At 35.8% G+C, this 1,145,946-nt stretch overlaps 18 protein-coding genes, 1 long non-coding RNA gene and 1 other non-coding gene across 36 annotated transcripts in view; 11 read left to right on the plus strand and 9 right to left on the minus strand.

Annotated features, from left to right (window-relative positions):
* LOC124367379 (ras-related protein Rab-37) overlaps positions 1 to 95,865 on the plus strand; it is a 275,711-nt gene extending 179,846 nt beyond the window's left edge. Inside the window, exons 1-7 of one of the 3 annotated variants that reach the window (XM_046824146.1) lie at positions 62,289 to 62,432; positions 64,130 to 64,331; positions 81,568 to 81,678; positions 83,335 to 83,443; positions 88,017 to 88,127; positions 89,838 to 89,982; positions 94,331 to 95,865. In XM_046824146.1, the coding sequence (XP_046680102.1) occupies positions 64,146 to 64,331; positions 81,568 to 81,678; positions 83,335 to 83,443; positions 88,017 to 88,127; positions 89,838 to 89,982; positions 94,331 to 94,439 (771 nt within the window). In that variant the 5' untranslated portion in view covers positions 62,289 to 62,432; positions 64,130 to 64,145 and the 3' untranslated portion in view covers positions 94,440 to 95,865. Of the gene's footprint in view, positions 1 to 62,288; positions 62,433 to 63,831; positions 64,332 to 81,567; positions 81,679 to 83,334; positions 83,444 to 88,016; positions 88,128 to 89,837; positions 89,983 to 94,330 lie in introns of those variants that run through there. The other 2 variants (XM_046824147.1, XM_046824145.1) reach the window with 2 other exon arrangements.
* Positions 95,866 to 118,011: 22,146 nt separating this feature from the next.
* Positions 118,012 to 136,806, plus strand: LOC124367381 (zinc finger protein 62-like). Its single transcript, XM_046824149.1, has 4 exons — positions 118,012 to 118,278; positions 123,529 to 123,678; positions 124,918 to 125,901; positions 128,086 to 136,806. Exons 1-4 carry the CDS (start codon positions 118,126 to 118,128, stop codon positions 131,605 to 131,607), a joined length of 4,809 nt encoding a protein of 1,602 aa, XP_046680105.1. The 5' UTR covers positions 118,012 to 118,125; the 3' UTR covers positions 131,608 to 136,806.
* Positions 126,713 to 126,785, plus strand: Trnaa-agc. The gene has a single exon. It is a non-coding gene; the product is annotated as a tRNA-Ala (tRNA).
* A 4,329-nt stretch (positions 136,807 to 141,135) lies between the features above and the next one.
* On the minus strand, positions 141,136 to 184,836 carry LOC124367382 (mini-chromosome maintenance complex-binding protein-like). Its single transcript, XM_046824150.1, has 13 exons — positions 184,601 to 184,836; positions 181,332 to 181,514; positions 179,085 to 179,183; positions 177,550 to 177,659; positions 175,062 to 175,224; positions 173,817 to 174,024; positions 167,197 to 167,314; positions 163,097 to 163,279; positions 156,989 to 157,098; positions 156,241 to 156,374; positions 143,870 to 144,037; positions 142,671 to 142,756; positions 141,136 to 141,311 (listed from the first exon to the last, which is right to left on the minus strand). Exons 1-13 carry the CDS (start codon positions 184,682 to 184,684, stop codon positions 141,215 to 141,217), a joined length of 1,743 nt encoding a protein of 580 aa, XP_046680106.1. The 5' UTR covers positions 184,685 to 184,836; the 3' UTR covers positions 141,136 to 141,214.
* Positions 184,837 to 188,594: 3,758 nt separating this feature from the next.
* On the plus strand, positions 188,595 to 506,102 carry LOC124367387 (mitogen-activated protein kinase 1). Its single transcript, XM_046824163.1, has 9 exons — positions 188,595 to 188,772; positions 462,429 to 462,555; positions 480,940 to 481,050; positions 484,166 to 484,300; positions 486,899 to 487,015; positions 489,473 to 489,640; positions 490,831 to 491,019; positions 493,004 to 493,133; positions 501,357 to 506,102. The coding sequence occupies exons 1-8, from the start codon at positions 188,648 to 188,650 to the stop codon at positions 493,121 to 493,123; spliced, it is 1,092 nt and encodes a 363-aa protein (XP_046680119.1). The 5' UTR covers positions 188,595 to 188,647; the 3' UTR covers positions 493,124 to 493,133; positions 501,357 to 506,102.
* On the plus strand, positions 387,624 to 393,440 carry LOC124367386. Its single transcript, XM_046824162.1, has 2 exons — positions 387,624 to 388,634; positions 388,854 to 393,440. The coding sequence occupies exons 1-2, from the start codon at positions 388,586 to 388,588 to the stop codon at positions 390,071 to 390,073; spliced, it is 1,269 nt and encodes a 422-aa protein (XP_046680118.1). The 5' UTR covers positions 387,624 to 388,585; the 3' UTR covers positions 390,074 to 393,440.
* On the minus strand, positions 454,532 to 456,139 carry LOC124367385 (serine palmitoyltransferase 1-like). The gene has a single exon (XM_046824161.1). It carries the CDS (start codon positions 456,009 to 456,011, stop codon positions 454,584 to 454,586), a length of 1,428 nt encoding a protein of 475 aa, XP_046680117.1. The 5' UTR covers positions 456,012 to 456,139; the 3' UTR covers positions 454,532 to 454,583.
* LOC124367384 lies at positions 490,572 to 571,273 on the minus strand. Of its 10 annotated transcripts, none has more exons than XR_006922890.1 (22): positions 569,048 to 570,514; positions 568,146 to 568,204; positions 566,557 to 566,723; positions 564,958 to 565,046; positions 560,610 to 560,683; positions 558,679 to 558,775; positions 557,202 to 557,327; positions 556,148 to 556,290; positions 555,522 to 555,623; positions 553,694 to 553,811; positions 538,996 to 539,128; positions 538,690 to 538,921; positions 536,774 to 536,983; positions 535,665 to 535,779; positions 529,910 to 530,065; positions 526,981 to 527,402; positions 520,267 to 520,484; positions 518,769 to 518,952; positions 514,957 to 515,145; positions 510,601 to 510,818; positions 506,996 to 507,303; positions 490,572 to 491,025 (listed from the first exon to the last, which is right to left on the minus strand). XR_006922890.1 is itself a non-coding variant. In XM_046824154.1 (22 exons), exons 2-22 carry the CDS (start codon positions 569,075 to 569,077, stop codon positions 507,116 to 507,118), a joined length of 3,255 nt encoding a protein of 1,084 aa, XP_046680110.1. In that variant the 5' UTR covers positions 569,078 to 569,079; positions 571,102 to 571,273; the 3' UTR covers positions 506,842 to 507,115. The 10 variants fall into 10 exon arrangements, 9 of the variants coding, with proteins under 9 accessions (XP_046680110.1, XP_046680107.1, XP_046680108.1 ...); XM_046824154.1 differs by lacking the exon at positions 490,572 to 491,025 and adding an exon at positions 571,102 to 571,273 and having other exon boundaries at positions 506,842 to 507,303; positions 566,557 to 566,708; positions 569,048 to 569,079; XM_046824151.1 differs by lacking the exon at positions 490,572 to 491,025 and adding an exon at positions 571,102 to 571,272 and having other exon boundaries at positions 506,842 to 507,303; positions 569,048 to 569,079.
* A 4,756-nt stretch (positions 571,274 to 576,029) lies between these two features.
* On the plus strand, positions 576,030 to 580,898 carry LOC124367388 (probable cytosolic iron-sulfur protein assembly protein Ciao1). Its single transcript, XM_046824165.1, has 2 exons — positions 576,030 to 576,171; positions 579,790 to 580,898. Exon 2 carries the CDS (start codon positions 579,792 to 579,794, stop codon positions 580,797 to 580,799), a length of 1,008 nt encoding a protein of 335 aa, XP_046680121.1. The 5' UTR covers positions 576,030 to 576,171; positions 579,790 to 579,791; the 3' UTR covers positions 580,800 to 580,898.
* Positions 576,045 to 600,757, plus strand: LOC124367390 (NIF3-like protein 1). The gene is made up of 7 exons (XM_046824167.1): positions 576,045 to 576,172; positions 586,012 to 586,458; positions 588,608 to 588,716; positions 592,866 to 593,010; positions 594,502 to 594,622; positions 597,807 to 597,936; positions 600,144 to 600,757. Exons 2-7 carry the CDS (start codon positions 586,105 to 586,107, stop codon positions 600,419 to 600,421), a joined length of 1,137 nt encoding a protein of 378 aa, XP_046680123.1. The 5' UTR covers positions 576,045 to 576,172; positions 586,012 to 586,104; the 3' UTR covers positions 600,422 to 600,757.
* Positions 600,758 to 602,471: 1,714 nt separating this feature from the next.
* LOC124367389 (proteasome subunit beta type-6-like) lies at positions 602,472 to 624,128 on the minus strand. The gene is made up of 5 exons (XM_046824166.1): positions 623,891 to 624,128; positions 621,583 to 621,650; positions 613,766 to 613,897; positions 609,132 to 609,261; positions 602,472 to 602,803 (listed from the first exon to the last, which is right to left on the minus strand). The coding sequence occupies exons 1-5, from the start codon at positions 623,960 to 623,962 to the stop codon at positions 602,525 to 602,527; spliced, it is 681 nt and encodes a 226-aa protein (XP_046680122.1). The 5' UTR covers positions 623,963 to 624,128; the 3' UTR covers positions 602,472 to 602,524.
* Positions 624,129 to 627,476: 3,348 nt separating this feature from the next.
* On the plus strand, positions 627,477 to 730,297 carry LOC124367391 (anoctamin-1-like). The gene is given in 19 exon segments (XM_046824168.1): positions 627,477 to 627,646; positions 630,947 to 631,159; positions 661,123 to 661,389; positions 661,494 to 661,654; positions 662,571 to 662,739; positions 665,090 to 665,322; positions 675,956 to 676,116; positions 676,838 to 677,076; positions 682,013 to 682,180; positions 687,675 to 687,878; positions 697,388 to 697,485; positions 720,278 to 720,405; positions 720,408 to 720,440; positions 720,975 to 721,108; positions 721,110 to 721,184; positions 724,777 to 724,952; positions 728,114 to 728,219; positions 728,340 to 728,481; positions 729,677 to 730,297. Coding segments are annotated over 18 exon segments (2,865 nt in total). The 5' UTR covers positions 627,477 to 627,646; positions 630,947 to 630,949; the 3' UTR covers positions 729,838 to 730,297.
* An 8,013-nt stretch (positions 730,298 to 738,310) lies between these two features.
* LOC124367393 (26S proteasome non-ATPase regulatory subunit 10-like) lies at positions 738,311 to 755,534 on the minus strand. The gene is made up of 5 exons (XM_046824171.1): positions 755,270 to 755,534; positions 750,993 to 751,091; positions 744,119 to 744,265; positions 741,466 to 741,635; positions 738,311 to 738,542 (listed from the first exon to the last, which is right to left on the minus strand). The coding sequence occupies exons 1-5, from the start codon at positions 755,378 to 755,380 to the stop codon at positions 738,386 to 738,388; spliced, it is 684 nt and encodes a 227-aa protein (XP_046680127.1). The 5' UTR covers positions 755,381 to 755,534; the 3' UTR covers positions 738,311 to 738,385.
* LOC124367392 lies at positions 746,314 to 749,982 on the minus strand. Of its 2 annotated transcripts, XM_046824170.1 has the most exons (3): positions 748,939 to 749,982; positions 748,327 to 748,785; positions 746,314 to 748,173 (listed from the first exon to the last, which is right to left on the minus strand). In XM_046824170.1, exons 1-3 carry the CDS (start codon positions 749,975 to 749,977, stop codon positions 748,052 to 748,054), a joined length of 1,620 nt encoding a protein of 539 aa, XP_046680126.1. In that variant the 5' UTR covers positions 749,978 to 749,982; the 3' UTR covers positions 746,314 to 748,051. The 2 variants fall into 2 exon arrangements, with proteins under 2 accessions (XP_046680126.1, XP_046680125.1); XM_046824169.1 differs by having other exon boundaries at positions 746,314 to 748,785.
* A 3,308-nt stretch (positions 755,535 to 758,842) lies between the features above and the next one.
* Positions 758,843 to 771,209, plus strand: LOC124367394. 2 transcript variants are annotated; one of them, XM_046824173.1, is made up of 6 exons: positions 758,843 to 759,025; positions 761,081 to 761,135; positions 763,018 to 763,397; positions 767,312 to 767,522; positions 768,646 to 768,892; positions 770,837 to 771,209. In XM_046824173.1, exons 2-6 carry the CDS (start codon positions 761,096 to 761,098, stop codon positions 771,108 to 771,110), a joined length of 1,152 nt encoding a protein of 383 aa, XP_046680129.1. In that variant the 5' UTR covers positions 758,843 to 759,025; positions 761,081 to 761,095; the 3' UTR covers positions 771,111 to 771,209. The 2 variants fall into 2 exon arrangements, with proteins under 2 accessions (XP_046680129.1, XP_046680130.1); XM_046824174.1 differs by having other exon boundaries at positions 758,846 to 758,995.
* A 9,128-nt stretch (positions 771,210 to 780,337) lies between these two features.
* Positions 780,338 to 805,766, plus strand: LOC124367395 (RNA N6-adenosine-methyltransferase mettl16-like). Its single transcript, XM_046824175.1, has 6 exons — positions 780,338 to 780,768; positions 787,863 to 788,076; positions 795,640 to 795,780; positions 796,540 to 796,705; positions 798,444 to 798,705; positions 804,894 to 805,766. The coding sequence occupies exons 1-6, from the start codon at positions 780,664 to 780,666 to the stop codon at positions 805,620 to 805,622; spliced, it is 1,617 nt and encodes a 538-aa protein (XP_046680131.1). The 5' UTR covers positions 780,338 to 780,663; the 3' UTR covers positions 805,623 to 805,766.
* Positions 805,767 to 819,659: 13,893 nt separating this feature from the next.
* LOC124368042 (trafficking protein particle complex subunit 11-like) lies at positions 819,660 to 845,005 on the plus strand. The gene is made up of 8 exons (XM_046825316.1): positions 819,660 to 819,952; positions 827,842 to 828,067; positions 829,650 to 829,819; positions 831,878 to 832,063; positions 835,329 to 835,502; positions 839,544 to 839,774; positions 841,517 to 841,673; positions 844,799 to 845,005. The coding sequence occupies exons 2-8, from the start codon at positions 827,873 to 827,875 to the stop codon at positions 844,988 to 844,990; spliced, it is 1,305 nt and encodes a 434-aa protein (XP_046681272.1). The 5' UTR covers positions 819,660 to 819,952; positions 827,842 to 827,872; the 3' UTR covers positions 844,991 to 845,005.
* Positions 845,006 to 891,533: 46,528 nt separating this feature from the next.
* On the minus strand, positions 891,534 to 893,536 carry LOC124367110. The gene is made up of 2 exons (XR_006922862.1): positions 893,139 to 893,536; positions 891,534 to 892,199 (listed from the first exon to the last, which is right to left on the minus strand). It is a non-coding gene; the product is annotated as an uncharacterized LOC124367110 (long non-coding RNA).
* A 16,757-nt stretch (positions 893,537 to 910,293) lies between these two features.
* On the minus strand, positions 910,294 to 913,431 carry LOC124367397 (calcium-transporting ATPase sarcoplasmic/endoplasmic reticulum type-like). Its single transcript, XM_046824180.1, has 4 exons — positions 913,285 to 913,431; positions 912,435 to 912,571; positions 911,494 to 911,611; positions 910,294 to 910,440 (listed from the first exon to the last, which is right to left on the minus strand). Exons 1-4 carry the CDS (start codon positions 913,324 to 913,326, stop codon positions 910,318 to 910,320), a joined length of 420 nt encoding a protein of 139 aa, XP_046680136.1. The 5' UTR covers positions 913,327 to 913,431; the 3' UTR covers positions 910,294 to 910,317.
* A 56,490-nt stretch (positions 913,432 to 969,921) lies between these two features.
* On the minus strand, positions 969,922 to 1,033,470 carry LOC124367396 (calcium-transporting ATPase sarcoplasmic/endoplasmic reticulum type-like). Of its 4 annotated transcripts, none has more exons than XM_046824176.1 (9): positions 1,033,313 to 1,033,470; positions 1,016,046 to 1,016,205; positions 991,577 to 991,594; positions 982,241 to 982,323; positions 977,178 to 977,282; positions 974,131 to 974,269; positions 971,833 to 971,975; positions 970,575 to 970,838; positions 969,922 to 970,203 (listed from the first exon to the last, which is right to left on the minus strand). In XM_046824176.1, exons 2-9 carry the CDS (start codon positions 1,016,161 to 1,016,163, stop codon positions 969,937 to 969,939), a joined length of 1,137 nt encoding a protein of 378 aa, XP_046680132.1. In that variant the 5' UTR covers positions 1,016,164 to 1,016,205; positions 1,033,313 to 1,033,470; the 3' UTR covers positions 969,922 to 969,936. The 4 variants fall into 4 exon arrangements, with proteins under 4 accessions (XP_046680132.1, XP_046680135.1, XP_046680133.1 ...); XM_046824179.1 differs by lacking the exon at positions 1,033,313 to 1,033,470 and adding an exon at positions 1,031,521 to 1,031,540; XM_046824177.1 differs by lacking the exon at positions 1,033,313 to 1,033,470 and adding an exon at positions 1,018,671 to 1,018,817.
* Between the last annotated feature and the right edge of the window lie 112,476 nt (positions 1,033,471 to 1,145,946).

Below are 1,145,946 nucleotides of genomic sequence, written 5' to 3' on the forward strand. Positions count from 1 at the left end.
ATACAGGTCACAATACTCGTCTACAAACTACCTACGACCAGTAGGTGCTAACCCGTAGCGGTCGTAGGTGGTTGGGTATTTGGTTGAGTATTGAGCGTAAGCGAATATTTTTGCATTGGACGTATGGGTAACCATGAAGACAACCTGATACTAGCGGAATAAATAAATTTGTAAACAAACTGAGCACAAACTATATGAGATTTTACCTTGTGAACCTCTTTATTCATAGGGTTACAAGACACAAATATTGTGAAAAGTCAATGTTAAATTTAATTTCAGCGCATTCTTGTGCTATAGTAGGCTACCTCCATAGTTCACTTGAACCTTTATAATTTGAACACTGCTATGAAACCTAAATTATTGAATAATTTGAGATTTTATCATGTGACAAGATATGTTCATCTGTAGATTTTAAACTCTACATAGCCAAGGAAGAGTTCTATAATAGTAATAGATCGTCAATGTAGCCTACCTCACAATACAGTGGCACAGTTATGTTCTGTATGGTTGTCTGTCTGTCTGTCTGCCTATCCACAGGGAACTGAATGAGCTACAGACATGCATGTAACCTAAGCGATGTCTGTTACCTTTTAATTATGAGTAAAAAGTTGTTTATCTTCTATACTCATGTTATTTTAATGTTCGGTTGCATTGCCTTCTTGGGGCCGATGAACATAATTCAAACAACAACAATAATCACTTAAATACACCAAGGTGTAGAATTCTATATGTAATACTGAAGTTAAGAATGAGGAGCAAAGAGCCATTGTTAAAACGATGGATGTATTATGTTTCTGGAAAGAACATAGAGTAAAGGAATAATTGAGTTGACATTTCCATTACTGTGAGAGCAATATGTGTGCGATGTTGGGATTATAATATCGAATAAAAACGTGGCCTAATGTTAACAAAAAGGTTTCAAGAGAGTCTTCAAATCGCTTCACTGCTTCAATGTTATTATATAATATTATACAACTTTTATACCCGGAAGAAAGTGTTGTTTCAAATATTACCTAGTCCGTTTACATCTTCATGCTAAGAATGAAGTTTTTTAACATAAATACTAATAAGTTTACATAAATTAGTGCATCATAGCTATTTTTGAATGATACCATTGTTTTAAGGTCAAGTTTAAATGTAGAATTTCATTTACTCACTTCATTTGCTACATTTCATTTGCCACAAAATGTGTGGCATTACATACTAGAGTTTGAAAATCGAAGTAGTCATCAAAGATTTAATAAGTTATAAACGCGTTAAATAAATAGACAGTGTAGTATTTTGTACACATTTATTTCGTTTCTTCAAATCAAATCATAAGAGTAAGAAAAGTTAATTTTAATTTCGTACTGTTAAGAGCTCTATAGAACTAAATCCTTTGATAGAACAAAATTGTTTTTTGTTGGTGAAAAATTAAATTTTCCTTATGACAATTTTGTTGCAAGGCTTGTGACAGAAACAAGATTTTACGCTTTTTGCAAAATTGTCACTGGGATTATCATAAAGTTTGTTGATTAGAGAATTTCCAATCTTAAAGGGAATTTTTGTGAAGGTTGTACTTCCTTATTCTCCACTCATGCCTCTTCAAATTCCTGCGCATATTCTATGTTGAAGCTACAACTGTTACAAACAAGCATGGCACTAATTAAAAACAAAACAACTGCACACAATACAAACTGTACTGAACTCAGCTGTAACATTACAATTACAGTAACCTTATCCTGTTTGGAAGTTTTAATGATTACAAACTAACTTTTATTCAGTCCTGATCCTTAACTGCCACGTAAAACAGACTGAATTCAATTCAGCTGAATTCCCCATCTGCGTTAATACAAAAAACAGCGAAGTGTGTGTACCTATAATAAAAAATTTACATTTTTTATTTTAGTATTACCTTTAGAAGTTTTTAAATATATTTTTAATTTGGGAGAAATAAAACAAATCTTAGGTCAATAAGTATTTTTTCGATAGATTATAGTTAAAAATTATGTCATTTTTGTAAATGATTTGGTTTTATTCTCTTGAGGTTAATTTATATGTATTCCAAAATATTACAAGTTCCATGCAAAAATAAATCATTTGTAATAAATTAAATTAAATCAGTGTTGTTTTCTTAAGGAGGTTTTCATACGTCAGTGGCTTTTCGTTTATGTACTAAACAAACGGGAAAAGACACAATCCCATTCAAAAATTTTCTATGGCCTTTCTTAGGAATCGAATCTGCGATTCTCGATTAGTAAGGACTACTACACTGCGGTCAGTAGAAGTGTATTATATCTCAATCGAAAACGAATTAGTATACATTATCTAGATACATCTTTAATAATATAAAGATTGTTTTAGTTAACGAACTACAGTGTCAATGTTTTGACAATCAAAACACTGACCTGTTAAATGAACAGGTCACTGACAAAGTCAACATTTTGGAACTTGCTTGAAACTCCTGAACTTAGCCTTAGAATATTAATTTTGCCACCGACGTCAAGCAGTTTAATTAAAATCTGTCAAATTGGGTAGAAAAATAAAATTTGATATTCCAAACTCACCAAGCAAAGTTTAATTTCAGTTTTATTAATCGGTCATGATTTTTAACTTTACTTGATGTTACAGCTAAATATGTTTTACTTAAAGATTAGTACCAATTTATTCAAAACATTATTTTAGACATAAATGTTTATTGAAGGAGGAGCTCTTCTTATTGGGAAAACCTATTTTCTATTATTTGATAAAATAAAATTATTGGATAATTGTGACTATCCTTTTATCAAATAATAGAACATAAATGTTTATGTTTACAGTAGTAGTGTTATTTTACAATACAAACCATGTTGTTGTGGTTAGTATTTAATGCAAGATTCCGTATCTGCGCATTTTATATAGGTTCAAAAAGGTATATATTTCGGTGTTATGAGTTTTCATTGGCTGACCTTTAGCGAAGCCTTTCGCTCGAGAGCCTAGACAAAGTTTATTTCTATCTGTCTGTCTGTCTGTCTGTCTATCTGTCTGTCTGTCTGTCTGTCTGTCTATCTGTCTGTCTGTCTGTCTATCTGTCTGTCTGTCTGTCTGCCCCCACGACATCTCGAACACGAAATTACCTATAGACAAAGTCGACCTGTTGACTTGATTTCGACTATAGACAAAGTCCACCTGTTGACTTGATTTCGATTTTCAAATCTAAATGTGAGTCGAGCCGTACCTCATTTTAATTGTCACTATTCACTGATCATTTTTATTTATTTTTTTTCGCTTCCAGTATATAGAGTGGTTCAAGATGTCAAAGTTGTACAATTTCGCAGTTTTTTATTGTTACCTTGTTGAAAATATCAAATCTAAATGTTTATCAAAGGTTACTAAATAAATACTCTTTCTAAAAATATTTTTTCTGTACATCGTGGACTGGTGGTCTGCCTCATTTTTTATATCTTTGTGACTTCTGCCTCTAGTACTTCATTATGAATCTTAATCGAGACTCTAGTGCAGAATGGTTTCCGTATTTAAGATGCCTTTAGAAGAAGCATCTGTAAAGCACCATAAAAGTTATAAATAAATTTAACAACTCGTACCTCTTATGGATCAAATTACACAATACAATACAATATAGGCCCTCGTATAAGCACAAAACTAAAAAAAATTATCAGAGAAGAACTAAAACACAGATTACTGTTTTACCGCGAAAAAAGCGCTCAAGCGATAAATTAAACCTCAACGCATTAAGTTAATTTCTTAAAAGCTTTTGGAAATCAGCGACAAGTTATAAAACGTTGATTACATTGTTGAAATTACGAGCCACCATAAAGGTCAGTGTAGCTGCAAATAGTCGCGTGAACACAGGTATTATCAACTATGTGTTTTTATAACCGACCAGAAATTTACTTTTTAGAACAAAAAGCTGAGATAACCCTTGGTTTATTTTTTTTATTTCTATAACTACTAGTTGTACTTAAATACATTTTATTCATTTAGAATAATGTGATATTATTCTTACAGTAAAACACTTGAACATAAATTAATCCAAAACCAAATTATTTTAAGAATACCTACAGCTTTTTTCTGGTATAAAATCTAATTTATTTTTTGTCGCAATATCTTAAATCGAATCGGATCATTTCTTATTGCAGAAAAATCATTACAAACCGTTACAGAAAATGTACATGAACATAATTTTAAATATAACTGTTCACTGTAAGATGGACCTGTAGAGATGCTCTGCATTAGTTTTGAAACACGCCATTCATAGATTGACACGTAATTAAAAACTTATTAATGAAACCTTCACCGAAGTTGAGTAATTCGACTGTAACAAAATCAAACATTCAGTATGCTATTTATAGACCATCAATGGATATTTTTATAATAATTAATAATGCATAACGTAGCTACGGTGGGGAGGGTTTATTCAATGTGAATATTGAGTTTAGCGTCTGTCACAAGACTTGACTCCTAGAATCTGGAGTCATTTCGTCTGATGATATCCAAATGAGTAGTATACTTTGGCCGTTCCTGGGACAACGCACCCGAGACCGGTTCTGGGACAAACCGTCTGTGAGACCGAATCTGGGACAGAATTTTTAGAGAGCGACTTAAGAGTGTGAGTAACGGGTAGTCAGAAAACCGCGCCGCGCGAATCACCACGCATGTCATCGCTGTCCCGCCACCGCGCAGACACCACGCATTTTTATTTACCACAATTATTGTGAGTATGTATGTGTTTGTGATTTACTGATCAGATCTAAATAGACGATGTTGTTTACATGGTTGTTCTGGAGCAGTTGGTTGTTTTGGTCTACAAGTGTGATTGTGATCTGTTGAATCTTTCGTAAACCGCTCCGAAGAGGTATGTAGTGTTTTTCTTGAGGTGATTTGAGATATTTTGTAGCCGTGTGGTACATTAGGGGAAAAGGAGTAGAGTATTGCTGTCTCCAAATGTTTGTGAGAGTGAACATCATGATTGACAAGACTGTTTGTTGACAATATTGCAGTGTATCTCGATGACATCAACGGCTCTGAGATTCGGTGGATTTCGATGCAATTACATTTTCATTTGAATTGAAGTAAGTTGATTCTTTTTGTAAGTTTGTTGCATCCGATTTTTCAAAACCTAAGAGATCACTAACGGTTTTTATCCAAGTAGAATTTAATTGGAGAATTAATTGATATTTTGTCACCATCTTTGAAGATCTTGAAATCGTTAGAATTTACACTAAGATTCAACGATTGTATGTAATCTCTGAAACTCTTTTCAAGTTTTTCAATGGTCCAGTAACCGCATTGAAGTATTCAGCGGTTTCGGAATGAAATGTATTTCCAAGTCCCAAAAATGGACTTTTGCATGTTGCAACAAGTTGTATATGTTGTTCTCAGAGTAAAATCCAACAAGAGCTATATAAAATACTCCGCGTTTGGATCCAAGTGGATGGGGTGTTCTAGATGGAGAGTCAATACAGACTCAGTTCCAGTTAGTTTGAGTAATGGCATGGTTTGCAGTTTTTTATATACTTATAATTTCTATACAAGTTTTAGATGAAGTTACTACCATCATGGAAGTCTTCAAAACCTCTTTCCATATATTTTTTTATTTCGTTGTTGAATTTTTTTCTGCATGATGTATATCTTGCCTTCTAATTCACTCAATTGAACTTTGACAACCACATCATATGGCTCCACTGCTTTGCTCACTTGACCAATTCTCTGGTGGTTTTTCAGTAGGAAGCTGCCCCATATCTTTTCACCATTTACGGTACTAGTTGGGGACAATCTCGATCGCATTTATTATTTTTTCCGATTTTACCAAATGCGATTCCCAATAATTTCTTGACTTCGGATAAATCTTGTGAGACTTTTGATACATCACTTGCAAGCTCAAATTATCTCGTCAGGAGAAGGGTCTGAATTGGGTTGAGTTGGTAATGATTCCAATTTCAATTTCTTCTCCAAATCTGTTGAAAAATAAAACCACGGTTTCCATGCAACATTGTTCCTTATATTACGAAGAATATGTTCCCAGTCCTCACCAGCTGAATCTCGTCGTAGAACCTCCAGGCACAAATGTCCACAGATAGGAGGAATCATCAAACCCCTGAATACGCTGTGAGTTATAAACCAACCCTTTTGGCCCCAAGTACCTGACTACTTCTATTGGAGGATTGACATCGCCATATGAATCAAAATACAATTTCTTTTTCACCACGTTTCACATAACACGTCCAGTTGAGTACCACCAGATGAAAGGGTCACCAAGATTTACAATACCACGTTCGATATTTGTAGGTTTGTCTGGAAGTAACTGTCGCATGAAAAACACCTCTAAACTCATTAATGTTTAATATACCTGCTAATTTTTCTATTTCACCAAGAGACAGCGGGAAGATCTCTTTTTTTTATTCACAGACAACAGTGCATCAAGCTTCCGACCAATACGACGTTTCAACCCTCTACCGTAGGGTCTTTTTCAATAATGGTGTCCAACTCCTCATCGACTAAACTCTTTAACCAAGGTATAAATTTTTCTCTCAGTAAAGGAGCCAACTTTCTTCTTATTAATGGAGAGATGAAGCGTTTACCTCCAGGAACTGACGAATCCACCATTTCCATAATTTCCTTCAAAAACCCTCCTTGTTTATTAGATACGAGTTGGTTGTAACTTAGAAGCAATTGTAAAACCTTTTTTGTTTCTTAACAGCTCTAGAAACGGCTTTGTGTTGCTCTCCAGAAAGAAGTATACGATCACTTCCGTGAGACAGCTGTTCATTAGATAATCTGATTACTGTAGGTTTCCGTCTTTTGTACGCTATACGAAGCTTACGTTTTTGGGCTTCGGATAGCCGAAACTGTATAATTATACTGACTTTCCATTCTATACGCTTTCTTATATACAAAACACTGACATGAAAACAATAATTGCTCCTACTAATGAAAAAAAATAAAATCATTTTTTATTTTACTTTTTTTGTTTTTTTTGTTTTTTGTTTGTTTGTTTTTTTTTATTTGTTTTTTACAGGAATTTGATTATGTTTCGAGTAATGTCATATGAGAAATGTGCCTCAGATACAACGACAACATATGCTGTGGTGCTGCTGCTCCCCTGTGGAGATGCAATAGCTTTTACAAAATCTAATTCAATCTGAATGTCACTTCGAGATCTGTCTGTTGTTGGTTGATGTAGATGTGTGTCAATTACAAACAAAGGTGAGTTATCAATAAATTCTTTCAGGTTTTACTAACACGTTATTGTCTCCGAAGTTTATTTTTCGGAACCCTAGGTACCCCCCCCCCCCCCCACCCCCCCCCCCCCCCACCCCCCCCCCCCCCCACCCCCCCCCCCCCCCACCCCCCCCCCCCCCCACCCCCCCCCCCCCCCACCAAAATAACCCGGCCCCCGGTTCAAAAAAATTTTTTGCCCCCCCAAACAAAAATGAAACTCAAAAAAAAAGTGAATCTTTTTCTAAAGGGAAAAAAAAAATAAAAATTATCCAACTAGCTTTCAAAAACGCAAAAAATCTGGCAAGCTCCAAAAAATCCCTACACGCAACGTACATTTAAGCCCAAAACTGTTCGGGGGGGATACCACGCCGCCACTCGCTGGACCGTGAGGAAACAGCTCGTCCGCAACCGCGTGACGACGTCGTGTACCCGGGGGCCCGGGTTTTGGGATTTGGAGCCACTCAAACCAGCTGAGCCCGGGGCCCTGCTGCGAGGGCTGATCCCGGCACTAACGACCTGGCTTTTTGGCGGCAGCGAAATTTTTTACCGCCATCTGAGGGTACATCGCTGCGGGGATTTCCCCACCGGACATCCTCACCAACTGCCGCATCCCCACATCGGGACCCGACCCCCCGGTCCCTATCAACCGTTCTCGTGAATCCCTACATTGAGGAACGGCTGTTAGACAAATATTAGAGTGTTAAATTTAAAGAATCACCTAGTTTTCACGAAACGGCCAAACATCCCCCTGGCGGGGAAACGGTTACTGGCTGGGAGATGTGGCGGCGATGAGTCCACCACCAAGAATCAAAAATAAAGGCGCACCCGCGACTTTGGAGGAATCCCGCGCACGCCTGCTTCCATTTCCAGCATGAACGCCCGCTGCTGCCCGAAAAGCGCACCCCCCCTCAACGGCCACCTAGACCAGGATGTCTCCTACGGGGACGCCGTGAGACGGCCCCCCCCATCCAACTTTCGCAATCAAAGGAGGCTCTAAAACCCTAAAAAAAATTCATTTTTTTGGGGGACCCACTTTACAGCAAAGGACTAAATGACCCACCAAAATCGGGAAAATCAGACAAATCAAAAATTACATTTCAAGGTTTTCCCAAGGGGCTACTCCCCAAAACGCCCGTACGCAACCAACAAATTGGGTGAAATTTAGTGATTGTAGGAGCTGAAATCAGATTTAAATCGTTTTAAACCGAAACGGGTTTTAACACGAAAACCCTTTTAAAATATGCAAAATTCCAAATTACAATTGGGGAAGGGATGTCGCCAGACCTCCAAAGGGGGGGTGTTCAATTTTTTTGAGACAAAAATTTTGTTTTTTTTCAAAATTTACGATCAAAGAACGACCCCGAAAGATTTCGAACAGTTGGGATCAAAGTACAAACTAACAGGTCAAAATTTTTGTATGGATTTTCCCGGGCCCCTGGAAATGAAGATCATTTTTTTTTTAAAAAAATTTGAAAGTGTTACTCACTGACCTGACTAACCATCAATGAATTTTCTTGATGGGGGACTCAACGTGGGTCAGGGGCACAACCATCCATCCCCCAAAACGCTATCGATTGCTGAGGGCATTCGGGCCTTGAACTGGGTCAAAACTCCCCCGAGAGTGACGGGACAACACAGTGGCTATTGATAACATCATCACAAAATTGAAAAAGTCAAGTATCGGGGGGTCAACACACTACTCAGACCCCTATGGCCCAAAGGGGGCTATTTTTAGTGGAAAACAAATCGAGAAGAACAAAAATTTCCAAAAAAAATAAGAGACACAGCCAAAAAAATTTCTCTCCTCAACTTTTTCCTTTCAAAAAAAAAGGGGGTTTTTTTAAAATTTTTCACACCCAGTAGAGCACAGTTTAAATTTTCATAAATTTTTTGAACTTTCCATCTCAACCCTCTGCCCACAAAAACGATCAAACCTCGTCCAAAGAAGAAAATAATATTTGGGGTCACAAAAGGGCATTCGGTGCAGAGAAAAACTCAAGTTTTTCTCCGAAAAAAACAAAAAACACCAATGAACATTCAAATTTTTTTTCGAATTATAAAAAAATTTACGGAAGGTGCCCAACTGCAAAATCGATGATTTAAAAATCAATTTACTTTCAAAAAAACGTTTCAAAAAAACTGATGGGGCATCTTTAACAATAAAAATCAAAAATTCCAAAGCAAATCACATCAAAATTGGGGACACCCTTGGGAGCGTCCTCTAGGGTTGCCGACGATTTAACGGATTTTTTTGCGTCTGTTTTGTGGACGGGGCCCGTCCTCGTGCCACAGGGGAATCCCAGCGAGACAGAGTCCAACAGCCCAAGGGGCTCTGACTCCTGTATTGAGGAAGAGCCGATAAATTTTCAAAAATTTCCCAGCTAAAAAATCGAAGTCTAAATCGAAAATCCATGTTTTTAAAAAAACAATGCCTAACATATCGTGAAACACTGACTAATTTGGGTCTTTTGTTTTTTAAACTCGGGATTTTTTTTCCCCTCTCCCTAAAAAATTGAAAAATTGCACCCCTTTTTTCAAAAAAAAAACCCCCTGTTCATTAAATAACTTCGGCCAGTCCAAATTTTTGCCTGTACTGGCAAAATTTTTGAAAAACTCTTTCTAACGAGAATGTTTTTATTTCTTAAACAAAAACAACCATTTTTAACACCAATTTGGATTCAGAAAAAAAAATCGACGATAGACCATGGTGAGTCGGTTGATATTTGTAGGGGGCTAAAAACGTCAGGATCACCATTAAGTTGTTCCTGGCCTTTCTAAAGCTTCGCGGGTTTGACCATAAATACTCTTGACACTTTACATTCCGGGCATCCGAGGTGTCCCGCTTAGGGCTTAAATCATTTTTAAGTCAAAAAATCAAGGGGTTTTCAGATCTAAACCCAATTTTTCAAAACCCAAATTTTCAACGAGTTATGGAGTCCCTCGGGGCTTATACTCAGTCCAATCCTTTTCCGAAACTCAACGACGTACATTCTCCTGCTGCAGGGTAAAATTGTGCAGTTGCGATGACACACTCTTTTTCGGGAGATAAACCACAAAAGGTTTTGGGGACAATCCTTTGTAGATATAAACAATTGTTGCAAATTTCAAAAACCCTCAACCTTAAAACGATCTTCGAAATCCAACGTTTTGAATTTACACTGCTCCAACGGACCCCCATGGGGGTCAGCCGCATTTTGGCAATCCTTATTTGGAAAAAGCTACTCCTCAAAATTCCTTGGGAAACTCCTCGACCCAGGGTTTACATGGAATAATCACATTGACCATGTTGCGCCAAACGTCCCCCGGAATAAATTTTTTTTGAGGGCCTGGCCCGGGACTGCCCCCTCAGGTTTGATTGCGGCATTTTATGGCTAATTTTTCCACCTTTCCATGGGGTGGGGTTTTGGGGGCCCGTACAGCAATAATTTCCCAGGGTGTTCAAATTTCAAAAAAAAACTTTCGTACCGCAAAGTTAAATTTTAGAAGCGTGCAGCACATTCAAAAATTTGCAAATGTTGACTTTGCCCAGCTCTACATTTTTGAAAATCTTGGGTTCTGTTTGTCTAAAGTGCCCTAACCAGGGGGGCTGACAACACGGATGAGACTAGAGCAGAGATAACACCGTCTGGAAAACATAGAACGGGGGGTTTATGGCACTACCTTCGCAGGGAGGGTTTATTTTATCAACAGTTTTCCCAAAATTTTTTTACAAACGCCCAAAACCCCAAGGGGGTCAAAAATCGTCTTAAGCCCCTTCCTGGTGTCAATGCATTCTCAGCGTTGACGAGTTCTGGCGTTTTTAATGGAGACCGCCCAATTCGAGATGATCCAGCGCGAAAGTGGGTTTTTTTAGATTGGCGTGGATGAAGAGCTGGGAAAGCTGAACATTATGTAAGTTTCGTGGTGGTAATTGGTAGCGAGTTTTTTAAAAATTTTAATTAATTCTGACGTTTGCCTACAATGTGTAATTGTACGACAAAAAAAGTTTTTATTTATTTATTTATTGTGTTGTGTGTTGTGTGTGTGTTGTTGCGCGCGTGTGCGCGTGTGCGCGTGTGCCGGGGTGCGGTGTGCGCGTGTGCGCGTGTGCCGTGTGCGCGTGTGCGCGTGTGCGCGTGTGCGCGTTGCGCGTTTTGGGCCCTTGCGCGTGTGCGCGGGTTTTCGGGTTCGTGTGGCGGTGCGTGTGCGTGTGCGTGGCGTGTGCTGGCGTGTGCGTGGCGTGTGCTGTCGTGGGGCGTGTCTGTGGGTGCGGGGTGCGTTGCGTGCGCGTGCGCGGCGGTGCGTGTGTGAGTGGTGCGTGCGTTGCGTGCTGCGTCGTGCGCGCGCGTGGTGCGTGCGTGCGTGCGTGCGTGCGTGCGTGCGTCGTGCGTGCGTGTGTGTGTGTTGTGTGGGGTGTGTGTGTGTGTGTGTGTGTGTGTGGTTCCCGGTGCGTGCTCGTGGGGGTGCTTTGCGGCGTGCGTGGTGCGTGCGTGTGTGTGTGTTTGTGGGGGTGTGTGGGGGTGTGTGGGGGGTTGTCGGTGTGGTGGTGTGTGTGGTGGTGTGTCGTGCGTGTGCGTGTTGTGGTTGTGTGTGTGTGTGGTGGGGGGTGGTGTGTGTGCGTGCGTGTGTGTGTGTTTCTAGCAAGGGTTCTTGATAAAAAGCCCAATTAAAGTTTACTTTTTTTTAAAAAATGTAAATGTTTAAGATGTTTAATAGGGGCATTTCGTTGTTGGTGAAACACCCAAAGACTTTTATTGGGGGTCCTTTCACAATTGCGAGTCGGATTCCACAAAATCCTTCCTTAAGGGGCCCCAAAACCCAATAAAAAATTTTAAAATTTCAAATTTGTTTTTTTTTTTTTAAAAAATTTTTTTCCTAACTTACAAACAATAGCATTAAAGAACCTTGTAGCGTTTTGTCCGTGGAAACTCAGTAGAGTAACTCAATTATCCTCACTTTTTTTTAAGAAGAAATTTTCCTGTCTCTGATAACAACTTAAGGCCATCATCAGAATGTCTGTTGCTGAGACAGAATATAATAATCAGAGATCCTCGCTTTATACAGAATAAAATTATCGCTATATCCCTGATCACAACTCTTGACCATCGGCATTCCTGGTACTTGGAACAGGGTAACGCCCAGTCTATCGCTTTTACAGGAATTAATGTTTCTGTTTCCTGGTCACAAATTTAATTTATTTACATATTATAAAGATGGTGCCCAATTCAAACAAAAATACAGGATTATTACCACTGTTTTTTATATATTGTGCTGCGGTATATATGATTTCATATAACAAAATAATTTTTAATAATCGTCTTCCCCAGAAAATTATAACAAAGGAAATAATTGATTAAATAGCGACAAATAATAAAATGTAAATCTATTGAAGTTAGGACCTTTGAATCAGAAGGTTTACTTACCATCAAAGAGTTTTTAATCCAAGCTTTTCCTTTGAAACCCTGAATGCCATATGGCAACTGGAGGGCTGCTGGGCCGGAGCGAGATAGGTATAAGCGAGGGAGAAGATTTGGGGGGTAGGAGGAGATTGCGCCCTCTTTGTTCCAGCTGGGTTTGGAGTTGGGTGGCGCGCGCAGCGTCCCTCAGGTGCCCTCGATCCGCTTCTTTAGTTGAGTGTTCTGTCAAAAGTTGCAAGACGCTAAGTCTGTTTATTTAGTGATATATATTAAAAACCTACAAACCTTTCATTTCAAAGGTAAGTGGCTGGAATTTGTCTGCAGGATGCGATGAAAATATTTAATACAGTACCGTTGCTTACGATACATTATTCGGTATTTACCATTTTTTTTCTAGAGATGGTAATGGGACTTAGGCCAAAATGTACAGATAGTTGGTTGGTCAAATCTCGCTTCGGCCATCTTGTTTTAAGCCTGCGCAATCTCTCCTAACGATTTAGGACAGTACGCGCATTTCATGTTGAGGAAGAGAATTGTCGCATTTATTCCATTTTAATGTAAAGGTAGGAGGAATTTGGCATGGATTTCAATAAAATTAATATTAACTATTTGTGAATCTAATATTCGTTAGAAATTTATTTAAATGTATATTATGATTCTTTATTTTATTTTATTTAATATGAATTGCATAATTACCATTAATAAAACAACTTAAAAAAAAAAATTTAAAAACATATTATATTTACAAGATGACTATTATTTATTGTATTTTTTACAGGCTAACATGCCTAACGTGGTACAAGAGGAAAAACAAACAAAGGATTCAGGACAGAAGATGATCTATCCATCAGCGTATTCCGCAATAAAGATATGGATCAGTATCATTAAGAGCAGCAAGCAATATAACATAGTAAAGAGGTTTTTTTTATTTTTTTTTTTTTTTATTTATTTTTTTTTTTTTTTTTTTTTTTTTTTTTTTATTTTTTTTTTTTTGTATTTTTTTTTTTTTTTATTTTTTTTTTTTTTTTTGTTTTATATTTTTTTTTTTTTTTTTATTTTTTCTTTTTTTTTATTTTTTTTTTTTTTTTTAATTTTTTTTTTTTATTTTTTTTTTTTTTATTTTTTTTTTTTTTTTTTTTTTTCTTTTTTTATTTTTTTTTTTTTTTATGGTTTTTTTTTGTTTATGTATTTTTTTTTTTTTTTTTTTTGGTTTTTATTTTTTTTAATTTTTTTTTGTTTTTTTTTTTTTTTTTTTTTTTTTTTTTAATTTTTTTTCTTTTTTTTTTTTTACTTTTTTTTTTTTTTTTATTAAGTTTTTTTATTTATTTATGTTTTTTTTTTTTTTTTTTTATTTTTTTGTTTATTTTGTTTTTTTTTTGTTTATTTTTTTATTTTTTTTTTTTATTTTTTTTTTTTTTTTTTATTTTTTTAATTTTTTTTTTTATTTTTATGTTATTTAAATTTTATTTTTTTTTTTGTTTTTTTTTTTTTTTTTTTTTTTTTTTTTTTTTTTTTTTTTTTTTGTTTTCTTTCTTTTTATTTTTTATCTTATTTTTTTTTTATTATTTAAAAATACCAGAGTCTTACATTAAGGACTTCGAATGAAATGAAGAAAGACTTTTGCAAAACGGGAATATTGGGTCCAGGATGGGCCAAAGAGGATTGGAATAGCCGAGAAAAAATTGGGCTTTGGCAGACATAATAAAAACTTCCAAATCTTGTAGGGTTTTGCACCTACACAAAAGAATGTGTTAGATAGTTAGCTTACTAATTTAGCAAGAAACATTGGGTAGTAAACCAACTCACCTTCAACTACAGACCATAAAACCGCTGGAAAAGTTTGGTTTTCGTTTCATTCATGCGGCGAAATCCTAATTTTACCGCAGTGTGAAGAAAGCTCAATGGCTATTTAGTAGAGGCAAAGAACCGAAGGAATTGATGAATAGTGGAAGAAGTAAAAAAAGTTATTTCAATCTTCTCACTTCCACCTTAAAAGAAAACCAACCTTTTAGAATAAGCCCAAACTGTAATTTGGAACTTGCGACGAAATAGGGGTGGCTAGCTTAATTAATGAGCCGCTGTGAAAATAAAGTTATTGGCCAAAATGGAAGCTCAAAGACGTTCTACGACGTTAACAAGATGCTTTGAAAAGGGAGGAAAAGAAACTGTAACTATTATGGCCTGCTGCTTGCAATGCAGAGGGGACAGTTCCTACCACCTTTTTGTAATTTTTAAGGGAGTTTACGCATAAAACCCACAATATATACAAAGGATGCTCCCGCCGCCTCCCAACCTGGAACTGTTTTAAAAATGATGAAGAGAGAAAGCTGCAGTACATAAATAGTGAAACATTGTTCATGGAATGGATTTTCTGAACATCTTCATGCCCAAGGAAAGTCTCGGCCGGAAAGCATTTGCTAATTTTCACAGTATTGAGCCATGCCTCACAACACATGGAAATCTGTCCCAATATGTTGCAAAAGGCTTAACTTATGAATAATGCGACAATCATCTATCCTTAATGTCTGGCACTAGTCATAACTACACAACTTACCTACAAACCCCTAGATCGATTGTGTAGTATTCAAGCCTTTGAAATACTTTATTTTAAAAAGATGCTTGTAGACAAATTAGTCACAAGATCTCGTTGTGGTAACTGGCAATAAATTTCAAGGGAACATTTTGGCCATCTATTGGAATTATCTCTTGGCCTCGTGCTGCCACTGTTTCAAACATTGGGGAAGTTGCTTGGCGTTTCGTGCCACAGGAATCCATCCTCTAAATATTGATGTGATACCAGACTATGCATATCTTTTTACATTGTGACCAAGATGCTAAACCAGATTGTTCCTGATCCCACAACACTCAAACCAACCTTGACATCAGTTAATAATCCAGAGTATCTGAAAAACACTGAAACCACCTATTTCAATTCCAATCATCTCAATCAAATCATTTAATCCTCTCCAATCTGTCAAACCATCAACCTCAAGACAATGTTCAGGCCGCATCTGTAGAAAACTCCAACAAAAGTTTTACAAAAACTTTCAACCCGATTCCCTAAAAGTTTTGGAGCCTTCAAAATCAAAAAGGAAGCAAAGTGCCCATGAATGTTACAGATCCAAATAACAAAACAAAATCAAGATAAAAAAAGAGTTAGCATCAGAACAAGAAAAAGCGACCAGATGAAAATAAGAAACCTGCATGGAAAGAAGAACAACCAAAAATCTTGCAAGATACAAAAAAAAGGACTTAAAACAAAGAAACGGTTGATGTCTTGAGCAATCTTCTACATCTGAGGAAGATGACGCAGACATTGAACTTCTTCGCGATCATGTCAGCGATAATGAAGATGATGATGGAGGTGTACAGAGTGTCTTGAACTATATCAGGAGACTACTTCGACATCTGACTGGATCACGTGCATGGTCTGTGGGAAGATTGGATGCACGAGAGCTGTACAATTTATGAAGGAAAGTGCATTGACTGTGGGACGCCGTGAAAAAACGTCAAAAGAAATATGATTTTAATGCTCTATTATGTAATAATGTTTTTAAAATGTGCCCAAGTTAAAATGTTTTAATTTTTCAATTTCTTACATCAAGTTTGAAGGTTTCATTAGTTTACATTAATTAAATATGTTTAAAGTGTGAATTGCAGTAGTTATTCCCATAAACAATCTCTCCTACCCATGTGCGCAAAACTCACCACTACCCTACGAAGGAGAGAATTGCGCAAAAACACATTTTTAACGATTTTTTTTATTATTTCGTTATTAACATAATATAAATTCTGGAAAAATTACAGAGAATAGACAACCATACAATTTAAATATAACACTAAAAAAATTTGTATATTTCAACTAAAAATTTTCGTTTTATTTTAGATATTTTGAATTGTGCGCAATCTCTCCTTCGCTTTTTACCTTAGTATAAAACTGGAATTATCTAACTTTTCCCTTTTGATCAAGCTTAACTGGAAAGTCAGCCTTTTACACGTCCTTGTGAGTGTAATGAACATAGTATAAAATGAGACAACTGGATTCTTGTAGAAATTAAGTATCTTGCAAAATCTACCGTCTTCATACGAAACCTTTCTCGACATATCATACATTCAGGTTTTTTATTAAATTGGGTTTCATATCAGAGTTTAAACCATGAACTACACCACACAAAGTCACCATAAAGTTGTGTTGTGTGTGTTTGGATAGTTAGGCTATATTTTTTAAATGCCACATGTTCAAATCACGTTTGGTTGTATAGGGTTTGTTTGTAAATATATTTACTCTGCTAATTTTTCGTTACCATCATGATTACCCTATGTAAAATATTCACTAACGCTCAGCCACATACCATAGAGTAACATGCATCATCATCGAATTCAGTATATAAATGAAGCTTCTTGCACAGTGAAGTCTCTAAGTCAGTTCGATGCATGAGGACAGACAGACAGACAGACAGACAGAAATAACGTTTTTCCAGCCCTACAATTAGCAGGTTTCACTAAAACTCACACGGTAAAAATGTATAAGAATTAGTGTTTTACAAAATGTGTTGTCCATTGAATTTCGTAATTATTAATATTTTACATTAACCTATTCTCAAGAATAAAATAACAAGAGTTTAAACATTATAAAATTATTTAAAAAAGTTTACTCAAAAGTTTCAGTTGGAAAAGTTATTTTTATTCACACGTATTTAATGAGAATAATGGATTCAATAGATTTTTGGTTAGAAAGACATTTTGAATTTTAAAATCACAGCCCTCTAAGGAGAAAAACAGTTTATAAATACTCCGGGAGTGTTTACGGCATTTGATTTAGAAAATTTTGTAATGAGGCCAAAATAAATAAGGGTGAAGACAAAACGTAAAATTTGTAAATAATATACATGGTAATATATCGCATTAAGGAGTGACAAATGTTTTTATTTATTTATTACTTAAGAAAATTATATTTTTAAATATTCAATATACTATTTTACATTTTGTCATCGACTCACAATTATATATTACGAACTTAAAAAGTGTAAAACATGAATAGTTATGGTTTCGCACATTTACCATCGTTATACGTTACAAAATGTACATCGCAACGTTTCGAAAATTTAAATCCATCCTCTTCGTCAGGTGAAATGATAATTTTTTTTCTTTACCTACCTTTTGTAGTGTCACCTCATTGCCGCACGTTCAAATTATGTTGTACTAATTATGTTTTCACCTGACAAAGAGGATAGATTTCAATCCTCGAAACGTTGTGTAATACATTTTGTAACGTCTAACGATGACAAATGTCCGTTAAGCAAAGAAATGGTTATTTAACAAAGAAAAGGGAACCCGCAATTTAGATCCCTAATTGTTGGCCCTAGTGTGTAACAATGATCCTGTTTAAGACTGATCACCGGCCTCTCACAAGTCTAGACTTGTCCAGTGAACTGTTGGCAGGACCAAGGATCCCGACAATACTTGCTTACACTTCACCATCCAACTCGGACTCCTGAATCGTCATTAAGGATTAAGGAGACAAAGCCTCAACTCTCACGGAATGTAGTTTGAGTTTGTTTCTTGCTTAACTTGTTTGGAAAGTGAAATATAACCCTTCCAAAGTTGTATTCCACTTTCAATTATGGGCCAAAAGGTTTATTGTTAACTTAAAATTGACTTATAAAAAATGTGATGTTAAATTCAATGTGAAAGTTTAACAAATTCCACACACTAGTTAAATATTTAATAGTTAAGGATTTTTCCGGTTAAAAATATCGTACAACTAATGTTCAAAGGACTCTTACAAACCGTTCAGAGAGTACACTAAAACAAAATAACTTATGACTGGTATTTGAATATTATTCTTCAGTTATACACTAACTCCTTTTGATCGGGTATAAGGTATTTTATCAACGTTGGATATGCGGGGGTAGGCCTGTCGGATCAAAAAACGTGTATTTTTATTTGGATCTACCTGTTTTCCGCGGCTTCGCACACTTTTCGTAAGCTTTGCCCCTGTATGAGCACTTCTGGTTCAAGTAAATTATGGTTGTAGAGTTTAACTTGTTGCCACGATCAAGACAATATGCCAACAGTGTATGTGTATAGCCACTGTACACGTACATGTACTTTATTATAAAGTGGTCTAAGGTTTAAAATCAACCAGAAATTTATTTTAAAGAAAAATATACGTCAAAAGTTAGCGCCTTCAAATAGTGTTTGGCTATTTACATAGCTACATAACTTTTTCGCAATTGCAGTTTATAATGTACAGGCGCTCTGATAACTTTTATATTTTGCAGCGTCGCCTGGTGGTGAGTACATCAATGGGTATGGCGTATCGTGTAAACCTTCTACATAGAAAAATACATATACATACACATTTGCATAATGATCGGTCAAATAGTTTCTAAGTCTATAAAGGACATACAAACAACAACACACACACAACACACACACACACACACACACACACACACACACACACACACACACACACACACACCACACACACACACACACATATATATATATATATTTCGGAAAGGGAACGGGTTTACATTGAAGTCAACCAAAAGAACACAAAAAACTAACGGTGTCGACCTCTCAATGAATTTCCTGGGCCCTGTTGCTCCCTTGAACTTGCATTTATTTTTAGCAAAAATCTATACTTTTAAATTAAGAAATTATTATCATGAACTTATTTGGAATACTTTGTTTTGACCTGCAGTTTCCGGTTAGGCATTATGATGAGCAAAAGTTATTAGAGAAGCAAACTCAAACAAAATATATAAATTTATATTTTTGTTGGCCGTAAACTAAAATATACGGAACTTTTATTTTTGTATATTTTAATAGGTTTTTTTTATTTTTTTCTAATTGAAATAGTTCTAAATTGTACCGTTGCTTTAGATTGGTAACACACACATTTTTTAAATTTATATCTTTTATTTTTACAAGTTGAGCTAAAATTACCAAAAAATTCCATATCAGCCCTTAAACCTTTTCAGGGATGTAAAAATTGTAGATTAGCGAGAGAAGCCATTCCAAGGGATGTATTGATAACCCTGAGACCCGAGAACAGTTTATGAGTAGCAACTACACCAACATATTGTATTTAATAGTAGACCAGGATTAGTAGTAGTACATGAATTTTAAGTAGTAATAATTGCAAATGAACTCGTACTATCAAAAAGAAAATAAACACTTATCACCGGAAAGAAAAACGACACGGCATAAAAATAACTCACTATTCACAAAACCCACAAACTACGTCAGTATAATCAGCTAGCTACTCACAGTCTTGCAACACAAGAACATAAAAGCATGTTCTTTGCCTTATTTTCAAATACCAAGGTTAAACCAAATTTGAAATAAGTTTGATTAATAAATTGATACATTAGAGTAATAATAACTGTATTCAACAATAAAGCCGTATTGAGGTCAAATATCCGATCAGTCACGCTGTCGCCATAAAGGAGACATTCGAGTGCAAACATTGTAGTAAAAATCTTATTGTCCATTTGCAGTTGCAATAAACAATAAAGTTGCGAGAAATCCATCTTTAGCTTCGCTAGAAGAAACGACTTCTTCGAGATTCAACCTAAAACGTAATTTTTTGTTTGAAATGTATTAAGATCAGTGTATGATTTTAAAGAATACTATAATAATGATTTAATATAAATTGGAACATATCCTCTTTTTCATATACAAAAAATTTAGTTACGATTAATCAAGGAGTTATTGAGTTACTGTGAGTTATTTGTGATGAACTCGTCAAAATCACAAGCAAAAACTTGTTCAACTTGAACGTAAAAAGTTCAAGGAAACTGAGTTCTAATCCTCGAAGCGTAATGTTGCTATAGTATGAAGGTTTGATTCAATTTAAATGGTGAGCTTAGCTCCAGTTCAGCTTCCTCTTAATGCGGCATCTAGAATCTGACGCCGTCATAGACTTAACTCCTGGAATCTGGAGTCATGTTCGTCTGAAGAGATAAAAAAAGTCGACGACGAAGAAGCTCAAAACGAACTCTTTCATCGTTTTCAACATCAGAAACATTTAGACTTCAAAATATAGGGCAATCTAGGTGATGAGGTATTCTCATTCTCTCATCAGGTACACAATTTGGTGAACTTCAGTGTTTCTGACCGATCTCTAAGCACGGTGGAGCAAACAAGTTTTCAACATATAACGTAGCCATGGTTGGAAGGGATGTGAATTTCGATGGGAATTTTTGTTATTTATAACAATATTAAATGTCTAAATATTCAGGGAAATTGTAAACCAACCTTCATATTATAGTATTAGGAATCATAGGCTCGTTGCAGCTTCACCTATGTTGCAGATCCAACTATTTATGATTGACAGGAACCTTTACTCTGATCTAAAATCCATAGATAATTATTCATTAGAGTTGATAATCATCACTTCCGCACCTTAACTGTCTTCAATGCACCAAGCCCATAATCATAATTGAGGTTGCGTGGTAGAGAGGGCTTGATAGCCCTTACTCCGTTGCTTTAATAAAGGCATTTTTCATTCATTCATGTTTTACATTATTGATATGTTTGCACTCATAATATATGAGTGCAAAAATGGATATTATCGAGCACTTATGTTTAGAGTTTGTTTTTGACGACGGATGGATTACTAAGGATTTTTCAGCCTTTTTTTCTTTTTTAAGTGATACAATAAATCAGTAACACGTTTCAAGACCTGCAATCTGATTTCTTCCTCAGCTGAAAAACTAACTTAGCACAACACATAACTTAGATTGTAGTTTTCATTAATTAAATGCTGTCATTGAATTACGTCACTTGCAAGCCAGATTACATATATACAACCTGTTTATATATATATATATATATATATATTATATATATATATACACATGACAGGTTATAATAATGAATTTAATTTTATATTAACTACATAACGATGGAGTGTACCTACAGTGTTTTTATATTCAACTATCGAATGCATTGTTACCACGATGTTTAAGTACTGAATCACGTGAATGTTTCCTTTTGATAGTTTATTACCTCCATATTATATCTATAAGGGTTTAAATTATAGTTAATAACTTGGTAGTTAATCTTTTAACACAAAAAGGTGAAATCGTGCGCAACAAAATCTATTACACATAACACCTAAAACAACAAATAAAATAATTGATGACGCCATGCAATATTGCAATTGTTTTACGCAATAAAGAATATTATTATTATTATTATTATATGTTCCCCAAAAATTGGAGTCAGCTTTAAAAATTGAGTAATATCGTCTTCAAGTATAAATTTCTGTTTCCTCGAATTTTACCTCTTTTACTTTTTAGTTCCTTCATTTTGTTATAGATTTGTGAGGTCGGTTTATTTTTTATTTTAATATTTGGATTATTTTTCAATGTCTTCGTTTGACATTTTTTATTTTCAAATAGCAGAGAAAATTAAAGCTTTGTATACTTGCGCGAGGCAATTTCCTTTGCATACTTGCGCGAGGCCAAATTTCCTTTGCATACTTGCGCGAGGCAATTTCCTTTGCATACTTACGTAAGGAAATTACATTGCATACTTGCGTGAGGCAATTTCCTTTGCATACTTACGTAAAGGAATTTCCTTTGCATACTTGCGCGAGGCAATTTCCTTTGCATACTTACGTAAGGAAATTACCTTTGCATACATGCGAGAGGCAATTTCCTTTGCATACTTACGTAAAGGAAATTTACATTTGCATACTTGCGCGAGGCAATTTCCTTTGCATACTTACGTAAGGAAATTTACTTTGCATACATGCGAGAGGCAATTTCCTTTGCATACTTACGTAAGGAAATTTCCTTTGCATACTTGCGAGAGGCAATTTCCTTTGCATACTTCCGTAAGGAAATTTACATTGCAACTTGCGCGAGGCAATTTCCTTTTACTTACCGTAAGGAATTTACTTTGCATTATGCGAGAGGCAAATTTCCTTTGCATATACGTAGGAAATTTACATTGCCATACTTGTAGGCAATTTCCTTTGCATACTTACGTAAGAAATTTACATTGCATACTTGCGCGGAGCAATTTCCTTGCATACTTACGTAAGAATTTACTTTTCATACATGTGAGAGGCAAATTTCCTTGGCATATTTACACTTTGCATACATGCGAGAGGCAATTTCCTTTGCTTATTTACGTAAGGAAATTTACATTGCATACTTGCGCGAGCATTTCCTTTGCATACTTACGTAAGGAATTTTACTTTGCATACATGCGAGAACTGCATACTTTCGTAAGGATTTTCATTGCCATACTTGCGCGGAGCAATTTCCTTTGCATACTTACGTAAGGAAATTTACATTGCATACTTGCGCGAGGCAATTTCCTTTGCATACTTACGTAAGGAATTTACTTTGCATACATGCGAGAGGCAAGCACGTAAGGAAATTTACTTTGCATACATGCGAAGGCAATTTCCTTTGCATACTTACAATTTACATTGCCATACTTGCGCGAAGGCAATTTCCTTTGCATACTGCGCGTGCATACTTGCGGTAAGGAAATTTACTTTGCATACATGCGAGAGCTATTTCTTTTGCATACTTACTAAGGAAATTTACTTTGCATACTTGCGCGAGGCACTTTGCTTGCATTGCATACTTGCGAGGCAATTTCCTTTTAACGTAAGGAAATTTACTTTGCATACTTAGAGGCGCATACTTGAAGTGCGTAAGGCAATCAAATTAATTACCGGAACATTATACAACGCATGGGTCAATTTTATACCTATCTCTTGTTAAAATGTTTGTTCATACACACACACAATTATATATTTCGAAATTTGCAAACGTACCTACACCCATTCATTCACTAATCTTTTCATTGCCTAGCGATGAATTTAGTCAGTCTTTTTAATTGGTGGTATCTCAATCATAAGCAAAAAACCCACTTAAACAGCGTTCCAAGCGAGTTTTTAAACACCTTGAGCCGTGTCAAATGAAACACATGGATGAAGGTAAAGGAGGCGTTCATAAACCACCGTTTCTGTGTCTACCAGTTCGGTAGTTATCTCTGCCTCTAGTCTCATACACATGTATGTCTCGGCCATTCGTCATGGCACGTTTAGACATACAAAACAGAGTTTTCTCCAAGATGTAGAGCAGCGTCAACAGTTGCAAATTTTTGAAGGCTTCCTTATAAGCTTTTCCTAGCTACGTTCTTGCACTAAATTTTGATTTCATACGGTTACTAATCTGTTAAAATGGTAATTACTAAGATAATCATAACAACAGTCACATAGCTATTGTCACACTACGTAGCATAATAAGGGCACCAATAGTAACAGCCTAATCCTATTGCGGTGCGGCATTGCAGCCATCGCGGTATGCCATTATTAATTGTTAGTACTGTATTGAATGCACTGTACGGTATTATAGAGAACCTAATACATAGAATGAAATATAGTAGAATATTATAAGTGTCCAAATCATACATCATCAATGTGTGTATGACAACCATTTATTCGTAGTACACACATTTTTAACAGTTACATTGCCTTATAGTGTCACAAGTTTACATTTCTATGCACGTAGTTGTCTACGTAATCGCGTGTTCTAGCCCCTGTCAACTTGTTTAAAAATAAATAATACGACTATTATGCAGGAAACCTAGGAATAATAAGCTCAAAACCGATACAATGCTCGCCAGCGCAAGCAGTTTCATATAAAATTTTGTATACTAACTTTGGCCATCTTTGAAACAATCCTGCAGAAAAGACTTAAGGTTAGGATATCAAAATGTATGTATGAAAAATGACAATTAGTAATATTATCATCAAAAGTCTGGGTAGTCTCTTGTCGCCCATTGAAAGTCTAAGGAGAGTCCTCACAACCAACCAAAGTCAGAGGAGTTTGACCCTCATCCATTGAGGCTAGTCCTTATCCATCAAGAGCCTAAGAAAATATCTCTCAACCATCTAAGAGAAGATTCCTTATCCCTTAGGAGGAAACTGTGTGTCCCTTACCCGTCCTAAATCTGAGGAGTTGTCCCTTGTACATCCAAAATCTGAGGAGGCTCTCCCTCACACTTCCAAAGTCTAAAAAGGCTGACCCTCGCCTATTAAATTCTGAAGAAGCTGTCCCTGACACATCCAAAAGTCTGAGGAAACTGTCCCTTACATATGCAAAGTCTGAAGGGGCTATTTCTTATCCATCCAAAAGTTAAGGAGACTATCTGTCCGTAACCCATCCAAACTCTGAAGAGGCGTCCTTTATACGTCCAAGGTTCTCCCTCACACATCCAACGTCAGAGAACGTTGACCCTCGCCTATTTTAAGTCTGAGGAGGCTGACCCTTACCCATTAAAGTCTGATGAGATTGTGCCCCACGTATCCAAAATCTGGTGAGGCTGTCTGTCCCTCACCCACCCAAAGTCATTTTTGAAACTGAAACTCTTATTCGGTACGGGGAAAGTCCGTCCCATTTCTGGTAAATTCCTCTGTCTTTCATTCACTTTATACTTTGACATTTCCTTTACTTTTCAATTGTGTTCTACTTTTATATTTCATTATATCTTCATAGTATGCATACATAATTTCACAACTACTTTTAGTGCTCAGGTCCTAAAAAATTCGAGAGAGAATCATAATTGTGCACTTAAGTTCACTCTTTCAGAGAGAAGACTTTAATGATGGAGCTCGATATTGTAATAGGCTACTAGTCAACAAGCATAGGATAAGCAGTTCATGCATTTTTTACATTGATTACACAAGTCTTTGTATCTAATAAATGACATTATCTCAATATCTTATATACACTTGGTACTTCTGTTAGTACAAATGACGTATGTACATAAAGTAGCTTCCATGGCCCAGTAGTTACCACTGACAGTTATTTTACGTGTTGCAAAATCAATAGACAATCATTGCTCCATTTTCTTGCACAAACTCGTGCATCTGTTATAAAGGATAACAGGATTAGGCCATTTGCCATCGCTATTACAGTAGAAACACGGCTTTACGCGTTTGTGCAATTGTAACACTACACTATTACAAATGTCCATATAAGCCTGTTATCTATTCATACCATTCGTAGTAAATAATAAGCCTCAAAACACAACATTGGTCATTTTTGTTTTTCCGAGTTTCCATGGCTTAATTTCAATGTTGAAAATACTCTATTTAAATTAATTTTAAATTAAATACATTGAAGGAGTATGCAACCACCTGTCGTGTTGTCTTCGCCAAGGTTTCAAGTCTGTAGTTCATTTCTCCCTCGTATATCCTGTGGACAGACAGACAGACAGACGATAATGCTTAAAATACATTTTTACAATCCCCTGCAGACAAAAGAGAAGTTGTCAGCCTACTGAGTGATATGCCCCAATGGCGCTCATATAGATTCCATAGTTGCACCGAGAACGTAGCCAGGAAATATTTGGGGGGGAACGGTCCAGTCAACTGGTATATTCCCGTAGTGGACAGAGAGTAAGGCCCCATTTTGTCCCTTAAAAAGTTCTTGACCCGTTTCTTTTTTGAGAAAGATCTTTCAGCAGTACATGTCAGTAATACTGAATTATTTAAATAATAATAATCGTTTACTAAAACAGTAATGTTAAAAAATTCAAAATTTAGGGGGAGGTTCGGACCCCATTAACCCCTCTCTGGCTTCGTCCTTGCTTTCAGGATTTTTAAACAAATTCATTAATATGTAGACTTAATTTAGAATGAAGTTTAATATAAGTTATTATTCAAATTACTTTATTAAATAATAATAATCGTTTACTAAAGAAACTTGTCCCCTAAAGAAGTAATGAAAATTTGGGAGGGGGGTCCGTACCCTTTGTATCCCCTCGCTGGCTTCGTCCTTAAGTTGAACATGCACAATAATATAAATAACTCATACTTTTCTACAGAAATCCTTAGCCTAGTAGAAATTAAGCCTACAGTTAAATCTTTCTAACAAATCTTGCCATATAATTCATTCACTTTCTGTTCATAAGTTGAATTTCATAGTACAAATGATACAAGTCTACTACGCAAAGTCGCCAAAAGTTTATTTTGCATGTGTTCAAGATGAAGGGACCAGGATTTTCCTCAAGAAATCATCAAAACTGTGTTTAAAGGTCTGCAATATTATCCACTTGAGGGAGGGATCAGTTTGCAGATCTAGAAACGTAGTCTTACTGATTTATTCTATCATTGAAGGATGGCAAACATTTCCGGAAAATTCTGTTCCCTTCATATTCCTCCCATCATTTGCAACAAACTTTACACAAAGAATTGTGCAAGAGATTAGTTAGTCTACAAAAATGTTAATAGGGCACCTTTTAAAATATCATATAATATTGTACTCAGTTATTTACAAATGTATTTCTTCTGTGATTTTCTCGTTTTTATCATGGTAACCCATTAGACCAATGTAATAATATTAGGGAATGCTCATCCTAATCCCATGGAGTGACATGCACCATCATCAAACTCGCTGTTAGTCTTATAGAAATGAAGCTTCGTGAAAATGTTCAAGTCTATATGTCAGCTCATTTTCGATATATCGTGGGGAAAGACAGACAGACAGACAGAAAGAAATTAAATTTTGCAGCCCCTCGAGTCAGGCTTTGCTAACGCTCTGCCGATAAAAATGCCACTGGTATTTTTCTTTATTAAACTTAATTTGTGTTCGGTTCTATTGTGCATTTAAAGTAAACAACTTGAAATTAAAATCAAGTTTGTCGCAGAAACTTGAACAAATGACTGACACTAGCTTAATGGGAAACCAACATGTTCTGATTGAATTTTTCTTGATATTATTTTGAAGTACTCTTACTCCCTATTTTTAAAATCTAAATTTCACGATTATCCTATGTCGATGTACAGGGTATCCAGAAATTAATCTATCAAACTCCGCCATATGATCTGTCAAAATCAATATTCAAACTCAAATAACTCAAAAAGGGGTAGTTTTATAAAAACACATTGTTACAGTAGTAAAGTATGCGATACGTTTACAAAAGCATGTTAATAGTGTACCAAATTTATTTCAAACAACGAATAAATTAATAATGGAGTAATAAAAATGTCACTGAAGCCTTCCCTCTTAAAACTTACTAAACGGGTTCTTAAATGTTATTTATCAGCTGATTCTTAAGTTTAATAGCTGAATTTACCAGTGCAGTATCAATTTTATTTAATAAATAGTGGTGCAGGTTATAATACAAATATATAAAAATATAAAGTAAAATCCGTCAAAACAACATGCCACACAAATTGTATGGCAACTATTCAAAATTACGACCTTGTTCTTCGTCAAATCTATTAGACTCTTGAATCAGAGCACCGGCCTCCAAAATTCTGGCAACTGCTTCAATATTTTCCCAAATTTAAAAATAATTGGCGTCAGACCTGATAATCGTGGAGGCCGCGCACAATCAGTAGATAGGGACAGAGAGGCCTCCTTCTTGCCGACATTTCTTCATTTTGGGAGGCAGAAAACGAGATCCGATCGTTATAATGACATGTAACTTTCATAGTAAGTCTAATAAAGACTTTCTTTCTAATAATGCAACTTATATAAGTCCCCGGTAAGAAACACTCTTCCAAACTCAGTGGCCCCTGAATAATACTTGAAGAGGCTTATGTGGCAGTAGTTCAGACAAGATATCTACAGGGGAAACGATATACGTTTAAAAAAACATTTTGCCAATTTTCTCGGTAGTAGGCTCTCTTAGGCCTACACAAGGTTGTTGCTCATACTAAATATTCCTTTAAGAGTAAAGTTTGCTCAACAAGTGAAAAGAACTGTTTGAGAAAATCGTGTGTATCGTTGTCTTTATCTTGAAACCAACTGTATACCGCCCTTTTAGGACAGTCCTCAACTTGTAGGGCTTTCACTTTATGTTTTTTGAAAGGATGTAAAATATGTTATGTAATTCATTCCCCACTGTTGGATTTCTTGCGTTTATGTTATTCGCAATAATTGCTCTCGTACTAACAGATGTATGTTCTTCTACTTGTTAAACAAACTCTCCTTCTTAACCTAACAAAACCCACTGACTGGGCTTATGTCTGGTTGCAACACTCATATTCCGTACAAATTGACCACTTTCGCTGAGTCGACTATGAAGTAATGTAAATAAATTATATAGGGTGAATAAAAAGTCCAGACCACCCTTCTATTTTTTCTAAAGTTCATATGAGGAGTTATCCTTTGGATAGTGTTGCAATCTAGAAAGGAAGTTTCATTTGATGATTTTTCTATTGTGTCCCCCAAAAACTGTGGGATTTCGAGGGCAACTAAAACATTTTAAATGTAAACCCCTCTTAAGTGACCCCTCATTTTGAAGAGCATAAAAACTTAAATCATGTTTAAAACCATAGATCGCTATCTCGTTCTCATTCAAAGTGTGATACCAGAACAATATTTTTAACAACTCACCACGTTACCAAATTAAATCAAATGATCAAACTGAAGCCCTCTATTTGGCAGTGAGGCAAGCGTAGGACGAGCTTCTCTCTCATGTTTTGAGAAGTCTGAAGTGGTATTTGGTTGCAGGCCTCAACAACACTGTTTTTTTTATTTTCATCTTTTTCTACTGTTCTTTTGTAAATGTTAGTTTAAAGACATGTTCATTAACATTTTGATGACTTATTATTTTGGATGGGAAAGAGATAGCGATCTCTACACTTTCGCCATGATTTAAGTTTATTTTTGCTCTTCAAAATAAGAGGTTACTTGAGAGGAATTTGAAATTTTTGTGTTGCCCCAAAATCCCGAACGTTTGGGGAATACAAACAATGTTCAAAATCATAAAATGAAACTTTTCATTCCACATAGAATCTCTACCCAAAAAACTCTTATATAAATTTTATAAAAAATAGAGGGGAGTCCCCGACTTTTAATTAATCCTGTGTTATGAGTGTTTTCTATTAGGGAGGAGAATCTCCATATAATCTAGCGTTCACACTGGCAAGTTCGCATATAAAATGGATACCAGTAAACTCGACGTTTGAAAGGTTCTCTATCTCGAAAACGATGTAAACGTGAAGTAAAAGTTACAAGGAGATAAAAGCAACAACAATGAGTCATTTCAGCTGTTATATGTAATAGTCAGTTAATTATTAATTAGTAGTTAAGCAACATTAATAATTCAATTAGTGTATTTAAGTGAGTGATAGACAGTCTCAGTAAAATTGTTACTATTCCATTATTATTTGCTGTGACGAAATAAATTTGGTATTTATTAAAATTCCTCGTTTTTCAGTAAATTTTAAAATTTTGTGACCTCCATTTTTTGAAACACGATATAGTGTTTTTGCAAAACTTTGTTTAGAATCCGATCCTAAACAGACTTTAATTGTGCAAAGTTTTATTTTTTTACCTTTTTACCTTTAAATATATAATTTACTATCAAATACCCGCGGCTTCGCCCGCAATTTCTTTGCAACATTCCGTGCATTTGATTGAATAGCTCCCACGATTTCAGTAACACTTGAACTATTTTAGATCAATTTAGAGGAACTCCAAAGTCGAATTTCATAGTTTTCTTAGTGAAAGCCCTTGTGATGTGATACGACAGGGTTCCATGGTATTAACAAATTTATTTTGTCATTTATCATGCATCGGTACCCATTTTCAGTGTTCATCAGGAGGATCAGAGGTAAAGCACAATTGTGAGTAATTCTCACACACACACACACATATATATATATATATATATATATATATATATATATATATATATATATATGAGACCAAGACGGGATTTTTAATCGCTGTAGAGACCGGTGGGGCGTAAGGATTGTCCGTGTAACTTTCAGTCAGTCGGTTAAACACAGTTGCTGTGTGAAAGCTAGACAAAGGCACTTTCGCATTTGTATTATTAGACAGAGACAGACTGTAAGCTAAGCGAGATAGAACTATACTTTGTCACGCTTTTTACTTATTTTGTGCTTAAAAGTCATGCTGAAGTTTCAGAATTTATTGATACCTTGTATATGAGGGTGAGCTGTGCTAAAGCAATCATTTTGTTAGACATTTTCTTCAACTTTATACTGTCGCCTAGACTGACAAAACATATCCATTATACAGCTAATACAAATCAATAGTTTAGTACTTTGTGGTTGCGAAAACCTCGCAGGAGTATGATTAGAAATTGATGTGAACAAACTCAAGGTAACTTGAAGCAGTCAGGCGGTGGTGGCGCATCAGTAGAATAGAGTGTGTTTTATCGATTGTGGTAAATATCTTATAGGCTTGTGAGGAGAGCTCTTTTAATATTGATGAGTAACGACTTAAGTCTCAACACAGAACATCGTCAAAGTTTACTTTCCCACAAAGGTCGTGAAAAGAGATAGTTGGTGTTTTAAAAGACTAGTTTCTTAAAGAAATAAAACTGATGTTGATCTTTCTATGTTGAATTACGTAATTCCGATGCGTAAGATATTAAAATAGCTGTTTTTCATTTTTTTTACCCCAAAGGAAAATGTGGAAGTTTTGTTAAATTATTCGCCGTTTAAAAACTAAAAAATTTCTAAAATTATTATTGGGAACATTTTATTTTTGGATGTAATATACAAAGTAGGATGAGTGCACCACATAACGTGTCGCGTAACAGGCTTCTCTGAGTTACGTGCAACATTTCATATTTATAACTCATTTCATTCTCAATATGACTTGAGATAGCTGGCAGATAGATACATACAGTCATACATAACGTGTCGCGTAACAGGCTTCTCTGAGTTACGTGCAACATTTCATATTTATAACTCATTTCATTCTCAATATGACTTGAGATAGCTGGCAGATAGATACATACAGTCATACATAACGTGTCGCGTAACAGGCTTCTCTGAGTTACGTGCAACATTTCATATTTATAACTCATTTCATTCTCAATATGACTTGAGATAGCTGGCAGATAGATACATACAGTCATACATAACGTGTCGCGTAACAGGCTTCTCTGAGTTACGTGCAACATTTCATATTTATAACTCATTTCATTCTCAATATGACTTGAGATAGCTGGCAGATAGATACATACAGTCATACATAACGTGTCGCGTAACAGGCTTCTCTGAGTTACGTGCAACATTTCATATTTATAACTCATTTCATTCTCAATATGACTTGCTGGCAGATACATACATACAGTCATACATAACGTGTCGCGTAACAGGCTTCTCTGAGTTACGTGCAACATTTCATATTTATAACTCATTTCATTCTCAATATGACTTGAGATAGCTGGCAGATAGATACATACAGTCATACATAACGTGTCGCGTAACAGGCTTCTCTGAGTTACGTGCAACATTTCATATTTATAACTCATTTCATTCTCAATATGACTTGAGATAGCTGGCAGATAGATACATACAGTCATACATAACGTGTCGCGTAACAGGCTTCTCTGAGTTACGTGCAACATTTCATATTTATAACTCATTTCATTCTCAATATGACTTGAGATAGCTGGCAGATAGATACATACAGTCATACATAACGTGTCGCGTAACAGGCTTCTCTGAGTTACGTGCAACATTTCATATTTATAACTCATTTCATTCTCAATATGACTTGAGATAGCTGGCAGATAGATACATACAGTCATACATAACGTGTCGCGTAACAGGCTTCTCTGAGTTACGTGCAACATTTCATATTTATAACTCATTTCATTCTCAATATGACTTGAGATAGCTGGCAGATACATACATACAGTCATACATAACGTGTCGCGTAACAGGCTTCTCTGAGTTACGTGCAACATTTCATATTTATAACTCATTTCATTCTCAATATGACTTGAGATAGCTGGCAGATACATACATACAGTCATACATAACGTGTCGCGTAACAGGCTTCTCTGAGTTACGTGCAACATTTCATATTTATAACTCATTTCATTCTCAATATGACTTGCTGGCAGATACATACATACAGTCATACATAACGTGTCGCGTAACAGGCTTCTCTGAGTTACGTGCAACATTTCATATTTATAACTCATTTCATTCTCAATATGACTTGCTGGCAGATACATACATACAGTCATACATAACGTGTCGCGTAACAGGCTTCTCTGAGTTACGTGCAACATTTCATATTTATAACTCATTTCATTCTCAATATGACTTGCTGGCAGATAGATACATACAGTCATACATAAAGTGTCGCGTAACAGGCTTCTCTGAGTTACGTGCAACATTTCATATTTATAACTCATTTCATTCTCAATATGACTTGAGATAGCTGGCAGATACATACATACAGTCATACATAAAGTGTCGCGTAACAGGCTTCTCTGAGTTACGTGCAACATTTCATATTTATAACTCATTTCATTCTCAATATGACTTGCTGGCAGATACATACATACAGTCATACATAACAGACATTGACACAAAAAATCCTATCAGTCAAACTCAATCATCATAGAAAAGATTCATGTCTATGTAGAAATTAAATTTAATGTAAAATTTAATGGATGAAATTAATCGTTGAGTATGGATGAAATCTTTCTTGAGATATCTTGTCATATGACTTTTTTCGGCTTTCTAGGTTCCATAGCAGTATTCAAAGTATAGAAGTTCTGGTGAGCTAGGAAGAGTTACCGGAACGCAAGAAATCAAGTCTCGTTACCGACGTTTAACTCACCCTATGCCGCTCTGTTAACTTTCGTTGTGCTCGACGAATAAAATTCTACATATTTAAATTCTCATATATTTGTAATGTTTGTTTATAAATGTATTTATTCTGTTATTTTCTCGCTGTCGTAATGGTTACTCGTAAGACCAATGTAAAAATATTCGCTAACGCTCAGCCCAAACTTCAGCTAAACTCGGTGCTCATCATATTTAGATAAAGTTTCATGCGAACTTCCAAGGTCAGTTCGTTTTCGAGACATCGTGCGGACAGACAGACAGACAGACAGTGTAAGGCTCGCTAAAGCTCAGCATAACACCGAGATAAATACCTTTTGACAGTATATGCGTGCGTAGATACATAAACTTGCATTAAATATTAACCTCAACAACTATGGTTTGTGTGGTTAAATAGCACTATTACTTTATACATAAACATTTAAGTCTAATATAATGTTTTTGAATAAATTGCTATGAATCTTTAAGTAAAAAATATTTAGCTGTAGCGTGAACTACAGTTAAAAATCAGGGCGATTAATATAATATAAATTAAACTTTGCTTGGTGAGTTTATAATATCAACTTTTATTTTTCTACTTAATTTGACAGATTTTAATTAAACTTCTTGTCTTCTGTGGCAAAATTAATATTCCAAGGCTAAGTTCAGGAGTTTCAAGCAACTTTCAAAATGTTGACTTTGTCAGTGACCTGTTCATTTAACAGGTCAGTGTTGTGATTGTCAAACATTGACACTGTAGTTCGTTAATTAAAACAATTTCTATATGTAGAGATGTATCTGGATAATTTAAACTATTCGTTTTCGAATGAGATATGATGTACTTTTACTGACCGTAGTGTAGGAGTCGACCGTACTTACTAATCGAGAGGTCGCAGATTCGATTCCGGGAGAGATCTATACAAATTTTTGATGGGATTGGATCCTTTTTCCCATTTTTTTAGTACATCAACGAAAAGTTACTGACGTATGAAAACCTCCTTAATTAAGAAAAGAACGCTGATTTGGTTTATCACAAGAGATTACTTGTACATTGAACTTGAAATATTTTGGAATATACCAAAATTAATGCCAAAAAAAAAGATTTGTGTTATTTGTCCCAAATTAAAAATATGTTTAAAATCTTCTAAAGGTAATACTAAAATAAAAATGTTAATTTTTTATTATAGGTACACAATTTTGCTATTTTTGTGTATTAACGCAGACGACGAATTCAGCTGAATTGAATTCAGTCTGTTTTACGTGGCAGTTAAGGATCAGGACTGAATAAAAGTTAGTTTGAAATCATTAAAACTTCCAAACAGGATAAGGTTACTGTAATTGTAATGTCACAGCTGAGTTCAGTACAGTTTGTATTGTGTGCAATTGTTTTGTTTTTAATTAGTGCCATGCTTGTTTGTAACAGTTGTAGCTTCAACATAGAATATGCGCAGGAATTTGAAGAGGCATGAGTGGAGAATAAGGAAGTACAACCTTCACAAAAATTCGCTTTAAGATTGGAAATTCTCTAAATCAACGACTTTATAATAAACTCGGTAACACTTTTGCAAAAAGGGTAAAAACTTCTGTTTCTGAAACAAGCTTTGCAATAAAATGAAAATTAATTTTTCAACAACGAAAACCCATTTGGTTTTACTAAGTAATTTAGATCTGCAGAACTCTTAACAGTTTGAAAATAAATGAACTTTTCTTACTCTTATGGTTTGACTTGAAGAAACGAAATAAATTTGTAAAAAATACTATACTGTCTATATATTCAACGCGTTTATTACTTATTAAATCTTTGATGACTACTTCGCTTTTAAAACTCTGTTATGTAATGCAAATGTAAGGTATAAATTAACTTGTATTAAATATTTATACTATATATTTGTTTTGTTTTCTGTAAAACTAACAATTTATTAAAAGGAGTGTAAATATTACATTATACTTACTCACTTGACTGTAAAACAATGATTGATACCAAAATTGCTTTGGTATAGTAATTTGTGTAAACTTATTACTATTTATATTTAAAATATTCATTCTTGGTATGAAAATGTAAAAGGACTAGGTAATATTTGAAATAATAAATACTTTCTTCCGGATACAAAGATTATATAGGAATATACATTTATAATCGGCATTGAAACAGTAGAGCGATTGGAAGACTCTCTTGAAACCTTTTTGTTAACATTAGGCCACGTTTTATTCGATATTATAATCCCAACATCGCACACATATTGCTCTCACAGTAATGGAAATGTCAAGTCAGTTATTCCTTTACTCTATGTTCTTTCCAGGAACATGATATATTCGTCTTTTTAACAATAGCCCTTTGCTTCTCATTTCCAACTTCAGTATGACATATACAATTCTCCATGTTATTGTATTTTAGTGACATAGAGTTATTTTTCTTGTCTGAATTATGTTCTTCGGTCCAAGAAGACAATTCACAATAACCGAATATTAAAGTAACATGAGTACAGAAGATGAACAACTTTATACTCATAATTAAAAGGCACCAACCATCACAGCGGCTTCATGTGTATTGAAAGACAATAACAAAAAAGACATTTTTACATCTCCCCAGTAGACAACAGAGACATTGTACCATCCTACGGAGTGATCGACTTCAATAACGCTCAGCCAAATCCCATATGGGAACATGCACCATTATAAAACACATACTTTTGTACGTAGCCTTCATGGTTATTTATTACCCAAGTGTTTGTTAACACTAACCTCATCACTTGGAATGGCTCACATCATCATCTAGTCCAATACCTATATAGAAACCAACCTTCAGGAAAAGTTTCAATTATAAAGGTCAGTTCGTTTTATAGATATCCAGCGAATAGATAGTCAGACAGACAGAAATTAATTGTCCATGCCCTTGAGGAAAGGCTTCGCTGTTGCTCGGCCAAAAAAGGATTACACAAATACAATATGTAGTCAGTGAGGCAATCCAACTTTTATCGTTAAGGAGATGTTAGCGAAATACGTATCTCATATTTTCCAACTAATAACAGGTTTTCAGCAACACACACAGAACTTTCAGCTTGGCAAGCAATAAACAGTATGATACCGATACGTCTCTGTATAGATCAAATAAACTACATACTCGCTTGCATTCAACCTATACGAGAATAAACTTTCTTTTCCTTTCGTGTGCAATAAAGGTTTCCATCTTCATAATATAAATCCATGTTCTTTGAATACCAAAACTTCCTGAGTTTATTTACGTGCGTATATAAATAATTGATTAACTGACATATAACAATTGTCTATAGTGCGTTTTGTCTTCGTTCAGCCTTTTTAATTAAACAAAATTTGAAAATCCCCCATTCTTCAAGATCAGTTCAGCGTATTGGTTTTGACTTTAAACATTTTAATTTCATTTCCAGAGGTTATGATGATTTCATCTTGTCAAGAACGTAGCCAGGAAAAATTTTTGGGAGGGTCAAGACAACTGATATTTTCTCGTAGTGGACAGAGAGTAAGGCCCCATTTTGTTTTCTTAAAAAGTTCTTGACTCTTTTCTTTGTTGAGAACGATCTTTCAGCAGTACATGTCAGTAATACTAAATTATTTCAATAATAGTAATCGTTTACTAAAAAAGTAAATTGAAATGTGGGAGGTCCGGACCCCTTGGACTCCCTCGCTGGCTACGCCCTTGCATCTTGTTATAATAAAACAAAATAACAGAGCACATTCCATCGAGTCCTCCAAACACAACGCAGCCACGACAGGAAGGGTTGATTCAACTTGAATGCTGAACCTGTCAGGGGCTGACAAAATTTAATTTTTTTTGTCTGTCTGCACGATTTATCTTACTTGAAATTTTGCGTAAAGTTCATTGGTATATGAAAAACACTGAGTTCGATAATGGTGGATGTTACTCCATGGGATCTGATTGAACTTTTACATCGGTCTTACGGGTAACCATTATGGCAAGGAGAAAATAGGAAAATAAATAAACAAACAAGGTAAAGTCAATAAATACGTCGACACATACGTAGTATGGAGTATTCCTACCTTGTAATTAGGAATACGCAATAGGCATGTTTACTTACCAGGCCTATTAACGCAATACTGCAAACAGGATACGTTTACGAGTCAAGAACACTTAGTTCAAAATGACACAGTACATTGATTTTGTAAACAAACTCTGTACAACAATAAGAGATTTTAACATGAGACATATTAACATGTATTCTAACTATCTCAACATCTACAACACCATTTCATAGTAACTTTAGAGTGTAGACTTTTATTATGTATATAATGACATGAAACCAAATTTGATGAACAAAGTGTGAATGTATCAGGTGGCAAGATATCTCGAGAATGATCTCATCTGTAGACTTGGATTAGCAATTTTGTAATAAACTTCATTTCTAGATAGGCAAGAGTAAATTATATGATGGTGCATGTCCAAGGATGCAATTTGGCTGAGCGTTGTTGAAGCCTATTACTCAGTAGCTGACGCAATGTCTCTGTTATTTACAGGAGGATGTAAACATTTGTTGTCTCTGTAGTTCCATCTCTCAATAATGAAATTATCTTAAAGTTTTACAATGAAACTCAGCGAGCCTGTTACGCGACACGTGGTGTGGCTACCCCTTTTTATAACGTGAGACATTTCCATACTCTAGACGTACCAGCTCCGACATTATTGCTGAGTACACCTAACCGTGTACGATAGTCTTTGGATAATTATCCACTCCTGGCTTGGCGATATGCACTGATCGTTCCACTATTCAGATCTGCATGCATACAGTCAGTTTTCTCCTGCCTTTGCATACAAATATGTTCGATCCTGGGATCATTTTCATTTATACCTCCAGCTCTTATTTTATAACTGGGCTGGTCTGCGTTGTACCTTCTCGCGATTATAACTCGAGGAAATAAAACATTTTCATTTCTGTCTGTCTGTCTGTCTGTCCATACGATATTCGAAAACAAAATTACCTGTAGACTTGAAACTTCATTTCTATACAGGGTGTTCGGAAAAGGGTGAACAAACGTGTGTGGTTGACAGTAATCAATATTCCTGTAAACACAGATCAAGACATGTGTCGTTTAGCCGCCATCCGCTACTGTTTAAATAAAAAACTTATTATATCTAGAACTAATAAACCTACACATACCAAACTTTCCACGTATGCTAAATAAGAGGAAGACCTTGGATCACTTATAACATTTCTTTATTTGAAGTTTATTTTTGACGATGGGAGGATTGTGAAGGAAACAGGATTTTTCCGGAAATTTGCCATCGTTCAGTGAAACAAAAAATCAGTAACATTACGTTTCGAGATCTGCAATCTGATCTCTTCTTCAGGTAAATTACTAACCTAATACATAATACAAACTAGGTAAAAAAAATTATAACAAAGCGTGTTGCACGCATAAGTCAGAAATCACAACCACCATGTTGTGTGTCAACTTCACTAACTCTAAAACATGCAATTAATAAAAAACTATACACAACACTAATCATGAAAACTGAACTACAGAATACAGGTCACAATACTCGTCTACTAACCACCTTCGACCCGTAGGTCCCGTAGCAGTCGTAGGTGGTTGGTTATTTGGTTAAATATTGAGCGTAAGCGAATATTTTTGCATTGGACGTATGGGTAACCATGAAGACAACCTGATACTAGCGGAATAAATAAATTTGTAAACAAACTGAGCACAACTATATGAGATTATACCTTGCGACCTTTTTATTCATAGGGTTACAAGACAAAAATATTGTGAAAAGTGAATGTTAAATTTAATTTCAGCTCATTCTTGTGCTATAGTAGGCTACCTCCATAGTTCACTTGAACCTTTATCATTTTAACACTGCTGTGAAACCTAAATTATTGCAAAAATTCAGATTTTATCATGTGATAAGCTGTCTTTATCTGTAGATTTTAAACTCTACATGGACAAGGAAGAGTTCTATGATAGTACATTTAACGCCATGAAACTGTCAGGTGTAGCCAATGTAGCCTACCACACAATACATTGGCACAGATATCTTCTGTATGTGGAGCTACAGACTTGTATGTAATATAAGCGAAATCTGTTACCTTTTAATTAAGATTCAAAAGTTGTTTATCTTCTGTACTCATGTTATTTTAATGTTCGGTTGCATTGCCTTCTTGGGCCGATGAACATAATTCAAACAACAACAATAATCACTTAAATACACCAAGGTGTAGAATTTTATATGTAATACTGAAGTTGAGAATGAGGAGCAAAGAGCCATTGTTAAAACGATGGATGTATTATGTTTCTGGAAAGAACATAGAGTAAAGGAATAATTGAGTTGACATTTCCATTACTATGAGAGCAATATGTGTGCGATGTTGGGATTATAATATCGAATAAAACGTGGCCTAATGTTAACAAAAAGGTTTCAAGAGATTCTTCAAATCGCTTCACTGCTTCAAGGTTATTATATAATATTATACAACTTTTATACCCGGAAGAAAGTGTTGCTTCAAATATTACCTAGTCCGTTTACATCTTCATGCTAAGAATGAAGTTTTTTAATATAAATACTAATAAGTTTACATAAATTAGTGCATCATAGCTATTTTTGAATGATACCATTGTTTTAAGGTCAAGTGTAAATGTAGAATTTCATTTACTCACTTCATTTGCTACATTTCATTTGCCACAAAATGTGTGGCATTACATACTAGAGTTTGAAAATCGAAGTAGTCATCAAAGATTTAATAAGTTATAAACGCGTTAAATAAATAGACAGTATAGTATTTTGTACACATTTATTTCGTTTCTTCAAATCAAATCATAAGAGTAAGAAAAGTTAATTTAATTTCGTACTGTTAAGAGCTCTATAGAACTAAATCCTTTGATAGAACAAAATTGTTTTTTGTTGGTGAAAAATTAATTTTCCTTATGACAATTTTATTTCAAGGCTTGTGACAGAAACAAGATTTTACGCTTTTTGCAAAAGTGTCACTGGGATTATCATAAAGTTTGTTGATTAGAGAATTTCCAATCTTAAAGGGAATTTTTGTGAAGGTTGTACACCCTTATTCTCCACTCATGCCTCTTCAAATTCCTGCGCATATTCTATGTTGAAGCTACAAATGTTACAAACGAGCATAGCACTAATTAAAAACAAAACAACTGCACACAATACAAACTGTACTGAACTCAGCTGTGACATTACAATTACAGTAACCTTATCCTGTTTGGAAGTTTTAATGATTACAAACTAGTTTTTGTTCAGTCCTGATCCTTAACTGCCACGTAAAACAGACTGAATTCAATTCAGCTGAATTCATTATCTGCGTTAATACAAAAAACAGCGAAGTGTGTACCTACTTATAATAAAAAATTTACATTTTTATTTTAGTATTACCTTTAGAAGTTTTTAAATATATTTTTAATTTGGGAGAAATAAAACAAATCTTAGGTCAATAAGTATTTTTTCGATAGATTATAGTTAAAAATTATGTCATTTTTGTAAATGATTTGGTTTTATTCTCTTGAGGTTAATTTGTATGTATTCCAAAATATTACAAGTTCCATGCAAAAATAAATCATTTGTAATAAATTAAATCAGTGTTGTTTTCTTAAGGAGGTTTTCATACGTCAGTGGCTTTTCGTTTATGTACTAAACAAACGGGAAAAGACACAATCCCATTCAAAAATTTTCTAAGGCCTTTCTTAGGAATCGAATCTGCGATTCTCGATTAGTAAGGACTACTACACTGCGGTCAGTAGAAGTGTATTATATCTCAATCGAAAACGAATAGTATACATTATCTAGATACATCTTTAATAATATAAAGATTGTTTTAGTTAACGAACTACAGTGTCAATGTTTGACAATCAAAACACTGACCTGTTAAATGAACAGGTCACTGACAAAGTCAACATTTTGGAACTTGCTTGAAACTCCTGAACTTAGCCTTAGAATATTAATTTTGCCACTGACGTCAAGCAGTTTAATTAAAATCTGTCAAATTGGGTAGAAAAATAAAATTTGATATTCCAAACTCACCAAGCAAAGTTTAATTTCAGTTTTATTAATCGGTCATGATTTTTAACTTTACTTGATGTTACAGCTAAATATGTTTTACTTAAAGATTAGTACCAATTTATTCAAAACATTATTTTAGACATAAATGTTTATTGAAGGAGGAGCTCTTCTTATTGGAAAACCTATTTTCTATTATTTGATAAAATAAAATTATTGGATAATTGTGACTATCCTTTTATCAAATAATAGAACATAAATGTTTATGTTTACAGTAGTGGTGTTATTTTACAATACAAACCATGTTGTTGTGGTTAGTATTTAATGCAAGTTTGCGTATCTGCGCATTTATATAGGTTCAAAAGGTATATATTTCGGTGTTATGCGTTTTCATTGGCTGACCTTTAGCGAAGCCTTTCGCTCGAGAGCCTAGACAAAGTTTATTTCTATCTGTCTGTCTGTCTGTCTGTCTGTCTATCTGTCTGTCTGTCTGTCTGTCTGTCTATCTGTCTGTCTGTCTGTCTGTCTGTCTGTCTGTCTGTCTGTCTGTCTATCTGTCTGTCTGTCTGCCCCCACGACATCTCGAACACGAAATGACCTATAGACAAAGTCGACCTGTTGACTTGATTTCGATTTTCAAATCTAAATGTGAGTCGAGCCGTACCTCATTTTAATTGTCACTATTCACTGATCATTTTTATTTATTTTTTTTCGCTTCCAGTATATAGAGTGGTTCAAGATGTCAAAGTTGTACAATTTCGCAGTTTTTTATTGTTACCTTGTTGAAAATATCAAATCTAAATGTTTATCAAAGGTTACTAAATAAGTACTCTTTCTAAAAATATTTTTCTATACATCGTGGACTGGTGGTCTGCCTCATCCTGTATATCTTTGTGACTTCTGCCTCTAGTACTTCATTATGAATCTTAATCGAGACTCCAGTGCAGAATGGTTTCCGTATTTAAGATGCCTTTAGAAGAAGCATCTGTAAAGCATCATAAAAGTTATAAATAAATTTAACAACTCGTACCTCTTATGGATCAAATTTACATACAATATACAATATTATATACAATAAATACAATACAATATAGGCCCTCGTATAAGCACAAAACTAAAAAAAATTATCAGAGAAGAACTAAAACACAGATTACTGTTTTACCGCGAAAAAGCGCTCAAGCGATAAATTAACCTCAACGCATTAAGTTAATTTCTTAAAAGCTTTTGGAAATCAGCGACAAGTTATAAACGTTGATTACATTGTTGAAATTACGAGCCACCATAAAGGTCAGTGTAGCTGCAAATAGTCGCGTGAACAGGGTTATTATCAACTATGTGTTTTTATACCGACCGTGTGTTTTTAACCGACCAGAAATTTACTTTTTAGAACAAAAAGCTGAGATAACCCTTGGTTTAATTTTTTTTATTTCTATACTACTAGTTGTACTTAAATAAATTTTATTCATTTAGAATATTGTGATAGTATTCTTACAGAAAAACACTTGAACATAAATTAATTCAAAACCAAATTATGTTAAGAATACCTACAGCTTTTTCTGGTATAAAATCTAATTTATTTCTTGTCGCAATATCTTAAATCGAATCGGATCATTTCTTATTGCAGGAAAATCATTACAAACCGTTACAGAAAATGTACATGAACATAATTTTAAATATAATCTGTTCACTGTAAGATGGACCTGTAGAGTTGCTCTGCATTAGTTTTGAAACACGCCATTCATAGTTGACACGCAATTAAAAACTTATTAATGAAACCTTCACCGAAGTTGAGTAATTCGACTGTAACAAAATCAAACATTCAGTATGCTATTTATAGACCATCAATGGATATTTTATAATAATTAATAATGCGTAACGTAGCTACGGTGGGGAGGGTTTATTCAATGTGAATATTGAGTTTAGCGTCTGTCACAAGACTTGACTCCTACAATCTGGAGTCATTGAATTGTGTCAGAAACGTCGAAGTGTAGTAGACAATAAGAATGCCTAGATTACACTATATTTTGAAGTCTAGGTGTCTCTGATGTCAAAACAATTCAAAGAGCTCGTTTTGAGCTTCTCCGTCGCCTACTTGTTTTATCTCTTCAGACGAACATGACTCCAGATTCCAGGAGTCAAGACTATGACAGCGTCAGACTTCAGACTCTGCACAAGAGGAAAGTGAACTGGAGCTGTGTTCAACATTCATAGATGACGATAAAGTACGTAGGGCAAAATACTCCATAAATAAGAAATATTCTTAATGAACCTTATGATGTTAAAGGATGTTAACAAACGGTACCAAGAAAATCCAGGAGCATATGCAAGTTTTAAGCTTTAATAACGTTTGTGGGTTTATTTTCTACAATGTTTCTCCAAAAATCTTTAAATTTACGTAAACATCGAATGTTGTAATAACCAGAGAGTAGAAAAGCATAGATATCAAGTTGTAAATGTATTATACTTTATGTTAATGTTGAAATTGAAAATAATTATACTATGGACAAATAATGTATTGGTTTATGGTGTTATTTTATGAGATTCGTGCTTATTATATTTTCAAGAAGATACTCAAATTAACAATGTTTTATCTATATGAGTTTGCAAAGTAACATATTACTAAAAATACATTTGTCACGTAATATTGTACTTTTTCTTTGTTTTAGTAAATCAATGCCGTGTACTAGGTTAGTCATGTCATAAAAAACAGCAAAACGGTGCCTTTGGTGTTTTCATAATAAAAGTTTTGCTGTGCAAAATACACAAGGATCAAATTTCGATTCAACAAAATCACTGTACCTACATTAAAAATTCGTCTGGTATCACTCGATCCTCTCTGTATCACCCATTATGAACACTTTTTATTGTCACAGATTAAAATTAAAACACATTAAATGAACATATTAATGCACAATAACTACGACCTGTGTCCTCCTCCGTAGACTAATGGTTACAGTCTCGGACTCTCCAACTGAGAGATCACTAATAGATATATACTATTGAATACTAATTGAAAAATATAATTATAAATCGCTTCAAGGTATTCTTTCAAGGCTTATGTCTTCTTGCTTACTTAGATCTACAAAAATTGTTTAAGATACTTATTTTATTATTAGAGCATTTTTGAGCGGAGCTGTCTAAGATCGCCATTTCAGAAAACCCATCAGGAAAAGGTTTACATACAAAATATACAAATGAAGACAAAATTTATGGCACTATAAATGTCAGTTTATAATTTTATAAGTTTAACACTTAATTTTGAATAAATTAAACTGAAATGTTACTGGTTTTATATGTATACCGGATTATGTTTAGGAAATTTAAGCAGGATACATTATAGTTACAGGATAGTTATAGAACAGAAGTAACTTAAAAGTTTTTAGTTTGTTTTTTTTTTCTTTAAAAAAATTAAATGATAGATGGAATTGAAAATGCTACTGTTGAACTCTTTGGCATGTACTAAATGTAGAGCTCGATTATGTGCATGTAGCTAAATAGCTACTTTTCCGGACATTTGCCATCGTTCAGTGATACACAACCATCAGTAACACTACGTTTCGAGATCTGCAATCTGATCTCTTCTTCAGGTACATGACTAACCTACTGCGTGGCTACAACCTTGCTTAAAGTGAAAAAAAAACATACCAGAGCGTTGTGACACACATAAGTCAGCGTGTCAGAAAAAGACACAGTTATAATGTACTTTTTAATTCGCCCTTTTCATCCAATTCATGAGATAAGTATTTCATATTAATTACAGTTCGTTCCAATTCATAAGTTTTGGAAATAGAGGCAAAATAGAAAAGCTTGAAAACAAAGCAACAAAGCAATTTGCATTAATACAAATTTGAAAATTATGTTAATTGGTTTTCTTATACTCTGACTATAAACTTAAATGTTAAAAATAAATATATATTATATATTAATTAATATGGATTATATTTTAAATGTTTAAAATATAATCCATTTATTTAATTTATTAATATGAATGAAGTATGTTGAGCACGCTTCAATCTTTTAAATTACTAACATTAAATACGATCTATCGACAAAGTTAGCGATAGCCATCGCCTCCAATAACAAATCGATACAGATGTGATACTGGTATTGTAAGAAGTTATTCAATTCTAAACCTGATATCTCTTTCGTAATAATTTTGTCAAAGCAAGAAGTCACTTGGCTGCACTTATTGTGTCACAATTTTCAGTCCAATGACGTTATTCCTGCAAAGAATAAATGTTCAATAATCACAAGATAGTGGGCATTGGAAGAAGTTATTAGATCGTAAGCCCGATATGTCTTTCGTAATAACTTTGCCAAAGCAAGTTGTCATTGTGTGCAACCTTAATTCCAGTGAAGAACAAGTAATGTCCGTAACGATGACGCAAATGTGTCTTTGTTCAACATTTCGTATACGGTAACTATGTTCAATATGCAGTTTAATTTTCAGCTCACTGGACGTGGTTAGGTTCTTTACACTGAAGTCAATAATTTACCAACCAAACAACGTTGGAGCTAAACCAAAGGAAGCTAGACTCAACATCGAATCAACCCTTCCCACCATAGCTATGTAGCTATGACACTTTGAGTGCTGGCCCTGAATAACATGTAACTCTAAAGAATGCTGGGCGTTTTTGGTGGTTTTCAAAAATTTATTTTAAAAAAGTATTTAAGATATAAGAAAAATACTTACATGCCTTAATTCAGCTTACTTTCTTCTTTCTTGTAACGTGAGATTGTTAGTGTTTTTTTTTTCAAAACTATACATAAAAAATTATTTTGCAAAACATATTTAAAAAATATATTTTTTGAGCCAGTTTTTTATTTAAAAAACTAAACTAAGCATATATACAATTATTTACAATGACCCATTTACAAATATAAACTGTCCTTTGAATAATACAAGCTCATTCAATACATCTGACGCTTTCTAGTGGTGAGTTGTGTTACTAAAAACCCAAATAACATTGTAGAGTAGGCAAAACACGTTTAAATACGGACAATGTAATATAATACCAATTGAAATGACAACGACGTAAAACTACGGGATTAGCATTCTTCGGAAGTTTCGCTCTTCCGTAAAATTACGGGATTAGCACTCTAAGTGTTTTTGTGTACGAAAATGTGTTAAACATTCGCTAAACGGGAGTGCTGATTGTCGAGCGGTCTAAGACGTTGGAATTTAGAACTACGAACTGCGGACTGTAGAGACAGCGCAGGTTCGAATCCTGTCCGTGACCGTAGCACTTTATATCAGTACAATCGACCTTGTACTGTATCGACTCTCCCCCTTATTCTGTTTGATATGGTCCGGTGGCTCTTGATAACGGCAAAACGAGGCTTAAAAGGAAAATAGCTTTTCCTTAAACAATTAAAAATTTACCCATCCTTCATCTCTTACACAGGTAAATGCATTTTAATACTTGTTATAAAGTTGCCAGTGAATTCCCCACACGTTTCAAAATAACACTTTTTCACTAACTTATTTTTTACTATAAAGATTATTTCAAGGTTGAGTACCACTATAAACCATAGTAAGCGTGGATTTCTCTCAATCTCAAGGAAAACCAGGTTATGTCTTCAAAAAGTGCAAATTGTCCTTTGTCTCCCAAGTCTGATTAACGTCGAATTTCTTGAAAACATGTGTAAAGGCAAATTAGAACATCGTCGAGGTTTTGTAACATCGTCGAGGTTTTGTAATTTAGTTGAATACATCTATGGATAAGAGGAATGTATCACTACCAGTGTTAACAGCATTTAATATGTTAATATCAATGCATTTAATATCAATGTTTATTCATAAAAGGAACCTGTTTGAATCTAAGGCAGAACGCTGTGATGAGCTACGTGAAGACTCGATCGTCTATTTGTAGCACACTCCGTCTTAAGTTACTAATGGCTCAATCCATCTTGTACATGTAACCTTCAGTGTAACGTTTTCGTGCTGTAATCATAGTCTGATGCATTGACAAACTTCCGGTACCATGTGTGTTAAGTTACTAATGGCTCAATCCATCTTGTACATGTAACCTTCAGTGTAACGTTTCGTGCTGTAATCATAGTCTGATGCATGAACAAACTTCCGGTACCATGTGTGTTAAGTTACTAATGGCTCAATCCATCTTGTACATGTAACCTTCAGTGTAACGTTTCGTGCTGTAATCATAGTCTGATGCATGAACAAACTTCCGGTACCATGTGTGTTAAGTTACTAATGGCTCAATCCATCTTGTACATGTAACCTTCAGTGTAACGTTTCGTGCTGTAATCATAGTCTGATGCATTGACAAACTTCCGGTACCATGTGTGTTAAGTTACTAATGGCTCAATCCATCTTGTACATGTAACCTTCAGTGTAACGTTTCGTGCTGTAATCATAGTCTGATGCATTGACAAACTTCCGGTACCATGTGTGTTAAGTTACTAATGGCTCAATCCATCTTGTACATGTAACCTTCAGTGTAACGTTTCGTGCTGTAATCATAGTCTGATGCATTGACAAACTTCCGGTACCATGTGTGTTAAGTTACTAATGGCTCAATCCATCTTGTACATGTAACCTTCAGTGTAACGTTTCGTGCTGTAATCATAGTCTGATGCATTGACAAACTTCCGGTACCATGTGTGTTAAGTTACTAATGGCTCAATCCATCTTGTACATGTAACCTTCAGTGTAACGTTTCGTGCTGTAATCATAGTCTGATGCATTGACAAACTTCCGGTACCATGTGTGTTAAGTTACTAATGGCTCAATCCATCTTGTACATGTAACCTTCAGTGTAACGTTTCGTGCTGTAATCATAGTCTGATGCATTGACAAACTTCCGGTACCATGTGTGTTAAGTTACTAATGGCTCAATCCATCTTGTACATGTAACCTTCAGTGTAACGTTTCGTGCTGTAATCATAGTCTGATGCATTGACAAACTTCCGGTACCATGTGTGTTAAGTTACTAATGGCTCAATCCATCTTGTACATGTAACCTTCAGTGTAACGTTTCGTGCTGTAATCATAGTCTGATGCATTGACAAACTTCCGGTACCATGTGTGTTAAGTTACTAATGGCTCAATCCATCTTGTACATGTAACCTTCAGTGTAACGTTTCGTGCTGTAATCATAGTCTGATGCATTGACAAACTTCCGGTACCATGTGTGTTAAGTTACTAATGGCTCAATCCATCTTGTACATGTAACCTTCAGTGTAGCGTTTCGTGCTGTAATCATAGTCTGATGCATTGACAAACTTCCGGTACCATGTGTGTTAAGTTACTAATGGCTCAATCCATCTTGTACATGTAACCTTCAGTGTAACGTTTCGTGCTGTAATCATAGTCTGATGCATTGACAAACTTCCGGTACCATGTGTGTTAAGTTACTAATGGCTCAATCCATCTTGTACATGTAACCTTCAGTGTAACGTTTCGTGCTGTAATCATAGTCTGATGCATTGACAAACTTCCGGTACCATGTGTGTTAAGTTACTAATGGCTCAATCCATCTTGTACATGTAACCTTCAGTGTAGCGTTTCGTGCTGTAATCATAGTCTGATGCATTGACAAACTTCCGGTACCATGTGTGTTAAGTTACTAATGGCTCAATCCATCTTGTACATGTAACCTTCAGTGTAGCGTTTCGTGCTGTAATCATAGTCTGATGCATTGACAAACTTCCGGTACCATGTGTGTTAAGTTACTAATGGCTCAATCCATCTTGTACATGTAACCTTCAGTGTAGCGTTTCGTGCTGTAATCATAGTCTGATGCATTGACAAACTTCCGGTACCGTAATGTGTTAAGTTACTAATGGCTCAATCCATCTTGTACATGTAACCTTCAGTGTAACGTTTCGTGCTGTAATCATAGTCTGATGCATTGACAAACTTCCGGTACCATGTGTGTTAAGTTACTAATGGCTCAATCCATCTTGTACATGTAACCTTCAGTGTAACGTTTCGTGCTGTAATCATAGTCTGATGCATGAACAAACTTCCGGTACCATGTGTGTTAAGTTACTAATGGCTCAATCCATCTTGTACATGTAACCTTCAGTGTAACGTTTCGTGCTGTAATCATAGTCTGATGCATTGACAAACTTCCGGTACCATGTGTGTTAAGTTACTAATGGCTCAATCCATCTTGTACATGTAACCTTCAGTGTAACGTTTCGTGCTGTAATCATAGTCTGATGCATTGACAAACTTCCGGTACCATGTGTGTTAAGTTACTAATGGCTCAATCCATCTTGTACATGTAACCTTCAGTGTAACGTTTCGTGCTGTAATCATAGTCTGATGCATTGACAAACTTCCGGTACCATAATGTGTTAAGTTGTCACGTTCTGACATTCTACAAGATAAAGAGTGGTTTTTCTGACGTAAAAATACAAAGAACTTATCGTATCTCCTCCGGGACTATCCGAAAAAAGGTTTTAAGCGCGTTTGCCATCTCAGGATCGACGGCCCTTTAACCCTGTTAAGTCTGTAGAAGAGTTCGCTTCTGGCTGGTTTATTTATGTGGTAAACAAAGTACAGAAATAACTTATGTATAACACAACGTTTCGATGATTTAAATCTATCCTCTTCGTCAGGTGTGGGAGGCATTAACAATTTCTTCCATTGTCAATAACAAACTTTAAACGAAAGACTGATGCTAGTTATCTCTGGACAACTCAGTGGGTGTTCGGGAGCAGCACATCGTGACTCTGGGTCAGACGCGATGCCTAACCGGTTGCTTCGAGGATGGAATTTGAAGACAGTTGGATCTTCCGGCGTTAACTAAACAATCCAAAAGTTCAATTTAATAAAAATTAATTTTCATGTCATTTAAACTTCAATAACAAAATCATGAGGTAAATCAAAGTAAAATTTTAAACAAGGAAGGAGACAGGCTTTGCGTTGTCATCGTGGTTACACATAACGCCAATGTACAAATGTTTGCTAACGCTCAGCCATATCCCATGATGTGACTTCGAACCCGATGTTACCTACATAGAAATGAAGCCTCACGCAAACAGAATCTCAGGTCAGTTTATTCTCGAGATATCGTGCGAGTAGACAGACAGAAAAAAAAATTTTTCAGCCCGTTAATTAATAAGCTTCGCTAACGCTCAGCCAATAATACTGTATCAGATTAAATTTATTGCAGTAACAACTGTACTTTGTTTCTAATAATTTCTTTTTGCCCGCCATTTTATTCGTGTATTCATAGAGTTTTAGTTTACTTAAAACATTTTGGTATATAGTTCCAAAAACTGTAATTAGTTCAGCTAAATATAATAAAAATTAATTATAGGAACCATGTTGAATTACAAGCTCTGCTTTCATAACTGTCTTCCCAGTTTTCCGGTTCATATTCTGTCAAATATCGCCAATTGGTTTAGTTACAACCAATTATGAGATGCTTTCTTTCTCCCCCCCCCTTCTACCACAAACCTGTATAAGCAGATGTGCATCGCTTGTTTAACAAGTTTCAGCTTAATATCTACTGGCTGAAGAAGCCATCTACACAGATATGCCAAAGTACCTCAAGATGATACTAATCTTGGCATTGTTTTGGTGCGGTGTAAACTTGAAATCTTTGTAGACAGTCTTGACACTTGCATGGTTTTAGGAACCTTACTTTTTCAATATTTTCAACCCCAGAAGACTTTTTGTTATTGAATTGATGGAAATTAATTTTGACATAAGTTAAAAGAGCCCTTAAATGCCTTTTTAACTCAAATTTCAAACTCATATCAAGTTATGACTGATTTGATAATTTTTACATTGCCAAATAACATTAAACTATTTATAGCTGCTGAATTTGATTAAATAATAACCTATAAAACATCAGGGGGAATTTGATGTTTCACAGATTATGCCCGTTCATGAAGACCCCAACATAGAGAAATTAATTGTTTAAAGCTTAAGTCATCACAACTGCAAATAATGTAAGTTTGCCATCAAAACATTGAATATTGATCCGATCGAAACCCTTTAATTTCTGATACTTTTCAGAATTTGGCTGCAAACAATGTTGAAACTTTGAATTTTGGTAACAATTTTCATAAATAGCTTCAAAACATATTTATGCATTTATTGCCACCCTACGTTTTCATACATTTCTCTCCGTGGCAGAAAGTGTTAATTTTCAACAAAATTAGAATATTCTTCATACCCGTAGGTTCAGACGTGCAGTTCTATCTCCAAAACAAATTATTGATTCGGCATAATTTTTGTTGCAATGCCTCCAAGTAAAGTCTTTTTACTCTAAAGCTTAAGCTTATAAAAAGCCAGTGGTAAAGTGTCTCCCAATGTTTGCTGTGCTTAAGTAGTCGACAGTGGTCGGTGAGATTGTTAGCTTTTATTTTGTGCTGTTGTGATGGCAACCCTGCTGCGCAGACTGGTGCCCTGCGGCAGTGACCTCTTTTGAAGCAATACGAGTACATGGTCTGATCGTGTTCCCTTCTCCAACTTATTCTAAAATTCCTCTGAACCTGCTCATAATCTTTACTACTTATTGCTGTAACTCGTAAACCCACACCTTCACTAGCGTGTTCCCCACAAACACACTGCTCATCTATATTAACTTATGAATTAAGTATATTTCTCAAGGATTGTTCAGTGATACCAACCACGTTGAACAGTGTACTTACAAAAGTACTTGAAGATTTTACTCTTACAATTTGGTTCTGTGACAGGTTGCTCAAATGTATAATACCAAATTTCAAAACTACGAAATTCGAAGAAGTGATATAATTGTTTCGAATCTATCCTTACCTACGAGATAATATTTTAAACTTCTTTTCGAACTACAACTCGGTTCTATATCTCAACGATGCTCTCAGTGCAAATGGCACAAGACCAGTAGAATTTTGAACAAATTGAGTCATACAACAGTCTTAAGGTTGGGACACACATAACCGCACCGCGCCCGACACGTCAGTCAGCCGTATGCTGGCCGTCATACGGTGAAAGAATTGCAGCGCAGTTTTCAACCTGCAAGTCCATACTTGTCCGCACCGACACCAGACCGTCGTGGCCGCACCGTCACCGATATGTGGAGTTTGAATTTTGACGGGCACGGTGCGGTCTACGAGCGGCATCAGTTGTTTACTGTTGCGTTCTTCTTTTTAAAAAACTATTTATGTAGTCTACACGTTCTATTTTATTGAATTATTTAGTATAGCCTACTAACTCTACATCCTGTGTTCGCGTACAAAATCGTATTTATTGATAAAAGTAGGCTATTACATTTTCTTACATTAGAGTAAACTAGTAATATTTTCTTATTGTGCATATTTTCTTATTACAACAAATTTGAAAACCATGTTGTACATTAAGTGACTTTAAACAACTAAAATTCGAACTATTAAAAAGTCTTTAAACATTTTTTATTAATTAAAAAATAACAAGCATGTAATTATTTGAGCAAAAATCTATTTTTCTTTGATGTTTTGAAGTTACTTGATAAATTTATTCCGGTATTTTATAAGAGTCATATTTTAGAATGTCTCTATGACATTTTTATTTATTATTCTTTTCACTTCAATAAAGTAAAAATAAAAATATTTTTTTTTACAATAAGATTTTTCAAACAAGAAAAACCCATGTTAAAATAAATTATAATAATACTAAATCATTTATTTCCCCATAATAACAAACTGAATATTACAAATAAATATTATTGCCAGTGCTTAATAATAAATAAGACTATGACATAACGTATTTACAATAGCAGTAAATAACAAATAAAAAAATGTGTTCTACTTACTTTATTTCTAATTTATGTACTTAGAGTAATAAAATATAAAAAGTAGGTTACATCCTTTTAGATTTTCTTTCTTTTCTTAAACCTAATAATTAGGCCAATAGATTTACAAAATAAGGGAAATTTAGGTACCCATAAGAGGCTGTTCCTGTGTTGGGGATACTATATACAAAAAGGGTAAAAAATAAAAATAGCGGAATCGAGCAAGAATGAAATGATAAATATGAGTTATTTTAGCTTATGTAGTAAATAATGTACTCTTACGTTTTCAAAGTTTAAATTTAGTATAACTAGTGTGCTGTATTAAACAAAAAGGATTTATGCATGATTTACAATTCAAATATTAGGCTTTACACATGTAACATTAAATATTATATTATAAATAATTATTTTATAATGTTCTAACTTTAAATATTATTATAACTTAGCAGACAAGACTAATCATACACTAATTTATTATCTTAAACATATAATCAATATCATTTTTGACCAATCAATCATACTCTAATTTTTTTAGAAAAATATATTTATGTTTTCTACTATTTTTTACTAATTCTGGCAATAAATTATTTGTCCTCGAGCTATATTTGTAAAATTTTGTTTTTTGTATGTTCTCCAGTAATATATTGTACAAATATTTACTATGTTTTACAAATTATTATAAACGGGCTTGCAACATGGCAAACTCTCTGGCATCACACTATAGCTCTTGGGTTTAATACAAAAAACACCAAATACACTGTTTATAGTGTATTTGACCGAAATTCACTGCAATGAAACACAATGAACAAGAATTATACATTATACATTAAACATAATAACCAAGATAATGATATTATTTACAAATTTTACACACTAGCTGATTGTACAAAGCTTTACTGTAGCATTGCAATGTATCATTCACCACAGCTATTAATAAACATAACAACAATGAAATTAACAATTTTCTCAAGCAATACTTAATCTTCCAAATATTTTTTTAAGTATCTGTCACTTTGAATTCAAAAGAAAACGTGCTCTAGTACAAACAGTGAGATTGTTGCGCTCGGACTGCAAACGGACATGTGTGGCCTCACGGTAACCGAGCCGAGCCCGCACCGACACTCGGGCCGACTCACGTGTCGGGTACGGTGCGGTTATGTGTGTCCCCAACCTTTACCCAAATTACTCTCACGTATTCCCACATCCAACGAACCTTAAAAAAGTTTTCTTCTTGTTTAGTAGAACATTAGTCTAATTTTATTCTGGACTTTCATTACAAAATATTTAATTTTAAACATTGTCCACAATTACGAAAATTGTAATTACTCCTCGTTGTAAAAATAAAAGAGTCATAAATAATTATTACAGTCGTTTAATGAAATGCTGTTAGTATCCCTTAATAATCTATAAAATTATTTTATCAACGCATAACTCATAAAACAAAGATTTGAGAAAAGTAAGACGAACATTAATAAAAGGTTTTAACGTATGTAGAACGTTCAACTCAAGTAGCAGGATTATCACCAATGGGATGGAAGTGTAAATTGTCTCCAGCCTACCTACGAACCACAAGACAACCCTAATATCTTGTTATCCCCAACCCTTTACATACACTACACAACCCGGCAAGCTCAAGTGTTTATGGCGGCAACAATTGTTATCGTCATCTTCTACCTATACTACTCATCCTCATCTTCTACATTGATAACACAACCTGGCAAACTCACATACTTTGGCGGCAACAATTGTTATCGTCATCTTCTACCTATACTACTCATCCTCATCTTCTACATTGATAACACAACCTGGCAAACTCACATACTTTGGCGGCAACAATTGTTATCGTCATCTTCTACCTATACTACTCATCCTCACCTTCTACATACAATACACCTTGATATTATGTGTAGCATACAAATTATTGTTTGCTGTTTATAAATAATAAATTGTCATAAAAAACAATAAAATTTAGTTTTAAAAATTTAGTTAGTTGCAATGTTAATTACACGCACAAGGTCTGAATTAAATATAGACTTTTTTATTGTTCACTAGTTTGCTATGCATCGAATCTTTGAGTTAGATAGCTTCTCGAGGAGTCTGGTCATCCAGAGCAAGATTCTCAGGCAAGTCTCGGTCTCACGGACATTTTCGGTGCGTATTGAACCAAATTCAAAAGACAATGATTACGTCACACTCGTAAGCCTCAGAACTAAAATTACATGACAGTTTCTAAGTTATCACCAGTTGGTAACAACACAAACATAAAACAGTTAAAGGTGTCATAAACTGGAGCGACGACTAACAGATATGAGTCATCGTGTGATGATGAATCACTGTTTGTTGTGAGATGACTCATCTGTCGCGCATGTTTATGTGAGGTAGAACGGAAAAAGATCTGCTCGTTTCTAGAGTGAGAAACTCTGCTATTATTGTCGTCACGTGGATTTTGTACACTGGAAAGTCGATAATTTTATGTCGCATTGTTCTCTAACTTGATATCACTTGGCGAATCTTTATCGGGGATTTTATTTTTCCTAGCGTGACACTCTTAAAACCAATCGTCAGACATACAATTAACGGTTATGTCATCGTCAGGCAATTAGATAAAGTTACAAAACTTAACTTTAAGGGCCTTTATTAAAGTTGGCTGACGCTGATTTAACAATCAGGCTATTTATTATCTGACTATTATTATCCTAAGTTTCTCATGCCAAAAAAGTATTATCTGATAAAAAAATTATAATTTCATATTTTAACCCTTTTGATAACCTTCCATTTCGACTTCCGTCGAAATTAGCGCGGCTGCCGATCAGTGTCTTTCTTAGAGGGAATTTCTCCATCAATTCCAAGAAAAACAAGGTTACTTATACAAAGCAATGAAACTTTTAACAAGTAATTAACGTGTGTGGAGCACAAAATACTAGCTACTCCTGATGCGTCTAGGTCACAGAAGATTTGTTTGTTCCTAAACTTTTTCATCTATACCACAGTTTAAATACGGGGTATCCGACTTGGACACGTTTTATAGTGAAAGGGGCATGCACGTTTGTTTTGGACTTTAAAGCCTACCAGAGTGGCCTGGAACAAACTTATAATAGAAGTTTCATCCATCCACAACGTAGCTATTGTGGGAATAGTTGAATCGATGTAACTGTTGAGTTTAGCTCCAGTTCACCTTCCTCTCATAGCAGCGTCTGTACTCTACCGCTGTCACAGACTTCACTCCTGGAATCTGGAGTCATGTTCGTCTGGAGGTATCCAAAACTGTGTGTGACAGCGTCAGATTTCAGACGCTGCACTGAGAGGAAGGTGAACTGGAGATGAACTCAAGTCACAACTACATTTATATTATGGATATTTTACATTTCCCGCAGCATGATGGGGAAAAAGATTAGGGAATAGTGAGAAGTACGATCAGTGGGAACAGCAAAAAGAAAAAGTACCGTAATGCAATAATACTGCAGTAAATTACCACATTAGTTGTTAATTCACCCCATGGCCGACGCCTACACGAAGACAATCTGCCCGATCCTGTACTACCCTTCTCCGCTGGTCCATGTGCTTGGCGTTCAAAGAGCTACCTCAGTCATCATGTTGTGTGTGAGTGTGAGACCTCTGCATTGTAAGATTTTCATCCATGATGATATCACTTAATTGGCTGTACACCCGGAAAGGACCGGTTATTTCACTTGGTTTCCTCGACATTTGCTCACTTTCGTAGCATGCAAACCACAAGTCACTTGTCACCACTTAATTTGTAAAAGGCGTCATTGTCTACATGCATAAAATGCGGTATCGAGTTTATGGTTTACCTCATATGTGTCAAACCAGTGTTCTTGTCGCAGTTCTACCAACACTATAAAGCCGCCGCACCGCACCGTGCCACATACAACATTGTGACGTTTGATGTGGCCAACATGTGTTGTGTGACAACTTTGTGTTGAGCTTGAGGCAGACCGACACGTGTGGTCTTACCTGTGTTTTGTATGTGGTAGTCACAGGTGCAAAGATGAATGTTAGAGGTACTTTTATTTTTACACGACTCCTAGTGAAGCAGAATCTACCTGTACTTAGAAAATATTTGGAGTTCATAACTGTCCATAGCCCTACCTGTTCTCCCACAGATATTGTACAGTATACAGTAACGAGCAATGCAGCCGGACGCCAAACAAATTACTTTTCGACTATTTTCCTATCGTTATAGGACATTGGCGTAATTTACTGAGGGGTGTGAATGTACAACAATTGAAGCACACCAACCGTTTATACCAAGGATGTTGAAAATCAGCAGGGACTGTCTAATCCAACGTCACCCACACTAACATGCTTAAAGCACATTATTGGGCAGTCGAAGCCAAAGCAAAATAAAGCAAGGTCAGAGTACACTAGCGGTGTCAATAAACCCATCAAAAGTGAAGTCAGAGTACAAAAGTCATGTCAATGACCCATCCAAAGCAAGGTCAGAGTACAAAAGTCATTTCAATAACCCAACCAAAGCAAGGTCAGAGTACACATGTGATGCCAATAACCCATCGAAAGCAAGGCCAGAGTACACAAGTATAATAATACTATATTAATAACCCTTACTTCATAATACATATTTTCATAACTGCGCCTTAGAAGATGACACTCGTCGTCATCGTCATCGTCAGACGTTTCCGTTCTCACGGGTCGTCGTACACAGCCTCCTCCACTTTAGTCTATCGTTCCAGGTCTCCTCTTCATCCACCTGTATTTTCTGTAGTCCCCTTCTCTCTATGTCTTTCCACACACTTGGTCCTCCCATCTTCCTCTCGGTCTTCCTCTTGGTCTTCTTCCTCCTTCCTCCTTCTCCAGTGCTATTCTAGGCATTCTATTATCTCCCATCCTCTTCACATGCCCCATCCACTGTATTCTTCTTCCTTCCATTGTCTCTTGCAGTGAAACTACCTTCAATCTTTCTCTAGTTATTTCGTTCCTTATTCTATCTCTTCTTGTAGTCTTCTCTATCCCTCTTAAAAATCTCATTTCTGCAGCTTGCAATCTGCTTAAATCATTTTTAGTCCACGTCCACGTCTCTGCTCCATATAATAAAATTGGTTGGAAATAAGATTTATACATCAATACTTTTGATTCTTTCCCAATGTTCCAACTCCACACAATCTTCTTTACCATATTGAAAAACTTTCCACTCTTCCATATTCTGTTTCCTATCTCTTCTCTTATTGTGCCCCTATCTGTTATGATACTTCCTAAATAACAGAATTCCTTCACCTTTTCAAGTCTTTTTCCTTCAACTAACACGTCTTTGTTATTTCCATCCCTTCTCTCTACTTTCATTACTTTACATTTTTGTATGTTCATCTCTAAACCATATTTCTTCGCCACTTTTGCCCATTTGTTTTAACTCTCGTTCTAACTCTTCTTCCCTATTTTCCCATATCATTATGTCATCCGCATATGCTATTGTCTTAAGTTCTTCTGCTCCTCTGTTTCCTTGTACTTCTAGAATAATTTCATCCATTATAATATTGAAAAGGAAAGGTGACAATATGCTTCCCTGCCTTACTCCTCTCTCTGTTTTAAAAGTATCTGTATATTCTTCTTCAATTCTTACCCTGTTTTTACATATGCCGTACAGGTTCTTTATTCTTTCTACTATTCCCTCACGCAATCCTCTCTTTCTCATACTCTCCCATATCCTTTCTCTCAGTACCTTATCATATGCCTTCTGTAGGTCTATAAACGCTACCATTGTATCTTTTCCGTATTCCCACCTCTTTTCTAACACTTGTCTCATCACAAAAATAGCATCCACCGTTGACCTACCTTTCCTAAAACCACATTGCTCCTCTCTTCCTGTTTCTTCCAGTACTGGTCTAATTTTTCTGCAACAGTATTTTTTCATAAATTTTTTGTGTATGGCACAACAAAGTTATTCCCCTGTAATTCTCGCATTTTTGCTTATTGCCTTTCTTAAAAATCGGCACTATTATTCCCATTTTCCAGTCTTCTGGTATCTTCTTTTCCTTCCAAATCACTCTCATCACTCTGTACAACCATTGAATTCCCAATGGGCCCGCCGCCTTTATCATCTCAGCCGTCAGCTCGTCTATTCCCGCAGATTTCCCCTCTTTCATCTCTTTAACCGCTTTTTCCAATTCGCACATACTAAAATCCTCTTCATCTTCTGTCTCCTCTGTCATATCTCTTCTTTCCTCTTCATTTTCTGTTCCTTCCAGAAAATTATAAGAACAGCCTCGGAAAAAATAAGAAGATGACACTATTTTCCAAAAATACGTTCAACTACTCTTTAATACGTTACTGTGGAAAATTTATTTATTTATTTGTGGAAACTAGTTATGTTTCCAGAACATGGTTAGGTAAAATATTATAAAGAACAATAAGCCTAGTTGTTTTATGGCAAACTTTTCTTTTTACTTTACGCCCAGTACATCCGATACTTTACTGCATTTTGTCTTTTCTAGAAGAGAGATCGTGCTTTAAAGTGTAAAAGTTGCCACTACAGTAGGTCAGGAACACTTGTACTTGTGGTGGGAGAGACAGTCTTGTTCTGTAGTCTTGTTAGTGGTGCTTACTCTAGTAGACCTTCCCCTCACAATTTACGTCTTCAGCAAGCAATGCCTAACATTTTAGACTTTTCAATCAAGCATAAAATATCTTCTAATAGGATACGTAAAAAAACATAGTATGACATATTTTTATGACGCCAGCAGCGAATTGGATAACATTCCGTTAGCTTCCCGGCGACAAACGGAAATCATCTCGAAATATAAAGAAAATCCAGTAAGAAAATATAAAGCTCTAGAGAATCTAATAAGAAATTCCAGAGAGCTACCGAGCAAAATAGGTTCATTTGCATAGATCCATTTCTGCAGTGAAGGTTGGAGTTCGAAGCCTGGCAGACCAAAAGCAAGTCCTTTATCTCTAGAGCGATAAGTTCTTTAACCCTGATTGTTTCATTGATAACGCCTCGAACTGATAATTGTCAACAATGTAGAATAAAATTTTAATTTACTAGTGTACTGTATATAAAAAGTTTACATTTATGGGCACAAAACGAGAATTGACCACGAGTTGGAAGCTAGAGTTTGGAAGACCACGGAATGTAGAGTTAGAAGCTCCCCCAAGTTACTAACTTACTTATGTAAACTACTTCTTGAACATGTCTCCGAAACTATGCATCCATCCCCGGTCATGTTATTTGTACGTCTCTTTTTTATACACTAGTACGTTACTGTAACTACATAATAATAGTAAACTACAGTTATACAAAGATACAAACCACTATTACTATTAGGAGTATTCACTTATATGGAGTATTCAACACTATTCACTTACCTGACTTGAGTGTCAGAGTAGACTATGACATTTCAAGGTCGTGCGCGTGCCTCAATGAAACACTATTTTATGCTAATGTACGTTTACGACAGTATGAACTGACACGGGCAGGAGCATAATTCTCACTATACTTCCATTCCCAAGTTTACGATGAAATTCATCACACACACTAAAATTGTACAATGTTGTTCTGAAGTTCCGTTCGAAGATCAACACATACATTACGATATGGATAGCAAACTTCCATGACTAGCCAGTAACCCGTTTAAATTGCAGATAAAGCGAACCCTATCACTCGAGAGGTTAGAAAAATATTATTTCTGTCGGTCTTGTCTGTCTGTACGATATCTCTAAAACGAACTAACCTATATACTTGAAATTTAGCGCCCTGTTGTGACATAACCTAACTTGTTATAAACAAAATACACCTACAATTTCCCAAAGTCAATTGTAATTACGGTTTATTGCAAACATTGTATTAAGAATTGAATGCTGGTGCTAACAAACACAGTGCAAGTGACTTTTAAAGACATAACCTAACTATCACAATGCAATGCGGTATAAACTTGAAATTTAGCGCCTTGTTGTGACATAACCTAACTTGTTATAAACGATCAAAATAACCTATAATTTCACAAAGTCAATTGTAATTCCGGTTTATTGCAAACATTGTATTAAGAATTGAATGCTGGTGCTAACAAACACAGTACAAGTGACTTTTAAAGACATAACCTAACTATCACAATGCAATGCGGTATAAACTTGAAATTTAGCGCCCTGTTGTGACATAACCTAACTTGTTATAAACGATCAAAATAACCTACAATCTCCCAAAGTCAATTGTAATTACGGTTTATTGCAAACATTGTATTAAGAATTGAATGCTGATGCTAACAAACACAGTACAAGTGACTTTTAAAGACATAACCTAACTATCACAATGCAATGCGGTATAAACTTGAAATTTAGCGCCCTGTTGTGACATAACCTAACTTGTTATAAACGATCAAAATAACCTATAATTTCACAAAGTCAATTGTAATTACGGTTTATTGCAAACATTGTACTAAGAATTGAATGCTGGTGCTAACAAACACAGTACAAGTGACTTTTAAAGACATAACCTAACTATCACAATGCAATGCGGTATAAACTTGAAATTTAGCGCCCTGTTGTGACATAACCTAACTTGTTATAAACGATCAAAATAACCTACAATCTCCCAAAGTCAATTGTAAATACTATGGTTTATTGCAAACATTGTATTAAGAATTGAATGCTGGTGCTAACAAACACAGTACAAGTGACTTTTAAAGACATAACCTAACTATCACAATGCAATGCGGTATAAACTTGAAATTTAGCGCCCTGTTGTGACATAACCTAACTTGTTATAAACGATCAAAATAACCTACAATCTCCCAAAGTCAATTGTAATTACGGTTTATTGCAAACATTGTATTAAGAATTGAATGCTGGTGCTAACAAACACAGTACAAGTGGCTTTTAAAGACATAACCTAACTATTACAATGCAATACGGTATAAACTTGAAATTTAGCGCCCTGTTGTGACATAACCTAACTTGTTATAAACGATCAAAATAACCTACAATCTCCCAAAGTCAATTGTAATTACGGTTTATTGCAAACATTGTATTAAGAATTGAATGCTGGTGCTAACAAACACAGTACAAGTGACTTTTAAAGACATAACCTAACTATTACAATGCAATACGGTATAAACTTGAAATTTAGCGCCCTGTTGTGACATAACCTAACTTGTTATACACGAACAAAATAACCTATAATTTCACAAAGTCAATTGTAATTATGGTTTATTGCAAACATTGTACTGTATTAAGAATTAAATGCTGGTGCTAACAAACACAGTAATGGCAGCATTAGCATTGTTGTACTGTATAAGCAGACAATGGTAGTATTGCAAGGCCCACATCGATACGAACATTCACCTCTCCACTGCCTCCCTGATAAGGGAACAATGCTCCATTAATTACAAGTTATCAAGCTGTGCCCAGGTGTGTTGTGTCACCGACACCTGCTCTCTCTCTCTCGTCAGTGTTCTGCAACCTTCATCGCAACAACAGTCGCTTTACATCTACAATTACTACTAATCTCTTCCTACTTCATTCACGATTAGGTAAATCGCATTTTTAATGTTATAGTTTGCAATAACTTATGGTACGGTATAGGTTAATTACAGTTAAGTTTAGTTTCAATAATGCCTTCATGATTACGGCACATTCATTGTTTTATTGTTTTCACATGCTAATAAATGATAGTTTAATAAAGTACTGATATTGGTGGGGTTTGTTAATTGCAAAACTAGTTATTGTGAAGAGAACTAAAACGAATCAAAAGAAACTTTGTAGAATTTGTATCATTAACTGTTTTGAATTGCTGAAATCTAACTAAACATACCGTAATGTAAATTCTGCACTACAATACTTTGTATTTGAAGTCTGAAATAAAATATTAATGCAGATTATAATCTATTTCACATTATTTCTTTACTGTTTTACAATACAATAAAAAATCTATATTTAGATTTCAACATTTGTTTTATATGTTTAGCAAGTTTTATGAGTAAAAATTTCATCCATAAGATAATATATTCAAGATCATAAAAAGTTATAAGCATACAACAAAAAGCAATGTTTATATTTTCGTCCAACAACAAAATCTTCTTCTTCTGAATTAAGAATGGTTTCTTTCCATGAATTTTTTATTGTGTTCCTCTTACTTTCTTCCATAATTCTTTGAATAAATATTTTAGTTCCAAGCTTTCATACATCTCTCTAGTCCTGCAGCATAAATATTTTATTACTTGAAGCTTAAGTTTGGAGTTATCAGTCTTAATTGATTTCATCATTAAAAAACTATTGAGAATTATTTTAGAATAATTAATCTGAATCCAAACATTATATCGCAAACATGTCATTTACATTGAAAAATTGCAAAAGTTTGATACTCTAAAACTCTGTACCAAGTTAAAATAGCTCTGTTTTTTTTCTCTAAGTACCATAAGAATGTATATAAAAAAAGTCAGAAGTTTCTCATTATTCTGGCATTCTTTGCAATTATTTATACACACTAAGGTTGCCCTTCTTTACGTTCATTGTATGCATTTTAGAAAAATCATGAATCATTCATTTCAATCGTTTTTGTACATTATTCATATACAATAGTCTAAAACTGATTCATTTATACTTACAAACGTTCAACATGTATTATTTATTATGATAACAGAAAGCATCCTATTCCAACCTAATTTCAAAAAATGTGAACTTATATGTATCTAAACCTTTAGTTCTTGATTGACCTTCATATCAGTGGCATAACTAAGGGGGGGGAAGAGTAAGGGAATGAAACCCCCTCCTCCCCTCAGACACATAAAAATAGTTACAAGTAGTTAAACGTTTTATTCTGAATTAAGCCTACCTAACTTATTCAAATTTAAATAGTTTCTTCACTTTCTGGTGTGGTGTGCTCTTCAATCAGGTTAACCCCCTTTTCCCCCCAAAATCTAAGTCTTAGTTACACCACTGTTCAGTAAAACCACACCTCAATCGAAATCTGAGGCTGTGGTCAATCCGTTATCAACACTATCAGTGTATTATTTTCCTGATATCTTGTGGACAGTTTTACTTTTGTTGAGTTCAGGACTGTAGCAGTGTCAATTATATGTTTTACTCTCAGTTTGGAAAGCAAACCGTTTGATTCTGCGCAATACCAAGATAAGGTTATCTTCTTAGTCCCAAGCTAAGATGTGCTTCTTGGAGGTTAGAACTAGTGTTTCTATAACAAGTGTTGATTTGCCCTCTTCACCTTTCACAGTTTAGTTGGAATTGCGATGGGGGACCAGCGAGTAGAGAGGAGGCTTGTCTACTCTCGGCCCCAGTGGGCGAGTTTTCAAGCAAATGGGGGGGTACCTCGCTCGCCCCCACCCCCAGCCTCTCCGCCCCCTCACTCGCCGCCACCCAGTGCCAACCAACGACCAGTCCTCAACCCTGTAGAAGTCTGCGACCTCATCTGTAAGGTAAGAGGGAAAACCTTGTTAGAGGCAGCAGCTGAAGATAATTTAATGACAGAACCCTAGAGCTTTAATGTTCCGTAAACTTAGATCCCAAAACACACGTAAAAACGTATGGTTTTCAACTTTAACTACCTTTTTATCTTAAATATGGAATTGGTTCAGAGAGGATTGATCCAATGGTCGTCTCAAGTATGCTGAGATTTGAACCTATTGTACACTCTTTGTACACTATTGTACCTGAATAAGACAGGTACATTAGTGAGGAAATGTACGTAAACTCATGAATTATTAGTGTTAATAACTTAGGTGTTTGGGAATTTGCTTTAAGGATATCAGAGATACTGCACTGGGGAATGAATGATTCATTTAATTTAGAATAATTAAGGCTTTAAATTTATGTCAGTATTTCAGATCCTTGAAAAATTAAATAAAATTTATTAAATAACAAATTTCTATCAAACATTCCAAAATTTCAAGGATGTAGCCAGCAAGGAAGTCCAAATCTCCCCTTTACTTTTTTAGTAAACATTTATTAATATTGAAATAATTACTGAAATGTAGTGCTGAAAGATCGTTCTCAACAAGGAAACGGGTCAAGAACTTTAAAGGAACAAAATGGAACCTTACTTTCTGTGTACTAAGGGAAAATATTAGTTGTCTGGATCCCCAAAATTTTTTCCTGGCTATGTTCTTGTAAGATGTCATATTCAAAGATTTTAGAATAACTGTTAGGCCAGGGGGAGGAATCCTAAAGTCGGAGACCATAGCCTTCTTAGTGATAGTGAGAGAACTTATGATGTAATGGGTTTTGCATGACAAACACACGTTCAAATTAATACATCCCCAAAATGGAGCCTGGAGGGTAACCTCCCTCCTACATTTTCCAGTCAGAGTATGAGGTGTTGCCAAATTCTTCTATTTTTAATGCTTGGAATCTTTGATTAATGAGGGACTTAGGACAACAGCTCTAACACAATATCATTCCAGTTTGCTTAGGACAACAGCTCTAACACAATATCATTCCAGTTTGCTTAGGACAACAGCTCTAACACAATATCATTCCAGTTTGCTTAGGACAACAGCTCTAACACAATATCATTCCAGTTTGCTTAGGACAACAGCTCTAACACAATATCATTCCAGTTTGCTTAGGACAACAGCTCTAACACCATATCATTCCAGTTTGCTTAGGACAACAGCTCTAACACAATATCATTCCAGTTTGCTTAGGACAACAGCTCTAACACCATATCATTCCAGTTTGCTTAGGACAACAGCTCTAACACAATATCATTCCAGTTTGCTTAGGACAACAGCTCTAACACAATATCATTCCAGTTTGCTTAGGACAACAGCTCTAACACCATATCATTCCAGTTTGCTTAGGACAACAGCTCTAACACAATATCATGCCAGTTTGCTTAGGACAACAGCTCTAACACAATATCATGCCAGTTTGCTTAGGACAACAGCTCTAACACAATATCATGCCAGTTTGCTTAGGACAACAGCTCTAACACAATATCATGCCAGTTTGCTTAGGACAACAGCTCTAACACAATATCATGCCAGTTTTCTTAGGACAACAGCTCTAACACAATATCATGCCAGTTTGCTTAGGACAACAGCTCTAACACAATATCATTCCAGTTTGCTTAGGACAACAGCTCTAACACAATTATCATGCCAGTTTGCTTAGGACAACAGCTCTAACACAATATGATGCCAGTTTGCTTAGGACAACAGCTCTAACACAATATCATTCCAGTTTGCTTAGGACAACAGCTCTAACACAATATCATTCCAGTTTGCTTAGGACAACAGCTCTAACACAATATCATTCCAGTTTGCTTAGGACAACAGCTCTAACACCATATCATTCCAGTTTGCTTAGGACAACAGCTCTAACACAATATCATTCCAGTTTGCATAGGACAACAGCTCTAACACAATATCATTCCAGTTTGCTTAGGACAACAGCTCTAACACAATATCATGCCAGTTTGCTTAGGACAACAGCTCTAACACAATATCATGCCAGTTTGCTTAGGACAACAGCTCTAACACCATATCATTCCAGTTTGCTTAGGACAACAGCTCAAACACAATATCATGCCAGTTTGCTTAGGACAACAGCTCTAACACAATATCATGCCAGTTTGCTTAGGACAACAGCTCTAACACCATATCATTCCAGTTTGCTTAGGTCAACAGCTCTAACACAATATCATTCCAGTTTGCTAAGGACAACAGCTCAAACGCAATATCATTCCAGTTTGCTTGGACAACAGCTCTAACACCATATCATTCCAGTTTGCTTAGGACAACAGCTCTAACACAATATCATTCCAGTTTGCTTAGGACAACAGCTCTAACACAATATCATTCCAGTTTGCTTAGGACAACAGCTCTAACACAATATCATGCCAGTTTGCTTAGGACAACAGCTCTAACACAATATCATTCCAGTTTGCTTAGGACAACAGCTCTAACACCATATCATTCCAGTTTGCTTAGGACAACAGCTCTAACACAATATCATTCCAGTTTGCTTAGGACAACAGCTCTAACACAATATCATTCCAGTTTGCTTAGGACCAACAGGTCTAACACAATATCATTCCAGTTTGCTTAGGACAACAGGTCTAACACTGTATCATTCCAGTTTGCTTAGGACAACAGCTCTAACACATTATCATTCCAGTTTGCTTTAGGACAACAGCTGAGCCGGTTCTATACCTATATCTCCCCGGCTCAAGTGTGTTTTATATAGTTGTGTGTGTGGTTTTATTGGCTGCAGAGGCGACTGACCATTTGAAGGCGTTTGGCCTTTCCGGCAGAGTGGCAAAGACTCCGAGCCGTGCTGTACTAGTTAGGAGCAGCTCCAGTTTAATTTATTTTGTTAAATTTAAGTGTTGTTAGTTTTGCTGAGCCATTTCTCCTTCCTAACATGTGCAGCTAAGTTGACGGCCCCTCACTGATGAGGTTCCAAGGGATGAATTGTTTTATCCTGTCATCTCTCCATCATGCGTGGTCGCAGAGAAACTTCGCCTTTGCGCTAGCTGCTGAAGGACGGCCACCATGATGGACATACCTACTATTCAACACCTGTGATACCCTGTGTGATATTGTTATTGTTGCCAATTTATATAGTTTATATTTTGTTATTTAGTTTTAAGTTAGTTTTAGATATTATTTAGTTATTTCTTGGATTTCATTAGGAGACCCGCCCTTAGCCGAAGGATACCGGGTGGAATTGGCATTTCTTGTTTCAAATTATGGCATTTCTAATTTTTTGTATGCAGGTGCACCTGACGGAGATTGTTTGAGATATACTACTGCAGGCACTTTTATTTTTTTTTAATTTATAGTATATATATTTATACATAATTATATTGACAGGATAGGCCTGTGTTTTCGAAGTAAAATGAACCTGAGTATGCTGACCACGGTGTTCTTTTTTTTTACCTAGTTTTTTTTGATCCGGCATCCCGTTTCGCCGCCATGGGCGCCGCGCTTCCCTGATGTTTGCTGTGGGTGTGCGGGCGGCGATGTCAGGTTTCAATGGTAGCAGAGCGTGGTTAGCTGCTCTCTCAGCTGTCTCTCAGTTCTGGTTTTGTTTGTTGGGTGTAGGTTAGTGTTAGGTAGGGGGAGGTTAGAGTACACAATTTTTTTTTTATTAGGAGCTCGCCCTAGCACAGGATACCGGGTGGAATTGGTTTAGTGTCTTGCTTCCTGCAGACTTACCCTTTGCAGGGAGCAAGGGAACTCTAAATTGCTTAACCGCTAAATTTATCTAACTGTACTCTACTTCTCCCCTATCAATGTGTTGTTTTTGTTATATTTTTTGCTTCTGTGTTTTGTAGGTTGTGGTTAGTGTATTTGCAGGGTATCCTTCTATTAGGTAGCAGGTATTAAGTTCTTCACTTGGACCTCGTCAGTGTAAGCCTTTTGTGAGTTGAGTCCACTTAGGTTACTAAGTAATTTTTGCGTACGCTTTGTTGTTTATTGTTTATTTATTTGTCTTAATTGTTTGGTATGGCTTTTTCTCTGGTGCCTGAACATCTACGCAAGCCCGAGTTGGTTTTTGAGGTCCTGGCGAGAGGACAGAAGCCCGAGGGAGATGTGAGGGCATTAAGAGCTCAATTACGGGCTTGTATAGCGTTGGACCGCAGCTGGAATGCAGAGTTCCAAATTAACACAGAATTTGAGTTTTGTAAAACCCGAATGGAGGAATTGGAAGACGATATTAATTTTGAGTCACTTCCCATGTCCGGGTCAGCAAAGGCTAGATTGGCATCTCAGCTTTTACATTGGGGTGACAGAATAGTTTTACTTATGTCGGCTCCTAGTTTAGACTCTGAAATTAAAAGTTGGGCGTTTTCGGCCAGTAATAAATTAAAACAAGCCCTAGATGGTTTGAGTGAGGTGCGCTCGGTGAAGGAGAAGGGGGTACTATTTTACCTCTGTCACTCCAACGGAGGTTCCCACTACCATTACTCTTTTGCTAACCATCCTCCGGCTCTTTCTTTCGAGCCTCCCAGAGTTACTATGTCTCCGATGGGTGGTAGCCCTCCTGAAGCGGCTGGGTGAGGCTTCATCTATAGTTGTGCCCTTCCTTTTCTAGCTTTGGCAAACTGCCTCATCCTTTGGGGAGTGTGTTACAACACTTCCCCAGAGTTGATGGACTTGACACTAATTTACTTATCCATTTTCTTCTGGAAGTTTTTTAAACTGAGAGAATTTCCTGGTATGACAGATGCCATGCTTATGCAGATTTTAGCGCAGTTTTCCTTAAGGCCCCTTTTTTGATCGCCTTCTAGACTGCCTTAAGAGAGGTGCCACTTTTGACCAGTTCCACGCCGAGATCTTGGAGTTCTTTGTACCTGCTCGGGTTAGGGAGCGCTTGCGGGTGGAACGCGTTTATCGTCCTCAGGCACCAGATGAGACGTTGAGCCATTTTGTCGGGGAGATACGGGATGTAGCCCGGGTGTTGCGCTTGAGCTTGAGCGAAACGGAGTTGGTGAGCCTTATTTTGGAGGGCATTAAACCTGAAGAACGCTCCCGTTTGATTTTTTGTAGCCGTCCCGCATCTTTTGCGGATTTGGACCGCTCTCCATCATCTCTAGAGGGGTTCAGGATGCGGATGATCAAAGGGAGACCATGTCGAGGCATCTTTCCTCACTTGCCTCCGGGCCGTTCCCGGTCCATGCTCGGTGCAGTCTGAGCCAGCAGCTGCTCCTTCCCGTAGGCAGCCTCCTACCTGTTATGGCTGCAAGCAAGTGGGACATATTAGACCGTTTTGTCCACTTAATAAAAAAAAACTAGTAAGCTTGCGGACGAGTAAGCCCGACTCGTGCCGTAAAGGTAATTTTGAGGGCAAATATGTACCTAATTTTGATGGTAAAAGGGTAGCTGGTTTTAATACAGAACAGAAAGAAAACAGAAAGAAATAGACTTGGGGACAGTTATCATCGTTGGCCGAGAGGGGAGGTTGCTGCTCTGGCTGCGCAGGGAGTAAGGGCTGCCCGCTCAACCTGCCCACAACTGGATGTGCTTGTGGGGAATGTGGTGCAGAAGGCCCTGGTTGATTCTGGGTCAGCCCGCAGCCTGATTTCTTTGTCGTTTTTTGAAGATCTAAAATCCTCTGGGCTAATACGGCAGGTTGAGCCTAGTTCACTTATCTGCTGGACTGCTTCACGCACACCTTTACCTATTATCTGTAGTGCCCAGATTCACATCAAAATTAAATTATTTCTCTTGGGATTGGAGCTTTTTGGTGGCTAAGGACCTGACTTTTCCTTTCATCTTGGGAGCAGATTTTATCGGAAAAACTGGCATGATTTTGGAATTTGGCCTCCAGTCATGTTTTCTTTGCTTTTCGCCAGGCGGGTGCTCGTTCCCTTTTTCTGATGTCGAGTCCTCGTGGGACTGCTGCCTTAGAGATGGAAGATAAGAGCTTGACTCCTCCTGACCAACTAGGACATCTTACGCCGAAAGAGGCTGAGGACATAAGGCAGATTTGTTCCAGTTTTCCTGAAGTCCTTACTGACAAACTGGGTACGACCAATCTCTTGGAATACGAGATTCGTCTTACAGACACACCCGTCCTGTACGTTCCCATCCATATAAGCTTGCTCCGCCCAAGATGGAGATTCTGAGAAATATGATTGATGATTTACTTAAGAGTGGGGTTATCGAGCCGTCTTGCTCAAATTTTTCCAGTCCAGCGTTTCTAGTGCCGAAACCTAATGGGAAGATCCAGATTGGTCCTGGATTATCGAAAGCTCAATGCTCAGATAGAAATTGACTCCGTGGCCTCTCCCCGATTTGCATTCTGCTTTCGACTGTTTGGTAAGGCCAAGTATTTCTCCATTTTTGATCTTAACCAGGCATACCATCAGATTCCACTAAAACACGAGTCTCGACCTCTCACTGCTTTTTGTGTGCCTTGGAATTTTGTACCAGTTCACCCGATTGCCAATGGGCTTGGCTGTGGGGGCCCAAACACTCACCAGACTCCTGGATTCTATCTTTCATGATGTCAAATTTAAGTTTCGTGTTCAACTATCTGGATGACCTGCTTGTGTACAGTGAGAGTTATGAGGAGCACTTGACTCATCTGGAGGAAGTTCTAACTAGGCTGCGAGAGTCTGGCCTTACCGTCAATCCTGAAAAGGTGAGTTTTGCTCAGCCCTGAAATATCGTTTCTGGGTCATCTTGTCTCTTCTCGAGGTGTTTGTATTGATCCAGAGAGAACCCAGGCAATCAGGGAGTTTCCTCCTCCTAAGGATGCCAAGGGGATTGCCCGTTTTGTTGGGAATGATAAATTTTTATCGTCGTTTCATCCCCAATGTTGCTGAAGTGGCGGCCCCTCTGAACTCTCTTAGGAAAAAGGGTGCCAAGTTTGAGTGGGGTGAAGCGCAACAGGCTGCTTTTGAGCAGCTTAAAGAGGCAGTGATGCAGCCTCCAGTCTTGGCTATGCCTGATTTCAGTCGTAAGTTCGTCTTGCAAACTGATGCTTCCTCCTTAGCCGTTGCTGCTGTTTTATCGCAAGAAGTAGATGGTATCCGGCAGCCCATAGCTTATGCTTCACGCACGTTAACCCCTTGTGAGAAGAAGAGTTGTTCTGTTTATGAGCTGGAATGTTTGGCTGTCGTGTTTGGAATTAACAAGTTCAGGCGTTTACCTAGAACATAAAGAATTTTTTGTTGGAAACCGACAACCAGGCACTTTCTTGGCTCCTTGCCCACCCCCGTCAGCTCGGGAAGATTGGTCGCTGGGTAGTCCAAATTTCTGCTGCCCTTAAGTTCACAGTGCAGCACGTGCGAGGCACCCAAAATATCATAGCGGACACTCTGTCACGGATGTAATCACTTACCCAACGACCACCAGGATTTATCAGAGCCGCCCTGTTGTTGGCGTGCTCCTAGACTTTCCTCTGGCATTTTCGGACATTGTTCCCACACCAACTTAAGGATCCCGAGCTGACTGCTATCATCAATGAGCTTAAAAACGGAGGTGCCCACCCTCCTTATTTTCTGTACCGAGGTGCTCTATGCTGCCGTGACAAGCAGCGGAGAAAACCTAAGTTAGTGCTGCCAAGCTTTCTTGTACCGATGGTCTTTCAGTATTTTCATTCTTCTCCCTGTGGGCGGACATCTAGGAATTCATAAGACCATCGCGCGAAGATTAGGGATCAGTTCATCTGGAAAGGTATGGACCGGGATATTGCAGCTCGAGTACGTTCTTGTGAACTGTGCTCGCTAAGCAAACCGCTCAAAAATACCATGTTGGGTCTTTTGTCATCTGAGGTGGCGGAAAAAACCTTTGGAGAAGGTTTTCATTGACTATGTTGGGCCTCTCCCGCGTAGCAAGTCCGGAAATAAGTTCCTACTTGTTTGTGTGGATGCCTTCTCCAAGTTTGTTTGGTTGTGTTCCCATTGCGGAGTGCTACCGCGCAGCTCACGGTTGCACGCACTTCGTAACCATTTCTTTCAACACTTTGGAATCCCTGCCCACCTTAGTTTCCGATAATGGTTCACAGTTTGTCTCCAATATCTTTAAAAGAATGTGCTTTGGGCACGGAATCCGCCATGTGACTACTTCCCCTTTCTATCCTCAGCCTTCTCACGCCGAACGGTTTAATCGCAATCTTCGATCTGCTCTCATTGCCTTTTCATGCGGAAAATCAGACCACCTGGGATCAACAACTACCTTGGATCCAATTTGCCTTAATACGGCCCAGCATGAAAGTCACAAGGCGGTACCTTTCGAGTTATTATTTGGCTTTCCGCCAAACAACCCCTTTGGCGAACCTTTGGAAAATTAGCGATCTTCTGCCACCTCCCTGGTACTCCCGATGTGAAAGCCACTTGGGAGGCAGCCAGGCGGAATCTCATTCGGGCTAGGGAGTTAGTAAGGAGGAAGTACAACCGAGGTCGTATTGCCAATCCCTTCCAGGTGGGGGATCTAGTTTACTGCAAGGCTCACCCAGTCAGTTCGGCTGTGGACAATAGAGCTGCTAAACTTTGCTACAGGTGGACTGGTCCCCACCGCATCTTGAAGTTTCTTGACTCCGGTGACTGCCCGAACTGGGAATCCTCAGTCCGGGAAGATTTTCAGGAAGGCGCACATATCCCATCTGAAGCCTTGCCGGAGTCATCCGTGATTTCTCTTTAGTCTGTGCGGGAGGGTTTTAAGGTCCAGAGGCCTTATCACCTCTGCTACTTCTTCCTGATCAAGGTCCTGTGTTCTTCTTTGTACCCACACTACTCTTGGAGGGTTTTTCTTGCCTCCAACTGGATTTTCTTGGTTTTCCCTTCTGCAGACTTAAGGGTTTTTCCGGTTTATATTTCTTCAACCATTGGGGGGAGAGGCATTTCGTTTGGTTCTTCATTTTGAAGAAATTAACAGAGGGGAGTTCCTCCTTTTGGGGGGGGAGTCTGAGCCGGTTCTATACCTATATCTCCCCGGCTCATGTGTGTTTTATATAGTGTGTGTGTGGTTTATTGGCTGCAGAGGCGACTGACCACAATATCATTATGATATCTAACACAATATCATTCCAGTTTGCTTAGGACAACAGCTCTAACACCATATCATTCCAGTTTGCTTAGGACAACAGCTCTAACACAATATCATTCCAGTTTGCTTAGGACAACAGCTCTAACACAATATCATGCCAGTTTGCTTAGGACAACAGCTCTAACACAATATCATTCCAGTTTGCTTAGGACAACAGCTCTAACACCATATCATTCCAGTTTGCTTAGGACAACAGCTCTAACACAATATCATTCCAGTTTGCTTAGGACAACAGCTCTAACACAATATCATGCCAGTTTGCTTAGGACAACAGCTCTAACACAATATCATTCCAGTTTGCTTAGGACAACAGCTCTAACACAATATCATGCCAGTTTGCTTAGGACAACAGCTCTAACACCATATCATTCCAGTTTGCTTAGGACAACAGCTCTAACACAATATCATGCCAGTTTGCTTAGGACAACAGCTCTAACACAATATCATGCCAGTTTGCTTAGGACAACAGCTCTAACACAATATCATGCCAGTTTGCTTAGGACAACAGCTCTAACACAATATCATGCCAGTTTGCTTAGGACAACAGCTCTAACACAATATCATTCCAGTTTGCTTAGGACAACAGCTCTAACACAATATCATTCCAGTTTGCTTAGGACAACAGCTCTAACACAATATCATTCCAGTTTGCTTAGGACAACAGCTCTAACACCATATCATTCCAGTTTGCTTAGGACAACAGCTCTAACACCATATCATTCCAGTTTGCTTAGGACAACAGCTCTAACACCATATCATTCCAGTTTGCTTAGGACAACAGCTCTAACACAATATCATTCCAGTTTGCTTAGGACAACAGCTCTAACACCATATCATTCCAGTTTGCTTAGGACAACAGCTCTAACACCATATCATTCCAGTTTGCTTAGGACAACAGCTCTAACACAATATCATGCCAGTTTGCTTAGGACAACAGCTCTAACACAATATCATTCCAGTTTGCTTAGGACAACAGCTCTAACACCATATCATTCCAGTTTGCTTAGGACAACAGCTCTAACACCATATCATTCCAGTTTGCTTAGGACAACAGCTCTAACACAATATCATTCCAGTTTGCTTAGGACAACAGCTCTAACACAATATCATTCCAGTTTGCTTAGGATAACAGCTCTAACACCATATCATTCCAGTTTGCTTAGGTGCAACAGCTCTAACACAATATCATTCCAGTTTGCTAAGGACAACAGCTCAAACACAATATCATTCCAGTTTGCTTGGACAACAGCTCTAACACCATATCATTCCAGTTTGCTTAGGACAACAGCTCTAACACAATATCATTCCAGTTTGCATAGGACAACAGCTCAAACACAATATCATTCCAGTTTGCAGCTTAGGACAACAGCTCTAACACAATATCATGCCAGTTTCCTTAGGACAACAGATCTAACACAATATCATGCCAGTTTGCTTAGGACAATAGCTCTAACACAATATCATTCCAGTTTGCTTAGGACAACATTGGAAGTTTATCTCAACCCTTTCACTTTTTATTTTTAACATAAACATTAATTACTTGACTTGTACTTGTGCCAGGAAGAGAGACTTATCTACATAGGGCACAATATTTGCAGTGTAGAATAATGCCATTATAAGTCCTGAGGGCTATTCGTAACATTAATAAAATGATCATTCATCAGATTTGCTACGTGACCTGTCCTGAGCACACCACCTTCACTCTGACTCCCACTTTCACTGCTGATGAGTTATCGAACTTCCTGATTCTCTATTAACAATCCACCAAGATTTTTAGAGACATTGTCTAAACTAGGAATATGTTTGTATCATCAACACATTTCCTTAGTTGAGTTTTACATTATTTATATCTAAAGTTTCCTCTATGGTTTTAGAATTACATGTAAAGTATTTTTTTATTTCTTTCTTAAAATTCACTTTTCTTTGAAAGTATGTTCAAATGATGAAAAAATGTGTTTAAAACTCCTTGTAAAAGATACTAACAAATTTTCAAACATTACTGAAGGAAACGGTAGAATTAATCCTGGCATTAATTTTCTAAGTCTTGACAAGACTATGAGACGTTACTTGTACAAAACTGTATACTCGTATTTTGAAAGTTTTATCAATAGTATCAAATATGCCATAGGAGCTAAATGATCAGAAAGTCCGGGGTCCATTACTTACTTACTGTTACTTCTATGGTCACTGATACCCAAGAAAAGAATGTAGCCAGGAACAAATTTGGGGGGATTTAGACAACTGATATTTTCCTGCAGTTGTTGACCTGTTTCTTTGTTGAGAACGATATTTCAGCAGTACATGACAGTAATACTGAATTATTTAAATAATATTAATCGTTTTCCCAAAAATTAATTGCAAATTTGGGGGCTGTCCAGACCCTTTGAACCCCCTCGCTGGCTAGGTGGTATTTGAGCTCCTTGATGGAGCTGGTATCTGCCTCAAATGTTTTCGATCTTCCATCTTTTTTACTGACCCTCTTGTTCATATAGATAACCACTCGGTCTTTCCTCTTTTATATGGAAGTCCGGATGTCTTCTCCAAGCAGGGTTTTTCTTTCCAAACTTGCTTGATTAGAGCATCACCTTCCTTTTTCATTGTGTCCCCGGTCTGTTACAAATATATGCATTCCGGTTTGTCTACAATGTCTAGTTCTTTAAAAAGATCTCTAATTTCTTTGTTATGTTTAACTCTCACGTTCCATTTTCCCTTGTGGGGCTAAAAACTTTTCTTATTAACTTATTTTAAATAATCTTTTCTCTAACTTGGCTCCATACAGAAGGATTGGTCATATTGAGTTATTTTTTGAGAATTTTAGTTTTGTGTGGATAAAAAGATTTGAAGACGTAAGTTTATTTAAGGCGAACATGCACACATTGGCTGATATATTCTACTTTGGATTTCAGTTTGTTCACTGAAGCTGGAGCTGATTAAGTTACCAAGGTATTTAAATTTATTAACATGTACGAAGTTTTGATCCTCTATTTTTGAATGATTGGAGTCATCATGATTTCAAGCAAGATACATAAATTTAGTTTTTTGTCACTGAATTTGAGCACTGTAGGTTTCTCTTATAGAATTATGCTAAGGTTTTGAGGTTCTCTTTATTCTCTGCCAGCAAAACTAGGTCACCTGCAATGACGTAGCCAGCAATGAGTTCCAAGGGGTCTGGAAGCCCCCAAATTTTCAATTATTTTTTTAGTAAACGATTATTATTATTTAAATAATTCAGTATTACTAACATGTACTGCTGAAAGATCGTTCTCAACATAGAAACGGCTCAAGAACTTTTCAAGGAACAAAATGGGGCCTTACTCTCTGTCCACTATAGGAAAATATCAGTTGTCTTTACCCCCCCCCCCCCACCCCTAAATTCTTTTCTGCCTATGATCTAGGTCACTTGCGAAGGCAAGAACTGAAATTGTTTTCCGTACCTGTATCCTTAAGCTAGCTTTCTTAATATTACATGAATGATAACAATACATACCTCTCCCTGTCTTTGACCTGATTACATTCCAGTTGCTTTGACTTTGTTGGAAGAATTTTAAATTGTACTGCACATTTGGTTTTTTAAGAACTTTTTTTTGCTAAAGTTTGATTAAGAACAGTCTATTTTCTTCTGATTTATTTTTAAACAAGTTTTTTGTCAACCTAAATTCTTTTTTGAGCTTCACTATTTAAAAATGTAAATGCTATAGTTCCTTTGTAACCCAATTTTGCTATTTTGTTGATTTTTCAGAAACAAGTTTTCTTTGAAAACATCAAATTAAGAAATTTGGAATTAATAAAAATTGAAACTAAATTAATAACCAAATAAAGAATTAAATATTTCATATTTGTTCTCCGCTGATGCTTGTTAAATCTCCATCCAGCTTTCATTTCAGATCTGCCTAGCAAAGGTTTTTAAATTTGATTGGCTAAAATATTCTACTCTCTTTTTATGTTATTCCTAGATACAGTATTTAAATTATATACATCTAAACACTGTACATCATAGTCAGATACTTGAGTTATCAAACCCCTTGCCTTCATACTACGTGAAGTGAAGTTAGTAATAAAATTATTAATAGCAGCTTATAAAGTACTATTTGGCAATCAATATTACACCATGTAATACATTTTCAATACATTTTTTACGTGTGTTATCTTTAACTAAAACATCAATATTAATGTATCCTGTTAAAACTGAATTTTTATATTTATTACATAATTCAATGCTCATTAATTCAAACTTATTGAGAAAAGGTTGAAGGTAGCAATGGCAAGGGGTATGATAAATTCCCTCGGCTACATAGGTTTAAAACGTATTTATGAGGTTTACAGTCAATAATTTTTTTGGAGTTGGTGCACCTGTAACGGCCCTCCCATTTTAGGGGGTACTTCAAACTATCCCCTTAAGTGTCAGATCCCTCCAAAATAATTTTGTATATACATCTCTAATTACCGTACATTTCTGTTAATCCCTTCTGATATTTTTTTTTTTTTAATTGAGCATATTATAAATACAATAACAAATATTCTCTGTCTGCACAGCTACAATTTTAATACTTTATACCGTACTTCTTTAAATTTGCTTCCATATTGAGTCCTCTGACATATAGATGCTACATAGCCTCAAATTGAAACTAATTGGTGTTTTAAAAACATTTTTCTGATAAAATTCACTGATAACATCACATTTCTGAGTGTCTATTATCTTCATCAGTACATTATCACTATCAGAAAGCACAAGAGCAATCAATATTTGTTTAAGCGATTGTGTACACCATTTCCCGTGGCTGCTTCGAGCTCCTATTTTACTATGATTTAGTACATCAAATAGTGCCACAAAAATTAAGAATTCCTGATAAATATCCAATGATATTTATCCATACAATACACAATATTCTTAATGCATTCTACAACGTTTTGTACAAGCATGGTTACGATACATTACGATTTATATTGTCTGTTTAAAAAACGTTAACATAGTAGTTTCAGTACAGTAATTCATTTTTAGTTATTTTTTTAGGTAATATTACTTGTATGTATCAGGGTTTACTTACTGCTTACTATGCTAATAGATTCTTATAACCAATTACCGGTATACACTTGAAACACTGACATGCTCAAATACATGTGAAGATAATTTGAAGTTTAAGAGAGAAGGAATTGAGTTAGCTAATTTATCAGAGGGGTTATTAACTCATACACAATATACAATAGATAATTAATAGACAATAACTCTTTATTGAGGTACAAATTGTACATTGGATAGTGTCACATAATCTTAACAATAGTGATAACATTACAGTTATATTTTATACTTCTCTGTTTAAATAACTCCTCTATTGATTATAATATTATCTAATAGATTATATTTAATGTTTTTGTTTTTAGTTGCTTTGAATATTTGGCAATTTTTCTCCCTTAAATACAATATAATTTTGTAAGAAATTTATTTTATGTATATACAGCTTTTTAATATAATTCTGAACTATGACGTTCAAAAAAGTAACAATTTTTTTCTTATTTCATATTTGTGAGTTTTATGTTTTTTTTTGTACTATTTAACTTATTGTATTTTACACATAATTAAGTACGCTGTGGCTATATGGCCGGCTAACCGTCTGTAGATTAGACAGACGGGCGATGAGTGGTGACGTCAACCGTGACGTAACGAAAGGGCAGCCATAACTGTCACCTTTACACCACTGCCTTAGAAATATAAAAAACACAATTTGTAGACTATTTTATTAATTGCATATTATGCATTGGTAAATATATTGAACGGTAATGTAATAAAAGTGTACGCTTAAATAAATTAAAAAGAAGAAATATACAACTAAAAATTAACCATGTACCAGAATCTACACTTCGTAGTTTAGATATAGTTTTGTTTCTCTCAATTTTACTGGAATGTTTCAATTAATAGTCATTAAGAGAAATCATAATTAATTATAAATAATTTTTTTTCATATTAAATATGTATGTCATTTAATAGCATAAAATAACTGGAACATTTGTTTTATTTACTAATAACACTCAAATGGTTATGATTTCATTGTATATTGTATGTAAGTGGTAAGAGGGAAATTAGTCTCTCGTCTTGAGATATTTGAAAATAAATTCTTCCATTATTTACCGATTAAAAATAGTTTTATTATTAATCACTTATGTATTATCGGACTTTAGCAGGACTATAAGTTCTTATAGAAGGGATATTGGTACAGTTTAAAGTATATAGCATATCTCGAATCACTTATTCTTAATTGAATATGGTCCGTATTTTCTTTATTATTGATAAAAATTTTCAACTGGTCAAAAGAACTAAACTTTCTACAACCCGCCATTTTAATAACAATGCACAGTGCTAGAGCTACTTCAAAACCTTTGGCGTCACAGTCTGTGACGTCATAGTCTTTCCCGTTCTTTGAAACCAAGACCGGTGACCGGGCATATAGCCACTCCGAATTAAGTATCTATAATGTTAGCCTATAAACCACTAATATAACATTTACATATCTTATTTTACATTTAGACCTAATTTGGAAATAGTTTTAGATTGTAATTTAGGCAAAATTTTAATAGAATAGAAACAGTTCTTTAGTGAAGCAAAGTTAAGTTCTTTCTTACATTGAACCTTGAACAGAAATAACTAAAAATTCAATATCAGAACATACAGAAAATAAGTAACAAGTAAATGATGAGAAGGAAATAATAGTAAAAAAAACTTTGTTTATTCAAATTCATTTATCAAGATTTCAGTAAAATAAAACTTCTCCTCTATATTTGTTTTTAAAACGCTTGCTACAAAACAAGTTTTAACTTGTCTAGTAAAGACATGTTTCAAAGAATTTGCTTTATTTTTATTGATACAGCAGTAAATATAATACAAATAAAATGTTTATTACACTTTAAACGCATAAAAACCATTGAGAACGGGGTTATTTTAGCATTTTTCATTTACCTCTTCTAAAACTTTAGAAACAAGGTTGAAACTAATATTGTAATTTTATGTAAAATTATGGTATGTTACTAATTATTACTACTATAGTAGTAAGAGCATAAAAGTTTCTTTCAAAACAAAGTAAAAGTAAAAAAATCTGTAGAACTAGATTTTATCACCATTGTTAAAAACATTTTGTAAGAGTCTGGGAGGGAATACTTTGTAAATTCAAGCATTAATAAACTGAAGATCAAATGTTTTCTAGTATAGTTTAGTCTAGTACGAGCAGCTTGTGAAACAGCTGTTATTGATTAATGTGAAGGGGGTACTGTGGTACACTGCCAAAGTGGTGTTTACAGTTCAATGTGGATGCACTATGCACACAGTAGAGAGTATAGTCTTTGATGTTAAACATTGTATAGGTAATCATAAATAATAATTGGTTTAAGTAATGTATAAATCTGTGTTTCGTCACAAGGATACATTATGGTAAATGCTTATTTGTTTGCTTCAGTGGTTTAGTTGTAATTGTAAATAAATGTGGTTAATTCTTAACAACACATTGATATGTTTTATAGACTATCCAACAATTTAGGTTATGTTTACTATATTGAAGTGATATTGTTATTCCTCCAAATCCTTCACTTTACATTAAATCATATGTAATGAATTCTATTCAGATACCGTATACATTAGGCAAATGGAATGTTTTTTGTCACAAAGGGGAAAATTTGGGGTAAAAGGGTATGAAAATCTTATATACCAGTCAAAGTCAAAAAAATTGTATTCGTTTTAGTTACAATGATGCAACATTTGAATAGTGTCAATTTAAACTAGCTAAAACACTAATATAAAATAACGCTATAATAAATCTACAAAAAAACTACCTGATTTACAAATCAAAATATTCATTTAATAAATATAAAGCCTTGTCCATCAGGTATGCTTTAAGCTTTCTTTTAAATATTTTATGTTCTGTTTCTTGTTTGATAGCAAGTGGAATGGATTTAAGAAATGTATGTTGGTTTTTTGTGAAAACATTTAGCCTATGGCTAGTCCCCCATCCAAGAACGTGGGGAAAGAATATAAACCAATATCACCGCCTGGATATGCCAATTCTTTGTTTTCGTAGTAAATATATCAACAATTGAAGAGTAATCCGAGAACTTTGTTCCGGCCAACTGGTGTCCTTATTATTTATATTTTATTCTGTTATTGTTCTAGGTTATGTTGCTCGGAGATTCGGGAGTTGGCAAGACCTGTCTGTTGGTACGGTTCAGAGATAACCTGTTTCTCTCTGGAAACTTCATCTCCACTGTGGGAATAGACTTTAGGGTGAGCGAAACCCTAAGGTTTACTGGGTGTGTACCAAGTAACTGACACTCGTACAGTAGCCTACCGCTTGTAGTCAGACACATTGTTCTCATAATACCATGTGGTAATTGCATACTGATAGTTTAGTCCTTGTACACGTAAAATAAAATAAAATGATGTTCACAGAATTTTTGTAATAATTTAACTAGCATATGATTAATTAAAACTGTTATTTGTAATGATATAACAATTTATTGATGTAATTATTTCAATAGTAACTTTTAAAAATGGTTTATAGTATATATTTAAGTGTATTTCATTTTTAAGAAGAAAAAATGAAAACTCCAGCGAATTCTATAAAAGTTTCAACATTTTCAGGTGAGTTAACTTTTATTGTCTGTATTACACTTAGAGTTAAACACCTCGCTGCAAATTTCACGAGGTAAGTTTTCAATTTTTAAAATAATTTTAATTAATAATTAGTATAATTTTTTTAGTAATAAATCTGTTTGATAGTTTTATATGTATGAAATAACTTATATTAATAATTTAATACATATAATAAATAACTTTATTATATCTTAAATTACATATATACATACATATATATATATATATATATATATATATATATATATATATATATATATATAATTAAATAATGTATATATATATATACATATGATGTAATTTAAGATATAATTATGTAATTTAGAACTAATTTTCACATTTTGAGCTATACGTTTTTTAATTTTTAAACATTTGCCATGTTATAAATATTGCTTTTACTAGCTTCATTCTTCTAATTTATATTTATCTACTATATTACATTTTAAAATGAAAATTAAGAAAACCAGTCTAAAATTTTTATAAAAATGTTACATTATTTTTATAGTTTTCATAATCGTATAAAGACAAAAATGTATGTAAAAGTTTTGGTAAACAAATTTCAATTATTCAGAAGTCACACTAGAAATAACCTAAAACTGACACATATTTTAGTTGGTGTTCAAAATATTGAAGGTTTAGATATTGTTACAAACTCATATAAACAGGTTCTCATAGATACTTCAGAGGGAATAGTGTAACTCAAGTGATTGATACTCATTCCATCTAGATGGTTCAAACCTGTATTTTTAATCTAAATATCTCTTAGATTGAAACCATTTTATGAAAATGTAACAGACTTCATTAAACAGTGTATTGCTAATTGTGATCCATGTAAGTTGAATGTTTTATCTAGTAATACCAAACAAAATACTGAGGTTTTCAAAAATGAGAATAATTATTGTTATTATGCACAGTGTCACCTACACCTACTATTGGGCTGTCGTTAGTTAGAGAATTACGTCACACCCGAGGATGAGACAAAGCTTAAGCTCCATATATACGACACAGCTGGACTGAAAAGATTCCATTGGGTTATCCTTGCATTTTACAAAGAATGGTATGGTCCGTTACAGAGCAAGATGGTTCAGATATGGTACATGGTTGGACCAGAGAGGTTCCACAGCAGTAATATCTATGACTATTATTGTGACTAGTCTGATTTGTTACAGAGGTGGTAGCGGTGGAATGAGACCAAGGTGAAGCTCCAGATATGGTACATGGTTGGACCAGAGAGGTTCCACAGCAGTAATATCTATGACTATTATTGTGACGTCTGGTTTGTTACAGAACAAGGTGGTAGCGGTGGATGAGACCAAGGTGAAGCTCCAGATATGGGACACAGCCGGACAAGAAAGGTTCCGTAGTGTAACCCACGCTTACTACCGTGATGCCCATGGTGAGTTGTCTCGGAGGACACGATAGTCCTTAATTCAATAATCAGTTTTGGTTATAAATAACTGAAATATTTTTACTTAAAACAGTATAAAAACAACTACCTTCAATAGCAGGTTTGTTATTTGTCAACAGCTTTCCAGTTACAGATGGGATAGAAAGAGTTCAATGTTAGATGTTAAAAGTTTATTAACTTCAATGGTTGGCCTTTTACTCTGTTGGGGAGTTCCTATGTCACAACTGGGAGAGCAAGCCGACCTGGCCTGGTACACTGTGATCTGGTCAAACTGAACGAGTGTGAGTGAATGTATGACCATGGAAGTTTGAATATTGATTGAATGGTGTGAGATTCATGTCACCTTGTAACAAACTGTATGAGTGGAGTGAATGTATGAACATGGAAGTTTGAATATTGATTGAATGGTTTGCGATTCATGTCACCCTGTAACAAAGTGTTTGAGTGTGAGTGAATGTATGAACATGGAAGTTTGAATATTGATTGAATGGTTTGCGATTCATGTTACCTTGTAACAAACTGTATGAGTATGAGTGAATGTATGAACATGGAAGTTGGAATATTGATTGAATGGTTTGCGATTCATGTCACCCTGTAACAAAGTGTTTGAGTGTGAGTGAATGTATGAACATGGAAGTTTGAATATTGATTGAATGGTTTGCGATTCATGTCACCTTGTAACAAACTGTATGAGTGTGAGTGAATGTATGACCATGGAAGTTTGAATATTGATTGAATGGTTTGCGATTCATGTCACCTTGTAACAAAGTGTTTGAGTGTGAGTGAATGTATGAACATGGAAGTTGGAATATTGATTGAATGGTTTGCGATTCATGTCACCTTGTAACAAAGTGTTTGAGTGTGAGTGAATGTATGAACATGGAAGTTGGAATATTGATTGAATGGTTTGCGATTCATGTCACCTTGTAACAAAGTGTTTGAGTGAGAGTGAATGTATGAACATGGAAGTTTGAATATTGATTGAATGGTTTGCGATTCATGTCACCTTGTAACAAAGTGTTTGAGTGTGAGTGAATGTATGAACATGGAAGTTGGAATATTGATTGAATGGTTTGCGATTCATGTCACCTTGTAACAAAGTGTTTGAGTGAGAGTGAATGTATGAACATGGAAGTTTGAATATTGATTGAATGGTTTGCGATTCATGTCACCTTGTAACAAAGTGTTTGAGTGAGAGTGAATGTATGAACATGGAAGTTTGAATATTGATTGAATGGTTTGCGATTCATGTCACCTTGTAACAAAGTGTTTGAGTGAGAGTGAATGTATGAACATGGAAGTTGGAATATTGATTGAATGGTTTGCGATTCATGTCACCTTGTAACAAAGTGTTTGAGTGAGAGTGAATGTATGAACATGGAAGTTTGAATATTGATTGAATATTTTGCGATTCATGTCACCTTGTAACAAATCGTATGCAACCGTGTTTTGGAACCAAAACATCTGAAGTATGAATGGATAGAACAAATGCCTTTCTGCAACTTACTGGCCATCTGATTGCTTGTCTGTTCTTCTTGTGCTTTGACGTCTACACTATTGATTTTATGCAGTTTCAGTAATATAATATACTGTAATAATATCCAGTACAATAATATGTAATTTACTACTTAACATAATAAAAATTTTATAGGTACTAGCAAATCCATAAACATAAGAAGCTATGAATCTCAGTTAAAATTAATTGTAAATGGAAAACTGATTGAAAATGTGTGTGCAGTTGAATAGCAATAGTTCAATAACAATCTTGCTAATATTACAAAAAACCCCATTGGTCTTACAAAAACTATGATGAGGAGGCCAGAATCTTCTGTAGGATTCATATTAGTAAATTCTGTTCATTCAAACTCGCTACAGCTGTCCTGATTTGAAGGAGTTAGGATCAGATTATCAAGATTTAACAAAACAGTAATTGATGACATATCCCCAAAAATACTTAACCATTGTGCAGAACAAACTTGCCCTCTTTATGGCATATTTTAAATAATCTCTCACTGAAAGTGTTCTCTCAGAGTTTGAAATGTTAAAACTTAATCTTAAAACAATCTGGCAGTAAAACAAAATTAAATAACTACAGACCCATGTCACTACTTCCAACTGTCCCAAAACCTTGTAAGAAAATCGTGCTAATCAGGTTTTTAGGTAAATAATCTCGCACTAAAAGTGTTCTCTCAGTGTTCAAATGTCAAAACTTTATTTTAAACCAATGTGGCAGTAAAACAAAATTAAATAACTGCAGCCCCATATCACTATTTCCAACTGTCTCAAAAGCTTGTGAAAAAACAGCACTCATCAGGTTTTTAGAACACTACACACTCAACAATCTGAATTCAATCAGAAGTCAATTATTACAGTAACTACTGAATTAGTATAACCAGTAACTGATTGTACAAAATAAAGCATCAACCTGACTATAGTGGTTTCCCATATTTTCGTACAGCTTTTGACCGGTTGAGACATGACCTCATATTAAGCAAACTCTTGACCTGTAAAGCCAACAGCCCTTATGGTTTAATACCATTTTTAAAAACCAAAGTCAAGTTGTAAAATTCAAAACTATTGAAAAAGGAATTACAAAAGTATTTAGATACCAAATTCTGCAAATCCAAGATGTCATACAGTGTTGTGTCCAGTGCTATTCACCTCTTTACGAATGATCTCCAAAAAATACTTACATTACTACACTCAAACTTTGAAGTATGCTGATGACACAATCTTATTTTTAGACAACCATTTATCTGATAACTTAATCATTACCGTACTACTAACAAGGCCAATCAGCATTGCAATTAAAATTACCTAGTGGTAAATCCCTATAAGACCAATCAATTAGAATTTGGAAGAAGGGCAGAACAACTTAATAGAGTCATCATGGCCAACTACTAAATTTTTTAGGTTAATGGATGCTAGCTTTACATGAACTCCTCATATTGACTCATGCATACTCAAATGGGTCAAAGCAATTGGTGACCTGACTACAACCTACTTTACGCTGTTTGACACGCATAATTACAGAAGTTGTGTGGGGAGAAACGTTAAATGCAAGATTCTGGTCTTTCAATATAAGGGCAATCAGAATCCTTGTGAACCTCCACGCCCTGGAAAGTAGAAAGCTAGAGCAAGGCTGTGCTAACTTAAATCCCTTGACTGTAATAGCTCTCTACATCCAAGACATTGTGTTACATGAGGATAGTGAATACGTTACAAGGTTTGAAGATTTGCATTATCGGTACTACTACTTACTACTACTATACTTACTTGAACGCAACTCAACAGTGTAATCGCTTCCTAATCATCATTTAAAACAAATGAGATAAACTCAAAGCATAGTAAACAGGAGGAAAGCTGAGCAGCTGCTTGCCAACACAAATCCAGATGATGAGGAAAAATCAGCTCGACTGCTGTGAGAAAATTGTGCTCACAATGGGCCATCATACTTGAGTTCTATCAATATTTTATTTGCAATTGTTATGCATGTAGATAAAATTGAAACTTACTTGTTGAAATGGTTATGCAGTTGAAATAATAAAAATAAAAAGAATAAATTAAAATAAAATAAATGTTCAAGAAATCATACCAATAGATACATAATAAGAGTTAAATGTCATTCATTCACAATTTGACCTTTCTTTCCCAAAAATACTTTAAAAAAGTCTTGACAAAGTTGAGAAATGTAACATCAGTCTGTGTCATTCTGTCGAAACCTGAAGAGATATAATGCGTGAAAGACAAGTTTGTGTTGACAGATTGGCCAAGGACCAAACTAGCCGTGTTGTCTGTATGAGAAATTATACCCATATATGTTTAAAAAGAAGTTTGTCAATTATGATTTCAAATATTTTTTTCTTGGACACATTAAACAAGAACTGGTCTATGATTATTTCTTCATATGAAGAAAACAGGAGTTTTATGAACATTTGCTATCGTTCAGTGATACAAAAAGTCAGTATCAAACTTTGTGTAAAGTTTGATACTGACTATAAAACAGTATTTCTTTCTCTTTTCCAGTTTATAAAAATTGCATCATTTTGGTGTTTTACAATGTTCAAGAAAATCCTACAACACCTTCTCTAGCAGATCTGTACTGAGTATTCATGATGGTATATGATGCACCTACATGTCTACCACTATTAAAGTGCTAAATAAAATACTCAATGATTATATATGTAAATATATAAATATAATAAATTTAAATGTAATCTAAATATAAATGTACAAGTCATACCCTTCGGAGGGTTCTTTCTGCCAAAGCCACCTATGAATAGACTAAGATATGTAGGTGTTGTATAACTACCTAAAACTAATTAAAATTGCATTCAACAGTGGCAGTTGTTTCTTTACAGTCACTACTTATAATGTGTGAAAACAGTTTGCTGTTACTGTTTGTTATCTTTACTGCTTATCTCTATATACTATTTCTAACATTCTATTATCACATTTTTTATTCTTAATAAAACGCTAAAATACTTTTTTAGGAAGTGTGTCTAGCATTGAGAGATACGTAAAAGACTGTAAGGATGATGATGTACCTTATATGTTACAGCACTGCTGCTGCTGTATGACGTAACCAACAAGACCAGTTTTGACAACATCAGAGCCTGGCTGGGTGAGATCAGGGAGTACGCTCAGGACGATGTTGTTATCATGCTGTTGGGTGAGGAGATGTGATCATTATATATGTTAACATGTTCACAACAGTGGCTTATGGAAGGTGTGACTATCTGGTTGAAGTCTCAGGCAGCAGAATTTTCTAACGCTGGACTTTCAAAACTAGTTCACCACTATGATAAGTGCCTAAATTTGTATAGTGACTATATTGTAAAATAGTATTTTAGTGTAATTTTAAAATGTATATAATACAATTTTTTATTGTACTTTTTTGTTTGTATCAAAACATAATCTTCTTTTGGTTAGGGCTTGTATTACCCTTAGTCGGCATTCACTGCCCCCTACCTACTTTTACAACAGGTCTGGTCGACTTTGGACCAGCACTAATCACTGTTGACAAGCAGCTAGTACTTCATTTGGAATAGGTACAAAGAAATGTGGATAAAGCGTAGGGGAGGCCATTTAAAACTCACCCTGTATACAGCAGGATGATCTACACCATAAGTGTATTTAGAATTTCCTAAAGGGGGGGATTACCACTACAAATTCACTGTGCCTCCCAGTGAAGCTGGGATACAGGAGCTCCCCAGAATATGTTAAATACAAAAATATTAAAAATTGTGTTTGACAGTCATCTGAGAGAACTATTATTATTATTCTTATATTATGTTATACAAAAAACGGCTAAAATGTAAGTGAAATGTAACCTTTTGGAGATTGCCCTATAACACAAGAGTTCCACGGAAACAAGTCTGTATTAAAGAGAATACAGAGGCTCAGAAAAATGGCTATATTTTAAGAGCTACAAGACACATCCTCCACCTTTTAACTAGAATTTACACATTCTCGAATGGGCTTCCAGAATACATATCTCTTATTTGAAGATATTGGTGTCTATTTTTGTTTCTTAAATAATATGTATTTTACATTGAAATTGTTTTTAATTTTAAACCATGGCTTTCCTAATAACAAATATTAGGGTATAAATCAACATGTATTTTTAAACAGGATATATTGTATATACTACACAAATTTGAGACATGCTGAGTAGTTGACATCCACTGTGTCCATTGCACACAGACGCGCTGACACTTCGCGATGAACAACTATAGAGATAGAAAATATTAACTTCAAGTTAAATATTATTTACAAAACACAATATTTCGTTAATTTGGTTGTATAATTCTGGGTTTTTATACACAAAGTGAGACAGAAACACGTTATAGTGATCAATAAATAACTATTAATTAATGTACACAAATGCAAATTGGTGAAAAATAAATCTATTTTGTTTGTGGGTGATTTTAATATCATCCTACTATTCATAAAAAAGATTCTAATGCCATATTAGATAGTCTTTGTGGTTACAGTTTTAGACAAACTATTACAGGCATCAACTTGACATCCAACAGGGAGTCAGGATATAGACATTTTTGTTAATCTTTCACATAAAAAATTAACCGTTTATTTAGTAGTTTAAAATTAGCAAGCACACTGAATCTGAAAAAATAAAATAAATTTTTAGAAAGAAAACTATTGAAAAACATTGCAACATGAAAATTGGAATAAGTGTTCAAGTAAAGAGATGTTGAAAGACAAATTATTATTTTATTCTAACCAGTATTCAAACAAAGTGTTCTCTTTAATTGGTTCAATAAAATCAGTTTATAGAAAGCCAAAGTAGTTATTAAATGTCATGTTCTTGATCACCAACATATAAAAAGCGTAAGATTTGAGCAGTTTTGGGATGTTCCAGGTAACAAAGCAGACTGTCACAGTTCGGAACGGATGATAAGACGAGAGGATGGTGAGAGGTTGGCTAAGGAATACAATGTAACATTCATGGAGACCTCAGCCAAGACAGGACTAAACGTAGAACTGGCGTTCATGGCTATAGCAAGGTAATTTGTAGATGAACGTATGGATTTCTCAACGTTAAATACTGTATTATATTATGAAATGTTGGGAACAGGTATAAGGACAAGACCTATGATGGTCACCATGTACGTTTTCTGTCCATTCCACATTAAAACATTGTTGACACAATCAATTCTTGAAATATTTCGGCCGATGTGAAGAGTCATCTTCAATCAACAGATGTTAAACTGATACTACCAATACTGCGCAGCCACTTATATATACAGGTGATTTGAAGGTGACAAAGCTGTTATGTGATTGGCTGAAGCTTAACCAGTCAACTACCAATACGACTTAACAGTAATCAGCTGTTATAAGAGCTTAGCTTTTTTACAAGAGGCTGCTAGTTTTTTGATAATTTGATAGTACTTCTTGTAGGAGTCATTTTCTTCTTTGATTATTTCTAAGATTTCTCTTATCCTGAGGTAATGGTATGGAATTTTATAAGTACTAATGTTTTGTCAAATTCTACTACAAGTTTGGTTTTGTAACAGTATTCCTCTATAGCTGATTATTCCATATCCTGACATTTTTTGTCCGTAATATCTTCATTAATTCCTGTAAATAATAAATGTGTAATCGTCTCCTTCACTTTACTTTATTCTCGGTGTTTTCATTTTTAGCATTGCTGTATTATAATTACACTTGAATCTGAATTTGGAAGATTTGTAAAGCTCAGTTTATTAATACTTCAAAGATTATTTTGTTATGTGTTTTTATTTATTGCTCTGATCATTTCTCATGATCATTTACTCAAATTATACATATTCATTTTGTTTATCAAAAATTATTTGCGTAATGTTTTTTATTCAATTTTTTCCTTTCTATTCCAGCTTCTTATAATGTTGAGAACCACTCCTCGGTTTATATTAATCACAAACAGCGTCTCTCCAGCCCATCTCTTCCACTTGACTAACTCCGTCTTCTGCTCCTCCTTGTTTGCGTGAATTAAAATATTTTAGTTAAAAAACACTCCATAAAGATTATAGCAATAAATTCAATTTATTCTTTCTGTGTTGTTAAAAAAGTTATTTTAACTGTCAGGTGAGATACAAAATTTACATTTACTTGTACCAAAAGTTATACACAGAATGTCCTGTAACTCTCTGAACAAAGGTATACCACGTTATTGCTCAGGCCAAGACAAACATCTTTCACGGTATGAACATGGGTCTTCGATGCTTGGTTTCCCATCTGTCTGTCTGTATGTGTTTTTTATTAAAATATTAATATCTTAGAGTATAATAAATTAAATTATACCAAATTTTGCTCAAATGTTTATAATAACATGGCCAGTTATTGAAAAATATATCATGAAATATCTGTAGTATTTTCAAAATAGCGGCCACTAAAACTTTTGAACTTTGAATATCTTAAGAACCTGCAATTTTTACAAGAATAACAGTTTGTAGAGGATTTTATCACAAATCTATTGACATTAAAATTATTTAAATCGAATAATAAATAGCTGATTTATAGCAGATTTACTGTGACAAGACATGGCCCACATTGTGAGCTGCCGTTTATTCAGTGTATGGCTATTCACTGAGAACCTCAATGTGGGTCATGGTTTTTTAAGTTTAAAAGTTTTAATGGCCTCTATTTTAAAATACTAATGATATTTTTTCAGTAACTAGCCTTCTTATCACAAAAATCTGAGCTAAATTGGGTATAATGTAATTTATTAGTTTTTAAGATATTAACTTTTTTATAAAAAAACACATACAGACAGACAGATGTGAAACTAAGCATCAGACACCCATGTTCATATGGTGAAATATGTCTGTCTTGGCCTGAGCAATAACGTGGTATACCTTTGTCCAGAGAGTTACGGGACACCCTGCATAGTTATCGATTACACTACATTCGACTCGATATAAAACTGAGAACAGTTAGAGAGATCAAATGTAGTTGCAAAGTTTAATGCTTTATGATTATTATTATTTATCAACAACAAACTAGTATAGTACAGTACTAGCATAGTGTAGTTTAGTTTGCATTGCATTTGTTTGTGGTGGTATCATGTATCAACTGAATATATACATTATCAGAACCTATTATGAACTCTAGTTATGAGGTACTTGAAATAAGTATGTAGGTTTCTTTGTGAATTTGTTTCCAATCGTAATAAGTACCAGGAGTATGCCACACTATGTATAGCGTAACAAGCTTCACTGGAGTTCAATTCAAACTTTCAAATCCAAAGCTCATTCTATTATTGACAGATATAACGAGAGACAATCATTCAGAAATGAAATTTTAACATTCCCACAAAACAAAAGAGAAACTATATCAGCCTATTAAGTAATAGGCTTCAACGTTGCTCAGCCAAATTCTATGGTTCGACATGTTCAATCATAGATATCATTCTTGTTTGCGTAGAAGTCATGTTTCATGCACAATGTTAAGTCTGCTGATGAGATCTTTCACAAGATATCTTGGCACGTGATACTTTTAATTTTGTTATTAAATTTTATATGATATCATATTTTACATAATAGAAATCTACACACCAGGTCTCCATAAAATGATGTTTGTTTTGGAATGGTTAGCTGACATGTGTCAGTATTGACATGACTGTACTGAGTTTGATTGCAAATTGATTTATTCTGACATTTTCTTATTGTCATCATGATTACCTCTAAGACCAATGTAAAAATATTAGCTAACGCTCAGCCATACCTCATGGAGTGGCAAGCATGGAACTCAGAGTTCCTAATATAGAAATGAAGTTTCATGCACAATTACAAGTCCACAGATCAGTTTCTTTACAAGATATTGTGCTGATAAACAGACAGACAGAAATTAAACTTTTCCAGCTCTTCAAGGGACAGGCTTCGCTGACGCTCAGCCAACAATAGGATTCCCATGAAAATCTGTACACAATATTCTGAATTATTTGAGATTTTCTGTGAAAGACAATTGTTTTTATTGAGAGAATTTTATCAGAAAAGCAGTAGAAGTTTTTTTTGTTAACTAGATACGTAGAGGATACCAATTTTAAGTATTTGTGGGTATCACTGAGCTATTTTAATCCTCCATCCTCAGTCCAGGACCTTCTTTACATGTCTACCAACCAAGCATGTATTTGGCCCATCACTAGGCTGTACAGTATATTGTATTGTATTTTTTTTTATTTCCCTGTTTTTTATCATTTAATATGTAACTTGTAAGTCATACACACAGAGTGTTCATTTGAAAACTTCAAACTCATATTAAAATACCTACTTATAGCCCAAGTATCAAAATTCTGTAAACTGGAGTGTATAGTACTAATTGAGGGAATAAAAAAATTTATTTTCAAAATGGGGGTGCTCAACCCCATGCCCCCCCCCCATACCCAAAGCCAAAATTTTGAAATGGCAACTAATACCTTGTGACACCTCAAATTGAAGCTCATAAAAATGCTGTATATTGGTATAGTAATAAGTCAAGGCGTTTAGTATCAGCAGCCAATAATGTAATTTCTTACACAACAATTATTAGTCTACAAACTACCATATTACTATTAATAACACAACACCATTACTTACTGAATGCAATGATATTGCCAAAAAGCAAAAGGTTTTGTGTAATATGAACATAATTACTAATCTCGCTATCAGTACTTGTAAGTAAACAGGACAAGCCTTATCATTTTTTTTATTTTTCTTATCTGCAGTATTGTTGGAGACTGGTCCAACAAGGCTATCTCTGATCATGTTTCAACACACCAGTCATTTGGGAATGCAGAATCATTTGTTTAGTGACAGTGGTGCGTGTTGTACGTCTTGCCATTTCAAAATTTTGGCTTTGGGTACGACAGGGCATGGGAGTGAGCACCCCCATTTTGAAATTTTTTTGTTCCCCCAATTAGCACTATACACTCCCATTTACAGAACTTTGATACTTGGACTATAAGTCTTTTAATACGAGTTTGAAGTTTTCAAATGAACACCCTGTATAATATAATGTCATAACTATTTGATTTTACAAGTAATTTTGATTGTACTAGTTGCACAGAAGAAGATAAATCATTCATTCAGACGTGGTGTATTGAGGTCCAGGGGATTATTTTAGTTAGTTTTGAGGTCCGACACTAGGGCTGCGCCACGTAACTTTGATTGTTATCATTTGAATACTTCTGAGTGAAATTTCGTACTCCACAGAGGGCAGTTTCAGCATTCACTTTTTCCACGCCTCAATTTATAGCATTGGATAAGTTATCTCTTCTGTAATTAATACAATGAAAGATAATAATAATTATATTTATTATATAATTTATTATAATGATAACATATAGAAATGTTAGAGAAATTCAACTCCGTCAAAGTAACGTGTCATTTTTTTCAGGGAGCTGAAAGTTCGCAAGTGCGGAAACCCCGATAACACAGTTTTCAACGTTCAAGAATACGTTCGTGAACAGACACAGAGGGGGAGTTGTCCTCCTTGCAATACATAGAGTAACAATAGAGACATAGAGCAAAAACTTTCCTCAAGGTTATCGGGAACACAGAGCCGGAGACGTATAGAGCTACACCTGTGTGCAGAGATGCCTTCTTCTGTGGTCTGTTCATGTATTTGATGTATATTACTATTGTTATTTAAAGACAATTATAAAAGGGTACACTTTGTATTTGTAGCTGATACGCTCTAAGTTTGTTAATAGTTTACGTTAGGTCATTTTGTTAAGTTTTAATATATTTTATAGTAAAATGAGCTAGTTTAAAATGGTTCGTAAATAGTATGTATATTTTTATGAACCGATAATTTGGAGTATATTTTTAAAGATAATATTTTCTGTAACGATCAAGGGTAGTTGTGTTAGCCTATACAGGCAGCACATTCGGAGAGTGTACAATGCTTTATTATTGTTTATTAGGAAAGAGCTATAAATCGTAGAGAGAAATGCTACATACATATCAGGCCTGTGAGGAGTTCGGGAATATTTAGCTTACACTATAAACAATTGAGTAGTCTGTCATGGCGACTGTGTGTTTATGTCACCTGCCAGACGAGCTTCTTCTGTTACTCTTCTCCTACCTGGAACCAATGGATGTGTGTATGTCCGTCGCTAACGTCTGTACTCGCTGGAGGACTCTCGCCTCTGACTCGCTGCTGTGGAAGAGTCTGGTGTTCTCTGTAGCCAAGAGTGCGAAACTCGAGATCGTGAGTGACGCATTACGTCAAATGACTGAGTTACGGTACGTGAAGTTCCACTGGCGCACGGACATCTCCGAGCTTGCAGAAGAGCTGTGCACCAATTGTCCCCATTTGGTCGGGATCGATTTGATCTGTTGTGGTTTCATCGAGCCAGGGTTCGTCAGACGCATCGCACACAGCTTTCCTGATCTCTGTGAACTGGGGATGGGCAAGTGTTGGTCCGTTCCGAGTCAATGCCTGGACGATGTCGCTTTGTTGACAAACTTAACTCACCTGAACCTATCGCACAGCTCGTTGTCCCCTGAACAATTCACCGCCGTTTCCCTTCGTTGTAAGAAGATCATTTCGTTGAATGTAGATTATGTCCGGGGTTTGCCGGAGGAGAATATAATACGATTTGTTGCTTTAAGGAGAAACACTTTACAGTCTCTGAGTGTCTTTGGGGAGCTGTTGTCCGACAATATTTTCCAACATTTACAGTGTTGCGTGAGGCTAAAACTGCTACATGTTTCTACTTGTAGGAGATTTACAGATAAATGTTTCACCAGCATAAACCAGTTAAAAAGTTTAAGATCGTTGACTCTAAGGAAATCTGTGAATTTCTCTTCCAAAAGTTTGTACAATTTTTATTTTTATTCGGATATTGTAAAAAGTTTGACTCACTTGTACATATCAGCGAAACGGTCTGTAAATAGTGAAGATGTCAGCGTATGGTCAGATGTCAATTCGAGTATTGATAGTAATTTTGTAAACCAACATTGTACCTGCATTTTGACCAAGCAAGGTTTTGAAGTAGTAAAAATGCAGTATTAAAAACTTGTATTTAACTCTAAAATTAATATTAATTACTATAATATGTATTGATTGAAAGTGTATCCTAGTGAAAACCGAGCACAGCTATGACAATAGTAATTTTCATTCAGTTTAAAGCAAAATTTATATCATTTTTCTGTATTAACTCTTGAACTGGCAGTAACTTTTCCTCAGATGGCAGGCCATGTTTTTAGTGTTATGTACCTGTACTTTAAACATTTTTACTATGAACTTATATGTGTAGTACATAAGTTTTTCAGGAAAATTAGGAGATAATTATGGTATAAAATCATTATACGTAAACCATAAAGAATTACTAGGCTGACTTCTTTAAGTGGTGAGACTGCCCCTGGTAAAGTGTGATAATAAGTATTAGAATCTGAGAGAGCCAATTTATTCTTCATTTTTTCTAGTTTCATAAAATATATAATGGTATCCAGGTTCTTTTAAAGAAAAATTATATGGGTACCGGGTGTCTTGAAAGTCTCCCCCTCCACAGTAAAATTTCTTATGAATAACTAGCGGGCCCGGCGCGCTTTGCTGCGCATTTCAATAATTTTTTGCAAAAGTTGCCCGCGGCTTCGCACGCAATTTCCCGTTGAAAACAGTACACTATATTCACTTATTCTTTTTCTATCACATTCTAAACATTGCTGAGATAATTGATAGTCGTTCCATCGTGAGCCTCTTGGGCGTATTATGAAGGTATGTACCATATTCCTGCCTCTATCTAGCTGTTACCCACGGCTTCGCACGCAAATCTTAAGAACCGAAGTCCTTATATTACTTAGTAAATTTTTTTTTACTATAATAAATTTTAGATTAAATTAGTTATATCTCCGATGCCACGATTGAGCTTGCTTTGTTGTCTCGATCGAGAGAATATGTACACACGGAGTTTTGAGAACCATACTTCTGTCAAAAAAAACAACTAAGGTTGATTTTATAACATTCTTTATATTTGTAGCCAACGTAAGATAGTAATTATGATATCTGCATTACTCTTCTGATCAAGCATGAGCATGGTTTATATTAAATAAATATTGCAGTTAAAGGTGAATTTTTACGTCAAATTTGAATTGTATTATCTGGATAGTAAAGTCTATGTTTAACAGTGATTGCAAAAACAGTTTAAACAAAATTTGTCGTTTCTCTTAAGCTTACTCTATGCTTTAAAACTATAAGTGTAATATATGTTTACAAAGAACAGCTGATTAAAAATTTGAAAAGACGTTAACATATGTTTGCTGCAATGCATTTCTTATGGGTATTTCTGTAACCAGTGGGGCGGAATCCTGAATCGGGAAAGGGATGGGCATAGCTTATAAACCTTCTCCGTGGAAAAATACATATACGTACAAATTTTCATCATGATCGGTCCCAATAGTTCACGATTCCATAAAGGACAAACATACAAACATTCATTTTTATATATATAGAAGATGGAATAATTTACTTTGTGGATTGTTTATATGACCAATTGAGGGTTTTTTATGTATGAACATTTTTTACTCCCCCCCCCCTCCCAAATGTGGTATTTGAGGGTAAGTAAAAAATTTTAAATAAGAACCTCTAGCAAGCAACACCTCATTTTAAAGGAATTAAAAAAATAAGAAGAATGGCACAAATTAGAGGTCTCTAATTTTACCATTATAATGTCGACTGCCACCCATAAATCGATTCAGATCAACATTAGAATGTTGATTGCCAGTTCTAGAGTTAATAAAACAGACTGTACACTTAGTTTAATAGTGTAGGAGCTGAGAGCCAACTTGTATAAGCGTACAACCTTGTTTTTCTTGTATTCAACAGAGGAATTTTTCCACCGTGATTTTAAACCAAAACAGTACCAAATCCTTTTCTCTGACAAAATAAATGTAAAGATTGACACTGAAATTTGTTAGAATTTTTTTTAAATGTAATCAAAATAAACTAATTTGTCTTAACAAATATTGCCACAGAAGAAGCTGAGATCTTTTCATGTATTTATACCTTTAGTGAAATGAAAAATCTTATTGAATGTGTTGCCATAAGACTTTTATTAACTGTTTGAACTGGCATTGTGTTTTGTTTCATGCTATTGTGGTTATCATCGTTGACCGCTGTGAACAGACTTGTACCCTTGTAGACTGAGATTTTACACCTTGCTTGAAAACAAAACATATGTCACTCTTTTAGTAGTTACAATTACATATTTAACATATATTGTACTTTTAAAAATTACTTAACACGTTCACGACGATGTGTACTCCATCACGTCGTGTACTCCATCAGTTACACGCAATCTTTCACAATTGCCGTTTTGTACCCCATCAGTTACACGCAATCTTTCACAATTGCCGTTGTGTACCCCATCAGTTACACGCAATCTTTCACAACTGCCGTCGTGTACTCCATCAGTTACACGCAATCTTTCACAACTGCCATTGTGTACTCCATCAGTTACACGCAATCTTTCACAACTGCCGTCGTGTATTCCATCAGTTACACGCAATCTTTCACAACTGCCATTGTGTACTCCATCAGTTACACGCAATCTTTCACAACTGCCGTCGTGTATTCCATCAGTTACACGCAATCTTTCACAACTGCCGTCGTGTACCCCATCAGTTACACGCAATCTTTCACAACTGCCGTCGTGTACCCCATCAGTTACACACAATCTTTCACAACTGCCGTCGTGTACCCCATCAGTTACACGCAATCTTTCACAACTGCCGTCGTGTACCCCATCAGTTACACGCAATCTTTCACAACTGCCGTCGTGTATTCCATCAGTTACACGCAATCTTTCACAACTGCCGTCGTGTACCCCATCAGTTACACGCAATCTTTCACAACTGCCGTCGTGTACTCCATCAGTTACACGCAATCTTTCACAACTGCCGTCGTGTATTCCCTCAGTTACACGCAATCTTTCACAACTGCCGTTGTGTACTCCATCAGTTACACGCAATCTTTCACAACTGCCGTCGTGTATTCCATCAGTTACACGCAATCTTTCACAACTGCCGTCGTGTATTCCATCAGTTACACGCAATCTTTCACAACTGCCATCGTGTACCCCATCAGTTACACGCAATCTTTCACAACTGCTGTCGTGTACTCGATCGGGTACACGGGGCTTTCGTGAAGTGCATCGTGCGCCCGATGGGGTTCACATTGTTATGCAATTCCTTATTGCGTTGTTACTGTTTGCCTGTCTTGGTAGTTAGTTCAATTTGATCCCTCGCTTAAATAAATATCTCGGACTATCGTGTACCTCATTGGGCGCACCATTGCTTAATTTTTTTAAGTAAATTAATTTTTTAGATATCCCTTTGAATACACAGAAAAACATTTAAAAACCATATTGAAATAAATTTTTTTGTGAACAATTTTGCGAAACCTCCATACTTTTCTCGTTATACTTAGACATTTAATATAAAAAAATTACAGTTTTTTTTGCAATAATTATTATTGAAAAAAATCAATGGCAAATAAAAAAGTATGGAAGTAATCATTGTGAACGTGTTAAAACTTGATTGTTATGTATAACTGTGTCTCAGAAGTTGGTTTATAGTTTAAGTATGTGAAATAATGAGCTTTTTGGGTGCATTTGAACAACTCACTGAGATATACAGAAACTGTACCAGTTTTATTTATTATGTACACTGTTGCTCCACCACTTTTTTACTAATTTTTGTGTTTTCTTTTTGTTTTTTTTATAAATTATTATTATTTTTCTTGGCATGCTGGAAAATAATCAAGCAGCATTATTGTGAATTTGATTATTGTAATTTTAAACAGTAAAAGTGATACCTTAATATTTATAGTTGTTATTTTTGAGTTTCATTTAATTTTATGCCTGTAAAATATAAATAATTTTTCAAGAGAGATTGTAGAGAAAACTGTCTGGGAGGCATATAAAAAAGTTAATATATGTATTTAATACAATAAACTGTTTATAATACAGTAATACAAATTATAACGCTACTAGTCAGTTTTATCAAAGAATGAAATATTTTTAGAACATATCATTAATTGCTATCAGTACAAAAATTCATGAAAAATTGTATTGTCCATTAAATTTATTGACACAGAAAGGTATACATTTTTGAAGCAGACATAACAGCTGGGCAATATATATAAATTTGATTTAAATGTTTGTTTAAACAATTCCTTGTACATAATTTTTTAGGATTTACTTCAAAATCGGGATTAAAATAATATTAACTTGTTAAAACCCTTATCCTGTAACTACAAATTGCCTAGAAGTAGCAGTATTGTTATCCTGTAGTGTCAGGTTACCTAAGAGCTTTGCACAAGTGTTATTTAAAATTGTCTAAAAATACAAATTAGGAGCTATATGTTTTGTGTGTGAGATTTTAGAAGAAGATGAAGAATAATACTAGTATTTAAAGTAGGTCTTAGAAAAATTTAAATTTTTTATGTGGAAATCTTTTTGGAAAAGATTTTTGACACAGAGGGGTTGGTCTGATATGCCTTGTAAATTGGTGCTGAGAAGTTTATTTGTTTTGATATTTTATTATAAAGAATGTATACAATGTATAAATAAACAATGAGGGGGCCATGCTTATAAAATTAGGTTGTGAAAAAAATATAAATATGACAACCTTTTTGTGTTAAATTTCTTCTAGTTTTTGAAAACGTAAATGCTATTACACTTATAGGGAAAAAGCTAGTTACAAAACAAATAGCGGTTATGCGGATTAATAAAAAAACGTGAGTATGTATGTTAAAGTTTGGTAATAATGCCTCAGGCCAGTTTTGAAGAATTGATTTTCATAACATATACTGGTCAGGTGTTGTTGGCCAAAGGTGTGTAAGAAACGAGCGGAAATCTTAGAATAAAATTATTATTCCATTTTTAAGTTACGGTAATTGTCATCATGCTTCAAGGAAAAATATTGAATTCATTAACCTTGGATGTACAAGGAGGCAACCATATGCAACCAGAATAGTGCTGCCGGGGGTGGGAATTTTGTAGTACATAATTGTAGTTAGTACATTCGTTTTTCTTAGTACTGTTGTATTCTCTCTGAAGCTTTTCGTATTGTGAGTTTAAGTAAACAAAGTGCAGCTCTGAAATTTGACTTCCTGGTCGGTAAACAAGTTGCTGATACAGTATTAATGTTGGAAACCAGTTACGTTATGGTAAAACCTCAAGTGTACAAGTGTTTTCTTTTTACAAATGGTTAAATTTCTATTGATGACAAACTTTGTTTTGGAAAATGATCAACTAAATATTTTTAAATTAATAAAAATTTTGTCCCCTTAGGACTAGAAGCTTAGAAATTGCACAGACTCCTAAAAGGACATTTGCATTGCTTTCAGAGAGACAGGATATTCTGGATGGATAAGGTTGGGGTATGGGCTGCAAGACACAGCTTTCTTTATTCATACAGGCTTAGTTAATGGCACGGCCCTTTCTTTAGTGTAACCCTAAAAAATACATGATATATACAGGGTGACCACCGGGAACCGGACGTTTTTTAAGTAAACATAAACCACTTATTATTTAACATAAAACTTATTTTAATTACATAGAAATGTTTGTACTTACATGCCATTTAAGAACAATGTTACTTATGGAATATAACATCAAATAGATGGTGTCCATTTTCTTGAATGCAGGTTTATAACCTTTTAAGAAAATCCGCATGTACACGTTCGAGAAGCTCTTGATCAATTGCTGCCACTTCGGTCTTGATTGCATCCTTTAGCTCTGCCAAGGTGCGAGGTTTGTTGTTGTAGACTCGTGATTTGAGGTACCCCCACAAAAAAAGTAACAAGTCAAGTCTGGTGACCTTGGGGGCCACTGGATGTCGCCGAAACGGGAAATGAGCCTTCCTGGAAACATCCGACGGATCACAGCCATTGACAAGCGAGCAGTATGCGGTGTGGCACCATCTTGTTGAAAATGAACGTGTTCATTTCTGTCTAGACCTCGTCTTCTTAGTTGTGGACGTAAGAAAGTGTTCAGCTTGTGAGAGTAACGTTCGGCTCCATTTTCACCTTCAAAAAAATATAGACCAATAATTCTAAAAGTGGCAACCGCACACCACACAGTTACACGTTCTGAATAGAGAGGTTTTTGGTGAATTATGCGAGGATTCTCGGTTGCCCAGTAACGTAGATTTTGCTTGTTAACTTCTCTATTTAAATTAAAATGTGCCTCATCACTCATAATGATTATTGTGCTGTCATTATCTTCGAGTAACACTTGCATGTGAACGGCGAAGTCCTCTCGCTGAGCATAATCTCTTTCCTTTAGCTTCTGACCAACACACATTTTATAGGGATGAAATTTTAAATTACTTTGCAAAAATTTCCGCACTGATTTACACTTTAACCTTAGTTCACTTGCATGGCTTCTTGCTAAACGACTTGGGCTCTGAATGAGGGCTAGTCTCACCCTCTCGACGTTTTTCCGGCGTCCTTACGGTCTTTCTTGGGCCAGGAGATTTTTTCTTTAAAATAACTCCTGTCGTTCTCAGATGTTGAACCCACCTGAGAATAGTATAGCGGGTAGGAACCGTACCATGGCGTCCAAGGTTGAAATGAGTGCGAAAAAGCCGCTGTACCGTTGTAACAGACTCGCCATTTTGCACGTACGCGTTGTATGCAAACATGCGATGCTCTACTGTCCACTGCTCCATGGCTACTGAAATGGCATTGTATAGCGAGGTCATTCACCACACTCTCCCCCCTCTCCCATCTTGGCTGAGCGTGTACTAGAAATTCCAAAAACGTCCGGTTCCCGGCGGTCACCCTGTATAACTGACTTTTTTTTATTTATAAAAATTTAGTAAAAAACATGCCAAATTGAGAGAGTATTTTATACAGAAGTTTAGAACAAAGAATCTTCTTGTTTCTATCTGATATGTCATTACAATTTTATCTTATCTAATAAGCATATTTACCTCCAAGATCATTTCTGTGTTTGGTTGTACTCTCCAAATCCCTAATCTAGTTTCCTAATAAAAGAATAGATAAACCAAAGTTGACACTAATTTTAGATATAGGGATCCAAATATTATATTCAATCAACATGTTTGTAGTACCTACATAGAAAATAGTTCTAGCTGAATAATTAATGAATGAATCTGAGTTACAATGACATTGAAGTGCGTTACTGTAACATGACCATGTCAGCTATACTCGCAGCTCAACAGTTGCACTATTGGTGTCAGTGGCGTATATAGACAATTATTGGGGGGCTGACACAATGGGTGGTCAAGGAGGTATAAAATATCCTCCACAAATAGAGTCCTAAAAATCTTTCTCCCCCCCCCCCCCCCGGAAATTGTTGTGTTTAAGACCTTATAAATGTGTTCTAGCCTTTAAAAAACTACTGGTGCAATTTTAATGTTTGCCTTTGAAAAATTTGGGAGGGGGTTTGAGCTTATTATATCCCCACTTATATATGCCCATGAACTGTGTAAAGTAAGTATTGGTTTGGTTGTATGCAAGTAGTAAGTAGAAAACCTATAATTCCTAGAGGAGACTAATTTTTACGAGTATTAAAAGCAAAGAAACGTGCAATACTATTAAGCGCTGCAAATGCTTAACTTATTATTACAAATATAACCTTGTCAGAGAATTGTCTTATGTTATTCTTGCTCCTCTTCCTGGGTGCTCCGACAAGGGGGGACGAACAGGACCTGTCCCCCAAGAGCATTTTATTTTAAAATAATCAATCACCTAGTAGTCTATTTTTGACTAAAAATAACATTTAAGTTGGAAACTTGCATTCAATCGTAATCAACTATATAAATTGAAACATAACTATTTTAATATAAGAAATACACGATGCTGCACATATAATATTTCTATTTTACCATCACACAGCAACTATGAATGTTAGGTTACTTCTAGCTATCTCTTGTGGTTTTTAACTGTACCCAGTATTTTCAGTAACCCAGTACAAAATGTACTTGTACTGATTTAGAATCGTGCAATAAATACATTCTGTTACTGCTAAACGAGTCCGAATATTTTGAACCAGGAATGGCATTAAACTTGTAAAGTATCTGCATCTTAAAAATACCTGAAACAGTAACCTTTACCGGGTACCTTCGGTTTGTGGTAACTAGTACCCTGGGGACAGACGAGTACCCGGTACAAAGTATCTTAGTCCCGGCATGATCAGTTGTCACAGTGGTGAATGAGCTGCCGAGATTTCAGCAGTTCTTACTCCTACTGGTTTGTTGCTGTTCACAGTCACTACAAGGCAACACCACTCTGGACAGTCTGGCGATTTACAAGTTAAAAATTCAACGTTTTCAATTACGCTAAATTAACAAAACCTACTGAATATAATCTGTGTTAAAAATTAAACGTTTTAAAGAGTGTTTTACAACATTACATGCTCAAGATAATGACTAAAACCTCCATAACGTGACCAATGCCAATTTTTGTGGATCTTCCGGTCACGGTCAAGAATAAAAGTGAAGGTGGTCATTTAATAACAGCTTTATTTTAATACTATTCTAAAATTGCAGTAGACTTATATATACATCTTTATAAACATTTCGACTTAATCGGATCACAAATTTTTGAATTATGAATTTTCAAAGTAAAGTTGCAGTTAGGGTGAAAAGCACCTAAAACCGTTAATTTTTTGTGTTACCGATATAAAAACTGGAAGCTATTGTTAGTAGTTTTGTATATAGAAACGCAGAAATAAACTATCTAAATATTTTAATATTAGCTCTTGTTATTGTATCCTTATTAGTTGGTATGTAGCCAACTTTCAATCACAGTTTGGATATCTATACATTTTGATCCAGTCATCACGATTTACGTTTGGTCTTGATTTGTGATTTAAACTTAACTATTCTGTTAATTTTATGATTAAATTTAATTTTAGTTATATACATTTCATATAAACTTTATTTGTTGCAGAAAATTTTAATTACCCCTGTATAAGCTTCCTGGTAATTGATGGTAGAGTGCTTTTACTGTAAACTTTATACACTTTGACCTGATCTTTCCCCCATTTTATTAATCCAGAAGTTCTATAAAATACGATTCTAGGACCTAATATTTCAAAAATTTCCTGGTTGAGAACCCCCAGATCCCCCTACTGATCTGGAGGGTGTTCCGGACCGCCCCAGAGAAGATTTCTGGGTATGCCACTGCTCTCCTTCCCTTAATATGTTAGCTGAAGATTGTGTAAATGATGTTATTGTTATTCTACAGTAAACATCATTAATGTTATGTAACATAAAAGCATACAAAAGTATGAATTTCTATTTTTTTATGTATTCTAAGACAAAAACGTGTTGTTTAGCAACTTTGCTATAATAGCTAGTAGTTAAATTCGACCAAGACAGAAAATCCACAAATTTCTATATTTGAGTTTAATCTTCTAAAAATATATTCACCAAAGCTCAGTAAATAAATGTATTCTTTATTTAGAATCGTCCTCACATTTAAATTCTAAAATAAACTTTTGTATTACGTATTTAATTTCTATTGAAAAATGTAAGAATAATATTTTTAAATACAGATTTTTTCTGTTTATACTATAAAAAAGTACGGATAAATCATACCCATTTATTATTGTACCTCTATAATTTGTCAAAACTTTGAAGGAGTTTCACAGATTTTCACAATTTCGCAAAAGAAATGTTTTAATTATTCCACATTGAGTGTCGGTAAGCAAAACACACAGATTGTAATGAGTACTTGGATTTTACAAGTAAAGCCATAAACGGGCAACTATTCATACTCAAAGTTGAAAATACGATACAGGTAATTTTTTGCGGATCGCTCTGTACCAGTTGTAATAAACACTAGATTGTGTAGCTTAGTTAATTCTAGGCTAGCTTAGTTTATTAGTTCAAAGAATTTAAAGCATAATGACCAAGTGAGATTTTTTTTGTCTTAAAACGTGATTTGCTTTTATAAGTATTTACCAGTAAATGAGATGCCTTGTTTTCTTCGCTAGTATGTATATAACGCTGTATGTATCTTGTACAGCTAGGTATGATGTTGTGTAGCAGAATAACTAGTTAGTGTGCAGTTCAAGACAATGTTTGTAACTTCAAACTTCCCAAATACTATTTACAACTCATGATACAGAAAGGAAGTGAAAGTAAGCCGAGTCTTTATTCTGGCAACAATATTCAGATTTTTTAATGTAATATGGTAACTCTAGGTTTATTATAATTTAATAAATATATCCAGATTATTAGTAGAATTAACTAGTATTGCACATTTGTGACAAAACTATGATGACGTTTTTTATGTTCAATCACTTATTATCACTGTAATTATCGTCTGTTATAATTAGTTTTTTTTTATATATTTGTACCCTCTGGTGTTTTTATTTAATTTGAAAGTTTGGGACGTATTTCAACACATTTTAAATTTTAAACAATTCGTGACATTGTGGTAAAATGACACATGCCTTGTACTATTTTTAAATTAACTAATTATCGTATATTTTTGTTTATAGCATTATAATTAGTTCCCATCAGTATTTCAGATTTATACTGCAGTTGGAATGTGAATGTATGTAATTTGAGTGACCTTAACATATTTTCTAGACTTACGGATACTAAAGCATTGGCTTGTAAAGTGGTGTTTAAGTTCATACCTCAGTTATTGTAGTCTTGCTGATTTTTATAAAAGTAGGACTCTATGTTCAAGAACACTACGTAATGTAATCTCATCTTAAGTGTAAAACATTTGAAAAATAATTTCTTCGCCAATGTGAATTTCCTGGCTTTGTAAGTGTATAGTTTACCTTACGAAACTCTTACCATAATTGTCTGTTAAGCTTATTTCTTTTTGAAGTGTAAAGTCTTTGTGTCTTTAGTGCAAACCTGTAAATAAACCGATATATCAATTTGTTAGTTATATTTTACCATCCTGTATACAAAGAATGTTGTCATTTTGAGTTTTTGACAAAATGTAAAAATAAAATATGTAGAAATACATTGTTTGGAATTGATTATTTACTCTTTGTTCATTGAGCTTTTTACACCTCTATGTTCTATCAGTTACATGAAGTCTAGGTAACCACAGCATTCTGTAGGAACAACAGCTGGATTATCTGTCTGTGGCATAGATAAGAGCTGATAGAAACAAAATGACATTGATAAAAGTTTCTAAGAAATCAGTAGTACTATTTTTGAAAATTACAGCCTGTTCAATTAGAGGAATATTAGATGCTTTGGATAGATTGCCGGTCACAGCTGGAGTTGCTGTGATCTGCCTGAGGCTTTGGATTTAGTGGTACCAAGAACGTAGCTAGGAATACATTTTGGGGGATCCAGACAACTGATATTTTCCTGTAGTGGACAGAGAGTAAGGCCCCATTTTGTTCCTTAAACGTTCTTCACCTGTTTCTTTGTTGAGAACGATCTTTCAGCAGTACATATCAGTAATACTGAATTATTTAAATAATAATAATTGTTTACAAAAAAAAGTAATTGAAAAAATTGAACATTTGGGGGTCCAGACCCCTTGGATCCCCCCTCGCTGGCTACGTCCTGGAGTTGTACATTACATTCTTATACAAAAACTAGAATTCTACAGCATGAAGGTAAACAACTTGAAGTGGCTTAGGTCTTATCTTAGAAACATAAAAGAAAAAAACTATTCTTTTTATCAACAAAATAAAATATGTTATTTATAGCAGATTGAATTAACATAACAAATTCAACTGTGTTAATTCAATACTATGTTTCTAACGATGTTAATAGTACAACGAATTCCACAACTGGTTTAAATGGATTGAAAAGAATAAACCGCTAAATTACCTAAGTGCTAGTAATACACATTATTAGAAAAAATATTTGATTCAAAGTGTTTAGCATACTGCTAATAAATAAACGAGGTTCGTCAATATTCTAGATTACTTCGTCAGTCATCGATTACACATCTAAGAAAACTTGTAAAAGGAACACGCTAATTGATATCCAAAAACTTTACTGTAAGTTCAAACTGTATTACATATAAATCAGTTTATTTTACCTTTAGCTTTCTGAACACCTCTATAACTTTGTAGTTCCTAATATTTCCTCCAGGCGGTGCGCCCACCAGCTGATCACCGAAAAATTCTCCCCGTCTGACAACGCCCGTCCGCCAGCTGATCAAGGAAAAAACAAATATTCCCGCCAGGAAGCTCCAGCAGATCGTGCCCGGCCGCCATCTTGATTTGGCGGGAAACCACATAGGGGCCGCCATCTTAGATCACGTGCTCCTCTCGCCCAATCAGAGACCTGGCCTCAACGACACCCTAGACTACTTGCATGACCTACATATATTGAAGACCCCTATTTTCAGAGCAGTTTAATTTAATCGTGAAACCACATCGGATTACGTTTGACTATGTAAATAAATTTATGTTTACGGTTTATGAAGCCATAATTAAATAATTACTTGGTTTTATAGCTTAATGAAACTGGAGTGTTTTTTTTTTTTTCAAGGTTTAATCATCTCAAATTCAAAAACCAATTTGTTGTTGTACTTCTTGGGTTTTCCTGCAAAAATGTTAGGCTCTTATTTTAGACAAAATAGCCTGCTTTTTTATTATATAATTTTTCCTTGCGGATTTTGTAGATAGCCACATGGCCTATAAAAGAACTCTCTCTACGTAAATAATTCAGATTGGTGCGAAATTATTTTGTACTCAGCATATATTTGATCTACGACTAAAACTATGGCTTTCTTTTATTTAATTGACATTTAAATATGTAGTAAAACATAAGATATATAACGTTTGATTTGTAATTTATTATTATTATTTTAATCTGTATGTTAATGCTATCAAACAAATGAAGATAGAAAAAGTCTAGGTTACGCCTTTAAGTGTTGCTATTGCTTACGTGTAAACTGCTCTCTGTTTATGCTTAGTCATGCTTGACTATTCTTCAAATGGAGAGAAACATATAGAAATGTAAAATATAAAAGCAAGATCTGAGCATGTACAATGCAATTTTATTACGCCACTATCAATATATTTTATGGTTATATGTGGTTATATGGTCATAGTATTACATTCATAACGTGATTGTTTTTATTTGTGTTCAATATTTAAAAGATCTCATCAGTTCTTCAGTAAAAAGGGTAGCGTCATAACTTAGAAGTTGGGTTGTGGATTTTTAATTTTGAGAATATATTAACTACAATAGAAGTATTTTAAATTTGTTATCAACAATTAACTCCTATGTTATCACCAAACAGTTTTCGTTAAGTACATCGCATTTTATTTGAACATGGATTGTTATGTTCAAATATCCCGTCTGATAAAAATTTAGTTATTTCACTTTCATTAAATGTTGCTTCATTGATAGAATACTTTACAAACGGTGAAACATTACCAAATAATTCAGGAGGATCAACTATAGCTAAAATATATACCTAAAAATGAGGCCAAAACTAGAAGATGATTAGGCCTAGCAAAAGATACACACATATTAGAATATTTCGAAATCCGACAATCATATCTGCACATAAGCTAGAAAAGATCCGTAAGGAATTCGGCCACCGCCTGAAACTACCATAAATCTTTCCTTATTAATAACAGTTTATTGGTAAAAGTTCAAGAGCTACCAGTGTCTGTGAGAGGACCAGTAACGATATCGTTAACTTTATCTACAGATTGAGATAAACATTGCAGAGCAGCTACCAGTAGTACAGATTAAGAAGAACCGTTAGATAGCTGAAAGATTGGTTGATTTATCTGCTTTTTATGGCAGATTATTTCATCCACTCTGTGGATGTTTGCTTCATCACAAAAGTAGCATTCCCATGCCCCTGAAGCCAGATGGTTATCTCTTTGGAAGGTTCTTGTTGATTCTTTTGTTGTTGTGCCACACTGTTGACGAACTTATTTTGATGTTTTTGTAGGTAAATGTCCGAATGTTTCTGAGCTGATTACAGACCTATATCCTGATTCACCCCATCTTCTACTCTTGGGATATGGTTTCAAACAATCTTTAATCTTTATCTTCACGACGATTATTTAGTAAATCCTAAATTAAGCAATACTTCAGCAGTAACATCTTGGAATTGTAATTTTTACTCAACTGCTTCAGTTTTTGTTTGAATTTTACCCCAAACAATTATCCTAAACTACAAAAATTTATTTTCAGTCTTTTTGGATTTACGCCTCAAGATATGCACGTAGGCTAAGTATCATATTATGTTATACAGTATGTTAGTAATACTCGTACATCTGGAATTACTCATACATCTTTTATTGCAGTGGGTAAGATCATGCAGGTTATAACAAGTCCACAATTACACGGTTAATACCACTGCATAAAGGTTATACTCATAAATGTAAAATATTACTACGCCCAATATTGTCTTAGGATTAATTTGGTTGCAGTGAAGCAAAATGTAATTCGAAAAATTAATTTACACTGTATGACCAATGTTATACTAGGAATACTTTCAATGATGATCATTTCTTAATTAAAACCTGATAACATTAATTACGTTTTACTTAGTCTATGTCTAGGTGCACATAGCATATCAACATTGATAGCTGATGTTTATTCAGTTTTGTATTATTGGCTATTCCCTGAGAATCTCAATGTGGGTCATTTATTGTCAAGTAAATCTACTTTAAATCAGTTATTTATTATTTAATTTAAATAATTTAGATGTCATTATATTTGTGAAAAAATTCCCTAAAAACTGTTTTTCTTGTGATTCTTGAGAAAAAATGCTGGTTTAAAAGATATTTAAAATTTAAACGTTTTAATGCCCGCCATTTTGAAAATACTAAAGATAATTTCATTATATGTTTTTCAGTAACTGGTCTTGCCATCCTAAACATTTTAGCCAAATTTAGTATAATTTAATTTATTATTCTTGAACGTTTTTATATAAAAAAAAAAAAAAAAAAAAAAAAAAAAACAAAAAAAACACACACACGTAGAGACAAAAATATGGGAAAGTAAGCATCGGAGACCCATGTTCATATATGGTGAAATATGTTTGTCTTGACCTGAGCAATAACGTGGTATACCTTTTGTTTAGAGAGTTATGGGACACTCTGTATAGTATATACTGTAAACAGTCAATACTCCCGGATTTACTGTGTTCACTGATTGAAAGTGGCATTGCATAAAACATAAAATACTTTCAGACTTCTTTAAAAACAACAACACCTTAAATGGGTGGAACCAATATGATCCCAGAGCATACTTTGAATGTAAAATTAATTTTTAAGTTAACTCCCGGAACTTTTCACTGAGTAATTGAATGCGTCTGGAATTGGAAGTAATAACGTAAGTTTGTAATATTGGGCTGCTAATATTATAATAATAATCCTTTTTCACATGAATGGTTCATTCTTGATTTAACCAAGAAGGCAGGAGGATTACGTCCAACCATGTGTAGCATAGTAGCCTTCTTCGAGGTCGCGTACAAAATGTAAAGTCTGTAGCTCATGTTTTAGATGTGCTGCGATCAAATAATCAGGAAGAAAAACTTTTACATCCCCGCGGTAGAAAAAAGATAAATCGTTCAGCCTACTGAGTGATACACCTCAATGACGCTCAGCCGAAACTATGAATGGGCATGTACCAGTGGCGTAGCGAAGGGGGGGGGTCCAGGGGGTCCGGACCCCCCCCCCCGAAATTTTAAGACACATTAAAAAATAAAGCATGGAGCAGGAGAAAAAGGGAGAGTTACCATACTCTTGTCTACAAACATTAAATTCATTGATTTAATTGATTAAAGTGACCGTTGTTAAACATTTAATTGTCCTTTCGTTTAAATCATAAAGTATCAAACGATACTTTTGGGCTCGGCCTTTCGGATAGTGTAGTGTAATCACGGTATTTCTATAGGGCGCGGTCACGTGACGTCGCAAAGTAACCTGAACCGTAACACGGCGAACAGTTTAAATTAGCGACAACTTGGTTCAAATTCGTCTTGGGGACGTATAATGACTGCTTAGAATTAAGTTACGACGTTGATTTTAGGTGTCATTAAATTGTAGACGTGTATATAATTATCGGAAAAAATAAAATAAATCACTTTCGGTCGGAAAATACACTTGAAAAACTCTACTGAACTACCCTAGAGTTTTTCAGGTGTATTTTATTTCCGACCGAAAGTGATTTTTTAAATTTTTTCCGATAATTAGGCCTATATACTCGTCTACAGTGTAATGATACAAAAAAATCGTCATTATAACTCATTCATAAATACCTCAATCAGTGAAATCCGAAGTAGCCGAACTTCTAATCAGTAGAGTTTTTCCAGTTTTCCAATCAATGTTCTAACATAATTCTAAGTACCACTTTTATCTCAACGACTCAACCAGTGAAACCCAAAATCGTCAAAATCTGAATCAGTAGAGCTTTTCCTCGGTATATTCCGACCGGAGGTAATAATAATATAATAACAATAATACTTTTTATTGTGCCAACAATAATAAAAATTGCATACAATCGTCAAATTAAATGATTTAGAAATATGTGTATCTATTTTAAATTGCCCCCATTCATACCCGTTCATACACAGTCCACACTCGTTCCTAAGACTGATACATACTTACAGCCATACGTTTTAAAATCTTCTAAATTTTACCACCAGAAATAGAGGATGAATCAAATTACTTTATAATAAATTTCATCCCAGCGGCTCATCTTAAACTCTCTTCCACTGAATAAAACACCCTCGACACCAAAAAGTGCCTCAATCGAGCTTTAAATTTTGTTGGTTCATTCAAATTTTTGATTTCATCAGGGAGCTTGTTGATCAGCTTAACACCAACCTCGGATGGCAAACGTTTAAATGCGGCTGTTCTGTGCGGATGTAACCGAAGGTTTGTCCCTGCCTCTTGTCCCGTATTGATATACGTCCCTGCCCCCGGACGAACTCGCACTTAAATCGGCAGAACAGAGCGACATCGAGGATGTAGAGACAGGGCAAAGTTAGCAATCCAAGCTCCCTAAAGGCATCTCTGCATGAATTTCGGGATTTCAATTTTGAAATGATGCGGACAGCTTTCTTTTGACTTCTAAATACTCGCTCAAATTTTTATTTAGAACAGCTGCCCAATAGCCTCAACTCGTACATTAGATGGGGGTGTACAGGGCCCGAAGTAGGCCATTTTTAGTACATTCCGGGAGCAAAAATTTTGAAAGGTTCCGTAGAGCATAAATGCCTGAAGAAACCGTTGAGCAGGTACTTTCAATGTGATTGTCTCAAGTCAGACTTCGATTAAGGTACATTCCGAGGAACTTTGGGTGGAATCAGTTTCCTCTATGATGACATCGTCCGCCATCACAGCAGCGCGATCCTCAATCTCTCTTTGCCGCAAACAGAAATTTAGTGCATTTGATTTGGAGTTGTTGGTCCTCAGATTTGATTTAGAAAAAAACTGAATACATGAATTCAGTTCTAAAAAGGAAATGATTTCTAATTCATGTTTTGTTGGAGCTTTAATGCAGAGCGTTGTATCGTCAACATACTGGACCATTTTCCCTCTCAGGAGCGATGAGTTCCGCCTGCTGATGTACACAAGGAACAAGACTGGTCCAAGTATAGATCCCTGTGGGACTCCATAGGAAGAAAGTCGCTAATTTAAAATGATTTTAATTGTTTTTTTTCTCGATAATTATATATTATGTATTAGTCGGCGTTGAATTCATACCTAAAAATCACCGTCCCTAACATAATCCTAAGTACCACTTTTACCTCAACCACTCAACCAATGAAATCCAAAGTCAGCAAAACTTGAATCTGTAGAGAGTTTTTTCTTCGGTATTTACCGACCGGAAGTGATTTTTTTTTCTTGACAATTATATAGGTACGGTGTACAGTTTAATGATAACAAAAATCGTCGCCTAACTCAATCGAAAAACTCCACGTTACCTCAATCATTGAAGTCCAAATTAGTTGAAGTTCTAATCAGTAGAGTTTTTCAAGTGTATTTTCCGACCGAAAGTGATTTTTTTTTTTCGATAATTATATACACGTTTACAGTTTAATGACACCTAAAATCAACGTCTTAACTTAATTCTATGTAGTCACTTTACGTCCCCACGACGAATTTGAACGAAGTGGTCACTAATTTAAACTGTTCGCCGTGTTACGGTTCAGGTTACTTTTGCGACGTCACGTGACCGCGCCCTAAAGAAAATACCGTGATTACACTACACTATCCGAAAGACCGAAATACTTTATGATTTAAACGAAAGGACAATTATATTTTTAACAACGGTCACTTCAATCAATGAAATCAATCAATTTAATGTTTGTAGACAAGAGTAATGATAACTGTCATTTTTTCTCCTGCTCCATGCTTTATTTTTTAATATGTCCTTAAAATTTCGGGGGGGGGGGGTCCGGACCCCCTGAACCCCCCCCCCCTTCGCTACGCCACTGCATATCTTGCAGACAGACCAACAGACAAAAGTCTTTCAATCCCTCGCGTGACAGATAGGCTTCGCTCACGCTCAGCCAATGATACAAAATTAACAGATAAAATTGTGAAAACGTCACTAATTTAGTAAATTTTGATGTTTTGTTAAAAAAAGATTTAAATCGCTCACTAAAATGCAATCACAAAAGTGCATGCCGCATAATGTGTATACCAGAAGATAACATGTTATCCCGTGCGACAATCTCATCCGGGACATTCTGGATATTTGTTATCTGGTGATAAACAAAAGAAACTCCAATTATAAATTTGGTACGGGACAATATTATTAAGTTAAGCGTTTTATGTTCAGTAAATGTAACTGTAAAAATAATAACAACAATTTATGTGCTTATTAGATTTAACAACGCATAATATTTTTACAATACCAACAAATCGCATGTAAAACTAACTGACTAGGCTATTACCACAAAATATTTCTGCCAAATATGTGGACATCAGGAATTACTGTAAACGGAACGGGCAAGATATGACGTAATCTCAAATCTCAAATCTGCAACATCGATGCCAAGTGGATATGTCTGCAATCTGCCGGCTGGTAAAGGAACTACAAGTACGTATTTGCTAACAACAGGATAGTACATTTAGATGTATAAAATGTGTCCGGAAAATGAAATCAGAGTTATAATTTATTTTTATTGATAAACTTTGTGCTAGATTGTATCACTTATTTATCTCTCATACCATAACCTATACGGATGACTTTTATATTATTACTTTTACTAGTGGCTTAATATAAATACATAATTTATTTACATATAACGGCTAAGGTTTGTGTTTGTGTTTATTTTCGTTAATCCATTTATATTTTTATTTCTACATCATATTTTTAATGTCAGAGAATGTAAAACCAGGCTTTTCCATCCATAAACAGGTATATTTCAATCCAAAAGTGTGTCTTGTAAGAGTCTGCCTGTGTACATTGCTATCTCGGGGTACAATTTGTTGGTGCCAATAGATAGAATTTGATATGACTGAGTAAATCTAAATTATCTGTCGAATTCTATGATGTCACCATTAACAAAATACTATGAGTCAAAAAGTCATTCAGCACAAAATCAATAAACTATTTTGATCAAATTGGGTTGTTCCTAAACTAGTGATTCCTGAAAATTAACTATAAGTCGTTGATATAATAATATAGGGCGGCAAACATGTTTATTTTGCCAAATAAGCAGCTATAATCTACCTTTCTACGTAGTCAAAAAACACCATCCATATTGTAAAAGTTTTATCACTAACGCCTTCATTTATTGAGTGACTGCTTTATATTTACTGAAATGTACCACAAGATGTTTCCAAATATCAAGAAGGCGCTAGCAAAAACTAAATTTAGGAGTTTATTGCTTATTATTCTAAAATATAAAGTGTCGCAAGAGCATAAATACTATACAAGTATATGAATAAAAAAATAGTTTACTGATACAATGAAAACTTTAATAACATGCGGTTGTAATGAAAATTAAATAATTTTAAACTATAATCTATGAACATCGTATGAACCAAACCCAAATTGGTTGATAATCCTTGCTTATAAATACAGTCAAATAAGTTATATCATAGAACTCTGTAGACAGAATTATAAACGATTACTACGATGCGATGAGGTGACGACAAATTCCTGCGGTTTTTACGGCTTTAAATATTGAGTAACTTTAAACAACATTTAATCTTGTACATTTTGGGTTGTCTTAAGGTTTCAAGATAGCGACCACTCGAACTTTGAAAAGGGGGTGGTTATATCATGCATACTAGATCAAAAAAAGTTTCAGAATGCTCAAGAAATTAAAGCAAATGTGTGTTTACGTTGCGTTTGTAACCAGGTTTAGAGATAACGGCCATTCAACAGCTTTATAAATATACAATAAAATTGAATCGCTATAATTTAAATTCTAACAGTTGTTATGTCCAATTGCTTGTAACTCATCAAGTTTACTTTTACAAACAAATTTATAAAATGTTTACAATGATATTTTTCCATGTCAGATTTCAAAATTATGGAGTTTCTAAATATATGTTACAAATATACTAACATACTTCGGAGTTTTATACAATCAGCGTTGTGCACAGTAACCATCTTAACTAATAATGCATCTTTATTTTATTACATGCATCCTTATTAGTTTTTTTAAATTAACTATTGATTATCATATAGATGTTGCCATATTTTTATGAAAAATCAATACGCTAAGGTTTATAATTGTTTCCGTAGAGATTTAATTATTTCTTATAACAAAACTCGTGATATGGTTTTCAAAATTTTTATTTAGAAAACCTAACAACACGTTAGGTAGGTCCCTTGCAGAGGGACTAAGAAAATATATAAAGCAATAAACACAGCATTAGCATAAAATGTTTCAGTACAGTTTCATTGTATTAACTTGGAATTTGAATAATTATATTCCTTATTTTTTTAAGTATCTACCATGAAAAAATAAGGAATCTGTGTATTCAAATGTACGGTATCTACCATGCTCAACGTTATCATAAATTTACATTTATAAAGCAACGTTTTGATTAAAATCTAGCAATACTTATATTAGTTCCACGTTTTCTTCAGGTTTTGTCAATCAAGAGCAAAATTGAATTGTATAAGGACATAACCTGTTTTTTCTTGAAATCGATAGAAAATATTCTCCTAATAAAGAAATTGATAGCTAGACCCTTAAAGTAACAAACATTATGTCTCTTTATCTACCTGTATGACGATAACATAACTGGTATTTGTATGTAAGACGGACGATTTAAAATATTAAGCTAGAAAAACTGTTTCATACTTATGATCCCTTTGACACCCTCTCATGTTAACCACAACAAAAAATAGCGTGTATTTATTCTTTGAAATAATTCCTCTATCGATTTCAAGATAAACCAAGTTGTGTGCGTATACGAGAATATTTGGATCTCGGATCTTAGACTATATCGTTTTACTTGTACTTTAACATCTAAAATAATGTTAAGATAGTCCCTATGATCCTAATGGGACATCTTAACAAAATATAATGTTTCGGCTGATGAAATTATTGATTTATTGCATACTACTAATGACGCGAATAAATACATTATACTCCAAACGTTATGGTGTCCAAAATGAAATAATTATTCGTTTGATTATTTTGGATAGACTTTATCACTGTATGTTTTGTACGTTATTATTTTGTACAAAACAACCAAACTACAGTATAAGATAACGCGACAGTTCCGTCTCCAATCTTGGATGAGAGTGTTTAACAGTGAACTAATACAGTACGGTACTACAAAATGCAGAATTAGCAAAAGAACGGGAAGGTTATAAGAAAGTTGTTCTCTTCCTTCAAAGTATTGGAAGAAGTCTCCCCTCCACTCCTCTTTTGATGATCAAGTGAATATCGATTTACGCCTGCCAGTTGACTATTTCACAGTATTATATCTGCTCTTGATTACTCCGACAGCGAAGAATGAGACATTTCAACAATATTATTTTATAAGAAAATCTCTGAAAATTAGATAAAATTTCTCATTTATTCAGAAATAATTCATTCAGCGCGGTCGATGGCTTTTTCCCAGCTTTCATTTTATCTCTGCCACCCTTATCTATATTTTCGGTGGAATGGAGGAACGGTGAAAGAATCGAAAGCAGAAGCGGATGAAGCAACTGAACTGAACCGCTAAAAGTGGTGAAGTGTCATGGTGGACGTGATGTGGTGGGTCGTCGCCGAATTTGTGTTTACATTCTTTTGCAGATGCAAGATGTAATATTTACATTATGAGTGAAGATTTGGTTATTTCAGACGTAAACGACATTTGTCGTTTATGTTTGAAGGGAGATGGAACGATTATCCCTATATTTGGACGAGAAAATACATCAAGAGACTGCATACCTCTGTCCAAGAAGATTCTTGACTGTGTTTCTATTAAGGTCGGTACAAGTGAATCAATTTATTAGAATTGTGGATTCCAAATAAGCGTTACTGTTGATGATTATTGATCTTTATGGCATTTTATATGTAAAATTGCTCATAGCACATGTTAGTTTTCCAATTCAAGCCTTTTCTATTGATGTCAAATGACCGATTAAGAGATTATCATCTTGCTGCCCTTCAATAGTAGATTTATGTAAGACATTTTCCAGCTGCAAAAACTGCACACAAATCGATTGGTTGAAGTGGTTTGAGTTGCCTCTCATTTTGAAAGTTGAGTTGTCAAGTTATTTTCAAATATTACTTGATTAACTTTAAATAAAAAGTGCTCAAATTAAGCTTTAGTAGGTTATTACTGTAGACTCACTAAAGTAGGACTAATGAAGAGCAACAATTCTGGTCAGTAGGTCATATTGATAATAGATAAAACCAATTAAAATATTTATTTTGACTTTAAAATAAAAACTAACTATAATTGTTGTTAATATATCTTAGGATAGAATAAGTTGACTTTTGATCTTGAGAGTTAGGCTGAGATAAATAAATAAATTATTGTGTAGGCTTAAGTCATGACCATTGGATTGGATAGATAAATTACTTGACAAATCTTTGTTCTTCTATGCATACATTGGCATGTTGGGATGAGTAGTGCTATTGACTTAATGGAGTAAATTGGTTCCCAATATGTTGAGATCTATTGTAACTTATGTTACAGTTGGATATTTTAGATCATAGATCCTAATATTGAGATAAGCAATGTGAACTAGACAGATTTTAGGTACAATTATCTAAATTTAATTAAAAATTGAATCTTTAGGCCTTTGAATTGGTTTAAGATGGTCTGTCAGTGGGACGGAGCAGCCTTATAAAGACACTGTGCCATAAGGCGTCTGCTGCAGTCAACATGCCAAGCAAGTCAATACTTAAGATCATCCTAATAAATGCTCGTCAAGGTTCTTTTTTATATTTTTTAACAGTACATACCTAATTTGAACTTGAAAATATATATACATTATAATTTGATAGGCTACATTATATATAAAGGTTCTATTGTTTATTTGACTTATTTTTATATAGACAAAGTTAATTGAAGCATATCAGCCTACTAAGCAATGTTTGGGGTAGGGTACGATAAGCGGACCCGGGTTTTTATATCGATATTGGCAAACGATATTACTTAATCATAACCACCAATATAATCAATCGATACTGATTAATTATTATGAACAAATAACTTAAATAATCTATATCAACAGCTGTAAACACTTTTAAATAATACACGTAAGGTAATATTTCAATTTTACATATAAGTAATATTTGATTATTAAAAATGGCAGTCAATTTTATAAAACTACATGATATTGCTTTGAAAGATGATAAAACATGTTTTACGTGGCTGCAACATGTTGGACTCTTACCGAAAAATCCATTATGTGAAATTTGTGGGAAAGAACAACTGTAACTGTGAGAGGGGCAAATATGGTCGTCTTCAGTTTTCCTAGTTTTGCTTTAAATAACAATTTTTTCATCACTGTAAATATTAAATCCATATTTTAATTTAAAATATATGATTGAGGACTATAGATACTTTTATATCGATTCATAGTCTAGGATTTGAGATGCGAATATTAGGTATCGATGATTACATTCTTCGATATAAAAAACCGGGTCCGCTTATCGTACCCTATCCAATGTTAGGAGCAGTAATAGACAAAATTTAAGAAAATACTATATTGTAAAATTTATAAAACTGCCAAGTAGTTGTTTGTTTTTAGTGTTTTGAGTCGATTACAGTGATCAGATCTGGGTATAAAAACAAATGTTATTGTTTATTTATGAACATATGGAAAACTCCTATTATAGAAAGTAAGAAAATGAAAATAGTGTTGGTAAGCCATCATTAACATTTCCGAATTATGTTAACAATGACTTTCCGAGGTTCAGAGGTTCACACGTTATCACAGGTATACGGCAATCAGTCAAATCAGTCCTGTGCAAAGTGGCAAGTCTAATACATACTATTAAAGTGTAAATTTTATTTAATTAATCAATGCAGTACCCATATGTAAACGACAATAATATTTGAGCGAGGTCATTCCATATCAACTGAGAGGTGTCATTTCTACAGAATTTTTCAAACTCTTTACAAAAGTGTATAACACTACAAGAGTCTTGAAAACATTATTTTCCAATTTCAAAATAAAAAAATTAAATTTTGAATTTTAGAAAATGTGCTACTTTGAGTTTTGAAAACAGGACCTGAGCTTGAATCTAGGTAATGTATTGATGCTTTTCTTTTCATGCAAAATATGTTCATTACTGTGGCTAATAAAAGAGATACTGGGGTCTCATTGCTGGTTATGGAATGTAACCAGAGCACTCTAATGGTTTGTTGATTTCTAGTGCTGGTCAGGATTCGGATATGACATAATTGAACAAGGTTCCAAGGTGCATAGGCCTACATGTAAAGTTATTAGCTTAACAAAAAACATTTTAAAATCAATGTTTTTGTGTATTTGTAACAATGTTTCTATAGTTATAATGAAAATTACTGGTTTTTAAATGGATCTTGCTTTTCCACTGAAACATTTTCATGTAATTAACATTTATAATTACCAAAAACAAAATGTGAGATTGAATTATGTTAGACTCCAGGTATTTCAGATTACAGTAGTTTTTGATCAGCTGTTTTTGTACCTAAAAATTAATAACTTAATGATAAATAAAAAGCTATCTAAGCTACGTGTATTTATTAAATTTAAAAAATACAGCAGTATAAAATTTAGATACTTTTTGCTATTTTTAAGGTTAAACCTGTCTGACAGCATGTGAGGCAAATATTGCATGTTTATCGCCATTGTACTTTCGGTTGTCATTCAAATACCATACAAATTATTTTACTTTGTTTGAATTTGTTTTTAACAATATTGTTATTCAGTACTTTAAAGAGGGCTGGAAGTAATTAATTTAAAATCACTGATTATTTTGTATTCACTAGTGTAGTTATAATCAATAATTTGGTTTCCTGATTCGATTGTGGTGGTGGCTGCTTACTGTACCATGACGTTGTTTTTACTAACAGGTAATTCATGCCTCATACTGACATATTAATGGTGTTGCAATCATAATGTGTATTTATGTTTGCAAAGTATAATAGTTTATTGTAAAATATATATTTTTTTTAAATAAACTTATACATTAGCCTGCTGTGATGGACAATAGACAATATTTTATACTATCATATTATGTATTTATGTATTGCAAAGAACAGTTAGGAGTCAAACATTGTGACATTGTCAGTATTAACATTGATATTTTACAAGTCAAAGCTTTTTTTGTTGATGAAACTATGGTGAGAAAAACATGTTAGAAGCTCCTACTCAACAATATCCTGTTTAATGTTGTCCTAAAATGTTATAGGGTTATTATAAAGCGTCGCAATAACAAAATAAGATAAAATTTGAAAAGGGGTTATATTTTTCCCTCATACATTTAAGAATTAAATTAAATTATAAATGTTAAAACATTTTAAAAGAAACATTAAATTAAAAAGCTGTGTATACTTATATTGTTAGAAAAGGAATGATTCATATACTAATTAAAGATTTAAAAAATATAAAATGTAGTTGGATTATGGTAGTTTATGTGAAACATCACATTTTGAGGAAACATGCCTTGGCAACTTTAGTTTTGAACTAACATAAGAATTGTGGGTACTAAAAGGGTTAAATAATAAGCAACTTGGTGGCATAAAAATGATATAGGCCTACACATCATTGGTACACTAACTTAATGTTCATCCATACCGGCATCACAGGGCCTGATAGTGTTGAAATGGTATTGAAATATTTGGGACCCAGAAACAACATTCCTATCATCAAATGGAGATGGTCTACCAAGTATGATCCGTGTGGGATGTGTACATTAGGTGTTTGTGATGATGTTCCAGGTGTCAGATGGAGATAGTCTACCAAGTATGATCCGTGTGGGATGTGTACATCAGGTGGTTGTGATGTTCCAGGTGTCAGATGGAGATAGTCTACCAAGTATGATCCGTGTGGGATGTGTACATCAGGTGGTTGTGATGTTCCAGGTGTCAGATGGAGATAGTCTACCAAGTATGATCCGTGTATGGGATGTGTACATCAGGTGGTTGTGATGTTCCAGGTGTCAGATGGAGATAGTCTACCAAGTATGATCTGTGTGGGATGTGTACATCAGGTGGTTGTGATGTTCCAGGTGTCAGATGGAGATGGTCTACCAAGGATGATCTGTATGGGATGTGTACATCAGGTGTTGTGATGTTCCAGGTGTCAGATGGAGATGGTCTACCAAGCATGATCTGTGTGGAATGTGTACATCAGGTGGTTGTGATGTTCCAGGTGTCAGATGGAGATGGTCTACCAAGTATGATCTGTGTGGGAATGTGTACATCAGGTGGTTGTGATGTTCCAGGTGTCAGATGGAGATGGTCTACCAAGTATGATCTGTGTGGGATGTGTACATCAGGTGGTTGTGATGTTCCAGGTGTCAGATGGAGATGGTCTACCAAGTATGATCTGTGTGGAATGTGTACATCAGGTGGTTGTGATGTTCCAGGTGTCAGATGGAGATGGTCTACCAAGTATGATCTGTATGGGATGTGTACATCAGGTGGTTGTGATGTTCCAGGTGTCAGATGGAGATGGTCTACCAAGGATGATCTGTATGGGATGTGTACATCAGGTGGTTGTGATGTTCCAGGTGTCAGATGGAGATGGTCTACCAAGTATGATCTGTATGGGATGTGTACATCAGGTGTGGTTGTGATGTTCCAGGTGTCAGATGGAGATGGTCTACCAAGGATGATCTGTATGGGATGTGTACATCAGGTGGTTGTGATGTTCCAGGTGTCAGATGGAGATGGTCTACCAAGTATGATCTGTATGGAATGTGTACATCAGGTGGTTGTGATGTTCCAGGTGTCAGATGGAGATGGTCTACCAAGGATGATCTGTATGGGATGTGTACATCAGGTGGTTGTGATGTTCCAGGTGTCAGATGGAGATGGTCTACCAAGCATGATCTGTGTGGAATGTGTACATCAGGTGGTTGTGATGTTCCAGGTGTCAGATGGAGATGGTCTACCAAGTATGATCTGTGTGGAATGTGTACATCAGGTGGTTGTGATGTTCCAGGTGTCAGATGGAGATGGTCTACCAAGTATGATCTGTGTGGAATGTGTACATCAGGTGGTTGTGATGTTCCAGGTGTCAGATGGAGATGGTCTACCAAGTATGATCTGTGTGGGATGTGTACATCAGGTGGACTCTTGGCATGGATTCAAAAACGTCTGCGACTCGTCTAATAACAAGCTTATGTCTTGGCTTCAGAAAACAAGGCCAGACATTTATGAAAAGGTACCAACATTTGTATTGTGACTCTTTCAAATTGTACTTTTATTAATTATCTAACCAAAGATTTATCATTAATTTATTACAATATTATTGTAACTGATTGCCTGTTAATTTCCAAATCATTTAGTGTATTGTATAAAATCAATTCTGTTCATATGTTTCATATTGTACTTTTTAATGAAATAAAAACCTGTTTCTTAACCATATCATTTTTTTATCTTCTTTCTATTTAATCAAAATATTACATCATGGGACTCAAATGCTGTAAAAATTGTAAAAAAAAACAAAAAACACTTAAGGTAATAGAAAGATAATTTTTTTTAAAATAATTTTTAGATTTAGTAATCAAAGGTGGTTGAATAATATTGCTCCCGTACAATAAAGCATTTTTCCTCTGAGGTTAGCTGCTGTTATTTTATCGTGAATTTATTAAAAACCATGAATTATAATATGTTTTTGTATCTGATATTCGAGTAGTATAAACAATCTCAGTTTGTCACCTCAGAAATCTGAATTTGAATCACAGTTTGAATTTGGCGTTTTTTCTTGCTAACCAATAACCACCTGAGCGTAACATGATATACTGGAGAATTATATGTGTAAACTTGAGCTGCTTTGTGTTAGTTTCCTAGCTCTTTAAGTCAGTAAATGACTATAAAGCTTAACATAGTATTTTCTAGGAACGGTTGTGTGTTGGTAGTAGGTCTGACCATATTTTGTTGTTAATTTCAGGACCAGCTGTCAACTATAAGTCAAACATAGTACTTCTCAAAATTCTATTGCTGTTTCTTTAACTGTTTAAAAATTTTAGATTCTTTTACACCAAAAATTTTACAAACTAACCAAAAATCTATGTGTAAATAGGATTTGGTAAAAACATTGATATACAAAGAGACGTAACAGAATTATCTAAGAAAAATGTGTATAAATATATGAGGCAAAGTTAAAATTTCAAACTTCCAGATGAATTATATTTTTATAGTTGTGTATAATAAATTAATGGAAAATGTTGGTTCCTTGTTTTCTAATAATTCAAATATATACCCATTTCTTCTGTTCCTTTTTAATAATCAATGTAAATAAACACAACTTCTCCAAAGTTTACTTCTGTATGAAATATGATTTCACTCTGGAATAGAGTAATATCACCTGAATTAAGGTGTTCCTTGAAATCGATGAGCTCTACAATTTTGAAATACTTTATGAATTGCAATTAGTTTTTAAAAATTTTTCTATTTTCAGAATCTTGCTGAAAACAGGCGTCAAAACCAACGTATGACCCAGTCCTCAACCATCATTGACTTGTCGAGTGATGATGATGAGATAATCATAACTCAACCTCTAGTTAGGAAGATCTCAGATAGAAATGAACAAAGAATTCGTCATAGGCCTTCTAGTCACCGTCATAATATTGAACTGATATCACTCGGAACTGATGAGATTGAGATCTTACCGATAGACGATGGTCGTGTATGTGAGAAAGGAAATAGCCACCTGCAGAACAATAACATTCCTTCAGGAACTCCAGAACATAGTACTAACGATGATGTTACCGAATCCGACGTTTCCGAAGATCACATACTCCCTGATGTACCTGAAAACGATGAAGATGAAGAGGACACACCGAGTAAAGATAACACTGGAGTCAGACTGCAAGACAACGATCTACAAAAAGAAACAACTTCCAGCAACATCTTATCAGAGACACCTGAATGTGAACAATCCAAGGAAAATGAAAATGTTGAGCAAGTTCAGATAAACGATTTCAGTGTGATGTCTGAAAATAACAACTCGGGTCCACAAGAAGTTGACGCGTTAGCCGAGAATTGCAATGAAAGCCAAGATCCATTAGACAATGCAGACTCGGCAAACTGGTCACCATCCGAAGTAGTTAGAGAGACCTCTGACATCGAAGGAATTGTGCCCTTGAACAAATCTTCAGGGGATGTAACAAAACGTGTTGTCAATGATACCACTACAACGGTGGATGAAAATTCCAGTAGCACCAATAAAGAAAACTCTATTGAGAAACTAAATGAAGTCCATGCTGAGAATACTGTTGAAAATAATTCGTCACTAGTTATCGAGGAAGTGACTTCTCTTACGAACCACGACTGTGAGAGGGTTGCTGCCAGCAGCTCCAGTTGGGATAGAGACGTCCAAGAAGAGGTTTCAGGAGATGAAGATGACCTCAGGCCAGACATCATCATGTGTGATCCATCAATGGTGAGTAAATTACTATAATGCATGATTTACAGTTATGTTGTTATGTCCGATAACTGTGAGGAATGTTGTCCGAACATCAGTTTTAGTAACAGGTTCATCTGATGTTGCTCAGAATATTCAAGAACAGTTGTTTGACTCTAATGAGTGATGCTGAAAACCCAATGTGGTCGGTAAAGGAGGCAATGATCGAAGATATTGACATTCCGGTAGTGCATGCTTTTGCTGCATTTGAGTTTAAGATACTATATTGATAATAATAATAAGATTTTGTTTGTTGTGCACAAATGCTTTGTGTGGAATCTGGCTGTCTCCCAGGGCAAAGTTCGAATGGGTTAAGATGGCTCTACCAGTGGGATCAGTCTGTCTAACCCCTCATTCGTAGGAGTTTGATGAAATACAAGAAGTCAGTACCAGTACACTAGTGTCCTTTCCTATCATTCTTTTCTTACTACTATGCCTTTTCCTGTTTTTGATGCTGGTAATCTTATAAACAGACAAAAGTTGATAACTTGGTTTGTGCGAATTAATCATTGAATAACTAGCACCTCTGTCACTTCAATTGATTTAGTATGCACACATCTAAAACAAGATAGGTTGCGTGTTCAAGTCACCAATACTAACATCTCTGACAGCTTTGTTTCTTGGAAGTTCCATCATTTATAAAAAGAAAATGATACAACTTCAACACAAAGGCATATAAATGAGGACATCCTTTTATATCTGAAAAACCTTCTCACACTTCAGAGAATAGAAGTGTGAGAAAATAGTGATATGGCCAAATACAAAATAATTGAATTGTATAAAAAATAAGGGCTCTGTGGTGTAGTGGTAGCACACTCACCCAGCAAGTGAGAGACCCGGGTTCGAGTCCCCGGCGGAGCGCTTTTTGTGATCCAATGTTTATTGAAAGATTGTGTGTGTGTGTGTGTGTGTGTGTGTGTGTGTGCGCGCGTGTGCGCGTGTGTGTGTGTACTTCTTTACAGAAATGTTATTCTCTAAGTGTACACCATAATAAATGTTTCAAAATAAAGTGAGCATAAATTAAAAATGTAATGTGGATATATTTGAATGTAAAGAAAGGGAATATTTTGTGAACAAAAAAGTTCTTTCTACTTTATATAAGGTTTTAATTTTAAATTGTTTTTGTTTACATTTGTTAATTTGTAATGCAAAAAATGCTAAATTGAAATACAAAACTACAACCAACAGCATATAAATGTGCCTTGTAATGTGCTGAAAAAGAATATATATATATATATATATATATATATATATAGTATATACTTACCTTCATTAATAAATATTCTACATACAGTAGGTTTGAATGATGATGAGCACAACTAATTCTATGTGCACTATAACAAAATAGTTTCTGCCATTACAGGAATTCAAACTGCCAGATCTGAGGTTAACATTTCTGACACTAAGACTACGCATCTGGTTTGTATGAATCAATCTCCACAATTGAAGACTTCAAGATTGCATCAAAATACACCTATGTTTAAAAGAATAATATGAAATGTATTTTAACGTACTTCATTTTATTATCATTGTCAAAGTCATGTAAACTCCTCATCGTCACCATATTTTATTTGTCTGACACCTATCAATGAATATGAATAAAAATTTCTTATTATTGAGTGGTTGTTGAATATTAAGGAGTTGCTGATTGCTGGTAAATTAACGGAGGTGAAGATTATCCTCCTAACTCTCAGAGCATCAGAGACAAAAGCATAGTTGGTTACTGTTTTTTAGTCAATACGTCCGGTGACCTGCGTTTGTTGGATGGAACTTCAAACTCTTGAAAATCGATGGGAACTCCTGTGGTGATGTCCTAATGTAGCAAAAGTTAGTGAAAGGTGTTGGTTGATATGAACCGCTCAGTCTGGTTGATATTTAAGATTCAGGAAGCACTTGTTCACTTTACATTGTCTATAATATTCTTACCTGTCAGCCTTCAGGTACTATAGCTTTCTACCGCACCTGATGTCTTCAGTTGCATCTCCTTGAGGGGCACATTAAAATTAAATATCCTGTAAGGTCTATATCTCTTCTTCCTACGAATATCATTCTCTTTGCTATTATGAACAGTATTGTCATTCATAATTTAGTCTTATTGTTAATTGTTATTGGTATTTAAGTTTAGCATATTATTAATAGTTGAGTGACAATCTGTTGTTGCAGGTGTTGAATATTAAAGAAGAGCCACTGAGTGCTGGTGAAATAACGGGAGATGAAGATGATCCTCTCAACTTCCAGAGTATCACGATTAAAACCGAGCCTCTGGACTGGACAACCGAGTTGGTGGATGTTAAACCTAGTGTTCGGATGCTCAATGAAGCTATGGACAACCAATACTTGCAATATACCCCAAAGAGATTGAAGTGCGGAAAAGTTTATTGTGAACCTTGCCGTGTTTCATTTATAAATGATGTGTACTACGACAGGCATACTAAATCTCTAAGACACAAACTTAACTACAAACTTTTTCGGTCAGGGAAGGCTCCGACCAGAAAGCGCGGAAAAACTCTAGTGCAGGCCATCATGGGAAATAGTTACGATGAAAGGGCCGGAGCGAAAGGACCGTTTTATTGCAACCAGTGTCCTAGTGCTTTTAAGCACTTGAGAAACTTAAAAACGCACATGAAAAAACATCAGGCTCCGGGTCAGACTGCGGAAACGGCTTCTCAAGATTCTCGTGACTCGCAACCTTCCACACACTCTGAAGGGCGGTCTTCCAAACCTCCAACAAGACTGAGTGCTCTTAATGTGAGGTTCACCGATTGTGATGAAATCAACCAGTGTGATCTGTGTGACCAGACTTTCCTGTCGCTTCCTGCGTTAGTTTCCCACAAAAGGTTCTGTGGCACCTCGGACACGCGAGTTTGTAACTGGTGCCAACAAAACTTTACCACAACTTCCTTGTTTATGAAGCACAGGAAAGAGTGTTTAAAGCGATACAGACAGCAGCAGGTATTCAACGCATCGCAGTACAATCTCGTAAAGAGCAGTCCCTCACCGGTGCCGATGTCGACCAGTTCCTCCACTCCGGTGCCTCGAGACGGTACTGTCCTTGCCTGCACACTGTGTAACTTGACATTTCAATCTTCCCCTGACTTGATCAGTCACATGCAACAGAATCATATGGACTTTGGCAAACCAAGGTCTCCAGCGGAACTGCCCAACTTCACTAAACCCAACCACTTCAGCCGTCTGAATGACAGTAGGCTTCATTATTGTAAATACTGCTTAAGATCGTTTCCTAGTCATGGTGCACTCGCTAGTCACACAGGATATCACGCCAGGAAGAGTGTCTATTGCTGTAAATTCTGTAAGCAAAGCTTTAGAGATAAACTGACATTCCGACAGCACATGAAAGTACACATTGGCGATCCCAACTTAAACAGGAATATCTGTTGGATTTGTTACACACCGTTCAGTTCGCAAAAGGATTTAATCGATCATAAAGCCGTTCATGTCAATATTAAAATGAAAATATTCTCATGTGGTTTGTGCAATAACTCGTACAACACAAGGGAGCTGTTGGCAAAGCACAAAAAGACAGCTCATGATGTTGGATCCACAGAGGCGTTCGATGAAGAGTCGGAACAGGTAACGGAGTCTGAAATGAGGAGGGAGTCAAAAGTAGAAATTATGGATGAAGACAACAAACTCTTCAAGTGCAGGATCTGCAAGAAAAGGTTTACAACGATAGGTAATTTAAAACGACACGGTCTTATACACAAAAGACCTGTTTTTATGAGCAACCTTAGCGCGTTGAGTTCAGAGCACTCTTATCAACACCGTTGTGTTTGGTGTTTCAAGACTTTCAAGACCAACAGTGGTCTGTTAAATCACAGACCGTATTGCACCAAGGTGAAGACTGGAGGCATTCCGTTTGTGAACAGTGCATTCCCGGGCAACGGTACCAGTAAACCTCTGAGATGTAAAGGGTGCAAAAAGTGGTTCGCCTCGAAGAACTCTTTGTATAAGCACAGAGTTATGAAGAGATGCAGGGGCCCTCCTCCACCTCCACCACTGGTGATGGTGAGCCAGTTGCGGTCCCAGGCTTGTCCCAGCTGTGACCAACAATTTCTGAGCGAGGAAAGTCTAAACAGACACAAACAGCACTGTAAGCCGACCATAGAACGACTGACCTGCGATTGTGGAGAGGTTTTCGGTTCCATAGAACAGAAAGTGGAACACGCAGATGCTTGTGTGTCAAACTGCACGTGTAAGAATTGCAATGTGAAGTTCAACAGCCCGGAAGAGTTGGAGTCCCACCAGCTAGTGTGCCAGACACACGTGCAGACACAACGAGAAGAGCCAGTTATACTTGAAGACAGACTTCCTCCTGTAGTGTGCACCAAGTGTAACAAGAAGTTCGTTTATGCAAAGTGTTTACAGATTCACGAAGATAAATGTCTGTATGACCGATGGCCCTGTAGTAACTGCATGGAGATATTTCCTACTGAAAGTGCCCTCAACACCCACAAAAGTCACAAAACTTGCCAGAGGTTGAATAGAGCTCTCTCTTCGAATTCTCTCAATGACAGCCAGACTCTGAAGTGTGAGAAATGTGCACTAAGATTTGTATCTATTACCGATCTCAAACAACATTCTGCTTCTTGTGAAAAGCGTCCTCCGATGAGGAGACGAGATCTCAGTTCAGTCCATCGTCCCTTCAGTTGTGATCTCTGTGACAAGGCGTTTCTGTGGAAAGCGAATCTGATCCGTCACAAGAAAATCATTCATCAGATCACAAACTCATTTACAGGTGAATCCTCGGCCCATAATCTGACCTCACCAGCCAAGAGTGAATCGCCGGTCTTCGAGAGAGAAACAGGTGTTTTCAAATGCGCACTCTGTCCAGATATAGTGTTCCACAAACAACAAGGTCTTCTGGAGCATCAGCTAACGCACGAGCGCCAGGATGGGAACCGGTTGGAAAGTTCGAGTGGAGAAGGTACGGGAAGTGGAGTCATGCTGACGTGTGAACTCTGTGACAAACAGCTACCGGAGGCCTTATACCCGATGCACATGGATGAGCACATGAATGATGATTTTGAGGAGATGCAAGAAGCTCAACACGAAGTCTCGAGCCCTAAATTCGCGTGTGATATTTGTGGTAAAGAGTTCTATACCGCTCAAAGTAGGAAAAGTCACAGAGCCACCCACTACAGAGCCGGGGATGTTTTGGCACATTTATCCCCGAAGAAAGTGCAGAGCAAACGGACTCTAAAAGTGAAACACATTCGGTGCAATATATGCAACAAGTTATTGTCTATAAATTCTATGCCGAAACACAAAATGATGCATTTAAGGGAAGAAGCCGAGTTTTACGGCAACGACGAAAGCTCCAGTCAGAGCAAGTCGGTCGCCAACACGCCGAGAAGTTCCACTCCCAACTTGATCGAGCTTACTTCTTCTCCAGAAGATAACGAAGAAGACGGTAACTCAATATTTCCCTGTCCAAAATGTGACAAAACTTTCAGGCTTCGTAAATCGCTAATAGAGCACTTAAAAGCGCACCAGGAAGACAGTTACGAAACGGAAAGTACGTCTTCAAATACAGGGCCTGCTGACCAATACCCTTACAAATGCCTTTATTGTGACCTGTCTTGGAAGTTTAAAAGTGTATATGAAAGACACCTCGGCTCCAAGAAGCACTTGGAAATACAGAAACAGTTGTCAGGTATTATTTAACAATAAGATCTCACCTTTAAGGTGAAGTTCTATTTAACTGAACCAGATTACCAAACTGTCCCTGTGTCTACCGGGTAGTGGATCAACCATTCTTGTAACTCTTTCGCTAAAAAGTATATTATAGAATCTATTGTATAATTTGTTAAAGACAAAGCCTAGAGCAGCAGAATGTAAATATTTTATATAGGTGGTGCGTTTAGAATAATTGTACAGTTACATTTGTGAATATTTCCCAGTTCACTTTAAAATAGTTTACATCAGAGTGTAATGTGGTTTACTGAGATAAAGTGTAAATCAAAGTGCTAATTTTTGTTAGCCTAGTTTGATTTTACAAGATTCAAACCTTAGTCTATAAGGCTAACGAGTTTAGTTCATTGTACAGACTTTTGTTACTATTTAGTTCTTTTATCAAATTCAGAATTTCGCCAGAAGACTGAGATGAGTGTATGAAATAGCTGTTTTATTATTGCTAAATAGATACGTGGATGTTTTTTATTGCAATCAATACTCAATTTTGTATTATAATTAATACGTTTTATGTGATTTTGAATTAGATTCTGTTTCATTGCAGCATAAAAGTGTCAAAATTTAGTGATATCAATGTTATTTGTTTTCCTGTCGCGTTTGCATAATGTTGACATTATGAAGAAGTAACGCCAGGAAGCATTTTGGTAATTGTTAAGTTACTCATTCATTGATGCAGAACTGCGTTCCTTTCTTTCGGGTCGAGTGTAAGAAAGAACTCAATGATCCTAACTTTGCTCGATAACAGAAATTACTAATTTCTCCAACTAAGATGTAATTGTTGTAGGTATTAAACAAATTCAAAACCTCATTTTTGTGTCAAAAATGATTAGCTCAATGGTTTAGTTTTGTATTTGGATTTATTGATATTGGCATGTCATAGCAGACAAATGAATTGTTCTGTAGTGACCAGAAAGTGCAGAAGATTTGCAATAACAAATATTGTTCCTACAACTCTATATAAGTACAATGCTATTTTTAGTTAACTTTTTACAGACCTTAAATTTTATTGAGGCCAGTCTGTGTAGTCCACATGTTACCTGTAAATTTCTGTTGTATTGTTTACAGTTTTGTTCACCTGTAATCTCAACTTGAGATGTAGTTACCAATTATATTTTTGTTTTTTCATAAAAATAATATTAACACTTTAATTGTACTATAGACTGTTATGAATTGTATATGAGTTTATTTGTTTTTCTGTGAAATACAATAAAAACATTGTTTGTATTATAATCTGTACTCAGCTAGCCAATCCTATCGGTTGTTATCATAATACTATGATTTGTAGAATGTACAAATAACTGCCTCATTGTAATATATATTGTGTAAGTATACTGTATTATACACTGCAATATCAAAAAATGAAACATTTTAAATTTTACAGAGTAAAGTTTCTTTAGTGAATACTGGAAGTATATGTGTAAATTGTTGCTATGATAAAGATAAATTAGTTTTGTCTAGTCAGCCATGTTAAATTTAAAACTTTACACTATTAGATGTATTTTTGGTCCTAGATTGGTTTGGTTATATTGTGGCTTATCCTGACAATCTAATTATTTTGTTAGGAAGTGATAGATTTTGCCATCTACGAGGTGTGATTGGGAAGTTTTAAGAATGGGCTTGTAATGGTAAAATGGTGGTACTTATATGCTACTGTGATGTGTCTCCTTCTTATCGTACACTCCGACTCCAATGGTGGTTCCACTTTTGGAAACGTTCCTGGAAATCTTTTTCCAAAGTGTGTTAAGGACGCTCTCCGTATTTGCTGGGATGTCTTACATCGAGTCAAATCACTTCCCTCTCACTGAAAATTTCAGTTTAGGAAACAGGTTGAAGTCCACAGGGGCCATATCAGGAGAATATGGCGATTGTAAAAGCACAAAAGTTTTGAATTTGGTTAAAAATTCAACAATGGGGAAGGCACAATGAGCGCTATAGCTGGAGAACACATTTGTAGTATTCCTGGTTAATTGTCTGTCTTCCAGGTGTAAATTCACAATACTGGTAGAATAAAAATGATCACCAACATTGTCTTCACCTTCGGGTGACTTTGTCGTGCTTTTTTCAGTCGTGGTGAACTTGGAGTCTTCCATTTCGAAGACTGCACTTTAATTTCAGGACCATATCTATATACCCACGTTTTGTCACCCGTAATTAGCCTATCTAACAAATTTGGGTCATTTGTTGTCCGTTTAATCAATCCTTGGCACACTTCAAGTCGGTGTTGTCTCTGAACACTTGACAACACTTTTGAAATGAATTTTGCGGACACTTGGTGCATGCAGCAATTAAAATTTACTGAATCGCATAGAAACTTAATTAAGTTCATCAGCCATCTCCCTAATGTAAGTCTACGATCAGAGCGCACTAAGTCGCGAACTTTCCCAACATTTTTATTCTATTTGAGGTGGAAGAACGGCCAGACCGTGGTTCATCTTCAAATAATCTCGCCCATTTTTAAATCTGTTGAACCAGACGAAAACATTTCACTGCCTTATACAATTATCTCCAAAAGCTGTTTTAATAGTTTGTAAGTTTCAGAAGCTGGTTTTGCCGGTTTTAAAACAAAATTTCACACAAAATTGTTGCTCCGTTTTTACTTCCATTTTAATGTAGACAGAATCCGGCAACAAGCACTAACAGACCTGCACTCAACTAGCTGCCATAACGAACTGAATAAAGAAAACACAGTTCTTGTCAGAGGGCGTTCAAGGACAAAGCAATGACTCACTCCCCACCCTCCGTGTACCTACCCACCAAACCAGTAAACAATAGCAGATCCATTCTTAAAACCTTCCAATTACGCCTCATAGGTCATCTACAGGCTGTAACTAGGTAATGATATTTTTTCTTGAATTTTTTTATGGAGAGGCTGGTCCTCTTTAAGCCTTATTCTGCCCATCCCCCACTGGCCTGTGTGAGGATCTTATCAAACGGAATAAGGGGGTGAGTCGATACAGTACAAGGTCGATGGTACTGATAAAAAGTGCTACAGTCAGACAGAAATTGAACCCATGCTATTTCTAACTCGCATCTAAAGTGCTACGTCTTAGACTGCTCGGCATTTGGTACTCCCAAATATTCGTCTTGTATGTACAAATTGATAAACACACACACAAATATAAGTAAATAAAAGATGACATACATGTAATTGTAATATAATAATAATACCAAGATACAGCCTAAAGATGGTCAACAGGGCAGAATTAATTGCTGTCTTAAAATATAATTGTATTTGTCAGTTAAACCATTACAAATTTTTAATTGGTAATTTTTAAATACAAATGTCTTAATTTTTGCATACGTTTCTCTGTAAAGTAATGGGACTGTGGGGTCTGGTACAAAAATTATTGATCCATGATGATTCTTATTTTTAAAAGTCCCCTTGGATCAGATTTGTTTCCGTATCCCACTGTGGTTTCTTGGTGGGAATTTAATTGATGCAAGTTTAAAACAGAGTAAGAATAGAGTACATGTGCAATTTTCAAGTGGATTTGAGCAGGGTGAACAAATAAGACCTTACGATCATGTCACTGTTCTGGATTCCCTTTCGTGAAGTGGAAGTGTATCCAATCTTTAGTTTACTTGCAATATAGATGCTCAATTTTGATGAATTAAATGTACTTTTATTTTGGTCGAGTCCAACTGTGTTGGAGACTAAATACTGATTATTGATTATTATATATTGTGCAGAGCTGCATGATTGCTGTTATTGACTAACTTTTAGTATCTACCAAATGAAAATTTAAATTAAAATCCAACATTCAGTGGTGTAGCTAGGGAGGGGGGGGTGAAGGGGGATAGAAACACCCCCCCCCCAAGAGCCCTAAAAATTATGTTTTTAAATGTATATTGTATAACAACTTGTTTTCAATACGGCAGTATTTACTTTGAACTTTTAATTTTATTTTATATTTTGGATTAAGCCAATTTAATTCATTCATATTTAGATTTTCTCAGATTTATTCCATACCTCAGAGTGTAGTGTGCTCTTAATCAAACACATCCCCCTCCTCCAAAGAAAAGTCTTAGTTACGCCACTGCCAAAACTAATAGCCAGTCTGTTATTGTAAACTTTGTATTTGTTAGGAAGAGCCGAAGGCCTTGGTTTTCATTGGTAATGACCAGTGCTAATATTGTAAAAACTTTATTTAAAGGTTCCTTAATTTTACAAAGAAATTGTTTTTTTAAGATAACTTATACTCTATGACTGGATGTGTTTAAAGTGGTCAAACATTTCACAATTTTCCTTAAAGGAAATATACATTTGTAGTTAATGTTCTGTTCGTAGTGCATTCACAGTTTACAAACTAACGTTAAAAAATATACAGAGTTCTTACCTTTATAGTGTTTACATTTGACTAGCGTACAAAAAATTATAGTAACTTGAGAGAATTTTTAATTTCAAATATTAAAAGTTACTTGTTGGTTTTTAGCAACATAAACTTTTGTTATTTTTAAAACATAATTAATAACAGGCAGAGTAACTGCATTAATAATTTAGTGATTATATAACATTTATATGTGCAATACCAAACATTACGGACTTTAGTGATGGATAAGTAATACATTTTATATTGGGATTGGGTTTTAAATATAGATAAACTTGCAGTTTTAAGTTATCATCGAACAATCACAGGGATTTAATAAATTACACTTTTAAAGGTAATTTTAAAATAATCACATTTTAAATATTATCAATGTTGTAGTGTTTTAGTGGGCTCTATCACAGTTTAGATTCACAACCAACTCCCAGTTTGATGGAAACAACTGATAACACAAAACAAGTAAATAATTAAAAGTAAAGACTAAACCTGATGTAGTTTCAACCATCACAGTTATATGTGCAACTGAGTTTATCCCTACACTATGTTATTGACTCGATAATACGAATTCCTGTAAGTTGTATGGCGGAGATTAGTCACTAGATTAGGATTTCTATATGCCGCAAGTTATTTTCAATTTGAAAACTAAAATAAAACTGTGTGTTTGTTGTAAAAGAGTTTAATCATGTATAGTGCTTTTGGTAAATGTTTGTAGAAGTTAATTTTTATACAAATCCTGTGCTGAGTGAAATTTATTTGTGTGAAGTAACTAAGTTAATTTTTCAGTGTAATTGTTTTTATGTAAATACATGGTACAAAATATATACATATATATATTCTTATGAACGAATCTAGTGTCTAATTATTTGTTTTTATTAGTTAAAATCAGATTAACCTCTGAAGTTTTTAAATACAGCACTTGGATATCCTTCCTGCACGGGCCAAAAACTTGATTAAGCTCATTGTTTATCCCATGACATATTTTTTCTTCTTTCGTATAGTCCTGTCAGGGCTAAGCTAATCGAGAAGTTTGGCGTGGAGGTGATAAGGCATCTTGTTCAGTGTCACTTGAGGCACAAGAAAAATATTTTTCTCTCTATCTGCACAATATCTCGAAAACGAACCAACCTATTAGCCTTGAAATTTTGCATGAAGCTTCGTTTCGATATTGGCAACATTTAGTTCGATGATGGCGCATGTCATGTCTTAGAATTTGGCTGAGCGTTAGGAAAAATATTTTTACCCATGGGTAACTATGATGGCAACGGGAAAGTCACAAAATCAATAAATTTGTAAATAAAATGAGTACAATCTCATGATATTTTAACATGTGACATGACTATCCACAAGATATCTCGAGGAAGGTATCATCTGTAGTTTTAAAATTTTGCATGAAACTCAATTTCTACATAAACAAGAATGAGCTCTAAGATGGTGCTTGTCCATTCATGGTATTTGATTGAGCGTCATTGAAGTCTACCACTCAGAAGGCTGGCACCATTTTGTGTGCCAGGAGGATATACAAATTTCTTTTTGTGTGAGAGTCCATCTGTCCGCTGGACATCCCAAGCAAGGATGAAATGATAGACTTGAAATTTTGAATGCAACTCCAGCGAAGCCTGTTATGTGTCATGTGGTGTAGTGTATTGTACCTTGTAGGTGCATTTAATCTAGTAAATAAAAATTTTCCCCAATACTAATAATAAAAATTATTCGAATTTGAGATAGAATTTTACAGTTTGGATTGTATGATTTTGGTTTTGTAGCCAGAAGTGCAGTGGGAGGGAGAGTTAGCCCATAATGTTGGTGAATTAAAATTTTAGACTCATTAAAATCATTGTGCGGAAAAATATAAAGAATGCGTCTTTGATGACTTTACTATCTACTTGAGTAGTTTTCTGACTATTTTCTATTAAGAACTAATCATGTAAGAACAAATCAGTAGTTTTACTGAAAACATGAAAATAATTCTATTCAATAGCCCTTTAGTGAAAAATTGGAATTTGAAATGTAATAGTGATTTTACTGAGAATTTTAAGACCTCAATATTCCTATGTTCCATATGAAAAAGGATAATGATTGAGATATTGGTGGCATTCCTAATCTAGCTTGAAGAACACATTCACGTTAATGAGGGATTGATGACATTACTCACCTGGTATAAAGAACAAATTCATGTTAATGAGGGATTGATGACATTACTCACCTGGTATAAAGAACAAATTCATGTTAATGAGGGATTGATGACATTACTCACCTGGTATAAAGAACAAATTCACGTTGTTTGAAGTTTATTTTTGACGATGGAAGAATTGTGAAAGAAACAGGATTTTTCCGGACATTTGCCATCAGTCAGTGAAACAAAAAATTAGTAACACTAAGTTTTGAGATCTGCAATCTGATCTCTTCTTCAGGTAAATAACTAACCTAATATATAATTACAAACCAGGTTAAAATAAACAAATCATACCAAAGCGTTGTGGCACACCTTAATCAGGAATCATAACCACCATGTTCAATAACAAATTCACATTAATGAGGGTTTTATGACATTACTCACCTGGTAAAAAGAACAAAATCACATTAATGAGGGTTTCGTGACACTACACAACTGGTTTGAAGAACAAATTCATGTTAATATCTCTGAGATAACGTTTTGAGATGTCTCAAATACTAATTTTATCTTGCCATTCACTCAGTAATAATTATTTGTAGTATCCTTCAAAACTGTGTAAACAGTAATACTTTGATCAGATGCCTAAAAAGAAGAGGCAAACCTTGTTCTGTTGATCACTTTAGTGGTTTTTTTGTGTGTGTTTAAGGGCCTTTGCAGAATAGTCGCTATGAACAAATTTATAACATTTCCAGGAACAACAATGAACGTTTGAAATTGAAAACCTAGAAAGTTTTATCAAACCATCAGAGTACAATTTTACATACATTGTTTCACTATTATTCTGCCTAGTAACAGTTTCATAAATATATGTAAGTGCTATAAACATGTTAACACGGAGCTCCGTCCATATGGAATGCCTGAGGATGGCCACAAATCCTGCAATGTTGTGATAACTCGTTATGACACAAACTGAACCGTGACAGTTACTTAACAATCACTACAGGTGTTATGCTGCAGAAATTTATTTGTACAAAAAAAATTATCAGTGTGTTATAATTCAAGTACAGAGTTGTCTTAGTTGTGTCACTAGTGTAAGCTCTTTATTTTGAGTGCGGCACCTTCTGGCACAGAGGCTGATATGTCTATCTCTCTCACTCGGTACTGACCACCGTTAAGCACCTTCACGCAGGTCGCAAGGGCAGTTGGTGCACCCGTATCATAAACACAATGTTCCCAGGAATGGTTTATGATTACCTAAAAAGATTAGTATGGCTATCACCTGTTAAACTGTACTGCATTGTAAAGGTGGCGTTGACTATAGTTGTGAATTAATTTTCTTACAATTACTTCTTTCTGTCTCTTCATCTTGATGTGCTCTTTGAATTGTAATTGTTACGGATCTTATCAAACAGAATAATGGGGAGAGTCAATACAGTACAAGGTCGATGGTACTGATAAAAAGTGCTAAGGTCACAGACAGGATTTGAACCTGCGCTATCTCTAACTCAGATCCAAAGTCCAACGTTTTAGTCTGTCCGCTTGGTCATCTGCACCCCCAATGGAGTTCATGGATGGAAGATTGCATTAGTCATGCTAATTCTAAAAACTGCTGTTAAACATGAAATCTTGGTTTTCTACCAAAAGTACTTGGAAAGACTATTTTCTTATAAGAGAGTTTACCACCTGCTTCATGAAAGATGTTAGAGTACCACAAACTTATCTTGTCCTTATTTTCAACAGTAGCTGGTTCTGTGGTTTACATCAAGTTCTGGTTGACACGATCTTCTCTTTCAAGAGAAATCTCTCACCATATTCTACTTTTGAGGACATTTCCGGATTTAAGATTTTATTAAGCCTTACCCATTATTTCAAAACCTATTTTATAGAAATTACACACGCACAACTCTGGTGTTCTCAGAAACCAAGCTATTTAAAAAAAATGATAACAGTATCAAACAACTGATAACTCTCAACTATGACATGTTTGGTGCTCCTGGCTTGTGCAAGCGTATCTTTAAAGTGGTTGTGCTCGTTTATGCATTAGTGGATTTCAATAAAAAACTACCGTTGGAATTGTTATAAAAATTGCAAAATAGTTTATATCTTTTAAAATTGTTATAACCAATGTAAAACAGCTGATACCTATCAAAAGACAAAATGTTTGCCGCTCACAACTTTTGCAAGCGTACCTTTAAAGTGGTCGTCCTCGCTTATACCTTGACGAATTCCGTTGAAACTAGTACCGATAGAATTACAATAAAATTCTCCAAATAGTTGGTGTCTAGTACATTTTTTATAACTACTGTATTTTTTGTTATTTGACGTTAAAAATTTTCCACAGATGCCATTTTGTAAATATTAAAAAAAACCACAATTTTTTTTAAGTTTTCCTCTTACCTATCCAAAGCTATGTGCCAAATTTGTTTTCTTTAGCTTTACTAGTTTTAGAGATATTAATTTGTTAATAAAAAATACAAAATGGCGGCTAGCGGCTAAACAAAGTGGAAATTGGAAAATTTATAATTCATTTTTAGCTTGAATCGCTCACAGAATTTGAAAATACATAGCCAGCCCAACCTTTTTATTACACCCTGTATAGTAAATCCAGTAGTCTAACTTGTTCCCTGCTTTCTCACCTTGTATTGCAACAGACTTGTTTGTATATTGAGACCTTGGTATCAAACTGGTAATTAATATTGTAAACACCAACAATTGGTATTTTTTGGACAGTAATTGTAGCAAGTTTTACAGAATGTAAACTATTACTGTGAGGCTAATTTTCACATTCAGGTCAAGCATGATTTCATTAATTAAGTGTTATAATTGATGAAATGTAAAGGATCCCTTCTATTTACAAATTCTATAAAAATAATAATTAGAGAATGTAACTACCTAAGCTTTTTTGAAAGATTCTTGAAGATGTTCCACCAAAAACGTTTAATTGCGAAAGTAAAATTCAACACAGTGTGAGCCGGATATTACATTGAGCACCTTAGCCTGTGAATTAAAATTAAAGGATGTATTTAAATTATGCAAATGGTTTCGGTAACTAATAAAATAACATAATAAAAAGAAACTTTATTTACAGATCTTAAAAAAATGTGTTAAACACAATATGGATCAAGACAGTTTATGACAGATTTTAACGAATTCTTGCTTTGCGCTTTGACTCCATCTGTCGAGCCATTTCCCAGCATTCCTTAGTGAGACACCGAGCCCCTTGGCTGAGAGACAAGAGCCTGCAAAGATAATAGCACGTGATAAAACAACAGATATAAATGCAGTAGACTTGCAACTACCTGGTTCCAGTCCAAGCTAATCACTAGAATACAAAAATAAAGTTTTTAAAGGTCAAAGATGGAAAACAAAAGTTTTATAGTTCAAGAGCAAATTTGCACGATATAAGCAAAAATCTGAATTTTTTCATTAAATAAATAGAGAATCTATCCTAAGAAAGAAATTGATCCAGATACGTTAAATTTGGTGGAGTTCAAAATTGGAGGGTATACAAAAGGGTTAAAAATACAAAATGTGAAGTAATTTATATCAGCCAGCAAGATTACTATTTCAGCTGATAATGCACAAACTTCAGCCAAATAGTTTTGGCCGATGTTGATTTCATTATTATTTACTTGTCAGACAATGGGTGATAGGTTGAAGCCAAATCCCGAATCTTTGACCCTCCGATTGCCAATCAACGGACATCCGTTGATTTGCAAATAATAACTTGTTCCGCTCATTTAATCTCACTTGTTACAATATGTAAACAATCAAGTATCGACGTGATTCATATACCATTGGAAAGGTAAAGAGTTGCTGAACAAAGCACTGGTTTTTTATTCTTCTAAGACAGCAGAGTAATTTTAAAATGACGTTGCTATTTTTATCCATGCAGAAAATATAGTTTCACTCCCTTTTTTGTTTTTGTGTTTTACAACAAAACATTACTTTCCCTTTTTCAGAAACGTATTATAACATTTTTGATTTCTACTACTATAAAAAAATATAAACCTAAGGTTTTCTCACAGTATTTATTATTATAATGTTATCTAGTCTATTGTAAATAAAATGATACCAAATAATTTAGATTTACAGTTTATAAAAATGTATAAACATTTTCACAAATTTATGTGTTTTTGATTACGAGAACGCACATTTCTTGTACTACTTTCAGTTTTTGTGGTAAAACTAACTTATTTACCTAAAGACTCATAAAAAACTATACATTTTCTACGACTAAATTTATGACCTTTAGGTTATTTTGAAATTTATATACTGAACTATATTTTTGAGGCACACCCCTCCCCCCTTTTTAAATGCGAATTACAAAATAAATTTCCCCACTCACCGTAAATTACCCACTCTAATCTGTACTACACAAATTACTGATTGCGGAAACATGTTTTTATTGTTCATTATGTTTGAAAACCTGTAATATTTTCCATAATTATTTTTGTGCATACTATTTATAGCTTGAGGCACTGAATGGAAATGTTATGCCAGTTCAGTCCTGATGCTGACATTGAGTTCTCTTGTTTTCGTGATTGTTGACAAGCTGAAGATGTGAACAGGAATAATTACAGTAATGAAGTACATACTTAGCTAGAACTAGCAGAGAGTGAAGGTCCTGGGCTGAGGTCTTTGCTTGCTCCTGCCTCATCTTCACAAAGTCTTCCTGGACAATCTGAAAAATATAGACAGAGAAATCTGATGATGTTATAAAATCTAGATCACAAGACTTAAACAAAACTACAAGTTTTGTGGAACAGTTTTATTTAAACCTTTTTAAAGAACATTTCATATAAGGTGTCCCAAACTGATTGTGAAAGAGCAAATTATGCATTTTTGCAAACTAAATAATTTTTTTAGGTCCAATATTATTCACATTTGAACTAAACATGTGTTTTCAGCATTATGTTCATAATGTTATTATACAACATTGATACATTTAAATTTTAATCAATTATTCCAAAATCAACATAAAAGTTGTTTTGAGTCTAGAAAGTAGCACAACGCCTTGCATTATACACATATCGTCATGTAAAGTTTATAAATTGCGCTGCAATAAAGGTTCCAAATGAATTTTCTGATTGGCTGACACCGTTAGAAATGGATGTTTTCATTTTGTTTTACTTTCTTAAATCTTAGTTACTTCACTGTTGAAGCATTCCAGGGGGAAATGAAGGGAAATACATTTTTCAGAAGCATTCGTCTTTGTAACTATTATGGGTTTAGCATTACAAAGCATTTTACTCGAGGGGCTCGAAAAATTTCATTTTTGTCTGTCTGTCCCCATGGTATCTTGTAAAGAACTTTTTTTCTATGTAGTCAACTTCGTGTTCAATGATGGCGCATGTCACTCCTTAAGATTTGGTTGAGTATTTGGGTAAACATTTTTTACATTGCTCTTATGGGTATCCATGATGGCAACAAGAAAATTGCAGAATAAATAAACTTGTAGATAAACTGACTATAATCATACATCTTTTAATGTGTGCTATCGTAACACATGTAGTTATAGCCTTGAAATTTCACATGCCTCGCCAGCGAAGCATCTTCGAGTTTGCTGTTAAAGTGATTAACATTACCAGAGATAACATATATAAGCCGCCCACTTGACAGATCTACCTCCTCACCTGATTTTGTGTTGCCTTAATTTGAGTATCTCTTAAAATATGTTTGTGATTACATGCCATGTGGTGTGGTGTACTTCTACATTCTTCTAATAAAATGAATGAATATCAAACAAAATTAACATTTTATTCCACTACTCTTAAACAATGGAGGTTCCACTGACCTGCTGAACTTCGGGGGTGAGGTCGTAGTCAGCTGTAGACACCAGCGACAAGTACACTCGCAGCTGAGACAGCAGCGGCTCCCGCAGGTAGTGGGTGGCCGCAGCGAATGTCTCTCTTACTGTGGCCAGGCACGCAGCATCCACCTCTAGAGGCAAGTGGCAGTCACTCTGCAATGTGTTTCATAACCTTTACTCGTCACTAACGTCGTTATATATGGTACTAACAGCGTTATTCTTTGTTTGAAGGTTATTTTTGACGATGGAAGGATTGTGAAGGAAACAGGATTTTTCCGGACATTTTCCATCATTCAGTGAAACATGAAATCAGTAACACTACGTTTCGAGATCTGCAATCTGATCTCTTCTTCAGGTAAAGAACTAACCTAATACATAATTACAAACTGTGTTAAAATAAACAAATCATACTAAAACGTTGTGGCACGCCTAAGTCAGGAATCCTTAACGTCGTTATGTTGTACTAACATCATTATGTGGTACTAACGGATGTTAATCTGACTGACTACACTAGCTAACAGTATTTTACCAACATGAAATGAAATGAAACTTGGCTTGGCTAATACTAATAACGACCAAGCTTAATTGGACACTATTCTCAATACTTCCAACTTTGAAGAATGAGAGAAATCTAACAAGTCATTCAATGGGAATACATTTGGATTTGAATTATAGCCATTAGATGACATTTTTATCTCCGATAAGCCTGTATTTATTAGAGGCTAATTAGATTAATCTTTCTATTTAGAAATCTGATTTACTAAAATTTTACTTCCTTAATTGTACAACAAAACATAAATGTATTTGAATGTTTGGGGAAAATATTGGAAGAAAGGTTGAACTGGATGATATATATTTGTACCTAGTAATAACAGTTACACACAGTTCATTGGTATAACACTAAACAAAAATATTGGAAGAAAGGTTGAACTGGATGATATATATTTGTACCTAGTAATAACAGTTACACACAGTTCATTGGTATAACACTAGACAAAAATATTGGAAGAAAGGTTAAACTGGATGATATATATTTTGTACCTAGTAATAACAGTTACACACAGTTCATTGGTATAACACTAAACAAAAATATTGGAAGAAAGGTTGAAACTGGATGATATATATTTGTACCTAGTAATAACAGTTACACACAGTTCATTGGTATAACACTAAACAAAAATATTGGAAGAAAGGTTGAACTGGATGATATATATTTGTACCTAGTAATAACAGTTACACACAGTTCATTGGTATAACACTAGACAAAAATATTGGAAGAAAGGTTGAACTGGATGATATATATTTTGTACCTAGTTAATAACAGTTACACACAGTTCATTGGTATAACACTAGACAAAAAATATTGGAAGAAAGGTTGAACTGGATGATATATATTTGTACCTAGTAATAAACAGTTACACACAGTTCATTGGTATAAACACTAAACAAAAATATTGGAAGAAAGGTTGAACTGGATGATATATATTTGTACCTAGTAATAACAGTTACACACAGTTCATTGGTATAAACACTAGACAAAAATATTGGAAGAAAGGTTGAAACTGGGATGATATATATTTGTACCTAGTAATAACAGTTACACACAGTTCATTGGTATAACACTAGACAAAAATATTGGAAGAAAGGTTGAAACTGGATGATATATATTTGTACCTAGTAATAACAGTTACACACAGAGTTCATTGGTATAACACTAGACAAAAATATTGGAAGAAAGGTTGAACTGGATGATATATATTTGTACCTAGTAATAACAGTTACACACAGTTCATTGGTATAACACTAGACAAAAATATTGGAAAGAAAGGTTGAACTGGGATGATATATATTTGTACCTAGTAATAACAGTTACACACAGTTCATTGGTATAACACTAGACAAAAATATTGGAAGAAAGGTTGAACTGGATGATATATTTGTACCTAGTTAATAACAGTTACACACAGTTTCATTGGTATAACACTAGACAAAAATATTGGAAGAAAGGTTGAACTGGATGATAAATATTTGTACCTAGTAATAACAGTTACACACAGTTCATTGGTATAACACTAGACAAAAATATTGGAAGAAAGGTTGAACTGGATGATATATATTTGTACCTAGTAATAACAGTTACACACAGTTCATTGGTATAACACTAGACAAAAATATTGGAAGAAAGGATGAACTGGATGATATATATTTGTACCTAGTAATAACAGTTACACACAGTTCATTGGTATAACACTAAACAAAAATATTGGAAGAAAGGTTGAAACTGGATGATATATATTTGTACCTAGTAATAACAGTTTACACACAGTTCATTGGTATAACACTAAACAAAAATATTGGAAGAAAGGTTGAACTGGATGATATATATTTGTACCTAGTAATAACAGTTACACACAGTTCATTGGTATAACACTAGACAAAAATATTGGAAGAAAAGGTTGAACTGGATGATATATATTTGTACCTAGTAATAACAGTTACACACAGTTCATTGGTATAACACTAGACAAAAATATTGGAAGAAAAGGTTGAACTGGATGATATATATTTGTACCTAGTAATAACAGTTACACACAGTTCATTGGTATAACACTAGACAAAAATATTGGAAGAAAGGTTGAACTGGATGATATATATTTGTACCTAGTAATAACAGTTACACACAGTTCATTTGGTATAACACTAGACAAAAATATTGGAAGAAAGGTTGAAACTGGATGATATATATTTGTACCTAGTAATAACAGTTACACACAGTTCATTGGTATAACACTAGACAAAATATTGGAAGAAAGGTTGAACTGGATGATATATATTTGTACCTAGTAATAAACAGTTACACACAGTTCATTGGTATAAACACTAGACAAAATATTGGAAGAAAGGTTTGAACTGGATGATATATATTTGTACCTAGTAATAACAGTTACACACAGTTCATTGGTATAACACTAGACAAAAATATTGGAAGAAAGGTTGAACTGGATGATATATATTTGTACCTAGTAATAACAGTTACACACAGTTCATTGGTATAACACTAGACAAAAATATTGGAAGAAAGGTTGAACTGGATGATATATATTTGTACCTAGTAATAACAGTTACACACAGTTCATTGGTATAACACTAGACAAAAATATTGGAAGAAAGGTTGAACTGGATGATATATATTTGTACCTAGTAATAACAGGTTACACACAGTTCATTGGTATAACACTAAACAAAAATATTGGAAGAAAGGTTGAACTGGATGATATATATTTGTACCTAGTAATAACAGTTACACACAGTTCATTGGTATAACACTAGACAAAAAATATTGGAAGAAAGGTTTGAACTGGATTGATATATATTTGTACCTAGTAAATAACAGTTACCACAGTTCATTGGTATAACACTAGACAAAAATATTGGAAGAAAGGTTGAACTGGATGATATATATTTGTACCTAGTAATAACAGTTACACACAGTTCATTGGTATAACACTAGACAAAAATATTGGAAGAAAGGTTGAACTGGATGATATATATTTGTACCTAGTAAATAACAGTTACACACAGTTCATTGGTTATAACACTAGACAAAAATATTGGAAGAAAGGTTGAACTGGATGATATATATTTGTACCTAGTAATAACAGTTACACACAGTTCATTGGTATAACACTAGACACAAAATATTGGAAGAAAGGTTGAACTGGATGATATATATTTGTACCTAGTAATAACAGTTACACACAGTTCATTGGGTATAACACTAGACAAAAATATTGGAAGAAAGGTTGAACTGGATGATATATATTTGTACCTAGTAATAAACAGTTACACACAGTTCATTGGTATAACACTAAACAAAAAATATTGGAAGAAAGGTTGAACTGGATGATATATATTTGTACCTAGTAATAACAGTTGCACACAGTTCATTGGTTGTAACACTAGACAAAAATATTCAAGCAATTATCAATTATTATTAAGTACACCGGTGGTTGAACTTGTCCACCATAGAAGCAACAAAGTGGCTTAGATAAAGTGTTGTTGATCCATGAACATTTTAACGACAACATCTTCGAATTTGCTGTTAAAATGATTGACATCACCAGAGATAACATTTGTTATCCACCCACTTGACAGACCCACCTTCTGGCCTGATTATGTGTTGCCTTACTTTGAGCATCTCTTCAAATATGTTCGTGGTTTAACAGCCATCACACATTTTTGCTTCAGCCACAGTTGTTGTGTATCCTCAAGTTACAGTAATACTGTGTAGTCGTTTATTAGAGCCACGCTATGTATTTTCATATAGTATATAGCAATAATAAATAAAAATCACTATAGATTATCTAACCACCCATAGAAATATATTAATCTATGGAAGAAAATTAAGTAGGTATTTGAAAATATTTCTACCCAAAAATTCCTGTTTCTATTCTAAAACAATTCCACAACTTATGGACGGAAGGGTAAAAAATTATTCTATTCGTTCCTCATTTTTTCAGGGTCAAACAATTCCTAATCAATTAATATGGTTTTGTTGTTTTTTCACCAGAAGATGAGGAAACATCTACTGCAGTTATACCTACTAGGTCTTCTGCAAAGCTTCCAATATATCAGGACATTCAGCATGGATAAGGATAAGGACAACATTCTGTTACGATAAGGAGATGTAGTGGGCACTATCTCAGTTGTATCACCTTCAAACAAGTGGAGGCTTTCTCCACAGAGTAATAAGATATATACAGAGTGCTCGCGCCGTAGGGAAAATTGACTCGGCCAGAGCGGTGACGACAGGGGTGGTGGCAGCTCGCGGACCGTCTCGCTCGAGCCCTGTGTTGCCACTTAGTGCGCGCTCTGTACTGTAGTAGAGAAAGAATCTGAGTCGGTCGGCCCGGCACTCGGCTTTCTCTCAAACCCCTAGCCCTGTTGTTACGTTACTACTCAGCAAGCGTTCGCTTCCTGCCTGTTTTGTTCTGCATTTATATGCACCTATTTAACTTGCTTTACAATAGTGCGCGCTACGTACTGTAGTAGAGAAAGAATCTGAGTCGGTCGGCCCGGCACTCGGCTATCTCTCAAACCCCTAGCCCTGTTGTTACGTTACTACTCAGCAAGCGTTTGCTTCCTGCCTGTTTTGTTCTGCATTTTATATGCACCTATTTAACTTGCTTTACAACAACTAAAATTGCGCTACATAAGTGAGTAGTAAACTAATTAATTATTAAAAACGGGGGAAATTACATACAGGAGCAGTAATGAAAGAAAAACATAAAATTCAACAAAGAGTTTACTGTGTTTGATGTCAATAACTCTGTTTAGAACAATTATTTCACAAATAATAAAATGTCCTTCATAAAATTGTACATTCACAATACTATTTGTTTCCTATAAAAATTCAATGTTTTAGAATTATTGTTAGCAGATTTATCAGGGCATGCCCTTTTCACGAGAATACGATTACAGTAGACTCCCTCTTGTTCGGCTTCATTTGGTTCGGCCGCTGGATGGTTCGGCCGGCCACCTGAGTATGACTCACATGCGCATCTGCTGTGTTCGCCGACGCCTGCGACTAGCGACAGGTCGTGACAAGTTTATCTAGCTCATTCGCTCATTCCTTTGTTTAAATAGGTCAGTTGTCTTCTGTATTTAATCGAGTTGAGATGTATAGTACATGTAGAGTTGTATTCTTTCCTTGAGTGAACGTTTGTGTGTGTAGTGTATTGTTGCGTGTGTGCTGCTGTTTTGGATTTATTTTCGTGATGAGTGTTAAACGTAAGCGTACTTTTGTGACAATAGAACAAACGGTTGAAAGCACTAGAGCGTTTAGACAAAGGTGAATCGGTTTTAAAATATTTGTAGGGAACTTGGAGTAGGTAAAAGCACGATAAACGATTGGCGTCGAAACAGAAAATCAATTGAGACGTTTTGTACCCAGATTGAAAACAGATAAAGTTCTTGCATCTCGTTGCACTTTAAAGAAACCTAACAATGAGTTAGTTGATGATGCTCTTTGGTTGTGGTTTTTGCAAGAACGTAGAAGAGGAACGCCAATGAGTGGCCCCATTTTACAAGAAAAAGCTGTTATCCTACACAATAAACTTCAGGAACATTTGTGGCAAGCGATGGTTGGCTTTCACGCTGGAAACATAGGCACGGTGTTCATTTTCTTGGAGTGTACGGTGAAAAGCTATCAGCAGACCCGGCAGCCACAAGTGAGTTTACAAAAAAACTAGAAAAAGTGATTGCCGACAATAACTTAAGCCCAGAACAAGTATACAATATGGATGAAACTGGGTTAAACTTCAAACTTTTACCTCGAAAAACATTGGCTACGGCGAAAGAAAAGTCTGCTCCTGGCTTTAAAGTAAGCAAGGAAAGAATCACAGTGGCTCTTTGTTCCAATGCTTCAGGCACCCACAAACTACCTCCGTTTGTCATCGGTTAAAGTCAGCAAAACCCAGGGCATTTAAAAACTTTGGACATGTCAAAGCTACCAGTGTACTACCCGGTAACAGAAATCGGCTTGGATGGATTCTCATTTATTCAAAGAGTGGTTTATTTGTGAGTTCGTGCCTAAAGTAAAAAGTCATTTGTTGAGTTTGAAACTTCCTGTAAGCGCACTTCTTCTTCTCGACAATGCGCCTACCCACCCGGATGAACTGACATGTGAGGGGTGAGACTGGAATAAAACTGTATTTTCTGCCCCCAATGTGACAAGTCTCCAACAGCCAATGGATCAGGGTGTCATTGAATGTGTTAAAAGGAAATACCGGAGAAAGCTCCTTTCAGAAGTTCTATTCAAGCTAGAAAACGATGAACAAACAGACCTTAATCCAAGTGTTAAAAACAATCAACGTGAAGGACGTCATTTTCATGGTGGCTAAGGCCTATGATGAAGTAACAGCCTTGACAATAACAAAGTCATGGAGAAAAGTCTGGCCAGACATTGAAAAAGCCTTTGAAAAGGACGGAAATAATCTTGGTGTACCCGACCTTGAACATGAAAACAGAGGAACGGGTAGAAATCCTAAGTGACTTAATGCGACTGCCTCACACTGAAGACATTGTGAACAAGATGTTTTGGAGTGGTTGACCGCTGAAAAGGAGCTCGATAATGAAGTTTTGAATGATGAAGAAATAGCTCAGTCGGTTTTTACAGCGTCAAGATACCCAAGACGTAGAAGAAGAAGACGATGTTGACGGTGAGGTAGACGACGAGGGTCAAATGAGTCACGCAGAGGGGGTGGCAGCCCTGCAACTGGCTACAACCTATATTGAGCAACAGACGACTTCTACAACAGTCGACGTCATGTTTTTTTGAGGAAGTGGCATGAATATGCAAGGAAGAAAAGCTATTGAAGAAAAAGTGCAACGAAAAATTACTGATTTCTTTTAAAAAAAACCCTTTTATACAGTAGAAAATTTTACTTTTATAACCATGTACATACTGTAAATTTGTGTTTGTAAATCTTTAGTTTTGTGAGGTTTTATTTTCGTTATTTTTGTGTGTGATAAATAGAAACTTTGAGTTTCGAATACAGTACGTGTTTACAACTCCAACTGCCAGTGGTGAGTTATAAGTTAGCACTTACCCTAGGCCTAGTTTAGTTTATTTGCTACATAAAACTCTTAAAATACTATTTGCACATGTTTCACAAATATTTAACAGACTGTATGACGATCGAAAGTACGTTTTAGAAGTTTAAAAAGGTCTTATTTTTGCTAACTTCGGATAGTTCGGCGGCCATTCTTTAGTTCGGCCGGGGGGTCCGGTTCCCCGAGGTGGCCGAACGAGAGGGAGTCTACTGTATTTAATAAATATTATACATTAAGTAGTAAGCATTTAACAGTTAAAATGTGGTATTTTAAGTAATGTAAGACTAGAAACTCTATTTAGAAGAAATTACGTAATTTCACAAAAAATAACTTAACATCAAATCGAACATAGTTAGAAATAAAAATACACAAAGGAATCCAAAGCAAGATGTAAATACAGCTATCAAATACAAAATTTCAATAATAACGATTGCAACATTGAAAACAAAAATAAATATAATACAATTTGATCTGTTAAATGTTACAATTAAGATTCAGTGTCTACTTTAAACCGATGAATCGTTGCACAAATTTCTATTGATGGTCTATAAAAAAATAATATCCTATTATAGTAAACTATAAACAGCCAAATAAATTATTGTAAAACTAAATTGTGGATCTGAGTAAAAACATCAAACAAGATTCAGGTGTAACAAAATGCACTAAAACAGTTTCAGAGTTCGCGTTAGGTCAAAATAAAATATTAAATTTACTATAAAAATGTGTTAGGAACCGCTCCACTTGCCCAGGTATCCACCTTCTTTTCTCTAGAACTTTTAAACGATTTGACCGATTGACTTAACAATTAATGTTAGAAGTGTAAATAAAGAAATAATGTTAATTTTCTGGATATCAGCTCACTTTAAATAAACTGTCCAGCTTTCTGGATTCTTAAGTTTATGGACATAAGATTTTCCCTGACTTTTTATAATTCTTTTACATTTCCCTGACTTTTCACCCGTTTGGAAACACTTCCCTGACTTTCCAGGGTCTGTGGGATTCTTGTAGTGGTCCAAAATTATTTGGTTTAAGTAATAACTACTAATGATGAGAGCGTTTGCGGAATACTCGTATTTATGGAAACTTTTCTTTCTTGTGAGACCATAAACTAAAATTTACACATATTTATAACCCTTTTTTATCCCTACATTTACAATAAATACCCTGTACAATTACGCCGTTTTTGAACAATTTAAATATAAAATACTGCTAATTAATGGTATGCTTAAGTAGAAATAGTGTTGAAACTGGAAACTATGCGATGACATTAACGTTCTAATATTGGAAAATAGATGTGCGTTTACAAAAACATTACAACTAATATTCTTAAAACTAACACATACCACGTAAAAATATATTACTAGTTACTTCCAAATTCTGAACATGCTGTAAGATTTATACATGTTTTAACACTTTAAGTTTGTCTAGAGCACTCTTTTTCGTAGAATGACCTGACCTGCTTATGAACTAAAATTTGAAAAAATGACTTCATCACAAAGTCACTATGCTGACACGCACTGCACATTATAGAGTCAAATGAAACCACTTTGTCTGTTATGTTTACTAGTCTTCGAACAAGATTTAACTTATGAGCCGATTTAGGGTATTTCATCTTAAAAAACCTTAAATGCAGCATCGACAACGTGCATAAGGCTATCGGATGGTGCCAACAGTCCACTTGTTTCATCAATTTTTATTGTAGTAAAGGATTTGTTGAGAATCAAGAGTTCTTTTTTGTTCGTTAATTTGGATGATAGGTTGCACATTTTTTGCAAGCATTGTCTACACTTTTTTTTGAAATACCTATGAGCAATGTAACCCGCAAAATACACTTGTGAACAGGTCTCTATGGTGACTACATCCTCTTCTTGTGATGTTCCTCTCGATCCAACAACTGGCCCCCCTCCATTGGATGAAATACTAGAGGATTGGCTGTCAATTTCGTCTCCTCCAACCGTAACAGAGGCAACCTCATCACCACTATTGAACATATGTCATTTGTGTTATATTATATGTTTATTATTTGATACAGGGGTTTTCACCTGATGTATTTGAAATTTAATGTGAGAGAACGGTTTGACTTACATAGTAAACTGAAATATCTGTTGTTGTTTAAAAATGGCAGTTCAAAAATTTACAATAGTGGGAATTTACATATAACACACACATACTGCAGTTGCAAAGATAAATAATTTTTACTTTTATAATTAATTTGAAAATAAAATTAAGTTTAAAATTGCATGAAACATGTAAGCGTTTACAAACAACCATAGTTTATACCCAAATAAAAAAAATGCAAATTACCATTTCTATTTTTTAAAGTACATCAATTTTAACGTCTTTGAAAAACAAAAAAGTTTTGGATATAACATTTTTCCTAGTTCTCTTTTTTATAGTATAAAAATATTGTTAAGTGGATATAAAACCCGCTCAACTACTACCTTATGTTCGTTTTTAATCATTTTAAAGTCCCACTTATAGATCAATATTAATAGGTGAATTTCAAAATATGAATTTAATTACATATTAAATAATAAACGTTTATGAACTAACCTTGATCATTATCACCTTCCAGTGTGTTGTGTGGAGATCGAGTAGGTCGTCCATATCGGGATCATACGATGTACTCCTTGGAGGTTCCATCAACTGGTTCAATATAGCGATCCGCAAGCATCCCCTAAACACTCTTACTGTTGGATTTCTATTGAACCCACCCCTTTGACGAATAGAGGAGAACAAGTTTTCGATTGGATCTTGGTTTTGCTTTGATGTTAACAAATATCGACATCCTCCATGCTCAAATAGTTGTAGCATTGCATTTATTGTTAGTCTGAATCCTTTGAAGCACGGTGGTTCTGGATATTTGGCATTTAATTTTCGCAAATCCTTAAACAATTTCAACCCTTCCATTAATAAGTTTCTTGTGTGACTGTGAGTTTTGCTTAATCCACATCGGTCAGGATTTACTGTTGTTAGTTGTTTCCTGTTCATGGCACACTGGGTACCGCATGGTCTTTAAAGCTTGGCCTGTATCGCCAAGAAGTGTGCGATATTTAACCAATATCTGGATAGTAACTGATTTGAACAACCAAATACCGTTAACCACGTTTATACCAAACAATGGAATGTAAATTGTGTGCTGTAGTAAGATAGTTGCATACCCGTAATTAATTTACCATACACCCGACCATACTTTTTTTGCAATCGAGCAAAACTGTTTGGAGTTGAGGTAACATTTTAAATTTATGACTTTCCTACATCAGATTATGATTCGATCGACCGAAAAATTAATATTCCGGATGCTAACTTCATCTTTGGCTAGTAAAAGGACATGTAGTACAAATCAACAACTTGACAGTCAAATAATGAAAAAATAAACTCGACCAAAATTTTTCTAGAAGATTTCTTGAAAAATAATGTAACTGTGAAATTCAAACGTCAAATAACAGAATTTTTTAACACTTGCGTATCTTCTCCAGTTACAACTTTCTGTTTTAATAAATGCTATGTTATATTACACGGAAGTCATAATACCATTTAATAAAAAATAGTAACATATTACTAAAACATACCTCTTACTTACTAATACTAACACATACTCTTATATTGATTTACATTATGAAGTTGAAATAATAACAAGTAATTAATAACGATAACACTTGTAGTGAATATTGTGTATACCTCGTTTGTTATATATACAGTGTCAGATTCTTCTCGCATTGAATTAATAAATAATACATTTTCTCGTTACTGATTTTTCTATCTCAGTATATATCAATGTCATATTTAATTTTAGGTCAGTGCTCCAAAAGCTGTAACTAATCCAGGACTACTTAAGAAAAGCAATGCAGTCTTAACTTTGTACCTACGATGCTATAATTTCTAATTTATGATTTAATTCACAGAAAATACAGTACTATTGTTTGAGACCATTCATTATTTCTGTATAAATCTTAGAGTTGCCAATTTAGAAATAACCAATACTGTAACGGGTCCGTCAGTTTATCGAATGTTGTGCAATATAACTCTATGCGGCTTCTCTCATTACATTTATGCCAAGGAACTTTAATTTGAAAGGCTGTTACTGATATTTCAGTTGCTTATCCGAAGGCACAGTGAGCTGAGCGCGACAGATTGGGACACAGGGATACTGGCCCGCTTCATCACTCCCCCCCTCCCACCCACTCCACACCCGCCGCGCCGCCCGTCGGGGCACGGTATGGCAACGCCCGCTGGGACACAAGCTCACGTCGTGCTCTAAAGCGGACAGTTCACAAAACAGCCCAAAAGTTGTTAACACATGAAAGCATGGGCGCGAGCACTCTGTATATACCTTATTACTCTGTGCTTTCTCTATTCTAGAAGCTTCAGCTCTTCCAACTCCTCTACAGTACACTAGACTTACAGTTACCCCTTAACGCAAATATTTCGGTATTTGCCAAAGTGGGATGTTTGTTTCAAAAAATTTCTGCTTCGCATAGTTGCAACACCACAATATAAATTAACACTTTTAAACACGAATGTTTTTAGACCATGTTATGAGTCCCAAACCTAAAGATGTTTCTAGAGAGAGTGCACTTCCACAGTGATGGAACATCTTCAAAGATTGGCGGCAGAAAATGCCAGCAATAAAAATCATTTGATAAATCAAATGTGAAGGTTTTTTTTTTTCAAGATTTGGTTTACTATTTTTAGTAACAATAAATGGCCAATAATGTATCAATACAAAGTGAGTAACTCACCGGTAACATAGATTTCCCCTCGGAGAGAATGAGTACAGGTATGTCGGTGTTGAACTCTACAGGGTAAAACTGAAAGTCGTACTCTAACCTTTGGTTACTTATGACGGAACCGAGAGCTCGGCAGTTCCGGACTCCTGTGAATCAACAATTGTGATTAGTAAAGCAATAAAGAGAAAAATCTACGATATTCACTTTTGTTTAAAACCAAACCAATGCATAAGCTAATGAATTCTGAAGCTGTGTTCATATGTTCTACTCTCTTACCTTCCACTGGGATATTCTTGGGAAGTCTTTTCTAATCATTGGGCAGCGGTTAAATTGTGCATAAACAATCACCTGGATTGGCCCGGTAACAAAAACTGTTCTGTAACTATTGCATTGTAATCAACAAGGAAGGGGAAACCATCTCTGAACCAGCCTCTCCAGTCAAAGCAGGTAGGGGGTGGCACACCCTTAAGTCTAGGCTGGCAAGAACCTTCGACTCTTAGGAAATAAACCCCACCAACTTCAACAGTCATCTCCCGCAGTAGACTAGACCTATCGAACTACACTTGTCCTTGCACGCCAAAATCTTGACATTTGCGATCAGTGATTTACCACTCCTGGACATCCATAGGGTTGCCCAGATTTGTGTCACATCGGTTTTTGCTGTACCCAGTGGTAGGTTCAACTGGAAGGTATAAACCAACCAGAAGTGAACTCTCCTGGAAACTCCAGTCACCTTACAGTAGATCGTGAGTTGACGCACCTCTATCGTTGAGTTGTCCAGGCTCCAGCATAGTCTCGTCTATCACCAGATGTGTCTTGTCACTTAGCTGCAGCAATCCACTCTCCAGTCTGTTGGTCTCATAATTCTTCCTGCAGAGTGATACACAAATTATCTTAATATTCAAGGAACAAGAGCACCATATACAAGAACACAGCCGAAATACGGCAATAAAATAGAGTCTGGTTGGGAATGATGAAATAGTTTTGCAGAGCAATGCTTTGCGTAGTTCACAACAAACCAAGTAATGATTAAAAAGGCATAAAATTAAATTGCCATGTCTTAAAATATGATTTATACTAAATACACAATCAACATAAAATGTGATTAAGCATGCAAAAAGTACATTGCATGAAATTCTAAAACATGCTGATAAACACACTTAAGTAACAATTGACAATATATAAGTTGTAAATTAAAATCTACAAACAAATAAAAAATATTAAACACATCAAAGAGTGAAGATATTTTTGGCCTTTCCAATAACACAGTAAAATCTATTGCTCCTCTGATCCTTGAACCTGTATCTTATGCCATAAACCTTTCTCTTCAACGTTGTTACTTCCCTGAATGTTTCAAGAATGGTCCCTAACTTAAAAAAGGTGACAAAAATCGTATTTCAAATTACAGGCCCATTTCTGAATCTACCCGAAGTTTCTAATGTTCTAGAATTGTGTGTAAGCAATTTGGATGTGCTCCTGGATCAGAAAGTACTAAGTACTTTTAATCCTTTTGTCCTAATTTGTATGAGTCTTCTGGAGCACGTCTATTGCCATGACTTAAGCTTGGAAGACCGTGGCATGTTTTCCCAGGGGCACTGCCATGTTAACTCCTGGTCCGTATATTCCGTATCTTGCCCTAGAGTCAAGGCGTGAACCGTCTGTGTAAAACTTTAGGACTCCTTTTGTAGGGTAGGCCTCCCTTTTAATCCATTTCTCCCTGCTATCGATAGAGACAGTATATGGTTTTTCAAAGGAGTATTTCTTAACCATTGCATCTGACACACTGGTTAGCATTTCAGCTTCAGGAAATTCCTGCATTATCTTCATGTGACCTTTTAAGAAGGTAGTATTTATTACCTTTGTTCCTAGAAGCTTCATTGCACTTAGAGCAGCTGTTCTCATCACCTCTTGCCCTAGAGGATGTATCCCAGGACTGCTTCAATTGCTAGTGTTGGGCAGGATCTCATCGCTCCTGTAATGCTTAAGGCTAGCCTTTGAAGACTCTGTAGCCTTTTGGCAGCTGTTGTTTGTTCTACTTTCAGCCACCACAATAAGGCAACATATGTGACCATCGGTTTCATATTATCGGTTACTCTCATGTGTGTCTTTAGACATGGCTCTGATGATTGTTTATTTCTTCCTGCGTCCAGAGCGTTTACTGGTGGCTATTAAGAATTAAGAATTTATTAAGTCATTTAACTTTTACAAGTAATAGACCAAGTCAAGTTTAAAATCTAGCCTGTCTCTACATTACATTTAACAAAATACATTTAACAATAACATTTCATCAAAAGTGCTGACATTTCCTTAAAACCTAAAACTTGAATCACCGTCTAAAGCTTAAAAAGGCAAGGTTATGGTCAGTCAAGAGCAACTCAAGATATTCTTTAAGACTATAAAAAGGCTTATTGACCAAAAATCTATACAAAACCATTTTGAATTTATTTAAGTTTAACTGGTGTACCCAATGAGGCAGCATATTGAACATTTTTATGCTGATACAATCAAACCAGTTTTGTGACACACTTAATCTAGAAAAAGGCTGTTCCAGTTATTTCTCGTGTTGTGCTGATGGTTGTCACTCCTAACTATTAATTCACATTGGTCTACCCTTTCCTTAATTTTACAAAGACATACATAGATATATACATTAAAGACAGTTAAAATTCCCTCTGATACAAAAAGTGGTCTGCAGTGTGCATTGAAGGAAGCCCTAGTCATAACTCTAATGGCCTTTTTTTGTAAAAGAAGAACCTGTTTTACATTACAGCTACTACCCCAAAGATGGATACCATACAATAATATGCTGTGAAAGAAAGCAAAGTAGGCATTCTTCAAGATAGCCAACGGTAATACGTTCCGTAAATGCTTCAAGAGACAAACCACTCTACTTAGTCATAGTCATATTTCTTTATTAACATATTCTTCAAGAACAGTAATAGAGTCACAATGTTAACAAATTACATAATTGATATTAATAAATAATCAATACAAGATGTCAGAGCCTCCAATCTTCCTTGTTTACTTCTGTGAATTCTTCGATGGTGTATATTGGGTGGGTCCACCAGGAAGTTGTGAAGACATCTTTTCAAGGCAGCTCCCTTGAGGTTTTTCACAGCTTGTGGCAGGAGGTTCCTCAGCTTCCTACCAATGTAGGATGGTTTTTCCTCGAAAAGTGATGTCCGATGTAGAGGTAGTGTGTAATTTCCTGCATGGCGTGTGTTATGTGTATGAAGGGTTTTTCCTGTTTGCACATGCAGTTGGTCAACGTGCAAAATTACTTCTTGTATGTAGAGTGCAGTAATTGTCATAATTCCCAAGGTTTTAAATGCTTGTCGGCAGCTTTGTTGGTGTTCGAGTTCCGCCACTTAACCTACCACATACACTTTGAATATGCAAACTTCAACTTAGGGTTTGGTCAAGTATTATACCTAAAAGTTTGGCATCGTTACAGTGTGCAATATTTACTGGGACTTTGGTCATGAGAAAAAGCAGACTTTGGGTTTTAGTTTGGTTAAGAGATAGACCATTTGCTTCAAACCAATTTAGACTCTCTGCTTGGGCATCAGCCATAACTATACTAAGATTACACAACTCACTATTAGGCTTACTACTAAACAATGTTGTGTCATCAGCAAAAATTATTGAATTACAACAAATACTAGAAGGTAAGTCATTTATTAAAACTAAAAACAAAAACAGGCCGAGGACCGATCCCTGTGGTACTCCATTTGTAACAGTCGCAATATCAGAAAGCGTGTTATTTACACACACTCTTTGTGTACGGTTTGCCAAATAAGTTTGAAAAAATTTTAGCTCCACACCTTTGAAACCATAGAATTGTAGTTTAGAAAGAAGGATCTCATGTGGTACACAGTCGAAGGCCTTAGTGAGGTCGCACAAGGCTGCAAGAGTGCTTGAATGTATTTCAAAACCTTTAAGTACAGATCTAATAAGGCCCTCGACTGCATCCACAGTTGATTTACCTTGCCTAAAACCAAACTGGAATTTAGAAAATAATGAATTACTTTCAAAAAATCCACTTACCTGGTGTTTTACAGCTTTTTCCATGATTTTTGAGAATATGGGTACGACAGAGATGGGCCGATAGCTACTAGCAGACGTCTTGTCACCCTTCTTGTCATTATTATTATTATTATTATTATTAACTTATTAACTATTATTAACTACAATGACTGAAGCGCCGCTTGACAAGAGTCTCAGTGTGGTTTACAACTTTGGTATTATGTCTAGAGTACATGTTAGTATAAATACTGAGAAAACTGAGATAAATAAAGAAATCAACTGCAAAGCATAATATTAACATTGAACAAGATGGAATTTTAGTAAAGAAACCCTATTCAGATAGCAAATTTTATTCATGATTTCTTTGTATCAGTAGTTGAAAAATCTGTTTAACCAAAGATTCCTCAGGGTAATAGTAACTTACTGTTAGAAGACAATTTTTCAACCCAATCTAGGTTTAAGTTTAAAACCATAAACAGAAGAAAATCTTAAAAAAATAGTTTAACTCCTTTGAAAATAAATTTTCTGCTGGCAATGATGATATTTCCATTGATATTGTAAAAAAAGTCCTCCCTGTTATATTGAAACCCTTATTGCATGTGATAAACTCTTCTATTATCTCTGGAATATTCCCTGAATCATTAAAAATTGCTAGAGTAGTTCCCATTTTTTAAAAAAGGAAATCCTAATGATGTGTCATGCTATCGTCCTGTCCTGTGTCATTGCTACCCATCTTTTCAAAAATACTTGAAAGAGTTGTTCACTTTCAGTTAGTAGATTATTTAGTAGAAACACCAACTCCTAGATAAAGAACAACACGGTTTTCAGTCAGGTCGATCAACAATATACTGCAGGAATTGAGTTCATCCAAAACAATAATCGAATCAGTTGATAAAAGGGGAAAAAGTTTTAGGTGTATTTTTAGATATGACTAGAGCCTTTGACAGTGTGTCTCATAAAAAAACTTTTAAAGTCATTAGAAAAACTAGGGATTACTGGAAAACAATTGGAATGGTTTGAATCTTATCTCAAAAATAGACAGCAGTATGTTGAGATTGAACATTCAATATCAGAATTTTCAGAAAAATACAATTACATCTGCAAGTTCAATTCCCAGAGACGAATAATTAAACATGGTGTGCCGCAGGGGTCTGTCCTGGGACTTCTCTTGTTTCTTTGCTACTTGAAGGGTTTACCTGGAGCGATCCCTGTTGGTAGTACTATTTGTTTGTTTCGCTGACGATTCGAATATAACAATATCAGGAGACACTAAAGAAAATGTTGAAGTTTCATCATTTATTACTTTGTCAATTGTCAAAGAATTTTTGGATCATAAAAAATCTCCTACTAAACTCAAGTAAATCTAATTTTTATATCATTTTGTACAAAACAAACAAGGAATAAAATAAACCCCACAAGTAGCTATAAATAACGAAATAATAGAACAAGTTGAAGTAACAAAATTTTTAGGGGCTTTTAATTGAACAAAAACCTAAGTTGGGATAAGCACACTGATCATGAGTAGGAAAAAATGTCAACAGGCTTATTTGCTCTGAGACAATTGGCAAAGTACTGTAGCTTGGAAACATTAAAAATAATATATTTTATTTCTTTAGTTCACTCACATCTTGCTTATGGGATAAGCATATATGGAGCAACAAAAAAGGGAAATTTTTAGATAGAATTTTAATACAACAAAAGAAATCATTAAGAATTATGTGCAAATTAAAAAGAGAAGACTCAGTTAAACATCTTTTTGCTAATCTAAAAAATATTAACTGTATATGGGCTCTATATTTTAGAAACTATGACTTTACGTAAAACAAACTTTTGACCCGATTTTATCTGTAAATAATCATATCACAACACTCGATTAAATAGACAGGGTTGAAACACATCATTTTAGATTTTTTTAAGAAAAAAACTAAATATATGGGAACAAAGTTTTTGTATATACTACCAAGGCATATTTTACTGGAAAATAATTTTTGTAAATTCAAATCTAAAGCGAAAGATCATTTAATAAATTTATCTCTTTATTCGCTAGATGAATATTTTCTCAGCTAGAAGTAAGCAATTCTGACCTAACTGTTGTAAGGAATCTAGGAGGGGCTATTCTATGTTTTGTATAACATAACATATTTTAATATAAATAAAATCTATATTAAAGTCCTATCTAGTATTAAGTCTTGACCATTTGTAATTTGACGCTATTTATTGTACCTTTGTACATAATATGAATAAAGAATGTTTGAATCTTGAATCTTGAATCTAGTATTAAAATATTAGCTTATGTCTAACCACAATTTATTAGTGCTGTGTAAGTTTCATTGTGTTACCATTTTCAAGATTTGTTTTATATCTAATGGTAATTAATGTGTACCATAATGTGAGGTAATTATGGTCTAAATTATATTATTTGTTTGTGGAGTTTTTACATTTTTCATTGTAGTAGAAGTTTTTATAGTTGAACACCTACTTATGTATTTGATTGTTAATTTGTCCTCTTGCCTGAACTACTATGTTCATTCAAAGAATCACATTTATTAGACAAGTATTATGTTAGCCACCACGGTCACTCAAAGAATGGTATGTTTTAGAAACACTCTTAATATTAAGTATAATTAAATTTATAAATGTTCATTAGTTATTTTCCATAGGGTACATTATAGACCTTCCAAAAAGTCTTGTTGACTTAATAGGGTCTAGAGATGGAATATAATTTTTGTTGAAACAATACATCAAAACAAATCAAAATAATGCTAGTGTAATCCAAAATACAATGAGAACAACTTTATTTGCCACTAGTAGTTAAATTTACAATAAAAAGTTCAACACTAACTTGGGAATCATGTTGATGTTGTTCATATTGTCCAAAGTAATGGGCAGATAGTGGCTCTTTGATAGCAAAGTCTGTAGCAGCTGGTAGAGCCGAAAGGTGTAATCAGCTGCAGTGCTACGATCAGGAATGTTGGACAGGTTCAGCGAGAATTTGCCCAGCACAAGCATGTCCTGCCGCAGATATCTGCAAACATAACAATGATAGTTCCAGACTGAACAACAGAGTCTACAGCAACTGGTAGAGCCGAGACGTGTAATCAGCTGCAGTGCTACGATCAGGAATGTTGGACAGGTTCAGCGAGAATTTGCCCAGCACAAGCATGTCCTGCCGCAGATATCTGCAAACATAACAACGATAGTTCCAGACTGAACAACAGAGTCTACAGCAACTGGTAGAGCCGAGACGTGTAATCAGCTGCAGTGCTACGATCAGGAATGTTGGACAGGTTCAGCGAGAATTTGCCCAGCACAAGCATGTCCTGCCGCAGATATCTGCAAACATAACAATGATAGTTCCAGACTGAACAACAGAGTCTACAGCAACTGGTAGAGCCGAGACGTGTAATCAGCTGCAGTGCTACGATCAGGAATGTTGGACAGGTTCAGCGAGAATTTGCCCAGCACAAGCATGTCCTGCCGCAGATATCTGCAAACATAACAACGATAGTTCCAGACTGAACAACAGAGTCTACAGCAACTGGTAGAGCCGAGATGTGTAATCAGCTGCAGTGCTACGATCAGGAATGTTGGACAGGTTCAGCGAGAATTTGCCCAGCACAAGCATGTCCTGCCGCAGATATCTGTAAACATAACAACGATAGTTCCAGACTGAACAACAGAGTCTACAGCAACTGGTAGAGCCGAGACGTGTAATCAGCTGCAGTGCTACGATCAGGAATGTTGGACAGGTTCAGCGAGAATTTGCCCAGCACAAGCATGTCCTGCCGCAGATATCTGTAAACATAACAATGATAGTTCCAGACTGAACAACAGAGTCTACAGCAACTGGTAGAGCCGAGATGTGTAATCAGCTGCAGTGCTACGATCAGGAATGTTGGACAGGTTCAGCGAGAATTTGCCCAGCACAAGCATGTCCTGCCGCAGATATCTGTAAACATAACAACGATAGTTCCAGACTGAACAACAGAGTCTACAGCAACTGGTAGAGCCGAGACGTGTAATCAGCTGCAGTGCTACGATCAGGAATGTTGGACAGGTTCAGCGAGAATTTGCCCAGCACAAGCATGTCCTGCCGCAGATATCTGCAAACATAACAACGATAGTTCCAGACTGAACAACAGAGTCTACAGCAACTGGTAGAGCCGAGATGTGTAATCAGCTGCAGTGCTACGATCAGGAATGTTGGACAGGTTCAGCGAGAATTTGCCCAGCACAAGCATGTCCTGCCGCAGATATCTGCAAACATAACAACGATAGTTCCAGACTGAACAACAGAGTCTACAGCAACTGGTAGAGCCGAGATGTGTAATCAGCTGCAGTGCTACGATCAGGAATGTTGGACAGGTTCAGCGAGAATTTGCCCAGCACAAGCATGTCCTGCCGCAGATATCTGCAAACATAACAATGATAGTTCCAGACTGAACAACAGAGTCTACAGCAACTGGTAGAGCCGAGACGTGTAATCAGCTGCAGTGCTACGATCAGGAATGTTGGACAGGTTCAGCGAGAATTTGCCCAGCACAAGCATGTCCTGCCGCAGATATCTGTAAACATAACAACGATAGTTCCAGACTGAACAACAGAGTCTACAGCAACTGGTAGAGCCGAGACGTGTAATCAGCTGCAGTGCTACGATCAGGAATGTTGGACAGGTTCAGCGAGAATTTGCCCAGCACAAGCATGTCCTGCCGCAGATATCTGCAAACATAACAACGATAGTTCCAGACTGAACAACAGAGTCTACAGCAACTGGTAGAGCCGAGATGTGTAATCAGCTGCAGTGCTACGATCAGGAATGTTGGACAGGTTCAGCGAGAATTTGCCCAGCACAAGCATGTCCTGCCGCAGATATCTGTAAACATAACAACGATAGTTCCAGACTGAACAACAGAGTCTACAGCAACTGGTAGAGCCGAGACGTGTAATCAGCTGCAGTGCTACGATCAGGAATGTTGGACAGGTTCAGCGAGAATTTGCCCAGCACAAGCATGTCCTGCCGCAGATATCTGCAAACATAACAACGATAGTTCCAGACTGAACAACAGAGTCTACAGCAACTGGTAGAGCCGAGATGTGTAATCAGCTGCAGTGCTACGATCAGGAATGTTGGACAGGTTCAGCGAGAATTTGCCCAGCACAAGCATGTCCTGCCGCAGATATCTGCAAACATAACAATGATAGTTCCAGACTGAACAACAGAGTCTACAGCAACTGGTAGAGCCGAGACGTGTAATCAGCTGCAGTGCTACGATCAGGAATGTTGGACAGGTTCAGCGAGAATTTGCCCAGCACAAGCATGTCCTGCCGCAGATATCTGCAAACATAACAATGATAGTTCCAGACTGAACAACAGAGTCTACAGCAACTGGTAGAGCCGAGACGTGTAATCAGCTGCAGTGCTACGATCAGGAATGTTGGACAGGTTCAGCGAGAATTTGCCCAGCACAAGCATGTCCTGCCGCAGATATCTGCAAACATAACAATGATAGTTCCAGACTGAACAACAGAGTCTACAGCAACTGGTAGAGCCGAGACGTGTAATCAGCTGCAGTGCTACGATCAGGAATGTTGGACAGGTTCAGCGAGAATTTGCCCAGCACAAGCATGTCCTGCCGCAGATATCTGCAAACATAACAATGATAGTTCCAGACTGAACAACAGAGTCTACAGCAACTGGTAGAGCCGAGACGTGTAATCAGCTGCAGTGCTACGATCAGGAATGTTGGACAGGTTCAGCGAGAATTTGCCCAGCACAAGCATGTCCTGCCGCAGATATCTGCAAACATAACAATGATAGTTCCAGACTGAACAACAGAGTCTACAGCAACTGGTAGAGCCGAGACGTGTAATCAGCTGCAGTGCTACGATCAGGAATGTTGGACAGGTTCAGCGAGAATTTGCCCAGCACAAGCATGTCCTGCCGCAGATATCTGCAAACATAACAACGATAGTTCCAGACTGAACTGTGTTATAATATGCTCCCTTCATTTATGCCTTACCTTTTTTGTCAAATGACATGAGTACTATGAATCACTGCTCAAAAGAAACATAACTTTTATTAAAAATGCCATACATAATTTTCTTTGAGAAGTCTTATATCACAACTGTTTACAATAATACAGATATTATAAATTTTAACATTTCATTGAAAATGTTATTGCAATAAACTAAAAAAAAAGAACTAAGTAATGAACAATGTAGGAGTAAGTCAAACCAATTGTCACATAACAGGTTTCGCTAAAGTTCTATGAAAATGTCTTGTCTTTAGTCTTTGGATTCTAGAGATGTGCTGCAGACAAATACTCAGTCATACAGAAAAGAAATTTGTATATCCTCCTGGCAAGCAAAAGAGAAACTGACGTAGACTGCCGGGTGATCAATTTCAATGACACTCAGCCAAATTCCATAGATGGAAATGTAACATCAAAGAATGCTTCCTTGTCTGTGTGGAAATGAAGTTTTACGCAAAATTTAAAAGTCAACAGATGATATCTGTTGAGTTATCTCACGGATAGTTAGGCTACATTGAAATGTCATTTTACTCAGTTTGCCCACAAATTTATTTATCCTGCGATGTTTCTCATCACCACGGTTATTCAGAAAACCAATGTAAAAATGATGCTAATGCTCAGCCGTACCCATGGAGTGACATGCACTATCTATGTTGTTATATAGAAATGAAGTTTCGTGCTAAACTTTAAGTATATAGCACAATTTGTTCTCAAGATATCATGTGGAGAGTTAGAAAGGCAGACAGAAATGAAATTTTTCAAGCTCTTCATGAGATAGGCTTCATTAATGCTCAGCCAATAACCTCAATAATACACTATTGAATTAGTTACATATAATACAACATTGCACAACTACAGCATGAGAAATATACAAACTATAGCAATGGTAACAGCAATGGTTTACACTTACATGCGAGATATGAGATGACAGATAAGGTAGTCTGCGGCAAGAGCGTCTCCCAGCAGCAACTGCGTCAAAACCAGCTTCAGCTCATCCCTCAGTCTGGGCACATTCGCGACCACTTCATCTGTGTCAACAAAGATTGGTAGTTATTGCAACTATTTCTAATCTAACTATCGCAACGTGTAAATGTAAACAGTTCTTTTTTTATGTATGTATAGCGTCGTATTGCATCTTTACGAATCTATTGAGCATAACTAGGAGGCAGATCATTAGGATCAAAACCATTGTATGAATAATTGCGCAGACACCTTGTATGTAGTCGGATGCATTTAGCTAAAAGCACCATGAGAGTTTCATGGAATAAATAATAAAAAGAGTCACACCACAAAAAGGTGTTGGAGAAGTTCACTATCTATAAAAACTGAATGACAGTACACGAGTTGAGCGAGTAAGTGAGCACGACATAGTTCCTAAAAGTGGGAATGTGGTACATTTTAGGAGAGCTACATGAGCTTTTTTAGTACTCAATTCCCTAGTACTTTGCCACTGGACAACTAAGGGAATTGAAGGGGACTGAAGAAATAGAAAATCAAAAATCAATAATAAAAATTCTCAACGAAAATTTAGTAAAAGCTCGAAAACAAATTAATAATTTAAATTAATTAACGAGTGAACTTAAGAGTAACTTAATAGAAGACATTCTAGTTGTTGCTGTGTGGTTCAAATGACGTGGTTGCAAATGAAGCCCAAAACGTGTTACATGGTATCAAAGAGACTCTTAGTTATGTACGCAATAACAAAGTTCTGCTTGTTAATTTACCTAATAGATACGACCTTGCTAGCTGGTCATGTGTTAATAAAGAGGTTCAAAGTACAAAATGTGGCGCTAGCAGACCTGAGTAAGAAATACTCAAATGTGTCACTGATTGAAGCAAGTCAGGCTGAAAGACACCTACATACCCCGCCATGGCATGTACCTTAATCAACGGGGTAAGAGATGGCTTGCTGAGAAGATATGCCAGAGAGGTGAGTAAATGGAGCTCAAGCAGATCACCTTGTTTGTGTGAATCGCCTGATGATATTGTGCCAGCCCCTGGTCAGTTCACCACCCCCGGCAGCTCACCAGCCCCGGTCAGCTCACCAGCCCCCGGCAGCTCACCAGCCCCGGTCAGCTCACCAGCCCCAGAAGGTAGGCCTACATTACTGAGGAGCGAGAATGGAGGCAGCACCCAAATGCTGTTGGAAAACTCTCTCCAGGATTGTGAGCATCAGATTTTATTGGCATCCGGTACAGACCCACGAGCTGACATATTGATCCATCAGTGCCTTCCTTCCCAGCTTTCGATGGATGAATTTCCCCCACTACCATCCACCTCACCTAGTTCTGTAAATAACTTAACTTTTTAACGAAGCAGTAATGTAGATATTGTAAATAGTAATATTAGTTTTTTAGCCAAAGTTTAAATTATGTTAATCATTGTTCAACTCTAAGCAGTCAGGCATCAACACGTTCTAATATCTGTGTGTCTACACTAAATATTAGATCTTTGCGCATAAAAACTTGGTTTGTTAGATATTATCTTAAGGAATAAGCCTTCTGATGTGCTTTGTTTGAATGAGCATTGGCTGACAAAACAAGAAATTTCTCTGTATGTCCCAGAAAACTTTGTATATGCAACCAGTTACTGTGGAACACCACCTCTTACTCATGGTGGGTCATCAATTTATGTTAAAAATGACTTGAAGTATGATATAATAGATTTTATCCCAGTATTGCATTGATTTTATCTGTGAAGTCTCAGCAATTAAAACTGGTACACACTATGATCTTATCATTGTGTCAGTTTATAGAACTCCAAATTCAGATTTTAGGGTTTTTTTAAATAAGTTAGATGTTTTAATGTCATATATAGTATCTAAATCTTGCAAATATTTTGCTATAACAGGTGATTTTAATGTAAAATATTTTAGAAACTCATAGGTTAGATGTTCAATGTTTTTTAGATGTTTTTAGATCCTTTAATTTATTTCCAACTAATTTTAAAGCAACTAGAGATTTGGCCTGTTTGGACAATGTATTCACAAATTTGGATGGTAGTAGTTTTGACTCCTCCTTACTTGAACGAGACCTAATATCAGACCATGCTGGCTTATGGGTAAAATTTTTCATTTTGCCAAAAAACATTAAAAAATAGTCAATGTTTTAAGAAAAACAACGGAAAAATTGTACCAAACGATTAATATCCCCTGAAAAACTACATAATCTAAAAGAATGTCTAGAGTAATCTTGACTGGGGCAGTGTGTGTAATAATTGTAATGTAAATGTAATTGTTAAGTCATTTGTAAATATTTTAAGTGTTTATTTTAATATGTATTGTCCAAAAATATCTGTAAAATGTAAACCTAAGAGAATTAACAAGGGGAACTGGTTTACTCCTGAATTAAGTATGATGAGAAATCAACTTTTAACTTTGTATGACAAATGGAAGGATACTTCAAGTTTAGTAGATAAGGCACGTTTTAAGAATTTTCAAAAAAATTACAGACAAGATATTACAAAGGCCAAAAATTGCAGCCAATAGCAAGATGATTTCAAACTCAAAAAATCGTTGTAAAGCTGCATGGAAAGTTGCAAAAACTGAATGTAATCTGAATCCGATGTCACAGCCCACCAATACCTATTAGCCCTGATATTTTAAATGATTTTTTGTGAATGTGGGCAGTAAATACAAATAATAACCTCTGCTCTGATTTTTTAGCAAAACTCCCCTCAGCCACAACCAAACTAGCAGTTTTCAATGGAAACTGATTGATGAAACTTTTGTTAAAATCTTGTTGTAAATAAAATGAGTAATTCCCGTTGTGAGGATGTGTATGGCCTTTCAAATTAAATGTTTTAAAAAATATTATTGATGTAATTGTAGTACCACTTACCTGTAATTAATTTAATTTTATCTCAAGGAGTTTACCCAAATTGTCTTAAAGTATCTAAAATCACACCTATTCATAAGAAAGGAGATGTAAAACATCCAGACAATTATCGTCCCATTACAATTGTACCCATTATAAGTAAAATTATTGAGTCATGTCTTGTAGCTCAACTCTATGAATATTTTGTAAATAATAATTTGCTATACAACCTATCAATTTGGTTTAGACCTAACCATTCAACTAGTGATGCAGTAGAAGCAATAGTAAACTTTGTTCTCAATGGTTTTGAAAATAAACTGGTAGTAGGAGCAAGTATCATTGATTTAAGTAAGGCGTTTGATATGGTTTCACATGGCTTATTGTCAAAAAAGCTAAAATATTATGGAATTTTGGACAAAGAGCTGCAATTGTTGAGTAGTTACCTTACAGATAGAAAACAAATAGTTTGTATACAAGACAAAGATTCTCAATTTTTAAATGTTTCAGGGGGGGGGGTACCACAAGGTTCAGTACTGGGACCCTTTCTTTTTTTAATTTTTGTTAATGATTTTAGTTATAATGTTTCATCTTTTTCTGTTCTATATGCAGATGATACAACCATTACTAACTCTGGTTTGGATATTTTAGATGTGAAAATTCAACTTAAACATTCATTTAAAACAAGCAAAACAATGGTTTCTTGCTAATGATTTGTTAATAAATGATACTAAGACTGAACAAATAATATTTACTTTAAAGAACCATTTATCGGATGTAGACTATGACTTGTTTAAACCTGTAAAATTGCTTTGGTATTCATTTAGACAGCAAACTCTGTTGGGACGAACATGTTAATCATCTCTGTAAAAAACTGTCCAGAGTTACTTATCTTTTAAGAAAGTTGAAGGATTTGCGTGAATCTGGATGTTCTTGTCATGATATACTTTGGCCTTTTTCATGCACATCTGAGCTATGGTATACGTCTTTGGGGTGGTTCTAGTTCAGCAAAAAGAGCCTTTATTTGGCAGAAGAAGGCTCTTAGAATAATAAACGGACTGGCCCATGTCGGCTTCATGTAGAAACACTTTTCAACAACTTAATATTATGACTCTTGCATGTATCTACATTAGCTGTAACCTGATTTATGTAAGAAAAACATTAGTAATTTTTAATCAAGCAAATTCAATACATGATTACAATACTAGACAAAAGAAAGATCTTGTTAAACCTAATGTTAGGCTTAATAAGTGTTTAGATAGTTTATAAGTATCAACAAATCTTGTTATACAAATTAAACTGCTGATGTCCATCAGGTCACTTCCTTGTAATAAATTTGGTTGTACTATTGCTAAGTGGCTTAAGAAGAAAGCATTTTATACTGCAGAAGAGTATATGAACTGTGATATGTTGGACTTGACACCTTAATTTTGTTTATAACTTCTTGACGATGCCTATTGTGACTTGTTTACTTAATGGAAAATAAAGTTCTTGATTGATTCTTGAACTAAAACCAGAAATACTGCACTGCGGCTTATCCACATCATTCACATTGCAGAAGGCATGTGGGCCAAGGTGGTAAGTGAGAGAAAATTCAAAAGAGCGCGTGGAACCTGAATTCCAGCAATGCTTTTAGAATCCGACACAAATATTTTTTAATTTGATAAAAAGGTTAGAAAGAAGTTCATCCCAATTTAAACCAGAATCCCATAACAGTTGCATCAGACATTTTAACAAGTCCACAGGGTCAGATAAATTGACAATGATTTTCAGGATACATTGTGTTTTGTGGAAGTTATTCTGATGGAAGCTAACTTATAAGAAAAGTTATCAGACTTAGGAGACTAGTAAAGTTTGAGAATGGAGATGTGGGGTTGTTGAGATTCCGAAAAACACTGATGTCTCAAGACAATCATGGGGTGGAACCTGGACAAATTGGTTGCAGTTTTTTAGCTACCAGGGAAATCTTAACTTTCATCTGCACGTTGAAAGATTGTCCTATTAGAAAGGCACAAAGAGCTATTTCCACTGTAAAAGACAGTGTTTAACTTGTAGAGGGGGAATCACACCAGAGATGAGTTGAATCATCCAATCAGCAGAGTGCATGCCTATCATGCCAACATGGTACAACTGCCAGATGTGACAACAAAACACAATTTTGTGAGTCCTGATTTGGAGCAGGATGCATATACAAAGTATGTTACAAATGTAACGGGAATTCTCATTATTTTAATATTTATTTATTTGTCAACATTATCACCTTCAAAATAGTTCCCATTAAATATTATGCACTTGTACCAGTGCTTCTTCCAATACTCGATCTTTGGGGTAGCCTTAAATCTTTGGGGTAGCCTTAGATCTTTCAGTGATGCACCTGTAATGCCACATATGCTTGAAAAAACGAAAGCCTTTAAGGTTCTCTCTATTTTTGAAAATAAAAAGTCACACAAAGCCATGTCTGGAGAATATGGAGTCTAGGGCATCATTACAGTACTGTTTTTTGCCAAAAATTCACAAACAGGCTATAACGTTTAAGCAGGTGCAATGTCATGGTGCAATTTTTTTTATTGCTTCATGCAAACAATGTTGAACCGTTTGACAAGAATTTATCTTGTGGCAAGAATTCATGATGCACTATGCCATTCAAATTGAAGAACACAGTGACATAACCTTCACGTTCGACTGCACTTGTCGAGCCTTTTCGGTCTAAGTGATCTAGAATGCCTCCACTGGGATGATTGAGCCTTTAGTTTGTCATATCCGTAAACCCATTTTCGTCACCCGTTATAACATATTTAAGTAATTCCGCATCATCATTGATTTCATTTAGTGACTCCTGAGCAACTTCATCAAAATTCACAAATTTTGTTCCAAATTTAAAAATTTTAGAAAAAATTTTGCTGCCACATGTTTTATACCCAAAACTTTCTAAAACATTTCATGGCATGAACATCATCAGTGACTTCTCTGATCGTTCATAAACCTTTTTTTACGTTTGCATTGGTTGTTCATTGTTGTTTGCTGGGGCCTCTGGAGTGTTCATCATCACAACCAATAAGTAAATTCTCATTGCTAGATTGTGAGCAATCATCAAAGGCACAATTTAGTGATGCTAGCATTTTCTTTGAGGAGCAGAAGAGAATTATGTCCCCATCTTATTCAAGAACTCCTGATTTGAAAACAGTAAAGCTAATGGATATATCATTTAACAACCAAAAAAACATTTTTACAAAGTTGCACAGAACATAAATTCATAAAGCCACCTTTGAGCAGACACCTTCAATATTATAGTATTCCCATTCGAATTAGATATAATTAAAGGAATTTATTTACTTCATTTACCTTAATCTACAATTAATTGATGATGGATTCTTTGAATTCGAAATGTACATCGTACAAATAAAATCTATACAAAATTGTTAACAGGTTTATTATTGTACACTTATATCAAACACTCTTTGAGGCTACAGGTCTAATATTAACCAAAGGAAATTGGGAGACAGATAGACAGATATTACTTCTTTTGAGAGAGTTTTGTCCATCATAACTGTTGACCGGTACTTGTAATTTTCTTGCAGAGGGTATAAGATGTAGACATTAATTTATTGTACAATCTGATGTTTACTACTGAAGCACTATCTACTTGTTTGGTTCTTTATATTGTGGAGTCACTTTAACAGAGATTAAAGTGGCAAAATCAATCGTTTAACATACGTACCCACTGTAATCTGTGATGTTAACAAAGGGTTACTGAAGTGTACAGGTCTCTGTGCCACGGCATGCAGCCTAGGCACCAGGGAGGGAGGAGGGAGAGGCTCATCTAACCCATCCACCGCCGAGGTGACCAGAGCTACGTCGTAGCTGAGAAATCCCGCCACTTCTATCACAGCGTTGATCTGCAGCTGGCCTTCCTCCACGTCATAGAACTGTCAGGTAAACATTGCCTTGGTTATACTCAACACAAACGATACTTTTACACTTTAATAAAAAACATTATCTTAACGAATTTTTGTGAATACCTATATTTGTATTTTTTTAACCACTCTATTTTCTTCCATTTAACAGGCAATAATACAGATCTTCCAATACCTCTCCTCCAATTTTTGGTAAAAAGGCTAAACGGAAAAAAAAATTATTAATACTGATTTCGAATTGTCTAATAAACCGTTTCCAAAGATATTGGTTTTTTTATTGCTAAAAAGTTTATGAAGGCTGGTTTATTTGACCCCTATCCTCTACATTGCACAATAATATGTAATAATAATGTACATAGTTTCATTTCTGGAAAAAACATTGTCAAAATGGCTCAGGACAGACTTTGTGCTCCAACACTCCTAAATTAATAACCAGCCATGATTAATGCAGTTTTGGAGTGAAGAAGAGAGCATTATCATTTTATCATGTCATAACTAGTTTGGAATAAAATTCTACATTCTATAGCAACTATGTCAGGTTCTATCTTCCAGCGAAGTCCTTAGCTACGTCAAACAAGAAATGTTCTTAAGAACTCTTATGGCTCTGTTGGACAAAGGATATATTCTGTGTACATTCTGATAGCTTTTTAACAGACCCAAAGTAGTTTTTGCAATAAATAAAAGAAAGACTGATGTTGTAAGTGCTGTTAGAAGTAGAAAAGGGCTACTAAACGATATGGTAAAAATGAAATTGAGCAAAAATAAATCAGTTGCTGCTGTAAAAAATACTTATGTTAAATTGCAGATAAAAGAAGGGTGCGACTAACAATCTAAAAAATGTTATTTAGTATTCTTGTAATGTTTTACAGATTAATTCTTCTTAATTTTGAATTTCTAATGTTCCACGATTTTATACTTTATGTATTCTATTTGATGTTTGTTATTGTCATAATTGATCTTGTCTTACCACAACAACAAAAAAGATTTCATTTGATCCAGTAGGGATCTCAATTTAATTTGCCGTTTAAAACTTGCTAACCTGAACTTACATTGATCAAACAGGCTTCGGCCTGGCTGTCTGGAATCGGCAAGTTCAAATCCATTGTTTGCTCAACACTGCTGGTATCCATTGCCATTCCAGTTCCGCCAACTACTGCAGTTTCACTTCTGGAAGAACATAGCCTCTTAGATTGCTCTTCATTGCTGCCAACCCTACGAAATAAACCAATATTCAGTTTAGTTAATGTTAGGTTATAGAAATAAGTGTTATAACGTAATGAAGAAAATTATTTTGTTGCCCAATAGATTTTTTCTCAAACTAAAAACTTTGTTCTCCTCCCGAAATCTTTGTAATACCTCAAAGTAACAGTATTTTGAAAAACAAGTGTTATGAGTGTAATAAAAACAAATACGAGTTATGACAAATTCAGCTGTGAACAAACAATTCACAGAAAACAAAAAACAAGAATGTGGCACAACATTTTGCTATTATTTACCATGAGATCAGTTTCAAAGCCATATTCTTATCAGCATTTCCTGAAAAGACCTTTATCATAGAGTGAGGCTGCAGCTCTCTAACTGAAAGGTCACGGGTTTGTTTCCCAAGAAGCTAAATAAAAATTTGCAATTGGATTTGGACGGTTTTCCCTTAAAAATGTTTAATATGAATAATTGGTACTTTTGGGATTATACCGACCACACCCAGACATGAATCGTTATTTGACATTTTGCTTCTACATTACTAGATTAGCGTAGAACAATATTTCGTCAATATAAAACAGGAATTGTCTTATCGCAAACCCCTCCCCACCCTCAGACAGAGGTCAAAGTCGAGCGGTCTAGTAGATAACGTGATTGCAGTCTCGCCGCCCGTTCAGCTGGTGCGTCGCTTTGTTGTACTTCCGTGTTTTACCCCTACATTTCTCCAAACACAAAAAATTCAACAAAAACAAACATTACCAAACAAAAACTAAACCGGGCTTCGGTGCTGCCCCGCGCTGATGTCAACAAAAGAAAAACATCCCTCGAGATAGTACCTATCAGTAAAATATCAAATTCTAGAGGGGCTGATCAGAAATATAAATTGAATTGTAATGGAAAGGCAATTATATACCGTGCAAAAAACTTAAATAATCATGTGATGCCGCGCGGCCTGCCGTAATCGGATTCTTGAGAAAGATAAGATAACAGCGACATTAACAATTGATAATCGTTGTAAGTTTGTAATTTTGTAATTAAAGAGTTGTTTTTTCGTTCTATCATGTTTGTTTCTATAAATTTATATTTTTGTGTTCTTCATACTGGTGTGGTCGGTATAATCTCAAAGTACCGAATAATTAGTATGCTTCTGGCATATTAACAATTGCCTAAACAAAATTATTTGTTAACAAAAAAAAAACTAATAATAATTTAATAAATAATTTCCTATTAAGAAAAAAGGAAATTAAATTTGTTAGTACCCCAAGAGAACATGTTACATGTTATAATGCTCGTCAAATAGACAAGAAACGTAAATACTAATATAATTTAATTTAATCTTACAATAAAATTTTACAAAATTTGCAAAATAATCTTCAACATGGCACATCATGGATTCAGTATTTACATGGTTTTTAAGTTCCTGGTGAATCTACATAGTTTAAAATCATCATAGTATTCATTTTAATGCAAACATTTTTTAATGACTCTTTTCAAAAAATTTAATGTTGGAATCTGCGTCCAACCTATTGGTAATTCTCTGAAACAAAACTGGATGTTATAAGAAAATGATTTTTAAGTGGACTATTTTGTGTATTGGGACGGGAATAGCATTAAAGTTCCGTGTAAAATAATTATGTTGGGAAATAAGAGATTTTGTTTGCACACTTTGCACAAGTTTGAATTTCCATTACCTATATATACACCCCTCACTGTAAAAAATAAGATATTTAAAATGCTTCCTGGACTATTGGTTAAAATATAAATTGCTTAATATCCTAATTGCTTCTTTCTGAGCTTAGAACCTTTTCTATAAATGGTGGCATGCCCCAACAAACAATACTATACCTCATTAAAGACTCAAAATCAAGTTTTTGCCATCAGTCTCTCTTAGATCAGTCAGATTTTACTTGGTTTAGGCTATCTTTTTGGTAACATATCTAATCTATAAAGAAGAAACCACTTTATATATACTGTGTTTATTATTACCATTTTATAAATAGCGTCAACTTTATTCTAGTTGAAAATTATTATTAAGTAACAACAAGGAATCTAAGAAGATAGTTGATCAACCTACATAATGACACACTGTTAAACACCTTCACTGGGGCTTACACTTAGACAGTAGGTCACACTCAACTTGTTAAAAAAAAGCAAAATAAGTTAGTAAATTACCTGATTTTGTACAGAATGTTAATAAGGAGTGATAGTGGTAGTCTAAAATTAATTACAAACAGCATTTTATTTAGCCTCCTTTTTATTAGTCTTCTAGTGTATAACATTTTCTAAATGTGTGATTAACTGGCTATAAGTGTTAATTCCCACTAGGATAATGCTTACTTTGGACTTTCATCGGGAGTGTCATTGGTGTCTTCGACATTTCTTTTGACGCCGCCAGCAGCACAACGTGGACCTTGTATTTGGTCAGGCCTGGGATCAGTCTTTTTGCACTGAAGTAACAAGTTAAGGCAATATTTCTGAGAGACGACTCGACAATGTTGCCCATCAACAATTGAACAATAATAAAAATAAAAAAAACACTCAGTAAATAAAAGTATTATGAAATTTCTGTTTCTTTTTTTTCGACGTCCGATCCCACACCATGGCAGCCAGATACGTGGCAGGTTCATGGTGTGTACAGTAGGATCGCGCATCTTCCCCGCTAAAACATTTGTCACTGCCGAGTTCAAGTAGTCAGTTTGCACTAAGCTGCTGTTTCATAAATATGGCCGCCTCTATTAATTATCCCGCCAAATGTATATTGAGGAGAGTTATTCGTTTCGTGCAAGCAGAAGGGAATGGTGCAGCAGAAATACATCGGGAAATGTGCCGTGTTTATGGAGAAAACATCGTGAGTGATGGTGTTGTGCGTGATTCGCATCAACAGTTAAAGATGCCCAAACATCAACTTGAAGGAATGGCAAAGCTGAATCCATTCAGATAGTTTCGTGGGTGTCAGTCAACATCTTTGGCATCCGGCTATCACAAATATTTTATAGCCTAAATGTTCTGTAATGGAGTAAAGAGAAGATCTTGAAGTCCAAGGACAAACCACTTATTGTGAATCTCTAAGCACTTTGTCAATTTGTTCAACAAGTCTGTCTATAGCGACAGACTTTTATCCTTGACCCGCTTCATTGTGCATGTCAGTTCAACCATCTTTAAACTTTCTACACCAGTCACGTACAACACAATCACTCATAATGTTCGCTATGTAAACACAGTGTATTCTCCAATGGATTTCTGATGTAAGGCAAATGATGTAGCCTAATCCTGTGACATTGTTAATGCTTAATGTGGGACAGCAATAAAAATTCTTGATTCTTGATCCTAATATTAATTTGTTTAACAAGCACTTTTTATACAGTGTGAGTTAAAAGTATGGATACACTGTTTATTTTTTAATAGATAAAGATGGAGGATAATGGAGGAAGAATATGGATAATGGATGGGACACCTTTCTAGAAAATACAAGTGAACCTTTTAGTTACTTTTTCAACTTTGCCCATTTCCCCAGATTTGGAGGAAATAATTTTTGGGATTCCCAGATTTTTGGAATTTTGGAGGAACAGGGGGGGGGGGACTCAAAATGTTTAAATGTAAAATCCCATTGAGTGACACCTCATATGAAAGAAGAAGAATAGTGGAAACTAGAGCTTTCTATGCTACTACAAGGAAGGTGACCTGGAGCTAAATTCAACATTCACTTTGAATCAATTCTTCCCATCATAGCTACGTTTAGTCAAATAATTACAGTTGTATTCATTCATAAAGTGTTTTTCTTTGAGTTTCATTAATATAATCAATATGTTAAAAAAAATGCCAATAGCAACAGAACAAGCACCAAGTTTTTATATGTGCGGAAGAAAGGATACTTTAGCCCAATCGTTGACAGCAGGGACAGATATGCAATAAACTGGCCTTCTCTCCTGGTTCACTGTCAGGTCGGATTCAAACAGGACTTTTTCATGCTCCTGCAACAGAAATGAACATAAATTTTTACTGAAAAGTAAATTAATACATAATTGTAGTATATCATGATTAAAACTTTGGAATGTCAGCATCAAAAGTACAAATCTGAGGTATTCATTATTTTTCATTTCAAATATTCTAGCACTATGTCTGATTTATCTACTTGCAATGCACTCAATTTTGTTTTTAGAAATGGCAGAAGAATACTCATATTAAGATAAAATCGAGTTTTTATGTATTAAGTCCTTTCATGAACAATTTATTAACGTTAACCCTGTCCTGGGCAGCCACCTCCGATTGCCTGATGCCACCAACTGTTTTATCATTGACCTTTGCTTTGTGCTGCCACCACACGGCTACTTTTGGAATTGCTAACTGAAATATCTATTGACAGAACTGTTGTCCTCTTTCAATGCAAGTGTTTATACCTAGTGCTGCTATCTAGGAGTAATATAAGAAACATTTCATCAATCTCGTAGTTGACAGTGATTTAGCAAAATTCCATCCAACTTTTTTTTTTATCTTATAGAATTTTTTTGTTATTTTACCGAGTTCGGACAAGTGCGAGCATTCTTAATTAATGCATTGAGTTTTGTATCTGTATGTAGTGTGGATCTGTGCGTGCCCGGGCGTGCTTTTGTGAATGGATGGATATGTTTGCGCACGAGCGCTAGTGCGTGCATGTTATTGTTTTGCTTTACATGCGTATGTGTTTCTTTTCCTTGTAAAGGAATGCAATAATTTTAATACAGTGTAGGTTTCAGAAATCTACAACAATAAAATTATTTGTTCTCTCTCTCTTTTTCTTTTTCTATTCTTTTCCTTTTTTTATAGCTCTTAAAATAATGTTTCTTGCACACTCTTTAAGCTCATCCTGTATGTTGTCTTACATCTTATAGCCATATAACTTCATATAATAGAATTTTTTGCATCTTTGTCATTTAGTTTCATTATCATAACTGATTAAATTATTACTTTTTACACTGCTTGAATTTAGTTAATATGCATCCAAACGGAGTATGTTACTATTAGTTATTTTTAGTTATCTTTAAATCATACAATTTTAATTTTGTTCTAAAATTTACATTGTATACTAGTACTATTTGTGATTGCAAACTCGAATGAAGATGGACTCGGTTCTCACACACAGGCTTGTGCCCATGTGGGTACCTTCTCGTGTATATTATTATCACTATATTTGTATATATGTAAATGATAAATAAATGAAATTATTAGATCTATTTGTAATTTCCTGCAAGTACCCTACTATTTTACTGACATTTATGTTGTTTTTACAGTTCTTTGTATGAGATATGTTATCTTATTTTAATAAAATAATACAAACATTTCTTGTACAAATTAGCATTCATTTAGATTTAGTTTACTTCATAGGCTTAATAATTTTTCAAACACCACCATATTATACAGAATTGAATTACATTTACAATTATGTATAATATATAATAGTTTTATTCGAACAGAGCTGTTAAAATAAAAAAAAAACAAGTATGTTCTCCCGCGACAAAGTGGCAGAATCAATTCAGCTCGCTAGCACGGAATTGTGTTGCAATAATACAACTAGGAGAGGGTTAGGATTTACAAATTATGTTATTTATTCTAATTTAATGCCTGAAGCTTCTAGATTTTGAAGACAGTTTCTGATAAAAATTTTATATCACTAAAGTAAGAAATTCACTATTTTTTAACAATTTCAGTTTTTAGGATAAAAAGTGCTAATCCCCTTTCTAGACCTATTCTTCCCCCCTCAGCAGTTACTGGCCTGTGAAAGGGTCTTATCAGAAAGAATAAATCAGAGGGTTGGTACAGTATAAGGTTGACTGTACTGATAGTGCAACAGTCACAGATAGGAAACCTATGCTGTCTCAGACTCAAGACACAAAGTCAGACACCTTGGACCACTTGCCCACGGCTCTCCCAACATAAGATTCCCCAAGACGCGACAAAGAGATGGGGAGATGTTAGAATTAACCTTTCTTGAAAGCCCTCAACATCTTTATAGATATAGCAAATCATAAATCTAATTTTCTTATAAAACTCATCTGTAAAAATAAGCAGATATTTTCTGCACTCTATATATAAACCTCTCTGTCCTGACTACTAGATTTTGAAATAATCTATTGTATACTTACAGCACACTGCAAAGAATCCTTGTATTTCCCTGATCTCACAATTTTCTGGTTAGTTGTAGTATCCAATACTTCATAAGTGGCCAGATAATAAACTGGATTGTACATGTCCTGTATCATTCCCCGGAAACGAACCAGTTGGCCATCTTTCAGCAGATGATGTGGAGTAGTATTTATTAATGGTACCTGCAATAACAGCAATTTATTAACCATATTCAAACAATTCTTTGTGTGTATAAGTTCAGAAATCAGTCATCGTTGTGAACGCTTTAATAGTTTTACAAAATAGTAACTACGAGAACCACACTGTAATGGTTACCTTGATCTAATGTTAATAATGAGAATGTATATTCTAATGGTAATTTTTGTGCCATGCTCGAAACAGTATTTGTGGTAGGCTATATAGAGATAGAAATTCTTTATCCTCATTTCAACAACGCAATCACTACACCATCACTCTGTATGTCACTCACTGACCACTGTACTGTTACACTCTTACTGTAATGCACATGCACTACCGACAGATGATTCAGCATCTGCTTGCTTGTCCTATCAGTTGCTGCACAACACTCGGTATGTCACTCACTGACCACTGTACTGTTACACTCTTACTGTAATGCACATGCACTACCGACAGATGATTCAGCATCTGCTTGCTTGTCCTATCAGTTGCTGCACAACACTCGGTATGTCACTCACTGACCACTGTACTGTTACACTCTTACTGTAATGCACATGCACTACCGACAGATGATTCAGCATCTGCTTGCTTGTCCTATCAGTCGCTGCACAACACTCGGTATGTCACTCACTGACCACTGTACTGTTACACTCTTACTGTAATGCACATGCACTACCGACAGATGATGCAGCATCTGCTTGCTTGTCCCATCAGTCGCTGCACAACACTCGGTATGTCACTCACTGACCACTGTACTGTTACACTCTTACTGTAATGCACATGCACTACCGACAGATGATGCAGCATCTGCTTGCTTGTCCCATCAGTCGCTGCACAACACTCGGTATGTCACTCACTGACCACTGTACTGTTACACTCTTACTGTAATGCACATGCACTACCGACAGATGATGCAGCATCTGCTTGCTTGTCCCATCAGTCGCTGCACAACACTCGGTATGTCACTCACTGACCACTGTACTGTTACACTCTTACTGTAATGCACATGCACTACCGACAGATGATTCAGCATCTGCTTGCTTGTCCTATCAGTTGCTGCACAACACTCGGTATGTCACTCACTGACCACTGTACTGTTACACTCTTACTGTAATGCACATGCACTACTGACAGATGATTCAGCATCTGCTTGCTTGTCCTATCAGTTGCTGCACAACACTCGGTATGTCACTCACTGACCACTGTACTGTTACACTCTTACTGTAATGCACATGCACTACTGACAGATGATTCAGCATCTGCTTGCTTGTCCTATCAGTTGCTGCACAACACTCGGTATGTCACTCACTGACCACTGTACTGTTACACTCTTACTGTAATGCACATGCACTACTGACAGATGATTCAGCATCTGCTTGCTTGTCCCATCAGTCGCTGCACAACACTCGGTATGTCACTCACTGACCACTGTACTGTTACACTCTTACTGTAATGCACATGCACTACCGACAGATGATGCAGCATCTGCTTGCTTGTCCCATCAGTCGCTGCACAACACTCGGTATGTCACTCACTGACCACTGTACTGTTACACTCTTACTGTAATGCACATGCACTACTGACAGATGATTCAGCATCTGCTTGCTTGTCCTATCAGTTGCTGCACAACACTCGGTATGTCACTCACTGACCACTGTACTGTTACACTCTTACTGTAATGCACATGCACTACTGACAGATGATTCAGCATCTGCTTGCTTGTCCCATCAATTGCTGCACAACACTCGGCATGTCACTCACTGACCACTGTACTGTTACACTCTTACTGTAATGCACATGCACTACTGACAGATGATTCAGCATCTGCTTGCTTGTCCCATCAGTCGCTGCACAACACTCGGCATGTCACTCACTGACCACTGTACTGTTACACTCTTACTGTAATGCACATGCACTACTGACAGATGATTCAGCATCTGCTTGCTTGTCCTATCAGTTGCTGCACAACACTCGGTATGTCACTCACTGACCACTGTACTGTTACACTCTTACTGTAATGCACATGCACTACTGACAGATGATTCAGCATCTGCTTGCTTGTCCCATCAGTTGCTGCACAACACTCGGCATGTCACTCACTGACCACTGTACTGTTACACTCTACTGTAATGCACATGCACTACTGACAGATGATTCAGCATCTGCTTGCTTGTCCCATCAGTCGCTGCACAACACTCGGCATGTCACTCACTGACCACTGTACTGTTACACTCTACTGTAATGCACATGCACTACTGACAGATGATTCAGCATCTGCTTGCTTGTCCCATCAGTCGCTGCACAACACTCGGCATGTCACTCACTGACCACTGTACTGTTACACTCTACTGTAATGCACATGCACTACTGACAGATGATTCAGCATCTGCTTGCTTGTCCCATCAGTCGCTGCACAACACTCGGTATGTCACTCACTCACTGACCACTGTACTGTTACACTCTTACTGTAATGCACATGCACTACTGACAGATTATTCAGCATCTGCTTGCTTGTCCCATCAGTCGCTGCACAACACGCCTGTCACCAGACTACAGCAACACACTTCCTGTCCCATACCACGGCTAAATAATTCTTTTTTACCAACTTGAATATTTGGACTTATGAGAGACAATGTTTGCCCGCAAAGTTTCACAAAGTTTTCTTGTTAGCCTACTGTCAAAATTTGGCTCAAACCTCAATCACTCCTTTACTTTATAAGTTGGCATTTTTTTGGAGAATTTAGACTTCGTTATGTTTACTTTGTTATGGGGAGGGAGGATATTATTAAGTTTCAGTAGTCTTAATAATCGTGAAAACAATTGATTTGATTGAAGCGATGCCTGCTTAACTGTAGTCCTCAAAATTGTTCTACTACAAATGATGCACACAGTCCCTACTAAGTTTTTACATATTACTTGATCTGCAGATTTTTAAAAGATTTCATTAGAGCATAGTGATGGAAACATAAGAAGGAACAAAATTAGTATCCTATCCGAGATGAAGATGTTAGCCCGTTTAACTAGAAGAAACAAATTCTACGTTAAAAAATAAGGCTTTCTCAATTCAGGTGTACTTTAAAATTTACATTACCTTTTCCCAGCTATCATCCTTTTTAAACTCGTCCATACATACTTTAGAATTTTCTTGCCAGTAACTTGATGTCCAGGATTCCATCGCTATAAATATATAATAGAGAATAAATAGAATTAAGAATATAATGAACAATAACAAAATGAAGTTTCACAAAGGAATAAAGTTATAAAACGGTGATCTCACAAACTTGCTATGACTATGTTGATAAAACTTAACCTGTAAAAATAAATACAGAATACCTTTACTGGTATTTCTGGCGGGAACGCGGGAAAAGATCAGCTGATCTGGTTCTACATTATTTTTCAAGTGTTGAACTATTTGGCCGTCGGTATATATCAGCGTTAATTAATTTAAAAAATATTAATCCGTATTCGCAGATTGTTGGTTACACTTCGTAATAAAAACTTTAACGCTTAAAGTAACATGAACAGCTGAAACTTAAGAATCTTTAGAGCATCCATGTGAGTACCCATTTAATAACTATTATATAAAAATGAAACTGTTCGTGTGTAACAGCATCACTCACAAACGGCTGGACGGATTCGCCTAATTTTTTTTTTAATTTGTTCGTCTTGATCTGTAGAAGGTTATAGGATACTTTTTATCCCTTTCCCGATTCAGGATTCCGCCCCACTGGTTACAGAAATACCCGTAAGAAATGCATTGCAGCAAACATATGTTATTAAATGAAAGAGTCTTTTCAAATTTTTAATCAGCTGTTCTTTGTAAACATATATAATGCGACAAAAAATATATTTATATATAATTTAATTACTACACTTATAGTTTTAAAGCATAGAGTAAGCTTAAGAGAAACGACAAATTTTGTTTAAACTGTTTCTGCAATCACTGTTAAACATAGACTTTACTATCCAGATAATACAATTCAAATTTGACGTAAAAATTCACCTTTAACTGCAATATTTATTTAATATAAACCATGCTCATGCTTGATCAGAAGAGCAATGCAGATATCATAATTACTATCTTACGTTGGCTACAAATATAAAGAATGTTATAAAATCAACCTTAGTTGTTTTTTTTTTTTGACAGAAGTATCAGGAATGTGGTACATACCTTCATAATGCGCCCAAGAAGCTCACGAAGGAACGACTATCAATTATCTCAGCAATGTTTAGAATGTGATAGAAAATGAATAAGTGAATATAGTGTACTGTTTTCAACGGGAAATTGCGTGCGAAGCCGCGGGAAACTTATTGAAATGCGCAGCGAAGCGCGCCGGGTCCGCTAGTTTAATATGAAAAATTTTTAAACTGTGTTCTTATTTCCTTAGATTGATTATCTGATCATATCAATTCATCTCCTAGAGACCTTTTTGTGAGCAAGTTTCGATAGTGCAATATAGTTCCAAGTCATTAGTGCAATACAAATATTATTTATTATTACGGTACAAGTCCGTGCACAATCTTTGTCATATTATTTAGGAAGCCGAATCCTTAAGTGTTAATTTTCCTCTCACAATTTGATAGGTCAAACGTTTTCGTTTCGTATGTTACAAAATTGTATAGTAATACAACTTGAATTATAGAAAATTTGACAAATGGTTGAAGAAAAGCTGGAGTTTTGAAAATCTGTAAGATACAAAAGTGTAAAGGCTTGAAATGACAGTAACTGTTTAAATTGGTGATTATAAACAAACTTGCAATATTAGTACAAACAGTTTTAGTTTAGAATTTGTTTCCAAAATTGATCTATTTATGATTCAAAAAGGATTTGTCAGAGCTTTAAATGCGCAGCTGGGGTTTGAAGAAGAGCATTATGACATCTTTCCCACAGCACTCAAGTCCAGTTATGTTGTGCCGATTCCTAAAACACCAAATGCTACTGATGTCACCAGCTTCAGGCCAGTCGTCATCCAGCCTGCTTTGGCTAAGGTTGTGGAAGGTTTAGTGCTTCATAGGCGTGGAAACAGCATTCCTTCCGATGGTGATATGTTTTATGACAGCATCGCACACCTTAAAAAGAGACTGCAACAGTAATGAGTGATAGAGTTTTTTCCCCTTATCAGTTGGAGATGATGTTTGTGATTTTTCACTATTGTAACATTATTTCACAAATCTTAATACTTATTTATTATTCCACTGCATAATCACTACTTTCTGTAATTTAATTAGTTGTTATTTATTTTGTTGATGTTATATTTAAGTTGCATGAAAATGTTGTGAAATTATTGTATATTGGCGGATGCCGTTGAAATAATAATAAATAAATAAATAAATAAATGACACATTTCACCCATCCGTAATTATTTTATTACCACTAATACAAGAAAGTTATGTCTAGCATTCGTAGCCTCGATTTAAAGAGGACTAATAAAAAAATTTCTAATAATTTGATTAAAATATATGTTACTGTCAATACAAAGTTTTAAAACGTACTCTAAAAAATATTTCATAATGAGCAACACTGAATAAAAATCGAATTCGGTTCAAATAAGGGATTCAGAACAAGATAAATTGCATTTAAAGTTTGAATAGCCATGTTTATTATAGATATCTGGGTTGGTAGGTGTTTAATTGTATCGATTAATGTGATGCGCTGTATGAATATGAAATAATTATTATTGAGACGTTAAAATTATTTCAATAATTATCTTAAACAATTCATTTAATAAAATAAATCATATAACAAATTAATGTACTAAAATACAAACTGGCAAATCAGACTTAATCTGCTAAACAAAACACAATGACATAGTGAAGTCATTATTATCTTGATAACCAATAGCTTGGGAGTTGATATAGTTTCAATCTAATCACGGAGGATATTGTTTTCTTTAACAAGACTACAATGTTTCAATGTAGTCTTCTTGTTTTTAACTAATACCTATCAGATTTGAATTTTACCACTTGTTCCCTTCTAGAAAGCTTAATAATCTCAGTTAGAACAAAAAAAAATTATGGTTGCCTGTAAAGTCGGTTTTACGGGCGAAGATTTTACGTGACAACGTCTTTTTCTCGGTAGAATATTTATTGATATGAATATTATTAAATTGCACAATAGGAACAAGGAATTGAATGAAAATAAGAATTGCACAAATTTTAACTATAGAAATATATTTTGTTTAATAAAACATTGTACATAATTTGAAATTAATTAAAATTTGTTATTGTAAATGGTAAAGTTGAATAAAACATTTACTAAAATTGGAATTTGAAATTCTTGCTAAACACAGTTAAATTCTAACTCCGCGCGTGTTTGACTAGCAATACGCGCTGTTTCTTCTCAATCGACTGAATTACGATTGATTGCAGAGTGATTTAAACTAATAATTTACTTAACACTATCAACATTTGTCAATAGTATGACATAACCTATAAACTCAGTTTCTCAACTTTTGTGTCAATCTAACAATTAATCAATCAATCATAGTTTACGATAATGAAATATCAGTGTACAATTATTTACCTTTATTGTTGTAGTTGTTGTAAATGACGAATCTAAGCACTCCACATTTTCACGAATAAACATAGTTATCTGCTTTATCCCGTGCGGCGGACCCACAGTTATCTGCTTTATCCCGTGCGGATCCCGTGCGGCGGACCCACTGGACGGGCATCGTAACGTTACCGGGCGTTACACTTTTTCATGAGTGACTCCGAGCCGCAACCTAATTTAAGACGTTGTCACGTCAAAATATTGTTACACTTTGAAACAAGGCCCCTCATCTTCAATAAATGGATTAGTCACGAGGAATATTCAACGTGTTTGCTTTAATTTTTTGTTTCATACATTCCATAAGTAAAACTTCAAAATAAACATAAAAAAATTAAGAATGGTACGTAATATTTTCAAAGTTTGTTTTGTTTTGAAGTTAATACTATCAGTATTATGTTATTTATATGGCAAGTTAGTAGTTCTAAGGTTTTAATATAGTGTTTTCATAACTCCTTAAGAAAATTGGATACCTCTTTGAACACTTACGAGCATGCGCCAGTACAGACATCTGTTGATGAAACACAGAAGCTTCTATCAAAGAAGAGAGATATCTGAATCCGAACAAAATTTGATAGTTTTGATAAAATGGCGGCTGAGGTGGCAGGTGCGGTTGTGAGCAATGCTGAAATAGTGAGAGGACAGACTTTTGAAGTGGGACCTAGGTACACAAATCTGGCCTACATTGGGGAAGGAGCTTACGGCATGGTTGTGTGAGTAGTTTTATCATGTACAGAATTATCAATTATGTCAATTTGCATATTGTATATATAACCATTGTGTTCCTTGACCATAGGACTGTGAAAGACACTCTAATAAAGTATAGAATTATATTTTCGGTTATTCTGTAGAGTATGTCTCGGATTCATAATACATTTTAAGTCCACTGACTTCATATTTTTATGTAAACTTAGCCAGAAACTGGTAATTTATTATACTAGGCCTCTCCTTAGTAATAATGTATTGCATAAAGTAGGGTGTAGCCTTGATGCATCCATCAGTCCTAGGTTATCAACTATAAGAATAATTAGAAGCTAATTAACAGGCCTTCCATTTTATACTTTGGCTCTGTCAGCTTAACCCTCATTCTGACTTTGTAAGTAATGATTAGGAATGTAGTATAAAAAGCGGCCACCAGGACAATTGGATCTTGATATTTCTGATTATTTAAACTATCCAACAGTATAAAACCAAATTGACAAATCGAATTATATTATATGTATTTCATAGTACAGCCTAGTATAGTTCAACTATGTTTCATGTAAAAGAAATAGGCTAAATGAGTTAAAAAAATATGTGGATTTATAAAATATAACAAACAAAGCAGTGTAAAACTTACGTCGTATTATTTTTAAGGATAAACATGTCTGCCAGATTGTGACAAATATCGTATTTTCTTTGCCGTTGTAATTGCGATTACTGAAATAACATATCAATGATTTTGTTTCATTTTAATTGATTTTAAACAATATTGGGCTTTAGTTCCATAAGGGGACGGGAAAAGAATTTATGTCAATATCGATAATAGTCCATGAAATCAAATGAAAGTATTGATTTTATCAAATTAATCCTAATTTCGCTATTTCTATATGTTGAAATATAATTTGTTTACAAAATAAATAATTTTGAATATGGTAGATATAATAAATTACCGTTTAATTATATACAAAAACACAGAAAATATCATTAGTACAAGAAAAAAACTGTTAAGTATTTACAACAAGGTTTAACTTAGGGGTAGGGTACGATAAGCGGACCTGGTTTTTCATATCGAAGAATGTAATCATGGATACCTAATATTCGCATCTCAAATCCTAGACTATCAATCGAAATAAAAGTGTCTGTAGTCTGCAACAACAAACATATGTTTTAAATTAAAATGTGAATTTAATATTATTAACAGTGATGAAACAAATTATTATAACCAAAATTAGGAAAACTGGATGACCATATTTACTCCTTTCACAGTTACATTTGTTTCTTTCCCATAAATTTCACATAATGGGTTTTTCGGTACGAGTCCTACATGTTGAAGCCACGAAAAACATGTCTTATCACCTTTCAAAGCAATGTTGTGTAGTTTTCTAAAATTAACTGCCATTCTTAATAATCAAATGTTACTTATGTGAAATTGAAATATTACCTTACGTAAATTTCACCTTGGAAGTGTTTACAGCTGTTGATATAGATTATTTAAGTTAATTGTTCAAAGTAATTAATTAGTATCGATTGATTATATCAATGGTTATGATTGAGTAATATCGTTTGCCAATTTCGATATAAAAACCGGGTCCGCTTATCGTACCCTACCCTAACTTAGTACTGAAAACAGCTAACTGTAAAATGTGCAATGAAGAGATAAACTTAGGAATTAAAGTATAAAAACGTGTAGTGTTTTGCTGCTGCAAAACTGTTACCATACTAAAGTTTCTCCTAGTGCGCTAAAAAACACAATTTTTGAAGTTTCTAAATTTGGAATGAGGTGCATTCTAACACTGATATACTTTTTCATTATACAAACTGTGACCTCCTTGTAAGGAAAACACGTAATAAACTTATCACGACAAGTACAGTAGAGAAACAATATACAACTGGTTGTCTTATTATAGAGCTAAGTAAATTTTTGTTGGGTGTTAAGCAGTAGGCTATGTTTAATACTGTGTTTGGCTCTACATATATAGTTTTTGTTAGATTTTAATACAGTCAATGTATAGATAATTTTAGTTCGACATTCTGTTTGATTATTTTGGCAATGTTATATTATTATTATTATTTTGATATCGAAGGCTACAGCCCTGTTTACTAAACTGGCACTGTTTTAAATAAAGAAACTCAATTACAACATTTAATTGTGGCGTTTAAAGGTTACACTGGTTTAAATTATAGTGTTCTCTCCTCTACTATGACAAACTGGACTTGCTTTATGCCTTGTCAGGAGCTGTAGCCTATATTTAGTTTATATGAATTTGTAAACATTTTCGTATAGAATGAAGGCAAGTAAAAAGAAACAAAAATGTGGTCTTTACTAAGTGGCGACTTTAAAAACAAATTTAGTTTCATTATGAAAGCTCAAACAGGAAGTTTACCGTACAGAGGCATGCTGTTAGTTCCCAACACCTCGGGTCCATAATCCTTTGCAAGGAGTGCTCTTTTATCAATCTCATAGAATTCTGCAAGACACTTCTAATGCATAAAATTGTGAACAAAATTTTTGGGAGTGCTCCAATGTGTGACAATGTAACTCGATTCGGAATCAGAATGTTTTGATGTATCCAAATTCACCTCTTCAGTGAGTTCACAGTTGAGAGCTTTATAGAATCTTCACCTGCATCCACAAGGCCACTAGGATAGCCTAAATTATTATCAAAACGCATTTCCATCAAAATAGCAGCTCTTGGGTTATAGACACCAAAGTTCTTTTTATTGTTTCTAGCAAAAGTCATACAATGACTTGCTTGTGAGCTATTGTATTAAGGGTTATTATTCCTTGTCTACGTGACTATTGTACTGTAGCTGCCAAATGACCCCAAACCCCTATATCAGAGGACGTCACTTTCAGAAGGTTAGATGTTGATTTTACAACAGCTTGATCGTGACACCTAACCTAATTGTATTTGATGGAAGATGTAAACATTTACATATAATTTCTAGGTGAATTGAGGTAACAAAATTCACTATTTTTTTGTTTCGTTTAAAACTATGTAGTATATTCTGAGGTTTTAATCAATTTTGGTGGTCACCACCATGTTTAGTTTTACATGAGATTTTCTTTAAAAGGCAAAAGTTTTCAACTTTACTTTTAACAGTTAGTTATTGTGTGCTACCATAACTACATTTTGTTTCACACTGCTGCACATCACTTCAATTTTAAATCATCTGATGGCCAGTTTATGTTAGTTTGTGAATTGTACGATTTTTAAAGTTTTCAAGAGCTAAAATAAAGGTAAAACTGAAGCAGTTGTATTTTAAGTTAATTAAATCTATTATTTTTGACCGAATGGTTGCAGAAGTTGGATATTCATTCAGTTAAACTTGTCATTGTAAGGCTAGATTTATTGCTAATGCTTCATGTTTGATAATATCCAGTCAGATACATAAATTCTTTTGTCTAAATCTCAGGTCAGTGCACTGTTAATGATGAGATACTTTTACCCAGTTTAGATGTCAGACATGTACTGATGACATGAATATGGTGAAACAGTTAGAATTTTGACTGACTCTTGGTTTTGTTTTGCTGGAGAAAAACATGCTGAATTGGTGAGTTAGTTTTATACTGTGCCATAACACTGAATGCTAATTTTGGAGGTGTTCTAAGAAAAGGAAAAAGTAATATTTTTACAAAACTCGGAGAAAGCTAGGACAGAAATTGTTGGGCATTGGTTGTGAAGCACACATTGTTCATAGCGTCGACCATCATGGCTTTGATCAGTTACCATTTTTTATAAGTAGTTATTAAGATTTATGAATTATTTTATATTTACACTGTTGGGGTTACTTAGTTGAGAGGTTTTTGTTAGTTTGTAAAGTTAAAAATTACAAAACTTTTATGTCTCATAGCTCAATACAATTTTAAGTCTTGTACCAGCTATTGAAAGAATAATTGTGTTACTAAAATTTGTATGTTAGTTTCTTCATGACCCTACAAATATTTGAAGAGAAGTTTTTTTAAATGTGTAAAACTATTCTACATTTTCAATGTACCAAAAGTATCTATGCATGAATTAGCCATCTCATGTCAAGTTACGTTGAATGTCAAGTTATTTTTTAAAGTTGTGAATACTTTGTTTAGTTCTTTCATCAACTATTACTTATCGTAGGTCAATTCTCAAATTACATCTTCCATATCCTTTCGTTCAGTGTATCCTATATAAGTATTAAAACTCATACAGTACTATTAGTAATTTAGCTGTGACAATTTTTAGATTGCAAGTAAGTATAGTCTACTGCGTAGCAATCAACAATAAGTCACAGCCCATTATGAAGAATGCCCATTAGGAAAAGAGAAGTACATCTGTTCATAATGTCTTGGGTGATTGATGAGAATTGAAGGCCACAAAACATTTAACAGAGGTACAGGTAATTTTAGAGACAGTGCTTACTGAACAATTTTCAAAGTCCTCATTCTGCCACCTTCAGTAAGCATGACAATTTCACTTTCATTGTGTGAAAGATTCATTGGAAAGATGGGTAAGATTAATACCTATCACAACACCAAAAAACATAATGTTTCAAGAAACGCATTCTTACAGGTATTAACAAAGTAAGAGTATGCCACTTCACATGTTGCTTAACAGGCTTCACTGAGATTGGGTGCAAAATTTCAACTTTGTAGAGTCTCATTTCATTCTTGATATGTCCTGCTAATGGACAGATAGACAGACTATCATAATACAGAAAAGAAATTTTACTCCTCCTGGTAGACAAAAGTAGTTGTGCAAGAAGTGTTTATTCCTCCTGGTAGGCAAAAGTAGTTGTGCAAGAAGTGTTTATTCCTCCTGGTAGACAAAAGTAGTTGTGCAAGAAGTGTTTATTCCTCCTGGTAGGCAAAAGTAGTTGTGCAAGAAGTGTTTATTCCTCCTGGTAGACAAAAGTAGTTGTGCAAGAAGTGTTTATTCCTCCTGGTAGACAAAAGTAGTTGTGCAAGAAGTGTTTATTCCTCCTGGTAGGCAAAAGTAGTTGTGCAAGAAGTGTTTATTCCTCCTGGTAGACAAAAGTAGTTGTGCAAGAAGTGTTTATTCCTCCTGGTAGACAAAAGTAGTTGTGCAAGAAGTGTTTATTCCTCCTGGTAGGCAAAAGTAGTTGTGCAAGAAGTGTTTATTCCTCCTGGTAGGCAAAAGTAGTTGTGCAAGAAGTGTTTATTCCTCCTGGTAGACAAAAGTAGTTGTGCAAGAAGTGTTTATTCCTCCTGGTAGGCAAAAGTAGTTGTGCAAGAAGTGTTTATTCCTCCTGGTAGACAAAAGTAGTTGTGCAAGAAGTGTTTATTCCTCCTGGTAGACAAAAGTAGTTGTGCAAGAAGTGTTTATTCCTCCTGGTAGGCAAAAGTAGTTGTGCAAGAAGTGTTTATTCCTCCTGGTAGGCAAAAGTAGTTGTGCAAGAAGTGTTTATTCCTCCTGGTAGACAAATGTAGTTGTCCAAGAAATGTTTATTCCTCCTGGTAGACAAAAGTAATTGTGTCAGCCAACGGACTGAGTGGTTATAATGAATCTTAAGCCAAATCCCATGAATGGATATGCAGCATGATAAAATGCATTATAGTCTATGTGAACATTGAGTTTCATGCAAAATTTAAAGATAAATTCTTTTTCAAGATTTTTTATAGCTACATTTTTTACTGTCACACATTTCAATGCCATCATTTTTAAATACGTATGTAAAAATGTTTGATTACGCTCAGCCAAATCCCATGGAGTGACATTCACCATCATCGAATTCGATGTTGTTTATGTAGAAATGGAGCTTCATGCAACAGTGCAAGTCTCTAGATCAATATTGTGTGGGCAGATGGACAGAAATTAATAAATTTCCCAGGCCTATCACATGAGGCTTTGCTAATGCTCAGCCAATAAAACCATGGATTCAAAACATGTCAGGGTATTCAAAATTATTAATAGAGCAAGAGATTTTTAATAGATTAGAAACTGCCGTTATGCCCAAAAGGTAAAGTTGCTGTGATTCAGTAAAAGCGTAAATTTCATTACTGGAATTGAGTTAACTGTTTTCCAGTAAACTGACAAACAAAGTGACTAATTTTGATGCCAGGCTGGTCACTTACTGAGCAAACTTTTATCACACAAAGGCTTTCAATCCTTGGGTAAGATGTTTCAGTTAATATCTTATCATCTGAACAATTAAACATAACTGTCTTCAAGATAGTAATAGTCTTAAGAGAAAATCACAGAAACTTTAAATGCTGCCCAATATGCCATTTTAAACTAGGATCCAACTGAGTGCAAAGTAGACAAAACTCTTTTAAAAAAAAACTAAAGTTTCTCACATAAATTCAGACCTAAATTAATTGCTCACCACGAAAGGCCCACATATGTGTGGTCTTCTGCACGTTGGGGTATTTTATTGCATGAAATAAAATTTTATCCAATTGTAAACTATGTCAGATATTTCATCTCAAAAAATGATTCTTTGATAAAGGTATATTTCATTTCATATTCATTTTGATATTCTCAAAAGTAGTACTGTACCACATTTCTTGGGCACTGACCAGAAATTCCCATCCAGCTTAGAGTTTCCTGTTATTTGCTGAACATTAGTGAAGCCTTTCACTCGATGGGCTAGAAAAAATTCATTTCTATTTGTCTGGTTTGTCTGTACATTCGTACACACAATATCTCAAACAAACTGACCTATAGACTAGAAATTGTGCATGAAGCCAACACTGTTCGCTCGGTTATGGTGCATGTCACTCCATGGGAATTAGCTGAAGGGCAGGAAATATTTTTACATTGGTTTATATTAGAAAAGCACAGAATAATAAATTTATAAACAAACGGATTACATTACTTACCTAACTATCCCAAAATGTACAACTTCATCACTTGGTAACTTAGTGTTTAAAATTTACATTTACATACTGTTATGAAACCCAATTTAATGGACAAATGTGATTTTATCGTGAGACAAGATATCTTGAGAAATATTTCATTGTAGACTTTAAATTTTTAATGAATCTTCATTTCTACATAGACAAGAATGAGTACTATGATAGTGTATGTCCAACCATGGAATCACTCAATAGGCTAACATAATCTTTCTCTTGTCTGCCGGATGAAGTTAAAACTTCTTTTCTGTATGATTGTCTGTCTATATGCCTGCAGGACAGTTTGAGATAAAAATGAGCTTGAAGTTTTGCATGCGAACATCAGCTAAGCCTGTGTTGTGACTTACTCCTGTTTTGTAAACTAATTAAGGACAGGATTGGTGTGGGTTTATAGGTAATAGGCAGATACTTTTATGCCTTATATTTTCCTACTGTACATTATTGTTGATCTTTTGGCTACGTGTGTTTTATTAGATGAGTTTTCTTTCAGTTATATAATTTGTCTAGTTTTCAAAGTTGATTTTTTTTAAATAGCGATAATTTAAATCTGACTTACACGATTGATGATAGATGATTTTCTAATTTTAGATGTAAAGCATTAGTTTTTGTTTGAAAGAAAATTTTTGTCTTATATGACCATGAGTGATGGTTTTCAGATGAGCAGTATTGAGAAATTTTAGACTGTTCTATTTAACTTTGTCTTGTTTTGTTTGTGCATTATTTCACTTTTAAATTCAATGATATTTATGTAATGCTTAATATTCTGTATTCAATATTAAGCTAAGAACTTTAAACAAAGATCTTCTAAAATCCCTTTTTGGATCAAAAGAACAGATGTACTCAGTAAGAACATGTCCAATTAGTAGAAAGTGGAGGTGACAGATGTATTTAGGTTGTCAAATGGTTATAAAACGTAAAAGCGCAGTGAACATCCATTAAAGCATTTGATTAAAATTTGTATTATTTAAAAAAAAAGTTAGGGTCATCTTTATAGGGTTTATTTTATTCCTATTTGATCCAATATTTAATAAGGACTTCAATATGGGATCTTATACAATACTTTGAAATCTTGAAGAGTATGGGTTCAATTTGTTGTACAGCATCAATTACGTGTTGTTGATAGTTGAAGTTAATTTCAAGAATAGTTCAAGAGTAGTGAAAGCCACAGTACAGTAGAGCAGAGTGAATCAGTTGTATTATCAGTAATTTCTCAAACTAGGATAACAAGGCCTTGAGATAACACAGTGGTAACTTATCAGTACAGAGTTACAGTTATTCTTGATCATTCCAACTGATTCAATATAAATTTCCACAAACCAATAGGTTGTGTTGCTAGTCATAGTGATTTAGAAAAGGTGTGCAGCTGTGTGGATTTGTTACTCTTACACTTTTACAAAGACAACTAGACAACTTGAACCAGGATATTTCTGTCAGTCTTTGAATCAAGATATTTTATTGGTGTTAAAAGCAATTGCAAAATTTTCCCCTATGCTTTTCTTTTTTAATAGTTTTTGGTTTAATGAATTATCACATGAAACACAATTAAAATATGCAAAAACCATTTTTTTTTTCAACATTTTATTTCGGTTACAAAATGTGTTTTTCCATATATACGGATTTACGTTTTATATCATATCTCTGGTTAGAATGACGATAGGAAAGTAAAATAAAAACCATTCTGATCAGAATTAAATTAGCTTTAATTTGATATACAGCATTCAAGTACCTTACACTTTCAACTCCCTAACTCAAAATTTTCACTGTAAATTCCAAAAACACATATGTTTGAAAATTAAAAAGAAACTGTGAATTCCTAATGTCTTGAATAAGTTGTGTACAAAATGTCACTAAAATTGTGTTAAAACTTTGAAATAAGTTTTTGGAAAAACTAGAAGAGATAACAAATATTTTTCTCATATTTAAGCTTCTTTTACATAGATTGACCTAATATAATAATATCAATCCTATAAAAAGTGATGAGGTAATTGGGATTTGATCACTTGATATATGGATAGCCTAAATTTTTATTGTCAGAATATAGTCTTATGTTATCATTTATGTAAAATACCTCTTTTTTTGTTCTCTTAGGACAAGAGGTTTATAAATTGCACTTAGTCCTGTAAGAACTTTTGCGCTGCTTCGGGAGTGAAAGAATATTCAGGATGGGTAAGGTTAGGGGGTAGGGGCCGCCTCCTATCGAGATTCATGAGGATGAATTTAGGGCACTAATCTCACAGTCATGTCCCCCTGGAAGAAGGGGAGGCCAGCTCTGAACCAGCCTCTCCAGTCAAAGTAGGCAGGGGTGGCACACCCTTGTTGAGGCTAGCAAGAACCTCTGAGGTTAGGGAACAAACCCCACCAACTCCAACAGTCATCTCTCATAGTAGACTAGACCTATTGAATTGCCCATGAACCCCAGAATCACGAAATTTGCGGTTAGTGAAGTGCTGCTCCTGGACATCCATAAGGTTGCCCCGATTTAAGTGACACATAGGGTTTTGCTGTGCCCAGTGGTGGATTTAACTGGAAGTGATAAACCAGCCAGAAGTGATTCCTGATGGGTGTAAAATACCTTTACTCAGTGTAAGAAATCTGTCAGAAACATTACAATAACAGTTAATAATGTTTTAAAATAGTTGTATTTAATAAAACTATTGTTCTACGAGTATAGGAAGTAATAAAAGTGTTATCGCTCAGAAAAGGGGCTACCCTTTTACCTTTTGATCCCAAAATCAAGAATGTTTCCTTGAACCAAGAGGAAATGATGTTCCAAGTTTTAGGACTTTTCTATTAAGAGATTGCACAAGTGGGCAGACATGTGAATTTCCCTTTTATCTTTAATACCAAAATCATTCTGTTCCTCCTTAGACCAAAGTCTCTAAGATCTCTCTATCAAGTGATATATGGTCAATCAGACAGATGAAAAACTGCTGTTATACCTTTTGATCCCCAAACCAACAAGAGTTTTTCCTTGGAATTTATATATATATATATATCGTATGGGGGACAAAGGCAGCTATCCATAAATAAATAAATTAAAAATTACAATTATTAAAAAGTACGTAAGAACAAAGTTCTTGAGTAATAAATTAAAAATAATATTAAGATCTCCCGTCACAAAGCTAAATCCAAATTACTGAGCCAGTTTAGAGACCCATCCTCTAAACCACTCAGACCAGCCAGACCACCAGAAAACAATTGCAAAGGGCAGTCGTTTACAATGTGCTCAATTGTCTGAGAGTTTGCGCCACAATCACACGTCTGGTCGTCAGTAATACCCCACTTGAATTTCCAGTGATTGCTTCTCCCAACCCCAGTTCGAAAACGATTCAATAAAACCCATTCCTTTCGAGGAATTTCCAAGCCACCCGCTGCTTTCGTAGGATCGGATATCAAGAACTTGTTCCGTCCATCGAATGATTCCCAGGATGACGCCCAGTTAGCATTAGGCGTAAAGTTCTCCTCTATCAACTGGGATGCTGTTCGTAGTGATGGCTTGCGTGATTTGAGCCGGCTATCTTGCTGAGGAAGGTCGCGCGTAAACGGGCAATTCGGGATTGGACACGATCTTATTGAACTCTCTCAGAAGAGCCTCTTTGCGTCTAATCTCAGGTGGTGCTATATTGCTCAGCACTGGGAGCCAAGGTGTTGGTGTTGCCATGAGAGTTCCAGTAATTAATTGTCCTCATGGCCCTATTAAGAACGACATCGACCTCTCGCACATGTGCACTATTAAGCCACACAGGAGCACAATATTCAGCAGCGGAGTATTGGAATTTATGTACCAAGTTTTAATTTTCTATGATATCCTTATTAAGAGTTAATGTATAGACAAACAGAAAGATGGAATTGTTGTTAACTACATGATTTTAACGATTGAGTCTCTAATAATTGAAAACTAGCTACTGTACTAGCACTTAAATCAACAATAAAATTAAGGTTTTCATTTAATGTCACAGAGGTTTCATTACAGTAAATTAGCAACTAAATCTAAAAGTTCGATCTAAATTAAAGTTACAATTTTATTAAAAGAACTAAAATGTTTTTAACAATCACTTTGGGGAAGTGTAATATTCAGACATATGTTAAAGTGTTGTAATCTGGAATATCTGTCTACTAAAATTAAAATGAGATGATCGTGGCTAGGTAACAAGTCTAATTTAAAACTTAAAGTTCTCATTATTATTGCCAATATTCTAACCAACTTGAATATTTTCTTGCAAAGCAGCTTTGATGAAATATTCATAAAGTACCTCGGAACTATTCATATTTTATAGAGTTTCGGCTTTGGTTACATTGCTTGCAGCTTTACACTCTCTGTGGGCATATTTTATGTATTTATTATTTCAGCTATCTTTACCTTGTTTATTTTAAGTTGTATTCTTTAAATTACCGAAATCATTCTTATAGAGAGGTTTTGAAAACATTATTCATACATTTGTCAGATATTTCATACATTCATAACCAGCAACAAATCCCTCTAAGGTGCAATCAACTTAACTTTTTCTTTGTTTAAATTATTTTAGGATCTTTTTAACATAGCCTATCACATGTTGTAGCTGATTTATAACTTATCTGTGTATATATTGATTTTACTGTTGTGTTTAATTTTAAATATTTTTAAAACTAGCACTTTTGGTTTAACGTTGACTTGGGGTAAGAATTGACTTATTGTATTTGTTTTTTTATACCTTGTTGTAGGTATGGATATTCCAACGAGATGGGAATCAAGAATTCTGTTAGTTACGGTTTTATTACAAAGATTATGTATCAATTATGTCCTTTGTTCGAAGAATCTAAAATAACAATTATTTTTGAGATGGTCTAAATTAGCAACTTGTTTCTTTAAAGCCAGCTGTAGTAAAATAACTCTGAGATTTTCCCTATAAGAACAATGGTAAACTATAATTTTAGGATAGAAACTGTTAATTGTTATGATTTTCTTGAATCTTCAAATCTTTGATTTAATACATTCTTGTAAAACACAGTAAGTACAATCAGGTTTAGTTTTATGTTTGGATTTAAAGATGTTTTGCAATTCGTTTAATGTTCTCCCTAGTGTTAGTCATAATTTTGCTATGGATTGATCACTGTTTTTACCTTCATAGTTGGTGACAGACCTGAGGAAAACATTTTTTTTTTCATTAAAGGACAAATGGGAAGGATTGTTATGTACATTTCTATTAATCATTAATTTGGCTTTGTAATTTAAATTCTGTTAGGTTTGAACATAGTCGTTTCCATCTTCACCATGCAGTACGAAATGTCCTTAAGCCATTTATCCAAAAGTCAGCTTCGAGATATTAGCCATACTGAAAACACGAATTGGTTCATTGCCAGAAGAAAGCTGTACATGTAATTTTTAATCTTAGTTATAATTATACTTGTAAACTACATTTCATAGAACACAATATACTTACACTTCCCTCTATTTTTCTCTTACAAATTTGAATGTATGGAAAAGAAAATCTAGAATTTTTTGATTTGAGAAACTCAATCCACAATCATTATACCAGAAACCAAGACGACCAATCAGAAGTCTGCTAGGCTGTCAAAAACACAAAATACATTACTGTATTTGGGCATCAAACTCTTTAATAGGTTACCATTAGTTGTAAGAGACATTTTTGGTAAAGTTAAAAAAATCTGTGTCTAAATGGTTAAAACAAAATGCTTTTTATTATATTGATGCGATATATTCCTGTACTGTAACTGATCGTATGTTCATGTAATCTGTGCTCTATTCTCTGTGGCTTCTTATGTGTTGGATAATTTTATAAGCTTTATTCTTACAGGCCATTGTTTAAATTAATGGGTTTATATTTATTATATTGATGCGATATATTCCTGTACTGTAATTGATCGTATGTTCATGTAATCTGTGCTCTATTCTCTGTGGCTTCTTATGTGTTGGATAATTTTATAAGCTTTATTCTTGCAGGCCATTGTTTAAATTAATGGGTTTATATTTATTATATTGATGTGATATATTCCTGTACTGTAACTGATCGTATGTTCATGTAATCTGTGCTCTATTCTCTGTGGCTTCTTATGTGTTGGATAATTTTATAAGCTTTATTCTTGCAGGCCATTGTTTAAATTAATGGGTTTATATTTATATTTTATTTTATTTTGTAATGTATGTTTTTTAGACATATTTTATCAAACTATGACTTTGTCAATACATTTTGTATGTGGGATCATAATAAAGGATTCTTGATATTACAATATTTCAACTTCACGCATGTTTATGAACTTATTTTTAGTCGTAGAACCATGATAGACGACTCATTTTCAAAATATAACTAATACGTATCTAAATCCTCTTTTAGTTTCTTCAATATTTACATTGATTATTCAGGGGAAAAATTAAAACTCTTTTTTACTTCATCGTTTGAATATTAAAAATGTGTAGATTAGGTACACTGTACGAGATAAACTAAAAAACATATGGATGTGTTTTGATAAGATCGTAAAAATGAGAAAGCTCATAATGTTGCGATAAAAATAGGATGTAAAAGTAGTGAGGTTACCATTGTTCTTTTGGGAAAAACTCACATCATTCGTGAGAGTACACATTAAGTGTATAAGTAGTAAACTCTACCTATACAAGTGGATTACGAGTTTAGTTGACACAACCAGCATGACATTAAACATGAAGTTCCCAGTAAACTATTAGTACGGCTATCTCCCATACTGCACAGTGAATGTGGAATCTATTACAGGCTAAATTTGGGTTATTGGTGTCAAACCAATGAGGGAAAAACAGAAGTTGACACAACCAGCATGACATTAAACATGAAGTTCCCAGTAAACTATTAGTACGGCTATCTCCCATACTGCACAGTGAATGTGGAATCTATTACAGGCTAAATTTGGGTTATTGGTGTCAAACCAATGAGGAAAAACAGAAGTAGACATGATCGTTATATGGTAGAAGGCTTGCAATTTTGCAGATAACATTGGTATACATGGAACAACGTGACAAATAGTAAACTCGAGATAAGGCCACACAAGAAGTGATTGAGTGCACACCCATTGCCTTATCAGTACAGGGACAGTCTCTTCTTGTGTGCTCAACCCAACACAGGTTCTTATGCTGCTTGGTAATGCTTCTCAGCCGTGGAAATTACCTTACTTTTTTATTGTTTGTAATATTAAACATTCATTAATTTTAATAGATCAGATGTTAAGTATTTTTTTTAACTAAAGCAAGTCATATTAAATAGCAATTACACTAAAGGCGCACCTTCTATTCATATATATTACCAATAATTGGAAGGCACTAAAAAATCATTCTACCTTTAAGGCCTTTTTTGGCAATGGTTTGGTAAAATCATCAATGGACATTTGTCGTGGCACTGTTATTCACATATTTGCTATTTGTTACAGATGTTTCCAAACTGTACACACATTTGTCATTACAGATGTTTATCATTAAACACTGTATGGTTGTTAATTTTGTAATGCACAAAAGGGGATGCAATTTGATTTGTTAATAAAATTGAATGGCATTCAAGCAAACAATGGACATAATGTGTGCCCTAAAACCGAACCCTGTGGCATTCCACAACTTATTTGTAGCCCGGGTTAATCAGATTAAACTATTTTAATAGTTAAAGTTGAAACAAATCTTAAGTGCTCTTCAATTAAGGAACTATTGATGAATTTATTATTAAATGAAGTAAGTAATAATGTCAACTAAGAAGAAGCTCAAATAAGACAAGAGTAAGATAAAGCAATTGTAAATCCTAAACAATTCAGTTCTGTACTCAAAAGTATAAAAATATAGATATATATTGTTATACTCTTTTAAAAAAGTTCTAAAAATATTAACTGTTTTTTTTTGTCCGTGGTTAAAAAATTATAAATTGATTTTCTATAACAAAACCCAGTTTTTAATCTATTTTCTAGTAACTTATTTACTTAAATATAATTTATGTTACTGGTATTGATTTTTTATCATTAGGTGGTTAAAGAGCAAAAGACTTTGCGAATTACCCTTTTTGCAATAATGGTTTTATTTTTGATACACTTAATTTCATTGATAATTTATTTGTCAAGAATGAGGAGTTAGTAATATTCAGCAAGGGTTTCAAGATCAGTGACGTGCTTAATTAAAGAAAATGGAACTCCATTAAAATTCTGATAAGTATTAGCAAAAGACCGAGTGGTCAAACTCAATTAACCTCATGAAAGGGTTTTGGAAGAAAGCCATGACTGAACTGTCTATAGACTGAACTGTCTGTATACTGAACACTGTTCCATTATTGGCAAATTATTTATTTCACTAATAGCCGTAGTAGCATAGTGGGATTGTAGGTCACCTTCGTGCTAAATACATTTCTTTTTTATTGATTAATAAATTCATGCAAAGTGAAGTGTATATTGTAGAATATGTGCCACCGCACAATTTTACGCATATCGTGAGACAGACGGCAGGAGCAGGTGCGAATTTGCCGTTACATCTCACACAGACAAATATCCCTGTCCCCACAAATCCTCAATATCACATTATACAGCCTGTCATGTCATCTCTTTACCCTCACACGTTCGCGTTGCATTCATTCAAACACCTACACTGTGAGGAATCGATTTTGTCACCTCCACACTCCCGGTGTCGTTATCGGCTTACTTGTAAGGTTCAATGCCGTTCCTAAAAGCCTATTATTCTGAATTGATTGGAAATTCATTCATGACTGAAGCCATTGTGCCATTAAATTACCCAAAATGTTTCATTGTACCTCGAGGCTGGAGTGGATTGAAAGTGTAGCCGTTTTAATTCAATGAGGTGGTTAAATATTTTTCTATTTGGTAAGTATCCGTTAATATTCAAGATATAAAATCAATTTTCCATAAATTAGAACATTATTTTAAGAGATGCCTGGTTTACCTATTATATATTTTAGAAAACATTTTACAGTTTTAATGGTTAATGCAGAAAGCTGTAAGGAATTCTTTTTAAACTCTGATTGTGAAAAAACATAATTCTGAAAAAAATGGTACTACTCTTTGGGTAATTGCAGTGGAGTCCAAGAAGTTTTCGTGTGGTCAGTTGTATAGAAAGTCTGGGGGTAAAAATGAGCTTGAAATACTCACATAACGTAATTTATTCATTTTTTTACAGTCTCACCCATGTCTAGGAGAACTTTATTTCAAGAGGTTCAATCCAATGTTATAACTCCAGAGGTCAAGCTTTTTTTATATGTAAGATATGCTAGATTAAGTAAAACCCAGAAGTTTTTTTTTATTTGTTTGTTTGAAACTTTTAAATAAATTCAAACATTAGGATCTTTCAATTAACGCTTTTAAAACAAAAATTAAAAATTGGTTAATTAATCAAGCATTTTATAGAGTAAGGTAACTGAGTTTGAAAATGGGAATTTTTAATTCAAGATCTTAAGTAAATGTTCATATTTATTTGTATGTTTAATTTATTTGTATGTTTTTAACTTATTACATGTATTGTTATACATTTAAATGTAGATACTGTAATTACTCATCGTTGTTGACTATAAATGTGTTTTATTTGACTCTTTCAATATCTGAGTGTAAGGCTGACTATGTCTATTGCTACCTCTGTCGATTAAGGACAATAAACGTATTTCATTTCATTTCAATCATAAATTGCAGCTTCTAATTATGAGTCCCAGTGTTAGTCATAAATTTGTTTTAACTACGCCTTCAGGTAGATTAGGTTTGTACCTTAAGCATAATATAGTATTCATGAAGGTGCGAGGAAGGAAATGTTTTTTTAATTAAGAGACCAAAGGGGATTACTCATTTCCACACTTTGGTTGAAATATGGTTCAGTAAGGTGTCCATGTTAAATGTTTCACATTTCTCAACACAATTTTAATCTCTTGGGTAGCTCTTACACCTGTAAATAATTGATTTTGATACCAGTACCTAATCAAGAGTGGAATATGTAATTAGATATTGTTGTTGAAAGGTGTTAACGCATACTGTAAAAACAAACAATCAAGGTGATGTTTTTGGAAAATGTAATTTTAATTAAGTGACAAAACCAAGCTTTCAGTGAGGTCCAGAAATGTGTCAAGTATTTGTCTCAATTACTCATTGTTAAAGTAGAATAACGTTTCAGAAGGCTTTATATTTTATTCATAATGGACTGAGGAAGGATGTTTTTGTAATTAAGTGACAAAACCAAGCTTTCAGTGAGGTCCAGAAATGTGTCAAGTATTTGTCTCAATTACTCATTGTTAAAGTAGAATAACGTTTCAGAAGGCTTTATATTTTATTCATAATGGACTGAGGAAGGATGTTTTTGTAATTAAGTGACAAAACCAAGCTTTCAGTGAGGTCCAGAAATGTGTCAAGTATTTGTCTCAATTACTCATTGTTAAAGTAGAATAACGTTTCAGAAGGCTTTATATTTTATTCATAATGGACTGAGGAAGGATGTTTTTGTAATTAAGTGACAAAACCAAGCTTTCAGTGAGGTCCAGAAATGTGTCAAGTATTTGTCTCAATTACTCATTGTTAAAGTAGAATAACGTTTCAGAAGGCTTTATATTTTATTCATAATGGACTGAGGAAGGATGTTTTTGTAATTAAGTGACAAAACCAAGCTTTCAGTGAGGTCCAGAAATGTGTCAAGTATTTGTCTCAATTACTCATTGTTAAAGTAGAATAACGTTTCAGAAGGCTTTATATTTTATTCATAATGGACTGAGGAAGGATGTTTTTGTAATTAAGTGACAAAACCAAGCTTTCAGTGAGGTCCAGAAATGTGTCAAGTATTTGTCTCAATTACTCATTGTTAAAGTAGAATAACGTTTCAGAAGGCTTTATATTTTATTCATAATGGACTGAGGAAGGATGTTTTTGTAATTAAGTGACAAAACCAAGCTTTCAGTGAGGTCCAGAAATGTGTCAAGTATTTGTCTCAATTACTCATTGTTAAAGTAGAATAACGTTTCAGAAGGCTTTATATTTTATTCATAATGGACTGAGGAAGGATGTTTTTGTAATTAAGTGACAAAACCAAGCTTTCAGTGAGGTCCAGAAATGTGTCAAGTATTTGTCTCAATTACTCATTGTTAAAGTTAACGTTTCAGAAGGCTTTATATTTTATTCATAATGGACTGAGGAAGGATGTTTTTGTAATTAAGTGACAAAACCAAGCTTTCAGTGAGGTCCAGAAATGTGTCAAGTATTTGTCTCAATTACTCATTGTTAAAGTAGAATAACGTTTCAGAAGGCTTTATATTTTATTCATAATGGACTGAGGAAGGATGTTTTTGTAATTAAGTGACAAAAGGGTAGCTCTCTTTGTGTTCATTTACCAGTTAACCGGCTTTAGTGATTCAAGTGTTAGGTTCAGATTAACAAAACTCTGAGGAAAGACATATTTTTTAATTAAGAGACAAGAGACAAATTCTTCTGTTACAACTGTGTTTTGTGGCTGAACTGTGTCAGTGTTGTAAGCTCATTATACATGAAGATCTGTGGGAAATAGTAGCGGAAATCAGACAACCACTTCACCTATTTATAAGTGTCTCTGATGTCAAAACTATGTAAATGCTTCGTTTTGAGCTTTTTCGGCGTCGACTTTCTTTGGATCTCTTCAGACGAACGTGATTCTAGATTCCAGGAGACAAGACTGAGACAGCGTCAGGTACCAGACGCTGCAATAAAAGGAAGGTGAACTGGAGCTAATCTTAAAATTCAATTTAATCAAATCAATGATTGTAAAGGGTCTACATTGAATTGAAACAATTTTGTCCGTTTTCAATATGTTAATAAATAAAAAGTCATACATTTTCTTAGGTACTCTAAGATATTTCTTCTCCCTGTATGTTATGAAATGTAGAAACCATTTGAATTATTGACTGAAACTATTCTCATGTAACTTACAGTCAGAAACTACAGTCATGTAGTACGTAACCAAAAGTACTTATTTCTCAAAACGTTGGCTATGTTTTCAAAGTGCTATTTTTGTGAATAAGTTAACACTAATTAGATCACTTCATTTACGGATGCATAAAAAGAAAGTCACCAAATTTAATAACGTCATCAGAAAAGTTAATAAAGAATTAAATGTTATCAAACAATCTCTGGTATGAAAGGAAATTTAGAAATTGGCCCATATTAATTAAGCAGAAGAATATCCTCTCAAGTGAATGGTAGAAGTATAAGTATTACATTACTTCCGTATTTATTGCATTTACCATATGCTTGTAAGGATATCCTTCATGTACAAGTAAATAGAACAACAATAAACAATATTGTTCAGCCAGACCTAAGCTGGCTGTCACTGTATAACTGCAGTTCAAACAGTCATACATTCTCATCAGCATATATCGTGTTCTTATGTTGTCTAAGCTGCCTGTCGCTGTATAACTGCAGTTCAAACAGTCATACATTCTCATCAGCATATATCGTGTTCTTATGTTGTCTAAGCTGCCTGTCGCTGTATAACTGCAGTTCAAACAGTCATACATTCTCATCAGCATATATCGTGTTCTTATGTTGTCTAAGCTGCCTGTCGCTGTATAACTGCAGTTCAAACAGTCATACATTCTCATCAGCATATATCGTGTTCTTATGTTGTCTAAGCTGCCTGTCGCTGTATAACTGCAGTTCAAACAGTCATACATTCTCATCAGCATATATCGTGTTCTTATGTTGTCTAAGCTGCCTGTCGCTGTATAACTGCAGTTCAAACAGTCATACATTCTCATCAGCATATATCGTGTTCTTATGTTGTCTAAGCTGCCTGTCGCTGTATAACTGCAGTTCAAACAGTCATACATTCTCATCAGCATATATCGTGTTCTTATGTTGTCTAAGCTGCCTGTCGCTGTATAACTGCAGTTCAAACAGTCATACATTCTCATCAGCATATATCGTGTTCTTATGTTGTCTAAGCTGCCTGTCGCTGTATAACTGCAGTTCAAACAGTCATACATTCTCATCAGCATATATCGTGTTCTTATGTTGTCTAAGCTGCCTGTCGCTGTATAACTGCAGTTCAAACAGTCATACATTCTCATCAGCATATATCGTGTTCTTATGTTGTCTAAGCTGCCTGTCGCTGTATAACTGCAGTTCAAACAGTCATACATTCTCATCAGCATATATCGTGTTCTTATGTTGTCTAAGCTGCCTGTCGCTGTATAACTGCAGTTCAAACAGTCATACATTCTCATCAGCATATATCGTGTTCTTATGTTGTCTAAGCTGCCTGTCGCTGTATAACTGCAGTTCAAACAGTCATACATTCTCATCAGCATATATCGTGTTCTTATGTTGTCTAAGCTGCCTGTCGCTGTATAACTGCAGTTCAAACAGTCATACATTCTCATCAGCATATATCGTGTTCTTATGTTGTCTAAGCTGCCTGTCGCTGTATAACTGCAGTTCAAACAGTCATACATTCTCATCAGCATATATCGTGTTCTTATGTTGTCTAAGCTGGCTGTCACTGTATAACTGCAGTTCAAACAGTCATACATTCTCATCAGCATATATCGTGTTCTTATGTTGTCTAAGCTGCCTGTCACTGTATAACTGCAGTTCAAACAGTCATACATTCTCATCAGCATATATCGTGTTCTTATGTTGTCTAAGCTGCCTGTCGCTGTATAACTGCAGTTCAAACAGTCATACATTCTCATCAGCATATATCGTGTTCTTATGTTGTCTAAGCTGGCTGTCACTGTATAACTGCAGTTCAAACAGTCATACATTCTCATCAGCATATATCGTGTTCTTATGTTGTCTAAGCTGCCTGTCACTGTATAACTGCAGTTCAAACAGTCATACATTCTCATCAGCATATATCGTGTTCTTATGTTGTCTAAGCTGCCTGTCGCTGTATAACTGCAGTTCAAACAGTCATACATTCTCATCAGCATATATCGTGTTCTTATGTTGTCTAAGCTGCCTGTCGCTGTATAACTGCAGTTCAAACAGTCATACATTCTCATCAGCATATATCGTGTTCTTATGTTGTCTAAGCTGGCTGTCACTGTATAACTGCAGTTCAAACAGTCATACATTCTCATCAGCATATATCGTGTTCTTATGTTGTCTTGCGGTCTGTTTTTCAGGCTACTATTTTGTACCAGATATCTTCCTCAAGCGAGAGTGAAATTATAAAAGGCGAAAACAATGCAGCGAACAGAAACAGATTAAGTTTTGTAATCTCCAGTGGATTTAGAAAAATCGTGACTTTAATATCGCTTGGTACTTGCAGTGCATGCTTTAATGTCGTCGGTACACCAAAAGATTTTGGTATTATAGGTACGGAGGCCACTCTATCCCTATCTACCACTTGGTATTACGCTATATAAGTAGGTTTAGATTAGGTTATCTAAATATATTACTATTAGTAATGAGTTAAAGATAACTTTTACGAGCGCTCACACCTTTAAGTATTCATCAATGTATAGGAGAAGAATTATTTTTCAATTGAGAGACAAAAGAGTTAATTGAATTTTACACCTCTGTTTTTCTACTCAAGTAAGTCTGACTTCAAGACTTGTTAGTTTTAGACTTGTTTGCTCACTGACAATAGGCACCTTAGCTCTTTATTGACTGTCATTAAGATTTGTCCTGTACTAAGAACGCTAAGTCGTGCTGCTGTTCCTAGATACCTTATGGTATTGAGTTGTATGTATAATGTATTTTGGGATTTTTTGTTATAATAATGATATTGATGAAACTGAGTGGTTTGGTTTATTGCAAAACAACAATGAATATAGTCTACTTCAATATTATCTAAAAATTCAGTACTTAAGTATTATCCAGAGGCCACTACTTTTGGAAAAGATTTTCTTAATGGAGGCATAAAAAACTGTATCATCAGAAAAAAAACAGCCTGTATTTGGCTCACTGTGCAAATGACGTGTCAGTGTATGACGGTCTGTCCTTGTATACTACTTGTTATTGGGCTATACACGTACGGATGTTAAATATTTGTATTGTTATCTGAGCTTGATTTGGGTACTATCTGGAGATTTGTTTTTTGTTTCGCCAAAAGTGTGGGATAACGCCGAAGGCACAACTGAAGCCCACACTGATGTCCAGGGGCATTTCCGATCGGTACTCTCCCGACCTCAGATCACGTGCCAGATCGTCTAACGTGATCTGACGTCGCGTCATTAAAGAAAAACACCTCTCGAGATAGTGCCTAAATTCAAGCTTAGATCACGTGAGCGCTCGTAAAGTCTATCTTTAACTTTAGGACTACTAGTAACGTATTTATGGTAACCTAATATAAACCTGAATGAAGAATCTTGGTTTCGACATCAAACACTTCACAAATGAATAAATGAAGTGCCTGATGATGGAATCATTGATTCCGAAAGGCCTTGCAATAAAGAAATGAATATTGAAAAATCCGTATTTATTTACCAGTGATAGTAATCTAAACCTACTTATATAGCGTAGTAACAATAGTAGATAGAGACAGAGAAGTTTCTTTCTCGCCGACCTCGCTACCTTTTGGGAGGCAGAAAACAAGAACCGATCGTCATATGACACGCAGTTTTAACATAAATAAAGCCTGTTCCTTCTAACAACGTAGTGTTTGTAGGTTTCCGGTAAAAAAAAACCCTTCCAAAAATAGTGGACTCCGGATAATATCAAAATACCCTAACTCTGTGACCAATGACCAAATTAAGAGAGTAAAATTGTTTGAGATGAAGTGTCTAAACCGCACCATTTTGTTTGGGAATCAGGGGTGTTGAAGAAATCCGAATTGAGGGTTGAAGAATTCTTATATAGGTGATTACACATACGAAGAATTCTTTCGATCTTAATTTTAGTGGTAGAATTCTTACGATCGTAGTTTTAGCGGAAGAGTTCTTTCGGTTTTATTTTGAGGGGTAAAATTATAGGGTATGTCTCATTTCAAAAATATTATATGATTCCAAACGTTTTTAGTTTTTTCGATATATTTATAGGTTATTCAAGAGAAAAATTTTCAAACATGTACTTCATTGTTTGAATATAAAAAAAACTATAAACTAAAAAAAAACTAAAATAAATAGGGATGCGTAATGATTATATTTTATAAATGAGACATCTCCTGTAACGTTACGATACAAAATAAGGGTGTAAAAGTGCACGAAGTTATGGGGAAAACAACTTACGGTAGTTTCTCTCAAAAGTCAAACTACCGGTAAGGCTTTAAAAGGCCTTGACTCCTACACAAATAAATAGGGATGCGTAATGATTATATTTTATAAATGAGACATCTCCTGTAACGTTACGATACAAAATAAGGGTGTAAAAGTGCACGAAGTTATGGGGAAAACAACTTACGGTAGTTTCTCTCAAAAATCAAACTACCGGTAAGGCTTTAAAAGGCCTTGACTCCTACACAAATAAATAGGGATGCGTAATGATTATATTTTATAAATGAGACATCTCCTGTAACGTTACGATACAAAATAAGGGTGTAAAAGTGCACGAAGTTATGGGGAAAACAACTTACGGTAGTTTCTCTCAAAAATCAAACTACCGGTAAGGCTTTAAAAGGCCTTGACTCCTACACAAATAAATAGGGATGCGTAATGATTATATTTTATAAATGAGACATCTCCTGTAACGTTACGATACAAAATAAGGGTGTAAAAGTGCACGAAGTTATGGGGAAAACAACTTACGGTAGTTTCTCTCAAAAATCAAACTACCGGTAAGGCTTTAAAAGGCCTTGACTCCTACACAAATAAATAGGGATGCGTAATGATTATATTTTATAAATGAGACATCTCCTGTAACGTTACGATACAAAATAAGGGTGTAAAAGTGCACGAAGTTATGGGGAAAACAACTTACGGTAGTTTCTCTCAAAAGTCAAACTACCGGTAAGGCTTTAAAAGGCTTGACTCCTACACAAATAAATAGGGATGCGTAATGATTATATTTTATAAATGAGACATCTCCTGTAACGTTACGATACAAAATAAGGGTGTAAAAGTGCACGAAGTTATGGGGAAAACAACTTACGGTAGTTTCTCTCAAAAGTCAAACTACCGGTAAGGCTTTAAAAGGCTTGACTCCTACACAAATAAATAGGGATGCGTATTGATTATATTTTATAAATGAGACATCTCCTGTAACGTTACGATACAAAATAAGGGTGTAAAAGTGCACGAAGTTATGGGGAAAACAACTTACGGTAGTTTCTCTCAAAAAATCTATAAACTAAAATAAATAGGGATGCGTAATGATTATATTTTATAAATGAGACATCTCCTGTAACGTTACGATACAAAATAAGGGTGTAAAAGTGCACGAAGTTATGGGGAAAACAACTTACGGTAGTTTCTCTCAAAAGTCAAACTACCGGTAAGGCTTTAAAAGGCTTGACTCCTACACAAATAAATAGGGATGCGTAATGATTATATTTTATAAATGAGACATCTCCTGTAACGTTACGATACAAAATAAGGGTGTAAAAGTGCACGAAGTTATGGGGAAAACAACTTACGGTAGTTTCTCTCAAAAGTCAAACTACCGGTAAGGCTTTAAAAGGCTTGAACTCCTACACAAATAAATAGGGATGCGTATTGATTATATTTTATAAATGAGACATCTCCTGTAACGTTACGATACAAAATAAGGGTGTAAAAGTGCACGAAGTTATGGGGAAAACAACTTACGGTAGTTTCTCTCTCAAAATCTATAAACTAAAATATAAATAGGGATGCGTAATGATTATATTTTATAAATGAGACATCTCCTGTAACGTTACGATACAAAATAAGGGTGTAAAAGTGCACGAAGTTATGGGGAAAACAACTTACGGTAGTTTCTCTCAAAAAATCTATAAACAAATAAATAGGGATGCGTAATGATTATATTTTATAAATGAGACATCTCCTGTAACGTTACGATACAAATAAGGGTGTAAAAGTGCACGAAGTTATGGGGAAAACAACTTACGGTAGTTTCTCTCAAAAATCTATAAGGCTTGACTAAAATAAATAGGGATGCGTAATTGATTATATTTTATAAATGAGACATCTCCTGTAACGTTACGATACAAAATAAGGGTGTAAAAGTGCACGAAGTTATGAAAACAACTTACGGTAGTTTCTCTCATAAATAGGGATGCGTATTGATTATATTTTATAAATGAGACATCTCCTGTAACGTTACGATACAAAAATAAGTAAAAAGTGGAAAACAACTTACGGTAGTTTCTCTCAAAAGTCAAACTACCGGTAAGGCTTTAAAAGGCTTGACTCCTACACAAATGTCTTATTTGTTGTCCTGAGAATGAGGCAGTTCAAAATGATATCCTACACGATCTTCCCAATTTTAAAGCTCTACCCAATCCAAGATGGCGGATGTCAAGACGACCGCTGCTGACGCTATAGCTTTTAACACACACCATACCAGACGCTATTGTTGTTATTTGCTTAATTCATCTTTTATAAAGGTGTATCCGTTCAATGCTCTGTATTTAAGCGTGAAATAATTGACTTTATCTCGTCACTATTAATTCTGCTTCCAATTTATCTCTACACCAAATTGTCAGGTGGAGAAAAGAAGAGCTCGTTAGAACACAGCATCCATCTATCACGCTATCTGAGTGTTCTGTTACCGGCACTGCTTGTTATCTCTCTGTGTAGTATGTAATTTGAGTTGTTTTCTAATATAAATCTCAATCACTTACGATCCAGGTCAAACTTTGATTCATGAGTTAAATGGTTGTTAGGGTTTTAACATTAAATATAGTTTAGAAAGTTGCATGATTTGTGGGTTATTTAATATAATTTGGTAAAATTACATGTTTTTAATATTTGACTAAGGAAATTAATTTGTTATAAAAGTAAATATGTCTCTGCCTCCAGTTATCTTTCTCGTACATATAATGAGTTCATATAATTATCTCCAAATGTTCTTTGATCTTAATGGTGCTTAATTTCTGCTTCAAATGCATACTACCCCTCGTAGAATGCTTAAAACCTTTCTGTTTTTGAAAAATATTGAAAGGCATTATTGTCATATCTAAATTATATTAAATTATATATATATATATATATATATATATATATATATATATATTAATTACATTGAATCATAAAACGTTCTTGCTCCACCGAGGGGACTCGAGCCCGGATCTCTCACTTGCCGGTCGAGCATGCTACCATTACCCACAGAGTTCTTACTTTTTACAATTCAATAATTTTGTTATGTGGCCGTTTCTGTCACGTGTGTTTCAATAACCAAAACCAAAATAAATACATGCGCGCGCCTGGAGCTCACACACGTACAATTATGTAACAGTCATCGATAAAACCAAATCTAAAAATATGCATGATTCTGATTATTTGAATAATAACACCATAGTTGTTCAATTATTGTGGTCAAATGGGTATTGTTTGTTTGGTGGGCCGAATACATACCATTTGGGCTATTGAATTATTCTTGAGCGTGTTTAAATTGTCGTGTGCACCAAGACTAGCACCGTTGTAACACAGTCAGCGAAGTCAGTGTTGAATAAAGATTTGCTTCACAGTACGGAACGTTTCAATATTCAATATTTCCAAGAGACGCACGTGACAATAGTGCATAACTCGAACTTACCCTTCCCCCTGCAAGTTTGTTGGTTCACTAAATACTTCCACACTCGATTGTAATAGGATGTTTTCTTACCTGAAATTTAATTTTTAGCTACTTCCGCTAGTTTACTTCTATCTTTCGTTGATTGAAGCAACGGAAATTATATTACATGGGTTTAAAACTGTGTTTACGTATATAGCCTTAATATATACATGAATCTGTCAAGATGTAGACAAAATAACCATACACATGTGAGGCTATTTAGATAAATTAAAGAAAAGCTTACTTTATAATTTTCTTTTATATAATCCGTGTACACAACTGTGTAAAATAATAAATATAAAGTATTTATTTTGTGTTTATGTTTAGTATTACACAGTACCGGTAATGGGAAGTTTAAGAACTTAAATGAAATAGCTACGAATGCGTGATACATGAACACATTTTAAAACTAAAGAGTCAATCAAAATTAATGCATGTACAAAAATTAAATTATTCTAAATTAGTAAAAGCCTTGTTAGTTTAATTTGTTGATTTATACCTAATTGATTTTTTAAACAAATACACATAATCGTCAAATAACAAAATTATAAAAAAACTAGGAAGGAAATTGACAAGAGGATGTTACATACTAAATTCTATATCGTAATTTGGTTGCTTTTTTGAGTCTTATTAATAAAAATACATCCTAAAGATTATAACACTAATAATTTTGCTAAAGAAAATATACGTGCTACTTTGAAGGCATAAGAAATGTCATCGGGTATGGGTCAAACAAGAGAATAAACAGCAAGACCTACTGTTGAATGTAAAATCAGCACAATTACAAACATTGAAACTCGAAGAGCCAACATTCTGCGAACTAAATGTTACCCTCAGCGTACACCCCAACATTGTTGGTAAAATGTATCGCGGACGATGTGCATTTAGTAAACAAATTGTAAATGCCGACTGCGGTTGATGTTGATTTTCTCTCTGCTGGAAAACGTTCAAGCTACAAGTAGTGTACGTTCAAGCTACAAGTAGGCCTAGTGTACGTTCAAGCTACAAGTAGCGTACGTTCAAGCTACAAGTAGCGTACGTTCAAGCTACAAGTAGTGTACGTTCAAGCTACAAGTAGTGTACGTTCAAGCTACAAGTAGTGCACGTTCAAGCTACAAGTAGTGTACGTTCAAGCTACAAGTAGCGTACGTTCAAGCTACAAGTAGTGTACGTTCAAGCTACAAGTAGTGCACGTTCAAGCTACAAGTAGTGTACGTTCAAGCTACAAGTAGTGTACGTTCAAGCTACAAGTAGTGCACGTTCAAGCTACAAGTAGTGTACGTTCAAGCTACAAGTAGTGCACGTTCAAGCTACAAGTAGTGTACGTTCAAGCTACAAGTAGTGTACGTTCAAGCTACAAGTAGTGCACGTTCAAGCTACAAGTAGTGTACGTTCAAGCTACAAGTAGTGCACGTTCAAGCTACAAGTAGTGTACGTTCAAGCTACAAGTAGTGCACGTTCAAGCTACAAGTAGTGTACGTTCAAGCTACAAGTAGTGTACGTTCAAGCTACAAGTAGTGTACGTTCAAGCTACAAGTAGTGCACGTTCAAGCTACAAGTAGTGTACGTTCAAGCTACAAGTAGTGTACGTTCAAGCTACAAGTAGTGTACGTTCAAGCTACAAGTAGTGTACGTTCAAGCTACAAGTAGTGTACGTTCAAGCTACAAGTAGTGTACGTTCAAGCTACAAGTAGTGCACGTTCAAGCTACAAGTAGTGTACGTTCAAGCTACAAGTAGTGCACGTTCAAGCTACAAGTAGTGTACGTTCAAGCTACAAGTAGTGTACGTTCAAGCTACAAGTAGTGCACGTTCAAGCTACAAGTAGTGTACGTTCAAGCTACAAGTAGTGTACGTTCAAGCTACAAGTAGTGCACGTTCAAGCTACAAGTAGTGTACGTTCAAGCTACAAGTAGTGTACGTTCAAGCTACAAGTAGTGCACGTTCAAGCTACAAGTAGTGTACGTTCAAGCTACAAGTAGTGTACGTTCAAGCTACAAGTAGTGCACGTTCAAGCTACAAGTAGTGTACGTTCAAGCTACAAGTAGTGCACGTTCAAGCTACAAGTAGTGTACGTTCAAGCTACAAGTAGTGTACGTTCAAGCTACAAGTAGTGCACGTTCAAGCTACAAGTAGTGTACGTTCAAGCTACAAGTAGTGCACGTTCAAGCTACAAGTAGTGTACGTTCAAGCTACAAGTAGTGTACGTTCAAGCTACAAGTAGTGCACGTTCAAGCTACAAGTAGTGTACGTTCAAGCTACAAGTAGTGTACGTTCAAGCTACAAGTAGTGCACGTTCAAGCTACAAGTAGTGTACGTTCAAGCTACAAGTAGTGTACGTTCAAGCTACAAGTAGTGCACGTTCAAGCTACAAGTAGTGTACGTTCAAGCTACAAGTAGTGCACGTTCAAGCTACAAGTAGTGTACGTTCAAGCTACAAGTAGTGTACGTTCAAGCTACAAGTAGTGCACGTTCAAGCTACAAGTAGTGCACGTTCAAGCTACAAGTAGTGTACGTTCAAGCTACAAGTAGTGCACGTTCAAGCTACAAGTAGTGTACGTTCAAGCTACAAGTAGTGTACGTTCAAGCTACAAGTAGTGCACGTTCAAGCTACAAGTAGTGTACGTTCAAGCTACAAGTAGTGTACGTTCAAGCTACAAGTAGTGCACGTTCAAGCTACAAGTAGTGTACGTTCAAGCTACAAGTAGTGTACGTTCAAGCTACAAGTAGTGTACGTTCAAGCTACAAGTAGTGTACGTTCAAGCTACAAGTAGTGCACGTTCAAGCTACAAGTAGTGCACGTTCAAGCTACAAGTAGTGCACGTTCAAGCTACAAGTAGTGTACGTTCAAGCTACAAGTAGTGCACGTTCAAGCTACAAGTAGTGCACGTTCAAGCTACAAGTAGTGTACGTTCAAGCTACAAGTAGTGTACGTTCAAGCTACAAGTAGTGTACGTTCAAGCTACAAGTAGTGTACGTTCAAGCTACAAGTAGTGCACGTTCAAGCTACAAGTAGTGTACGTTCAAGCTACAAGTAGTGTACGTTCAAGCTACAAGTAGTGTACGTTCAAGCTACAAGTAGTGTACGTTCAAGCTACAAGTAGTGTACGTTCAAGCTACAAGTAGTGCACGTTCAAGCTACAAGTAGTGCACGTTCAAGCTACAAGTAGTGTACGTTCAAGCTACAAGTAGTGTACGTTCAAGCTACAAGTAGTGTACGTTCAAGCTACAAGTAGTGTACGTTCAAGCTACAAGTAGTGTACGTTCAAGCTACAAGTAGTGTACGTTCAAGCTACAAGTAGTGCACGTTCAAGCTACAAGTAGTGTACGTTCAAGCTACAAGTAGTGCACGTTCAAGCTACAAGTAGTGCACGTTCAAGCTACAAGTAGTGTACGTTCAAGCTACAAGTAGTGTACGTTCAAGCTACAAGTAGTGTACGTTCAAGCTACAAGTAGTGCACGTTCAAGCTACAAGTAGTGTACGTTCAAGCTACAAGTAGTGTACGTTCAAGCTACAAGTAGTGCACGTTCAAGCTACAAGTAGTGCACGTTCAAGCTACAAGTAGTGCACGTTCAAGCTACAAGTAGTGCACGTTCAAGCTACAAGTAGTGTACGTTCAAGCTACAAGTAGTGCACGTTCAAGCTACAAGTAGTGTACGTTCAAGCTACAAGTAGTGTACGTTCAAGCTACAAGTAGTGTACGTTCAAGCTACAAGTAGTGTACGTTCAAGCTACAAGTAGTGTACGTTCAAGCTACAAGTAGTGCACGTTCAAGCTACAAGTAGTGTACGTTCAAGCTACAAGTAGTGCACGTTCAAGCTACAAGTAGTGTACGTTCAAGCTACAAGTAGTGTACGTTCAAGCTACAAGTAGTAGTGTACGTTCAAGCTACAAGTAGTGCACGTTCAAGCTACAAGTAGTGTACGTTCAAGCTACAAGTAGTGCACGTTCAAGCTACAAGTAGTGTACGTTCAAGCTACAAGTAGTGCACGTTCAAGCTACAAGTAGTGTACGTTCAAGCTACAAGTAGTGTACGTTCAAGCTACAAGTAGTGCACGTTCAAGCTACAAGTAGTGTACGTTCAAGCTACAAGTAGTGTACGTTCAAGCTACAAGTAGTGTACGTTCAAGCTACAAGTAGTGCACGTTCAAGCTACAAGTAGTGTACGTTCAAGCTACAAGTAGTGCACGTTCAAGCTACAAGTAGTGCACGTTCAAGCTACAAGTAGTGTACGTTCAAGCTACAAGTAGTGTACGTTCAAGCTACAAGTAGTGTAGTTCAAGCTACAAGTAGTGTACGTTCAAGCTACAAGTAGTGCACGTTCAAGCTACAAGTAGTGTAGTTCAAGCTACAAGTAGTGCACGTTCAAGCTACAAGTAGTGTACGTTCAAGCTACAAGTAGTGCACGTTCAAGCTACAAGTAGTGCACGTTCAAGCTACAAGTAGTGCACGTTCAAGCTACAAGTAGTGTACGTTCAAGCTACAAGTAGTGTACGTTCAAGCTACAAGTAGTGTACGTTCAAGCTACAAGTAGTGTACGTTCAAGCTACAAGTAGTGTAGTTCAAGCTACAAGTAGTGTACGTTCAAGCTACAAGTAGTGTACGTTCAAGCTACAAGTAGTGTACGTTCAAGCTACAAGTAGTGTACGTTCAAGCTACAAGTAGTGTACGTTCAAGCTACAAGTAGTGCACGTTCAAGCTACAAGTAGTGCACGTTCAAGCTACAAGTAGTGTACGTTCAAGCTACAAGTAGTGCACGTTCAAGCTACAAGTAGTGTACGTTCAAGCTACAAGTAGTGTACGTTCAAGCTACAAGTAGTGCACGTTCAAGCTACAAGTAGTGTACGTTCAAGCTACAAGTAGTGTACGTTCAAGCTACAAGTAGTGTAGTTCAAGCTACAAGTAGTGTACGTTCAAGCTACAAGTAGTGTAGTTCAAGCTACAAGTAGTGTAGTTCAAGCTACAAGTAGTGCACGTTCAAGCTACAAGTAGTGCACGTTCAAGCTACAAGTAGTGTACGTTCAAGCTACAAGTAGTGTACGTTCAAGCTACAAGTAGTGCACGTTCAAGCTACAAGTAGTGTACGTTCAAGCTACAAGTAGTGCACGTTCAAGCTACAAGTAGTGTACGTTCAAGCTACAAGTAGTGTAATTCAAGCTACAAGTAGTGCACGTTCAAGCTACAAGTAGTGTAGTTCAAGCTACAAGTAGTGTACGTTCAAGCTACAAGTAGTGTACGTTCAAGCTACAAGTAGTGCACGTTCAAGCTACAAGTAGTGTAGTTCAAGCTACAAGTAGTGTACGTTCAAGCTACAAGTAGTGTAGTTCAAGCTACAAGTAGTGCACGTTCAAGCTACAAGTAGTGTACGTTCAAGCTACAAGTAGTGTAGTTCAAGCTACAAGTAGTGTACGTTCAAGCTACAAGTAGTGTAGTTCAAGCTACAAGTAGTGCACGTTCAAGCTACAAGTAGTGTAGTTCAAGCTACAAGTAGTGCACGTTCAAGCTACAAGTAGTGCACGTTCAAGCTACAAGTAGTGTAGTTCAAGCTACAAGTAGTGTACGTTCAAGCTACAAGTAGTGTAGTTCAAGCTACAAGTAGTGTAGTTCAAGCTACAAGTAGTGTAGTTCAAGCTACAAGTAGTGTAGTTCAAGCTACAAGTAGTGTAGTTCAAGCTACAAGTAGTGTAGTTCAAGCTACAAGTAGTGTACGTTCAAGCTACAAGTAGTGTACGTTCAAGCTACAAGTAGTGTAGTTCAAGCTACAAGTAGTGTAGTTCAAGCTACAAGTAGTGTAGTTCAAGCTACAAGTAGTGTAGTTCAAGCTACAAGTAGTGCACGTTCAAGCTACAAGTAGTGTAGTTCAAGCTACAAGTAGTGTAGTTCAAGCTACAAGTAGTGTAGTTCAAGCTACAAGTAGTGTAGTTCAAGCTACAAGTAGTGTAGTTCAAGCTACAAGTAGTGTAGTTCAAGCTACAAGTAGTGTAGTTCAAGCTACAAGTAGTGTAGTTCAAGCTACAAGTAGCGCACGTTCAAGCTACAAGTAGCGCACGTTCAAGCTACAAGTAGTGTAGTTCAAGCTACAAGTAGTGTAGTTCAAGCTACAAGTAGTGTAGTTCAAGCTACAAGTAGTGTAGTTCAAGCTACAAGTAGTGTAGTTCAAGCTACAAGTAGTGTAGTTCAAGCTACAAGTAGTGTAGTTCAAGCTACAAGTAGTGTAGTTCAAGCTACAAGTAGTGTAGTTCAAGCTACAAGTAGTGTAGTTCAAGCTACAAGTAGTGTAGTTCAAGCTACAAGTAGTGTAGTTCAAGCTACAAGTAGTGTAGTTCAAGCTACAAGTAGTGTAGCGTGGTTTGTGTTGTCGGCAGCAGAAGTGCTGCAGTATCGATTTAGTGTGTAAGAATGAACGAATGAGGGAATAAGATCTGTACTTCTACAGGCGAAGTTAGGACCGTTAAGTAATTTCTTACAATTTACCTTCGTCTATAATGTAAAAAATATTTGTAACGAAAATAATAAATAACAAGACAAATACAAGAAGGCAAATGACTATGTGTTTGTTATATTTTATCTGTGGGTACGCCAAATTCGGAAAGTTACATACTGTGGAATTGTATAGGGTTTTAGTACAAACAGTTTGAAATTCAATTCTCTGTTAAGCATGAAAATAAAATTTTGAAGTTTGGCTCAGATTTAGTACTAAGGAAGAGTATTATCCTGTAAACATTTAATTTTGTGGACTAAGAATAAAAATTTTAAAACAAATCTTGAATTAACCAAATAATATATTTCTAGACCACTTGATAGGGATTGACACCAAAACTAAAAATTTATTTGTATACATAAAAATGAGAAAATATTACACTTGTCTACCTGTTACAAGGTACTAGTAATCACATCCACACACTCACGTGTTGCTGCTTCTTCCTGTGACTAATCAGTGTCGGTCATTCGGGTACTACGACCACCAAACGCTTTATGGAAGCTGGAAGAGAGTTCCACGTACGGCAAGGAATTACGACAATGATTAATACGAATACAGGTTTTCAATGGCGAGCAATTCGCAACGTAGACGAACGAGTGCGGAAGTTCCTTGAGCCTTCTTCAACAGCAATACTTTCAAAGTCGTTTACAAAACTATCTCGAGAATCCGGTTCTCGGGACAGAAAAGGTAAAGCAAAAATTCGGAAAGCTCTCAAATTTGTTATATTCCAGAATAAATTCCATCAGGTAATATGTGTTCACCTCGGCTTCAGTTGAGCAGAGCACGAACCATTTGTAACCGTCTGGCATCTGTAGCTCAAGAAAGTATCGTTGCTGTGGGTTCGGACGAAAGTTGGTGAATAATGTGCAGTTGAGTAATTAAGTTGTAAATGCAGAGTTGTATGTGAATTATGTACAATTGGCAAGTTTGCAAGCGACAAATGGTGTAGCTGACTTTTTGTTGTCGGAAAGAAGTACTGCAATACTGATTTTGTAAGAAGCACCGTTACTATGCATTTTGAAGAAAGTTGGTGTGAAGTTGAATACAGTTGTAAATGCAGAATTTGTGATTTATTTGGTGCTGTGGAGTTGGGAGTAAGTTGCGTGACAGATGCGAATTTGACTAATTAATTTGTAAATGCTGAGTTGGATGTTGGTTTTCTAATGTTGGCAGGTGTTTAAGCGTCAAATAGTGTAGCGATGTTTATCTTGTCACAGACATAAGTACTGTAGTATTGATTTAATGGATACGAAATGCTGTGGAGTTGGGAGTAAGTTGCGTGACAGATGCGAATTTGACTAATTAAATTGTAAATGCTGAGTTGGATGTTGATTTTCTAATGTTGACAGGTGTTCAAGCGTCAAATAGTGTAGCGATGTTTATCTTGTCACAGACATAAGTACTGTAGTGTTGATTTAATGGATACGAAGTGCTGTGGAGTTGGGAGTAAGTTGCGTGACAGATGCGAATTTGACTAATTAAATTGTAAATGCTGAGTTGGATGTTGATTTTCTAATGTTGGCAGGTGTTCAAGCGTCAAATAGTGTAGCGATGTTTATCTTGTCACAGACATAAGTACTGTAGTGTTGATTTAATGGATACGAAATGCTGTGGAGTTGGGAGTAAGTTGCGTGACAGATGCGAATTTGACTAATTAAATTGTAAATGCTGAGTTGGATGTTGATTTTCTAATGTTGACAGGTGTTCAAGCGTCAAATAGTGTAGCGATGTTTATCTTGTCACAGACATAAGTACTGTAGTGTTGATTTAATGGATACGAAATGCTGTGGAGTTGGGAGTAAGTTGCGTGACAGATGCGAATTTGACTAATTAAATTGTAAATGCTGAGTTGGATGTTGATTTTCTAATGTTGACAGGTGTTCAAGCGTCAAATAGTGTAGCGATGTTTATCTTGTCACAGACATAAGTACTGTAGTGTTGATTTAATGGATACGAAGTGCTGTGGAGTTGGGAGTAAGTTGCGTGACAGATGCGAATTTGACTAATTAAATTGTAAATGCTGAGTTGGATGTTGATTTTCTAATGTTGACAGGTGTTCAAGCGTCAAATAGTGTAGCGATGTTTATCTTGTCACAGACATAAGTACTGTAGTGTTGATTTAATGGATACGAAATGCTGTGGAGTTGGGAGTAAGTTGCGTGACAGATGCGAATTTGACTAATTAAATTGTAAATGCTGAGTTGGATGTTGATTTTCTAATGTTGACAGGTGTTCAAGCGTCAAATAGTGTAGCGATGTTTATCTTGTCACAGACATAAGTACTGTAGTGTTGATTTAATGGATACGAAATGCTGTGGAGTTGGGAGTAAGTTGCGTGACAGATGCGAATTTGACTAATTAAATTGTAAATGCTGAGTTGGATGTTGATTTTCTAATGTTGGCAGGTGTTCAAGCGTCAAATAGTGTAGCGATGTTTATCTTGTCACAGACATAAGTACTGTAGTGTTGATTTAATGGATACGAAATGCTGTGGAGTTGGGAGTAAGTTGCGTGACAGATGCGAATTTGACTAATTAAATTGTAAATGCTGAGTTGGATGTTGATTTTCTAATGTTGACAGGTGTTCAAGCGTCAAATAGTGTAGCGATGTTTATCTTGTCACAGACATAAGTACTGTAGTGTTGATTTAATGGATACGAAATGCTGTGGAGTTGGGAGTAAGTTGCGTGACAGATGCGAATTTGACTAATTAAATTGTAAATGCTGAGTTGGATGTTGATTTTCTAATGTTGACAGGTGTTCAAGCGTCAAATAGTGTAGCGATGTTTATCTTGTCACAGACATAAGTACTGCAGTATTGATTTAATGGATACGAAATGCTGTGGAGTTGGAAGTAAGTTGCGTGACAGATGCGAATTTGACTAATTAAATTGTAAATGCTGAGTTGGATGTTGATTTTCTAATGTTGACAGGTGTTCAAGCGTCAAATAGTGTAGCGATGTTTATCTTGTCACAGACATAAGTACTGCAGTATTGATTTAATGGATACGAAGTGCTGTGGAGTTGGAGTAAGTTGCGTGACAGATGCGAATTTGACTAATTAATTTGTAAATGCTGAGTTGGATGTTGATTTTCTAATGTTGACAGGTGTTCAAGCGTCAAATAGTGTAGCGATGTTTATCTTGTCACAGACATAAGTACTGTAGTGTTGATTTAATGGATACGAAATGCTGTGGAGTTGGGAGTAAGTTGCGTGACAGATGCGAATTTGACTAATTAAATTTGTAAATGCTGAGTTGGATGTTGATTTTCTAATGTTGACAGGTGTTCAAGCGTCAAATAGTGTAGCGATGTTTATCTTGTCACAGACATAAGTACTGTAGTATTGATTTAATGGATACGAAGTGCTGTGGAGTTGGGAGTAAGTTGCGTGACAGATGCGAATTTGACTAATTAAATTGTAAATGCTGAGTTGGATGTTGATTTTCTAATGTTGACAGGTGTTCAAGCGTCAAATAGTGTAGCGATGTTTATCTTGTCACAGACATAAGTACTGTAGTGTTGATTTAATGGATACGAAATGCTGTGGAGTTGGGAGTAAGTTGCGTGACAGATGCGAATTTGACTAATTAATTTGTAAATGCTGAGTTGGATGTTGATTTTCTAATGTTGGCAAGTGTTCAAGCGTCAAGTAGTGTAGCGATGTTTATCTTGTCACAGACATAAGTACTGCAGTATTGATTTAACGGAACCCTTTTATGTTTGAACCCTTTTCTTTCCCTTCTTTGCCTCTTTCTGTTCTTTATTGTTGTATGTATTAGTACCTCCCTTCACCTGACGAAGAGGACAGATTTCAATCCTCGAATCGTTGTGTTATACCTTTTATAACCTATAACATGGCAAATGTCCGAAATCCTGTTATCCTTTATCTTATCTTTGTGTTTTTACCGATCACTTGTCTTTTTTTGATTCCATACAACTCTAGTTTCTGCCTGAGGTATATTGCCTACTTATTACCTAATGAAATACTTTACTGAAATAATGTAATTCATTTCAAACAATGACCAATGGACCTATTTTTTATTGCGCCAAAGCTCCATGTGCAAGTCAGCATTTGTATAAGAACGATACTAACTATTGACGTTGTTGTCAGAATATAGTAGTGAGTTGCTGTCTAAGTATTGTAGCCGAGAACTAATCACTACCAGGCAGCGGAATGTTTTATTCACAAAGTTCTACGGTAGAAAACACTTTTTAATTAAGAAGCAGCAAAAGAGGCTTAGCTGCTATTCTATCCATCTTCTGGCTTAACTCGAGTTTTCTCATCAACCGATTTTCATTATTGGTTGTTTATTTTGTTTAGAAACTTAATCATGTTTTGAATTTTCGTATTTCATAATGACATGAAAAACTGGTTACGCCATGAAAGTTAATTTAACTTTAATATTGAATTGTGCCATAATTGAGAACTTGTTATCTCTTAGATGAAATTATGGCTCGTGTGTATTGTAATAAACAAGTGTAATACAACAATATTTTTGTTTTATCGTATACCGGCAGTTACCTAAAAAATAAAATAAATAAATAACGTCTTTCTTTGAAGCGATTTTCAACATTACATTGTTGTTTTTCAAAATAACTCAAGTCATACATTTTCAATCAAGGCACATGCAAATCTCTCTATCATCATCCGAGAAATACAAAATTAAACTAATCAAACCGATAATACATTACATTAAACAGCTATTTAGGGGTGAAACACTCCTCCTCCAAAGCCAGTCTGAGATTGTTTTTAAACTAGGAATATCCACAAGCCTTTAGACTGTGAGGGACGCCGTTGTATATATTGTATGCTTCGCACGCAATGTCGTAGGGTTTGCTTTGTTGCCACGATCAATGGAATATGTCAATTGTGTGTTGTTTGTTCTATACTTGATTGTATATACTCATACACCAGATCTGAGAAGCCTACTTTTGTCATACACCAGATCTGAGAAGCCTACTTTTGTCATACACCAGATCTGAGAAGCCTACTTTTGTCATACACCAGATCTGAGAAGCCTACTTTTGTCATACACCAGATCTGAGAAGCCTACTTTTGTCATACACCGGATCTGAGAAGCCTACTTTTGTCATACACCAGATCTGAGAAGCCTACTTTTGTCATACACCGGATCTGAGATGCCTACTTTTGTCATACACCAGATCTGAGAAGCCTACTTTTGTCATACACCAGATCTGAGAAGCCTACTTTTGTCATACACCAGATCTGAGATGCCTACTTTTGTCATACACCAGATCTGAGAAGCCTACTTTTGTCATACACCGGATCTGAGATGCCTACTTTTGTCATACACCAGATCTGAGAAGCCTACTTTTGTCATACACCAGATCTGAGAAGCCTACTTTTGTCATACACCGGATCTGAGATGCCTACTTTTGTCATACACCAGATCTGAGAAGCCTACTTTTGTCATACACCAGATCTGAGAAGCCTACTTTTGTCATACACCAGATCTGAGAAGCCTACTTTTGTCATACACCGGATCTGAGATGCCTACTTTTGTCATACACCAGATCTGAGAAGCCTACTTTTGTCATACACCGGATCTGAGATGCCTACTTTTGTCATACACCAGATCTGAGAAGCCTACTTTTGTCATACACCAGATCTGAGAAGCCTACTTTTGTCATACACCAGATCTGAGAAGCCTACTTTTGTCATACACCAGATCTGAGAAGCCTACTTTTGTCATACACCAGATCTGAGAAGCCTACTTTTGTCATACACCAGATCTGAGAAGCCTACTTTTGTCATACACCAGATCTGAGAAGCCTACTTTTGTCATACACCAGATCTGAGAAGCCTACTTTTGTCATACACCAGATCTGAGAAGCCTACTTTTGTCATACACCAGATCTGAGAAGCCTACTTTTGTCATACACCAGATCTGAGAAGCCTACTTTTGTCATACACCAGATCTGAGAAGCCTACTTTTGTCATACACCAGATCTGAGAAGCCTACTTTTGTCATACACCAGATCTGAGAAGCCTACTTTTGTCATACACCAGATCTGAGAAGCCTACTTTTGTCATACACCAGATCTGAGAAGCCTACTTTTGTCATACACCAGATCTGAGAAGCCTACTTTTGTCATACACCAGATCTGAGAAGCCTACTTTTGTCATACACCAGATCTGAGAAGCCTACTTTTGTCATACACCAGATCTGAGAAGCCTACTTTTGTCATACACCAGATCTGAGAAGCCTACTTTTGTCATACACCAGATCTGAGAAGCCTACTTTTGTCATACACCAGATCTGAGAAGTCTACTTTTGTCATACACCAGATCTGAGAAGCCTACTTTTGTCATACACCAGATCTGAGAAGCCTACTTTTGTCATACACCAGATCTGAGAAGTCTACTTTTGTCATACACCAGATCTGAGAAGTCTACTTTTGTCATACACCAGATCTGAGAAGTCTACTTTTGTCATACACCAGATCTGAGAAGTCTACTTTTGTCATACACCAGATCTGAGAAGTCTACTTTTGTCAAAACACAACTAACATGGGGTTTATAACAAACTTAAATACAGACTTGTCTTTTATATCCAATACTTAATATTTGCTGAAAGTGTTCAGTTAAAACTATATTTTTACGAAAACTTTTAATTTTCTCGTCAGCACATTTTCTACATCTGTGCCCAACAGCGGTTGTTACTCTTGCTTTCAAGGCTTTAGATGTAAACAAATTGAAAACAGTGGTTACATTAATGAAAACATGTGGTTGTGCTGTCATAAAACAGTGTTTACACTGAACAGTTGATTACATTTAACAGGCTCTATCAAATTATATTTTGCAACTTTAGGCCCCGGGCACGATACGAGCGGTGAGCGTCGAGCGTCGAGCGTTAGAGCGGCACCGCTCTGCCACCGCTTTGCAATCGGGCCCCATATGTAGCCGTGCAAATGTGAAGAGGGGTGTCACGATAGACTTGAGCGGTGAGCGACAGTGAGCGGCGCCGCTTAGCGTCGAAGGCACCGCCAAACCCTGCCCGATTACTTTTTGTACGACGCTCAGATGAGTCATGCTTCTTTCTACGGTTTTCAGATGGCAGAGGAGCAAGAACCACGTGAGCCTCCGGCAAAACTTAAGAAAAAAGACATTGTTGCTTTGAAGAAGCTTAGTGATACTCAATTAACCGATTCTTTTCTTCTCCAGTCTGCCCTTCAGTCTATTTAGAATAAAATCAAACGTCGGTACGCTCATCCGAGTGTACTAGAAAAAACGTTCTGGATTTTCTTTCAACTGTTTGATGAGATGGTGGTACTCTCCATAAACCCTTCTTCTCGTGTTAATTGGATGAACTTCCATCGTTTTATCCCACGCTTGCAACCCCGAACTACACGCCTTTGCAACATTGAATTTTCCGATAACAACAGAAGATGTACTAGGTCCTCACTCGAAGGCATATTGCAACACACTCGCGCCGCTTGTATCGTGACCACCCTCGCCGCTCTGGTGACGCTCGAATGCCGATCGACGCTCGTCGTTCGACGCTCACCGCTCGTATCGTGCCCGGGGCCTTAGAGACCAAAGTGGATTCTTTAGTTACTGAAGAGACCAGTGGGGCGTAGCCCGAAGGGATTTTCGAAATAAGAATAGGCTTATATTCATACCAGGAACCCTAAGAATGCAATGGGTTGAATTGTTTAATCGGTTAAGGAAAGCATACAGAGTCACTTTGCATTTATCATATTATTATAAGTTAGGTTACAAGTTCATCAGTGTATTTTATCTAGTACAACGATATATATTAGAAGATGGAGCCCTCCCTCCAAATTTTACAACACTCATCGTTAATGCAATGTTTCTAAAACAATTTCTTATACAGTATGCTCCCTCGTTATACAGTTATCCGTCCGTCGGATAAACCGACCCTTTCCACGAAGACATGACTTGACTTGACTGGCAAGGATGGACCTTCGAAAAAACTGACATGTCACCACATGTATTTCTTCTTTTTTACAGTGTGTTATTGACGATGGGATTGTTGAAGGGATAATAGGATTTTGGACACTTGTTATCGTTATTTGTCACAAAAGTACAACACTACGTTTCGAGTATTTAAACTGACATGTCACCACATGTATTTCTTCTTTTCTACAGTGTGTTATTGACGATGGGATTGTTGAAGGGATAATAGGATTTTGGACACTTGTTATCGTTATTTGTCACAAAAGTACATCACTACGTTTCGAGGATTTAAACTGACATGTCACCACATGTATTTCTTCTTTTTTACAGTGTGTTATTGACGATGGGATTGTTGAAGGGATAACAGGATTTTGGACACTTGTTATCGTTATTTGTCACAAAAGTACATCACTACGTTTCGAGGATTTAAACTGACATGTCACCACATGTATTTCTTCTTTTTTACAGTGTGTTATTGACGATGGGATTGTTGAAGGGATAATAGGATTTTGGACACTTGTTATCGTTATTTGTCACAAGAGTACATCACTACGTTTCGAGGATTTAAACTATCCTCTTCTTCAAGTGAAAACCCTCTAAGGCATTAAAAACTAAGGACTGTGGCAAGATGGCAAATTTCCGAAATCATATTTTCTTCCTATGTCTCTTTGAAGTTGTTAGTCTTGCGTTAAAACACACACACACACACCCACACACACGCATTTACTTTTCCATCGGTGGTCGGTAAAGAACGGAGAGATTTATGTAGGAGGGCTATATAGTTCGTTGATCCGAGTATGAATGTTTCTCTGCAGGTTTAGCGTTTGAATCTTGTATTTTGTTTTTCAATTTTATGTCCAGTAAACAGTAGGGGTTTTCAAAGTCAGTACTAATCCGAAACAATTAACACTTCAAGGTCTATTATTGTAAGTTTTCCTCGGCTGCGAAGGACGTAGCCAGCGAGGGGGGTCCACGGGGTCCATGTCCCCTCCTAAATTGTCAATCGTTTCAATTACTTTTTTAGTAAACGATTATTATTGTTTAAATAATTCAGTATTACTGACATGTACTGCTGAAAGATCGTTCACAACATAAATACAGGCTAAGAACTTTTTAACGAACAAAATGGGGCCTTACTATCTGTCAATTTTTGGAAATATCAGTTGTCTCGAGCCCTCTAAAATTTTTCCTGGCTACGTTATTGTCGCCTGCAATGGTGAACGAACGCCCTCTAAGCCTTCTTGTTCTTCTCTGTGTCGACAAAATCACTGGACCACAACTTTAGCAGGACCACAACTTCATGTTTTTGTAGGGCATCTTGGTGTGATGTGGCCAATATGTTAATTTGCTTGAAGAACTCTAAACTTGGCTTCGTAGCAGCTCTGCTAATAGTGTTTGTTATGTAGCTGTATATAACGTAGTGTAAACGCACCTTTACTGTCCGTTACAAGTTAAGGTACTGGAAACGTGAATGACGTCTTATGTAGGCGAGTAAAATTATTACTACTGTGTACTAAATTTACTAATAATTAGATAGTTACAATTATATGTAATAATGAAATTACTCCAAAGGATTTAACAATATTATGTTGTTTTCAGTAATTTTCGGTTACAACAACTTTTCGATTATCCGATTTTTCGATTATCCGACTAACCTACAATCCGACCTATGCCCGGTGATGGGTTGAGAGTATGGCTATTGTACATTAAACTTTAAAATTATTTTTGCATAGATAGAATATAGACCACCGTCAGATCGGAAAGAAGTCGATTCTACATTTTATTCATCTTAAGATAGAAAGTGTTTTAATTGCAACCACGAATTAAAAACTTTGTGTGCACCTCGTGTTTAAGAAAGGTTAAATGTGCGTATTTAATGAGAGAGATCAAATAAATGTGTCAAGTGATGGAGGAGTAAGTGATACAACTAACCTAAACTGCCAGATTGGGAATCCTTACTGAAAGAAATCAAAGTTTCACAACGTTGACGTTTGAAGGTTATGTAGAGGCGTTAGATCACGCAGTCTTTTTGATCTCTGTTAAGTGAAAGCATTCTTGAGTTGTTTATCATACACGTCAAAGCCAGTGCCTGTTGTCGAGTTTGCAAGTTAAATTTTCTCCTACATCAGACTATAATGGTGTTGTAAAACTTCGTCTTACGTATAACGTTCTATACTTTATCTATTTGATTATTTTAGTAACACAAGGAAGGGATTATTTCTGAACTATTAACAGAATTTAAAAAGAAAGAAATTATATAAAAATATGCTTTGAATGTCAATTACATTGGGTAATATCCTTTTAATAGAAATTACATAAACAGCTATTATATATTTAAATTCTAATAAATATAGTTTACTGTCACGAATGCATACGTATGTTTTGATAGCCCATTTATAAATATATTCGCAGCGACAGATTTTACAGTTCCCATTAAATACAGTAGGGACCACGAAAGAGTGCAATTGGTGGCAACCAATAAAATGGACAGGCCCGCGCGACGTTGCCACATGCACGTCAACTGCCGCCCGGCACGGAGCGCTGCGGTGCAGCAGGGAACAAGTTTGTCAACGTCGCTTAGTCCTCGTTGGCTGCTCGAAGGTAACGCGCCAAATAGGCTCCTCCCTCAACTGCACTCTCTGGTGATCCCTACTGTAGATATAAATTCAGTGCTTCTATTCGAGACATATCACGTCTCTCTTGTGTTTCTCCCTATACTTTGTTTCACACGCAACTGTAAACTCCACAGTTACTAATATAATAGTTTTATAACAGTTTTTTTATCATGATATTATATGTGGATAAATTCATCTTTTTCAATGAACTATTTAACAAGGGTGGAAGTGGTTGGTTGGGGTAAGATTGAATTGGTAAAAACAAATCATGTGGGGTTTCCTACGAAAGCTCCACGCAAACTGGCACGAATGTATATTAGTAATAAATGACAAGTTCCACTCATCCCAAATACTTAATGGGCTGCACTTACAAAAAACTAATTAGATAACATTGCTCATAAAAACTGCAAACCATATCCTCTTCATATGTCGTGGTTTTTATCCTTTCAGTTTCTTCCCCCCCCCATTCCCACTAGACTCCGGTTATCCCTTTGTGTGTGGATAGGTACTTGGGTGATATCCAACTCAGTGTTCACGAAAAGTAAGGATAGGAAAATATTTTCAGGAAGTCATCTTATGGTCCTGATCGTCACAGGCGGAATAGGAATTCCTCCGAAAATGTTTAGCTACTAAAGAGTGCAAACTGTTCCCGTTACAGACTGAAACACTGGAGGAATTCATTTGAAAATAACGCGTTAACTCAGCAATAACGATTGTCAAATTGTGTCCACACTGGGCAAACACCCGCGACAAACAGGTTCGCCAATATATTATTGTTCGTCAAACTAAATTTTAAAAAACAGTGTTTGCCGAACATTACATTCAGATATTTGTCAAACAAATTGTGGTGTTTGCTGTGAATTCAATGTTTGTGTTGTCAGTGGAAGTGAATATTGGTGCGCGGTGGTATTTACTTGCTCGTGCCGTTGCTTCTGCCGCAAATACTTCTTGAAACGGTCTAATATCTTCTGTACCCGTAAACGTACAAACATAAAACTGTGTACGGTGATATAGGGCGTAAAATTGAATTTATTGATGCAATCAGTAGCTCTGACCACCTCGGGGGGATGGCCCGTAAGGAGTCAGTGGAAAAACTTAAATGTAAGCATAGGTCGATTTGCATACCATTGTAAAGGCCTGACTTAGAAGAACATCGTACCGCAAATTATACCTCAAAAGGTTAATCCTAAATAAAATGGCGGCGCTCGAAAGTTTCAATACTGGCGTTAAGTTCAAGAATAGCTTAATTTTGTTGTAACCATATCAGATGAAGCTACAAAGCTTCACACATGATTACTGTACACAAACGCCTACTTCTAGATGCATTCAGTGTCCTGCTATTCTTCTATGGGAACGGTCCGCGAGGAGTCGCTAGAGAATGTTTAATGTAAGCATAGGTTGATATGCATATCATTTAAAAGGACTAGTCAATGAAATAAGTATGCCGCAAATCATTGCCCGCGAACTATAAAACGTTCACTGATATTGTCCCGTGAAAGTGAGAATGTGGGTGATGATATTCTCCTCACTCAGTCGCCATTTACTTGTACAACTGACATTGTTCTTATCTGGCCATTGTCTGGATGCAATTAACTAATTGTATATTTTAATTAAACAGTAACAGGTACAATATAATGCAATTCCACGTCTTTGTCTGCACAATCATGTGGTACATTTATCATTATATACGATGCGAGAATATTTATAGCGGGTAAAGGAAACATTGTTAATTAATGAAATGACTGATGGAAATGGACAGGCTATGTTGTGTTTAAAAACTGTTTGTTCATCGAGGACTGCTTGTAAATAGTGATACTATTTATACTGTCCAGTTGCTGTGTTTGTGGTAGAACTGTCAAACTGTTTGTAGTAGAATTGTCAAAACTAGTGTGGACGGTTAAAAAGAGTATTTGTCCTTGTAATGTAATTAATTTAAAGGTTTGACTACGTACTTTAAGAGGATTTCGGACATTTGATATATTTCTGAAAACCTTACACAAGCAGAGTGCAAAACAATGCAACATTTTTATGTTAATTTTTAAATTTCAAGTTCCAGTTAGGCACGGCGCCGACTGCGACCGGCACCGCCCGGCCTTTCGCCCACTGCGACCGGTCCGGGCTGGGCTGGGCCATTTGATTGCGTGTATTTCGACTTCGCAAAAAGGCCGGGCCGGACCGGTCGCAGTCGGCGCCGTGCCTTAGGTGAGTGTTTCCTTACGCTGTTCATTTAACCTTTGCCATAGGTTTTAATATTTAAGAAAAATATGATCTGCCAACAATTAAGTATAAATTCTTTTGATACCCTTCCATTCGATCTCCACCAAAAATATAGTACACGTATACAGGTAAATATGTTTTTTTTTTATCAGCCGAAGTTAGGGCTAAGAAGCCCTCTCTTAACACAAAACCTGGGGACTAACGACTCAAAGGGTGACTTCCGAACCACCACCAACGGCCAGGTAGGCGGGCTGCTTGCAAGGATAGGATCGCTCAGCGGTCTCCCATCCAAGCAGCAGGTACGCTCGACGTTGCCTTATATGGTTATCTTGCGATAACCGTTGTACCCGCTACACTGCGCCATTGGCAACAGGTTGTGTGCTTGGTTCTCGGCCCCTAGGCCAATAACTGAAAGAACCATTGAATTGTGTAGTATTTTTTAAAGTATAAATAATTCTATTTTTCCATTTTGTTCTCAGTTTGTATGCAACAACATTCGAATGCGTACACAATTAAAGGTGGAAAATATTGCTATGCTAGTCGGGTTTCAATACAAGAATAGTTTGTGTGTTAAACGCTTTCTGCGTATTGAGGTGTTGACAGTTTATTGTACCTACGTAACAATCTGTGGGATTTACATGTTCAGCGAGAGAGAGAGAGAGTGAGAGAGAGCGTTACAGAATTGTTGATCTTCTGGAATTTATAATAGAATGTAATATCTCTTCTGGTATATCAGAAGGAGTTAGATTTTATGTGTGGCATTCGTCTTGAAATACAATAAGCACTCAGCATTTGTAATGTGGATACGTACGATGTTGTTTCTGAGATAATGATATAGTATGTATTTTGTGTTCACAAACCTTTATACATTTTAGGCGATAAATACTTTGTTAGTAAACATTATGTATATATAATATATGAATAAATGTTTGTCTGCATGTCCTTTGTAGAATCGTAAACTACTTGACCGATTATTATGACAATTTGTATGTATATGTATTTGTACGGAGAAGGTTTATGTGCTATGCCCATTGATGTAACACGCCACCAGGCGGCGCTGCAAAAGATAAAGCCAAATGTCAAAGCGCCTGCACACTATAAACTGCAATTACGTGACTGTTACGTATATTAAATAGCCAAACACTATTTGAAGGCGCTAATTTATTATGTACATTTGTCTTTAAGATAAATTTCTGGTTGAACTTAAATCTTGAGTGTTGCACCACTTTATAATAAAGTACGTGTACAATGGTTATAAACACACACAGATTTTCTCGATAATAGCAACAAGGCAAACTGTACATCGGCGTTGGAACCAGAAGTGTCCATACTGTACTGTACAAGGGCAAAGCTCACGAAATCGTGTGAAACCGTCGTAAACTGCTAGTTTATTACAAATAAGATGAAAACCTGCGGTTTGATTATAAAATAAAGTGGACACATTTTATTTCTATTTTTATTTCTTAACCTTGTATCTTATTAATTGACATCAGAGAATGAGAATAAATAATAGCTCTTGTTTAGATTATTTGTTATTGTTATTTGTCTCGTTCCTCGAACTAGCTGTGAAATATGGAATGGGCGCAAGAATGGGAATGGATGCAGTAGAATTAGCATGCTGATTGTTAAATTATACAAGGCATGAGTTCGCCATACCTCGCTTCGCGTAACAGACTTCGCTGAAGTTGCATGCGCAAGACTTCAGCTACATGTGTTACTTTGTCATATGTTAGAATGTCACATGATAGTGCTTAGTTTGTTTGTTTATACTGCAGTCTTCCTGTTTTCACCATGGTTACCCCAAGACCAATCTAAAAATGTTCACCAACGCTCTTCTAATGTACCGTGGAATGACGCAACTCATCGGTCGAACTCAAATGCTTATAATAGAAATGCACTGAGCTTCGACATAAAAACAGGTAGATTTAAAGCATCATAGACATCTACATACCTGAGCATCCACGTGGAAACAAGCAGATCTCGTGTACTTTATGATTACCACCATATTGTTGAACTTCCAGATCAAAACGGGCAGATCTCAAGCATCTAATGCGGACTACATCCCTGAGTATCCACGTGGAAACAAGCAGATCTCGTGTACTTTATGATTACCACCATATTGTTGAACTTCCAGATCAAAGCGGGCAGATCTCAAGCATCTAATGTGAACTACATCCCTGAGTATCCACGTGGAAACAAGCAGATCTCGTGTACTTTATGATTACCACCATATTGTTGAACTTCCAGATCAAAGCGGGCAGATCTCAAGCATCTAATGCGGACTACATCCCTGAGTATCCACGTGGAAACAAGCAGATCTCGTGTACTTTATGATTACCACCATATTGTAGAACTTCCAGATCAAAACGGGCAGATGTCAAGCATCTAATGGGGACTACATCCCTGAGTATCCACGTGGAAACAAGCAGATCTCGTGTACTTTATGATTACCACCATATTGTTGAACTTCCAGATCAAAACAGGCAGATCTCAAGCATCTAATGTGAACTACATCCCTGAGTATCCACGTGGAAACAAGCAGATCTCGTGTACTTTATGATTACCACCATATTGTTGAACTTCCAGATCAAAGCGGGCAGATCTCAAGCATCTAATGTGAACTACATCCCTGAGTATCCACGTGGAAACAAGCAGATCTCGTGTACTTTATGATTACCACCATATTTTTGAACTTCCAGATCAAAGCGGGCAGATCTCAAGCATCTAATGTGAACTACATCCCTGAGTATCCACGTGGAAACAAGCAGATCTCGTGTACTTTATGATTACCACCATATTGTTGAACTTCCAGATCAAAGCGGGCAGATCTCAAGCATCTAATGTGAACTACATCCCTGAGTATCCACGTGGAAACAAGCAGATCTCGTGTACTTTATGATTACCACCATATTGTTGAACTTCCAGATCAAAGCGGGCAGATCTCAAGCATCTAATGCGGACTACATCCCTGAGTATCCACGTGGAAACAAGCAGATCTCGTGTACTTTATGATTACCACCATATTGTTGAACTTCCAGATCAAAGCGTGCAGATCTCAAGCATCTAATGTGAACTACATCCCTGAGTATCCACGTGGAAACAAGCAGATCTCGTGTACTTTATGATTACCACCATATTGTTGAACTTCCAGATCAAAACAGGCAGATCTCAAGCATCTAATGTGAACTACATCCCTGAGTATCCACGTGGAAACAAGCAGATCTCGTGTACTTTATGATTACCACCATATTGTTGAACTTCCAGATCAAAGCGTGCAGATCTCAAGCATCTAATGTGAACTACATCCCTGAGTATCCACGTGGAAACAAGCAGATCTCGTGTACTTTATGATTACCACCATATTGTTGAACTTCCAGATCAAAACAGGCAGATCTCAAGCATCTAATGTGAACTACATCCCTGTTCATAATTTACATAAATGATCTTCCAAGTAACATCATGGAGCAACATGTAGAGTGTTTTATGTTTGCAGATGATCTGGCAATGTGTGTACAGGGTATTAATCCTCAGAAAGCTAAAGATATTGTTACCTCTAAATCAGATGTAATACATGACTGGTGTAATGCTAATAAGCTGAGCTTAAATAGGGAGAAGGTTCAGGACATACAACTTTGCCTTCGTTCTGGTTCAGAGAGATTGGCATCTTTAAATTTCCTGGGCTTCCATCTTCAGTCCAACCTTAAATGGCACTCTCATATTGACAATCTGGCCGCAAAAATTCTAAAGGGTCTATTTATGATTAGATCATTGAGAGGGAATGTGTCTCCTGATGTTCTCCTTTGCATCTACTATGGTCATGTTCATAGCCACTTGTCCTATGGAACTTCACTTTGGGCGAATTGTTCCTATGCTCACAAATTATTTGTGTTACAAAAAAAAAGCTGTCCGTCTTATCTGTGGTGCAGACTGGCAGGATCACTGCAAACCATTTTTTGTTAGGCTAGGTATCCTAACTCTGCCGTCAATGTATGTTTTTTCAGTTCTTATGTATGTAAGGAAAAACTTGCAAATCACAACTAAAGTCAGTGACATACATAACTATATGACAAGGAATAGACATAATATAGCACAAAAAAGATGCATGTTTTCAGGGACTCAACAAAGCTTTTTGTATCAAGGTATACAAATGTATAATACATTACCTGAAAAATTAAAAACTCTGACACTTCATAGTTTTAAGATAGCACTTAAGGAAATGCTATTGAATAAACCACTGTATAATATTACAGATTTCTATGGTGAAATAGCTGCACTATTTCCTTAAGTCTACATTTTAAGTTTCAAATTGACGATTGTCATGCATTTTGTAAAATGTCAACGACAATAAAGATTTCTGATTTCTGAGTATCCACGTGGAAACAAGCAGATCTCGTGTACTTTATGATTACCACCATATTGTTGAACTTCCAGATCAAAGCGTGCAGATCTCAAGCATCTAATGCGGACTACATTCCTGAGTATTCCTATCAAAACAGACGTGTCTTACAGCATCGTATTTGGACTACGTTCCAACGCTTCTACACAAAAAAGAGACTTCCTGCTAATAGTTTCTGAATATGTACTGAATTTAAAATGTAAGTTAAAATACCGAATAGTGTTTTTAGGTTTGTTCCTGATTCATATCTACACCACACACACATATCTACACCACACACACATATCTACACCACACACACATATCTACACCACACACACATATCTACACCACACACACAAATCTACACCACACACACAAATCTACACCACACACACATATCTACACCACACACACATATCTACACCACACACACAAATCTACACCACACACACAAATCTACACCACACACAGTGTTCGCACCTACCAATGGCACCCTATAAGTTAAACACTAAAATGGAATGCCGCGAAATCTTCGATAACTGTATATTCAAGGAGGCCAAAGACCTTTGGTTGGGTGTAGGATTTAAGTAAATGTTCAAAGTTGTGCCTGAAGAGGAATGTTGTATGAACTCGGAAGCGATCATTAGCATAATTAAAGTTGCCAACTTACTTACTTCACTCGCAATGGAAAACACTTCGGAGATCTTTTTAAAGTCAAAACCAAGTAATTCAATTAGCAGCCTCGACTACCTGTATTTGTGACACTTGTTAATATAACATATTGTAACATTTAACAACATACATTCTAGAAGCTCTGTTCCTATCAGAATTAGTTATTAACTTAAATCGAACACTCCAATAATATATTTTTTTTATTTCTTACCTTTCATACTCAATGAGCACATCATCAGACCCACATAACTGAATAAAAGTGGTTATAATAATAATACAAACAATTTGGTACTAAATAAAATCATATGTCATTACAAGTATAAGGATATAATATAATATGACAGGATAGTATATCTATGTATATAATAAAAATAAAGTTAATATTTAGTTTGATCAAATAAAGTAACGGTGAATTTTGAAAAGGCCTAGGTTCGTTCTTTACTAGATCATTTTGGTTCTTCTTTATAAAAATTGTTTCATATGAACCGATAAATTTTTTATTTTGCATTTGAAAAAGAGTGTCCAGTTAGAAGTGCATGTTTTGCCATGGCCGATCTTTCTTCTTGATGGTATTTTAAACATGCCCTTTGTTCCTTAGCTCTCTTTTTTAACTTTCATTTTGTTTGGCCAATGTATTTTAAATCACAATTGTTACAATTCATTTGATAAATTCCAGATTTCTCTTCTTCATTTAGTTTATTCTGGGGATTTCCTAATATATTCTTTAATTTAATTTTGGAATTTGTAGATACATTAGTATTGGCAAGTTTTTTTTTTAATTTTTAGTAATATCTGTATATAAATTGTTGTAGGAAACAGATATCCATTTTTCAGGTTCTTTACGTTTGATTTGATAAAGAGTTGTTCTTGCATTTCGTTCCATAATTTTCTTTTTCTTGTTTATAGTATTGCCAATCATTTCAGTTTTGTAACCATTGAATAACGCAATTTCATTACAGTGTTTGTTATAAATTAACATTTAACAATTTGTATAACTATCAGTGTCTCCGTGTTAAGGGCAGCACGTGTGATCGAGCACTTACTGAAACAATAAAGACTGTTGTGCTCGCAGCGACTGCCCATTGCCCAATGTAAATCAGGGCGTATTAGTATTCTCGAGACAAAGGGCGGCCGAGGGCCAGCAGAGCTCAATTAACAATAAACAATTTGTATAGCCTAACTATCAGTGTCTCCGTGTTAAGGGCAGCACGTGTGATCGAGCACTTACTGAAACAATAAAGACTGTTGTGCTCGCAGCGACTGCCCATTGCCCAATGTAAATCAGGGCGTATTAGTATTCTCGAGACAAAGGGCGGCCGAGGGCCAGCAGAGCTCAATAAACAATAAACAATTTGTATAACTATCAGTGTCTCCGTGTTAAGGGCAGCACGTTCGAGCACTTACTGAAACAATAAAGACTGTTGTGCTCGCAGCGACTGCCCATTGCCCAATGTAAATCAGGGCGTATTAGTATTCTCGAGACAAAGGGCGGCCGAGGGCCAGCAGAGCTCAATAAACAATTAACAATTTGTATAACTATCGGTGTCTCCGTGTTAAGGGCAGCACGTGTGATCGAGCACTTACTGAAACAATAAAGACTGTTGTGCTCGCAGCGACTGCCCATTGCCCAATGTAAATCAGGGCGTATTAGTATTCTCGAGACAAAGGGCGGCCGAGGGCCAGCAGAGCTCAATAAACAATTAACAATTTGTATAACTATCGGTGTCTCCGTGTTAAGGGCAGCACGTGTGATCGAGCACTTACTGAAACAATAAAGACTGTTGTGCTCGCAGCGACTGCCCATTGCCCAATGTAAATCAGGGCGTATTAGTATTCTCGAGACAAAGGGCGGCCGAGGGCCAGCAGAGCTCAATAAACAATTAACAATTTGTATAACTATCGGTGTCTCCGTGTTAAGGGCAGCACGTGTGATCGAGCACTTACTGAAACAATAAAGACTGTTGTGCTCGCAGCGACTGCCCATTGCCCAATGTAAATCAGGGCGTATTAGTATTCTCGAGACAAAGGGCGGCCGTGGGCCAGCAGAGCTCAATAAATTATTCGCCCTACTCCACATGAATTATGGATGATATCTTTGTGAAAATCGGTTTTCTTGAGGGTTTTCTTCGGTCGATTATTTATTTAAACAACTCTGTTGAAAATATATGAAATATTAACATATGTTTACATTTTCATTTTTACGATGAAATAATTTTAAAGGAAACAAGATTTTTTCCGGACATTTGCTATCGTTTAGTGATACAAAAACAGTAACACGACGTTTCGAGATCTGCACTCTGATCTCTTTTTCAGGTGGATGGCTAACATAACTTGTTCTGAGATATATGTGAGTTAAAATATAACGTTTAGACTGCGGCATTTTTCGTTGCATCATTTATTATTTTTTTACTTCGCTAACCAAGAATGCTTATTATTTGAATTTTGATGGCCGTATTAAATTTATTTGACCCTTTTGATACAAAAGTCATTAACACCACGTTTCGAGATCTGCAATATTATATCTCTCTCAAGTAGATAACTCAAATTACACGTTCTGAGGTATCTATAAATTAAAAATATAAAACTTATATTGAGACTTTTTTCGTTGCATCATTTATTATTTTTACTTCGCTAACCAAGAGTGATTATTAATTTTGAAATGAGATGCTTAATACTAAATTTATTTGACTCTTTTAATATAAAAAAACTAACACTACTTTTCGAGATCTGCAATCTAATATCTTCCTCAGGTGGATAAGTAACATAACACGTTCTAAGATATATGTGAGTTAAAAATATAGAACTTACTTTGCGTCATTTAGTTCGTTGCATTGTCTGCTACTATTTTTTTTACTTAGTAAACGAATTAAAAGTTCTTAATAATTGAAATGTGATGCTTAATAATAAATTTATTTGACTCTTTTGATACAAAAAAACATAAAAAACACACTACGTTTCGAGATCCGCAATCTGATCTCTTCCTCAGGTGGATAACTAACATAACACGTTCTAAAATATCTGTTAGTTAAAATATAGAACGTACTTTGCGTCATTTAGTTCATTGCATTGTCTGATATTATGTTTTTACTTAGTAAACGAATTAAAAGTGCTTAATAATTTAAATTCGATGCTTAATATTATATTTATCTGACTCTTTTTATACAAAAAGTCTCTAACACTAACGTTATGAGATATATATTAATAAAAAATATAAAAGTAATTTCACACCAACTCGTTCGTTGCATACTGAGTTATTATTTTTTACTTCGTAAACTAATTAAGATTGCTTAATAATTTAACTTTGGTGGCTGTATTACATTTATTTGACTTTTACTGCCGGACATCTTTATATAATCAAATTAACCATGATACAAAGGTAATAAATCTTAGGCACATATTCAGTAGTACCAACATATAATTAGATTGGTACAAAAAACGAAGCTACAAACTCGTACCTTCAGTTCAAATCTCATTAAAAGATACGTGGAACGGGGCACCCTCCGAGTTGCCTTACTACGAACGAACTAAAACTAAATAAAAAAATTAATAATAACATTAGAAAAAATAGCTTCTTATAATATTTGGGCCGAACACGGTAGGCACTGGGTTCCCCAGAGATTTTTCAATTTAATGTAATTTTAGCCTGGCAACGCGTAGCGCCATCTTACGTGACTTGCCTCTCTCTGGTGACCTGCCAGTTGCATTGTTTAATGCGTACGTGACGCGTCACTCTTACCTATGTACGATAGTTTGAGTTTGGGGCATCCAGTGCCTCGGTGTACTTTACTCAAAAATTTACACATTTAGATTGTTTTGTTTCATTTTTTTAGTTATTATGTATTAAAATGATAATGGATAGTCTGTAAGATGAAGAAGGCATTTAAAGGTCTGAGTCCGATCAGCCTGATATATCTGACAAACCAGACCCCAACACAGACGTACATACTGCTTATTCTGGGTGAACATTTTATGAGGCCTTGGATGGAACCAAGGCTGCAACACACATCAATTCGAAGAGTGATTGGAGTTTCCTCAATGTTGTGTGCGAGGGCTAGAAAGTGAATCTGTACCCGGAGCAGGGACACAGACCATCTCGTGTGATGAGTGCGAGGGCTAGAAAGTGTATCTGTACCCGGAGCAGGGACACAGACCATCTCGTGTGATGAGTGCGAGGGCTAGAAAGTGTATCTGTACCCGGAGCAGGGACACAGACCATCTCGTGTGATAAGTGCGAGGGCTAGAAAGTGTATCTGTACCCGGAGCAGGGACACAGACCATCTCGTGTGATGAGTGCGAGGGCTAGAAAGTGTATCTGTACCCGGAGCAGGGACACAGACCATCTCGTGTGATAAGTGCGAGGGCTAGAAAGTGTATCTGTACCCGGAGCAGGGACACAGACCATCTCGTGTGATGAGTGCGAGGGCTAGAAAGTGTATCTGTACCCGGAGCAGGGACACAGACCATCTCGTGTGATGAGTGCGAGGGCTAGAAAGTGTATCTGTACCCGGAGCAGGGACACAGACCATCTCGTGTGATGAGTGCGAGGGCTAGAAAGTGTATCTGTACCCGGAGCAGGGACACAGACCATCTCGTGTGATGAGTGCGAGGGCTAGAAAGTGTATCTGTACCCGGAGCAGGGACACAGACCATCTCGTGTGATGAGTGCGAGGGCTAGGAAGTGTATCTGTACCCGGAGCAGGGACACAGACCATCTCGTGTGATGAGTGCGAGGGCTAGAAAGTGTATCTGTACCCGGAGCAGGGACACAGACCATCTCGTGTGATGAGTGCGAGGGCTAGAAAGTGTATCTGTACCCGGAGCAGGGACACAGACCATCTCGTGTGATGAGTGCGAGGGCTAGAAAGTGTATCTGTACCCGGAGCAGGGACACAGACCATCTCGTGTGATGAGTGCGAGGGCTAGAAAGTGTATCTGTACCCGGAGCAGAGACACAGACCATCTCGTGTGATGAGTGCGAGGGCTAGAAAGTGTATCTGTACCCGGAGCAGGGACACAGACCATCTCGTGTGATGAGTGCGAGGGCTAGAAAGTGTATCTGTACCCGGAGCAGGGACACAGACCATCTCGTGTGATGAGTGCGAGGGCTAGAAAGTGTATCTGTACCCGGAGCAGGGATACAAGCCATCTCGTCGTGTGATGAGAGTGCGAGCGGCTTACTTACAAACCACATTCAATATATATATATATATATATATATATATATATATATATATATATATATATATATATACTTGTGTTAATTGTATTAGTTAAAATTGAAAAATACAAAGTTTTAGCTTCAAGTACAATCTATAACAAAATGTGTGTTTTGTATATGAAAAATTTACTTCTGTCTCCTTAAAAGTTTTTCAATATTTATTTTAGAAAACAATACGTAGGGGTTTGTCAACAAAAAAAATTACCCTAAATAAAATAATGTAAATTTAGTTTTGGGGCACACAGTACACCGATATATGGTTAGTGTAACAAAAGTTGAGGTGTTACACATAATGTAAGATTAAGAAACAAATATTCACAGTGTAGAAGTGAATTATTAATCTCTTCTATGTACAATAAGAATGACACCAATGTTAGCAGTAGAGAAGAGCACTATTAATATATTCTGTATACAGTACACCGATGTATGGTTAGTGTAACAAAAGTTGAGGTGTTACACATACTGTAAGAATAAGAAACAAATATTAACAGTTGAGAAGAGAATTATTAATCTCTTCCATGTACAATAAGAATGACACCAATATTAGCAGTAGAGAAGAGCACTATTAATATATTCTGTATACAGTACACCGATGTATGGTTAGTGTAACAAAAGTTGAGGTGTTACACATACTGTAAGAAGAAGAAACAAATATTAACAGTTGAGAAGAGAATTATTAATCTCTTCCATGTACAATAAGAATGACACCAATATTAGCAGTAGAGAAGAGCACTATTAATATATTCTGTATACAGTACACCGATGTATGGTTAGTGTAACAAAAGTTGAGGTGTTACACATACTGTAAGAAGAAGAAACAAATATTAACAGTTGAGAAGAGAATTATTAATCTCTTCCATGTACAATAAGAATGACACCAATATTAGCAGTAGAGAAGAGCACTATTAATATATTCTGTATACAGTACACCGATGTATGGTTAGTGTAACAAAAGTTGAGGTGTTACACATACTGTAAGAAGAAGAAACAAATATTAACAGTTGAGAAGAGAATTATTAATCTCTTCCATGTACAATAAGAATGACACCAATGTTAGCAGTAGAGAAGAGCACTATTAATATATTCTGTATACAGTACACCGATGTATGGTTAGTGTAACAAAAGTTGAGGTGTTACACATAATGTAAGAATAAGAAACAAATATTAACAGTTGAGAAGAGAATTATTAATCTCTTCCATGTACAATAAGAATGACACCAATGTTAGCAGTAGAGAAGAGCACTATTAATATATTCTGTATGCAGTACACCGATGTATGGTTAGTGTAACAAAAGTTGAGGTGTTACACATAATGTAAGAAAAGAAACAAATATTAACAGTTGAGAAGAGAATTATTAATCTCTTCCATGTACAATAAGAATGACACCAATATTAGCAGTAGAGAAGAGCACTATTAACATATTCTGTATACAGTAAGAATTGAAAGCAAATACGAAAAAATAACGAACATCTTCCGTATATATTAATGATTAAAACACTGATTAATTTATGTAATGTAACAGTCAATTGAAAAGTGTAAAACATTTTTTTGCCGGTAACATGTAAGCCTATAACCTGCTCGTCCTAATTGTATAACAATGTAACACCGGCTATTAATCTGCATACTCGGTGATGAAAATATTTTTCGTATAGCATAAATGTATTCTTCCACGTTCTGATCACACTTACAAAGACGAGTATTGGAGCTTTTTGGGTAAACTGAAAGCCAAAATGTTATTTAAATTTTATTGCGGCCGCTCCACTGTATAGGGTTTGTAAATATTGGGACGGGTGAATATTTGATTTTGTAAAGTTACTCTTTTTGAGTAGGAAAATTGGTTATTTGAAGTTTGTCTGCAGTCTACGTTCCAAATGTGTTCTGGTGTGTTCATATATTGTATCCTACCTGTGTTCCATGTTGCCTATTGCTATTCTACAAGTCGGAATGAATACAAGTATGTTGTAAACACTGTTAGTGGATAGACGTGATTCGACACTCGTGGCGCGCGCGCGTGCGTGCGTGTGTGTGTGTGTGTGTGTGTGTGTGTGTGTGTTTAGTCTGCGAAGTTTGTGTTGACATTGACAATCGGCAGAACTAGAAACGGTTTTATCAGATGTTTGGCTTGTATAATCAATTGCCGGTTTCTGGTTGTCGATTTGGTTGTATAACATGAATCGATCATTCTGTTCAGGCGAAAGTTTTTATGTACGCGTATGAAGATAAATAAGGGTACAAATACTTTCCCGTCATCAATCATCGACGATGAATAGATTCGGAAGCGCTGTCCTGTTGTCAGATCACGTCGTCAAATCGTTAAAAACCGTACACGTCATAAAAATGTAAATAAATAAAATCCTGTCCGTGGTCGGCAGACATATAAATTGTACTTTGCTTCCTTCGATGTATTGGGCGTTTCCGTGCGTGTGTTTATTTGTTCGCATTATGCATAATTTAATATATTTTGACAACGTGATGTGCCAATGGGACAGCGTCCCTTGAAACTAGTCTTAAATCGAAATGAAAAAGATGGATTGGCGACGAAAAGATATCTTTTGTAAGGTGGCTTTGCATATTTTCATAGTCGAGTATCAATCTAAATCGCACGTGTACAGCATTTATTCGTCAATTACTATTTTTTCTCACGTATTTCTCATACTTGTATAGAAATGAGTAATAATTATTAAATCGGTTATCATGATCTTACATTGTTGAAAGGATAACATGATTTCAGTTACGTGCCACCATTGTGTGTTATAAAAATAGTAAACTACGTTACAGTAATTTAGAACTTATCCTTTTCTTCAGCTGCCAAATAAAACCTTATGGTATAGGTAAAGTAAGCATATGAAATTAAATACTAATCAGTCCACCCGCATTATTTATTTAACTGCTCTAAGCGGAAGGTGAATCTGTACCAGTGTCGGATACAAGACGCTTCACTAAGCGGAAGGCGAATCAGTACCAGTGTCGGATACAACACGCTTCACTAAGCGGAAGGTGAATCTGTACCAGTGTTGGATACAAGACGTTTCACTAAGCGGAAGGTGAATCTGTACCAGTGTCGGATACAAGACGCTTCACTAAGCGGAAGGTGAATCTGTACCAGTGTCGGATACAAGACGCTTCACTAAGCGGAAGGTGAATCTGTACCAGTGTCGGATACAAGACGCTTCACTAAGCGGAAGGTGAATCTGCACCTGTGTCGGATACCAAGACGCTGCACTAAGCGGAAGGTGAATCTGCACCAGTGTCGGATACAAGACGCTGCACTAAGCGGAAGGTGAATCTGCACCTGTGTCGGATACAAGACGCTGCACTAAGCGGAAGGTGAATCTGCACCTGTGTCGGATACCAGACGCTGCACTAAGCGGAAGGTGAATCTGCACCTGTGTCGGATACCAGACGCTGCACTAAGCGGAAGGTGAATCTGCACCAGTGTCGGATACAAGACGCTTCACTAAGCGGAAGGTGAATCTGTACCAGTGTCGGATACAAGACGCTTCACTAAGCGGAAGGTGAATCTGTACCAGTGTCGGATACAAGACGCTTGCACTAAGCGGAAGGTGAATCTGTACCAGTGTTCGGATACAAGACGCTTCACTAAGCGGAAGGTGAATCTGCAGTGTCGGATACAAGACGCTTCACTAAGCGGAAGGTGAATCTGCAGTGTCGGATACAAGACGCTTGACTAAGCGGAAGGTGAATCTGTACCAGTGTCGGATACAAGACGGACTAAGCGGAAGGTGAAGACGCTTCACTAAGCGGAAGGTGAATCTGAGTGTCGGATACAGACGCTTCACTAAGCGGAAGGTGAATCAGTACCAGTGTCGGATACAAGACGCTTCACTAAGCGGAAGGTGAATCTGTACCAGTGTCGGATACAAGACGCTTCACTAAGCGGAAGGTGAATCTGTACCAGTGTCGGATACAAGACGCTGCACTAAGCGGAAGGTGAATCTGTACCAGTGTCGGATACAAGACGCTTCACTAAGCGGAAGGTGAATCTGCACCTGTGTCGGATACCAGACGCTGCACTAAGCGGAAGGTGAATCTGCACCTGTGTCGGATACCAGACGCTGCACTAAGCGGAAGGTGAATCTGCACCTGTGTCGGATACCAGACGCTGCACTAAGCGGAAGGTGAATCTGCACCTGTGTCGGATACCAGACGCTGCACTAAGCGGAAGGTGAATCTGCACCTGTGTCGGATACCAGACGCTTGCACTAAGCGGAAGGTGAATCTGCACCTGTGTCGGATACCAGACGCTGCACTAAGCGGAAGGTGAATCTGCACCTGTGTCGGATACCAGACGCTGCACTAAGCGGAAGGTGAATCTGCACCTGTGTCGGATACCAGACGCTGCACTAAGCGGAAGGTGAATCTGCACCTGTGTCGGATACCAGACGCTGCACTAAGCGGAAGGTGAATCTGCACCTGTGTCGGATACCAGACGCTGCACTAAGCGGAAGGTGAATCTGCACCTGTGTCGGATACCAGACGCTGCACTAAGCGGAAGGTGAATCTGCACCTGTGTCGGATACAAGACGCTGCACTAAGCGGAAGGTGAATCTGTACCAGTGTCGGATACAAGACGCTTCACTAAGCGGAAGGTGAATCTGCACCTGTGTCGGATACCAGACGCTGCACTAAGCGGAAGGTGAATCTGCACCTGTGTCGGATACCAGACGCTGCACTAAGCGGAAGGTGAATCTGCACCTGTGTCGGATACCAGACGCTGCACTAAGCGGAAGGTGAATCTGCACCTGTGTCGGATACCAGACGCTGCACTAAGCGGAAGGTGAATCTGCACCTGTGTCGGATACCAGACGCTGCACTAAGCGGAAGGTGAATCTGCACCTGTGTCGGATACAAGACGCTGCACTAAGCGGAAGGTGAATCTGCACCTGTGTCGGATACCAGACGCTGCACTAAGCGGAAGGTGAATCTGCACCTGTGTCGGATACCAGACGCTGCACTAAGCGGAAGGTGAATCTGTACCAGTGTCGGATACAAGACGCTGCACTAAGCGGAAGGTGAATCTGCACCTGTGTCGGATACAAGACGCTTCACTAAGCGGAAGGTGAATCTGCACCTGTGTCGGATACCAGACGCTGCACTAAGCGGAAGGTGAATCTGCACCTGTGTCGGATACCAGACGGTGCACTAAGCGGAAAGTGAATCTGCACCTGTGTCGGATACCAGACGTTGCACTAAGCGGAAGGTGAATCTGCACCTGTGTCGGATACCAGACGCTGCACTAAGCGGAAGGTAAATCTGCACCTGTTTCGGATACCAGACGCTGCACTAAGCGGAAGGGGAATCCGCACCTGTGTCGGATACCAGACGCTGCACTAAGCGGAAGGTGAATCCGTACCAGTGTCGGATACAAGACGCTTCACTAAGCGGAAGGTGAATCTGCACCAGTGTCGGATACCAAGACGCTTGCACTAAGCGGAAGGTGAATCTGTACCAGTGTCGGATACAAGACGCTGCACTAAGCGGAAGGTGAATCTGCACCTGTGTCGGATACAAGACGCTTCAACTAAGTGGAAGGTGAATCTGCACCTGTGTCGGATACAAGACGCTTCACTAAGCGGAAGGTGAATCTGCACCTGTGTCGGATACCAAGACGCTGCACTAAGCGGAAGGTGAATCAGTGCACCAGTGTCGGATACCAAGACGCTGCACTAAGCGGAAGGTGAATCTGTACCTGTGTCGGATACCAGACGCTTCAGTAAGCGGAAGGTGAATCTGCACCTGTGTCGGATACCAGACGCTGCACTAAGCGGAAGGTGAATCTGCACCTGTGTCGGATACCAGACGCTTGCACTAAGCGGAAGGTGAATCTGCACCTGTGTCGGATACAAGACGCTGCACTAAGCGGAAGGTGAATCAGTGCACCAGTGTCGGATACCAAGACGCTTCACTAAGCGGAAGGTGAATCTGCACCTGTGTCGGATACCACGCTGCACTAAGCGGAAGGTGAATCTGATACAAGACGCTTCACTAAGCGGAAGGTGAATCTGCACCTGTGTCGGATACCAGACGGCTGCACTAAGCGGAAGGTGAATCTGTACCAGTGTCGGATACAAGACGCTTGCACTAAGCGGAAAGGTGAATCTGCACCTGTGTCGGATACCAGACGCTTGCACTAAGCGGAAGGTGAATCTGCACCTGTGTCGGATACCAGACGCTGCACTAAGCGGAAGGTGAATCTGCACCTGTGTCGGATACCAGACGCTGCACTAAGCGGAAGGTGAATCTGCACCTGTGTCGGATACCAGACGCTGCACTAAGCGGAAGGTGAATCTGCACCTGTGTCGGATACCAAGACGCTGCACTAAGCGGAAGGTGAATCTGCACCTGTGTCGGATACCAGACGCTGCACTAAGCGGAAGGGTGAATCTGCACCAGTGTCGGATACAAGACGCTGCACTAAGCGGAAGGTGAATCTGCACCTGTGTCGGATACAAGACGCTGCACTAAGCGGAAGGTGAATCAGTACCAGTGTCGGATACAAGACGCTGCACTAAGCGGAAGGTGAATCTGCACCAGTGTCGGATACAAGACGCTGCACTAAGCGGAAGGTGAATCTGCACCTGTGTCGGATACCAGACGCTGCACTAAGCGGAAGGTGAATCTGCACCTGTGTCGGATACCAGACGCTGCACTAAGCGGAAGGTGAATCTGCACCTGTGTCGGATACCAGACGCTGCACTAAGCGGAAGGTGAATCTGCACCTGTGTCGGATACCAGACGCTGCACTAAGCGGAAGGTGAATCTGCACCTGTGTCGGATACAAGACGCTGCACTAAGCGGAAGGTGAATCAGTACCAGTGTCGTATACAAGACGCTGCACTAAGCGGAAGGTGAATCTGTACCAGTGTCGGATACAAGACGCTTCACTAAGCGGAAGGTGAATCTGCACCTGTGTCGGATACCAGACGCTGCACTAAGCGGAAGGTGAATCTGCACCTGTGTCGGATACCAGACGCTGCACTAAGCGGAAGGTGAATCTGCACCTGTGTCGGATACCAGACGGTGCACTAAGCGGAAGGTGAATCTGCACCTGTGTCGGATACCAGACGCTGCACTAAGCGGAAGGTGAATCTGCACCTGTGTCGGATACCAGACGCTGCACTAAGCGGAAGGTGAATCTGCACCTGTGTCGGATACCAGACGCTGCACTAAGCGGAAAGGTGAATCTGCACCTGTGTCGGATACAAGACGCTGCACTAAGCGGAAGGTGAATCAGTACCAGTGTCGGATACAAGACGCTTCACTAAGCGGAAGGTGAATCTGCACCAGTGTCGGATACAAGACGCTTCACTAAGCGGAAGGTGAATCTGCACCTGTGTCGGATACAAGACGCTGCACTAAGCGGAAGGTGAATCTGTACCAGTGTGTCGGATACAAGACGCTGCACTAAGCGGAAGGTGAATCTGTACCAGTGTCGGATACAAGACGCTTCACTAACGGAAGGTGAATCTGCACCTGTGTCGGATACAAGACGCTGCACTAAGCGGAAGGTGAATCTGCACCTGTGTCGGATACCAGACGGTGCACTAAGCGGAAAGGTGAATCTGCACCTGTGTCGGATACCAGACGTTGCACTAAGCGGAAGGTGAATCTGCACCTGTGTCGACGCTGCACTAAGCGGAAGGTAAATCTGCACCTGTTTCGGATACCAGACGCTGCACTAAGCGGAAGGGGAAGCACCTGTGTCGGATACCCTGCACTAAGCGGAAGGTGAATCAGTACCAGTGTCGGATACAAGACGCTGTCGATCTGTACCAGTGTCGGATACAAGCTGCACTAAGCGGAAGGTGAAATGGTCAATAAGTGGAAGGCGCGTACCAGTGTCGGATACGCTTCACTAAGCGATCTGCACTCACTGCTAAGCGGAAGGTGAATCTGCACCTGTGTCGGATACAAGACGCTGCACTAAGCGGAAGGTGAATCTGCACCTGTGTCGGATACCAGACGCTGCACTAAGCGGAAGGTGAATCTGCACCTGTGTCGGATACCAGACGCTGCACTAAGCGGAAGGTGAATCTGTACCAGTGTCGGATACAAGACGCTTCACTAAGCGGAAGGTGAATCTGCACCTGTGTCGGATACCAGACGCTTCACTAAGCGGAAGGTGAATCAGTGCACCAGTGTCGGATACAAGACGCTTGCACTAAGCGGAAGGTGTGAATCTGCACCTGTGTCGGATACCAAGACGCTGCACTAAGCGGAAGGTGAATCTGCACCTGTGTCGGATACCAGACGCTGCACTAAGCGGAAGTGTGTAGACGCTGCACTAAGCGGAAGGTGAATCTGCACCAGTGTCGGATACCAGACGCTTCACTAAGCGGAAGGTGAATCTGCACCTGTGTCGGATACCAGACGCTGCACTAAGCGGAAGGTGAATCTGCACCTGTGTCGGATACCAGACGCTTGCACTAAGCGGAAGGTGAATCTGCACCTGTGTCGGATACCAGACGCTGCACTAAGCGGAAGGTGAATCTGCACCTGTGTCGGATACCAGACGCTGCACTAAGCGGAAGGTGAATCTGCACCTGTGTCGGATACCAGACGCTGCACTAAGCGGAAGGTGAATCTGCACCTGTGTCGGATACAAGACGTTGCACTAAGCGGAAGGTGAATCTGCACCTGTGTCGGATACAAGACGTTGCACTAAGCGGAAGGTGAATCTGCACCTGTGTCGGATACCAGACGCTGCACTAAGCGGAAGGCGAATCAGTACCAGTGTCGGATACAAGACGCTTCACTAAGCGGAAGGTGAATCTGCACCTGTGTCGGATACCAGACGCTGCACTAAGCGGAAGTGAATCAGTACCAGTGTCGTATACAAGACGCTGCACTAAGCGGAAGGTGAATCTGTACCAGTGTCGGATACAAGACTGCACTGCTGAACTAAGCGGAAGGTGAATCTGCACCTGTGTCGGATACCAGACGCTGCACTAAGCGGAAGGTGAATCTGCACCTGTGTCGGATACCAGACGCTGCACTAAGCGGAAGGTGAATCTGCACCTGTGTCGGATACCAGACGCTGCACTAAGCGGAAGGTGAATCTGCACCTGTGTCGGATACCAGACGCTGCACTAAGCGGAAATGGAATCTGCACCTGTGTCGGATACAAGACGCTTCACTAAGCGGAAGGTGAATCAGTACCAGTGTCGGATACAAGACGCTTCACTAAGTGGAAGGCGAATCTGCACCAGTGTCGGATACAAGACGCTTCACTAAGGGGAAGGTGAATCTGCACCTGTGTCGGATACAAGACGCTGCACTAAGCGGAAGGTGAATCAGTACCAGTGTCGTATACAAGACGCTGCACTAAGCGGAAGGTGAATCTGTACCAGTGTCGGATACAAGACGCTTCACTAAACGGAAGGTGAATCTGCACCTGTGTCGGATACCAGACGCTGAACTAAGCGGAAGGTGAATCTGCACCTGTGTCGGATACCAGACGGTGCACTAAGCGGAAAGTGAATCTGCACCTGTGTCGGATACCAGACGTTGCACTAAGCGGAAGGTGAATCTGCACCTGTGTCGGATACCAGACGCTGCACTAAGCGGAAGGTGAATCTGCACCTGTTTCGGATACCAGACGCTGCACTAAGCGGAAGGGGAATCCGCACCTGTGTCGGATACCAGACGCTGCACTAAGCGGAAGGTGAATCCGTACCAGTGTCGGATACAAGACGCTTCACTAAGCGGAAGGCGAATCAGTACCAGTGTCGGATACAAGACGCTTGACTAAGCGGAAGGTGAATCTGTACCAGTGTCGGATACAAGACGCTGCACTAAGCGGAAGGTGAATCTGCACCTGTGTCGGATACAAGACGCTTCACTAAGTGGAAGGCGAATCAGTACCAGTGTCGGATACAAGACGCTTCACTAAGCGGAAGGTGAATCTGCACCTGTGTCGGATACAAGACGCTGCACTAAGCGGAAGGTGAATCAGTACCAGTGTCGTATACAAGACGCTGCACTAAGCGGAAGGTGAATCTGTACCAGTGTCGGATACAAGACGCTTCAGTAAGCGGAAGGTGAATCTGCACCTGTGTCGGATACCAGACGCTGAACTAAGCGGAAGGTGAATCTGCACCTGTGTCGGATACCAGACGCTGCACTAAGCGGAAGGTGAATCTGCACCTGTGTCGGATACCAGACGCTGCACTAAGCGGAAGGTGAATCTGCACCTGTGTCGGATACCAGACGCTGCACTAAGCGGAAGGTGAATCTGCACCTGTGTCGGATACCAGACGCTGCACTAAGCGGAAGGTGAATCTGTACCAGTGTCGGATACAAGACGCTTCACTAAGCGGAAGGTGAATCTGCACCTGTGTCGGATACCAGACGCTTCACTAAGCGGAAGGTGAATCTGCACCTGTGTCGGATACCAGACGCTGCACTAAGCGGAAGGTGAATCTGCACCTGTGTCGGATACCAGACGCTGCACTAAGCGGAAGGTGAATCTGCACCTGTGTCGGATACCAGACGCTGCACTAAGCGGAAGGTAAATCTGCACCTGTGTCGGATACCAGACGCTGCACTAAGCGGAAGGTGAATCCGCACCTGTGTCGGATACCAGACGCTGCACTAAGCGGAAGGTGAATCCGTACCAGTGTCGGATACAAGACGCTTGACTAAGCGGAAGGTGAATCCGTACCAGTGTCGGATACAAGACGCTGCACTAAGCGGAAGGTGAATCTGCACCTGTGTCGGATACAAGACGCTTCAATAAGTGGAAGGCGAATCAGTACCAGTGTCGGATACAAGACGCTTCACTAAGCGGAAGGCGAATCAGTACCAGTGTCGGATACAAGACGCTTCACTAAGCGGAAGGTGAATCTGCACCTGTGTCGGATACAAGACGCTGCACTAAGCGGAAGGTGAATCAGTACCAGTGTCGTATACAAGACGCTGCACTAAGCGGAAGGTGAATCTGTACCAGTGTCGGATACAAGACGCTTCACTAAGCGGAAGGTGAATCTGCACCTGTGTCGGATACCAGACGCTGCACTAAGCGGAAGGTGAATCTGCACCTGTGTCGGATACCAGACGGTGCACTAAGCGGAAAGTGAATCTGCACCTGTGTCGGATACCAGACGCTGCACTAAGCGGAAGGTGAATCTGCACCTGTGTCGGATACCAGACGCTGCACTAAGCGGAAGGTGAATCTGCACCTGTGTCGGATACCAGACGCTGCACTAAGCGGAAGGTGAATCCGCACCTGTGTCGGATACCAGACGCTGCACTAAGCGGAAGGTGAATCCGTACCAGTGTCGGATACAAGACGCTTCACTAAGCGGAAGGCGAATCAGTACCATTGTCGGATACAAGACGCTTGACTAAGCAGAAGGTGAATTTGTACCAGTGTCGGATACAAGACGCTTCACTAAGCGGAAGGTGAATCTGCACCTGTGTCGGATACCAGACGCTTCACTAAGCGGAAGGTGAATTTGCACCTGTGTCGGATACCAGACGGTGCACTAAGCGGAAAGTGAATCTGCACCTGTGTCGGATACCAGACGCTTCACTAAGCGGAAGGTGAATCTGCACCTGTGTCGGATACCAGACGCTGCACTAAGCGGAAGGTGAATCTGCACCTGTGTTGGATACCAGACGCTGCACTAAGCGGAAGGTGAATCTGCACCTGTGTCGGATACCAGACGCTGCACTAAGCGGAAGGTGAATCTGCACCTGTGTTGGATACCAGACGCTGCACTAAGCGGAAGGTGAATCTGCACCTGTGTCGGATACCAGACGCTGCACTAAGCGGAAGGTGAATCTGCACCTGTGTCGGACACCAGACGCTCCACTATGCGGAAGGTGAATCTGTACCAGTGTCGGATACCAGACGCTCCACTATGCGGAAGGTGAATCTGCACCTGTGTCGGATACCAGACGCTCCACTATGCGGAAGGTGAATCTGCACCTGTGTCGGACACCAGACGCTCCACTAAGCGGAAGGTGAATCTGCACCTGTGTCGGATACCAGACGCTGCACTAAGCGGAAGGTGAATATGCACCTGTGTCGGATACCAGACGCTGCACTAAGCGGAAGGTGAATCTGCACCTGTGTCGGATACCAGACGCTGCACTAAGCGGAAGGTGAATCTGCACCTGTGTCGGACACCAGACGCTCCACTATGCGGAAGGTGAATCTGTACCAGTGTCGGATACCAGACGCTTCACTAAGTGGAAGGTGAATCTGTACCAGTGTCGGATACCAGACGCTTCACTAAGTGGAAGGTGAATCTGTACCAGTGTCGGATACCAGACGCTTCACTAAGTGGAAGGTGAATCTGTACCAGTGTCGGATACCAGACGCTTCACTAAGCGGAAGGAGAAATTAGAGTTAAACTAAATAAACGCACTTTGTAACACACAGATCTCGACAAATATGAATGCACCAAACATGAAATAGACACAGATTCGGTATTGTTGTGGACAGCAAATGGCTGGTGGCGCTCTCTCTCTCTCTGCTGACGTTATCACAATTAGCCGATAGCAATAATAACCAGTGCCCTGCAGCGCTACGGCGCGTTGGCAGCCGTTACTTGTCATTACCTCCGCCCCGCCAGGCAATCCCTTCATATTAGAGGGAACCTTTCACACAGCGTGCGACCTACAGCATTGCAGAATTATGGAATGTTGAGGGGTTAAGGCGGTCTAAATTAATTGCAGTGCACTAATATTGCTTCTAATTTTAATTAAAGTATGCGTTCTAAAATGCTTTTTTTACTTTCAAGACCCTTAACTTGGGGATAAGTAAGGTACGCTGGTTAAAAACTAAACCTTAGTAAAATATGATCTAACTAATGTCTGATTTTTTTTCTTTTGTGGTAATTTAATTCTAATTTAAATTGTCTTCTTGAAAAATTGCTTGGCATCTGAAAGGTACAAATGTAAGAGTCAAGAGTTTCACTTGGTTCCTCATAAATCCAGGTTTTATCTACTAAATTTTCGTGCCCCTTATTGTTTTATTCTGTGTATTTTTTGTAATACATTCCTTTATTAAGAGGATTTCACTGTTAAAGTGTGGCAATTACTTATCATATAATAGTGCCACGTCTTTACTATTAAACACGAACAGGGACACTGTGCCAACTACAGTGAAGCTACACCCAATGTTTACCTAGTGCACTTGTACACCGTTGTTTTGGCCGTACAGTTATGGGAGACGTCTCTCATTGTGAAGATCATACTCAAGTGAGCCAACTACAGTGAAGCTACACCCAATGTTTACCTAGTGCACTTGTACACCGTTGTTTTGGCCGTACAGTTATGGGAGACGTCTCTCATTGTGAAGATCATACTCAAGTGAGCCAACTACAGTGAAGCTACACCCAATGTTTACCTAGTGCACTTGTACACCGTTGTTTTGGCCGTACAGTTATGGGAGACGTCTCTCATTGTGAAGATCATACTCAAGTGAGCCAACTACAGTGAAGCTACACCCAATGTTTACCTAGTGCACTTGTACACCGTTGTTTTGGCCGTACAGTTATGGGAGACGTCTCTCATTGTGAAGATCATACTCAAGTGAGCCAACTACAGTGAAGCTACACCCAATGTTTACCTAGTGCACTTGTACACCGTTGTTTTGGCCGTACAGTTATGGGAGACGTCTCTCATTGTGAAGATCATACTCAAGTGAGCCAACTACAGTGAAGCTACACCCAATGTTTACCTAGTGCACTTGTACACCGTTGTTTTGGCCGTACAGTTATGGGAGACGTCTCTCATTGTGAAGATCATACTCAAGTGAGCCAACTACAGTGAAGCTACACCCAATGTTTACCTAGTGCACTTGTACACCGTTGTTTTGGCCGTACAGTTATGGGAGACGTCTCTCATTGTGAAGATCATACTCAAGTGAGCCAACTACAGTGAAGCTACTACACCCAATGTTTACCTAGTGCACTTGTACACCGTTGTTTTGGCCGTACAGTTATGGGAGACGTCTCTCATTGTGAAGATCATACTCAAGTGAGCCAACTACAGTGAAGCTACACCCAATGTTTACCTAGTGCACTTGTACACCGTTGTTTTGGCCGTACAGTTATGGGAGACGTCTCTCATTGTGAAGATCATACTCAAGTGAGCCAACTACAGTGAAGCTACTACACCCAATGTTTACCTAGTGCACTTGTACACCGTTGTTTTGGCCGTACAGTTATGGGAGACGTCTCTCATTGTGAAGATCATACTCAAGTGAGCCAACTACAGTGAAGCTACTACACCCAATGTTTACCTAGTGCACTTGTACACCGTTGTTTTGGCCGTACAGTTATGGGAGACGTCTCTCATTGTGAAGATCATACTCAAGTGAGCCAACTACAGTGAAGCTACTACACCCAATGTTTACCTAGTGCACTTGTACACCGTTGTTTTGGCCGTACAGTTATGGGAGACGTCTCTCATTGTGAAGATCATACTCAAGTGAGCCAACTACAGTGAAGCTACACCCAATGTTTACCTAGTGCACTTGTACACCGTTGTTTTGGCCGTACAGTTATGGGAGACGTCTCTCATTGTGAAGATCATACTCAAGTGAGCCAACTACAGTGAAGCTACACCCAATGTTTACCTAGTGCACTTGTACACCGTTGTTTTGGCCGTACAGTTATGGGAGACGTCTCTCATTGTGAAGATCATACTCAAGTGAGCCAACTACAGTGAAGCTACTACACCCAATGTTTACCTAGTGCACTTGTACACCGTTGTTTTGGCCGTACAGTTATGGGAGACGTCTCTCATTGTGAAGATCATACTCAAGTGAGCCAACTACAGTGAAGCTACACCCAATGTTTACCTAGTGCACTTGTACACCGTTGTTTTGGCCGTACAGTTATGGGAGACGTCTCTCATTGTGAAGATCATACTCAAGTGAGCCAACTACAGTGAAGCTACTACACCCAATGTTTACCTAGTGCACTTGTACACCGTTGTTTTGGCCGTACAGTTATGGGAGACGTCTCTCATTGTGAAGATCATACTCAAGTGAGCCAACTACAGTGAAGCTACACCCAATGTTTACCTAGTGCACTTGTACACCGTTGTTTTGGCCGTACAGTTATGGGAGACGTCTCTCATTGTGAAGATCATACTCAAGTGAGCCAACTACAGTGAAGCTACACCCAATGTTTACCTAGTGCACTTGTACACCGTTGTTTTGGCCGTACAGTTATGGGAGACGTCTCTCATTGTGAAGATCATACTCAAGTGAGCCAACTACAGTGAAGCTACACCCAATGTTTACCTAGTGCACTTGTACACCGTTGTTTTGGCCGTACAGTTATGGGAGACGTCTCTCATTGTGAAGATCATACTCAAGTGAGCCAACTACAGTGAAGCTACACCCAATGTTTACCTAGTGCACTTGTACACCGTTGTTTTGGCCGTACAGTTATGGGAGACGTCTCTCATTGTGAAGATCATACTCAAGTGAGCCAACTACAGTGAAGCTACACCCAATGTTTACCTAGTGCACTTGTACACCGTTGTTTTGGCCGTACAGTTATGGGAGACGTCTCTCATTGTGAAGATCATACTCAAGTGAGCCAACTACAGTGAAGCTACACCCAATGTTTACCTAGTGCACTTGTACACCGTTGTTTTGGCCGTACAGTTATGGGAGACGTCTCTCATTGTGAAGATCATACTCAAGTGAGCCAACTACAGTGAAGCTACACCCAATGTTTACCTAGTGCACTTGTACACCGTTGTTTTGGCCGTACAGTTATGGGAGACGTCTCTCATTGTGAAGATCATACTCAAGTGAGCCAACTACAGTGAAGCTACTACACCCAATGTTTACCTAGTGCACTTGTACACCGTTGTTTTGGCCGTACAGTTATGGGAGACGTCTCTCATTGTGAAGATCATACTCAAGTGAGCCAACTACAGTGAAGCTACACCCAATGTTTACCTAGTGCACTTGTACACCGTTGTTTTGGCCGTACAGTTATGGGAGACGTCTCTCATTGTGAAGATCATACTCAAGTGAGCCAACTACAGTGAAGCTACACCCAATGTTTACCTAGTGCACTTGTACACCGTTGTTTTGGCCGTACAGTTATGGGAGACGTCTCATTGTGAAGATCATACTCAAGTGAGCCAACTACAGTGAAGCTACACCCAATGTTTACCTAGTGCACTTGTACACCGTTGTTTTGGCCGTACAGTTATGGGAGACGTCTCTCATTGTGAAGATCATACTCAAGTGAGCCAACTACAGTGAAGCTACACCCAATGTTTACCTAGTGCACTTGTACACCGTTGTTTTGGCCGTACAGTTATGGGAGACGTCTCTCATTGTGAAGATCATACTCAAGTGAGCCAACTACAGTGAAGCTACACCCAATGTTTACCTAGTGCACTTGTACACCGTTGTTTTGGCCGTACAGTTATGGGAGACGTCTCTCATTGTGAAGATCATACTCAAGTGAGCCAACTACAGTGAAGCTACACCCAATGTTTACCTAGTGCACTTGTACACCGTTGTTTTGGCCGTACAGTTATGGGAGACGTCTCTCATTGTGAAGATCTTGTTTTCAGATCTTGGCTTCAAGTGTACTATTGAAAGAAATTTATCGATAACGTACAACAAATTTTGAGAATTTTTCTCTGAGAAATCTTTAATTATATCGACATAAGTAAAAAGAAGTTTGTGTGTGTATTATTTATAACTTTGTCTCCTATAATTGTACGATTGAAATAACGTGATGATAACAATGCATGAGAGTGACCTGCTGTGGCTACAATCAAGATGGCTGCTGGTACACGGGTCTGTAAACAGAATCCCCGTGGGTTTCTTATAAATTGTGTACTTCTTTAAATGATGTAGTGTAAAAATGTTTGAATTTTTTCTAAACAACCGATAAAAATATCGGTAAAAAATACTGGAATTGTGTATGAAGTTTAACATTGTTCTTATAGGGCAAAAAACAAGATGGCCGCCACACAGGCGGCTCTTGGCACGGAGTAATCTTAAACTTGGACTGCAGATAAGAACGATTTACCGTCACGTTTACAGCCGTGGTGCACAGACTCGCAGAAATTATACTTTATAACATTCTAATGTAAGAAAATGATAGGTTGCATCTAAATTTGAAAACCATTGTAAAAATGAAATTTTACAACAAATTTATTATAACAATATTAGTAAAATGTGGAATTATGGGTATCTATGTGACATACAGGAGTTTTCGTTAACAGTGTATAACACTTTAGTAGCTGGCGGTCTGTTTCGTAGTTTAAATGAAGCTACGAGGGTCGCGCCATGACGGCCAGACACGTGGCAAGTCCGCGGTGTGCGCAGTAGTCGAACGCGCATCTTCCCCGCTACATTTGTCACTGCAGAGTTCACATAAACATGGCCGCCTCTAATGGTTCTCCCGCCAAATGTGAATTAAGAAGTGTTATGCGCTCTCAGGTGCGTTTGTTCGGTGCTTGTCCGTTTGTATTGTTATTTTATTTATTATTTCGTTTTACCTGAAAATTCACAATTCATCCATAACCCTTAACTTGGCGATAAATGAAGCAATGTCTACCATTAACTTATTTTTGTGGATATTTAATATTTCTCATTTCATTGTTTGTTTGCAACTAATATTAATTGCTCTAATCCAGTTTAATTTCACTAAACACCGCTTTAGCTGTACATCTATAATAGTGTAAACCGTTAAAAAATTTATATTCTTAAATATAAACATACTTCAGTTAAGTATCGTTTCCATTTTTTAATTCACTGGTTACATTTTGTTGTTAGTTGGAAATATATTAGCTTTAATTTGGCAAAAGATAGTCTGTGACGTTACAAGAAGACGTATTGACTTAAGCAATAACTAATGCAATAATAAATGCTTCTATACCAACAAAAAAACTAAGATTCCCGCTAAATACATTTTAGTGTTGGAGTTTTGTAGTAAAGTTCTGTAATGATACTTGTTAATTACAAACAGTTGTTACCACACTGACGGAGTTTGTAAGTAATCTTATCGTGAAACTTTTGAAGAGTTGTTTGTTTAGGAGGTGTGTACAGGAGCTGTTCTGTTATCGGCGATAAGGAGATGGCAGGAATTAACAACATATGGTACAAACTCACCTGGATAATATAATAAATAAATAAGTCGCCGTATTACAATCACAACTTTTGTTTCCCGTCTATCTGCCTGTACGTGGTTTTTATAAAAAAATTATATCCTTTGAATCAGTTAAGATAAAGTTATGAAACTCAAGAATTATATTAAACTTAGGTAGACCTTTTTGAAAATGAAATATACATCAAATAATTTTAACAGTTTTAAAATGGCTGACGTTCTTTTCTTTATTTTGCGTGTAATTATTTCCTCACCCACCTGACGAAGAGGATAGATTTCAATCCTCGAAACGTTGTGTTATACCTTTTGTAACATATAACGATGGAAAATGTCCGACATCCCAATATCATTTGAAAGCTTCCATCGCCAACAAAAAACTTAAAACAAGGAATCCTCATTGTGTTCTTTCGCTGTTCAGTTTCTCGACACTTGCGACATTTGTGTTCAAGGGTATTTAGAATTTAACCTATTTCCTGACACACAGGCCTATACGAGTACGTTACTGTACAGACGATACGCGGTAGGATGTTGGTAACCGCACTCAGTTAGTTGTCCGCAGATAACGGACCACAGATAACAGCTGTGTTCTATCTCTGTGTTGCCGCTGGAAACTTTAGTTCCGTAAGTTGTCTCCGGAAAGGGAAATCCAACAGTGTTTACTCTGCCTCGTGTAATCAAGACTAATAACGTGCCCGCCTTTGTCTACTTTAGCGGCTTCAGAGCCTTTCATCCGGTACGAAATTACGTGTTTTATAATCGGATTATGTCCGTTACAATATTGAAACTTCAAGTGTAGCCCAACACTTGGCTGAAGGAATTTTCTTGGAAATTTTAATAATTTCTTCATTCAACATTGTTCTACAGATTGTACGACCTAAATTTACAAATAGTTTATTTTAGTAATGTGTTTAATTAATTAAAAATAATTCGTTCAAATGTAGCCTGTGGCCTTGTAGTTCGTTTTTTAATATATATATATATATATATATATATATATATATATATATATATATATATATATATATATATATAATGAATTTGTCTATATGTCGTTTATATTATTGTAAACTAATTGACCGATTATTATGAAATTTGTATGTAAATTTATTTTTCCACGGAGAAGGTGTATATGCTATGCCCATTGATGTAACTCACCACCAGACAGCTTTGGAAAAGATATAAGTTTTCAAAGTGCCTGCACATTATAAACTGCAATTACGAGACAGTTAGGTATATTAAATAGCCAAACACTACTTGAAGGCGCTAAGTTTTGATGTGTATATGTCTTTAAAATATATTTCTGGTGATATTAAAGTGTCTTGAGTGTTAGACCGGATTATAATAAAGTACATGTACGTGTACACAATGGCTATAAACAAGCACTTTTGACAGATTTTCTTGATTGTGGTAACACGGTAAATTGTACATCGGCATTGGAAATATAATTCACTTGAACTAAAGTGCTCATACACGGACAAATGGTGCGAAATGCGTGGAAGCCGTGGGAAACAAATCAAATCAAATCGTTTAATTGCAGTTGACAATATACATTGCATAGCAAACGTCAATTTTCATGTCTAAATTTTTTCCATTCATCCCACATCAAGGCCACATTTAAACTTACAACATTCAAACATTCACTCCCCATTCATTCCATGCCAATTACGCCCACTTTCGGCGCTGGAGTCAGTTTCCTCATCGCGTGGTCTCCCAGTTGAATGCCAGAAACTCATCAACACTGTAGAAAGCGTTTGACGCCAGGCAGAGTTTGATACGAGTTTTTAACACCTTGGGCGTTGAGGCATTTTTTGAAACAGCTTGTGTATGGTATTGTGTCTTTCTTCACGATTGTAGAAAGCCGGCTGTTTTTATTTTTAAATGCACCGTCAGGGGAGACGTAATTTTAAAGATATATTTAAGTGGAGCTTTATTTTCTTTTTTCAGTTTTTTAAATTTTGTAAAATTTTAAATATTTGAACAATGACGTAAAAAACATATTTGAAATTTTTTCCGAATAATCTTTGAAATCTATCGAAAAAGTAAAAAGTTTACATTCGTGTATTAGCTATATATTTAAAGAAGACATCTCCCATAAATCTGCGAGTAGAACTATAAGTTGGTGAAAGTGCATGCGGTTAACAAGATATCAGTACAGTGTTCGTTTAATACGTAAATACGCATCTCTAATTTTAACGCTTCTAACTGTGTAATGGTTCAAATTAAAAATTTACTACCGTAAAATAAACTATTTACGGTAAACACAGATCGTTTATTTATTGTAGCGTAGTGGACATCATGAACTTCGCTCACAAGTACAACTAGAACGCTATGCAAAGTTGACGGACCGAATTATTATTGGATTCTGTCAGAACGGAAAAGAGAGTTTAACAGTAAAGATGCCGTGTTGACCCACCCTCCCCTCCCTCCTCCCCACCATTCTCTGGACCGACTGCCCAGAAGTGTTTGTCTTCCGGCGAATATTAACTTGACTTTTCGTCCCTTTAAACTTTCATTACTCCGAAGGAAGGCGTGGATCGGTAGAGATCGCGCGCATAAATAAAAATAGTAAAATCACTAATAAAAACACAATATATAATATTGCATTTTTTAAAATTTTGAATTAAAACTTAATCATATAAATTGAATAGCCTAAATGTGAGAAAGTTCCAATGTGGAGAGTGTTATTCTTGAAACAAGATATACGTAACTTCTTTGCATCTTGTATTTTTTTTTATTTTGAGTTTGAAATCTGAATATTGATAAAAAGAAGTCTCTCGTACACGGGAGTTTGTTTGTACTGGTTTAAGAAACTATAAGTATTTTGATTAGGACTTGCGTAAGATATTGTTAAAGAAATGCTAAGCTTTTTGAATGGAGGCGATAAATACATGACGTAGACTTTCTCCCGTGTTGTAGAACAACGTGAAGTGCTCTGGCCGAACGTCAACAGCGTGTAAGGGTCTTTGACAAACCAACTGTGGTGGCGGACAGCCTTAATTATGTTAGCTGTAATTAATTTCCTGATAGGATTGTCGGCAAGTAATTACCCAGCACTGTCCTGAGGCTCTTGGCACGCCATCGGTGGATTTGTCGTTTTGTTACGTTTGGGAGTTCAGTCGCCTTGTAAACTTCACTGTGTCTGTTGGAGAATGTTGAGCAAAACTTCGATACCGTGAAGGAAACTAGATTGAGTCTTTTCAACACACAGAAATAATAATTTTATTGAATTACGTTTTAAGCTGCTTTTTAGGAGTCAGCCTAAAAGTAGCTCCTTATGAACAATATCAAATCCCAACAAATGTACGCTCTTCTTTTTTTCTTGTAGAATCGGAAACAAAAAAAATATTTATTCAGTTGTTACACATGGTGTACATGAATGGCGTCACATGATTGAGAAAGTAAACGGTTAAGTTTACTATATACGCTTTATACTAGTATCTAATACAATATAATATTAACGATATTAAAAACTATTGTAAGTTGTATAACATTCAGAAAATGAATACAACGGCAGGTCAGTCAGGTAGCTTTTAAGATTATTTTTAAATAATTTATCATTTTCTATTTAGATTTACAGGCGTTGGTTGTTTAAAGAAATATACAGGGTGTCAATTAAGTCTGGAACCTCTTTTTTAATTTTTGAACCATAATAGAAAGAAATACCAAAGTTCACACGTGCTTACTGGTGATAGTAACGCACACATCTGCCCAATTACCGACCGGATAATCCCTTTGGGGGACGGTACACAAGGAGTCAGACAAAATTCTTAAATAGCAGCATAGGTCAAGTTTGGTATCAAATTAAAGGTCTTACTTAGCAGAGTACAATGCCGCAAACCGGACTTCAAAAGGTGGATTCATTCAGTAGTTATAGCTATTTGAATTTTAAAACAATTGAACAATGTAAATTATTAAGTATTACAAGTAAACACCAATTTTTAAGTACCTGTGATCAAAGTAAGTGTTCAAAATGTTCCCCTCCCATCATCTGACAATGTAGTAATCGAAGCCAGGAATCAATAATTATTACCAATAACACAACTACTGTTAGAATGTGAAAGTGGCAGATTGAGTCATACCCAGCATCCACAGAAACTTTACGTTTGGACAGGTATTATAGGAAATCAAATTATGGGCCCATTATTTATCAATGGTAATTTAAATGGTGACTCGTATCTAGCAATGCTCCAAAATGAAATAATTCCTGCACTACATTCCTGCTGCTCTTGGTCGACAATTTCAAATAATTTATTTCCAACAAGATGGTGCGCCACCACACTTTGCTCTCCTTGTTAGAGAATACTCGGATACAATATTCCTTCACAGATGGATTGGAAGACGTGGTGCAGTAGAGTGGCCTGCTCGTTCCCCTGATTTATCTCCGCTGGATTTTTTTTCGGGGATACCTCAAAGATAAAGTTTATCGTACTAAGCCTCGAGATTTGGCGCACCTAAGAAATCTCATAGTCCAAGAAGCTCAAGATATTCCTCGTGACTACCTTCAAAATGCAGTGGATGGCTTTTACAACCGCCTAGGACATTGCCAGACGATGGTAGGGGAACATTTTGAACACTTACTTTGATCACAGGTACTTAAAAATTGGTGTTTACTTGTAATACTTAATAATTTACATTGTTCAATCGTTTTAAAATTCAAATAGCTATAACTACTGAATGAATCCACCTTTTTAAGTCCGGTTTGCGGCATTGTACTCTGCTAAGTAAGACCTTTAATTTGATACCAAACTTGACCTATGCTGCTATTTAAGAATTTTGTCTGACTCCTTGTGGACCGTCCCCCAAAGGGATTATCTGGTCGGTAATTGGGCAGATATGTGCGTTACTATCACCAGTAAGCACGTGTGAACTTTGGTATTTTTTTATATTGTGGTTTAAAAATTAAAAAAGAGGTTCCAGACTTAATTGACACCCTGTATACACATCGCATATTTAATACAGCAACTATAAACCTGTGACCAAATATAAGGGCGCAATAGTGTTTGAGGTTCTTTACAGGGTGAATTCCATACAGCCGGATCTTAACTTTATAGTTCTGCAGACATACGGACAACTGCTGTACCATTCTTCCCCGGACCAATATGAACGAACCCGTGCACCAAGTTTATGAATGAGTGTTATTGCTCAGTTTAATTTTAATATTATTTATCTTCTACACAGAATAAATTATAATGACGTCCCCGTGAATGTAAGCAGTATTACGTAATAAGACGTACAGCAAGGGATTATTAAGTCCCGGACTAAACTGATTATTTCGTTTGGCCAATTCTGAACAGTTGTTGTAACAAGATAATATTGCGACCAAAATAACCGCACTCAGGGCTTAATATACTGTTTGTTCACGTACACGGAGGTGTGCTTTCTAACAGTAATTTGAGGTCCCTTGGATTGTTGTGAGGACTAAGTGGACAATAAACAACCACTGCAGACGTGACAGTGTTCAGAACGCTTAAAAACTGATGTCACGCTTGTAATAAAACCTACCAACACGCTTCAATAGTGGTTAGGTTCTAATCTAAGATGCAGTAATATTGGAGTTTTGGACACATCATTATACAAATAGTATCTCATATCTTCAAACTGATGTCACGCTTGTAATAAAACCTACCAACACGCTTCAATAGTGGTTAGGTTCTAATCTGAGATGCAGTAATATTGGGGTTTTGGACACATCATTATACAAGTAGTATTTCATATCTTCAAACTGATGGCACGCTTGTAATAAAACCTACCAACACGCTTCAATAGTGGTTAGTTTCTAATCTAAGATGCAGTAATATTGGGGTTTTGGACACATCATTATACAAATAGTTTATCTCATATCTTCAAACTGATGTCACGCTTGTAATAAAACCTACCAACACGTTTCAATAGTGGTTAGGTTCTAATCTGAGATGCAGTAATATTGGGGTTTTGGACACATCATTATACAAATAGTATCTCATATCTTCAAACTGATGTCACGCTTGTAATAAAACCTACCAACACGCTTCAATAGTGGTTAGTTTCTAATCTGAGATGCAGTAATATTGGGGTTTTGGACACATCATTATACAAATAGTTTATCTCATATCTTAAAAGCGTTTTTCCCCGGTTAGGCCAAGCTTAAATTTGAAGTCTATTGAAAGGATAACAGGTTTTCGGACATTTGCCATCGTTAGAGGTTACTAAAGGTATAACACAACGTTTCGAGGACTAGAATCTATCTTCTTCGTCAGGTGGGGAGGTAAGAATTACGTACAAAATAAGAAAAGAAAGGGGAACACATACCAGACAGGTGCTTGGAGTCCGGTCCCAGGATTACAATCCTCGAGACATTGTGTTGTATGTTGTAACATATAACAATGAGGACGTAACGCTGTAGCTGATCAACCTGGGGAGAATTGGTGTATATTCGAGGATTGGAAGCATTGTGTTATACCTTCGATGACTTGAATACCTACGATTGGAAATGTATGTTTTTGTATGTATTAAAACCTTCCTCACCAGATGAAGAGGATAGATTCCAATAGTCGAAACGTTGTTGCCGTTTGTAACCTGTAACGATGGCCAATGTCCGAAATCATGTTATCCTTCCATCGTCAATAACAAACTTTAAACAGTTATTTTGTTCTCACTTCCTCACCAGATGAAGAGGATAGATTCCAATAGTCGAAACGTTGTTGCCGTTTGTAACCTGTAACGATGGCCAATGTCCGAAATCATGTTATCCTTCCATCGTCAATAACAAACTTTAAACAGTTATTTTGTTCTCACTTCCCCACCAGATGAAGAGGATAGATTCCAATAGTCGAAACGTTGTTGCCGTTTGTAACCTGTAACGATGGCCAATGTCCGAAATCATGTTATCCTTCCATCGTCAATAACAAACTTTAAACAGTTATTTTGTTCTCACTTCCTCACCAGATGAAGAGGATAGATTCCAATAGTCGAAACGTTGTTGCCGTTTGTAACCTGTAACGATGGCCAATGTCCGAAATCATGTTATCCTTCCATCGTCAATAACAAACTTTAAACAGTTATTTTGTTCTCACTTCCTCACCAGATGAAGAGGATAGATTCCAATAGTCGAAACGTTGTTGCCGTTTGTAACCTGTAACGATGGCCAATGTCCGAAATCATGTTATCCTTCCATCGTCAATAACAAACTTTAAACAGTTATATTGTTCTCACTTCCCCACCAGATGAAGAGGATAGATTCCAATAGTCGAAACGTTGTTGCCGTTTGTAACCTGTAACGATGGCCAATGTCCGAAATCATGTTATCCTTCCATCGTCAATAACAAACTTTAAACAGTTATATTGTTCTCACTTCCTCACCAGATGAAGAGGATAGATTCCAATAGTCGAAACGTTGTTGCCGTTTGTAACCTGTAACGATGGCCAATGTCCGAAATCATGTTATCCTTCCATCGTCAATAACAAACTTTAAACAGTTATATTGTTCTCACTTCCCCACCAGATGAAGAGGATAGATTCCAATAGTCGAAACGTTGTTGCCGTTTGTAACCTGTAACGATGGCCAATGTCCGAAATCATGTTATCCTTCCATCGTCAATAACAAACTTTAAACAGTTATATTGTTCTCACTTCCTCACCAGATGAAGAGGATAGATTCCAATAGTCGAAACGTTGTTGCCGTTTGTAACCTGTAACGATGGCCAATGTCCGAAATCATGTTATCCTTCCATCGTCAATAACAAACTTTAAACAGTTATATTGTTCTCACTTCCCTCACCAGATGAAGAGGATAGATTCCAATAGTCGAAACGTTGTTGCCGTTTGTAACCTGTAACGATGGCCAATGTCCGAAATCATGTTATCCTTCCATCGTCAATAACAAACTTTAAACAGTTATATTGTTCTCAGGCTATATACAGTTTGTGTAACTCTTCTGTTCTAAATTATAAATGTTCAATTGTAAATGTGTATTATAATTTTGTAATTTTGTGGTGAAAAACACATGAAACAACGTATTAGAAATGGTGCTTTAAAAAAAATAATATTCACAAGAATGACTAGAATGTTTTGATTCTGCTGTTGTTGTTTTTTTTTTTTTATTAGGCTCTCTACTCATCCCAGTAAGTTTGCCTGTATGTACAATATCTAACACATAAAACAATGCTCACCCCCACCCCCACAATCACTGGTCTAGTGCTCACAGTATGTACCCCCCTCGCCCCCTCTCTATCTCCCCTTGTACCAGCAACAGTTGCCGATAATTAGTGTAGTGTATCGTATGGGTTTCTCATTAGTTGTTTCCAAGTACCGTACACGATAATGGGAGTTCTATAATCGTACTCGTACGTCAAAAAGCAATATATTTAGATTTTCCATTGTAGTGTGTGGGTTAGCTTCAGTGAATCAGTTTTAGTTCGGGTGGAAACCTCGATTAAGCGGGAATTTTACTTCAGAATGTCGGAAAGAGAGTGGCGTCCTGCAAACAACAATCGAGCCCGCACAGTGTTACACACGTACAGTGGTCACGTGACTGGATGTGGAGGTTTATGAGGTCTGAGCGTCCACCTCGCCCTTTCCCCTCCCCCTGTGTGCCAAACGACGAAGGAAACGGCAACAACTGCTTCTACTAAACTTCGTGGTGTCATTTCCTCGACTCTCTTAAGACTTTTGGAGATATCATAAAAAATAATCTTTGGGTGGATTGTTAACAACCCCCATCCCCCCAACTCTCACCACCCCGGACCAAGCAATGTGGCCAGTGTTACATGAACGATAAATCAATGAGTACAGTAAATCAATATAACGTACTTTTGTTTTCATTTTTTTTCAGACAGCGCGTTAATTAAACAGGCCTAGTAGTGGCCATAGCTACGGCCATAGCAGCGATCTGGCAACACCGCCTCTGACGTCATCGGACTACTTTTGTACGGGCTGCTGTAGTGAACGTGTGATAATGAGGAAATACCATGTGAATAAATATTCTGACCAATTTATCTTCTGCTAGTCAACAGTCAAACAGCGAGGTGATATTTCAGGTGTTGTACAAGGTTATTAACGGTTCTCTTCGTTTTATTAAAGTTGTTAGCTTTTCGTTACTACTCGTAGGCTATATCACTACGTTTCGTATACACAAATTCAGTAATAGTAACTTGATGAAAACTGGCAAGTCCTCTTCGTTTTATTAAAAGTTGTTAGCTTTTCGTTACTACTCGTAGGCTATATCACTACGTTTCGTATACACAAATTCAGTAATAGTAATTTGATGAAAACTGGCAGTCCTCTTCGTTTTATTAAAGTTGTTAGCTTTTCGTTACTACTCGTAGGCTATATCACTACGTTTTCGTATACACAAATTCAGTAATAGTAATTTGATGAAAACTGGCAGTCCTCTTCGTTTTATTAAAGTTGTTAGCTTTTCGTTACTACTCGTAGGCTATATCACTACGTTTCGTATACACCAAATTCAGTAATAGTAATTTGATGAAAACTGGCAGTCCTCTTCGTTTTATTAAAGTTGTTAGCTTTTCGTTACTACTCGTAGGCTATATCACTACGTTTCGTATACACAAATTCAGTAATAGTAATTTGATGAAAACTGGCAGTCCTCTTCGTTTTATTAAAGTTGTTAGCTTTTCGTTACTACTCGTAGGCTATATCACTACGTTTCGTATACACAAATTCAGTAATAGTAATTTGATGAAAACTGGCAGTCCTCTTCGTTTTATTAAAGTTGTTAGCTTTTCGTTACTACTCGTAGGCTATATCACTACGTTTCGTATACACAAATTCAGTAATAGTAACTTGACGAAAACTGGCAGTCCTCTTCGTTTTATTAAAGTTGTTAGCTTTTCGTTACTACTCGTAGGCTATATCACTACGTTTCGTATACACAAATTCAGTAATAGTAATTTTGATGAAAACTGGCAGTCCTCTTCGTTTTATTAAAGTTGTTAGCTTTTTCGTTACTACTCGTAGGCTATATCACTACGTTTCGTATACACAAATTCAGTAATAGTAACTTGACGAAAAACTGGCAGTCCTCTTCGTTTTATTAAAGTTGTTAGCTTTTCGTTACTACTCGTAGGCTATATCACTCACTACGTTTCGTATACACAAATTCAGTAATAGTAATTTGATGAAAACTGGCAGTCCTCTTCGTTTTATTAAAGTTGTTAGCTTTTCGTTACTACTCGTAGGCTATATCACTACGTTTCGTATACACAAATTCAGTAATAGTAATTTGATGAAAAACTGGCAGTCCTCTTCGTTTTATTAAAGTTGTTAGTTACTACTCGTAGGCTATATCACTACGTTTCGTATACACAAATTCAGTAATAGTAATTTGATGAAAACTGGCAGTCCTCTTCGTTTTATTAAAGTTGTTAGCTTTTCGTTACTACTCGTAGGCTATATCACTACGTTTTCGTATACACAAATTCAGTAATAGTAACTTGACGAAAACTGGCAGTCCTCTTCGTTTTATTAAAAGTTGTTAGCTTTTCGTTTACTACTCGTAGGCTATATCACTACGTTTCGTATACACAAATTCAGTAATAGTAATTTGATGAAAACTGGCAGTCCTCTTCGTTTTATTAAAGTTGTTAGCTTTTCGTTACTACTCGTAGGCTATATCACTACGTTTCGTATACACAAATTCAGTAATAGTAATTTGATGAAAACTGGCAGTCCTCTTCGTTTTATTAAAGTTGTTAGTTTTACTACTCGTAGGCTATATCACTACGTTTTCGTATACACAAATTCAGTAATAGTAATTTGATGAAAACTGGCAGTCCTCTTCGTTTTATTAAAGTTGTTAGCTTTTCGTTACTACTCGTAGGCTATATCACTACGTTTCGTATACCACAAAATTCAGTAATAGTAATTTGATGAAAACTGGCAGTCCTCTTCGTTTTATTAAAAGTTGTTAGCTTTTCGTTTACTACTCGTAGGCTCTATATCACTACGTTTCGTATACACAAATTCAGTAATAGTAATTTGATGAAAACTGGCCAGTCCTCTTCGTTTTATTAAAGTTGTTAGCTTTTTCGTTACTACTCGTAGGCTATATCACTACGTTTCGTATACACAAATTCAGTAATAGTTAATTTGATGAAAACTGGCAGTCCTCTTCGTTTTATTAAAGTTGTTAGCTTTTCGTTACTACTCGTAGGCTATATCACTACGTTTCGTATACACAAATTCAGTAATAGTAATTTGATGAAAACTGGCAGTCCTCTTCGTTTTATTAAAGTTTGTTAGCTTTTCGTTACTACTCGTAGGCTATATCACTACGTTTCGTCGTATACACAAATTCAGTAATAGTAATTTGATGAAAACTGGCAGTCCTCTTCGTTTTATTAAAGTTGTTAGCTTTTCGTTACTACTCGTAGGCTATATCACTACGTTTCGTTATACACAAATTCAGTAATAGTAACTTGATGAAAAACTGGCAGTCCTCTTCGTTTTATTAAAGTTGTTAGCTTTTCGTTACTACTCGTAGGCTATATCACTACGTTTCGTATACACAAATTCAGTAATAGTAACTTGATGAAAACTGGCAGTCCTCTTCGTTTCCCAGTTGTAAGTGATCTGTGGCAGTAGTAAACCGTAGTCAGCTTTAACTGCATCAGCTACAGTATAATATACAGGGTGTCCCGTAACTCTCTGGACAAAGGTATACCACGTTATTGCTCAGGTCGTGTTGTTTAAGTTTGTTTTGACAACGGAAGGTTGGAAAGGATAACAGGATTTCGAAAATTTGCCATTGTTATAGGTTTTATAAGGTATAAAACAACGTTTCGAGGATTGGAATCTATCCTCTTTGTCGGGTGGGGAGATGTTAATATATGCAACAATAAAGAACAGAAAAAAGTAAAGAAAGAAAAGTAAAGGGTTCAAATATACCCAAAAGCTGCTTGGAGTCCAGTCCAGGCGTTGTCACTGCACAGGATGCAAGTCCCGAGCACAAATCACAAGTACGAGGATCACAATCGCACATCACACCAGCACAGGGCCTGCAGTGAAAGCGCATGGACTGGACTCCAAGCAGGTTTTGGATATGTACCCTTTTCTCCCTCTTCTTTACTTCTACCTTTTATAAGTTATAACAATGGCAAATGTCCAAAATCCTGTTATCCTCCCATGTTGTGTTAGCTACACAGATACTCAGACAGACAAGGTGTGGTGAGGCTCGGGGATTAATCCGTTAGTTCCGAGGTCCGACGCTAGGACTGCGCCACGTATCTCAGATTGTTACCATTGACATGTTTGCTCCCAGATGGCAGTCCGATCGAACACTTGCCGTGCCTGAAATTATAGAATTGGATAAGTTGTCATTAGTTGTCTCTTGTCTAAATACGGTATTGCAATCAAAGCTACAAGTTACTGGTCTTAAGTATGTAAGAATGGCGTTCCTTATTGATCAGTATTAAAAATATTGAAGTACTAATTTAAAAACCTAAAATAAAAGAATTGCTTTTTTATCAGTTTGATTCCGAAAATGTGTGAACTAATCTTTTTCGTGTTTAATACTTTATTTGCACCCATATCATTGACATAGAGTAACCTGCACATTTTATTCTCTTTGTAGATATTTAATGAGGGTTCCCTGTAGTGATGTTTTTTTGTTTGTTTCCATAAATAAATAATCTTTATGCTCATTTTTTAAAAATACTAATGGTACGTTAAATAAAAGTATAATAATATTGTTCATTTATAATGATTGGCGTCAGAAACAACATCGGTTTCCGCGCACAATACATTGTCACATTTTTGTCAACGGTTTTCCTCATGTTACTTTGTGACACGCGTAAACTATTGAAACTGTATACTCCCTGTGTCACATTATCATATAATTACATTGTTCGCATTGTAAGTAAATATCGCAGTGGCCGCGGATCAATAAAGATGTCGAGCCGTGAGGTAATCGTGTCGTATTGACGTTTCCCTGGCGGCCACAATTTGCGCTGGGGAAAAGCCGATGTTTGACCACGTGTTGTGAAATAATATTACCTCAAGTGCGGGAAGCGGCGAGAGTGATTGATAGCGTTGTAGTACGTGCGGTGGTGAAACAGTTGGCAGGGAGACCTTTAGAAACGGTTTTATTAAAATAACGTTTCCTCGTCTCTCTGTTGGCTATCACGAAAGGTATCGGCCACGAACGAAAGAGATAATTTATGCACGTGTGTTCACAAACCAAAAGCGCTCTGTGTTGTATTGAATGTGCGAAATAGATGAGATGGAACTCTCAAAGGTCGTAATAATAAGTACTCGATATTCGAAAGTCGACTAAAGAATTTAATCATGTCAAATAAAACTTAAATGTACAACTTTTTAATGTTCAATTAAAACATGACATATATAAACTTAATTAAAAATTTGATAATATAAAAAAATGTTTGTCTGAATGTCCTTTATAGAATCGTAATCTGTTTGACCGATCGTTATAGAAATTTGTATGTATAGGTATTTTTCCGGGGAGAAGGTTTACATGCTATGCTCATTGATGTAACTCGCCACCAGGCGGCGCTGCAAAAGATTCCAAAACGCCTGCACTTTGTAAACTGCAACTACGGGACAGTTACATGTATTAAAAAGCCAAACTCTATTTGAAAGTTGCTAAGTTAGGATTTATATTTTTATTTAAAATACACTTCTGGTTGAACTTAAAGCTTTGGTACAAAGCTATAATAAAGTACATTTACGTGTACAATGGCCGTAAACATACACAGATCTTCTTCATCTTGGCAACAAGGTAAACTCTACATCGGCGTTAGAAATACTCGTTTAATTCACTTGAACCAGAAGTGCTCATACACGGGCAAAACTTACGTAAAGCGTGCGAAGCCGCTAGCGAACAGCTAGTAATGTACTGGAAATTATTGAACAAGTTCAAAAAAAGATTGTTGAGATATTTACATTATAAACGCTTCAATGTTTTTGCATATTTAGTGCCATACAATGAGTTGTTGGAAATGTGTGAGCTGGAGAGTCTGAGACGGAGGAGACAGGTCCTGGCGCAAGTGTACTCCGGGTCGGGTGGAGAGTCTGAGACGGAGCAGACAGGTCCTGGCGCAAGTGTACTCCGGGTCGGGTGGAGAGTCTGAGACGGAGCAGACAGGTCCTGGCGCAAGTGTACTCCGGGTCGGGTGGAGAGTCTGAGACGGACGAGACAGGTCCTGGCGCAAGTGTACTCCGTATCGGGTGGAGAGTCTGAGACGGAGCAGTCAGGTCCTGGCGCAAGTGTTCTCCGGATCGGGTGGAGAGTCTGAGACGGAGGAGACAGGTCCTGGCGCAAGTGTACTCCGGATCGGGTGGAGAGTCTGAGACGGAGCAGTCAGGTCCTGGCGCAAGTGTACTCCGGGTCGGGTGGAGAGTCTGAGATGGAGGAGACAGGTCCTGGCGCAAGTGTACTCCGGGTCGGGTGGAGAGTCTGAGACGGAGGAGACAGGTCCTGGCGCAAGTGTACTCCGGGTCGGGTGGAGAGTCTGAGACGGAGGAGACAGGTCCTGGCGCAAGTGTACTCCGGGTCGGGTGGAGAGTCTGAGACGGAGGAGACAGGTCCTGGCGCAAGTGTACTCCGGGTCGGGTGGAGAGTCTGAGACGGAGGAGACAGGTCCTGGCGCAAGTGTACTCCGGGTCGGGTGGAGAGTCTGAGACGGAGGAGACAGGTCCTGGCGCAAGTGTACTCCGGGTCGGGTGGAGAGTCTGAGACGGAGGAGACAGGTCCTGGCGCAAGTGTACTCCGGGAGTCCGCAGTTACCGGGTGCCCAATTTCAACAGCAGACATAAGTGTTTGTTTATTTTTCATATTCACGCACTGCGACGCGTGCATTCTTTCCTTTCTTATAATACAAGGACGATGAGGTCTTATAATACAATACTTTTGGGTCCGACACCCTTAGACTTTGACTCGCCTAACACCAAATCGCGAGGGGATTAGCGATTCATCAACAAATCTTATAATCATAACGACGTGTTCTGTTCAGAAGTACATCACCACGACTTATCCATTTCAATCTGGAAAATACAACATCATCGTAGATAAGTTACTTTACTATTTGAAAATTTACTGTATACATTCTCGCATATACATATATGTCTCGCATGAAAGGGCTAGACATCGGAGAACATTAATACCAAGCCTTAACGAGTAACAGGATTGCGATAATATATACAGGGTGTATACAAAAGGGTGTCACACTTGCACAAGCCGGGGGCACCAAACATGTAACAGTTGAGAGGTATCAGTAGACTGTTGCTCCCACCTCTTTGAAGTGGTCGTGCTCGTTTATGCATTGACGGATTTCATTGAAACAAGTGCAGTTAAAATTGAAATGAAATTGTTCAAATATTTGGTAACACATTAAAAAAAAAACATTCTCTTGTCCATTCAAACCTATGTGCAAATTTGGTTTCTTTAGCGTAACACGAATATATAATATGTTTGTGTATGTATATAATTTTAGTGCAATCTGGATGGTACAATGACAGGTACTGTTTAAATGCGAGAGGAATTATTTGACACTTTACTCAGCATTAAAAGCTGGGTTTAAGAGGTTTATTAATTGAATTAATCGCATAGCAGTTGGCTTTCATTGATTGTTGTAATTTATTGAATTCCCTGACTGCCTGCTCAAGGCAATCTTAATTAATGTAGAGTGTACTCGTAAAATTCATTTCCTGGCAAATTTCCGTGTATAGATTTTAAAACTCTTCGCCGATACTTAGTCTGTGTGGTCGCTTCTGCTCTAATGATGTTGAACTGGTAAATCGATTAAATATTAAAATAATTAGAAATTGCTTTATTTTGTGTCAAAATATGTAGTTATTTAGTGTTGTGCTCTGGGTTTCCGTGTTGTCAGTGCAAATAATACACAGGGACCTCGTTCGAAATGGGAGTAATACACGTTTCTTTGTGGAGGCCATTTGTCAAAGGATTAAAAATTCACACTCACCTGTGTTCGCTCTCAGCAGAGTTGCGCGTAATGGGTTGTTTTTATTCCTTTCCGCTCCTTATGAGGCGGCCGTAAATTATTTTTTCCTTTTTTAGTTTCAGATTTTTAGACGTTCTCCTGGAAACATCCATTCGTCTTCACTCTCCCCTCCCCATCCCAAACATAACGGTGATGAAATCTTCGATATACGAGTACAAAGTAGCAGTGTTTTAAATGTATGCATGCTCTTTGTGTTCTTGTAGAGAACTGTCTGCCGTGTCCGGAGGGCTGTGACACTACCACCAAAATATCAAATCTTCCCCCATTCGTAGTTCCCTATAGCGAGTTGTAAGCATATTCGACACGCATATTTGTGGTAGCTTCTGTGAAACAAATTCAAATAATAAATTGCGTGAAGTTTGTGGGATACTTAGAGCCAAGTTATTGTGAAACGGTGGTTTTCACGAATATTTACGCCAACTTTAGCGACCAGATCGTCAGTCACAATGGTCGGACGTCCACTCTTCTCTGGTAACCAACGCCGAATGAACACGTTTTGTAGTCCTGACAGAGATCCAGTTTCGGTTCTTCAAAGCTGGCTGGCCCGCTCTCTGTAGTCCTGACAGAGATCTAGTTTCGGTTCTTCAAAGCTGGCTGCCCCGCTCTCTGTAGTCCTGACAGAGATCTAGTTTCGGTTCTTCAAAGCTGGCTGCCCCGCTCTCTGTAGTCCTGACAGAGATCTAGTTTCGGTTCTTCAAAGCTGGCTGCCCCGCTCTCTGTAGTCCTGACAGAGATCTAGTTTCGGTTCTTCAAAGCTGGCTGCCCCGCTCTCTGTAGTCCTGACAGAGATCTAGTTTCGGTTCTTCAAAGCTGGCTGCCCCGCTCTCTGTAGTCCTGACAGAGATCTAGTTTCGGTTCTTCAAAGCTGGCTGCCCCGCTCTCTGTAGTCCTGACAGAGATCTAGTTTCGGTAGTGTTGCGTATAGAGTCCTTGCCTTCCAGAAAAGGTCCACGTACCTCGCAGTTTTATTTAGAGACCAGTATTGCTTCAAAATTCAGTGAAACCAACGCTTAAAAACCCACAACGTTGCATATTGGACGTTGGATAATGGACGCTGTAGTCCATTTCAACCTAGCACTTGCTTGCTTAGAAGTCGTCAACTGCTACCTTGCTGTACATAAACTTTTATTTGTGGAATATATTCGTACAAAATGGATGTATCAAATATGCGACTTTCATGACAATATGGTCCAAACAGTGTAATAGAGATAGGTAACAGCACGAGTTATGGCATTATGATTTTAATAAATGAATACATGTAAATGCAAGTATCTGGAGTGGTTTTTATTTTCTATAAAGATTACATTTGTACTAAAATCTAGCAAATCAATAGGAAGTAACAAACGTAGTTAATTACAGTCGGAAACAGTCGATGATTCAGAGGGCAGTCCGACCATTGTGTTAGAAAGCATTTGTGTCGCCGAGATTGGAGCTACTGTGTTTCCCTTTAGAGAGCGTAAATCAGCTGAGATTGCTAGTTTCTTCAAATAATAGTTATTACCGAATCCCCATTTAAAACATTAGCTAGAGAATTAAATTAGAGGACAACGCGCTACGAAAAATCAGAACCTTTGTGTTTCTGTTTGCAAGTGGTTTTGAAAGCAAGGTCTGGTTGTCGCGCACCCCCGAAATGACGAGGTCTAGGATTTAAACCCTAGTTTAGGCAATGTGAATAGAAACATGATCTGTTTGTATTTCTAATATCTAATATCTATGGTATATTGTGTTCATAATCGCTTGTGTTCAGTGATTATCACAATGTTGTCTGTTACACGACTTACAGTACTTTCATGAAACATCAATTCTTTCCTTGCGCCAGTCGGGTATAATAACTAACATATATCAACAACGTCACATTCCTATTTAATACTAGGCATTCTGGGGAGTGGGAATCTCTGCCATACCGTTACTTAAGTCGTATTCAAGTAATAACTCATTTCATATATATCTCAGACCATATTTATATAAAATATATGTAAAAAATTTACTGATTTTAGTTTATTCGAACCTTTGTCAATTGAAATATTCAAACATAAGTTAATAATTGTCTACTGCATATCGGACTTTGAGGAGGCCGAGACCTTGTTACTGTCCGAGTGTGGGCGGTCATGACTTGTACAGTTGTACCAACTGTTTGCTCATGATTATAATTTACCTACGACTAACTGCTACAGTAAACATTGCTGAATACTTCATTTATCTCCACCTTGTTGACAGGTACTAGAATACACTGATGGCGATGAACGTTTTAATTTAATTGACACTGCAGTGACTTTGCAGTAAGAAATATATCAGTGATACATTCCTTGGAGATTAGTTTGTTATATAAGTGCTATAAATTAATAATACAACTTAACTCCAGCCTACGCACAGGCTGCTTGCTTGTGTAGGCTAATTTACAAGCGTTATGTATTGTACATGTAATATATTAACTATCAATTAATAATACAACTTAACTCCAGCCTACGCACAGGCTGCTTGCTTGTGTAGGCTAATTTACAAGCGTTATGTATTGTACATGTAATATATTAACTATCAATTAATAATACAACTTAACTCCAGCCTACGCACAGGCTGCTTGCTTGTGTAGGCTAATTTACAAGCGTTATGTATTGTACATGTAATATATTAACTATCAATTAATAATACAACTTAACTCCAGCCTACGCACAGGCTGCTTGCTTGTGTAGGCTAATGTACAAGCGTTATGTATTGTACATGTAATATATTAACTATCAATTAATAATACAACTTAACTCCAGCCTACGCACAGGCTGCTTGCTTGTGTAGGCTAATGTACAAGCGTTATGTATTGTACATGTAATATATTAACTATCAATTAATAATACAACTTAACTCCAGCCTACGCACAGGCTGCTTGCTTGTGTAGACTAATGTACAAGCGTTATGTATTGTACATGTAATATATTAACTATCAATTAATAATACAACTTAACTCCAGCCTACGCACAGGCTGCTTGCTTGTGTAGGCTAATGTACAAGCGTTATGTATTGTACATGTAATATATTAACTATCAATTCATATATTAATGCTAATTGTGATTGTATTTTAATTGTAATGGAAAAAAAACTTACTTTCTTTCATTTCATTTCACGCAGTAATTTGTAGTCGATCGAGATAACTACTCTAATAATTGTTTAAATGCATCGTACATCGTACATGTGTTGTGAAAATATGCTTATCCACCTTGAGAATGTCATGGATTTCGAATGCTATGGCATGTTCGGCCTGTCGTTTCCATGTTGCCACGGCGCTGGCAGGCAATACAGGTACTGGCAGGCGTTGCGGGTTGCGGCCAGTTAATTGCAGGAGCTCAGGATGCGGTTGTTGGAACATATCTGCGTACCGTTATCACATCACGTTAGCTCCGTCCAGTTACTCTTTACACTATATACATGTATATGAAAACTAGTTGTGGTTACTTAAGTTTACCTGTTTGGAAAAACATAAAAATATGAAATGTTTAATTTTTTTGTTATTTCTGTGCAGGTAAGTACTGCTGATGGCTGGTTGAGTGCTGCAGACTTCCCGACTAAGGCGTGTTGACGGTAATGTCCACATTACAATGGAACTGTAATCTGTTCGTGCAAAACCAACCAAAAGAATTTTTCAGACCCTCCTGCACAGGGTGAAAGTATGTTCAGACTATGTGATGTTTTTTAGTTTTGCTTTGGAACTTTTTAAATTTGGCATGGATTTTAAATGTCATGACAGTGAATTAAGTGTTCCAAAAGAAATATTGAATGTGTTCAAATAGAAAGTTTCCCTCTACCTCCGTGATTACAAAAGTTTGTGTGATGCATATCATAATGGGGGCAAAGAGAAAAAATGAAATAAAATACATAAATAAATAAAAAAAACAAAATATACCATACATTATACTGTGATAAATCAAGAGATGGGGAAGAATAAGTATATCTTTTGACCTAAAAGCTCCCTCCAGTTAAACCCTAGACGGTACTTGGAGCTCTCTTTTGTTGTTGGATGAAACTTGTAATAATTGGAATATCTGGTGAAGGTTATTACAAAGACGAGAACCAAACAGGATGTACCGGTCAGACACCTTAGCGCAATCACTGAAGAACGTATTTGTTTCGTAAGATTATGTCATGTTTGATTTGTTTTAATTCGTGGGGGTTCCAGTTGAGATAATAATCCGTCTTAAAGTCGTTTATTACGTTACATCTATAGTGTTTTAAAAGAAAAAACATCCGAAGTTTTACGACTTGAAAGGACATTAGGATTTACAGCAATTTGCCGTCGTTATGTGTTAGAAAATGAAACACTACGTTTCGAAGATTGGAATCTACCCTCTTTTTCAGGTGTCGGAAATCCTAATAGACAAACACGTACAACAAATTTAAAAATTATAAAGTACGGCAATGCACTGAAACTCAAACACTCAAGTAATACTTTTAAGTCCAGACTGGTGAGACTGGCTCCCAGCTGACGTCACTGCACTGAACTAGAACACTGAACAACACGTGATACGTGCCAGCGATGGTGGAAAACTGTATCACGACACGGTTAAAGACTGTTTTGGTATAGAGAAAAACACGGTCCAGTGGATTCTAAAAAGTTATAAAAATTTTATAGATAGTCCTCTATTGACTTAATTACATTAAAACATAAAACCAATATTTAATAGTCTACTTTTATTTTTTGTGAGGCCTTTCGATAGCAAGGCTATTTTCTTCAGACACACCACAAAATAGCCTTGCTATTGAAAGGCCTCACAAAAAATAAAAGTATTAAATATTGGGTTTATGTTTTAATGTAATTAAGTTTACAGTAACCAATATAAGCTCCATCTACAACAGTCCTCTATTGGTCGATTGGAATGTAAACAAAATGTGTTGATATATAAAATGAATTTAAATTGATACATTTGAAACGAAGGAATGTATGGGTAAGTAGCAAGAACTGATAGAAATTAATTATAAGCTTTTTTATACACGTTTTTCCCGGATAGGAATGTAATAATTATTCACCTGCATGTGCATAACACGAAGTACGAGATACATTGTAAAAGTTTAGAGCCTTTTTTTACCTGAAACATCAAATCTAATGAAAACTGTAAACGTTTTAAATAACAATAACAATACACAGGATACAAAGAATAATGTTCCCCCACACAGACTGAATATCTAGTGAATTAGAATGTTTTGTTTTTCTTCAGCACTGAACTTGTCACCTCTGTTTTTCATTTTACTGTAGAATTTCATTAGTTTCACCGTCGATTTCGATTGCACGGTGCTTTTGTTGTTTGATTTTAGTAGAAACTTCTTTATTACTTTATATTTACAATACTTGTTTATAGTTTGTTATTCATGGTGGATGATTAATAAGATTTCATCGTTATATGTTACAAATAGTATAACACTGCATTTCGAGGATTGAAATCTACCCTCTTCTTCAGATGTAAAACCCCCTAATACATTCAAGAAACTAAAAATGCGGCAATGGACTCCCTCTCAAAGATCTAAATGGTACTGCAGTCTTCCAACTTCGTTAATTCAGCTGTGACATGTTATTTTTGCTCTTCGCTCCGGTGCTATGACATCATTTGGGTTCATTCTCTCCAGTCTGGACTTCAAGCAGTTCGTCTACAAGTCAAGTATCATTTTCATCTTTGAGTGGCAGTCCTTGGGCACACATTTAGCCTGAGGAAGGGGGTAGATTTCAATCTGCGAAACGTTGTTATACATTTTGTAACGATATTCACAATGTTAACTACTGACGCCAACACTACCGTAATGTATACAGATCCAGCACTGTCAGACATCCCAAGGGCTTATAATTGTTATATTAATAGAGTAGAACGCATAGGTTACCAACAGGTGTTTCAGGGCGGGTTTTAAATTGATTTTCGTTATTGGAACACTTGTTGCCCCCAGGGAGCTCGGTGATGAGTCTGACACCAACTTGTTGCAGATCGTGTGAGAAATGTTAACCTTTGTTGCTTGGGAGGTATCATATTGATGAACATCCATCACAATTCTAAGTGCACCTAGATAATTATGCAGTACACGAACGCCTCACAATTTTAAATTCCTTGAAATATTCCTAACACGACTCTAGATTACCTTGTTCTTACTTCTTAAATCTTATTTCAAAATTTCGACTGTTTACATAGATTCTAGATCGTAGATTCCTGATTTTTTGATTTATTTAATTCTTTAGATTATTTTAAGGTTTGTAATAATGATTTGTTAGATGTTCTTTTTGTTTTGTAAAAAAATAATATAACATTTATAAGAGCTGCTTTTACCGGCGGCCATCTTTATTTTAGTTACATAGAACAACAATTTTTAACCTTAAATCTCTCACGATCATATATATATATATATATATATATATATATATATATCGTGATTTTACATAATCGGAGTGCTGCTGGATGTGGCTAAATTTAATGATACTTTTTAGTGCTGGTTATTTAGAAACAAAATCTAAAATTGAAAAATGTACAGTTTACGATAAAATCTCAAATGCGTTTGGATGGTTATTGTACGGTCTTCATAAGGGTGTAACGTGCTTTAGGTGTAAAATTGTTCTTACGGGGTTCCAATAAAGATGGCCGCCACCGCAGCTCTTAACTTACTAGGTCTTAAGAACGTAGCTAGGGAAAAATTGGGGGGTGGGTCCAGACAATTGATATTATCCCGTAGTGGACAGAGAGTGAGGTCCCATTTTGTTCGTCAAAAATGTTTTGATCCGTTGAGCAGATCTTTCAGCAGTACATGTCAGTATTACTGAGTTATTTAAATAATAATAAGTGCTTACAAAAAAAGTAGTTAAAAATTGGGGGTTCTGGACCCCTTGGACCCCTCGCTGGCTACGTCCTTGCTAGTACTGCCAGAGAAAAAGTAAAACTAAAGAGAATTCTAACTCGAATGATACCAAATTTAACATTATGTATATTAAAACAAAGATTAGTGTTGGCCTTACACTTGAAAGACAGTCTTTAATAGAAAAGAAAGTCTGAAATTGTATAAACCCGAACAGGAACAACAATCTTTTACAGTGATATTACAGATATAAGCACTTTCAAGGTTTTCTATGTGTAATAAATGAAGTAACCGTCTCCCACTCGTTCTAAATCAGTCACAAAACAATGTAGAAATATATAAAAGGCCGATAGACAGGGTGAGGGGTAGAAGTAATGTGAATGTTTGCCACACCCTCAGGTACAGTAATTGTGTTATGATGGTCGCCGAGTCAAATAGCTATCAAGCAAATGTCGTTTAATTTTCCTTATGTGATGGTTCTGACAATGTAAGTATTGTGAAGGTTCAGAAATTTCTCGGATATTCACCGTCGTTCAGTGATACAAGAATTTAGTTACACTACGTTTTGAGTTCTGCAATGATAATCCTTCACATGTAATTTATTCTAGCGATAGTCTAGACAACATGGTAAGCAATGTTCCCTTGCAGTGAAATTGCTAAAAGTCTGTCATGTCAGTACCTAAGTGTTCTTACTCTGTGTGGAAAATGCGTAGTACCTTCCACACCAAATTATATAAAAACGTTTTTGGGGGTGTAATGATTCTCTTTGTGCTTTATGCCATGGTGAATTATTGGTGAGTTACCCTCGTACGTCTAACGTGCATATTAAAGTGCAAAGTACTCGCGTCAAAGGAGTAAAACAAATGAAGCCTAAAAGAAATGAATTCTCTATTCTCCTGTCATAGACTCAAATCAAAAGCCAATTCAGCTGAGAAACCCGTTTTTTGTGCTTTTGGATGCTTGTTAAAAAATGAGTAGATAGTGCGATGAAGACGCTCTTATAGTAACAAGTAAATATTTGGTTTCCATCTTACTAGGATATGGCAAAGACTCTGATTTCTTCAACGCTCTTCAAAGACACTTAGGCGTGCCACAACGCTTTGGTAAGATTAGTTTATTTTAACCTAGTTTGTAATTAATTATGTATTAGGTTAGTTCTTTACCTGAAGAAGAGATCATATACGATCTCGAAACGTAGTGTTACTGATTTATTGTTTCACTGAACGATGGCAAATGTCAGGAAAAATCCTGTTTCCTTCACAATCCGTCCATCGTCAAAAATAACCTTCAAACAAAGAATCTCCAAAGACAATTCGCTGTCTAGGCGATATCCTTTTTCGTTACAAATCTTAAGAGTAATTTGCTACTCCGTTAAACCGGTTTATTTAGACTTTACTAGCAACCAGTGTATCGTTATAGGTTATAAAAGGTATAACAAAACGTTTCTAGGATTGGAATCTATCCTCTTCGTCAGGTATGTATTAATACCTCCCCCACCTGACGAAGAGGATAGATTCCAATCCTAGAAACGTTGTGTTATACCTTTTATAACCTATAACGATACACTGGTTCCTGGTAAAGTCTATAACGATGACAAATGTCCTAAATCACGTCATCCTTTCAACCCTTCCATCGTCAAGAACTAACTTTAAACAAAGAATCACTGTATTGTAAAACGGTTGGTCACCACTTCTACTAGGAAAAACAAATAAGCACTTTATATGTTTTGGAGGTGTAATTATGTAAGTAACCGTCTCCCTTTCGTTATAAATAAGTGACAAAACGATGTAGAAATATATAAATAGATGGTATAGACAGGGTAGTGTTGAGGGGTGGAGGTAATGTGGATGTTTGCCACACCCTCAGATACCGTAATTGAGTTATTCTGGCCGCTGACAGTCTCTGGCAAGTGTATAGTGTCGCTAACGGAATGTTACCTTGTTATCGGTTCATTCTCTCTGAATATATATATATATATATATATATATATATATATATATATATATATATATATATATAATCTCAGTTGCTATGAATCGCAGAGCAAAGCAAAATAGTACTTTTAAATTATCAGGTCATAAATAACATTAGTATATCACTGTTGCGTACTTTTTTATATGGACATGTTTTAAGTGTAAAAGCTATTGCGGAAAGACAATTTGCTAAATACTATGGAGTGACTTGCACCATCACTGAATTCGATGATGACTTTATAGTAATAAAGCTTCAAGTAAAATTTCAAGTAGGCCAGTTCGTTCTGAAGATATCTTGCAAACGAACAAACAGAAAGAAACGCATTTTATAAAATCTCTAGACTAATAGGTTTGCTAACGCTCAGCCATCAGCGTGCAGAAAGAAGAATACAAGGTTTAACTGTATGTAACTAAAACATGGATGTTGGCTAAGCGTTAGTGAATTTATGGTGTTTTCTTTAGATGTGTGTTATACATATATGATAAGAAACAAACAATATATATATATATATATATATATATATATATATATATATTAATAACACCAAGTGTATAATCAAAGTTCATACTGACATATTCCAGTTCTATAATTTGAGTTTGTTAAGGTGACGATGTATTTATACAACCTCCGCTAAAGAACACATAAATTCACTAACGCTTTGCCAACATCCATGTTTTAGCTACATACAGTTAAACCTTGTATTCTTCTTTCTGCACGCTGATGGCTGAGCGTTAGCAAACCTATTAGTCTAGAGATTTTATAAAATGCGTTTCTTTCTGTTTGTTCGTTTGCAAGATATCTTCAGAACGAACTGGCCTACTTGAAATTTTACTTGAAGCTTTATTACTATAAAGTCATCATCGAATTCAGTGATGGTGCAAGTCACTCCATAGTATTTAGCAAATTGTCTTTCCGCAATAGCTTTTACACTTAAAACATGTCCATATAAAAAAGTACGCAACAGTGATATACTAATGTTATTTATGACCTGATAATTTAAAAGTACTATTTTGCTTTGCTCTGCGATTCATAGCAACTGAGATAATAGCATTTTCTTTTAACTTTTATTTAATTGTATAATAATAAGCAATATTTAAAATGAAACTAACGAAGTGTTTTAATGCTGTCCATCTCGATGAGGAAGCCAAAGTGAACTAATTAAAACGTACTAATTTATGTGCTGTATATGATGTAATTAACGCGTAGCAAGATTCTCTCGTATTATTATGTCAAGCTCATGACGTAGAAGATTCGTTGGTCGGTTCATTAACCATAGTATCATTAACAACAGGTATTAAACATAGTATTCATAATTAAATATATCACGATTGAGTCAAACTTATTGTTATACGTCCTCGTAGGTGTTAATGCAATCGTTGTGCCTTAATTGTACAAACTGTGAGTAACTGTTTTGTCCGTTGAATACCGAGACCAACTAACCTTTAGACATAACATTTTGCATTGCGCTTAATTATTCTATACAGCCAACTTCGAGTCAAACTTATTGTTATACGTCCTCGTAGGTGTTAATGCAATCGTTGTGCCTTAATTGTACAAACTGTGAGTAACTGTTTTGTCCGTTGAATACCGAGACCAACTAACCTTTAGACATAACATTTTGCATTGCGCTTAATTATTCTATACAGCCAACTTCGAGTCAAACTTATTGTTATACGTCCTCGTAGGTGTTAATGCAATCGTTGTGCCTTAATTGTACAAACTGTGAGTAACTGTTTTGTCCGTTGAATACCGAGATCAACTAACCTTTAGACATAACATTTTGCATTGCGCTTAATTATTCTATACAGCCAACTTCGAGTCAAACTTATTGTTATACGTCCTCGTAGGTGTTAATGCAATCGTTGTGCCTTAATTGTACAAACTGTGAGTAACTGTTTTGTCCGTTGAATACCGAGACCAACTAACCTTTAGACATAACATTTTGCATTGCGCTTAATTATTCTATACAGCCAACTTCGAGTCAAACTTATTGTTATACGTCCTCGTAGGTGTTAATGCAATCGTTGTGCCTTAATTGTACAAACTGTGAGTAACTGTTTTGTCCGTTGAATACCGAGACCAACTAACCTTTAGACATAACATTTTGCATTGCGCTTAATTATTCTATACAGCCAACTTCGAGTTCGATGATGGCGCAAGTCACTCCATGCGCTTTGGCTCTGTATTGGAGAACATTTTTACACTAATATTACAGGTAACAATGATGGCAACGTGAAAATTGCAGGACAAATAAATGTTAACCAAACTAAGGTTAGCTCTAATAGACAAGGTTCGCGTACAGTACAAGTTTTACGCCGTACGTGATATGGCGTACTCCTAGCCAGAGTTATGTCCTTCATATATGGAATTTATATGGCCTATAATACTGTTTTGTAGTTGGTATTGAAGTACTGCTTTGCGTCACCATACGCTATCTGTTATTTCAACATTGTGCAAACGTAGCCATAAACTTGTAATATAACTTCTACAATAATTATATGGCCTATAATACTCGTTTTTTGCTAATGTCTGTAAAAAAAGTACGTCAAATTACTTTTCAAAATTAATTAACAATGTGTAAGTGTTGCAACCTTTTGTCCACGATTTATTTTTATATGTATAATTTTAAAACTTAATTAGAAGCTATTTTTTCAATTATTAATGGGCGCTCATATAAATGCCGGTCGCAAAATTATTCCTCCATTAGGAATTACTCTGATAAATTGAATCGCAAGACTGAACTGAAGTTCGGCTTGTGAATGTCAAAGAGGTCAAGTGCGGTACTCGCTCTACAAGTGGCCAATGAGTATTAGAGGCAGGGGACGCGAGGTTGTGAGGCGCTTTCACTTGTTTACTCTGATAAATTGAATCGCAAGACTGAACTGAAGTTCGGTTTGTGAATGTCAAAGAGGTCAAGTGCGGTACTCGCTCTACAAGTGGCCAATGAGTATTAGAGGCAGGGGACGCGAGGTTGTGAGGCGCTTTCACTTGTTTACTCTGATAAATTGAATCGCAAGACTGAACTGAAGTTCGGTTTGTGAATGTCAAAGAGGTCAAGTGCGGTACTCGCTCTACAAGTGGCCAATGAGTATTAGAGGCAGGGGACGCGAGGTTGTGAGGCGCTTTCACTTGTTTATTCTGATACATTGAATCGCAAGACTGAACTGAAGTTCGGTTTGTGAATGTCAAAGAGGTCAAGTGCGGTACTCGCTCTACAAGTGGCCAATGAGTATTAGAGGCAGGGAACGCGAGGTTGTGAGGCGCTTTCACTTGTTTATTCTGATAAATTGAATCGCAAGACTGAACTGAAGTTCGGTTTGTGAATGTCAAAGAGGTCAAGTGTGGCACTCGCTATACAAGTGGCCAATGAGTATTAGAGACAGGGGACGCGAGGTTGTGCGGCGCTTTCACTTGTTCACTCTTATATATTGTTTGTTTTATGTATATGTGTGTGATATATACATAAAACTACACCAACATTATGAAGTAGGCAAGGAAAGTTATAAAAAAACTTGTACATTGGCCACTTGTAGAGCGAGTGCCGCACTTGACCTCTTTGACATTCACAAACCGAACTTCAGTTCAGTCTTGCAATTCAATTTATCAGGTTATTTCCAAATCAGTTTTAGTTTGCATTTGCGGAGTTGTTTGGATGTTGTACAATAGTCTAATAGTTATCAACACAAGTAGTTTTTAATAACATTATTAACAAGGTTTAATAATTTTAATTGAAATGCATTATTGAAATTTTAAAAACTTTATTTATTAACAAAGTAATAAATAAACATTGGAAATTTATTACGTTTTTCAATTATAATTTGTCAATCTATTAAATATAATTTTACTTTTCAATCTAACTGGCACATCTAAGTTTGCATTAATTTACAAGCAAGATGATATTATGGTACCCGTACCTTTATAAACATGAATAGTAGTTAAATTATAAATTCTACCTCAAAAGTATTCACTTACATTTTACAATTTTATAACCAAGTTATATGTGTGCATTTATTTTGATTTATTTAGTCAAATTCTTAATTTACGCAGTTTAAATGAATATCGTTGATATGTATAGAATGAAACTAGTACAATTTAAAGAAAAAAGGTTTAAAATCACGTGTGACATTATAAAAACACAGCTCTGAATAAAAAAATAGTTCAATATTTTGGCCATAAGCCATGTCGTTTTTGCGTTTCAGATAGGGTAAAGTATGTTCAATTCGTTGTTGCAGTGTTCCTGGTGGCTTGTATTAGTTTCAAGATGTAAAGGCTTGCACTCACTTTCTTACACAGGACGTGAACGTGTTTGTATATGATATATTTTTATCAATAGAAATTTTGCCTGTGGTTTCACTTCAACTCCTGGAAGAGTTGGAATTTGGTTTAGTCTTCTGCCGAATGCTAAGTAGTTTGTCTTTGATGCATTAACCACCAGGTTATTTGTGTGGTAGTATTGATAAGTAATATGAATAAATGAATAAATGAATAAATGAATAAATGAATAAATGATTTATTTCCATCAGCATCATACAACAGAAAATTGCAAATACAAAACCTGGAAATTGACTGGCCACGTAACCAGTAGTGTGGCCAGTTTTTATAAGGCAAAGATAAAAATACAATAATATATATTTTTTTTTTTCAGTCTAGCACATAAAGTTTTAAATATTCAAGAAAGACACTCTCTGCAATGTTTATGCTTTCAAACTCTAAACTAGACTACTTAAATATTGTAATAACTGTTCATTAATTAGAACTGTGAAAAGGTTTTTCAAATGTGCGTTAACAATTAATTTATGACATATATTGTATGCTATGGAAATAATTAAACTATATTAACTAATTACAAGATTCAAAAATTCTACATCTTGTTTAGTCATTAGCCAACTTTTCAACAGTGAACAAAATTCCCTAAGTCTAATGCTCTGTCTTATATAATAAGGGAACTTGATTAAAATATTTAGGTGCAAGGTAACTATAGGAATGCCTAAAAATGGATTTGTTTACTTTAATTAGCCTAACATTACCTGCAGAACAGCTCCTAGTATTATAGTGATATATTAAATTATTTTCTTTATTGCCACTTCTCCTGTAGAACAGACTTAAAACTTTAAACACGAAAATATGACGGAAAGGTAGTATATTTAACGTTTGGTATAATGGAAAGGAGGTTTCCCTTTTCTGCTTTTTTAAAATAATACGTAAAAAATAATTTTGAGAGATTCGTAATTTATCGATCAGAGTTTAAATGTGCCTCCAAAGCAGACTATACCATATTGTATACGTGAGTGAATTAAAGCAAAATACAACGATCTTAACAATGAAGTTTCACAGAAATTTCTTAAAAAATAAAAAGTTCGAATAGATGATTTTATTTTCCCTGTGTAGAGATAATATATGTTTCGTCCCATTAAGTTTGTTATCAAAAATAAATCCCAAATATTTAATGCTTTTCACACATTGGATTGTTCCACAGTTACAAACAAGTAAATCACAATTAGTTGAATGGAACTTTATCTCAAAAGGTAAATCGCCACCACCTGGATCAAAAAGTATCGATTTCGTTTTTATTAACATTTACTTGCATTTTATTAAAAATTGCACCAATCCCTTAATAATTTTAAATCATTATTTATGTAATTATCTAAAAGTGTTTAATTGCTTATTATTGTAAAACAGTACAACATCATCGGCAAATGCAGATATATTTCCCCTCCAACCAATCTTCAATAGGTCATTAATAAAGACCAGGAACAAAGTTGCTGAGAGCACTGATCCTTGCGGAAACGCCAACTTTAATCTCTTGTTGAGAACTGTAGCAATTATTTATTTTAACTTGTTGTTTTCTGTTAGTCAAAAAGCTTCTAAACCAATCCAAAGCCACACCCCGAATTCCTGTCGTTTCTAGTTTAGCTAAAAGAATTTCGTGATTTACAAAATCAAAGGCTTTTTTAAAATCGACAAAGATGCCTATAGTTTTATCACCAGAGTTAAAATTATTGTAAATTTGTTCAGTTGCTGAAATCAAAGCATCTTCAGTAGATTTGCCTTTTGTGAAACCAAATTGATTATCACTGAAAAAACTAAATTTATTTAAGTAGGTTAGAACTCTTTTCAACATAAGTTTTTCAAAAAATCTTAGAAAAAATTGATAACAAACTAATGGGTCTCAGCTGGTCAATTTGATAGAATTGTCTTTTTTGTGAATAGGAATGATAGTGCTGATTTTTAATTTTGACGGAAAAATCCCTTTGCTAAAACTTAAATTCATTATATAAAACTAAGACTGGTGCTATTACTTCAATTATGTTTTTCAGTAAACAAACACTAAATTGATCGAAACCAGTCGATTTTTTATTCTTTTAAATTTTTGACAATTTGGTAGTAGTTCTTGTGTAGTGACAGGAACTAATGAAAAACGAGTGCGGGTAAGTGACGCGCGCCTGATGGACAGAGCCGACAGTTTGCGTACTCTGTATATTGATAAGATAGTTATTGATTACCTCGGCCACCGCAAGAGACTCGGTCACTATCTCTCCGTTATCTAACTCGACCTTTTGTACGCTCTTATTGATTGCAGAACCAGTTTACCTCATTTATTACTTTCCATTGCATGGATGGGTCACCATTACAGTTTTCTATTTGTTTTTTAAAGTGTTGATATTTAGCTCTGTCTATTTCAAGTTTTAAGTCTTTACAAAATTTATTATAATAACATAAGAAGTTTTGGTCATATGGCCTCCTTTTAGATATTTTATAAAGTTTCTTTCTTTTACTTATTTTATTTAACAGATTCACCGTTATCCATGGGACTTCTTAATTTAGCTTTAAATATCCTATTACTATAATCTCTTGTCGTACTACTTTCATTGATAATATTGGTAAGGATGTCACAAAATTTATTATAAAACACTATCAACATCATCATTCAAATATATAATGTTCCAGTCAAACAAAATTCAATTTAGATTTAACTGATTCAAAACTAATAGTAGTTTTCCGTGATACAAGCGTATTTATATTTTATATTTATATTTATTTTACTTGCACTTGCAAACCTAAGTCCCAACAAACAATGATCAGTCAAACCAAGGTCAAACACAGCAGAGCTATAATTATTTTATGTATCTATTTCTTATAAAAATATGGTCTATACAAGATTCAGTGTTTTGAGTTATTCTAGTTGGTGAATTAATTAGGGATACAAATCCATTATTAGATAGAAGATTATTATAATTTTGTGATTCTGAGGTATCTACTAACAAATTTAAGTTAACATCTCCAATTAAAATAACGTTATTTGGTAATTTATTAAGAAGCTGTGTCAATTCGACTAAAAACTGATTTACTGAATAAAATTGAAATCTATACAAACACAATAATTTAAAGTAAGTATTATTAATTTTGATGTCAAGAAGTAAAGCATCAGCTTGTGACCATATCTAGATGAAGTTGATTAACGTTGAATGCGCAATCAATAAAACAAACAATACCACCTGCTCTGTACTGATCATTGCATTTAGCGAAAGCTTTGAAACCTGCTATATTGTACAATTTTAATTCGTCAGAACTTATCCATATTTCACTTAAAATTACAAAGTGGGGCATTTCTTTAATATTATTAAGTTCTACAATAAAGCTATTAAAATTACTCCTCAAACTTCTAATGTTGGTATAAACAAGGTTAAAAATCGTCTTTACATCTTACTGGACCGAAAAAAAGTCATTTAAGTTAACATTATCGGGCATATATCAAACAACAATACACAAAATATCTACAGATAATATAATGAAAACAGAAAAAACACAACACAGTTTTACCCACTCAAGAAATCTACTTATATGTACTGTCATACTACTTAATAATCCTAACAAAATCATCATAACTGTTTATTTTTATACATTTTTTCTCCAGCCGATTTCCTTACAAAAAATTTCCCATCTCTGACCCATACGTAGGCATAACCAGCCTCCTTGGCCTTTTGTTTGAGTTTAGCTAAAAGTAGTTTATTAGCAGGCGAAAGATGTTCGTTGATATTCGGTGATATCTTTGAGCTTACTGCCAGATACCAATAATAAATATGTATAAAATAACATTGTAAAAATATTTGCTATACCTCAGTTAAATCCAAGACAGTGACAAGCACCATGATCGATCTCTGTGTTGTCTGTAGAAATGAACAGTCACGGATAATTCTGAGTCCTGTTCGTTCTCGAGATATCGTGCGGATAGATAGACAGTGACAAGCACCATGATCGATCTCTGTGTTGTCTGTAGAAATGAACAGTCACGGATAATTCTGAGTCACTTCGTTCTCGAGATATCGTGCGGATAGATAGACAGAAATAATATTTGTCCAGTCCCTCGAGTACTTCGCTAACGCTCAGCCAATATGGCGATTGAGCTACTTGAAAAGAAGTATTTACTTACTGAAGATTGAGTTTTAACCCCACCAGTAACGATCATCTGAAGATTTTCTCAAGAATCACAACATTGTATACAGGTTTCGCTCACCTTCTCGAAGACTACCATAGTTTTCCGACGAAACGTGGAAACACTTTGAGTGTAATGCGCCACAGATCTGCTACCTTTGTATCCGGGATTAAAATTATCCATTAAGTTTCCTTTGGTCATAAAATATTCACTGGGTGCTCTTCAAAAAACTGATCAAAGCTTTGCTTGTGACACACGTAACATTATTCTCTCAAAGGGGTTTTAGTATAGTTACTTTTAGGTTAGTTATAGTCCTAGGACTGGTAGGAATTATTTTGTTTCTTAGATTTAAAACGTAAATATTAATATATAATACATTATGTAACTTTTGATAATAATCATTTTAGTAGTAACACGGCGAGTCATCACATTTTTGTACATTTCGGAAAAAACGTAAAATAATGAAATGTGCCGAAAAATTGTTTATTGCTTGTTGAAATAAAATATATTTTAGTACTGATTTATTTAAAATTCAAACTCGATTTTTGGATGTTATTTAAATTTTTTTTGGCATATTACTTAAAAAATTATTCATTTTCACTAAAAATTTCGCTTTTTACTCATATAATTTATTCTTCAATATAACACTTAGTACATTTTAATTAAAGCAAATTCGAAGTAGATTGAAAATAATTGTGTTCGCTTGCCAAACATACCTGTATTATCGTCTCCTGTAGAACTAATGTGTCGGGATGTGGGACGATTAGTAATCAGTTTAGTAGTTGACAAGCTCCAGTTTTCCTGAAAATAAATGCGAAGCTAAATTGAAACCGAGAGAGTCTAATTCCGCACTTAAGTGAGGACAGTATTTGCATGAAAGAGTGGAAGCACTCAAGTGGCGGAATTGGGCTGAAATGTTCCAAGTGAGGTAATTTCCACCTTATTAGGTCAGTTTGTCACGGTGCTGTGGGTGCCTGTCTCACTCGCAGTCGCACCTGCGTCTCACAGTGGAGAGATATTAATTGTCTCATCTCTACTGGAAATACCTGCGACATTCTCCCCCCTTGGTGTTTTAAAGAGCCAAGGGGAAATACCTGTTATCACCCCCTTTCCCTCATATTATGAACCAACATTACGTCAGATTCTTTTCTTATAAAATGTTAAGTGTATGGCTTATTCCATTCTTGAGATGGCCAATGAGAACACAGACAATCTTTCAGGAAAGACATTTTTACGTCTCCTCGACAGACAAAAAATAAATTGTGTCAGCTTACTGAGAATAGGATTTAATGACGCTCAGCCAAATCCCATGGATGGATATGCTGCTCATAAAACTCCCTTGTCTTGATAGAAATAAAGTCCGCAAATGATATATTTCTCGATATAACTTCTGTTAGATAGTTTACTGTGGCACACATTCAATGTCATAATTGCACACTGGGACTTTCTCATCCCGTTAAAGTTATTGATAATATAAATGTAAAATTACTCGCTAACGGTTAGCACAGTCCATGGGCATCCACCATCATCAAACTCATGTTAGAAATAAATAAATTAAGCCTCGTGCAGAGTGTCTAGTGTATTAGTCTATCAGTTCGTTCTCGGTACATCGTGCGGACAATCCACCATCATCAAACTCATGTTAGAAATAAATAAATTAAGCCTCGTGCAGAGTGTCTAGTGTATTAGTCTATTAGTTCGTTCTCGGTACATCGTGCGGGCAATCCACCATCATCAAACTCATGTTAGAAATAAATAAATTAAGCCTCGTGCAGAGTGTCTAGTGTATTAGTCTATCAGTTCGTTCTCGGTACATCGTGCGGACAATCCACCATCATCAAACTCATGTTAGAAATAAATAAATTAAGCCTCGTGCAGAGTGTCTAGTGTATTAGTCTATCAGTTCGTTCTCGGTACATCGTGCGGGCAATCCACCATCATCAAACTCATGTTAGAAATAAATAAATTAAGCCTCGTGCAGAGTGTCTAGTGTATTAGTCTATCAGTTCGTTCTCGGTACATCGTGCGGGACAATCCACCATCATCAAACTCATGTTAGAAATAAATAAATTAAGCCTCGTGCAGAGTGTCTAGTCTATTAGTCTATCAGTTCGTTCTCGGTACATCGTGCGGACAATCCACCATCATCAAACTCATGTTAGAAATAAATAAATTAAGCCTCGTGCAGAGTTTCTAGTCTATAAATCTCTCGGTACACAATGCGGGCAGACAAAAATGGTTTTCTAGCCCCTTGAGTGATAGAGTTCACTAACGCTCAGGCAATCCCATCGCTTTAACCGGAAGATTTTTTGTTCTGGAATCCTGTATTTACTTTTCATTTCCAGCAGGCTTTAAAGTCTATAGAAAGTACCAAACTAACCGTCATACAACATTAATTTCTCTCCGCTGAAATTAATTTTCTGAGCCCATAGTTGTTAAGATAAGTTTAGTGATGTTGCTTTAAAATAAAATCTCAATGAACCGACGTGATGTTGAGTTTGTTATTTTGTTGTAAGTACCAAACTAACCGTCATACAGCATTAATTTCTCTCCGCTGAAATTAATTTTCTGAGCCCATAGTTGTTAAGACAAGTGATGTTGCTTTAAAATAAAATCTCAATGAACCGACGTGATGTTGAGTTTGTTATTTTGTTGTTTGATGGACATTACTGATTTCACTACCGCCGTAACACACTTTAAAGAATTTTAACCGATCTAACATAATTTCAGAATGGTATTGCAAGTTTTTGAAAGAATATCAAATTACAGACGTTTTTGTGAGCAACAAGTTTGTTTGGTTGTTTATTTACATTCGTTATTTTACCTTATTTAGTTAGCAATTTAATTGATGTACGATGGCGTAATCAATCCCCAGTGTTGAGTATTCTATCAAAATTAATCTCGTTGCCGGTGTACAAAAACAAGTTGTTTAGGCCGTTAATGAAAGTAAACAAGATTACTTGCACTCGAAGTAATGGCGTTATCGTGGATAAAGTTAATTCGGTTTGTAGGCTAATTGAGTTACGTAGCAAACATCATTATACAATTACGTCATGTACTTGTCAACCGTTCCCGAATTAATAATTGATGTAACGTGGACCAGAGCGACTTGTCGTGATGATTTAAGTGAAGTACGTATTTTGATTGGGTTATCAATATTCAACCTGATCCTAGTGCAACTATTCATGTAGACTGTCGTACAGGTGACTAACTAGCCTGGTCATGTAACGTGACCCAGAGAGGACTTGTCGTGATGATTTAAGTGAAGTACGTATTTTGATTGGGTTATTAATATTCAACCTGATCCTAGTGCAACTATTCATGTAGACTGTCGTACAGGTGACTAAACTAGCTAGCTAGCTGGTCGCATTACACCGCACTGCACTGTGTTGTACCGAATGGACGAGACACATTGTGTTGTTGGAGATCTCTGAGGTCGTAGTAATGAATACTCGACATTGTAACTATGGCAAATAAAACCTACAAGCAGTACTTTTAGGAGTTAGCATAAAAAATATGGCTTGCCACATTGCTGCCGAAATAGAGTAAAATTAACTTAAATTGTATCTTGCGCGGGGGGGGGGGCTGGTGGATCAAATGTTCTTTGGAATTTTGGCCCTTCAAACGTAATCACTTAATACAACTTTAAATTACTTCCCTTCACGTTGATTAAATTATTAGTTCCCTCCTCACACACCGCGGCGTCAGCTTCTTGGCTCGACATTTCAGATGTAGTTACAAAAAGGAAGATTAGATTAAAGTAGTGGCCAAAAAAAGAATCATTCTTGGACTCAAGGTTTTATCGAAAACAAAATCACGGCAACGTGATCTCGTCAAAAAGACCACCACAACCTATATCTGGAAAATAAAACATAATAGTAGGTAAGTAACTTTACTATTTACAAATTTACTTTATAATGAACCCCAAATAGATGATGGAAGGGTTGATTTATAATACGAAAAATTGAAATTATTTATGGACAAGGCGCGCGAGGTGGTAACCGGTGAGCTGTCAAACGGCTATAGATTTCAGGAAAGAAAAAAATCTAAGTGTGCCAATTATGTTATTATTCCGCTAAGAACATCGGAGAAAAATACCACTAACCAGTAACAAACAACAGTGTTGCGAAAAAAAAATATATAATTATATAGTGCAACTGTATTTCCAAAGGTAACTTGTAACATCGGAAAGATTCAGATAGTATGGCCTGACTTTTATTACACCTATCTCTTAATACATCTGTTAAAAAGTAAACATTTTCGTATTAAAAGTTTGGCTTTATCTTGGATGGTTGAGCATTGGCGCCAAAAATATGAATTTTCCCTTGTGTTTTACCCTTATACATATCTCCTACTGGAATATCCACACTCTTATCCAGCTGCCCTTGCTCCTGCCCTGCCCAACTCCTTGTTGCTGTTCTTTGAAATAGTCAAAATAAGATAATGTTACTGATTATATTGTATCACTGAACGTTGGTAAATGTCCAAATAAATCCTTTTATTTCGCAATCCTTCCATCGTCAAAAACAATCTTCTAGTAAAGAATACAAAAGACTTACACCTTATGTGTTATGAACGAATAAATCCTCGTGTTCTACTCTCTTGCCATTATTAAAGAAGCCATCATTATAAACTTCCTCTATAAATTAAAATTAAAGAAGATTTACTGTTTCAGAATGCATACCTTGTAATTCGATATTTTTTGTGCTTTTACATATATTACATTTTGTAAATTATATAAATAAGAATCTGGTTTTACACTGAGTACATTAATTTATATTGGTTCTGTGGTCGTTCTGCTCGTAGTTATGTGAGTTGTGATGCTTGTTTTTGGTTGTATATTCGTAGATTCTGTGCACATCACGCTTTATCTAAATAATGTTTTATAACATACTCTGAAGTATTTTAAAAAGAAATATACGTTTTTTAATTAGGTAATTATATTTTAATGTATTAAATGTTGCTACATTTAAGGAGTCTTGAAGTAATCTAAATAAAAATTTATACTTTTCTCTTGTGGACTTGTACGTTGATACTGTTCTGTACTAAGACAGTACGAAATTACAGTACAACATAAGTACATACGCAGAGAGTACAACTGACACATAGTACTTATTTAGCAATGTAGTATTTTACTAAATTTTGTTTATGTACACATTCATTATGACGAGGTTACAATGATTTTATATTGTCGGAGAAACAAAAGAATGGCGAGCATAAATCATTCTAATGAGTTGTAATGAAACTCTCTGATTGCTTGCTTGAAAATTGTCGCTCTGGTATCGTCGGAAATAAATCATTCAATTCATTATTACGCAGCGCTCGTCACCGCCGCGCCGGAGAGTTTGATTAGTTACGCATCGTTCTAAATGATCGATCGTTGTTGCAGTTGCTTTGTTGTTCTGCATTTCCATTTTATGCTGATTGCAATGTTTATGGATATAAGGTTTGTTTCGTGTTATAATTAAGTCAACAGCGAAGAGTTTATGCGAGGCGTATTTTATGGCTCAGAAAGTTTGTTGGGTCGAAAAAGGTTTTATTTTATATATATATATATATATATATATATATATTTATTTATTTTTGTCGTACGTTCTACAGTTAGCACGTGCGATTATTGCAAATGTTAAAGTTTAGAGAAAGTTGTACAGTTCGAGAAAATGTAACTTGCAAACATGTAGGATTTGAGTAGTTTTCATTTTACGTTTTGTTCATACAGATATATCACTTACAAAAAATAGTAAACTAAACTAAAATTATCACTTTGGTTCTTTGGAACAACAGTAATTTATGGCGAATACAATGCTTCCAGATAGTTGGTGTATAACATAAAACTATTACGACAATGAAAGAGGCAACAGGGGTTTCCACTTAGAAAAGAGTGGCAATGTGCAGTGTCGGGCGGGGATGTAAAGTGAAGCATTATGCGCTCACAGTTTATGGTTCTGGCCGTAAATACGAACTGACCCTTTGTTGCTGAGTAACCTTTCAGCCCCCGAGTTCTTAAACGGTTCCGAGACGTTTATACGTTTGAATGCTTGCTCGTGCGGCTTTGTTTTTTGTGTTAAAGTTTGGGTTGGTACACAATAGTCACATAGACCAGGTATGGGCTGGTATTCAATAGTCATATAAGCCAGATTTTGGTTGGTACTTGATAGTCACACAAACCAGGTTTGGGTTGCTACTCGATAGTCACATGAGCCAGGTTTGGGTTGCTACTCGATAGTCACACAAGCCAGGTTTGGGTTGATACTCGATAGTCAAACAAGCCAAGTTTGGGTTGCTACTCGATAGTCACACAAACCAGGTTTGGGTTACTACTAGATAGTCACATAAGCCAGGTTTGGGTTGCTACTCGATAGTCAAATAAGCCAGGTTTGGGTTGCTGCTCGATAGTCACATAATCCAGGTTTATGTTGCTACTCGATAGTCACATAAGCCAGGTTTATGTTGCTACTCGATAGTCACATAAGCCAGGTTTATGTTGTCTACTCGATAGTCACATAAGCCAGGTTTATGTTGTCTATTCGATAGTCACATAAGCCAGGTTTATGTTGCTACTCGATAGTCACATAAGCCAGGTTTATGTTGTCTACTCGATAGTCACATAAGCCAGGTTTATGTTGTCTACTCGATAGTCACATAAGACAGGTTTGGGTTGCTATTCGATAGTCACATAAGCCAGGTTTGGGTTGCTACTCGATAGTCACATAAGCCAGGTTTATGTTGTCTACTCGATAGTCACATAAGCCAGGTTTGGTTGCTACTCGATAGTCACATAAGCCGCTACTCGATAGTCACATAAGCCAGGTTTATGTTGTCTACTCGATAGTCACATAAGCCAGGTTTGGGTTGCTACTCGTTAGTCACATAAGCCAGGTTTGGGTTGGTACTCGATAATCACACAAGCCAGGTATGGGTTGCTATTCGATAGTCACATAAGCCAGGTTTGGGTTGGTACTCGATAGTCACATAAGCCAGGTTTGGGTTGCTACTCGATAGTCACATAAGCCAGGTTTATGTTGCTACTCGATAGTCACATAAGCCAGGTTTGGGTTGCTACTCGATAGTCACATAAGCCAGGTTTATGTTGCTACTCGATAGACACATAAGCCAGGTTTATGTTGCTACTCGATAGTCACATAAGCCAGGTTTATGTTGTCTACTCGATAGTCACATAAGCCAGGTTTATGTTGCTACTCGATAGTCACATAAGCCAGGTTTGGGTTGGTAGGTGATAGTCACATAAGCCAGGTTTGGGTTGCTACTCGATAGTCACATAAGCCAGGTTTATGTTGCTATTCGATAGTCACATAAGCCAGGTTTGGGTTGGTACGTGATAGTCACATAAGCCAGGTTTGGGTTGCTACTCGATAGTCACATAAGCCAGGTTTATGTTGCTATTCGATAGTCACATAAGCCAGGTTTATGTTGCTATTCGATAGTCACATAAGCCAGGTTTGGGTTGGTACGTGATAGTCACATAAGCCAGGTTTGGGTTGCTATTCGGTACGTCACATAGGCCAGGTTTGGGTTGCTACTCGATAGTCACATAAGCCAGGTTTGGGTTGCTACTCGATAGTCACATAAGCCAGGTTTGGGTTGGTAGGTGATAGTCACATAAGCCAGGTTTATGTTCCTATTCGATAGTCACATAAGCCAGGTTTGGGTTGCTACTCGATAGTCACATAAGCCAGGTTTGGGTTGCTACTCGATAGTCACATAAGCCAGGTTTGGGTTGCTACTCGATAGTCACATAAGCCAGGTTTATGGGTTGCTATTCGGTACGTCACATAAGCCAGGTTTGGGTTGGTACTCGATAGTCACATAAGCCAGGTTTGGGTTGGTACGTGATAGTCACATAAGCCAGGTTTGGGTTGGTAGGTGATAGTCACATAAGCCAGGTTTGGGTTGGTAGGTGATAGTCACATAAGCCAGGTTTATGTTGCTATTCGGTACGTCACATAAGCCAGGTTTGGGTTGGTACGTGATAGTCACATAAGCCAGGTTTGGGTTGTTACTCGATAGTCACATAAGCCAGGTTTGGGTTGGTAGGTGATAGTCACATAAGCCAGGTTTATGTTGCTATTCGGTACGTCACATAAGCCAGGTTTGGGTTGGTAGGTGATAGTCACATAAGCCAGGTTTGGGTTGGTAGGTGATAGTCACATAAGCCAGGTTTATGTTGCTATTCGGTACGTCACATAAGCCAGGTTTGGGTTGCTACTCGATAGTCACATAAGCCAGGTTTGGGTTGGCTAGGTCGATAGTCACATAAGCCAGGTTTATGTTGCTATTCGGTACGTCACATAAGCCAGGTTTGGGTTGGTAGGTGATAGTCACATAAGCCAGGTTTATGTTGCTACTCGATAGTCACATAAGCCAGGTTTGGGTTGGTAGGTGATAGTCACATAAGCCAGGTTTATGTTGCTATTCGGTACGTCACATAAGCCAGGTTTGGGTTGGTAGGTGATAGTCACATAAGCCAGGTTTATGTTGCTATTCGGTACGTCACATAAGCCAGGTTTGGGTTGGTAGGTGATGGTCACATAAGCCAGGTTTATGTTGCTATTCGGTACGTCACATAAGCCAGGTTTGGGTTGGTAGGTGATAGTCACATAAGCCAGGTTTATGTTGCTATTCGGTACGTCACATAAGCCAGGTTTGGGTTGGTAGGTGATAGTCACATAAGCCAGGTTTGGGTTGCTACGTGATACGTCACATAAGCCAGGTTTGGGTTGGTAGGTGATAGTCACATAAGCCAGGTTTATGTTGCTATTCGGTACGTCACATAAGCCAGGTTTGGGTTGCTACTCGATAGTCACATAAGCCAGGTTTATGTTGCTATTCGGTACGTCACATAAGCCAGGTTTGGGTTGGTACGTGATAGTCACATAAGCCAGGTTTGGGTTGCTACTCGATAGTCACATAAGCCAGGTTTGGGTTGGTACGTGATAGTCACATAAGCCAGGTTTAGGTTGATACTCAATAGTGGTAGTAGCCAAGTTTGATATGTAGCCAAACACAAATGGTATGGCTTGTAAACTACGGGGCCTCTGGATACATGACGACAGAATCCCGCGATTAGACGGACTTTGATAGAAAGGACTACACAGGTCATCTTATGTATGCTTGTCTCTCTCGGGTTCATACATTCTAGACTTCAGCCTAGTTGGACTGTACTGGAATTATAACTTGCCGTTACCCGCGGCTCCACACGAAATTCCCTGCGGTTGAACAGGTACGCCGGAACAACAACGTGATTATGTAAATGATGCTTACCCACCTATTTATAACACCACGTGTCGCGTAACAGGCTTTGCTGAAGCTGTGTGCAAACTTGCACGTCTGCAGCTACTGCGTTACTACCTCACATGTTACAATGCGATATAGTACTAGATATTAAATAATTCCCACTTACAAACAAGATGTGTGAATAATCAGAACCAACATTTTTTTAAAGTTAATTAATACCTCAGTAAATTTATGGTAAAATCAATTTTATCGTTGTTTGAAAACAACCATTAATAAAACAAGTACAGTAGTTGTAACGAACAATTCCAGCAGTAGGAAAGGTGCTAACGTCCTCAGATCTATTCAGCGGTATTCAGTGTTCAGTACAATGTTCCGTGAGGAGCTATCATTGTTCCGTCAGTAGTTGTAACGATGTTGTATTCCAGCAGTAGGAAAGGTGCTAACGTCCTCAGATCTATTCAGCGGTATTTCAGTGTTCAGTACAATGTTCCGTCAGTAGTTGGATGTTGTATTCCAGCAGTAGGAAAGGTGCTAACGTCCTCAGATCTATTCAGCGGTATTCAGTGTTCAGTACAATGTTCCGTCAGTAGTTGGATGTTGTATTCCAGCAGTAGGAAAGGTGCTAACGTCCTCAGATCTATTCAGCGGTATTCAGTGTTCAGTACAATGTTCCGTCAGTAGTTGGATGTTGTATTCCAGCAGTAGGAAAGGTGCTAACGTCCTCAGATCTATTCAGCGGTATTCAGTGTTCAGTACAATGTTCCGTCAGTAGTTGGATGTTGTATTCCAGCAGTAGGAAAGGTGCTAACGTCCTCAGATCTATTCAGCGGTATTCAGTGTTCAGTACAATGTTCCGTCAGTAGTTGGATGTTGTATTCCAGCAGTAGGAAAGGTGCTAACGTCCTCAGATCTATTCAGCGGTATTCAGTGTTCAGTACAATGTTCCGTCAGTAGTTGGATGTTGTATTCCAGCAGTAGGAAAGGTGCTAACGTCCTCAGATCTATTCAGCGGTATTCAGTGTTCAGTACAATGTTTCCGTCAGTAGTTGGATGTTGTATTCCAGCAGTAGGAAAGGTGCTAACGTCCTCAGATCTATTCAGCGGTATTCAGTGTTCAGTACAATGTTCCGTGAGGAGCTATCATTGTCCGTCAGTAGTTGTAACGAACAATTCCAGCAGTAGGAAAGGTGCTAACGTCCTCAGATCTATTCAGCGGTATTCAGTGTTCAGTACAATGTTCCGTGAGGAGCTATCATTGTCCGTCAGTAGTTGTAACGAACAATTCCAGCAGTAGGAAAGGTGCTAACGTCCTCAGATCTATTCAGCGGTATTCAGTGTTCAGTACAATGTTCCGTGAGGAGCTATCATTGTCCGTCAGTAGTTGTAACGAACAATTCCAGCAGTAGGAAAGGTGCTAACGTCCTCAGATCTATTCAGCGGTATTCAGTATTCAGTGTTCAGTACAATGTTCCGTCAGTAGTTGGATGTTGTATTCCAGCAGTAGGAAAGGTGCTAACGTCCTCAGATCTATTCAGCGGTATTCAGTGTTCAGTACAATGTTCCGTCAGTAGTTGGATGTTGTATTCGTAGTAAGAATAACAAAATCTAAAGTTTAAACACTTTCGTTAAAAGTTTTGGCGTACCCTGTAAATATTGTTATTCTGTGTTAAAGTTTGAAGGTATCAAAGGATAACAGGATTTCGGACATTTGCCATCGTTTTATGTTACAAAATGTATAACACAACGTTTCGAAGACCGGAATCGATCTTCTTTGTCAGGTGAAGGGAGGTATTAATACATACAAAAATAAAGAATATAAGGAAATAAGGGAAGGGGAAAAAAAGGGAAAGAAAGGGTTTAAACATACCCGACAGCTGCTTGGAGTCCGGTCCAGGCGTTGTCACTGCACAGGATGCGAGTCCCGAGCGCAACTCACGACTGTGAGAATCACACCAGCACAGGCGAGAGTGGGATACATTGTTAGTGTGTTATTTTCATCAAATCTCCCATAATGACCCTTCATTGTGGGAGATTTACTTGAAAATAAATGTATTAATTTCCCTGGATGAAAAAGATAAAGTATAATAGCAACTTAGTATGATCACTGTACATACCTCACACATAGTGGTTTGGTTCTAATTGTATAACGCTTCAGAGCGTCAAATGTGTATATTTGGTCTTTTTGCTTCAAAAATATTATTATTGTTTGTATCAGTCACAAAACAATAGGCTACGTATAGAAATAAAACTCATGCATTTAGGTAAAAGTAAAATTGAACTCCGACAGAAATAGGAAGTTCGTGATACACAACCAATGATCCACCGATACACGAGATTGTGCCGTTATATCTGTGACGTCAATTACAGCTTTTATTGAACTTAACTGTTGTGTCGCCGTGAATACGTGAAATATTTTGAAACTTGTGTACGGGTTTTCGCTAACGCTCAGCCTTTCACTTGAGGGGCTCGAAGATTTAATTTATGTCTGTCCGCTTGATACCTTGTGGTCGAGCTGACCTAGAGTTTGAAATTGTGTAAAAAGCATCATTTCTGTACCTACAATATTTAGTTCGATTATAGCGCATGTCACCCACTCGGGGTGATTTCGCTGAACGTTATATTCTAAAACATGGTCTCATGGGTAACTGTCTCATGGGTAACTATGGTGATAACAAAAAGTAGCATTATAAATAAATTTGAGAATTTTAACGTTATACATAATAAACATGCAGTATATGTTGTTTACAACCTCAGCGAGGCCTGTTGTTACGCAGCACAAGATGTGTACTGTATACATAATCAAATATGCAGAATATGTTGTTTAAAACCTCAGCGAGGCCTGTTGTTACGCAGCACAAGATGTGTACTGTATACATAATCAAACATGCAGAATATGTTGTTTACAACGTCAGCGAGGCCTGTTGTTACGCAGCACAAGATGTGTACTGTATACATAATCAAACATGCAGAATATGTTGTTTACAACGTCAGCGAGGCCTGTTGTTACGCAGCACAAGATGTGTACTGTATACATAATCAAACATGCAGAATATGTTGTTTACAACCTCAGCGAGGCCTGTTGTTACGCAGCACAAGATGTGTACTGTATACATAATCAAACATGCAGAATATGTTGTTTACAACCTCAGCGAGGCCTGTTGTTACGCAGCACAAGATGTGTACTGTATACATAATCAAACATGCAGAATATGTTGTTTACAACGTCAGCGAGGCCTGTTGTTACGCAGCACAAGATGTGTACTGTATACATAATCAAACATGCAGAATATGTTGTTTACAACCTCAGCGAGGCCTGTTGTTACGCAGCACAAGATGTGTACTGTATACATAATCAAACATGCAGAATATGTTGTTTACAACCTCAGCGAGGCCTGTTGTTACGCAGCACAAGATGTGTACTGTATACATAATCAAACATGCAGAATATGTTGTTTACAACGTCAGCGAGGCCTGTTGTTACGCAGCACAAGATGTGTACTGTATACATAATCAAACATGCAGAATATGTTGTTTACAACGTCAGCGAGGCCTGTTGTTACGCAGCACAAGATGTGTACTGTATACATAATCAAACATGCAGAATATGTTGTTTACAACCTCAGCGAGGCCTGTTGTTACGCAGCACAAGATGTGTACTGTATACATAATCAAACATGCAGAATATGTTGTACAACCTAGGCCTGTTGTTATGTGTACTGTATACATAATCAAACATGCAGAATATGTTGATTACAACCTCAGCGAGGCCTGTTGTTACGCAGCACAAGATGTGTACTGTATACATAATCAAACATGCAGAATATGTTGTTTACAACCTCAGCGAGGCCTGTTGTTACGCAGCAGAAGATGTGTACTGTATACATAATCAAACATGCAGAATATGTTGTTTACAACCTCAGCGTGGCCTGTTGTTACGCAGCACAAGATGTGTACTGTACACTAATAAAACATTAGAGAAGCAATCAAAGTAGTTTTCGTTGTTGTATTGAGTAATCCTTAGATAAAAAATCTAATTATGCTGCAGCTAAATTCTTTTGATGTATAGGTCATAAACGTTGGACACTTTCTAACTTCGGTAATAATTTCAAGGGTTCATTAGAAAATAAGTCGTAAAGTTCTGTCCGGCCTTGGTAGATTAATAGTCTTGTAGTTCTGCAGATACAGATACTTGTTGTCTACAGAGAATGTTCTTGTTTAATATAGCGCATAATAGATGATGAAGTAAGAAACCCTTGAGACCCCGAGTGGTAGAGGTGACGCCAATTAGGGTGACAATTGTGTACTTAAGCAAATCTACTTTCTCTCACACTGCTTTGCATTAATAACAGAGTTTGTGACTTCATTACGGTTATAACTTTAACTCAACTCTTTTTGGATTTTGCAGCTTTAGTAAAAATAAATGTGGACTTGGTTATGTTTATTCAATCAAACCATGCATGGCCATATATTTCTGCATGTACAAAAATAAATTACTTCTTTAAATGTAAGATAATCTTAGTAGAAAATTAAATTGCTACCAACAATTAAATGAGAAAATTTGTTTTAAATTCCCAACGAAAACAAAGTACTAATATTCTAAACGTAAATAAATATGTAATTGTTATATAGCCACGTTGATTGCTGAGTCAAATCATGGCTAACTCCATAAATTCATTCCTCGTTGTATATTTGATATAAAATTGAGTATCATTAGTTATTTCAAAAACTAAAATCATCGTTTTGTCCTACAATGATTTACTCATTGTGAAACATTCATTAACACTTCAAAGAGCTGTGAGGAAATACTAAGGAAATATTCATGCAAGGGAAGTGCGTTTATTGACTTGGCCTTATCTCAGTATCCTCGAGGTGATATTGCATTTCGGGTCAAGGTGTGTGTACTTTCCAGTTAGTCAATACGATATGAAGTCTGCCATTGGAGTGCTGAAATCTGTTGACCTTCGACACAAGACAAATGGATATTCATGCAGGGAAGTGCGTTTATTGGCTTGGCCTTATCTCAGTATCCTCGAGGTGATATTGCATTTCGGGTCAAGGTGTGTGTACTTTCCAGTTAGTCAATACGATATGAAGTCTGCCATTGGAGTGCTGAAATCTGTTGACCTTCGACACAAGACAAATGGATATTCATGCAGGGAAGTGCGTTTATTGGCTTGGCCTTATCTCAATATCCTCGAGTTGATATTGCATATCGGGTCAAGGTGTGTGTACTTTCCAGTTAGTCAATACGATATGAAGTCTGCCATTGGAGTGCTGAAATCTGTTGACCTTCGACACAAGACAAATGGATATTCATGCAGGGAAGTGCGTTTATTGGCTTGGCCTTATCTCAATATCCTCGAGTTGATATTGCATATCGGGTCAAGGTGTGTGTACTTTCCAGGTAGTCAATACGACACGAAGTCTGCCATTGGTGTGCTCAAATCGGTTGACCTCCGACACAAGACAAATGGATTCTCAATTTGGGCTCTGAATAATGTACGGTTTCCTTAAACATATGAAATAGTCAAATGTAAGAACGTTCAAAAGTCAGTTTTAATATCATGTCGTGTCAAAAGCGTTTTACCCGGCTGGTGAATTCATGACAAATCATTTCCCATACGATGATTAAAAACCCGCAGAATACCATAGACTGGCATAGAGAAATAATATCTATCAACTGTATACAATGGGAATAGAATGATTATAGTGGTATTAGTCTTAGCGAGAGTAGAAGAGTTCTGGGATTCCTCTCAATTTCCTTTGCCACCAGGAATGTTTAGAGACATTCTACCGTCCAAAATAAGGATATTTTGACGTTATGAGGTTATTGCAGCGAACTGGCAATTTTATGGTGTAAAAGTATAGATTTCTATATTATGAAAATTTGAATGTATATTTATTTTTCGACGGAGAAGGTTTATATGCTATACTCATTTATAAAACTCACCACGAGGTGGCGCTGCAAAATATACAAATTTTCAAAGCGCCTGCACATTATAAACTGCAATTACGAGACAGTTACGTATATTAATTTGCCAAAGACTATTTGAAGGCACTAAGTTAGAATATGTGTATGTCTTTATGATAAATATATGGTTGAACTTAAAGCTTGACTGTTAGACCGCTTTACAATAAAATACATGTACGTGTATAATGGCTATATAATAAGCATACACAGATTTTCTTGTGTGACAACAAGGCAAACTCTACATCGGTGTTAGAAATATAATGCACTTGAACCAGAAGTGCAAATACATGGCCAAGGCTTACGTAAAGCGTGCGAAGCCGCGGGAAACAGCTAGTATTTTCATAAATAATCTTTGCCATAACTTGTTTAAAAGGTTTTCCTGTCCAACACGTTTGCAGATCCCGAATACTAGAAGTAAGTGAGGTGAGATGTATCGTCGTCATTATTTTATTTTGCCCTTTGCCCTGGTCTTGTTCTTTAGAGAGTTAATAGATAGAGTTAGGACTGAGATCACATCTAGCATTCAGCCCTGGGCGTGTTCCTCATAACGTGATGGATAAAGTTAGGACTCTAGATCACATCTTGCAATCAGCCCTGGGCGTGTTCCTCATAACGTGATGGATAGAGTTAGGATTGTAGATCACATCTTGCAATCAGCCCTGGGCGTGTTCCTCATAACGTGATGGATAGAGTTAGGATTGTAGATCACATCTTGCAATCAGCCCTGGGCGTGTTCCTCATAACGTGATGGATAGAGTTAGGATTGTAGATCACATCTTGCAATCAGCCCTGGGCGTGTTCCTCATAACGTGATGGATAGAGTTAGGATTGTAGATCACATCTTGCAATCAGCCCTGGGCGTGTTCATCATAACGTGACGGATAGAGTTGGGATTGTAGATCACATCTTGCATTCAGCCCTGGGCGTGTTCCTCATAACGTGACGGATAGAGTTGGGATTGTAGATCACATCTTGCATTCAGCCCTGGGCGTGTTCCTCATAACGTGATGGATAAAGTTAGGACTCTAGATCACATCTTGCAATCAGCCCTGGGCGTGTTCCTCATAACGTGATGGATAGAGTTAGGATTGTAGATCACATCTTGCAATCAGCCCTGGGCGTGTTCCTCATAACGTGATGGATAGAGTTAGGATTGTAGATCACATCTTGCAATCAGCCCTGGGCGTGTTCCTCATAACGTGATGGATAGAGTTAGGATTGTAGATCACATCTTGCAATCAGCCCTGGGCGTGTTCCTCATAACGTGACGGATAGAGTTGGGATTGTAGATCACATCTTGCATTCAGCCCTGGGCGTGTTCCTCATAACGTGACGGATAGAGTTGGGATTGTAGATCACATCTTGCATTCAGCCCTGGGCGTGTTCCTCATAACGTGACGGATAGAGTTGGGATTGTAGATCACATCTTGCATTCAGCCCTGGGCGTGTTCCTCATAACGTGACGGATAGAGTTGGGATTGTAGATCACATCTTGCAATCAGCCCTGGGTTCATCCCTCAGAACGTTAATGAATAAAGTTAACCCTCCAACTGGCGGTCATTTTTTCCTGTAGTGGCGGCATGTTTTTGAGCCTCGTGCAAGGGTTAAAAAAAAATTTATTAAAAATATAAATTAAAAGTAATATGTATAGAAGTATATATTTTTGTGTTCAGAATTAAACATATAATAATATTAGTATTTAAATTTGGCCTTAAAAAAATGTTTACTAATAATTTTTTTCCATGAAATTCAAAATTTACTTTTTTTTTAATTTGGGGGGACCATACCTAGCAAACCAAGTTATAGTAAGAAAACTAAAAAAGTGAGATAGCCATTTTGTGTCAAATTTATTCTAGTTTCAGAAACACATAAGCATTATTATACAAATTTATGAAACTATAATAACAGTATATAACAAAAAGCGTTGCGCATAAATTGTGAAAATAGGGCTATGTAAGAGTTTGCTAATAAAAGTTTTACTAATACAGTTTTACTTCAATACATGTTATATTGCATATTTTATTACTCAGAATGAAGTAAACTATAAATAATAAATAAATAATATATAAATAAATTCTATAACTTTTTTTGAAGAGTCGAAAAAAGTTTCATTTTGTCATTACTCAAAACTTGCGAAAAATTTTCGAGAAATTTATTTATTCTAAAATATATTTATTTGCACTACTGCAATATTTAACAATTTACCACACACTAAACACAACATTAAAACACAAATACACCTACTAAAACTTACTAATAAACACGACTCGTCACATCAACAACTCAGACGGCATCGACAACATGGCGGTCACAATGAATTGCATAATCTTCTTTTACGTTCCAAACTACGAACTTCGTACGTTGCAACTACAATACAAAGAGGAATAAAACTATAGTATTCCTTAGGCTTTTTTTCCCGAATCCAATGGTGCATGAATCGAATCGATACGTTGCCGGAATATACTGTAATGAGTGATTATGCAAGGGAATGTTTGTTGTGTCCATCAAAATTTTGATGAACAACAGTTGGAGGGTTAAAACTGTGTAGATCATATCTAGCATTCAGCCCTGGGCTTGTTCTTCAGAGAGTGAACGAATGGAGAAGGGATTGTTGTATCACATTTTCCATTGAGTCCTAGACTTCGCTGGGTGTACTCTGCAACACGTGCTTGATGTAAGGCACGTTTAGCTCCCCGAGTATAATGAATCGTCAGTCAGAATCTTAAATCCTAATTTGGAATGAACAATTTTGTAGTAAGCCTCAAGTCAATTAAACTCATTAACTACAACATTGAAATTGGTATACACCACAATGAAAAATCTAATAAAAATGTAGACCAAGTAAAGAATAGGTTAGAAAACTGGAAAAAAGCTTTTAAACGTTTGTCATGGTAATTTGTAAAACTATGGATGATTAGTATGTTACGTTTTGATGAGCAACAAGACAAGAATTATGTCGCTCAACCAATAAAGGACTTGAACACGTTTGAAATATTACAACACTGTCTCACAGAGATAAAATCGTCAGAAAGGTAGGATTATCGAGAACACAGAATTCCTCTAATCTCCTGTGACATCACAATTAACGATCAGGTATCTGTGGCGGTATAACACGTGTGAAATATTACAGCACTGTCTCACAGAGATAAAATCGTCAGAAAGGTAGGATTATCGAGAACACAGAATTCCTCTAATCTCCTGTGACATCACCATTAACGATCACGGATCTGTGGCGGTATAACACGTGTGAAATATTACAGCACTGTCTCACGGAGATAAAATCGTCAGAAAGGTAGGATTATCGAGAACACAGAATTCCTCTAATCTCTTGTGACATCACCATTAACGATCAGGTATCTGTGGCGGTATAACACGTGTGAAATATTACAGCACTGTCTCACGGAGATAAAATCGTCAGAAAGGTAGGATTATCGAGAACACAGAATTCCTCTAATCTCCTGTGACATCACCATTAACGATCAGGTATCTGTGGCGGTATAACACGTGTGAAATATTACAGCACTGTCTCACAGAGATAAAATCGTCAGAAAGGTGGAATTATCGAGAACACAGAATTCCTCTAATCTCCTGTGACATCACCATTAACGATCAGGGATCTGTGGCGGTATAACACGTGTGAAATATTACAGCACTGTCTCACGGAGATAAAATCGTCAGAAAGGTGGGATTATCGAGAACACAGAATTCCTCTAATCTCCTGTGACATCACCATTAACGATCAGGTATCTGTGGCGGTATAACACGTGTGAAATATTACAGCACTGTCTCACAGAGATAAAATCGTCAGAAAGGTGGAATTATCGAGAACACAGAATTCCTCTAATCTCCTGTGACATCACCATTAACGATCAGGTATCTGTGGCGGTATAACACGTGTGAAATATTACAGCACTGTATCATGGAGATAAAATCGTCAGAAAGGTGGAATTATCGAGAACACAGAATTCCTCTAATCTCCTGTGACATCACCATTAACGATCACGGATCTGTGGCGGTATAACACGTGTGAAATATTACAGCACTGTATCATGGAGATAAAATCGTCAGAAAGGTGGAATTATCGAGAACACAGAATTCCTCTAATCTCCTGTGACATCACCATTAACGATCAGGGATCTGTGGCGGTATAACACGTGTGAAATATTACAGCACTGTCTCATGGAGATAAAATCGTCAGAAAGGTGGATTATCGAGAACACAGAATTCCTCTAATCTCTGTGACATCACCATTAACGATCAGGGATCTGTGGCGGTATAACACGTGTGAAATATTACAGCACTGTATCATGGAGATAAATCGTCAGAAAATTATCGAGAACACAGAATTCCTCTAATCTTCGTCAGATCACGGACGGTATAACACGTGTGAAATATTACAGCACTGTATCATGGAGATAAAATCGTCAGAAAGGTGGAATTATCGAGAACACAGAATTCCTCTAATCTCCTGTGACATCACCATTAACGATCAGGTATCTGTGGCGGTATAACACGTGTGAAATATTACAGCACTGTCTCACAGAGATAAAATCGTCAGAAAGGTGGAATTATCGAGAACACAGAATTCCTCTAATCTCCTGTGACATCACCATTAACGATCAGGGATCTGTGGCGGTATAACACGTGTGAAATATTACAGCACTGTATCATGGAGATAAAATCGTCAGAAAGGTGGATTATCGAGAACACAGAATTCCTCTAATCTTCTGTGACATCACCATTAACGATCACGGATCTGTGGCGGTATAACACGTGTGAAATATTACAGCACTGTCTCATGGAGATAAAATCGTCAGAAAGGTAGGATTATCGAGAACACAGAATTCCTCTAATCTCCTGTGACATCACCATTAACGATCAGGTATCTGTGGCGGTATAACACGTGTGAAATATTACAGCACTGTCTCACGGAGATAAAATCGTCAGAAAGGTAGGATTATCGAGAACACAGAATTCCTCTAATCTCCTGTGACATCACCATTAACGATCAGGTATCTGTGGCGGTATAACACGTGTGAAATATTACAGCACTGTCTCACAGAGATAAAATCGTCAGAAAGGTAGGATTATCGAGAACACAGAATTCCTCTAATCTCCTGTGACATCACCATTAACGATCAGGGATCTGTGGCGGTATAACACGTGTGAAATATTACAGCACTGTATCATGGAGATAAAATCGTCAGAAAGGTGGGATTATCGAGAACACAGAATTCCTCTAATCTTCTGTGACATCACCATTAACGATCAGGGATCTGTGGCGGTATAACACGTGTGAAATATTACAGCACTGTATCATGGAGATAAAATCGTCAGAAAGGTGGGATTATCGAGAACACAGAATTCCTCTAATCTCCTGTGACATCACCATTAACGATCAGGGATCTGTGGCGGTATAACACGTGTGAAATATTACAGCACTGTATCATGGAGATAAAATCGTCAGAAAGGTAGGATTATCGAGAACACAGAATTCCTCTAATCTTCTGTGACATCACCATTAACGATCAGGGATCTGTGGCGGTATAACACGTGTGAAATATTACAGCACTGTCTCACGGAGATAAAATCGTCAGAAAGGTAGGATTATCGAGAACACAGAATTCCTCTAATCTCCTGTGACATCACCATTAACGATCAGGTATCTGTGGCGGTATAACACGTGTGAAATATTACAGCACTGTCTCAAGGAGATAAAATCGTCAGAAAGGTAGGATTATCGAGAACACAGAATTCCTCTAATCTCCTGTGACATCACCATTAACGATCAGGGATCTGTGGCGGTATAACACGTGTGAAATATTACAGCACTGTATCATGGAGATAAAATCGTCAGAAAGGTGGGATTATCGAGAACACAGAATTCCTCTAATCTCCTGTGACATCACCATTAACGATCAGGGATCTGTGGCGGTATAACACGTGTGAAATATTACAGCACTGTCTCAAGGAGATAAAATAGTCAGAAAGGTGGAATTATCGAGAACACAGAATTCCTCTAATCTCCTGTGACATCACCATTAACGATCAGGGATCTGTGGCGGTATAACACGTGTGAAATATTACAGCACTGTCTCACGGAGATAAAATAGTCAGAAATGTGGAATTATCGAGAACACAGAATTCCTCTAATCTCCTGTGACATCACCATTAACGATCACGGATCTGTGGCGGTATAACACGTGTGAAATATTACAGCACTGTCTCACGGAGATAAAATCGTCAGAAAGGTAGGATTATCGAGAACACAGAATTCCTCTAATCTCCTGTGACATCACCATTAACGATCAGGTATCTGTGGCGGTATAACACGTGTGAAATATTACAGCACTGTATCATGGAGATAAAATCGTCAGAAAGGTGGGATTATCGAGAACACAGAATTCCTCTAATCTTTTGTGACATCACCATTAACGATCAGGGATCTGTGGCGGTATAACGCGTGAAGTGATCCTTTTATGTGCCCGTTAACTCGTGGGGGGGACTGCGATTTCATGTGGTTCTAACTTTCCTTGTGAGCGACAATTTAAGTGCAACAGTTACATTTTCGAGGGTCATTTCAGCCATTTAAACCACCAAGTCAGGATTAACCAATACTTTCAACCAGTCACTAAGTGTCTGTAATAAACGTTTAGTGTAACTACGTCAGCTCTTGGTTTAAACTCTGGTTAAAATTATCCACAGCGCGTCAGTTGTCGTCTGTACTCGACGTCTTGGAATGTCTTGTATGTGTTGTGTTTATCTTAAAGTGAAGTTGAGGGGGAAGTAAACTTCAACTTACTATCGTAACAATAAACCCCCCTTATGAAATGTATAGCGAGTTGTAACCCACGAAGCAGTATAAATTTCTTCTTTTCAATAAATATTATTGTTAAGTAGCTGAATCATTAGGCTATGTACAGTTCGGTTATTCCTTTTTAACAATTGTTAATAAATCAAACTATATAACACATTTCGTTTTGCTGATTGGAATTGCTTTATTCACAAATATTGAATGTATTGATAATGACTTGTTCTTGTCTAACAATTAATCATCGTGTTAGACCCAACGTCGATCTGTACCGAGGAAGAACACGTGACCAAGAACGTGACAGCACCAAGGAAACAACAAATAGGACTTATTGGTGATTGATGTGTATTATAGCAAGTAAAAAAAATGGTGAAAGGCAGGTAAAAATAAATGGCTGGTAACTAGTTATAGCAGTTAAATAGTGCGAAGCGCTACAGAGCGAGTCATGATGATAATGATAACACAGTACTGATTGGTCAGCAATGAGAGATTTGAACAAAGTAAGGGGAAGGGAGGAGTAAAAAAAATCCTCAGTTGGTCGTATAAACAACTCCCAAAGTAAATCACTCCATTTCTAATCATAAGAAAGTAAATCGGGGGGGGGGGGAGGCTTTTAAGACATCCGGTATACCAAGATCATATGATCACTAACTTGATCATTTGCACCAAGGTTGAAATACTTCCATTTTGATATACATAAAAATATACCTAAAGCAAAAGTGTCTCAAACATCCCAGGTTGTGATGAAATATCAGTAAAAATCTTCAGAGTTTATAAAACACAACAAACTGACAAATTCACTTACAGTAAGAAGTGTTAGGATACAATCATACAAATTAATGATACAGTCACAGATAGCACATAAATAATAAACTGTTAAAAACAACAAGAACATCATTATACCAAAGTATATTCTATAGAAGTGAGAGGACTACCACAATGATCGGTCTTCGCGCCAAACTTGTTCCCCTGTCTGGTAAACGATTTACCAGAAGATGACGCACTGATGTAATCTTAAGTATTCACTTTTATATAATAAGTGAGTAGAAGCGCTGAAATGTAAACTCAACTACAACTATGAAAAATACAAAAAGATGCTGTATTGTAATTAAATTGCTACACAAAAATTCTTAACGTTTCAAGTAAAAATTGTGGACTAAACGTATTACTCTATGGCATGGAAGAAGAAAATTAAGTAAAGTATTTTGCCATTACTGTGCTCTCAACGATTGGGTCAACATAAAAAGAGCATCTATATTTACTATTTTTGCAGGAGCTTACGGCCGAGCACTTAGCGCCCAAATCGTACTAAACTACAATAACTTGCCGTCCCCCGTTAGGAGCTTACTATTTGACGTTATACCGAAGTTAATGTACTGACAATTTGTCTGGAATGAATATAGATCTCTTTTACTTAAATAGTTCTATTTAGAAAACAGTCCTAATCGTGAATACTTCTTTTTTGAAAATACAAACTCCTTCAATAATTTTTCAAATTGCATCTTCCCTTTTAAATTGTTAAAACTAATTAATGTTAAGCCGAGAAAATAATCGATAAAATAAAACTGCTTCGTCAGAAGGTTTTAGCTAATCCACACACAGCACAGTCCAGCGAACAAAGTTCTTGCCGACTGCTTCAAAAGGTGTCTTCGGAGTCAAATTCTGACAGTCTTATGTTTTAGGGCATTGTAGATGAGTACTTACCTAATTGCTGTGTGAAAATAATGTTTACTCCGTAGATAATTTACTCACTGTAAATGTAAACAAATTGATAATAATAAAAACTGTTTACACAGTTGATTACATTTGACATATTTCACAACTTCAGGCATTAAGATAATGTTTTCGCTATTTTAGAGTCCAGTGGGTTGTAGCCCAGAGGGATTTTCGAAATAAGAATAGGCCTATATTCATCCCGTGCTCCCTAAAAATTTCCATGTAAATTTTCAGTAAAATCGGTTGATCAATTTATGCGTGAACGCAAAACAAACAAACAAAGGCACTTTTGCATTTATGATATTATTAGTATAATATTATAATTAATTTAATCAGTGTAACGTAGAGGTATGGACAGGAACCTCTATCAACAATCGGGACAATATCCTTGTATATCAGGAAATGGACAATAAGATGCCTAGCAAGGTTTTAAGTTATCAGGACATATCAAGAGGTGTCTATAAATAGCTAAGAGTACTTCCAATAAAAGCGCCCTTATATTCGCTAGGCAATCCTATTACAGAGTGGGCACAGACAGAGATTGTCCAGCACAATACACGCAATGCCGCGAGCATCTCCGTGCCGTCTCACAAAGAGCCCTTAGTTTGGCCACTCAACAGGACAACACAGCACTTCATATATCAGCTAACACGGCTACGCTTTACACCGGCCGGTGGGGGGAGGATTAGGGGAGGACTTCAATAGCTAGTTGTATTCGCTAGGCAATCGTAATACAGAGCGTCCACAGACAGAGATTGTCTAGCACAATACACGCAATGCCGCGAGCATCTCCGTGCCGTCTCACAAAGAGCCCTTAGTTTGGCCACTCAACAGGACAACACAGCACTTCATATATCAGCTAACACGGCTACGCTTTACACCGGCCGGTGGGGGGAGGATTAGGGGGAGGACTTCAATAGCTAGTTGTATTCGCTAGGCAATCGTAATACAGAGTGGGCACAGACAGAGATTGTTCAGCACAATACACGCAATGCCGCGAGCATCTCCATGCCGCCTCACAAAGAGCCCTTAGTTTGGCCACTCAACAGAACAACACAACACTTCATATATCAGCTAACACGGCTACGCTCTACACCGGCCGGTGGGGGGAGGATTAGGGAGAGGACTTCAGTAGCTAGTTGTATTCGCTAGGCAATCGTAATACAGAGCGTCCACAGACAGAGATTGTCCAGCACAATACACGCAATGCCGCGAGCATCTCCATGCCGCCTCACAAAGAGCCCTTAGTTTGGCCACTCAACAGAACAACACAACACTTCATATATCAGCTAACACGGCTACGCTCTACACCGGCCGGTGGGGGGAGGATTAGGGAGAGGACTTCAGTAGCTAGTTGTATTCGCTAGGCAATCGTAATACAGAGCGTCCACAGACAGAGATTGTCCAGCACAATACACGCAATGCCGCGAGCATCTCCATGCCGCCTCACAAAGAGCCCTTAGTTTGGCCACTCAACAGAACAACACAACACTTCATATATCAGCTAACACGGCTACGCTCTACACCGGCCGGTAGGGGGAGGATTAGGGAGAGGACTTCAGTAGCTAGTTGTATTCGCTAGGCAATCGTAATACAGAGCGTCCACAGACAGAGATTGTCCAGCACAATACACGCAATGCCGCGAGCATCTCCATGCCGCCTCACAAAGAGCCCTTAGTTTGGCCACTCAACAGGACAACACAACACTTCATATATCAGCTAACACGGCTACGCTCTACACCGGCCGGTGGGGGGAGGATTAGGGAGAGGACTTCAGTAGCTAGTTGTATTCGCTAGGCAATCGTAATACAGAGCGTCCACAGACAGAGATTGTCCAGCACAATACACGCAATGCCGCGAGCATCTCCATGCCGCCTCACAAAGAGCCCTTAGTTTGGCCACTCAACAGGACAACACAACACTTCATATATCAGCTAACACGGCTACGCTCTACATGTGGGGGGGGGTGAGGGGGAGGTCTTCAGTAGCTAGTTGTATTCGCTAGGCAATCGTAATACAGAGCGTCCACAGACAGAGATTGTCCAACACAATACACGCAATGCCGCGAGCATCTCCATGCCGCCTCACAAAGAGCCCTTAGTTTGGCCACTCAACAGAACAACACAACACTTCATATATCAGCTAACACGGCTACGCTCTACACCGGCCGGTGGGGGGAGGATTAGGGAGAGGACTTCAGTAGCTAGTTGTATTCGCTAGGCAATCGTAATACAGAGCGTCCACAGACAGAGATTGTCCAGCACCAATACACGCAATGCCGCGAGCATCTCCATGCCGTCTCACAAAGAGCCCTTAGTTTGGCCACTCAACAGAACAACACAACACTTCATATATCAGCTAACACGGCTACGCTCTACACCGGCCGGTGGGGGGAGGATTAGGGAGAGGACTTCAGTAGCTAGTTGTATTCGCTAGGCAATCGTAATACAGAGCGTCCACAGACAGAGATTGTCTAGCACAATACACGCAATGCCGCGAGCATCTCCATGCCGTCTCACAAAGAGCCCTTAGTTTGGCCACTCAACAGGACAACACAACACTTCATATATCAGCTAACAGGGCTACGCTCTACATGTGGGGGGGGGGGTGAGGGGGAGGTCTTCAGTAGCTAGTTGTATTCGCTAGGCAATCGTAATACAGAGCGTCCACAGACAGAGATTGTCCAGCACAATACACGCAATGCCGCGAGCATCTCCATGCCGTCTCACAAAGAGCCCTTAGTTTGGCCACTCAACAGGACAACACAACACTTCATATATCAGCTAACACGGCTACGCTCTACAAGTGGGTGGGGGGGAGGACTTCAGTAGCTAGTTACTCTGCATCTTTACATTGCTATTGTCTGCTCCCCTTTGTAAAGAAGACTGTAAATGATGCCGTACACTGTTTTTAGTAAACACGTCAATAAAGGTCTATTTGTTTATGCAATAAAAGTCTCTATGGTTTAGATTCAAGTATTAAACTCATAGTCTAATGGTGACGTAATTAATATAGTTGGCTGAACGTCAGTGAATCTTGAAGGACTGGAAAATGTCCTTGTTTTCCAATGGAGCAGTGTAGCGGGTACGGCGGTTATCGCGAGATAACACAATCAAGCAACGTCGAGCGTGGCTGCTGCTTGGATGGGTGACCGCTGAGCAATCCTGTCCTTGCAAGCAGCCCGCCTGCCCGGTCGTTGGTGGTGGTTCGGAAGTCGCCTTTAAGCCGTTCATCCCCAGAGTTAGAGAGGGCTTCTGTCCTAATTTCACCTGGCAAAATAAGAGATTCTTTACTTTATTTTTACTTTATGTCTGTCTGTCTGTCTGTACGCTCTTATCTCGAGAACGAACTGCCAGAATAGACTTTACATTTTGAGTGAAGGTTCATTTCTATATCGAATTCAATGATGGTTCTCTCAATCCATGGGATTTGGGCGAGTGTTGGTTAATATTTTTACATTAGTATTATGGATTACCACAAAATAAATCTGTAAGCAAACTAAGTTATATCACATGGCATATTAACATGTGAGACACTATTTAGCCTGTATATCTACAAGATAATTCAAGACAGATTTCATCAGTAGACTAAATCTTAATTTCTACGACTGTGCACGGTAATTGCCACGAAAACGGCGCTGTTAGTTCTTGTGTGTTTAGATAAACGTGTTGATATTTTATCCACGTGTTGAAATAATGCACGTGTGTTACAGTTTACTTATTCAGCTGACGTGGAACCTTTCAGCCAACCCAGTTTTACTATGGTAGACATCAGTATTCAAGTGCAGGGCTGGAGATTTGTTTGATTGATTGACCTACGTAGGTAGCTCTGCACTGTTTTGTGACTTGTTTGATGTTCGTGCACTGTTTTAATGTGTGATATTGTTGGCGTTCTTGACAGGTGGCCTTATCCCTTGTATTCCAGTGGAATCATATACAGTGTATTTTTACTTGAATATTTTTTTATGAAAAAAAAAAACAAAACACTAATATATATAAATTTTGGCGAGGGGGAAAAGGCTTGCATTAAAAGTCAACCTTCCCTCCCCAGCGAATTGTAGTAAATTTTAATATTCAAGTACCCCGCGGGACATTAAATTTAAAGGAGCGTAAGAAAAGTTTCGGCGTGAGGGAGAAGGGTTGATTTTTAGCATAAATAATTTTATAATAATATATTTATATAATAAAACTATATGTTTACCTCAAACTCCGTATTTATATATATTTTTTATAAATTAAGATAGAACATAAAATTAATGGGAGATTTAAAAAGGCATGGTTTGGGGGGAAAGAGGAATTGACTTTAATGTAAACAATTTACCCCGTCATACTAATGTTTTCTGTAATCTCCGTATATACATTTATGTGTGTGTGTTTTTTTTCTTTTTTAGAAATAAAGATGAGGGTTTTATGGCAACCAATAGGTAGATATTCAATCCACGATTCTATAGTGTTCAAGTAACGCCGCAATATATATATATATATATATATATATATATATATATATATATATATTGCGGCGTTACTTGAACACTATAGAATCGTGGATTGAATATCTACCTATTGGTTATATATATAATTTTATATATATATATATATATATATATATTGCGTACATAAGTAATTACTAATGTAGAATTAATTGCCTAATGTGTGTATATCTCATAACTTAAGTTGTATCAAAGCTTGGCTTTATGTTGTAAAACTCATATTATGACGTTATGATAATTAAAACAATGATTTTCCTGTAACTGTACCTCATCAATGTCGTGATAGACTAAATTCACATAGTTAACGTTGAAAATACAGTATTTTAATTTTAAAAATATTAATTTTGAATATGGTAGCAGGACCTATAAGAATGTAAAATTCCCAGGTATTTACGTACCGGTGTTAATACTCGGGTATTTTGAAGTTTAATTTAAAATCTCGTTTCGGAATAAGTTACATTTGAGCAGCACTCATTGTATAATATTAGGAATTAAAAATAAATAGGTGTTAAATGTCTTTAAAAGTGAACGATGTATTTTGATGATTTATAGAGAGATTCGAACACTACCATTATTACTAGGCATATTTTAACTACGAGTGTAGCTGACAACCTCTCCTCTCACATCTTAGTTACTACTTCCCAGTAATAAAACCAAAGGTTTCGTTAAAGTATTTTGAATTGTTTTGTCGTAAATAAAAGCCAACTGTAGTTACGTGCTTGGCTGAGTGTTAGCAAAGCTTACACGTCGAGTAGCCGGAGACCCATCTGTCTGTCTAGATGATATTTTGAGATATATATCCTTAATGTAAACCTTCGTCTGATATTAACGAATGTTTTACAAAAAGAATTAGCCAAATTGGTCCAGCCGTTCTCGAGATTATAGCGTAGCATCACATTTTGCGATTAATTTTTATTTATAAGATGACAAAGAAAAGTATAGAAAGTAATATGTAAATGCGAATACGAAAATTCACTTATGTAACAAGTAGGTGTGAAGGTGTTTGGAGACAGTAATGAGCTGCCCCTGAGGGAAATAATCTTGGTGAAACATGTGCATAAGTTTGTTTCTAATGCAAAGTTTATAATAATTGTGTCATGTACAATATATTGCTTGGATATGTAATCGGTATAATTTATTTGCCCTATTTTGTATAACTTACGTTGTAGATGTTGTAATTGAAGATAAAGAGTAGTAAAGTAAAACACCCCTTTGACTATTAAATTGGAATGTGTTTTCTCTTTTTATTTTGAAAGTTGAGTTGACTATCAATGCTACGTATTTTAATTGTCACAATACAGTATTTCGTATAAATATTAGTTTACTACCATGTAAACTGCTTACAGTGAGGTTTTATAGTTATTAAACAGAATTTCTTGGAGACCTCTAATTTCTTCTGAAATTGGAGGCAAAATACACTAGACTCAGCAAGCATTTTTAAAGTAAAACATTACAATGAGTTTACTGTCACACATTTTAGTATCCCATATGAGTATAGTTGCCATGATCTACGTTTAAAATCCTACAGGAAAGCAACACTTTTGTGTTGACAACCAGACAGCCTTTTACTTTCTGATCCAGGATGAGAGAGGAAAATTGTGTTTGACGTGGAAGATGCGGGACGAGATGTTGTCGAAGGGATCACGTTACGGCTCTTGACATTCCTTCAACATTGGCTGCAAACATTTTACAGCTCTAAAATTGTGTTTGACGTGGAAGACGCGGGAAGAGCACCCTGCGCGCGGGACGAGATGTTGTCGAAGGGATCACGTTACGTTATATAGCGTCGGCTCTTGACATTCCTTCAACATTGTGTTTGACGTGGAAGACGCGGGACGAGATGTTGTCGAAGGGATCACGTTACGTTATATAGCGTCGGCTCTTGACATTCCTTCAACATTGTGTTTGACGTGGAAGACGCGGGACGAGATGTTGTCGAAGGGATCACGTTACGTTATATAGCGTCGGCTCTTGACATTCCTTCAACATTGTGTTTGACGTGGAAGACGCGGGACGAGATGTTGTCGAAGGGATCACGTTACGTTATATAGCGTCGGCTCTTGACATTCCTTCAACATTGTGTTTGACGTGGAAGACGCGGGACGAGATGTTGTCGAAGGGATCACGTTACGTTATATAGCGTCGGCTCTTGACATTCCTTCAACATTGTGTTTGACGTGGAAGACGCGGGACGAGATGTTGTCGAAGGGATCACGTTACGTTATATAGCGTCGGCTCTTGACGTTCCTTCAACATTGGCTGCAAACCTTTTACAGCTCTAAAATTAAACTGTTCGACAACTGCAACGTTTCATTTCGTTTAACAATAATATGTAAGTTTAAAGTACTGAAAAAGGAAAACGCTCACTCAAAATGAACAACGCGTATAATATTCTGTTCATTAATCTAAATATTGTCATTTTGTCATCACACTGATTAATATGTATGTGTGGTTTAGAAACCATGTTAAAACTTTTGTTTCTGTAGATACAAGCGAGTGGCAGGATGAAAGTACGTGTTGCCTAAAGATGCGCTAAAATTCCAGATCATGTGCGGCATCTTGCCTGGATACGATTCATCCGATGGTCCAAATTTTGGCGCGAACATGCTTGATGTTCAAGACTTTGCTGAGTTTTAACGTCGTGGGTATTATTTGAATGGTGTCTTGCCTGGATATGGTTCATCCTATGGTTCAAAATTTGGCGCGAACATGTTTGATGTCCTACACAAGGCTTCGCTGAGTTTAACGTCGTGGGTATTAATCAAATCAAATCAGTTTTTAATTGCCGGAACATTATACAACGCATGGCAAATGTCATATGTTTACTGGCTAAAATGTTTGTCAAACACACCACAAGAAATCTCATTCAAACATACAATTTTGCAAACGTACCTACATCCATTCATTCACCAATTATTCCCACTTCCAGCGACGAATTTTGTCAGTCTTTTTAATTAGTGGTCTTCCAATCATAAGCAAAAAACTCGTCAACATTATAAAATGTTTGTGACACTAAAAAGCGTTTCAAACGAGTTTTTAACACTTTGAGTGTTGAAGTGTTTTTAATTGAATCTGGTAACTTATTGACGAATTGAACACCTGCCTGTGAAGGCAAGCGTTCATAAACCACCGTTCTGTGTCTACCAGTTCGGTAAGTTATCTCTGCCTCTAGTCTCATACACATGTATGTCTCGGCCTTTCGTCATGGCACATTTAGACATACAAAACAGAGTTGTTTCCAGTAGAGACTGGGCAGCGTCAACAGTTGCAAATTTTTGAAGGCTTCCTTGCACGACTCTCTAAATTTCAACTTAGCGATAATGCGGATCGCTTGTTTTTGCAGCTTGAACACTCTCAGGAATTGATTGTTTGCACAAGCTCCCCACTTGAGTCGGGCAGTATTTGGCTAGAGACCTCAAAACATAAATGCCTGAGGCCAATTTGGAGCAAACGTGATCGATGTGATCGTTCCAAGTCAACCCTCGATCTAGGTATATTCCCAGGAATTTCGAACAATATACTTCTTCCAGCATAGTGTCAGCCAACATAACAGCTGGCTCGTCATGACTATCTACTGGTCGTAAAGCAAAATTTATAAAATTGGATTTTGCAGAATTTGTTTTAAAATTGAGGCTGTTAAAAGTTTGGACGCAGTTGTTAATTTCAACAAAACTCTGCTGTTCCAGAATAAATTTCGATTTGCTAGTGAAACAGAGAGTCGTGTCATCAGCATACTGCACTAGTCTTCCGTGCAGAAGTGATGAACCTACATCATTGACATAGATCAGGAAGAGAATTCTACTGAGAATTGAGCCCTGTGGGACACCATAACTCAGGTGAATTGGTTCAGATAATTTATTTGAGATCTGGATAATTTGAGTTCTGTGGCTTAGAAATGATCTGAGCCACTGGAGAGGCACGCCTCGGATGCCATTATCTCGGTGGCTTGGTTAAATACGGTTTCATTCTATTTTCTGAGCAGCTGCTGTGGTCAGCTTCCGCCAGAACGTACTAAAGGTTGCCTGTTATCATGACAGGCCTCTGTTAGAAAGCAAGACCATGTGAGTCCGACGACATTCAGGCCATGTGAGAGATATGAGATATCCGCTGAAAGGACATACACCATCATCGACCCTGATCTTGTCCATTTATAAATGTTTCTTTCAAAATGTCTTCCGAGCTTCTCAATTCAACACTCAGCCTAATCCAATAGGCGGATATGTACCATTTTAACTCAATATTGACTGTGCAGAAATCAATATTCATGAAGAGTTAAAAGCTTTTAGCAACTAAATTTTTTTTATGTGGTTGAGATTTAAGAGGAAATGGGGAAAAAGGCAATTAGGATCAACTTTTATTTTCATTTATAGTTGTGCTGGATGTTCATGCATATTTATATTATGATTTTATAAAAGGATATACGTTTATGTATTTCCGTCAAGTTCACAAAGTTTAACAGATGCCCTGTCACAAAGCCAAACGCCTTAAGCAAATTAAGAGACTGACTAAATTAGTTATGATGGTTCTCCTCCTAAAAAGTATTTTACTCGTAAGTCCTGCCATTTACAACGTAAACCATTTTCTTACCGGATGAGCCACAGCAAAATTAACTCATTTTATGTCTTTATTCATTTCGATTTCTATTATTTACAGAGACCAACCATACCAGGACGGAAGATGTACCAGGACGGAAGATGTTTATAAAAGAACACCATTCCTTTATAGTAAAGAGTATGGTATGAATCGCCTAAGAAGGCGTTTTAATGCTCTTGAACAAATTTCAAATTGACGCTCAGCAGAAAACTATGATCATATAGTAGGGACTCTAACGTAAGAGGTGGTTCACAATACTTACACAGTACCATACACGTACAGTACCTGAATGGCGATACCTTGAAAAATAGAAAGATTATAGCGGAAAAAGTCGTTAAAAACCTCTTCGACAGTATCTCCTATCTTTTTACATGGAAGAACTTCCTCTTTCAAAGAATCATTGAAGGAGTGTAGTCCATCCTTGTCCTGTTGAGGTGTCTATCGAAGTCCTTCAAGTACGCTATTGACGATGGATGATTTGAAAGAGTAGTACAATTTAGATCTAATTATATGTTAAAAAATGTGTGGCACTCATTACGTGCATTAAAGTTAGCTATCCATCCACTCGCAAAAACCTGAATGCATAAAAAACTTTAAAACTAAAAAGTGTGCAAGTGGACTACTACTCAAAGATTTTTATTTTGTACAATGTATAACGATTCCAAATGTTCGAAACTTTCAATTCCTTTTTTTTATTTTCACGTAGAAACTGACTATTATTATTTGTACAAATGTAACTATTTCACTACAATATATAACAGAATATTTGTAGTTTTGATATAATATTGTAAATTGTGATGTTCCAAATTGAATTATGGTTTATCTATGTACATTTAATCTTTATTCAACTGTATAATAAATATGTTTAACAGTATCACTTTTGGTTGTTGTTAAGGAACAACATATCAATTTAAGTTACTCGTAAAAAACTATTAAAGTTACAGCATTTTAAAATACGATATGCACTGCTTGGCATTTTTAGAGTTTACAAGGATAACGGTGGATAGGTGAACGCATACACACATACACACACACATACAGGTTTTCAGTAGCGGTCCCTCTGTATTGGGAATTGTAATTTCTGGAATCAAATATTCAGAGGCAAATAGAAATGGCGTGCTGGAATTTTTAAACCCCACTGTGCAATGAAATTACATTTGTTAATTACTCGTCCATTTCTCTAATCAATTAGCCAAGTGGACGTATTATTGAAGTTATAACAAAATAAGTACAAACATATTTATATAACTGACGATAACGATGAAATCCTTCATCAAATAAATCTTCTTGGAACTGTTAAAGTAATAGGCGGGTGTAGTTCCAAGCATTTCGTTGAACATTTCTTCAGTGCCAATTAAAAACAAAGTAAGGAAAGTTCGTGATCAGAAATGAACCCTTATTGTGTTGGAAAGTTTTTCTTGAACATAATTAATTTATTTTGCCCGTCCGGAGCCGATAACAGTCGCAGAGCTCAGTACAATCGACTCCCGGTATCCTCCCTTGTCGATTTATTGTTGTACGTTTCATTGTTTCCTGGGTTTAACCCGACTCTTTTCTTTCCCCAGGAAGATATTAATTTTCAGCATCAATAACACGTGCTGTTGGATGGAGGTTGGCAAGATTTTACAATTGAAAGAGTGAGAGATTATTATTAAGGTGTTAACAATATAGGGTTTTATCATTGACAAAAACCATGGATTTTATACCATAGTTCACTATAGCAGCTTTTGGGAACGTTTGAACCCTTTTCTTTCCCTTGCTTTCTTCTTTCTGTTCTTTATTTTTGTATGTACTAATAACTCCACCACCTGACGAAGAGGATAGATTTCAATACTCGAAACGTTGTGTTATACATTTTGTGACATATGACGATAGTAAATGTCCGAATTCCTGTTATCTTCTCAGACAGTCCATCGTCAATAAAAACACTTTAAACAAAGAACTATTTGTCTTTGGACTTAAACTTATAACTTCATGTTATAAAATAGTTTATTTACCATAATTCCTCAACGTATATGCATAGTATCACCTAATTATCGTTTTTTCTAGTCCTAGAGCAAAGTCCTTGAGATGTTTTCTATAACTTGGACATTTCTTTCAATAATGGCTACAATCCCTACAACCAACAAGCAGTATAATTTGCTCTGCTCAAACCAGTTTATACGCAGCTGTTAAAGTACAAACCCTTTGATGGTTGACAGTTTTTAACATAATTGTTAATTCCGTGTGGTAATTTCTTCTTGCTGCCAGCAGTGAAAACGTTAATACGTCACGACAGTTACAAATCACTCAGTATAGATTCCTTGTGAAGATGTTAAAAGGTCATTTGTAGTCAATACTGTTTTAATTAACTTTGGTAATAACACTTGGTAATGGCTCTAGAAGGATTTGTGATATGAAAAAGCCTGAGATATCATGTTCTCAATTGACTTACAACAAGACAGCCTCTTACGCCAAAAACCGTGATCAGCCACCTGTGTGTCACCTATCGGGTTTCACGGCTCGGCGGAGTGGCAAAGTTAACTCCAGGAGAGATCGCAATGTTAACACGTGAATGAGCCTAGGTTATAACATCTCAAGTTGTTACCTACACAAAGAATATATGTCGTGTCAGACACGATGGTCAGCCACCTGTGTGTCACCTATCGGGTTTCACGGCTCGGCGGAGTGGCAAAGTTAACTCCAGGAGAGATCGCAATGTTAACACGTGAATGAGCCTAGGTTATAACATCTCAAGTTGTTACCTACACAAAGAATATATGTCGTGTCAGACACGATGGTCAGCCACCTGTGTGTCACCTATCGGGTTTCACGGCTCGGCGGAGTGGCAAAGTTAACTCCAGGAGAGATCGCAATGTTAACACGTGAATGAGCCTAGGTTATAACATCTCAAGTTGTTACCTACACAAAGAATATATGTCGTGTCAGACACGATGGTCAGCCACCTGTGTGTCACCTATCGGGTTTCACGGCTCGGCGGAGTGGCAAAGTTAACTCCAGGAGAGATCGCAATGTTAACACGTGAATGAGCCTAGGTTATAACATCTCAAGTTGTTACCTACACAAAGAATATATGTCGTGTCAGACACGATGGTCAGCCACCTGTGTGTCACCTATCGGGTTTCACGGCTCGGCGGAGTGGCAAAGTTAACTCCAGGAGAGATCGCAATGTTAACACGTGAATGAGCCTAGGTTATAACATCTCAAGTTGTTACCTACACAAAGAATATATGTCGTGTCAGACACGATGGTCAGCCACCTGTGTGTCACCTATCGGGTTTCACGGCTCGGCGGAGTGGCAAAGTTAACTCCAGGAGAGATCGCAATGTTAACACGTGAATGAGCCAAGGTTATAACATCTCAAGTTGTTACCTACACAAAGAATATATGTCGTGCCAGACACGATGGTCAGCCACCTGTGTGTCACCTATCGGGTTTCACGGCTCGGCGGAGTGGCAAAGTTAACTCCAGGAGAGATCGCAATGTTAACACGTGAATGAGCCTAGGTTATAACATCTCAAGTTGTTACCTACACAAAGAATATATGTCGTGTCAGACACGATGGTCAGCCACCTGTGTGTCACCTATCGGGTTTCACGGCTCGGCGGAGTGGCAAAGACCTCTAATGCGACCGTAACTCCAGGAGAGATCGCAATGTTAACACGTAAATGAGCCAAGGTTATCTCGTTATGAAATTTTGAATACAATATTAAATTTGTCCTGACCTCCAAAGGAGTAATAAAAGATGGGTAGAAAGTAAGGTGCAATATATAAATGTAATTATGATGAACATATGCACACAAAAAATTAAACTATTTATAATTATAATTCACACATCTATTGAGCGTATGGAGTACAAATCTACATTTCTCATGCCTTATTTTATAGTAAAAGGCTAGATAAGTTGCCGTCTTAGTCTAATCGGATCTATTAGTTTCAGGACTTCTGTTACTCTTCCAACTAAGGTCGTCACATCTGTTAAAATTAGAACACAGTAAGAATTACAATTCTCGCATTACATATACATTTGTGAAACGGAATCATGGAACAAAAATAAAAACAGATAATTAAAATTTGGTGTGTGGTCGGTCAAAGACAACAACGGACTACTAATGTTTATGTTTGTGTAACACCTATTAGTCTTGTTGATTTTGAGGTAAACCCAATATATTTAATATCTGTGCTTCCGATTGAAATACTGGCAACGGCAATTTTAGTGTTTTTGCTCTAAAAATCTACTTAAAATACGTAAATGTGAATCACGCTTCATTAACGCCACTGCAACCGCCATTACTAAAGACTAAAACATTCTTAGATGACAACCTTTAGTTGTAATGTCACTGAGAAGATAAGAATCATTGCCTAAAACTAATGAAAACTCTAACCGAGATACTTTTACAGCCATTTTGACAAAAATCATTTCCAATTATGCAGTAAGTACATTTAATTCTAATATAAGTTTTTTCTTTATTAAATTGTTATTTAGTTTGTAGTTTTATCGAGTTGTCTCTTTACAGTCATTTCGATAAAAAAGAAATTAAATTTTACCGCAACGCCAAATTTACTCGTATATTTTGCTGGTACGATTATGCGATTGTTCAGCAATTTGGCACTACCAACATGAGAGTAGTTGCCAGTTTTTACCAAGGGCGTTGATAACGAAAGTGTTTTTCGTCCTTCCTTGCCCCCCAAACAAACTCGGATAGTAACACCAGTTGGTTGAATCATAAAAACGACGTACTAGTTTGATTTGGGCCAGTGGACCTTGAGGTAGAATTTCAGTAAACGGTCTCTGGAACGCCCTGTAGGTGTTCTACTACACAATGCCACTTTTTACTCACCCTGTAGGTGTTCTACTACACAATGCCACTTTTTACTCACCCTGTAGGTGTTCTACTACACAATGCCACTTTTTACTCACCCTGTAGGTGTTCTACTACACAATGCCACTTTTTACTCACCCTGTAGGTGTTCTACTACACAATGCCACTTTTTACTCGGCTTTTTAAATTGAAAATTAAATTAAGAAATTTACATTGCATAGTAATGTATGACAAGGTTAAATAAAGTAATTCAATAATTAGCCAATTAAACTGCATAAGAATCCTTTATGTGTTGCTAACACTGAAGTTAATGTTTTATTTGTTTGTTCACAGGTAAGTAAACATATGAATTGTACTGCTGGATCGTCTCTCTCTAGCTGATTATGACGGTAACGCTCCTAATTTAGTTTTATATTAATGTTTATTTAAACAATTCTTTGACATCACACTCTAAAAAGAGTTAATTCTGTGAAGTAACAGATAACTAACTAGGTTTTAAAGGTTATTTTTTGACGATGGAAGGATTGTGAAGGAAACAGGATTTTTCCGGACATTTGCCATCGTTCAGTGAAACAAGAAAACAGTAACACTACGTTTCGAGATCTGCAATCTGATCTCTTCTTCAGGTAAAGAACTAACCTAATACATAATTACAAACTAAGTTAAAATAAACAAATCTTACTAAAGCGTTGTGGCACGCCTAAGTCAGGAATCACAACCTACATGTTGTTGGTCAACTTCACTAACACTAAAGACATGCACTTAATACAAAACTATACAAAACACTAATCATTAAAAGTAAACTACGGAATACAGGTCACAATGCGTCTTCACTCGTCTACTGACCACCTACGACTGACCAGAGGGACTAGCCAATGGCAATCGTGACGGCTGGCTAAAACAAGATGGCGGAAATACAAGGGAAGGGGAACAGGAATGGGCCCTTTCGTTATTATTGGTTCATGCGAGATGAACTTCTTAAAACCATATTGTGACTCCGCATTGGTTTATTACAAATATCCGATCCGTTTGATACTTTTGGTTTTCTCTTTAGTTCATTTTTTAGAATTGGCAACCAAAGCGGCCTAATCTCGACTGATGGTTGACTGATTGGTTGGTCTGCCAATTTAATGTATGTTGCCTCAATTAATTTCCTTTTGAAGAAATGTGGTTCCCGATGTATTATGTGGGCTTCATCCCAATTCATATGATGGTCTTCGGACCAACAATGGTGTGCAATTTTTGACTTTTCTGTGAAACCCTTTCTCGTGTTTTCTTTGTGTTCTTTTATCCTTACGTTTAGTGGTCTTTTTTGTCTCGCCTATGTATTCCCTATTGCAGCTACATTTTATACTGTAAACACAGTTTTTGGAATCCTGTGTGCCATTTTTTGGTTTTGTTTTTACGAGACTTTGTCTAAGAGTGTTGTGTGTTTTAAACGCGGTTCTAATGTTGTACTTTCTACCTACTCTTCTAATTTTCTCCGATAATCCCGGCACATAAGGGATTGACATAAACGCAAATTTATCACAAATCTGTTTTTCTGACTCAGGAATGATTCTTCTGGTTCGTTTGCACTTATTAATTACTAATTGAGGGTATCCATTGCTTCTGAGATCCGATTCAATTTTCTTAAATTCTTCTTTTAGTCCATCTTTATCTGAGCACAAGCTCTTTGCTCTATCAAACAACGAGTAGGCTACTCCTTCTTTGACAGATTTTTGATGGTTGGATTGATAATTTAAATATTTTCCTGTGTGTGTTATCTTTCGAAAAACAGTTGTCTTAAGGACATCCCTATCTCTTAATACACACACATCCAAAAAAGGAAGCTTGTTTTGGACTTCCACTTCCATTGTGAGGCGAATGGAAGGAGAAATACTATTAATGTGATTCAAAAAATTATTTAATTCAATGTCTCCATGAGAAAAAATAACAAAGGTATCATCCACATACCTCCACCAAATCTTCGGTTTGAACTGAGCTGAAGCCAAAGCTTTTCGCTCGAATTCCTCCATAAAGATATTGGCGAAAATAGGAGACAGTGGAGAACCCATTGCCATCCCCTCTCATCTTGACGGTAAATTTTACCCTCTAACTCAAAATATTGCAGGTTCGTTCTCGTGATATCGTGCTGACAGACTGACAATAATTACACTCTTCCAGTCCCTCAAGCTACCGCTCGATGTTGTCTCTGTAGAAATGTATCGTGAAAGTCTGTAGGTTCGTACTCGTGATATCGTGCGGTCAGACTGACAGTAATTACACTCTTCCAGTCCCTCAAGCTACCGCTCGATGTTGTCTCTGTAGAAATGTATCGTGAAAGTCTGTAGGTTCGTTCTCGTGATATCGTGCGGTCAGACTGACAGTAATTACACTCTTCCAGTCCCTCAAGCTACCGCTCGATGTTGTCTCTGTAGAAATGTATCGTGAAAGTCTGTAGGTTCGTTCTCGTGATATCGTGCGGACAGACTGACAGTAATTACACTCTTCCAGTCCCTCAAGCTACCGCTCGATGTTGTCTCTGTAGAAATGTATCGTGAAAGTCTGTAGGTTCGTTCTCGTGATATCGTGCTGACAGACTGACAGTAATTACACTCTTCCAGTCCCTCAAGCTACCGCTCGATGTTGTCTCTGTAGAAATGTATCGTGAAAGTCTGTAGGTTCGTTCTCGTGATATCGTGCGGACAGACTGACAATAATTACACTCTTCCAGTCCCTCAAGCTACCGCTCGATGTTGTCTCTGTAGAAATGTATCGTGAAAGTCTGTAGGTTCGTTCTCGTGATATCGTGCGGACAGACTGACAGTAATTACACTCTTCCAGTCCCTCAAGCTACCGCTCGATGTTGTCTCTGTAGAAATGTATCGTGAAAGTCTGTAGGTTCGTTCTCGTGATATCGTGCGGACAGACTGACAATAATTACACTCTTCCAGTCCCTCAAGCTACCGCTCGATGTTGTCTCTGTAGAAATGTATCGTGAAAGTCTGTAGGTTCGTTCTCGTGATATCGTGCGGACAGACTGACAATAATTACACTCTTCCAGTCCCTCAAGCTACCGCTCGATGTTGTCTCTGTAGAAATGTATCGTGAAAGTCTGTAGGTTCGTTCTCGTGATATCGTGCGGACAGACTGACAGTAATTACACTCTTCCAGTCCCTCAAGCTACCGCTCGATGTTGTCTCTGTAGAAATGTATCGTGAAAGTCTGTAGGTTCGTTCTCGTGATATCGTGCGGACAGACTGACAGTAATTACACTCTTCCAGTCCCTCAAGCTACCGCTCGATGTTGTCTCTGTAGAAATGTATCGTGAAAGTCTGTAGGTTCGTTCTCGTGATATCGTGCGGACAGACTGACAGTAATTACACTCTTCCAGTCCCTCAAGCTACCGCTCGATGTTGTCTCTGTAGAAATGTATCGTGAAAGTCTGTAGGTTCGTTCTCGTGATATCGTGCGGACAGACTGACAATAATTACACTCTTCCAGTCCCTCAAGCTACCGCTCGATGTTGTCTCTGTAGAAATGTATCGTGAAAGTCTGTAGGTTCGTTCTCGTGATATCGTGCGGACAGACTGACAGTAATTACACTCTTCCAGTCCCTCAAGCTACCGCTCGATGTTGTCTCTGTAGAAATGTATCGTGAAAGTCTGTAGGTTCGTTCTCGTGATATCGTGCTGACAGACTGACAGTAATTACACTCTTCCAGTCCCTCAAGCTACCGCTCGATGTTGTCTCTGTAGAAATGTATCGTGAAAGTCTGTAGGTTCGTTCTCGTGATATCGTGCGGACAGACTGACAATAATTACACTCTTCCAGTCCCTCAAGCTACCGCTCGATGTTGTCTCTGTAGAAATGTATCGTGAAAGTCTGTAGGTTCGTTCTCGTGATATCGTGCGGACAGACTGACAATAATTACACTCTTCCAGTCCCTCAAGCTACCGCTCGATGTTGTCTCTATAGAAATGTATCGTGAAAGTCTGTAGGTTCGTTCTCGTGATATCGTGCTGACAGACTGACAATAATTACACTCTTCCAGTCCCTCAAGCTACCGCTCGATATTGTCTCTGTAGAAATGTATCGTGAAAGTCTGTAGGTTCGTTCTCGTGATATCGTGCGGACAGACTGACAATAATTACACTCTTCCAGTCCCTCAAGCTACCGCTCGATGTTGTCTCTGTAGAAATGTATCGTGAAAGTCTGTAGGTTCGTTCTCGTGATATCGTGCTGACAGACTGACAGTAATTACACTCTTCCAGTCCCTCAAGCTACCGCTCGATGTTGTCTCTGTAGAAATGTATCGTGAAAGTCTGTAGGTTCGTACTCGTGATATCGTGCGGACAGACTGACAATAATTACACTCTTCCAGTCCCTCAAGCTACCGCTCGATATTGTCTCTGTAGAAATGTATCGTGAAAGTCTGTAGGTTCGTTCTCGTGATATCGTGCGGACAGACTGACAGTAATTACACTCTTCCAGTCCCTCAAGCTACCGCTCGATGTTGTCTCTGTAGAAATGTATCGTGAAAGTCTGTAGGTTCGTACTCGTGATATCGTGCTGACAGACTGACAATAATTACACTCTTCCAGTCCCTCAAGCTACCGCTCGATATTGTCTCTGTAGCAATGTATCGTGAAAGTCTGTAGGTTCGTACTCGTGATATCGTGCTGACAGACTGACAGTTATTACACTCTTCCATTCCCTCAAGCTACCGCTCGATATTGTCTCTGTAGAAATGTATCGTGAAAGTCTGTAGGTTCGTTCTCGTGATATCGTGCGGTCAGACTGACAATAATTACACTCTTCCAGTCCCTCAAGCTACCGCTCGATGTTGTCTCTATAGAAATGTATCGTGAAAGTCTGTAGGTTCGTACTCGTGATATCGTGCTGACAGACTGACAGTAATTACACTCTTCCAGTCCCTCAAGCTACCGCTCGATGTTGTCTCTGTAGAAATGTATCGTGAAAGTCTGTAGGTTCGTTCTCGTGATATCGTGCGGTCAGACTGACAATAATTACACTCTTCCAGTCCCTCAAGCTACCGCTCGATGTTGTCTCTGTAGAAATGTATCGTGAAAGTCTGTAGGTTCGTTCTCGTGATATCGTGCGGTCAGACTGACAATAATTACACTCTTCCAGTCCCTCAAGCTACCGCTCGATATTGTCTCTGTAGAAATGTATCGTGAAAGTCTGTAGGTTCGTTCTCGTGATATCGTGCGGTCAGACTGACAATAATTACACTCTTCCAGTCCCTCAAGCTACCGCTCGATGTTGTCTCTGTAGAAATGTATCGTGAAAGTCTGTAGGTTGTTCTCGTGATATCGTGCGGTCAGACTGACAGTAATTACACTCTTCCAGTCCCTCAAGCTACCGCTCACCCTATTTAGCACACTTTTGAATAATGAAGTAAAAAATAAAGAAACTAAAATATCTCGCAATCAGGAATGGACATTAATCCTTTAACCAATTTATTAAAGAGAAAACAATAAAGATCAACGAAACAAACTTTTTGTTTAATGAAAATAATAAATATATTTGTGTGTCGTTTAACATTGAATTAGAATAAGTTATTCAATAAACCTTTTGAAATTTAATACGTTTTAATTGCTTACGGTAAAAAAGAAATAATATTTTTTTATTGTCTATATAATTGTATTAATTATTATGTATGTGTATAACGTTATATTTCAATTCAATTTAATTCAATTCAATGTTTTATTGCATAAAAACAATACAAATTGCATCGCAATCGTCATAACATTTTAAAGCTAAAATTTTGCATTCATCACTACAGTGGCCCTCATTACTTACAGTTTTTCATTCACCCAAATTCTCATTCATTTCATAATTTTCCTACTCTAATCACATGGCTAGCCAATTAGGTGGTCCCCCAATCGTTTGCCATAAACTCGTCTGTACTATAAAAAGCTTTAGAGATCAGCGCGGTTTTCAGACGAGTTTTAAATGCCTTAGGCATTGTGGCATTTGTGATCGAATTTGGTAATTTGTTGACGAACTGAACTCCTGCCTGCGAAGGCTAACATATATATAATGTTAGACTACTAGCCTACTACCAAGATATTACGAGTCTGGAGTCCACAAAATTAACTGCAGTTACTGTAACATTTAAATAAAAATAAATTAGATAAACGGGTAGAAGTTTCTGAACAAGATTTCAAAATCACGTACTGAAACCAAATAAAAAATAAAATGTCGCTAAAGTATAATTACAAAAGTATTCAAGAAAACAAGGGAATCCTTAACATTGAAGGACAGTGGTAAAATTGAATACAAAAGAAGAATTACAAAATTACTTAAAATTATAGTCAAGTGACTAAAGTTATTTTAATTTAATTTTCTTAAGAAAAAAACTCCAATTTTTATAGTAACAACAAACATGAAATAGAAATGAAAGCCAAAATTACTATTGTGTAACTAAAATACTAAGGTTGTTATTGTTTTCTATATTTAAATGTATATTTAATTTGTTTATTTAAGTACTTATTGTGTAAAAGAGGATATTAATTTTGTTGTACACTTTGAAAATGGCATTATACAGAAACGTGGGGGACTTGTTTGAATTGAAATGTTCTAAACTAATGGCGTGAGTTTACTTTTTTAAATAGCTATGGTAAAGTAATTTTTATAAATGAAAAGCTTTTTTAGCAGAAGGTAATTTTTGTATGAGCTAAACTACTCAACCATATTCCATAAATATTCTACACATTATGGTGCCAAACGCTTAGGTATAGCTCAGATTGTGAAATGATAATTTTAGTCGTAAATATAAGGTCCCTTACGCCCTTGAGAATTCTGTAATATCCTCTGTTCAGACAGCAATAAGCAAAGTTTAGTGCCAAGGGTTGGCAGTAACAGTGCAAACAATACACTGTACTACAAGTTGTATACTGTAGTTGAGTACCATACTATCCTGTGTCAATATCACTAGGAATATTGAGACTAGGAATTAAAAATAAAATAAACCTCTTATTTTTAACTTAAATTTATTTGCTGACAGGAAATTACCAGGAAGTTTGTTTTTTAACGCACAGTTTAAAAATGTATTAATTCGCGTTAACGCTTGTACGTCATCACGTCGTCTTAATGTGTTTTTAGAAACACAGAGTTGCGAAGCTTTACAAGATTTAATATGTTTCCTATAAATTTCACATCAGATATTCATGTTTCATCTGGAAAGAAGTTGCTCTTTAAGTAAACAGAAATTTGATAGGAAGATAGATTGTCAAATAATCTTGTTGTATTTATTAAAGTTGGATTTATAGAGAGTTCATTTTGCTCTACTCGTCGCTGCTTTATTTTCTTATGCAGTAAGAGTGTCTCAGATATACAACTTATATAATCGTTTTCACAGATGCCAAACTGCTGTTACAAAATGTGACTAAGTACGCTTTTTCAATGAAGTACCAAAATATGAAATAGTCGTAACCTTCACTAAATTTCTACTTGTAGTTCGAATTCCCTTATAGAAAACGAGCTACTGCTTTCACCCTTGTAATAAACAAAGGTTTGAAACATTTTAATAATACCACAACACGCGTCCTTAAAGTGGTGCTAAGGTCCGAAGTCCTGTAGTAACACCAAGCCCTGAGCCCTTTTAGTAACACCAAGGTTCAACCCCCTGTATTCACACCAAGACACGAGGTCTTGTAGTAACGCAAAGCACGTTTAGAAACACGAAGGTTCAACCCCCTGTATTCACATCAAGACACGAGGTCTTGTAGTAACGCAAAGCACGTTTAGAAACACCGAGGTTCAACCCCCTGTATTCACACCAAGACACGAGGTCTTGTAGTAACGCAAAGCACGTTTAGAAACACCGAGGTTCAACCCCCTGTATTCACACCAAGACACTAGGTCTTGTAGTAACGCAAAGCGCGTTTAGAAACACCAAGGTTCAACCCCCTGTATTCACATCAAGACACGAGGTCTTGTAGTAACGCAAAGCACGTTTAGAAACACCAAGGTTCAACCCCCTGTATTCACATCAAGACACGAGGTCTTGTAGTAACGCAAAGCACGTTTAGAAACACCGAGGTTCAACCCCCTGTATTCACACCAAGACACGAGGTCTTGTAGTAACGCAAAGCACGTTTAGAAACACCGAGGTTCAACCCCCTGTATTCACATCAAGACACGAGGTCTTGTAGTAACGCAAAGCACGTTTAGAAACACCAAGGTTCAACCCCCTGTATTCACACCAAGACACGAGGTCTTGTAGTAACGCAAAGCACGTTTAGAAACACCGAGGTTCAACCCCCTGTATTCACACCAAGACACTAGGTCTTGTAGTAACGCAAAGCGCGTTTAGAAACACCGAGGTTCAACCCCCTGTATTCACACCAAGACACGAGGTCTTGTAGTAACGCAAAGCACGTTTAGAAACACCGAGGTTCAACCCCCTGTATTCACACCAAGACACGAGGTCTTGTAGTAACGCAAAGCACGTTTAGAAACACCGAGGTTCAACCCCCTGTATTCACACCAAGACACGAGGTCTTGTAGTAACGCAAAGCACGTTTAGAAACACGAAGGTTCAACCCCCTGTATTCACACCAAGACACGAGGTCTTGTAGTAACGCAAAGCACGTTTAGAAACACCGAGGTTCAATCCCCTGTATTCACACCAAGACACGAGGTCTTGTAGTAACGCAAAGCACGTTTAGAAACACCGAGGTTCAACCCCCTGTATTCACACCAAGACACGAGGTCTTGTAGTAACGCAAAGCACGTTTAGAAACACCGAGGTTCAACCCCCTGTATTCACACCAAGACACGAGGTCTTGTAGTAACGCAAAGCACGTTTAGAAACACCGAGGTTCAACCCCCTGTATTCACACCAAGACACGAGGTCTTGTAGTAACGCAAAGCGCGTTTAGAAACACCAAGGTTCAACCCCCTGTATTCACACCAAGACACGAGGTCTTGTAGTAACGCAAAGCACGTTTAGAAACACCGAGGTTCAACCCCCTGTATTCACACCAAGACACGAGGTCTTGTAGTAACGCAAAGCGCGTTTAGAAACACCGAGGTTCAACCCCCTGTATTCACACCAAGACACGAGGTCTTGTAGTAACGCAAAGCGCGTTTAGAAACACCGAGGTTCAACCCCCTGTATTCACACCAAGACACGAGGTCTTGTAGTAACGCAAAGCGCGTTTAGAAACACCGAGGTTCAACCCCCTGTATTCACACCAAGACACTAGGTCTTGTAGTAACGCAAAGCGCGTTTAGAAACACCAAGGTTCAAACTCTGGTATAAGGTCCGAACCCTTAGTAGTAAAACCCCTCTTAGTAACACGAAAACACAAATCCTTGTAGTAAAACCAAAGCCAGAACCCTCGTAGTAACCTTCCTAAACCCTTATGACACCACTCAAGTCCGCGTTTCTGAACTTCAAGACAAAAAATAGACAGAACCGTGTATCAATAATGATATTTAATCCCTACATGAATTATATTGAAACATTATGATATTATTGAATTGTGAAATTACTGATTGGGCATTTTGATGATTATAACAAGACCAAATTGTCATAAATCAGGACTGAACTTAGCCATTTATTAGAGCAAAAATAATGTTCATTTTTTTATTCCTAAAATTGAAATTTTACACACATATCTTTAGAGTTCCATTAACAGCATTTTCCTTTGTAGAGAACTTCATACAGGAGTAGCACTGCACTACAGAAGTTCTACAGTGAGTTGTGGAGATTTTTTTGACTTACACTAGAAAAATAGCCCACAAAACATAAATATGGCAGTATTAATATGGTAATTATTATGAACTCTTGTTCTTTTAATGATATAAAATACAAATCGAAAAGCACACAACTCGAATCTTTAGCAGTCTTTGTTGATCGCTAAGCAATCATGTCTCTTGTAAGTCAAAGCGCGGTGACAGCGTATCTTGGTAAATATGGCAATCATTATGAACTCTTGTTCGTTTAGTGATATAAAATACAAATCGAACAACACACAACTCGAATCTTTAGCAGTCTTTGTTGATCGCTAAGCAATCATGTCTCTTGTAAATCAAAGCGCAGTGACAGCGTATCTTGGTAAATATGGCAATCATTATGAACTCTTGTTCGTTTAGTGATATAAAATACAAATCGAAAAGCACACAACTCGAATCTTTAGCAGTCTTTGTTGATCGCTAAGCAATCATGTCTCTTGTAAGTCAACGCGCAGTGACAGCGTATCGTGGTAAATATGGCAATCATTATGAACTCTTGTTCGTTTAGTGATATAAAATACAAATCGAAAAGCACACAACTCGAATCTTTAGCAGTCTTTGTTGATCGCTAAGCAATCATGTCTCTTGTAAGTCAAACGCGCAGTGACAGCGTATCTTGGTAAATATGGCAATCATTATGAACTCTTGTTCGTTTAGTGATATAAAATACAAATCGAAAAGCACACAACTCGAATCTTTAGCAGTCTTTGTTGATCGCTAAGCAATCATGTCTCTTGTAAGTCAAAGCGCAGTGACAGCGTATCTTGGTAAATATGGCAATCATTATGAACTCTTGTTCGTTTAGTGATATAAAATACAAATCGAAAAGCACACAACTCGAATCTTTAGCAGTCTTTGTTGATCGCTAAGCAATCATGTCTCTTGTAAGTCAAAGCGCAGTGACAGCGTATCTTGGTAAATATGGCAATCATTATGAACTCTTGTTCGTTTAGTGATATAAAATACAAATCGAAAAGCACACAACTCGAATCTTTAGCAGTCTTTGTTGATCGCTAAGCAATCATGTCTCTTGTAAGTCAAAGCGCAGTGACAGCGTATCTTGGTAAATATGGCAATCATTATGAACTCTTGTTCGTTTAGTGATATAAAATACAAATCGAAAAGCACACAACTCGAATCTTTAGCAGTCTTTGTTGATCGCTAAGCAATCATGTCTCTTGTAAGTCAAAGCGCAGTGACAGCGTATCTTGGTAAATATGGCAATCATTATGAACTCTTGTTCGTTTTCTGATATAAAATACAAATCGAAAAGCACACAACTCGAATCTTTAGCAGTCTTTGTTGATCGCTAAGCAATCATGTCTCTTGTAAGTCAAAGCGCAGTGACAGCGTATCTTGGTAAATATGGCAATCATTATGAACTCTTGTTCGTTTAGTGATATAAAATACAAATCGAACAACACACAACTCGAATCTTTAGCAGTCTTTGTTGATCGCTAAGCAATCATGTCTCTTGTAAGTCAAAGCGCAGTGACAGCGTATCTTGGTAAATATGGCAATCATTATGAACTCTTGTTCGTTTAGTGATATAAAATACAAATCGAAAAACACACAACTCGAATCTTTAGCAGTCTTTGTTGATCGCTAAGCAATCATGTCTCTTGTAAGTCAAAGCGCAGTGACAGCGTATCTTGGTAAATATGGCAATCATTATGAACTCTTGTTCGTTTAGTGATATAAAATACAAATCGAACAACACACAACTCGAATCTTTAGCAGTCTTTGTTGATCGCTAAGCAATCATGTCTCTTGTAAGTCAAAGCGCAGTGACAGCGTATCTTGGTAAATATGGCAATCATTATGAACTCTTGTTCGTTTAGTGATATAAAATACAAATCGAAAAGCACACAACTCGAATCTTTAGCAGTCTTTGTTGATCGCTAAGCAATCATGTCTCTTGTAAGTCAAAGCGCAGTGACAGCGTATCTTGGTAAATATGGCAATCATTATGAACTCTTGTTCGTTTAGTGATATAAAATACAAATCGAAAAGCACACAACTCGAATCTTTAGCAGTCTTTGTTGATCGCTAAGCAATCATGTCTCTTGTAAGTCAAAGCGCAGTGACAGCGTATCTTGGTAAATATGGCAATCATTATGAACTCTTGTTCGTTTAGTGATATAAAATACAAATCGAAAAACACACAACTCGAATCTTTAGCAGTCTTTGTTGATCGCTAAGCAATCATGTCTCTTGTAAGTCAAAGCGCAGTGACAGCGTATCTTGGTAAATATGGCAATCATTATGAACTCTTGTTCGTTTAGTGATATAAAATACAAATCGAACAACACACAACTCGAATCTTTAGCAGTCTTTGTTGATCGCTAAGCAATCATGTCTCTTGTAAGTCAAAGCGCAGTGACAGCGTATCTTGGTAAATATGGCAATCATTATGAACTCTTGTTCGTTTAGTGATATAAAATACAAATCGAACAACACACAACTCGAATCTTTAGCAGTCTTTGTTGATCGCTAAGCAATCATGTCTCTTGTAAGTCAAAGCGCAGTGACAGCGTATCTTGGTAAATATGGCAATCATTATGAACTCTTGTTCGTTTAGTTATATAAAGTACAAATTGAACAACACACAACTCGAATCTTTAGCAGTCTTTGTTGATCGCTAAGCAATCATGTCTCTTGTAAGTCAAAGCGCAGTGACAGCGTATCTTGGTAAATATGGCAATCATTATGAACTCTTGTTCGTTTTGTGATATAAAATACAAATCGAACAACACACAACTCGAATCTTTAGCAGTCTTTGTTGATCGCTAAGCAATCATGTCTCTTGTAAGTCAAAGCGCAGTGACAGCGTATCTTGGTAAATATGGCAATCATTATGAACTCTTGTTCGTTTTGTGATATAAAATACAAATCGAAAAGCACACAACTCGAATCTTTAGCAGTCTTTGTTGATCGCTAAGCAATCATGTCTCTTGTAAGTCAAAGCGCAGTGACAGCGTATCTTGGTAAATATGGCAATCATTATGAACTCTTGTTCGTTTAGTGATATAAAATACAAATCGAACAACACACAATCCGAATCGTTAGCAGTCTTTGTTGATCGAAGTGATACAGAATTTAGTGCCTTAAATTATATTTTTACTAAAAACGTATAACACTTTGCGGTACGGTTTTCTTGTTTTTTTCTGGGTGAAATGCTCAAGAGGATCAAGCATTTACGGCGAGTGTAAATAAAAATCAAGAAACCAATTTGTTTTCGTTGTGGACGACTGGAAACAGAATAAACATCAGCAAACTGTCGGCATCTAAATGTCAGTTGCCGCTTCTAATTAAGTGAGCAAGTTACCCAAATATTGTCCTTCTGCTGTTGGCCATCGTTTACAAACAGTTATTATTATCTTATATAATTTTCTGACATGAATTTGCTGGCCTTTCATATTTCAGTTATACAAGTTTTGAATTTGTACTATATTCTCTCTTTTTTGTAACCCATGAATTACGAACATAAAGTGTAAGTGAAATGTCATTTACGATTTTGTGTGTCGAGTAAAAAAAGTGTAATGTTGTGTTTTAACAACTAACTTCATTATTCTAGTAATGAGTTTTTGTTATGTTACGTTATTGATAATTCCTTGCCTACCGCAAGTTATACTACATCAGCTGTAGTTTTTGTAAAAGAAACTATCCAATCTTTCGAAATGTAGTAAAACCTTTATTATTGTGAAGTCGAATAAACTAGTCAGGGTTTAGAAAAGCTTGCCCAAATTGGTGAATACTCTGATCCTGATTTGAAATATCGTTATAGAAAACTATTTGAAAATCGACCGGCGATAACTTTAGAATGAAGGGAACAATATGAGTAATTAAAAAAAAAATAGGTTTTAGTTTTACCCCCATGTTATTCATGCTGCAACATCCTTTGTTCGAAGAAGGTAGCTACAAAATTTATAATTATTTCAGTGAAATATTTATAATTTTTATACCGTTTATAAAGTTAACGATCGGGAGGAAAGGGAGGAAATACGCAATCAGAGGACTCTGTACTCGGCCAAATCGTTCCCCGATACCTCACGTAGGTTGTTAGGCCCTATTGTAGCGTATCAGACACTCAAATGGTTTACCACTGAGGGCTCATACGTAATTCAGGAATGCTTCTTCTGTTTCGTTGCGTGAAAACGTGCGATAAATGTTTCCAAATAGTTTTATTTTTCTTGTTTTGTACATAATTGGACAGGTTTAATAACCATATTTTTGGCCACAGGCTTATACAACAGGGGTCATTTCGTTTATAGGCAGTAATTGGACGCTTGGGTAACTACATTGGACTTGTATAATGCATGTTGAGCTGTATTCCTTTCCTAATTTTGACGTTTAGTTAGTGCGAATGTAGAGCACACCCTCCCCTTACGCGCAGCATCTGAAATCTGATGCTGTTCTTCGTGAACTTCTTCCTTTTTCGTCGCTGACTATTTTTGGATCCGTTCAGACGAACATGACTCCAGATGTCAGATGCTGCACGTAAGAGGAAGGTGGGATGGAACTGGGCTTAACATTCCCATCGAATCGGTCCTTCCCAGCATAGCTTTTTCGTTAGTATAATTTTTCCAGTTGTGCTTTTTTGGATACCAGTAGTAGTGTTTATTAATTCGATTTATGTAAATTGTATTTATAAAATTACTCATAAATCGACAATGCAAGAGTTTTTCTAAGTTACGAAAGCTAAGATGTCTTATGTTCAAACCGTATGGTCTGTTCTGCCCTCTATGTTTGAAAAAAGTGCTTGTTTTTAATTACGTAATTTTAAATTATCATTTTCCACAAAATGTTAAAAGAAGGCAAGGCAAGTAAGAAAAGAACGGCTGGATAATATTAACAAGACCATGTGATACTGTGTTGTACAATAAGGCTGGCTGGCTTGTAGTGCTGACAGCACAGTACGGTATTAACTAGGATTATGAACCAACGTCAACCGTCTTCGCATGGATTTACCGTCGTTTCACTTGTCAAGCTTTTAATAAAAAATGTTATAATGTGTCAAACATCTTAATGTCCGTTTTATTAACAAATAAAATCATTATTTAGTTTATACCTTCGTCGTATTATACAGTCTGACAGAATACCAGTTAATTGTACAGTCTGACCGAGACTACCAGGTAATTATACAGTCTGACTGAGAATACCAGGTAATTATACAGTCTGACTGAGAATACTAGGTAATTGTACAGTCTGACTGAGATTACCAGGTAATTATAGTCTGACTGAGAATACCAGGTAATTGTACAGTCTGACTGAGATTACCAGGTAATTATACAGTCTGGCTGAGAATACCAGGTAATTGTACAGTCTGACTGAGATTACCAGGTAATTATAGTCTGACTGAGAATACCAGGTAATTGTACAGTCTGACTGAGATTACCAGGTAATTATACAGTCTGACTGAGAATACCAGGTAATTGTACAGTCTGACTGAGATTACCAGGTAATTATACAGTCTGACTGAGAATACCAGGTAATTGTACAGTCTGACTGAGACTACCAGATAATTATACAGTCTGACTGAGAATACCAGGTAATTTTACAGTCTGACTGAGAATACCAGGTAATTATACAGTCTGACTGAGAATACCGGGTAATTGTACAGTCTGACTGAGATTACCAGGTAATTGTACAGTCTGACTGAGATTACCAGGTAATTGTACAGTCTGACTGAAATTACCAGGTAATTATACAGTCTGGCTGAGAATACCAGGTAATTGTACAGTCTGACTGAGATTACCAGGTAATTATAGTCTGACTGAGAATACCAGGTAATTGTACAGTCTGACTGAGATTACCAGGTAATTATACAGTCTGACTGAGAATACCAGGTAATTGTACAGTCTGACTGAGACTACCAGGTAATTATACAGTCTGACTGAGAATACCAGGTAATTGTACAGTCTGACTGAGATTACCAGGTAATTATACAGTCTGACTGAGAATACCAGGTAATTGTACAGTCTGACTGAGACTACCAGATAATTATACAGTCTGACTGAGAATACCAGGTAATTTTACAGTCTGACTGAGAATACCAGGTAATTATACAGTCTGACTGAGAATACCGGGTAATTGTACAGTCTGACTGAGATTACCAGGTAATTGTACAGTCTGACTGAGATTACCAGGTAATTGTACAGTCTGACTGAGAATACCAGGTAATTGTACAGTCTGACTGAGACTACCAGATAATTATACAGTCTGACTGAGAATACCAGGTAATTTTACAGTCTGACTGAGAATACCAGGTAATTATACAGTCTGACTGAGAATACCGGGTAATTGTACAGTCTGACTGAGATTACCAGGTAATTGTACAGTCTGACTGAGATTACCAGGTAATTGTACAGTCTGACTGAGAATACCAGGTAATTGTACAGTCTGACTGAGACTACCAGGTAATTATACAGTCTGACTGAGAATACCAGGAAATTGTACAGTCTGACTGAGATTACCAGGTAATTTTACAGTGTGACTGAGAATACCAGGTAATTATACAGTTTGAATGGGAATGCTTGGTAATTATTCAATCTGTTTGGGAATACTAGGGAATTATTTTGTTTGTTTGAGAATATTAAACAATTGTTCTGTCTGATTGAGGATGCTAGACAATTATTCTGATTGAGAATGACAGGCAAATATTCAATATGGTTGGGAATAATGGCAATCATTCAATGTGATTGAGAATGCTGGGCAATTAATCATTAATAGAGGATGCTAGGTAATTTATTCACTGTCTGAATGCTGATTGAGAATACCTGGCAATATACGGGTATTCAGTTTGTTTGAGAATGCTTAGCAATTAATCATTAATAGAGGATGCTAGGTAATATATTCACTATCTGAATGCTGATTGAGAATACCTGGCAATATACGGGTATTCTGTTTGTTTGAGAATGCTTAGCAATTAATCATTAATAGAGGATGCTAGGTAATTTATTCACTATCTGAATGCTGATTGAGAATACCTGGCAATATACGGGTATTCAGTTTGTTTGAGAATGGTGGGCAATTAATCATTAATAGAGGATGCTAGGTAATATATTCACTATCTGAATGCTGATTGAGAATACCTGGCAATATACGGGTATTCAGTTTGTTTGAGAATGCTTAGCAATTAATCATTAATAGAGGATGCTAGGTAATTTATTCACTATCTGAATGCTGATTGAGAATACCTGGCAATATACGGGTATTCAGTTTGTTTGAGAATGCTGGGCAATTAATCATTAATAGAGGATGCTATGTAATATATTCACTATCTGAATGCTGATTGAGAATACCTGGCAATATACGGGTATTCAGTTTGTTTGAGAATGCTTAGCAATTAATCATTAATAGAGGATGCTAGGTAATATATTCACTATCTGAATGCTGATTGAGAATACCTGGCAATATACGGGTATTCAGTTTGTTTGAGAATGCTTAGCAATTAATCATTAGTAGAGGATGCTAGGTAATTTATTCACTATCTTAATGCTGATTGAGTATACCTGGCAATATACGGGTATTCAGTTTGTTGGAGAATGCTTAGCAATTAATCATTAATAGAGGATGCTAGGTAATTAATTCACTATCTGAATGCTGATTGAGAATACCTGGCAATATACGGGTATTCAGTTTGTTTGAGAATGCTTAGCAATTAATCATTAGTAGAGGATGCTAGGTAATTTATTCACTATCTTAATGCTGATTGAGTATACCTGGCAATATACGGGTATTCAGTTTGTTTGAGAATGCTTAGCAATTAATCATTAATAGAGGATGCTAGGTAATATATTCACTATCTGAATGCTGATTGAGAATACCTGGCAATATACGGGTATTCAGTTTGTTTGAGAATGCTTAGCAATTAATCATTAATAATAGAGGATGCTAGGTAATTTATTCACTATCTGAATGCTGATTGAGAATACCTGGCAATATACGGGTATTCAGTTTGTTTGAGAATGCTGGGCAATTAATCATTAATAGAGGATGCTATGTAATATATTCACTATCTGAATGCTGATTGAGAATACCTGGCAATATACGGGTATTCAGTTTGTTTGAGAATGCTTAGCAATTAATTATTAATAGAGGATGCTAGGTAATTTATTCACTATCTGAATGCTGATTGAGAATACCTGGCAATATACGGGTATTCAGTTTGTTTGAGAATGCTTAGCAATTAATCATTAATAGAGGATGCTAGGTAATTTATTCACTATCTGAATGCTGATTGAGAATACCTGGCAATATACGGGTATTCAGTTTGTCTGAGAATGGTGGGCAATTAATCATTAATAGAGGATGCTAGGTAATTTATTCACTATCTGAATGCTGATTGAGAATACCTGGCAATATACGGGTATTCAGTTTGTTTGAGAATGCTTAGCAATTAATCATTAATAGAGGATGCTAGGTAATTTATTCACTATCTGAATGCTGATTGAGAATACCTGGCAATATACGGGTATTCAGTTTGTCTGAGAATGGTGGGCAATTAATCATTAATAGAGGATGCTAGGTAATTTATTCACTATCTGAATGCTGATTGAGAATACCTGGCAATATACGGGTATTCAGTTTGTTTGAGAATGCTTAGCAATTAATCATTAATAGAGGATGCTAGGTAATTTATTCACTATCTGAATGCTGATTGAGAATACCTGGCAATATACGGGTATTCAGTTTGTCTGAGAATGCTGGGCAATTATTTTGTCTTATTGAGAATGCTATATAGTAGGATTTCGGACATTTGCCATCATTATATGTTAAAAATGGATAAACAATATTTCGTGGATTGGAATATACATATAATACCACCCCTACCTGACGAAGTGGATAGATTCCAATCCTCGAAACGTTGTGCTATACCTTTTGTAACATATAACCATGGCATATGTCCGAAATCCTGTTATCCTTTCAAACCTTCCGTCGCCGTCGTCAATAAGAAACTTTAAACAAAGCAGGGTATATAAAGCACAATGCATGCCGGGTAATATTCACACACAGGACGGACAGCAAACACTGGCAGATTGTATTGCGTATTAATTGTTTATAGACAAACTGTTAAACACCAGAAGGGGAATATTTGGATAACTTGGTCAGTTAATTAGAACCAGCAGTTGACATTGTTATTCCAGCTAGCCGAGCGTTGCTGTTTTTATATTTCGATTTAATGAATTTGAACTCGCCGCTGTTCCAAGTATTTCCAGTGGTTCCAATGGATTTCATCCTTGAGAGTATATTACATTATATGAAAATATATCTCAGAATAACCTCGACCTTTTAATCTGAAACTCGTGTATCCGCACATTTACTAGATCTGAAATTAATTAAAAACTTTTACTAAAAAGTGACAGTAGTAACAGTAGAATTACAACCGTTGTACTATTATTTCCTAAACACATATATACTTCCTCTGTAATCAACAGGTTAAAGCGATCGACAATACATGAGATTTTACGCATCACATGTGTTGTGTCTGAGGAGATAATTTCACACTTGGTTTCCCCACAGTCAATTATAACTCAATACTGTAGTGTATGATAGAAAACCTATATCAGGAGTTGACGGTATTGCAAGCTTACTGTCTGTGTGACAGGCTTCGATGACGCTCAGCCCAAGTCCATGGATGGACGTAGCTTTGAGCTACATTCGTTTTACTTTTTATAATTATGTTAATTTAATTCTATAAGAAAATAAAAAAGGGGTTTTAGTATTAAGTAGATTGTCAAACGGTAGATGTGTACTCCTTTGGCAATTCTGCTCATGGTGCTTGAGGAAACTGAGTTGAGCCTTTTTTGTACCGGTTCTGTTAATATCAGGAAAGCGTAGAAAACTGTTCCACTCAGTTTGTTTACAAGATCGCTTATCTTACTGTTATCCCGTTGTCATCATGGTTACCCGTAACACTGATGTAACACACACCTAAATCCCTGCTACCATTATCCACGAGGTAAATACGTCTACAGTATAGAAAAGAAGCTTCGTGCACAATTTCTAGTCACAATTTCTAGTTTGTACGTTCACGAGATATATTTCGGACACACAGACGAATAAAATGAAATTTTAGTCTTTTGATGAGAAAGGCTTCGCTTACGCTTATCAAATCATTACTGTTGCATACTTATTGTTGTCTGTTATTACTATCTCGAATTCGAAAATGGGGTCAACCCCCTAAATTTTGGTTTTCGTGTAAATATTTAGTAAAATTTCAATTATTACATTTTTTACTTTCACTAAATTCTGTTTTTGTAAACTACGTCACTTTAAAACATGTTGTGACGTAGTGGTTTTTGCAAGATAGCATTTCTATCATATTTGAAAAATAGAATAATCTCACAAGAGTTGTCTGTTCAAAAACATCATCAGGTACACGCAATCTTAAAAACTACTGAAACATTCAAGGAAACAAAGTGACTGGAAGCAACCGTGTACCAAGGTGGTGCAATCTATGCAATATAACCTGTCCGTATTCTTGCATAATCACTGTTATGATTTATTGTTTATATTGTTGCACAATACACCAGAGGTGGACAAATAGAGTTGGAGTAGGTAACTAACTGTACACTAGCAAAATGTTATTGAGAATTAAAAATACACAAGCCAACGCGTCCCGGGATTTGAACAGCCACTGGTTCTGATTGGATGCAGTCCGATTTGTATCGTGTATCACACATCGACCCATACTGCTGCGTGTGACAGCCACGTAGGTTGTGAATGTTGGCACAAAGGCTGTGATCTTGTGATCTCGTGATCTCCCTAGAAGTTTACTAGAAGTGGTTTGTTTGATACTTTATACAGGGTGATCAAAACCACCGGGGCCACTGATTGTAGCGGTATAACAGGTGAAGACAGAAACTCCTTTCAGCTGTACCCTTCTATTTTATGGAAAAATATTTCGATACAATTATTTCCAATCTCCCCAAAAAACTCTGTAAGGGTGTTTTTTTTTTTTGGGGGGAGTGTTCTTTTAGGAAATTTGTAAATGTAAATGTGGCGTGTGGTACCCATTGTAAATGTAAAGGTGGCGTGTGGTACCCATTGTAAATGTAAAGGTGGCGTGTGGTACCCATTGTAAATGTAAAGGTGGCGTGTGGTACCCATTGTAAATGTAAAGGTGGCGTGTGGTAGCCATTGTAAATGTAAAGGTGGCGTGTGGTACCCATTGTAAATGTAAAGGTGGCGTGTGGTACCCATTGTAAATGTAAAGGTGGCGTGTGGTACCCATTGTGAAGGTCTCTTGACACAGATCGTTAAAACATTTCAATTTATCTTGTTGTAAATGTACAGCGTGTTAGAAAAATCTTTAAAAAACTGTTTTAACAGGTTTCTTATTGTTACTTTATTGAACGACTCATGACATTCCTTACCCAAAATAGATGAAGTCCTACCCTTCCAAAAAATATTTAAGAAAGTTTAGTTTTAAAGTGTATATGCCTGACTAGAAAAGTGTTAATTAATAACAATAGAAGTATGATAGGTCTATCAAATGTTGTGTTCCTCATTATTATTTGTCAATTCGTTGACTATGACAACTCCAGATATATAATCCTCACTTTTAATACCTATTGACACAGACACAAGAAGATGACAATGACGAAAGTATGTTATTGTCAAACGGCAGTTAATGGCTATATAACATAGCATATAATAAAAAAAACATTAAATACAACTGCACAAATACAAGGGCATTATGGTTTTCATTACATCAAATTAATTGTAACAACACAAACTAAAATTATTTTATTGAAACTCAAGCGATTATAAGGGAGGAGGTGTACAGTAGAAGTAGTGTCTATCTTCACTTTTTATACCACTACAATAAATGGTCCAGGTGGTCTGGTTCACCCTGTACTCGTATTTCAGTATGGTATCATTGTGACACGTGTTTCGCTTTATAAAATGAGTAAATGGCTCAATGCCACAATAAATGGCCCAGGTGGTCTGGTTCACCCTGTACTCGTATTTCAGTATGGTATCATTGTGATACGTGTTTCGCCTTATAAAATTAGTAAATGGCTCAATGCCACAATAAATGGCCCAGGTGGTCTGGTTCACCCTGTACTCGTATTTCAGTATGATATCATTGTGACACGTGTTTCGCCTTATAAAATGAGTAAATGGCTCAATGCCATTTAGAATAATAGTTTGCAAACGTCACAATATCGATCGGGGAATTTTGCGGACGAAATTCCGAGTTTCATTAAAAGAACAAGAATGCACAGAGATTGCACTAGACAACGCTATTAATGTTACAGAGGCTAGTCTTGCCAACGTAATCAAATCAAGAGTTGAACAGTTTACTGGCAAAACTAGGTCTCTTGCAGTTTTATGGTGTTCCTGTATTAACGGTCAGCTCAAAGCATAACTGTTTTTAATTGACATGAATGCGTAGTTTCAATTCGAGGCGTAAGTTGTTCATTTTTAGTTGGATCCAACGAAAGTAGAAGTTTTTAGAAAACAAATTACGATAATTGCATTTCAAAAATGTTCTCCACCCATTTCAAACTTTACGATACAGGTAGTAGAACTTCAGTATCAGCTGTTATTCAGACTCGATTGATAGTAGTCGTGGAAATTCAAAATGTGTTCTGGAGGCTATGATCAGTCTAACAGTTCACACTCTACGCCGGGTGTTACTACAGGGACAGAATAATTTTTCTATGGGTGTTCCAACTGAGTACATTTTTAGTGAAGGTTCTGACTGATTTTACATCGTGATTGATGGAAAAAACTATGTAAATGTTCAACCAACAACGCGTGTGTGCAAAGTTAAGCAATGTATGTACTCGATTTGAAATATTTTTATTTTGACCACCATTCCGTTTTCGCTAACGAGAGAGAATTGTAAATTTCACACTTCACTTTTGATATTCGTACTGAAAAGTGTGTAAAATTTCAAAATTGTGGACCTGTAGTAAATGAGCATCTCATTGAAGCTAAAGAGTGCAGTCCGTTTCGTGGGACACTCTAACTACATATATTAAAATAATGTACGCTTCGTGGGACACTCTAACTACATATATTAAAAGAATTTACGCTTCGTGGGACACTCTAACTACAGATATTAAAATAATGTACGCTTCGTGGGACACTCTAACTACATATATTAAAATAATGTACGCTTCGTGGGGCACTCTAACTACATATATTAAAAGAATGTATGCTTCGTGGGACACTCTAACTACATATATTTAAATAATGTACGCTTCGTGGGGCACTCTAACTACATATATTAAAAGAATGCACGCTTCGTGGGACACTAACTACATATATTAAAATAATGTACGCTTCGTGGGACACTCTAACTACATATATTAAAAGAATGTACGCTTCGTGGGACACTCTTAACTACATATATTAAAAGAATGTAGCAGAATTGAGTGGAGTAAAATGTACTCTTTAATAAGTGGAACAAGAGCATTTGGTGAAACTCTCTTCCTGTGACATTTAAAATCAGATTTCTGTTTACACTGAAGAGAGCATGAATATTTGATATGAAATGTATCTCTAATCCGTTAAAATTGCAATCTTTTCAGTCTTTATTTGAACGAACACATTAAGGCTGTTTAATAATTAAAAATTGTTCCGTAATTGGTATTGTTAACCCTCTGTCAGCAACTGTCGGTAATTTACCGTGAACAAATTACTTTAAGTTGTTTTCGTGTTATTCATTCGTTTATAACCGATTCCAAAAATTATAAATGACAAAAATGACGTTGTAGAGTTTTGTAATGTAAACTAGATAATCTCAAGATGTTTAATGGTTATTTTTCCTATGTGTAGAGAATTATTGCTGCTGTATTCAGGTTAATAGTCAACTGCTGAATGATCCCTTATGTTTAACCTACATGAAAACTTGTAACGTTTAGCATATAGTTTACATAAAGGGCACAAAACAACATTGTTACTGCCACTATAAACTTTGTTCATTGCTGCTCGCACAGACAATTTAACAAAATCTCTCAAAAACGTGTGGCGTGTATTGTTCACGACTTGAGGGCCTGAAATCATTCATCTCTCATTTATCGTAAATATTGAAATGAATTAACATATAGCAACATAAACTACTTTAAGAAAATTTCTTGTTAATGTTATTGATACATTGATTCTTAGTTAATTTTGTTCATGGTAAATTAATCTTGTTCTTCCAACTCATCATCGCATTCTTAATTTTAATCTACTGAATTTAAATAAATAATGATTGTTTAAACATAAATTTATTTCCCTCTGCAACAATTCCTAAAGTTGGTCAAACAAAAGTGATTTTTTTTTTAAATATTTCAGTATAATAATTATCTTTAATCAATATAGTAATGGATGTTTAAAAGACTAGAATCCTTCTTCTCTATTTGGCTGGGTTGCTGAATAGACTTAAATTTGAGTACTGACCAAAATTTGTTTAATCCCTTTAAACCCAGAGGTTGGACTCAACAGACAAACCTTTAGTAGGCTGAAAGAGCCACAGAGTAAAGTATTTTCCAATGTAAAGCCCTTTTAATAGTTTCTGTGGTGAAGACTATACATATTTTAGCGAGACCTTCTAGTAGTAGTTCCTAGTAGTATTTGATCTGAACTTCGCACACATCGAATTTCAATCTTTCCAATTATGATTTTTCAGATTATCATTGTTCAGTCCAAATTAGACTTTTGTTTAGATCATTTCTAATATGCATAGTTTCTTTATTAATACATTTTAGATAATTGCTTTATTAATCAATTTTAAAATTGATCTAAATTATCAAAATTTTCCATTTTAAGAACTTTAATACATTTTTAACAGTATCTAAAAATATCTATCAATTTATAGAATGTATAAATAGCCAATTGGCTATTTGTAATGTGTAGCCAAATAAATTAACTTCATTATTAGATTAAAGCATTAATTTAAATCTACATTTATAACCTAACTTAAATTTAAAATTCTCAATTTGCATTGTAAAGCAAACAATTCCAGATTATCTATTCATTTTCCTTAACTTAAATGTTATAGTATCTATTATTCTGGCTTAAATAGCATTAAAAAATATATAATTACAATTTACAACACTCAAATTAAATTGTACAATATTCCCGCTTTAATTGGACAAAAATGATGTTGCATAATGTAATATATCTTAATATATCCTATCCGTACTATATCACAAAAACAAATTGATCTATAGGCTTGAAATTCTTTTAGAGACTTAATTTCTACATGCGACATTGAGTTCAATGACAGTGCAAATCACTCCATGGAATTTGGCTGATTGTCGGTTGCGAATATTTTTACATTGGTCTTATGGGTAACCAAGATAGCAAATAGAGAAAATACAATAAATATACTTTGAAACTGAGTACAACCATATGAGATTTTAACATGTGTTATTTACATTTATTAACAGAAAATAGAAAGTCTATGTTAAAAGTCGGTACGAAGATTAGATTTCATCGCACTCTTTCGTTGCATTACTCTTTGGGACTTTTATTATTTCAGCAATGTTATCATTCCTCATGTGGCAATATATGCGTGTTACATTTTGTATGAAACTTCATTTCCACATACAAGATTGGGTTTTATAATAACACATGTCCAACCAGCGTAGTTAGCAGAATGTAATTGAAGCCTATTACTCAATAGGCTAACACAGTATATCATTTGTTTGTCGGAGGGGTTGTGTCCAACCAGCGTAGTTGGCAGAATGTAATTGAAGCCTATTACTCAATAGGCTAACACAGTATATCATTTGTTTGTCGGAGGGGTTGTGTCCAACCAGCGTAGTTAGCAGAATGTAATTGAAGCCTATTACTCAATAGGCTAACACAGTATATAATTTGTTTGTCGGAAGGGTTGTGTCCAACCAGCGTAGTTAGCAGAATGTAATTGAAGCCTATTACTCAATAGGCTAACACAGTATATCATTTGTTTGTCGGAAGGGTTGTGTCCAACCAGCGTAGTTAGCAGAATGTAATTGAAGCCTATTACTCAATAGGCTAACACAGTATATCATTTGTTTGTCGGAAGGGTTGTGTCCAACCAGCGTAGTTAGCAGAATGTAATTGAAGCCTATTACTCAATAGGCTAACACAGTATATCATTTGTTTGTCGGAGGGGTTGTGTCCAACCAGCGTAGTTAGCAGAATGTAATTGAAGCCTATTACTCAATAGGCTAACACAGTATATCATTTGTTTGTCGGAGGGGTTGTGTCCAACCAGCGTAGTTAGCAGAATGTAATTGAAGCCTATTACTCAATAGGCTAACGCAGTATATCATTTGTTTGTCGGAGGGGTTGTGTCCAACCAGCGTAGTTAGCAGAATGTAATTGAAGCCTATTACTCAATAGGCTAACACAGTATATCATTTGTTTGTCGGAGGGGTTGTGTCCAACCAGCGTAGTTAGCAGAATGTAATTGAAGCCTATTACTCAATAGGCTAACGCAGTATATCATTTGTTTGTCGGAGGGGTTGTGTCCAACCAGCGTAGTTAGCAGAATGTAATTGAAGCCTATTACTCAATAGGCTAACACAGTATATCATTTGTTTGTCTGAGGGGTTGTGTCCAACCAGCGTAGTTAGCAGAATGTAATTGAAGCCTATTACTCAATAGGCTAACACAGTATATCATTTGTTTGTCGGAGGGGTTGTAAAAACTTTTCTATAATCGTCCGTCTGTCTATCTGTCCGCAGAACATTTCGAGAGTTAAATATTAAAATAGGTTTGAAATTTGCAAGCAACCTCTGCAATGCCTGTTAAGCTCACGTGGTGTGGAGTACTCCTGCCTTGTAAATGTACAAACGTCGGCATCATATTCAAGCATGTTTTGGCTTGTTTAAAACTTGCCTATATACTAGCAGTAACCCGCGGCTTCGCTCTCAACTTCGTACGCTTTGCATGTATCTGAATACTTCTAAATCGAGTGAATTATATTGCCGACACCAATTATGAGTTTACGTTGTTGCCACAATCAAAAAAATGTGTAAAAAATGCACATTTTTGCATTTTTTTACATATTGTTTACACAATTGTTACACAGATAAGTTGATTGCATTTGACAGGTTGTTAAATTATGATTTCACAACTTTAGAGACTAATATGGGATTTTTCGCTAAGTTAAAGACCACTGGGGCGTAGCCCGGAGGAATTTCGAAATAAGAATATGCCTATATTCATCCCAGGGACCGTTAGAATATCCATTTACAATTTCAGTACAATGAATAATTAACGCGTGAAAGCAAAGTAAACAAACAAAGGCACTTTCGAATTTATAATTCAATTAGGATTTAATACTTGGCTTATACGGCGAATAGCCATATATGCTGAACTGTGTTTCCCCTTGTAGTTGTCAGTGTTCTATACTGAAGCCAATTTCTTCATGCAATTGCCTTACTACTAAAGCGTGTTTTGATTTATGTAATACTTGACTTATATCGGAGATTGTTTTGCTTAAGGCCTAAAGAGATGAACATTAACAACATTTCATGTTGTATCGAACATCAATTATGTACTTTTAAGTGGTAAGTAGAGTGGTGTGATGTGTGTTGAATAAACTGTTTTTCATTTGCAAATGAAAAGGAGAAAATGGCCAGTAGCGTTCTGAAACGATTCGGCCCATTTGAATAAGTTCACTCAAAAGATCCAGTTCGTGAGTTGAATAATTTTGTTCATTTAAATTATTCATTGTAGAAGCCCTTCTCACTTTCCGAACTTGCTTCTATTGATCACGTAGTTTAGTCTGGACTCTTTGTGACTGTTGGTCTTACTTCACCACTGTTTGTCGCAGACACTTAACGGTCACTTTGTTAAAAGTTTCAGTAGAAGACGCATTGAAAGTGTTGTTTTATAGCGTTGAACAGTACTTTTAATTCCTGCACCTTGTCCTTTTAAAATATAAATATACGCGTTAGGAGATAAGAATGGTAAGTTCAGCTCCATTTTACTTTAAATTTAGTGCAGAGTAAAACAGAAGCTCAAAACGAACTCTCTACATAGTTTCGACATCAGAGACACCTGGACTACAAACAAATGTAGTCAAGATGAAGTGGTGTTCTCGTTGTCTCCTCAGGTACACAATTGGCTTCAAGGACGCTTAGCCCCGTATACCTCATGGTTGTCTATGTAGAAATGTTTCGACATCAGAGACACCTGGACTACAAACAAATGTAGTCAAGATGAAGTGGTGTTCTCGTTGTCTCCTCAGGTACACAATTGGCTTCAAGGACGCTTAGCCCCGTATACCTCATGGTTGTCTATGTAGAAATGTTTCGACATCAGAGACACCTGGACTACAAACAAATGTAGTCAAGATGAAGTGGTGTTCTCGTTGTTCCTCAGGTACACAAGTGGCTTCAAGGACGCTTAGCCCGTATATACCTCATGGTTGTCTATGTAGAAATGTTTCGACATCAGAGACACCTGGACTACAAACAAATGTAGTCAAGATGAAGTGGTGTTCTCGTTGTCTCCTCAGGTACACAAGTGGCTTCAAGGACGCTTAGCCCCGTATACCTCATGGTTGTCTATGTAGAAATGTTTCGACATCAGAGACACCTGGACTAACAAACAAATGTTAGTCAAGATGAAGTGGTGTTCTCGTTGTCTCCTCAGGTACACAAGTGGCTTCAAGGACGCTTTAGCCCCGTATACCTCATGGTTGTCTATGTAGAAATGTTTCGACATCAGAGACACCTGGACTACAAACAAATGTAGTCAAGATGAAGTGGTGTTCTCGTTGTCTCCTCAGGTACACAAGTGGCTTCAAGGACGCTTAGCCCCGTATACCTCATGGTTGTCTATGTAGAAATGTTTCGACATCAGAGACACCTGGACTACAAACAAAATGTAGTCAAGATGAAGTGGTGTTCTCGTTGTCTCCTCAGGTACACAATTGGCTTCAAGGACGCTTAGCCCCGTATAACCTCATGGTTGTCTCTATGTAGAAATGTTTCGACATCAGAGACACCTGGACTACAAACAAATGTAGTCAAGATGAAGTGGTGTTCTCGTTGTCTCCTCAGGTACACAATTGGCTTCAAGGACGCTTAGCCCCGTATACCTCATGGTTGTCTATGTAGAAATGTTTCGACATCAGAGACACCTGGACTACAAACAAATGTAGTCAAGATGAAGTGGTGTTCTCGTTGTCTCCTCAGGTACACAATTGGCTTCAAGGACGCTTAGCCCCGTATACCTCATGGTTGTCTATGTAGAAATGTTTCGACATCAGAGACACCTGGACTACAAACAAATGTAGTCAAGATGAAGTGGTGTTTCTCCGTTTGTCTCCTCAGGTACACAATTGGCTTCAAGGACGCTTAGCCCCGTATACCTCATGGTTGTCTATGTAGAAATGTTTCGACATCAGAGACACCCTGGACTACAAACAAATGTAGTCAAGATGAAGTGGTGTTCTCGTTGTCTCCTCAGGTAACACCAAGTGGCTTCAAGGACGCTTAGCCCCGTATACCTCATGGTTGTCTATGTAGAAATGTTTCGACATCAGAGACACCTGGACTACAAACAAATGTAGTCAAGATGAATGGTGTTCTCGTTGTCTCCTCAGGTACACAATTGGCTTCAAGGACGCTTAGCCCCGTATACCTCATGGTTGTCTATGTAGAAATGTTTCGACATCAGAGACACCTGGACTACAAACAAATGTAGTCAAGATGAAGTGGTGTTCTCGTTGTCTCCTCAGGTACACAATTGGCTTCAAGGACGCTTAGCCCCGTATACCTCATGGTTGTCTATGTAGAAATGTTTCGACATCAGAGACACCTGGACTACAAACAAATGTAGTCAAGATGAAGTGGTGTTCTCGTTGTCTCCTCAGGTACACAATTGGCTTCAAGGACGCTTTAGCCCCGTATACCTCATGGTTGTCTATGTAGAAATGTTTCGACATCAGAGACACCTGGACTACAAACAAATGTAGTCAAGATGAAGTGGTGTTCTCGTTGTCTCCCCTCAGCGTACACAATTGGCTTCAAGGACGCTTAGCCCGTATACCTCATGGTTGTCTATGTAGAAAATGTTTCGACATCAGAGACACCTGGACTACAAACAAATGTAGTCAAGATGAAGTGGTGTTCTCGTTGTTCCTCAGGTACACAATTGGCTTCAAGGACGCTTAGGTATACCTCAAGGGTTGTCATGTTTCGACATCAGAGGACACCTTGACTTACAAACTAGTCAAGATGAAGTGGTGTCTCGTTGTCTCCTCTCAGGTACACAATTGGCTTCAAGGACGCTTAGCCCCGTTACCTCATGGTTGTCTATGTAGAAATGTTTCGACATCAGAGACACCTGGACTACAAACAAATGTATCAAGATGAGAGTGGTGTTCTCGTTGTCTCCTCAGGTACACAATTGGCTTCAAGGACGCTTAGGGCCCGTATACCTCATGGTTGGTCTATGTAGAAATGTATTCGACATCAGAGGACACTGGACTACAAACAAATGTAGTCAGAGGAACAAATGTTTCGACATCAGAGACACCTGGACTACAAACAAATGTAGTCAAGATGAAGTGGTGTTCTCGTTGTCTCCTCAGGTACACAATTGGCTTCAAGGACGCTTAGCCCCGTATACCTCATGGTTGTCTATGTAGAAAAGAAGTTTCATGCAAAACGTTACGGTATATGTCACGTGGTATCTCGGTTACCATCGTGTTTATCCATAAGGTAAAACCATTAATTGTTCATGTTAAATGTATTTCATTCCAATCTACAGAACGCTTACTGTGTAAAATGGTAAAGTAATATTTTACACGTATTTGAAACCTATATGAAAGGACAAAGTTACAAAGGTATCTGCAAAAACGGAAGTCAAACCGTGTAGGGGACTGTGAGAGAAGAAAATTTGTACAAAATCAAGGGCGGTATTTGGTCAAACTATTTTAGACGATTTCAAGATTGTGTCTCGATTGGGGTAATTTTACCCTGATAGTTCTCCCTACAAGTGGTAACACTGATTGAATCTCGGATCGAGTGTCGGGGTCCGGCGTACCGTTTATTTAAGTGCCCTTGTAGTTTGTGTAGTTCTGACGTCATGTTTTAACACGATCCATTAGTAAAAGTCAGACGTTAGTACTCATACTAAGTTTAGCATGTTAGGCAGAGTGTCGGGGTCCGGCGTACCGTTTATTTAAGTGCCCTTGTAGTTTGTGTAGTTCTGACGTCATGTTTTAACACGATCCATTAGTAAAAGTCAAACGTTAGTACTCATACTAAGTTTAGCATGTTAGGCAGAGTGTCGGGGTCCGGCGTACCGTTTATTTAAGTGCCCTTGTAGTTGTAGTGTGTAGTTCTGACGTCATGTTTTAACACGATCCATTAGTAAAAGTCAAACGTTAGTACTCATATACTAAGTTTAGCATGTTAGGCAGAGTGGCGGGGTCCGGCGTACCGTTTATTTAAGTGCCTTTGTAGTTTGTGTAGTTCTGACGTTAAAAACATTGGACAGTGAAACGCGATTCATTAGTAAAAGTCAAACGTTAGTACTCATACTAAGTTTAGCATGTTGGGCAATTTTTAAAACGATTCAAAATTAAAATCTTGCATAAAATTTCAAAAAAGGCAAACTGTGACTAAAAAGTAAAAAAAAAAAAGATTTCTTACATTTGTTTTGTTTTCATTATTTACTAACTAAAACTTCTTTGTGGGTCCTTGGTTGTATACTTATAGGGTAACCGACCCCTAAATATTAAACCTTTTGTATGCAATCTACAAATTGAGTCGTTTCTCAATTTATTAAGCACATTTTAGGAAATAATAAAAGTGGTTATATTTTCTCGGTTTGCGCCTGGTTTCCGGTTCTGAGGTAAAACAGTTAAATTTCAAGTTTTGAAACATTTGTATTTTTATTTTGATGTTTCTCGCCTCGCACAGAGAACTTGTCGGCACACAGTGCTCACAACACTCGGCCCCCAACATAGCCTATAATCACTCTCACAATAGCTTGGAGAAGGAAATGCTTTTAGTCCGTGTACTCACATCCCTCCCGGGCCGTCTCGGAAATAACAGTTTGCCGCCGTAATGTACACGGAAATATAATAGAACGAAACCATCGTTAAACAACAGCAACAGATTGGGAAACCTTATTTTAGTATTGAATTGAACGACATAAGAGCACTAAATTGCATCAAGTCTTAAGAATAGAGGTGTAAGTAGAATAAGTGTATTGTTAACTTTGTTGTATCAGTTTATCTCTTCTTTTTAGTCCTTATGAAATGGTTCATGCTGAGTCTATTTTACAAATATCAACAAAGGAAGATGTTATTTTTAACATTTATTGCAACGATTATTGATTAAATAAAGAAAACCTGGTTAACTCCAAACTACATTTCTTGTTTTTGGTTTTAAACCGTTCCTTTAAAATAATGTAAAGTCCAATGGGTTACGAAATAACTGTGTGACATTGTTCTTAAATTTACAAATACAATTTACTAATAAACAAAATCATTTTACGTTCGATTGTTAATATTTGAATAAATAAAAAACAATAAAGATATGCATATTTAAGTAATTAATGTAAAACATGTATTTTTTCAGAACTCATCGGTAATGTGGAATTTATGGAAATTGCCGTTTATAAAGATCTAATGAATGTTAAGAGCCGTTTAACAGAGTCTCCCGACCGTATTATAGTTTTGTTATTTAAACACATATGTGACAGAAACGTCTCAATACAATATAATTGAATTGTAAAAAAGTAAGGGTTTGATGGTGTAGTGGTAGCATAGTCGTCCGGCAAGTGAGAGATCCGTGTTCGCGTACCGGTGGAGCAAGTACTGTTTTAGTTAAATCTTTATTGAAATTAATTTAAGCAATTTCCTTTTTTACAAATGTAGTGAAATGTAAAGAGTTTTTTTTATAAGGTCTTCCAAGAATATTTTAGTTTCTTCTTTTTAATTTAATGATGTATCTGACAGAAATGTCTAAATACAAAATAATTGATTTTTAAAAAGAAAGGGCTCGGTGGTGTAGTGGTAGCATGCTCGACCGGCAAGTAAGAGGTTCGGTTTTTCATCCCGGTGGAGCAAGTACTCTTTGTGGTTCAATGTTTATTGAAATTAAATTAAGGTATTGCCGTTTGTACAAATTTAATGAATGTAAAGAGTTTTTGATAGGTATTTGTCTTCCAAGCATATCTTCGTTTTTAAACACATATATGACAGAAACGTTCAAATACAATATTAAATCAAATCAACATTTATTCCTTTTAACAAATGCTTACTTAAAAAAAATTGAAATACAGGAATAATCCCCGCAAAGACTGTAGGTCTGTGAGCGGAGAGAGTTCAACGGAACAGTTGCACACATTATTCTAAAAATACAAAATCAAAAACTTCTTACACATGGTACTTAATTAAATATATATTGTAGGTTTATAATTAAACAAAAGTTAACTAGTATAATTATAGCCTAAAGTATATAATAACTTTTTACTATCTAGAATAATTAGATTAACAAGTGTGGAGTATTCATCAGAATATGCGATGCTGACATGTTACTAGTAATTATACTAAAAGAAACTAAAATTGTGTTAAAAATAAGGAGAACGCAACAGCCTCTCAGCAGCCTCCCAGCCAATGCGGTACAACCATCAACTCACCCTCAGTTTGTAGACAGCCACACTGTCACTCTCCATTTTTAATTCCTCCGGCACGTTTCTAAAGATGATTTGAGCAAGTTAAAAAGAGTTAATAAGTTCTGAACCATGATTTAATCTAGGGGTAATGAATCCGTAGTTAGTCATGTGTCTTGTTGTATAGCCATGCTGTATTTCTGATAAAATTTCAATCTTATTGATTTGATGTATAATAATAATTTTTTTATATACAACTGCCTCACATTTAATACTGGAAATTAGTTAAAAAGAGTTTTAGTAGAATACCTATGATTTTTCTTAAGTACAGTTTTGATGAGAGACCTCTGTGCGACCGCGAGTGGTTCTAAGACATTGGCTGACACCCCTCCCCACGCCAGGATACCATACTGCAAGACTGACGTACATTAATTGCAACACTGATGGGGCAATATAATTGAATTGTAAAAAAGTAAGGATTCGATGATGTGGTAGCATGCTCGACCGGTTAGTGAGAGATTCGGGTTCGTTTTCCGGTGGAGCAAGTGGTTCAGTCTTTATTGAAATTAAACTAGAGTATTGCCGTTTATACCAATTTAATGAATTTATGTATAAAATATTCCTTAAATTAATGACTTAATAGATGCATGAATTAATTCAGAAAAGTAATGGTAGAGCTGTGACGATTGCAGTGTAATCACACCTAAAGTTTAGTTGCTTTTTACACCCCTCTATTGATAGCGTTTCAGCTGACGTCGAACTTTGCAGTCATTTTAAACTTCTTATAAATGGAACTTGCAGAGCACGCCAGCAACCTCCACCTCTCTATGTTAGCGTCTACAATTAAACAATGATTCTGGGAGGATACGTTACTTGATCAAGATTGCCCTATTTCTGGTAATATTCCTTTTTCATCTAACCCAAATCAATAATATAAGGAATGATAGGGGTGTGTTGCTAGAACTCATGTTTGCTTCTGGCGATTGTTATACAGTCAAAGCTTAGTTGGCTCCTACTGTGTGGAGCTCACGAGTGATGTAGCGGGAGGAATACGCCCATCTGCCTGTTAGGGCTCCCCTCATGTTTGCTTCTGGCGATTGTTATACAGTCAAAGCTTAGTTGGCTACTACTGTGTGGAGCTCACGAGTGGTGTAGCGGGAGGAATACGCCCTCTGCCTGTTAGGGACTCCCCTCATGTTTGCTTCTGGCAATTGTTATACAGTCAAAGCTTAGTTGGCTACTACTGTGTGGAGCTCACGAGTGATGTAGCGGGAGGAATACGCCCTCTGCCTGTTAGGACTCCCCTCATGTTTGCTTCTGGCGATTGTTATACAGTCAAAGCTTAGTTGGCTCCTACTGTGTGGAGCTCACGAGTGGTGTAGCGGGAGGAATACGCCCTCTGCCTGTTAGGACTCCCCTCATGTTTGCTTCTGGCGATTGTTATACAGTCAAAGCTTAGTTGGCTACTACTGTGTGGAGCTCACGAGTGGTGTAGCGGGAGGAATACGCCCTCTGCCTGTTAGGGCTCCCCTCATGTTTGCTTCTGGCGATTGTTATACAGTCAAAGCTTAGTTGGCTCCTACTGTGTGGAGCTCACGAGTGATGTAGCGGGAGGAATACGCCCTCTGCCTGTTAGGACTCCCCTCATGTTTGCTTCTGGCGATTGTTATACAGTCAAAGCTTAGTTGGCTCCTACTGTGTGGAGCTCACGAGTGGTGTAGCGGGAGGAATACGCCCTCTGCCTGTTAGGGCTCCCCTCATGTTTGCTTCTGGCGATTGTTATACAGTCAAAGCTTAGTTGGCTCCTACTGTGTGGAGCTCACGAGTGGTGTAGCGGGAGGAATACGCCCTCTGCCTGTTAGGGCTCCCCTCATGTTTGCTTCTGGCGATTGTTATACAGTCAAATCTTAGTTGGCTCCTACTGTGTGGAGCTCACGAGTGGTGTAGCGGGAGGAATACGCCCTCTGCCTGTTAGGGCTCCTTGTCAATCACTTTTCATTCATTTCTAAAAACATTGACTAGACTATAAATAATTTACTTAACTTTTTAATAAAATACATCACGCTTTAAATCTACAATTACAATAAATTATAATTATAGTATAACTTTTGTTTATTTGGAACAATCTTATGTGTGCGAACCTTCTAATGTTTTACGAGCATGGTTATTGAGTGTGAAATGTGTATCATAATAGCTAGTGTATTAGATTTAGATTGTTTCTATTTTGTACTCGTTTACTTATTTATTTCGTGAATTGATACATTCTTAACAAAGATTGAATATCTAAATCGTCATATAGTAAAAATTATGGAAAAATTGATTTATATCGTAGAAGTATTAAATAATAAACTAGTTTAAATTACATTACACGAACACTACGAGAAATGCATCTTGGCTTTTTGTATATTATAATTTAATTTACGCAGTAATATTCATTTTCTTACAGAAATCAGTTTAAACTATGTTTAATAGAATTAACGTGTGCAAGCGAAACTTGCACTATTGTATCAGATTGTGAAATCGGAGTTGTACACGACCCTTACAACATAGGGAACAACAGTGTGTTGTTTATTGACGTGTAGTTTGAACGTTATTGCACCATGATGCATACAGAGACGAATTTAACCTACGGGAATGTGATGAATATGTTTCAATATTTAAACATCAAACTTCGCCGGGAGGAGATTATCATTATTCTCGTATGGTGGAGATGCACTCTTGAGGAGGTGATCGATGGAAAGACGACACCGTTGTGGCCAAATTGTAACAATATAAATTGCGCCGGGAGGAGGTGATCATTATTCTCCTGTAATGGAGACGCACTCTTGAGGGGGTGATCGATGGAAAGACGTCACCGTTGTGGCCAAACTGTAAGAATGTAAATTGCACCGGGAAGAGATTATCATTATTCTCGTGTAGTGGAGACGCACTCTTGAGGAAGTGATCGATAGAAAGACGTCACTGTTGTGGCCAAACTGTAAGAATATAAATTGCGCCGGGAAGAGATTATCATTATTCTCGTGTAGTGGAGACGCACTCTTGAGGAAGTGATCGATGGAAAGACGTCACCGTTGTGGCCAAACTGTAAGAATGTAAATTGCACCGGGAAGAGATTATCATTATTCTCGTGTAGTGGAGACGCACTCTTGAGGGGGTGATCGATGGAAAGACGTCACTGTTGTGGCCAAACTGTAAGAATATAAATTGCGCCGGGAAGAGATTTTCATTATTCTCGTGTAGTGGAGACGCACTCTTGAGGAAGTGATCGATGGAAAGACGTCACCGTTGTGGCCAAACTGTAAGAATGTAAATTGCACCGGGAAGAGATTATCATTATTCTCGTGTAGTGGAGACGCACTCTTGAGGAAGTGATCGATGGAAAGACGTCACCGTTGTGGCCAAACTGTAAGAATATAAATTGCGCCGGGAAGAGATTATCATTATTCTCGTGTAGTGGAGACGCACTCTTGAGGAAGTGATCGATGGAAAGACGTCACCGTTGTGGCCAAACTGTAACAATATAATTGCGCCGGGAGGAGGTGGTCATTATTCTCGTGTAATGGAGACGCACTCTTGAGGGGGTGATCGATGGAAAGACGTCACTGTTGTGGCCAAACTGTAAGAATATAAATTGCGCCGGGAAGAGATTATCATTATTCTCGTGTAGTGGAGACGCACTCTTGAGGAAGTGATCGATGGAAAGACGTCACCGTTGTGGCCAAACTGTAACAATATAATTGCGCTGGGAGGAGGTGGTCATTATTCTCGTGTAATGGAGACGCACTCTTGAGGGGGTGATCGATGGAAAGACGTCACTGTTGTGGCCAAACTGTAAGAATATAAATTGCGCCGGGAAGAGATTTTCATTATTCTCGTGTAGTGGAGACGCACTCTTGAGGGGGTGATCGATGGAAAGACGTCACCGTTGTGGCCAAACTGTAAGAATGTAAATTGCACCGGGAAGAGATTATCATTATTCTCGTGTAGTGGAGACGCACTCTTGAGGAAGTGATCGATGGAAAGACGTCACCGTTGTGGCTAAACTGTAAGAATATAAATTGCGCCGGGAAGAGATTATCATTATTCTCGTGTAGTGGAGACGCACTCTTGAGGAAGTGATCGATGGAAAGACGTCACCGTTGTGGCCAAACTGTAAGAATATAATTGCGCCGGGAGGAGGTGGTCATTATTCTCGTGTAATGGAGACGCACTCTTGAGGGGGTGATCGATGGAAAGACGTCACTGTTGTGGCCAAACTGTAAGAATATAAATTGCGCCGGGAAGAGATTTTCATTATTCTCGTGTAGTGGAGACGCACTCTTGAGGAAGTGATCGATGGAAAGACGTCACCGTTGTGGCCAAACTGTAAGAATGTAAATTGCACCGGGAAGAGATTATCATTATTCTCGTGTAGTGGAGACGCACTCTTGAGGAAGTGATCGATGGAAAGACGTCACCGTTGTGGCCAAACTGTAAGAATATAAATTGCGCCGGGAGGAGATTATCATTATTCTCGTGTAGTGGAGACGCACTCTTGAGGATGTGATCGATGGAAAGACGTCACCGCTATGGCCAAACTGTGAGAATATAACTTGCGCCGGGAGGAGATTTTCATTATTCTCGTGTAGTGGAGACGCACTCTTGAGGATGTGATCGATGGAAAGACGTCACCGCTATGGCCAAACTGTGAGAATATAACTTGCGCCGGGAGGAGATTTTCATTATTCTCGTGTAGTGGAGACGCACTCTTGAGGATGTGATCGATGGAAAGACGTCACCGCTATGGCCAAACTGTGAGAATATAACTTGCGCCGGGAGGAGATTTTCATTATTCTCGTGTAGTGGAGACGCACTCTTGAGGATGTGATCGATGGAAAGACGTCACCGCTATGGCCAAACTGTGAGAATATAACTTGCGCCGGGAGGAGGTGATCATTATTCTCCTGTAATGGAGACGCACTCTTGAGGAGGTGATCGATGGAAAGCCGTCGCCGTTGTGGCCAAACTATGGTAGTATAAATTGCGCAGAAAAATGTGATGATTATTATTCTTCTGTTGTGGAGACGCATTGTTGGGGAAGAGATTAAAGGTAATGAAAGATCTAAAAACGTAATGGTTTAACCTCCAGTTGGGTTATTTATTCGGAGGCCTCCCTGGATCACATTAATAAGGCAGTAAAACTGTTAATCTCATCTTAGTTTTCATCTTAGAATCTTGTCCAAACAAATTTAATAAGCTTTTTTTGTTAAAAAATTGTTTTCTTCAATTTTTATAATCCGTACATTTTATTTGTTGGTTTTCGGTTGATGAAGTATTCTGTGTAATGCACTCTTTTAAGCAATAGTAATATAATTCCCTTTTTGTCGTGATTTTTTTCAATGGGGAATTTAATGTAGATTACAGGCTATGTTATGTAGACCGCTAATTACCTATCTGTTTCGAATAATCATGGAGGAGTCGATACACGGGGCGGTGTATTGACAGAACTCCAATAAACAATTAATCTGTTGACTTCGAGACGTCTGTCCGGATGTGTTTGCTCCGGTCGCCATGGCAACGCGTTTAATGCTCTTAAACGAGGAAAGTATCAACAACTCCCGCTCATCGTTTGTTATAACTTCGCAATGATGCGGGGGAAATAATTCGTGATAAAGCGGTGAGTGCCCGAAGTTAAGTAATGCTATTAGGGCTCGCCAAGCACGAGCAACGTTCAGACAGTGCTGCTGCTCCGGGTACATACGGTCCGGGTGGTGGGACGGGATGCTCTGAACAGAGTTCAGGAAGAATTAGACACATGGTGGAGTGTTTAATGAAAGAGCGGGTTTGTCACATGTGTGCGAGAGAGAGGGAAGAGTCCCAGGAGATGGCTTCCAATCTTCGTCTCAGTTACTTGTCAAACTTATCCAATATAAACCCATCAAACCTTGCCAACTTTCCGACTTCGCTCTGACGCGACGTCACTTAACTGGTGGTGTCTTCGCGATTTTGCGCATTCTTCATTTGCATGCAAAATCACCGCCCTCCCGACCTAAGGTAGATAATTGTTAGCGAAGATGACAAAGTTGGATTTATTCAATTGAATAACACATATCTATTTCATTCATCACTACAATGCATAACGATCAATAGTTAGACGTTTATGTGTACTATCTTCAAAGTCTATATATATTTGCGATTTTCGGAAGATATGGTGTCATTACAACTAGCAAATAGTGTGTTTATTTGTTGTGTATATTTGAAGCAGCTGTATAATACACATAGCCCATACAGAACCTTTTGTTACCTTAAGTGGATTGGTTTTGTTCTGTTGTCTGCCTGTGTTACTCACGTACAAAATACTTGATGAGACGATATATTCTGTCAAGGTATACTAGTACGTATCTTGTGTTGTTAACTAAAGTGGATTGGATTTGTTCTGTTGTCTGCCTGTGTTACTCACGTACAAAATACTTGATGAGACGATATATTCTGTCAAGGTATACTAGTACGTATCTTGTGTTGTTAACTAAAGTGGATTGGATTTGTTCTGTTGTCTGCCTGTGTTACTCACGTACAAAATACTTGATGAGACGATATATTCTGTCAAGGTATACTAGTACGTATCTTGTGTTGTTAACTAAAGTGGATTGGATTTGTTCTGTTGTCTGCCTGTGTTACTCACGTACAAAATACTTGATGAGACGATATATTCTGTCAAGGTATACTAGTACGTATCTTGTGTTGTTAACTAAAGTGGATTGGATTTGTTCTGTTGTCTGCCTGTGTTACTCACGTACAAAATACTTGATGAGACGATATATTCTGTCAAGGTATACTAGTACGTATCTTGTGTTGTTAACTAAAGTGGATTGGATTTGTTCTGTTGTCTGCCTGTGTTACTCACGTACAAAATACTTGATGAGACGATATATTCTGTCAAGGTATACTAGTACGTATCTTGTGTTGTTAACTAAAGTGGATTGGATTTGTTCTGTTGTCTGCCTGTGTTACTCACGTACAAAATACTTGATGAGACGATATATTCTGTCAAGGTATACTAGTACGTATCTTGTGTTGTTAACTAAAGTGGATTGGATTTGTTCTGTTGTCTGCCTGTGTTACTCACGTACAAAATACTTGATGAGACGATATATTCTGTCAAGGTATACTAGTACGTATCTTGTGTTGTTAACTAAAGTGGATTGGATTTGTTCTGTTGTCTGCCTGTGTTACTCACGTACAAAATACTTGATGAGTAGATAGTACGTATCTGTGTTATGTTATTACTTGTGTATTACTAGTACGTATCTTGTGTTGTTAACTAAAGTGGATTGGATTGTTCTGCTGTGTACCTGTGTTACTCACGTACAAAAATGATGATGAGACGATATATTCTGTCAAGGTATACTAGTACGTATCTTGTGTTGTTGTTAACTAAAGTGGATTGGATTTGTTCTGTTGTCTGCCTGTGTTACTCACGTACAAAATACTTGATGAGACGATATATTCTGTCAAGGTATACTAGTTGGTATCTTGTGTTGTTAACTAAAGTGGATTGGATCTGTTCTGTTGTCACCCTGTATTACACGCGTAAAAAACGATGGGACGATATATTATGTCATGGTATACTAGTTGGTATCTTGTGTTGTTAACAACAGTAGGTTGAATTTCTGTTGTCTACTAGTAATGTACATTTATACAAACTTTGGATGAGACTAAGGATCGTGATGTTCCAAGGCACACTAGTACGAACACTCACCTTCCTCACCACGCGTGTGGAGAGTGCGTTTTTTTTTGTGTTGTCTCGTCAATTGTCATATCATCTTGTGTCTGGAGTGACTTTTCCCCTCCTAGCACCCTCATACTACCCGTAGGGGGTGAGATTTGTACTTGCCATTAACGTTGTCTGGCAGCCTTTGTCTTGCAAGTGGCATGCCACTGTACCTAATTAAAAAATCTGTTCGTACTATCATATTTTCTCAAACATGATGTGGTGAAATGGTAATCTGCAAACTGTACACATGGTTTGTGCTTTTTAAAGGAACAGTATATTTCGCCAATCGTATCCGAATTTGAAGAATGATGTGTCAACAGTCTTGTCGTAATAGATTTTATCAAAGTGGTGTTTTATTCTCTTAATAGTCTTGCCTTTGTTGTTGTGTTAGTTTTATTTGTTCCAATGTAATGCGTAATGAATGGACAGGAGTATTTCGGACATTTAACATCGTCACAGGTTACAGAAAATTATAATACTACTTTTCGTTGATTTAAAACTAAGTACTTTCATCCTAGGTTTAAAAATATCTAAAATAATTCTAAAACTCAGCAATGGACTGCTACAGAAAATTATAATCATTAGTTAGTTATAATAATAAAATTGTTGGTTCCTGGCAAACGGGATGAAGTATAGACTGGAGAGAACGGTCCAAGTAATGTCAGTGCAATAACAACTCGTCACACCCGAACTAATGAAGGTGAAAAAATGACAAGGGACTCGATGTCGGCATTTCCTGTGGTATCGCGGCGCGTAATCTGGAACTAAGAGAACAAGAAGGCGGTGGTCGGGTGGGACGTGTAAAGGGCAGTCACTTTCGGTTTTATATTTTTATCTTTAACCTTAATGTCACGGTGCATGTACAAATTTTATTTGCTGAGGTTTGTTTGATTGTTATAACATTTTAAATTTCGTGGTTAATTCTTTATGTATTGTTGGTAACCAATGTAGTTTAACACCAAAAGAGTTGACTTAGCGGTTGGTCTGCTAATTGTACGAGTATGTGTGAAGCCATAATAAGTTTGCGTTTGAAAACATTCTCCTCTCGGTGTATTATATTGGCTTCATCCCATGTCGTGGGATGATCAATCTTATGCTTGCCAATTGGATGTTCTTTCGCATTTTCTGTACGCACATTAATATTTACATTTAGTGGTCTTGTTGTATCGCCTGTTTATTTTCTTTCCTAATATAAAAACGTGTTGTTCTGTACGCACATTAATATTTACATTTAGTGGTCTTGTTGTATCGCCTGTTTATTTTCTTTCCTAATATAAAATCGTGTTGTTCTGTACGCACATTAATATTTACATTTAGTGGTCTTGTTGTATCGCCTGTTTATTTTCTTTCCTAATATAAAAAACGTGTTGTTCTGTACACACAGTATGTGCCATTGTTTGACGATCTTTATAACAGTTTGCCTAAGAGCGTTTAAAAGTGGTTCTGATGTTGTATTTATTACCTACTCTTCCGACTTTCTCCGATAATTCCGACACATCTTTCTTTGTTTTTGTTTTCTGACTCAGGGTTTTTCCTATTATTTATTTTGCACTTCTTTATGACACAATGAGGATATTCGTTATCCATAAGATCCAACTTTTTGTATTTCTTCTTTAAACCGATCTTTGTCTGAGCACAAGCTCTTTGTACAAATCAAGGAGTATGCTACTCCTTCTATGACAGAGTTTTGTGGTTCTACTGAAAATTTAAATATTAACCCGTGTGTGTTTTTCATGATAAACAGTTTAGTTACCTTAAGGACGTCCCTATATCTTACTAAACACACATCCAGAAAAGGGAGTTTGTTTTTTACTTCTAACTCCTTGTTAGACGAATGGAGGGAGAATCGACCATCGGCAGTAATGCTAAATTACGGAATAGATAATTTGATTTGATTTATGCACGATTACCGTTCTGCCTCAAGTCCACTTCTCCAAAGTGCTGGCTGTTTAAAATCAAAACTTTTGCGAGGCTGAAACATAATTGTTGAAGTTGACTTTTGTTGTTTACCCGGAGTCTTGGAGTCCAAAGTTTTACTGGAGATTTGTGTTTTATCTCTCAGAATTCTTGGCATTACGTTAAATAAGTAATTATTGCTGCCACCATGTATAATGGTAAAAAATAGATACTTTAAAATAATTTTTATTGCATTTTTTTAACTCACAATACAGTATTCAGATGTTTACATAAACAAGAATTATAACAAACAACACCAACGATAGTAAATTAAAAACGTCTGAACGTAGAATTATTGTCTACAAAACAGTCGTGTGACAGTTTGGATAGTTCAACTAATATTTGTAGGACATTTAAAGTAAATTGTATATTGTTGAGTCGTGTACTTAATAATGCGTAATATCAAACAAATATTGTTTTTCGCATTCGCCAATTTTTCGCAAGGAACACACGTGTTATGTAGAATTTCAAACTATAAATAGATAGGAAATATCCCAAAATTTGAATATGGTCAACAGGTAATTTCTCTTGGACCAAAAACTTTAAATAGCCCAGCTTAAAAGTTAACCACAAATTAAGCAGTGGAGCTGCAGTAACAGGGTTTACATTAACATTTAGTTTGTTTTATTACTACGGGTCTAGGCATATAAAGTAAATTTGTTACAAACAACAATGTTCACTTGTTGTAGGTAATAACGACCGGTCTTTGGCGCTTTGTGATACATAACTCGGTAACTTGTAATCCGATTAAGACCAAAGTTGTGTATCACATAGTTACAACTGTACTGTTTTGGTATGAAATTTAAGAACTCGAGTGTTACATGAAAACAAATTGTTATTAAACTACCGTAATAACTGTTGTTGGCCGAGCGATTCAAGAAACCGCATTAGTTTCGATCTTAGTGGATTTCTTCAATTTATAATATAGAGCGTGTTTTTTTTTTCTTTTTTTTTCTCCAAACTGCTATTTAAAATGTTTAATATTTAGCAGACATTTAATTGAGGAGGTTTTGTTAATTTACGGCGGCCGGTGCCTGCTCATTTACTCGCGCAAACCGCCATACGCACCATGACGGTGTCGCACGTACTGTAGCTCTACTGATTACTTTTTGGTTAAGAGCGTGGGGTAAAACAAGATGGTCGTCACTAAAGCAGATTCTTAACTTTTGAACTCAAATATCTAAATTTTTTGATCCGAGAGAGACTAAGTTTCCAAATCATATGTACAGGGGTCTAATATCTTCTGTACTTGTAAACGTACAAACATAAAACTTTGTGCAATGACATGGCAATCAGTAGCTATTCACCAACTGAGGGGGTTGACCCGTAAGGTGTTGACGTAAAATGTTGAATGTAAGCGTAGGTCGATGTGCATACCAGTTTAAAGGTCACTGAATACATCTTCAAGTAGGTTTTTGTGTACAACATACATGTGTAAAGTTTTGTAACTTCATCTAATATAAAATTTAGCCATTCTTGAATTTGCACATATGATCGGTATTAAAACTTTCGAGCGCCGCCATTTTGTTTAAGATTAACTTTTTGAGATATAATTTGCGGCATGATGTTCTTCTAAGTAAGACCTTGAAAATGGTATGCACATCGACCTATGCTTACATTTAAGTTTTTCCACTGACTCCTCACGGGCCATCCCCCTGAGGCGCTGAAGAGCTACTGATTGTATCCAAGAGTTCAATGTTGTGCCCTATGTCACTGTACAAACTGTTATATTTGTGCGTTTACGAGTACAGAAGATATTATACCGTTTCAAGATTTCAGTACACTGTATATTATTTTGTTATTTATGTTGACATTTATTTAATAATGTTCAAGAAAATGCTACAACTGAAGGAAAAATTGTATGAAAGCGTTTAATAATATTCGCTAGCTAGTGTAACGACGTATAACTTAAGATGTGGGTTGAGGGATGACGGGAGTGCATGGCGAGCGGCATGTAGTAACGAGACACGCCGCAGGGCTAGCTAGTGTAACGACGTATAACTTAAGATGTGGGTTGAGGGATGACGGGAGTGCATGGCTAGCTGCATGTAGTAACGAGACACGCCGCAGGGCTAGCTAGTGTAACGACGTATAACTTAAGATGTGGGTTGAGGGATGACGGGAGTGCATGGCTAGCGGCATGTAGTAACGAGACACGCCGCAGGGCTAGCTAGTGTAACGACGTATAACTTAAGATGTGGGTTGAGGGATGACGGGAGTGCATGGCGAGCGGCATGTAGTAACGAGACACGCCGCAGGGCTAGCTAGTGTAACGACGTATAACTTAAGATGTGGGTTGAGGGATGACGGGAGTGCATGGCTAGCTGCATGTAGTAACGAGACACGCCGCAGGGCTAGCTAGTGTAACGACGTATAACTTATGATGTGGGTTGAGGGATGACGGGAGTGCATGGCCAGCGACATGTAGTAACGAGACACGCCGCAGGGCTAGCTAGTGTAACGACGTATAACTTATGATGTGGGTTGAGGGATGACGGGAGTGCATGGCCAGCGGCATGTAGTAACGAGACACGCCGCAGGGCTAGCTAGTGTAACGACGTATAACTTATGATGTGGGTTGAGGGATGACGGGAGTGCATGGCCAGCGACATGTAGTAACGAGACACGCCGCAGGGCTAGCTAGTGTAACGACGTATAACTTATGATGTGGGTTGAGGGATGACGGGAGTGCATGGCCAGCGGCATGTAGTAACGAGACACGCCGCAGGGCTAGCTAGTGTAACGACGTATAACTTAAGATGTGGGTTGAGGGATGACGGGAGTGCATGGCCAGCGGCATGTAGTAACGAGACACGCCGCAGGGCTAGCTAAAATTGAGGTGGATGTGACCGAGTCACTGTCGCTTATAACATTTGCGACCAGAGACGGCTGTCGACCTTACAGTTCCCTCCCTCCTCAAGGAGGTTATTTTATTCTTTGTCGGTTAAAGAATACACTCATATTATGATAAATAAATTACCGTATTTCATAACAAAAACTAGATTTCTTGTTAACCAATAATATTTTCCAGTTAAGCTTTATACTTTTATTATTAGTCATTTTATTCAAACATGAAATATATTACTATATAGGTACTATACTATACAGGGCGTTAGAAATACGTGAAGAATAAATATTAGTGAGAAAGATTTATAATTTTGTTTTCCTCTCCGTAACCATGTTTGAATTGGAATTTTTTTGGCATTTATAAACTCCCCAATTCAAAACTGTAAATTATCTAATGTACAATTTTTCAAGTTCTTTTGTATTCTTAATATTTTTCTATGCAACTTACTGCTTATTATAACATTTACTTAAGTTTGTAGATGAAATATTTGTAAAAGCACTAAGTTATTGTACATTTGTTATATTTTGATATTTTAATGAAATTATGGGCAGCGGTTTTGTTTCTTCTTTTTAGCGTTTTCTTATATTTAAAAATGATAAATTTGTTATATTTTTAATTATTCATCCATTAAAACCCTGAAATTAACGTGAATTAAAAAGACTGTTAATGTCAGTAAAATTATTATTGGATCAACAGGATGATTAGGTGCGGGAAACAGGTACTTGCTCGGCATAGGTGGGGATGTTGAGGTGGTAGCCTCTAGTTGCGTGCTGGGCTATGTACAGGGTGTACATTAAGTCATGGTACGCTTGGATATATTCCAAACGGATTAATATATCGATGAACAATCTTCATCATACTTATTAAAATACTTATTTGCAGGTTAAAAAAATTTCCGCCCTTTACATTGTAATGCCACGTAGAAAAGACACCTCTCACCAAAATTACGCAAATTACGCAAGCTAAAAAAATTTTATGCTACGTAAAGTGACCAGTGATAACCCAGTTTTAGCACTCACTCAGCTTAGAGGAGGAGTTTGTAACAAAAATGACTGCACCAAGTGTCGCTACTGAGCGAGCCAGCTAGCATGAACCGCGGAGAGGGGAGTATTCGTGTATGCAGCGCTCTTCCCCATTTCGTAGGCTTCGAAAACATTGAACCAAATCCCACGAACAGGCAAGGCGCATCTTCGGACTCATCCGTTTCATGTAGAAACGAAGTTTAATGCAAAATTTAAAGTCTACAGGTGAAATCCTTTTTAAGATATCTTACGGATAGTTAAGCTAACGCTCTGCAAAGTTCTTTGAAGGACAACGTACACGACGACGTTGTGAAGGAAACAGGACTCTGTAGGAATGACGTTACATGCATCATTTCAAGTCCAGTGTTGGACGATTGTCGTTCTTCAGATTTCTAGTGGAAAGTTGGTAAAAGGCGAAAAATTATTCTAAAATTACGTTTATAGCTTAATTAATTCTCGAGATATCACCCTGAGTTGTTGGCTATCTTAACGCTCGGCCAAGTCCCACTGAGGGATTGCACTGCCATCGGACTTGGCGTTGCTTATATAGAATTTAAACTTCATGTAAAATTTCAATAGGCCCAGTTTTTTATCTTGATACCGTGCGGGAAGACAGAGAAACAGAAAAAGTCCTGATCCCTATAGTGATAAGCCTCGCTGGCGCTCAGTGGATTTAACTACAGTAATTGGTTAATACTAAATATAATTTAATTACGAAATACAATAGAGTTGACATAAATATTTATTACATCGACTTCCATTCAATTTGCCGGACTGTGACACTAATTATTGGTTTAGTCGCCATGAATGCCAAATTATTACAATTTTAATCAACTGTATTATATCCACCATCCCCACACTTAAACCCTATATTAAGGATTAACTGTGCATGCTTTAAGCGCACTCCGAATCAATATTATACACATACACAAGTTCATTAATATGTTTATTTAAGGAAGATATCCTTTACAATGTCAAAAGGAAGTTTCGTTTGATGAATTTTTTAAAAATTTTGCGCCCCCAAAAATGCGGGACAGCTCAAAATTTTCAAAAGTAAACCTCTGTAAAGTAACCCCTTTGTTTTGAGCATAAAAAATTTAAAGAATGGTGAAAACCCGAGATCGCTATCTCTTTCCCAATTGGCCGTCAAACGTGTATTGAAGTACGCTTACATTTACAAAACACGTTGAAGATTTAAGAAACAAAATCGATGAGGTATGCAACCAAATATCACTTCAGGCTTTTCAAAACGTGAAGCAGGAGCTCACCCTACGCTTGTCTCACTGTTAAATAGTAGGAGGGCTCCTGTGGTGAGTTATTAAAAATATTGTTCTGGTAACGATGGCTATTATTTTGGAATGTTAATAGATAGCGTTCTCCGGGTTCTGGGTTTCTTTAAGTTTGTTTATACTCCTCAAAAACGAGGGGGTCGCTTAAGAGGGGTTTACTTTGGAAATTTTGAGTTGCTCCCAAAATCCCGAATTTTTGGGGGACACAAATAATGTTTGAAATCATAAAAGGAAACTTACTTTTTACATAGCACCACTGCCCAAATGATATAATTTTTATTCACCCTGTATATTACATGTCTAACGTTTGATTATAAGTGTGTCAGGCTAAGAAAATTTGTATTTGATACCCTTCACCCTGTATATTTACATGTCTAACGTTTGATTATAAGTGTGTCAGGCTAAGAAAATTTGTATTTGATACCCTTCACCCTGTATATTTACATGTCTAACGTTTGATTATAAGTGTGTCAGGCTAAGAAAATTTGTATTTGATACCCTTCACCCTGTATATTACATGTCTAACGTTTGATTATAAGTGTGTCAGGCTAAGAAAATTTGTATTTGGTACCCTTCACCCTGTATATTACATGTCTAACGTTTGATTATAAGTGTGTCAGGCTAAGAAAATTTGTATTTGGTACCCTTCACCCTGTATATTTACATGTCTAACGTTTGATTATAAGTGTGTCAGGCTAAGAAAATTTGTATTTGGTACCCTTCACCCTGTATATTTACATGTCTAACGTTTGATTATAAGTGTGTCAGGCTAAGAAAATTTGTATTTGATACCCTTCACCCTGTATATTTACATGTCTAACGTTTGATTATAAGTGTGTCAGGCTAAGAAAATTTGTATTTGATACCCTTCACCCTGTATATTTACATGTCTAACGTTTGATTATAAGTGTGTCAGGCTAAGAAAATTTGTATTTGATACCCTTCACCCTGTATATTTACATGTCTAACGTTTGATTATAAGTGTGTCAGGCTAAGAAAATTTGTATTTGATACCCTTCACCCTGTATATTTACATGTCTAACGTTTGATTATAAGTGTGTCAGGCTAAGAAAATTTGTATTTGATACCCTTCACCCTGTATATTTACATGTCTAACGTTTGATTATAAGTGTGTCAGGCTAAGAAAATTTGTATTTGATACCCTTCACCCTGTATATTTACATGTCTAACGTTTGATTATAAGTGTGTCAGGCTAAGAAAATTTGTATTTGATACCCTTCACCCTGTATATTTACATGTCTAACGTTTGATTATAAGTGTGTCAGGCTAAGAAAATTTGTATTTGATACCCTTCACCCTGTATATTTACATGTCTAACGTTTGATTATAAGTGTGTCAGGCTAAGAAAATTTGTATTTGGTACCCTTCACCCTGTATATTTACATGTCTAACGTTTGATTATAAGTGTGTCAGGCTAAGAAAATTTGTATTTGATACCCTTCACCCTGTATATTTACATGTCTAACGTTTGATTATAAGTGTGTCAGGCTAAGAAAATTTGTATTTGATACCCTTCACCCTGTATATTTACATGTCTAACGTTTGATTATAAGTGTGTCAGGCTAAGAAAATTTGTATTTGATACCCTTCACCCTGTATATTTACATGTCTAACGTTTGATTATAAGTGTGTCAGGCTAAGAAAATTTGTATTTGATACCCTTCACCCTGTATATTTACATGTCTAACGTTTGATTATAAGTGTGTCAGGCTAAGAAAATTTGTATTTGATACCCTTCACCCTGTATATTTACATGTCTAACGTTTGATTATAAGTGTGTCAGGCTAAGAAAATTTGTATTTGATACCCTTCACCCTGTATATTTACATGTCTAACGTTTGATTATAAGTGTGTCAGGCTAAGAAAATTTGTATTTGATACCCTTCACCCTGTATATTTACATGTCTAACGTTTGATTATAAGTGTGTCAGGCTAAGAAAATTTGTATTTGATACCCTTCACCCTGTATATTTACATGTCTAACGTTTGATTATAAGTGTGTCAGGCTAAGAAAATTTGTATTTGATACCCTTCACCCTGTATATTTACATGTCTAACGTTTGATTATAAGTGTGTCAGGCTAAGAAAATTTGTATTTGATACCCTTCACCCTGTATATTTACATGTCTAACGTTTGATTATAAGTGTGTCAGGCTAAGAAAATTTGTATTTGATACCCTTCACCCTGTATATTTACATGTCTAACGTTTGATTATAAGTGTGTCAGGCTAAGAAAATTTGTATTTGATACCCTTCACCCTGTATATTTACATGTCTAACGTTTGATTATAAGTGTGTCAGGCTAAGAAAATTTGTATTTGATACCCTTCACCCTGTATATTTACATGTCTAACGTTTGATTATAAGTGTGTCAGGCTAAGAAAATTTGTATTTGATACCCTTCACCCTGTATATTTACATGTCTAACGTTTGATTATAAGTGTGTCAGGCTAAGAAAATTTGTATTTGATACCCTTCACCCTGTATATTTACATGTCTAACGTTTGATTATAAGTGTGTCAGGCTAAGAAAATTTGTATTTGATACCCTTCACCCTGTATATTTACATGTCTAACGTTTGATTATAAGTGTGTCAGGCTAAGAAAATTTGTATTTGATACCCTTCACCCTGTATATTTACATGTCTAACGTTTGATTATAAGTGTGTCAGGCTAAGAAAATTTGTATTTGATACCCTTCACCCTGTATATTTACATGTCTAACGTTTGATTATAAGTGTGTCAGGCTAAGAAAATTTGTATTTGATACCCTTCACCCTGTATATTTACATGTCTAACGTTTGATTATAAGTGTGTCAGGCTAAGAAAATTGATATGTACATGTCTAACGTTTGATTATAAGTGTGTCAGGCTAAGAAAATTTGTATTTGATACCCTTCACCCTGTATATTTACATGTCTAACGTTTGATTATAAGTGTGTCAGGCTAAGAAAATTTGTATTTGATACCCTTCACCCTGTATATTTACATGTCTAACGTTTGATTATAAGTGTGTCAGGCTAAGAAAATTTGTATTTGATACCCTTTCACCCTGTATATTTACATGTCTAACGTTTGATTATAAGTGTGTCAGGCTAAGAAAATTTGTATTTGTGATACCCTTCACCCTGTATATTTACATGTCTAACGTTTGATTATAAGTGTGTCAGGCTAAGAAAATTTGTATTTGATACCCTTCAACCCCTGTATATTTACATGTCTAACGTTTGATTATAAGTGTGTCAGGCTAAGAAAATTTGTATTTGATACCCTTCACCCTGTATATTTACATGTCTAACGTTTGATTATAAGTGTGTCAGGCTAAGAAAATTTGTATTTGATACCCTTCACCCTGTATATTTACATGTCTAACGTTTGATTATAAGTGTGTCAGGCTAAGAAAATTTGTATTTGATACCCTTCAACCCTGTATATTTACATGTCTAACGTTTGATTATAAGTGTGTCAGGCTGAGAAAATTTGTATTTGATACCCTTCACCCTGTATATTTTACATGTCTAACGTTTGATTATAAGTGTGTCAGGCTGAGAAAATTTGTATTTGATACCCTTCACCCTGTATATTTACATGTCTAACGTTTGATTATAAGTGTGTCAGGCTGAGAAAATTTGTATTTGATACCCTTCACCCTGTATATTTACATGTCTAACGTTTGATTATAAGTGTGTCAGGCTGAGAAAAATTTGTATTTTGATACCCTTCACCCTGTATATTTACATGTCTAACGTTTGATTATAAGTGTGTCAGGCTGAGAAAATTTGTATTTGATACCCTTCACCCTGTATATTTACATGTCTAAACGTTTGATTATAAGTGTGTCAGGCTGAGAAAATTTGTATTTGATACCCTTCACCCTGTATATTTACATGTCTAACGTTTGATTATAAGTGTGTCAGGCTAAGAAAATTTGTATTTGATACCCTTCACCCTGTATATATTACATGTCTAACGTTTGATTATAAGTGTGTCAGGCTAAGAAAATTTGTATTTGATACCCTTCACCCTGTATATTACATGTCTACGTTTGATTATAAGTGTGTCAGGCTAAGAAAAATTTGTATTTGATACCCTTCACCCTGTATATTTACATGTCTAACGTTTGATTATAAGTGTGTCAGGCTAAGAAAATTTGTATTTGATACCCTTCTCCCACCCTGTAATATTTACATGTCTAACGTTTGGATTATAAGTGTGTCAGGCTAAGAAAATTTGTATTTGATACCTTCACACATTTGTCTAACGTTTGATTATAAGTGTGTCAGGCTATTGAGAAAATTTGTATTTAATACCCTTCACATTTACATGTCAAGTCTAGCGTTTTGATTATAAGTGTGTCAGGCTAGAGAAAATTTGTATTTGATACCCTTCACCCTGATATATTTACATGTCTAACGTTTGACGTTGATTATAAGTGTTGTCAGGCTGAGAAAATTTGTATTTGTATTGTCATTTACCTTCACCCTGTTTGATTATTTACATTTGATACCCTTCCTAACGTTTGTATGTTTAACAGTAATGATTATCAGTCGTGTCAGTGAGAAAATTTGTATGTATTTGATACCCTTCAACCCTGTATATTTACATGTCTAACGTTTGATTATAAGTGTGTCAGGCTAAGAAAATTTGTATTTGATACCCTTCACCCTGTATATTTACATGTCTAACGTTTGATTATAAGTGTGTCAGGCTAAGAAAATTTGTATTTGATACCCTTCACCCTGTATATTTACATGTCTAACGTTTGATTATAAGTGTGTCAGGCTAAGAAAATTTGTATTTGATACCCTTCACCCTGTATATTTACATGTCTAACGTTTGATTATAAGTGTGTCAGGCTAAGAAAATTTGTATTTGATACCCTTCACCCTGTATATTTACATGTCTAACGTTTGATTATAAGTGTGTCAGGCTAAGAAAATTTGTATTTGATACCCTTCACCCTGTATATTTACATGTCTAACGTTTGATTATAAGTGTGTCAGGCTAAGAAAATTTGTATTTGATACCCTTCACCCTGTATATTTACATGTCTAACGTTTGATTATAAGTGTGTCAGGCTAAGAAAATTTGTATTTGATACCCTTCACCCTGTATATTTACATGTCTAACGTTTGATTATAAGTGTGTCAGGCTAAGAAAATTTGTATTTGATACCCTTCACCCTGTATATTTACATGTCTAACGTTTGATTATAAGTGTGTCAGGCTAAGAAAATTTGTATTTGATACCCTTCACCCTGTATATTTACATGTCTAACGTTTGATTATAAGTGTGTCAGGCTAAGAAAATTTGTATTTGATACCCTTCACCCTGTATATTTACATGTCTAACGTTTGATTATAAGTGTGTCAGGCTAAGAAAATTTGTATTTGATACCCTTCACCCTGTATATTTACATGTCTAACGTTTGATTATAAGTGTGTCAGGCTAAGAAAATTTGTATTTGATACCCTTCACCCTGTATATTTACATGTCTAACGTTTGATTATAAGTGTGTCAGGCTAAGAAAATTTGTATTTGATACCCTTCACCCTGTATATTTACATGTCTAACGTTTGATTATAAGTGTGTCAGGCTAAGAAAATTTGTATTTGATACCCTTCACCCTGTATATTTACATGTCTAACGTTTGATTATAAGTGTGTCAGGCTAAGAAAATTTGTATTTGGTACCCTTCACCCTGTATATTTACATGTCTAACGTTTGATTATAAGTGTGTCAGGCTAAGAAAATTTGTATTTGGTACCCTTCCATTTCGACCTTTCTATAGTCCGGTCCATAGACAAGGCCAGTTCTAAGATGGGGCAGCCCGTCCATGGAATTTAGTTGAGCCTAATTGAAGTCTATTCTTAGTAGGATGGCAAAAGTTGTGTTTTGTCTGCTGGAAGGGTTATCTCATGAATGAAGTGACATTTTACGCTACTCTTGGTGTGGCGTACCCCTGCTTTGTATAATTGTATTTTTTATTTGGTGACAGATGACTTCCTAAAACATTTATTTAGTGTACAAGATTTCACATTTGATGACTGTAAAGTCATCGAGAATTATGCAAATTTATGACAGGCATCCGAATTTGACGTCATAAAGCGTTAGCTCATTACACCGTATAATGTTCACTGTATGATGAGTGCATTCATTAAACAACATAACGACGTGAGAAACATTAAATCCACCCGAGAGTCTGCACTGTGCTGACTAATTAACATTGTTAACACCGGATATCGAGTGGGGTGGAATATATATGTGCCGAGTTATTATCATTTATGGACGTGTGCATGGTGTCAAAATAACGAGAGAGTACCAAATGTGTGTATCCACATTGTAAGAGACTGTTGCACATTTATCGGACATGGAAGGTACAATGGAAGATAAATATATTTGTCAAGTGTCAGTTACTGGATCTTATTTGTAGATAGATATAGTATTAGTAGATTTATTTTAGGTAGTGATAAAATGAAAATAGGTAATCTGGTTTGAATTAATAATCCTGGTAAGGGTAGTATTCACAGTATTGGTATTAATTCGAACAGAGGTACTTCCAAGTAGTACTTCCGATAAATGTGGTAATTTTTGTAGGGTAAATAATCCCGGTAAGGGTAGTAATTCCAGCAGAGTGGTAATTTCCAGTAGTGGTAATAATTATGGTAAATATGATAACAGTATGTAGGGGTAACAATCCCGGCAGAGATAGTAGTATTTCCAGGAGTGGTAATAATTCCTTTAAACGTGGTCATTTCTGTAGGGGTAATAATACCAGCAGAGGTAGTATTTCCAGGAGTGGTAATAATTCGTGTAAATGTGGTCATTTCTGTAGGGGTAATAATACCAGCAGGGATAGTAGTATTTCCAGGAGTGGTAATAATTCCTTTAAATGTGGTCATTTCTGTAGGGGTAATAATACCAGCAGAGGTAGTATTTCCAGGAGTGGTAATAATTCCTTTAAACGTGGTCATTTCTGTAGGGGTAATAATACCAGCAGAGGTAGTATTTCCAGGAGTGGTAATAATTCGTGTAAATGTGGTCATTTCTGTAGGGGTAATAATACCAGTAGGGATAGTAGTATTTCCAGGAGTGGTAATAATTCGTGTAAATGTGGTCATTTCTGTAGGGGTAATAATACCAGCAGAGGTAGTATTTCCAGGAGTGGTAATAATTCGTGTAAATGTGGTCATTTCTGTAGGGGTAATAATACCAGTAGGGATAGTAGTATTTCCAGGAGTGGTAATAATTCGTGTAAATGTGGTCATTTCTGTAGGGGTAATAATACCAGCAGAGGTAGTATTTCCAGGAGTGGTAATAATTCGTGTAAATGTGGTCATTTCTGTAGGGGTAATAATACCAGCAGGGATAGTAGTATTTCCAGGAGTGGTAATAATTCCTTTAAACGTGGTCATTTCTGTAGGGGTAATAATACCAGCAGAGGTAGTATTTCCAGGAGTGGTAATAATTCGTGTAAATGTGGTCATTTCTGTAGGGGTAATAATACCAGTAGGGATAGTAGTATTTCCAGGAGTGGTAATAATTCCTTTAAACGTGGTCATTTCTGTAGGGGTAATAATACCAGCAGAGGTAGTATTTCCAGGAGTGGTAATAATTCGTGTAAATGTGGTCATTTCTGTAGGGGTAATAATACCAGTAGGGATAGTAGTATTTCCAGGAGTGGTAATAATTCCTTTAAATGTGGTCATTTCTGTAGGGGTAATAATACCAGCAGAGGTAGTATTTCCAGGAGTGGTAATAATTCGTGTAAATGTGGTCATTTCTGTAGGGGTAATAATACCAGCAGAGGTAGTATTTCCAGGAGTGGTAATAATTCGTGTAAATGTGGTCATTTCTGTAGGGGTAATAATACCAGCAGGGATAGTAGTATTTCCAGGAGTGGTAATAATTCGTGTAAATGTGGTCATTTCTGTAAGGGTAATAATACCAGCAGGGATAGTAGTATTTCCAGGAGTGGTAATAATTCGTGTAAATGTGGTCATTTCTGTAGGGGTAATAATACCAGCAGAGGTAGTATTTCCAGGAGTGGTAATAATTCGTGTAAATGTGGTCATTTCTGTAGGGGTAATAATACCAGCAGGGATAGTAGTATTTCCAGGAGTGGTAATATATATGTACACAGTAAATAATTTCTCTAGGGGTAGGGGTAGAGTAATCCCAGCAGAGATAGTATTTCCAGGAGTAAAAATTCCAAAACACCCAAGTTTTGTTATATGCTGGAGTTTATTCTTTAATTTCAACGTAAGATCCCCCATTCGTACTAATATACTGCCGTGGCAGAAGATATAATTTGATATATATTTGAATAAATTAGAAACTAATTTGCTGTCTCGAATGGACCTATATATATCCGGTTTTTTAAGTTATATGGTAAGTGGAGGCTGTAGCGAAACAATGAAATTATTTTAGCTTATGGAGAGATGTTTGATGGAGGCCGTTAGCAATACAAATAGCTTTCCTCGGAGACTCAGATGCCGAACTGTGCTTCGGCAATTTGCGGGATTGCTTGTGGAAGTTGTCCGGATGTAATGGACAGTGAATAAGTTGTGACCGGCTCACTTGTCATAACAACTTCTGATGTATAGATGTATGATTAAGTACTTATCTTGCCTGAAATATTGTCTTCCCCTACCGTCTTGAAATTCGCTTTTCGTGTTGATCTATTTTTAGAATTGCAAGGAAAATTTAGACCAGAAATGAGTATTTGTCAGAAAAATAAAACATACGTCTGACTGCCGCCGCACCTCCACTTTACATTAGTAGACAAAAGCAGCAGTTTAAGACTTACTTAGTTAAGTAAGGTAACATTGTGCCTGAAGCAACCAAGTAAGGACAAATGTGTCATCAACGGACCATGAAGACACACAGTGTGTTAGCTTTATTGTGTAGGGTATGAACAAAGAATGTTAAGGAAATTACAAAGAGTGTTTAGGCTCTCATTGTTGTAATGAATGCTTTGAATGCGCTACTTTGATATTGACAACATTAATAATAAATTCCAACGCTGATTAATTTATCAAATTAACATGTTGTGTTAAAATGTTCTCAAAGAACTATTGTATATTTAGCCAAGAGTCGTTGTTTTTGTTACAAATTAATTGTATTCGAATGAAGATTATATTGGGACTTAGTGGTTTATAGATGTACTTGGTGTGGCGCGTGACGATTCCATTTCCGATGTCAACCAAGGCAGGAAAGATTCAGGTGTGTCAATCAACTGATTGCGTTGTCATCACATACGTTTCCTTGTTGGCGTTTTCTCTATATCGCTGCAACTTACTATCCGCTTACCTTTACTTGAACTCAGTCTTTCAATAATGATTTACAGCTCGACCAAGAGACACCGGTTGTGTGATTCGGATACTTACTGATTATATTGTCGATGGTACCTGAAATTACCTAATTGTATTAGGTATTATCTAAAGATCAGTCGGCTGTAGAGGTCTTGACAGGGAGTCAAATATACGTTGAATGTGCAGTGTTTAAAGTACACAATTCACCATTATTCTACATAATTAAAATTGTCAATTTTTGCATGTTATTGATACAGAGTAATTGGCCAAGTGTCGAGTAATTTCGTTATGTTCTCTGATCATTGCATACTTCTTACCAGTTACTGTCTGAATCTACATAAGATGTCGTGAATAATTAGAGAATATTTAGCCACTTGTTTTGTGAATTCAGTGTGTTCTGTGATTGTAGCATGATTGCTACCAGTTGCTGTCAGATTGTACACAACAACTCGTGAATGATTGATTAGGGCGCCTCTAAAGTCCGATAAAGCCGTGTTTCATTTCACGTATGCCACAAGTTTGTTGTCGTGTACTTGTTAAAAGTTTGCAGTTTGTACAGTCAAACTCTCCGGTTTGTTATAGTTGACATTTCGAGGTGTCTGTGACGTGTGAGGACAACTTGTAGTGTATTAGTGATAATTATACTCAGATAAGAGTCGTATCTGTACTTCAGTTGAACATTTGGTGTATTATTTGTTTGTTACAACTGACATTTCGAGGTGTCTGTGACGTGTGAGGACAACTTGTAGTGTATTAGTGATAATTATACTCAGATAAGAGTCGTATCTGTACTTCAGTTGAACATTTGGTGTATTATTTGTTTGTTACAGTTGACATTTCGAGGTGTCTGTGACGTGTGAGGACAACTTGTAGTGTATTAGTGATAATTATACTCAGATAAGAGTCGTATCTGTACTTCAGTTGAACATTTGGTGTATTATTTGTTTGTTACAACTGACATTTCGAGGTGTCTGTGACGTGTGAGGACAACTTGTATTGTATTAGTGATAATTATACTCAGATAAGAGTCGGATCTGTACTTCAGTTGAATATTTGGTGTATTATTTGTTTGTTACAACTGACATTTCGAGGTGTCTGTGACGTTTGAGGCCAACTTGTAGTGTATTAGTGATAATTATACTCAGATAAGAGTCGTATCTGTACTTCAGTTGAACATTTGGTGTATTATTTGTTTGTTACAACTGACATTTCGAGGTGTCTGTGACGTGTGAGGACAACTTGTAGTGTATTAGTGATAATTATACTCAGATAAGAGTCGTATCTGTACAGTACTTCAGTTGAACATTTGGTGTATTATTTGTTTGTTACAACTGACATTTCGAGGTGTCTGTGACGTGTGAGGACAACTTGTAGTGTATTAGTGATAATTATACTCAGATAAGAGTCGTATCTGTACTTCAGTTGAACATTTGGTGTATTATTTGTTTGTTATAGTTGACATTTCGAGGTGTCTGTGACGTGTGAGGACAACTTGTAGTGTATTAGTGATAATTATACTCAGATAAGAGTCGTATCTGTACAGTACTTCAGTTGAACATTTGGTGTATTATTTGTTTGTTATAGTTGACATTTCGAGGTGTCTGTGACGTGTGAGGACAACTTGTAGTGTATTAGTGATAATTATACTCAGATAAGAGTCGTATCTGTACTTCAGTTGAACATTTGGTGTATTATTTGTTTGTTACAACTGACATTTCGAGGTGTCTGTGACGTGTGAGGACAACTTGTAGTGTATTAGTGATAATTATACTCAGATAAGAGTCGTATCTGTAAGTACTTCAGTTGAACATTTGGTGTATTATTTGTTTGTTACAACTGACATTTCGAGGTGTCTGTGACGTGTGAGGCCAACTTGTAGTGTATTAGTGATAATTATACTCAGATAAGTCGTATCTGTACTTCAGTTGATCATTTGGCGTATTGTTTTGTTTGTTTAATCGGTGAATATTGTAGTTCATGTTATTTTTCAATCAAGATAAACCATTGTCAATATCGAATCACCTTTGAAGAAATTCTATATTCGGTTGTAATAATAAAGGTTACTGTAGGCTATAAACGTTGACTTTTCACTAAAAGTAACACGTGTTTATCTAAACTGTGTAGTGTTTTAATTGACTTGTATAAATTCTCAACATTTAATCTGTAACGTATGCGTCAGGATGCAATGATGATCGTTATTTCTTATTAGGACAGGATATATGAATAGTAATATATGAAATCTCAAGTATTTGAAGAATTAATTTGGAAAATATGTTATTTAAAAAATCATAGCTCCGTGTAATATTAGTATTTGTGACAGTAAATGTTGGATTTTAATATAAATGAGTGTTGCTTTATGAGAAAATCGAGATCATATAAAAATGATACACAACAAGAATTTTTGTAATCAGTAAAATGGCTGCCAGACTTTTATTTAATCCCATAAATACACAGCTTAACGCCGAAGCTCTTTTACGCTCTTATGTTTGGTTATTGTGTTGCGAAATAATTCATTTTAGAGATATAATTAACTCGAATTCAAACATCTTAGATTCCTCTATGTTTGTAGTGATTATGAAATGAAATGAAACTCAAAATGTTAGCTACCTCTTTGAATGAATATTTAAAAAGTATACACTTTAAAGAAAAAATCGTGACCAAAAGTATGAGGTAAATTATTTGAGGTTTAACGGTGATGTTATGGGGTAAACTTAATGTTGTTCAGTTACAGCGAGTTCTTAAATGTACCTTACTATTACTTCCATGCCAAAAGTCAGATCTGATCGGTCCAAACGACAAGGTCTTTATCGCATGATCTGGAACATCTGTCAGTGAACAGACGAAGACAGAGATATAGTGTGTGTGCGTGTGAGAGAGAGAGATGGCGGTAGCGATCGTTAATGAACGTCTCGGCTTGTGAGTGCGATCAGAGGGGCAATATCAGACGTCAAATCTTCACCACATCTCTGGGGATGACATTGCTGATTGATGTGAGAGACTTACTACCGTGTAATCCCTGAGAGTTGAACTTACTGCAGTGAGATATTAATTGTTAATGAACGTCTCGGCTTGTGAGTGCGATCAGAGGGGCAATATCAAACGTCAAATCTTCACCACATCTCTGGGGATGACATTGCTGAGCTGATTGATGTGAGAGACTCACTACCGTGTAATCCCTGAGAGTTGAACTTACTGCAGTGAGATATTAATTGTTAATGAACGTCTCGGCTTGTGAGTGCGATCAGAGGGGCAATATCAAACGTCAAATCTTCACCACATCTCTGGGGATGACATTGCTGATTGATGTGAGAGACTTACTACCGTGTAATCCCTGAGAGTTGAACTTACTGCAGTGAGATATTAATTGTTAATGAACGTCTCGGCTTGTGAGTGCGATCAGAGGGGCAATATCAGACGTCAAATCTTCACCACATCTCTGGGGATGACATTGCTGAGCTGATTGATGTGAGAGACTCACTACCGTGTAATCCCTGAGAGTTGAACTTACTGCAGTGAGATATTAATTGTTAATGAACGTCTCGGCTTGTGAGTGCGATCAGAGGGGCAATATCAAACGTCAAATCTTCACCACATCTCTGGGGATGACATTGCTGAGCTGATTGATGTGAGAGACTCACTACCGTGTAATCCCTGAGAGTTGAACTTACTGCAGTGAGATATTAATTGTTAATGAACGTCTCGGCTTGTGAGTGCGATCAGAGGGGCAATATCAAACGTCAAATCTTCACCACATCTCTGGGGATGACATTGCTGATTGATGTGAGAGACTTACTACCTTGTAATCCCTGAGAGAGGAGCTTACTGCAGTGAGATATTAATTGTTAACCTTAAGGTCTCTGGAACCTGGTTGATCCTTCGCTAGACAAGATTCTATATATGACTCGTGTAATGTGATGAGTAACATCCGGATAGTATCTATATGAAGTAATTTAATTATCTTCTCCACGCTTTCTCGTGCACAGGCCACGTAATTCAGCCAACGTTGAACATGCGTTCCCTGAATGACACGTAGGAGGAACTGGGAAATTTTGGACTGAGACATTACCACCTACCTCGTTAAATATATCTTTTGTGTTAAATGAAAAAAAATACGTACAAACATACATATTATGTGGACACGAAGCGATAATTTATTTAACATAAGACGTAAAAATATATTATAAATTTGTTATTGTTTATAATTAATGCGTTTAAACTTAAGATAATTTTCAAATTTTCTTTACATTATCCATGCAATTTAATAAACAATGTTATGAACGGAACGGTCAGTTGAACATTACAAAGATATCTTGTGGATTAAATTTTATTTCGTCACTTATACATTTATTGTCAAAAATTCGGACTTTTCAATTGTAATATTCAAATCTATTTATAATGAAAGTAATGTATATCTGCCCGTACGATCGTCATTAAGTTTATTGAGAGTTGATTATTGAAAGTTTTGGATTACACTTCCGTGAAGGTTTCTAGTACTTCGCACCCGTGGGGGGGGGAGATGCCATTGTTTTACCAATGTCGGTTTACTTTTGGAAATGCTGTACTGTCTGCTATAATGTGTTCTTGTGTTCACACACGTGCAGTGTAGAACAGTAAAGTGGCAGGTCAGGGATTCAGATGTGTTTGTTACCGCGGCAGCACGGCGCCAAATGTTGTACTGTCTGCTATAATGTGTTCTTGTGTTCACACACGTGCAGTGTAGAACAGTAGAGTGGCAGGTCAGGGATTCAGATGTGTTTGTTACCGCGGCAGCACGGCGCCAAATGTTGTACTGTCTGCTATAATGTGTACTTGTGTTCACACACGTGCAGTGTAGAACAGTAGAGTGGCAGGTCAGGGATTCAGGTGTGTTTGTTACCGCGGCAGCACGGCGCCAAATGTTGTACTGTCTGCTATAATGTGTTCTTGTGTTCACACCCGTGTAGTTTAGAACAGTAGAGTGGCAGGTCAGTGATTCAGGTGTGTTTGTTACCGCGGCAGCACGGCGCCAAATGTTGTACTGTCTGCTATAATGTGTGCTTGTGTTCACACCCGTGTAGTGTAGAACAGTAGAGTGGCAGGTCAGGGATTCAGATGTGTTTGTTACCGTGGCAGCATGGCGAAAAATGTTTTACTGTCTGCTATAATGTGTACTTGTGGCACACCCGTGTAGTGTAGAACAGTAGAGTGGCAGGTCAGGGATTCAGGTGTATTTGTTACCGCGGCAGCACGGCGCCAAATGTTGTACTGTCTGCTATAATGTGTTCTTGTGTTCACACCCGTGTAGTGTAGAACAGTAGAGTGACAGGTCAGGGATTCAGATGTGTTTCTTAACGCAGCAGTACGGCGCCAAATGTTGTACTGTCTGCTATAATGTGTTCTTGTGTTCACACACGTGCAGTGTAGAACAGTAGAGTGGCAGGTCAGGGATTCAGATGTGTTTGTTACCGCGGCAGCACGGCGCCAAATGTTGTACTGTCTGCTATAATGTGTTCTTGTGTTCACACACGTGCAGTGTAGAACAGTAGAGTGGCAGGTCAGTGATTCAGGTGTGTTTGTTACCGCGGCAGCACGGCGCCAAATGTTGTACTGTCTGCTATAATGAGTACTTGTGGTCACACCCGTGCAGTGTAGAACAGTAGAGTGGCAGGTCAGGGATTCAGATGTGTTTGTTACCGCGGCAGCACGGCGCCAAATGTTGTACTGTCTGCTATAATGTGTTCTTGTGTTCACACACGTGCAGTGTAGAACAGTAGAGTGGCAGGTCAGGGATTCAGATGTGTTTGTTACCGCGGCAGCACGGCGCCAAATGTTTGTACTGTCTGCTATAATGTGTTCTTGTGGTCACACCCGTGTAGTGTAGAACAGTAGAGTGGCAGGTCAGGGATTCAGATGTGTTTGTTACCGCGGCAGCACGGCGCCAAATGTTGTACTGTCTGCTATAATGTGTTCTTGTGTTCACACCCGTGTAGTGTAGAACAGTAGAGTGGCAGGTCAGTGATTCAGGTGTGTTTGTTACCGCGGCAGCACGGCGCCAAATGTTGTACTGTCTGCTATAATGTGTTCTTGTGTTCACACCCGTGTAGTGTAGAACAGTAGAGTGGCAGGTCAGGGATTCAGATGTGTTTGTTACCGCGGCAGCACGGCGCCAAATGTTGTACTGTCTGCTATAATGTGTTCTTGTGTTCACACCCGTGCAGTGTAGAACAGTAGAGTGGCAGGTCAGGGATTCAGATGTGTTTGTTACCGCGGCAGCACGGCGCCAAATGTTGTACTGTCTGCTATAATGTGTTCTTGTGTTCACACCCGTGTAGTGTAGAACAGTAGAGTGGCAGGTCAGGGATTCAGATGTGTTTGTTACCGCGGCAGCACGGCGCCAAATGTTGTACTGTCTGCTATAATGTGTACTTGTGTTCACACCCGTGTAGTGTAGAACAGTAGAGTGGCAGGTCAGGGATTCAGATGTGTTTGTTACCGCGGCAGCACGGCGCCAAATGTTGTACTGTCTGCTATAATGTGTTCTTGTGTTCACACCCGTGTAGTGTAGAACAGTAGAGTGGCAGGTCAGGGATTCAGATGTGTTTGTTACCGCGGCAGCACGGCGCCAAATGTTGTACTGTCTGCTATAATGTGTTCTTGTGTTCACACCCGTGTAGTGTAGAACAGTAGAGTGGCAGGTCAGGGATTCAGATGTGTTTGTTACCGCGGCAGCACGGCGCCAAATGTTGTACTGTCTGCTATAATGTGTTCTTGTGTTCACACCCGTGTAGTGTAGAACAGTAGAGTGGCAGGTCAGGGATTCAGGTGTGTTTGTTACCGCGGCAGCACGGCGCCAAATGTTGTACTGTCTGCTATAATGTGTTCTTGTGTTCACACCCGTGTAGTGTAGAACAGTAGAGTGGCAGGCAGGTCAGTGATTCAGGTGTGTTTGTTACCGCGGCAGCACGGCGCCAAATGTTGTACTGTCTGCTATAATGTGTACTTGTGTTCACACCCGTGTAGTGTAGAACAGTAGAGTGGCAGGTCAGGGATTCAGATGTGTTTGTTACCGCGGCAGCACGGCGCCAAATGTTGTACTGTCTGCTATAATGTGTACTTGTGTTCACACCCGTGTAGTGTAGAACAGTAGAGTGGCAGGTCAGGGATTCAGGTGTGTTTGTTACCGCGGCAGCACGGCGCCAAATGTTGTACTGTCTGCTATAATGTGTTCTTGTGTTCACACCCGTGTAGTGTAGAACAGTAGAGTGACAGGTCAGGGATTCAGATGTGTTTCTTAACGCAGCAGTACGGCGCCAAATGTTGTACTGTCTGCTATAATGTGTTCTTGTGTTCACACCCGTGTAGTGTAGAACAGTAGAGTGGCAGGTCAGGGATTCAGATGTGTTTGTTACCGCGGCAGCACGGCGCCAAATGTTGTACTGTCTGCTATAATGTGTTCTTGTGTTCACACCCGTGCAGTGTAGAACAGTAGAGTGGCAGGTCAGTGATTCAGGTGTGTTTGTTACCGCGGCAGCACGGCGCCAAATGTTGTACTGTCTGCTATAATGTGTACTTGTGTTCACACCCGTGTAGTGTAGAACAGTAGAGTGGCAGGTCAGGGATTCAGATGTGTTTGTTACCGCGGCAGCACGGCGCCAAATGTTGTACTGTCTGCTATAATGTGTTCTTGTGTTCACACCCGTGTAGTGTAGAACAGTAGAGTGACAGGTCAGGGATTCAGATGTGTTTGTTACCGCGGCAGCACGGCGCCAAATGTTGTACTGTCTGCTATAATGTGTTCTTGTGTTCACACCCGTGTAGTGTAGAACAGTAGAGTGGCAGGTCAGGGATTCAGATGTGTTTGTTACCGCGGCAGCACGGCGCCAAATGTTGTACTGTCTGCTATAATGTGTTCTTGTGTTCACACCCGTGTAGTGTAGAACAGTAGAGTGGCAGGTCAGGGATTCAGGTGTGTTTGTTACCGCGGCAGCACGGCGCCAAATGTTGTACTGTCTGCTATAATGTGTTCTTGTGTTCACACACGTGCAGTGTAGAACAGTAGAGTGGCAGGTCAGGGATTCAGGTGTGTTTGTTACCGCGGCAGCACGGCGCCAAATGTTGTACTGTCTGCTATAATGTGTACTTGTGGTCACACCCGTGCAGTGTAGAACAGTAGAGTGGCAGGTCAGGGATTCAGATGTGTTTGTTACCGCGGCAGCACGGCGCCAAATGTTGTACTGTCTGCTATAATGTGTTCTTGTGTTCACACCCGTGTAGTGTAGAACAGTAGAGTGGCAGGTCAGTGATTCAGGTGTGTTTGTTACCGCGGCAGCACGGCGCCAAATGTTGTACTGTCTGCTATAATGTGTTCTTGTGTTCACACCCGTGTAGTGTAGAACAGTAGAGTGGCAGGTCAGGGATTCAGATGTGTTTGTTACCGCGGCAGCACGGCGCCAAATGTTGTACTGTCTGCTATAATGTGTTCTTGTGTTCACACCCGTGTAGTGTAGAACAGTAGAGTGGCAGGTCAGGGATTCAGGTGTGTTTGTTACCGCGGCAGCACGGCGCCAAATGTTGTACTGTCTGCTATAATGTGTACTTGTGTTCACACACGTGCAGTGTAGAACAGTAGAGTGGCAGGTCAGGGATTCAGATGTGTTTGTTACCGCGGCAGCACGGCGCCAAATGTTGTACTGTCTGCTATAATGTGTACTTGTGGTCACACCCGTGTAGTGTTGAACAGTAGAGTGGCAGGTCAGGGATTCAGATGTGTTTGTTACCGCGGCAGCACGGCGCCAAATGTTGTACTGTCTGCTATAATGTGTACTTGTGTTCACACCCGTGTAGTGTAGAACAGTAGAGTGGCAGGTCAGGGATTCAGATGTGTTTGTTACCGCGGCAGCACGGCGCCAAATGTTGTACTGTCTGCTATAATGTGTTCTTGTGGTCACACCCTGTGCAGTGTAGAACAGTAGAGTGGCAGGTCAGGGATTCAGGTGTGTTTGTTACTGCGGCAGCACGGCGCCAAATGTTGTACTGTCTGCTATAATGTGTTCTTGTGTTCACACACGTGCATTGTAGAACAGTAGAGTGACAGGTCAGGGATTCAGATGTGTTTGTTACCGTGGCAGCATGGCGAAAAATGTTTTACTGTCTGCTATAATGTGTTCTTGTGGTCACACCCGTGTAGTGTAGAACAGTAGAGTGGCAGGTCAGGGATTCAGATGTGTTTGTTACCGTGGCAGCATGGCGAAAAATGTTTTACTGTCTGCTATAATGTGTGCTTGTGTTCACACCCGTGTAGTGTAGAACAGTAGAGTGGCAGGTCAGGGATTCAGATGTGTTTGTTACCGTGGCAGCACGGCGAAAAATGTTTTACTGTCTGCTATAATGTGTGCTTGTGTTCACACCCGTGTAGTGTAGAACAGTAGAGTGACAGGTCAGGGATTCAGATGTGTTTGTTACCGCGGCAGCACGGCGAAAAATGTTGTACTGTCTGCTATAATGTGTGCTTGTGTTCACACCCGTGTAGTGTAGAACAGTAGAGTGGCAGGTCAGGGATTCAGATGTGTTTGTTACCGTGGCAGCATGGCGAAAAATGTTTTACTGTCTGCTATAATGTGTGCTTGTGTTCACACCCGTGTAGTGTAGAACAGTAGAGTGGCAGGTCAGGGATTCAGATGTGTTTGTTACCGTGGCAGCATGGCGAAAAATGTTTTACTGTCTGCTATAATGTGTGCTTGTGTTCACACCCGTGTAGTGTAGAACAGTAGAGTGACAGGTCAGGGATTCAGATGTGTTTGTTACCGTGGCAGCATGGCGAAAAATGTTGTACTGTCTGCTATAATGTGTGCTTGTGTTCACACCCGTGTAGTGTAGAACAGTAGAGTGGCAGGTCAGGGATTTAGATGTGTTTATTACCGCGGCAGCACGACGACAAATACCTTCTATAAATTTTATTTCCAGTTTTTTTAACTATTTTTAGGGTTGTTAAAGATTTTCTGAGCTCTTGCCGTTAAATGGACCATATGTAATTAAATGACGAGGCTGTTCAACCAATTGTCCGAATTGTGGACCAAATCATGGCTAGGGATAGGGATAAAACTCTCTGTATAAGTCACGAAATCCCCGGTTCAAACCTTAGGATGAGTTTATCCGCGAGTAAATTTCGGCAAATAGCCTCATTTTTTGTTTTGTTTAATTGACAAGTAAGGATTAGCGGACCTTTGAGATGTGAACTGAGTAGAATCGCTCAAACATAATTGGGTGATTTGGCAAAATCCTAACGAATAAAACGTTGTCCTTGTAGTGGGCGTTGATTGCTTTCAATATTGATTAGTGTCCGCCTATGTTGTGTATGCAAGTTTAGAAAAGTGCGATGTAGAGTAGTATAAAATGAAATGAATGAATGAATGGAAAATACATAAAATTAGAAGAAAATCGTTCTTATTCTCTGTTTCAGATTGCATTTTAGCTATTTGACCTTTGCTGGGTACACTTCGTTATTTTGAGCATGTGTAAGCGGTAAGGGTGGTTGTCGAGAGCTGGTGGTCCTAGTTAGAGGTCCTGCGCAAATGCCCTAATTTGATCCTTCCGAACGCGGTCAACAGGTACGTCTGCAGGGACGATGATCTTTTCGTTCCTAGACGATTCTATAAATCATATGACTCCCAGAATGAGTTCAGTCCGCGGAATTTTAGTAATCCTGGAATGGTCAATTTTATAATATTCAATTTGTCTGAAATTATTATTTGCTGGTGTCGCAATGTAAAATAATCACAATGTAACTTTAATTATATTATGAGGACATTATTTGACCACTTTCTTCTGTGATCGTTGTAACTTGTAACGGATAAGATAGTGAGTAACAAAATATGCCTTCGAATTCTTGTTTAACCAACAATATAAGGAATCATAGTTACGCTAAAATTTAAAAGTACCAAACCCAACGTATTATCTATGTAGATTTAAAAATGTTGAGCAGAACTACGATTTCAGACCTGTATTAATTATAATTAAGTGAAGTACTAATTAAGAGTGAGATGAAGTAGTACCCGAGCCGAGTGTTTGTGGCGGGGGAGGGGGAGGGTAACTGCCCTGTAACAAGCTGTGTGTCGTGTCCCCTCCAGACCCAACATTATCTCTGATCAGCTGACACTGTGTTGCTAGCAACAGAGTAGCAAACTCGTAGTTTCATATTAAAACGTAACGTAACAATACATACTGTGTCCCTTGTATACCACACGTTGCTGTTTCGTGTATGTTACAAATCTCTGAGTAAATTTCAACAGTTTTGGTGAGACTCAAACAAGATTCATGTTTATGGTTACAGTACCTGTGAGAGTCGAATAAACATATATTCATGAATAAATAGTACCTTCAATACAAACGTGTTGTTTTTCTCAGAATACACGGTGCAGTTATAGTTATCAATTTAGTATTTGTAATTATGATTCAGTTTGAATCTATTAAGTTACAATATAAAAAGGAGCAGTTATTTGTGGCTGTATATTAATTAACTTATTTATTATTTATAAATACCGGTACTATTAACAGTAACATTACCATTTATATGGTAAACAAATGTGACATTTCATAACTCATTCATCATAAATTAGATACATACAACTTAGAAATATAATAATAGAATTAATTTTTACAGCATATCTTGTTACTGATAAGGTAAATTTAGTGTTATAATTTTGTTTATGTTAAATTAATTTTGTCTTTATACACCTCATCATTACATACTAAATTCTGTATTTCGGACATTTGCTATCCTATATCAATATATAAATTTAGCCTGTTCTTCAGGTGGAAAGAACTACAACGTGCCGCGATGGACTGCCATTAAAAAAAAGAAAGGAAACATCGGTAAGAAAATACTGAAAAATATCCAAAAACTTGTTGGAGGTCAGGTAGGTGAAAATGAATCTGTAGGTATAAGTCTCTGCTAAGAATTAGGAGTCAAGAGGACAGGCGAAATTGGGAAACTTATAAAGAATACCAATGTCGGCACTTCCTGGAGACAGGACGGCGATTGTCGACAGGGAGAAGCTCCTTATTGACTGACCGTTAGCGAAGCCTGTGACTTAAAGGGCTGCAAAAGTTTCAATTCTGTCTGTCTGCACAATATCTCAAATACAAACAGACGTATAAATAATCTTGCATGAAGCTTCATTACTGTATAGTATAGGCAACTCTGAGTTCGACGGTGGTGCATGTCATTCATAGTACCTCCTTGTCGCCGGGATTCAATGTACCACGTGACAAAATATCTCGAGAAGGATTGCATTTGTAGACTTATACACAAGAATGAGTTCTATGATGGTGCATGTTCAACTATGGAATTTAGCTGAGCGTTAGCAAACATCTTCCACAATGGCAACGAGAACACGTAGTACCTCCTTGTCGCCGGGATTCAATGTACCACGTGACAAAATATCTCGAGAAGGATTGCATTTGTAGACTTATACACAAGAATGAGTTCTATGATGGTGCATGTTCAACTATGGAATTTAGCTGAGCGTTAGCAAACATCTTCCACAATGGCAACGAGAACACGTAGTACCTCCTTGTCGCCGGGATTCAATGTACCACGTGACAAAATATCTCGAGAAGGATTGCATTTGTAGACTTATACACAAGAATGAGTTCTATGATGGTGCATGTTCAACTATGGAATTTAGCTGAGCGTTAGCAAACATCTTCCACAATGGCAACGAGAACACGTAGTACCTCCTTGTCGCCGGGATTCAATTTACCACGTGACAAAATATCTCGAGAAGGATTGCATTTGTAGACTTATACACAAGAATGAGTTCTATGATGGTGCATGTTCAACTATGGAATTTAGCTGAGCGTTAGCAAACATCTTCCACAATGGCAACGAGAACACGTAGTACCTCCTTGTCGCCGGGATTCAATGTACCACGTGACAAAATATCTCGAGAAGGATTGCATTTGTAGACTTATACACAAGAATGAGTTCTATGATGGTGCATGTTCAACTATGGAATTTAGCTGAGCGTTAGCAAACATCTTCCACAATGGCAACGAGAACACGTAGTACCTCCTTGTCGCCGGGATTCAATGTACCACGTGACAAAATATCTCGAGAAGGATTGCATTTGTAGACTTATACACAAGAATGAGTTCTATGATGGTGCATGTTCAACTATGGAATTTAGCTGAGCGTTAGCAAACATCTTCCACAATGGCAACGAGAACACGTAGTACCTCCTTGTCGCCGGGATTCAATGTACCACGTGACAAAATATCTCGAGAAGGATTGCATTTGTAGACTTATACACAAGAATGAGTTCTATGATGGTGCATGTTCAACTATGGAATTTAGCTGAGCGTTAGCAAACATCTTCCACAATGGCAACGAGAACACGTAGTACCTCCTTGTCGCCGGGATTCAATGTACCACGTGAAAAAATATCTCGAGAAGGATTGCATTTGTAGACTTATACACAAGAATGAGTTCTATGATGGTGCATGTTCAACTATGGAATTTGGCTGATCGTAATTGAAGCCTGTCACTCAGTAGGCTGAGACAATTTCTATTTGTCTGCCGGGGGGGGGGAGGGGGTTCTGTTCTTTATAATGTTCAGAACATGCTTCCGTCCTGAACTCCTGTCCTTGCTCTAGGAATATTTTAAATCTATCGATAATTCTAACGCCATTAGAACTTTCTTGATTATATTAAATTTTGAGTTTAGCTCCAGTTCACCTTCCATTTACTCGTATCTGACGCTGTCTCAGACTTGACTGAATCTGAATTTGAGTCATGTTCGTCTGAAAAGATCCAAAGAAAGTCGACGGCGAAGAAGCTCAAAACGAAGTATTTACATCGTTTCCACATCAGAGACGCTTATAAATAGGTGAAGTGGTAGCCTCATTGTCTCATCAGGTGCACAATTGAGTGCACTACGATGTGATAGACACGATCTCTAAGCATGGTGGAGCAACGGGTCTTTACAGATAACAGCTATGGCGGGAAGGATTAATTCAATTACATTTTGAGTTTAGCTCCAGTTCATTGGTTAGTTTTAGGTTTCTTGATTCATTACTAAACTGTTTAAACCAATTTGTATTTAAAATTATGAGTTATATTTGCTTTTGATAAAAAAAGCGATGTAGTAGATGGATATAATCGGGAATATTCCACATTGTAAGGACTTGTGGGACTTAATGGAACCTTCATGCACTTAAACTAATTACGATTGTGTCCGGGGCTGGTTCGAATTCACTTGAAAGAGAGATTTCTCGATTGATCTCATTACTGCATCCATTACTGAAATGTATCAACTGTTCATCATGTTCACATCAAGCTTCATGTATGTTTTTTTTGTTCATTTACAAGAATATCTTGTAGATCTCTGTGCAAGTTAATTGGGTGCCTGTTTTCAGCTTGTTAAAATGTTGCGAAAGTGTTTTCACATTTCAATTGTGATAACGTTCACAGATTCTAGTAGTTTTGACTGACTGAGTAATGGCTTGTTGTATATGTGACTGATCCTGATCTTCGTAAGCTGATACTTAAACCGCTGATCGGACAGTATACTACAGTTCGACTGAATCACTTTTATTTACGACAGATCTTAATACACCGACGACACCTCATAGGCCTACCCCTTAGCCGTTTACAAAAGTTGTTTTAGACCCAATGTTGAATTGGGACATACAGCCTGTATATATAGGCAGCCTGTCAGTGTTTTTCCTCTTACATGTAATACAAAATCGTCTGTAGTTCTCGTATTGCTGTTATATATGTTGTTACTAAAAATTATTGATAATTATACAATCGTGCATTAAATGAATTAAAATAGCTTTTGTAATAAATTTGTGAATGGTGGGGAAAGTGAGGCAAGAAAGCGAAGGTAGCTGCTAGAGGTCACGCGTTACCATGGCAACGGCTAGCATTATGAACTAACGCTGTAACATTTACTGTGGCTCTGGGCAGCGTAGACTATGCCGGCGCTGTAATGTGTTTACTTTGTTGTATTGTACTCGTCATACCTGATAATTTGTGACAATTTCTGGATTTGTTCGTTCTCACTTCAGCTCATTCTCCACAGACTGTAGAATTGTGCGGAGAACTTGTGCAGATGCGTTGACACAACATTACGTACAAAGAACCGATCAAAATCGCTCAGGTCCAGTGATTGTTCAACTCCATATATTGACACCTTGTCAGAGCCCAAACAGGTTCTCAAATATTTAAAAAGATTGTTAAGGATTTCTTATTCCTCGATTGATTCTTGATTGTTAAAATTAAAGCCAGAATCCTACCCCATTGAGTAGACAGTTATTTTAGTTGTTAAAGCCGTGAACTAACCCGACCTAAATAAGTATGGAATTATTTCAAGTTCCTGTTGGTTATAGTGGTTCGGAAGTCACCTAAGCCGTTGGTCCCCAGGTTAAGTTTTAGAGCTTCTTATCCCTAACTTCGCCTGGTAAATTAAGACATTCATTGACTTTGGCATTCTGGAGATCACTCCAGAGTTTCAATGCCAAAACACTTAAGAACTTGAGAGGTATGCTCGATTCTATGTTGTTTTCCTCAGATCCTATAATCTGCTTTACTTCCAGTACACCTTTTAAAAGGATTAAACACATCACCGTCCTTCCGGTACGTTATATCATTGTTTTCTGAAGCAGATACCCAAACTGTTGAACAAGTAAATGGACGTGAAGTCGGCCAAACCGTGCGTAGGTGGAAAGCTTCGGTTTAATTTTCTGTGCTTGTTTTATGTTTTCGGGGTTGCTGAACACAAATCTGATGATAGCTAACAAAAATTATGTCATTATATTCCGGCGAATATGAAGTTTTTTTACTTACTACAAAAGCATGTTGGCTGGATCAAGGCCCTGCTTTGTAAGACATACGAGTGTAACACGCAAAGATGCGACGAACATAAAGAGAATCTCATGACTGACTAAGTGTAACAGAAAACCCTACATTTATTTAGCAATATCTCTTTGTGAGTATTCATTAGTGTATATATAGTCCTTACACCGTTTGACTGAGCTAAAAGAACATTCAACATATTCAGCAATATCTCTTTGTGAGTATTCATTAGTGTATATATAGTCCTTACACCGTTTGACTGAGCTAAAAGAACATTCAACATATTTAGCAATATCTCTTTGTGAGTATTCATTAGTGTATATATAGTCCTTACACCGTTTGACTGAGCTAAAAGAACATTCAACATATTTAGCAATATCTCTTTGTGAGTATTCATTAGTGTATATATAGTCCTTACACCGTTTGACTGAGCTAAAAGAACATTCAACATATTTAGCAATATCTCTTTGTGAGTATTCATTAGTGTATATATAGTCCTTACACCGTTTGACTGAGCTAAAAGAACATTCAACATATTCAGCAATATCTCTTTGTGAGTATTCATTAGTGTATATATAGTCCTTACACCGTTTGACTGAGCTAAAAGAACATTCAACATAGTAAAATGTTTAATCTAGAGGAAATAAAAGTTGTGCAATATTAAACAAATTACATTTACTAAGTTAACAGTAAACTAGTTTTCTTGGTAATTAATATTAGTTTTTTTATTTAAGATTTAATGAGAGAACAGTTAAAATATAAATACATTTGAAAACTGATTAAGTTGTTTAAAATAACTCTTTGTTACGTGGCTTCAGTTTTTTATCTCATACATTAGTCATTAAGACTTACCAATAAGAATTTAAAACTGTTTTTCATAATTACTGTCTAATAATTTGAATCGATGCTTATAGGGTTTCAGGGTACATCGTAACCCTGTAATGCTGGTTTCACTGCACTCATTTGTAATTCTCCTCTTTATTATTTTCCAGCGCAAGTAAATAATTTGATAATGGTGACAAATCACTATAAATGTTATGACTGTTATGATCTGTTATTACACGTGTTAGGTGTAAGGGGAATACTTGAATGTCCCAGAGGTCTAGGACGTAAAGCACTCCAATCAGTTTAATGGGGATGACTCGTTCCTCGCACCCAAGAGAGATGGGGTGCATTCGACAATATAAGATGCAGCAATGTGTACAGGTTGTATATGCCAACCTGTTCGCGTATTTAGCAACGTAAGCTACACAGAACGGCGGTTCAGTAAAAATTACTTATTTTACAAAAGCGAATGTTCAGTATTTAATCTGGTCGGAATTTCCTGTGTAACTGAAGCCAGGATTGAGAATAAATCGCGTTACGGAACGTTATTTCTCCGTCTGTGGACCGCAATGGTGGTGGAATGATGCTATTGGGAAAGTTTGTAAGGTGATTGAGTTACAAAGCCAGGGAAGATTGCACTGTGGTGGCTCCGAACATCAAAGTGATGGTTATTTTGTTACTGCACAAAGAGCTGGTTAACTGTTGCATTTAAATGCTGGAAATTTTCAAGCGATGGCTCTTTAATTAAAAATATCAATTTAAGATGTTTTTACCTATTAATTAAGTTTTGATTAGATTCAGTCTTATTTTACCTTAATCTGTCCATTAATAGTTTACATTAGAAAGTTTAGAAGTTTAAAGATAATAGGACGATAAAAGGACGAGCAACCTATTCGACTTAGTCTTTTTCGTTAGGATAAGTTACCTCATGGAAAGCTCAAGATAAGATTGAAGTTAACAAACACACGTAATCTGTAAGTTGAGTTTAAGTATTTATAGAGAAGTTGTGTTGCTAAACATCCTTCCATGCTAAAAGTTTAATAGTTGTTGGCGTATAAACAGCCGAACTACTATTAACAAGCTACACAGTAAAACGGCTATAAAAATAGGTTAGTAATATTTAAACAAACTTGACTTAAAAAAAAACATATTCAGTCATTCGAAATAAAAATAAACAGATACCGTGACTAAAGGCGTCTAGCTGTGGGTAGGCTTGTATTTTGACGATAAAGAACCCAGTATTTGGGTTATGACCTGGTATTGTAGAATAATGACAAACCAACAAGCAACCTGAATAAAACTGAGCTAAAATATTTTCTTAGCAAGTTAAAATGTCACTAGGATATAATTGAAAAGAAACATCCTGAATTTTTCTTTCAGTGGAAACTAAATATACTTTACATAATATAAAGTCTCTAGTTCACCTAAAACAAAGACTATTATTTATTCAACAATCTTAAATTTTAAATACAAACGCTAACATTTAGTCCTCAAAATCTAATTAATTTAATACCGTTAGATTTCTAATAAATATTGAAGCAGTAATGGCGGAAGTGTTGGCACAAATTGGTAGTGGTGAAGGATATTTGCAAGCGTCGCGCCTGCTCGCTGCGACCTGTCGACGACTGCCAGCGATCAGTCGCCGGTTGCTAGCGATCAGGCGCCGGTTGCCAGCGATCAGTCGCCGGTTGCCAGCGATCAGTCGCCGGTTGCTAACGATCAGTCGTCGGTTGCTAGCGATCAGTCGCCGGTTGCTAGCGATCAGTCCCCGGTTGACTACCCCGCACCAGGAACGACCGCGTTTTTGTTAGCGCGATTCTTGCTCGAGTGAACTGGGTCTAAGGGTTCCACTGCGATTACCTTTAAAGTAAGGTGCTTCCTACCTGGAATGATAACTTTCGGAATCAAAAACACGGGACAATGAGCGGCCTACTAAAGGATAAATATAGTCTGGAATAGAAACTTCAACTGGAATGCTCAAATTCTTTCATTCATTTGTGCTCAAAAATTGTTAATAGAAATATTATGTTCCTTATAATTATTTGTTATAATTACTTGACTCCTAGTTTTCGCTACCTATCCACGTAATGAGAGCTTCCTAGATAAAATTAGATCGAACTGGAGTTGTACCTGTCGTTCCGCAGAGACAGTAGTAACTGTGGCGAACCGGAGATGTAACAATCACTACTTGGTGTAACCAGTTACAGTTGAAATGTAAAAGCAGTATTAAATAATAAATTATTTAAATCGCAAATACATATGTAATGAGTTGCTGCTACCAGATGGTGTCAGAATGTACACAACCGCTCGTCTCATAAGTAAGAACGTTTTTGTCACGTGTCGAGTCAAATGTGATGTATTCTTTAATCGCTGCATTAAGCGCTTCTTTGTCATGTAGCTACGAACGATGTCTCATTTAAAAGATATAATTAATACGCATTTAAACACCTCAGTGTTCCCAATACGTTTATTGGTTATTCAGAAAGTAAAATCTCAAAATGTGATGTACGTCCTCCTTTAATATTAAAAAGCATACGCTTTAAAAGAAAGAAACAAAAAGCTTTTGGATACGTGAGACATGATTCATAACTTTACTACCAAAAATAAATTCATTTAATGTGTTAGGTTAACATGGTTGTTTAACACTGCAACCATGCTTCATTACTGCCGGCTCTTAAATATACATCTTACTATTTTCATAACAAATATCAAATTTCTGATCAGTACTAACGACAACATGTTTATCGCATAAACAAGAATATCTGTCAGTGAACAGACAAAGAGAGAGATAAGCGTGTGAGTGTGTGTGAGAGAGAGAGAGAGATGACATTAGCGATCGTTAATGAACGTCTCGGCTTGTGAGTGCGATCAGAGGGGCAATATCAGACGTCAAATCTTCACCACATCTCTGGGGATGACATTGCTGAGCTGATTGATGTGAGAGACTTACTACCGTGTAATCCCTGAGAGTTGAACTTACTGCAGTGAGATATTAATTGTTAATGAACGTCTCGGCTTGTGAGTGCGATCAGAGGGGCAATATCAAACGTCAAATCTTCACCACATCTCTGGGGATGACATTGCTGATTGATGTGAGAGACTCACTACCGTGTAATCCCTGAGAGTTGAACTTACTGCAGTGACATATTAATTGTTAATGAACGTCTCGGCTTGTGAGTGCGATCAGAGGGGCAATATCAAACGTCAAATCTTCACCACATCTCTGGGGATGACAATGCTGAGCTGATTGATGTGAGAGACTCACTACCGTGTAATCCCTGAGAGTTGAACTTACTGCAGTGAGATATTAATTGTTAATGAACGTCTCGGCTTGTGAGTGCGATCAGAGGGGCAATATCAAACGTCAAATCTTCACCACATCTCTGGGGATGACAATGCTGAGCTGATTGATGTGAGAGACTCACTACCGTGTAATCCCTGAGAGTTGAACTTACTGCAGTGAGATATTAATTATAATGAACGTCTCGGCTTGTGAGTGCGATCAGAGGGGCAATATCAGACGTCAAATCTTCACCACATCTCTGGGGATTACATTGCTGATTGATGTGAGAGACTTACTACCGTGTAATCCCTGAGAGTTGAACTTACTGCAGTGAGATATTAATTATAATGAACGTCTCGGCTTGTGAGTGCGATCAGAGGGGCAATATCAGACGTCAAATCTTCACCACATCTCTGGGGATTACATTGCTGATTGATGTGAGAGACTTACTACCGTGTAATCCCTGAGAGTTGAACTTACTGCAGTGAGATATTAATTGTTAATGAACGTCTCGGCTTGTGAGTGCGATCAGAGGGGCAATATCAGACGTCAAATCTTCACCACATCTCTGGGGATGACATTGCTGATTGATGTGAGAGACTTACTACCGTGTAATCCCTGAGAGTTGAACTTACTGCAGTGAGATATTAATTGTTAATGAACGTCTCGGCTTGTGAGTGCGATCAGAGGGGCAATATCAGACGTCAAATCTTCACCACATCTCTGGAGATGACATTGCTGAGCTGATTGATGTGAGAGACTCACTACCGTGTAATCCCTGAGAGTTGAACTTACTGCAGTGACATATTAATTGTTAATGAACGTCTCGGCTTGTGAGTGCGATGCAATATCAGACGTCAAATCTTCACCACATCTCTGGGGATGACATTGCTGAGCTGATTGATGTGACTCACTACCGTGTAATCCCTGAGAGTTGAACTTACTGCAGTGACATATTAATTGTTAATCGGCTTGTGAGTGCGATCAGAGGGGCAATATCAGACGTCAAATCTTCACCACATCTCTGGGGATGACATTGCTGAGCTGATTGATGTGAGAGACTCACTACCGTGTAATCCCTGAGAGTTGAACTTACTGCAGTGAACTTGTGAGTGCGATCAGAGGGGCAATATCTCTGGGGATGACATTGCTGAGCTGATTGATGTGAGAGACTCACTACCGTGTAATCCCTGAGAGTTGAACTTACTGCAGTGAGATATTAATTGTTAATGAACGTCTCGGCTTGTGAGTGCGATCAGAGGGGCAATATCAAACGTCAAATCTTCACCACATCTCTGGGGATGACAATGCTGAGCTGATTGATGTGAGAGACTCACTACCGTGTAATCCCTGAGAGTTGAACTTACTGCAGTGAGATATTAATTGTTAACCTTAAGGCCTTTGGAACCTGATTGATCCTTCAGACAAGATTCTATATATGACTAATTTCATTTAAAGAAAAATAAATTCCTGGTTCTAAAAAAGTAGTTACATAATTACGTTTTTTGTTGGATTTTTCACACGACTGGCTTAAATGAATCCAGAACGGTTGACTACACCCACAACTTCTACCGGCGATCTGGCACAACCCACGATCCCTAAACGACGTGCAGGAAGAACTGGTAATTTCCGGATTGTACTATTTTACAATTTTTTATTTAAAAAAATCTTTATGTTAAGAAAAAACTTTATACATAAAGCTATTCAGGTGCACACACAACCATAATTATTTACATGAGAAATGAGAATGAATTCAGAATTATTATTACTTGTAGTGAATGGGTGTCAGTTTAACCTAATTGTTATTTCTATTATTCCTTACATTAAATATGAAACTGACCATTCACAGTCAATGTACGATCAAGAATAACAGATAAAGAAGTAGACGACCGCTCACGCAAACACAGACGCACGCACACAAACGTATAAATGTACTTTCTTAAAGGTACGATCCAAAGCCTGTTTCACACCAATATTTAAATCTATTTATGTAAAAGGAAGTGTTTTTTGCTGTATTTCATTCATTAGTGCACCATTCACCGTGTCACTATGATGAGTATTGACAGTTGTGTACTGAAAGTTATAGTACGTTGTACCTGTAAGGAGAGTTTAAAATTCTCTCACTAATTTTGGTTCCCTTTTCAAAAATTTGTACTGTCCAACTCGGAATTTTTAGAATCACGGATTGGTAAAATTTATAATTTAAATTTCTAAACAAAACCTCCTCTCCAGAGATTGAAAAAGAACCTGAGCAGAACTACGATGTCAGGCCTGTACTAATTAAGTGAAATACGTGTGGTAAGAGAGCCGAGTGTTTGTGGCGGGGGAGGGGGAGGGTAACTGTCCCGTAACAAGCTGTGTGTCGTGTCCCCTCCAGACCCAACATTATCTCTGATCAGCTGACACTGTGTTGCTAGCAACAGAGTGGCAACAATCTCGTAATTACATCTTAAAACATAACAATAATGTGTCCCTTAAACACTAAACTTCGCAGTTTTCGAGTTGTGTAACTCTCAGAGCGACCGGACAGATGTTTATTGTTACAATACCCGTGTGAGATGAACCATGGATACATAGCACGTATAATATACGTCTCTGAATACACAGTGTAATTAGTTTATTCAGTATTTGAAATTGTGCTTCAGTTTAAACCTATTAAATAAGTTTCAGTATTGGTCGGTGTGTAATTGTATCATCACGTATAAATACTTGGGTACCATTAATGGTCACATTACTATTAGTATGCATTGAAACAGTATTAATAATATTTATTCCACTGCCAGTCTTTTTTCTTGTGCTGTGGAAATAGTTTTCCAGATTTCAACGCGTTGAAGTATTTCTAAAATCTCTTTTATAAATAATAATATGTAGTACTACCCATATAACCACTGTCGAGATCAAGAAAACTTATCAAAACCAATTATATTCTATAGCTCAACTCCTAAATTAGAAGTACGTAAAAGCTGTTATATTAATCTGGTCAAAATACAATGGAGGAGAATACTCACTGTACCAGAAGAGTTTGGTGTCAAAGTAAGGAATCCTTTTGACCGCACAACGACGGTATAAGTGGAATATTTACTGCATGTTTGGTATTTCTGTGTTATTAACCAAAAGGCTCAAGTCCTGTGCAGGCATTATTCGAGTTGCGTGTCTCGCGTTCTTTCAGTTGTTCAAATAACACCAACATGAAATAAGGGTTCCTACCAAATCCCAAGTCCTGACAATCACGTCTATAAATTACGCTTTATACGGTAACCTATTATTAGTTGAGGATAGTTTTCTACGATGAGGCTGATATTATACAGATTATAATAAACTATTGGACAATCATCGCTTTGAGGGTTTCTAGTTGTATGCGTGGCTGTTAGACATCCACTTTCGGTGTAAGTATGGTGAGTTCCGGTACACAAGTCTCAGCCGCAAAGCCAACTTCAGTTATTAAGCCGAAACTTCTTTTAAGTATTACTGTTATTGATCTTAATGTATATTACAGTGAAAATGGTAAAGTAACTTAGTTTTTACCATGGTTAATTTGTATCAAGGTTCGTAAGAAAAACACATTGTGGCTTTCTCAGAAGTAAAAATGTAGAAGAAAGTTTTATTTTACCAGGTAAAGTAATAAGCCCTCTCCAACTTACAGGTCAACTGCTTGGCCGGGCAGGCGCGCTGCTTGCAAGGACAGGATCACTTAGCAGCAACCACGCTCGACGTTGCTTGATTGTGTTATCTTGTGATAACGGCAGCAAAAGCTACACTGCGCCTCTGGCAATGTACTCTCTTCTTATTCAAGTGTACTTCAGTTATTTTGCGTGATTTAGAGAAGGGCTCAATATTGTAATGAAGCAATAAAATTACAATTAATGTGATGGTCGCTAAGCCTCATCGTCATTGAGGTATTAAATACAATAATTAATTATTGGGCGGTGTACATAACAGATCTGTATAGCTGGAGAAGACTACATTATACAACATTGTATAACAGTATCTATACATCACTGCTATCAATAATGCGTTTTTAAGAAAAATATCACAAAAGTTACGTGTCAAACAAAATGTGTCATATGTTGAAAATGAAAACGTATCGGTACATATACTATATATCATATACATCTATACAACGTCAAAACTAGGCTGTCTTCCTTATTTTCAGGGAACGTCCGATAAAATAGGGGAGATACTAAGACCTAATATCACCTAAACTGTATTTTAGACAGTTCAAACATTAAAGAACTGTCTGAAACCAATGAAAGGCAAGATTCTAATGTACACATGAACTTTTCGAAATTCCATTGACAAAAATTATTTAAAACATTGGACACAAAACACGTCTAGATTCAGAAATTCTTCAGTAGACCAGTTTCAAAACCAACATGCAGTAGACTTGCACGAAACTAAAATACCCGCGAGAAGTCCATACGATTATGCGAAGAGAAACTTGAGAAATAATTAAGAAGAAAATAACGGCAACAAAATAATGTTAAATCGTGAAATGGGAGAAACCTGGCAGTCTTTTTTAATGAGACCATATTGATCATAGCTGGTCGTTGATTGGTTAACGATTGGTTAACTCAGCCAGTCACGATAAAGCTCCGCTCCTTCGACTCACGCGTACAGTCGGATATGTATTATTAGCAGTTTCGGTTTAATGTCCATGAACCGAAGGCTCTCCCACAGCGGGGCCGAATATTTAAAGAATGCAATTGTGTAAGCAATATTTCGAGGGAGTTTCAAGTGTAAATGTACAAAGATGAATAATTGTGAACCACATATGTCGTGTTTATGTTTATAACATCCAACAACTGTGTCCGATAAATTAAAGAAATGGAAATAAACGAAAATATCCTGCAGTCTAACAGGAATATTTGAGGCTAAATAATTAATACACTCGTACACTCTAACTAATTAGAAATGAGTCCTGGTCGGTGCGTAGGACTGTTTACAGATAAAATATACAAAACCCTGAATTCAGTTGATCGCGCTCCGGTTCCCGTGTCCACGGGGAAGCTTATCATAAAACATCGGTTTAGTACTGCTACAAACAGAGTACGTAACAGTGCCAAATGGGGATCCCTCGACTGATCTCATTACTGTAACCGTTACTGTAAAATACCTGTTTCTGAGGTGTACGATTTCACCATTTATTTACAGTTCAGACCGAGCGTAAAATATTAATAGGGGTTGTGGTCACCGCTTTTGTGTCCGTGATTCCATACGTTCCGGTCATCTAGGTGCTTATGTAACAACAAAACAACTTGTTAAATGTTACGAAAGAGTATTTTATGTTTCAGTCGTGTTGACGTTGATGACCTTGGCAGTTATGGCTGACTCATTGAGTCATCGCTTGTTTTATTTGTGAGTGATTCTGATCCTCCGTCTCCTTGCAGGCCGATCCCTTGAGCTGCTGGTTTTAGACGTAATATTGACATGGAATATATACAGGGTGTCACAAACTTCTGTCAGTGATAGTATTCATCATTTCAAACAAAAAATAACGTACAACTTACGTCGAGAAATGTCTAGTTAAGCCGCTAGCCGCCATTTTGTATCAGAAAATTGTTATCACTAAAATTAGTGAAGCTAAGAAAACCAAATTTGGCACATAAGTTTGAATAGCTAATAGGAACAATGACCGTGTTAATTTTTTTAATATAAACAAAATGGCATCTGTAGAAATTTGTTAAAGTCAAATAAAAAAACAACCAGTACAGTTATAAAACATTCACTAAACACCAACTATTTGAACAATTTCATACAAATTCCAACGGCAGTTGTTCAACACATAAACGAGCACTACCACTTTAAAGGTAGGCTTGTACAAGCCGCAAAATTATTCTTTTGATAGGCATCAGCTGTATTACAGCAGTTATGAAACAATTGACATGGCACTCATTTTGGTAATATTAAAGAAAATACTTTTATTTTGAAATATCGTTTCTTATCTATTCAAACAGATGGGCCGTATTTGGTTTCTTTAGCTTTACTAGTTGTATAGATAATAATTTTCTTATAAAAATACAAAATGGCGGCTAGTGGCTAAACTAGACAATTCTCGACCTTTTTATATGGTGGTTACTACCCACTCACACACATTTATGACACCCTTGTCTGAACACTCTGTATAATAGTCGGTGTGTTTCCTATTGCATGTAATACGCAAGAGCGTCTGTAGTTCTTGTAATGGTGTTATGTTTGTTATTACTAACAATTATTGATAATAATACAATCGTGTATTGAATGAATTAAAATAGCTTTCGTAATAAGTTTGTACTTGATACTTAGTGAATGGTTGAGGAAAGTGAGGCCGGAAAGCGAAGGTAGCTGCTAGAGGTCACGCGTTACCATGGCAACGGCTAGCATTATGAACTGACGCTGTAACATTTACTGTGGCTCTAAACTAGCGCAGTAATGTGTTTACTCTGTTATATTGTACTCGTCATTACTGTTAAAATGTGACGATTTCTGGAATTGTTCGTTCTCTCATTTCAGCCCATTCTCCACAGACTTTAGAACTTGCGCAGATGCGTTGACACAGCGTTACGTACAAAGAACCAATCGAAATCCCTCAGGTCAAGAATAGATTTAAACAATTTAACTCCGAATGTCGACATCTTGCCATTGCCGAAAGAAGTTATCGTACATCTAAAAAGAATTGTTTAACCCTTTGGGTGTTAGATAGGAAAATGCAGTCTCCAGTCTTATCTACAAGAGCTCTTATAAAATAACTATCTGATACTCAAAGGGTTATGATAGCTAAAAACTTTGGAACCGTTTGTTAAAATCAAATCTTACACCATTGAGTAGACAGTTTTTAGTTGTTGTAGTCTTGAAGGAAAAAAAGATTCAAAATTCATAAAATTATTTTTAGAGTCCTTTTACAGTATTTTCCAAGCTACGCAGTGGAACAGCCATTAAAATATCTGTATAGCCTAATGTTTCACTTAAAACTTTTAAAAAGGTTAATCAGTTCGGTTGCTGATGGCAATTAATTGTGAATACAATGGGGACCGGGAGCCCAACTTTTGAGATAGAACCTGATATTGTATCAGTAATTATGAAATTAAAAGCTAGTACTATAACCGATACAAACATGCGCTTATATATCAATTGGTACTATTGAATAATGATAAACCAACAAGCAACTTGATTAAATCTAAAAATTAAAATATGTTCTTAGCGGGTTAAAATGTCATTTTAAGTAAACATCCTGAATTCGTCTTTCAACTGAAACTAAAAATACTTACCTAATACCCTTTTACCAGAGGGTGGGGTGGTAGAGTGTAGAAGTATGTGGGTACCTTGGTTTAAAAAAATGAAGGAGACACTTAATTTTCTTGCAATTTTGGTTATAAACAAATACAGTATTTGAAAATAAGAGTTTTACCTAATACGCTTACCTTAGTGTCACTTATTCCTAAAATAAGATGTTTTATTCAACAATCTTAAATTCTAATCTTAACATATTCCTAAAATGATGTTTTATTCAACAATCTTAAATTCTAATCTTAACATATTCCTAAAATAAGATGTTTTATTCAACAATCTTAAATTCTAATCTTAACATCCAGTAGCTAAAATTTAATTACGTTAATACTCTTAAATATTTAATCAATACTGAAACAGAAATAGCGCGATTATTAGTTGTCCTGTATTACAGCAGTGGTGGGTCTGCACGCTGCGATCAGTCGCTTGCGATCGCTTGAGTGAATCGCGCAAACACCGATCGCCGCGATTTGGCTAGCGCATTTTTAGGTCGGTCGTATGGATCTACCGTTAGTGTTTCGTTGCAATTGCGTTTTAAGCCGTCAGAACTACAGTGAAACTCCTTCTGAATTAAAATATCGGTAGTACAAAAACTTCACTGGATTATTCAAACTCTTACAAGCAGTATATAATTTATAAATGTAGTAAACCTTCATTAATTTACGCTTTAAAATTTATTAAAGACAAATTATGTTACTTACATGCATTTTATAGTTAAATAGCTGTTTCCCGCGGCTTCGCACGCTTTTCGTAAGCTTTGTCCGTGTATGAGCACTTATTAGTATTATTATAGTTCCAACGCCGATGTAGAGTTTACCTTGTTGCCAAGATCAAGAAAATCTCTCAAAAGTATATGATTATAGCCATTGTACATGTACTTTATAATGGAGTGTTCTAATACTAAAGCTTTAAGTTCAATCATAAATTAATTTCAAAGCCAAATATACATCAAAACTTAGCGCCTTCAAATAGTGTTTGGCTATTTAATATACGTAACTGTCTCGTAATTGCAGTTACAATGTGCAGGCGCTTTGATAACTTTTATATTTTGCAGCGCAGCCTGTTAGTGGTGTGTTACATCAATGCGCATAGCATATAAACTTTCTACCTGGAAAAATATGTATACATACACATTTTCATAATGATCGGTCAAATAGTTTCTGAGCCTATAAAGAACATACAGACAAACCTTCATTTTATATATATATATATATATATACACACACACACACACACACACACACACACACACACACACACACACACACACACACACACACATTTGTTTAGAGATGTTAGATTGCATTGCAAAACACAATATTGCAATGTGAATGAAATGTACAAAACCTGGTATTATTTAGCACCGTTAAACCATCTCTGCGTACTGGTTATTATATTTGACATAAAGTTATGTCAATATCAGATCCACAACATTGACTACAGCAGACAAGTATATCAGTAGGCTACGATTGATACGATATTTATTATGTGTGAGAGAGAGAGAGGTTGTGTTGTACAAGGGAAGCTAGCCCGCGTGAGGTCGTATTCCTGGAATCCCTGTTGTCGTTGTTGAGAAATTCGTCCCTTTATGGTGAACTCGGGACGTTTCTTTTGTTTGTCAATCTCCCAAATTACCAAATTGTATTCGCAGGCTATATTAGAACTACATTTACGTTATTGTTTTGTTAAATTTAACTGGAAATGTTTTATAAACGAGTTTTATTTCACGCTAACCACTTTTGTGCTTAATAGTACGAGACAAGAGTCGGACAAAAGAACGAAATTCAGTTATTTACCAGGTCTCACAAAAGTCCCATCACATCTATTAACTTTTAAACATAAATATATTAATAAATATTAAGAAAAGATCGTTACGAGACTAAATAATCTTTGTTTTTTGGAAACATGAGGCTAACCTTCAACCCTAAATGAGTTAAGGGGGGGGAGGTAAGTTAACATTTGATAATAAACACACACATACTATAATGAAACTAAGAATTATTTTTAAATGTGTGTTATTTATCTATTAAAACATATAGTTAGAAGAATTGTATTTCTTCTATGTATTCTTCTTCTGTAATTATACTGAAGAATTGATTTTTAGCGTTAAAATTATATTAATTGTGACAGACCGCCATTTTGTACGGGTTCGAGATAGAAATATCTGGTATTATTTAAACTTATAACCTCAATTCCTAGTCCAATAATCGAATATAGTCCTTAAGAATCAGTCACTCCACGGAGCGTTTGTTTCTGTTTAAGATCAATGTAGACCGTAGGAACTTGTATAGTCGATTGGGTTTTCAGATTATGGATCGATATAATTCTAACGAGTAGTTCCAATTCCGGATCGATGTACGCCAAAGGAACTATATAGTCACTCCGCGTAGTGGTTTTTCTGATTACGGATCGATATAATTCCGAGGAACCATTCATTCCACGGAGTAGTTCCAATTCCGGATCGATATACGCCAATGGAACTATATAGTCACTCCGCGTAGTGGTTTTTCTGATTACGGATCGATATAATTCCGAGGAACCATTCATTCCACGGAGTAGTTCCAATTCCGGACCGATATACACCAAAGGAACTATATAGTTATTCCGCGTAGTGGTTTTTCTGATTACGGATCGATATAATTCCGAGGAACCATTCATTCCACGGAGTAGTTCCAATTCCGGACCGATATACACCAAAGGAACTATATAGTCACTCCGCGTAGTGGTTTTTCTTATTACGGATCGATATAATTCCGAGGAACCATTCATTCCACGGAGTAGTTCCAATTCCGGACCGATATACACCAAAGGAACTATATAGTCACTCCGCGTAGTGGTTTTTCTGATTACGGATCGATATAATTCCGAGGAACCATTCATTCCACGGAGTAGTTCCAATTCCGGATCGATATACGCCAAAGGAACTATATAGTCACTCCGCGTAGTGGTTTTTCAGATTACGGATTGATATAATTCCGAGGAAAAATTCATTCCACGGAGGAGTTCCAATTCCGGACTGATATACACCAAAGGAACTATATAGTCACTCCGCGTAGTGGTTTTTCTGATTACGGATCGATATAATTCTGAGGAACCATTCATTCCACGGAGTAGTTCCAATTCCGGATCGATATACGCCAAAGTAACTATATAGTCACTCCGCGTAGTGGTTTGTCAGATTACGGATCGATATAATTCCGAGGAACCATTCATTCCACGGAGTAGTTCCAATTCCGGATCGATATACGCCAAAGGAACTATATAGTTATTCCGCGTAGTGGTTTTTCTGATTACGGATCGATATAATTCCGAGGAACCATTCATTCCACGGAGTAGTTCCAATTCCGGATCGATATACGCCAAAGGAACTATATAGTTATTCCGCGTAGTGGTTTTTCTGATTACGGATCGATATAATTCCGAGGAACCATTCATTCCACGGAGTAGTTTCAATTAGGGATCGATATACGCCAAAGGAACTGTATAGTCACTCCGCGTAGTGGTTTTTCTGATTACGGATCGATATAATTCCGAGGAACCATTCATTCCACGGAGTAGTTCCAATTAGGGATCGATATACGCCAAAGGAACTATATAGTCACTCCGCGTAGTGGTTTGTCAGATTACGGATCGATATAATTCCGAGGAACCATTCATTCCACGGAGTAGTTCCAATTCCGGATCGATATACGCCAAAGGAACTATATAGTTATTCCGCGTAGTGGTTTTTCTGATTACGGATCGATATAATTCCGAGGAACCATTCATTCCACGGAGTAGTTCCAATTCCGGATCGATATACGCCAAAGGAACTATATAGTTATTCCGCGTAGTGGTTTGTCAGATTACGGATCGATATAATTCCGAGGAACCATTCATTCCACGGAGTGGTTCCAATTCCGGATCGATATACGCCAAAGGAACTGTATAGTCACTCCGCGTAGTGGTTTGTCAGATTACGGATCGATATAATTCCGAGGAACCATTCATTCCACGGAGTAGTTCCAATTCCGGATCGATATACGCCAAAGGAACTGTATAGTCACTCCGCGTAGTGGTTTGTCAGATTACGGATCGATATAATTCCGAGGAACCATTCATTCCACGGAGTGGTTCCAATTCCGGATCGATATACGCCAAAGGAACTGTATAGTCACTCCGCGTAGTGGTTTGTCAGATTACGGATCGATATAATTCCGAGGAACCATTCATTCCACGGAGTGGTTCCAATTCCGGATCGATATACGCCAAAGGAACTATATAGTCACTCCGCGTTGTGGTTTGTCAGATTACGGATCGATATAATTCCGAGGAACCATTCATTCCACGGAGTAGTTCCAATTCCGGACTGATATACACCAAAGGAACTATATAGTCACTCCGCGTAGTGGTTTTTCTGATTACAGATCCGTATAATTCCTAGGAACCACTCATTCCGCGGAATAGTTCTTCCAATTCCGGATAGACATAATCTTCAGTGATGACTTATTTCGCGTTTGGACCTCACAACTTCAGGATGATAGTATAATTCGTGGATCCACTCACCTTGAAGAACTGGAAACTACCCAGAGTATATATAAAAACCAATATTAATTAAGAAACAAACTCCGCCGACCGTGTAAAGTTTTGTAATAGTAGAGAGCGCAGTTTATGGCAATTAACCAGTTTCAGAGCGACTTTGCAACTGACTCTGATATGTACAGGTACGTGACTCGAAAGTCACGTTGTTGGTCACTCTAAAGTTCACACCCCTTGTGAGTTTATTTTTCTGGAAATGAAAGATTAATAAAAGTCCTCGATATTTAAGGCATACATCGTAAGCAGCGGTTTCTATTTTGTACTGTTTCATGAATATATTACATTTTTGTAACCGAAATAGTTATTTCGTTATTCAATTTTACTATGTGTGATTGTTTACTGACTTGTTTTTTTATGTTTCAGGTGAGTATTTCACTCTTGGCAGATCCGCTACTTGGTTGGTAAATATATGTAAGATTAGGAACTCTTTAAAACTTAGTTCTCTTTGCAATAATGATTATCTTTGAAGGTGCAAAAGTAAAAAGTGATGTCAAGGCAGAGAGGACGTTAGTAAACAGTGACACGCTCGGTGACAAGTCGCTAGTTACTAGCTGTTCGTTAGTACTAACTAGCTGTTCGTTAGTACTCACTAGCTGTTCGTTAGTACTCACTAGCTGTTCGTTAGTTCTCACTAGCTGTTCGTTAGTACTCACTAGCTGTTCGTTAGTACTCACTAGCTGTTCGTTAGTACTCACTAGCTGTTCGTTAGTACTCACTAGCTGTTCGTTAGTACTCACTAGCTGTTCGTTAGTACTTACTAGCTGTTAGTTAGTACTTACTAGCTGTTCGTTAGTACTCACTAGCTGTTCGTTAGTACTCACTAGCTGTTCGTTAGTACTTACTAGCTGTTCGTTAGTACTCACTAGCTGTTCGTTAGTACTCACTAGCTGTTCGTTAGTACTCACTAGCTGTTCGTTAGTACTTACTAGCTGTTAGTTAGTACTTACTAGCTGTTCGTTAGTACTTACTAGCTGTTAGTTAGTACTTACTAGCTGTTCGTTAGTACTCACTAGCTGTTCGTTAGTACTCACTAGCTGTTCGTTAGTACTTACTAGCTGTTAGTTAGTACTTACTAGCTGTTCGTTAGTACTCACTAGCTGTTCGTTAGTACTCACTAGCTGTTCGTTAGTACTCACTAGCTGTTCGTTAGTACTTACTAGCTGTTAGTTAGTACTTACTAGCTGTTCGTTACTGCTTACGAGTTGTTCGTTAGTACTTACTAGTTGTTCGTTAGTATTTACTAGTCCGTTAATACGTACTAGGTATTCGTTAGTACTTACGAGTTGTTCGTTAATACGTACTAGCTGATATTTCCCGTAATGGACAGAGATTAAGGCCCCATTTTGTTCTTTAAAAAGTTCCTGAACCGTGTCTTTGTTGAGAACGATCTTTCAGCAGTACATGTCAGTAATACTAAATTATTTAAATAATAATAATCGTTTACTAAAATAGTAATTGAAAATTGGGGGAGTCCGGAGACCTGTTGGACCCCCTCGCTGGCTACGTCCTCGGTATCCAACATATTCACTTCCAGAGGTTGCAGTAATTAGGTGACACCCTGTGCCGCTCGGCAGCCATAGTGACGCATGCCATGCAATATAGTAATTGTATCACGTAATAAAGAATATTATTGTTATGATTCCATGTTGTCAAATAAGAATTGAAATGGAGGAAGAATGTAGACGTAGAAACATTTGTCTTTCTCATTGTTAAATCTGCGTTAAAGAGAGCTCTACTTACTAATACATAAGTAAACAGTTACTTAGCCGACTGGTGGCGCGGTTGGTGGTTAATGGTGAGCAAACTGAGAACTATTGAATCTCACCTCATTTTGCGGTAAATTCTGGCAGTTGGTTTCGCACGGAACTCCTTTAATGATGTACAAAAAAACACGAAAAACTGAATACCTCAAAAAAGTTTGTTGCTCAGGACGGCGCTCACTAGAGTAACGATTGCTATGCGTTTCGTATAAATATTTAAAGACAAAATTATTATGTATAATAACTGTTTTAAACCTGATACAGTTGTTCAGATAAACGTCAAATTGTTGACTTTTGAGAGGCCCTTATATAAGTCTGCTCGGATTTCTGGAAATAGAGCTGGACGCACGCTTTTGAAGATGGAAATTGAACTCTCTCTCTCTCATACAGTCACTTTCTGGATCAATGAGAATATAATAAAATATTCCTTCCGGCTCAGTCGGAAGAAGTGGGCAGATTTTGTGAAAACTGTAATATTACGAGGGTTATCCAGAAAGTAACTGACGTTTTTGAATGGTGCGGCAGTGGGCGGGGTTACAGCCATCTTCGTGTCAAAACACTTTGGCGTTCAGTTCTCGAAAACTGTTCGAGGTACAAAAATATGTTTAGAACAAAAAGTTTAGAAGATGCTGCTATAAGCAATTCAGAATACTTATTATGTTTTCTCCAGGTGTATAAACAACTGGGTTATGAACTTAGTCGGGATGTGTAAGGTAAATATTTACCAATTTTAAACGTGAGATTTTTGTGACAGTTATCGTTTCCACGTCCAAGTCGCTTTACTGGTCGAGCCTTAGCGAAGTTATCTTTTCTATATGTCTGTATGTCTGCACGACATATAAAAAAGGAGTTTAAATTGTGCTTAAAGCTTCATTTATATATGAGGAAAACTGAGTAAACGATGGTACATGTTATTCATTTAGCTGAACGTTAGCCAATATTTTTACATTGATATTTAATCAATATTTTTACCATGATGGCGATGAGACATTATAAATACATTTGTAAACTAACCGAATACGCCCATTAGAGATTTAAACATGTGATATTAACACATGTACCCTAATAATGCTAACATATGCACCATCTTTTGATATAAACTTGGCATGACACTAATAGGAAACACAATTAAATGTGAATGTATCATGTGGCAAGATACGTCAGGACAGATTTTATATGAAACTTGTTTCTACACGAATGAGTTCCACGATGTGTGAGTTTCATGTCAACCTCTTTTTCTGTACGCTTGTCTGTGGTTCTATCTATCCGCAAGGCATCTCGAGATCGAAATGAATATTAGATTACATAGGTTGCATATAACGCGTCTGATATATATATCTCAAAGAATTCTCTAAATCTCTAATTCTAATTCTAATTCTAAATCTAATCTCTAATTCTCAAAAAACATTGAATCGCAAAAAGTACTTGCTCCGCCGGGACTCGAACCCGGTTCTCTCTTTTGCTAGTCGAGCATGTTCCCGCTACACCACAGATCCCTTACTTTTTACGATTCAACTATTTTGTATTTGACAGTTTCTGTCGCATATGCGTTTAAATGAGCAGATTAACATACTGTATGATCGCAAGGTCAAAGACATGTCATACAAACAACTTCTATAACGCACACACACACAAATTAGTTATGTAATCGCTGTTCGCTGCCTTGAGGGCGATTGCGGAAGCTCATTTTGTATACAGAATCTACCTGAAGTTGAATATTTCAATTTAAACTCAACTTGAGCTGAAACTTTGAGAACAAGTCAAACTTAACTGATCGATGTTAAATGAAACAACTAACTAAACTATAAACTAGTCGACCTGAGTTGCACAGAGAGCGATGGCCCTTGAAAGGATTACGGATTTTCAACGATCCGATCGTTCTCATAAGCACAACCCAGCCCTAATGGACTGCTCTCCGCTCATCGACTCTGTTCCCAATACGCACTGATCAGTTTGATACATTCCTATTACATCCGGCTAATTTTATTACACGCGTATTTTCATAACAAAACAACAAAGACGTGTAGTTTCTGTACGCTATGGTACTACAGGTTTAAGGACAGACTGGTACAAACACGCACACTATACAAATGAGCCAAGGGATCTGCGCGCGCAGGCCGGTCGGGTGAGAGTGGCGTCTTTTCCAAAAACATTGGGCTTTTTCCTATAGTCCATACTTCAATGTTCTCGTGACCCAAGAGGCAAGAACTGAAATATTTACTGGTTTATTCAGTTGTTTCGTGGTTATATTCAAATAAACGGTGTTCCGATAGTTCATGTGTTTTAAATTAGTTACAGAATGACAGCTTGAAGGTGAGGTCAATGTTTCGTGGATGGTTAGTAGAGCCTCGGCCGCGCACTCAGATCGCTTGGCCCATATGTATATTGTGTGTGCGTGAAAGATACGGTGGAGGGTGGTTATGTGTGGGGGGGCGGTAAAAGGTCTATAATTCTTCGGACGCCTTGGTTCTTCGGGCAGAGTATAGCCCGCTGTATATGCTACACACGTCCGATCCTGTCCTCACTTCTTCGCGGAGGGAGGGAGAGAGATTGAGAGCGCCTTTGGGAGGGGGAATAGAGAGGGGGGAGCAATCATTCGAGTTCTTGCGGAAGGAGCAGGAGCGAACAGAATCGAGAACCTGACGAGTGTTGCTACGAACCCCTTCAGAAATTCGGAAGAGTCTCGGGTATTTTCGGTTAACCTCGGCAGTTTTCGGTGTCAGGGGACGACCGCGTGTAGCAAGCGACTTTGACAGCTCAACACCACTTCTCGTTCTCTGTAGTTGTTCTCGAGTATTTCATGCATTACTGTACCACCTAACTTTGAGACTGTCTATCTATTTGTTGTTGGCTGAGCGTTAGCGTGGCCTGTCTGTATGTCTTGTATGTCTGTCTGATTTATAGACTTAAAAATTGTGCATAAAGTTTCATTTATATATGAGCAACAAAGAATTCTAAGATTGTCACTCCATGGGATTTAGCGGAGCGTTAGCGAATATTCTTACATGGGATTTAGCGGAGCGTTAGCGAATATTCTTACATGGGATTTAGCGGAGCGTTAGCGAATATTCTTACATGGGATTTAGCGGAGCGTTAGCGAATATTCTTACATCTGTTTTATGAGTAACCGTGATTGGAATTACAAAATTGTAAAATAAATACATTTCGATACACCCATAAGTGATTAAAACGTGTCACATATTGACGCATCTCTCACAACATACGACATCGTTGTATAGTCACCGGATGTGTAGAATGTTATGTAATGAACAACTAACCTGAATGTATTCTGAATCCTTTCATTTTCCCAGAAATTAATGAATTTTAATGTTTAACACTGGATGTTGAATAATCAAGTCTGGTGTCCGGAAGCTAATCCGATTAATACGTAATTCACGCTCGAGTTGCCGGATCGCGGGATTGTTCGGACGAGTCAGGCTTGCCAACAAAAGCGGCCAGGAGCGCCAACTCACTGCTGGTTCGGCCGGCTGAAATCTTAATGAGATGGGTAACACTCGGTGACCGATGTTAATTAGGAAAGTTGGCCCCACACCGGCGCGCGGTGCACATCCTGTCAGTCAAATTTCGTACGTGAATTACAATTATTTAAAAGCTACATGGAGTGGGAAATAACTTTTGATCCCGGTTAGATCGGTATGGGGCAGTTATTACACTCCAGTAGTTACACGAGCCTATCTCTTGTAACAGGAAATTGGCTCGTTTTATTGCAGTCAGTTCTCAAAATAGAAGAACATTTTATGTCATTTTGATACTTGTATAATGTGCGTATACAGGGTGTTCACAAAATGGTGTCACAAACTTCTGTGAGTCATAGTATTCATAATTTCAAACAAAAAAGGTCATATAAACATAGGTCGAGAAATGTCTTGTTTATCCGCAAGCCGCCATTTTGTATAAAAAATATTAGCTTATTACCTCTAAAACTTTTAATTTACTATAACTGGTTATATAAATTGTATTATTGCGCAAGGCCTTTCGGAATAAATGATGGAATAATTGCGTTTGCGCAGTAATAAAATTGATATTTGAAATGTTTTTATTCATTTACCAGTGATAGTAAATTACACCTTATTTCCAATGCTCCGTGATTCTTCATCTCTAGAACTAGTTAAGAAAATGAAACCAATATTAACAAAATTGCTGTTTATAATATAAAAAAAAACCTGTATACTTATAAAAACCTTACTAGACAGCAACTATTTTAAGAAGTTTATAACAATTCCAACGGTACTTTTTCCAGTGAAATCCGTCAACGCGTAAGCGAGTAAGATCACTTTATAGGCACGCTTGCACAAGCCGGGAGCTACAAACAACTGATACTTCACAACTATAACATTTTAAAGTCTTGGTATTTAGTTGGTATCTTGTAAATTTACTTATTTACTTATAACTGCTGTAATACAGCTAATGCCTATAAAAAGACAAAATGTTTACTGCTTCCGGTTTGTGCAAGCGTATCTTTAAAGTCATCGTGCTCGCTTATGTGTTGACAGATTCGTTGAAAAAGTATCGTTCGAATTGCTTAAAAAATTACAAATTAGTTACTATCTTGTAAAAATGTTATAACCTATGTAAAACAGCTGATACCTGTCTAAAGGCAAAGTATTTGCTGTTTGCGGTTTGTGTTTTAAAGTAGTCGTGCTAGCTTATGCATTGACGGATTAAATATAAACAAGTACCGTTGGAAATGTTATAAAATTCTTAAAGTAGTTGCTGTGTAGTACAATTTTAATGACTACAAAATTGTTTGTTATATAACTTTAAACATTAGTTAGATGCCATTTTGTTAATTTTAAAGAAAATACCACAATTACTGTTCTTAACTTTCCTCTTATCTATTCAAATCTATGTGCCAAATATGGTTTCTTTGGCTTAACCAGTTTTAGAAATAATAATTTTTTAATTAAAAAAACAAAATGGCGGCTAGCGGCTAAACATTTCTCGACCTATGTTTACATGACTTTATTGTTTCAAATAATCAGGACTATCAACCACAGAAGTTTGTGATACCCTTTTGTGAAGACCCTGTACTGTATATATCAAAATAATTCAGTTTGATTAAAAGTTAGAAAATGATTAAACAGTAAAATAAAGTATAAAGAAAGGTTCTTATAAATAAAGATTCAAAAATGTTTTTAATTTAAAAAAATACGTTCTTAGACCATAATTTAAATAAAACATGCATATTCGCCCTCTATAGATAGATAATGAATATTCTATCCTCCGAGAAACAGTCAGGCGTGTTTATGTAGTTAATTTCCACTTTCAGGTAGACTGTGTTGTAGGTGCCTATTGCAATTGTCCTCATGATAGCACTTAAGCCTCCAGAAAACTCTCCATCTCCCTCTCACTATTCCTCTCCCCCCCTTCTCTCTCTCTCTCTCTCTCTCTCTCTCTCTCTCTATATATATATATATATATATATATATATATATATATATATATATATTTATATTTATATTTCAGTCGTCAAGAAATCTACCTACGTGCGAGAAGGCTATTATAAAATAAATATAAGTTTTCGAAACCGAGCTATCTCCACCGACTTATCTAAGTGTATAAAACAAAACACCAATAAGAGTTCACGATTTGTGCTAATTGTTCAGCGGATTGACATGTAGAAACATACTCTATCTTAATAATATTCATGCAGATAAGGCTACAAGATGGGAAACGTAATATTAAGTGAGATTACTCAATTAAGATGTGTGCTGAAGCACACAAATAATGTAATACAACTAATATACAGAGATCGCTGCAGTCTTACAACCAATGCGAAGCAGCCAGATACAAACACCCTTCTCTTGTAGTCGTAGTCGTTGTCCCCTGCCATATTCATTACTTGGTTGTGGTATTTAGCCTTAATAGTTTCTGTGCCTACTTTGGTAATTGTGCGTAATTGTATTCAATAATTCGTGTTTAATATTTGTAATTGGACAAGAACATTTTTTTATAAAAATTGCTTGATTTAAAGCACTTGGAACCCAACAGACAATACAAACTACAGATGCCTGTTATTTTCCTTCGATATTGTTTTTATTGTTGTTGCCTGAGTGACAGCTAGGTTTTCAAGGACAGATTAGACACATTTTCGTAGAAGGAGGACTTTTGTGAGTGAAAAAGGAGGAAATTAAAGCACAAACGGAGGACAGTAATAAATATTCTTATAAACGGCGTAAAATATTTATACATCATTACAAAACGCACATTATAACTTAGTACTTTATTGTTTGTAAATTAAATACGAAAAACTACAATTACACTTGTTTCGACATATAGATCGAAAAATAAAAGGGATTCGTATTATTAAAGTGTATATTGATGGATCAAATATTATTGTAGGCTATCATTTAGTATGTGGCATAAGATTAAATTCATTGTGTTAGAATTTTTCTCTTCAAAATTATAAATGATTTGACTCCAAATTTTTAGAATGATATTAAAATTGAATTTTGTGAAATAATAGGAATTAACTCATTGCGCCAGTGCAGCTGAGCGGATAGAAACAACAGTGAGTCAGTGACACTATAGACAACACTCAACATACAACTAAATCTAACAACAGTTCACATGGAGGTAGTAGCGCCAGTGCAGCTGAGCGGATAGAAACAGCAGCGAGTCAGTGACACTATAGTCAACACTCAACATACAACTGAATCTAACAACAGTTCACATGCCTTGGCATTACGTGTGCGCTGCTATAACTTTACATCGTCTATCTCTGGGCATTTTTAACGTGATGCTACTATTTTAAACATGTAAATGTTCACCAAAAAGCCTTACATTTTTATAATTTTAGGCACAATTATTAAAACAAATATTAAAAAGGAAGACGTGTCCTCTTAAAGCCAGACGTCTCGTCACCCTGAACATACTGTAACACTGACTGCACATAGACATAGTATATAGTCATGGGCACTCAATATCTTAGTAAATTCTTTAAAAGCGTCTCTGTCACATTTTTTAGATGTATTTTTTTTACATATTCCATAAGCGACCTCCAGCTTATCCTATTATGAAGTACGATTCCTAGATGTTTATATTCCTGTACACGAATAACAATAGCGCAATTAAAAACCGTTGACCGCCGATCACCGCAGGGATAAGGTTATTTATTTCACTTGTATCAATTACGTCCTTAGCGTGGTAATAAACAGGGGGTAGTTGTTTGTAAGAACATCCAAATAAAGCTTTCGTTATTACCACGAGTAAAAGAAATGTGCGGGTAAAATGTTAAATGGATCCGATAATTAATTAACAAGACCGAGCAGACGTCCCATTGTATTAATGCCACTCGACCTGTATTGTGTTACGGACTTAAGTGTGTAACTCTTCCCGACCTTTACATTCCTTACAAGTTTGTTTCTGTCGATAGCTTGTAATTGGTTGACTATATTACATTCCTTGCAAGTTGTTCAAGTACTACATTTTCGTACATGAAACTCTACGGGATTACATTCCTTGTAAGTTGTTCAAGTACTACATTTTCGTACATGAAACTCTACGGGATTACATTCCTTGTAAGTTGTTCAAGTACTACATTTTCGTACATGAAACTCTACGGGATTACATTCCTTGTAAGTTGTTCAAGTACTACATTTTCGTACATGAAACTCTACGGGATTACATTCCTTGCAAGTTGTTCAAGTACTACATTTTCGTACATGAAACTCTACGGGATTACATTCCTTGTAAGTTGTTCAAGTACATTGATATACGTGACTCTCCTAACTGTTCCTTGTTTCTGTACTGTGTTACTGTCGATAGAATGTAATTGTTCACTTCCTCTGGATTACATTCCTTGTAAGTTGTTCAAGTACATTGATATACGTGTCTCTCCTAACTGTTCCTTATTTCTGTACTGTGTTACTGTCGATAGAATGTAATTGTTCACTTCCTCTGGATTACATTCCTTGTAAGTTGTTCAAGTACATTGATATACGTGTCTCTCCTAACTGTTCCTTGTTTCTGTACTGTGTTACTGTCGATAGAATGTAATTGTTCACTTCCTGTTGCGCTATCTCTAACCCAGACCCAAAGTCCAACGACAGACCGCTCGGCCATCGGCACTCCCTATTCCTATTCCCTATTCCTTGTAAGATGTAAAAGTACATTGATGTGCATGAAACTCAACTAATTGTTTCTTGTTTTCTACATATTTATATCTCTCCAAGAATAAAAAACAACAAAACAAAATAAAACTCGTAGACGATTAGAAATGTGTTGCTTGAATATTATTTCATAAACTAAATCGTTCCTGGTTAAATGTATAAACGTAAATTTTACTGTTACGTGCAAATAGCTTTTGAATAAATTGTATTAATTAAACTTCAGTAGGATTTTTTAATGCTCGTTAAAGGACAGACGAGGACAACTGTTCGTTAAAATATAGTGTTACTACAAAATTGACGAATGTCAGTTAATGAGTGTGTTCGTGTATGTTAACAGTTTTCCCTGTTACATGGGATTTTGGTAAAAACTGAGTAATTATGGTAGTTTTTCCTGTTGCTATTCATCAACTCTGAACAATATTTTTTATTGTTTGATTTTACATCAGTTGAAATAGTACAATGTAACCGAAACGTAAAGTTAAGAGACTACGAACGCTGTTCGGTACAGATGTTCAGTTTGCGGACTCGAAATGCAAGGCTATAGTGGCCGGTTCAGCTGGAAGAAGAGGCGACAGTTCTACAGAAGTTAATGAGCGTGTATAACTCGCTGCTCGGTTCGCACTTCTCGTCAGTGTTCTACTCCTACATAATTATCATTTAATGCTATCATTTTGTTCACCCTCATATATGATTCACGACATTAAAAATTTAGAAAAATACTGAGATACAACTGTGAAATTTACATAATGGATTTTAACTGTTCCCCCCCCCCAAATTCCATTGACTACAGTAGGAGTCACGATAAGAGTCGAGTTGGCGGTGACCAATAGAGTGACAGGCCCGCGCGACGTTGCCTTACAACACGTATACTGCCGCCCGCCACGAAGTGCTGCGATGTTAGCGGGGAACAAGTTTGGCAACGTCGCTCAGTCCTCATTGGCTGCTCCAAGGTCACGCGTTAAATAGGCTCCTCCCTCAACTGCACTCTCTGGTGGTCCCTACTGTAGAATCGTTACCTTACTTTAAGGTATTTTATTCTTATTACTTTGTTTGCCCGAACTTAGAAGGAATGACCAAAAAGAACGATGACAAATAAGGGATTCATTGTTTGTGGTGCGTGTCTCTGTGTGTAAGTACAGCATATTGTTATCTCTGTCTCCTGAAATAAGTTCACCAGTCTCGCGGATATTGGAAGTAAAGACCACAACTGCGCGGACAAATGCTCGCGTAACGCTTTGATCGCACAATGGAGCAAATAAACTCGTTCAACTATGTTTTGCTTTGATTTTGTCCTTTGTGAGTTGTTTCGGAACAAAAAGATTCCTCAGTACAACTATGCTTTTGATAAACATATTTCACGCAATCGCAGTGTACAGTATTGTTGGTAACGTTTGTGCATCGCATATTGTGTCGCAAATATCGATTGGTACATCTCACGTTGTTCGGTTATTGTTACGTTTGTGTGGGTCAATAACTGGGCTTTAGTGTGTTTAGTCGTCAAAACAGTTGGAAATAAATTAATAAAATCAACTCTATTAAGCTGGCACCATCACTTAATGTTTTATTACAAATGGACTTTTAGTAAATTATTCCAAAACGAACATCAGTGTCAAGCTAGACAAAAAACAAGTAATAAATTCGGTAATAAAATTAACTTTCTATGAATATCATACATCATACATTAAAATTTAAAAACCCGAACCAATATTTTTTTTAAATTTACGTTTATTTAGGTATGCAATGAGCATTTTGGCTAATTCAGTATCCCTTGAACGTCGCAAATCTTTCGTACAATACTCTGTATCTCGTAGTAGCCGTCAGGATTTCCTAGGCAACATTGGGAAGCAGTGTTTAGGATGTTACATTAACACTAATCAAGAGCTGCAATATCCTGTCAGATTACTTTCATTCACACATTCCTCTTTCATACCACACTCTGTATGTAGTAGCAGTCAGGTCATCTCAGGTAACATTGCTGTGCAGTTAGCCACGTCCGAGCAGGGCTTAGGATGTTACACTAATCAAGAGCTGCAATATCCTGTCAGATTACTTTCATTCACACATTCCTCTTTCATACCACACTCTGTATGTAGTAGCAGTCAGGTCATCTCAGGTAACATTGCTGTGCAGTTAGCCACGTCCGAGCAGGGCTTAGGATGTTACATTAATCAAGAGCTGCAATATCCTGTCAGATTACTTTCATTCACACATTCCTCTTTCATACCACGCTCTGTATGTAGTAGCAGTCAGGTCATCTCAGGTAACATTGCTGTGCAGTTAGCCACGTCCGAGCAGGGCTTAGGATGTTACACTAATCAAGAGCTGCAATATCCTGTCAGATTACTTTCATTCACACATTCCTCTTTCATACCACACTCTGTATGTAGTAGCAGTCAGGTCATCTCAGGTAACATTGCTGTGCAGTTAGCCACGTCCGAGCAGGGCTTAGGATGTTACATTAATCAAGAGCTGCAATATCCTGTCAGATTACTTTCATTCACACATTCCTCTTTCATACCACGCTCTGTATGTAGTAGCAGTCAGGTCATCTCAGGTAACATTGCTGTGCAGCATTTTGTTTGAGTTTTCCTAGGAATTTTGCCATGGAAAATAATTATCCTTACGTATAATTACGTAATTATCCTTATTTCGTAAGTTTTAATATGTATCGCTCTTTTGACTATTGGGGCTATTATTGTAATGGAATACTACTATTACCGTAAAATGTACATACGTAGGCCTACTGTATTTTTATTTATGGCCTACGTGTGGGCTTTAGCAATACCATCTGGTACAATTTCTAATCGATTTAACATTAAATGCACCTGTAAATGCCTGGTGTGATTCGTTGGCCATTATCAATCAGAGGAAAAAGGTACTGAAGTCAGGCGTTACTTTCGTACTTATACACATTTTGAAATGTGGAAAGGTTTCAAGATGGCGTCCGTAAATTGCCTCTGAGAATTATTCTGGTGACGTAATTTCTGGCTGAATCAAACCAAACACAGGACTGCACATACTGTAAATATTAGGTTGTTAGGTAGTATAAACCATCAAGCAGTTCGGATGGCTGTTCTCGTGGTAAAACAATAAATAAAGCAATGGTTATGTTTAAGTTGAAGAATAACCAGGTAGTCTACACACACAAAATGTTCCTAACAAGTATTTTATTATCTTGTAAGATTTTCACTTGGTTGGAAAGTGTTAAAATCGTAATATAACCTCAGGACTATACATAGTACACGTGTGCTAATGTAATTTCTATCCGATTTCACCAAGACCATGTCAGTACTTCAGATACTACAGTACGCTTATACTACCAAAACATTACTAGTAACGGTTACAATATTGACACTATTCACGTGACATACCACCAGTGTTTAACCTTCAAAGCTGTATTGTATCAACTGCTAACTGTTTCACACGCCTTTCACGACCATGTCAGTACATCATATACTACAGTACGCTTATACTACTAAAACATTACTAGTAACGGTTACAATATTGACAATATTCACGTGACATACCACCAGTGTTTAACCTTCAAAGCTGTATTGTATCTACTGCTAACTGCCTCACACGCCTTTCACGACCATATCAGTACTTCAGATACTACAGTACGCTTATACTACCAAAAACATTACTATTAACGGTTACAGTATTGACACTATTCACGTGACATACCACCAGTGTTTAACCTTCAAAGCTCTATTGTATCAACTGCTAACTATTTCACACGCCTTTCACGACCATGTCAGTACTTCAGATACTACAGTACGCTTATACTACCAAAACATTACTAGTAACGGTTACAATATTGACACTATTCACGTGACATACCACCAGTGTTTAACCTTCAAAGCTGTATTGTATCTACTGCTAACTGCCTCACACGCCTTTCACGACCATGTCAGTACTTCAGATACTACAGTACGCTTATACTACCAAAACATTACTATTAACGGTTACAATATTGACACTATTCACGTGACATACCACCAGTGTTTAACCTTCAAAGCTGTATTGTATCTACTGCTAACTGTTTCACACGCCTTTCACGACCATGTCAGTACTTCAGATACTACAGTACGCTTATACTACCAAAACATTACTAGTAACGGTTACAATATTGACACTATTCACGTGATACACCACCAGTGTTTAACCTTCAAAGCTGTATTGTATCAACTGCTAACTGCCTCACACGCCTTTCACGACCATGTCAGTACTTCAGATACTACAGTACGCTTATACGTACTACTAAAACATTACTAGTAACGGTTACAATATTGACACTATTCACGTGACATACCACCAGTGTTTAACCTTTAAAGCTGTATTGTATCAACTGCTAACTGCCTCACACGCCTTTCACGACCATGTCAGTACTTCAGATACTATAGTACGCTTATACTACCAAAACATTACTAGTAACGGTTACAATATTGACAATATTCACGTGATATACCACCAGCGTTTAACCTTCAAAGCTGTATCGTATCAACTGCTAACTGCCTCACACGCCTTTCACGACCATGTCAGTACTTCAGATACTACAGTACGTTTATACTACCAAAACATTACTATTAACGGTTACAATATTGACACTATTCACGTGACATACCACCAGTGTTTAACCTTCAAAGCTGTATTGTATCTACTGCTAACTGTTTCACACGCCTTTCACGACCATGCCAGTACTTCAGATACTACAGTACGCTTATACTACCAAAACATTACTATTAACGGTTACAATATTGACACTATTCACGTGACATACCACCAGTGTTTAACCTTCAAAGCTCTATTGTATCAACTGCTAACTATTTCACACGCCTTTCACGACCATGTCAGTACTTCAGATACTACAGTACGCTTATACTACCAAAACATTACTTATTGACACTATTCACGTGATATACCACCAGTGTTTAACCTTCAAAGCTGTATTGTATCAACTGCTAACTGTCTCACACGCCTTTCACGACCATGTCAGTACTTCAGATACTACAGTACGCTTATACTACCAAAACATTACTAGTAACGGTTACAATATTGACACTATTCACGTGATATACCACCAGTGTTTAACCTTCAAAGCTGTATTGTATCAACTGCTAACTGCCTCACACGCCTTTCACGACCATGTCAGTACTTCAGATACTACAGTACGCTTATACTACCAAAACATTACTAGTAACGGTTGCAATATTGACACTATTCACGTGATACACCACCAGTGTTTAACCTTCAAAGCTGTATTGTATCAACTGCTAACTGCCTCACACGGCTTTCACGACCATGTCAGTACTTCAGATACTACAGTACGCTTATACGTACTACTAAAACATTACTAGTAACGGTTACAATATTGACAATATTCACGTGATATACCACCAGCGTTTAACCTTCAAAGCTGTATTGTATCAACTGCTAACTGCCTCACACGCCTTTCACGACCATGTCAGTACTTCAGATACTACAGTACGCTTATACTACCAAAACATTACTATTAACGGTTACAATATTGACACTATTCACGTGACATACCACCAGTGTTTAACCTTCAAAGCTGTATTGTATCTACTGCTAACTGTCTCACACGCCTTTCACGACCATGTCAGTACATCAGATACTACAGTACGCTTATACTACCAAAACATTACTATTAACGGTTACAATATTGACACTATTCACGTGACATACCACCAGTGTTTAACCTTTAAAGCTGTATTGTATCTACTGCTAACTGTTTCACACGCCTTTCACGACCATGTTAGTACATCAGATACTACAGTACGCTTATACTACCAAAACATTACTATTAACGGTTACAATATTGACACTATTTACGTGACATACCACCAGTGTTTAACCTTCAAAGCTCTATTGTATCAACTGCTAACTATTTCACACGCCTTTCACGACCATGTCAGTACTTCAGATACTACAGTACGCTTATACTACCAAAACATTACTTATTGACACTATTCACGTGATATACCACCAGTGTTTAACCTTCAAAGCTGTATTGTATCAACTGCTAACTGTCTCACACGCCTTTCACGACCATGTCAGTACTTCAGATACTACAGTACGCTTATACTACCAAAACATTACTAGTAACGGTTACAATATTGACACTATTCACGTGATATACCACTAGTGTTTAACCTTCAAAGCTGTATTGTATCAACTGCTAACTGCCTCACACGCCTTTCACAACCATGTCAGTACTTCAGATACTACAGTACGCTTATACTACCAAAACATTACTAGTAACGGTTGCAATATTGACACTATTCACGTGATACACCACCAGTGTTTAACCTTCAAAGCTGTATTGTATCAACTGCTAACTGCCTCACACGCCTTTCACGACCATGTCAGTACTTCAGATACTACAGTACGCTTATACTACCAAAACATTACTAGTAACGGTTACAATATTGACACTATTCACGTGATATACCACTAGTGTTTAACCTTCAAAGCTGTATTGTATCAACTGCTAACTGCCTCACACGCCTTTCACGACCATGTTAGTACATCAGATACTACAGTACGCTTATACTACCAAAACATTACTAGTAACGGTTACAATATTGACACTATTCACGTGATATACCACTAGTGTTTAACCTTCAAAGCTGTATTGTATCAACTGCTAACTGCCTCACACGCCTTTCACGACCATGTTAGTACATCAGATACTACAGTACGCTTATACTACCAAAACATTACTAGTAACGGTTGCAATATTGACACTATTCACGTGATACACCACCAGTGTTTAACCTTCAAAGCTGTATTGTATCAACTGCTAACTGCCTCACACGCCTTTCACGACCATGTCAGTACTTCAGATACTACAGTACGCTTATACGTACTACTAAAACATTACTAGTAACGGTTACAATATTGACAATATTCACGTGATATACCACCAGCGTTTAACCTTCAAAGCTGTATTGTATCTACTGCTAACTGTCTCACACGCCTTTCACGACCATGTCAGTACTTCAGATACTACAGTACGCTTATACTACCAAAACATTACTATTAACGGTTACAATATTGACACTATTCACGTGACATACCACCAGTGTTTAACCTTCAAAGCTGTATTGTATCTACTGCTAACTGTCTCACACGCCTTTCACGACCATGTCAGTACTTCAGATACTACAGTACGCTTATACTACCAAAACATTACTATTAACGGTTACAATATTGACACTATTCACGTGACATACCACCAGTGTTTAACCTTCAAAGCTGTATTGTATCTACTGCTAACTGTCTCACACGCCTTTCACGACCATGTCAGTACATCAGATACTACAGTACGCTTATACTACCAAAACATTACTATTAACGGTTACAATATTGACACTATTCACGTGACATACCACCAGTGTTTAACCTTCAAAGCTGTATTGTATCTACTGCTAACTGCCTCACACGCCTTTCACGACCATGTCAGTACATCAGATACTACAGTACGCTTATACTACCAAAACATTACTATTAACGGTTACAATATTGACACTATTCACGTGACATACCACCAGTGTTTAACCTTTAAAGCTGTATTGTATCTACTGCTAACTGTTTCACACGCCTTTCACGACCATGTTAGTACATCAGATACTACAGTACGCTTATACTACCAAAACATTACTATTAACGGTTACAATATTGACACTATTCACGTGATATACCACCAGTGTTTAACCTTCAAAGCTGTATTGTATCTACTGCTAACTGCCTCACACGCCTTTCACGACCATGTCAGTACTTCAGATACTACAGTACGCTTATACTACCAAAACATTACTAGTAACGGTTACAATATTGACACTATTCACGTGATATACCACCAGTGTTTAACCTTCAAAGCTGTATTGTATCTACTGCTAACTGCCTCACACGCCTTTTACGACCATGTCAGTACTTCAGATACTACAGTACGCTTATACTACCAAAACATTACTAGTAACGGTTACAATATTGACACTATTCACGTGACATACCACCAGTGTTTAACCTTCAAAGCTGTATTGTATCTACTGCTAACTGCCTCACACGCCTTTCACGACCATGTCAGTACTTCAGATACTACAGTACGCTTACACTACCAAAACATTACTATTAACGGTTACAATATTGACACTATTCACGTGATATACCACCAGTGTTTAACCTTCAAAGCTGTATTGTATCTACTGCTAACTGCCTCACACGCCTTTCACGACCATGTCAGTACTTCAGATACTACAGTACGCTTATACTACCAAAACATTACTATTAACGGTTACAATATTGACACTATTCACGTGACATACCACCAGTGTTTAACCTTCAAAGCTCTATTGTATCAACTGCTAACTATTTCACACGCCTTTCACGACCATGTCAGTACTTCAGATACTACAGTACGCTTACACTACCAAAACATTACTATTAACGGTTACAATATTGACACTATTCACGTGATATACCACCAGTGTTTAACCTTCAAAGCTGTATTGTATCTACTGCTAACTGCCTCACACGCTTTTCGTAAGCTTCGTCCTTGTATGAGCACTTCTGGTACAACCACGATCAAGAAAATTTGTCAAGAGTGTATGTTTACAGCCATTGTACATGTACTTTATTATAAAGTGGTCTGACACTCGAGCTTTAAGTTCAACCAGAAATGTACGAGTAAAAAAATATATTCGTATTAAAAAGTATACATCAGAGCTTAGCGCATTCAAATTGTGTTTGGCTATTTAGTATACGTAACTGTCTCTTAATTGCAGTTTACAATTTGCAGGCGCTTTGATAAATTTTATATTTTGCAACGCCGCCCGGTGGTGAGTTACATCAATGGGCATAGCATATAAAACTTCTGCGTGTAAAAAGACATACACATAGAAATTTTCATAATGATCGGTCAAATAGTTTCTGAGCCTATAACGGACATACTGACAAACATTCATTTATATATATATATATATATATATATATATATATATATATATATATATATATATACACATAGTTTTATATTATATACATTTGATATTTGGAGATCACAAGACACACGAAATCTTACCTTTATTCCGTCTTCGCCAAAAGGGATATTTATATTGGCTCTCTTTATATTTTCACAATTCAACTCGGGCGAGAGCAATGCCCCGTCTCGGGTGTACTCCCGGGTCTACTGTGTACACATCGCATAACCGCATCACAAAAAAAAAAATACTAATATTTATTTATTTTTTTGGGACCAACCCGTATTAACACATCATCGTTAAGTCAAATGAGCTTTTAATCGCACACTGATTTTCATACGACAACTCGCAAAAAGTGTAATTCATCTTCAATGTCACGTATCACTTTAGTCTTTATAATATTTAAAATAGATCTTCAAGTATTACTATAAGTATTCATTAGAAAACTAAAGTACCTTTAACACTTTTTAATGTATATTTCGGATCCATTTATTTCATCATCTAGTAGCAGGTCATGTTTTATAAAACGAATTATCTGTTAATTGTGTAGATATTCTTATAATAAATAACTTTCTAGACATTTACCCTTAGTAATTAATCCGAGCAATATAGATTTCAATTAAACGAAAATAACGAACTTTGACATTAGCGAATAAGAATTGTTTGTTTGCGCAATCCGTTGATTATGCCGAAGTGGAGTTTGTTTTTCTCTTTTAATTAGCTGAGCTTCAGCGAAGCCTGTCACTCGTGGAGCTGGACAATTCCATGTCTGTCCGCTCAATACATCGTAGACGGACTGACCTGTAGACTTGAAATTGTACATATATACGAGAGACACTGAGTTCGATGATGGTACATGGATGGATTTGGCTGAGCGTTAGCGGATGTTTGTGTGGGTAACCGTGATGGCAACGAGAACATTTCAGGATAAATACATTTGTAAAAAAAAATAAACTCATAAGAGATAGAAACCCGTAATGTATTAATACATGTACCCTAACTATCTCAGTATATTTAACACTGGTATGAAACCCAAAGTGAATGTGTGTTGTAGCAAGATATGCGGGGAAAAACTTCATATGTAGACTGTACATTTGTTTGTATGATTGTTTGTCTGTCTATCTGTCCGCAGGACAAGACGACATGTTACGTCAGCGAAGCCGGTTGCGACACTAGGTGTGATGTACCTTGTAAATATTTAAAATCCTAGTATTTAAGATGATATGTTATTATTAGTAAGTGAATGATCCATGATTTGAGGCAAGATAGGATTATTAGATTACTAACGGTGGTCTTAATGTGATTAGGTCTGTGCATTCGACACAATTAGGAGAGACGCTTAGTTAAAATCTCTGGACACTTCACAACAGGGTACATCAGTTCTTCCATATCGTATTCGTCAGACAACTGTCAAAAATCCTGTTCAGTAAATTTATCAGGCCATATAAAACAATAACTATCCTGCCAAGAGGCAGAGTTAGCGCTTTGAAGGTGGGGGGGGGGGGAATTTTGCAGAGATATCACACTCAACCTAAAAAATCTTTAAATTCCTTGCTAATTAATGTCTCTATAGCATAATGTACCACAATATCTGGATTTTACACGACGAACTGTGTGCTGGAGTAAGCGGATGTGTGGTTCTGTCGTGACGATCGCCATTTACTGTTGGCCTCTGGTCAGTCCTCGGTGGTTGGTTGGCGAGTGCAGTCCTATTGTGTCCTGTATTCTGTAGTTCAGTTATAATAATTAGTGTTATGTTCAGTTTTTATTAAGTGCATGTTTTAGAGTTAGCGAAGTTGACACACAACATGGTGGTTGTGATTCCTGGCATATGCGTGTCACAAAGCTCTGGTATTATTTGTTTATTTTAACGTAGACTGTAATTATGTACTGGGTTAGAGATCATATTACAAACTGATGCGCACAGTCGTAGTCTGTAATCGATTACAACGTGTTTACACACGTGACACGGCAGAACAGTGTCTTTCTCTTCAGTTTTCAAGATGGTGGAGTTCTGAATATTTCGTAAAAGTTACGAGTGTGTTGACATGCAAACCTCTGTCATAGTAGTCATAGTACCGTGGTTATATTACAAATTAAGTTTTTGACCTTGGAAGATGACACACAAACGTAAACTTTACCTTTCTTCCCACTGATAGGGAAATAATATTTTTATGTTCTTAACCATGTTCCTAAGTTTGGCAGTCCATCGTAGGCTGACTTACTCGTAGGAATACTTATGTATAAGCAAAACGAAATCTGTAAAACCACTATTTGTTATAGCCAATAACTGTAAATCCAATTTGATGTATCTAATAACTACTAACCCAACTTCATTAGCCAATAATTGTAAACCCCATCTTAAATGTAACCAATAACTGTAAATCCAATTTGATGTATCTAATAACTACTAAACCAACTTCATTAGCCAATAATTGTAAACCCCATCTTAAATGTAACCAATAACTGTAAATCCAATTTGATGTATCTAATAACTACTAAACCAACTTCATTAGCCAATAATTGTAAACCCCATCTTAAATGTAACCAATAACTGTAAATCCAATTTGATGTATCTAATAACTACTAAACCAACTTCATTAGCCAATAATTGTAAACCCCATCTTAAATGTAACCAATAACTGTAAATCCAATTTGATGTATCTAATAACTACTAAACCAACTTCATTAGCCAATAATTGTAAACCCCATCTTAAATGTAACCAATAACTGTAAATCCAATTTGATGTATCTAATAACTACTAAACCAACTTCATTAGCCAATAATTGTAAACCCCATCTTAAATGTAACCAATAACTGTAAATCCAATTTGATGTATCTAATAACTACTAAACCAACTTCATTAGCCAATAATTGTAAACCCCATCTTAAATGTAACCAATAACTGTAAATCCAATTTGATGTATCTAATAACTACTAAACCAACTTCATTAGCCAATAATTGTAAACCCCATCTTAAATGTAACCAATAACTGTAAATCCAATTTGATGTATCTAATAACTACTAAACCAACTTCATTAGCCAATAATTGTAAACCCCATCTTAAATGTAACCAATAACTGTAAATCCAATTTGATGTATCTAATAACTACTAAACCAACTTCATTAGCCAATAATTGTAAACCCCATCTTAAATGTAACCAATAACTGTAAATCCAATTTGATGTATCTAATAACTACTAAACCAACTTCATTAGCCAATAATTGTAAACCCCATCTTAAATGTAACCAATAACTGTAAATCCAATTTGATGTATCTAATAACTACTAAACCAACTTCATTAGCCAATAATTGTAAACCCCATCTTAAATGTAACCAATAACTGTAAATCCAATTTGATGTATCTAATAACTACTAAACCAACTTCATTAGCCAATAATTGTAAACCCCATCTTAAATGTAACCAATAACTGTAAATCCAATTTGATGTATCTAATAACTACTAAACCAACTTCATTAGCCCAATAATTGTAAACCCCATCTTAAATGTAACCAATAACTGTAAATCCAATTTGATGTATCTAATAACTACTAAACCAACTTCATTAGCCAATAATTGTAAACCCCATCTTAAATGTAACCAATAACTGTAAATCCAATTTGATGTATCTAATAACTACTAACCCAACTTCATTAGCCAATAATTGTAAACCCCATCTTAAATGTAACCAATAACTGTAAATCCAATTTGATGTATCTAATAACTACTAAACCAACTTCATTAGCCAATAATTGTAAACCCCATCTTAAATGTAGCCAATAACTGTAAATCCAATTTGATGTATCTAATAACTACTAAACCAACTTCATTAGCCAATAATTGTAAACCCCATCTTAAATGTATCCAATAACTGTAAAACCAATTGTTAATGAGTTTTTAAGAGATTATTTGTTTTAGTAAAATCTGTTTGCATTTAATTTTATGTAGTCAATAACAGTAAAACGAATTTGATGTAGTCAATAACTGTAAAACAAAATTAATTGTAGTCAGTATTTGCAAAATCTGTCTACATGAAATTTTATGTAGTCAATAAACCAACTTGATTTATTCAATATTATAAAACCAATTCTTTAATGAATCTTGAAGATTTATTTCTTTTAATAAAGATAAAATAATAACATAAAACACTAAATAAAATATGCTAAAACCATCCTTTTTAACTAAAATATACTGAAGAACAGCGCGACGGAAAACAGGAAGGTGTGAGGAACAGAAGGGAGTTTCTGTTGTTAATTATATAATTTATCTCTGCGATGTTCAACAGGTGTAACAAGTAATTTACAAGCAATGAATGAAGCATCATTAAATGTGCTCCAGGCAAACAGCATTCACTATGACCCAGGATCCACCGAACCATCAAACTCCTGAGTGGAGGGAAATTAATGTACCTAATGATCCCCCCGTCCATCCAGCCCTACAACGCTACTTGTGATCAACAGGTGTAACAACGTAACAACATGTACGGTAGATACGGAATGAAGCACGTCAAGTAATTGTTAACAATCCGTGAAAAGAAATGTGAAGCGAGTGAGAACACTGCATTATTAAATGTGCTCCAGGCAAACAGCATTCACTATGACCCAGGATCCACCGAACCATCAAACTCCTGAGTGGAGGGAAATTAATGTACCTAATGATCGCCCCGTCCCTCCAGCCCTACAACGCTACTTGTGATCAACAGGTGTAACAACGTAACAACATGTACGGTAGATACGGAATGAAGCACGTCAAGTAATTGTTAACAATCCGTGAAAAGAAATGTAAAGCGAGTGAGAACACTGCATTATTAAATGTGCTCCAGGCAAACAGCATTCACTATGACCCAGGATCCACCGAACCATCAAACTCCTGAGTGGAGGGAAATTAATGTACCTAATGATCCCCCCCCGATCCTCCAGCCCATCCAACCCTACACCACTTGTAATGAGCTTTGTGTTAATTTTGCTCAACCAGTTCCATTATGCCTGTCTTGTTCTGAGTTCCAAATTTGTTGACTGAATATATACTTGATTATTAAATCAATACCATTTGAACTTAATCGGACAAACTTAATAAAAATGTCAATATCAAAGTGTTACATTAAAAAGTTTAAATTATAATTTCATAATCAAAAGTGTGTATTTATAGCTTACAGAAACATGCTTTGAACATTATATAGTATTCACTAAGAAATATGGAAGAACAAGAAATGTTGTTGTAAACCTCTTCTTTGGTTCCGTTTGAAAACACCAGATAATGCAATTGTCGTATTTATTGCATGCGCAAGTGCAAAGAACAGAACACAAGGGTAATGTGGGTCAAACATACAAACGTAACTTGAACGTTTCTACAAAGCAAATATTAGTACAGTTAAAGTACTGTACAGGGTGTCCCGCAACTGTTTGGACAGAGGTATACCAAGTTATTGCTCATGTCAAAACAAACATATGAACATGGATCTTCAGTGCTTAGTTTCCTATCTGTCTTTCTGTTTGTGTTTTTTTTATTTTAAAAAATTAATACCTTCAAAAATAATTAATTGAATTATACAAAATTTGGCTCATATGTTTCTAATAACAAGACAATTTACTGAAATATATCATGAAACATCATTAGTGTTTTCAAAATGGCGGCCATTAAAACTTTAAACTTTGAATATCTTTAAAAACCAGCAATTTTCCTTAAGAATTATAAGAATATCAGTTTTTAGATAATTTTATCACAAATCTAATGACATCAAAAGTATTTAAATCGAATAATAAATAACTGATTTAGTGCAGATTTACTGTGACAAGACATGGTCCACATCGAGAGCTGCCGTTTATTAAGTTTTTGTGTTGTTGGCTATTCGCTGAGAACCTCAATGTGGGCCATGTTTTGTCACACAGTAAGTCTGCAGTATGGTGAAATGTGTTTGTTTTGACCTGAGCAATAACGTGGTATACCTTTGTCAAGAGAGTTACGGGACACCCTGTATATGCAATTATGAAACTTACATTTACGTAGTGGATAATTAATGAGGCGTATGTTTATTTACATTATAATTACATGAATAATCTGTGTGTGTGCTGTGTAGTGGGCTCTTGAGTTTGGGCTGCTACTACTTAATGCTTGCACACCACTATGCCACGGGTAGATAGATATCTTTATTGATCTTTAAACATTTACATTCAAAGGATCTCGTCACAATATGATGCAGTTACATTTTCAAAGTTAAAACAGATCAAGAATTATATTCAAATATATATATATATATATATATATATATATATATATATATATATATATATATATATATAAACAATGATAATAACTGTAGTCTATGGATACTCACAGGTACTCTATGGGTTGTGAAATGTTTTGTACGAGCTTCGTGATATACATCTGGCTCACAAAGTTTCATAAACATCTGACACGAAAAGACTGAATTCTTATTTAAATTATTTAATTACGGTTTAATTTATCTCCACATGGAATCGTATTGTGGGGGGTCTGTGCAAACAACCATTTAATGAAAGTTTTCAAATTAGGACTTGATCCAACTGAGAAGGAAGGACCCGATCCAACCGAGAACCTAAAAAGACTCGATCCAAAGGAGTACCAAAGGACCGATAGAACGTGACGTAACAGTACGGTAGTGCACAGACGTACCAACTGGCCTTTTATTTTTTACACTAATATCAATAGAGCTCTTCCATGGAACAATATGAACCTATGTACCAAGTTTCAAATCTCTAGGACATTTCTATCAAGAGTTATCGCACAGACGTACAAACTGGCCTTTTATTTTTTACACTAAAATCAATAGAGCTCTTCCATGGAACAATATGAACCTATGTACCAAGTTTCAAATCTCTAGGACCTTTCTATCAAGAGTTGTCGCACAGACGTACAAACTGGCCTTTTATTTTTTACACTAAAATCAATAGAGCTCTTCCATGGAACAATATGAACCTATGTACCAAGTTTCAAATCTCTAGAACCTTTCTATCAAGAGTTATCGCACAGACGGATGGACAGTTTACATGATTACAAGAAGGAGTTCCTGCGGGGAGTTAATAATACTAACCCATTAGTTATGTCAATTACAGTGCAAAATCATCATTACACATACATAGCGATGGTGAGCAAGGTTGAACTAATGTGAGTCTTTTGTTTAGCTCCAGTTCACCTTCCTCTTAGTGCAGCGTCTGGGATCTGACGCTGTCACAGTCTTGACTCCTGGAATCTAGAGTCATGTTCGTCTGAAAAAATCCGGCTACGAAGAAGCTCAAAATGAAATCTACATCTTTTCTACATCAAAAACACCCAGATTACAAACTATAAGGAACGTTAACCCTAACAGGTGAACTGGAGCTAATTCAGTGTTCCCATCACTCCATAGCTTGTAGAAGTGTACATCGAGTATAAGTTATTTTATTTATGCAGATGATATGTACGCTCTTATTGTTGAAATCATTACTTGTTGAAAAGTAAGGCGGATCGAATGATACTAAAATATGTTATTGCAGTGCAAAACCTTCATAGCTTCCCCTAATTTTGTGTGTGTGTGTGTGTGTGTGTGTGTGTGTGTGTGTGTGTGTGTGTGTGTGTGTGTGTGTTTTGCCTGTATGCCCTTTATAGAATCGTAAACTATATTTGATCGGTTATTATGAAAATTTGTATGTATATGTATTTTTTACGGAGAAGGTTTATTTGCTATGCCCATTGATGTAACTAGCCACCTGGTGGCGCTGCAAAAGATAAAAGTTTTCAAAGCGCCTGCACACTATAAACTGCAATTACGAGACAGTTACGTATATTAAATTGCCAACACTATTTGAAGGCGCTGTTATGTCTGTTTCTTTAAGATAAATTTCTCGTTGAACTTAGTGTAGACTTAGTGTGGACTTTATAATAAAGTACATGTACGTGTACAATGGTTATAAACATACACAGATCTTCTTGATCTTGGCAACAAAGCAAACTCTACATCGGCGTTGTAAATATAATTCACTTGAATCAGAAGTGCACATACACGGGTAAAGCATACGAAAAGCGTGTGAAGCCGCAGAAAACAGCTAGTCGAATATAAATTGTACTAAATTTGCAGATGATGTAGTTCCCACACACAGTTTGACATAGGTTGTAAACATTCGCCGGTGAAGCAACGTTAAACTAATAGGTGTCGCTTGAATACAAATTGCACTATTTATGTAAATAGCACCGTTCTCACAAACAGTGAAAGATGTGGAGTGATACAGTTGTGTTCAATTACGAACACCTGTTAGCTCAGTGGTGATGGATTACCTGTGTCTCCCGGTCTCTATAGCGCACAACGCCACCCCAGCGCTTCACAGCGCCAGGGCACTTGTAAAAGTCGGTTTATAATCAAGGGGGATCGGTTTGGAGCGGCAACGATTCTGATTACGATCTCGTCAGTCGGTTGCGTGCGCACTTTGATCACTTTCATTCGCTGAGCGTTAGTGAAGATTATCACTTGTGAGATCCGCTCGATATCTTGGATAAGTTTTTTTAGAGCTCTATTTCAGTGTATGCAACGGTGAGTTTGATGATGATAAATACTAATCCATGATATTTTTTGGCTGAGCGTTAGTGAATGTCTTTACATTCATATCAAGAACGTAGGAAAATATGTGGGTTGGGGGATCCAGACAACCGTAGTGGACAGAGAGTAAGGCCCCATTTTGTTCCTTAAAAAGTTCTTGGCCCGTTTCTTTGTTGAGAACGATCTTTCAGCAGTACATATCGAGTAATACGGAATTATTTAAATAATAATAATCGTTTACTAAAGAAATTGGGGGGGGGGAAGTCCGGAACCCCTTGGTCCCGGAGTGTATTGATTGTATGTTTGGACCCCTACGTCATTGATTAGTCTTATACGTAGCATGTTGACAAGAAAATAGCAGAAAAAATAAATTTTTAAACAAACCTAGTACAACTATATGATAGTTTAACATTCGACATGTAAACACCCCTATGTACACTTTTATTCGTAAAACAAAGGATTTTATTTTAAATTTTTGCATGAAACTTCATTTCTGCATACACCAGAAAGCGTTCAGATGTGGTCCATGTCAAAACGTAGCATTTCGCCGATCGTCACTGAAGGCAGACATATTCTCTTTTCTGATTCAAACTGATGTAAAAAAGTGTTTACGTTATATTATCTATCTGTGCGCAGAGTACCTCAAGAATGAAATGGGCTTGAAATCTTGCATGCAATCTGAGTGAGACCAGTCACGTGACACGTGGTGTGGTGTACCCCCGCAGTCTTCTATCAGCAACTATTTTAAGTCAGTAAATTATCAGCTAAACTTGTCTCTTATCTACAGTGGCGTAACCGGAGGGGGCATTGAAGTGCATCCCCCCCCGAAAGTTTTCAAGAAAAAATATTTTAAGAATATTCAAATGTCATTAGATTATTAATCGACTTAAAATACGCTATAAATTGTACGCTCAATTAATAGTACGTACCTATTAGGTAATCATAACTAATAATGTAGCCTAGTTCTAAGTATCCCTGCCATGTCAAATCAGGCCTTGATCAAATGGAAGTCGATTTAAATTGTTGGGCTTCCGCTACGATAGATAATACCCGCGCATATCGTACGCTACTACGCACCTTTGGTACGCACTTCCGTTGCGTAGTGGTTAAAAGCGTATTTGCGACTTACTACCATCCTCGATTGTACAAACTAATACAACCAATGCTACTATCCAAAGTGTTCGATATAAATACAATTTTTCGTTTACAGCATACTTAATTTCCATCATTTTGTAAGACTTGGTTGATGAGCTGTTATTATTTTGATACTATGTAAGGCACCTATGTTGCAAGTTTTCTTCTTTAATTCTAGATAAGATAAGCAATGGTTTGTGTTGAACAATTCTTTTAAAGTAAATACTCGTAAATAAATACGGAGGCATCGTTCACACTGGTTCACTCGGTTGACTTGCGTCTTACTGTGGTGATGAACTCATGATGAACCGCTAAGAAATAAAAAAAAGTAAAGTAAAGATGTATTATTTTACCAGGCGAAGTTAGGGCTAAAAGGCCCTCTCTATCTGGGGACCAACGGCTTAAAGTCGATTTCCGAATCACCACCGATGGCCGGGGCAGGCGGACTGCTTGCAAGGACGTCCAAGCAGCAGCCTCGCTCGACGTTGCTTAATCCGGTCATCTTGCAATAACCGTTGTACCCGCTACACTGCGCCATTGGCAAAAATAAATCTGAAAGTGCTGAATCGAAAGTCAATTTATAAAATTGTATCCACTGTGAATATCTAGGTGATCGGTCCGCCCTTGACGCATACAGTGACGTCACGCGTATCCGACCGGCAGTCATCGGCGAGGCGTACCCAGGAGAGGACAACAAGCATTTAACTCGTTTTGTATGCAAGCGTACACCTCAGTATAATCGTATACAATTTACTTTACTTAATTAAATTGAACAACGTTTCGGCAATCATTCATTTGTGAATCTTGTTCTGTTTTTTCACCAATTCCGTGACAATACCTAATGCTTCTGGTGCTTGGATTCTGATATACATGTTTTTTGGTTGATGTATAATGTATACTTTTTACTAAATTCTGTAACACGTGTTGTGAAATTTTATTTTTATTTTTAAGATAAGAAAAGTGTATTTAGGTTCTAATCAGATTTATATCAAAATTGCGTTTTCAGAGTTTGTTGTCCTTCTAACTTGCTTTACGGTTTACGACTACAGAATATATTGTAACAGCCTACAGTAATTATAGTAATTTGGTCAAGAGTTTTAAAGGCAACGAACTGCATATACAGTTACATAATACCGATTTCATTTACTACTTGCCATTTAAAAATACTCAAAATTTTCTTTAAATATACAAATAACTGGCATCCTAATTATACTAGATGTAAAATTCAAATTGTATCTTAATTAATTGAAAGAGGTAATTAATTATTGTGTCGTATTAAACCCACAAATTTGTAGCGTCAAATGTCATCAAAATTCTGTAACAATTACATTGGACATGAATATTTATGAACTGAAAGTCGAAGATGATAAAATATTCTGCATTGACTTTCAGTAAAATGGTGTATTTTGATGAACTGAAATTCGAAGCTAATTAAACATTTCATTGCATTAAATCACCATATTGATTTCACCCATTGGTCATTATTACAAGGAAAATGCTGTATTTAATAACATTAGCCGATGTGTTTAACCCTTTCAGTGCCAACGTCCGACTACACGGACGTACATAAAATGTGCAAGAAGAGCCAGCGTCCGACTACACGGACGTGTTTTAAAATATTCGTAAAAAATACAAAAAAATATCTAAACAATCCAAATGTTGTTATAATTGTATTTATAAAGATATAAACTAATAGAACACATTCAGTTGAATGTATTTCCATTACATTAGTGTTATAAATAAAACAAAATCAAGTGGCTGTGAACGTCGCTAGTCTGAGTCAGCTGTCGTCTGTTGTTTACTAACCAACTACGCAGTTTCGCCGATTGCGCCGAGCTAACTTGTTTCGTTTATTGTTGTAAAATTTTTACAAAATGAAGCGTATTGCATCACCTCTTAGTGAAAACACTGTACGGAGAGTGTTAGAAGACGATAGTAATGTTGTTGTGAGTGATAGTGAAACGGAGAGTGTTTAGCAAGATGGGTACTTTGGGATTATACCGACCACACCCAAACATGAATCGTTATTTGACATTTTGATTCTACTGATTACTAGATTAGCTTAGAACAATATTTCGTCAATATAAAACAGGAATTGTCTTATCGCAAAACCCCTCCCCATCCTCAGACAGGGTCAAAGTCGAGCGGTCTAGTAGATAACGTGCCGTAATCGGGATTCTCGAGAAAGATAAGCGACCTGCCGTAATCGGGATTCTCGAGAAAGATAAGATAACAGCGACAATAATACCGATCACAATACCTGGAAACTTGTTGATAAATGGAATATTAGTTCTGTTACTTAATTACATCGTTTTATAAGTTCATTGAAAAACGTTTAAGCGTTGGGGGCATATAACGGAATCTGACCCCATTAACAATTGATAATCGTTGTAAGTTTGTAATTAAAGAGTTGTTTTTTCGTTCTATAATGTTTATTTCTTAAAATTTTTATTTTTGTGTTCTTCATACTGGTGTGGACGGTATAATCCCAAAGTACCGCAAGATGTGCGAAAAATCCAAATACGCGTTATTTTTTAAAAACAATGATAAAACCTTTATTTTTGAAGATAGATGTAAAAACTTTTTTGTGTATGTGTTCAAAAGTATGTGGAGGTTCAAATACATACTCAATTTAGTGAACAAGGATTTTTTTACTGGCCTTATATTTACACCAAACTGAAAAATTCATCATAAAAATTTTATGTAAGTAAAAGTTTTTCTAGTTTTATATTTTTAATGCACGTTGTAGTAAATTTATTTTCCAGTATTAATTTAAAGCACATTGTTTAGAGCAAAACAAAACAAAAAGTAACAATTTTCATAAATAAATAACAAAACTGTGACAGTTTTTGCAAACTGCTGAAAAATTGGCAATTATAGCCTGGCTCTTCTTCTACGCGCACTAGGGAGAATGTCTGGCACTGAAAGGGTTAACATTCACTTTTATTGAACAAATAAGAGAATCACACAAATTGAGAAAACTCACTGAGCTGTATAACAGTGGAAGAAGACGTGACGGCAGGCGTCCTCCAGGACGAGGACGAGGTAAGCTATGTGGTCCTGCGAGTGAAGGACGGAGACTGTGATGCGGAGGCTGGGGGTGACCATGGCGGAGTCCACCGGCAGGAAAGCGGCGTGGGTAACGGCCACCCTCTTACTCATGCAGAACTCGAGGATACGTTCCAGAGTGGTCTCTGGGTCCGGGGTGTGATCCGGCAACGTGAGGAGCTTCACGGGGCTGTCCGGGTCTCCGGAGACGTCAAAGTGGTTGTTGATGACGGCGGAGAGTTGGAGCCTGGAGTGCAGCGAGTGACACGACTCTCTCAGCCTAGTGAGCCTGCCCGGCTCCCGCTGGATGGTCCTGAGTCCTTCCAGAGCCGCCGTGGCCAGCAGTGGAGGTAGCGACGCAGAGAAACAGTAGCCCAGTCCGGACGCCTGTTGGTGGTCGACCAGGAACCGAGAGCCCACACAGAAGCCACCGACCGATCCCAGGACGTACTCCAGACTGCCGATGATCAAGTCCACGTCCTCCCTCGGCACCCCGTAATACTCGCTCACTCCTCGCCCTGTCTTCCCCAAGACGCCGAAGGATATGCTCTCGTCTATGACGATCCGGACTTTGTGCTTCTTACAGAGTCTGACCAAACCGGGCAACGGACAGATCTCGCCCGTGTTGATGTAAATGCCTTCCGCTATCAGGTACCTTCGTGACCTGCGAGCCCTTCTCGGGTCCTTCAAATCTTCTTCCTTCACCTTGTCGAGTATCGCCTCCAGGTCTTTCGTGTCGTTGTGTTTGAAGAACTTCACCGTGCTCTTGGAAGCGTCCAGCCCCCTTTGGATGGCGAAGTTCCTCTTCTCGTCCACAAAGATGATGTCGTCCTTCTTGGCGTACGCGGGTATCGCGCTGGCGGCCGTTGCGAACCCGTACGCGTAGACCAGAGCGTCGGCGAGACCTGTGAACTCCGCCAGTGACCTTTCCAGCTCCAGGTGCTCCAGTGTCGTGCCGTAAAACCCTCGCGGACCGCACGCGCCGACGCCGTACGTCCCGATACACTTTGTCGTCTCGGCCTCGATTCTGTCGTCGCCGACAAACCCGAGGTAGTCGTGAGTGCTGAAGTTGAGACATCGGACGCCCTCCAGCTCGACGTAAACCCCTATTTTGCCGGTCACCACTCGGGGTCTCAGCGCGGGGTGGGTGGCGGGAACGTCGCCGGTCAAACTTTCCGGCCTGTAAGCGTTGATCAGCTCCTCCTCTTCATCTTCCGTCAGGACCGATCTGTGGTTGCTCTTGTTTTTCTTAAATATCAGCCAGATGACTCCCAACAAGAGTGTAACTTCCAACGCGATCAAGGTAATCTGTCCGTTGTGAGCATTGCCGAGGAAAGAAACAAAGTCCCTGATTGAAACCATTGTAAAAGTGTTTCAGTAAAATAATGCTTTGAGAATAATCCTCACCGCAACGTGTATCTAATGTCACCCAGTTGGGAAATAGACCAATTATTGTTGATATCCAAACCAACAAAACGTTAATCTTTCGATGTAATTGTTATTGTCTACCAGCTGGGATAATTCAATATTAAGCTATTAATTGCCAAAAACAGATGTTGCTTGCCTAACTGAAAACCTCATTATGTACTTCGTGCGAGTCCATCATGATACGAGTAATAGACTAGAGCCAGAGTGGATCGCTCTTCTTGCTGCTAAAAATAAATAAAACTTAGTTTAAATTTTTCATTTCTCAAGATTTATCAAATTTAAACAGTTCACAATAATTCTGTTGTACATGGTCGATAAAACATCCTACTTTGTAGAGAGCAACATGAAGAAGTGAAGTTCTCTAATTAAGTCACTTGCAAGTGATCTCACTTAAACTTAGCTTTAATAATATGATATACTTCTAGCTGACTGCAAAATATGTTGTGTGTTGATTATCAGAAAATATTTATTAAAAATACTTTATTAAAGTGATACAGAAGTAGGGGGACTAAATGATTCGCTAATTTCATCCCAACTCTGTTCAGCGTTTTATAGAAATGTGCTTAATGTATTAGACACCGTAAGTTGAATAAAATACTGGATTAAAGTGATACAGAAGTAGGGGACTAAATGATTCGCTAATTTCATCCCAACTCTGTTCAGCGTTTTATAGAAATGTGCTTAATGTATTAGACACCGTAAGTTGAATAAAATACTGGATTAAAGTGATACAGAAGTAGGGGAGTAAATGATTCGCTAATTTCATCCCAACTCTGTTCAGTGTTTTATAGAAATGTGCTTAATGTATTAGACAACCGTAAGTTTGAATAAAATACTGGATTAAAGTGATACAGAAGTAGGGGAGTAAATGATTCGCTAATTTCATCCCAACTCTGTTCAGTGTTTTATAGAAATGTGCTTAATGTATTAAGACACCGTAAGTTGAATAAAATACTGGATTAAAGTGATACAGAAGTAGGGGAGTAAATGATTCGCCTAATTTCATCCCAACTCTGTTCAGTGTTTTATAGAAATGTGCTTAATGTATTAGACACCGTAAGTTGAATAAAATACTGGATTAAAGTGATACAGAAGTAGGGGAGTAAATGATTCGCTTAATTTCAATCCCAACTCTGTTCAGTGTTTTATAGAAATGTGCTTAATGTATTAGACACCGTAAGTTGAATAAAATACTGGATTAAAGTGATACAGAAGTAGGGGAGTAAATGATTCGCTAATTTCATCCCCAACTCTGTTTCAGTGTTTTATAGAAATGTGCTTTAATGTATTAGACACCGTAAGTTGAATAAAATACTGGATTAAAGTGATACAGAAGTAGGGGAGTAAATGATTCGCTAATTTCATCCCAACTCTGTTCAGTGTTTTATAGAAATGTGCTTAATGTATTAGACACACCGTAAGTTTGAATAAAATACTGGATTAAAGTGATACAGAAGTAGGGGAGTAAATGATTCGCTAATTTCATCCCAACTCTGTTCAGTGTTTTATAGAAATGTGCTTAATGTATTAGACACCGTAAGTTGAAATAAAATACTGGATTAAAGTGATACATAAGTAGGGGAGTAAATGATTCGCTAATTTCATCCCAACTCTGTTCAGTGTTTTATAGAAATGTGCTTAATGTATTAGACACCGTAAGTTGAATAAAATACTGGATTAAAGTGATACAGAAGTAGGGGAGTAAATGATTCGCTAATTTCATCCCAACTCTGTTCAGTGTTTTATAGAAATGTGCTTAATGTATTAGACACCGTAAGTTGAATAAAATACTGGATTAAAGTGATACAGAAGTAGGGGAGTAAATGATTCGCTAATTTCATCCCAACTCTGTTCAGTGTTTTATAGAAATGTGCTTAATGTATTAGACACCGTAAGTTGAATAAAATACTGGATTGAAGTGATACAGAAGTAGGGGAGTAAATGATTCGCTAATTTCATCCCAACTCTGTTCAGTGTTTTATAGAAATGTGCTTAATGTATTAGACACCGTAAGTTGAATAAAATACTGGATTTGAAGTGATACAGAAGTAGGGGAGTAAATGATTCGCTAATTTCATCCCAACTCTGTTCAGTGTTTTATAGAAATGTGGCTTAATGTATTAGACACCGTAAGTTGAATAAAATACTGGATTGAAGTGATACAGAAGTAGGGGAGTAAATGATTCGCTAATTTCATCCCAACTCTGTTCAGTGTTTTATAGAAATGTGCTTAATGTATTAGACACCGTAAGTTGAATAAAATACTGGATTGAAGTGATACAGAAGTAGGGGAGTAAATGATTCGCTAATTTCATCCCAACTCTGTTCAGTGTTTTTATAGAAATGTGCTTAATGTATTAGACACCGTAAGTTGAATAAAATACTGGATTAAAGTGATACAGAAGTAGGGGAGTAAATGATTCGCTAATTTCATCCCAACTCTGTTCAGTGTTTTATAGAAATGTGCTTAATGTATTAGACACCGTAAGTTAAATAAAATACTGGATTAAAGTGATACAGAAGTAGGGGAGTAAATGATTCGCTAATTTCATCCCAACTCTGTTCAGTGTTTTATAGAAATGTGCTTAATGTATTAGACACCGTAAGTTGAATAAAATACTGGATTAAAGTGATACAGAAGTAGGGGAGTAAATGATTCGCTAATTTCATCCCAACTCTGTTCAGTGTTTTATAGAAATGTGCTTAATGTATTAGACACCGTAAGTTGAATAAAATACTGGATTAAAGTGATACAGAAGTAGGGGAGTAAATGATTCGCTAATTTCATCCCAACTCTGTTCAGTGTTTTATAGAAATGTGCTTAATGTATTAGACACCGTAAGTTGAATAAAATACTGGATTAAAGTGATACAGAAGTAGGGGAGTAAATGATTCGCTAATTTCATCCCAACTCTGTTCAGTGTTTTATAGAAATGTGCTTAATGTATTAGGACACCGTAAGTTGAATAAAATACTGGATTAAAGTGATACAGAAGTAGGGGAGTAAATGATTCGCTAATTTCATCCCAACTCTGTTCAGTGTTTTATAGAAATGTGCTTAATGTATTAGACACCGTAAGTTGAATAAAATACTGGATTAAAGTGATACAGAAGTAGGGGAGTAAATGATTCGCTAATTTCATCCCAACTCTGTTCAGTGTTTTATAGAAATGTGCTTAATGTATTAGACACCGTAAGTTGAATCACTAATAGTTATAAGACGTAATAAGTTGAAAACAGTTGGATACTAAACGCCGTAAGACTAAATGTGTTTATTTCCTCATGACTCTGTGTGTTCAAGAGTGCCACAATACACCGTAAATTGTAACAGCAATGAGTTAACGCACTAAACATAAGGGCTCATATTACGTTGAACAAGGCATAGGAGTATCACACAAAAATTATGAAGGAAACAGGATTTTGAAATCGTTCAGTGATACAAAACATCGTTTGTACCACTGATTTTTTGTACCGTTAATCGATGGCAAATGTTCAGAAAAATACTGTTTCATTCACAATCCTTCCATCGTCAAAAACAGTTCTAACAATGAAAAAAATATGTTATAACTATATTTCAGTTGGAACAGTAGTATGTGATAATAAGTTTCATTTGTAAGAACATTGTTAGTAGTTCTCATGTTTTCAGGACAAGTAATAACTTTCAGACACTTAGATATTTGTACATGTGTAGTGCCTCACAATAAGTGGAGCAGATTGTATAGGGGATGTCTGGATGACGCTAATATGCGATATTACGTGCAGCCAGCAAACAACACGTCATACTATTACATCCATCTCCTTCGTGCCTCTATGTACTTGTCAGAATAAACACGTTCCCAGATCTTCAATAAGAAATACACTGGTATTAAATAAACATATTTCTAAAATCAATATAAAGATACATTAGGAAGGTAACGATAATTGTACAACTTTATTGTAATAAACTGTTTCCATGTTTATTTAAACTTTGAAGTCTACAATATGATACTAATCAATAAAATATATTTACATGAATTCAGACCAAAAAGATGAAATTAAACATTGTTTGTTTGAAGTTTGTTTTTTATGATGGTAGGATTGTGAAGGGAACATGATTTCTGGATATTTGCCATTGTTCAGTGATATAAAAAATAATTAACACTACGTTTTCGAATTCTGCAATCTGATCTCTTCTTCAGGTAAATAACTAACATAACACATAATTACGAATTACAGCGTTGTGACACGCGTAAGTCAGGAATCACAACCACTATGTTGTGTGTTAACTTCACTAACTCTAAAACATGCTCTTAATAAATCAATAAGAGAATGCTCTTAAACTGAAATAGAACAGCTCCTTTATTGAGTGTACGATCATTAGGCTACCCATGTACCATGTAGCTATTATTACAACTCGTTTAAATATAACTGTGCATCCATTTTGTTTAGATTGAACCACGTAATGTTCAGATGTTCGCCTAAACACTTTAAAGCATGATATATTAATAGCTACAGGCCGAGAAATTCTTGTGATCTCCTAGATGCGCGAGAGGGGAACCGCGGCTGGGAAGGAGAGAGAGCGGCGGTGGAGGGGAACGCACAGGCTGAGCACGTGACTTCCCCCTCCACTCCACATGACCAGTAGGCTACTGCGCATCCTCGGGCCGAGAACCACATGTAATCTTTCGACCTACAAACCGCTCTGGAACTCATCAAGCTCTATGTGACGTGTGTAAACTGAACTTAACAAATTTGAACACAACAAATAAAATCCAACGTATTAAAACTTAACCGTTCCTTGTCAAGAGACTTTTCACCTAAATTATCAATGTTAAGGTCTGCTGTAAATATTGTGCCCTGGTACAAATACATGTGATAATAGTTGTCACTACTACATTAAACAAAAATGTAGAGATAGAATTGAGTGGAGTTAATTATCAGTTTCATAATGACAAAATGCAATAATGAATGTTTATTGTAGGAGGACTAAAGCGAATTGATATCGGTTAATGTCATTTTCAAGTCAATGTATTTTGTTGTATCGCTGATCATTACACAATAGAGCTTGTATGCGTGTCTAAAGCTCAATTGTGATATTACTGTATTACAATATTTCACTAGACTTTTGTACAAAAGATGTAAAACAAGATAGAATTATGCTATCCGATGTGTCGTAACAGGCTTCGCTGAGATTAACAATTCAAATCTATAAATAGCTAATATCATTGTCCAGATGTCCTGCGGACAGATAGACACTCGTGCAAAATAAGAACTTGACACATCATGGAACTCATTCTTGTAGAAATCAAGTTTCATGCATAATTTAAATTCTATATATGACGTTTTTCTTTACGTATCTTGCCATATGATACATTCAGATTTTCGTTATAACGTTCGGGAATATAACTGCCTCCTGCCGGAATTTTGAAAAATACGTATATAAAATGATATTTATATATTAATTTCAGTTATATGGTGTCCATACATTATGGACTTCTGCCTTAGGTATGACGAATATTTGTTTGATACATGAATTTCTATTTTAACGACCCTAGTGTTTTCCATTATTGAACTATTGTAAGTGTAGTAGAAGTTACTAACCCAGCAGGGATCACTTCTGGCTGGTTTATTCTTTCCAGTTGAACCTACACTAGGCACAGCAAAAACCGATTTGTCACTTCAATCTGGGCAACCCCATGGATGTCCAGAAGCGGCACATCACTAACCGCAAATGTCGAGATTCTGGGGTGCAAGGGTAATTCGATAGGTCTAGTCTACTGCGCGAGATGACTGTTGGAGTTTGGTGGGGTTCGTTCCCTAACTATTAGGGGTTCTTGCTGACCTTAACAAAGGTGTGCCACCCCCTGTCTGCTTTGACTGGAGAGGCTGGTTCAGAGCTGTCCTTCCTTTCTTCCGGGGGGAAATGCCCTAATTCTTCCTCATGGATCTCGATAGGAGGCGGCCCCCCTAACCTTACTCATCCTTAATATCCTGTCACTCTGGAAGCAGCGCTAAGGTTCTTACAGGACTAAGTGCAATTTATAAGTTTCTTGTCCTACGAGAGCCAAAGAAAAAAAGTGTAGTAGAAGCTACTGAATTGATTACTACTTGACTTTTGAGAGACAGCCATGTAATTATAACATTGTATAATATAATTATTAGCTACGATACAATTTTTTTCTTTTTTAGAAAATATCGAATCGGGTGCTTTATAAGATTCAGGACAATTGTGTTCTCTGAAAGAGTCTCAGGCTGAGACGCAGAGACCAATCTCTATATTTTCCACATATTCCTCGACCTTGGAACCTCCTTGGGTTTGACTACAGTACACCGGATTGAGATGCCGCTAACATTCGTGTGTTTATGTTACAGATCTGCATATGACAATGTGACCAAGACTAAGGTGGCCATCAAGAAGATTTCACCATTCGAGCACCAGACCTACTGCCAGAGGACGCTGAGGGAAATCAAAATCCTCACCAGGTTCAAACATGAAAACGTGAGTATCTGCAACCATAGGTGTGACTTTAGTTATAGCATCTTTGATCATCCGTAAGGGGTTGGGTGGCATCTTTCAGAATGTTTTTTTTTCTGGAGGTGAATATAAGTAAATTAATTGATTCTGATGGAAAGTGTCTCTTGACAGGGAAATATATTGATATAACTGACACAATCCATAATTGATCAGAAATAGAGTGATCGTTTGGCTATGTCCAGTTAATGGCAACCGTTGTTCAAAAAACCGTTTTAGTATCCGCACAATGAAATTGTCCAGAAATAGTTATAGTACCCATACAATCCGCAATAGATCAGAAATAGAGTGCTCGTGTGGCTATGTCCAGTTAATGGCAACAGTTGTAGAATGCAACAGCTATAGTATCCTCACAATCCACAATTGACAGAAATAGAGTGCTCGTGTGGCTATGTCCAGTTAATGGCAACAGTTGTGGTATGCTACAGCTATAGTATCCTCACAATCCACAATTGACAGAAATAGAGTGCTCGTGTGGCTATGTCCAGTTAATGGCAACAGTTGTGGTATGCTACAGCTATAGTATCCTCACAATCCACAATTGACAGAAATAGAGTGCTCGTGTGGCTATGTCCAGTTAATGGCAACAGTTGTGGTATGCTACAGCTATAGTATCCTCACAATCCACAATTGACAGAAATAGAGTGCTCGTGTGGCTATGTCCAGTTAATGGCAACAGTTGTGGTATGCTACAGCTATAGTATCCTCACAATCCACAATTGACAGAAATAGAGTGCTCGTGTGGCTATGTCCAGTTAATGGCAACAGTTGTGGTATGCTACAGCTATAGTATCCTCACAATCCACAATTGACAGAAATAGAGTGCTCGTGTGGCTATGTCCAGTTAATGGCAACAGTTGTGGTATGCTACAGCTATAGTATCCTCACAATCCACAATTGACAGAAATAGAGTGCTCGTGTGGCTATGTCCAGTTAATGGCAACAGTTGTGGTATGCTACAGCTATAGTATCCTCACAATCCACAATTGACAGAAATAGAGTGCTCGTGTGGCTATGTCCAGTTAATGGCAACAGTTGTGGTATGCTACAGCTATAGTATCCTCACAATCCACAATTGACAGAAATAGAGTGCTCGTGTGGCTATGTCCAGTTAATGGCAACAGTTGTGGTATGCTACAGCTATAGTATCCTCACAATCCACAATTGACAGAAATAGAGTGCTCGTGTGGCTATGTCCAGTTAATGGCAACAGTTGTGGTATGCTACAGCTATAGTATAGATGGGGCGTAATGGTGCGGTTGTGTCTAGCTAATGTCAACAGTAGTTGCTAATTAATCCGTGTAGCCACGAGTAGTGCAGCCTTGTAGTACACAGCCGCAGCTAATGTAACCTCATTTGTTGCTACATATTCATCCACAATTGACAGAAATAGAGTGCTCGTGTGGCTATGTCCAGTTAATGGCAACAGTTGTGGTATGCTACAGCTATAGTATAGATGGGGCGTAATGGTGCGGTTGTGTCTAGCTAATGTCAACAGTAGTTGCTAATTAATCCGTGTAGCCACGAGTAGTGCAGCCTTGTAGTACACAGCCGCAGCTAATGTAACCTCATTTGTTGCTACATATTCATCCACAATTGACAGAAATAGAGTGCTCGTGTGGCTATGTCCAGTTAATGGCAACAGTTGTGGTATGCTACAGCTATAGTATCCTCACAATCCACAATTGACAGAAATAGAGTGCTCGTGTGGCTATGTCCAGTTAATGGCAACAGTTGTGGTATGCTACAGCTATAGTATAGATGGGGCGTAATGGTGCGGTTGTGTCTAGCTAATGTCAACAGTAGTTGCTAATTAATCCGTGTAGCCACGAGTAGTGCAGCCTTGTAGTACACAGCCGCAGCTAATGTAACCTCATTTGTTGCTACATATTCATCCACAATTGACAGAAATAGAGTGCTCGTGTGGCTATGTCCAGTTAATGGCAACAGTTGTGGTATGCTACAGCTATAGTATAGATGGGGCGTAATGGTGCGGTTGTGTCTAGCTAATGTCAACAGTAGTTGCTAATTAATCCGTGTAGCCACGAGTAGTGCAGCCTTGTAGTACACAGCCGCAGCTAATGTAACCTCATTTGTTGCTACATATTCATCCACAATTGACAGAAATAGAGTGCTCGTGTGGCTATGTCCAGTTAATGGCAACAGTTGTGGTATGCTACAGCTATAGTATAGATGGGGCGTAATGGTGCGGTTGTGTCTAGCTAATGTCAACAGTAGTTGCTAATTAATCCGTGTAGCCACGAGTAGTGCAGCCTTGTAGTACACAGCCGCAGCTAATGTAACCTCATTTGTTGCTACATATTCATCCACAATTGACAGAAATAGAGTGCTCGTGTGGCTATGTCCAGTTAATGGCAACAGTTGTGGTATGCTACAGCTATAGTATAGATGGGGCGTAATGGTGCGGTTGTGTCTAGCTAATGTCAACAGTAGTTGCTAATTAATCCGTGTAGCCACGAGTAGTGCAGCCTTGTAGTACACAGCCGCAGCTAATGTAACCTCATTTGTTGCTACATATTCATTGCCAGCTTTGACCCTTTGAACTTTCCTCCTGTCCTCTGTGTGTACATGTGAAGTCCGCAGATGTAGTTGAGTGCCCACCAACAGGTGGAGCCCCACTGCACACCTCTCATCTCGTCTTGTGATATTCCTGGAATTGATTTATAGAGTTTTCTGTTGATTTGTAATGCGAGTTTATTCCTTATTAATTGAACAATTGATTAAACTGTATTCTGTGTATATAAACTTTCAACTGTTTAGCTAAATACCTACAATACATTTCTTACTCGGACGAAACCCACTTCTTTCTGGATATTTTTGTTAATATGGACCGGTGTTATTGGCTGAGAGTTAGTGAAGCCTATCGCTGTAGGGACTGGTAAAGTTAATATCTCGCAAACGGACTGACCTACAGTATTAACATTTGCATGAGATTGTATTAACATATTAACAACGCCGAGTTGGATGACGGCACGTGGCATTCCATGGGATTTGGCTGAGCGTTAGTAATTTTTTTTATTGGTCTTACGGGTAAAATGGTGGCAACGAGGAAAAAAGCAGAATAAATCATGTTTTTTTAACAAATTCACCTTCCTCATAGGAGATTGTAACAGGTGACATATTAAAACATGTACTCTTAATAATTCCACAAATGTTACAATAATTTATGGTAACTTGGTGTGTAAACTTTTATTATTTAAACACTGACATAAAACCCAAATTAATGAAAAAACTATGAATGTTTTTGAGAAAGACATCATCTGTAGACTTCAGATTTTGCATGAAACTTCATTTCTACCCGGGCAAGAATGGTTCTAAGAAGTTGCATGTCCAGCTATGGAATTTGGCTGAGCGTTATTGAAGCGTATCACTCAGTAGGGTAACCAATTTTTCTTTTGTTTGCCGGGGTGGAGGGGAGTTGATACACATTTCTGTGCCGTATGATTGTCTGTAGTTCTAACTGTCAATAAAGAAATGTGCTATAGACTTGAAATTCCCAATGAACATGTGTTTTGCGACACAATTTTTACTATTTATTTAACACATGCCATAAATGTTAAAAAGAGGAATTGGAAAAATTATATTATTTTCCAAGATGTGAGATTTGTGGTTTCCATCATGACAATTTTGACATATTGTATTAATTTAACAAGTAACGAAAAGATATTTATGTTTTAAAACACGTGACCTGAAATTAATCTTTTTTGTTACAGTGTGAACAGTCTTTTAATGATTCTAAGTTCAATTTACGATATGCGATAACAAAGAAAATCTGCGTACATAATATCCCGAATGACCAGAAAGTACCTTCTGTGATATTGCCACTTAACTATGTCTCTGAGTTCAATGTACGATATGCGATACCAAAGAAAATCTGCATACATAATATCCCGAATGACCAGAAAGTACCTTCTGTGATATTGCCACTTAACTATGTCTCTGAGTTCAATGTACGATATGCGATACCAAAGAAAATCTGCGTGCATAATATCCCGAATGACCAGAAAGTACCTTCTGTGATATTGCTACTTAACTATGTCTCTGAGTTCAATGTACGATATGCGATACCAAAGAAAATCTGCGTACATAATATCCCGAATGACCAGAAAGTACCTTCTGTGATATTGCTACTTAACTATGTCTCTGAGTTCAATGTACGATATGCGATACCAAAGAAAATCTGCGTGCATAAGATCCCGAATGACCAGAAAGTACCTTCTGTGATATTGCCACTTAACTATGTCTCTGAGTTCAATGTACGATATGCGATACCAAAGAAAATCTGCGTGCATAAGATCCCGAATGACCAGAAAGTACCTTCTGTGATATTGCCACTTAACTATGTCTCTGAGTTCAATGTACGATATGCGATACCAAAGAAAAATCTGCGTGCATAATATCCTGAATGACCAGAAAGTACCTTCTGTGATATTGCCACTTAACTATGTCTCTGAGTTCAATGTACGATATGCGATACCAAAGAAAATCTGCGTACATAATATCCCGAATGACCAGAAAGTACCTTCTGTGATATTGCCACTTAACTATGTCTCTGAGTTCAATGTACGATATGCGATACCAAAAAAAATCTGCGTACATACATAATATCCCGAATGACCAGAAAGTACCTTCTGTGATATTGCCACTTAACTATGTCTCCGAGTTCAATGTACGATATGCGATACCAAAGAAAATCTGCGTGCATAATATCCCGAATGACCAGAAAGTACCTTCTGTGATATTGCCACTTAACTATGTCTCTGAGTTCAATGTACGATATGCGATACCAAAGAAAATCTGCGTGCATAATATCCCGAATGACCAGAAAGTACCTTCTGTGATATTGCCACTTAACTATGTCTCTGAGTTCAATGTACGATATGCGATACCAAAGACAATCTGCGTACATAATATCCCGAATGACCAGAAAGTACCTTCTGTGATATTGCCACTTAACTATGTCTCTGAGTTCAATGTACGATATGCGATACCAAAGAAAATCTGCGTGCATAATATCCCGAATGACCAGAAAGTACCTTCTGTGATATTGCCACTTAACTATGTCTCTGAGTTCAATGTACGATATGCGATACCAAAGAAAATCTGCGTACATAATATCCCGAATGACCAGAAAGTACCTTCTGTGATATTGCCACTTAACTATGTCTCTGAGTTCAATGTACGATATGCGATACCAAAGAAAATCTGCGTACATAATATCCCGAATGACCAGAAAGTACCTTCTGTGATATTGCCACTTAACTATGTCTCTGAGTTCAATGTACGATATGCGATACCAAAGAAAATCTGCGTACATAATATCCCGAATGACCAGAAAGTACCTTCTGTGATATTGCCACTTAACTATGTCTCTGAGTTCAATGTACGATATGCGATACCAAAGAAAATCTGCGTACATAATATCCCGAATGACCAGAAAGTACCTTCTGTGATATTGCCACTTAACTATGTCTCTGAGTTCAATGTACGATATGCGATACCAAAGAAAATCTGCGTACATAATATCCCGAATGACCAGAAAGTACCTTCTGTGATATTGCCACTTAACTATGTCTCTGAGTTCAATGTACGATATGCGATACCAAAGAAAATCTGCGTACATAATATCCCGAATGACCAGAAAGTACCTTCTGTGATATTGCCACTTAACTATGTCTCTGAGTTCAATGTACGATATGCGATACCAAAGAAAATCTGCGTGCATAATATCCCGAATGACCAGAAAGTACCTTCTGTGATATTGCCACTTAACTATGTCTCTGAGTTCAATGTACGATATGCGATACCAAAGAAAATCTGCGTGCATAATATCCCGAATGACCAGAAAGTACCTTCTGTGATATTGCCACTTAACTATGTCTCTGAGTTCAATGTACGATATGCGATACCAAAGAAAATCTGCGTACATAATATCCCGAATGACCAGAAAGTACCTTCTGTGATATTGCCACTTAACTATGTCTCTGAGTTCAATGTACGATATGCGATACCAAAGAAAATCTGCGTGCATAATATCCCGAATGACCAGAAAGTACCTTCTGTGATATTGCCACTTAACTATGTCTCTGAGTTCAATGTACGATATGCGATACCAAAGAAAATCTGCGTGCATAATATCCCGAATGACCAGAAAGTACCTTCTGTGATATTGCCACTTAACTATGTCTCTGAGTTCAATGTACGATATGCGATACCAAAGAAAATCTGCGTACATAATATCCCGAATGACCAGAAAGTACCTTCTGTGATATTGCCACTTAACTATGTCTCTGAGTTCAATGTACGATATGCGATACCAAAGAAAATCTGCGTGCATAATATCCCGAATGACCAGAAAGTACCTTCTGTGATATTGCCACTTAACTATGTCTCTGAGTTCAATGTACGATATGCGATACCAAAGAAAATCTGCGTGCATAATATCCCGAATGACCAGAAAGTACCTTCTGTGATAGTGCCACTTAACTATGTCTCTGAGTTCAATGTACGATATGCGATACCAAAGAAAATCTGCGTACATAATATCCCGAATGACCAGAAAGTACCTTCTGTGATATTGCCACTTAACTATGTCTCTGAGTTCAATGTACGATATCCGTATTCAAAGACAATCTGTGTTCACAATACTCCCTTTGGCCTTACATTACCATATGTAATACTGTTACAGAAATGTTACAATGTTAAACCCTAGACACATTGTGTTGCGAGTTGATCGCTACTGACGTCTAATATCTGTCTGTCTGTTAGATCATATACAGAAGGTGCTCCAGAGCGGTTAAGCCGAGACCTAAGGTGCAAACGTATTGAAATGTTCCTATTGTCTTGTGATTCAATCGCTAATGACATGTGCTCTAAATTCTGTTTGTCAGGTTATAGACAAAAGGTGTTTACGATGAGTTAAAAAAATAGTGAAGGTACAGACAGTATTGGAATGTTCCCACTGTCTTGCGAGCCGGTTGCTAATTACGTGTAAGGTCTGTCTTTTAGGTTATAGGCAAAGGATGTTGACGATGAGTTAAGACAATAGTGGATGTACAGACAATGTTGCAATGTTCCCATTATCTTGCGAATTGATCTCCAGTGATGTGTGAGGTCTATCTGCCAGGTTATATACAAAGGATGTTGATAACGAGTTAAGACAATAGTGAAGGTACAGACAGTATTGCATTGTTCCCATTGTCTTGTAAGTCGATCGCTAATGACGTATACCTGTGCCAGGTTATAGACAATAGGCGGTTCATATGAGTCAAGACAATAGTGATGCTGTTGTTGTGTCCCGGTCCCATTGTTCTGTGAGAATAAACCGCTAACGACTGTTGAGGTCTGTCTGCTGCAGTTGTAGACAAAGGGTGTTTCCGAGGAGTTAAAACAAGACAGATGGTAGTCAGTACTGCGGTCGTTGTGTCCTGTTCTATTGTTCTGCTAATGGATTACTAATGACGTCTCAGCTCGCATTTCTAGGAGAAATCTGCTAATTGATTAGCTTGACGTTAGGACTACTGTCTTCTGTTTTAATGAATTACTAGAATTTGTAAATGTACTTATGTTCCTCAAGAGGACGGAGAACCTGAGAAAAAACGTTACAGTTAGCATAGTTTAATTGTAAATCAATTTGAAGGCCTTGATTTTGATTATAGTAAACTTATTAAAATCCCAAATTTTTTGTTAACTTAAGGAAAAACCAGGTAGTGTTAATGTTGCGTTGACATGATGAACCAGGTTTTTGCCGTTTTCTGGCATTTGCCATCGTTGATTTTACCTTTAGAGTGTTCGAATCTATCCTCTTAATCAGGTGTCGAAAAACTAAGTATAAGGTCAAGCGTTCACAAAGATGTAAAAAATGTAGTAAATGTGTCGTGGGGAAATCACTGAAGTCATAGATAACACTCGAAGTTGTACGTCAAAAATACCGAAGCGTTCGCTCGAGAGTACAAAACGATTGAAGCGCGAAGCACCAAATCGTGTCACTGCACAGAAGAAGCGCACGGAATAGATGTTTTAGTTGAAGGCACAATTCAGTGCGCATAATCTGTGAGGTGAAGTGATTGGAGCTTGCTCTGATTTTCTTGGGTATTTTTGCACAACTTATCCATGATCTTAGTGGGTCCGACGCCATATTTTTTAAATCTGTATACTCTTAACGTTATACCCTAATTTTGACACCTGATAAAGAGTACAGATTGCAAGCTTCGAAATGTAGGGTTCCACTTTCTCTGTACTTCCATTCTCCATAGCAAATGTCCGATAACCTGTCACCCCATCAAATTATCCATCGCCAATAATGCACTGTGAACTAAGATTAAGTGTACACACAAAGGGCTGTTTTATTGGTGTAACACTTACGGTGTTACTAACTACCCGCGTTGGAAACTATAAAATATGAAGAAGTCGTTTCAGGTTTCCCCCTTCTGTACGGTTTATATTAAATTATTGCAGTTAATTAACTGACTAAGGAGCCATTTGAAGTGCGGAATGAGAATTAAACACTAGTGCAATTTACTGTTACCAGACCACAATGTAATATAGTGATTGTTAGTCAGAGAGCTGGTGCTAATAGGTTTCAGCTTAACGTGATTACACAAAGCTAGCAATTTCATTAAAACTTGCTTTGGCAGAGTTCTCTTGTTGAATATAATTTATTTGACAAAATTAAAAGTGATGATACGACTTTCCCGCGTCACTCGCAGACAGAGCGAGACCTGTCTGGTGGTGGTGAGTGGTGAGGGGGGGGGTAAGGAGAGGGTAATGCTGACGTCAGCTGTACCGAAAGTTGTTTATCTTCCTGATGGATTACCTGTGACGATGTCTCTGTCCGCCCTTGAGATGGCTTTCTCATTTCCACTATTGTTCATGCAGAACTACTGCAAACTCCCTGATGGATTAAGTACCTGTGACGATGTCTCTGTCCGCCCTTGAGATGGCTTTCTCATTTCCACTATTGTTCATGCAGAACTACTGCAAACTCCCTAATGGATTAATTACCTGTGACGATGTCTCCGCCCAGTCCTTGAGATGGCTTTCTCATGTCCACTATTGTTCATGCAGAACTACTGCAAACTCCCTGATGGATTAATTACCTGTGACGATGTCTCCGTCCGTCCTTGAGATGGCTTTCTCATGTCTATCATTGTTCATGCAGAACTACTGCAAACTCCTTGATGGATTAATTACCTGTGACGATGTCTACGCCCAGTCTTGCGATGGTTTTCTCATTTCCTGCCATTGTTCATGCGGAACTACTGCAAACTCCCTGATGGATTAATTACCTGTGAAGAGTCTCTGCCCAGTCTTGCGATGGATTTCTCATTTCTAACATTGTTCATGCAGAACTACTGTAAACTTCATGACGGTTTATATTTTACAAAGTTTCTGTTTGGTCTTGGGATGGCTTTCTCATTTCTAACATTGTTCATGCAAAACTACTACAAACTTCCATGACGGATTTACCTTTTACCAACTTTCTGTATGGTCTTGGGATGGCTTTCTCATTTCTAACATTGTTCATGCAAAACTATTGCAAACTTCATGACGGTTTAATTACCTTTACCAAGTTTCTGTATGGTCTTGCGATGGCTTTTTCATTTCTAACATTGTTCATGCAAAACTACTGTAAACTTCATGACGGTTTATCTTTTACAAAGTTTCTGTTTGGTCTTGGGATGGCTTTCTCATTTCTAACATTGTTCATGCAAAACTATTGCAAACTTCATGACGGTTTATCTTTTACCAAGTTTCTGTATGGTCTTGGGATGGCTTTCTCATTTCTAACATTGTTCATGCAAAACTACTACAAACTTCATGACGGTTTACCTTTTACCAAGTTTCTGTATGGTCTTGGGATGGCTTTCTCATTTCTAACATTGTTCATGCAAAACTACTACAAACTTCATGACGGTTTACCTTTTACAAAGTTTCGGTATGGTTTTGGGATGGCTTTCTCATATATATAAACATGATTGGTGTTCTATAAACAAATGGAAATGTCACTATAAAAAATGCATTTAAATAATCAAAACAAATATTTTGATGATTGTAATCAGCATTCTTTCTGTGCGTTTTTCCAAAATCCAACTCAGAAGTTATTGAACTTGCGATATTGTAATGTTGCATTACAAGAGTATTCTTTGAGTAGGATTGACCTTGTATGCAAAATATATTAAAGTTTGTTCAGCAAACATTGCCACTAAATTTGTGCAATTCACTATGCAATGATACTACAAAATGTTATTAGAACACTTTATCCGTTTGTTCGAACCAACATAGTCTAGTTTTTATTTCAACGGCGCTATCTGTTTTGTCAGCTCACTCACCTGTCTAATTCCAGCATTCCAGCATTGTTAACACCTTTACGCAATATAACGTTCATTCTCCTTACCCAGCAACTCCCAGCAGCTACAGGACATGGGAATATTCCCCGCATCTCTATCTCACCAATCTCAAGGTGGTAATGGTTCTTTTTTCAAGAAAGGCTACCCCTCGTGAGGTTCTGTATGGAAATAGGAAAATTGAAAATGCTGATTATGCTAACTTAGCCTTATACACATAACTAGCTATGGTGGGAAGGGTTTATTGAATACGAATGTTGAGTTGATCTCCATTTCACGTCAGACTAAATATATTTTGTCTGTAATTTGAAATGAAATAAATGAAATGAGAAATGCCTTTATTAAATAGAAGAAGCTAGGGCTATTAACCCTCTCAACCACTCAACCTCATATTGTATGCAGTAAATTTATAGTACTTAGATACAATTGCGGTAAATGATTAAGTTATACTTAAAATATAAAATAACAAAATTGGTTAGCCGATACAAAATTAAATGAGCTTAAAGTAAAAAATATATTAATTGAAACGAATTCAAAACAAAATACAAAAGAAAATTATATATATATATATATATATATATATATATATATATATTGTAATAAAAACAAAAATATCAAAATGAAGAACAAGAAGACACATTCAAACACTCTAACACATGGACTGGTCACAGACCACAACAAGCAGCACCACCCGTCACCCCCACAGGCCCCTTCCCCCCAGCAACAAGCCCCTAATCCCCGCCCCGAAGCGTGCACAGTCCTCAATATGTACATCTAATATAATCAGGGAGAGCTTTCCAAAGGCGACAAGCCTGAACAGTAAAGGACCCATTAAAAATTGTTGGTCTATGAATTGAAATTGATAGTAACGTGGCTCCCCTTCTTTGGGTCGTTCACTAATATCAGAGAGACATTTGAAATGATCGGACAGTTAAACAGGATAGTTTTACCCTCCGCTTAGTGTAACGTCTGATGTCCGACGCTGGAATCTGGAGTCAACGTTCGTCTGAAGAGATTCCAAACATTGCATTCATTGTTATAATCTATATGTACGTATATAATGTTTAGGATGTGTGGCTAACATCCTATAATATTTCGTCCAAGCGATCCTCATACGGATGCAAATCATTGTAAATTTCAAAATAACACGAAACTAAAATAATTACTGAAAACATTAAATCTGATATCATACACTACGCACTCAATGCAATATCTAGAATTTATAAAAATCTTTATGGTGATATATTTACAAGTTGGCAAAGGAGAAACTGAATATAATTTTGAATTATTCGATATAATAAAGAATTTCTAAACAGTAATTCAAATGTGAGTACCTGAAGGTAGAAAATATAAGGTAACGCGCGGTCATTCACACAAAAAAATAATTCGGAATGAATCGTGAAATGACTCTTTAGCACACAAAGAAAGGGTGCACATCATCGTTCTGTACAAATATTCAGTATCAGCCATAGCAGTAAAGTGACTACATTAAGTGAAAGTGACATTGCTGTGTCTCACAAAGGCATGACTGTACGACAGTTTACATTTTACTTTTCTAATGAGTAAATGTTTTTTCTTTAATATTTTGTCAATTTTCTTTAAAAATGGTGTTTATGAAACTTATCACAGCATTAGTAGCATGAAAATTATTAATTCTGTTATAATTCAGCACACAAGTACACATTAGTTCATAACGAATTACCTAAACTCGTGATACACAATGACATACTCATCGTGCATATTGTGTGCTGAGGCTACCCTTGAGCCACAAGAGATCGTGGTGAAAAATCCCATAACATAATCGTGAAAACCTGCTAACATAATTTATTGAACTTTTTATGAGAATATCTTGACAGTTACAAATTCTGTAACATTACAGATCAACATTAGAGTTTCATAAAGGTCCTGTAGTGGCGATCATGAAATGTCGGTGAGTGCTGCAAAGTACAGCTCGGTTTATAGAGCGTAGTGTCCCGTCAGGCCGTGAAAATCTTCAAATACAAAAATATTATAAATTTTTTAAATTTAAATTTTCGTCCCAATTAAAAGTTTTACAATAATATCGTTGAGGTATTCTCCTAGGGTGTTTAATAACCGATTGTGGAAAGACCATCAATCGCTATTGCAGTCGCTTATGAGCAAGCATCTCCTGTACTAATGAACCAACACAACGGAGTGTCGATGATCACGACGCGACGTAATAGTAGAGAATTTATAGCATGACCGGTGACTTCAAGATGCGCCGTAGGCAAAGACGGAACTAAAGTGGTGGGGGGTGGAGCGTCTCAGTCTGTTGCCGTATTTAGCCTTGTGAACTTCGGTCTCCAGTCTTCTATACGTGCCGCCCAAAAAACATTCGCTTGTGCCAATTCACGAGTTGTAATACAATTTGTGAATTAATTGCGTTGTGCTCATTACGTTTTAAGTAAAGAGTTTGAGATGGATCATAATGTAAAAAGTAAAAATTGGAGGTAGAAAGGTTATACACGGCCAAGCAAGAGAAGTGCTTCCCATTTTATGAAACGGGAAGCAGAAATCAACACACTTATAAATTTGAAGAAAGTTCAACAGCGTGTCGTAGAGGCAACTGGAATTTCTGAAAGTACGCTGAGACGAATTTTGAAGGAGGAAAAAAATAAGTCCAATTGGCAATTCTTTTAGTACGCCCAACAAAGTAAGAAACGCAAACATACTAGTAATCTGGATAATTTTGATTTGGGTGTAGTTCGAAGAACAATAAATAATTTTCATCGACAACGGGGTTTTGTTATGTTAACTATTGCGTGTGGATCGTTGGCGTTATTGTTATTTTAAGTATACATCATTAAATTAACTTGATACAAGTTGGTAGATAAAACTGAGTTTTTTCTTATTCTACTGTGTATATTGACAAATTAGTTTAACCAGTTTTATATTAATTTTTAATTTAGCAGCTAGGCTATGTCAGTTGAAAATTTTGTAGTGTATAATTGTATCTACTATCGTAAATCCTGAAGCTTACACGGTTAGTATATGATAAATGGAATTGTAATGACTAACAAAGCGTAACAATTACAATTCTGAACTGTTGTCGTCGTTGGAGATCAAGAATAATATAAATTCCTACCCTTTCCCAATTTATGAGAAACCCTTTCTTACCACCAGGTATCTCTACTGCGAACTCATTAAGAAGGGTGAGCTATGAACACAATTTCGGCAGAACATAGTCATTGTTAAGATCACGTACATCCGGTCCAAATATTTCCAAGATTTCCTGTATTGAATTCCCCATCATAAAAGTCCGTCGCCGTAACTTCAAAAGAGTCTAGAAATGTTCAAATATTCTCAAGGTCTCCTATACTAACTTGCTCATCATAAAAGACCACCGTGGTAAGAACATAAGGGTCTAGAAATGTTGGCAAACACTACAATATTCGGCTCCCGCCACCACTTTGAGCCGGGAGCCGAAAACTCTCAGTAGGGTTAGTAGCACCGTATTCACTCCCCTACTTTAGATTGTGCCCCCACGCGCTCAAACTCCTCCACTCCTCACGCGCATCCCACCGGTCATGCTATAACTTCCCTAGAGTAACGTGATGAAAGAGTCGAAGCACAGAAACCTACTGTAGGCGAGTCACGAGAAGACCCCTAGCAGCCGTGTATTGTAGTGGTATCACCTTATTTTGCAGGCACTCGTCAGTAATTACGTCTACAATAGTAGTGCACACGAGTCTCAAGAGAGGTGATTAGCGTTTTGAATTTGTCGGTGTGCAAAGAAGTCAGGGGGTCTTCTCGTGACTCGCCTACAGTAGGTATCAAGTTTAAAGTCTCTAGAAACTATCAAGAGATTTCACGCATGTAGACAGGTATACAGATTTACCTCTGACTTTAAATCTATAATGTACCAAGTTTCAAGTCTCTAGAAACTATCAAGAGATTTCACACAAGTAGACGGGTATGCAGATTTACCTCTGACTTTAAATCTATAAGGTTCCAAGTTTAAAGTCTCTAGAAACTATCAAGAGATTTCACACAAGTAGACGGGTATGCAGATTTACCTCTGACTTTAAATCTATAAGGTTCCAAGTTTAAAGTCTCTAGAAACTATCAAGAGATTTCACACAAGTAGACGGGTATGCAGATTTACCTCTGACTTTAATCTATAAGGTACCAAGTTTAAGGTCTCTAGAAACTATCAAGAGATTTCACACAAGTAGACGGGTATACAGATTTACCTCTGACTTTAAATCTATAAGGTACCAAGTTTCAAGTCTCTTTGACCTACCTATCAAGAGTCGTGGCATAAACGGCCAGACGACAGACATATGGACTGTCCTGTAACCTTTTGACCATGAAATAAAACTAAGGGCATCTTTGTACCAAGTTTCGACTCTGTACTTCCTTTATATCAAGAGTCATAACACAGACGAGCAAAGGGACAGCCAGGTAGACAGGCGGACTGCCCTTTTTCCTTTTTTGACCTTAAGGCCAATAAAATGCTTTCTTTGACCAAAAGGAACCAATTTACCAAGTCACGTCTTTAGGATCTTTCTTTCAAGAGATGTCGCACAGAAAGTCGGACGACACATTTCAAGAAGACTCTGCGTCCTTAATAATTTGCACTGAAGAACGATATGTAAACACATGACGTCTAGATGTGAAGGCAATCTATTGTTTACAGGATGTATGTACTGTGTTGAACTTCAGAGGTTTTTCACCGGCCCAGATAGTGCCAATAGGAACTAAGTACTTAGCCAAATTTTGAAAAAAAAACATACATCTAATATTTTAGCAGAAGTCACTGAACCTTTAGCAAATTCTGTAACAAATACATTTTGCATTGTTTCGTTACCGTATAATTTTGTTACTTATAAATCTAAACATCCTGAAACAAGACTTTAGACAGGTATTGAGATTGTTCGCAATAAGGACAACACACTGTCTAGTATCTTAAAAGGTCGATTAGTAAATATCAAAACCTCAAGAACTACTCATCTAACTCCATTAAATTACCATCGACATTTATATTACTCGACATATTCTCACTGAAATGAGGTTCTACTATGACTTCAGACAGCAACTTCTGCAACGGCCTGAAACAAATTAAAATTTAAAAGTCGTCTAAAAGACGTTACTTTTTCTCAGAATTGTCTAGGACGCCTACAACGCACCCATTGTAATGTAGAGAAGGGAGTACAACGCTGCGGGTTACAGCTAGTAATACAGTATCTAGTCTGTCTGGTTACACTTTTGTTGAGTGCAGTGAACCCGTGAAGAATGCTGTCCAAAATCATTAGAAGTTTTTGTGTGAATCGTTCCAATATTGTTATTGTTATGATACACATTCCTTACTGTACAAACAATAATTCGCTGGAACCACAAAGAATTATTGGAAACAAACATTGCCAATGCAAAAAATATTAGCATGCGATAAAATGTATAGTCCACCGTGACACCGATGTTGCTCTGTGTGGAGGAGAGCCCAGTTAGATCGTTGTGCCAGGGTAAACACCGGGAAATGTAAATATTTTGTTGTTACTCCCTTTCTCCTATTTGTTTTATGCGATGAAATAAATTTTGTGCAATTTAGAGTTTATTTTGTTTGTGTGTAGTACTTTCCGGCTTCATTCAAATATAAATACTTTTTCATAGTAATACATGTGTTAATATGGTCTCTCTCGGGAACCAAACAGAGTCTTTGTTTAAAACGTAGATTGATGATAACGCGATTGTGGGTATTTGAGAGCGTTATATATTTTCCAACTGTTAATACGTTCATTAGAGAACAGAATGGTATGTACACAAAATAAGTCATATTTAGAGTCAATATTAATATTATCTGTTGGTACTTTGGTATGAACCGGAAACCACTACCTTTTTGACAGTTTTTCTTACCGGGGACCTAAAAATCTGCGTTATTAGAAGTAATAATGCAGATTTTATAAATAACGGACTTTATTTGACTTAAAGTAAAAATTACGTTATTATGATGATCGGGTCTTGTTTTCTGCTTTCCAAAAGAAACGATATCGCCAAGGAGACCATCCTATCCCTATCTACTATTTATTAATAAGTAGGTTTAGATTAGGGTATCATAAATATGTTATCCATAAATACTTTAAATTTGCAGTACCAAAGTTAAAGATAACTTTTACGAACGCTAACGTAATCTGAGCTTGAATTTGGCTACTATCTCGAGGGATGTTTTTCTGTTCCCGCCAGAAGAGCGGGGTGGCGCCAAAGGCGTTATCTAAGCCCGCACTGATGTCCAGGGGCATTCCCGATCGGTACTTTCCCGACCTCAGATCACGTTCCGGATCGTCCAGCTTTTCCGACGTCAGATCACGTTGGACGATCTGGCACGTGAGCTGAGGTCGAGAAAGTACGCATCGGAAATGTTCCTCCCCATCAGTGCGGAGTTCGGTTGTGGCGAAAAAAAAGAAACGATCCCCGAGATAGTACCTAAATTCAAGCTCAGATCACGTGAGTGCTCTTTAACTTTATTTATAAATATGAATGCGTATGCATATATTTAACTATTATGTAATCTAATAAGAAATGGTGGATAGGAACAGAGTGGCCTCTTTCTCGCCAGCATCGCTTCCTTTTGGGACGCAGAAAACAAGAACTGTTCGTCATTAAGACGTAATTTTCACTATAATAAAAATAAAGTCTATTATTTCTTATAATGTAGTTTGTTTAGGTCCCCAGTAAGAAAAACTCTTCCAAAAGTAGTGGGCTCAGGATAATACCAAGGTACCGATCCAGGAAGTATTACAAAAATTGATGATACATTTAAAATTTACTCATTAAAAAAAAAAAATAAACAACTGAGATATTCATTTACAGGTAGGTTTTTATGTAATTTCTAATAAATAAAATATGTGTTCATTTATTTACATTAGGTAAAAGGAAATAAAACTGTAACAGGAGTCACCAACACAAAACACTACACCGCATTCATGAATCATAAAAACAACATTCATGAGTGTCGTCATCAGCTCACAATGTTGTAACAAAGGTTTTGTGCAACAATTTAACTAATGAGATGGAAAAATTATATCCCTAGATTTTTTTTAATTATCAAGGTTAAAACAGCTTTGGAATGATAGCTATTTAGGTACCTTAAAGTAATAAATGTATACTACAATAAAACCATTGGTGTCAGATTGCAGATGTTGCTGGAGATGGAGACATCGTAGTGGAATTGGTTGAGTTTAATCAAGCTTAAGTTTAAATGAATAAAAAGTCTTTTATAAATCATTTTTTACTTTAGGTTCTTTTGAATTTATTATGTTACCTTGACATAGTCATCACACATACTTAAACTGTTAGGTCTACTCTTAATACAAATGTAGCAGTAGTCACTATTTTCCAGTAATAGGACTGAAGTTTTGATGAAGAATTTCAAAGTTTTTATTGTAAATAGCAGCCACCTGTAGTAACCCACCAACTAGTTAGGTTCTAGTTTAATCCTTCTACTATTTTGCCTATGTAAGTACAATACATCATAATGAAATGAAATGACAGGTGTATTTTTGTGTTCCAGATGATCGACATCAGAGCAATTCCTCTCATTAACGATTGACATAATCGAAGAGTATATCATACATTGTTTTATGGAAAACTTGTATTTCTGACACGTCTATTTTTTGTGTTCCAGATGATCGATATCAGAGCAATTCCTACCATTAACGATTGACATAATCAAAGAGTACATCATACATTGTTTTATGGAAAACTTGTATTTCTGACGGGTCTATTTTTTGTGTTCCAGATGATCGACATCAGAGCAATTCCTAGCATTAACGATTGACATAATCAAAGAGTATATCATACATTGTTTTATGGAAAACTTGTATTTCTGACGGGTCTATTTTTTGTGTTCCAGATGATCAACATCAGAGCAATTCCTAGCATTAACGATTGACATAATCAAAGAGTATATCATACATTGTTTTATGGAAAACTTGTATTTCTGACGGGTCTATTTTTTGTGTTCCAGATTATCGACATCAGAGACATATTGCGAGCACCGACGATTGACATGATGAAAGATGTTTACATCGTACAGTGTCTCATGGAAACTGACCTCTATAAGCTGCTAAAGACACAAGTAAGTCGTAATTAATAGTGAACTGACTGGCCAAGTTAAAGAACTATACTAAGTAACACTTTATTGTTAGGTCATATTTTTTGCTACAATAATAATAATACAGTGTGTTTGCAAAAGAATATATTTATTAAACTTTTAAGACATACGAATATGAAACTTTACACACATATCTACAAACCTCTCAAGTTCAGATTACAGATGTTCAATATGTCCTCCCTACTCGAGCGTGTCCTTCGTCACTGATGTTATAGCAGCACAGATCCAGCTCTGTGGGAGTGGTGGTACATAGACGTTGTCACAGAGTGTCAGATCCGGTGACCGTGGACAAGCTAAGTCGCCAGCTCTTTGACAACCAATCCAACGGTTCAGTAGAGTTTCATTCAGATATTCACACACTCGGCGACTCCAGTGAGGGGGTGCCCCATCTTGTTGAAAAATGAAGTTTTCTTTGGGCAACTTCGGAAACAACCAGTTTTGTAACCTATCAAAATACTGCTGACCATTAACCGTGTTTCCATCAAAGAAGGATAGGCCATAAACAGATATCGCGCAAAACACGTTGACTTTGAGTGAATCTCGTACATGTTCAGTGGCTGCATGTGGATTCTGTAAGTCCCAAATTTGAACGTTGTGTTTGCTTACCTGATCACTAATGTGAATAGTTGCTTCAATACTGAACATGATGTCCTGTGCGAAAGTGTTATCGTTGTCAATAGCATCAAGTATCTCGTTACAAAATGTCATATGTCATCGTGACACAGAGCTTCTTAACAGCTGTAACTTGTACAGCTTCATAACCAACCAACATCTCAAAACACGCTAAATTGTTGTTGTTGGTGTGAAAGCAGTTTGAATTCGTGCAACGTGCAACACAAATGACCAGGACTTTTTTCTTTATATACACATCAAACTGTCGATACCATCTGTGAATGTTTCACCAATTCGGATTTCAGACTGATGTGGATTCCAGGAGTCAAGTCTGTGACAGCATCAAATTTTTGATGCTGCACTAAGTGGACGGTGAGATGGAGTTAAACTCAACATTCACATGAATCCATGAAATCGACCCTTCCAAACATAGCTATGTTATGTGTATTACATTACGTTCCGGATATTTTTACAAAGTCATAGACTGTACCATCGAAGTTGGATTTTTTAACGCGTCCTTCTCTCAATCATCCTAAGTGTGAAAGGTAATGTTCGGTAGTAATTTGTTATAACTATGATGCATAAACCAACCTTTACAGTGTTAAGTAAAAATTGTGTGTACATATACAGAGCAAGAGTAAAATGTCTGGAAACAACTAAATATTATTTTTAATTACTGTACTTCAATACTATAAAATTCAACATTTTCAACATTCAAAGTGATATATTTTAGGTTAGAGTGATTCCTAAAACATTTATCTAATTCAAAATGGCAGTCGTTTTTAAGTACCAATGTTCATCTTATTCCAACAGTCGCTATTTAGAAATGAATAGTTTATGAAGTGTGATTTGCTGTATTATGTTCGTATAATGAAGACCTTTATAATTATATTAGTAATAATTAATTATATTAGTAATAATTAATTATATTAGTAATAATTAATTATATCGATATTAATTATATTTGATTCATATTGACTTAGGCTTGCATTTAAGATTTTCATGACTACGTTTCCCCAATTTTGTTGCGTTATTGCAATTGCATAAACAGACAGTTAAGTTAGCAGTATAACGTTGTGCAAAGTTTTTAGATTTTATCTGCTATAGTTTAAAAAAATATTAAGGTTTCTAGACATTTTGTATACTCTGTATATATATCACAGCATTGCTATTCTAAAACCAGAATACGGCATTACCACTCCGTGTGGGTGGAGAGATAGACGATATGGGTTTAATAACACCAGCCAACAGGGTAATGGAATAATTTAGCAATTCCAAACCGTTAGATTGCGAGAAGGAATATCAGAATGAAGGCAATATTCGGAAAGGAGAACCTTGGTCAAGCAGCCTTAACCAGTACACAATTTGTTGATTTGATAAACTGGAAATTAATATTTAATGTTTTTTACGGATTACTCACGTTTTTGTAATCAAGAAGTAATCAGCGTACAGTTGTGTCAAATCACAGATATTTTTACATTCCTTAAAAAACTCTATTATGCTCCTCTGATACTGAAAATTAATAAATGTTTAAAATATTTGCACTCTGGAAATGTCTTCATTATTGATTTTGTGAACACTCTTAGATAGCTAGCTCAGAGACAGTTTTAATTATTGGTGAATAGTGGGAAAGTCTACAGGATACATGTATAGGTTCTGGACGTACCTAAATGAAACAAGAGAATTAAATTTTCATTACTTTGGCCAAAGGTGTGTTTGAGTTAAATTGCAAACTTTGTACAATTTTATTGATGACTACTCATGTAGCAATAATTTCTGAACTGTTTGTAATGCGTTCACTCATCGTCTTACAAGGTTACTAAAATCTGTTGCCACTTCGAATGTTATATAGTTGGTGCTATATCTAGCAGCAAATGAATGAAAAAATGTTACAGAAAACTATTAAATACATGTCATATTTAATAAATTCTAATAATAATAAAAAATTTCACAATTTTAAATTTAATTCATAAAAATGAGGTAACTACTGTAAGATAAAAATGGATTAAAACTCTGAACTAAAGATTTAGTATAGTAGTCCTATACATGCTTTAATAATCAGAGCTAGTTTTTCTGGGAAAAAAGGAGAAAAAAAACAGCCACTCTATCCCCAAGTAAACGCAAGGTCTTTTCTCTGGAAAGTCAAAGCTCCTAGTCAAACAATAATAGACTAAAGTGAATCAAAAATCCTTATCAGAAAGATGAATATACTTAGGGATCTTTGAGACCCAAATAGGTTATATACCATTTACCCCTCATGTAAAATTCAACAGGGACATCTTTGAGCCATCCTCTTTTGGACAATGAGGTAGATTATACTATCCTTAAAGTTTACTATTTTCTATTTGTTTTTTCCTAATTACTTGTTTATTGCTAAGTTATTTTATATACCAGTCTGTTTTACTTGTATAAAATGTTGAAGATCCTTAATTACTTATAACTAATAAATATTGTCTTTGTCTCTCAGAGGCTTAGTAATGACCACATCTGCTACTTCCTCTACCAGATACTGCGTGGCCTCAAGTACATCCACTCAGCCAACGTGCTTCACAGAGACCTCAAGCCCAGCAACCTGCTACTCAATACCACTTGCGACCTCAAGGTAAGACGAGTAGTGTCTTTGTCTTGCAGAGGCTTAGTAACGACCACATCTGCTACTTCCTCTACCAGATACAACGGGGTCTTAAGTACATCCACTCATCCACTCAGCCAACGTGCTTCACAGAGACCTCAAGGTAAGACGAGTAGTGTCTTTGTCTTGCAGAGGCTTAGCAACGACCACATCTGCTACTTTCTCTACCAGATACTGTGTGGCCTTAACACTCCACTCAGCCAACATGCTCCACAGAGACTGCCAAAACCATAAAAATATCTCCTTGATATCCAGCTCCAAGCAGGCTGAATCACAAGAAAAAGTCATAAAGTTAAACTGTTATTATTGGTGCCAAAGGGCTTGATTTAACAAGTTGACTTAGTTTTGGCCTGTTACTTTTATCCACACACAAAATTATTGGTTTGCCTCAATTACTTTTAGGTAGAGAACATTATCTTCATTACATATTATGTTAGTTTCATTCTATTTCACTTGATTACTTTCAAAACAGCAATTTAGTGAATATTTATCTTACCTTTGTGTTTCCCACCAAAGGAACATGTTATACAGTGTTATCATAAAAGAATGCTGTGATTTCGAACGTGGTTTAAAGAAAAACTGAATTATTTATAGTTAAAGTTATTTATTCATCTAATTTGTCGTCTCAAACAGTTTTGTACATAATTAATTAATTTCAATATGTGCGGCCTTAGTTGCTTGACAAATGTCCAAACGATACTCAACTTCTCTCCAAACCTTTGTTAACATTTCTTTAGTTATGCTTGTCATTGCTTTATTAATCTTGTGTTTTAAGTTGTTCAGATTACGACTTTTTGTAATTAAACAAAATTTGTTATGTCCTCCTACAAGAAAAAATCACAAAGTGTCAGGTCTGGACTCCTTGGAGGCCACAGCATAGTCCTTGCCGGCCTGTCCATCGATCTCCAAATGTTTCGTTCAAAGCATCCGTGAGCCATGCACTGAAGTGTGGGGCAGCGCCATCATGTTGGGAGTGAAGTTTATTAATATTTTTGAGTTTATCTATCTGGGGAAAGCAATAATTGGTTAACTTGTCAAGATACACAAATCCATTAATTGTTTTTTCAGCAAAATATAAAGGCCCTATTACGCAATTTTTTATTACAACACACATTAACTTTAGGTGAATCATGTTGTTTCCCATCAATTACGTGTGGGTTTTCAGAGCCATATATTCGTGAATTGTGTCTGTTAACACATCGATTCACATGGAAAGTAGCTTTGTCTGTAAAAATTATATATCATCTAAAAATGATTTGTTTTCAATTATTCTGTCCAACATTTCAACAGCGAAATTGTAATGGTTTACACAATCATTGGGTTTTTTAATTCCTGCAGTATCTGAACTTTATTAGCGTATAATTTGAGTTTTTTATGTAAAAGTTAGTTTTAACACTGTTGTTTTTGGAATACCTAATTCAACACTTCAACGAGGGATGGGCTTCCCAGGGCTTCTAATTGCCAAATGTTTATTTACCAACTGTTCCGTCTGATACACCTGGTCTGCCGGTTGATTTCTGTTTCTTAACTGATCCAGTTTCTTCGAATTGTTTAAAACCAACAATTGTTATGTTATTTTTGTGTAGTGGATCTCTTCCAAATTCATGTCAGAAAGCATGTTGAACTAAAACTACGGATTTTAATTCAGCCAACAATAAAACATACTTTGCTTTATTTTTATCTGATAATAAGGTAACTCACTAAACTCACCGCAACAACAATACAAGAACTGATTTTGAGGTTAGAACAGCTTATAAACAAACTTTTGGATCAGAGGCATTCAAAGATACCAACCATTATAACATCTAGAAATTTCATGGAGCATACTAGGGATTGATATTTGCGGCAGTGTTGCAATCCTGGGGGTTGATCCCACGAATTTTGAATTTTGTTTCTTTGTATGTGTATGAATGTGTGCCTGCGTGCAACTGTATGGAAAGTTGAGTGAATGGATTTAGTTTTTAAGATAAATTCTGTCAAAAATAGGTACGACTAATGTAATACAATGTAATATATATTGTCAACGCAATAAATATATTCTATTCCCTACTGTCTTCCTACGAATTACTGAAACCGCACCATTCTTTTATGATAACCCTCCTGAATGCTATTTGTTAGTTTGATTTGAACAAGACTTTGCATGAGGGTGTTTTGTATTCAAATGATTTAATGATATATTTTCTACCTGCCCTCCTAATTTTCTGTGATAATCTTAGCACATAAACTGTTGACATATGTTGACTTATAACTAAGTTGTGTAGCCAATCTCACCTCATCACATTTGTGTGATAAAGACAGCTGAAATGCAGAAAAGAGGACATTGTACAAGATATTACAGGATAATGGGTACAATACCACACAGATTATGGAAGTTAGGTGGAATATTTTATGTTATTTTGGTTCTTATAATAATTAAATATTGTTATGAACCGCACCATTGTACCAAATTCCTAGTGTGTAATTAAGTCAATACAGTTTTACGATAGAAGACAAGATAAGGGTTGAATCAACATAATTTTTAGGAAGTATTAAATGAGTTCGACTTGAATGTGTTGAAATCTGTTTCAGATCTGTGACTTTGGGCTGGCGAGGGTCGCTGACCCGGACCATGATCACACCGGGTTCCTCACAGAGTACGTCGCCACCAGGTGGTACAGGGCTCCAGAGATCATGCTTAACTCGAAGGTGTGTGTTCAAACTCAGGAGGGTTCACTTCTGGCTGCTTCATACCTTCCAGTTCAATCCACACTGAGAACAGCAAAAACCGGTGTGTCACTTAAATCTGGGCAACCTCACGGATGTCCAGGAGTGGCACATCACTGACCGCAGATGTCGAGATTCTGGGGTGCAAGGGTAATTTGATAGGTGTAGTCTACTGCGGGAGATTTTGGAGTTTGTGGGGTTCGTTCCATAAGAATCAAAGGTTCTAACCTATACACAAGGGTGGCATCCCATTCTTCCAAGGAGACATGACTTGAGATTAGTGCTCTAAATTCTCCCTCATGGATCTCGACAGAAGATGGCCCCTACCCCCGACCTTACCCATCCAAAGTATCTTGTCACTTTTGAAGCAGCGCAAAGGTCGTTATAGGACTATGTACATTTCCTAAGCTTCTTGTCCTGAGAGAGAAAAAAACTGATATGTTCACCAGCCAATGTAAAATGCTGTGGTGCTAATGTGAATTTGACAACCAGTGAACTAGTCAGAGTCTCTATCTTCTACCTGGGGGAATGTGCAATTTGGACATACCAGATCAGTGTGCAGGTAGCTTTTTTATAAATAATGCTTGTCCTTTGTGTTAATCACAGAGCTTTGTTGGAGATATCTTACATTTCCTATTCAAGCGTTGAAATCTGCTATCTTTTTTATACTGAATATTTGTTGACATAGCAAACATTTGCCTGTCCACAAACGGATCATACCATCAGAAAACATCAAATGATGGTAGCTCAACAATATATATAAGAAATTTATTTTGTATATATTGTTCCTTTTTTTTCAAGAAGCTGAGAAATCTCTCATGTGTTCCTAGTCCTAAAAGGATCATTTTACCCTGCTTCCGAAGTGACAGGATATTCAGGATGAGTAAGGTTGGGGGTAGGGGCATCCTTCTTTTGGTATCTATGAGGAAGGATTGTGGGCATTATGCACCATAGAAGAGGGGAAGTCAACTCTGTACAAGCCTCTCCAGTCAAAACTGGCAGAGATTCAGCCCAACTGTCTTTAACACTTAGAGAAACCCACCAACTCCAAGGGCGATTCTTCCCAGTATACTAGACCTTTTGACTATCCTTGCACCCCAATATCTCGACATTTGCAGTTAGTGATGTGCCGCTTCTGGACATCCACAGCATTGCCCAGCTTTAAGTGACATAGATTTTGCTTTACCCAGTGTAGGTTCAATTGGACGGGTTCATTGTACTACCAAACTTTCTGAAAGACTCGAAACAAAACCACACATTAACTTGCCATTGAAACAAAAATGCAAAGTTTATTACTTGAATTAGTTCTTAAGTAATTAGAACACCTTCTTTTAGGGTATCTTTTATAAGCCGTTTTAGTGTACATTTCTCTCACTATGTCATTAACCTGGTAAAGATCCCTGATCTCTCTGTTGTGTTTTTTCTTCCATTCACCTTGTTTATTGTCCATTCTCCTCTATTCTGTTTGCTTTGTAAAATCATATATTAATAATTCAATTTGCAGTACGTTACACCTACGTATTTTATTATAAACGTACTTCATTTGAAATTATGGGAATGTTTGCAACTCTTTCTTTTAATTGAATGCACTTTTTAATATCAATCATTTTTATTAATTTAAAAGTGAATTGTATCTAGCATGAATTTCACAGGGTTCAACTATAAGACTATTGTTTCTTTGTTACATTGAGGTATTGCCTGGATTGGATTCTGATAATTTTTTAATAACGTTTGTCTTTATCTATATTGTATAGATATAATGATAAAGAGAAATATTCTTTAGTTTTAAAAATGCTTGCAACCAGAAATTAATAATATTAATAATCTCTTATCAAATTTGTCAAGGCTAATTTAATTAAATTTTTCATCAAATCTAATAAATAGATGAAATTAATAAAAGTACACATATTGTGCCTGGTAAAGTTAATTCTATACTGTTTGTCTTGTAGAAAATTAACAAACTGGTAGTCTGGAAACTTTAAATATTGTACATAGGTTCACTCACATTTCACGTTTATAAAGCTACATAAAAAAAAAATGTATATATATATATATATATATATATATATATATATATATATATATACACACACACTTTGTGTAAATATATATAAAGTAATATCCTTGAAAAAAAATGGGTATGAAGTGTACTAAAGGTCGAGTTGAGACATTTTACAAAAGATTTATTTGAAGATCTAAACATTATGACTATCGATAAACTTTAAATTTTACCAATATATCGATTTTATCATATAAAATTAACCTTTTGTTTCCATTTCAGGCTATAGTATAAATGTGCAACACAGCATTATTTTTCTTTGCAGTTTACTAATTACAGCATTGCGCTAGTTTGAGAAAAGGCGCCTACCTTCTGTAAATATAATCTAAAAAAATGTGTCAGCGAATGCACAAACATTATAATGTATTTGTTTTGTACAGGGGTATACCAAATCAATAGACATCTGGAGTGTGGGCTGTATACTGGCAGAGATGCTGTCCAACCGACCGATATTCCCGGGGAAACACTATCTTGACCAACTGAATCACATCCTGGGTGTGTTAGGATCTCCGACTCAGGAGGACTTGGAATGCATCATCAATGAGAAGGTGAGTTAGATATCTGGAATTTGGACCATATCCTGATAGAGATATTGTCCAAGCAACTAATATTCCATGGTTGAGCACTGCTCAGGACCAGGCAAATCACATCCTGGGTGTGTTAGGATCTCCGACTCAGGAGGACTTGGAATGCATCATCAATGAGAAGGTGAGTTAGATATCTGGAATTTGGACCATATCCTGATAGAGATATTGTCCAAGCAACTAATATTCCATGGTTGAGCACTGCTCAGGACCAGGTAAATCACATTCTGGGTGTGTTAGGATCTCCGACTCAGGAGGACTTGGAATGCATCATCAATGAGAAGGTGAGTTAGATATCTGGAATTTGGACCATATCCTGATAGAGATATTGTCCAAGCAACTAATATTCCATGGTTGAGCACTGCTCAGGACCAGGTAAATCACATTCTGGGTGTGTTAGGATCTCCGACTCAGGAGGACTTGGAATGCATCATCAATGAGAAGGTGAGTTAGATATCTGGAATTTGGACCATATCCTGATAGAGATATTGTCCAAGCAACTAATATTCCATGGTTGAGCACTGCTCAGGACCAGGTAAATCACATTCTGGGTGTGTTAGGATCTCCGACTCAGGAGGACTTGGAATGCATCATCAATGAGAAGGTGAGTTAGATATCTGGAATTTGGACCATATCCTGATAGAGATATTGTCCAAGCAACTAATATTCCATGGTTGAGCACTGCTCAGGACCAGGCAAATCACATCCTGGGTGTGTTAGAACTTGGAATGAATCATCAGTGAATGAGAAGGTGACTTGGATATCTAGATTGTGGGCTCTATACTAAAAGAGTTAGTTATATATCTGAAATTTGTGCTATATGTTTACCAATCAGTTGTCCAACAAGCTATTTTATGTCATAGCGTGTTAGGATCTTTAATAAAAATTCTTGTCATCACATGAATTTTTTATTGGAACATGGATTTTACATGCTTATCTTCATAATTTCCTCTATCTTCAAGTCTGTTGCTCCTTTCAAATCATGTACTATATGTGCCTATTAATAGATTTTATTGTATAGTAAAACATCTAATATGTTTATTTGTAATGGAAGAAAAAATCAAAAGGTAAGTTGTCACTTTTAATTGTTAAATGTGCAATATTCTCTCACATTGCAGTGGTTGAATGTTACAATGATGATATGTCCACTGCAGGCCAGAAGTTACCTGCAGTCCTTGCCGTTCAAGCCCAAGGTCCCGTGGACCAGACTTTACCCCAATGCTGACTCCAAAGCCCTGGACCTGCTAGACAAGATGCTGACATTCAACCCTCACAACCGCATAGTGGTAGAGGATGCTCTCGCACACCCCTACCTGGAGCAGTACTACGACCCTGCTGATGAGGTCAGTCTGTGAAATAGATAAAATCAAATTTTACAAGGTGAACTAATTGTAGGGGTTAATTGTTAAGGGTGAATTATTTTTAACCCTCAACCTTTCATCCCTCAACGTTTTGAAAATTGTTGCTGAAAACAGGAAAGATTGAAATAGGTCTACATATACTGGTCGAAACACCATCGCCCCTTTTTGAAAATGGAATCACTTTAGATGTTTTTAGAAGACATGGGAAGTTTAAAATTAGAGAGATTAATCAATTTGGTAAGTGGCATCAATATATGCCTGAAACACCATTTTTAAACAACCACACTGACATTTCATGTATGTAAAAAGTTTTCTTTTATTTTAGTCTCTATATGATGCAGATCACTTCATTCTCGGACACAGGAGTCAGACACATGGATGTAACGGCAATAATATTGTAACAAACAAGAAGGCGATAGATACTTAGGAGCGATACATTTGATTATGCTACAGATGAATAGTACTTACTGAATTCATTTATCACTATTTGAGAATTTCTAATTATGTTATTTTCAACTTTAATCGGTTTGATATTACTTTTAAAACTTGTGGTTTTCAAAGATTTAGCAATAATTTTCCAATCATTAAAAAAAAATTGTCACTGCTTTTAAATTTTTTTTACAATTTGAATTACTTTCTAGTTAATTTTATCAATATTTCTGAAAAATAATTTCAAATCTGTATATGAATTTGATCTTTGATAAAAATTGTGTATTAAAACCTCAAAACCTTAGGCAGTAGGGACCTTTATTCACCACGGCTTTTCTGATTGCTTAAGTTTTTTTGTGGAAGAAACATGCAGAAAGTAATTGAATCGATTGTTAAATGCAATAAACATTCAACTTCATTGGTAATGCCCCTTTTCGGATATCATCCATCACCAGACTACAATGTAAAATTAAATCCGCTGAATGGCTTCATTTTTGTAGTTAAAATTGCATAACACATAAAACACAACAAACACTCAGTTCACAAATACGCGTTGAAACTTTGTAGGCCTGCAACACACTACACACAAGCAGCTGTGTTGTTTACTACCAACCACAAAAACAAAGTATCCCACATCTAATTTGTGTCGGTCATACAGTTAAAGTGTAATTTTTAACTGTAAATGTTCATTTTGGCCAAAAATTAATGACAATTTGGACTCATTATGTACAAAAAAATCAAACCACAATTACAACAAAGAGGAAAAAACATTAATAGTTACTGGTTTTAGCCTAAGATATTTTTGGTACTCCAGCGATAAAACAGAATATGTAGGCTTAGATTCCCACACCGGTGGATTGGAAGACGTGGTGTGATTGAGTGGCCGGCTCGTTCCCCTGACCTAACTCCGCTTGACTACTTCCTATTGGGCTACGTTAAGGACAAAGTGTATTGAACTCAGCCTACAGATCTGAACGAACTCAGACATAGGATATCACATGAAGCTCAACCTATTCCACGAGAATACATACAAAATGCAGTAGCCGGCTTTTATAACCGGTTAGCACATTGTCAGACGGCCGAAAGGAAACATTTTGAACATCTACTTTTAAATGAGTTCACTAAGTATTCCCCTTAACTTCTAACAGCTACAGTATTAGTTATTTCTTATGTAATAATGGTATTTAACATTTTTTTAACTTTGAACAGTGATTTCTTCCTACTGGATCAACCTTTTGAAGTCCGGTTTGTGGCATTGTTTTCATTTCAACTAGACCTTTAAAATGATGTACAACTCAACATAGGCTGTCATTAAAGATTTTCTTATAACCCCCGACGGGCCGTCCCCCAAAGGTGAAATCTGACCACCATGTACACAGAAAAGTAGCTTACAATTTCCAGTAACGGTATACCAAATTTGGTTGTGATATCTCTTGTCGTTTAAAAGTTATAAAGTCGTCCTAAGACTTAATGGTCACCCTGTATATATATATATATATATTGAGTAAAATCATTTAACGCGATTGATTGTTTTCAGCCAGTGGCAGAGGAACCGTTCAGGTTTTCTATGGAGTTGGACGACTTACCAAAGGAAACTTTAAAACAGTTCATCTTCGAGGAGACTGTGACCTTCAAGCAGAGGGATCAGAATATCTAGTGTGACTCAGGTAACCATGGGACTAGACCATTCATTATACAGAGTGTCCTTAAATTACTCCATAAAACTTCACTAATTGATTTGTCAGGTCAAAATAAGTAAGAAATGTTGCATAAAGTATAGTCCTATATTGCCTAGTTTACAGTTTGTTTTTTTTTATAAAGGTATAAAATTCAAACTTTCCAAAATGTCAAATCTTATTAAGAAATGTTTTGAAATGAAGCTTCAGAAAAATATCATATTGTTTCAAAATGGCATCTGTATAACATTTTCAAACTGTAGTAACTTAAAAATGGGAGGTTTTATTACAAATATATAGGGTAGTGAAATATAGTTCCGTACGCATTAAGTAGTGACGATGTGCCTGTAGCAATACCTATTTATCCCACTGCTCAAGTAAAACACATAGGTTAACTTTTTACTTACAAAAGCTAAAATAATGTTTTTAGTATGGTTTTAAAGCTTAAAAACGTGCCTTCACAACTAACACTGACTAAAGTACCACAATGCATTTTAGAGGTATTTCCTAAGGTGATAAATAAAAAATTTTTCGTTTCCATTTGTGAAGTAACTGTTTTATTCTTAATGTTAAAGTTCCAAAGTACAAAATAAAATAATTTCAAAACAGCATACTTTTAACATTGACTTATGTTGAAACTGTTAATTCACGATCTATTTTGCTGCAACTAATGTTACGACTTGAACTCGCTATGTTCGCGACGATACTGAAATATAACAGCAAATAATCACTTGCAGTAACTTAAACAAGCAGGAGAAAAATAAAAGAAGAACAGGGAAATGTTCTGCAAGGCAAACCGATTCGGACCATTTATATGGGAGGTGTGGTTTGGCCAGCGAGTCGATTTGGGCCTCTTGTACTGAAGAGGGTTAATTTTAGATGAACAATTTGATATCAAGTTTATTATACTATGACAAATAATACTGAGTGCCATTCCTCACTTGAAATACACTAATCAAGTTATTAATGTTGTTTGACTGTTGATTAATAATCAGATGATTGTTGTATTTAACAGATTTACTAACAACTCATTGTCGTAATTTTGAACAGTTATATGAAATTTGTTTGGATGCATTAAATGTTGTTTTCCCGAGTTGGTCTATGAATTTTGCTTTATTTACTTATGTATTATAACCAAATTTTACTTTTGTATTTAGTTTATGACACCACGAGATTGCATATCAAGGTAATATATCCTGCTCTAATACAGACATACTATATTTTTTACATACTTCCAGAGCCATTTATCACTGTGTGATGTTTAGATACATACTTACCTCCAGAGCCATCTATCACTGTGTGATGTTTAGATACATACTTATCTCCAGAGCCATATATCACTGTATTGTTTACATACTTATTTATTCCCAGAGCCATCTATATATAACTGTATTATGTTTACATACTTACTTATTCCCAGAGCCATCTATCACTGTGTGATGTTTAGATACATACTTACCTCCAGAGCCATCTATCACTGTGTGATGTTTAGATACATACATACCTCCAGAGTCATCTATCACTGTGTGATGTTTAGATACATACTTACCTCCAGAGCCATCTATCACTGCGTGATGTTTAGATACATACTTACCTCCAGAGCCATCTATCACTGTGTGATGTTTAGATACATGCTTACCTCCAGAGCCATCTATCACTGTGTGATGTTTAGATACATACTTACCTCCAGAGCCATCTATCACTGTGTGATGTTTAGATACATACTTACCTCCAGAGCCATCTATCACTGTGTGATGTTTAGATACATACTTATCTCCAGAGCCATCTATCACTGTATTGTTTACATACTTACTTATTCCCCATCTATATAACTGTATTATGTTTACATACTTACTTATTCCCCATCTATATAACTGTATTATGTTTACATACTTACTTATTCCCAGAGCCATCTATCACTGTGTGATGTTTAGATACATACTTACCTCCAGAGCCATCTATCACTGTGTGATGTTTAGATACATACTTACCTCCAGAGCCATCTATCACTGTGTGATGTTTAGATACATACAGTGTCGCTAAAAAGTTTAGGGACAGGCTTAAAAAAAACACAAATTTCTGACAAAAGTTTGTTTTTAATGGAAACAAATATTTAAATTATACAAAATAGTAAAATGGACATGAATACATACAAATCAGTAATCAATAGGTCCTCCATTAGCTTTATAACATTCTTTGATCCGTTTTGGCATCGAATCAATGAGTGTCAGACAGTCTTCCTTCTTGATACTCCGCCATATCTGTGCCAACATGAACTTCAGTTCAGCTTTGTTCTTGGGTTTGTTCTTCGCTAGACGACTGGCCATGGTATTCCATAAATTTTCTATCGGATTAAGATCCGGGCTTCGTGGTGGCCACTTCAGAACCTCAACATCATGATTACTGAACCATTCTTGTGTGTGTCTTGATTTGTGGCACGGTGCATTGTCTTGTTGAAAGATGTAATTTTCACCAAGCAATTTATTGGCAGATGGTAACATGAATTCTTCTAGAGTTTGACAATATTTAATACTGTTCATTGTGCCTTCAACGAACTGAAGCTCCCCAGGACCCTCACTTGAAATGCAACCCCATATCATTACTGCTTCGCCACCGGCCTGAACTGCAGGCGCTACACATGCTGGTAGAAATTTTTCAGTATTGGTACGTCGTACCCTAACTCTGCGCCTTGGAAATAGTTCAAAACGGCTTTCATCAGAAAACAAAACACGCCGCCAAGCATCTTTTGTCCACCCTAATCGAGCCTTGCACCAAACTTGGCGTGTCTTTTTGGCCTTGTCATTTAACAAAGGTTTGCGGATAGCGTAAAATGATTTCATACCTGCATCTCTAAGTCTGGAACTCACAGTTGCTACACTCACATTGTAACGATCATCATCTTGTTTCATGCTGCTTAGTAAATCAGGTGCACTTGTATTTCGGTCCTTTTTGCTCATCACGAGTAGCTTACGATCCTGCCGAGGCGTGGTTTTACGTGGCCTACCACTCCGCGGGGCATCAATCACGGTACCGGCTAGGTTAAAACGTCGCACTGTATTTTCAACACATGTTTTAGACACATGTAACTTGGATGCAATTGTTCGGTATGAACTACCGGTTTTATACATACCGATAACTTGCCATTTAATGTCCTCGGACACAGATGAGCGGCCCATAATCACAGCTTTAACTTTCACAAAACAGCGAAATAAACAAATCACAAAGAAGATTGCAGTACAACTGTCACAATGGCAGTGTGGAATGCGCGCGCAGGCTTGTTTCACAAAACAACCGCCAGAGGAACAATGACGTGCAGACCGCATGTCTGTAAATGAAGGCGTCTACTTGTAGAAGCGAAATTAAAACTCATATTTTTTGTTATAAAATGTTCGAAAATAAAATTTTATTTGTACCCTGACCAGTTGAGTACAAAATTTATTTGTAACATGACATATTTTTTTAAATGATCATCATATTATAATAAAAGTACTGTGCAAGTTTCATTACAATATGGCAAGCCGTTAAGAAGTTATAAAAATAAAATATCTAAAAAACAAGGTTTTTTTGGCAGTTCCTTAAAATACATTAATGCATGCTTCTTCCACATTTTTGGAGATAAAATATTGAAATTTTGAATAAAAACTTGAATTGATGTCCTTAAAAACAGCCAACAATCAATAGCATTGAGAAATTAGTTAGTTTAGGGCCAACTGTAACATTTCTCTTTCAGACAGGTGTCCCTAAACTTTCTAGCGACACTGTACTTACCTCCAGAGCCATCTATCACTGTGTGATGTTTAGATACATACTTACCTCCAGAACCATCTATCACTGTGTGATGTTTAGATACATACTAACCTCCAGAGCCATCTATCACTGCGTGATGTTTAGATACATACTTACCTCCAGAGCCATCTATCACTGTGTGATGTTTAGATACATACTTACCTCCAGAGCCATCTATCACTGTGTGATGTTTAGATACATACTTATCTCCAGAGCCATCTATCACTGTATTGTTTACATACTTACTTATTCCCCATCTATATAACTGTATTATGTTTACATACTTATTCCCAGAGCCATCTATCACTGTGTGATGTTTAGATACATACTTACCTCCAGAGCCATCTATCTCTGTGTGATGTTTAGATACATACTTACCTCCAGAGCCATCTATCACTGTGTGATGTTTAGATACATACATACCTCCAGAGTCATCTATCACTGCGTGATGTTTAGATACATACTTACCTCCAGAGCCATCTATCACTGCGTGATGTTTAGATACATACTTACCTCCAGAGCCATCTATCACTGCGTGATGTTTAGATACATACTTACCTCCAGAACCATCTATCACTGTGTGATGTTTAGATACATACTTACCTCCAGAGCCATCTATCACTGTGTGATGTTTCGATACATACTTACCTCCAGAGCCATCTATCACTGTGTGATGTTTAGATACATACATACCTCCAGAGCCATCTATCACTGCGTGATGTTTAGATACATACTTACCTCCAGAGCCATCTATCACTGTGTGATGTTTAGATACATACTTACCTCACCTTCAGAGCCATCTATCACTGTGTGATGTTTAGATACATACATACCTCCAGAGCCATCTATCACTGTGTGATGTTTAGATACATACTTACATTAGAGCCATCTATCACTGTGTGATGTTTAGATACATACTTACCTCCAGAGCCATCCATCACTGTGTGATGTTTAGATACATACTTACCTCCAGAGCCATCTATCACTGTGTGATGTTTAGATACATACTTACCTCCAGAGCCATCTATCACTGTGTGATGTTTAGATACATACTTATCTCCAGAGCCATCTATCACTGTATTGTTTACATACTTACTTATTCCCCATCTATATAACTGTATTATGTTTACATACTTACTTATTCCCAGAGCCATCTATCACTGTGTGATGTTTAGATACATACTTACCTCCAGAGCCATCTGTCTCTGTGTGATGTTTAGATACATACTTACCTCCAGAGCCATCTATCACTGTGTGATGTTTAGATACATACTTACCTCCAGAGCCATCTATCACTGCGTGATGTTTAGATACATACTTACCTCCAGAGCCATCTATCACTGTGTGATGTTTAGATACATGCTTACCTCCAGAGCCATCTATCACTGTGTGATGTTTAGATACATACTTACCTCCAGAGCCATCTATCACTGTGTGATGTTTAGATACATACATACCTCCAGAGTCATCTATCACTGCGTGATGTTTAGATACATACTTACCTCCAGAACCATCTATCACTGTGTGATCTTCCAGAACCATCTATCACTGTGTGATGTTTAGATACATACTTACCTCCAGAGCCATCTATCACTGTGTGATGTTTAGATACATGCTTACCTCCAGAGGCATCTATCACTGTGTGATGTTTAGATACATACTTACCTCCAGAGCCATCTATCACTGTGTGATGTTTAGATACATACATACCTCCAGAGTCATCTATCACTGTGTGATGTTTAGATACATACTTACCTCCAGAGCCATCTATCACTGCGTGATGTTTAGATACATACTTACCTCCAGAGCCATCTATCACTGTGTGATGTTTAGATACATACTTACCTCCAGAGCCATCTATCACTGTGTGATGTTTAGATACATACTTACCTCCAAAGCCATCCATCTATCACTGTGTGATGTTTAGATACATACTTACCTCCAGAGCCATCCATCACTGTGTGATGTTTAGATACATACTTACCTCCAGAGCCATCCATCACTGTGTGATGTTTAGATACATACATACCTCCAGAGCCATCTATCACTGTGTGATGTTTAGATACATACTTATCTCCAGAGCCATCTATCACTGTATTGTTTACATACTTACTTATTCCCCCATCTATATAACTGTATTATGTTTACATACTTACTTATTCCCAGAGCCATCTATCACTGTGTGATGTTTAGATACATACTTACCTCCAGAGCCATCTATCACTGTGTGATGTTTAGATACATACTTACCTCCAGAGCCATCTATCACTGTGTGATGTTTAGATACATACTTACCTCCAGAGCCATCTATCACTGTGTGATGTTTAGATACATACTTACCTCCAGAGCCATCTATCACTGTGTGATGTTTAGATACATACATACCTCCAGAGCCATCTATTCCTGTGTTATGTTTAGATACATACTTACCTCCAGAGCCATCTATCACTGTGTGATGTTTAGATACATACTTACCTCCAGAGCCATCTATCACTGTGTGATGTTTAGATACATACTTACCTCCAGAGCCATCTATCACTGTGTGATGTTTAGATACATACATACCTCCAGAGCCATCTATCACTGTGTGATGTTTAGATACATACTTACCTCCAGAGCCATCTATTACTGTGTGATGTTTAGATACATACTTACCTCCAGAGCCATCTATCACTGTGTGATGTTTAGATACATACTTACCTCCAGAGCCATCTATCACTGTGTGATGTTTAGATACATACTTACCTCCAGAGCCATCTATCACTGTGTGATGTTTAGATACATACTTATCTCCAGAGCCATCTATCACTGTATTGTTTACATACTTATTCCCCATCTATATAACTGTATTATGTTTACATACTTACTTATTCCCAAAGCCATCTATCACTGTGTGATGTTTAGATACATACTTACCTCCAGAGCCATCTATCACTGTGTGATGTTTAGATACATGCTTACCTCCAGAGCCATCTATCACTGTGTGATGTTTAGATACATACTTACTTCCAGAGCCATCTATCACTGTGTGATGTTTAGATACATACTTACCTCCAGAGCCATCTATCACTGTGTGATGTTTAGATACATACTTACCTCCAGAGCCATCTATCACTGTGTGATGTTTAGATACATACTTACCTCCAGAGCCATCTATCACTGTGTGATGTTTAGATACATACTTACCTCCAGAGCCATCTATCACTGTGTGATGTTTAGATACATACCTACCTCCAGAGCCATCTATCACTGTGTGATGTTTAGATACATACATACCTCCAGAGCCATCTATCACTGCGTGATGTTTAGATACATACTTACCTCCAGAGCCATCTATCACTGTGTGATGTTTAGATACATACTTACCTCCAGAGCCATCTATCACTGTGTGATGTTTAGATACATACTTACCTCCAGAGCCATCTATCACTGTGTGATGTTTAGATACATACTTACCTCCAGAGCCATCTATCACTGTGTGACGTTTAGATACATACTTATCTCCAGAGCCATCTATCACTGTATTGTTTACATACTTACTTATTCCCCATCTATATAACTGTATTATGTTTAAATACTTACTTATTCCCAGAGCCATCTATATAACTGTATTATGATTACTCCTAGTGCAATCAATCTATATCTGAGTTGATATTTAGCTGCACCAACATCTTCTGAATCTTCCTCTGTGGCTCCAATTATGTTTATATGGTGTAACCACTTTAAAGTGTCCATGCTCGCTTATGCATTGATGGATTTCATTAGAAAAAGTACTGTTGGAATTGTTATAAAATTTTCAAAATAGTTGGTATCTTGTACATTTTTTATAACTGATGTAATACAGTTGTGCCTATAGAGAGATAAAATGTTTCCTGCTCCCCGGCTTGTGCAAAGTAGTTTAGCTCGCTTATTTAATAACAGATTTGGTTGAAACAAGTACCATTGGAATTGCAATAAATTTATCCAAATAGTTGGTGTATAGTAAATGTTTTATAACTGTACTGGATTTTTTTGTTATTTGACATTGAGCATTTTCAACGGGCATCATTTTGTTAACATTAAAGAAAATAACAATTTTTTTAGAGATAATAATTTGTTAATAAAAAGTACAAAATGGTGGTTAGCAGTTAAACAAGACATTTCTGGACCTATTGTTATATGATATTTTTAGTTTGGATTGCTGAGTACTATCAGCGACAGAAGTTGGTACACCCTCTTGTAAATACCCTGTATATATATATATATATATATATATATATATATATATATATATATATATATATATATATATATATATATCAATCAATCAATCAATCAATCATATATATATATAGTATAAACCAAGCAACAATCAAGAACAATCCCATAGGCATAATTTAAGCAATATACTGATAATGAATGTAATGCATTGTTTGTGTTACGTTGCAGGTCGCAAGAAGGTTCCAGTTGTCTGTTACATTTCTTCTCACCTCCTCTTGTTCGCTGTGCCCACCACTGGACTCTATGTGTATAGTGTAATTTTCCATTGTTACGTTATTTAGCCCCGGTCGGGCGACTTACGTTCCCCTCCCCTACCATCACAACACGACCCACGTGATTTCAATGGCCTAATTAAAACAATATATATCAGGAAATCCACATTAGCTGTTTATTTTGTCTCGTTATAACTTGGGTTTAGTGTGACAAAGGTTAGTTTTCCGTCGTACATTCCTCAGTTGTTGTAGTAAATTAGGGTTAGATCGGTAGTGCTGTTAACAGTTTTTAAAGGTGCATAAAATTTTAACTTGAAAACAATGCATTTTGAAGCAAGTGGTTCCAAATCTCGATCGATGTTCTACGTTTGTATCATACTTGAAAATGTTCACTAGCCGATCTTGCAAACGTTTAAGAATCGCACTGTCATTAAGTCTTGGGTTCTTGTTTAAGGCTTTACGAAGAATATCTGTGCATGTTACTGCTTCGGTGATTAGTGTAATTGTTTTTGCCTTCCATAGCAAAAAAATATTAAATTTTTGCATAAAGCTAACTTTACACTGTAATATTTATATTTTTATATCCGATCGTTTTTAACTTGGATTTTTTTTAAATATTAAAACGTGAATCCTACACGGATTTGGAATCAGCTGCAGCCACCTAACGATGATAAGTAGGAAAAGTCAGTATTTGTACAAATGTGTATATTTAGGTGTAAATTGTCCAGTTCTAGAACCGGACATGAGACGAACAAAGCGAAGGCGGGGCTATTTATTTATTATTTACTCATTAGAACAGATGTGGAAAAAGTGTAGCATACCGTTGATTACTTATCTAGGTTATGTCTTGTGTTAGTCGTTTAGCGAGTGATCAGAAAAAATGTCTTCCTTTACTGTACATGTTTATTGTCCTATCTGAAGATTTTAAAGAATAACGAAAAAATGTAACATTTACACAGTGTTAGACAGTAAACTAATAATTGATGCAAAATTCTTCAAAAACAATCTGTTGCCTTTATCAAAAAAAGCTGGAATGACAGAGAAGGGATTTATTTTATTTACGGAACAAATTGTGTAGTAGATACTGGATTCAGTTGCACATTTAGTTTATCATCAACCATTGATTTTTTTCAATTACTAATTTTTAATTGAACAAATGACATTAGTGCACCCATTGAAATGTTGGGTAATTGTGACTGGGAAATGTTGTTTGTGACACGGAGTCGTCTTCATTGTTCCAACACTCTGACTACGGAACGCTGCAGTGTTTGGTGCTGGCATACACAACATACACTGCTACTGTAACCTTTGACAGGGCACATTTTAATCTTTGCATCACTTTACAATGTCGGGTACGTTTTACTGGATATGTGATTGGAAGACGCAGTTTTATTATTGTTTTTTTATTGTCCAATTTCATCACCAAATGTAACTAACTCTGCACTACATTACAATGTTGGCCAAGTTTTACTGGGAAATGTTGTTGAATAATTAGTATTATATTATTAAAATGTTATGGTTAAATTTAATCTGTGTACCATATTACAATTGTTTCCATTGGGAGTTCATATTGAGTATTGAAATTATTGAGTATATTGGAATTACATGTTGATTACAATTGTTAGCCAGTTGGTATTACAAAATTAAATGTACGCCCTCCATTGTGATGTTGTCATTTTTATCGGAAAATGATTGTTGAATAATAGTAGGTGTTTTATTGGTCAATTTCATCACATATTTAATCTGTGCACCACATTGCAATGTTTGGTCACTTTTACGGGAAACTGTTGAATATTGTGTAATTAAATTATGACTTTGATTGTTGATGTTATTTAAAACAAATTTAATACCCAAACAATCCATTTTTTCACTAAAGTGTATTTCTTGATGATTTTATGATTGATTTATTTGAAACGTATTTAATGGAATTCTTGTATGTTCACGGGATGAAGTCAAAGAATGGAAAAGCGAATAAATAATTTTTTTAATTCTTTCTTAAACAGTGTACGCAACGTGTTCTCTACGCGTGTTTTGTCTGTGTATTTGACTTGTTACTGTCTAATGTAGGAATTTCTGCGATGATCACATTTCATGAGTAATAAAATATTGAAACTTCTCAGTGTTCCTTAATTTTTTGTATTCTCACGTGACAACTGTGTCGGCTCTCGAATCACGTAATCTCGGTGTAGTTGAATATAAAAACCTTTGATAAGTGTTGTAAGTTTTATAAATAATAAATAAGCATTTATTAAATGTACAACACAGTCGACTTCTACCTTGTCCATTAAAAATGAAATCATAAAATCAGCACTTTATAAAATGTTCAATAGTGAAGTTAATTAGACATTATGACTGTTCTCAAAAACTTTGCCTTCATAAAAATTGTTATCAATTGATATTTCACATAAGTGCATTGCTGTTGTCGTTTATTAGATTTACTGCAACAGTAGAGTTTTAGAGTCTGATAAATAGGTCATCTTCTTGACAGCCAGCTGATATACCCAGTGCACTGTTGTTGTGTTGATTTTTGGGTGAAAGTTGTTTGAATAGGTTTTATTGTGTTACGTTATTCAACAAAAATCATTATTTCCCTGTTAAATCAAATTTGTAATTAAAATATACATTTAATCTCATTTATAGAATTATTACAGTTAATTTTAACTTAAACCCTGATATCTTTTAGATGCAAAAATATAACTAGCAAACTCGGTTCTTGGCCTTTTCAGAAGCGACAAAAAATACTTTCAAATCAATAAAATGTAAATAAACACATTTTACTCGTGTTATATTATTCTGTATACATCTCCTAATTCGCTCTCAAATAGGAAAACATTTAGGGAAATGTTTATATTTTTCGTACACATGTGTGATATATAATATATGAACCTGTCGGAATTAAAGACAGGACTCATCCTTATCAGATCCTCTTTTAAATGGTTCATTGTTTCTCTGGCGTTAAAGTACACAGTGATGTATATTTTAGATTTTTGTTACTCTAGCGTGTACTGAGCACAACATAAATTTCAGTGGCATCGGTAGAGTATGTATTGTGTCTAAGTTTGAACATATTTCTCCATAGAGTAAAATTGTCATTATATATGTTACTCTGTGAATATTTTCTTGTAATTGTACATTTAAGGTCTTATTCTATGGTATAGTAATTAATTGTATAAATTAGTGATTTATCATCATCTAGATGTGATTTCTTTGGCATTTTCGATGGACATGAAAATTGCCACAACTCTTATTTTTACGCATAGTAATCGGAGTCTGTGGTTACTATCATTACTAACAGTAATCGCGTAACAATCATTCAGGAATTTTAAAAGCTTGATTTGATTCAAAATTTGTTACGCTCCAATTTCTGACCTTATATTCCACTTAAATCTAGTCCTGTACAACAATTTGTTGGTTTTGTTCGGTTCCGTAGCTCAATCAAACTTTAAAAGTTCCTGCGTGTTGTTCGGAATTACTGGAAACTTAGCTTACAATATTATTATCGATTTTACATTTTTACATATTACAGAACTTTTATGTAATTTCAAAGTGAGTAGTGTTTGCTATTCTTATACAATGTTACAACTCTGGCAGTCGTAGCCATGGCACTCAACTTTGACTAAGAATGAAAATCTGTACACGGAATCGTATTACATAACGTTGGTTTAACCACCCCTGTACTACGCTAAAATATCTCCATGTTTTGTGAAACATTAGCTTTTGAATTGATATTATAGGATTGTTCTGTAACCAGTGTTAAATTTACAACATGCATAATTATATTGCCACTTGAATGATAATCAAGTGTTGTGAAATTCAAAAACTGTAGTTTAGTACAGGACTTTGTCAACACAGAGATAGAAAGTTCAGCATTTCAACACGGCTGTTTTACCTTCATCGTACTTGTGTTCTTCATTCTTTCTTCAACTCTTCTCCCCTCTTCACAGTATTGTCTTATCGAGTCTTTACCATCCTTCTCAGATCCTGCCTTCCTTTATCATTAATCCCATTTCATCCTTATTTTGTCTTTTAGTGGTTATTGCTATTACTTTCTCTCTCTCGCTGCAACTTTTGTTCTTCTTCTCACAACTATCTTTCCACTTTACTTCTTTCTTTGGTGTTGTGTCATTTTTCACTCCGGTATTATATTTTTACTCTTACTAACCCTGTAATACATTGATTAAGTTTCCAGTGCATCTTTCTCAACTGTTTGTTCTAAGCATTTCATTCCTTCTATTTTTGTCAACCCTGTACCCTGTATATACCTAAAATATTGAATGAACTTTTCTTTCCTTGTCTGTTCCTTTCACAAAAATAATCTTCCTGCAGTAATGTATCTTTGTAATATTATTTTTGTCTCACTAAATGCCATTGCACCCATCTTCTCTAACCATGCTTTCAGTCGTTCTTACATCTCTTGGCGTATTCGACTGTGCTTAACATTGTGTTGACAATACTGTAGCTCGTATCAAACGTTGAGTCGGGTGCCAAGGTCTGCCGTCTGCCAGTCACTGTTGAATAGTATTCTAATGTAGACCTCCTGTTACCAGTTGTAAGGGCTACCTGAGGGTGTTACGTGCACTCTGGTTACGCCAAGTCACTCTCGGTTTCATGTTCAGTATTATTATTATTATACATCAGAATACATTGTTGTGCTATTACCTGTGTTGAAATCACTTTTTTATTAAATATCAAATGGATGCTCGCCTGTTTCTCATTTAAACACCCATTTTTCTCGTAGTATAAAACAGCTGTACGTTGAGAAATGTATAAAGTCACAGTCTTGTTAATGTTGAGTTTAGCTCCACTTGCCTATTACTGTGGAATCTGACGCTGTCTCAGACTTGACTCCTGGAATTTGGAGTCATGCTAGTCGGAAGAGATCCAAAAACGTTGGTGAGGCAGAAGCTTCAAATGAACTCCCCACATTCCAGATACTGGATTAAGGGGTGTGTGTGTGAGGAGATAAACTCTCAGAACCCTCTCACTGTAGGTTCACTGTCTTACAGTATTTGAATTGTAAAAAGGATTCTTAGAATTGTTAAAAATCATTTAATACAGTCAACTCCAGATTATCAATCATGATATATAATAACCATATTTCAGATTAACTGTGATTGCTTAATTAATATAAAAAGTATTATACATTTTGATAAATTGTTCTAAAAACAGAGAGTACATCAAGTAAAGTCCAAAGCCCGACCTAAAAATAAGAATTTTCTATTATAATACCTGATACCAGGTTTTTCCCTTTAGCATTCATCTCTGCTAAACAACCCCTTTATAATGATGTACATCTTGAGCTAAGCTTACAGTAAAAACTGCTTGAAGACAATTCTCCATTGATGTCTACTACCTTAAAAACTATTTCTTATGTCCAGTATTTTAACACCATACAATTACCACTGTGTAAAAGAGCTTGCTAAAGAAAATTCAAAACAAAATTAATCAAATATTTGTATAAATTTTTATTTATTATAATTTTATAGTATAGACATTGAGTCATCATTTATCACAATACGAGCCAATCTCACATGTGAAAGGAGACGGTAATCTTACAGAAATTCCGATTCTTGTAAAAAACCTTAGTTGCCTTACCTTACTTACGAGTTAAGTATCCTCTTCCAAAATAAGGTTTTGCCGCATTTTCATTCACTCCAGAAGTTGCTGTAGAAGTTGTGGTGAATCGACCCAACGTGTGGGACAGGTGATAACGAGTCAGCCCATAACATGCGAGGGCAAGGCAAGGGCAACATGTCCGGCGAGTGGCTGAGGCAGCTGGGCAATACCAGGTATCCATTGGTTATCTTGCACGTTCCAGCACTCTACTTTATCCAGTGCAGAGTTGTGCTTCGTGGACATCCCCCCCAGCACCATACAATACGCAGAATGTGGAGTGTCACCTTCTACAAGATCAACAAAGTGAAACTCATTACAAACGTAGATACATGATTATACATGACTAGCCGAGAGTGAATGAATATTATTTTCACAGGGCAAAATATTGATTTTTTTACATTAATTCATTTTAAATTGAATTATGGTATAGAAAAATGGGGGACTGCTGACAGTATACAATCATTGAACCTAACACAAAACCACTTCATAAGAATAATTGCAAAAAAGAAAAGATATGAATCTGCATTAACTATTTATAAATATCTAAGATTATTACCACTAAAATATTTGTTTATTCAAAGTATTAGAAATTTTCTATGAGAAAAGTGGAAACAGGAAAGACAGAGATTACCAAAGAACAAGAGGTGATATACTGGGGCTGTTAGTCCGAGAGTGGAGTCCAAAGGTAAATAAGTAATTATTTTAAAAAAAGGTTTTCTTTTTTAGGGGGCCAAAGTTATCTTTTGCCTTTTGAAATAAAAAATTATAAAAATAGTAAAAATCTTAGGAATAAAATGAAAAATTGGCTTTTAAATTTTGTTAATATTAATAACTTTTTTCAAATTTTAGTATAGAAATTTGTACAGTTTTATATTAAATGTTTTTAATTTGTAAATTTATAACGAAAAAATGTTATGTTTAGAATAACTGTTAATTTTGGGGTATGCACACTGCAGAGTAACCGCACGATTTACTTGTTAAGATTCGACTGAACACTATACAATTAAGCACAACTTTCAGTTGAGCTAGCCACGCTTACTGGATACTGAGGCTAGTAATTCCTACCAGTACTGATGTCAATTTTTGTTACAGTATATTTTCTGGAACAAAGTATATTTTATATTCTGTTTATTAATAATTTATTGCCCATAACATGCCTTTAGTGAGAACGGCAAATTCAAAGCAAACATTGAGTCTTGCTCCATTTCATCTTCTGCTCAGTGAATCATATGTAATCTATCAATGTCACAGACTTAAGTCCTGGAATCTGGAGTCCATGTTCGTCTGGACAAACATTGGTCTTGCTCCATTTCATCTTCTGCTCAGTGAATCATATGTAATCTATCACTGTCACAGACTTAAGTCCTGGAATCTGGAGTCCATGTTCGTCTGGACAAACATTGAGTCTTGCTCCATTTCATCTTCTGCTCAGTGAATCATATGTAATCTATCACTGTCACAGACTTAAGTCCTGGAATCTGGAGTCCATGTTCGTCTGGACAAACATTGAGTCTTGCTCCATTTCATCTTCTGCTCAGTGAATCATATGTAATCTATCACTGTCACAGACTTAAGTCCTGGAATCTGGAGTCCATGTTCGTCTGGACAAACATTGAGTCTTGCTCCATTTCATCTTCTGCTCAGTGAATCATATGTAATCTATCACTGTCACAGACTTAAGTCCTGGAATCTGGAGTCCATGTTCGTCTGGACAAACATTGAGTCTTGCTCCATTTCATCTTCTGCTCAGTGAATCATATGTAATCTATCACTGTCACAGACTTAAGTCCTGGAATCTGGAGTCCATGTTCGTCTGGACAAACATTGAGTCTTGCTCCATTTCATCTTCTGCTCAGTGAATCATATGTAATCTATCACTGTCACAGACTTAAGTCCTGGAATCTGGAGTCCATGTTCGTCTGGACAAACATTGAGTCTTGCTCCATTTCATCTTCTGCTCAGTGAATCATATGTAATCTATCAATGTCACAGACTTAAGTCCTGGAATCTGGAGTCCATGTTCGTCTGGACAAACATTGAGTCTTGCTCCATTTCATCTTCTGCTCAGTGAATCATATGTAATCTATCAATGTCACAGACTTAAGTCCTGGAATTTGGAGTCCATGTTCGTCTGGACAAACATTGAGTCTTGCTCCATTTCATCTTCTGCTCAGTGAATCATATGTAATCTATCAATGTCACAGACTTAAGTCCTGGAATCTGGAGTCCATGTTCGTCTGGACAAACATTGAGTCTTGCTCCATTTCATCTTCTGCTCAGTGAATCATATGTAATCTATCACTGTCACAGACTTAAGTCCTGGAATCTGGAGTCCATGTTCATCTGGACACTCAAAAAAAGTCTGTGACAAAGACGTTTAAACCAACTTTTGCATTTTTTTATATTGGTGGCACGTAGACTACAATACAGTGTTACCTAAACTAGATTACGCAGCACCCATCCATTGTAATCTAGATGAAGAGGTGTTCTCATTATCTCATCTGTTCAATTATCGTTTTCATCTATTGTGCTCGTGATGAGACAATGTGAACGCCTCATCTAGAATATACTGGATGGGCGGGTGATGGGTAAACCAGACAGACCTCTCTTGTAGTCTAGGTGTCTGTGATGTTGAAACAATGCAGAGTTTGTTTTAAACGTCTTTGTCACTAACCTCTCTGTAATCTAGAAGTCAAGTCTGTGCCAGTGTGAGATTACAGACACTGCACTAAGCAACATTCACAGTAGTACGAGTATACGGGTCATTTGAAAATGTACAGTATAAAGAATTGTGTTTCTTTATTATCATTAACCTTTACAGTTAAAATCTTAACAATACATTTTTTTAATTTATGCAAATTGAAGAAAAAGGAAAGGACATTGGTTAACAATACTGCCATTTCTCACACTTATAGCGCATGTCTAAGACAATCCTACAATTGCTGACATACTACTCAGAGCTAGGGGAGACCCGTTCATAAAAAGACGAACGAAAGGTCCAATGCCTGGTCGGATTCTTTCTCACTGAAGTTTCATCATTAAATAAATCTTAGAAAATAAAAGTTTTTATCTGGTTGCTTACTAAATACCTGTCAGTTCGAAAGCTGCTGCTTTGCAATGACATTTGGCGTAATAAGCCGAATAAATGTTTCAACTCAGAACAACACGTTTTAATTTATTGATACTTTATTATTACTTCAACAGAAAAATGGAGATGTTATGTTGTAAAAATCCCTGCAAGTCGTAAAAAACAGATATCTTGAGTGTTTTATTTACTTTAAAATTAAATATTTTATCCACTGGACACTTAACACATTCACAACGATTCTTCTGAGATAATTTAAATTTAATTGAAGAGTAAAATAGTATAATTTTCCAAGCCAGTTTCGATGGACAAAAAGCATCACATATTACTTTTTTCAACAATTTTCAAAATATTTAGCAACTTGCAATTAGTGTGATAATTATCCCCTATAACTTTCCACCATCAATATTTTCTATAGAAGTGGCGAAAAACATGGTATCGTAACTCCTAGCATCAGTAGATAAAAACGTCATCCGTGCATGATTCTGACTATACTTACTGAGACACACAGCAGCATGAGCGTGTCTGGGCTTGCACATCATGGTGGCGAGCGCCCAGTTCTGATTGTCGTGGTCCCACACATCGATCTGGCGACCACTGCCTGACGACGGCATGTCCTGCAGCCCGATAGCCCCGCCCACCAGATACAGACGGCCCTCCATAGGCACCATCACTCCGTACGCCAGAGTGTAGCGCAGGCTAGACACCTGCGTCCACCTGCAGCGCAAAGTAGAACTGATTTAAATGCATTTCTTAGTGTTATATTGTAATCACTAAATTTTAAAACTATATTTTGTTATACGAGAGACGTTTGGAAAGTAAGTTGTTTTAATAAATAAAAGATTGAACATGACTTTTACAACTTTTTTATCATATACATTTATAAAGACAATACTTAAATTAATAGAACTAACATTAACAAAGTCTAAAATAAAGTTTAGAGGAGAACTTTCAGAACCATTTCAGATAAAGACTGGCTTAAGACAAGGTGATGGATTATCACCGCTTCTTTTTAACTGTGCATTAGAGTACGTCATGAGGGAATGGGAAAGAAATAACCAAAAAAACATAAAGATTGGATATCAAAGGGACAACATTAATCTGAACTGTTTGGGGTTTGCTGATGACTTAGCTCTTTTGGCCAATGACATTCAGGAAACAAAACAGCAAATTAAATCTTTACAAGATATAGCTCAGAAAATTGGTTTAAAGATATCGTTTGAAAAAACAGAAGTTTTATTAACGCAGCCTCCACTTGCAAATAAAATAAGGTTGGACAACCACAATATAAAAATTGTGCAGAAATTTAAATACTTAGGAGAAGTAATCACTTATAACCTGAATGAAAAACCATCTTGGGAAAGTAAAATAGACAAACTAACTAAGATTAAACATGCTACTAAGAATACGTATAATAAAAGATGTCTTTCAATAAATACAAAATTAAGACACTACAAAACAGTTGCTCTGCCACAAATTACATACGCAAGTGAAAACAATATTTAAAACAACAAATACTATTGCAATAGATAAGGTTCTTAAGATGGAGAGAAGAATAGTCAGAACTTGCTTAAACAAAAACTATCAAGTAGACGGAGTTTGGAGACTAGCTTCCAATGAAACAGTCTACAAAAAATATAGAACCTATTACAAGTATAATTAAAAAGAAACGAATATCATTCCTGGGGCATTTGTTGAGAACACCTGAAAATAGAATTAGCAGGAAAATAGTAGAAAAACTGTGGTATAGTAAAAGTGACATTAAATGGATCACAGAATTAAGGGAAGATATGAGAGAGTTACAAATTACAGTAGAGGATTTAAAACACAAGACAAACACATTGAAGATATTGAATGACAAATACTCTACACTACAGCTGAAAAGAAACAAACAACGAATAGGAAGAGTGGTTCCGGAGGAGGAAAGGAAATTACGCTCGGAAAGGATGAAGAAATATTGGGTGGATAAAAGAAGAAAGACTAGAAAATATAAAGTGACTAAAGTGGTCCAATGTAGGCCATAAAATTATAAATAAATAAAGACAATTCTTAAACTATTTTTAACTATAGTCAAAATTTACATTTAAGCACTATCATATCTAGGTACAAGCTTTTCACGTTACAGTGGTTTCCGTAGCAACAAGTTCTGATCCCACTCCATTGATTGAAATTTCGTTCGACATTGATGTTATAAGAAACCCATGTTTCAACACCAGTGATTATATGAACGTTGAACTTATCTCCAGTTCGTGGCGTCTGCCCCTTTTATTTTGTTAGCCGGCAGCCACATAGTTACAGTTGGCCTTGTTGTCTGCGAAGTCTTGATTTTGGAACTCATTTCTGGATGCTTCTTTAGATGTACCTGTCTACTTGATTTTTGCTAGGGTCGCTAGTTTTCCTGATGAGCGTTGCTAGCTGCCCCTCTACTACATACTTCCATAGGGTGAAAGCATATGGCCAGCAGAGGACAGGGTCATTTGTTTCATCAAAGCTGGGTGCCCGCTCCCTCGACGAACCGACACGGTGTCAGTGATCCTTAGTATTGTTGCCTGCCGTGCTAAAAGGTCCACAGACCTGTCAATTTAGTTTTAATATGGCCCAGTCCTAAATTCAGTGTACGCAACAATTAATATGTATCTCAAGTTCACCTTCCTCCTAGTACAGCACCTGGAATCTGGAGTTGTGTTCACCTGAAGAGATCCAAAAACAGTTGGAGATGAAAAAGATCAAAACAAACTCTACAGTGTTTCGACATCAGAGACACCTAGGCTACAAAATATAGTGTAATCTAGGTGAATAGGTGCTCTCATTTTCTCATCAGATGCACTATTGTGACCAGTGATTATGTGGTTAAGAAATTCTCACTTTCTTCGTGGTACCAGACAAGACTCATTAGAGGTGATCCCATTTTCTTTGTTTTGAGGTCATCAGTCAAGAGTTTGGGTACCATCAAAAATTTATGATATCTAAGTTTTTTAGTTACAGTTTTATACATTACTACAATTTCTTTTTTATTTGTAGAAGATTCATGAAAAGTCTGTGATTATGAACCTTTGATTTTACCTTAATGATTGATTTGTTCTTCATGAAGTAATAGCTCATAATATCTTCTTTATTGTACAAAACACAACTCACAATGAATTTCCAATGGATACATTTCTTTACTAAAAGAAATCTAATGACATCTAGATGTGCTATAGGGATATTTTCTAGGATCAATTTCAGCAGTTAAGGCAGTTACAGTCAAATCTTGATAATCTGACATTTGCCAGTCAGACTCTCGGCAGTCGGCGCTGGCCACTCAGTCCACTGTGGTACTGTACAAGTGTACAGAATCTTTAAGTAAGAAGAAGCAAAACACTGTTTTTGATTTTTTTTCAAGTGTAAAGATGGTATTTTAAGAGTTTTCACTTCTGTATTATGTACTGCGCGTTGTTCATTCTATTATAATTAGGTACGTACAATAAAAAGGTTTGTTCTTACAGTATAGTGTTTGCTAATTTTCACGTTTCTTACTGATTATAGGCTAGTTATGCATCGTGTAAATGGCACCCTTGATAATCCGACAGTGTGCTGGTCCCATATCTGTCGGATTATCAAGATTGGACTGTATTATGTTCCAAACATCAATGATGTATAAATAATATTAATAGACCATATTTGTTATTATTTGGCATCCCAGCTACTTCTAATACAAGTAGAAAGTAATTAAAGTCTCCATGTTCAAGATCAAATTAACCAGTGGTGAACAGATTCAATGTACTACATAGAAGAAAGGTTACAGTGTCATTAAATACAAATTTAAAAAAAACAAGCAGAGAAAGTAATTAATTAACATGTATAAGACGTTACATTCTACGTCGGTGCATTATTTGCATGAGCTAGTAAATATGATAGGACAATATGTGAGACAGCTTCACTTTGTCTGGTATGTTTATAATATCTCATTATGTCACAAAGTTTATGTTATTAATTTTGTATTTACACTTTATAGATAATGCTACAAAGTCTCACGTATGGATGACTTGAATTATTCGTCTATTATACTCACCACTCGATGTATATATTTTCAGTATATTCAGATTAATTCCACTTACAAATAAACGTTATATTCTTGAACTGAATTTTTTAAACACTTGGTTATAGAGTCCACCAATTTTCCTTTTACAATTACTTAACAGTTACAAGTGTTCACAAGAAAAATTTTTTTGTTAAATTTACTTCAATTTGTGTCAAGATCACTGTGAGGAAATAAATTAGAAAGGAGTTGCATGCTCATATAACCATGGTAGATGCTTGTACTCGTATATCGAAAGCCAATGAAGAAAAGAGAACGATGCCGGGGCAGAGCCGAGGACAACAGAAGTTGCTCCCTCAGTTTTAGTCTCGGACCCAAACTATTATGTTTAAATTTTAATATCTTGTGGTTTATAAAATATGAATTTCTTTCATAACTGTTACAATTTAGTTATTTGAATTTACTCCAATGTATATTTTCTATATTAATCTATTTTATCCATCCTCCAATTTACTGGGAACTCATTGGAAATTCGAACTGCGTGATACCAATCTGTTATAACAATTTCTACTTCGTCTGCTGGAGAAGTTTGGATATTTATTTTCTATATAACTGCCCATTTGTCAGTCCTCAGCATATCTCCAGGATTAAATGTACTTTACAGTAGACTTCAAATTTTGCATGCTACTTCAGAGAAACTTGTTACGCGACAGTGTGCCGTACTTCTACCTTTGTGTCCATATTTCCTCATACTAATAGGCCACTTCAAATTAACATAATAAGAGAGTTTATTTACCGATGGTTTAACAATGTTCTCATAGTGTTGTGTTTACTTACGTGTTTTGTTGAACGTTGTAATACTCGACAGACTTGGTAGCGATGTTAGCACTATTGAGTAACCCTCCAGCGACCCAGATGCGGCCGTTGTACTCGCTGACTGCCAGCCCGGCTCTGGCCTCATTCATTGGCTGCACTTCCACCCACTTCTCTGCCACAGCATCGTACATCTCCACTTGGTTCAGGATCCTGGTGACAATGTACATGTCTACTGAAACATTCTTCACAACCTTCCAATTAACGACAAAAAATTAATTAATTCAGAGAATAAAAAATTACGTTCTTTAGTAACTGAACAAAATTTTAGCCTATTCCATAATTTGGAATGAAACAAACAACTGACATTCCTTGCATGAGCAAGTTGGCTTTTGCATCCTTAATGTCGTTAATCTTTCAAGGAAGCAAATTGAGACTAGAATTTCAACAACAAAAAAGCATTAGAAATGCTTGTGTTCTAATTACAAAAGGTATGACCAAAGAGTTTTGTAGATTATATAATGACAACGCTTCCAATCTGATGGATAAACATGTATCAATCAGACCAGAAGACTAGTAGATAAACAATTTATGTTTGTAAACTAAATCACACAATTTTATAATTCATTTTAAAATATATTTTATTTCTTGTTATATGGTTAGCTGAAAGTTTTATTTCAATACGTATCCTCCTCATATATATTTGACATATTGATAATAATCTTCTGACTTCTTTAAAAAATATAACTGCTTATAAATGAATGGAATAATATTAAAATCTTTACACAATGAAAATCAAAGCAATTAAAACATATATCACAAAATATAATACTAATGATAAATCAAATAAATATGTTAACATTTACGCACTATGGGCCATAGTGTTTGGCACGTAGGAGAGGTAGTGAGTACCCTCCCCCCCCCACACTGTCACCCTTCCCCTGCATCAACTGTACAGTATGTTCAATATCTAACATTTACGCACTATGGGCCATAGTGTTTGGCACGTAGGAGAGGTAGTGAGTACCCTCCCCCCCCACACTGTCACCCTTCCCCTGCGTCAACTGTACAGTATGTTCAATATATAACATTTACGCACTATGGGCCATAGTGTTTGGCACGTAGGAGAGGTAGTGAGTACCCTCCCCCCCCACACTGTCACCCTTCCCCTGCGTCAACTGTACAGTATGTTCAATATCTAACATTTACGCACTATGGGCCATAGTGTTTGGCACGTAGGAGAGGTAGTGAGTACCCTCCCCCCCCCACACTGTCACCCTTCCCCTGCGTCAACTGTACAGTATGTTCAATATCTAACATTTACGCACTATGGGCCATAGTGTTTGGCACGTAGGAGAGGTAGTGAGTACCCTCCCCCCCCACACTGTCACCCTTCCCCTGCGTCAACTGTACAGTATGTTCAATATCTAACATTTACGCACTATGGGCCATAGTGTTTGGCACGTAGGAGAGGTAGTGAGTACCCTCCCCCCCCACACTGTCACCCTTCCCCTGCGTCAACTGTACAGTATGTTCAATATCTAACATTTACGCACTATGGGCCATAGTGTTTGGCACGTAGGAGAGGTAGTGAGTACCCTCCCCCCCCCACACTGTCACCCTTCCCCTGCGTCAACTGTACAGTATGTTCAATATCTAACATTTACGCACTATGGGCCATAGTGTTTGGCACGTAGGAGAGGTAGTAGTGAGTACCCTCCCCCCCCACACTGTCACCCTTCCCCTGCGTCAACTGTACAGTATGTTCAATATCTAACATTTACGCACTATGGGCCATAGTGTTTTGGCACGTAGGAGAGGTAGTGAGTACCCTCCCCCCCCCCACACTGTCACCCTTCCCCTGCGTCAACTGTACAGTATGTTCAATATCTAACATTTACGCACTATGGGCCATAGTGTTTGGCACGTAGGAGAGGTAGTGAGTACCCTCCCCCCCCCCACTGTCACCCTTCCCCTGCGTCAACTGTACAGTATGTTCAATATCTAACATTTACGCACTATGGGCCATAGTGTTTGGCACGTAGGAGAGGTAGTAAGTACCCTCCCCCCCCCCACTGTCACCCTTCCCCTGCGTCAACTGTACAGTATGTTCAATATCTAACATTTACGCACTATGGGCCATAGTGTTTGGCACGTAGGAGAGGTAGTGAGTACCCTCCCCCCCCACACTGTCACCTTCCCCTGCGTCAACTGTACAGTATGTTCAATATCTAACATTTACGCACTATGGGCCATAGTGTTTGGCACGTAGGAGAGGTAGTGAGTACCCTCCCCCCCCACACCATTCCCCTGCGTCAACTGTACAGTATGTTCAATATCTAACATTTACGCACTATGGGCCATAGTGTTTGGCACGTAGGAGAGGTAGTGAGTACCCTACTGTACGTCAACTGTACAGTATGTTCAATATCTAACATTTACGCACTACCTGTTTCCAACTGTCACCCTTCCCCTGCGTCAACTGTACAGTATGTTCAATATCTAACATTTACGCACTATGGGCCATAGTGTTTGGCACGTAGGAGAGGTAGTGAGTACCCTCCCCCCCCACACTGTCACCCTTCCCCTGCGTCAACTGTACAGTATGTTCAATATCTAACATTTACGCACTATGGGCCATAGTGTTTGGCACGTAGGAGAGGTAGTGAGTACCCTCCCCCCCCCACACTGTCACCCTTCCCCTGCGTCAACTGTACAGTATGTTCAATATCTAACATTTACGCACTATGGGCCATAGTGTTTGGCACGTAGGAGAGGTAGTGAGTACCCTCCCCCCCCACACTGTCACCTTTCCCCTGCGTCAACTGTACAGTATGTTCAATATCTAACATTTACGCACTATGGGCCATAGTGTTTGGCACGTAGGAGAGGTAGTGAGTACCCTCCCCCCCCCCACACTGTCACCCTTCCCCTGCGTCAACTGTACAGTATGTTCAATATCTAACATTTACGCACTATGGGCCATAGTGTTTGGCACGTAGGAGAGGTAGTGAGTACCCTCCCCCCCCACACTGTCACCCTTCCCCTGCGTCAACTGTACAGTATGTTCAATATCTAACATTTACGCACTATGGGCCATAGTGTTTGGCAAGTAGGAGAGGTAGTGAGTACCCTCCCCCCCCACACTGTCACCCTTCCCCTGCGTCAACTGTACAGTATGTTCAATATCTAACATTTACGCACTATGGGCCATAGTGTTTGGCACGTAGGAGAGGTAGTGAGTACCCTCCCCCCCCCCACACTGTCACCCTTCCCCTGCGTCAACTGTACAGTATGTTCAATATCTAACATTTACGCACTATGGGCCATAGTGTTTGGCACGTAGGAGAGGTAGTGAGTACCCTCCCCCCCCCCACACTGTCACCCTTCCCCTGCGTCAACTGTACAGTATGTTCAATATCTAACTTTCATATTCACTTTCGTCTTACTTTGATCACATGAAAATGAAAACATTGCAAAAATTATCACAACACATGTTTTAGACTAAAACAAATACATATGAACTTGTTTTCTAAAATATGTTGATTCCATACAATGACTGTAGTAGGTTGTTGGAGGGGGGAAGTGATTAATGCTGATGCACAAATCTGGCAGAGCACCAAAGTCCGCAATGTTACAGGAAATACATGTTCATGGTAGCTACATTCTATATGTTCCGCAAATTTAATATAAAAATTATTAGCTCAATTTTATTAATATTATGTGTGAAACCGGTGTGGTTTTGCAACAAGTTAAGTGTTATGATTACGATATGCGTATATTTTTTTAAGAAAACCAGTTTGGGAATAGTGATACAACGGTTATAGTCGTGATACCTGTCTTGATCGTCTCTCCCACCAAGAGCAAACAAACGGTTGTTGCAGGCCACAAAGCCGAAGCTGCGTCTCGGATGTCTCATATCTCGTAAAGATGACCAATTCTTGTAAGTAGGATTAAACCTCCATACTTTGCGACTGATGGCTCCAGGATCATTTGTCTCTTTCGCTGTGTGCTTGCCTCCTTAAACATAAATTATAGTTTTAAGATGTATGTGTATATATAAATTATATATATATATATATATATATATATATTTGTTTATTATGTTTGTTTTGTCTCCTATTCATCCCCATACGTCACCGATCCTTCTACTAGCAATTGACTTATGACCAGTGTAACTAAACCACAAATTAGTTTATTTTTATAGGAAATACAAATATTATGTATCAACGAAATATTGTTTATAAACTATAGTTCTACAGTGATTTGCCATTTAGAACCATAAAATAAAAGTATTATTTATATTATCTAATTCTATATTACAATTTTTTTTAATATTATGATACTTATTTAAAGAAAATTAAAAAAATGACATAAAATGGAGATTAATATACAGTAAAAGTAAAGTAAATAACATACTGTGTGTTATTACCTTGGAAAGGAGAAAGTTGCTGTTAATCCATAAATTCATCTATTCAGTAAAATGCTTTTGTAGTTAAAAATTCTTATAATTTGTTTTAACATGTTGATGCAGCAGATTCATTGTATCAGTGGCATAACTAGGGCTTGGCTTTAGGGGAGGAGGGAATGAATCTGGTTGAGGGGCACACCGTACCGAGGTTATGGAATGAATCTAAATAGTTCTAAATTTAAATAGATTAAATAGGCCTAACTCAAAGTAAAACATTTAACTGCTGTATTTCAAACATATGTAGATTAAATTGTCTATGCTTTTTCATGCATTAATTAATTTTTTTTTAATATGCTTAATCTTGTGTGTTAACATATTTTTATGCCTGAAGAAGAGGATAGATTTCAAAACATATTTTTGTGTTTTTTTAACATCTCATCACAATGGCAATGTGCAAACTTCTGATATTCTTTAAAATACAGTGTTGTATAATTTCTATGATGAATTAAATTATCTTTTAGCTATTACTAAATTTTTAATAATTAATACACTGAATTATATATAACACAAACAGAAAAGACCAAGTATTGACAAAATATAAAATAATACTTTTTCATTAAGTTTTTACTACAAACAGGAAGAGTTAATACAAGCTAATGGACCAAGTCTTATGTTTATTGGTTATTCTGGTTTAGTAAGTATTCATAGTATACTTTTGTTCAAAAATTTACAATTTTTAACATTTTTTTCTATAACCGTTTTTATAACTTTTGTAATGTTACTCAAAGGCATAGAATTAATAAACCTTTATATAGTTATGGAAAATATTTAGTACGTAATAAAATACAATGATTTTTCCAAGTTTTGTAGGTAACAAGAGTTAAAAATTATTGGAATTTGACGATCGGACACTTTAAGCTCACCTGCCACAAAGATCCACCCCTGAAAGAACAGCACACAGTGGTAGTGTCTGGGCTCGGGCATCTCACCGTAAACTTGCCAGCAGTTGCTTCTGCTCATGTACTGGTAGATTTTGCTGCCGCTGTTACAATAGTTGACGTCCTCAAACGGGTTTACTCCACCGAACACAAACAATGACTCCTTGCAGAAGTGTAGAGGTATGCAGCACACATCCTCTTCCCTTCAACAAATTTATAAACAATGAATTTTTATGCTGCGAAGCATTACAAAGATGGATAGCAAGTACCCTAATCACTAGCAATTTTGACAATCATACATCCTAGTACGGATGGTTGTAACGTGTTTTTAAATACATGTATAAACTGGACATTAAATAGTCTATTGTCTAATAACCAAGCCTATTGTCTCACTGTGTCTGTCAGTCCTGCAACATTACTTAAGTTCATGCCAAGTAATCACACTACAGCCTATCACTGTCTTACTACAGCAAGCACTCGCATGTCTGCTGAGAAGCTATGAAGTGTTATGGATGGTTACTACAACTGCCTATTTAAATCTATTTCAGTGTTAAATTAATTATATTTATTGACGATTCCTATTTCAATTCTGTATTGATCAATGGAGTAAAGAATTTTGACTTTGGTCTTGCTCACTGTCAAACTGCGGAGGGAAACGAATTTGAGCATTTATTGCAAAAAAGGTCAGCTATAATGATAACCTCATCTGGAACTACTGAAAGTTTCATTATTTTGTGAGATGCAGAAAATTTTAAAAGGCCTCATCCTAGACCATTATTGAATGTGGTGTAAAGTCATTCAAAATTTTAAAAAATTGCTTTTATATGCTGTGACGTTTTTGGGTTTCATTATTTTGTCTAACACAAGGAATGACAACTAATCTTTATAAAAAAAAACTCAAGTTTGTAATTTCAAACCACCACCATTTTGGCTTGGATGAACCTTTTGAGGTCGGGATTGTGTTCTCATAACAGATTTTTAACTTAGTGTACAACTCGACCTATGCTGTCATTTAAGATTCTCTTCTGACTTTTTTTACCATCCCCAGTATGATAGAAAAAATGTATATTAGCTTAAAAAAGTACATTTCTAGGTATAGAACTGATGTGTAAAGCAAACTCAAAATGATCTTCCTTCAATAACATATGTGCAACCAACTTCAACACCAATAAATGTAGACATTAGTTTCCTAAAAGAAAAATACGGTACCCTTGAGGAAAAACTCTCAAACCTAGAGGCCAAATTAAAATATAACACAGAACAAACAGCAACTTTATCTAAAAACAAGCATATAAAACTAAATCACACTTCTAGTAGCAATCAAACGCCTCGCAGAAAATCACAGAACAAATTCAGCGTCTCACTACAAGTAAAAAGAATGCTAGAAACAGAAAATAACAAAATCCATGGACGGAGTAATCAACATACTAGAACCTTCATTGCAAGCATGCGCCAGCCAATAAATGCAAGAGAACAAAATCATTCTACTACATCAACAACTGGGAGAGTCTGTCAAACTCCGACACAAAAACAGTCCACAACAACGGGGAGAGTCTGTCAAACTCCAACACAAAAACAGTCTACCACAACAACGGGGAGAGTCTGTCAAACTCCGACACAAAAACAGTCTACCACAACAATAACGGGGAGAGTCTGTCAAACTCCGACACAAAAACAGTCTACCACAACAATAACGGGGAGAGTCTGTCAAACTCCGACACAAAAAACAGTCCACAACAACGGGGAGAGTCTGTCAAACTCCGACACAAAAACAGTCTACCACAACAATAACGGGGAGAGTCTGTCAAACTCCGACACAAAAACAGTCTACCACAACAATAACGGGGAGAGTCTGTCAAACTCCGACACAAAAACAGTGTACTACAACAACAACTGATGATGGTCCAACTACACAGCTGGCAACTTCTCTTATCCACCAGTACGAAGATGAATCTCCTCCAGAGAAGAACAAACAAGTCATAAAGCAGAATCCTGGATCTGTGATACTCTCGCAGGACAAAACTAACCTTAGAGTAATGAGTGGGCCACCTTTAAATGCGAAACCAAAAGACAAGCATGAGAGCTTTGAAGACTTCTTCACAAAACACATCAATTTCTTTAGGACACATATGGGAAGACATTATAACTTTAGCCACTCTAGTCCGTCTGAAAGTTCTCTAAAAACTTACTCTTTTTTAGAGAATGTACCACATCGACAAGAAGACATTTAACATTCAAGCAAAATTATCATCCCTCAGAATTAACCATCTTTCACCAAAATGCTGACCGCCTCTCCAATAAAATAGACATCATGAATGACCTCCTAACCAACATCAACCCAGATATAGTAATTATAACAGAACATGGTCTTTCAAAACAAAAGTTAGAGAACACCCACTTAGAAGGTTATACCATTATCGAGAGCTTCTGTCGAGAAAAACATAAAAAAGGGGGGGTTGCAATTTGGGTGAAGGATGGAATAAAAACATATGCGGTTGGACTCGGTGGAAACAGGCTGAGTCAGGAGCTGATCTGCGAGGTGTCTACAGCTAAATTAACAATAGGAAAACAAGCCATTTACATCATTGGAATCTACAGACCTAACATCAACTTTGATGCACCATAGACAATAGACAATAGACAATTTTCTTTATTTCACATATTCATAGAGAACAGTACAATGTGTCAATACATGAGAAGTTAAAGAATGTTAATAGTTGAGAGTTACAGGATTTAAAAATTCTTGAATAGAGTAGAAAGGTCGCTCCTGGAGCCAGACTGTGAGATGTTTCTTGAGGTGGCGTTCTGGTTTTTCTCTGAGGTGGACTGGTAGTTGATTGTAGAGCAAGGCTCCCTTATAGGAAGGCTTGCTTGTAAAGAGTGTTAGATGGTGAGGCGGCAGAGCAAAATCTGAAGCATGGCGTGTATTTTGGTTGTGTATGTCTCTTTGTCGGGTTTGATTGGTGAGAACAGCATGCATGATTGCCTCTTGCATGTAGAGCGCTGGGGCCGTCAGGATCTTGAGTTCCTTGAAGGCATCACGACAGCTTTCGAGGTAGTTTAGGCCTGCTAGACATCTTATTGCCCTTTTTTGAAGTTTTAGGATTCTTTGCAGGTTGGTAGCAGATGTTCCGCCCCAGGTCACAATTCCGTACCTGAGATGAAATTCAAATAGTGCATAATAGGCTATCTTTGCAGTTTCCAGATTGCTTGTGTGTTTTACCCTTCTTATTACATAAGTGCTTGAAGAGAGTTTTTTACAAAGTAATTCTATGTGAGCTTTGAATCCATTGTAATGCCCAGGTATTTGACTGTATCCTGAGCTGCAGTTCCAGGGATTGGTAAAGGTAATTCTTTGTTTTTTGTGGTGAAAATTAGCTGTATTGTTTTTTTCTCATTAAGGGCAAGGTCATTTCTTAGGCAATATTGTTTTGTGTAACTAAAAGCAGTGTCAGTAGTTCTTTTCAGGGTTTGAATGGATTTATTTGCTATGGTGAGGACTGTGTCATCTGCATACATTGTTGTTTCACAGTATTCCTTTAGGTAGTCTGGAAGATCGTTTGTTAGGAGGAGAAACAGTACCGGCCCCAGTACTGACCCTTGTGGTACTCCTCTGGCAATGCTTGTCATGTCAGAATAGAATTTTTTTCGCTTGTTTTGTTCTTCATGCTCAATTTCAACTATTTGCTTTCTGTCACTTAGGTAACTATGGAACCATTCTCCCGTCTTCCCATTTATCCCTAGGGACTTCATTTTGTTAAGGAGATGGTCATGGTTAAGGCAGTCGAATGCCTTACTGAAGTCAAGAAACAGGCTAGTGACTGCATGTCCGTTGTCGAGTTGGTCAATGATGTACTCCATAGACATAATATCGCAGACTCTAGAAACCATCCCTACCTGGAACAGCCCCATAGTGATTATGGGTGACATCAATGTTAACTGTCTGGAAACAAACAGACAAAACACAAAACTTCAAGAAACCTTAAAGTCCTATAACACCTCAAGACTTCAGCTACCACCTACACGTGTCACCCCATATAGTTCCACTTCTATTGACATAGTCTGTTCTAACAAACTTCCTACGGAACCAGTAGTCACTATCCTAAACACATTTATCTCTGACCATACAGGGCAAATAGCCACATTACAGAACTTCAAAACTAAAACACCTGACCAAATAACATTCAACAGACATTTCAGCGACAAGAACCTCTCACTTCTTAATAATCTACTGAAACAAGAAACATGGTGTGACGTGCTAACCCCCAGATCAGCGGAGGAATCCTATAACAAGTTTCTGAATACTTTGACATACCATATGGATATAGCATGCCCTTACATCCGTACTCGCAAAAAGTATAAAAAAAGACAACCTATTAAGAATGACCAAGAAACGATAGAAAAGCGCAACCAATATCTAGCGGCTCAAGAGGAATATCTACTGACTGGGACAGAAGAAAACAAAGCTAGAGCAACAGAGAAGAAGAAAATCTATGACCTTCACCTCAAGGCCCAAAGAAAACTTATGACATCTGAGTTCATAAATAAGTCTGAAAATAAAAGTAAAGTAATATGGAGTGTTATTAATAAAGAACGATGTAAAAACAACAACACCAATGAAACAATACATCTTAAACCTAATGACACACTAATATCGGCTCCCCTGGATGTAGCAACACACCTAAATGAATACTTTGTAAACATTGCCAACGAAACACTAGCACAAGCTGTCTACGATGGGAATCCTGTTACTGCAGATTACAGACTTCAAGTAAATGACTCTCTTATTCTTTGGCCAACATCTCAAAAGGAAGTTAAGACGACTATAAGAACATTGAAAACGAAAAACTCAGCTGGCTTTGATAACATTTCCACAAAATTATTAAAAACTTGCAGTGAGCCCCTATTAAACCCCCTAACTACTATAATCAACAACCCATTTGCAGAAGGAATTTTTCCATCAAAACTAAAACTGGCAAAAGTCTATCCGAAACTAAAATAAGGAGACCCCACCCAGGTCGCTAACTACCGCCCAATCTCTCTACTTCCTTCAATTTCAAAAATCATAGAGAAAATTGTACTGTCTAGACTGTTAGATTTTTTTAAAAAACATAACCTGTTTCCTGATAATCAACACGGCTTTATAGAAGGTAAATCAACATCAACTGCTCTGGTTAGAATCGTTGAGTATCTAATAAGAGCACTAGATAAGGGCGACACAACAACTGCTATCTTTCTAGACTTCACTAAAGCGTTTGATTGCCTTAGTCATGACAAACTCCTCAAAAAACTAGAAAGCCGAGGGATCACAGGAAAAACTGCAGATTGGTTTCGGAGATACTTATCAGGGAGAACTCAGTCAGTAGAAATAAAAAGTACAGACCAAGGAAAGAAAAAAAAACAACAACCTCCAGACCTTTCCCTGTTGACAGAGGTGTTCCGCAGGGATCAGTCCTGGGCCTTTACATTATCTTTGTCAGTGACTTTCCTGATTACTTAAAAAGGTATTGCTTCATGCTCATGTATGCAGATGACACGACACTCCTGCTACAAAATAAACAACCTTCGACCTTGGAAATAGACACATACATTGCCATAAATATGGCAATAGAATACTGTCAAGCAAACGACCTGGTATTGAATCAAACAAAGACTCAGCAACTAATAATAGGAAGGAAGAAAGAAGAAGTGCTGGAATTGCCGGACGCTGAAAGAATGGACAACGTAAAGTACCTAGGAATATTAATTGACGAATCTCTTTCTTGGAGTGACCATATCAACCAACTATGTGGGAAACTTAGCAAAGTTTTATATGTTCTAAGGCGCTTAAAACAAGTTGCTAGCCCAGAAATAGTAAAATGTGCATACTATGCTCTTTTCGAGAGTCACCTGAGGTACGCAATAACTGTCTGGGGCAACTCCTCTAAATTTAACACCCAAAGAGTACTAGTGCTTCAGAAAAAAGCAATCCGTATAATAATGGGAACAGGACCTCTAGAATCGTGTAGAGGTGCTTTTAAACAGCTAAGAATACTAACCTCAGTAGCCCTGTACATCTTAGAAGTAGTTGTATATGCAAGTCAACAACGTCTGACAAGAGGAAATGACGTTCACAACCCTCAACACAAGATCCGCACATGACTACATACTTCCCACCCATCGTCTGACTCTCTACGAAAAACAACCCACATATGCTGGTGCAAAATTTCTTAACATCCTGCCACAAGAGTTCAAGAACACCACGGAACAGCAACAACTCCGACGAAAACTGATCGACTGGCTTCTTGACCGGCCTTTTTACACAATAGAGGAATTCCTGAACTGGAGGACTAACTGCCTAACCACATCTCTCAAACCACCGTGATTTATCTCAACTTAAAAAAAAAAAAATTGTATTTTGCTTAATGACACCATTCTTGTCTCAATGATAATGAATAAAGTATATTGTCTATTGTCTATTGTCTATTTATCTGCAATAGTTCAAAAATAAAATGCTGTTCCCGTAATTTGTAAAGCACTTACTTTATGTTACAATTATAATATTGTAAAATGGATTGTGCTAATAAAGCCTGTTTTTAATTGAATAGAATAATCTTCCAAAACTGTTGTAAATTTTTCATTTACATTTTTTACCACCAAACTTTTAGGCTTTAAAAACTATAATAGTTTATATATTAAAAGATTTTTTAAGTGACTTACCCTGTTGTCAAGACAGAAGACTTCATGAGGTACGAAGGCAAAGAAGGATCTGACATCGACTTCATATTTTTAGTGACGTGACCGCCTGATGACATGATTCCTTCCGTCACGCCCACCAATGACCCACTCTTTCTGCGATGGTAATGTCTGTAGGCTTTCTGGATTTTCTTCGCTGCCTCATCCGGATTCATGACTATTGCAGGAGTCAGTCGTCGAGCCTTCCTGACATCCTTGGACTTCCTGCAAGGTTTCTGCTTATATTCTTCCTCTGCCATTGCGCACAGTTTTGACTTCATCTTCTTCCCCTTGTTCTCCACCAATGTGCCGTCCTGACAGATCATCTTCTTTAATAACTCCAGTTCCTTCGGCTCCAACTGAGGGAGGCATCGTATGAGAGCACTTCCTCCAGCCATCTGTGTTATCTATCCAATAAATTATTTATATTTCATTTCAGAATATTTTCCTCTACCTAATCCTACAGATTTAGTCAGCAATTCTAAAGACACTTCAACATGTTCACTGACACTCGCCCAGCAGTAAAAATTAATCTATTCGAAACTTAATATCATTTAGTCTTATGATCCAGATTTTATCCCTAGTCTGGTATGAAAATGTTATCAATTTTGTATGGAATCTGCCTATTCCTATAAACAGGCGAAATTGTGCAGTGTAAAAATGAACAGACCACGATTTAGAACTGTATTGTTTTTTTTTCATACAAGCAGAATCCTGTAATGTGCAAGGACCATAGAGCTCAAAATATGGGTAGTCTCAACATCGTTTTCATGAGATCTTCCCAACTGGAAAACTTGGAAAATTGGCTTTTTTTACTGAATCTTTCTATTGGGTATGTAAGCTGATGAAACCATGTGGGTTAACAAAATTTTTCATGGGTTCTGTCTTTAAACAATCTGAAATAACAAATTCAAACATTTTAGATGTGACTTTATATTGTAAACAGTATATAAAAACATGTATTTTAATTCAATTTAATTAACTGTTATCATGTAACATTTATTGTTAAATACGAGTATTAACCCTTTGCACGCCAAGTAATTACGTATATGTTTTGCCCTAGCGCCAAATTACTGAATATTTAATTTTTTGAAAACTGTAAAGCCATTCTTTTATTTGTTTAAGTAATTGATTTAAAGAATAAAAAATCATAAAATGCTTTTATGGGCATTTTTTAAAACGAAATATAGATATTTTTCTATTTTAAGGACCAGTAGGTATGAAATGAACGAAAACGTTATTTTCATAAAACTGTATAATTTTTACAAATGTATACCGGTACATGAAGTAGATATGATGTGTGATAAGTATATAAATACACATTTTGGAAAACTGTTTTCTGTTTTTTTTTTACAAATAATCGTCCAAAGTATGTAACCCCAAGAACGAAATCATCAAAGTCCGGATCGTCTGCGTTAGCCATAATTATGGCAATATATTCACAAGTTACGTCAAAATAATAAATAATAGTTATTACTATAGTAATAATTTTAATAGTTCACAAGCACTAAACGTAATATAAACTAATAAAACTGTAAAAACATAAACTGTCAGTGAGCAGGAACACTAGACATAGAACTTCACGAAATGGCGGCGCTTCACGAAATGTCGGAAATGAGTAAAATATCTTTTTGCGTTTCGAGAAGTACGAGAAACAAACATGAATAGAAAGAAACAGTTGTTACCGATCGATACACCTCAAACGTTCAGTTGGCACGTTAGCTAATGCACTAGGCAGCAAAAGTGACTTTCTCTGCCATCTAGCGGCAAATTCGACAACTAATAAACTATCTAATGTTGTAAAATGTAGTTCGCGATATAACTCGCTATGGGCGCTGTACGGACTTTTATGCATGCGAAATAACTCGCTTATGGCGTGCAAAGGGTTAAAATGTTTCAATTTAACCTTCCAACAAGCATTCACAAGTGCGCAAGATGAGCACACTTTTTTCTATACTAGCTACAACATTGTGTCTAAGCATGTTACATCTTTTATTTTGATTCCAGCTATCTGAGTTATGTCAGTTTAAACCCTCTGACAGTGATCTAATGTGACAATAAAACCCGTATGAACTGTACTGTACAAAACATTGCTTTTAATGTATAGAGCATTATGACAATACCTACATAGAGATCCAGGTGATGATCTAACATGACAATTACTTTTACAGTTTAGACTGTAAAAATGTTGTTAAACTGTAAAAGTTTAAGATTAACAGGCAGATTAAAAACATTTAAACATTCCACAGGAATACTCCTGGCTTCCTTGGAATATCATACAGAAGTATGGTGACAAGTCATCCATAACGCAACAGATGTGCCTGTCCAAGTTATAGACAATACGACTGTGCATATGTATTGTAAATGGGCAAACATTTCAAAAACATCTGTTAGTAATAAACTGGACTAGCAAAATCAATGTGTCCAGAAAATTTAATTTTATAAAGTCTTTCAATTATTAAAATATTAGTAAATTTTATGCATATTAATACAATTTTTATTGAACAAAACCATTGAAATTTTTTTCCCACTTGTTTTATCTGTAAGTTAATCCTCATTACAGAAAGAGATACAGTATTACAGACAAGTTGTCTGCTCATAATTTGAATAGGTTGCTCTTATATAATACAAATATATGAAAAAATCAAAAGCAATCTAACATAATAGGTGCAAGAAAATAAAATTATATGAATTTATTCCACCAGGAATACTTCTTCCAGTTATTTAATACACAATATTGGTATAGTTTTATGTATAACAAATTATAATATAGAGGAAGCTTACAGGCCAAAATGCCGCTGTGAAGTTTAAAAAAAAATATTCAGAACAGATTCTTTTATGAAAGTACTCAATAGGTTTGTGTGAGGATTCGATGATGACAACTTTTCTCTCTATAAAACTAGAATTACCACACCTTCTGATGTGTGGCAGGTGGCAGGACTGCAGAGCTCAGAAAGTCGTCGTTGACCGACTCCAGTTTCAGCTTCATCCTGGACAGTTTGACATCAAGGCGCTGCTTGCTGCGGTAGTGATTCAATTCTTGCATGAACTCATCGTAGGTCTGGTAGTTCTATAACATGTCACAGTACTCGTTGTGATTAGGATTCCTCAAAGATAGGTTGAACAAATCATTCCCCTAATATACTATAAGCCAAATTAGTACCCCTCCCCTTCCCCCATTGTCCAACTATCCTGATCGTTTTCCCAGAAAAAAACTCCTCTCATTTATTCAATATCAGTATACAGGGGTGCTGAAAAGTCCCGGGACGGTCTAATAACTTTTGAACTAATTACAATATAAGAACCAAAATTTACATCAAGCTTCTGCTCATATAAAACTATTATTTTATTTATTTCACCATGATATCCTGCTTATGGGGGACGTCCCGCTAGGGGTGGGTGAAAATTCTTAAATAGAAGCATAGGTCGAGTCGTACATCAAATTAAAGCTCTTTTTAATTAGAAACATTTTGGCGAAAATCTGACGTAAAACAGTTGACGCATTACAAAATGGCGGACACTCAAAGATTATAAAATACAGAATTTTTCAAATGCAAACATTCTGGTTGTTAGAGAAAACTGAGACACTTAATCTTTTATTTTACTTCTTTTACTTCAAATCACTTACCAAAACAGTTATAACAAATGTTCAAAGTGTTTGCCTTCGGTTTGCTGACAATATCCCAATCGATTGTAGAACGCTGATATCGCATTGTTTAAAGCTTGGACAGGAACACCCTGAGCTTCTAAAGACCAATTCTTGGCCCCAAATTATTCCTTGTTCACAGTGTCAGTGTTAAATAATAAGCTAATTATTTTTATCATAGTGTTTTATCACATTCTGAGCAAGGTTGTTGTACTGGAGGATCTGTTTGACAATTGTTATGGGCTAATGTACATTTAAGATAGTCAGTGAACATGAGAAATGGGAATATGTCAGTGACACTTGGGTAGTAAGAGTCTTTGCTTAGTGGCTTCAAATTCTGCAAGTATGATATAGCTTTCTTTGTGCTGTCTCTGGGTCTCAAAAGTACAATGCTGAGGCTAGTGAAATTCTCTCTTTGACGTGCATAACATCTTGGTTGTAGTTCTGCAGTCTCAAAGCAAATGTTCTACATCAAAACTAAGTTGTACATAATAGCAATAACGGGGTTCTATGGCATAGCCATGTAAATTTTACTAAATGGAATAAAATGATTGCCAAAGTCAATCCAATACTTATGATATCAATTTTAGGTTCTCTTGACCCATGTACAAGACATTGGTAACTTTACTCAAGGAACTTGACTTCTTCACTTTATTTCTTTCACACTAATTTAATAGAAAACTCACCGTTTTCCATTTACATAGTTCACAGTTCAGAAGAAATTATATGATGAAAGTGAATTTTAAAAACTATACTCAACTAAGTCATATTGGTTCTACTAATATGGGTACAAATGAAACTGGCAGTCTAATGGAGTTAATTCGCTACTTCTACAAGACCTGTTTTTCAAATTGGGATCAATGACCACTTAAGTCCTCTAGCATGGAAGCCCCAATTTGAATTTTTTAGCCTTTTAAAATTAAGTTTTTTCAAGAATGACGTAAGATAAAATAATGCTTGGTGTTTGAATTTTGTTTTCCTCTTTTAAGAGAATCAAGAAAAACTTACTCAAACATATAAGTCTGCCTACAACTTTTTTTTAATAAATCCCTTAAAAATCCCCTAATCACTGTTAAATTTCTGTAGTTACTAAAATTATCCAAGTTAGGAAAATTTTTGCCAAATTTAATGAAAATCGGATATAAAGTTCACACAAACACTATTTTAGCCTTAAACAAAGACATATAACATGTTTAACAAGATTTGTTTAAATTTCATCGCCTAGTGTTTATCTTTTTGTTCTGAGATGGAAGAGTTTTTGCCTCATCCATATCTTAGGAAATTCAGATATTTTAAGAAAACATTTGATTATTATCTTCAAAGATAACAGATGGATGTAATCAACAAAAAGGCCAAATATTCAAATATAGAGCACCACAGATCATCTTGACCCCTTTTCCTGGACTACTTTTATTGCTAAATTGAGCCAATTTCATGGTTTTGCAGATGGAAGGAAATGAAAGCAGTGGGAGAAATTATAAAACTCAACAAACGTAGTTGAGAAAAAATAAAGATGATGACATACCTAAGATGAAAAATTACCTCTTAGCTGAATAAGCTGGAAATAGCTTATTCAGTTGATAACGGTCAGTGAACAGCAAGGTGTGTTTTTAGTGGGTTGCCAGAGAAACATGTCTTTAGTAATGGCCCCTACAGTGCACATGACTGTTTTTGACACCTTGCAGAAAAAAAACTCTTTCAGGATATACTAGAAACACTTAGATTTAGATAACTTCTGTTTAGTTTGTAATAAATTTCACTGCTATCATGCAAATAAGGTAAATCAAAATTTAAAATTTAATAATGTTTGGCCTATTTGTAAGGAAGCAAAAATTGATCAGAAATATGGCTATTACATTTAAATATCCAAGGAGGAGTACTTGATAAAAAAATTGATTTGGAAATAATTCTACAAAATTCAAATATTCAAATTATTTGTTTAAATGAACATTGGTTGAGTAGGGATAGTGTTACCATTTTAAATAGTTTTTCTAATTATACTCTGGCACATTTTTATTGTAGAGATAGAGATTATCATGGAGGCTCATGTATTCTTTTGAAGAATAATTTTGAATTTAAAACCAGGAAAGATCTGTGCATTTATAATTTGGATTCAGTTTTTGAAGCTTCATGCATAGAAATAATTAATTTTAAAAGGCCTATAATTATCCATTTCTATTTATAGAGTGCCAGAAGATTCAAATTTCAAATTATTTTTAAATAAGCTTGAGGCTCTGTTAAAACTTTTAGGTAAAGGAAACCATGTAAACAATGTTTATATTGCATCAGACTTTAATGTACATGTAATGGAAACAACAAATAAACCACAACAGAAATTTGAATTCCTTTCTCTGATTGAATCATGCGGTTTTAAAACACATTTTTCATCACCAACTAGGGTTACATTTAATACAAATTCATGCATTGATAATATTTTAACTTTTAAATTTAAGTCATCCTTTGAATCTCAGACAATGAATTTAGAATTGGGTTTGTCGGATCACAGGGCAGTCTTTTTAGATATTTCTAAAGATCTCATTTTCGATAATAAACAATACTAAACTTAGAGTAAAAAGGCTGTTCTAATTTTTTTAATTGCTTTCAAAATATATTTGAAGAATCATTTCCATTAAAATTCTCTGCTAACAAAACCAAACAATCCAAAAATAAAAAAATGGATAACAAAAGGAATTCAAATTTCAAGCATTACAAAGTGGGAGCTTAGTAAACTAGCCAAACAGTCAAACAATCTAAATTTTATAAATTATGTAAAAAATTATAAAAAAAAATTCAAAAATGTCTGTAATAAATCCAAGCAAATGTATAATTCTAATTTCATAAAATATTCTGAAAATAAAAATAAAGCTGCTTGGCATGTAGTTAAATCTGAGCTTGGATGTAAGAAATCTGTCAACAATTTTCCTGATGTTGTGTTGGATAGTGGTAGGGTTATTAAAGATGGAAAGGAAATTGCACAATTCTTCAACAAAAAATTTGCAGAATTGGCCAAAGAAATTAAGGCTCGACCTTGTGAACAAGAGGCCCTATAAACTTAGCACAAAATGATCTTGAATGTCAATTTTTTAAGTTTAATTTTGGTAATGTGTCATCAGATGATGTTGTTAAAGTGATAAAATCATTAAAAAATAAAAAATGTTCTGGGTGGGATGAAATACCTCTGGACGTAATGAAACATGTAATGTATAGTATAGCTGTTCCTTTATCAGTTTTAATTAATCAATCATTCAAAAATTGTAGTTTTCCACAAAATTTAAAATGGGCTGAATTAAAACCACTCTATAAAAAAGGGCAAAAACAAAATCCAGATAATTACCGTCCAATTTCAATACTGCCATCGTTTTCTAAAGTATTTGAAAAATTAGCACTAAACCAAATTACAAATTTTTTAGAATCTAATTCAATTTTGACTTGTGATCAATTCGGATTTAGGAGGGGTCACAGTACTTTAGGGGCCATTAATAAACTTGTAAATGAGGTGTCTTGGGCTTTGGATGGGTCACAGAGAACCATGGGTGTGTTCTGTGATTTGTCCAGGGCTTTTGATTGTGTGAACCATAATATCCTTTTAAAAAAGCTTAAACTGTACAGTTTTTGAAATAGATCAATCCTGTGGATTAAATATTATTTAGTTAATTGATTTAAAAGAACTGTAATATTTTTAAATAGTGTAAAATCTAGATCTTGTTGGGATGAAATTAAAGTGGGCGTTCCTCAAGGGTCTATTTTGGGACCTCTACGGTTTCTTCTGTACGTTAACGATTTACCTAAAATGTTTCACCAAAATTTATATTATATGCAGATGACACAACCGCAGTTGTTAAAGCCGACTCTCACTTTCAAATGGAAAATAAATTAAATCAAGCTTTTTTATGAATTGGCATACTGGTTTGAGGTTAACGGATTGAAATTAAATCAAGAGAAAACTCAACTACTAAATTTTTGAACACCACAATTAATGGAGGACTATAATAAGGATATAATTTTCCACGGCCAGCAAATAAAGTTATGTGATAGCGTAAAATTTTCAGGTACCGTATTGATTTGGATATAAACTTTTCTTGGAAAAAATGTATTGAAAATATTATTAGGAGATTGAACTCGGTATGTTATTAAATGTTGCGAAACTCAATTTGGAAACTAGAATAATAACTTACTACTCTTTCTTTTTTTCAATAATTCAATATGGTATTGAATTTTGGGGGTCATCTTCTGACTTCGATAAATTTTAAGATCCAAAAAAAATTATAAGATTAAAGACCTTTTCATCATTTAGAACTTCTTGCAAACCTCTGTTTAAAGAATTAAAAATCTTATCACTTCCAAATTTATACATTCTGAAAACCCTACTAACAGTAAAATCAAACTTTGAAAGCTTATAAAGTGATAATTTTGATCATAATTACAACACAAGATTTAAAGCTAATTTTCAATATCCCATACATTGACTGCGTCTGGTAGAAAAAACTCCAATATACACGGCAAAAAAATTATACAATAAGTTACCTCAAAAATATAAACATTTAATCAATTCAAAAACATTTAAAAGCAAACTAACAGATTTTTTGTTGGAAAAAAACTATTATAGTATTGATGAGTATTTGATGGATCCTGAATTTTAAAATTGTATTTTAACATAGATTACATACCTCTTATATGTATGTTTATGTGTATATGTTTATATGTATATGTGAATGGTGAAGTGCATATGTATGAATGTGTATGTATCATTATTACATTACCATATGACAATGTTACCTGTTTCTATAGCAATGCTATGACATAGCATTTATACATTGTATAAACGTTGATGTAACAATAAAGACTGATTCTGATTCTGAGGGGTGACTGGAATAACTCAATTTTCTCTATGAGGATTTTCTTAAATAAAACAACTTAAAATTAGTTAGTTTTTTCTTTTGATAGTAGAGATGTACTTACTGTAAGTTGCAACATTTTATTTCTTTAAAAGATAAAATATCTTATAACTTATCTTCTACAGAACCTTGTCACTGCCTGCCCAGTTACGAGGAACTGGATTTGTCACTCCTAGTAATTTCAGACTTTTCTGGAAATCTTCGTCAGAGTCATTTTCAAAATACGTTTTCAATATCGACAGCCTGCAATGTAAAATATACAAGTAAAATAACTTGGTCTCATTAAATGTTGATGATATAAGGTGTATCTAGAATAAATATGGAAACCAATCACGCAGGCTTTTAGAGTTATGCTTGTTTTTCCATGCAAATGAATGAGCATTGGTTTAGTTGTTTTCCGGTTTCGTGAAATAAAGAACACTTTTACAAGGATTCAATCCCTTTAGGAAACTGTTTTATGTGGTTTAAGTAATCTATTGATAATTCATTGATAAATACTACCAGCTACTTTAAAATAAATTGAGCTATCACAGTCAAGAATATAGCCAAGACGAAGCAGTGCTCTTGTCTTTTTATTCATATTGTATTGCGAGAATACGAAATTGAACTTAGAGGCTTTAGCTCTTCCCATTTCTGTGAGAATGGTGGTTGACAAACGTATTTGTGGCATATTTGTACCACAACTGCAATTGATATCTGGAATCAAAATTACCTTCTGCAAAACTTTTACACAGGATAATGGAAAAAAAATTAAGGATGGAATGTCACCAACTGAAAAACTGAACTAAAATAGAAGATTGAGCTCTCAACATCTCTGCATTTCTTTGAAATTTTCTTCGGTTATAAAAAATGTTGTTTTACTTGCTTGGTAATTTTGTACATTTTTCATGTCAAACACTGAATATAATAATTGGATTAGGCAGGTCAAAGAGGGCAAGACAAATGCCAACAAGAAGTAACAAAGCAACAAAACTAATTATCATAATGTAAACCAGAACAATACAAATGTGTGTAACGAATAAATATTCATAGGATTCAATGAGGACTTTAAGCTGGTATTAATAGATAATGTTTCCTTATGTATAAAACTTTAGTGGAGGAAGAAATTGGGAGAATGAATATTACTGAGAGATCACAAACTGCCATCTTAAAATGTAATGAGCAACGAGAAATTTCTCGACAAATTTGAACAAGTGGGTTGATTACAGAATAGATTATTTGCAGTTTGCACACTTACGCAACACCATCGTCAATCATCTTGGAAATCTCAGGAATGTTGGCAACTCGAAGAAACTGCGGAGATTGGGGATTGCGTCTCAGTGTGATGAGGACCCGAGGATTGATGAAGCCAAATCGGACACAACTCATCACCTCGACAGCGTGCTCCTTGCGTCTATTCCAGTCGTGCTCCAGCCAGCGCACACCTGCCATGAACACTTCCATCTCACTGTAACACGTCATACTGGTTACATCATAGTCATTAATATATGTGTATATATAAACCCTTGACAAAATTAAACATAAGTGAAATAAGCCACAATTGCATAGGAGTGCAGCAGCATCAAGTTCGATGATGGGGCATTAAACACCATCAAATTTGGCTGATCCTTAGCGAACATTTTTACATTGATCAAGCAGCTTTATGTGTAGAAGACTCAGATGCTCCACTGTACTTTGGGATTGTGTCAGTCAACATCGTAGTGCGCTCAATTCTGCACCTGATGAGACAATGCGAATACCTCTTCAAATAGATTGCACTATTTTTTTTAGTCTGGATGTCTCTGATGTTGAAACAATGAGGGCAGGTTCGTTTTGAACTTCTTTGTTCTTCGTCGCTGATTATTTTTGGATCCCTTCAGACGAATGTAACTCCAGAGTCAAGTCTGCAACAGCATCAGATGCTGCATGCGAGAGGAAGGTTAACTGGAGCCAAATTCAACACTCACATTGGTCTTAAGATTAATCGTGATGGCAATAAGAAAATCACAGAATAAATTTAAGTTGTAAATAAAATATATATATATATAAAATAAATATATAAATTTATTGTGGTACGTAGTAACACATTTAGCCTAACTGTATGCAAGGTATCTAAAGAAAGATATATCTGTAAGCTTTAAATTTTGCATGAAATTTCATTTATACTTGACAAAAATGATTTCTATGATGGTGCATGTCCATCTACGGGAGCAGCATTTAAGGTTATCACTCAGTAGATGGCACAATTTGTTTCGTCTGCCGGGTAGATGGAAATGTTTCTTTACTGTATAGTTGTCTGTCAGTCTGCAGGAAATTTAAAGAATGAAATGAGCTATATACCTGAAATTTTCCATTCACCTTCAATGATGCCTGTTTCGTGACACATAGTATGACATAATCCTCCATTGTATTATTATAAACATAAGCTTACTTTTGTAATATTTACATATGAACTTACTTGGCCTTTCAATTTTGATTGATGCTGTCATCAATAAGGCCTGTCATAAATTGCATGATAAATGTTGATAGAGCCATGACATTTGTATCGATCGTTACACCTAGATTACAATGATTTTTTCAAGATTAGACAATAATACATCACAATCCTAGTGCTATTCTATACTTTCCTGGTATTCTAAGCTCTTGCAAAATTTACCAATGGGACAATTCCTCTAAATCTTATCACTACCACGACTGCAGAACTGATTATAGTGTATCTATGTTGATGTTTTTGTGCACCAGCCTGACTGTAAAATTTTAGTTGAGTATTAGGTAAATAAAATTGAGACATTAAAATTAGAACAAACACTCCAATAAATAAGAACTGTATTTTAGTGAGGCCTTTCGTGTTCAATGGGTGGTTGTGTGGGTCTGATGATGTGTTCATTGAATACAAAAGGCCTCACAAAAATACAATTTCTTATTTATTGGAGTTTTGTTCCTAAATTAAGCATTTGATTCCAATAAGAAGAAGCTGTTAGAATGTATTAAAATTGGATGTGTATTTTTCAATCAACTTTTATTGTGAAAAATCTATGACTGTACATTTAAATATTCAAGATTTATTGTATTAAAAAGAATTCTGACCATTGGAAAAGACGATACATAGAAGGATTACTTCAATACATTTCACACCAGACAGCTTATGGTCTGTGAAAGCAAGATCACACTCACCAATGGATGCAGATGTAGTTCGACTGAAGGAAAGTGCAGACCTCTTCACACGAGAACTCCACGAACTCCCTGGAGCTGACAAGAGTCAGAAAGAACCGCTGGACTCTGGGAATCATCAGTTCCATCACGGTCTTATTGTCGTACTTCCTAGCGGCCAAGTACAACAGGAATGCTCTGTCCTCAAAGAACACATCCACATTGTCGATGAACGCCCAGCACTGATCCTCCAGCTCTGGAAAATTCGGTTCTGTCAGAATTGTTCAACATTGAAAGTTAATATTGCTCAACACCCAGTTAAAAACTCACCCTTGATCTTTAAGAAGCTGGCGGCCTTGTAAATCTCCAGAATGTTGTCCCTTCGCAGAAGTTTATAGCTGTCCGTGCCGAGATGTAACATCCAGTGGTAGATCTGCGAGAAGACATCTTTTGAGACCTCTTTCTGTTGAAACAACAGTGATTTTAATCAGTATGTTTACTATACACTGTGTTTATTACATTCTACCTAAAAAAGAGAAGTATTAAAATACATAATGTTTTTATTTGTATGAACTAAGTTGTATTAAAATTAATAATTACCTTGGGGGAGGCTACAAACGTAAAATAACAAATATGTTCATGTAATAAAGTAAGAAATACTTTTGTTACAGCTCCCAATGTGTATTCGGAGTGTTTTGTTGCTAAAATATCACTCCTATCTCCTATTATGTATCTTCCATAACAATGACATGATATATAAGCTTCTCTATGTAGCGAGAGAAATATAATTTGAATTGTTCCCCAGGAGGATTCACTTCTGGCTGGTTTATACCTTCCAGTTAAACCTACAGTACAGCAAAAATCAATTTGTGTCACTTAAATCTGGGCAACCTTATGGATGTCCAGGAGCGGCACATCACCAACTGCAAATGTTGAGATTCTGGGGTGCAAGGGGGCAAGGGTAGTTTTGATAGGTCTAGTCTATTGTGGAAGATGACTGATGGATTTAGTGATGTTCTCCAAGAATCAAAGGTTCTTGGTAGCCTAGACCTTAGGGCATGCCACCCCCTGTTTGCTGTTACTGGAGAGGCTGGTTCAGAGCTGGCTTCCTCTTCTTCCGAGGGAACATGACCGAGACTAATGCCCTAAATCTTTTCCTTGTGGATCTTGACAGAAGGCGACTCCTATCCTCAACCTTACCCATCCACAAGATCCTGTCACTCAGGAAAGTGCAAAGATCCTTCCAGGACTAGGTACAATTTTTAAGTTTCTTGTTCTAAGAGAACAAAAAAAGGACAGAGAGAAATATAATCTGTAATAAAACAAAATATGATTAACAAATTGCTATAATGTATAATACCAAGAAACCATCACTGTCCTGAATGTAACTTTAACAATGAGGATACAAATTAAGAACAGAGGCTTTGTTTGGAACAGAAAGTCGTGCTGAATCTGAGATAGAAACTAAATTAATTTGTTATTTACACTATTTTTCATGTGAACGAATACTCTCCTAGAACAGAGCTGATTTGAAACTGATTATGTGGATAATTCTGTGTACTGCTAATATCTGGTTAAATAGCACTGTTGTGATGAGACAATTTAACCCACCTTCCCAGTTCTATTTGGTTGGTCGGTGAGTGCAGACCTATTGTGACCTGTATTCTGTAGTTCAATTTTAATAATTAGTGTTTTAGAGTTAGAGGTGTGCATGGAATAGACAGACAACCTGGCTGTTGTGGTTCCTGACTCATGCGTGTCACAACACTCTGGTATGTTTTTTTTTACTTTAACCTAGATTGTGGTCATGCATTAGTTTAGTCATTTACCTGAAGAAGATATCAGATTGCAGATCTCGAAACGTAGTGTTACTGATTGTATTGTATCACTGAAAAATGGCAAATGCCAGAAAAATCCTGTTTCCTTCACAATCCTTCTATCATCAAAAAGAAACTTCAAACAAAGAATCTTCCGTTAGACTTCTACCTGTGTCAGTTCCTGACGGGGCACGGTTACTTTAGGAAGTACCTCTACAGGATGGGAAAAGTCAGGTCGCCTCGGTGTGCTTACTGCCCGGAGGAAGATGATGATGTTCATCACACCTTCTTCGCTTGCGGGCGCTTCACCGAGGCCAGGCAAACGCTCGCCACCACAGTTGGTGATGTTACGGCAGAGACCATTGTGGAGATGATGCTGCAGAATGAGGACGCCTGGAATGCAGTCACCACTCACGTACATGCGATCCTTCATCAGAAGCGTGAAGACGGATGCCTGGCTGACCCCTAGCTTCCGAAACAAGTAGTTTTGTCCTGGTTGAGACATAAGACACACGGACCAGGCAAGATGTCATCCGAAAGGGTTCCGGCCTGGGCTCTCCGTGGCCCGTAGGGGGTTTAGTGGGTAGTCCGCAAGGGAGTCCCACACTCCGTGCGCAAATGCATTCCCCCTACGTAAAAAAAAAAAAAAAAAAAAAAAAAAAAAAAAAAAAAAAAAAAAAAAAAAAAAAAAAAAAAAAAAAAAAAAAGAATCTTCCGTAGATTAGCAGATTAAATATTTTTCTTATAATAAGAAGAGGCCTATCCCCCTTTACACTTTACTCTACCTGTCACATGGACAACTAACCAGTATGAGGGTCTCATCAAACAGAATAAGGGGGAGAGTCGATACAGTGCAAGGTCGATGGTACTGAGAAACAGGATTTAAACCTGCACTGTCTCTAACTCAGACCCAAAGTCCAACGTCTTAGATCGCTCCGTCATTAGCACTCCCTCAAAAATTAACTAATTAATTTTTTTTTAGTTATTAAAATAAAATATTATTCACTTGGATCATTGCTTTATACTTTGATGGTATTTAAGATGATTTTAATTATCAGTTTGAAGAAGAATGTCTCCAATTAAACTTATGATTTTACAATTACCCTACCATTAATCATACTACTATATTAAAGCATTGTATTTATAAATGAATTTTAGTAAGTTATATTTGTGGTTCCTAGGTCTGTTTCAGCCTACTTTTTATTTTATTTCACTATTCTAACTTTTAAAATTTACTTTTGTACTTTATCAGATACTTTCTACCTCTCTTCTAATTTTCTCCGATAATCCCGGCACATAAGGGATTGACATAAACGCAAAGTACAACATTAGAACCGCGTTTAAAACACACAATACTCTTAGACAAAGTCTCGTAAAAACAAAACCAAAAATTAGCACACAGGATTCCAAAAACTGTGTTTACAGTATAAAATGTAGTTACAATAGGGAATACATAGGCGAGACAAAAAGACCACTAAACGTAAGGATAAAAGAGCACAAAGAAAACACGAGAAAAGGTCTCACAGAAAAGTCAAAAATTGCACACCATTGTTGGTCCGAAGACCATCATATGTGGGTGGGATGAAGCCCACATAATACATCGGGAACCACATTTCTTCAAAAGGAAATTAATTGAGGCGACATACATTAAATTGGCAGAGCAACCAATCAGTCAACCATCAGTCGAGATTAGGCCGCTTTCGTTGCCAATTCTAAAAAATGAACTAAAGAGAAAACCAAAAGTATCAAACGGATCGGATATTTGTAATAAACCAATGCGGAGTCACAATATGGTTTTAAGAAGTTCATCTCGCATGAACCAATAATAACAAAAGGGCCCATTCCTGTCCCCCTTCCTTTTTAATTCCACCATCTTGTTTTTGTCTGCCATGACGATTACCATTGACTAGTGCCCTCTGGTCAGTCGTAGGTGGTTGGTAGTCGAATACAGACGTATTGTGACCTGTATTCCGTAGTTCAGTTTTAATGATTAGTGTTGTGTATAGTTTTTTATTAAGTGCATGTTTTTATAGTTAGTGAACCTGACTTAGGCGTGCCACAACACTTTGGTACGATTTGTTTATTTTAACCTAGTTTGTAATTATGTATTAGGTTAGTTAATTACGGCACCACTCGGCTGTTATTTATCTACATCTGACTTCCATCACCTATCTAGTTTAGGCTGTCTGGATCTTTCTACTTGACAAGGAACTAGATTACTCCTCAAAATCAAACAAAATTGTACACTTCTTTTTATTAATTAAGTATTAATACAACATTTTATTCATCATGACAACAGCAATCAGTCAAAGCTAGAATAAAAAACTGTTTACCATTTTATTCATCAGGACAACAGCAATCAGCCAAAGCTAGAATAAAAAACTGTTTACCATTTTATTCATCAGGACAACAGCAATCAGCCAAAGCTAGAATAAAAAACTGTTTACCATTTTATTCATCAGGACAACAGCAATCAGTCAAAGCTAGAATAAAAAACTGTTTACCATTTTATTCATCAGGACAACAGCAATCAGTCAAAGCTAGAATAAAAAACTGTTTACCATTTTATTCATCAGGACAACAGCAATCAGCCAAAGCTAGAATAAAAAACTGTTTACCATTTTATTCATCAGGACAACAGCAATCAGTCAAAGCTAGAATAAAAAACTGTTTACCATTTTATTCATCAGGACAACAGCAATCAGTCAAAGCTAGAATAAAAAACTGTTTACCATTTTATTCATCAGGACAACAGCAATCAGTCAAAGCTAGAATAAAAAACTCTTTACCATTTTATTCATCAGGACAACAGCAATCAGCCAAAGCTAGAATAAAAAACTGTTTACCATTTTATTCATCAGGACAACAGCAATCAGTCAAAGCTAGAATAAAAAACTGTTTACCATTTTATTCATCAGGACAACAGCAATCAGTCAAAGCTAGAATAAAAAACTGTTTACCATTTTATTCATCAGGACAACAGCAATCAGTCAAAGCTAGAATAAAAAACTGTTTACCATTTTATTCATCAGGACAACAGCAATCAGTCAAAGCTAGAATAAAAAACTGTTTACCATTTTATTCATCAGGACAACAGCAATCAGTCAAAGCTAGAATAAAAAACTGTTTACCATTTTATTCATCAGGACAACAGCAATCAGTCAAAGCTAGAATAAAAAACTGTTTACCATTTTATTCATCAGGACAACAGCAATCAGTCAAAGCTAGAATAAAAAACTGTTTACCATTTTATTCATCAGGACAACAGCAATCAGCCAAAGCTAGAATAAAAAACTGTTTACCATTTTATTCATCAGGACAACAGCAATCAGTCAAAGCTAGAATAAAAAACTGTTTACCATTTTATTCATCAGGACAACAGCAATCAGCCAAAGCTAGAATAAAAAACTGTTTACCATTTTTTATCACAACTGAGAAGCACTAGTGTACTACAGGCGGATCCCATAAAAGTGAAGGCATTATGTCATCTTTTCCTTGTGGAATCTGCTCTATCGGAGTGAGATATAAAGGCATATTGTGTACAGGCAATTGTAAAAGCTGGTTCCACTCTAAATGTCTGAATTGGTCAGATAGCAAAATCAAAAAACTTAGTAAAATAGAAATAGAAACTTGGCTGTGTGTAAATTGCAAATGTAATAACACTATTGAAACAAAGCTTGAGAACCTGTTAGAAAATAACACTTCCACTCAACCACAATCTACGATGGAAGATGTTCATACTAAAATACAACATTTTGAAAATACAGATGACTTAGAAACCTCTCTAACATTAGCTGCTGAAGCAGGAAATGCCCTACTCGCAGAAAACAACAAACTCAGGCAGGACCTACATGCTTTAACACTAAGAAATTCCCAACTGGCAAAACAGATCTCCAACCTAAATACTTTGTCAGAACTAACATATCAAGCTAAGATAGAGGAACTTGAGTCGCAAAATGAATCCCTACTCAGTAGAAATGCCATGCTAACTGATGCACTAACAGAAATTGAGAACCAACTACTGAAAGAGAAACAATTACAAGTTGCATTAGAAAAAACATTTGAAGAACAAGACGCAAGCAAAGAAAAAATTATCGGTATCCTTGAAGGAAAAATCAAACAGCTTGAAAACAGCATTAAAAAATTAAACAGTACAAAAAAATATATCTACAATAAAGAAGAAGCTACTGCCATTGACTCCGGAACCCAGACGAAAAATCTTGACACCCCTAAACCAAGCGATACATCACATATCCTGGTCGAACTAACCAAGCTAAAATGTCGACATGACCACATGGAGTCAACAATAAATGATTTGCAATGCAAACTACAAAACACAATGACACCTGCAGAGCTAACTTACAAAACATCTCCAGCTAAACAACCTCTATCACCAAATTGCACGAATAAAAAATTTAAAAAAACAAGGATCTAAGAAACAAAATATCTTCAGTATCTCGCTACAGGTAGCAAAATATAAAGAACTTCAAGAAATAAAGAGACACAAAAATGAAACCATCAAAAAACACCAGCCAATAAAATTGCCAAAGAGTTTGGTACTTTTCGTGTACAAAATAGGCCCCCAATTACAGCAACACAACTTAAAGGTATAACGCTTGAAGAATTTTTAATGGAACACCTACAAGAAGTGACAAGAAAAACAATCAAACTACCAGGCGTTGCTCAAGACAAAATTCCAGATACCAGCGCTTCAACTCATTTTTTAGAAGACCACCACATGACACAGAAAAATACATAACAACACCAAACCGGATCATGATGCAAGACAAGACCATACCCTGCTCCTACCCCAATATGCAACATAGAGTTAACAAAATTAAACCTGCTAGAAACCAATGTACTCCTCCCAAAAATATCCTAAATAAACAAAAACCAACAGATGCAGCATCCAAAAAAAAGGAAAGACCCACAATTTCTACAAAAAAAGACACTTCACTAACAATATTACATCAAAATACAGATCGAATCTCAAATAAAATAGATATGATGACTGACCTCCTCACCAATACCTATCCAGATGTCCTCATAATAACAGAACACGGCCTCTCAAAGTCAAATCTAGAAAATACCAACCTAGAAGGCTATACACTAATAGAGAGTTTTTGTCGAGAGCACCACCAAAAAGGGGGAGTGGCGATACTAGTGAAAGATGAACTTAAGAACTACGCTTCTGGACTGGAAAGAAACATACATAGCCAGGAACTTGTATGTGAGCTGTCTGCAATAAAACTGACAATAAAAAAACAAATCACATACATTGTCGGAATCTACAGACCAAACACGAATTTGGACGAAGCCATTGACATCTTATCTAGCACGCTAGAAACTATACCTACATGGAATAGCCCATTACTGATAATCGGTGACATCAACATTGACTGCCTTGAGACAAATAGAAACAACAACCAACTCCAAGAGACTCTTAATTCATACAATATCACAAGACATCAACTACCACCTACACGTATCACCCCGAACACTGCAACTTCCATTGATATGGTCTGCTCCAATCAAATTCCTTGCAAACCAACAGTCAATGTCATTAACACCTTCATATCCGACCATACAGGACAACTGGTGACACTGAACAACAACAAGCTCAATCCATTTGACCAAATTATGTATAGTAGACATTTCACTGACAGAAACTTGGAACTGCTTAATAGGTTACTCAAACAGGAGACTTGGAATGACATTCTTAGATTGGAAACGGTAGAAGACACTTATAACACATTCTTAAGAACTCTGACGTATAACATGGATGTAGCATGCCCACATACTCGAACTCGCAAGAGGAAACCGCAACAGCCAACTGTACTTAACCAAGAGACAATGGAAAAGCGAAATCAGTTCCTAGCTGCACAGGAAAAATATCTGCTTACTGGCTCACATAAAAACAAGGCTAAGGCAACAGAAAAGAAAAGGGAATACGACATTCATCTCAAAAACCAAAAGAAACTTAAGACATCTGAACACATTAATAAAGCAGAAAATAAAAGCAAGGCAATATGGAATATAATTAATAAGGAGAGACACAAAAGTAAAAATGGTAATGATACGATAAAACTTAGCAATAATGGAACTTTAATTTCAGATCCCTTAAAGGTAGCAGACCACTTCAATAAATTCTTTGCTAATGTCGCTAATAACACCCTACTACAAGCTACATATGACGGTCACCTAGTTAAACGACCTTCCACTATACACAACATTCAAGACACGCTTACTCTCTCACCGACAACTGAACAGGAAGTTAGGAAAACTATACAGACAATGAAACAGAAAAACTCAGCTGGTTTTGACGACATCTCCACTAAACTTATTAAAGCATGTAAAGATCATCTAATATTACCCCTGACCAACATAATAAATAAGTCATTCGCACAGGGCATCTTCCCAACAAAATTGAAGTTAGCTAAAGTGTACCCTAAACTCAAAAAAGGGGATCCAACACAAGCCAGTAACTATCGGCCAATATCCCTACTGCCTGCAATATCCAAAATTATCGAGAAGATTGTGTTATCAAGACTATTAAACCATCTCAATACTAACAACCTTCTTCCCCAAGAACAACATGATAGATGGGCAATAGATGGGCAACATTGAGTGAGTTACTTGCATTTTGTGCTCCGAAAAGTGTCGTGGATTGTGTAATATCTGTCATTAGCATGTGAACATAACCTGGGTCAACAGATTCGGCTTGTTTCTAGTGAGTGACTGTTGGTATAAACTTCAATTAAATTTATTAGTTTTGTCTGAATTTCTTTTAAAAACTTGAAGCATATCTCTCTTAGTGCATGTTTTTACAAATCATTGGCATGTTGTTACAAATTAATATTTTTCTAATTAATATTTTTCTACTTACGTAATTTTATTAATTATTGGTCTATCACAGATCTCCCATTCAGCTGATCACATCGTCTGCTTCTACTTCAATGCATAGAGTAATGACTTGTCTCCGTGCTTGACTTGCATCAACGTTTAAAAAGAAACCACAGCCTTTTAGATATTGTATCACTTACTGTTTCATTTTGGTAGTCATACCATAGAAAATGGCATCGTCCATTTCAAGCAAAAACTATTGTCGTGTCTGTGTTAGAGAAGTTGTGAATAAGGGCGTGGAATGCGATGGAGCCTGCAAACGATGGTTCCATCCTGAGTGCGTCAGAATAACTCCGGCGGAATACAGGAAAATAGCTGATGGCACCCAGAAAACATGGAAATGCGAGCGTGTAGACTGCAACGTTAACACGGATGACCTATCTTTAAAAATTGATCATCTGAACGACCAATTCGCTATAATAGTGCAGAAACTCGATAAGCTTGACAAAATTGACGGTATAATTGCAGGAATTTCGGAAATCAAGACCGATATCCAAGCTATTAAGGCTACTGTGGATTTATTGGAACCGAGAGTGACCTCAAATGAGACGGATATTAAAGTAATCCACAACGAAATAGCCAAAATCAAGCAGACACGAGAAAATTACTGTGGGGGTGAATCTGAGGAGATTGTCATCCAAGAAATCAACGAGCGTCTATTTCGGAAACGGAATATCATTATCTTTAACCTCAAGGAGAGCTTGAGCAGGGACACCAAAACTAAAAAGGAGCATGACACTTTGCTGATTTCAAAGGTAATTGATGCCTTGAATATCGGCATTCATGTCAACGGCCTAAAAATTTTCAGGTTGGGCAAGCCATTAAAAGATAAAGATAGACCACTGAAAGTTGTTTTTTGTTCGGTAGAAGACACGATGCAGTTCGTTAGCGGCTTCTCTAAAGAGGCAATTTCTGACGTTGATCCCGCCCTCTCTGACATTTCTATATCGAGAGATCGCACCATGAAGGAACGGCAATATCTTAAGAAGCTGAGGGATGAACTGGGGAGACGCAGGATGAATGGGGAAAGTAACATCACTATACGTTACTTGAAAGGATCACCCTGTATAACTACCTTCGAGCCAAAAAACTAGAAAATGCTGGGGTAAACCAGTCAGCTTTGGAACTCTATTTCCAAAATGTCAACGGCTTAAGGACAAAGTTTACCTCATTGAAACAATCAATATCTGTCTGCCATAATTATGATATATTAATACTGGTTGAAACTAATTTATCTGCCGACATTTGTAGTGCTGAGCTTGGTTTGCAGAATTATAATATATTTCGTTGTGATCGTTCAGAACTGACCTCATCTAAGGTTAGCGGGGGAGGTGTTTTGCTTGCAATAAAGGATAACATACTATCCCAAGAAATCATACCAAAGAATAGATCTGTAGAATGTGTTTTTGCTACTGTCAAATTATCATCTAGTCATCGGATGCTGGTCGGCGGAGTCTACCTTCCACCTAACATGCCCTCAAGCCAATACTTTGATTTTGCCTCAATTGTCGAAGAGCTGCTCTTCACCTCTGAAAATTTTGAACCTATCCTGTTGTTGGGCGATTTTAACCTCCCCAACGCGGATTGGGATCCTCTCGGCTCTCAAATTCATGATCCTGCGAGCCAGCCAATCAAAGATCTTGCCCATATCTTCAATCTTACACAGGTTAACGGTGTTAACAACGACCGTGGAATATTACTGGATCTAGTTTTCTCTTCCAGGATAGACATCAGTGTCCGAAGGTCTCTTGATCGCCTTGTTCAGGTGGAATCACATCATCCAGCTCTCGATATTACCGTTCCATGTTTCAGACCAGTCACTGATAATAACAGGACCCATATCTACGACTTTAGGAGGAGTGATCTGTTTGAGATATTTAGAGTGATTCAGGGTTGGCCGTATCCGGAACTGAGCAACGTGATGGGGGATAGTGTGGAGACAGCATTCATTGATTTTTGTGGTTCTCTCAGTGGGGTGATCAGGGACTTGACCCCCACGAAAGTACTTGGAAAACGCAATTTCCCTTGTTGGTTTTCATTAGAGCTGAAGGCACTAGTCATTTTGAAAAAGAAGCTGCACGTCAAGTTCAAAAAGTCATTAAAAGACTCTGACTACTTGGAATTTCGTAGTGTTCGTGCAAGGTGTAGGACTCTATCCGCCTCCTGTTACAGGGACTATATACTTCGTATTGAAAACTCCATACCAAGCAATGTGAAGGTCTTCTGGGGACACATCAGGAATATGAAACGCAAGTCTTCAGCACTTTCCAACCTGTACCTTGACAACGTGACAGCGGACACCCCTAAAGGCATATGTGACTTGTTTGCTTCTTATTTCTCTTCTGTATACAGGCTCCCACAAACACTTCCAGTTCCTTTGGAGCTGGAAACCTCATTCCATCTGTCAGGTTTTCACATCTCATGTGAAGAAGTGGAGGAGACATTGGCTGGGCTGGATGAAAGGAAGGGCGCGGGGCCAGATGGGATTCCCCCAGTAGTATTGAAGTTTTGTAGTGGTGTCTTGGCTCCACATGTCACCCAATATTTCAATGCTCTTCTAACTCTGGGCATTTTCCCTAAGAACCTGAAGTCGAGCTTTATTGCACCTATCCTGAAAAGTGGTGATCCAGTAAATGCCAAGAACTACAGACCTGTTGCAATTCAGCCTGCCCTAGCCAAAGTTTTTGAGTCCTTGGTCTTACGTAGACTTTCATTTGAAGCCAAGAACATCATCTCTCCAGCTCAACACGGTTTTATGAAGGGAAGGTCGGCAACAACCAATCTCGTGACTTTGCAGAATGACATTACATCCTCCTTCAGATTGGGCCACCAGGTCGATTGCGTTTATCTTGATTTGTCAAAGGCTTTCGACAGGATAAGCCACATTCATCTCCTAGCAAAACTTAGGACTTGGGGAGTGACTGGATCTCTCTTGATGTGGTTCGAGAGTTACCTGGCGAATCGTCTCCTCGTCGTGCGTCATGCCGGTGAGACATCTTTTGCATTTGAGGCGGTGTCTGGGGTGCCTCAGGGTTCTCTGCTGGGACCTGCCCTTTTTTCTATCTTCATTAATGACCTTCAGAATGTCGTCACATCGTCTAGCCTGTTAATGTTCGCGGATGACGCCAAGGTATATAGGGAGATATCCACACTTCAAGACTGCGCCTCTCTGCAATCTGACTTGGGAAGTGTCGTCTCCTGGTGTGTGCGGGATGGCATGGATATAAATTTCGCAAAGTGCTCTGTGGTCTCATTCCATCGCTCAGCTAGGGTCATAGTCTTCAACTACGAGATGGAGGGAACCATACTGAATCGCTCAAGTACAGTTAAGGATTTGGGAGTTATCTTGTCCTCGTCACTGAGCCCTGAACAGCATCTGTCTGCAATTACTAGGAAAGCCACTATTGCCCTCGGTCTTATATTTAGGACTTCTCGAGATGGGTTTTCACCATGGACACTTCGGGCCCTGTACGTCCAGTTGGTTCGACCAATATTGGAATACTGTTCGCCTGTATGGTCTCCCTACCTGTTGGGTCAGGTTGAACTCGTTGAAAGAATTCAGATAAGATTCATCAGGCTGATTGGGTTGAGACTTGGATTTGCCTACGACGGGGTTCCTGTTGAAGATCTGCAACGCCACTTTGGGCTCCTACCCTTGAGCACCAGACGCCAAATTGCTGACCTGATGTTCTTGAAGAAGATTTTGTCGTCGTCTTGTGATTCCCCGAGACTTTTAGAGAGGATCAATCTTCGTTGTCCCCGACCATCTTCAAGATCTGTGCAGCTTTTCGAGAGGGAATTCCTCGCTACGAACTATGCGTACAACAGTACAATACCGAGAATTCACAGGTTGGGAAATGGTCTTCCTGCGCATATTGATTTGTTCAGCATGTCCGACACATCATTCAAGAGGGAGGTCACTAAATATCTCTCTGGCCACACGTGAAACTCTGACACTGAACGTTATATTTTGCTTGCTGTTTTTTTGTTTTTGTTTTTTTTGTTAACACTTTTGCTTATATTTAATGGCATCAAACCCTGCATGTATTGTCGCATATTGTATATTTCACTGAATAGAGATGGTTTCTTGTGAATGTTATATATTGCTTGCTATTTTCTTAACACTTTTGTTCATATATTATTATAATAGCATCAAAATTTGCATGTATTGTAGCATGTTTTATATTTTGCTAAATGGAAATGGTTTCTTGTGATTTTTTTTATATATATCAATGAACATAGGCTACGCTAATCTTTATTTTTTTCTTTCGTATTGTATTTGTTCATATGCATATGTATGTCTCAGTAGTATATAAGTAACTCTATATTTTATACGCTACCGGTACTTTAATTAAGTCTTTTTTACGGTTCCACCTTCATGTTGCACTTGTTTATGAACTATATTGCTGTTGTAATTTTTCTTTTTATTCACGATGTTGATGTTATTTGGCACTTGTTTTGCTTATTTTTTTGCTTCTGTTTGCTTTAGCATGTATGCATGTAAACTATTTATGTAAGTTGTTTATATCAAGCCTCTTGTATTTTCTCAATACCTATAACAAATGTGAAATGGTGTATACCGTATGTAAATAAATAAATAAATAAATAAACATGGCTTTATGGGAGGTAAATCTACATCAACTGGACTGACAAGCATTGTCGAATATTTAATAAAAGCAATAGACAAAGGAGATACAACAACTGCTATTTTCTTGGATTTTACAAAAGCTTTTGACTGCTTAAGCCATGACATACTTGTGAAAAAGTTGAAGGCTCGGGGAGTGGTAGGGAAAACTGCTGACTGGTTTACGAGCTACCTAACGGACAGAATGCAAACGGTAGAAATAAGAAGCACAACACAAGGAGTGACAACAAAAACTACCTCGACACCACTGCCAGTCAGTAGAGGAGTTCCACAAGGCTCAGTTTTGGGCCCCATACTGTATATAATTTTTGTTAGTGACTTCCCTGACTACCTCAGAGAATACTGCTCTATGCTATTGTATGCTGACGATACAGTACTCCTGTTACAAAACAAAAAGCCCACCAGACTGGAAATAGACTCATATATAGCTATTAATATGGCAATAGAATATTGTCAAGCCAATGATCTAGTACTGAACAGCACTAAAACTCAGCAACTAATACTTGGACGAAGCAAAGGAGAAGTTTGGGAACTACCAGAGGCTGAAAGAATGCAAAATGTAAAGTACCTTGGACTAGTCATAGACGAAACTCTCTCCTGGAATGACCAAATAGACCAGCTATGTGGAAAACTCAGTACATCATTGTATGTGCTAAGGAGATTAAAACAAGTTGGTAGTCCCGAAATAATTAAATGTGCATACTACGCTCTCTTTGAAAGCCACCTGAGATATGGTATAGCCATCTGGGGCAGCTCCTCGAAAACTAACACTAACAGGATCATGGTGCTGCAAAAGAAAGCAATCCGCATAATGTCAGGATTAGGACCAATAGATTCATGCAGGGAAGCTTTTAAAAACTTAAATATTCTAACAACAGTTGCCCTATTCATATTAGAAGTAACTGTCCATACCAGTCAACAAAACATACCAAGAAGAGGAGATGTACATTCACACAACACAAGAGCAGCAAACAATTACTCACTTCCCTCTCATAGATTGACTCTATTTGAAAAGCAACCTACTTATACGGGCGCCAAATTCCTGAACATACTACCGCCTGAAGTTAAAAATCATACTGCAGACAAACAGCAATTCAGAAGGGAACTAACCAGATGGCTCCAAGAACGTCCCTTCTACTCAATTGAAGAATTTCTTAACTGGAGAACTGATAACTTATTTACACTTACACAACCATCGTAAACTTTATTACATGTAAACTTTATGACACCATTCTAATCTTGAAGATTATGAATAAAGAATTTTGTCTATTGTCTATTAGTTCTTTACCTGAAAAGAGATCAGATTGCAGATCTCGAAACGTAGTGTTACTGATTTCTTGTTTCACTGAACGATGGCAAATGTCCGGAAAAATCCTGTTTCCTTCACAATCCTTCCATCGTCAATAACTTTCATTAATGATAAGATTTTTAAATTTAATTTGACTTCTCCAAACTGACTTGTTATCCATTATTTTGTAGTTATAAAATGCCTAAATAAACCAGTAACACACAACTGGTTATGATTTGCTATGTATATTCATGTTCAGCCATGAAATTTGTAATATTCTTGCCATATAGGAGTCAACAGGTAGTGTTTAGATTTCTAAAAATGCTGGATTTGATTACTCAATAAAACAAAACTCTGACAAAAACTCTGACTTACCTCAGGCAATTCAACTACCGAACCAGATTTTGGAATGAAATTCGAGCAATAACACTGCAACACAATTCTGTGACAGTTGTACACAGAACTTCCGATTTTTACCTGGATGTCAGGATGTCTGGAAAAGATACATCAATTTATATGTTTACACTCACATAATTTTTCATTACAACTGAATACACTGCTCCAATGAGGGAGTACTGAGCTTTATTTGTTATTATAATTCATGTTTCATTCATTTAAATGTTGATTAATTTTTTAATATTTTGTTATTATTGATTTTGTCTGTACATTTGGATCAATGTTGACAGCCTGGTTTATTTACCTTTGTTACTTAATGCTGATAACATGTGTGAGAACCAACTATGTTGATTGTCTGTTACATCTACATATTTGGTAACAGATAGATAACAATATGGATTTATTATTCTTGTCATAGTATTGTCAAATCTGGTAGTATTGAAAATTTTAAATTTACACAGTGGTTTTAACAAGATTGTGACTCATACAAATGAGGCCAAAAGGAGCAGAATACTTAATACTCTCTGACAGCCAGGCTGTGTTAAAGGCACTTGACGCCTGTTCATTTGATTTGAAAGCAGTTTTGGAATGTAAGAATGCTCTGGTAGAACTGGCAAAGAAGAACAGAGTTACACTAGGTTGGGTGCCGGGCCATGAAGGCATTCATGGAAATGAAAAAGCAGATACCCTCGCCAAAATGGGAATGGAATCCCTTATAGTAGGGCCAGAGCCGGGCTACGGAGTAGCTTTGTCCTACAGTAAAGCTCTTGTAAAAGATTGGGAAAAGAGGCTTAGATCCTTTAACTGTAGTAGGGCCCCAGGATTAAGACAATCAAAAATGTTTATCTCTCTTTATACTAAAGGGTAGGCATCTCTTCCAAGTTAAAATAAAGAGGATATAAGAATGGTAGTAGGGTTGCTGACAGGACATGGCCCTCTTAGAAAACACCTTATGAAGGTGGGTCTTAGTCAGACTGATGATTGCAGACTCTGTGGAGAAGCGGAAGACTCAGTGGAACACATACGGCTATAGCTACAATTAGGACAACATTCCTAAGGGCATATCTCCTCAGCCCAAAGGACATCAGAGAACAGAAGCCTTCACATCTGATTGGCTTCTGTGAAAGCCTCAGATTTTGAGGACATAAATACAAGTTAGGGAGCGTGAGAAACACGCTGTCTATTAGAAATGAATGTCATGTCTCACCGTTGGGTCACACAACAATGATTTTCTAATACTCTGGTTGCATTATAGATGCTGAAAATATGTTCATGGACACTATTATTAATTCCAGAACCTTTTTAATAAATTCATAATTTTTCGGATATTCTTTAAGTTTGGCAAAGTTGCATCGTAATTATAAAATTACGATAATTTCGGCCGTCATGAGCTTGATTAACATATTTTATCAGTGGAATATTAATCATCTGGATTGAATTTAAAAAGTTTATCACACAAATTTATTACAATTTGTATAATTGTATTATAAGTATAATTGACAAACCTTGTCTTGTCACAAAAAGAGTGAAGGTTACCAATTTTCTTATTGTTTATATAGTTTTAAGTATGTCTAGAATTTAAATTGTGTTTTATACTATGTAGAAATATATTAAAATTTTAGTATTTATTTAACTTAGGAGAATGGTGCTTAAACCAACTCAATTACTGATCATAATATTTAATTAAAATGTTACACGAAGTTTCTTAACCCTTCCAAAAGAAAAATAGAATATAATAAGTGAAAATACGCAGAATCCTTATATCTTATAACAACAGAAGTCAGACCATGTTCACTGTGAAACTTACATCTTATTGAGTACGTTGTGCAGCAATAATTTCTGCAGGTCTGCTTTCTTCGGCAAGATCAAGTTCTTCCAATCCAAGCAGTTGTCAACCACATAACCCATTCTGAAATAAACCCAATTGTAAATTAAATTCGAGGATCACTTATCTAAAACCTACAAATTACTGTCACCATTTTACTGTAGTAGAATCCCAAAATCCCAATAAAAAGAAGCCCAGACAAATAAACGCTTCTGCATGTACACAAGATTTGTAAAGTGTAACTGACTGTGACAGCTGAGTGACAAACATTTACTATCACCTGTTTAAATGTGTATAAATTATTATACTTATTATTCTTGATTTTGACAGGTGATCACACATATTTAATATCTGCTAACTGAGCCAAACAGGCATTTTCAAGACCAGTGGGGCGTAGCCCGGAAGGATTTTAAAAACAACTTTAAAATTTGTATATTCCTTATCATATGGAGTTTAAACTACTTTACCCATAAGGTATAGTGTGGAATCACCATTGCCATAAAAATGTATTATGTAACAAATATAAAATATACAATGCAATATTAAATGTAATACATAACATGAGAGGTTGAATTGTATGATCAGAAAGTGAAGAAACAACACCTTACTTAGCTAGACTTATCTCTGAAGGTTTATCAGATGACTTATGGTTTATAAAGCCACCATCTGAGTCACTGATGGTGTCCGAGAGTTCGCTGCCAAATGGCAACTTTCCATCAGCCCCGACCGACGTGTACAGGAAAGTCGTGTCCTGTAGACAAGCACAATCCTGACTTTTAGTGCCATTACTCAGATCTGTAGTGTTTGTGATCCTTTCAAATTTTTGCTTTCATTATAAAAAATTATCTGTAAACCAAGAATGTAGCCAGGAAAAAATTTGGGGAAGTCCAGACAATATATATATATATATAATATTTTCCCGTAGTGGACTGAGAGTAAGGCCGCATTTTGTTCCTTAAAAAGTTCTTGACCCATTTCTTTGTTGAGAACGATCTTTCAGCAGTGCTTGTCAGTAATACTGAATTATTTATAATAATAATAATAATCATTTACTAAAAAAGTAATTTACAACATTTTTAATTTAGGGGGTCCGGACCCCTTGGACCCCCTCGCTGGCTACGTCCTTGCTGCACACTTTTACAAGTCAACATGTTACCCAAAATAAAAAAGACACATGATAATAATAATCATGCTATCAAATTTTACATAAGCAGACAACTTTGCAAAAGACTCCTCCACTGAAACATTTTTAAGGATATATCCATAATTATAAATATTATCAATTCATATTTTCACATTCTGCGTTATTATTTCAGCACCAAACATTTTCAACAAAATTTCATTTCATTATATCAGAAAATGCGAACACCATTTTGTATTTTGGAAATTTTTATTTTTTTATTAGATCTCCTTATTTTCTGATACCTTCCAACTGTTTATGCGTCAATGTGTGGAATACTCAGAAATCCCACGAGAAACTCGTTCAAAATTCCAAACATATCCAGGCCTATTATCTTGCATTACATGAGTTGGTGAAGGTACAAAACAACAAACATGATAAGAATAGAAAAAAACTCTTTTAGCTCAATTAAATATGGTTTTAAACTATGAAACATATACTAGGGGAATATGCTTTAAGAAGTGACATTGTTGTTATCGTACCCAGTTTTCTTTCTCTGGTCTGTTGACAAAATCAGTCTCCACAGTTTTGTTGGACTCGGTGACGTTCAGCATGACACTGCCGGGGTCAGCTGCCACAATGCTCAGGTTTTTGGACTCATAGACCACCTACAATGATACCAACGCAATGACACCAACTTTTAAAAAGTTTACAGAAACTGAAAATTCAGCTGTACCCGTTTTGCTTATTTGAATGTTAAAAACAATCAATCAAAAGTAGAATAAACTGAACAGACCATCAGGAAACAGACTATACCAATATAAACTAATGAAATAAATGTAATCTTTATATAGGTAATTTAACAATCTTGTAGTATATAAATTTATTTACCACTCACAGTTCAATTGTAATCATGCGTATGTAGACAAATTTTATCTGTATTTTATAGACCTTTTAGATTGCATAAAAATAATAGTGGCCCAAGAATCGATCCTAGTCTTAAACATGACGTGTGATCAGGATTTTTATTTTCATTCAGAGAAATTACTAGTGTACAAGAATTTGGGAGTGCTGATGGCCAAGATGTCTAAGACGTTGGACTTTGAGTCTGAGTTAGAGATAGCGCAGGTTAAAATCCTGTCTGTGACCATTGCACTTTTTATCAGTACCACCGACCTTGTACTGTATCGACTCTCCCCCTTATTCTGTTTGATAAGATCCTCGCACAGGCCAGTGGCCCATGAGGACGGGCAGAATAAGGCATAAAAGGAGATCGGCTTCTCCTTTTAAAAAAAAATTTGACAGCTTGTTACATGCTATTTTCTAAATGCCTTATTACTCACTATTTAGTCATTCAGTTAAAGGAATATTATACAACAATTATTTAATTTTCATAAAACCCTTCTTAAAGGAAACCTTGATAGAATCACATTGTATGAAAATACAGAAAGGGAATGAAAATTAAAATGTTACCTTATATAAAAATTAAAAGAGTTTTAGATATATATAATAGTTTTAGATCCACTTTTTCAAGTTATTTAGCCAACAAAATAATGAACTATATATTGAAATATAATTAGAATCATTAGGGAATTTGAATAAATTTTGGTTTGGTTATAATTGGATCATTTTTAGTCACATTAAATGCTTAAATGTAAATGAATGCAGATGTTTTCATTAAACCACTGACTCGAGTGGACTCAAAGTGAGGAAGAGACATTACTTTTGCAACTTTCTAATAATGAGAGAGAAAGTTAAAACTGTCCCAACCAATGAATTAATATTTTGAATTTTATTGATTGATACGTTTTTTAATAATTGTTATATTTGTTCATTGTTATATTTAGATTAAAACCCATTTGATAAACAACAAATTATCTTATAACATCAAATTTACACTCAAGTTAAATGTCTACTATTTTATTTATATCATTGTGCTACCATTTAATTGACTTAAGTGACAAAGCCTCTTGTAACTTATATGTTATTTAATGGCAATAAACGAATTGAATTGAATACCTGACTAGGTTTCAGCTTGTAGTTCCCACTTGGAGTGGGCTTGAACGGGAAGCTGTCGTGTTCCTGAGACGGAGTTTGTGTGGCCATCACCGGATATCTGCAAACAATTTGTGTTTTAGAAACATTTACTAAGCTGGACCCTAAATAATCGTTATCACGGCATACAAGAAAGAGGTACAGATAATCTTCACGCCCACACCTAAAAAATTTCAAACTACTTAAGCACTACTTCTGCCTTATTGATCACTTCAGATAAGCTGTATGGCAAGAGATCAAAACTGTAGAAGTATCCTTGTGACACTGGACTTATCAGTTTGATTCTAATCATTTTGAATTTTTGCTAGCAAAATTAAAGTTCTACAAATTCTGAGATTTAGCTGTAAAATGGTACCATTGTTCTTATTTATAAAGGCAGACACAGACAATGAATATAAAATAAAGTTATCCTGATGTTGTTGAAAAAACTATGGTATTCCCCAAGATTCATGTTTTGATCCAACTATATTCATATTTTATACTTAAAATGAACTGTTATGGTGTTTATTCATATGCAGATGATACTCAGATTCTTTTGATGTACCCTTCCTCCTTCAGGCATTAATGAAGCTATACGATATTTCAATTACAACTTGCTTGAAGTATAATGCTGGTCAGATGGGCTTAGATGAAATGCAAAGAAGTGTTCTTCTGTTTTGCATTTTTTGCTCACCAACTTCTTCACTGCAACATGGGTCATGTACTAAAATTAGTACAGGGAGTGGTGTATCTGTCACAGTCAGTGTGTTAAGAAGATAATGAATGTGTGTGGTTTATTTGTTGTTTTGGGGAAAAACTATTGGAACAATAGAAAATTTGTAAAAATCACATCGAGTTAAAGTTTACTCTGACAAACTTTTCTTAAGCACATTGCAAATATTTCTAAATGCGCAATAAATAAGTTAAGAATTTTGAAAACTTATATGCTGACTGTTAAGGTGTTAATTTTCAAACATAATACATACCTTTTGGAACAATCTATAGAGCACTATGTGGACAGGGGACATCGTAGTGAAAAGTATAATAGGAATAGGTTTCATAGTGAGGCTAAGAATAGCTTTCAGCTTGCTTTACACCAAAGAGCATTTGTTAAGACTTGAGTGTTTAAGAGCTGGCTGTAGTGAAATGATCTTGATTTTTATCCCATAAGACCAATGTCAAACTTCAAGCACTTTTACGAATAGAATTATGGGAAATGTCTTATTTTAAAGATATTATTAATATTTGTCCAAACGCTTTTTTGGATTTCTTGAAGACTGTACAGTTTTTTTTTTTCAATATTTAAATTATGAAGTGCAAAAAAGTATTAATTTTTTATGAACTAATATAGCAATATAACAAAAGAGTTAGGACACGTATTAATCTTACCTATAAATGATACACATCCTGTAAGTCTAAGAGTAAAAATAAGTTCCTAAAAGTGTTTCGTTTAACTGTTCTTATGGGGCTAAAATCAATAAGAATGTTAAGTTCAGCTCCAGTTCACTTTCCACTTAGTGCAGCGTCTGAAGTCTTAACGATGTGACAGATTTGACACCTGGAATCTGGAATCAACATCTGAAGAGATCAAAACAAATTCTCTAAATCGTTTCGACATCAGAGACACCTTGACTACAAACAAATGTAATCAAGTGTTTTACTTGATATAAAGTGTCATGTGAATATATAAAGTCCACTTCAAATATGTGAACTGTATATACTCACCTGACTTCACATGCTGCACCAAGTGGAAGGTGAACTGGAGCTGAACTCAACGTTCTTATTGAATCAACCCTTCCCACCATTGCTCTACGCTAAAATCAAGATGTACAGATAGCCAGCTCTGGATGGAAAGTGTGAAGGAAAGTCAATTGTGTTCAAGGCCTGTCTAAAAATATCTTGTATTACATACTCACATGACTTGTACTTGATTTCCTGGATTGTTTCTCGCTAAGCTGTCACCTTTCCCTCCGTGTCCACTCGTGGGTGACTGGAAACAGTTATCAATCAACTACGGTACAAACCAATTGAGTATTGATTCAAAACAAATTATTTGGTATTATTAAGCATAGCCAAGTCTGTCATGTACACAGTATTTTTTAATAACTCATTATATGAACTTTTTTAGTTCCTCTGCTCTTTTGCTGGACATAGCACAATTAAAAAACAGACAGGAGCAACTGGAACTTTATGGTCAAGGAATGTACTGGAAAAAATCCTTGACCAAAGCCAGGAAGCAACTTTGGCAAACAACAAATTTAGAGAAGCTTCTCCTACTTTAGAGCGTGTTCAGATGACACCCTCTAGAAGCCTTACTACCACCAACAAAAAGAATAAACACAAAGTATCAAAGGGGAAAAATCAATTTAGTGTGTCACTGCAAGTTGCAAAAAGTAAAATTAACCATCAAAAACAACATAATTCAAAAATAGAACCTAACCATAAAAAGTAAGCAGCCGCCCTCCTTTGAAGTTGGGATCACTTCACCCCCCTGAAAATTCAAAACCAAGACCACACAATGAAACTATAGAGGAATTCTTTGACAAAAATATTGACTACTATAAGCAAAATTATAACCAGTAACCACCAAAGCAGAGAAACAATTACAGATTTTAATAGCAGTGATGAAGAAGAGGCACCTTTTTTAGAATCGAACATTTCAAGGAAAGGGAGACAAAAAACTCAATAAAAGGAAAACTTGCAGTCCTGCACCAAAATATAAGAGGGCTAGTAAATAAATCAAATCGCCTCCTTCACTTAGCTGAGTTGAAAAAGCCCGATGTCATCATCTTAACAGAGCATGGCCTCAGACAAAATCAGATAGAGTCCATACAATGGTTACCCGGCTATATCCTAGTTACCCACTACAGCCGTGCTAACCACAGGCTTGGAGGAGTAGCTATTTTTGTAGAACAATGCACTCCAAAAATCACGTTGAAGAAATTGATGTGTCTCAATACTGCCAAGAACTTGTATGTGAGGTCGCACTTATGAAGATCAATCTCAACAATTATATTACTTATAATCATGGGTACGTACAGATCGCCAGACCAGTTAATCTGGATGTTGCAATGGCTACATTATTTCATCTAATAGACGACAAAAAAATTGAGAACAAACCTCTTTTAATAATGGGTGATATAAATGTCGACATACTCAACCCAGACAGAAATACTACAAAATTATATGAAATGCTTGCTTACCACAATGTTCAGAGAGTCAACTTGCCAGCTACAAGAATCACTCCTACTTCAAAGTCATCTATAGACTGGATTGTATCAAATAGCACCATTGATGCACTTGACACAACAGTTTTTCATACTGGGCTCTCTGACCACACTGCCCAGATGTGCACTATTACCAACCTGAAGAGAACAAGTTTGCCTAAATCAGTGCATAGAGCTATTGGGAGTAGAAACTTACATGAACTGAAAGGTTTGCTAACAAAAGAAAAATGGGAAACTGTGTATACTTCTTTTGAAACTCAGAAGAAGTCTACAACAACTTTAGAAAGCTAGTGACAGCTGCCCTAGATGCTGCATGTCCCCTTATGACAGCTGGTAGCAAAAAGAGAACACTAAAGCACTTCGCTGATGCAGAAGCACTAGTGCTCAAGAATGAATTCCTAACTCACCTTAACGAGTATGAAACTACAGGAAATCTTGAGGATAAAAACAAAGCAATGGATCTCAAAAAAACCTATGACCAAAAACTGAAAACTCTGAGAAGCCAAGCTATTGCTAGTAAAATTTCCAACTCAGAAAACAAATCTAAAACAATCTGGGAAACAATAAATACTGTCCGATCAAAAAAACAAAAACTGCTCACCTGAACTAAAACTAACCATTGATGGAAAGCTTATTGAAGATACATCTATAGTCGCTGAACAATTCAATAACTACTTTGCCAACATGGCAAAAAACACAATTAACCTTAATAAAAACTCTCATAGAAAACCAATTGAACCAGCCTGAACGCATAGGCACTCAAATTAATGAACTTAGTTTATTAAGACCCACAACTCAAGAGGAATTAAGATTAATTATTAAAAACTTTAAATCAAAAAACTCAGCCGGTATTGATGATATATCCACAAAAATACTAAAACACTGTGCAGAAGAACTTATCTATCCCCTTACTGATATCTTCAATAAAATCTTTCAACGAAGGACACTTTCCCTCAGCACTGAAAATATCAAAAAATCTATCCTAAATTTAAGACTGGCAGTAAATCAGAATTAAGTAATTACAGACCCATTTCATTACTTACCAACTGTCTCAAAACTTTGTGAGAAAATTGTTCTTGTCAGGCTATTAGAACATTGCAGGTTGAACAACCTGTTAAGCAGCTCTCTATGGCTTCGTCAATGGCAAGTCAACAACTACAGCAATGATTAGCTTGATAGAATCAGTGACTGACAAGCATAGAAAAAGGCAACCTGACTACAGCTATCTTCTTGGATTTGAGTAAGGCTTTCGACTGCCTGGGTCATGACCTCATACAGAAGAAACTAAAAGCACTTGGTGTAACAGAACAGCTCTGAAATGGTTCGAAAGCTACCTCAAAGACAGAAGTCAAATAGTCGAACTAAAGTCTACTGAAAAAGGGGTGACTAAAGCATTCCGATCACAACCCCATCCTATACATAGAGGTGTCCCACAGGGATCCGTGCTGGGGTCCAGTGCTTTTTATTCTTTTTATTAATGACCTTCCAGAATACTTACATGAATATACTAAAAACTTTGATGTACGCTGATGATACAACCTTAATCCTTGACAACAATACACCTGAAAACCTTAGTGTAAATGCTTTTATTGCGGTCAACATGGCATATCAATATTGTGATGGAAATGACTTAGTGGTTAACCCCTCTAAAACTACCCAATTAGGGTTTGGGAGAAGAACAGGACAAATTAATTGCTCACCAGAAGTTAACTTGGTTGAACAAACCAAATTCCTCGGAATTACAATTGACTCAAGCTTATCCTGGACACCCCATATTGACCAGCTATGCAATAGACTAAACTCAAGCCTATATGCACTCAAACAGGTTAAAGAAATTGGTGATCTGACTACAGCACGTACTGCCTATTTTGCTCTATTTGAGGCACATATAAGATACGGTCTAGCTGTATGGTGAGGGACATCAAATGCTAACATGACCAGAATTCTAAATCCTTCAAAAAAAAGCAATAAGAATACTTGCAAACCTTCATTTCCGGGAAAGCTGCAGAGAGGTCTTTGCAACATTAAAGATCTTGACCGTGACCGCTCTCTACATACAAGAAGTTATTTTATATGTTGATAGAGAAAACCTATCAAGGCTTGAAGACGCTGCCTGCACTACTACAACACCCGCAACTCAACTATGTATCCACTGCCCATTCACCACTTAGCACAGTATGAAAAAAAAACCATCCTACATAGGAAGAAAGCTGAGAGCAACTGTCTACCGATAGAAATAAGAACGAAGAAGGGGAAACAGCTAAAGAACTGAACTCCATAAACTGCTCTCACACCAGGCCATCTACACACTTGAAGAATTTTACCAAATGACCAACCCTGGACATTAATATTCTACTCTAAATGTTTTATGTCACCAATTAGGTTTATTAATTTATGACACTATCTCTGTACTTGATGTATATGAATAAAGAACATTTTGACTTTGACTTTTTTCACCTTGATATTCTACAATAATTGCTTTTAATATAACTGTCACATATACATATGTGTAACATTACAACAATTAACGTTTGTAATTATCAAACAAGATGAATTAATTTTCAATGCTTGGTTAAAATTATGTAAACAGGGATCTATTTAGTCTTGAAGCTATACGAAAAAAAATTAAAAATTTTCTTCCTTTTTCGTAATTAGTATAACAAACTATTCTATGGAAGAGTTTGTAAATAAACAGTAGTCATATAACGAAACATTACTAGACATGACAAAATATGTTGAGACATGAGAGAAATGTTGAGTTATGACGAGACAAGATGAAACGTGATATATATATATATATATATATATATATATATAGAAGAAGTGTTGTTAAATCCAGATTAATTTTATGTAATTTAATATTATAATTATAAACTAATATATTGTTTATAAATTAATATAATATAATTGACTTGCTGTAAAGTACAACAAATTGACAATTCGATTGTTTACTGACCAGTTATACTTTTTATTGGAATTAAATTAAATTACAATCAGATCATAAAAAAATAACTTTTTACTTGACCTGTGGACTCACATCACTTGTCCAGCACATCTGTGGGGACTTGTAATCATATCGTACAGGAGATGAGCATGTGTTAATATGAGACAGCTTGGATTTTTTCTCTGAAATAAAACATCATACAATGAAAAAAGAAATCCCAATTGTAAAAAAATGTAATTATTGTCAATATACTGCTTGACAAAATCAATGTTGTATGAAAACATGTTGCAGAAGTCCCATGATAAAATGCAACTGAAACATATTCCCATAATTACCAATATAAACTCAAATGGATTATCGATGATTCTGTATCCTCGTAATACTTTTAATCTTGTATTTCAGCCAAAGGCTAAAAAAAAAAATACACAGTAACTAAGATCCAACAACCCAAAAACTCCAACAATCTTGCTCACTTCTGGAAGCACTTATCCAAGCACAAGTCTTTCAGAATAAGATTTATATGAATATTTTGTTTTAATTTCTTGAAACTTTTCCTTTGGATGAATTTTCAACACTAGAAATGTCAGAAAGAAGCTGACGTAATTATCAAGCTCATTAAGAAATATTAGATTAGTATTAATTATTTTGACCTGCTGCTTTACCAAAGTGGTAGGACTCTTTGATCTGTCAATGTGTGACCTCAAGAGCTTATTCATCTTTATAAACAACACCATACTACTCTAAAAATTACAGCTGTTTGCTTATATTGAAATATCAGTGCTTTGAAACACAGTTTTGCATCTGCAGCACCATCTACTGATTCATTGAGTCAAGCTATAGCAGCATTGTGGTAGTACTCTTTAGCTTCACTAGACTTCTTACTCATCATAGTGAATATGCTCATAAACAATACCACTGATAATTATCTACTCTTTGCTATTTTGCCACTGTGACAACTTTGGTTTTCTTTTTTGTTAAAAATTAAGCACTATCCTTTTATTTTGATACTGGCAATAGCACATCACCAAAAGTTTTACATATTACACCTACAATTTGGGTTGAAGGTTGACAAAAGATTTTGACAAAATGTGATGAAAATTCTCTGATTAATATCTTCTATTACTGTCGAATCCATTTCAAGGCAGATGGAGCCATACAGCTCACTGAGGTAGTCAAGTGCAAGTATTGTGTGGTGAGGATAACCGTGAATTCCTATCAATGATAGATACATGCTCCAAAAACAAGACATAGCTGGATGTGGTATACTTTCCAGATAGACTTAGCATGGGCGTATATAAGGGAGGGGCTTAAGCCTCCCCCAACATTTTCATGATGATGAAATATAAACATCAAACTTACATGCAGTAGTTTGTTTTAAGCTAGAATACATTTATGAGATCTTAAAGCTCAAGAATTTCTAGGGGAAAGATTCCCGAGTCCCCATTTTTGGAGGATAGTTTATACTTCTTAAACCACTCAGTGTGTCAACCCCCCCCCCCGAAATAATTTTCTAAATACGCCACTGAATGGCCTAATACACCTATTCTCAGGTTCATGAATGTTCAAATCATTCTATTCTCACACATTGTTTTGCCAATTTATTTCAAGTTTTTATATTTATGAAACAATTTCCAGTTACGAGATAAAGTTTATTTTAAAATGATTTGATACATAAATGAAACGACAACTCACTGAACTGAGATTGTTTCTCCATGCACTGAAGCAGACTCGGTCTGCGGCCAGCTTTGTAACTGAGATGTGGTTTGGAGCATTTGCTGGGTGAGTGCTTTGTCCGTGATGAAACTACAGATTTCTGGAAATGGCAGTCAAAGCACTTTCGAGACCTGCTTGACAATGGCCTGAACATAACAGTAACTGTGAACTAAGATAACAGAAAGAACTAACTAAGATAATAGGGTTATTAACTAAGATACATAAATAATAACTATTAACCAGGATAACAGAACATCAACTAAGATAATCAGAACAATAATTATAACTCAGCGAATCAGACATATACTTGTCCATCCCCCATCGTTTTTTTAACATTTTGAGCAATAAATAGTATTCTTCTGACATGGTGATTTATTAATATTGGAACCATGTTTTAGAAGGTGTGGTACAGACAAATAATGAATCATCATGAATTAATAGAAGTTTAAGACTTATAACATTACTATAGCAAAAACATTGTGAAAGAATTGTGGCAGAGCACAATTTAAAGAAAACATTAATAGGAATTATCTTTGTTAAACAACTGAAATCAATGCATTGGTATGTTATATGCTCAGTATTCATTAAACAAATTTCTAAATAAATTCTGGGGAAACGTGAAACTTCTTGACAAATCCTCAAAACTGCTTGCTAATTAAACAGTAAAAAAACTTTGTTTGGTATGTTACAACAGTGATTATGTCTGTTGTTGTGCTATGAATCCACTGTAGTGAAATATTCAACAAATATAATCGGAATTATAGATAATTTTGTTTAAATGAGAAATATTTAGCGTTAAAAGAATAAGCCGATGAAAATAATTAGTTCCAATAATTTGTTTTCAGGCCCTAGCCTGAATGTTAGTTACAGTAGGCTACATCTACATTTGCTTAACCTGTTGACGAGTGCAGCAAAACATACCCAAATGAGTGCGCACGGCATTTGCCGTTTGGTCCCGTATGAGGAGGCACAGCATTTTCCGTTGCAGACTAATGACTGTCAATTCGTTCTCACTGACTTACTGTGACGTCTAGCGGAGATTTTTGGAACTTTTCAGTTGTTCCTAATAGTGTCTCTGTACAGTGTTGCTAGTCCTGTATCGTGGTGGCACCTGGTGATAACTTATAAAACTATTTTACGGAGGCGGGACACAAGACCCGCTACACCTCCAAGGTCGCCATTTTATAAGGCTACTCCCCCAGAATAACGAAGTGAAAAACTACTCAGGCAGTGCTATGTGTGCATGCAAACACATTACTCGAACTGGACAAAGAAGAAAAGAAACCAGCTATGAATGTTCAGCATGTGAGGTCGCCCTTTATATCCTTGTTTTAAGCAGTATCACATATTAGCAAAGTTTTAAAATGAGGATATTGCTTTTAAAATCTACAATGTATTTTTATATACATTTAAACTATAATAAACAAGTTTATTAACATTTAAAAGTTTTTTTTGTTTTACTCCCTAACAGTCTGTCACTGGTCAATGAGTCACTCAGTATGGACCGTCATAGGGGGCCGTGCGCACTCGTCAACAGGTTAATCAACCTTCATAATAAAATAAGTCACCTTTTGCAGAGGTCTATGGAGGTGGAGGAGCATGCTACAGTACTGTCGGATATGAAACCCTGAGGACATAACAAACACTAAAGTTATACGCAGAAACTCAATCCTTAGTTACGTTATTAGCAGGACCTCAACAATACTAATTTGAAGAAGATCCACAAATACACATCTTTAGACATATTTTTAAACATTTTGGGGTATAAAATTTACTTTTTTACAAAACAAAAACAACAAATATATTTTGGGAGGAGTTATGACCATCAGGAGTTGGAATAGCAATCTATAGAAAAAGCAAAAGATTGCAATTTATGGAAAAGCAAAAGATTTCAATCTATGAAAAAGTAGAATATTGCAATCTATGGAAAAGCAAATGATTTCATGGTACTTTTAATTTGTTAGATTGTCACTAGGGAATACAGGTTTTTCAATTAAATTCCTTCTTCCATTCTACAAGAAGAGCTCTTCTGGTTTGACAATGGGATCCCAATTCATATTATTATAAAAGTAGGAAATATTTTTGTTTAAGTAGAGAAATTGGTAACATGAATATTATTAGACAAGAGAATTCGACTAATAAAAGAGTTGAGAATCTTGTTCTTGGAGGTATTTACAATTCAACATGATTTTTTTACAGTTACCGAGAGGAAACTTAGAATTCATCTTAAACTGTAATATAAGTTTACTTGAATAAAATATTTTCAAATTCAGACAAATATTTTAAATTGTTAAATATTTAGTTTTATTCTCCAGTATGTAGTTCTATAGCTCTAGATTACTCATTATAAATCAAGTTGTCACGGTCAATTCCTATTTTTATTATACTTATTGTAGTTTTAAAACTGTCTGTGGATATAAAATACAAACTTATGAACTCATACAAAGAAAAGTTACAATTCACCACTAACCTGATCATTATGTTCCTTTGTGGAAAACATATCTGTGAAATTTAAAAATCTATAAACACTTTACAGCAATTAATTTGACAATAATTATCAACAGTAATTATCATTAGTTTAACAATATTGGTTCACATAAAGATAAACCATTCAATTAAAAACAGACATAATAAAGAATCAATGAGCCATTTAAGTAAAAAATAAACATGAAAATAGTGAGAGTATAGTTGATACTGACCATATGATCATACAATGACATTACAATATATTAAAACAGCAAGATACTCCCATATAAACATATGCTTTGACTGCCACCAACTTAAACATGAAGAATTTGTTCATCAGGCAATTTATGGAAAAGCAAAAGATTGTAATCTATAGAAAAGCAAAAGATTTAATGGAACTTTTAATATGTTCATCAAAAGCCAGTGCCCAACTTATTTATTCAAACATCTTACACCTATTCAGCATCTTTCTCATGAATTGATCTTCCCTAGCATCTTTCTCATTAATTGATCTTCCCTTTTGCCTATGAATCTAATTGAAGGCAATAAAAGATTATAAAGCTTGGATCAGACCATTATGTATTTATTAAGGAAATTCGCCATTCCAACATTGCAAAATAATTATTTAAATCACTCGTTACTTTTTTATTAACAGGAATAGTGCCATAAAAACCCATTGAAAGTCATACTTAGCCAAGTAGTTTGTCATTTTATAAAGTGCTGCAAATTTTGAATCCACTTTTTAAGAACCATTAATACATAGTAATAGCTTTGCAACTATAAATATAAAAATATATTCACATGATTTTACTTATTATGTAGAATACATCACATGTCAGTGTAAACTATATATGTTTAATTTTTTTTATTGGTCAGTGAAACAACTAATTTGATCGAGTTAGAAAGAATTAGAAACTACTGTTTTACTTCACAACCGTTTATTTAGTTTTTAATATGTCTTGAACATTGGAACGAGTATTAACATACATTATAAGATATTCTTTCTAAGAGAAGAATGTTTTTGTCTATGGTAATAATGAAGTAACAAACTGGAAGGAAGAGGGCTGGAAATTGGAAGAATAATTTATGAATCTGGTTAGTTTTTAAACAAATTTTAACATTGATTTGTTTTTCATAGAGATATGTACAGTACATGAAGCTTATCTTTTAAATGTATATATTTCCTTATGTGTGAGTGAATGTCACAAAACTCCTCTCAAACGGCTGGGCCGATTTTAATAAAATGTTTGTGTCTTCAGATGGATTCGAGAACGGTTTGGATTTACAATTTTAAGCAGATAAAAGTTTTCAAATTGCCTGCACATTATATACTGCAATTACAAATATTAAATATTCAAACACTATTTGAAGGCGCTGTTATAATATATATTTGCCTTTAAAATAAATTTTTCGTTGTAACTTAAAGCTTGTGTGATAAACCACTTTATAATATATTATATGTATGTGCAGCAAGCGTCTTTATAATTTTGTTGTGGTTCACAGGACACATGAGCCAAACAAAAATTTTAAATCGTCCATAATTAAATTTATAAATAAGAGCAATAATGACAATCGACATAATTTTCATTATTTATTAACTTGAATTATTGTGTTTGTAAAATTAACTTTTTTTTGTCATACCTTACATATTAGAACTTTTGCAACAGATTATTTTATTTTCGTTACAATCATTCAAGACTGTATCTACAAGTCATAATCTTAATAATAATATAAATGCGAGATTGCCTTTGTCTGTTTGTTTTGCTTTCACACATAAACTATTCAACTGATTGCTCTGAAATTTGACATGGACATTCTTAGAGCCCCTGAGATAAATATGGGCCTATTCTTATTTTGTAATACGCCTCACGCAAAGTCAAAATCCCACCTTGGTCTCTAAAATATGAAATATTAATTAAAAGAGCATTACAATAATGTAGTCAACTGTTCTGTGTAAACATTGTTTATTATTTTCAATTTGTTAAATTTGATATTGAGAAAAATATTTTTATCACCATTTTAGATTTCAGCGATTAGGTAAGTACTCACCTAACTTACCTAATTAACAATATTTTCAGTTTATAAAGAAACAAGCGTAATGTCATTGTTAATGCACATTTAGCAGTTTATCAAATATTAAGTATTAGATCTAAAAGACAATGTTACTATCTAACAAAGTAAATTAAAATGGCCATAAATATATAGTTTTTAACGTATTTTCTTATCATGGCAATAAGGCTGACGTTGGATGGAATTTGGAAATATAATTCACTCGAACCAGCAGTGGTCATAGACTTGCAACGCCTACTAAATTGCAAGTAAACGAGTGGGTAACTGTTAACAGTGCAGATATAAGAAACGATGTAGTATAACCTTTACATTTAAAAATTGTATCAAACCTAAATTAGTTGTCTTTTGACAATAGTAGAGTTCTCAGAACTGTGTATGTATATATATTTTCTTGATTAGAAAAGAGGTAAAATTAGCAACGGAAGAAAAAAAAAATACTTATATCGAAGTAAATTACAATGACCATAAATATACACTTTTCCAAATATTTCCTTGACCTAGGAAAAAAGGCAAACTTAACATTACCTTCGGAAACATAATTCACTCGAACCAGAAGTGCTCATACGGGTGCAAAACTACGAAATTGCATGTGAAACCGTGTGTAAGTGCTAGTTACAACAATAATTCTTAAAAAACACAATTAAAGGTATTCCTTGTAGACATATTAAAGTACTAGGTTTAGATTTAAAATACCTTATTGTAAACAGCATAATTTTATTCAACTGCATACTGGTGCAAACATAATCAAAACCATACAAGTATGTTTAAACAAATGTTAAAAGCAACTATTTGCTAATTGTATTTTTATGTTTTCAGCAAAAACATTTTGACGTGACAACGTCTTAAATTAGGTTGCGGCTGGGAGTCACTCATGAAAAAGTGTAACGCCCGGTAACGTTACGATGCCCGTCCAGTGGGTCCGCCGCACGGGATCCGCACGGGATAAAGCAGATAACTATGTTTATTCGTGAAAATGTGGAGTGCTTAGATTCGTCATTTACAACAACTACAACAATAAAGGTAAATAATTGTACACTGATATTTCATTATCGTAAACTATGATTGATTGATTAATTGTTAGATTGACACAAAAGTTGAGAAACTGAGTTTATAGGTTATGTCATACTATTGACAAATGTTGATAGTGTTAAGTAAATTATTAGTTTAAATCACTCTGCAATCAATCGTAATTCAGTCGATTGAGAAGAAACAGCGCGTATTGCTAGTCAAACATTTAAAATAACAAATTATAACCTCTAACCTGTCATAACAGTGCGACCAAACAAACGAACTAAACCGACCAATCACCACGCGCGGAGTTAGAATTTAACTGTGTTTAGCAAGAATTTCAAATTCCAATTTTAGTAAATGTTTTATTCAACTTTACCATTTACAATAACAAATTTTAATTAATTTCAAATTATGTACAATGTTTTAGTAAACAAAATATATTTCTATAGTTAAAATTTGTGCAATTCTTATTTTCATTCAATTCCTTGTTCCTATTGTGCAATTTAATAATATTCATATCAATAAATATTCTACCGAGAAAAAGACGTTGTCACGTAAAATCTTCGCCCGTAAAACCGACTTTACAGGCAACCATATTTTTTTTGTATTTCTGAAAATCAGAAGAAATAGGAAGACGAAAGTTTTGTGTGTGACGTGTAAGATATTATCTTAGTATTCTTTTTTTTAGAAATTTTTTTTAGAAAATTTGTAAATAAAAATGTTTTGAAATACATTTTAGGACTTTTGAAAAAAAAGGATCAATATAATCATTTTATATACTTTTATAAACACAATTATGAAAATAAAAAAGACCTCTAGCGCGTCGGTAGGTGTAGTAGTAAAAGCTCCTGGAATGCTGATGCAAGCCAGCTTCTGGCATTAAGTCTGCGGCTTGTATCCATTTAGCATGACTTATACCACCACACTAAAGCTCCATAAGTTATCTGTGCCCTAATGATTGCAGTGTTGATCCATTTGATTACACCTGGCTTCAGGCCCCAAGAATAGCCAATTAGACTTAGCATCCATCAACGCCCATTTTGCTCTATGTAAAACACTCCTAGGTATATTCAAAGTCAATGACTTGTCCAAGATCAAGCCTTGCATTTTACTGTCCCCAGAACAAGAAGAAGAACACCATCGGGAGGAAGAGCTTGTTCAATCTTACTTTGTGAACGGCACAATTGACTTAATAAGGTTGATGATTAAGCCCGCTCCACTGCACCACACTTGAACCTCATGAAGAAACTTATTCGTGAGTTTCACCACAATACTATAGACTTTTCCGAAGATCCGAAGAAGGATAATTTCATCAGCATAGACCTGAATATAGATACTCCTGGAACTAATGACATCTGAGAGTCCGTGAACCAAAAAGTCCGGCGTTCTATGGTGTCCAAAAGAAGTTGTGATAAGATGCTGCGCCTGTCATGGAGGAGATAGAGTCTTTCCAGCGACACAGCACTGGGTTAAATCCTCTACACCCAGTACAGTGCACCATTGTCAAAGGCTCCCTCTATATCCAAAAAGACACAAAAAGAGTTCCTTCCTATAAATTTGTCCTTGTATAAATTGTGTTTTGTTTTGCCTATGACCATTTTCTACATTTTCCATTTGTACTCTATGCCTCAAATATGGTATAGTCCACATTCGGTCTGATTGGCGAGCGCTGAGTAATTGACTCAATTGACTGCGCTAGATACATTTTTCTCCACCGTAATCCTGAACGGTTCACCTAAAACAATTCCAAAAATACGTTTGATGAAGTATGTTTTTTTCTTAAATTTTCTCCTAGGCTAAACTTAATAAATAAAAATGTAATAGCTATATAATTTTTTCATGTTTTTCAGAGCCAAATTGATTTCCCCTGGTTTCCTTAATTTTCCCAATAAATAAAAACAACTTTTTCTATTTTATACCGATAACAGTTATGGTTATATTTTCGTATTCGACAGTACAAAATATCAAAAGTTTATTTGAATTCTCCAGTGTAAGTGCAATCGGCGTTACAGAACCAGGGCAAATTAAAATGTGTACCACCAGCAGGATACACGGACATTAGTTTCGGCGTTCTGGTCATAAGAGTGAGTTGATTCTATTTCAATCTTGTAATAGCCGTAATACGTCTTACAGGTCATAGGCCGAGGCCGGACTAGAAGTCCGGTTTACATTATTCGAGTAAGCTGGGCCGAGTTGACTATCATGTTTGGCTATAAGTAATAGTTCGTCGTGTAACAATGTAAATTATTTTGGAAATCTAATTATACTTGAATCATTTTTAGGATTTGGAATTAAAAATTGAGACTTCTTTTTTTGCGAAAACGAATCTTTTATTATTTTATTGTGTGCATTTGAGAAGAACGACGGTCTAAACACAGAATGAAAGACCATCCATGTACGTGAAGAATGACCATTTCCAATTTTAAATAATAACTCTAGAAGTCTTAAACTTTCAATTATTATGGTTGGCAAAATGAAATCTGTCCCATAGTTCTGGCGATAAACGCCAAAAATCCTTAGAGATAGGTATCAGGTAATAACAAAAATTGTAGAAGGCAGGCTAAGTTATACTAAATTCTGTGAACAAAGTTAAGAAACACGCATTTGGTATTATTAGCGGATTCTTATTTTCAGTGTTATTCACTATATGAATGTGAAACAAACTATCATCTAAATACGGGAAGAAAGACTTTTTAAATGTTTAACTCTGAAATTGAAATGTTTAATACCTTAACCATTCCTGATCTAACACCTATAATTTTAGTGTATTGCCTTATACCTATCTCCAGGGATGTTTGTAGTTTGTTGCCATAACTAGTAGGCAGAGTTGATGTTGTTAAACATGATCGGAAGTTTAAGACTTCGAGAATAGTTACCTGTTTAAAAATGGAAAGGGTCATTCTTTTTGTATTCGGACAGTTATTCTTCTGAATTTATATTTTAAAAAACGTGAGAGATATGCAAATATATTTAAAAACAAAAATGTGTTCGTTTCCCATATAACTGTTTTATTTAATTTTTACGAAGCCTGTCACTCTCGGGGTTAATAAATTTTATTTCTTTGTGTCTGTCCCGCTTTTTTGGTTTAATATTACGCTATAAACAACGAAACGTTTTAAAACATATGAAGTTAGAAAGGCGGTTTCTACTGGTATTATTGTTAGAATTAATATACGCTCTTGTTGCGGTTTGATAATTATTTTTATGGCTACTGTACATAATGTAATTTAAATATATTTCGTAGTGTCATTGATAAATGACGAATCGGCTGAAAATCCAGTACTGCCGGCCACGCGACTAACGCCGCTTTTGAGCTAAATACAATAATTATGGTAGTTGCGAAGACTGCCGCTTTTAATATACTTATTTTCTAGAAATACACTTTATGTCATTAATAATTAATATGTTCTCTTTTTAAAATAATGCTGCAGCTTACATAGAATGTCAAAGCAGATAAGTATTAAGATGGTGTACTGTATTATAATACTGGCTATTTATTAAGTATTTTTCATAGTACGTGTATTACATATAATTCTATTTTTTAAGGAGACTGGACTAATTTATGTAATATTCATTTATAGGAGCGATTGCAATGTTAATATTGCATTTGTTTCACCATTCTGTTTTGTTAAAATTTCATATAAGGTTTAACTGTCAGTATATAACGATTTGTAATCCTAAGATATATGCGCGTTGTAAAATTTAAAATAGTTAGCAGGCGACAAGCTTCATTAGAATATTAGTAAATAAAACATAAACATATATTATCATAAATAAATGACATAATTTTCCTCCTGATATGTCTCCCACGTGTTCTATCCGGGCTAACGTGGTTGAACCGTACTAATGCTGCTACTGCTGCAAAAAAAAAAAAAAACATTAAACTGCACATGTATGCATACTTACAGTTACTTTCATCTGTTGTTTTCAAGTAACTCAACTCGCAGAAGTTCAATTCAATCTTTCAGGCAGGTCTTATTTGCTGATGTCACTGTTTCTGTCAATACAAAAAAACTAACACATAAATTCTACTGAAAGCAATTTAAGGTTAGTTAGCTAGTTAATTTTACAAGTTAATTTTATTTTAAGTTTTTCTAAATTCTGTATGAGGTTAATGATTTGTTGTTAAGTGACTCAGTATGAAAAATAAAATTTATCTCTAAGACTAAAATAGGCTTGTGAGTACTATGTTAGGCCTATCAATGGAGAAAAAAACAAGCTAAGTGAGGAAAGGGCTACAGTATAATAAGAAGCCACCACCACAACAAAATCATATTTATGATTAAACTATAAACAAAAATGTTGACTCAAATTACATTATAAAACTATCTATGTTGTGTATCTATAAAATGTAAGAAACAAAACAGTTTAACATTTACTTACTTTTTACCGTTTTTAAGGATATACTATAATTCTATTGTGGTGGTGACCTCTTATTATAATGCAGCCGAGGAGGTGATGCTGGGTTCACAACATTCACTTGAGAATATGAGTAGAAAGATTAGGTCTAGATTTAATTAAAATTTTTTAGATCTTTTTGACGGATAGGGTACGATAAGCAGACCCGGTTTTTTATATCGAAATTGGCAAACGATATTACTTAATCATAACCATCGATCTAATCAATCGATACTGATTAATTATTTTGAACTATTAACTTAAATAATCTATATCAACAGCTGTAAACACTAAAATAATACACGTAGGATAATATTTCGATGTTACATAAGTAATTCTGATCATTAAAAATGGCAGTCAATTTTAGAAAACTACACGACTTTGCTTTTTCGTGGCTTCAACATGTTGGACTCGTACTGAAAAGCCCATTGTGTGAAATTTATGGGAAAGAAACAACTGTAACTGTGAGAGGAGTTAATATGGTCGTCTTCAGTTTTCCTAATTTTGGTTATAATAATTTTTTTGATCACTGTAAATATTAAATTCATATTTTAATTTAAAACATGTGATTGTTATTGAGGGCTATAGGTACTTTTATATCGATTGATAGTCTAGGATTTGAGATGCGAATATTAGGTATCGATGACTATATTCTTTGATATAAAAAACCGGGTCCGCTTATCGTACCGTACCCTTTTTGACTTCTGTTTTTCATCATTTTGGTCAGATTCTGTCTCCATTTAGAAGTTCATGCATTGTTTCTACTTCCATGGTGAAAATTATGTATTGTTTTTCCTTCGTTAATTTGGTCCTGTTATCTATTTTGCAAGTTTTTTGGACATTTTGATGTTGTTTATTCTGAATGGTCACATTTAGTTGCGTGGTAATTTGCAGAAATAGTCATTGTTTAATTCTTTTGTGGTGCTAGTTAGTGGTGTTTTTCTGCATATTTAATGTAAAAGTTAGTGTTGTTAGTGCACTTAAACATATACTACTTATCAGAATCAGAATATAGGTAATTATTGTGACAGAATGGACGGAAAAGACGTATAATTTATTTCACTTCATAATGTGAATTTAAATTGTATGTGTACTTTTACTGTAGTGACCATTGCCCTGCTACGTATGGTTAGGTGAGTTTGTAATATTTTTAGCTCTCAAGCTTGAGTGATCAGCCTTTGGGAATTTTATATAATACTGATCGGTAATATCTCAAGGGATGGTTTTCATTCATTGCCAATAGTGTAGGGCAGTACCGAAGGTGTTGTTGGCCATGCTGATGGCTGATTCCTGTTAGCCCATTCAACTATGAGTGCCTTTTTATAAGATTAAAAATTGTTTCGGTTTTTCAAAAATGTCATTTTTATTTGGTTTTTAGGTAGGGTATGATAAGCGGATCCGGTTTTTTATATCGAAATTGGCAAACGATATTACTTAATCATAACCATCGATATCAATCAATCGATACTAATTAATTATTTTGAACAATTAACTTAAATAATCTATATCAACAGCTGTAAACTCTTTCAAATAATACATGTAATGTAATAGTTCAATTTTATATAACATAAGTAACATATTAAATATGGTAGTCAATTTTAGAAAACTACACGACATTGCTTTTGAAAGATGAAAAGACATGTTTTTCGTGGCTTCAACATGTTGGACTCGTATCGAAAAACCCATTATGTGAAATTTGTGGGAAACAACTGTAACTGTGAGAGGAGCAAATATGGTCAAATTCAGTTTTCCTAATTTTGGTTATAATAATTTGTTTGATTACTGTAAATATTAAATTCGTATTTTAATTTAAAACATATAATTGTTATTGAGGACTATAGATACTTTTATATCGATTGATAGTCTAGGATGTGAGATGCGATATTAGGTATCGATGGTTACATTCTTCGATATAGAAAACCGGGTCCGCTTATCGTACCCTACCCGGTTTTTAAAAAGAATTTTTAATCACTTTCTTAAAACAAATAACAGAAAATAGTGTGAAGTGGCTAAATTAAAGATTTACCAGCCTCCATATGTGCCCTTTTGTAGGTCGGTCTGGTTTTTAACAACCTCCATATGCATTCTTATTTTTTGTGCATTATTCTTTACATAAGCGTTTTTGCTTTCCTCTTGTGTTCAGAAAATTGGTACAATCTCTCTTCTGTTAACGATGATTGTGTATACAATTATAGGAAGTGTTTTTTGTTTAAGCGGAATAGTATTTTTCAATTCTTATGTCATTTAAATGAAGAATGATTATAAAAAATACAGGTAGCTCTTATAATATTTATATAGGCTACTTTTAAAAATCTATTCTCAGTGTGTCAATCAACCATTTGATTGTATTAGGCTTTAACAGTTCTGTTTCCACTACTGTTAATGAGCGAAAAATGTCTCTTGAGATAATACATGTCGGGTAACAATTCAAAAGTTCAGAGGGTCTTATCAAATGTCTCTAGTCATTAATGTGGGCTGTGTCATCACTATACAGTGCTTCCCCCACTCCTGGCAGTCAACTAAAAAAATTTCTTGAAAAAGTACCTATCAGGTAACTGATAACAATTTCAGAGGGTCTGATCATAAATGTTGTTGTTAATCTGTGCGGCACCTTTGATGCTGCTGTAATGTGCACTGCTTATTGTTGAAACATTAAACAGAAAATACACGTGATATTTATTATCTCTCTATATATGAAATATACTTGAAATTCGTCATCATTATTATAGAATTGATATGAAAATCTACTACTGATATAAAAATACATACCAGCAGCCCAAACGTTCCCACCCCTATTAACTTTTGAACAGAAATATAATCAACCAATATCCATGGGGGATCGCTGGTAATTAAAGATTAAAAATCATAATTTTCATGATATATAAAAACTTCAACGTTCTATGCTAAATGGGGAATTAGGAGGTAAATTAAAATTTTTAAATGTGTTTTAAATCTCATTGAGTAACATCTTATTAAAAGAAGAAACATTGTCACTAATCAGAAGCCTTGAACTCAATTTCGGCGTAAAACTAAAGTCTGGAAACTCTTCATCAGCACTGCAGAATCACTTATTCAACTTTTGGTAGATACATAATTCATATTAATTATCTAAACTGTGCTTAGTAACAAACTAATTCTCAAAGTTGTTTATAATGTTCATTGTATATAAATTATTAAAGAGTAGATATTTTATGAAGATTTGTTGAGGTTGTTTCAAAGAGAGTGTTTAAAAAATAAAGTTAAGTATTAGAGACATTTTCCTTGCAGGTATGGGGCAGTTGGAATTAGTTGACACTTTATCAGGACACTCTGGCCGAGTGTGGGATGTGAGTTGGCACCCGAGTGGGACATTGCTGTCATCTTGTGGTGAAGATAAAACCATCCGCCTCTGGGGTCGAGAGGGCACCCGGTGGGCGCTGAAGACTATCTTGACTGACGGCCACCAGAGGACGGTGAGAGAGTCGGCCTGGTCTCCGTGTGGGAACTACCTGGCCTCTGCGAGTTTCGATGCTACCACCGCCATCTGGGACAGGAAGTCCGGGCAGTTGGAATGTATAGCGACGCTTGAGGGTCACGAGAACGAGGTCAAATCAGTATCCTGGTCCAGGTCAGGACAACTACTGGCAACATGCAGTAGGGACAAGTCCGTCTGGGTGTGGGAAGTGGGCGAGGACGATGAGTACGAATGTGCCGCTGTCATAAACGCTCATACCCAAGACGTTAAGAAAGTCTCATGGCACCCCCATGTGGACCTGCTGGCATCTGCCAGCTACGACAACACCATTAAACTGTTCAGAGAAGACCCGGCGGACAATGACTGGTCGTGTGTCGCCACTCTGGCATCACACGAGTCCACCGTTTGGAGTCTTTCTTTCGATCGAAGTGGCAGCAGACTTGTCAGCTGCAGTGATGATAAGACGATCAAGATTTGGAAGGAATATTTGCCCGGTAACTCCGAAGGTGTAGTGACCCCTGGTAACGAGTCTGTGTGGAAATGTGTTTGTACCCTGGCAGGCTATCACGGTAGGACAATCTACGATGTCTGCTGGTGCCACCAGACTGATCTGATAGCGACGGCTTGTGGAGATGACGCCATCAGGATATTCAAGGAAGCTACCGGCTCGGATCCGAATGAACCTATCTTCGATTTGGTTGAAACCGTACACTGCGCTCATTCGCAGGACGTGAATTCCATCCAGTGGAACCCTACTACGCCTGGTGTGTTGGCCTCCGCTAGTGATGATGGACTGGTGAAGATATGGAATTTTAAAGCGTAGCTTCTGTAATACTGTACTAGTAAGTACAGTTTGATATCAAATTTATCCCAATGTTAGGTTAGTTTCTTATGTAAATACACTATATTCATTTAAACATTATTGTGTAGTATCATTGAGGCCTTGCTCACTTCTTCAGCTAGAATAAAACTAAAAATAATTTTTTTAAGGTGACCAAATTGTTATTAAAAAAGGACATAATCAGCATATGGAAGGTTTCTGGATTGGGCGGAGTGAATATTTGTATGTATTTCAAAATAAATACATGTAACTTCAGAATTAGTATTTATTAGGTTTTATAATGAACATTATTGTATTTATTAGTTGCATAAATAACACTCAATATTTATAAAATTAGTTTTTGTCATGAACACACAAAAAGGGGTACTATTCTCTTCTAGCAGCCAACTTTTTAATGTCATTCTTATCTATTACATAGTTATAAAACTGGCAACAATTTATTTTAAAATTATGTTCTACTTGAAAAATATTGGACAGAGTTTCAACTTCCATTTTGTTTCTCTTTTGTCCATTGTATATTCATTAATGAAAATGATCTATCAATGTTGGCATTGTGGATGGAAATGGCATTGCTTGTAAATAATCAAAAATTTGGAATACTGTACATTTCTTTCACAGCTTTTGAAGAAACTTACTCACTTTTCATCATATTCCATTCACTTTTTTTGGGTCATTACAGTCTTAGATTTTGTGGCAAAATCTGCCAAAAGAGCCATTTCATCAAAGAGTAATGAATTATCCAGTTTAATAGTTCTTTTAAATACACAATAATTTCTGTAATATTTTCCCAGCTAGGGATTTCTCCCAACAGCTTTCATTTGAATGTAGAAAATTTTGAGAGCAATACACTCCATTTACTTAAGTATTTAACACGCTTCATAAAAGTCAATGACTTCATTTTTGAACTTCGTTTGAAGAGGCTAAGTGAGGCTAAGATCTGTTCTTCTTAGAACAGATTTGTCACTAAATGACTAAATCTTTTGCTTTTCGAAATCGGTTCAAGTGTACTTTCTAATACATAGATCTTAATAAAACTTTTTCTGCTCCTTAAATTTTTTTATACCATGCTGAAAAGTACTGAGCTGGTTATGAATAAACCACAGGTTCACTTAAAGATCATTGAAAATTGTCATTGAATACTGGAAAATTCAGTGTCTACCGAATTAGAAATCTGTTAGCCTCTCTATGAACGGTGAACACAGAGAAATAAGATACAAGATTTATTATAATTATAAATCTTTTTTTCTTATTTCAGTGTCACAACACAATCTATCAGCTGATGTGCTCACGCAGTTTTGAAGCACATGCTCCGGGCAACCATTAACAACAATTAAATCAAAAACAGAAAAAAATGTTACCGCATTGTGGTTTTTGCATCTGTTGAAATTCTGTAAAATGGAGATGTATTTATTTTGTCAGTGCTATTATTTCAACTGAATAATTAATTTACTAATATGTATTACACTATTTCTTCTTAAGGTGTTTCCTTTAAAATAACCACTAGCTAATCTACATTCAAGGGGAATGTAACATACGTAACTATTCTTCATACAGATAATGTACACAAACTATCAAATTATCACGTTGAAATGTCCAGTTTTTGTGCTGTTGCATAGTTGCGGCTTTTTATTGGCAGTTTAGATGGTACACACATTTTACATGTTGTTTTGTGCAAGAAAAAATATTTTGTTGCAATCCATTCATGAACCTTTATAAAAAATGTCTTTTCTTTCTCCACCAGACGTAGTATGACGTGTTTTCGAGTAAGTACTGTGATATTACTCAAAAACAAAATTATGACTTTTGGAGTGTCTTTAAAAATTACTCTCTGTTGCATTTTAAAAACTACTTTTTAAGGAAACATAACTTGTGAGACATCATTTTTAGCTCTTTCATTTTTTATTTAAACTTTCTTTACTCTACAAAATATTTTATAACAAGTTTGTGTTGAAAGAATGTTTATTTTATTTCTAATTTATATGTATGATTTACTATTCATCATAAAAAAACCTTTAAAATTATTTGGTGTATATGTCCAAATTTAATACCATAAATTTGGTTCTATCAAGACGACGTGGAGATTGATTGACCTACACCCACAATATTAGGATATTTTTTGCATGTTAGATTTTTCCTTGAAATTGACCAATCCCTGATCATGTTAAAAGTATTTGATAGCATTAAAAAGTATTTTTCAAGGAGATATTGTATTATATTCATATTAAACTAACATTAGAGCTTGTTATTTTAAATTCAATAAAAAATGTAATAAATAATTTTTTTTGTGCTAATATTCTTGTTGTATAACATGCATACAAGGAAATTATAAAAGTGCAAAATTTTCCAATGTACGTTTCAAATAAATTATTACAAAATTGTTATGATCACTAAAAATCATCTATAGTTTCCAAGTATATTGTTAACAATTAACCTGAATATTGTGATAACTAATATTTTGTTGTTGTAAGTAACTAAAACACATTCTTTTAGATTGACTGGAATAAAAAAAATACAGATCAAATTATTTTTGGTGTTGTATGTGAAAGAACGGGATTGTATTTTTGTACTTGTCAGAATTGTAATAGTTTGATTATTACAGGTATTTATACAACTGCAATCTGCTTTGTTAGTTTTATTATAAATTATGTCTGACAACTTATAAATGGAACTGATATCTAATGAGATCATAGAATTGTAAGTAGTTGTGGTATAGTGTGGCCTAGATCACATGCTTTTGTTTGAATTTTCAACCCACTCGTGCGGAAGCGTGCTTGGATAATTTCATCTCCAATCTCCATCCAGCTACTTATACTTGTAAAACTGTCCAACCTCACCTCTCCGATCACCTTGGCCTGCTGTTGAATTTCGAACTTCCAGTTACAAGCTCACAACCCCGTAATGCGGGTGAAAAAATAACCTACAACTATAGACTTTTAAATGATGAAATATTAATAGATTGTAAGTATAGGTTAAGTAATATTAACTGGCCATATAATTTTCTCAGTAGCTAATGATCTTGAAAGTGCCTGTTATTCTTTTCTACAGTCTCTGTCATTGAGCCTTGATGAAATGTTGCCCTCTAGTTACTAAAACTATTTCTAGGCCTAAGCGTGCCAAAAACTGGTATACCCCTTTCTTAGGAAAACTTAGCTATTGCTAGATTTAAGCCATCAAAAAAGCAAAAATGATCCTAGCCTGTTACAAAATCATAGGAGAATCAAGAAGTTTTATAAAGAACAGATTGATATTGCAAAAAGGAATGCCAATGATAAATACATACTAGAATCTCGTAACCCTTGCAAAGCGGCTTGGAATGTCATCAATGCTGAAACTGGGCGTAGTTTAAAAAACAATTGTCAGTATAAACTTCCCTTTTCTGCCGATGACTTCAATAACCATTTTGTCAATATATGTAATAATGTAAAATAGTAGTAATGATAATGTAAATACAGCTAGTGCCATAGAGATATTAAAATCAACCCATCAAGAGAGTCCTCAGGTATTGCCTTTTAAAGTGGAGTTATGTTTAACCCTGTTGAATATTCATAACACTGTATGTAGGCTAAGTAACTCTAAGTCTGAAGATGTCTTTGGATTATCCAATTTTGTTTTAAAGAAAGTTACAAAGGAAATTTTGTATCCCTTGACAATTCTTATTAATTGGAATGCTCAGTGTTGGTGTTTATCCTAGATGTTTAAAAACGACTGTAACTGTGCCGATATACAAAAAAAGGCGATAAATTAAATGTTAATAACTACCGACCAATTGCTTTGGTGCCTGTTTGTGTCCCAAGATAATCGAAAGCATTGTTAAATTCCAGGTTGAACATTATTTTGAGCAGAATTGCTTACTCTCATCGGAGCAATTTGGTTTTAGACAAAACCTCTCCACTGTTAAGGCTGTAGAAAACATGGTCTCCTATATTATTAATGGTTTTGAAAACAAAGAAGAGATATGCACTTTATTGTTGGACCTTAGTAAAGCTTTTGACATTGTACCTCACTCAGAACTCATTGAAAAGCTTAACCATTATGGACTCGAGATGTTGAACTATCTCTTTTTAGTTCTTACTTGTCTGATAGGTACCAGTTTGTCAAACTAAGTGGCCAGAACTCTGATCTCAAGAGAGTGACTAGGGGGGTTCCCCAGGGCTCTGTCCTGGGCCCCTTTTTTGTTCGTCGTCTTCATTAATGACCTCCCAAAATTTCTACCAAACAAGAGTATCTTATATGCTGACGACACTACTTTGATGTGTTCTAGTAAACTTCCTGAGCTTAATCTTGTTATGATGGACTATATGAAAGAGAGATCCTACCTTTGGTTTACTGCAAATAGTCTAAGAGTTAATGAGGATAAGTCAGAGGAAATAATATTTAACCTAGGTGTCAACTCTGTAAATAAGTCTGTTAAGTTACTAGGTTCCTCCATCTTGACTCAAGACTTACATGGAGAGCACATACTGATGCCTTGTGTGCTCGTCTATGTAGAGTTTATCTTTTTACTTAAGAAACTTAAATTTTGTACTAGTTGTAATTTAGTTTTAAAGGCTTATTTTGCTCTTTTTCACTCTCACCTTCTGTATAGCACCCTTCTCTGGGGTGGATCTAGTGGTGCTAAAGAGGTTTTCTTGTGCCAAAAGAGGGCTGTGCGTACAATTTTTAATATTAGCTATAGTGACACCTGTAAACCATATTTTATAGAATATGATATACTTACGCTTCCTTCAATTTTTTATCTTACAAATTTTTATCATATGTAAAAGAAAACTTAGAATTATTTAATTTAAGAAGCTCAGTCCACAATCATTATACTAGAAACCAACATTCTATTGATCAGACGTTTGCTAGACTATCTAAAAACACACGGTGCATATCTTTATTTAGGCGTAAAACTCTTTAATAAGTTACCATTAGTTGTAAGAGACATTTCATGTAAAAATTTTAAGAATTCAATGACTAAATGGTTAAAAGAAAAAGCTTTTTATTCTGTAGAAGAATTTTATTCCTGTAGTATAAGTGATGGCATTTTCATGTAAATTTTGCTATGTTGATTTTTATGTGCCATGTGATTTATAAACTGTTTTGTTGTAGGCTATTTTAATTTTAATTTAAACTTAATTTTAAATTTTAATTTTAAATTTTTAATTTATTTATGTGCTCCTATATGTTGTCATATTTATATATTTATTTAGGACCTACTAGTGCTATTCTGACGTTGTCAATACATTGTTATGTGGGGATGACAATAAAGATTCTTGATTCTTGATTCTTGATCACACGACTGAGTATGAGGTGGGTCTGTCATCTGAAACAAACAGGATTGTGCGGACCGAAGTGGACATCTCTGGTGTACGGTATGGCAGCAGTTCGAGCTATGAGCGTAGAGGGGACTGGAGTGCGACTCTCGCGGATCGTAGAGTTCCTGACCTCGTTCGCTCCTCTCTCACTGGCTGAATCGTGGGATAACGTGGGGCTTCTGGTAGAGCCTGCGTCTCCCGTCTTGGTCAAGAAGGTCTTGCTCACTATTGACCTGACCGAAGATGTAATGAAGGAGGCAGTGGACTCCAAGACCAACTTGATCATCGCCTACCATCCTCCTATCTTCCAGCCCTTCAAACGCATCACCTCCGGCAAGTGGAAGGTAATTTTGTTCAGGATATTTAATTCTTTGAATCGCCCTCTCATGTTTAAACCTTTAAATTTCTACTCTTTTAGAGTACTTAGATTATAGAATGCTTCTGTTACATAAGAGGCCACAGAAATATATTATGAGATATGCCTTATCTTCTTCCAGATGATAAATATTTTGTCATATGTTAGTCGTGATATGTAAAATCCTGGCATAACTAAGCATTCTATATATTACCGGATAATTTGAGGCTTTCTTACAGTTTTACAGTAAACGGACCATCCGTCTCAATTTATCCGGGGCAGTGATTTGTCCCATATTAAGATATGTGATGTTTGTTTATTTTCAATTAGACAGTATAATTCCAAAATTGTTCTGTAATTAATTCAATTCACACAACAGATTAATGAATGAAAACAACAAGAATACTCATCCATCAATAACCTCAGGTGGAGATAGTACAGATTCACTCAGATCCTGTCTGTGACCGTAGCACTTTCTATAAGAACCATTGACTTTCTGTATTGATTCTACTCCTTATTCTGTTTGATAAGATCCTTGCACAGGCCAGTGACCTATGAGAACAGCCAGAATAAACTTCAAAGGTGATCAACCTCACCTTTGAAAAAAGAACTGTTTTGGTGATAATAACTGGTGTGTGGAGGTAGCAGTGGAAGGGGAGGGAATAAATTTAATACAAGGAATCTGTACAGATATGGTCAATTCGGAAGAAAAATCCCATAACCTAATCTAACTGACCTCATTCTAACTAATCTAACATTATGAAACTTGTCAATAGAACTTCATGCAGCAACTCTTCCATTGTCACATTAGACATTCTGTAGAATGCCTAGACAAAGTACCTGTAAAATATGCTTTGTTCACTTTTGTTTGTTGATTTTGGATTTATAGGTTTAATTGCTGAGTATGCTATAGAATACGTGGTTTCACAATTTGCAAGTAACATACATAAATGGAGTATTAAAAAAATCTCAGTTTCAAACAAGCAATTGATATAACAAAACTTCAGTTTAATCAATTTCTACTTTGTAAAGTACAAGTAACGACTAATACAGTGGATATACATATTTATATTTTGTAACAATTACAGTTAATTTTAACATAAGATTATTTTCTTTTTACAATTCCTAAACAACAGGTTTGATATACATTGTATAGCCTACCAAGTTTATAGACATACAGCTAAACTTGGATAATACCAACATGTTTAATTCAAAGTTTTGGATAGAATGAACTTTACCCCAGTGTCTTGACACTCTATTTCAACAATGTAGGAGTTCTCCACTCCACGTGTAAGGATTGTCTGAGGTTGTTTGCAAAGTTACAAATCTATAGCTCATTTCATTCTCAAGATGTCCTATGGAGAGACATACAGTAAAATTTCCATCTCCCCAGTAGACAAGAAAAATTGTGTAAGCCTACTAAGTGACAGGTTTCAATGACGCTGAGCTAAATTCCACTTTTTATTCATGCACCACCATCTAACTCTCTCTTGTCTATGTAATAATGAAGTTTCGAGCTATATTCATATTTTATGTTTAGTAAGTTGGGTTTCATGGCAGTGTATAATTAAATTTGACATACCAAGTCACCAAAAGATGATGTTGGGTTAGTTAAGCTGCATGAATAGTGAATAATGAATACTTTAGTGTTATCAACACTTTACAGTTCGCTAATATGTCACATATGATTGTTCACAGTTGGCTTACAAATTTATTTATTCTTAAATTTTCTCATTACCATCATGGTTACCCTTAAGACCTATGTAAAAACTATTAATTAAATGAGAAATTGTTTTGAGTTTTTCTTATATGACATTGTCACGGAGATTAGTTTATATGAACAATTTAAGCTCGATCAAGAAATAAAAAGTGGTTCAATTTAAGCAACGTATATTTGCGTCATGATGATGTACACACAGATAAAGTTTCGAAGCTAAAAGCAGGAATAAAAAAAACTTGATTTGTAGATGACTTGTACATTGTAGATGAATACAAAGTAGTAAATTTGCAGCTTTCTATAATTTATAGGATGGTTTAATTTTCGTTTCATGTACTATAGTTCTATTATAAACACAGTGTTTGTTTGCAAATACTGATGTAATTTAGGAAGGAGATAAATTTTAATTGACGTTTGACAGGAGAGGCTGCTTGCCACATGTCTGGAGAACAAGATGGCTGTCTACTCCCCCCACACTACCTGGGACGCAGTTACTGGTGGACTATCAGACTGGCTGGCGAGCCCATTCGGTAAGTGTCCTGACTGCCATAAAATCTCCAAATCACACCGCATTGAAAAATTGGTAACACAATTAGTTGAGATATTTTCTGCCATCTTCAGTTTTAGTTTACAATATTTTAGCTTAAAGAAAAGAGATGCAGATTCAGATTTGGTATTCTTGAGTATTGGAGTACCACGTGTTAGGACTAGTAACGTAAACGTTTAGAGTAACAAATACGTTTGGAGGAAGAAATGCGTTTGGAATAACAAATATGTTTATAGTAACAAATACGTTTAAAGTAAAAAATATGTTTGGAATAACAAATATGTTTATAGTAACAAATACGTTTGGAATAACAAATATGTTTATAGTAACAAATACGTTTAAAGTAAAAAAATACGTTTGGAATAACAAATATGTTTATAGTAACAAATACGTTTAAAGTAAAAAATACGTTTAGAATAACAAATATGTTTATAGTAACAAATACGTTTAAAGTAAAAAATACGTTTGGAATAACAAATATGTTTATAGTAACAAATACGTTTAAAGTAAAAAATACGTTTGGAATAGCAAATATGTTTATAGTAAAAAATACGTTTGGAATAACAAATTGTTTATAGTAACAAATACGTTTAAAGTAAAAAATACGTTTGGAATAACAAATATGTTTATAGTAACAAATATTCGTTTTAAAGTAAAAAATACGTTTGGAAGTAACAAATACGTTTATAGTAACAAATACGTTTATAGTAACAAATACGTTTAAAGTAAAAAATACGTTTGGAATAACAAATATGTTTATAGTAACAAATTCGTTTAAAGTAAAAAATACGTTTGGAATAACAAATATGTTTATAGTAACAAATACGTTTATAGTAACAAATACGTTTAAAGTAAAAAATACGTTTGGAATAACAAATATGTTTATAGTAACAAATACGTTTGGAATAACAAATATGTTTATAGTAACAAATACGTTTGGAATAACAAATATGTTTATAGTAACAAATACGTTTAAAGTAAAAAATACGTTTGGAGTAACAAATATGTTTATAGTAACAAATATGTTTGGAGTAATAAATATATTTGGAGTAATAGAAACAGTTGGAGTAACAAAAACGTTAGGCTATCTGTAGTAAATGTTTTTCATGATTGGATAATTTAGACTTAGCAACGTATGGAATAGTTTTAGGTGGATGAGCCCAATTTAGATTTACTATCCCTATTAAAATGAAGTACATGCCAAGTGTCAAGAGTCAAGAAGCTTTATTGTCATTAAATACAAAATTGTATAATAGACATAGTCATAAACATAGTAAGCATGTACTATAATACTAATATAAACTAGACTACACTAAAATGTTTTCCTTTAAATTATTAACAAATTTGTGGTCTGAAGAAAAACATTAATCTAGTGGTAGAAATTAAAATTTTATCAAATAAAATATACAAGAGGAAGATAAAACAACTTAGTACTATCAGTATGACTAGAAAGCTTCAACGTTTACACTTAAAATTTAAACAATTAAAATGATCACTTAAACAATACTAATAAATAACAAAACAAATTTACAGACAGATAATAAAAGAAATTTAAAAACAACAAAGTTTACAGTTAAAATGTTAAGGTACTTGTATTACAGGCAAAGAAGTCATCAACAGTGTATAAGGGAGTTATCTTAAACCAATTCTTAAGAACAATTTTAAATTTATTAATAGTTGTTGTCCATGCACTTTTTTAAAATTTCTCAAGTCTTACAGGAATTAAATTCAACATATGTTTGGCCCTTGTGTTGTAGTTATGAATGTTATAACGCATCTCATACTCATTCAGATTTCCTTTAACTTTAACTAAACAATAACATATATACATAGATGGTACAGTCATTATTAAAAACTTTAAAAATTGGTCTACAAGATGATTTTGCCCTTGACATTCTTGATCAACCGTAAAGCTTGCTTCTGCCACAGGAAAACTCTCTGGGCTCCACTACTGTTGCCCCACAGAACTATTCCATATGACAGAAGTGAGTGAAAAAAGGCAAAATATGATGTTAATAACATATATCTATTTACACATAAACTTAAGCTACGCAATAAATAAGTAACCCTAGATAACTTTGTACATAAACTACTTGTGTGAGTATCCTAACTAAGCCTGTCATCCAAATGAACCCCCAACAACTTAACTGAGCTATTTATATTTGTTACAGCAGAGCTTAAACTAAAATAAATATTTTCAGTTTTATTAGTGTTTATATTTAAATAATTTGCCCTAAACCATTCAGTGTGATGTTTTCTGTTTAGTGTTACGTTTCTCTTAAGGTCCATAGTTTTTATTTGACTAGCAGCCTGTACAATGTCGGTATTTATACCATTATCTAGTGTTTTTATGAAGGAGTTACTGGTAGGACTAAATGGTATGCCAGGAAATATTACAATAGCTGTGTCAGTCAAGTCGACAGAGTGTGATATATCCAACTCATTACAGTGGTTTTTGTTTTAATCAGATAAATCGTTGGTTTCTGCCATAACAATCACATAGTCTGTATGAATTAAATTATCTGTTAGTTGCTGCAAGCTTTTGGTGACATCCTGAAGCTTGGTGTTTGGCCTGATAATGAAGGTTAATTTGAAATGGCCTGGAGTCCTTCCTGTACAATAACAGAACCTTGGTGTCCGTTACTATCTGCTGTCAACAGCATTTTCCTGCTCTCCCTCAGCCTGCAATTTTACACTCTTCCTTTTCTTATGTGGTAGCATATTTCTTGTTTTCTTTCCTGGTCTAGTTCTTTAAGGGTTGTCCTCCAGTGCTGAGTTTGAGTATTCATCACTATTGCTGCTATAAAGATCTGCCTCATGTGAGAGGCAGGCATGCTGATTTTTACACAGTTTGCCCTGATTCACTAGCTAAAGTTTCTTTCTTCCTATTGGCTATCTTTCTGCGTATCTTGTAGTTGATTTTGTTTACTGAATAATTAATTCAGTAAATTAATTGCGAAACTTTATAGCATATTATAAAAAACATTTATTCAATTCACTTTCGCCTAATAACATGTTTATTTTGTAGCACGTATACTAGATTTAAATATTTCTTCATATATTCTATACTTGTACATTCTGGTAAACTAAGATAGAAAGAAAACTTAAAGTTTTTATAGCAAGCAGAAGATAATCTGTTGCCGACAACATATAAATTATGCAGTTGTGTGTTGTGTGAGCTTTGAGACATTTTGTCCAATGCTTGCTCTAGATTTGTTGTACCCATTAAATCGTAGTAAAAGGACTTCTACAGTATAATATGAGGCTCCAGTGTGATCCACTCTCTAATGTACTGGTTATGTTTATCCCTTTTAGCGCCAACCATATTGGGCAGGTCGCGTCATATAACGCCAGATTTACTGGTGCGAGTTGTCCCGGTGCCGCGGCATAGCCACTGGGTATGTCACAGTAACAGCAGAGCAATTTTACGAATTATGACACACATAGATATAAATTGTTCTCATTTCGCTAACTTTTATGATAAACTAATGATCTTGGTCTCACTTTGATGTTGTTATATATTGGAGAACAATGACATGTATTGGAATTTATGAAATTTTGATATGTTAAAATTATATACCTTTAAAAGTTAGATACTTATTTCATGTTTTTGTTGTAAATTAAGAGCTTAATGAATGTCTGAAAAAATATTTACTCTGTATTATAGTGTAATATATTTAATTGAGAAAGATCTGTGAAAATTTGGTAAAATAATACTAACAATTTACAGATTTATGTATTTATTAGTAAACAAAGTACAAAACTGTCTTTTACCATAAAAAAGCATCTGTTCGATCAAACATTTTAGTGTGTATTGTTATTTTCTTTGAATATTATATGAATGTCTATACAATGCTACTTGCTATAGTACATTTTACATAAAATGCATAAATCAGTACTAATTTTATTGATATTAGTTTAATAAATAGTTGTGTACTGCATGAAAATGTTGAGAGCCTAAATAAAGGCTCTTGGCTCTTAACGGCCGAACTTGTCCAAGCCTATATACAGACTCTTGGCGGTTCACCACCAACCTAGCTTGGCCTAAATAAAGGCTCTTGGTGTTTTAAATGATAACAAAAATGGGTTAAAACAAAATAATAGGCCATCACCATGTGGTATCCTGTTACAGAATTCGAAGGTGTTGAGCCGCTGGTACCTTCGCTGGGAGTTCTGACTAGGCCAGAGTTCTCACACCATGTGACAGTGTTCTGTCCATTAGAGCTCAGAGACAGGTGTCAGGAAGTCATCAGTCGTAGCCACGCAGAGGTTGTCAGGTGATATGTCTTACCTTACAGTTATAATATTTAATATTGCAGGCTTTTTATGAATGGGCTCAATCTTAATTTTTTTTTTTTTTTGAATTTTTTTTTTTTGAATTTTGAGTTGAATAAAATTTTATTCTAATTGTACAAATAATAAAAAAAAATCTTTTATTCATATTCATTGTATTCTTATTTCTATTTTTAATATCATTATTTAACAGATTAAAGTGATGTTATTCTATAATTACAATTACAGTATATACATTTACTTTTTTAATACTGCTGTTTAGTTGTGCTACATGTATTGTTACTTTGCTAACAAAGTCTTTTGTAAGAGGATTTTTATCTAATGACAAATAAAGAATCTTGAACATGTAGTCATTAATATAAACGTAACAACTTCCTATTCTGCCAGGAGTCCTACAAGGGTCTGTACTAGGCCCAGTTTTCTTTATCCTATTTGTCAATGATTTCCCAACACACAATCAAGATCATAATACATCAGGTATAATGAATGCAGACAACACTACATTCTTGATGAGGAACCGCACTGCAGGAATTTGTGCAGCTGCTAAATTGACACTAATCAAGGCTTTAAATTTTTGCAGTTGCAGATTTAATGACCTGGCTATAAAGCCGCAAAAAATAGTGCATGTTAATTTCATTAAGACAAGAGACAATATCCTCATCTTTACCAATGCAACAGTAGAAAACAATGTAAAATTTCTCTGAGTCATTCTGGATACCAACTTAACCTGGACCGAGCAAGTGAACAGTGTTGTAAAACTGGCATCTGGTATGTATGTAGTATGTTGCATTAACTGAATCAGTAATTTGGAATCAGCCAAAACAGCATTAGTAGAAATCCATATAAGGTATGGACACTCCCGTATGGGGTGCTTCCTCATTATCCTACAGAACAAGCTATTGGAGTCCTGGCCAACTTAGAACCAAGGCAAAGCTGCGGAGATGCCTTCCCAACATTCTAGATGTTTACTGTCATTGATCTATACATCCATGAATTTACTGCGTATGCATCAGAAGAACCTCCAACTGGAAAGGACCCTCATCATTACAACACACGCTGTGCAACAAGCTACACTTTATCCATACACCGTTCAACACTTTTTTTAGTAGAAACCAACTTAAATTAGACGGCAATTATGGAACCATCTACCACAACCACTTAAGGGAAGTGCTTTTAAAAAGACACTCCATAATCTTATTGTTCTACAGCCATACCACACCATCAACAAATTCCTGAACAAAGAGTCTAATTGGACTACAAATTAATATACAAAAAGGTTTATGTAATTGCTTGACTCTGTTGCTGTTCTAGATGAATATGCTAATAAAGATGTTTGTCTATTGTCTATAATTTTGTGTGTGTATATATATATATATATATATATATATATATATATATATATAAAGTTATATGCAATAATTTAAGAAATGTTGACATAGAATGTTACAAAGTAACACTCCTGTTTGATGTTACAGTACGGCAGAGCTAAAGACTATGGTGAAGTTCTCGTTGGAGGCTAAGAAGCAGTTTCTGCTAGAACTGGAGTCTGGACTGAACGAGACCAACTGTTACTACAGCATTTATGAGAGGGGCCCTGTGAGTTGTCTTAGCGTTTCATTACATGTGATTCCTTACATAACCTTCTTAAGTTGTAATAAGTAGATACCAGTGTACTTAGCACTGGAGGCAGTTCTATCTTTTCTTAACTAGTCCAGAACCGTTCATTTATGAGAGGGGCCCTGTGAGTTGTCTTAGCGTTTCATTACATGTGATTCCTTACATAACCTTCTTAAGTTGTAATAAGTAGATACCAGTGTACTTAGCACTGGAGGCAGTTCTATCTTTTCTTAACTAGTCCAGAACCGTTCATTTATGAGAGGGGCCCTGTGAGTTGTCTTAGCGTTTCATTACATGTGATTCCTTACATAACCTTCTTAAGTTGTAATAAGTAGATACCAGTGTACTTAGCACTGGAGGCAGTTCTATCTTTTCCTTAACTAGTCCAGAACCGTTCATTTATGAGAGGGGCCCTGTGAGTTGTCTTAGCGTTTCATTACATGTGATTCCTTACATAACCTTCTTAAGTTGTAATAAGTAGATACCAGTGTACTTAGCACTGGAGGCAGTTCTATCTTTCCTTAACTAGTCCAGAACCGTTCATTTATGAGAGGGGCCCTGTGAGTTGTCTTAGCGTTTCATTACATGTGATTCCTTACATAACCTTCTTAAGTTGTAATAAGTAGATACCAGTGTACTTAGCACTGGAGGCAGTTCTATCTTTTCTTAACTAGTCCAGAACCGTTCATTTATGAGAGGGGCCCTGTGAGTTGTCTTAGCGTTTCATTACATGTGATTCCTTACATAACCTTCTTAAGTTGTAATAAGTAGATACCAGTGTACTTAGCACTGGAGGCAGTTCTATCTTTTCTTAACTAGTCCAGAACCGTTCATTTATGAGAGGGGCCCTGTGAGTTGTCTTAGCGTTTCATTACATGTGATTCCTTACATAACCTTCTTAAGTTGTAATAAGTAGATACCAGTGTACTTAGCACTGGAGGCAGTTCTATCTTTCTTAACTAGTCCAGAACCGTTCATTTATGAGAGGGGCCCTGTGAGTTGTCTTAGCGTTTCATTACATGTGATTCCTTACATAACCTTCTTAAGTTGTAATAAGTAGATACCAGTGTACTTAGCACTGGAGGCAGTTCTATCTTTTCTTAACTAGTCCAGAACCGTTCATTTATGAGAGGGGCCCTGTGAGTTGTCTTAGCGTTTCATTACATGTGATTCCTTACATAACCTTCTTAAGTTGTAATAAGTAGATACCAGTGTACTTAGCACTGGAGGCAGTTCTATCTTTCCTTAACTAGTCCAGAACCGTTCATTTATGAGAGGGGCCCTGTGAGTTGTCTTAGCGTTTCATTACATGTGATTCCTTACATAACCTTCTTAAGTTGTAATAAGTAGATACCAGTGTACTTAGCACTGGAGGCAGTTCTATCTTTTCTTAACTAGTCCAGAACCGTTCATTTATGAGAGGGGCCCTGTGAGTTGTCTTAGCGTTTCATTACATGTGATTCCTTACATAACCTTCTTAAGTTGTAATAAGTAGATACCAGTGTACTTAGCACTGGAGGCAGTTCTATCTTTTCTTAACTAGTCCAGAACCGTTCATTTATGAGAGGGGCCCTGTGAGTTGTCTTAGCGTTTCATTACATGTGATTCCTTACATAACCTTCTTAAGTTGTAATAAGTAGATACCAGTGTACTTAGCACTGGAGGCAGTTCTATCTTTCCTTAACTAGTCCAGAACCGTTCATTTATGAGAGGGGCCCTGTGAGTTGTCTTAGCGTTTCATTACATGTGATTCCTTACATAACCTTCTTAAGTTGTAATAAGTAGATACCAGTGTACTTAGCACTGGAGGCAGTTCTATCTTTCCTTAACTAGTCCAGAACCGTTCATTTAATCATTAACAGTATCAGAATGGAGAGCTCTAAGAAGTGCTTTTCTCATCGCCCCCTGCCTTGCTCCGTGATATATTCTCCATTGTTTCTTCTGTTTAGCCATATAAAGAGCCTGTGGGATCCTCAATGAAAAGGTGCATTTTGTGCTATGTTCCCGGAAATGGCTTTGACTGTTGAATAATCCAACCGCACTCCTAGTTACTCCTTGATTAATGAAAGAAGATTTAAAAAATGCAATACTAGGGCTTTTGATCAGAGATTCCCCAACGTGTTGGCTAAAGAAAACTTGTCAGTTTACAGAGTTCGATTTTATCTTTTTCTTTGAAAATTTATTATTTTATATATATATATTATTAAACAGATTTTATACTAATCCAATTTTAACATATTGAGGATGATTTTAATTATAAATAAGGTACTGTCCACTAAAAGTCATTTTGTAATATAACAATGTTGTAATCGTGTTTTTTTGTTTGTTTTTGTCATCTCAAAAAAATTCACCCTTAAACTAATTTTCAATGGTAAATTTTAATGATGGTCTAATTGAATTAAATATGTTTTAAAAATTAATTTTATTTTCCCCAAACACAAAAAAAAACATTATTGACATACCTTGACCAAATTTTAGGTTTATTATTCCAATTTTCAAAGGTAATGTCTTCAAAGTGCTCCATAAATATTTTACTAATTATTGGGCTGAGAACACCACGTGTAGGTAAATCTGAAACTTGATCGTAAAATTTGTCTTGTATCTGAAAGTAGTTTTGGCTAATACATACATCAAGTACAGTCCATCACACAGTAAATAGATAAGGTTGTTTTCATACTGAAGCTGTTATCGTTAGTAAGTATATGTCTAATCAAGCATAAGCTTCATGGACTAGTACACTTGTGAACAGACTATTCACGTTATAGTTGACCATACTACTATTGTCATCAATATTCATATTTTTTATTGTGTTGGAAAAATCTTCTTAGTGTAAGATTTGGCCTGTGCAACAATGGATGAATAATAGGTAAAAAAATTGATAACTTAGATACAGGAGAGTCAATGAATACCACTACCATCAAGAATACAATACAAAAAATGAGTGAATTGATGGGACTTTGACCATTCTGAAACTTGTGACGCCAGTCACAAATGCTTTGCAGATTATAATTGACAATGTCTGCTTCAGTTTTAGGATATTGTTCTTGAAAAAGCATGACTACAAGTACATCATCTGGATATAATATTGCTATGTCTTGATATGGTGCTAAGACCGTGTTATCTCAGTTGTAATCAGTACAAGTAAGGCCCACACGTGTTGCAGATTCCTCCCAGAGGCTGTGGCACCGGAAGGTTTGGGAAGCTGAAATCTCAAATCACACTCTCAGAGGCAGTTGAGAAAGTGAAAGCCTTGGTTGGGATGTCTCAAATACGCATAGCCTTACAAAGAGGAAAAAACACTTGGTATGTTAGATAATTAGACTTGAAGTGCATTATGTTTAAATGTCTGGTTTCTCTATTATCCTCTTATAGGTATATGTAATGTTAACACATTCATTGACAAGTCTATTGTCTCCAAAATGTTGGATGGGGAAAGGCAAGGAATTTCAGATTGAATAAAATTTAATACAAGTCTTTCTTGAGGAAAATTTACATTCAGAGCCAAAGTACAATGTTTAATTTCCAAAATGTGTCATTCTTATATGATTTTATCTTAACAAATCATTTAGTTAAGATAAAATTGTGGGTGATATTAAACTCCATAGTTTAAGTTTTTAAAAGGAAAATTATGTACGGAGTCACCCTTGTATTTTCCAAACTCAGAAGGGTTAAGTGAGCATCAATGCTATAACCTGTAGAAAACATAAGTATTTTTCTCAAAATCTCAAATGAAAAATAAATAAACTGTTGTAAAATAATGTATATATATCATATACACAGTTTGTTTTATAATTTGTTTAAATTTTGTTGTTCTTTTTTTATAAGTTTGTCAATTATTTGATGTGTAATTTATACCTGTCAAGTATTTAATAATTTTCTTTTCATTCCCAAAACCATTGGACTCATTGGCAAACTTAGTATCTGTGAATTATTGCAATGAAATGCATCCACCTTATGTTGTCGAATTGTCTAATGTTTCGGCTGATTTCCTTCAGTAGAAGGCTTCGCCAGTAGATGAGTTATTTTGATTTCTCCTACTGTGTTTGTATCTTCCACTGAGAACATTTTTGTTGTATTCTAGAATAATTTCCAAGCCAGAATCTTCATTTATATCAGTTGATAAACCATAATTTATTCAATCCATCAACATGGTTTCATGTGTATGTCTTGATCAGCAAACTCAAGCACTGCAGTGGTTTTACATAAACACAACATCCTTGTGCTAACCATTCCTCTGCAACAGTGGAACTATTTTAATCATAAAGGATAAATCATTCTATTGTTTTGTCACTACATCAGTGTTTTGTTTGTGTATTCAGTTTGTTGTTTTACAAAATAGATTATAAATTTTTATTTCTATCAGCAGTTTGTTTCAACATTATAGAACATAATATTTGCTACTGTTTAGAATTGTTTAGGTTTACATTGTATTCATTGTAGTGCTAAAATATCAATGTTTTTGTCAATACAGATTATAGTGTCAGTATAAATGTACAATGAGTGCAATATAGTGTGTCACAACAGTCGTAGTTTGGTGGGCTTTGTAGGCCTAACCTTATTATGAAAGTATATGTTCTTATTTCCTATCATGTTACAATTATAAAATAACAGTAATGTAATAAGTGTTTCTATTATTTTATACAGTTATTTCTTTCAATATATTTTTAAAGAAACCTTGCAAAACGGCAAGTAGCTGATTTACGATGTCAGTGACGGTACACTGAATAACTCCCACAGCTGGGAATAGACGGGTTTGTGAAAAGTCCCGTGTTGAAGCGTTAATTCACCAGTACCCACAAAATGTGGTGAGTATTCCTCCACCCAGTGGTGAACCCAGAGAGGGAGAAACGGGTGATCATCCCTCCCCTGGGACATGTGTAATGAATTATGTCAAAGAATTTACATTAAACAATAGTTTAATAATTGTGTTTAATCCTCAGAAAGACTGATATCAGAGAACATTAGTAATAATGCAAGAAATATGTTCACTCAGTACAGTGAGTACCTGCCGTCCTACGGAGAATTTTATCTGTATTATCTAATTTCTGTGAATGGCTAAGGAAAATGGTTGATAACACTGAATCTCCCCTCTCTTCAAGAACTGCTAGAATACACAAAAAAAAGCTTTGTGATCTAGCAGTCATGATTGTTTTCACTTTTTCTTTTAAGTGTGTTTAAAACAACGGTAGTTATGTATATTTAGGCTTTTATGAGGGACGGTTTTGTTAACTTTTTCAAAAGTTGGGGAGTATTCCAAACCCCTGATTCTCCCCCCCATTCAAAACAAGCCTAGCCGCCACTGCCTGAACCCACCATCTCATGGGAGACTGATAACAATAAATCTCTGTTAGGCTGTAACATACACAGAGATGATCGTGATCCTATCATCTGTAGCTGTTTTACAATTGCTTTGATTATACTCTTAAGTACTGGTTTAACATAAATAGGGTAGTTTGTGGTGTGAGATGTGAACTCCAGTTCAGTCTCTGTTACAATTGTTACGTTACAGATTCACCGGTGCGTTCGGTCGCGTTGGTGGCTGGGTCGGGAGCCTCCGTTCTGCGCGGCGTACGGGCCGACCTGTACGTGACAGGAGAGATGTTACACCACGACATACTTGAGGCCAACCACTCAGGAGCGAGCGTGATACTTATCAACCATTCGGACAGTGAGCGGGGCTATCTCTCGCAGTTTGCGCCGCGCCTGGCTGACCACTTTGGTGATGGCATCGGAGTATCCGTAGCGACCAGCGACAGAGACCCCATCGTCATTGTGTAACCATTTTGTTTGTGGAATGAAGGGAGTTTGTAACAGAAGATTGGGAAACGAAGTGAACTTAACAATAGAAGCAAGATAGCTAATAGGTGCAAAATTTATCAACGGCTGTTACATTTATTTAACAATAACGTATTTTGTCTAAACTTTTATCATAAAGTGCTATTTAAAACATTGTTGATTATAATTGAATGGTCATGGTAAGATCAAGTGAAACTTTTTACAATTTTTGTTGAGAGTGCTTTTTATGTTCGACACAATTACAAAATATATATACGTGTAGTATTTTTATGGTGATTATGTCAACCAATTTTTGAGATAATTAAAATGAAAACTAAATTATTGATGTTGTTTATGACACCCATGTATTTGGTCTCTGATTGCACATTGGTGGGGGGGGGGGGGTTACTACTGAATTACTTGACCAGTTCTTGTTGTGTGCTAACCAGCACACTGTGTATGTTACTCATTCGTAATCCAATTTTGGAGCAAAGATTTGTACTTTCTTAATGTCTGAAACATCTAATAATAACATCCAACTTTGGAACTGGAATGGATAAAAGTATAAAACATCTTCTTTTAGTAAAATATAGTCAAATAATTTTAAATTTAATTTGTTATAGCTATTGTTTTCTCTGCTATCAATGAAATACACCTAAGTAAAACAAACAATGATGTTTCCCCATCACTGCCTCTCTCACCATTACCCAAAACAATTTACAATCAACTTGTATCCGTAATGTTCAGGGACTTGCTAAACTAGTACAGTACTGTATTTTACTTAATACAATTTTTTCACCAGAACCAAATCAGATTGATTTATGGTCCACATTTTGAAGTCAGATTTATTAACAGACTACATTATTAGAAAATTGCAATTTCTTAACACCAGTGTTGATTATTTAAGACGTTTTCCAAAAATCGTATTTTAAAATATTTAAATACAGATTTTCTAATTTTGGTGGATATCTATGTAGTATGTACAATTTTTTTACATTACTGTTGTATGGTGCATGTTTCCTCATATGAGATGCTTTGCAGAAAAATATTTTTGGCACTAGTTTATAAGGCAGCTGTTATTATTTAAAGTTATTATTATAAACTTGACAGACATGGTAATCATTTTTGGATTACTAGTTTTATCATTGACCAACACTACAAATTTTCTGCAGCTGGTAATAAAAACAACGTTCATACAAACACAAGTTCATATTTTCTATGTGTATATTTGTGCAGTGGAGTGTCTTCTGCGTCAATGTGTGGGCATCAGTTCAAAGGAAAACAAAGACAATTGCTAATGTTTGTTTATTTTGCAATTATTGTTGTTGTATAAATATTTCCTATATAATATTATATTTATACCTTAATGTTTTTTATAATGACTAAGAATAGTTTGATAGTTTTTAATATTGGACAGTTCTTAAATAACTATTTCTCTGCACCTTGGCAAATTCCTTAAAATAAAGTGATATTCTTGGATTAATTTTTATGTTATCAAGTGGCTAAAACAAAAATTGGATTGGAGACAATTTAGTCAAAATCATAATAGACTGAAATGAGCTATTAGGAATCGTAATTGGTGAATCAGGAATTGATTTTTCAAGATTTGGAATCTGATGTGAGAATTGAAAATTCTTGATTTGCTCATTGCTACGTTTAAGATACCCAGCCATCGGATTCTGTCTTTTCAGAAATTTACACAATGAAAATATAAAAGTGTGAATATTATCTTTTGTACAAAGTAAAAATGTGGTTTCGTTTATGTGTGAGTTAAGATGTAGTAACACATAATAGGCTACCAGCATAAAAATTGATTCTTTACGAACAGACACGTTCGGGTGACAGTTAGCTGAAAACCCAACTGATTGTGACACCAAGTTAGGTTACTTAATACTTATCATTTGTTATTAACTATAACACTAGTAGGCTTTAGCTATATAACAAACTGGTAAGATAAATACAAAGAAAGACCGAATATCAGAATATGTGTCATAACAACTAAACATTTCGTAGTAAACCTAGAGTGATTAAGAAATGAAATAATATGACTGAATAATTTGGGAAAAAAATCAAGTTTATTTAATTCAAACGTGTACAAATATATAACTAAGAAGCCAGGCCAAAGTTTGGCAGTTTATCACCGAAGTAGACGGAACGCTGAATGTCGTTGCCGTTAGCGATGACTCCGAGTCGCACAACACCACCACTGGAGCCGTCTCTCTGCATGGCCAAGCTGATAGCGTTGACAACAAACTGCTTGACCTCATCTACATTCATACCTTCACGGTAGTTGGCGTCTACGTAACCGTAGATGTAGGTACTACCGGATCCACCGATAGAGCACTTCTGACGAACACACATCCCTCCGATAGGCACAACGTAAACCTGTCCACACAATTTTTACTAGTTTCAGAACGTTAATAGTTATCATCTAAACAGTGCTGAAATTTACACAAGTATAGTTAGCCATGGCAAAATTCTAAATTAATACCACTTATTCCAGATCTAATTACTACTCAAAATAAAATGTTATTTGTATTATAATCTCAGTATTAATAATTATATATTTTCCAGTATTACTGCTAAAATGTATAAGATTTTGTTCAATATCACAATTAATTATTTTTATAAAGGTTATTAGGTAAATATCAGAATATGATTTAAAGTACAAACATAACGTGACAGAAATGTAAAATACTGGTGACTTCCATGCAAAAACAGAAGAATTTATCTTCTCTTCCATGTGTATTTTTTCTGTCAGCAGTTCTGCAACAGCTTATATTTGTTTTGTTTTATAAATTCTATTATAACATTAGTTTTCGGTATTTGTATATACAAATACATCCTAATTAGTTAACACTTTATTTGATAAAAAACTAGGCATAGTAATATAATTTTATTGTTGTTTTGTTACAATTAATTGATTATGAAGAGAGAATTAACATTTCATTTCATCAACCCAATACAGATGATTTGTAAATTGCTACATACAATCCTTCCAGAATTTCAGTTCTTACAGGGTTTGACTAATATATATATATATATATATATATACAGGGTGTATATTATGTCTGGAAACACCCAAATATATCCTTTAATAATTTAAATATAAATTTGAAACCTCTTACAATCGTGATAGAGATTGGGCATCTACTTTTGTGGAACAATGTTTTGTTATGTCACACCAACGGGGGACGTCCTGCCGAGGGTATCGTGAATATTCTTAATGGAAGCCTATATCTTGTGATACATAATTTTAAAGGTAATAGCTTACTGAATTGAATGCCACAAACCGCATCTCAAGGGAATTATTCTATCAGAAAATAGAGCATTTTTAGTATTGAAAATTTACTGATGTTCAACAATGTAATTTTAACATGGTTCTTTGCCACAAAAATGTGCTACACTAATTTTTTAGCATTTTTTAAATGTTCAAATTAAAATAAAATAAACAATTTATTTTTAAGCTGGTTTCATTAGTACAAATTTACCAGTTTTTATTACAATGAATAAAACTTATGAGTCACTTTCTCTGATTACTTATGAATCTGTACTTGGTGTTTTCCAGTCAGCAGGAAGGTTTAAAGAGACAAAGGTCACTAGCCTATGAGAAACATTATTGTGTTATTAATCATCTGGTCTACAGGTTTCAGTTTGTTGAGCATGGAGCTTTCACTAGACAGGTCTAAGCTTGGGAATTACAAATGGACAAAGGTCATATCATTCCTGTCGAGTTAATCAGTGTCTCTGAAGCATTGCTGTCAACAAGTTATCTAATTACAGTAGTTCAGTTTTTATTTGGCATTTTAATGGAATTGTCTGAAAGAGAACGAATTACTCTGTTGATGATGCGAGGATATGGCGATCGTCAAAGATCTTATCGGGAAGTTTGTAATTTGTTTAATGACACTTTCCCAGAAAGGAATCCCCATAAGTGTTTCAACAATATCAAAAACTATTGAGCGTTTTGAAATGACAGAGAGTGTACGTAATCGGCCAAAGTCGGGTAGGATACAATCTGCAACAGATGAAGAAACATGCACTAGATGTTTTGCAAACATTTATTGAAGACCCACATACATCGCTCAGAAAAGCTGCACAGCAACATGATGTCTGTGAGTAAGATTTTGAAAATTAATAAATACAAACCATTTAAAGTTTCATTTAGTCCAACAGTTTAAGTGAGGATGATTTACGACAGAAGAGTTGAGTTTTGTGAACTTGTGATGCGCAAATGTGATGACAATAGAGATTTTCTGACCAACATACTATTTTCTGATGAGGCAACTTTTTTCCTAAATGGCAATGTTAACAGGCACAATTGCCGTTACTGGGCTAGTGAAAACCCACATTGGATTACTGAGTCCCAATTCACAGCAACCACAAAAAACTGAACGTATGGTGTGGAATTTTAGGTAACAAAATTGTTGGACCCTTTTTCATCAATGGAAATTTAAATGCCGAACTTTACTACAATATGCTCAAAATGAAATAATCCCAGCTATTCAAATTGCATCAGGAGAATAGTTTGATAATGTATGGTTTCAGCAGGATGGTGCTCCACCCCATTATGGGAGACAGGTAAGAGAGTATTTGGATTTAAGGTTTCCTCATAAATGGATTGGCCGAAGAGGAGAAATCGAATGGCCTCCAAGATCTCCGGATTTGTCACCAATCGGATTATTTCCTATGGGGTCATTTAAAATCCAATGTTTATTAGAAGAAAGCCTCATAATTTGGAAGACCTAAGAAACAGGATTATAGAGGAGATTGCTTTGATAACTGAAGAAATGTTAGGCAACTCTGTCGAATCATTTTACACAAGATTGGCTCATTGTCAAACCGTAGAAGGAACACAGTTCGAAAAATTGCTTTGACACCAAATGCAGGTAAAAACGTTTGTTGTAAGACTTTTCTAACAGCATACATTATTTTTTATTTGTAATAAGAAATCAATAACATAAGTATTTCCATAATTTTATTGTACTGTAATAAAAAAAAAACTGGCAAATTTGTGCTAATAGAACCAGCTTAAAATGAAATTTTTGTTTTATTTAATTGAACATTTAAAAAAATGCTAAAAAATTAGTGTAACACATTTTGTGGCAAGAACCATGTTAAAAATTACATTGTTGAACATCAGTAAATTTTCAATACTAAAAAATGCTCTATTTTCTGATAGAATAATTCCCTTGAGATGCGGTTTGTGGCATTCAATTCAGTAAGCTATTACCTTTAAAATTATGTATCACAAGGTATAGGCTTCCATTAAGAATATTCACGATACCCTCGGCAGGACGTCCCCCGTTGGTGTGACATAACAAAACATTGTTCCAAAAAGTAGATGCCCAATCTCTATCACGATTGTAAGAGGTTTCAAATTTATATTTAAATTATTAAAGGATATATTTGGGTGTTTCCAGACATAATATACACCCTGTATATATATATATATATAATATTATATATATATATATATATTTTCAGGAGCCCTCAAATCATACAGGGTTTTTGTAGATCATAGACCTCAGATTTGAGGGTTAAAAATAAGTAAGGGAGGTGCTAAAGTCCTCTTTAGGATTAATTAAAGAGTTTTTTCTCTGATATCCTTTGGGCTCAAGAGATATGCTCCTAAGATGTTTTTCCTGGTTTTTCAAATAGCAGACTTATACCTTTCTACGTTTAAGTTATTATAATAGAGAAGCTTAATTTGTACTTCATATGAACTGTAGTAAAACTGTCTTGAAATCAATAGAGAAATTTCCCCTTGTGAAGAATTTGATCTTCAGCCGTGCTAGTTTGGTACAAGTTGAAATGAAAGGGTATTATTGAAACGGCAAATAATGTGAAACAATATTCTTTCCTGTCTTGACACACTTAATAACAGCACACAATTGTGGAGCATCAACACATAAATAACAGATATATCACTGTCAGACAACTAGATAAAGAGACTGTAAGTCACAACTTAAGTGTATGTATGTGCTTAGCTGACGTTTTATATGTCTTGACACACTTAATAACAGCACACAATTGTGGAGCATCAACACATAAATAACAGATATATCACTGTCAGACAACTAGATAAAGAGACTGTAAGTCACAACTTAAGTGTATGTATGTGCTTAGCTGACGTTTTATATGTCTTGACACACTTAATAACAGCACACAATTGTGGAGCATCAACACATAAATAACAGATATATCACTGTCAGACAACTAGATAAAGAGACTGTAAGTCACAACTTAAGTGTATGTATGTGCTTAGCTGACGTTTTATATGTCTTGACACACTTAATAACAGCACACAATTGTGGAGCATCAACACATAAATAACAGATATATCACTGTCAGACAACTAGATAAAGAGACTGTAAGTCACAACTTAAGTGTATGTATGTGCTTAGCTGACGTTTTATATGTCTTGACACACTTAATAACAGCACACAATTGTGGAGCATCAACACATAAATAACAGATATATCACTGTCAGACAACTAGATAAAGAGACTGTAAGTCACAACTTAAGTGTATGTATGTGCTTAGCTGACGTTTTATATGTCTTGACACACTTAATAACAGCACACAATTGTGGAGCATCAACACATAAATAACAGATATATCACTGTCAGACAACTAGATAAAGAGACTGTAAGTCACAACTTAAGTGTATGTATGTGCTTAGCTGACGTTTTATATGTCTTGACACACTTAATAACAGCACACAATTGTGGAGCATCAACACATAAATAACAGATATATCACTGTCAGACAACTAGATAAAGAGACTGTAAGTCACAACTTAAGTGTATGTATGTGCTTAGCTGACGTTTTATATGTCTTGACACACTTAATAACAGCACACAATTGTGGAGCATCAACACATAAATAACAGATATATCACTGTCAGACAACTAGATAAAGAGACTGTAAGTCACAACTTAAGTGTATGTATGTGCTTAGCTGACGTTTTATATGTCTTGACACACTTAATAACAGCACACAATTGTGGAGCATCAACACATAAATAACAGATATATCACTGTCAGACAACTAGATAAAGAGACTGTAAGTCACAACTTAAGTGTATGTATGTGCTTAGCTGACGTTTTATATGTCTTGACACACTTAATAACAGCACACAATTGTGGAGCATCAACACATAAATAACAGATATATCACTGTCAGACAACTAGATAAAGAGACTGTAAGTCACAACTTAAGTGTATGTATGTGCTTAGCTGACGTTTTATATGTCTTGACACACTTAATAACAGCACACAATTGTGGAGCATCAACACATAAATAACAGATATATCACTGTCAGACAACTAGATAAAGAGACTGTAAGTCACAACTTAAGTGTATGTATGTGCTTAGCTGACGTTTTATATGTCTTGACACACTTAATAACAGCACACAATTGTGGAGCATCAACACATAAATAACAGATATATCACTGTCAGACAACTAGATAAAGAGACTGTAAGTCACAACTTAAGTGTATGTATGTGCTTAGCTGACGTTTTATATGTCTTGACACACTTAATAACAGCACACAATTGTGGAGCATCAACACATAAATAACAGATATATCACTGTCAGACAACTAGATAAAGAGACTGTAAGTCACAACTTAAGTGTATGTATGTGCTTAGCTGACGTTTTATATGTCTTGACACACTTAATAACAGCACACAATTGTGGAGCATCAACACATAAATAACAGATATATCACTGTCAGACAACTAGATAAAGAGACTGTAAGTCACAACTTAAGTGTATGTATGTGCTTAGCTGACGTTTTATATGTCTTGACACACTTAATAACAGCACACAATTGTGGAGCATCAACACATAAATAACAGATATATCACTGTCAGACAACTAGATAAAGAGACTGTAAGTCACAACTTAAGTGTATGTATGTGCTTAGCTGACGTTTTATATGTCTTGACACACTTAATAACAGCACACAATTGTGGAGCATCAACACATAAATAACAGATATATCACTGTCAGACAACTAGATAAAGAGACTGTAAGTCACAACTTAAGTGTATGTATGTGCTTAGCTGACGTTTTATATGTCTTGACACACTTAATAACAGCACACAATTGTGGAGCATCAACACATAAATAACAGATATATCACTGTCAGACAACTAGATAAAGAGACTGTAAGTCACAACTTAAGTGTATGTATGTGCTTAGCTGACGTTTTATATGTCTTGACACACTTAATAACAGCACACAATTGTGGAGCATCAACACATAAATAACAGATATATCACTGTCAGACAACTAGATAAAGAGACTGTAAGTCACAACTTAAGTGTATGTATGTGCTTAGCTGACGTTTTATATGTCTGACAGTCAGTTTTAAGTTTATCAAGCTAGGAAAAAAATAATTTGAGAATAAAATCTTATCTTAACAGTAACAAATTAAGCATTACATATTTTATTATTGTTAAAAATAATATTTAATAGTAACTGGGATGAATTCTTGAATAAAGGGTTAATTTTGTTTGTCAACTAAGCAATCCATGTTCTATATTTTGGTAGTTTAAAATGTTGTTTATTTTCTCCAAATGCAAATAATACAATGAAATAACTTATAGTAAATCTTTGTAATATTTTTTGAAAGTGTTGACTGCTAAAACAATTATCGATAAACTAATTAAAATGGAGAGAAAAGAGGAAGGTTGTGTACCTGCCCGCCCTTCCGTTTATCCCAGCCCGCCACCAGGATCCCGGCAGTGAGTTGGTCCCGGTAGTTGTAGCACAATTCCCGGAAAAGATTGGCCACCGACTCTACCAAGGGCTCCTCTCCTGTCTCGGCCCTTGACAAAACATTTTCAAATATATTTTATTTTAGTTCTCAGGACAGGCAAGGGGGTGTGAATCCAAAAATAAAAGTGCTGGCAAAGAAACCGCCAATAACTGCAAAAGTCCGCAGTCACAATGAAGCTCTAGAAGAATTCTTCGTAAAGCACATAGAATTCTACAAAAAAATCAATGAGAGCTATAAAAGTAGTGCTATTGAATTAGAATTGCTGCCAGAGCACTCTGAACCTAACCCTTCAGATGAACCTTGCACACAGATGGCAACCTCCTCAACAGGTCCCTTTTTTAGAGGACAGCCACCTGAAAAAGGCCAAAGAATAACAATTAACACTCAAAGGCCTGGGTTGGATGGAGAAAACATATTGTCGATTTTCCATCAAAATGTCGACCGCATCAGTAACAAGGTGGAGAGATTAAACCATTTATTATCCTCTCTCAAGCCAGATTTGGTAGTTGTCACAGAACACGGACAACATGCAAATAACATCATAAATACGCAATTGAAATGGTTATACTCTGGTCTCCGCATTTGGAAGAGTGCATAACATTAAAGGAGGGGTAGCAATTTACAAAAGTAACAAAATAGAGAATGAAACTACAAGTTTGGAAATGGAACATCTCAGTATACCCCTAGTCTGTGAAGTAACAGTTGCCTCTATCAAACTTTCTGGAAAAGAACAACTTTATATGATAGGTGTATATCGGCCTCCTAATAATCTGATTGACATCACAGCAGAAGCTATCGAGGTCCTTCATAAAGTTCTGGATAACATTCCGACTCAAACCAGAATTATTTTGATTGGGATATAAATATTGACATTTTAAGACCTACTAGGGAAACTATTATGTTTGATGAATTTCTTTTGTCCCATAACATGACACGACTCCAACTTTCGGCGACCAGAGTATTTCAAGGTCATCAGTCCTCCATAGATGCTATCTGCACAAATGCTGAAATTGATGAATCTCAAGTGAAAATTCTCCATACTGGTATATAAGTGACCATTTCGGACAACTTTGTTATCTGCCTCTGTCTGTTGAATCAAAAAAACTACTACCTCCTCTCATCGACATGTAAGTCCAGAGAACTTAACAAATCTCAAACGATATTTGGCTGAGGAATCTTGGACTAATGTACTTCAACAAGATAGTGTGGAAGAGGCCTACAGACAATATTTGAAGACAATAACATACTTTTTAGATCTCACTTGTCCAATCAAGAAATTCAGAGTTGTGGCAAAACCAAAAGCTCGACCATGCTATGACGAAGAAGCTCTCCGCTTAAAGAAAGATTTTCTTAAAGCAAATGAGAGATATTGTATTTCTGGCAGCCAAGAGGATAAACAAACTTCTACACAGCTAAAGAAGGCTTACGACTTAAAACTAAGGACCTTAAGACAAGAGGCTAGTGCTGCTCATATTGACAATGCTGCTAACAAAAATAAGGCTGTTTGGGAGATCATAAACAGCGAGAGAAATCATCAGCACAAGGACACACAATTTCTGGATTTGACTTCATAATTAAAAACGGAGAAAAAATTGACGACCCTATAGATATAGCCAACCATTTTAACAACTATTTCTCAACTATTGCTGATGAAACTCTCAAACAGAACCTGTGCATCAACCCCAACAATGCAATTTGTTCAGAACCCACCTGTTGCAATGCCACTGACCTCTATGGAACCCACATTAATTGATGAAATAAGTAAAGTAATAGACTCACTAAAAACAAAATCCTCTTTTGGCTTAAATGAAATATCCTCAAAAATTCTAAAATTTTGTAAAAATGAAGTAGCGGTACCGATTTTTCATATCACACAACTGTCTCTTCTGCATGGTACTTTCCCCTCAAGTATGAAAATTTCCAAAGTTATCCCTCTTCACAAAAAATCCAGTAAACACCACATAGAAAATTTTAGGCCAATATCTTTAAAATTCCAACTGAATCCAAAATTATTGAGAAAATTGTACTCTCTAGACTTTTCAAGCACCTTCAACTGAACAACCTTTTGACAGAGGAACAGCATGGTTTTTATTAAGGGACGATCCACCATGACTGCAATAGTAGATCTGTTGGAGCACATTGTGGACAATATCGAGGCTGGAAATAATGTAGTGGGAGTGCAACTTGACTTGAGTAAGGCATTTTGATTGTCTAAGCCATGACTTGATTATAAGAAAACTTTTTCATCTAGGAATCCAAGGAACAGCACTTTCATGGTTCTCAGCATACCTTGAAGGAAGACGCCAGGTTGTAGAAGTGACTCAGACCATAAAAAGAATTACTACAATTTCTAGATCTGAGGTCCTGTCAATGGACCGTGGTGTACCGCAAGGATCTGTGTTGGGGCCTGTACTTTTTATATTATTTACTAATGATTTTCCTAACGTTTTACATTCATACAGTAATTTAGTCCATGTATGCTGACGATTCTATGCTATTAACTGCCAATAGCTCAGTGGAAAATCTAGAAATAAATTCATACATTGCTGTTAACATTGCTATGGACTATTGTAGAAACAATGACCTGGTTTTCAATGAATCAAAGACGAAACAAATTTCATTTGGGAACAAGAAGGATGACATTTCAGATCTACCAAATCTTCAATCTGTCAGCTCAACTAATTATCTTGGAATCATTGTTGATGACAAACTCTCATGGCTAAATCATATTAATAACTTATGCCTTAAACTTAGCTCAGCAATCTATGCCATAAAAAGGATGAAAGCTATAAGCACGACAAAAGCCACAATAACAGCCTATCATGCTCTGTTTGAAAGCCATATGAGATATGGCTTAGCGGTTTGGGGTGGTTCAACTGAAAGAAATCTCCAACGAATCCTCATTCTTCAAAAAAAGGCTCTAAGAAATAATGGCCGGCTTGGGATGTAGAGAGAGCTGTAGAGGGGTATTCAAAGAGTGGAGGTTATCAACAGTAGTCAGCCTTTATATTGTTAGAATGTATTGTGATAGCTACAACTCAAAATGTCCAACAGCACCAAGACATTCACTCTTACAATACTAGGCATGCCAATAACTTTACTTTGCCAATCCACAAGTTAACTCTCTCTGAAACAAAACCAACCTATGCTGGGGGGCAAAATTCTTCAATAATCTCCCTGATGAGCTGAAGAAAATGGAAGGAAGGAAGTTGAAGAAAAGCCTGCACTCCTGGTTCCAAGAGAGACCCTTTTACTCAGTAAAAGAATTCTTGAATTGGAGAGCCGACTCGCAGAGAATGTGAAGACCTAGGCAGCTAATGACAACAAACCTGGGAAAAATTTTTAAGATAATATGTATTTGACGCCATTTCCTTCTTGATGAATGTGAAAATAAAGAATTGTCTTGTCTTGTCTTGTCTCAGTTTAATTCACCACAATAAAATTATATTACAGTAGAACGTCGATAATTCGGACGTCAAGAATAATCCGGATTTGTATCTAGCAAAAATTAAAACATCGTACCAACTGCCCTTGCACTATGTTCCTTAGTGTCAAGCGGGCGATGGCGAAAAGACGTGTAGCAAGGAGACGGGGAGTCTGTTATAAAATTTTACAGTACACTGTACTGTACAGTACCTGTGGTTTTTGCCAACATTCTGATTGATAATCTTTTGTACGTAACATACATACAGTACTGTGTAAAGGCAGGAAAAGAAAGCATTTATTTTTGGTTGTCTATTTAAACAATTTCTTTCAGAGGAAACAGAAACAATGGAATGTGACAGTGACGACCCAGAACATGAGACAGAAGAAACAGGGCCGACTCATTCTGAAGCGTTTGTAGCAGCGGAGACACTGATGTCATGGCTAGAGAAACAAAACGAGAGCTCACCCACTCAGCTGATTCTTTTAAAATGAATTAAGGACTTAGCTGTGAAAAAACGAACCACTACTGCAGTTCAAAAACCTATTACACATTTTTCTTTTAATCTCAAATAGTGTTTGACGTTTTTACTGTATAAATGTTGCTACTACAGTGTTTGAATATAAAATGAAATGAAATGAAAAATGACTTTAAAATAAAATATAAAATAAAATATTTTCTCATATTATAAAATATGAGAAAATATAAAATTTTAAAATGTTTGTGTACTTAAATAGTGTATACTGGTTATTTTTAAGGTAATTTCGATAATCCGGATAATTTGATAATCCGGATGGGGCCCAGTCCCAATTAATCTGGATTATTGACGTTCTACTGTATATCTAATTGACATTTCAATTCGTCTCCAACTTAATTTTTATTAACAAAAAGAAAAATAGAAAATTTCAGCTTGCAACAGAGGAGAAAATACATTGACATTTTAGAAAAAAGACTGGCAAATACAGGGTTGAGCTATAATTCAGATTTAGAATGCGGATTGTCATATCAGCATTAATTAAGAGGTTATATTTAAAAACACCATCTGTAGGCCTAGTTGCATAAAAAAAATGCCACTGACTTACAAAATAAAACTACCTCCATCATCACAACGGGATTGTGCAAGACTTACCTATAAAAGTTCATATGGTAGGAGACGATGTCTGCGATAGCCTGGGTGTCTGCACTGGATCCTGATCGACAGCAGTAGATATAATCTGTGACTGGAGTCAGCTTGTCTGCCAGACGGTTACAGACGTATGTGCTGCAACAAACAGACCAAATTCACAACCTCCGGCTAGGGCCGAACTGAGAAAACTGATTCAACAAAAACAATATTTTGCCCACCTGCTATGTAAAATTCCTTTCTTTTTTTTTAAAAAAAAAGGAAGACCGATCTCCTATTAGCCTCATTCTGTCCGTCCTTATGAAATGAAATATGCCTTTATTCAAGAGGCGGAGTTAGGGCTATTTAGCCCTCTCTACCACTCAACCTTATGGGCCTGTTCGAGGATCTTATCAAACAGAATGAAGAGGAGTGTCGATAGAGTACAAAATCGATGGTACTGATAAAAAGTGCTTCGGTCATAAACAGGATTTGATCCTGCACTCTAACTCATAACAAAAGTCCAACATGTTAGACCGCTCGGTCATCGGCACTCCCGAATTGATAATTGAGTTGTTATACACGTTCTCAATATGAGGTGCAAAGTAGGATAAACTATTTTTTTATTATCTATTAACTCTACATTTGTTTATACATGAAGTAAACAGTGATTTGTCAGTCATTGTATAAATAAATATAAGAAATAAATGGTACCTACAATAACGATAAACTTTAAAAAATCTACGAATAAACACAAACAAATTATCCATTATTTAAAAATTTGGTCACAGAGTAAAACACCTTGCTTACGAGGTGGTGTCTCAGGGAAGCTTTAATAGATTTTACACTGCATTCACATTTCAGATGGATTGGAAGGGCATTGAAAAGTTTCATTTCAGAGTAACGAACTCTTTCCTCCTATAGTTTAACCCTCCGAGTGTTGTATTACATACCCCAGGAGTGTTTTGCCATTTTTGTGACTTTTGCAGTGTTTTAGAAAAATATTTTTTAAAACATCAATAACTAAAATTAATTCCATACATGTATACATATTTGTAAACTAGAATATGTGGGCTACTATAAAATATAAGGTTTGAAACACTTACTTCAATTTTGAATTTTTCCTGTGGGTAGAAACTTAAAACTTCAAAAAAATTTTCTGAAACTTTCCAAAATGTGAATTTTTCTATTTTTTCCTGTTCACTTTATAAAAAAATCAAAAATAGCCATTTTGTACACAATTTATTACTGAACAAAAATATATATACACTTATACACTTTTTTTAACACCTTGAGTAAAAAAACATGAAAAATTAACTCTATACACTATGTACAAAAACCTTGTTTTCAGGGAAAAAACCACTAACACACTTTCTTCATCTTTCGGGCCATTAGGGGCCTCCAGTAGTGTTGTAAGTTCAAGAAACATTCCTTATGTACTCCACAGTTACATCCTGGGCAGTGGACAATACTAAAATACTAAAACAATACTAAACACTACAGACACCAACAAAGGTTAGTCGTTCTAATGTCAAAATGAACTGGCACAGCTGAATTTCTACAAATGCAAAGAGCAAATAAAACGGCAAATTTTTCGACAAACGGAAGGCATTATACAATCACCATGTAGCCTAGATGTTCTAGAATCGCATAGTATTCGAATAATCTCGATATCGCTATCGACAATCGGTAAATTCGGTAGAAAACTACGGCGTTGCGTAACCGTCAGAAATCTGACGCAAAACACTCGGCCGGTGCTTCGTAACCGTCAGAAATCTGACGCAAAACACTCGGCCGGTGCTTCGTAACCGTCAGAAATCTGACGCAAAACACTCGGAGGGTTAAGTCTAGGTATTGGATACTGGTAAACACTATGGCGGTACAATTATTGGGACACATGCTAACATTATCTTTTTGAAAAACTAGTCATTCAAAAATGTAAAATTAATGTGTTAAAATTTTGACATTTTGGAAAAAATTGTTCACAGGAATCTCTAGGTTTTACGTTGAACATATTCCTTACAATCCTTTTCTGAATTAAAAATATTGAGTTTGACTCAATTGAATTGACCCAACAGAACTTACAAAAAACATCACCCCATATCTCAAGGGCGAATATGCATATGCATTTATTTATTTTTTTTTATTTATTACAAACTGTGTACATTATCATAGAGAAAAGTACATGAGTCATATTAATATGTGTCTTCCTCTTTGAAGTTGGGCTTGTTGTCCCGTCCCCGTCATGGTGCGTAGATCTCATTGTCTTGTAGGGGTTCTCTTCTCCAGTTCTCAAATTCTTCTATGGAGTAGAAGGGTCTTTCTAGGAGCCATTTGACTAGCAAGTTCCGCATCTCCTTGGTACAGTTAGTGTTTTTTATTTTTTCGGGCAGGATGTTCAAGAATTTGGTCCCTTTATAAGTTGGCTGCCTTTCAAAGAGTGCCAATCTGTGTTGTGGTAGGGTATAGTGGCTGGCTGTTCTTGTGTTGTGAGTGTGCACATTGTAACCTCTTTCAAGTTCTTGCTTGATGGCATACATTACTGTTTCTATTATGTATAGAGAAATGACAGTTAGTATTTTATTTTGCTTGAAAGCTCTGCGACAGTGGTCTCTTGGATTGAGTCCAGCCAGTATACGGACTGCTTTCTTTTGTAGAATTAAGACTCTTTGCATGTTTGATTTTGAGGTGGCACCCCATACTGCTATCCCATATCTTAAGTGTGCTTCGAGAAGTGCGAAGTAGGCTGTCCTGACTGTGTCATCACCACTTATTTGTTTCAACCTTCTTAGTACGTATAGAGCTGAGCTCAGCTTCCCACATAGCTCGTTTACGTGAGGTGTCCATGATAATTTGTTGTCAATGGTTATACCTAGGTACTTAGCCTCTTCAGCCCTCAAGAGTTCTGGCAGTGGGACTACTTCATCTTTTCTTCGTCCAAAGATAATCTGTTGGCTTTTCTTCCTGTTGAGGACAAGGTCATTTTGTTGACAGTATTTTTCTGTTTTGTTAAATACATCACAAGACTCAGCCTCCAGACGGTCAGGTTCACAGTTTCTGTTCAAGAGCACAGTGTCATCTGCATACATCAGTGTTTTATAGAGTTCGTCTAAGAAGGAAGGGAAGTCACTGACAAATAGAATATACAGGATAGGTCCTAAGACCGATCCTTGCGGGACTCCTCTTTGTACGCTTTGGTGGTTTGAAATTATTGTTTGGGTTGTCCCATTACAGGTTGTTCTGATTGCTACAGCTTGGGTTCTGTGTTTTAGGTAGCTTGCAAACCACGTCAGTGATGTTCCCTTTATTCCCAGTTGTTGTAATTTTCTGATTAGCATTTCATGGCTTATGCTGTCAAAAGCTTTACTAAAGTCAAGAAACACTGCTGTTGCTGTGTCCCCAGCTTCTATTGCTTGTATCAGATATTCAACCAGGTTTATTGTGGCAGTAGTTGTTGAGCGGCCTTTTATGAAACCATGTTGATCCTCTGGTAGTAGGCTGTTTCTGATGAGGTGGTCCAGCAATCTGACTAGCACAATTTTTTCAATTACCTTGGAAAAAGTTGAGAGCAGCGATATTGGTCTATAGTTTTCTTCTTTTGTTTTACTTCCCTGTTTGTGTTTAGGGTATATTTTAGCTTGTTTTAGTTTTGTGGGAAAAATGCCTTGAGAGAGAGATTTGTTTATTATATGTACTAGTGGCTTTGTCATTTCCAGTTCACACATTTTTAATATTTTTGAGGATATGTCATCCAGACCAGCAGAGTTCTTTGACTTTAATGATTTGATGATTTTTCTTACTTCTGACGGATTTGTTGGCCAGAGTACTAAGTTCTCAGGTGTGATCTGGGGGTCTAGTAGTACCTCAGTGCTTCTGTGGTTGTTTGACTGAGAGGTCAGTGTTTTGTTTGCCATATTTACAAAAAAAGTGTTTAGTTGGTTTGTAATAGCTTCAGAATCTGTTATTATATTACCGTTTATTTCCAATTTAGAAAGTTCTGCTGTTTTGGTCCTGTTGTTCTTCTCTTGATTTATTGATTTCCAGATAGCTTTTGCCTTGTTGTCAGAGTTCCTGATGAAGTTGTCAGTTTGATGCTTCCTAGATTGTTTAATGTGCAGGTCATAGTCTCTTTTCTTAACGGCTGCGTCAGTTTTTAGTTCAGCTCCACCTGTTCTTAGGTATGCTTCTTGTGCTTTAATGAATCTTTCTTTCTTTATTTTTAATTCAGGGTCCACTGGTATACAGGTTCTATTCTGGTTCTTTTTTCTAGTCTTGATGTATGGGCACGCTCTGTTCAGGTTGTAGGTAATTGTTTCAATAAAGTTGTCATAAGCTGCATCTGCATTGTCCCACAGTAGAACATCCTCCCAGTTTTCTCTCCCAATCAGGTTTTTAAAAAGTCTTAGGTTTCTGTCATTCAGGTGTCTTTGTAGAGTAATCGTTCTTACATTTTCTTGTCTTGTGATATTTAAGGTACAAAGTTGTCCTGTGTGGTCAGAGATATGTGCATGAAGAACTTCTGCCTTGAGGTTGTCATTCGGTATATTTGAGCAGACCATGTCTATAGATGTAGCACTGTGGGGAGTTATTCTTGTTGGTGGAAGAGCAGTCCTTGTTATGTTGTACTCTGCTAGTAGTTCATCGAGTTTCTGTTGCTTTGTGTTGAGTGTTAAACAGTCTACATTGATATCACCCATAACAACCACAGTGCTATTCCATTCAGGAATTGTATTCAGGACATTTCCAATTATTTCTGTTGCAATTTCAAAACTGTTCTCTGGTCTGTATATTCCAATAATATAGTAGTCCTTCTGCAAGATAGTTATTTTTAATAGCAGCTAGTTCACATACTAGTTCAAGGCTGTAGTGTGAGACTTCTAAACATGTTGCTTCCTTTTCAAGCTTCTCGTTTACGTATATAGCAACACCTCCTTTAATATGGTTTTGTCTACAGTAGTTTGAAGTTAATGTGTAGCCTTGAAGCTTGGTGTTTTCCAAATTGCCTTTCATTAGGCCATGCTCTGTAATAATGACTACATCTGGGGTGATTTCTGTAATAAGTTCATTTAGGATATCTATTTTATTTGAGAGCCGGTCTGCGTTTTGATGAAATATTGTTAGTTTTTTTTGTGGGATTTGAGAGTTACTGCGCCCGATGAGTGTTTCTGTTAAGTGGTTTGTTGGTGTTCCTGAGTTTTTCTCTAAAAAATTATTTTCAGTGGTGTGAGGCTTTCCATTGAGGTGTATAAAAAATGTTATGTTTTTATTGTAGAAATCCTGTATACTCTGATCTTCTGGACGTTTCATTGCAGTTATCGGAGGTTTTCTTGTCTTAACTGGTTCGTTAGTTGTTTTATCTGGCTGGCATCTCTCTACTAGAAAATGGTGGTTTCTTTGAGGATTCAGTGGAAGTGTGGTTGTGTTTAGTGCTTTCGAGCAGTTAGGTTGCACTTCGTTGGTAGTGTTTGCTTGGAGTTCTACATATTCAGGATATGAGGGAGGCATTTTCTTTCTTCCATTGTTCTGTATTGGTTTGTGTGAAGTTTTTCCAGCCAGATGGTGTCCATCTCGTCGATAGGGTACAGTAGTGTTAGAAACTGTAGTCGTAGTGCGTTGGTGACATTTGGCTACTTGAAGGGAAACGCTGTACATGCTATTTTTATATACAGATTTTTTACACTCTCCTTTGGTTGTTTTAACGGATTCATTTTTATAATTATTATGCATCCTTGTGTTTTTTTTCATTTGTGGAGATGTTATTTGTTAGCTGTTGTTGGGGTAGACAATCAATTAGCGATTTAAGAGAGAGTTCCATATTTTCTTGTTTTATTTTTATTTCAGTCAGCATTTTTATTAATGGGGAATCTCTGTTATATTCATTTTCTTCTATGGGAACCGTTTGTGTTTCCATGTTCTTGCAGTGTTTTGTGTCTCGTGGTTTGTCTGTTAGTAGGTCCTGTTTTATGCATTTAATTTCGTTGCGAAGGGTTTTAGTATCTAGTTCAAGTTTCTTTATTATGCTTTCTTTATCATTATCGTATTGTTCAAAGTTACTTACAAGTTCATTTCTGTATTGTTTTTCTTTATTTAATTGCTTTTCTGCTTCGCTTAGCCGTTCAACTAGGGTATTGTTTGTGCTTATTAAGATTTGTTTTTCATTTAATAACTCTTCCATTTGTTCTTCCAGACATGTTAAGTCCTGTTTTTCAGAGTTCTTTATCTTAAGAGCAAGATTTGAGTTAGTGAGAGTTAGTTTGTTTATTTTCTCTCTTAGTGCATTGTTTTCCATGAGGAGTGTGTTTCCCACTTCAGCAGCCAGTGTGAGGGAGGTTTCAAGGTCTAAGTCCTCCGTGTTGTAGTTTATTAGTTTTGAGTTAATATCCTCAATAGTAGTAATAGTAGGAGTTTGAGGTGTATTTTCCCCATCAATTGTAGGTATCTGAGTATAATCATCAATTTTTTCTGTGCCTTGTATGTTATTGCAGCAGCCTGAACATTGCCAAGACTCAATCTCGTTTTTGGAGAGATTTTTTAGCTTTTTATCTGTCCAGTTTAAACATTTTGAGTGGTACCATTTGTTGCAGCCTCCTGTACACAGTATTCCCCTGTGTCTGACTCCGATTGTGCAAATACCACAATGCATAATAGACTGTTATGACAGTATCATAGTTGGCTAACCCTGCAATAACAGCAAAACAGGTGAAGTTTAACTTCCCAATAAAGTATGTAAAATGATCCCTCCATTCCAGATTTTGATCACACCTAAACATTTTGCTGACAATACCTCAAGATGTTTTCACATTTCACTTCAAGATGAGGGTTCTAAAGTGTTGAGGAGAAATTTATGCGTTGGCTTTTGTTGTTATTTAATGAGCCCATTTATAGTACCTATTTTGAGCTTCTATCTTTAGTTTTAGGCTAGTGTTAATTTTCTTAACGCTTTATTAAAAAAAAAACTAGTATAGTTTCATCGGCAAAGAGTATTGCTTTTACAATAGAGAAGGCATGATAGAAGTCATTGACATACAACAAAAAAGAATAGGTCCCATACTATGGTGTGCCATTTAGATATGTAAACGATTCTTAAACTATCGAACTATTAGTGTTAAATAGCAACAAAAATCTAAATATAAGTGTTGATATATTAGGACATTGCTAACTAAACAAATTATGTTTGAAACACTAGGTTATGGTAAAGTTAAGTTATTTGCAGTGAATCAAATTATAGGCCTTGTCATGTATTTTATTTATTTTGTGCAAAAATAAATTGTGAGTATTTAAGGGAAGAAAGTTTGTAGTCAACCGAGAGACGTATTTCTAGGATACACCATGAAACTCGTACTCTTTACCATGAAATAAATCTCTTCTAAATTTATACCTAAAATGGCATGTCATAATTATGATGGCATAGATAAGGGTAGATGACGAATGAAAAAAATGAATTTTTAGAGCAAAGACATTTAACCCTAGAAGTGGGAGTTGCAAAACCTGTAATGAAATAAAATTGTTTACTGGTTGACAAGTTGTAAACATTATCATCTAAAAATCTGTGCGATATTAGTTTATTACGAATAACTTCAAGTGAGTATTGCACTATTTGACTTATTAATTGTAATGTAACAAGAAACAGAAGATTTCTTCATTAGTTGTAATGTAACGAGAAACAGAAGATTTCTACTCATTAGTTGTAATGTAACAAGAAAACAAAGATTTCTACAACAGGAATGGAAAGAATGTTAGATGAATTAGTGTTTCCACTAACAATAAAACAGGTGTTTTACTGCCAGTCCAATTTCTGGTGTTTTTTTACCAATCCAGACCAAGACAATTATTAGAATACCCACCCAGTGGTAGCTCTGGAGTCAGCGCCAATAACAACTCCTCCGTCAAACTCCACAGCCATAATAGTGGTCTGAAAAGATAGGAAAAACATTAGTGTGTACAGTTGTAATTTGAGTAAATAGACCTGCTAAATAGAAAATAATTTTATTAACCTTTACCTGGTGTTTTGTAACTGTATGTTGTAGAATTTGAACATAAATACAGGTATGTTGAAAGGATAACAGGATTTTGGACATTTTCCATTGTTATATGTTACAATAGCGAATGTCCCGAAATCCTGTTATCCTTTCAAACCTTCCATCGTCATTAAAAAACTTTAAGCAAGAAATAAATATGGTATTTCTATTTGGCATAGAACTTTATTTTATGATATACTGTTAAAATACCTTGTTTCTCAGTGTTGTGTTGTAAAGTATCTATTAATATTGATTGAATTATGTATTAAAATTTGATTACATATTCATTGCCCATATAGTTTTGAAGATTAAATCAGATAGGTGACGTCCCCCATTCTGGATACATTGAGTATACCGGTTTCTGGTGTTTGTCCCTTTCAAGCATTTTAAATTTTGAAGGGTGCTTGGACAGTTCACATAAAAATGGGATTTCAAAAACCCCCACAGAAAAAAATCACAAGGAGACAAATGTGGAAGATCGAGCCAGCCATGGCAAATCACCCCTGATTGAGATAAGGCATTCTGGGAAGTGTTCCCTCAAAACAACCATCGATGCTCTTGCGGTGTGTGCCGTTGCACCATCTTGCTGGAACCAAATGTCCCCCAAATCCAACTCATCTAGCCGTGGGAAAAAAAATCCTGCAACATGTTCACATACCGGCCCGAATTCACTGTCACTGCGACTTCATTTTCCTTCAAAAAAATCAGGGACCAATAATTGCAGGTAAAAATGAGGAAAATGCACACCACACTATCACTTTAGGTGAATGCAAAGGCCTTTCATGCAATTCTCGAGGATTGGTGTCAGCCCAGTAGGCATGTTTTGTTTATTCAAAAACCCACACAAATGAAAATGGGCTTCATCACTAAACAACACAATAGCGTCCTCAAGAACGACATCCAGAAGAACCTCACACACGTTCTTCCGATTATTGTAGTCACATTCTGACAGTTCCTGCACAATCGCCATCTTGTATGGATGGAATAATGTAGGTCTTTGTGGAGAATTCTCCTCACAGAACGATTGCAAAGTCCAAGGGCAGACACGTGTGCGCACTAAATGCCGTGGTGATCACAACATCTAAGCCCTCACAGCCTCAATGTTCTCAGGTGATCTAATGGGCCGTGGGACTCCAGTTCTTCGTTTTGTTACACTTGAAGTATGTCTAAGCGTAGTGACCCACAATTTTTTATATCGAAGAATGTAATCATCGATACCTAATATTCGCATCTCAAATCCTAGACTATCAATCGATATAAAAGTATCTATAGTCCTCAATAACAATCATATATTTTAAATTAAAATATGAATTTAATATTTACAGTGATCAAACAAATTATTATAGGCTAACCAAAATTAGGAAAACTGAAGACGATCATATTTGCTCCTCTCACAGTTACAGTTGTTTCTTTCGCACAAATTTCACGTAATGGGTTTTTCGTTACGAGTCTCACATGTTGAGGTCACGAAAAAAATGTCTTTATCTTTCAAAGCAATGTCATGTAGTTTTCTAAAATTGCCTGCCATTTTTAATAATCAAATGTTACTTATATAAAATTGAAATATTACATTACGAGTATTATTTGAAAGTGTTTACAGCTGTTGATACAGATAATTAAAAGTTAATTGTTCAAAATAATCAGTATCGATTGATTATATCGATGGTTATGATTAAGTAATATCATTTGCCAATTAGCGATATAAAAAACCGGGTCCGCTTATCATACCTTACCCCGGATGGTGTCCACATCAGATCTAGGGTTAAGACTGCTTACATTTGATTTTCACTCTCTCTATACTAGGCCTACTGGGATTGGCACCTTATATATATATATATGTATACATTCTATGCTATAGGCCTAGGTTATTTAAGTTATAAATCTAAATAGCAGTAGGCTAATTAGTGATCAATTAGGTTCTTCATAATGAATAGCCATACATAATTTTTAACTGAGTCATTTATTTTACAATCCCCAACTTTTGTCTTTGTCAAAAAATTCAAATTGACTAGATAGCTGATGTGAGATTGTTATTTAATATAATTCTCATTAGTCACTTTCAGAAATATCCAATTTGGACTTGACCTAAGGTGGATCATTCATTTTATTGAGAAAATTACAATAATAAACTTACACCAGTGCTTTCGGCTTCCATGAACCAATCGGGTTTCGATGAAAACGACTTTGATTCAACTAATACTGCCATTGATACAATTTATAAATCGGATGTGTAAAAAATGAATAACAAAAGCTAAATTAATAAACCACAACTACAAATTGGCCTCAACACTCATGTATCAATTGATTACAAGATGACTTGCTGACTTGCACTGATGCAGATCGCTGATCTAGACAAAAACCAAAACTAACAACTTCAGCACTCTCCACTCCACCGACTACCACTATCTGTTTACTGTCTGAAACCCGCACAGCGGCTTGTTTATAGGTTATACTTTCACTAAGTATTAATTACAGTATTCCATCAGAGAGGTGAAAGTATATGTTAACATATCTTTGAGAATAAATTATTATTAGAGTTTTTCACCTATCATACTATGCATACTTTATTTCGATTCAGTCAAATACCAGGTTTGCTCGTAACGAAATATTAACACAGCAAAACACTTTTATTTACAACTATTACTCGCAGCAGCTTCTTGCTACATAACAGGGACATTATAGGAATATCTATGATAAATGGAATGGCAAATCTTGGGTTTTGGAAATAATTTCCAATTAGTCTGATCATTTTTGACTAATGGACTTTAAGTTTAATGACAGCATTTTGGAACCCTACAGTTAAAGAGTGAAACTGTACATAGTTATTCGTAAGGACGAGCTCCCGGTAGTTGATCTTGCCGCACACCATTAATTTGCCAAATTAACTTAGGGTATTACATCACGTACTAAACATACCGTAGAAATTCTAAATATATAGAGTGAGGTAATAAATTAGTTCGTAAAGACATCTATGAAATAATTCTAATTTCTTTGCAGAATTCCATGATATTAGATTGATAGTCCCATTGATTTCAGTAGCATTTGCATTGTTTAGAGACAGTGGGGAGAAATCCTGAAGTAAGAATGTAGTTTTCTCGGTAATAGCGCAGTGAAGGCGTTAACTACGAATTACATAGCTGTAGACGTATAGCAGTTTGACACATTGACTGCGGTATACATGGCTTACACATCGGTTGTCCTAAAGTCGGTACGTGACTAGTGTCGCAGTGAAGGCGTTAACTTCGTCAAATGCACGAATATAGCTCAAGTAAAAAATCACTGTCGTTGCAGAGCCACCTGAACCAAAAACATTAAAACTTCTAGACGTTAGTAAATTGGCATAGGTAACAGTTGATTTTTTTAAAAACCGGATTAGTTTATTAATATCATTTCGATCATTGTTATCTACGAACTCATAGACAATACAGATTTTAATTATTCCATTTCGTGAATTTAGTCTGTAAACAACCCTAATTTTATCTGACTATAAATAAAATATTGTTTAGATAAATAAAAGATTGTAAAATTACAGTAATGTCTTAAATGAATAATTCAAATGAAATAGAATTATCATTCAAATAGTATTACAACACTTTTGTATTATATATGCAGTATTAACATTGGAAACACAACTTAATGTTGTAATATCAATAAAATGGTTGTTATCGTTATAGTGTGATGATCAGAAAAAATTCGCTAGAGATTATAATATCGATTTCTCACCTTTTAAAACTCATAAAACCATACCATCAGTCTATTAATTAACTACGTTATCAAATGTACTGATAATTCTTTATAATGTGCTTAAATGTACTAAATAACTATTTGGAGAATAAATATAAAATAAAGAAAACTAAAAGTGTTATAAACCAGGTTAAACTAATACTAGTCAATGTGGACCATTCCGTGTTAACCCCACAGCAGACGACACCCTGGCTCGAATAGGAGACCGACTTACAACGGATTGGCTTTTGCTATTTTCAATGTCGATATAGAGGAAGTAGGATGCAGAGTTTCACACCTAATTCAACCCTCTCATTTAAAACTATACAGACCTACACACAAAGAAATTGAAATCGCTTCCGGCATTAACGTAATATAAGTACGTTTATGCCCACAAACCTAGATATTAAAATCAATACATTTATTGTAGCGTTTCGTTGTATATATTATGTACACAAGTAGATAAAAACCGAGTTCACTTTCTTCTAAAAAAAGAGAAACAAATTTTAAAAAATAAGGCACTCGCGAGACTGCCGACAGAAGGCTACTTCTCATAACGGGCTGTGAATATATATCCTGAAAAGAACCCTTTCTAAATATCTCATTTTACGCAATGTAGTTAATTCGTTTTGCCTTGCTTGAGAATATAAACATTGCTCAAGCGATCTACTCTTTTACGTCTGTATATCTTTGCGAATTCTATCTTGAAAGTTCTTTTGAACGTAGTTTAACCAATTCTTTTTGCCTTGCTTTGCTTCACTTCACAGCCATATTTTAATTTACTCTTACTTCTGTTTTCTGCCGTTTGTAAATTACAAATTCTGCTTCGCTGTTTTCACAGGTTTCATCACCACTTTATTTGTTTGGTTTTGTGGATAAATCGGAATAACTGTTTTCGTTTTTTCATTACAATTATTAGCTGAAAATAAATAAATATTTACTACCTTTGAATCCAAATAATAATAATAGTAATATATAAGCTGTCATAGCTGATTACAAACACCATTCTCGTTGCTGCAGATCAGATATGTTTATAACATACAACCATAGTTATACAGTTTATATAACGGTTTGTTTACATTTCGGTAAAGCTGTCATTCTATTTTGAAAGCATGTGGAAAACATAAACATGCGTGACGTTCCGTGATGCAAAATTAAAGTTTTTTCCCCGTGCAAAATATACATCCATCCCGCCAGAAGAAACGGGTATATACTCATGAATACTCGTATGAGTATATACGAGTGATAGTTATGTAAAATAGTAAATTGCACATTGTAAAACTGTTGTATCGTCCTGAGACAAGAAGTCAGTTAATAGAAGTTTTTGGATTTCCATATTATCAGCTCTGCCCAACACATTTTCATCAGTAATCCCAGTTAGCAGATGCAATACTAAAAAGGCCTTTGCTGTTTAGCTTGCTTTAAAGATGACATTATAGGTTAAGCTAAAATGTCCAAGCTATGAAATCAACCGATTCAGCAAAACATATGTAACTTCATAAAATGTGTTGATAAGTTTTTGAAATATGTCATACGATTAATTTTCACCATTCACTGTTTTACTAATTTGTTTATTCTGGTGTTTTCTCGTTTCCAACATGGTTATTGGTTACCCATAATACCAATTTAATCAGAGTTACTTTTTGAGAGAAAGAAATTAACACTTACAATGGCTCAATGTGTAACATTTTCAATGTCGATGTAGAGACAAAGTGTCAACACAAACTTTTAACCCTATAGGTCAACTCTTTCGACAGTTGTCGTGCGCACAGACTAAACATAAAAAATAGGATTTCGTTCATTACGAATTATCAGGTAAACGGTCACCCAACAAAACTGATGGAAGTATTTGATACATTTATTAAACAAATTGGGTCATTCACTCAATAATAATTACGAGTAAATCAGCTGTTTTAAAAAAAACATAAAAAACTAACAGCTGACTATTGTATAATCTGTCAGAGTAAGAGTTCTGCTTCTGTCAGAGTTGTTCACTCTGTTCGTCTGTACTGTTCATTCATTCACCATTCATACCATTCCTATCATGTGTTGGGGAAGTTAATCGTGTATATAGGTAAATGTAACCGCGTTTACCTAAATAATTGTATTAGGGTCAGTTTGTTTTAAACCAATTTTATATTAAGTTTGTTTTTATGAGCACAGAAATGTAAGTACACAATATATATTTAAATAAATTACTTAATTGACGTGTGAATCCTACTATTTACTTTCAACACTGCATATAGCCTAACAACTGGTTTGCCTTCACTATGATTCATGATCTATAAATAAAATATGATCTCATGATCAACCACAACCACACTATTGATATTATTTTATATGTAATATCAATCTTTTGTGGTATTTTTTACATGCCTTATGAGAGCTATTATTAATAAATTACAGGTTAATAGGGTAGTGTCCTGGTTTTTGGGATTTCAACATCTACAGAATTTAGAATGGAAGGGGTTATTAACATCTGAATTTACCTGATAATATAAGTATTAGTCTAATTAAAGGAATTTAGTAATTAAATCCTGTAGATTATATTAGAAAAATCCTTATAGGATATAATACCATATCATTTCATTGACTTATTAGCAGTACATGACCTGGCAGGCACTAAACTGCTAAAAATGCTTTTAAATCCTAAAAATTCACTTTAATAAAACTGAAAAAAAACATTGCTGATTTGTTACATTAGCATGTAAAAATTATATGCTTCTAATATAATTAACTGCACAAAACTAAGCAAAATAGCATTGGAAGACAATAAAATTGTGTACTTCTTGGTTTTAATGTAAAATATTATTTGTTTTGTTATACAGTCTCCTGATTATGGTTTGATGGTAATGGTTGCTATATAATTTATGGGGTACATATTAAATTAATTCTTTTTATTTCAAACATATGACTTTAATTTAGTATATTAGATACTTTGATATTGTTAGATAGTTCTGTTATTTGATATATGAAGTGGGTACGGTCCAATAAGCGGACCCGGTTTTTTATATCGAAATTGGCAAACGATATTACTTAATCATAACCATCGATATAATCAATCGATACTGATGAATTATTTTTAACAACTTAAATAATCTATATGAACAGCTGTAAACACTTTCAAATAATACAAGGTAATATTTTAAATTTCACGTAACACTGTGTATTAAAATGGCCGTCAATCTTAGGAAGCTTCACGAAATTGCTTTAAAAGACGATAAAATATGTTTTTTATGGCTTCAGGATGTTGGGTTAGTACCTAAGAATCCATTATGTGATATTTGTGGAAAGGTAACAAATGTAACTGTCAGAGGAGCTAACATGGTCGTCTTCAGATGCAAAAAAAGAAGGTAATGGTGGACACAACTTTAGTAAAAACGTTTTCGTTCTGTTTCATTTAGTTAAAGTTATGAGTTTCCCTGATTTTGGTTATGTTCATTTATTATTTGTTATCATTAAATTCACATTTTAATTTAAACATATGATTGTTATTACTTTTATATCGATTGATAGTCTATGATTCGATATGTGAATATTAGGTATCGATGATTATATTCTTCGATATAAAAAACCGGGTCCGCTTATTGGACCCTACCCTATGAAGTATCAATGATTATACCAAGCAATATAAACCGGATCCACTTATTGTACTCTGCCCAAAAGTGTTTAATTCTGAACTTATGGAGTTTGTCAAATTATATAGAGTTTCCGAGTTTATAATTGAAGTTTAACAGCTCAGGTATAAATAAAAAACTGCAATTAACAATCCCAAATGTTTTGTTACATATTGAAATATTAGTATGTTCCAGTTCATCATTAAAATAATGTTTAACATACAAAAAGTATTTCAATAATAAACATCAGGCGTATTAATGATTTTGAAACTAAATATTTTCCATTTCTGGCCTCTCCTTATCCATTGCTGGCCAAGCACCCAATTTTTTATAAAAATCTTTCACTTCCTCATCATTGGGAAAATATGAACTAACTGAGTTTTTTTGTCTCCCAATTTTTTTCAAATTCAAATGGTTATTTGCACATAAAATCCGTATATAGATGTTACAAAGTAATCACAAATTCGTGGATCGTCATAATTATATTATTAAAATACTAATTCATATTACATAAGTGTCCATATGTAATTTATATCAGATATATTTTATATTATATATTTATTTATTATATTTATAAATTTATATTATATATTTATATCAGACAAACATGATAGGATGGTATAAAAAGTTTAAAATAATTTAAGTTGACATACATACATTGGGGTTTAATTAAAATTTCCAATTTCCATACCAGTAACACTATACTAGGCCTTTTTTAAAAGCAGTTCTTTAATAGCTTCATTATAACTTTTTTTCTACGAGAATTTTGAAAGAATTAGGGATTTCATAAAAAACTTTATGCCCATGTACATTGGACTTCTTTCAAACAAAGATAAATTATGAATTGGAGAGTTGAATAAATGTTCTATTAATGGTAACATATCCATCAGAGTAGTCAGAATTCCTGTGGAAGTACCAAGGTGTCCTTGTTTGAGTTTCTGAAACTAAATGCTTGTGTCTTAAGTTATGGATAGAATGAACACGTGTGATCTATATACTCTTTATACTGTGTAATATTGATTCATCTAAATATTTATTAATACCCAAAGAGAATAGAAATCAGTTTAATGTGGGATCCAAACCACTTAAGTATCGGTTTGACTGTAGTATAATTCACAAAGTCAATATATTGATCGGGAAAGACAAACAGACATCTAACAAATGTCAGATTATCACATCCATAATCACCTTCAAATTATGAGCTAATTATCGATGTTTGAATACAGAATTATTTATAGTCTCATTTTGTAACCTTTTGGATCACCAAAGTATTAAGATTTTCTACTGGCTTCATAGTTGAAGTAACTGTGATAAAGGTCTTAAAATAAATAAAAAACATTAAAAACCTATATGTGAATGTAAATATTTAATACATTTAAAAGTTGAGTAGCAAAATTAAATTTTGTGCTGAATGTGTAGCCGATTTATAAAGATTGCTTCATAAAAAGCTTACTCAAAAGCAGAGCAGGATCCAGATTGTTTACTAGAACCCTGCTTTCTACTGGGGTCTTTACTAAACATTCCATATCAAACTCCTCCATTGAACTGCTCAGATCCAGTTCTTTCTCATTTTACTGGATTCAGTGTTCAACCTAAACCAGCTTTTATACTGAATTCAGTGTCAATATAACCAGACACAGCTTCTTTATTTAGTTCTATAGCTTCTGTCTTAGGTTTAGTGTCAATGTGCCCGGATCCAGTTTCTATACTTACTGTGTTTAGTGTGAAGTTATATCCATTTCCCGATACTGTACTGGAACCAATGTCAAAATTGGCATTGGGGATGTAGTACTACCTTTAAGTTAAAATATTCTAAGATTGTTTTTAACTGACTGTTGTTATTGTTCAAGTGAATGGATGACCACGATGAGGATGTATTCAGCGACACAATATCAGAACACTCGATACGAAGTAAGGGCGACTACATAAACTTGTCGAGGTTCACGATATACCACAGTGCACAGGACTTGGAGGAGAAAATGGCGGAGGAGGACAGGTACACGGACAAGAGCAGCCAACTGTTGCACACGACCGACAAGGGTTCCAGTCCACATTCACCTAAGGTAGGGTTCCACCTTGGAATTTTGATAGTTGAACTTTGTTTCTAAGTTTTTTTGTACCCCTTTAGGACAAAAGGGAAGGTAAAGGAGTTACAGGGTGGCACGGAAGGGACTCACACATGTGTTTCATGTATGAAAGCAAGAGCTGACCTCGTGTAGTCATGAGGGGTGACATTAGGTGTGGGGTGATGTTGTAGCCTCTGTGATTGAGGGAGGAGTTACCACGTTCAGCCTATCTCCACAAAGTTGTAGTTTACGAAGTACTTTCCCACATCACAATCGGCCAAAAGTGTGCTGCACCTCGAATACATTATGTTGTCCAGGATCCACGTGATAAACATAAAATATTTGTTGTCCCTGAATTTGTTCTACTGGACGTAGCCAGAGCTGGACCTATCTAGTATATTAGTAACTCATTACTTGCTTATGATTTTAAAAGGAGTACAAGATTTGTATAGATAAAAATGGAGTCCGACCCCTTTTAAACCTTCATCTGTCCACTTTCTCTGGTCTGTGCAAGACCAGACCTTATTGTATCTTAGTAAATACAATAAGGGGAAAAGTCTATACCAGAACAAGGTACTGATAAAAGTGCTGCTATGTTTTTGGACAGGATTATCATTACAGTATCTTTAACTCCAAATATTAAAATTTTTGTGTATATAGAACTTAAACTCAACTTTTTGAGAACTGTATCAGCTTTATTCTTGTGAAAATATCTAAACCATAGGAATAAACAAGTAGACACTTTTTGACAATAGTCGTGTAAAGTACATTTTTGTATCAGTTTTCTTATACTCCAGTGCAAATTTAGTAACATCATAGTAACATTCATCAACATAAACGTAAGTTGGTGGTTTTAGGATGATATTTTTTGTTATACTGTATTTACTTATTTACTACTCAGACTTTGAGTGAACCATTATTATTCAGAGCCAGTGGTCGGTCATAGGCTAATAGATCTGCCACAGATTGATGGTTACAGAGCTACAGTTATTGACCTTTTGTGTCAATGGTCTGTATTGACTTGCTGGACCTACTGACCTACACAACTTGTTTATCTGTCTGTCTGTCTGTACTGAGTGTCTCTATACACATTGTACTGGTTGCATTGTTGCACTGAACATTAAATGTTATGTTTATGTTATATTTTTATAACATATAATTTATTATATTTATTGTTATTTATATTACCAGTTTTAAAAATAATTACAATTTATTAATATATGAGTACTGAATTAATGAACTTTATTAATTTTCTAAAATATTGATTTATGAGCTCCTTATGACCTTGAATTTTGTCCCATGTAGCATCATTTTTGTCTATTATTTTTGCCCAAACAAAATGTCTCATTGTAAAGATATGGTGCATTCAAAAGTCTTGATGTTTTCATATCGTTTTTTCATAATTGAAAATTTGTTATATAAAGAACATAGGTATTTTTTTTTGTTAACTCTCTGGACAAAGGTATACCACGTTATTGCTCAGGTCAAGACAAACTTATTTTTCCATCTGTCTGTCTGTATCTATTTTTTATAAAAAAATTAATATCTTAAAAACTGATAAATTAAATTATACCAAATGTTTATGATAACAAGGCCAGTTACTGAAAAATATATCATGAAATTATTTTTAGCATTTTCAAGATGGCAGCCATTAAAGCTTTTAAATTTTAAATATCTTAAGAACCTGCAATTTTTCTCAAGAATTACAAGAATGATCGTTTTTAAAGGATTTTATCATAAATCTAATAACAACAAATTTATTTAAATCGAATAATAAACAGCTGATTTAAAGCAGATTTACTGTGACAAGACATGGCCCACATTAGCCAACAATACAAACACTGAATAAACAGCAGCTCTCAATATGGGCCATGTCTTGTCACAGTAAATCTTATTTTTTTACAGTAAAATGTAGTTAGACAACTATGTTGACAATCTTAAAATTAACTAGGTCACTAATGTGAAATTCATTCTTGGAATACAGACGTTTCTTAGTTAAAATTAATTGTTTGCCAAAATCCTAATGCTTGAATATTAAATAACTTTGCTGAAATTGTTTTAAAAATTGGATTAACGACATTTTAAATTAGGTCCTTTTTATTTCTGTATGAATCTTCACCAATTATATATTTTAGGCACAAAATACTGTGAGAAAAATGTAATGTAGTCGACAGTTTTTAAAATTTTAATATTTCATTAATCAATTAATTTTAACACAAATTAATAAATGAGGGGCTTTATACACTTAAATATAGCATAACATATAATTATTCACTTATAAAAACGTACAGTACACATTGCTACATTATATGCGTGGAGTTTAGCGTATAAATACCAAAATTGTCGTCATTGGCTTGTACATGTAATTAGCGAAAGCACTTATTAACTGACAAAACATTCACTATTTTGCAACAGTATTGATAATAGTAATGACGTGTCCCCAATTACTACAATACTCATGTCAGTATCTCACATCAACTCACATTAAGAATTTGATGGTGGATTTTAAGAATTCTATTAAGAATTTCACCAAGAAGATCAGAATCTGTTAACACAGGTGCACTAATTTAGCCCTTTCAGGTTCGCAGCATCTACAAAGTAGATGATATGAAGTATGCATAAATTGCTGGCATCTACATAGTAGACGATCCTTATTTTATTATTATTTCATATATTATGCATTTGTTTTGAATAACCATTTAGGTTTATGGCGTTTCCCAAGAATCAAACTATCGATATTTATGTCTTCCAATGTCTCCTAGTAGTATTGTTATTTCTGAACTTTTGATGGGTTTACACAAAATGGCTTTTTGTCATATTTGTTTTGTATTACGATGCTATGTTTCATTATAAGACACAATAATGTATTATTTATGATTTGTATTTAGTTTTACTTGCTCTTTCACATGATGAAACTGAAAAAATGTATATACCAAAATTTACTTCAACTTTAAATTAAAAAAATATTTTTCATTTTTGTTTATAACAAATTTTTTTACATGGGTAAAAATAGAACAATACTGTTACATATATCACAGCCCCATTGCATTAAAAACAAATTAAACAAGTTTATCGAAATTAGTTTATTTTTTGAGATTTTTAATATTTTTTTTTGAGACGCTTGCAAAACTTTTAGGAATGGTCTGGAAATGTATGCGTATGATTTAGGAAATATTTTACTAGAGTTATAAAAAATAAACCACTTATGAAAAATTAAGGAATAGGAAGTTTTTGTTGCTGGAATAATTAAATTTTACTAGCCACCACACAAACTCCATGAGAAGAACTCCATGAAGAAGAACTCCGTGAAGAAGAACTCCGTGAAGAAGAACTCCGTGAAGAAGAACTCCATAAAGAAGGACTCCATGAAGAAAAACTCCATGAGAAAAACATCATGTGTACTGACTGAGTGGGTTGAATTCACCTGGTGACTGTGTATAACGAAATTATACAATAATTGAAGCGAGCATTGCAGAGGTTACACTCCTAGAATTGATGATGCGTCACATATTTCTGTAGGTGATAGGCTGTGTCAGGTCAGTGGAATCTGTGACTCATTGTTTGTGAAGCAGAGCCAAGCAGGAGGTAGGATTCTTTACAATATTTCCATTTTACTAAATTGACCATCTAAAATTTTTTTTAAATTTTAGTGATTTAAAGAGCAGAGCAAAAATAATTCAGCAAGAAAGTAACATAAGTAATTCAATTTATTTTATAAATTTAAAGCAATAAATCTTTCTTCAATTAGTTGTACTTTACTATTGGCTTTGATCCAAGAAGTAATTTTGTGTATTGCTTAATTATTGTAATTAAACATTTTTAAATCATGAACAATACAGTGAAACATTGAATTACAAAATGGTTTCACACACATATATGTCTACAACAGTTCTTTTCAAGGATTAATGTATAATCCTTAAAAACAGTTTTAAAATATTTAAATGGCTATTTATGTACACAGTGTGCTCAAATATGTAGTTATGGGGTTTTATTCTTGATTTCTTTCATATGTCAATGTACACAATGTTGTACATAATATTAAAGGTCTTTTTTAACCAAAAACTTGAATATGAAACATTTTTTTTTCAACTTTTTTTCATTTTAAAAACAGCAGCCGAAATCTATAAATGTAAGACTTTTCATATTATACCACAATAAATGTAGTTGTAAAGCAAAAAATGTTAATTTTCATGATTTTATTTTCATGAACTTTACACTATTCTGTTATTTCATCTGTGTTAATTACGTAATTTCTTGAAAGAATGTTGAGTATTAAAGTAATATTTCACGAACAACCACCAAGAAACTTTCTTAATGTAGCTGTACAAACAGCTAATTTTAATGAAACAGATCATTATTATTCATAAAAGAGATGTACTCGTATTAGCATGATTTATTATAATTATCTATTTGTTCATAGTGGTAAAGCCATACAATCAATTAATGATGTATTATAATAATACAGATAACGGTATACAAATATTGTATATTTATTTTGATTAACCTTTGTGTTCATTTTGAACCATTTGGCTGAAATTTAAATGTTCTATTTATAAACATTCTATTTTTCTATTATTTTATATTAAATATTTCTATGAAATTAATATTTTTTTAAATTCTATTATTTTCTAAAATTTAAAACATGTTAAGTGATGCTGAAAAAACATTTTTAATTCGAATGTATCTGCTATTGCAGTTTAAAACAAAATTCAAATCCAAAAGTTATCTTTAAAAAGTACAAACCGATACCTTATTAAGCCTTCCTTCCTTATGGGCCACTGGCCTGTGGGAATATCTTATCAAACAGAATAAGGGAGAGAGACAATACAGTACAAGGTCGATGGTACTGATAAAAAGTGCTACAATTATGGATAGGACTTGAACCTGTGCTATCTGTAAATAAGGGAGAGAGACAATACAGTACAAGGTCGATGGTACTGATAAAAAGTGCTACAATTATGGATAGGACTTGAACCTGTGCTATCTGTAAATAAGGGAGAGAGACAATACAGTACAAGGTCGATGGTACTGATAAAAAGTGCTACAATTATGGATAGGACTTGAACCTGTGCTATCTGTAAATAAGGGAGAGAGACAATACAGTACAAGGTCGATGGTACTGATAAAAAGTGCTACAATTATGGATAGGACTTGAACCTGTGCTATCTGTAAATAAGGGAGAGAGACAATACAGTACAAGGTCGATGGTACTGATAAAAAGTGCTACAATTATGGATAGGACTTGAACCTGTGCTATCTGTAAATACGATCCAAATTCTGATGTCTTTGATCCAAATTCTGATGTGTTTGACCGCTCGGGCATCAGCTCTCCCAAAATCTCCTTTGCAAAGTTGGAACAAAATTATCTACATTAAAAAAAGTTCAGTTGTAATAATTTTGAGTTTTTTTTTAAAGGAGACATTTTTGCTAAAATTATTGTATAGTATATCAAAATAACACAAAATAAAAAATTTTTTTTATCTTCACAACGGCATTTGCTATGGTATAATATGTAAAGATTTACTTATCACAGTTTTTCACCCTGAATTTTAAAATGAAACGAAATTAGGTTCTGTGTTCTATCTAGAAAAGATATGTTTTGCGATATTATTAATTCCTGCAATCACAGAGCACAAAATTATTAAAATGTAAATAATACAAGTGATGTATCACCAATAATGTACAATGCACAGCCGCAGAAAATGTGTTATTCAACTAACACCGAAAAATTATTTAGCAATTTTTAAGGAATGTGTAAACGTCCTGTGAGATTTACGATCGCCTAACATATTATTCACTCTAGAGGGGTAATGGTAGTGTCTCTTGAGGGAGAATTAATAAAGTGTAGAGATGAGTGTCAGCTCATAACAAGCAGAGATTAGTGTGAGTTCATTCATAAAGTGCAGTGATTAGTGTGAGTTCATTCATAAAGTGCAGAACTTAGTGTGAGTTCATTCATAAAGTGCAGATATGAGTATGAGCTCATTCATAAAGTGCAGAGATGAGTATGAGCTCATTCATAAAGTGCAAATATTAGTGTGAGTTCATTCATAAAGTGCAGAGATGAGTATAAGCTCATTCATAAAGTGCAGAGATGAGTATGAGCTCATTCATAAAGTGCAAAGATTAGTGTGTGTTCATTTATAAAGTGCAGAGATGAGTATGAGCTCATTCATAAAGTGCAGAGATTAGTGTGAGTTCATTCATAAAGTGCAGAGACGAGTATGAGCTCATTCATAAAGTGCAGAGATTAGTGTGAGTTCATTCATAAAGTGCAGAGATGAGTATGAGCTCATTCATAAAGTGCAGAGATGAGTAGGAGCTCATTCATAAAGTACAGAGATTAGTGTGAGCTCATTCATAAAGTGCAGAGATTAGTGTGAGTTCGTTCATAAAGTGCAGAGATGAGTATGAGTTCATTCACAAAGTGCAGAGATTAGTGTGAGTTCATTCATAAAGTGCAGAGATTAGTGTGAGTTCATTCATAAAGTGCAGATATGAGTGTGAGTTCATTCACAAAGTGCAGAGATTAGTGTGAGTTCATTCATAAAGTACAGAGATTAGTGTGAGCTCATTCATAAAGTGCAGAGATTAGTGTGAGCTCATTCATAAAGTGCAGAGATTAGTGTGAGTTCGTTCATAAAGTGCAGAGATGAGTATGAGCTCATTCATAAAGTACAGAGATTAGTGTGAGCTCATTCATAAAGTGCAGAGATTAGTGTGAGCCCATTCATAAAGTGCAGAGATGAGTATGAGCTCATTCATAAAGTACAAAGATTAGTGTGAGTTCATTCATAAAGTGCAGAGATGAGTATGAGCTCATTCATAAAGTGCAGAGATGAGTATGAGCTCATTCATAAAGTGCAGAGATGAGTATGAGCTCATTCATAAAGTACAGAGATTAGTGTGAGATCATTCATAAAGTGCAGAGATGAGTATGAGTTCATTCATAAAGTGCAGAGATGAGTATGAGTTCATTCACAAAGTGCAGAGATGAGTACGAGTTCATTCACAATGTGCAGAGATTAGTGTGAGTTCATTCATAAAGTGCAGAGATTAGTGTGAGTTCATTCATAAAGTGCAGATATGAGTATGAGCTCATTCATAAAGTACAGAGATTAGTTTGAGTTCGAATGACTTCTTTGACTTCTTTAATTAGTGAAGTACAATTATGAATTATACTGACCTGCCTATGTATTTGTGTGAAATATCTTGTGGCCAATAAATTATTCTATTCTATTCTGTTGCAGGCAATAACAATACTAAATTTTACCAATACTTACAGTATTTATTTAAAGTGATTCAGTTATCTTGTTATACTCATGATGGAAATTGTGATAACATTCCTGTCATACTTTAAAATTATCCATTGTCAGCAGTGGACTTTAAACAAAGAAGTTCTCACTAATTTAATGTAATAATGTAATTAATGGTTTAATACCCTGTTTTGAAAGTAATCAAGGTCACTGGGAGAATTTTAATATGATTTCCTGGTCCTAGCAACAGTTCTGTGACTCTAGTGTAGTGACATGCCACTGCTACTGCAATGTGGACTTTTGTCACAAAACTCAGACTTTTGTGGAACTATTTATTTTACTATAATCACTCAAACAGAATTCAGGTAATTACATTTGATAGATGTGTTTGCATTTTTCTAATGAATCAGTGTGTACATTATAGTAATGTAATTGTTTGGTAAATGCTGAATAATGGTTTTATTTATACAGGGCGATTGAAAGTTCTTTTTAAACATTTAGGAAATAAAACAACCTAACTTGCTAAAACGAAAAAAGTTCCTATAAATGTATTGCCAAATTGATTAATTTTTCAAGCATCTGTTTATGTGTTTTACTGAATATTTTATATTTAAAAGAAACCGACCAACTCACAAACCCCAAATTTGAAGTGGTAAGGTTTTTAATGAATCAAATTTAAATTATTACTTTTAAAAATGGATAAAATTTACATTATTACTTTTAAAAATGGCGACTCTTTTAACATTGAAGTGCCAAATTTCATAAAAACTCAAAGGATTTATAAGAACAAAAATTTGTCAAGAAATATAAAAATTAGCTAATAAAAAAACAAAACTTTTAACCCTACTTGTTATAAACAGATAGTAAATAAGCCTGACTGAAAAAAAAACAGTTTTACTGCTATCAAGTAACCACATGTAAAGTAATTTTTTTAGGATTTACATTAATTTAAAAAGTAAGTTTTTAGTTTTTTGTCTAATCATAACAGGAGATACAAACGAGTTTTGTGTCTTTATGAATGAGTTTTTATGCCTATTGAATAGTAACAAGAATTTTGTTCTTATACCACATTTTGTGAAAAACTGTCATGCAAATTCTATTACTATCGCCATTTTCAAAATAATAATTTTAATTTGTTAACTTTTCTTGTAATTGTTACTGCTAAATATAAAACATCATGGCGAATATGAATCTTGTAAATGTATTAGAACCATGGATTTAAATAAAAGGGAAGAAAAACAGCTATAGAAATATCCTTTTATGTTTTCTTATATTTGATCAGTTACCAAACTTTTACAAAAAGTTGAATTAACTTGTATACAAAAATTACGTGATTCTTAATAGGTGGTTTTGGAATTATTAACTTATATAACTTTTAGAAACATTAATTTTGAGTGAGAACAAATACCGTTTCAAAATAGTTTTTGATAGAAACTTTTATAATTGTATAATAAAATACATATATTATAATAATAAGTAGAGGTTCAAAATCTTACAATAAAAATAGTATTTATTTTATTTTGATATTTATTTGACAATTCCCAACAAAGCAACAAAAATATACCCTTTTAACGTTAACAACACTAGTAATAATACTGCAATACAATTAATGTACAATGTAATAATAAAATTGTATTGTATTAATTATATCAATGGTACTGAATGTTCCTGGCCATGAGCATAACTCGGTAATACAAGGAGTAATGTATATGTGAGGTCACTAACCTGGATGTTACCTCAGTGAAAGTTCCCTCAGGAGAGAATGGTTTCATGGAATTCTGGGAATGTTCATGAAATACTGTACTAATTACATTATCACACAAATTAAATTAAATCTTTACTTGGCTTTCTCTTGAAACTCTTGTAAACTGAATAATGACTTTATTCCAATAAAGCCACTAATCAAATATTTCATGTTATGTTCATATTGCAATCAACTGAAATAATCATCACTAGATCACTGCATGAGTGATTAGTCAGCAAAAATGTTTCAGTGGAAAAATAATATTTTAAAATTAGAATATAATTATAAGAATTATTCTTATTTGTTGGAGACAACATAATAATTTTACAGATTTGTATTTAATGAAAAATTAAAACCAACAACTATTTTCACAATTCAAAATAAAATAAAAATGTCTTTTATAACTTAACAGTAAATCAGTAGATAAATCAATACTATTTTTGTAAATATTACTAAGAACATTTTAACATTCCACAGGTTGGCTGTTCAGTATTTAAGTAACGTTAGTAAAACTAAGCAAGTCTAATTTGTATTAAGTCTGTAAGTCTTCAAGAGCCCTACAACTTGGTAATGAGTCACCATATTTGTCTAACACATAGTCATGCATTCATCATTCAGAGTAGTCTGGACATGTTATTTGTATTAAGTCTGTAAGTCTTCAAGAGCCCTACAACTTGGTAATGAGTCACCATATTTGTCTAACACATAGTCATTCATTCATCATTCAGAGTAGTCTGGACATGTTATTTGTATTAAGTCTGTAAGTCTTCAAGAGCCCTACAACTTGGTAATGAGTCACCATATTTGTCTAACACATAGTCATTCATTCATCATTCAGAGTAGTCTGGACATGTTATTTGTATTAAGTCTGTAAGTCTACAACTTGGTAATGAGTCACCATATTTGTCTAACACATAGTCATGCATTCATCATTCAGAGTAGTCTGGACATGTTATTTGTATTAAGTCTGTAAGTCTTCAAGAGCCCTACAACTTGGTAATGAGTCACCATATTTGTCTAACACATAGTCATTCATTCATCATTCAGAGTAGTCTGGACATGTTATTTGTATTAAGTCTGTAAGTCTTCAAGAGCCCTACAACTTGGTAATGAGTCACCATATTTGTCTAACACATAGTCATTCATTCATCATTCAGAGTAGTCTGGACATGTTATTTGTATTAAGTCTGTAAGTCTACAACTTGGTAATGAGTCACCATATTTGTCTAACACATAGTCATTCATTCATCATTCAGAGTAGTCTGGACATGTTATTTGTATTAAGTCTGTAAGTCTACAACTCGGTAAAGAGTCACCATATTTGTCTAACACATAGTCATGCATTCATCATTCAGAGTAGTCTGGACATGTTATTTGTATTAAGTCTGTAAGTCTTCAAGAGCCCTACAACTTGGTAATGAGTCACCATATTTGTCTAACACATAGTCATTCATTCATCATTCAGAGTAGTCTGGACATGTTATTTGTATTAAGTCTTCAAGAGCCCTACAACTTGGTAATGAGTCACCATATTTGTCTAACACATAGTCATTCATTCATCATTCAGAGTAGTCTGGACATGTTATTTGTATTAAGTCTGTAAGTCTACAACTTGGTAATGAGTCACCATATTTGTCTAACACATAGTCATTCATTCATCATTCAGAGTAGTCTGGACATGTTATTTGTATTAAGTCTGTAAAGTCTACAACTTGGTAATGAGTCACCATATTTGTCTAACACATAGTCATTCATTCATCATTCAGAGTAGTCTGGACATGTTATTTGTATTAAGTCTGTAAGTCTACAACTTGGTAATGAGTCACCATATTTGTCTAACACATAGTCATTCATTCATCATTCAGAGTAGTCTGGACATGTTATTTGTATTAAGTCTGTAAGTCTACAACTTGGTAATGAGTCACCATATTTGTCTAACAGATAGTCATTCATTCATCATTCAGAGTAGTCTGGACATGTTATTTGTATTAAGTCTGTAAGTCTTCAAGAGCCCTACAACTTGGTAATGAGTCACCATATTTGTCTAACACATAGTCATTCATTCATCATTCAGAGTAGTCTGGACATGTTATTTGTATTAAGTCTGTAAGTCTACAACTTGGTAATGAGTCACCATATTTGTCTAACACATAGTCATTCATTCATCATTCAGAGTAGTCTGGACATGTTATTTGTATTAAGTCTGTAAGTCTACAACTTGGTAATGAGTCACCATATTTGTCTAACACATAGTCATTCATTCATCATTCAGAGTAGTCTGGACATGTTATTTGTATTAAGTCTGTAAGTCTACAACTTGGTAATGAGTCACCATATTTGTCTAACACATAGTCATTCATTCATCATTCAGAGTAGTCTGGACATGTTATTTGTATTAAGTCTGTAAGTCTTCAAGAGCCCTACAACTTGGTAATGAGTCACCATATTTGTCTAACACATAGTCATTCATTCATCATTCAGAGTAGTCTGGACATGTTATTTGTATTAAGTCTGTAAGTCTTCAAGAGCCCTACAACTTGGTAATGAGTCACCATATTTGTCTAACACATAGTCATGCATTCATCATTCAGAGTAGTCTGGACATGTTATTTGTTAAGTCTGTAAGTCTACAACTTGGTAATGAGTCACCATATTTGTCTAACACATAGTCATTCATTCATCATTCAGAGTAGTCTGGACATGTTATTTGTATTAAGTCTGTAAGTCTTCAAGAGCCCTACAACTTGGTAATGAGTCACCATATTTGTCTAACACATAGTCATGCATTCATCATTCAGAGTAGTCTGGACATGTTATTTGAAGTTCAGAATGAAATCTCAGTGTAAGTACTTGAAGATACAGCACTGTACATTTCACATCCTTTCGCTTTTATTGTGTTTCCTATAAAATTAAAATATGCAAATGTAACACTGGTTTCATGTAATTATTGGAAAGGCAAGGTCCCAATAATTACAGACCAGTGTCAATTTTACCTGGTATACGAAAGTTAAAAATAAAGCACATAAAGAATTATTTAGTTTTATCTAGAGTGTAATGGAGTTCTTTGTGACAAATAGAGAATCCTCTTTAATTTAAACATTCTTTGAGAATAGCAATTGCGTGATTACATTCAACATAAATAGTTACAATCCAAGTCTATTTGAGTCTTGATTACATAAAATGTTCATGCAGCTATAAGTTCATGACTACGCAAGTATTGTTTAAAGAGGTTGGTGAAATCAACAGAAGAATATTTCTATACTAATGATTTAGTTAAGTAGTAAAAAGTATTTAAAATTAAGACAAGTTCAAAGTTACTTGAAAAACTTTTGCTGAAGAAACTCTGGTACTAAAAGAATGGTCGTTCTGTCATCAGTATGGCTTTTGCTCTGTCATGGCACAATGGAACTGCATCTGAAATGATTGAGCAGATTCTGGAGGCCTTGGATGGGTCACATAATAATGGTACCTTCTGTGACCTCTCTTGGGCCTTTGATTGTGCTAATCACTCATTACTTGTGAGTAAACTGAGACCTTATGGGACTGTAGACTCTCTCAGCATGGTTTCAATCTTACTGAAAGCAAAGATCTTTACTCAACAGTGATATATTAATTTCATATTATTATGTGTAGTAGTGTACCACAGGGATCTATTTTAAGCCCGTTGATATTTATGAACGACCTGACAGGACCTTATTAAAATCGTGTTGTAGCCTGTCCATCTGTCTGTGTGATGACTCTTGATAGAAAGATCCTGGAGACTTGAAAGTTGGCATATTGGTTCTTCTCAGTCTAAGGATAAGCTCTATTAATTTTAGCGTCAAAAAGTAAAAAGCAATCCCTTCATCTGTCTATCCATCAGTGAGCTATCTCTTTCATTACGTTCTGTCAGGTCCTTTGATTCTTTGTTGTATCAATTTATTATTTTTATAAATGGCTCATCACACAATATTACAAATGAACAGGGATGACATATCTCTAAAAAAGTAACAAACAGTAAGATATAAAAGTATGAATTGTACATTCATTCATTTATTTTTGAAAATAAAATAGTCCTAATGGGCTGATTAAGAAATTGCTTATCAATTCAGTAGATAAAACTAAATTTTCAGTGTTATAGTAATTGATAAAATCTTGCTTTGGAGACCATACATAGAAATATTAAATAAGTATACTGAGCTTAGCTTGCTATTACCTGTTCACACTGAAGGAGATATTTATGGGTGAACTGAAGCTCTAGTCTGCAAACCATATTTATTTCAGAGTAGGCTCAGGTAATTATAATTATTTTTACTGTAGGAAAATCCCATAGTTGACCAAGGATATGAAACAGGATAATGGGCTGAAGTGCTAATTGCACAGCTTTCAGGAATATGAAGACTTTGCATTCAGTTTATTATGCTTGTTTTTATTTATTAGCACAGAATGGAATTCAAGTATGGGGAAGTTGTTCAGGCATTTATTCTAGATATTTAAAAACTCTTCTGTTATTTTAAATAAAAGAGCTTGGTCTAAAAACGTTTTATAGACCTGGTAATTTTAATTACTTCATAATTATCTCATTTTATTTATAGTTGCCTGAATACAGAACACACAATTCACTATGAACATTAGTACAAAACTCAGTTTAAACACTTTAGCTACTGTTGTCAGGTCAACTGGCCCAACACGTCCCGTTGTTAAGATATAGAATAGAATATATTTATTGTGTCAACAATATATATTACATTGTATTGTAATAGTCAGTGTTAACCACCAATTTTTGATGATATTTATCTTTCAAATTAAATCAATTCTCGCAACTTTCCATACAATATATATTACATTGTATTGTAATAGTCAGTGTTAACCACCAATTTTTGATGATATTTATCTTTCAAATTAAATCAATTCTCGCAACTTTCCATACAATATATATTACATTGTATTGTAATAGTCAGTGTTAACCACCAATTTTTGATGATATTTATCTTTCAAATTAAATCAATTCTCGCAACTTTCCATACAATATATATTACATTGTATTGTAATAGTCAGTGTTAACCACCAATTTTTGATGATATTTATCTTTCAAATTAAATCAATTCTTGCAACTTTCCATACAATATATATATTACATTGTATTGTAATAGTCAGTGTTAACCACCAATTTTTGATGATATTTATCTTTCAAATTAAATCAATTCTCGCAACTTTCCATACAATATATATTACATTTTATTGTAATAGTCAGTGTTAACCACCAATTTTTGATGATATTTATCTTTCAAATTAAATCAATTCTCGCAACTTTCCATACAATATATATTACATTGTATTGTAATAGTCAGTGTTAACCACCAATTTTTGATGATATTTATCTTTCAAATTAAATCAATTCTCGCAACTTTCCATACAATTGCATGCAGGCACAAATTTAAACATATAAAATTTGAGGGATCAACTCCCAGGGTTGAAACACTGCTGGGAATATCAATCCCGAGTGTGCTACACAAACTCACCAACTGAGTAAAAAAACACAGGACACCAGGTAGTATTTTAATTGGGTTTAAAATTGTGTCGGATTGGTTTCTAAATTTAGTGTTTCAGGGACACTGATAATGAGCGAGATCCCAGCCTGAGAAGGGAGATGTTCAAATGCTTTTGTTCTATGCTTTTGGGCTCTAAAGCACTCCCAATCTCATTTTGTATCTGTGTATATCACTGCCCAGTGTCAGTACACACTTAAATCGACGACAAAATGATGTCTCTAAAATATACAAGCTAGGTAGAGTTAGCAAGCTGAGCTCCTTGGAGGCACTTTGACATGTACATCTAAAGGTGAAGTGACCTGACCTGACAGCGTAATCTGGTAATCAGTTTTCAACTTTTGTTGCATTCCAACTGAACTTAATGAAACTACTTGGGCTAGAAATAGTTTGACATTCTGCAGGATGTTGTGATATGTGTACTATCCATGGACATTTTGCAGGATGTTGTCTTTTGTGATATGTGTACACAATCAGTGGAGTAACTGAGATTGCAAGATAGGATATTATCAATGCAATTTGTCGGTTACTATAGTCAACAGTTCTGTGTTACTCACGTTTACATATAAAATAAGTTATTTGCTAGTACAGAAAGTGATATTATCTGTCTGGTTTTTTAAACTCAATTTATAACATATTTTATTTCACTAAATTGTACCAAAAAAACCAAATGTTAGACTACTTGTGACTTTCTTAAAACATTTCTCGTACAAAAATGGATTTCAGGACATTCACTGCAAAATATTGCGTGAACGTGTGACATATTTCTTGCTACATTACGTTCTTTTTCTTTGGTTATTCGCTTGTGCCACATCTAGCACACATTTCTTGTTCTGCGTTTTCTTCTTCATCTACAAAAGGAGATGGTGTCAGTAGCTAATACCCTTGAGTTCTTTTCCACGTTCGTCAGTGAACTTAGATTACCATTTCCTATTTTAGAGTTCATGAAGCTATTATAAGCCAACCAATTGTTAATCTCTGAGGTTCCAAGAAGTTCACCTATTTTTTGGAACCATTACATTTCTTTTATGCAGTAGAACTGTAGGAGAAAATCTGACCCAAAAGAACTTTTCCAACATTTGCCTTATTGTAGTCAATGATGAGTAAGGGCTTTGGTATTTGTGACTCACCAACTTTTTTGGGTCAAGCACAACACACTCGGGCCTATAGAATAAAGAGAGCACTTGTATTCAGTATAAAAGGCTCCAATGAAGCTTTAAAAGTGACAGTATAACTGATGTGTCTGCATTAACTAGAGAATAAGAACACACAAGATTATTCGTGCTGCCTACCAAGAAAATCAAATTTCCGTACTTTGACGTATCTTGTTTACTGACTCAGTGGTTAAATATTTTATAAAATTTTTTAGTAACACTTGTGAATAGTGAAGTTGGATATGTATACAACACTTTATGAACATAATAATGAAAAATACACCATCAATCTTACTTAGTAGTGTCCAATGAAGGAAAAATACACCATCAATCTTACTTAGTAGTGTCCAATGAAGGAAAAATACACCATCAATCTTACTTAGTAGTGTCCAATGAAGGAAAAATACACCATCAATCTTACTTAGTAGTGTCCAATGAAGGAAAAATACACCATCAATCTTACTTAGTAGTGTCCAATGAAGGAAAAAATACACCATCAATCTTACTTAGTAGTGTCCAATGAAGGAAAAATCCCAACAGTTAAGAGAATATACATTAAAAAATGTTGGTACTTTACCACTAAATCAGAACTCTTGGAATTGGCTATAATTCTTGATAGACTACAATTTTCTACTCAAAGATTATCATTATTTGGAAGTTTGCCAAATTATAAGGGTATTAAATTTTACAATAAGTTGCCTTGCCATATAAAGCAGATGTAGTGAAAACTACTAATGATTAAAGATTACCACAATGTGTCTTGAGTTTTTGCAGGACAATCCGTAGCAGATGTAATTTGTATTGAACCCCTTCTCAGTTTTTTTTTTATTTAATATTACGATCATAGTGACTGCATAAAAGTGTGCCACTGACGTCATATTATGCACTGTTATAGTGATCCCCTTTTTATTCTGTTGTCTGCTGTAATATTGTGCAAGAAGCACTTCTGTGGCAACTGCGTGTTGTTCAAGTAATTCTTGCATCTTCTACTAGATGTCAGCATTTCCATGATCATAGTGTTTGCGCCTTGGTGAGTTTACCGTAGTCACACAGTGCAGACAGCTACGCGGTGTTGTTGCGTGTCACCCATCCTTGAATAGTTTATGGTTTTATTTCTGGTGTTTATTGTACAACATAAATATCTGATGCACAGATAGACGATTGGCTTCGTTTGCACGATGATGATATGGGCATGGAGAGTGACAATGATGTAGTGGACAATATATATAAAATTTGAAAAAGGTACTAAAAATCACCTTTTTGCATAATGTCAGCAAAAACACTATACTCCAAAAATGTGTCTCTGTAAAAGAAAGCAAAGTTATCCAGCAAAACAATATAGTACAAAAAGAAAACTGTTCAGGGGTTTGGTACAAAAAGAAAACTGTTCAGGGGTTTAGCACAAAAAGAAAACCATTAAGGGGTTTAGTACAAAAAGAAAACCGTTAAGAGGGTTATTACAAAAAGAAAACCGTTAAGAGGGTTATTACAAAAAGAAAACCGTTAAGAGGGTTATTACAAAAAGAAAACCGTTAAGGGGTTGATGTAATTTTCAATGTCTCAGTAATCATGACAGTTTCATGACCTTATATTATTATTATAATATTGCATTGACAATCAGTCTGATAACACATCATTAAATTTTTAGTTATGTATAGGCAATAGACTTATTGGTCCTTGGCTGATATAGTCTGTTTTGTAGTATTTAGAGTTCTGGGTATTTTAAGTTATAAACACAAATAAGGAGAGGAAGGCAAGTTGTATTTGACTATTATCACCCAGTTTAGCATATAGTCGGCCTTGACTAAGATAAGTTACTAAATAGAATAGCACACGTGCATACCGTTTGGAAAAAATTTGTTTCTTAAAAAAACCGTACTTGCCTAATTGTGCCAATTAGATCTGTTATATTCTACCTAAATAATTTAAGCAACCCCATTCTAACCATGGTATTGTAATACTAAAACAATTAGAACACACACACACATACACACGTACTGGTTTTGTTGCTATAACGAGATAAAGTAGTTTCATGTTTGAAAATTTTCATCAATCTTTTACATAAATTTATAAAAACCATCACTCTTGGTCTGTTCATAAAAATATTGCATCAATAAAAAATGTTTCCTTAAAAATTAATAATTTTGAAAATTACATTTAATTTTTATAGTTTTTTATTTTACGTTACATTATTTTTTATGTGTAGTATTGACTAAAGTGTACAGTAATCAGTAATAAATTTGTTTAATCTAAATTTAAAAATTCAATTGCTAAACAAGCGTGATATAGTACTATCTTCTAACTGATGATAATTAACACCAATTGGGTGTTGAATGAAGAACCCTAATAGTTTATATTAAATTCACTCTAATCGTAAAAAATTCAACCACAAGATGGAATGAGTGATAGTGGTCTTGTGTTTGGACCAGGTGACATGCGACTGTTAATGTGGTGGGCGTGGTGGTGGAAGGGGGTGATACTGGCTGTGAGTGTTTACGCTTTACTCGTATTTCTGTTTTATACTGGCAGCTTTCTGTGTGTGGGTTTGTTCCTTGTTGTAGGATACATTTCTCACATCGGTAGTGTTTGTATCGTTCATACATTTCTTTTCCTGTCATAAATATTTTCTGGTTAGTAATTGCTTTATGCTAATAGAAGATAGATTTAACAAATTTGTGCTCAGATGTGCAAAAGCTCTTTATTAGTTAAAAAATAATTATTAGAACAATAGGTAATTGCAACTCAAGAGCAACATGTAAACCGTTATTTAAAAAATTAACATCCTTTCTTTGCCATGTATGTATATTTTTGAAATGCTTAAATTATTATTTAAGAATCCTGATCAATTTGAAAAATACAAATTTAATTGTAGGTATATCACAAGAAATTGTAATTTGTTTCAATATCAGGCACAAAGAGTAAAATAATTTTAAACTAGTCCTCTTCATCTAGGTTTGGAATTATATAGTAATATTCCACAGTCATATAAAAACTTCCTTTATCTACATTTACAAAAGAATTTAAAGAAGCACTTTGTCAAAAAAACATATTATGTAAATGAATTCTTTGAAGACAGATGAAAACTGATATAATAAAAATTGTAGTAAATGGGTTTAAGCCTTGGATTTAATCAATGTGTTATAACGTTTTAATATCAATAAAATATGTATCAAAATTAATGTTTTAGAATAAGCTTAGTTATGTAGTTTTAATCATTGACTATGTACCAGTTTTTTATTACATTGTAATAACAGAAAACGTATCATACAATAAATATTTGTCTATTATCTATTTTTTTAATGAATCTTAACTCTTTATTTTTGTAACATAAAACCTCATTGTTTATGCCTTACATTATTTTTCTCTCGAGTTGATTTTCCCCAAAATTGAAACATTTAATTGTTGACTATTTCAGTAAAAATGAGTTAGTAACAATCAGTTATTACGATTTTAATTTTTATATATCTTATTAAATATTAATTCCTGCTAAAATAAAAAAAATCTAGTTTTCGTAGTTTCAAAATGGCAGCCTGATGAATTTCTATATTTCATAAAAACTGACAAGAAGAGAAAAACTGTCAAGATACTAAAAAATAACTTGTGAAAAGACAAAAACTGTAATACCTTACTTGTAATGAATGGGTGATAAGCAATGGAATGAATGCGTGTATATTGCTCTCAATAATATGCCATCTACTTCAGTCAACACGTATACAGTTACAGATACAGATTGCACCTCTCACAGATACGTGTCTAGTACTCTTGTTCAATCTCAACAACGATCTTAATAGTCTCATCAACAGTAAATCTTATGTTACCTTATACATGTTGAATTTAATTACTTGTAATTTTTAATAATAGCAGTTAAAATAAAATATTTCTTGTATTTTGTGTAATTTGATATTGTTGGAACATAGTAGACAAGATTTAACAGAGTCCCAACTACCTTTATTGCCTTCGACCTTCACCGCGATGAGCTTGCAGTTGAATTAATTTATGACTCCAATCATAATCTGACCTTGGGCATAATAGATCAGGCTCACTGATTGATCACTAATTATTTCAGTAAAGGAAAGTACCAGCATTCAGTTGCCACAATCTTTCAATAGAATCATGTTCTTGTTAAGCTAATAGATCAGTCACTCTGATTGATCACTAATTATTTCAGTAAAGGAAAGTGCCAGCATTCAGGTGCCACAATCTTTCAATGGAATCATGTTCTTGTTAAGCTAATAGATCAGTCTCTCTGATTGATCACTAATTATTTCAGTAAAGGAAAGTGCCAGCATTCAGGTGCCACAATCTTTCAATGGAATCATGTTCTTGTTAGGCTAATAGATCAGTCTCTCTGATTGATCACTAATTATTTCAGTAAAGGAAAGTGCCAGCATTCAGGTGCCACAATCTTTCAATGGAATCATGTTCTTGTTAGGCTAATAGATCAGTCTCTCTGATTGATCACTAATTATTTCAGTAAAGGAAAGTGCCAGCATTCAGGTGCCACAATCTTTCAATGGAATCATGTTCTTGTTAGGCTAATAGATCGGTCTCTCTGATTGATCACTAATTATTTCAGTAAAGGAAAGTGCCAGCATTCAGGTGCCACAATCTTTCAATGGAATCATGTTCTTGTTAGGCTAATAGATCGGTCTCTCTGATTGATCACTAATTATTTCAGTAAAGGAAAGTGCCAGCATTCAGGTGCCACAATCTTTCAATGGAATCATGTTCTTGTTAGGCTAATAGATCGGTCTCTCTGATTGATCACTAATTATTTCAGTAAAGGAAAGTGCCAGCATTCAGTTGCCACAATCTTTCAATAGAATCATGTTCTTGTTAGGCTAATAGATCGGTCTCTCTTATTGATCACTAATTATTTCAGTAAAGGAAAGTACCAGCATTCAGTTGCCACAATCTTTCAATGGAATCGTGTTCGTGTTAGGGTAATAGATTAGCCTCTTTGGTTGATCACTAATTATATCAATTAGGTTAAGAACAGATTTCCCAATTACAAGCAAAGCTCCCGTTGAAGCAAGGCTAATCAAAATTACACACATAGACATAACATATGTCAAGCCAGTATTTTAATTTTAATTTATAAATGTAATATTAAATGTTATTAAAATAAGGCAATGATATGTAGCCAATTTAATTTTTTCTGTTACTTAGCCCTTTGTCCATGCACTTAATAAGCTAGATCATTTATATTAAACCGGGACCGATCCCTAACAACAATGACACAATATATAAACAAATTTTTATTGGAATAAACTGATATTTTATTGTAAATTACATGACTTAATAATATTTGGTGCTCATGTTTCAATCCTAAATTTTAAATAACATACTTAAGGAATAAAAATATGTTTATTGTCATAAATCTTACAAATGTCGTATAAAATACAACAACTAGCAGAGAAGTCCAGGTAAGAAAAACTTGGTACCCAAAACACAAAGTTGCCAAAACAGTCACCCCACAATTTAATTTAAAATTTAAATAAATAAATAACAGGATTATAACAAATTAAAATTGTTATGTAACAAATAAATAAATAACAAGTAAAGCACAGCCTACACTAACATTTAAAAACTAAATGTTAAACTAAATCCGTTTGTTTCACTAGATGAATTATATTCATTAGGACAGTAAGTATAAACATACAATAGTGTTTTTAAGGTTTTTTTACAACTATTTTAATATATATATCACCTGAGGTTTTACAGTATGCAGTAACATTGTTAATAGTAGTTTTAATGTACTTGACACTATTTATTGTATATTTATACATACTAAATAAAGACTTTTTGATTTTATGTGAATGTAAAAGTATAAATGTGTATCAAACAAGACCAGTTTATAATTGGCTGCAGGTTTGTGGTTTTTATTCTTATCTCCATGTGGTCCATTTTTTCAGTCTATTTATAGCTGATAGCTGCCTCTGCTCTGTTTGTGGTGTAGACTTGTGTAAATAACGTTTGTTTTCTGAGCAAATAATGCTTGTTTGCTAAGCTAACTGTGAGTTGCCTTTTATTGTGTTTTTGCTTTATTTATTATTTCTTCATAGCTGAGTCTTTTAGTTTGGAACTGGTTGTCATATGTTCAAAGTTATAGCAACCTCTGTATGTTATAGGTTGACAGGTACCTGCTAATCAAACATGTATCTACAATGTTCAGTAATGTCTTTTTACCTTTTTGTGAAATTTATTTTAATAATCTGGAACTATGATGATTAATTTTTAATTTATAAACTGCTAGAAATGTGTTGCACTTTGATTTTGTTTACTCTGTGTGTCAACTAGGAATGGAAGCAAACATTTTTAGTATTATGGTTTAAATTTCAAGTTAGAAAAAATGTGAAATATAAAAAATAAGAAACTAAACCCATTTTTAAACATGTTATTGTAAACACATGTTTCGGCATCAAGCCATCTTCAGTGTACAATTTAATAACCTCAAAAAGAAATAAATGCAAAATAAGTAAATATACACATGTGGAACATTAACAGGTATGTTGAATGTATAGTGACATCACATATGACATGTTCTACATCAAGCCATCTTCAGTGTACAATTTAATAACCTCAAAAAGAAATAAATGCACAAATAAGTAAATATACACATGTGGAACATTAACAGGTATGTTGAATGTATAGTGACATCACATATGACATGTTCTACATCTAGCCATCTTCAGTGTACAATTTAATAACCTCAAAAAGAAATAAATGCAAAAATAAGTAAATATACACATGTGGAACATTAACAGGTATGTTGAATGTATAGTGACATCACATATGACATGTTCTACATCAAGCCATCTTCAGTGTACAATTTAATAACCTCAAAAAGAAATAAATGCAAAATAAGTAAATATACACATGTGGAACATTAACAGTTATGTTGAATGTATAGTGACATCACATATGACATGTTCTACATTTTATATTATTTTGTTTCTTTCAAAAATTGGGTTTGTCTTATTTGTCAGATTTGTGTTTGGAATAAAATATAGAATTTATATTTAGATGGCTTAATGTCGACACACATGTATACATCATAAAATGTTAAAAACGGATATTAGTTCCTTATTTTTGATATTAATTATAAAAATAACCCTTTATTGACGAGTTAATAATATAAGTGCAATATTTAATTTGTATAGACCTGAATAGTTACAAATGAAAAGTAAAATGCTAATGTAAGATATGTAATTATTAATTGTGTGATGAATTCTACATATTTAATTTAAACGATTATTTCATACTAGCTGTTACCCGCAGCTTTGCACGCAATTTTTAGAACCGAAGTCCTTATAAAAAGCAATTATGATGTAATGTGATGGGAGTCCTACAAACATTTAAAACGTAAGTAGGCATACATCAGATAGATATTACTTAAGTTCGTGGTAAATAGTATCAGAGTTTAACTTAATTATTATATCATGTTTGGCATGTGTAGGAGCATTTCTGGTTCTAACTAATTATATACATAACGTCACAGCTGAATCTGCCTTGTAATCCCGATCAAGAAAACACAAATCTCGGATCACACAGGTCTCGGAAACTTACTTTGGTCAAAAAGCGTATATTTCCAGTCCTTGTCATATATTTCAGGTCTAAGATATTTCCAGTACCATAGTAGAGTTTGCCTTGTTGTTCTGACAAAGAAAAAATATATATACTTACATAGGACCAAGATGCCTACTTCGGTTAAAAAGTGCCTACTTAAGACCGTTTAAATTCACTTACCTACTATGTCACAGGTTAGCTTGCCATATTGCCTCGATTAAAATACTATATACGTTCGATTATATAGTTCTCGGAAATCTATTTTGGTCAAAATCGTGTTGGCATAGTTGAGTTTGCTAGGACTGAAAAGCCTATTACGACCTAGGGGAAGTCCTACCTACTTACTATGTACTTCCGGTATAAGGGGGAAATCCTTATTAAGTTTATACAACATTCCAAAATAATCGTTATTAAAGTTTTGCGTTACACTTGTTTTTTGGACTGTAGCCAGGGAAAGAATGAATCGTTAAGGTATGTTAGTATTCATTTCTCTGTTTTTCTGTAAGCCATTGTTAAAATGTAATATCATAATGTCAAGGAAGCCCACCAGTTTAAAGTAACTTATGTGAAAACATTCATAACTTTGTTCATTAAGGCTAGTTTTTTATAACAGTATTTAATGCATTAGATGATTTTAATTCGTCACTGGCACAATCTGGAGTAAAATTTATACATTAATGTTTTATTTACTATCTGCATTACTCTACCGATCAAGCACTGTTTACTTATTATTGATAAAATTCAAATGTAAACAGATGTTTCAAAAAGTTTGTCGAACTATAATAGCTGTCAACAGCTGTCAAAATACGTTTCGTTCTTATCATAACATTCGAATGTAAACAAACTAATTTTTCAATTTGAATTCGACTTTATTTGGTGAAATGAATGTGTTATGGGTGGTAAAAAGCACTCTAAGTGTTAATTCAGACCAAAAGCTATACCTGTTCCAAATTTCAGCACAATCCGTATAGCAGTTTCAGCGTGATTTGAGGACAAACCTCCAAACATCCAAACATTCAAACTTTCGCATTTATAATATTAGTGGGATTTAATTATCAACATACTATATAATATGCTAACTTTTGAATGATAATGTACTATTTTTTTACATTTGTGATTGAAAGATTTGCTGAATTACACAGAGAATTTGGTGAATGAGTGTGGACTTTTTTTGAACTTAACAACTAGAACACATTATTTATAGATTGATTCAGGCTGAAATTGGCATTGGATATTACTGTCGGATATTTGGACAACTAAGTTAAACATTATTGTTGACTCGTTCATATTTTATTTTGTTTCAATATGTTGGCCGATCAAATAAAAATATGTCATAACTCCTTAATTTATAAACCTAGAAAAAAGACTAAAAGCGTTCTGGAATGCTTATAACATTTCCACAATATTTTTATTAACAGTTTGGTGGTATTTCAATCGGTTTTTAAGATATCAATTGCATGTAAATTTCTTAAGAATTTTTACATCGCCTAGAACTGGGGGAAAACATGTTTACCGCAGCAACACAAACTAAATTTATTCAGAAACCGTCTGAAGCAGGAGTTAGATTTAATAACAAACTCCCAGAATCTAATAAATTAGAAGCCAGTGACAAATCATTCAAAAGAAAACTGAAAACATTGTGTAATTGTGTCTAGGGCATTCTACACAGTGGATGAATTTATGAAAAATAACATTATATAAATAACTAAATAAAAAATTTTAAATAAACATTTTGTAAATTTTAAAAGTTTTTATCTTCAATTATTTAGATATCTCCTAGGATACTTATTTGGATATACTTATTTATTAAATTTAACTTTTAGTAGTAAAAAATTAGTAGTAATCAGGTTTAGTTAAACAAATTTTGTATTCAATTGACAATGATAATACAAGCTAATGTTGTTAAATATCAATAATATGTTTGTCATTATAATTTGTTTAAAAAGTTCAAACTTAGCACAAAAATGTAACGTATAAATATCATGACTAAGGTCATTGACCAGCTTGGTACACCTTTCTTTTCATACCAATATGGCGGCCACTCAAATTATTGAAAAATTAACAACTCAGTTATTTTGACCCACACAAAATCAAATGCATATAACATTTCAAAAATTTTGTTATAAATAGGTTTTGTTTTTATATCTCAAAAAGGTTTTTGAGACATGTAGGCTACACGTAAATTCCATGAGAAATAAATTAATAATATTTTAATTGTCACAAAATATACGTAGTTGTTTTGACTGAACTATTTTGATATTTTTTCATAATTCAGGTGATGAATGTTTATCACGAGAATTACACTAAAGTGTTGCACTCATTAAACAATGAGTGAGTTGACCTCACTGATGTCGTAAACTACTTAATTATTTTCTGACGTTTATTTTCCTGCCTGATGAATAGCTATAGAAGTAACAATTAACACAGCTCTATATCTCATTGTTGTTATTTATTATTGTCCTGTTTATTATGTATTATTTATACTTAATTTTACGCATAGTATAAAATATCTACATAACATTGGAGATTGTTTGTATTTCTGTCTGTGAAATATTTCTAGTTTATTTATTGTTATATGTACAGTTTATTAAGACATTATGTATTTACTAATTAAATCAAGCGTCATTCCTTCTCTAGACTTTTGCTATCCAAATGGATAACAACTTTATTTTAACAATGTTATTTTGTTCGGTTAAAAACTCCTCAAATGATATATTTTTGCTTAGTTTACACTTCAATGCACAGTAATAAAATTAGTTTCAGGTGACCTAAACTTTATAGAAACCCGAAGGTTGTAATCTTTTTGTGTCCATTATAACTTATGGATAATAAATCAAGTTGAAGTACTCGTACAATGCTTACCAATTTAATGGTAATAAATATTTGATTGGTCCTAGGAGTAATTTCCATTTATATTATATAGATTAATTTATAATTCCTTCAGTCAATCAAAATAGTGGTATAAAAAAGAATTTATGAACTGTGAACACCAACAACAATAATATTTCTAGCACGCTAAATCTACTACAGAAAAAACTTGGTTGTGTTTAAGTATAGGAGTTGATATTAGGAATAAACATATCTATGGTACTTGGTTATTATTTGTTGTTATACACGACTAATATAGAAAATTTGCTAAGAACTGTGAGATTGAGAGTTGTTTGTATTTTTATCTTTTACTCATTGCACTGTATATAAATATAACTAAGATTATAGCTTTAAAACGTAATAAAATAGTTTATATGATATTTAGTATTAATATATAATATTAAGGGCAATACTGTAGTTATAAAGATAGTTTTCTTCACCGGAAAAATTGCATATCTTTATACACAGTTGAACACTTACCAATAATCTAACAAAGACACACTATTAACAGGAACAAACCTTTAGTTACTCGGGTTGCAACATAATCGGTATGTATAGACCACTTTAGATTGTCTTGTATATTTATACCAAAGAACTTGGTGGAAGTAAGATCTTGCCCATTGTTACCAATGTCAAAAATTGGTACCAATGCACCTCGATCCATCTTTATGTGCACAACATAACTGTTGGTTGTTGCCCAATGATACTGCACGGAAATGAATTTTTCTTCAAAACTTGTTTGGACTGTACATAATGTTTGTCTACCTCTTCTGACAATCTAACACCTTTATCGATTATCACACAAATGGATAGGAATGGGTAATAACTGATAAGACTAATGAGCCATTTAGTTGACTATTCACCCTGGTCCGTACCACTGACCTAATTTATTAATTTTTTCTCAGTTTTTCAGATTTATCTTAAAACTGAATTAATAGAATTTTAAAATGTTTGATAGTGTTATGAAAATGATGTATAATATTGATTTATAGCAACAATAGACTAAATATATAGGGAGGGAGGGAGCGATGAGGGGAGGGGAGAGGGAGAGAGAGCTCTATATTTCCATTTAAGAGTGTGGGATAGGTTATATTTGGAAGTGATTGCTATTGATACTCAATACTGTTATCATATAAAAATTTTATCAGGGAAGGAATTACGTAAAGTAGATTACAGGTAGTAAACTTAGTTAATCGATACCAGTTGTAAACAGTCATTTACTTGTTGCTGTTCATTTCCAGAAAGTGTTTATCAGAGGTATGAAAACCCTACTATATAGGAGTATTCATGGTAATATTTAGCTGGGTGTAGTGTGTTTTTATACATGTAAAAAATCTTACCATTACAAGAAAATTGTAAGTGTACATATGAGCCGTTGTCAATAAAAAACGCTATATAGAAATATATTTAATGATATACTTATTTAATGATTAAAAAGTCAATATATTGATAATTATTATTATTTTAATACTTATATCAATATGTTTATATTTGGGGTCATCTCTTGATTACATAACACTAAAATCAGACTTTTCAGACACCCCTCCTCTCCTTAAACTTTAATGGTACTAATAATGTAAACAATATTTTTAAGATAATTTACCATTTCTAAAATCAATTACCTAACTTCATGGCTGGCTTTTACAACAAATTCCCTCTCCATTATCACAACTTTAAAACTTTAACCAGTCGCTATTTTTAATAGGGTGAGTCCAAATGTACAGTTTCTCACTCAGAAAAAAACAGGTTTTAAAATTATTTACCATTTAACATGGCCATTCATTTGAACTTACTTTTTACAACATCCTCCACGTGCTGTCCCTTCTGTGCTCAAAGAATTAAATTCTGTACCATCTGGAGGGAAACATTTTACAACTGTGTACCAAATTTAAATTTGTCTATCTGACCCCATTCGTAAGAAATGAATGACTTTTAAACACCCTGTATATTTATGTTATGGCCTTAGATAAAAAACAGAAATTTAATATACATTTGTAGAATGTTTCCTTCCATCTAATCTATTAAATAATTGGGTGCTAAATTTAACTTTACATTATTATGGCTTTAATGATATGGATTAATTTATATGCAGCCACATGTTATATCTTCGACTAACTTAATAATCTTTATCGAAAAGTAAGATTCTAAAACTTTGCATCAACAGTGAACATTTTATATATATGTTATGAGTTAAAGTGTTATTCTGTTTAAATATTTTGTACTGACTGATCATATATCCAAATCTTTTACCATATGTTATTATAATATCTATTATTTAGAAATATGCAAACAAAGTTTAATTGATTCCGAAAAGGCCTTGCGCAATAATAAAATTTATATTGGAAAATGTTTTATTCATTTACCAGTGATAGTAACTTTAACCTTTTTTCCAATGCTCCGAGATTCTTCCTTCAATGTCGGTTAAGTTAAACCCTTAACAGCCATGTTGTGGTATCTTTGAAGATTTATAATTTTGTTGTAAGACAAATTAGCTTATATCCCTTTGACAGATTAAAAAAAAATTCTATTCCTGCCTGTTGGGGAATCCATTTTATAGCTTAATTGAATTTTTTAAAAATTAAAATATGGATTTTTTGTTTTTTTTTTTTTTTATTCTGTTACCATCACTGTTGTGCTGTATAGGCTTCGTTATTGCTAGTTTTAGGATTTTGACGTGGCTGTAATAATGAGCTGTATTTATGACTTTATCAACGATGTACATTTTTTGTGTCAAATAAAAATTATGAAATGAAATTAGATTAATGATAGTTTATTCAAACCTGTAAAAACTACTTGGCTTCTTTCTAGATATAAAATTGTGCTAGAATGTACATATTGATAATCTATGTAAAAGATTATCTAGGGTGATTTTCCTGCTGAGAAAATTGAAGTGCTGTGTAAACTTAGAAACACTTATAATGACGTACAACGGCTTATTTCATAGCCACTTGTGTTAATTCCAGTACATCAAAAACAGTTTTTTATTTGGCAGAAAATAGCTATTAAAATATTTGCTAAATTATCTTATCAAGAGTCTTGCAGACATTTTTCTAGGCTTAAAATTATGACCTTCACATGTACATATATTTTCTATAACCTAATGTATATGTAAAAGAAAATAAAGATAGATTTGAAGCACAATGTACACTCCATGAGTATGATACCAGATGAAACAATAATCTAAGAACTCCTAATATAAGGCTAGATAAATACCACGAAAGCCACAAATACCAGCAGTAGTTAATTAATATTAATAGTTAGTTATTAGTTAATTAATAGTTAATATAAGCAATAGTTGGTCATGGATAATTAAGATACCAACAGACTGATAAAGGTACTTGTCAATATATTTATAAATATAAATATAAATATATATATATATATATATATATATATATATATATATTTCGTCAACTGATTATAACGTATAAATATGTGAATAAATTTAATTCAATTCAATAAAGTTTCTGAAAAAACTATTTAGTAAGCTTCATCTTTTTGTTAGATCTTTACCTAGAATTTGGATCAAATGTGTCAGAGTGACTTCAGCTTAGGGAATTTTACAGTGTTGAGAATTATATGAAATGTGATATGTTGTAAATAAAACAAGGATATTCCATAATTTATTATTTGTTTTAAATTTTATATTTTAATTCCATGTCTCTGTGTGTTCTGGATGTATTTGAGTAGATAAAAGTATTTATTATAATAGATATCATTGGAAACTAGTATATATTTATACGATACCACTTGAATCAAGCTATACCACTATTATTTTGACGAAGCCTATTGTAACCTTTGGACTACTTAATGGCCAATAAAACTTTTGATTTCTGTGCAGTCATGTCCTAAGATGTTCACGGACGGCGCGCGGCGTGTGGACTTTGTGCTGGCATGGATGTCGCCCATGCCACATAAGCCGGTGCAGGTGCGCCATGCGGAGGAGGCACAGGCCAAACGGGAGATATTCGAGCGACACCTGGAGATGGAGGGGCTGGAGCTGGAACGAGAGGATGTGGAAAGACACCACTTTGTCAAGATACACGCCCCGCACGAGGTGCTCTGCCGTTATTGCGAGATCATGAAGTTGCGCATGCCCATGAAGGAAGTGAGTTTATACAGTTCACACAATTATTTTTTAAAATATTTTATTAGATTATTCACTGAGATGTTTAACAAGTCTGGGTACTGGTAACATTACAATGTCTACAGTTGGAAGGTCAAGACGAGTTGTTGGGCTCTCAGTTCAACCTGATCACAGAAGTGCGCTCTCTGCTGTCCAAACTGACCAGTTGTGTCAACCTGGACTCTACAGTGTTCCCGCAGGACAAGTTTCACCCCTCGGCAGAGTACAGTCGTGACAAGAGCTACCTGTGGGTAATATTTATAACTATCAGATCATATAATTATTGCTAATAAAGGTATTTTTTTATGAGGAGAGATCGAGTCATTTCTAATGTTAACTCCATATTCATTAGAGTTAGTTGTAGCATTATAATATGATGTGTTTCCCTTATGTCGCATCATTGGGTTGTCACAACATCCATGAAAAACAAACAAAAGCAAGAAAATGTACAGAATCTTGTCTTACTTTATTATACAGGAAACTGCACTTTCAAACATAGTTCTTAACCCATTGAGTATTATGGCACGCCCACATGTACATGTCTAGTGCGTCTATGTGTAAAACCAGCAGAACTTAAAAATTAAATTTGTTTGTTGTTTTTTTTTTTTCAAGAAATACATAACATTTTAAATTTTGGCTAAAACCGGATTTTTTTGAAGTCTAAATGCGCGCTAATTGAGTTGAGGCCAAATTTTCTTTAGTGCTTTGAGGGTTAATAATAGAAGTTGTTCAGGTGATGACTGTAATTTTTGTTGTTGTCTTTAACGTTAACCAAGGATCCCTCTTTAGAACATTGATAGGTAAAAAAGTAAATTTGATAACAGGTACATAAGTGTGAGCTACTAAGAAAAAATGCAAAAAAGATTTAAAATAAAAAAAAAATTTTAAATGAAGTGAAAAAATACAAAATAGTTTTTATGAAAGTGAAAAAGTCCAATTTGATAAAAAATGATAAATTTATTTGTAGTTTAAGCGACAAGTTGGAAGCATATGTATTAAAGAGAGATAGGATTAAGTCCTTAAACTAGTAGAAATGACAATATTGTTCCGGAAGAAAATGACAAGGAAGTTTGAAACCCTTAAATAGTTGCTGAAATGTCACATTAGCATTATGTAAACATATTTAAAACTGTTACTGTACATTATACTGTTATGTGTCACAGGTTTGATGAATACTCTGAAGATTTCTTCTCTGCAGCAGTTCGAACTTTGGTGGTGGACTTCATACTGGAGCGTCAGAGCTTTAGTGAGGACCTGAGTGACGCTCAGTCTGTCGGCATCAAGAAACTTCTCGCCGATGGAGTGTACAGAGCAGCTTATCCCCTCCATGACGTATGTGAAACGTAAAATAACCTAAAAGTGTATAACAATATAATGAATACTTAAAATATTGAGTCCATTTTATCTCACCCACCGGTTTTTCTCTTGTTTGAAATTAATATTTACATTTGAACCATTTTAAAACTTTCATGGTGATACCTCTTGAAAAGATATACTTCTAAGTTTACCTTGATTTTATTGACACAAGGATAAAAATGGTGTGTTTTTAATAATTTCTGTCCATTTTATTTTATCTCTTGATATATAAATTTATTTAGTCCTTATGATCACATTAATGTACTAATTAAACTAGTCCTAAACTCATCATCATCATCATCATCATCGTTAGACGTTTCCGTTCTCACGGGTCGTCGTACACAGCCTCCTCCACTTTAGTCTGTCGTTCCATGTCTCCTCTTCATCCACCTGTATTTTCTGTAGTCCCCTTCTCTCTATGTCTTTCCACACTTGGTCCTCCCATCTTCCTCTCGGTCTTCCTCTTGGTCTTCTTCCTCCTAAACTATTGTTTATTATTTAGTCGGAACTTAGTATAAAAATATATCTGTTCATGTTTGAATTATATATACATCTAAGATACATTATACAACACTCCAAGTGGAACATACAAAACTTTAAACTATACATGCTTTAATTTTCTTGCAACTTTGACTGTGCATATACCAAGTACAGTTTCATGTAGACGTTTTGTTGCTTGGTATCTTGTAATCGTGGAATATACAAAAATAGATGAAACTCAGTAGACAAATATGTGGTATTTAACATTTCAAAAACTCATCTGTTGTAGAATCACTATTACATGTTTCTGTACGAAAGTCTCATCAACAGGTGTATAAAAGCCTAAAAGTCAACGAAAGTTAAAGCAAGTAAAAATAACATTTAATTTGCTTATGTTTTGAATTGTGACCCTTTGTTTTTTACAATTCTTATTCATATGTTTAGAAATGAATTTGTCTATTAGATTTGTTTTGAAACCATTGGATCTGGCAGTATGTTTTATAATATTGACTTCTTGTTCATTATTTTGGGAGCTTAATGGGATGTTTAAAATGCGATGAACCATTTGACTTGTATGCTGCTAATAATTAATAGATATGACAGTACAGTTCTCCCATATGGTAACTTATAGTTGGAATCCATCAATGGGTTGTGTTTCTCTAGTACAGATACTTAAGTGAAAGTGTGGCAGCCTGTGCAGGTCTTGTAAAACATTTTCTTTATGGCCATTATTTTTTGTGACCCTTCAGTATTATTTTGAATTTTATTTTGCTTGACTTGATAATGAGGTGGTTCCAACTTTCTAGTTACAACAATATACTTTCTGGAAAGTATTCATGAATTGTTGGATTCATTTCTGGCCTTTACCCTCTTTCCATTAATTGTCTGGTTGAAATTTTGTGGGGCACATTGTCTGATTTTTTAGTATCAAATGTTATTTGAATTTCCAATTCAACACTGGTGAATTTTTACTCTGAAGGGGAGTAGTTCTGTATCCAAACGGAACATTTCTCAATTATGGTGGTGTTTATGTGCCTATTTGATGGTACAGCTTCTTGTTTAAGAAATCTTCAGTTTTGGTGTTTATTTGTACATTTGTATACTATGATCTCTGTTGTAACATGCTAAAACTATCCCCATCGCAACTTCATTATTCTGTACAGTCTGTGTTGCACACATTGTTTTCTACAATCTCTTCTTGATCTTCTAAGAACTTTCTTCATCCCCAAGAGGGTTCACTTTTTGATAGTTTATACCCTCCATTTAACTAACTCTGGATGCAGCAAAAACTATTTGTCAATTTGGGCAACTCTATGGCTGTCCCCAGAGGTGGCACATCACTAACGCAAACACTGAGATATTGGAGTGGGAGGGTAGATTGATAGATTTACTCTACTGCGGGGGAGTTGGTGGAGATCCTTAAGGGTTAAGGACAGTTGCTAGTCTGAATATGGAGGAGTAACTGTCCTCTACCTGTTTTTACTGGAGAAGAATAGAGTTAACTTTCCTTCTTCCAAGGTGACATGAATGAGATATAGCCCGATATCCCTTCTCTTAGAATCTCAACACGGGGTGGCCCTCTACCTCCAATCTTACCCATTTCCCAATGTCCTCTCACTCCGGATGCAAGTGCAAAGATCCTTAAGTCCAATTAGAGTACATAGCTTTTTCTTGTTCCAAGTGAACTGAAAAAGAAGGATCTTCTTCACATTTTTAGAAAGTGAAACTATTACAAATCTCGGTGTTTATAATCAACTGTTTTGAGGATTTCACCTTCATTTGCTAATATTTAATTAGTTTTAGTTTTGGAATGCGTAAAGACATTTGCGCCTGTGTTGTGGTGTAGGGAGACTACCAAGTTCCTGGATCTCTGAGGCACCTCCTGTACACGGAGTGGGCGCAGGTCAGCAAATGGATCATGTACCAGCCGATAGACCAGATCAAGGAGTACTTCGGTGTCAGGTTCGCTCTGTATTTCGCTTGGCTCGGCTTCTACACACACATGCTCATCCCGGCGTCCATTGTCGGCCTCATCTGCTTTCTTTACGGCTGCTTCACCATCTTCACAGATACTCTCAGGTGACACTTCAGCGTACAAGCGTACATTGGCATAAAACAAATAAAAAGTAGTATGTAAGGTTCTGAGTACTCAGAGTGCCACATATTGTAATTATCAGTCTATTGTTTAGCCTTAATAAAAACATTTAAGAAGGACTCTCTAGTATAAATATATAATTTTTGGGGTTTAATTAGGTAGAAATCAAAATCATTTCAAACGTCTACTACTTATCCATACTTTTAATTCAAGAATTATTAATTTACAACAGGTATCTGTTAGATTGGACAAAACAAAAAGCCATATTTTGATTGAAATACAGCTATTTACTGAGTTTTCTCAAGAAGCTTAAACTGTTAATATAAATAGATATAAGTTAGTAATAGGTAGATGGTTAAAAATAATGGGTATTTTTCCATACATGGTTATTTAAAGTTTGATGTTAGCCTATGTGAAAATGTTATTGGTTTAGAGCTAAATTTCACAAGTTGAACTGTTTCTTGTATTTAGTCAGAGTTTATCAGGTTTATTTTAGTTTTTGGTTGTGTTTTTATCAATGATGTTATGGTTAGACGATTGCTATTGTTACCACGTGATTGGATATAGTGGCAATGTCTATTGCAAAATGACGATAAAGTATCGTAAATTTTGAATGCAGGAACAAATGTTTTGAATTTATTGTAGCTCATAGTTCAGAATTTGTACAGGAGTTACTTTTGTTACGCTTAGCTATGTATAGATAAATAACAACATGTTGTACAGGTCTGTGTACAGAACTGTTGTACAGAAATAGATATTACCAATGTGCATTTTGAAGTAGTTAAAGATAAAGGGGTAGTTCATGTTGATACAAATATTGGTTTCGCTAATTTCAAATAACCACATAATAAACATCAGTGCTTAGTCTTTAAAATAGGTTCATAGTACAATTCATTTATCAATGTAATTTGTAAATTAAAAGTTAAATATAAAATGCAGTACAAAATGAGAGGAAGAGAGAGATAGAGGCAGATCAAGTAATCATTTTAGATGAGAATAGTGTCACACTCTCTCAGCTATCTCTGGTACTTCTTAGTTTAAAGTTTTGTTATTGACAATGGATAATTTGAAAGGATAGTAGGATTTTGGACATTTTCCATTGTTATATGTTACAAAAGTAAAGGAGGATTGAAATTTACTCTCTTCAGGTGTCAAAAACCCCAGTATATAAAAGTGCTATAACACCTCGTCAGTGTTCCACCTTCGCTAGTTCAGGTGTGACATGTTTTTGCTCTTCGCTCCAGTTCAGTGACATCGCTTTGGTTCATTCTCTCCAGTCTTTTTTTTTTTTTTCCTTTGGGATATTGGGGTGGATTCACAGACCCTCACACGTCAACCTGAGCTTATTGTGTGCCCTTTTGATGTTAGAGGGGTAAGCCTATCTTCGTGCCCTTTATTAGGCTAAGAAGCTTTTCCCCGATACTAGCATCTGGTTCGTCGCCTGGTTGTTTATCACCGAAAAGAGCCCTTCTCCTTGCTCCCAGTCTCTCACAGTCCAGTATTATGTGTTTTGCAGTCTCTTCAGACTTATTGCAGAGTCTACACTCCGAGTCCTCATTTCGTAAACCTAGAGTGTTTAGGTGTTTCCTGAAGTGGCCGTGTCCAGTGATCAAGGCAATCACTTGCTTAACCCGATCCCTGCCCAGCCCCATCAGCCATCTGGTGAATCCGGAGCTAGAATCGGCAAGCAGTCTTTTGCCGAGTGCTTGTCCTTGGTGACTCTGCCACCGCAAGCGGTGTGTCTTCCTGGACCATTTGTTTATACTTTGGTAAGCGGCTGACTTGCTTATACCACAACTCGGTTCTGGACCGGTGTATGGCATGCTTGCTCCGCTTTTGGCAAGCCTGTCGGCGCATTCGTTGCCACCTATGCCTGTGTGGCCCGGTACCCAACCAAGACGCACACAGTTGCGTGATCCAAGCTTGCAGAGAGTGTTAAAGCACTCCCATACAAGCCTGGATGAAATGCTGTTGGAGTCAAGAGCTTTAAGAGCTGCCTGACTGTCTGACATTATACAGATGTTCATTCCCTGGTACCTTCTGGTGAGGCCTAGGTTGGCACAGGCTAGGATACCATAGATTTCGGCTTGAAATATGGAGCAGTTCCGACCCAAACTGCCGCTAAGGGCAGTTCTAGGGGATTGACTAAACACTCCATATCCAGTTCTACCCTTAATAAGCGAGCCATCCGTGTACCAGACAAAGCTCTTTCTTATTGTTGGGATGTTATCTTGCGATTTCCACTCATCTCTGGAGTAGAAGTCAACAGAGAATGGCTTATTGAATACGAACTCCGTTCTCATTGTGTCGGAGACCATTTCGAGAATAGCGCTTGGGTTTACAGCTTCAGTGATGGCGCCATGGCTCGCGTTAGACGCGCCATTCCTCCACAAGCCAGCAACCATCAGCCGATAAGCTGACTTACGCGCTTCAGCTTTTATATGGACATCAAGAGGTAGAAGTCCTAAAGCCACCTCGAGGGTCGCTGAGGGACTGCTCCTGAATGCTCCGGTTACAAAGATTGTGCCAAGCCTTTGTAAGCTTTCAAGCTTGGCTTTGGCAGTTACCTGATTCACCTTTGTCCACCAGACTAATGAACCATAAGTGATTTGAGGCCTTACAACTGCTTTGTAAAGCCATAGTGCTATATGGGGTTTTACGCCCCATGAGATTCCTGCAAGTCTCCTGGACGTCATGAGCGCCCACTTTGCTTTGTGCAGGATATTATTAAGATGATCATTCCACGTAAGCTTATGGTCTAGAGTCAGTCCTAAATATTTGACTGTCTTTGACCACTCCAGCTGAGTGGATGCGAGTTTCAGCCTAGAAAGAGACTCTAGGTTCTTTTTTCTAGTGAATGGTACAACTACTGTCTTAGAGGGATTTACTTTCAGTCCCTCTCCCTGACACCAGTTGTGTACATGTTGAAGGTTGGTATTCATGATATCAACAACAACATTTGTATATTTTCCCTGTACCATAAGGACTATGTCGTCTGCATATCCTTGGACATAGATTCCGTTGTTAGTAAGGTCCTCAAGTAGACCATCTACTACTAGATTCCACAGTAGAGGTGACAGGATGCCTCCTTGAGGACATCCCCTTGTGGGTGCGATCACAAGCGATACTTCATTGAGATCGGCCCTGATCCGTCTGGAGCACAGCATGGCCCTAAGCCACCGGCACAGAGCTGGCTCGAGGCCACGTCGCTGTGCTCCACTTACCATTGCAGTGAATTTGGCATTGTCGAAAGCTCCTTCAATGTCTATGAAGGTGCACAATGCCAATTCCTTGGCGGACAGGCTATCCTCAATCCTACTGACTAGTTGGTGCAGTGCTGATTCACAGGATTTGCCTTGCTGGTATGCATGTTGGTTGCGATGAAGGGGAGTGTCTGAGAGAACTCCCTTTCTCAGGTGCCTCTCCACCAGTCTTTCTAATGTTTTCAGTAGAAACGAAGATAAACTGATGGGACGAAAAGATTTAGGGACAGAGTAGTCCGCTCTCCCTTTTTTAGGGATGAAGACCACCCTGTTGAGACGCCAGACTTGTGGTATGTACCCATAGGCTAGGCTCGCCCTGAATAGTTCACATAGAAGGGTAAGGAGATTCTCCGGCCCTTGTTGAAGCAGGGCCGGAAAGATTCCATCCCCTCCTGCAGATTTGAAAGGGGCAAATTTAGAAATTGCCCATTTGGCTTTAGAGAGAGTGACAATCCTTCTGGCAATGGCCCAGCTACCACGACAAGCTCTTGGCCGTGAGCCTGCCTCGTGGTTACCAGACGTTCCAGTGTCGTCATTCTCAAAGATACAATCAGGGAAGTGAGTCTCAAGGAGAAGTTTGAGGCTATCACTAGACCCGGAAGTGTGTTGACCTCCCTGGGACCTTAAAGATCCCAAGTGACCGGTTGGACTTGAGGCTAGTAAGCGTTGCAGTCTAGCTGCCGCGCTTAACTCATTTACCTTCTGTGTAAACTGCCTCCAGGAACTTTGTTTTGCTTTTTTAATTGCTAGGCTGTATTCTGTTAGAGCTCTATGATAGGACTCCCAGATACGGCTCCTTTTGCATTGATTGTACAGCTTCCTGACATTAGCCCTTTTGCGAGCGAGGTCCGCAGTCCACCACTTAGTATTGGTTCGACTCTTCCCCCGTCGCAATGGGCAATTGTCGTGGAAGCTATTGATTATAGCATTCTGCAGGTCAGAAGCTATCTGATCTATGTCTGTGAAGCATCGCACCCTTCCGCCTACCGATCCCAACTGTGACTGAAGGTCAGACTTATATCCCAACCAGTCAGTCCTCCTGGGATTGCGATAGAGGACCTCTGCAGCCTCATCTTGCAAGTTAAAGCGGATATACCTGTGATCCGATAATGAGGCCTCTTCGCTTACGTGCCACTTATCAACCATTCCAAGTATACCTTGTGTCCAGATTGTTATGTCAATAACTTCTTGTCTAATTCGTGTTGCGAACGTAGGGCGGTTACCTTTATTACATATAAATAGGTCCCTACTTAGAAGAAATTGTAAAAGTGCCTCACCTCTGGGGTTAGTGTTGGTGCTGCCCCATCCAGCAGAGTGATGGGCGTTGGCGTCACAACCTAGAAGAAGTTGTTGACGTCTGGCTTGTGCTTCTTCCACCAGGAGCTCTAGGTATCTTGATGGAGGGAGTTCCCTGGCATCATATGGCAAGTATACGGAGCCTACAATTGTGCTCTGTACTATGCCTCCATTCTTCCAGGTCAGTGTGCCCACAGTGAGATCTCTGGAGCAGAATTCGTTGAGGGTTAGAAAATCCAAGCCTCTCTTCAACAGGATGCAGGTTCTGACATTCCTTAGAGAGGTACAGTAAATTAACTTACCTTTGGTTTCATTTAGGCCCGCCACTCTCCCTTGGTGAAGCCATGGTTCTTGAATCAATGCCAGATCAAATCCCTCCTGGAGGAAGAACTGGCAGAAGGCTGCCGAGGCAGCCCTACTGTGCTGGAGGTTGATTTGTAGAACTCGTGGCATTGTCCTTGACTGTCGAGGAGACAATTGAGACCTGCCAGAGTCCTAAGTTGGCTCTACAGTTGGAAGCCTTCACAGCCTTGTAGCAGACCTCGTCCAGGAAGCAGACGAATCCGTAACCTTTCGGGTCTGGCTTGGATGGAAGGATTTTCCACTCGTTTACATTCAGGTTGGGGTTCTGCTTATTGAACATCTCAAGTACCTTTTCAGGTGTCTTCTTCAGAAGCTTCGGGTGAGCTCTGAAAAACACCTTAGTGGACCTCAAGATGTCCTTACGCAGACCCACTCTCAGAGAGATGTCATCTCCCAGAGGTTTTATTCTTTGAATAACTTCTTCCAGCCAACGTTTGGTGTGCTCGTTGATGCAGGAAGCAATTAAAACACCTTTCTCTAGGTAGGTGCCCGCAAACGATGGAACGGAACCATCCTCCAGGGGTTGGATTTCTTCCATAATTGCGTCCTCGATGGCTTCTCCTTGCTCTGCACTAAGCTTCGCTTCCGGGTAGCCTTCGAGGGCTATGGCCATTTTGATCGCTGCGACCTCTCTGTAGGTAGCCTTGGGTGTGCTACCAGAGGCCTCGGGATCGTGGGCTTCGGGCTTTTGGGTTTCCCTCCTAGCCTTCTTTGCGGGTCCCTCAGCGGAGGGCGGGGTGACCAAGGTGCCTCTGGGGCGTTTGGCCGACCCCACCCCCGCCTTGGTACCCGCAGTTGGGCCCGGAGTTGAGACCTCCTGCCGTTCTGGATTCTTTTTCTTCTTCTTTTTCCCCCTCCTCCACTTGGAAGGGTCAAAAGCTTCACCCTTTTCAAGAAGTTTAGCCTTTAGTGCTTCTCTTCTTTGAGCAGTGGTGAGATTGGGCCTCTTCATTCTGAGGTTGCCGAGTTGCTCTGTGGCATCATCCAGCGTACCTGTAGACATGGGAGTGCTTGGGCTGTTGAGGAGCTGATCTTCTATATCTTGAAGGGGTTTTGCTTCCTCAGCGCTTGTACTGCCTTCCTCAGATAAAGCCTTGCCATGTATGGGAGCTTCAGTGTGTAATGGAACCTCCTGTGTTCCTAACGCACTTTGTTGAGGAGAAGGTAGGGATGTTGGCATAACAACCTCTTGAGTTGTGTTGCCAGGTGGTGGTATGTGCGAGGTAGCTTCAGGAGCTACCTCAGTAGGAAGAGGTAGGTTAGAAACAGCTTCAGGAACTGTTTCAAGGGTTGGTTGGTTTTGATTTTTGTTTTTGTTTCTTTTCATGTTGTTCCCACGAGAAGCTAGGGAATGGAAGGTCAACCCAGACAGAGCCCCGCATGCCTGGGTAAGCTGCTTTGAAACTGGAGGGTCGCCGGTGTCCAGAGTCCGCATAGTAAAGACTGGTTTGCCACCAGCCATTCAGCCCTGGCCTACGCTGTTCCACCGTGGCTTGGCCCCTAGTGGGAGAAATGAAAGGGAAACTAGATCGAAGAGTTGAGGAACTTTACCTCAGATAGAAGAGAGTGAAGAAGAGAGATAGGCTGACACATAGAAAAGTGTGCCAGCCATAGGCCTCCAGAACAAGAAGAGAAGGGATCTGGAGCATTAGCTAGGGTACCTCGGGGTCGCCACTACCCGTACGGCCTCGAAAGTAAGACCGCCCCTGAGGGATCTCCAGTCTTACTTCATGCTGTTCTCGTACCACTGAGGACGTATCACTTAACTATACCTTTGAGTGGCAGTCTGTTGCTGCACTTTTTAGTAACTAAGTTTTTTATGTATTAGGGGTTTTGATTCCTGAAAAAGAGGGTAGATTTCAATCCTCAAAACATAGTATTATTCTTTTTGTAACACAACAATGGCAAATGTTCGAAGAAATCCTACTATCTTATTTAGTTATTATGTTCTATCCAGGATGGAGACAGCTCTAAGTGGTCCAAAGTAAATTCTAAACCCATTGCTTTCTAAGCAGTTTTTTTTTTGAGTAGTTAGCCTCTCATCTTTCTCCCTCTCGCGAGTGTTATTTGTGTAAATTCTACAATAGCGTCTTGTTTGCTATTGAGCGAATGATTGCAACACAATCAGTTCTTAAAAGTCACTTATCAAATATAATTAATAAAAATTTCATTATGCGTTGCCAGCAATTCAGCGTAAACCAGTTATGTAAAGACTGTGAAATTTTATTCTTGCTTTAAATTGGAAATTGTCTGTTGAACTCTGAAATAGCTCCTTCATGTTGGTTATGAAATAAATGATTGTTTTCTAATGTCACTTTCAAAAAACAATACTTGTGTAAGCTTATCTCTTTGGACTAGCTTTGTATTGTTGTGAAACAACATAGTTCACTAAATCTATCTAATCTAATACCTTACATTAGTGACTCAGATTTTGGACTACATAAGAGATAAGTAGGGTTCATCCCAGTTCCACACTTGAGTAATTTGGCTGATACTCATATCTGTCTGGGTAAGCTGTGTTACATAACTAGTAAGTAACTATTAGCCAGGATCTCCAGAAGCATTGAGTGGGCTGTCTTGCATTTTTCTGGACTGTGGAGACAATAGACAATACAGTTTCTTTATTCATGTACATAGAGTTACAGAATTGGCGTCAAGTAGGTAAAGGTAATAATTTAGGATATTAGTCAGCAATGTAGAAAACAGTGGATAAACCATTTTAAGCACTGGTTCCTCCAGTTTATAAATTCTTCAAGGGAGTAAAATGTCCTCTGTAGAAACCATTCTTGAAGTTTCTTCTTGAAGCATTTCTGTCCACTGTTTATTTTCAGATGGTCTGGAAGAATATTGAAGAGTTCAGGTCCTGCATAGCTTGGCTTCCTCTCTTACAAAGCAAGGCGATGAATTGGCAGAGCATAGTTCATGGCGTTCCGGGTGTTGTAATGGTGCATTTCTCCCAGCCTTGTAATGTTCTGTGAGACAGCATAGCAGATCACTTCTGTCACAAACAGAGATATCACAGTCAAAATTTTAAAATTTTGAAAAGATTGCCGGCAAGTAGCCTTTGGGTCTAGTCCTGCCAATGTTCTCACAGCTTTCTTTTGAAGTATTAGTACCCGTTGGAGATTCCCGATGGAAGAGTTTCCCCATACCACTAACCCATATCTTAGATGTGCTTCAAAGAGTGAGAAATAAGCAGTTTTTTTGCTGTGTCCAGATTGCTCATTTTTGTTATTCTTTTTAATACAAATAGGCTACTGCTGAGCTTTCTGCAGAGTTAGTCTACATGTGGAGTCCAGGTTAGATTGTTGTCAATGATGATTCCTAGGTAGTTAGCTTCATTTTTCAATTCAATATCTGGCAAGCCATGTATTACTGCACTTGCTCTTCCTAAGTTCAGTTTTTGGGTTTTGCGTTCATTTAATATAAGATTGTTTTGGTGACATTATTGCTTTGCCATGTCCAGGGCTACAAAAGAAGATATTTCAAGTTCTGGTATTTGTTTCTCGGCCACCTGCAAGGCTGTGTCATCAGCATACATCATGACTTGGCAGAACTCATGTAGATATTTTGGGAGGTCATTGGTTAACAGAATAAAAAGCATTGGTCCAAGAACTGAGCCTTGGGGAACACCTCTGACAATTAAAAGTGGTGGCGATCTAGTTTTATAAAATGTATTGTTTAATGTATATGCTATCTCTACTGTTTGTGATCTGCCTTTTAGATAACTTGACATCCACTTTCCAGAGATCCTTCTTATCCCCATGTTCTTCATCTTTTCTAATATAAGATCATGCTCCAAGCAATCGAACACTCTACTGAAATCCAGGAAAAATGCACTGATGGCAGTTCCTTCCTCTATTTCATTCAGCACAAGCTCAGTGAAATTTATTATGGCAGAAGTTGTTGATCTGCCTTTGGGGAACCCATGTTGCTGGCTTGTGATGATGTTGTTTACTGTCAGGTGGTTCAAGAGTCTGACAAAGACAATTTTCTCAATTACTTTGGATATTGTTGATAGGAGGGATATGGGGCGGTAGTTATCGATTGAGGGGCTCGAATTCTTTTTGAGTTTAGGAAAGACTTTTGCGAGTTTTAATGCTTTGGAAAAAATTACTTGGGTGAGAGATAGGTTTATGATGAATGTAAGTGGAGGTGCAATTTCTTCCTTACAGTGTTTTAGTAGTATGGAGGACACTTCATCAATTCCAGAGGACGGTTTGGATTTAAGAGAAGATATAGTATTTGTTACTTCGATGACTGAAACTCGTAGAAAAGTCAAGTCAGGAACATATTCAGTTTCTGGAGAACGAGAACTGTATTCTCTTGCAATGCATTCTTCCTGATATAACAAACTGAACATGACTGACTCAAAAATGAAAATTAAAACGGAGGATAGGCTATGCTATAGAAGATTCATAACTTAATAGCCTTTTTTAGTCTAGGAGTCGAGAGCCACAAGCATGCATCCTTGTTTTCTTGAAATTGACAAAGAAATTTCCTCTAAGAACGAAATTGATCGTCAGCCATACTACTTTTGGTGGAGGTGGAAATGGGAGAGCATCAAAAAGGTTAAAAATACAAAAAAATAACTTTTTCTCAGGTTGTATTTTTCCTAACTTGATACACTTAAAAGCTTACCACCAGACTTGTAAATAACAGTTATACATTATCAGACAACTAGATAAAAGACTGAAGTTTGCCAGTTGCAAGGGTCTGTAAATGGTTGTCTTATGCTGGATTTAACATTTTATTTATGTGTCTGATGGTTAATCTTAAGTGTGGCAAAGTATATAAAATATTATTTTGGTGAAAGTTATCTTTGATTTTTTTTCTTTTTTGATACCCTCCCATTTTAACCTCCACCAAAACTGTAACGGCTGACGACCTATTTCGTTTTTAGGGGAAATTTCTCTTCCGATTTCAAGAAAACCAGATTGTGTACTTATACAATGCATATTGGCTCTTGGCTCCAATTAGTTTTAGATTACAGAGAGCAACATGAACATGATTGTGTACTTATACAATGCATATTAGCTCTTGGCTCCAATTAGTTTTAGATTACAGAGAGCAACATGAACATGATTGTGTACTTATACAATGCATATTAGCTCTTGGCTCCAATTAGTTTTAGATTACAGAGAGCAACATGAACATGATTGTGTACTTATACAATGCATATTGGCTCTTGGCTCCAATTAGTTTTAGATTACAGAGAGCAACATGAACATGATTGTGTACTTATACAATGCATATTGGCTCTTGGCTCCAATTAGTTTTAGATTACAGAGAGCAACATGAACATGATTGTGTACTTATACAATGCATATTGGCTCTTGGCTCCAATTAGTTTTAGATTACAGAGAGCAACATGAACATGATTGTGTACTTATACAATGCATATTGGCTCTTGGCTCCAATTAGTTTTAGATTACAGAGAGCAACATGAACATGATTGTGTACTTATACAATGCATATTGGCTCTTGGCTCCAATTAGTTTTTAGATTACAGAGAGCAACATGAACATGATTGTGTACTTATACAATGCATATTGGCTCTTGGCTCCAATTAGTTTTAGATTACAGAGAGCAACATGAACATGATTGTTGCCAACCTCAAGTGCACAAGAACTCTTAAGCCTTAGCTCCTCACTAGCGACAAGTTTACAGTGTAAATTCATGATATGTTGTGCAGTACAGATATCTGCGACAAGTCGGAGGACATTGTGATGTGTCCCCGTTGCGACCGAACCTGCGACTACTGGAAACTGTCGGATACCTGTACTTATGCCCGCATCACATATCTCTTCGACAATCCTGTCACAGTCGTCTTTGCCATCTTCATGTCCTTCTGGGGTGAGTCATAACTTAGTTAGTTCAGTACAAGAAACGTTTAAAAGACTTGTCGCTTTAGATGAGACAATTGGTACACAAAATTGTCTGAAACAAAGTCTAAGCTATATTTTTTAATTTTGTACCAGATCGACATTACGCAGTTTAAATTTCAAAGGAGTTGGCGGCAAATTGGAGGACGGATACATACAAATCAATTCTCGTAATAGTCTTATCGTTGATTATGGACGTCAAATCAAATGCAAATGTTAAAATTAATAATATAGAAAAGATAAATTAACTTTATATTGGAGTAAATTAAAATAATTAAATTGTAATAGTTACAAAAGAAATTCATAGTTTATAAACAGTATTAACAAGATATTAAAATTTAAACATAGTATTTTTGGTCCGAGATTAAAATTGGAGGTATCTGCTTCCGTTGTCCCCAGCTCTGGTCCAGCATATCTTTCTTTTTCCTTCAATGACTTTGTGTGTAGAAACATCTTCCAATACAATCAATTATAGATAGCCAAACTCATTTCAACATTATTTTTCATATTGGTACTAGGGTGAGTTGAGGTGAATTTTGATGGACAAATTTCTCTGTGAGCATTCATAATTCAAATTAATTAGAAGAGGAAAATTGGTGTACTTGCACAACTACCTGTTAAACAAATTCAACTTATGAATTGATAAGCAAGAATATTACAAAATCAGCTGAAACAGTTATTATTGGCTGCAGCAACGCTCTTCCTGGAGCTGTGGAAGCGGTACTCCGCGTCCATCGCGCACCGATGGGGTCTGACAGGCTACACGGCTCAGTCGGAACACCCGAGGCCGCAGTACCTTGCTCGGCTGGCTAGGATACGCCACAAGAAAGTACGCATCAATGTCATTACGGGGGCTAAGGAGCCGTATGCTCCTTTCCTAACCTGCCGTCTACCAGCCATGTGCCTCTCCTTTTCCGTGGTCATCCTACTGGTGAGTTATCTTGGAGCTGTGTACTGTGCACCCGTTATGCATTTAATGCTAGCTTTGTACATAATTTTTTTTATATTCATATTTTATTTATTTATGTAATTCTGAATAGTAAGTAGCAATAGTAAATACATGTTTACATGCACACCCTTACACTGCTAAATAACAATATTGTTGAATACTTCTATCTGTCCACGTAGTCCAAGATTTGACTAACAATACCTGTGACTACTTTATATTCAACGGGTACCTTACACATAATGTTCAGCTCTAATAAATGGCACTGTGTATTTCAAGAAAACTTTTCTTATAGCATGCCATGGTTAAATTGTAGTGTTTGCAGTCTGGTATTAATCGTGTAATATTTTGTATACATAATTTTATTTTTATTTTCTTAGTTGCTACTAAGAAAAAGAATTATGACTTGAAGATAAAAGAACTCAGACGTCAGTCAACGGTCGACCGAATAGCACGTTCAGAAAATAAAACTAAAGCCCTTTGGAATATTATAAATAATGAAAGAAGAACCAAGAAATCGTCTGTAGGACTGAAAGAACTTAAAATTGACAATAAAACTATCAACGATCCTCAGCAAATTGTGGAACATTTCAACACTGTTTTTACGACCATGGCTGACTCTGCTATTTTAAACAACAACCCTCTAAAGAACAGAACTCCAAGTCCTATTCAGCAGCTTGACACTCGCTCTTTTTATCTCTATGACACAACAATTGAAGAAGTCATCAAAACGATCAACTCACTGCCAGCTAAAGTCTCTGCAGGTATTGACGAAATCTCACCAAAGTTGTTGAAGGCTTGTAAACATGAAATAGCCTACCCTTTAACCACTCTAATAAACATGTCCTTCCAATCTGGTAGATTTCCACATCAACTAAAACTATCTAAAGTAATCCCCATTTTTAAACAAGGTGATCAGTCTGAAGCATCAAACTATCACCCAATCTCGCAAATTTCAACATTCTCTAAAGATATTGAAAAGATTGTGCTTAATCGTCTCCTAAACTACATGACATACAATAATCTGCTTACTGATCAACAGCACGGTTTCACCAAAAATAAATCTACATCGACAGCTTTAATTAGTTTTATTGAATACGTAATAGATCAAATAGAAGCTAAAAATACAACAACAGCAATATTCTTAGATTTAAGCAAAGCCTTTGACACCCTTGACCATGAACAACTGCTGACCAAACTAAATACCATGGGAGTACGGGGCACTGAAGCTGAGTGGTTCAGGAGTTACCTAACCAATAGAGAACAGGTAGTTGAAATCCGGCATACTCAAAACAATAAAATTGCACACATCAGATCCAGTCCACTTCCAGTTCTAAGGGGCGTCCCCCAAGGATCAGTTCTGGGTCCTGTACTCTTTACTCTATTTACGAACGATTTACCTAAGTACTTAGATGAATTTGCTACAACTCTGATGTATGCAGATGATACCGTTCTACTTTTAGCCGATAGAACCCCAGAAAACCTGGAGATAGAGTCATTCACTGCAATGAACATGGCGGTACAGTACTGCCATATTAATAACCTGGTAGTTAATGAAGCTAAAACCCAGCAACTCATATTGGGCCCAAAAAAGGAACAAACTGTGCACCTGCCTAACGTCCAAGCAGCATCAGAGGCAAAGTACTTGGGAGTGACAATAGATGAAGATCTCAAATGGACAACGCACATTGACAACCTGTGCAGGAAATTAGGTACTGGACTGTATGTTGTTAAAAGAATAAAATCAATAAGTGATGTACCCTCTGCAAAAACAGCCTACTTTGCTTTATTTGAATCGAACCTTCGCTATGGTCTCCTGGTCTGGGGTAATTCATCTGCAGGAAATCTCCAACGTGTGCTGGTAACACAGAAAAAAGCAGTGAGAACACTTGCTGACTTACAGCCAAGAGAGAGTTGTCGACCAGCTTTTATCAACCTCTCAATTCTGACGGTTGTATCCTTGTACGTGCTGGAGGCAGTAACCTGTGTGCACGAGAGAGGTTTTCCCAGAGGATGTAACACACATCATTACAACACAAGACGAGCGACAGATTTTCATCTTCCTGGGCATCGACTTTCTCTATTTGAGGAGAAGCCCTCTTACATGGGTTTAAAACTGTGGAACCACCTGCCAGAAGACCTGAAGGGACATGGTGCGGCAAAATTCAAGAAGGAGGTGAAGCTGTGGCTGCTGCAAAATCCATTCTACTCGTTAGAAGAATACCTGAACAGAGAGCAAAACTAACAACCAAACTGGACATTTACCTGTAAATTTATTGTTTGTAAACTACGCAATTGTATTTATATGATCTGTAACAAATTTTGACGAGTTACAATTCTCAAAGAATTTGTAAATAAAGAATTTGTAAATAAAGAATTTGTCTATTGTCTATTGTCTAATATTAATGTCTTTTTATAGATCTCTCTTTAAATCAGACACACTGTAGCACAGGTTTTGTTGAGCCAGGAAACTTTGTGTAGGTTTTTAAACCTATAATCGTGACTAAGAAATGGACGACTATCAAGAAGTATTCTTGTAAAACTGAGACTGTATGAATGAGCATTGGAGGAGTAGTCACAGTCTGCTTGTTGAGGACCACTTCTTGGTAACTTTTGATCTGTTTGTGAAACTTCATCACTGTTGCATTTAGGAAATGGTTTATTTTCCAAAAACAATTTCTTATCTGAAAGTGGGAAGAAAATAACATTGTAGATGAACTGAAAATATCTTCTACAGAATTTTATAATTACTGGAAATTGAAAATCCACCCACTTGTCTCTTGCCAATCATATTAATGTGACGATAAGTGGAATGCAGCAGTATCTAAGCCTACTGGAAGACAACTCCCTGTATACTCTGCTTCTCCATCAACTGCATTGTGACTATATTGTGTGGATTTTGCAGACAGCTCTGGCGATTGCAGCAGTATTTGGAGTGGTGCTGTACCGCATGTCCATGTTGACTACTCTGAGCCTACTGGAAGACAACTCCCTGTATACTCTGCTTCTCCATCAACTGCATTGTGACTATATTGTGTGGATTTTGCAGACAGCTCTGGCGATTGCAGCAGTATTTGGAGTGGTGCTGTACCGCATGTCCATGTTGACTACTCTGAGCCTACTGGAAGACAACTCCCTGTATACTCTGCTTCTCCATCAACTGCATTGTGACTATATTGTGTGGATTTTGCAGACAGCTCTGGCGATTGCAGCAGTATTTGGAGTGGTGCTGTACCGCATGTCCATGTTGACTACTCTGAGCCTACTGGAAGACAACTCCCTGTATACTCTGCTTCTCCATCAACTGCATTGTAACTATATTGTGTGGATTTTGCAGACAGCTCTGGCGATTGCAGCAGTATTTGGAGTGGTGCTGTACCGCATGTCCATGTTGACTACTCTGAGCCTGCTGAAAGACAACTCCCTGTATACTCTGCTTCTCCATCAACTGCATTGTGACTATATTGTGTGGATTTTGCAGACAGCTCTGGCGATTGCAGCAGTATTTGGAGTGGTGCTGTACCGCATGTCCATGTTGACTACTCTGAGCCTACTGGAAGACAACTCCCTGTATACTCTGCTTCTCCATCAACTGCATTGTGACTATATTGTGTGGATTTTGCAGACAGCTCTGGCGATTGCAGCAGTATTTGGAGTGGTGCTGTACCGCATGTCCATGTTGACTACTCTGAGCCTACTGGAAGACAACTCCCTGTATACTCTGCTTCTCCATCAACTGCATTGTGACTATATTGTGTGGATTTTGCAGACAGCTCTGGCGATTGCAGCAGTATTTGGAGTGGTGCTGTACCGCATGTCCATGTTGACTACTCTGAGCCTACTGGAAGACAACTCCCTGTATACTCTGCTTCTCCATCAACTGCATTGTGACTATATTGTGTGGATTTTGCAGACAGCTCTGGCGATTGCAGCAGTATTTGGAGTGGTGCTGTACCGCATGTCCATGTTGACTACTCTGAGCCTACTGGAAGACAACTCCCTGTATACTCTGCTTCTCCATCAACTGCATTGTGACTATATTGTGTGGATTTTGCAGACAGCTCTGGCGATTGCAGCAGTATTTGGAGTGGTGCTGTACCGCATGTCCATGTTGACTACTCTGAGCCTACTGGAAGACAACTCCCTGTATACTCTGCTTCTCCATCAACTGCATTGTGACTATATTGTGTGGATTTTGCAGACAGCTCTGGCGATTGCAGCAGTATTTGGAGTGGTGCTGTACCGCATGTCCATGTTGACTACTCTGAGCCTACTGGAAGACAACTCCCTGTATACTCTACTTCTCCATCAACTGCATTGTGACTATATTGTATGGATTTTGCAGACAGCTCTGGCGATTGCAGCAGTATTTGGAGTGGTGCTGTACCGCATGTCCATGTTGACTACTCTGAGCCTACTGGAAGACAACTCCCTGTATACTCTGCTTCTCCATCAACTGCATTGTGACTATATTGTGTGGATTTTGCAGACAGCTCTGGCGATTGCAGCAGTATTTGGAGTGGTGCTGTACCGCATGTCTATGTTGACTACTCTGAGCCTACTGGAAGACAACTCCCTGTATACTCTGCTTCTCCATCAACTGCATTGTGACTATATTGTGTGGATTTTGCAGACAGCTCTGGCGATTGCAGCAGTATTTGGAGTGGTGCTGTACCGCATGTCCATGTTGACTACTCTGAGCCTACTGGAAGACAACTCCCTGTATACTCTACTTCTCCATCAACTGCATTGTGACTATATTGTGTGGATTTTGCAGACAGCTCTGGCGATTGCAGCAGTATTTGGAGTGGTGCTGTACCGCATGTCCATGTTGACTACTCTGAGCCTACTGGAAGACAACTCCCTGTATACTCTGCTTCTCCATCAACTGCATTGTGACTATATTGTGTGGATTTTGCAGACAGCTCTGGCGATTGCAGCAGTATTTGGAGTGGTGCTGTACCGCATGTCCATGTTGACTACTCTGAGCCTACTGGAAGACAACTCCCTCGCCACAAGATACTCCGTTGTTATCATTCCAGCCACTGCTGCCACCATCAACCTGGTGTGCATCATGGTCTTCAACTATGTGAGTCACATTTCCTTTCATTCTGATTAGTGCATTGTCCAACCATGTGTTTGATTGATATCTCTACCAAGAAGGCGTGCGATACAACGGTATTATTCTCAGTTTTATACATATAACATTGCTATGGTAGGAAGGATTCAATGCGAATTCCGATTTAAGCTCTGTTTCACTTTCTAATTAGTGCAGGATCTGAAATCTGATACTGTCATAGACTTGACTCCAGGTCCGGGCATCTACGTCCATCTTAAAAGAAAGCTGCTAGTGAAGATGATAAAAACAAACTCTGCATTTTTTTGAGATCAAAGACACCTAAATCACAAAATGAATGAATGAATGAATGAAAAAATTTCTTTATTGTTGTCAGTTGTACATTTTACATACAGTAGATCTTAACCTAAAATCAACAATAAAGCCCGAGGTAACAAAATACCTGTTCGGGAATTACACTAGTACACATAAAGAAACAGCAACTCGAAAAAAAGGACTGCCCTACCAGATCCTCGTAATGATACACTCTAAACAACTATAACTAGATTAACTTCTAAAAAAAGTAACATAAAACGGAAATATATGTGAAATGTTGATCAGATTTTCAAGTAAATTATAATATAAAGTTACAATTTAAAAGTGTAATGATCATACTATAGTGTTGTAAAACCTGTCTACATCTTCTTTCCAATAACAAAACATGCCCGAAGCATTTTAACAAACTTATTTTTGATTTTACATTTTCTTAAATATTCTGGTAAACAATTAAAAAACTTTGGTCCTAAAAAAAGAGATAGAATTTTTTAAACAAGGTTAGATGGGGTCTCGGAACTTGAACGTTTATTCTTCTCTGACTATAATGTGAATTTTGCATTGTAAAAACTGCTGCTTTGATTATAAAATGATTTTAATACTTTATAGATATACAGATTTTTTTATCGGTAACACATTTAAATCTCTAAAAATTGGAGCTGAACTCTCCATTTTATTCTTAAATTTTATTATTCTTATGAAATGTTTTTTGCAGAGTAACAATTGGTTTGAGGGTTGTAATATAAGTTCCTCCCCAAATTTCTAAACCGTATTCAATTTTAGAATTTATAAAGGCAAAATAAACTTGTTTAAGCCAATCCTGTATAGCATACCGTTCTAAGAGAATAAAAAAGTCTAACATACTTCACTAGTTTTAGACTTAACTTCAGCTATATGAGATTTCCAATTTCAACTTTGAATCAACCAGTAATCCAAGATACTTAATACTATCAACCTGTTCTAAGTTTGAACAATTACACACTATATTAATTATTAGAATGGACAACTCAAAACATGGTATTTAACAGGTGAAATAAAGGATACTTTTCTACATAAGTTAAATAATAAGTATTTGGTTTTAGGGGCTCATTACCATGAAATTATTAGAAAACCACCATCTTAAAGCATTTACATCATGTTGCATACTCAGTTGTACTTGTGCTAGTGAGTCTGCTTTATAAAATAAAGCAGTATCATCCGCAAATGCTACAATCTTGCCCTTAAAATTACCATTGCAACAAATTATTAATATAAATTAGAAAAAAGAGGGCCAGACAAAAACTGATCCTTGGGGTATCCCTATACCTAGTTTACCTACTTCACTGAAAGTTTTATTTAGCTCTAGTTACTTGGGTTCTATCTGTCAAATAAGAAACAAAACCATTGCAAAGCAATTCCCCTGATGCCTGCGTCATGCATTCTATTTAAAAAGTACTCGATGATCCACTGTATCGAACGCCTTCATGACGTCGACAAATAGTCCAGCGCACACTTTTCCTTCATTCATGCCTGTGTAGACCTGAGACATGAAGTCCAATAAGGCAGCACTTGTATTTAACTTACTTTGGAACCCATACTGTTTTTTACTATAAAAACTATGTTTTGTAAGAAAATTCACTAGCCTCACCTTAACAACTTTTTCGAGTATTTTAGAAAATATTGAAAGTAACGCAATAGGTCGATAGTTGCCAGGATCTGATCTGTCATTTTTTTTGAAGAGTGGAGTGACTACCGCATGTTTTAAAATTTTTGGGAACTCTCCTGTCGACAAGCTAAGATTTATCAAATAAACTAGCACGTCTGTAATTGATTCGGATATTTCTTTAATGATAACAGGTGTAATATTATCAAAAACCAGGAGCTTTGTTATTTTTTAAAGATTTTATTATATTGCTTATTTTCTTTGTTATTAGTCGGATACAAAAAACATCGAGTCTTTTATTGCCACAGTATGGAAGATATTTTTGGTGACAACTAATTCATACGAGTGGGATTGGTGTTTTCTGCTTCTATTGTTTTGTCTCAGGTCTACTGCAATTGAACAAAAGAAAAATTATTCAAAATGTTGGACACCTCTTTCGGGTTTGAAGTTGTAATATCATTGTGGTTTTTCACCAGAATTACACCTGAGTTTTTAACTTTATCCCCTACTAATTCCTTTATAGTTTTCCACTGTTTTTTTGTATTGGTTTTATTTGACTCTATAACAATGTGAATAATGCAATTGTTTAGTGCGCTTTATTTGGTTTTTTAAACTGTTGTTTAATAATCCTGTACCTATTTCTTAAATTCACATCATTAGGCCGCTTAACAACTTTTTTTGTACAAATTATTTTTTTCTTTAACGGCTTTTACAATACTTGCATTGATCCAGGGTTTTTAAAAACTTATTACTAACGTTTACGTAATTCGTAGAGACTGTGAAACATAACTTTGAATTTTAATCAGGAACATTTCAAATGCATCGGATATTGAAAGTTACAGTTGTATATTTCCAACCAGTTTTCTTGGCTTACAAGTAATTTTAAGTGTATTTAAATTTACTGAAACATGTTCAAAACAGTTTTTTGTTATACGTGATATACAATTATTTTTAATATTTAAACCCAAAACTGTCATCCAATGATCTCGGTTATATTTATCTTCAAAACTTCTGCTGTGTACTTAACAGAGCTATCAAACTTACTTCTACAAAAAACATGGTCTATACAGGTTTCTGAATGATTATTTATCCTTGTGGGTTCATTGACAAGTGAGTTGAGTCCATGACTTGCCATTAAAATTAAATAGTCCCTCTACACTTCTAATAGATGTATCCAACAAATTAATATTTAAATCCCCTTTCACTATGAAATTTGCAGATTTTATACCGCTTAGTGTGTTTTGAAATTCGTCATTAAACATATTGTTTGAGAACGCCTGTAATCTGTAAACTGCTAAAAGATCAACAGCTATGCCCCGTTCAAGTTTGAAGTGAAGGTGTACGACATCTGCCGTCGCCATTGTTGTTTTAACCTGACGTACACAATTCAATTGGTCGGATACAAAAACCGCCACGCCCCCGCACGGTACTTATTATTACATTGAACATTTAACAAGAAAGTAGGCAAATTGGTACTGACCCACCTCACTGTCACTTATCCAAATTTCTGTTAGTACAATAATGTCAGGCTTTCTTTTCAAACTTTCAAGAAACACTAAAAAATCGTCAAAATTAGACCTTAAACTACGGATGTTTTGATGTACTATTATTAAATCTGAACTATCAATAGTAGTAAACAAACTATTTTTAAAACTTGTTTCTTTTAAACTATTTCATTTAGGTGAACATGATGAACTGTTTGTACTGTTGTCTGTGAGGAGTTAGTTACCTGGAGCTTGAGGCGAGCCTGTTGCTGCCGGCAGCTTCCTCAGCTTCTCCACGTCGTTCCAGTTGCTCACTGCTGACACCTTGTCACCTTCTGATGGTCGGACCAGGATCTTGCCGTTCCGTATCCAGACGAACGTGAATCCTTTTTCTTTCTTGATCGATCGTACTTCGTTGAATATCCGCCCGTCTTGTAGGAGTAAGGCTCTCATTTATATAGATGACACTTGCTGGGCTTGGGAAATCAATGTCAGACGTATTCAGATTTCTCTTGACTTCTCCTTTTTTGTAGAAACTCTTCCTTGACTGTTCTTCTTGTAAACTTCACTACGATGCCTCGGGGTCTTTCGCCACTTTTCCCTCCAAGTCTGTGGCAGACATCCACCATCTCTTCCTTTACTTGTATGTTTAGACTGTTTCCGACTTGTTGAACTAGACTGAAAACATTTTCATTTTCTTTTTCAGGAACCCCATGGATTTCTATTGTATTAAGTCTAGAGTATTGCTCAGCTTCGTCTTGACGGGCTTCCAGCTCAACAATTTTAATTTGCAGCCTTTTATGTTCGAACAAAAAGTTGTTCATATAAGTCTTTATACCTGTTCAAAGCCTCAGACTGTGAATCCACAGTTTTTCTTAACTCGGAGATAGTTTGATGGCAGAGTTCGATGGATTTTCCAAGTTCAAGTTCAAGTTTTTTAGTTTGATCTTTGTTTTCTTGTCTCATCTCGTGTAGTAGCTTCATGACGTCACTTATGTCTGGTGAACTCTTCTCCAGCTCGGATTCCACTTGCATACTTGTTCTACGAAGTCTACTGCATTGTGTACATCTCCAGATTTGATTTTCCTTCTGAATAAAGTCAATATCATCCTTTGACATCCTGCACAAGCTCCATGAAAATCTGTTTTTTGCAATCAACGCATTGTACTTTCAGACTATTTGCCACAACTTTTTTAACGCAAACTCCACATTTATCAGACATGATAAACTATTATTCGAAAAACAACGCACTTACACTTTTTACAACACCACAAAAAAACAGTAGGTCTGTCTGGTTTACTAAGCCATCCAGTGTAATCTAGATGAAGAAGTGTTCTCATTGTCTCATCAGGTGCAAAGTTGAGTGTACTACGATGTTTTAGATATGATCCCAAACATGGTGGGGTTACCAATCTTTAATTTGTATTGGAATTATGATCTGTTAAAATTTAATCAGCAGGGTAAAATAATATTCTGTCAAAACGCTGTTGTATGGCATATAAAAACTAAAGTATAAAATTCTATCAAAATCCTAGATGCCTGTTATCAAATTGATCATAGCTCCTAGTTGTGTCCTCACACGCAGACACCCTGTATCAGACAGCATTATGATTCTTCATACATATCATTCAACTTTTGTAAGGGTGTATCTAGACTTTCGTCTCACCCTGTATAAGACAGTATTTAATGGATAAAGGAAGCTCGTGAGAAGTTTTTAGAGATTTTTGTCTTGAAAAAAATATCCCCTGTCGGGGGGACGTAGTGAAAAAAACACTACTAAATTACAACTTTTCCAACTCATCTCTTTTTCTACATAAATTACATTATATTTTTGACATATTATTTTTGCAATCGCAATGGAAAATTAGTTTATTCAAGGCTTTCTACTTCAGGATAACTAGTGGAGTGCTAACGGTCTGTGTACGCATTAATCAGTTTTTTGCCCTAACAAGTATCTAACAGTTTATGACAGTACAATTAATTTTTTATAGATAAAATTAAACCCAGAGGCTTAAATCTTCTTTTATAACTCTTCCATGTCCCTGTACCACCACACCTGTGTCCCCAGATCTATGACATGTTGGCTGTGTACCTGACCGAGATGGAGCTGCTGCGCACGCAGTCCGAGTTTGACGACTCACTCACCGTCAAGATCTACATGTTCCAGTTCGTCAACTACTACACGTCCATCATGTACATTGCCTTCCTCAAGGGAAAGTTTGTCGGCTATCCGGCCAAGTACAACCGGATCTTCGGTTATCGGCAGGAAGAGGTAAATATCTAATACAGAATAAGGCCAGGATCTGATTTGTCTGGCTGACTGACAACTAATCTATTAGGATTTTTGTTACTTTTTGATAATACATTTCTGAATCTCTGTGGATGTCTGAAAATGTTTTACAGTTGTCACCCTAATAAGCTGAATTTAGTGAGCAATAATAGAGGTACCAAAAGTCCCATTTCCTCACCCTAAATTTTTAATGGTAGAGAATTATCGAATTTCGTTTAGGAATATGTAAAACGGGACATGTTTGATTATTTTAAAGTTATTACCCATTGCTTCAAAATAAGAGGCAGGGGACAATTCAAAAATTGTAAATGAGATGATCCATTGAATGATACTTCAAAATACAGGTCTTGATGAAATAAAACCCACAACACCAAGAAAAGTAATTTATGACTGCTCAATCCAAAATGGGTCTTGTTTGAACAAATTAACAGTCTAAACTTCATTTAGACATTATGTTGGTAGGAGTCAACTTAGAGACCTCTGATTTTCACCATCCTTCCTCCTTTAGTAAGGGTTTCAAAATGAGGTTACTAGTAAAAAATTGTACCTTCTCCAAAAGTTTGTTCTGTGGAAGATAAAAGATGATAACTCTTTCGTGCAACACATCTTGAAGGTCTTTGTAAAAGAAGATTGATGAAAATTAAAGGTGCCTAAGTTGATCATCCAACACAGCATCCAATCAAACTCTCCATCAACACTCTCATCTAATGTAAATTGTGGAATGACTTTGAGTGGCAACTGTAGCAGTACTAAAACTGTCTTTACATGGCACAAAAGACATCACAAATTATTAAGAATGTTCATGAAAGGGATACATGTGTGCCTCTTTTAGAGGCCTTAATACAAAAAGACTGTTCCAAGCATGTATAGACAATAGACAAAACAATAGACAATTATATTTATTTCCATTAGGCATATTAACAATGCAATAGGACACGTCATTTCTATGTTAGGGTACGGTCCAATAAGCGGACCCGGTTTTTTATATCGAAGAATATAATCATCGATACCTAATATTCGCATATCGAATCATAGACTATCAATCGATATAAAAGTAATAACAATCATATGTTTAAATTAAAATGTGAATTTAATGATAACAAATAATAAATGAACATAACCATAACTCATAACTTTAACTAAATGAAACAGAACGAAAACGTTTTTACTAAAGTTGTGTCCACCATTACCTTCTTTTTTTGCATCTGAAGACGACCATGTTAGCTCCTCTGACAGTTACATTTGTTACCTTTCCACAAATATCACATAATGGATTCTTAGGTACTAACCCAACATCCTGAAGCCATAAAAAACATATTTTATCGTCTTTTAAAGCAATTTCGTGAAGCTTCCTAAGATTGACGGCCATTTTAATACACAATGTTACGTGAAATTTAAAATATTACCTTAATTGTATTATTTGAAAGTGTTTACAGCTGTTCATATAGATTATTTAAGTTGTTAAAAATAATTCATCAGTATCGATTGATTATATCGATGGTTATGATTAAGTAATATCGTTTGCCAATTTCGATATAAAAAACCGGGTCCGCTTATTGGACCGTACCCCTATGTTATAATATAAAAACTGCTATGGTAACATCATAACTTTATACACAAAAAGTATTTAAAAATTGTACATTGTATGAGTAAAATTAGTCACAAGCTTAGGATTAAGGTGCCTTAATATAGGAAGTTGTTTTAAGCAGTTTTGTGAAACAGAAGAAAATGCAAAATGAAAGAGACAAACAAGCCTAACTCAAATGCAAACTGAGACATCTGGTTGACAGTGATGGATAAAAGTGGTACTTGACAGAAATTACTTAATCAAAATACAGATTAATATGAACAAGGTACAAGAAGTATTTAAGAGACAAAGGTGGTACTTAACAGAAATATTGACAAAGGTGGTACTTAACAGAAATATTGACAAAGGTGGTACTTAACAGAAATATTGACAAAGGTGGTACTTAACAGAAATATTGACAAAGGTGGTACTTAACAGAAATAACTTAATCAAAATACAGATTTACATGTGGGACTTAGAAGCTAAGACTAAAGTATTAATCAGTTGTGTAAAATGCTTGACTTTTTAACAGTTTAGTAATGATATTTTTAAAATTTTTGTATGTCATGTTTCTAATAGCTAATGGTAATTTGTTAAACAATTTAAGTTGTTGATATACATGGCTGTTGATTGTTTTAGAAAGTCTTACCGAAGGTGTCGCCAGATTGTTTCTTTGCTAGTTAGATGATCATGAAAGGAGCTTTGGCAAGAACATGAGTCTATGTTTTCTTTGACATAAGTTAAATTGCCTAAAATATACAAGGACGGCATTGTCATAATTTCTAACCTTTGAAAACTTGCCTTACAGGATTGTCTGTTGGTAAGGTTATCTAAGATTCTAATGGCTTTTTTCTGCCAAATGAAAACTTTTGAAGCATGACATGAATTGCCCCAAAAGCTTATTCCATATGTCATTAGTGAATGGAAAAAACCATAATAGGATAGTATAAGAGTGTCTAAGCTAACTGATTGTTTAAGTTTTCTGAGTAGAAAATACAACACGTGACAGTCTTTTGCACAGATTTAGTATATGAGGCTCCCAGCTCAGCTGACTGTCCAGGGTAAAATCCAACAACTTTACACACTCACTGTGTTGTCCTCAGCAGGAATATCTCTTAGAGAGAAATAGATTAACTCAGTCTTGTTATCATTTATAACTAGATTATTTAATTGAAACCACATTTTTGCTGAATCAAAAGCATTCTTAATTTTTGGTTTAACATTTTCAAAGTTATCATCAGAGCAGATAAGTGTGGTGTCATCTGCGTAAAGTACGCAAAGAGAAGGAATATTACAATATATATCATTAACAAAAATCAGATAGAGAAAGGGCCCAAGGACAGAGCCTTGAGGGACACCTGCAATCACTTCTTGATAGGTTGAACTATTGTTATTGACCACCACTTTTTGTTTCCGCTCAGACAGATAGGATTTTATTAAGTTCAATTCATTATCTCTAATACCACAGAAAGATAATTTGTCATATAAAATATCAAAAGAAAGACAATCAAAGGCCTTGGTTAAATCTATTAAATTAGAGGCTATTATTGATTTGTTTTCAAAACCAGTTAATATATATATTCTAAAATAACTGCTATTGCAGAGCAGGTGTTGTGCTTTGGTCGAAACCCATATTGGTGCTGATACAGTAAACCATTAGTACTAAAATATTCATTCAACTGAAGTATTAAGCAGGATTCAATAATCTTTCCAATAATCGGGACAATAGCAATGGGTCGATAACATTCAGCTGAGTTACAGTCGCCTTTTTTAAAAATAGGGGTTACTCTTTATAGGATGCTTCCTATATTTATTTAATTACTTATAGGAATCTTTATATTTTTATTAAGAGAATTGTAAATTAATATAATAAGTGAATTGTAAGATTGTGAGCCTTCCAGCAGTGCTGAATTTCTTGTCAATTCGGGTTCGAGGAATGCTAGAAGCTTCCTTTTGTATCTAGGTATTGAGCATAGGTTACAGGTCTGGGTTGGATAGGTACCATCCAATTCAGACATTGTGTTTGCTCAAATTTGATTGGCCAATGTTAGGTTGATTAGATGGTGGGAGGGACTTCTAGATCCTTCCGGTGGCTTCAACCACGTTTTTCGGAAATTCTTTGCTGTGTGCTCAGAGAGAGAAGTACATGTAGAAGTGATAGCCTACTCTTGCCGTATTGATTTTTCGGGAAGAAGGTTGAGTTTAAGATTAAAATTTCTTTTCAAAATTTAATAGACAATAGACAATAGACAATTTATTGGCCATTAATAATTTTCAATAAAATTACAATAGGCTTCGTCAAATATTAAGGCTTAAATTACTAGCCTAATCTAAAGTTAAAAATCCTTATGAACGATCTCACAGCTAAAATATTCATTAATATTATAGAAAGGTCTATTTTTTAGCCAAGAATACAATTTATTATTAAAAACTTGACATGGTAAAGTTTGAATAGCATAAGGTAACAAATTGAACATTTTAATGCCTAATGTTGTATGGTAATTCATGGGTTTTACCTAATCTAGCTCTATCTACATTTAACTTATCTTTATTTCTTGTATTATAGTGATGAACATCATTTCTTTTCAAAACCATGTGTGACTTTTTTCTTACATCTACTAATACCTCATAAATATACAGATTTATAACAGTTAAAACACCAATATTTACAAACAAAGGTTTACAATGATCTAACACAGGTGCATCCGCTAAAATTCTCACAGCCTTCTTTTGGATTACTAGCACCTGATCAATGCCTGTACCATTACCCCAAATTATTAAACCATATCTAATAATACTTTCAAAAAATGCAAAGTAGGCCATTTTTATATACCTTTGTGATACTATTTTTTTTAAAATTACACAATAAGTAAATAACCCTAGACAATCTCTTGCATACATAATCAATGTGTTGTTTCCAAGATAGCCTGTTGTCCACTATTATCCCCAATAACTTAACAAAAACTTCAGATTCAAATATAGGCCTATTAATATTCTTAAGAGTTATTAACATTTGTTTTGTTTTTTCTGTGTTTAAATAGAGACCATTTACATTAAACCAGTTAACAGTTTCATTCATTGTAGTCTCTACCAAGTTGTTTAAGTAAAGCAAATTTGTGTGACTATTTAACAAAGTGGTATCATCAGCATATATAGTAGTAAAACTAGAGACATTAAAACTTAAATCATTAATAAATATAATAAAACAAAACAGGACCCAACACAGATCCCTGTGGCACACCTATATTTATATCAGCCACTTGGGAATAAGCTCCATTAACCATAACAACCTGTTTGCGATTTGCAAGATAGGACCTTAACATGTTCAAATTCTTTGCACGAAACCCATAGAATTCCAATTTGTTCACCAGTATATCAGGTCTAACACAATCAAATGCTTTGCTCAGATCACAAAGTGTGATCTGAGCCCAACAATTATTTTCCAAAGCTAAGAGAACATTATTTACAAGAGTATTTACAGCTTTAACCGTTGAACAATCAGTGCGGTAACCAAATTGACTAGAACTAAATAATTTGAGATTTTCAAAATGAATACATATTTGATGTTTAAGTAATTTCTCAATTACCTTAGACAAGATTGGTACACATGAGATAGGCCTATAATTGTTCGGACAATCAAGTGAGCCATTTTTATACACAGGTACAACTTTTGAAAATTTTAAACATGTTGGAAAAATCCCTTCCAATACACAACAATTAATAGAATATGTCAAAGGCTCAATTATATAATCAATAACAGCTTTAATTAAAATACTACTTAATCCATACACATCTTTAGAATGGGAATTTTTTAGAGATAAAACAATTTTACGAACATCATCTACAGTGACAGGACAAAAAAACACACTCCTCAAATGGAGGCAATAACTTATTAAGACATTGATTTGCACTATTCACAGAACTTTTCACTTTGGCACTGATCTCTTCAATAGCTGTCACACAGTGTGAGTTGAATTCATCAGGCAGAATATTACTGGACCGACTGCGTAGGGTTTCCTTCCCCGATGCCTTGTTAATGATTGTCCATGCTGCTCTACATTTATTGACTGAATTTTCTATGTAATCTTCATTACTCTGTCTCTTTGCTTCTTTAATAGCCAGTCTATAACGCCTTCTAAGAGTTCTCAGCAAGTTGAGTAAATTATCATTATTCGTTCTATTATAAATGTCATGACAACACAAAATTTGCTTTTTCATGTTCTCTAGCTCTGGGGTATACCAATTTAAATTTTGCTTTTTAGTTCTATTATTAGGTTTATTAATCTTTATCTCTTGCATTGGATGGCATTGATTAAAAATTTCTAAAAATGTATTATAAAACAAATCAAAAGTTTCTTCTGCTGTTAAGTTACAATTCTGAGGAGCAATAAAATTCCAGTCTACCTTACTTAAACAGTATTTAAACCCCTCCAGGTTCACAGTTGTATACCTTCTTGCAAATTGAATCGAAGGCCTACTTGAATTTATTTTACCGGGGCCATCAGTCTTCTTATTGATAGGCCTATTCTCCGCCAACCAAACCATAATTTGAATAGCCTTATGATCTGACAACAAAGGTTCAAAAATGTGCAACTCGTAATTTTTAGGGCAGAGGTCAGTAATAACATTGTCCAAACAGGCTTCTCCACGAGTAGGCAAATTATTTACACAAAACAAATTATATTGCCGGAGACAGTTCAAAAAGTCATTTACACTAGGTTTTGAGGTGTTTCGGATATCAAAGTCAGCATTAATATCTCCACAAATTATTACTTTACATTTAGGCCTAAGTCTGATTAAAAATCTCAGAAGTTGATCTAACTTGTCCAGAAAGACATTTACTTTACCTTCAGGGGAACGGTACAGAGAAATAATAATGACATTTAATTCAATCAGCCTGATAGCACACACCTCAAAATGTAATTCTTCACAAAATTTATTTACGTTCAATTTCTCAGTGACAAATTTATTAGATAAAAGTATACTTACTCCTCCTCTTATATGTGTCACACGGCAGTATGCACTACCAACCAAATAGTCATCGGGTACATTATAAGTCACTTCATTATCCCGTAACCAATGTTCACTGAGGCACACAATATTAAAATTATCAGATTTTAAAATCTCTTCAAGCTGTTCAACTTTTTTATGCAAACCTTGAATATTAATATAAAACATTTTTAAGTTAGGCAAGTTCAAACATTCCAAATCAGTCATGTTGACCATGTCCGGGCTTAGGCCTATGTCCTTTCTAATGGTATCATTAGCTGCTCGTTTAAAGATTCAGCCTGTGACCGCCTCTTAGTTAGAAACTTAGTAACATAAATATTTTTAGGCCAAAAACTTGAATGATAGATTTCATTATAGAGGCTACTTGGTACTCCAACTTTAAATGAACTATATTCTTGAGGAAACTTTGAAGTTAATTTTTCCACAATATAGTCAGCTTCCTTCTTATCTTTAATATATTTCTCTAAGTCTTTAGATTCAATATGTGGACGTAGCCTAGATACAAATAGAAAAAGTTTCTTCTCTGCTACGGATAAATTATCATCGGCCGCTGTGCCAGTGATAAACTTTTTTTTACCATTAGACCCATTTCTAGTTTTATCTGATATAGTTTGGCCTCTGCTGCCTGAATTAGGTTTAACCTGAATAGACCCAGTAACATTTGTACTAGGCCTAGACCTCCTATTTGACCTACTGTTAACTTCTAGCCACTCACCATCTTCCTCCTTATAAGCTAACGCAGAGCTTAACTTAGGTGTACTAGTTAAATCAACTAGCCCATCAGTAAATTGTATTCTTTTATTATAATTACAATTCAAACTATGCCCTACATCTCCAACTGCATCAGTCCTAGGTTTAGTTATGGATACAGGCTGACTATGTTTTCCAGGAACTAGGCATAGTTCAGATAAGTCTTTACTTACCAAATTGCCACTAGTTAAATTATTCTTTAATTTATTTGCACAAGAGTCCTTATTGTCCAAATTTAATACAATATCCGTGATGGCTTCCGATTGGTTTTTAATAGCTGCTTTAAGCATCTCATTTTCATTAGTCAATCTACCAAGCTCAGAAGTTATAGCCTTCTGATTGTTTGTAATACTTAAAATTTCATCGGTTAATATTCGAATTTGACTTGAACAAGTCAAGTTTTAGTTTAAAGTCTCAAGTTTAAATTAATTAATCTATAATAGTCATTTTGGTTACTTGGTGAAGTCTTCAGCAGATGTGTGAGGTACTGTGAAAGTTAGAATTTAATATTGAAATAGAAAATTACTTGATGATATTTTCCTGTTCAATTTGGTTTAATCAGGAATAGCCTACTAAAAAAGAAAATTCATTTAATGTTCTGAGATTCTATAGATATTTTAACAAGTTCCTAAATTTAACCTTCAAAGCCAAGCGGATAATTCTGGATAATTCAATAATTTGGAAATTGGAAATTTACAGAAAATAAGTAGTTTGAAATTGATACAATTTTGAGTTTAACTGGTTGGACATTGTCTTTGTTCATATATTAAATATTAATATTACCTTTATTTGTTTGATTTTTATTTTGAGAAGAAGTCTTATTTTATTATTTGTTTCATTTTATATTTGAAGAAGATTATTTTATTTTGAAGTTTAATGAAGATTTTTATTTTGAGTTTGTGTTGAATACATTAGCACTGAGAACTTGAAGGACACAATTATTGAATGATTGATTGATTGTTAATTTTAAGACTGGACTTGTGAACTTTTGATGGGTTAAACATAAGAAATAATTGAGAATAAATTAAAAGTAAAGAAAGATAGCTTGGCGTTGCTGTATTATTGATTTCATATTTTTATTAGAATTACAGTTAATTTTATACTGAGTTTAATTATTGAATTCCATTGGAACTTGTGCATTCTTAGAATAAAGGGTTATTAGTTCAGAACACAATTGATCGCTCTTATACTAAAACAAAAATAGTTGTAATTGGTTTATAGAAGATAACCCTACTATAGACACGTTACACTCTTGTTAATTTTAAACAATTTGGAAATATACCATTTACAAGAACTAAGTTAATTAAATATGTAAGAGGACTAACTAAAGTATTCCCTAATGCTTTGATAACATAATTGGAGAGGCCAAACACATCTTCGCTTTTACTGTTACTAAGGTTAGACACAACCGATAGTATTACATCAGAATCAACATGTTGCCAACCAAAACCAGTTTCAGGTATAGGCTTATCAAAGTTTAAAAGAAAGTCAGAATGGCTTCTGTACATGGAACCAGCATCTAAGTCTACACTGCCTTGGAGATTTTTTACAAGTGTTGAAACATTAACAAAATAGTTATTAAGACACTCAGGAGTAATATGTATTTCTGGTTTGCACTTAACTGAGCCCGACTCCCTCCTGATTACATTCCAGGCCATTTGGCATTTATTTTTGGCGTTTAAAATGAGGTCGTCATTGGCAGTTTTCTTAGCATTTGCTATATCTTTCTTGTAAAGTTTCTTAAAATTAGTGTACCTATTCTTATCATTTACACTTTCAGTACATTGGACTGCATCTTACACACATTTCAAGTACTACTAGGAAACTAGTTGAAACAAAAAGTATTTTACTCTGTACATGAATAATTGGCTTGTAATACTCGTGATATAAGATTTTAATTACATTGTTTTTTACTTACTTTATTCATAATACATTTATATTATTTTGTTATTTCAATGACGTGCATCTTTATATGTTAAATTATGTACAAGGTTTATCGTTATTTTAGTTATTAACAACTGAGAATAAAATTCTTTATTCTGATTCTCAGGGGAGGTTGGTATAAAATCAGGTCCAGGTGAGACTAGCTAAGGCAATCATCATGACTGTTTTTACCCAGTAGTTGTATTAACCGCCACTCTGACGTCTGTCTGTCTGTTGCCAGTGTAACCCCGGCGGATGTCTGATGGAGCTCTGTATACAACTTGCCATCATCATGGTGGGTCAGCAGGCGTTGAACAGTGTACTTGAGATGGTGCTTCCGTAAGTAGTTGTGGAGCTGCCACGTAACAATTGTAATTACTGCCTTGTCACTCCTGTCTTGTTCTAAACACGTTCTAATGTATTTTTGGATCTAAAATTTTACCTAAATATAGTAACAGGAGTTATATTTACATTTAGCTTGTTTATTTATGTGTTTATATATATAGAGTAAATCATTTACAGACATTAATTTCCAGTTTTGTATGTCAATTAACAACAAAAATGTTACCAGTTTATTGAGCTGTTCACATGGCCAAAGTATTTAACAAAATGTCATACTTTTAATGCAGTAATGTACAAATTATATATATATATATATATATATTAACCAAGGTTGCTGCACAATGTACAGTCACATTCAGTGAGCAAGAAAAACACTACTGAGAATACATTACGTCATATGAAGTGAAGGAAAGGTGTATATGAAAGAATTAAAAGCAGAGAAAGGCAATTGCTAGTACCAGGCTCTCCTTCAAGGGTAAATCAGAAATCAGAAATTCTTTATTGATAATCTTTAAGATTACAAGTAGCGTCAATTAACAAAAAGTTTACATAGTTATATAAAATATAAAAGTTCATGTTTGTCTCTGTCAAGTTGTCAGTCTCCATAAGTAAAATTCCTCCACTATGTAGATGGTTCTTTGCAAGAGCCAGTTCTTTATTGCAGTCTTCATGTTAATGTGATTGTTTCCTATTTTCTTAATTTCTTCTGGCAGAGCATTAAAAAGTATTTTCCCGGCATAGGTTGGTTTTTTCTCAAATACAGCTGTTCTGTGAAGAGGTAGTGGAAAGTCTTGACCATGTCTTGTGTTATGTTCATGAAGATTACTATTTCGAGGAAAGTCTTTTAATAAGCAGTACAATATCGTTTCCAGAATATATAGAGAAGTCACTGTCAGTATATTCAATTCTTTAAAAGTAGCTCTGCAGCTTTCTCTAGGTCCTAGCTTCCCCATTAACCGGATTGCTTTCTTCTGAATTTTGAGGACTTTTAGTAGGTTAAATTGAGTTGTGCCCCCCCATGCTGCTATCCCATACCTGAGATGACTTTCAAATAGGGCATAGTACGCTATTTTGGTAGATTCAAGAGTGCTTGTTGCATGGGTCCTTCGCAAAGCATAGAGTGATGAATTTAGCTTCAGGCATAAGTTGTCAATGTGATTTGTCCATGTCAATGTATTATTTAGTGTTATTCCTAAATAATTCATGTCCTCTGTTTCTTGAATACCAGGGATTTCGGACACATAGTTTTTATTAGTTCCTAGAGTGAGTTGTTTAGTTTTCAAGCTGTTTAAGACCAGATCATTGTATTTGCAATATTGTTGGGCCATATTGAATGAGATGTAGGAGTTTATTTCTAGCTGCTCAACATCCTTCTGGGCTGAGAGTAGTACGGTATCGTCTGCGTACATGATGGAATTTGTGTAGTTTTCCAAGAATATTGGCAGGTCATTGGTGAATAAAATATATAACACTGGTCCTAAGACGGAGCCTTGGGGAACCCCTCGAGTCATAGGTAGTTTTTCAGATTTAACAGTACAGGTCTCTCCCATTCTTCTCTGTTTAACCTCTACAACTTGGTATCTTTCGTTCAAATAACTCTCAAACCATTTTAAGGCTGACTGTTGGACGCCAAGAGTTTGTAGTTTTGGCTAGGATGAGCTTATGGCCAAGACAGTCGAAAGCTTTGCTCAAGTCTAAAAATATACTAGTGATGGTGTTGCCCTCTTCCAGGTTGTCTGTAATATATTCAACAAGGTCTATTATTGCAGTTGATGTAGATCTTTCTTTTCTGAAGCCATGTTGATTATTGGATAGGAGGTTATTGTCTTGTAGGTGAGTGAGTAGTCTAGAAAGAGTGATCTTCTCTATTATTTTTGATACAGTTGGTAGTAGTGAAATGGGACGGTAGTTTGTTGCTTCATCTTTGTTTCCTTGTTTATATTTAGGGTATACTTTGGCCTGTTTTAAGTTTTTTGGAAATATGCTCTGTATAAAGGATATGAGTAGATAGTAATATGGGGTTCCTGGCGCACTTTCGGAGCCGACCGAAAAGCAATGTAAAATACTGTTCAATGTACCATAAAGGAAGCTGAGAAATAACACAGCAAATCTCAATGAAAAATTAACCAAATCTACAGTCGTTCGTCTCCAAAAGCGATCGGTACATTACTATCTACTCTGTGGAATGAAAAATTAACCAAATCTACAGCTGTTTGCTTCTACTTTCTTAAGCTGTGCTTTGTAAAATGTTGTCAAATCTGCTACGAATAAAGGATTTATCTTAATAAAATTTAATCAATTTAAAACATTTTTACTAAAAACATACTGTACTTTAATAAAAAAACTTTTCTACTAAATAAACAACATGAACTCACCAAGCTCTCTTCAGTTTCTAGCATTTCAAAAACTTACAAAGAAAGACAATTTTAACGAGTTCAACGAATTACCAAAACATTTTAAAGAACAGTTGATACTTTCCTTAAATGATACAGAATTCAAAGAACTTGTAAAGTCTTTTGCAGAAAAAACGTCTAATGGAGTGTTTTACTATCGGCAAAAAACTAAAAAAGTAAGGGATTACATATTTAATATAATTACGAAAGATATTGAAAAGAAAGTAAAAAATAAACAAACAGAGAGTTTTCATCGTTTTTTTTATGACATTTTTCCCATATTATACGTTCTTTCAAGATAATCAAGACTTAATTGATGAATTTCTTAGGAATTTTTGTGAGTATCAAGATTTATCAACACAATTCATTAAAGAGCATTATAGAATTTTTCTTATAGAATATAGCCACATTTTTGTGTGAAACAAAAGGTATTACTGTAGATAATATTCCATGTGATTCCTATGAAGAAAGACACCAACTATGGTTATCAAAACAGTACTATGACGTGGGGAGGGACTGCAAGTTTTAGAGTTAAGACTTTATTCTACAAAGTTAATTGTAACACAGTCTTTATCTTTAATAGTCTTCTTTCCAGTAACAATCAAGTGTAATTTTTCATTTTTGTTTAATTCTTTAATCTTTTTCTCATCCAAAACAGTCAAAAATCTGTTCGGCAAGTGTACTTTACAATCTTCCAACTCGGCAATTATTGTAAACCCGAATTTATCTTTCATTTTCTCCAAATTCAAGATTCTATGTTTCTTCCTTTCTTCCAATTCATTTAACTTCTTATACTCTTTAAACTTACATTCTCCAATATCATTTAACTCTTTCAAGAACTCCATTTAAATAGAAAAAAATTCAAAGACGGAAAAAATGAAATTCGCTAACCTTCACTCGAGAAGTCGGGGAGAATGTGAGTAAAACCGCATTCTTTTCACGAGGTTCTTCGTTTAATTTCTCCAAATGTACTATAAAATCATCGAGGATTTCTGGTTCAAAATCATAAACAAATTCTACATCTAGATAATAAAAAAATGCAGGTAATATCTTTTCATAATAAACGTGTGTATCGATACCTACAAACCTAATGTATTCTTTGAAAAGGAAAATAATTTTGTCAATGGTTCCAAGAGATAAGTAAAAATTTTTATTCTGTTTTCTAAATTCTGTAACAAATTTTGTTTGCTTCTTGTCTCCATATTGCAATTTTGTAAGCAGATTATTCAAATGTGTTAGTTTTATTTCGAAATTTCCTAGGTTTAGGTCTTTCGTACAAAATTAAATTACAATCTCTACAAACTAAATATTTTTTATCAATAATTTCTCCTCTATTATAACACTTGTAACAGTTGGCATTATACTCTTCCATTTAAACAGAAAGATTTTTTGTTTAAATGGAGATTATGGAACTAAGTCTGCCGAGATATAAATTTTTCAGCGCAAATGTTTGTGTTTTACATTTCTACAACAGAGATAAATAGAAATAATTTCATTCTATTGTACAACTATTTAGGATATTATGTGTACGATTATAAAGATTATTACGGGAGAAATCGGGATTTTTCAGTGGCGAAAGAGTATATTTTTGAAATATTAGAAGGAATGAAAGAGAATAATATGAACATCATTAACTACTGAATTTCTCTAATATCGTTCTTAATCACATCATAGGCTAAAAATTTCTCAGAGACAACAACAACATAACAAATCGCGTTTGTAACAGCTTTTTGAAAATCCATATTGATAATTATATCGTTCTTTGAACCAGAAATATTTGTCAAACTCTTTGTTGTATCAATGACATAAATAGGTCTATTCGCTAAAAATTCTTTAGGATTGTAATACATTTCCTTATTATTACAGTAAACTTTCTTAAAATCTTGATACATCTGATACATGATTCTGAAAAGACCTCCGGAAATGTTTAAATTTTGTAATTCATCTGGATAATAAGAACCGTTCAATTTTACTCTGATATTTTTTACATCCAAACTATCAAACTTTGAAGGATTTTTTTCTTGATTATTCTGTCTATCTGTTTGAAAACCTATGATAACGAACTTGGGATTGAAGATATTTCTATAAATATTTTGTGATATCGAACGAATAAGTTGTTCCGGAAATACCTTTTTGTTCAATACATTGCCAATCTAGAAAATTAAACATAATGTTTTGACTTTTTGTAATTTCATCAATCAACCTTATTTTACTCGTGATTTTATAATCAATCATTGGAACTCTAATAAAAAAATCTGTAATTGTTATTTTTCCATCAACAGGCATAACATTTCCAGTTGCAGTCTTCAGAATCACATCATCGTCTTCTGCTCTTATAAAACTTAGATAAAATCCTCCTTTATAGATCGGAATAGTAACATTTTCAAAAAATCCTAATCCAAAATGAGATAAATTTCCAGCTGCTTCAAAAACACCAAATTTAAAATCTGATTCAAAGCCATTAGAAGTTTGAGAAATAACATCACTTTTTGTGAAGGAAACAGGATTTTTCCGGACATTAGTAACATTAGTAACATTAGTTACATTAGTTACATTAGTAACATTAGTTTAGACATTAGTAACAATCCTGTTTCCTTCACAATCCTTCCATCGTCAAAAATAACCTTCAAACAAAGAATCACTTTTTGAATACGAAATAGTTCCTTTAATTGTGCTTAATTGGCCACAGTTTTCGACTTCTTCTATCAATTTATTGTGTTTTCTTACTTCAATCTTAGAAAATAAAAACGGTATAAAATTATCGATTAATCTAACATTATCAGTTCCAAGATATGCTTGACCATCTTGTTTTGTTAAAGTTCCAGAAATATAAAACTGGAAGTTAGACGAGCAAAAGTTATCTCCAAAATCAATATTAAACTCAGTTCTTTTATTCGGTTCATTCAAATGTTGTTTACTAATTGGATAGAAATTTTTAAACACTCCGCCCTTTCAATATCACTAGCATATTTTTCTGTAGTCCGCCATTTAATAAGAGAAAATTTAGAAATTTTAAACATCGTGTATCATTTTTTCATCGATCTAATGTACGTTTTTATAAGAAAAGATATAAATTTTAGTAAAATAATTAAAAAGATTAGAGTCATTTTTAATGATCTACTTCGTCATATTCAGGATTCTCTTCCTTAAATTTTGCGATCTCGGTCACATATTTCAATAAAATCTGCACAGGATAGTAACCGCTATCTATAATATTGTTCCAATCAACTGTATCTTTATTTTCATCCAAAAACTTTATACTCAAGTGTTGATAGAGACAAAGAACAGACATATGATCTTTTAATTGATAATGTATATTTTTCTTGAATGAACTCTGATGATAAAGTTTGATATTTAGCAATGTTATACCAATTCAATTTGTTTACGTATAATCTCATCATATCTTCGGATAATTCATATTTTTGAGAAATGTCATCCCAATGTTCTTTTTTCAAATCTCTTTCGTGTTGCATGATAAAAAGATCGAAAGCACTGTAATGTCCCGCCATCTCTATTTATTAGGAAAAAATTTCAAAATCAAGTTTTTATAAATTGGCTCTTTTTAGTGTTACATTCAGCACATTTTCCAGATATTCTCTTAACTCCATTGATGTTTGCATAGTATTTTATATCATTTGTTGTAGTTTTTTCTTTACATCTCACACAGTATATGAGCGCCATTTATATAAGGAAAATTAGTCATCATAGCCGCCTACTCCATTAAATCTGTTGTCGATGTTTTCAAAAGTTTTTATCGACATCTTCTTTAAATTTATTAAAGTTTTCTTCTAGTTTATTTACTTTATCGAGATATAAAGAGTATCGATCATCTATTCTTTTAAGTAATTCATTATTATGTGTTACTTTCTCATTGAAATGTGTATCAAAATCTTCCAGAATTTTGTTAATTACTTCACCAACTAATACATCAACATCATTTTTATATGTATTAAAGTTTTCTTCTAGTTTATTTACTTTATCAAGTAATTCACCAACATCGTCTACTGATCTTTTACTTCTTTCATCAAGTTTTTCATAGACTTCTGTTGTAAAATCTTTAACATGCTGTTTATGATTCTCATAATTTTGTTTTAGTTCATTAAACATTTTAATAGGATCTTCTAATTGAATCATTACAACAACATCAAATGGATTAATTCCTTTACTAACACCGCTAATTCTTTTTCCTTTAAAATCTAAGGCATTTTTAACATTCGGATCATGTAAATCAACAATATCGATGTTTTCTGATAATTTTAGAGGTTTTAAAATTTGTTCTTTAACAACAACATCATGTTTGTCAATACCAGGTCGAACACCGACAATTCTTTTTTTATTAGCCAAACTAACATAATTCTTTTCAACTTTGATCGCTTCAGTAATTTTATCAGCTTTTTCGATATGAGACTTTAAATTGGTAAATAATTTTTTTTTACAACCATCATCAACTTCTTTTTCCAATGTTTTTATTTTATCAGCAACTTCATTTGAACTCATGAAATTTGCAAGTTTGTTATCATATTCTGCTTTAAAATCTTCAATCTCGACAGCAAACATATCTGAATCTGGAAGGTTTTGTAATACATTTTCTAACTTGTTATCAAACTCATTTCTCAAACTATCAAAATTCAAACTATTATCTACATTTTGAATAATTTGTGTTCCAAATACGTCAAAAATATTTTGTGAATCCATATTTATTAAGTAATAATTTGTTAACAACTTCTTTAAAATCTTTACCAGTACTCAGTTCATTCAAAACAAAAACACATAAATGACCACAAATTGGGGGATCTTTATAGTCTTGAATCTGAGAATCATTGTAGTAGACGCTTGATTTTTTCAAATATTTAATCAATTCTATAGGTGGTTTGTCCTCAATTCTTCCATACGAATCAAAATAACATGCATTCTTATCATTTTTATAATAACAAATCCAATGCGTTCCACTTCCCATAATCGAGTCTAAATTCACAATTCCACATTCAAATTTCTTAACTTTTTCAGGTAATGTATCTCTCATGAAGATTCCTCTAAAATGTTTAATATTTTTGCAGATTTCTTCCAATTCCCCGAATGTTAAAGGTTTAAATTTTTTTTTCAATGTTTGATTTCACGTAATTCAAAGTTTTTTCATCTAATCCAGATCCTGTAACATCTTCCAACTCTTTATCTAACCAATTTAAAATGTTTCGAACAATAGGAATCACATCTTTTTTAACGATTGGAGCAGCTTTACGAACATAAGGAACAACATTTTTAACAACTGGAATATTTTCTCCAAAATCTAATAAATCTTTCAAAAGTCCACCATTTTTAAGTTCTTTCAACTGATTATAAGAAAATTCTATTCTGGTTCCTTTATTGTTTTTCTTATGTTTTTCGAGTTTATTGTATTGTCTATTTGTTAAAAATATCTTATCTTCGCCATTTTTTAGTTGATCTATTTTAAATTGAATACTAACGGGTATTTTCTTCTTAAAAGCGGATTTTATTTTTTCTTTCTGATTTTTGCTGAAATTTACATTCACCTCCATTTATATAGTTAAAAATTTCAAGTTCTCTTCGATTCCCATTCCTAGTTTTCTCTTCAAAAACATTGCTCCAGCTGTTGGAAGCGCAACAAATCTTTCACCTAAACTAGCATCTTTTGATAAAAATCTATCCATTGCCTTATCTTGCAAAACTTTATCTGCGATATGTCTGGAATTTGTGTCTCTATGTTTTGCATAAAAAATATCGTGTTCCATAGCAGCTTGATCTAATTTATTTATACCAGGATCTCCTCTTTTTAGTCTTTTTTTCGAGTTTTGTGCCAGGCCCCAGATACTGATAAGTTGGTACGTGTAATTCAAAAGGTAAATTGTTGATAAAATCATTCAAAAGTCCGCTACCCTCAATCATAGATGAACTTATTGCCGGCAAAACTCGTTTTAAATATTTAATTCCATCAGGTTTTTCAATCATTTCATCAAGTTTGTTCGAAATAAAATCTTTAATCGCTTTCTTTTTGTTCAAAAAATTGTTGTTTCCAGCCTTCTCTTGAGCATAAATATAATTAATAATTCCATCGAGTTTTGTCAAATCGTCGATATATCTGTACTCAATCTTATTATCATTGTATTTTCTTACACCTGATCCTTCGATTCGTTTTTTCCCAAATTGGTTTAATCAAATTGAGATATTTTTTACCTTTACTTGACTTTGGTTTCTTAGTTGATGGATCATTATTTTTGTAAATTGAGTCAGATTCCCATAAAATTTCAGTATACTTTTTCAAGTCTTCTTCAGAATATAAACCGTCTTTTGGAACATCAGTGCCTGTTAATAATCTCCATAAACCTTGAGTTCCTTCATATGTTTTTTCATTAATAATGATATCATTATGCTCAAAATTCACGGGCAAATTTCCAATCATAAAACTTTTCTTTTTTCTGTCCCAATACAAACCAAATTTATCATCCTTTGCTCTAGGAAGAAATTTTTTACCAATTTCACCAATTATTATATCCGTTGTTCCAGGACTTATTGGTTCAACTATGGTAGAGTCTTCAATGATTCGAGGTCTAAATGGTGTTGAAGATGGTAATTTTGGCAATTCAAACTCAGATTCTGGTATCGAAATATCGGCAAATTGTCGTACAACTGGAACCAAATTCATAAAATTTTGATTATCGCTTAAAACATTTTCAATTTTGCCCTCAACATTTTTTATTGCAGATGTTACAGGTTGATTAATTTTTTGAATAAATTCTTGTTCTTTTTTCATCAATTCGAATCTGTTCTTTAAATTCTTTGATTAATTTCTTTTCTATTTGATCAAGTTTTTTTTGCTTCTTCTGAAGTTACGTTCGCCATTTATTTAGGAAAATTTTGAAACGTAAACGTGGAACGTGGAAACGTGAACACGAAACGTGAAAACGAGAACACGAAACGTGAACACGGAACGTAAAACGTGAACGTGGAACGTGGAAACGTGAACACGAAACGTGAAACGTAAACCGTGAACGTGGAACGTAAAAACGAGAACACGAAACGTAAACGTGAACGTAAAAACATGAAAACAACTAGATTATCACACGTTTATATTGGAAAATTTATTCAAATATTTACCACTTTTAGGCTTCAAAGTTAGATTAATAGTTAAAAATCCGTAGTCTTCCTTCCAAATTTTATCACATAACTCAATAAAGTGGTTAAAACTCATATCAGATCCCACATAATTGTTATAAATCTTTCTCGAATAGTGATCATCTTGCTTAAAAATACACAACATATTCAGGTTATTTCTTATAACTTGTTTATCAACCTTTGAAAAGCATTGGGAAAGATAGATACAAGATATGTTTTTGTGACGGGACATTACGAAATATTCCTTAATAACGTCTTGATTTTCCCAAAATACAATCATCAAAAACGATTAAACGAATTGGGTTTACATTCGCTTAATGGAACTATGTCCTCAGAAGCATTGTAAAAATGTGATATTTCTTTGCTTAAGTTCTTCTCAATATTTTCAAATCTTTCTTGTAATTTTTTATAGGCGTCTTGTTCTAAAGATTTACTAAAAACATACAAATTGGAATAAGGAATCAACCTATTGTAGATAAAATTCAATAATAAAGTTGTTTTTTCCACATCCACTTGAACCAACAATTAACAATCTGATTGGTTGATCTTTCTTGTTTTCTTCAAACGTTTGAAGTTTTATCTGATCTTTTTGCTTTAAAAATTTCTCCATTTAAATAGAAGATTTTCATCTTGAAGCAACGCTTGCGAAAATGAAGCTGTTCAAGTTGACTTCAGAAAGCTCTAAATTAGTTTTAAACTTGGAACATCCTATTCATTTAGAGGAAGAATCAAATTATTTCATCGGTTTAAGCGGTTTTTTATTCTGACAATTTTGTAATAAATATTAGTGAAAGTTCTCCTTATTGTATAGGATTTAGTGAGAAGAACATAACAAAATATTATGGTTTAAACAAAGGATATTATACTTTCGATCAAATTAAAAATTCCCTTAAAAATTATCTGAAAACATTCAAACAATCAGATAAATCTTTAAACTTTGACGAAAACAAGTTTTGAAATGCAAAAAAAATTATCTCTCTAATAAAAATTCAAATAAAATCACCAGTAAGAATAATGTTTTTCAGCAATTATTGTAGATTTGTTAGGGTTTGTTCAAGAAACTATTGAGCCAAATCAGGTATATTTAGGAAATAAAACGCCAAAATTTAGACCGTTTGATGTAATTGAAGTGCACTGCAATCTCGTTGAACCTAGTTTTGAAAATCATACCGAACATTTACACAAAGAATCTGAAATTTTGTACACTTTTTTCCCAAATGTTGCTTATGGATCAAAAATCAGTGAAAAACCAAATGAAATCGATTATATTCCAATTAGAAAAAATATTAAAAGAATTCAAAAAATCGTCTTAACTGTTCAAGACTCTGAGGGAAATTTATTAAATAATGAGAGTAAAACAACAATATATTTAAGATTGTCGAAAGAATGATGAATCAAGGGGGAACGAATCGTTCTTACCTTCAAATTTTCAAGAAAACAACTTTTGAATGTATAAATTACAAGAGTCTATGCCATAGACCCTTTCAAAATATTCATCCTGACACTGTTTTTATCAATGAATCTGGGCTTTATTCTCAAAATAAAAATTACTAGTTAAATTTTTTTTCTATCTAAATGGAGTCAGTTGTGAATCTACTCAAATTCAATAATAAAGAAATTTTAACATTTGTTGACGAAAATAATGAATTTTGGTTTAAGGCGAAAGATGTTGCAGAGGTGTTAGAATATAAAGATACGAAGAAAGCAATTAAAGAACATGTCAAAGAAAAATATAAAAAAAGCTTCGAAAACATACATTCTGAAGGTAGGGGTGATTCGCCCCCGCCTTCAAACTTTCAAAAAAAACACTATTTTCGTTAATGAATCTGGCCTTTATTCTCGAAATAAAAATTACTAGTTAAATTTCTTTTCTATCTAAATGGAGTCAGTTGTAGACCTACTCAATAATCAACTTAGATTTGAAAACAAACATATCTTTACAATTGTCGATGATAATAATGAATTTTGGTTTAAAGCAAAAGATATTGCAGAAATATTGGAATTTAAAAATACGATGAAAGCGATTAGAGATCACGTTAAAGAAAAATATAAAAAAAGCTTCGATAACATAGATTCAGAAGGGGGGAACGAATCGTTCTTACCTTCAAACTTTCAAAAAAACACCATTTTTATTAATGAACCGGGCATATATTCTTTAATACTGAAATCTAAAATGAAGATTGCAGAAACGTTTTCAAAATTGGGTTTTAGAAGAAGTTTTACCGAGTATTAGAAAATATGGCGAGTACAAACTTGAAAACGAAAATAAGCAGTTAAAAGATGAAATAAAACAGTTACAAATTAAAGATGAAATGAAATCATTGAAAATAGAGAATCAAGAATTGCGAATGGAATTAATGAAGAGAGATATGGTATGTAAAGATTTTGATAAGAAAAAACACCATGTTTTTTGTGTTAATTAAGAAGAATCACATGTGGGAATGGCCTTATTACGTTATCAGAGCTCAGAAACGAGAAATACCAAACCGATTAAAACATCTAAAAATAAATTATCCTGAATTAGAGATTTTGTTCATTGATGACGAACCAAATTCTATCAATCTCTACAACCAAATGAAAGAATCTTTGAATATTTTATACAACGGAAATCATTTTACTACAAATATGGCAGAATCTCGACTGATTTATAGAATATCTAAATTACACGATGAAAATGTTAAACTCTCGAATTATGATATTTTGTTTGTAAATGTTTAGCATAACTAGGTAACCATTGTAAAATCTTTTTTTCATATTCACAAGGCATTTCGTTTTTATAACTTTCGCTGAAAATTTTTTTAGCACAATCTTTGCAAAAAGCATCTTTTCTATCTTTACTATACTGCCAGTTATTAAATTCAGAAATATTTTTAATTTCTTTACAAAAGTAACAATTTTTTTCTTCTAAAGTTAATTTGTCCATTTTAACGTATAATTCCTTACAATAACAGTCTTTTCTATTCTCTTCTTGACACTTTGTACATTTCTTTTGAGACTCCATTTATATAGAAAAAATTATTACACGATGAAAATGTTAAACTCTTGAATTATGATATTTTGTTTGTAAATGTTTTTGATAATTATTTAACCATTTTATAGTTCTTCCACATTCACATTGAGTATCTTCATAATATAATCTATGGTGATTCTTCTTTACACAATCTTTACAATATGAGTCTTTCTTATCTCTACTATAGTGATCACTATTAAACTCTGAAATTTTTTTAGTTTCTTTACATTTAAGACATTTTTTATCTTCCAAAGTTAATTTTTCTATTTTATCATATAATTCTTTATGATATTCCCTTTCACAATCTTTGCAATTATAATGCATTCCATCTTTCCTATTTTTATCTTTATAAAATTCATTTAAATCTTTAAATTCTTTGCACTTTGTACATTTCTTTTGATGCGCCATTTATATATAGAAAATTTATATTACAGTTTTGACTTCTTCAATTCATATTCATAAAACTTTCCGGTTATTTCTTCATTATTTAAATCTTTTATACTATAAGTTACAGGATCTGTGTTATTAATTTGATAAATCACAAAGATTTCTCTTGACCAATTGTTCTTATATTTGTTCGAAAATGTTTGTTTTTTACTAACAATTCTTACATGATCATTGACTTTAAATTTAGTTTTCGTGTGAATTTCAGGTGGAACATACTTGAAAACGGTCTCTAATAACTCCTTTTCTGCATCCTTATCTACGTCTTTCGGTTTCATTTTGATTGTGCTGTGAACTGTATCGTTATAATTGTTTACGATTTTTTGAAGAATATCGATCCATTTAAAGTTTTTATTAATCTCAAAAATTACTTTCATTCTCTCATTTTGAGTTCTGTTATATCTCTCTACAATACTTGATTTCTCTTCGTTTTCAGTATGATAAATCTTAATGTTGTATTTCCTCAAAACATCGTTAAATTCTTTATTTTTAAACTCTAAACCCTTATCTGTATGAAGTAGATTTGGCGGTTTGTGATTGATCTTTATCGCGTCTTTTACTATATCTTCGAAGGCTTTTGAAACATCTTTACCGTTTTTTTCTTTTGATAGCTCTTGACCAAGCATATTTTGAGAAAGTATCAATAACATTTAACATATACTTGAATCCATCATTTTGATCCGAATAGTTAGACATTATAACTAAATCTGCTGCCCATAAATCGTCAATTCCTAATGTTATAATTTTTCTCTTTTTAAACTTCTTTCGTACCGGTGCATGAATTTCTCTAGCTTCAATCTCGATTTCTTCCTTATTCTTAGATTCTTTCTTTACTTGTTTTTTCATAAGGATTCTTTATAAATTTACTCTTATTTGTCTTACATTTTGAACATTTTGCTGCAATTCTATACAATCCGTTTTGAGTTTGAACGATTTTTGAATCTATATTTTTCGTTTTCTTTTTACACTTGTGACAGTGAATTAAATCATCTTCCATTTACATATCAAAGTTTCCAAGTTTATTTAATTCGTCTAATATATCTGTTTTATAGCCATACGGTACTGTATCGATCTTATTTTCTAGGACAATTCTCTTATCATCTTTAGCGTTCAGTGCCAGCTTGTTTATGGTAACAGTGTACAACTCATGTTTATAACTTTTGATGACTGTCATCTCCCTAAATTCTTCTTTATCTTCGAACAAACATTTCTTCAAGTTTTCGATATTTATTGTTTTATTTACAACGCTTCTCTTAATCCCTTTACACCTAACTGGGTTTTTATCTAGATATTTGTACGAGTACATCTTAGACCTTAAACCACAAAATTCTTCTAAAACTTCGCTATTTAACTCATCTTTGAATTTCCCTATTACCTTCTTATTTTTAGTAGTGAAACATTCATGATCTTTTGGATAATCACTTGTATCAAAGTCATCTATATTTTCTTTAATAATTTTAAAAGGATCTCGTTTCAATTCTAGAAAATAACTGTCTGTATCCATGTAACACAGATTCAAATCTGGATCAAACTTCTTTAATTTGTTGTAATAAAACTCGTACATTAGCAATTTTGAGAGGTCGAGAACTGAAAATCCTATGTAAATCGGTTTGTTAAATTTAACCTTTTGTTTTATACATGTGACTCGCTATACAGTTGTCGTCAAAGATAGTGAAGCTTTTGAAGTTCGTTTTTTTGGCCTGTTTCATTGAAAATTCTTCATTTCCTAGTCTAATATCGCATCTATTTCGCACATTTTCCATACTTTTTCCAAAAACTGAGTTGTTCATCAGCTTATAAAAATCCTTCTCAAAGTCACTTGTAGCTTTGGTCCTCATATTAGTATTAAAATCAATGTACTCTTTCATAAAAGGCTTCTGATCGAATGCAATAACTCTATTCACATGTTTCAAAATCATACCTTGTTCCAAATAGAACTTCAAATTTCTCGAATGAACAACGTATTCAGTTTTATCCAGTAGAGTTGTGCAAAGTTTGTTTTTAAAATGTTCTGGAGCAAGAGGTAAATCCTTGTGATGTTCGTGTAAATTTGTTGGATATCCAAGATCGACTTCGAGAATATAGCCATAATTTTCGTCGCCAGTGAGTTCTAAAATTGTTTCTTGCCACTCTTCTTTTGTATACGTTTTTGGATCCATCCACTTGATATCACTAAACGGCAGTTTTTGCATAAGACCATACCCATAAAGGTTGTTTGCATCGAGATAGAGTAAATAGTTTTCGGGCTTTGTCTTATCAAAATCTTTTAAATATTTGTTATTTGCTTTCACATATCGTTTAATACACTGAGAAATGCCTCCGCGAATACCTTTTTCGATCATTAAATACATATCGTAATCGTGTATCAGTTGAAGCTCGATTTTAGTTAATTTTAACATTGCGTCCCATGCGAGACTGGGAGCTGTTAGATAGTGTGCCGGATCAAGTTTATAGCAATTTAAGCAAATATTTCTGAAATTTTCAAATATATCAGCGAGCAATAGTACATCTTGGATATTGTACAAATCAGAGTAATTTCCAAGATTTTTCTCTTTTAATTTGTTCCAAACATTTAAGTAGTGTTGAAAATCTTTCTCAGATATGCTCTCATCTGTCAAAAGTGAATAGAAATCTTGAATTCTCAATTCTTCTGTGTAATCAAGTTTTTCAATACTGTCGATAAATTCATAGGGAAATATTCCTTTTCCAGATAGAATTTTAAAAATCTCGTCGTCGTCATTTGGCTGTCTTTCTATTATCTCATTCAGTCCATCTTGTATAAAATGATTTGTATGTTTGAAGTCTTCTCTCTTTAGATTTTTAGCTAACTTTTCTATAGACGAGGCCATGAATCTGAACGTGTCTACAAACGAAAACTTGATGAATTTTCTTGGCTTATCACCTTCGAATTCATAGCCATATCCAGAATTTACAGAATAATTTATATATTTTTCATCGGTGTTTGCAATCAAATCAACATTTCCATATTGTTTAGCCAATTCTTTTATGTACAAATGAGTATCGTAATTTGACATATTGTGGCAGAAAACGGGAATATTCTGAGGAAATTTCAAATTTAGATTGCAACATGCATGAGCTGCGCCTCGAAACTTGCCGGTTAAATGACAATGATCTCTCACTTTATTATAACTCTTATCTTTCCAACTATCAGGAGTAAAACCATACTGAATTGACCCAACATCATAAGCAGACCATTCACAGATATGACAAACGTTTGAATTTTGATACGAAATTTCTTCTTCTTCTGTCAATTTCATAGGTTTCATGTTCTTAGAATTATATTTTTTCGCTATGTATTTCGATAATTTATTGAGTTCTTCAAACAATTTTGTCGGGACGTTTTTCAAATCTTCTTCATTTTTGGCACGATAACATATCGGTTTTGTACATGCGATTGGTCACATTCGACACTAAATATAGAGTAAAACCATAAGGAATGTGCCTCTGAATCTTGGTTGTAGTCGATCTTTGTGGATTGTTCTTGCATGTCGGAATTTTTTCTAATATGCTCTCAAAGTCCATATAAATAACGTAAGGATGGCTAAACTTCTTTTGATAATTAGTAAATGATGTTGTTTGACCTGGAAATGGCATAATTGGCTTACAAACTTCATGATTTTTACAAATTTCTAAGTGATCTGTTAAATCTCCAGATTTGTAAAAATGGCTTAAACATCTTCTACACAAAAATTTTCTTTCTTTATGTTTAGACAACTGCGAAGAAACAAGCTTATTTAAATCGGTTATCAAAACATAATGAGATTTATCATCTTGTTTAACATACAATAAATCAATGTTTGTTTCAGCGTCATATTTTTCAGAAATTTGTAACGGAACAATGTTAATATTTTCATCAAAACTGTAGACATTGATAGACATTGTTGGATACTTATACTTGGAATTGTAGCTTCGTTTTTCAAATATTTGTATATCTTTCAGAGACATTGGATACTCAAAACCTGAAAATATTTCGTCATTCACAAATTTTTCGTATTGCTTTACACGTTCACAGTCTCTTTCTGGTTTTTCAATAGCACATCTTATTGAGTAAATAAAGCAAAAATCATCTCTATTTTTTATATTTATACAAGCTTTTTTATCTTTGATATTCTTTGGTAAATCGATGTATGATCCTGCATTCATCATTTCGTGTTTGTTAAGGCTCAAAACTAGTTGTTTACAACTTTTAAATGTCCATCCGGAACCTTTATTTGGATTATTCATTTGTTCTCGATGTGTTAATTTATTAAATTGCTTAGTAATAAAGTCGTTTACGTCAATGATTTCGTCTGCTTTGATAGTAAAATACATTAGACATGTTTGCGGTTCACCATTCACTAAAGTTTCGTTCGTATTCACATTCCAAAGAGAGATAGCCCTTCATATTTTTAACATTTTCTTGAAATTTCTCGATTAAACTTTTAATTTCTGACCGCATAATTGAAAGATATTTGTAAATTGACATGGAATTGTCGTTCAAGTTTGTTAAAATGTATTGCTTGAAAAGACCGTGTATTGAGGATAAAACTTCTACATCAATGATATTTTCGGATTTTACTTTAAGAGTTTTATCAATTTCTTCGATCATTTCAGACTTGGTTTTATCGTTAGTACCGATAGCCAACTTTTCAGCTATTGAATGAAGTTTTTCATCATTAAATAGGTCGAGATTTTTCTTTTCAACTTTGAAATTTCTCTTTAATTCACGTAATTTCTCAATATTAAACATGTTTTCGTGATCGGCAATTTTATTTTCTCTAGCCCACTGTCTTAAATAATTTAGTTCATTATTGTAAATTTGCTTGTTTTTTTCATGACTTTTAGAATTATAATGGCGATCATAGTTTTTTCTTAAAATTTCTATTTTGCAGAACGGACATGATATTTTATCGCGCTCCATTTAGATAGAAAAATTTATTTAACTAAATGGTGCTTGTAAACCAACGATTGCGCCTCTCACGGCGTGATATCACTACGGATATGACGCAGGCGAAGCGATTATCGTGATGGTCGGTCTGTAGTAGCACACCTCGACTGTCATTGATACACACAGCGCAATCTTTCGGAACTAAAATGTCGGTAATGCAGATTTGCTTTTAAGAATAAAAATTGTGTTCCCGTTTACTATTATAACATTTTCTTTTTCAAAATGTTAGATAATTTTACCTATTTTAAATATGCGTACATTTTGTTACTTGTAATTTTCAAATTATATTTTAAATTAATTTCTTAAATTTTTACTTCTCGATGGGCTGTTGTATTGTGTTGCTGAGTATATATGTCCGCGAATTCGGTTTGGTCGGTTAGGAAGTTTACTTCTGAACTGTTTTCAATGCGAGTGGCCATAGCGGAGAAACACCAAGTTCAGAAGTATTCAGATCGTATTCCGGAACCATTTCTCTATCCGTATCTCGCTCTTCTCTCTCTCTCTAGCCTGAATATAGATCCTAGCCTATAAACGGCAGAAGTGATCGTGTCATAGGCATAAAAAGAGAGGGAGAGAGAAAGAGACAGAGGGAGGAGAAAAGGTCGACCGAGAAATGGTTTTGCACTTTTTGACTTTGAATTTTTTCTATTTAAATGGAGTTCTTGAAAGAGTTAAATGATATTGGAGAATGTAAGTTTAAAGAGTATAAGAAGTTAAATGAATTGGAAGAAAGGAAGAAACATAGAATCTTGAATTTGGAGAAAATGAAAGATAAATTCGGGTTTACAATAATTGCCGAGTTGGAAGATTGTAAAGTACACTTGCCGAACAGATTTTTGACTGTTTTGGATGAGAAAAAGATTAAAGAATTAAACAAAAATGAAAAATTACACTTGGTTGTTACTGGAAAGAAGACTATTAAAGATAAAGAAATTATAACAATTAACTTTGTAGAATAAAGTCTTAACTCTAAAACTTGCAGTCCCTCCCCACGTCATAGTACTGTTTTGATAACCATAGTTGGTGTCTTTCTTCATAGGAATCACATGGAATATTATCTACAGTAATACCTTTTGTTTCACACAAAATGTGGCTATATTCTATAAGAAAAATTCTATAATGCTCTTTAATGAATTGTGTTGATAAATCTTGATACTCACAAAAATTCCTAAGAAATTCATCAATTAAGTCTTGATTATCTTGAAAGAACGTATAATATGGGAAAAATGTCATAAAAAAACGATGAAAACTCTCTGTTTGTTTATTTTTTACTTTCTTTTCAATATCTTTCGTAATTATATTAAATATGTAATCCCTTACTTTTTAGTTTTTTGCCGATAGTAAAAACACTCCATTAGACGTTTTTTCTGCAAAAGACTTTACAAGTTCTTTGAATTCTGTATCATTTAAGGAAAGTATCAACTGTTCTTTAAAATGTTTTGGTAATTCGTTGAACTCGTTAAAATTGTCTTTCTTTGTAAGTTTTTGAAATGCTAGAAACTGAAGAGAGCTTGGTGAGTTCATGTTGTTTATTTAGTAGAAAAGTTTTTTATTAAAGTACAGTATGTTTTTAGTAAAAATGTTTTAAATTGATTAAATTTTATTAAGATAAATCCTTTATTCGTAGCAGATTTGACAACATTTTACAAAGCACAGCTTAAGAAAGTAGAAGCAAACAGCTGTAGATTTGGTTAATTTTTCATTCCACAGAGTAGATAGTAATGTACCGATCGCTTTTGGAGACGAACGACTGTAGATTCGGTTAATTTTTCATTGAGATTTGCTGTGTTATTTCTCAGCTTCCTTTATGGTACATTGAACAGTATTTTACATTGCTTTTCGGTTGGCTCCGAAAGTGCGCCAGGAACCCCATATTACTATCTACTGATATGTTAGTGATGTGAAGGATTGGTTTCAGAAGTTCAGCTTCGCAAAATTTTATGATTTTTGATGAAATCTCGTCCAAACCCGAGGAGGTTTTACTTTTCAATGAACGGATTGTTTGTTTAATTTCTTTGGCTGTGGTTGGGGTCATTTTTGTCATTGTGGTATCTATATTGTAGCATGGACTATACAGTAAGTTGTCATTCGATATTTGGTGTTGCTTTAGCGTGTTTTCTGCTATATTTATAAAGAAGGTGTTAAGGTAGTCAGCGATTTTCTTTGGGTCCGTTTCTTTTATTCCGTCGATTGTTAAATGATTCAAGTCTGATGTTGATTGGTTCTTAGCAGCTCTTTCTCTATTTATGAGTTCCCAGACTGCTTTTGTTTTGTTATTAGCGTGATATATGTGGTCTGCATTAGCTTCCTTCCTAAGTCTCCTGAGTTTCAGATCATAGGCCTTCTTCTTCTGGTTTGCCTCAGATTTATCTTCAGTTCTTCCTGTGACATTAAACTTATCCTGCGCATTGATAAATTCCTTTCGTAATCTTAAGGTTTCTTCATCATAGACTGTGTTCTTTCTAGAGTGGCTTTGTTTCTTGGTCTTGAGTGGGCAGGCAAGATCTAATGCCCTTGTAAAGGTATTAAGGAAGTTATCGTAAGCGTCATCAATGTTGTTCGATTGCGTCACATTCTCCCAGGTTTCTGTGGCTAGGATAGATTTTAGGTAATTTAGGTTCCTCACGCATGTGTTTTCTGTATGTTGAGAATGTTATATTTTCAAATATTTTAGGAAAGTCAGCTGTGCAATATTGGCCAGTATGATCTGATAAGCCAGTGTTACAGATTTCGACATTTAGTTTACTGGGTGGGAGGTCAGTGCATATAAAGTCAATAGAGGAGTTAGAGGTGGCTGTGACTCTCGTTGGTGGCAGGGCAAGTCTCTTTAGGTCATGTGAAGCCAGCAGTTCATCTAGTGCACCTTGTTCTCGGTTTCTGGTAAGGTTATCTATGTTGATGTCTCCAGTGATTATGATGTAAGAGTTTGTGTCTTTTGACTTCAGTTAAGGTGTTGTCTATCACTTGGAGTGCAGTCTCAAGATTTGCATTCGGTGGTCTGTAATAGCCTAATATATGTATGTCCTTTTTATTACTAATTTTTATTTTAGTTCCAGTTACCTCACATACCATTTCTATACTGTATTTTTCCAGGTTGAGAGTGGTGGTTTTGTTGGCTAACTTCTTGTGTCTATATATAGCAACTCCTCCCTTGATATGCTCTGTTCTGCCATATGCACACACAAAGTCATAATTACTGAGCCTCACATGATTGATGACATGCTGTTTTAGTCCGTGCTCAGTTAGGACCACTATGTCAGCAGGTTTAGTATGTAGTTGGTGTTCCAGTCTTTCGATTTTATTGCTTACTCTGTCTATGTTTTGATGAAAAACTATGAGCTTCTCTGTTTTTTTTGTTACTTAGACAGGTGCGTCGTGAGGTTGGCTTGTTTCTAAAAAATTGCTGGATGTGCTAGAGAAATTCGTAGAAGCTAAGGCAGATTCATTGTTAGTGCATGACAGATCACCACTATTACAAGCATACCCATAATGTTTTTTCATATGCTCCTTATAGAAGGCAATGTATTTTATGAAGAAGTCCTCATAGGTTTCATCGCTTCTGGCCGATGATTGTTAATCAAATGATCAGAAAAGATTGTGACCTTGAAGTTTTTCTTATCACATTCTGAAGTTGTGTCATGTCTGATCAATGTATAATTTTGGAAGGTTCTTGCATTTAATTTCATATATGCTCCTAATCGTTCAAAACTGTATTGTGTTGGTTTACGTCTCTCGTTTAGTAATTGTACTAAGTTATTTTAACCCTTCCCACGCTTCTTTGACCTTAACGCCAAATACAGTTATATCCGATATTATAGATTATATCTCTTGGAGATTTTTTAGTTCACAAAAGGCCTTCGTGCTTATTGCTGTTGCCAAGGAAGTATTTATTAATGACTTTCACTATTACCCAGCAGGGATCACTTCTGGGTGGTTTATACCTTCCAGTTGAACCCACCACTGGGCACAGCAAAAACCGATGTGCCACTTCAAACTGGGCAACCTTATGGATGTCCAGTAGCGGCACATCACTAACCGCAAATGTTGAGATTCTGGGGCGCAAGGGCAATTCGATAGGTCTAGTCTACTGTGGAAGATGACTGTTGGAGTTGGTGGGGTTTGTTCCCTTACCTCAGAGGTTCTTGTTAACCTCAACAAGGGTGTGCCACCCCCTGCCTACTTTGACTGGAGAGGCTGGTTCAGAGCTGGCCTCCCCTTCTTCCGGGATGACTTTGAGATGTAGTGCCCTAATTCTTCCTCATGGATCTCGATAGGAGGCGGCCCCTACTCCCTAACCTTACCCATCCTGAATATCCTGTCACTCCGGAAACAGCGCAAAGGTTCTTACAGGACTAAGTGCAATTTATAAGCTTCTTAGGCAATTTAAAAAACACTCTGCGGCAGGGGGAGGTGAGTGCCCTTTGTCTTACTCCAACCATGTGCTCGTCAGCTCTACGTCTCCTACAGAGCCATAACCAAACATATCATCATGTGGTAGTGTTGTGATTAGTTTGAAATATTTATCTTGTTTAATAGTAAAAGATAATTAAACTATTCATTTCAGTTATATTTTTACAATGAAATTACAATTAATTTTAAATAGACAGTTTTGTAAATAGTTCTTTTTTTATTTTTATCAATAAATACGCTAATTTTGAAGTAAAATCCCCTATTTTATACTTTTTTGCTTTTACTTTTTATAATTTAGCTATAATAAAAACTAGTTAAAGAAACAAAATGTTGTTATTTGGAAAGTTTAATGGATTTATTAGTGGCATGCGAAGGGTTAAGATATTAGGCCCTGTTTGTATTCTTCCCACATTTGACCATATTTACACCTAATATTTGTGAGTTATGTTACAGGTTCCTATACAAGTGGTACAACACTTTCATGCTGGCGACGGGGCTGGACAGCCACGACTCTGACGAGGATGTGGTGGACGGAGGCGTCTCCAAACAGTGGACTGAGGACTACAAGCTGTTGGACTGGGGGATCGCGGTCTCTTCAACGAATACCTGGAGATGGGTTAGTTATTCTCGTCTTGTTAGGAGTGCTTGGCTTTTATCTGTAATTAGTTCACTGTCTTGAAGAAATATTATTTTTTACATATCTTCAAGGTCTGCCACATTCTGAATGCTAGCGTATGATATAAGTTTTTATTTATATCTTTTTACTGCAAACAGTGAAGGTATTTCAAATGATAGCTATTCAGAAAGTAAGGAAAGTTTCTACCTGACACCGCCAGGCGCATGCCTATTATGTATATATATTGCTGTGCTCGTGCTCGGCACATCAGACAGCATCCAGCCATGACAACGGGAACATCTCCGCACTGTGTCATAGCTTTGAAATTCCTGTGTCATAGAATTCAGCCACCTGTGTTCTCAACCATTCAGTGACGCGTACCTGGAGCTCTTCATCGTCCTGGATAATTGTGTGTAGTAGCTAGTTTTAGTTTTGCTTATCAACTATCAGAGCCTAGTACAGTGTGCTGAAAAATTACTTCTTTTGATCATGTGGTCTAAATCAGAATCTCACATCTTTCTTATTCTGTTTCAGTGATTCAGTACGGGTTTGTAACAATTTTCGTATCAGCATTTCCACTGGCACCGGTGTTCGCGCTGATAAACAATGTCCTGGAAATGCGGTTGGACGCGCGCAAGTTCCTTGTGTTCTACAGACGGCCGGTGCCACTACTTCGCGCACGCCAACATCGGCGTATGGTTCCGCATCCTGGACGTGCTCGCCAAGATAGCAGTCTTCTCCAATGTGAGTCATTGAGAACAAGTTTGGTTATCCATTTTAAGACGCATGTATTGGAATATTCTTGCCGTACTCAGGAAAACTGTTTATTAAATCCTTAATACACTTATTCTGAGCAAGTTTTGATAAAGTGGACAAAAAAAAGCTGATTTAGTGATAAAGTGCTACAGCAGAAAACACTAGGAAAAATAATAAAAATGAAGTGCAGTTTTTTATGATTAATTCTAAAATACATTCAATTTTTGAGTAACTGGAGTTTAAAACTGAAATTAATTTTTTTATCGGCTGAGCGTTAGCGAAGTCTTATCTCTCACGGGGATAAAAAAATTTTCTTTCTGTCTGTCTGCCCGCACGATATTTTGAAAACAAACTAAAGTATAAAATTGAAATTGTGCATGAAACTTAATTTTTACATGAGGAACACTGAGTTTGATGATGGTGCATGTGCGATGGGATTTGGCTGAGTGTTAGGGAATATTTTTACATTGATCTTATCGGTAACTATAATGGCAATGAGAAAATTTCAGAATAAATAAATTTTTAAAAAAGCTCAGTACACAATTAAATGAAATGAAAATGAAATGAAAAATTCTTTATTTTTACAGGCAAAGTTAGGGCCGCACAGCCCTTTCTTACACTTAACCTGTTGCAATGTAAAATTTAAAACATCAAATAAATATTATCTAAGAATAAAACAAAACATAATAAAGATAATAAAATAAAGAAATAATTACATTTACACAAAGTAGTGAAATTAATATAATATTTTAACGTGTAATAATTAAAATTTAACACATTAATAAATTAACCATCTCTACTATTCTTAAAACATAATATAAATTTATATTTTTAATATACAAATAAATTAAAGTATTTATTGCTAAATGAACTTTTTCACACACAATCTCACATTCATATCCCTCTGCCAGTGTCATGCCCACAGCATCTCAGACCGGAACTGCCCCGGCTAACCATTCAAGATACATATCTTTCAGTTTCGCCACAAACCGGGAACTGCTATCGATGGAAGTAATTGTTTGGGAAAGGGCATTCCACAACCTACAAGCCATTACATGGAATGACTTATCAAACACTGCAGTCCTGTGCTGAGGCATTCTCAAAATGTATGAACCAGAGCGAGTGCTTCTTATACCTACATGAGACACAGATTTAAAATGTTCAGAAAAATATCTTGGAAAACCAAATTTCAATATTGAATGAACTAGTTTTAAAATTTTGATGGATCTTTGATCTTTTAATTTTAGAATATTTGACTGAATATAGTACGGTGTGATGTGCTGCTCCCGTCTCACATCGTAAACGTAACGTATACAGTAGTTTTGAGTTCTTTGCAGCTTCTCACTCAGTACTATGGTCATATCATTGATCACAGAGTTACAGTAATTGAAATGTGGAAGTACGAGTGATTTAGTCAAGAGCAGCTTGATATGTTCTGGTAAAAATCGTTGTAAACGTTTCAGTGAGTGAATAGATGCGAAAACCCGTTTACAAATCTCCGCAACAGCGTCAGTCCAAGTCAAAGTCGAGTTTATAGTCAAACCAAGATCCTTCACCTTGTCGTAGTATGGCAGGGTGTTAACCATTTACAGTTAACGTTTCAATAGTATTGAAGTTTATTGAGTTTCGTAAACGAGAGTGACAAATAATGATTGGTTTCGTTTTTGCATGGTTTAGTCTCAGGCCATGATTTTTGGACCACATAACGATATTTGTAACTATTGATTTTGGTGATACATTCATTAATGGAGTCTATTTTAAAGTGTGAATAGATTTGCAGGTCATCAGCATACATGTGATATGAGCTATGTTTAAGTACAGAATGAATGTCGTTCACGTACAGTACAAATAATAAAGGACCAAGAATCGATCCCTGTGGCACCCCACAAGTAACAATTTCCCAGTCCGAAGTCATGTCATCCACTTTTACACACTGCCGTCTCCCTGACAGATAAGATCTCAGAAAAGTTAATACATGACTAGAAAACCCTATTAGCCTTAGTTTAGCTAGCAATACTTTATGGTTTATGCTGTCGAAAGCTTTTGAGAAATCGAAAAGAGTGAGAATTGTGCCCTGTCTGTGATCCATAGCAAGCCTAATGTCATCCGTCACTTTTAAAAGTGCAGTTTCTGTACTGTGGTTGGTCCGAAAACCAGATTGATAGTCACTAAATATGTTGTTGTAAGATAGATATTCAGTGAATTGGCAGTGCACAATTCTCTCTAGGCCTTTAGATAATGCAGGAAGAATATTTATCGGCCTATAATCTGAACATGACGCTGGTGCTGAAATCTTATTAAGAGGACGGACAAAAGCAGACTTCCATTGTGATGGGAAAATACCACTCGTAAGAGACGTGTTGAAAATAAATGTGACTATTGGAAGGACAGCAAATAGAAAATTAAGACAATTAAGAGATATTAACGTGAACATATGTGGCAAGGTATCTTGAGAAAGATTTCATCTGTTGACTTGAAATTCTGCATAAACAAGAATAAACTGATGGTGCATGTCCAACCTTAAATTTGGCTGAGTGGCGTTTACTCAGCAGGCTAGCACAATTTCTCTTTTGTTTGCAGGGGGATGTAAACATTTCTTTTTGTATGATTGTCTTTTGTTCTATCTCTCAATAATGACATAACTTATAGACTTCAAATTTTGCATTGAACTTCAGTGAACCCTGTTGGACGTGTTGTTGCATACCCACCTTGTTAGTATGTCACTGAGTATTTGACCTGAAAAGAAAATATCGTTCAGAACAGACACTCATGCAACAAGCAACTTACATAAGCATTTGTTAAAAATTCTAATTCATTCCTCCACCAAAGCCATTGTGTTGTTTATCTCACACTGTGTTGGTGGCAGAAATATATGACAAGTAGAAGTGACATACAAAATTTGTCATTTCTTAATGTACCTATGTTTGGATTTATACTGATAACATGAGTGTTTTTGTTTCACTACATGACGTTACGATAACTTTGTACTTGATTTTCAAATAAGTATTTATAGGCTGCATTTCTCAGACATAAAAACATTAAAGATAGTAGAGGAAAACACATGTGTGGATTTGAAAAAGTATGTTGTGGGTTGTTTTTTTATAGAGTAGTTTTAATTTTATTAGTTAGACAGGAGATAAATCATTGATACAGACAAGGTGTGATGAGGTCCGATGGTAGAGCTGCGCCACGTAAATCTGATCGTTACCTCTCTCATATAACAATCTGATCTACCTGAGCCTCCTCGTACTCCTCAGAGGATAGTCCCGAGTGCTCACTTTTACTGTGTCTCAATTTATACCATTGGACGAGGTATCTCTAATACAATCAAAGATACTGGTTCAATAAACTAATTTTCTTCATCACCAATACTTGGTATCACTACAAAATCTGGCAAAGTAAAATTTAGAACCAACCAATGGTTACTAGAGAAACTGTAAAAGAACTCAATAGTATGTACTATAACCAGTTAATTACTGTTTCAGTAATGATATAATCAGCAATATTCTCTTTCAAGTTAGATCTGAAAACGTTATTAAATGTGAGATCAAATTCTAAACATTCTCAAATTCTGTGGCAGGCACTGATCATAGCATTCTCATCCAACTTCATACCACGCCTGGTCTACATGATCAGCGTAAGTCCAGACCACAGCGACCAGGGGTTCCTGAACCATTCTCTGGCCTACTTCAACACATCAGACTTCCAATACAATATCAGACCAATCGACCCCTCATTCAACGTCTCCATATGTAGGTGAGTGACATACAGGTCAGCATTCTCTTGTAACCGGATATCTTGCCTGGTCTACATGATCAGTGTAAGTCCAGACCACAGCGACTAGGGTTCCTAAACCATTCTCTGGCCTACTTCAACACATCAGACTTCCAATACAATATCAGACCAATCAACCCCTCATTCAACGTCTCCATATGTAGGTGAGTGACATACAGGTCAGCATTCTCTTGTAACCGGATATCTTGCCTGGTCTACATGATCAGCGTAAGTCCAGACCACAGCGACCAGGGGTTCCTAAACCATTCTCTGGCCTACTTCAACACATCAGACTTCCAATACAATATCAGACCAATCAACCCCTCATTCAACGTCTCCATATGTAGGTGAGTGACATACAGGTCAGCATTCTCTTGTAACCGGATATCTTGCCTGGTCTACATGATCAGCGTAAGTCCAGACCACAGCGACCAGGGGTTCCTAAACCATTCTCTGGCCTACTTCAACACATCAGACTTCCAGTACAATATCAGACCAATCAACCCCTCATTCAACGTCTCCATATGTAGGTGAGTGACATACAGGTCAGCATTCTCTTGTAACCGGATATCTTGCCTGGTCTACATGATCAGCGTAAGTCCAGACCACAGCGACCAGGGGTTCCTAAACCATTCTCTGGCCTACTTCAACACATCAGACTTCCAATACAATATCAGACCAATCAACCCCTCATTCAACGTCTCCATATGTAGGTGAGTGACATACAGGTCAGCATTCTCTTGTAACCGGATATCTTGCCTGGTCTACATGATCAGCGTAAGTCCAGACCACAGCGACCAGGGGTTTCCTAAACCATTCTCTGGCCTACTTCAACACATCAGACTTCCAGTACAATATCAGACCAATCAACCCCTCATTCAACGTCTCCATATGTAGGTGAGTGACATACAGGTCAGCATTCTCTTGTAACCGGATATCTGTACGTGACGTGACGTAACTCTGAATCTTTGTTTGAGGTTAAGTACTGGGAATATGATGTTCAGCACAGATGTGTCAGCACCTGTTGAGATTTAGCAGGTAGCTCTTTGGTGGCATATTTTGTAGTATGTGGGATTTTATTTTAGTCCTCATACGTCACTCCACTGAAGATAAAACCATATGATTTATTGTTGAACAATTATCCGTGTTAACCCTTTTGCTGCCAGGCAATTTGCTTACAGCCTGTTTCAAAACTGCCAAATCTTTACCCAGAGGCATATCTTACAATGGGCTGGTAGTTTATGAAATTTTTTAGCGCTTAACACAAAAATTTGTACTATCGTTATTATTAATCTAGAATTTGCTTTATTGTTTTTTCTAATGAAACGCAGTATTAGAAACAGCACCAAACAGTTAATTTTTTTTAATAATTTAAAAATATTATTTTAAAAATGATTTTTTAGTTTGATTTGAATAGAATATTCCATTCTGCAATCATTAGTTGCTATACGAGGCATATCCAGAAAGAAGTGTACTGAGGCTCTCACCTACACTGCCATGTATCCTGATTTCTCACCGTAACGATTGTAGGTTGACTTATTACTAATTATAAACCTAAGAGTTTTTCCTTCCAAACCAGATAATGCATGGCACTGTGTATATCGCACTTGGCGGGAGATTGAAATTGACATTTTTCACAATCATATTGTCTATATATGTAGTCCACCACAACTAAGGCTCTATTTTACGCTTCAGAAGAAGGCTGTAGTAGTAATATATAATGGACTCAATCATGTAAAAGTTTCTTAAGGCAATTTAACTTGTTGACTTTTCCAAGCTTATGCTTATTGTAATGAATGTCATTTGTATCCTAAAACAAACACCCATTCACAGTTTAAGAGTCACCTTACAATTTTTCCGGCACTAACTCATCCACACACCCCCAAACCACTGAACAACTTTTCATTATTCCGGTATACAATTTTGCAATAACTTACCATCTGGATTCAAAGAAACCTATACTCTTGTGTTCTTTTGAGATAAGTTCAAGCTTTAGTTAATTCAAAAAAGAATATTTTAGTACTCACTGCTTCTTAATTGATAAGGATTTGTTATTATTTTTGTAACGTAGACATTAGCTCACTCTTAGATGCTATGTACTTTGATGATTTGTACACACATTTATGTCTCTAACAATGAAAAATTTCAATTTGTAAGTGTAAAGTGGTTTGAAAACCCAAGTAGATAATTGTCTACTCCCTCGGCACAGGCATCAATATGTCGTGTGTACTTGAGCTATGGTTTATCGAGAACAAAGTCAAATTAGGAAAATTTATTGGACATTAGTTTACACATTAAAAGAGCTCTTGGCAAGAAGTAGTTCAGTTTCTTGTTTCCCTTATTTGTATACTGTACATGCTAATTACTCATTTAATTGCATTTTTACAAAAATTCAAAATATTATTTGTTTTAATCTCATACAATTTTTGAGATTCCTAGAATCTCATCCAACGACTATTCAGACTGGTGTATACTTCAGTTTATTGTCAAAAATCAAGAAATCTTTATTGTCTTTAAGCACTTATGACAATGCAATGGACAACATCACTTTTTCTTATAACTAAATTACCTACTTCTATCACACCTTTAAAATCCAATAAAACAAGTGTAATGATTACACATATATAGAATAAGTAAAAGTAAATTTTACATTTACATGATAAATGTGAATTTGCTCATTAAAAATCAAATAAAAGTAAATATATATATATATATTTACTTTTATTATATATATATATATAAATATATACATATACATAATACATATCTAAAATATTATATACCGTATAAATTAAATAATAAATAAATAACAATACAACAAATAAAAATAACAATATAATACATTTAACAAAAATAAATAAATAACACTTGCTATAACTAACTATTCACAAAATCTAAATTATAAAAAAATTAAAGTACTAATACCACAGATAAAGTAGTCATTTACAGAATAAAATGTGTTACCAACAAGCCAATTACTTACAACATTTTTAAATCTACTAATAGATACATGCCATACTTTTTCAGGAAGTTTATTGTTGTCCTTTTGCATGTGTTGATGAACAAATCTGTTATCAGGTCATGGTATTCATTGTTGTTGTATATATTGATTGTTGTTGTGACTGAAATGTTGTAATGTACAGGTATCCAGAATACAGAGAGCCTCCGTGGGCCGAACACAAGTACAAGAGGCCTAACATCTACTGGCGCATCTTGGCAGCCAGGCTGGGCTTCATAGTGCTCTTCCAGGTTAGAAATCTCTTAAGATAATTGTTTGACTGAAAACTTTGACAATAAATTGGTATTGAGTTCACTAGAAGTCAATAAACACATGAACTCTCAATGATTACGATCATCGTTGTCTTGCAGAACCTGGTGTCTATGGTGATGATAGCTGTACAATGGTGTATACCGGACATGTCGCCCAAACTACGGGACCAGATCAAGCGAGAGGCTTTCCTGACCAGTGAGATGATTATAAAACAGGAAACTCTACGAGCTAGAGGCCATCGTAAGTAATTTGTTCAACTCTAACGTTATATATTTTGTCACCACTGATATGATAAGGTGGACACGCTGGATTCAGTGGACTAGATGATATTAGCTGCTCAGAATATTCATTATTTATACCTACATACTGGACAAAAACTCTCCTTTTTTGGCTCCCCTGCCTACATTTCATTGTTAAAGCGTTGGTTTTACTTTCATTCCCTTTTTTTGCAAAGTTTAATGTATTTTCTGTTTTTTGGAAGAATAAATAACGAATAAAACGCTTTTTTCAGTTAAAAAAAAAAAATCTCTACTTGTGTGTTCCATACGTAGGTGGGTAGTACACAGCGCCACATATCATCATACGAAGCGAAGACATAGCACTGGTTAGGCCTATTCCTTTATAATTGGTGTCAAGTGTTTCAGATTGGTTTACGACAGTATAAATCAATACATTTACGCATTCATACATATTTATGGCACTTTTTTTTACTTGTGTATGTACCAATAAATATACAATAAAATAAAATAAGACTATACGGATATTACTGTATGCTCATCTTCTTCGATTCTGATTGAATAAAAAAATCAATACATTTACGCATTCCTACACATTTGCAACACTTTCTTGATTTGTAATGTACACAATAACCTGAAAGAAGACAATACGGATATTACTGTATGCCACATCTAGTGCAATTCTGATTGAACGGACATATTCTTATGCTGAGTTTTAGGGATTAAATATTTCATCTGTTATGCTGTTCTAATCTTAATAAATCAACTGAAACATTTCCAATATGACTGTGAAATAAGGATTTTTTAGTCACGACCTACCTTTTCCATTAACTGCACTTTTCATCCTGTTCTCGTCATCACACAACCACTCCTGTTTCGTTGTCTAATAACATACCGAGATCATTGTCACTGTCAATAGAATCATTGCTGTCCAGCACATAAAAACCTATTCCGTTTATAATTGTTGGTAAATTTTTAACTTTTAACTACAGCTTATTGTGCAGTCTAGTCATTTTCTTTCCTTCATGAATTTACAAATATTATAAATCTTTTTTGTTGTTACGTGGAAGATTTAGTATTGCCTTTCACTTTTACCTCATTGTTTGTCTTTAATAAATAGTAATTATTAATATGTTTACTATAACTATTCTAGTAACAGTATTAGGATAGAAATTAATTGTAAAGTGCTACGATTGCAGGTGGGGAGAGTCCAGTGAACCCTGTCGCGATGATGTACGCTGACAACGAGCTGAACAATTCCAGCTTGAGGCGGCGACGACTGAGCAACGCGGACAAGGAAGGAGTCGGGGACAACAGGAACAGTGGAATAGAACTGGACAATATCCACACTATAGTGTAGCAGCAGATACACGGTTTCTCTGTCATGCCTTAACTTCTCCTGTGCCATCCTGTCACATCTACTGTCGCTATGTTACTTACCATGAAAGTCGTTAGGTTTAAGATTTTGTTACTCAACTCCCCTCCAAGAAATCGCCGAACCTGTGTTGAATTTGAGACTCAGGTTTCTGTTGAGGCTGGGGTATGCTTCCCAATCCCAATTACAAAAATTGTTCCATTGTAAAATTTTCCTTAATTACCAAACGGTGAAAGAAAACTCAGCACGTGTAGTTTTTTCAGTTAGGTAGAAGGAATTTTTTCTAATATTTTACTTGAATGTTCTAATTAACGCTTTGGTGTCAGCGTTATTTGACTCGGGCCTCCCGTGAGTAGTGGCGTTGTACAGACTAGGCTGCTCTGTTGAGATTTTCCACAAATCTCTAATCCACGAATTATGCCAGTTAAATGCATTTAACTGGTATGCGGGCAGGCACAGACGTCCAATGCACAATTTGGCCATTCATTACCAGTGGAATCAGACCCCAAAGGGTTAAAGTCAATTATTTCATGCACGTAAAATAACAATTCAAGTTTAACAAATGTATTAGTTTAACACTTTCTAAGAACAGCACATACAAAGATATCTTCTGTTCAGAGAGGGGAGGGAAACTGAGTTATGTGATCTGGAATCGTGTCTTTATGAATGTAAGATTGTTGGCATTTCAATAATTCCTAGTAACGTTTAAATTGCATTTTTACTTGTACTGGAAACACAGTACAAGTTGAACTATTGCATTGTTGTTGTACTTCTTATGTTGTTATGCTTGTGGATTTTTGACGGCATTTCAAATAACTAAATCTCTCCATAATATGTTGAGAAGAAAAGTAGGACATTTAATATATGTGTTTTCAAGTTGAAACACTTCTGACCGACCACAACAGTTCTGTTGTTTACATAAATATTGATTTATCACTAAAAGATAAAGTGAATGTAATTAACAAAGTCATGGATATTGGAATAATAATACTCTAAATATGTCAGAGATGTCCTATTTTTTTTTTCATTCTGATGAATTTTAAGTTGGCGATTACGATGAGATAATGTTCTCAGATTTATGTTTTCTTCAAACTTCATTGCCAATTTCATAAATGGCTGGTGCTGCATTACTGGACGAATAGTAATGCAAACTAAAATTTGTTGACTTAACTTAATACCTCTTGTTTGCAAAACTTAACAAAGTAATTAAGAAAACAACTTAAATTTATCAATTTAAATTTCTATTTCTTGGTTGTTTTATTTATAGAATATTATGTAATGTACTGTATTTTAGAAAACATTACAAACATATACAATATTTTTAATGCTAAATTAGAACACTCCTTAACCTTTTTAATAATTGACATTTTGCAGACGAGTTGTATTAAACTTCAGCCAACAAAACAAAGAATCTCATAATTGTAATATGTAACATTTACTGAATTATGTCCTATTTAAGAACACCTAGAGTAAATTTATATCGTTGTTATAAAACAAATCCAACTTACGCCATTGTTGCCTTATTTAATGCATAAATATTTTATTGTTAACAAATCTAGACTAATGTACATTTTTCATTATTTAAAAATGCTGTTATTTTTACAAATATATTTTAGTTTTTTACTTATTTAGTATAAGATGTTTAACGTTGTAACTATGATTTTGTAAGTTTATGATTTTAAAACCGTTTTATGTGTACAAATTGTAAACAAATATATTTGATGTTACTAAATAAATATAAAATATTGTACAGGTGTGAAAATGTGCAGAACAAACTTCTCTTCCAAGGAAACCAAGTTTGAACTGTTTTTCTGTCTTAATCAAACGTATTTTCCTTTATTGGTGATGTTATGGACAATTACTTTAATTTCAACTCTTTCCACATTGCAACCAGTTACATCATGTACTTATGTTTCTTCTTCATAATTCTGTTGCATACAACAAAATAATTTATTGTACCTGAGTGGTAGTCAATTAATTTTTTATTGCCGCTGTACTCTACTGTTTCCGACAGAGCTTGTGCCTCGCAGCATAAAACTTATTGGTTATTGTATACTTATAATTATTGTACTGCTTGAAATGTATTTTAACTTATATGACAGATTCCCACTTCAGAATTTCAGTGTGTATTAATTGCCCAATTACAGTGAAGTTAGCTCATTTTCACGTCACCTGTACACATAACCAATTTTATTTAGGGAGTCCTAAACATTTTTCTTTGGTGATTTAGATTTAGGTTTTCAGTTTTATAAATCTTTACAGACTGCTTTTGGTGAACAAACAAGGGTTTTTTACACTTTCCCCCGTGCTTAATTCCACTTTATTTAGATTTATTTATAGTTTATATCTAGTGTCACTTTTGTGTTTGCTTGTGTTAAAGGTTAGTTTTTAATTATTTTTACAGAAGATTTTACTTAGAATGTTCTGTTTTATCCTTTACCAAGGATTCAACAATACAGCAATAAGTCAGCTACATCATATAAGAGAATTAAATATTTTATGTTACTTTTTTATTTGATATATATTTTGACAAGTTTTTTAAGGTTTTTACTCTGTTAATACATTGTTGTCACAGCTAGCCAACCCTAGACAGCTGATCTTTGTTGTACTTTAATACAAAACCAATGCAGGTAGAAAGTCATGTTTATTTATGAGCTTAATTTTGTGTTTCAGGCTGAATTTCCGATAACACACCTTCATTGTAGTTATGCATTTATGGCACTTTCACTTAATTTAGCAGCTAGTTAATTTCGTATTGTTTATCTCATTACATAAACGTTAAAATTATTTTTTTAAAGTTGAAATAAAAAATGAAGATATAATTATGAATTAAGAGGCTACTGCAAAAATGCCCTTGGGGGTTTCTCCATAAGAACATTGTTAATCCTAATGCAGTTTTGCACCTTTATTTTTTATCAAGCATCGTGCATTTTAAAGATATAACTAATATACATTCAAACGCTTTTTAGTTTTTTTTAGTATATACTGTAAAGTACAACAAAAATTTGAGATTTTTCTGAATAACTTATAAAAATATTGAAAGAACTAAAAACCATTTGGATGCATATTAATTATATCTCTAAACTGAGACGTCTACCACGATGCTATGATCAAACATAAAGGTGTAAACGGCTTGAGGTTTAACATTGCTTTTATAGAGAACACCCCAAGGTCATTTTGCTCATAACTACCAAACAAAATCTTACAAATGACTTATCAAACTGACCTAATAAAACTTAAGACCTCAATAATCAATAGACACATTGACTGGATATATAATTCTAGTTTCCTGTGTTCTTTCTCCAGCATAAAAACTCTTCTTTACACATTCCATTCACTTCCTTTCTGCATCCTATCATGTCTCTACTATTTATAGTTTAGGATAATACTAACATGACATTCACTTATGATGAGAGCCAATAAATTGTTATCTTTAGAGGTCTTTGTATTTCTTTTAGTCTGTTTCTGGCAGCAAATTCGTATTGTTTTCTACATGATTGCCACACACGTAGCTACTTCAAAAGTGAACAAACACTAGTTTCTTTGTTTATTATACTTTTTAAAGGACATAAGTAAATTTTTTCACCATTATCTGCAGGAAATTGTAGTGTCACAAATATTTGCATCAAATTATTTTTATTCTAGTACTATTCTGTTAGCAACTACAAATTGATGAACAAATAATCACTTCATACTTTTTCAAATAAATTTGTATTGTTAATCTACTAATGTTAAAATTAAACATCAGATATTGAAGTAAAATTAACTTATTCAATTAAATTATCTTTTCATAACATATTGATACATTGATGTAACAATTACTTTTTTTTTATTAATGAAGTAAAAATATCCAATGCTGCTGTAAAATAATTGTTTAGTTCTATGTCATTTATATATATATTCTGAGACCCCAAATATATAACAATTTCTGAAGGACTCTTCTAGGGTTAAGCTAATTCCTTCTGTCAATAGTTAAACAGACTGTAGAAGTCAGTGGTGGATTTAGAGTTGGAGATGGGTAACTGGGGTTATGACCCTTTTCCAAATATTTATATTTTTAGTTTTTTGTTTCATAAAAAAATGTGAGGGTTTAAAATATGTTTTAAGATATAAATTTTTTCTGAGAGAGGGCCCCCAGATCCTTCTATTCTACAGGGGGTGACCCCCCTCAAAGCCTATGCTAAATCCGCCCCTGGTACAGATATTGTCCACAATGAACACAAGCTTGTTGTATGCATGAGATTTGTATTTTGTTTACTACTGTGTTATGGTTACCCAAAAAAGTTTTTAGTTTAATTAAAAACCTAATTTAAAACTGTTCAAAGCACACTCCTGTAACTCTCTAAAACATGGGATTTTGGTAAACCTATAATTAAAACAAAGGGCTGCCTCTAATTTATAATTTGATCCATTATGTAAACACAGAGAGAAAAATTTTGCCGTGTATTTTTTGGCAAAACTTTCAAATTTTTTCACAAACTTAAAACAATTTTACATATAGAACGATATGAAGTTAAATAATTATTTTATCAGTATATTTTTTTATACATACTGAGGCAAGACAATTGACTAATACCAATAAAGTGTACATATGTAGTTTAGAAGTTTTTATTCATGTTTCCACTGCTTTGGAATCCTTCTGAGATAAACAGTGTAATGACACTTTCACGACATATTGTGTTTCAGCTGATAGCTGACACTGTCTTTATCTGTTTTAATCACTTTCTTCATTCAGAAAAATCTCCGCTGTTAATTCATTTAAAAGTTTTTCTGGCAGTATTATGTACAATAATTCCTAATCACACAAATGTTCATTCCCTAATCATCTGTTGCCATCCATAATATCACATCCATAAACTACTTAAATATCAGCTCAGTAACAAAGATAAATATAGTAACAAATCAAAAACGTAGCAAGGAAAAAATGTTGGGGGGTCCAGACAACTGATATTTTCTCGTAGTGGACTGAGAGTAAGACCTCATTTTGTTCCTTGAAACGTTCTTGACCCGTTTCTTTGTTGAGAACGATCTTTGAGTAATACTGAATTATTTAAATAATAATAATTGTTTACTAAAAGAGTTATTGAAAAAATTGAAAATTTGGGGGAGTTGGACCCCCTCACTTGCTAAGTCCTTGCAACAAATGTGAACAAATATAAAAATAGAATCAGGGGATTACTTTCATTATTTTACTCTTCTGAGACAGATCTGATACCACAGTGAATCAGCAGAAAATAATAGCTGAAAAACTGGAGGAACTAAGTCATTACATATGTCAATACAAATTCCCAAGTGCAACTGGACGTTTTCTCTCAAAAACAAAAATCAAAACAAAAATATGCAATTGGGGAGAAAAAATTTTCTCTCAAAAGATTGCATAATTACTTGCTGCAATATTGCAGCATATTGTGTTCCATTGCAGAGAAATAAGATCATGTTAAGTTAGTTACAGAGTGTGTGTTTGTGTTAAAATACTTATATGTTTGTATTTTATTATTTTTATGTGAATCAATTAAATTATATTTGGTATGTTTTAAGGGTGTATAAGAATTTCAAATGGTTAATTTTTAGAGCTTAGATTATTTACAAATGACTTTTTTAACAATATGGTAGATAATAATGCACACGTTATATTTGTAATATAATATATAAAAAATCATTTTTGTAAAATATTTATTATTTTTGTAAATAAATGTTATTTTTCACCAAAAAGTTAACTTGAAATCAACGCTATGTTAAAAACTGAAATAAACAATAACAATGTTTTGTTTAAGTACTTTAAGGCAAATTAAGGATAAAAAATAATAATGGTATCTATTTTACTTCTTTTTATTCTTTAAACAAAAAACTTTTACTTCAGAAATGATTAATTTACTAATTTCATATTTCAATTCCATTTGAAATTGCTTGAATGTTGTTTCCTAAAATTTGTTTGGTTGTTGTTGCAGCACTTTCTCTAGTCTTTGTGTCGAATAAAAGGTTACTTTTTTTTTACTTATTTATATTTTTTGTAGTTGTAATACATATTTTTCCTTATTAAAGTAACCTTGTATTACCAGAATAACGATTACGGACATTTATCATTGTTACGTGTTATAAAAAATGTCTGCTTTCATGTTATAATTCCATACTATATTAACTTAGTTTTGCAGACAGTATATCAGTTGCTACAAATGTATTTATACTAAGTTAGCCTAATCTGAATGGAATATAGAGTACTTGTTGTGGCGTTTAGTGCAGGAGCTTTTAATAACTATCAAATTGTTAAGCCATATTTAATAGGTCTGTAAGAGAAGCTTTATGTGGATTTCGGAGGAAACAAGAATGGTAGGATGAGGTTGTGTTCACTTGGGTATTAATGAGGAGTCAGAGTGGTCCAAGTGATCAGCAAGTTGGCAGTGTAGAAGTTCTGAGGTTGTTGCCTAGTATTTTTTAATTTTCTTTACAATAAAATAATAATAATAATAATAAACATGATCAAACGATAATAAAAAATCATTTTTACAAAAGACAACTAGGAACCTCGGTCTTAAAATAGTTATTTTTAAAATCATTTAGGAAATACCCACACCTTGACTCATATGCAACCACATTGACGATCTAAACCACAAAAATATAAGTATAACATTTTCTTGTAAGTGCGCAATTAATTCATTAAAAGGATTTTCGTTCTCAAGTATTGGAAAAAATCTTCAATTTTCATAAAATTCGAACATACTTCTACTTCTCAATTTTGTTTTCTGTTAAAAAAGCTTTATTGATAGATAATTATACAAAACTAGACACAATGATATGCAAACAAGAGATTGTAGGCCTATATTGTTTTGCTTATGGTGTAAGAATTCTAATAATCTGCAATAGGTTAGGAATCTGACTAACAACAGCATAAAACAATCAATTAAAGACAAATTTATATGGTACATTGTAATTATTGATAAAGCTTCAAAATGGAAAAACATATACCCACAATCAGTAATATTCAAACTTTAAAAATATATAAATGGGACATAAAATTTAATACATTTTCTTGCTCTTGTTGTAAAAATCAAATAAATACAATTATTTTTTTTTATCAAAACCCCGAATACAAAATATTCAAATTTATGAATTTACTATTCTAATAATATGTTTATTGCAAGAAATTAAAATAAAATTATTCACTTTACTCACATTCCTTCAAAACTAAGTATAATCCTGCCTTATAATGCATGTAAGTTTGAATTTAAAACAATCCATCATTCTAAAACATTGTTCAACATATTTTTGCAATAACTTTGTGTCAGTTAAACTGAATAACAGGTTGCCAAACTTGCTTGCGTGTGCAGCACAATTCTGGTTCTTTCATTTTTCTCTAAATGAAAGACAGGACGTTTTACTCCATCGAGGAATTTTTTAAACTGGACATGACATTTTTATCTTTATCCATGTTTTAAACTAGATAAAATTTTTACATACATACTGACACATATTCTGTACTCGATGTATATGAATAAAGTTCTCTTTGATTGATTTGATTTGATTTGAATACGATAAATGTTTGAAAACATTTCCCAAGTTGCTTTTAACGAACAATACTGTCCAACTCTGCTAGATTACAGGTGTTCTAGCAATATTGATATCTATATTAAGCAATGTTGATTAATATAGAGGTCTATATTAATCAACATTGCTTTCTTGTAGTTATGTACCCAATCGTTTCTGATCTACATCTAAAGATTATCAAGTGTTTATCATATAGTACAGATATCTAACTTTGTTATAAAATATTTTTGTACTTGAAAGTATTTTGATTGACATTACCTACTATACTGTCCTATGTACTAATGTCAATGCAGAATATAACATTGGTGCGAATTGTTCTATGTAATTTTATACTTTTGTTACCATTTTGTTAATATTAATAGAAATTTTACACTTTGATGCAGATGTTTATATTTATATTTTAATGCTTATTTTGTTAAGAGTTAATTGTTGAAAGCATTTACAATCAAATAAACTTTTATACTTATACGTGTAGTTTATTACCTCACCAGGCAAACCTAATCAGACCTTACACTCTGAGGTTCAAATGAAATGAAAATATTGGCCACGCCAAGGTTGCAGACAGCTCGCGTTAGTTTTGCCGCAGTTTGTCCTCGCAACTCGTAAGGCCAGTACAGATCCCCGCGCTACTTTCATTAGCAGCTAAAACGGAATAAGGGGGAGAGTCGATACAGTACAAGATCAATGGTACTGATAATAAATGCAACGGTCACAGACAGGATTTGAACCTGCACTATCCCTAACTCAGACTCAAAGTCCAATGTCGTAGACCGCTCAGCCATCGGCACTCCCAAATACTATTTTCCTAAAATGTACACCAAACATAAAAAATTTGATATCCGTATTGACTGGGTTAGTAAAAGGTATGAAACATGACTGGATAAATAAAAGGATAACCAATTATTAAAAACTCAAATTAAAAAAGAAATATTTATTATTTGCATAAAAATAATTGAACTTACACACTGAAATCAAAGGATGAACAAGGGTGTTACACTTTCTCCACAAGAGATCTGAGCAGCTTGGCCAGAGCCGTACTGGCCAGGTCTAGAGGTGTTTGTTTCTCTTTGTTGAGAGCATCTAGCTGCGCCCCTCGCTCCACCAACAGCTGAGCCACCTCGCCCCGGTCCTCCTCACAGCTCAGGTGGCTGTCACACATATTAACCAGTTAGTCCACACAATCAGTGTTAACATTTAACATATCAATAAGATTGAAATCTCATGTTTCAACATAACCGTTCTTCTCCAGAATGAGCAAAGAAAAAAATTACACTCAATTTTGTATTCCAATAGTTTTTCCCAGATTCTAGATTTGATTCTGATTCCAGTCCTTTAATACGAGCAATAAAGCTATAAATATTCCCACAGACCATAACTTAAATTGCAATTTTCTTCTCATACAATGATCCCAAACTGGTAGTGAGTTAACTTATGTATAGTCTGTTTCAAATTTGTAAAATTCTCTGGATACAGACTGTTGCGCAATATATTGTTTGTTTCATCACTGCTATATACATTAACGAATCCTTTCTTCCATATCGTGATAGAACTCAGTTTAAGTACTGTTCAGTTGGTACCAGATATTACTCAAATTTGCAAAAATACCTTATGACAAACAGCACACATTCTTTGATTTCCAAAAAAGCAATATTGATACAATTTGTTTGTCTGTAATGCACAATCATTACCTGAACAGTGACAGTCGCAAACAGGTCTGATTCATTTCATTTTTAGCAATTAAAATATTTGTTGGTCTTGATATATATATATATATATATATATATTTATATATATACCTGAGGCTTGGTGGATCCAAAAATTAGATAGAAAATAATAATTATAATTTATAAAAAGGAAATATTTAACCCTTTGAGGATTAACATTTTTTTTTAAGTTATTTTTTGACAGTTACTAAAAATATTTACTATCTCGTAAAAACATAACGTGAAAAAGATTGCTGTTAAATTAGCTTTTTTACGGACAGTAAAAGAAATCATAACTTACGATTTTTTCCCTACTTAAATGTTTGAAAATTTGAAAATATAACACACTTTATGGGAAAATACTAGTAGCCATAAATTAAAAATATAGCTTGAGCATTTTTAGGATGGAAACAAAAAAAATTAACAGCAGGGAACCAATTCATTTTGTTTACAATTTTATTTTGAGCTAAAATACAAATTTTTATTTAGTTATATTGTAACGTAAAAAAGTTATGATGATAACAATTTTGTACTCACATGCTGAGTAAAACAAGCAACTTATAGGTAAGGTAATTACAGGTAGTATTTTGTAATGCAAAGAAAGCAAACAATTTCCTTTTGCAATGTTGTTTTATGTTTGTTTATATTCAAAACAGTATAATGACACACAAGTACAATTTTTATTGAAATTGGAAATGCTTTTATAAATATATGACATCGGCCTGAGTGGATGTCATGGCTAACGAACATAAATCAAGAATACAAGTTGCCAGTTATTGCTTTGTAAACAAGTTGATGTAATACAGCACACGATTTCTAGTGAAGAATACTGTTCCTAGTAACACAGTAGGCATCAAATTATGTAATACGGGATAATGGAAGTAAAATTATTGATTGCATAATATGCTAAAACTAAAATCATTGATTAAGTAGAATTATGTGATCCGCATTCTTTAGGAGTTTTGGCGTTCTTATGAGATCTGCACTTAAAGCATTAAATACAACCATTCCATCTTGTAGTCCTCAAGAGAAGAATACTAAGGACTACATATCAGCCATTAGTCCTCAAAGGCTAAATCAATACGAAGATATGAAGAATACAGATTTGCCAATTCTATGATTCTATTAAAACTCTAGCAATTGCGAAATTAAATACTTTTAGTCCAGGAGCCGCAAGAGCCAATTTGTATTAAAATAAAATAAAATAAAAATGCCTTTATTGCAAGCGTTTCTCAGTATAACAACTGCTTTACAGAACAACTATTGTCATATCTTACACTATTTACAATACTAGGAAGTAAAAATAAAAACTAAAACCTATAGACTAAAGAAAACACCCAAACAAGACAAATAAATTACTGTACAATCATTTTTCTTAATTTACTTTTAAAAACAGTAACAGAAGTCTGTTTAAGGTTCTGGGGGAGGTCATTGTACAACTTTGGGCCAAAGTAAGAAAAGCTCCTCCTCCCAAACTCATGCTTGACTCTGGGAAAGTGAAGCAGGTCACCATGGCGGACACTGCGTTGAGAGACCTCCTCCCGAAATTGGAGCTTCTCGATCAGGTACCGCGCGGCTCACCCAGCGCAAGCACCTTGTGGATCATGCCACATGTCAGGATCCTGCATACATTTTCCATGGGGGACAAACTGACAGCATCTCGGAAGGGTGACACATGATCAAAGCGCCTCAAATTTAAAATGAATCGAACTGCAGAATTTTGCAGTCTTTGAATCCGATCTATGTCTCCCCTAGAGATACTGTTGCCGTATGCAGGAATAAAGACGCAATCTAGTTTTTCTTGAAATCAATACGAGAAGATTTTCCTAAGAAATTGATCTTCAACTACACTAGTTTTGGCGAAGGTCGAAATGGTAGGGTGTCAAAAGGGTACAAAAAATATAAATTACTAATTTTCCCTTAGATCAATTTTTTTGTACACACTGTAAGACATGTAAATAAATGTTAAATCAGCGTCAGCTACCATAGACACCCTAAAATGGCATCATCCAGTCTCATTAACTAGTTGTCTGATATAACTATTATTAATTTTCTATCTAATGGTTGCTCTTTTGAGTATCAAGCTAGACATAACATTAATTGACAAACAATTATCTTTTCATATTTTTAGCCCTTTTGATGTATGTACCCCACCAAAACTAGTGTGGCTGATAATCAATTTATTTCTTAGGAAAAATTCCTTATCAATTTCAACAAAAACCCGGTTGTACGCTTGCTTATGCAGTGCGAATTGGACCTTATTTCCTAGAATATCAGTTGTTGTGTTGCAAACTACTTTTTCCAAATTAAGACTTCATATATATCCATCCACGCCTAGCAACAAATGTTATTGTATATTCAGACTTACAGGGGTGTGTTGCCGTCGGCGTCTCTTGCATTGACATCCACAGATTTCTGTGCCAGCAGCATGGCGACGACTGGGAGGTGACCGACAGAACTCGCCCTGTGAAGAGGTCTCGCCCCTCGTACATCTGCGATATTTACTTCAGCACCCTCGTCTAGGAGCAGCTTCACTATCTGCCTCATCAAATTTGTACATACAGTTCGTAATAAAACAGACTGGTATTATGGTATTAAAAAACAATTTCAATTTAAAGATAGCTAACATTTCAGGTTCCTTGTGACTATCGTAATTGTTCTTTCCTAAAATAAAGTTATTTAAGAATACGAAAAAGTATGAACTAAATAGAGGGGGAAAATGCACCCTGAGGTTAGAAATAGGTTCACAACTGAAAACAGTGGAATCAACACTTGGTGATAGAGGGACAACCAATGAAGAAAAGAGAATGTCTCAGGAATGGAGACCTGTCATAGAGGGCTAAAGACTTCTGTACAATTCAACTGTTACAATAAATTTAAATAATTATATTTTTACTGTGAATGTATGCACAAATACAACAATGAATGACATCCATGAGGGATAGGCTTTTCTTTTTAACCTTTCAATGTGGTTTGACGAAAACATTATGGTTTAGTGCAGACCGTAAACTTATCTGATCTAGCGGTATCAGTTTTAACTACTTCCAGCGATATTTTATGCTGTTACAAAGAGGACATTGCATTCTTTATTTACATCTTCACAGAAAATCTCCATTTTTTTGAGTTATAGCTTTCTCAAAATTTATTGCTATTGTGAAAACTATGTGGTTTGCCATTTTTTATTTGTGTAATACTAAAGTTTATGCTGGTTTACATAGAATCCTCCACTCAGTAGATGAATAAAGAACTAAAGTATTAAATAGTTAATAAATAAAAACAGCAATAAATAGTTAACAAATACAATAGCAATAGCTAATTAATAAATAAAATAGCATAATAACACAGACAAATAAAAAACACAGTCACCATTGTGACAAAAGATAAAGTTTTGATAAAAAGAAATCTGCAGCCAGGTGGATTCGATCTGGAGACCCTTGTGCTGTAAATCAGTTACGCAACTGATAGCGCTACGAACGCTGATAAGAGGGACGGTATATTTAAAGTTCATGTAGTATGTCACTCCCAAGTACATTCAGCATACGTTTAGTGCAGGTTTCACACTTGAATCATCCAAGATTACAGGAAAACGTATAAAGTCACGAAATTAGTCCTTCCTGCTTATCGAGTGCACTTAAAAAGGGTCAGCTTACTAATAAAATATAAATATTTGTTTTAGAAACTAGTTAAAATTAGATAGTACATTGGATCTTAGCCTAAACATGTATATGGTGTAGGACTAGGCCTACCAACCTCGGTAGTCAATGAAGTCAACAACTATACAGAATTACTGAAACATGTTATAACAGGTGATGGAACAAGGGTTAACGGATATGATGTTGACAAGTATAGTGTCATTGTATTCTTCAATTTTAATGGCATAGTGCATCATGAATTTTTGCTAAAAGGTCAATAAGGTGTACTACCTGCAAGTTCAACACTGTTTGTATAAAGCAATCCGAAGAAAAAAAACACTCGGATTTGTGCCAAAACAATTTATGGCTTTTGCACCATGCCAATGCATCTGCTCAACTTCATTGCTTGTTTGTGAATGTTTGACTTTTTTATTTCCAAAAATAAAGAGAAACCTTAAAGGGCCATCATTTTACAAACATAGATGACGTTAAAAGTGCATTACTGAAAGAGATAAAGACTATCCCAAAGACCTTGTTTGAGAAATGTTTCGAAGACTGGAAGAAGTACTTGCACAAGTGCATAATATCTGATGGGTACTATTTTGAAGGCGACAGCATTAATGTACACAAATAAATAAAAATGAAAATTCCTGTTCTTCTTCTTCTATGGGGCGGCCTATTACCATGCACTTAAGCCTCAAGGGTCTTTTGCGCACCCCGGAAGCACACCATGAAGTCGACCAGTCTACGGTTTCAGCAGTTCTACAAACCGCCGAAATGAACCAATCAGGTCCTCCTGGGGAAATTCGCCACCCTTGTCCAAACTACCAAATAAGGCATACCCCTCCCTTGCTATTGCAGGCACTCAAAGGGCAAGTGTTCGGCAGTTTCCTTCTGCTCATCACACATTCTACAGAGCGGATCCTCCTGAAGGATACCGACTCTGTGAAGATGCTTCCTCAGGTGACCATGTCCTGTAATCAGACCTATAACCCGAGAAGTCATCAATCTACTTGATGAGAGAAGGTCAGACGCCTCCCTGGAGGAAAGTGACTGTAGTACCATTCTGCTCATTCTCATACCCGGATGCAATCTGTTACTTTTTGAACATACCTCGTATATACACACAGTAAATATTCAGACTAAAAAAATACGATTTGATTTACTAATAAAGCATAAATACTAAAAAATACTACATATTACAATTAAAAATATACTGTGTACCCAATATAATTTGTTTAATAACATGAAATAGGCAAGTATAAAAATGTCCTTTGCTATGCTCAGCGAATAACTTTATGGGTAACCTATTGTTTGCCCAGATTAAAATGGCTCTCATAACCACACAGTCCCTTAATTAAAGAGAACAAAACTGAACTGCATACTTACATCTTTCCATCCCTTAGAGGCAGCATACTGGAGAGATGAGTGACCTTGAACATTGCGAGAGTTGACACTCGCTCCAGCGCCCACCAGTTGTCTGACGACATCGACACGTCCTGCAGACGACGCCAGAATCAGAGGTGTCATGTGCATCTGGGCAAGAAACACAAATTTACATCATTCCATATCTTTGAGGCGTTATACTATAAAGATGGACTAAGCAGCCTGCACCAATTTAGTCCAATGAGATTTGAGGTGGCGTTGCCATACACTTGCAGATCATCAGCTGTTTCCGCTATGACGTGCAACATACGATGAGACTGCAGTAATTGTTTCTACACGTAAAACTGGCAACAGTGCTGGGAGCGGAGTGTAGAAGGGGGATCTTGATGTACCATCCACCACCAAACTACTTTGGTGCCGGCTGTTCTAGGGACTAAACATTCCAAGCAAATGCCTTTCATCTGGCTCTCACCATATGTTTGGTAACATCAGTGTGGTCTGTAGACTACAACACATCCGTATACTCTTTCATTTCTCAAATGCAGTCACACCTTGCCAGTGGCGCAGTGTAGTGGACATGGCGGTTATCGCTGGCTAACCGCTGAGCAATCCTGTCCTTGCAAGCAGCCCGCTTGCCAAACCATTGGTGGTGGTTCGCAAGTCACCTTTAAGCTGTTGGTCCCCAGGTTGTGTTAGAGCGGTTTCCTTAGCCTTAACTTTGCTTGGTAAAATAAGACGTTATTTGACTTTGACACTTGAGATGGTGAAAGCTTCCCTTCACCCCCACTAACACTTGACCCTCCGCAACCCTATGGTGACATTGCTGTCAGTAGAGGATTCCAGATTCAGATGTATCAAGAATCAAGAATCTTTATTGTCATCCCACATAACAATGTATTGACAACGTCAGAATAGCACTAGTAGGCCTAAATAAATATATAAATATGACCAACATATAGGAGCACATAAATAAATTAAAAATTAAAATTTAAAATTAAGTTAAAATTAAAATTAAAATAGCCTACAACAAAACAGTTTATAAATCACATGGCACATAAAAATCAACATAGCAAAATTTACATGAAAATGCAATCACTTATACTACAGGAATAAAATTCTTCTACAGAATAAAAAGCTTTTTCTTTTAACCATTTAGTCATTGAATTCTTAAAATTTTTACATGAAATGTCTCTTACAACTAATGGTAACTTATTAAAGAGTTTTACGCCTAAATAAAGATATGCACCGTGTGTTTTAGATAGTCTAGCAAACGTCTGATCAATAGAATGTTGGTTTCTAGTATAATGATTGTGGACTGAGCTTCTTAAATTAAATAATTCTAAGTTTTCTTTTACATATGATAAAATTTGTAAGATAAAAATTGAAGGAAGCGTAAGTATATCATATTCTATAAAATATGGTTTACAGGTGTCACTATAGCTAATATTAAAAATTGTACGCACAGCCCTCTTTTGGCACAAGAAAACCTCTTTAGCACCACTAGATCCACCCCAGAGAAGGGTGCCATACAGAAGGTGAGAGTGAAAAAGAGCAACTATTTAAAACTAAATTACAACTAGTACAAAATTTAAGTTTCTTAAGTAAAAAGATAACTCTACATAGACGAGCACACAAGGCATCAGTATGTGCTCTCCATGTAAGTCTTGAGTCAAGATGGAGACCTAGTAACTTAACAGACTTATTTACAGAGTTGACACCTAGGTTAAATATTATTTCCTCTGACTTATCCTCATTAACTCTTAGACTATTTGCAGTAAACCAAAGGTAGGATCTCTCTTCCATATAGTCCATCATAACAAGATTAAGCTCAGGAAGTTTACTAGAACACATCAAAGTAGTGTCGTCAGCATATAAGATACTCTTGTTTGGTAGAAATTTTGGGAGGTCATTAATGAAGACGACGAACAAAAAGGGGCCCAGGACAGAGCCCTGGGGAACCCCCCTAGTCACTCTCTTGAGATCAGAGTTCTGGCCACTTAGTTTGACAAACTGGTACCTATCAGACAAGTAAGAACTAAAAAGAGATAGTTCAACATCTCCGAGTCCATAATGGTTAAGCTTTTCAATGAGTTCTGAGTGAGGTACAATGTCAAAAGCTTTACTAAGGTCCAACAATAAAGTGCATATCTCTTCTTTGTTTTCAAAACCATTAATAATATAGGAGACCATGTTTTTCTACAGCCTTAACAGTGGAGAGGTTTTGTCTAAAACCAAATTGCTCCGATGAGAGTAAGCAATTCTGCTCAAAATAATGTTCAACCTGGAATTTAACAATGCTTTCGATTATCTTGGACACAACAGGCACCAAAGCAATTGGTCGGTAGTTATTAACATTTAATTTATCGCCTTTTTTGTATATCGGCACAGTTACAGTCGTTTTTAAACATCTAGGATAAACACCAACACTGAGCATCCAATTAATAAGAATTGTCAAGGGATACAAAATTTCCTTTGTAACTTTCTTTAAAACAAAATTGGATAATCCAAAGACATCTTCAGACTTAGAGTTACTTAGCCTACATACAGTGTTATGAATATCAACAGGGTTAACATAACTCCACTTAAAAGGCAATACCTGAGGACTCTTGATGGTTGATTTTAATATCTCTATGGCACTAGCTGTATTTACATTATCATTACTACTATTTACATTATTACATATATTGACAAAATGGTTATTGAAGTCATCGGCAGAAAAGGGAAGTTTAGACTGACAATTGTTTTTTAAACTACGCCCAGTTTCAGCATTGATGACATTCCAAGCCGCTTTGCAAGGGTTACGAGATTCTAGTATGTATTTATCATTGGCATTCCTTTTTGCAATATCAATCTGTTCTTTATAAAACTTCTTGATTCTCCTATGATTTTGTAACAGGCTAGGATCATTTTTGCTTTTTTGATGGCTTAAATCTAGCAATAGCCTAAGTTTTCCTAAGAAAGGGGTATACCAGTTTTTGGCACGCTTAGGCCTAGAAATAGTTTTAGTAACTAGAGGGCAACATTCATCAAGGCTCAATGACAGAGACTGTAGAAAAGAATAACAGGCACTTTCAAGATCATTAGCTACTGAGAAAATATATGGCCAGTTAATATTACTTAACCTATACTTCAATCTATTAATATTTACATCATTTAAAAGTCTATAGTTGTAGGTTATTTTTTCACCCGCATTACGGGGTTGTGAGCTTGTAACTGGAAGTTCGAAATTCAACAGCAGGCCAAGGTGATCGGAGAGGTGAGGTTGGACAGTTTTACAAGTATAAGTAGCTGGATGGAGATTGGAGATGAAATTATCCAAGCACGCTTCCGCACGAGTGGGTTGAAAATTCAAACAAAAGCAATCATAAGACTTAAGCATATTGATGAACTTTATAGTTTGTGAACTATTTACTCTAGGATCAATGTTTATGTCACCTGCGATAACGATCTTCAACTTACAGAATTTAGGGTTACTAGTTATAAAGTCCAAAAGTTCAGATAATCTATTATTAAAAATTTCAATTGCGGAATCTGGGGTACGATATACAGTTAAAATGATCAGACCGACAGCATTGGATACAATCATGGCTGCTTCAAATATTTTGCACTCACAGTAAATGTCAATATTTACCACCTCAAATGGATATTGAAAAGAGTATCTTACAAAAATTGCAGATCCCCCGTAGGGAGAAGGTCTACAATAGGTAGCAGCTAGAAAATATCCATCAGGTACATATAATCCTATTTCACCCTGGGTACACCAATGTTCATTGACACACAGTATATCACATAAAATAGTACGATTGAAAATGTCCAATAGGTTTAATTTGTTTTTTATTGATTGAAGATTAATAAGTACAAGTTTGACTTCAAAAGATACATTGCCACTAACCTCGACTTGAGACTCATCCTTAGTGGAGTGTGTAGAACCATAAACTATGTGACTTGTGAATTCACCTGAATGTTTTCCAAAAAAGAAGCTTCATGGGTTCCTTTCTCCCCAGAACTTTTGCGTTTATATACAAACCGACGTACATAAGTTCCTTCAGGCCAGAAGTCTTCATCATACACAGTATTCCACTGGGACAATGGGACACCCACTTTAAATGAACTGTATCCTGGATACCTACTTTTTAATTTCGTCACCTCACAGTTATTATTACCTTTCACACGAGCAATTACATATTGCTTAATGTTCTCACTTTCTACACCTTCATCATACACAGTATTCCACTGGGACAATGGGACACCCACTTTAAATGAACTGTATCCTGGATACCTACTTTTTAATTTCGTCACCTCACAGTTATTATTACCTTTCACACGAGCAATTACATATTGCTTAATGTTCTCACTTTCTACACCTTCATCATACACAGTATTCCACTGGGACAATGGGACACCCACTTTAAATGAACTGTATCCTGGATACCTACTTTTTAATTTCGTCACCTCACAGTTATTATTACCTTTCACACGAGCAATTACATATTGCTTAATGTTCTCACTTTCTACACCTTCATCATACACAGTATTCCACTGGGACAATGGGACACCCACTTTAAATGAACTGTATCCTGGATACCTACTTTTTAATTTCGTCACCTCACAGTTATTATTACCTTTCACACGAGCAATTACATATTGCTTAATGTTCTCACTTTCTACACCTTCATCATACACAGTATTCCACTGGGACAATGGGACACCCACTTTAAATGAACTGTATCCTGGATACCTACTTTTTAATTTCGTCACCTCACAGTTATTATTACCTTTCACACGAGCAATTACATATTGCTTAATGTTCTCACTTTCTACACCTTCAGCAAATCTCGAAACAAAGATATGCTTATGTTTTTCTACAATTTTCAGGTTATCATCATTAACAGGAGCACGGCCCGTTAAGAACTTAGACCTTTTGTAGTTATTCATAACCTTCCTAGTTTGATTGCTGTTACGTTTTCTCACTTCAATAAATCCACTATTGGAGTCCTCAGGTTCCTCTTCCAATTCCAAAACCACCTGTTCCCTATTCAACGACGCAACAACAGAAGGAACATCTGTTGTAGACTTGGTACGCAATGTGGATGGTATAGCTTTGTTTTCATGAAGCCTAGCTGTCTTCTCCTTGTCAGACGCCTTTGCTTTCTCGATTTTTTTCGTTTCAGACAGGTTTCCTTTCATGTCTGCCAAAGTTTTGGTTGGCAGCACTGAAATTTCTTTGCTTTGGCTTTGAGATTGAGAAAAAAGAGAAGTTTCGACCGCTGGAGTCAAAATATGTTTGTCATTGACATTTCTAACTGCATCAAAGATATTATTATTTTTATTATTCAAATCTTTTGTAACTAAAGAAGAGTCAATTTTCGTCATAGCGGATTTTAATACACTAGCATAAGAAATACTGCTGGTACCAGTGAAAATGTCACCAATAGCATCTGAGTGATTATTCACCATTGAAGTTAGTTTAGCGTTTTCATTTTGCAGAATATTTAATTGTTTTCTAAGTTCAAGCTGATTATTTGTTAGATCAGAAATTTGATCAGTCAATATTTTAATAAAATCAAAACATTTACATGTATTGTCCTCAATTCCCTCACTTTCAACAGCAATAACAACTGCAGGTGATGTACTCACGTCATGTTCAAGCAGACCAGTTTGCTCCATACAGCTATCGCACTTAAAATTAGATTTTTCACCTTTAGAAAATGCATATTCACTTTTAGATTTTCCTGCACAATTAAAGTGAAACCATTTCTTGCAGTTTCCTTCACACATAATGCCACCAGATCCATTAGTGACTCTTTTAGGACAAGCACCACATTTAAGATTCTTGTTAGTAGGCGCCATTTTGCTTATCATTTGCTTATCATGTAAGGACTTAATATACATCTTTCATAAGTTACCTTGAAATATTGTGTTTTTGTATATTTATTACTCAACATTAAACAACAACAACAACAACAATCAACTACAACAACAACAACACAACAACATTTAAGACTAAAATTTAAAATTCCTTCATGTAGCCTGCCATTTTCTCCTATTAATTAACTGTATACATTGTATTATGTTTATAGTCGAGATATACGTATATGTGTTTAAACATATTAAATAAAAATAATAGAACTTTTAAGTAACTAAAGGTCTATTTCTTGATGAGACCAATGTTACGTACTGAATAAATGTAAAATAAGTAGATGAAATAATTTCAACACCTGACATCTGTGATAAGCTGGATTAATACAATGAAGTGGTATCTGAGTTAGTGTTCCATTGTTATACATTATATTCTGCTTTTGTTTAAAACTACTGTTAGTTTCACTGCAAATCAGTAGACGAGATTTATTGCACTTTCTTTTGTGGCACCACAGAACTTATTGAAAGTACAGTTGGAGGTGTTCTGTGTAGACAGGAATACAGACACCTGGTCTCTAAACTTAATAAAGTACAAGTCCTGGCCAAAACACTCTGTAAGTATTAAGACATCAGCCTTATAAAAACATTTCACATAGGACAAGAAGCTGGCATAACCCCTCATTGTACTTAGTTCAAAAAGGACTTATACGCTAGCTGTGATAGGATTTTCAAGATGGATAATGTTGGTGGTGGGGGCAGTCTGCTGCTGGAATCTCATGAGGAGGGATAGTGGACTATACCTCAGTCATGTCACTCTTGAAGAACAGGAAGCTCTGTACCATTTCCAGTTGATCACGTGCCGCTTCTTGACATTCATGGGACTGCCTAGATGAAAGTGACACATCAGTTTTTGGTGTACCCAGTGTATGCCGAACTGGAAGTGTACCCAACTTGGGAGCTTTATAAGTTAATACATTCTGCAAGGCAGTGTACAATATCAGCATTATTATCAACTTACGTCATCCTGAGGGTCGACGGGTGAACCCGAACTGAGCAAGTGACTCACAAGGTCTGTGTGTCCTCCGAGTGCTGCCCAGTGTATCAGTAAACGGTCACTCTGGAACACATTACAGTACTCTATACACTGCTATTGTTCTGAGGAAAAGTATCATTAGTCTAAAGAAGATCTATACAAACAACTACCTGTTTGGTTTGTTATAACTTAAAAACATGATTTTGACAGATACCAACTTGTACAGTAATAAATAACTTTTCCTTTAAAAGTTTAGTGAAAAGAAAATATAAATCTTTTTTATGATTTAATTATTTGAAGGTATCAAATAATTACCTGGAATATCTGGTAGCATGGTAATCCAGAGCAATTATTGGGTAAAGTATAATTTCTGACATAGGCAATTTTTAGAAATAAAGAAACATGAAGTTAGTGTCTGGAAACCCGTTATAGATGTTGCAGAGCAATAAGAAGGTTGCTTGTCCAAGGTAAGGTTATCTCGTCCAATCTGAAGAGGTGTTGAGGCGCTCATATAATCTGAGCTACATTTTTAGAAGGTTATCTCGACCAACTAGAAGAGGTGTTCAGGCGCTAACATAATCTGAGCTACATTTTTAGAACGTTATCTCGACCAACTAGAAGAGTTGTTGAGGCGCTCATATGATCTCAGCTACGATTTTAGAAGGTTATCTCATATTCACATTATTCACATGTACTTCTGCAGTATTAATGAGAGAACATTTTGACCTGTCAGACTCAGATAACTTACCTATAGGCCTTGGCAGGTTCCCTTTATGCTTCCTAGAAACATAACTAAGCCAATATTTAATCAAAAATTCAAAATTAGTATTTATTTAGAGTAAAATGAACATAATCAGTGAAATATTTCAACATCAAAATTTACATAAGAAACCTTGGATTTATATAAACTTGACACTTTTAACACAATTTTACTCCTATGCACTTACAAGCTTACATTTCAGGCTATAAGGTACTTATTATTAATTTATTTATTATTTTGCAGTGCACATAATTCTCAAAATTTTGGAATACTTTGGAACATACGAGGTCTGTCCAAAAAGTATCCGACTGCCGACCAGTAGGCGGCTGCGGCGTAACCGACCGGTTATTGGAGGGGAGGGGCAAGCCTACTCCTTCCCATATTAGGCATTGAATACGATCCGGTCACTCAGTAAAAATATTAAACGTGTTCGTGCAGCAATTAATGAAAACCATCGATTGACTGTCCGAGAGCTGGAAGAAGATTTAGAAATACCAAAATCGTCAGTTTGTAACATTTTACACAAAGATTTAAAATGAACCGTGTTTCTGCAAAATTTGTTCCTCGGCTGCTGACAGAAGACAAAAGAACTGTCGACTTGAAATCGCACAGGACAATCTGGATTTGATAAAAAGTGACCCAGGGCTATTTAAAAAAGTTATTACTGGTGATGAGTCATGGGTTTATAACTACGACCCTGAAAAAAAGGCTCAATCTTAACAGTGGAAAACTCGGAAAAAGCAAGACAAAAGTCGAAGCAATGTCAAGACAATGCTGACAGTTTTTTTTTTTTTTTACCAGGATGGCGTTGTTCATCACGAATATGCTCCAAGAGGCTAGATAGTGAATAAGGAGTATTATCTTGAGGTCCTAAGGCGGCTACGAGATGTAGCGCGAAGGAAACGACCTGAACTGTGGACAAGCCGTGACTGGATCCTTCACCACGACAACGCGCCAACTCATTCCTCAAATGTTATTCAGCATTTTTTGGTCAAACACGACATCAACCAACTACGACAGCCTCCCTACAGTCCTGACATAGCTCCTTGTGACTTCTGACTATTTCCAAAATCAAAAATTCCTTTGAAAGGAAAAAGGTTTGACGATGTTGAACAAATAAAACAAAATGCGACAAAGGATTGTTGGCCATTCCGCAAAATGAATTTAAGGAGTGTTTCCAGAAGTGGGAGGAGCGTTGGAATAAGGTAGTGGCTTGTGGAGGGGAGTACTTTCAAGGGGACTAGATTGCCATTGCCGCTGAGTAACGTCAGTTCACGCCAGACGTCAAGGTCGGATACTTTTTGGACACACTTCGTATAACGTGAAAATATATATGGTTTGCTAATTTTTTAACATGGCCATACCCATAATAGTAAATTTAGCCTTTCGTGTACTATTTGTTGTTTTTACAATACAGGTGTTTCATATTTCTTCAAGAGAACCTGGACAATATTAAGCTATATATTTTTTTGAAACAAGATAACATTAACAATAAATTGGCTATCTCAGATTCTAATATTTATTATTCTAGTACACTTCATCAGGTACTTCCCAACACTTTTCAAAAATTAAAAAATGCTTATTAATGTATTTATTATTGTGTAGTGCATTTGGCCTAATTCTATACATTTTGGTATATTTTAGACATTTACAGTATTGTAATAATTATATTTTTTGTACATTTTTGAAATTCATAACCAACAAGTTTAACGTTTCATACATGTACTGTTTTCTGGTTTTTATAATATACCTAATTTTTCTTCAAGAAAACCAGGATACCATTACATATTTTCTGAAACTAGATAAAATGAAATGGACAACCTAAAAACCTAGCTTAATTATTATAAAAAACAAACTTTGACTTTGACTGCTGTAAAATTGACATAACATTCCAGTTCTTGTTTTCTGAGTCTCAAAAGGAAGTGATGTTGGCAATGAGTCCACTCTGTCCTTATCTACTATTTGTTATTAACTTAGGCTATATAAGTAGGTAAATACATACTTATGTATTATAAATATAAAAAGTTAACAAGCACTCACATGTGATCTGAGCTTAATTTAGGAGTTAACGAGCGGAATAGCCAGTCAAACTTCCAACATTATTAATTTATTCTACTATCTTCCTAAACAAAAATATTTATGGTTTTAGAGGGTCGAAGTCACAAATAATATTATTTTTTAATAATAAACCCGGTGCCGCGGCCCGAGCTGATAGCCGGAAGCACTTGTGTCAGGCTGATATGAACTTTTATTCTTAAAAGGTCTAAATGAACAAAAATGTCTATTATTTGGGTTAAATTCCTCTCATTTCAACATTTTTATTTTTTACATATCCAAAGGTAGCGTAACGCTTGACGTCAGGAGCAACCAATATGAAATCAACTTACAATCATAACAAGACCACGTGACACCCAACAAAACCATAAAATATTACTCCGTGCAAGTCAAGTAGTTCCACTTTTAATGTTCTATAACTTCGTTATTTGTCATTTTCACCCATTGAAACCTTATGTTGTTCTGTTTAGGAAGACGAAACTATACGTTAATAATGCGAAACTTTTTGCCGGGTCGGCCGTTATCTTCACAATTACCGATTTATGTACTATCTTGAGGGATTATTTGTTATTAGGCTATATAAGCAGGTAAATACATCCATATGTATTAAAAATATAAAAATGTAATAAGCGCTAACATGATGTGAGCTTGAATTTAGATATTATATTGAGGAATGCTTTTCTTTTTTCACCACACATGCGGGATGGTGCCAAAGCCTGCACTGATGGGCTAGGGTATTTCCGATCAGTACTTTCCCGACCTCAGATCACATGCCAGATTGACCAACGCAATCTGACATCGGAATGACCCTAGCAATCAATGCAGTGCCACCAAAGCTGCTGAAGAAAAAAATCATACCTTGACATGGTCACCAAATTCAAGCTCAGATTACATGAGTGTTCGTAAAGGTTATTTTTCACTTTGGTACTACTAGTAACATGTTTATGATAACCTAATCTAAACACAGGCTACTTATATTGAATAATAATTTATAGTAGATAGGGACAGAGTGGTTTCCTTCTTGACACCATTTTGGGAGAAAGAAAACAAGAACTAATCGTCAAATAGTAAAGGAATTTTCACAGTAAGTCAAATAAAGACTGTTCTTTCCAATAGCTAAGTCTAGTTTTAGGTTAAAGGTAAAAAAAACTCTTCCAAAAAAGTGGCTTCCAGATAATACCAAAGTACTGAAAAAATTGGCTATATTAAATTGTAATATTTGTTATAATATCACACTTAACAAAACTGAATATTGTTGGACGAATATAAAATTATAACTTGAAAAAAGCATTGTGATAAAAGGAAATTGATAAAAAATAAAATACCAAGGAGTAAGGATAGCCAAATAGGTATAAAATTTTCGATTCCTAGAAAGTTGTGATTTTTAAATAAGTAATAAGTTTCTGCAACTTCAAGTTATTAAGTGTCAAATTAACATTAAACTTACTGAATCTTGAGCTGTTAATATTGACTTGTCTTTTTCTATAAATTGAATAATATCGTCAACTTTTCCCTCATATGCATCAGAAAATAGTTTGCTTTTACACTTCTCATCCATTTGAAAAATTAAAAACAGTAATAAATATTTAATAAATAAATACTGAAAATTTCAATACACTTAACGACACGATAACAGTGACTTGGACAAATTCAAAACTGAGTAGAAATTATAACAAAAATAAACAATTCCATAACCTCTACACAATAGTTCTTTTTCTGTCTCACAATCCCCACAGTATGCAAAGACCAATAAACTACCAATCGACAACCAGTATAAGTTTAGTTGTATTACCAGTACCTACTATCCTACTAAGATCAAGATGTTCCTAGAGTACCGTACTGGAACTAATTCCATCGGAACTTCTTTGAAACTCATTCAACTCACTCAATGGACGAAAATCAGCTAAGCGGGGACGTTGCGATTGAAATTGATGTGTAATGTATGTATACCATCTATGTAGTGTAATGTTTTTATCCCAATTATAATTATTAAAGCGTTCCAGTAGTACGTACTGTATCTTCCGGAACGAAACCGGCCAAGAACTTCAATAATGTAGGAAAGAACCTGTCGAAAGGGAATACTTGGATTCAGAAACTGTCTCAGGCAGTTTTGAAGGATTGGATGAGGATGGAGCCCTAAGGAACTCCATACATAATTTCTTTTAGTGTAGAAAGTTTATTTAATATTTTAATTACTAGGGTTTTGTGACTTAAGATAAGCGGAGCCATGAAAGAGGCACTCCTCGAATGCCATGCGAATCAACACAGTCAAATGCGTTGGATAAATCGAGAAACACACTTACGGTGGGGTTTCGACTTTCTCATCCCTCTACAACTCTTTAGATTACACACACGACTGAGTCTACCGTCGATTTGCCGTTTCTAAAGCCCCATTAATCATCAGAGAGCTGGTTGTGACTATTAAGGAATCCTAGCATTCTTGCCAAAAACAGTTTTTCAAACATTTTGCTCAGAACTGGCAAAATGGAGTCAGGCCTATAGTTATTGATGGAATATGGATAATCTTTTTTTAAAACAGGAATTATTTTAGCCATTTTTAGGAGAGAGGGAAAACTCATGTGCGGGTGACACCGCCATCATAGCCCGCACATCCGATTACATCCCAGATCGTCAAACATTTTCGACGTCTGATCACGTTCGATAATCTGGCACGTTATCTGAGGTCATGAAAGTACCGACCGGAAATGCCCCTGGACATCAGTGCGGGCTTCAGTTGTGTCTTTAGCGAAAATAGCAAAATATCCCTTGAGATAGTACCGTACCTCAGATTACGTAAACGCTCATTAACTTTTTATATTTATAATACATACGTATGTATTCCCTACTTATATCACGTAATAACAATTATTATAAGGACACAGCAGCTTCCTTATCGCCGACTCGCTTGCTTTTATAAGGCAGAAAACAAGATTCGATCACCCTAATGACATCTAATTTGCACAGTAAGTCAAATAAAGTTTATCTTTAGAAATATTATAGAATTTTTAGGTCCCCGGTAAAAATTCTTCCAAAAATATTTGTCTCTGGATAATAACAAAGTACCTACACTCCATCAAACTTCCAATAAAATTACATCTTCTGCATTGGAGTTGTGTTACTAGGGGAAGATTATAAGCGACAGAATGAAATCCATAAAATGTAATTTACACTAAAGTGTTTCCTTTCAAAATAAAAAAAACTTTGCCTTATTTAAACCCCCCCTCCTAGTAAATTTTACGTCTGGAATTAGGCCTACATCCGTATAAAATACAACTGACCCAAGAGCTCTAAGTTTATGACCATAGACAACGCAGTTTGTTCGCCGAGTGGGCTTTGGAGTGTTTGTAAGAGGGCTCTAATTTCGGGCGAAAATTTATCTTCAGTGACGAAGCGCATTCCTTGATGAAAGGCTATGTTAACAAGCATAATTAATTACCGTATATGGGACAACGCCAACCAACATTAGGTTCACCAGGTAGCGATGCATCCACAAAAAGTTACTGTTTGGTGCGAATTTTGGACTGGCGGTGTGATTGGTCCGTATTTTTCTAAAACAACATTGGTGAGGCCATCACTGTTAACGGCGAACGCTACAGAACGATGATAACAGATTTCTTATGGCCCAGATTGAATGATATGAAAGTAAACGACATGAGGTTTCAGCAGGACGGCGCTATGTGCCATACAGCGAACGAGACCATGAACATTTTGCATGAACGATTTGAGAGTATGGATACCTCCCGCAGAGGTGACGTGAATTGGCCACCTAGATCGTGCGATTTTAAGCCCCTTGACTTTTTAATGGGGTTTTCTGAAATCGTAGATCTATGTCAATAGGCCTCAATCAACCGATGAACTTAAGATCAACATAACCCAGGTCATCGCTCAAATCTAACGGGATTTATGCGGCAGAGTAATTTAAAATTAGACCAATCGAATCTGTATCATTGTGAGAAACCGCGGTGGACATTTGAACGATGTCATATTCCATACATAATAACATACATGGGCCTTTCATATGAAAGATAAATTTCGTTAATATACCATACATAGTTTGGTTTATTTCATCTCAATATCTATCAGCTCAAAATGAAAAATCCTATAATATTAATTACTTCTAGTAGTCGGTTTATTATTAAATGGCAACGAGATTACCTTCAACAAAGCAGGGGTAAAATTACTTGCTATAGCTTGTTAATAACTACACTCAATGTTGTAGCCAACTTACATTTATAAATATAATTTTTGTAAATTAAATAAAACAAACTCACGCAATTAAATTAACAAACAGTAAAACACATAAGAAAGTTGTTATGAAATTTACTATTTTAAAAGTTTTGAAGCAGCTGTTGTATACAATAAATCTTTTGGCTACAAAGAAAAATAAATTACTGTAGCCTATTAGCAAAACATAAACCGTACTGACACACTGTCGTGCAATTTTTTCTTCCCAGCTAACAGTGATTTTTAATAGGTATCTCGAGCTCAGAATTTTTCCTGACATATTTAAGTTTAGTTATGTTGTGCCTATTAACATATCTGGTGGTCTCAACGACGTAATAGACCTATCACCATTCAGCCAGCACTTGAGAAAGTTCTCATTCAAGAGGGTTTTTGCGAAGGACCAGAATGGGTTTCTCCCCGGAAGGCCAACTTCTACAAACATCGTGCTCTACGAGAGCTACATATCTTCAGCTTTTACAAAGAATTACAATGTTTGATGTTGCATCGTCTACATAGATTTCGCGAAGGCCTTGAGATATATATATTATATATATATATATATATATATATATATATATATATATATATATATATATATATATATATATATATATATTGAAATATACAGTATATTGTAATATTGAAAATCTGCACTCGCATAATAGTTGTCTCTCAATTTGGCATATAGCTTTCACCAGCTGTAAAAATCTATAAATGTATATACTTATAATGTCAATGAAGTAAAATCCTCTATGCAATATGGAAGTCTGAATACAAAGCCCTATAAAGTATTCAGCATGGGAGGGAAACAACTTAGTTCAGTAATTCAGTTGGTGTTGTCGTGTTTTGTTTGTCACTTTTGTCAGTGTACGGCAAGTAAAGATTGTCTACAATTGTCAATTGTAACAGTATTTTTACAAATGTAAACAGTTTTATTCGTATGTGAAACGCAAGTTGGTAATGTGCTCATTGTATTAAGGTATTCCACTCTACCTACAGTTCCTTTCTGCTATACAATACAATATATTATATTTATTGTCAGAAACATAGCATAAACGTCACAATAATTTCATATTCATTAAATTACTAAAATTACATTCGTGTCTCAATGCTAAGACCTAGTTTTAAAAAAATCGTAGTTAGTTAACATTAAGGATATTGTCAAACAGTAAAATTAACCTAATAGAATAACTTTGGATGTCAAGACCCCTGTACCATCACACAATCTGATTGATACTGTGAGGTTGTCCATGAATTCACCAAGTGTTTATTTTATTTCTTCAGTTAGCCCATTTAGAAATCTTATGCCGGCTTAAAAAGGAAGTTACTCATATCTTCTCAATTTAGGCCGAGCAGGTCTGAGATTTTCGTGATACCTTGTATTGTAGTTGTGAATGTCTTGACCTCGAAACATTTGGTTCTTAAATTGGTAGTGAATTGTAGTTTACAGTAAGTAATGCAAACATGGCAATGTTAGTATTTTGAGATCCTCAAATGAATTCCTACACAACTCTCTAAACTTTTGTTTGGCAATAATTCTTATAGTTGTTTTCTGCAAGACAAATAGGGGAGACTTTAATAAGCGGCCTACACTCGTTATTCGGTTGTTTTTGTTGAATTGTTCGATGTATTATCCAACTTCAATATGAAAAAATCATACTGAATAAAAGTTATAATAGATTACCGTAACATGAACAAGCTCGTTTATTACAATTTTAAAAACATAAATTTAACACTAACATTACAGAACAACAAAACCACTAAGGCCTAGACTTACAGATCAAAGAAACTTTACAATATTTATAACTTGCCCAGCTTGATAGCAATGAGTAACAGCTTTTGTGAAATGGAGGAAAGAATTCACCCCATGGGTTACCAGGAGCCAAACGTACATGTTGAAGCCACTTAAACTAATCTCGTCACTTCTGAGAAATATCTTACATATTTTCCTCATATTCATCGCCATTTCAATCTCAAAATATTAGTTACTTCTTGCTGTTTATTGTTTACATTAAAACTGCTATAAGTAATAAGGTGAAACCATATGCTAAGTTAAATAAGTTATAATATCGAATTTATGCCTTCGGATAAAAACATTGAATAATTCGTTAAAATAACTGAATAACGAGTGTAGGCCGCTTATTAAAGCCTACCCGACAAATAGTCTGTGGAAGTCACTATTTGAACAGCCACCCCACAATATGAACTAGACACATAATCTTTTCTGTTGTAGGATTAGATGAAGGCAAGCCACATGTCTGTTATTTTTTCAAACATAAAAATTTTAAAGTAACAATATATTTCATTTTTCATTATGTTTTACATGAAATCATGATGTAACGAAGAGATGATACATTAAAATTTATTATTTGTATCCTACTTGCACCACCTGTGGACTCACCTAGGCCTACACTGTTTAAAGGGAAGAATTGAACACATTCACTGCCAACCGAATTATATTACCCTATTAGTTGGACTGCACTTAATGGAATAATTTTACTTTTCTAAGTTAAGACACTAAAAAGTTCAGTTTTAGGGATAAAAGACAGCATTATTAAGAAAAATGTTTTATTAACTATTTTTTCGAACAAACTCAATAGACCTGTAAACGCATCTTTTAGCTCATAGTATCATACCTATTATATTATGCGTTAATATTTCATATCACATACAGCACTTGATCATTGTAGTGGTAATATTACAAATAAAATTGTTCCATTCTCCATACAGCATATTTATATCTATGAATGGAGACATGTAGTAATTTAACACATGTTTTATACTATTTACTCTTAGTTTTTGCTAAGCATAGTAACTCGCAAACAATCACATAATTAAAAAACAAAACTGACACACTTAAATTAATGATACCTTTTACTCCCGTGATTGACCACATACTAGGCATGTAAGCAACCGATCAGAGTACAGCAGGTGCATATAAAGGGATGTAGTGCATATCTGTATGCAGTGCATGAAGGGTATTCTTGTGGATTTAAATATTTTTAATAGTCATACGTGTTTTTTTTTTTTTCAGTAAATTAAATCAAGAATGGATGGTGAAATCGGACTTCTTTCTGACGAAATGTTGGGTAAGTGTTTTAATTAGTAATGTGAGCATTAGTAATTGATGTTATTAGTAAGAGCCAATATGAAATAACTTACTCTTTGTTCTCGGATTGGCGTTCTCACTGTTCTTACCCACCGCTCGAATGACCAGTGTCACTGCTCACGCTGTTCTTAACGACAGTTCGTCATTTACCTTGGTTAGGCTTCTCTCACCTATTCAGAATTATTTTCATTACAACTGCAATGTTTACATGGGGCATTTAATTTGAAATAATATAATTAATTGAAACAAATTACTAACATGCAAGAGATTGCACTCGCGCCAGTTTGCCGCAATTTTTGAAATTCTGTAGTAGGCTACTATAATGATTAAGTAACAATATCAGCAACTTGGAAATTAGTCTCTTCACCTATATTTCTTAAAAAGATCTTGACATTTGTTAGTCTTTTATTCACTGTGTTTTCAAAATAATAAAAATTTGCTGTCCTTTGCACCCAATTTGGTAACACTCCCTGGTACAAACATTTTAATTTATAAATACAGTTACTCGTTTATAATACATTCAAGTTACATTTTTCATTTTCCTTTTTATTAGATATATTTTCTTGTAAAATGCAAACTAATGCTTTTTTACATACTTTAAAAGTACATGCTGAAATTTGGTCACGCGCCCTCTCGCGTAATCTAAATCTTACGGCAAATTGTACAGTTACTTATAATATGTTTTTATTGACACAGTTTAATTTGAAGATAATTAAAAATAGTATGTCATTCAAACTAATCACATGACTGTTTGAGAAGAATTTCTATTGAATAAAAATAAAAAAAATTATTAAAAATTAGCGAATGGCTTTCACATGACCTCTTGTGTCCAGGAAGAAGGTGCAACTTCAAACATGTCTTATATGAGTAGACACAATAAAATGAATTACAACATACCTTTGTGTAACATTTGAATGTGGAACGAGATACATATTAATTGACTAATAAAATAAATTATATTCATACAAATTGAAACTACAACTAAAATTAAAACAGCACATTGTAACACCTACAGCGACAATGAGAACAAATCTGTAACATTAGCTATGAATAGCACCAATGAGAAATATGCTTTTATTAATATATTTCCGTCGTCACAATGCTGTAAAATGTGAAACAGATTTATCATTTAGTTTAATGGTTATTAAATAGGTTGCAGCACTTTACAGCCATCCTAACATAAATTAGGTATTGCTAAACACAGAACGTTTTACTTCTCCAGTCTCACTGGCCACGTGAGACAACATAAGTAGATACTAATGAGACTTGGTGCGCAAATAGCTGTAGCCTGTCAGACTGGCCACATGATTGCAGAGGACAAACTACAAATACTGTATTAGACTGTAAAGGGTTAAGTTAATAATGAATTTACCGACTACCTCTCCGATAAACTAATCACACAGTCTCCCACCGGTGAGAGGCAGGCAAGTCCAGACATGTTCGGTATTGCCCACCGTTGCAATGAAGGTAAAACGCTCCATCTCAAAATCCTAATCTCTATAAATGGATTCCAGTATGTATTTGAAGACTGGCAGAAATGCTATGTCAAGTGCATTATATTCAAGGGAGACTATTTGAGAAAGTTCATCAAAATACGAGACGGAATAAAGGTATGTTGTAAAAAAAAACACTCTTTATTGAATAGTCTTTGTATTTTGTACATTTCAAGGACAAAAATATAAACGTCTCTGAATTTTCATTAGTTAATACGAGTTACTTGAAACATTTCTAAAAAACATATTTTCTTGTTTATTGGCTTTTTTATTTGGTATCAATAATGTGATATAAATTAACCTTAACTATTTAAAAATGACTGAAAACATAGTTTCTAACATAAGAGCAATTAATTTTTGTTGTTTCAGATCTGTCTTTAAGTTTTGAAAGCACTGCAGAATTCGACTTGTCATTCCAAAGAAAATCTCACATATCGGATAACATTTTTCAAAATGGTGACAGATTATTGAATAGTATAGATAACTCGTTGAGTATACAAAAGAATGGTACTGCTAATACAACAAATTACCAATCTCAGAATGATTCGCATAACTCAACGGGAATGTCTGAAGGCTTGTCACTTTATTATAAACAATCCCCTTCAACCGGCAAGATAAAAGAATTGAAACAAGTAATGTTGGAGGCAAATGAAGCCTATAACCTGTGGATGTCTAGCCAGCTGATACTGGACAGCGTTAAGATGTGCGAGAAACAAGTCGAAGGCGAGCTCTCTGACCGAGTCAAACAGGTAAGTTCTTATTGGAGGCTTCCTAGTAATAGAATATTTAATTTATTACTGCCAAACATCTTCGCTGTCGATTCCAGTATGTTAAACTATTGTCAGTACATTTATTTCCGGACATTTGCCATCGTTCAGTGAAACAAAAAATCAGTATCACTACGTTTCGAGATCTGCAATCTGATCTCTTCTTCAGGTAAATAACTAAACTAATACATAATTACTAAGTAGGTTAAAATAAATAAATCATACCAAAGCGTTGTGGCAGGCCTAAGTCAGGAATCACAACCACCATGTTGTTTGTGAACTTCACTAACTCTAAAACATGCACTTAATAAAAAATTATACACAACACTAATCATTAAAATTGTTGACAAACAACATGGTGGTTGTGATTTCTGACGTACGCGTGCCACAACGCTTTGGTATGATTTACATAGTGATAGTGATTTTTTGTTTCACTGAATGATGGCAAATGTCCGGAAAAATCCTGTTTCCTTCACAATCCTTCCATCGTCAAAAATAAATTTCAAACAAAGAACATTTATTACATTACTTTTCAAATGTAACGTACATCCTTTGGGCACTAGGAGTAAACAGCAGAAATTGGGGAAGAGTACGATAAGCAGACCTGGTTTTCATATTAAGATATATTAAAACCAAGTCTGCTCATTGTAGTTTGTCCAGAGATTATTGCATAGGATTCAGCTGTGATGAATAGTTGTACACAAGTGTTGAAAAATGTTGTAAATATATATTATTTGACATCCATGTGCTTTTTGCAGTACCTACATAAGTATGATACACTTTGATACTCGTTTATAATAAGTTTTGAATATCCTAGATGAGCATTCAATGGTTATAAGTTGGGAATGACGATGGCCGAGTGGTCTAAGGCGTTGCACTTTTTATCAGTACCATCGACCTTGTACTGTATCGACTCTCTCCCTTATTATGTTTGATAAGATCCTCACACAGGCCAATGGGCCGTGAGGACAGACAGAATAAGGTTTAAAAGGGGATTAACCTTTCCTTAAAAAGAAAAAAAAAACGGATTCTGTTCATGAATTTACTATGTGACTGCCATCCATTAAATATTTCAGGTAAAAAGCAAAACGTTCACTCAAGTGAAAAGAGATGTTTCTTAAGCTTAACTTTAAAATGGCGGCATTTAAGCAATTTAAAGTCACGGGGTAGACCGTTGTATAACCTTAGTCCAAAGTGGATCCAGTCTGCAACATCAATTTGATGAAGTGAAGTTGGTCATTCTGCCAAGTGCTGCGGCAAACGATCTCGCTGTAACTGCATAGCCAGGATCCTGCTGGAACAGCACATGGCTATAAGGCAGCAAGTCTGCATCCTACATATGACATCCATAGTCTTGAGTCCTGCAACATCTCCAAAGGGTGATACGTGATCTCTTCAACAGATACCATATACAAATCGAATTTCAGTATTATGCACTCTATGAATTCGTTCTGCATCTTCCTTTGAGATGCTATTGCGGTGTGCAGGAAACAGTAATAAAAAAAAAGCAACACAAGAGATGGAACAAGACGCAGCTTAACGGACTCTGGAAGGATGGATCTAAGCATATACATGCCTCACAGTCTCCCCAGCGCTCTCTGAGAAACAATTTATTACCTGGTTTTATTTTTTTTATTTATTTATTTTTTTTTTGTTCTCTTAGGACAAGAAGCTTATAAATTGCACTTAGTCCTGTAAGAACCTTTGCGCTGCTTCCGGAGTGATAGGATATTCAGGATGGGTAAGGTTATGGAGTAGAGGCCGCCTCCTATTGAGATCCATGAGGAAGAATTAGGGCACTACATCTCAAAGTCATGTCTCCCTGGAAGAAGGGGAGGCCAGCTCTGAACGAGCCTCTACAGTCAAAGTAGGCAGGGGGTGGCACACCCTTGTTGAGGTTAACAAGAACCTCTGAGGTAAGGGAACAAACCCCACCAACTCCGACTGTCATCTCCCACAGTAGACTAGACCTATCGAATTGCCCATGAGCCCCAGAATCTCAACATTTGCGGTTAGTGATATGCCACTACTGGACATCCATAAGGTGGCCCAGATTGAAGTGGCACATCGGTTTTTGCTGTGGTCAGTGGTGGGTTCAACTGGTAGGTATAAACCAGCCAGAAGTGATCCCTACTGGGTTTTGTTACCTGGTTAGAAGAACCTAAATCACTGTCCAGCACAATGCCAATCATCTTTACAGTGTCTCACTCAAGTTCTCATTGCTAAGCTTGATTTATACATTGCTCTCTTTGATACATTGAAACTGAACTGTTGTTGCTATGCAGAGAATAGTGCATTTATTAGTGTTCAGCTAAAGACTATTTCCGTACCACACTTGTATGCTCTCCAAATCTGAATTTCCTCCAGCAATAGCTTCCCCTAACCCATTCAACTCAAATGGCGTAAGCAACTGGCAGCCATCGACAGTTTTCTAGATCTGATGTGTACAAAGTGTAGAAGAAGTCATCGTATCTGAAACACCATATCAATCTGAAGTAAAAACGTTTAATATTTTGGTATAAACTCGTCATCAGGATATAAAAATAAAATAAAATATTAAATAGGACTGTAAGAATACAACTAATCAGCACAGGAACAAAATTATATTCAGCTCATACATACAAATGTCTGTGACACAATAGTATCAAATTTAGCAGCTGAAATAACTGAGCGGTTTGAAGTATAATGTGCTTTATCCCTCTCCCAGGCAATTCCACAGACTGCCATCAACTGCTTTATCATTGTTCTCTGCTTTGTGCTGCCACCATACAGTTACTTTTGGAATTGCTAATGGAAATATCTATTGGCAGTATTGGATTCCTTGTTCTTTGCATGTTTGTACGCCAAGTCATGAATAATGTATGAAACATTTTATTGATTTCTTTATTGACAGTGATTTAGTTGTTTTTCATCAAAATTCCTCCCAACTTTTTTTGATGTTTTATAAAATTACTAGACCTGCTTGTAACTTCCTCCAGCTACTGTTTTACTGCTATATTGTTTTGTTGTTTTTACACAGACATGTAGTTTTATTTTCATTTGACAATACAAACAAATATTTCTTGTACAAATGAGTATTCATTTAGATTTAGTTTACTGTTTAGGTTTAATAATTTTTCAAATACCACCATTTTGTAGAGAATGTAATAACATTTACAATTATGTATAATATATAATAATTTTGTTCTAATAGAGTTTAAAATAATAAAAAGAGGAGTGTGTTGCCCCGTGACGGATCGGCCCAATCAATTCAGCCCAGCAGCGCCTGAGGCGCATCACGGTAATTCGGCCAGGAGAGGGTTAATAAAAATGCATTACTTGCAGTTTTACATGACAATACGGTTATAATTTGTTTTTACTATTAAAAACAAGGATGCCAAAGTTTAATTTGCCTTAATATTCAATGTTTTTTTTTGTAAAGACTAACTTTTTCAGTATGTTTGGTAAATCAATAAATTTTTAAAAACATTTTCCATTTTGAATTGAGTTTTAGCTCCAGTTCACCTTCCTTTTTGTTGCAGTGCCTGGTATCTGATGCTGCCTCAGACTTGACTCCTGGAATCTGTCATGTTCATCTGAAGAAATCAAAGAAAGTTGGCGACGAACAATGAGACAGCCACTTCACCTATTCATAGGTGTCTCTGATGTCAAAAAAAGATAAAGGTTCGTTTTGAGCTTCTTCGTCACCGACTTTCTTTTATCTCTTCAGGCGAGGAGTCAAGTCAGATACCAAATGCTGCAATAAAAAGGAAGGTGAACTGGAGCTAAACTCAATATTCAAATTGAATTAACCCTTCCTACCATAGTAATTTTCCAGTTTTACATGCCATTTCAGTTCTGTATAAACAAAACTATTTTCCTCTTTGTCAGGCTGACAAAATTACTTTCTCTTCTAGATTCGAGCCAGTGCCAACCTGAAACAGTTAACTCAGCTCAGGAGCAGGAGTGGAGAGGTGTTGAACATACTGGGTCTTGAAGAGGCTGACGTTGAAGCAGAAGCCAATGAGTCGTTGTCCATTGCAGAAAGTGGTGAACTGAGAGATCGAGTTGTCACAATTCTGAGAGCTACGGTTCACCGGTTGAGTACTCAAAGGAAGGAGTTGAAAGGTTGGGGTAATATTCTACCAGAATTTTCTTTTTCGTTAAATTTAACATTGTGTTACTCAATTTTGCCGTAACCAATTAAAAATATAACCCTCAAACATGTCTACAAATTTAAGTTTTCATTCTGTAAGTAATAGACCCTCTCACGGATGAATTACTATTGCACACTTTTGGCCCCTTTCCCTCGGGGAAACAACCAATAATTTTCTAATTTTATCAATTCCATCTAAACAAAATTATTTACAAGTTATATATTGTGGTGTATTAAATTCATATTAATTTGTTTGTATTATAAAAATTAATAATCTTATTAGGGTTAAACACCTGAAATAGGAAATTGGATTTTCATATAATCTTTCCATCTATGTAGTACATAATGAGCTAACTAATGTTAAAACTATGAAAACAATGTCTTCATTAAAGGTTAGTTAAAGCAAATTGCAGTTAAGTCCAATAAATTACCTGGCTAGCAACTGGAGTTGTTTGTAATACAACTGCCACCATAATTCCTGGGTAGGAGCACAAGGCAGAAACATTTTGAGGAAATAAAAACAAAATTACTGCAAATTGATTATTTCATTAGTGATTCAAAATACCACCACATGATGGCAGCACAAAGCAGAGAGATATGATAAAGCAGATCATGGCCAATCCCGGCAGTTGGTGTTTATGGTGATTGCCCGGGAGAGAGTTTAATGATCAGTTTTGTCACATCATGTTTAGTTTTAGTTCAGTTGACGATGTTGCCATTTTTTCTAGCCATGCTAGATGCATAAATGTGTAATGTGACAATAAAGAACTGTTAAATTTATAAAGTGTTATACTGATCAACCGACATCAAAATAAAAAGTTATTATAAACAAAGACTTGCCTACAAAAACAATATCAGACTAAGAAATAAACAGGAGCAGTGCACGTACAAAATAAAGTGGTGTTTTAAAATGTTTAAAATTTTTAACAAGATTATGCTTTGAATGGTTATTACTAATAAATAACTACGGCATATTATGCAGAATTCAAAGTATCATTCACAGCAATACTTTTGTATTTAATTATGAATTGCTCGCAATAGTTGTGCTGTGAATAAATGAATTAAACAAATCAATTCTGTTTTTCTGTTGTGTAGGAGTGCTGGGTGTCCACTGCCAGAAAGTAACACCTGCTGATAGTGTATTATGTGAGGAACGGGAGAGGTTGGCAGTTCTGCACCACCAGGTGCGGCAACAGCTGGAGCAGGCAGGCCAACTGTTGGTAGATTCGAACAGAACGATGCAGCAGTTGGCACAACTGGTGCAGTGTGCCACACAGGATCTGAGGGTTGCCAGTTACGTCTCGCTCAAGGACAAGGCAAAATTTTTGCACAACAATACCAGGTACTGAAGACTCTTGGAGCAATTAGAAAAATTTTAAAGTAGTAGTTAATAAAAAACACTTTCCAATATTATTTTATTTTTTGGATAAGGGCTTTCGAAACAGAAGGTTTCATCACCAAGCGATTCCACCTTGGCCAACTGTTGGTGGATTCCAACAGAACGATGCAGCAGTAGATCTGAGGGTTGTCGATGTATCTTACTCAAAGACAAGGCGAAATTTCTGCACAACACCACTAAGTAAAGTTTCTGAAATGTAACAAGTTTCGCTATCAGCTAGAGGAAACTGGATGTCAATAACCCCCCCCCCCCCCCCGCTGAAAGACAAAAAAAATGTTTCTTCGCAAGAAATCTAAGTACAACGGACTAAACTCAAGGAAACTTGCCACGATTGGCTGAGCATCAGCGGAGCTTGAAAAAAGCATCTCATGAGGGGCTGAAAAAATATAATTTCTGTCTGTCTGTCTGTCCAACACGATACCTCGACAATGAGCCAATGGTGTGACAGTCCATTCAAACTGTTACATTCACTTTGATATAGCCTATATAACACCAGACCTAGTGTTTTTGAAAGTTCAAGTTCTCTGCTGTTGAAAACAAATAAATATTACTGCAGATCATATATTGCTGTTTTAAGTCATTTTTTCAAACGAGTGACATAGTTACATTTGTTTAGTTACTGATTCATTACAGTGGGAATATATGTTTTTGAGTTCTATCCAAACAGCAGTATTCTGTAGAAGAATATGAACCTCCCAATGTACCAGACTGCTGGTGAATCAGGAGAGGCAAGAGAAATCTTCTTCCTATCCTACGTCAGATAAAGACGATTACTTGATTGGTAATTCTTCTGGGCGGATGTTTAGTTCGTTAAAGGGGTTTGAAGCACATTCAATCACCCAGTTGATTGGGACTATATTCCCTTAAGTATAAAATTGATTAATAGTCTTCCAATAACTTGGAGAAAACTGGCTGTGGAGTTCGGTTGTAGGGTTGGATTCATAGTCTATCAATACACATAGACCATTTATTTATTTATTATAGACCTGTTATAGACTATTTATTTATTAGTTATTGTCTACTCTATTGAGAAGTGGATTTGTCAGAGTTTGTGTATTACTATTATTCAATCTGGAAACATGACATCTTAGTGTATAGAACCTGTGATCTGCTGTTCTCTCAGTACAGAAATTGTCTGGCTGTCTACTTCAAAATAAGTTTCTTATGATCATTTAATTTCACTTTAATTTCTCGTTAAATCTAAAGTAAATAGTTTTACAATTGTCTTACCAAGTTCAGAAAAGCCGTTCAAAAATCATTGGTAATTACAATGAAACAAACAAAATTGTTTTTATCAAGTCCGATGAGTGCATTCCTTAACATTTATTTAGTCTGCAGAAGTGTAGTTAAAAAATATCTCAGTTGCGATATCCGGCCTGGTAACAAACAATAAATCATTTCGTAACCATACGTTTTGTAAGGAATAGCACATTGGCAACCTCGATGACTTTCTCCTGCACGTATTCCGAAGGTAGAGGCTACAAAGAGATGAATTCTTTGGTTTCCCTTCCACCAACTTTGCCCACCCTATTTTTAGAAACTCATTCCAGTGATGTCTTGGGCTGTATTCTTTTTACTTTTTCAATAAGCCAAGATATGAATTTCAAATAAAGTTTATATTAGTATAAACGTTTGCTGTATTTAAAAATTTCAGGGGAAAACAGCATAATTTTTAATCGTTCCATAGTTGCATAGTGCCTACAAAACGCAAACCTACCACAACATTGGTAATGCATTGCTAAAAATAACCTATCCCTTGTATTAAAATTCAATATCTGGCTTTATCATTATCTGGCCCAACCAGTGCCACGATACACCGAATATGAGAGGTTTTACTGTACGTTTAATGTATCAATACTAACACATTTTGCATGTTTTATGTTGCAGTATGCTCAAGCACAAAATGGACCAGGAAGCTTATATGAACCAGAACCACACAAAGGCCATCAACACTCTCGGGGACAACTTAAAAACTGCCTTGAACAGTGCGAGTGAACAACTGAAGAGCCTTCAGAAGGCACTGGGAGAGTACCAAAAGAAAGAAGAGACGTCCAAAAGATACAGAGAAATCGTCTCCGAGTTTGCCAGAACCAAGAGACATCTGCATCACAAGTACCAGACTCTCAAAGTTCTTAACGATCCAGATGTCAGTTTTTCTTGAATATATCACCAATTGTGTTCCATACTACCCAACGTTAGAGGATACTGTTATAAATGATATAGTTTTATATTTTGTACATTATAACTTTACACTGTTGTATTTTATTTCATTTACTCTGAAATAAACAATTATATCTTATCAAAAATGTAATTCAAGCCCTAACTGCCATGCCTGTGTTATCACATGCCAAATAACTGCCTCGCTACATGATGCCTGGCAAGTGTAAGATGATAAACATTGGCCTCTAGCAGTGTTTATGTGAACTACATCAAATCCACAGTCCAGTCCAAGTCGCTGTGACTGTGGGGGGGTGGATCCCCCACATCTTTCAAGGCCTCTGCCGGTTAGGCTTTTGCCTTGTGTCTCGAGGGTCAAAGCCCTAGTAGCTTTCGCTACCTGTCAGTGGGGTGAAGTGTCGTGGTGCAGTCGAAGTTGTAGTTAAATTGTACATTACATTAATTGTACATAAATTTTGGGTATAGAGATTTTGCTTTTCAATATCCGATTACATACCACACTCTTAATTGCACTAAGGTTAACTGTGACTGTTTGAATATTGAGAGGGTAGATAATTTTAATTACTTAGGATTAATTTTGGATGACAAATTAAACTGGAGCGAACATACTCTTAATCTTCATCGAAAAATTTCGCATACACTAAGAACTTTCTACTTTTTGAGACGCCTATGTGATCCAAATTTATTACGAACACTCTACTTTTCTTTAATTCAATCTAGGTTGCAATACGGGTTAATTTGTTGGGGAGGTTCGTATAAAACATTAATGGATAGGTTAAGAGTTTTTCAAAATCATATAATACGTATAATTTTTAAATAAAAAACCACGGGACAGTTCTTTTCCATTATATTGCCAACTACAAATCTTACCTATACAACACCTTTATGTGTTTAAGGTTCTAAAATTATTCTACCTGAGAAGTGGAAATGACGGAACACATTCTTTGAGGTATGACACAAGAAATGTAAGTCGTAAAATCTTTAGAATTCCTAAAGTCAACAAAGAATTTTTTAGACAGTGTTTCCTCTATTCTGGACCAAAATTTTTTAACATTTTACCTACAGAAATAAAAGACATAAACAATTTAAAATTATTTCTTCGTAAGTTAAAACAATGGCTTTTTGAAAACAACAATACAATTTTGTTTAATTTTGTACTAAAGTAAATGCTCCTGTTGTGTTGTACGAATCCTCTTATCTATTTTTTGAAAGTTAAAAAATTTAATCTTTTTGTTTCTTTGGTTAGTTTTATTTACTATTTTTGTTCTTATGTTGTGTATGTCGGCTACTTGATCCTACTCGTTTTACCTTTTTTATTTTATGTTGTTGTGATACTATTACGTTTTTATTCTGTCAGTGATATTGTGTATGATATTCTGCATCTTGTATTGTATAGTATTATAGGTATTTATATTAGGCGCCCAGAGAGTGGCATTCTGGCTGTTTTTTATTAAATTGTTTATTGTGAACTGAACTCACAACAAGTTGTATTATTACTTTGAATTTAATTTACATGCAGCTAACCACATTACTGGCAGCGTGGTTAGCTTATTCTTAAGAAACTCATGTATATTTTTGTATTTTGAAATTTTATGGAAGAATAAATCATTATTTCATTATTTCAGTTGATGTCATCAGTCATCCATGGGAAGACGCAGTTGGGGGACCTCCTGGGCGCGAAGCTCACGGATGTAATCCCACGGTGAGGACTCTGCAGCTTCCTCAAGGCTCGATGTCACGCCTTCTATGAAGCTCCTGATGGTAGGGACGTTGGACGAAGCCCTGACTACGGTGTTCCTCACGAACCAGGGCGACCCAGTGGCCCGCCGGAGACACGCTCTGGACAGCGAGCAACTGCCTCCTTGCGGTCTTGCAGGTGAAGGTGGTACCATGCTGGGGCCGCATATGTGAGCACTGGTCGTATCAGAGCCGTGTAGAGCAGGATCTTCGTCCTGGTCGGTAGCTTCGTGGAGTTGAGCAGGGGCCGATGCTGCCGAAGCCCTTCCTCGCTTGGCCACAGATCCTCTTGACGTGGGGTGTGAAGGTCAGCTTGGAGTCCAGGAGTACCCCCAGGTACTTGACTGAAGTCTTCCACGGTATGTCGTCGCCGTTGAGTGACAGGTGACGGCCGTCCGCTTGTCTTCTTGTCCTTGTGAAGCTTATGGCTTCACATTTGTCAACGTTGACCTTGATCCTCCACTTGGTCAACCAGGGCTCCAGTAGGTGCAGCTGCCGCTGGATGTAGAACCCAGCCATCCTCAGGTTGGCAGAAGTGGCCGTGAGGAGCGCATCGTCCGCGTACAGGGAGAGCTGCACTCTCGGGGCGACCGGAAAGTAGTTTGTGTACCACAGGTACAGGATCGGGCCGAGGACTGATCCCTGTGGCACACCAGATGTCACTGGGCGGGTCGTGGAGGTGGAGATAGCTGCGGAGCAGCCGGAAAATCCTGCCAGGCAATGGAGACGATGACAGCTCGAAGAGCAGTCCCTCGTGCCACACCTTGTCGAAGGCTTTGCTCACGTCTATCAGGACCGAAGTGGAGTGGTGCTTCCTTCCTACAGCTCCGGTGATGTTGTTCAGGACTCTGCGAAGCTGAAGGGTGGTGGAGTGGCCGGTGCGGAAGCCGAATTGTTCTGTCCTGATAGACGTGAAGAACTCAGGGAATCTCGCCAAGACGATCTTCTCCAGAATCTTGGAGAGCACAGGCAGGAGGGAGATCGGCCTGTGGTTCTCCGGGAAGAGAGGGTCCTTGCCGGGCTTGGGTATCATGATCACCTTGGCATCCTTCCAGGTGGTCGGGAAGTGAGCCATGCGTAGGCATGAGTTGAAGATGCAGGTGATCGTGACGATCACCCAAGCCGGCAGGTTCTTCAATGCTGGAGTTCCTAAGGAGTCCGGGCCAGGGGCCTTCTTCGGGCGAAGGCGGCGAATGTAAATCCACAGTATTGCTGTTCAATAGCTACTACACTCTGGCGGTCAACTAAGGAACTATCACGGAAGCACATGGTGAAATTTAGCCTGGACGTTACAAACATAACATAGCCGTTTATTAGTTCTTTCAGTTGTGTTTTTGAAGTTGTTACTGTATTTTTTTTTTTCTTTCAATTGTGGTTGAGTCGCTATAACAGACATTATTTGTAATAATGGTAAGGACGTTTTATTAATTTTATATTTGTCCAGAATGATGCGTTGTTTTGAGCTAAACATTCAGCAGTGTGTAAATTTTCTACGAATGATGGCGATCGGGATGTGACTCAATGTATTAGCCGTGATCTGACATGACGAATCAGGAGGTTCTGGTGACAGTCTGGTAAATGAAGATGTTGCTGAAGTTGATCATGGACTGCTGTCTTAAATTTATTGACTACATGTTACAAAATTTAATTTTAAGGTCGTTTACAAAAAGTACATATCTATAGCTAATTTCCGTGTTGAGCTAAATTGGTTGAAAGGAATTATTGTATTAGTCTTTTACGAAGATCGTGGAATTAAAAATGTTAGCCAAAATATAAATTAAAAAGAAAACATAAAAATAACATACAAACAATTTCCTGTCAATACAGGAAATTCCTCAATAGGCAATACAAGTATTTTATATATATATTAAAGGCATTACATGTTTACATAGTAGACTCATGTTATGTTCAATGAATATTGAATTTGATAAGAAAGTCTATGATCTTTTAAAAAATGTATTTCAGTACATAATGTTGGTAATTGTTGCCTTAATTGTTTTGCTACGCACTTTGGTTCTCATAAACCTAAAGCACTTGATAGCATTTTTCGTACCTAGCTATGAATCGTATGTAAAATTCCAGTTGAACCTACACTGGGCACAGCTAAAACCTATGTGTAAATGTCGTCTGGGCCACTCCATGGATGTCCATTACTAACTGCAAATGTAATATTGCAGTCAAAGGGTTAATCAGTAGGTCTAGTTTAATGTTAGCTTCAACATGAGGGAGTATTGTCTTTTATCCGCTTTGACTGGAGAAAGCTGAAACAGAGCTAGCCTGCTTCTTTCAAGGTGACATGATTCTCTTTTTCTTCCTCATAGAATCTTGACAGTATATGGCCACCCTTCCTGCCTTACTTGCTTGAGTACTGCATCTTTGACCAGACTAGCTGGATAGATTGCGTCATTGGACTTAAAATTAATAAATACCATATTAAAATTAAACTAGGCAAGATGGCGGTACTACACGAGATTTGAGGGGTCCATTCCTCTAACTAAGCAGAAAAAAACGCATCAAGAGAGTAAAATGATTTGTAAAGTAACCATAATTTAATTTTGACTTCAAATTCATTTTTCTCCCAACGTTGAACAGCCTCAGGGAGTTTGTTAAACATCCTGAGTGCCAACACTGGGAAACAGTGTCTTGTCTTACTAAGAAGGATCATAACCAGCGAATGAAATTATACGGAGTACTTTCTTCTGAAGAAGCACAGCCCGCCGCGTAACCTCTAGCAACAGTCCATATCTAATGTAATAAGTAAATAGTAATATCTAATGACTATAAAATAAAGCATGGTCGATCGTGACCAAATTTGCCTCAGATAGCATGTTTCTAAGTCTTCTGAAGAGGAAGGTTATTCTCGCCAGCTTGTTGCAAACTTTGTTGATGTGACCACTACACGTCAGCCTTGTATCAAGAGTAAAGCCCAGATGTTTACATTACCCATCTTGTCACTCTCCGGAAGCAAGCACACCAATTCTTTTAGGACTAAGGGCTTTCCTCAGCTTCTTGTTCCTAATATACAAAAAACGTGTCCATGTTTTTCTATTTCAGGACTTAACGAAAACCATTTGCGAACAGTTAAGAACAGGGACGGCTCTAGGCTTGTGAAATGAAATATAAGTTTATTTTCACAATTTTACGTATTGCTACAGAGATTACTAACATGTCTGCAGAGAATTAATTAATTAGCAAAGATATTAAAACATTGTAATTTCTGAATGTATATTTTATTGGAAATTAGCCTACATGGGCAAGCAGCCAGTGAGTAGGCTTGAGACGCTATCCTTTACAGAAATTTATCTTAGTTTGTTTTGCCGGGTAAGGTACGGAGACAAACGAAAGAAGACAATAGACAATATTATTTATTTCCTTTAAGACATTTTACAATGTAATTGGATACGTCATATACAAGAAAACAAACAGCATTTTTGAGATCATTAGGTTACTTATAATAAGATCTTGCAATTTATAGAACTTATAGGCTATAGTATAAAAATAGTAATCAGTTGCCTAGCTAATTTCGGAAAAATTATAGTCCTTGTACTCTGCCACAGTATAAAAGGCTTGGTCTTTAATCCAGTCTGATAAAAAACATTTAAACTTGTTAAAAGGCAGATTTCTTATAATGGCAATGGTAGTTTGTTATATAATATGAGCTGTTGATAAACGTGACTATTTAAAGTTTTTGAGAGTCTTACATATGGAGTTATAAGGTTGTTTCTATTTCTAGTTAACCCTCCATCAGGCACTTAAAATTAGAAACACCATCAGGCGCTCACGGGGGTTTCCTCCAGGTTAGCGAATAATGGATATCATATTCGTTTAAACTGTTTTTATTTGTTTAAATATTCATACTGATTTAATTACAATGTAATATATTCATTTTTAGAAATTAAATAAAAATTACTCTCTTATGTAATGAATTTTCCAAATAAGAAATTCAAAATCTTAGAAAATGTTATTGTATACTAACAACATGATTTATTTTAAGGAATAATGCAATTAATTGTAAAAATGTTTAACCTACTGTAATAATATATGGAAATTAACTTAGTTTTTAACTTCTTACAAAAACATCTTACTTCAATTCTTGAGATTTTATACAATTGTAATGTCAATTATTACTCTGAAATAAAAATTTATTCTTTACTAAACATTTTTTAACACTACACAAAGTTTCAAAACATTTTCCTTCTAGTCCTTATGACGACAATGTTCACTCCATAAACAGTACTGAAATGTTCCCTAGCACACGGGTAAAGTGTACTGACAAGTCTCTCGTCTTAATTCTCCATTTCACAAAAATTCAAATAAAATATATTGTAAAACTTAAAAAGAAACCATCACAGGTCACACATTTAGGCGCACACGGATTATTACTCCATAAAAACTAAACACAATAAGGCGCTCACGGAGATTTTGTCCAAGCACTCCAAACACAACATCGGGCGCTCACGGAGGAATCGTCCAGTCTCGCACGGAAGTAGACCTCATACTGACAGATTTTTACAAAGATAAGCGGGAGGCCATTGTTTCGCTTCCCCGAAAGATGCTCGTGAAGTATCTCAAACTTATGTTTGAGAAGTCTGGACCTAGTCCTCGAATGACATCTTTAGTGCAGGCTTTCAAAATCTTGTTAACTCTTTCTGCGCAACCAATAATAACCTTAAGAGGTTTGAAACTGATCCTTTACCCACACGAAAAAATCTCAAGCTGCTCGAATTGCTGTTTGGGTCAGCTGATGACAATATTACGCTTGTCACTCTCACGTTTTTCATTTGGATTTGTCATAAGGCTTTCAGGTAGGCCAAATATCATTATATTTTTCGAGCGTAACAACCTCTCATTCACCTCCTCGACAACAAGACTTACGTCAACTTGACTGCTGCCTGCCAGAGACTTTGCGCTTTCTGCGTTAGAAGCAATTCCAGATTCAACGCTGTCTACTCTGTCCCCTATATCCATGACCTGCTGTAACTATAGTTTTGTAAATATCTCATAATTACGTTACATAGTTTGATGTTTGTAATTTTAGAAAAATAAACATGTTAGTTTGAAAAAGTTGTATTTGCACTTACACCCTTGTCACTTTAATTTTTGCTCATTTCGCCTATGACAAGGTTCTAAACTGCATTTAGGCATATTTTATATAAAATCAACAGTAAAAAATTTTTTCATAAAAACAAAATGAAATGTTGCACTATAACTATATTAGATACTGAGTAAAATTTTGTTTAAATTATATTCATAACGAACAAAATTCTAGCATTTTGAATTTTCAAACTCGTTTCCTCTAAAATTTTGGTTCGACCAGATAGAAACTTGTCAAACCAAGGTAGCGAACTATATATATGTAGTAGATTCAATGTTTATTGAAATTATATATATATATAATTTGTCATATATATATATATATATATATATATATATATATATATATATATATATATATATATATATACAGATATATATGATGTGATGGTACAAACACTAGAAAACAAGGGGCAAATTGTGAATGTTTTTTTCCGCTCTACGACATGCTGAATTACTGAGCTAAATGAGATTAAAAAAACGGAGTGGCTATACGCCCGGTCACCGGTCTTGGTTTCAAAGAACGGGAACGACTATGACGTCACAGACTGTGACGCCAAAGGTTTTGAAGTAGCTCTAGCACTGTGCATTGTAATTAGAATGGCGGGTTGTAGAAAGTTTAGTTCTTTTGACCAGTTGAAAACTTTGATCAATAATAAAGAAAATACGGACCATATTCAATTCGAGAACAATTGCATTTCATGAAGAACTATATTTCATGAAATAGGTCTATGCCCTAAATATACTCAATATTGTGCACCAAACTTCACAGTTGTGATTAAACTCCATAAGTGTGAATACAAACAAAAATTAAATTACAAGTACGTATAAAATTTTAAATCATTAGAAATATACAGTGATCTTATCTTTTGGTCATAAAGTGCACAGTATTGATCCGTGTAAACATTACCATGCAAACTTTATAACTAATCTATTTAATTTGGATGCTTACAAAGAGCTATTTGTCACATTTTAATAACAGCATTATACCACATTGGTAACTTACGTCCAATCCCTCTTACAACTCTATTAAGTGAATTACTTATTTTTACTCATTTTTTTAAGTTAATAAATATTGTAAGTTCTCAGTTAATTCCATTTTAATAATTTTCTTATAATGCATTCTACGGCTTTATTTTTAGTTTGCCTCTCCTAATTATAATTAATAATTCAAGTTTCATATTTAGGGTCAATTTTAGGAATTTTCATGATCGTTTTTTGTTAAATAAGAATTTTGAGCTTGAGGAAACATCAGTCCCCGAGATTTATTGTACAGTAATGGGAAAGCGGAAGGGATTGTGATAATGAAAAGAACTGTCTGTATCATCCACGTTAAATGTATTAGATCTATGACAGTTGTGCTGGGTGTGAGATGCCATCAGTTGTTTCGTTGAGATGTCGTATACAACTCTTATAACTTTCTCTAGACTGTTATTGCTTTAACACAATTTTCCGTTTTTGGCCAGTCACATCTTAATGAACATATTCAGGCTTCTTTTTACGGTAAGTTAACAGCTCAAAATTCTTTCGTGTAAGAAGCCAACTTTTCTAGATAATCTTATCTGTTATCGTAATGACACATCCCTGTGTGTTTTATAACAATTAATGAGAATTATACATTGATGTATGACATTTCAAATTCCAGTTTAAGTGTTACTTTACATCTGTCTGACTCATCCAGACGGTTGTATAACTGACAGTATTTTGCCGAAAACAATAGAAAAGTTACGTAGTGATGTAGACTGTATGCTATATACTTTAAACTGTACCAAGATCCCTTCTATAAGAACTTACAGTCCTGCTAAAGTCCGATAATACGTAAGTGATTAATAATAAAACTATTTTTAATCGGTAAATGGAAGAATTTTCAAATATCTCAAAACGAGAGACTAATTTCCCTCTTACCACTTACATACAATATACAATGAAATCATAACCATTTGAGTGCTATTAGTAAATAAAACAAATGTTCCAGTTATTTTATGCTATTAAATGACATACATATTTAATATGACCAAAATTATTTATAATTAATTATGATTTCTCTTAATGAATTTTAATTGAAACATTCCAGTAAAATTGCGAGAAACAAAACTATATCTTAATAAGCTACGAAGTGTAGATTCTGGTACATGGTTAATTTTTAGTTGTATATTTCTTCTTTTTAATTTATTTAAGCGTACACTTTTATTACATTACCGTTCAATACGTTACCAATGCATAATATGCAATTTAAAAAATAGTCTACAAATTGTGTTTTTTATATTTCTAAGGCAGTGGTGTAAAGTGTCAGTTATGGCTGCCCTTTCGTTACGTCACGTTTGACGTCACCACTCGTACGTAGCCCGTCTGTCTAAACTACAGACGGTAGCCGGCCATATAGCCACAGCGTAAAAAAACCGGCTCCAGATATGTTGATTCGGTTGATTGTTGGATTTGAGTTTGTATTACTTACGTTAATCTTAACATGTGTAACTAAAATAGTAATTTAATAGCTCAACAGTAGAGAGTACTGTAATAAAATTACAGTCGCGAGTATATTCATCATTATTCAAGTTGTTTGAACGTATACATCTTAATTCTTACCTGCAATACAGATTAGGTTTAGAATTTATGGTTTGACAACCATAGAATAACAGCTGTGCATTAACTTATAGCTTGTTATCACTAGATTGTGCCTTTCTAGCAGTAATTCAAGGAGTAAAATGTCTTTAAATAAATTTATGCACCCTAGAAACAAATACAGGAAACCTCCAGACTTCAAAGCCCTGGCAGCAAAGTATCCTGATTTTAATAAACTTGTTAAGAGAGTAAGTATGCATTTATCATAAGGGCCAATTAGAAATTCAGAGCTAGGCTGCAGTTTAATAAGCGGCTACACCACAAGGGATCCATTATTATTAATTATTACCTAAACTATTGAAATACCAACATGTTGAACAGAAATTCAACTGTGAATATATATATAAGTAATAATTTAAAGATGAATGATAAAAGCTATGTGTATTTATTTGTTAGCTTTTGTTCTTACCTGGGTTCCGTTGGCCATGTTATTAAGCTTAGTCATTTTTATTTTAAAGGCCATTTATATATGTAAACACAAGTTAAAATTATTGTTTTTCACATTACTAAAATTGAAAAGATTTTGTTAATTTACTGTGCTTGTGCCTGCTCATTGAAAAACACAAACCTCCAGAGTATCAAGGGATGTGTGTTGCAAAGATTGTGTGTGTGTTGTCCACTCGTGCCCGTACTGCAAGAGGAAGCTGTTATAAATCAAAGGATATTATAAGTTTAAGGCCGAGGTGGCAAATCATGAATTTGACGTTATCAACTTATTCTGCTCATCCTCCTGAACAAAAAATATATATGGTTTTAGGGGGTGCAAATGACAAATAACATGATTTTAGAGGGTATATACATAAATAGTTAAGTTCTTAAGTTCTGTTTGTGTGCTGTGTCTGGATATCTGTAAATATTATCTGCTGGTGGGACTGATAGCGTATCTGTTATCTGAACACTCCAGGGCAGAAGTCAGTGCTTCACTAGATATCGTGTAGCCTACTGTAGTTTGGATCGAGTGAGTGCGTGACGATCATGGATCAACCATCCACTAGTTCGACCAATCGTAGTGAATTGGTGTGTCAAGAGTGTTTTGTCGGGCATGTTAAGAGTTTACGTTTTGACCGAAACGAGATTATTTAGTTTCTGTACATTCAGTGGAACACACTAATGGTAAGTGTTCTCTATTAATGTCCATTTAATATACGTATTCATATTAGGGGTATTCATGATTTATTAAGTTTTTTACACTGTGCATAATAAGCCTTTCCATAACAGTTCAATTTATATTTCTGATCAGCCCCTCTAGAATTTGATATTTTACTGATAGGTACTATCTCGAGGGATGTTTTTCTTTTGTTGACATCAGTGTGGGCCAGGTGTTGCTGAAGCCCACGCTGATGGCCAGAGGCATTCGTCTCAACTCGATAACAACTATTTAATTTGTAGCTTGAAATTGAAGAAAAACATTGTTCATTTGGATCAAAATTATGCTCATTTCAGTATTATTTTTCATTTACGTTTTTAAAGATGGCTCCGCATCCGATGACGTCATTACGAAGGTGAATGATGGTTACAAAAGGTCATGTGATGCCCGATGTGTATGTAGAACATAGAAATATTGCTCCGCGCTTGAACAGTTGTTCCATTTTTTATGTTCTAGAATTTCGTTATTTCTCATTTCCACCCTATCAAACCTTATATTCTTTTGTTTTGTAGGACGATTCCAATAAGTTAATAACGGAACTCGTATTTTGCCGCTCCGGCCGTTTAATATGACAATTACCAAATCAAATATTGTTTTAATACATTTGACCTTTTTCCCTAAGCTTTTTTTATGTGGGCTTTAGGTTTCCAATAGTGGATTTGGGTAGGGTACGATAAGCGGACCCGGTTTTTTATGTCAAAATTGGTAAACGATATTAATTAATCATAACCATCGACATAATAAATTGATACTAATTTATTATTTTGAACAATTAACTTAAATAATCTATATCAACAGCTGTAAAACACTTTCAAATAATACACGTAAGGTAATATTTCAATTTTACATAAGTAAAATTTGATTATTATAAATGGCAGTAATTTTAGACAACTACACGACATTGCTTTGAAAGATGATAGGACGTGTTTTTCGTGGCTTCAACATGTTGGACTCGTACCGAAAAACCCATTTTATGAAATTTGCGGGAAAGAAACAACTGTAACTGTGAGAGGAGCAAATATGGTTGTTTTCAGTTGTCCTAATCTTGGTTATAATAATTTGTTTGATCACTGTAAATATTAAATTCATATTTTAATTTAAAACATATGATTGATAGTGAGGACTATAGATACTTTTATATTGATTGATAGTCTAGGATTTGAGATGCGAATATTAGGTATCGATGATATTCTTCTATATAAAAAACCGGGTCCGCTTATCGTACCCTACCTGTGGATTTAACATTGAATAATTAATTTAAAAAATTGCAGTTTAGAAGAATTATTCTTACAGGCACAAAACTTGGTTGTTTGTTAATAATTTACTTTATATGTCAAGACGCAGAAATAAACAAGCTATATTTTTACATAACTCCTGCAATTTTGGTATATTATTTTGTGGTTAACATTCAAATCGGGTATCTATACTTTATGATCTGAGAGTAGGCTGGCATTTTCCAACCAGACAGTTCGTCGGGTGTCATTGCGGCATGTTGTCTAATATTTTATATTCTTGTAGTATCATGACTGTGTGAATGGAAGAGTGAATGGAATACCGTAAGTGTAAGTTATAGTTTATTATTATAATTAGCCTTATTGTGCATTATTAAGATTAATTTTTTAAGAGGTTAAATGTAAGAAAGGACCATATGGTCCTGATTTCGCCTCAATAAAAAAGTGTTTCTTCTTCTTTTTTTTATTATTGAAAAACAATATTTTCAACACTGTAAACTTATTCTCAAAATCTGATATACTTATCAAGATTAGTTTCTTGCTTTTGTCGCAATTATGCGAGAGCTTTTCTCAATAGTGTTGTATTTTCTTGGCTAGTTTCACAAAATGCAATCGCAGCTTAAACGGGGAGACTTTAATAAGCGGCCTACATTTGCTATCCGATTGCTATTATCGAACAATTCGATATATTATCCAACTGTAAAAATCGTACACAGTAAGAGTTATAATAAATTACCGTAACAAGAAGAATCTCGTACATTAACAATTTTAAATACACAAACTCTACAATAACATAACAAAACCAACTATGGCCTAGACTTTAATATCAAAGAAATCTTACAATATTTAAAACTTGCCCAGCTTGATATCAATACGTAGCCGCTTTTGTGAAATGGAGAAAAGAATTCTCCCCATGTGTTACCAGTAGCCATACCCACATGTTGAAGCTACTTAAACAAATCTCGTCACTTGTGAGAAATATCTCACATATTTTCCTCATATTCATCGCTATTTTAAATGTCTCGGAATATTAGTTAATTCTTGTTGTTTTATTGTTTACATTAAAATTACTATAACTAATAAGTTGTAATCGTAAGATAAGTTAAATAAATTGTAATAACGAATTATCCTTTGGATAAAAACAACCGAACTGTTCGATAATAGCAATCGAATAACGAGTGTAGGCCGCTTATTAAAGTCTGCCCTGGTTCTGACTCTTCTTGCAGCAAAAACAACCGAACTGTTCGATAATAGCAATCGAATAACGAGTGTAGGCCGCTTATTAAAGTCTGCCCTGGTTCTGACTCTTCTTGCAGCAAAAACAACCGAACTGTTCGATAATAGCAATCGAATAACGAGTGTAGGCCGCTTATTAAAGTCTGCCCTGGTTCTGACTCTTCTTGCACCAAAACACAATATGATTTCCACGTTTTATTGTTGTTTTCATTTCCTCATTACAAACTGGACACTGAGAATTTATAGGAGCAAGCACTTTGTCTTGCTACCATTAAAAAAAATGCTCAATGTTTAAAAATACATTTTGGGCCAATAACTGCATATTCATCGCCATTGTTCACTAGCCTACTCCCTATATAAACAAAATAACAACAGCTGGCAATGACGTCACTAGCCTACACAGTAAGTAATGAAAAAAAAAAATAAACGGCTGGCAATATAAAGGACAAATGTATTTGATAGTATCGATATTTAAAATCGATAATCTTTATCCTATTGTGTTGGTGTCCGCTTATTATACTGCAACCCTGATCAAAAAACTCAAATTGGATTTGTCTTGACATATAAATTGAAAAATAAAAGGAATTTATATTATTCAAATGTATATTGATGGGTAAAACTATTATTTGAGGCTATTATTTTGTATGTGGCATAAGAAGCTGAGTGGATAGAAGCAACAGTGAGTCAGTGACACTCAACATACAACTGAATCCAATAGCATTTCACATGCCATGGCATTACGTGGGTGCTGCCATAATTTTTTTCATGGCTTCATCTTCGGAAATCTGGAAGCATTTTTTTACGTAATGCTACTTTACATTTTACCGTCAGCCAAAAGCCGGACAGTATACATTTTCAAAAGCCGGGAGGACAGGAGGGCAAACATGAAAAAGGAGACATGTCCTGCTAAAGCCGGACGTCTGGTCACCCTGCTTCTGACATAAATAACATACTTACAGTAATTAATCAAATATACAAATGATTTAGCTCATTTGAATGGATTTGGTACTATATTGTTACTCAATATAAAGACCTGGCAATGATTCATTGTACATAACTTTAGGTTAAGTAGAATGTTTTTTTATTCGATAGTTTAGGTGTTTCTAATTGATAATTTGGTAAACCAACCTTGATTCAATAATAAACCAGTCCAAGGGTATAATTAAACTTAAGTCACATTATCTAAAACTACTTTTAACAATTTCTGGAACTAGTATACTTTAATATTTGGAAAAAATTTCTTGGTGTCTTTAAGCTTATATTGCACAAAAACTATTACAGTTTATTAATTTTAGGCCATATCTCAATTACCTAGTCATCAATCTAGTGGACCGGGACGAATTAGAATTTCTGGGTGGGGTAGGTATAAGAGAAGGGAATAACAGAGTTGTCAATATATATATATATATAGTTAGTTTTAGCAGGAAGATCAGGTCTACCAACTGCATTTGAAGTTTATTTTAGTTTTTTTATACTTTTTCTGTTTTTTATCATTTTGGCCACAGTTTCTAAGCTACTTTGGTATTATCCACTATTTTTGGAGCAGTTTTTCGTACCACAGACCCTAAAACACAACATTAATAGAAAGAACAGACTTTATATGACATATTGTGAAATGTCAGTATGGCAATTGTTTCTTGTTTTCTGTTTCCCAAAAGGAAGCAATGCCAGTGAGAAGTAGTGCACTCTGTCCCTATCTACTTATGCTTATTATGTAATATAAGTAGGTTTAGATTAGGTTATCATAAATATGTTACTATTAGTACCAAAGTTAAACATAACCTTTACGAGCGCTCATATGATATGAGTTTGAATTTGGGTACTATCTGGATATGTATGTTTTTCTTTTTTCTCCAGAAGTACGGCCACTGAAGCCCTCACTCATGGCCAGGGCCATTCCGATGTGACAGATCGTCCAACTTTTTTGTAACTTAATTTGTATTTTACTTAACAGTACCACCTCGATAGATATATTTATTTTATCGCCAACAGCGCAAAGGCTCTACCGCAGACATTGTTGATAGCCGGAGGCAACACTATTACCCCATTCAACTACTAGTGCTTTTTACATGGCAAAAAAAGGATTTGTCCTTTTTTTAATTGGATTAATCAAAAGTTAATTAATTGTTTTGGTTAATAAATTTAATTTTTAGTAATTTTCCTGTTGAAAAAACAACAAATATTGTTAAGTAGCTAAAGTAAATATTTACTAAAATTATACAATAATTAATTTATCTACATTAAATTTGCAATCAACCCTTGAGTGCCGTAGCATTTGCACACCAGATACGGTAAAAATCTCAAATTATTGGCACTGATTGGCTTGACGATCCATATAGTTACATGATATTTAATATAATGTACAGCTGAAATGTCCAAGTAACCATATAGCTGCATTCAATATATTTTGTTGTATAAATTAATGCCAATTTTTTTTTTCTTCTGCGTAGGTATTTGGTAATAATATTCTAGAATTTTTTATTGGTTCCAATTGTAGGATTGGCAAATATTTTACGTTGGTGTAGATTTGTTCCAAACATAGTCATTGGAATAATTTTCCATTTTCGAATCCTAATGCTTCTCTCTTTGTCAGGCCCATAAGCTAGTAGGTTCAAATATGGATATTATCAAAAACCATTACATTCGTCATTGAAAATGCAAATGTTTATCTTCGGTATCCAATCCTAATGATGAGCGTGGAGTTCACTTGAGTAATGTCACCGTTTTCATCAAGTTCTCACTATTGATTATGAAAATATATAGAAAACTTATTTTGATGCAAAAAAAACTTGTATTTGTATTACTCGTGTCAGATCAAGTATCTAGGTTTGACTCTCAATAAATACTTAGAATGGAAATCTCACAATTTAGATTGGGTCAATGTTAAAACTTTTTGAATTAGAAATATTATTCGCAAAACAATTGCCGTTTTCCTTTCCGTGTTTAATGGCCAAGCTGACAGAATAGTTCAGATCGTCAAGAGTTTACTTCAGACATCACCAGCAGAAGGAGACACCCAAGAAAGGTTGAGTAATAATATTAAAACAGCTGAGAACGATAAAATGCTACAACAAGGATTTCACCTTATCAATTAAAGTTTGAATAGTGTGTGGACTACCTTGGATTTACTAAATGACACACTCTATAGAGTTTGTAAAACAGCTGAGAACGATAACATGCTACAACAAGGATTTCACCTTATCAATTAATGTTGGAATAGTGTGTGGACTACCTTGGATTTACTAAATGACACAACCTATAGAGTTTGTAAAAAAGACGAGAAAGGTTATGAGGGAATTTGAAATTGATCAGTACACTAACTTGAAGCCACTCCAATACAAATTCAAATGGAAATTGATGATACGTTTGGGTAAAGTAGTATTTTTGAAAAAAAATGACAGTGTTTGGTAGAAAAGATATATTGATCAGTTAAGGAAAGTTGAATGCTTATAATTTTAAGTAGGGAGAGTTGATATGTTGTTTTTAAACACATAGTTAATTATGACTACACATTCGTTCAGAATGTAATATTTTTTATTCTAAGTTTAAGGCAATACATATATGAAAATCGTAATTATGTACAAAATAATATAATATACTAAATTTAATTTTTCAATGCCTCAATAGTTTAAATTTGTCAATGAAAAATGGGTTACTCTTGTTTTAGGATGGACGGGGGAATGTTTCTCTTGATTTCAAGAACCCAAAGTCACTTCAAGCCCTGACAACTACTTTACTCAAAGAAGATTTTGACTTGAATGTGGAGATACCAGTAAATCCTCAGATCCCCACAATTCCCCTGTACATGAACTACTTACTCTGGCTAGAGGATCTTGTGGCAGCGAACACTTCGTCAGAAGTCATCCAAGGTGTAGAAATTGGTGAGTTTAATCTATGAATTAACTCGTATACTAAATGTAAAGGATTTTTGTTTAAGGAATGATATAGTGATAGGGAACACCTGGAACAAGAAAAGGGATAGCCACAAATACACAAGATACAATTGGAATGGTGAACAGCCAAGTTTAATAGATTATATATTAGTGAGGAAATGCCTGCAGCCATACATGGCAGATGTAAAAGTTATACCCAGTGAAAGTATGGGAGGAGATCACAGGCTGGTGGTAGCTGATTTTCAAAGAATGAGGTTTGGAAAGGATACATGCAAAAGACTAACAAGAATCAAGACATGGAAGTTAAAAGATACGAAAGTTAGAGAGGAGTTTGTAAATAACATTAGAGGAGCGATACCCAAGGGGGAGGTCAAAACAGGAGAGGAGGAATGGACAAATTTCAAGAATGCTATAGTCAAAGCTGCAGAAGAAACATGTGGACGAACTTCAGGTAAAAGAAGGGATAAAGAGACCCCTTGGTGGAATGAAAGAATTGCTGAAGCAGTTAAAAACAAAAATAGAGCTTGGCGAGAATGGTTTAAGGATAGGTCAAACGAAAAGAGGGATAAATGGAAGAGACTTGCAAGGGCATCAGCAAAGATGATGAAGGAGGCAAAGGAGAGGACATGGAAGGATTTTGAGGAAAAACTGAAATCAAACTTCAAAGGAAATAAGAAGATTTTTTATGGGGTGATAAGGAACAAGACGAAACCTAATGAAATGTTGACTAAGGTGGTGGATGTTTCAGGGGAAATCAAATGGGAGGAGAAAGAGGTTTTGAAGACGTGGAAAGAGTATTTTAAGGAACTACTGGAAGGAACAGAAAATGAAGAGGAAAGAAGAGATATGACAGAGGAGACAGAAGATGAAGAGGATTTTAGTATGTGCGAATTGGAAAAAGCGGTTAAAGAGATGAAAGAGGGGAAATCTGCGGGAATAGACGAGCTGACGGCTGAGATGATAAAGGCGGCGGGCCCATTGGGAATTCAATGGTTGTACAGAGTGATGAGAGTGATTTGGAAGGAAAAGAAGATACCAGAAGACTGGAAAATGGGAATAATAGTACCGATTTTTAAGAAAGGCAATAAGCAAAAATGCGAGAATTACAGGGGAATAACTTTGTTGTGCCATACACAAAAAATTTATGAAAAAATACTGTTGCAGAAAATTAGACCAGTACTGGAAGAAACAGGAAGAGAGGAGCAATGTGGTTTTAGGAAAGGTAGGTCAACGGTGGATGCTATTTTTGTGATGAGACAAGTGTTAGAAAAGAGGTGGGAATACGGAAAAGATACAATGGTAGCGTTTATAGACCTACAGAAGGCATATGATAAGGTACTGAGAGAAAGGATATGGGAGAGTATGAGAAAGAGAGGATTGCGTGAGGGAATAGTAGAAAGAATAAAGAACCTGTACGGCATTTGTAAAAACAGGGTAAGAATTGAAGAAAAATATACAGATACTTTTAAAACAGAGAGAGGAGTAAGGCAGGGAAGCATATTGTCACCTTTCCTTTTCAATATTATAATGGATGAAATTATTCTAGAAGTACAAGGAAACAGAGGAGCAGAAGAACTTAAGACAATAGCATATGCGGATGACATAATGATATGGGAAAATAGGGAAGAAGAGTTAGAACGAGAGTTAAACAAATGGGCAAAAGTGGCGAAGAAATATGGTTTAGAGATGAACATACAAAAATGTAAAGTAATGAAAGTAGAGAGAAGGGATGGAAATAACAAAGACGTGTTAGTTGAAGGAAAAAGACTTGAAAAGGTGAAGGAATTCTGTTATTTAGGAAGTATCATAACAGATAGGGGCACAATAAGAGAAGAGATAGGAAACAGAATATGGAAGAGTGGAAAGTTTTTCAATATGGTGAAGAAGATTGTGTGGAGTTGGAACATTGGGAAAGAATCAAAAGTATTGATGTATAAATCTTATTTCCAACCAATTTTATTATATGGAGCAGAGACGTGGACGTGGACTAAAAATGATTTAAGCAGATTGCAAGCTGCAGAAATGAGATTTTTAAGAGGGATAGAGAAGACTACAAGAAGAGATAGAATAAGGAACGAAATAACCAGAGAAAGATTGAAGGTAGTTTCACTGCAAGAGACAATGGAAGGAAGAAGAATACAGTGGATGGGGCATGTGAAGAGGATGGGAGATAATAGAATGCCTAGAATAGCACTGGAGAAGGAGGAAGGAGGAAGAAGACCAAGAGGAAGACCGAGAGGAAGATGGGAGGACCAAGTGTGGAAAGACATAGAGAGAAGGGGACTACAGAAAATACAGGTGGATGAAGAGGAGACCTGGAAGGATAGACTAAAGTGGAGGAGGCTGTGTACGACGACGACCCGTGAGAACGGAAACGTCTGACGATGATGATGATGATGATGATGACTAAATGTAAAGCCAACAGTTATCATTTAAACACTGTTGATGTTAACAACTAATCCCCTTCTGGTTAAATTCACTCCAGACTCTTAAAATACTAGTTGACATTATCAGTTGTTACAGCTGAGTTAGAACTTGTACGCCACCGTACTGTGTGCTGAGTAGGTGATGGGAATAGGCATGTTTTACAGCCCACACACTAGAGCAGTGGTCAGCTGAGCACCGTGAATTTATCGTTGAGGCAATTTTTCAAAGTGGCGATTCCTGGGTGGCCGTTCAGCAGCAGTTTTGTAGACGTTTTGATGCGGCTTTAATAGGCCGAGTCCCTATTCATAACACAATTATACTCTGGGTAAATAACATCAGACCTCCTGGTTCAACATTAAAGTTGACAGCATATCCGATGTCATTGCGACCAGCCCGTAAACAAGCTGCTACTTTGTGCCTGCCTGACTGATTGGTTAGATGAATATAGTGTTTTGATCTGCATTTTCATCCACATAACTAGACCCTAAAAATTATAGAATGTGGAAGGTATTGTAGAAAAAATTTCTTGAGTGACAAAGCACATTTTCATGTACATCATTCTGTTAACCCTTTAAGCGTCATGAAAAATTAGACCTGATCTTTGATAAAGTTACAATATTTTTAAATTTCCAATGTGTAAAGTTAAATTTATTTTCGTTTCTGTATGTCAAAATAGAGTTATTTAACGGTAAATAAAATTTGTTTAGCCCTTTTTGGATTTCCTAGGCTAATTTTTAACTTTTGAAAATATCGTAGAATAGCAGTGTAGTTGTCACTAATATTTTTATAATTTATTCAGTAAGTATGGGAATGAAACAGTTTTTATAGATAAACGTATACTATATTACAAACCAATAAAATTGGAAAAATACAAAAGTAGACAAAGAGTGTTTATTTGGTGGCGGGCTGTCACAACTGACATTCCGTGCGTCTCCCGCAAGCCACTGTTATCGCGTGGACTTTGAACCTTCTTAGCGCTCGGCAACCTGTAGGACAGCCTTGTGGGGCTTGAATTATGTTTCTTGCTTTGTGATAACATCCTTATGACCGTAGTAAAATATTAAAAAGTTTGGGGTTGACCAAGTAATTGCTCAGAATTACCAAATCTTCAAATTCAAATTCAAAATTCAAATTGTAATTGGGCCGTAAGAGGGTGGTTGAACAGTTATGGTCAATTCGCAACGTTATCTGTTGATGTTACATAACTTCCTGATTCCTGAACTTCAGAGAAATCGTTAAGGCGCAGGAGAATGTGGTTCTAGTAAGATGGGGCAACTGCTCATACGGCCAATGAGGTGATGAACCTTTGAGGGGCAAGTTTAATGACCAAATCATGTTGAATTTTGGGAACATCACATGGCCAGCTTGCTGTTCAGACCTTAGCCTTTGTGATTTTTCTCTTGTGGGGGTTCCTTAAAGCAAGGATGTACACAAAAAACCCTCCACACTGGTCGAATTGAATGTGACTGTAAACCAAAAAGTTGCAAACATTTCTCCAGCATTGTTAGAGAAGCACCATTTAAAGGACGTCATCTTCAGATATCAAACTGTGCAATTTGGTTGGTTTGAGGTTATTTTCACTAATTTCCATAAACACTCTTCTAAAATAAGTAATAAACATCTTGTATCACTTTTGATTGTTGTGTTATTTTTATTTTAAAACCATCAGGTCTTTGGTCAAACGAATGATTTGGCCAAGAGTGTGGTTTGATATATACCTTAGGTTAGGTATGAGAGAGACATCTTAGAGTATCATGTAGACGTCTTGTAACTGTTTTGGATTTCCTAGGCTAATTTTTAACTTTTGAAAATATCGTAGAATAGCAGTGTAGTTGTCACTAATATTTTTATAATTTATTCAGTAAGTATGGGAATGAAACAGTTTTATAGATAAACGTATACTATATTACAAACCAATAAAATTGGAAAAATACAAAAGTAGACAAAGAGTGTTTATTTGGTGGCGGGCTGTCACAACTGACATTCCGTGCGTCTCCCGCAAGCCACTGTTATCGTGTGGACTTTGAACCTTCTTAGCGCTCGGCAACCTGTAGGACAGCCTTGTGGGGCTTGAATTATGTTTCTTGCTTTGTGATAACATCCTTATGACCGTAGTAAAATATTAAAAAGTTTGGGGTTGACCAAGTAATTGCTCAGAATTACCAAATCTTCAAATTCCGAATCGTCTGGATTCGCCATTCACACGAATAATGGTAAAAAACACTAAATAAATACTGGAAACTGCTGTATATAATATGAATAATTTACTTTAAAAAGAATAAGACACAACAGAAAATTAGCGATAACCGAAATACATATGCGTGTACCGGACGCTTCTCACTAACAACTGGCTAGATGCCTTGACGGGAGCTCCCGTCAATGACTTTGTGAAAGGTGCGGGGCCACGCCGGCTAGACGTTTGGCCAATTAGAAGCAACTGCCACTCCCATTGTAACAGAATTCGAGGCAGGGAAACCCGTCTGTATGTCGCATGACTACTAGAACCATCTAGCGGCAAAATGTTCAACTATCATAGCAGTAAGAAAATAAAGAATGCAAAAAGCGGATCCACAGCAATAACGTTTTGAGCTTGTGGTGGCCCTCCGCGGATCCGTGTGAATAACGCTGGAAAGGTTAATAAACATTATTTTCTTTATTGGTCTGCTACAAATCATAACAACTGCATAAATATCCTCTGCATATTCCCAGGGTTACTGTGTGTGCAGTGTAACAAAAAGTTGTAATTGGGCCGTAAGAGGGTGGTTGAACAGTTATGGTCAATTCGCAACGTTATCTGTTGATGTTACATAACTTCCTGATTCCTGAACTTCAGAGAAATCGTTAAGGCGCAGGAGAATGTGGTTCTAGTAAGATGGGGCAACTGCTCATACGGCCAATGAGGTGATGAACCTTTGAGGGGCAAGTTTAATGACCAAATCATGTTGAATTTTGGGAACATCACATGGCCAGCTTGCTGTTCAGACCTTAGCCTTTGTGATTTTTCTCTTGTGGGGGTTCCTTAAAGCAAGGATGTACACAAAAAAACCCTCCACACTGGTCGAATTGAATGTGACTGTAAACCAAAAAGTTGCAAACATTTCTCCAGCATTGTTAGAGAAGCACCATTTAAAGGACGTCATCTTCAGATATCAAACTGTGCAATTTGGTTGGTTTGAGGTTATTTTCACTAATTTCCATAAACACTCTTCTAAAATAAGTAATAAACATCTTGTATCACTTTTGATTGTTGTGTTATTTTTATTTTAAAACCATCAGGTCTTTGGTCAAACGAATGATTTGGCCAAGAGTGTGGTTTGATATATACCTTAGGTTAGGTATGAGAGAGACATCTTAGAGTATCATGTAGACGTCTTGTAACTGTATGTAATGGCTTAAAAACACTGATTTTGTGCATGGGAAAGCTTAGGCTGAGTTTAAATTTAAACTTTGTTGCATTGAAATAGATGAAACTAAGTATCTAAAAGTATATTTTAATTTCAGATTAAATTCAATAAAAGTAATCTACTTACAACCAAGCAGAGATTTTCTGTAAAGGTTTATCAAGAAAATTGTTACTTGTTTTTAAACTTTTTATGCCCAAATAACAATTACTGATATGCTTTTAATTACTCAGACTATACACTAAACTATGAGGGCGGTTTTTGTTTTAAGGCCTCGAATCTCACGCCATGCTGGCCAAACACATGGCAGGTCCGCGTTGTGGGCAGTAGTCATTTTTGCAATAAACATGGCCGCCTCTATTGATTCTGCCACCAAATGTAAATTGAGGAGTGTTATTCATTTTCTGCAAGCAGAACAGAATAGTGCATTGGAAATTCATTGGAGAATGTGCCATGTTAACAGATAAACTATCGTGAGTGATGGTGTTGTGAGTGAATCACATCAAAAGTTTAAAAATGGCTAAATGTTAAATTCAACAATCAAATCAAGGAATGTCACAGCTTAGGCCATTCAGCAAGTTTTGTGGGTGTCAGTCAAGATTTTTAGCACCCATCGAGCACAAATCTTTATGTAACCTGAACGTTCTGTAACAATAAATTAAAGAGAAGCTGAAAATTCCAAAGACAAAGCACTTAATGTGAGTCTACGGATTTCTCTAAGACTTAGTCAATTTTTTAAACAAGACCTTTAAATTTTCTTATTTTGAATAAAAGGATTTTGATTACTGGAAAACATTCACATTTGGCGGGAGAATCAATAGAGGCGGCCGTGTTCATGGGATAACAGCTCAGTGGAACTGACTTCTTGAACTCGACAGTGACAAATGTTATAGAAGGACAGATGTGTGATCGACTTCTCCGCACACCACGGGTCTGCCATGCGTCTGACCGTGAAATCGGAGGTTTAAAAACATCACCTTGTATGATAGATAAGTGGCTGTAACGAACACAATAAATTTGGACTACTTTCTCCATAATCTTAATCAATTATATGATTTCTGTGGATGTAATTGAACTTTCATTCATGATTAGAACTGGCTATTACGGCCATGTAGGCTCCTTTCCCATATTATTTTAAATTATACAGAAATTATGTAGCAAATTAAATGCTGTTTTCACTAGGTATGTGAGTATATATGTATATTTTTTTCAATTTATCTCTTTATTTCAATATATGGATTTATTTCTTCGTGATCTAAAACTTTTTAATATTATTTAGCGTTAAATTATTTAATGTTAATTATATGAATTGTATTACTTGAATTTTTTGTTATAACCATTAGATATCCAAATGCTACATTTGTTTTTCTTTTCAATATACATATTTACTTCTGTTTTTCAGTTTTTTTGTGGAAATAAATGTGATTTGATTTGGTTTGATACTTTTTATGGGTACCATTGACCTTGTACTGTATTGACTCTCCTTATTCTGTTTGATGAGATCCTCACACAACTCAGTGGCCCATGAGAATGGGCAGAATAAGGCTTAAAAAAGGATCGGGCTCTCCTTTTTCTAAAAAAAATCCATCCAGCTTGACTACAAACGGTAGGCGTGGCAGCTTGAAGGTGGAGGTGTTTCAATTTTTATTCTCTGTTTTAGGTACCCTGACCTTACCTACTACTATTACATATTTATTGTATAATTATTCCCTCTGTCTCGCAGGGTGTACAGCTAGTTGTGTCTACTCACTCCTGGCTGCACGTCAGTTTCACTGGCGCATGTTGGCTACTGAGGTGGACACGGACAGTGCTTTCACCGCTTCCAACAACATAAGAAGGAACAAACTGAACGATAGAATCACAGGTGACTGTCACTTAGAGATATCAAGTCCTGTAGATGCCCATTGTATGGTTGTCTACTTTGTTAGTGTAGATAGCATAATATTTCATATAACCTGTGAAGGAGAGTTAGCGCAAATTAAAATCTTTCCTGCATCAAACTTTTTTTTTCTTTTCTTGTCATATATTAGTAGATTCAATTGTGTTGAAGAAGCAAAATAAGTTCCTTTTTTATTTTACTAATATATTGTTTAGAGCTTTTGATCATCTGTCGAGTGTGAATTTCATCTCTACTTCATAAATGAAAATGATTGGATTTTGTCAACCACAAACAATGTAATTGTCGTAGTGTGAAGCCAGTTGTATCGGTTTGTTTCTTTTCTGGAAAGTTCTTGTACGATACATTCATGTTTTTCTGCTGGTTCTAGTTTTCGCACTGACTACAAATATTCAAATCATGTATACCTTAATTGTGTATATAATTTTGTAGAAATCTTTTATTAACCCTAGAAATTGTAGGGATTTATAAAAGATTTCTATGGCAATCATTATGCCATTTACTATTTCACTTATTTAGGATCTTTATTTTACGTAAACTATAATAGTAACTATCTAAATTTATTAACCTATTATATACTAAATATTAATTGAGTATTTTCATGAAACATTATTTTTCTATTTGTTTTTATGACTTGTGACATATTTTGTATAAAATGAAGGCTCAGATTACATAGTTGTATTTTCGCCATAACCAGTTTTGAAGTGTAAAGGCCTGATGTTCCAGTGAGAGCTGTTAAGAAAGGAACAGTTCTGCAAGGAGTGCTGGAGCCAGGTGTTGTCTATGACTTCTGTATGTGCAACTCTCTGAGGTATTTGACATCAAGAGAAGAACTGTTGACTCTGCTCACTGCACTTGTTCTGGACAGTATTGAACTGAAGGAGCAAATCAGGTAACTGGGCTGTACATCGGTAAGAATTAGCATTAGTTTCTAATAAAAAACTAGAACATTTTGGAATCGTGCAATCGATTTTGTTTTTAAATAATAACTAACATTACATAAATATTAGTCATAAACTTATGTTAATTATTTAATGTTATGCTATAGTTTAATACAGTACAAACTATTTTACCCACACCTCAGTTATCCAGATCTAAGGATTATCTGGATCGGTTTTGAGGAAGTTGAGGAAGTCCAATTTTTTTTTAGAATAAACGATGTTTGTTATATTTTCAGATGATATGTTTTCTTGTTAGCACACATTAGGCATTCAGAATCATAACAACACAAATATATCAGCCAAAACGATTCTGAGTGCCGTGATCGAACTTTCCAAAATGTCAGTCTAAGTTGTCACGTAACCAGTATTGGCGTGATCACAATCAACCAAGCCATCCTTGTGGTACACGACCACCGGACATCAGTTGTATGTAGTAACTCACTACCACTGATGGTGTTCTTCCGAATTCCGTTCTTGATCGATTGTGTGAAATTTCTGAAAGAAAAGATGTATAGTGGTTGTCTGCATCATCTGTTGTGGATGCAGAGGCATTGCTATCTATGAACCATCGGTGGACAGTCTGACCTGTGCACGGCACCACCCCTCCCTCATCTGTTATCACTACGATAGGTTCATTGTAATCTGCTGCAATCCATACTTATACATTCTATAAGCTGTATCATTACACTGCTAACAATGTTGAAGTAGTTCCACGAGATATTGATAACTGTAAATTTGGATAGATGTAAATGATTGTAATAGCATTGATGTGATGACCAACATAGAAATTGTATCAGCAGCTTGTACTTCGACGGTTACTTAAATTGGTGTCAATTAATATTGTCTTCAGTCCATGACAACACTGTAGACCAAATAAAAACATGTGACTTGAAAACACAGGCTTTTTTTGTATTTTTTTTTACTTTGAAGTTGTGTTGTCAATGAGGGTATGATTTTGTTTGCGAAGAAGGTATAATTTTAACCCTCCAACTGGACAGTGACTTTCTACTGGCAGGCCCATTTGGACTGATTTGCAAGAGTTTTTATAAACTGCTATAAAATGCATATGCTTTATGCAGTTGTACAGTTACGTATATTTGTTCCAAAATATGTAGAATTTGAATATTTAACTGAAAAAATATTAAAACTCATAGAAAAAAGTTAACTTACACAAACTAGTGGTTTGCTAAACAAGTTTAGCGCAAAACTATAAATATCATTCCCTGGATGTGTATCAATGTTAAAAACAATCAAAAGTAGCCGAGAGACATACAATTTATTATATCAATAGAAAATCAGAAACATTGTGTAAAATTATATAACATTTACGTATTACACTAACATACACAAAAAAGTAGCAAATTGACTAATGTACATTATAGACCTAACAAATATTATATCGTAGTAGTCTCACAGAGATGTTCTATTACCGGATACAATCTGCTGTCTATTAATAGATATAGAACCACAAAGATTATTAAATCTTCTCTGGTTATGTTTGATTTTATTGGGATTTAAATCCTAAAAATATCAGAAAATAACGCACGCTATGAACCTGATGTAAAGGGTAGCTAATCTCATTAGCTTAGTAATTTACTACGTCATGGAATATTAGTTACCTACTTACTACTAAGTTTGATATCTACTTAGGGAATACAGTTCAGTTAACTCTCAGTATATTGTGTGCAGGATTTACACGGTCAAGGTGGCCGACGAGACAACTGTAGCCACACTGATGGAAACACTGAAGAAGGCTGGTGTGACACGTGTGTCAAGTAAAATGTTCTGCCAAGGACGTACAACCAGGTGGGGGGTGGCCTGGACACTAGGCTTCGCAGAGCTGGATCTGGGCTCACAATCACTCAAACAGAACATCCCCTTCTCACAGACAGTACGGGGAGATCTACCAGGCACTGTGGAACAGTTACTGCAGTTAATAGCAAAACTGCAGGTAGGTTGCACTTTTCTTTTGTTTCCTTCAAGGGGAGGGGGAAATCTCTACCACATTCCGAGAGGGTACAGCCTATCCTTGATGGTTCCCCCAGGCATGTGAAGCTCTCACCTACTAAAACCTCCCACCCTATGATCTTTTCATCCTGCAGGAGCCGGGACCACCAGTCAGTATACTTCAGATCTCACAGGGTCTTTAGCTTTCAGTTAATTCATTGCTTCATGCCTCAGTCTCTGGCTTTTCTTGTCATGATTTTCTTAATCATTTGAGCTACATCCTCCCATGCCCCTTCATTCTCCATCTTCCCCACAATGTTGTCCACAGTGACTTGCTGCACCCCATTTCTTCTCTCTGCCTGCCACCGTCTGCACACAAAGAATGTATGCTCCGCTGTCATCAGCCTCATGACAGTACCAGCACTCTGCAGTTTGCCTATCTTGTGTAGGTAGCTGCGGAAGCTCCCATGTCCGCTTAAAAACTGGGTGACATGGTAGTCAGTGTGTCCGTGTCCACGCTCGACCCAAGGCGGATAGTAGGGGGATAATCCTTCTGGTCCATTCTCCTTTCTCTGCTGATCCCCACCTCTCCTGACATCGTCTCATGAGTTGTGTTCTGGCCTCCTCTTTACTCATCCCATTATAAAATTCTGTCCTCTCTCTAGCTAACAGCTCCATTGGAGAGACTCCTGCCACGACGAAAGCAGCCTCGGTGGATCTCGTCCTATATCCACTGCACGCAGTGCAACCTTGTGTTGTAACTGGTCGAGTATCTTTTGTCTCAAAGCCTGGCTCCATGTTGGTACTGCATATAGAACCATCGAGGTGATAACAGATGACAGAAGTCATCTGGTTCCTTGCTTTGGGCTTCCCACATTTATCATTAATTGTCCAAGAGGCATAGTTCTCATATCTGCCCGATGCACCACCTCCTGTACATGTGCATGGAATGTCCTCCACTGGTCCAACCATACTCAGAGGTACCCGATCCTCTCCTTTGCTGTGATGATGAGCACATCAGCCACAATCGTTACTGGCTCCAGGAGCACTCTTCTCCCTGACATGACCACTACTTCCGTCTTCTGTTGGGGAAATTTTCAGCATGTGTTCATACAACCAGTTGCTTATTCTTTGTACTGCCTCATTTGCACATGCACCTAGCTCCTCTTCGGTTCTTCCAGACGAAACTACTGCCAGGTCATCTACTACATACCCCACCACTACTACTGGCAATTGCATCCTTAACATTGTTAAATAGGACATTCCAAAGCACTGGTCCCAACACAGATCTCTGTGGGACATCTTGATTTCTACTTTCGGATTCTCTGATAACACCCATCTGTTGCTGAGGTAGTCCTGTATCATACCCAGCATGTATTGACTTATACTCCTCTTTTTCAACCCATGTATGATGTGCCACCACGATGCGCTGCCAAATGTATTCTTGACATCCAAACATATCACCATTGGTATTCTTCAGTGTCTGCGGGGACCTGTTACTTCAGCTTTCACCAATCTATGACCTTTGTGATTGTTTCAACTGTAGAGACCCTGATCAAAGCCGTACTGATTCTGCGAAAGTCCACCACTTGCCTCTAACTCCGTCCTAAGCCTTGCTGCCAATAGATGTTCCAGCAATTTCTCGGCTGCATCCAAAAGGCACAGTGGTCTGTATTAAGAGGCAAACCATCTGGCCTTCCTTCTTCAGGAGTACTAATTTTGCCTTCTTCCAGATGGGTGAGAAGCTACTTTTTCTGAGAGCCTGGTCCATCATCCAACACACCTCCCTTGGGTGAATATCCACAGCTAGCTCATAAATACTGCTTCTGGATGCTAAGGGAAAAGCTTTTTTGTTACTTATTCAAACGTTCTTGGATCCAGTGTGGGATTGCCACAATTGAATCTATCAGTGACCAGCTTGTAATCTCTTCCCCAGACATCATCCTGAGTCACGCAGCTCTTTGTAGCATTCAGCCTTCCTACGCCTTATCTCAGTTTTCAAGGCATCTCGTTCTCATCTTAAGCCATCCCTCTCAAGAATGCATTCCAGCCCTCTAGTCCTTCTTATTTTTCTTTGCAGAGCTCTTCTAGCCCTCAAGCATCTCATTCTGAGTCCTGCAATTACATCATTTCCCCTACACACTGCCCTCTTCCTGTTTCGCCGTCTTGCCATGACCTTGGCCTCTCATCTGAAATCTATTTTGATACATTGGTCACTAAGTGTCTCTGCTTCTATCGCTCTCCAATCTTCTACTCTACCTGCCGTTCCATATGATGCAAATGTCACATCAATGATGGAGCTATAGGTTCCCCTCTCAAAAATAGGTTCTCTTCCTCTGTTGAGGCAATAGAAATCTTGCTCTGCAGCCCATTAACACAGCACTTACCCTCTGGCATCTGTTATTGGCGAATTTCATTCCGCTGCCTTAGCATTAAAATCCCCTCCAATCAGAGCTTGTCCTCGTTTCTGTTTGAGTAGCACCCCAGACAGATTCCGTGAATTCATTCATCTGGTCGTTTGGTGATATATATAGCAACTGACCACCAGACTGTCTCCTTGTCCTTTTCCAGTCACTGTTACCCCAGTAGCACTGAAAATGGCGGCATCACATCTGAAGTTGCTTCTCCACCCGGGTCGTCCTAGGGAATTAATGTTCAGCTCACTAACTAAAAGGATGCCAGTTTCAGTGTTTGTTCCAGTTGCCATCAGTAGATCCATAGCTTCTTTCCTTCTACTAGTATTCAGCTGCAAGATTCTAACCATTTTTTGATCATGTCAAACCTCCCTGCATTTCCTATCACCAACCCTAATGCCCCACCTCGTTGCAGTCCAAACACTTCTTTGCTGTGGTCTGGGCTCTTACAGCTCTGAGCTACATGACTTAACCTCCAACACCAGAAACATCGCTGTTCTATCTGTCGCTCCCTCACCCATCCCACTCTCATTCAACCTTCATTAAGGATCTTGAGAGCAGTTTTCCGTGGCACTATGACTGCAGCGTTTTGTGCAAAAGCAGTCGTACTGATGTTACCCTTACCAGAGTGTGAATAGTAGGGTCCCCTGTTGCTTCGACAAATGTGTTCAGCAGTTCTTGAGTGCATTCACCATCCAGATCCTTAACGTTGTTACAGTTTTGTTTTGAAAAGTTAATAGTTCATATTATTTTATGTTTGTTTATAAAAGATTAGTAAATAACTAAAGGAGTTTATACCACATATGCACACACACGAACGCGAACGCAAACAGGCAAACACACACGCACACACGCGTGCACAAACACACGCACACACCCACAAACGAACACACACACACAAACAAACACGCACGCACACAAACACACACACAAACAAAAACACACACAAGCACAAACACATACACAAACACACACAAACACACACACACACACACAGAATCCATACAAGAAGAACATACTCCCATACAATTTTGATAATTTACAATAAACATATAGAAATCAATAGATTTTAAAATAAGATAAACTAGCAACCTATTTTAGAGTTAAAATTTAACATAGAACAAATTATTGTACATATAAAATAGAAATACATAAACTATTGTAAAATTGAATCATCAGATAAAAAAAATTTCTTTAGACCAAATACCACAGAATACATTAAATCTTAATATCAAGGAGATTGTTATGCAAAGTAAGTTTACAATACCTGGAGTTATAAAGTGAATTTAGATCAGCTGGTGACTTTACAATAATGGAATTTTATTCTTTTGAATGATGGCTTAATAGGAGAAGGAAAGAACCTTTGCTCATAAAAGTTAATTAACATTTGAGTTATTAATTAAATACAGTAATACTTTTATTATTTGTATTAAATTGGTGAATCTCGATTTTTGAATCCAAGAACAGAAAAGACATTTACTAGATGATGAACACTTGAATATTGGATGGCAACCAGAACTCTCAGATCTGCAAGGATTACTACTACCAGTATTAAATCTACTCTAAACCGACAAGGATGATTGGAAAATGAATAAGTGTCAATGGAACATACAAAGTAAAACTGGATTTGAACTCAAATAAGATCTACCCAATTTATTATTCCAAATCTTTCAAAATTTAAACCTATTTTTGTATAAATTCAAATTTAACATGCACCACAATTTTTCCTATGTTGGATATAATTTTTTTTTATGTGCCCATAGCAGTATAATTTACGAAACCCTGTATGTGACAAATAAACTCAATAACAATTGTAAATCAAAGGTTTATTTATATCAATAGCTAGTTAAGCAAGGGCAAAGAACGGGTTAATAAATAAATAAAGCAAAAAAGATAATTTTGATAATGTGCAAAACGATTGTGGGTGTCCTGTCCACTGCCTGTGTTGTAAGAAGAGCAGCTAAGAGAGCCTCCTATATAAACTAAAACTATATAGTTTAAATATCTAACTACACCATTGATAAAACGATTGTGGGTGTCCTGTCCACTGCCTGTGTTGTAAGAAGAGCAGCTAAGAGAGCCTCCTATATAAACTAAAACTATATCGTTTAAATATCTAACTACACCATTGATAAAACGATTGTGGATGTCCTGTCCACTGCCTGTGTTGTAAGAAGAGCAGCTAAGAGAGCCTCCTATATAAACTAAAACTATATAGTTTAAATATCTAACTACACCATTGATAAAACGATTGTGGGTGTCCTGTCCACTGCCTGTGTTGTAAGAGGAGCAGCTAAGAGAGCCTCCTATATAAACTAAAACTATATTGTTTAAATATCTAACTACACCATTGATAAAACGATTGTGGGTGTCCTGTCCACTGCCTGTGTTGTAAGAAGAGCAGCTAAGAGAGCCTCCTATATAAACTAAAAACTATATTGTTTAAATATCTAACTACACCATTGATAAAACGATTGTGGATGTCCTGTCCACTGCCTGTGTTGTAAGAAGAGCAGCTAAGAGAGCCTCCTATATAAACTAAAACTATATTGTTTAAATATCTAACTACACCATTGATAAAACGATTGTGGATGTCCTGTCCACTGCCTGTGTTGTAAGAAGAGCAGCTAAGAGAGCCTCCTATATAAACTAAAACTATATTGTTTAAATATCTAACTACACCATTGATAAAACGATTGTGGGTGTCCTGTCCACTGCCTGTGTTGTAAGAAGAGCAGCTAAGAGAGCCTCCTATATAAACTAAAACTATATCGTTTAAATATCTAACTACACCATTGATAAAACGATTGTGGGTGTCCTGTCCACTGCCTGTGTTGTAAGAAGAGCAGCTAAGAGAGCCTCCTATATAAACTAAAACTATATCGTTTAAATATCTAACTACACCATTGATAAAACGATTGTGGGTGTCCTGTCCACTGCCTGTGTTGTAAGAAGAGCAGCTAAGAGAGCCTCCTATATAAACTAAAACTATATCGTTTAAATATCTAACTACACCATTGATAAAACGATTGTGGGTGTCCTGTCCACTGCCTGTGTTGTAAGAAGAGCAGCTAAGAGAGCCTCCTATATAAACTAAAAACTATATCGTTTAAATATCTAACTACACCATTGATAAAACGATTGTGGATGTCCTGTCCACTGCCTGTGTTGTAAGAAGAGCAGCTAAGAGAGCCTCCTATATAAACTAAAACTATATAGTTTAAATATCTAACTACACCATTGATAAAACGATTGTGGGTGTCCTGTCCACTGCCTGTGTTGTAAGAAGAGCAGCTAAGAGAGCCTCCTATATAAACTAAAACTATATAGTTTAAATATCTAACTACACCATTGATAAAACGATTGTGGGTGTCCTGTCCACTGCCTGTGTTGTAAGAAGAGCAGCTAAGAGAGCCTCTTATATAAACTAAAACTATATAGTTTAAATATCTAACTACACCATTGATAAAACGATTGTGGGTGTCCTGTCCACTGCCTGTGTTGTAAGAAGAGCAGCTAAGAGAGCCTCCTAACTACACCATTGAAAATTTCTTGAATGATGATATTCGCAGCACACAGTGTTTTAAATTATTTAGTCACACATTTATATGTATGTATTCTACTGTTTCTAATTCCATTATCGACATTACGTATACCCAAGCAGTTTGCCATCCATAATATTATAAATTTAAAAAATGCTGTATGCTAATTCGATTCTGCTTGTAACATTTCCCCATCTACTTGGACATATATTAACATCTTTATTGCTATGTTTCAGATAACTCACTCAATTTTAAAAAGAAATGAAGAACTATGTACCATGGAGATTGCAGCGATGAATAATACCTGGTCAAATGTAGAAAAGAGAACACGCCAAATTACAAACAATAAAGATTGCTATAAAGAGACACTAAACACACCAAATTCTGAAGAAAATAATGAACCAAGTGTGGATGGAAATAATAAAAATGAAGATCAAACTGAAATCAAAGAGGAAAACAAGGATGATGAAAAAGGATTGCCATCAAAAGAAACTTCAGGATCATCACAGATTAAAATTGGAGTAGATGAAAAGGCAACAACCAATTTTTGTGGAAGCAATGTCAGTGAAAAGAGTACAGAGGAAGTTGCGGAAAATGGAGTTGGTGAAAAGATTGCGACGGATGTTGGTGAAAAAACAATGGCAGAAGTTGTTGGAAACGGAATTGGTGAAAAGATTATGGCGGAAGTTGGTGATGATTGCAGAATTGGAAAAAAACGTGGATCTATTGATGATTTGGATGCTGCCAACAGTGACATGAAGAGACTGAAGATGAAGAATGGCAGTTCAGAGGTGAATATCGGGCCTCAGAGAGGACCTGTGCTGACTGCATCATTAGTGGTGAGGAAGACCAGTTCAGGCTCTGTCATTGAAATGAACTGGTTGCGTGGGCCTGGAGGTCGTAACTCAGCCCAACAGTTGCTGCAGTATCTGACTAGTAACCTCAACCCTCCCGCAGACAATTAGCAGTATGTTTTATATGATGTGTTTGGACTTGTAAATGTTTGTACAATCTTGTGTACAGAAATGTTGTTTATTTTACCTTTTTTATGTTAATTAGCTATTTTTATGTTTATTGAATATAAAAAATAAAGCAATATATGCTCTGTATTGTTTAATTTTACCTAGTATTTTGTCTACCACTTAAAAAGATAAGTAACCAAAGAGTTCCCCTTAATTTTGTTCTTTATTTACATGGCATATCTGGACGATTTTGTCACATTGTTCACCATGAGATGCAACATTGGAATTTAATGTAATTATATAATTTTGTTCTTTATATACATGGCATATCTGGACGATTTTGTCACATTGTTCACCATGAGATGCAACATTGGAATTTAATGTAATTATATAATTTTGTTCTTTATTTACATGGCATATCTGGACGATTTTGTCACATTGTTCACCATGAGATGCAACATTGGAATTTAATGTAATTATATAATTTTGTTCTTTATTTACTTGGCATATCTGGACGATTTTGTCACATTGTTCACCATGAGATGCAACATTGGAATTTAATGTAATTATATAATTTTGTTCTTTATTTACTTGGCATATCTGGACGATTTTGTCACATTGTTCACCATGAGATGCAACATTGGAATTTAATGTAATTATATAATTTTGTTCTTTATTTACTTGGCATATCTGGACGATTTTGTCACATTGTTCACCATGAGATGCAACATTGGAATTTAATGTAATTATATAATTTTGTTCTTTATATACATGGCATATCTGGACGATTTTGTCACATTGTTCACCATGAGATGCAACATTGGAATTTAATGTAATTATATAATTTTGTTCTTTATTTACATGGCATATCTGGACGATTTTGTCACATTGTTCACCATGAGATGCAACATTGGAATTTAATGTAATTATATAATTTTGTTCTTTATATACATGGCATATCTGGACGATTTTGTCACATTGTTCACCATGAGATGCAACATTGGAATTTAATGTAATTATATAATTTTGTTCTTTATATACATGGCATATCTGGACGATTTTGTCACATTGTTCACCATGAGATGCAACATTGGAATTTAATGTAATTATATAATTTTGTTCTTTATTTACATGGCATATCTGGACGATTTTGTCACATTGTTCACCATGAGATGCAACATTGGAATTTAATGTAATTATATAATTTTGTTCTTTATTTACATGGCATATCTGGACGATTTTGTCACATTGTTCACCATGAGATGCAACATTGGAATTTAATGTAATTATATAATTTTGTTCTTTATTTACTTGGCATATCTGGACGATTTTGTCACATTGTTCACCATGAGATGCAACATTGGAATTTAATGTAATTATATAATTTTGTTCTTTATTTACTTGGCATATCTGGACGATTTTGTCACATTGTTCACCATGAGATGCAACATTGGAATTTAATGTAATTATATAATTTTGCTATGAAGTTATATGAATACCATGGCGTGGTAATATTAAACTTCAGTATGTCTGTGACATTACAGCTTCAATAATACGTTTGACCTTGGAACAGCCAAAGAGGACTGTACCCCGCCAAGCCACACGGGTGCAGAGTATTTAAAATACTTAACCTCTACTCTAAAAAAATCTTAATGCTGTGTAAATTAATTAACTACGTATTAAAAAATATAATTTTTTAGGTAATTTTAAAAAGTGTATCTCCATAGCTTATTTACATGTTGAGGTAAATGGTTTGAAAGGAATTATTGTATTATATTAGCATTTATGAAGTACATGAATTAAAAACCTTAATTTCCTGTACTTAATAGTTAAAAAAAAACTATGTATCTTTTATTTATATAATAACATCATTACATTTTTACATAGAATTTAAGCAACACAATGTGGCTGGCAGATTATCTCATCTGAAAATATTGTTGTAGCGTATGTTAAATAAACAAGTCCACTTACTGTTTCAGCAAACTGACATAGTATTAAATGTTTTTAGATCTTTAACTCTGTACTAATGATGTGCTGAGTTGAATACCTTGACTTCTCGAGTCAGCTGATTCATTCTGACAATCAAGGTTCAGCCGACTTGAATTCACTATTCGCATTTGCTGACTTCTAGTGACCTGCACAGTTGAATACGAGTAAAGGCATTACTTTGTTCTTTATTTCGTTAGAACAATTTATTCGAGTTAGTATTTTATCAGACAATGTGAGAGTTTGTAAACAATAAAAAATTCTTTGGATCCACCCTTGTATGTAATTTGTAAAAAACGTACACACTACAATATAAATGGAAGTGGTTACACATTAGTTTAAAACATAGCAACACTTATTAGTAATGAACAGAACAACTAATTCTTCTGAAAAGAGATTGATCACGGTAATAGCTTAGGCTTCCGACGAGTTGGTAATGAGTCTGAGCGAGCTGATCGACTTTGTACCAAGTTGTCAGAGCTTGGTTCCTTTCCATTTGAGATAGTAAACATAAGACTCAATAAACAAGTTCGCTGATTAGTTTATTTCTAGTTAAATTGAGTTTATAATTCAACACAAAAATGGTAGCTGCTCTACCCGGAAACAGTTATTTATTACTTATGAATTAAATGTTGTCAATAGTTTGCATGTGTTTTCCCATAATAGTTTTTTATATTGCCCAGGGTTTATTTTCTTCTTAATTGCCCTGAGTGATCAGAATTTGACTGAATAATAATAATTATCATTATTACCATTGTAGCAATGATGTAGCCAGGAAAAAAGTGGGAGTAAGGATGCACAATGTAACCTTCCAAGAAATGTATTAAAAGTTAGGTGCTAAATATGGTTCTCAAACAACTATTTTCTTCCATTTTAACTTAAAGAATTCTTAGGTTAGCTTGTTTTTAACTTCATGAACAATTTATAATAATGTGAGGTAGTTTTCATGCCGTCTAATCCAACTGAAATGCTGATGATGAGTTGAAAATTTATCAGACAGATTCAAGGGAAATAGTTATTTGTTCTAAAATCTACTTACAGGTATTATCACTAATAAACTCAAACTAAAACTCTAGTTTTATATAGAAAATGACATGTATTTGTACATTCCTTGAAAATACAAGTGCTTCAAAACAGTTGTATAGTTAGTATAGGATGGTGCAGCAACCATTTTCTGAGCTCTCTCTTGATGGCATCACAACTGTTCTGAGATTTGATGTAAAATTCCCAGCCCGGTGGGTGCAGGTCCCTACCCATTGTCAAGATTTTATAGTATGCAAACATTATAACTTGAAGTATTTATAGAGACACCGTAGTGATTATGCAGAGCCTAATCAATGTGTTTCTCTGGGTTGTAGACCTGCTAAAATGCATTTTTTAAAGAATAAGGGTTCTTTGTAGGTTTACTTTACTAGTATCAGGGGTGACACATATGCATAGTATGCAGTTTTTAGATTACTTATAGACTAATCCTCGTTTCAATATAAAGTCCTGTAACCAGCATTTTGCAAAGGTTGCCAGTCTGTGGTCCATTTCAGATTGTTGTCAATTGTAACATCCAAGTACACAGGTCAACCAAATACTTCGACCCTATTGGAAATCTTATTGCAAAGGTTGCCAATCTGTGATCCATTTGAGATTGTTGTCAATTGTAAAATCCAAGTACACAGGTCAACCAAATACTTCGACCCTATTGGAAATCCTATTGCAAAGGTTGCCAGTCTGTGGTCCATTTGAGATTGTTGTCAATTGTAAAATCCAAGTACGCAGGTCAACCAAATACTTCGACCCTATTGGAAATCTTATTGCACAATCTTATGATTCTTGGATTCAATATAAAGTCCTGTAACCAGCATTTTGCAAAGGTTGCCAGTCTGTGGTCCATTTGAGATTGTTGTCAATTGTAAAATCCAAGTATGCAGGTCAACCAAATACTTCGACCCTATTGGAAATCTTATGGCACAATCTTATGATTCTTGGTTTCAATATAAAGTCCTGTAACCAGCATTTTGCAAAGGTTGCCAATCTGTGGTCCATTTGAGATTGTTGTCAATTGTAAAATCCAAGTACGCAGGTCAACCAAATACTTCGACCCTATTGGAAATCTTATTGCACAATCTTATGATTCTTGGTTTCAATATAAAGTCCTGTAACCAGCATTTTGCAAAGGTTGCCAGTCTGTGGTCATTTGAGATTGTTGTCAATTGTAAAATCCAAGTACGCAGGTCAACCAAATACTTCGACCCTATTGGAAATCTTATTGCACAATCTTATGATTCTTGGATTCAATATAAAGTCCTGTAACCAGCATTTTGCAAAGGTTGCCAGTCTGTGGTCCATTTGAGATTGTTGTCAATTGTAAAATCCAAGTACGCAGGTCAACCAAATACTTCGACCCTATTGGAAATCTTATTGCACAATCTTATGATTCTTGGTTTCATTATAAAGTCCTGTAACCAGCATTTTGCAAAGGTTGCCAGTCTGTGGTCCATTTGAGATTGTTGTCAATTGTAAAATCCAAGTACGCAGGTCAACCAAATACTTCGACCCTATTGGAAATCTTATTGCACAATCTTATGATTCTTGGTTTCAATATAAAGTCCTGTAACCAGCATTTTGCAAAGTTTGCCAGTCTGTGGTCCATTTGAGATTGTTGTCAATTGTAAAATCCAAGTACGCAGGTCAACCAAATACTTCGACCCTATTGGAAATCTTATTGCACAATCTTATGATTCTTGGTTTCATTATAAAGTCCTGTAACCAGCATTTTGCAAAGGTTGCCAATCTGTGGTCCATTTGAGATTGTTGTCAATTGTAAAATCCAAGTACGCAGGTCAACCAAATACTTCGACCCTATTGGAAATCTTATTGCACAATCTTATGATTCTTGGTTTCAATATAAAGTCCTGTAACCAGCATTTTGCAAAGGTTGCCAATCTGTGGTCCATTTGAGATTGTTGTCAATTGTAAAATCCAAGTACGCAGGTCAACCAAATACTTCGACCCTATTGGAAATCTTATTGCACAATCTTATGATTCTTGGATTCAATATAAAGTCCTGTAACCAGCATTTTGCAAAGGTTGCCAGTCTGTGGTCCATTTGAGATTGTTGTCAATTGTAAAATCCAAGTACGCAGGTCAACCAAATACTTCGACCCTATTGGAAATCTTATTGCACAATCTTATGATTCTTGGTTTCAATATAAAGTCCTGTAACCAGCATTTTGCAAAGGTTGCCAGTCTGTGGTCCATTTGAGATTGTTGTCAATTGTAAAATCCAAGTACGCAGGTCAACCAAATACTTCGACCCTATTGGAAATCTTATTGCACAATCTTATGATTCTTGGTTTCAATATAAAGTCCTGTAACCAGCATTTTGCAAAGGTTGCCAATCTGTGGTCCATTTGAGATTGTTGTCAATTGTAAAATCCAAGTACGCAGGTCAACCAAATACTTCGACCCTATTGGAAATCTTATTGCACAATCTTATGATTCTTGGATTCAATATAAAGTCCTGTAACCAGCATTTTGCAAAGGTTGCCAGTCTGTGGTCCATTTGAGATTGTTGTCAATTGTAAAATCCAAGTACGCAGGTCAACCAAATACTTCGACCCTATTGGAAATCTTATTGCACAATCTTATGATTTTTGGTTTCAAATCAAATAATTTTGTATTCAATATATTTACATTGATATACAATGAATAGAGTCAAAGATAATTGAAATCATTCAAAAGATACTACCTATTTTACACTAACATCTTTACTAACCTACCCTCTGGATGATCTTTTATTAATAAGAAAATTTGACAAACCGATAATAATTATATTGCCTACATATTTAACAATTATTTATCTTTTCCTCTTTAAAACCCAGTCTAAAGAATAAATGAAAGATTTAACAGGTATTTGTGTAAGTTTAAATGGTTCAGGCACGCAGTAAAAAAATATTACTTAAAAGTAGTTTTTTTCTTAAAGAGCTCTATTCTGTGATCCTCAACAATTCTATAAGCTAGTTATATTGGTGTCTTCTACTATCCGCAATTATTATTGTATTATTTCCTTAAACAAACTTATAGTTTTGTGTGTATGTAAACTATAAACCGTTAAAATTTCAAATTTGGGAAAAAATTACATCACCGATTCTCTTAATTTAAATTAAAGATGATTCTCAATGCCCTTTTTGCTGAAGAAAAACCATGCTATTTAAAACTCTTTAAATTTTTATGCTATAAGGATGTGTGTGATTGAATTAAAGCACAATAAATGGTTTTCAGTGTATCAATATTACATTGCATAACTATAATTCCATGCATATATTTGAACAGAAATTGTGCTTAGAACACGATCGTCTCATATCAATTTTTTATTTATTATGAGACCAAGAAACCTTTACATGGACTTCATCAATAACTTCATTGTCAATTAAAATACTAGAATTCATTTTGATTTATGCCTGTCTTGTTGAAAATGCTGTAAAATTGATTTGTCTGAATTTATAAGTAGGTTTTACTATTTGAAAAATCTTTAATTAGTGAGAGGAAATTTCAATACTTTCATGAGTTTTACTGGAAAGTATTACATTGGTACCATCAAAATAAAGATACACTGAAATGTGCCATACCAGCCCGGGCAGACCGTTTAGGTAGCATATAAACAATGAGGACCACAAAATGGAGCATTGAGGAACACTATATTTTACTTGTGTGATACCTGACTTAAAACTTTCCTTATAACTGATTTGGAATGTTCTTTGTAATAAACGATTTCTGGTGTTGTTTTTTCCAAAAATATATGATTTAAACCATGAAAGTTCAGTCATACATATTCCCAGCTTTAAAAGTATTTGAATTCATTCTCCATTCTCAAAAGCCTTTAAATCTACAACAATTCTTACTACTTTCTATTCTTTGTCTGTAGAATCAACAATGGATTTGATAAATCACCCCCAAATTTCATTTTATTTAAATAGAAACAACTTTCGTAGCCTTAAATTAACGGGAATAACAATTAAAGATAATTTATTACATATGTAATGATAAAACGTAATTTTTTGAATACAACAATTGGGATTTCATTATGACCGGCAGAGTATATTTATTGTCTAAAGATAAAATAATTTTTGTCAGCTCATGTTCAGTAACTGGTTTGAAGCGGAATGGAAGCATGGTGGCAGCTAGTACTGAAAGCGCACTTGAACAAGAGGTCTTGAGATCACGTTTTCATCATAGGATGCAAAACCTCTATGAGCTCAATAATTAGTTTAAAAAGCAGTGCTAGGGCAACAATTTCTCGTAAAATGTTGGATTGAACGCGTTGTACTATTTGATATTCAAGTTGCTCTCCATAATTGAATATCATAGGCCCATACAGATTATATAATGATTTTATAAATACTACCTTTATTTTCTAAAGGTAATTTTGCATGTTTGCCAACTAACCATTACCGTTTTATTTTTTTTAATCTAGTTGAAGTTCTTTCCAAGTGAAACGTTTGTCTAAACGTGTGTCTACACATATTACGCTGTCAGCTTGAAACAAGAAAACATTAAGAGTAACACTGCGGGTTTCCTCTATTGAGAGTAAACATCACGTGTAGACTTTGTTTCATTGACACGTATTCTCCATTTATGAAACAATGTTTGAAGATCATTAAGGCTGCTCTGTAGGTTCAAAGTGACAACAAGCGAGTTTTCATTACTGGATAGTATCATTACCAAAAGTATGTGGTTTGATATTAGAAAATCGTGCTAAAACATTGTTAATAATAAAAACTGCAAAGAACGTAAAAGCGATTATTATTAGTATTAATTTATTTTATCTTAGACGTTAAGAGTGAAACTTCTTCAGACAATAAAATTAAAGTACTTTGACTACCGCTCCTTTGAGTGTAGTACGCAACTAGCGCTCATATCTTATATAGTCGTTCAGGAATAGTCCTGATATAATAGCATAGGCGAGACAAAAATACAATTAAAAGTGAGTACTAGTAGTAAAGTCTAAAATAAATCACATTCCTCGTTTGAAAATCACATTGCGCGGGATGAAGCTAATGTAATAAAACACGACAAGATTTTTTTTCTAACATATACCATTATTTAAGAGGGTGTACATAAAAGTAGCAATTCAGGTGCAAAGTCAAACTTCTGTTGAAGTTAGGCTAGTTTGGCTACCAATAATAAAACGAATGAACTAAGAGACCTAAACCAACTGTAACGTTAAAAGAAAACTTAGACAATCAATTGGATCACACGTTATGTATTTGAGATCAATGACAAAAATGGAATAAGTAGCTGCCTTTTTATCCCTTTCCCAACTATCACAATCCTGTCTCCCTTTGTTTTAAATATGTGCTGCGTTGTTACGGGGAGTGCCCATTTTGATTATTTTCTCAGCCTTTTGTCCCATAATGCTCAGTATATGGCATACCTGATGCGTGCGGATAAGTTGTTTAAAGTAGGGACCAATAGGAAGTTAAGAGAGGAGTCTATTTGGCACGTGACCATAGGGAGCAGCCTACGAGGACTGAGCGGCGTTTCCAAACTTGTTTCCCGTTGTAACAACATCCCGCCGAGCCGGGCAACGTAGCACGGGCCTGTCTATTCTGTTGGTCGCCGCCAATTGCACTCTTTCGTAGAACCTGTACTGAAGTGCGCTTGTGATAATACTCGACTCTCATATATATGCTTGAGTTTTTACGCTCGACTTGGACCTGTAGTTATCCATGACTATGACAGTATATCGCCAGATAATGATTATTTTTATGTATGCTTATATAACCTTATACCTTAAGTTTTTGACACCTGAAGATAGGGATGGATTCCAATATTCGTGGCGTTCTATGTTTGTAACACTACCTATGAAAAATGTTCGAAAATCTGACTATCTAAAAACTCAACATACTTGATTTATAGTTGGTCAAAAACTCCACTTCATCTATAGTACGGGATGTTTGGCCTAAGTTGGATTCTGATCATTCGCTATAAATATGTGTGTTTACACTTAACCTCAAATAAGCGCTCTTCACTTAAGGTTAAATAATGGGAAAGTTAATTGGAAAACTTTTGTTCAGAAATGAACGATGGTTTAACGATACTTAGAATTTAATCGCTTGTGTTGGCAATCTACATTTTTATGAACACCATTAAATAGAGAAGTAAAACTTTTATTGTTAAACTCCCATATTCAAAATCAAATTTTTGTCCCACCCATCTACTCGAATCGTGAATTTCATTCGGGAAAACCACGCTATCAGACAACGTTGGCAGGGATACTGAGCTCCCTTTTAAAAGATTATTAAATGAACTAGCCATAGGTATTAAATAAGAATATATATTCAGTATAGAGAATAGAGGAATTCAGTATAGATTTATATAAAAATACATATTTGATATTTACCCGAGTGATCCCAACATGTGGAAAACAACAACGTGTTTTTTTTAGATATACACTCTGTTATTCCTACTTTGAAGCATGATCATTTGACTTATGAGAGCAATATTCAAAATTACGAACTTTTCGTGTATTATCATGCATTTTTTTAAAGTTTAATGACGCTGTTGATAACGAGAAAGTAAAAATAGTGAAAGAAACCATAACTTATTGTTTGCAACAAGTAAACTCGACAAAATTCAAGGGTCCAAAATATGATCTCAGAATTGCAGTGAATATATACTTTGTGGTTTATATGTTGTGTCATCTACATTAATAACCATTCGGTTCGGTCTTTAAATTTGTGTAGAAAACTTCTCAAATATTCATAGATATAAAGTCATTAGACCTTGTGTGCTACCCTCATCATCGGTAAGGCTCGATGCACACTTGCGTATTTGCAAGTAGTGTGCACGCCGCGGGCAAGCTGCGTATGACCGCCGGCGGTTTAGCAGTAGTGAGTTGTTAGTTAGGTAGTGCACACTCGAGCGGAGCCGCAGCGTGCACGCGACTAACAAGCGACTTGCAAGCAGCGTGAGCTCGGAAGGACGCCACTACTGCTACGCCGCGGCGTGCACGCGGCTTGCACAACAAGTCTGGCGGCTTGGCAGTCTTTGCTAGGCAATCAGCGAGTACACATTGACCGCGCGATGGATATCAACGTCGATACTGAACTGTTTATTGCGGCTGTCAAAAACCAGCCTGTCATATGGGATACGACATCAGAACATTACCATGACAGGATTAAAAAGAGAGGAGCCTGGTTCAGCGTTTGTGAGGAGTTCTTCGAGGGATTTAATGAGAAATCCGACAAAGAAAAAAATGAAATAGGTAAGTTTTACAAATTTATCCTAAAAAATTTAATGTACAAAAAACTTCTGTCATATTTATGGTTTGGATCAATATTCTATTTTTACAGTTTTCTACAGAAATATATATCAAAATTGGGCTGGGCGCCGAGCAGTTAATATGGTGGCACTAGGGTTAAACAGATAAAGTGACTATTTATCCCATCGTGGTATTTGTTCATGCCACGTAAGGCAGGTCTTAATGTAATATACACGTACACCGTAAGTTGTTGTAATTAGTTTATTTATGAATATGCTAATGCTAAATTTACAAAGTGAAGACTTAACAAAATATTTTTCAAAAATATTAGTTACCCCTTATAAAAAACAGGGGTACATAAAAAAACCCCTTACGTAAACTTACATGTACATATCTTGCCATGGTAGACTTCCAACACTGCTAACAAAATAATCTGCTAAAACGTTTCTTCTAGCATTTAGTGGTTTACCCCCTTGTACAGCCGGAACATCATTGTTTATATTAAACACACCTTGCACGCTTAATGTGTCTTCAAAAATGACACCATCTTTCTGACGCAAAAAATTATGAAGCACGTAACAACACTTGACAATGAGTATTGTCAGACTCAAGTCAACATTCATGGGTCTGTGAAATATTCTCCATTTATTGGTGAGAATGCCGAATGCGCATTCAACAAAACGTCTACCTCGACAAAGACGATAATTGAAAACCCGCTTCTTGTGAGAAAGAAAAGTACCAGTAAATGGTCTCATGATGTGTTCAGATAGACTAAATGCCTCATCTCCAAGGAAAGTGAAAGGCATTATTGGTTCCGCTGTATCAGGCAGACTAGGTCTTCCTTTCGGAATGCAAGCTCCATTGTTATTCAACAAAATGTTTAATTTAGACTTTTAAAATATTGTGCTGTCTGATTCCCGTCCACAAGATCCAACTTCAACGTAACTGAACTGGTAGTAAGCATCAGCTACAACAAATAGTACTATTGAGTGAAATTTTTTGTAGTTGAAAAATTGTGATCCAGCTAAGTCTGGTTTCACGATACGTACGTGCTTCCCATCTAACGCGCCCAAGCAATTTGGGAAATTCGCCTCCTTTTGAAATCCTTCGGCAGTTTCCAACCATCTTTGCTCTGAGAATTCCGGAATACACTCTTTCACCAAGACTTTCCACACTGCCCCACACATTTTCTGACAATTTTGCAAATCGTTGAGTGTCCAAGCCTGTACCGATAGTGAAGGTCAATCATTGTGAACCCACTGCCTAAGTATCTGAAAATAAAAGAAACCGTATCAATTATGAAAAACCCAAATTATATATCGCATGATTAAAACTAACAATCTGAGTATCCATAGCACTATTTTCAAAAGTATAATGTAATTTTCAGTATAGGGTAATATAGTCTAAGGAATTTTAAAACACCAATGTATAAACACAGGGCCCCTAACGAACCAAATGTAATTGTATTTTTTTTAAATTGTGTTTGTTTTATGCAAAAAGCTAATGAAGCGTTGGAAGAATATTATCGACGACTACAAGAAAACAGAGAAATAGAAAGACAAATCTGGACAGGGAGCTTTGTCCGGAAGACGTTATCTGTATGCACGACAGCTGTCTTTTCTGCAACAGACAATAGAAGCGGTACCAACTGAAAACAGCATAGTGGGAGGAGGAAAATGAAAATGACAATAACGATGACAGTATTTCTCCAAACAAAAATTCTTCTGACCAAGCGACAAGTGAGACACCTACAGATGATCCTTCAGATAATTTAGAAAAAATACCAGCAGCTAAACGACGGAGAATAATTGAAAAAACCCTAATTAAGTTTATGAATAAGGCACCAACTCCTACTGTAGAAGTACCTGATGATGACAAGTCATTTTTTGATTCCATCATTCCTGCCGTTAAAAATCTGTCCCTGGATCACAAACTGGAATTTAGATGTGAAGTCATGAAATTGATAAGTCGTTATAGATCACTTGAGCGTACAGGAGCCTATCAAAATCATCCACCATTTTCTGCAGCTCCAACAAGTTGTTCTTCTACATCTCATTTGTCAGGTACAGGATATGGCAGCAATCCATCTGGTTCTCCGTCAGGTCCCTCTTACACCACACTTTCACCTTACGGGTCTTCGTCAGTGAACTCAAATTATGGAGACTCCATGGACATTTTTGGTAGCGAGTATTCAACAAATTAGCCTCGATAGAATATTTACAGGCTAACTCATTTGTAAAACATGTTGTAAGTAAGTGCAGTATTATTTAGTTTAACAAATACTGCAATACAAATACTAAATTTTTGTTTTTACTATTTTCAATAAAAGAAATATTTCTTCACGATTCTACCAATTTATGTCCATACATTTTTAAGTCCCTTAAGTTATATATTTTTACCAGGAAATGCGTAGTAGTTCTCCATTTTCCATTTATACATCAATAAAGTGTGACAACTTAATTAAAAGAATTTAACTTATAAAATGAATTGAATAGTTTCCGAATTGAATAGCAGACGACCTAGACTCTTTATCAATCTATTGCTTTAGTTTATCGAGTTACATAACAGTATTACTACTCCAGTTTGAATAGTATATTCAATCAAATGCTTGGTTCTACAATCGCCTATTGAATTAAGTCTTTATTAAAAAACAACAACGTTAATTTTGGAAATAAAAAAGTAGTTTTTGAATATTTTCTGTTTAGAGTTATTTGTAGCTTAAAATGACAGTTACACATATTTTAATCATACAGTAATACAGTACAACCTGTCACATCCTATATTATATGCCTAAAACATCATAAACGTAAATAAAAGACTTAAAACCCAACAATCGTTAGCTATTTCAGGCCTCTAACAGCTATTTTTAGATGGTCTGGTGATGTACGGATTTATTCACACCCGGATCGGTCTGTCGCCACATTGATCCGGATGTGACAGGTCGTACTGTAGTTGTTATTTATTTATTGTTATGCTTACCTAAGAGTAACAGCTAACATTTCAATATGAGGTATTGATAGTCTGCATCTAGTATCTTTACTTTTGATTGTGTCGTTTAGTTTTGCTTCAAGTTCATCAAATGATACTACACTCATCCTAAAATAATTGAAAAATTTCTTCTCATCTCGACGAAGATCTTGGAAAAGCGTAACAAACGCCCCTTTTAACAAACGAGCACTAACTAAGGGATGCACCCACATACTTCGCTTTTTGTCATTGTATAAATAATCATACACAGCAAACGCAAATGCAACACGTTGTCTGTGACCATCCATGCTGATTGGGAGGTGCAAAGAGACTGAAGACGCCGAAAAACCGCTGTAGTGTGTATTGACGGGAAAAAAACAAGCCAAGCGCACGCAGCTTGCCCGCGGCGTGCACGTTACTTGCAAATACGCAAGTGTGCATCGAGCCTAACATTCAACAACTGATTGCAGTAATGTACGCCGTAGTTAGAAGGGGCCCAAAATGCTAAGATACTCTCCTATTCTTTATACTAATTATGTTATTTATTTTTTATGTTTTACTCTGCATAAGTTTTTGCACAATATTAGGTCTGGTTTTTCAGACTCATCCTGATATATTGTCTTGATATATATTTTTGTATACACATACACCCACACACACAGACTCACACACACGCGCGCGCGCACACACGTAAATGTAAGTATGATACATACACATACAATAATCAGATGTTCAGTTGTTATTTTCATTTTCAGTAAGTTGTCAACTGCTATCTGTCGGTTCTGTTCTGTTCTGTATCATCATATTCATCATCTGTTTCTGTACTCTGTTAGTGATGTTGACGAATGACAACTGGTTGCTGGTTGGGTTTGGATTTTATTACAAAGTGATAGGGTTATGCCTATATTATCGAATTTTTAACTAGTCGTGTGATAATATAATCAGTATTCAATCTTTTGTTTATGTATTTTATGTGAAATGTGTAGTTATTTTGTTAAAATTAAAAGTGATGCAATTTATTCTTTAAATTAACAAAGGGAATTTGTTATTTAACCTATCAACTAAATCTAGTTAACATTTTGAGGACCAGATATCATTTGTGGGTTGTGCAGTCATTTTCCAGGTAATCTTTTTAAGAACTAGGCACAGTATGGAGATTTGATTGATATTCAGAATAAATATGCATAACTTCATAAGTATTTATGACAACTTTCATTTAAGATATTTCCCAGGCTCTAGGGGATAGCCCATTGGATAATTTTTACTTTAGCCAGTTATCTAAAACAGTTTAAAATCACTGCACAAAATTTATTATAATAATATACTTTTCATTTCCATCAGAGTTTTTAGGCACTTGCAAACCACATAATTATCACACAATAATTACTAATGTATTCGAATTTCGGTTTAAAATCTCAATTAGTTTATCAATCTAAGGGTCCAGGATGAATCGTAGTTTCTTTAATTCTAGAAATTGCTGACTTACATTGATTATGGTTAGGTACTATAAGTAAGAAAACAAAATGGGTAGGGTCCAATAAGCGGACCCGGTTTTTTATATCGAAGAATATAATCATCGATACCTAATATTCGCATATCGAATCATAGACTATCAATCGATATAAAAGTAATAACAATCATATGTTTTAAATTAAAATGTGAATTTAATGATGTAACAAATAATAAATGAACATAACCAAAATCAGGGAAACTCATAACTTTAACTAAATGAAACAGAACGAGAACAATCAAACAGCAAAACCAAAAATAATTAAGAAATGATAACAAACATTGGGAATAGAAAATAAATTAGAACAAAAAAAAATAATTAGAATAGGAAATGGAAATTTGTTAAACTATCTACATGTCTTCGCCTGGGTAGCAATTTTTTACAGCTTTTAAGAAATGGTTGAATGCGTCCTCTTCAGAAAACCGTACCTCTCTTCTATATAAATATTCACAGAGGTGATCTGCGGGAAGGTCGGCTGGGATACCACTTCTTAGACTACATTTTACGGCTCTCCACGAACTTTCAACTGTCTGAGTGTTGGCACCAGTTGCTGGGTTTAAAAAGTTTTCACTATGGTTCACAGTAAAATGGACAAAACCACAATCACTTAATCCAAAATATGCTTTCCACATATCTGTAACTATGGTTGTTCCAGGCTGCACGTGTTTTTAGTACGAGAGGAATGAGAGTTTTTGCATCTCGTTTGTTTTCAGGACAAATCTCTATCCTATATCTACCCCCACGTTTTTGTCCTTCCGGTATAGTTTCTATTAAACGTAGAATCCAGGTTCCTTCTACCAACTTCCCTTTGTTATTTTTACATTTACCAATTTTACACTCATCAATTTCCACCACCACTCCAGGACCTCCAAGCTTATCTTCCCTATTAAACTTATCATCTATCCAAACAAAACACACTTCCCTGCAAAACGACAGCCAGTCAGATATCGTACTTCTAGATGGACTGTGTAAATCAGAACTACACTCAAGAATTAAAAAATCGTAATTTGTCTGATTTCTGGAAAATAAGTACATTAAAGTCACAATATTGCACAGTCCGAACTTTGACCCTTCAAAAAAACTATTCTTTAGTGCGTTTTTACTAAAGTTGTGTCCACCATTACCTTCTTTTTTGCATCTAAAGACGACCATGTTAGCTCCTCTGACAGTTATATTTGTTATCTTTCCACAAATATCACATAATGGATTCTTAGGTACTAACCCAACATTCTGAAGCCATAAAAAACATGTTTTATCGTCTTTTAAAGCAATTTCGTGAAGCTTCCTAAGATTGACAGCCATTTTTAATACACAATGTTACTTATGTGAAATTTAAAATATTACCTTAATTGTATTATTTGAAAGTGTTTACAGCTGTTCATATAGATTATTTAAGTTAATTGTTAAAAATAATTAATCAGTATCGATTGATTATATCGATGGTTATGATTAAGTAATATCGTTTGCCAATTTCGATATAAAATACCGGGTCCGCTTATTGGACCCTACCCAACATGTTTGACTTTTTTTACTGGTGTCTTCTCCCTCAAAATATGACATCTGCTTTGCATTCTAACCTGTGTCAAGAATTTCTTCAGTTTATAGTAACAGATTTTATCAGTTTGTTATTGTTATCAAATTGGCTGCATTGTAATAAGCAGCCACCGCCACAATCGCATCATGATTATCGAATTATATCCAATCATCAATATTCATGACCATCCAACCATCTAAAAATAATGAAAGCAAAATGTCAGACTAAATAACGCAATAGATATTTCAATGAACTATTTAGGGGTAGACTTTAATAAGCGGCCTACACTCGTTATTCGGTTGTTTTTGTCAAACTGTTTAATGTTTTTATCCGAAGGCATAATTCGATATTACAATTTATTTAACTTAGCATGTGATTTCTCCTTATTACTTATATCAGTTTTAATGTAAACAGCAAGAAGTAACTAATATTTTGAGACTGAAAATGGCGATGAATGTGAGGAAAATATGTGTGATATTTCTCACAAGTGACAAGATAGTTTAAGTGGCTTCAACATGTACGTTTGGCTCTTGGTAACCCATGGGGAGAATTCTTTCCTCCATTTCACAAAAGCTGTTACTCATTGCTGTCAAGCTGGGCAAGTTATAAATATTGTAAGGTTTATTTGATATTTAAGTCTTAGTTGGTTTTGTTGGTAATGTTAGTGTTAAATTAATGTTTTTTTAAATTGTAATAAACAAGATTTTTCTTGTTACGGTAATTTATTATAACTCTTATTGTGTACGATTTTTCTATATCAGAGTTGGATCATATATTGAACAATTTGACAAAAAAAAACCGAACGAGTGTAGGCTGCTTATTAAAGTCTTCCCCAATTTAGTTTTCTGGTTTTAAATCTTGCAAATTAATAGGCTATAAAAAATAATATAAAATGTAAAATAAACATATAATTATAAACAAAACAATAACATTTACCTACCTTTAACTAACCTTAAACGTGACTCCTTGTAAAATAAAGAACACACGTTCGTCCACTGTTCTTGCCGCCATTATTTAATAACCAAGTATATGATATCACTTTGAATGTATTTCCAAATACGATTTTACTTTGATTACATTTTGAACGATAATGTAGAAGTGAATAATGTTGTGGGTTTTTAAAATTGTATTATAAAGAATCTATACTTCTATATGTAGTAGAAATGTATTTATTTCAAATTATATAAATAACAACTGTATTTCAACTACTCTTGAGTCGCGTAGTACTTACAATTACTCCACAGGGCAGAGATGTGTGATAGCATTTAAAAAATGCTAGAAATGGATCACCACCAATAATCATTAACTTACTTTTCATTTTTGATAGATATATTCTGCAAAATGATCAGCAATCCAGTCACTTCTGACAACAGTTTTTTAAGGATTTTGTTGTAGCTCTCCAATCAGATTCTATAGTGTGGGTAGAAGTTAGTGGATCTATGAAGTTTTGTATTTAAAACTTTGCTCAATGTTTAAAAATACATTTTTGGCCAATATTTGCATATTCATCGCCATTGTTCTTATTGTCACTAACCTCGTTGTTTCAATGTTGTATGTTGTTGTTTCGTTTATGTAGATAAGCGAAATAACAACAGCTGGCAGTGACGTCACTAGCCTACTTAGTACATAATGAAATAAAAACGGCTGGCAATGATTAGTTTGAGTATCTATAGGTCAATATTGTTTTCAGAATTTAAAATCAATAATCATGATCTGATTGTAGTTGTGACCGCTTATTATAATGCAGTCATCAAATTTACTGCATCTAACTTTTCTTTACATTTTTAGTTGTTAGCAATGTGAATAATTTGTATAATACTTTGTGTTTTATTATTATTATTGAGTACTATTTTTGTGACTGAATATTATTTTGTATATACTTGCTGGGCTAGATGTTTGGAATATTTTCAAGCCATATTTCTGTAAAAATAACGTGTTATCTGGAGACCACTATTTTTGGAAGGGATTTCTTTATCGGGGACTTGAAAAATACTACTACATTACTGAAAAGAATAGAGATCGGTTCTCGTTTTCTACCTCCAAAAAAGAAGCAATGTCGGGGAGAATAAAGCAGTCTCCCCTTATCTATTGTCAGATTGTCATTGTGACTTGTAATTTTCACTGTACGTCAAATACAGTCTGTTCTGTCTAATAATGTAATTTTTGTAAGTCTCCAAAAATAGTGGTCTCTGGATAATACCAAAGTACCAAATAGCTTCCTCCAAAACATTATCCTGCATCTTACTATTATGAACCTGTGTTTTTTATTTATTACAATGATTGTGGCAGTTTCTTCTCTGAGCTTTACTCCAACTAGACAACACTATTTAAGAGAGCTACTATCCAATGTGGTGTAACATCTCTCCCCTTCATCTGTATTCATAGAACTGTATGCTGCTGTGTTGAAAGCTCATTCAATATCCATAAAATACTAATAAAGCTTCTTTTTTCCTTGAATGTTTTTTTCCAATAAACTATAGAAAGCAGTAATTGTACTTGTAGTTTTACCTTTGTCATACTTACTTTCTTCCTCCTATGGTAACTCAAACCCAGTTGGCTTTGGCCTCATGAACAATGTGTCCACACGGCTCAACTATATTAATCTTCTGCTTCTTACAAGAGCCACCCCATCTGATTCCTGCTACAAGCCTCTTAGTTTTTACCTTTGTCATACTTACTTTCTTCCTCCTATGGTAACTCAAACCCAGTTGGCTTTGGCCTCATGAACAATGTGTCCACACGGCTCAACTATATTAATCTTCTGCTTCTTACAAGAGCCACCCCATCTGATTCCTGCTACAAGCCTCTTAGTTTTACCTTTGTCATACTTACTTTCTTCCTCCTATGGTAACTCAAACCCAGTTGGCTTTGGCCTCATGAACAATGTGTCCACACGGCTCAACTATATTAATCTTCTGCTTCTTACAAGAGCCACCCCATCTGATTCCTGCTACAAGCCTCTTAGTTTTACCTTCGTCATACTTACTTTCTTCCTCCTATGGTAACTCAAACCCAGTTGGTTTTGGCCTCATGAACAATGTGTCCACACGGCTCAACTATATTAATCTTCTGCTTCTTACAAGAGCCACCCCATCTGATTCCTGCTACAAGCCTCTTAGTTTTTACCTTCGTCATACTTACTTTCTTCCTCCTATGGTAACTCAAACCCAGTTGGTTTTGGCCTCATGAACAATGTGTCCACACGGCTCAACTATATTAATCTTCTGCTTCTTACAAGAGCCACCCCATCTGATTCCTGCTACAAGCCTCTTAGTTTTACCTTCGTCATACTTACTTTCTTCCTCCTATGGTAACTCAAACCCAGTTGGCTTTGGCCTCATGAACAATGTGTCCACACGGCTCAACTATATTAATCTTCTGCTTCTTACAAGAGCCACCCCATCTGATTCCTGCTACAAGCCTCTTAGTTTTACCTTCGTCATACTTACTTTCTTCCTCCTATGGTAACTCAAACCCAGTTGGTTTTGGCCTCATGAACAATGTGTCCACACGGCTCAACTATATTAATCTTCTGCTTCTTACAAGAGCCACCCCATCTGATTCCTGCTACAAGCCTCTTAGTTTTACCTTCGTCATACTTACTTTCTTCCTCCTATGGTAACTCAAACCCAGTTGGTTTTGGCCTCATGAACAATGTGTCCACACGGCTCAACTATATTAATCTTCTGCTTCTTACAAGAGCCACCCCATCTGATTCCTGCTACAAGCCTCTTAGTTTTACCTTCGTCATACTTACTTTCTTCCTCCTATGGTAACTCAAACCCAGTTGGTTTTGGCCTCATGAACAATGTGTCCACACGGCTCAACTATATTAATCTTCTGCTTCTTACAAGAGCCACCCCATCTGATTCCTGCTACAAGCCTCTTAGTTTTACCTTCGTCATACTTACTTTCTTCCTCCTATGGTAACTCAAACCCAGTTGGCTTTGGCCTCATGAACAATGTGTCCACACGGCTCAACTATATTAATCCTCTGCTTCTTACAAGAGCCACCCCATCTGATTCCTGCTACAAGCCTCTTAGTTTTACCTTCGTCATACTTACTTTCTTCCTCCTATGGTAACTCAAACCCAGTTGGCTTTGGCCTCATGAACAATGTGTCCACATGCCTCAACTATATTAATCCTCTGCTTCTTACACCCCATCTGATTCCTGCTGCAAGCCTCTTAGTTTTCTATTCTCTAATCTAATTTTCCATTCTCTTTCTTCTTGGATAGGGCCATGAATTGTTATTATTTTGTTTTTAAAACAATAAAAATTTTCTGGGATTTTCTTGCAAGAGTCCATAATTGTTTGATTCTTACAATGAGAACAGACCTGATTATTATTTAAATACAATACATTCTATGCCTTCTTCATGGATCAATTGAAGTATACTCAGGGGGCATACCGACAAAGTTTCATTCCTTATGTGCTATTTATAGTTTTTTCTTTGGCTTTTACCATGAGGAGGTAAGACTTTTCAGCCGTTTATGTGATTATATAGAAATGTCAGCATTTTTTAATAAGGTTTCAGATGTCCGTATATAGTGGTTGGCACTGAAACTAACAGTGGTTAACTGCTCGTACTAAACTAACAGCTTGATCTACGATACAAACTGCTTTGGTGATTCAATTTACTCAGAGAAGAATAAGCAGACAAACAAGAAGTAACATCTGTACTATATTTATTTATTTATTTATTTCAACGGCACACACCATTATTTATACAAATAGAATAGTACAGAGTAACTTAGTGTTATAGTTTTATATATAAGTACAACAGTAACAAGAATATGACTAGGATTAATAAATACTACACAACAATAACAAAATATGAAACAAATAGATACATTACTTAACGAATGGTAACAAAACAATATTGAATTAAACTAGGAAAATAAATAACAAGACTGACATTAGTACCTATAGGCTAGCTGAATACCTAAATTACATATCAAATAATGGAAGCTACCTTACATTTAAAAGACACAACAGATTCATTGAAAAAGTCTACATGAGTAGCAAATATCACTTCCAGTTCTCAGGAGTCTAGAGAGGCCGCTGTGGTAGGAGTAATAAGTCGAACGATGGCATCTTTGAAATATCGTTCTGGAACGGGTTCCTCTTGAGACAGAGAGATAACACTGCTGAGTAGAACCGGGCAGTCAATCAATCCATTTACTAGCTTGTATAACGTAAACCAAGTCAGTGATTTGACGTCTCAAATCCAGTGGACGGAGAGCAAATTGGTTTTCAATCTCAGCAATGGGAGTGCCAAAATAGGTCCAGCCAAGCCGGCAGCCAAGCATTCTGACAAAGCGTTTCTGTACGTTGTTTTAGACTGTGTACATGGTTGAGTTGATAAGGCGACCAGACCCATACTCAAGAATAGGGCGGACTAGGGCTTTGTACAAGATTACCATAGAGTATGGCGAGACGAAGTGTTTTAGTTGATCTGAAGATGAATCCAAGCAACGAGTTGGCTCTAGAAACTATATGCCGTATGTGATCGTAGGGACTGAGAGAAGATGAATGGAACACACCCAAGTCCTTGAATTTAACAACTCTTTTCAGTGGAGCATTATCCAGCAAATAGTCTATTAAGATGATGTTAGAATCACGTTTAAAATATAGTACAACACATTTGCCAGCATTCAGCTCCATACCATTAGAACTGCACCAGTTAACGATGTTATTTAGTGAGCATTGCAGGGCTTTACCATCAGAATGAACCTTATCAAAAATCTTTGTCATTAGCATATATGAGGAAGTTTGAAAGTATGGATGTCGTTCATAAACATCAAGAAGAGTAAGGGACCCAAGTGGACTATAGTTTATTTTCATAGCCTTCACTAGTATTTCATGAAATAAGTAGGCTTAGTTCAAATCTTTTTATATAAGTTTAAAACTGTAGGCTGTTAAACGTTTAAGCTTCATTGTTTTGTTAACAATGCACAATTTTCAGGACTTGTTATCAACAATGGCAACATTAGAGGATGGACTGGAGTTTCCCCCTGAAACTGTGTTGGTTGCCACAGTCCTTGGTCGGGGTTGCTGGTTTGGACACGTTGAACAACGCTGTGCACCGCATTGTTTGGGAGGCTCTAGCCAATAGCCGCAGACAAGATCGTTCTCCTGTTCATTTCAAACTTCTAGGGCCTGTTCATGAGTTCCCTCCGATGAAACCAAAGGTGGGTTTCCAATGTTTGTTATAATTCTCATTGATCTCTTTATTAACCAATGGTGCAGTGTAGTGGGTACATTGGTTATCACAAGATAACCAGATCAAGCAACGTCGAGCGTAGCTGCTACTCGGGTGGGTGACCGCTGAGCGATCCTGTTCTTGCAAAGCAGCCCGCCTGAACAGCCATTGATGGTGGTTCGGAAGTCACCTTTAAGCCGTTGGTTCCCAGATTAAGTGTTAAGAGGGCTTCTGAACCCTAACTTCACCAGGTAAAAATAAGACATCTTTACTTTACTTTATTAACCCTTTGACTAGTAATCTCACAACGAATTCAAGAGCGCATTACGTGCCATCCTGACAGCTATGCAGGAAGTGCTATGACACTAAACAGTTTTCATAATAAGTGATGAATAATCTCTCGTCCGTATGGATAAGAAATGCTTTCAAATGGTTATTCTCCTGCAGTAAACTGGATATCTCCTTTTAGGATGAAACTGGTGTTGACTTGCTAAGAAATAAACTAAAGGGCAGATTTAGTGCAACATGCACGATACCTGACCCGAGGAGTTTTCATAATTACGAACCTATATCACCTGATTTAAAAGAAATTAGATGAGTGACTGATTCTGAAAAGCCTTCTTTGATTTTTTCATTTAGTGAAGATGCCCCAAAGTGGAAAAAACATTCGTCCTCAACAAAACCAATTTGTAGCTGCGGTTTATGATGGCAGTTGGTATTTTTGCACCTGTCAAAAATATCTGTGACGAAGAAGATGTCGAACTTCTCTTCCTTCACCCCCCCTGAACCAGCAGTGTTGTTATTTTCGCCACCGAGAGAAGACTGTTGTTTTATGCCCTTGGATAATATTTAATCCGCTATACTATTTTTCTGAAAATGATGTCCAATTGACAGAATTACGTTTCTCTAGGTGGAGTAAGTACATAGAAGCTAGATATTAGATGGAATATTACACCTTAAAGGCGTTATTGCTTAAAAAGTATGTATTGAAAACATGTACATATAAGCTAAACAAGTATCATTTAAACCCTAATATTAATTAAGCCATCCGTATTAATGATGTTGTTGTTCAAGACTGAACACATAGAAAAGCCGCTTTGCTTTTTATATCAATAAAAAAAGGTTAAGTTTCTTAGGTTTTATTTGATACCTTTACCAGCTTCCCAGCTATTTGGAGAAAAAAAGTTACAAGCATTGTTCCTAAACCTTTGTTTTAGTTTAAAAAATCATAATAATGCCATGTCATACGATTTTTTTTTAAACTTTGGCTATTTAATTGGATGCATTTTTGTTAACTGTATACTTCTATAGTACTGGGGGGAAATTTTCAGATCCAAATCTTTATTAAAAACTGAAATATGATAACTTTTGTATACATTACTCATCTTCCATAAGCGATTCTGTAGAACCGAATTATCGTAATATTGATATTTAAAAAATTCTATATAAAAATATTATAAATCCTAGAACAATAAAACTTGATAGGTCATCAGGGCTTAAATTAAGTTTAAACGTTCTCCTATGTCATAAGAGTGAAAAGCCACTCATGATAATTTATTGTTTTGCTGTAGCGCAACTCTTATGAGTGGTACATTCCAAAAGGCATTTTAAAACGTAACTGGATGAAGAAACACCTGAAGGAAGTGCCCGCTGTTGTTGCAATATTCTACGACTTGGACTGGGACGATCCAGAATGGCCAGAGAAGAAAATAGAATGCACCTCGAGGGTACAGTCCATCAGGTGAGTGGGCTACAGGGATCTTAGAACTACTTAATCTGTTTTTAAATTTTGGATGTTTGACAACGTGGAATAAAATACGTATCTATTGTTCCATGTTGTATAGATAGGTCTGTGTGGCAAGTTACTTCTGTAAATAGTTATACAAAATTGCTAGTACATTAAGACTCTTTTGTATCATATACAACTTAAAGCTATATGACTTTACAGTAATTTTGATACTACATTAATTGATTAGAACTGATTATCTTTTTCATGCGGGGACTGTGAACTAAGCCATTCTTTGAGACTCCCTTCATTCGTTATCATTGTAATATGTATTCTAAGTCAAATATAAATAGAGGATGGAATAAAGTAACCAAGGACCCAATACAACTTAATGAAAGTCTGTACTGAAATGACTAAATTTTTCACAGACCATTGCAACTTTGACTCCAAAGTCAAGTGAGCTCTTCCGCCATTGTAACTTTGACCTTTTGACTCCAAAGTCAAATGAGCTCTTCCTTGGACCAAGAAGGCCCTAAGTACCAAGTTTTAAGTCACCATGACCAACCTGTCAAGAATTATGACACAAGAGAGTTGACATGATTTTAAGAAGGATCTGTCCTGTTCTTAATAAGTTAAGTATTTGGGGATGATCAGTAAGAGATCCTTTCATGTGGTAGCAGGATGGGATGTTTTGGTGGTGAACAGGGCACTCTGCTACTGTTGATAGTATCAACGCCAATAAATCCATAAAAGTTAATAAAAATAAACAATATTAATTGTGAATAATTTTAGATAAGTGTAAAATAAATGGTAACATAAATACATACAATCTTTATCCATTTTGAATTTCAAAAAATTCAGAGAATGAATATAAATGTTAAGTTGTTTAGGTAATTTCTTAGCTTAATTTGAAAAGTGTTTGTCTCTTCCATTAATTTTAAGTAATACTGCCTCACCCTGTACATTTTGGATTTTTACAATATAATTGCAAATTATGACAACGTTTAATCATATTATTTCTTTGTTGGGTATTATAGTTGTGAATGTCGCCACAGGTACCAATGTTGCTTACACAATTTTTGACTGGCAGTATAGTGCACTGGGATAGTATATGCACTATCAACGGTCATTATCCCGAATTGAGGAAAATGCGTTTTAACTGAGTGATTTCATTGCAATTTTAGAATAATATGGATTGCTTTTTCTGAATGATTAAAATTGAATCAAAATTGTTTTGCCAATGTAGATCCATATAAAAAAGTACCTATAATGTAATATGCGAATGAATATGCAAAAAAATATATGGACTTTAGTGTTTGATCTGTACACAATTTTGACATTCTACGTCTTCGTACAAAGACGCGTAATGCATCTAAACCAGCATTCTGCTCTTGCATATAAACCAGAATTGATTTTTGAGATGATCTTATCTGAATGTTTATTCCAATTTAGGAACTGTCCAAAGTTAGGCCCAAGAATTTGACCTCTTCAGCTTTCGGTACAGAACCTTGTTCAATTTCTATATTGGGACTAATTTGATTTCTGTCACTATTTGCTGTAAACTCAACATAAACTGTTTTTTTGTGGATTCAAAATTAAATTTCTTTTTTGCAAAAACTTATTTAGATTTTACCAAACTGAGAAAAGGCTGAAAATTTCGACTCCCTCCTTAGATGACGCACTAACCCTCAAAGTGGCATCATCAGCATACAGACACAACTTTTCTAACTCTGGAATATCTTTAAGGTAACATAGAAATAACAGAGGTCCCAATATTCATCCTTGAGGCACCTCCAAAAAATGTTTGTTTTAGTGTTGAGGTATATTTAATTGTAAATTTATTTTTGTGATTTAGGTGTTCAATTTCCACATACTGCTGTCTATTTTGTATGTATTACTTGACTCAATCTTGTTCCTTCTCTTGAATACTAAGCATAGTCAACTTATTTAGCAAACTTGTATGGCAAACACTGTCAAATGCTTTATGTCATAGCTAAAGTCCATGAACACTTCTATCATCTTATCGCCTCTATCAGCTGTTCAATCTATCAACAGTTGAAACTGACTGTACAGGGCAGCACTAGAGGGTCGACACACCAGACTCGGAGTGGTGTTGATACAGCACAAGGCTCCGGCGGTCGCAGGAGAGGATGTACTGGCGGTAGACAGAGCTGCTGCACTCTGTGCTGCTGCCGATATCAACCCAAAGTGTCTTTTCGTTCTTCCCCATGTAGACCACCTGCAGGGCTATGTACTGAGGTGTGTATGTAACTCAATATTTAAGTGGGATTAATATAGTTATGGAAAACTTAATAGTATTAATCATAGTATTATTTAAATATTGTTATTGTATTCATATAGGTAAAACTTTTCAATAGGTATCAGTTTTATAAAAAACCATACGATGCTTATAATCTAAGTAATGGTAAAGTTAATATTGTTAATTTTTAATACTTTTACTCTATTTCAAAAGAATATCAACTAGTTAAATAAATTATAAATATTCAGTTTTAACCGTAAGCCAGCCACATGTATGTGTAACTACGATCACCTTTGAAATCTGGTATGCTTACATGCCATGAGTCTGCAAGTTCAATCGCTAAATTCATGACTTTTTATGAATGACTAACGCATTGTCTAGGTACCAATAGAAAGAGGAGGTTCCAATGTGTAAAAATCAGTAGGTTTTCGCTCCAATCCACGTTTGAATGAACAGAATAAATGATAAAAAGCAAAATACAACTCATTTGCTGGAATGTTACTAGCCAAGAAAGGTAAAACCACGCAATATTTGGATGGTTGGTTTTCAAAATTATGATGAAGTACTAAGTCACCAATATCAACACAATAACAAGAATTTCTTGCTTTTTCTATTGCACCATAATAATTGATTCTACCACAAATATGTTTTTCTTTTATAATCTTTGTTAAGTTGTGGTTCCCTTAAAAATATTCAATTACATTCTTCATATAAAATAAATCTTTAATATTAGAAAAAAAACTATTTCCTAAAAGCATAAATTATTAGCTACACATAAAATTGTTTCTAATTGGTTGTACAATTTTCTATAGAATCTCAAAATCTTTTCACATATACTTTCTTAGTTTATGACATTTTTTTGTTAAACTATTCCTGCTAAATATATACTTCTTACTTTCAGAAAATTAAATACAAATATTGATTCCTTATAAAGTTGTGGTAATTTTATAAATCTTTGATTTAAAAAAAATATTGGTCAAGATCCCTATAAGAGGTTTGAAGTTAATAGTTCAGTGTACAAATTAAAATAGTCCCTGGTAGACATATTTTTGTGATTATTGTTTAATATTTGCCACATTACTGCTATAATCTACAATTCCTGATGATAAAGATAAATAATAATTCATTATTTTAGCAGTGCATATATTTTTGGCAATTTAAAAAAAAAGCTTACAGTGTGCTGAACATGAATGAACATGTTAGACTTGACTATGCCGACAGTTCAAGGGTTAAAACATGGTAATGGTATCAGTTGTTTAATAAGTTTTGTGCCATGGATATTGAATGCTTAAGATAATCCTCCAAACGTAAACTGATTGAAATGTATAAAGATGTACAGTAATAGACAGACATAATTTAGAAGGTTAAACAATATTGATGTTTTACAGAGGACAGTATTTGACCATTGTACGGTTGGTTACTGACAGTCATTGTTTGAATATTTTGTAACAAATGTATCTTGTAACTAAGCTTTCTTCCATGATAGCAAAGGATATATACTGAAATGGTTATAAATTATTTATTGTTTTGTAGAGAAAGTCTTAAACAACGTGACGTAAATAAGGTTGAGATTATTTTTACAAACTCTCTCAGGTTGTTTAATAACATTTGAAAAATTACAAAAAGTTAACAATGTTATAAAAGACGTTTGAAGAACATATTATAACGTACATTAACATTTTTATGTGTTTCAACATAGCACCTAAGTTTAGGTGCTTTTGAATAAACATGTTTATGACAATATCACTAGTCACTAGTGTGTTCCAGGTAAATCAGTGTATAAAACTAGTGTATGTCTGACACTAGGCTGGAGAATGCGTTGTATGAGATGGCCCAAGGCTATTACCAGCAGGAGATACGTCACGTCAAGTCTCACAGAGAGTTCCTCAACAAGACAACCCACCAGTACCTGTTTTGTGACAATATCACTAGTCACTAGTGTGTTCCAGGTAAATCAGTGTATAAAACTAGTGTATGTCTGACACTAGGCTGGAGAATGCGTTGTATGAGATGGCCCAAGGCTATTACCAGCAGGAGATACGTCACGTCAAGTCTCACAGAGAGTTTCCTCAACAAGACAACCCACCAGTACCTGTTTGTGACAATATCACTAGTCACTAGTGTGTTCCAGGTAAATCAGTGTATAAAAAAACTAGTGTATGTCTGACACTAGGCTGGAGAATGCGTTGTATGAGATGGCCCAAGGCTATTACCAGCAGGAGATACGTCACGTCAAGTCTCACAGAGAGTTTCCTCAACAAGACAACCCGCCAGTACCTGTTTGTGACAATATCACTAGTCACTAGTGTGTTCCAGGTAAATCAGTGTAATAAAAACTAGTGTATGTCTGACACTAGGCTGGAGAATGCGTTGTATGAGATGGCCCAAGGCTATTACCAGCAGGAGATACGTCACGTCAAGTCTCACAGAGAGTTCCTCAACAAGACAACCCACCAGTACCTGTTTGTGACAATATCACTAGTCACTAGTGTGTTCCAGGTAAATCAGTGTATAAAACTAGTGTATGTCTGACACTAGGCTGGAGAATGCGTTGTATGAGATGGCCCAAGGCTATTACCAGCAGGAGATACGTCACGTCAAGTCTCACAGAGAGTTCCTCAACAAGACAACCCACCAGTACCTGTTTGTGACAATATCACTAGTCACTAGTGTGTTCCAGGTAAATCAGTGTATAAAACTAGTGTATGTCTGACACTAGGCTGGAGAATGCGTTGTATGAGATGGCCCAAGGCTATTACCAGCAGGAGATACGTCACGTCAAGTCTCACAGAGAGTTCCTCAACAAGACAACCCACCAGTACCTGTTTGTGACAATATCACTAGTCACTAGTGTGTTCCAGGTAAATCAGTGTATAAAACTAGTGTATGTCTGACACTAGGCTGGAGAATGCGTTGTATGAGATGGCCCAAGGCTATTACCAGCAGGAGATACGTCACGTCAAGTCTCACAGAGAGTTCCTCAACAAGACAACCCACCAGTACCTGTTTGTGACAATATCACTAGTCACTAGTGTGTTCCAGGTAAATCAGTGTATAAAACTAGTGTATGTCTGACACTAGGCTGGAGAATGCGTTGTATGAGATGGCCCAAGGCTATTACCAGCAGGAGATACGTCACGTCAAGTCTCACAGAGAGTTCCTCAACAAGACAACCCGCCAGTACCTGTTTGTGAGACAATATCACTAGTCACTAGTGTGTTCCAGGTAAATCAGTGTATAAAACTAGTGTATGTCTGACACTAGGCTGGAGAATGCGTTGTATGAGATGGCCCAAGGCTATTACCAGCAGGAGATACGTCACGTCAAGTCTCACAGAGAGTTCCTCAATAAGACAACCCACCAGTACCTGTTTGTGCGGCACCAGTACAAGATGGCCTTCCTCAACGAATTGAAACACGACAACCGCAATTCTCATGTGTCAGTATAACGTATATAAGAAGTTTGCATTTCTTTCATTACAAAACGTGTTATCTTTCTTTAAAGTCTATTTGTTGAAGATGGATTCTTTGAAAGGATAACACATTTTTGGACATTTAATATTATGTTACATAAGTAGAACTCTGTGTTTTAAGAATGTGAATCCATCCTTTTCTTCAGGTGTAAAAATATTTCAAGACGTAATGTTAAATATACACAAAAAATAAAAACAAGCCAATATACAGTGAAGATCTTACCAAAGTCAAAGTTGCCAACAGGATAAGTTTACGTCAAATAGGTCAAGTATGCAGACATGGACATTCTCTATTGCCATTGAATATGAGATGCAATAGCGAGAGTCATATAACAACTTTCAATCTAGCCTAATATAAGAATAAACAACAACTTCATCGAAAGTTTATATGTCAAAACTGAAAATTTTTGATGACTGTTAACATATCATAAAAGTAAGAGAACCAATTCAATTAAACAACCTTGTGTTAAAATAAAATATTAGTTAAAATCTAAGGTTAAAAATTGTATGGTTAAATTTTTAAGTTAAAAGAAAGGATAAAATTTAATGGTTGTCTCGTTAAAAGTAAAATAAAATAACTCTCTAACACCATAAAATGGATTTACTAGAAGCCAGTTATACATAACGCTCTTGAATGTAACATAACTTATGTGAGTGACAATTTGTGACAGTCTATTAAATAACTTAATGCTCATAACATTGTTGGAAGACATGGTTTTACTTAGTCTACGGTGAGACATGTATCTGGAGACTCAAGAGTGGTTATACTAATTACCAACCATACAACCGCCCCTGGGTTCTTTCCAGTTGAACCTACACTAGATACAGCAAAAACCGATATGTCATTCAGGTCTGTCCACATCACTAACTGCAGATGTCGAGATATTGGTGCAATGGTCGATTGATAGATCAGTTTACTGTGCAGCGGCTGGAGCTCCCACAGTCTAAAGACTACTGATAGCTTAAACCTGAGGGAGTACTATCCCTCTATTTGATGTAATAGGCTAACACAGTTATCCTTCAAGTTCAAGTTCGATCCTTCCTTCTTACAGGGCGATATGACTGAATAGCCACTATCCTTCTTCGTAGAATTTCAACAGGAGGCAGACCCTACCACCAGCCCAACCCATCCTGAATGTCCTGTCACCCTAGAAGCAAGTTCAAATGTAATAAGTTGTTGTAGTTTTATCATCTATTCGTTGGCTAAACTTTGATACCATTATCTTCAAAATATTTTCCTAGAGATTAATAACTTAATTTGATCAGTTTGACACGTTTATTTCTCAATCTGTTGTTTTTTCGCAATGAACTGCAATACACCAATAAATTTTACCTATATAACATTTCATTGTGCAGTGAAATCTGCTTGAATGTTGAAATAATACATAAAAATTATGTGTATAGCTGTTCCTATTAGTTCCTTACAGAAGTAACATATTACTGATTTGGAAATACCCACCTTATAAGGGTGATAGTCAAGAAAGAAATATCCAGTTACAAGATTACAGAATAGTCTAATTCTGTCCTCGCTGAGGCCCTGCAGATCCTGCGACTGCAGTTCTGGTACATCAACTTCCAAGCGCTATAGCAGCTGTGTGGCTCACCAGGGCCATCACCAGGAGAGGCAACCAACAATGCGAGAAGTGATCAACCCGGGGAGGTTGATATCTTCCATATCCCCACCCCACCTTCCAGTGGCAATGCATCCACCGGCTTGGTTCCACAGACGTCACTTCTGATTCCGGTTCAGTGTTGTAACGGCTGCTTCTAGAACGGCGTGAGTCCCCAGGAAAGGTGTGTGGAAATTCTCCCACACATGTTGCTTCTCCTGTGCTGACGGCCCAACATCCACGATGGTCCACTGAAGAAGACTGCATCCCTCGTTGGCCCAATGCAGCTGCTGCTCTCTTCCCCATCACAGGCAGAGATAAAGCGATAACACAGTCAGGCCTACAAGGTAGGTGAATACATGAAGTCTCAGTACACGGAAGCGGTAGAGACCATCTCAACGTGTAGGGACTTGATGCAGATGTTCTACAAACCAGGCAACAAAATACCGGACAGCAACTTTTATTACTTTATCAGTGATCAAAGGATGGATGGGAGGCCGAGCAGAAGGAGATGGGGGAGCGAGTGGACCAACCACCAGTTCTGAAAAACAAAAAGAAGAAGAAAACCTGTTAGAATAGTAGTGCTGGTTGATGGTTGGGTGGACAAAACATTTTCTAAGTGTTTTTTACTATCCCCAGTTTTTTGTGGGGTTAACCCTCTGCAAGGAGTTTTCTATATTTTTTGTATAGTCAATATTTCTGTTTGCTATTGTTGCTATTGGCCTATAACTTTAAAAAGATTTTTTATATTTCTCCAAAACCATTACCTGAATAAAAATTCAATCCGATCTTCCAAGTCCAAGAATAGCTTTGCTGTCAGTCATTAAGGGGTCTATGATAGTTTTTGCCTGTCTCAGGCCTGGGAGGCTTTTCAAATTGAGAGAAGTTTCCTACAACCACAAATACTCTCTCCCAGCGTTTTTAAATTTGACATTGAGCCAAACCACAAAACGTTTCCGGGCCTATGACATGCAAGACGGCTTTAGCTTTCGCCAACCTATCCTCTTTTTCATGCCTCAAAACCCCCTCATGCACCCACATTATAGTAATCTCTGTAACTCTTTTGATCCTCTAGAAGATGACGTGTAATGATTTCATGCAAAGATAATGAACTTGGCAATTAAAAAATTGAATGACTAAATAATCAGGCAGTTATTCATCAAGAAGAAGAAGAAAAGGATGATAATGTTGAATAATGATTGGTAATAACGAGTGAAAAATTAATCATGGTGGGGCAGGGTATTGCTGTTTGTGCGATTACCAATCTGTAGGAAGATACAAAAGCTGTGGATGTTGATGAGGAAATGGTATGAATATGCATTCAAAAAACATTTAAAGTGAAATAACAGATTTCTTTTAAATTTGCTGTCACATTTACTGTTTATTCAGTCTTATTGAGTTTTACAAAATTTAACCAAACCAAGATTTTTTTGTTATTTCTTAAATAAATTTGTAAAGCTACATTTTGTGGTTATTTTTATTTCTTGCATTCTTTTATGTGCATTTTAATAACACAGTGCAACCTTGTTAAGTCGGACCTCTTTGTGTCTTCCAGATAACCTGGATCAGTTCAGGAGAATTTAAAATTAGCTTCTTGCCTTCCACCCAGACTGCCGAGCGTGGGGCGGGTGTTTTTTTTTATCAGTAGACTGTTTGTAGAACTCAATAATTAAATGTATTGTGACTTTTTGTGATAAAGATGCCGATAACAAACAGGGAGGATCAGTTGCAAGTCATGCAGAAACAGCATCTCATTTGGGCAAGTTATTTTTATACTTTGAGCAATAAAAATAGACACCATCCGAGCTTCTCGTGCTGAAAAGGTTGCGTGACTGCATGGCACAGAAACAGCATTCAAGGCTGACGCATTACAAATTTACAAAATTCTTTCAGAAAAACTAGACTGTATAATACTTTATCGTGATGTGTATTTAAGTGTTTTTCCGCAATAAAAAAATATTATTGTTTGTACATGTTGTTCTTTATTTTTTCTACATTATCCGGTTAACTCGTAATTTTTTTTATGTCGGATCATCCGCGGTCCCGGCTATTCTGACTTAACGGGTCCGCACTGTATTATACAAATTTACCATAAGTTCAGAACCAAAATATTAAAATTTCATATAGTTGTCATGTAATGATTATGTAATTTAGAACTCAGGACTATCCTGACCATTTCCAAACTGGTCTGTTGTGTGTGTAGCAAACATGCAAGTGGGTTAGCCTAGAAAACACAAACACTTTTTAAGCCAAAACAAAGCTGAAAGATAAGTATTGTTAATAATATTTTCCCTTTGTATCTGGAGTAATGTTAAGTTCTGCTACAACTGTAAATGTTTTCATACAGTACAATGTCAGACTGATGTATATTTTATCAATGCCTTATTTTGTCCGCAGCCACTACTCCACATCCTACAGTAACTTACTAGAGCTAAGGGTCAATGACACGAACAGTTTAGAGGTGAAGACCGTGGCTGGATACATCAACTACAAGGTGTGTCGTCTGCTGTTTGTGCTCAACCAACCACGCGATGCCATCAGCCAGTTCCGTAGCTTTATTGAGAACTTCCGTAGCAGATCTGGTCCACCCGAGCTCATCTTCCAGCACCACGCTTGGCTCGCTAAACAGTTAGTACAGTTAACTAGTCGACTTTCAAATTTTTTCGATTCCATGTTGGACATGGTGAATTGTGGACAAGATAAATTTTTTAGAGATACATTCAAAAGGGACCGTTACCTTAGGAGGGTTCACTTCTGGCTCTCCCAGTTTAACCCTCCAATTTATACCTTCCAGTTGAACCGGCACTGGGCATAGCAAAAACCGATATGTCACTTAAATCTGGGCAACCTTTTGGATGTCCAGGAGCGGCACATCACTAACAGTAAATGTTGAAATTCTGGGGCGCAAGTGTAGGATAGGTCTAGTCTACTGTGGGAGATGACTGTTGGAGTTGGTGGGGTTCCCTAAGAGTCAAAAGTTCTTGCTAGCCTAGACATGAGGGCGTGTGAAGGAAACAGGATTTTTCTGGACATTTGCCATCGTTCAGTGAAACAAGAAATCAGTGACACTACATTTCGAGATCTACAATCTGATCTCTTCTTCAGGTAAATAACTAACGTAATACATAAATACAAAAAAAATAAAAAAAATCATATCAGAGTGTTGTGACACGCCTAAGTCAGGAATCACAACCACCATGTTGTGTGACAACTTCACTAAATCTAAAACATACACTTAATATGTATGCATTAAACCTACGACTGACCAGAGGGCACTAGCCAATGGCAATCGTCACGGCAGACAAAAACAAGATGGCGGAAATAAAAGGGAAGGGGACAGGAATGGCCCCTTTTGTCATGAGAGTGTGCCACCTTCTGCCTGCTTTGACTGGAGAGGCTGGTTCAGAGTTGGCTTCCCCTTCTTCCGAGGAGACATGACAGATTATGTCTTAAATTCTTCCTCATGGATCTCGACAGGATCCCCCACCCCCAACCTTACCCTTGAATATAAGTTGTAAAAAAATATTTAAAAAAAATCTTATGTGTATTTTCAAAATGGCGGCCATTAAAAATATTAAAACTTAAATAACTTGAAAACCACCCGTTTTTTAATGGCCGCCATTTTGAAAATACACATAAGATTTTAAAAAAATATTCTTTTACAACTTATATTCATGTTTATAATATTTATGCCAAGTTTCAACAAAATCGGTAAACCCGTATTGAAAATAAAATTAATTGTATGTAAAAAACAAAATGGCCGATCTAAGGTAAAACGAAGCAAGATAGGACTATACATTATATAACATTTTTCGTTCAGTTTGACCTCCTGAACAATTTGGTGAAGTTTGGTCCTGTAATTTTGGGGCACCCTGTATAATACACTGTTATTGCTCTACCTTGTCAATTTAATTGTTAAACTTTGCCAAAGCTGTATCAATCTTAATATTAAAAATCAGACAAAGAATGTATTATATTAATTTCCAGCTGCAAAGTTGCGTGAAATTTTTTCTACACTTTAAACAGCTGACAGCACTTGTTTGTTGTTGTCTTGTGTCAACGTATGATTCCTTTTCAATAATTTGAGTTTATTTGCAATTACTTTATCAAACTTTGGAAATCAAAAACTATGGGTTGTTAAGAAATGTGCGTATGTCTTAAGACCATAATCTCTGCAAAAGTGATAAAAGTATTTTTTTTATTTGTGTATTTGTTTTATGTGTAACATTTTATTTATAACCGGCAATACCTGCGCTATGTCACACAAAATATATAAAACTAGTATAAATACATAACATTTCAGGGTTTTAGATGAAAAAGTATTACACCTGAATTTCTGAAATAACCTATTACAATAAGGATTATAATAGTTGCCACGTGACAGGTATTGCTTGTTTGGAGAGCTTGTTTGAGGAGGCTATCCGTGGGGGACTACCGGCCGTGCAGACGATGCACCCCGGCTACTACTACGAACTGGCAGCCCGGCATGCAGCTGACAGGAAGGCAGCATCTCTCGTTCTCTGTCAGGTAGGCACTGGCACTAGGACCCTAGGTGGACAGGAATAAACAGGATATCTGTCATCTGAGACTTCTTAAGGGGAGCAGACCTTCCCATGCCCACCCATGTTAGCGTAGTACAGTTTTCTCTGGAACCATTGCAGTAGAGATCTGAAATGTTTAGCACTTATATTTACTATCACTGGTTAATAAATAGAAATTTTTCCAACATTTATTTTTTGTATTGAATGTGGAAGAATTCTTCAATGGTTACCTGGTTATGCAAGACATTCACAAACAAAATATCAAAATTCAAAATTTTAGTAAAATGTTTCATCATGTAATTTAGATATTTTATAAATAAGTAGAGATTCTGTCATATTTGTAGTAAAATGATTTCCCTTGTATAAAATATTTAAACAGATTTTTTTATTTGGTTATAAAGACTTATACTATTTGGATCACCATGTCTTAATAAACTGTCCATTTCTGGGTAATCAAGTTTTCAAGTTCTTTCAATCTTTTTGGTATTTCTTTTTTTTTGAGCTCTGATAACATAATAAGGATATTCCCACATATGATTCTTTTCAATGAAGATGAATACGTGGTGTTTTCGTTTATCAAAATCTTTACAGACAAGATTTTGGCAAATTTGTATTTATTCACCAGTAATAGTAAATTAAACTTTCCAATGCTCCGAGATTCTTTTCTTATTTATATATACATTAGTAAGAATTTGTCCAGTGGAAATCATGCTTTCTTCATGAGAGAAGAAATTATAATTCTTTTTCAAAACATGTTTTTGAAACACTAAACAAATCATACACAAAAGGTTCTAGCTCTAGGTGTTAACGCATGTATTTCAAATTTCAAGATTCTAGCTCAAGTAGTTTTGGAGAAAAGTGTACCTATAGGTTAAAAACTATGTTTTCCAGAAAACATGAAATAAATCCAAAATTCCTTAGGTTAGATCAATAAAATCACAATTGACCATTTAATAATGTCCAATGGCATAAGAAGGATTGTCTGGATGTTCTTTTTTTTAATTGATCCTCTAACATTCTCGTTTTCAATGTATTAGCTTAATGGCATATTTTTTTCTATGGTGCGTACATCTTTTTCAGCTCTTGTGATTCATCGATCGTTCAGGGACTTGATGGCAACGAAACAGTTTTAAGATTAGACAATTACTCACATTTCCCTGAATTATTACCGTGAAATTGCATCATAAACTCCCAACTTGAATGTATTAATCCTTACAAACCATTTTTGGGATATGATTCCATATTACACTATTGAGAGATTTAGTGACATTCTGAGTTGCAGTGTATTGATCGCATTGTCAACCTTCCGCAGTCACTGATATAATATCAGTACCAGACAGCCTGCCTGCCAGTGCCTCTAGAATCTTATCATCATTTATTAACATGTGTACTATATGAATGTAAAGTTTGAGAACAAAATAAAAGTAAAACATGCAGCATGAAACTTGCAAAATCAGTTAAAAATCCTACTTGTAAGGTTGTAGTAAAATATTGCTTTCTAAGTTATTACAAAGACAATATAGGTTATGTTATACATCATTGGAAAAACAACACACCAAACTATACAAATCCATTAAAACCTAAATATGTATATCTTTTCAAATTTTTAAGGTCTTTTGTTCCCTTGAAATTTTTGGTTTTACTTAGAAGAGAAGTAAATTACACATGTATACAAAATATACAATTGAAAATTGAAGAAAATATGTTAGAGACACTAATACGGTTTTGCCAAAAAATATACGAAACAAAAATAATAAAGTAGCTAAAAGATACAAAACAAGAGAAGAATATAACAAATACCTAGTATTAACAATCACAATTTTAATCTAATGCATGGTTCTTTATACATTATCTTAAATGTAGGCTGTTTTCACTTTTACTTTTTTATTTTATGAAAAAAGTGTGTTTTTATACATAATGTAGGTGGGAAGGGTTGGATCAATGGGAACGTTGAGTTTAGCTCTAGTTCACTTTCCCTGTCAAACACCTGACTCCTGTGATACACTGTGCTTAGAGAAAGTGTCTAAAATATATTTTCACTCAATTTTGTACCTGATGAGACTATGAGAAGACCTATTCACCTATTTTATACTATATTGTGTAGTCCAGGTATCTCTGATGCCGAAACGATGTAAAGAATTCATTTCATTCTTCTTCGTCCCCGACTTTTTTCGCTACAACATTCAGAAATGGCCAATAAAAGTCAGAAATGTTTATAAGTATTAATAACCTTATTGTTCTTTATTGATTTAAAACATTTTTTTTACCCCCAAAACATAACTTATTAGGTACTTCAACTCTTTTACCCAACTAACTTATTGGACTTGCACCGTACTGCCGACAAATGATGACGATCTGCACGTATTTTTTCCCAACATCATATATTCACTAGAGATGAAATCCCGTTAACATTATTCCCAAGATATGGGTTGTCATGAAATAACTATTAAAATTTTCTGTTAAAAACATTCCTCTTTGTTAAACCCCAAAATAACTGTTAGTGACAAAAAAAAGAAACTAATGTAAGTAGGGTTTTAAAATAATTTCAAGCCTTTACTACAAAAAACTTGTATTCATCAAGTCAGACCTCAAGATTTTATAGATGTGCATGAAAAAAAGCTGTGTGTACCTACTACAGTAGCAAGAAGTTCAGGCAATTGTAATAAATACAGTTCTCTTCATAATCATTCTATAGTCAAAAACAAAGTTTTAAAATATTTTTTAAAATGTAATGAAATGATTTATTATAAAATCTTTTTGTGATAAAAATTGAATTCTTTGTTTAAAGTTTGTTATTGACAATGGAAGGTTTTTTTTGAAAGGGACATTTGCCATTGTTATATGTTACAAAAAGGTATAACAACGTTTTGAGGATTGAAATCTATCCTCTTTGTCAGGTGTGGGGAGGTATTAATACATGCAAATAAAAGTTTGATTTGTAACGTACAATGATGGCAAGTATGCGAAATCCTGTTCTCCTTTTAAAAAACTGAGTAGTAACTTTTCCAGACATAGAATCATTTAAGCTTGAAGACACATTATTGTGACACTTACTTTTTTGTATACGCGTTTTAATTCTAGTAGTTGGTAACCCACCAAGGTTTTTCACAGGGAGTGGAAAGGTATCCTGCCAACGACCCACTGGCAGGTTTGGATTCACTAGAGTTCTATGGGCAACGACCTTGGCGGGCCGGCAATCTGAGTGCCCAACCACCAGACCCGATCCGGGAGATGGAGGGATTCGTCGCACTGCAGTACAACGAGCGCAACCACATCAACCATTCTGTAAGTCTCTTCTTTTGAATTCTGATCACTGACTAGCAGACAGAACCTACCTAGGAGATGTAGGATTTTATAGCATTGCAATACAATTAGCACCACCACATCAACCATTCTGTAAGTCTCTTCTTTTTGAATTCTGATCACTGACTAGCAGACAGAACCTACCTAGGAGATGTAGGATTTTATAGCATTGCAATACAATTAGCACCATCGCACCAACCATTCTGTAAGTCTCTTCTTTTGAATTCTGATCACTGACTAGCAGACAGAACCTACCTAGGAGATGTAGGATTTTATAGCATTGCAATACAATTAGCACCACCACCAACATCAACCATTCTGTAAGTCATCTTCTTTTGAATTCTGATCACTGACTAGCAGACAGAACCTACCTAGGAGATGTAGGATTTTATAGCATTGCAATACAATTAGCACCATCGCACCAACCATTCTGTAAGTCTCTTCTTTTGAATTCTGATCACTGACTAGCAGACAGAACCTACCTAGGAGATGTAGGATTTTATAGCATTGCAATACAATTAGCAACCATCCATCGCACCAACCATTCTGTAAGTCTCTTCTTTTGAATTCTGATCACTGACTAGCAGACAGAACCTACCTAGGAGATGTAGGATTTTATAGCATTGCAATACAATTAGCACCACCACATCAACCATTCTGTAAGTCTCTTCTTTTGTATTCTGATCACTGACTAGCAGACAGAACCTACCTAGGAGAATGTAGGATTTATAGCATTGCAATACAATTAGCACCATCGCATCAACCATTCTGTAAGTCTCTTCTTTTGAATTCTGATCACTGACTAGCAGACAGAACCTACCTAGGAGATGTAGGATTTTTATAGCATTGCAATACAATTAGCACCATCGCATCAACCATTCTGTAAGTCTCTTCTTTTGAATTCTGATCACACTGACTAGCAGACAGAACCTACCTAGGAGATGTAGGATTTTATAGCATTGCAATACAATTAGCACCACCACATCAACCATTCTGTAAGTTCTCTTCTTTGAATTCTGATCACTGACTAGCAGACAGAACCTACCTAGGAGATGTAGGATTTTATAGCATTGCAATACAATTAGCACCATCGCACCAACCATTCTGTAAGTCTCTTCTTTTTATATTCTGATCACTGACTAGCAGACAGAACCTACCCAGGAGATGTAGGATTTTATAGCATTGCAATACAATTAGCACCATCGCACCAACCATTCTTCTGTAAGTCTTCTTTTGTATTCTGATCACTGACTAGCAGACAGAACCTACCTACCTAGGAGATGTAGGATTTTATAGCATTGCAATACAATTAGCAACCATCGCACCAACCATTCTGTAAGTCTCTTCTTTTGTATTCTGATCACTGACTAGCAGACAGAACCTACCTAGGAGATGTAGGATTTTATAGCATTGCAATACAATTAGCACCATCGCACCAACCAACCATTCTGTAAGTCTCTTCTTTTGAATTCTGATCACTGACTAGCAGCAAGAACCTACCCAGGAGATGTAGGATTTTATAGCATTGCAATACAATTAGCACACCACCACAATCAACCATTCTGTAAGTCTCTTCTTTTATATTCTGATCACTGACTAGCAGACAGAACCTACCTAGGAGATGTAGGATTTTATAGCATTACAATACAATTAGCACCATTGCACCAACCATTTTGTAAGTCTCTTCTTTTGAATTCTGATCACTGACTAGCAGCAAGAACCTACCCAGGAGATGTAGGATTTTATAGCATTGCAATACAATTAGCACCACCACATCAACCATTCTGTAAGTCTCTTCTTTTGTATTCTGATCACTGACTAGCAGCCAGAACCTACCCAGGAGATGTAGGATTTTATAGCATTGCAATACAATTAGCACCACCACCACATCAACCATTCTGTAAGTCTCTTTTTTTGTATTCTGATCACTGACTAGCAGCCAGAACCTACCCAGGAGATGTAGGATTTTTATAGCATTGCAATACAATTAGCACCATCGCACCAACCATTCTGTAAGTCTCTTCTTTTGTATTCTGATCACTGACTAGCAGCCAGAACCTACCCAGGAGATGTAGGATTTTATAGCATTGCAATACAATTAGCACCATCGCACCAACCATTCTGTAAGTCTCTTCTTTTGTATTCTGATCACTGACTAGCAGCCAGAACCTACCCAGGAGATGTAGGATTTTATAGCATTGCAATACAATTAGCATCATCGCACCAACCATTCTGTAAGTATCTTCTTTTGTATTCTGATCACTGACTAGCAGCCAGAACCTACCCAGGAGATGTTGGATTTTATAGCATTGCAATACAATTAGCACCACTACATTCAACCTTCTTTTGTATTCTGATCACTGACTAGCAGCCAGAACCTACCCAGGAGATGTAGGATTTTATAGCATTGCAATACAATTAGCACCACCACATCAACCATCTCTGTAAGTCTCTTCTTTTGTATTCTGATCACTGACTAGCAGCCAGAACCTACCCAGGAGATGTAGGATTTTATAGCATTGCAATACAATTAGCATCACCACCGCACCAACCATTCTGTAAGTCTCTTCTTTTGTATTCTGATCACTGGACTAGCAGCCCAGAACCTACCCAGGAGATGTAGGATTTTATAGCATTGCAATACAATTAGCACCATCGCACCAACCATTCTGTAAGGTCTCTTCTTTTGTATTCTGATCACTGACTAGCAGCCAGAACCTACCCAGGAGATGTAGGGATTTTATAGCATTGCAATACAATTAGCACCACCACATCAACCATTCTGTAAGTCTCTTTTTTTGTATTACTGATCACTGACTAGCACCCAGAACCTACCCAGGAGATTAGATTTTTATAGCATTGCAATATAATTAGCACCGTCGCACACAAACCATTCTGGTAAGTCTCTTCTTTTTGTATTCTGATCACTGACTAGCAGCCAGAACCTACCCAGGAGATGTAGGATTTTATAGCATTGCAATACAATTAGCACCCATCGCACCAACCATTCTGTAAGTCTCTTCTTTTGTATTCTGATCACTGACTAGCAGCCAGAACCTACCCAGGAGATGTAGGATTTTATAGCATTGCAATACAATTAGCACCACCACATCAACCATTCTGTAAGTCTCTTCTTTTGAATTCTGATCACTGACTAGCAGACAGAACCTACCTAGGAGATGTAGGATTTTATAGCATTGCAATACAATTAGCACCACGCATCAACCATTCTGTAAGTTCTCTTCTTTTGAATTCTGGATCACTGACTAGCAGACAGAACCTACCTAGGAGATGTAGGATTTTATAGCATTGCAATACAATTAGCACCATCGCATCAACCATTCTGTAAGTCTCTTCTTTTGAATTCTGAATCACTGACTAGCAGACAGAACCTACCTAGGAGATGTAGGATTTTATAGCATTGCAATACAATTAGCACCATCGCTGCATCAACCATTCTGTAAGTCTCTTCTTTTTGAATTCTGATCACTGACTAGCAGACAGAAACCTACCTAGGAGATGTAGGATTTTATAGCATTGCAATACAATTAGCACCATCGCACCAACCATTCTGTAAGTCTCTTCTTTTGAATTCTGATCACTGACTAGCAGACAGAACCTACCTAGGAGATGTAGGATTTTAATAGCATTGCAATACAATTAGCACCATCGCACCAACCATTCTGTAAGTCTCTTCTTTTATATTCTGATCACTGACTAGCAGACAGAACCTACCTAGGAGATGTAGGATTTTATAGCATTGCAATACAATTAGCACCATCGCACCAACCATTCTGTAAGTCTCTTCTTTTTGAATTCTGATCACTGACTAGCAGCAAGAACCTACCCAGGAGAATGTAAGATTTTATACCATTGCAATACAATTAGCACCACATCGCACCAACCATTCTGTAAGTCTCTTCTTTATATATTCTGATCACTGACTAGCAGACAGAACCTACCTAGGAGATGTAGGATTTTTATAGCATTGCAATACAATTAGCACCATCGCACCAACCATTTTTGTAAGTCTCTTCTTTTGAATTCTGATCACTGACTAGCAGCAAAAACCTACCCAGGAGATGTAGGAATTTTATAGCATTGGCAATACAATTAGCACCACCCACACCAACCATTCTGTAAGTCTCTTCTTTTTGTATTCTGATCACTGACTAGCAGACAGAACCTACCCAGGAAGATGTAGGATTTTATAGCATTGCAATACAATTAGCACCACCACATCAACCATTCTGTAAGTCTCTTCTATTTTGTATTCTGATCACTGACTACAGCCAGAACCTACCCAGGAGATGTAGGATTTTTATAGCATTGCAATACAATTAGCACCATCGCACCAACCATTCTGTAAGTCTCTTCTTTTGTATTCTGATCACTGACGTAGCAGCCAGAACCTACCCAGGAGATGTAGGATTTTTATAGCATTGCAATACAATTAGCACCATCGCACCAACCATTCTGTAAGTCTCTTCTTTTGTATTCTGATCACTGACTAGCAGCCAGAACCTACCCAGGAGATGTAGGATTTTATAGCATTGTGCAATACAATTAGCATCAGCCGCACCAACCATTCTGTAAGTCTCTTCTTTGTATTCTGATCACTGACTACAGCCAGAACCTAACCCAGGAGATGTAGGATTTTATAGCATTGCAATTACATTAGCACCACCACATCAAACCATTCTGTAAGTCTCTTCTTTTGTATTCTGATCACTGACTAGCAGCCAGAACCTACCCAGGAGATGTAGGATTTTATAGCATTGCAATACAATTAGCACCACCTACACCAACCATTCTGTAAGTCTCTCTTTTGTATTCTGATCACTGACTAGCCAGAACCTACCCAGGAGATGTAGGAATTTATAGCATTGCAATACAATTAGGCACCCCACCACATCAACCATTCTGTAAGTCTCTTCTTTTGTATTCTGATCACTGACTAGCAGCCAGAACCTACCCAGGAGATGTAGGATTTTATAGCATTGCAATACAATTAGCACCATCGCACCAACCATTCTGTAAGTCTCTTCTTTTTGTATTCTGATCACTGACTAGCAGCCAGAACCTACCCAGGAGATGTAGGATTTTATAGCATTGCAAATACAATTAGCACCACCACATCAACCATTCTGTAAGTCTCTTCTTTTTGTATTCCTGATCACTGACTAGCAGCCAGAACCTACCCAGGAGATGTAGGATTTTTATAGCATTGCAATACAATTAAGCACCATCGCACCAACCATTCTGTAAGTCTCTTTTTTTGTATTCTGATTCACTGACTAGCAGCCAGAACCTACCCAGGAGATGTAAGGATTTTATAGCATTGCAATACAATTAGCACCATCGCACCAACCATTCTGTAAGTCTCTTCTTTTGTATTCTGATCACTGACTAGCAGCCAGAAACCTACCCAGGAGATGTAGGATTTTATAGCATTGCAATACAATTAGCACCATCGCACCAACCATTCTGTAACTATTTACATTCAGTTACAACAGTTATGATTAGGCCCGGCCGGATTCAACCCAGTGAAAGTTTCATTGTAACATTATAGAATGAATGAAATTGAAACACCTCTTTTGGAAAACCTCTAAAACAGAAAGGTTTTACTCAAATTAAAACTCAAGTTAATATACAGAAATATAAATTACGCATAAAATTATCATTGGCTAAAAAAGTTTTTTGGAAAAATAGATTCAAACAAATTATCGCCTGTGGAAACCGATTTTTGGATATAATACATATAATGATAAAATAAATTCTATCAGCCAAAGAGTTAAAAAGGTTAATTTTCCTTCTGACTGCTATAATATGACAAACAAGATCAAACAACCCTCTTAGCAGTTTTAGTTTTGTTTTTCATATCTTTACACTATGTTGATTTTATAAATTTTTTCTGAACTTTTAGAGATTTTAGATATATATAACTTTTATACCAAATATATTATTCTAAGTGTCCTTTATAAATTTAAAAAAAAAATTTTGATCCTCTTAACCATTTTTACTGTCCGTATTTCATGGTCTTCTCGTAAATGAAGCCAAATCGTCCTATTTGTTTGTTAGGAGAATAATTTCCATCGAAATAAAAAAAAATAAAATCAAATAAACAAACAATATAAACACTAGAAATAAAATGAGGATGTAAAGGAAGTGCTACCATCAAGTATAAAATTCACAAAACTACATTGCAACGGTTGTAATAGAAGTGCTACTTGCACCAATTATTATGGCAGACAAACAGAAATTAAAACAGGAACAATATAATGATGCGTAATATTATGTCAGTAGCACACTTTTACGCAATCGCTATGAGACGTAATATTGTGTTAGTAACAACCGGATCGAGTTACACTAACCATCATGATATTCTTTTCACAGGCCATCATCATCAGCCTGCCTGGCTCAAAACGCCATCACTCAGTACAAAGAACTACTCGTGGTCCTCCTGAATGAGATCGTCATCTTGGGTACCGTTTCTGGTTTTCATAAGGACTTATGTGTAAAATAAATATAATAACGAATTTGGGCATATTCATTTGTGTTTCTTCTTGAAAATTAATGTATACAGTTTATATATAAACTAAACTGTTATCACTATGTTTATCTGTAAACATTTTAATGAAATGAAAATACATTTGTTTCACAGCTATTCAAAGATGGCCGAGACGAGTAATTACAGTTCTAAAAGATTATGGGAAAGCAACTCACTAAGTTTTAATTTACGCATATATAAATATGATGTGTTTTAGAGTATTACAGTTCTTTAAGATAATGGGAATAAGCACCACACGGTAAGTTTAAATTTGTAGTACCCCATATTATTGATGTGTTTAGTATTACAGTTCTTGAAGATTATTATTAATGGGAAAGCCACTCACGGTAAGATTAATTTGTAGTATACCCATATTAATTGATGTGTTTTAGTATTATCCAGTTCTAAAGAATTATCGGGAAAGCACTCACGTTAAGTTTAATTTGTCAGTTACCCAAATTATTGATGTGTTTTTTAGTATTAACAGTTCTAAAGATTACGGGAAAGGCAACTCACGTAAAGTTTCATTTGTGAAGATACCCATATTATTGATGTGTTTTAGTATTACAGTTCTAAAAGATTAACGGGAAAGCACTCACGTAAGTTTAATTTGTAGTACCCATCGCAAAAAACAAAAGGGGGGGGGGGGGGAGGGGGGGGTGGGGGGGGGTGGGGGTATGTGATGTGTTTAGTATATTACAGTTCTTTAAAGATTATAGGGAAAGCACTGTCGTACGGTGGAGTGTCACTAACCATATATTGATGTGTTTAGTAACTACCCTTGACCTCTAAGCAAACATCAATTATAAGAACTTACAAATTCCCTACAACCTAAACATTCCTCCCTCCAACAATAATCACACCCCCCACCAAACGAAGTCTGGAAATCCTGCCTAACCACCACCCCCCTACCGCCTGTCCCGAATGCTGCCCAGCAAGTACCCCCGGCACCCCAACAGTGGAGAGATTAACCGTTTACGCATACCCCACCACTTACCTGTATCCGCCTAAATGGATTGTTTCAAAAAGAATGTACTTTTAGACTCATCCCGGCCGGTTCCGGCCCCACCCATTATCCCGTCTATTTCCCACCCCCTCAATTTTATTGTAGCCCCCCTTCACCCAGAAAATTCCAGACTGGGCATTTCACCCAAAAACAAATCCGTCCACTGGGACTATGTTACATACTCAGGGTAGAACAATTTATATTTCTGCTCTCCAGACAAACATATACAGATTAATACAAAAATATACGGCACTAATAATTCTTTCCTTAAAATCACATTCAGGTGTTCCCGAAAGTCCAAACCAAAATCCGCTATTTAACAATTACAAAAACTCCCACGATTAACCCACCAAGATGATAATGAGGTGCAGGCATCCGACTCAACATGTGGCTGAGGGACAACCGAGGCATAGCGTATCGGGAACCTCTCATAACACCAGTACATAGTGACGAAGTCTCGACATCGAGCTGTGCTTACCTGACGGGCCAGTGTGAGTGGATTATTTTGACCTCAGCCAGGTAGTTCTCCGCGTACTTTTCCCACCGAAGACGGCGCATAAATACTGTTCGACAACTTGCTGCCTTCCGTCATACAGGTATTGTGTCAGGCTTTTTACACCAAACATAGAGGTATAATTTCACACAAATAAAGTACATAGTATTATAAATAGTACCCAAAAGTGTTTGGACTGTTTTACATGATGATGATATGAAATGTGATATCGACCAAAAATAAAGAGCACCAGTGACTAACTTTCTTCATCGGAGATTCCGTGAAAAAAAATCAGGATTTTATGCTTGAATCTTTTTGTGTCTGGAGGACATAACGGGAAAAATATGTTATTAATTTTTAACTAAAGAGTAATGGAAATTTAAACTGTCATTGTGACTTGTGTTGTTTTGTGAATACTGATTGTTGGTCGAATAACTCTGGGTACGCCTCATTTGGTATTTCAAGAAAATTGTGTCTTTGAACGTTTAATATCTAATAATATATATCGTTATATGGGCGGACAAAGGCAGCTATCCATAAATAAATAAATTAAATAAATTACAATGATTAAAAAGTTACGTAAGAACAAAGTTCCTTGAGTCCATAAATTATTAAAAATAATTATTAAGGTATCTCCCCATCACAAAGCTAAATCCAAATAAACTAGCTGAGCCCAGTTTAGAAAAAGACGTTATAATAATACCTGTCAACTAGTAAGTATATAGACATTTTGCACAGAAGACATAAAAAAAACAAAACACAAAAGCAAATAACATTACATTTGGACATTTGAATTCCCAAGGGTTATAGTATTCAGGTGTTGTATTGCCACTTATTTTGTTATCATTCTGTACTATATAAAAGATATGTATAAAGATATAGCTGCTCAGTAATGAAATTTCTCCTATCCAATTCAATGAATAAAAGAAATCGTAGGCTCAATAAGTGCATTATTTAATTTTTTTTTTCAATAGGTAATTTTAGTTGTGTGAATTGTGTAAATTAAAGTGTGCTCACAGATAGTTTTAAATACTCTATAGAGGGTAATACCATTATTTACAAGAAGGGATTCAACAGTTGGACCCATCTATTTTTATGCCAATATAAGTCATTCCTGATAGTGAGATATTCTTAAGCTTGTATCAAAGATTGACTACATAAGTTCTTTGTTCTTTAAAGATAAAAAACTTCCCTTAATGACGTTCCCATCAAAAAGTTAACTGGAAAACATTGTTTTACAGTAATAAAAATACTTTTTTCTCCAATTTATAAAATCTGGTGTTCATCAAGAATTACTATCCTGGTTTTCTATTTTGTTTTTTCATGTTGTGATAGATGGAATACCCCCTAGTAATATGACCTTTCAAATCATTATTAAATTGCTAATAATACTCCCACAATAAAATTAAATAATATTGGGAAAACTAAATGTATTGATAACAAAAAAGACAGAAGTGCATTACATTGGTTCAAAAGAAAACAATTAAAACTAGTTCATACAAAGTAAGGGCCACATTAAATTATTTTTCTTATTACATAAATTCCAGTTTGAAGAATTAAACAAACATTTTGGTTAGCATTTGTTAACATGGGATATTCACATACAAAGTTTTCTGTCCACGAAGCCTTTTCTAAGAGATTGACCTGCTTATTAAGAAAGTTTTAAAATTAAACTTTAAGTGGCATGATAGTTACAGGAAATTATTAATGGGCTTTAGTGTTAGAATTAGTTTACCATCACCACAAAGATGGTTTACATTTTTCATGCTACAGCACAGTGTTTCAGATATTTTCCTAAATGCTCTTTTTTATTATTTTGTAATTGGTTGTTAATAGCCCTGAACCAACTTATACCTTGATTCTAATATGCAGTAAGAACCCAAAATTTAACATCCCAAGCCAACAGTAGCTGAGTTTGCAAACTTTTGACAGGGTTGCAGTCCTGAGCCAGATGTAGAGGAAGGCAACCAGGACGTTGACAGCTGCCAAAGCCTTGTGGACCTCCAAGTGTTGCAACTTTATCAACGGCTTCGTCGCACACTGTGGACATGACAAATATCTCCACCTGTGTCGGAACTGCAAATAAGCCAGGCTGGTCCAAGGAGAGCTGGTACTACTGTCGATATACAAGGTGCTTGTCAGGTACTTTGATTCATGTTCTCTTCAATAAAGTTGGTAGTGTTAGTTTGAATAATGGATATACATTCCCGTGTGATGACCCCCCCCCCAGGATGTCCTTCAAGGAGTATGAGATATGCTGAACTTTAACCCTGTCTTTTAAATTCTCAGAGTAGTAAGGGGTACCAAGAATTCAGATGTCATTTGACTTGTGGTTAGAGATGTCCATGGGGTACATTACTAGGATATTGGTACAACTTGAGGGATCCAACAAACATCTGATAACAACCAATTCTTTGACAAAACTTCACCTTCACGATGGTGTTGGGTGTCAACTCTAAACAATACTGGCTCCCCTGAAGATAGTCCAATCAATTCAGATCTTGTGTAAGAGCAGTTAGACGTATTATATCTATATTATTGTGTTGGCAACTCAGCTGGTTTGTTCATTTATTTGGAGTGAAGAAGACCAGCTGAAAAACAAAAAAAGTTGTAGGTGAACTGACTTATAATAAATGATAGAATCATTTGTTATCTATCTAGTAGACAAACAAATTGCTGTAAAATAATTCCTACTGCTCTCTCGCTTTATTGACCATAGGTATAATATCACATGAAACCACTGTAAGATGGTGATTTTCGCAAGGGAAAGGAAATTTTAATTGTGAAATGATAAAAATTAAGTAAAGGTTGTTAGTTTTTAGAAACTTCTTATAAAATGTTATTAGTGTTGTATATAATGGTTTTTTATAAAATGTTAGTGGGTTGTATATAATGGTTTTTTATTAAAAAGTGTTAGTGTGGTTGTATATAATGTATTTTTATAAATGTTAGTGGTTGGTTTGTATATAATGATTTTTTAACAAAATTTTTTGGAAACTTGAACCAGCTTCAAAAGACATTGTTACAATGTAAGGTCTCATGTGATTTTAACATAAAAAATTGATTTATTTTTCACATATCCATTCACATATTATATTTGGTATCATCATTATATATGGAATCCCACATCAATAAAAAAATTTTTAAAACTCAATTTTAGTGTGATTACAAAAAAAAAAAGCGAATTCGTGTCATTTTAAAACTTAAATGGGAGATGGAAAGTGTGAAGGATCAACTTTCCCCTCAACTGGGGTTTTATCATGACGGTTTTACAGGTGCATATATGATATGAAACTATAAAGTCAGTGTTGAACCGTAACTCATAAGGCTTAGGTCACAAGGAAGTTGGTTGAGGACCCATAACATTATAATACTAAGAAATAGAAATAATATGGCAGTAGCTCAACATAAACTTACACTTTTTCTGTAAAAAACAAATATACATAGGAGCTAAATTTTTTTTAATTTGCTGCCAAGCAATATAAAATTAATTAGAAAGAAATAATAAATATATTTAAAAATAAACTTAAAAGCTATCTGACAGAAATGCCGTTAAGTAGCTCCATTTTTTCTGATTTTTATTAACAATTCTCAATAGTTTTTAACAATCATGTATTAAAAATTACATTGTTATTATATTTAGTTAGATACTAATCGCTAAAATCATATTTAGTAAACTTAAACTCATTTACTTTCTTAATCAAGTTGACGCCAATTCATGTACACCATGTGTAACAATCGGATAAAGATTTTTTCTGATTCTGTTTCTGTATTTCTTCACACTATGTTGTGACATGACAAAATAAACAACACGGACGTGCACTGTAGGATGTGTAATATATTTTCTCTCCTAGATTTACTAATGATGATATCACTCATGTACATAAAAACATGAGGTGTAAATGTAAGGTACAATGTTATATAATCTATAAAAATTTTTATGGGTTTGTAATTGTTTATTAAACGGTTTTTTTTACTGTGTCCAGATGTAGGGTTTGTGAAGCCAGTTTCAGTTCACAAGACTCACTGTCCTCGTGGTCAACTCTCCTCATGCTGCCTCAGCTCTGAGTTTTGCCCATGTGTGACTCGGCCAGTGAATTCGCCAGAAGCTGAACTGTTCCAGCCCAGGGCACGGAGGTCCAAGAGGTTTCCTGTGTCAGATCACGCCGGATCCCAGCTGACGCCAGGCAAGGAGATACAGGTTTGTGCAAAAATTAATTTCTCCAAGGGGTTTAAAATACAAAACCCAGCAGGGTTCACTTTCTGGCTGAAACACTTACCAGTTTGAATCCACCACTGGGCATCAGGCAAAAACCGATGTGTCACTTAAAATCTGGACAACCCTATGGATTGTTCCAGGGGCAAGCACATTCACTAACTCACAAAATGTCGAGATTCTGGGGTGTCAAGGGCAATTCGATAGGGTTCTTATTTCTACTGCCGGGAGATAACTCTTGGAGTTGGTGGGGTTTTGTTCCCTAACCTCAGAGGGTTTCCTTGATTAACAGCTCAACAAAGGGTGTGCCACCCCTAGCCTACTGTTTGACTGGAAGAGGCTTTGGTTTTCAGAGCTGGCCTCACCTTTCTTCCGGAGAGAACATGACCCTTTGAAGATTAGTGGCCCTACAATTTCTTGCCTCATGGATCATTGAGCAGGATGTAGTGGCCCCTATCCCCTAACCTTACCCATTCACCGAATATCCTGTCACATTCCCCACCCCTCCGGGAAAGTCAGCCGTTAAGGGTCCCTGTATAGGACTAGGTGTAATTTCACCATACAGCTTCTTGTCCCTAGGAGAGTTACAAAAAGAAAAGGTTTTAACAAGTTTATTGAGTATTATCAGTATTTATATGTTTTTAAAGTATTTTTATACTGTGTGTAACTAAAACTCCTGTAATTCAGTTTTTGTGTTTGATATTTTAATTATAAAACCCTTGGTATGGTGCCATATTGATCCATATTCAATACATGATTGAATGTGGGATCAATAAATTAAGTTGGTTTGGCTTGTACATGTGGTATCATATTTAACCCTAGGTCTGGGTGCCCATGTATAGAGTGGGAATATGGATCAATAGATAACTGGGATCTGGTGTATAGTGCATAGTAAACAAGCCTTTGTCTTTAATCAGTAAGAACAAAACAAACAGGTATTTAGCAATCGGGTGAAGAAGATGGGTAATGAAAAAAAAAACAACTTGTTGGAGGTTGACTTCAAAATCAAATCAAAATACTTTATTCTCAAAACATTTATGAAAAAAATAATTATTAATATATTCATTGTCTTTTAAAAAATATATAATTAAATAAAATATATGCTTTTTTAAAGTAGATTGTAGGGTAGAAATTAAATTTATATTTAATATTTTAATTATTTGAGAAATTTTGTCACATTGGGCTACAAAAGCCTTAGCGTTGAAAAGCGAGTCACCACAAAGTATTCAGGAATGGTAATACAAACCGTAGAGAAAATTTTTAGTATAACTTAAAAGAAATTAATTTAAAAAACAAAATAAAGTCAAAATACATTATTTATTAGAAATAAAAATAAAAGGAATTCAGAATCAGATTTTATTTTACAATTAAATAATATTATCTATTACATTAGGTTTCCGTCGTTGTGACATAAAGGTCTAAAAAAATTAAGTTTAAAATATCTAAACATATCAGAATTTAGAAAATTCGATCACAGTAGTGTAAAAGGCTTTAGAAATAAAGCCACTTAGAAATATTAATTTTAAACTTATATATAATAGGCAGTTTCCTAACTAACATTGGTAACTTGTTTAAACATCTTAATAACTGTTGGTTAGCTAAAAGCTCTTATGGGCTTCTTTTAACAAGTCTTATTCTCAGCCAAGACCAAGGTTAGACTTACAGGTATATCCTGAGTGTTCATATTCATGTATTGAAACTCTTAGTCTGAAAATGTAAATCATGACAATGAAAGTTAAAAGTGAGGAATTTATTTAGATGAAGTAAAGTGAGTGGAAATTATCGTTTTTAAAAGGGACAAAACTACTCAACTGTCGGAAGAGACGCATGACTTCTTTCGTGTATGTATTTTAGATTGGATCCATCCTGCTTAGAAGCTGAGCAGTGGCCAAGGGATGTGAAGGTCAACCCTGCGTTTTTCACCGTGAATGACAGGCTCGAAAAATTCTCACCCTCGGATACTCAGGGTACTTCATGTAAGAGTAGCTACATCAGTTTGTAGTATAGAACTCCGTTCCCTTAAAGTCTCGTTAATCAGTCCTCATTGTTGTCTAGCTTGAGTGTGATTCCGTTGATAATGTTTTACTGGTTCCTATATTGTGTGTATCATTATAAAAAAAATTAGAAGTTAACTCTTAATTTTGAATAATAATTATCACTAAAATTGATTTGACACAAAATAAGAGTTCACTATTTGTATCTTGTAATACACTTGATGTTAGTTGTATGAGACTCAATCTGTGTTTTCCAATTGCTGCAACACTCATTATAATAACAGTAAGCATTTATGCCTTTGTATCGGTTTTGAGTTTCCACATAACTTATTTCATTCGCTGGGAAATTTAAATCATTTTGCAATGTTTTCAAATCAGTAGTCAAAATCATTAATTTTATTAAAAATTTAGTTTCACTATTACCAATTTCTTCTAACATTTCTCTGTATATTATGTATATACTTATCGCAGTGCACATAAAATTTAAGATTCTGGGAGTCTCATGTAAAATTAAATAAAAGTGTTGGTTATTCAAATTAGTTTTTTATCGTCACACCGTATACAATCCTATCACTGTCCATATACAATTAATCAGATTTGGATATCACATGTAGAGTTAATGAAAGAATTTTAAAACACTTGCTTACTCTTAAGGTCTCAGAATCAAGAAGACGGAATCCGGCCCTTTTTTTTTTCTCACAACGCGTGTGGACAGAAATTGGAGGGGAAAACCGGTCAGCACTTTAGCCTTTTTTCATCCCAAACCGATATGTTTCGACTTGAATGACAAACAACCTTCATGAATTTTAGTTTTCAATTCTGCTTATACCGTTCTCCGTCGCGACACCATTAGAAATTTAAATATTTAACCAATATTGATCTTGTCTACAAAAGTAAGTGCATTGAACTGTTAAGGTAACAGGTTTGTAAACCGTACTCACGATTGAAGCCAATAACATCTGGAGTGTGGGTTATAGGTGCGGAAAACCGCTGCCGAATTGTAACAAATTGTAGAGTTTCTCCTACCCCGGCAGTGTTGTCCTAGCTTTGGGCCCACCCAATTACGCAGAAATGGGACATCAAATGTAAGTTGGCCTCATTTTATTGTAAACAACAGGGTAGTAGCTAAAAATGCAACTCTTATTAGTTTTGGGATAGTTTTCCCATAATAAATTTTGATTTAAAAAGATTATCAGGTTTCCTTTATTTGTCAATGACAGAGAATAGTAAAATTTCTTTTCCTGTTAGTGTTAACAAAAAAGAAAATAATTCAAAAAAAAGTAGTCTAATAAAAAATTATGTTAGAATAGAGCTTTTTCTAGAAGATCTAAACCCGCGGAGAACTCGCGCTACAAGAAGTTACGCTGCGTTGTTAGATCGAATCTATAACATCCTCCAACGTAACTAAGAAACTGCATTTTCATGGACTTCATTCATTGCAATAATTAGTAAAGTCATTTAAAAGGAGCAATCTACGAAAATATAACTCAAAAAGCAAGAAAAATCACTAAACTGATGGATTTAAACTGGCATGTTACGCGATCACTTCCGCGCCCGTTAGATCGCTTCACTAACACTGGGCTGACGGTGATCTACATTCGCGCTGTTAGGTTGATTGAAACTAATAACCCACCCAGCGAGGAGCAGTACCCAGCCCCGCCCCCCCCCCAACATGACGCCCCACCCCAGCGACTTCTACTGTCTAAACATGAGCGCAATTACCAGCAGAAATTAAGGGTTCAGTGTTGGTAAGATAACAAATAAAAAAATTGTTATATAACACAAAAAAAATATGTTTAGATTCAATATAATAGGCGCGAGTGCTCCCGGGATTAATAGGTTTAAAAATTGTTCTTTTCCAAACAATAATGTTCTTCAAATCCAAAAACAGAAATCTTTTAATTAAAAATTCAATGGTATATTAAGCTCTACTTCTACCAAATATAGACGAAAACTTTATTCAATTAATTAATAGACTTAAACCATTGGTAAGCAAATGCCTTATTCTAATTCGGTTAAAACATTAATATAGATCAGGTTGCCTCAAATCGACCATTGATTTATTGAGGTAGAACTTAATACTTAAGATCATCAAGCAAGATCTTGAATTGGTGGTGTCACAACAGTATAAGCATTTTTACAATTTTTGTCAATAATAGTTTCCCAAGGTTAGGCATTTGTGGTTTTAAAAATGTTCCTCCTCCAATTCAGGGGAACTCCTCCAGGCTGTAGAAATGATTGGTCCAGCAACCAGGGGGTTGTCCCCCAGTTCTCTTTCTTAAGCAAGATTGCGGCTTCGAATACTCTTCAGTCTGCTTCCTGGGAGGTTTGTTAAAAAATTTTTTTGGCTCCAGCAGTATGTTGCTTTTGATTCATAGGAGTGCTGACCTGTGTAGAGGTAATGTATAGTTAGTTGGCATTTCTAGTTTTGGTAAGCATGCCTATCATAGTGTCTTGGAAGGTTTCGAGAAAAGGAGGCATGAAGTATTGTCTCTAGGAATATAAAAGGGAGGGTGCTGCTGAGGATTCCCTAAGTCCTTAAATAGCCTGTCAACAGCTGTCACTTGTGCCTAGCCCACTATATTTGTTCTTATGGCTTTCTTTTGTCATGGATCAGTAACACGCTGTTATATTTCTTTGCTGTTGAGGCCTCCCCAGACCACCATGCCGTAACCTTTTATGTGGTGACTCAAAAACGAGTGCATAGTGATGCTATTTTTTGCTGGCTGCTTGAGTGCTGAATGGTCCTAATCCTCCTTATTACAAAGATGGCTGAGCTCAAGTCTTTGAACAAAGCCTATCCAGGTGTCCATATCCAGGATAGCTTTTCATTCTATGATGATCCCCCAGGTGCTTCACTTTGCGCTGGTCACTGTGGATGTCTGGGGAAAAGTTTCCGAGACTTATTCTCTTTTTTTTCCTTACCCAAGAACAATCTGCTTTTGTCTTAGACTCATTAAGTACACAGGACATATTTTTATGCAGTATTCAGCAGACCACATTCAGTGCAATATATGAGTCAAATTTTCCCAAAAGTCATTTCATTTATAAATTTCTGTCTTCCTGCCTCACCGAACACAGAAATCTGACCATAACTTTCACAAAATAATATTTTCATACCTTCAAAAATCAGGTCCTCTCGATAGATCAGAAGAAAGGCACATAAAAACTGTGGTTCCATGCTCGTATAATACCCTGGCTGTGTTTCCAAGATGTCCCCATCTTCGGCATGTCTGGCCCTGTTATTCTGGTTCTTTCCTTCTCACTCTTTGAATGAATACATATTAAAATTTCTCTTCTATTAACATTGCCAAGCTATCATTTAACTTATCTCTAATACATTTAATCAAGCAATTCTATGTATTATATATATAAAAATCTTGAATCTCGGAATACAGCCCTCTAAACAATTCATGAAATTTAGTATGCAAGGGATTTCGGGGGCAATTAAATCGATCTAGCTAGGTTTAATTTTTAAGAAAAAATTGTTTTTATCCTTGTTTTTAAGCAATAAAAAACTGCTACAAAGTCCAATCTTATTTATTTTTTTATATTCCTTTTGTTTTACATTCTGTAGTAAAATGACATTCTGCTGACGTATCATAAAACAAGAGTAGTAAGCCGAATCCTTACAGCCAATATAAATGTGCACGTTACTGCAGATGTTGCAATATCATGCCTTATATGGACCATTTGAAATTTTTGGTGTATCCATTGCGGTGCATTGCATTTCCCTGAGGAACGGGTTTCTCTCATTGCATAAATAGAAATTCTTTTGGTTGACTGCTTGTTTGCATGGACAAATTGTAATGAAGCAACCGAAATTTTCAAATGAATTAAAACCCAAATGTCTTTTTTAAAACCGTCACCCCCATATTCGGAAGAGTTTTCGTAAAAAAATAAGAAAAATAAACGTATCTTTTGCTCTTTGGTCATAATAAAATAGCCCCCATGGCACTTAATCGTTTGGGGACAAGTATATATATAATAAAATTAATCCCAAAAACAGATTTAACCAGAAAAAAATAGCGAGCAAAGCTCGGTTTTCCTGATTTGTTGCTTAATTACAAGAAAGCATATCACTTCTGGTTCCTGGTACGAATCTACATTGGTTTTCCCCCATTTTTTTTTTTCCCAATTCTCCATTTCTCCTTCCTCTTTGATAGAACCATTAAATTCTTAAATCTTTTTTGTTTTCCAAAAAGACCCATTTAAACTCACCAACGTACGGTCCGCCGAAGCGGCGAAAACGGACCAAACAACGACCCCTCCACAGCTCCTCACCGCAGGGCGCCGGATCAGCGCGCCTCCATCGCCTCCCACCCGGCGCGCCTGGCGGCCGAGCCCGTCTAGACCTGTATAACGCCCCCTAACTCCGGGATTAACACTCCGAAACCGTGCGCCACCCCTGCCCTTCCCCCAGCGATGCCGTACCACGGCCAACTCTGATAGAACACACACTCTAAAAACCCTCACTACCCAACCACCCCTGTACAACTCCCTAGCCCCGCCCAACGATCTACTGCGATCCCCTGCCCACCGCCAACACGCCCCACACGCACGCACCCAACTCACCGGCCCGACCCACTCTTATTAAACTTCTCTCACTAACACCCACGCCCGAACACCCCGATACACACAACACAACAACCGACACACGGCCACTCACCAGACCAACCAACAAACAACCTCCCACAACCTCCCCACTTACGATTCACAGCCCCACAGGACAACCCACCAAGCCCCTAACCTCCCGTGCACATTCCACACACCCAAACCCCACTGAGTCCACAACGACTCACTTCCACCCCCTCTACACCCCAACGCGCAATACAACCTCGAACCACCCTCCCCCCACATTATAGACACCACCCCAACCGACTCCACCACTATAGTCCCATCCCACCGACGACCCCCCATATCAACCCGACCCCACTCGCATAGTACCTCGACACATGCCACCGGTTCCCCCCGAAAAACAAACCGACGACCTCCCAACCCCCCGTCAGCCCCGTCCCCGCAAATTGGAGGACACCATGTCCTAACCAGCACAAAACGCGCAGCTCTATAGGTGTTCCTTGATCTTAATGTTTTTGTCCGTTCAGGTGAGACATGAAGGACCGGGCTCTGCAGGGCTCCTGGCGATCGTTTGTCCAGCCTGCCTTCACCCAAAACCCGAGCCTGGCCGTATCTCGCAGTTCTCTACTCCACGTTTCACCATCATGTTCCTCTCTGGAGGGATCCATTCGGTAGAACAAAGAAGAGTAAGAAACTAATATGAATAACTTTACCGTATATTGATGGTTTGTTCTTCGAAATGTATGTTTTTTCACTCTGGTATTAATCTTCAAAAACTGGTTTAAAATTTTTGAATTTGTGATGCATTTTAACCCCTGTGGTAAACAAATAAACCTATTAAACATAATTTACTAATCTCACAACAATTCAAATCATTCTGTCCTTTAAAAATTGGTCATAAATAATTAGAAATTTTACTCAGAAGATTACATGCTGTCTATACTCTTCTATCTTTTGTTATAGTTCTTTATTCTGGCAACTCGCCTCCCTAAAGTAATAAACAGGTATTTTGCGTGTGAATGGCCTCAGCAGTCATTACTATTATTCATTAAGTACTATTTTATTTTTATTTCCTTTGCTATGCTGATAGATTAAAAATAGATATCGATTATATCTTTTTAGGTAAAAATTTGAGAGTTGGTATTGAGATTTAATAGTGGCGTTTCTCACAATTTCAGTGGTAGGACACATCTATTATCTCACTTGTATATACTCCAGTGTTTGGTAGTTTCAATTTTAACAACAACTCCCAGAGACTCCTCTCTCAATGGACATTAGGGACGTTGTACAGTATAAACTATCCTTGGTTTGTAAGCTGGGTAAATTGCCTTTTTCTCTAATTGCCATTTTGCTCCAAACACAAAAAGCAAGCCCGTCATAATATGGGGAGCTAAATTATTGAATTATAGCCAGGTGGATGTCTAAGAAATGTGACATAAAGAACTTTCAGAAAAAGTAAAGAAGTGGTTTTATCGGGGTTTTTTAATAATATCCAGTTTTATTACTCGACCAAAATTGCTCTTCAGGTCAAGAAATGGACTAAAAGAACTTTAGAGAGATTGATCATAATTTCATACATCTTGATTTCATTCAATATGATTTTCTCATTATTAATCTCATGCAATCTGACGCTACCATCGGGTTCTCTTACGGGTATTTATAGTGAAGGAGGAATATTGTCACGTTCATTGTGTCTGTATTGATGTTCTGGAATATTCAGTACTATTTATGTTGCAAGTACATGTAAACGGTTTAAAAAGAGGGTTAAAATATTGTTACAATTAAGGGTTTACATACACAATAAGGCTAATTGTAATATAATATGATTATAATAAACTTTATAATATTGTATAGGCTAATTAACACGAGAAGTGTTCTGGTGGTTTTTTAGGCAAGCGGACATGTGCGGAGACCGTGGCAGGCGCGACTGGATGTCACTGCCGCTGTCTCTGACTGTGGAGGATTATGGAGTCAGGCCAGAATCACCAGTGGAGAACAGAAGCATTTCTTCATGAAAACCTCACAGTCTGACGCCTAGACATCTCAACATCTTTGGTGGAGTTGTGAACTGTTATAGACAATTTTGTTACTTTAGAATTGCAGTCAGAGTGACTCTAGTGGTCAGGTAGATTTTCAACCCTTCTGATGACCGTTATGAAAATGGATTAAAGTTTGAACCAACCTGAAATAGCTTTATTTTTTTTCAATTTAAAACAAAGCCTTCATTTAGATAAATGTGATTTACAAAAAAGTTTAAATTAGTTAAACATAAAATAGTTGGAGAATTAATAAACAGATAGTATGCACGGATAAATAATACATATTGACTGCACACCAGAATCCGTGTGCATAATCGTCAGGCCACATTAATAAGTGTGTGTGTTTTGCGGCTAGGTAACAAATACTGAAAAATAAAAGTGTGGCCAAACTATAGACTCTTAATGTATAGATCATAGAATATTTATGAGTTACTGGCTAAATACCCACTAGTACAAGATTCTTTTAATGTAAGGAGTAGGCCTGAGTCTCCCTTATACACACTACTTAAGGCCGTTGGCCGAATTGAGGACACTTGGTAAGTGTTGACACTTGATGCACTTGGGTGATTTGACACTTGCTTGATGGCTGACTTGGTTATTACAAACACTTGACTTGAGACACTTGGTATTAGTGACACTTGATGCACTTGGTGATTTGAACACTTGCTTGAAGCACTTGGTTATTTAAACATTTGACTTGAGGCCACTTTGGTAGTTTGACACTTGATGCACTTGGTGATTTGACACTTGCTTGAGGCACTTGGGTTATTAACACTTTGACTTGAGACACTTGGTAGTTGAACACTTCGATGCACCTTGGGTGATTTGACCACTTGCTTGAGGCACTTGGTTTATTAACACTCACGTTGAGCTTGAGAGGCACTTGGTAGTTGACCACTTGAATGCACTTGGGTGATATTGACACTTTGCTTGATGCACTTGGTGATTTGACACTTGCTTGAGGCAAGCTTGGTTTATTAACACTTGACTTGAGGCACTTTGGTAGTTGACACTTTGATGCACTTGGTAAATTTGACAACTGGACTCGCGTCCGTTTGCTTGATGCACTTGGTGATTTGACACTTTGCTTGAGGCACTTGGTTATTAACACTTGACGTTGAGACACTTGGTAAGTTGACCACTTGATGCACTTGGTGATTTGACACTTTGCCTTGAGGCACTTGGTTATTAACATTTTGACTTTGAGACACTATGGTAGTTTGGGACACTTGGCAGCACTCTGGTGATTTAGGACACTTGCTTGAGGCACCTAATGAAGGAAAAGTTTAAAATTATTCAACCTAAATCCTGATTTAGTAAAATTACTGGAAACTAGAGCCTCGGACCCAACCCTCGGGGTGATGAAATTATGAAAGCAGTATTGAGCAATTGCCATATCGTTGCTGACACACTCAGCTGTTTCCCTCAATTTGTGTTAACATTGAAAATTTATGAAATTAAGGAAAATAAGATTAGCCCTGTTAAATACGAATATGAAATTGCCATAAGTTTATAAATTTTACCTGGTCCATCACAGAGGGTCTCCTACTACACTACTTCAGTGTTCATTACAATTGTAACATCTTCAGTGTGTTATTCATTGAGATATGAAATGGTCTGTCACAGGTGACTTACCAACATCCAGCAAGGGAGAAGCACTGCACTCAGGCAGGCGGTGAACGGAGGGACTGTTGGAGGGTCAGCAAGGGGGGGGGGGGCCTCTGGAAGGTGAAGTTTCGCCTTCGTCTCCACTCACTGCGCTAAGCCTTGTGTGACCAGACTTGTACTAACAGGGAGCCGTTCCTAACTCCACCCCACAAATCCGACTGTCTCTCTCCTAGCCCTCTCATTATACAGCGCACTGAACTGCAGCTGGTGAGTTCACTTCTATAAACATTCCCGATGAGTACTGACTGTACCCAGCAGGTTCACTTGTTCTGGCCCTTGTTTATACCTACCAGTTGGAGCCTACCACTGGGCACAGCGAAAACCGATGTGTTTCATTTAAAATTTGGACAACCTTATGGATGTCCAGGAGCGGCAAATCCACTAACCGCTGTGTCGAGATTCTGGTGAGAGCAAGGGGTTAATTTTGATAGGTCTACTGTGGGGAGATGACTGTTGTAGTTGGTGGGGTTCGGTTTTCCTAACCTCAGAGGTGCTTGGCTAGCCTCAAAATAAATGGGATTCACCACCCCCCTGACTGCTTTGACTGGATAGGCTAGGTTCCAACAGTTGAGCCTCTCCCTTCTTTGCGATTGGGGACATGATGAGATTAGTCCTCATTGATCGATAGGAGGCAAACCCCTAACCCCCAATCTTTCTCCATCCTGGAATTATCCTTGTCACAACACCGGAAGCAGTGCCAAAGGTCCTTATAGGGTGACTAGATGCAATTTATAAGCATCTTGTCTTAAGGGCAACAAGAAACAATTTAATTCATAAAAGGTGACTAATTATATTCACCTCTAGTGCTACACATGTTTAGGAGTTTTTGTAATTCATATTGTTGAAGTTTAAAATTAATAATTACCATAATAAAAATAAAGTGTACACTTTATTGTCCCTATCTTTTTTTTTACCAAAACCTTCAACATAGACTAAAAATAATAATTACAATTACTTAACCATGTTAAAAAGAATATTAAACTGGGTTTTTATTAAAATAATGTTGTTTTATTTTTTGCAAATTTAAGCCACAGGCATTAGTGCTTCTCTTATTTTTTAAGGAGCGGCTTTTCGCCAATGCACTTGAGTCTCAAGAAGCCTTTTACCTACGGCACTTGGGAAGTATACAATACGAAACCCAACCAGTTTACGGTTTCTAGCAGTTTCCTACAAAACTGGGAAAAGTTCACAACCTTATTCTATACCTACCAAAGCGGTCGGTGTAGCGTTCCCTTGCTATTGCAGGGCAGTCAAAAGAGCATGTGTTTTTGCAATTTCCTCCTGCTCGTCACACACTCTTACAAGAGCGGATCCTTCCGAAGAATGGCAGATTCTGTGAAGATGCTTCCTCAGGTGACATTTGACCATGTTCCGTAATTAGACCCCAACCTGAAAACACACCGGGCAGTCTCGAAGCACATCAATTTTTCCGTATCCCTCATAGACATTGGATGATTTTTTAATCTTTCTGTAAGTAATACAATCAAAGGCAGTATCCAGCGTGGATTCTTTTGCCACAATGTCACTTTTAGATTGGTAAATAACATTTGAAGTAAGATATGATGTTTGGTTGTTTAATCACCAGAATCTCTGGTTGGTGACAGGCCAGCGCAGCGAAGTGGTACTCGCAAGCAGTACGACGTACCAGTGCCAGCTGGCCGGTGGCCACTCTCCTCACCGGGGATGGGGAGGGGGGCACGTGTATCACCTGTCTGGTGGTTAAACAGAGCTAATCGGAGCAAACCGTTCTCTCTCTCTCGGCAACTTTGTCATTCACTGGAACCAGGTAACTATCAAATATTAACCTTAATGTGATTGTCAATTCAGAACCAAGTAAGACTGAAATCCAGGAACTAGAAAGGTTATATGAGGACTGTTAAGAATTATTTTAAACAATGTACTGGATTACAAAAAAAATATTAACAACTAAAGTAAGACAAGTTCCCAACATTTTTAAAATTTGTGTTTAAATTTATTGATGTGGGAAATATGTTTTGAATGGAGTGCTTGAACTATGGAAATTAATTGGTTCCAGTATATTTATTTTTTTAATTAAAAATTTGTTGTATAGCAGTTTGTGGAAAAGGGTAAACAAACAATACAACCCCGGAACCAACAGTTTACAATGAAAAATTACAATTTTCCCTAACTACCAAATTGTTTTATTTTATGGTGTGGTAAAGGTTTCTAATATTATATTGTTTTATAATTATTAATTTATAAGTAAAATCACTCGTAAAAAGTTAATATAATTATTTTTTTTTTTATGGCAAACGGCAAATGTTACACATAATGTTTTTCTGCAGCAGTGAATGTATGTAACATTTGCAGAAATATCAATTATTATTATGGAACAAAAGGCAATGGTTATCATGTTACAAAAAAAGTCTTCCATTACATGACAGAATGTTGGGACACAAAAGACCACAAAAGTAGTTAAGTAATATTGTGAGAGAAAGGAGAATAACACAATAAATTCTTCATTATTCAATTCCAAACTAGAAAGAAAATCATATACATATATGTTTGCACTTTTCCCACCAGTGTTTCTTCTAAAGTTTATAAAGAATTAAAAAATATTGTAATAACATTTGCTAAGTATTATTTTTAGGTTAAAACCCATTGGGGAAGACAAACATGCTGTGTAGGTTGCCGAGTAGTCTGGACTTAAAGTCGAGTTATGCGCTGGTTACATAGTCTAAGCTAAGCACATTTTTTATTGTTATGGGCCAGTCTAGTTTCTGAAAACCAACAGATATTGTTGCCCGTGGTCTTTACAGTTTCCTTTACTAAATACATTTTATTTTGTTACTGGCAGAACCTGAACCAGAATGTGACCATCTGTTTGTCAGAAAGTTTCTTCATTGTTTTCATTTTGTCAGCTGCTCTATGTGGAGGTTAGGTGTGTTGTTTTTTTTGTTTAGTTGTGAGATAGATCGTAATGAGTATAAAATGTTTCTATGGTATTAGATAAATAATTACAAGTGCAATTCTGATATCAGTGGAAGTGTTTAAGACTAATTATTTCCCAATGCCAAAAACTGCTTGTCAATTCACCATTTGTGTCAAGATAAAAAAAATTGAACATCAAGATGAAAGTTATTTGGATTATTTTCCAATTGTACAGTATTTGTTATTAAATTGTAACGTAGATTTTGTGTACAGTGAATAAAAAATCAGAAGTTCCTAGTTAATAAGAAGTTTTCAGTAAACATTCAGCAAAATCATAAAAACGTTGTAATATTTTTCCTCTATTTTATTTTTAATCATACTATTTCAGATTATGCATGACAATTTTAAAATTTATGTAAAAAAATTATTATTATGTCTTTGGTAAAGCATGGTGATAGTTAATTAGAAAGTAATTTAATTAAAAAAACATTAACAAAAAATGTTTGTTTTCTAAAAATTTAAAAAATAGGTAAATATATTTACAACATTCAAATTTTATTTACTAATAAATTTTAGTACAAAATAATGTGAATTTAGTATATTCAATGAAGATTTAACTGTAATGACAGTATTAAACGTATTAATTCTCTACATTTCATGAATTTCTTTTAGAAATCTCAAATCAAAGCCTTGCATTTTCTCCCCAATTCAATTCCTGCTACCAATACTGTAAAGGGCTTAATAAATACTTCTTCAATGGGTCAACACTAAAGCTTTTAGTTTTGAAGGATGATTATGTTCAATTGGACTTGAAATTTTATTAGTGAGATATTCTCACTGGGAGAGTGTACAAAATCTCCTGATGTCACAGGGAGGGAGGGGAGGTGAGCCACTCTGGTGGTTTGCCATGCCGACTGTCACTGTGGAGAAACTGCCCTCTACAGCTGGAGATGTGCGTTCCTTTCCTGCTCACGGTTGGGTCAGGACACCTCTGTCCATAGCCTATCTGGTCCATAACCATACGGACTCACTGCTTCCCGTCGGTCTCAATATGGAGCCCCAGCGAAAGCGTTCATGTTCTCCGGGCACAAACAGGTAAACTCTTACAATACAAACATTCTTTATTTTCAAATACATCAAGTATTGAAGTGGCGTCAGATTGGATTAATATAAGTTAAAATAAAAAGATTTAACCCTTGAACTGGCAGTCTACATTATAATGTCGATCTGAGATGCACATGTTTGGAAACAGTTCCTGTAGTATATATGGCAACACTGGCCATTTCAAACAGAAAGAATTGCTGATTTCAATGATGAACATTTGTTTTAAACCGTTTTGGCAACAGCAACGTCATAAAACTTTCCAGAAAGATCACCTTCATCTAGCCAAATTAAATTAGTGATATATCATTTGTATGTTGTTTTTTATGCTCACATTTCAATAATGTCCCAAAACTTAGCTGGTAGGTGCAAAGTTCGTCCTGATAACTCTTTTGAAAAAAAATTGTACGCATAGTAAGAAATTTAGTCTCGTGTACTATATGTGGTTTTTACAATATATTTAATTTTTCTTCAAGAGGTTCTGGATACCATTGTGTATTTTCTTATAAACTAGATAAAATGAAGAATAAATTGGCACTCTCAGTTTCTAATACTTAAAATATTATCACACTTTACCAGGTGCAGTCCCACAACTTGTGTCTAGTGTTGTAGCCATGGAAGTGTCTATTCTGTACCAGCAATTGTCTATCAGTATACAAAGATGACTTCTTTTATGTAGGGGATTACTTTTGTCCTAATCTTCAGGGTCCTGAACGCTTCTCTTACCACTTTCCCTGAGGCCTAACTTAGCTATGGCTCTTATGGCCCTCTTTTTTGCAATATCAATACCTCTGAAGATTTCTTACCAAGATACCGCACCGTACCACTAGGTGAGCTTCAACCATATCTGAGATGTGTTTCAAATAAAGAAATGGTAGGCAAATGTTGCAGTAGACATGATTTTTATCACACAAAGAGAGGAATTTAGTTTAGAGATGAGAATTTCTATGTTCTGTGATCAGGAAAGACCCTCATCAATGACTCCTAGATACTTGGCCTGGGCATTTCTTTCCATATCGGGTATTGTTGGAACTTCTTCACATCTTCCCGCCAAAAGTTAGTTGGCTTTTTGGTTTTGCTTTAGCATCAAGTCATTTGAAAGGCTCAGTACTGATAAGCTATGTTCAGTTCTGTGAATGATTTGACATGTAGATCATCTTTATATCCACTCAGAAGCAAGGTGTGGTATCATCAGTGTACATTGGAATTGTGCAAAAATTTGTTGATGTTCTGATATGCCACTTATGAACAGTATAAACAGTTCTGGTCCCAATACAGATCCAGGGCACTCCCCGATTTTACAGGTAAAGGTCTTGATCTGGTTATTTTTGTAACTCTAGTTTTTGCTTGCTTTATTTCTACTATTTGTTTCCGGTCTTCAAGATAACTATTGAACCACATATTCGCTGTGCTTTTGATGCCTAGTTTGTCTAACTTATTGTGGTATGAGTTCGTGCTCTGGCAATCAAATGCTTTGCTCACGTCTAGGAAGAGACTTGTAACAAGTTTTGCTGCAAAAGGTTTTTGTTTGAAATTCTTAATAATATTATGTAATTCTATATTTGGTTGTGTATTTTAAGTATGATTCTGTGGCTGGAATTGTGTGTAGGTTTATAGTTACAAAGTAGGAGAGTACGCCACACTATGTATTGCGTAACATGTTTCGCAGAGGTTGCATGCAAAATTTCAAGTCTAAAGCTACATGTGTTATTATGTCATATGACTGTACTCAGTTTGTTACAAATTTACTTATAGAAATGTTCACTTAGATAGTCCTCAGGCAAATCGAATGGAGTGACATGCACCATAATCGAACTCAGTTTTGCTTATTTAAATGAAGTTTCATACAAGATGTTAAGTCAGTAGGTAATTTTGAACTCGAGATATCCTGCAAGCTGACAGACAGACACAAACACAATTTTCCAGCCCCTCGAAGTGACAGGCTTTTGCTAATGCTCAGTGAACAAAACGACCTGTGAAATAATTGACAGTCTTCTCAAATTGTAATACAAAAAAATTACAAGTTTTTTACTGAAATTGCAAGTATTATACATTTCTTTAATGTTCGTAGCATTAATAATTTATTTGACATTTGATAAAATATTACAGTAGCTTCAGCCAGAACATTACAAGTTGTGATATACCTTTAATTGGAAATGGTACACTGTTACATGGTGTAATATCTAAATGAACACGTAAAGTGTAACATTGGTAAGAAAAATCAGCAACAAATTTGGTTATACGCATTTTAGTTGATTTAGAGGGTGTCTATGTTAAGAAAATTAAAATAATAACATTCCAGAAACTTAAATAAGTAGTAATAAAATAAATTGAATCAATTGGAGCATCACAGATTTCATAATAGGTATAGTACATTTTGTCATTTCAGCACTATATTTCCATCTTATCCATGTAGTTCGTGTGTTTTAAAACCCTTACTGTCCTGGAAACTACTGTTATGTTCAGAAAACAACCTACGCAATTGTGAGTGTTAGATCTTTTTGTTTTATAGAAATCTGTGCAGCATATATGTATACATTACAAGTTCATTCACAACAAGCAATGTCAGATGTATAGAAACTAAAAAAATTGTTCCCAAGCAATGACCTTGAGGTACACCTCAAGTAACATTAGTAGCTAATGTAAATAGTTATAGCTCATAATATTCCTGTGGTTCATAACCTAGTAATAACAGGTACAACATAACACCTGTATTTGGTGTTTTTATGCCCTAAGCACTTAACTGCTCTTTAGTGAGTGTTCATTCTAACTCACAACTAATAACAAAATTAGCCTTTCTCACACTAAATTGTTCTGTTGCAGATGAGGGTAAGTCTTTCTGCCTCAGTCTCACCAGAAATTTTGAGTACATAACTTGTATCCGCTACTCTCCGGCCCTGGTGGCTCTGCCTTCAACTGAAGCTCTCCATCCCGTCGGATGTGGCCACTCCGCAGCCTGGTCACTGAGCTCATAGACAGAGCGATCCCCTCACATGTTTTTACATCATGGTGAGTGATACATTCAACATCTGTTTCTACCCCATACAGTCTATCAACTTTTGCTTTCTGCTGTTTCTGGTTAACTTTCTTTGTATTTACAACCGTGATTCTGTTCTGTTTGGTGTCAGTTGGTGGTGTTGACCCAGAATTTCGTATACACACAAGGACCTATCCAGAAAGTACGTTTTAGCTCTGTAGTTGCTAGGGGCAGTAGTACTATCACAGCCATTTTGATGTCAGGGCCTTTCTCTGTTCAGTGGCTATCCCAAGCCGTGCTAGTGACAGATTACACAATTGCAAATCCTGCGAGTTGTGAAGTGCAGTAACACGGATTTTGTTGGCTAAGCACAATAAACTAATTGAGATTTATAGCAGACTCTGTGAAGTTTATGGGAAATGATGTGAATTACTGTGTACCGTTATTAACAGCACATATTTTGTAATTTATATGGAGCTAATACTTTATAAATTAAACAACTTTTCGGAAATACTTGGTTTATTCCGAAATTCAAGTTCACCCAAAAGTTTACAAAGTTTTTAACAAACTTTTGATTCAATTTTATTCAAAAATCACTCAATCAATCAAATCTAATTAAGAGTCTGATCAAAAGGTACTGAAATTAAAATTAAACTAAAAATGTATACTTCTCCAAAAATGGTTTAAAATTAACAAAACAAAATAAAAGTTCTCTTCTCAAAATACTCAAAATTAATATAACACAAAACTTGATATTTACTTTATCACCAAAATTTAATTCACAAAACTTCAAAAATTTGAATTAAATTTTCAGACTCTGAAAGATGGGAAACTTTAGAAATTTTTAATACAGTATTATAAAATAAAAGATATTAACTATACGCTGGTACGGGTACTTACTACTTTGAAGATTACGGAAGGCAGATCGGATCTTAAAACGCACTAAAAATTTTAAATACTTCAAATTGACTTTACCCCACGAAAAAATAAATTACTCTAAATTCCCAACTATTGGGTTAGAGAAAGAACTTCAGCTACTAACTCGACCGCTACACGTAACTCCTCAATCGCCAAGACTAGACTGACTGCTCCTCCAGCGAGCCGGGAGGAACGCATCAACCCGATACGTCACTGACCGATCAGCTGATTGCCGTCCAACTGAACAAACAATGTCACCCGCAACCGCGTCTAGTTAATAAGAGCCTACTTCCTACCCGCGATTTCAGCATAAATTGAATTTGAACTATGGTACAACTGAAGGTGGTGGAGTGGGTCAGTGGTGCATTAGGTTTAAAAATTGTTGAACTAATGTGCACGATGACGAACAAAGTGGACGGCCAAGTATTGTGACGGATGAAAATTGTCTCTTAAAGTCGATGAGAAAAATTAAAGAAGACCGCCGATTCACAATAACAGAACTCTCACTTAGTAATCCTCAAATTTCAAGGAGTTTGTTACATGAAATTGTCACGCAGAAGTTAAGTTTACCATAAATTTTGTGCATGTTGGGTACCAAAATCTTAACAAAAACTCATAAAAATCAGTGTATGGCTGCTTCATTAACATTTTTGGACACTCACATTACAGGAGACAAGACTTGGTTAAAACGCATGAATCGTGACGCAGCACTTTGATGGTGAAGTGGAACTGCAGGAGGGTGTGACTACCTGGTAAAAGTCTCAAGTGGCAGAATCTTACTTAAACGTAATTTCCTTTCTGGATAGCCCTTGTGTTTTGCACTCTATTTCTTATTTTACTAACAACTGCATTTAAGGTAAGAGTTTTTTTGATGAGATAGGAAGAATAATTTTAACCTTTAAAAGATTGGAATGGTTATTCCAATTACGTTATATATAATTTTAAACAAAAAAAAATAAATGGGACATTTTGTGCCTATCGGGCACTTGGTACCACAAGTTTATTCAGTTTGAAGTATCCAGTATTGTCCAATTGTTGGACTTTCACCAAGTCTATTTTACATACTGTACTACCGTATATTAAACACACATTTCGTAATACCGTTATAGATACCCATAGTTTAGTTATCTAAACAGTCTAAACGGTTTATAATACCTCATCTTTAGTAAGCCTGCAAGCAGGCAGGAGGGTTAAACAAGAAATTTATCTTATTTTTAGGTTAGGTGGCTCTCTGGATTTGGTTACTCACTGCTAATCTGATTCCCATCTCCTCAGTTGTGATTGATTTGTTCTGAATGGGAAAGAGAGCTTTTATTAGTGATCATGCTGTGTGGCAGTGGTATTCTGTGTGCATGAGTTTTTTGAGTGACAGGATTTTGTTTCTGTATTTTCTGGTCTTCTTCATAGCAAATCTCTTTTTATTGACATGAAAAATTCGGACAGTAATTAGTTTATGTATTTTTTGACATATGTAATTTTATTTCTAGCATCTAATTTATTTCATTTCTAACTTTTTATTAAAGAATAAACCATTGGCTTACATTGCAGTTTTCTTTTCCTCTCTAGCAGAAGCTATTTGAAAGGAAAATCTAAAAAGACATAAAAATACATACTACAACTATTATTAACATATACAAACATGGAGTTGAAAATTTGTTAGCATCTTAAATTATATTTTACAAATACATTGTATCATTATACATTAATAATTTGATAAATAGCTAAAATAAATACTATATATATATATACTTATTTTTATATCTCTGCAATAAATTTTATGAATCGTAAATTACAGTTGATTTCAACATCAATGCTTGAATGAGTTGTAAAAAATAAATATTATTACTATTATACGAGTATTACAGGTGATGTTAATTAAAAGAAAATATCTGTAGTATTTTCATCACTTCAATTCAAGACAAAGTAATAAAGAATCATAGTATAAAAACTGATAATAGAAGCTGTGTACCAAACAAACACAAAACTGGTACATACATTCACATTTACCACAAAACTAGAACCCCCGACTGCCATAAGTATTTTCCTTAAACGCCAAGCAGTTCTTTTCCAGTTTTGCAAGCTTTCTTTCTAAAATCTATAAAAAAATAGTTATTTTACTGCAAATCTAACCGTATTTGGTATCATTTTGTTCACAATGATCATATTATAAAATGATAATAAGCAACTATGGTATTTTCATTTGATTTTTTACGGTTGAGAAAGGAATTTTGTTCTGTTTTTTTTTTTGCATATAAAAAGGGGGAAGGGGAGGGTTATTGTGCCTGGAAAATACAGTTAAGTATATATATTCCAAATTCCAAGAGAGCCTAAATGTCACAAATTTAATCTAGTTTCAGAAAATGTATAGTTTTGTTGTATGAGTCTTCAGGTAAATAAAATTAGTTTTAGCGCAAAAACTGATAGTGGTACAAGAAGCGTGCGATTTATGATCAATAAAACATAATTTTGTAAAAATGTGTATAAATTGTTGTAAACTGTAAATCTAACTATATTTGGTATCATTTTCTTTGCAATAAACTATAGAACACTATAAATAATAAATATTGTGAGAAAACCTAAGGTTTTTATTTTGTATGGTTTGTAGGAACTAAAATTGTTATAATACATTTCTAAAAAAGAGATAATTACCTGATAAAAACAGTTATATTCTAATAATGTTTTAGGGTTTTTGTTAAATTTTGCAATAACCTAAAGGTCATAAATTTAGTACAGGTATATGTGTATATATATATATATATATAAGTTAGTAATGTTTTGTTATAAAACATTACAAAAACAAAAAAGTGGGTGTGAAACTATTTTTTCTGCAAAGACAAAAATAGCAACGTTATTATAAAATTACTCTGCTGTCATAGAACAATAAAAAAAAACCAGTGCTGTGTTCGGCAACTCTTTACCTTTCCAATGGTATATGAATCACGTTGATACTTGATTGTTTACGTATTATAACAAACGAGATTAAGCAGGCCTGCGGGTCAAATCATCGGATATCCGTTGATTGGCGTTTCAGGAACAAAAATAAACAACGGATATCCGTTGAAGGGCAGTCGGAGGGTTAAAAAATACTGTAGTAAAAAATGTGCAAAATGTATAAATTAAAACACTGATTGGATAAGTTTCCAAAATCAGGAATTTCAAAAATACAACATGGGAGGTATAATTTATTTGTGATTTCTGCCACTTCAGCCAACTCGAAAGCTTTAATTACTTATCTAACTGAATTTGTTATTTTAAATAAATTTTCATTTTTCTTCTTCTAACAAACTCATCTTACCATTTATCAGCTAATTCCAGGGTAAGGAGATTTACCTATTCTATTGGATTGGTAGACTCAAAATAATGTATCAGCATGTATTCCTATCCTTCTTTTGGTTTAGGATTTTTTTTGTGATTCAGCCGTTAAAAGAATAAAAAATGTTTTGTTCTGTGACTATTTCATTGTATTTTGATTCCAGCCTCAAGCTAAAAGTAGGACAACTGCTGCTCCCACACCTGCGTAGTCTATTACCACAGTCCAGTCTACTGCGTAGGTCCTCGACAGATATTTCGATTAGATTAATTTATAATTGTTTTTTTTTTATTGTATGATTCACTTCAATATCGTGACTCCTTAATCATTGATTTTTTTTGTACCGATTAGAACACATTCTAGATTATTGCGGTTTGAATAATAACATTTTTTATTTAATGTTCTGTTCTAAAAGATGTTTTACTCTTTGAAGAGCATCACATTTGACTCATAAGTCACATTCAAGACAGTTTACCGTTTGTATTGCAAGACAATACAGATACTTATACCATATTTTGTTGTTTTAACAAATCTTTTTTGTTAGTTGTTTGATTGTTTTTCAAATTAAATATATCACAGTTTTTGAGTATACAAATTTTTATTAATTATAAATGGTTACCGACTTGTTATTAGACATATAATATGTGTGATATTTACGAGTATTCCACGCTTCATTGTTTTTAAAACAAGGTTTTGTATTAATTTCTTTTTGCCTGTTATATATGCCATTTAGGTGTACAGGGCGTGTATAAATGATTTTTTATACGTCTTAAGAGAAAAACATTATATCTTTAAATGAAATTAAGGTCCAAAGTTCAAGCTTTACAATATTTTTAGTCTAATTAAGATCGGTTTTGAAAAATGTTTCAGAAAAATATTATATTGTTTAAAATGGCGACAATACAACATATTCAAATTGTAATAACTAGAAAACAGAAATTTTATGAAAAGTTTATAAGAATAATAAAATATGGGTTATTTTTAGATGAACATTTTGTTCCAAATTAATTTGCTACAACAAATAATAACCAAATGGTAAAGGTTATGGTGAGTGCTAACTCTTACTTACAATTGAGTTATAAATTTTGTGTAACTCCAGATTAATATTCATGTGTTGGATATCCCTTGCAACATGAGATTATTGGCTGAAAAACGTTAAAATTTTTACCTTTATGAAATTTAAAGATATAAACTTTTTCCTAAAAACACTGACAGATGGTAAATTAAGCAAGATAGAATAATTGTACTTTATATGACTTTTCTTACTTCTTTTGATCTAACAAATCAAATGATGGAGTTGAGTAGAATAATTTAATGTACACCCTGTTTAAAACAAAGGGTTACTTGATAATCAATGCCTAAGATTTGTGAAATCAATATTATTTGTGGTTATCACCTACAGGATAACCTTAACACCTGATTACTTTTTAAGAAAAACATTCCTTTACTATTTATTTTTGTGTGTAAATAACATTATTGCCAATACTGGTGTATAAGCTACTTGTATATTAAACAATTTTAATTACTGTTTATGACATTTTTTATGATTATTCCTATATTACTTTTTACGAGGGTCATAAGTCAAAGTCAAATCATCTTTATTTACATAAACTTGTAAGTTTAGTAATTGTGTCAACAAATAAAGGTTTAGGTCTAGTTGTCTTGTTGGTCTTAGGTCCTCCTTCTGTAGAATTCGTTGAGCGAGTAAAATGGTCGATCCAGTAGCCAGTTCTTGAGGGTTTGTCTGAAGTGTTTCCGGTCCATCTTTTTCAAGTCTTTAGGAAGTGCGTTCCACATCTTGGCGCCAGCATAGCTTGGACTCTTTTCAGTTGTTGTGAGCCTATGGCGAGGCAGGCAGTAATCAGATGCATTTGTGCATAGGTCCTTGCTGCCTCTGGTGCTTTGATGTGAACATGCATCACAGCTTCTAGGATGTATAAATTTACAACAGTTAGTATTCTAAGTTGTTTGAAGGAATCCCTGCATGTTTCCCTGTATTGAAGACTTCCCAGAATTCTTATAGCTCGTTTTTGCAGCACCAGTAACCTTTGTATGTTTCCTGGTGTGGTGCCTCCCCATACGATGATTCCATATCGGAGGTGTGTCTCAAGCAGCACATAGTAGGCAACTTTTGCTGTAACTAAGTCACCTATGCTTTTCACTCACTGTATTACATACAGTGCTGTGCTGATTTTTTTGCACACAGAATCAATGTGTGGAGTCCATGAGAGGTCATTGTCTATGGTTATACTTAAGTATTTAGTGGAAGTGACTTCTTCTAATTCAGTCAGCCACCCTCTATCCTCTTTGTATTTTCATAGTACTAACTGTTATGTTTTTCTTTCATTGACAACCAATTCATTTCTATGGCAATATTGAGTAGCCATGTTGAGTGCTATAAATGCGTTTACTTCGAGATCTTTTGGTAATTTTTCCCCTAGTAATAAAACTGTGTCATCAGCATACATAAGTCCTTTACTGTAGTCTTGTATATAGTTAGGAAAGTCATTTGAGAAGATGATGAATAAAACTGGACCCAATACTGATCCCTGTGGCACTCTGCGTGAGGACAAATTTAGGTACTGATCTAATCTGTTTTATACTCCCTCTGCTTGTGTGACTTATTTCAACCACTTGGCTTCGTCCTGTCAGGTAGCTGGTGAACCATGTTTTTGAAGTACCTTGTATGCCAAGTGTTGACAGTTTCTCAAGGAGTTGTTTATGAGAGAGGCAATCGAAAGCCTTACTGTAGTCCAGTAAAATAGCTGTACATGTATTGCCTTCTTCAAGTTGGTCTATTATGAACTCCATAAGACTAATCAAGGCTGTTGTTGATTTTCCAGTAAGAAGCCATGTTGGACAGGTGTTACTTTAGAAAAGGTTGAGATAAGAGAAATTGGTTTGTAGTTTAGTGCTTGTGTTGTGCAGCCTTGCTTAAATTTAGGGTAAACTTTAGCTAACTTTAATGCAGACGGGAAGATTCCAGATTGAAATGATTTATTATACATATTAGTAATATTAACTAAGGGTTGTATTAACCCAGCAGGGATCACTTCTGGCTGGTTTATACCTATCACCATTGGGCACAGCAAAAAACTGATGTGCCACTTCAATCTGGGCAACCTTATGGATGTCCAGTAGCGGCACATCACTAACCGCAAATGTTGAGATTCTGGGGTTCATGGGCAATTCGATAGGTCTAGTCTACTGTTGGAGTTGGTGGGGTGTGTTCCCTTACCTCAGAGGTTCTTGTTAACCTCAACAAGGGTGTGCCACCCCCTGCCCACTTTGACTGGAGAGGCTGGTTCAGAGCTGGCCTCCCCTTCTTCCGGGATGGACTTTGAGATGTAGTGCCCATGGATCTTGATAGGAGGCGGCCCCTACTCCCTAACCTTACCCATTTTGAATATCCTGTCACTCCGGAAGCAGCGCAAAGGTTCTTACAGGACTAAGTGCAATTTTATAAGCTTCTTGTCCTAAGAGAACAAAAAAAAAAGAAAAAAAAAAGGGTTGTATTAGTTCATCTTCATATAGCTTAACTATCTTTGATGAGATTTCATCATACCCAGCTGACGTTTTTGTTTTTAATGACCTAATAATCTTGGACATTTCTAAAATGTTGGTTGGCGTGAGTAGTAATGGCGTTAAGTTTACATTTTCAGGTGATAGAATTGTGTGAGTTTTGTGTAGTCCATTCATGTTTATAATCTTTTTAGCCGCATCAATAAAGAAATTATTTAGTTAGTCCGCCATTATTACTGGGTTAGTTGTAAACTTCATCTCCTGTATCAAGTTTAATAGGCAGTGCCTTTTCTTTTATTGTCAGCCTCAGCAATTTTAGATGCAGTACCTTGTTGTCTTAGGTCATAGTCTTTTTTTAGTAATGCAGCATTCCTCTTGTGATCCTCTCTACCTGTTGTGTTATACAAATTTTAAGCTGATGTAAATCTTTGTCTTAGGAGTAGAGCAGTTGGGTCATTCAAAAGGTAATGATTTTTCCGCTTACTATATCTTGATTTTATTAGTGGACAGGATTGATTTAAAGCTTGGTTTAGGACATTATTAAACTTGTTGTATGTTTCGTTTGTGTCATCAGTATTGTAGATAACCTTCCCACTCTTGCTGCCTCAGTAATTCTTTGAGCCTTAGTAGGTTTCTGTTGCTCATATTTCTACTCTCTACAGTCATTTTGGGTGAGGATGTGTTTTTGTTTCTGGATATTGTACACAGAGTTGTCCTGTGTGGTCAGATATACCGGTATTTAAAACTACAACATAGATCTCTTCTTGGTACACGCACTGTCTATTGAGGTCATCGAAGTAGTTGTTATTCTGGTTGGAGGTAAGTCAATTCTGTACATGTTGAATGATGTGTCAGTCAGCTGGCTAGAGTCCTTTTTCTTGTTGAGGCAGTCTATGTTTATATCACCTATGAGGAGTGTTGAATGTTTTTCTGCTTCAATGTTTTCAACCTCCGATCTTGAGCCATGACGACCAGACACGGGGCAGGTCCACGGTGTGTGCAGAAGTCAGTTTGCGCTAGCTACAGATGCATAAATATGGCTACCTCTATTGATTCTCATGCCAAATGTAAATTGAGGAGTGTTATCCATTTCCGGCAAGCAGAAGGGAATAGTGCAGCAGAAATTCCGGTGGCCATGTTTATGCGACTGCAGCTCAGCGCAAACTAGCTACTTGAACTCAGCAGTGAGGAATATGCATGATCGGACTACTGCCACGTGCCTGGCCATCATGGTGTGAGTTTGGAGGTTAAAAAAACCACCCTCATATACCCTTTTTTAAGTGAAAAACATTTTGAAATTGGTGTCCTGAACTTATATACTGTATACTTACATCTGTTGGCAATCCACCAAGGCCATTATGGTAAAAGTCTGTCGTGTTTATATATTATATAATACCTCCATTATAGAGAATATCTGTGAAATATGTGCTGTTATTTGTTCACAGATGAAAATAAAAATAAAAAGGGTTGCATTTTTTTATAATAAGAATAAAAAAGAAGACATAGTTTTCTAAAATTAATTTTTTGGAAGATAAAGAAACTATGGATATTAATGAGGAGTTTTAGAAGCATGAAAAACCATCACTAATGAAATCAATAAGGAACTGGAAAATGAAGTTAATAATCTACTTATCATTATTAAAAACACAAAATGAGGACCTAAATCAAGCAAATAGGCAAGTAAATGAACTCCGGAGCCATAACACTCAATTAGAGGCTCTAGTTCTAAAAAAAGAAGAAGAAATAGTACTTATAACAAAAAAAATAGCACTACTTGAAAATCAACTAAGAATTACCAATAATGGCCATAACAGCAGATGTAAGGAGTCTTCTGTGGGCAACCATAAATTTGAAATACAAAATTTGAGACATTATACACCTACATCTACTCCTAATCATATTGATGCTGCTATGAGTGAACTGCCAAAAACAGGAAACGTTTAATAAGGAATTATTATTCTCTACAGTAGTAAGAAGAATAAATAAAATAAATATAACACCTAAATCAACATACACTGAACCAGAAATTTCTTTTATATCTCCCAACCGCTTTGAGTCACTTAATATTATAGAGAGTGAAAGCAATGAATTGACGGGTGTTGAAATAAATAGATGAAGAGCAAGCTACTACTATAGATACCACAGTAACAACAAAAAAACCGAAGAAAAAATTGTTAATATGTGCTGACAGCCATGGGAAAAAATTTATCATGGCATGTAAATAAGAAGCAGAACCTTTATGAAGCAATTGGTTTTGTTAGACCTGGTGGACGATCTGAACAGGTTCTAAATATGGAAACCATTAATAAAGAAAACTTAGGAAACAAAGACCTATGTGTTATTATCGGTGGAACTAATGATGTTGCAAGAAATGAAGGTGATAAATTCATAACTGGAATTGAAAACGTACTGAATGAAAAGAAGAGCCATAATTTTGTTATTGTAGATGTCCCTCACAGATATGATCTATCTGACTGGTCATGTGTGAACAGTGAGGTAAAAAAAGTGAATAGTAACCTTAAACAACTGAGTGAAAAATATAGTAATGTTATTCTTGTAGAATCAAGTAAGGCAATGAGACAACATCACACAAGACATGGTATGCATCTCAACACTCATGGGAAAATGTGGCTTTCAGAACAAATATGTGAAGCGGTAGTAAAATATAATCAGAAAAGAATTGGGGACTCTTCATTCAAACCTCAACAAACTTATAAGTGATGTGGATGTAATGAATCAGAAAGACTTGGGAAACGCGTTCACTTCAGAAAATGGAAGACCAGCTTGAACAGTCACAAAACCAACAGTTTAAATGAGCACTGGCTTAACTCATATGAAAAATTACTTTATGTACCTGAAGGTTTTGTTGTGGCTGACATGTACTGTAGAGAAGAACCTCATAGAGGTGGGGGCTGTTCCATATTTATTAAGGAAAGCATCGATTTTGAAATACTAAATGTTAATTGTTTTTGTGTTTTAAGTATTTTTGAAGTAGTTGCTATTGTTTTAAAAAGTTACCACATAGTTTTAGTTAGTATATATCGTACTCCTCAGTCTGATAATAACTTATTCTTGACAAAATTAGACAATTTTTTAAGTTTTCTTACCAGAAGGTTTATGCCTGAATATGACTTAGTTATCACAGGTGACTTCAATGTAAATATTTCAGATAACTCACAAGAGTCTCAAAATTTTCTTAACCTTCTGACATCTTATAATTTATTTTGTTTAAACAAAAATCCTACTAGAGGATTGGCTTGTATTGACAACATCATAACTAATAATGTACATAATGTAAGTGAATGCAAAGTTTTCAAAACCACATATATCAGATCATGATGGCCTTTATTGTCAGATACTTAGGGAGAATATAGAAATCAAACAGAAAGATGCATCACCTTGTAGTTTTAGAGTGCTATCTGTAAAGGCTATCAATTCTCTTAAATACATATTAAGTGAGACTGACTGGAGCTATTTGCTCTGTGAGCGGAATGTAGAATTGCTATTTACAAATGTGTTAGGTTATCTTAGAAATACCTTTGAGCAATGCTGTCCTATAAAAACTAATAAATTCAAACATAATAAAACAAAGCAAACAAATAAGTGGTACAACAATGAGTTGAAAAAAAATTAAAGAAAGAGTAAATTGTATGCTATAACTTATATGTCCAATGTAATAATGATGAGTTGGACAGAAAAAAACAATTAAAAGAACTGTATCAGAAGGAAAAAAACATTACAGATATAAAATTAATGAGGCTAAAATGTTACACAATAATGAATTTATTGCAAATTCTAAAAACAAGTGCAAAGCAGCATGGAAGGTAGTTAGAGAAGAATCTGGTGGAAACAGTAGAAATCTTGAGTGTCCAATTAAGTCTAATGATTTTAATGACTACTTCATTAATGCACCAACAGAAATGAACATTAACAAACCTATTGATGTCATGGGAGCAACCTTACTTGTAAATCAATACTTACATAATAATAATTTAATAATGCAAAATAAAACATTTGTCCTGGCATGCAATATAACTGAACAACAGGTAAAAAAGATTGTCAGTAATTTTAGCACATCTAATAGTGAAGACATATATGGGTTATCAAATAGAATAATCAAAGAAATCATTGATTTTATAATTAAGCCATTGGTTTTCTTATTCAAATAGAGCTTTAAACTGAAGGTGTGTTCCCAGATGTGTTAAAATTTACAAAGGTAATACCAATCTATAAGAAAGGAAAAAAGTCTGATCCATCAAGTTACAGACCAATATCATTAATCCCCGTAATAAGTAAAGTTTTTGAGGCATGTATTAAAGATCAAATTATATAATTTTTTTTGTTAATAATAATTTGCTTTGTGTTGAACAGTTTGGTTTTATACCAGGTTTGAATACAATTAAGGCCGTTGAATGTGTTATTAATTATGTTTTTGAACGGTTTTGAAGATAAAAATATTGACATGTGCTACTCTGATTGACCTGACCAAAGCTTTTGATTGTGTCTCTCATGAAATATTATTGGAAAAATTGCAATGTTATGGTTTGGGGGGTGTGGAACTTGGCTTAATGACATCCTACTTGTGTAACAGGAAACAAATGGTATATCAAAATAATGATGGATCTAATTTTCAATTAATTAAATCTGGTGTTCCCCAGGGATCTGTCTTGGGACCATTCCTATTTTTAATAGCAATAAATGATTTCCCCAGGTAATATACCATGCAAATCGGTATTATATGCAGACGATACTACTTTAGTTTGGAGTGGAAAAGACATGAGAAAATTGCAAATAGATCAGAATGTATCAATGAATATTGCAGAGAGCTGGTTTAAAACAAATCATTTAAATATAAATAAAAAAAAGACAGAATCAATTATTTTTTCACTAACTAAATTAACTGAAGCAGAGTCTATTAAACTACTTGGCCTATACTTAGACAGCAGTTTGAAATGGGATGTACATATAAAATACCTTTGCAAAAAACTATCTAAAATCATTTATTTACTAAGAAAACTTAAACTGTGTGTTAGTGGTGATATGTTGATCAATGCGTATTACGCCTTTTTTCACTCTCAGATTGTATATGGTATTACTTTATGGGGAAATAGTACTTATATGGAACAAGTTTTTAGATGGCAAAAATATGCTTTACGGACCATAAAAGGACTGGACAATCGTGAATCTTGTTTTCCCATTTTCAAAGAATTAAAAATAATGACACTCCCATGTTTATATATATATTTCTGTCTAATAAAACGTAAAAGAAAATTTGCATAAATATAAAATTAGATCTGATATACATAACTATAACACAAGAAATAACTATGCCCTAGATTTACTACCTGCTAGACTTACAAAAACAAATAACAGCATATTTTTGCATGAAAATCAATTATTTAACAAATTGCCTCAATCCGCTCACACTGTCTCTGTTAATAAATTCAAATATTGCTTGAAAAAAGTGGTTAAAGGAACAAGTTTTCTACAAGGTTGATGACTATCTAGCTACTGATTATGGTAAATTTAAGGACATCTTTTACTAATTTTTAATCAAAGCTAAATTCAGATTAGATAGTTAAATGTATGTATTTTAATGAATTTTGATGTAATGTATATAGGCTATTCACTGTTCATTGTTTTAAATTTTATTAGTTTATGTTTTTTGTGTTTTTAACTGTTGTCTAATTATTTATTCATAAATGTATGTCTTTTAGTCTATTAATAATTTACGTTTTTTATTGTTGAAGCTATACAGTGTAGTTTATATAGTGTTATAACTATTTATAATGTTTTATATTTGTTTTAGTTTTCACTTAAATATAGTGGTTATATAGTATGTCTTTTAATCTATTGATAATCTGTGGTTTTTAATGTTAAAACTGTTACAGTGTACTTTATATAGTGTTGTGGCTATTTATTATGTTATTCTACATTTTATTTTTTCTATATTTATTTAAACTTTCATTTAAATATAGTAGTTACAAACAACTCAAAAAGCAATAAAAAAAGTAAAATTATGTTTGTATTGATATTGACGTTGTATTGATATTGACGAAATCTATTGCATCACTGTATGATTAATGATGAATAAAATCTTGAATCTTTCTCTCAGCACTAAAACATTTTAAAGTAGTTGAAATTCACTGTCAAAACTATGAGGAAGGATAGCATCGCATAGTAAGATAGGAAGAAAGCATCACCAGTGATGAAATGGTATGCAAATGGGTAAGAGCTTCAATAGATCACCAAAAGAATGTTCATGGGGACTGGGCTACCTTTAACCCTCTGGGGAAGACAGATGATTCTGGTTTTATACTGAGTGGTCTGGGATGAATGCCGAGTGACGAGCTGGTCTCGTCTATGTTTAGCCATTCTTTATTGTTATGGGCTGTTCTAGTTCTGACAATATTTTACTAGGTATCGTTGCTATGGTCTTCACTGGTTCTTTCACTAAGAGGAAAATGCATTTAATTTAGTCTTGTTACTGGCAGCACTGAATTGATCCTGTTTGTTAAAGTGCTTTTTCATTGTTTTCAATTGTTAGCTATTAAATGTGAGGTTAGGTGTGTTGTTTAGATGAGATTGATCATAATGGTTGTAAAAAATCTGTGGGACTCTGGTGTTGCTTTGTTGATTATTATTTGCAATTTTGATATCAGTGGAAGTGCGGAAGCGTAATAATTTCCCGTCCTCAAAAACCTTTTATTTTTGAGCTTATTATTTTAAATATATGGCTTTAATAACTGCTATTCATTTCCCTAAAAATGAAAACCAGTTAAAATTACATTTTATAATTTTACCAAAGCTTTTGATACAGTAAATCCTGGCATTTTGGTTTCTAAGCTGAAGTTTTATGGATTTTACAAAATAAACATGTAGCTATTGTTCGTATTACCTCGAAGATAGGAAGCAATCTGTATTTTTAATGAAGAATTCCCTACTCAGTCCTTGGTAAGAAACAATGTTCCACAAGGGTCAGTTTTAGGACCTCTTTTATTCTTAATTTATCATCAGACTTTACTGCTCAAACACTTTCTGCTCCCTTTTTCCAGATGACACTGGTTTGAATTCAAATCATAACAATTTATTTTTGAATTAGATACTTTACCAAATGAAAAAAAAATGAAATTTTGAAAAAACTGGAGCACAACCAACAAAGTTAAAACTAAATATTTACCTCAAAACATACATGTTTTTCTTTAAACATGACCATGAGTCTGCTACAGTAAATACTTTGGGGGTTAGAATACAGTCAAATCTGAATTGGAATAACCAAGTAGTTAGTTGCAAACAGAGTTTCCAAAGGAATTTTTATGCTTCAGCGATTAAGTGAGAGAATCAAAATTGATATTTTAAAGAGTTTATATTATGTCCAATGTTCATAGCCATGTTCTTACTACACTATTGTATGGGGGCACACTCATCAGTCTCAGGCTTATTTGTGCTGTAGAAAGCTTTGCAAATCATGTCTGGAGCCAGGGAAGTTGAACATTGTTCACCACTGTTTTTATGCATAGAAATTCCAACAATTTGTTTTATATCTCGCAGCGTTTGAAAATTTGTGAAGGGGAATAGACACAAAACTAGGGTATATTAAAATGTACACAGTCATGAAACCAGGAATCGTTTCAAATTAATTAACAATTTTTTGTTCACAGTATACCAAGTCATACTCAAGGTTTTTGTGGTAGAATTATATTAGATTTTTTAACTTTTTGCCTAAAGAAATAAAAGAACTTTCCTCTTCATTAATTAAAAATTTATATTAAAAATAAATTAACTGAAAACTGTTAATTGTTATTGGTTAGTTGTTATTTTTTGCTTTTACCAATGTTACTTAAATATATAATCTTTTTTCCATATTACTAAATAAAATGGATTCAAGTGTCCAAAACTTTACTAATACTATTAATTAGCATTTAGTGTAAAAAAGAAATGGATGACTGTATTGAAAAACTTGTTTGGCCAACAAATGATTAGATTTGATATCTGCATTTACTCACCACCTACTGCATGCTCAATGTTTTCTAGTATGAACAATTAGAAGTAAATTTTCATTAAAACTTTCAATTTTTATTATCTGGAGAAAAGGTGTTATTAATGAAAAGTATGATACATATGATAGTTTTGTCAACGTTTATATAAACTTGCTGATTAAATTTGACACCCTCTCTCAATTAATTAATAACATGTGATTGCACTAATGCATTTCTTAAATGTTAGTACAAAAATTTCATGTCTCTGCTTTTCATGGTTTTTTTTTTTTTTGCTGGGCAGTGGATGAATCAGTCAGTCAGGACATTTCTTTATATATATATATAAATAAAATTTCCTCAAACCCTTTAAATGCTAACATCCAATTTTTACCGGACTTTTTCAGGAAAAAAAATTGTATACTTTTTAAATTAATATCATTTTAAATTGTTTGTGAAGAACTGTTGTTTTTAAAAATATATTATTATAGTATACTTCCGATCAATAACAAAAATCAATAAAGAATTCACATATAAATATTTGGTTGACATGGCTACCAGAAACAGTTATACAATAGTTTCTTAACAGTTGTATAACTCACTCATTATTGAAGATAGTGACATTTTAAAAAATGTCATAAAATGTATTAAATACATTTTTCAAGATTTATAGACAGTTGAATACCCTTTCCCAGTGATACGGACAAAGAAAAGGATATGAAGTTTTTGGTAATAACAACAATGTGGTTTGAAAAATGAAATTAAAATAAATTCTGGCAGTTTTTTACGTACATCCATTTTTGGTATTCATACATTTAATTTAATGGTAATTTTGTGTAAATGTTTATCGCTTTTTGTCATAACCTTTAATTTGATAATGATTTCACACATTTTTATAACTTTACAAAACTTGTTTGTATACTTCGAGTCAGTAACCATTCTTGATCAAGGTTACAAGTAAATAAATGCACCACTGAATGATTGATGATACTATAGATAACTATTCCAAGAGATTTTAATTGTCAGTATTAATAAAGTATCTGACAAGTTGTACTAAAATATAAATTGAAATTTCAGAAACAATGAAACATTACTTTGATCTTTCTTCTTTAGACCATAATGCAACAAAATTTAATACAATTTTTCCTACATTTAAAGGAATATTGAAAAACACTTTTATTTGTGTTCAATACCTGGGCAAGATGCACTTAAAAATAATTTATTTTTCCTCACAGACTCTCTCTGCCCTTGCGGCAGATAACATAGCATTGACCAAGGATACAGCAAAACAAAACAAGAAGAATAACCAGTTCAAAGACTTTATTCCTTAAAATATTTGACAAAGTTTGTTTCTTTACAAAACACCCAATAACAACGAGAAGGACCCAATACTGTACAGCAGGTATGGCACGGTCCTAGTAAGGAATGAAAGGATGCCGCCCTCACACGTCCGTCGTTTGTGGATTGGTCAGTTGATCGTACGTTACAATTACTCCATAAAAATACATTTTTACACAAGAAAAGGGTCTGAAAAATACGTATACAATGTTGTTAGTTCGTACTCGGCTCGTATCCCTAACTATATTTATACAAAAACTGACACCGGCGCTTCTATTCTATACAGTGATGAAAGCGTTAGAACAAGACAGAATTATGTACAAGAAAGCGGAATTAAGGAGTGCAGTTAGTGGGGGAACCGGGACTGCCAAACCTGATAAAACTGAAATGTGAGAAAACTCGGAAATGATTTAAACACTTAGCAGCCTGCTGCTTAAATGCTTTGTCTTGAGTGAAGGCTGCACAGCACTAATCATCTCCGCCACTACGACCCTTCTGACAGTCTATCACTTTATTTTACAAAAAATTTAACGAGTTTATAAAATTAATTTCACAAATTTACTCTACTGGAAGCCAGACTCTCCTTTTTTGTTGTTCAGTGTTCAATACGTCTTCTTAACCTCGGGGGCCACTGAAACAAACGGGGACTATATTAGTTACACAACATTTGATACTTGAATAATTAGTAAAAAGTTTACTGTGTAACTGTAAATAATAATGATAAACTTTAATTATTACTTGTATGAATATTGATAAATTCAGATCACAGCTGTCGCTATGATTTAATAAACGTAAGAACAACAAATTAAAACAGTTGTTTGAATAAGAATTTAATAACAGAAATATTAAAATACTACATAATTAAACTTGTATTCATTCAAAATCCATATTAAAAACTCATTGGATTTTTTATGTATTAAAAATACATATATTTTGTAATTTCACCATTAAAAAATGTCTTGTAACAATAATGATATAATTTCACATCAAAATCTTAGTTTTTTAAATTTAAAGGTTTGTTGATTTGTACTAAACAAAATTGATTTGACTGTAAATTTGTTTGTTATTTACTCAGTGGTTTTAAAATACAATATAAAACATTGAAATTGTACTTCTTCCACAGAACATCTGGCTGGAAAAAACATGAAAGTTAATAACTTCTCCAATATTTAATGAAAAAAATCAGGCAATTATGCGGTATAATAAATGTATACGTAGGTAATTAAAATATATTAAGATCTCATATGGCGTTCACCATGGACTATTTATTCTATTATTAACTGCATTTTGAATAACAAACTTCCAAGTTTTACAAATTTTGATCATTTCGTACTGAATACTAACATTTCGATTTACAATCATATCTTATAGGCGCTGGAAAACAAAAAACCCATTTAGCTATGGTATTCTTTGTTTAAAATTTTGTAGGAATTTTTATTTATTTTGGAGAAATGAAATTAGTTTTAAAATCACTGCAAGATTCTGCCAATATGATTTGGCGCCCAGTTCCTGGTGAATGCCACAGGGAGTACCAACATTTCAGCTCGTCTCACAGAGCTATGATACTTACTGTGGTAGTTGTAGCGAGCTCAGCCAATGACTGCAGGGCAAACACAAACAAGGATCAGTAAAGTGTCAGCTTTTAGGTTATGTTCACAAGCTGTCCACAACTTGTTCCTAGCACACAGCTGACTACATGTGCCAGTTAATGCAGCACGGTAAGAGATGCAAGAATAGAATGTCGCAAATTATCGGCAGCAGTTTACCAATAAATTCTGTTGAACAGTAGAACTGATATGGTTTTCAGAAACTCATTTAGTCTTTTAAAAGTGCATTGATAACCGGTTTACATTTACCTCTGCGATTAAATTTAAAAACAGTCAGGAAAATGAATACCAAAACACGGTTGGAAAATTCAGGTGGCAGCACTTATTGTAGACAAGAGGCTAACCTGCTTGCTAAAAATTGTCTCGTTACACTACACTTTTATTAGACGCCGTGCAACTCCAGGAGTCCAATCAATAACTGATATTAAACTAACCTCGTAATCAAAGAAGTTTTGTTGATTTCATATCATCCATATTTACCAAACTTTCCATTACAATTTGATGCTGTGTAGCAAATTGATTTTTTAATGGCAAAGAGTAGAATATTACAATTGTATTTGTAAACCATTAGGCCTCTCATTTGGTAGGTTAGTTACTAATTTTAAAATTTGTTATTTTATTAGATGAACACGTTTTTGTTCTCAACACCTATATTTGTGTTTGCAACTTTACTAAAAACGCAATCCGACTGCATTCACCAATTTTAGAACTGCAATCTTTATCAAGTAGAACACAGGTTCTACATAATAACTGAAATTATAATCTTAACTACTGATAGCTCGTAATATCCGTGTTGCATTTAACTGGTTAGATATCAGCTGTAATGTATTTGGCAGGGGGGTGAGGACATGTCAGCAATCAAATAGTTATGTCATATCAGTGCTAATAATTATTGGAATAAAATCAGCTGTTTGAGTTCACCAACAGCTAAAATGGTGGTTACGGAAATAAGCTGTGGGGTAGTGGTTACACTTGTTGCATAATTCCAAGACACAGTTGAGCGCAACAAGTTGTGTACAACTCAATGGGTATATAATTCTGCAGGGTGAGGTAAGTATTTCAGAATATTAATTTGTAGTATCAACATTATGACTGAAATTAGGCTGAAATATTATTTTGTAGTATCAACATTTTGACTGAAATTAGACTAAGTAAATTATGAAAATGTAAACATAAAAGAACACTAATTCACAATCATTTTAACAACATTGAATTTTTTTATATATAATCTGAAATACTTTACCACCAATAAAATTAAAAGCTTAAAACTGAAAGTTAAAAATTATGTTCCAGAATTTGAGGAACGTGCAAATTCTCAACTTGAGTGTACAAGTGTATTTTAACAGTGCTGAAAAGTCTCTTAAAAAAAGTGTAAAAAAAGTTTCTTAAAATAAAATGTTATCCACACTCAAGACAAAAAGATTTCTTTTTTGATAATATTAGACAGAGAATGTGCCCCCCCCTCCAAAATAATAGTTTTTCTTTTTTTTTTTTACAAATTTTTTTAAATGTTTTGCGTTTTATGTGCTAAACACAAAAATAAAAAATAATATCAATAATGCTCAATGTAAAATTTAATAAAGATAAAATATTTGTTTTTTTTTTTGCAGTAAAATATACATTTAACTTACTTAAAAATCTATGATACATTAATATAAATTGTGTAGTAAATTTAAGTTTAGCGAAACAAAATTATAGTTCTGTTCTGAAAAATTATATAAAATGGTAATTGGTTCAGTTTCCACCAAACCCACCGTTAAAAGTAACTTTAATAGAGCAATAAAATATTGCAGTGCTGTAATTTACATACAATTAAAAACTTGTGAAACTTGAAAAAGTGAAGAGGAAATTCAATCAAACTTTAAATTGAATTGATATTTAAAATAATTGTTCATGTCAGTTTTAATAAATTAGTTCCAACTTGGAGGGTTCAACGCAAAGACAGTTATTTAGGTAAAGTGGCAATGGTGTGGTACAGACAAGGATTACATTGCTTTGATCAGCAGTAAAGTCGATACCAGGGTCATTCATTACAACATAAGTTATAAATTTAAAATAAAATCAACTTACCACTCGGTCCTCGGAAGCAAAAACTCCACAATGACAAAATGCTGCAAAACTCAAAAATGTGCCAACATGCGTTAGAAAGCCAGCTCAATCAAACTGGGCTGGTACACAACAAGGATTCATACTGAGTTCATCAATGTTCTGTCTCATCCTGTTTATTTCCAGATTAAATATTATTGTCCAACGTTTACACTAGGACCCCAATATTTTCAAGTTTATTACTATATACACTTCAAAATATCGTAATGTACAAAACAAAGAACTGTTGGTAACAATGTTATAATTACAAGGAAGAAACTAAAATCAGGTCGGAACTCACCTGGAGGGTTGCCAGTATTACCAATTAAACAACGTTTTTTTGCCAAAAAAAGTTTCTTAAAATACGCTTTTGTTTTCACTCAAGAAAAGATTCCCTTTGAATTAGAGACAGAAAAAAATTGTGCATGGTATTTACAATTTTTACTGTGTTTACATAACACACAAATAAAAATAATCTTTGTAGTGCTAAATGCAGAATAGTTAAAGTAAAATTTGAAATCTATGGGACATTTATTTAAAATTTTTAAAGTAAGTTTATTTTTCAAAATACCATTTTCTGTTCATGATCTGAGCATAGATACTTGATGTACGATTGCTATTTCATCTGTTACAGTGAGAAAACTTTAAACATTTTTGGTGAATTTTAAAACTCTTTGAAAACAGTCAAATTTCCACTATATTATGATATTCTGACCAAAGTTTATACTGATAAAAAATGCTCTATGAAAGTAATTTGTTTTTAATTGAAAATCGATTATTTTGGCTTCTACTTGCTTTCAATTTTCAGGTATAGCTGTATATACACAGTGCTTAATTTTTAGATTTTTCAGTACTGCATACTTAACTTCAACGCACTTTTTCGTAAATAACTTTATAAAATTACTTTTGTTTTAGTATTCTTTGTTATAATTTTATTTATTTTTGTGAAATAGAAATGGGTTTCTTGGGGATATTTTTGGTATATCTCCCGAAAAAACAAGAGAAAGATCTCCCCAGCGGCCGGTTCCTCTTGAAAATTTTAAAATTGTAAGGTCTCAAAAGCAGTGTTTTATACAGTTCTGAGTGCAGTGAAAGGCTCCCACTCTGTTTCGTCTCAAATCAGGCACTGTATATACACCACAATTTTTCGGGTTGTACTTTTTAAAATTCAACATTGTGAATGCATAGATTTTTAATTTTACAAAAAAGGTGTACGCATTAATTCATTGTTTATTATTTACAATATAAACCGTAATGACTAAATTGTGAGTGAAATTTCACAACTGTGATTCACCTTTGTCGGAACAATGGCAACCCTCACAATTGGTTATCAAGTCTGCGTCAGTCTGACGCAGATGTAAAATCCACACATCGTACGATGTTAGCAACATCACACATCGTACGATGTTAGCAGTATCACACTGTACTCACATGTTTGACGACACTAGCGCTTATAATACAATAAGGCTTCTTAAGACACTCTTATACCAGGCCTTATAACTTTATAACATATCTTACAAGGAATGTTTACTAGGGATTAATAACAGACTCGGACTAACCGAAAACTCTTGGTCTACGACTCTACTGAAAAGAATGTGTATTAAATAAAGCATTTGTATGTTAGTAGATTATGTACAGTAAGCCCCCTTGGTGACAAATTATCCAGATTTTTTATAAAACAAAAATAATAATTTTTGAATAATGTGAATTTACAACTTTAAAATGGTAGATCTGAAAGGTAAATTTGTAAATATTTATTTCAACTCTGTAAATGTTGAAATCTTTTAATATATGTAAATGTTGAAAGAATTCCTTAATATTTAACCAGAGCATTCCGAGACCAGACATTTCGGTTAGTATTCACATAACCGCTACATGTTAATATTACATAACAAACTGTATGTTACAATAAAAAACATACAAAATCGTTAAATAATTCAACTATCGCACAATTATTGTTTTAAGTACCTACAATAATTACATAGTTAGTTACGACATTAGGCTAACTTGTACATGCTGTTATTATCCTATTGCAAATATACTCCAAACTCTTAAGAGTCGAGAGTGATTGTCAATTTAAATGTCAAACACTGTTAATAACCTGACCAGCAAACAGTCGGAATATTTCAAACAAATAGTGACCTTCATTCTCAAGTAATACATACATTTATTTATATACACATACATGGAAATTAATACAAAACAAATTAGCATAACTTTGTTCCAACAACTTTTACTCAGCTGGCGTTGTTACACTTGTAGGATTATAATGTTTACAATCCACAACAACAAAAAATTAAGCTTAATAAATAACCGTTTCAAAATGAAAATTAAAGCGCGGTCACAGAAATATCGCATTTTGTATACCACATACTCTAAAAGAGATATAAAATAATTTGTCTAAAACTAATAATTGATGGAAAAGCGAGTACTAACTTTTGTTCAGGAAATGCAATGAAAAAACAAATACAAGTCTCATAATAATAAGAAATATTACATAACGATATTTTACACAAACTGAAAAAAAAAACTGTTGTATAACAGTTTTTCATTTTTATCTGGAAAACTGTTACAGTCAAGTTTTGTCTTTAATATATTACTGGGAATAAATGTTTCTTTCCATTTATGAACAGTTTAACCTAGACTAAAAAAAAAGAATAAACTTTGACTTGATTAAAAAAGTCACAAGTTTACTTTTAACAATAAATGCACATTATTGATCTAATTTTCTACATCTTATTAAAAGATACACTAGGGACACGAATGTCCTAAACATATTTATTGAAAACCGATTTAACAAACATATGTTAGCACTGAATTTACAAAAAAAAAACTGTTACTGGTAGACACCTAAAAATATTTATGTAGGCCGTCCTAAAACCTTTTTCAAAGTTAAATCATAGTATCATAGAAACAGTTGCAACACGTAACTTATTATTTACCACTTATGTGATTTTATGCCCCAATTAAAAAAACAGGAAAAATTCCCTGAGATTTATACCTGAAAATTACTTTTTTGGCAATAAAATTCATTATTTAGCACAGAAATTATAAATCTCGAGTACAAGCGTCAGATAATCGGAAACTCTTATTTATAGTTGATTGACCTTGTACAAAATCGGTCCCTAGTGTACAGGAGGTGAAACAAACAACTACAGATAAATCTATCACTAATAATGAGCAAAAATACAACACTACAATTAGACATAAGCTCCAGATTCTAAAGTGCGTTCTCTTTCAATTAATTCAAAACAACTATTTCATTTTAAACAATTAGTAAGTTTTCAAGTTTTTGTATTTCTTTTACCAATATGAAATCAAAAAACTGGTTTTGAAAAAGTTATGGAATCAAGCAAATTTTGAATTATATCCGGTCGTTTAGTTAGATGGTAAAATATTTTCAAAATCTGTTTTGGTTTTGTATAATTTTAATTAAACCATTACTAAGATTCAATTAACTATAAGTTTTATTTTTTTTAATACGAGTATTAACACATACCTTTGTCAAACAGTTCAACCTTAAACATAGTCGTTCACTTGCTACTGTAGTTTCAAATCCTAACAAGTCCATTTTTCTGGCTGCAAATATAAATTTGTTAGATCTATTGCACTTGTTTTATAGCTGATTTTTGGGTTTAGTTATTTATTGTTGTTTTTGGTGCTGTGTTATGTAAATTTTTAAACTACTGATGGGATACTTTTTTTATCCAGAGATTTTAGGATATCTTATGATACCAGAAGATGGCCTGTCAAGTAGAGTTTATGGTTTCAATTTTGTCGAATGTTCGTGGTTAATTTCAATTATTATACGTAGTTCAGGACTGGTAATAATATGGAAAAAAAATAATGTCATTTTTCAAATCAAAAACCAATATTACGGATTAAATTTTAAACATTAAATATTTTTATATCTGATATTTTACTCCAATTTTCATGACTTGTGTATTGAACGCACAAACAATTCGTAGAGAACGAATCACAAACCACGTTAATAAATTAACCAACAAGTTAGTGGAAGCACCACAAACAGACAACCAAAGGGTGGGGAACGAACACGGACATTGCAAACGGCAAACAGTGGCTACAGCTAGCTTACGAGGTTGGCAGCAGTGTGTCTGCGAATCGGACGTCAGCGAATCTCCTGCCACTCAACACAGTATGTTACCAAATTGTGCTTGACCGTCAGTTGTACCGTTTTGTGGGCAACAGTGGTGCTGAATTGCTCACAAAAAGTAAACAGACTTTTCATGTTTGTTGTGATTTGTAAAATCATTTCATGAGTTATATAGTTTTATATAAGCAAACATCGTGTTGACCTGTTTTCAGTGAATATCAGCAATGTAGGTGAAATCTCCATTTCACGAGGGCAGATTTGTGAAGCCACAGCCCAATGTTATGTCTAAACCTCGCTATTTCACGATAGACTGAACCTGCAACACTTACTCTTACAGGTGAACACCAGTTGATTATTATCAGGATAAAAGTCGATAGGTCGGCCTGGGACAGAACATAACTTGTTTTGTCAAAAATTTATCGATTCCTGCACTGAACTTCTTCTTAAAACATAATATAATTATAAGGGTTATTTATTTATTAACTGTGAACTGTTATCATATTTATCTGTTTGTATGATTTCTTTTTCTCTTCAATCATAAGCTAGGATTCTACTCCAAAAGAGTCATTAGTGAAAGTTTACGTTTAATTTTAATATCCAAGAAAATAGTTTGCCATAATCCGGTAACGTTTGAAACCACAAAGCAAGGGCTTCAAAATCTAAACTTTAGGGTGGAGTTATAAAATTAAAAATTCGAATACGGCATGGGATTGAATTGAAATCAAATACTTATTTCCTAGAGTAAGTAACCACGTCACAGAGTATTTTTATGTATAACTTAAGTGCTAAAAAAAAATTGTGGCTATGTTATAGATGGATTTTATGGCTCTGTAAATCAGTGTATAATTAATAGAGAAAATCAATTTTTTACCCATAGTTTCTTTAATGTTGATACACATAAGTATAGGACAAAGTATGTGTGTAATGTTTTTGTGTATTTGTTAGGAGCTATTATTCACTTATAGTTTGTATTTTTATTTTTAAATTCTATTGGTTATATAAGAAATGGATAATATGTTGATTCTGATACATTGTAACAAAAACAATGTTAAGTGGGCATGACTTTGAAAAACAACTTTCAAGGCATCGAAAAAAATTTGAGGAATAATGAAGAGGAAATGAATCATTTGCAATTGAACAAATACAATGAAAACTGTTGTATAACAGTTTTCATTTTTATCTGGAAACTGTTACAGTCAAGTTTTGTCTTTAATATATTACTGGAATAAATTGATCTTCCATTTTTGAACAGTTAACTTGACTAAAAAAAAGAATAAACTTTGACTTGATTAAAAAAGTCACAAGTTTTCTTTTAACAATAAATGCACCATATGATCTATTTTTCTTACAATCTTATTAAAGATACACTACGGGACACGAATGTCTAAACATATTTATTGAGTGTAACCGATTTAACAATCATATGTTAGCTAGAATTTACAAAAAATATTTAACTGGTTACTGGTGGAAACCTAAAAAATATTTATGTAGGCCTGTCTAAAACCTTTTTCAAGTTAAATCTTAGTATTCAATAGATAACCGTTGCAACAGTAACTTATTTTTTACCACTTATGTGATTTATGCCACAAGTAAAAAACAGGAAAATTTTCCCTGTGATTTATACTGAAAATTATTTTTTGCAATAAATTCCATTATTAGCACTGATATTATAAAAATCTCGAGTACAAGGTCAGATAATCGGAAACTTTTATTTAAAGTGATTGACCTTGTACATAATCGGTCCCTAGTGTTACAGGTAGGTGAAACAAAACAACTACAGATATCTATTCAACTATAATGAGCAAAAAATTACAACATCTACAATAGACATAGCTCCAGATCTAAGTGCGTTCTTTTCAATTAATTCAACAATATTTCATTTTAAACATTAGTAAGTTTTCAAGTTTGTATTTCTTTTACCAATATGATCAAAAAATGGTTTGAAAAAGTATGGAATCAAGCAAATTTGGAATTATATCCGGTCTTTAGTTGATGGTATTAATTTTTTCAAAACTGTGTTGGTTTGATAATTTTAATTAAACCATTACTAGATTCAAATATCTAATAAGTTATTTTTTATTACGAGTATTAACAATTACCTTTGTCAAACAGGTTCAACTTCTAGGCGTACTTGCTAGTAGTTTCAAATTCCTAACAAGTCATTTTCTGGCAGCCAAGCTAAAATTTAACATTTGTTAGATCTATTGCACCTTGAATTTTTAAAGCATGATTTTAGGTTTTAGTTATTTATTCGTTGTAATTTGGTGCTGTGAGTTTTGTAAATTTTTAACTCACTGATGGGATACTTATTATATCCATAGATTTTGGATACTTATTGATACCAGGAAGATGTGCCTGTCAAGTAGAGTTTATGGTTACAATTTGACGAATGTACGTTGTTAATTTCAAATTATTCAAATACGTAGTTCAGGACGGGAATGTAATAAATATGGAAAAAAAATAATGTTCATTATTTCAAATCCAAATAACAATTATTACGGATTAAATTTTAACATAAATATTTTTTATATCTGAAATTTTACTACATATTTTCATGCTTGTTGTATTGAAACCGCACAACAAAAATCGTAGAGAACGGAACCACACAAACCACGTAAAATTATCACCAAGTTAGTGGAAGCACCAAACAGACAACCAAGGGTGGCGGAACGCCACTACGGACAATGCAAAACGCAAAACAGTGGCTCACAGCTAGCTCTACGAGGTTGGCAAGCAGTGTGTCAGCAGACCTTCGAAACCGTCAGCGAATCTCCTGCCACATCAAACAACAGTTGTACCAAATTGAGCTTGACCGTCAGTTGTACGTTTTGTGGCATAACAGTGGTGCTGACTGCTCACAAAAAGTAAAAACCTCCCCAGACTTTCATGTTTGTTGTGATTATTGTAAAACCTTTCATGAGTTTATATATGTTTTATATAGCAAAACATCGTGTTGACCTGTTATTCAGTGAATATCAGCAATGTAGGTGAAATCATCCTATATCAGGGCAGATTTGGTGATGCCACACGCCAAATGTTATAGTCTAAAACCAACAGCTAATTTTCACTCGATAGACTGAAACCAATGCAACACTTATCTTCAGGTGATACACAAACAGTCTTGATTTATTACTCAGGATAAAGGGATAGGAACGGCAGGGCCAGAAACATAACTTGTTTTGTCAAAATTTATCGATTTCCCTGCACTGAACTTCTTCTTAAAAATAAGTAATTATAAGGGTTATTTAAATTATAACATTGACTGTTATCATATTTATCTGTTGTATGATTTCATTTTCTCTTCATTCATACAGCTAAGAGATTCTACTCAAAAAGACATAAGTGAACGTTTATGTTTAATTTTCATATCCAGAACAAAGTTGCCATATCCGGTAAACGATTTTACCAACACAAAGCAAGGGCTACAAAATCACTTTAGGGTGAGTTTATAAAAAATAAACTACGAAAAACGTCAAAGGGATTGATAAGAAATCAATACTTATTCCAAGAGTAAGTAACCATGGGGGCTTCAACAGAGTAATTTTATAAGTATAACCTTAAGTGCTAAAAAAAAAATTGTGACTAAGTTATAGATGGACTTTTATGATGGCTCAGTAAATCAGTGTAACAAATTAATAGAAGGAAAAACAATTTTTTTAACCATATTTCTTTAATGTGATACACATAAGAATATACAAAGTATGTGTGTAAATGTTTTATGTTGAATTTGTAAGGAGCAAATATTCACCTTATAGTTAGTATTATTATTTTTTAAATCTATTGGTTTTAAATAAAAATGGTTAATTATGTTGATCTGATTACATAGACGTAAACCAAAACAATGTTAAGTGGCATGACTGAAAACAACCTTTCAAGGCAAGAATTTGAGGAATAAAATGAAAGAGGAAATGAATATTTGAAATGAAACAAATACACAGAAAACTGTTGTATAACAGTATTTCATTTTTTAAATCTGGAAACTGTTACAGTCAAGATTGTCTTTAAATATTAACTGGAATAAATGTTTTCTTCCATATATGAACCGTTTAACCTAGACAAAAAAAAAAGAATAAACTATGACTTGATTAAAAAAGTCACAAGTTTACTTTCAACAATAAATGCACATAATTGATCTATTTTTTCTACTCTTATAAAAAGATACACTAGGGACACGAATGTCCTAAACCAATATTTATTGAAACCGATTTAACAAACATAATGTTATGCACTGAATTTTACAAAAAAAAAAAACGTTACTAGTAGACACCAAAAAATATTTAAAGTAGGCGTGCCTTCCTACAAACCTTTTTCAAAGTTAAATCATATGATATTTCATAGAAACAGTTGCAACAGAAACTTATTATTTACCACTTATGTGATTTATTGCCCCCAATTAAAAACAGGAAAAATTCCCAGAGATTTTATACCTGAAAATTACTTTTTGGCAATAAAATTCATTATTAGCTACAGAAATTTATAATCTCGAGTAAAAGCGTCATACTCTGAAACTCCCTTATTTATAGTTGATTGACCATGTAACAAAAATCGTCCCCTAGTGTACATGAGTGAAACAACAACTACAGATAATTCTTATCACTATAATGACAAAAATACAACACTACAATAGACATAAGCTCCAATTCTAAGAGAAGTGCGTTCTATTCATTAATTCAACAACTATTTTCATTTAAACAATAGTAAGATTTTTTTCAAGTTTTGTATTTCTTTTACCAATATGAACAAAAACTGGTTTTTAAAAAGTATGGAATCAAGCAAATTTGAATTTATAACCGACCCTTAGTAGAGTGGTAAAAAATATTTTCAAAACTGTTTTGGTTTTGTTAATTTTAATTAAAACCAATACTACAAAAATCAATTAACCTATAATTTATTATTTAAAACAGGAATTAACATCATACCATTGTCAAACAGTTCAACAAACTACTAGTCGTACTTGCTACTGTAGTTTCAAATCCTAACAAGTCATTTTCTGGCAGCAAAATATAACATTTGTTAGATCTATTGCGCTTTAATAATTAGCATATTTTAGGTTTAGTTTTTATTCGTTGTATTTGGTGCTGTGTTTGTAAATTTTTTAACATCCTGATGGATTTACTTATTAAATCCATAGTTTATGGATACTTATTGATACCAGAAGATTGCCCAGGTCAAGTAGAGTTTATGGTTACAATTAGACGAATGTACGTGTTAATTCAATTATTCATACGTAGTTCAGGACTGTAATAATATGGAAAAAAATAATGTCCATTTTGATCAAATCAAAACAATATATACGGATTAAATTTAACAAAAATATTTTTATATATCTGAAATTTAACTCACATTTTTCATGCTTGAGAATTCGAACGCACAACCGAATCGTAGAGAACAACCCACAAACCACGTAAAATTAAGCCACCAAGTTATGGAAAAGCCACCAAAACAGACACCAAGGGTGGGCTGAACGCACACGTGACATGCAAACGCAAACAGTAGGCTACAGCTAGCTCTACGAGTTTGGCAGCAGTGTGTCCAGCATACTTCATCGACCGTCAGCGAATGCACCTGCCACAACAACACAGTTGTACCAAATTTGAGCTTGACCGACAGTTGGAACTTTAGTGGTCAACAGTGGAGCTGTACAGCTCACAAAAAGTAAACAGACTTTTCAGTTGTTGTGATAATGTAAACCATTCATGAGTTATATAAGTTTTATATAGCAAACATCGTGTTTGACCTAAATCAGTGAATATCAGCAATGTAGTGGTTAAATCATCCTATATCAGGCAGATCTTGTGGTATGCCACAGCCATGTTATGTCTAAAACCACAGCATTTCATCACGATAGAACTGAACCATCAACACTATCTTCAGGTGAAACCACACAGTTGATTATTATCAGGATAAAGAAAGGACGCTGGCCAGACCACAAAACTATGTTTTGTCAAAATTAACGATTCCCTGCACTGGAAACTTCTTCTTAAAATAAGTAATTATAAGGTTAATTTATTTTATAACCTGTGACATGTTATCATATTGTATCTGTTTTGTATGATATTCTTTTTCTCTTCAATTCATTAAGGCCTAAGGATTCTACACCAAAAGAGGAACATTTAGTGAACGTTTATTGTTTAATTTTCAATATCCAGAACAAAAGTTTGTCCATATCACGGTAACGTTTTAACACACAAAGCAAAGGGCTACAAAATTCAACTTTAGGGTGAGGTTTATAAAAATACAAACTTCGTTAAATAACACGGCAAAGGGATTGATAGAAACATCAATACTTATTTTCCAAGAGTAAGTAACCAACGTCCAACAGAGTATTTTTTAAGATAAATAACTTAAGTGCCTAAAAAAAAATTGTAGAGCTAAAGTTATGAGAATGGAATTTTTTTTTGAGCTCCATAAAATCAAGTTGTATCAAATTAATAGAAAGAAAAACAATTTTTACCACTAGTTTTTCTTTATGTGATACAACAGTAAGAATAGACAAAGGTTATGTGTGTAAATGTTTATGTGTATTTGTTAAGGAGCTAATATTCACCTTAATAGTTTGTATTATTATTTTGTTTATAAAATTGTCTATTGGTTAAATAAAAAATGGTTTAAATATGTTGTGTATCTGATACATTTGTAACCAAAAAACAATGTTCAAGATGGCAATATGACTGAAAACAACTTTCAAGGCAAGAATTTGAGGATAAACATGGTAAAAATCAAACGGTTTTTCATAATGTTTAAAGGAATGGTTTTTTAAACAATTATATATTATTATGTATTTTTTACACACAATTTAAAAAAAACTGCTAGTAAATATGTTTACAAGAGGGAGAAAAAAAAAATAAAAATATTAAGTATATTAAACCCAAGTTCAATTGAATTGGCTTCATCCACAGTTGAATTATAAGTGAGTGAGAACCAACTCCATTTTCAGGCTTCTTATATTTTTTTAAAAACCCACAATTATTTGACTAGTAGTTAAGTATGTTACTATTTATTTCTTTTCTTATTTTATGTTACATTTAAATTATTTTAGTAGAGTAATTATTTTAGTGTCTTGACATTTATATCAAAAGCGTTCAAATACATGGAAATATATATTAAAAGAAATAAACTGCATAGCAAAAGTAGTAATTAGCAGATCCAAAATATTTTGAGCAAGACTTTTTATTTCATAATGTGTCACTAAATTCTGAATTTAAATTCTATTACTTTTCTTTACCAATGTATGTATATTTTTTATTTATTACCAGAGGTTTACAATTTTACAGCATGGCTAAGCATGTGAGTTGTCAGTAATCAAAAACTTACTTGCATCATATTGTACAGCAAATTCAACAGTAAATATTTATTTATTCCATCTATTCATAGCTACTGAATTGTAGGCCTAGTTGAATGAAGTACCATTGTAAATTATTTTGGTAAATTAATTTTTTGTATGGAGGTGCAGTCCTTAGTATGGGAGAAAAATGTCTTGTACGACTTTAGACTTTCACCGTTGTACAGGTTGGAGATTGCCGGAAGAATATTATAGGACATATCTGTTTTACATTTCTCTCATAGATGGGTTTAATTAGTGAACATATTTTAGTTTTTCTCCAGAAAAACTACAATCTAAAAAGGACTTATTAATTAAAAAAGGCTTTAGGTTTTTGGCATTTTGTAACTTTAGAGTTTTAAAATTTTGTGAAACATTATGTTGGAAACTAATAGTCAAGTTATGTTCTTTTAACAGAGTTAACAGTTTCAGAGAAGGGCTTCCTCATGACTAGGTTGCTCAAGTCCCTAATGAAAATACGCAAATCCTGTTTGGCATTTTAATATATTCATATGCAAATTTTAGTAATAGCCACTACTTGTTCAAGCGCGCTTGAACGATAAAAACATTCTTGTACAAATCTAGTCACAGTTCTGCCGATTTTTAAGGTAATAACATGATCCAGCTGCTGTAGACCACGACTCCACATTTGTATACCAACGTTCAAATAAGCACCTTTTTTTTTTTAGATAACAAATCATCACTACCCGAAGAGGTCCTTTTTTACCCAACAATCCTTCCACCATTATCTGACATAATTTTGTGTCAAATATTACAAAAATATGATGTAAACGCTGCATTGCTAAGTCCAATATTCATCTCTACAAACCTTTCTTTAACTCAAGCGCATTAAATCAGTAGAAAGTGTTGAGTCATCGAGAATTCCGTTTATCTCAGTACAAATCAAAATCAAGCATTTCTAGAAAACTGAAAACAAAACTGCTTAAGTACAAGAATCAATAATTATATTCAGAATAAGTAAATACTGCACCAATATGACTTACCTCGTCTCCTCTCAGAGTCCAATCGAAACCTAATCAGTTAGTTGTTGAGTTTAAATACTCGTTTTAATAGCAGCACATACTTAAAAAGCAGCATTTTGGTTGGTTTTAAAAAATATCTCATTGCTTGAATGCCTATTGCGTGTTGTATTTCACAACACAAGCAGCAAACGCCAAAGGCAAAAATAGCCTAAAGTGTTCTGCAGTTGTCGCTATCAAATTGCAAAGTTTGGTTTGTTTTTAAACATGTTCAACATGTAAATTAGACTAGACTATTAAAAAAGTAATAAAAACATATTGCTAAAATCCTAAGTTCATTCAATAATTAATTGGTGAAAAACAGAGGTCTGCTTGATTATAGTCCTAATTCTATAAGTTTTTGACTGCAGAAGCTTATGTATGAAGTAATTATAAGAAGTATTGTTTGAAAGTAAGAATATATATATATATATATATATATATATATATATATCACATTATTGTTGACAGCATACTGTAGGATGTTACAGCTCAGTTTAACCCATTGGCCAAACCAGTTTATATACAGCCTTTAAATTGCACAGTAAATCCCATAAATTTGTTTCCAAAATGGAGACTTCTGATTTAAATTTAATTATTTTTAGTTGTTGCTTCCTAGATCTTTTATAAAACTTAGGAGTTACAATACAGCCAGTTGTAATTAAATTTGTTAAAATCAAATTATATGAAATTTTTAAACATGAATATTGTTGATTTATATTAACTTTATATTAGTTATAAAAATTACATTAACTTAAAAAATGGCAAGTTAATGCTGATTTAGAAATAAGTTAAGTTTTTTTTAGCAAATGCTGTATTAAATATTTTGCTTCATTGTTTTAAATATTTCAGGGATTTTTACAAAAAATACTACTTTTATATTTATATTTTATTATTTTTTGGGTTAATTTTGTATTTATTTCTAAGTAAATTTGAAGTTTTTCTGTTTAAAAATTCTTATTGTTATAATTTTTGTCACCATTAGTTTAAAATTAATGAGGAAAATTTATCTTTCACTCTCAAAGGATTGTCCAAATTATCTTCAACGATCAAAATACAATACATCAACATTACATCACTTTACACACTACGGGTTTTATTTCACATGAATCAGCTGCCATTTAATTGATCATCTATTTATTTTTATTTTCCCTAACTGCCATAAAAAACAGAAACAGGATTAAGACTGGAGAGTACTGATGTCCTTGTGAGAAAACGGCAAACTTGGTGGCGAGATAGACAAATAATCTTGTCAAAAAATAGGCCAATGGCTTGGTAAATAGGTGAACCAATGGTCGTTAAACATTTTGAACAACTCAAAATAACTAAAAACAAGAATTTAGAACAAAAATTTTATCAGTAATCAAGATAAACATTTTTTTAATCTCTTAAAAATCACATGTTATAAAAAAAAACCAACACACTTTACATGATAAAATATTTATTTTTAAACCTGTCGGGAACAACACTGAGACGCTTCCTGAAATCGTTGTGTGGGTGTAAGTGGAAGCTATGAAGAGTGAGCGCACTCGAGTGTCTCGTACTCGGTGGCTCATGGCACTCACTGTGCGCATGCTTGCGTTCAACAAGCCAAACTTGGGGAAGGCTCAAACCAAAGTCTAACAATCACAGTAGTTCTTAAAGGATAAAATTCACACTGGAATCAAACTTGTATAAGCTGCGTCAAGCATTGCTTCCAAAAACTTACGGACAAAGAGGAATTAGACAGAAAGGTCATCAAGGTAAAATAAAACAACTACAGAAAAATAAAAAAGTGGTTGTATTTAGATAGAATCATGCTTTCAGGAGGAAGGGTGCAAAAAGCAGGCAATAAAGCAAAAAAAATAAAAACTCTCTAGAAAAAACCAACCACATAATAATTTATTATTGTTTGTTAATATAACATCACAAGTTGATTACTGCAATTGTTTGAACAGTTCAGTTATTATCCTACTAATTTAACATAAAGATTTCACAATTCGGTAATGTTGGTTTATAAAATTAAACAGTTGAAAATGTTGGCCTTTCCTCCGATATAGTTTGTCTAGCACACACAAAGGAAAACAATATGCACGATCCAATAAGTAGAAAAAAATTATGAAAAAAGGAAAGTAGACAAAATATATAAGGAAATTCCAACATCGCTGTCCAAGAACTAAGTAAAAGTTGTTCCAAAACCGATTCCCTGTGTACAATTATATATATAAAAAAAAACTTAAGGCCATGGTCCGGAAGCGGTCAGAAACATTTCGTCAATTTTTCTGTACGAGAACTGCAAGTGAAATACTATCGGGAATGTAGAGAGAGAGAGCGTGAAATGTTTCTGACGGCCGTCACCACGGCGAATACTGCCGCTCCGCTCCGCTCGTCAATAAGGCATCACTCACACAACGTCACTTACTCGTCCGGTTGCCGGGTCGCGAGCCGAGGGAAACCCCCCACTCGTCCGACACGACGCGGCACGTTCCGTCTCGCGACAAACGCAAGTCACTCGGGAGCTCCCTCGGCCGCGCCCTCGCTCTTATATCGGACCGAAGCAGATCACCAGGAAGAAAACTCCCCACATCACAAAGATCCAATGTACTGTGGAGAAGAAGTCGTTCTTACCATCTTGTGAACTTGCGCGCGACAAACTTGAGCGTTTCGTCAAGTAGCACGACGGGAAGTGAGAACTTCATCACTGTGAGCCACTCGTCTCCAGTGAGCGGGCACACTTGGAACACAGTCTGCAACAAACAAACACAACCATTCACATCGTTACAGCTCTAAAACTCTCGAGTTGCGAATCATTGTGTTCTACATGGATAAGTCACCTTATTTCAGAGTTCCTTATAGCTCAAATAAGCGTACTTTTTGTGGCAACAGGCTCGTTCCAGAACTGCTTGACTAAAGTATCATGCTTGCACATATTCATTCTGAAAAATTTCTACAAATCTTCTCCAACAATTTTATAACTATCTCAGGTTGACTTTAAAAGTTTTATCCGAGTTTTAAATTTAAGACTAATATTATGTTTAAAATAGTAATAAATGCATACTATATCCAAATACTGCCCGGGTATTCACATATTCGAATACCTCAAAATAAATTTGAATACTTTTAAAATGAATACATTTTCTCTGGAAGAATCGAATTTCAAACACATACAGTTATTGATTCATTTGGACTAATAATATTCAAATAAATTATTTAAGAGCTGTATTCGTATTCATAATACAAGTATTTAATGGAGGGTTTTAGATGGATATATATATATATATATATATATATATATATATAAAAAACATGATTCTGAGGTTTTTTGACTTCAATCTTTTCTAAGATAATTGGTGACAAAAACCTGCAGTAGAAAAGAAATTTTTTAGGAGGGACTGAAGTAGCAAGTAAACAAATATATTTTTTCTGAAGTCCATAAATCATGGGCATGACACGTTTGTATGAGGCACAAAGAGGAAAAGGATTTTCCCACCTTTTTGTCAGGGCAATTCCAACTAACTAAGAAAACAGATTACGGGAAGGAAGTAAGGCAAGTCTAGACTTGTCTGTTAGAAATACTCAATGCAGATAATGTATTCAAATACAAGGGTGCTTTTAAATACACTGTATTTGATTTTTTTTAAGTATTCAATTATCCCAACATTAGGTTAATATGTGGGTCCAGTGGTGACCAACTTTTCAAGCTAACATTCTTAATATTCAATCTTAAAAAGTCCAATATGTGAGGAAAGAGAAAAATTTTACTTAATTGATAAAACAAGAATTATGATCTTTTTACTTACAGAGAGGATCTCGACGTAGAGGATGACAAAGTGGAGGGTGAAGGAGAGCACCATGGCACCCACCAGCCACAGGTTGCACCATGGCGGCATCGCGACCAGAGATTGGTTCTCAGATAAGCTGTAAACAGGAAAATCTTTAGTTCAATATTATGTCATTCTCACAGCTACACTTGTTCAGTTCAGCAGATGATTTAATTATAAAAGGTTAGGTGTGTTTAACCTGTGAGGAGTTCCCAGGTAATGTGTTGAGCTTTCAACAGTGTCCATGTACAATAGACAATAGACAACACTTTATTTGACATATTCATCAGAGAACAGCCATGTGTCAATATTAGATAAGGTTCAGTATCAATTTATAACGTTGAATGAGGTATTCAGGAAATTCCCCCTCCAGAGTAGAACGGTCGATCCAGAAGCCATGCTGTCAGCTGTTTCTTGAGGCACTTTGGATGTTCCATCCTTTACAATAAAATCATCACATGATTTATAGAGGCTTGCGTTTGTCATTGACACCATTGGTTGCAAGAACAAAACACACACTGGCCTCCAAAGTAGAAAATTATTAATCATTGTTCTGTTAGAGAGGAGACTCCACTATTCTAGAAACTAGAATAAAGATTTTCCAAATATTTTCAAATTCGGAAAATTAAAAGCAGTAATGATATTTACAAACAGACTAGTACTCATTTAAAAACCATCACAAAAGGAGATGACTCAATTTAAAACAAAATTCTTCAGACCCAAAAAAATATTTTTTATTATTTTGATAGAATAAGACAGGGTCTTTTTGAATTTTTTATTGATGTTTCTACACTAATAAGAAGAAACACTGCCGCTTTCCCTTTTAGGTGTCTTCAACTTGGACAAATTGGCCTACCATCGAGCTAACCAATCAATAACTATTTAAAACAGCTTGAGTGAGCAACTGTAACTGTTTGCACCTGTTCATGGCGTTCAACATCTCGATGGTGACCAGCACAAGACAGAAGCCATGGTCATGGGGTGGGGGTCCGTGGAAGATCTTGCAGTCGATGCCAGCAAAGTCGGGGTTTTCTCCGATGCAGGACAGATGGTGAGTCTGCACAGAAAGCACAAATAAGCCCAGGTACAGACAGCAATGTATTCTAACTGTGTCCGTTTCAGTTCTAATGCATTAATCCATTGAGGTAGTATTTATTTAGTCATCTGCAAGTGTGGTGGAACCAATTAAACATTGTGGAAATGTAAGAGTTTAGGTCTTATTTCAAAATTTTATAAATTAAAATAAATAAAAAAAAGCCAAAATTAAACAAAATATGTTGAAAACACTATTAAAGAGTTAATTTGTTTTATTAAGCATTAAATATTAATAAATTATTTTATATACCTTCTTCCTGGACAGTTTCATGTTTTTTAGCAGAGTAAAATATTAGAATTTTTATATATAAAAATACTAACTAAAAAATGTATACTCTCCTTACCGTAATGTTTTTATTCACACAAAAATCTATTCCCTAGCACATCAAATAGTTTTTGTAAAAACATAATTAAAACATCATTACAGATAATTTCTTTCCAAAACAGTCATTATTGTGTAAAAACATGGAGACAGAAAACATGAAAGGTTTCTGGTGATTCTTTTTAAGCAATGCTATTAACCACTACACAATATTAAAACATAAGCCTATGTTTTTGTTCATGAATTGATTGATAGTCTTACGAACAAATAATAATAGTAACAGGCAAGGATAGTTAGTTAACTTAGTTATCGTGGTAGAAATTGCCATGTATCTGTGTGATACTGAAACGTACCAGTTGCCAGTAGGTCATCTGTGGTCCCTCGGGACTGTACATGAACCACCAGGTGGCAGCACCGACAGTGGCAAGCGCCGACGTAGCCTCCAATAGCCATGTAGCGGAAGAACAGCCAACCGGAGATCAAGCCTTCGTCCAGCCTTTCGGGGAGGCTGTAACAGACATCCAGCTCGTCAATCTCTACGTCCACACACTGTTTGTGACTAGATACTCTTTGTTTTTCATAGTTGATTCATAATTACTGTGTCGGGGGTTCTGTTACAATATTGAAATATGGGGATTGAGAATTTAAAATTTAAGTTACTAGGTAAAATATAGAATTAAATCAAACTCCTTTTGAAATGATATGCCAGTTAGAAGGTAGAATAGCAAGATATTACTCCAGAGGGGTAAATGATCGTGGTGGCTATTTTTGGATATTAAAAATTATGTGGGACTGACAGGGTTTTTTAAATTCAAAAAGGCCTCAGAGAATAAATTTAATATTATTAGAATTGATAAAATGAGGAAATGTTCAGAATTGGGATGAATGTCAAGTTTGGGTGAAACGCTCGATAGTCCGTGGGTGTGAAGTTCTGATGAAATAGTGAAGGTCTCACCAAAATGTATACTCCTTCACCACAGAAATTTTATTACAAGAGCTTTGACATGGGAAATATTGACTCCGTGGCTCTTGGGACGTAATAAAAGTTGGACTGTTGGTGTCCAAGCTACTGGTTTAAGGGGCTTTTATGCCACAAAATGTAACCAACAAAATTTAACTGAAACAAAAATTACAACAAATTATTTAAAAGTTGTTTTCAAGTAATTTAATATCATATTTATAATAAATGAGAGATGAATGATTCATGAAAATGTTGCAAGTTTTCACTATTAACAACAAGTTCATCAGGTTCGCAGCAATGAGCAGTGAAGAGTGACAGAGTAACTGGTGCAGCAACGTGTATCAAGCGATCAAATGAATACAAATCACTGTTTTATGGAGTAACTTTACCTTCTCCTTGATGTCCAGATCAGGGGGGTTGAAGCCAAGAGCGGTGGCGGGAAGACCGTCAGTGACCAGGTTGACCCACAAACAGCTGTACGGGGATCAGAGCCTCAGGAAGACCGAGGGCGGCAGTCAGGAAAATACTGAAACACATTACCACCTTTTACTTAACATTTTGTACGGTAACAAAATAGGAAAAGCATCTCTTGGAATTCTTCAAAAAACAAAAAAGAGAAAAGGCACATATCAAAAAAATGTATAGCTGTACTGATCAGATGTAGGAATAGTACTGCATCCTCAGACTTTTAGTGGCCTTAGATCTAAAGTTGGGACTTTTGTGAGTTCATCTTATTGAGTAATATTGCAATTGGATAAAACATTTGGATAAGAAGCTGGTCCTTTTCTGTTAATTCACCACCATTAACAATATTAAATACGGTTAGGTAAATGTTCAACGCACTTTGAAATATTCATTCCGGTTTTTGTTGTTCCTCTAGGATGCATTGCAAGCCTTATTTTATCTCTTAGTGATGAAAGGTAACCAACCGTTCGCCCAGCGGTCACTCCGGACAATCAGCGTTTCTCGAGTCACAACTAAGATATGGCTTGACAGTGAATGCAACAGTAAAGAGCAGGCAGTGCGGTTTTTTACATTTAAGAGGTATTTTGCTCAACCTGAGATTGTCTGCAAATAACCATGAAATGGTAATGCAGCTCAGTGACACTCAAGAGCGTTCGTTGGGTTCAAAACGCAAGTGTCGCGAATATAAACATATGAAAGCGGGTACAGATTCTCCTGAGTACAAAACGATATATTTCATTCATATATTGTTGGAAGCATGGAGTATACTTGGTTCTTTACCGAAACCCGCACTGATGGGCTAGGGACATTTTTGATCAGTACTTTTCCAACGTCAGATCGTGTCTCAGATCGTTGGGTTTCCGTTTATTCATCTGTGTAACCAGTACACATTAATTCAACAGCAGTTGTTTTGGTGTATTTATGGAAAAGAACCAAGAAGCTATATCAGAAGAAATATTTCTCAAGTCACTTCTGAATGGAACATTAAATCTTAAGAGTAGAAAAGATATTACCTGACGACTTCACCAATGTTGGAAGAGATCAGGTAGCGGAATAAACTGTTTCATGTTGTTGTAGATGGCCTCGTCCTTCCTCTACGGCAGCTTACAATGGATGAGAAGTTGTCGTCAGCCAACACCATCTCAGCGGCAGACTTGGCGACAGCTGTGCCGGAATCCCATGGCAATACCGATCTCGGCCTTCTTCAGGGCGGGAGCGTCATTCACACCATCACCAGTCTGTCATGAGAGAGACAGATCATCATAGAATTATTACAAAATGTTTTTCTTTGCAGGCTGAAGAAATGGGAAGATAATGTAAGCTCTAGATATTGTCTGAGGTATATGATTCAAGCATAAAGGCTTTAAAATGCTGGGAAAACTAAAAACAAAAACCGAGCAGACAAAATGTATGACAATACAGAATTGATTTGAAACTGGAAGGAAAATTAAGTTGAGAAATTGTGTGATCGGAAAAAGAGTAAAGATTATTAAAATAAAGGACACAGATATATAACTTACGATTTAAATATTTCACATACAACATTGTATAGTGAGAAAAAAAAATCAAGAAAACTAAGTCGACCTCAATTAAATTAACTCTTTAGTGATTAATAATTTATATAACCAATACTGGTTACTGAGCGTGGTGGAAGCAGGACCACTTTCACTCACCATGGCAGAGATCTTCATTCATGGACTGACAGGTACTCAACAATACTTGGACTTGTGGGCAGGCCTCCACACGGGAGAAGAGACGTGACCTCGCACACGCCAGGGCCTTCTTGCTCGGAGATGGAGGCAGATCGTCCAAACTCTCGGCCGGAATTGGGGAACTTGCCGGTCGTGTCCCTCATCCTTCCTCCGAACCACTCTCAATTCACGTTCTGCAGAATGGGCCTCAGCAGTGGCCTACGAATGATAAACATCAGACCGTCATCACTAGGATATCATACATGTACATTCAATTTGTCTATGAATCAAAATATCCTTTGGTAACGTAATGTTCTTACTAACAATCAAAATGATTGAAGTTGAAATACGGAAGGTAAACACATTTAAACTAATGTTACCATGTGTTTTTTTTTCTGTAATCTTTTTAGTGAATGTATTAATTTTTTCTACAAACATAACTCTCATAGTTGAGGAAGGGATGATTACCTTGTTGGTCCGTCCAGTGGATTACAAATTGACGACGGGTGAATACCCAGGCAGACACGGGCAACGGACAATGGAGTCCAAAAGACCCTCACTTGCGACGGGGGGTCCAACAATTCCCACGAATACGCCCGAACCGAAGGTCAGGTTAACTTCATAAGTGTAGAACCTGTGAAATAGTTTGATACATTGCGTATACGAAATTACAGAATTCATATTTACGGAGTTACAGTCTCCCGCTCTGGAGAAGATAACTATTATAACGAACGTTTAATTAAATACAATATTTTTTCTAGAGTGTAGTTTACCTCACGTTGGTGGAATCTTCCTAAGGTCCAATTCTCATCAGGCTTCATGGGGCTGTCACAGGTGGCGGTAGAGCCAGACACCTCAGAGTCAGAGATGTCCACTGCCACGTACCCTCGTTACTGACCGGTCAGAGCTGCGGAGGGATCTTGTTCTTGAGCGCCAGCAGCCGTCAGAGGCACCTTGGTGTTTTCCGCCGATACGAGCGTGAGTAAACACCTCTCCAGCACAACCACTCATTCCCAGCACGCCAACCCCTTCGTGGAGGCACCCTTGACGAACAGCTTGGGTCCGGAGCCGAGCTTTAAGAGGGCTTGAGTAGTCACGCAGTAGGTTGTGGACATGGGATTCCTGTCTCGGGAGAACTCCAAGGTGAACTCCTTATTCCAACTTGGTCTCGATGTCCTGTCGCACGACGATGGCAGAAGATACGGCGGTTACAGTCCGGTCTTGGGTACGCTGAAGGGGTTCAGTTTTTCAGCAAGAACAATGAGCGCAGAGTCTAAGTCTCCAGTGGCCTCTCCTACCTGCACCACAGAGGATAATTGTTAGTTCAGGGCAGCAGAGAGTTCAGAGTTGCATGGAACTGAGTAAAATTTTAGTTTATGAAAAGAATAACTACGAAAAAGGTCTAGTACAAGCCTTACCCAGGGAAGTTAACAAAACTTTCAAATACACAAAATTGATTATTTGTGCTCAAAATGTATCTATTAAAAAAATATTTTTGAAAATGCGTTTAATCATTTTTAGGTTTCTCATAGCTGCAACAGTATTCGTCCATTAACTTGATTGGTTTTTTACACAGGTGTGGGGTTTTTTGGGTTTGCATTCCTCTACATGTTTGAACCATGTTTGGTCAATTCCTAACGGCCACTCTGCAACAGTAAATTACTCGCTCCTCTCATTTACTAACATTAATTACAAAGTATATATTATATTGGTTTCAGGTTTCCCGAAACCAAACGCAAAATAAAATGATTGTGCTGCAACGACTTTGAAATCATTTTTCTGAACAGTGGAACTTGAATAGTTCTAACTTAAGGGACCAGTAAAACAATTATAATCATTTATGATTTGGAATTTCACGGGTGTCTTAATAGAGGAGCATGATAGCAAGGGAGGAATGAGTATGTCTTGGAAGAAAGTAGGAGGACAGGGACGCTAATGGAGACAAAGTTTCTTCTTATCTTAGGAATTCTAGCTCAGATTCATGAATGATGAACAAAACATATTTCATATTGTTTAAAACAAAATTCAAAATTAACCGCCGAATTTTTACATTAAGTACCATAATAAGTCAAGAGACCAGAAGAAAAATTTGAATTATCCATATTCCAAATACTATAGTTTTCTGAAAACTTAGAAAAACTTCGCAAATTTGATATGGTATTAGGTTAAGAAAAAGGCACACAACATTTTATCTCTTAAATGATTTCAATAAATGAGTTTTTTTTTAAAAAATGTTGGTCTTTAGGATAATAAATTATAACACATTTTTTAGTCTAGTACTTTTTTTTTTACAGGAAGTAGTTTTTATAAGAAATTCATCATCACAGATTTTGACAAGCCGCTGCTGTTTTGAATTTCTAGTTCTAACTAAAACTCCCCCCCACCCCCCCCCCCCCCCACCCCCCCCCCCCCCCACCCCCCCCCCCCCCCACCCCCCCCCCCCCCCACCCCCCCCCCCCCCCACCCCCCCCCCCACCTTTAAATTATTATGAATACTAATATTATCTACACTTCATCAATATGTACTTTAGTTTGGTTTATTTGAAAAATAATAATAAAAAGCTTTTTTATTTTTGTACTTATGAAAAAACAACTAACTATTTGATAATTTGTTATACAGTTGATTGTTTTTATAATTCGTTTTGTGCTTTATCAAAATTTAAAAATGTATAAAAATCCTTATTTTCATTAACTAACTACCCAAATACATCGCCTAAAACGAACATAAACCTCCCCTGTTTTTCCTGGCATTTTCCCAGGATTTTGTAGTTTACTGTTACAAAATGTAGAACGCAACGTTTCGAGGGGGTTTAAAATCCATCCTCTTCGTCAGACGGGGAAGATTGGTAAATAAAAAGGGCACAAACTGCTATAAAGGAATGTATGAACTATCATAACAACCTGATGAAGAGGTTAGATTTAAATCCTTGAAACGTTGTGTTATACATTTTGTAACATATATCGATGGCAAATGTCCGAAATTCTTTAACCTTTCAAATCTTCCATCATCAATGTTAAACTTCAAACAAATAACATCATTGTATTATCATTTCATCCTCAAAAGGTTTTTTTTATTGTACAGGTATTTTATTTTAATTATCCATTACTAATATAATATTGTAGTTATCAATAAGTAAGAAAATAATTCCATGCAAATGATTTAAATGGGTAGTGTTCGATCACAATTGAATAGATGTACAGTACTTGGCATGCGTAGTGGCATGGTCCAGGAGGGAGACTTTCGCTTGGTGCACTTACGACCTCATTAAATTAAACTTCACAGTTTTATAAACATATCAAGAATACAATTTTTTATTTAGGTATTTTCCAAAATATTTCATATTGAAACAAATTTCCTGGTCAAATACACAATTTTTTTATATTAAGGAATTTTTGGTGTAGGTAAGCCCAAGTTTTGATTCAAACTTTTATCATTTAGTCTAATAAAAATAAAAAGCAGACTCACTATACGTTCTAAATTGCTCAACATTTTTGCGAATATACATCTTGCCGTTATAAGAGCAAAAAGTAATTTTATTACAATTGTATATGTACTTTACAACATTGTTAATGAAACACGGAGAATTTAAATTGAGTGTCAGTTTTGGACATTGGCCCAATGATATCACCAATTAATAAGAAGTTCTTGGTTCGGCTTCACTTCCGTACCGATGCTTATATATTAATTTGGCCGCCTATGGTTACAGTATTTCTATAATATTTTATGTTTGCTTTCTGAAAGTAGTTTTATATCATATGTGCTATAACTGTTTCCCACCTGAGGTATAATCTAGATGTCCGGTTACGAAAACGTTGTGTTCTTATCTGTTACATCAGGACGTTTTTACGTTTGACAGAGTTCTTAAATAATGTAAACGATGTTGTAAATTTTTCAAATATCTGTGGCAAAATAAACCGTGAAATGATCGTTTCTTGTAAATATGGAATAAAGCATTTTCAAAATTATGTTTAATTTGATGATCAATTGAAAACGCAATTAGCAAAGACAACACAAATAAATGTCCAAAAGTTAATCATTAATACTCGCAACTGTTTAAACTGTAGTAAAGGTGGATGTTGGGTTTAGCTCCAGTTTCACCCTCCTTTTAGTGCAGCATCTGGAATCTGACGTTGTCATAGACTTGACTCCTGGAATCTGGAGTCGTGTTTGTTTGAAGAGATCCCAAAACAAGTTTAGCGACGAAGATGCTAAAAATGAAACTCTTTACATCGTTTAGACATCAAAGACACCTGGACTTTAACATCATTACCAGATGGATCCTTTATTTGGATCTCTTCAGCCAAACATGACTCCAGATTCCAGGAGTCCAATCTGTGACAGCGTCAGATTCCAGACGCTGCACTCTAAGAAAGGTGAAATGGAGCTAAACTCAACATTCACATCTAACCAATCCTTTCCACCATAGCTACATTATGTGAAGTAAATGATTGTATGGTTTTAAGTTTTTACAGTAACAAATTATTAATTTTAAGCATGTGCCACACGTGCTGGATCCAAACAAAACTCCAGAAACTTCCAAAAAATGTCATATATCATGAAAGTGGCCTACATTACTATCAACGAACAAATTATGAATAGGCAGAGGAGTAGAACAACAGCACGTTAAAACCATTGTGAAGCAATGATCTGAAACTGAAGAAGTACTTGGGAGCAAAGCATGATTCTACGTTTTTACGCTGGCATCTTCAAAATTCTATATTCTGTAGTTGATGCTAGGTCTACATCATTGAAACAAAGCTGTAAGTTAGCCTACGTACAAGAGTACGTAAATACATTAGCTAAAAACGAGATCCTGAAAATTGGTTATTGCCACAGTTACAAAAAAGGATAATAGGATTTCAGACATTTTTCATCGTTCTATGGTACAAGAGAGTATACCAACTACATTTGTAGTGAAGCCTAACATTTAAGGGGTCGGATAATTTTATGTATGCCTGCCCATTGATATATTTGATGATGGTGCAAGTCACACCATGAGACTTGGCTGAGCGTTAGCGAAAAATATTTAATTGGTCTAATAGGTAAACAATGGCAAACGATAAATCACTGAGTATAAAAATGTATAAACCGAGTACAATCATATGAAATGTAGCCGAACTATCAGAATGGAATGAGCTATCAACTCGGTGTATGTGGCGTGATGTAGCGTAGGCTACTCTACCTTATAGTATATTGGGGTTTTGATTATAAGGACTTTAATTAGCTCTCTTGTACCGTATGCTCCGATAGTGTCCATTCCAAGACTTACAAAGCACATATTCACTATACACACCGCAGTATGACAAAAATAAAAACCTCCATCTTGAATTTTTACCACGAGATTGTAAATATTTCATCGGAATCGATTAAAACAATTTAATTCCTCGTAGAAAGCTATTTTTCAACTCGCTTACCTCCATTTGTGACCATTGAGGTACCGCCGCAGAAGTTGGCAACGCTGTTTTTTAACACGTAATTTGTTACAGACCATATTCAAAGAGTTTGCCCTTTTGTTGGCACCACTTTGAAGAGCTCCGGTCTTGTTCTCAATAAGCCAAAGCGAGACAGATTTATTTGTAAATACTCCGCCATTACGGCTGGCTCTAGCGGATATTACTAATGAGTTGACAATTGTCCAGTGCCTGCTGCGTCCAATCACGTCCTGGTGTTATAAACGGCTGCCTATTTTATGTTTGCTCGAATTAAATTAAAACATATCACTGGGAGTTTTTTTTTATGGTGTTTTGCCATTTGCTTTATGAAATAATCGAGGTTAAGTGCATGTTGGATGGATTGTCAAAGGAATATTCTCGAATTTCATATGAGAGCTGGTAGTTTATAATATTCTCGAGATGGTGAATTAATATGTTTTACATATATCTCCAAAGGTTTCTTTTATAGGGTTTTCTTTGCACTATATAAGCAGTTCAGTGGCGTAATTAGCAATTAGCCGGGGGGGGGGGGAGATAAATCTGAATTGAAATAAATTATGTACGTATGTCTAATTCAAAGTAAAACATTTAATTGCCGTGTTTTAAATAAGTTAGATTGCTGTTGAGCTAGGTAAAATACTATTTGACAATAATACATATTTCACAATAAAAGTTAACCGCCTGAGTAAGAGATCAGATTGCAGATCTCGAAACGTAGATACTAATATCTTGTCACTTAACGATGGTAAATTTCCGTTACCTGTACCTTCACGATCCTTCCATAATCACTTAAACGTTCAATATGATTTTATAATGAGTGATCTTAAGTGGTCGCATACCACAGCTAGCGCATATAAATCAATCCACGAGTGTTTTTATTTTAATTTCTTAAGGGGGGGGGGGTTGGAAACTATTATTATTTAAATATTTATTTGAAACCATAAAATATTATAAAATAGTAATGAGAGGTGATAGTTTTCGAATAGAGGCTAGAATTCTTTTGCAGCATTTTCATGCTGTGATCTACGTATCCAAAGGCTTCTTCATCTGCTTTCTGCCAGTTAGTTAGGTTTTTTCCATTGTTTTAATTGAGCTACTAAAATGTCTGAACTCAGAATTATGTTACTTAAGTACTGGGTTTTGAACTGAACTGTACTTTCTAGTCTGGATGTCACTGGATTGCAGGGTAACCGATTCATACAATTCTTCATCTGCTTCTGCCAGTTATTTAGGTTTTTTTCCATTGTTTTAATTGAGCTACTAAAATGTCTGAAACTCAGAATTATGTTACTTAAGTACTGGGTTTTGAACTGAACTGTACTTTCTAGTCTGGATGTCACTGGATTGCAGGGTAATCGATTCATACAATGCTTCGTCATTCATTTTTGAAACCAAATATAAATTAAATTTTAGTTGGCTGAATTTAAGTGAAGCTCATCTCACTTGTAGGACAGAAGAAGAAATTAATTTCTGTCTGTCTGTCTGTCGCACAATATTTTGAAAGTGAAATGACGAATAGACTTGAAACTGTGCATGAAGCTAAATTTGTATATTACCAACACTGAGAACGATGTTGATGCATGCCAAATCCATGGTATTTGGGATTTGGCTGAGCGTTAGAGCATGTTTTGAAACTTTTTTATGGATAATCATGATGGCAACGACGAGAAAAAGCAGAATAAATACATTTTTTAACAATCTGAATCCAATCATTTGATATTTCAACATGTGTCTTTTTGTTCGTGTGTAGCCTACAGAGTAAAACGGAAAATACTGGAAAGTCTATGTTAAAACTCGGTGAACAGATTTTATACGTAACTCGGACAAAATGGGAATTCCGTAATGTGGCAAGGTAACTCGAGAAATTTTCATCTGTAAGCTATACAGTTTGAGTGAAACTTTATTTCTGTATAGACAAGAATGCAATTGAAGACCACTCAGTATGTTGACATAGTTTCTCCTCTTCACATTTTGGGGTGTAACAATTTGTGTGTGATTCGTCCATCTGCCCGCAGGAGATTTCGAGATTGAAGCAAGCTATAACTTTGATTATTTCCATGTAACCTCAGGGAAGTATGTTACAAGTCACGTGCTGTGGCGTACGCCTACCTTGTCATAATGTAAACACATAGCTGTAACACACTAGATTGAAGCAAGCTATAACTTTGATTATTTCCATGTAACCTCAGGGAAGTATGTTACAAGTCACGTGGTGTGGCGTACGCCTACCTTGTCATAATGTAACACATAGCTGTAACACACTAGATTGAAGCAAGCTATAACTTTGATTATTTCCATGTAACCCTCAGGGAAGTATGTTACAAGTCACGTGGTGTGGCGTACGCCTACCTTGTCATAATGTAACACATAGCTGTAACACACTAGATTGAAGCAAGCTATAACTTTGATTATTGTCCATGTAAACCTCAGGGAAGTATGTTACAAGTCACGTGCTGTGGCGTACGCCTACCTTGTCATAATGTAACACATAGCTGTAACACACTAGATTGAAGCAAGCTATAACTTTGATTATTTCCATGTAACCTCAGGGAAAGTATGTTACAAGTCACGTGGTGTGGCGTACGCCTACCTTGTCATAATGTAACACATAGCTGTAACACACTAGAGTCAACAACCACAACAAAACACGTTGTATTAAATTTTCACTAAAATACCATTGTCTGAAACCTGTACGGATTTTAAAATAACAAACACGAACCACAGCAAATGGATGTCCACCAACTGTTGTGATTTCTGATTATGACGTATTATTTATTTATCTTTATTGGCTGAGCTTTAGCGAAGCGTATTTGTGAGGCTGGAAAGATTTGATCTTCAGTAACAGATAGCTTTTACATTACCATACTTCTTTATGTTAGCACACTTAATTTTGCGATGTGGAATAATACCAAAATATTCTACGATAATGTTGTCTACTGATCCTTTTGTTCCTTTGTAAGCTTTAGCCAAAGGAAACACAGCGTTAGTAAGTATTTTTAAATTTAAGTCTTATGGATTGTGAAGGAGGCAATGAGAAAATTGTACAATACAAAAATTATAAAAAACTTAATACACCAATAAGACTTACAAACATGTGACATATTGGTACATGTACTAGTCTACTATCCCAAAACATACTTCGTCATGTTATAGTGACTTGGCGTCTAGAAATTATTATTTAAACACCAATAAGACTTACAAACATGTGACATATTGGTACATGTACTAGTCTACTATCCACCAAAACATCATACTTCGTCATGTTATAGTGACTTGGCGTCTAGAAATTATTATTTTAAACACCAATAAGACTTACAAACATGTGACATATTGGTACATGTACTAGTCTACTATCCCAAAAACATACTTCGTCATGTTATAGTGACTTGGCGTCTAGAAATTATTATTTAAACACTAATAAGACTTACAAACATGTGACATATTGGTACATGTACTAGTCTCTACTATCCCAAAACATACTTCGTCATGTTATAGTGACTTGGCGTCTAGAAATTATTATTTAAACACTAATATGAAACCCAACTTAATGAACAAAAATCTGAATGTATAACGTGGCAATGTATATCGAGAAAAAATTCATATTTGATTTTAAATTTTACATGATACTCCATTACATTCTAGAAGCTCCTGTTCTTATTGAAAATTAGTTACACATTTAAAACAAACACTCCAATAATATATTTTTTACTGCCGCTGTCTCTGGTGTCTGTAGACTGAAACTTCTGTACCGTCTACTGTACACAGAATCTCTATAACTGTTCTGTACTAGTTGTGTAAATCACCGAGTTTATCAGATAGATTGCAGGCGGCAGGCACCGAAACACGTGGGGGTTCACAGCACCTAATCTAATAGCACCTAATCTCACAGCACCTAAAATTTAACCGTCTAATAGCACCGATTCTCATAGCACCTAATATTATAGTACCTAATCTCACAGCACCTAAGGAAATGCCCGAGAGTCGCACGGCACCTAAAGATCGTGCTGGAGTTTTATAGCACCTAATATCACACCACCTAAAAGGGAGTGGTGGGGATCGTCGGAGGGGTAGGCCGCCACCACTGTCAGTGGCCAGTGGGCGAACCGTCCGTTGAGTCGCGTGGTTAGGGGAGAGCTCTGAGTTGGTTATTGACACGTGCTGTGCGGGTTGCATTAACGCGCTCGCCGGAAGAATTGAAGGCGGTGGACGTTTCGTTTAGGAATTTATATTATGACATATTATGTTATTTTTACCGGATCCCGGCGACCCCTCTCACACACACTAAACATCTCAAACGTCTACCACATTAAAACATACCCCTTTATTACATCTGAAAAAGTTTGACGGCTTAGGTAGTATTAATCTATATATTAAAGCGAAAGTGAGATATTTTAGATATGTTTTATTGATTTTAATTTAAGCTTTCTCCAATATAAATCCCCCTAATTCAAAAATAATTACAGTTAAAAATATAATATATAATTTGTTGTATGTCTCTTAAAGAACGACATACTGATAATTAGAGTTCTAAGTTAATAATTAAAGGCGTAACAAGTTTTTTTGGGAAACTCATTAGACTTGTATTTATTTATAAATCACGCAATGCTTATTACTAATAGTCTTTACTTATGAGTGAGGGTGCAGAACAAGCGAGGTACACAGTAACTGTACCGGAACCTTACTACATTATGGCTTAATGAAACACACATACCAACTTGCCCCGTGTGCCAAAATCACAAGATAAAATATCGACAGTTTTATTTTCACACAAACCACAACAGGAAAATGTTTAAATTAGGCTTGTATGATTCTGGTAAATATATTAATTTAAGGAAAGGCATTTAAATTATCCATTTACCCAAAACAAACATTTAATTAAACTTATATTTGTAAATTCACTAACAGATAATTTGAGGGATATTAATATTCCTCAAAGCGAAGCGGCCGAATACCTTCCATAATCCTATCACCATCGTCTTTGTTATCGGTGTTATATTTTCACTGTTTACCTCATGTTCACTGACACAGTCTTCCGACGAATTTCTGTCCCTCAGTCAAAATATTAGTAGTCTCTCTACAGCCTCCCCCAGCAATCATTCATTGGTTCAAGCGTTTATTAATAACTATTTTTGTATTCTCTACAACTTTCATCCAACAATCAAGCGTAGTCTTTTTCAAAGCTTCTTTACAAATTTTGTGATAGAATTAATAGTTAACGACTTATCATTTTTGCGATATGTAAATTAATTTAAGCCCATATTAGTTCAATCGCGTGGAGCTTGAAAAAGTCCGTAGAAGATGCGAACTCACAATGTCGCAAAAATATAAAATAGCAGTAACCAATATAAGGCCTGGGGAGAGGTTTTTAAGGGGACGCTGCTTTAGCACCCCCTGGAATAAGCACCCCCTCGGGCTCTGACGTCACGGCAGGGGTGTGCTAATTCAGCGCACGGACACGGACCAGGCACTGAATTAGCACCCCCCGACTACAAGGGGGTGCTAAATCAGCGCATGAACATGGTCGAGGCCCTGAATTAACACCCCCCTGTTCCAAGGGGGTGCTTATTCAGCGCATGGACATGGCTCAGTCACTGAATTAGCACCCCCTAGCATTCAACCAGGAAAAAGGATATTTATCTTTTACATATTCAATTTAATCATAAATATAATAGTTGTTATCTGGATGTTTGTGACGCTGCCACTTATAAGCTACCATCTACGATTGTTTTGCAATTTCCGATAAACAATTGAATAATATAATAATCAAATATGGCTACTTTCTCTCCAAAATTACCATAGACTTAATACTACATAATAATCCTCCGACTAATAAGGCTAATGTATATGAATCCATAATTAAACTATTGATTTCATTTAATAGCTTCACGGAAATGGAGTGTTCTTTTTTTAGTTTAATTTACTCAAATTTAAAAAACTAATATAATTTTGTAAACAATTTAGGCTCGTATTTTAGGCAAAATAGTTCACTGTCACACAGTATAGAATTTTTCTTTGCAGCATTTTTGTTTCATATTTAATTTTAATTACATTTCAAATATAAATTTTATGGAATGAAACAGATAAAGCATGAAAATTACAGTTTTTGACTTACCTGTTTTATAATTTTTATTAATAATTTTTCAGTACCTGCCCTTAAATAATTACTCGTAACCATCTGCAGTAAGAAACTAGATTATAATTTTTTATCTTATGCACTATTAGGCATACCGTGAATCATCTGCACAATGGAACAGCTCCATAGACTTAACACTACACAAAAATCCGTAGAATGGTATTTACAAAAATATGTCAAGGTTTACGCCCATAAGTATTACTATTGCTTACGTGTAAAATATCCTCTATAGAATCATGCCTAACTATTTTTCATAATTAAAGGAACATATAGAAACATTAAATACACAATATCCCTTCCGGCTGAGTCGGAATAAAGGTATATTTCACATGAGGCTACAACTTGAAGATACATTATTAGTTTATGAACTTAACACTGTGATAAAAGACTTATGGATGAGGCATTGGTAGCTAAGGATGAAGTATATTAATCCGCAAGGTTTCTTCCTAACTAGTTAATGTAAGAAAAATGTTTGGTCGACATCTGTCCATCTTACCTCTAGCAGATATATCCCTCTGGTAAAGGATTATACCCTTGATTATATTACTTTTTCTAACGGTTATCGATGATAATTAGTGTCATATTACGAGAATGAATAATAGAATTCATATTGGGACTTTCATATTAAGTGATATCAACTATTAAATGTAAAATATTCTCACATATACGTTTTGTTGCTCCTTTTATGAGTAAACCTATTTTCAAATGTGGATCATGAGTCTGTAATTACCTACAGTACTATAGGAAAGGAGGGATCGTAATTTGTAATTACTTTAGAACATCAGTTCAAAAAATCATGGAATTTCGCATTTAAATTAAATTTAGAATATTTTCCAATTACCATAATTTTTTTCATCAGTAGTATGCCATTTTTTAAAGACATCAAGGAGATGTCTATGACGTACCAGTTATTCTACAAAAATTCCGTACGAAGGGGCGGGTATCAGCTAGTAAACATATAAAAACTTGAAACTCCTTATTTTTGCCTTAACATCGTTGCTCGTTATATATCGGCCGTCTACCAAATATGAAATATACAGAGTGAAATCAACCTGCAAATATCGATTGTAGGACTGTAGGTACACACATAATTTTGACGAAGCTGACGAAACCCGTCCGTGCACTACCGACCTTACTGTTCAGAACTGATGTGGCCGTATCGAGTGGTCGAGTAATAATATCGATGTTATTCCCAGTTGTTATTCCTATATTAATACATAACTTATTATGTATAGTGAATTTGTTTGATGAACTTTCGAAAAAAATATAAGAAGAAATCAAACAATGTTTGAGTGTACTGGCCCAAGGTGTGGCATATTATACTCTCTAGGTAACGGATACTTTTACACTAGGAAAGAGTAAAGATAAACTAGAACACGGTAATGATGTATGGACAAAAACTGAAAATCATCGCCTTTTTGTATGCAGTTAAAGAATATTTAACTATTGTGTGTTACATTAGTCCACACGCGCACTTCTAACCCCATGTATCTGGAAGTGTCAAACTTAAGGATGACATTCTTACAATATTGTAAAAAGAAGAATGAAATCTCAGTAAAGTCTTTAATAAAGCGTCTATAAAAAGGTAAAATTTAAAATTACACTTCAGCTTAGCTGTACTTTTATTTTAAGGCTATTTATATCGGAAAGTGTAATGAATGTTGTTGTAGTGAACTGATTTGTAAACAAGGTAGTCAACAGATGTATAGAAGCATAAATATTACTTCATTAATAATAAAAAAATACTATACAAATATACATAATATTTCATTTTGTATACAGTAAACTTTTATGTTTTTTAATGTTTTATTTTCCGGGTAAAACAAAATCTTCAAACCTCGGTTAGAACAAACTTAACAACGCAACAAATAGCAATCTTTACTGTTACATTTTAAGCGCATCTACGTTTACCACCGCATACCATTAATAGCATATCTACAAACTTTGTTATAAATTTACAAACCAGAAGTAGGTCTGAGGTCTTCCATTTAAAAAACAAAATATTAAATAGAAATATAATAACTATAAAGACATTTTTAATTTTTGGTCTAGGTAATCAACATGTATTAGAGTGTTTTTTATGACGTCTTAATCAAAAGAAACTTATATTCAGAAATAATTAAGGTTATTATGACCAACGTTCAGCAACCAATTTTTAAAACTTGGTATCGTTGGATTTTTAATTAAATTGTGTAATAATTGATACCCTTTTTTACCATATATCGCTTTTAAGATATTTACGCTTAAAGATTTTTTAGAAATCACTATTTTGAAAATAAATCTTGTAAGAAATTAAAATTTATGATGTAATTATTCCGGTTATAAAGGTATATACAAAATTTTAACCTAAACAATCCATCAAATATAAATAGTAAAGTAAAAAAGACAAAAGCAAAACAAAATTGTGGCTATTTGAGTAATTATTGAGTTTTAGAAATGTGAATATGATTGATTTTGCCTTTGGTCCATGAATAATGTTTGAAAATATTGGTAGAGATTGTGGAACACTCTGTAATTAATAATAATTTTATATACAGAGTGTCCTGTAATTCTTAGGACAAGTCTATATACCGCAACTGCTCAGTTCATGGCAAACGCATTTCAGAAAATGGAAATAGATCTTTGGTACTTAGTTTCCTATCCATCAGTCTGTGTGTTTTTTTATAGACAAATTCGCTTTAATATCTTAAAACGAATAAACAAATCCTACCTAATTTGGATAAAGTATTTTGGTAATAAGGCCAGTTATAAAAAATATTCATTAATACTTTCGAAATGGCGGCCATTAAATCTAATTAACTTTGAATGTCTTAAAATCCAGCAGGTATACAAGAATAAATCTGATCATGGATTGTATCACAAATCTAATTACTCAAATAATATTTCAAACTAATAATAAATAACTCATTAAGAGCATCTTTACTGTAAAAAAACATGGTTCGTGAAAATAAATTAACATCAGCTTTAGAGTATCTTACCCCTATTTTTTTTTTATTTTTGTCATTTATTATGCAAAACATTTGAAATACATGTTTCAGGCCTATCTAAGGATAGAATAGAATCAAATATTAGATGTGACATCAATTTATTTAAATATCTGTTGTTTTAGGATATATTTATTTACGAAAATTTAGTCAAGCGACAATCAGATGTATTTCCAATAAAACCGCTTATCTTTGATTTTGTCATCTATAAAAGCATTATTGTCTGAATATTACTGTACGATTTTTCTTGTTGTTTATTATTCTTAATATATAACAGATAACCTAGTCACTTTATTTAGTTTTTTTAACATATATTGTGAATACACTTAAGCTTTATGACAAATACAACAGTTTTATTATTGTTAATTAAGACGTTTGTTTTTGTCCTTCATTGGTCATAAAGGCGTTCATTGTTGATAAATTTGCAATATCTCTAGTAGTTTTTAATTTATTAGACAAAAAGGTTGCTTGGCAACAGATATTAATGTATTTCCTGTAATTTAAATGAAGGGACTAAGATGTGAGCACAATTGGCATAAGATATTCTGGAGCTGCCGTTTACTCGATTTTTGTATTGTGACCTACTCGCTGAGAACCTCAATGTCGACAGTGTTTTGTTACAGGAAATCTTTGCATATTATATTTTATATATTTGGTCATTAGATTTGTGATAGAACCCTCTCAAATTCATTTTCTTGCAATATTTTAGAATAATTGCAGATTTTTAAGAAGTTAAAAGGTAAAATATTTTAATAGCCACTATTTTGAAAGTATTAAAGATAACATCATAATATATTTTTAGCCGCCATAAAATTTTGACCAAGACTTGGTAGGATTAAACTTTTTAGGTTTTCCTTTCAGATTTTCCAAGATATTCCATTTTTAACAAAAACAATAAAACGCACACTAACCGACAGAGGGTAAATTAAGCAATGTAGATCCATAATACTCAGTATATAAATGTATGTTTTCACCTAAGCAATAACGCTTTTGAAAAAACGGTAGTATTAACATTGGTTTAACATTGTTTTCAACTTTTTTTTAATTATAGTTGAACTAACTGATATGGATATAACTAAATGATATTGATTCTTGTAGATATAGACTAATATTTAAATTGTTTGTCAAGTGTGTTTGAATTATACTATTCAGTTTAAATAGTATTATTCAGTTTATGATGCGTCTTTAAAAATAATTGGCTCTTAGCCGTCGCAAAATTACAATTTCACGGTTCTAAATTTTCCCGCTTTTGATTGGTATTCAAAAAATTAAAATAAATAAATAATTGTTTTTAAAGTGGTTAATAAGTTGATATAATCTATGACCATGTATATTTATTACACATGCCGGATTTACGCAGTATCAGTTCCTCTGCATTGTTCGCACCATGATTTCAAATTAAATTTACTTTAAAATAAACCTGTATTTGAATGCCTAGAACCTAGTTTTTTACTTAAGTATATTTGATGCATACTATTTTCACAATATTGGTAATGAACTGTTTGTTTTTGAAAATATTAAGTAAACCACAACAATGCAGTAAATATACTCATTGCAATATATTTAAATTAAAGCATTCTATAGCGTCGACGAGTTTTTGAATTATAGTTGGGAGACCTCCAATCTAGAAGACTAACACTGGCGTTGGCAGTGGAGAGAATTGGCGAGTAAGTGGTATGGTTGAATGTAACGATTGTATGTCTGAATGTGGTATTGTGAACGAATGTAAAAATTATAGATTTATTCGGTATGACTTTTGCCACATAATTGTAATATTATCAACGGCAATAAAAGACTTGACTTTGACTTTGAAATTGTTATATAATATATATATATATATATATATATATATATATATATATATTATTTTTATTTTATTGAGAAATAAATCACAATATGGTTAAACGTTTATTATTCTATTCTGTTGGGGTAATTATTCATCTCATCAATACGGCGCTGATTTAGCAGCCCCCAGATTCAAGGGGGTGTTAAATCAGCACATGAGCACGGTCAACGCACTGAATTAGGACCCCCCTATTCGAAGGGGGTGCTTATTCAGGGCCTGGACACGGCCACTGTGCTGATTTAGCACCCCCTTTCATGACGTCAAAATGACGTCAGTAGCGAGGGGGTGCTATGTCCAGGGGTGCTAATTCAGGCGCACGCACCGTTTTTAAACGCCAATATAAGGCGTTTTCGGTACAGATAAACGAAAATACAAACATTTAGAATCTCAATCGACATTATCAATAAATATCACTCCAGGTAACTTAAACCATTTGTTTTATCAATTCGGTTAACACCAAATAAAGGGTAGTATCAAAAAGCCTCATGTTAATAGAATTAACTTAATAAGAAATTACCATATTTTGAAAGAAAAAACATTTATCTTTGTAGAAGTCTCAATTGATGAGGTCATTAAAGCTGTCAAAAGAGTTAAAAACTCAGAAAGCAAAGACATTTATAATAAATCTAACAATATATTTTAACGAATTTACCATACGTTTTTGAACCCATTAACTATATGTATATCTGCCCGATTCTTAAGAAAGGGTCTAGGAGTTTTCCCTGAGAGCTATTGCCCAGTATAAATTTTACCTGTCCTGTAATAATAGAAACTGTTTTACATGATGAACCTTTTGCGTATGTGGAAAATAACATCAATCTAAATTTATTACAATAGAAGAGGTAAATACACCATTGATGCAGTTTATTCACTAATTAAGGAGGTCCTAAACACTTTTGAGATTAAAGCCTTTGCTCAGGTAATATATTTTGGCTTGAGCAGGGCCTTAAAACTTAACTATTACGGTATTAATGGGAATCCGGCTTTAAAGAGTTCTTTAAAGACTATTTATCTAACCGCAGGCGAAAAGTTTGTTTCTATTAATGGAAATCGGTCCAACAATTTGGTGATCGGGATTGTTGTACCTAAGGGTCAGTCCTGGGCCTTATTATGTTTTTTATTATATATAAATTAATTTCCTACCGTTGTTAGGTTAAAATCTCTTTTATATGCTAACGACACAACTCTTTAGAATATCCATACAAACTTTGACAAACTACAAGTTCTTGTCATTGAATCAGTTGAGAAAGCCTCAGTGTGGTTTAGATCAAATGGATCTTTACTAAATGAAGTCAAAACTCAAAAAATTTTGTTTACTTTACGACAAACCCCCTACAATTGACACACCAAATTATTTCTTTTCTTGTGCTAAATTTCTAGGAATATTTTGGTAGAGTAATTTTTTTACTTGGACGTATTATTAATTGTGTTACTGAAAAATATTTTAAATCTGCATACTATGCCTATTTTTAATAAATAACAAGGTATGGCCTAATATTATTGGGTAATAGCGCTAAAATTAATGAAATCATTATCCTGAAAAAACAAAGCTATCAGAATAATAACAAAATAACAACCACTAGAACACTGTGAACCACTTTTTATTAAGCTTTGGTGGAAACTTTTATAAATTTATATATTTTTTACTCAGTATTGTATATTACAAAAAACATGTCATCATTAATTTTGACTAGCAACTTGCATAATTATAATAGCAGAAATGAATATAATATTGTTATTGAGCATAGCAGATTAAACAAAAAACAAAATAGGCATGTTATAATTACTCAGAATACAAATTACAATATTTGTTGTATTTTTCACGAGGCACTCCTGCTGCGTGCCTCGTAACTGTGCAGTGTGCCTGATTCAAAGGTCTACACATGTGGTCTTTCTTTGTGCCTTGTGCCAGTGCACTGAGTGCTGAGACACACTGCCTGGTTACCAGGTTAATCTCCAATGCCCGTTATGTAGGCAAGCGAGCCAGGCAATAATTAGAGTTTTATTTCTGATAATTATAAATTTTTATATACAATAAAAAACCGAGATTGAAAGCCTATTTTTGTTCTATATTATAAAATTTTATTTCTTTCCTATGTAATACATCCTGTATAAATAGATTACAATGAAATGGATATGTTATTAATAGTATCATATGGAACATTTTAAGAGGTATTGAGATTGCGTCCTAAACAATTAATAACTTTGATCCTCAAAAATCAGGAAGATTAATTTTAACAACAATCAGTCTACAAGTAGACTGCGGCAAACTTCTTACGACGCAGTGGGAGGACTGAGAGTAGTCGATCTCACTCAGTATATATGTACCATCAACAAAAGTGTTAATATACGTTTTGATGTTGTCGTCTTGCACTGTATGTCATGTTATATGAGTCTTCTGAAGCCTTACTGTATACTTGTTCTCAGTTTTTTTCAAGTAATGTTCTAATAGTCCTCATCCTCTTTTTAAGATTCACGACTTGTTTAACATGGTCTCATACATTCATTTTTAATGTATGAATGTTCAGCTTTGACGATGTAATTTAAACATTAATTTAAATTTGTTATGCAATCATTACTAAGAGAGATATTCGCGCCAATACACCAAAATTCAGAGATAGCAGGCTGATTAATAATTTTTGTAAAGACTCATAACAAGTTTTTATTTTCTTAGAACAGCCAAAACAAGACACGCTCTTATAAGTGCGTTACTGGCGCAATCTGTAATAAGATATATATCCCACTAATATTATAAATGCGAAAGTTTGAATGTTTGGATATTTGGATGTTTGGATGTTTGTATGTTTTAGATGTTTTGTCCACGAATCACGCTGAAACTGCTATACGGATTGTGCTGAAATTTGGAACCGGTATAGCTTTTGGTCTGAATTAACACTTAGAGTAGCTGTTAACACTTATAGCTGAAGTTTATCAAAGAGGCAGAAACATGTGTTTACATTTAGATTTGAGTAAATATTGAATTATTGTAAAGTGCTTAATCAGTAGTGTAATGTAGATTGCAAATACGAAGTTATTTAATTTTAAATTTATATTGCGCCAATGATCAATAATCCATCTAATACAATAGAAATGCTATTTATACGCTGTTATAACAACTACCTTATTGTATAAAGCTGTGAATGTTTTGCACATAACGTAATCTAATCTGGTTAGTTCCTTTAACATTGTGTATGGCCTTTTTACTGTAGTCATTGAAAAGCAAGTGGAGATAATATTGCCCTAATACTTGAAGCATATACCCCTAATACATATTTAGCCATCGGTAAAAATATCAAAATCACTTAATCATCAAAATTTAACCTAAGTTAGATTCCGAAAACCAACATATGAGACCATTGTTTTGGTTAGCGCAACAGCATAAATCAATTGTGGAACTATAAATAGATTAGACCGGGGGTGAATTTAAACGACCAGAACAGACCCATATTGACCGCAGCAATTTTTGAGTTGTACGATACACTTTCGTCATTGGGATAAAAAGGCTAACTCTTATTGTTACTGAAGCCATCGAAGAAAGTCAATAAATTAACATGGAATGTGGGAGGGAAATACTAATCTTATAAAAACTGTTTCACTTTACGACTTCAGGATCCCAAATCTCTGTTCTTTAAACTTAAATCTAAATTGGATCAGGAGATTGGAATAGCTTTGAGTGACTATCGATTATCTCTAGACTGTTTATTATGTTATAGAAAAAGAATACATAGATATATTGTCCAGTTTTTCAACAGAAAATTGCGTGCGAAGCCGCGGGTAACTGCTAGTATATATATATATATATATATATATATATACATATATATATTTTATATATATATATATAAGTATATATATATTTAAGTATATATATATATATAAATTTTGCTGTCTACGTATCTACTGATCAAGCACCGTTCTGAAATTTAATTTGTATTAAAATGTTTCTGCCTGTTTTACGAACATGAACTGAGTGTCAACAACTTTTAAATACTCAGTTAAAATTCGATTATGAAACAATATTAGAATAGTTTTCAAATTGTAAAATATTCCAGGCAACTATTTTGATCCACCTCTTCTTATAAAATTTCTGAACATTTCAACGGATTACTAAAAATTTGTCGAAATAAGAATATGTTGTGATTCATTTTTATGTGTAATATGTAGGTATTATTTGTAATCGTACTATGGATATTATTTCATACAAGCCCATAAGCCAGATTGAAAGAATTTAGACATCTTCACCTTTTTAAAATGTATACTCATGCCATTGATAGACAACAATATGCACTTTTTAATAGAATATTAAAATAATATTCTTAAATCAATTTTTCAAGTTCAAGTTAAAGTTCAATCTTCTTTATTATCTAAAAATACATAATATAAATAAAATTTTCCTCCCAGTGCACCTCAAGCCGCGCGTGCGGGAGTTCAGTTGAATCATAATTACAATTATCTTAGTGTTCATTGTCCAATTCATATTTCCATAACATTGTCTTCACTTAAACTAAATTCATAAACTAGCTAAAAGCAGTGTAAATCTAATAAATGGTATACCACGAGATTATTATAATATTACTTAGAATAAAGCAGCATTAACAATATGTACAAAAAAATGTAATTATAAGCATTACAAATTTATAAGCAATGATAAATAGAAAAAAAATTGTATGGGCTCCTTAAATTCACCCATTTGTTTCTTAAAAGTAATATCATATTTTTCAAATTGAGCCTTAACGGTATCCTCCATTTTGACAAAACTTCTTCTTGCAATTCGGCCAAAATGTCCTTAGTAATTGTTTATTTTTGCTATTTACTCTTACCTGAGCAGCAGTTCTTACACTTCCTTGATTCACGATTCACGGCGTACTTGTCCCATGCGATTCCATGTGCTTTCTAAAATATCAGCACACACGAAGTGTAGATTTGTTTTACATTGAGAACAAACAGCATGTTCACTCACATGAGGGCAGAGGATCGTCGTAAACGGCACAATCACTCATCTTGATAACACGGAGAACAGCATTGAGTTAAATATTAAAAACTAATATAATCCATTTTTGTACAGTTTGATTTGTTTACTATAAAAAGCTCAGGTTAGTTTCGTTATTTTATGGAATGAATTATAGAAATTGCAGTTTGACTTATAAGTTTATATAGTAATTCTAAAATAAATATATTTTTTAATGCAATGTAAAGAACCGGCTATTTATTAACGCTTTATGAAGAATCGAAAGGCTTTATTGAAATGGTTTGTTGTGCGTCCGTCTGTGCGATAACTCTTATTATAAAGGCCCTAGTGACTTCAAACTTGGTACATATGCTCTTATTGGTCTAAATAAGAACTCTATTGTTTTTAAGATAAAGAAGAATCGTCTGTGCGCTACCACTTATGTTACACTCTGTCGAGTCTTTCAATGCTTCTAACATCGTTCGGGTTATTTTAAGTAATCTCGTATTTGGTTCACAAAAATCATATATGTATAGTACTTGTATTCATTATAACACTTATCTAGCAGTTTGGCATGAAATAGCTAGATTTTTCGGCTGAAAGTATAAAACCTCGTGAGTCAAATTTCACTGTTATAGAACATTGGGAGGTTAAAAAGCTAAACTATAGTTCTTCTAATGGTTGAAATTCCCTATGGATGTTACATTTTAATCCAAATAAATTTGCTTTTTATGTAAGTCATGATACTTACGTGTATAAAATATTTACTTTGTCTGACGTAGGGAAATTGCAGAATAAGTGATGAATGATTTAAGGCTTTGCCTATTTTTATATAGATTTGAATGCAAATTATTACCGGTTTTCAGTGCACGGAATATACGATTTGAACACATTTAATTCCAATGACGATAAAAACTTATATAAAAATGTAAAACACAATGAAATTAGATGAACAAATAATTTACATTATTGGATTATGTGCAAGATTTGCGGTTTGGCCTAAACATTCATTCAAATTCAAGGTAAATAATTTTTGGTGCCATTATTAGTTGTAATCAACAACCGCCGCACGCCATGCGCACGGACCCTTCTCTTGTGCGAGGAGACAATTGTCTATCTCGTGTCACCTCGCCTTGTGCTGTCGACTGCTCGCCCTGCTGTAGAGGACAGTAATGGCGGGTCGTCGGGAGCGGGGTGAGGGGCAAGGTTGGATTCTCCTCCATCCCCTCTGTCCCCACCAAGACCCCTTTGGAACAAAGCGAGAGGTGCTGTGACACTGAAACTTGAAACAGTCTCACGGCACCTAAACGAACCGTGGATCGTTGCACAGTACCTAACCTTATAGCGCCTAATATCACAGCACCTAAATGACGACTTTTTTTCTGTAGGTGGTATGAGATTAGGTGCTAAAAGATTAGGTGCTATGAAGCCGCACCCCGAAACAGTACCGCCGCACCGAGGGCCAACTGGGGCACGGAGTTACGACACTGCCGCTGTCTCTGGTGTCTGTAGACTGAAACTTCTGTACCGTCTACTGTACACAGAATCTCTATAACTGTTCTGTACTAGTAGTGTAAATCACCGAGTTTATCAGATAGATTGCAGGCGGCAGGCACCGAAACAGTACCGCCGCACCGAGGGCCAACTGGGGCACGGAGTTACGACACTGCCGCTGTCTCTGGTGTCTGTAGACTCAAACTTCTGTTACCGGCTACTGTACACAGAATCTCTAATAACTGTTCTGTACTAGTTGTGTAAATCACCGAGTTTATCAGATAGATTGCAGGCGGCAGGCACCGAAACAGTACCGCCGCACCGAGGGCCAACTGGGGCACGGAGTTACGACACTGCCGCTGTCTCTGGTGTCTGTAGACTCAAACTTCTGTACCGGCTACTGTACACAGAATCTCTATAACTGTTCTGTACTAGTTGTGTAAATCACCGAGTTTATCAGATAGATTGCAGGCGGCAGGCACCGAAACAGTACCGCCGCACCGAGGGCCAACTGGGGCACGGAGTTACGACACTGCCGCTGTCTCTGGTGTCTGTAGACTCAAACTTCTGTACCGGCTACTGTACACAGAATCTCTATAACTGTTCTGTACTAGTTGTGTAAATCACCGAGTTTATCAGATAGATTGCAGGCGGCAGGCACCGAAAACAGTACCGCCGCACCGAGGGCCAACTGGGGCACGGAGTTACGACACTGCCGCTGTCTCTGGTGTCTGTAGACTCAAACTTCTGTACCGGCTACTGTACACAGAATCTCTATAACTGTTCTGTACTAGTTGTGTAAATCACCGAGTTTATCAGATAGATTGCAGGCGGCAGGCACCGAAACAGTACCGCCGCACCGAGGGCCAACTGGGGCACGGAGTTACGACACTGCCGCTGTCTCTGGTGTCTGTAGACTCAAACTTCTGTACCGGCTACTGTACACAGAATCTCTATAACTGTTCTGTACTAGTTGTGTAAATCACCGAGTTTATCAGATAGATTGCAGGCGGCAGGCACCGAAACAGTACCGCCGCACCGAGGGCCAACTGGGGCACGGAGTTACGACACTGCCGCTGTCTCTGGTGTCCGTCTGTTGGCTCTACCATCTGCACTTGTCCCAGTATTGTCTACCGTACAACAATCACATTAGAAACATATCTGACTTTAGACATGCCAAGAGTTTATTTATTCACATAGTTATTTTTATATTTCATTTAAAACAAGCTGCACCTGCGAAGTTATTTTACAGAATAAATTTACCTAGAATAGTTTTGGTGATAGTTTTTTCCGTGCAGATCATAATAATACATTATATATTAATAATAATATATTTTTTATTAAAGGACTATATATATATATATATATATATATATATATATATATATATATATGTATTTTTTTATTTTAAATGGTTTAAATGTTCTTTGTTTAAAATGTGTTATTGACGATGGGAGGTTGAAAGCACAATATGAGTTTGGCCATCTGTCATCATTATATTTTACAAAATGTACATTTCGTTCGAGAATTGTTGTAAAGCTGTAGGTAGTAGTACCTAATACAATATTGATGTATGGTATTCCTCAGGGATCATTTCTCGGTCACTACTGTTTCCGATATATGCAAATAACGCTCATCGCTCCATCACTGTTGACTTGTGTGGTCCTCTGACGACACAACTCTCCGGCTCATATTTGATTCAAGATAATAAATGGAAATGGAGCCGTTCAGGGCCTATCCACACAACACTTAAACATTACAAAACCAACTCAAAAAACACACATTATTTTTTATTTAGGCTGCGATAAGAAGATTGGCACATCAGTCTTGGCTGGAGAAATCATTCTCGAAAAAGGTTGAAATTGTTACATTCTTAAGTGCATACCTATTCTAGATTGATGTTTAACCTATGATTATTATGTGAATGCGCCATGCGTCAGAGTATCCTCGTGTTTTAATGTTTTCATGAGATACGAGTATTATAAACTCCGTCCAACCCAGCAAGGGATCATGACATACTATGGGCTTATCTAGCATTACCTCTGTTATGGAACATGAACGTGGAGAAGATATTCAAACTCTGATTTACAAAATCTTTTGATTTAAAAAAATCTGCTCGAATTAAAAATTGCGTTCCAGAGAATTGCACAAACAAGCCTTTATTCGAACCAGGGAGCTCGTTTACAGGATTCAGAATGCTACTGATAGATACAATACTTGCCTATGAAGACATACAAGTATTGATGCCATATTAAGTACCTAGGTGTAGTTTTAGATGAAAAATTTAAATTGAAGCAAACGTGTAAATTTGCTAAGTAATCTTAGAAAGTCAGTCAGGAAATTTTAGCATTTAAAAAACTTTTGCCAATTACTTTTGTTTGAAATGTTATATTATTCTTTTATACATTCAAAACTGCAATACGGAAAAACATGTTGAGTGGGGGGGGGGGTGGTGCTCTTTGCTTACCTTATTAATAAAATCAGCACAAATCCAGATCTAATTATAACAATAATTTTATATTTTAATATTGTATTAAAATTAATATTATTATTTATTATATTATTTAATATTATTTTAATAATAATAAAAGAATGCTGGAAAGTTCATTTCCCCTTTCTTGTTCCTAGAAAATTGTACCCATACAACACTTATACGTTTATAAAGTACTGCGGTTATTTTATTTACGAGGTGGCAATAGGGGTAATATTCCTCATGACATTAGAAGTTTTCGGCAACGGATATTTAGATCACGCTAAGTTAATAAATACAGTTTTAGACATTCCTTTCAGTATGTTGGACCCTAGTATTTCAATAAATTACCCCAGTATCTTAAAATTATTCATAACTTATCAAAGATTTGCAAGAAGCTTAAGATCTGGCTACTTTAGCAAGACAGTTTGGAATTTCTTAAGGAAGTATTGTAAGAGTGCAAATCAATCGGTTTTGATAATTGTTTAAAATCTTTTTAATATAATCTCGTTATTATTGAAAACATGATCAAACAGATTGTCCTAATAGTACTCTTCATTATACTATCTGTATTTGTATTTATCATTTATCCTTCATAGTGCTAGGTTATATTTGTTAAAAATGTAGCTGACGTCTCTGAGTTAAATATTGTAGTTATTATGTTACTGGAATCTCAGTTTGTTGACTATTTTGTTTTGAGCATTTTTGATTTTGATTTTTTTCTAAATAGCTGCCACATAGCTTGATAACGTAGCAATTTCTAAGACGTTATTGCAAGTGCCTTTCTTGTATAAAAAGTGACATAAATCATTATTTTCATTACATAACTTTCGTTGCCACCTGTCTTGTAAGAATAACTAGCTCTTTCTACTAGGAGTTTACATTTGGACATAAAATATATTGTAAATTACCATAAATTAGAGGATAATTTGGTTTTTTTGCATGCGCAATGTGTTGCTTCTTAAATTTGATGTTATTTATTTATACACATCGAGGAAGCGCTAAATCTCTTTTTATTGTCTGAGAATGAAGGAATAACTCCTTTAAAACTTGTCACCATAGAAGATAAAGAAAATGTCCTGAATTGTTAACGGAAGGCAAGTACTCGTCATTAGTCATTATAACAGGAACTAGGAGGAGAACCGCTTCACGTGTGTGACTTCCCCGACTCTAGCACGTCAGTGTAGAGGATACGTGTCGCCACAACTAATCCTACTAGCAGGAGGCGGGGTAAACATTATCATATATCCTACTGAACCGTTTCACCTGTGTGACTTCCCCCACTCTGGCACGTTAGAGTAAAGGATACGTGTCGCCACAACTAATCCTACTAGCAGGAAGCGGGTAAACATCATCATATATCCTACTGAACCGTTTCACCTGTGATTTCCCCACTCTGGCACGTCAGAGTAGAGGATACGTGTCGCAACAACTAATCCTACTAGCAGGAGGCGGGTAAACATCATCATATATCCTACTGAACCGCTTCACCTGTGTGACTTCCCCCACTCTGGCACGTCAGAGTAGAGGATACGTGTCGCCACAACTAATCCTACTAGCAGGAGGCGGGTTAAACATTATCATATATCCTACTGAACCGCTTCACCTGTTTGACTTCCCCAACTCTGGCACGTCAGAGTAGAGGATACGTGTCGCCACAACTAATCCTACTAGCAGGAGGCGGGTAAACATTATCATATATCCTACTGAACCGCTTTCACCTGTGTGACTTCCCCAACTCTGGCACGTCAGAGTAGAGGATACGTGTCGCCACAACTAATCCTACTAGCGGGAGGCGGGTAAACATTATCATATATCCTACTGAACCGCTTCACCTGTGTGACTTACCCAACTCTAGGACGTCAGAGTAGAGGATACGTGTCGCCACAACTAATCCTACTAGCGGGAGGCGGGTAAACATTATCATATATCCTACTGAACCGTTTCACCTGTGTGACTTCCCCAACTCTGGCACGTCAGTGTAGAGGATACGTGTCGCCACAACTAATCCTACTAGCAGGAGGCGGGTAAACATTATCATATATCCTACTGAACCGTTTCACCTGTGTGACTTCCCCCACTCTGGCACGTCAGTGTAGGGGATACGTGTCGCCACAACTAATCCTACTAGCAGGAGGCGGGTAAACATTATCATATATCCTACTCAACCGCTTCACCTGTGTGACTTACCCAACTCTAGCACGTCAGTGTAGATGATACGTGTCGCCACAACTAATCCTACTAGGAGGAGGCGGGTAAACATTATCATATATCCTACTCAACCGCTTCACCTGTGTGACTTACCCAACTCTAGCACGTCAGTGTAGATGATACGTGTCGCCACAACTAATCCTACTAGCAGGAGGCGGGTAAACATTATCATATATCCTACTCAACCGCTTCACCTGTGTGACTTACCCAACTCTAGCACGTCAGTGTAGATGATACGTGTCGCCACAACTAATCCTACTAGGAGGAGGCGGGTAAACATTGTCGCTATAATTAGCGGTAGTGTTGTGATTGATGAGGACGTGGTTGGCGTGCCTTGTCGACCTCTAAACGCTGCCAACCGGGACCTGCACTGATGTCGAGAATCTGGGTCGATGGTAGGACGGACTTCAATTTCTAATACGAGCACTTGATCTACTTGAGGAACAATCATAATGCAACAAATGTTCACCCTTTTTCCATTTTCTTCAAATTTAAAAAAAATTATTGGAAACACTGTTCTCGTATATAATTATGTATGTGTATGTTCATACTGGACAAATATAATTTGATGGAATATGCTAAAGGAATGTTTTTTTACCAGACCTAAGATTTTGCTTTTAAGTTATGATAGGTGAAAAATTGATCAGGTCTTACCCGTCCGTGAGCTGCTCTTCCTTTTAGAAGTGCATGAAGTATATGTATATGAATTGCTTTTCAAAATCATTCATTCAATTGCCATCAAAATTTAGTAATTTAATTGAAAAGACATCTGACAATGATATAGATCAGATAATGCATGGGAATGAAAATTTTCAACCTTTACAAACCGAAAGTGAAACTTAAGAAACTTGTTTTTGGGGAATAGTAAACGAGTCATTCACAGTTAACACATGACACTACTCGTTACAAGTAAATCTTCCACACCACCTACCACATTTACACATTATTCGTCGAGTATTTTTAAAACAATGCTGCGTGGGGATGAGTAAACTTGTGCTATTTCTATAACAGATCGACGTCAGTGATGAAATAGAATAACGTTATCACAAGAGAAGAGCAGAGCCATGACGTCATAACCAGATATAGGAGATTGGCTTCTGTCTATCGTGATGCCTCCGCCAGATTTATGGTTCCTGCACTAAGTATGCCGTGGCATGCGGGATCAGCTCCAGTAGCGTGTCGATCCTAGGCGTTCTTTAGTCTCCATAACGTTTGGCTCCCTGTAAAAAACCTCTCTAGACTTATAAGTCTAAAGGTGTACACAAATTCATCACGAGGAGATAGTCTCTGGAGCTGAGGAGGTTGTGCTCTAGATGTTCCGACCACGTATGTATGTTCTACATACATATTTCCGTAATGTGACTTTCCTAGAGTATGCATGGCAAGATGCAGGATCAATACACTGTCACCTTGGGTTTCTGCAAGAGCAGCGTTTCATTTTGGAATTTAACATTGCTGTGCTAAAACGTTACACATAAAATACAAACATGTTCTCTGTAATCCTCTGTAACCTAATTCATCTCTAACATTCGAGTGAAAACAATACACCAAGGGCAAGAACTAAAAATACCCGAATCCCATCAGTTCACCTTCCTCTTAGTGCAGCGTCTGAAATATGACGCTGTCACAGATCTGACTCCTGGAATCTGGAGTCATGTTTCGTCTGAAGAGATCCGATAATCATCGGTGACAAGGAGCTCAAAAAGAACTCTTTACACCGTTTCGACATCGTAGACTATAAATTACAGTGTAATCGCCTTGACTCGAAGAAGAAGAAGACTAAAGACAGACACAATTTTTTAGTTTAAATAGAAGTGAAACACTTAGAAACAGCAATTAAAGTAGAAAGGAACTCATGTGCAATATTGTTGATAAGGAAATCGTCAAGAAAGCCATTTGTCCCTGATTTTAAATGAGATTGTTGCAGTGAGCCTAAGGATATTAAGATGGATGTATGTAAAGAGACCATAGGACCATACTATATGGAGCAATTACACGTGCAAGGAAATTAAGATAAAGTAACAGCACTGCAGATATTGAATACAGTGCAAAACAAGCATATTTAGTGATTTCAGGAACAACTAAATTGCAACCTTAGAGTCTTGAAGTAACCTCCTGTGACATTCCATCAATTATTTATCTCTTATTGATCATAAATATGATACAAATTGACCGATAAATATAATAAAATAAACCACTTTCGAATAAGTTATTAATAATGTTAAGGTTATTCGATAGTTAAATGTTATTGTTAATTTTGTTTATTTTAAATTAATTTTGTATTCTTCTTCTCATCTTTATTTTAATCAACTTAATTTAAAATTTAGTAATTACTTTAACATAACTTTATTTTCCTCACGATTTTGAAAAGTGGTCAAGCAATATTCATAATTCCTTTTCAACATTTTAGTATCAAAATTATTTTCAATCAATTTATATTCATTAAGCTTGTGTAAATGGCAATAGTTTAATTTATTAAAAAAAAACATTGAATCACAAGAAGTACTTGCTCTGCCGGGACTCGAACGCGGACCTTCCTTTGGAAGGTGAATGTGCTTTATTACTAAATTTAAATCAATTTAGTAATGAGTGTCAAGAAAACTACAAGCAAGAAGACTGTGAACAATAACATTGTTGAGAACTACCACAAGAGTTTCCTGCCACCTCATATTTCTTCTCCATTTTAACGGGCTAATGAATAGACATAAAATTGGGCTCTGACTCAAAATTTGATTTATTTCGCTTGAAACCAGTGCTTGGACACCCACAGTCAAAATTTAATTAGGACCAAAGAGCCGCAAAGTTAGTATTTCCTTTTCTATAAGCCCTTTTGATAATGTCTCTGAGGTGAACAGCATACATTTTTGTGAGGCTCAACCCTTACTAAATCATAATTTCACACCCATAGACTTTCAGCTTTTCCAATTATTATAATTTTTCAAGATGTCTATTAGTGTGTAAGCTAAAATTCACTTCTTTAGAGATATTTTATCAACATTTTGAACATATTCCCATTGTTTAGGAACTGTAAGAAATGTAATACAACAATGGCGAGCACGATGAAACAACTCCCTTAGTGAACCATGTTGTATCGCTTTACCTAAACTTGGAGGGAATCCTTTGATACCGCCCCTTCATGGTTCCTGGAGTAGAGCCATAGCCAAAGAATTTCTGGAAAGTCTCCAACACAATATCCACGAGCCAGCGTTTGCACGCTGGAGGTTTATCTGAATGAAGTTAGAAGGGGGACGTCATATATTTATGATGGCGTCCAGAGAAGCCGATCGCTAAACAATCCGCCTCCTCTCCTCCTCACCTGATTCCCCCTAAACTATAGAGAGGAGGTGGAAAGTTCATGGAAATCCTGATGGTGATGGAAGAAAAGGTCAATGAGAAAAGGAAGAATAGAAGGTTTTGAAAAATGTGACGGTGGACCATCTTCAGGTTCTGGTAAGAGTGGCTGGCATCAAAAGACCTTCCACTACTACAGTACTTGGAATGCGTGGAATACGATGTAGTTCATTCCTTCGGCATATGCAGTTCCGTGTTGGCTCGGAAAAGCTGACAAATAAGGCGAAGAATAACAGAAGAAAATGTTTTAGAGCAGCAGTTAATCCGATAAATTATAGGAAAGAGAAATTAAAATAGAAAAATACCGAACAACAGAAAAGTAGCAAGTCAGTTCATCTGAGCATAGTCAGAAAGAACAAGAAGACAAGAAATAAGCCGGACACTACTCAAGCGGACGTGAAGGAAAAGTGCAGTTTCTTAGAAGGAAAAATAGACAAGCGGTGTGTGTTGCTGGGATGTACTGGCACGTGTGTGGGGCTAAGAAGATCACCAGACTCTCCTCCCGCGGGTCAAAATATGCACCGATGCTCTTATACTTTTGATTTCTACTACATCTCAACTAGCCGTTCACACTCGCCCTAAATTACTTCTGAATAATTAGTTATTCATAGAAATGGTACAAACATAGCTTCAAGTATGTACCATTAATATTGTACCTATTATGTCTTACACCACACCAAAATTAGGCTAACATACTAATGGTACAAGCATGAGTCCAAGTATGTACCAGTAATCTTATTACTATGGTCTTACACCGCACCACAACTAGGCAATCGTACTAATGGCACAACCATGGGTCCAAGTATGTACCAGTAATCTTATACTCTGGTCTTACACCACACCACAAATAGGCAATCATACTAATGATACAACCATGGGTCCAAGTATGTACCAGTAATTTTATTTCCTAGACTTACACAACACCACAACAAACTAGGGAATCGTACTAATGGTACAACCATGGGTCCATGTATGTACCAATAATCTTATACTCTGGTCTTAGACCACACCACAACTAGGCAATCGTACTAATGGTACAATCATGGGTCCAAGTATTTACCAGTAATCTTATACTCTAGACTTAGACCACACCACAACTAGGCAATCATACTAATGGTGCAACCATGGGTCCAAGTATGTACCAATAAGCTTATACTCTGGTCTTACACCACACCACAACTAGGCAGTCATGCCAATGGTGCAACCATGGGTCCAAGTATGTACCAATAATCTTATATTCTAGACTTAGACCACACCACAACTAGGCAATCATACTAATGGTGCAACCATGGGTCCAAGTACGTACCAATAATCATATACTCTAGACTTAGACCACACCACAACTAGGCAGTCATACTAATGGTACAACCATGGGTCCAAGTACGTACCAATAATCCTTATACTCTAGACTTAGACCACACCACAACTAGGCAGTCATACTAATGGTGCAACCATGGGTCCAAGTACGTACCAATAATCATATACTCTAGACTTAGACCACACCACAACTAGGCAGTCATACTAATGGTGCAACCATGGGTCCAAGTACGTACCAATAATCCATATACTCTAGACTTAGACCACACCACAACTAGGCAGTCATACTAATGGTGCAACCATGGGTCCAAGTACGTACCAATAATCATATACTCTAGACTTAGACCACACCACAACTAGGCAGTCATACTAATGGTGCAAACCATGGGTCCAAGTACGTACCAATAATCCATATACTCTAGACTTAGACCACACCACAACTAGGCAGTCATACTAATGGTGCAACCATGGGTCCAAGTACGTACCAATAATCCATATACTCTAGACTTAGACCACACCACAACTAGGCAGTCATACTAATGGTGCAACCATGGGTCCAAGTACGTACCAATAATCATATACTCTAGACTTAGACCACACCACAACTAGGCAGTCATACTAATGGTGCAACCATGGGTCCAAGTACGTACCAATAATCCATATACTCTAGACTTAGACCACACCACAACTAGGCAGTCATACTAATGGTGCAACCATGGGTCCAAGTACGTACCAATAATCATATACTCTAGACTTAGACCACACCACAACTAGGCAGTCATACTAATGGTGCAACCATGGGTCCAAGTACGTACACAATAATCCATATACTCTAGACTTAGACCACACCACAACTAAACAATCATACTAATGGTACAACAACAGATCCATGCATGGATCGAACATTTGACCTCTAACTTTCACCACTCTGACCACGAGGCACACACAATATCTCGGCTATTTCCACGACGTATTAGACCACACACCACAACCAAACAATCATACTATAGGTACAACAACAGATCCATGCATGGATCGAACATTTGACCTCTAACTGCCACCACTCTGACCACATGGCACACACAATATCTCGGCTATTTCCACGACGTATGCACGTCAGCGGGGGACGACATTATCACAACACGCCACCACCGTGACGTCATCCCCGGATATAGGAGACCGTGTCTTTCATCTCCGTCCATCTTGGCTCCTGGACTTTCAAACGCTGCCAATCGCACCACAAACATGTCTCCAACGCTGAGAATACAGGCTTTCATTCAGTTGAATGTCATAGACCCTTCTTGACAGCCGGTGGGAACAGGGAGCACGCTGTCATAGAATGATCTGAGTCGATTGGAATGCTCTATTTGCATTTCCAATCTATTATGAACTTGGAGCTTGAAGTTTATTAAAGTAAAGAAGCTTTTTGTTTATCACAGAAAACTGTGTAATTTCCTGCGTTTTGTAACCATTGCAATGCCATATTAAGGGAACATTTTGAGAAACACGTTTTATTGTGTTTTCTCTTTCTTTTGAATATAAGGAATGCGTTGATATATAATACATATCACCACCTACATACGTCACCAATTATATAACATGCGCAAACATTCTTTAAAACTTAGTTTGCACTCTAATTTTATCTGACTAAATGTCTATCTAACTGTTTAAGAATATACAACTGAATTATGTTTTATTGGTTGGCTAGCCTGTTTATAAAGAGAAACGGGGTGGTTTTTGGTGAACTGTGTTATGTTTCAAAACATAAGATGTTTATATCGTTATTTTTTGTGAAGGTCTTGTGTTACCTTAGAAATGACTAAAAAATGAAAGGGACTTTGAAAGAAAATACGTTTTAGATGTAATCGGTTCGTGTATAGCCATTAGAAGGAATAAGAATGACCTGAATAAAATGAAACGAGAAAGTTTGGACGGATAACATTTTCCACAAAGCTTAAACTGATGACTCAATGAGCAGGTGAGGATAAAATAGCCAATAAGGAAAACAAAACTTACACTCAAAAACAAAATGCCCTGGATTCTGCAGTAGTAGAGGTTATAAAGCCTACCTATAGGCACTTGGATAATCCTCACCTTTAACAATAATGTTTGCTTTGTCACAAGCAGAACGAAAATGAAAGTTTTAACTCTATCCTGTGATAAAGAGTCTCTAAATAAACTTTGTTGGACTTAATACATTCAAAGTTAGAGTTCTTGATTTTATATAATGATGTAAATAAAGGCAGAATAAAAGTGCTTAGACATTGGGTGTAAAACAAGGACTCAACTGCTTCAAAACTCTGCACACCTTTGATCGGCAGAGAATCATAAAAGTTGAAATAGTATGCCAACTTGCTGTTAAAGATTCCAGGAGGCTGTCCAGGATACAAAAGAAGGAATTACGGAATGACGAGGCAAAAGAAGAACAGGGTCGTAATCCTGGAGTGTTTTAGATTGTAAGGAAATCTCCTTGTATTGATTTAAACACTAAAAATTGAGTTTTTCGCTGACAAACGATCCGTTATTTCAGAAACTAATCTCAATTAGTTTCAAAATTGGTGTCAATTAGTTAAAGCTGATATCTCAATATCAGTTTCAAATTTTTACAAAATGTTTATAATATAAGTTTACAACAACCCTACCATTTTGAAAAATATTACTTAAAAATACTTTTAAAAATAGTTTAAAAACTGTCTGCAAAAGTTTAAAAAAATATATAGTTATAAAAAAATGTAGTTAAAAAAATAATAATTTCCCAGTGTTTTTGGGTGGAATGGATTATTGGTGCTTGCGTTTGTTTTGTAATGTGTCAGTAATACATGGTAAAAATTTGCAAAATATAATTATTGTATTAATTTTTTTAGATAATGGGCTTTGTAAAAAAACTTAGTCATTAAGTAATGTTTCAGCTCCTCAAAACTGTTTACTTTTCACCGTAGAATTATCACCACCACTACCCACAGAGGCCTGCGATACTCGTAGCTTACTGTTTTAGAACGCTCTCTTAAAAAACCCATTTCCAGTTTTCTTATAGACATAGACTACTATCTGTTTTGAGATTATGAGCACTTCCATGAAAGAAGCGGTGGGACCTTATGTTGGAACTATAAACTTGGACTATATGTTGGAACTTATGTTGGAAAGTGCCCTGGTATTTTTAAGATTATCCTCAAAATTGAATTTGGTACCGTAATACCAGGATTTCTAAAATACCCTAAAAATTAAGATTGATTGCCGATTGCCAATTACCAAATTCAAATTTTATTATTATTTGTAATGTGCTTTATGCCAGAGTTAAGAGCTTCTGGAATGTAAATAACCATGTACTGTATACAGCTCACACAGGCAAGCAGGTTTGAGGGTGGGCGAGTTGTAGTCTTATTCATTATTATTCGATTTAAATAATTTTTGTGTTATTAGATTTGTAATAATATCCTCTAAAAACTATTATTCATGTTGTTCTTGAGAAAAATTACTGTATTCTTAAGATATTCAAAAGTTTTTTAAAGTTCTTATGGCCGCCATTTTGAAAAAATAAAGATAATTTAATGATATATTTTTCAGTAACTGGTCTTGTTATCATAAATATTTGAGCAAAATTTTGTGTAATTTAATTTATTTGTTTTTGAGATATTAATTGTATAATAAACACACATACAGACAGACATACGGGAAACTAAGCGTCGGAGACCCATGTTCATATGGTGAAATATGTCTGTCTTGACCTGAGCAATAACCTGGTTTACCTTTGTCCAGAGAGTTACAGGAGACCCTGTATATAGACAAATGAGCGAACGTCGTATAGCTTTACTGGGGTCTGAACCACAGAATCCGGACATTGTCAAAGTACAAGTAGTTTAGTGCGTGAATAGATTGAATTTGACATTTTGGAAACACGAAAAGCGACACCTTTACAGTGCAAAGTAATCATCGTGTAAACACGTCCTGGGGTATTAAAGGAGTGTTAGCTACGCTAATTTCAATCTAAGTGCAACCAGATATTCTTAGACTGTTTATTAAACAAGATGACGTCTACTGTTTAATAACCACCTCACGCCACGTGCCCGTGGAATAGTCTTCGCTGAAGCTGCAAGCAGAATTTCAAATCTACAGCTCAGTCCATTCTCGGCATCTTCAGCGGACACGGAGGGACAGACATGAGTAGGAATCAACCATACAACATATACAAAACTTTAGCTAGGCCTATAGCTCAATTCATTTCCCTGAGTCTAAAGCATAGCCTGTACATTTCCCTGAGTCTAAAGCATAGCCTGTACATTTCCCTGAGTCTAAAGCATAGCCTGTACATTTCCCTGAGTCTAAAGCACAGCCTGTACATTTCCCTGAGTCTAAAGCATAGCCAATACATTTAGCCCAATCCCCCGTTGGGAACTTGAAATCCACCATCTTCGAACTTGATCTTGTACATTTGTGGGTTAGGTTTTAGGCGAAATTTAATTTGTATATCGGTCAAATCGGTCTCTATACAGGGTGTTCTGAAAAAACAGGTGCCCATAAGTCAGGGCGTGATTCCTCACATCAAAATAAGAAAAAAGGTCTAATTAACATAGGTCCGAAAATGCTTAGTTACCAAGTTATACAGGGTGAAAGATTTCGTCTAAATTTCAGTTCCCCTGCTGCAACGAAGCCCTACGGGTATTTGTTGGCTGTTAATTAAGATGTACAATTTAGCGTACTTTATGTAAAATGAACTGAAAAATTGAATAAAACCGTTTCCAGAACCTGTAGCTACAGTAATTTTTTAAGATATGTGACGAAATACGCGAAACTTGGTCCCGAAAAACAAGTTACATTTAGGTTTGAAGCAGAATTTTACTATGTTAAATGTACAATAAACACAAAATATTTTTCACGGTACTTGTAGAAAATTTAATTTCGAAGAGAAAGATGTAAAATAAGTCTATAATAGACAAACGCAAACTATAAAAAATAATCCTTAATTACATACAAAACGCATGAAAAATAGACAAAATCTGTTAAGCTCTCTACAAAAATGTAATATTGAAATTAAAACAGCTGTTTTATTAAAATATTTGATTTGAGAAACAAAATAATTTCTATTTAAAACATATGTTTTTAACAATGTAACATTGTTTATAATAATTTAAATAAACATTACAAGCAGCTATTTTTCCATTGCTCATTAAGTGCGTGTGTTGATCTGTACTTTAATACAAGTTAGTGCGAGTGCCGTTGAAGTTAATTTTTGATAGCTAATAATATCTTATTCATCATGGCAGGTAATATGAATATTATGTACACTAACGGTGAAATGGCAGACATGCATTTAATGTACGGTCTTGCACATTGCAACAGTCGTCAGGCTAGACCGACTCTATCAGGAACATTTTCCTCATAGACAGTTTACCGACTCATAAAATGTTTTCTTCCATTCATAGAAGGCTAAGCGAGACGGGAACCTTTAAATCTGGAAAAGTTGGTAGATCAGGACGGCCACGTACAACGTGTACAGCTGAATTGGAGGAGGGCGTGTTGGGACGAATTAAGAGAATCATCCTGGAAGAAGTACTAGAGAACTAGCCTTGGATTTCGGTGTTAGTAATTCAATTGTCTGGAAGATTTTACACGAGCAGCAGTTGCATTCTTATCACTATCAAAGGGTCCAGGCTCTTTTGCCTCGAGATTACTTTCCTCGTGTTCAGCTATGCCAATGGCTTATCCAAAGGTGCAGAAATCCACATTTTTAAATTACATTATCTTTACTGATGAAGCAAAATTTTCAAGAATGGCTATTCTTAACACCCACAATACTCACATGTGAGCAATTGAAAATCCACGTGCTATTTCAGAGAACCGTCACCAATATCAGTTTTTCTATAAACGTATGGGCTGCTATTCTGGGTGATAAAATTTTTATTAGTTTTTTACCTGATACGCTCAATGGGGAAATTATTTACATTTCTTGACGACTAAATCTGAATGAGTTACTCGAAGATGTGCCACTATACACACGCAACAACATGTGGTTCATGCAGGATGGAGCTCCAGCTCATTACACATTACAAGTAAGAGAATTTTTAAATGAAGCATATCCAAACAGATGGATTGGTCGAGGAGCCCCAGTAGCATGGCCTGCAAGGTCACCTGACCTCAATCCTCTAGACTTTTTCTTATGGGGACATTTAAAGACGCTTGTCTACGACTCGCCTGTGGATACCATAGGAAGAATGCGAATAAGGATTGTTAACGGGATTCAAAGGATACGTGAGACACCTGGGATCTTCGAAAGAGTTCGGCAGTCTATGAGAAGACGGCTGGATGCTTGTATTTTGAATGAGGGGAAACATTTTGAACATCTACTGTGACGTGGGTTAGTTTTTTAGGACAAGTGTAACTTTTTTGTTGAATGATAATTCAGATAACTTTTTTATGTATGATAATGTATGATTGTTAAAAATATTTACTTGATAAAAAATAATAGTAACTCATTAATTTTGTTTTAATAAAACAGCTGTTTTAATTTCAATATTACATTTGTAGAGAGCTTAACAGATTTTGTCTATTTTTCATGCGTTTTGTATGTAATTAAGGATTATTTTTTAAAGTTTGCGTTTTGTCTATTATAGACTTATTTTACATCTTTCTCTTCGAAATTAAATTTTCTACAAGTACCGTTAAAAAATATTTTGTGTTTATTGTACATTTAACATAGTAAATCTGCTTCAAACCTAAATGTAACTTGTTTTTTCGGGACCAAGTTTCGCGTATTTCGTCACATATCTTAAAAATTACTGTAGCTACAGGTCTGGAAACGGTTTTATTCAATTTTCAGTTCATTTTACATAAATTACGCTAAATTGTACATCTTAATTAACAGCCAACAAATACCCGTAGGGCTTCGTTTGCAGCAGGGGAACTGAAATTCAGACGAAATCTTTCACCTGTATAACTTGGTAACTAAGCATTTTCGGACCTATGTTAATTAGACCTTTTTTTCTTATTTTGATGATGTGAAGGGAATCACGCCCTGACTTATGGGCACCTTTTTTCAGAACACCCTGTATACTCTGTAGACAGTCAGGCTACGCTAAACGTTCAGCCAAATATGACAGAATATGAAAATTATGTAGAAATGAAAAATACGAGCAAAATGTCGTATATGTTGTTATTACGTCATGTATTCTCAAGATCTCTTGTTGATAACAGATTGACACATAACGATTGGTGCTTGCCCACCTTTACACAAAATACCCTTCCTTGGATAACTCTCCTACAGCTAACAGCAAACACAAGCAACCAGTGCTAAGACTACAGCATTGTTTGATTTACCATGAATCGTCTCATTGTTGATCCCGGAAATATCCTAGGATTGTCAGTGTTCTAGGTAAACATTACCAAATTTCCTTTTCTCGAAAAAAACTTTTCTTAGAACAACAAAACAGGATACTTTCCGAGGTGGAAATTTGTTTTTATAAGTACAGTTTCACTGGTGTTAATGACACAAAATCCAATTTCACTATTGTTGTTAATATTCCGATTCCTTTTCGAAGCAGAACAAAAGTCGTCCTGACACTTGAGACACACTGGAGATATTGCTTTGTTGTTTTATCGTCTACACTCAGCCTATCATGGAAAGAGTGTATTCTATTGAGTTGCCCTCCAAAACATTGACAGATGTCGATTATTTCCGGACTGTATTCTCTCCCCACATCGTCATCTAGCGTCAATTAGAGGAAAGTGTCCCTTCATTTTGACACAGATAAACAGGAAAGCAAAAAATGGTAATTAATAATTCAATAATAATATAAAATATAAAATTACCATTTGCAATAAATTGAAAGAGCCATCTTAAAACCCATCTTAGTTGCCTTTAGTCAGAAGTAGGTTTATCGGTCATGCTTATGTTTATATCTTTTTGATTAGGACAACATAGAAAATTCTATTCTGGCACCAGAGATATCTCATACAGGAAGTAACTACAATGGATGTAGACGCTTTATGGCCGAGTGAGCTTCTCAGGCCTGCTATATGTTTATATATTTTTTGATTAGGACAACATAGAAAACTCTATTCTGGCACCAGAGATATCTCATACAGGAAGTAACTACAATGGATGTAGACGCTTTATGGCCGAGTGAGCTTCTCGGACCTGCTATATGTATATATATTTTTGATTAGGACAACACAGAAAACTCTATTCTGGCACCAGAGATATCTCATACAGGAAGTAACTACAATGGATGTAGACGCTTTATGGCCGAGTGAGCTTCTCGGACCTGCTATATGTTTATATATTTTTGATTAGGACAACACAGAAAACTCTATTCTGGCACCAGAGATATCTCATACAGGAAGTAACTACAATGGATGTAGACGCTTTATGGCCGAGTGAGCTTCTCAGGCCTGCTTATGTATATGTATTTTTGATTAGGACAACACAGAAAACTCTATTCTGGCACCAGAGATATCTCATACAGGAAGTAACTACAATGGATGTAGACGCTTTATGGCCGAGTGAGCTTCTCGGACCTGCTTATGTATATATATTTTTGATTAGGACAACACAGAAAACTCTATTCTGGCACCAGAGATATCTCATACAGGAAGTAACTACAATGTATGTAGACGCTTTATGGCCGAGTGAGCTTCTCAGGCCTGTATTTTTATATGTATTTTCTTGATCGGGGGAACAAGGAAAAATAAACTATGGCACAAAATATACTAAGACTGGAATAAAATTACAGCGGCCGTAAATATAATCTCTTAGCATATATTTTTGGTCGTGGCAACTTAGCATAGTACGACGGAAATATAATATAATAATATAAGTGCTCAACCAGAGCTAACTCTGATATCTAAGTTTCTATAGTAAATTGTGGATTTCCTGTATGTAAAGCAGTTTAAAACTTTGCTCCAGTGTTAGAAGCCGAGACTCAGATGCGGTGTCTGCAGTTAACTAGCTTTCCCTCTTAAGTGTTATTTTAGGTCAAAGCCCTTCTCCCCACTTTCACCCTCGTCACAACTTGTGGACATATTCAATAGATTTTTTTCCATTTTTATTATTTCATTCTTCAGATATTCCTTCACCTTGTACAGTTGTCCACAACTTCACACATTTCTTTACAACTGTCAACGCTCTTAGTGCAGAGGATCATCTGTAGTTAACCTTTTTCTTCCTTTTGAATTTTTCAAATTCTTCTTCTTCATTCCTGTTTCTTACACATCGTAGCCTATTTTTTCATTCAGCTATTGACAGCCCTCTCGTACCACTGGCCAATTTCTCCTGCCTTTCCAACATGACGGTATAAGCTGTGCGACTTACCCTATTGACAGCCCTCTCGTACCCTGGCCAATTTCTCCTGCCTTTTCAACATGACGGTAAGCTGTGCGACTTACCCTCTTGCAGTTCCTAAGGGCTACTTTTATTCTTCTTCTCCTTACATTCCATGTGCTCAAGATCATTCCACAGTGAGAACATAGTCAATCTATGGTATTTGTATCACCTCGCTAGGAAATCGTAATCTTCTGTTCTGCTAGTCAGTTTAATGCCTTTCCTTACTTATCATCATCAAATTCCTGACTTTTACTGAGCATTTCACCATTAGATGCATCTTTTCTACAACGTTTCGTACTCCCACCGTTATGCTTGTGCTTAATTTTAAATTCTTGTTTAAAATCATTTTTACTAATTTTGCTTTCTCGTTGTTTATTTCTCTTTTAGACGTCTTCCTAGTTACATCAGCTCATGTCATACACTACAACTACTGCTTTCTTTCTTTCAGGCTTCATCGCTCTCAATCCAGCTTTAACTTCACTGCTCTAGAAGCACATCTACACCCTTTCCGTCATCGGCATCTAGTATTATCCCGTTTCTGACGTAATTCTCTTAACTTTCTATCCTAGATCTTTAGGAGTTTCTTCTCTCCTTTCCCTCTTGCTGAGATCCTATTCAGCACTTTCAATGCTACTTGATCCTTATAGCGTCCGCATATGACATTTATCTCGGGGCCACATTTTCCTAACTTTTACTAAAATTCTTCCTTACTTCCAGTTTGACTACATCCACCAAATTACTTCTTTCTCTTATCCTGATTTAATTCCGGGCTCTTCCTTCTCTTTCCTTGGTCTTTTCTTTCCTGTTCACTCTCATTAATTTCTCATGGATTCTATCTGAGAGCCTTGGGTACCTTTTCTTATAGGAGGCTCCTTTCAGTGTAGGCTGTTCCGTCCGCTGTGAAAGTAAAATAAACATAGCATCAATATTCTCCAGGGATCCTCTCCCAGTGTCCCGCTTTCCACAAAATATCCTCGGCCCTCCGGTTCTTTCTATATGAGGGAGGACATTCTTTCCATCTTATTGCCCTCTCTCTTTTTCCTTCCGATTCCGACCTGGAATCAGACTGCTCATAGAAACAGAAGCACACCATTGGTTCACTTCATCTCCTCCTCTTCCCAATCTTCGCTTCCTTAGATGTTTCTCCAAAAGCTCTCTTCAACTATTTTCCTCCTCATTCTCTTTTCTTCCTTGATTGGTCAAGGCTTTCTTCAGCCATTACCCGTTTTAAGTTATTATAGTTTCAAACTAGATATAATATACCGTAAACTCTTAACTTTCCCGCCATTATACTATTTTTACCTGATCACCAGAAAGAACACAATCATATTACATGTGAGATTTTGTAGGTTTTCCCGGCTTAAGAGAGCTTTTAGCCAATTGCATCGGTGCCAATTCTTTATTCCCGCCTAGCACAGTTACAAAGGTGGGAATATGGTCATTGTTCCTTAGCTACATTACCTTTGTTTGAAAGTAATTCCATTGCTTTTACGTTGAACTTACTACTTACTAACCCTTGCTGGAGGCACTTCCAGTTGTTCCCTCCAGGCGTCTCCAAGTACTCCGACCACGGTAAAAGGTACCGTCTTGGTATTGGGCTCAACTTGAGGGTATTTTTCATGGACGAGTACTACGGATCCCCATCCAACTCTGTGTTTGATGGACATCTCCACATGTTTGCATCTTTTTAACGGATATTGACTGCCTTCTGAAGCAGGCTTCATAGCGGAACAGACAGTCATATTCATTTTGCCAAAGAAGATCGAACTTCTTTCATGACAGGCAAAGAACTATACGAGTACAGGAGAACATTCTCCTCAACGATGGGTACCAGTAAGTATCACTCAGACCATGGAATCGGCCTTTAAGAAAGTTTTTGAAAATAGGGAGTCATAATCTAATAGAAGGATAGAACCAGAACACTTTTAGACTCATAAGCCACACAGCGAGCATGTCGGGAGTATTCTGACGCCTTCCACCTTCCCGCTCCCACACAGTTATAACATGAAGGGTAACTTTGTGTATTACATTTAAAGATACATTTTTACTATATATATATATAGAGGTGAGTGGTTTTTACCAAAACTTAGTAGATACCAATAAAAAAATTCTTAAATATTAGCACTGGCCTTGAAGATCCAATGGAGTGTGTGTTAACTCATTTTTGGCCAATGTGTCAAACCTATTGAAACTTTTAAAATGTGTGAAAATTGCCACCTTTGAAAAGGACTTGGGCCAAGTGTTAGAACCTTGAACTACCGGTTCAAAGTCACCAAATGGATACGAGTTTATGCCACTTTCTTCGAAAGTCCTTAAGCTCCGTCATTTGGTTAGGTTTAAAAAATAAAGTTACACCAGTTCAATACATCATCGGTAGCCAAGTCGTTGCTCCAAAAGAGGGATTCAGCGCTTAAGACGACCCGAGGTTCCAGCCCCTATCGGGCGTGCAGACAGAGGAGATAATGTTGGTGAAAAGTTGGTCGGGTTTTAAAAGACCATAGTTGGGCTGAGAGCTGAGAATAGAGCCTCTTACAATGGTGGAAAGTGCGCCAACCGCCTTGGCACCGCAACCGCCTCGCTGTTGGCCGGGGCTAAATATAAAACCAAGGCGCGGGCAGTCCAGGCGGTTATCTAACTGTGCCCCGGGGTCGTACAACCCTGCGGAAAACTGCGTCGGCAACAATTTCTCTTTCAGACAGAACAATATTTCCTCATCAAATCTGACGACACTAGTGTCATTATCCAAGCGGAATCACCGAACATCCTCGCAACCGATCTGTCCTTAACTTTAAAAAAGTCTCAGCTCGTGGTTTTCTTCGAATGATTTATTTTTAAACACCGATAAAACTGTCGGCAAAATTTCTGTTTCAAACAGAACAATATTTTCCCATCAAATCAAGATGGGAAAATACAATGGGAAATTACGATGGAAAATGACGGCACTAGTGTCATTATTCAAGCGGAATCACCAAACATCCTCGAAAATGATCTGTCTTCAACTTTAAAAAGTCTCAGTTCATGGGTTTCTTCGATGATTTATTTTAAACACCGAAAAAACCCGAATCATACATTTTAGACCCAAAAAGTAATAGGAGTAGTATAGTAATATAGTATAGTAGTATCTTGTGGATGGTAATCCTGTTCAGGAATCCACATCTGTATTTTAGGACTTTACATGGACTCTTACTTCGATTGGTCAAAGCATATTAATCATGTACTCGTATGTCAAAAACTGCCTGTATATATTCATTGATATATTTGTCCAAATGTGTATTTAGGAAGACGCTTAGGTTGGTTTATTTTGGATAATTTGTTCCTATTCTGACGTATGGGCTGGTCTTTTAGGTTGGTTTATTTTGGATATTTTGTTCCTATTCTGACGTATGGGCTGGTCTTTTAGGTTGGTTTATTTAGGATATTTTGTTCCTATTCTGACGTATGGGCTGGTCTTTTAGGTTGGTTTATTTTGGATATTTTGTTCCTATTCTGACGTATGGGCTGGTCTTTTAGGTTGGTTTATTTTGGATATTTTGTTCCTATTCTGACGTATGGGCTGGTCTTTTAGGTTGGTTTATTTTGGATATTTTGTTCCTATTCTGACGTAAGGGCTGGTCTTTTTAGGTTGGTTTATTTTGGATATTTTGTTCCTATTCTGACGTATGGGCTGGTCTTTTAGGTTGGTTTATTTTGGATATTTTGTTCCTATTCTGACGTATGGGCTGGTCTTTTAGGTTGGTTTATTTTGGATATTTTGTTCCTATTCTGACGTATGGGCTGGTCTTTTAGGTTGGTTTATTTTGGAATATTTTGTTCCTATTCTGACGTATGGGCTGGTCTTTTAGGTTGGTTTATTTTGGATATTTTGTTTCCTATTCTGACGTATGGGCTGGTTTTTTGGGGAACGGCCCCAGTTAACTCTGTTGGGAGAGTTTTTAAATTGCAAAAAAGCTGTTAGAGTGATGTGTGGCCTGGGTAGTCGTGACAGTTGGCGGGCAGTGTTTCACTAATGACAGCGACCGTAACTAGGTTATTCAGCACCCGGGGCAAACACCTATTTTGGCGCCCCTCCCCCCCACCAATTGAACTGAAACTAATTCCTTATAACTCCTCTTAAAAAGTGTGGTGTGTCCATCGGTACCGGGTACGCTACATTAATACTATCTTGAATCTTGATCTTAAAATACTCAACCTCAAGTTCAAAGTATATAGGCCTAAATATAATTTGGTAAATTAATAGAATACGTATTTTCAAAAACAAATAGTTTATTTCAAAACAACACCATTTATACTAAAACACTTATGATAGTAAATTATGTAAAATATTGATTTAAACATTTAATTGTTCTTAGAATTTAACTTTTCGGGCTTTTCTTGCAGCAAATGTACTGACAATCTCACTGAAGCATAGTTTTGAGGCTACCTGGTGCTCAATGGAAATAATCCCTAGGTTTGTCCAGCCTCTGTTGCCCTGTCAAATTCCGTAAATAATTTTTTTATTATTTTAAGTTTACTAAAACTTTCTTTCATTCGAAGCCACTGAAACCGGAATTGTCAAGAAGATCCGTAAGGCAGTCATTATGTTTGGATATACATCCTCCATTTTGTTCACACACAAAAATTTCAGAAGATCAATCGAATTGGCTGTTTGGATATTTGGTACTAAATCCAAACCATGGTATTTGAAACTTTTCCACTTCAGTTTGCCAATTCGTCTTTGTCCAAGTCTTCTTTATATTTGGAGGCTAATTCAATTCAATTGCTTTAGCCTTTAGGTCATCCCCACTCATTGTTCCAAAGCTAGCTCCGTTGAGAAAACCAAACAAATGATTTATGTTTTGAATAGAGTTGAATCTTTCTCTGAGTTCACAAAGAATGCGATCGACGATTTCTAATAGCTGCTGTTGAAATTTCTTCTCTTCTGAGAATTCAGGTGCTTCATCTTCGGCATTCTCATCAAACATGCGCTTTTTTCTTCTCTTTCGAACTACTTTGAAATGAGGATCAAGGCCAAGATTTGTTGCCATTTCTTTGGCTTCTTTCATTGCAGCGTTTGAATAGTTTGCCCTTTCCGAGTCTAGTTCAGAGATCAATCGACTGATGTGTTTGGCCGATCTATGTATGGTGATATTCTCCACTTGTAGGAGCTTGTTCACAATGTCAATGCGGGTCAATTGCTTGTACCAAAAACAGGAGAGAACTATAAACTCAAACTGCTTGACATTTTTTCAAAGATTAGCTGCTTCAGTTTTTGTTTCATCTGAGGTAGTTTAGGCTGGTTCTGAGGTCATTTAAAGCATTTATAATTTTTACCTAGATGCTTGTATATAACTTGTACAGCTTCCCTCTTAGTCGACCATCTGGTGTTACTTTGTAGTTTTAGAGATAGAGGGACATGTTTTAATAAAACCTCCCATCTATTGGTCGAGGAAGCAAAAAAATTGTACAAGCAGTTAAGAGTTCCAAAGTATGACTGTACCTCCCCTGACATACTAGCAGCATTTGCACCTACTAAATTTAAGGAATGAGCCGCGCAAGGCACAAAATAAGCCAGGTTGTTTTCGGCAAGAATCCTAGATTGGACGCCTTTGTATTTGCCAGCCATATTCGAACCATTGTCATAGCACTGGCCCCGGCAGTTCTTCAAATCTAAGCCATCTTTTTTGATTTTCTCTGAAATTTCTTGCGAAAGACCCAATCCAGTTTTTTCACCAACTTTTTTACAAAATCAATAAAACTCTCCACTACCTCCGGACCCTGTTCGGTGATTTTCACATAACGAAGGACTTGAGACATTTGCTCCAAATGACTTACGTCGGGAGTACAGTCAAACATAATTGAAAAGTATTTTGAAGCCTTGATGTCACAAAATATGTTTTCTCTGACTTTTCCTGCAATAATGTCTAAAAATTCATTCTGGATGAGCGGCGAAAAGTAACTGACTTGGCCTTTTTATGGCGAAGAATGTGCTCTTTCAGAGGTGCATGGTAATGAGATACTAGTTCAATAGTGTTCAAAAACCTACCGCATCTAGGGTCACTGAAATCCAGGTTTTCATTGGAGCCTCGTAAATGGGCTGCCATCTTTTGCTAGGTGTAAGATTACATCAATGATAGCATACAAAACACCCTTCCAGTGTGCCTCTTCAAGTGCAATCATGTCTTGTAGTTCTTTGTCAATGCCAGAACGTTTACTTAAACTAGATTCTAAATTTTTCCAAGCACAAAAAGCACTGTTTGTGATTTAAGGAGTTCTCATGCTCAGGAATCCGTTCACTCAATTTCTTTCTTCCACTGAGTGAACCCTTCATCCTTTGGCTAAAGCAGAAATCTTATGTGGATGTTGATGTTCAGTGTGCGAAAAAAAGTTTGCATGGGATACAATACAAGGAATTGTTTGATTTGCTATAGACTAGCCCATGTTCGATGTACTTTTAAGCCATTAGGCATAATTTTTTGTAAACCACTTCTTTAGTCAACTGTCTCCCATCTCTTAAAGTATTGTTAAGATCAGGTTCTATTTTCCCTTCATTCAATAATCTCGATACGAGAAAACATCTGTCTGCATCCGAAATGGTATTAGGCCACTTTCCCCGGATCTTTTAGATCAATAGATTTAGTAGACTCACCATGGGTTGGATCAGTTGTCAAACTCGTAGACGTACCATTATTATACTTTTGCTCCGGTTGAAACATCTCGATCTCTTCACCCTCGACGTCATCCTGGGTGACCGTTGGTACAACTGGAAGTTCTTCCAGCTGAAGATTTTCCGTACCAAGATTAGCATTAGTTGAAAACACGTCCTTGGACTGCATCAGCTGATGACCCTCCATCTTCAAAAGTCGTACTTGTACTACAGCTGATTTCATCTGAAAAAAATAAAAAATTCGAGTTACCTTCATTCGATAAAATAATATTATTGGTATATTTGTCAATTTGTGGTAGAACTTAGCTGTTTAATAATTGTGCCGTATTTATCTAAAAGCATAGTTTAACGCTAAATTAAACAATACTGCCGACAAAGCATCTCCTACTATACTATTTTTTTTTTAAATAAATTATGACGTTCTTAGTTCTTGGTTAAAGCGTAAATGTCGTCTTCAAGTGTGACGATGAACTAGATTTGCTGCTTGTTAGCGTTTCTAAGAAATAGCTTAAGAAGAAGAAAGCTTAAACCCTGTGTTCAATTATATATTTTTTAAACACAGATTCATATCAATAGTACGCTGCTACAGTTACAGAAAAGTTAATTATGATATATTTTTTAAGGTTTCAATAAGTTAATCATTAATCTGTATTAGTTAATAAATACAAAGTAACAAAGTACTGTATAATCTATCTTACCTAACCTTTACTGTTTGTTTCATTTAGCCATGATGATAGAAGAGACGAGGATTGATGTGCTTCTTTTTTTCTCTCTTTAGCTCTTTTGCGATTTTCCGCACCAGACAGTTTTTTCGACATGACTAATATTCACAAACACGAAAATAATATTGCTAGTAACACTCAAAGAAACAGCTCCGCAACCACTTTACGTGAACCGAACCACTGATGATGTATATAATGAAGTAGAAGTATGAACTATTGTCAACAATAGTAGTGCACAACTGCACAACATACGCAGTTAGTCTGTTAGTCAAGGTCAGGCCAGCGAGCATCGATGTGTTGTGTTTGTGGCAATGTGGCATGTGTGGTGCGGTGAGAGGGATGGGGGAGCTGCGGGTGGGGAGCCGGGAGGGGAAGGAAGTGTCTGACGCCGCGCCGTCCTAGTGAGTCATTCCACAGATAACACAGTGTGCCCATACTCGTTCTGTACAAGTTCATGCAGACCGTAAACATGATTCGTAAATAGTCAGATAGCATTCATCATTTCACTTTGCATTTTCTTAGACTTAAATCAAAAAAAAATAATAAATATAATGATTTTCTTTTGCAACACACCTCGCATTAAAAAATATTTTCAACAATTTTTATTAGAAAAATCTGTGGCCGTGTTGGCGCCCCCCCCAACAACTTGCGCCCGGGGCACATGCCCCGCGTGCCCCCCCCTAGTTACGTCGCTGACTAATGAAAACCTTTTGACTTTGTCTTCACTGTTTATATTTTATGTCTCAATGTTTACAATTCAAAAACCTACAATATGTCCATACATTACGAGTATAATCATCGGTATTCCACCAGAAACAGAGATCCATTCATCATTCCGCATCACCACAGCAACATCTTCATACTGGTGAAAACTTCTTCAACTGAGGCATCCTTTAAAAAGAATTTAAAGCAGGACTTTGATAAAACACGAGCTGTTGGACGGAGCTCCTTAGCCTGGACTATTAACAGATGCGTGATTGTCTATCACTTTAGTTTCAACGATATTGGTTGTATAATAACAATTAATATTTTAGGCTATGGTATTTATAACATATACTAACTACTATATAACACATAGTTCTGATATTATATAGTAAAATCTATTTTAATGACTATGTTCTATGCATGTATATGTCAGAACAATAAATATTTTGATTTGATTTGACTTTATAGATATTAAACCTTTTGGCGCGAGATCATTATTTGAATTCTATAAATATATGAATCTTCTTTTATCTGAGGTAAGGAGTAGTCCTACACCAAACAACAAAATTGCTTGCCAAATGTCAAGTCTTATAGCGCACTTCATCCGCGAAATGTGCGGACAGACACACAACCTTGATGAAATGAAATTTTTACAGCCTCACACATACAGAAGAGAAATTTCACCAGCCTGACTTTAACGACGCTCAGTCAAACCGCGTGTATAGTCATGCACCCATGTAGGAAGAAGTTTCATGCAAAAGTCTTCTGATACAATCGTTCTCGATTATCATTCGCTTCGTAAAGGCTCAGAAATATTCCACAGAGAGATGTGCCTCTCACGACGTTGCCTAAGTAGAAATGACGTTCATGCAGAATTCTTCTGATACAATCGTTTCTCGATTATCATTCGCTTCGTAAAGGCTCAGAAATATTCCACAGAGAGATGTGCCTCTCACGACGTTGCCTAAGTAGAAATGACGTTTCATGCAGAATTCTTCTGATACAATCGTTCTCGATTATCATTCGCTTCGTAAAGGCTCAGAAATATTCCACAGAGAGATGTGCCTCTCACGGACGTTGCCTAAGTAGAAATGACGTTTCATGCAGAATTCAAAGTTCGAAGCCCACCCAATTCATTCTCGAGATACCCCCCCTAGATTATAAGCTTTGCCATGGAGGAGCAAGCACCGTCATCCAATTATATCGTGTCTCTTATTAGAAAAACTAATAAGACCCTTGAAAGTTCCGATAAAATGTAACTTACCGACCAATCCCACAAATATCACATGTTAAAATGTCGTATGATGAAACCCAGTCTCTTTAAAAAATATTTTCTACGATTCTTTCGTTGCGTTCCATAAGAGCATTGTGAAAATGTTCGCTAACGTTAAGCCAATCCTACAAGCATAATTTGAAATCTTTAGTTCTGTTCGTTCTCGAGATATCGTGCGGACAAACATAAATAAAATAGAAATAGGCTTCGCTGACGCTCAGTCAATAATTAAACTGAATATTGTATTATATTTTAATGCTACTTATTATGTGATTCATACCATGTTATTTTGGATCACCAGTTAGATCCACCTTGGAGAACTTATGATTTGGAGGTCTATAGCAAATCGAAGAAATACATCTAAAAGCAATGTCTTGAACTTTACTTTCCAGTCTTTTGGCTCAGATTGAGGTTCTGCTGTCATGCTGACATCCTGAAAGAGGTCGGCAGTTCAAAATTCCTTGGACCTTGATCGAGAGTTGGCATGGAATGATCACATTGACCGATTTTGTGCAAAGTTATCCTCAGGCATTTATATTTTGGCGCCCTTAGCCAAATACTGTCGTACCCTTGATTGTGCTCTGGCATTGGTCGTCATCACATTGGTACCGCCTATGGAGATGTATACACCACAAAGTGTGCCTACGCAAATAACCAAATGTCGAGAGTGTTCAAAATTTTTTTTATCGTGCAATTCATATGAATTGTGATTATATAATCACTCACGTAAATTTCAGAGTCCAGCAGAGAAACTAAAAAAATCCAGTTTTTTACTCTGCCGGGTCTCTCGAAATGCGCTGTGATAGTGGCCGAGATACACATGTGTATGAGGGTGGGACAATTCATATAATCGCTCACGTAAATTTCAGAGTCCAGCAGAGAAACTAAAAAATCCAGTTTTTTACTCTGCCGGGTCTCTCGAAATGCGCTGTGATTAGTGGCCGAGTGGTGTGTTGTGATGTATAATGAGGGTGGACAATTCATATAATCGCTCACGTAAATTTCAGAGTCCAGCAGAGAAACTAAAAAAATACAGTTTTTTACTCTGCCGGGTCTCTCGAAATGCGCTGTGATTAGTGGCCGAGTGGTGTGTGATGTGTATGAGGGTGGACAATTCATATAATCGCTCACGTAAATTTCAGAGTCCAGCAGAGAAACTAAAAAAATCCAGTTTTTACCCCCCCCCCCCCCCACCCCCCCCCCCCCCCACCCCCCCCCCCCCCCACCCCCCCCCCCCCCCACCCCCCCCCCCCCCCACCCCCCCCCCCCCCCACCAATTTATAATATTCTGTTACCCAGTTTTTTCTCAAACTATGATATTAAATATTACACTAAGTAAGACGTTTTTTCAAACAATTTATGTCCAGATATTGTTAACAGCATAGGACATTTTATTATTTGCTATAGTACTAACTATGTAACATATTCTTTTAAGATAATCATATTAGTTATTAGTTTATAATTATTTCAATGGGGTTTTGTATAGAGTGTTTTGAATTTATAACACTTTGTCATCTAGTTTTCATCAGAATATTCTTAAAAAACATCATCTTGACTATTGTCATTTGAGAGTATATGTTATAGATTATAAACATATAAAACTCACTGCGTGCTTTTTCTTACTCCTTATCATTAGAATTCGTTCTGTCACTTTGATTATACAAATCGGTAACCTCGCGACAACTCGGTAACGGCTGCTACAAATCGGTGACGGCTGCTACAAGTCGGTGACGGCTGCTACAAGTCGGTGACGCTCGTGAAATCGGCAATATTGAGGTTATTTTTATCTCTTAATTTTTTTATCCTATAAATTGTTTAGTGTTAAGAACTTATCCTTTCACATATAACAAGCTAGTTAAAGTACTTAAAGAATTTCGGGTTTTATTTGCAAAGTTTGCAATGTAAATGACTAGACAGCTTACAATTTCCACTTAAAAGGCATTAAAAATGGTAAAAATTATTACAAACTTTGTGACAGTAACTGTTTTCATAGTTTTAGGACTTCAAATCTTAAAACAATGATTAATTATTGGTAATAATTAATATTAATACAATTTTATCGTGGATTTTTAAACGTTACCGATTTGTAAAAATATGGTGTCTTGAACTTTGTAAAAATTGAAAAAAAATAGAAATGATTCAAATTTAGCTCTGCTACTCACAAATAACTATTCCTTACAATACGTGCTAACAGTTACACCAATAATAACAAACTTCTGATTTAATTGTTTTTATTTCTTTTACATAATCATTTTCTCCTATTTTGTGAGATTCACCCATAGATTTTCTAGTAGTCAATTCTTTCAAGTCTTACACATAGAGAGGTAATTGGTAACTGATGACTGGGATATTGGCAACTTATAACTGGGATATTGGCAACTTATAAGTGAGGTATTTATAACTGGGATATTGGCAACTGATAACTGGGATTTGGCAACTGGTAATTGGGATATTGACAACTGTAACTGGGATATTGACAACTGTAACTGGGATATTGGCAACTGATAACTGTGATATTGGCAACTGATAACTGGGATTTGGCAACTGGTAATTGGGATATTGACAACTGTAACTGGGATATTGACAACTGTAACTGAGATATTGGCAACTGATAACTGTGATATTGATAGCTGATAACTGGGATATTGATAACTGATAAAACCTGGATCCTGATGCCAAAGAATGAGAACAGGAGAGATAAAAATTCCTGTGAAAAATTGTGTGAATGTGAAGGAGAGGATAATGTACCATATTTATAATACACTTGCTATACACTAATGTTTGTGATAACAGCAATAAAGATATTATTATTATTAATTAGAAAAAGAAACCATTTTTCTTTTGACTTCTGTACGAACTAACATAGCAGTCTATGGCACAATTTGAATTGCTAATACTAGTTATTGATATATTACTTTAAGTTTAACTAAATTGATTCTCATTCTATGTTTAATCAATACATCTTTTTTTAAATAAAGGTTTAATGAAAGAAAAAATTCTTTAAACATCGTTTTCACACTAAGGAAACAGAGTTTTGACGTATTAAAAGGAGAAAACTAGTTTTAATGCTGGTGTAGTGACTGACCTTGAGACAGACATCTGGTTGGTGGTGAGTGTGCCAGTCTTGTCAGAGCAGATAACAGATGTGCAACCCAGGGTCTCCACAGAGGGCAGAGACCTCACAATAGCGTTCTTCTTGGCCATCCTTCTGGTTCCCAGGGCCAAGCAGGTGGTGATGACAGCAGGCAGACCCTCAGGGATAGCAGCCACAGCCAGAGCCACAGCAATCTTGAAGTAGTAGACAGCACCCTGTACCACACCAACAAACAATGAATGAGATTCACCAACATCCAACTAAATGGTGGAAATGAATAAAACACACACAATTCCAACAGCAATATGCTAAGGACATTTGTATTGTAGAGTTTTGTACATATACTTTAAATCTGTTTTATACATAGAGGAACATAATATATCATTTGCAAGTTTTTGGGTTAAAAAGCTAAAGATGATTTTGTGTGTAAACAGTTTTAAGTTTTCGATACTTGGTTCATATTTCAAGTTCAGAAAGTTGGCAATAGTGACAATGACAAATAACACTTCCAATTTAATTGAATTTCACCTTTTGAAACATTGAACTAAACCTGCAACAGAAATGTGAGTTGGCCTAAAGGACACACCTTAATCCAGGAACCGCCATGAGCGGGATCATTAAAGTGACCGATGTTGATGGCCCAGACAGCAACGCAGATGACGGAGATGACCTTGGACAGTTGCTCACCGAACTCGTCCAGCTTCTGCTGCAGGGGTGTCTTGATCTCCTCAGTTTCACTCATCTCAGTACGGATCTTGCCGATGGCAGTGTTAAGACCGGTGCCCATGACGACTCCACGAGCCTTGCCAGCCGCAACGTTGGTGCCAGAGAACAGGATGTTCTTCTTGTCCTGGGAACAGAAGAGAAAGGACATCAGGATTTTGATCTAAATGTGATTTTAGTTTAACCGTCTCTCCGACAATTGTCTTGGATCGCCATGACAAGGACTCTGGAGCTAAAAGTCCATACGCCTCCGATCACCACTACCTGCTTTATCAATGCTCTCTGCTTTGTGCTGCTATCATATGGTTTTTATGAAACTACTACTGCAAATATCTATTGACAGTACTGTCTTCCTTGTCCTAGGGACAGGAATGCTTAGGTATGTTATCTAGATGTAATATAAGAAGCGTTTTATTGATCTCTTAATTGACGGTGATTTAGTTTTTCATTAAAATTACTCCTCCTCTTTTCCTAACTTGTGTTAATATCCTATTTTTGGAACTGTTTGTGTCTATCTGCAACTGCTATTTTATTGACATCATATTCATATGTTATTTTCACAATTTTGCCATTAGTGTATTAGTTTTTTACAACTAAGATGATAGGTCCAAATCGGCATTCAAATGGTACTAAATAAGCTTTCAAAGACCACCATATTATAGATAATTTGTTAATCTTTTAAAAAAGTGTACAATGTGTAACAGTTTTGTTCAAATAATAAATGTGAAATTGTTCTCTTGCAGCATAGCTCTGGTAATTCGACCGGGAGAGGGTTAAACATACAGTTTACACAGAACATACCTTAACTGAAGAGTGATGAGTTATATACAGCTGGATATGTACATTGCTAACTAGTCTATAAAAGTGCTTATGGGTCAAAAATTGGAGACATATTATTCAAAAACTCATCTACAATTTTGCCTGGAGTCAGTAGCAAATCTCTCACATTACTATGGATAACCACTGAACATTCGTGCTCTATGCTCAGTTGACGGAGCATAATTAAAGCAACGGAATGTTCTGACCGATTTGTAATTTCACATGTAAAATTATAAATTTAAGCTCAATGAGCTATTATTTCAATACAAGTTATAACCTACGGCGACAGAAGTGTATTGTACCTGGTTGACAGCCCTGGGGTCAGGGATAGCATCAGTGTGCTTGATGACTGAGACAGACTCTCCAGTAAGAATGGACTGGTCAATCCTCAGAGTGGTGGAGAAGATCTTGATCAGCCTGATGTCGGCTGGGATCTTGTCACCCACTGAAACAAACAAATTAAATGTTTATTCCCAAAAAGCAAAACCCTTGACATTGGATTTAGCTCTACAGTTAAAATGAGTTAAATAAATAAAAAAATAAATCGAAAACAAAAAATGACAAGTTTTTCCATCGTTATTGAACATAAACTATACTGAGAATTTACTATAAAACATTGCATAAATTGCTAAATAAAGGTAGGCTATAGAATTAGTACTCTAGGGAAGTTATAGCATGACCGGTGGGATGCGCGTGAGGAGTGGAGGAGTTGAGCGCGTGGGGGCACAATCTAAAGTAGGGGAGTGAATACGGTGCTACTAACCCTACTGAGAGTTTTCGGCTCCCGGCTCATAGTGGTGGCGGGAGCCGAATATTGTAATGTTTGCCAACATTTCTAGACCCTTATGTTCTTACCACGGTGGTCTTTTATGATGAGCAATTTAGTATAGGAGACCTTGAGAATATTTGAACATTTCTAGACTCTTTTGAAGTTACGGCGACGGATTTTTATGATGGGGAATTCAATACAGGAAATGTTGGAAATATTGGGACCGGATGTACGTGATCTTAACAATGACTATGTTCTGCCGAAATTCACCCTGCTGCTGCTGTTGTTCATAGCTCACCCTTCTTAATAAGTTCGCAGTAGAGATACCTGGTGGTAAGAAAGGGTTCTCATAAATTGGGAAAGGGTAGGAATTTATATTATTCTTGATCTCCAACGACGACAACAGTTCAGAATTGTAATTTTTACGCTTTGTTAGCCATTAAAATTCAATTTATCATATACTAACCGTGTAAGCTTCAGGATTTACGATAGTAGATACAATTATACACTACAAAATTTTCAACTGACATAGCCTAGCTGCTAAATTAAAAATTAATATAAAACTGGTTAAACTAATTTGTCAATATACACAGTAGAATAAGAAAAAACTCAGTTTTATCTACCAACTTGTATCAAGTTAATTTAATGATGAATACTTAAAATAACAATAACGCCAAAGATCCACACGCAATAGTTAACATAACAAAACCCCGTTGTCGATGAAAATTATTTATTGTTCTTCGAACTACACCCAAATCAAAATTGTCCAGATTACTTTTAGTATGTTTGCGTTTTCTTACTTTGTTAGGCGTACTAAAAGAATTGCCAATTGGACTTATTTTTTTCCTCCTTCAAAATTCGTCTCAGCGTACTTCCAGAAATTCCAGTTGCCTCTACGACACGCTGTTGAACTTTCTTCAAATTTATAAGTGTGTTGGTTTCTGCTTCCCGTTTCATAAAATGGGAAGCACTTCTCTTGCTTGGCCGTGTATAACCTTTCTACCTCCAATTTTACTTTTTACATTATGATCCATCTCAAACTCTTTACTTAAAACGTAATGAGCACAACGCAATTAATTCACAAATTGTATTACAACTCGTGAATTGGCACAAGCGAATGTTTTTAGGGCGGCACGTATAGAAGACTGGAGACCGAAGTTCACAAGGCTGAATACGGCAACAGACTGAGCAGCTCCACCCCCCACCACTTTAGTTCCGTCTTTGCCTACGGCGCATCTCGAAGTCACCGGTCATGCTATAAATTCTCTACTATACACTGGCCATACCCTAATTGTAAAGTTTTATTTGCTGATCCTGTTTGTTCATCTAGAAACTTAAAAACTATTAAATAAATGTAAAGAGAACGAAAAATATACAACTTTACTACTACCGTGGTTAGGAAAGTAAAGTAATTTTACACACTGGTAAAATTTATTGGTGGATAATGTAAAAAACATTAAACTCTTATAAGCCACAGCTAATTTGTAATATTTTCTGAAAATTTGCACAAAATGGCCGTATTCTTTGAAAAATGAATTAACATCCTAACCTGTACATTCCAAAATTCGGCTTAATGTGGAAACAGTTAAATAGAATGTCAGGTACTTAGTCTCTACCATATTTCGAGACTAATTATTTTTTTTTTAGTTTTATTTTCTTATTTTACTATAGCATTATATTTGCATCCGATATAAAATCAAAACTACTTTGATAAAATCCATTTCACAATCTAGATGAAATATCAATTGTCTTGGACTTGCTGGCAAGATTAAATCAAATTTTGAGTGAAATAAAACTTAAAGAGTTGATTGGTAGGACTGTCGTCACTTACCAGACACCTCAACGATGTCTCCGGGGACGATCTCCTTGGCTCTGACTTTTTGTACTCCAGCCTTGTCACCACGCACTACCTTGCCCATCTCCGGCTCGTACTCCTTGAGCGCTTCAATGGCTGACTCTGCATTTCTTTCCTATAACACACCAAAGCCATAGTTAAATATTCATTTTCTACAACAATGTTGAGTTGAATTTTCTGACGGGAACGCCTGTTGTGATAGATCTCAAAGTGGTCAATGGAAGGAAAATATAAACTAGGCATTTTGGCAGAAACCAGATACATTTACCATTGCTTATATTGTAGCCATTCAAGATAACAATTGCAATTTAAGACAAAATACAATTTTACAAGTACTATTTTAACGTTTGGAAAAGACAAACTATAAGTGAAATATTCTCAATGTTATACAATATTTTAAGGTAAATATACCACACAAATCAAAAATTCAAAGATCAATGAGAATTGCTGAAAGTGCTGGCTGTACTAAAACGACCTTCAAACCTTGTTTCCCCCCATAAGAACAATGTCAAACCTCATACAGTTGGTCGCAACGCTATGTGAGATGTAAAACGACCTTCAAACCTTGTTTCCCCCATAAGAACAATGCCAAACCTCATACAGTTGGTCGCAACGCTATGTGAGATGTAAAACGACCTTCAAACCTTGTTTCCCCCATAAGAACAATGACAAACCTCATACAGTTGGTCGCAACGCTATGTGAGATGTAAAACGACCTTCAAACCTTGTTTCCCCCATAAGAACAATGACAAACCTCATACAGTTGGTCGCAACGCTATGTGAGATGTAAAACGACCTTCAAACCTTGTTTCCCCCCATAAGAACAATGACAAAACCTCATACAGTTGGTCGCAACGCTATGTGAGATGTAAAACGACCTTCAAACCTTGTTTCCCCCATAAGAACAATGCCAAACCTCATACAGTTGGTCGCAACGCTATGTGAGATGTAAAACGACCTTCAAACCTTGTTTCCCCCATAAGAACAATGTCAAACCTCATACAGTTGGTCGCAACGCTATGTGAGATGTAAAACGACCTTCAAACCTTGTTTCCCCCATAAGAACAATGCCAAACCTCATACAGTTGGTCGCAACGCTATGTGAGATGTAAAACGACCTTCAAACCTTGTTTCCCCCATAAGAACAATGCCAAACCTCATACAGTTGGTCGCAACGCTATGTGAGATGTAAAACGACCTTCAAACCTTGTTTCCCCCATAAGAACAATGTCAAACCTCATACAGTTGGTCGCAACGCTATGTGAGATGTAAAACGACCTTCAAACCTTGTTTCCCCCATAAGAACAATGACAAACCTCATACAGTTGGTCGCAACGCTATGTGAGATGTAAAACGACCTTCAAACCTTGTTTCCCCCATAAGAACAATGACAAACCTCATACAGTTGGTCGCAACGCTATGTGAGATGTAAAACGACCTTCAAACCTTGTTTCCCCCATAAGAACAATGTCAAACCTCATACAGTTGGTCGCAACGCTATGTGAGATGTAAAACGACCTTCAAACCTTGTTTCCCCCATAAGAACAATGTCAAACCTCATACAGTTGGTCGCAACGCTATGTGAGATGTAAAACGACCTTCAAACCTTGTTTCCCCCATAAGAACAATGACAAACCTCATACAGTTGGTCGCAACGCTATGTGAGATGATGTCTTATTTTAAATATTTAATTAATATGCATCCAAACGCTTTTTAGTTTTTTTTTTTTTGTAAAGTGTATACTTTTTGAATATATAACCAATGAAGTTTGAGATTTTGTTCTGAATAACCTATAATAATATCGATAAAAACTAAAAGCGTATTAATTATATCTTTAAAATGAGACGATTCCCATAAAGAATTATATGTAAAAACAATTAAAAATACGGTTGTAAAAGTGCATCAGGTTTAAAAATTGTTCTCTAGGATGTTATAATCAAGATAGAGAGTACAGCTGACTCTTAAGACTTTGAATGCCTCAATTTTCATCACAATAATTTATTTTTGTTCCATTTCCAATGAAATACCACAAAAAGGCATTTGGCATTGGAACATTTTCAGTTGATATCCTCTCTTCCCCTTTTAGGGACCAGAGGAAAACATGCGTTTTGAAACATGCTATATGTTAGATTTTTTGACTGGAAAGTATTTCTCATTGTTTTTATGTGTTATCATTTAAAAACTGATGATACCCCAAGTTCTAGCTTCCCAATTATTAGCACAAATGTTTGAAATCAAATCAAAGAATTCTTGTTGGGTTTGCTCCACATTAACCCTGTTGTAACTTACTCCTCTCACTACGTCACTCAAAGATTGCAACACAACGTCTTACTTTGCTAAGTTATAAATGGATACTGCCAATTTATTTAAATTATATTATTTGACAGGATGATGAGTTGTGGGAGCATTAACGAGTATGCGAGGTGATGGGTAATTCAATTAGGCAGCCAATTTATTACTGCATTACTACAGCACGTCTATGTATGCATTAGTTGTGAACACACACCACTTCTGAGCTAGCATAGCTGTGATTACCCAATGAACTAAATAACTCTCTTCACAGTAAAGTAATATATATGTACCAAGAAACTCATTTAATATGCATCATTAATGTAATACCAATCTAGTAATAAAAATGTTTACATGGTGTCTACTATTTACTTATCAAACAAAAACTAAACTTCCCCAAACTCAATGAAGAAAATATTAATATAAAATTAAGCAATAACTCTGTTCATCTTACCGTAATTACAATAGACTAAGGAAAGCAAACTGTTATACGGGATAAATTTGGTATAGATGAAATTAAGTTACTATATACTCTTGCTGTGAACTAAATTTATACTCTTTACTAAAATCTGAAGTCTGTGTCTGTACGGAAAGATAAAAAAAAGTTGGTGATAAAGATGTTTAAAATGAACTCTGCATTAACCCTTCCTACCATAGCTACGCTATTAATAGAAAACAGTATTTACATACAACAGTAAAATGTAGACAAATGCCACCAAGATATTGTTACTGACCTGCCACACTCCCACAATGGCGTTGGCGATGAGGATAAGCAAGATGACGAAAGGCTCAACGAACGCTGTGATCTGGTCATCGTGTTCCTCAAATAAAGCGAGTACCTGCAACATTCCAGACTCGGATTAGCGACGATACTGAGGTAACAATGATACCTCTTACATATTGAAACTGGTATTCCCTAAGGTTCAAATCTGGGTCACTTTTCATTTCATTCTGAAAATCTGACCATCTTTGTAATTACTATAACTGAAACAATATATTGACGGTTATTTTATCATGTACACGAGTGACACCTCAACAAACTGTTCATTGAATATGAAAAAAAGAACATTAATTATGTTAACAATTAACACCTTGCACAAGAAAAATTATTTAAAATTATTCATTAAAAATAATATGAGCTGCAAACTATCTTCAATTAATAAAAATTACAAGGTTTCCGGAAGTGTAAGTCATGACCCAGATTGGAATAGTTACAAAATATTCTTCAGAATATACCTAATATGTTCAAATCAACTTACAACAGGGTGGAAAAAAAGTATGGAAACGCTTTCACTAATTTTGTATGGCTTCACTTATACAAATTAAATTTTGTACATCACCACTTGTATTAAGAAACTTAGTTTTTGAGACCAGTGGGGACATTTTATCTTTTCAGGGGGACGGCTCGTGAGGAGTCGGACGAAAATCTTAAATGTAAAGCATAGGCCGAGTTTGGTATCAAATTAAAGGTCTAGTAAAGAGAAACTCATTACCGCAAACCCGCACTTAAAATGGTTTTGAACCCTATCCAGAGTATACGGACCGTATGAATTTCATGACAAAGAAATTGAGTAATTTTTGTCTTGTGAAGTAAACTAATTTACTTTCAGTAGTATGTTTTATGTCGGTTATGTAAATTTGAAAAACAATTTCCAACAAAAAATATTTTTTTTTTACCTCTACATTTGTTGGATAACACTAAATAGGGGTTTTTCCCTGTCTTGTCTTCAAGAAACTGAGAGTATTCAATAATACCACCGTAACTCCTTATCAACATGAGGTCAAGGTCCCAGTCCCTCCAGCCCCTTTATCTCAGGCAAACATAAACTGGTTTAGGCAATACAAACAGTACTGTCACATCAAAACTCCACAGTTTTGTATTTTTAATATCAACTTGGTTTTTTAGTCTACGTTATAATTTCGTCCACGTAAGTTAAAGTTTAAAAGTCTTCACTAGAAGGTACTGCGATAGTTACAAATTTTTTTACTTAAGTGTTTACATTTTATTCTACTAGTTTTAAAAGCAATGTCACTTAGTGAGTTTGAGAGAATCACGCTGCTTATGATGCGTGGGTATGGAAATCTAGTTCGTCCCTATGAAGAAACAGCGCATTTGTTTAATGACACTTTTTCTTGACAGACCCCCCAATTAGTAAGTCAACAGTGTTTAAGACAGTAAAAAGATTTGAAGAAACTAGAACAGTCAAAGATCGCGAAAGAAGTGGCAAGGCCTAAATCGGCAACAACAATGAACAAAAATCTTTGGATGTACTCCAAACATTTGTTTGAAAATCCCAGCACCTCGGCCAGAGTGGCTGCAGAAGATCTTGATATGAGCCATAGCTCAGTGTTGAATGTTTTACACAAAAAACAAGTATCACCCCTTTTAAAGTAACCCTAACCCAAGAACTTGCAGAGGATGATTTTGATCGAAGGACTGAATTTTGCGAAATAATGATGAGAAAGTGTGACGAAATTCAAAATTTTTTAAGTTCGATATTGTTTTCAGATGAAAGCTACATTCTTTGTTAATGGACAAGTTAATAGGCATAATTGCCGTTTACTGGGCCGACCATAATCCACACTGGATGATAGAAGGCCACACACAAAGGCCTCAGAAAGTGAATATGTGGGCTGGAATAATAAACAATAACATTGTAGGACCGTTTGTGATAGATGGAAATCTAACAGGCGAAATTTATTTCAATATGTTGACAAATAACATTTTGCCAGCAGTGCGTGCTCTTCTTGGGGCAAATTTTAATGCAGTATGGTTTCAGCAAGATGGAGCACTGCCCCATTACTATTTGCGGTGTGCGCAATCTGTTAGATGAAGTGTTTCCTAACCGTTGGATTGGTTCGCAGGGGTACCGTTGAGTGGCCGGCTAGGTCACCGGATCTTAAATCCACTAGATTTCTTTTTGTGGGGCTTCTTAAAAGATAATGTGTATAAAACTAAACCAGCCAACATTGAGGAAACTGACAAATCGTTTATTAGAAGAAGCAAGAAGAATTACACCCGAGATGCTTCAAAATGTGACTGCAGTAGGTTTTTATAATAGACTAGCTCATTGCCAACAAGTGTTCGGAGAGCAGTTTGAGCACCTCATTTAAAAGGTATGGTTATTTTTTGTAATACATAGATAATTTTTAATTTAATTCTTTTGGATAATTGTGTTCCATAAAGTGTCATTTTCAGTCAGAACAGTTCACTTGAGACTGTGAAATTGCGGAAAAAAATAATTATTAATCAATACGTTACTTCTGAAATTCAAACGGCCCGTACTCTGGATAGGGTCAACCATTTTAAGTGCGGTTTGCGGTAATGAGTTTCTCTTTACTAGACCTTTAATTTGATATCAAACTCGGCCTATGCTTACATTTAAGATTTTCGTCCGACTCCTCAACGGGCCGTCCCCCTGAAAAGATAAAATGTCCCCACTGGTCTCAAAAACTAGGTTCTTAATACAAGTGGTGATGTACAAAATTTAATTTGTATAAGTGAAAGCCATACAAAATTAGTGAAAGCGTTTCCATACTTTTTTTCCACCCTGTATAACTCTTTTGAGGATTTTAAATAACTGCTTGAATAATCGTACAATGATGTGATAATATATCAAAGATTTTTGTACTCTTTTAAAGTATTTAATGAATTGTTCAAATAATTGTACAACAATATGATAATATAGTATATAAAAAAAAACTTGTGACCTATTATTAAATGGTGCTCGGAAAAGTAATAAATGTACAAAATTCACTATAGTAGAAACATATCATTGTAACCTTGGTTGTGGCAAATAAACCATTGTTTAATGCACTTAGGCCTGAGATATATTGTTTAAACTTTGCAAGAGTATATAAGATCATTTTCTGGCAATAACACTAACTAGTATTATAATTATAGAGGATACATTATATTATTAATAAATATTACAGCCAAACGGCCAGGCTTGTAATGATATATCATATGCTACATGCGGTCAAACTTAGCTACATCATTGTTCTTTTTATACAGCCCTTACTCGCAGTGGGTCGCATTGTAGTTCCAATCAGTAAAACTTAACACTCACCTACATACTCCTTACTTACCTAGCATATCTTTTAATAATACTGCTTTTATAATAGGAAAACCTGCGAGTTATGACTTGTAATGAATATTTTACAAACAGTTTATCGTACAAAATATATATTACAAGTTTTTAGACTAAATGAATAAAAAACAATATACAAAAATAACTTTGAAATTTACTTTTATATATGTTAACTAACAGGCCCACAGTCTTAAAATTGATGCACTTTACGGACATTCTTGATTTTGTCTGTAACATTATTTAGTACTTGACATTCTAGAACTGAATTCTGGACGCCTAATGCTTAAGATTTTAACCGAATCAACTCGGCACTTGACAGAGATGACACAATACAGTGCCCTGCACTAATTACGGAAGGTCATCTATTCCTGCCGGCAGCCTGGATATTGTGCAGGTATCCTGTAAAAATAGAGACAAGCAGTACTAAACATAGCTCGACGAACGACCGGGCATCGCGTCGCGCTGTCAATCAGATGTTGGCTCACGCTGCGCGCCAGCCGTAACCGTTCATACGCCCTCACCCTGCTCCACTTATTTCTGGACCGAAATATTAAACGCTTGTATCGCCCTAATTTTAGTCCGAGTAAATTAACGCAAATATTTGTCAAAGTGTATTCTGGCCTCTGTCGAAGTGAAATGCCAAACACATTCCCCTATCAAACTGCAGTCTCAATTGAGATTTTTGTTTATCTAAAGAGTGCAGTATGTTGGAAATATAACGCAAAGTTTACTGCAATGGAGAATAGAACTATTGAAATTATTTATACTGTAGTGGTGTAATGTAGTTTGGGCAGTTTTTAAATTTACTAAAAAGAGTAAATTTAACTTGATAAATACATCCCTATGACAATTAAATCAATATTCTGGCCATATCATGTAATGATTATAAGTTCATAATTGAACTAAGTTTCTCACAAATTATTCTTATTCAACCAAAACCACGAAAAATTATTACTATATAAACATTTTAAATAAAATCACACTTCTTGTATAATAGTTGGGTAATATTTTGATAATTATTTAAAAAGATATATAACAAAAATAAAATATATAATTTTATCTTTAGTATGTACTAAAGAATTTTTTTAAACTCAATAAGAAAAATTTGAAGTTGTATTGTAGTATTAACATGTTCACTGTGTTACTGGGATTTCATGAACATTATTTGGGTGCACAATAAGTAACCCGTTACTCACTGAGCAACAATCATTCTTGATTGTTGTTCAATAAAAAAAGTTATCTAACAAAAACAGCTTAACATTTTTATTGCTGAGTGTTAAAAGTTTATTATAGACTTTTAATAACAAAAATGGAAACACAAAATTCATACCCAAAGTTTTTTCGAGAACAACTTGTTGAGAAGTAGTCAATATTCTCACATAGAGAGTGCAGTACAGTACAAATGATTTAAACGGCTAATCATTGTTAAATAACATCTTCTACCATACAAAAAATGTAACAATATCGTGAAAACTCTAAATTGTAATGGTAACATTACCATAAAAATACTACAGAATAAATTGTCAATCCAGTTGTAATAACGTACTTCTCGATTTTACTAATGATAACAGATGTGACACTATTTGTTTGTACAGTTGTATCCACTATTTCCCAAACTGTACAAAATTATTTAACAACACATTAACGTATTTTAGAGTACAAAATCATCGAACATACTTATAACAATAGTGAGACATAATACTTACAAAAGATATGATAGCAGCTAACAATAGGATCTTAACTAAGAGGTCATCAAACTGTTCCAGGACTAGTTGCCATATTGACTTTCCTGCAACAGACAAATAAAGTGGGGCGTAAATTAATGCTGCCAATAAAGTACTAAAACTAAAGTAAAACAATGTATATACAGTACAGCTGAATGTATATGTTTTATATATATATATATATATATATATATATATATATATATATATATATATATATAAAACATTACAATTACAGTACCACAGAACACATGTAATACTGGCTTGATTGTACAGGGCAGAGTTGCGAGAGAGTAGAGAATATAGTACATGCACGCTCCCGTCTTCATAGACACTATTAGTCAATAGTCTGTAGTAAATCAGTCAATTAGTTGTCAATCGTATTGCAAATTGACATTGAGCTACAGTCTCTTGTGTTGTATTGTTGCACCTTAGTCCTTTACAGACTATACATTTTTTTACAGTGACTTCTTTATCTGTAAAAACATTGACTTGCCCAGCCCAGCCCGGACCGGGCCGGGCCGCTTTAAGAGTACCACAGTAACTGATGATGGTAACACACGTATGTTGCAATAATTGTATTACAGTAACGTTTCATGCCATACATTTAAAACTAGCATTTTGTTTTTTGTTTAAAGTTTGTTTATGAAAATCGAAGGATTGTGAAGGGAACAGGATCTGTCCAGACATTTTCCATTGTTTAGGTATACATGAGATCAGTAACATTATATTTCAAGATTTGCAATCTGACCTCTTCCTCAGGTACAAGAAAGAGAATCATGTTCTACAGAAGTGTTACTTTCGTATGTCACATTAGATTTGCATGACATATTGCATTTTTGTATAAAATTTATTTTTGATGCCTTTTTTTAATTTTAATAATATTTTTACGGTTATCAGAAATGTTCCCTCCACTAAATGAAGTGTATGGATTTTACTGCATTTTCTGAGCGGTGCATTAAAATTGCCAATAAAGACTAGAAGTATTTGGACAAAGAATAGTGAAAAGATCAGTTGCAGGCTCCTGTATATGGGACACAGTGTGAACTAATCTGCCAACATAGAGGTTACACAATGGGACAGGGTGGAAGTGAGAGCTGATCTGTGTGCTGTGACTGAACCTGCTCTTATCAGTAAATGTGATAACATGTGGTTTTGTCAGGCACAACCTTGCAATCAGACCTGATATTACACTGATATGTGGATTAAACAAAGAGAGTATACATTATAAAAACTACAGGAAATTAAAACAAAAGTCACGACTTTAAAATTGAAATTACTTAATGTCCAGAAGTTTATAATTTAAATAAAAAAACTTGAGAGACTAACCAAGGTATTATTATTAAAACATTCGATGGCAGACAATCATAAAGACATTAACGCTATTGAGTTAGCGATTACACTCGAGCTGCCATCTCGACATCTCACTCAGCTCTCAACTGCAATATAACGTCTGTGTTGTAAATTTCTCAAAACTATTTTGACCTTAGGAAATCATTGTAATTTCATTTATTTGTTTTCAGTAATTATGATCAAGCATGTCAACAAATTTATTGTATTTTTTTTTAATTGTTAACTTCACTGGAGAATATTAACTATCTTCTGTGTTAATTTTGTATATATGACCATAACCAAAATATTTTGTATTTAAAAAAAAATGTTCTGACATGTTCTGTATTTCTATAAACATAACCACATTTTATTTGAATTTATTCACAAGGGTGTTTTATGTGCAAAGTTGCATGTAATTGTTATATACGACACAGATAAATTTTTATGTAAAATATGAGATTATTCTACTGTATTAGATTCAATGAAGGTGCTCTATTAGAGAACATTAAGTTTAACAAAATAAATATTTTTTTTATGATAGCTTTCAATTTTTTCAAAATTCAGTCACATTATTGAAGAATACAAGCAAATCATTCAAAGAAGAAAAGAAAGTAGCCTAAATTAAAACAATAATAACTGTATGTTGTAACATTGCCCTACATAACTCACCAATTAGCACAATATGGAAAGGAGTGATTAGCAGTTGTGTTGTATGTGTGACCTACTTCAGAACTGTAACACTGACAGTTGTTTGACAGACTGTAATGGCCCACTTCCTAGTCCTCCAGTGTGGTGTCCCAGACCAGACAGTTGGCTGAATCTTTATGATTATTGTACACTATACTGTCATGGTAGAACATCTGACCCTGTATCTAACCCTCACGCTCTCGTGCATATGTTCTTCTACTCAGTCTCCAATGTGGTGTTAACTAAACTGCGTACCAGACCAGACAGTTGTGTTGTATGTGTGACCTACTTCAGAACTGTAACACTGACAGTTGTTTGACAGACTGTAATGGCCCGCTTCCTAGTCCTCCAATGTGGTGTCCCAGACCAGACAGTTGGCTGAATCTTTATGATTATTGTACACTATACTGTCATGGTAGAACATCTGACCCTGTATCTAACCCTCACGCTCTCGTGCATATGTTCTTCTACTCAGTCTCCAATGTGGTGTTAACTAAACTGCGTACCAGACCAGACAGTTGTGTTGTATGTGTGACCTACTTCAGAACTGTAACACTGACAGTTGTTTGACAGACTGTAATGGCCCGCTTCCTAGTCCTCCAATGTGGTGTCCCAGACCAGACAGTTGGCTGAATCTTTATGATTATTGTACACTATACTGTCATGGTAGAACATCTGACCCTGTATCTAACCCTCACGCTCTCGTGCATATGTTCTTCTACTCAGTCTCCAATGTGGTGTTAACTAAACTGCGTACCAGACCAGACAGTTGTGTTGTATGTGTGACCTACTTCAGAACTGTAACACTGACAGTTGTTTGACAGACTGTAATGGCCCGCTTCCTAGTCCTCCAATGTGGTGTCCCAGACCAGACAGTTGGCTGAATCTTTATGATTATTGTACACTATACTGTCATGGTAGAACATCTGACCCTGTATCTAACCCTCACGCTCTCGTGCATATGTTCTTCTACTCAGTCTCCAATGTGGTGTTAACTAAACTGCGTACCAGACCAGACAGTTGTGTTGTATGTGTGACCTACTTCAGAACTGTAACACTGACAGTTGTTTGACAGACTGTAATGGCCCACTTCCTAGTCCTCCAATGTGGTGTCCCAGACCAGACAGTTGGCTGAATCTTTATGATTATTGTACACTATACTGTCATGGTAGAACATCTGACCCTGTATCTAACCCTCATGCTCTCATGCATATGTTCTTCTACTCAGTCTCCAATGTGGTGTTAACTAAACTGCGTACCAGACCAGACAGTTGTGTTGTATGTGTGACCTACTTCAGAACTGTAACACTGACAGTTGTTTGACAGACTGTAATGGCCCGCTTCCTAGTCCTCCAATGTGGTGACCAGACAGTTGGCTGAATCTTTATGATTATTGTACACTATACTGTCATGGTAGAACATCTGACCCTGTATCTAACCCTCACGTTCTCGTGCATATGTTCTTCTACTCAGTCTCCAATGTGGTGTTAACTAAACTGCGTACCAGACCAGACAGTTGTGTTGTATGTGTGACCTACTTCAGAACTGTAACACTGACAGTTGTTAGACAGACTGTAATGGCCCGCTTCCTAGTCCTCCAATGTGGTGTTAACTAAACTGCGTACCGGACCAGACAGTTGTGTTGTATGTGTGACCTACTTCAGAACTGTAACACTGACAGTTTGACAGACTGTAATGGCCCGCTTCCCAGTCCTCCAATGTAGTGTTAACTAAACTGCGTACCGGACCAGACAGTTGTGTTGTATGTGTGACCTACTTCAGAACTGTAACACTGACAGTTGTTTGACAGACTGTAATGGCCCGCTTCCTAGTCCTCCAATGTGGTGTTAACAAAACTGCGTACCAGACCAGACAGTTGTGTTGTATGTGTGACCTACTTCAGAACTGTAACACTGACAGTTGTTTGACAGACTGTAATGGCCCACTTCCTAGTCCTCCAATGTGGTGTCCCAGACCAGACAGTTGGCTGAATCTTTATGATTATTGTACACTATACTGTCATGGTAGAACATCTGACCCTGTATCTAACCCTCACGCTCTCGTGCATATGTTCTTCTACTCAGTCTCCAATGTGGTGTTAACTAAACTGCGTACCAGACCAGACAGTTGTGTTGTATGTGTGACCTACTTCAGAACTGTAACACTGACAGTTGTTTGACAGACTGTAATGGCCCGCTTCCTAGTCCTCCAATGTGGTGTCCCAGACCAGACAGTTGGCTGAATCTTTATGATTATTGTACACTATACTGTCATGGTAGAACATCTGACCCTGTATCTAACCCTCATGCTCTCATGCATATGTTCTTCTATTCAGTCCCCAATGCAGCCATGGTTGCCTTTATAAAATTTTTTTAATCAATACAAAACCAGAGGCATCAGGGAATGTTTATTGGACATTTAAAGTTTGTTTTCAAATATTGTTTTATTTCACCCCTCTTTTTTCAAAATATTGAGGGGGTAGGAGATAACCCCTATCTTATGATACTTGAAAGAATAAAAGAACAACAGAAACTAACCCCACATCATTAAAGAAAACTCTCTCCCTGTGTTCAAATTATGCCTAACTTATTTTTAAACTGCTTTCTTCTTGATAAAATATTTTAAAACCCAATGAAATAAAACAATCTTTAGGATATCTTCATCAAACAAATTAAAAGTTTTGTTTTAAGTACATTATGATTTTAAAATTTTCCGGAAATAAAAGAGTTGTCTTATTGTTGTTGTCTTATTGAAGAAACTAAACTTTCAAAGACTATTTGAATATAACCAATAATTTTAAACAGAATTAACACTAAAGGATACCAGTACGTTGTACATTACAAAGAGGCAATTAAACAACAAGACTGAACTGTTTAGCAAGTACTGTATAACAATTTCATTACTACATAGTAGTGTGGATACCAGTACGTTGTACATTACAAAGAGGCAATTAAACAACAAGACTGAACTGTTTAGCAAGTATAACAATTTCATTACTACATAGTAGTGTGGATACCAGTACGTTGTACATTACAAAGAGGCAATTAAACAACAGGACTGAACTGTTTAGCAAGTATAACAATTTCATTACTACATAGTAGTGTGGATACCAGTACGTTGTACATTACAAAGAGGCAATTAAACAACAAGACTGAACTGTTTAGCAAGTACTGTATAACAATTTCATTACTACATAGTAGTGTGGATACCAGTACGTTGTACATTACAAAGAGGCAATTAAACAACTGGACTGAACTGTTTAGCAAGTATAACAATTTCATTACTACATAGTAGTGTGGATACCAGTACGTTGTACATTACAAAGAGGCAATTAAACAACAGGACTGAACTGTTTAGCAAGTATAACAATTTCATTACTACATAGTAGTGTGGATACCAGTACGTTGTACATTACAAAGAGGCAATTAAACAACAGGACTGAACTGTTTAGCAAGTATAACAATTTCATTACTACATAGTAGTGTGGATACCAGTACGTTGTACATTACAAAGAGGCAATTAAACAACAGGACTGAACTGTTTAGCAAGTATAACAATTTCATTACTACATAGTAGTGTGGATACCAGTACGTTGTACATTACAAAGAGGCAATTAAACAACAGGACTGAACTGTTTAGCAAGTATAACAGTTTCACTGCTACATAGTAGTGTGTGGATACCAGTACGTTGTACATTACAAAACTTCCAATTAGTATAGATCATGATTGCCCTACCATTATCTACCGGCTAATGGACGACCAATTATCATAATCGCCCTGTCTATGTTGAGCTGGAAACAATTCAACGCTACAAACTTACTGACTGAATAGTTTCATTCTATTGATTATTGGTAATAAAACACTACAATGAGTATTTTGAAGATACATGAACAGAAGTTGGAGGAGAACAATCGAAGCAAAATGTGTGGAAAATAAATGGATGGAAAGTGACCACAGGGTCGTAACGCACAACAGACGATAAATTATCCGACTCACTGATGAACGGAGATAATACACAAGAGAGCCGGGAGTGAGAGGGAAGAGAAATACTTGACCTCGGCCCCTCTTGGCAGAGAAGAGGGAGACAACCACCCTCGCTGAAAATTACTGTTCTTCACCCAGAGCTACAGTAAAACAATTACTGCATCTTTTAAGATTTTGTGCACCAATATTACTTCACAATTCATTTAAAAACAAATACCCCAATAATAATTAAATTTTTTAGTTTGTATTTTAAAAACACAAATAAAATTAATTATTATTCGAGAGTATTTGTTTTCAAATTAATTAATAAAATCCAATAAGAAAAAAGTTTCTACAATTTATTACTTTACATGTTCCGAAAGTTTGCTAATAAATCTTATTTAATTATAATTAATTGAATACGTTTATGCATTAACAAATTAATAGAATAAGTCTGAGATGCCAAATATGCATGGCAAAGGAAAGCAGTGAGAATTTAAGCCAATTTGGGTTATCAAGATGATTGTAAACAGTGTTTTATTAATTATTATAATATGACAGTTTCCAGTATTTTTTGTTGAAAAATTAAAGATATGTAAGGGAAAACCTGAATTAATTCCAACTGCTTTGAAAACATCCATGATTATGATACTAAACGAGCTCTTAATATTATTGCACCTTCTTTTAGTCTAATACAAATGTTAGTAAGCCATATTTATTTACACATTAAGTGTTGCAATAAATTACCTCAAACATTTAGAAGTTTTTAATTGCAACCAAGTTGTCTAGCTAGCTTACAAGTAAGGCATTTTATTCCCTTCATGAATTTTTTTCTACAAATTTTAACGTTGTTGATACCATTACCTAAGTAGTTATTAATCCTTTTATAGTTTAATTTTTTGTTCTTATTTATACTGTTATATTTTTATTTATTGTGTTAAATTTTTAAACTCACTCGTTTATTGTGTAGCAATAACAATAATTAAACTCATATTAAATTTTGTAAATGACAAGTGTACATCTGTAATGACTTAATGGTGCATGATCTTATGTAATATTAGTTTTATTGACATTGCCTATTGCAATGTACATTGCTGAAAGACAATAAAGACATTCTATTCTACTTTTGGCCATCAACTCCTACATCTAGTTTTTATCAATACTGTTATTGATCGGTTTCAATTCAACATTCGGCCATTTCATCTCATACTCAATAAATAAAAGCTACTAAGAAAATCAATCTTACTAATACCCTAATACATTTCTCACAGCATGTTTAATTTATAGTGTTACTTTAAAATCATAAAATTACTTAATTAGTTAATACAAATTATAAATCCCTGGAAATTAATTTGTTTGGAAAGGTCTATATAATCCAGTTCTCAAATGATCAATTAGTTGATTAAACTACAATATTGAAACTAGGAGAGAACATTATCTCAAGAAGTAATTCCTCTTTATTAAGAGGCAGGCTTAAGTCACGTCTTGCATAAGTAAATGAATGAATATAATAATTATTTCTCCTTTAATCAATTCATATCTGAGTAGCACTAATCCATGAGAGAGATACCAGGTGCCTTCTGGGTAAATAGTTAAAAATATCTCCCATGATAACCAAGTTGTGGTTAAAACTGGATTATGTGGGTACTTGAACTTCTTCATATGTGATGTTAAAGTTCTCTAGTAAATGTGTTCCGATATTTCATTAGCATTCTCTAAGTAATTATTTTTATACTAACACAAATATACAAACACATTTTGTTTTAAACTAATTAATCCTAATTTTACAGGAACCAAGAGAAAATACCTACAACTACAGATTGTTAAATAGATCACATTAATAGTTTAATTATTATTTATGAGTAAGCTTGCTAAAATGTAATCTAACCCTTACCAAAAATGTTAAGTGGCCAAAATTATACATTAGTAGAGAGCCTTTATATAGGATGTCCCGTAACTCTCTGGACAAAGGTATACCAGGTTATTGTTCAGGTCAAGACAAACATATATCACTACAAGAAAATAGGTCTCTGATGCTTAGTTTCCCATCCGTCGGTCTGTATGTGTTTTATTTAAAAAATTAATATCTTAAAATCTAATAATAAGTTCAATTATACTTAATTTGGTTCAAATGTTTGTGATACAAGACATGGCCCAAATTGAGAGCTGCTGCTTGTTTAGTTTTGTATGCTATCTATTCGCTGAGAGCCTCAATGTGGGCCATGTCTTGTCGCAGTAAATTGAGAGCTGCTGCTTGTTTAGTTTTGTATGCTATCTATTCGCTGAGAGCCTCAATGAGGGCCATGTCTTGTTGTCACAGTAAATTTGTTCTAAATCAGTTATTTATTATTCGATTTAAATAATTTTGGTGTCATTAGATTTGTGATAATATCCTAAAAAACTGTTATCCATGTAATTCTTGAGAAAAAAACTGCTGGTTTTTAAGATATTCAAAGTTTAAAAGTTTTAATTGCCGCCATTTTGAAAATACTAAAGATTATTTCATCATATATTTTTCAGTAACTGGTCAAGTTATCAAAAACATTTGAGCCAAATTTGGTATAATTTAATTTATTAGTTTTTAAGATATTAATTTTTTTATAAAAACACATACAGACAGACAGATAGAAAACTAAGCATCAGACACCCACGTTCATATGGTGAAATATGTCTGTCTTGGCCTGAGCAATACAATGGAATACCTTTGTCCAGAGAGTCACAGGACACCCTGTATATCCAATCATTTAGTCCTCTTAAACTTGTAATTTATTTACTACAGAATCATTTTTATTCTTGTATCAGGGTCACATAATAAACTCAACACACTTCATAGCTTCAAAGGCTACAGTCAGCCATCTTGTTACTGCCTCATAACAATGCTAAAGCTTAAACGGTTCTACTACCTGTAACCATAATATACCATTGTATATTCTGGTTATTGAAGTTTGTGGGAGGATTGTGGGAACATTTTAAAACAGTAAATATTTTATATTGTTCCGAACTAAATCCTTTATAATTTGTGTTATATTATTTATTGGTTATTCAGTAATAATTCAAACTGTTTTACCAACACTAAAAAATAACAATAAATAAAACTGGACGTTTGACAAGATCGAATTTAAAACAGGAAACATCTCTTAACACACTGTGACCAAAACTAGTGCATACAATTGGTTTAAGATTTAGCATAGTTCTTATGAAACAGAACTTAATACCGTGTTAGTAGGATAAATTGACAAAAATACTAATTGCATGTGTGTAAGTAAATTGCTTCCCTGTTATTTGAACTTTAATAGGTACTTAACTAAGTGAAGACAAAATAGTGCCGGTACTTACCCTCTTCTGTGGGCAATTCTGTAACATAAAACAAACAACAATAATTAGTTTTATTGGTCAAATCAAAATTAACAATCAACAAATCAAAAGAGCAATTTGTTTTTAACAATAATCTTATTTTACAGGGTTGGCCTTTACGCCTGTTGTGACAGTATTACGGTTGAGTTATCGTGGACAACAAAATCAATTCATATAATAGCCTACGTTTGAATTAGTGAAAAATTAGCTTTAGTATAAATAATATAGTATGAACAAATGACATGGATTTATAAAACCCATATACAGTTGATGACCGTCTCTATGATCAATGTGTCAAAACAAAGCCGCTAAGTTAAAAGCGTACATAAAGAGTTCAAATATTTAAGTTTTATTTGTTATGAAACAGTGGATTTAAATATTCAAATTGATATGAAAACTGAAAATGGTATACGAGTTTGAATGATATTTGATGTGTATTCACTCAAGCCATAAGTAATATATGAGTATAAAACAGTAATAAAAACTTTTACTCAGAGTTTTTGTTTGGGAGAATTTCATACAAATGATTAGCCAATGGTGACACAAAATTGTCACAAATGATTAGTGACAATTTTTTTAAACTAACAAGATGATTCTTTCTTATATGTATATATATATATATATATTATATATATATATATTTATAAACAAATGGAACCCATTCAGAATATGCACTAAATGTTTCCACTATCACTTGTTTATTCTGTTCCTGATAACAGTTATTCTATGGAATACTAGTTTACGAAAACACCATCCAACACTGTTGCTGGCATTGCATTTTACAGAGGCTTCACACACCAGAGATGACCAATGCTGTATTGTGTGGGATTTTGTAAGTTTATATTAGCAAGGGGGTGGGGAGGGGTGCCAAATAGGATCTGAAACGATCCCAATAACGGGATCAGATCAACGACTGGACACAGGTCTAAAACAACAGCCTGATCTCACCAACGCCTGTCTAGTTATTCAATTATTCTCATAGAATTATTCATCTGTAGTACTGACTTACAAGTTCTAGTTTTAATAACCTCACATCGTTTTGTTGTTTAACAATGTAAACAATTAACTGCGTTGTTTAACAATGTAAACAATTAACTGCTTTGTTTAATACTGTACATTCTTAGAGAACAATATATTTAATGTGATAAAACTGTGTATTCCTTCAAACTATCCAAACCTACACAATGAAGGCTTTGCTTATAACATAACAACCGCTACCAAAGTTTTAATTAATCACAAACTCAGTTGGCTCTTATCAGACACATAAATAAAAACTACCAATCAGCCTTAATCACGTGTTTAATTAATACGTAAAACCAGAGTATACAGTCATTATCAGGAATTTACAAGCTCATGTATATCTTAAGTGGTTACAACAATTATGTCTCTTACGAACATCAGAGCAACACTGAACTTTGTACTCTCGTACAGCTTAATAAAAACTACCAATCAGCCTTAATCACGTGTTTAATTAATACGTAAAACCAGAGTATACAGTCATTATCAGGAATTTACAAGCTCATGTATATCTTAAGTGGTTACAACAATTATGTCTGTTTACAACATGAGAACACTTACCGCACTACGTACAGCTTAAAAACTACCAATCAGCCTTAATCACGTGTTTAATTAATACGTAAAACCAGAGTATACAGTCATTATCAGGAATTTACAAGCTCATGTATATCTTAAGTGGTTACAACAATTATGTCTGTTACGTACATCAGAGCAACACTGAACTTGGTACTTTCATACAGCTTTCCACTATTGACGTAATGAAGCAGTGGCTCATTTTTCAGATAATAAGTCCTTAATTCTTTTACTTTGTAGTTCAATTGGCCATTGGGGAACTAAAAATTGAATCTGATGCAAACTAGTATGACATAGTAAGCAAGGTGTATGACATATAGATAACACAGTTATAATTAATTTATTTTGATTTTATTACTGATCATTTATTACTGAGCGATTTTTCAATATAATAATAATGCACAAAAATTATTTTAAGTGAACTACTCTTTGTTATAGATATTATTTTATCAGCATATATATACGTTGTAACGTATATAATATTACAATAACGTATTACGTAAAACAGTGATTTGGAGTAATGCGTGTCAGATAACGTTAAACGTTAAATTTCAAGTTAATTCGTATTAGCTTTCGATTTTATTACACTATAAATGTGCCAATAGAATTGTCACACATGTGCTATAATGTGCAATCACATATGAACTAGAAATTAGTAACAAAAATAATCTTGACAATAGTGAAACCAGGACTGAATGAGTAAAGCACAAAACAAACGGAACATTAGTTACATTAGTTTTCACCAAAGACTGAATTCACAGAGGGTCTGGCAAAGAAGGTTAATTATAAACACAGAGATAGATAAGTTAAGAGGAAGCCAAGTGCAGGCTGAGGACTGAGTGGGAGTCCTTGTGCTGTCTCTACTGTCACATTTATACAGTACAGTTACAGTGCAGGACTCTTACACAACTGTGATATTGATTAACTATGTACAGTTGAAGAATCAATCCCAGGCTAACCAGATTTTTGTTTAAAACGCATTAAATAAATATGAAGGGTTCTGTATATGTTATGAAAAGAATCATTACAATTGTGAAAACATTTAAATACAATATACCTTATTAATACATGCAGTTTTTAGTATAAATAGAGACAATAAAATATGTACGTTATGTTATTCAGAGTGTGGACTACAGAATGATAGAAGTTTGTTGAAAAAGATAATCTGTTACATAGAAACTATGCATTCAATATTAGACATGTTGCTATGTATTAGTTATTCCATTTTAAACAGAAGATTTCTAATGATGAAAAAAGACAGGCTGTTCCATAAACAACTGTCATAAGCAAGTAGAGCCGATCCTCTAAACCTTCTTGAGAAACTCATTTTATATAACCGGCCATTAATAAATCCCTTTACCACTTAATAATACTGTAATTTTGAAGTATTATTTTAAAGAATATTTATTGTATATTTAATAGAAATGTGTAATTTTGTTTAATTTTTGTTGCATGTGTTTCTTGTAATTAAGTTACTGTAGTAATGTTTTATTTACTTCAATTTCTTAACAGTCTGTTTATATTTTACTTCCAATAATTTTCTTTAAATTTTAATTTTACTAGCAAGTATTAATTACACTGACTGGATGCATCTTGGACATTTTTTTCTTAATTTTTTTAGTTAACCCTCGAACTGGCAATAATCTTTTCCTAAGATATTTTGAATGTTTTGTACCCGCACTTCCAACAATTTGTAAAAAAATATGTTTTTACTATAAGCCTATATGTATAATCATTATTTTTTCAGAAAAATCTGGAGATAGTTATGGTATAAAAACATTATGCATAAACCATAGAAAAAAACTGCACTAAATATTTGTTTAGTGATGGGATATAACCTTGTAATGGATAGTCTTCAAAGCCTGTCCTATGGTTCCAAAGCATCACCATGAATTTTGAAAAAAAAAATCAACCACATATCTTGGGCCAAAATATGTTAATGCTCTGTATCAAAGTGTGATAATATTATAAATATTAGAATCTGAGATATATTCTCTATTTTATCTGTTTCAGAAAATATTTGGTATTCAGGTTCTCCCTAGAAGAAAAATTATATATACGGTAATGTAAAAAACACAAATAGTATATAAAAGGCTAAGTTTAAGAACGTTATTTTCAAAAATTGACCAAAATATAACTCTTACTAAATGTTTTAAAATATGCAAACATTTAGAGAATTATTTACACTACAAAACGATAGATAAATTAATAACCAATATTTTTGTAATGGAAGTATTTCCTACTAAGTTAGTGTGCTTGGCAAATATGTGATGCATTCTAATTCACACTACTTCTTGAAAGTAGAGTATCAGCCATTACGTAGAACACCATCTTCCGACTGTTGTGTTAACCTAATTGTTAGGTACTGATCAGTTTGTCAGTCAGTATTGACCAACCTCCTCAGTCCACGTGTGCTGACTGAGGTGTGTCAGTCCACGTAAACAAAAGCAACAGTTACGATATTGGATTGGTTGAGAACTTGGTTATCAGTTACGCAATTGTTTTTGCAACTTCCTGGTGTAAGTTACAAATTAAAATGCATTTACTCTGGAGGTACATGTCGTAAAGATTTTGAGAACTAATAATATAAAAAATCTAAATAATTACAAATACAAAGTGAAATTATACCTAACAAATCTAGCTATGTACACTATTGACGATAAAAACGTAATTAGTTTCAATCTTTCTTAAACCAACTAGTTTGAAAGTTTAAAATTTATATTAGCATGTAGTTATATAGTATTGATATTCTCGTTGATGCTATTCACTGTACACATTGTATAATTTGTGAATAAAGGAATTGGAATTGAATTGAATGTTTGAATCGCATTGGAATCTTGCCAATCTCCAATACTTGCCAATTGTCGATCGCCATTATTATCAAAGCTGTATACTAATCCAGCCCTCAACAATTAGAATTAGTTTGGCATAAGCAACATACACCATTGTGCAAGTTGAGGTCGAATCACAACCGCGACCTCGCCAGAATCTTGCCGCCCGTCATATTTGCAACCTGTAACTTAGTAGCAGTGCCAACGCTAGACCGCTATTATTGCCAGAACTGTAACATCTGTTCTCAGACCTGAACAATTCGGTTGCCAGAGATAATTTGGCAATCAGATACGCAATTTACGCCACTGTGCAGTTTGAGGTCAGATCACTACCGCGACCTCGCCGGACTATTGCCAACTGCTTAATACTTGGTAGTACCAATTGTGGAAAGCAGACATTTAGTATTTGTACTGTAAACCAAACATCCCAACAATTTGATGCTAACGCAGTTTGAGGTTAGATCGCTACCGTGACTCGTCGGAATCATGCAAACCGTCAATATTTGACGCTTATGACTCAGTAATGCCAACTGTTGGCAGCTGGTAGAAACAATTTGCAAATTGAATTATTAGTCTACTACACATTACGCAGTGTGAGCTTGGATCGCTATCTCTACCTCGTCGGAATCATGCAAACAGTTAATATTTACCTCTTGTTAATCAGTAATGCCAACTATTGTCAATTGGTATTATTCATACAGTAGTAAACCACTCAGCCATAAAACTCGCTGGCAGAGACAAGTTGCAAATTTGATAATTAGTATGCACATTACGGTTTGAGGTTAGATCGCTATCGCGACCTCGTCGGAATCATGCTAACCATCAATATTTGCCGCTTATAAATCAGTAATGCCAAATTTTGATAGATGATAGAAACAATTTACAAATTGAATAATTAGTCTACTACGGCTATTAGTCTACCCCTCGGGGTATTAGAAAAATAAGGTTCCCTATGCCGCCGAGACAGAATGCGATATGTTGGGACAAATCTGGCAACACTGTCTTACTCATCAGCTGTCCCCCTCTCTACATCCATACCACTCTCGCCTCGCTACGTCCAACAGTGCCGGCCTAGCTGCTTTCGAAGATGGAGCTCCCTATCGTTGTTACCGCCAGATGCGAAATTCGTGCTGTGATACGTTTTTTAAATGCAAAACAGATTTCACCTGTCGAAATTCATCGTCAGTTAATCGAAGTTTATGGGGAAAACTGCATATCTGTTCAACACGTTCGGAAATGGTGTAGAGAATTCAGTGAAGGCCGCATGGAAATTCACGATGAAAACCGAAGTGGACGGCCTTCAGTTTCAGATGGAGTTGTTCAAAAAGTTGAGACAATATTGCTTGAAGATCGGAGAATCACCATTCACAGGAACCACAGTAAACTCTGACAGATATTGCGACACAGTAAGAAAACTGAGACGCGCGATCCAGAACCGCCGCAGAGGAAAATTGTCCAGTGGTGTGAGGCTTCTCCATGACAACGCTCGACCTCATGTCTCACGTGAAACTCAAGAACTGCTGACAAATATTGGCTGGACTGTTGTGCCCCATCCCCCCTACAGCCCAGACCTAGCCCCAAGAGATTATCACTTATTCCCAAAATTAAAGGAACAATAGGGTGGCCAACGCTTCAGTACCGATGATGAAGTCAAGGAAGAGGTTACTCGATTCCTTAAAGGATTGGCGACAGAATTCTACAACATGGGGATAGAAAAGTTGGAGCATCGTCTACAAAAGTGTTTGGACTGAAACGGTGATTATGTGTAAAAATAGCTTAACTTTTAAGTTTTAAATTGATGTATACTAAGTAGAAATATAGAGCTGTCTATTTGAAAAAATCATGGGAACCTTATTTTTCTAATACCCCTCGTACACATTAAGCAGTTTGAGGTTAGATCGCTATCGCGACCTCGTCGGAATCATGCGCATCGTCAATATTTGCCGCTTGTGACTCAGTAATGCCAACTGCTGGTATTATTGTAACTGTTAACCACTCAGCCTTACAATTCGTTGGCAGATACAATCCAAAATCGAATAAATAACAGTCTACGCGATGTGTACATAAGTACAAAATTTGACGTGAGTTTGTCAATCACACGGCGGTCTACTTTATTACAGTTAAGGTCCTCACCACGACCGCCCCAGAGTTGCTGCCAACCATCAATATTTATCGCCTGTCATTCAGTAGTGCCAACTACCCGGCCGTTGTTGTTGTTCACACTGTAAACCACTTAGCTATGCAATACGGTTGCCAAAGAGACTTTGACATTCGTATAAATAGAAGTAAACACCCCCTCGGGCTTTCTAACACTGCTCGTAGAAGTTGTTTATTTTATGTTCTCAAATCACAAGACGTGATATTTCAGCCGGTGTCAACTGTAGATAAAACCGTGCATGTGTGTTTGTGTGGGGGGTTTTATAGCCGAGAGTCGTATATTACATTTATACATACACACGTCAACTATATTTTATGTACGTGTTATTGGTTCAGGCTATAATGTTGGCCTGTAAACAATTCTTAAATATCAAATGGTCAGTACACTCGTCTAGTAAGTGAAGATTCCGGCGAAGCAGGTATTTTTCATAATCAATTTTTCTAGATATTAAAATTAGTCTATAGAAATGTAATGGTCATTAAATCGCGTGACATGTTTTTAGTGTTCCGACCCACGTATGTTGTGCTTTTTAATCACACGTGTATAAAAAGTTTATCCAAACACACAAATTCGTTTGGGCATTCTCGCCCGGCAAACGAGAGTCCCGGGTTCGAGCCCCGGCAGAGCGAGTACTTTTTAATCTTGAAATTGTTATTATACGCACGAAAAAACATTTTATTTTTTTAAGGCTACAGCACTGAAATTTTTTGTACATTTTAAAGTAAAATGGTACGGTATTACACAACAATATTAATATGCCATTTATGTAACAAAACGGCCCAGTTTCATATTTAAATGCCAAATTATAGGGAGAATATTACGCTACTGAAATATCTATATCAACTACGTCATTATTTAGATCACATCCTGCACAAAGCGATCTAGTCTAAGTTACAAGAGAGCTCTGGACGAGGCAGATGCAGGACAAGAACATCAGGGCGAGGCAAGGAGATGTTGAGAAAACAGAGCCGTCCGCCCGGAGAAGAGGGACGCAAAGGGCAATCAACATAAGCAGATTCACCCTTTGACATAGCGCCTCATCAACAGTTTGACTGTAATTTATATACCATTGTACGTCCATATCTGTGATACCACTAATCTACGAGTAGTTTCCGTTAGGATTGGAACGGCAGGCACTTTACCTTAAATTACATTTTAGTTTGCTTTTTATATAAATTAGAAATCACTTAAAAAAAGAAAGTAGGCTCAGGAACAAAAAAGGACATTTATTTTTTAAGGTTTCAATATGTGCTATGATTGTTAACGCTCCGAGCGACATCATATTTTGTTGAATGCACAAAATGTTTTGTGGGTATTTACAGGCTCTTCTTGTAAAATAAAAAAAAATATAATCATTATATAAAAAGTGTTGTATACAATTGTTTGCATAGAACTGTAGAAGCAGACTGTGTCAGTGTGAACAATAACCTTTTTTTACATCAGCTGCAAAAAAAGGTTTTATTTGAAAAAAAAAAAAAAAACTTAGTACATAATATTGTAAGAAATGTACAACGTTTTAATGTTTACAGAAGCAAATTAATTATTTTCGCCTGCCTTTTATGTGCTTGGAACTGCTATCACAATTTAAAAAAATCACTTATATAAATTAAAAAAAGAATATCCCTTGATAGGTGACTAGATCTTAGCACCGGTAAAGTTAAGTTTAAGGAGCGAATGTTTATCGACGCGTGTTTCGTCTATTGCACGCTCGGAGGGTTAGTAGTTTACGATGCAGAAACACCCAATACTGTGTTTTTACAGCAAGTCCTCAAGGTTTCGTCTATTGCACGCTCGGAGGGTTAGTAGTTTACGATGCAGAAACACCCAATACTGTGTTTTTACAGCAAGTCCTCAAGGTTTCGTCTATTGCACGCTCGGAGGGTTAGTAGTTTACGATGCAGTGATTGCACGCTCGGAGGGTTAGTAGTTTACGATGCAGAAACACCCATTACTGTGTTTTTACAGCAAGTCCTCAAGGTTTCGAACACAACGTAAGCGAAATTAACACGAAACACGATAACGTGTGATAAGTTTATCGAAGGAAACAGGGGACGCATTAAAACGTTGTGCGCCAGCTAGAGGACTAGAGGACGCTCACAATACGTGTCGTCAAGTCGTTCATCTTTCATCAGCTGTTCTATTCAGACCCACGTTGCTCTTTGAGCACGGTCTCATTTTTGTCTCTTACAATTTCTTATTGTTCCTGCTCTGCTTATCATTGTTATTATTTGCTAATAATGATGATGATGATGATGCTTCGCCCTCTCTTTGTTGTCTGAAATATTTCGGAAGATAATACCTAGTAGTTTTCTGTTACCTGGAATATATGGGGTCATTTCATAAAACAAAGTTGTACTACTTCACTTTAACTAATCAATAGAGAATAGTGTGACGTAATTTCATATGTTCCAGTCTCTTGCTACGCGGTAGTTATTGTGTTTTAAAACAGTTACAGTTCAGTCTGGATTAGTAACGGTATGTATCGCTATAAATCCGACAAACCACACAAATACTGCATATATTATTTTTAATTCCCAACTACAGTTACAGTTCAGTCTGGATTAGTAACGGTATGTATCGCTATAAATCCGACAAACCACACAAATACTGCATATATTATTTTTAATTCCCAACTACAGTTAGTACAGTTCAGTCTGGATTAGTAACGGTATGTATCGCTATAAATCCGACAAACCACACAAATACTGCATATATTATTTTTAATTCCCAACTACAGTTAGTACAGTTCAGTCTGGATTAGTAACGGTATGTATCGCTATAAATCCGACAAACCACACAAATACTGCATATATTATTTTTAATTCCCAACTACAGTTACAGTTCAGTCTGGATTAGTAACGGTATGTATCGCTATAAATCCGACAAACCACACAAATACTGCATATATTATTTTTAATTCCCAACTACAGTTACAGTTCAGTCTGGATTAGTAACGGTATGTATCGCTATAAATCCGACAAACCACACAAATACTGCATATATTATTTTTAATTCCCAACTACAGTTACAGTTCAGTCTGGATTAGTAACGGTATGTAGGCTATCGCTATAAATCCGACAAACCACACAAATACTGCATATATTATTTTTAATTCCCAACTACAGTTACGGACAGTAATAATTTTTAACACGATTAAAAAGTATAAACATTAATACAAATTTATTAAATTGGTAACAATACATTTTTTTTAAAATCTGTTCCTCGAAAATAGTGTTTTATTTAGTTTAAAAACATTAGTTACGTGTACGTTTTAAACATTGAACAAAAAAGTACATATTGATTATGTAAATTAATAGCACCTCTTTACCGAAAAAAAAAAAAACATTCCTGACACAATCATTACCACTCTCAAACGATCTTCAAACCCGAAGACAACACATTGGAAAATACCGCACCGTTTGTGGGACAATCATTAAACATTTACCACACAAAAGTGTAAACTATTGCCGCTGAAGTTTACCCGATACCGAACTATAGCGGCGGTCGAATAGCTTTGCTGGTGTACACAAAGGCGAGCTGACGACCTCAGGCCTTCCACTGTTTTCACCCGCTTCGCCCGACAGTTTGCTCGGAATGATAAATCCACGAGCGAGTACTTGTCTGTATAACATCCATCATTTATTATTCGAACAATTCTTGTACCACTACTAATGGTAAATCCACGAGCGAGTACTTGTCTGTATAACATCCATCATTTATTATTCGAACAATTCTTGTACCACTACTAATGGTAAATCCACGAGCGAGTACTTGTCTGTATAACATCCATCATTTATTATTCGAACAATTCTTGTACCACTACTAATGGTAAATCCACGAGCGAGTACTTGTCTGTATAACATCCATCATTTATTATTCGAACAATTCTTGTACCTTGTACCACTACTAATGGTAAATCCACGAGCGAGTACTTGTCTGTATAACATCCATCATTTATTATTCGAACAATTCTTGTACCACTACTAATGGTAAGATGTCCTTCCGAAGTCTCAAAGGAAGAAACTGATTTATCAACAATATTGTAGCTTTAAATATATTAGCGTTTACGATAACGTTGGGAGGCATTCTGTCACTGAAACGCTATACACAAGACACTTGTCTGCGCACTAAAATAAGATTACAATCTTGTTTTCGAAGTACATACATGATAAGAATTCTAATCTGAAAATTCACCGAGATATAGCGTTCGTGAGTAAAGGCAATTCTGAGAACTAAACCACTGTAGGAGAATTTACAAACTTATCCGAGACACTAGTTTTATTTTAATTCAAATGCATTTCAATGATAAATCATGAAAATAAACTATAGGGAATAGTTTTTTTATTCGTTGTTCTGATAACGTTTCTGAGAATCCGTTAGTGTTCCCGAAAGAAGGCAAGCATTAGCGGCGGAGTTAAAAATGTCCGCTAATATTCGTAAACTACAACTTAAAAAAAAGTAAGAGGTTTCTTACAAAGAAGATTCGCAATTAAAATGCATTATTGATACTACACAACCGCCTTGGACTGAGAAATACAATCTAAGGAAAATGTGAACATTCCCTGAAGCACGATCGGTATTGATATGACTGACGAGTGACTTGTAGGTTATGAGCACCTCAGTCAGCTGTGTCGCGTGCGTCATGATGACGTCAACAGCTCAGCTGTTACATCACAGTGTACGACTTGGCTGCACGATTCACGATTGTGACCGCCGCGACCACAAGGTCTGCAAGCCACTGCCTCCAAGATTTTGCCCGCCAATCGGTCACTAGCCACAGCTGCTTTCTAACTGCGTATTAGTAGCTCATGTGTCCACATCTAAAGATTGTGTAGTTTTCTCACTTTCTAGGAGCAAGCCCTAACTCTATTCGAAAAAATAGTAGTTATATAATAACGTACACGTTTCGTTAAACCGTACTGCCTTCTAGATAGTCGGAAGGAAGGAAGGAACGCCCAAGCATTACGGACTTCCCCATTGGTGGAGTCTTTCCTTGACGGAGCATTCCCGGTACGTAATATGCGTGTTGCATAACGCATGAAGAAGACGATAAAGAAAGAGACAAATAAAAAATATTCATATTTACATAAAAAATGTTTCAATATATTCGCACACTAGACTACAAGTTGTAGTATGCACTAAAATAAAAGTGACACGATACGCAAAACTGCACGAATCAGTAAACAACAACGAACAGGCGTCTATGCGTTGTAAATGGAAGCGTACTGTCGCTGGCCTATTCTAAAAAGAACTGCGACATTGTTCCCTGCTCTGTCAGCCTAGCGTCTACTTCGACCCTTCATACAGTGGGTGGGATGTCACACTGTAGACAGTGTATAACCAGTAAACAACAATATTACCGCGACAACAGATCAGAGCGTCTGTCTGCGAGTTAGTTCCGAGTTTCAAGTGGAAATGTAGCGGATCATCGTAAAACCGTGTGTCATTGTTTCCCGCTCTGTCAGTCTAGCGTCTACTTCGACCCTTCATACAGTGGGTGGGATGTCACACTGTAGACAGTGTATAACCAGTAAACAACAATATTACCGCGACAACAGATCAGAGCGTCTGTCTGCGAGTTAGTTCCGAGTTTCAAGTGGAAATGTAGCGGATCATCGTAAAACCGTGTGTCATTGTTTCCCGCTCTGTCAGCCTAGCGTCTACTTCGACCCTTCATACAGTGGGTGGGATGTCACACTGTAGACAGTGTATAACCAGTAAACAACAATATTACCGCGACAACAGATCAGAGCGTCTGTCTGCGAGTTAGTTCCGAGTTTCAAGTGGAAATGTAGCGGATCATCGTAAAACCGTGTGTCATTGTTTCCCGCTCTGTCAGTCTAGCGTCTACTTCGACCCTTCATACAGTGGGTGGGATGTCACACTGTAGACAGTGTATAACCAGTAAACAACAATATTACCGCGACAACAGATCAGAGCGTCTGTCTGCGAGTTAGTTCCGAGTTTCAAGTGGAAATGTAGCGGATCATCGTAAAACCGTGTGTCATTGTTTCCCGCTCTGTCAGTCTAGCGTCTACTTCGACCCTTCATACAGTGGGTGGGATGTCACACTGTAGACAGTGTATAACCAGTAAACAACAATATTACCGCGACAACAGATCAGAGCGTCTGTCTGCGAGTTAGTTCCGAGTTTCAAGTGGAAATGTAGCGGATCATCGTAAAACCGTGTGTCATTGTTTCCCGCTCTGTCAGTCTAGCGTCTACTTCGACCCTTCATACAGTGGGTGGGATGTCACACTGTAGACAGTGTATAACCAGTAAACAACAATATTACCGCGACAACAGATCAGAGCGTCTGTCTGCGAGTTAGTTCCGAGTTTCAAGTGGAAATGTAGCGGATCATCGTAAAACCGTGTGTCATTGTTTCCCGCTCTGTCAGTCTTGCGTCTACTTCGACCCTTCATACAGTGGGTGGGATGTCACACTGTAGACAGTGTATAACCAGTAAACAACAATATTACCGCGACAAACAGATCAGAGCGTCTGTCTGCGAGTTAGTTCCGAGTTTCAAGTGGAAATGTAGCGGATCATCGTAAAACCGTGTGTCATTGTTTCCCGCTCTGTCAGTCTAGCGTCTACTTCGACCCTTCATACAGTGGGTGGGATGTCACACTGTAGACAGTGTATAACCAGTAAACAACAATATTACCGCGACAACAGATCAGAGCGTCTGTCTGCGAGTTAGTTCCGAGTTTCAAGTGGAAATGTAGCGGATCATCGTAAAACAGTGTGTCATTGTTTCACGTCTGTATAACCTCTGTTCTGTTGCCGCCGTTGTCTGATATAAGATAAAAAGTACGATAAGACAAATTAAATATTACCCACAAATTGGAGTTGGATAGTTTCTGAAGAGGTGTACTTTACTGAACTAACAAAGGTGATAGTTTAATAAGTAAACTAGTTAAACGGGCTAAACATATTTCAAATAGAAATGAGCATGACATCATCTGTCCATTAATTAAATCTTGAGCTTGACGTCACTACACTAGTCAACACTGCCTTTGTTATATCTTCTATCTTCTAACTACCTTTGATAAATTACAATTACATAACTATACATGGATTACTGAATTAATAATTAATCTTCATGTTATTTTTTTAAACCAAGGCGTTGAAAAATATGTATCTAATTAACAAGATTTTTTTAGCACAAAAAATAAAAAAACTATCCACAACCCTCTGGGAAATTATTCCTTAGATCATAAAAAACATAAAATTATCTCAACATAGGCCTATTCTGATTTGTTGAGCATCTGTCTGTCTGTGTGTTATATTTACAATAAAATTAACCCAAATAGTTTTGAAACAACTTTTCTGAATTAAATGAAATTTTGAAATGTTACCTTGTTACGGTTTATTTCTGTAATACACAATATCAAAACTACTTTCATTTCAAAATGGCAGTGGTTCAAAGATTTTCACATTAAGTATATAAAACAACAATCAATTTTATATAAAAAATGTAAAAAACAACTCTTAAGGAATAATTTTAGTAGTAAATCACGTCTATAATTGTTTACTTTTTTATATATAAAAATAATAATTTTGATCCAATATATATATTTTTTGTAGATGTATGTAGTTATTGTATCTCTCTCAGGTAGAAGTTGAACTAAAATGGAATATACAGGTATACTTAAATTTAAGCACTAAATACAATTCTTATATTTATTTTTGGTAGTGTATTCTGTTTATAAAAAACTCCTACGTTGCCTAACTAAATGGTAAATTTTTACTACTGGACTATAACTAATAAAATAAATTAGCCAATTGGTTTCAAATAAAAACCAATTATACAGATACAAATTAAACATATATATTTTTAAATCGGATTAACATTGTTTTGCTTAGCCAGAAATGCAGTTATAAACAATTTAAATCCTTTCTTTAATAAAATAAACAGATAATGTTGATTAAAAAAAATTAAATGTTATTTTAAACATGTATTTTTCAAATGGTAAAAATGTTATGACACAAGGAACAATTCCCTAAAACGTTGCTGACACATTCTGTAAATTGCAAATTAAATGATAAACAAAGTGTGAATGTAAAGATTCTTCCTCCGTTTACGATGTTTCTTACACACTGTGACGTAATGTGGAAAACTTTAGCAGCTACTTAATGACATTGTACAGTATCAGTATAGACCAAAGTACAATGTGATTGGGAGCCAAAGGCCACTTACAATAATCAGGACAAAAGCGTAGAAACACTGATATCTGCAATTCTTGTTCTACACACAAACAAAGTGTAACATTCTGACCAGTGTTGTTCTTGTACACATCTTTACAATCGGTTGTAAAGGGCTTACTGCTTTAACCGGCATGCCTGTTATGTTTGACTATTAATTTTCAATTTGTCACAGTACGATTATGCAGGCAGAGCCATCAATGAAGGTGACTCATGTGTCGTCTTATCACTAGGCCTGATGATATACCACGGATTATGTTTTCATAGCACTCATAGAACATAAATTTATTGAAAGTATGATTTAGGAGTTTTTAATGGTTTAAATCACAAAAGTGAATGTCAACATCTCCTCAACTGATGATTACACTGAGGCTTATCAGTACAGTACGGTGGTTTGAAAAAGATGATTTTTAGATGGGAAATTCCACTACCATTTAAAACTTGCCATTCTAAAACTGTGCCGTAAAATTCTTGGTGGATGTCTTAAAATAATATTGTTGAATTACAACTAATTAGTGAGTATAAGGGGGTCGAATACTTTTCACACAAACCTTGTAAATTGTGCTTTATATTACGGTCTCTTATAAAATACAATGATATCTAAATTAATATTTATAATAATGCAATAAAGGATTATATTATAAACACAATTGTTCTTTGATGAATCTAACCTAAAGAGTATAATATTATATCGTAATATGAAATGTAAATAAAACAAGTTTTTATCAAACATTTAAATCCCATTTTTTTAGTGTTATTAGCCTAATTTGTAACTTAGGCACGAACACCAAAGACGATATATGTAAATAATATAGATCTTTTTTGTATGCACGAAACAATTTTCTAATTTAGAAAATATTTGTTTTAGACATACTTTTTCATATTTTACCAAGAGTTTTCTGTTACCGTGCTCAACCTTATAAAGTACATCAAGTAAAACCATGCTTTTTTATAGGCCTTTACATGAGAAAACTAAAAATTGAATAATTTCTCAGCAGATATTCTTTTGCATTTACGATCGTTTGTATTCACTAGTAGTGCTTTCTCAGGGTTAAAACTAACATAATGGTGCCTGACACACAAGGACAACACATCACTTGTCACAGTTTAACGTATTGCTACTTATAGTAGACTAATATGTGAAAAGTAAGACAAACACACATAAAATATTTATTATACTTATTTTTCAGATTACATGCGGTTAAAAAAAATATCTAATGTGAATCAAATCACTCTCACTGACATGTTTTCTATCCATATTAATATTATATTCAGGGAATTGAAAACTGGTATTCATTTTGATTACACAGGTTAAGTTTTTTTTTGGTGTAGCAATTTTGAACAGTTCTAGCAGCCTATTTTGCGCTTTATAAAAACTGTCACTTAAGAAGTTCAATGAGTATTCAGGCATATTTATCTGCAGATAACTGCAATTATTCACATTATGAAGTTAAACGTGTAGTAGAATAAACAAGTTTCACCTTCTAAGTGTTTCTCGGTTAAGTCCTTACATTAGGTAAATTTTATTTATAACCTTACAAAAGTTGTTATTACACCCCTTTTAATAGGTCTTCAAACATTGTGATTTATTTAATTATTTACAACTATCAGGAAATAAAGTACCTAGATAACTCAGATATTTGGTACCCCCGCGTTAACCATTTAAGTAATTGTATAGCAATCCTGTACAAAATGGATTGAGGGAAATACTTCTTTAACATTTACAAAAAGATCAAAATGTTCCTGTTAGTTTAATCTCTGGTTAATCACTTAATGCAACATTATTAAAACACACTCTGTGTAGCTGCAGAAGTAAAAAAAATCAAGTGACAATGATATTGATTATCCAAGAGAAATAGAGATAGGAACATCCTTGATTGACAAGGGTACCAGTATAAATGTATATAATACGTTTTGTAGAATGTTGAATAATTCCCTCATTTAGAAAATAATATATTAACAAAGCACATTAACATAAGTAGTTAAGTCCCAAAACAAATGTTTATTCAAATTAGCAATTTTAATTCATATCCAGAAAAAGATAACTGCACGAACATTCTGTATCGGCGAATAACAATAAATTCTTCAGCAAGATTCCTCCTACAATACTGAAGCAGACTGTTTACTTTCTCCAACTTTGGAAAATTAAAACGTTTGCAATAAATACAATGATCTATTTTTATATTACTAATTACAAATGCCCAACTACTGAAAAAAAAACATCCTGCCTCACTTTGTCCAGACTTGGACAGTGTTGCTCTAACAGAGAACAGAGGATGTTGTGTGAGGTCAACACTTTTCGCTACAGCAGCCAACAATGTTTATTGTGGGAGCGTGAGAGCCTGGTGTCTGGCGTTTGGTTTATCCCACTCTGACGCCAGCGCAGAGCTGAAAATAGTTACTATGTAGCTTTACTGTGGCTGAGATATGCACACAAACAATCTACCCACAGAAACAATAAAAATCTACACGGATCTGTTCCCATTTTTTTTTTTACTTTGGACGTAAATCTTGACCGATGTTTGCACTACTAAACACTGTTATTTTATGAATGAGAGAATCAATTTTTTAAACAGGCATTCTACAAATGTTGGTTATTAAATGTAGAAAGTCAAAAACCCATGTTCCTTATAGCTTTAAAAAAAAAACATCACTGCTTAGTCTGTGTTTGTGTTTCAAAATACAAATTTCAAAAGCCAGTAACAGATATGTTTGTCCTCATGCTGTAATCAGCAGACTTACCGATAAACCACACATAACAGGACTAGAATTAACACAAACGTTATTACGACTAGGTACAAAAACTCATTAAGTCTGAATCCACACATATTTTTTGCATTATATTACTCAGCACTGTACAGCGCTTTTTTAGTGAAACCTGATTAAAAATGACACATATAATAATCGGAAAGTAATCTAAGTGGCTCGCATCACCATCACCAGTTATCAAGGCGTAAAGAAATATTATTTGTAGTTTTCCAGTTTCAAAAGAAAGCAGTTGCTGATAATAGGTGCCTTGAATGCAAAATGTTTGATCTATACAGATTAGTACCACTAAATGTGCAACACTTATAGACCTACACAGGTGTTACGCATTTCAAATATGTTAGTTTAATTACATAGTTAACATTACATTTAACATTTATGTCTTCTTCTTGTGCCAAAAGTAAAATGACATTAAAATATTTTTAGTAGCTATTTCATATTTTTTTTATACTCATGTATACCATATATTGTACAATTGAACATTTTTCTAGTTTGTACTGACTAATCCAAACAAAACTAGAAAACTTAACTACTATGACTATAATGCCTATAATGACTTAATGTATGATTTTTTAAAATTAATTATCAAAAGTGTACAGACTGCCATATTAACTCGAAGAAATAAACCATGTCAGTTTCTAAGTAAAAAAACATATCTATATATAACAAAAATTAAAAAAAAAAGTTCATAACTCAAATTATGAAATTATAGTTTGTGATTTTATTACAAATATGTATGTATTATTATATTTTTTTATCACTTCAGTTTCATCTGTAGCAATGTTTAAAGTTTAAATAATTTTATAATGATTTAAAAATTTCTGGTATCTTTAGAAATTAATCTAAATATTTGAAGGGTTTTCCTTTCCAATTGCAACTGCCAATATTAAAGAAAACTGTTAAAATTATACGACACATATTTGATAAAATTAGACATTTTGTGGTTGGCGTGTGGAAGAATGAAACCTAGATACATACATACATGTATAATGTAATATATAACACACAGTGATAACTGATCTATCAATTTTGTGGTTGGCACAGACACAGGTGTGTGGAAGAATGAAACCTAGATATATACATACATGTATAATGTAATATATAACACACAGTGATAACTGATCTATCAATTTTGTGGTTGGCACAGACACAGGTGTGTGGAAGAATGAAACCTAGATATATACATACATGTATAATGTAATATATAACACACAGTGATAACTGATCTATCAATTTTGTGGTTGGCACAGACACAGGTGTGTGGAAGAATGAAACCTAGATATATACATACATGTATAATGTAATATATAACACACAGTGATAACTGATCTATCAATTTTGTGGTTGGCACAGACACAGGTGTGTGGAAGAATGAAACCTAGATATATACATACATGTATAATGTAATATATAACACACAGTGATAACTGATCTATCAATTTTGTGGTTGGCACAGACACAGGTGTGTGGAAGAATGAAACCTAGATATATACATACATGTATAATGTAATATATAACACACAGTGATAACTGATCTATCAATTTTGTGGTTGGCACAGACACAGGTGTGTGGAAGAATGAAACCTAGATATATACATACATGTATAATGTAATATATAACACACAGTGATAACTGATCTATCAATTTTGTGGTTGGCACAGACACAGGTGTGTGGAAGAATGAAACCTAGATATATACATACATGTATAATGTAATATATAACACACAGTGATAACTGATCTATCAATTTTGTGGTTGGCACAGACACAGGTGTGTGGAAGAATGAAACCTAGATATATACATACATGTATAATGTAATATATAACACACAGTGATAACTGATCTATCAATTTTGTGGTTGGCACAGACACAGGTGTGTGGAAGAATGAAACCTAGATATATACATACATGTATAATGTAATATATAACACACAGTGATAACTGATCTATCAATTTTGTGGTTGGCACAGACACAGGTGTGTGGAAGAATGAAACCTAGATATATACATACATGTATAATGTAATATATAACACACAGTGATAACTGATCTATCAATTTTGTGGTTGGCACAGACACAGGTGTGTGGAAGAATGAAACCTAGATATATACATACATGTATAATGTAATATATAACACACAGTGATAACTGATCTATCAATTTTGTGGTTGGCACAGACACAGGTGTGTGGAAGAATGAAACCTAGATATATACATACATGTATAATGTAATATATAACACACAGTGATAACTGATCTATCAATTTTGTGGTTGGCACAGACACAGGTGTGTGGAAGAATGAAACCTAGATATATACATACATGTATAATGTAATATATAACACACAGTGATAACTGATCTATCAATTTTGTGGTTGGCACAGACACAGGTGTGTGGAAGAATGAAACCTAGATATATACATACATGTATAATGTAATATATAACACACAGTGATAACTGATCTATCAATTTTGTGGTTGGCACAGACACAGGTGTGTGGAAGAATGAAACCTAGATATATACATACATGTATAATGTAATATATAACACACAGTGATAACTGATCTATCAATTTTGTGGTTGGCACAGACACAGGTGTGTGGAAGAATGAAACCTAGATATATACATACATGTATAATGTAATATATAACACACAGTGATAACTGATCTATCAATTTTGTGGTTGGCACAGACACAGGTGTGTGGAAGAATGAAACCTAGATATATACATACATGTATAATGTAATATATAACACACAGTGATAACTGATCTATCAATTTTGTGGTTGGCACAGACACAGGTGTGTGGAAGAATGAAACCTAGATATATACATACATGTATAATGTAATATATAACACACAGTGATAACTGATCTATCAATTTTGTGGTTGGCACAGACACAGGTGTGTGGAAGAATGAAACCTAGATATATACATACATGTATAATGTAATATATAACACACAGTGATAACTGATCTATCAATTTTGTGGTTGGCACAGACACAGGTGTGTGGAAGAATGAAACCTAGATATATACATACATGTATAATGTAATATATAACACACAGTGATAACTGATCTATCAATTTTGTGGTTGGCACAGACACAGGTGTGTGGAAGAATGAAACAGATATATACATACATGTATAATGTAATATATAACACACAGTGATAACTGATCTATCAATTTTGTGGTTGGCACAGACACAGGTGTGTGGAAGAATGAAACCTAGATATATACATACATGTATAATGTAATATATAACACACAGTGATAACTGATCTATCAATTTTGTGGTTGGCACAGACACAGGTGTGTGGAAGAATGAAACAGATATATACATACATGTATAATGTAATATATAACACACAGTGATAACTGATCTATCAATTTTGTGGTTGGCACAGACACAGGTGTGTGGAAGAATGAAACAGATATATACATACATGTATAATGTAATATATAACACACAGTGATAACTGATCTATCAATTTTGTGGTTGGCACAGACACAGGTGTGTGGAAGAATGAAACCTAGATATATACATACATGTATAATGTAATATATAACACACAGTGATAACTGATCTATCAATTTTGTGGTTGGCACAGACACAGGTGTGTGGAAGAATGAAACAGATATATACATACATGTATAATGTAATATATAACACACAGTGATAACTGATCTATCAATTTTGGACCACAATTATTTGAAGCCAATCTTTAAAATAAATAGTGAGAGTGTAAACATAGTGCTGCTTTGTTTATATAAGATAAACAAAGTTAACTGACAGGTTGGACATGACAAAGACAGTTGGAGGTAGGCAGGCCTCTGTTAATTTAAGTCAAGGTTAGGCCTTATCTTAACTGCCATTTGGCACTTGCCATCAATGTCTGATAGCCTACAGTCTACCTAGGCTTCTGTCTTCCACACACCTGTGTCTATGCCAAACACAAAATCTAATTTTTTCAAACATGAGTGCTGTAATTTTTACAATTTTCTTTGACATTGGCTATTGGAAAGGAAAAGAAAGGAAACCCTTGTAAATGAAATAAAATTTTAACTGATTTCTACAGATGCTGTAAATTTAATTTGTTTTAAACGTTAGAAAACTATTTAAACTTTAAAACATGTTAAGAAATGAAGCTGAAGTTAATAGATTTTAAAAATCAATTGTTTGTTAGAAAAAGAACACACCAGTATTTTTTTTATTTTTTAATAGTTAATAACAATATATTTAACAATTCTTTTATTTTATATCACAATCAAACTGTAAAATCAACAAATTATTCTATCGTCTAAGTTGTCTATTAGTGTAGACTTAAATTTTTTTGTAATAAAATCACAACTTTTTGTATTTTACTAATTTTGTATATTCAGTTACAGAGATTCATAACCGGGTGTACCAGAGTCACAATTTGTGATAACAATATTATAGTTAAACACTATCGGTTTAGCAGCCAGTTTTGCAAGCCTCATTAGAAAGAAGATAATACTAATGAAAGGTCCAGTATAATTACTAGATTACGGCTACAAGACCTGTCTTCAAATCTTCTATCACGATTAACTGCAAACACATGTCTACGCGGTATTCTTAGCGTTTCTGAGAAGTACCTACAATTTTACGAGACAGGCTCCAGATGAGATTATTTACCTGGAGACTGAAAAGGTTACTGTGGCCACGAGCCAGGTATCTCTGAGAATAGCTTGGCACAGACAATGCGATGCTGTGGACTGGATCATTCCACAGGGTTTGAGAAATACATTTAGTGTTGGACTAAATTCATCGGAAGTATAAATATTGACACAGACAAAAGCAGTAATGGAACATGGGCCAGAACTCGTCAAATCAATCATAAACCTTGATAACTGACTCAAATCAATCATAAACCTTGATAACTGACTCAAATCAATCATAAACCTTGATAATTGACTCAGAAACTGTCTTAAAATATAAAAACAGATTTCCTTCCATTCCCCACTCTCTCCCCGCTCTGACATGTTAAAAATGTTATAAAAGATTTCACAATAACCAAAATAAAGACAAAAAATGTTCATAAGAACAAAAATAGAGAAAGAGGCCAAAAGTTTAGTACCATATCTATAAATATTAACTATGAAAATTAATTTTTATTCTTGATATTAATGTTGTTTCCTTAACGTGGTTGGATACCATTAATACAAATGCAATATACTCATATATTTATTATCTGACCACAATAAACATGGCTACTAGACATGTTGCCTTTGAAATTAAGTTCTATGGCACTTTCCTATACAGGATTTCTTTTCTTGTCTTGTCAATGAAACAGTATCAAATATATGTAGATTTATAGTAAACAAAGATAGTCTCCCAATTAGAGAAAAATTAACTGCCGGTTAGAAGGTAGTATACTCTACTTTATCCAAGCATAGCAAACTCCTTTTTTGAGGGCTGATGTGCGAAAAAGGCACATTACATTTTTTTAATTTTCTATCAGAAATTAAGTATTTTACACCTACTTCATTAAAAATAGGCTTCAAAGTTAAGAATAAATAGTGGGAGTAAAAATCTTATTCTGTTTTTTAAGTTTGATCTATTATAATACAAATTTAATATTGCCTTAAAGAATTTTTACATACATAGTAAAAAATTCTGTAAATAAAAATACTTTTTTAACAGATCAACCTATAACTTGAATTGTATACTACTTGGTTTGTTTAAAAGCAAATAATAAATAAACTAAATAATAAAATTTAAATGTTTGAAGCTAATGAACTGTAATTTATTTGAGAGTTTAATTCAAATCTCAGCAATTTAAAAAGACCCAAGGTCAAAAATTGATATTTGAATTCGAGTAGAAATGACGTACATGGTAAGCACCACGTGTTACCACAGAACTCAGCTGGCCACTATGTGGGCCCGGCAAGTGAAAGGACTTGCTAAGTTGGCCACAGTTGTCCTCCAAGCTGAAAGGACAACTATCTGAGACTAAATCCGAGCCGAGCAAGAAATAAGTTGAGGCCACATTTGGAGTCTCCTGATTGCAAAGGGTTAATCAAATGAAACAAATTTGAAGTTCCTAATTTTGATGATGGGACGCAATGACAACTGAAGAGAAAGTTACATTACTCATAGCTTATTAACAACATGAAATTACATAGGCTAGAGGTTGAAATAACTCCCAATGTCTCATGAAACTTTTGTTTTATTACTTTTAGATTAATAATAACCTAATAATAAATATATCTGACAGGTGTCTATTACGGAAGATGGCCAATGGTCTAATAGTGCCATTTGCCATAAAAGGGTTAAATTATATTAAATTGGAAAAACCAAAATTAGGATCTTTAACAATATCTGATTACATTAAATTAATTTTTGTAAATGTGTATAATTTACTGCATATTTAATCGCTGCATTATGTTAATATGTTAAAATTCAATAAATAGGCTAAATCTATATCCTAGAACAATAAAACTTTGCAAGCGTTCTAAAGGTTGTAAGTATATAAGCTTAAGCAAATGTGTATAATATTAAAATTCACTTTATTAACTCCTGATGCGTTTAATATTTCGCGTTTATTTTTATAAACAGGCTAATAATGACATTTCTAAAGCGTCAGTAAAACAGTAAACCATTAATAATTTAAAAAATTGGATTAGAGAACGTATATATTAAAACAATAAAACTTAAATGTACGTGTTTCTTAGTAATAATTAATCAGTTTCACAAAAAACAAGTGACTGAAATTGTCTGGGTGATTTACTTGGAATGTCAGGCACTTAATTTTATTAGCAAAACATTTTACTATTTTACGAGCTTTCATAAAATATACTTCATAATCAGTACCTAATTTTTTCTAATTAATAGATACAATAATTAAAATCAAAACATTTGGTCTACTCACCGTTGGGACCATATTTTTCTTGGTTTCTTTTAATTTGGTCGGGCGTTAACCCTCTCTCTGGGTCGACTCCGAAATAATTTAAAACTTCGTCCACCGACTTGCAGTGGGCGTCCTCCATGGTAATGTGTGACTGTCCTCACCGGTGCATGAACTGGTTAATCTGAAACATATGCCTTCTAATGTAATTCCACCAATCTAGCATCTACACAATGTGTTAACATACTAAAAGTAATCTAAAAGATTAGCTAAAAAAGTATCTGATGGCATAATTTCATTCTAAGTAAGCTAAGGTATGCTACCTTTCAAGGTTTTGAGACAACCTAGTGAGTGATGTACTCGCTATTCACTCACCAAGTGAGTATTTCTGAGGAATAACAATTATTTGTTTATGAGTGTTGAATACATAGGCTATTAGCCTATAAGTTAATGGTAATAATAAAGAAATTCAGCATTCTGGTTATGTAGTTGTAAATATGTGTAAATCTGGTGTTTCATAGAAAGCATACTAAAACATACAAAATAACTAACACAAAGAACAAAGAATGAAAAACCAACAACTTAGGTTTTGTGTTAAATGTGGCTTTTTTAAGAGAATGGTTTAATAATAGCTTGTTAATATTTTTTTATCAAAATGCCATCAAATTGAGTAATACTTTATTGTCCGATCCTCTGGGTTTCTCTTTAATCAATTTTTTTATGACCAAGCACTTTCTGTGAGGCTTGGCAGCTTACTGTAGTACAATGTTTGTTCCAACAACCCTTACAAAAGAGAAAATTATGGTGGAAATTAGTTAAAGGAGCAAGATGCTATATAATAAGTGGCAACCACCACCATAAAATCATGAATATTCATGATTCCAAAACTAAAATGTTAAACCCAATTAGGTTATAAGGATTTCAAATTACAGTACTAGTTCAGCTGTTTTTATTTCTAAAAAGGTAATAATTGAATGATGAATAACAAACTAACTAAGCTATATGTGTATTTATAAAATTTAAAGCTTTACCCTCTGAGGTAAAATAGGCTAATTCTAGGTCTTGCGATGTTGTCACGTGTTCATTAAAAGATGTAGTGTAGGGCTATACAAGAAGCCTTGTTTTATTATATAGAGTTGGAGATCCGCATAGACATGATATCCTCTAATAATAATGATGTAAGTAAGTTAGCTAAGAACAGTCAAATGTCTTTCAGTAAAATAGTTAGTTTCAAAGCAAAGTGTATGTAGATTGATCTGAAACATCAAGAAAGTTTGGTATTTAATTTGACCAAATATGGAAGTCAAAAATTCATGCTAAAATATCTCAAATGCTGTTTCGAAAATGTATAGGCTAATTAACATTTTATAGAACAGTTTTTTTGTGGAATCTAGGCCTGGACAAATGTAATTAATTTAATACTAACTTAAATGGCCGAAGGAACCAGTCGGAATACTATTCTACACAGTAAATTAATAATTTAACAAGTAGCCTATTTTATAATGTAAATTAACATTACAATTTCCATTTCTGAGAAATCCACCAACAATATTCAGCATGGTCTTGTGTTCTAACCTATAAACTGAAAACATAACCTTCATAAAATAAAAATAAAAGATTGCATCATACAAAAATACTTTGAGGCTTACCCAATTGAAATCCAAATTTTCAATAGCCGATATTTAATAACACGCACTAACCTAGACAAGACCTATTTTCGCAATACAGCAGAAGGTTGTGTTTAGCAGAAAGTCCTGTTAATCGGGTGAGATAACCTAGCTAACACGAGTTACGTTAAACTATCGGAAAAAACGTTTACAGAACGATAATAAGTATTTAACTATCATAAAATCGAGATATTTTTAGCTGTTGATGAAACATATAAACTTATTAAAAACGACATTTTTATTATTTCACAGGCCAACTTGCAAAATACAGTTTATGAACACGGCTCACTTGATTATGTTCAACTGCATTGTTAATGTTAAAACTGTTTCGATTAAACACAAAATATTTCGCATACAACAATCGAGCAAGATTAAACACACAGATGGAGAAATAGAAACAAGCACAATAACGACTTTAACACACGTAACTAAAATAAAACCCAGCCGACTAAGTTCTACTACGACAAGCTACGCACGAAAGAAGCCACAGCCATACTAACGTTCACTGATGTTCCTCTCTTAGAAGCCTCTTCATGTGGAATTGTCTGATTGGTTCAAAAGAGTCCACGTTATGACGTAGTTTAACGCTATTTGCCCGCGAAACTTAAACCTAACTTTCGAGTGGTCTTAACACAAGAAGTTACTAATCCCTCATGATTTGTAGTTTGTTGATTAAAATTAATATTGTAGCCAACATACACATGCCACCATATAATGAATCCGTATGGCTTACAAATTAAGATAAATAGGGAAGTAACTAATTAACTAGACTGTTAAAAACTCAAATTAATATAAGATATTAAATAAAACACTTAGGTATTGTTATCTCGATTTGAAATAGAAATGTGTTGAATCTAATTAGAAAACTTCTATCCCTATCACGAAAGTACAACAATAAAAAACGTAGGTCTTATAAATAAACAAGTACACGTTGAAAAATGTAAAAAAGAACAAACGAAAATACAATCTAAACAGTACTTACGAACGAGTGCGTACAGGGTGGCCGCTCTGGTACGGCGCAGTTTGGGAATTGGCAACACGTTTTTTATATAAATTGTCCCAAAATACAGTTGAGGGTCAGGTGGAGGGGGATAAACCGACGACAATCAAAGGCCCGGGCACCCCTGAGGACACTTTTAGCAGCGCGAAGAACCCTCAATTATTTTGGCAGAAGATCTCAAGAAGAGATGGTGGGAGAGTGAGCCCGGGCCTGTCTATAAAGGGACGAGAATACCTGGATAAGCGTCAACGTTTAATCTTGTACTCTAGGCAGCTGTGGATTCAGCCAGCCTACTTATATCAAATAACCGCTGTACCGCATGCCATGTTCTTACATAACTGTAGGGCCTGGTGGCAACAAAGTTATGGCGACGTAACGGAGTTGGGCTCGTACACGTGACGTCATATAGACGTACACGTACCTTACTTTGGCAAACGTCCTGCTGCAGTTGACTTTTGTTCGATGTATTGACAGTATATTGACAGTATGTATTGTCAATACAGTTTTGGTGTCTTAACATAATCGTCACGCTGTCTCTTGAGAGAAGGGTTTCCAAGGCCATAAATGATTGTATGCTGTAGACCTAAAATAATGTGTAGAAGAGATAGAAAATTGTTTTACCACAACATTTATTCTTTTCCTTAACCTTCTTCACAAGTAATGATACAACTTGGTTAAAATATTGGTATTTGTAACATTTGTTTAAACTTAAGATACTAACACTTTGGATGTAACGTTTAAACCAAAGAACAAACAAAACAGATGATTCACCGGAAAGACTTTTTACAGCGCTATCCGACGGTTACGCCTAGTACTACAATTGACTTAGCAAAATACTAGCGAATTATTATGGCTGGTACTAATCACTAACCTTAGTAAGACCTCTAACCCTAGTTTGGATCGTCTTTAGTTTAACCCTTACAGTGCTAGATTCTCGTGTAGATTGTGAGGAACATATAGACAGTGTTAAGTTGCGTAATGTTAGTACTCAAGGCGTGAACTATTATTACATTTATTCGAATATGTACACAGTATTGACACCCTACTATAGATTAATGTGCTTTTACTGACAATTATTTTAAACATGGCTTCTAACAGCTGACTTTTCTGTTTAAAATATACCTGTTGTGTATTATTGCAGTACATGTACTGATGGTGAGTACACAATCGTAGTTAGAAACGAATGAGAGTTTGCTAAAAAGGTCTGATAATTCAATTAGGACACCAGCTGTCTGTTCGATTCAAATGGATTGCATGCCAGTTCTAGAGTTAATATGAACCGTTCAACATTATACATTTCTGTCTTCAGGACAACATTTCCTATAGTTTGGCTATTCTGAGTTTTGAATATGTGTACTATTTCAAATACTGTGCAACTTTTTTGGTAACATTTATTTTTTTAAATTTATAAAGTAAGAAATTTGTTTTTTTTACTTTGTAGGGACACAGTCTGAAAGCACAGTTCTTTGAGAAAACTGCTAAATAAAACTTTATATTAGAGTTATTATTTAGATTTATCATAACTTTTATAAGGAGAGCCTGCAACACCTCACAAAACCGATGTGTATTTCACAAAATATGATGAACGCTCGGAGGGTTAATAGGGGACCGGCCTCCCATTTAAAAACTATTTGAACCTGTGTGCCTGTAGTTCAGGCGGAGATTCCGACGCCTTACACCGCCCGGAACCGGCTCTCCAGGTACTAGTCCCGGTCCTAATTGGTTAATGCAAAACACAAACATGGCGAAATAGCGAAGAATGGATGTGATTCCCTGTGTAATACTGTCGTGGTTTCATAGCGCTTTTCAGCAAAGACGTAGCTAGCGAGAGAGCAAACGGGTCCGGACCTCTCCCACAAATTTGATTTTTTTCAATTTCTTTTTTTAGCAAATGATCGTTATTATAAATTACAATAAATCAGTACTACTGACATGTACTGCTGAAAGATCGTTCTCAACATTGAAACGGTTCAAGGAACAAAATGAGGAATGAGCGGTTGAATGCACTCGCGTTACTTTCTGTCCTCTACGGAGAATATCAGCTTCTCCAGAGCAAGTAGTAGGCCTACTACGTACAATGTCTAAGAAGTCAAGAAGAATTTTATTTTTCTGAAAACTACTTTACATATTATAATTTCTCAATGTGGATTGGTATAATATGCACTGTGTTTTGAAGAAAATAAAAACACAATATTTTGTAATTACATTACTGCATTAGTTAAGTCTAATCGGTTTCGATTATTAATCCTCCACAGACCACTAAAACAGTTATGAATATCAATCGTCAGTACAACTTATTGAAAGACGTAAAAATTTTGTGCAAAAATTCACTATTTTGCTTCTTAAATGTGAGAGTTACGAACATTTCAAACCCACCCCCCCCCAATTTTGTCTTGACCCCCCAAAATTATTTTTTCATACGTCTTACTCTTCAGTCATTTAAAAATCCGTAATTCATGGAGAAGGTGTAATGGAGAAAACAATGAAGGTACAAAACAGAAGGTAACACAAAGAAATTGAGATGCTGTAATCAGATTGATTGTAATCTCATTGCTAGTAGTCTACAGATACCTTCCCCCTCCCTCCTCCCCTCCCGCGTTCTCTCCTCACCACAGACCGCCGAGTTATTGGGATCTTAATACCAGTATTATTGGTCCCTGAGCTCCTCGCTTTTGTTCATTCTCTTCCATATTAAACCGACCTCGGTCTCTCTGCTAGTTGCACGTTCTGTTAAACCCTTCATTACCATTACTCAAGGGAATGAATTTGGCTCATGTTTATAAACAATTAGGAATATTACACTGTGTCTAACAATTAATGAAACGTTGAAACTATATTGGTAGTTTACATTGCATCTATTTCGATAAGCTCAATAAATACAATAGTAATAACGAATATAGACTATCACATAGAAATAAGTTTATGTTAAGTTCGTTTATGGATATTTATAACCAATCAGATTATATCGATTAGTGGATTAACAATAATGGCATGAGCAAACATGTGTTTTAATAATCAGCTGTTTTAAACTAACCTGCTACATTTTTCTTACCTCAAAACTGGAACTTTCGAAGGCCATAGGGCAAAGCCCAATTATACTCTGTAGTCGGATGTATTTCAAATCCACAAAGGCACATCCAGAATACAAGAGATATTTAATATTTAAAATTACCGTACACGATAATACAAAAATAAATTAAAACCAAAATAAAACACTCGTATAACACCGTGCATTTAAAAACTTTTTGTATTCGGTTAGACAATTATTGTTTAACTTTTGTACAATTTGAATCAGCTGATAACGGAATTCTTTATAACTGGAGTAATATGGAACCATTAGTATTTTCCTTATTCGTATAAATTATTTTTGTAAAAAATATGAAACATGCACGCGCATACACTTTTATATTTTTTAGATGTAGCTAGTAGTTTATATAAAATAAGAGTTTGATATCATTACTGTAGTTATTTTTTAATTACAATATGGATATCGTTTGCTCGTGATCCATAATTAAATGTTTTGTTATTATTAATCATTTACATTTTTATAATACACAAGGAAGTGAACATTCATTACTAAAACAACAAACTCCAAACGATGTCTAGAGCAGCCGGGACCAAAATAGTTCGATGACATTTAAGGCAGTTACCATGTCTCTGTTGACTGCTATGGTCATTACTGTCCGTTTGATTTATATGTTGTTTGAAAATCAGACGGATAAAATAAAACTTATGTATATTTCTTTATGGTAGCAACTAATTTCGTTTATTTGTTGCAACAGATGTTGAGAGGGGTTAGTAAATTTACATGAACGTAAAACTTGCAACAGATTTAGGCGCGGGGTGTAAGGGAGAGGGGGTTGAAATGAAACAGCCACCACAGTGATGGCAAAGTAACAGGTCTTTGTCTTTGCGCATTGTTTACTCTATTGGCAAATTGTTTATGTTTTACTTTGTTTATTCATAATAGTGACATGCTTACGTGTGGATTGTACAATTTTGCGACATTATCGATACTTTTTCTGTCATGCTTGTCATGTTTCAAGTCATGCGTGAATACCAATGAACTAAGCATAGTATTGATAATGTCTTAGATCGGCATTTGGCAACAAAAGTATTCTTAGGCTAATCTACAACAGTTGTTAGCAGGGTGTTCAATTATTAAAATTGGGAGGTGCTATGTTTACTTCTTACATAAACTACAGTTTTAGAATAAGTCATCACTTTTTGCCCCAAAATATGACTAAAGTCTGAAATCCAATTAAAGTAATACACAGTTCGTTGGTAGCAATTAATTTAAAACTGGATTTTATGAAATACCAACGTTGCCAACCACGAACTGAGCAGTGCTGGAAACCGAACTTCCCAGCAACACCGAGATGGCAAACTTTGCAACAGTCTGTGACAACTTCGCTTTTCAAACATCATTAATATTTATCGGGAAGAGATGTCAGTATTTGTCTTGTTTGTGTTATGAAACGCACCGGAAACGTTGGTAGCGGCAAAGCTCATATCGTTCCTCCACTAATACTTGTTTAAATAGGAACACTCTCTTGATTACACCATCTGTCGTAAACACGTACGGTAAGCGTGTTTGTTGTATGACAGCAATACTGTAAAATGTGAAATATTACTTTGTATTTAGGACGAGTCCGACAGTTGTGAAATCCTAGGATATGCCGATTCGTTTTACAGATAAATTAATGGATACATGGGCGGATCAAGTACTGATTTTCAGGGGAGGAGGGGCATCTCGGTTTTATGTAATTATCTTTACTAACAGATGGTTTAGAATTTCGATATAACAAAATCTCGTTTTTTATGGTTACAGGAGTGATTAAGTATTTTCCTACAAAAACGCTTCGGCTATAGCCCTCCCTTTGATCCGCCACTGAGTTGAATCTAGACAAGAACGTAGCCAAATTTTGGGGTGGGAGGACCCAGACAACTGATATTTTCCTTTAGTGGACAGAGAGTAAGGCCCCATTTTGTTCCTTAATAAGTCCTTGACCCGTTTCTTTGTTTCGTACGATCTTTCAGCAGTAGATGCCAGTAGTAGGCCTACTGATTTATTTGAATAATAATAATAATAATTTATTCAAACTTTAATGAAAATTGGGGAGGGTCCGGACCCCTTTGACCCCTCGCTGGCTACGTCCTTGAATCCGGACAATGACCGGAACTCCAGCAGTTCTGTCCCTCTAGATTGTACCGATCCAGGTCGCTGGAGAATGAGGAGAGGAAGGCTCTAAAAAGGAACGACCTCGCCATTAAGAAGTTGTAATTACCATGAACTAACCTAATTTTATTTACATATTCAGTTTGGAACAGTGGCGTAACTAGGAGTTGCTGGGGGGGGGAGGGTCTGATTGAAAACGACACCACACCGTAGGGGAGGATGGAATATTTCCTTAGTTGTATACTTTTAGGGGGGTTCTACCCCCCCCCCTCATCCTCTTATAGTTACATCCCTGGTTTGTAATATTTTACATTCAGATTTAAATGAATGATATTACACACGCTGTATAAGGAGTTCTGAAATGTATAACTCTAAGGACGCGCTATTAGATTTTATCTATTTTATCTTGAATCTAGGGAAGGATATTTTACGATTTAAAAATACTTAACCGAAGCTAATTATACTTGTATGTAATAACTTATTTGCTTGTATGTCTTTGTACAACGATTTATAACTCACAGTTTAGAAGTTAAGGGGTGTTTTTTCAAGAAGAAATTCCTTTATTGACAACTAATCTAATAAAAATAAAACTAGCTTTCTTTCGTCTTTTAAAATAAAAATGTAAACACTGTTAGGTCAAATTGTACAAAAACAAACTTAAAGAATAAACATTTCTACGATCAGGTGATGAATAGTTCAAAAGTCGATCCCGGCTGTTTAAGAAACATACATATTTAAATAATTTATTTAATTGCGATTTTGTAACAGAACATAAAAAATTTATTAATTCTCACATAAATTAGAATAGCCAAAAAATAATTTTGCTACTTTATGAGTTTTTTAACAAAGCTTATTTTTTTAAATTGTTTTATTGTTTTAACTTGACGTTATACTATGGAATTAATTGTCATATGTTGAAACTAATACAAAATATAGTCTCATTTCAGTTTCAGTTGTAAGTTATGTGATAATGACAACTGTCGACCTAACCTACACCAGCTGTATGTACAGTTTCAATAGACGAATTCAATCGGCCGAACCATTTTCTGATATTATTATTCCATAGTTTGCTTTCAAATTTATGCATAAATTACAATGTTTATGATTAATTCTAAATAAATAGAATTGGTCTGGGAAAAAGTAACAGATAACGTTTAATGTGTGCAGTATTTTAAAGTACTTTATTTGTCTGTAATAAATCTTAAGTTGCAAATATTATTGTGTTTTCAGCGTAAAACAAAATATCAGAGTAATAATAATTGGTCAGACACATATTTTGTTGGATGTGAAAAACAATTTAGCGGTAAATTAATCGATGTAAACCTAACATAGTTTATCATGAATACCATTTCAAAGCTAAAGCTAAACTACAAATTACTTCTCTACTTTTACATTTTATGTATTAAACGTTTTCGAATTTCTCTATATTATTGGTTAAGTTTACTTGTATGTACTAATAAATTTGTAGTTTACATTTAAAAGGCTTTCCCATTGAAGAATTAGTAATTTGTACACAATAAACAAGAACGTGCGTACAATGTAAAATGATTCCTATAATCATTAAGAGTAGGCTATCCTTTGGTAGTAATTAAAAGAATGAAAAATAATTTACAAAAGAAAAGGACCTCCGTCTGCTTTTCTTTTTACATAATGATACAATATTATTATCATACGTATTATTTTATTTTGGTCCTGGACAAGGATCGTTTTATAAATTAAGTCTGTAGAAAAAGTTAGAACCTGTGACGTATACATGACTAGTAATTTTTAATAAAAAGATACTTATTTTCCCCCTCGGCAATACTTACATCCCTAAGAGACGTAGCCTACCTTTTTAACTAAGTGAAAAATATTAAACTGGATTTTCAAATTGAATTATAAGCTTGTTCAAGTTGCTTAAGTAATTCCAGAGTCAAAATTTATAATGACCCAACAGAAAGAAATTTGAACAATTGTGAAAACAGCCATTAAAAGCTTTTACACATTAGATACCAAACATGTTTATAATTTTGAATACAACTTCTACAGAATTTAACTAAAAATGAAAAAATCTCCAATTTTTAACAGAATTTTGGGATGCAATATATTTTATATGTGAATTTTAAAGCAAAATATGGTATAATAATAACTAAAAAATCAGGCTCGGTCGCTTGAAAGTTCGACCAGTTGAATGCATCCTCAGTGAATAATGTTTTGTTCAAATTAAAAATATCTGAGTAGAAATTGGCCTAAATTACATAAAACAATTTTCTAAAATTCTCCAATTTTAATGCACTAAATTTTAAATGTGCATTTTAAATCAAAATATGGAATAATATATTTTTTTAACAAGCTTGGTCGCTAGAAAGTTCAACCGGTTGAATGAATACACAGAAAAACCTTATCTGGAGATTAGTTTGTTTATTTCAAAAACGACAGTTCCGAAATTAATGTAAGTAACCTATGTTATAAAACACAGTGATAACAACAGTGTGTGGCGGAATATTGGTGTAGGCAGCGCATGCTGCTTTCAGACTGTGAAAGACTTTTTACCTGTTCAATGTACCTACTTGTACTTCAGGAACACAAGGAAGAACGTATGGCAGTGTGTTCTAACTGAAATTCTGATGCAACACACACTCAGTTTCCCGCCTTCCGCATTGATCAATGCCTTATTTCAACTGTTAGTATGAAGATATGTCAAATAATTTGTCACTGCACGTAGTACTAAACACATTACAAGTTATTAAAATCATCGTTAACTTTCCATTCAATGTGTTATCAACACCCCACTCAATATTATTTATTCAATCTAAACATTTGTAAGTGTATAATTGTTATACCTATATCACTTTTACACTGACAACATAAAAAAACAAAAATACCAATCACTTTCAGTATGAGAAGAGAAAGCACGTTATTATCGCGTTATTGTTCCCAATAAATCAGCTGTTGTCGATCAGCTGATATTTACGACCAGCTGATCCTTTGGTTCGTTACAATCAACGTTTCACGTGCAATTAATTATTTTATGTCCCTGCTACGGCGCTTTATACATTACTGCGTGTAACTAGTAATTGTGACCGACCCGAGGAGAGAAAGTTTTATCGAATTGAACATTCGGTTTGTAATAGTGACGACGCACAGCGTTAAAAACGATCTTTTTAATGAAACCGAATAGATTAGTAAGATAGATAAACCGCGCACACCGCATGCGCGTTTGTGAGTTGTGGTCGAAACTTGATAACTTACTCAGTCGCATGTTGTAGAAGTAGTTGAACAGCTAAATGAAATGAATACATTAAGCTATACAATATTATTAAATAACAATAATTTAACTATTAATTATTATTTAATTAAATGTCGACAGTATGGATGACTATGTGGATGTTGTTGCAAAAGTTGAATTCTCTAGAATAATCCGTTCAAAACCGTATTACAAAGAAAACAATATTTATATGGAGTCCCACAAGGATCAATCCTCAGTCCACTGATGTTTTTATTTATGTCCACGGCGTGGACTAATTACTACAATACGGAAAATTGCAGTCATCTCTGTTTGCCAAATGTCCCAGAATTTCCGGGATGTAAGTAAATATTGAACGAGTTGACTGATGTGTCTATTATTTCAAACAGATCTATTTGAAAACGAGCTTACTTCGACTAGAACTTTAAAAGCTTAATTTCAATTACATCGTTAAATACCAACACAACTAAAGTCTTACTGTGTTGTTATGCACTAACAATGGGTATGTGGGAATGATGTTCAAACAACTTAACCTAATATTTAATTAGGTTCTAGGCCTAAGGTAGTACTAACCAACCTCGGTTGAATAACTAACTATATGGGAGGAATTTTCAAATAACTTTATAGAATATTGAATAGGTTATAAAAATAATGGTATTAAGAATTAAAATAGTTTAGTGATTGTCTATTTCCGCACTTTGCAGGTTTTAAGTACTTTGTATGTATTACATTTTTTTACACGTGACGACGAGGGTAGATTTCAATCCTCGAAACGTAGTTTTAAACATCTTGTAATATGTAACGATGGCAAATTTCCGAAATACTGTTATCCTTTCATTATAAATTTTGACTTTGAAGTTACACGCAACTTGAACAAGCTGATAATTCAATTTAATACTTTTCATTTAGTTAAAAGGTACTCTCTTGGGGATGTAATCAATTTCCGAGGGTAAAAATAAATACATTTTATAAAAAATTACTAAGCCGTTTTTTAAAATCAAGAATAGGTCATAAGATCATGCTAGCTAGTTTAATTAACTACATGGGAAGGTTTTTCAAACAACTTTACATAATATCAGGTATCAAGATTAATTAACCCACATCGTTGTATTGTAGGCCTATCTAACTGAATATAAAATTGTAAATGTGCGTATGGTTGTTACACCAGACGAAAACTGTGCCAAAGTGCAAGTAGACTCTGATATAGCCAGACGACTACAATATATAATGCTCGAAAGAATAGAATAAGTTGCCAAGAAAAATATAGACATTTTTAACCACGCTAAGATAGTAATGTTATTATAAGCAATTATTTATAAAATCTATATATTCTGGAAAGTACTTTATTGAGTATTTTATTCTGTAACTCGTACCGTTAGGGCAGATGTTTGTTTATCGAGGCGTGGATCTGAGCCCTCAGATCTTCGTTCAGCTATCTGCCTTCTCCCATATGAATATACTTATTTATATTATATTTGATTCTGTTGAAATTTACGTCAGACACTATACACAAAATCAGGAAACCCAACATTCTAATTTTACAATCCGTCGTATTTAGGGAATGTTTTAATAAATTTTACCGACTTCATTAATTTTTCATAATTTGTTATATCATTAATTTGAGTTAACCATTCCATTTGCATTTAAAAATCATATATATATATATATATAATTGTTGTGTTATATCATATATATATATATATATATGTAAAACACAACAATTAAAAAAGGTATTCTTTGTTAGCAGCAACTTATATTGTGCACAAAGGTGAACGTGTTTAATACAATTTCTACACATGTTATATGTATAAAATGGATTTAACAAACCTCCACATATTATGTCCAAAATATGTTTAATTCGCTACATGAATAATTCGCTTTCTAATTAGTTATAAGTGCATTATTGGAGCCGAAGGACTACAATTTGAAGGTGAATCAGTTTTTTAATCTTATATTACCATACCGTATTTTTTAATACTTATAATTTATAAGACTGCATTCATCAAGTAAGAATCAAATTATTTAAGCTTTAATGACTCCAATATTGCGAAGTAAAATATCTATAACCTTGTGTACTAATATGTTAAATAAAAACACGCATTGAATCAGATTTAAATCATATAAGTCATTAATATATCTGTAATATTATATATCTAATGACATTTCTCTCTGTGTTTTAGTGTGTAGGCTACCTGAATTACGTAAACTCTACTGGACCGATTGTACTGAGATTTTACAAGGGCATTCTCGGTTCCTGGTTAAAATAACCAAATTCTCATTACGAAAACCCCTCCGGACTACGCCCCACTGGTATTGAAAACTCCCTTTTGGATTTATCAGCAGATAGTAAAATGTTTTTTTACTCACCTATCAAAGTTAAGATCAATAATTATATTAATTTATACACAGTTAAACAGATGATAGCATAGATTAAAACACACTCTTTAATAAGAGTATATTTTAATCTACGATGATAGTAAATGGTTTCTGTTATTCATCTGTCAAAATTAGTTACACTTTACAAATGTCAAGTAACGTGCAGGAACTTTTTGCATGAGTTTTTTTATTGGGATTTTAATCAACTAAAATAAAATGCCTTTTTTATTACAAGGTGTGTTCAAGTGTGTTAATTGAAAATCTAAGAACTTTAGTCTCCCTTTAGACCGAAGATTTCTCGATAAAATAATTCAGTTGTTACTGAAATCTTCGGAGCTACTCAATAAAATATCACGAAATACTGGAGTATTCCAGAAATTTCAGAGGTACTTATGAAAAACAGTTTCACTTTCCGACTTCAGGATTCCATCTTGAAAATTAGATCTAAAATTGATTAGAATACCTCTCAGTGAATATCACTTATGTCAGGATTATTTCAAAAGCTAAAAAAGAGAACGCTCAGGTTAACAATTTTTTCCAAAATGGAATTGCGTGCGAAGCCGGAAATAACTACTCTAAAATTAAGTTATATTAAATATAAAATTAATCAAAATTTTTGAAATTAAAACGATACTTGCCGTTATTGAAGCATAGATTTACATAGGCCCTATACTTTCGTGGGTTCACCATCGATACATACAATTGGGAATAAACAATATTATGCACATTAGTTTTAGCACAGTATAGTCTTTATCTATAGATTGAGTGGTATAGTTTGTACAGTCACGTTTGCTCTATTATGACTTTCCATAACTTTGTAATACTTCTCTCACACGGCTACTGATTCGCAAATATAAAGTCTCTCAGTTCATTTAAACGTAAAATAAAATAACTCAAAATTATTCTATAATGTATAAGGTATTGTGTAGACTTTGTGAATATATGTGTATCGATTTACACCAACACTGGAAAAAGAAAAGATTAATGGTGATAAAAACTATAGTACGAGGCATATCGTTGCAACCGCGACCGTGTAGCTTCAATATTTATTAATAATGTTAAGAATTCTCAATCAATAGTTTTAATACTACTGTTACAGGAATAAACTAAACTTCTATACACATACGAAGTTTAAACGGTATCTCAGGCTGAAGTGCATTAAACTGCAGTGTATTTAATATAACCCAGTCTTGCAATGATATGTCTCATACTGTAGTAGACGCTTTCCTTTAATTAAAATAATAATTAATAATTTTAAGTTTTATGAAGCTTTGAACAGGTGGAGATTTTAATTTTGTTTCGTAAGATTGCCATATTTGATAAAGATTGGTTTTTATTGAATTATAACATTATTTATGAGCGTAAAACATAAGTGATCAAAATTTAATATTTTCACAACACGTGTATAAGTATTGATAAGGATTCTACTTTAGTAAGAAAAAATTGAATTAATCGTATTAATTTATGAAATGTGTCGTTAATTGAAATGACAATGGGATCTCGGACATTTGTCATTGTTATAAAACAACGTTTCGAGTATTGAAATCTACCCTCTTCATCAGGCGAGAGGGAAATTTATACATAACAAAAGAATAAAGACAGTTGTCGAATCAGACATTCATAATGCAAACATTATATTTACTTGAACGTGTTTTATCGCTGTATACACAATGCAATACAGTAAAGAAATAATAAATATGTGCAGCTGAGCTAGTACGTATTCAACAGGATAAGACAATTGTCGAATCAGATATTCATAATGCAAACATTATATTTACTTGAACGTGTTTTATCGCTGTATACACAATGCAATACAGTAAAGAAATAATAAATATGTGCAGCTGAGCTAGTACGTATTCAACAGGATAAGACAATTGTCGAATCAGATATTCATAATGCAAACATTATATTTACTTGAACGTGTTTTATCGCTGTATACACAATGCAATACAGTAAAGAAATAATAAATATGTGCAGCTGAGCTAGTACGTATTCAACAGGATAAGACGTATTGAGAATCTAGAAATTTTTGCCAACTGCCAACTGCCTACCTGAGAGCTCGAGTTGAGCCAACCGGTGTCTTAGAATAGCTCCAGGGGTAGTACCGAGCTTCTTCGGGCCCACACTCGGTTCAATTGAAAGTTAGTCCAGCTAGCTCCAAGTGTTTCTATTATTGAAACTAAGCTCGATCTATAAATATCCGATTTAACGTAAATCTTTATAGTTGCAAGGAGCATTCCGTAGGGTATAAAAATCTGCCATCTTCAGCTTTGGGATTGTTATATATTATAAATCTGTTGTACATATGTAAAATGTCATTATATTACGACTTAATAAAGTATATGTATGTCACACGATTACACTTGCAACACTTGGATAGGGTTGACGGAGTCAAAAATTGCCGCAAATTGGTAGTTTTCAGATCATCTGAGTGACCTTTTCAGTTATTATTTCAGTATAGTATGCTACAGTAATTAAAATATTTTAAATGTAATATTAGTCAATGTTAATAAAACAATACTTTTCCATACGGGCTTTTTTGGGCGAGGCCTTTCGCCTGAGGATGAAACCTTCGGTTTCGAAAGGCCTCGTCCAAAAAATTAACCATTTGGAAAAGCATTGTTTGATTAACATTTAGTACTATTTAACTTTTTCTCAATTGCTCCAAGTGTCTTTAATAGTATAATAAAGTTTATTATTATTATTAAAATATTACATCGTATTTCTGAGATGAATTTGAGGATAGTCTAAGTTTGATATTACCTAAGTTTGTGAAACTTCCATAGACATTTATTCAATTTTCCATGATATAGACTATTAATATGGTGAAAAAAATTAATTTAATTGAAAACCATTTATGAGAAACTAGTTTCGCGTTTTAATCGTTTGTAGCCTATTTGTCAAACTTCAAAAACACTTAATTATTGGATACTATTCGTATTTTACTGGTCTAATCACGTATATTTTGTTTGGCCGATTAAACATTTGATACTATCTACCGATCAATTCACTTTGAGAAGAATTCTAAACTAAATATTGATGTCACAATGAAACATAACCTTATCAATTATGAAAATTGCTATTTGGCGGGAACACAGTGTTTATTACGCGCCAGCAGTCCTAACCTCGCCAATAGCGTGGTTGCTATCTAATCAGCTGATATTGAGCGATCCGTCAGCTGAGAACGCAACAGTTGTACTGTGTGATCAGCTGTTTATTTTGAACTACACTGCAAACACTGTTTGATGTAGGTAAATAGATTATAACCTATGGCCTGTATACAACGTTTGTACCTAAACCTGTTTACAGCGTGCGTTTTGAAACTGCTCGATTAGAATTAGTTTTATTTACGTTTTATGTTGTTTGTTAATTTTTGTTTTGCCGGTATATTTTAGATTAAATTTAGTATTTTCTATCCTTTGTATGTTTAACTAGTTATAGCTTAATGTTTAAAGAAACTTTTCTTTAGTTTAAGATAATCACGAGTTATAACCAGTTATAGCTTAGTATTTTAAGACAATTTTCTTTAGTTTAAGATAATAACGAGTTATAAACCGTTCATTTAACAACTTAATCTACTTCGCAGTTTCATTTTTGAAATTGTTCTGATAAAAATGGGTTTAAATATTTTTTCGGAAGTAAATAAAACTTGTTTATTTGTTGAGTTTGCCGCTATTGAATCTGACCAAAGTAATTGTATTGTATGTTGAGTAAAATGTTATAGAATTTCACACAATTAAATAAAACTTCAAATGATTTCAAGGAACTCCGGGGAGTTTCAAAGGCCTTACGCGCAATCCTAAGCGTACATCAGCGTAACCGTAACGTATTTCTGTGACTCACCTCAATGAGGGTTAAGAATCCTTATCGATAGCGAAGAGAAGTGGTCCCTGTCTCACCCACTGATCACTGAGTCACTCTGTCACCACTAAACACTGACCATGCCACTACGAACGATGGCAGAAGCGGGCACCCGTCTCGGGGGGTAGGGGCTTAAATAGGCTCGCCCACGCTACCTAGCGGCCTCGTCGCCAACTAGCCAGCGAATTATTTTGGACGCCACTCACAGCAATACCACCAATTAGAACCGAATCCCGGAACTCACAATCTTACCAATTAATCTGTGTTCGGTAATCGATGTCACACAGTCACCCTTCACGCGCCAAGGGTAGTAGATAATTGGGGCGAGTAGACTACGGGTACTCCCAAGACCCGTAAGATATGAGCTCAAATTGAGTTAAATTATCCCACATATTAGATTTTAATAGGTACACATTTAGTTTTAAGTTTGTTAGTGACGCTAGATGGTTTGGAAGGATAACAGTATCTCACACATTTATGTTACATCAATACAATCCAATGTTAGACCATCGTGATATATTAGAAAATGTATAACACAGCGTGTCGAGGACTGATATCTACCCTCTTCCTCAGGTGTATAATTTTAATTAAAAAGTACTTAAATTGTATAACGTTCAGCAATGGACTGCCACTAAAAATGGTATCATATCTGACAACATCTTGAAGTACCACACACGATAAAATGGACCCAGACGTTGTCATTGCACAAACAACACGTCATACCCGCACAAGCGAAAGTTAAACACTGACAACGTATTTTGTTTGTAAAGAAACAGGTTTAAACCCATACCAGATTCTCATTTAAACTGAGGTAAAGGAACCCTTCATTTACTGTCTGATGGTAATTTTTTATTTAAGGAATATTCATTTTCATCCTCTTAATCATTGTCTCTCCATTTAAAGTATTATTTATTGTGTTGTGAATGACTACCTTTTCCTTCGGGTTTCTTAGCTAAAACTTTAAGCACTTATGTCACTTTTACGCAGAACATATCAGCACAAATTCAAATGTATAGATTTAATTCTCAAGATGTCCTGTGGACAGATAGCCAATCATACAGAAAGAGATTTTTTCATCCCCTGGCGCTCAAAAAGAAATTATGTTAGCCTAATTAATTAAGATGGAATTACTTTTGTCTAGCATTTAAAGTGATAGGCTTCGCTTACTCTCAGCCAAAAACAATAATATAAAGTATAATAAATTAGTGTTACAAGTTTCACATAGCGTTTTCCGTTTAAGATTCTGACTCTAGGGTTCAAATCCCGGAATGGATAACACACTTTTACACATTTAATCTGGACTTAGCTTGAAGTAGTGGTAACAATGCTTTCCTGTTAGAGATCCTTGTTACAAAACAAGTTTTACGTCAGCATTACGCGTTATTTTTTAGTCAAAAATGTGGTTTTTTAATTAAAAGAAATAACATAATTTAAATATAAGGATATCCATAATATTAGTCTAGTAATAAAAATCAGGTGAGATTTTATAACGAAATTTATGATTATATAAAAAGATCAAATAGTACTTTGGTTTTTAATAAACTTAAAGAGTGGTTGCTACCTTTAAAAAATTGAAAGTCTCATGAGCATTTAAATATAAAATAGATTTCGTTTTATTCTTTTGTGAAAACAGTCCATGTTTGCTATTTTATTTAATTTCACCTATGTTAATTTAACGGTATAATTATGTTAAGCGATAAGAGTATTGATGTTATTATCTCAGCACTGGTATGTGTATTTCTTAGTTATGTATGAGCGTGACTAATTTCAGTAACAATGGAACCTCTAAACAGGCTTAGCCTTCTGAAGTCCTACATTTTCTCGCCAGTAATTAAGAAGCCAATTGTACTTAAATGCCCTGTATTTTATTTGAGAAAGGTAATACTTTTTGTGTAAATAATACTCGCTCATAGTACTGAACATTATTTTATTTTAATTTCCTTAAGTAATGATTATTTTTGTAAGATAAGTTTCATACATCATGTTTCCCTCTGTTTGTTTGAAAAATGTATTTTGTGTGTAGGAGAATATAAATATTCTTATTCTATTACTGCCAACGTTTTAAATCAAACCAAAAACATTTCTGTATCTAGATCATTCATGGGTAAATAAATGTGTTATAAAGACTGGTTCCCTCGTTTCACGTAAAAAAGATACTGATCATAGATGAAGTAGAAAAAATATTAAGTGGTAGAACTGTCATCGTCTGTGTCTAAAATATTTGGTGCAACGACCTCTCGTGCAAAACCAAGAATTAAATGTCCCAACTGAGTGTGTTTACAACGGATCAACCATTTTATAAAAATATTAAGTGGTAGAACTGTCATCTTCTGTGTCTAAAATGTTTGGTGCAACGACCTCTCGTGCAAAATCAAGAAGTAAGTGTCCCAACTGAGTGTGTTTATAACGGATCAACCATTTTATAAAAATATTAAGTGGTAGAACTGTCATCTTCTGTGTCTAAAATATTTGGTGCAACGACCTCTCGTGCAAAATCAAGAATTAAGTGTCCCAACTGAGTGTGTTTACAACGGATCAACCATTTTATAAAAATATTAAGTGGTAGAACTGTCATCTTCTGTGTCTAAAATATTTGGTGCAACGACCTCTCGTGCAAAATCAAGAATTACGTGTCCCAACTGAGTGTGTTTACAACGGATCAATCATTTTATAAAAATATTAAGTGGTAGAACTGTCATCTTCTGTGTCTAAAATATTTGGTGCAACGACCTCTCGTGCAAAACCAAGAATTAAATGTCCCAACTGAGTGTGTTTACAACGGATCAACCATTTTATAAAAATATTAAGCGGTAGAACTGTCATCTTCTGTGTCTAAAATATTTGGTGCAACGACCTTTCGTGAAAAATCAAGAATTAAGTGTCCCAACTGAGTGTGTTTACAACGGATCAACTATTTAAAAAATCCAATACATTAATACAACGTCATCAAGATACGTGTTGTGTGTAAAATACGTCTTCACTTAAACCAAACGTCAAGATTAAGTGCCAAGTGTATCAATAAAGAATTAGTGCGTAAAATCTGTAATCTGCAAGTTTTTCGGCAATATTGATGGATATAAAGGCTTCATCGTTAAGGGCAGTTTTTAGATGTTTGACCCCCATATGATGGGGGGGGGGGTGTTCAAACTATTCAAACCAAACTCACGTGATAAAAAGTTTTAAAGGTCTTCATAAAACAAAAAGTGCACATTAAAATTGGACCACACAAAATGAAATGGTGACCTGAAAAGAATGGTGATGTATGTACCTAAGTAATTTCCAAATATGAAGGAAAACTGCCGCACACAAATTTCAAATATCTAACTTACTATAGCATATAATTTGTGTATCAAGCTCATTTCCTTAACCAAACACCGAGATTGTAATCAAACACAATGTTACAACCACACACTACAAGATAAACGCACTCTAGACTTCGAGTCAGTGTGGGAGATTTTGCGTTTTCCCCACAACGGAGATCCTGGTCTCTGAGAACAACTCTCAATGGGTCGATGTTTACCATTTTCAATTTAGATATAGAATTAGTAGAGGTGGAGTTTCACAACACATTTCAACCCTATAAGTTCACTCATGCGATCATTATCGTGTATACAGGCGGGCACAGACAAAGACAGAAATCTGTTTTCGCCATCAAATGGTGGGAGAGACTAATTTAAGTATAAAAATTCTGAGGGTACAAACCTACAGTTTTCAATAAATAGATTAATAACACTCCCCTGTACTATTGTGTACACTAGCAGGCACAAACCATGCTTCTAGGTGACAAACGGGGCAACTCAAACAAGAATTCGCTTCCTTTAAGGCCTATCTGTTAAGGTTCAAGTAATCTATTGCTAATTAATTGATAAACATTGATGTTATAAGTGAAGCTCACTTGCGTCAAAAGCATGCAAATTAACAAAACGAGCATTATACAGTGACAACATCAATCGGTATTCAGGTGGCTGAGAGTATTCTCTCCGTTTTAAAGGTCATAATTCTAGGAGTACATACGAGTGTTAAAGTAACAAATTGCATATTATAGAACTGTTTTCCAGAACTGAGCAATGCTCAAAATTTCAAGACTCTAGGTATTTGCAGATTAAGTTCAAAATCGATACTATACTTCACAGACTGACAATAGAAAGTCAATTAATGGATAACTGATGAACTAAACCACGTGACTTCCATATCATGTTTATCAGTAATCCTGGTCATCATAACACAGTAAAAGAAGCCATTTACCGTTTAGCTTGTTACGATGAAGACATTGCTCATTAGGCTACAATATTCAAGCTTTGTATCAAATCTACCACACAATAAAGTAACCTCTTTGCATGTTCTGCACTGTATTGTTGATGGCAGTGACTTTAGGTCTAAAATATCTTTTAACGTCCACAAAATTATAATGTGTAGACAAGTTACTGGAAAATGTCATATGATTAAGCTTCACAATACAATATACTCTGCTTACTAATTTGTTTATCGAGGTTTCCTCCTTGCCAACATGGTTATCCGATTGACCAAAGTAATCTTTTACTCTCTACCTGTATGTAAACTCCTTCGTCAGATATCGTGCGTATAAGAAGACAAAACTCGTCTTTCGTCATCAGAAACTGGCGAGAGAAATGATGTCTACTGTTATTATTTTTAGAATTTAAATACTATGTTTTATTTTTACTTAATTATATAGTGAACAGATTTTTACACTTCTAAACCCCTTGTTTCCGATTTTTTTTATGGCGTAAGTGATGTTAAAGAATAATATAATATGAAAATGATTACGCCTGAATGTAGGCAATCCCCGCTACACCCAGCAGTATCTCAATTGCTTCCCAACGCCGAACCCGAAAAAAATACGAGAAAAGTAGTTAAGTGTTGCACTTTTTTGCGATGATACAATAAAGAATTTCTTGAAATCAAATTTTCTTTTTGCGACGCAGGGGGTATTAAATTGTACGCAGTCGTCTGTTGATTTAACGAATCTTAACGTCAATACTACTTAAAGACAATATGAACAGAATTCACATCACAGACATAAAAAAATCCATACATAATTCTTGAAACAAATTAAGGTTGTGTAAAATTTTAGATTTCAAGTACTTGTAAAAACATTTATGGCGATCTCCAATATGGCATGGCTGGATCTCTTCCCAAATTCAGAGTCATACCTCAAGAAGGCAAGTAAACCAATTTCAGCAAAGACATAGCTGAAATCATTAGCACCAGCCTTTGCAACGAACAATAGCGGTCATCACATTGCTATTGCGTTCCTAATGTTATTTTAAAATATGTTATAGGCCTATATTCTGCACAGCACAATTGGAGTGCCTTAGCTGAAGGTTAGCGAAGGTCATCGCTCATATTTTGTCTATATGTCTAAATGGACAGACAACCACACAATATCTGGAGAACAAACTGACCTATAGACTAGATATTTGACACGTCTTTCTACCTTGTAATATAAAGATACAGTATGTGTGGAAGAAGAACACAACACAGCATGCACGCGCGGAGAACTGGCAGGATATTTGCACAAACTGCCCACACACGATACAATATTTTCTAGATTGTACAATATATTTAAAGACTTTTTCACTTCACTCAATATATTGCGGAAACAGTTCTTCACTTTAAATGTAGCTCACTCACGGTCAATATTATTGTGGAGTTATTGTATATGGGAGCCTTGATACGTTAGGTTTTATAGGCTATTGGAATCTTTGTTTGCTGAGCGTCAGCGAAGCCTTTTATTCGTGGGGCTGGGGAAAAATTTGATTTTGGTCTGCTCGCGTGATATCTCTTCTATTCAGCATAGAGCTTCACTTATGTATAAGCAACACTGAGTTCGATGATGGAGCTGTCACTACATATAATTTGGCTAAGTATTAGTGATTTTCCATAGTGCTTATGGGTAACCATGATGACAACGTGAAAATCGATGAATAAACCAGTGTTTCAATTTCGCTGGTGCTGGCCTAACGTGCTGTGTTCGCTCTTGACCTCTGTGCGTGCAGTTTCAACGGCTGGGTTCATTTTCTCTAAGCTGTTCGTGTATAAGTATTGCTGCAGGTGGAGATTTTAAGTGTAAGCATATGTATTAAGCTTTTTACACCTGAGGAAGAGGGTATATTTCAATCCTCGAAACATAGTGTTATACATTTTGGCAAACATAACTGTGGCAACATTCTGAAATGCTATTATCCTTTCCAAAACCATCCACCCCCAAGTACAAAGATTAAACAAAGAAAAGAGAACTGAACACAATCGTGTGGAGTTTTCAACACATGATACAGTATCACATGTAGCCTGACTATCGCAAGATATCTCGAGACAGATTTCGTTGTCTCAGTTTCTCTTGAGTCCACTAATATCGTAGCGACAACGTGGTATCTTGCTGTTCCCAACACATGATACAGTATCACATGTAGCCTGACTATCGCAAGATATCTCGAGACAGATTTCGTTGTCTCAGTTTCTCTTGAGTCCACTAATATCGTAGCGACAACGTGGTATCTTGCTGTTCCCAACGATATGATACAGTATCACATGAGGCCTGACTATCGCAAGATATCTCGAGACAGATTTCGTTGTCTCAGTTTCTCTTGAGTCCACTAATATCGTAGCGACAACGTGGTATCTTGCTGTTCCCAACGATATGATACAGTATCACATGAGGCCTGACTATCGCAAGATATCTCGAGACAGATTTCGTTGTCTCAGTTTCTCTTGAGTCCACTAATATCGTAGCGACAACGTGGTATCTTGCTGTTCCCAACGATATGATACAGTATCACATGTAGCCTGACTATCGCAAGATATCTCGAGACAGATTTCGTTGTCTCAGTTTCTCTTGAGTCCACTAATATCGTAGCGACAACGTGGTATCTTGCTGTTTCCCAACACATGATAGAGTATCACATGTAGCCTGACTATCGCAAGATATCTCGAGACAGATTTCGTTGTCTCAGTTTCTCTTGAGTCCACTAATATCGTAGCGACAACGTGGTATCTTGCTGTTCCCAACACATGATACAGTATCACATGTAGCTTGACTATCGCAAGATATCTCGAGACAGATTTCGTTGTCTCAGTTTCTCTTGAGTCCACTAATATCGTAGCGACAACGTGGTATCTTGCTGTTGCCAACACATGATACAGTATCACATGTAGCCTGACTATCGCAAGATATCTCGAGACAGATTTCGTTGTCTCAGTTTCTCTTGAGTCCACTAATATCGTAGCGACAACGTGGTATCTTGCTGTTCCCAACGATATGATACAGTATCACATGAGGCCTGACTATCGCAAGATATCTCGAGACAGATTTCGTTGTCTCAGTTTCTCTTGAGTCCACTAATATCGTAGCGACAACGTGGTATCTTGCTGTTCCCAACGATATGATACAGTATCACATGTAGCCTGACTATCGCAAGATATCTCGAGACAGATTTCGTTGTCTCAGTTTCTCTTGAGTCCACTAATATCGTAGCGACAACGTGGTATCTTGCTGTTCCCAACACATGATACAGTATCACATGTAGCCTGACTATCGCAAGATATCTCGAGACAGATTTCGTTGTCTCAGTTTCTCTTGAGTCCACTAATATCGTAGCGACAACGTGGCATCTTGCTGTTCCCAACGATATGATACAGTATCACATGTAGCCTGACTATCGCAAGATATCTCGAGACAGATTTCGTTGTCTTAGTTTCTCTTGAGTCCACTAATATCGTAGCGACAACGTGGTATCTTGCTGTTGCCAACACATGATACAGTATCACATGTAGCCTGACTATCGCAAGATATCTCGAGACAGATTTCGTTGTCTCAGTTTCTCTTGAGTCCACTAATATCGTAGCGACAACGTGGCATCTTGCTGTTCCCAACGATATGATACAGTATCACATGTAGCCTGACTATCGCAAGATATCTCGAGACAGATTTCGTTGTCTTAGTTTCTCTTGAGTCCACTAATATCGTAGCGACAACGTGGTATCTTGCTGTTGCCAACACATGATACAGTATCACATGTAGCCTGACTATCGCAAGATATCTCGAGACAGATTTCGTTGTCTCAGTTTCTCTTGAGTCCACTAATATCGTAGCGACAACGTGGTATCTTGCTGTTGCCAACACATGATACAGTATCACATGTAGCCTGACTATCGCAAGATATCTCGAGACAGATTTCGTTGTCTCAGTTTCTCTTGAGTCCACTAATATCGTAGCGACAACGTGGTATCTTGCTGTTCCCAACACATGATACAGTATCACATGTAGCCTGACTATCGCAAGATATCTCGAGACAGATTTCGTTGTGTCTCAGTTTCTCTTGAGTCCGCTAATATCGTAGCGACAACGTGGTATCTTGCTGTTCCCAACACATGATACAGTATCACATGTAGCCTGACTATCGCAAGATATCTCGAGACAGATTTCGTTGTCTCAGTTTTCTCTTGAGTCCACTAATATCGTAGCGACAACGTGGTATCTTGCTGTTCCCAACACATGATACAGTATCACATGTAGCCTGACTATCGCAAGATATCTCGAGACAGATTTCGTTGTCTCAGTTTCTCTTGAGTCCACTAATATCGTAGCGACAACGTGGTATCTTGCTGTTCCCAACGATATGATACAGTATCACATGTAGCCTGACTATCGCAAGATATCTCGAGACAGATTTCGTTGTCTCAGTTTCTCTTGAGTCCACTAATATCGTAGCGACAACGTGGTATCTTGCTGTTCCCAACACATGATACAGTATCACATGTAGCCTGACTATCGCAAGATATCTCGAGACAGATTTCGTTGTCTCAGTTTCTCTTGAGTCCACTAATATCGTAGCGACAACGTGGTATCTTGCTGTTCCCAACGATATGATACAGTATCACATGAGGCCTGACTATCGCAAGATATCTCGAGACAGATTTCGTTGTCTCAGTTTCTCTTGAGTCCACTAATATCGTAGCGACAACGTGGTATCTTGCTGTTCCCCAACGATATGATACAGTATCACATGTAGCCTGACTATCGCAAGATATCTCGAGACAGATTTCGTTGTCTCAGTTTCTCTTGAGTCCACTAATATCGTAGCGACAACGTGGTATCTTGCTGTTCCCAACACATGATACAGTATCACATGTAGCCTGACTATCGCAAGATATCTCGAGACAGATTTCGTTGTCTCAGTTTCTCTTGAGTCCACTAATATCGTAGCGACAACGTGGTATCTTGCTGTTGCCAACACATGATACAGTATCACATGTAGCCTGACTATCGCAAGATATCTCGAGACAGATTTCGTTGTCTCAGTTTCTCTTGAGTCCACTAATATCGTAGCGACAACGTGGTATCTTGCTGTTCCCAACACATGATACAGTATCACATGTAGCCTGACTATCGCAAGATATCTCGAGACAGATTTCGTTGTCTCAGTTTCTCTTGAGTCCACTAATATCGTAGCGACAACGTGGTATCTTGCTGTTCCCAACACATGATACAGTATCACATGTAGCCTGACTATCGCAAGATATCTCGAGACAGATTTCGTTGTCTCAGTTTCTCTTGAGTCCACTAATATCGTAGCGACAACGTGGTATCTTGCTGTTCCCAACACATGATACAGTATCACATGTAGCCTGACTATCGCAAGATATCTCGAGACAGATTTCGTTGTCTCAGTTTCTCTTGAGTCCACTAATATCGTAGCGACAACGTGGTATCTTGCTGTTCCCAACGATATGATACAGTATCACATGTAGCCTGACTATCGCAAGATATCTCGAGACAGATTTCGTTGTCTCAGTTTCTCTTGAGTCCACTAATATCGTAGCGACAACGTGGTATCTTGCTGTTCCCAACACATGATACAGTATCACATGTAGCCTGACTATCGCAAGATATCTCGAGACAGATTTCGTTGTCTCAGTTTCTCTTGAGTCCACTAATATCGTAGCGACAACGTGGTATCTTGCTGTTCCCAACGATATGATACAGTATCACATGTAGCCTGACTATCGCAAGATATCTCGAGACAGATTTCGTTGTCTCAGTTTCTCTTGAGTCCACTAATATCGTAGCGACAACGTGGTATCTTGCTGTTCCCAACACATGATACAGTATCACATGTAGCCTGACTATCGCAAGATATCTCGAGACAGATTTCGTTGTCTCAGTTTCTCTTGAGTCCACTAATATCGTAGCGACAACGTGGTATCTTGCTGTTCCCAACACATGATACAGTATCACATGTAGCCTGACTATCGCAAGATATCTCGAGACAGATTTCGTTGTCTCAGTTTCTCTTGAGTCCACTAATATCGTAGCGACAACGTGGTATCTTGCTGTTCCCAACACATGATACAGTATCACATGTAGCCTGACTATCGCAAGATATCTCGAGACAGATTTCGTTGTCTCAGTTTCTCTTGAGTCCACTAATATCGTAGCGACAACGTGGTATCTTGCTGTTCCCAACACATGATACAGTATCACATGTAGCCTGACTATCGCAAGATATCTCGAGACAGATTTCGTTGTCTCAGTTTCTCTTGAGTCCACTAATATCGTAGCGACAACGTGGTATCTTGCTGTTCCCAACACATGATACAGTATCACATGTAGCCTGACTATCGCAAGATATCTCGAGACAGATTTCGTTGTCTCAGTTTCTCTTGAGTCCACTAATATCGTAGCGACAACGTGGTATCTTGCTGTTCCCAACACATGATACAGTATCACATGTAGCCTGACTATCGCAAGATATCTCGAGACAGATTTCGTTGTCTCAGTTTCTCTTGAGTCCACTAATATCGTAGCGACAACGTGGTATCTTGCTGTTCCCAACACATGATACAGTATCACATGTAGCCTGACTATCGCAAGATATCTCGAGACAGATTTCGTTGTCTCAGTTTCTCTTGAGTCCACTAATATCGTAGCGACAACGTGGTATCTTGCTGTTCCCAACACATGATACAGTATCACATGTAGCCTGACTATCGCAAGATATCTCGAGACAGATTTCGTTGTCTCAGTTTCTCTTGAGTCCACTAATATCGTAGCGACAACGTGGTATCTTGCTGTTCCCAACGATATGGTGTCTTAAACTCAGAAACGCGAGCAATATCGCTCATATCCACTACTCGCTTATCGCTTGGCTCTTATCGCTCGTATCTTAGCCAACGTAGACTGGAAATTTGCTAGAAATTTTGCAAACAATCTCAGCAAAGAATGTTCCGTTATATATATATATATATATATATATATATATATATATATATATATATATATACACATGGGTTTGCTGTAAAGGAAATACACGATTCTCCAATCTTTTTTATTTATTTCACGAGTATTTATTTTACAGTATTAGTTTGTATTCCAATAACAAGAGCTCCTCCTTCAATGAAATATTTTTTTCTTTCTTGTTATTAGTATCATTTGTTATTGTGAATGATTGCAATTACAAATGTCAAATAAAACATGGCTAATCTTTAAAAGTCCAAATTTGCATGCAACCACCGAATGTCAAGCCTTGGCGAATAGGGTAAGAATAAAATGTAGAATATAGAATGAGGGACGATGTCCTGCTTAGTCTGGTTATTATTTAAGGTCCAACCATCCATGGACAGTATCATTAACCAGTGACCAAAGCAACTAAAGGACCTACATTTAATGTGAAAACCGAACCAAGGAGTTAGCCTACTCTTACTGACTGATTGGCTAGACCGTCTCCAAATTTTCACACTATTTGAGATGCGACATCCCTAGTCACCTGTGTACAGAAACTCGGGGTGTAGTCAATGAGGAGATCAAACCTAACGCCTTTAGTCTCATGAGTATTTACCAAATACGAATCCTCTAGTCTCATGAGTTTGTACCAAGTACGATCCTCTAGTCTCATGAGTATTTACCAAGTAAGAATCCTCTAGTCTCGTGAGTATTTACCAAATATGATTCCTGTAGTCTCATGAGTATTTACCACGTACGAATCCTCTAGTCTCGTGAGCATTTACCAAGTATGATTCCTGTAGTCTCGTGAGTATTTACCACGTACGAATCCTCTAGTCTCATGAGTATTTATCAAGTACGAATCCTCTAGTCGCATGAGTATTTATCAAGTAAGAATCCTCTAGTCTCGTGAGTATTTACCAAGTATGATTCCTCTAGTCTCATGAGTATTTACCACGTACGTATCCTCTAGTCTCATGAGTATTTATCAAGCACGAATCCTCTAGTCGCATGAGTATTTACGAAGTACGAATTCTCTAGTCTCATGAGTAATTACTACCTACGAATTCTCTAGTCTCATGAGTATTTACCAAGGACGGCTCATCTAGTCTCATGAGTATTTACTAAGTATGATTCCTGTAGTCTCATGAGTATTTACCACGTACGAATCGTCTAGTCTCATGATTATTTATCAAGTACAAATCCTCTAGTCGCATGAGTATTTATCAAGTAAGAATCCTCTAGTCTCATGAGTATTTACGAAGTACGAATTCTCTAGTCTCATGAGTATAAATTTACCACGTACGAATTCTCTAGTCTCATGAGTATTTACCACGTACGGCTCCTCTAGTCTCATGAGTATTTACTAAGTACGATTCCTGTAGTCTCATGAGTATTTACCACGTACGAATCGTCTAGTCTCATGATTATTTATCAAGTAAGAATCCTCTAGTCTCATGAGTATTTACCAAGTACGAATCCTCTAGTCTCATGAGTATTTACCAAGTACGGCTCCTCTAGTCTCATGAGTATTTACTAAGTACGAATTCCTGTAGTCTCATGAGTATTTACCAAGTACGAATCCTCTAGTCGCATGAGTATTTACGAAGTACGAATTCTCTAGTCTCATGAGTATTTACTATCAAGTAACGAATTCCTCTAGTCTCATGAGTATTTACCAAGTACGATTCCTCTAGTATCGTGAGCATTTACCAAGTACGATTCCTGTAGTATCATGAATATTTACCATGTACGAATTCTCTAATCTCATGAGTATTTACCACGTACGAATCCACTTGTCTCATGAGTATTTACCAAGTATGATTCCTCTAGTATCGTGAGCATTTACCAAGTATGATTCCTGTAGTCTCATGAGTATTTATCAAGTACGAATCCTCTAGTCTCATGAGTATTTATCAAGTACGAATCCTCTAGTCTCATGAGTATTTATCAAGTACGAATCCTCTAGTCTCATGAGTATTTACCAAGTACGAATCCTCTAGTCTCATGAGTATTTACTAAGTACGAATCCTCTAGTCTCATGAGTATTTACCAAGTACGAATCCTCTAGTCTCATGAGTATTTATCAAGTACGAATCCTCTAGTCTCGTGAGTATTTACCAAGTACGAATCCTCTAGTCTCATGAGTATTTATCAAGTACGAATCCTCTAGTCTCATGAGTATTTATCAAGTACGAATCCTCTAGTCTCATGAGTATAAATTTACCACGTACGAATCCTCTAGTCTCATGAGTATTTACCAAGTACGAATCCTCTAGTCTAATGAGTATTTACGAAGTACGAATCCTCTAGTCTCATGAGTATTTACCAAGTACGAATCCTCTAGTCTCATGAGTATTTACCAAGTACGAATCCTCTAGTCTCGTGAGTATTTACCAAGTACGAATTCTCTAGTCTCATGAGTATTTACCACGTACGAATTCCTCTAGTCTCATGAGTATTTACCACGTACGAATCCTCTAGTCTCATGAGTATTTACCAAGTACGATTCCTCTAGTCTCATGAGCATTTACCAAGTATGATTCCTGTAGTCTCATGAGTATTTACCAAGTACGAATCCTCTAGTCTCATGAGTATTTATCAAGTACGAATCCTCTAGTCTCGTGAGCATTTACCAAGTACGAATCCTCTAGTCTCATGAGTATTTACCAAGTACGAATCCTCTAGTCTAATGAGTATTTATCAAGTACGAATCCTCTAGTCTCATGAGTATTTACCACGTACGAATCCTCTAGTCTCATGAGTATTTATCAAGTACGAATCCTCTAGTCTCATGAGTATTTATCAAGTACGAATCCTCTAGTTTCATGAGTATTTACCAAGGACGGCTCATCTAGTCTCATGAGTATTTACTAAGTATGATTCCTGTAGTCTCATGAGTATTTACCACGTACGAATCGTCTAGTCTCATGATTATTTATCAAGTACGAATTCTCTAGTCTCGTGAGCATTTACCAAGTACGAATTCTCTAGTCTCATGAGTATTTATCAAGTACGAATCCTCTAGTCGCATGATTATTTATCAAGTAAGAATCCTCTAGTCTCGTGAGTATTTACCAAATATGATTCCTGTAGTCTCATGAGTATTTACCACGTACGAATCCTCTAGTCTCGTGAGCATTTACCAAGTATGATTCCTGTAGTCTCATGAGTATTTACGAAGTTCGAATTCTCTAGTCTCATGAGTATTTACTACTACGATACTCAAATGGGAGGGGGGCATTATGGTTTCATTTTACCATTGTCTTTACTGTCACAGGTGATTTTGAATGTGTAAAAATACATTCACTTGTAATTAAAGTTTACTTTACAAATTTAATTCTATGTTGTATTGCCATTGCCCCCCCCCCTCCTTGATTACCCATTGTCTTTACTGTCACAGGTGATTCTGAATGTGTAAAAATACATTCACTTGTAATTAAAGTTTACTTTACAAATTTAATTCTATGTTGTATTGCCATTGCCCCCCCCCCTCCTTGATTACCCATTGTCTTTACTGTCACAGGTGATTTTGAATGTGTAAAAATACATTCACTTGTAATTAAAGTTTACTTTACAAATTTAATTCTATGTTGTATTGCCATTGCCCCCCCCCCTCCTTGATTACCCATTGTATGCAGTAACTTTCCTATCCATATATCCGAAATTATCGTCCTAACATTTCAAATGTTATCAATAACAGCAATGGTTCCTCAATACTTTGTAGAATCATCATAGTTTAAAGGAATCATAGTTTATGCTGTTTAAACTTACGTTATCATTATTTTAAGTTAGAGGGCTGCGACGTTAGTCAGAGGAATCTACGTTATCATATCCAAAGTTTCTTTTTTTCTATTAGTTACTTTTTTTAATTAGGCATATCCTGGAGGACATTAAACATTTAATTGGGTACCACATTTAATAGAGCAATATTAGAGACCTCTATTTTGGCCCATTATTATTTTTTTATTATACCTTTAAAATAAGTCACTTGCTAGGGGTTCTTATTTTAAACTTTTGACTTACCCTCAAAATACCCCATTTGGGGGAAGGGAGTCAAACATTTAGCCATCTCCTCCTTTAAATAGGTAGGCTAAATTAAGCTCGTAAAATTCCATGCATGAATTTTTTATGTGACTGCAATCAAAATCACCCTAATGCAGCCGAATCTTAATGGTGACTTCCGAATCACCATCGCTTGCAAGGACAGGATCGCTCAGCGGTCACCCATCCAAGCAGCAAACCACGCTCGGCGTTGCTTGACTTGGTTACCGCACCGGCTAGTCCACGCGATTGGTGTAACTTGTTTCGTTGCAACATCAAATCATTGCCTCTCATGCATCTTTATGACTTCTAATAACTAATTGCGCTGTACAGATTGGTTTTAGACTTTGAAATAAATGTGATACAAATAATTTTAATATAATTTAGTACAAGTTGATGTACTTTTAAATGTTTAAAGCGGCGAGACTGGCCATTCTTCCCAAGGACTATATAAAACTATGCATATATGCGTGTGATATATTTCGCGACGGCTATAAAAATTAATAGATTGATACAGATGAGCGACCTGGAGAGTTTAAATCTGGCGAGGGTCGAGACCAATATTGTAGAGAGTGAGGCGAGCCGAGAACCGCTGGATTTATTAGAGAGCTGACCTTGATGGTAAAAATAGAGAAATAAACATGGAACCTCTGCTCGACGCAAATAACCAGGAACAAAACCCTCCTAAAATCTGGCGGAGTGGCGGAGTGGCGGAGTAGGCAACACTACTCACAATGTGACATCGCCCAGGGACAGTGACTCGGGCTTTTTATACGCGTCTATTACTGGATACAAGTTCTCTTGTGATTATTTTGACTTTGGCCTGGTATTTGAATTAAAGAATCGAAAGTTGATGGTGTCCAAATAGGTCTTAAAAGGTCCCACACCATCGTTTTATAGGTAGGATATAATAAATAAACAGCATCTTGGCCTCCTTGATACATATGGTATATAATGTTACAGATACAATTAATATGCAACCGAACCCTTTTTAGTTTAAACACATATTTTTTATTGGTTATTTAGAAGAAAAATTCTCAATAAACTTTTTACTTAATAGGTAGGATACTAAAGAGCCATAACATAAAAGGTGTTTAGCCGGCAAAAAAGGTGAAAGAATTTTTAAATCTAATGAAGGACACGGAAAATTATAGCGTGCTTCTGGGATTCCCCAAGGATCACAACTCGAGCCATTCTTATTTGTACTAATGTTAGAGGTACAATTAATATGCAACCGAACCTTTATTAGTTTAAAACCCTATTTTTATTGGTTATTCAGAGAGGAAAAAATTTCAATAATTTTTTACTTTATTGATTGAATATTCAAAGAGTATAAACTTTACTAGAAGGCCTAATAGGAAAGGTAGGATGTTAAAGAGCCGTATTATCAAAAGTTATTTAACCCGGTACAAAAGTTTAAGGACTTTTTGAGTCTAATTAAGGACCCAGGGAATTATATCGAATTATATCGTGCTTCTAGGGTTTCCCAAGAATCACACCTTGAGCCATTCTTATTTACACTGGGTGCCTTACAAGTCCCACACCCTTATTAGCGGTTTATGAATGAAGATGGGGTGATTTGCTTTAGGGGTTGTTTATATTACCAACTAAGGCGTTTTTTGAAGTAAGAAATATTTTGAACCCCCCCAAAAGGGGTATTTTGGGAGAAAGTTAAGATTTTGAAATAGAAACCCTAAGCAAGTGACACCTTATTTTAAAGATATTATAAAAAGATGAATAATATGTGTTGGGATGGTTAGGCTACATGTGTTAATGTGCCACATGTTTGAATCTGTCTGTTATGGGTGTATTGAATTTGTATACAAGTTTATTTAGTGTGGTATTTTCTCCTTGCTGTCATGGTAACCCATAAGATCAATATAAAAATATTGGCTAACGCTCAGCCAAATCCCATAGAGTGACACGCACCATCATCGAACTCAGTGTTTCTCATATAGAAATGAAGATACGTGCACAATTTCAAGTCTATTGGTCAGTTGGTTCCCGAGATATAATGCGAACAGACAAAGAGACTGAAATGGCATTTTTTCAGCCCTAAGGCTTCGCTAAATCGTAGTCAATAAATTGTATAAAGTACAAAAAGAACGCATTTTAAACGACATTGTCATTTCGGTAGTAGACATGATTCCACTGTGTTCGCCTGGAATGTAAATATTACTACAACCTACATTGGGGAAGCACAATGTTTAATATCTACTAAGTGTTTTTTTATCTCATTTAAGCCTCAGCGTCAGCTATGCCGGCTTCGAAGTGCACTGGTTTTTAAAATTAAAGTACAAAGTACATGAATCGACCTCCCCGGGATTTGAATCCGTGATCTCTCGGTTAGAGAGCCGAAAATATAACCATTAGTCTACGGAGGAGGACATCTACTAAGTTAAATAACACATTGCGCATACAAAACAATAGGATATGGATAAGGATTGTAGTCACAAAACCAGTTCACTAGAATCCGACAAACTAAGTGCAAATATTCTACACTGATATCCTAGGACAATAAAAGAAACAATGCAAATAATCAAGAAGAATCCTGTGGCGGTTTATTTACATCCAGATCTTCAATCGAGTATTTGTTCAGCAGAAAAAAAACCTTGTGGGGTTTCCGGGATAATTTTCACAAACATTTTCGTCATATGGAATTTTTACACCTCCTTGCATATTGATTTACCATTGTTTGAATTTAATAGACAACAATTAAAAATATTCTTTGAGAAGTAAGAATTACAAGCCTTTAAATGAATATAAACGGAGGTTACGTACTTAGGAAGAAGTGCTTTTTAACACATTCCCTAAAAACCTTGTTCTATATAGCAGCTAAAATGTTTAACATTATACCGAATGGAATAAAAAATCAATTCTCGATTAAACCTTTTCTGTTCAATTGAGCATATAAAATCAAAAGCAGAAAAAGGTTGTGTCTTGTCTAGATTAATTATTGCAACATGTATACAAATTTTTATTTTTTGTTATTTTTATTTATTATTTAAAAGTTGAGTACCTTTTCATGTTGATGTGTGTGTTTTGTATGTAAGTGTGTATATGTATATACCATCATGAAATTATTATTAGCATTGTTATATGATTTCTTATTTAGTTTTGTGAAGTATATTGTTATTTTACACAAATATATACTAATATTAATTTCATAATAATACAATTTAATATCTATGCTTTGGTTGGTAATACTTTTGTAGTATAATTTTCTAAGTAATGAAGAGGTCTAAGTGAAAGGGTGGTTTATTTTGGGGTATGGCCTATACAAATTTAATATTGTCTGTAATGTAAAAGTAAAAAAAAAAGTAAAGAATGTCTTATTTTACCAGGCGAAGTTAGGGCTAAGAAGCCCTCTCTAACACTTAACCTGGGGACCAACGGCTTAAAGGTGACTTCCGAACCACCACCAATGGCCGGGCAGGCGGGCCGCTTGCAGGATTGTAATGTTTGTGAATAAAAAGTTAGGATGCATGAATTCATTTAGGGTAAACTTTTTTAAGTTTTTTAAATTGAATATTTGCATAAATACTATTTGAATGTTACTAATAAGAATATGTATAGGGTAAGGGTACGCGGTCAGCTATAGTACGTACGTCATTCTAGTGTGTCTACAACTTGGGAAGAAAACGTCCCACTATCACTCTTTGCTTGGATTTTACAAGGTAAAATGTTCTTTTTCAACTTTGTAATGTAGTATTTATGCCTCAAAACGTAAGAGCTAAAGGTTAATTAACACTGGTAGAAATATTTTGTCTTAATACCAAAGTAAAGTCAGCTTAATTAGCTAACATATGAGTGGAGTTGTAGAACAGTGTCAGTTTAGTGCTGCCGTGTAGCGGCCATTTATTTAATCAAGTCAAGTGAGGCAAAAAAGTACGCAGCACTGCGTACTCTTATCCACCCTGCGTACTCTTAGCCTCACAAGCATAAAGTTGACTGATAACCCTATTTACTCAATATATATTTATTGTTCTTATAAATTGATTGTTGAAATATTTTTTATGTTCCTATAATAATATTAAATTTATAATATTAAAATAATAAAAATTATGTACATTGTAAATTAATTTGTTTTAGTGTTTATAAAGTAGCAAAACATGTACTTTCGGAGATGGTACAATTAAAAGTGTAACCTGGGGTGTGTGCTTTGGATTCGATTAAAATAACTTTACATTTTTGTCTCTAGAGGAAAATGGCGCCGTATAAATAAAAACTGAAAGAGAAGTCATCACCAGTATAATACAGGTCCATAACTTAGTCTGGAGTGTACAACATTGAACATTTGAACGTAGACTATCAGACAATGCTTGTTCAGCTAAACAGTACAGGACTTAGTACTGTGTCGACTGGGATTACTGACGACAAAAGTTTTTATTACCTACTTTGTTTCTGTCTAATGAGTTGAAATATTTATTAATTTTTAACAAACTTTGTGAAAGCCTAGCGTCTTGAAATTTGGAACGCCACACTGAACTGGGTTACAGTGCGTTGATGTTGAACTGGGTAACAGTGTTATGATGTTGAACTTGGTAACAGTGTTATGATGTTGAACTGGGTTAACAGTGCGATAATGTTGAACTTGGTAACAGTGTTATGATGTTGAACTGGGTAACAGTGCGATAATGTTGAACTGGGTTACAGTGCGATGATGTTGAACTGGGTAACAGTGTTATGATGTTGAACTGGGTAACAGTGTTATGATGTTGAACTGGGTAACAGTGCGATAATGTTGAACTGGGTTACAGTGCGATGATGTTGAACTGGGTAACAGTGTTATGATGTTGAACTGGGTAACAGTGTTATGATGTTGAACTGGGTAACAGTGCGATAATGTTGAACTGGGTTACAGTGCGATGGTGCTGAACTGGGTAACAGTGCGATAATGTTGAACTGGGTTACAGTGCGATGATGTTGAACTGGGTTACAGTGTTATGATGTTGAACTGGGTAACAGTGTTATGATGTTGACAATGCTTGGGTAACAGTGTTAGATGTTGAACTGGGTAACGACAAAAGTGCGTAATGAGTTGACTTTGTGAAAGCCTGCGTCTTGAAATGAACTGAACTGGGTTAACAGTGCGTTGATGTTGAACTGGGTAACAGTGTTATAATGTTGAACTGGGTAACAGTGTTATGATGTTGAACTGGGTTAACAGTGCGATGATGTTGAACTGGGTAACAGTGTTATGATGTTGAACTGGGTAACAGTGCGATAATGTTGAACTGGGTTACAGTGCGATGGTGTTGAACTGGGTAACAGTGTTATGATGTTGAACTGGGTAACAGTGTTATGATGTTGAACTGGGTAACAGTGCGATGATGTTGAACTGGGTAACAGTGCGATGATGTTGAACTGGGTAACAGTGTTATGATGTTGAACTGGGTAACAGTGCGATAATGTTGAACTGGGTTACAGTGCGATGATGTTGAACTGGGTAACAGTGTTATGATGTTGAACTGGGTAACAGTGTTATGATGTTGAACTGGGTAACAGTGTTATGACGTTGAACTGGGTAACAGTGTTATGATGTTGAACTGGGTAACAGTGTTATGATGTTGAACTGGGTAACAGTGTTATGATGTTGAACTGGGTAACAGTGTTATGATGTTGAACTCGGTAACAGTGTTATGATGTTGAACTGGGTAACAGTGCGATGATGTTGAACTGGGTAACAGTGCGATGATGTACAATTTATTGCTTTGTGTAATAAACACTGGGATATTTTTATTTCTCGGATCTTGACCATCTCTGTAGGAATTATATCCTAAGTCTTCGTACAAGGAGAGTAGCATTGACAGGCACTTTAGGTGACCAAACGATTGTTTTGAAACAAACAGTGCTCAAGATCACATCCAGTAGATACCACATTACGAGATAGATTCAGTAGTATCATTGTATAGCGACAGTAGTGCTCGCGGACTGTCCGCATATTTGTAAACAAGTGTAACGGCAGTCACACATCGTTTGTTTACATGCTTTGTTTACTTGGGCGTTGTTTACTCACTTAACTTGATACTTCTGAGTCGATGTGCTCGAGTTGTCACAGCGTTTTCCGAACTGTTGGAGCCGTTGCGAAAAAATAGCAGTTGAGAATTTCTTGTTAGCAAATGTATGCAACGAACAATATTTGCTCGTTTTCTATTTTGTTTTAATATTATTAGTGATTAGTCTTTGATAAACTACAAAGTCTCCATTCATTCTACAACATGTGTGTTGCTTGATAACACGATAGTAAATGGAAATCTGCAACATGTAAACTATTAAAATATGCGATAGTATTCATTCAATCATAATAATTATTAATTGCTGTTCGAGAAGTAGCGTAAACGTCCACTAATTGTAGCGTACAATGTTTTAAGACATCGATGCTGAGAGTCGATAATTATTAGAACTAGTGTGTTTTTGTACTTGGCAAAGGCAAGGTAATTTGATTTTGTAAATCATACTCTCTATATTAAATAAATAATTAAAAAAAACATATTTACGTAAGAGAATATAACGGTATAAAACTAAATAATAAACTATAAGAAGTGAAACAACTCTAGTGTATGGTTTACCCCTAGGATCAGTACTAGATCCAATGACTTTCCTGTTATACTGGTAACAGAGAAATAATGGTTCGGATTATTAGTGATACAACTCTAGTGTATGGTTTACCCCTAGGATCAGTACTAGATCCAATGACTTTCCTGTTATACTGGTAATAGAGAAATAATGGTTCGGATTATTAGTGATACAACTCTAGTGTATGGTTTACCCCTAGGTTCAGTACTAGATCCAATGACTTTTCTGTTATACTGGTAACAGAGAAATAATGGTTCGGATTATTAGTGATACAACTCTAGTGTATGGTTTACCCCTAGGATCAGTACTAGATCCAATGACTTTCCTGTTATACTGGTAACAGAGAAATAATGGTTCGGATTATTATTGATACAACTCTATTGTATGGTTTACCCCTAGGATCAGTACTAGATCCAATGACTTTCCTGTTATACTGGTAATAGAGAAATAATGGTTCGGATTATTAGTGATACAACTCTAGTGTATGGTTTACCCCTAGGATCAGTACTAGATCCAATGACTTTCCTGTTATACTGGTAACAGAGAAATAATGGTTCGGATTATTAGTGATACAACTCTAGTGTAAGGTTTACCCCTAGGTTCAGTCTTAGATCCAATGACTTTCCTGTTATACTGGTAATAGAGAAATAATGGTTCTTATTATTAGTGATACAACTCTAGTGTATGGTTTACCCCTAGGTTCAGTACTAGATAACAATGACTTTCCTGTTGTACTGGTAACAGAGAAATAATGGTTCGGATTATTAGTGATACAACTCTAGTGTATGGTTTACCCCTAGGATCAGTACTAGATCCAATGACTTTCCTGTTATACTGGCAACAGAGAAATAATGGTTCGGATTATTAGTGATACAACTCTAGTGTATGGTTTACCCCTAGGATCAGTACTAGATCCAATGACTTTCCTGTTATACTGGTAACAGAGAAATAATGGTTCGGATTATTAGTGATACAACTCTAGTGTATGGTTTACCCCTAGGATCAGTACTAGATCCAATGACTTTCCTGTTATACTGGTAACAGAGAAATAATGGTTCGGATTATTAGTGAAATACAGTCTGAGAATTTTTTCAATTGTCTTAGTTAACTTTTATATACATATTATAAAAATCCAAAGGTTTGGTATGGCCTTTGCCTTTACACGACAATCTACATGGAGTGTGTGGCATATATTTTATATAAATAAACAAAAGACATTTCAGACAAACAAATTAGCCCTAAATATTTATGTTTCTAAAGGTTATACTTGCAAACCGATCCATTGACAGTTCAGTAAGTTGTATTAACTTTAGCTAAAGTAAAGTTATACCAAGTGATTTGAATCCAGTTATGAGCATTTTTTAACTTAAATTTAGATTTGTGATCCATTTGAATATATATTACCCTCAATTTTATGAATTAAGTTAAAAAATATCTGGCATTTTTATCATAATTGTTAGACGACAGATTTTACTCATTATAACTGGGGTAATTCTTTGCTATATTTAATTTGCTATCACTGTTTCTCCTGTTTGCGAGTAGATAACGCCCAACTACAAAGTTTCAGTGACAGCTGATTAAATAATTGTAAACAGCATGGAAGGAAATATCTTCTCATAGACTGTAACATACTCTAAGGTATTGACTTCGAAATCTCACATTCAGTATACTTATCAGTTGATAATATCCCAGTTTGTAGAGATGGATGAAACTAGATTCCTTGTGTGCCACATATCTAAATATAAAAACGAATTGTCAACTTTAATTGTGTTTGCCATAAACTCAGACCTAACTCTTTAAATATAGAAACCGCATAGTTTTGAAATTGTTATACACAGTTTAGCAGTGGTTTCCAAAATCGTATATTTTGTTTTGGTCTGCAATAAATTCGGAAATATAATTGATAACTTATCAATCCTTGTAATTTTGATGATTATACAATTCCCAGAACTTAGTATAAGGCAGCTATTTTTAACCTAATAATTAAAAAATTTTTAATAAGTAAGCATAAGATGTACCGTTGTAAATTATATGAGATTTCTGAAACGTTTGACAGGTTTATTCTTATATTCCTAATAACTTATATATATATAACCATTCATTTTCTAAGCTTTGAACTTCCGCCATCTTGAAGCCTTTAGATTATTTGAAAAAATGAGTCATTATAAATAATATTTGCTTAAAAATAGTGCATAATTGCGAACAGTCGGCACTTTGGAACTGTATATTAGTTGAGACTGGCCTAAAAACTATCTAAGCCATGTGAAAATAAGAAATTTGTTTACTTTTTACTTTGTTCAAATGTCTAAATTGTATAGGCTCATACCTGCATATGAATACACTTTTGCGTTAGTGTGGTTTTTTGTTCTAGGAGCCATTATCAGCGGAAAAGTCTTCTGGAAATTCTATCATGAGTGTGATGGCGGTATACAGTTTTCTATGGAATATACCTAATGACCGCTAATTTCGAAGTTTTCTGAAAATATTGCGTCAAGAATGTCACCAATGTAATATTATATTGACTCAGATTACGCTGTGACAATTACATTACGCACTGCCCATAGTCTAACGAACGGTACTTATTGCGTACGAACTCGTCTTCCAGCGGAAGACCTTTTTTTTGACGGAATGGACAGCCCTGTCTTTGCGCCCCAAAGGTTTGGCGTTCTCTCCACATTTCCGAGAGCTAATGTATTCTGTTCCCTCGCCTTCTATATCGGCCCCTGACTAATGTTATTGCTGCAGTGATGCCAACTGCCAAACACTAATAGTCCGGTTAAACAGTTCACTGAACTGACTCACTGACACCGAGTACCGCTACCGCCCATTGTCAAGGTGACTCATATGTTATTGGTCCGCAGGTGGTACGCGTACAGTTCACTTTAGGTAGCTCTTGTTATTTTCGCCGAACAGTACGAGTTAAAGCGACTTACGCGTAAGTCACGTCATTACCTTAATTACGCCATAGCGTTCACACTGTGTAGCGCTTAAATAAGTGAAATCAAATTTTGATTGTTCACAGACACATAAAAAGATGGAAAATTATCATATAAATAGTTATTTTTATATTATACTAGCAGTTCCCCCGCGGCTTTGCACGTGTACTTCTGCTTTGAGTGAATTACTATATTTCCGACGCCAATGTTGATTTTGCCTTGGTCAAGAAAATATGTCAACAAGTGTATATTTATGGTCAGTGCAGTTTATTTCTGTCTTAGTATTTTTTTGCAATAGTTTATTCTACCTTATTTCCCCTATTAGGAAAATATATATATATATATATATATATATACCTACACAGGTCTGACAAGCCTACTTCTATCGAAAGTCAACTAATATGGCTTTTATAACAGTCTTTAAAGTTTTAGCAAATATAAGATATTAATTTTGCCTTTGATATCTGTATTACAGTAGTGACCAATCATTGCATAATTAATATTTGTTAAAATATACAGTTAAAAATATATTTTTTCCAAAACTTTTAATTTTCTTATCCGGGTATTTTCTTACACTGTACTCAACAATGGTTGCAGAAAAGGTAGATATAAGAAATGTTGTTACTATCAAATTTATAGAGCTTTCAAAACTATATATTTAAAGAAATTGAAAATTGTGGTTAAATTACTCAGTTGTGCTGTCATAAAACAATGTTTATACAGAACAATTGAGTATTACAGTTTTTTCAACTATGTTACGCTGGTACTACTTTCATTACTGCAAGACTACCCCGGTGCGTCCATACTGATAACGTAACTCATTATGTGGGAAATAACATTTTTACTATCCACATACATATAAATATATGGAAAATTATCATTAACATAGTTATTACAATATTATATTTTAGAGAATACACCAAACATCCTTGTTGGGATTGTATGGCACAAATTTAATGTTGTTCGTTAAATCTAGTTGTGTTCCTTAAACCATTAACGCTATTTCACTAAACCGTTTGTTCAGAGTTTAAACCCATTTAAAGTTATAGTAACTATCTAATTTTTATGTATTAAATTTTAAATGTTGAGTATTTTTTGTTATTGTCAGAGTTTACTCATTGTGTTTAATAGTTCTTGTAAAATATTTATTATCGCGTTTTCCTCCATTTGTCGCTACATAGCACACAACCAAAACGTTTTTTGCTTCTGATCATCACATTCTGTGATCATCTAGTTTAGAAATAAATTTTCACAGTTAAAATCTATAAAAATTAAGTGGAAAAAATACAAATTTATTTAGTACGGTGCTGCTCCCTGGTAGCTCAGTTCGAAACTAATACCGGCACGGTTAGCCAAGTAAGAATTATTTTATCGCTGGAGCAATATCGTTTCAAAGATCGATACATAGTCAAAGATGATACTAAACTATGAGTATATACTAAAAACATTATTAATTACGATTTAGTATGACACAAACCGTAACAATAAAACTACAAATTAGCCTTTAGTAACGTATTATTTAATATCCAAACTCGACAGTTCCGTTCTACATTATGTCTGCTGAATGAAATGCGCGTATATCAAGTACTGGCTTAGCTGGTCTTGCAGCAGACCATTGACTATATGGGATCAACCAACATATGACTTAGGCCTCTTGAAGATGTTGCTGTTGTGACTGATCCTCGTGTCTGGTCGGATTATTTGTAGGGAAATACTGCATGATTTTGAAAGTAAACACCGAGACAGAAAATATATACAGTAAACGTAACAGCAAAATGTTTAAATTAGTAAACACTTTTCGACAAATGTTGATACTGCGCAGGCCACACATCACTCTACAAAAAGCTTACTTTGCAGTTAAGACTCTTCCAAACTGAGGTTGCTTCTGCAAAAAGGAATAAAATATCCAAAATAAACGAGTATAAGGAGTCAAAGTACCCCGATTTTTTTCTTCTCGACATCTTTCATATCTCTTGATTTCATCATGTCGTTCGCAGGCCATAGAGAGATGGTAACACTCGACTTTGCAGTGTAATTTTACAGTAAGCTTATCTTTGATATTAATTTTATAGGTGGCTAGCGTAATTTTAAAATACAGGGCATTTCCATATTATGTTAACGGTTCAGTGTTCAAATAACAAATATGTTATCAGCAATTTAAGTGCTGAGGTATTGTGCTATCACTAGTAAATGAACACAACATTTTCCAATATAACTTTTATTTTGTGCAAGGGCTTCCGGAATTAAAGATTCCGTCATCAGGCACTTCACAAATTAACAAAAGTTTACATTTTTTTTTAAATAATACAAATTATAATAACATATGATAAACGATCTGGATGTATGGTTAGCCAGTATAAAATATTTAATCATAATTACAATTTAATTTCTTTATAAATTGAGATGAGAGTAGAATTGAATTTTGAATTGGTCCGTCTTCATTATTGATAAGGTTTTCTTGATTTGTGTTAATGTAAAATGTTTCTCAAGCATTTAAGTGTATTGTGTTAGTAACTTCTTTCAATAATCGTAAATTTTTATTAGAGATGGTGTGTCCAGATTCAATACAGTGATTCGCAATAGCAGATTCTTCATTTCTTCCATATTGTATATGTGCAAAGTGTTCTATGAATCGTGTCTTAAGGGGGGTGGTCGGAACGAATTTTCGTCAAAATTATCGATTTTTAGATTTTTAGCTATCTAAATTCCTCAAATTTTTAGCTTTAATTTGATACCAAAATTACTGTTTATTATTATTATATTTATTTTTTTATGAGACATTTTATTACAGTATGCACCGTAGTTTTTTTTTCGTGGCTCCACCACGCCGACTGGGCTTCAATATAGTACTCACTCTAAAACTGTTACGAAAGATTTTTTTGTTATTATAGCTGTGTTGGCAACACTTCATCACGTGATACACTTTGGTTGTGTCAGTCAGATGTTCTGTTTATTGTTTGTCTGACTTGTTGGTTATGTTTGTGTTTGTAATGTTGTGACAGTGATTGTTTATGCTTCAATGGTGAAAATTTAGTTACCAAAGTTATTGAAAGTGGTTGTAGTTTATATTTTTATTCGAAATGCCTCGCGTACCTAGTAAGACATTTAAAAAACGTAAAAGTTTATTCAGTGGGGTACCAGCTTGGAAGACAAACAATGGAAGTGGTGGTGATACTTCTGCTAGGCCTAGTGTTAGCTCCAATGTCACTGAACTTACGCCTACTCCTGGACCAAGTGATGATTGTAATCTAAATAAACAGAGCACATCAGGGAAAAAGTTAGTTAGTAGTTTAGATGAGTATGAGCAATACATAAGTATGAGTAACAATTGTAGTAATGATATTGTAAACTTGCTGAGTTTTGAGAAGTTGCTTTTAGACATAGCGGTTTGCTCTCAATGCAATGGTTCACTTTCACTTCAAACAAGTAACAGAGTAGGCCTATCTGTGACAATTGAAATAAAGTGTAATGAGTGTGGATTTTCTGTATCATATAGTAACAGTGAAAAATTAGGAAACCGTAGATCAGAAAGTAAATGTTCGAGCAGTTTATGCTTTTCGCTGTATTGGGAAGGGGGAGCAGGCAGCGAAGACATTTTGTTCAGTTATGAACTTACCAAAGCCTCCTTCTTTCAAGGTATACAACAAAACCCTTGCAGCAACAGTAAAAGAAATTTGTGAAGAAGAAATGAAACAAGCAGCCACAGAAGCTGTGGTTGAAAATGATGGCGATATGAATATAACTGGTATTTTTGACGGAACCTGGCAGCGCCGCGGCCATGTCTCACACAACGGTGTTATTACTGCTATTGCCGCTAATACCGGGAAAGTAGTAGATGTTAGGGTATTTAGCAGATTTTGTAGGTGCAAAAACAGACTAAATCAACAACATGAAGGTAATTGTGCTGCTAACTATGCCGGGACAAGTGGTGGAATGGAGGTGGCCGGTGTTGTTGACATGTTCAGGAAATCAGAGGCTACTAGGGGTATCAAATACAGATATTACTTAGGTGACGGCGACAGTGCTGCATTCCCAACCATTCAAAAGGAAGCCCCTTATGGCCCAGAGTATGTAACAGAAAAGTTAGAGTGTATAGCTCATGTTAGAAAACGTATGGGCACCAGGCTCCGAACTCTAAAGACTAAAATAGGGAAAAAAGATCTTTCCGATGGTAAAAAGATAGGAGGCCGTGGTCGCTTGACTAACTCTGTTATAGATGAAATACAGACATATTATGGTCTGGCAATTATGAGGAATACAGATAGTTTGCAGAAAATGAAAGCAGCAGTCTGGGCGACTTACTTTCATCTTGTTTCATCTAACGCTGAACCTGCTCATGCACTATGCCCCAATGGACCTGATACATGGTGCAAATTCAAGAAAGCTATAGCTGAGGAAAAACCATACAATCATAAGGACCACACCCATCTGCCTCCAATTGTTATGGATGAAATAAAGCCTATTTTCAGGGATCTCTCTCAAGAGCATCTGCTGCGTAAGTGTCTGCACGGGGGCACGCAGAATCCTAGCGAATCCCTGAACAGTGTCCATCTGGTCTCGGGTTCCTAAAGCAGTTTTTGTAATGAAGAATACCTTGGAACTAGGAGTGTGTGAAGCAATAGCTACTTACAACCGTGGTAATATTATAAAGTGTAAAATTTTACACAAACTTGGAATCAATCCTGGGTCAAACTGCATCCGTGTCATGAAGGAGCTTGACGAGGTGCGGATAAAAAAATCGGATAAAGCTATGCAAGAAGAAATTGAAAAAAAAACGGTGCCGTAAACAGCTCAGCATTGCCAATAAGAGGTTAGAAGATGTTTATGAAGATATGGAAGACCCTGACAACCCTTCCTATGGAGCAGGCATGCACTAAGGTAGGTTTTTTCCGTTTTTCATAATAAAGTTGGTTTTTTGGCGTTTTTCCGAAAAGTAGATTTTTTTACATTTAGGTACACATATATCAAAAACTACTAAAGATATCCAGTTAATTCTTTTTTTGTTGTGTTCCCCACACTTATATCTTTGTTTTAAGCGATGGGTTTTATGATATTCCTATTTTTAAATTTGTCATTAAAAAAATATACAAATAACATCCGCAAATATTTAATGACTAATTAAAAAAAAGATTTTTTTTTAGAAAACATTTTGAGAAATAAAAACCAATCGCTCTAATTTAAAGATTAAGGTGTGGGGAACACAACAAAAAAAGAGTTAACTGGATATCTTTATTAGTTATTGAGATATGTGTACCTAAAGATATGGTATTTTACATCGGGAAGATAGGACATGCCGACCCCCCTTAATGTTCCTTTTAGTTTGGCCAATGTACAATTTATCACAGTCGTTGCATTTAATTTCATAAATTCCTTATTTGTTTTCGAATGTGGTTTTGTCCTTGGGATTTCCTAATATTTTTGATAATTTGTCGTTTGTTTTATAAGTGACAGATTTGTTTGTATGCTTTTTAAAAATCTTCTGTAATTGATTTGAAATGTTACTATATGTTGTACAGATGAATTCTTGTCTATTATCTTGAAGGGGTATTAATGTTGTTCTAGATTTTCTTACTTTTCTTTTGATTGATTTGTGAAGTATGTTGTCAATAAGTTGTGTGGTGTAACCGGTAAAATAGCAATATCTTTTATGTAGTTTAACTCTTTGCTGTAGTTATCGATAGATAGTGGTATATTCAAAAGTCTGTAGTAAATCATTGAGTTGAAAATAGCTCCTTTTTGTTGAGGTGGATGGTTAGATATTCGTTGACAATAAATCTATTTATATGCGTCGGTTTCCTTTAAATGTCAAATTTCGATTGGTTTCTAATTACTAAAACATCTAAAAATGGTATACTATTGTTTTGCTCAACTTCGTATGTAAATTTAATGGTAGGGTAAAATGAATTTAGGGTCGAGATAAAGTTTTGTAGGTTTTCATTTTTATTAAATATTTCAAAGACATCATCGACATATCTTATCCACTTTATTAGGAAATATTTCATTTTTGTTTTAGCCGTAGTTTTCAAAATAACTCATAAATATATTTGCAATGAAAGAGGATTTCCCATCGCTGTACCATCAATTTGAGTGTAGTACGATTCTTTAAATTGCAAAGTATTATGATTCATACACAGGTTTATTAACATGGAATATTCATCAACTATTTCTTTTTGTAAATTTATGGAAAACAACCAATTCAATATTTTTTCATTGTATCTCTGATTGGAACATTAGGATACAGTGAAACTACGTCAAGGGTTGTCAGATACTCGTCTTCTTCTATAATCAAGTCTATGTCTATGTCTATGTTGGTTCTCGACATACGGTGCGGATATATCGAATGAAGCCGAGCCAATAGTAATTCTTCACAACCGGCCCAGGTTAAGTGCGCTGAGGACAGATCTCTCGTGTTGGTGTGGTGCCAGCCAATGTAAACTCCAGTGGTGGAATGTACAGCAAGAAGAGAACTGCAGGACAGATAGTCACCTATGAGAGGAGCCAGTACTATTTCAGGGCAGCGGCAAACATAACTCTGGCGTCATTATCGGCTCATAACGTGTGTCGGACCGTTCCCGCGCCGATGACGGAAATAGACACTGCAGCCGACTGCCGGAGGTGCATACACAGTACCTGCAATAATTAACCTGGCTATGGACTTTTCGAAACAGTTTTATAGTCAAGAACTATTTTATGTTCCTCTATTGCAGCATCGCATTTAGTACTTTGCTTGGTGGAGAAGGAGAGGGGAGGGGGTGAATCAGATAGAAAAGCACACCACGCCAGAGGGTATTGAATAAATATGAATAAACCTAATTTTAAATGAATTACAGACCCTATTTATTTGCTTAAAGTTCGTTATTGACAATGAAAGGCTTGAAAGGATAAAAGGATTTTGCCGTCGTTATGTGTTACAAAATGTATACCACGACGTTTCGAGGATTGGGATGTATCCTCTTCGTCAGGTAGGGAAGGTATTAATACTTACAAAAATAAAGAACAGAAAGTCGAAAATAAGGGAAATAAAGGGCCCAAACGTACACAAAAGCTGCGTTACACTTGGTACACAAACGTACACAAAAGCTGCGTTACACTTGGTACACAAACGTACACAAAAGCTGCGTTACACTTGGTACACAAACGTACACAAACGTACACAAACGTACACAAAAGCTGCGTTACACTTGGTACACAAACGTACACAAACGTACACAAAAGCTGCGTTACACTTGGTACACAAACGTACACAAAAGCTGCGTTACACTTGGTACACAAACGTACACAAAAGCTGCGTTACACTTGGTACACAAACGTACACAAAAGCTGCGTTACACTTGGTACACAAACGTACACAAAAGCTGCGTTACACTTGGTACACAAACGTACACAAAAGCTGCGTTACACTTGGTACACAAACGTACACAAAAGCTGCGTTACACTTGGTACACAAACGTACACAAAAGCTGCGTTACACTTGGTACACAAACGTACACAAAAGCTGCTTGGTTGGTTCAAGTGTTTTTATTAAGCACAATTCACGAGTACGAGAATCACAATCACACCAGCACAGACTACAGTGGGATACTAACTAACTGATGTATTTCAAACAAATTGAATTGCTGTTACACGAATATTCTTTTGTTAGGACTTGGGGGCTTCTACCCCCTCGTTCCTCCCATAGCTACGCCACTGCTCCACTACAGTTGTGTTGTTTGTCTCACATCTCCCCCTCCTCCCACAGTTTCACCCTTCCCCCTGATACTTCAAAGATACTTTCTGGTAACTAAAATAAAAAGGCTATTGAATATATATTTCGCGTCAAATGAACTAAGAACAAACACTAAAGGCTGGATAGGGCCGCTTTTTATGAGCCAAGATCGTGTTAGTGTCTGCCAATACGTTACGGTAGCAAGTAATGAAGAATGACCGATAACTTCGTCTCGATGACGTTAGAGCCAGCCAAATCATTTGAACATTTACAATTCTGGGAAGTTAGTTTGAGTCGAGTCGCAAAAAAAATAACGATGAATAACAAATTGATAGATCGAGGATATCAGGCTGGGAAATAGGTCCAGTTGCTTTTAGTTTTACCTCCCTTCAGATTCTAACCGTTCTATCCCATCATTATATTATATTAATGTTGTGATTTGTCTTCAGTGAAACGTGCGCCATAATCGAACTCAGTGTTTCTCGCGTATAAGCCTATACTTATTTATTTCCACGGTAATACCACTTAAAAATATTATAATAAAGAACATGATCGCTTAGTAGGCTGCAAGGACATAACAAATATTTGGTACAAATAGAACAAAATATAAAGAACGACTTAATTGCAGTAATAATAGCCAATAAATGCATTAACAATATATAATAGCAATGAGCAACAAAACTATCAACAAAAATCATAGGCTACGTAGCTTACCAGCAAGAGCCTAGTAAAAACAGCAACTACAAACTAATGTAAACGTAAAGTAAGATTATATGGACGTAATGTTAATAGGAAGAATTATAAATACAAATAACAAGTAACAGGACCTTAAATGAACAAAAATATCTGCAAAAGGAACAACATTAAAAATATGTAAATAACATTTAGTTATATATGAATGAATTTTTACCAGTCCCTAGAGTGATAGGCTTCGCTAACGCTCAGCCAATGATGGTTCTGAGAAACGAAAGTTATTTTTAATACCCCTCCATAAAGATCAAAAATACCTATGTCAGTCCTCTCCTCCTCCTAATATTGATATTCATTCCATATATGTTTAAAATTTTAATTGCTGCATTAACCAAAACCGGTACGGAATCGTTTAACTAAAGACAATTCCGTAGCTTGTAGAGGCTTCTTTCATTAGAAGGAGATGATTTGGTCATCAAAACATTTCAAATAGTCGTCAAGTAGAAATTAATAAAATCCAGCACATAGTTGGACACTAATCTAAAAGTATAATTACAATACTCTAACCGACTTACCTTGGTCTGAAGATGCAGTAAAGTGGGATATTTGGAAACAACCTCATTATTATTCTGGAATCTTGGGCCATGGCGGAGATTAATTGGATACTATAATACTTTTTTGCGGCAAGCGCAGTTTTAAAATACAGGGCATTTCAATATTATGTTAACAGTTAAGTGACCGGAACAAATATTTAATAAGCAATTTAAGTGTTGACATATTATTGAATACGTCAATACTACGTTTTCACCTCTTCGAGGAACGTTGTAAGTGTTCTCAGCAAGGCAGAAAAACGTTTAATTTTTGAACTTACCAAATTTTATTGGATGAGCTTTAGCGAAGCCTATCACTCTTGGGGCTGGAAAAATTACATGTATGTGTGCCCACACGATATCTTGACAATGAAATGACCTATAGGCTTGAAATAGGCTTTTATTAACAATAATATGTCAATACGCTACTGGCAATAACGGGAGCAACTCAAGGGAGTTATTGTAAAGTTGACAGTTATCACGCTTACTGCTCTGTCAGGAGTCAGTATTCTTTCTGCAGCAGAATAGAGCAGAGACATATCACATGAAGACTTTTGGGTTTCTTTCAAATTGATCCTGTTAACTGTTGTCAGATATAAACCTTTGATTTTGAAAGTTACAGGTTGTAGAGGGACGTGGAATGTCCCCATTACTATATTTCATAGTTTACACTCTCGATCTGCTACAAGTATTGAAATTTGATTTGGACGATGGAAGGATTGTCAAAGAAACAGGATTGTTTCTGGCATTCGTTCAGTGACAAATCACGATGAAAAATATCCGGAAATCCTGTTTCCTTTGCAATCACTAGTTATTAAGTTTATAGTTATCCATCTTAATGAAGTGGAAGAAACAAGACTCGGGTTGAATTTCCTGGACAACAAGCCCGTATGTGAAAATCATTTCTGTCACATGATATATCTGTTTTGTGACGCAGTGGCAATATCGTTTGCGTAGATACAACTTCTACAATGTGTTAACATAAAACAGGAATAGAAAGAGATGTTTATCAAAAGATGTTCAAAGACCTGCTAAGACATAATGATGTTATGGGTTTGTTATAATGACTCCCTATGAACAATGTTTGTGTTAGGACTTTTATTTTTTGTTAAGATAAAACGTTTATGAATTGCACATAGTCCTACAAGTACCTTTGAGCTGCTTCAGGAGTGACAGGGTATTCTGGATGGGAAAGGTTGGGGATAGGGGCCACCTCCTGTCGAGATCCATGAGGAATAATTTAGGGCACTAATCTCAAGCTGTATCCCCTCGGAAGAAGGGGAAGCTAGCTCTGAAGCTGCCTATCCATTCAAAGCAGGCATATGTGTGTTAGGACTTGGTAACAACGTACTACCAGCCAGAAGTGAACCCTCCTGGGGAATATGTGTGTTAGGACTTGGTAACAACGTACTACCAGCCAGAAGTGAACCCTCCTGGGGAATATGTATGTTAGGACCTGATAACAACGTACTACCAGCCAGAAGTGAACCCTCTCTGGGGAATATTTATGTTAGGACTTGGTAACAACGTACTACCAGCCAGAAGTGAACCCTCTCTGGGGAATATGTATGTTAGGACTTGTTAACAACGTACTACCAGCCAGAAGTGAACCCTCCTCGGGAATATGTATGTTAGGACCTGGTAACAACGTACTACCAGCCAGAAGTGAACCCTCCTGGGGAATATGTGTGTTAGGACCTGGTAACAACGTACTACCAGCCAGAAGTGAACCCTCCTGGGAAATATGTGTGTTAGGACGTGATAACAACGTACTACCAGCCAGAAGTGAACCCTCCTGGGGAATATTTGTGTTAGGACTTGGTAACAACGTACTACCAGCCAGAAGTGAACCCTCCTGGGGAATATGTGTGTTAGGACTTGGTAACAACGTACTACCAGCCAGAAGTGAACCCTCCTGGGGAATATGTGTGTTAGGACTTGGTAACAACGTACTACCAGCCAGAAGTGAACCCTCCTGGGGAATATGTGTGTTAGGACTTGGTAACAACGTACTACCAGCCAGAAGTGAACCCTCCTGGGGAATATGTGTGTTAGGACTTGGTAACAACGTACTACCAGCCAGAAGTGAACCCTCCTGGGGAATATGTATGTTAGGACTTGGTAACAACGTACGACCAAGTTTGAAACTAGTTTGTTCCTGAAAACAAGGAATACTCACAAGAATCCGAGCTAGGTGAAATAAAATAATAAATAAGTCTCTCAAACAACTCATAACGTAAATTAAAATTAGCTTTCGTGTAAACGGTTTGAAAAGCTTCAAAATAGAAATTGTATTGCTTTATAAGCCTTTGGAAAAAGCATGAAAGGGTTGATGAAGCTTCAGATTTTCCATTTTGCATCGCAATTACAGTCCAACTAAATTCTTCCATGGACATGAGTCTGCCAGAGATTTCTGGTATTCGTTTAATTCATATTTAAAACGAAAGAGGTCAACTTGAGAGATGGCTGACAAACTATTTCCGGCAAAGAAACTACATTTTGGCTGTATCATAGGGATCAGGATGTAAAATATATTTGGAAGATCTACCTATGGAATGTTTCTGTGGCCTATTGTGTGGGGCGCTAGTATTTCAATATATAGCAAAACAAGCAAACTATTCTCGAGAGCAAAGAAATAACACTCGCTAGTGTATTATCACATTAACCTGTGTAAGCCCAAAGATCCAGTGTCGACCCTCTGGTAAGACAACTGTATGTTAGAGTAACTGCTTATTTCTTTCAGATTTTAGGTATATATTGATAATCCGTGCCCATTTGGGATCTAAGCCCAAATGTGTTAAAGTTTTAAGATACCTATTTCTGGACTCAATATATCGTATAAGGTCACTGTTATAGTTGTGCCTTTATATCTGTTTTAAAGTAAGTTCAAAATTAAAAACATAGTGTTTTTTTATTAGAGCTAGTTTGAATTTTTATTAAAATAAGCGTTATTTAATTTTTTACAGAAACATGAGTTCTCGGTATTAAGTAGACTTGCTGGCTGGCAGCTTTCTACAGAAAGCTGTAGTTTACTACTTTTTTACTGTTGAGATATAAATATTAAGTTTATAAATAAAACGCATAAGAACAATTGAATATCGATATACCTAAAATGAACCGAATGTGAAATATGGACTTTAATCACAAATAATTGGAATTTCATTTGAGTTTTTGATGCAGTCGGCCACAGTTTATGTTTTGATTATAAACAAAAAATATAATAAAATAAATAATTACATTACTTTTTTGTGTTTTAAATATACATATATAAGAAAAAAAGTATCAAGAGCTTTAAAATTCGTACTTTAAGAAGAGGTTAATATGTCTACCAGTGTCCGTCTTTAAATATGAAGTGATAATATGATATTTTACTTTTTCTCGTGTTTTGAAACACCAAGAACAATAATCAGCGTTTAAAAACACATTCAGACATACGGTAAACATTTCTTACACAAGCTTCGCCTTAAAATGAGGAACACATTTGTTTTAATCGTAAAATTTTCCCTCCATCTTCTCTTAAAACACTTTTGCACCTCTTTCAAAGGGCAGCCATCTTTATTCAAGGCGCACTCTACACTATCTTCTCATAAAACGCAGTTGGCACTTGATACAATAGACAAAACCGCCCCTAAACGATGTCACCGCTGAGTGAAAAGTTAGGAAAGTGTTAGGCAAGGTTAGTGCCAACGTCTAGGCCGCCAGTTGGCTGGGGACCACAGCTTGGCTAACTATAGCCAAGACAACACAGTCCTTGTTGGGTTTAATGCGTCATAAATGTTGTCTTCATTCCGAAATGTCGGCTTTTAACTAGAGTCGTCTATAAATTTTGGAGGACTTGGCAAAAATAACCCGTCTTCAAAATAACACAAATAACAAAATAACATTGTGCCGATATTAGATGTCGTACTTTGGTTACTGTATGCCGTTATGCCAGTAACGTAATGGTATAAAGTAATGTTTAGTGTCTTTTAAACCTAAACTCACACATTTAAGAGGAGGCTAGCTCCTTCATATGTACTTTTATTCATTTTCATACCCTTTTTAGGGTTATTCTACCTGTCCTCATGGCAACACACCTGTGCGAAGATCTTATCGGTGAGTTGATAAAGTACAAGTCTGATGGTACTGACAAAAAGTGCTAAGGTCTCAGGTAGGATTTGAACCTGCGCTATCTCTACCTCAGATTATAAGTCTGACGCCTTAGACCGCTCGACCATCAGCTCTCCGGTCAATCATGGTCACTTGGAACGAAGATTGCACAGTCTATCTCTTTGCGTCAAAGTCGCCTGAGCATATTTAAGATATTTTGGAAGTTTGAAAATGTATTTATTCTCTTAATATATCATATCATATAATGTTATGATAATATTATATAATGTTCCACCTGCATACCCTACGTGTTCACACCTCGGAGTTTAATCAGTTTCACATTGTAATAACAGGCAATTACAATTTATCCTTAAATGGGAGATGGGGATAAAAGGCAACTCCCACCTTGTAATCAATCAAATAACAGTAGGTAAGGCCATGATTGTAGGAATCATGAAACTGGACAAAACTGTGTTGTATAATTTAGGAAGCTGGGAAGGTTTTGTAGGGTTAGGTATCCTGTACCTGAGCAACAGTGTAAACTATGCAGGTAAAATATTTGTATTGCTAATCCTTTGTGTAAAATAATATATATAATTTTTTTATTGTGATAAATCTGTATTTTGTGTACTATATTTGAAAAGGAACTGGATTTTAAAATAAAGCAAAATCAAAGGCTGTGTTATGCAATGTTTTCGAAAATTGGCATTGAACTAAGGTTGTCATAAATAGAGACTTACAGTCCCCTTTATTTCATGATTTAAATTTTAAAAGACTGGATATCCACGACTTGATATAGCCGATCTCTCTTCTTGTTTGAAATATGCTTTGTGTTCTTTTCGCCTCTTCACTAAATTTATGGTCATTTAGTTTGGGAGAAGTATTAGCATTTTGTGAAGTACATATTTGTTCGAAATTAAATTAAAAAAAACTTAAAGTAAAATCTATAAAATTTTAATCCTTATCTTAAACAACTTTACCCAATCTACTTACGCTAAGGCATTGAAAATTATTGAAATACAATGACTTTAGAGGTCTAAGGTTAGTGCAACTTTTTGACTCACAATTGTTTGAACGCTGTGTTTTATGAAAATAAACTTTTCTTAAACATTTCCAAGACAGAGACTATCCCGCTTCACTGCCAAACAAAAATTTCCCTTATTTTATGAATAACATCGTTAATAATTCCTTAGCAGCAAAGTCCCTTGTATCCACCTTGATTTTGATGTCAGGTGGTATATCCAAACTGGATATACTCGTTATGCAATTAAATTCAGCCGTCTTTTCCTTAAGGTGTGTTTCACAATTTGCCTCAAATGAATCCCTCACCTTATGCTATTACGGTTTAATTGAACTCAGACTGAAATTAGTATTGAATTCTGGGAACTCTTTTATGAGGCCCTTTCCAAAGATGTTTCATTTTGCATAAGAGAGTCTTCAGGATTATCCCAACCAAGCATGGGGATAATTGAATGGATCTCTTTAAATCAGGTGCCATCCTTACAATTACCAGTATTCTAGTCGATCACACCAAAATCTTTGTCTTAAAGAATAAACATATGTTACATACAATCACTCTCAAACATAAACAAATTTTCCATCGTAAAGTTTAGATTGAACGTAATAAAAATCTATTTTTCTACGGAGTACAGCCTTCTCGCAAACCTGTAAGTAATTCAAGTATTAAATCCTTCAAGTCCAAAGTAAAATGTCACTATGCTGAGAGGGATTTTTACTCTCTCTGTGATCATTGTTAATTTGTTATTCCTGTATTTTCAAATACATTATTATTTTATTTCTATTGCAATGCATTTTTATTTAATTTATTTGAATTTTAATGTAATTTTAAACCATTAGACTATGGAAAATACCGTAATTTGTGTATTGAATATTGTTACGTGAATGCGCAGCAAAAATGTATAATTTTCCACTGTTCAATAAATGAATTCAACTCAGTTCAAACGTACTGATTAATCTTTGGTTATCAATAAAACAGTGTCAATCGTTCTGACAATAAGGTCAAGTGAGAGCGAAACTATTATAAACAAGATGTTGCAAAACATGGTTAATTAACATATACAGTAAGCGGCATTTAATTTAAAAAAATGTTGCATTCGCACCACATCAAAAACAACAGTAAAACATACAATGCAACACACATGCACTTCATTCATTCGCCAAATTTTCCCACCTCAAGCACCGGAGTCAGTCTCCTGATTGGCCAGTCTCCCAGTTGTATTTCAAAAACTAGTTTTCATTGTAAAATGCTTGTGACATTAATAAGCGCTATAGACGTTTATAAACCTCCGTGTTCCTCTCAGTCCGGTAATCCACCCTCATACACATCACACACCACTCGGCCACTATCACAGCGCATTTCGAGAGACCCGGCAGAGTAAAAAACTGGATTTTTTTAGTTTCTCTGCTGGACTCTGAAATTTACGTGGGCGATTATATGAATTGTCCACCCTCATACACATCACACACACACACCACTCGGCCACTATCACAGCGCATTTCGAGAGACCCGGCAGAGTAAAAAACTGGATTTTTTTAGTTTCTCTGCTGGACTCTGAAATTTACGTGAGCGATTATATGAACTGTCCACCCTCATACACATCACACACCACTCGGCCACTATCACAGCGCATTTCGAGAGACCCGGCAGAGTAAAAAACTGGATTTTTTTTAGTTTCTCTGCTGGACTCTGAAATTTACGTGAGCGATTATATGAATTGTCCACCCTCATACACATCACACACCACTCGGCCACTAATCACAGCGCATTTCGAGAGACCCGACAGAGTAAAAAACTGGATTTTTTTAGTTTCTCTGCTGGACTCTGAAATTTACGTGAGCGATTATATGAATTGTCCACCCTCATACACATCACACACCACTCGGCCACTAATCACAGCGCATTTCGAGAGACCCGGCAGAGTAAAAAAACTGGATTTTTTTAGTTTCTCTGCTGGACTCTGAAATTTACGTGGGCGATTATATGAACTGTCCACCCTCATACACATCACACACCACTCGGCCACTAATCACAGCGCATTTCGAGAGACCCGGCAGAGTAAAAAACTGGATTTTTTTAGTTTCTCTGCTGGACTCTGAAATTTACGTGAGCGATTATATGAATTGTCCACCCTCATACACATGTGTATCTCGGCCACTATCACAGCGCATTTCGAGAGACCCGGCAGAGTAAAAAACTGTATTTTTTTAGTTTCTCTGCTGGACTCTGAAATTTACGTGAGCGATTATATGAACTGTCCACCCTCATACACATCACACACCACTCGGCCACTATCACAGCGCATTTCGAGAGACCCGGCAGAGTAAAAAACTGGATTTTTTTAGTTTCTCTGCTGGACTCTGAAATTTACGTGAGCGATTATATGAATTGTCCACCCTCATACACATCACACACCACTCGGCCACTAATCACAGCGCATTTCGAGAGACCCGGCAGAGTAAAAAAACTGGATTTTTTTAGTTTCTCTGCTGGACTCTGAAATTTACGTGGGCGATTATATGAACTGTCCACCCTCATACACATCACACACACCACTCGGCCACTAATCACAGCGCATTTCGAGAGACCCGGCAGAGTAAAAAACTGGATTTTTTTAGTTTCTCTGCTGGACTCTGAAATTTACGTGGGCGATTATATGAACTGTCCACCCTCATACACATCACACACCACTCGGCCACTAATCACAGCGCATTTCGAGAGACCCGGCAGAGTAAAAAACTGGATTTTTTTAGTTTCTCTGCTGGACTCTGAAATTTACGTGGGCGATTATATGAACTGTCCACCCTCATACACATCACACACCACTCGGCCACTAATCACAGCGCATTTCGAGAGACCCGGCAGAGTAAAAAACTGGATTTTTTTAGTTTCTCTGCTGGACTCTGAAATTTACGTGAGCGATTATATGAATTGTCCACCCTCATACACATGTGTATCTCGGCCACTATCACAGCGCATTTCGAGAGACCCGGCAGAGTAAAAAACTGGATTTTTTTAGTTTCTCTGCTGGACTCTGAAATTTACGTGAGCGATTATATGAATTGTCCACCCTCATACACATCACACACCACTCGGCCACTAATCACAGCGCATTTCGAGAGACCCGGCAGAGTAAAAAACTGGATTTTTTAGTTTCTCTGCTGGACTCTGAAATTTACGTGAGCGATTATATGAATTGTCCACCCTCATACACATCACACACCACTCGGCCACTAATCACAGCGCATTTCGAGAGACCCGGCAGAGTAAAAAACTGGATTTTTTTAGTTTCTCTGCTGGACTCTGAAATTTACGTGGGCGATTATATGAACTGTCCACCCTCATACACATCACACACCACTCGGCCACTAATCACAGCGCATTTCGAGAGACCCGGCAGAGTAAAAAACTGGATTTTTTTAGTTTCTCTGCTGGACTCTGAAATTTACGTGGGCGATTATATGAATTGTCCACCCTCATACACATGTGTATCTCGGCCACTAATCACAGCGCATTTCGAGAGACCCGGCAGAGTAAAAAACTGGATTTTTTTAGTTTCTCTGCTGGACTTTGAAATTTACGTGGGCGATTATATGAACTGTCCACCCTCATACACATCACACACCACTCGGCCACTAATCACAGCGCATTTCGAGAGACCCGGCAGAGTAAAAAACTGGATTTTTTTAGTTTCTCTGCTGGACTCTGAAATTTACGTGAGCGATTATATGAATTGTCCACCCTCATACACATCACACACCACTCGGCCACTAATCACAGCGCATTTCGAGAGACCCGGCAGAGTAAAAAACTGGATTTTTTTAGTTTCTCTGCTGGACTCTGAAATTTACGTGGGCGATTATATGAACTGTCCACCCTCATACACATCACACACCACTCGGCCACTAATCACAGCGCATTTCGAGAGACCCGGCAGAGTAAAAAACTGGATTTTTTTAGTTTCTCTGCTGGACTCTGAAATTTACGTGGGCGATTATATGAATTGTCCACCCTCATACACATGTGTATCTCGGCCACTAATCACAGCGCATTTCGAGAGACCCGGCAGAGTAAAAAACTGGATTTTTTTAGTTTCTCTGCTGGACTCTGAAATTTACGTGGGCGATTATATGAACTGTCCACCCTCATACACATCACACACCACTCGGCCACTAATCACAGCGCATTTCGAGAGACCCGGCAGAGTAAAAAACTGGATTTTTTTAGTTTCTCTGCTGGACTCTGAAATTTACGTGGGCGATTATATGAACTGTCCACCCTCATACACATCACACACCACTCGGCCACTAATCACAGCGCATTTCGAGAGACCCGGCAGAGTAAAAAACTGGATTTTTTTAGTTTCTCTGCTGGACTCTGAAATTTACGTGGGCGATTATATGAACTGTCCACCCTCATACACATCACACACCACTCGGCCACTAATCACAGCGCATTTCGAGAGACCCGGCAGAGTAAAAAACTGGATTTTTTTAGTTTCTCTGCTGGACTCTGAAATTTACGTGAGCGATTATATGAATTGTCCACCCTCATACACATATCTCGCCACTATCACAGCGCACAAAACAGCGCATTTCGAGAGACCCGGCAGAGTAAAAAACTGGATTTTTTAGTTTCTCTGCTGGACTCTGAAATTTACGTGAGCGATTATATGAATTGTCCACCCTCATACACATCACACACCACTCGGCCACTAATCACAGCGCATTTCGAGAGACCCGGCAGAGTAAAAAACTGGATTTTTTTAGTTTCTCTGCTGGACTCTGAAATTTACGTGGGCGATTATATGAACTGTCCACCCTCATACACATCACACACCACTCGGCCACTAATCACAGCGCATTTCGAGAGACCCGGCAGAGTAAAAAACTGGATTTTTTAGTTTCTCTGCTGGACTCTGAAATTTACGTGAGCGATTATATGAATTGTCCACCCTCATACACATCACACACCACTCTCGGCCACTAATCACAGCGCATTTCGAGAGACCCGGCAGAGTAAAAAACTGGATTTTTTTAGTTCTCTGCTGGACTCTGAAATTTACGTGGGCGATTATATGAACTGTCCACCCTCATACACATCACACACCACTCGGCCACTAATCACAGCGCATTTCGAGAGACCCGGCAGAGTAAAAAACTGGATTTTTTTAGTTTCTCTGCTGGACTCTGAAATTTACGTGGGCGATTATATGAATTGTCCACCCTCATACACATGTGTATCTCGGCCACTAATCACAGCGCATTTCGAGAGACCCGGCAGAGTAAAAAACTGGATTTTTTTAGTTTCTCTGCTGGACTCTGAAATTTACGTGGGCGATTATATGAACTGTCCACCCTCATACACATCACACACCACTCGGCCACTAATCACAGCGCATTTCGAGAGACCCGGCAGAGTAAAAAACTGGATTTTTTTTAGTTTCTCTGCTGGACTCTGAAATTTACGTGGGCGATTATATGAACTGTCCACCCTCATACACATCACACACCACTCGGCCACTAATCACAGCGCATTTCGAGAGACCCGGCAGAGTAAAAAACTGGATTTTTTTAGTTTCTCTGCTGGACTCTGAAATTTACGTGGGCGATTATATGAACTGTCCACCCTCATACACATCACACACCACTCGGCCACTAATCACAGCGCATTTCGAGAGACCCGGCAGAGTAAAAAACTGGATTTTTTTAGTTTCTCTGCTGGACTCTGAAATTTACGTGAGCGATTATATGAATTGTCCACCCTCATACACATGTGTATCTCGGCCACTATCACAGCGCATTTCGAGAGACCCGGCAGAGTAAAAAAACTGGATTTTTTTAGTTTCTCTGCTGGACTCTGAAATTTACGTGAGCGATTATATGAATTGTCCACCCTCATACACATCACACACCACTCGGCCACTAATCACAGCGCATTTCGAGAGACCCGGCAGAGTAAAAAACTGGATTTTTTTAGTTTCTCTGCTGGACTCTGAAATTTACGTGAGCGATTATATGAATTGTCCACCCTCATACACATCACACACCACTCGGCCACTAATCACAGCGCATTTCGAGAGACCCGGCAGAGTAAAAAACTGGATTTTTTTAGTTTCTCTGCTGGACTCTGAAATTTACGTGGGCGATTATATGAACTGTCCACCCTCATACACATCACACACCACTCGGCCACTAATCACAGCGCATTTCGAGAGACCCGGCAGAGTAAAAAACTGGATTTTTTTAGTTTCTCTGCTGGACTCTGAAATTTACGTGGGCGATTATATGAATTGTCCACCCTCATACACATGTGTATCTCGGCCACTAATCACAGCGCATTTCGAGAGACCCGGCAGAGTAAAAAACTGGATTTTTTTAGTTTCTCTGCTGGACTCTGAAATTTACGTGGGCGATTATATGAACTGTCCACCCTCATACACATCACACACACCACTCGGCCACTAATCACAGCGCATTTCGAGAGACCCGGCAGAGTAAAAAACTGGATTTTTTTAGTTTCTCTGCTGGACTCTGAAATTTACGTGAGCGATTATATGAATTGTCCACCCTCATACACATGTGTATCTCGGCCACTATCACAGCGCATTTCGAGAGACCCGGCAGAGTAAAAAACTGGATTTTTTTAGTTTCTCTGCTGGACTCTGAAATTTACGTGAGCGATTATATGAACTGTCCACCCTCATACACATCACACACCACTCGGCCACTATCACAGCGCATTTCGAGAGACCCGGCAGAGTAAAAAACTGGATTTTTTTAGTTTCTCTGCTGGACTCTGAAATTTACGTGAGCGATTATATGAATTGTCCACCCTCATACACATCACACACCACTCGGCCACTAATCACAGCGCATTTCGAGAGACCCGGCAGAGTAAAAAACTGGATTTTTTAGTTTCTCTGCTGGACTCTGAAATTTACGTGAGCGATTATATGAATTGTCCACCCTCATACACATGTGTATCTCGGCCACTATCACGGCGCATTTCGAGAGACCCGGCAGAGTAAAAAACTGGATTTTTTTAGTTTCTCTGCTGGACTCTGAAATTTACGTGGGCGATTATATGAACTGTCCACCCTCATACACATCACACACCACTCGGCCACTATCACAGCGCATTTCGAGAGACCCGGCAGAGTAAAAAACTGGATTTTTTTAGTTTCTCTGCTGGACTCTGAAATTTACGTGAGCGATTATATGAATTGTCCACCCTCATACACATCACACACCACTCGGCCACTAATCACAGCGCATTTCGAGAGACCCGGCAGAGTAAAAAACTGGATTTTTTAGTTTCTCTGCTGGACTCTGAAATTTACGTGAGCGATTATATGAATTGTTCACCCTCATACACATGTGTATCTCGGCCACTATCACAGCGCATTTCGAGAGACCCGGCAGAGTAAAAAACTGGATTTTTTTAGTTTCTCTGCTGGACTCTGAAATTTACGTGAGTGATTATATGAATTGCATGATAAAAAAAATTTTGAACACTCTCGACATTTGGTTATTTGCGTAGGCACACTTTGTGGTGTATACATCTCCATAGGCGGTACCAATGTGATGACGACCAATGCCAGAGCACAATCAATTGTACGACAGTATTTGGCTAAGGGCGCCAAAATATAAATGCCTGAGGATAACTTTGCACAAAATCGGTCAATGTGATCATTCCATGCCAACTCTCGATCAAGGTCCAAGGAATTTTGAACTGCCGACCTCTTTCAGGATGTCAGCATGACAGCAGAACCTCAATCTGAGCCAAAAGACTGGAAAGTAAAGTTCAAGACATTGCTTTTAGACGTATTTCTTCGATTTGCTATAGACCTCCAAATCATAAGTTCTCCAAGGTGGATCTAACTGGTGATCCAAAATAACATGGTATGAATCACATTATAAGTAGCATTAAAATATAATACAATATTCAGTTTAATTATTGACTGAGCGTCAGCGAAGCCTATTTCTATTTTATTTATGTTTGTCCGCACGATATCTCGAGAACGAACAGAACTAAAGATTTCAAATTATGCTTGTAGGATTGGCTTAACGTTAGCGAACATTTTCACAATGCTCTTATGGAACGCAACGAAAGAATCGTAGAAAATATTTTTTAAAGAGACTGGGTTTCATCATACGACATTTTAACATGTGATATATTTGGGATTGGTCGGTAAGTTACATTTTATCGGAACTTTCAAGGGTCTTATTAGTTTTTCTAATAAGAGACACGATATAATTGGATGACGGTGCTTGCTCCTCCATGGCAAAGCTTATAATCTAGGGGGTATCTCGAGAATGAATTTGGGTGGGCTTCGAACTTTGAATTTTGCATGAAACGTCATTTCTACTTAGGCAACGTCGTGAGAGGCACATCTCTCTGTGGAATATTTCTGAGCCTTTACGAAGCGAATGATAATCGAGAACGATTGTATCAGAAGACTTCTGCATGAAACGTCATTTCTACTTAGGCAACGTCGTGAGAGGCACATCTCTCTGTGGAATATTTCTGAGCCTTTACGAAGCGAATGATAATCGAGAACGATTGTATCAGAAGACTTCTGCATGAAACGTCATTTCTACTTAGGCAACGTCGTGAGAGGCACATCTCTCTGTGGAATATTTCTGAGCCTTTACGAAGCGAATGATAATCGAGAACGATTGTATCAGAAGACTTTTGCATGAAACTTCTTCCTACATGGGTGCATGACTATACACGCGGTTTGACTGAGCCTCGTTAAAGTCAGGCTGGTGAAATTTCTCTTCTGTATGTGTGAGGCTGTAAAAATTTCATTTCATCAAGGTTGTGTGTCTGTCCGCACATTTCGCGGATGAAGTGCGCTGTAAGACTTGACATTTGGCAAGCAATTTTGTTGTTTGGTGTAGACTACTTTACCTCAGACAAAGAAGATTTATATATTTATAGAATTCAAATAATGATCTCGCGCCAAAAGGTTTAATATCTATAAAGTCAAATCAAATCAAAATATTTATTGTTCTGACATATACATGCATAGAACATAGTCATTAAATAGATTTTACTATATAATATCAGAACTATGTGTTATATAGTAGTTAGTATATGTTATAAATACCATAGCCTAAAATATTAATTGTTATTATACAACCAATATCGTTAAAACTAAAAGTGATAGACAATCACGCATCTGTTAATAGTCCAGGCTAAGGAGCTCCGTCCAACAGCTCGTGTTTTATCAAGCCCTGCTTTAAATTCTTTTTAAAGGATGCCTCAGTTGAAGAAGTTTTCACCAGTATGAAGATGTTGCTGTGGTGGTGCGGAATGATGAATGGATCTCTGTTTCTGGTGGAATACCGATGATTACACTCGTATGTATGGACATATTGTAGGTTTTTGAATGTAAACATTGAGACATAAAATATAAACAGTGAAGACAAAGTCAAAAGGTTTTCATTAGTGAACACTGCCCGCCAACTGTCACGACTACCCAGGCCACACATCACTCTAACAGCTTTTTTGCAATTTAAAAACTCTCCCAACAGAGTTAACTGGGGCCGTTCCCCAAAAGACCAGCCCATACGTCAGAATAGGAACAAAATATCCAAAATAAACCAACCTAAAAGACCAGCCCACACGTCAGAATAGGAACAAATTATCCAAAATAAACCAACCTAAAAGACCAGCCCACACGTCAGAATAGGAACAAATTATCCAAAATAAACCAACCTAAAAGACCAGCCCACACGTCAGAATAGGAACAAATTATCCAAAATAAACCAACCTAAGCCTCTTCCTAAATACACATTTGGACAAATATATCAATGAATATATACCAGGCAGTTTTTGACATACGAGTACATGATTAATATGCTTTGACCAATCGAAGTAAGAGTCCATGTAAAGTCCTAAAACACAGATGTGGATTCCTGAACAGGATTACCATCCACAAGATACTACTATACTATATTACTATACTACTCCTATTACTTTTTGGGTCTAAAATGTATGATTCGGGTTTTTTCGGTGTTTAAAATAAATCATCGAAGAAACCCATGAACTGAGACTTTTTAAAGTTGAAGACAGATCAGTTTCGAGGATGTTTGGTGATTCCGCTTGAATAATGACACTAGTGCCGTCATTTTCCATCGCAATTTCCCATTGTATTTTCCCATCTTGATTTGATGGGAAAATATTGTTCTGTTTGAAACAGAAATTTTGCCGACAGTTTTATCGGTGTTTAAAAATAAATCATTCGAAGAAAACCACGAGCTGAGACTTTTTAAAGTTAAGGACAGATCGGTTGCGAGGATGTTCGGTGATTCCGCTTGGATAATGACACTAGTGTCGTCAGATTTGATGAGGAAATATTGTTCTGTCTGAAAGAGAAATTGTTGCCGACGCAGTTTTCCGCAGGGTTGTACGACCCCGGGGCACAGTTAGATAACCGCCTGGACTGCCCGCGCCTTGGTTTATATTTAGCCCCGGCCAACAGCGAGGCGGTTGCGGTGCCAAGGCGGTTGGCGCACTTTCCACCATTGTAAGAGGCTCTATTCTCAGCTCTCAGCCCAACTATGGTCTTTTAAAACCCGACCAACTTTTCACCAACATTATCTCCTCTGTCTGCACGCCCGATAGGGGCTGGAACCTCGGGTCGTCTTAAGCGCTGAATCCCTCTTTTGGAGCAACGACTTGGCTACCGATGATGTATTGAACTGGTGTAACTTTATTTTTAAACCTAACTAAATGACGGAGCTTAAGGACTTTCGAAGAAAGTGGCATAAACTCGTATCCATTTGGTGACTTTGAACCGGTAGTTCAAGGTTCTAACACTTGGCCCAAGTCCTTTTCAAAGGTGGCAATTTTCACACATTTTAAAAGTTTCAATAGGTTTGACACATTGGCCAAAAATGAGTTAACACACACTCCATTGGATCTTCAAGGCCAGAGCTAATATTTAAGAATTGTTTATCGGTATCTACTAAGTTTTGGTAAAAACCACTCATCTCTATATATATATAGTAAAAAAGTATCTTTAAATGTAATACACAAAGTTACCCTTCATGTTATAACTGTGTGGGAGCGGGAAGGTGGAAGGCGTCAGAATATACTCCCGACATGCTCGCTGTGTGGCTTATGAGTCTAAAAGTGTTCTGGTTCTATCCTTCAATTAGATATGACTCCCTATTTTCAAAAACTTTCTTAAAGGCCGATTCCATGGTCTGAGTGATACTTACTGGTACCCATCGTTAAGGAGAATGTTCTCCTGTACTCGTATAGTTCTTTGCCTGTCATGAAAGAAGTTCGATCTTCTTTGGCAAAATGAATATGACTGTCTGTTCCGCTATGAAGCCTGCTTCAGAAGGCAGTCAATATCCGTTAAAAAGATGCAAACATGTGGAGATGTCCTTCAAACACAGAGTTGGATGGGGATCCGTAGTACTCGTCCATGAAAAATACCCTCAAGTTGAGCCCAATACCAAGACGGTACCTTTTACCGTGGTCGGAGTACTTGGAGACGCCTGGAGGGAACAACTGGAAGTGCCTCCAGCAAGGGTTAGTAAGTAGTAAGTTCAACGTAAAAGCAATGGAATTACTTTCAAACAAAGGTAATGTAGCTAAGGAACAATGACCATATTCCCACCTTTGTAACTGTGCTAGGCGGGAATAAAGAATTGGCACCGATGCAATTGGCTAAAAGCTCTCTTAAGCCGGGAAAACCTACAAAATCTCACATGTAATATGATTGTGTTCTTTCTGGTGATCAGGTAAAAATAGTATAATGGCGGGAAAGTTAAGAGTTTACGGTATATTATACCTAGTTTGAAACTATAATAACTTAAAACGGGTAATGGCTGAAGAAAGCCTTGACCAATCAAGGAAGAAAAGAGAATGAGGAGGAAAATAGTTGAAGAGAGCTTTTAGAGAAACATCTAAGGAAGCGAAGATTGGGAAGAGGAGGAGATGAAGTGAACCAATGGTGTGCTTCTGTTTCTATGAGCAGTCTGATTCCAGGTCGGAATCGGAAGGAAAAAGAGAGGGCAATAAGATGGAAAGAATGTCCTCCCTCATATAGAAAGAACCGGAGGGCCGAGGATATTTTGTGGAAAGCGGGACACTGGGAGAGGATCCCTGGAGAATATTGATGCTATGTTTATTTTACTTTCACAGCGGACGGAACAGCCTACACTGAAAGGAGCCTCCTATAAGAAAAGGTACCCAAGGCTCAGATAGAATCCATGAGAAATTAATGAGAGTGAACAGGAAAGAAAAGACCAAGGAAAGAGAAGGAAGAGCCCGGAATTAAATCAGGATAAGAGAAAGAAGTAATTTGGTGGATGTAGTCAAACTGGAAGTAAGGAAGAATTTTAGTAAAAGTTAGGAAAATGTGGCCCCGAGATAAATGTCATATGCGGACGCTATAAGGATCAAGTAGCATTGAAAGTGCTGAATAGGATCTCAGCAAGAGGGAAAGGAGAGAAGAAACTCCTAAAGATCTAGGATAGAAAGTTAAGAGAATTACGTCAGAAACGGGATAATACTAGATGCCGATGACGGAAAGGGTGTAGATGTGCTTCTAGAGCAGTGAAGTTAAAGCTGGATTGAGAGCGATGAAGCCTGAAAGAAAGAAAGCAGTAGTTGTAGTGTATGACATGAGCTGATGTAACTAGGAAGACGTCTAAAAGAGAAATAAACAACGAGAAAGCAAAATTAGTAAAAATGATTTTAAACAAGAATTTAAAATTAAGCACAAGCATAACGGTGGGAGTACGAAACGTTGTAGAAAAGATGCATCTAATGGTGAAATGCTCAGTAAAAGTCAGGAATTTGATGATGATAAGTAAGGAAAGGCATTAAACTGACTAGCAGAACAGAAGATTACGATTTCCTAGCGAGGTGATACAAATACCATAGATTGACTATGTTCTCACTGTGGAATGATCTTGAGCACATGGAATGTAAGGAGAAGAAGAATAAAAGTAGCCCTTAGGAACTGCAAGAGGGTAAGTCGCACAGCTTACCGTCATGTTGGAAAGGCAGGAGAAATTGCCCAGGGTACGAGAGGGCTGTCAATAGGGTAAGTCGCACAGCTTACCGTCATGTTGGAAAGGCAGGAGAAATTGGCCAGGGTACGAGAGGGCTGTCAATAGGCTGAATGAAAAAATAGGCTACGATGTGTAAGAAACAGGAATGAAGAAGAAGAATTTGAAAAATTCAAAAGGAAGAAAAAGGTTAACTACAGATGATCCTCTGCACTAAGAGCGTTGACAGTTGTAAAGAAATGTGTGAAATTGTGGACAACTGTACAAGGTGAAGGAATATCTGAAGAATGAAATAATAAAAATGGAAAAAAATCTATTGAATATGTCCACAAGTTGTGACGAGGGTGAAAGTGGGGAGAAGGGCTTTGACCTAAAATAACACTTAAGAGGGAAAGCTAGTTAACTGCAGACACCGCATCTGAGTCTCGGCTTCTAACACTGGAGCAAAGTTTTAAACTGCTTTACATACAGGAAATCCACAATTTACTATAGAAACTTAGATATCAGAGTTAGCTCTGGTTGAGCACTTATATTATTATATTATATTTCCGTCGTCTATGCTGTTGCCACGACCAAAAATATATGCTAAGAGATTATATTTACGGCCGCTGTAATTTTATTCCAGTCTTAGTATATTTTGTGCCATAGTTTATTTTTCCTTGTTCCCCCGATCAAGAAAATACATATAAAAATACAGGCCTGAGAAGCTCACTCGGCCATAAAGCGTCTACATACATTGTAGTTACTTCCTGTATGAGATATCTCTGGTGCCAGAATAGAGTTTTCTATGTTGTCCTAATCAAAAATATATAAACATAAGCAGGCCTGAGAAGCTCACTCGGCCATAAAGCGTCTACATCCATTGTAGTTACTTCCTGTATGAGATATCTCTGGTGCCAGAATAGAGTTTTCTGTGTTGTCCTAATCAAAAAGATATATACATAAGCAGGCCTGAGAAGCTCACTCGGCCATAAAGCGTCTACATCCATTGTAGTTACTTCCTGTATGAGATATCTCTGGTGCCAGAATAGAGTTTTCTGTGTTGTCCTAATCAAAAATACATATACATAAGCAGGTCTGAGAAGCTCACTCGGCCATAAAGCGTCTACATCCATTGTAGTTACTTCCTGTATGAGATATCTCTGGTGCCAGAATAGAGTTTTCTGTGTTGTCCTAATCAAAAATATATAAACATAAGCAGGTCCGAGAAGCTCACTCGGCCATAAAGCGTCTACATCCATTGTAGTTACTTCCTGTATGAGATATCTCTGGTGCCAGAATAGAGTTTTCTGTGTTGTCCTAATCAAAAATATATAAACATAAGCAGGTCCGAGAAGCTCACTCGGCCATAAAGCGTCTACATCCATTGTAGTTACTTCCTGTATGAGATATCTCTGGTGCCAGAATAGAGTTTTCTGTGTTGTCCTAATCAAAAATATATAAACATAAGCAGGCCTGAGAAGCTCACTCGGCCATAAAGCGTCTACATCCATTGTAGTTACTTCCTGTATGAGATATCTCTGGTGCCAGAATAGAATTTTCTGTGTTGTCCTAATCAAAAAGATATAAACATAAGCATGACCGATAAGCCTACTTCTGACTACCAAGATGGGTTTTAAGATGGCTCTTTCAATTTATTGCAAATGGTAATTTTATATTTTTATATTATTATTGAATTATTAATTACCATTTTTTGCTTTCCTGTTTATCTGTGTCAAATGAAGGGACACTTTCCTCTAATTGACGCTAGATGACGATGTGGGGAGAGAATACAGTCCGGAAATAATCGACATCTGTCAATGTTTTGGAGGGCAACTCAATAGAATACACTCTTTCCATGATAGGCTGAGTGTAGACGATAAAACAACAAAGCAATATCTCCAGTGTGTCTCAAGTGTCAGGACGACTTTTGTTCTGCTTCGAAAAGGAATCGGAATATTAACAACAATAGTGAAATTGGATTTTGTGTCATTAACACCAGTGAAACTGTACTTATAGAAACAAATTTCCACCTCGGAAAGTATCCTGTTTTGTTGTTCTAAGAAAAGTTTTTTTCGAGAAAAGGAAATTTGGTAATGTTTACCTAGAACACTGACAATCCTAGGATATTTCCGGGATCAACAATGAGACGATTCATGGTAAATCAAACAATGCTGTAGTCTTAGCACTGGTTGCTTGTGTTTGCTGTTAGCTGTAGGAGAGTTATCCAAGGAAGGGTATCGATTTTGGGGTCAAAAGAACAAAATTAAAATGCAAAATTAAATTCTAAATTCTTGAATTTGTTTAAGTGTAACCATGATGGCAACTCATATCAAAATCTCAGAATAAAGGAACGTTTGTTAAGAAACGGAGTTCATTCACATGGCTTTGTAACACATCTGGTGAAGTTAGTCGTTTTTTGTATTGGATTACTTGCCCTAGTTACATTTTATCGGATTCTACGACATTTTTTGTATCGATTTATTTAACAGCGACAATGCTACCTTATCTGTAGAACATATTTGTATATAAAATTATTTGGATCGTAGGTTTTAGATGTACAACTTACTTATAATTGGTCATTCCGTTCCTGTGTTCCTTCTACGCCTTTTTATCCGTTCCAATCTTGCTTTTCTCCAAGCAAGTGGAATGGTGGAGTTCCATTGCACAAATTATAGTTCCCTGTGAGGTATAGGTTCCTTTATTCTAGATAAACAAACGTTAAAATATTAAGTTTTCTCTTTATTAACCTTAGAAGGTTAAAATTTTCAGAAATAAAATATCGGGATTCAAAAATGTTTCCTTATCCCTTAATTAATATAGCTTATTAGTGTTAAACCTAGTAACAATGTACCAAAATGTGTGGGATTATTTTATTTATACCATATATACTAAAAATCCTATTACTATTTAAAACTGATAACAACTCTTCAAAAAATATCAAGAATTGCACCATTATAACATCAGAAATCAACTATTACAATACCCCATACATAAATTAAAACTATTCGAGCAGGGTCCTTATTATATCTGCTCTACAAATTTATAATAAATTGCCAGATCTAAAACTGGAGGGAGAATTCCATAAATGCATTTAAAACTTCCCTAAAATTCCACCTCATTAACCGAGCATACTATTCAATTGATGAATACTTAAACGAATAAAAGTTTTTTACGAATACTTGTTATTAAATTTTTTAGACTGAGCTCACTAAGCCTTGCAAACATGTAACTATTTCTTGATTGGTTAGTTTAGTTTATTAGTATATTTTTAAATATTGACATTTCACATGTTTATATCTAGTTACGCTGAAAAATTGTGAAGCTTATAATAAATAAAAAACAAATTGGCGGAGCGTTAGCGAAGGCAATTAATGGGCTGGCAAATTTATCTTCTGCCTGTCTGTCTTTCTATCTGTCAGCAAGATGTATCGATAACGATTTGACCTTTAGACTTGAAATGTTTCATGAAGTTTCATGTCTATACAAGCAGTTCAAATCGACTGTTCAAAGAGAAGATGTCTCTATATCTGGCCGAGCGGTAGTGATGCCTAACTAGTTGCAGAATATTTCCAGAGCAAACTGAGATATAATCTAGATTTTGTGTAAAGGTGGGCAAGCACCAATCGTTATGTGTCAATCTGTTATCAACAAGAGATCTTGAGAATACATGACGTAATAACAACATATACGACATTTTGCTCGTATTTTCATTTCTACATAATTTTCATATTCTGTCATATTTGGCTGAACGTTAGCGTAGCCTGACTGTCTACAGAGTATATAGAGACCGATTTGACCGATATACAAATTAAATTTCGCCTAAAACCTAACCCACAAATGTACAAGATCAAGTTCGAAGATGGTGGATTTCAAGTTCCCAACGGGGGATTGGGCTAAATGTATTGGCTATGCTTTAGACTCAGGGAAATGTACAGGCTATGCTTTAGACTCAGGGAAATGTACAGGCTATGCTTTAGACTCAGGGAAATGTACAGGCTATGCTTTAGACTCAGGGAAATGAATTGAGCTATAGGCCTAGCTAAAGTTTTGTATATGTTGTATGGTTGATTCCTACTCATGTCTGTCCCTCCGTGTCCGCTGAAGATGCCGAGAATGGACTGAGCTGTAGATTTGAAATTCTGCTTGCAGCTTCAGCGAAGACTATTCCACGGGCACGTGGCGTGAGGTGGTTATTAAACAGTAGACGTCATCTTGTTTAATAAACAGTCTAAGAATATCTGGTTGCACTTAGATTGAAATTAGCGTAGCTAACACTCCTTTAATACCCCAGGACGTGTTTACACGATGATTACTTTGCACTGTAAAGGTGTCGCTTTTCGTGTTTCCAAAATGTCAAATTCAATCTATTCACGCACTAAACTACTTGTACTTTGACAATGTCCGGATTCAGACCCCAAGTAAAGCTATACGACGTTCGCTCATTTGTCTATATACAGGGTCTCCTGTAACTCTCTGGACAAAGGTATACCAGGTTATTGCTCAGGACAAGACAGACATATTTCACCATATGAACATGGGTCTCCGACGCTTAGTTTCCCGTGTGTCTGTCTGTATGTGTGTTTATTATACAATTAATATCTCAAAAACAAATAAATTAAATTATACAAAATTTTGCTCAAATATTTATGATAACAAGACCAGTTACTGAAAAATATATCATTAAATTATCTTTATTTTTTTCAAAATGGCGGCCATAAGAACTTTAAAAAACTTTGAATATCTTAAGAATACAGTAATTTTTCTCAAGAACAACATGAATAATAGTTTTTAGAGGATATTATTACAAATCTAATAACACCAAAATTATTTAAATCGAATAATAATGAATAAGACTACAACTCGCCCACCCTCAAACCTGCTTGCCTGTGTGAGCTGTATACAGTACATGGTTATTTACATTCCAGAAGCTCTTAACTCTGGCATAAAGCACATTACAAATAATAATAAAATTTGAATTTGGTAATTGGCAATCGGCAATCAATCTTAATTTTTAGGGTATTTTAGAAATCCTGGTATTACGGTACCAAATTCAATTTTGAGGATAATCTTAAAAATACCAGGGCACTTTCCAACATAAGTTCCAACATATAGTCCAAGTTTATAGTTCCAACATAAGGTCCCACCGCTTCTTTCATGGAAGTGCTCATAATCTCAAAAACAGATAGTAGTCTATGTCTATAAGAAAACTGGAAATGGGTTTTTTAAGAGAGCGTTCTAAAACAGTAAGCTACGAGTATCGCAGGCCTCTGTGGGTAGTGGTGGTGATAATTCTACGGTGAAAAGTAAACAGTTTTGAGGAGCTGAAACATTACTTAATGACTAAGTTTTTTTACAAAGCCCATTTTCTAAAAAAAATTAATACAATAATTATATTTTGCAAATTTTTACCATGTATTACTGACACATTACAAAACAAACGCAAGCACCAATAATCCATTCCACCCAAAAACACTGGGAAATTATTATTTTTTTACTACATTTTTTTTTATAACTATATATTTTTTTAAACTTTTGCAGACAGTTTTTTAAACTATTTTTAAAAGTATTTTTAAGTAATATTTTTCAAAATGGTAGGGTTGTTGTAAACTTATATTATAAACATTTTGTAAAAATTTGAAGCGGATATTGAGATATCAGCTTTAACTAATTGACACCAATTTTGAAACTAATTGAGATTAGTTTCTGAAATAACGGATCGTTTGTCAGCGAAAAACTCAATTTTTAGTGTTTAAATCAATACAAGGAGATTTCCTTACAATCTAAAACACTCCAGGATTACGACCCTGTTCTTCTTTTGCCTCGTCATTCCGTAATTCCTTCTTTTGTATCCTGGACAGCCTCCTGGAATCTTTAACAGCAAGTTGGCATAGTATTTCAACTTTTATGATTCTCTGCCGATCAAAGGTGTGCAGAGTGTTGAAGTAGTTGAGTCCTTGTTTTACAACCAATGTCTAAGCACTTTTATTCTGCCTTTATTTACATCATTATATAAAATCAAGAACTCTAACTTTGAATGTATTAAGTCCAACAAAGTTTATTTAGAGACTCTTTATCACAGGATAGAGTTAAAACTTTCATTTTCGTTCTGCTTGTGACAAAGCAAACATTATTGTTAAAGGTGAGGATTATCCAAGTGCCTATAGGTAGGCTTTATAACCTCTACTACTGCAGAATCCAGGGCATTTTGTTTTTGAGTGTAAGTTTTGTTTTCCTTATTGGCTATTTTATACTCACCTGCTCATTGAGTCATCAGTTTAAGCTTTGTGGAACATGTTATCCGTCCAAACTTTCTCGTTTCATTTTATTCAGGTCATTCTTATTCCTTCTAATGGCTATACGACGAACCGATTACATCTAAAACGTATTTTCTTTCAAAGTCCCTTTCATTTAGTCATTTCTAAGGTAACACAAGACCTTCACAAAAAGTAACGATATAAACATCTTATGTTTTGAAACATAACACAGTTCACCAAAAACCACCCTGTTTCTCTTTGTAAACAGGCTAGCCAACCAATAAAACATAATTCAGTTGTATATTCTTAAACAGTTAGATAGACATTTAGTCAGATAAAGTTAGAGTGCAAACTAAGTTTTAAAGAATGTTTGCGCATGTTATATAATTGGTGACGTATGTAGGTGGTGATATCTATTATATATCAACGCATTCCTTATATTCAAAAGAAAGAGAAAACACAATAAAACGTGTTTCTCAAAATGTTCCCTTAATATGGCATTGCAATGGTTACAAAACGCAGGAAATTTTTTCTGTGATAAACAAAAAGCTTCTTTACTTTAATAAACTTCAAGCTCCAAGTTCATAATAGATTGGAAATGCAAATAGAGCATTCCAATCGACTCAGATCATTCTATGACAGCGTGCTCCCTGTTCCCACCGGCTGTCAAGAAGGGTCTATGACATTCAACTGAATGAAAGCCTGTATTCTCAGCGTTGGAGACATGTTTGTGGTGCGATTGGCAGCGTTTGAAAGTCCAGGAGCCAAGATGGACGGAGATGAAAGACACGGTCTCCTATATCCGGGGATGACGTCACGGTGGTGGCGTGTTGTGATAATGTCGTCCCCCGCTGACGTGCATACGTCGTGGAAATAGCCGAGATATTGTGTGTGCCACGTGGTCAGAGTGGTGGCAGTTAGAGGTCAAATGTTCGATCCATGCATGGATCTGTTGTTGTACCTATAGTATGATTGTTTGGTTGTGGTGTGGTCTAATACGTCGTGGAAATAGCCGAGATATTGTGTGTGCCTCGTGGTCAGAGTGGTGAAAGTTAGAGGTCAAACGTTCGATCCATGCATGGATCTGTTGTTGTACCATTAGTATGATTGTTTGGTTGTGGTGTGGTCTAATACGTCGTGGAAATAGCCGAGATATTGTGTGTGCCTAGTGGTCAGAGTGGTGAGAGTTAGAGGTCAAACGTTCGATCCATGCATGGATCTGTTGTTGTACCTATAGTATGATTGTTTGGTTGTGGTGTGGTCTAATACGTCGTGGAAATAGCCGAGATATTGGGTGTGCCACGTGGTCAGAGTGGTGAAAGTTAGAGGTCAAACGTTCGATCCATGCATGGATCTGTTGTTGTACCTATAGTATGATTGTCTAGTTGTGGTGTGGTCTAAGTCTAGAATATAAGATTATTGGTAAATACTTGGACCCATGGTTGCACCATTAGTATGATTAACTAGTTTCAGTGTGGTCTAAGTCTAGAGTATATGATTATTGGTACGTACTTGGACCAATGGTTGCACCATTAGTATGACTGCCTAGTTGTGGTGTGGTCTAAGTCTAGAGTATATGATTATTGGTACGTACTTGGACCCATGGTTGCACCATTAGTATGACTGCCTAGTTGTGGTGTGGTCTAAGTCTAGAGTATATGATTATTGGTACGTACTTGGACCCATGGTTGCACCATTAGTATGACTGCCTAGTTGTGGTGTGGTCTAAGTCTAGAGTATATGATTATTGGTACGTACTTGGACCCATGGTCTACATTGTAGTACTTGGAATGGTTGCACCATAGTATGACTGCCTAGTTGTGGTGTGGTCTAAGTCTAGAGTATATGATTATTGGTACGTACTTGGACCCATGGTTGTACCATTAGTATGACTGCCTAGTTGTGGTGTGGTCTAAGTCTAGAGTATATGATTATTGGTACGTTACTTGGACCCATGGTTGCACCATTAGTATGACTGCCTAGTTGTGGTGTGGTCTAAGTCTAGAGTATATGATTATTGGTACGTACTTGGACCCATGGTTGCACCATTAGTATGACTGCCTAGTTGTGGTGTGGTCTAAGTCTAGAGTATATGATTATTGGTACGTAATTGGACCCATGGTTGCACCATTAGTATGACTGCCTAGTTGTGGTGTGGTCTAAGTCTAGAGTATATGATTATTGGTACGTACTTGGACCCATGGTTGCACCATTAGTATGACTGCCTAGTTGTGGTGTGGTCTAAGTCTAGAGTATATGATTATTGGTACGTACTTGGACCCATGGTTGCACCATTAGTATGACTGCCTAGTTGTGGTGTGGTCTAAGTCTAGAGTATATGATTATTGGTACGTACTTGGACCCATGGTTGTACCATTAGTATGACTGCCTAGTTGTGGTGTGGTCTAAGTCTAGAATACAAGATTATTGGAACATACTTCAAACCATGGTTTGTACTATTAGTATCATTGCATAGTTATGGTGTGGTGTAAGTCTAGAGTATATGATTATTGGTACGTACTTGGACCCATGGTTGCACCATTAGTATGACTGCCTAGTTGTGGTGTGGTCTAAGTCTAGAGTATATGATTATTGGTACGTACTTGGACCCATGGTTGCACCATTAGTATGACTGCCTAGTTGTGGTGTGGTCTAAGTCTAGAGTATATGATTATTGGTACGTACTTGGACCCATGGTTGTACCATTAGTATGACTGCCTAGTTGTTGTGGTGTGGTCTAAGTCTAGAGTATATGATTATTGGTACGTACTTGGACCCATGGTTGCACCATTAGTATGACTGCCTAGTTGTGGTGTGGTCTAAGTCTAGAGTATATGATTATTGGTACGTACTTGGACCCATGGTTGCACCATTAGTATGACTGCCTAGTTGTGGTGTGGTCTAAGTCTAGAGTATATGATTATTGGTACGTAATTGGACCCATGGTTGCACCATTAGTATGACTGCCTAGTTGTGGTGTGGTCTAAGTCTAGAGTATATGATTATTGGTACGTACTTGGACCCATGGTTGCACCATTAGTATGACTGCCTAGTTGTGGTGTGGTCTAAGTCTAGAGTATATGATTATTGGTACGTACTTGGACCCATGGTTGCACCATTAGTATGACTGCCTAGTTGTGGTGTGGTCTAAGTCTAGAGTATATGATTATTGGTACGTACTTGGACCCATGGTTGTACCATTAGTATGACTGCCCAGTTGTGGTGTGGTCTAACTCTAGCGTATATGATTATTGGTACGTACTTGGACCCATGGTTGCACCATTAGTATGACTGCCTAGTTGTGGTGTGGTCTAAGTCTAGAGTATATGATTATTGGTACGTACTTGGACCCATGGTTGCACCATTAGTATGACTGCCTAGTTGTGGTGTGGTCTAAGTCTAGAATATAAGATTACTGGTACATACTTAGACCCATGGTTGTACCATTTGCATGATTGCCTAGTTGTGGTGTGGTCTAAGTCTAGAATATAAGATTACTGGTACATACTTAGACCCATGGTTGTACCATTGGCATGATTGCCTAGTTGTGGTGTGGTCTAAGTCTAGAATATAAGATTACTGGTACATACTTAGACCCATGGTTGTACCATTGGCATGATTGCCTAGTTGTGGTGTGGTCTAAGTCTAGAATTTAAGATTATTGGTACATACTTAGACCCATGGTTGTATCATTAGTATGTTTGCCTAGTTGTGGTGTGGTCTAAGTCTAGAATACAAGATTATTGGAACATACTTCAAACCATGGTTTGTACTATTAGTATCATTGCATAGTTATGGTGTGGTGTAAGTCTAGAGTATATGATTATTGGTACGTACTTGGACCCATGGGTGCACCAGTATGACTGCCTAGTTGTGGTGTGGTCTAAGTCTAGAATATATGATTATTGGTACGTACTTGGACCCATGGGTGCACCAGTATGACTGCCTAGTTGTGGTGTGTGTCTAAGTCTAGAATATATGATTATTGGTACGTACTTGGACCCATGGTTGCACCATTAGTATGATTGTCTAGTTGTGGTGTGGTCTAAGTCTAGAATATAAGATTATTGGTAAATACTTGGACCCATGGTTTTACCATTAGTATGGTTAACTAGTTGTGGTGTGGTGTAAACCAGAGTATAAGATTACTGGTACATACTTGGACTCATACTTGTACCATTAGTATGTTAGCCTAATTTTGGTGTGGTGTAAGACATAATAGGTACAATATTAATGGTACATACTTGAAGCTATGTTTGTACCATTTCTATGAATAACTAATTATTCATAAGTAATTTAGGGCGAGTGTGAACGGCTAGTTGAGATGTAGTAGAAATCAAAAGTATAAGAGCATTGGTGCATATTTTGACCCGCGGGAGGAGAGTCTGGTGATCTTCTTAGCCCCACACACGTGCCAGTACATCCCAGAAACACACACCGCTTGTCTATTTTTCCTTCTAAGAACTACACTTTTCCTTCACATCCGCTTGAGTAGTGTCTTGCTTATTTCTTGTCTTCGCCTTATTTGTCAGCTTTTCCGAGCCAACACGGAACTGCATATGCCGAAGGAATGAACTACATCGTATTCCACGCATTCCAAGTACTGTAGTAGTGGAAGGTCTTTTGATGCCAGCCACTCTTACCAGAACCTGAAGATGGTCCACCGTCACATTTTTCAAAACCTTCTATTCTTCCTTTTCTCATTGACCTTTTCTTCCATCACCATCAGGACTTCCATGAACTTTCCACCTCCTCTCTATAGTTTAGGGGGAATCAGGTGAGGAGGAGGGGAGGCGGATTGTTTAGCGATCGGCTTCTCTGGACGCCATCATAAATATATGACGTCCCCCTTCTAACTTCATTCAGATAAACCTCCAGCGTGCAAACGCTGGCTCGTGGATATTGTGTTGGAGACTTTCCAGAAATTCTTTGGCTATGGCTCTACTCCAGGAACCATGAAGGGGCGGTATCAAAGGATTCCCTCCAAGTTTAGGTAAAGCGATACAACATGGTTCACTAAGGGAGTTGTTTCATCGTGCTCGCCATTGTTGTATTACATTTCTTACAGTTCCTAAACAATGGGAATATGTTCAAAATTTTTATAAAATATCTCTAAAGAAGTGAATTTTAGCTTACACACTAATAGACATCTTGAAAAATTATAATAATTGGAAAAACTGAAAGTCTATGGGTGTGAAATTATGATGTAGTAAAGGTTGAGCCTCACAAAAATGTATGCTGTTCAACTCAGAGACATTATCAAAAGGGCTTATAGAAAAGGAAATACTAACTTTGCGGCTCTTTGGTCCTAATTAAATTTTGACTGTGGGTGTCCAAGCACTGGTTTAAAGCGAAATAAATCAAATTTTGAGTCAGAGCCCAATTTTATGTCTATTCACTAGCCCGTTAAAATGGAGAAGAAATATGAGGTGGCAGGAAACTCATGTGGTAGTTCTCAACAATGTTATTGTTCACAGTCTTCTTGCTTGTAGTTTTCTTGACACTCATTACTAAATTGATTTAAATTTAGTAATAAAGCACAATCACCTTCCAAAGGAAAGGTCCGCGTTCGAGTCCCGGCAGAGCAAGTACTTCTTGTGATTCAATGTTTTTTTTAAATAAATTAAACTATTGCCATTTACACAAGCTTAATGAATATAAATTGATTGAAAATAATTTTGATACTACAATGTTGAAAAGGAATTATGAATATTGCTTAACCACTTTTCAAAATCGTGAGGAAAATAAAGTTATGTTAAAGTAATTACTAAATTTTAAATTAAGTTTATTAAAACTAAAGATGAGAAGAAGAACACAAAATTAATTTAAAATAAACAAAATTAACAATAACATTTAACTATCAAATAACCTTAACATTATTAATAACTTATTCGAAAGTGGTTTATTTTATTATATTTATCGATCAATTTGTATCATATTTATGATCAATAAGAGATAAATAATTGATGGAATGTCACAGAAGGTTACTTCGAGACTCTAAGGTTGCAATTTAGTTGTTCCTGCAATCACTAAATATGCTTGTTTTGCACTGTATTCAATATCTGCAGTGCTGTTACTTTATCTTAATTTCCTTGCACGTGTAATTGCTCCATATAGTATGGTCCTATGGTCTCTTTACATACATCCATCTTAATATCCTTAGGCTCACTGCAACAATCTTATTTAAAATCAGGGACAAATGGCTTTCTTGACGATTTCCTTATCAACAATATTGCACATGAGTTCCTTTCTACTTTAATTGCTGTTTCTAAGTGTTTCACTTCTATTTAAACTAAAAAATTGTGTCTGTCTTTAGTCTTCTTCTTCTTCGAGTCAAGGCGATTACACTGTAATTTATAGTCTACGATGTCGAAACGGTGTAAAGAGTTCATTTGAGCTCCTTGTCACCGATGATTATCGGATCTCTTCAGACGAACATGACTCCAGATTCCAGGAGTCAGATCTGTGACAGCGTCACGTTTCAGACGCTGCACTAAGAGGAAGGTGAACTGATGGGATTCGGGTATTTTTAGTTCTTGCCCTTGGTGTATTGTTTTCACTCGAATGTTAGAGATGAATTAGGTTACAGAGGATTACAGAGAACATGTTTGTATTTTACGTGTAACGTTTTAGCACAGCAATGTTAAATTCCAAAATGAAACGCTGCTCTTGCAGAAACCCAAGGTGACAGTGTATTGATCCTGCATCTTGCCATGCATACTCTAGGAAAGTCACATTACGGAAATATGTATGTAGAACACACATACGTGGTCGGAACATCTAGAGCACAACCTCCTCAGCTCCAGAGACTATCTCCTCGTGATGAATTTGTGTACACCTTTAGACTTATAAGTCTAGAGAGGTTTTTACAGGGAGCCAAACGTTATGGAGACCAAAGAACGCCTAGGATCGACACGCTACTGGAGCTGATCCCGCATGCCACGGCATACTTAGTGCAGGAACCATAAATCTGGCGGAGGCATCACGATAGACAGAAGCCAATCTCCTATATCTGGTTATGACGTCATGGCTCTGCTCTTCTCTTGTGATAACGTTATTCTATTTCATCACTGACGTCGATCTGTTATAGAAATAGCACAAGTTTACTCATCCCCACGCAGCATTGTTTTAAAAATACTCGACGAATAATGTGTAAATGTGGTAGGTGGTGTGGAAGATTTACTTGTAACGAGTAGTGTCATGTGTTAACTGTGAATGACTCGTTTACTATTCCCCAAAAACAAGTTTCTTAAGTTTCACTTTCGGTTTGTAAAGGTTGAAAATTTTCATTCCCATGCATTATTTGATCTATATCATTGTCAGATGTCTTTTCAATTAAATTACTAAATTTTGATGGCAATTGAATGAATGATTTTGAAAAGCAATTCATATACATATACTTCATGCACTTCTAAAAGGAAAAGCAGCTCACGGACGGGTAAAACCTCATTAATTTTTCACCTATCATAACTTAAAAGCAAAATCTTAGGTCTGGTAAAAAAACATTCCTTTAGCATATTCCATCAAATTATATTTGTCCAGTATGAACATACACATACATAATTATATACGAGAACAGTGTTTCCAATAATTTTTTTAAATTTGAAGAAAATGGAAAAGGGTGAAGATTTGTTGCATTATGATTGTTCCTCAAGTAGATCAAGTGCTCGTATTAGAAATTGAAGTCCGTCCTACCATCGACCCAGATTCACGACATCAGTGCAGGTCCCGGTTGGCAGCGTTTAGAGGTCGACAAGGCACGCCAACCACGTCCTCATCAATCACAACACTACCGCTAATTATAGCGACAATGTTTACCCGCCTCCTCCTAGTAGGATTAGTTGTGGCGACACGTATCATCTACACTGACGTGCTAGAGTTGGGTAAGTCACACAGGTGAAGCGGTTCAGTAGGATATATGATAATGTTTACCCGCCTCCTGCTAGTAGGATTAGTTGTGGCGACACGTATCCTCTACTCTGACGTGCCAGAGTTGGGGAAGTCACACAGGTGAAGCGGTTCAGTAGGATATATGATAATGTTTACCCGCCTCCTGCTAGTAGGATTAGTTGTGGCGACACGTATCCTCTACTCTGACGTGCCAGAGTTGGGGAAGTCACACAGGTGAAGCGGTTCAGTAGGATATATGATAATGTTTACCCGCCTTATGCTAGTAGGATTAGTTGTGGCGACACGTATCCTCTACACTGACGTGCCAGAGTTGGGGAAGTCACACAGGTGAAGCGGTTCTCCACCTAGTTCCTGTTATAATGACTCTTAAACGAGTACTTGCCTTCCGTTAACAATTCAGGACATTTTCTTTATCTTCTATGGTGACAAGTTTTAAAGGAGTTATTCCTTCATTCTTAGACAATAAAAAGAGATTTAGCGCTTCCTCGATGTGTATAAATAAATAACATCAAATTTAAGAAGCAACACATTGCGCATGCAAAAAACCAAATTATCCTCTAATTTATGGTAATTTACAATATATTTTATGTCCAAATGTAAACTCCTAGTAGAAAGAGCTAGTTATTCTTACAAGACAGGTGGCAACGAAAGTTATGTAATGAAAATAATGATTTATGTCACTTTTTATACAAGAAAGGCACTTGCAATAACGTCTTAGAAATTGCTACGTTATCAAGCTATGTGGCAGCTATTTAGAAAAAAAAATCAAAATCAAAAATGCTCAAAACAAAATAGTCAACAAACTGAGATTCCAGTAACATAATAACTACAATATTTAACTCAGAGACGTCAGCTACATTTTTAACAAATATAACCTAGCACTATGAAGGATAAATGATAAATACAAATACAGATAGTATAATGAAGAGTACTACTAGGACAATCTGTTTGATCATGTTTTCAATAATAACGAGATTATATTACAAAGATTTTATACAATTATCAAAACCGATTGATTTGCACTCTTACAATACTTCCTTAAGAAATTCCAAACTGTCTTGCTAAAGTAGCCAGATCTTAAGCTTCTTGCAAATCTTTGATAAGTTATGAATAATTTTAAGATACTGGGGTAATTTATTGAAATACTAGGGTCCAACATACTGAAAGGAATGTCTAAAACTGTATTTATTAACTTTGCGTGATCTAAATATCCGTTGCCGAAAACTTCTAGTGTCATGAGGAATATTACCCCTATTGCCACCTCGTAAATAAAATAACCGCAGTACTTTATAAACGTATAAGTGTTGTATGGGTACAATTTTCTAGGAGCAAGAAAGGGGAAATGAACTTTCCAGCATTCTTTTATTATTATTAAAATAATATTAAATAATATAATAAATAATAATATTAATTTTAATATAATATTAATATATAAAATTATTGTTATAATTAGATCTGGATTTGTGCTGATTTTATTAATAAGGTAAGCAAAGAGCCCCCCCCCCCCCACTCAACATGTTATTCCGTATTGCAGTTTTGGATGTATAAAAGAATAATATAACATTTCAAACAAAAGTAATTGGCAAAAGTTTTTTAAATGCTAAAATTTCCTGACTGACTTTCTAAGATTACTTGGCAAATTTACACGTTTGCTTCAATTTAAATTTTTCATCTAAAACTACACCTAGGTACTTAATATGGCATCAATACTTGTATGTCTTCATAGGCAAGTATTGTATCTATCAGTAGCATTCTGAATCCTGTAAACGAGCTCCCTGGTTCGAATAAAGGCTTGTTTGTGCAATTCTCTGGAACGCAATTTTTAATTCGAGCGGATTTTTTTAAATAGAAAGATTTTGTAAATCAGAGTTTGAATATCTTCTCCACGTTCATGTTCCATAACAGAGGTAATGCTAGATAAGCCCATAGTATGTCATGAGCACTTCTTGGGTTGGACGGAGTTTATAATACTCGTATCTCATGAAAACATTAAAACACGAGGATACTCTGACGCATGGCGCATTCACATAATAATCATAGGTTAAACGTCAATCTAGAATAGGTATGCACTTAAAGAATGTAACAATTTCAACCTTTTCGAGAATGATTTCTCCAACCAAGACTGATGTGCCAATCTTCTTATCGCAGCCTAAATAAAAAATAATGTGTGTTTTTTCAGTTGGTTTTGTAATGTTTAAGTGTTGTGTGGATAGGCCCTGAACGGCTCCATTTCCATTTATTATCTTGAATCAAATATGAGCCGGGGAGTTGTGTCGTCAGAGGACCACACAAGTCAACAGTGATGGAGCGATGAGCGTTATTTGCATATATCGGAAACAGTAGTGACCGAGAAATGATCCCTGAGGAATACCATACATCAATATTGTATTAGGTACTACCTACAGCTTTACAACAATTCTCGAACGAAATGTACATTTTGTAAAATATAATGATGACAGATGGCCAAACTCATATTGTGCTTTCAACCTCCCATCGTCAATAACACATTTTAAACAAAGAACATTTAAACCATTTAAAATAAAAAATACATATATATATAGTCCTTTAATAAAAATATATATTATTATTAATACATAATGTATTATTATGATCTGCACGGAAAAAACTATCACCAAAACTATTCTAGGTAAATTTATTCTGTAAAATAACTTCGCAGGTGCAGCTTGTTTTAAATGAAATATAAAAATAACTATGTGAATAAATAAAAAATAAACTCTTGGTATGTCTAAAGTCAGATATGTTTCTAATGTGATTGTTGTACGGTAGACAATACTGGGACAAGTGCAGATGGTAGAGCCAACAGACGGACACCAGAGACAGCGGCAGTGTCGTAACTCCGTGCCCCAGTTGGCCCTCGGTGCGGCGGTACTGTTTCGGTGCCTGCCGCCTGCAATCTATCTGATAAACTCGGTGATTTACACTACTAGTACAGAACATTTATAGAGATTCTGTGTGCAGTAGACGGTACAGAAGTTTGAGTCTACAGACACCAGAGACAGCGGCAGTGTCGTAACTCCGTGCCCCAGTTGGCCCTCGGTGCGGCGGTACTGATTCGGTGCCTGCCGCCTGCAATCTATCTGATAAACTCGGTGATTTACACTACTAGTACAGAACATTTATAGAGATTCTGTGTGCAGTAGACGGTACAGAAGTTTGAGTCTACAGACACCAGAGACACCGGCAGTGTCGTAACTCCGTGCCCCAGTTGGCCCTCGGTGCGGCGGTACTGATTCGGTGCCTGCCGCCTGCAATCTATCTGATAAACTCGGTGATTTACACTACTAGTACAGAACATTTATAGAGATTCTGTGTGCAGTAGACGGTACAGAAGTTTGAGTCTACAGACACCAGAGACAGCGGCAGTGTCGTAACTCCGTGCCCCAGTTGGCCCTCGGTGCGGCGGTACTGTTTCGGTGCCTGCCGCCTGCAATCTATCTGATAAACTCGGTGATTTACACTACTAGTACAGAACATTTATAGAGATTCTGTGTGCAGTAGACGGTACAGAAGTTTGAGTCTACAGACACCAGAGACAGCGGCAGTGTCGTAACTCCGTGCCCCAGTTGGCCCTCGGTGCGGCGGTACTGTTTCGGTGCCTGCCGCCTGCAATCTATCGGATAAACTCGGTGATTTACACTACTAGTACAGAACATTTATAGAGATTCTGTGTGCAGTAGACGGTACAGAAGTTTCAGTCTACAAACACCAGAGACAGCGGCAGTAAAAAATATATTATTGGAGTGTTTGTTTTAAATGTGTAACTAATTTCAATAAGAACAGAGCTTCTAGAATGTAATGGAGTATCATGTAAAATTTAAAATCAAATATGAATTTTTTCTCGATATACATTGCCACGTTATACATTCAGATTTTTGTTCATTAAGTTGGGTTTCATATTAGTGTTTAAATAATAATTTCTAGACGCCAAGTCACTATAACATGACGAAGTATGTTTTGGGATAGTAGACTAGTACATGTTCCAATATGTCACATGTTTGTAAGTCTTATTAGTGTTTAAATAATAATTTCTAGACGCCAAGTCACTATAACATGACGAAGTATGTTTTGGGATAGTAGACTAGTAGGCCTACATGTACCAATATGTCACATGTTTGTAAGTCTTATTAGTGTTTAAATAATAATTTCTAGACGCCAAGTCACTATAACATGACGAAGTATGTTTTGGGATAGTAGACTAGTACATGTACCAATATGTCACAGGTTTGTAAGTCTTATTAGTGTTTAAATAATAATTTCTAGACGCCAAGTCACTATAACATGACGAAGTATGTTTTGGGATAGTAGACTAGTACATGTTCCAATATGTCACATGTTTGTAAGTCTTATTAGTGTTTAAATAATAATTTCTAGACGCCAAGTCACTATAACATGACGAAGTATGTTTTGGGATAGTAGACTAGTACATGTACCAATATGTCACATGTTTGTAAGTCTTATTAGTGTTTAAATAATAATTTCTAGACGCCAAGTCACTATAACATGACGAAGTATGTTTTGGGATAGTAGACTAGTAGGCCTACATGTACCAATATGTCACATGTTTGTAAGTCTTGTTAGTGTTTAAATAATAATTTCTAGACGCCAAGACACTATAACATGACGAAGTATGTTTTGGGATAGTAGACTAGTAGGCCTACATGTACCAATATGTCACATGTTTGTAAGTCTTATTAGTGTTTAAATAATAATTTCTAGACGCCAAGTCACTATAACATGACGAAGTATGTTTTGGGATAGTAGACTAGTACATGTACCAATATGTCACAGGTTTGTAAGTCTTATTAGTGTTTAAATAATAATTTCTAGACGCCAAGTCACTATAACATGACGAAGTATGTTTTGGGATAGTAGACTAGTACATGTTCCAATATGTCACATGTTTGTAAGTCTTATTAGTGTTTAAATAATAATTTCTAGACGCCAAGTCACTATAACATGACGAAGTATGTTTTGGGATAGTAGACTAGTAGTACATGTACCAATATGTCACATGTTTGTAAGTCTTATTGGTGTATTAAGTTTTTTATAATTTTTGTATTGTACAATTTTCTCATTGCCTCCTTCACAATCCATAAGACTAATTTAAAAATACTTACTAACGCTGTGTTCCTTTGCTAAAGCTTACAAAGGAACAAAAGGATCAGTAGACAACATTATCGTAGAATATTTTGGTATTATTCCACATCGCAAAATTAAGTGTGCTAACATAAAGAAGTATGGTAATGTAAAAGCTATCTGTTACTGAAGATCAAATCTTTCCAGCCTCACAATACGCTTCGCTAAAGCCCAGCCAATAAAGATAAATAATACGTCATAATCAGAAATCACAACAGTTGGTGGACATCCATTTGCTGTGGTTCGTGTTTGTTATTTTAAAATCCGTACAGGTTTCAGACAATGGTATTTTAGTGAAATTTATACAACGTGTTTGTTGTGGTTGTTGACTCTAGTGTGTTACAGCTATGTGTTACATTATGACAAGGTAGGCGTACGCCACACCACGTGACTTGTAACATACTTCCCTGAGGTTACATAGAAATAATCAAAGTTATAGCTTGCTTCAATCTAGTGTGTTACAGCTATGTGTTACATTATGACAAGGTAGGCGTACGCCACACCACGTGACTTGTAACATACTTCCCTGAGGTTACATGGAAATAATCAAAGTTATAGCTTGCTTCAATCTAGTGTGTTACAGCTATGTGTTACATTATGACAAGGTAGGCGTACGCCACACCACGTGACTTGTAACATACTTCCCTGAGGTTACATGGAAATAATCAAAGTTATAGCTTGCTTCAATCTAGTGTGTTACAGCTATGTGTTACATTATGACAAAGTAGGCGTACGCCACACCACGTGACTTGTAACATACTTCCCTGAGGTTACATGGAAATAATCAAAGTTGTAGCTTGCTTCAATCTAGTGTGTTACAGCTATGTGTTACATTATGACAAGGTAGACGTACGCCACACCACGTGACTTGTAACATATTTCCCTGAGGTTACATGGAAATAATCAAAGTTATAGCTTGCTTCAATCTAGTGTGTTACAGCTATGTGTTACATTATGACAAGGTAGGCGTACGCCACACCACGTGACTTGTAACATACTTCCCTGAGGTTACATAGAAATAATCAAAGTTATAGCTTGCTTCTTGAATGTCTAGTGTGTTACAGCTATGTGTTACATTATGACAAGGTAGGCGTACGCCACACCACGTGACTTGTAACATACTTCCCTGAGGTTACATGGAAATAATCAAAGTTGTAGCTTGCTTCAATCTAGTGTGTTACAGCTATGTGTTACATTATGACAAGGTAGGCGTACGCCACACCACGTGACTTGTAACATATTTCCCTGAGGTTACATGGAAATAATCAAAGTTATAGCTTGCTTCAATCTAGTGTGTTACAGCTATGTGTTACATTATGACAAGGTAGGCGTACGCCACACCACGTGACTTGTAACATACTTCCCTGAGGTTACATAGAAATAATCAAAGTTATAGCTTGCTTCAATCTAGTGTGTTACAGCTATGTGTTACATTATGACAAGGTAGGCGTACGCCACACCACGTGACTTGTAACATACTTCCCTGAGGTTACATGGAAATAATCAAAGTTATAGCTTGCTTCTTGAATGTCTAGTGTGTTACAGCTATGTGTTACATTATGACAAGGTAGGCGTACGCCACACCACGTGACTTGTAACATACTTCCCTGAGGTTACATAGAAATAATCAAAGTTATAGCTTGCTTCAATCTAGTGTGTTACAGCTATGTGTTACATTATGACAAGGTAGGCGTACGCCACACCACGTGACTTGTAACATACTTCCCTGAGGTTACATAGAAATAATCAAAGTTATAGCTTGCTTCAATCTAGTGTGTTACAGCTATGTGTTACATTATGACAAGGTAGGCGTACGCCACACCACGTGACTTGTAACATACTTCCCTGAGGTTACATGGAAATAATCAAAGTTATAGCTTGCTTCAACCTAGTGTGTTACAGCTATGTGTTACATTATGACAAGATAGGCGTACGCCACACCACGTGACTTGTAACATACTTCCCTGAGGTTACATAGAAATAATCAAAGTTATAGCTTGCTTCAATCTAGTGTGTTACAGCTATGTGTTACATTATGACAAGGTAGGCGTACGCCACACCACGTGACTTGTAACATACTTCCCTGAGGTTACATAGAAATAATCAAAGTTATAGCTTGCTTCAATCTAGTGTGTTACAGCTATGTGTTACATTATGACAAGGTAGGCGTACGCCACACCACGTGACTTGTAACATACTTCCCTGAGGTTACATAGAAATAATCAAAGTTATAGCTTGCTTCAATCTAGTGTGTTACAGCTATGTGTTACATTATGACAAGGTAGGCGTACGCCACACCACGTGACTTGTAACATACTTCCCTGAGGTTACATAGAAATAATCAAAGTTATAGCTTGCTTCAATCTAGTGTGTTACAGCTATGTGTTACATTATGACAAGGTAGGCGTACGCCACACCACGTGACTTGTAACATATTTCCCTGAGGTTACATGGAAATAATCAAAGTTATAGCGCTTCAATCTTGAAATCTCCTGCGGACATATGGACGATCACAGACAAATTGTTACACCCCAAAATGTGAAGAGGAGAAACTATGTCAACATATTGAGTGGTCTTCAATTGCATTCTTGTCTATACAGAAATAAAGTTTCACTCAAACTGTATAGCTTACAGATGAAAATTTCTCGAGTTACCTTGCCACATTACGGAATTCCCATTTTGTCCGAGTTACATATAAAATCTGTTCACCGAGTTTTAACATAGACTTTCCAGTATTTTCCGTTTTACTCTGAACACGAACAAAAGACACATGTTGAAATATCAAATGATTGGATTCAGATTGTTAAAAAATGTATTTATTCTGCTTTTTCTCGTTGCCATCATGATTACCCATAAAAAGTTTCAAAACATGCTCTAACGCTCAGCCAAATCCCAAATACCATGGATTTGGCATACATCAACATCGTTCTCAGTGTTGCTAATATACAAATTAAGCTTCATGCACAGTTTCAAGTCTATTCGTCATTTCATTTTCAAAATATTGTGCGACAGACAGACAGACAGAAATTAATTTCTTCTGTCCTACAAGTGATGAGCTTCACTTAAATTCAGCCAACTAAAATTTAATTTATATTTGATTTCAAAAATGAATGACGAAGAATTGTATGAATCGGTTACCCTGCAATCCAGTGACATCCAGACTAGAAAGTACAGTTCAGTTCAAAACCCAGTACTTAAGTAACATAATTCTGAGTTCAGACATTTTAGTAGCTCAATTAAAACAATGGAAAAAACCTAAATAACTGGCAGAAGCAGATGAAGAAGCCTTTGGAAACGTAGATCACAGCATGAAAATGCTGCAAAAGAATTCTAGTCTCTATTCGAAAACTATCACCTCTCATTACTATTTTATAATATTTTATCGTTTCAAATAAATATTTAAATAATAATAGTTTCCACCCCCCCTTAAGAAATTAAAATAAAAACACTCGTGGATTGATTTATATGCGCTAGCTTTGGTATGCGACCACTTAAGATCACTCATTATAAAATCATATTGAACGTTTAAGTGATTAAGGAAGGATCGTGAAGGTACAGGTAACGGAAATTTACCATCGTTAAGTGACAAGATATTAGTATCTACGTTTCGAGATCTGCAATCTGATCTCTTACTCAGGCGGTTAACTTTTATTGTGAAATATGTATTATTGTCAAATAGTATTTTACCTAGCTCAACAGCAATCTAACTTATTTAAAACACGGCAATTAAATGTTTTACTTTGAATTAGACATACGTACATAATTTATTTCAATTCAGATTTATCTCCCCCCCCCCCGGCTAATTGCTAATTACGCCACTGAACTGCTTATATAGTGCAAAGAAAACCCTATAAAAGAAACCTTTGGAGATATATGTAAAACATATTAATTCACCATCTCGAGAATATTATAAACTACCAGCTCTCATATGAAATTCGAGAATATTCCTTTGACAATCCATCCAACATGCACTTAACCTCGATTATTTCATAAAGCAAATGGCAAACACCATAAAAAAAACTCCCAGTGACATGTTTTAATTTAATTCGAGCAAACATAAAATAGGCAGCCGTTTATAACACCAGGACGTGATTGGACGCAGCAGGCACTGGACAATTGTCAACTCATTAGTAATATCCGCTAGAGCCAGCCGTAATGGCGGAGTATTTACAAATAAATCTGTCTCGCTTTGGCTTATTGAGAACAAGACCGGAGCTCTTCAAGTGGTGCCAACAAAAGGGCAAACTCTTTGAATATGGTCTGTAACAAATTACGTGTTAAAACAGCGTTGCCAACTTCTGCGGCGGTACCTCAATGGTCACAAATGGAGGTAAGCGAGTTGAAAATAGCTTCTACGAGGAATTAATTGTTTAATCGATTCCGATGAAATATTTACAATCTCGTGGTAAAATTCAAGATGGAGGTTTTTATTTTTGTCATACTGCGGTGTGTATAGTGAATATGTGCTTTGTAAGTCTTGGAATGGACACTATCGGAACATACGGTACAAGAGAGCTAATTAAAGTCCTTATAATCAACCCCAATATACTATAAGGTAGAGTACGCCACATCACGCCACATACACCGAGTTGATAGCTCATTCCATTCTGATAGTTCGGCTACATTTGATATGATTGTACTCGGTTTATACATTTTACTCAGTGATTTATCGTTGCCATTGTTACCTATTAGACCAATTAAATATTTTTCGCTAACGCTCAGCCAAGTCTCATGGTGTGACTTGCACCATCATCAAATATATCAATGGGCAGGCACACATAAAATTATCCGACCCCTTAAATGTTAGGCTTCACTACAAATGTAGTGGTATACTCTCTTGTACCATAGAACGATGGAAAATGTCTGAAATCCTATTATCCTTTTTTGTAACTGTGGCAATAACCAATTTCAGGATCTAGTTTTTAGCTAATGTATTTACGTACTCTTGTACGTAGGCTACTTACAGCTTTGTTTCAATGATGTAGACCTAGCATCAACTACAGAATATAGAATTTGAAGATGCCAGCGTAAAACGTAGAATCATGCTTTGCTCCCAAGTACTTCTTCAGTTCCAGATCATGCTTCACAATGGTTTAACGTGCTGTTGTTCTACTCCTCTGCCTATTCATAATTTGTTCCTTGATAGTAATGTAGGCCACTTTCATGATATATGACATTTTTGGAAGTTCTGGAGTTTTGTTTGGATCCAGCACGTGTGGCACATGCTTAAAATTAATAATTTGTTACTGTAAAAAACTTAAAACCATACAATCATTTACTTCACATAACGTAGCTATGGTGGAAAGGATTGTTTAGATGTGAATGTTGAGTTTAGCTCCATTTCACCTTTCCTAGAGTGCAGCGTCTGGAATCTGACGCTGTCACAGATTGGACTCCTGGAATCTGGAGTCATGTTTGGCTGAAGAGATAATTTATAAAGGATCCATCTGGTAATGATGTTAAAGTCCAGGTGTCTTTGATGTCCAAACGATGTAAAGAGTTCATTTTTAGCATCTTCGTCGCTAACTTGTTTTGGACCTCTTCAAACAAACACGACTCCAGATTCCAGGAGTCAAGTCTATGACAGCGTCAGATTCCAGATGCTGCACTCTAAGAAAGGTGAACTGGAGCTAAACCCAACATCCACCTTTACTACAGTTAAACAGTTGCCAGTATTAATGATTAACTTGTGACATTTATTTGTGTTGTCTTTGCTAATTGCGTTTTCAATTGATCATAAGTTAAACATAATTTTGAAATGCTTTATTCCATATTTACAAGAACGATCATTTCACGGTTTATTTTGCCACAGATATTTGAAAAATTACAACATTGTTTACATTATTTAAGAACTCTGTCAAACGTAAAAACGTCCTGATGTAAAAGATAAGAACACATCGTTTCGTAACCTGACATCTAGATTACACCTCAGGTGGGAAACAGTTATAGCACATATGATATAAAACTACTTTCAGAAAGCAAACATAAAATATTATAGAAATACTGTAACCATAGGCGGCCAAATTAATATATAAGCATCGGTACGGAAGTGAAGCCGAACCAAGACTTCTTATTAATTGGTGATATCATTGGGCCAATGTCCAAAACTGACACTCAATTTAAATTCTCCGTGTTTCATTAACAATGTTGTAAAGTACATATACAATTGTAATAAAATACTTTTTGCTCTTATAACGGCAAGATGTATATTCGCAAAATGTTGAGCAATTTAGAACGTATAGTGAGTCTGCTTTTTATTTTTATTAGACTAAATGATAAAAGTTTGAATCAAAACTTGGCTTACCTACACCAAAAATTCCTTAATATAAAAAAATTGTGTATTTGACCAGGAAATTTGTTTCAATATGAAATATTTTGGAAAGTACCTAAATAAAAATTGTATTCTTGATATGTTTATAAACTGTGAAGTTTAATTTAATGAGGTCGTAAGTCCACCAAGCGAAAGTCTTCCTCCTGGACCATGCCACTACGCATACCAAGTAGCCTACTGTACATCTATTAAATTGTGATCGAACACTACCCATTTAAATCATTTGCATGGAATTATTTTCTTACTTATTCATAACTACAGTATTATATTAGTAATGGACAATTAAAATAAAATACCTGTACAATAAAATAACCTTTTGAGGATGAAATGATAATACAATGATGTTATTTGTTTGAAGTTTAACATTGATGATGGAAGATTTGAAACGTTAAAGAATTTCGGACATTTGCCATCGATATATGTTACAAAATGTATAACACAACGGTTTCAAGGATTTAAATCTAACCTCTTCATCAGGTAGTAAGATAGTTCATACATTCCTTTATAGCAGTTTGTGCCCTTTTTATTTACAATCTTCCCGTCTGACGAAGAGGATGGATTTAAACCCTCGAAACGTCGCGTTCTACATTTTGTAACATTAAACTATGGGAAATGCCAGGAAACAGGGGAGTTTATGTTCGTTTTAGGCGATGTATTTGGGTAGTTAGTTAATGAAAATAAGGATTTTTATACATTTTTAAATTTTGATAAAAGCACAAAACGAATTATAAAAACCATCAACTGTATAACAAATTATCAAATAGTTAGTTGTTTTTTCATAAGTACAAAAATAAAAAAAGCTTTTTATTATTATTTTTCAAATAAACCAAACTAAGTACATATTGATGAAGTGTAGATAATATTAGTATTCATAATAATTTAAAGGAGTAAAATAGTAAGGCATATGGTGCTCAGTAGCGAATAACTAGTGTATTTTCTCCCCACTCCACATTGGTGTGAATATTTTCTCCCCTCCCCTCCCCCTTCCACTAACCTGTTTTCACTTGCAGCTCGCCTACGTCCAGTCTATTTCTTTCTTGGGTCTGTGGCTGGAACACACTAGAATGAAGAACCACAACAAACACGTTGTATGAAGTTCACTAAAATACAGTTCACAAACACACACCACAGCAAAGGGATATCTACCAACTGTTGTGATTTTTACTGTGACGTATTACTTATCTTTATTGGCTGAGCTTTAGCGAAGCCTATCTTCGTGGGTTTGGAAAATCACTCTTCATTTCTGACTGTCTGTCTGTCTCTCCGCACGATATCTCTAGAACGAAGATCTCTACACTTGAAATTGTGCATGCATCAGCTCTGTATGAGGAACACTGAGTTCGATAATGGTGCATGTCACTCCATGGGATTTGGCTGAGCGTTAGCGAACGTTATTACTTTGGTCTTATAGGTTGCCATGAAAAAAAAACAGCAACGAGAAAATAGCAGAATAAATAACACAACCATAAGAACGAAGCCAGGAAAAATTGTGGGGGGGGGGGTCTAAACAACTGATATTGTCCCGTAGTGGACAGAGAGTAAGGCTCCATTAAGGGTTCTTTAAAAAGTTCTTGGCCGATTAAAAAGTTGTTGAGAACGATATTCCAGCAGTACATGTCAGTTATACTGAATTATTTATATAATAATAATCTTTTCCTAAAAAAGTAATTGACAATTTTGAAAAATTTGTGGGGGGATCCGGACCCCTTGCACCCCTCACTGGCTACGTCCTTGCATTTAAAAAAAAGTGACATATTAACACATGTAGCCTAACTATTGCAACACACATCATTGTACAGTGACTTGGTAAAGACTTTAATTGCTTAAAGTGCTGATGGATATGAAACACAATTGAATTAACAAAAATCTAATGTAGCCTATCATGTGGCAAGGTTAATCGTGAAAAATATCATATGTAAACTTTAAATTTTACAGAGATTTCATTTCTGTAAGAATGACTTATATGATGATTCGTTTTTGTGCCAGCTTCAGTTATGCAGCTGTAGATTATAGATTATTGATGACATGAAACCTCAGTGCAACTTGTTATGAAACGTGATGTGGTTTACTCCTACTTTTAATTTATAACAGAAAATCTAAATGTATTGAAAAATTTAGAAATTTTTGTACGGCTTCTATATTACAGATTCAGTCTTGGTTAAGTATAACACGATTTGTTTTAATTTTCAGAATTGAATAGGAACTAACTTAGGCTACGTCAATTCTTTCAACAACAAACTTTGGTCGATGGACCAAAGCTTGCGAGAGGAAGGGATATACTCTGGACAGATAAACTGGCTGCTGCTGATCAAAGGCTTCTCACAACAAACAACAAACAACAAACTAACAACAAACAGAACACAATATCTAACTCACATCCAAACACACAAAGAAACACGGATAACACATTAATGAAACGTGAAACTGTGAAAATGTCGGTCACGTAAAATGCTTTTAGTTGTCATACATACTTGAAAATCAATCATGGATGATGTTGATTTTTAGATTATTGTAAATTCACAGGCAGTATAACTTTTCTAGTTGTTTGAGTATTACTGATGAATGAGTATGAATGTCAGGTTTTATGTATCTCACCGAAAATGTATAAATATCATGAGTAGAAAAGAAAGAAAGAGAAGTTACTTATACAAATTTAAAGATGTGAAAAACGAACTCGGCTTGAAAGATTTTAGTACAACAAGCGACGATGTAAATCCGTTCATCTGTTACCACTAGTACTAAAATTATAAAAGATACTCATTGAAATCTTTACAACTTCTAAAATTACTTTATTGAATACTTAAAAAATACGAAAACTTTTAAGTTATTATTATTAATATGGAAGTAAATGCAAAATAAAACCGTTCGCGTTCTCCTCCGTAGACTAATGGTTATAGTCTCGGCTCTCTAACGGAGACATCACGGGTTCAAATCCCGGGGAGGTCCAATCATGTATAGATGCAAAACAGTGAGCGTGTACTTTGAAATTAAACCAGTGTACATCAAGCCAACATAGCTGAAACTGAGGCTTAAAAAAGAACAAAAAACTCGTTTGTAAACAAAACATCTTTTGTAAATTCGTCTAAAAAACTCCAAACACTCTTGCACTCACACCCTTAATCTCATAGTTTTTTATTCTACATAACTTTATTATATGTTTAATATTCGAAAATAACGTAGCAAAAGTGTATAAACATTTTTTTTTTTTTTTTTTCCTTTGGGATATTGGGGTGGATTCATAGATCCTCACACGTCAACCTGAGCTTATTGTGTTGCCCCTTTGATGTTAGAGGGGTTAAGCCTATCTTCGTGCCCTTAATTAGGCTAAGAAGCTTTTCCCCGATACTAGCATCTGGTTCGTCGCCTGGTTGTTTATCACCGAAAAGAGCCCTTCTCCTTGCTCCCAGTCTCTCACAGTCCAGTATTATGTGTTTTGCAGTCTCTTCAGACTTATTGCAGAGTCTACACTCCGAGTCCTCATTTCGTAAACTGAGTGTTTAGGTGTTTCCTTGAAGTGGCCGTGTCCGTGATCAAGGCAATCACTTGCTTAAACCCGATCCCTGCCCAGCCCCATCAGCCATCTGGTGAATCCGGAGCTAGAAATCGGCAAGCAGTCTTTTGCCGAGTGCTTGTCCTTGGTGACTCTGCCACCGCAAGCGGTGTGTCTTCCTGGACCATTTGTTTATACTTTGGTAGGGCGGCTGACTTGCTTATACCACAACTCGGTTCTGGACCGGTGTTATGGCATGCTTGCTCCGCTTTTGGCAAGCCTGTCGGCGCATTCGTTGCCACCTATGCCTGTGTGGCCCGGTACCCAAACCAAGACGCACACACAGTTGCGTGATCCAAGCTTGCAGAGAGTGTTAAAGCACTCCCACACAAGCCTGGATGAAATGCTGTTGGAGTCAAGAGCTTTAAGAGCTGCCTGACTGTCTGACATTATACAGATGTTCATTCCCTGGTACCTTCTGGTGAGGCCTAGGTTGGCACAGGCTAGGATACCATAGATTTCGGCTTGAAATATGGAGCAAGTTCCGACCCAAACTGCCGCAAAGGGCAGTTCTAGGGGATTGACTAAACACTCCATATCCAGTTCTACCCTTAATAAGCGAGCCATCCGTGTACCAGACAAAGCTCTTTCTTATTGTTGGGATGTTATCTTGTGATTTCCACTCATCTCTGGAGTAGAAGTCAACAGAGAATGGCTTATTGAATACGAACTCCGTTCTCATTGTGTCGGAGACACATTTCGAGAATAGCGCTTGGGTTTACAGCTTCAGTGATGGCGCCATGGCTCGCGTTAGACGCGCCATTCCTCCACAAGCCAGCAACCATCAGCCGATAAGCTGACTTACGCGCTTCAGCTTTTATATGGACATCAAGAGGTAGAAGTCCTAAAGCCACCTCGAGGGTCGCTGAGGGACTGCTCCTGAATGCTACGGTTACAAAGATTGTGCCAAGCCTTTGTAAGCTTTCAAGCTTGGCTTTGGCAGTTACCTGATTCACCTTTGTCCACCAGACTAATGAACCATAAGTGATTTGAGGCCTTACAACTGCTTTGTAAAGCCATAGTGCTATATGGGGTTTTACGCCCCATGAGATTCCTGCAAGTCTCCTGGACGTCATGAGCGCCCACTTTGGCTTTGTGCAGGATATTATTAAGATGATCATTTCCACGTAAGCTTATGGTCTAGAGTCAGTCCTAAAATATTTGACTGTTTTTGACCACTCCAGCTGAGTGGATGCGAGTTTCAGCCTAGAAAGAGACTCTAGGTTCTTTTTTCTAGTGAATGGTACAACTACTGTCTTAGAGGGATTTACTTTCAGTCCCTCTCCCTGACACCAGTTGTGTACATGTTGAAGGTTGGTATTCATGATATCAACAACAACATTTGTATATTTTCCCTGTACCATAAAGGACTATGTCGTCTGCATATCTTGGACATAGATTCCGTTGTTAGTAAGGTCCTCAAGTAGACCATCTACTACTAGATTCCACAGTAGAGGTGACAGGATGCCTCCTTGAGGACATCCCCTTGTGGGTGCGATCACAAGCGATACTTCATTGAGATCGGCCCTGATCCGTCTGGAGCACAAGCATGGCCCTAAGCCACCGGCACAGAACTGGCTCGAGGCCACGTCGCTGTGCTCCACTTACCATTGCAGTGAATTTGGCATTGTCGAAAGCTCCTTCAATGTCTATGAAGGTGCACAATGCCAATTCCCTTGGCGGACCAGGCTATCCTCAATCCTACTGACTAGTTGGTGCAGTGCTGATTCACAGGATTTGCCTTGCTGGTATGCATGTTGGTTGCGATGAAGGGGAGTGTCTGAGAGAACTCCCTTTCTCAGGTGCCTCTCCACCAGTCTTTCTAATGTTTTCAGTAAAAACGAAGATATAAACTGATGGGACGAAAAGATTTAGGGACAGAGTAGTCCGCTCTCCCTTTTTTAGGGATGAAGACCACCCTGTTGAGACGCCAGACTTGTGGTATGTACCCATAAGCTAGGCTCGCCCTGAATAGTTCACATAGAAGGGTAAGGAGATTCTCCGGCCCTTGTTGAAGCAGGGCCGGAAAGATTCCATCCCCCCTCTGCAGATTTGAAAGGGGCAAATTTAGAAATTGCCCATTTGGCTTTAGAGAGAGTGACAATCCTTCTGGCAATGGCCCAGCTACCACGACAAGCTCTTGGCCGTGAGCCTGCCTCGTGGTTACCAGACGTTTCCAGTGTCGTCATTCTCAAAGATACAATCAGGGAAGTGAGTCTCAAGGAGAAGTTTGAGGCTATCACTAGACCGGAAGTGTGTTGACCTCCCTGGGACCTTAAAGATCCCAATTGACCGGTTGGACTTGAGGCTAGTAAGTGTTGCAGTCTAGCTGCCGCGCTTAACTCATTTACCTTCTGTGTAAACTGCCTCCAGGAACTTTGTTTTGCTTTTTTAATTGCTAGGCTGTATTTCTGTTAGAGCTCTATGATAGGACTCCAGATACGGCTCCTTTTGCATTGATTGTACAGCTTCCTGACATTAGCCCTTTTGCGAGCGAGGTCCGCAGTCCACCACTTAGTATTGGTTCGACTCTTCCCCCGTCGCAATGGGCAATTGTCGTGGAAGCTATTGATTATAGCATTCTGCAGGTCAGAAGCTATCTGATCTATGTCTGTGAAGCATCGCACCCTTCCGCTACCGATCCCAACTGTGACTGAAGGTCAGACTTAATATCCCAACCAGTCAGTCCTCCTGGGATTGCGATAGAGGACCTCTGCAGCCTCATCTTGCAAGTTAAAGCGGATATACCTGTGATCCGATATGAGGCCTCTTCGCTTACGTGCCACTTATCAACCATTCCAAGTATACCTTGTGTGCAGATTGTTATGTCAATAACTTCTTGTCTAATTCGTGTTGCGAACGTAGGGCGGTTACCTTTATTACATATAAATAGGTCCCTACTTAGAAGAAATTGTAAAAGTGCCTCACCTCTGGGGTTAGTGTTGGTGCTGCCCCATCCAGCAGAGTGATGGGCGTTGGCGTCACAACCTAGAAGAAGTTGTTGACGTCTGGCTTGTGCTTCTTCCACCAGGAGCTCTAGGTCTCTTGATGGAGGGGAGTTCCCTGGCATCATATGGCAAGTATACGGAGCCTACAATTGTGCTCTGCACTGTGCCTCCATTCTTCCAGGTCAGTGTGCCCACAGTGAGATCTCTGGAGCAGAATTCGTTGAGGGTTAGAAAATCAAGCCTCTCTTCAACAGGATGCAGGTTCTGACATTCCTTAGAGAGGTTACAGTAAATTAACTTACCTTTGGTTTCATTTAGGCCCGCCACTCTCCCTTGGTGAAGCCATGGTTCTTGAATCAATGCCAGATCAAATCCCTCCTGGAGGAAGAACTGGCAGAAGGCTGCCGAGGCAGCCCTACTGTGCTGGAGGTTGATTTGTAGAACTCGTGGCATTGTCCTTGACTGTCGAGGAGACAATTGAGACCTGCCAGAGTCCTAAGTTGGCTCTACAGTTGGAAGCCTTCACAGCCTTGTAGCAGACCTCGTCCAGGAAGCAGACGAATCCGTAACCTTTCGGATCTGGCTTGGATGGAAGGATTTTCCACTCGTTTACATTCAGGTTGGGGTTCTGCTTATTGAACATCTCAAGTACCTTTTCAGGTGTCTTCTTCAGAAGCTTCGGGTGAGCTCTGAAAAAACACCCTAGTGGACCTCAAGATGTCCTTACGCAGACCCACTCTCAGAGAGATGTCGTCTCCCCAGAGGTTTTTATTCTTTGAATAACTTCTTCCAGCCAACGTTTGGTGTGCTCGTTGATGCAGGAAGCAATTAAAACACCTTTCTCTTAGGTAGGTGCCCGCAAACGATGGAACGGAACCATCCTCCAGGGGTTGGATTTCTTCCATAATTGCGTCCTCGATGGCTTCTCCTTGCTCTGCACTAAGCTTCGCTTCCGGGTAGCCTTCGAGGGCTATGGCCATTTTGATCGCTGCGACCTCTCTGTAGGTAGCCTTGGGTGTGCTACCAGAGGCCTCGGGATCGTGGGGTTTCGGGCTTTTTGGGTTTCCCTCCTAGCCTTCTTTGCGGGGTCCCTCAGCGGAGGGCGGGGTGACCAAGGTGCCTCTGGGGCGTTTGGCCGACCCCTCCCCCCCTTGGTACCGCAGTTGGGCCCGGAGTTGAGACCTCCTGCCGTTCTGGATTCTTTTTCTTCTTTTTCCCCCTCCTCCACTTGGAAGGGTCAAAAGCTTCACCCTTTTCAAGAAGTTTAGCCTTTAGTGCTTCTCTTCTTTGAGCAGTGGTGAGATTGGGCCTCTTCATTCTGAGGTTGCCGAGTTGCTCTGTGGCATCATCCAGCGTACCTGTAGACATGGGAGTGCTTGGGCTGTTGAGGAGCTGATCTTCTATATCTTGAAGGGATTTTGCTTTCTCAGCGCTTGTACTGCCTTCCTCAGATAAAGCCTTGCCATGTATGGGAGCTTCAGTGTGCAATGGAACCTCCTGTGTTCCTAAGACACTTTGTTGAGGAGAAGGTAGGGATGTTTGGCATAACAACCTCTTGAGTTGTGTTGCCAGGTGGTGGTATGTGCGAGGTAGCTTCAGGAGCTACCTCAGCAGGAAGAGGTAGGTTAGAAACAGCTTCAGGAACTGTTTCAAGGGTTGGTTGGTTTTGGTTTTTGTTTTTGTTTCTTTTCATGTTGTTCCCACGAGAAGCTAGGGAATGGAAGGTTCAACCCAGACAGAGCCCGCATGCCTGGGTAAGCTGCTTTTAAACTGGAGGGTCGCCGGTGTCCAGAGTCCGCATAGTAAAGACTGGTTTGCCACCAGCCATTCAGCCCTGGCCTACGCTGTTCCACCGTGGCTTGGCCCCTAGTGGGAGAAATGAAAGGGAAACTAGATCGAAGAGTTGAGGAACTTTACCTCAGATAGAAGAGAGTGAAGAAGAGAGATAGGCTGACACATAGAAAAAGTGTGCCAGCCATAGGCCTCCAGAACAAGAAGAGAAGGGATCTGGAGCATTAGCTAGGGTACCTCGGGGTCGCCACTACCCGTGCGGCCTCGAAAGTAAGGACCGCCCCTGAGGGCTGTATAAACATTACATGCATATTCCTCTACACATACGCAATGAAATATTAAATAATTTTGTTTATTATTAATTTGCAGTCAAATTTAGTAGAAACGTATTATATAACTTTAAACCATATTAAATTTTTATTTGAAATGTTAATAAAAATAGTATATTATTACTGCTTTCAGTATATAGACCAAATATTCCATAATAACAATAGTAATACTTACAGGTCCCTTCCCAGGCACACTTCGTCGTTACGAACTACCCCACCCAGAACAAGACCCCCGTGGTGCCCAGCCTCCTACAGCCCTGACATAGCTCTATGTGATTTTTTTGTTCCCCAACTGAAGAGAGAGCTGAAGGGAAAGCACCGGGAGTCGGTGGAGAACATCCAAGCTGATGTTATAAGGTTCCTGAGAGGCTTTGCAGTCGAGGAGTTCCAGGGTGGTTTCCAAGCGTGGCAGAATTGTCTCCGCAGGTGTATTGATGCAGGAGGAGGCTATTTCGACGAATTTTAACTATTTTTACCAATCGGGTGAATAAATCTGTTTTTTTCCGGAAAATGCTCATTACTTTCATAATGGACCCTATATATAGCCCACACCGAGTTTTTGTGTAAAATAAAACTACTACTTAGATTCTTAAAATACAATAAATGAGATAGATACAATAATCCTAATGTAGATCGACCTAGTACTTAAGATGGTACATTCAATTTTGGGCTTGGATAAATATTTTGTAATTGGAATACAGAAAAGTAGAAACAGTTTTTTCACTACTCGTGAAATTATTGCAATAAAATGGCTGAAGATAAAAATGTGAACTGTATGTGCAGGAATACTTTCAGAGTGTGATTTCTTTTATTCATTTGTGACTAAAAAAATTAAATTTTTTACTAAATTTTATTTTTAGCTTTTTAATAGATTTTAGTTAAACTTAATAGATAAGAAAACTTGATGTTTCTATTTTCAAGAGTTTTATTTTAACCTTATACAAACTGTCTAAATTTCCATCTTTAAATATATGCAATTATATATTTGGATTATATATTATATTTTGTTATATGTTATAAATTATATATTGTCACATGGAGTGTTTTTAGTATTACTTTTTTTATTTAGGGAAGTTGTCTTAAAAAGGTATAAATTAACATAGAAAACTTTTCCAAACCCAGAATCGAATTATCCATCTAAACATTACTGTACGCTGTCACGGTATATTGTGTGTAACTAAGGTGAGAGCAATAGTCTCAGTTCCAGGCTCACGCCGGGTCGAAACATTGCTATTTGCCGGACTCTCCCTAATTTTCAAACTATTATTATTATTTAAATAATTCAGTATTACTGACATGTACTGCTGAAAGATCGTTCTCAACAAAGAAACGGGCCAAGAAATTTTTACGGAACAAAATGGGGAATTAGCGGCACTTGCCTTACTTTCTGTCCTCTACGGGAATATTTCAGTCGTCTTGACCCTCCCCAAAGTCTTTTGCTGGCTACGCTCTCTATAGATCATACTAAAAAGTTTTAATATAGCCTACATGAAAATACTTGCAAAATCTAAAACAGAAAAAGAGAAAAGTAAAAAATGGATAATTTATGCATGGAACAAAGATTAGCTCCAAGTTTTTTGGAAACGGACGATTATTGTCAAAATTAGTAATATAATATTTCTCTATGTTTATTTAATATTTAAAGTGTTTGTTTATACTCTGTGACGTTATACCTATTTATACCTGTCATTTTTTATGTTTTCATTGATGTTTTGTTAATTCAATTAATTAATTTGTCGCTTTCCCCTATTTTTCTGTAAATTGCTGAAATGCCTACTAAAATATAATTCTGGACTTATTTAAGGCCAAACATATAATGATACGTTTTAATTCCAAATTAATGCACTTTTTTAACAATACATTTCTTAAAACTAGTAAAAACTAGGGTTTCTCCGGCTGTTGTATTTGCCGTATCGGAAATACCAAATTACTGGTTGCGGGAGAATTAGGGGAGACATGTGGGAAAATCGTGTTTGGTGAGTTGTGGGGGGGGGGCTGAGTGAGCGCCTCAGAAGTGGCTAAATACAGGAGCTGCTGCGATAATTGTGGCTGTAGAGGTAGACACTGGTCGGTCTAGAATAGTCGGCCCAGCGATCGCACAGAAACGCGAAAACAGATGTGGCAATTGTTGAGTCGAGCCCAGCCACTAGACCTATTCTGATCCTATTTGATTTTGCTTCTCTCTGATAAAATAAACTTTCACATTAACGAGATCTAGCGTATATGATATATCCAAACCATACGCTAAAAATATGTATAACCAAAACACCGCCAAAAAAGACCGAATTATACATTCGAGTAAATAGAATAAGAATAGCCTCAGAACTAGCTCAAATAAAACGTTAGTCTACTTTTATAGTTAACTGTATTACACGAATCGCAGTCTTTTTTGTTCTCTCAGGACAAGAAGCTTAAAAATTGCACTTAATCCTAAACGGACCATTGCGCTACTTCCGGAGTGAAGTAAGGTTGGAGGTAGGGGCCGGCTCCTGTCGAGATCCATAAGGAAGGATTTAGGTGATCAATCTCGATCACGACTCTTTGGAAGAAGGGGAAGCCAGCTTTGAACCAGTCAAAGCAGACAGTGGACGGCATGCCCTTGTGCCCTTATGCCTAGGCTAGCAACAACCCTTAACACTTGGGGAGCTCCACCAACTCCAACACCCCCCCGCAGTAGACTAGACCTAGCGATCTACCCTTGCACCCCAGAATCTCGACATTTGCGGTTAGCGATGTATCGTTCCTGGTCATCCATCATTAGGTTGCCCAGATTTTTGACGCATCTGTGTTTGCTGTACCCAGAGTATTATGTTCAACAGGAAGACAAATCACAGTTTTGTGCACCTCTTTTATAAATTGCTATAAGTTAATTTAGATTTAACCAGAGGAATGCAGCACAGTCTCGATACAAATGTGTTGTTCAGTATGTAAAACAACATACGAGTTCACCGCGTTAAAAGTTTATCAATACGTACTAGACAACTTTACAAACAACGACACTACCAGGCAATATTATAATCACACCACTTGGTCATGGTCAATTAACGATAATGCCAGGTAACAGTAGTAACAAATCTACAGAGTAAGGTTTGATGAACGACGTTACAGTGGAGTAGTAGTAAAGGAATTAGAAGGCCTGGTCAATCAAAGATAATACGAGGGAACAGTTTTAACGAAATGTGCACAATTCTATTAAATTAACGATGCTACTAGGAATCGGTAGTAATGAAAATACCGGGCCCGGTTCAATGAGCGATACTACCAGAGAACAGTTGTAACAAATTTTCTCCAACTCAATTAACGGTAATACTATAGAAATGTTGTAACAAAGCTTCCGGTTTCTTTTCAATTAACGATACTATTAGGGAACGTCAGTAACAAAAACCACCGTGTTCGGTTCAATCAAATTTACTACCAGGGAACCGTAGAGATGGAACTACCGGATCCGATAGGTCCGATTCAATCAACGGTGCAAGCGTTCAACAGTAGTAACGAAACTAACGGGTCCGGTCCATTCAAAGTACCAGGGAACCGTGACGGAACTATCGGGCTCGTTTCAATTAACGATGCTATTTGGTAATAGTAGTAAAAAGTCTAGCGAGTCAAGTTTATTCAAAGACACAACTAGAGAACAGTAGTAAAGAAATTTCTTGAACTCTGTTCAATAATCGATACTACTAAATATCGGTAGTAACGAAACTACCGAACCCGGTTCTTTCAAAGGTACTACCTAGGAAGCGTAGTGACAGAATTACCGGATCCGATTCAATCACTGGTACTAGCGGTCAACAGAGTGACGATGTAGCAGAATCGCCACCTATAAACCTGACAGTGTTACACAGGCCTTGTACATTCGTAGCTTCATTCGGTCTGGCAACCAAACCGCTGACAGTAGTGTTCCTCCCCAACGTTCGAGACACAAGTAATCAGTTCAAGTAATAAGTAATTCGTTTCGAGATCTGCAATCTGATCTCTTCCTCGTGTGGATAACTAACCTAACATGTAGGTAAATCTAGTTTAAAGTAAACTAATCACACCCATAGGTCAGGAATCACAACAGCCGTGTTGTGTACTATCTCCGTGCACACTAACTCTAAAACATGCGCTTAACAAAATAGAAATTGTTTACTTCACAAAGTAATGCGATTTATATTCCTTAGGGAATTAAAATATTCATATTAGATGATTACCTTTGTTAATTAGGAGACTTCAGTAATTTCCATGCATCATATATAATTTTTCCATCTTCAAGCACTGCAATAATGAGACAGAGGGTAAGTAAAGGTATTGAAAAAGACTATCCGAGTGCAAAATAAAAATTAAGACAAAAGATGGTCATTCTGGTTGTGAGCCAATGACTTAAGTTATGATGTCTTCAGAATCTTTGGAAACAACTGAAATGGTCGATTCATCGGGAATTTTTTAAATCGACTCTCCTTTTAATGTCAGTTTCTTATCGAATTGATCAGGATCAGAGGATCTTTAGGATCTGACCACAGAAGTGCCCTACAGCCCAATCCACCAGAAGTACAAAGCAGAATAATACTAGGCTTATCGGTAAAGGGCAAAAGCATATGTATAAGACATTGATGGATCATACAAACAGATCCCTAACCTTCGAACCAACCACAATTCCGGTTAAGGTAGGGTTGAAAGACGAAATAATAGCTCGCTGTATGGCTTTGCCTGAAAGTCCTGGAACATATATGACAAACACGTTATTATATAGAAAGGAAATAGTGGACTGAGAGTTATTTTAATGTAGTGATATTTTTATTTTTTGTAGTGAAGCTAACCCAACCTAACCTAACCTAAGCCAACCGCCTGGATATTTCCTTAGTAACTAACGAAGCTAGTATCGAACATTCCTAGTTCTTGTTAAATTTCAGTAATGTGCATTAAACTTGTTAAAACTCGTATAACAAATTAGTTGTTTCATGTAGGAATCAAACAAGCATTTCAATGTATATTTCTGAGAAGCAGCTCGGCTGTGGTTAACAAGGAAGGAGAACAGAACACTTGGGAGTATATTTAGTAGATCAGCTGTCTCCGCCGTGCCATCCTTCGTCAAGGTCGCGGCCGTTCTGCACTCCACACCTCGCCTACGGTCGCGGTATTTTCACCACAATATGTGGAGGCTGCCGCTGTATTATTATAACGCTTTGTTTCTAATTCTATTTCTCCTCGGTGATTCAACGGACGCGAGTTGAGTGCGGCGTTTTGGAAATGCTTCAAGGTGGCTCTTTGTAGTATAATTTACAATGAAAGTGTGAGGTTATGTTTTGACGTTGTCCGTGAAAACTACTTTTATTCAAGAAGGATGGCGCAAAAGAGCCACAAACGAATGGAACTATGCGAAGTTTTAATGTTTATTACAACAATTTTAATATGCACTACAAATGCTCGATGTATGTTAGTTGCTGTGAAAAAGGTGATATTGTAGAATGGTGCAAACTAAACAGTTGGTACTTCTGTTTGCATAAACTAAAACAGCTGATTGTTGCAACAATAATTCTAAGTTTGTTTTGATAAGGTTATGTTTTGTTTTGTTTGATTGGATGGCAAACGATTAATCGTGATAGGTGGCAGCCCGGTGGATCTATAGGGATTAGTTTTTATGCCAGAAAGACAACATTCTCTAATCGCTGGATAAATTGCAAAAGTTAATTGTGCATGGATGCAAGTTAGTCTAACGTAGATCTTCATTTTCTATTACACTAACTACTTTCGTTTCTTATTGTAAATCAAACCGTTGTGCATTTAGCAAATAAATGAGTGATTGAACAAGAAACACAACTTGTTGTGAGTACGGTTATATTTATGTTGCTTTATTTGACTAAAAAGGTCTTATAATGTAACTTATACTGTACGATAAAAATATTGTATTCGGAAACGATATCAATATCATTAGCTAGTGTAGCTAGTTACGTTCTTGCACCAATAATGTCAACTCCTTCCCACCAATCAGCGTCTTGTGCTTAGACTACATCTGATTAAAGTTCACATTCTCTTGGTTAACAAATTTGTTGAGATTTCCTTGTATATTACCCATTAATACGACTTCAATAATTTCTATCAAGAGATTTCTACTTAACGCTTGATCCTCCAACACATTTCGGGCCTGTCATTGACAAGATATGTCACACTACGTGTTATATGGTAAAATGTCATATGATTGTACTCAGTTTGTATGCAAATGTATTTATTCTGCGATCTTCTCGTATGCGGTTACCCACAAAACCACTGCAAAATCTGTTCCACAATTCTAAATCAAATTTACGTTGTAGATATTGCAAAGTTGTAGAATTAGTGATGAGAGAGTAAATGGTGACTTTGCTTTTTACTTGCGAGAGCGAAGCTATTACTATAGAGAATAGAACAATTTTATTTCTGTTTGATCTGACATATCTTGCCTTGAATATAAACGAAGTTTTGATATCAACTACTAACTTTGCTTGGAAATGATTATATATAAGAAACATCGAGTTTGACGATAGCCCATGTTTCAATTGTGTAGATCTGACAAGACAATGTGAACACCTCTTCATCTAGATTAGTCCCTGACGTCAAAACGATGCAGAGTTCGTTTCAATATTCTTCGTCGTCGATGTTTTTAATCTTTCCGACGGACGTGGTCTTCAGATTCCAGGAGTCAAGTCCGCGACAGCATCAGGCGGTGTACTAGGCGGGAGATGAAACAGAGCTGAACTTAACATTCACATCGAATATATTGATACTTTATACTAAAGAATATCATAGACAACTAGTTAAGTTATAAAATATCCTTCTGCACTCTAAAATATTCCAAAATATTGTTGCTGGTAGTTCACAAAGCCACGTATTGCGTAACCAGATTCACAATCGGAACTCTTGTCACAGAACAGTACGATCTATGACCGCACAAGCTTAACACGACAGTGTATTGGATCGAAATCCAAAAGGCTGTGTAGTCCCGTCCAGGAATGTGATCATTTCACAGCACAGTACGATCTATGACCGCACAAGCTTAACACGACAGTGTATTGGATCGAAATCCAAAAGGCTGTGTAGTCCCGTCCAGGAATGTGATCATTTCACAGCACAGTACGATCTATGACCGCACAAGCTTAACACGACAGTGTATTGGATCGAAATCCAAAAGGCTGTGTAGTCCCGTCCAGGAATGTGATCATTTCACAGCACAGTACGATCTATGACCGCACAAGCTTAACACGACAGTGTATTGGATCGAAATCCAAAAGGCTGTGTAGTCCCGTCCAGGAATGTGATCATTTCACAGCACAGTACGATCTATGACCGCACAAGCTTAACACGAACAGTTTATTGGATCGAAATTCCAAAAGGCTGTGTAGTCCCGTCCAGGAATGTGATCATTTCACAGCACAGTACGATCTATGACCGCACAAGCTTAACACGACAGTGTATTGGATCGAAATCCAAAAGGCTGTGTAGTCCCATCCAGGAATGTGATCATTTCACAGCACAGTACGATCTATGACCGCACAAGCTTAACACGACAGTGTATTGGATCGAAATCCAAAAGGCTGTGTAGTCCCGTCCAGGAATGTGATCATTTCACAGCACAGTACGATCTATGACCGCACAAGCTTAACACGACAGTGTATTGGATCGAAATCCAAAAGGCTGTGTAGTCCCGTCCAGGAATGTGATCATTTCACAGCACAGTACGATCTATGACCGCACAAGCTTAACACGAAAGTTTATTGGATCGAAATTCAAAAGGCTGTGTAGTCCCGTCCAGGAATGTGATCATTTCACAGCACAGTACGATCTATGACCGCACAAGCTTAACACGACAGTGTATTGGATCGAAATCCAAAAGGCTGTGTAGTCCCGATCCAGGAATGTGATCATTTCACAGCACAGTACGATCTATGACCGCACAAGCTTAACACGACAGTGTATTGGATCGAAATCCAAAAGGCTGTGTAGTCCCGTCCAGGAATGTGATCATTTCACAGCACAGTACGATCTATGACCACACAAGCTTAACACGACAGTGTATTGGATCGAAATCCAAAAGGCTGTGTAGTCCCGTCCAGGAATGTGATCATTTCACAGCACAGTACGATCTATGACCGCACCAAGCTTAACACGACAGTGTATTGGATCGAAATTCCAAAAGGCTGTGTAGTCCCGTCCAGGAATGTGATCATTTCACAGCACAGTACGATCTATGACCGCACAAGCTTAACACGACAGTGTATTGGATCGAAATCCAAAAGGCTGTGTAGTCCCGTCCAGGAATGTGATCATTTCACAGCACAGTACGATATATGACCCAGCTTGACACAACAGTTTATTGGATCGAAATCCAAAAGGCTGTGTAGTCCCGTCCAGGAATGTGATCATTTCACAGCACAGTACGATCTATGACCACACCAGCTTGACACGACATCGTAAGTGTGTACGATCGATCGAAATCCAAAAGGCTGTGTAGTCCCGTCCAGGAATGTGATCTTATTTCACAGCACAGTACGATCTATGACCACTCCAGCTTGACACGACAGTTTATTGGATCGAAATCCAAAAGGCTGTGTAGTCCCGTCCAGGAATGTGATCATTTCACAGCACAGTACGATCTATGACCACACCAGCTTGACACGACAGTTTATTGGATCGAAATTCAAAAGGCTGTGTAGTCCCGTCCAGGAATGTGATCATTTTACAAGTCAACTGTGTTCATCATAAATATAAAAGTTTAATTTAAAATACAGTTGGCAGTATGTGGAGCGGCGGCAGGCCTGCCAACTATTGCTGCCAACTGACACGCTCCGCGCTCTCCGCGCTGTTTTTGCAACTTTTTGCATCGTCTTCACTAATTATTTTTACTTTCTCCTAATGGGAAGAGCCCCGAGCCTATAGTGTTACAGACAAAGCGGTTTTGTGTCGCTGACTCGCCACACAAAAGCTGTGCTTTACCGGTTTATTGCTTTGATTAATACACGAGTAATGGTTGCGAGAAGGGAGTTGTTTCCATAGAGTTTTCTCAAATTAGTGAACATCCAAAAGTACGCTCCCAGTTTATTCCTCTGAAACCCCTAATAGTCCAGGAGAGTAAATTTGTATTGCATAAGTATACTACCTACATTTGTTGTTGTTTTAAATTTGGTAGAATCATTTCCTCTAAGCCATAAATCTGTGGTCAGCCGCGCTAGTCGGAATGGGAAGGTATCAAAAGTGTTAAAAATATGTAATAATAATATTTTTCCCGTCAGACAGACACGAAATTGGATGTTAAATTAGCGTCAGTTAACTACACAAATCCTTAAATTAGCTACTTTCACTCTCTTTATATATTTGCCTGGCTTCATTGTGTAGCTGACTGATTGTTGTACATATTATACCCCTTTCGATGGCCTTTCATTTCGACCTTCATCAAAATCAGCGCGGCAGACGATTAATTTATGGAAGAAAAACCAGTTTGGGTGTTTTTACAATGCAAACTGGTTCTGGGTTCGTAGGCTATAATGTTCTAGTTCGATAACCAGAAGTTTTTACAAAGTAAGGTTTTCATATAACTAAAATATTTAGTGTCTACTATTTTTGCTAGGAAACTCAAAAACTAGTTTGTCTCACACATCTCATCTGTTTGACTCCTCAAGACCCTTTTAAAAGATTGTCATAACTTGCGTTTAAAATTGTGTGTTATCTCATGTAACACTCATACCCAATAGTTTGCAAACATTTTATAGTTTATCAATCGTTTTATACTTCAAGTAAACAAAACATTTGAAATAAATTGAGCTAAAAATTAAAAAAAGAACTTAATGATAAACACGCCAATTCAGAGTTGACATTATATAAGTTTTATTATATTGTTAATTACTTAAAATTAAATTATGTTAAAGTGAACTAAAGAATACAAGTCATAATAGGTCTGCACGCAATAACCAATCAATGACAACTCTGACCAATGGGCATTAGTAAATAGATATCGTCATGACAGAAACAAGACGCTGTAAAATTGGGGAACTGGGTGGAGTTTTTACTGGTCAATTCTAGATAAACTCTTATTTATAAATGCCGCAGTGTAGCGGGTACAACGGTTATCGCAAGACTCGTATGTTCTTCTTCTGTGACTCGTATGTCGAACCAACCCAATACAAATATAAGCGGACGATGTGATATCCCGAGCAGTCGGTTATGCCGATGTCGGATATGAGTGGTTCTTCTGTGACTCGTATGTCGAACCAACCCAATACAAATACTAGCGGACGATGTGATATCCCGAGCAGTCGGTTATGCCGATGTCGGATATAATAATAATAATTCTTTTATTGCATTTTGGCAATAATACATTGCATTGCAAAAGTCAGGTTTAAATATTTGTAAAAAATCCCTACTATACACATTCATACTTACAACACTCATTCAAACATACATCTCTTGCCCATTCACGCCAACATTCATTCAACATGAGACTCGGGGCTCTACTAATTAACTTTTATGTAAATTTTGATTCTGTAAATTTTTATTCTAATTCTCCCAGCAGCCAGCCATGAACTCTTCGACAGAAAAAAAACGCATTCGACACCAGTAGGCGCTTCAGAATATGTGTGGTTCTTCTGTGACTCGTATGTCGAACCAACCCAATACAAATATAAGCGGACGATGTGATATCCCGAGGAGTCGGTTATGCCGATATCGGATATGAGTGGTTCTTCTGTGACTCGTATGTCGAACCAACCCAATATAAATATAAGCGGACGATGTGATATCCCGAGGAGTCGGTTATGCCGATGTCGGATATGAGTGGTTCTTCTGTGACCGTATGTCGAACCAACCCAATACGAATATAAGCGTACGATGTGATATCCCGAGGAGTCGGTTATGCCGATATCGGATATGAGTGGTTCTTCTGTGACTCGTATGTCGAACCAACCCAATATAAATATAAGCGGACGATGTGATATCCCGAGGAGTCGGTTATGCCGATGTCGGATATGAGTGGTTCTTCTGTGACTCGTATGTCGAACCAACCCAATATAAATATTAGCGGACGATGTGATATCCCGAGGAGTCGGTTATGCCGATGTCGGATATGAGTGGTTCTTCTGTGACTCGTATGTCGAACCAACCCAATACAAATATAAGCGGACGATGTGATATCCCGAGGAGTCGGTTATGCCGATATCGGATATGAGTGGTTCTTCTGTGACTCGTATGTCGAACCAACCCAATATAAATATTAGCGGAAGATGTGATATCCCGAGCAGTCGGTTATGCCGATGTCGGATATGAGTGGTTCTTCTGTGACTCGTATGTCGAACCAACCCAATATAAATATTAGCGGAAGATGTGATATCCCGAGGAGTCGGTTATGCCGATATCGGATATGAGTGGTTCTTCTGTGACTCGTATGTCGAACCAACCCAATATAAATATTAGCGGAAGATGTGATATCCCGAGCAGTCGGTTATGCCGATGTCGGATATGAGTGGTTCTTCTGTGACTCGTATGTCGAACCAACCCAATACAAATATAAGCGGACGATGTGATATCCCGAGGAGTCGGTTATGCCGATGTCGGATATGAGTGGTTCTTCTGTGACTCGTATGTCGAACCAACCCAATACAAATATAAGCGGACGATGTGATATCCCGAGGAGTCGGTTATGCCGATGTCGGATATGAGTGGTTCTTCTGTGACTCGTATGTCGAACCAACCCAATACAAATATAAGCGGACGATGTGATATCCCGAGGAGTCGGTTATGCCGATGTCGGATATGAGTGGTTCTTCTGTGACTCGTATGTCGAACCAACCCAATACAAATATTAGCGGACGATGTGATATCCCGAGCAGTCGGTTATGCCGATGTCGGATATGAGTGGTTCTTCTGTGACTCGTATGTCGAACCAACCCAATACAAATATAAGCGGACGATGTGATATCCCGAGCAGTCGGTTATGCCGATGTCGGATATGAGTGGTTCTTCTGTGACTCGTATGTCGAACCAACCCAATACAAATATAAGCGGACGATGTGATATCCCGAGGAGTCGGTTATGCCGATGTCGGATATGAGTGGTTCTTCTGTGACTCGTATGTCGAACCAACCCAATACAAATATAAGCGGACGATGTGATATCCCGAGGAGTCGGTTATGCCGATGTCGGATATGAGTGGTTCTTCTGTGACTCGTATGTCGAACCAACCCAATACAAATATTAGCGGACGATGTGATATCCCGAGCAGTCGGTTATGCCGATGTCGGATATGAGTGGTTCTTCTGTGACTCGTATGTCGAACCAACCCAATACAAATATTAGCGGACGATGTGATATCCCGAGCAGTCGGTTATGCCGATGTCGGATATGAGTGGTTCTTCTGTGACTCGTATGTCGAACCAACCCAATACAAATATAAGCGGACGATGTGATATCCCGAGGAGTCGGTTATGCCGATGTCGGATATGAGTGGTTCTTCTGTGACTCGTATGTCGAACCAACCCAATACAAATATTAGCGGACGATGTGATATCCCGAGCAGTCGGTTATGCCGATGTCGGATATGAGTGGTTCTTCTGTGACTCGTATGTCGAACCAACCCAATACAAATATAAGCGGACGATGTGATATCCCGAGCAGTCGGTTATGCCGATGTCGGATATGAGTGGTTCTTCTGTGACTCGTATGTCGAACCAACCCAATACAAATATAAGCGGACGATGTGATATCCCGAGCAGTCGGTTATGCCGATGTCGGATATGAGTGGTTCTTCTGTGACTCGTATGTCGAACCAACCCAATACAAATATTAGCGGACGATGTGATATCCCGAGCAGTCGGTTATGCCGATGTCGGATATGAGTGGTTCTTCTGTGACTCGTATGTCGAACCAACCCAATACAAATATAAGCGGACGATGTGATATCCCGAGGAGTCGGTTATGCCGATGTCGGATATGAGTGGTTCTTCTGTGACTCGTATGTCGAACCAACCCAATACAAATATAAGCGGACGATGTGATATCCCGAGGAGTCGGTTATGCCGATGTCGGATATGAGTGGTTCTTCTGTGACTCGTATGTCGAACCAACCCAATACAAATATAAGCGGACGATGTGATATCCCGAGGAGTCGGTTATGCCGATGTCGGATATGAGTGGTTCTTCTGTGACTCGTATGTCGAACCAACCCAATACAAATATAAGCGGACGATGTGATATCCCGAGGAGTCGGTTATGCCGATGTCGGATATGAGTGGTTCTTCTGTGACTCGTATGTCGAACCAACCCAATACAAATATTAGCGGACGATGTGATATCCCGAGCAGTCGGTTATGCCGATGTCGGATATCAGTGGTTCTTCTGCGACTCGTATGTCGAACCAACCCAATACAAATATTAGCGGACGATGTGATATCCCGAGCAGTCGGTTATGCCGATGTCGGATATCAGTGGTTCTTCTGTGACTCGTATGTCGAACCAACCCAATACAAATATAAGCGGACGATGTGATATCCCGAGCAGTCGGTTATGCCGATGTCGGATATCAGTGGTTCTTCTGTGACTCGTATGTCGAACCAACCCAATACAAATATTAGCGGACGATGTGATATCCCGAGCAGTCGGTTATGCCGATGTCGGATATCAGTGGTTCATGTCGGTATCAGTGGTTCTTCTGTGACTCGTATGTCGAACCAACCCAATACAAATATAAGCGGACGATGTGATATCCCGAGCAGTCGGTTATGCCGATGTCGGATATCAGTGGTTCTTCTGCGACTCGTATGTCGAACCAACCCAATACAAATATTAAAAGACGATGGTGAGAGCCTAAAGTTCATTTTTTAACACATGAGAAGTTACTAAATTATCCACTGCATTTTTAAGGCATTGTTTTTCGATTTAACTATAGTTCATTATGCACTGGTATATTATGCACCTTGCTAAACCATTTTGGTGTTTAACTCTGTTCTGTAACGAATACAAAGCAGAACGCAACCAATCACAACTAGAACTGTGAACAGTCACGGTTGATACACATTTACTGTAATATAACCCCAAATATAACCATATTATAGTTTTCGATGAAATACGACATAGGCAGATTGTAATTATGTTTTCAGTCGATTCATCTGTCCACTTTAACTCAACACAAAAACATCTCAGAACAGAGTTTGCACAAACATAACAGGTACGAAATATACAGTGTTTTATTTTATTTCTTTAAAGAAGAATCAAAATGATTTAGTAAATAATGAACCTGTGCCTTTCCAAAATTCACCGTTACTGTCTTTGATATTATTAAATATCAATTTTTTACATATACCGGGTGTCCCACGAAGAGGTTCAAACGTTTAATTTTATATTACTTGCTCATTTATGCACCAAACTTATTCAAACTCTCCAAAATTCATTAAATAGTTTTTAAAAATATGCTATGAAAATTTCAGCTCTCTAGTAATTGTTTCAATAAAATGGTGGCATTTTGAAAAACTATACTTTAAAAACAGTAAAAACACAGTATTTTTTGTTTTGTAAAATTATTTATTATCATATTCTAGAGAAAAAATCATTTAAATGCGAAAATCAGAACCTATAAAACAACCGACAATTTATTACAGTTCACAATTATTCCAACTGTAATCCATCCACAGCTATACACTGATAACAGCGCTTAATAAAGAATCGTAAGCCCTTATAAAGAGATTCTGCGGTATCCGTAGAAGTTCCCCTTCAACTGATTGTTTTAATTCCTCATCATTATTGAAGTTACGAGTATAAACTTGTTCCTTTAAGTAACCCCATAGAAATAAATCGCACACAGTTAAATCTGGGGATCGGGGTGGCGAATTTAAAAACATCACTTCCACGACCAATCCAACGGCCATGAAGGTAGTTATTTACTAATTGCTTTACAGGATTTGCGAAATGAGGAGGAGCACCATCTTGTTGGAAGATTGCTTGATCCAATGAGGCAAAACTTGTTCATTTAAAACCTGTTCATACCTATTCCCAGTCATTGTACTGTCTGAAATAATGTCATAAGATAGCACCCCATTACAACTGACAGGTGCCCTAACAATAATTCCTTTTGATTTGAGTAGAGGCTGTTCAAGAATGTGTGGATTACCGGTGTTGTAATAATTACAATTATGTCTATTTATAAACACCATTGCGGTAGAAAGCGGACTCGTCTGAAAAACAATTTCAGTACGTCAATTAGGATCTAGCTCATGAAACTCAATAATACGAGAACAGAAATCCAATCTCCTATCCGGATCATCTTCAAGAAGATTATGGACTAGGTGACTTTGTAAAATTTAATTTAGATTTCCTTAATTATTCTGTGTACTAAAGACTTTGGAACGCCAGTTTCAAGTTCAACCCTCCTTAGTGATTTTTTACCTGGAGAGCGGAGCATTGATACGCATACTAGTACTTCTCTTTCCTCATTTGATCCTCTAGAGTCTAGAGTACTTTTTTACGACAATTCCAGTTTCTGACAAAAGATTTTTACACTTAGTTATTGTTGGATTTCTTGTCAGTTCAACTCCTAGGTAGACAACCTGAAATTGTGTAATTGCTTATGTTATGTTGCCAAAGGCAATAGCCCACGCACGACACTTCACTTTTTGTTCAACATTCAAAGCCATTATTCTCGAATTTCAATATCAGTAAAACTGTAGCGGAGGAGGTTAGGTTATGTTTTATAGCACAAGCAATATTCTTCAACCGAACAGCTGTTTTCAACAATGGGCGTTATTAAAGAGCTGTTCTTTAAAACTTCAACGCAGTAATCAAATCAGGTAATTCAGGAAATGAATTGCTATAGGAAGCAAAATGGTTAAACTTTTAATATGTCACCATTTTGTTTCTACAATTATTAGGGAGCTTTAATTTTAACAAAATATTTTTAAAGCTTACTTTATTAATTGTGTAGAGTTTGAAAATGTTCGGTGCATAAATGGGCAAGTAATATAAAATAAATCGTTTAAACCTCTTCGTGGGACACTCTCTATATTAGACGTATGCCTTTAACATTGTAACTCCTTGTATTTTTAATTACATGCGTTTTTATTTAATTACTGAATTGTTTATACTTGTAACATACACTCAAATTTATATAGAAATAAATACATTTTCAATGAGATCAAAAAAGAACTATAAATTCATATAAGGTAACCATAAAGCTTCCAATTAATAAATTAAATTTACTATTAAAATCATATAGACAAAAAAATTAAAACAAGTGCACATCGAGGCCGCATTATAATGTATATGAGGCCTGCCAAAATGCAAATCAGAAAAACAGTACTCTAACCACTTTTATGTCAGTTATGTGAGTCTGATGGTATGGTCTTTCAAACAAACGGCCCCTCAGACACAAAATTGGTTTATTATTGGAGTGTTTGTGTTAAATTAAGTAATTAAACATGAATAGTTATATAACTGGTTCACGATTGACGAAATTATACAAGCAGTCGCGGCGCGGGCAGGTTCCAACAGTGACGCGCGAGCACCAAGGACCCTTGTATGGAGGGAAAGAACAAACTCTTTAGCAAAGGCGTATTTAAGATAATTATTTTGCGTAGCGAGCGCGATGCCAGTTTATAAATAGGGGTACTGGGTGCCGACCCGCAGCCGAAATAGCGAGAGCGAGCCTGGCACAGCTTCACTGCGGAGATGGGCCACTGACTCGGCTTTGGGCTCCGTTATGTGCCTTTTTGGGACACAGCTGCACAGAAATCGGGCCCAGCTCTGTCCGATGAATCGCCAAACTTCACGATGCCTTATCCAAACTGACAAGTTGACTGGCGTTATGCACTTTTTTAGATTTATGTTCACACAAATAACTTAAAAGGCCAATAAAAATTGCTTGCACAACATCAATATTTGTAATTAATTTATGGTTTTATATTACAGAGTTATGCTAGTATAATGTTCAAAAATTGGTATTTTGTCTGAGCGTTAGCGAAGCCTATTACTCAAGGGCTATAAAAGTGTCATTTCATCAATTTAAAATTAATTTATGATTTATATATTATAGAGTTATGATAATATATTGTTAAAAAACTGGTATTTTGGCTGAGCGTTAGCGAAGGGGCTATAAAAGTGTCATTTCATCAATTTAAAATTACATAGTTTATGATTTTATATTATAGAGCTATGATAATACACTGTTCGAAAATTGGTATTTTGGCTGAGCGTTAACGAAGCCTGTTACTCGAAGCGCTATAAAAGTGCCATTTCTTGCTAGCTGTCTGTCACGAACAGACTTTAGCTTAATACCTTAATTTACTTTATCATACCTTAGTTTTTCTTTTTAACAATTATTTAATTCATTCAAATTCTTACCTTTTATGTAAAAAATGTTTGATACTGTATATGCAAACCTGTATTTTAGAGGGGTGGAGGGATTTTTAAATGTGCAAAAATGAGCATCAGTTATACCGTGGGAAATGTACTGAGCTACGGAATATTTTTTTTTGCAATATAAAATTGAAAATTCGATTTAAAAGGATAAAAAATAAAATAAAATAAATATATTTGGCGTATACTGTTAGATTTCAATTTTGGAAAAATGCTAAATGAGCGTAATTACGCTGTGAGAATAAACCTAGGAAAATGGGCAAACAATACGATTTAGGATTAAGCCAAACACCCTGGGAATAAATGTATTTTTATAATAAGCAAGGTATATTAGGTAATAAGCAAGGGGTTCAACAGTAATTACGTTGTAAAATGGGCCTCTGACACTGGGCCATAATAACGATTTAGGATTAAGTCCAACACTCTGGGATTTTTTTAATAATAAGCCAGGTTTATAGCTAGGTAATAAGCAAGGGTTTGAACAGCAATTACATTGTGAAAATGGGCCTCTGAGACTGGACCATAATAAAGATCTGGGATTAAGTGTATTTTTAATAAGCCTAGGTTTAAACAGCAATTACTTTGTTAACATTAATTCAGACAATGAACCACAATTACGATTTGTGATTAATCCAAACACTTTGGGATGAGTGTATTTTTGTATTAAGCCTAATCGTGTGAGAAATCATGTAGTGAAAGTGAGTCGTAATTACGATTTGTGATTGAGCCAAACACTTTGATATGATTGCATTTATGTATTAAGCCTAATCGTGTGAGCAATCATGTAGTGAAAGTGAGCCATAATTACGATTTGCGATTGAGCCAAACACTTTGATATGATTGCATTTATGTATTAAGCCTAATCGTGTGAGCAATCATGTAGTGAAAGTGAGCCATAATTACGATTTGTGATTAAGCCAAACACTTTGGGATGAGTGTATTTTTGTATTAAGCCTAATCGTGTGAGCAATCATGTAGTGAAAGTGAGCCATAATTACGATTTGTGATTAAGCCAAACACTTTGATATGATTGCATTTATGTATTAAGCCTAATCGTGTGAGCAATCATGTAGTGAAAGTGAGCCATAATTACGATTTGTGATTAAGCCAAACACTTTGATATGATTGCATTTATGTATTAAGCCCAATCATGTGAGCAATCATGTAGTGAAAGTGAGCCATAATTACATTTGTGATTAAGCCAAACACTTTGGGATGAGTGTATTTTTGTAATAAGCCTAATCGTGTGAGCAATCATGTTGTGGAACTCGGCCTCTGGGCCATAATTACGATTTGGGATTAAGCTAAACACTTTGGGATGAGTGTATTTTTTAACAATACTATGGGTGTGAACAGCAATAATTACGATATAAACATAAACTCGGGCATTGAACAATATTATGATTTGGGATAAATTACAGTTTAAATGTGGTAATGAGCTTCACTTGAGGCTAATATAAGTAAAGCTGTGATATATTGTAATATTATAATGAACCTTATACTTGAGTGCATTGTTGAAACTTAAAATGATTCTTTATGAATGCAGCACAATTATTAGACTACGAGAATGTGCCTCGGGCTCTGAGACATAATTACAATGTGGGGGATGAGTGAGATTCTAGATTTCCCACAGATTCTTGAGTAAAACTGTAATGCTGAAAGAAGTGTAACGTTGTGGACAGTAATTGTAATTGAGGAATGAACATCACTCACCTGTTCTAGGCCTTACTGGCTGAGCGTTAGTGAAGCCTATCACTGGTTATGAACTTGAAAAATTCATTTTTGTCGGTCAATCTGTACGCATTTATCTCGAAAACAACTCATCCATTGACTTGAAAATTACATTAAGCTTAATTTCTATATTGTACGCAACTCTGAGTTCGATGATGACCTTCTATAAGATTTGGCTGGGCGTTAGTGAACACTTACATTGGTATTATTGGTAACTATGATGGCAACGATAGAACAAAATAGAACAATGAAAACAATCTGAGTTCAATCGTATGGCGTAGTAAATTAAATGAGTTATACATTGGAAATTTGGCATGCAACTTCAGCAAAGCGGAATACGAGTATCGTATACTTACCTTGCTTCTATCTTTTCATATTAACATGTTCGTATAAATTTAAAGAAAGTTTTAAACCGACAATTATATTTATGAATCTAAGTTAGTATTACTCGGATAACTAAAATATTATTTGTTTTCCATTTCAGTTTTAAAACTAAAAAGCCCAATGAAATGAGGTGTAGACTCAATATCGCATACAACCTCACGTAACGTGGAGTACTCCTATCTCGTTAATAATTGCAAATTGAATACCTTAGCTTCTGGGGGGAAATTGCCAATGTGTGAATGGGCGTTAAGCTCTTATGTGTGATTAAAATGTGAAAGGAAACTTCAGGGTTTTAAATCATCGTGCGACTGGTTCCAGTTTATAAAAGGAATTTAGAAATGAACCTCAAATAGTTGTCATAAGTACGCTATATTAATGGGGACAACTCTACGGTTCTGAGGAATGATTATAATGTTTTATGAACCTAATGATTCGGAGTGTGGTACCAAAAGAATACGTCTCAAGGTGTGAGTTACATCGCCTCATGGCCTATAGTGTAAATTGAACTGAGAGAGTGAACTTCAGGCAAGAAACATAATGTCCATGTTTCTACAAGCATATCGATTTAGGCATAACGACTTCAATTCGGAATTGTACCTCATTCTCGCGAAAATAGTAGAATTTTGGGAATAAATTCGCTCTTTTGGAAGTATTTGTCAGTGGTAACGCCCTTTATAGGACTACTTTGACTTTTATAATAGGTTCAGTCTTTGAATTTGGGATATGAATCCAACTTAAAAGGGAAATTAACGACCTGGAACTTAATTCCAGAATGGAAATGAATGTCGGTCTGTGAAGCACGATTACATCTTTACAGAGTATGAGAATCACGAATTAGTAGTGAAGGTAATACGTTTGAAAAAATCCGAACTATTGCCATTTTAAAACTGTGTTTTCCCATTTTTAGTTTGGTTGGAGCATATGAGAATTATTGATTGTTACAGTATTGACTCATATTCTTGCTATGTTATTGTACAATTTTTGAACTTTTATTTTGCAAACAGTAAAATAAACTAAAGAATTTCTTATTGTACCAGGCGCAGCTATAGCTAAGAATCCCACTCTGACACAACTTGAACAACAACGGCTTCAAGGTGACTTCCGAACCACCACCAACGGCCGGGACAGGATTGCTTAGCGGTCACCCGTCCAAGCAGCAGCCACGCTCGACATTGCTTGATTCGGTTATCTCGCATCAACTATGTAGCATCGAATAAAACAAAATAATAACCAAAAAAGCTTAGAAATATAGGTAAATCCCAAGAATGTCTAACTCCTTTCCGTTTAATACGTTTTAATGGGGAACATAACCGTTCCATGTCGTAAATTTAATCGGACGCCATTTTAAATCATTAAAAGACACGTTTCCCTCAACGTTATACGATATTTTAAAACAGAGAGACATATAGTCAATAATTTTGTATGCCCCGGCAAATTAAAAAGAAATTGTGCTAACCTGCCAAGTAATAATAATCGACGACGCACCATCATCGATGGATGAACATTTTCATACTCATTTTTGTTTGTGTAAAAACTAAGTTTCATACAAACTTTAAAGTCTACAAATAAAAATATCTTGCTCGAGATATCTTGCGAACATTTAAGCTGCACGTGTTCATATTTCACAAGTCAAAATGGCGTATGACAGTATTCAGTTGTTTACAAAGTCTCGTTGACATCACAGTTACATATACGGCCAATAAAGAATGTTCACTAACCCACTGTCGAAACCGCTTAAGTGAAACCGATGTTACTTACATATCAATAAAGATTCATGCAAAATTTCAAGCCTGAAGGTAAGTTCATTTCGAGATATCATGCGGACATCAGACATACAGACAGGAATGAATTAATTCCTGTCCCTTCAGTGATAAGGTTTGGCTATCCTCAGCCAATAACGAAGAGGTTTCCTGGTTAAATTACTCTTATTGTCTGAAAAAATTTACAAAACAAATAGCCATGCAAAAATAAGCGAGAGGAGGAGTTCGTGAGTGAGAATGTTGGCAGTATGGCACGGCGAGAATAGACACTCACATACCTGCCTCATGTTCAGCGAAAGCACTTACAGAGCGCGCGCTTGTTGAGCTATATTCCGTGTTAACCTTTTACAAACTTATTGACTGTAAGGCACTACGAGAATAGACACAAATATACCTGCCTCTTGTAAATCAGTTCAACGAAAGCATTTAAGTCAAGCATACTGCATCCCACTCCAAAAATGTCTAATAAGATAAAACGTGTGACTGAGAAAAAGTTAAGTGCGGGATTTCACAGTGCTCTATCTTCGGGCTCCTTTTGTTCTTAAACCATAAAGCATTCAAATCTTTAACTTTACGCCGGTGATTTACAAATACGCGTACGCTGATATTTACTTAAGGAACTACACACGTTTTGTGGCTACTCAACTTGGACATTGAAGCAATTATCCAAGACGCAACAAATGATAATAGGCAACTCTATATTGATCAATCCAATTGATCTTGGCACTCCACCTAACTTAAACTTAACAATTGTGAATTAACTTACCAAAACCAATTGACATTTTTGGACTGAGGTATGAGGTCAGATACCTATTAACCTACTTAAAATGGTACTTTGGATATTGTGAGACGTATACTCAGACAAAGTTAGGTCAAAGTCTAAGACTACTCAGAGAGTCTTAAGCTTATCACAGATTAACAAACTCTAACCACCCAGAGGCACTCAAACCATTCTCACTGAATGCCTGTATGTTTTCTTATTTTGCTTATGTGACATAGTATGTCTATGTTTCGTTTGGGACCATTTTCAGCTCACTAGATAATTTTTTTCAAATTCAGCATTACTATATTTGAAAAGTGGCATCCTGTAACATATCTGAATCATAAGGCAAAAGCAGCTGACAATCAGCGTACAAATGAGATTTCCAGTTATGTACATACAAAGGAAACCAATAATATAAATATTAAAGAGTACAGGCCCTAAGAAGCGTCCTTGAGGAGTACCTCGTTCTCTGGAAAGAACGGTCGATATCTCACACTCACACTTCGTGACATACGTTTCCGTCAGCTAAATGTGACCCGTTCAGTTACACCCTTTTAAAACCATAGTAATTGATTTTTGCGTAACAACAGGTTTTGGCTAGTAGAATCAAATTACTTGGAAGTAGTATAGCAGTACTGTTGTATTATATTCGGAAATATTCTTTCTTTTGCTCATCAAACCCTGGTTTCATAATCAATGATGAAACGTTTCAATAAACAAGCTTCTAGTCCGTAATCTTTACCTCTATTTGGCCCTTGTTGTAGTGTTCTTGTAGTAGAATAATTTCGCTCCTTAGACTTTATGATTATAATTATTTTATTAAATTTTTTTGTTCAAGTATATAGGGGATTATTCCCGTACGTTGTAACACCTTAGTAGTGTATATTATTTCGTGTATTGGGCATACTAAAATAACTAAAATTTTATAGGTTAGTTAAAATATTAAGTTCGGGGTTAGATTAAAAATCAGTTCGGAACTAGAGGCTGGGATAACTTTCGCATGGTACATCACAGCGTTACTGCTTTTGACTACTTCTAACCAATAAGCTTCCTACAGAGATCAGACGTGCCAATGACCCCAGACAATTTAAATCTCGACTAATACTCTTCCTGGTCTCTAGAAAATACGGCAAATTACTCTGTTGACGATTTTGCAATGAAACGATGGTATAGTCATCGGTAACAACGTAGAAATAAATTTTCCCCTGACTCCTCTTCTGATATGCAAAGAAAGGGACGTGCACGTGACAAAATATAATGTTAAACTTATAATTATTATTCACTTATTTATTTCCTGCAATTAGTAGTATGTACATAAATTACGCTGAGGTCTAATATGTATAGTAAGTGACTGTACAGTTGACTGGTTGCCACGTGGCAGTGTCACGCCATAGTCACTAACGTCAATGTTGCCCAACGGCAAGCTGCCACGTTCGCTACCTCTCTACTACGTCATCGAAGCGACGTGAGGCGACAGCTACTGTTGCTAGCCACCTGGTGTTCGTTCCCCTGCTGAATTTGTTCGAACGCCTGCATATCTGCCGATACTATTTGCTGTACGCGCCTGATCTTGAGTTGCATCGTTCCCCTTGCGGGCGTTACCATACTGAACTTTTTAATTTCTAGATAGATATATTAATTTAAAATATTTAATGGTGTCCTAAATATTTATACAAATACATAAAACACATATCACTGTATCATCTGTACTATATCCTATTGAACACGTTCACGACGTCAGCGTTTTTCTGGTCTTTTTTATTTGACGTCGATTATCAAATAATAATGGCAAAAACTGTAATCGGTTTTGACGCCAAATGTTTAAGCATTATGAGAAAGGTCAGAAGGCCTCGCAATTTTGCACAAAAACAATTAATTTATTATGTTTTTATTTCAGTTTTTAATCGTGTAAAGGTTACATACAAAATAATGTACCTTAAAAATTAAACAATCATGTGCCAGACGGAGTACACGATAGCCTGAGGAATTTATTTAAGCGCGGGATCAAACCACCAAGACAGGCAAACAATAAAAACGCAATAATGAAATCCATAGCAACGCGTACCTCATCTGGCGCACGGCGCACTTTACAAAAATACGGCGTGTACCCAATCTGGTACACGGCGGCAGTTGTGAAAGATCGCGTGTACCCGATGAGGTACACGTCGTCGTGAATGTGTAATTTAGCAAATTAAATTACATTTTAACCTAGGTGCTTTAATGCACATGCGTGTTCTAATGTTTTAACTTTTAAATTTTTACTTTAATTTTTATATTTTTATTTATATTGCTAAGTATTTAAAAATATTTTTTTTAATTATGCTACATTATTACAACCCTCTATTTAGTTTTTCTGAGTAGTTACATAGCTCTTATATGGACGATCAATGGGTTGAAAAAAGAGACTTCTAATGATCCCCAAACTGTGAGCTGAAATATAATGTTGATTTATTTATTAATAGATGGAGTTTACATCATTTTTACATGCAGAGAACTCTATTATAAATTAAAGATAACCATTTGGCAACAAACACATGCAACAAAACTATAATATAGTACAATGATGTTGCAATTTAATAACAATCAGTGCACAAATCAATAAGATAATAGAGGTTAAAAATAAAACCAACTAAATCAATAGTAAATACTTATTGATGACACGAACAGCAATAACTTTAGATAATAATAACAACAATTTTAATGAGCATAATAAAATAATAAATAACTAGAAAAATAAGATAAATGTTAGTAACAGCTAAAAATTGGAAGTAATAATAACAGTAATAAAGAAAGATTAGTGAGAGAGGAAAGTTTTTTTGAGCGATACCACACCATCAAAAGAAGTCATGAGTTCAAGAGAAGACATTGCTAAGTACATGCAATCTAAGGAAGGTCTAGCAGATTTCGCAGTTTGCTTACGATTGGTGAGATTGGGAATCCATAATTCTTTGAAAGTAACCCGTTACATAATCACAAGTTCGAGTTTCAAGATGGATATGATATAAACCATCAAGTTTTACCCTTTATATTTGATGTGGATCTTGCGTCAAGCGTATTGCAAGCATTTCACTTTTCATGAGTTCACAAAGTAATAGCCAAGATCTAAAAACAGACCTGGAAACTACTGACACCACCACCTACCTTGGCATCACAATCGACGAACATCTAAATTGGACACCTCATGTGGATAACCTCTGTAGGAAATTAAGCACAGGAATCTACGTCATAAGAAGAATTAAGACCATTAGTGATCTCAACACTGCCAAAATAGCCTACTACTCTCTTTTTGAGACGCATCTTCGATATGGGCTATTGGTCTGGGGAAACTCATCCAAGACAAATGTGCAACGTGTACTTATTCAACAAAAGAGAGCTATAAGGACACTTTGTGATCTATCACCCAGAGAATCCGGTAGGGAAAAGTTCAAGGAGCTCAAAGTCCTAACTATATTGAATTTGTACATACTTGAGACCATAACATATGCTAGAACAAAGACTCTGAACCCACTCAAGACTGGATCACAACTGCACACATACAACACCCGACATGCAACAAACTACTGCCTCCCTGTACACCGCCTGACCAAATATGAAGAGAAGCCAAGCTACATGGGATCCAAGCTTTGGAACCATCTTCCAGCAGCAGTGAAGGGGACAGATGACCAGCACCTGAGACAACGGCTTGGCAACTGGCTAAAAAAACATCCATTTTATTCTCTTGATGAGTTTTTTGTTCTTGATTCAAATCATGTTTAATCACTTGACAATGTACATTTTTATGAATTTATTCCACATGTTATATTTGACGCAAAACTGTTCTTGAAGAATATGTTAATAAAGAATATTGTCTATTGTCTAAACTCAGAAATTTAAATATATGTAAGCTGGAAAAAATAATCTGGTGTAAGTACTGTTATAGTTAAATGAATGAATAGTAAATACCTAACAAATCGTTAATAAAACAACTATTTTAACGGGCTTCTTAGCCCTAAGTTCACCTGGTGAAATAGGACATTTTATTGAAATTGGAATCTACCTAACTTTGAGGTTAAGAACAAAGCTCCACCGGAACATCACTCTCCACCGCCCAATTGATCGTTTCATATGTAACACATGCCAATGTTAAATTCCCTTAGTCTCTCTCCCATACCGATTATGGTATGTATAGGATAGGCTATTTTGTGTAGTGTCCAATTGTTGTACAGTTTTGAAATATATGTTTTTGAGGAACAAATTAATTGCATTCAGTATTTTTAAAATCTATATTTTAAAACTTAAAAAAACAAAGTTCACTTTCGTATCGATTGGAAATTACATTAACTATCGTAAGCCAACTATCAAGATCGACAAAACACAGTATTTTGCGAATTAATGTGAACAGGCAGAATTAATTTGTAAATATGATTTATTTAGGTCAAAGCTACATTTAGGTTCACTTACATGAGATTGTTAGTA

The sequence above is a fragment of the Homalodisca vitripennis genome, chromosome 8 (genome assembly GCF_021130785.1).
Source record: "Homalodisca vitripennis isolate AUS2020 chromosome 8, UT_GWSS_2.1, whole genome shotgun sequence".
NCBI lineage: Eukaryota > Metazoa > Arthropoda > Insecta > Hemiptera > Cicadellidae > Homalodisca > Homalodisca vitripennis.

Excerpts from the sequence above, each read along its gene's own strand:
- LOC124367381 (XM_046824149.1), top strand. The coding sequence starts at position 118,126 with ATGAGTGAAGATTTGGTTATTTCAGACGTAAACGACATTTGTCGTTTA. Across the intron at positions 123,679-124,917 it reads GGCCAGACATTTATGAAAAG|AATCTTGCTGAAAACAGGCG; the intron begins GTACCAACATTT and ends TTCTATTTTCAG. Across the intron at positions 125,902-128,085 it reads TCATGTGTGATCCATCAATG|GTGTTGAATATTAAAGAAGA; the intron begins GTGAGTAAATTA and ends CTGTTGTTGCAG.
- LOC124367382 (XM_046824150.1), bottom strand. The coding sequence starts at position 184,684 with ATGGAATCCTGGACATCAAGTTACTGGCAAGAAAATTCTAAAGTATGT. Across the intron at positions 167,315-173,816 it reads AACATCACAGATTACAGTGG|ATGAAGTGGTCGCGAATGTG; the intron begins GTACGTATGTTA and ends TTGTTGACACAG. Across the intron at positions 163,280-167,196 it reads TGTCATCTCATATCTCGCAT|ATATCTGCGGCAGGACATGC; the intron begins GTAAGTGTAAAC and ends TTATGTTTGCAG.
- LOC124367387 (XM_046824163.1), top strand. The coding sequence starts at position 188,648 with ATGGCGGCTGAGGTGGCAGGTGCGGTTGTGAGCAATGCTGAAATAGTG. Across the intron at positions 188,773-462,428 it reads GGAGCTTACGGCATGGTTGT|ATCTGCATATGACAATGTGA; the intron begins GTGAGTAGTTTT and ends TTTATGTTACAG. Across the intron at positions 489,641-490,830 it reads AATGCATCATCAATGAGAAG|GCCAGAAGTTACCTGCAGTC; the intron begins GTGAGTTAGATA and ends TGTCCACTGCAG.
- LOC124367386 (XM_046824162.1), top strand. The coding sequence starts at position 388,586 with ATGGTAAATATGATAACAGTATGTAGGGGTAACAATCCCGGCAGAGAT. Across the intron at positions 388,635-388,853 it reads TAACAATCCCGGCAGAGATA|GTAGTATTTCCAGGAGTGGT; the intron begins GTAGTATTTCCA and ends ATACCAGCAGAG.
- LOC124367385 (XM_046824161.1), bottom strand. The coding sequence starts at position 456,011 with ATGGTTTCAATCAGGGACTTTGTTTCTTTCCTCGGCAATGCTCACAAC.
- LOC124367384 (XM_046824151.1), bottom strand. The coding sequence starts at position 569,077 with ATGTTTTCCACAAAGGAACATAATGATCAG. Across the intron at positions 568,205-569,047 it reads CAAAGGAACATAATGATCAG|GGTTTCATATCCGACAGTAC; the intron begins GTTAGTGGTGAA and ends TTATGTCCTCAG. Across the intron at positions 530,066-535,664 it reads ACTGGGCAGGCAGTGACAAG|AACTACCAGACCTACGATGA; the intron begins GTTCTGTAGAAG and ends GACATGTTATAG.
- LOC124367388 (XM_046824165.1), top strand. The coding sequence starts at position 579,792 with ATGGGGCAGTTGGAATTAGTTGACACTTTATCAGGACACTCTGGCCGA.
- LOC124367390 (XM_046824167.1), top strand. The coding sequence starts at position 586,105 with ATGAGGTGGGTCTGTCATCTGAAACAAACAGGATTGTGCGGACCGAAG. Across the intron at positions 593,011-594,501 it reads AGCCACGCAGAGGTTGTCAG|TACGGCAGAGCTAAAGACTA; the intron begins GTGATATGTCTT and ends TTGATGTTACAG. Across the intron at positions 594,623-597,806 it reads GCATTTATGAGAGGGGCCCT|ATTCCTCCCAGAGGCTGTGG; the intron begins GTGAGTTGTCTT and ends CACGTGTTGCAG.
- LOC124367389 (XM_046824166.1), bottom strand. The coding sequence starts at position 623,962 with ATGGCAGTATTAGTTGAATCAAAGTCGTTTTCATCGAAACCCGATTGG. Across the intron at positions 621,651-623,890 it reads TGGAAGCCGAAAGCACTGGT|ACCACTATTATGGCTGTGGA; the intron begins GTAAGTTTATTA and ends CTATCTTTTCAG. Across the intron at positions 609,262-613,765 it reads TACCATATGAACTTTTATAG|GGCCGAGACAGGAGAGGAGC; the intron begins GTAAGTCTTGCA and ends TGTTTTGTCAAG.
- LOC124367392 (XM_046824169.1), bottom strand. The coding sequence starts at position 749,977 with ATGATAAGCAAAATGGCGCCTACTAACAAGAATCTTAAATGTGGTGCT. Across the intron at positions 748,786-748,938 it reads TGTTTCGAGATTTGCTGAAG|GTGTAGAAAGTGAGAACATT; the intron begins GTGTAGAAAGTG and ends TGTATGATGAAG.
- LOC124367393 (XM_046824171.1), bottom strand. The coding sequence starts at position 755,380 with ATGGATGAGAAGTGTAAAAGCAAACTATTTTCTGATGCATATGAGGGA. Across the intron at positions 751,092-755,269 it reads TATTAACAGCTCAAGATTCA|AGTGACCGTTTACTGATACA; the intron begins GTAAGTTTAATG and ends AATGTGTTCCAG. Across the intron at positions 744,266-750,992 it reads CCGTCGACCCTCAGGATGAC|ATGCACATGACACCTCTGAT; the intron begins GTAAGTTGATAA and ends TTTCTTGCCCAG.
- LOC124367394 (XM_046824173.1), top strand. The coding sequence starts at position 761,096 with ATGGATGGTGAAATCGGACTTCTTTCTGACGAAATGTTGG. Across the intron at positions 761,136-763,017 it reads TCTTTCTGACGAAATGTTGG|ATCTGTCTTTAAGTTTTGAA; the intron begins GTAAGTGTTTTA and ends TTGTTGTTTCAG. Across the intron at positions 767,523-768,645 it reads TCAAAGGAAGGAGTTGAAAG|GAGTGCTGGGTGTCCACTGC; the intron begins GTTGGGGTAATA and ends TCTGTTGTGTAG.
- LOC124367395 (XM_046824175.1), top strand. The coding sequence starts at position 780,664 with ATGTCTTTAAATAAATTTATGCACCCTAGAAACAAATACAGGAAACCT. Across the intron at positions 795,781-796,539 it reads ACTGAACGATAGAATCACAG|TGAGAGCTGTTAAGAAAGGA; the intron begins GTGACTGTCACT and ends CTGATGTTCCAG. Across the intron at positions 796,706-798,443 it reads GAACTGAAGGAGCAAATCAG|GATTTACACGGTCAAGGTGG; the intron begins GTAACTGGGCTG and ends TATTGTGTGCAG.
- LOC124368042 (XM_046825316.1), top strand. The coding sequence starts at position 827,873 with ATGGACTGGAGTTTCCCCCTGAAACTGTGTTGGTTGCCACAGTCCTTG. Across the intron at positions 839,775-841,516 it reads CACGCTTGGCTCGCTAAACA|TTGCCACGTGACAGGTATTG; the intron begins GTTAGTACAGTT and ends GGATTATAATAG. Across the intron at positions 841,674-844,798 it reads CATCTCTCGTTCTCTGTCAG|GGAGTGGAAAGGTATCCTGC; the intron begins GTAGGCACTGGC and ends GGTTTTTCACAG.
- LOC124367397 (XM_046824180.1), bottom strand. The coding sequence starts at position 913,326 with ATGTACAGTCCCGAGGGACCACAGATGACCTACTGGCAACTG. Across the intron at positions 912,572-913,284 it reads AGATGACCTACTGGCAACTG|ACTCACCATCTGTCCTGCAT; the intron begins GTACGTTTCAGT and ends CTTTCTGTGCAG. Across the intron at positions 911,612-912,434 it reads ATGTTGAACGCCATGAACAG|CTTATCTGAGAACCAATCTC; the intron begins GTGCAAACAGTT and ends TCCTGTTTACAG.
- LOC124367396 (XM_046824176.1), bottom strand. The coding sequence starts at position 1,016,163 with ATGGAGGACGCCCACTGCAAGTCGGTGGACGAAGTTTTAAATTATTTC. Across the intron at positions 977,283-982,240 it reads TAGCTGCTATCATATCTTTT|GTACTCGCTTTATTTGAGGA; the intron begins GTAAGTATTATG and ends GGAATGTTGCAG. Across the intron at positions 970,839-971,832 it reads ACCCCAGGGCTGTCAACCAG|GACAAGAAGAACATCCTGTT; the intron begins GTACAATACACT and ends TTCTGTTCCCAG.